This window comes from Schistocerca americana, chromosome 6 (assembly GCF_021461395.2).
Source record: "Schistocerca americana isolate TAMUIC-IGC-003095 chromosome 6, iqSchAmer2.1, whole genome shotgun sequence".
Classification (NCBI taxonomy): domain Eukaryota; kingdom Metazoa; phylum Arthropoda; class Insecta; order Orthoptera; family Acrididae; genus Schistocerca; species Schistocerca americana.
Window position 1 is genome coordinate 249,272,027 of NC_060124.1, and position 1,153,433 is coordinate 250,425,459.

At 40.5% G+C, this 1,153,433-nt stretch overlaps 2 protein-coding genes, 1 non-coding gene and 1 pseudogene across 3 annotated transcripts; 1 reads left to right on the forward strand and 3 right to left on the reverse strand.

Moving 5' to 3' along the window:
• Window positions 1-88,547: 88,547 nt before the first annotated feature.
• LOC124620075 (dynein axonemal heavy chain 1-like) lies at window positions 88,548-892,615 on the reverse strand. Its single transcript, XM_047146741.1, has 55 exons — window positions 892,607-892,615; window positions 892,220-892,363; window positions 878,345-878,587; window positions 859,717-859,897; window positions 842,708-842,839; window positions 842,393-842,521; window positions 817,613-817,804; window positions 817,356-817,533; window positions 804,850-804,982; window positions 788,925-789,152; window positions 768,120-768,233; window positions 756,291-756,494; window positions 752,207-752,370; window positions 723,128-723,335; window positions 722,858-722,955; window positions 722,638-722,751; window positions 682,538-682,793; window positions 675,444-675,606; window positions 665,146-665,256; window positions 654,488-654,579; window positions 645,580-645,933; window positions 620,266-620,602; window positions 612,335-612,497; window positions 587,586-587,704; window positions 573,646-574,014; window positions 538,276-538,436; window positions 472,749-472,967; window positions 433,313-433,546; window positions 428,745-429,077; window positions 407,831-408,039; window positions 386,449-386,551; window positions 372,536-372,664; window positions 358,551-358,671; window positions 358,234-358,364; window positions 352,155-352,260; window positions 338,282-338,436; window positions 333,922-334,110; window positions 304,256-304,420; window positions 291,398-291,614; window positions 284,808-285,082; window positions 273,238-273,548; window positions 262,586-262,811; window positions 244,292-244,487; window positions 242,426-242,619; window positions 242,032-242,186; window positions 232,492-232,747; window positions 213,057-213,167; window positions 175,206-175,385; window positions 173,949-174,200; window positions 151,069-151,221; window positions 126,089-126,357; window positions 114,442-114,668; window positions 109,848-110,029; window positions 94,090-94,216; window positions 88,548-88,765 (listed from the first exon to the last, which is right to left on the reverse strand). Exons 1-55 carry the CDS (start codon window positions 892,613-892,615, stop codon window positions 88,548-88,550), a joined length of 10,239 nt encoding a protein of 3,412 aa, XP_047002697.1.
• Window positions 196,487-196,561, reverse strand: Trnas-uga. The gene has a single exon. It is a non-coding gene; the product is annotated as a tRNA-Ser (tRNA).
• On the reverse strand, window positions 215,750-215,867 carry LOC124620398 (annotated as a pseudogene).
• A 26,730-nt stretch (window positions 892,616-919,345) lies between the features above and the next one.
• Window positions 919,346-920,392, forward strand: LOC124620076 (citron Rho-interacting kinase-like). The gene has a single exon (XM_047146742.1). The coding sequence runs from the start codon at window positions 919,346-919,348 to the stop codon at window positions 920,390-920,392; it is 1,047 nt and encodes a 348-aa protein (XP_047002698.1).
• Window positions 920,393-1,153,433: the final 233,041 nt, after the last annotated feature.

A 1,153,433-nucleotide genomic window follows, 5' to 3' on the forward strand; every position in this document is an offset into this window, starting at 1 on the left:
GTCCTGTCATCCTATCTGTTGTATCAGGTGACCCAATTGACTCCTTTCAGCATTTCATCAGGTCCTGACCAGCATCTCCAGGAAACACTGATGTATGTCTCATAGGCAGTTGACTTACTGCTGGGTTGTAATCCATTGCTTTCCTGGATATAGGGACTTTGGGAGCAACATACTGCTTGTATTCTGGTTCCTGTGAGTGTGGGTGATGGCTTTTACATTACCTATTTGAAGCCACAGTGATGTATATGTTATGAAAGACCCAGTGCCTCTAACAAATGATGTCATGTTGAAACCATAACCATGACCAAATCCAAAAGCAGGGTTGCCAATGAAATATGACACTTTGCACTGAGAGCTCGTTTTTTACGAACACCAACTTACAGCCAGAACAGAACTAAATATTTGGATAGAGAGTGCAGTTATTTACATAAATGTTGAATCTTCCAGAACGCTGATATTTATATGAACATTGAGTATTCTAGAATATATAAACATTACAAACATAAGATATTTCATGAACTTTCCAGAAATGATAAATACTAAATAATAGTTGCTGGTTTTTGGACTTGAACTGGTGACCTGCAGCATGGCAGCCAACAATGCTAACCACTATACCACACTCTATGCACCACAGCTAACAGCATGCAAATAAATCTATGTGCTATCAAATATTGCATTTACACCCCGCAAGTGGTAACCCTGGCATGAGAATGAAAACTTCACAAGAAGACGGCATGAGCACAGGAAGTGGGTAAGATGTGAGTCTCAGCAATCTGCAATATGTACCAGCAAACCTGAGATGTGAACATTGACAGTACATCATCATCAGATGCAAATTTTGAGTAAATAAGGACACAGCTGCAGACTCACCAGTTAGAAGAACAGAAGCAGCAACTGCTCTACCAGCAGCAAGAATTCTTCCAAGATCAAGAGGGGTGGTACCAAGCCTTACACTAGAAATACCAAGATCAGCAGTAATATCAGCAGAGTGTCACCATGGTAAAATTTCTACATTGCAGCAAACCCAGTTGCATCTAAGCCAGTAGCAAAGTGACTCATTAGATATGAGACTAATCACCATACTGACAACCACATGAGTCAACCACTACCTGCCTGCAGCGATAAAGTTGGTCAGTAGCAGCCATGAGGCAACAGAATCTCATATGGAGTGGGAAGCATCAACTCAAAATGGAAATCGGGGAGGACCAAGCACTGGCTGCAGCAGTTGTTCTGTGAGGAGCTAGATGGCATAAAACCATTTTATTCCTGTTCATCTCTGCCTGTTGGCAAGTTCAGAAGTGCCCAATGAATTCTTTCACTTCATATGCATGTCATACTTTCCAGAAACTCACCTTACTGTCAACATTAACAGAAGCTGAAACCACTGACAGAATTTCAGAGGTTTGCAGGTCCTAAGACGTTTACCATATGTGGTGCGGCATATGAAAATTTTGTGGAAAACATAACATCACAACTAGATGATCATACAAATCGAGTTGTGTCTCTTGGAGTGTGTCAAGGATGTAAATTCCCACCCACAGCCCACAGGAAATAGAAACACAAAACATTTTCTGGAATCTGTCAGTGCATGTTACTCACCCACATCAGATTAGAAGGAATGTTTCCACCATAGATATTTTGGGGGCAGAGCACAGCGATACAGATCCCCTAGCCACTGCAAGCTGCAGGTTCTAGTTGACATCAACTCTATTTTCTGTATATCTTATGGGCATTCCCAGGGCAGTGGAGGCCATACAACACCTTCAGACTTGTTGCAACAAACAGATACCTCATAGCAACCTTATGGGTGACTGATGTTGAACCATAACCTAGACTTGCTGAGATCTTTTGAATGGAACTTTATCTTCACCAATGACACCTGTCCAATTATAGGCCTGGATCTGCTATGACATTATCCTTGATAAGCAGCAGTGTTGCATCACAGATCAAACAACCACAGTAAGAATTACTGTCAGATAATTCAGTGCAATGATCTGACTGTGCATTTTGTCACAGGATCACATTCACTCTAACTCCTCATAATGGATTATATGTCCAGCTGACTTGTTAGACACCCCTTCCACCTACCTCTCCACTGTCCCCCCCCCCCCCCCCCCCCCCCCCCCCCCGCCCTCGTGCCCCCAAACAGAGCTTCTGCCTTGTCTCGAACACAATGACACAATGTTGGGGTGCCAAGAAACTTTGATTGCCAGGGCAGAATCTAATGCAATGGTTCAGGCAGGCACGCCATGACAGAGGGGAGCACATGGCTGTTGCAGTTTCACTTGGCTGCAAAAAAGTCAGTTGATTAGTGGGAGTGCAGTGAATGTTTAAATAATTCCCAACCATTATCCAGTGTGACACATTGGAGGTTTTGCGTGTCAAGTATCCTGCTAGGCCAGTCTCAAAGACACAATACATCTGATCAATATGTCATTGTACACAAGCTTTTTGTAAAAACTCACTTTCCTTTCTAACTACCTCTTTATTACAACACGCAGATCAGTTATTTTGCATGCCTTATATCCCCACTTCATGAGACTGTTTGCTGAATATTTTCTTATACCTTAAAATAAAGTAAGAAGTTTGGTTAGGCATTCTGTATTTTATGCTCACTAACATAAGTGATTAATCTTTTTATTTATCTTTTGGGTAATATTTTCTTCATCATTGTTTGTTGAAAAAACCATCAATTGACTTGCTCAATTATTCCTGTTGCAAAGGAATTTTAGGTATCTCCAAATTCAATCATAAAAGTAAGTGAATAGTTTCATCCTGCATAATTCAATATTTCTGTGGAAATTGTCATTTCCATTTTAAGTAATATTCAGACAGTACACCTATGTCTACGTCCATACTCTGCAAGTCACTGTGAAGTGCATGGCAGAGGGTATGTCCCATTGTACCAGTCATAAGGGCTTTTTCCCATTCCATTCACTTGTGGAGGACAGGAAGAATGATTATTCAAATGAATCTGTATTATTTGTAGTTGTCTATGGCAGCAATACTTAGCGGATTGTAGTACATTTATACGAGAGTAATACATAGGAGATTGTAGTATATTTCTAGTGTCATCATTTAAACCCAGTTCTTGAACCTTTGTAAGTAGGCTTTCTCAAGATAGTTTATGTCTATCTTCAGTAATCTTCTTTTAATTGCTCTTTAAACTTTTCTATTTTTAAATGCTCTGATGTGCAATTTATGCAAAACAAAATGCTGTACTCATGAAGCAGGTAGTCTCCGTGTGTGAAACACGATTGGTAGAAAAGCATATGACTGTAGTGACATAGAAGAGATTCCAAATCACAGATAGGCACAACAAAAAGACTGTCAGAAAGTGAGCTTTTGACCAACAAGTCTTTGTCAGAAATCAGAAATAGGCCTCAACAGGCAGAGGCGGGAGTGCGGGGAAGAGCAGGGTTGGGGTGGGGGATGGTAAAATACTGCTTGTAGGGGCATACAGGGATGTGGCAGGGACATGGTGGGACAGCTAGATACAGTCAGAAGGTGAGATGGGGTGTGAGGTGACAGGGGGGAGTAGGAATGGAGTGGAAAAGAAGAGAAGTAAAAAAGACTATCGATGTGTTGGTGAAATAGAAGGCTGTGTAGTGCTGGAGTGGGCACAGGGAAAGGGATAGATGGATGAAGGACAGTGATTAATGAAGACTGAGGCCAGGGGGGTTACTGGAACATAAGATATGTAGCTGGGAGAATTCTCAACTGTGCAGTTAAGACAATCTGGTGTTGGTAGGAAGGTTCAAGATGGCAGAGACTGTGGGCTGTGAAGCAGACATTGAAGTGAAGAATGTTGTATTGGACAGCATGCTCAGCAAATGGGTGGTCCAGCTGTTTCTTGGCCTCAATTTGTCAGTGGTCATTCTTAAGGACAGACAGCTTGTTAGTGGCCATGCACAAGTAGAACACAGCACATTAGTTGCAGCTTAGCTTGTGGATCACATAACTGCTTTCACAGGTAGTTGTGCCTTTGATGGGTTAGGCGATGCTTGTGACTGGAGTGGAGTAGGTAGTGGTGGGATGAAGTATGGGACAGGTCGTGCATCCAGGTCTACTACAAGGATATGAGCCATGAGCCAAGGGGTTGGGAGCAGGGGTTGCATAGGGATGGACAAGGGTATTACGTAGGTTCAGTGGATGCTGGAATACCACTGTGGGTGGGGTGGGAAGGATAGTGGATAGCACATTCTTCATTTCAGGGCATGATGAGAGGTAATTGAAACTCTGGCAGAGAATATGATTCTGTTGTTCCAGTCCTGGGTGGTACAGAGTCACAAGGGGAATGCTTTTCTGTGGCCAGGCGATGGGACTTTGGGAGTTGTTGGGTGAATGGAGAGATAAGGCATGGGAGATTTGTTTCTGTATGAGGTTGGGAGGGTAATTTTTGTTGTTGGAAGCCTCAGTGAGACCTTTGGTATATTTTGGTTGGGCTGCTTGTCATGGAAAGGACTTCTTTGTATGTAATGAGTGGCAGCTATTGAAGTTGAGCTTTGCTGGTTGTTGGTAGGTTTAACACAGACAGAGGTACTGTTGTAACCATTTTTGAGGTGGAGGTCAACATCAGGGAAAGTGACTTACAGGATTAAGTAGGCCCAGGTGAAGCAAACGGGGGAGAAGGTGTTCAGGTTCTGAAGTAATGTGGGTAGGGTGTCCTCACCTTTGATCCAGATCACGAAAACATCTTTGATGAATCCGAACCAGGCCTTGGCCACTTACCTAGCTTACATTTATCAAGAATCTCTCGCCCAGTGCAAATTTGGAAGTGACCTTTCATTATCAGACCTACTCCCTCATATTTCATCTTGTTTCCCCATACATCATCCTTTCCATCCATTTTGCAATTTTTCCCACATATTTTGACATATTTTTGTGATTTTTTTTGCATGTATTTCTATGTTATTTACAAATTTTTGCACGTTTTTTGCCTGCACTGTGGATCCTTGCTCTCTCCAGCTGTGCCAATACAGAAAAATTTTCTTATCATTGATGAGAACCCAGACCCACATACTGTTCATCTGTTCTTGCCTGGCTCATGGAAACCCCCCCAAATGGCTTTACCTTCAAATTATTTTCTCCAGCTGCAACCCCTCTTTCCACTATGACCTCCACCTGTTCAGACTGCACCAGACCTGAACTCTCACCAACATAGTACTAAAAAACCATGTAAATTGGGCCCAAACCTCCTTGCAATACTTCCTCTCAATCCTTAAAATTCTCCTGCTCTGAAATCCCTCCCTGCTCTGCAATCCCAAATTTCTGCATCCCATCTCTCACACTGAAATTTTTGCTCTCCAGGAACTGGAGTAGCATGCAGAAGGCCACCTCAAAAAACTTAGCAACCTGTTCACCTCTTACTCTTGCTTTGGATTGCCACGATCCATGAACTCTACAACAGCCTCCAAACCTCCTGCACATCTTCTCACAGCTGACAAACCCTACCTCACACACCTGCTGCATTTACCACACAATATAAAACTACCTCCCACCACCATATGGGATTCAGAACTTAAACAGACCCAAAACACAGTCATGAACCTTTCCTCCAGAAGCCTAAAAAAAAAAAAAAAGTTCCAAAGAACTATCAGTCCTTACCAAGGCCTTACATTTTGCCCCACTCCCAAACTCAATCACGCTGGGCTCCTTCTCCCAGTCCCTACAGTGCAAACACTTTTTCACCACCAGCCCTATCAGTCAACGTTGAACCCTGTCTGACTCATTTCACTGCTCCATCCAACCATGACCCCCCACTGCACCCAGTCACCCCCAGTTAACTTTCCAGAATTTTTTTAAACTTGAAAATTTCCTCACCACCATTCTCCAAATCCCTCAACATTCAAGCTAATCTTACATCTGCAGAAATAACTGTAGTCCACCACTTAAAAACTGATCCCAACCTTACAATCCTACCTGCTGACAAAGGCTTGACCTTTGTGGTTTTGCACCACAAGGATTACCTAGCAGAAGGACTCCAGCAGCTGTCGGGTTTGTTCCCACGGTGATCCCATTCTGGAAATCCAACAGGATCTCCACATATCCTTAGGCCCATTCCAGAATCTCTTCCGAGAGTCTATCTCTCTCCTCGCCCCTACCACTCCCCACACTCCTACCTTCAACATGCTTCCTAAAGTTGATAAACACAACCACCCAGGATGCCCCATTGTTGCTGGTTACTATGCTCCACAGTGAGAATCTCTGCTGTTTTAGACCAACACCTTCAGCCTATTACCCACAACCTGCCCTTCTATGTAAAAGACCACAACTATTTGCTCCACTGACTTGACATAGATCCTGTTCCTTTACCACACGGTGCCCTGCTCATCACTACTGTTGCCACTTCTCTTTACACTAATAGCCCTAATGCCCATGGCCTTGCCACTACTGAACACTACCATTCCCAGCACCCAATGGATTTCAGACCAATTACCTCCTTCCTAATTACCATGACCAACTACATCGCAACCCACAACTGGAGCAACTGAATCCCTTTCTCCATCAGGGTTAAACTACCCCGTGAAATAAGAAATGTCCTACCCAGTATCCTTCCCACCCCTCCCACAATGGTATTCTGCCACTCACTGAACCAACACAATATCCTTGTCCATCCACAGTCCACCCCTGCTCCCAACCCCTTGGCCCATATCCCTGTAATAGAACTAGATGCAAGGCCTGTCCCATACATCCTCCCATCACTACCTACTACACTCTGCTCACAAGCATCACTTTTTCCATCAAAGGTACGGTTACCTGCAAAAGCAGTCAAGTGATGTACAGGCTAAGCTGCAACCAGTGTGCTGTGTTCTACATGTGTATGACAACCAACAAGCTGTCTGTCCACCAACAAACAGTGGCCAATAAACGTAGGACCATCCAATTGCTGATCATGCTACCCAAGACAATATTCTTCACTTCAATGACTGCTTCACATCCTGTCCCATCTGGATCCTTCCTATTAACATCAGCTTTTCTGAATTGCAAAAGTGGGACCTCTTCCTGCAATATATCCTATGTTTGCATTTTCCCCCTGGCCTCAGCCTTCATTAGTCATTGCTCCCCGCTCCCAGCCTCCTCCTTATCCCTACCATCCAGAGTGCTTCCCCATCATGCCCAGTTGCTCACTGTCTGGTCTCAGCAGCTAGAGAGAGTGATCATGTGGTGTGTGTGTGTGTGTGTGTGTGTGTGTGTGTGTGTGTGTGTGTGTGTGTGTTTCTGCTTCAGAAGAAGGCATTCTCCTTTTCATAACATTGTCTTTATGCCTTTCCATTGTATGTGTGTGATATATTGTCAGCTGCCCCCATTTGTCTGCCTTTTGGGGTAAGCATAGTTTGTGATGCTCTCCATGTTGCCATGAGCTGTGCGGTATGCAGTGTGGCAAAGCAGTTAGCATCACTGTCTAGTGTGCTGCAGGTTGTCAGTTCTAACCCAACAACTAGCAGTTAGTATTTATCATTTCTGGGAAGTTCTAGAAATTTGTTTGTTTGTATGTTCTGGAATATTTGGCATTTGTATAAATAGCAGCACACTATCCATGAGTTCATTTTGGTTCTGGCGATAAGTGGTGTTCGTAACAAATGTGTTTTCAGTGTCAAGTGTTGTACTTCATTGACAACCCTGCTTTCGGATTTGGACTTGGTTCTAGTTATGATGTGAACAATATTAATAACATAAAGTAATGATTTTTTTCATGTAGAACTAAAATATGCTGATCCTTTAAGTATCAGTGTAATCTGCCTTTGAGATACAGTTTCTTTTGTATAGCTTGTGACAGATTTTCTTCTTAGGGCAAGACACATTTTCAGATCCCTCAGTCAATTGAAAAATGGCTATTTCAGAACAGAATCTTGCCACTCCCCCTGCCACTCCCCCCCCCCTCCCCCCCCCCCCCTCCCTTGGAAAAATTTCTGGTGTTGCCCATGTTTGGAGTAATTTGATTTTAATTTCTGATCTGAGATAACTGTGTCAGTGCTCACTACATTGTAATTAAGACAGGAAAAAGAAAATCCATACTGAGCACTTTCACTGTTAATTTTAATGTAATTTTTGTTATACTTAATGTACAGTAGTCACATTTGTTTGATATAAGTTTTGTGTAAGCATTCAATAACCTAGTTGTCGGGTGCTCTAATCCCAAACCACTTAATTACATAGACCACATAATTATTTTATAGACAGCAAAAAATTTTTCCTATACTGCTTGACATCTTTATCTTTCAGCTTGATGATATTGCCGTAATTCAAGACGAAGCAAGAAAGGAGGTAAGAGATTACTTAATATGTTTATTTTATGCTTCTAATACATTATTGCTGTGTGTAGAATTTCTAGAATAATGTTACAGACGTATTAAAATGATCCAGAAGAAAAGATACATATTCATTTTAAATATAAAATTATAATCTGTCATTGCCAGAACTCCAGTAATGCACAATAGTTGTGTGAAGTTCATTAGTGCACAATTTACAGCTTGATTTGTATTTATATGCTTGTCTTGTGTTTAGCTTTAATTTGATATGTTGCCATTCACACAAGCATGCACGCAGAAAAACACACACACACACACACTTGACATTCATTTGCTGTAGAATCCTAGAACATATTCTAATCTGAATGTTATAATGTTTCTCAAACAGAATTACCTCCTCCACCCCAACCAGCAGGGCCTCCGAACATGTCAGTCGTATGAAATCCAAAGCATCCTTTCCTACATGATGTCCTGAACGCCATGAGTCAAGACAATGAGGTAGATGCAGTATTTCTTGACCTTCAATGAACATTTGACTCAGTACCGCACCTACCCTTATTATCAAATGTTAAATTTAATGGAGTGCAAAGTATAATCTGTAATTGAGTTGAGGAGTTCTTGGTAGGAAAGCTGCAGCATGATATCTCAGATGGAAAGTTATTGACAGATGTAGAAATAACTTCGGGTGTGTCCCAGTGAAGCATGTTGGGGCACCTGCTATTCATGTCTTTGTTGTATACTAATGACCGTGCAGGCAATGTTAATAGCAGCCTCAGAATTTTTGGATATGATTCAGGGTATATATAATTGAGTAATGTCTGAAAAAAGCTGCACTTTTTTTCAGATCATGCTAAAATTTCAAGGTGGTGCAAAGATTGGCAACTTGTTTTAAATGTTCAGAAGTGTAAACTTGTTCATCTCAGAAAATGGAAAAAATGTAGTATCCTATGACTACAATATGTACTGAAGTGCCAAAGAAACTGGTATAGGCATGCATCATCAAATATAGAGATATATAAGCAGGCGGAATACGGCACTGCAGTTGGCAGTGCCTATATAAGACAAGTGTGTGACGCAGTTGTTAGACGTGTTACTGCTGCTACAATGGCATGTTATCAAGATTTAAGCGAGTTTGAACGTGGTGTTATAGTTGGTGCATGAGCGATGGGACACAGCATCTCTGAAGTAGTGATGAAGTGGAGATTTTCCTGTATGACCATTTCCTGAGTGTACTGTGAATATCAGGAATCCGGTAAAACATCAAACCTCCAACATCGCTGTAGCTGGAAAGAGATCTTGCAAGAATAGAACTAATGATGACTGAAGAGAATCATTCAGTGTGACAGAAGTGCAGCCCTTCTGCAGATTGCTGCAGATTTCAAAACAGGACCATCAACAAGTGTCAGCATGCGAACCATTTTACGAAACACCATCGAAATGGGCTTTCGGAACTGAAGGCCCAGTCGTTACCCTTGATGACTGCACAACACAAAGCTTTATGACTCACCTATGCCTGTCAACATCGCATTGGGATCGTTGATGACTGGAAACATGTTGCTTGGTCAGACAAATCTTGTTTCAAACTGTATCGAGTGGATAGACATGAACGGGTATGGAGACAACCTCATGAATGCATGGACCTTGCATGTCGATAAGGGACAGTTCAACCTGGTGGAGGCTCTGTAATGGTGTGGCGCATTTGCAGTTGGAGTTATATGGGACCCCTGATACGTCTCGATATGGCTGAGAACAAGTACGTAAGCATCATGTGTGATTACCTGCATCTGCTCAGGTCCATTATGCATTCTGACAGACTTTGGTAGTTCCAGCAGGACAATGTGACACCCCACACATCCAGAATTGCTACAGAGTGGCTCCAGTAACACTCTTCTGAGTTTAAACACTTCTGATGGCCACCAAACTCCCCAGACACGAACATTATTGAGCGTATCTAGGATGCCTTGCAACATGCTGTTCGCAAGAGATCTCCACCCCCTTGTACTCTTACAGACTTATGGACAGCCCTGCAGGATTTATAGTGTCAATTCCCTCCAGCACTACTTCCGACATTAATCGAGTCTGGGCCACATTGTGGTGTGGCACTTCTGCTTGCTCACGGGGGGCCGTACATGATATTAGGCATTCGTGCCTAGTTTCTTTGGGTCCACAGTGTAAATGTATCACAGTTGGAATCAGTCAACTCATACAAGTGTAGCACTTTGAAAATGTGAATATGGAATGGAATGATCACATACAGTCAGTGGTATGTGAAGCAGGTAGCAGGCTTCAGTTCACTGCTAGAAAACTAGCAATATGCAATCACTCTACAAAGGAGGTTGCTTCTAAAACTGTTGTGTGACTCATCCTACAAAATTACTCAAGTGTGTGGGAACCATACCACATAGCACTGACAGGGGATAATGAATGTGTACAAGGAAGGGCAGCATGAATAGTCACAGGTTTGCTTGACCAATGGGAGAGTGCCACAGAGATGCTGCAATATCTGAGTTGGCAGACACTTGAAGATGTACACAAATTAACCTATGAAATCATTTTTAGTAAGTTCCAAGTGCCAACTTTGGAGGGATGAGTCTAGGAATATACTACGACCACTTATGTATTGTGCCCAGTGGTATCATGAAGAATAAAAAAAGAAAATTAAGGAATCAAAGTGCTCCACATTCAAATTTTGGTTACTCATAAAAGCAGTGCCACTTTAAATTCTTTCCATATGGAATAGAGGCTACACACAATTTATTGCAGATATCTCTCTCTCTCTCTCTCTCTCTCTCTGTGTGTGTGTGTGTGTGTGTGTGTGTGTGTGTGTGTGTGTGTGTGTGTATCCACATGTGTAAATTTTCCAGCATGAGCTTTTTCAGTGTGAAATTCTGCACTTTTGTGTAGATTTGCAAATAAATTAGTTAACGATTCAGGTAGTTTGCATACTGTAACATTAAAATTACAACAACTCAAAATACAGACAGACTATAAATTGTTTGCGATCTTGCGGGCATTGGAGCAGATGAGATGCATTCCCAGTCTTAAGTTTCTCATCTGTTCTGACTCCCTGAGTGCCCTTCAGACCATGCAACACTTGTACCCAGAGGATACGGTCGTCCAGAACATCCATGATGCCCTACTCCACCTGCAACGGCAGGGGAAGGAGGTTTCTTTCTGCTGGGTGCCGGGGCACGTGGGTATTAGGGGAAACGAACTGGCGGATGTGGCTGCCAAAGATGCATATTCCCTCCCTCACGTTGTTGAATGTGCCGTCCCTCTCCATGTTGTTACCTCCCTTTTGCGTTTTCGTGTTATGCGTCAATGGGAAGAAGAGTGGCTGGCAGTCAGTGAAAATAAGCTGCGTCTGGTCAAGGCCACCACGCGGCCATGGCGTACGTCCTACCAGTCATGCAGGCGGGATGAGGTTCTCCTCACTTGCCTCCGCATCGGGCACAGTCCCTTAACGCATGGTTTTTTACTCTGGCGGGAGGACCCCCCAATCTGCAGTGCTTGTGGCATCCAGATTACTGTCCGCCACATTTTACTTGACTGTTCTTTATCCTCTGACCAGAGGGCGGTGGTTTCCTTGCCACTGGATTTGCCCTCTATTTTGCAAGATGACGCAACGACTGTGGTTAAGGTCTTACGGTTTTGTGTCCTGTCCAATTTGTTGCCTCGGATTTTAGGGAGAGGATTTTAATGTGCTGCTTGGTGACTGGCTCACCCAGGCTTTAGGTAAGAGGTCTGCCAGTCACGATTACCTACTTGTTTCGCTTCGATTTCTGTTCTCTTTTCCTTGTGTTTCCTTTCCTTTTTTAGTGTGTTTCTTCTCCTCTTGTTTTGCCTCTGTATGTGAGGATTTGGAACTGCGTCAGGTCTGTGTCTTTTAGCCATTCTCCTTGTTCACTGTCCATCTTTGTCCCTTCACTGCATGTGTTCCTGTTTCTATGCGTTTGGGCGCTGATGATCACGCTGTTTAGCGCCCGAAAACCTCAAACCACACACACACACACACACACACACACACACACACACACACACACACACACACACACACACACTATAAATTGTAAGTACTTCTTTGAACACACTGTAAATGTTGGAGCAGTTGCATCTCAACTGAGTGATAATTACAAACAAAATCTGAAATTTTGTTATTTGAAAAAAATTTACATTAGTGAATAAACACTTGGTTTTGTTTCTTTTTCAGATTATAAAAGATGCTCTTGCCTTAGCCATTCTCAGTGACAGACTTAGTGTAATCAACAATATAAAGAAAGATGTAAGTACCACAGCTGTAATTTATTTTTAACACAACATAAAAATATTAAGTGGCATACAGCACACCAGTGATTCATGCAAAATGATGCATCGCGCGGAAAAAAATAGACAAGCTGTATTTGCATTATAATTAGGTCGTGGGATAGTGATCTGCACGTATACGGATGACAGTGGTATCATGTACATAAGGTATAAAAGGGCAGTGCATTGGCAGACCTCTCATTTTTACTCAGGTGATTATATGAAAAGGGTTCCAACATGATAATGACCACATGACGGGAATTAACAGACTCTGAATGTAGAATGGTAGTTGGAGCTAGATGCATGGGACACCCTGTTTTGGAAGTCATTAGGGAATGTGGTTTCTGAGATCCACAGTGTCAAGAGCATGCCAAGAATACCAAATCTGAGGCATTATCTCTCACAATGAACAATGCAGTTGTGGACGGTCTTCACTTAATGACTGAAAGCAGTGGCATTTGTGTAGAGTTGTCAGTGCATGAAATAACCCCAGAAATCAATGTGGGACATATGATGAATATATGCATTAGGACAGTCTGATGAATTCTGCATTAATGACCTATGACAGCAGACGACCAATGTGCGTGCCTTTGCTAACAGCACATCGCTTGCAGCACCTCTCCTGGGCTTCTGACCATATCAGTTTGACCCAAGATGACTGGAAAACTGTGGCCTGGTCAGATGAGAAGCCTGATTTCAATTGGTAAGAGCTGACGGTAGGGTTAGAGTGTGGTGCAGACCCGCTGAGGCCATGGACCCAGGTTGTCAACAAGGCACTGTGTAAACTGGTGGTGGCTCCGTAATGGTGTGGGTTGTGTTTACATGCTGCACACTGTGCACTTTCATTAGCAATCCTGGATATGCACGTTGTGACCAGCTGGCTGTATGCAGGCTATCACCTCACTAGCCCTCTGCCAGAGCCACATTCTGTGGGGAATGTGGTTGCTATTCCATTCCAGCAGAGCACAGATGTTTGAGTGCAATAAAGTATCCGTTTTAATAGCCAAGTTTCTCTGGGCCAACACTGGCCAGCAATCCCAGCTCAGCCTTCTGCTGCCAAGCGTCCTGCGCCATAGCTGCTACACCAACCCTGGGGCCAACTACACTTAGAGTCAAAAGGTACACTGTCATCTTCAGTGGGCAGCACATGGTTCATGGCCCACACAGCGTGATGTCTACAATACGGCATGCAGTGTCATCATAGTGCAGTGTCATCATAGTTGGGCGAGTCAGAGAGAACAATTGGTTACTTTTGGTGTGTTTGACAGACATGGATTTTATATATCTAAAAACAAAGATGATGTGACTTACCAAACGAAGTGCTGGCAGGTCGATAGACACACAAACTAACACACACAAACACACAAAATTCAAGCTTTCGCAACAAACTGTTGCCTCATCAGGAAAGAGGGAAGGAGAGGGAAAGACAAAAGGATGTGGGTTTTTAGGGAGAGGGTAAGGAGTCATTCCAATCCCGGGAGTGGAAAGACTTACCTTAGGGGGGAAAAAGGATGGGTATACACTCGCGCACACACACACATACCCATCCACACATATACAGGCACAAGCAGTACTGCTTGTGTCTGTATGTCTGTATATGTGTGGATGGATATGTGTGTGTGTGCAAGTGTATACTTTTTCCCCCCTAAGGTAAGTCTTTCCGCTCCCGGGATTGGAATGACTCCTTACCCTCTCCCTTAAAACCCACATCCTTTCGTCTTTCCCTCTCCTTCCCTCTTTCCTGATGAGGCAACAGTTTGTTGCGAAAGCTTGAATTTTGTGTGTTTGTGTGTGTTAGTTTGTGTGTGTATCGACCTGCCAGCGCTTCGTTTGGTAATTCACATCATCTTTGTTTTTAGATATATTTTTCCCACGTGGAATATTTCCCTCTATTATATTCATATCATTAATTTGAACCAGACATGGGTTTTAGGTGGAAATTTCACTGTAATTTGTAGGTTACATTGTTTTGGGCCAGAGAAACTGGCGAATGTTTTATAATTTCAAGGTAACCACAGGGAGTAGCAGTCGGTGCCTGATAGGTGTTTGCAGTGCAGTCTGCTTGGCATACTGTGTTATAAACAGAATCACTGTCAGTTTTACATAGCACTATTATGGTCATGTTGCAAGGTTCATGATCGGTTATAATGCATGACTTGGTGGTAATTTTCCATCTGTCAGCTGCTGTGTATTTCTACTGTGTGTAATGCGTGTTGTGGTGCAACATGTCAATTCCGGGAATCAAATGTTCCACTTCTAACCACTTAGCCTAACAAAAGAGGTTCATGGGAACTGAAAATGGTGTTTAGATAGTTTTAAGTATGGAAAATCCCACTGTGCATGTTTTGTTTTAACATGTGTGTAGATGGAGTGGGAAAGCCATCAACTAAGGACATTGACAAGGTGCAACACTGAGTGCACATGTCCACCTGCTGTGGAGGCCTACTTATGCTTTGGCACTGTGGATTGATGATGCCTCAGAATTCACAGAGAAAAAGGCACAGGCAAGAATATCAACTCCTGAACAATCTGTAATGTCAAAGCATTACACATACATGTTACAAACTGTTATGAGCTACAAGTTATGAGCAATCTGCATCTCACACAATCATAAAAATAATTGTACAGTGGAAACACTACTATTATAATACAGAACAGTTATTGCAAGCCTGATTATGTCATTTCAGTTGCTTAAATAGATCAGAGCTCTCTTCCAGCACTTGCCTCAACTGCAGAGGACAAGAAGCCACATGCCATGGTTTAGTGGCGCTGCATAGCAGGTCCACTAAGACAGTTAACTTCAAGAATGGTGACTGTAAATTATTTGTGAGATAAAGTTGACACACATGCAGGCAGTTGACAGATTGTACATGGAGTAAATCACATTCACCAGTTTACCCCAGTAACATTCCCGTATGAAAGAGGCATAAAGGTTTTACAATAACAAAGTTGAGGATGCAGGGCATATCAGAACCAGAGGCAGTATGGTTCTTGATTGAAAAGGTAGCAAGGCTGTTGGCAGATAACATGGAGTTGCGAGGGCAAATTGCAGTTAAGGACGAGCAAATAGCATTGCTTCAGATGCCAGAGCATGAGGTGGATCTGGCTGCCACCTGAGGATGTGGTATTGTCCATGGAGGATCTGACAAAATCAGCAGGTATGGGTAGTTGGTCCAATAGTCAATTATTAGGTGTGATAAAATTATGTCTAATGGGAAAGGTGAAAACTTCTGTGAAAAATATACAGGTATTGAGGAATGCAGAGACATTTGAGCACCTGAAGCAGTGGCTTCTGCAGAGTTATAAGAAACAGATTAGTGTACGGTTCTTTCAGGAGTGGAGGAGTAATGTTATGAATAGCAACAGCAGGGTGTCTACATGGACAAGGAAAAAAATATTCCTGGATTTTTCCCGGATTTCCCGGTTAAAAATACACTTTCTCCTGGGCGAAAATACACTTTTTCCGTCTTAAGTGACCGTATACTATTCCTTGGCACTGTAAAACTCATCAGTCCTTTGAATGTTTATCGTTTTATATACCGAAGTAGAATTTCCCGCCGCTTTAGAAGACGAAACTCGGGGGAAAAAACACATTTTGAAACACCTTTGATGTGCAGCAATATGTATGCTGCATATTTTCGTATTACGAAGGTATAAATTCGAATTCCACCAAATACCGCATGTTACTTTCCTAAGCATTGAAATCGAGATTGCGATGCGCTTTTATAAGCCACTCATCATTCATGTCATGTGATCTCGCCAGCTGATGACAGTGTAGGACATGTGATGTAGTCAGCCAATAGCCAGATCAATCTTAAGAAGCACGAAAACACAAATAAGAAAAGTTAATGGTTTAAATTATATATAAAAACAAAGATGAGGTGACTTACCGAACAAAAGCGCTGGCAGGTCGATAGACACACAAACAAACACAAACATACACACAAAATTCAAGCTTTCGCAACAAACTGTTGCCTCATCAGGAAAGAGGGAAGGAGAGGGGAAGACGAAAGGAAGTGGGTTTTAAGGGAGAGGGTAAGGAGTCATTCCAATCCCGGGAGCGGAAAGACTTACCTTAGGGGGAAAAAAGGACAGGTATACACTCGCACACACGCACATATCCATCCACACATACAGACACAAGCAGACATATTTAAAGACAAAGAGTTTGGGCAGAGATGTCAGTCGAGGCAGAAGTGTAGAGGCAAAGAAGTTGTTGAAAGACAGGTGAGGTATGAGTGGCGGCAACTTGAAATTAGCGGAGATTGAGGCCTGGCGGATGACGAGAAGAGAGGATATACTGAAGGGAAAGTTCCCATCTCCGGAGTTCGGATAGGTTGGTGTTGGTGGGAAGTATCCAGATAACCCGGACGGTGTAACACTGTGCCAAGATGTGCTGGCTGTGCACCAAGGCATGTTTAGCCACAGGGTGATCCTCATTACCAACAAACACTGTCTGCCTGTGTCCATTCATGCGAATGGACAGTTTGTTGCTGGTCATTCCCACATAGAATGCATCACAGTGTAGGCAGGTCAGTTGGTAAATCACGTGGGTGCTTTCACACGTGGCTCTGCCTCTGATCGTGTACACCTTCTGGGTTACAGGACTGGAGTAGGTGGTGGTGGGAGGGTGCATGGGACAGGTTTTGCATCGGGGGCGGTTACAAGGATAGGAGCCAGAGGGTAGGGAAGGTGGTTTGGGGATTTCATAGGGATGAACTAACAGGTTACGAAGGTTAGGTGGACGGCGGAAAGACACTCTTGGCGGAGTGGGGAGGATTTCATGAAGGATGGATCTCATTTCAGGGCAGGATTTGAGGAAGTCGTATCCCTGCTGGAGAGCCACATTCAGAGTCTGGTCCAGTCCCGGAAAGTATCCTGTCACAAGTGGGGCACTTTTGTGGTTCTTCTGTGGGGGATTCTGGGTTTGAGGGGACGAGGAAGTGGCTCTGGTTATTTGCTTCTGTACCAGGTCGGGAGGGTAGTTGCGGGATGCGAAAGCTGTTTTCAGGTTGTTGGTGTAATGATTCAGGGGTTCCGGACTGGAGCAGATTCGTTTGCCACGAAGACCTAGGCTGTAGGGAAGGGACCGTTTGATGTGGAATGGGTGGCAGCTGTCATAATGGAGGTACTGTTGCTTGTTGGTGGGTTTGATGTGGACGGACATGTGAAGTTGGCCATTGGACAGGTGGAGGTCAACGTCAAGGAAAGTGGCATGGGATTTGGAGTAGGACCAGGTGAAATTGATGGAACCAAAGGAGTTGAGGTTGGAGAGGAAATTCTGGAGTTCTTCTTCACTGTGAGTCCAGATCATGAAGATGTCATCAATAAATCTGTACCAAACTTTGGGTTGGCAGACTTGGGTAACCAAGAAGGCTTCCTCTAAGCGACCCATGAATAGGTTGGCGTACGAGGGGGCCATCCTGGTGCCCATGGCTGTTCCCTTTAATTGTTGGTATGTCTGGCCCTCAAAAGTGAAGAAGTTGTGGGTCAGGATGAAGCTGGCTAAGGTGATGAGGAAAGAGGTTTTAGGTAGGGTGGCAGGTGATCGGCGTGAAAGGAAATGCTCCATCGCAGCGAGGCCCTGGACGTGCGGAATATTTGTGTATAAGGACGTGGCATCAATGGTTACAAGGATGGTTTCTGGGGGTAACAGATTGGGTAAGGATTCCAGGCGTTCAAGGAAGTGGTTGGTGTCCTTGATGAAGGATGGGAGACTGCATGTAATGGGTTGAAGGTGTTGATCTACGTAGGCAGAGATACGTTCAGTGGGGGCTTGGTAACCAGCTACAATGGGGCGGCCGGGATGATTGGGTTTGTGGATTTTAGGAAGAAGGTAGAAGGTAGGGGTGCGGGGTGTCGGTGGGGTCAGGAGGTTGATGGAGTCAGGTGAAAGGTTTTGCAGGGGGCCTAAGGTTCTGAGGATTCCTTGAAGCTCCGCCTGGACATGGGGAATGGGGTTACCTTGGCAAACTTTGTATGTGGTGTTGTCTGAAAGCTGACGCAGTCCCTCAGCCACATACTCCCGACGATCAAGTACCACGGTCGTGGAACCCTTGTCCGCCGGAAGAATGACGATGGATCGGTCAGCCTTCAGATCACGGATAGCCTGGGCTTCAGCAGTGGTGATGTTGGGTGTAGGATTAAGGTTTTTTAAGAAGGATTGAGACGCAAGGCTGGAAGTCAGAAATTCCTGGAAAGTTTGGAGAGGGTGATTTTGAGGAAGAGGAGGTGGGTCCCGCTGTGACGGAGGACGGAACTGTTCCAGGCAGGGTTCAATTTGGATGGTGTCTTGAGGAGTCGAATCATTAGGAGTAGGATTAGGATCATTTTTCTTCGTGGCAAAGTGATACTTCCAGCAGAGAGTACGAGTGTAGGACAGTAAATCTTTGACGAGGGCTGTTTGGTTGAATCTGGGAGTGGGGCTGAAGGTGAGGCCTTTGGATAGGACAGAGGTTTCGGATTGGGAGAGAGGTTTGGAGGAAAGGTTAACTCCTGAATTAGGGTGTTGTGGTTCCAGATTGTGTTGATCGGAATTTTGAGGTTTTGGAGGGAGTGGAGCTGGAAGTGGGAGATTGAGTAGATGGGAGAGACTGGGTTTGTGTGCAATGAGAGGAGGTTGAGGTTTGCTGGAAAGGTTGTGAAGGGTGAGTGAGTTGCCTTTCCGGAGGTGGGAAACCAGGAGATTGGATAGTTTTTTGAGGTGGAGGGTGGCATGCTGTTCTAATTTACGGTTAGCCTGTAGGAGGATGCTCTGAACAGTCGGTGTGGATGTGGGAGAGGAAAGATTAAGGACTTTTATTAAGGATAGCCTTGCGTCTCAATCCTTCTTAAAAAGCCTTAATCCTACACCCAACATCACCACTGCTGAAGCCCAGGCTATCCGTGATCTGAAGGCTGACCGATCCATCGTCATTCTTCCGGCGGACAAGGGTTCCACGACCGTGGTACTTGATCGTCGGGAGTATGTGGCTGAGGGACTGCGTCAGCTTTCAGACAACACCACATACAAAGTTTGCCAAGGTAACCCCATTCCCCATGTCCAGGCGGAGCTTCAAGGAATCCTCAGAACCTTAGGCCCCCTGCAAAACCTTTCACCTGACTCCATCAACCTCCTGACCCCACCGACACCCCGCACCCCTACCTTCTACCTTCTTCCTAAAATCCACAAACCCAATCATCCCGGCCGCCCCATTGTAGCTGGTTACCAAGCCCCCACTGAACGTATCTCTGCCTACGTAGATCAACACCTTCAACCCATTACATGCAGTCTCCCATCCTTCATCAAGGACACCAACCACTTCCTTGAACGCCTGGAATCCTTACCCAATCTGTTACCCCCGGAAACCATCCTTGTAACCATTGATGCCACGTCCTTATACACAAATATTCCGCACGTCCAGGGCCTCGCTGCGATGGAGCATTTCCTTGCACGCCGATCACCTGCCACCCTACCTAAAACCTCTTTCCTCATCACCTTAGCCAGCTTCATCCTGACCCACAACTTCTTCACTTTTGAGGGCCAGACATACCAACAATTAAAGGGAACAGCCATGGGCACCAGGATGGCCCCCTCGTACGCCAACCTATTCATGGGTCACTTAGAGGAAGCCTTCTTGGTTACCTAGGTGTGCCAACCCAAAGTTTGGTACAGATTTATTGATGACATCTTCATGATCTGGACTCACAGTGAAGAAGAACTCCAGAATATCCTCTCCAACCTCAACTCCTTTGGTTCCATCAGACTCACCTGGTCCTACTCCAAATCCCGTGCCACTTTCCTTGACGTTGACCTCCACCTGTCCAATGGCCAACTTCACACGTCCGTCCACATCAAACCCACCAACAAGCAACAGTACCTCCATTATGACAGCTGCCACCCATTCCACATCAAACGGTCCCTTCCCTACAGCCTAGGTCTTCGTGGCAAACGAATCTGCTCCAGTCCGGAACCCCTGAATCATTACACCAACAACCTGAAAACAGCTTTCGCATCCCGCAACTACCCTCCCGACCTGGTACAGAAGCAAATAACCAGAGCCACTTCCTCGTCCCCTCAAACCCAGAATCCCCCACAGAAGAACCACAAAAGTGCCCCACTTGTGACAGGATACTTTCCGGGACTGGACCAGACTCTGAATGTGACTCTCCAGCAGGGATACGACTTCCTCAAATCCTGCCCTGAAATGAGATCCATCCTTCATGAAATCCTCCCCACTCCGCCAAGAGTGTCTTTCCGCCGACCACCTAACCTTCGTAACCTGTTAGTTCATCCCTATGAAATCCCCAAACCACCTTCCCTACCCTCTGGCTCCTATCCTTGTAACCGCCCCCGATGCAAAACCTGTCCCATGCACCCTCCCACCACCACCTACTCCAGTCCTGTAACCCAGAAGGTGTACACGATCAGAGGCAGAGCCACGTGTGAAAGCACCCACGTGATTTACCAACTGACCTGCCTACACTGTGATGCATTCTATGTGGGAATGACCAGCAACAAACTGTCCATTCGCATGAATGGACACAGGCAGACAGTGTTTGTTGGTAATGAGGATCACCCTGTGGCTAAACATGCCTTGGTGCACAGCCAGCACATCTTGGCACAGTGTTACACCGTCCGGGTTATCTGGATACTTCCCACCAACACCAACCTATCCGAACTCCGGAGATGGGAACTTTCCCTTCAGTATATCCTCTCTTCTCGTCATCCGCCAGGCCTCAATCTCCGCTAATTTCAAGTTGCCGCCACTCATACCTCACCTGTCTTTCAACAACTTCTTTGCCTCTACACTTCTGCCTCGACTGACATCTCTGCCCAAACTCTTTGTCTTTAAATAAGTCTGCTTGTGTCTGTATGTGTGGATGGATATGTGCGTGTGTGCGAGTGTATACCTGTCCTTTTTTCCCCCTAAGGTAAGTCTTTCCGCTCCCGGGATTGGAATGACTCCTTACCCTCTCCCTTAAAACCCACTTCCTTTCGTCTTCCCCTCTCTTTCCCTCTTTCCTGATGAGGCAACAGTTTGTTGCGAAAGCTTGAATTTTGTGTGTATGTTTGTGTTTGTTTGTGTGTCTATCGACCTGCCAGCGCTTTTGTTCGGTAAGTCACCTCATCTTTGTTTTTATATATAATTTTTCCCACGTGGAATGTTTCCTTCCATTATATTGATATCATTAATTTGAATCCAACAATTACGTTTGTTATTGTCACTGTTGCATTTCGAAATCTTTTCTGTCGTCTTATTTTCCTCTTTCTGTTTTTGCCAGTAGTTTCACTTTGTATTCACCTTCTCCTTTTTACCGTAATCTGCTATACTATTTTATCCCGCCTATATATATACTCAATAATGCGTAACCCACTTCCAAACCATAACCAAAAAATATTTTTTTGCCGCTTTCAGCACTACCGCCGCTATAATATCCACCGTTTCTAGTTCACAAACAGCTCCTTTCACCTTTTAAACAACCATTTCGGCCAGTTCTAATAACTTTCGCTTTATTTCCATTTCCGTTTTTCCCACATCACTGATCATTTTTAGCCGCTTCCCACAGGTTTTAACGCCATTATTTCTTCGTCAGACAATTGTTAGCCTCATTTTCATAATCTGCCACCACAATACCACTCCTTTTAATATACTACACGCAGTTTTTTCGAAATTTTCCCGAATTTCTCCGTCCTTTAACGTGTTTTGGCGGCAACACAACCACCTAACCTTTATGCACATCGTTGTCTACCAACCCAAGTCCAACATAGCCCAGCTGTAACCAACACCTTTTCGCCTTTTTTCATTCCAGATCTCCAGTTTCTTTCCGGTTCACCTTTATCTCTCCCCATATATTTTTATTTTCATTTTCATTTCACCTCATGTTACACTTTCCACCTTCTAATACCATGTCACCCTCACAACACCCCCACAATGACCCCATTAAGTTGTATTTACATTCCCTCCGCAAACATGCCTTCGCCCTAGCCAGATTACGCTCGCATATTTTATTTTCTCAGGCTTGTCTGACATTTGGCATTACCCCCAAAGGCCTCACACTCAAAGTTCCCATCTCTGGCTGCAACCCTTCCTTCCATCAGTCCCTATACCAGTTCCAAACTGAACAATCCATTGCCCTCACCCACCTAATCCTTCACCTACACATCAACTCAGCCAATGAACACACCCGTCAACTCCTATCCTTAATAAAAGTCCTTAATCTTTCCTCTCCCACATCCACACCGACTGTTCAGAGCATCCTCCTACAGGCTAACCGTAAATTAGAACAGCATGCCACCCTCCACCTCAAAAAACTATCCAATCTCCTGGTTTCCCACCTCCGGAAAGGCAACTCACTCACCCTTCACAACCTTTCCAGCAAACCTCAACCTCCTCTCATTGCACACAAACCCAGTCTCTCCCATCTACTCAATCTCCCACTTCCAGCTCCACTCCCTCCAAAACCTCAAAATTCCGATCAACACAATCTGGAACCACAACACCCTAATTCAGTAGTTAACCTTTCCTCCAAACCTCTCTCCCAATCCGAAACCTCTGTCCTATCCAAAGGCCTCACCTTCAGCCCCACTCCCAGATTCAACCAAACAGCCCTCGTCAAAGATTTACTGTCCTACACTCGTACTCTCTGCTGGAAGTATCACTTTGCCACGAAGAAAAATGATCCTAATCCTACTCCTAATGATCCGACTCCTCAAGACACCATCCAAATTGAACCCTGCCTGGAACAGTTCCGTCCTCCGTCACAGCGGGACCCACCTCCTCTTCCTCAAAATCACCCTCTCCAAACTTTCCAGGAATTTCTGACTTCCAGCCTTGCGTCTCAATCCTTCTTAAAAAACCTTAATCCTACACCCAACATCACCACTGCTGAAGCCCAGGCTATCCGTGATCTGAAGGCTGACCGATCCATCGTCATTCTTCCGGCGGACAAGGGTTCCACGACCGTGGTACTTGATCGTTGGGAGTATGTGGCTGAGGGACTGCGTCAGCTTTCAGACAACACCACATACAAAGTTTGCCAAGGTAACCCCATTCCCCATGTCCAGGCGGAGCTTCAAGGAATCCTCAGAACCTTAGGCCCCCTGCAAAACCTTTCACCTGACTCCATCAACCTCCTGACCCCACCGACACCCCGCACCCCTACCTTCTACCTTCTTCCTAAAATCCACAAACCCAATCATCCCGGCCGCCCCATTGTAGCTGGTTACCAAGCCCCCACTGAACGTATCTCTGCCTACGTAGATCAACACCTTCAACCCATTACATGCAGTCTCCCATCCTTCATCAAGGACACCAACCACTTCCTTGAACGCCTGGAATCCTTACCCAATCTGTTACCCCCGGAAACCATCCTTGTAACCATTGATGCCACGTCCTTATACACAAATATTCCGCACGTCCAGGGCCTCGCTGCGATGGAGCATTTCCTTTCACGCCGATCACCTGCCACCCTACCTAAAACCTCTTTCCTCATCACCTTAGCCAGCTTCATCCTGACCCACAACTTCTTCACTTTTGAGGGCCAGACATACCAACAATTAAAGGGAACAGCCATGGGCACCAGGATGGCCCCCTCGTACGCCAACCTATTCATGGGTCGCTTAGAGGAAGCCTTCTTGGTTACCCAAGTCTGCCAACCCAAAGTTTGGTACAGATTTATTGATGACATCTTCATGATCTGGACTCACAGTGAAGAAGAACTCCAGAATTTCCTCTCCAACCTCAACTCCTTTGGTTCCATCAGTTTCACCTGGTCCTACTCCAAATCCCATGCCACTTTCCTTGACGTTGACCTCCACCTGTCCAATGGCCAACTTCACACGTCCGTCCACATCAAACCCACCAACAAGCAACAGTACCTCCATTATGACAGCTGCCACCCATTCCACATCAAACGGTCCCTTCCCTACAGCCTAGGTCTTCGTGGCAAACGAATCTGCTCCAGTCCGGAATCCCTGAATCATTACACCAACAACCTGAAAACAGCTTTCGCATCCCGCAACTACCCTCCCGACCTGGTACAGAAGCAAATAACCAGAGCCACTTCCTCGTCCCCTCAAACCCAGAATCCCCCACAGAAGAACCACAAAAGTGCCCCACTTGTGACAGGATACTTTCCGGGACTGGACCAGACTCTGAATGTGGCTCTCCAGCAGGGATACGACTTCCTCAAATCCTGCCCTGAAATGAGATCCATCCTTCATGAAATCCTCCCCACTCCGCCAAGAGTGTCTTTCCGCCGTCCACCTAACCTTCGTAACCTGTTAGTTCATCCCTATGAAATCCCCAAACCACCTTCCCTACCCTCTGGCTCCTATCCTTGTAACCGCCCCCGATGCAAAACCTGTCCCATGCACCCTCCCACCACCACCTACTCCAGTCCTGTAACCCAGAAGGTGTACACGATCAGAGGCAGAGCCACGTGTGAAAGCACCCACGTGATTTACCAACTGACCTGCCTACACTGTGATGCATTCTATGTGGGAATGACCAGCAACAAACTGTCCATTCGCATGAATGGACACAGGCAGACAGTGTTTGTTGGTAATGAGGATCACCCTGTGGCTAAACATGCCTTGGTGCACAGCCAGCACATCTTGGCACAGTGTTACACCGTCCGGGTTATCTGGATACTTCCCACCAACACCAACCTATCCGAACTCCGGAGATGGGAACTTTCCCTTCAGTATATCCTCTCTTCTCGTCATCCGCCAGGCCTCAATCTCCGCTAATTTCAAGTTGCCGCCACTCATACCTCACCTGTCTTTCAACAACTTCTTTGCCTCTACACTTCTGCCTCGACTGACATCTCTGCCCAAACTCTTTGTCTTTAAATATGTCTGCTTGTGTCTGTATGTGTGGATGGATATGTGCGTGTGTGCGAGTGTATACCTGTCCTTTTTTCCCCCTAAGGTAAGTCTTTCCGCTCCCGGGATTGGAATGACTCCTTACCCTCTCCCTTAAAACCCACTTCCTTTCGTCTTCCCCTCTCCTTCCCTCTTTCCTGATGAGGCAACAGTTTGTTGCGAAAGCTTGAATTTTGTGTGTATGTTTGTGTTTGTTTGTGTGTCTATCGACCTGCCAGCGCTTTTGTTCGGTAAGTCACCTCATCTTTGTTTTTATATATAATTTTTCCCATGTGGAATGTTTCCTTCCATTATAATGGTTTAAATTAATATACATAGCATTCACATATAAACATAGGACATGTGATGTAGTCAGCCAATAGCCAGATCAATCTTAAGAAGTGCGAAAACACAAATAAGAAAAGTTAATTGTTTAAATTAATACACATAGCATTCACATATAAGCATAGGACATGTGATGTAGTCAGCCAATAGCCAGATCAATCTTAAGAAGTGCGAAAACACAAATAAGAAAAGTTAATGGTTTAAATTAATGTACATAGCATTCACATATAATATTGGTCTCCAAGATTAATAAGCTGGAAGAGAAGCTAAGCTTCCACATATAATGTTGATCTTTTCTGCACGTGATACACTTTAAGATACATCATACAAATGTGCCAGTAAAATTTTTCATAACGACGTAAATGTGTGATCTTCTGAGCTCGAAATTCTTTCTAAATGGCCGTCCTCAAAGAGTTGATTTTTATATGAGAGTCAAACGCTTTGTTATTTACGAAATTCATCGTACATTCTCGCACATATTTCACCTTGCGTAAAAGGAAATTTGCTTTTAATGTATGTAACGCTTTTCAAACCACCGTTCGCAATATTTTCCCGCTACCTGTTAGAAATAGGTTCGTTTCAGCAGTTGCAAGAGAGCACCAGATAACAGTCGTCACTGCGCGATGACGCAGGAAGGCCATATGTTCGTACGTGTAAAACATGAAAAGATCATACATTAGGTCATAAAAGAAACAAGACATCAAAGGATACTTCAAGAGCATCGGAATTTCATGAACTATACTAAAATGCATAATTCGGCTTAAAGTGCACATTCATATGTCCAGATTCGGATGCAAATTTTCTTGGAGTACCAGTATTATCTCATGTTTGTTTCTTTATTATGGCATAATGTTATACGTGCACTTGAAATCAGCGAACAGTTGAAACCAACCAACAGTGTGAAATTAAACAGTTCGTTTCAAACAAACGGACTGCCTCAGCAGAAAAGATTAATAAAATCAAAATCTCTTTAGCAAACCGACAAAGATAACTTCATTGTTCTCCAAGGTGATTAATGCTTGACTGTAAGAAAGGTGGAAATAAAATCTGAAACTAATGACCTATTTTAGCCATCCGTAAATATGTGAACGTATTTTAATTCATTTGATATCTCTCGGTCACAAAAATCCGTTTTATCATTTAACGCGAGAGCAATAAACAAAGAGAAAACAACAAAATCACTGAATGTCAACACAGATCACGTGAAGACAACCCTCCTCCCCACCACAACTCAGACTGCTCTGTGCATCAGGCCCAGATTTACTACATTTCCGAACCAAGGCAATATTAGGTAGTGGCGCCAAGCCACACTTCTGTAACAAGAAGCGGGAGAAGGTACTACTCATACGCGACTCAACTACGCATGCCCAAGAGCCCGCCCGCAACTGCTCAAAGGAATTTAGTTTAACCAGTTGTCTCATCACACTCATCGGGGGCAATTTGTTGTTATGAAGCATTGCATAGTCTTCCAAAAGTTTTTGACACATTTTGCTGTTGGTAGACGCTTGTATGAAGACTGTGTTTTGTTGTTGTATATGGCGCATTTCCTTCGCAACTTAAGTTTATTTTACTTTCGTTGCTGCAGTGTTATTCTGCAGTAGCAGGGTACAGTAATCTCCTTTGTTAAAGTATTGGTTCTTACCACTCAAAATCACGAAAATTTAACTGAAAACTAAAACAATTCCCGGAATTGTACACAATTCCTGGGTTTTTCCCAGTTTTCTACCGGATGAAAACATTCCCGGGTTTTCCCGGATCTCCTGGTTGTCCCGGGTCGTATACACCCTGCACAGAGAAGCATTGGAGAATTTTGCTGATAAGATATGGGAGATAAATATGCATACGTATTTGCTGGAGTGAAAATGAAGAAACGAATAAAGTTTAGCTGCAGGAAGTATTCCAAAGAGTACTTTGTGCTTTCCGGAAGGGTTTATCACCTGATATATCAAGAAGAGTGCACAGGTGCTCAAGATGAACCATATTCTGCCGTCAGGTTATCTATGAAATGTGAGGAGATTGATATGTCAGTAGGTATACATGACAGGTGTGGAGTGTTCTCTACAAACGTAAAATGTTACAGATGTGGATGGACAGGGCATGTGCAGAAGCACTTCTGCAAACCTCAGTGGGTTAAAGGTGATGGGTGTCAGCAATGGAATATTGGTGACAGTAATAGGGGTGGGCAGGGAGGAAAAAAGTAGCTTTCACATGTACGAGGAAACCCCAGGTCCACCGTAAGGCATTCTTGTTAGACTTGGAAGCAGCAAGTACATATGCAGAGGCAGAATGTGTTGTAGAGGGCAAGAAGCATAAGTTTAGTTGGACAACAGGGCTGCATGTGTTAGTAAATAGCAGAGACCCAGTGGGTTGGAGGTGATGGAACCAGCCATGCTAAATGTATCGTGGGGTGGGAAATAATAATGTGGGACCATTGTGGAGATATATTTTCAGGTGGAGGCAGTTCAGTTTAAGTGGTATGTAGAAGTAGTTCCTCATGTGAGTGAAGTTTACTGCAGTATCCTGTGACTGGACTTTTTGTATCATCATCATGCCAAAATTGACCTTTGGTGATATGTGGTGGAATTTAGTGGGATAACATTCCAGTTAGGAGAAGCTTTTGCCAGCATAGACCTGTTGCGAGATGCATCTGTCATGTTGCGTAATCCAATTAATCTGCGTACAAATACTCTAAGTCTTAATTCATATGATTGTGTGCCAGATGGCACCAGAAAGTCGCTTTGGGTGAGTATGGTGCTGGACTAACTGGCCAATCTGCTGTGTGTAACAGAGCCAATGGAGGGGAATGATCTGTTAGATACAGCAAATTGTGTTGTTAAGGGAAATATTGCATGAAGGTGATACCCATGAATCTGAATAGATGCCATAGAGATGAAAATGATGTAAGGGATGTTAGTACCAAATCTGGACTGTTGCACGGAGGGTCTAAACCATGTGCAGCCAAAGGCCATCACTTGACTGCATTACATAAAAAGACAGAGCATCTAAAAGGGAACACAAAGAGTGTTAATGGAGGAGTTATTTTTGGAGTCTGGAGACTTGTTTTTTTTTGTTTTGTTTTTTTTTCCTTTTGTTCCACTATAAGTGATGCCTGTTACACAGCACTGAATTCTGATGAGAAATGAAGTTCCAGTGTACTGGAAGCCTTAATGGATACCTTGATATTTACAATCAATTATGGAGTATTTTATCAACCAGCAGTTAACTGATGGCATGATAGAGGAAAGCAGTAGTCCAGGCATTGGATCATGCCTAAGAATCGGGCGCTGATGACTGCACAGTTGAGGGCCCCACAAACCACACATCATCACCATCATGCCTAAGAAGTCTACAAACGATTCTAAGAAGTGCAGGTTTTGCTGTGTCTACTATCGCCTTAATAGCAAGACAGTGACAGATGCACGTCACACTCAACATCATAGAGACCATCGATAACTTTGAGCAGTGCTGGTATTTGTGTGCCATGAATTTAAAAAGTGGGTACCATCAATTGGAGGTGGTTCTGGAGGACCAACTGGAGACAGTATTCTCAGTACCTTGGGACCCCAGGATTCTGGAGAATGCTGTTTGCATTAAAGAATGCTCCTGCAACATTTCAGCGATTGTTGGATGGACTGCTGAAAGAACAGAAGCATCAGCAATGTCTATTCTATGTGAATGGTATAATCGTGTTCTCAAAAGACCTGGAGGAACATAAGAAATGGCTGAGGGAAGTATTTAAGAGATTGCAGGCTGAATGTCTGACATTAAGCATGGGAAAGTGTTGTTTTGCTTTGAAGGAAGTAGATAACTTAGAGCAAATATAGAGTGAAAACAGTTCCAAGATTGGTATCTGCAGTAAAAGATTTCCCAGTTACCAAGTTGGGTAAGGAGCTACAGTCAGTCTTGGGAATCTCGAATTATTGTAGGAAGTTCGTGGGGGGACTCACAGATATAACGTAACCACTCACACAGCTGTAGAAAGAAGCTGCAAAATTTGTTTGGATGGGGGACTGTCAGCACGCAGTCAAAGTATTGAACAAAGTGTTAATGTCAAATCCAGTTTTAATTTTCTAGATTTTCAGAAGGAATTTATACTGTCGTGTGATGAATGTAACCTCCTGCTTTGAGGTGTGTCCTGAGTTAGAAGGCCAACAGCGAGGAGCATCCTGTGGCTTATGCATCAAGACAACTCTTAGAGAGTGAAACTATGGCCTCCCAAGTTAAATATTAGAAAATGTTCTTTCATTTACTTCTAACAGCTGTCATAGAATGTTCCTTTCATCTCTAGAATTATGTACACAATTTCTGGTAAGTACTTAACTTCTGGAGGCTAAATTTCAGTATTGCCGGTGGGCATGTATAAAAAAGAAAACAGCATTAGTCCAGCTTTCAGGAATAATAATAGTTCCTTCAGAAAGTTAGGATGATGATGTGATTTTTCATATGTGCCTATAGGCATAACCTATTCTCACAACATGTGGGTCCCTCCAATTCTTTGTCTGAACAAGCTGTCCTTTCATTTTTAACCTCCCTCAGCCAATAACCTTCTCCTTCCTAAGGAAGGAACTGTTAATTCTGGAAACTAGGATAGTGCTGTGGTTTTTTATATGTGCCTATCAACAGTACTGAAATTTTGCATGCCTGTTTCATAATTTTATAGTTTTCTTGAGTGGATTTTCCTTTTGTTCATTTTATTTAGCTTTTTATACCTGATACTTTGACTATTGATTGTGCGGTGTACACATACTTATTATAAATGTTAGGTGTGATTTTTCAAAACAAATGTAAGTGAATTGTTTCATCTATTACTCCACCTGTCCACCTATCTTCCTAAACATGAATATAATAGAGGGAACATTCCATATGGGAAAAATATATCTAAAAACAAAGAAGCTGTAACTTACCAAACGAAAGTGTTGGTATGTTGATAGAGACAATAAAAACAATAAAAAACACACACACAAATTTCAAGCTTTTGCAACCCAGGGTTGCTTCATCAGGAAAGAGGGAAGGAGAGGGAAAGATGAAAGGACGTGGGTTTTAAGGGAGAGGGTAAGGAGTCATTCCAATCCCGGGAGTGGAAAGACTTACCTGAGGGGGAAAAAAGGACAGGTATACACACACACACACACACACACACACACACACACACACACACACACACACACATGTCCATCCACACATATACACACACAGGCAGACATAATGGCATTTACATATGTCTGCCTGTGTGTATATGTGCGGATGGATATGTGTGTGTGTGTGCGAGTGTATACCTGTTGTTTTTTCCCCCTAAGGTAAGTCTTTCCACTCCAGGGATTGGAATGACTCCTTACCCTCTCCCTTAAAACCCACATTCTTTTGTCTTTCCCTCTCCTTCCCTCTTTTCTGGCAAAGCAACCTTGGGTTGCGAAAGCTTGAAATTTGTGTGTGTGTTTTTTATTGTTTTTATTGTCTCTATCAACATACCAACGCTTTTGTTTGGTAAGTTACAGCTTCTTTGTTTTTAGATATATCTTCCTAAACATGTTGATAAGCAAGGGTGTTTTAGGGTATTACAGGCATAGAGTGCTACAACAGGCTGACAGATCACTAGTAGCTTTTTGAAACTGGAATCTTAATGAGAACTGATTTAAGGACTCATGGGTTCCACAGGATTTTCAATATTTCAGCTTTTGTATATCTCTGTCAGTTTGCTGCCATCTGATTAGTAGAGTTTTTCTATTTTTATTTAAATGTGTCAGTATAACATTCTGGCTGTTCTATAACTCTTATTTTGCCAAGACATATCTGAGTACTGTGAAGTTGGCCCGAGTGTGGCAAGCCACTTCTGTGCAGGGTCATGGTGAGGATGCAGGTCATGGACAGCTCATTAAAACAATTCTAACAAGTCAATCACTCCATTAAAACTCATGCAGCTACATTCATATGCTGTGGTGTGGTGACCATGCTCCTCACAGAACATGGTGAGGTCGGTACATAAGACACAATGCTGGCTGGTGACAGGCCAGCACATCCTGATGTTTGAATCCTGGAATGCTGACACCTGCAGCCTGCTAGTGTCACACATTCCAGTTAGGCATGCTGTGCTCTGTAAGTGCCATCAGTGACACAGTACACAACTGGAATGCTTGCAGAGGACACCAGCCTCCCAGTGGAGGGTCCACCTCTGTGTGTGGTGATGAGAGATCTATGTTGCATGCACCAGTGTAGAAGAGAGGATTGTACAATTCCAGTCATAACCTACTGCTCCCTGGACAGGAGTTGAGCTCCTGCTGGGACAACCCTGGATTGCTCCCCCCTCCCCCCCTCCTCCCCCACTTCCCCCATGAAGCAGCACCAAGTCCTGGAAGCAGGTCTTGGAGCTATTAGTGCCCTGGTAGCAGCTGCCCAGGATCATGATAGCTGCTTGCTGACCCATGGTGCAGCAGTGCCTAGCATAGCCCCTAGTCATTGTCAAACTGTGAATATTTCTGCTAAAAGGTTACAGCTATTTATACAGGATAACAGCTCATTCATTGGGCCATTGTGCCACTGCTGGTCTCATTCCTCATAACACTTCAACTGCCCACTGGTGGGGAAGCCACTTGGCCTATTCTGTAATACCCCTATCTTTCCAGGTCTGGTCTGTCTCACATTGTATAAACAGCCAAGTTGCTATAACTGGCATGCTGACACGTGTTCACCGGTTGCCTATGGCTTCTGCAGTGTTGCACTGCCATGCTTCTACAAAACCACCAAAAAATTGCAGTACCCCTCCTTTGGAAGACCTATGGCCCCCAGGCCTCTACCCTGGACTAATACACAACACAACATGCATGGACAACAATGTATAATATTTATAAATATTCACATTCCATAAATTGTATGTGGCTTAGCAGTCCATTAGTTCTCAAGAGAAGATAGAACACAGTGTACAACTACTACCATCTCACTAGCCATGTTATCTTGACAACTCACCATATGCTGCTTAACACCTCATCAACCTTTCAAGGTCATAATGGTCTGCTCAATAGACTTATACATCTTAAATGTGATCAAATACATTTATTACTGCCATGCACATCAAAATGTCACACATCCAATCACATTTCATCCTCCATTCTTTGTGCCTGAATCATGATTGGTGACCCAGTCTACAAGGGGGCTGCTTCCTACCTAAGTTAGATGAAGACAATGTGGAACAGAGTCAGAGCAGCTATGCTGCCAGGTACCATGACACTTAAGGTCACAGCCATGTGATGCTGTCCCTTCCTATATTTCTGCAGATGCTGTAGCATCACTTCCACCAAGATATGACTTTCTTGCAACTCTATGAGCTGGTTCAGAGAGTGGATTTTTTTCAACGCATCTTGGGCACCGCGTACTTAAGTATCTAATCATAGACTTTTGCTTGTAACAGTGGTTCAACACAGTAATCAGCTCCAAACGCTGAGAAAAATGATCCGTTATTGTCAAACCAAAATGGTTCCAGCTGGAGTCTGATTAAATAGTCCCAGCACCTCTATCCCAATCATTTCACGTGGCTTTGATGCCTCTGACAATGTTTGTAATAGTATTCGCACATAACTTAAATCTGCATGCTGTGTATATTGCATACAATTTTTCACATACTGATACACATTTCCCTTTCTTCCCTTCTACCAGCACCTCTCAGCCTTCCTTTGGTGTTTTGCTCTGCAGCCTTCATGACCAGACAACATGTGGTCATGTGCCTCTCTCAAGACTCCCTGCTTCAACTTGGCCACCATCGCTAGCCAAACCCTTAACATAATTACCTTATACAACAGACCATCATACAAGATCAACTGCATCCTGTATAGCTTGAGTTATTGTCAGTGATCTGCACTGCCTGCCATTCAGAAAGGCCATGACACAGTTCTATGTTTCTTCCCTGGCTTATGCACTACTACTTAACTGAACTCACTGAATCTTAATATGCATCTCATTAGTCTGCTGTGCAGGTCCTTCAACCCTAGAAACCATTTTGGAGTAGTATGTCCATTTACTACTTTACATTTCCATACAATTAAAGGCAAAAATATATACTTCCATAAATGAGGCAAGGGATTTTCTTCTCTTTGGCAGAATAGTTCCCAAGAACAGTGTAGAAAACAAAACAATACCTGCAATAATAGTAATATGGCACATAGAGCAGACAGTCAGGATTTTAGTTTTCATCTGTAAGGAATGAATTAAATCTTGATTCAAGAATTATTTTTCGCTGTTTCTGTACATCAAGCTGAAAACTTAAATGAATGTTTCTTCCTGAATTTTATCCATTATTGAATAGGTTTAATACTGAAATTTATTGTGATCAGATATGAGCATCATACTTTTCTTCTAATTAATGTAATTTTTTTCAGATTCCCTCACCTGAAAAGGAAAATGTAATGCCAAAAGAAAACACAGAAATACAAGTGCAATCACAAGATGACAACAGTGTGGCTCTGTCATCATAATGCCATCATAAGTACTGTGTGTGTGTGTGTCTGTGTAAATTCTTGTACAAATATTTGTTGTGAGTTTTGTTAAAAAAAATTATCCGAGTGATATTAGTGAAGCAAAAACTCTTGTTTATAGCCGGTTTTTCATGCCACTTTGCTATGTCAGTGTACATAGTTGGTAAAATATTTATTAGATAGAGCTAGTTTTATGTTGAGCTTCTTTAGTACATTTTAGTGTTTCATCATCTTTTCTTACTGCATTGGCTTTTTAAATACTTACGACAGGTCTCTGCACATCATTGTTGATTTTCCTCTTTTTATGTCACTGTTTCTGTCTCATCCTGGCTGATAAGCTTCCCCTGATCTGGAATCTGGGCAACTTTTATTTAACTTTTCTCATTTCATAAACCTCACCGTTCCTTTTCCTACAAACCTCTTGCTTTTCCTTCAACCATTCTGCCAGAAGAAGGAGCCCCTGACTCCAAAAGCTTGCACAATTCCATAACTTTTATGTGTGTTTTCTCCCGCCGCTGCTGGGTGAGTTGATCTATACAATTGTATTACATTTTCAAAAATTGATTACTTTTGTGTAATTTTTTAGATTGGATCCTGACTTTCTTTCTCATAGAAAAACTCATATCAAATATCCATGGACATCTTTGTTGAGAAGATATCAGGGCATAAATTAATTCTGACTACTTTAGAGAAGAGAATCCCATGGAAACAAGACCCAATCATTCAGCTCTATGCAGGTTGTATTGATCTTACTGGACTTGAAGTCCCAAATATTATATATATATATATATATATATATATATATATATATATATATATATATATATATATATATATATATATATATATATATATATATATATAAAGTCAAGGGGCGTAATGTCTGCAGAGGGGAGTAATGTCCGGATCGGTGGATTGGAAGGAACGGTCCAACACCCTGGCTAGCCCGCTCTCCAGACAATACGCCACTTGACTTTTTTTTCTGGGGCTATATCAGGGACAGGGTCTTCGTCACACCAATTGCTGACATCAACAAACTGAAGGCTAGGATACAAGCTGCTGTGGGCACTGTGACAGAACACGTTACGAAACACCTTGGGGTACTGGAATACTGCCTCGACATTCTCCAAGCTACCAAGAGAACACACGTTGAGATTTACTAACGCGAGTAATCTTAAAAAACTAGTAACATTAACCTATGTAACGGCATCAAATGTAACTTATGTCAAATGGTTATTCTGTTATAAATTTTTATAATCAGGGCAAGACTTTGTGCTCACCCTGTATATCTCCTTGCTGTCACATTAGCTGTTTTCACTTTACTGATAGAAGGTACACTGTGCAGATTTCTTGCTTGCATTCATATAGCTGAAGCCTGACCACTGAATAAAGTCTATATTTTCTTGTTGGAGAGTGTTGTATTTTATAGCAGACTATTAGGGTTGTATGCACAATTCAGAATTATGCCATGTGTAAGCGATGTGAATCTATTGTGAAGCACGTTCCCTCCTTGTGAGGTAAAGAATGAAGTTTCAGTATTTACTTGATTTGTTTGGTGTGCAATAACAATTTTTGCTTTTGGAAGTGAACTAATTGTATGCAGAGCCAGATGTACTTTATCCCAAGAGAAACTGTATTACCAAACAAGAGTAATTAAAGTGTGTCAGCAGAGTGTAGTTGATCAAATATGTGTTCACTAAAATAATGGAAAATCCTGGACGGAATAGTGACAGTATTAGGAAAATGATAGTGCTACTCACCATATAGTGGAATAACTAACAAAGGCTGAGGCCAGGAGGGTTATAGAAACATAGGTTATATTGCAGGGAGAGTTACCACCTGCACAATTCAGAAAAGCTTGTGTTGGTAGGCAGGAGTTAGATGGTACAAACTATGAAGAACATAATGTTGGGAAGTGTGCTGAGCACCTGGGTGTAACTGTTTCTTGGCCACAGTTTGTTGGTGGTCATACAAGTGGATAGACAGCCTGTTGGATGTCATGTACATTTAGAATGCAGCACAGTGGCTGCAGCTTAGCTTGTAGATCATGTGACTGGCTTCAAATATAGTCCTGCCTTTGATGGGATAAGTGATGCTTGCAACTGGATTGGAGTAGGTGGTGGTGGGTCTATTACAGGGATATGAGCCATGAGCCAAGGGGTTGGGAGCAGGGGTTGCATAGGGATGGATGAAGATATTTCGTAGATTCAGAGAGTGGCGCAATACTATTGTAGGAGAGGTGGGAAGGATAGTAGCACTAGCAATGAGGGGAACACTCCTCTGTGTAGAGATAGGGCATGGGAGATCTCTGCTTCCTGAAACTTCCTGGCAGATTAAAACTATGTGCTCGACCGAGACTCAAACTTGGGACCTTTGCCTTTGGCGGCCAAGTGCTCTACCATCTGAGCTACCGAAGCACGACTCACGCCCGGCCCTCACAGCTTTACTTCTGCCAGTATCTCATCTCCTACCTCCTTCACAGGAGAGCTTCTGTAAAGTTTGGAAGGTAGGAGACGAGACACTGGCAGAAGTAAAGCTGTGAGGGCCGGGCGTGAGTCGTGCTTCGGTAGCTCAGATGGTAGAGCACTTGCCCGCGAAAGGCAAAGGTCCCGAGTTGGAGTCTCGGTCGGGCACACAGTTTTAATCTGCCAGGAAGTTTCATATCAGCGCACACTCCGCTGCAGAGTGAAAATCTCATTCTGGAAACATCCCCCAGGCTGTGGCTAAGCCATGTCTCCGCAGTATCCTTCCTTTCAGGAGTGCTAGTTCTGCAAGGTTCGCAGGAGAGCTTCTGTAAAGTTTGGAAGGTAGGAGACGAGATACTGGCAGAAGTAAATCTGTGAGGGCTGGGCGTGAGTCGTGCTTCGGTAGCTCAGATGGTAGAGCACTTGCCCGCGAAAGGCAAAGGTCCCGAGTTGGAGTCTCGGTCGGGCACACAGTTTTAATCTGCCAGGAAGTTTCATATCAGCGCACACTCTGCTGCAGAGTGAAAATCTCATTCTGGATCTCTGCTTCCTCTCAATCCTACTACTACCAGCAACGCTGTCTCATGTGACACAAATGCCAAGCAACAATACTGGTTGGACTACACCTTTGTAGAACTATACTGATATTGTAACAAAGTTTAAACATGCCATTTATCAATAATGTGTAAAAACATGGCCCCTTCAAAGTAAAAATGAGCTATCATGAAATTTTCTTGCTGATTGCAACATAAAAAAATATGTTTACTTTGTAATTCCATACAATGATAGTAATCATAAATTTAATTGCTTTCCCGGTTTTTCACATGTTGAGTTATTTATAGGTGTTTTCCATATTCTGTTCAAGTTGAATGTTTTTATTGAAAACTGTACTGCTTTTCAAAGTAATATAAACACCTGATATCCTTATCCTCACTCCCTATGATATAGATGACCAATCCACAAATAAAGAAAATACAGTACCTTAGTCTACATATCAAACAACTGTCTCTTGTCGTCATTCACTCATAAATTCATGACTCGTGAGCCAGTGGGGGCAATTGCATCGTATCCTGCACATTAAACAAGTAGTAATTTAAAATTCTTGGTTATACAATGAATGTCACAGAATATGTGTAACCTGTGATCTCATTTAATCTGTATCCACTTTGATCAACGTACGTATCTTTCTACTTGTTTCAGTTTCCCTTTATATTTTAGTAATCACTATTGTCACAGCTGTCTCATGGTCACTAATGCCAGTTTTGATGTGGAAATCCTAAATGCTGTCAGGTCTGCTCATTGCCATTAGATCTAATATATTTCCATTATGATGAGGGTTTCCGAACCAGCTGTTCTATGTGGTTTCCAGAGAAGACATTTAGTTATATTTCACAGGATGTTTTCTTGTGCCCGCTGCTAACAAAGCTGTAATTGTGCCAATTGATTGTTGGATGATTAAAGACTTCACTGATGATTATATTATGATTGCTGAACTTACATATGAGTGAACTGAGATTTTTGTCTAAAAGTTTTTGTTTGCTTCAGGAGGTGAGTCTGGTGGTTGAGGAAAGATCCAATTATACAATTTTATGCCCACTACTTATACTGAGTCTTGCCCAGAGAGTCTCTCATGCAGCTTCAGTTTCTATGCCAGTGGATCCGAGTTTCTTATCTACTGTGACAAATATACCACCTCCATTTCCCACTAGACTGTCCTTTCGATACGTACTTAAATTTCTCACAATGATCTCACTCTTCTCAATTTCAGATTTTAATCAACTCTCTGTACCTAATAATTATGTGAGCTTCACTGCTTTTCAGGAGCACTTCAGGCTCTGGCAATTTGTTACGAATGCTTTCACAGTTAACTACTAGGATGTACTGCTCCTACCTGTGGGGGCTATACTTTTGGATCTTACACTAATACTTCCGGGTCTCCTACAGCTGTTGTTATGTAGACTGGATGGAGGGTCGCCTAATTTAAAAAGACCCTCATATGCACCCTACACCTAGGTAACAGCAACTGATGTGTAGTGGACACCTGATCCATTCAGGGGGTCCTATAGTTCTCAAACCTATGGCACAAGTCCAGGAAGTTGCAGCCTAGTCTTTCTACTTGACTCAGAACCAAGGGGTCACACTCTGTTCTGGGGTCAATGCTGCAAATTATTCATTGAATTGCTTCATTGAAACTCAACCTTCTGTTATTTGCTGGAATAAGTATGACCTCAGAGCCCAGACAACAGGCACCATTTGCTGTAACAAGCACCACAATCTGCAGTTGGTTGCATCCTGTTCCCTCAATGACTGTTGGAGTGGTCTCTTCAAAATGTTGAATGAGGCCTCCAGGCATACACACTGAGTGCACCTGGCGTTCCTTCCTTTCCCTTGCTGCCATTTTCCTAAGAGGAACCATTATTCATTGTACAATGGAACTGCCAACAATTAGTAGGCCCTAACTGCTTGCACTTGCCTCCACTTGACATAGCACATAGCAGGTTCCCCAACAGGCGAAGCGAGTCTCACTGGCTCAGTTTCGGTTTCAGTGGAAGATAGCACTTCATACTCATTGGTTAGGGGGACACCCTAAGTCCACCCTACTCTGTCTATCCATGTACAGGATGCCACTCACAGTCAAGTGGATGAGTAATGACAGATCCTGTACTTTGTGGAGAGAAGACAGGATTCACAGAAGAGGAAAATACTTGAAATGCATTTGGTAACTCTGGCACATGACACATGGGAGCTCTCCCAATACACTGAGTCGCAGCAGCTGCCACTCATTTGACAGTAGCCAGGGTGATTTCCAGCTGCTTATGTATGTCAATGAACTCATCCCATGTTTGAGAACAACATTCGCAGGGGGCTGCTTTGTCACTGGTGCAGTGTTTTATAGGACAGTAATCAAATAACTTTAAACTAAGTCCGCTGCTTACATTTTAATCTGTTGAGCTAAAAATGTGACTTATTTCCTTTAAAAACTAAATCAGTTAGTAAACAAAATCAGATTTATATTAAGGCAACAGAATAACTTGGGGTGAAAAGTACTGGTTTCCTATCACTTTTGATTTTATATTTGCTAACATATTAAAAAATAGCATTAAGTTATGATAAAGATAGAGAATATGCTCTCCTCTTGAAAGGAAAAATTAGATGTAACACAATGTGTTAGTTATAATATGTGCTATGGTAACTAAATCACAAACATCATATTACTATGAACATGACATTGGTAAATTCCGAAAATTCTGGAAAATGTATAATTATTCACTTTGATATATACAGAAACTTAAGGTGAATTACTCTTTGGCAGTAACAATAAATCAAAAACATTGCTATGTTATAGATTAGGTTATCCACAACACACAAAACTTACAAAAACAGTTACATGAGAATCAGATTTGTTTTTGAGAATTTTTGGAAGTTTATGAAAGTCTATTTTTGAAAACTGTTGTAAGTTAATGATATTGTGGATAACTTATTTCACAGCATATCAATGTTTGTAATTTACTGTCACTGTCAAAGAATAATTCACTCTAAATTTCAGTATGTATCAATGTGAATAAACATACATTTTTGAGAATGTTTTGAAATTACTTTTGTCATATGCATAGTAAATCAGTGTTTATGATTTAGTAACTATAGCACATTTTATAACTAACACATTGTGTTATATCTACTTTTTCCTTTCAAGAGGAGTGTATATCATCTATCTTTATTATAATTTAATGCTATTTTCGAATTTGTTAGTGATTATAAAATCAAAAGTGGTAGGAAACCAGTACTTTTTCCATATGTTATTCTGTTGGTTTAATAGAAATCTTGTTTTGTGTACTGATTGCTTCAGTTCTTAAAGGGAATCTGTCATATTTTTAGCTCAGCAGATTAAAAATAATCAGCAGGCTTAGTTTAAAGTTATTTGATTACTGTCCTGTAAAACATTACTCCAGCCACAATGCAGACCCAATGTGTATGCTACACTCAAACATGGGATGAGTTAGTTGACATTCATAAGCAGCTGGAAATCCCCCTAATTACTGTCAAACCATTTGCAGCTGCTGTGAACTGGTGTGTTGGGAGGGCTTCTAAGAGTCGTGTACCAGAATTACAAAAGGGCATCTCAAGTACTGCCCTCTCCTGTGAATCCAGTCTCCTCTGCAGTGGTATGAGATCTGTCATTTCTCATCCACTTGACTGTGATGGGACCCTTTACATGGTAGACAGGGACCAGTGCAAACTCAAGGCGTCCCCATAACCAGTAGGTTCAAGGTGCTATCTTCCGCTGAAACCAAAACTTAACCAGCGGGACTTGCTTCACCTGTTGGAAAACCCGCTTTGTCCCATGTCAAGAGGAGGCAAATGCAAAAGGTCAGGAACCTACTAATCATTGGCAGTTCAAATGTATGATGAATAATGGCAACCCTTAGGGAAAAGGTAGATAGGGACAGAAAGGACACCAGGTGCACTCAGTGTGTATGCCTAGGGTCCTCACTCAATGTGTGTAAGAGGCTATTCCAACACCATTGAGGGAACAGGGTGAAACCACATTCCAGCGACTCTTACAGAAGGTTGAAAAGACAAACCTTGCCCATGGAGTTAACAATGAAGAAATTCAATGAACAATTTGCAACATTGTCCCCAGAACAGATTGTGGCCCCTTTGTTCTGAGTAGGTGAGAGGACTGAACCAGAGACTTCGAAGGTTCCTTGACAAGTTAGGCTGCAATTTCCTGGAATTTTGCATAGTGTTGAGAACTGGCTCCACCTAAATGGGTCAGGTGTGCACTGCACGTCAGATACTGCTACCCAGGTGTTGGATGCACATAAGTGTTTTTTAGATTAGGCAATTTTCCATCCAGTCCAGATAATGAGAGCAGTAGGAGACCTGGAAGTATTAATGTAAGATCCCCCCCTGGCAGAAGTATTTAAATGAAGTAGTTAACTGCCAAAGCACTGAAAAAGAAGTGTCAGATTTTGAAGTGTTCCTGAAAAGCAGTGATGCTCACATAATTACTAGGCATTGAATGCTGGTTAAAATCTGAAATTCATAGCAGTGAAATTTTTGTGGAAGTATACTATGCATTGAAAGAACAGATTAATGGGAAATGGGGGTGGTGTATTTTTCACAGTAGAGAAGAAATTCAAGACTGTTTGTCAAGACTCAGTATCAGTTGTGGGTGTAAAATTATTTCTGGATCTTTCTGTGGACTACCAGACTCGCCTCCAGATGTAATGGAAAACTGTAGACAAAACCTCAGTTCACTTATATGTAAGTTTCCCACTCATACTGGAATCACCAGTGGAGACTTTAAACATCCAGTTATCAATTGGCAAACTCAAAGTTTTGTTAGTGGTAGACATGACAAAACATACTGTGCAACATTGCTAAATGCATTCTCTGAAAACTTCTTACAACAGGTAGTTCGGAAATCCCACTCATGATGGAAAACTATTAGATCTAATGGCAGCAAACATGACATATTTGAAGAAGTCCACATCAAAACTGGTATTAGTGACTATGAGGCAATTTTGGCAACAGGTAAAAAGGACAACTAAAACAAGCAGCGATATATGTATGTTCAACAAACTGTGTAATAAACCAGTAGTGTAATACCTCAACAAGGAACTTGAAACTTATAGCACAGAACGGGAGTATGAAGAGGAACTAAGGATCAAATTTAAAAGAATAGTTTTCCATGCACTGGATGGATATTTAGTTACATAATTGGAGGGACCTTCCATGATGTACAGTCACTGTAAAGAAACTTCTAGGGAGATAGAGACTACTGCATAATATGTGCAAAACAAAACATATGGCTATAGATAGAGGGATGCTAAATGAAACACATTTTGTTGTCAAGACAGCAATGCATGAAGTCTTCAGAGACTGCTCTAGCAGTATATTGTCAAATGATCTTTCACAAAACCCAAAGAAATTCGTGAAGGCTACTGGTTGCTCCAAAGTTAGTGCCCATTCACTCATGAATGAGGCAGGAACTGAAACTGAGAGTAACATAGCAAAAGCAGAAATCCGTAACCGTGTTCAAGCATTCCTTTACAAAGGAAAACCCAGGAGAACAGCCCAAATTTAATCTTCACACCACTGACAAAAATGAGAGAAATCAGTGTTAGTGTCAGTGTGTAGCATAACCGTATCAGTCTGTACACATCTGCTATGGGTAACTGCAGCTCTGTCAAATATGGCTGAAAACTGGTTGTCAGAAGTAGGCTATTGTTAATGATGTAGGCTACAACGGGTTTGGAGTTCAGCCACTTTACTTGGACTTAGATGTTAAATAACCCATGGTTTATTGTCAGACTGAGTCTAATTTATTACAATTTATTCACAGAAAAATGGTTTATCACTTACTACACTCTCTTGAAGTCTATTTGAGTGCAATCACCTAACACTGAAGTGACAGAAAAGTTCATGTGTAGCAAATGAATAATTAACACAGTTCTTGAGGTCTTAACAGCCATGAAATTATAAAAAATTATATGCACATTAAATAACTATTGGAATTAAAAACACAATTCAATGTCTGACCCAGCTGTCACAGCAGATGACAGTACATGATCATTATTAAAGTTTGACACAGTCTCTGATCGTAATTAATTGCAACATCATAGACATTCCTCAGAAAACAGTCACTGAATTACAGAATGGTCTCCCAGATGCAAAATTTAGATAAAACTCAGCATGACTTGTAGTTTGTACTGTCTTGTCTACAGTACATTTCCTTTTATGAACCAAATATCTTGCAAATTTCATAACTTTCTGCAGACTTTAAATTTCCAATAATTGAAACTGATGTTAGGTATTATTGTTAAATGCATCTCCCAAAGTTACAATTAAAGAGTTATGTTGCTGATTAACTGAATATGGAGAGATATTTGTTTTAACTGGGACTTTTATATAGAATAATAATTTCTGTTGAGTTATGCTGTCTAGTTTGCCAAAATATGAGATTCTATTTCAGTAACAATGTTTCTGTGAAAGATCTTAATTACTCTCAAACTAAATAAGGGCAGAAGTTGCTAATATTTAGCTGCATAAATACTGCAGTCCGTTATATGGATTTTTCATTTACTTTATCAGGAAGTTGACAATCAGGTATACCTTTATATATGAACAATGATAACAAAGTTTTATAAATTACTGGTGACTGTAATTAGCACAGTTTTTATTTGAGAGATTTGGGGATTGATGGTGATGTAAGGTTCGAGGATAAGAAATTCTGGAAAATTAACAGGGGGTGGTTTGGAGGCAGTGGGGATGGATCACGGTTGGATGGAGGAGTGAACTGAGTTATGCAAGGTTCAATATTGATCTTTGGTTGAGTCTGATTGGTCAAGTTGGTGGTGAGAAAGTGTTTCCACTGTAGGGACCGGGAGAAGGAGAGAAGGTCTTTAACTAGTCCTGCATGGTTCAATTTGGGAGTGGGGCAAAAGGTGAGGCCTGATATTTCTGTGGGACTAAGGCTTCTGGAGGAAAGGTTCATGACTGTGTTGTGGGTCTGTTTAGGTTTTGGGTTCTGTGTGGTGGTTGGAGGGAGTTTTGGAGGGTGGGGTAAGGGTAGTAGGTCTGCGAGACAGGGTTTGTCAGCTATGAGGGGACTTGGAGGGGGTTTGGAAGATGTTTTAGAAGTGGTGAACAGTGGTACTCTGAGGCGGGAGTAGGAAGTGAGCAGGATGGAGAGCTTTTTGAGGTGGCGTTGTGCATGTTGCTCAAGTTCCTGCACAGCAAGAGTTTCAATGTGTTTATGGGTTCCAGGAATTTGGGATTACACAGCAGGAGAATTTTGCGGATTGAGAGAAGGTTGATATGGTTTTGCAGGACTATGTTGGTGAGGGCTAAGGATTGATGGAATCTGAACAGGTGGAGGTCATTGTGGAAGGGGGGGGGGTGGCAACCAGAGATGGGTAATTTGATGGTAAGGCCATTAGGGGGGATTTCATGAGCCAAGCAACAATGCAGGAACAGTATGTGGGACTGGGATCTGGCAAGGGATAAGGAAACTTTTCTGTATTGACGCACATGGAAGGAGCAAGGATCCATGATAGTGCAAAAATGCAAAAAATTTGAGGAACACGACGATAGTGGAAGGTGAAAACTCACTAAAATTGGCGAGAAGTCACAAAGGTCAAAGTAGAGAATAACTAATCATTAATAAATATATGTATATTACTGTGGGTAGCAGGCTTGAGGGCGGATAAGCATAAAGAAGTGGGGCAGCAGATGTGACTGGATGAGGTGAATTTAGTGGGTGTGAACAGGGATGGAATGGAGAAAGTGTGGGGGGTGGGGAGGAGTACGTAGTTAGAGATGTAAGATAGTGTGACACCGGAAAAGTGCGGGAGATAACACGCAAAAATATGGGAACTGACACAGGTAGCGTGATCAGTTTGAAGGTATAGGCTTAATTGTATTGGCGGGAGTAATGTGTGGCATAAGATGCTGCACCAACGATCAGCGTGGTCTTGAGGCCGTCTGTTGCACGCGGCTGCATCGATTGATACAGTGTGGCTCATAAGTAGAGCGTGCATTGTGGTTCATGAGGCAACACAGGAAAGAAAAGAAAGAAGGATGGACATTAAGTATAGTGATGCAAAGGAAAGTAGTTACAAAGGAAAACAGCACAGGGTTAGGGTTGAAGAAAAGCCATCAGGCAAAAATCAAACAATGGAAAAACCACATGCATACTAAAGCAAATCCAACATGCATACTAATCTTACATCCACACAAAGAACCGCAGTCTACCATCTAAAAACTGATCCTGATTTGATAATTCTACCTGCAGACAAAGGCTCCACCACCGTTGTTTTGAACCGCAAGGATTACATGGCAGAAGGACTCCGTCAGCTGTCAGATACTTCCACCTACAAACCATGCCACAGTTATCCCATTCCAGCAATTCAGCAGGATCTCTGGTCACTACTCAAATCCTTAGGCCCATACCAGAACCTCTCCCCAGAGTCCATTTCTCTACTTACCCCTACCACTCCCCGCAATCCCGCCTTCTACATGCTTCCTAAAGTCCATAAATCCAACCAACCAGGACGCTCCATTGTGGCCGGTTACTGTGCCCCCTCTGAGAGAATCTCTGCTCTCATAGACCAACACCTTCAACCTATTACCCAGAACCTATCCTCCTATATAAAATATACCAACCATATCCTTGACCGACTCTCTACGGTTCCTTTCGCTTTACCACACGATGCCCTGCTCGTCACTATTGATGCCACCACCCTGTACACTAACATTCCTAATGCCCATGGCCTTACTGCTATCGAACACTACCTTTCCAGATGCCCTATGGATTCCAAACCAACAACCTCCTTCCTAGTCTCCATGACCAACTATATCTTCACCCACAATTACTTCTCCTTTGAAGGCATCACCTACAAACAAATCCGCGGTACAGCTATGGGCACCCACATGGCACTGTCCTATACTAACCTATTAACAGGACATCTAGAGGAATCCTTCCTAAAAATGCAGAAACCTAAACCCCTCACCTGGTTCAGATTAATAGATGACAACTTTGCTATCTGGATTAAAGGTGAGGACACCTTATTCACATTCCTCCAGAATCTCAACAACTTCTCCCCCATTTGCTTCAGCTGGTCCTGCTCAACCCAACAAGCCACCTTCCTAGGTGTTGAACTCCACCTCAGAGATGGCTACATCAGTACCTCTGTCCATATCAAACCTACTAACCACCAGCAATACCTCCACTTCAACAGCTGCCTTCCATTCCATACCAAGAAGTCCCTTCTGTACAGCGTAGCCACCCGTGGTCGTCACATCTGCAGTGATGAGCAGTCCATCTCTAAATATACCAAGGGTCTCACTGAAGGCTTCACTGACCATAATTATCCTCCCATCCTTGTACAAAAACAAATCTCTCATACCTTATCTTTCCAGTCTCCCACCACCTCCCAAAGTCCGGCCACAGAGGAGCATTCCCCTCGTAACTCAGTGTACTATCCCGGACTGGAGCAACTGAATTACATTCTCCACCAGGGTTTTGATTACCTCTCGTTGTGCCCTGAAAAGAGAAATGTCCTACCCGCTATCCTTCCCACCCTTCCTACCGTGGTATTGCACCGTCCACCGAACCTAAACAATATACTTGTCAATCCTTACACAACTCCTGCTCCCAATCCCATACTCCATGGCTCATACCCTGTAATAGACCTAGATGCAAGACCTGTCCCATACATCCTCCTCCCACCACCTACTCCAGTTCAGTCAATAACATCACCTATCCCATCAAACGCAGGGCTACTTGTGAAACCAGTCATGTGATTTACAAGCTAAGCTACAACCACTGTGCTGCATTCTATGTAGGCATGATAACCAACAAGCTGTCTGTCTGCATGAATGGCCACCGACAAACTGTGGCCAAAAAACAAGTGAACCACCCTGTTGCTGAACACGCTGCCAACATGATACCCCTCATCTCAATGACAGCTTCACAGTCTGTGCCATATGGATGCTTCCCACCAACACCAGCTTTTCTGAACTGCACAGCTGGGAACTTTCCCTACAATACATTCTACATTCCTGTAACCCTCCTGGCCTCAACCTTCATTAGTCACTGTCCTCACCCATCCAGCCCCCTCCCATTCCAGCACTACACAGCTGTCATTTCACTGCCACACCCAGTCTTTTAATTTCTTTTTATTCTTATTTTTATTTCTCTCATTTGCGCTACTTATCCCCTCCCCCCCTCCGCACCTTCTCTCCTGCCCTCCGTCTAAACTGCAACATTTTGCGACAGATTTTTACGTGCATGCTTGCGATGCTCCAATTGCGACGGATTATACGTTGCTGCTGCAATGCAATTTCTTTTATAATTTTTGTTCACCTACCTCTTTACAGCGGTAGATCTTCGCACGTAAACTCCTGACTGCAGCTACTTATGAGATCACAGAAAAGCAGTGTTGAGGAAACTGTAACCTCATCGCTACGCGCCGGAGGCCACTATAAGTAAAATTTGCTGAAAATTTTCTATGTACTTTAAAGAAATGATTCAGAAAGGGGATGTCACTCGTACTTTAAACATGAAGTTCAAATTTAAACCTTCAATAGATCTTTATTGCAGTTAAGCAAGATCATCAGCCCACATTTACGAAAACTACTAAAGTTTCTGCTCACAGTTATCACCATACCTAAAACAGCCAGAACTTTTACCTTCCCAAATTATGAAACCAATTACTTGTAACACAGTCAATGATCGGTCAATTACTTCTGCACACATTCAGTGGTTGTCTTTAGTAAAAGTTTATGCTCGCCATAAAATACTCAGTAAGAATATACTCAGTACTGCCACGCTATATAATTCAAAGATCACTCATGATTTTCATCAGAACGAATTATCACAACATTCTAAAGTTTTCATAAACAATTTCTGGTCACTACCAGATACCATTAACACTGGACCATAACGCGGAAGTCATCCCAAGACTTCATCTTACACATAATGTGAAATGTCACATCCAGCATAACCGCCTCCAATCAAAGCTAGCTCGTGACTCCCCTCTCTCTCACTCTTCCACACTCAAAACTACACTCCTGGAAATGGAAAAAAGAACACATTGACACCGGTGTGTCAGACCCACCATACTTGCTCCGGACACTGCGAGAGGGCTGTACAAGCAATGATCACACGCACGGCACAGCGGACACACCAGGAACCGCGGTGTTGGCCGTCGAATGGCGCTAGCTGCGCAGCATTTGTGCACCGCCGCCGTCAGTGTCAGCCAGTTTGCCGTGGCATACGGAGCTCCATCGCAGTCTTTAACACTGGTAGCATGCCGCGACAGTGTGGACGTGAACTGTATGTGCAGTTGACGGACTTTGAGCGAGGGCGTATAGTGGGCATGCGGGAGGCCGGGTGGACGTACCGCCGAATTGCTCAACACGTGGGGCGTGAGGTCTCCACAGTACATCGATGTTGTCGCCAGTGGTCGGCGGAAGGTGCACGTGCCCGTCGACCTGGGACCGGGCGGAGCTTCAAGGAATCCTCAGAACCTTAGGCCCCCTGCAAAACCTTTCACCTGACTCCATCAACCTCCTGACCCCACCGACACCCCGCACCCCTACCCTCTACCTTCTTCCTAAAATCCACAAACCCAATCATCCCGGCCACCCCATTGTAGCTGGTTACCAAGCCCCCACAGAACGTATCTCTGCCTACGTAGATCAACACCTTCAACCCATTACATGCAGTCTGCCATCCTTCATCAAAGACACCAACCACTTCCTTGAACGCCTGGAATCCTTACCCAATCTGTTACCCCCGGAAACCATCCTTGTAACCATTGATGCCACTTCCTTATACACAAATATTCCGCACGTCCAGGGCCTCGCTGCGTTGGAGCATTTCCTTTCACGCCGATCACCTGCCAGCCTACCTAAAACCTCTTTCCTCATTACCTTAGCCAGCTTCATCCTGACCCACAACTTCTTCACTTTTGAAGGCGAGACATACCAACAATTAAAGGGAACAGCCATGGGTACCAGGATGGCCCCCTCGTACGCCAACCTATTCATGGGTCACTTAGAGGAAGCCTTCTTGGTTACCCAGGTCTGCCAACCCAAAGTTTGGTACAGATTTATTGATGACATCTTCATGATCTGGACTCACAGTGAAGAAGAACTCCAGAATATCCTCTCCAACCTCAACTCCTTTGGTTCCATCAGACTCACCTGGTCCTACTCCAAATCCCGTGCCACTTTCCTTGACGTTGACCTCCACCTGTCCAATGGCCAACTTCACACGTCCGTCCACATCAAACCCACCAACAAGCAACAGTACCTCCATTATGACAGCTGCCACCCATTCCACATCAAACGGTCCCTTCCCTACAGCCTAGGTCTTCGTGGCAAACGAATCTGCTCCAGTCCGGAACCCCTGAATCATTACACCAACAACCTGACAATAGCTTTCGCATCCCGCAACTACCCTCCCGACCTGGTACAGAAGCAAATAACCAGAGCCACTTCCTCATCCGCTCAAACCCAGAATCCCCCACAGAAGAACCACAAAAGTGCCCCACTTGTGACAGGATACTTTCCGGGACTGGACCAGACTCTGAATGTGGCTCTCCAGCAGGGATACGACTTCCTCAAATCCTGCCCTGAAATGAGATCCATCCTTCATGCAATCCTCCCCACTCCGCCAAGAGTGTCTTTCTGCCGTCCACCTAACCTTCGTAACCTGTTAGTTCATCCCTATCAAATCCCCAAACCACCTTCCCTACCCTCTGGCTCCTATCCTTGTAACCGCCCCCGGTGCAAAACCTGTCCCATGCACCCTCCCACCACCACCTACTCCAGTCCTGTAATCCGGAAGGTGTACACGATCAAAGGCAGAGCCACGTGTGAAAGCACCCACATGATTTACCAACTGACCTGCCTACACTGTGATGCATTCTATGTGGTTATGACCAGCAACAAACTGTCCATTCACACGAATGGACACAGGCAGACAGTGTTTGTTGGTAATGAGGATCACCCTGTGGCTAAACATGCCTTAGTGCACAGCCAGCACATCTTGGCACAGTGTGACACCGTCGTCCGGGTTATCCGGATACTTCCCACCAACACCAACCTATCCGAACTCCGGAGATGGTAACTTGCCCTTCAGTATATCCTCTCTTCTCGTTATCCGCCAGGCCTCAATCTCCGCTAATTTCAAGTTGCCGCCACTCATACCTCACCTGTCTTTCAACAACTTCTTTGCCTCTACACTTCTGCCTCGACTGACATCTCTGCCCAAACTCTTTGTCTTTAAATATGTCTGCTTGTGTCTGTATGTGTGTGTGTGCGAGTGTATACCTGTCCTTTTTTCCCCCTAAGGTAAGTCTTTCTGCTCCCGGGATTGGAATGACTCCTTACCCTCTCCCTTAAAACCCACTTCCTTTCGTCTTTCCCTCTCCTTCCCTCTTTCCTGATGAGGCAACAGTTTGTTGCGAAAGCTTGAATTTTGTGTGTATGTTTGTGTTTGTTTGTGTGTCTATCGCTTTCACCTCATCTTTGTTTTTATATATAAATACACATATTTACTTAGAATTCTTGAAATTATTATTATAGAAAAGTCACAGAGGTTTTCTGAAACTAAAAGCTTTCCAAATTTATATATGAACACTGAAAGTGTTATCAGATCATCGTACATGGTCACTGAAGGTGAACGATTGCATCGCTGTATTTATTTAAATTCTTGACTGTCGGAAAATTACATTTTTTTATGGAATTTTACTAACTTCCAAAATACAACTATTTTTGATCTCAGACATTGACATATTGTTTGTTTTCACAACAGAAGGTTGTACATCAAATATGACGCTCCTCAGATTATTCCTTTATTAGTTATTAATATTTTTAGTTTCGTATAATGTAAGTGGCCTGCCGGCGCTACTCCACTGCTATCACAAGCTGCAACAGATGGTCGTGACGTCAGTCTGCAGGACACAACTCGTCAGTTACTGACCGTATAATACTCTATCGGCTTATATTGCAGCCCACATACATTCTGAAGTAAAGCTTTTAATAGACAAATGGGCGATCGCGCACTAGTTACGACGCCACAATTTCACTGTCTGCCATTCCCACCATACTATCCCTCCCCCTCCCTGCCCCAGCCTGCTCCTTACCCCCACCCAGTCACCACTCCCATCATGCACTGGTGCTGCTGCTCGCAGTGTAGTTTCAGCTCTCTGAGACCGCAGACGTGTGTGAAAATTTCGTTTGTGTGTGTGTGTGTGTGTGTGTGTGTGTGTGTGTGTGTGTGTGTGTGCGCGTGTGTGCGCGCTCACAATTATCACCATACCTAAAACCAATTACTTGTAACACAGTAATTGTGCCCTGAAAAGAGAAATGTCCTACCCGCTGTGTGTATATGTGTGTCTACTGCTGACAAAGGCCTTAATGGCCGAAAGCTATGATTGTGTGTATCTTTTTATTGTGCGTATCGCGAGTCAGCATCTCCACTATATGGTGAGTAGCAAAATGGAAAAACAGCTATATGAACATGAAGAGCTAAGCTGGGGAGCCACTAGTAAACAAAGAAGGGAAAGCTAAAATGTGGAAGCAATATATAGGAAAGATGTATAAAGGAAATTAACTAGAAGACAAAACTATTAAAAGGGAAGAAGAAGAAGAAGAAGAAGAAGAAGAAGAAGAAGGTGAAGTATTGTGACAATAATTTGCCACAGCACTGAAAGACTTAAGTCAAACTAGATACCATGAGTAGATGACATTCTCACAGAATTATTGAGATTCTTGGGCAAATCAGCCATAACAAAACTAATTCCACCTGGTATGCAAGACATATGAGGCAAGCAAAACCATTAGCAAACAAGAACAATGTTCTAGTCCCAATTCCAAAGAAGCAAGATGCTGACAGACATAGATATTACATAATCATCAGTTTAATAACTCATGAACAGAATACTAATGCAAACTGTTTACAAAAGAGTGGAATCACTCATGTAAGCCAGCCTTGCATGATAAGGAATACATGGGGCAATACTGACCCTACAACTTACCTCGGAAGGTAAATTGATGAAAGGCACATCCACATTTATAGCATTGTAGATTTAGAGAAAGCTTTTTACATAAAAGGGAAGCAGAAGTTGAGAAGGGAATGATACAGCACTGTAACCTATCCCTCATTTTATTATATCCCTACATTTTGTAAGAAGTAGATGAAACCGAGGAGAAATTTGACACTGATATTAAAATTTGAGGGGAAGAAACTATCTTCAAGATTTGACAACAACTTTGTAATTCTGTCAGACACTGTCAAAGGACTTGAAAGAATAGCTGAACAGAACTGTTTTCAATACATCAACAAAATTTAAACAAAGGTAATAGAATTTAGTAAGATTAAATCTGGGGCTGCAGTGTGAATTTGATTAGAAAATTGTGGTAACCCACTGGGCTACCACATCTTTCGGCAAGTATTGCAAACCATTGATGCCATCAACTCCTTTGCCAGTCATGGTTACAACCAGTCTGCTCTCCGCATCCGTGACCATGGGGTGCCCATCGTTGTGGCTCTGCGACTGCAGCTAAGTGACATAGAGTGGCGTGTCCTCAAAGGTTAACCAATCTAGCCGGGATGCTAGTCACAGGGCCCAGCCATCAGAGAGTGATACCACTGCACCCACTGTGAATCTGTTGCACATGATGATTGCACTGGCACCCAGCTAGCACCACTGTTCAACACCTCCTTTTGCAGTGCACCATCTACCTATTATCTCTGCATATGAAGCTACTCATGCTGTTACTTCGGATTACTCTGTCCATTTGACTCTTTGGAACTGTTCATTACACATTTCAGTGTTTGTACCATACTTGTGACGTGTAATCTACCTTTTGACTGTTGTGCCACACTTTTATTTATGTTACTTGTCACAACAAAAGTGGCAATGACAATGACTGAACATACTGCTACATTGTGTAAACATGGACTCAGCACAGCATCAGTCACTGCCAGTCCTTACCATGGAGGTCATTTTGCACGAATCTTGCCACAGAAGTGCCAGGAGGCCCTACTGGCCAAATTGCTATCACATCAGATGGTAACACATTCTTTGCTGTTCCAACTGTATGATGAAATGGCTGAAGATGGGGATGCAACTGACACCCAAACCTCCAGATGTCCAACACTCAGATTGGTACCAAACATTTTCTGTCAATAGAGATGGCTTAACAAGAACATCATGTGGTAACTTACATTCCTAGTGGTAAAGAGCACAAGTGCAGAAAATCATTTTGGCTTAGATGCCTTTTCCACTTTTGGGTCCATCATTGATGAATCCATGAATTTTGTCTCTAACCAAGTACCTTTTAAGAAGTTAGAAGACATTTGTAATAAGTGCACCAACATTTTTTTAAGAAGGCTTTGAAAAACCAAAAACTTCACAGTACCTATCACATTAAAGAAACTTGCCTATACCTTTAGCACTGCAGTAAAGGACATGCTGGACAGATTGACAAACCTCGATGTCATTGAACCAACATGTCAGTGAGTGGGGGAACACTGTTGTTAATTATGAAAAAAAATGATGAAAAAACTTTATGTGGTGATTTAAAGTAAATTCATGAAATCAACACTTACCCAATTCCAGAGCCACAAGAACTCTAAACCTGGGGGTATAATGTATTTTTAATATTTTGGAAGACAGAAAGTGGCTTGTAAGAAGCTGTAAAAAGTTTCAGTTCCAACCTTGTGGAAACCTGCATAACACTGACTTTTAAATCAGTTTGTTGAAAGAAAAATGCCTGATTGTGTTATGTATTTTCCTTTCTCTGAGATCTGCGGGATGGTTGGGCATGGCTCCCCCTTGCCCCTGGGTATGGGTATCCTAGTTCCAAATGACCTTTCTTTATAAGCATTTGGTATTACACATAGTCAGTGTCCCAGCCTTTTTTTAATGGTATGTCAGACAATTAAAGATATTCGTGGATATATCAATTATTTAGATGATGATGTCCTTACTGGAGCTACAACGGACAAACATCTTCAGGTTGTATGGCAACTATTTCACACACTACAGGCTGCCAGCCTAGAATGTAATCTTGACATATTCAAATTCTTCTAACCATGAGTCAAATATCTTTGCTACATCATCTCTCAAAACAGAATTTAACCTGTGAAGATGCATGTGTAGGTAATCACAGAACTCCCACACCCCTTCAACTAGAAGAAACTGCAATCTTTCCTCAGAATTTGCATACCCACTACACAATCTTAGAAAGGAAAGGGTCTCACTTGCCATAGTGACAGATTGTGAACAGGTGTTCCATACCCTCAAACAGGCCTTACACTCCACAACACACCTCTCCACTTTTCAGCAGGGGAAGTTGCTGGTGATGGTGACTCGTGCATCTGAATAGGGATTGGGTGCTGTATTAGAGCACTGAAATGCCAATGGCTCTGAAGAGCAGTTTTTTTACACTTCATGAAAGCTTATAACAGGTCAGTAGTAGTATTGGCAAACTGAAAAGGAAACACTCATGATCATTTTTGCACCAAAAAATTTAACATTTTTCTGTGTGGAGTCAGTTTCCATTTAATCAATTATCATAACCCCCTGACTTCACTCTTTGGTCCTGCCACTCACTTGAACAGAGCACTGGCTCCAGTGCTGGGCTCTTCTTCTCAGCAAAAAGAAGTGTGAGATACATTTCAGAAACACTATTCAGCATGCCAACGCCAATGACCTGCCACACCTCCCAATGGGCCCCAGTCCAACATTGGCAACAGGAAAAGCTCCTTTGTTTCCATTTAGAGGATGAGGCCCAGGTGCCATATATCACTTTCACATTACCAGACCCTGTATCATGGGCACTGTGGGCACAAACACAACATTAAAGCAAGAGCATCAATACATCCTGCAGGGATGGCTTGAATGAGCTCCCCAGCCAGAAATCTAGCCCACAACAGCACTATTTTTACCTCCATCACAGACTCACTTCAGTGGACCCCATAATTTTGTTAACAAAACCAAAACTCTCTGAGTGGTCCTTCTAGAATGCCTTCAGCAGATATCTCACACCCCATGAACCATGAACATTGGGGTACACCTCATATGGAACTGTCATAACTGTGCAACACGGCAAGCAGCAGCTCACCAGCCATTCTTTCCCTCGCCAGTGTCCTCGCAGCCCTGGGGCAGAATCTGTATTGATTTAACCTGCCTATTTTTGCACACAGTCTGATTGATAGTCGTAAATGCTTACTGAAGTTAACCACCGTACCATTAGCATGGAAGCCACTGTTAAAGAACTTATCAAAATTTTCATCACGGAGGGTCTTCCCCTCACCAATGTGTCAGAGAATGTGTCACAACTCTATGTGCACCTTTTGTACAGTTTCTGGAAAGAGAATGGCATGCAACACAGTGTCACCACCTTGCCACTACCAATCCAAAGGGGACGCTGCAAGACTTGTCTGAATCTTCAAAACACAGGTGAACAGTTTGTTGGCAAATCACCTACAGGCAGTGCTTTAACTTTTTCTGAATTCATACAGGGCTACAACTACTGGGGAAAAGGTGATGATGAAGCTGTTCCATGGCCACCAACCACCAAGCCAGGCACCCAATGTGGGCACGAGGACAAGTGACCAGGCATAAAACAAGTCTGCCTGTGGATGGGTGACCAGCCACCACAGTTCCAGATCACTCTCCGGAAGCTCCTCACAGGTTCACTATACAAGATTCTTCTAACCCCTGCCTCAACGTTTTTGCACTCCAGCTACGAAGCCCTTCTTTCCTTCTACCCTGCAACTCTGCATGCCGCCTCCTGCTATGTGTTCATCACTCTGATTTTCTAGGCCACCCATAGATGACCAGCCACCAGTGGTGCCACAGCAGGGAGCTTTGGTGGACCTACCTGAGCAGCACCTCCAGTCAGGGCACCCACACCCATTCAAACCAGATGTGGACTTGGAATGCTCTCTGGCATCTCTGGTGCCCTCCCACACAATGTCGCAGCCCAGGAGCCACCACCACAAGGGCTCCTTATAGCTGTACACCTCCTTGTGGGCCAACCAGTTGCTGGTTTAGCCTGCATGTCATTCCAGCACTTCCATGGATGTTGCTTTTTCCTAACATACCTCTCAGTGTCCTGCCAGGTGCAGGGCCACACCAATCAGAGCTGCTCATCGCCCACAGAAGGGGGAAGCACTGCAGTATCCCACGGGGGTACCATAACTTAGGCAAAACTGTCAGTGGTACCACCTCTTTTGCCAGTCACAGTTTCAACTAGTCTGCCCTCCACCCCCGCAACATTTGGGTGCCATGCAGCATGCCTCTGTGGCAGCAGCCTAGGGTCTCAACTTGGTACACCACAAAGATTCAACAATCCATCCAGAATGCTGGGGCTCAGCTATCTGAGAACTGCACCGTTGCACCCAGCTCAAACCTACTGTGCATGATGCTCGTGCTGGTGCCCCCTAGCGCCACTGTCACCTGGCCAAACTATGACTGTCTTATTTATACTGATGTCATGAGCTGCTCAATGACTTCTCCATTTGCAGTGTACCATCTACCTACTATCTCTGCACACAAAGCTGAATGATGTTATTCTGGATTACTCTTTCAGTTTTGCTCTTTGGAACTGTTTGTTATGCCAATGAAAGTTTGTGTCATACTTGTGCTGTGAAATATACTTGATTGTTGGCCTACTTTTATCTACATTGTTTGTCACAAAGGAAATGAAAAACTAAATTAAAAAAGGGAAATGGCATGGAACTTGCAAAAGCAGTTGAATGGAATACAATATTGTAGTGCCTGTGTTATTCCAAATTATGATGCTATGTCCCTTCATACATGCATGCATTGCATTGTAATTCAGAATAACACAGGCACTGCAATACCATATCTGTTGATATTTGGCAATGTCTCCCCTGTGTGGGAATATACATGATGGATGCAAGAGTACAGGGTGTAGACACGTGGTTGACCACATAAGGAAGTTTTGGTCAGGCTATGAAACGTTCTTGGGTGGTCAAATGGTGAGGCAGCCACTTGCAATAAGTGGGAAATTCAGGTTTGAATCCTAGTCCAGCACAAATTTTCACTGTCGTGATTCTGTTATAGAGCTGACGGTTATCCATATTCTCATCTGTGAAAAAATTTAATGTATTTAATGTTCAGTGGAATGGTTAGCTCTTAAAAAGAGGTTGTTGGATAAATAGCAACAAAAGTAAAAGTGTAATAGAATGTGGTCAAATTAAATTAAATGATGCTGAGGAAATGATATTTGGAAATAACTTTTGATGGGAAGAGAAGTGAAGATCTAAAATCCAGCCTGACAGCAGAAACAAAATCACTTCTGAAAAAGAGAAGTATTGTATTGTATAATATAAATTTAAGTGTTATGAAGTATTTTTCTGATATGTAGGTCTTACATGGAAGTGAAATGTGTATGATAAACCATACACACGAGAGAAAATAAAAGCTTCTGAATTGTGATGCTACAGAAAAATGCTTAAGATCAAGTAACTAATGAAGAAGCATTGCATTAAAATTGGAAAAATGTTATTTATGGCACAATGTGACTAAAAGAAGGTATCCGTTGATGGAACATATCATGAGAAACCTACAACTATTCTATTTGAAGATGGAATAAAGTGTGGTGGGTAAAAACCGTAGAGAGAGACCAATGTTTAACTACAGTACACAGGTTCAAGTGGATGAAGGTGTATCAGTCATGCCAAGAGAGGAAGTTTGCACAGGATAGACTAATGTTGAGAGCTACATCAAACCAATCTTTGGGGTGGAACAATGACAATAACATTCAACAGCTAATACGATTTTGGCTTCTTGGTGCCAAGACCAGATGGGTATGACCTTAGTGAAGAGTTAATCATGACACAAAAAAGAAAACAGGGTTATTGATGAACTATGAAAGCAGATATCAGATAATGTGACTGGTTGGAGATGTGTTCTGGTCTCTAAAATTTGATAGTATTGCGCAAGGTTTAGAAATTTCTTTTATAACAGGAAATTGAATGTGTATCATTTTAAAGCAAGTGTTTCAAAAGTTAATATAAGATACTTTGCTATGTGTTCATCATAATGCATGTGTTTCCAAAGGTAATATAATGTAACTGGATAGATGAAAAAATGTACTCGCCAAGCAGTGGCAGGAGAGCGCACACATTAAGAAGATTGTGCTTATACAAGTTTTTGGAGCCAGTGACTGCTTCTTCTGGCAGAAGGGTTGAAGGAAAGGAAGAGGGGTGAAGGAAAAGGACTGAAGAAGTTTAGGAAAAGGGGTAGATTTTGGAAAAGTCACCCAGAACTGCGGGTCAGGAGAGATTTACCAGACAGGATGAGAAGGAAAGACTGATTGCTGGGGACTGCACTGTACAAGATTTGAAAACCTGAGAGCTTAAATGTGGAAGACAGTGTAATATGCAAGACAGGGATTACTGCTAGAACATCATGCATGAGTTAATAAGAGTGAAAAGCTAAGTGCATTGTACGTAACCGAAGTGGAAGTGAGGTGGTGAAAAACATACAGGTCGGGAAATGAAGGGTGTAGAAAACTAAAATGGACTGAAGAAAGGAGTAATTACCATAAATAAATGCTGAGACAGAAGAAATTAATATAAATTAAAGCGAGGTGGGTGACAAGAACCAAGGACACATTGTAGTGCTAGTTCCCACCTCAGGAATTCTGGAAAACTAATGTATAGGGCAAGAAACAGGCACAGAGATCATGGCTGTCATGTTGTAGAGCAGGGCTTCCCAACCTGTGGTCCACGGACCCCTTAGGGGTCTGCCGGCTCTTTGTAGGGGGTCCGCGGGCACCTTTCACCAAATCGTGTAAAATAATGAGTAAAATTATTGAATAAAAACGTTAAAATCAAATTCATTACAATTTTTTTTTTTTTTGTGAAAAACGTGTGTACTTTTACTTCAGGTCATATCCCCAAGCAGCCTTTGCAGTTCCTAAGTGAGAATGTATACACAGTTTAGTGCCGGAGAATGTGGCTCTTCTGATTGACTGTTTAGCAACAATACAGGGGTCGTTTGTACGCTGGCTCATGGCGCTAGATGCACTGAAACCTTTTACACATGCGCGGAACGAGCTTTGTCGACCAATCCAGCCCCAGGCATCATTAAATGTTAAACTTGCCTTGTCAGTGCACTACCTGTTTCATAAGTCTATTTTTGACCAGTTTATTACTTCTAATATGGATCGGTGGCTGAAGTCAGAATCACTGAAGAAGTCTGCAGTTTCTCCATCGCCTTCACAACAAGGTAAGTTTCCAGTTGAAATGAATGAGGAGGGAGGATGACCAAAGGAAGACTTTACATACATTTGAACATTTTTCTTCGGATTTCACGAAAAACCACACACACACACACACACACACACACACACACACACACACACACACACACACGACTGTTACAAAATATGCATGCTTCTTACACAACAGTAGCCAAATAGTGGAAGTGAAGAGACCATAAGCGACAGCTTGTCAACAGTGAACGTGACGTAGATTGCCCTTGGAGGAAGAAAGCTCCATTGTGTGATATTTCAATTACCAAGTAATTTTAATCAGACTATAGTGTGTTGAATAAAGGGAGTAAATCCACTACTAAGTGTCTGGATACAGTGGGAATTCAAACTGGATCGTTAATTTCAAGTTGTTTTCATTCATGTCTAAACCAAAGACTATTGTTACTTCGAGGGGGGGGGGGGGGGAGGAATCATTGGGAACATGGCACCTGCATTAAGAAGCTTTCAGTTCCCATGGGTTTCACTCTGAAATTTGAAGTTACTGTGCTCTTGAATGACTAGGAGTCCGCCATGGATTTTCGACTGAAGAAGGGGTCCGCCAGCTGAAAAGGTTGGGAGGCCCTGTTTGTAGAGCATTCTCTGCCATAGGATATTGTGTATTGCTGGTATACACTCTCTGCCTATGCTCATTCATCCTAACTGATAACCTGGTGGTAGTCATATCAATGCAAGAGGCTGAACAGTGTTTGCAAAAGACGTGGTATATGACTTACCATTTCACAGGTGGCTCGTCCTTTCATGGTATATGTTTTGCCAGTAACAGGGCTGGTGTAGGTGCTGGTTGGAGGGTGCATAGGGCAAGTCTTGCAATGGGGATGGCTACAGGGGTTGGAGCCATAGGGTAGGGAGATAGGTGCAGAAGGAGCATAGGGTCTGACAAGGATATTGCGGAGACTGGGAGGTATTGTATAATAATTAATTAATTGATTGGTTATTATTGAATTCTTCATACAATGATAACTGTGCCTTTATTCTTATTGTATGAAATGATTTTGGAAAACAGAAATAATAAATCTTTTCTCTTTTATGTTTGTTAAAAGCCACGGCTGATTTTTCTCAGAGCACTATCACCAACGATAGCATACATATCCCAACATGAAGACATCAGTCCTACTCAAGATGGATTAAAATCCATTTTTAATATTAAGTGATAATACATTTAAACAAATTTTAATTAATTTTCTCTGTGGGGCTTAATGCTCCAGGATAGCTACCTATGTGCAATGGCAGCGTAAGCATTCATTGATATTGTTAGCAAAAAAAAAAACTGTACCTCTGGCCTAGTATGAATTAAAAAATATTGCAGGACACCATTTTCAAATTATTAAAATTATTCCTTATATACTTTTAGCATTAAATGACCGTTGGAAGAACTTATATAATTTTTGTCATTAATGGCATCACTATAATAATGAGCCTACACAGAAATGGCCAGGGCAACATTTAATTATTATGTACTGAATCATATACAGGATCGGTACTTGCTACTCACAAAAACATGCAGTGCAATTATTGATCTCGTATATACATATATTCAACACAATTATATTTCTATTACAAATTATTGTATCAGTTACAGACCATGAACAATTAATGTCCATCAGTGAGAACAGCAGAATTGATAAGACAACAAAACAAAAACCACTCATTCTTCCACTACAAAAGAACACAGAAAATAATGTCTGTAATTTTGATAGCACAGATAACGATTCTCTATTGTTAAGTCTTTGCAATGTATTCCTCCTATTTTTTATCGGAGGCAATGCTACTGAGGGCAACAAAAAGCTGTTCTAGTTGTGGTGTTTAATATCTCAGACTGAGTGGATCTCATTTCACAGCATGATTTTTGGAAGTAGTGATGATAATACTGAGTAACAAGTGGTGTGCTTCAAAGTTATTTTTTGGAGGGATCAGCAGTACCAGGATTGGATGTGATGGCCCAGGAAATCTTCTAGGCTGGTGACGTAATTACATCCAGTGCAGGCTGAGGTGTGAATGGTGGAGTATTGTTGTAAAGAGTCTGCATCTGAACAAATATATTTGCCTCAAATGCCAAGGCTGTATGGGAGGGAACATTTGACATGTAAAGGATGGCAGCTGCCAAAATGTAAGTACTGTTGTTTGTTAGTAGGTTTAGTGTGGACAGAAATCTGTAGCTGGCCTTCAGTGAAGATGAGATCAACATCAAAGAAAGTGGCATGGGATTCAGAAATTGAAATGGGAGAAGATTTTTAGAGATTTTAAAAGTCAGCCATGAGTCCATCTGGCAAAGATGTGGACTATCTGTCAAGAGGCACTGTGTGTCAGACCTGGAAATTATGGTGCCAGTGCTAAAGGGAGTTTTAGCAATATACCTTCTTCAGAGAGGCATCTATGTGTCTCAAAACATAATACTCTATTTTCAAATGTTTTTGGTTGCGTTTTTCACAAAAAAAAAAAAAACATAAGGGAAATTATATTGAAGATTTCCATACTGGACCATTATGGTCCCATAATGCTTTCAAGAGATTGACAGTCATACATAAAGAAGTCATGTCTTCAGAAATATGGTCTTCAGTGTCGTTAAAAACAAATCATCTTTCTTGCAACAGAAGATTGCAGTATCAAGTAATTTAAATGGGAGTCTTCAATTTCAACTACGGCTCAATGAAAAAATTTGAACTCAGTCAAGTGGCATACTGAAATTTCATGATGGTTTCTAATCCAAGTTGAGATAGATATCTCCTGCTCACCTAGAATTCTACAAAGCAGTTTTGAAATAAAGTATTTTCTGGTTTTCTCTCATTATCTCCAGAAGCAAAATGTTCTATCTGTGTGTAAGCTATGTAAAGAACATTAAAAACAACTCAGCAAACAGAGACAATAGTGGTCATGAGAGTGTGAATTGTTCATGTATGTGTGCATGTTTTTCTATGTATGAGGAAGTACTGTGTTGGACAGCTTAGTCTACTTTTAACTTGTTGACCGCCAAGTGGCCAGTGTTGGCCACAACAGAACTGTACACCTGACAACAATTCAGCCATTGGTTGTCACAGCCAGAGCCTCTCACCATGTACCTGGTCTGGCATGATGGTGAAACATCTGTCACTAAGCATGCAGCAGTCAATGTGTTAAACACACTTTCAAATGTGTCTGTCGGCTGCTCATTGTTTCCTCTGCCATTTAGAAGGGGAATTATGTAAATAATTTAGAAGTAAAGAAGATCACTTACCAAACAACAGAAGCATTGAGTTTTCAACAGACACACTAAAATGAGAATAAAGACTTTGCTGGCTTTACAAAGAAAACACGTTGTGCATTTACATTGCACGTCACAATTGTGTGTTGAACCACCAGCACAATGCAGGTGTTCGTGCATATATATATATATATATATATATATATATATATATATATATATATATATGCACATATATATATATAAACAAAGATGAGGTGACTTACCGAACGAAAGCACTGGCAGGTCGATAGACACACAAACAAACACAAACATGTATGTTTGTGTTTGTTTGTTTGTGTGTCTATCGACCTGCCAGCGCTTTCGTTCGGTAAGTCACCTCATCTGTTTTTATATATAATTTTTCCCACGTTGAATGTTTCCTTCTATTATATATATATCTGTGTGTGTGTGTGTGTGTGTGTGTGTGTGTGTGTGGGCGTGCGCGCGCGCATCTGTACCTGTTTTGTTATATTACCTCCCTCCTTTCAGTGTTGGTTCTTGAAATATAACTAAGAAGGTAAAAATGTTTAGAGAGGACTGCCGCCAAGGTAGAGGGAGAAAACATTTAATTAAAAATAGAAAAATTTTTTTTCTCTCTTCTTCTTACGTAGAGCGTTTTGCAAAATACTCATGGTGACTAAAGCTGTCGCGCGGCTGGCAGCTGCGATCAGCTGATGGAACACTAGTGTCAACGAAGTTCGCGTGCTGGCTGCAAGGAGTGCTGACATGCACTTACTCCTTGGCACGGCACGTGAGTGTTCCATGACTTTTAAGCGATGTGCTACGTTGTAATTGTTCTGTTGTTGATTTCACAGAATGTTTCTGAGGAGTTCTACCCAAGCTTTATGTAATGTTCCATTGGTTATTATTGTGTAATCACTGCCTATGTTATCTGTTCTTTCCTGAGTGATCTTCAATTTAAAACATGATAAACATAGAAGATGTACTTCTTCCACAATAAGTACGCGATAGTTAGTCACGAGCCTAACGCACAGTGGGAATACGACATCTGGTGACGCCGACATGATTTTGGCTAAGAAGACAATTAATCAGGACTAAAAAAGTCACATTCGTTAGCCAAAACATGACTGATACACTAGAAACTCCCACGATTTCAAGACTGGCAGTACGACTACCACCATTCTGGCCTCACAACCCCATGTTATGGTTCACACAAGTCGAGGTGAGTTTTCTCTGTGCAGGTGTTACGTCAGATTCCACCAAGCTGGCATTGGTAGTGAGCCAATTTGACCATCGATAAGCTGCCGAAGTACAGGGTATTGTAACTTCGCCGCCCAACACAGAGGCCTACACGAAACTCAAGACAGAATTAATTTCATCAGTGTCTGCCTCACATAAGGAGAGGGTATAGCAGGTTCTAACACAGGAGGACATTGGAGACAAAAAACCATCCCAATACCTCCATCGATGCAGGCATGGTCTCGGATACACTCCTTCACACATTATGGAGCATTAGATTGCCGGCTCAAGTGAAAATCATCATTGTATCACAAATCGATATGCCACTTGATGCTGCAGCTGACCTCGCCAGCCGTATTCAAGATGCAATTGTGCCTGCTTCCTATTCTGATCTGTTGATAGCAAGTTCCAGTGCTTCGATGGGAACTAAGCCCGACTACAATAGTCTCATGAATAAAGTGGAAACACTCAACAAACAGCTGAATGAGAACTTATTAATCAAGGTCAACACCCTCAGTAGAAAAATTAATGAATTGCTTGCCGGCCAGAACGTTAAAGGACAGTTCCGACAGAGATCCTGAAGCCGCTCTTCATCGCGCACACACACCTCTGATGACGCGCCGCCTACTAACGTATTATGTTGGTATCACCAGCGACATGGAGAACAGGCATGCAAATGTAATCTACCTTGTGCATATACCAGCAACAAACATCACACGGAAGTAAATGCACTGGGCAGATCTTCTGTATGTCTATTCGTAAATGACTTCAAGACAGGCTGAAAGTTTTTGATCGACACCGGATCTGACCTCAGCATTCTACCATGCAATAAGCTACATAAATACTGTCTGGCTGCTGCATTTCAACTGTTGGCCACTTCTGCAATCACAACGTATGGAGTACAGCATTTGGAACTAGATCTCTGACTGAGACTTTCTTTGGTGTGGAACTTCACAGTCACAGACGTGATGGAGCCTATCATTGGCTCACACCTCTTGGCACATTACCGCCTGATGTTGCCAACACTCGGCTGCTGGACATAGTCACAGAACTGTCCACTGCTGGATTCTGGCATGCTGCAACTTATGATGCCAAGGCGATCCAGGCTGCGGACGACAGGTACTCTAAGCTGCTAGCGTGGTGCCCTGCTCTCACAAGGCCTACAGGGGCCCCACAAAAAGTACGTCATGATACGGTACACTACATTAACATGATGGCTGGCCCCCCGATTTCATGCAGACCCAGACGATTAGCTCCCGACCAGTATGTGATCGCTAAGGCAGAGTTTGATGTTATGCTGGCCAAGGGCATTATCTGCCCATCTGGTGGGGTGTGGTCATCACCCTTGCATTTGGTGCCTAAAAAGAGTGGCACGTGGCGGCCATGCGGCACCTCCTGAGCCTTAGATGTGAGATCAATTCCAGACCGCTATACAGTGCCTCTCCTAAAAAGACTTCAATCATACATTGTGTGGCAAACAGGTGTTTAGTGTGTTGGATTGTGCCAAAGCATTCACGCAAATGCTGAGAAAGATATTCTGAAGACAGCCATTACAATGCCTTTTGGCTTGTTCAAAAGCTTATTTGTGACGTTTGGCCCGAGAAACGCTGCACAAAAATTGCAACGATTCATTGATTCTGTATTACGAGGGTTACCGTGTTGTTTTGCCTACCTAGATGACATACTCATCTTCTCAGCGATGCCAGAGGAACATGAACAGCATCACATTGAAGTTTTTAAGCGCCTTGGCAAGTACAGCATTGTTTTGAATGTCACTAAGTGTGTGTTCAGAAAACAGGAGATAACATTTTTGGGTCACCTAATTACTCCTACGGGATCGCACCCTTTGCCAGAGAAAGTTAAAGCCGTTTTGGATATTCCTCGCCCAGAGACAGCCAAACAATTACGTAGATTCCTTGGAATCGTCAATTTCTATCACTGCCATTACCACATGTGGCGGAGCTTCAGAACCACTTACAGCAGCGCTGGACGATCCGAAAACAAAAGGCAAAGCACCTGTGCAGTGGTCACAGACAATGATAGACACTTTCGAAACGGCCAAGAAAAGCATAGCTGTGGCAACGCTTCTTGCTCACTCTAATTTAGATGCACCTCTTGCGCTCGTGATCAATGCTAGGCAGGTGGCCATTGGCGCAGTATTGCAGCAATATGTGGGCAAAGCCTGGCAGCCCCTCACTTTTTTCTCTTGGAAATTATTGCCCGCTCAGCAACAATGGAGCACTTACGACTGGGAATTGTTGGCCATTTACGCTTTCATGAAATATTTCTGAACACAGCTGGAGGCAAGAGTATTTACAATTTATACGGACCATAAACCTCTGACATTCGCCTTCTGCCAGAATATCAACAAATGCTCACCAAGGCAGTTTAATCAGTTGGAATTTATTGCTCAATTTTCCACCAACATTAAACACATTTCTGGGTTGAACAATGTAGAGGCAAACTGTCGCGCGTCAATGCAATCACAGAGACTATTGACTTTGCACGCCTGACCCAAGCACAACAATTGCATCAAGAACTTGAAAATTGCCTAAACGATGACATAGCAGACCTTTTAACGAAATCGCTGTAATTGCTGTGTAAATTTCGTTAAAGAATAAAACTTGCTTTTAAGTTAATTTTCTTTACCTTACTTTCTTTGCGTGCGAACTTTGTTGTAGAACCTCTCTCTTATTTATGTGTGGTAATAAAAATTTTCACTTTCAAAAGAATTACGTACATTTAAAAATTACGTGAACTCATATTAACTGATTAAGAATATTTGGTTGAAAATTAAATTTTTCACATCATTCGGCCTTGGCACACATTTTCTAAATGCAGTGGATTTTTTGTTAAATATTTTTACTGAATTCTTTCCCGGCGTTAGCTTTTGAACACAAGATTATCACTATTAGCAGAAAATGGTTAATTATTACCAAGCCGACATTTAATTATCGCTGATCAAAGCTACTTCGCTATACATTAAAGTTATTTGAAAGAACCAAAATTGTTAAATTTCAATGTTAACTATCCGTCTAAGAATGCACAAATGTGTAACTATTTTTTCTTAAAATCTCAGTCAGTCTCTGGATCGCTGTAAAAGAAGAACATTCTCTTAGTTCACTGTTAATGTTTATCTATCTGTTCCCGATTTACGGGTTTGGTTGATTTTTCCTTTAGCAGAACAATTTTTTAAATGTGCCGCCGCTGCAAATCGATCGGTCGCGGCACAGCCCAGCAACACCGCTAAAAAAATGCTGAAAACTCTTTAAAGAAATATTATAGATGACATGGGCAAGCTAATTTACATTAATAATACACACTTTTGATAAATTCTGATATATTTAGATCAAACAATAATTGAACTCACATTAATTTGTAACGCCTCCTCTAATGGCGGCTAAATCTAGACAGAGACAAAAGAGGTCTACCCATTCACCAAATACATCGATACATCTTCCTACCGCTTTCAGCTCTAAACGAGGAAGACCAAAGAATACATAGTGCATTGTGCTTTTATAGTATTGCTGACTATTAACATTTCTTTGTAATTTCACAACATTATTTCCCTCTGGCTGAATTTATCTCTGATATCTCAGATATTGACACATTTCGCAATTACATATTTAATATAGAAATATTACCATCCTAAATACAGAGAGAATATTACTACAAAAAAATATTACAATGATAACAAATGTCTTTTACACAAAATTCAATAATATTTTTTGTTAAATAATTACATTATATACAAATTGCTCAGAGTGGCGTATATGGTACAAATAAATTTCAGTTTGTTAATGTGTGAGTTTGCCAGGGAACGTTACAACCTGCAGCTCAAGCTCATTGATGTACCAAGATTAAACACTTAAGACATATTGTGACACCTCCAATAACAAAGCGCGCCCATTCGTCCCAGCAGACCTGCGTAAGCAAATATTTAATAACCTCCACGATTTATGTCATCCAGGGGTAAAGGTGGTGATGAAGCTCGTATCTGGTCGTTACGTGTGGCCTGGAATACAAAAAGATTGCCCCGTCAGTGGGCTCCCACGTGCATCAGTTGTCAACGCAGCAAAATTTCACTTCATGTTCCTGGGCCAGTAGGCAAATTCCCAGACGCGACCGAGAGGTTTGCCCATGTCCACTTGGACATCTTGGGACTTTTACCGCCCTCAGAGGGTCAACACTAATTGCTAACCATGATTGATAGATTCGCTCGCTGGACAGAAGCTATTCCGATTGACAACATTTCTGCTGATATGCTGGCTGTTGCTTTTATGTCCAACTGGGTAGCTCGTTTCAGCTGTCCATTACATATAACAACTGACAGAGAACGCCAGTTCGAGTCTGAATTGTTTACTCGGCTGAGCAAGTTTAGTGGTGCATCTCATCACGTAACGAGCCAGCAATGATATGGTTGAATGGTGGCACTGGTCCTTCAATGCTGCCTGTAATGGTACTTTGACTTCCGCGCCTCCGCCAATACAAAGATATAATTTACGATCACGCACGCAGAAGAGCGCTGAGCCAGCGACCGATTTTATAAATAATTTTGTTCGTCTTTTTACTTTTGCGTAGGTTTTTGTTGTTGTTTTTTAAGAACTAACTGTGGACTCTCTCTCTCTCTCTCTCTCTCTTGTTTTGTTACGAAAGACATGTATTTTTTCTGCGCTGTGTTGAATGTGCCTTTGGGTGAAAATTAAAATTACATTACAAAAAAAAATAAAAAAAATCAAAGTGGACCACAGCTCTTCCTTTATTGCTACTCAGCCTCCGCAGCATCACTAAGCCAGACCTTGATGCATCCCCTGATGAGTTGGTCTCTGGGGAATCCCTGTGGCTACCAGGTACCTCACCGGGGGACAAAACGATGGACATTATGGTGAATGGAAAAAGGAACAAAGTGTCGGTCAGCCGAGTTAAACCTGCTTTTACCTTGGAGGAATCTTTAGATGCGTACAGTTCCTTCCAATGACTGGCGTTTTCACCAGCTGATAATCCAGTACCTCACGCAGCTCCTTTGATGCAGACACAACGTACAACGCGGTCTGGACGTTGTGTGCACTTTTCGACCAGATTCAAGGACAGCGTCTGAGGCTGTTATCAACAACAACGGCACTCCACTCTCCCGTGGGGGGTGTGTGGCGACTAAGGTGGTCGTGCAGCTGGCAGCTGCGATCAGCTGATGGAACACAAGTGTAATGAGGTTTGCGTGCCAGCCGTGAGGAGCGCTGACATGTACTTACACCTTGCTTTGGCACGTTCCATGACTTTTAAATGATGTGCTACATTATAATTGTTCCAGTGTTGATTTCACACAAAGTTTCTTGGGTGTTCTACCTAAGTTTTCTGTAATGTTCCATTGGTTATTATTGTGTATTCACTGCGTATGTTATGTGGTCTTTCTTAAGTGATCTTCATTAAAAACATGGTAAACACAGGAGATGTACTTCTTCCACACACAGTGGGAACACGACATACTTTTTCTTTTATCCAACTGACTAATAGCCACAGGCACAGATGTTGACACTGAAAAACAGCGAGCTTAGTGACACACAATGCTGCCATTGTTAGGTTTCAGTGCAAAGAAATGATTTGCATAATAATAATAATAATAATAATAATAATAATAATAATGACCAGACTTTGTCAAGACCATGGATTGCAGGCTCGACTTGTAAGTATTGGAATATGAAGATGGAGGTGCGCTTATGGTGTGTGGTAACTGTGTCACCACTTCCAATGAATTTAAAAGTCTGATAAATATACAAAAGTATTTCCCACTAGTGGATAACAGGATTAAACACAGCACAACTAATAAACACACAAATAGTTTAAATATAAGTTATTATCTTACAGCATCATTTAGAGGACAGAAATTTTACAACCTTCAAGTAGCACAGGGAAGAAGAAGGAAAAAGACAACTATACTCTTCAAACAAATTTCGCGCTTGCAGCTGGTCGTCTTTCAATACTTCGCATGATATTTCAACTTGGCACCTGCCAGTCATCTACAGGTGAGCCGTCGCAGACTGGTGAAAACATCCTCTATTCCGCGCATTCGTCGAAAACTTGATAGGTGAACCACACTGCCTGCTGGCAGCGCCCTCGCTGGTGGAATAGTGGAACTCAGTCGCCCTCTGTGTTGCTGTTTGCCACAGCCGTCGACTCACTCTGTCATCTTCGATTTGAGCAAATTGTGGAGATGATGGGATTCCATGCACTGTCCAGCTGGTAGCCGCTGGCACGGTTTAACAGATTTTCTGCCAGTTGTATTTCTACGGATTCTTTAATAATGGAGTCCCAGAAGGACTGTGGACAAAATCATTGTTTTCTCATACTCCATTCAATGTCCAGTAGAAATACAATGTTCAGCAACAGCGGACTTTCTTGGCTGCAAAAGGCGGGTGTAACGTTGCTGTTCAGTGCAGCGTTCTTTCACAGTGCGTGTGGTTTGACCTATTTTAAGCCATACCACATTGGCACGGTATCTTGTAAATTCCAGCCTTTCATAGTAACAGATTGTCCTTAACTGATCCCACAATGTCCACAGTCTTCAATGGTGGGTGGAAAACCACTTTTACCTGAAATTTTCAGAGGATTCTTGCTATTTTAAATGAAGTGTTGCCAACGAAAGGAAGAAAAGCTAAAGATTGTTCCGGAATGTTCTCCTCTTTATTCACTTCCTGTGCTGTGAAAACGAGACAGTGGGAAACATCCACAAGAAGTTGAAAAAGGTGTATGGAGATGCTGCTGCCAATCGCAGTACAGTTAGTCGGTGGGGAAGCAGGTTACGTGATGAAAGCAGGCACGGCAATATTGGGGATTGTCCTCACAGTGGCAGGCCTCATACTGCACGCACTCCAGACAATGTGCACAGAGTTAACGAATTGGTGACTGCTGACAGACGCATCACAATGAACAAATTGTCATGCTACCTTGGGATAGGGGAAGGGAGTGTTTGCAGAATACTGTAAGTGTTGGCGTTAAAAAACGTTTGTGCCAGGTGGATTCCCAGGATGTTGACAGTGGCTCACAAAGAAACAAGAAAAACGGTATGCAGTGTACTTTTGGAACAGTACCAGAATGGTGGAGATGAATTTCTTGGAAGAATTGTGACAGTTGATGAAACATGGCTCCATCATTTTTCGTCAGAGATGAAGAGGCAATCAATGGATTGGCATCGTGCAAATTCACCCAAGAAAAAAAATTCAAAACCACACCTTCTGCTGCAAAAGTTATGGCTACGGTGTTTTTCGATTCCGAAGGACTCTTGCTTGTGGACATCATGCCAAGTGGAACCAGCATAAATTCTGATGCATATGTGACGACACTGAAGAAACTTCAAGCTCGACTGAGACGTGTTCGACCACATCGGCAAAAGCAGGATGTTTTGCTGTTGCATGACAATGCATGGCCACGTCAGTCAAAAAACCATGGAAGCGATCACAAAACTCGGATGGACAACACTGAAACACCCGCCTTACAATCCTGACCTGGCTCCATGTGACTATCATCTCTCTGGGAAACTGAAAGACTCTCTTCGTGGAACAAGGTTTGAAGATGATAACTCCTGTGTGCATGCTGCCAAACAGTGGCTCCAACAGGCTGTTCCAGTATTTTACCGTTCGGGTATACAGGTGCTGGTTCCAAGATGGCATAAGGCAGTTGGGAGGGATGGAAATTATGTGGAGAAATGAAAATATTGTTCCTAAAGGATGTATCTACACACTGTAAAACTTTCAAACATGTTGAATAAAAAGATGGATTTTTAAAAAAAAAAATATTGTGCATTTCTTTGGAGTGACCCTTGTATTTTCCTCATCTCAAGATCCATGTGGGGATTATGCTCATCGAGGTGACTCTTGAAGGGGTTTGCATTCATCCATGCCTTCTTGTTTGACTCACACTCAGTGGAAAACAACTTCATGCCTTTGAAACATCGAAGTTTCGCTGATTTCCCAATCACTAGTGGGTGAAGTTTATCAGAGCCATCTGTGTTTATGGTAAGGAGTACCATCATTCTTTGCTTGCCCCTTTTTCTCAAAAAGCAGGGCTCACCCTTAAAAGTCATTGTTTTGTCTAGCAAAAAGTTAAAAAAAATCCTGTTTTGTTGGTGTTGTAAATATCTTTCAGACTGCATTTTGCAGTTATATTTGGGAGATCACACTCTTTCCGACATTCTGTGGTGACATTATCCAAACTGTTACCCTCCCCACAAACTCTGGGGCCAATAATGCCACATCTTACTTTGAAGCAGTGTAACAAACCAGAAGAAGCATGGAAGTTTTCAACATTTAACTTTTTTTCAAGTTCTAAAGCCTTTTCTTTCAGTACTGATGCTGAAATAAGTACATTAGCTGCACACTGTTGCTGCAACCAAATCTGTAGGCATTTTTACATGTCTGCAAATCCCCTCCTTGGATTTGCATGCATTTGTCACCACTTGGCCCAGCTTTTGAAGTGCTACATCTTATCTGTGTTTCATTGGCCAGTATGGTAGTTAAGATAGAATATGGGATTTTGAGATGCTCACTTTACGTTCACTAGTACTTGTTTGCACTTCTCCTGCATTGAATCTATTTTGTGACTAACTAATCACTTTTCCATGCATGAAAATTGGAAACTTACCTAAAAAAAAAATCCTAGTTTCATTCAGTGTGCTCTCCACCTGCTTACACTACCGTCAAGTGCCACTGGTATATATTGTTTGATTTCTGGACTGCGTACCACATCCCTCTCCTTAGGGCCTCATTACACATCGCCATCAATAAGCATTACTCTGCAGTGCTCACGAATTCACAAGGCATGGCACATCATGCAGCCACTGAAAACAGGTGTGACTGTTGCTATGAGGAACACTGATGCTGCCACTGCTGCTGCTGTTTTCACTGGTGTCTCATCCCAACTGTTCATAAGCGGCTACCTGCTGCTTGGTCAGTGAGCAGCACACCCGAATGGCATCCTGTGATGGTCGCTATTGGAAGGAATTTTCTGCCAGTTTATATGATCTGAATTTGACTGCCACAAGGTCAACAACAGTGTCCCCATGTGTACTGTAGCTACGGTCCGGAATAATAACTGCATTTTTGCATGCAGACAGCAAACCAACACTCACTGGTTACATCATATACAAAATGTTTTGAGATGATTGCTTGATCTTTATAATGCCTAAGAGTGACAAAAATGACAGTAGAGGAGCAAAGATAATTGTGTAAAAGTGCAAAAACGTATATATGAAAAATGCAAAAGTGGAGTAATTTTGCATGCAAAATTGGAAAGTACATAGTATATGACATAGAAAGAAGATTTTCAGTGAGTTTTCAAAAATATACAGTCTCCTACCTGATATCTTCATACAGAACTTATATGCTTATCGTAACAAGCTTTCTTTTGGAGTTCTTGTTCTGTAAGTGTGACTAAAACTTGCCTTACCTTATTTTCATAGGAGCATTCTTTCTTGGAAGCAGTGAAAAAGGATCTGTCCATTCATTCCTTCACTTTACCTTACATACATGTTCAGTTAGTGTGTATTGTGTGGTGTACAGCAGCAAAATGTTTACAATTTGACCAAATAGTTAAGTTACTCTACCCAACATGTTTGTAGTTTAGCTGCATAAGTACACATTAATGTATTAAATTCTTGGAATTTTTCTTACTTTCTGGATGAAATTTTGATATTAGAATTAGTTTGATTTGTTGTTCATGTAAAAATGCTTTCCACTTTCTGCTAGTGGAAGCTGATGCATTATCAAGAAGCAAGGCAGCAGGCTTGCAGACAGTTGGTATATAATCACTCAAAATTCACTTAATAATTGGAGCTGCTGTGGTAGGCTTTGTTGCATATAATCTGACATACTTTGAAAAAATTTCATAAAGTGTTACTAAATATTTGACTCCACGCCTAAGCTTAAGATGTGCAGTGGTTTGTTTGGCAGCACATGGTACAGTTCAGTGTGATAACATTTGTTTGATGGCTTTGTTTCCTGACATGTCACACATTTTTATTAGCTCTTTGATACATCTCAGCATGTTGGAAAAATAGCAGTGAGGATTTATCTTTTTTTAATATTTTGCTGCACTGTAGAAGTCCCATGTGTGGTGTGTGTAACAAATCGAAGCATCTTCACATGCAGCAGAAATAGAAACACGCCATGGATCAGACTGCACATTTTGCCTGTAGAACAGTTCATTATTATGGATTTTGTGGTAGTTAGTTAGTTTTTCTGTAGAATTCTATGACATAAGTAATTTAACTTTCCTCCAGCGATGGTGAGCATGCTGTAAATCTGCAATATTCTTACATGTATCCAAGAAATGCTGTCTGTAATTGTCTTTCATCAACAATACTCTACAAACTGTCATTTGTTCTATGATTTCTGAGAATTCAGGTAAACCTTGTGGCACATTTCATTTACAATTACATGAGATGTAGGTCATTTTGAGAATTTTTGAATGCTTACAAAACTATATTTTCGTAAGTTACCAGGACAAGTCTTTTCGATATGTAATTTATTTCAGAGCAAATCAGCATTTTTGGTTCACAGTTCTGCCAAAGAATGCATCACCTCTGAACTTCTCTGTATATCAACACAAATAAAGTGCATGTCTGCGAATTTTCAGAAGATACCATTGTCCTTCGAGTAATCTACAAGAAATCCTTAGCAAATTGGCATTTGTGATTTAGTTATTGTAGCAGATTTTCTAACTAACATATTATATTATATATAATATATAACATTATATCTAGTTATCCCTTAAAGAGGAGTAGACCTATACACTATCTGCATTTATTGTAAATTAACTATGTTTTTGAGTTTGTTAACAACTGTAATTAACCTAAAAATGTTTTAGGAAACTAGTACATTTTACCACAGGTTTTTTGTTACCTTAACAGAAATCACGTTTTGTGTATTTGCTTCAATTCTTATAGGGAATTAGCAACTTTTTGGCTCAACCAAAAAAGATAATCAGCAACCTTAATTTACATTGATTTGTTCACTGCCTTATACATCATTGCACCGGCCAAAATGCAGCCCCACTGTGAATGCTGTTCCTGAACATAGGATGAGTTGGCTGATGTTCATAAGGAGCTGAAATCACCCTGTCTAATGTCAAACGATTGGCAGCTGCACGAATTGGTGAGTTGGAAGAGCTCCGAAGAGTCAGTACCTGTGATACCTGTACCAGAGGTATCTCATGCACTATCCTCTTCTGTGGATTCTGTCTCCTCTGCAGAAAGTACAGGATCTGTCATTGTTCATCCACTTGACTGTGCAGTGGGACTCACTTCATTTGTTTTGGAGAAACCTGTTTTGTCCAATATCAGCAGCAGGCAAACACAAGACAGTAGAGGCTATTAATCGTCAGCAGTTCAAAGGTATGGTGAATGATGATACCCCTTATGGAAATGCCAGCAAGGGACATGAAATGACACCAGGTGCACTCAAATATGTATTCCTGGGGGCCTCATTCAACATGCTGAAGAGGCTATTCTGGCATCCATTGAGGGAGCAGGGTGCAACTAAACTGCAGATTGTGGCACATGTTGGAAAAAATGATGCCCGTCATCTGGCTTCTGTGATCATACTTGGGTCATTCCTGTGACTGGAAAAGAAGGTTGAGAAAACCAGTCCTGCACATGGAGTTTCAACGAAGCTCACAATTTGCAACACTGTTACCAGAACTGATTGTGGCACTTTGGTTCAGAATCAAATGGAAGGACTGAACCAGAGACTTTGAAGGTCCTGTGACAAGCTAGGTTGCGACTTCCTGGACTTGCTCCATAGTGTTGAGAACTTTAGGGTCCCCTAAGTGTGCACTACACATTGGAGGCTGCTACTCAGGTGTGAGTGCACAAAAGGATTTTTTGTATTAGGTGACTCTCATCCAGTCTATATAATGATAGCTGTAAGAGACACAGAAGTATTGTTGTAAGAGCCCACAGGTGAGAGTATTAAAATCCTGAAGGATTTGCAACAAAGTGCCAGAGTTAAAAACACTCATGGAAAGCAGTGAAGCTCACATGGCACTAGGTACAGAAAGGTGGCTGAAATTGATAGCAGTGAGATTTTTGGAGAAAATTTAAGCGTATATTGAAAGGATAGACAACTGAAAAATGTAGGTGGCATATTTGTTGCAGTAGGCAAGAAACTCAAATCCACCGAGGTTTTGTTAGTGGTGGGTGCGATAAAACATCTTGTGAAACTTAATAGACATCCTGTGAAACATTAATAAATGCCTTCTCTTAAAACTACTTTGAACAGATAATTAGAAAACCCATTCATGATGGAAGTATATTAGATCTAATGGCAATAGATAGACCTGGTCACCTGTCCTCTTTGAAGATGTTCACATGAAACTGGTATCAGCAACCATGAGATGGTTGTGGCAACAATGTTCACCAAAGTCCAAAGGACAACTAAAGTAAGCAGAGAGATATACATGTTCAGTAAACTAGATAAAATATCAGTAGTGTCATAACTAAATGAGGAACTTGAAACATTCAGCACAGGGCATGGGTATGTAGAGGAACTCTGAATCAAGTTTAAAAGAATAGTTGACCATGCACTGGATAGATATGTACCCAGTAGAACACTTCATAATTGGAGGGAATCTCCATGGTATACAGTCACTGTTAAGAAACATCTAAAGAAACAGAGCTTACTGCATGATAAGCACAAAAAAACATAGGGCTATGAATGGATAGATGCTGAATGAAACACATTTGGCTATTAAGCAAGCATCTGCAATGACAACCGTATCAGAATACTGTCAAGTGATCTTTCACAGAACCCAAAGAAAGTCTGGACGTCTGTAAAGGCTGTCAGGTGCACCAGAGTTAGTGTCCAGTCTCTAGGGAATGAGATAGGAACTGAAATTGAGGGAGGCAAAGCAAAAGCTTAAATCTGTTTTCAAATGTTCCTTTACAAAGGAAAACCCAAGAGAATTGCCCAATTTAATGCTCATACCACTGAAAACATGAATGAAATAAGTATCAGAGTCAGTGGTATTGAGAAACACCTGAAATTGTTAAAACTGAATAAAGCTCCAGGACCTGATGGAATCCCCATTAGATTCTATACTGAATTTGCATCTCAGTTAGCCCCTCTTCTAACTACAATCTTTCATAGATCCATTGAACAAAAGACCATGACCAGTCCTTGCAAAGAGCACAGGTCTCACCAGCCTACAAGAATGGTAGTAGAAGTGATATCCAAAACTATTGTCCAACACCCTTGACATTGATTTGTTGTAGAATCTTAGAACAAATTCTGAGCTCAAACATAATGAGGTATTTTGAACAGAATGAACTCCACTGTGCCAACCAGCATGGATTCCGATACACTGATCATGTGAAGAGCAACTCACGCTTATCTCACAGGACGTACTGAAAGCAGTGGATGAAGGCAGTCAGGTCAATGCTGTTTTTCAGGGGTATAAAGTTAAATTTGTGATTGGATTGATAGGGAGAATGCAGAATGATATCTTGAATGGAGGGTCACTGTCAGATGTAGACATAACTTCAGGTGTGCTCCAGGGAAGCGTGTTGGGACCCTTACTGCTCTATTGTGTATTAATGATTAGATTAGATTAGTTTTTCGTTCCATAGATCCATGCTGAGGAGATCCTCGTGGATGTGGAACATGTCAAATTTTTTTTTTAATAAAAAGCTGAAATAACAATACTAATAATATGAATATATATACAATATATAATTTGTTTCTATTAAAAAATTCGTCAATGGAGTAGAATAGTATGAATATATATACAATACATCATTTGTTTCTATTAAAAAATTAGTCAGTGTAGTAGAAGGAGTTGGCCACTAGTAAGTCTTTCAGGCTCCTTTTAAACTGATCTTTATTTGTAACAAAATTTTTTATGTTTGCTGGAAAATTATTGAAGATGAGTGTTCCTGAGTAGTGGACCCCTTTTTGAATTAAAGTAAGTGCTTTTAAGTCCTTGTGCAGATCATTTTTGTTCCTGGTATTGTATGTATAAACTGAGCTGTTTGTTGGAAAAAGGGATATATTATTTAGGACAAATTTCATTAAGGAGTAAATATACTGAGAGGCAGTAGTTAGTACACCCAGTTCTTTGAAGATGTTTCTACAGGACGTCTGTGAATTTAGTCCACAAATAATACGTATTACACGCTTTTGGACTCTGAAAACTTTTGTTTGACTTGAAGAGTTACCCCAAAATAATATACCATATGACATTATGGAATGAAAGTAGGCAAAGTATGCAAGCTTTTTCATTTTTATGTCACCTATGTCCGCTAACACTCGAATTGCAAATACAGATTTGTTAAGGTGTTTCTGCAGTTCTGTGGTGTGCTCCTACCAACTGAATTTATTATCAAGTTGTAATCCGAGGAATTTAAGACTGTCAACCTCTTCTATCTGCTCTTCTTTATATATTTTATGCATAAGCTAGGTGGAAACCTCTTACAGGTTCTGAATTGCATATAGTGAGTCTTTTCAAAGTTTAATGTCAGTGAGTTGGCTTTAAACCATTTATTAATATCCATGAAAATATCATTAGCAGATCTTTCTAGAACTACACTTGACATACTATTTATTGCAATACTTGTGTCATCTGCAAACAAAACGAACTCTGCTTCTGGCAGTGTAACTGATGAGAGATCATTAATGTACACAAGAAAAAGCAATGGCCCTAAGATGGATCCTTGTGGGACACCACATGTAATTTCTTCCATTCTGATGAAGACTGATGACTTAATGCACTAGTCCCTTGCACTGACACCCTTTGTTTCCTGTTAGCGAGGTATGACTTGAACCATTTTGCAGCACTGCCTGTGACACCATAGAATTCGAATTTATTTAAAAGGATGTTGTGGTTCACACAATCAAATGCCTTTGACAAATCACAGAAAATACCTGCTGCTTGTAACTTGTTATTTAATGAATTAAGTACATTTTCACTGTAGGTGTAAATAGCCTTCTCGGTATCAGAACAATTCAGAAATCCAAACTGTGTTATTGATAATATGTTATTTGTGGTCAGATGGTTGAGAAGCTGCCTGTACATTACTTTTTCTAAAATTTTTGAGAATGCTGGCAAAAGTGAAATCGGTCTGTAGTTTGATGGTATCTCTTTATCCCCTTTCTTGAATAGAGGCTTAACATCTGCATATTTTAGCCAGTCAGGAAATGTACCAGTTATAATTGACTTGTTACACTAGTAACTCAGAATTGTGCTAAACTCACAACAACATGCCTTCATTAACTTTGTTGATATTTCATCGTAACCACTAGAATGCTTTGTTTTTAAAGATTTTATTATGGAAGTTATTTCTTTTGGTGAAGTGAGTGACATATTCATGTACCTGAAGCTATTTGTAAATGCTAGTTTCAGATATTCAAGGGCATTATTTACTGATCCTGACAATCCCATTCTATCAGTAACCGATATAAAGTACTTGTTAAATAGATTTGCCACACTATGCCCATCGGTTACTAACGTGTCATCTACCCTTAGTGCTATTTGCTCCTGTTCCTTTCTGGTTCTACCAGTCTCCTCTTTCACTATATCCCATATTGTTTTTATTTTGTTCCCTGACATTGCTATCTTATTCTCATAGTGCATTTGTTTAGATGTCTGAATTACTTTTTTTAATATTTTACAGTATTCCTTGTATTTAGCTAAATCATCAGCATTGGAGCTATTATCGGTCGACAGATACATTTTCCTTTTTGTCTTACAGGAAATCTTTATTCCTTGTGTAATCCATGGTTTTATTATAGACTTATGTTTAATTTGAGTAACTTTTAGAGGAAAACAGTTTTCAAACATGGTACTGACATTGTTCATGAATGTGTTATATTTTTCATTCATGTCATGAGCACTATAAACATCTTTCCAGTTCATATCTTTGAGCAGTTTTTTAAAACACTCAATTTTTGGTTGATTGACTACTCTCCTGTACTCAGATTTAGCAGTCTTGACAATCTGCTTAGAATTTACATCTAAAAGAAGGAGCTGCATGTCATGATCTGATAGTCCATTTATAACAGGTTTTATGATATGATTTTGTTCCTTTGATTTGTCTATAAAAATGTTATCAATGACTGTCCTTGAGGATTTAGTGATCCTAGTTGGAAAGTTTACAGTGTGAGTTAGATTGAAAGACAACATTACTAACTGCAGTAAATGTTTGCTGGAAGATTGCATTAGAAAATCTGTATTAAAGTCACCAGCAATCAAAATTTCTATGTTTCTTCCTGTTAAATGACCCAAAAGAACTTCTAGATGATTTATGAATAGATTGTACTTTCCTGCAGGTGCTCAGTAAATAGTTACTGTTATATAGGATCTGTTATGGAACTCTGTTTCTGTTGCACATGCTTCTAGATGCAGCTCTAAACAGAATTTATTAATGTCAATGTTCTTGAATTTATGGCAGTTTTTAATAAATGTGGCAACTCCTCCTCCATCCATATCTACTCTGCAGAAGTAGGAAGCTAGCTTAAATCCTGAAATGTCTAACATATCTATACCAGTGGTCACTTGATGTTCAGAGAGGCAGAGTATGTAAATTTGGTTAGATGAATTCATTTCATCGATACAAATGAGTAGTTCATCAACTTTATTTCTGAGTCCCGGAATGTTCTCGTGTAATAAAGATAACTGATACTGCATACTAATGGGATTATAACTGCTTTGGCGAAGATGAACTGGCAGTTTCTGATTACTTTCTGTTAAACATTGTTTAAATGGAGGCTGTATGCTAAAATCTGATTCCTGTTCATCTGTTCTCTCAAACTGAGTGCGTCTGCCAATCTCTCTTAAAACTCGTTTTCTTTCCCCCTTCCCTATCCTAAAAAAGGCATCTTTCTGACACCTGTGACCACTGGTATATCTCGCAGACAATATTAATAGTAAAAGCAGGCTTTTTGCAGATGATGCAGTTATCTATAATGAAGTGCTATCTGAAAGAAGCTGCATAAATATTCTCTCAGTTATTGATAAGATTTCAAAGTGTTGCAGAGATTGGAAACTTGCTTTAAATGCCCAGAAACATAAAATTTTGCGTTTCACAAAACAAAAAAAGTAGTATCTTATGACTATATAATATCAATGAGTTACTGTTGGAATCTGCCAACTCATACAAATACCTGAGTGTAACATTTTGTAGAGATATGAAATGGAATGATCACATATGTTCAGTTGTGGGTAAAGCAGGTGGTAGACTTCAGTTTATTGGTAGAATACTGGGGAAGTGTAAGCAATATACAAAGGCGATTGCTTACAATGCAACTAGTTCTAGAATATTGCTCATGTGTTTGGGAACCTTACCAGATACGACTAACAGGGGATATTAACCGTACACAGAAGGGCAGCACAAATTGTCACAGGTTTGTTTAAGCCATGGGAGAGTGCCACAGAGATACTGAAGGAACTGAGCTTGAAGACTCTAGAAGGATAGACTCTAGAAGGATAGTTTATGTCTAACTATCCTAAGAAAGTCTATTAACAAAGTTACAGTTATATTACATGATTATCACATTTACCTTTTTATTCATGGAACTGAAATAGACATGTGTGAGGTGTGGTATGCTGATCAGGTAAGGAGGGTCTAAAAATGAACATAATCCTAAGAATGTCTTAAGCTGGTATTTAGTTCTTGAATCTGAAAAATTCTGTATTGCACTAATTTTTATCTGGATCTGGTGTTATCTCAGTGGAAGGAATTACATAGCCTAGAAATTCACCTCCTGAACTTTGATTTCTGGAGATTTGCTGCATCTCCTGCAACTGAAAACTCCTGTAATGTCCTCTCTAGTAAATCAGTATGTTCTTCCCAAATAGAGGTAGCTCTTAATATGTCATCTACATATGAAGTTACTTTCTGCAATAAGTCAGGCTCTAATACACTGCCTAATGCAGTGCTAAAGAGCAACTGAACTTTCATTCATTTCAAACGGTACCACAAAACAGATACCTCCTTCCAACAAACAAGATGGCCATATTTTTTCTAGATTCTTCTGAGACACTCACTTGCCAGTACAAAAGTCCCACATCAATGCCTGCAAGGAACTTAACATTATAAAACTTTTGTGACCATCTGTCTAGGTTTTCTGGTGTAGTGCAAACTGCGATGATGATTTATAGCCCAATAGTGTAGTCAGAGATTTCCACTAGGTTTCACAACTGCTAATAAGAGTTTGCAATAAAGTGAGAGTGTGGTTTCTATAACTTTCCACTCTTAATTTCTGTCATATTTCCTTGGATTTTGTCCATAGGATGAAGTACATATTTTAGGACTAAAGTTCATGCCAGTTGTAATGATACATGTTGATACAAAGCATAGCGACATGTCTCACGTTCCTTTTACTACACTGATGAAAAATGTGCATGTGAAAAAACATGACTATAATTGAGAGTAGCATAAAGAGCATCTATTGTGCCTGGGTTTGTTGGAATATATGTGCAGATATGAGAAAGAAAAATGCAGGCACAGCATGGATAGTGGTAACAGATGTGTAATTAGAATTGGCCAGTGAGGGATCACTTGCATTTTGCAATCATGCTTTAGGGGTGTTGTGGACTCCAAAGAAGAAAGGGGCCTGACAACAATGGTTGAGCACTAACAAAAAAAGAATGTTACAGACTCTGTGTCATGCTATCTCGAGTTAAACATGAACTTATGGTTTTGTTGAAGGTTTGAAGTATCATGTATGAACATGCTGTCTGAAAGGCTTTGTTAATTATCAGTTGTGAGTTGAGTACTTATCTGAATACAGAAGAATTACAGAAACCGTGTTTTGTGACTTCATAGTGAGTTGTTTAAATGTAGGAGCTCTCTTCCAGCCCTTGCCCCCCTGCAATTGGAAAAGAAGTCAGTCCCTCTCGAAATATACCGAGGGCCTCAGTGAACCATTCGCTGACTGTAATTATCCTCCCATCCTTGTACAAAAACAAATCTCCTGTGCCTTACCTTCCAGTCTCCCAGCACTTCCCAAAGTCCCACCGTGCAGCCACAGAGGAGCAATCCCCTCGAAACTCAGTACCACTCAGGACTGGAACAACTGAATTACGTTCTCTGCCATGGTTTCGATTATCTCTTGTTGTCCCCTGAAATGAGCAATGTGTTGCCCACAATCCTTCCCACCACCTCCCACAGTGATATTCCACACTCCACTGAACCTACACAAGATACTCATCCATCCTTACACAATCCCTGCTTCCAATCCCTTACCTCATGGCTCATACCCCTGTAACAGACCTAGATGCAAGAACTGCCCCACACATCCTCCCACCACCACCTACACCAGTCCAGTCACTAACATCACCTATCCCATCAAAGGCAGGACTACCTGTGAAACCAGTCATGTGATCTACAAGCTAAGCTGTAACCACTGTGCTGCATTCTATGTAGGCATGACAACCAACAATCTGTCTGTCCACATGAATCGCCACTGACAAACTGTGGCCAAGAAACAAGTGGACCACCCTGCTGCTGAACATGCTGCCGAACAAGATATTGTTCATTTGAATGACTGCTTCACAGCCTGTGCCTGTGCGCAAGTGGGAACTTTCCCTGCAATACATCCTACGTTCCCATAACATTTTTCGTATGTCGTTCTTCTGCTGTCATTTGGTAGGTAGATTTTTTATCTATCCAATTACACTATATTGTCAGAAATTGATTACTTTGCTGTTATACTAGCCCATTTGGGCATCATTCCTCCTATTGTAACTCTCTTGTCAGTCTTTGTTGTTGCTAGTCTTTTTCAAATTATAGTCTATTTCTACTTTATGTGCCAGTCCATTCATTTATTTTTCTGTAGCACCCATATTAATCAAAACTTTTCCCCTACATATTTTCTAGTACTGACTTCCTTGCATGTAGATGGGTCCATGGCTATTTACGAATTTGCATATAACAATTTGTTAATGGTTCACTACACTGCAGGGCCTTCTCCCAATTGTTTGACAATTTACTTGCAAATTTGACAGGTATTTTCTTTCCCACTCTCCACATACCTTGTTTACACATAATTCTTTCATGTTTTTGTTTCTTTGTTTTTTGGCAAACTGCTCTGATCACCTTTTACTGCTGTCCGCTACATTACTTTATTTGCCAAGTAAAGTAGTTTACATTTTCTCCTATGACTTTCTGTTTGCCCAGTTTTTAAAATTTTTTCTCTTTTCATGACTTTCCCTACTGATTTTTTTCTTTTTTCTTGTACCATATAAACCGCTTTACTGGCATGAAATTCTCACCGACTCATTGGCTCTCATTAACCACTGTCTGTTCAAACATTCCAAACTGTCCTCTCATCGCATGATGAATCCCATCACATATTACATCCTTTCCTTTTGAAATCATGTTTTTGCACTATCATAACTAAGGTTCCACATTATGTTTGTTGATGCCTGGTTGTCCCTTGAAGTTACTCGCAAAGCCTAACATTGAAGTCCCTGTTTCTGGATGTAATCCTACTCTATGCCTGGCTGTTTTACAGTTTCAAATACAGCAATCTCTTGACTTACCCAGCTAATTTGTGACCTATATGCCACATCTGTCAATTTACACTCCACCAGACCTCTCGCCTTCTACAAAATCCTGCAGTTATCTGCTAAAATGTTTCCTTGGGTGGTATCATGTGCCAGCTAACTTCAAACTACAAAAACATAACAGATTTCACCTCAAAAAGCTATCCCACCTTCTCCTAACTACCTCAACTGTGGTATTTCCCTTCCTGCCCCTCTGCAGCTCCCTAAACATCCATACCATCAGCCACCACTCTTTTCCTACAAACCAAGCTTGGCCAAACTGCCTCCCAGAACAATAATAACTACCAATAACAGGAACTAGTCACAAAACTATAGTCAACCTCTCATCTAAAGAACTCTTCCCTTTTGAATTATCTATATTAACCAAGAATCTAACTTTCAGTCCTAAACCTGCATTTAATCATGCTGCTTCGATGAAGGACCTACTTTCCATCATGCATAATGTCAACTAGAAATATCACTTTGCAACCCAATCTGAAAACCCTTACAAAGGCAAACCAGACTTTGAACCCTGCCTTGAACAGTTCTGTCTACAATCACAACTTGATCCACCACCACTACCACAAAATCATCCCTTACAGGACTTCCAAGAATTCCTCACATCCAGGTTTGCTTCACAACCCTTCCCCATGACCCTATAACATGACTCTAATCTATCCTCTGCTAAACTCCAGTATCTACTTTACCTAAAAACTGATGGCTCCATCATCCTCCCAGCAGACAAAGGACCTACCACTGTGGTTCTTGACCAACAGGGGTATGTTAGTGAAGGTCTGAGCCTCTATGCACAGCATTTGCCTTCACGACCCCATCCCAGTGATTAAAACTGACCTGCAGTCCCTCCTTAAAACCTTAGGCCCCTCACAGGGACTAGCACCTCAATTCACAGGTCTTCTCACCCCATCTAAACCATGCACCCCCACCTTCCTAAGATCTACAAACACAATCATCCTGGACATCCTATAGTTGCTGACTTCAAAGCACCCACCGAACACCTTAGCTGATCAATATCTGCAACCCATAGTACATTGCCTTCCTTCTTGTATTAAAAGACATCAACCATTTCCTAGATCATTCGAAATCCATGCCCATCCCACCCCACCACACACCTTGCTTGTCACCATTGATGCCACCTCCCTCTGTAACAGCATTCCCCATCTATACCATCATCCCTCACGTATGTGGTCTGTCTGCTTCTGAACATTTCCTCAGTCAACACCCACCTGATTCCAAACCTATGAAATCCCTCCTGCTCGCCTTAATCAACTTCATACTTACTAAGAAGTACTTCACCTTTGAGTGACTGATATACAAATATATCAGGGGTATGACCATGGGAACCAGGCTGTCTCCTTCCTATGCCACCCTTTGCATGGATCACTTGGGGGGGGGGGGGGGGGGGGGGGGGCTTTTCTGGGATCCAAATGGCTTCAGTCCACGGTTTGGTTTAGATAGATTGATGACATCTTTGCCATATAGACTCACGGTGAGGCTGACAAGTTAAAATTTCTGGAATCTCCAAATACCTTCTCCCAATTAAATTTCACATAGTCATATTCTGAATCCCATGCCACTTTCCTTGATGCTGAGCTCATCCTCACTGAAGTCCAGCTACACATTTCTGCCCACATTAAACCACCTAACAAACAACAGTACTTATATTTTGATAGTTGCTATCCTTTCCGTGTCAAACATTCCCTCCCACACACCATTGGCATTTGAGGCAAATGTATTTGTTCGGATGCAAACTCTTTACAGCAATACATCATGATTCTCACCTCAGCCTCGACTGGACGCAATTACCCCACTAGCCTATTTCAAAAGCAGATTTCCTGGGCCATCACATTCAATCCTGGTACTTTTGATCCCTCCAAAAAAACAACTTTGGAGTACACCACTTCCCACTTATATTATCTTGGTCTTGAATATATTAATCAGCTACTTCAACAAGGCCGTGACCTCCGAAACTCATGCCCTGTAATGAGATCCATTCAGTCTTAGATTTTGCCCACCACACCTATAATAGCTTTTCGTCTCCCTCCCAATCTCTGCAATACCTTTGTCAGACGCTATGTTCCTTCTGACCCACCTCCCTACCCTATAGCTCCTACCGCTCTCACCGACCCTGCTGCAAGACTTGCCCTATGCACCTTCCTACCACAACCTATTCCAGCCCTGCAACTCCAAACATATACTATCAAAGGAATAACCACCTGTGAAATGACCATACCAGATGTTATGTAAACACTGTTCAGCCTTTTACATTGGCATGACTACCACCAAGTTATCTGTTAGGATGAATGGGCATAGGCAGAGGGTGTACACCGGCAACACACAATATCCTGTTGAAGAGCACGCTCTACAACATGACAGTTGTGACCTCAGTGCCTGTTTCATCACATTCGCTTTATGAATTCTTCCCCCAGACACCAGTTTCTCAGAACTCTACAGGTGAGAACCTGTGCTACAACATGTGCTCAGTTCTCATCACCCACCTGGCCTTAATTTACATTAATTTGTTCTGTCTCAGAATTTCTTCACAGAAACTACTCCTTTCTTCACTATGTTTTAGTTTTCTACATCTTCATTTTCTGACCTGTCTGACATACAATGCACTTCCCTTTTTACTCTTATGAACTCATACACAAAGTTTTAACAGTAATCTCTATCTTGCATATTACCCTGTCTTCTGCCTTAAAGCTCTCAGGTTTTGAAATCTTCCCCAGTGCAGTCCCCCAAAAATCAGTCTTTCCTTATCACCCATCTGGTAATTCTCTCATGACATGGGATTCGGGTTGACTTTATCTAACTCTACACCTTTTCCTAATGTCTTCAGTCCTTTCCCCTTCAACCTTTCTGCTGGAAGAAGGTACCACTGGCTACAAAAGCTTGCATATGTAAAACCTTTTTTATGAGTGTATTGTCCTGCCACCGATTGGTGAGTAGATTTTTTATCTCTTGAGTTACATAATATTCTCAAAAACTGATTAAGTTCATTACTTCGTAAAGTCTATCCTTATTTGGTCAACACTGATGGAAACAGCTGCAATACAGATCCACGCAACATGTATAAATCAAAAAGCACCAGTTATCTATTGAGTTACATAATATTGTCAAAAACTGATTAAGTTAGTTCGTAAAGTCTATGCTTATTTGGTCAACACTGATGGAAACAGCTGCAATACAGATCCATGCAACATGTGTAAATAAAAAAGCACCAGTAAAGAATAATGAAATCCCACTTCTGAAATTTCCTTAAGCTTTTTGGCATATTATTGCGATATTGATATTTTCATCTCATCCCATTAGAATCACATATTATGTGGTTACACTTATCAGAAAAGTTGTAAGTGATTGGAAAAGCATCTATATATTATTCCACTTCTTTACTCTATATGCAAGACCACTGAGTTAATTTGAAAGAAAAGAACGAAAACGAGAAGAAGGAAAGCAGTCATTGAAGCATATTTCTGACACAATAAATGAGGCAATCTCAATGTTTCTTTTCTATTATTAAGCAAAGAAATGCACTTTGCATTTTATAAGAATGCATGGCATAATTTTTATTGTCATTACTGACACACATTCCATAGCATGCAGGGATACAATTATTGTTTTCCATATACATAAAAGTCCATTGTTAGTGACAAATACACTCTGTAACATGCAGGGCTACAATTGTTGTTTACCTGAGTGCATTGTTTGTGGCTTATACATACTGTAACTTGCAGGACTACAATTGTGTTCCTTATTCTTATGAGAGAAGTGTCAGTGCCTCACACATACTGTAACATGTAGGGCTACAATTATTTTCCTTATACATATGAGTGCATCATTAGTGGCACGTACATAATGTATCATGTAGAGCTACAATTGTTCCCTTACACAGAAAAGTGCCTTTCTAGTGGCATACACACTCCGTAGCATGCAGGGCTACAATTGTAATTCTCCTTATATATGTGAGTACACTGTTAGCTACATGTGCATTGTGTGACAAGCAGGACTACAATATCCTATTAGTGACATGTACATTGTGTGACATGCATGGTTGCAATTTTACTTCTAATAATCAAGTGCACATATGAGTGCAACGCCCCTTTTTATCCAGTGACGTTGTGGCTTATCAGTTGGCAACTCTATAGCGAGTACATAGTTGGTGGAGTGACCGGTCGTCGACAGAGTGCCAGCTCTTGTCAGTGTCTTGTAAACAGGACACTCATAGATACCAGTTTCAGCAGTCACATGATTCACTTCAGGAATCAGCCAGACTGGAGGCATATCTGTTAAGGAATAAATCAAAGAAACTGTACAGTACTAATAACACGTGAAGAGCTTCACAAATTGTTATTTGTATTTCATTTGCTACTAGATGAAACAATTACACACTATATTAAATGCTGAGTCAAAACAGTATTATTCAACATGTTAACCAGGAATGTATGTAGTACAACATGCTTAACAGAGAATAAATGAATAAAAGAAGTAAGATAATGCTGAAAGGTAATTGACATTGATGAAAATATCCACAGTCAGCAGGAACAAATTATCCCATGAGAAGAAATTTTTTTTCCTCTAAATTTTTTTATTGGCACTATCCTACATAACGGCAGGTAGCAGCTAAATTTGTAATTAAATTAATTTTGAAGAAAGCTTCCAACACAACTTGGTTTTGTATCTGCTGTCTAATATCTAGACTGTTTTCCCTTTTACATATATGTTACTGATGATTAAATTAGTACATCTGGATATATGTGACTGATAAAAGCTGATGAAATGTCATTATGCTCAAATTGTATAAGTAATCTCTTATATGATCAAATTGGTAAAGGGCTTACAAACATATATATTTTGCAAAGACTTTGCACTATGTGCTATATGAGACAGGTGAAATACCCTCAGACTTCAAGAAGAATGTAATAATTCCGATCCCAAAAAAGGCAAGAGTTGACAGGTGTGAATATTATCAAATTATCAGTTTAATAAAACGTAGCTGCAAAATATTCCTACAAATTATTTGCAGAAGACTGAAAAAAGTAAAGGCTGATCTCAGGTAGTATTACTTGGGATTCCGCAAAAATGTAGGGAACACACAAGACAACACTGACTATATAACTTGTCTTAGAGGATAGGTTAATGAAAGGCAAACCTACAATTATAGCACTTGTAAATTTGGATTGGGCTTTTGACAATGTTAAGTGAACTACACTCTGTGAAATTTTGAACGTAGCATGGGTAAAGCACAGGGAGTGAAAGTTTATCCACAACTTTTACAGAAACCAGACTGCAATTAAAACAGTCAACAGACATGAAAGGTAAGCAGTAGTTGAGAGGGAGTGAGACCGTTACGTTATTCAGTTTATAAACTGATCAAGCTATGAAGGAAACCAAGGAGGAACTGGTGAGAGAAAGCTCAGGGAAAAGAACTAAAAACAGTGGGATTTGCTAATGACTCTTGTAATTGTACCACAGGCAGCAAAAGACCTGGAAAGCAGCTGAAAAGAATGGATAGCGTCATGCAAAAATGTTATGAAATGAACACAACAACATTAAAACAGGGGGAATGGAATGTCATTGCATCAAATTAGGCAGCATTGAGGAGATTACATAAGGCAATGAAACACAAAAAATAGTCAATGGGCTCTATAATTATTTGGGCAGCAAAATAACCAATGATGGCAAAAGTAGAGAGGATTTAAAATGCAGAATGGCAATACCAAGAAACGTATTCCCAAAAAAGAGAAATCTATTAACATTCAATATAAATATAAATGTCACATAGTCTTTACCAAAATTGTTTGGAATGTAGCCTGAATGTAAGTGAAACATGAATGATAAAAACTTCAGAAAAGAAGATTTTGAGATGTAGTGCTACAGAAAATGTTGACGATCAGATAGCCATATCACCAGTTTGGTAAGGGAAGGAAGTGGGGAAGGTAAAAATAGTAAAGGGAAACCAAGGCTTGAATACAATACAATGGTTCAAATTGATGTATGTTGCAGTATTTATGCAAAGATGAGACGATCTGCACAGGATAGACAGGGGTGTAGAGCTGAATCGAATCAGTCTTCAAACTGATGACCACAACAACAAAAACAACAGGTGCACTAGCTGCAGAAATTTAAATAGTGTACATTACTACCAATTTATTTTCAGAAAAAATTATGTTCTGCTCTACCAGATGATCTCACACTGCAGCAGACTATGTGTTGCCCAGCAAAGAAAAACCACTTTGCAAGTTTTATGCATCCAATGACAAGTGTCTTCTCTGCCATGCACCTACTTGCCAGAACGCTTGTAATTTTTCCCTACAGCATGCTACAGGAAGCGTACCCAACTCCTGACCCCCTCCTGTGCCAATGCCAAGCTGTCCACATGACGAGTGCAGAGCTTTAATGTTCTTATGGTGTGAACTTTTATGTTCAAGTTATTTCACTATCAGAACTTAATGGCTTGTCACTGAGCTACAGAATAAGCCATAAACTGTAAGTCTGTTTCCAGTGTCTATATAGCAAATGGCATTTTGGGCTCCTGCAATGGCTATGGAGAACTAGTAGGTGAGATTTATACCATACTTCAGGGTAAAATTGTTCAGAACTCATCTGATGGTCTCGTGTCCTGAGCATGGAGTATACACTTCATGGAGCCTTCTAAATTATAGAGTGCACCGAGATTTGATCTCTTTTCAGTAAAGTATATGCTAACCACTGCATCACCATGCATACTGTTGTTAGACAATGAAATCATCAACTGTGTTAGATTAGCTTCACCTTCTGTATGTCTAGTTTGTTTATTTGTATTTTGTATTTGCTTTAGTCACTGTGTTAGATGAGCTACCTCTGGTTCATTAATTTGTATTTTGCTTTTGTTACTGTGTTAAGATTAGACACACTCATGGAACCTCCAAGTTCATTTATTTGATCACTCTATTAGGTTAGCTCCATTTACTATATTTCAAGATCATTAACGATGTTTCTCATGTAGTCTTAAAAAACTGTGTAAACTGATTCCACCAGGCACAGATAGTGGGCACCCTTTGTATGTACTCGTGATGCCTTCATGAGTAGTGGGGATTACTGGACCAACTCAATTGAAAGTTTTTGAAAAATTTTTTCACAGACATTTTTGTGGCAACCCATCTTTGTAAATGCAATCTGCAATTCATTGTTTCTGTAAATGTTCCCATACAGGAACTCGTTTGTAGTGGGAGACCTTTTTTGTTACATATCCCCATGCTGTACCTGCAGTTTTATCCTCCACACTTAGCAAACCAAGATTATCCACTTGTAATGTTCAGTAAGGGGAACCGTCATTCCATCATTATTATTAAAAGAGAAAAACATTACTACACCCATCACATTAAACAACATTTTCAGCATCATTTTTCCTAAGTGTCATTGCTATTCTTGGACTTGCAAATTCAGCTGACAGCAAGTGGTAGTTGACGGGCATTTCTAGTTGGCTACATGAAGGCAGCAGGTAGTGCATATTTTGTGGCTATGGCTAGAGCTGGACTGGGTGGGCATGTAATGGCTACATCTCTTACTACTAGCCATAGCTTGCATGTGCAAATGTTGAAGTGCCTTACTATAGGTCTAGGTGCAAAATATTTCTGATGAAGGAAGGCATGGAAGTGACTCACATTATGAAGTTCTTTCCCCTAGCATTAGCATTTATGTAAAATTTACTATGGACATATCCCACTATCTGACTGGCCAGCTCGGAGTCTTTGCCTCGCCAACCAAATTATTTAACAGCAACATTAATAGCTGTTGCATAATTCCCACTTTCCCCAGGCTAAAAAACACTTATTTTCACCAAATAAGTTCCTCTCTGAAAACATTAATCTGTTATCTCAAATTACTTTGGGTTCTCTGATAACTGAAAGTTTCTTGGATGGTTACATTACAAGTTTGTCAAAGGTTTCCAATAAACACCTTTACTGTCCAAATATCTGCACATCTGCCTCAGAACAATGAGAAGCCTTGAATTGAGTCATTTGCAATGGTATCAACAATTATCAGAAGGCACTCACAATTTCACTGTCCAGATACATGTCTCTCCTTGGGGCAGTAAGGCTTTCTCCCCTTGTGTCTTGGGGCAGCTGGGCAACTTGTCTGGTTCAGACAACACAGTGGTTGTAAAAGTGTACCATATGGGAGCATCAGGCAGTTGACAAAGAGCTTATGTGCTTTTCAATGCTATTGAAATTTGTTTAAATGTGTCTTTACTTCAAAGTGGATGCTGTTCAAACTGCAGCTAATTGAAAGTTGTTTTGAGCACAAAAGCAAGTAATATATTCAGTCTGCTGTAGAGTGAGTCACCGTGAATATTGTGTTCAATTTACCAACATTAAAACTAACTACACCATTTCACTCTCACTTCAGGCACTAGTATGAAGTTCATAAATTACAGCATCATATAACTTTTTCTATGTTAGACAATTTCTAATGTCCTGCCATTTGACAGTTTGTTTTGCAGTATTTATTATTCGAGTAGCACAGTTCACACAGCTGACAAAGTTGTGACAACAATCATTATTAGGTGTTGCAGGGAACTGACTATACATTGCCACCAACCATACTTTGTATATAGGGCTTGTTTCAGTAATGTTATATTTTGGTACATGTAGGTCGATTCCTTGTATGTGCTAATGTCACATTACATGTGCGTTTGATTTTTTACATGCCTACTCACTTGATAAAGTTGTGACCACAGAGTGCATCAACCTCTCATCAGCTGGGTGAAAATACAGTAAAGGGATGTAAAGAGTTAATTGGTCAGTTGCCCTATCCAACAGCTTTTATGGCAGTTGGGACACACTGAGAGTCATCAATCTCACTGCTGTTTTTTAAGTTGAGCTTCAGCACCAAAACACAAGACTTGCAGCAAAACATAACTATGATTTTCTTTGCTGATGATATTATGGTTCTGCTTTTAAAAGACAGAAATTGCAGTGATAAGTCTAAGCAAGATATGAATGTCTCAGTCAGTTTGGATACTGACTGAATATCACAAAAACTGACTCCTTTGACATAGTTATTATCCATGGAAGGTCAAAATCAAAGAACAAAATCTTGTGAAGTTTGTTACATTGTTACTAGGCTTCCTGAAACTTAAATACTAAAGAATAGATAAGAAGAGTAGCATATCTGGTAGAAAGAGATTCCACTTCCACTGTATTTTTAAATCTGCCCAATGTAGATGTACCTAAGAGACATCAGATTGTTAGTTAACTTCATGCAGAATTAAATGAATTAATTTTTCTTAATCAACTGGAATATTATTTGCAACCTGTTACATACCTTATTTAATGACAAGTAAATACTTCAGTTATTGTGATGGATGTTGAAGTTTTTATCTGAAAATGATGTTCATCTCCTTGGCTAATTAGAAGAGATGACGTTTTTGTAGCCTTGTAAACCAGCTTTTATTCTGTCTATGAATTAGCCTTTACATTTTACATGTGGGAAATGATGTTACAACATCTCTAGTGTTCTTGATTTACTTCTACAAACATTCATATCAGTAGTACGATTTTCAATAAAAAGAGTGCAAAAGTGTAAAAAACTCAATCATAGGCATAAAATCATTAAAATAATATACCTGTATACAGTTCCTTTGGTTTTGATTCTGAGAGATGAGTTACATGACTCCATCTACATCCTTCCAGGTATAGCCCCCAGATGCTACAGCCATCCTCTGGTCTCTTTTCTGGGAAATTTTCTAGCACCTGCAGTTACAAAATTTTAAATCTGAAGGTACATTTTTAGTATGAGTAAATATTATGGAAAATAGTACCTTCTGCTAGTTCAAAGCCTCTGAATTATTGACAGTATTATTTCAAAGCCAGGAAGGAATGTAACAATATTATGAAAAGTATAGGCACTACTCACCACATAGTGGAGAAGCTGAGTCTCAGATAGGCACAACAAAAAGACTGTCACAATATAAGCTTTTGGCCAACAAAACCTTTGTCAAAAATAGACAACACACACATATACACACACTCATGCAAACGCAACTCACACACACACACACACACACACACACACATACACATGGCTACTATCTCTGAACCCACACTTCAGCTGCTGCAGTCATATGTGTGAGTTGCATTTGCATGAATGTGTGTGTGTGTGTGTGTGTGTGTGTGTGTGTGTGTGTGTGTGTGTGTGTCTGTCTGTGTATGTGTGTAAGTAAGAGAAATAAAAACAAAAAAACATTAGGGGAAAGTTCCCCAAAATGGGATAGGCGGGCAAAACGGGATATTGAGCCTAGGAGCTTGACTGGTGGTGTTATCTCATGGGAAACAGGCTAAACTGGTTCCTGACCGCCATGACAGCATTCTGAGTTGATCTCTCAATGCTAGCCATGTGTTTCGTGAAGAAATATTTTTTCAAAGTTTTCAAGTGAGATTTTTACTTACTTTGTTCTCTTTCGATTGCAGAACAACTATTCTTGTGCTTCTCCATCCTTCGGAACAATTCCAGTACATACTGTGTTTTTTCATAGCTCTTTTAACAAAAATTTCATGTATGTAAATATTGCTAGTGAGTAACGGTTCAGGGGTCAGCCATTTTGGTTGTCAAAAGCATCACGGTCTGGCAAAATGGGACACTTTTGGGGTGCCCAAAATGGGATACAATTTTGATGTGTCCTGTTTCACCTGACCATTTCCATTAATGTTTTGGCAATGCGTTTAAGTTATTTTAAATGAAATAAGTAATGAATTAAAATAGGCCTATGTATAATCACAACTAAACTTTAACCATATTTTCTTTGGCAATTTTTAAACAGCTAATAATTTATTTTGGTTTCAGAATAGGCCTACAAGATGCCTCGCAATTATCAGTGAACTTCATCTGGAAATAGCTGGGACGAGCAGAGCATGGAAGAGGCCGTTCGAGAAGTTTTAGAAGGGAGGATGGGTTTTCTGAAAGCTGCCCATTCATTTAATGTCTCTAAATCTACACTGGAGAGAAAAGTGAAAAAAGCTCACTTAAATGCTTTGGCACCAGAAGTGGCTGCTGTAAAAAAGCTGGGCAGGTTTGAAAATGTCTTTACTGACGATCAGGAAAAACAGCTGGCTCAACATGTGCTGATATTAGAAGACAGGCTCTTTGGAATTACCCTAACCGACTTGAGAATCCTAGCTTTTGAGTTAGCTGAAACTAACAATATTCGATACAGTTTTAACACCAATAAAAAATGGTGGGTAAGCACTGGTTGTACAATTTTCTTGGAAGAAATAAATGTATGGAGTTTGACAAGCAATGACTTCAGACATTAAAAGGAGCAAATCTACACTTTTAAACTTCGTGTCAGTGCTTGAAAACGAAGATAGAAGTCTTCAAGAAAAGCAATGAAGGCTGCAACAGACAAATATTTACAAGATTCTGTTTTCAAGTGGTTTTTGCAGGAACTTTCCATAGGAAACGCAGTTTCGGATCCAATTCTTTGTGAAAAAGCTAAACTCTCAGCTCAGAAGCTTGGTTGTTCAGCCTTCAAAGCACGTAATAGCTGGCTAAGAAATTTTAATTGCCGGCACAGTGTCCATGAACTAGATTTAAGTGGCGAGATGTTTTCAACAGACTCCAAAGCTGCAGAAAATTTTATTGAAAAATTTAAAATTGTAACAGACTCCTACAATCCTGAGTTTTTTTGTGACACAGTCTTGCTTGGAAAGTTCTGCCTAAAACCACTTTAGCATCTAAAAGGAAGTGTAGTGCTCCAGAACATAAAGTTAGTGAGGAACGGCGCTTACCTGTCCAAACTCTACAGGAGGCCATAAAATACCCCTTCTGTTGATAGGGAAGTCAAAAAGCACAAGAGCATTTCTATATGTGAAAAAGCTTCCCCTCTTTTTATAAAAACCACCCCAAGGCTTGGATGACTGCAACATTGTTTACTGAGTGGTATTACAAAATTTTCTTCCCTGAAGAGAAAAGGCAACAAAAAACTCTTGGAAAAGGTGCCAGTAAAGTGCTTTTGATTGTTGATGACGTACCATCTCCTTCCAGCAGTGTTGAAAAGAGAAAATAGCCAGTTTATAACCATCTTTTTACCACCAAACTTACCACGAAACTTCACAAGCTTGTTGCAATCACTGGATCAGTCTGTTATTCAAACCATGGAATGCCATTACAGAAGGCAACTTTTAAGGAAACTTTTGGTAGAGAATGAAGACATAGAAGGTATGTTGGGTAACCACAAAAAACAAAATTAATTTGAAAGATTGAGCTTACAAGGTGGCAAAAGCTTGGAGGTTGGTAAAGGCAGTCACATCAAAACGTGCATGGAACAAGTTACAAAGAATATCAACTGAAGTAGAGAAGGAAAAGGAGAAAAAAGGAAAAATAAGCTCAAGAAAAGAAATGGAATAGACATGAGATGATGAGGATGATATGCCACTTGAGGAATTAACAAACATTGTTTTGAAAATTCCTGGATATTCAGAAGTTAGTGCTGAAGATACAGCAGAATGGGTGATGTGTGATTCATCAGACTTTGGGTTTCAAATTCTAAAAAGTGTGAGAAGAAAGTGTCGAGCAAGAAGATGACCTCAATGTCGAAGCTGAAGCAGACATGGGACCATAAGCTAGTGAAGCATTTGCTGGCCTTGAAACTCTGTTGAAGTGGATGGAGTGACAGCCACATTGTGACCACATGCAGTTTCTCACTGTCAAGCAGATTCGCGACTTTGCTACCCAAAAACAGACGAAGACAGTTAAACAGCATACTTTGATTCAGAAGTTCAGTAAGCAATGACTTTCAGCACCTGTACTGTACAGTTAACTGTGTAGCATGTACATAAAAGTATCTCATTTTAATTTTAATTAATTAAAGTCTCTTTTCCTTTAAAAATATTTCTTTCTCCCATTTTCAACATACAGAACTGAACATATAGCATGTAATTACTGTAATTAAAATACATAGACACTTTTTTCATAAAACACCCAATTATCCAAATGGGTCAGGTCCCAGTTAATTCAGGTAATTAAAGTTCTACTGTACTGCCATATTTGATGTTTCATTTATCATGGTTTCTTCTACAAAATAAGCTAAATATTTTTGTGTTGTGTGTTTTTGTTCCTTTTCCCCTTCCCCTCCCCTTCCCCATTTGCTGCCTCAGAAGAATACAATACGATTCTATGAGTATGTATACAAAGTTGGCTGTTCTTGTTATTGTTCTATACCATGATGACACACTACACAATAAAGGTTACAGGCTTTTCAAGGATTTTGTTTTTACATCGTGCATTCTCTCTGGGGGGATACCACCTTATTGTAGCACTAAGAAAGCAGGTGACGAGGTTTGTGTGTTCGTGTGAAGCTGAGGCCTATGACTGCTGTAGCTGAACAAGTCTCAATGGATGAACTTTATGAAGTGTGTCCCACAGCATCCCATCTCTTCCGACATCCACTTCTGTAGCCCTTCCCAAACTCTCTAGGTTCCCAACCCAAAGTGTGATGTGATATGTGCCAAGGGGTGTGTGGCAATGGGAAGATGTGTCATGAACAGAGCATCAGGGATACCAGGCAACCTCAGTGAGTAATTAACCTTACACCAGCTTTGGCCTTAGCTGGTGCTGACCTGATACATCTCCAATTTTTGTGGGACCAGTATGGAGAACACAGAAAACAATTCGAACATTGTGGGGGGAGGAGAGCGTCCTTGATGATGTCTCAATTACCCAAACACCAAGGTTGGAACCAATAGAAGTCATTTCTGCTACTATATCAGGTGACAGTTGGGTCAGCTGCGTGACAGTTGGGTCAGAAGAAGATCAAATTCTTCTCTGGGGCAAAAAAGAAAATTAAGGCAAAGAATCGCATCCTAAATAACAATGGAGGGAATTAAAATACTTTGAGCTAAAGACCTCAAAAAAGACCAACCCTGACAGAAAGGGGTAAACAGACTCCTTCAACCTCCATGAAAAGGAGCAAGAGAACAAGGGAGGATTCTAGTACGCCCACTTTCAGGATAATCAGATCCAGAAAAAGCCATACCAAAAAAACAGGAAAAGAGACCGATAGTACTGCAGTTTCAGTTTTTAGTATGGTGGTTATCCAACAGGGATATTGACTAGTCAACATCATCTCGCAGCTGGAAAGGCTAGTCAAGATGCCTCTCCCTGAGAGGACTGGGAGGGGGGACGGGTGAGACTAGGCCCTAAATTTAGTTGGGTCTATGAGGACATAGGGAACAGTGGATTGGCTTAAGAAGATCATGACCAAGGTATCCCTTGGGAGATAGGAAAGAAGGAAGATTAGTGTTTAACGTCCTTCCAACACTGAGGTTATTAGATATGGAGCACAAGCTATGTTGTATTAAGGATGGGGAAGGAAATCAGCCATGCCTTTTGAAAAGAATCGTCATAACATTTGCCTGGAGTGATTTTGGGAAATCATGGAAAATCTAAATCTAGATGACTGGACGTGAATTTTAAACATCATCATCCTGAATGTGAGTCCATGGCAGAAGGCAAAGCTGCTGATCATGAGAACACCAGAACTCTTGAAGACTGCAAAGATATTGGTTTGGTTCACAAAACTGTTTATAGATGTTCCTCCAAAGACTGTGAGGAAGCACTGGTGCAGAACCAGAGAGCATAGATAGAAGAGGACTAGAGGGTAATCAACCGAATGGCTGTATCTGATTGCGAAACCCTTATGATGGATGTCGGTGAGGAAACACAGAGTGGGCAATGTGAGAACAGGACCTGAAACTGGATTCTCGCAGGTTACCAAGGTAATTACAGGCGTTGCAAATGACCATCACAGCAAGTTTGTGGCTGGGAGTTTTGCAGATAAACCTGCTACATAGTAAGGAGGAAACAGCCACTTACAATCATCTTCTGGGAAGACAGGAAGTAGATATGGCCCTGATACAGGAACCTCCTATACAGGGTGTCCCAGCTATCTTGTCCACCCAAAATATCTCTGGAACAATAACAGCTATTGGAAAACGACTTTTACCGGTATCAATGTAGGGCTGGGCCCCATGAATGTACATATTTGGAAACATTCTAAAACGAAAGCATATGTGTTTTTTAACACAAACTTATGTTTTTTTAAATGGACCTCCTATATTTTTTCTTCAGCAATCCATAGCATGACAAAGCACATACACAATGGTGTTGATTGCATCGCAATATTCCCATTACATCCCGAGATATTGAGACGCGAAGTTGACGCTTGAAGTCCCCTAGTTGGATCTCTGGTTTAAATGTGAGTCATGTGACCTTCCAAATTTAAAGAAAGGTGACAACTGATGTAGTTATCCACAGAAAATCATGTCAACCTCTTCAACACAACAAAGCTGCTTTTAGATCCCTGTTATATAAACTCCATTCTGTATCCACTACTAAGGAAGCCTTCAAAAACAGAGTTCAAGATTATTTTTTATATTGCTGTTAAAAATGGCTAATACAGGAAGTTTGTAGATGACATACTTACAGTGCACATAATAAAAAGACATGTATTGTATGCTGATGACATGACCAAAGTATGGAACAGCTTGAGAGAAGAGCATACATATCTGCAAATGTCACAGCTCACTGGCTGTTGGAAAATAAACTGGTTATAAATCTAAAAAAAGACTCTGTATGCAGTGTTTAAAAACAAGGAGAAGGCTGTGGACATGGATTTAGAGGTTGACGGAACAAGGCCGGAAGAAGTAGAATCTGCTAGATTCTTATGTATTCTTGTGCATAATGAACTGAAATGGAAAAAAAAACATATTAATAATGTCTGTAAGAAACTGAGCTCTATCATATTCTTAATGATACAACTATCACAGTATTCAGACAAGAATCTTCTGTGTACAGTGTATCATGGACTTTTCGAACCATACTTACAAAATGAGTGTTCACATTAAAAAAAGGCAAGCAATTAGGACCATTTTAAGAAGAAAGACCTCTGAAACATGCAGAAACTGTTTCAAGAAGTTATGTATCTTAACTTTTTCATTGTTGTATGTATACAAAACAATAATGTACATCACAAAAGGTAGTGAGGACTGGATTACAAATGCTTGTGTAAACACCCACAATACAAGAATGAAGAATGATGTAAGGAGCACACCCCACCAACTGGCAATGCTATAAAAAGGACCCCAGTACTCTGGTATCAGACTACTAAGAAGTCTGCCTAAAGACCTGCAAGAGAGTGTACTTGACAATGACTTTCCAAAGAAACTTAAAGACTATCTCATTGAAAAAGAGTTTTACAGTGTTGCCATTAAATTGGTATATATTGTTATTCATTATCAATGATGTAATAATGTAAGCTGAAGGGGTAGAAAAATAAGTGATAATGAATGTTACTACTTTGACATGTCCTATATTACACGTACATTCACTGTACACAATGTAATCTTCCACCACCATGAACCATGGACCTTGCCGTTGGTGGGGAGGCTTGCGTGCCTCAGCGATACAGATAGCCGTACCGTAGGTGCAACCACAACGGAGGGGTATCTGTTGAGAGGCCAGACAAACGTGTGGTTCCTGAAGAGGGGCAGCAGCCTTTTCAGTAGTTGCAAGGGCAACAGTCTGGATGATTGACTGATCTGGCCTTGTAACAATAACCAAAACGGCCTTGGTATGCTGGTACTGCGAACGGCTGAAACCAAGGGGAAACTACAGCCGTAATTTTTCCCGAGGGCATGCAGCTTTACTGTATGATTCATAACTAACACTTGGTTTAAGAATCATGAAAGAAGGCTGTATACATGGAAGAACCCTGGAGATACTAAAAGGTATCAGATAGATTATATAATGGTAAGACAGAGATTTAGGAACCAGGTTTTAAATTGTAAGACATTTCCAGGGGCAGATGTGGACTCTGACCACAATCTATTGGTTATGACCTGTAGATTAAAACTGAAGAAACTGCAAAAAGGTGGGAATTTAAGGAGATGGGACCTGGATAAACTAAAAGAACCAGAGGTTGTACAGAGATTCAGGGAGAGCATAAGGGAGCAATTGACAGGAATGGGGGAAATAAATACAGTAGAAGAAGAATGGGTAGCTTTGAGGGATGAAGTAGTGAAGGCAGCAGAGGATCAAGTAGGTAAAAAGACGAGGGCTAGTAGAAATCCTTGGGTAACAGAAGAAATATTGAATTTAATTGATGAAAGGAGAAAATATAAAAATGCAGTAAGTGAAGCAGGCAAAAAGGAATACAAACGTCTCAAAAATGAGATCGACAGGAAGTGCAAAATGGCTAAGCAGGGATGGCTAGAGGACAAATGTAAGGATGTAGAGGCCTATCTCACTAGGGGTAAGATAGATACCGCCTACAGGAAAATTAAAGAGACCTTTGGAGAAAAGAGAACCACTTGTATGAATATCAAGAGCTCAGATGGAAACCCAGCTCTAAGCAAAGAAGGGAAAGCAGAAAGGTGGAAGGAGTATATAGAGGGTCTATACAAGGGCGATGTACTTGAGGACAATATTATGGAAATGGAAGAGGATGTAGATGAAGATGAAATGGGAGATATGATACTGCGTGAAGAGTTTGACAGAGCACTGAAAGACCTGAGTCGAAACAAGGCCCCCGGAGTAGACAATATTCCATTGGAACTACTGACGGCCGTGGGAGAGCCAGTCCTGACAAAACTCTACCATCTGGTGAGCAAGATGTATGAAACAGGTGATATACCCTCAGACTTCAAGAAGAATATAATAATAATTCCAATCCGAAAAGAAGCAGGTGTTGACAGATGTGAAAATTACCGAACTATCAGTTTAATAAGTCACAGCTGCAAAATAGTGACAGAAATTCTTTACAGACGAATGGAAAAACTAGTAGAAGCCAACCTCGGGGAAGATCAGTTTGGATTCCGTAGAAACACTGGAACACGTGAGGCAATACTGACCTTACGACTTATCTTAGAAGAAAGATTAAGGAAAGGCAAACCTACGTTTCTAGCATTTGTAGACTTAGAGAAAGCTTTTGACAATGTTGACTGGAATACTCTCTTTCAAATTCTAAAGTTGGCAGGGGTAAAATACAGGGAGCGATAGGCTATTTACAATTGATACAGAAACCAGATGGCAGTTATAAGAGTCGAGGGACATGAAAGGGAAGCAGTGGTTGGGAAGGGAGTAAGACAGGGTTGTAGCCTCTCCCCGATGTTGTTCAATCTGTATATTGAGCAAGCAGTAAAGGAAACAAAAGAAAAATTCAGAGTAGGTATTAAAATTCATGGAGAAGAAATAAAAACTTTGAGGTTCGCCGATGACATTGTAATTCTGTCAGAGACAGCAAAGGACTTGGAAGAGCAGTTGAATGGAATGGACAGTGTCTTGAAAGGAGGATATAAGATGAACATCAACAAAAGCAAAACAAGGATAATGGAATGTAGTCTAATTAAGTCGGGTGATGCTGAGGGAATTAGATTAGGAAATGAGGCACTTAAAGTAGTAAAGGAGTTTTGCTATTTGGGGAGCAAAATAACTGATGACGGTCGAAGTAGAGAGGATATAAAATGTAGGCTGGCAATGGCAAGGAAAGCGTTTCTGAAGAAGAGAAATTTGTTAACATCCAGTATTGATTTAAGTGTCAGGAAGTCATTTCTGAAAGTATTCGTATGGAGTGTAGCCATGTATGGAAGTGAAACATGGACGATAAATAGTTTGGACAAGAAGAGAATAGAAGCTTTCGAAATGTGGGGCTACAGAAGAATGTTGAAGATTAGATGGGTAGATCACATAACTAATGAGGAAGTATTGAATAGGATTGGGGAGAAGAGAAGTTTGTGGCACAACTTGACTAGAAGAAGGGATCGGTTGGTAGGACGTGTTCTGAGGCATCAAGGGATCACCAATTTAGTATTGGAGGGCAGCGTGGAGGGTAAAAATCGTAGAGGGAGACCAAGAGATGAATACACTAAGCAGATTCAGAAGGATGTAGGTTGCAGTAGGTACTGGGAGATGAAAAAGCTTGCACAGGATAGAGTAGCATGAAGAGCTGCATCAAACCAGTCTCAGGACTGAAGACCACAACAACAACAACAACAACAACAACAACAACAATGTAATCTTACTGGATGAAATAAAATTCAACTCAATTCAACGTATCACAAGGTCCCTTATTTTTGCTACGTCTCAGAAAAAACTGGCCGACAGCTGCAGGCATAGAGAGCAGCCTACAAGTCGTAACATGCAGTAAGCCGTTTGGACCATGTATATTCTCAAATTTACGATCTTATCCTTTTTTCAATCTTATTTGAAATGTTTTAAACTCTGACTGTATAGTAGTATATGTCATTCTAACACAATTATAAAAATTTTTCTGACACCCATAAAATTAATTTATCTAAAAAAAATCATACAGGAAAAATACATTTAAAATCTGATACTTAATACTAAACTCTTTCAACAAACTAAAAATGCCTAATTAAAAAGAGATATTAAAAAACTAATTATTTTATAAAAATCTTGCAAAGGCACCATTACGAATGAGACAATGGTGATCAACACCACCAGAGGGTGTCCACAAGAAGGAGTTTTGTCCCCATTACTGTGGAACCTAGAGGTGAATGATCTCATCAAAGGGTTAAATGCTAAAGGTTATATTTACAAGTACTTTTAGAGCAATGCACAGTGCACTCTGAACGTGATTCAAAACTGGTGCAGAAAACAAGATCTAAGGATCATTCCCAGGAAAAGTGTTGTAGCATCATTAACAAAGAAGAGTATCCAGGACATATACTGGAATCTTAAGCGCCTTGACACAATTGCACCAGTAGCGTGAGTATTGAAGTCTCTAATGGTAACCCTGGATGTGAAACTATCATGGACCCTTCAAATAAAGAATGTATATTCCATGGCAAAAGGTGCTCTTATGTGCAATAGCAGGGCCCGTGGAAAAAACTGGAGTCTAATCTCCAGGAGCATGTACTGGATACACAGGGCGACACTGAAAAATGGGAACATTTTCGTAACACAATAAAACAAGAAGAGATGAAGGAAAGAAATTGCATTCACAGTAATTCAATCCTTACAACTTTGCCATTTACGAAACATTGATGGCATTTATCATTTTTTTAAAATTACGTCCTTTGGATGGCATCCTCCTGTACGAATACATTTGTGAAATCTGCTGTTGGGATTCCTAATTGACCGCTGCAACGTCTCACCTGGGATACTGTGAACTGTATCCTGAATTCTCTGTTTTAACTGATCCAGGGTTCTTGGTCAAGTTGTGTAGACTTTGCTCTTGTGGTAGACCCACAAGAAAAAATCACAAACAGATAAATCTGGCAACCTAGGGGGCCAGGGAATGTTAGCAAATTGTGAGATCACTCGGTTGCCACACAATTCTCGCACATATGCCATTGATTGTCGTGCAGAGTGTAATGTCACTCCAACCTGTTGAAACCAGGCTTCTTGAATGCCTGGAAAGTTGTTCAATGAAGGTGTGATGAAAGTTCGTAACATCTCCACATAATGATCGGCATTGACAGTTATTGTGTTTCCCTGTTCATTTGTGAAAAAATACGGTCCAATAATCCCACGTGATGAAACACCAAACCATACTATCACTTTACCAGCATGTAAAGGCTTCTCATGAATGTCATTAGGATTTGTATTTGCCCAGTAACAGTAGTTCTGTTTACACAGAACCTGTGAGATGTAAATTTGCCTCATCTGACATTCACAATTTGTTTCGAAATTCATTGTCATTGTTTATTTTTGTTATCATTTGCTGACAGAATCCTAATTGTAACCGATAATCATAGTCCTTCAATTGTTGCACCATCTGTAGTTTGTACAGATGAAATTTTAAATCAAGATGATGAATTCTGCGAACACTCTCCTGGGGCATTCCAACCACTGCTGCTTGCTTACAAATTGAATACCATGGGCTACATAATACAGACTCGCGTACAACAACAATGTTTTCTGGAGAACACATACTTCTTGGTCATCCTGTTGCTTTCTTCTTGAGGGCAGATCCAGTCTCTTCAAAGTTATTAATCCAACATTTAACTGTGTGTTTCAACGGAACAGCATCATGACATCCTAAATTATAAAAACACCAAAACTCCCTCTGCGCAGCTACCAAACTGTCATTGTTTTTGTAAAACATTTTTATGGCTAACGCATGCTGTTGTCCATTCCACTGATCCATGATTAATGAAATGACAGACTGTTTACTCGCTAACTGTCACAAACCTGTAGAGCTGCCACCTGCCCATGGCTGCCACTGCTCATTTCAAACATTCCTGTTATTCTGTCACCCTATTCATCTCAGTAATTTATGTGGCCACATTATGGCAGAATAAAGTAGAACAAAAAGAGAATGCCAAGGAGCTTGTGGAAATGCAGTGATTGACCTGCATGGCCATAACAGGCAAAATTAGCAGCACACCCACTGCTGGGATGGAGACCATGCTGGTCATGCTCCCATTGCATCCTTGGGTTACAATAGAGGCAGTAATAGGGGCATACAGGTTAAAAACTGGAAATAACTGGATTCCTTTAGAACCTCCAAAATCTCGCACCAAAATAGTGAATGTGGTAAATATAGCAATGGTCTGGGGAAATGAGGCTGATCATACAGCAACTTCCAGCTGCTTCAATAGACCTTTCAGTGTAACAACTGGAAGAATGGAGCAGTGGAAGAATGAACCACGACACCATTCAGGAGACACAGTCTGGTTTACTGACAGGTCAAAAACAGATGAAGGTGCTCGAAGGGGAGTGTATGGTGTACAGCCTAGACTTGAGACAGAAACCTCTGGTTGTGTATTATAGAATTGAAGCGGTCAGCGGAAGAAAGTGCTGATCCACAAAGACATAGTTTTAAGTTACTGGTGTTACATGTTTGATTAAATCTCTTAATATCAGTGGACTGAATGTATATGCAATACTACAGTGGCAGTAGGAAAGGGGACAGACAGCTGGAGGAAGGTTGAGGCCAGGAGGGTTATGGAAAGGAAGGGTATGTTGCAGAGCTCACATCTGTGCAATTCAGAAAAGCTGGTGTTGGCAGGAAGTATCCAGGTAGCACAGGATGTGAAGAAGTAGTTAAAGTGGAACACATCATTTGTGTGACTTGTTTGGCAGCTTATTCCAGCTGTCTCTTGACTCCCGATTGTCCATGACTGTTAATGAGGACAGACAGCTCATGCGGCACAGTGGTTGTAGCTACATTGGTAGATCACATGGCTGCTTTCACAGGTGGCCCTGTCTTTGATGGGATAAGAGATGCTGTTACAGGACTGGAGTAGGTGATAGTGGAAGGATATGTGGGACAGGTCTTGCATCTTTGTCTATTGCAGGGATGTGATCCATGAAACAAAAGGCTGAGAGCAGGGATGGACAAGCATATTACATGAATTTGGTGGGCAGCGGAGTACCATTATGGGATTGTTGTGGGAGAGGGGCGGGGGGGGGGGGGGGGGCAGAGGGACATTACTTCCCATTCAAGGTACGATGAAAGATAGTCGAAACACATTGGAGAATGTGGTTCAGTTGCTCCAGTTCTGCATGGTACGAGTCATGAAAGGAAAGCACCTCTGTAGCTGAACATTTGGTATGTGGGAGATGGTACGTGACTGGGGAGACAAGGTTACTGGAGATCTGTTTTTAAACAACACTGAGAGGGTAATTTTGGTCTGTGAAGGCCTCAGTGAAACCATTAGGATATTTGGAGAGGGACTGCTCCTACTACAGATGCAATGACCATGGGTGGTTAAGCTGTTGGAAGGGACGTCTTGGTGTGGAGTGGGTGGCAGCTCTTGAAGTGGAGGTATTTTTGGCGGTTGGTATGTTTGATGTAGATGGACACTGACAATCATCACTGAGTTGGAGGGTGACATCGAAGTATGTGGCTTTTTGGGCAGAGGAGTAACAAGTGAAGTGAACAAGGGAGAAGGTGTTGAGGCTCTGGAGGAATATGGATAGAGTATCAACACCCTTGGTCCACAGAATGAAGATGTCATCAGTGAATCTGAACTAAGTGAAAGGATTGGGATTCTGGTTAGGAAGGATTCCTCTAGATGGCCCATGAATAGGTTAGCACAGGATGGCACCATGTAGGTACCCACTGCTGTACCCTAGGTTTTGCTTTTCAGTGCTGTCTTCAAAGGGGGAGTAATTGGGGGTGAGGATACAGATGGTGGTGGTGACCTGGAAGGAGGTTGCTGGTTTTCAGTCAATTGGGAGTTGGGAAAGGTAAAGGTTCAATAACAGCAAGGGAGTGGGCACTGTGGATGTTAGTGTAGAGGAAGGTGTCATTGACAGTGACAAGCAGGGCACTGCTTGCTAAAGAACAACATATGTCAAGAGTAGGAGGAGGAAAAAGGTTGGTCTCTTATGGGAGGGTAACTTATGTGTAATGGACTGAAGGTATTGGTGCACGAGGGCAGAGATTGTCCCTGTAGGAGCACATTAACCCATTACATCCTGGATGGATATGTTTATGTGCTTTAGGAAATATGTAGAATTTAGGACTGTGGTGAGTGGTAGGGGTGAGGAGGTATGAAGATTCAAGAAAGTGATTCTGGGTTGGTCCCTAAGTTTTTGAGGAAGGGCTGGATATATTGATGGATTTCTGGAATGGGGCCACTGTAGTAGGGGTGTAGGTGGACCTATCCAACAGCTGGTACAGTCCCTATGTGAATTAATTGTAGTGATTCACAACCACAGTGATGGAGCAATCAGTTTCTAGGTGGCAGATTTTGATTCTTTCTGTGGATGAGAGATTGGCTTCCATGTTGAGAAATCAGATTCATCCCAGGACCTCTCCCCTTAGTCAATCTATCTACTCCCCCACACCACTTCCTGCACTCCTGCCTTCTACATGCTTCCCAAACCACATAAACCCAACCACCCTGTGTGAATGACCCATTGCGGATGGTTACTGTGTCCCCACAGAAAGAATCTCTGCCACTGTGCATGATCTCCTTCAGCCTATCGCCTGTAACCTACCTCCTGTATAAAAGACACCATTTCCTCCATCAACTCTGTACAGTTCTCATTCCTTTACCACCAGGCACCCTGTACATCACTTCTTCTATATTAACATCAACAGTCCCCATGAATTTGAATTTGTGGAAGTGAATGAGCAGGAGATTCACAGGGCAATATACCGGGTGATCAAAATGTCAGTATAAATTTGAAAACTTAATAAACCATGGAATAATGTAGATAGAGAGGTAAAAATTGACACACATGTTTGGAATGACATGGGGTTTTATTAGAATTAAAAAAAAAAAAAACAAGTATTGCTAGACGCGTGAAAGATCTCATGCGCGCATCGTTTGGTGATGATCGTGTACTCAGCCACCACTTTCGTCATGCTTGGCCTCCCAGGTCCCCAGACCTCAGCCCATGCGATTACTGGCTTTAGGGTTACCTGAAGTTGCAAGTGTATCGTGATCGACCGACATCTCTAGGGATGCTGAAAGGCAACATCCGACGCCAATGCCTCACCATAACTCCGGACATGCTTTACAGTGCTGTTCACAACATTATTCCTCGACTACAGCTATTGTTGAGGAATAATGGTGGACATATTGAGAATTTCCTGTAAAGAACATTATCTTTGCTTTGTCTTACTCTGTTATGCTAATTATTGCTATTCTGATCAGATGAAGTGCCATCTGTCGGACATTTTTTGAACGTTTGTATTTTTTTTTGGTTCTCATAAAACCCCATGTCATTCCAAGCATGTGTGTCAATTTGTACCTCTCTATCTACATTATTGCGTGATTTATTGCTTTTGTTGATGTTCATCTTATATCCTCCCTTCAAGACACTATCCATTCTGTTCAACTGCTCTTGCAAGTCCTTTGCTGTCTCTGACAGAATTACAATGTCATCGGCGAACCTCAAAGTTTTTATTTCTTCTCCATGGATTTTAATACCTACTCCAAACTTTCCTTTTGTTTCCTTTATTGCTTGCTCAATATACAGATTGAATAACATCGGGGAGAGGCTACAACCCTGTCTCACCCCCTTCCCAACCACCACTTCCCTTTCATGTCCCTCGACTCTTATAACCGCCATCTGGTTTCTGTACAAATTGTAAATAGCCTTTCACTCCCTGTATTTTACCCCTGCCACCTTCAGAATTTGAAAGAGAGTATTCCAGTCAACATTGTCAAAAGCTTTCTCTAAGTCTACAAATGCTAGAAACGTAGGTTTGCCTTTCCTTAATCTTTCTCCTAAGATAAGCCATAGGGTCAGTATTGCCTCATGTTTTCCAATATTTTTATGGAATCCAAACTGATCTTCCCCGAGGTTGGATCTACAAGTATTTCCAATTACATTTTCCAATTACATTATGTTCATAGATATATGTAAGTCTTATTAATCAATTAATGAAAATTTTGTTATTACCTTAAATCCAAAACCAATGGAATCTATGGACACTACATACTTTCTAGCATAGTTCTGTAATGTTGCAGTAAGGAAGGCTTGTGGGAAGAAAAAGCCAGAAATCCAAAAACAAGCAGGTATACCAGAATCAATCCAATCTTGAAGAAACTTGATCCTGGCAATCAAATCCTGCACCCAAGCACCTGCAATTTAATGAAATGTCATTTTTTTCTTGTAAATGGTAAAATGCATATCAGATTTCCTTAGAAAACAAATTCCTGTCCTGTTACTGAGTTAATACATTATACATGAGAGAGGGTGCACAATAATACAACAGAAAGAACATGCTTTTACAAAATTACTTAAGTTTCCTAAGTTATTGAGCTTCCCAATAGCAAACTGGTATATACAAGGGCATCCCAAAAAGGAATGCCTCCAAATTTTTAATGTGAAAACTCTTGAAGTTTTATAAATAAAACAAACATTATTAGCATTCTATGTGTTTATTTCACAAGATAGTCACCCTGGTGACACACACATTTCTCCCAATGAGTGGTCAGTTTTGTTTTATTTAAAGTATTTCAGGAAGTTTCACAGAAAAAATTTGAAGGCATTTCATTTCTGTCCACCCACATAGTGTCGCAATTGGCTAAAATGGAATTTTAGACTTGTATTGCTCTAAATACAGGCTTTGGAGATAGGCTGTAAATTGAAAAGCAAAAAGCGATTCCAAAAAAATCTGTGTGTTGTCTTTTGTAGCATTATACACCAGTCTTTATTTTCTACTTGAAATGACTATCTATATAATCTGTTCTGGTGTGTGGTTTAGTGAAGGAAGCTTAGGATCTATGTTCCATCAGCAACAACTTCATTTGAGACAGAGGATTGTTGAATGATGTGAATAACCGAACACCACCCACTGGGATTTTTTGTGATGTCTCAAAGGCTTTTGATTGTGTAAATCATGAAATTCTGCTAGACAAGCTCAGGTATTGTGGCATGAGTGGGACTGTGCACAAATGGTTTAATTCATACCTAACTGGAAGAGTGCAGAAAGTTCTCATAATATGCAAAGATCAGCACATTCCTCAAACTGGGCAACTATCAAGAATGGGGTTCCACAAGGGTCGGTCTTGGTTCCTTTGTTGTTCTTAATATATATTAATGACTTGCCATTCTATATTCACGAAGAGGCAAAGTTAGTTCTCTTTGCTGATGATACAAGTATAGTAATCACACCTGACAAACAAGAATTAACTGATGAAATTGTCAATACTGTCTTTCAGAAAATTACTAAGTGGTTCCTTGTAAACAGACTCTCACTGAATTTTGATAAGACACAGTAGATACAGTTCCGTACAGTAAATGGTATGATGCCATTAATAAATATAGACCTTAATCAGAAGCATATAGCTAAGGTAGAATATTCCAAATTTTTAGGTGTGTCCATTGATGAGAGATTAAATTGGAAGAAACACATTGATGATCTGCTGAAACATTTGAGTTCAGCTACTTATGCAATAAGGGTCATTGCAAATTTTGGTGATAAACATCTTAGTAAATTAGCTTACTACGCCTATTTTCACTCATTGCTTTCATATGGCATCATTTTTGGGGCAATTCATCACTGAGGAATAAAGTATTTATTGCACAAAAGTGTGTAATCAGAATAATAGCTGGAGTCCACCCAAGATCATCCTGCAGACATTTATTTAAGGATCTAGGGATATTCACAGTAGCTTCTCAGCATATATACTCTCCTATGAAATTTGTTATTAACAACCAAACCCAATTCAAATATAATAGCAGTGTGCATAACTACAATACTAGGAGAAAGGATGATCTTCACTACACAAGATTAAATCTAACTTTGGCACAGAAAAGGGTGAATTATACTACCACTAAGGGCTTTGGTCACTTAACAAATAGTATCAAAAGTCTGACAGATAATCAACAAGTATTTAAGAAGAAATTAAAAGAATTTCTGAATGACAACTCCTTCTACTCCATAGAGGAATTTTTAGATATAAATTAAGAAAAAAAAGAAAAGAAAAAACCAAACAAAAATTTTTTAAAAAAGTTGTTATATTAACTTAATTATGTTGTTAAATTAACTTAATTATATCATGTATTGGAAAATTTGACTCGTTCCACATCATTACGAAATATCGTATTCATGATCCATGGAACAAGTATTAATCTAATCTAATCTAATCTAATCGTTCTCTAAGTCTACAGATGCTATAAATGTAGGTTTGCCTTTCCTTAACCCATGTTGTAAGAGAAGTTGTAGGGTAAGTATTGCCTCCAGAAACCAAACTGATCTTCCCCAAGGTCAGCTTCTACCAGTTTTTCCATTCTTCTGAACTGAATCCATGTTTGTATTGTGCAGCCATGACTTATTAAACCAATAGTTCAGTAATTTTCACACCTGTCTGAACCTGCTTTCTTTGGAATTGGAATTATTATATTCTTCTTGAAGTCTGAGGGTATTTTACCTGTCTCACACATCTTGCTCACCAGATAGAAGTGTTTTGTCATGGCTGACTCTCCCAAGGCTATCTATCAGTAGCTCTAACGGATTTTGTCTGCTCGTGGGGCCTTGTTTCAACGTAAGTCTTTCAGTGCTTTATCAAATCTTCACACAGTATCATGTCTCTCTTCTCATCTTCCTCTACGTCCTTATCCATTTCCATTACAATGCCCACAAGTACATCTCCCTTGTATAGCCTGTCTATATACTCCTCCTATCTTTGTTTTCCCTTCTTTGCTTAGGACTAGTTTTCCATCTGAGCTCTTGACATTCATACATGTGGTTCTCTTTTCCCCAAAGGTCTCTTTAATTTTCCTGTAGGCAGTACCTATCTTACCCCTAGTTATATATTCTCCTACATTCTTACATTTGTCCTCTAGTCATTCCTGCTTAGCCATTTTGCACTTCCTGTCGATCTCATTTTTAAACATTTGTATTCCGTTCTGCCTGCTTCATTTATTGCATTTTTATATTCTCTCCTTTCCTCAATTAAATTCAACATCTCCTGTGTTATCCGAGGATTTCTTCAAGCTTTTGTCTTTTTACCTACTCGATCCTCTGCTGCCTATTTCATCTCTCAAAGCTACCCATTCTTCTTCTGTTGTATTGCTTTCCTGTGTTCTTGTCAGTCATTCCCTAATGCTACCTCGGAAACTCTCTACAACCTCTGGTTCTTTCAGTTTATCCACATCCCATCTCCTTAAATTCCTGCCTTTTTGCAGTTTCTTCAGTTTTAATCTGTAGTTCACAACCAATACATTGTAGTCAGAGTCCATATCTGCCCCTGGAAATGTCTTACAATCTACAATTTGGTTCCTAAATCTCTGCCTAACCATTACATAATCAATCTGAAACCTTCTAGTGTCTCTTCCACTTATACAACCTTCTCTCATGATTTTTTAACGAAGCGTTTGCTTTTATTAAATTCAGCTCTGTGCAAAATTCTACCAGACGGCTTCTTCTTTCATTCCTTTCCCTCAGTCCTTATTCCCCTACTACATTTCCTTCTCTTCCTTTTCCTACCATTAAATTCCAGTTCCCCATGAATATTAAATTTTTGTCTCCCTTAACCATCCGAATAATTTCTTTTATCTGGTCATACACTTCCTTAATCTCCTTCTCACCTGCAGAGCTATTTGGCATATAAACTTGTACTACTTTGGTGGGTGTGGGCTTTGTGTCTATTTTGGCTACAATAACGCATTCACTTTGCTGTTCATAGTAACTTATCTGGATTCCTATTTTTTTATTCATTATTAAACCTACTCCTGCATATTCGTATTTGATTTTGTATTTATAACCCTGCATGCACTTGACCAGAAGTCCTGTTCCTTCTGCCGCCTAACTTCACTAATTTTAACTTATTCATTTAACATATTCATTTCCCTTTTTAAATTTTCTAACTAGCAGCCGAATTAAGGGATCTGATATTTCACACTCTGATTCATAGAATGCCAGTTTCATTTCTCCTGATCACAACATCCCCCTGCACAGTTCCACTCGGAGATCTGAATGGGGGACTATTTTACTTCTGGAATATTTTACCCACTTAGCAGCATGGAATGTGGGTGTTATCCTCTATGACATGCTGAATTGTGAAGAATGTTTTAAAAATGTAACATATCTTTGAATGTAAAATTTTGATTGCTTTCTAGGAGGTACTGTAAAACATAATATTATTACCAAAAATTTTACAGGCACATCACAAAGAAGGACAACATACACAAGTAGCTGAGACAAAATAATAAGGGTCCCAACATAAAATGAGCTCTGCATACTACAAACTACAGTCTGCAGCATTATACAGTTGCATAAGATAAAAGTCGTTTGAAGTAGACCTCTTTACAGTTTGGAGACTGAGTGCCATAAGAAAATTAATTGGAAATTTGGTACATGAGTGCTTATTTGCAAACAAACAGCAATCAAACTCTGCAGGGACATAAAGGATTAACAACTGAATCTTTATTCATCTTTAGTATTGTTAGAAGTTTCAAGCAGTTGATAAGGTGATATATTATAACCAAATTCTCACTACAATAAAAATTAGTGTACAGTAGGTAAAGCAATCAGAAATCACAGTACCTAGAGGCTTGAGGGAGGGATAAGCCTTGCTGGACCACATAGAAGGTACTATATTTGTATAGAGGCTGTAGGCCATATTTTCTAGTGCTTCAGACATCACAACAAGGCCTTTCAGAGCTCGAAGCAGTTCTTGTAGACTTGAATGGATTACTTTCAGCAGACGATTAAATCGAATGACTTCCTGCACTAATACTGTGTTTAGCGATTCCTCATACAGCACTGGGTACCTGCAAAATAATAGGCAATGTAAGTATAATCTGAAAACTAAACACAATTAATTTTTTTTGTTTTTTGTTATGTAATACAGGATTTTTTTAAAAAAAAAGTTCGATATTCTTACAAGAGGAAGTTCTGGTCAAAAATACAAAGAAGTCCTTTAAACCTATGCCTGGAAACAGATGATTGTTGAGATATGGGACCATTCTGTCCTACACTAGCCATCTGTCTGTTAACACCAAAGCAGCTGCTCAATGGGGTTACCACTCATTCTTATAATCCTTGAACCCTCATTCTCAAAGAATTACGAACTTGTCTGAACATCCCTGACAGCCTTCAGATTGAATCACATGGATAGGAAACACAATTCTGTAACATTTGCATGTTCCTGAAGGGTGCAGAATAAACCAATGTCTTTAAATGTGCTCATAGCCATAAATCAAAGATATTATGGTTAGGTGACTGGGGAGCCCATACAAATGGACCTCCTTAACTAATCTGTTACTCTTTAAATGACTGTGTTAGGTGCAGTCATATGAGACTCAAAAATAGGGTTTTGCCACCCTGTGCATACACCACACCTGCTTTCTTCCAGCACAGGCAGTGTTACACGATTATTGTAATCATATCCCACTACATGTGAATTCCACTTCATTCATAAATAAAGTAAAAGCTGTGCATGGTATTTGCAGGGCTGGGCCCCTCCACATTCAGCCACCATACTTCACAGTAAGCTTAGGGGGTCAGGAACAGCCTCTGCCTCATCTCAGAGGTTGTTTATAAATAGTCGTGGTACTGTGTACAGCCAAGCTACCAGCAGACACCACAGCATCCAGAGACAACAGCCTTTTCATTATGTGGTATGTAAGTCACAGCACACAGTGCTGAGGCCATGCGTCCTACTTACATCTGCACAGTCACATTTCCACGTGACTCCATGGATGTGTCCTTCCATAGTTATCTACTTAGGTTGGTGACCCACATTTTGAAAGACAGTAACACTCTGGGCTTCAACAGACCCACAGCCACTTGAAGTCTCTGCTATGAGTTCTGCAATGGACCCCACCATGCCTGACACTCCAGCTGCTGCCAAGGTGTTGTGCTGTTGTGAGCCACATTCACCACTACTGTCCCAGTAGTGGCTACTGAGGGGACTGCATTACACAGTTTGCCTATGAGCTCATTGCCCCATGGGGTCGAGGCATTAAGGCACTTTGCCGCTCATCTGTGGACTGCCTACAAGCTCTCAGACTCATAGTACTGTGTTGTTATTAATCTTCCCTGCTCCTCAAGACAATGTTGCTCTCAAGTTTTATAGACATCATACTCAGAAGTTGTATTTAGTATGGTTCTTGTAATAAACAGTTGTTACTGTATACTGTGTGTCTCTGTTCAGCAGGTCTCACTCTTCAGTAACAGGATACTCCAATGGTGATGAGTCTGTTTCTCACATGTGTTAACTATGTGTTTTAATGTCATCGTCTCTCCTTTCATCCACCATAATCTTCAATGGCAGTGAGGCAAATGGTTTTGTGTTTCTGTATTCTTCAAGTGTGTTTTAGTGTTTCTCACCATGTATTAGTTTATTTTGCTGGGGCAGGGCATTTTGGTTTTGAAGGTTGTTCAAGTGGTTTTCAACTGGCTTGATTTTGCTTGTGCACTAGTTTGTTCTGTGGGGCAGCATCTTCTTGCTTCTTATGTTGTTATAGTCTGCATGCAGTGGTGTTCATCACATTCCATGCATGCATCAGTGTTCATTGCATTCTGTGATTTTCTCAGTCTATGCATGTTCTACAAGTTTCTTAGTACTTGTTGTCTTTCTGCATAGTTCGTTCAAGTGTTGCACATGTGTGAATTCTCTAAACTGATGCTTTTGGTCTGCACTGATTTCAATGGCTATTTTTGTACTCTGATGGAAATTCAATAATTTGTTGGCAGTGTATTTTCATGTAAGGTTTCTGGTTTATTGCGCCAGTACTATCATTGGAGCTGTCTTTGATTGAAGTCCTTCAGTTACAGGGTCAGCAGATTCAGATACTGCTTCAGAGCATAACAGGCCAACAGCTACTTGAAGTCTCTGCTATGAATTCCATAAGTTCTCAAGCTGTGCAAACATCATTTCAGAAGTTTAGGGACTAATTACAGAGACAAACAAAAAGAAAAAGAACTGAGTAATGACTCAACAACGAACTCCACTAAGTACTGGCAGCTCTCAATACTAGTAAAAAGACCCATATCTCAGAAAGTATTAATTTCTGGAAAAAAGTTTCAGAATAAAATGACTCCATGTATACCCTTCCCACCAACTCCACAGAGAGGGAAAATTTTGAGCTTAAAAGCAGTAAACCGAAGAAGCTAGACATGAAATCATCTCATCACAAGGATCCATCCATGTCTTACGGTGAAGATTTTATGACAGAATTAAAAATATGTTTGAATGAATCATCAGCTCCTTTTGTCCCTCCCTCAATTTCTTCAACTTGACTACCAGACTGTAGACTGTGAGGGAGAAACTCAAATGTTAAAATAGTTCTCATCTGTCAGTCACATATGAATGGATATTAAAACTGTGTGTACAAGGCACTTATATGTGCATTTGCCTTCAAGAGACACATTTTATGGCTATATACAACATAATCTTGATCTGCAATCTTCATATAAAGGACAAACTTTAGTGTCAAGGAGGCAAAGGACTGTGTGGCTATTCTTGCAAATTGGACAGCCATATAGCAAGTAGTGTACTTTCATTCTGGGTGAGGGATAAATTGCAGTGTACCGAATGTGTACTTAGGGGAAAGTGTTTTCACTTTCTTCTTCTTATCAGCTGTAGCAATGAGTACCCCACAGTGTAAAACGGAAAACATAAAAATATAAAATAAAATAGCAAATATAATTTAAAAATAAATACATAAAAACAGGGTATCTGTATTAGAATGAATGTCATTATTAGTTGTAGGCATGTAATGCCATCTACATCTACATCCATACTTCAAAAACCAGTGGGTCAAAGCCAGGTATGACAAGAGCACATAAAGCAGAGACCCCATATAAAAACCAATTTAAGACATACAATGTGAGGTTTTCATACCCAAGATGGCTGTCTCAGACACCAGTCTATGTACATAATTATCTCATGACTAACTGGACAGAGATAAATGTAAATGACAAGATATTGTCTGTGTGTAGAATAGTGTTTTTATGTTCTGTGCTCTAATGTAAACTTAAGAGAGCAAAAATGGCAGAAGAAACATTACACAAAAGTATTAAAATGATACTCAAATTTTACTGCCTCATTACATGATACATTTTTTTTCTGGCTTAATAATTCTGTTCTGGACCCTAACGATCCTATTTTCCAAAAGTGTGGTACAATGTCATCCACCCTCCACATTTAAGTTTCCTTCAAACACCTCACACTCTAAGATTCTGAAACAAATAAATCTCAAGAATATTGGACAGTAGTTTTGTTGATCACTTCTGCTACCCTTCTTGTGGACTGGTGTGACCTGTGGTTTCTTCCAGCTACAGGGAATGGTTTTTGATTGAGGGATGTATGATAGATTATAGGTAAAAGAGTGGATAACTCAGCCACAAATTTGGTATAGAATCTGACAGGGATTTCATTGAGTCCTGGGGCTATGCTTACTTCTAACAAGCTATGTTTACTTCTAAAAATATCAGCTGTTTCTCAATTCCACTGACACTAATACCCATTCCACTTAGCTTTTCTGAGGTACAAGGGTTAAATTGGGGTAACTCTACTGTGTTTTCCTTTGTGACCGTTCAAATGGTTCAAATGGCTCTGAGCACTATGGGACTTAACTTCTAAGGTCATCAGTCCCCTAGAACTTAGAACTACTTAAACCTAACTAACCTAAGGACATCACACACATCCATGCTCGAGGCAGGATTCGAACCTGCGACCGTAGCGGTCACGCGGTTCCAGACTGTAGCGCCTTTAACCACTTGGCCACACCGGCCGGCCTTTGTGAAGGAACATTTGAAAATGGAGTTAAACATTTATGATTTTGCTTTGCTATACTCAATTTCAGTTCCTGTCTCATCCATAAGTGACTAACCTTGGTGCAACTAACAGCCTTCAAATATGAAAATAATTTCTTTAAGTTTTGTGAAAGATCAATTGACAGTATTCTGCTACGGGAGTATTATTCTCTGTACAGCCAAATGTGTTTCTTTATAGTAACTGCCTCTCATAATGGATCCCTCCCATCATGAACTGTTTGACTAGCTTTGTATCTACCCAGTGCTTTATCACTCATTCTTTAAAACTTGAGGCATAGTTCCTGTACATCCTTCTGGCCTGAGCTAAGAGTATCAAGTTCCTCATTGAGAAATGAAATTACTGCTTCTTTAAACCTTTCTACTTGCTTCAGTTGCCTCTTGTACTTTGGTAATCATTGTCACTACAACTGCCTTATGGTAACTAATATGAGTTTTTACATGGGCATTCTCAAAGTGATTAAGTCTATTTGTTATTGTTAGATCCAATATATTTACATCATGAGTGGGCTTCTGAACAATCTGTTCTAGCAAATTCTCAGAAAATGCATTTAGTAATGTTTGACAGGATGCTTTGTCATGCCCACCACTGACAAAAAACTTTCAAACATCCTAGTTGATTGATGGATGACTTAAATCTCCTCCGAGGAGTATAGTATGATTGTGTAACTTACATACTACTGAACTTACGTTTTCCCTAAATAAATCAGTTATATCTGATGTACATCTAGTGCTCAGCAGAAGGATCCAATTATAAGTAATTGCCCAGCCTTGAGCCTGAGTCTTGGCTAGACAATCTCATACACAGTTTCAGTTTCTAGCTAGGTGGATTTGAGTTTCTTGTCTGATGTGACAAATACAACATCTTCATTTCCCATTAGTCAATCTTTTTTATACAAGCATCAGTTTTCAACAAAAATCTCACTGCTATCAATTTTGAGTTTTACCATTTTCTGTACCTTGTATTGTGTGCCCTCCACTCCTTTTTAAAATAGGTCTCAAAGTCTGACACACTGTTCCAAATGCTTCAGTTGTTAATCACTATGAGTTTATACTCTTACCTGTAGTGTCATTTCTTTGGACCTTATACTGCACATCCAGGTCCCCTACAGACTGACTGGAGTGCCCCTAATCTACGAAACCCTTGCATGCAACCCACATCTGGGTAATAATCTCTGATGATTAGTGTACATCTGTCCCATTTAGGGGGATGGTACAGCTCTCAGACCTATGACAGAAGTCCATGAACTCACAGGCTAGTTTGCCACAGAATTTTCAAAGTCTCTGGTTCAGTCCTTCCACTCAACTCAGAACCAGAGGGCCACAATCAGTTCTGTGGACATTGCTGTAGGTTGTCAGTTTTTGTTGTAACTTTGTGAGCAGGCCTGGCACACTCAACCTTGTCTGGCAGCTGCTGAAATAACTCAAGCATGACCTCAGAGCCCAGACAACAGGAATTGTTTGTCCCACTGCACACAGCATTCTGCAGTTAGCTGCACCCTTTTCCCTCAGCCACTGCCAGAGTAGCCTCTTCAACATTTTGAATGAGGCTCTAAGCATGCACATTAGGTACACCTAGTTTTCCTTCCCATTCCTTTCTGGCATTTCTGTAAAGGGTGCCATTATTTTGCAAATGTCTGAAGTACGGATGATTAATAGGCCATTGTCATTTTGTGTTTACTTCCTCTTGGCACCATATAGTTAGCTGGTTGGTTGCTAGTTTGATTGGTTGGTTGGTGGTTGAAGGACTAAACTGTGAGGTTATCAGTCCATTTTTGACACAGCAGGTTTTAAAACAGGTGAAGTGAGCCTACCTGGCTTAGGTTCTGTTTTGGAAGAAGATGGCACAACAAATGTGTTGAATTGGGGGATGGATAAAATACTCAGAGTTATCCATGGTTCTGTCTCCCCTATACAGGGTGCCTATCCTACCACAGACACAACACTTACGAGCAAGTGGACAATTAGTGACAAATCCTGTATGTCCTATAGAGTGCATTATGCCTACTGTAAGCCCACAGTCAACTATCTGTCCCACTGATGAAGTGATTTTGTCTCTTCGGTTCACTCACTGTGACTGGTTAGTGGTATGCTTTGCTTCAAACAAAAGCACACTACTACCTGCCCATACTTGTCCAACTAGACTCTAAGAGCTGTAACTGACAAAACAGCAAACTAATGAACTGATACCGACATATTACAAACTATTTGATATCTGTCCATACATGAATAAAACTTATTACGTGATACAAAGAAACTGTATTATGTCAAATAATAATTATGCCAATCACAGTGGTAGCACCGGTTCCCGTTAGATCACCAAAGTTAAGTGCTGTCAGGCTTGGCTAGCACTTGGATGGGTGACCATCCATGTTTATCAAGCGCAGTTGGCAAACGAGGTGCACTTAGGCCTTGTGAGCCCAATAGAAGAACTACTTGAGTGAGAAGTGGCTGTTCAGGTCAGGAAAACTGACAACAACCAGAAGAGTGGTGTGCTGACAACGTGCCCCTCCGTATCTACAAGCACTGATGCCTACTGTCTGAGGATGACAGGGTGGTCAGTCAGTACCACTGGGCCTCCTGAAGCCTGTTCAGAAGGAGTTTAATGATGATGACAAAATATGTATAACTCTGATTTGAGATGTGGATACGTATTTTGACATTGTACATAACTAAAAGGGGTACACTAACAAAATGTGATACATTGTTAGGTACTGCTTGTTTAATTATATTTCGATGAAAACAAACACTTCTTGTAAAAATCAAATGTAATTATGAATAAAACTTGGTAAAATAATTTTCAATGTATGTTCGCAAATGTTTGGGCTTAACAACAGAAGAAAATTTCATAAAATACCACAATTAAACTAAAAATAACAAATTATGAGAAAAAGGGTTCGATTTTAAAAATATTGACAAGTCATTATTAATAAACAGAAAGCTAGAATGTAATGCCAAATGAGAAAACCATGTAAAATTAATGTTAAGTAACAGAGTTGTAATAAATTTTGTAACAATGATAAGTACTGATTTGATTTTTTTGTTTGTGCATTTCTCATAGGCAGAATTTAGTGAATTAAAAATAAGTGTCCAGACTGGTTTGGAAAATCAGAAAGCTCGGAGGATAAAAAACTGAGTACTGAGTAAAACTAATAGTTGTGTGGCACTCCAGCATGTAGTGATAGTGTATGTTAGACAACACACGGCTACGGATTACACAACATACTTTATTTTATAGAAACTCTATATATACAAGGATACATGACATAACACACTTATGTCACAGAATGAAATGAACTGCTATCATCAACCAAGAGACATAAGACTGGGAGTCGTTTCCTCTAACCAGCAATGCTAATGTTCCCACATAGCCCCCCCCCCCCCCTCCGGCTGGCTGGTAAGGGTGGTCCGGTGCAGCGGTGCAGGGTATAGAGATGATAGTCATGGAAATATGTGTGTGTGTGTGTGTGTGTGATCATCAGTGAAATATGTGTGCAGAGTTGAAATTATTAGGTAAGGTGAGAACTACATATAAATGATGTACCAGGGACTCAGGGGAGACCGTGCAATCATGTGGGCCCCTGTGACTACTAGCTCATTGTCTGTAACTGTGAGGCTAAGATCCTTTTGGTGAAAGCAGCAGATGTGGAATAGTGTCTGGAAAGGAAGGGACGAAGTCACAGGAGAGGGAGGGCTGGGAGTAGGGCGGCAAGCCACTGTGATGGTAGAGCCTGTATCAGGGGGCTCGTTGATGAGATGCCAGGCAGGTTTCAATTGCTGATGGAGACCATGACTGGCTTACTATACAGCATATGTGTTGGGGATGTATTGGAGAACTCTATGTGGGCCCAAGAATGGGGGCTGTAGTGCGGCATGGACAGTATCATCACACGGCATGACTTGGTCACATGTGGCTGGATTCAAAAATTTTAGGAAGGGTATGAGGGGAGGGGTGGGTGTACATGAAGGTTGGCAATGTGACACCAAACACTATTAACCAAAGGTTGGCACAGGGGGATGGTTGGAAAAGACTAATCACCGGGGAGGGACAGTGTCTCACCATATAAAATCTCAGCTAGTAGGTATGCACCATGTGGACACCCAGCAGCACCCACTGGAATGTGTTGGACCAGTCACCCTGCTGGATAAACACGGCCCTTAGGTTGCGCTGCCAACTCCAACAGTTGATGCTGACATCACAGTTACAGATAGTCTGTGTAAACCAGTTACCTTGGCCACTGATGCAGCATATGTATAGATCGTGATAACCTCTTTAGCATCAACTGAGAAGATAGCATACTGAAGTGCTGAAACTGGTAGCTACACAATAAATAAGATCATAAGAATGGCTATAGGCATTTCATTTTCTTACACATTTTTTGTTTCCCCTTCAAGTCATCTGGCAAGGTTCCCCATTTTCATTTCCTGTGCTGCATCATTTCTTAAATTGTCTAGTCAATCTGTCAAATATATCTTTTGCTGTCATTGTTATCTTTCATTTAACTGTAAAGTTTGATGATGTTGAATATGTCAAAGGACTTTTATTTTCCAATGAGCTATTTGCCAGAATATAGTTCATGATGTTTTTGTGTCAATGGTTTCCAGTATAGTAGAATTTTGTTTATGAAATTTTTATAGTAATTATGAAGCTTGTTGCATTCATGATTATGGATGTATTTTTAGATTTTCAGTTTTTATACACACTTTGCAGACAATACATAAAACATTGCCTTTTCCCACACATGTTGGGAACTGTTCACTCCATAACAATAAAATTAATTTAGAAAAATTTATGTGCTTGGTTTACTAGTAGTCTGTATATAATTGTCATATGGTGTGTTTTAAATTACTAATTATCTTGTCAAACACTCACAGTCTTTGTGAGTTATTTGCTTTGGAAAATAGGGTCATGAGATACATGACTCTAGTTTCCATCTTTATTCTTCTGAGTTGCATCAGTTGTTTAACATCGTACCTATTTGTCTCAATGTAATAAGGATGTGAGCAAAATAATAGTTTTTCTTCAAACCCATATACCATATCTGACTATTCTGCATTGACAATATGAGAATAGGTAATGATGTTATCAAGAACAATTACTTACGCTATGTGTTGACTGAAGATTAGGATTTTTATAATGTGCATATAAAATGCCAAATCACAGTTGTTTTGCCAGTATGATGATGTTTACAAATATTTTATTTGCACCAGTATAAGATTTTGTATGTCCTTTATTTGCTTTTCTCCATTAGTGTAAATTAAAGGTCAGAAAAAAGTAATTCTGTGTAAAACTTAAGGATGGAAGTAACTTCCACATTATGTGTCTGTCAAGTAACATAGCGCAATGAAAATCACACCATATATGAAAAGAACAGCTGTAATATATTTTATAGTACAAGAAGGTACCTGTAAGACATATGCAATAAGATAAAGAAAAATGACACTCTGATTCAAAAACAATAATTGCACTGAAGTCACTGTCATTTATGATGGTTCCCTAGACATTATGAAAGGTGAGACATGGTTCTTAATAGGGTGTGTTAACACCATGTATGGCAATGCATGTTCTGCGACATGCTCCCATGCTGGCCAAAGGGTTTGTAAGATGTTCTTATGGTAGGGTGTTCCACTCCTCCACCAATGCAAAGGTGATAACTACTGAATGGTCGTTGGTGTATGCAGATGTGCTGCAATGTGTCTCCTTAATGCACCCAACATACGTTCAATGGGATTTAAGCCAACAAAAGATTATCAGGTCAGTGCATTCAATGAATATCCTCTCATTCCAAGAGCTCCTCCACTTGTACTGTTCAATGTGGTTGCACATGGTAATCCATAAAAATAAAGTCAGGACTGAATGCACCCCTGAAAAGAAACACAGGGGTATGGAGTACAATGTCACAGTAACATTTGGTAGTTAGTGTACCATTTTCAAAGATTTGGAGGTAAGTGCACCCATGCAAGATTACACCTCCCAACATCAGAACACCCTGATCACATACGATAATGTTACTGGTGCATTACATGTTCCCACCTTTCACCATATCAGCATACATCCAGAATAACTACTCACACTGACTCTGCCTTCATCTCAGAAAAGCAAGTGGGCCACCCATCGTTGATCCAGACCTTATGCTCTTGGCAACAATGCAAATGGTGCTGCTGATGTGCAGATACCAAAATGAACACAAGGTACTGGTCAACAACTTAAGACATTACTTCCATGCAGCTGACAAGCCACTGTGGAATGTGAGATTATGTGCCTTGCTGTCCTGTTAAATGTGGACGCCACTGCACTGACTGTTTGACATGGGTACCTTCTTGCCTGTTGCACAATGTCATGATCATCTGCTACTGTAGCTGACCATGGTCTACCATCTCCTCTCCTTCAGGCAGCAGTGCCTGCAGTTTGGATGACTCCCCTTGCACATGAAACAATGCCATGAGCAATACTTCCTTTCCTACAGTCATCACACCTCATCCTCCTTCCAGTTTCTCGACAATTCTTCCCCATGGGAAGCCATCCAGATGTTGGATCCAGGCCATGTTGTAGTGAAGAACACCACCAGAGTCTACCATAACTGCTCCCTGACTGACACACACTGTCTTTTCCTATTAGTTCAATTACCTGTGTTGCGGGACCAGGTCTATTTGGTGTTATAGTTGTACTGATCTCATGGCATGTGACATCTGGCTTTCTGTACATGACTAGGAGACCTCTGGCAACATGCTCCCACACTTTCACTCATTTCCACTGAGTTGTCAATACGTTATGTACTTTATCTATCCCATTCTTAAGTTTTGCACAGCAATGTATACATATTTTGATGGAAGTGCAGTTTTATAACTTAACATTTCTACTTCCGTTGTTGACATGTGGTGCTGTTGTACTGGTCTATAATAATGCAACAGCTGTTATAATGAGGTTGTATTGTTGTTATTTTTGGATATGTTACATAAGATGGAATGTTAAAACCTATAAGTACGTAAATGTTAATGTAAGATTTTAAAATTACTAGTAAAGCAAACTCAGAAATCCTTCTAACTAATTTTGATGTTATGGACTGAGCAATTCCCACTATATGTGAGAAAAAGGCAATGTTCACACTAATTGCCTGCGATGTATCTTCATATTTTCTTTGTAATCAATAATTACATAATAAATTATCATGAAATGAAGTATTTCATATACAATGAGTTTCATCTCTATCTGTGATCAATGCTATTCCTGCAAAGTACACATCAAAAAGTATTTTTCATTCTTTCAAGCTATGGCATGAAATAGCTCAGGTCTTTTATTGTCAGGACATGTTAGTAAAAAGAGTTCTGCAATGTTCCTCAGATTGATGGAAACAGTCTCCCAAGGGTAAGACTTAGAAACACAACTCATAAATTTTTCTTGCTTACTTACTTTTCTGATACATGAGACAGATTGAAAGGATGTGGAACTTGCTGCAGTACTGCTCTGGCACTGGACGAAGTTACTTCCTCTTGGCTCTGTGCTTCCCCTCCAACCACACGAGGCTGGAGAGCTAGCAATGTTGCTAGGCAGCTGTATGTCTCACTTTGTGCATAGCTGATATCTGCATTTGCATGAAGCCCGAAAAGTGCAGGATCATCATTCAGTGGTAACGTACGAATGTAATCTACATAGTCTGCAAGTAGTGCATCTGCAGGCAACTGTAGAATTTCATACAGGTTATATGAACTCATACATTTGCTTCTTGTGGAGAATAATAGGAGTTATTTACATGACAAGTAATAATTAATCAGAACAAGACAAAAAGTATAGCTCTTAACTATAAATGATATTAACTGAATAAAAAATAAATAAAATGGAAATTAACTGAAAAGCATAGCAAAAAAGAAATATGATGAAATACTGCACACACTTTCCCAGTAACTTCAATAACATTCACAACACAACAGCCTGTAAAGTTTATAAATAATGTATATATTTATTTGGTGGCCTTTTGGTACTGGTCATTTTGAAAAGTGTAATTTAATACTCCTGTACTCTTATATTGTTAGGTTAGCAAGTTCCTGCACAATACATTTCAACTTGTAAAAATAAACATAACCCACTGTAGGATATAAATTTACTTTTTATTTGTTGCGCTAATGCTCAATTTCAACACAGTCATCGTTATCAAGCATCTAAAAAACATCTCAACTACAGAAAAGTAAAATAAATAATATTTATAACAGTCTAAAGACCTTAAAAGCATGTTGTTGTTGTCTTCAGTCGTGAGACTGGTTCGATGCAGCTCTCCATGCTACTCTATCATGTGCAAGCTTCTTCCTCTCCCAGTACCTACTGCAACCTACATCCTTCTGAATCTGATTAGTGCACTCATCTCTTGGTCTCCCTCTACGATTTTTACCCTCCACACTCCCCTCCAATACTAAATTGGTGATCCCTTGATGCCTCAGAATATGCCCCACCAACCGATCCCTTCTCCTAGTCAAGTTGTGCCACAAATTTCTTTTTTCTCCAATTCTATTCAATACCTCCTCATTAGTTATGTGATCTACCCATCTAATCTTCAGCATTCTTCTGTAGCACCACATTTCGAAAGCTTCTATTCTCTTCTTGTCTAAACTATTTATCGTCCACGTTTCACTTCCATACATGGCTGCACTCCATACAAATACTGTCAGAACTGAAGAAACGACTTCCTGACACTTAAATCTATAATCGATGTTAACACATTCCTCTTCTTCAGAAACGCTTCCCTTGCCAGTGACAGTCTAAATTTTATATCCTCTCTACTTCGACCATCATCAGTTATTTTGCTCCCTAAATAGCAAAACTCATTTACTTCTTTAAGTGTCTCATTTCTTGATCTAATTCCCACAGCATCACCCTATTTAATTTGACTACATTCCATTATCCTCATTTTGCTTTTGTTGATGTTCATCTTATATCCTCCTTTCAAGACACTGTCCATTCCATTCAGCTGCTCTTCCAGGTCCTTTGCTGTCTCTGACAGAATTACAATGTCATCGGCGAACCTCAAAGTTTTTATATCTTCTCCATGGATTTTAATTCCTACTCCAAATTTTTCTTTTGTTTCCTTCACTGCTTGCTTAATATACAGACAGATTGAATAACATCGGGTATAGGCTACAACCCTGTCTCACTCCCTTTCCTACCACTGCTTCCCTTTCATGTCCCTCGACTCTTATAACTGCCATCTGGTTTCTGTACAAATTGTAAATAGCCTTTCGCTCCCTGTATTTTACCCCTGGCACCTTCAGAATTTGAAAGAGAGTATTCCAGTCAATATTGTCAAAAGCATTCTCTAAGTCTACAAATGCTAGAAACGTAGGTTTGCCTTTCCTTAATCTATTTTCTAAGATAAGCCGTAGGGTCAGTATTGTCTCATGTGTTCCAACATTTCTGTGGAATCCAAACTGATCTTCCCCAAGGTCGGCTTCTACCAGTTTTTCCATTCATCTGTAAATAAGTCGTGTTAGTATTTTGCAGCCATGGCTTATTAAACTGACAGTTCGGTGATTTTCACATCTGTCAACACCTGCTTTCTTTGGGATTGGAATTATTATATTCTTCTTGAAGTCTGAGGGCACTTTGCCTGTCTGATACGTCTTGCTCACTAGGTGGTAGAGTTTTGTTAGGCCTGGTTCTCCCACGGCTGTCAGTAGTTCTAATGGAATGTTGTCTACTACCGGGGCCTTGTTTCGACTTAGGTCTTTCAGTGCTCTGTCAAACTCTCCACACAGTATAGTATCTCCCATTGCATCTTCATCTACATCCTCTTCCATTTCCATAATATTGCCCCCTAGTACCTCACCCATATATAGACCCTCTATATACTCCTTCCACCTTTCTGCTTTACCTTCCTTGCATAGAACTGGGTTTCCATCTGAGCTCTTGATATTCATACAAGTGGTTCTCTTTCCTCCAAAGGTCTCTTTAATTTTCCTGTAGGCAGTATCTATCGTACCCCTAGTGAGATAAGCCTCTACTTCCTTACATTTGTTCTCTAGCCATCCCTGCTTAGCCATTTTGCACCTCCTGTAGATCAATTGTTTAACATTTATTACACTGCTAATTTGAAGCATTGCTGTTGTTCTAGCCAACACAGATTACTCATCTGAAACTTGACTGTGGACTGGCTGTCTCGGGAAAATCGGGCCCTTATGTATCATCACAATAATAGGTGCTGAAACTACACATTGTTCAAAGTTAAATTTACAGAAATTATAATTAAAACTTAACTCATTAAATTAACTGAGTACATCGAAATAATTGGTCTTTTTAACAGTTTCTTCTACTGCAAGAGTTAAGCCGATTTATTTAAAATTAATCAATATCATTATGCAACCAATACATTTGAGAAAACTGTTAATTATTTTGGAATTTATTTGGGGCTGGCTTTGCTAACATGTTTTTGAATAGAGCCAAATAGATACTTTCAGATTACTAGTATCTCGTCTTCCAAATGGTTATAATTATTACAGAATTTATATTTGTAAGTCAACAACAGAATTTAAGTTATGAAACAATTACTGATTTCACCCTGTAATGAAAGATACTAACTAGGAATAGTCAAAATAAATTAGAACATCAATTACCTACATAAAACTAAGCACAAAATTAGTTCTGGTGTTATATACTTTAAAACTGAGGGCCAACCTTTCTCTTATATGAAAATGCAGATTAAACTCGCGTTTTCTAATGGTAAATAGTTAAAAGTAACAAAACAAATTTAAGGAGGCAGATGGCAAAACAAGAAGGGAATTAAAATTATCCCAGCTTGCTTCATCACAACACTCATGACGACTGTCATGGATGAGAGATAATGGCCATGTGTGTGAGAGTTGCACAAACATGAAAGAGTGTGTGTGTGTGTGTGTGTGTGTGTGTGTGTGTGTGTTTGTGTGTGTGTGTGTGTGTTGTGTGTTTCCTACTCTAGAAGATGACCGTTTGGGAGAAAGCTCAGACATATAACAGTCTTCCTGTTGTACCTGCCTGTGACTCAATGTTTCCTTTATATGGTGAGTAAGCAGAGGTAGGTGTAGACAGGACACAACAAACTTTCAATAGGAAATTGAAAAAGAATGTAGGAAAGTCATCGAAAAGGAAGAAAGTTTTGTTGTTAGGCAGTTCTCATGCCAGAGGTGTAGGCCAACTTCTGCAGGAGGAATTAGGACCAGAATACCAGGTCACAAATTGTTTCAAACCAAGTGCTAGTCTGGATCAGGTGACAGAGGATTTAGGTTCACTCTGTAAAGGATTTACCAGGGAAGACACCGTGGTTATTGTGGGAGGGCCAGGGAACAGCATCGACAGAGATCCTGGGTACAGTATAGTGTGTGACCTGGTAAAGATTGCGTCGGCATCGAGACACACCAATGTTGAATTTGTATCTGTCCTGAGACGCCATGACCGGCCTCATTTGAACTCTTCTGTTGGGAGAGTTAATTTGGAGTTGGAACAGCTGCTTGGGTCGGGTGCGGGGGCTCATATTGGTGTGGTTCCTGTTGATTATCTCAGTAGGTGGGACTATACCAGGCATGGCCTACATCTCAACAGGAAAGGGAAGGGGAAACTGGCTGGGGTAATAGCAGGAAATTTAAGGGGGGGAGGCACTGCCATGAATGGTAAAATACCAGTGGTTACAGGTGTTGGAGCAGCACCTTTTTTAGGATAGGTAAGACAGAAAGATGTCAAGTTCTACGAGAGGTCAGGATTGAAACAAATCTTCAGTTTAGGAAAGAAATTAAACAGCACAATTCTAGCACATTGGATCACCAATCACAGCTATCAATTATAAATTTTCACCAATCACCAGAAATTTTATCTCCACCAAGTTGTATCTCAGTCCTAGGTAATTGCATTGATGAATTAAAGTCACCCAACCCAATTGACATAATCTGCCTCTCTGAACACCATGTGACCACTGGTATAGGAACTAGGCCTAAGCACAATGAGAAACTCAGACAGGAGAGTACTGCAAATGTTAGAATAAGGAAAGGTCTCATAAAAGTATAATTAAAAATAATGTAAGTATATTTCATCAAAATATAAATTTCATCAAAATTCATCAAAAAAGGGGGATAGATCTGATGTCAACAATTACCGTCCAATCTCCCTTCTAACAGCTTTATCCAAAATTTTTGAGAAAGTAATGTATTCAAGAGTAGCTTCACATATCTGTAAAAATGAAGTACTAACAAAATGTCAGTTTGGTTTCCAGAAAGGTTTTTCAACAGAAAATGCCATTATGCTTTCACCAGTCAAATTTTGAATGATCTGAATAACCGAACACCTCCCATTGGGATTTTTTGTGATCTCTCAAAGGCTTTTGATTGTGTAAATCATGAAATTCTGCTAGACAAGCTCAAGTATTGTGGCATGAGTGGGACAGTGCACAAATGGTTTAATTCGTACCTAACTGGAAGAGTGCAGAAAGTTGACATAAGTAGTTCTCGTAACATGCAAACATCAGCACATTCCTCAAACTGGGGAACTATCAAGAATGGGGTTCTACAAGGGTCAGTCTTGGGTCCTTAGTTGTTCTTACTATATATTAATGACTTGCCATTCTATATTCATGAAGAGGCAAAGTTAGTTCTCTTTGCTGATGATACAAGTATAGTAATCACACCTGACAAACAAGAATTAACTGATGAAATTGTCAATACTGTCTTTCAGAAAATTACTAAGTGGTTCCTTGTAAACGGACTCTCACTGAATTTTGATAAGACACAGTACATACAGTTCCATACAGGGAATGGTATGACGCCATTAATAAATATAGACCTTAATCAGAAGCATATAGCTAAGGTAGAATATTCCAAATTTTTAGGTGTGTCCATTGATGAGAGATTAAATTGGAAGAAACACATTGATGATCTGCTGAAACGTTTGAGTTCAGCTACTTATGCAATAAGGGTCATTGCAAATTTTGGTGATAAACATCTTAGTAAATTAGCTTACTACGCCTATTTTCACTCATTGCTTTCATATGGCATCATATTTTGGGGTAATTCATCACTGAGGAATAAAGTATTTATTGCACAAAAGCGTGTAATCAGAATAATAGCTGGAGTCCACCCAAGATCATCCTGCAGACATTTATTTAAGGATCTAGGGATATTCACAGTAGCTTCTCAGTATATATACTCTCTTATGAAATTTGTTATTAACAACCAAACCCAATTCAAAAGTAATAGCAGTGTGCATAACTACAATACTAGGAGAAAGGATGATCTTCACTATTCAAGATTAAATCTAACTTTGGCACAGAAAGGGGTGAATTATACTGGCACTAAAGTCTTTGGTCACTTACCAAATAGTATCAAAAGTCTGACAGATAACCAACAAGTATTTAAGAAGAAAGTGAGGTGCTCTCTCCATTACAGTTTGATATGCTATATGAGGTGACACAGTATTATGAACATTATGTGATTGGGAAAATAGATAACCTAATTTTATTTAGCAAATGGCTTACACTGATTTGATATAATATAATATACAAAAATGATACTGAGACAAATCAAGCTGAGTATTCATTCCCATCTGCTATGTTTTCAGCCTTCCAAGATTTTCTAATTTTTTTTCCTAAACTATGATAATACAATATGATAGTGTACCCCAGTACACAGTGAGTGCTTAGTAATTTCAAATTCATAAATAAATGAAGTTCATTGCTCATTTCATAGTACTTGTTAATATAGTTGCAGTGATCTAATCAGCTAACTCAGAAACTTTGTTAATTATGAAATATTGTTAATTGAAAATGTTCATACATTAAGACCTTGCATATTTAATGAGTGGTGGGAAACATATTTTGACATATTAACACCTATCACTGGAGGCCTATATCTCCAACTTTTCTGTAAGGTATCTAAAATTGTCTGAAATAGAGGTCTGTTGGGTGGCACACAGGAAAACATAACAGGAAACAGTTAACACTAGCTTTCAAGTTATTGCTTTTATCTAGTAAGAGAACACATATTCACACACACAACCATGCAGACATCCAAACATGCTAGTGGTAGTGGTGAGACTGATTACTGAATATTGATTATCAAAAGTAATTTCCTGGGTAGGTGGAGGTGGGTAGGGGGTAGGGAAAGACATGTGAAGCAAGGAGGGTGTAACAGGGCAGTGTGAGGCAGGTCTTTCGGAAGATGGCTCAGCAGCTGCACAGCAAACAAACAACTGTCACCCGTGCCAAAAAGTCTCTTCCACACGGCCTCCCATCTGTGGAGGCTCCATCTACAGTAGATAGCTGAAGTTGTCAAAATATTCTGATTCTAACAAAGAGATAGAGGGGCTGGCCAGTACTTACCCCAGCTCAGTACAGCCAATAGATACACAAAACAGAACAGAAAATTTACGTATCCTAGCTTTCGGAACTTTGTTCCTTCGTCAGGGAGGAGAGAGGGGAAAAGAGGGGAAGAAGGGAAAGTGGAAGAAGGGAAAGTGGCTTCAGTTACTCAGAACCCAGGTTATGAAGCAACGGGGGAAAGGTAAACAGGGAGGGTAGCAAAGATGGAGGCATGGGTGTCAGAGGGAAGCCAAAGATATTCTACTGTAAGTACTGTGCCAGCTTCAAGCCAAAGAGGATGCATACAGAAGTAAAGAGGTACAGTAATCCATTATCTTCAAAATGCATTTCTACAGAAAACTGTAACCATAAGGGGGAATTCTAGAACAAAACTGTTGGATCTCAGGGGGAATAAGCATTTCATGTTAGAAAATGAGACTACTTCATAAAATATGTAAGACAAAAAATGAATTACGTATATCTTACAAAAAGGAAAGACACGCACCTAGGTGCTTTTGTACAGGGTTCATAGTAGACAAGAGATATGAGGATGGCATAACTGAAATGAAGAGCAGGTCAAAAAGGATATCAGCACTGACATTTCAAGCAGGGAACCAAGTGTATACAATAATAAATGGACACGCACCAACAAATGACAAGAACAGGAAAGACAAGAAAGTTGCAGATAGTTTCTGGGAAGAGCTAGATGATACACTGAAAAACATACCATTTCGACATGTAAAGATACTCGTAGGAGATTATAATGCACAGATTGGAAGAGAGAAGCAACATAAAGGAATAGTGGGTGAGTACCCTGTACACCAGCAGACAAACAAAAATGGAGAAAGACTAATTGAACTGTGTCGAGAACACAAAATGAGATTGATGAAAACACACTTCAGGGCCAAAACATGTAAGAAAAAGACATGGGCAATCCCATGCACCCGCCTTGGGGAATTCCAAATTGACCCCATAGCAATCAGCTGGACAAATTCTAAAGAGATCATGAACACAAAGGTCAGGAAGAACACAAGAATAAAATCGGATCACTATCTTACAGAAGTTAAGTGCCTTTGGATTCCAAACAGGGACAGACTGCCACAAATGAATAGAAGAACAGAAAACATAAAGATAGACAGAGACAAATTAAGACACAATCGATCCAGATATGAGGTAGGAATTGAATCATTCAATGAAGGGGACATGAAGTGAAATATGGCAAAACAGGCTGAACTATGGAGAAAGGAAGAAAATAGATGGAAGCACTGGTGGTGGAACAAGGAATGTGAGGAAGCGGTAGAGACTCGCAGGAAAGCCTGGAGAGACTGGCGCAGCAAGAAGGACCCACAAAAATGGAAGTTTTCTTAGGAGCAAGAAAGGAACCGGCCAGAACAATAAGATGGACCAGAAGACAGAAGATGGAGCAGGAACTGGACGAGATTGAGACCAACTTCAGGAAAAACAAGAGCAGACACTTTATCGGGAAATTCAAAAATAGTCTGATTGGATACAAGGGTAGAGAACTGTTTATAAGAGATAATAAAGGGGAGCTGGCTGCCAATGCGAAGGAAAACTGTCAGAATTTTGCAGAGCACTTGCACGACCTGCTGGACTGTGAACCACCTGAAGAAGAGCTGAAACTGGGAACTGACACACAAGAGAGAGAGCCACACCCTCCACCCAGGGATGAAGTCACACATGCCATAAGCGATCTAAAGAATAATAAGGCAACGGGAGAGGATGGTATAGCAGCCAAGATGATAAAGTGGGGAGGCAACAAAGCAATAGACAACATGACCAACATAGTTCACCAGATCTGGAGAACAAAGAAGTTGTCAGAAGGATGGAAGAATGCAATTGTGGTACCAATACACAAGAAGGGGGACAAGAGAGATGCAAACAACTACAGAAGAATATCACTACTAGAGGTTGGATACAAGGTGCTGTCAAAACTATTGCTCAAGAGAGTAGGAGAACAGGTAGAAAGTACAGTTGGTGACTACCAAGCAGGATTCAGGAAGGGAAGAGGTTGTGTAGAACAGATATTTATCCTGAAGCAACTGATAGAACATAGGGCCTTAAAAAACAAAAAGCCAGTAATAACATTCATGGACTTCACAAAGGCATATGACTCCATTGACAGACAGACTCCTGTTAGGATCCTGAAGAACAGAGGACTTGATGGAACTACACAAGAACTCATAAAAGAAATTCTGACAGACACAAAAGCAAGGGTGAGATTCAGAGGAGCACTGTCAGAAGAATTTGAGATCAAGACTGTTGTTAAACATGGAGATGGATTGTCACCATTGTCATTAAATATAGCACTGGACGAAGTGATCAGGCATTGGGGAGCAATAAACGAGGAAATGGGAATACCAAAGACCCATGTGGGGGACAAAAAGGACAACAGGGCTCAAGTGGACTGCCTAGTCTTTGCAGATGACATAGCAATAGTAAGTGAGATGGAAGAAGATGCAAAGACACAACTCGACAACTTAAGCAGGGTAGCCAGAAAGGTGGGACTGAGGATCGCCTATAACAAGACAAAGACATTAAACAGCACTGCAGACTGTGAAACACCGGAAGGCACTGTGCAAATGGTGGACAAATTTCAATATCTGGGAGAATTTATAACAGGAAGGAACAGGAGCAAGGAGAGAATAACGGAGAGGATAAAGAAGATGAGGTCAGTCTTCTGCATGACGAGAGAGAAATACAATAAAAAGATTATATCCACAGAGCCAAAGATAAGCCACTACAAGGCAACGGTGAGGAATGCAGTATTATATGCTGCTGAGATGATGACACTAGGAAGAAATGGGGCAGATCAACTAGAGAAAGACAAGTGAAAAATACTGAGAAAAATACTGGGTCCCAAAAGAGGTGGATGCGAAGACCTAGGGAAGAACTGTACCGGAACATGAGAACAATATCTGGGGAAATCAGACTCAAAAGGGAAAGGTTTGCTGGATATGTAGTTAGGATGAGTACAGACAGAATGATGAAGAGAGTGTGGGAAACAACAGGGAGGACAGGGGAAAGACAGGAACCAAGTGGGTTGTTGAACTTAGGATGGACTGGTTGGAATTGGGGATCAAGGTCGAAGGAAAGGAAAATTGAGGGAACAAATCTACACTGACCAATATGCCAGAGATCAATGACAGAGAAGAATACAGGAAAAGATTAGAGTGTCACCAGTGGAGCCGACAGGAGAAACGGACACTGACAATCTCGGAAGACGAGCGGGAGAGACGAAGATAAAGAATGAAGAGGTTCTGAGAGAAGAAGAGGAAAATGCAGTCCATGAAGGGGCTACCTGTGGTCCTACAGAGGCCATAACACAAGAAGAAAAAGATTACAAAAAATATTCCACAACACTGAGAAAAATAATAAGAGCAGCGAAAATAATTCATAATGATGAATAAATTTATAATTCAGCTAATAATGTAAAGGCTACTTGGAGTGTTATTTAAAAAGTGTGGGGAAAACACAAAGGTACAAGTCCATTACCTCCACTTTTCTGTCTATAATGCTTCTGAAATTAATGAGCCAAACAAACAGAAAGAAAGGTTCATCTCTAGCAAGAAGTCATATGCTTGAATATTTCTGGTATCTCAACTGCAGAGTTTTCAGTGCTCATTTAACTTTAGGACTCTGTATCTCAATATGAAGAAAAATGGACTTGTACCACTACTGAAATAAGCCCTTCACATAGTACCACGCAAAAATATAACACTATCACAAGACAATAAAAAAGTAACAAACCCCATAAAATAGCCAACACATTTAACAATTTTTTCACATGTGTCACTCATAATATGACAAAATCAAACTTAAATAAGAACATCCATTCCAACGATTATCAAATACACTGATCAGCCTGGACATTGTGACCACCTACTAATAGCCGGCATGTTCACCTTCAGCACAGATAACAGTGGCAACGGGGCATGGCACTGAAGCAATGAGGCTTTGGTAGGTCACTGGAAGGAGATGGCACCACATATGCACCCAAGCCACCTAATTCCTGTCAAGGGGGCCAATGAGTTCTGACGCCAATGTTCAATCACATCCCAGATGTATTCGATCAGGTTCAGATCTGACAAGTAGAGGGGCCAGTACATCAATTGAAACTCACCACTGTGTTCCTTGAACCACTCTATCACGCTCCTGGCCTTGTGACATGGTGCATTACCTTGTTGAAAAATGCCACTGCCATCAGGAAATGTCATCGTCATGAAGGGGTGTACATGGTCTGCAACCAGTGTGTGATACTCCTTGTCTGTCACGGTCTCTTGTATAAGCTCCAATGGACCCATGGATGCCCATGGGAATGTGCCCCAGAGCATAATGGAGGCACCACCAGCTCGTCTCCGTCCCACAGTACAGGTGTCAAGGAACTGTTCCCCTGGAAGACAATGGATTCAGGCTCTCCCATTGGCATGATGAAGAAGGTAGTGGGATTCATCAGATCATGTAGTGCTCTGCCATTGCCATTGTTTCAATGTCCAGTGCTGATGGTCATGTGTGCATTTCAGTCGTAATTGCCGATGTCATGGTGTTAAAATTTATAAATGCAAGCATCGTTGGCTGTGGAGGCCCATCATTCAGAGTGTTCGGTGCACTGGGTGCTCAGACGCATTTGCACTCCACCCAGCATTAAAGTCTGATGTTAGTTCTGCCACAGTTCACTGCCTGTTCTGCTTACCAGTCTGCCAACCTATGACATCCAACATCTGTAATGAGGGTGGCTGCCCACGGCTTGATCTGGTTTCACCACATTTTGGTCCAACATCTGGAATAAGGATGGCTGCCCAACCCCAACACGTCTTGATCTGGTATTGCCATATGTTGAAAATACTCACCACAGCACTCCTTGAACACCTGACAAGTTGTGCTGAGCCTCCAGGCCAACACAATCTACCCTCAGTCAAACTCAGATAGATCACACGTCTTCCCTGTTCTACACATGGACTGCATGCTCACTGACAATACATACACTCTGCACGTGTCTGACTAGCAGTCATTCCTCACCACGTGATCTGCAATCACCTGGACAGGTTTATATAATGTTCTGGCTGATGAGTGTAAGTGCATGTAGAGTGTCAATGTACACTGGCTCTGTTTCACAAGATGAAGGAACAAAATCAATAAAAGGATGAAACTTTTCAGGTCTCGAACATCTATGTTGTATGTATGAAGACTGAAGTGATGAATAAAAATCTGGACTGAGGAGGGAGGCATGCTACAGCAGTCCGTGCAGTTGTGCAAAGCCACTGTGACAGGATGGCATAGTGGTTATGTCTGCCTAGTGAGCAGCACACCCCAGTTTGAATCCCAGCCTTGGTAAAAATTTTCATTTGTCATTTCAGTTTGCAAATACATATCAACAAAAGGACTAAAAAAGTCAAACTCTGCTGGCATTAATGGTGTCCCTGCTACAGTCTTAAAGAAGACTGCACCAAACCTAATGGAAATACTTTTGTGACAGCTCACTTGAAGCACTCACTTTCCATGATGTACTGAAAATATCTAAGGTCATTCAGAGTATATACAAACGATAAGACACATAACATAAATAACTTCAGACCCACCACAATTTCCCCTTGCACTCCAAAAACATTACAAAAATTCATGTATGACAAATTTACAGAAATCATAAGAATAAACAATATACTATGTATTGAGCAACACGGATTCGAAATTATGAAGTCAGCAACAATGGACGTTTATGAGTGCAGCAACTGCATACCTAGCCTGATGGACAAGAAACAGGAATCAACAGGAGTATTTAGTGACCTATGAAATGCTTCTTATGAGGTGGATCATTCGATTCTGCTGTCAAAACTTGAAAAAATATGATATTCAAGATCTGTCCAACAATTGGATCAGTTCCTTCCCGAGCAATTCTAAGCAAATAATCTGCCTGAATTACACAAGTATCAACTTAAAAACTATTTCTCAACACTTGTCAGACTATAAAATAATTAAATATGATGTACCCCAAGGATCAGTAATGGGACCTCTTCTATTCTTTCTGTATACAAATGATGTAACCTTACATGTGGATGCTCATAAAATAATCTTATTTCCAGATGATACCACAATTCTATTAACAGGGAAAGCAAAAAATAAAAACTATTGCAATAAAATTTTGCACTACTCCAAACAAGAAGACATACACCCCACTTGCCTCCATCAATGCTGACCCAGTTGGTAACAGTACGGAAACTGAATCTTTAGGACTATCATTGCAAAGTAATGTAAAATGCAATAAACATATTAAATGCCTTAACACAAAACTGAGCAAGAGATTCTTGGCTCACTAAAAGCTGTTGCAATGAGAAAATAGTAATGAATGCAAACCACACATACTTTCATTCTTGCCTTAAATATGGGGTTGACTTTCTGGGGAAACTCTAAACCAGCTATCAGCTCTTTCAAGGTATCAAGATGGTGGTGATGGTGGTGTGTTGGGGCTTATGGGCGCTCAACATCGAGGTCATCAGCGCCCTGACACACATTAAAAGGAACGAATGTGGACAGACCTAAGAAAACTAAAGCACACACTCAAAGAAAGCAGGAAAAGAAGGAAAATGCTACATAAGAAAGTAAAACCTAAGGAAAGGGGAAACATAGCAACAAGAATGTCACAGGAAATTGTTATTGGCTGGCCACTTACATAAAATATGGGCGAGCTCGTCACACAGTGAGCAAATTAAAATCCTCCCCCTAAAATCTTTGTAAAAACATTTGACAGGGCACAGAACTTTAAAACTTTAACCACATTCGTCCGAGTGTTGCCTAAAAGAGACGGCAGGTCCGCTGACAAGTCAGCCACGACCCGCTGGTCAGAAAATAAAACGCAGTCCAATAAAATGAGGCGCACAGTGACCTGGACGCCGTAAGCACCACACATTGGAGGGTCCTCTCGCTGGAGCAGGAAGCCATGCGTCATAGGGCTGTGGCCTATTCGAAGCCGAGTGAGGAGAATCTCATCCCGTCAATGGGGCTGAAAGGAAGTACACCACACACGGGTTGTGGGCTTGACTATACGGAGCTTATTGTCAGTCACTTCCAGCCACTCATCCTCCCACCGACGCATGACCCGTGAGCTCAACAGTGAGGTGAGTGCGTGCAAGGGGATAGCACACTGAGATACTTGTGGGGTGAGACATGCCTCCTTGGCTGCGAGATCTGCCCTTTCATTCCCAGCAATGCCAACATGCCCCGGAACCCAGCAGAAAGCTACAACCTTCCCCAGTCACTGTAGTCGGAGGAGGGCATCCTGGATGGTCTGGACAATTTTGTCTGCTGGATACAAACGTTGCAATGAGTGAAGGGCACTGAGTGAATCGGAACAGACAAGAAATTTAGGAGAGAAAGAATGTCTCATGTGCTCCAGTGCCCGCAAGATCGCATACAATTCTGCATCAAAGACAATAAAAGTCTGAGGCAGTCGGACCTTGAGGACACAATATGGAAAAACAACTGAGCAACCAACAGAATCCCCTTGTTTTGACCCATCCGTAAAAACAGCTACATAGTCATGGTGCTCAGATAAAATGGCAGACAATGCTGCATTAAAAATGGTGGCAGGAGTGCAATCTCTCTTGTACTGCAAAAAATCTAAAATCACTCCAGGCCTCTTCAGTAACCAGGGTGGCAGGCGGTTAAAACCTTGGATTTGGGGTTGTACAGGCTCCACACCGAGGGACTCTAGTACACGTTGCACACGGATCCCAAACGGCAACGTAGCCCGGGGCCGGCGGAAAAAAGGCGATCCAGAGGTGGATGGGCAACAAGACGTTGAGCAGGCGAGCTGGGAGCTGCAAGAAACTTACAAGCCTGGTGCACCAGCAGGAGCTGTCGCCGGATGGTAAGTGGCAGTTCGCCAGACTCAGCACAGAGGCTGGGTACGGGACTGGTCCGATAAGCACCCGTGGCCAGTCGGATCCCAGCATGGTGAACAACGTCAAGGATCCGCAGATAAGATGGCCTCGCTGACCCATATACTGTGCACCCATAGTCCAGCCGTGAACGCACAAAAGCTCCATAAAACTGTAGGAGACGCGCCATGTCCGCGCCCCAAGACCTGTGGCCGAGGCACTTGAGGATGTTCAGTGCCTTCAGGGTTCTGGCTATTAAGTCATGTAGGTGTGGTAGCCATGACAACCTGGAGTCAAAAATTAGGCCGAGAAACCGCACTGTGTCTCTAAAATGTAGGACAGTATCCCCCATATGCAAGGCAGGCAAAGTAAAAAGATGACGAGAACGATTAAAATGAACACAAACACACTTATCGGCAGAAAACCGAAAACTCATCTTCGCAGCCCACTCCTCTAACTGCCGCACTGTTAGCTGCAACTGACGGCTCACGGTTGCAACACTGGAGGAGGAACAGAAAACAGCAAAGTCGTCCACAAATAAGGAGCACTGTACTGGACTCCTCACTGTAGACGTTATACTGCTGATGGCTATGGCAAAGAGGGTAACGCTTAAAACACTGCCCTGGGGGTCACTGTTCTCTTGCTCAAAGTGATCAAACAGTGTGTTACCAACTTGGGTCCGAAAAAACCGCTGAGACAGGAAAGACTGAATGAAAATCGGGAGGCGGCCACGAAAGCCCCACTGATGCATTTGTGCAAGAATACAGTGTCTCCAAGTAGTATCATGTGCCTTACTGATATCAAAGAAGATACCGATACAGTGATGCTGAATAGCCGCCTCTAGGAGGGTCAGGTTGTCGACCGCGGACCGAAATTTTTGGAACCCACACAGAGAGCGGCTAAGGAGCTGTCTGGTTTCCAACAGCCAAACCAGACGACGGTTAACCATCCATTCCAGGGTCTTTCTGACACAGCTCGTCAAGGCGATGCTCCAATAACCACCGGGACATGTGCGGTCCTTTCCTGGTTTGAGGAGAGGGATGAGAATTGCCTCCCTCCACGAGGTGGGGAACACTCCTGTCTGCCATATGAGATTAAAACATTTGAGGAGGATTTCCTTTGACGCCGCTGGCAGATGTCGAATCATGGAGTACCGGATGCGGTCGTAACCTGGTGCAGTGTCAGAAGTCTCAGTAAGTGCCGATTCTAGTTCCCACATGGAGAAAGGGGAATTGTAGACCTCAGAACTGTTCGACCGAAAGTCCAAGGTCGCTCTTTCGACAGTCGCACGGTAGCGACGAAACGCTGGATCCTGATTTGCAGTGGCAGTACTTTGTGCAAAATGCTCTGCCAGTGTCTGAGCAATGGCTCTGGGTGTCGTTTGGAGGCATCCCTGGTTCAGGACAGCAGCTATTGGTAAACGGCTATGTTTACCGGAAATCCTCCAGATGGCTTCCCATACTCTTGTGGAACAAGTGGAACAGTTGATGGAGTCCAGGAACTCCTGCCACGACCTTTTCTTGCTCTCTTTAATGACACGGCGTGCCCTGGCTCTCGCGATTCAAATGACGGTAAGATTGACCGCTGTTGGGCGGCATTTAAATCGGCGAAGAGCCGCACGCCTGTCCCAGATGGCTGAACGGCACTCTTCTGTCCACCAAGGCACAAGGCGCTGCTTAAGAGTGCCAGAAGACTGTGGTATGGATAGGTCAGCAGCATGATGGACCACAAGCATGATGTGATCCACCCATTCCTGTACGTTATTGTGGCGGTCAAAGACAGCCAACTGAGTGAACAGTGGCCAGTTAGCCCTGCCAATCATCCACGATGGTGGCCGCTGCTCCAGCAATACACCATCCAGGAGATGAATGCGGATAGGGAAGTGATCGCTGGAATGAAGGTCGTCAATGACCTCCCAGTGAACAGAGTCGGTGAGGGTTGGAGAGCAGAAAGATAGATCAATGGCTGAGAATGACCCTATAGCAGTAGAGAAATGAGTCGGAGTACCTGTGTTGAGGATGCACAACACTTGAGATGTTAGGAGGCTCTCCAAAATTCGACCTTGAGCGCAAAGAGAAGTGGAGCCCCACAAGACATGATGGGCATTGAAGTCTACCAGGAGGAGAAATGGGCGGGGGAGTTGGTCGATAAGATCTGTGAGAGTGTCTAAGGTCATTGCATCCAGGGGGGTAAATAAAGGGAGCAAACGGTAAGCCTCCGAGGTGAATGAATTTCAACTGCAACTGCTTGCAGGTCAGTATCCAGGGGGAGAGCAGAGGAGTGGTGGTCATTATTGACAAACACAGCAACTCCACCTTTGGCCCTTTCTCCAGTCAGGTCATCTTTGCGATATGACGTATAGCCCCTTAGTACAGGAGCATCAGATGGTTTTAAACGCGTTTCCTGTAAACACAAGCACAGGGGGCGTTGCCGTGCTAGGAGGTTCAGTTCCTCCACATGTGCCCGGAATCCATTCATGTTCCACTGTATAATGGGAGCCATCTATCAGGGTGGGAGTACCTTCATTCTCACTTTCTGTCAGGGAGGAGAGCCCACAACAGGTGGAGGCTCAGTTTTGGGGCGAGATGATTGCCCCAGTCTGACATCAACCTCCATCGCCTCAGAAGAGGAGTCAAGAGAGACGTCAGAGAGAATGACATCCACATCAGGAGACTGTATAACTGCAGTCTCCTTTAGTGGGCGAGTCTTCACCTTTGTCTTTGGCTTCGATGTTCTGGCCTGAGGTGGCATTGGAGCCAAAACCTCAGAAGCAGTAGGGGGTGTAGCAGCGCTGGGCAGTGCACAAGACTGGACCGGGAAGGGGCAGGAAGTTCCATGATGTCAGTTACCACGGCCTGGTCAGAAGGCCGGGGGGAAGCAGCAGGCTTCACACGGAACGGCAGCAGCACACGTACATTGACAAGCGCAGGTGCTAGTGCTGACAGTAGCAACCTCCGTTTGTGTAGCGGCATCGGTTTTCAAGACTGGTTGTTTGAGAACGGAAGAAAAGGAAGCAGCGAACGTGGGCGGCTGCATGGACTTGTAGATTTTCTTCGCCTCACCATACGGGATGCGTTGTGTAGTTTTTAGTTCCTGGATCTTCCGTTCCTCAAGGAAAACTCTGCATTCCCTACTCCACACAGGGTGATCCCCAGAGCGAGTGACACACTTGGGAGGAGAGGAGCAACCAACTCCCTCATGGGCGGCTTTACCACAATTCCCACAAGTGGCTTCCCCTCTTCAGCCGAGAGTAGTGTGTCCAAAGTGTTGGCATTTAAAACACCGCATGGGGTTGGGGTAATAAGGCCGTACACTGAGACGTAGGAAACCTGCCTTCACATGCTCTGGCAATTTGGTGCTGTTAAATGTAAGGATAAATGAGTCAGTCTTTATGAGAGCACCATCCACCCGTTTCATAATGTGTTGCACGTCGACAATTCCTTCCCGGGACCATTCAGCCTTCAGTTCATCTTGGGGAACGTCAACAAAATCTCTGCAAGTCACAACACCCTTGCTGTAGTACAAGGTGTCGTGAAATTCAGTCTCTATCGCAAACTCCCCAAGAAATTGTGCCTTCTGAAGGTTCTGGACTTGCTGGAAGCTAGATGTTTCAACCAACAAGGTGCCATTTCGCAAGCGCTTTACAGATTTTAATGTGCCAGCAATACCTTCTAAGCCCTTCTGTATATAAAATGGCGAAACTTTTTCAAAACTCCCATCTTTTCTTTTAATTATGAAAAACACATTCTGCGAAACAGCATGCATTCTGTTACTACTACCTGAATCAGGAGGACTGGCTACACGAGCCCTCTTGTTGGATTGGCTGTTAGAACCCACCACGGTCCACCCTTTCCGCTGGCAGGAGAAGAATAAAGGTTCGAGGGTTCCATCTCAGTCCCACGAGCAGCTAGGGAACTAGAAGTCCACCTAGACAGAGCACCGCGTGCCTAGGTAAGCCTTATACAACTGGGGTGCGGCAGGTGCCCCAGAGGTTGCCCGCTTGCGACTGTTCCACCCCAACACCCATGCATCTTATAGGCGCGCAGCACACCGTAAGATTGAGGGTTTTTTATAGAGGTTTACCTTCCTCGTAATCCAGGCGGTCAAGCCAAGATTACCATTCCCCGCAGCACACAACATTCCACTGCCGCGCCATGCGGTGGTCGCTGAAGCATGTCCGGGGGTTACGGTGACAGGAGACTGGCGGCGCTGACCAGTCCCCAGCTCAGGACCCCGGGGTCGCCAAGCCCGTACTCAGCAAATGAATGCTGAGCCCCTGGGGGGAAGACATCAAGAAAGAGCTATCAGAATCATGTTTGGATGCAAACCTAGAGACTCCTGTAAACCTCTGTTTATGATTTTTGGTATCTCTCCTTTACCATGTGTCTACATTATATAAACCCTCCTATTCTTCAAAATAAATGTAATAGGTAAGGACCACATGCAGTGACTTGCTGGTTACTACATATATTATGAATGCAGGGCAGGCCACTTCAGCAAGCGTAGTGCACACCAACATTCGAACGGTCTACCCACAGAACCCGAGAAGGACACCAAGGGCAGCATCATCTCTCACCGCAGTTACCTAGAGTGCCATGCATATGGGGCATGAGTCCAGCAACACCAGATGGAGACAGTATCTTTATAAGGCTATACAGTTTTTAATGTTTCCTAAATTTGTAACTATCTGCTCTGTACTGTTGCTGCTGTCACCCTGCGACTCTACCTACATTGTATCTGTTACTCCATAACCCAATAAATTCTTATTTCTTTTATGGCTTTATGTTTGCCTGTGTTCCTGGTTAGAACACAAGTGGTCACTAGGGAGAGTAGGATTTTTGTATGTTTCGAATCTTATAGTTTTTCTGCCAATCAATTCTGCCATGGATGTCTACTCCAGTCATTCCTGCAACAACAGAAGATGAACATGGCAGTGTTGGAATGGTTGTTTGCTATGTTGATTCAGGCCTTGCTGCTGGTTGTTCAGCCACTCCCATTCCCACCCTACCATGAATCTTTGCCAACATTTTGTTGCTGTTCAAGTAACCAGCAAGGAGGTTTCTAAAGCTCTTTTCTTATCATTGATATCCCCTCTTATGTATCACTTACTATGCCAGTTAGCTACTCTCCAAGACCAAGCATTACTCTCTTTTGATGAAATGTGTAGTTTGCGGTCAGCCTATCATTGCAAACATACAGAAGTGATCACTGTGCATGTTGAATTCTACCAGTGACGCAAACAGAAATTGTACTGTGCTTGGGCGACTGAGCTACATAGCCCCAGTCATGAATGTAGATTCATCACAGCTAAGTATCAGGTGTCATACGCAGACATAATGGTCAGAGATGTAATTGTTCATTCAGCCTTAGATAAGGAAGTGTGTCAGTGTGCCTTTCAACTTGAGGACCCTACAATGGAGGTGGTTTTCAATACTGCGCAGTTGTTCTGAGGCCTCCCACACCTGGGCTGCCAATTAGAGGCCTGGAGTGATGTTGCCATTGTCGACAGCATGCAACCCTGACACATGGACCAAGCACACAGGGGGAAAAGGAGGTAGCCACATAACAAACAATCCAATAGGGCCAAACATGTCATTGCAGTAGAAACAGTGAACGACACTTCCTTCAGGCACCTCTACACTGAGATGACAAAACTCATGGGATATGTGCTAATATTATGTCAGATCTCCTTTTGCACAGTGTAGTGGATCATCTCCAGTCGACAAGTCACTGGAAGTCCCCCGCAGAAACATTTAGATACACTGCCTCTATAACTGTCCGTAATTGCGAAAATGCTGCTGGTGCAGGATTTGGGCACTAAGTGATGCCTTGATTATGCCCATAAATGTTCCATGTCATGTCGGGCAATATGGGTGGCCAAATCATTTGCTCGAACCACCCAGAATGTACTTCAAACTAATTGTGAACAACTGTGGACCTGTGATATGATGCATTGTCATCCATGAAAATTCCAAATATTGGGGGGGGGGGGGGGGGGGGGACAAGAAGTCCACAGTTGGCTGCAAATGGTCTCCAGGCAGCCAAACATAACCATTTACAGTCAAGGATTGGTTCAGTTGAACCAGACAATCCAGTCCATTCCACGTAAACACAGCACACACCATTATGTAGCCACCACCAGCTTGCACGTGCCTTATTGACAACTTCGGTCCATGGCTTTGTGAGCTCACATCCATACTCAAACCCTACCATCAGCTCTTACCAACTGAAACAGAGAATCATCTGACCAGCCCATGGTTTTGCAGACATCTGGGGGCCAACCAGCATGGTCAGGAGCCCAAGAGAAATGCCGCAGGTGGTGTCATGCTGTAGTCAAAGTACTTGCTTCTGTTGTCTGCTACAATAACCCATTAACACCAAATTATGTGGCACTGCCCTAATGTCCTAACGGATATGTTTGATTTCTGGTTATTTCATGCAGTGTTGCTTGCCTGTTAGTACTGACAACTATATGCAAACACCACTGCTCTCGGGTATTAACTGAAGGCTGTCAGCCACTGCATTGTCTGTGGTGAGAGGTCATGGCTGAAATGAGGGATCCTTGGCACACTCTTGACACAGTGGACCCCAACATATTGAATTCCCTAACAATTTCCGAAATAAAATGTTCCATGCCTCTTGCTCCAACTACCATTCTGCACCCAAAGTGTGTTAATTCCCATCATGTGGCCATAATCCCATCAGACATCTTTTCACATGAATCACCTGATAGCTTCACCAATGCACTGCCCTTGTGCACCTTGTGCACACGATACTACTGCCATCTGTGTATGTGCATATCAATAGCCCATGACTTTTGTCACCTCAGTGTAATTTTGTACAGCACAAGCAGCCAGATAGCCCCAAGCACTGGACCACTTGGTAAATGTAACCAAAAATATCACATAGCAGCAGTATGTTGATTTCTGCTGCACTCCCTCTCTGAGTCATTTCAGGAACCAACGGAAGTTAATATTTATACTGTTTCATTGTTGAGTTTGCCATTCTCTGAAGGCCAGAACAAATTTTTTGTAGAAGTGCCCATTACTACTTTACAGAGGCCACCTGGTCCCTACTCAACTTCTGAACCTACATCAGGCATCAACCATTTATTGGTAAGCTATAAAAAAACAACAGATACCTATTCTCAGCAAACGCATGGCTGATGCAGTTTAGAAGTCAGCTGTTCGGTTGATTATGTCCTTGCTGAGTACTTAAAACTTGTCTGGGTTAGATGCCTTTGCTGCTATTGGTTTTTTATTAAAAATGTATTGCAGCTGGTGTCAAATCAAGTGCCATATCACAAATTGGACTCCTTGTGTTATGAGTTTTCAAATCTGTTTGTCACAGGGTTATGTTGTGCATAAAATTAAACAGCATGTCACCCTCAAACCCTCTGCCTGCTTGCACCCACTGTTTCTGGGTGCAGCTGGTGCCAGTGGCTTCATATGACCAGGTTACGACAGAAATGGATTGCTTTATATCATTGGGAGCGATTAAACTGATTTCCTCAAGTGAATGGGTTATACACTTAGTGATTGTAAATAAGCCTTCTGATCAGCTTCAGCTCTGCGGCGACTTCAAGGTCACTATTAATACTTTCATAGACACTTACACCCTATTTTGCCTAAAGAAACTACTCACAAAGTTGGTAGGCTCAATTCTTTTTGAAAATCGACTTGGCAAAAGACTACCTTCAGATTCCTTTGGACAGGACATCAAAACCATTGCTTGTGGTTAATACATCTTTCGTCCTTTAACAGTATCAACAGGAATGTTTGGGAGTGCAAGTGCACCCACCATATCTCAACATTTTTAGAACAGGTTACACCAGCTGTCAATCATTGCATTAACTACCTTGATATCATCGTGACAGGTGCGATCATGGAGGATCACCTAAACATCTTCTGTTCCTTGTTTATTGTTTTCTGGGGGCCTCAAATACAATCTTGCTGGGTCTCACTTTTTCCAGCTTTCCATAGTTTATTTGCATTGTAAAATTTCAAGGCCTTTCGTACACACAATGGCATTCAGCATGTCATGGCACCTCCCTTTCATCCACAGTCGAATGGAGGTGAAACTCTTTGTCCAAACATTTAAGACACGGCTGAAGCTCTGCCAAACTGCTGCACGGCTCTCAGCTGTAGATGCTTCTCAAGCTCTTGCTGCTGAGCAGGTGTCACCCACCTGCACCAATTTCATTAACATTCACACCAGGCTTGGCATTTTCGGTCAGGGGCATTCGATGGTGCCCTCAACAGATTTCAGCCATCTCAATGTTCACACCGAAGATCAACTCATGCCATAACACCAGAACCAGTTGCATGCCAGGAGAGATGCAGAGCCCCTTCTCTAGTGTGGGTTTGACAGCTCATCCTTAGTTTGGCCCTGGTCACTCAGGGTGTTGGGCAGGCCTGTCCATACCTGCCTTCCTTAGTGAACACCACTTCATCGGCACCAGCAGAGGGTTTGCTTCCCATGACCAGTCCGAGCACCTCCCACTGTGCACACCAGAGAGGATGTTAGCCAGTTCTCCATTTCTAGAGACTACCCACTTCTTCAGTCCGCCATTGTCAGTGGCTGAGCGAATGCCACACATCATGGACTCTGATGTCCAGATGGCTCCTGCCCCCCTATCAGTGGTCTTGTCCACTGGTCACCCTTGGGTCTGCAGGTAGTGGGGGCGCTCTTGTCCCAGTCACTTTCACCAATACACACTCGTCTTGGCTGCTGCCCCTGATGCTATCTGCTATAACAGAATCACTGATGGCAACATCTGGTCCTTCCCCCCACAACGAACGATGAGTGCAGTAGCATACTACTATTCCTACTGCAAACACAAGTCGGGTCACTATCACAAGCATAGTACATGCTGACATTCAAATGGCATGCCCACAGATACCCGAGGTGACTTCCTGAGGCTGCACCATGACACCATGACCATCTGCAGTCACAAGGATCACCATGTGTGCACACGATGAAGCCGGCACCACTAGATGGAGACAGCATCTTTTTAAGTTTATATATGGACCTCCAGGGTCTCTGTTGTTGTTCCATAAGTGAGTAGCTCTTTACTTTGTCTTCTTCTTCTTGTTACTCCATGACTCTGCCTAAATTGTATTCTTCCTGTCACTCCATGACCCAATAAATTTACATTTTTTTATGATGTGTGTTCCATTTAGAATGCAGCAAAGTACACAAAAACCCTGGTACTCATGAACACTTTACCAGAGAGAGGAGAAAACAAAAGGTTACATATGATCCACTTCAACTCATATATGGTACTTTCAAAATGTGGTTTAAAACTTTGTTACTTCTTGAAAATATAAAAGCAATAACTCCAAATCAACACATATGTGTGCTAAAATGGTACTTTCAGAATATGGGTTACACTTTGTTACTTCTTGAAAATATAAAAGCAATTACTAACACCTGGCAAATTTTTTAAGTCATTTTTACAGCATCACAGCTTTTACTCCATTGAAAAATATTTAAATTCACAAAATGTACTATCAAAATGAGAGCTGCATCAAACCAGCCTCTGGACTGAAGACCACAACAACTATAAAAAGACTTAACATATGTGGTGTATTGTTGTCTCTTTGATAAGTATGCATATCACTTTCACCTGTATATTTATAAACTGATTTGTCTAATGTCTTACATATAAGCTGCTTTGTAGACAACTGGACCAATAAAATACAATCTACAATCTATCACCCAATACAATTACATGCAATATAAAACTGTATGGACTACATACGTACACTACTAAATTAGTGCCCTCACAAAAAAGTGTTCAACAGCTATCAAATCTGATCCACTTTTCAGTACAGTTGTACAAAACACTATTCCTGTCAGACAATATTTTGTTCACAGAAAGCATATATGAATTATTAAAAAAAAAAAAAAATCATCACTATAGCAGTTCCAAGAGTTATTCAGGTAGCATCACTGGCACTTTGCTAAGGTGGTTCACTTCCAGAAAACACACAGCTAAACACAGCTGAGCTTAAGATTCATATACAGCACCAAAATTACTGAGACGTTTTCCCATGGCCATATTTATTAAATATTCTATAAATATATCAAGTATCTAAATCTTCTTCCTAAGACTAGAAATAAGTAAACAGTAGCAATTACAAAATATCTACAAAGTAAAATGTTTCAACAAGTGGTGTAACACCATGACTCACCTGATGGTAGATTCCAGTCTCTTCAAACTGATGATTTTCATCGCACACTTCAATTCTGTAATAATCAGCAAGAACATTCATGATACACCTCCTGTCCCAATCATCTGTGACTCGACCACCATAGTTAATGTGACCAGCAGTGTACATAAGAACCTGAAGGAGATAAACATACTTTATTATTAAATTATTTTTTCTATTGCTTATATGAAATGAGACACAAAAGCATCATGGCACAGCTGGAAGATCCGAAGTAACAAATGACGGAATGAATAAATATTCTTTCCATAATGAACACATACATTCTGCCTATTCGCAGATGATATAATATCACTGCTGTGTTACTATTTATCATCATGACCAATTGTGTGATACGGAATATGGATGCCAGATTTCCTCTAAAGTAACATCAGGACAGGTTGTTCCCCGCCTGTTTATGCTATCAAATTCCATTTACTGAGCATGTAGAGGAGTGTTGGGCAGCTGGGCATTGCAAAGTTTTTTTTGTTTCTTTGTGAAAAAATTTAAAAGCTACTACATACAACAGTAACACTGCACTTTGTTATGTTGTCTTGTCCTTTACATCTGGTTAACAAGCAGCCAATAGCCCTCAGCTTATACATATGGTGCAGGGTGGGGAGTTTTATTGAGAAGGAGGGGGTGGGAGAGAGGAAAGATGAAAGGTTTTAACACTACCGCACAATGTAAAATGCCAAATATAAGCTTAACTTGCAGTAAGCGTTACCCTCTGGGAAGAATTTGAAATTGATCATGTGTTAACCTAATGGACAAAGGATATCATGTCTGAATTTCGTACTATGGCAACTAGTAGAAAGCAGAAAGACTTTAATTTTGTAAGAAATGAAAGCAATAAAGTTCCCTCAAATGAAATAATAAAGGATCACTAGCCTAATTATGCATAATAATATGAAAACATTATTTTCAGTGGATTTAAATATACTCTTGCAAAAGGGACTTTCATAAATTCTGTTTTAGTAAAGTGCAATGAACACACACAACTACCAGGTGAAATGTACAGTGGATAACAGTAGCTATTAATAGCATAGGTTAGCAATCACAGAAATGTAAGAGAGACTTTACTCCTGTTAACTATAATTACTACCTCAACCATCAATTAATTCAGCACAATATGTTCTCCAAGACCTCACGAGACTAAGTGGCATCTGACAAGTGTTCAAGTTTGACTAACACGTACACATCACAAATGCAATAATTTAACACTGTAATAAGATATTTCATGTTACTCTACTGTGGAAATGTTCCAGATTTGAATAGCAAAAACCGAATTGAAATTAACCTTTTCCTACTAGCAAAGATTAAAGTGGGGGCCCTTAAACTGTCCCTTTCTTTATAAGCAACTATGCACATATTTCAGAAACAATTTGCATCACATAAATGCTGAATTACAACCCCACTTAAGATTATTTAGTCTTCAATGCTTTATAACAATTTACACTAGCAATATTCTTATTTAGCTTCAGAAATAAATTCAAGGTAAAGTAAAGCTTCAGATAGGTTTAGCATTATGTGCGTTTTTCATTACATGCTAAGCAAGTGATTTTAATTATCAACATTTATACTCTTTAGCACTAAACTTTGGCAAAATGAAAGTAGTGACAATTCACAGCAAAATAAAGTTCTTTTAACAAGTTTAAAATAATGTGCCTCTCTCTTTAGCTATGAAACAAATGATGTTACTAGCAACTTTTATATATTTTAAAACTGAAACTTAGGCACATTTAAATAGAAACAAATTTGCATTTCTTCATAAACAGGATAGTCAGTCTTTAGCACTTTTAGGATAGGACCCCACTTGGTATCATGAAGAGGACAGTTTCAAAGTTCAAACACGAATTTTGCAACACTTGAATTATTATTGCAAAAGCACACACAAGCACACTGGTTCATACTGGCATACATATGTTTTCCAAAGTAGGCGGAGCAGTGGCGCAATAGAGGTGGCAAGCACATAGTGGCTATCAGGTCTCCTTCTGGCAGTTTTAAGCTCTATTTAATTCTTCTTGGCAACGTATTCATCATCTTTAGAGCCTTTCCAAATGCAAGAGCACCATTTTACAGTGGAAACCACATCCGAGGCCATTCCATCATAGATTTGGTTTCAGAATGCCTCACCAGGCACCTGCAGTGTTGACTATGCGACTGCTGGCCACTGACTGCTTAATGTACTCTCTCTCTTGCTGCCCAGATTGACTGCCACTTTCACGTTTTCTCATGTGCCAAGCCCCTTCCATAGTGGAGGGGGTTCCCTATGTCTTTTCTATTTCACAATACAAGATCCCTAAGTATGAACCAGTGTTCTACATACAATTTCGTTTTCACAACCAGGCGTGTTTAATAAAGTTTCATTATTTTGGCACATTGTGAAGTTAAAACAAAATATGCATCACAATTTTCCATTTCCCTCCAACAATTCAAAGAACTTAACATGTAAAGAATAAACACTTCATAGTTATATACACTTAATTACACTGTACTAACTACTCACAATCGATAATAGTGTTACAAGGTCAATCAATAATGAGGTCCATTGAGATGGAAAACATGCTTGACATGGGAAAGTATGGGGAAGGAAATTGACGATATCTGTTTCATAAGAACCATCCGATATTTGCTGTAAGCAGTTAGGGAAACAAAGGAAAACATAAGTTTGGATGTCTGGGCAAGGATTTAAACCCCCATATGCTTGAATGCAACTAGACAGCACACCACTGAAATAAATATGTAATTGTACTTCCTCTGAGAATCAATACAGTTGAAAGTGGAACAAGTGAGCCTCAGTTACTCAAAGTGGATCTGAATCTTTCAGTTTGCCACTGTGGGGTTGGCAATGAAATCTGCATTTGTCAGGGCAAGCATAGAGAAGAATGACACTCAGGAAGGTACGGCAGGGCAATGCATCAGGTTCTTGCTCTGACTCATATACGTAAGAAGCAGTGGGGTTTTGATAAGACTATAATCAACGAACATCGAAGAATAAATTCAACAAATAGCTTCAATTCTCTCTCCTCTTACACATGAAACTGTAAGATGACTGATCAAAACGAATTCCTGGTCTTTCAGAGCACTTACAATTAATTCTGTTCCAAGCATTTGGTTAGAGTAGTTATTTACAATTAAGAAGAAAAAGGGAAGAGAAAGGGAAGGTGTAGTTGCAAAGATTGTGGCTGAACTTTGTTCACCATGACTGTATATAGTATCAGGTGCCTCACTCCTCTTTTGGGGTACACACCTTGCTATTGCACAGCATTTGTAGGTTTTCACAAATTTAATTTTTACTGATCTTGGGTTGAGATGAAACACAACCAACAAATACTAATTCACTTGTGCTTGATTCGCCAGAGCCATCGTCCAGCTGAGTGGTCAGCGCGATGGAATGTCATACTTAACGCCCCGGGTTCGATTCCTGGCTGGGTTGGAGATTTTCTCCACTCAGGGACTGGGTGTTGTGTTGTCCTTATCATCATCATTTCACCCCCATCAGCATGCCAGATGCCAAAGTGGCATCAACTCGAAAGACTTGCACCAGGTGACCATTCTACCTCATGGGAGGCCCTAGCCACACGACATTTCCATTTTACCAGAGCCATCCATTAAATTCCTCTGACAGGGAATAATATTATTTGGTATTCTTTCAGCAGAAAAAAGAAAAATTGTACCTCAGACTGTCAAGTTTGAGACACTCACTTTTCTAGTCCAGTGAAAGAGGAGCATCAGTTTCATGAAGGACATGGAGGCACAAACACCTCTTTGAGTACAAGTAAACTGAAAATAATGATGTTCTATGTGGGATTCTTAAAGGGCAAAGTGTGTGAATATCTCTTTAGCCACAATATATCTCCCATGAAATTTAGAAATATTACAATCAAAGAAATAGAAGACATTATACTATCACTAAAAAATAAAAATTTATTGGACTGGAATGGGATACCTGCGAAAGTAATCAAATCAGTGTACAAAATAGTAAGTCCTCCAGTAGTTGAATTAATCAACAAATCATTTGAAGAAGGTTGTTTTCCAGAATCATTAAAATACGCGGAAATAAAACCACTTTTTAAGAAAGGGTCAAGAGAGATATGGGGAATTATCATCATATCTCCCTCCTTCCAGTGCTGTCAAAAATTTTCGAGAAAGTAGCTGCTATCCAAACTTTATTATTTTGTGCAATCAGTTTGGCTTCCAGCAAGGGAAAAATACACAGGTGCCATAAATAATTTCATAGAAAAAATTAGCACAGCTCTAGACAAAAAAGTAAAGTAGCCGGAATTTTCTGCGACCAGACAAAGGCTTTCGATTCCGTAAATCATTCCTTGCTAATCCACAAACTAGAAAAATATGGGATTAAGGGTGCAGTACTTCAATGGCTTACTTCTTACTTATCTAATAGAAAACAAAGAACAATCATCTCTTTAAATGGTGTAAACTACCATTCAGACTGGAAAACAATAACACAGGGTGACCCGCAAGGTTCGATCCTCGGTCCATTTCTCTTTCTATTGTATGTCAACGGCTTACCATTAAACATAAATTCGCCATCCGTTCTGTTTGCTGATGACACGTCTGTCTTGATAGAAAGCGAAGAAACAGAAACGATTCCTGATAGAGTCACTGGTACATTAGACAGGCTAGAGTCATGGTTCCAGTTTAATGGTCTGAAGCTTAACATATCAAAAACAAACTTGATTGAATTCAGAACCAAACAGTCAAGAGACCAGAAAATTAGTTATCATAAAACTGAAGAATTAACAGAAGTGCATTCTGCCAAATTTCTAGGTCTACACCTCGATAAGAATTTAAACTGGAACACACATATTGAGTACCTGTGCAGCAAACTGGGTAGCTTTGCATATGCCATGCATATATTTTCAAGTGCTACTAACATGTCCACTCGCAAAGTAGCATATCTAAGTTACTTAAGATATGGCATTATTTTCTGGGGGAGCTCCAATAATATATCTCGTGTACTGAAGCTCCAGAAGAAAATTATCAGTAATATGTGCACTGCACAGCAAAGACAATCATGTCATCCATTATTACAGACACTAAAAATTTTGACTGTCCCCTCCCTATACATATATGAACTAATGATATTTTTACACAACAAACCGGAATTGTTCATTAGAAACCAATGTGATCATCCATGCAGTACAAGGAATAAAGATAATTTTATGCTTCCTGTTGGTTGGTTGGTTTGTGGGATTAAAGGGACCAGACTGCTATGCTCATCGGTCCCTTTTTCCAAAACTTCAAACACCCACACAGAATAAAAATGAACAGTGGACATGACAACAGACGACATAGGAATAAAGATGGCCAACCATAGAGACAAAACAGGAAAAGCCAACCACCTTCCTGCCCACAGATTGAAATTATACGCTCAGTACCCACAATATATGGGCATGAAAGTCTACAACAAACTTAAAGGCAAAAACATTCTAAACATGGAACTAGGGATACTAAAAAAGAAGTTACATGAAATTCTTATACACAAATGTTATTACTCATTAGAAGAGTTCATCGAAGATGAACTGATAATTTGAGCAGAATCCAACCGCAAATTAGCATTATATTGTGAAAAAAAAAAAAAAAAAACTAATTGTCCATTATCATGAAAGATATTTACCTATGCTGAAAAGTAAAAGCTCTTATGGAATTGATGGCATTTCCAGCAAGGTACTTAAAGCTTGTTCCCCACAAATAAGTAGGATTCTCAGCCACGTATAGTTAGAAAATGTTTTCAGTAACATTTTTTTATGTCATGTACTTTAAAGTTTATCCTTTAATTCCACCTACCACACAGTGTCACATCAACTCCTTGAGCGAAGCCAGGTACCGCAGCTAGTAATATATATTTTAATTAATTACTACTTATCTCAATTCATTGATATTTGTACATCATTGATCAATTTCTGTTTCTTCATTTCTGATGAAATCTACTTGCACAGAAATTTTTGGTCTTCACTGGGTAGTGGTAGTAATGATCCCATATTGTGACAGATTTGTCCTTGGATTGAAAAACATAATTGATTTCATCTCTGTCAGCCTCGATCAAAGTGACACCAAAAGAAGTCAGTTGGAAGCAGGTGTTGTACACTTTTATATTTTGAAGAAATTGTTTTGATTCTGGAGTTTCCCAGGTCATGTAATGTAAAACTTACTGCAGAGATACTTCTGGCGGTGGTAATCAAATTTTTCCATTCATACAACAGTATCCTGGTGTTTCTCTACAGAATTTTTTTGCATTGCAAAATTGGCAAATGTTATCCATTTTTACAATAATGACATATTTGTGTTTGTTACACTCTTTCTTCAGGTAACAGTGGAATGCCACATTTGTTAGATTGTACAGTTTACTTGCCCTTGTCCACACTTCTCATAGCGTGATATTTTCATGGCTGTCTTGAGTTATAAGTCTCTTATTATAAGATTGTGTCACAATTTTTGATTCTTCAAACTGTTCATTTCATTGTTTTTTGGTTTCTCTGGTTCTCATGGTGCTCACTGTCGTTCGTTGGGAACTTAAAGGTGCTTTGTGCTCTTTGTCTGTTTCCTTTTTTTTTTTTTTTTTTTTTTTTTTGCTGTTGTTTTTGTTTTCACCATTTTGCTTCAGCACTGGCACAATCTCCTCTACATCTACATCTACATGGATACTCTGCAAATCACATTTAAGTGCCTGGCAGAAGGTTCATCGAACCACCTTCACAATTCTCTATTATTCCAATCTAGCTTGGATCAAGGAACAGTGAGAATAGTAGTTGTAAATTGTTGTAGTTGTGCTGGGAAAGCCCCTGAGCTTCAAGCACTAATAGAAAGCACAGAAGCTGAAATCGTTATGGGTACAGAAAGCTGGCTAAAGCCTGAAATAAGTTCTGCAGAAATTTTTACGAAGTCTCAGACGGTGTTCAGGAAAGATAGATTAGGCAGAATTGGTGATGGAGTGTTTGTGTCTGTCAGCAATGGTTTATCTTGTAGTGAAGTCGAAGTAGATACTCCGTGCAAATTGGTATGGGTGGAGGTTATACTTAACAGCCGAACTAAGTTAATAATTGGTGCCTTCTACCAATCCCCAGACTCCGATGATATAGTTGCTGAACAGTTCAGAGAAAATTTGAGTCTCGTAACAAATAAATACCCCACTCATATGGTTATAGTTGATGGGGACTTCAACCTTCCCTCGATATGTTGGCAAAAATACTTGTTCAAAACTGGTGGTAGGCAGAATACATCTTCTGAGATTGTCCTAAATTCTTTCTCCAAAAATTATTTCGAGCAGTTAGTCCACGAACCAATGCGAATTGTAAATGGTTGCGAAAGCACACTTGACCTCTTAGCCACAAACAATCCAGAGCTAATAGAGAGCATCATGACTGATACAGGGATTGGTGATCACAAGGTCGTTGTAGCTAGGCTCAATACCGTTTCTTCCAAATCCACCAGAAAAAAACGCAAAATAATTTTATTTAAAAAAGCGGATAAAGTGTCGCTAGAAGCCTTCCTAAGAGACAATCTCCATTCCTTCCGAACTGACTATGCAAATGTAGATGAGATGTGGCTCAGATTCAAAGATACAGTAGCAACAGCAATTGAGAGATTCATACCTCATAAATTGGTAAGAGATGGAACTGATCCCCCATGGTACACAAAATAGGTCTGAACGCTGTTGAAGAGGCAATGGAAAAAGCATGCGAAGTTCAGAAGAACGCGAAATCCCGAAGATTGGCTAAAATTTACAGACGCGTGAAATTTGGCATGGACTTCAATGCAAGATGCCTTTAATAGGTTCCACAACAAAACATTGTCTTGAAATTTGGTAGAAAATTCGAAAAATTCTGGTCATATGTAAAGTACACAAGCGGCAAGACGCAGTCAATACCTTCGCTGGGCAGTGCCGGTGGTACTGTTACCGATGAGTTATTCAACGCAGTTTTCCGAAATTCCTTCACCAGGGAAGACGAATCTAATATTTCAGAATTTGAAACACGAACAGCTACTAGCATGAGTTCTTAGAAGTAGATACCTTAGGGGTTGCGAAGCAACTCAAATCGCTTGATACGGGCAAGTCTTCAGGTCCAGAATAACTGATGATGGTCGAAGTATGAGAGGATATACAATGTAGACTGTCAATGGCAAGGAAAGCGTTTCTGAAGAAGAAAAATTTCTTAACATCGAGTATAGATTTAAATGTCAGGAAGTCATTTCTGAAAGTATTTGTGTGGAGTGTAGCCATGTATGGAAGTGAAATGCGGACGATAAATAGATTAGACAAGAAGAGAACAGAAGCTTTCAAAATGTGGTGCTACAGAAGAATGCTGAAGATTAGATGGGTAGAGCACATAACTAATGAGGAAGTACTGAATAGAATTGGGGAGAAGAGGAATTTGTGGCACAACTTGACTAGAAGAAGTGATATGTTGGTACGACATGTTCTCCAGCATCAAGGGATCACCAATTTAGTATTGGAGGCCAGTGTGCAGTATAAAAATCATAGAGGGAGACCAAGGGATGATTACACTAAGCAGCTTCAGAAAAATGTTGATTGCAGTAGTTACTTGGAGATGAAGAAGTCTGCACAGGATACAGAGCATAGAGGGCTGCATCAAACTAGTCTCTGGACTGACGACCACAACAACAACAATATCAAAAATGGTTCAAATGGCTCTGAGCACTGTGGGACTTAACATCTGAGGTCATCAGTCCCCTAGAACTTAGAACTACTTAAACCTAAATAACCTAAGGACATGACACATATCCATGCCCAAAGCAAGATTCGAACCTGCAACCGTAGCGGTCACTCGGTTCCAGACTGAAGTCCCTAGAACTACTTGGCCACTCTGGCCGGCACCAATAATACCAATTTCTAAATCTGGTACTTCGGTTACATTATTTCCAGCAACACCAATAAAATATGTGTTAAAATCATCAGGACTGCAAGCATTTAACAGGGCAGTAGGTATTTTTCTGTGTCCATTAACCAGTACCTTTGCATGGGCTGCGAACTTCAGAAATGAACCAAACATTACATACCTTCTTGGCTGCTTATTACTTCTTTACTTTCTTTTACCTTTCAGATAATAGCAATGAAACATAGCTTTGTCCCTGACATGTGTTGCTGTTTTAACTCGGTCATTTAGCAGCAAAACAGCACACTTTATGTTTTCCAGCTTAGGACTGTTCCATACTTTGTCTCTGCCTATTTTTCTTCTATTTTGTAGTTTATCTACCGAGCGAGGTGGCGCAATGGTTAGCACTCTGGACTCTTCATTTGGGAGGACAATGGTTCAAACCTGCATCCAGAAATCCTGATTTATATTTCCATGGTTTCCCTAAACTGCTTCAGGCAAATACCTGTATGGTTCCTTTGAAAGGGCACAGCAGAATTTCTCCCCCATCCTTCTCTAATCTGAGCTGGTGCTCCATCTCTAATGACCTTGTTGTCGACAGGATGTTAAAATGCTATCTCCTCCTCCCTTGTAATTTATCTAAGGAATTCATTGTGGTTACAGAAGGGGAAACAGTTGTCAAAATTAAAAAATACATTTAAAAGCATCACCTGGTTCCAGTCCCACAACTTCAGACTGTTAATCACTCATGACAAGCACATTTTTGAAGATGAGTGAGTTGTGCAAATTTTTAATAATGTCATATGTATGTCCTCCATCCAAAAAGTTCCAAGACCGATTTTAATCTTGGTGTACACATGATGTCAGCACAGTTACAATTGTGGCAACTGTAACTAACAATAAAAACAGATGTGCATTTGACCAGTCAATTTGTGAGCAGCCAGTGTTATGAAGTGGTTGTGTGGCCATAGTGTGTCAACATTACAATGGAGCAACATCTCTAAATCAAGTGTTAAAGACATTCTCCAGAATGCTTTGGAGACGAGAAAAGTGTGCGCGAATTTTGTCCCACACACTGTGATCCCCAAACAAAAACAATGATGGATGGATGTGGGATGTGACTTGTTTGAAATGCAAAACACAGGCAATTCCTTTCTGGATAAAACTCATCATGAGTAATGAGACTTGTTACCAAAACAAACATATCACAAAATGATGAAGTGCAGAAATTCACATGATGTGTCAACACATTGATAAAAATGAAGTAAATGTGACATACAATTTGAACAAGTTCCCAAATAAAGACTTTTATGACAGTTTCATGTGGTTGTATGAACATGCTGTGCATTGTACTAAAGTGCGAGAAGACTATGTCGAATACCTGAAACATTGAAATCACCGTCTTAACTTTTTCTCTATTTTGTATTAATCCAATATCAAAACCTTATGGACTGAAGGGGTACAGTTTGAACAGTGGCTCATGAATGATTTGATTTTGCTCAATGAGGTGAACATGCTTACTGCTTTGACATGACAGTACTTATTTATTTGGGTCTAGTGCTGTGATCTCCTACACACATGTAGGACAAGTCAAATATAATAAATAAGCAAACATGAAAATTAGTTATGTTTTGTCTTAAGTCTATGCATTATGAAGACTTGTGAAGAACCGCTGAAGTGATGGGAGGAGCTCTGCTCATACTCTCAGGAGATTTTCAACAAATACTTTCAGTCATTCCCAAGTCAGTACCAGCAGATGAGATCAATGCATGCCTTAAAAAAAGCCCATCTCTGGCCACATATACAAATACTGTGACTAACAAAAAATACATGAGTTGAACTATCAACAAACAAAACAACAGCACATTTTGCTCAATGACTTTTACAAATACATGAGGGCACATATCCTAATGATCAGACGAATGGCCTCATTAAACACAACAGTGAATTCTGCAACATAGCCACTGTTGAAAATGAACTCACCGACCAAATTTAAACCAAACATTGTTCACAACTATACCAGACTGGATTGGCTATTTGAAAGGCCAATTTTGCCAACTAAGAAGAATATTGTCAACAATATCAAGTTTAATATTCAAAAGAAAATTCCTGGTGAGGAGAGAATATACAAATTGATCAACATGATGGTAACTGTTGAAGAAAGTGTGAACTTCAGTACAGAATTTCTAAACTTTTTGCAAGTACCAGGAATGTCATTACACTGCCTTTGACTTAAAATTGGGTCTCCAGTTATACTACTCAGAAATCTAAACTCACCAAAAATTATATAATGGAACAGCTACCGAATAACATCATCAGAGCTGAACTTATGTCTGCAAAGTACGAACTTATGTCTGCAAAGTACAAAGAACAATCACTATTTATCCCCAGAATACCACTGATCTCTACTGAACTACCATTCCAATTTAAAAAACTGCAATTTCCAATCAAACTAGCCTACTGATTTTCAATTAACAAAGCACAAACACAAACTTTAAAATATTTTCACATCAACCTCAAAGACACTTGCTTTTGTCACAGTCAGCCATATGTAGCTTGCACTCAGGTAGAAAATTCGACAAATTTGTACATATATACCTCAGATAAGAAATGAAAAATGTTGTTCATAAACAAGTATTGTAAATAGTTATAATGTGTTTTCAATAATTTTTTTACCTCTTATATTTTAACAAGTATTGTGAATAGTTAGAAAATGTTTTCAGTAACATTTTTTTATGTCATGTACTTTAAAGTTTATCCTTTAATTCCACCTACCACACAGTGTCACATCAACTCCTTGAGCGAAGCCAGGTACCGCAGCTAGTAATATATATTTTAATTAATTACTACTTATCTCAATTCATTGATATTTGTACATCATTGATCAATTTCTGTTTCTTCATTTCTGATGAAATCTACTTGCACAGAAATTTTTGGTCTTCACTGGGTAGTGGTAGTAATGATCCCATATTGTGACAGATTTGTCCTTGGATTGAAAAACATAATTGATTTCATCTCTGTCAGCCTTGATCAAAGTGACACCAAAAGAAGTCAGTTGGAAGCACTTTTATATTTTGAAGAAATTGTTTTGATTCTGGAGTTTCCCAGGTCATGTAACGTAAAACTTACTGCAGAGATACTTCTGGTGGTGGTAATCAAATTTTTCCATTCATACAACAGTATCCTGGTGTTTCTCTACAGAATTTTTTTTGCATTGCAAAATTGGCAAATGTTATCCATTTTTACAATAATGACATATTTGTGTTTGTTACACTCTTTCTTCAGGTAACAGTGGAATGCCACATTTGTTAGATTGTACAGTTTACTTGCCCTTGTCCACACTTCTCATAGCGTGATATTTTCATGGCTGTCTTGAGTTATAAGTCTCTTATTATAAGATTGTGTCACAATTTTTGATTCTTCAAACTGTTCATTTCATTGTTTTTTGGTTTCTCTGGTTCTCATGGTGCTCACTGTCGTTCGTTGGGAACTTAAAGGTGCTTTGTGCTCTTTGTCTGTTTCCTTTTTTTTTTTTTTTTTTTTTTTTTTTTGCTGTTGTTTTTGTTTTCACCATTTTGCTTCAGCACTGGCACAATCTCCTCTACATCTACATCTACATGGATACTCTGCAAATCACATTTAAGTGCCTGGCAGAAGGTTCATCGAACCACCTTCACAATTCTCTATTATTCCAATCTAGCTTGGATCAAGGAACAGTGAGAATAGTAGTTGTAAATTGTTGTAGTTGTGCTGGGAAAGCCCCTGAGCTTCAAGCACTAATAGAAAGCACTGAAGCTGAAATCGTTATGGGTACAGAAAGCTGGCTAAAGCCTGAAATAAGTTCTGCAGAAATTTTTACGAAGTCTCAGACGGTGTTCAGGAAAGATAGATTAGGCAGAATTGGTGGTGGAGTGTTTGTGTCTGTCAGTAACGGTTTATCTTGTAGTGAAGTCGAAGTACACTCCTGGAAATTGAAATAAGAACACCGTGAATTCATTGTCCCAGGAAGGGGAAACTTTATTGACACATTCCTGGGGTCAGATACATCACATGATCACACTGACAGAACCACAGGCACATAGACACAGGCAACAGAGCATGCACAATGTCGGCACTAGTACAGTGTATATCCACCTTTCGCAGCAATGCAGGCTGCTATTCTCCCATGGAGACGATCGTAGAGATGCTGGATGTAGTCCTGTGGAACGGCTTGCCATGCCATTTCCACCTGGCGCCTCAGTTGGACCAGCGTTCGTGCTGGACGTGCAGACCGCGTGAGACGACGCTTCATCCAGTCCCAAACATGCTCAATGGGGGACAGATCCGGAGATCTTGCTGGCCAGGGTAGTTGACTTACACCTTCTAGAGCACGTTGGGTGGCACGGTATACATGCGGACGTGCATTGTCCTGTTGGAACAGCAAGTTCCCTTGCCGGTCTAGGAATGGTAGAACGATGGGTTCGATGACGGTTTGGATGTACCGTGCACTATTCAGTGTCCCCACGACGATCACCAGTGGTGTACGGCCAGTGTAGGAGATCGCTCCCCACACCATGATGCCGGGTGTTGGCCCTGTGTGCCTCGGTCGTATGCAGTCCTGATTGTGGCGCTCACCTGCACGGCGCCAAACATGCATATGACCATCATTGGCACCAAGGCAGAAGCGACTCTCATCGCTGAAGACGACACGTCTCCATTCGTCCCTCCATTCACGCCTGTCGCGGCACCACTGGAGGCGGGCTGCACGATGTTGGGGCGTGAGCGGAAGACGGCCTAACGGTGTGCGGGACCGTAGCCCAGCTTCATGGAGACGGTTGCGAATGGTCCTCGCCGATACCCCAGGAGCAACAGTGTCCCTAATTTGCTGGGAAGTGGCGGTGCGGTCCCCTACGGCACTGCGTAGGATCCTACGGTCTTGGCGTGCATCCGTGCGTCGCTGCGGTCCGGTCCCAGGTCGGCGGGCACGTGCACCTTCCGCCGACCACTGGCGACAACATCGATGTACTGTGGAGACCTCACGCCCCACGTGTTGAGCAATTCGGCGGTACGTCCACCCGGCCTCCCGCATGCCCACTATACGCCCTCGCTCAAAGTCCATCAACTGCACATACGGTTCACGTCCACGCTGTCGCGGCATGCTACCAGTGTTAAAGACTGCGATGGAGCTCCGTATGCCACGGCAAACTGGCTGACACTGACGGCGGCGGTGCACAAATGCTGCGCAGCTAGCGCCATTCGACGGCCAACACCGCGGTTCCTGGTGTGTCCGCTGTGCCGTGCGTGTGATCATTGCTTGTACAGCCCTCTCGCAGTGTCCGGAGCAAGTATGGTGGGTCTGACACACCGGTGTCAATGTGTTCTTTTTTCCATTTCCAGGGGTGTATATGTTTTCTTCTGCCATTACTTGCAAGTACATATTTTATCCATCCGATCATGTTATTTTTTATTTATTTGAATATAAGTGTTTTATGTTTGCTCTGTTGATAGGTTCCACATCATAATATTTATTGTGAATTTGATCTATGGAACAACTAACTGACTAACTAGAAAGGATAGTATACCATCCATTCACCTGGTAACATGTACAACACACATGTATTCCAACTGCATTTCATTCATCAGTACCTCTTCCGTTTAAGTTTCCACCACTAAGCTACTTCACTGTTTTCCTGTCTCTTCTAATAATTCCTAAGATGTGTCTCTGCATCACTTATTTAACAAACCTTAGTTTTAGAATCATTTTTGCATTTAAATACCAAGTATTACTGACATACGTCAAAACTGATCATACGCTTTCCTTTTCAGATACATTACAAGTTCTAAAAATCCAAACTTATTTCACTGAAGGCATTCCATGCCACATCATTAGGCAATCTAGCAAGTCATTCTTTTCAGCTGTCTATAAACATAAAATATCATTAATTGATTCTATGACTTGATTGTTAATTTGTGTTGCATTCTCTGTTTTGATTATAAGTTTGTGAGGTGTTATTCTAACCAATTTTTGGGCCTACTTCCACACTCACTCTCCTCAATTCTTCTGTTTCCATTAAAAGCAAACAGTATATCATCATCAAAATTAAGGTAATTCAGATACATTTAATTAACTTGTATTTATTTTTTATGAAACCAGAACAAAGAGGTGCAATTAAAACACCAGAGACATAAAGCTCATTACGTGTGACCTCCTTGAAACAATTGCAGAAGTAATAGATGATAGAAATAGGTACACCTTGCCTAACAACTGATCTTCCTGGTAAAGCTACAAGATTTGTTGGCATAAACAGTGTTATGTGAGTGCTGATTATTGATCTAATGTAACAGATATATAAAAAAACCAAAATTTATGTAAAATTGTGATCAAAATTTGATATGAACTATATAATCTCACAATAACCAGCATACCTAGTGGCATATTGGCTGAATACCATGTCTGTTAAGTATTTTGTACTTGGAGCAGACAAAGATTCAGATAGTAATCATGTTGTATGGCAAGTCAAAATTTCTAGTTATGAATGCTCTCTCAGATTCTGTATGTCAAATAATTTGAAGTGCAGTAGAACATTACACTCTTCACCACAGTATTGATTGTGAATAAATAAATAATAATACATCTATATCTATAATCTGCAAACTGCCATGAGGTTCATGGCAGAGGGAATGTCCCATTGTACCAGTTATTTGGGTTTCTTCTTGTTACATTCATGTGCAGAGCACAGAAAGAATGATTGATTAAATGCCTCTGCATGCACAGTAATTATTCTATTGTAATCTTATCATGATCCCTATGTTAGCAATATGAAGGGGACTGTAATATATTCCTAGAGTTAGCATTTAAAGCCAGTTCTTGATGCCAGTTCTTGATGCTTTGTTAGTAGACTTTTTCGAGATAGTTTACATCTGTCTTGAAGATTCTTCCTTGTCAGTTCCTTCACCATCTCTCTGACACTCTCCCATGGACCACACAAACCTGTAACCATTCATGCTGATCTTCTCTATATATGTTCAACATCCCCTGTTAGTCTTATTTGGTGTGAGTCCCAAGCACTTGTGCAATATTCTACAACTGATTGCTTGAGTGATTTATAAGCAATCTCCTTTGTAGACTGATTGCACTTTTCCAGTATTCTACCAGTAAACATAAGTCTCTTATCTGCTTTACTCACAACTGAGCCTCTGTGGCCATTCAATTTCATATCCCTACAGAGTGTTACACATTTCATATCCATACAAAGTGTTACACCCAGTATTTGTATGAGTTGGCTGATTCCAACAGTGACTCACTGATATTATTGTAATAGGATACTATATCTTTTCTTTCTGTGAAGTACACAATTTCTACATTTCTGGATATCTAAAGCAAGTTGTCAAACTTTGCACCACTTTGAAATCTTGTTAAGGTCTGACTGAATATTTAGTAGCTTCTTTCAGATAGTCCTTCACTATAGATAATGACATCATCTGCAAAAAGTCTTAGGTTACTATTAATATTGTCTGCAAGGTCATTGACATGCAAGATGAACAGCAAGGGGTCCAATGCACTTCCCTGGGGTACATCTCAAAGTTAACTTCTACATCTGATGATGACTCTCCATCCAAGATAACATACTATGTCCTCCCTACCAAAAACTCCTCAATTCAGTCACAAATTTCACTTGATACCCCATGTGACTGTACTTTTGACAAATTCCATAGGTGAGGTACTGAGTCAAATGTTTTTCAGAAATCAAGAAATGCTGCATCTGACTGCCTTGATCCATAGCTTTCAGTATGCCCTCTGAGAAAAGTACGAGTTGGGTTGACAGTAGTTTCGTGGATCACTTCTATAACCCTTCGTGTAGATGTGTGTGACCAAAGCTGGTTGCACCCTGTTCCCTCAATGGCTGCTGGAATATCCTTTTCAACACGTTGAATGAGGCCCTCAGGCATACACACTGAGTGCACCTGGTGTCCTTTCCTGTTCCTTCTTGCCATTTACCTATGGGTACGATCATTCACCACCAAGGGCCTTGCCACAGTGGTAACACTGGTTCCAATAAGATCACCGAAGCTAAGTGCTGTCGGGCTGGGCTAGCACTTGGATGGGTGACCATCCAGTCTGTCGAACGCTGTTGGCAAGCAGGGAGCACTCAGCACTTGTGAGGCAACCATTTGAACTGCTGACATTTAATAAACCCTTATCCTATTGCATTTGGCTCTTCTTGACACTGGACAAAACAGGTTTCTCCAAAATAGGTGAAGTGGGTCCCACTGACTCAGTTTCAGTTTCAATGAAAGACAGCACCTCAAACTTTTTGATTACGGGGATCGGTACAACACCTTGAGTCCTCCCGGGTCCCTGTCCACCCTGTACAGGATGCCTACATCTACCATCGACATGCCACTCATAGTCAAGATGAGTAATGACAGAACCTGTACATTCTGCGGGGGAGAGGATGATATTAATAACCCCCACTGAGTTTCAATGAGAACCAGCCCAGCCTAAAAAGACTGACAATTCTAATGATGCTTATTCTTAAAACACACACAAGACAGTATAAAAAAAAAACAGTATTGTCCAGAGCAATCATGGTAAATCATCGAACAGATCGTACATGTAACTTTAGTGGAAACAGAAGATTATGCATAGACTCTCACAAGCATGTCACCACAAGCATTCACTCATTTATACAGTACAAAAATTTACAATGAAGAACCAAACAGCTTCAGAATAACTAAAAAACTAATGACTTTGAAAAATTATTTTATATTATTGCCTCTAAGACCAAGCTACTTTTGTGCAATGTGGTTTGTGAAATGTGACAATCTTTTAGTCAAACTGAAATATTTGATGTGCAATATATTATGGCAGCAGCAAAATATATTAATGGCAAAGATATTAAAGCAGTTACTGATTTTAGTAGGGCAAGTTGGAGTCACTATGAACTACTATTCCATCACAATTTTATTGTTTCACATATTGTCTGAAGACATCAAATTTCAGCAACAAGTAGACATGGGACATTGATCGTTGGACAATAATTACATACTGAACACACTTAATTGCTCCTGATGTGTCTGTATACTTTCAGTAATTATTGTTTTATGGTAAGTGGTTACGGTTCTGTAATTCTAGTGACCTTTTTTTATGGCAAGAGTAGCACTGCATTGATTTCATCTTCTTGCATATTAGATAGGAGTATATACTTTGCCACCAATCAGAAAATCTGTTTACAGGCTATTTATTAAATTTGGAACCATGGACCTTGCCGTTGGTGGGGAGGCTTGTGTGCCTCAGCGATACAGATGGCCGTACCATAGGTGCAACCACAATGGAGTGGTATCTGTTGAGAGGCCAGACAAACGTGTGGTTCCTGAAGAGGGGCAGCAGCCTTTTCAGTAGTTGCAGGGGCAACGGTCTGGATGATTGACTGATCTGGCCTTGTAACACTAACCAAAACGGCCTTCCTGTGATGGTACTGCGAATGGCTGCAAGCAAGGGGAAACTACAGCCGTAATTTTTCCTGAGGGCATGCAGCTTTACTGTATGGTTAAATGATGATGGCATCCTGTTGGGTAAAACATTCCAGAGGTAAAATACTCCCCCATTCGGATCTCCGGGCGGGGACTACTCAGGAGGACGTCATTATCAGGAGAAAGAAAACTGGTGTCCTACGGATCGGAGTATGGAATGTCAGATCCCTTAATCGGGCAGGTAGGTAAGAAAATTTAAAAAGGGAAATGGATAGGTTAAAGTTAGATATAGTGGGAATTAGTGAAGTTTGGTGGAGGGAGGAACAAGACTTTTGGTCACGTGAATACAGGGTTATAAATACAAAATCAAATGGGGGTAATGCAGGAGTAGGTTTAATAATGAATTAAAAAATAGGAGTGTGGGTAAGCTACTAGAAACAGCATAGTGAACGCATTCTTGTGGCCAAGATAGACACGAAGCCCACACCTACTACAACAGTACAAGTTTATATGCCCACTAGCTCTGCAGATGATGAAGAAATTGATGAAATGTATGATGAGATAAAAGAAATTATTCAGGTTGTGAAGGGAGATGAAAATTTAATAGTCATGGGTGACTGGAATTCGATAGTAGGAAAAGGAAGAGAAGGAAACATAGTAGGTGAATACGGACTGGGGGTAAGAAATGAATGAGGAAGCCACCTAGTAGAATTTTGCACAGAGCATAACTTAATCATAGCTAACACTTGGTTCAAGAATCATAAAAGAAGGTTGTACACATGGAAGAATCCTGGAAATACTAGAACGTATCAGATAGATTATATAATGGTAAGACAGAGATTTAGGAACCAGGTTTTAAATTGTAAGACATTTCCAGGGGCAGGTGTGGACTCTGACCACAATCTATTGGTTGGTTATGAGCTGTAGATTAAAACTGAAGAAACTACAAAAAGGTTGGAATTTAAGGAGGGGGATCTGGACAAACTGATTAAACCAGAGGTTGTACAGAGTTTCAGGGAGAGCATAAGGGAACAATTATCACAAATGGGGGAAAGAAATACAGTAGAAGAAGAATGAGTAGCTCTGAGGGATGAAGTAGTGAAGGCAGCAGAGGATCAAGTAGGTAAAAAGACGAGGGCTAGTAGAAATCCTTGGGTAACAGAAGAAATATTGAATTTAATTAATGAAAGGAGAAAATATAAAAATGCAGTAAATGAAGCAGGCAAAAAGGAATACAAACGTCTCAAAAATGAGATCGACAGGAAGTGCAAAATGGCTAAGCAGGGATGGCTAGAGGACAAATGTAAGGATGTAGAGGCTTATCTCACTAGGGGTAAGATAGATACTGCCTACAGGAAAATTAAAGAGACCTTTGGAGAAAAGAGAACCACTTGTATGAATATCAAGAGCTCAGATGGAAACTCAGTTCTAACCAGAGAGGGAAAGCAGAAAGATGGAAGGAGTATATAGAGGGTCTATACAAGGGCGATGTACTTGAGGGCAATATTATAGAAATGGGAGAGAATGTAGATGAAGAGGAAATGGGAGATACGATACTGCGTGAAGAGTTTGACAGAGCACTGAAAGACCTAAGTCGAAACAAGGCCCCGGGAGTAGACAACATTCCATTACAAGTACTGACAGCCTTGGGAGAGCCAGTCCTGACAAATCTCTACCATCTGGTGAGCAAGATGTATGAGACAGGCGAAATACCCTCAGACTTCAATATAATAATTTCAATCCCAAAGAATGCAGGTGTTGATAGATGTGAAAATTACCAAACTATCAGTTTAATAAGCCACAGCTGCAAAATACTAACGCGAAATCTTTACAGACGAATGGAAAAACTAGTAGAGGCCAACCTTGGGGAAGATCAGTTCGGATTCCGTAGAAATATTGGAACACGTGAGGCTATACTGACCCTATGGCTTATGTTAGAAGCTAGATTAAGAAAAAGCAAACCTATGTTTCTAGCATTTGTAGACTTAGAGAAAGCTTTTGACAATGTTGACTGGAACTGGAATACTCTCTTTTCAAGTTCTGAAGGTGGCAGGGGTAAAATACAGGGAGCGAAAGGCTATTTACAATTTGTACAGAAACCAAATGGCAGTTATGAGTCGAGGGACATGAAAGAAAAGCAGTGGTTGGGAAGGGAGTGAGACAGGGGTGTAGCCTCTCCCCGATGTTATTCAATCTGTATATTGAGCAAGCAGCAAAGGAAACAAAAGAAAAATTTGGAATATGTATTAAAATCCATGGAGAAGAAATAAAAACTTTTAGGTTCGCCAATGACATTGTAATTCTGTCAGAGACAGCAAAGGACTTGGAAGAGCATTTGAACGAAATGGACAGTGTCTTGAAAGGAGGATATAAGATGAACATCAACAAAAGCAAAACGAGGATAATGGAATGTAGTCAAATCAAGTTGGGTGATGCTGAGGGAATTAGATTAGGAAATGAGGCACTTAAAGTAGTAAAGGAGTTTTGCTATTTGGGGAGCAAAATAACTGATGACGGTCGAAGTAGAGAGGATATAAAATGTAGACTGGCAATGGCAAGAAAAGCATTTCTGAAGAAGAGAAATTTGTTAACATCGAGTATAGATTTAACTGTCAGGAAGTTGTTTCTGAAAGTATTTGTATGGAGTGTAGCCATGTATGGAAGTGAAACATGGATGATAAATAGTTTGGACAAGAAGAGAATAGAAGCTTTTGAAATGTGGTGCTACAGAAGAATGCTGAAGATTAGATGGGTAGATCACATAACTAATGAGGAGGTATTGAATACAATTGGGGAGAAGAGGAGTTTGTGGCACCTGACAAGAAGAAGGGACCGGTTGGTAGGCATCAAGGGATCACAAATTTAGCATTGGAGGGCAGTGTGGAGGGAAAAAATCGTAGAGGGAGATCAAGAGATGTATACACTAAGCAGATTCAGAAGGACGTAGGTTGCAGTACTTACTGGGAGATGAAAAAGCTTGCACAGAATACAGTAGCATGGAGAGCTGCATCAAACCAGTCTGAGGACTGAAGACCACAACAACATTAAAATTTTGTGTTCTTGAATAACAGACACCTTTCTGGGCCACAGTATGTGACTTTAAATCTTTAGGTAGAGTTTTCTTGTTTCTAACAACAATATTAGAAAAAGGATAGACTGCTATGCACTGTAAAGATGACCCCAGACAGGTGCAATGAAAAGACTGTTACACATTTTAATTTTTGGTCAGAGTCTTCTTTGGCAAAGAAAATATACACACATTCACGCAAGCAAGCATACATAATGCGTATGTGACTACAACCACCAGCAGTCCTGACAGGAAATCTGGCAGTGGTATCGGTAATGTATGTATGAGGTGTGCTTGTTTGTGTGTATGTGTATGTGTGTGTGCGTGTGTGCGTGTGTGTGTGTGTGTGTGTGTGTGTGTGTTTTCTTTACTGAAGAAGGCTTTAGCTGAAAGTGTGATGTGCAACAGCCAATTTGTTGTGCCTGTCTGTAACGTAATGTGTCATCTCATGGTGAGCAGCAATCTATCCTCTTCCTAATATTGTTGATAATCCAGCCTGGAGTTACTTGTTTCTAATGCTCACTGGATGAATTGAGCTGATGGTTTGAAAAAGACATACAGTATTAATGAAATATTGAATTAAGGGATAAAAATATTGAGAAGTGAAGTTCTTCCTAAGGTTTCAGTAGACTGGCAGACCATCTTGTGAATTAATAGTGCTCTTATCTGAATCCTTCTATGAAATACTTTCTTTACAATTCTTGGAACAGTAATGAATCCATTCATTTTTCATGTATCACCTGCTGCATTATGTCTCTTGTGATACAAATTAAAAACCATTACTGACTATTTTAAATGCAAAATAGAAGGTGATATTAGGGAAGTTTGAATGTTTGCCTATGGTGTTTGCTAGACACATCATTGCATTGGAAGTTATACTGTTCACAGATGTCTGAGATTATGGGTGAACACAAATATGAAAAATAGAAAAACAGTAATAATTGGAAGCAGTACAATGGTGTACAGCCTACAATGAAACAGTTACGTACTCTCACTTCAGAAATGATTACACATGAATATAAAACCAGATAATTCAGAGAAAAATTGTATACAGACATTTAAAAAAAAAGGAAGACATGACGACTAGGAAGTTGCAGTATAACTTTATTTTATTTAAATGTGTGTGAATTCATAAGGGACCAAATTGCTGAGGTCATCAGTCCCTAGACTTACACACTACTTAAACTAACTTATGCTAAGAACAACACACACACACACACACCCATGCCCGAGGGAGGACTCAAGCCTCCAGCAGGAGGGGCTGTGCAATCTGTGAGATGGCGCCTCTATCCACATGGCTACTCCATGCGGCTACTTTATTTAACATCAAGTTCTGATATAAATATATCAACTGGCTAATTATGATGAGCTATTGTCACCATGTGCCATGAACCATTAAACATTATAATAAATTGCTGAAAATGTTAAGAGTTGCAAGTAGTTCTGTACGTTGCTATTTTAATGAAAAATCAAGATCTGCTAACCTTAAATGGAATGTCTTCATACTCCTCCAAGAACATGTGAAGCTGTGAAATGCAAATACGGAGGTCTCCATCAGTGAACTCATATGGTATGTTGAAACCAAGAGGTCCAAACTTACGTCTCTCTAGGCATACACCATGGAAGAGACACAGTGAGAAAAGAAGCCATTTGAAAATAGGCACTTTTACTCCATCAGAGCTTATGTAGCCTGCCATTTCTGTGACTTGATTGCTGTATGCACGAATCATGTTTGCCTGAAAATGTAAATTCGTTGAAATAATTAAACATGCATTTATTTATTATAACTGTCTAAAATATATTTATGTACCTATAAAATATCTGGCCAATTATGGAATGAAACTTACAAATAAAGAAGAGATTACATGATGGAGAAATGTATCCACAGCAGAGGCAGAAACCTATTTAGATTTGGCATGGTTCTGAACTATAGAAAGATCTTGATCACCCAATAGTTTATTAAGCATTGTGCATTTCAAATTTTCACCGTCAGACTGAAGTTATGGAATTAACAATAACAAATTAGGAAATTAACAATAACAAATATGTACATAACAACATATCTATGCAACTTGTTATCCCACATACAGAATTTTCAATTAATATCATACTTACACTTACATCAAACTTTAGTAGAAAGCTCACAAAAGAGAGCACATAGACTGAATATAATATAGATCTCATTAGGCATATTTTACAGTGCTATTGTTTATTCAAAGAGAACCAGTGACAAACTGACAGTGGAAATTAAGTTATCCAAGTAGTACTGGCCTTCATTTAGTTCTTTGGTAGCTTATTCACCACAGTCAGTTTAGCATCAGTTCTCTTCAAATAGACAACAGCACCATCAATTATCCCTATACAAGATCTGGATTAAGTTCAGTCTATGTGATCACATTCATGAGCTTTTTACTACAGTTTAATTTAAATGTAAGTACAATGTTAACTGAAAATTCTGTATTTGGTTTATTAAGATGCACAGTTATGTTATTCTGTACATATTTGTTATCATTAATTTCCTTGGACACTCTAATTCCACCGGCTCAGTCTGATGATGAAATTCTGAAATGATTAACATTTAATAAAGAACTCTGTGATCAAGGCCTATCTATAGTTCAAAGATGTGCTAAATAAAGAAGCTTAAAATTCATCAGCTGTGTCTGAAATATGAAACATCTACTCATTACATATTTGTTAAGCACAATTCATGAAAGTATAAATTTTTTGATCATAAGTACTACCTTAACTCCTCTGGGGGGTTCAACTGTCATCTTGGTACCATTCTGTAAAATTGAAACAGGAAAGGATGGTGATGGCGTCGACGTAAGCCAGACACGAAATTCCTTATGTGAACTCTCAGGGCTAATATTTTCAATGAGTCGCTCAAGCCGTGGCATCCAACTTGGTGCCAGATGGCAGTTCTGAAAAGGACAAATTTTTCAAAGGTTATTACAGCCTATGAAATACTTCACAAACAGCAGCAGTTACTAATATACTGAAAATGCAGATTTTATACATAGTATGCTACATTTAGCTAACCAATAACAATTAATTTGCATTTTATACATCTTCTTCTGAAAAACAATACTAAAAGCCAACACAATAGCATATTTTATAAGGACAGACATACTGTCTATTTTTTACTAATGCCACAATTTTGAATTGGCAGCTGCGAGACATTGTGATGAAGTTGGCGTGTTACACCGTAACCAAGCTGAAAACATCTGAAGGTGTCCACTATTTGCCAAAACTGTGAATAAACTGTAATTGCATCAAAACTGTGACCATCCTAAATTGTTTCTCATTTATTACCCCACTGGAAACACAGTACATTATAACTAATGCTGTGTAAAACAATGATGACAGTATAACCACACTTACAGTATTTGATTTAATTGCACACATTAAAGACAAAACAAAGATTGGTACCTGTATTGTAAGAATACTGCTACAAGCTGGAAAACTAGAAAACTTTAAATGAAAGATAGCTTGGAATAATATCAATCTGATACAAATTGCTGAGATCAGATGTGATGTATGTGGGGAGTTGTAGTCAGATGAATATACAATGTACTATTCATGATGACAATTTAAAGCAAGAACTGTTGTAGGAATGATTATGACAGAAAATGACTAAGTGTGTGAAAACAGTTGACTATGCAAGCGACACCATCATCAGCGTAGGCTAGATGGCATGCAAAAAGATACGAGGGTCATCCACAAAGTAAGTTCCATTTCTATTTCTATCTGCAGCAGCACTACGATCGCAGTTCTGAGCATGTGTGGCAGTTACTCTGACTCAAGGAGAAGACATATGCCATTTTCAGATTGCTGCTGGTGATGTGTGCTATGTAGTGCTTGTTTATAATGCCAACCATAACTGAAAATGCCGTCGCATGCGAAATCAGATCTGTGATTCATTTTCCAAATGCAAAGAAAGTTAAACCAAAGGAAATTCATCGGCAAATCTGTGAGGTTTATGGACAAAATGCTATGAGTGATTCAATGGTTAGAAGATGGGTCAGACTGTTCAATGAAGGGCATGATCAAGTGCATGAGGAAGAATGAAATAGACACCCATCTGTGGTTACTGATGAACTGGTTCACACAGCTCAAGAGAAGATTAAGCACAACTGTAAGTGTACACTTATTGCCCTTGCTATGGAAGTTCTGCAGATCTCATGATCACTAATTCATGAAATGGTTACTGAAAAACTGAAATTTGTTGTTTTTTTCCACGATAATGCCCAACCTCACATGGCGAATGTGAGCAAACAACTCTTACGGGAATTTCATTGGGACATGTTTGATCATCCTCCATACGGCCTGGATCTTGCTCCTTGTGACTTTCTTCTCCTCTTACACCTAAAATCTGTCCTTGGTGATGATGAAGCGAAAGGACATGTTATCACTTGGTTGAAAACACAGGCGGCAACCTTCTATGAAGAAGGCATACAAAAACGTGTGCCAACCTATGACAAGTGCCTACAAAATTTCGGAAGCTATGTAGAAAAGTAGTTTAACAGCTGTAGATTTTTGTACAATAAATATTTTTTCTGTGTCTGTACATGTTTGTTTTATATAACCAAATGAAACTCACTTTGTGGACATACCTCATATATTATCCAGGTGTGTATTCCAGCTTCAGAACACAATGACCAGTTAGCAAAGGAAATATAAATCAGTACAGAAAATTGTTACTGGTTCTTTCTTTTATTTTGACTCAAATGAATCGAGTTATCGAGTAGTTGTACTTTCCTACGTAGCATGTACATCCGCGTCATCATATTTTATATGTTTCTCTCTGCCACGTAGATAGCTAACAAATACCTATGACAAAAGTCGCAGCCATTCAAGTGATATAGTGATCTCCATATGTTATTCTGTCTGGCATTTGTCTGAGAAAAGTCGCAAATATTCTACTCTTTTCTCATACAGAGAACCTTCGATATGTAGCATTATTAATAAGGGCTATTCGCTGAATAGGGTGTTAGTTTACATTCATAAGCAGAAATATTAAGAATGAGTAAGTAAAAAGTTGTCTGTTTGTCCTAGATCTGACTACCCCACTCTGCACAAGCCATAAAAAATATTTGCTTGTCTACCTGCATCTACTGCTACAGTACAAAGAAGTTTTTCAACACTGCAGTGTACAAAGACATGGCTGAGTTCGACAATCAAGGAGGATCAACTTAATGGCTTAGCTCTGTTGAACACTCACCCTGACATTGATTGTCCTATTGACAATTTAATTAACCAATTTTCTACGAAGAAAGGGTGCACAGAATTCATCATTTAAGGAAGAGAACCACAATTGTAACTTTTTTATATGATAAGATGGCATTGTCTTGTATATGTGTATAATCAGTTTAAATAAAACTTTCTTAAACTTTGCATGTGGCTTGATTTTTTTTTTATTACAGTAAAAGTAAGGTAGCTCAAGATATCTTTAGCATGCCGTCCTAGAGGTTTTTTTGGTTATCTGCCACTGCTGCAAAGTAGTAATCTAGGTGACTCGAATTAGGGAACCATTGTAGGCAGTAATGATGTTGGAAGTAGTAAAGATCAGGGAACGTCACTAGTAGTGACAATACATGGTTCAAAAAATCACACTGAGACATAGCAAGTTCAAACTGCAGCATCCATTATGATTTTAACCCCGCCAATAAATTTTTTTTAAATTTTTGCTTTACTTATTTTTCAAATTTTGTACATTATCTAAGTATTATACATGTGACAGACGCTCATATATATTTCAAAAACTTAACTAAGCTTTTACCTACTACATTAGTTATTGCAGTTATTATTTTTAATGTACTGTCTTCCTGTACTGTAAGTACTTCATGAGAACTTTGAAAACCGAAAATTAGCCCTAACTGAGAATAATACTACAGTTCATCATGTGAAATTTCTAGTGAGCTAATCCACAATTTTGATAAACTGACATGCAACAGTATAAGGATCATATGCCAGCTTTTACGTAACATATGCCAATTTTCACAGAACCGGTTAACTTACAAAACAATTAACATTAAAGATCAGGATCAACCTAATTTTTCATTGCAGGTTTTGCCTCTGTGCTTGTTAGATTCTGAAGTTTGACATTATACTTTTGTTGCCATAATTTTTATGAACAAGATGACATACTTTACTATTTGATTAAGAACCTGATCAAGAATCTGCATAATTTACCATAATGTAAAATATTTTTTTTAAGATGGCTATCATATTCATAAATAGGGTACTCCCAACACACATGCATAAAATAGTTCTATTAACTTTTGTGAATTCCTGCACCACCACTTACTTCCCACAGCAAATTTTTATCAGCGCTTATAATCCATCCTCAGTAACAAAATCCTAATCAATTCGACTTCACCCAAAATAGTCAATGGTCTGAATGTTTGCAGGCAACATCTGTGCTGAAAGATTCTGCTACTGGTAATCACACACATAAGATCTATGTAGCTTACAATCCTGTGTGCTTCAGGAACCATGCAATATCTATGTGTCAGCAACCATGCAATATCTGTGTGCAATCTATTTGTCCATTCTGAGTGCACAGTGCAAAAATTTCGAGTTACTCTCTTATGAATGAAGTTAGTGTTTAATTATCAAACATGCAACACCTCTGTGCAAATGTTTTGTAAAGTAAGTCTGAACTTGAATATTTACCACTTAACATTTAGATTTGTACAGTGATAGGTTTATCACTTGATTCTATAATTTATGTAGTTTTATTGAAAACATCATGGGAACCATTCTTTTCATTTTGCTACCACTGTGCAAACTCTTGTTGTGTTCATCATTTATCATGCAACTTCATTGAGACAATTTACTAAGTGTATTTTTTGGAGTTACTATTGTGAGGACTATAACTCTCATAAAATGTGTGAGTATAAAGCCGTACCAGGGCATCACGTCATTTACAGGGCTAATAAATGTGTGAAGAGCACTGAACAGTAACAAAAGTGTAATGTATGTCAAAAATGGTTCAAATGGCTCTGAGCACTATGGGACTCAACTGCTGTGGTCATCAGTCCCCTAGAACTTAGAACTACTTAAACCTAACTAACCTAAGGACATCACACACAGCCATGCCCGAGGCAGGATTCGAACCTGTGACCGCAGCAGCAGCAGCGCGGCTCCGGACTGTAGCGCCTGGAACCGCATGGCTACCGCGGCCAGCTATAGTGTATGTCACTTGCATGATCTCACAAAACAGTTTTCAGCTATTTCACTGAAGAATCGAGCTACAAGACGCCAATGAGTTGACAGGATGTCCAAGCACAGGACTGTCACAACAGGAGATGGATCTACACTTGAAAGTCACTGGGAGATAATTATTGAAACAAAACTGATTTTTTACTGTGGATGTAAGGTACAAAAACAGAATTAAGAAGCTTCATAAATTACCAGGTACATATATTGTGTTCACAATTTGCTTAAGGCAGAAATAAAAATGAAAACACGAAGACTGTTGTGCTGAAAAAGTGAGACCCAAAAAAGCAAAGATCAGTAGAAGAAAGAATTTGAAAAATGCTATCACTCGAGCATATTAACACAGTGTGAAACAAAGAATCACCTGATAATGTCAATACGTGATGGAATACGCTAATATAATAAATCATAAAATTAGTGCAAAAAATTATAGTGGGTTGCACAGGAAATGAATTCTAAAATGGAGGAGAGATGAAAATTCAAAAATAAGAGTGATGAAGATGTAGTAAAGATCTACAGGAGGCTGAATAATGAACCATGTAGAGAAACAGAGCAAACTAGGAAAAATGGCTAAAAAAGGAATCTGAAGCAATTGAAGAATTGGAGAGGAAGGGAAGACATGATTTGTTGTACAACAGAGTAAAGAGTACAATAAATATAATAGAGGATATATCATTTGACCGCCAGGAATTCATGGCCGGGTGGGTGGCATGGACAGTTTGACAGTGAAAATGCACTGTAGACAACAGAGGTGTCATGTCAGGGTAAATAGGCTGAGTATAATGAAAACATACATATTACAGTTTGTTGGCCATTGGTTTAAGTGGATTTCCCTGTAGATGGAAGTTTCAATAGTCCGCAGTGGAAGAGGAACAAATCTGTGTTGTCTGCTTAGGTAGACCTTTCATCAACCTGAATACTGGTTTAACCACCACCATGTTTTACTGGGCAAGGTACTTTTGGAGATGATTCAGGTTGGCAATTTACAAAGTATCAAATATTACAAGAGGAGAAAGAAAGAAGTGTTTTGTGGTGGAGGGGGGGCACTGAACTGGAGTTGAAACCCAGATCTATCATTAGGACCATAGACCAACATCCAGCACATAACCACTGAGCTACTAAGACACAGCTTCAATTTGGAATTAGCTGACAAAAATGACGTTGCTCATTGACTTACATGTCCCCACTAATTATTTCTTCTCATCAATACACATGCAGTTGTCCACAATCTATGCACATATTTAGTAAAAAAATTCATAAGAATTCTGTATTTACTGCTATTAAATGTAGAGAACATTTTTGCAAGAGGTATTCAGTAATTATTAGCTGCTGTCAAACTACATATACTTACTGTTCACTGCAAATAGTTTCAGTTTCCCTTTTTAATTCTTATGCTAAGTGCCAATGAAACACCTTCAAGAATTATTTTGGAAGAAATTATGGTTATCTGCACTCATTACTTAGCGTCACTGATATTCTCCTTAAAAAATTAGCAATGTGAGAAGGCCAACAACAGCATCATCATTTCCTTTGTTTTAGTGTATATTTGTGCAAAATGAATCTGTCTCTTTTGCAATGTCACTAAGTTATGAGCTGATGATCACAATGGAACTCTACTTGATTTGTGAAATTTTGATGGTCGAAGTTGTTCCTACTTCACAGCAAAATAATCTATGACAAGGTTTATACAGTGCACATTTCTGTGTTCAGCTTGATCTGAATTTAGTTTTTGTGCTAACTTAAAAACAATTGCTTTAGACAGTCAGCCATAAGACGGTTTTTATAAGCACCTCCTTCCTTCTTTCTTAACATGGAGGTCATATCCAGATTCTTTTCTATTATTACATTGAGTAATTGTTTGTGGTCTCTACTCTTGTCAGTACCTCCTAATTGTAAATCCTATACATTGAATTTACTTTTTACATCCCCTGCCACACCGCCATTGTCCACATTTCAGTACCATACAGGAGGACAATCTATACAAACCACACTCTCAGTCTTCTCCTCAAATCTTTGCCCATATTGCTCTTTTGCTTACAAAATGCCTCTTTCGCCATTAGTATCCTGATTTTAATGTCTGTGCTGCTCTTCCACTTGTTTCTGTATCCTGCTTCCTAGGTATTTAAAGCTTTACTAATGTTCTGCTGCTTCTCTCCTTCTAGTGCCATTATTTTGTTTACCTTTGATTTTCATTCCATAGTTCTTCCAATTAGTTTCAGTGATATTCAGTATTTCCTGCAATTCTTTTTCATCGATACTAGAATGGTCATGTCATCTCCAAACCTTCTCCCCTGATTTTTCCCTTTCATCATGTCATGGGCAGTGCTCAGTCATATTGTCTGAGTACAGATTGAAAAAAGTTGGAGGCAACCTTGTCTTATTCCATTTTGTGGTTCAGTCCATTTGGTCCTTTCTCCTCTCACTCTCACTGACAATTTAACTATAATGATTTTATATGTCACTTACCTTCCTCTGTCTATCCTCTTTTCCTTCATTATAACTGTAGGCTTATCCTGAGCCACATTGTCAAATACTTTTTTCAGGTCTATAAAACATGTGTATCACTCTCTTTGCTTCTCAATAAACCCCCCTCCCAAAATTTGTAAGAGTCCTCTTACATTCATGCTACTATATTCATTCAAAAATCAAGCTATTCCAGTAAATTCTCCTCCATTACACATTCCACTCTTTCATTCATGATTCGTAACATAATTTTGGCTGCATGTAAAATGACACAAATTGTCCTGTGCTCGCAGTATATTTGGTTCGCTATTTCCTTGGTATTGGAATAATTTCCATTGTCAAAAAATCCTCTGAGCAGGTTTTGTATGAAGTTACGCTAATATACTACTGTGACACTTGTTCCACATGGAAATTTATCTGTCATGATCATTCTTTGGTGACCATAAGCAAAAATCATTTGCTTGACATTGAATGACATGTGGAAATTTGTTTGGATGTGGAGAATCTGAAGCTCTCCACTCATTGAACTATGAGTTCAACTCTGGTTCAAAGTTTCTAAACCATGTTTTATCAAGAGTGACCATGCAACACAAGAATTCTTGAGCTTCTCAGTAGAATTGTGGTTTGAGCAAGGTTGCAATGTCAAGCTTCTCTTGAGGTAAGGGACCCACCTCACAGAAATCTTTCTCTAGGTCAAATCATACGTCAGAATATGGAATACTGTTGGTGATGGAATTCCCGTTGCTCCAAAGAATTCCTCACAAGTCACACTGTTATTCAAGTGCATCTGCCACAAGTTTCATATTTCTTTCATCCGTTGACTTTTTGGCCTTCCGGGTCTTGGATTACTCTCTATGCTCATGCAACCATCACGAAAAAGATTAACCCAACAAGAAACTGTACTACAGTCCACTGTAAATTCATTACAAACTTCACGTAATACACTGTGGATTTCTGTAGCATTTTTACTGTATGAAGTTTTGATATTGATGTACGGCTTATGGTCATCAACAGTTACGTACCCAAGACCCCTGCAGTGTCCATTTCTACCTCTCACCAGTTTCTTGTTAAGAGTACACAGTGAAAAAACAAAAATGTGCTTCTTTCTGAAGCTCCTAACTACATCTGGTGCAATTTTCATTGATGTTGCATCAAAAAATCCATAGTAATATCAACCTGTGGACTATTTATGAATGTCCCTCTTACCTATATTCGCCATGGTGCTGCATCACAAGCTAACTCTAATAAAACATGAAATTAATGTAAATTTGGCATGACAAGTATCCACAACAGAAATCTCAAAACGTGTTAGTCTGTTTGAGTGACAGTTAAGAAGCGGTGCTTTCATCAACAGTAAATAATATTCTAGTTTTATTCATTGTTGCCAACACAGGCAAACTTCAACCTACACTATCAATGTACAGATACTCTTGACAAATTTACAGACCTTCAAAATACTGACTTCTGTGGACATATGAAATAATAGCAATAACTGCAACTATAAATACTAAAGCAATCTGTGAGGATAGTATGTTACATCCACAGGCAAATGAGACCTTGTAGTTTGGGTTTCTTTGATGACAATAAGTAACAGTACAAAATTTCACTAAAAGTTATTTAAAAACATCGAAACAAGACCAAACTGTCTAAGCACGGTTACTTTTGATAACAATAGAAATTATTTAAACATAACTTACTCAGACACATAAGAAGATGGACAAATGGAAATGAATTACACTCCATATAGATGAAAAACCCCTCCATGAACCACAGACTTTGCCGTTGGTCGGGAGGCTTGCGTGCCTCAGTGATACAGATAGCCGTACCGAAGGTGCAACCACAATGGAGGGGTATCTGTTGAGTGGCCATACAAACGTGTGGTTCCTGAAGAGGGGCAGCAGCCTTTTCAGTAGTTGCAGGGGCGACAGTCTGGATGATTGACCGGTCTGGCCTTGTAACACTAACCAAAACGGCCTTCCTGTACTGGTACTGCGAATGGCTGAAAGCAAGGGGAAACTACGGCCATAATTTTTCCTGAGGGCATGCAGCTTTACTGTATGGTTAAATGATGATGGCATCCTCTTGGGTAAAATATTCCAGAGGTAAAATACTCCGCCATTCGGATCTCCGGGCGGGGACTACTCAAGAGGATGTCGTTATCAGAAGAAAGAGAACTGGCGTTCTATGTATCGGAGTGTGGAATGTCAGATCCCTTAATTGGGCAGGTAGGTTAGAAAATTTAAAAAGGGAAATGGATAGGTTAAAGTTAGATATAGTGGGAATTAGCAAAGTTCGGTGGCAGGAGGAACAAGACTTTTGGTCAGGTGAATACAGGGTTATAAATACAAAATCAAATAGGGGTAATGCAGGAGTAGGTTTAATAACGAATATAAAAAATGGGGGTGCGGGTAAGCTACTACAAACAGCATAGTGAACGCGTTATTGTGGCCAAGATAGACATGAAGCCCACGCCTATTACAATAGTACAAGTTCATATGCCAACTAGCTCTGAAGATGACGAAGAAATTGAAGAAATATATGATGAGATAAAAGAAACTAGTCAGATAGTGAAGGGAGACGAAAATTTAATAGTCATGGGTGACTGGAATTCGATAGTAGGAAAAGGAAGAGAAGGAAACATAGTAGGTGAATACGGACTGGGGGTAAGAAATGAATGAGGAAGCCACCTAGTAGAATTTTGCACAGAGCATAACTTAATCATAGCTAACACTTCCTTCAAGAATCATAAAAGAAGGTTGTACACATGGAAGAAACCTGGAGATACTAGAAGGTTTCATATAGATTATATAATGGTAAGAAAGAGATTTAGGAACCAGGTTTTAAATTGTAAGACATTTCCAGGGGCAGATGTGGACTCTGACCACAATCTATTGGTTATGAACTGTAGATTACAACTGAAGAAACTGCAAACAAGTGGCAATTTAAGGAGATGGGACCTGGATAAACTGACTAAACCAGAGGTTGTACAGAGTTTCAGGGAGAGCATAAGGGAACAATTATCACAAATGGGGGAAAGAAATACAGTAGAAGAAGAATGGGTAGCTTTAAGGGATGAAGTAGTGAAGGCAGCAGAGGATCAAGTAGGTAAAAAGAGAAGGGCTAGTAGAAATCCTTGGGTAACAGAAGAAATATTGAATTTAATTGATGAAAGGAGAAAATATAAAAATGCAGTAAATGAAGCAGGCAAAAAGGAATACAAACGTCTCAAAAATGAGATCGACAGGAAGTGCAAAATGGCAAAGCACGGATGGCTTGAGGACAAATGTAAGGATGTAGAGGCTTATCTCACTAGGGGTAAGATAGATACTGCCTACAGGAAAATTAAAGAGACCTTTGGAGAAAAGAGAACCACTAGTATGAATATCAAGAGCTCAGATGGAAACCCAGTTCTAAGCAAAGAAGGGGAAGCAGAAAGGTGGAGGGAGTATATAGAGGGCCTATACAAGGGCAATGTACTTGAGGACAATATTATGGAAATGGAAGAGGATGTAGATGAAAATGAAATAGGAGATACGATTCTGTGTGAAGAGTTTGACAGAGCACTGAAAGACCTAAGTCAAAACAAGGCCCCGGGAGTAGACAACGTTCCATTAGAACTACTGACAGCCTTGGGAGAGCCAGTCCTGACAAATCTCTACCATTTGGTGAGCAAAATGTATGAGACAGGCAAAATACCCTCAGACTTCAATATAATAATTCCAATCCCAAAGAAAGCAGGTGTTGACAGATGTGAAAATTACCGACCTATTAGTTTAATAAGTCACGGATGCAAATTAATAACATGAATTTTTTACAGACGAATGGAAAAACTGGTAAAAGCTGACTGCGGATAAGATCACTTTGGATTCCGTAGAAATGTTGGAACACGTCAGGCAATATTGACCCTATGGCTTATGTTAGCAGCTAGATTAAGAAAAAGCAAACCTATGTTTGTAGACTTAGAGAAAGCTTTTGACAATGTTGACTACAATACTCTCTTTTCAAGTTCTGAAGGTGGCAGGGGTAAAATACAGGGAGCGAAAGGCTATTTACAATTTGTACAGAAACCAAATGGCAGTTATAAGAGTCAAGGGACATGAAAGAAAAGCAGTGGTTGGGAAGGGAGTGAGACAGAGGTGTAGCCTCTCCCCGATGTTATTCAATCTGTATATTGAGCAAGCAGTAAAGGAAACAAAAGAAAAATTTGGAATATGTATTAAAACCCATGAAGAAGGAATAAAAACTTTTAGGTTCGCCGATGACATTGTAATTCTGTCAGAGACAGCAAAGGACTTGGAAGTGCATTTGAACGATATGGACAGTGTCTTGAAAGGAGGATATAAGATGAACATCAACAAAAGCAAAGCAAGGATAATGGAATGTAGTTGAGTTAACTCGGGTGATGCTGAGGGAATTAGATTAGGAAATGAGACACTTAAGGTAGTATAGGAGTTTTGCTATTTGGGGAGCAAAATAACTGATGATGGTCGAAGTAGAGAGGATATAAAATGTAGACTGTAAATGGCAAGGAAAGCGTTTCTGAAGAAGAGGAATTTGTTAACATCGAGTATGGATTTAAGTGTCAGGAAGTCGTTTCTGAAAGTATACAAAGAGTAGCCATGTATGGATGTGAAACATGGATGATAAATAGTTTGGACAAGAAGAGAATAGAAGCTTTTGAAATGTGGTGCTACAGAAGAATGCTGAAGATTAGATGGGTAGATCACATAACTAATGAGGAGGTATTGAATAGAATTGAGGAGAAGAGGAGTTTGTGGCACAACTTGACAAGAAGAAGGGATTGGTTGGTAGGACATGTTCTGAGGCATCAAGGGATCACCAATTTATTATTGGAGAGCAGTGTGAAGGGTAAAAATCATAGAGGAAGACCAAGAGATGAATACACTAAGCAGATTCAGAAGGATGTAGGCTGCAGTACTTACTGGGAGATGAAGCAGCTTGCACAGGATAGAGTAGCATGGAGAGCTGCATCAAACCAGTCTCAAGACTGAACACCACAACAACAACAACAACAACAACAACATAGATGAAAAACTGCAAACTAGTAAGAGTGATGGTATTTGCTTTCAAACACTGATGGCACATCAATATATGATCAGTCACTAGGAGAAGTAACTATCTAATCTTTTATAATTCTTTATACAGAAATAACAGAGCTTATATGAAAATTGTCCAGTGCTAACAATGAAAACACAGAAGTTCAGAACTAATTGTTGAATGGCTACACAGACTATGCACTGTGATCAGTATGTACCAAATCATGATAATGGCTTAGTCACAAAAATTAAGTCTATAAATATTAAACTACAAGAGGATTCAGAAATTCTTGACAATGGCTTAGTCACAAAAGTCGAGTCTATACACATTAAACTCAAAAGATGATTCAGAAATGTCAAAAAAAGTGCGAGATTAACAACAAAATTTCAAATTTCATACTCAGACAACTAATCATAAAATTCAATAAGGTTTGAAAGAAACACTATGATGTAGCATAATGTTATTACTATTATTATTATTATTATAATTTCTTTCTTTTCTCCCTTGTTCTTTCACACCTAATAATTTTGTACCATGGATAACATTGACATACAAAAAAAAAGAAGTAGAAAAATGCTCTTCAATTTTTTAACTGCTTTAGCTCTGTCTGTGTCTATATATCATAGAGGGCAGACATATTATGAGCTCCGCCATGTTAATATAGTTAAAAAGTCTGTTCGTCTCAATAATTGATAGTGGGTAGACGTATTGCAAGTTCTGCTGACTTAATATTGTTAAAAATGTGTATTTGTATTTATATTTCTTTGTTGGTCCTGTAAATCATGTTTAGGTACATATTTTGCACAAACGATGTAGGAAAAGTCAGGTTGGTACAGTATATACAACATCATACACACTGTTACTCTGAAAAGATAAATAATTAAAAATTATTCAATACATGTTGAATATTGATGACAAAATTAATATAATGAAATAAAATGATAAATTGATTAAGAGTATTTGAGCAGTCGAACTATACTTTTCTGGTGCTCTAAAAACTCGGAAACAGAATAGAAGCAGTGGTCAAGCAAGTACTCTTTCAGTTTCACTTTAAACTTTTGTAAATTTTGCATCTGTTTCAAATAGGATGGCATGAGATTGTACAGCATTATGCCAGTATGATACACTCCTCTCTTACAAATGTTTGTACTTACTGTATTGACATGCAAATAATGCTTCTGCCTAGTATCATGAGGGTGGAAATCACAGATACACTTGAAGATATTTCCATCTTTTAAAATACTTCCTTTTGTGAAATTTAGTATTTCATACATATATAAGAATGGTAGAGGCAGTATATTGAGATTTTTAAATGTTGGTCTACAGGAGTCTCTGTACTTAGCATGGTTTATAATTCTAACAATCTTTTTCTGTAGCCTAAATCTTTTGTTTGGATCTACAGAGTTCCCCCAAAATTTAATGCCGTACATCAGCAATGACTGAATACTGCCATGGTACATTGTGATCACTGACGCACGGCTTGTACTTTGTGAGAGGATTTAGCTTTTTATTTACATGATTAATATGTGTCTCCCATTTTAGGTTTTGCTGAATATGTATACCTAAAAATTTTGTGTCGCTCACAGATGAGACAGTTTTTCCATCAATTTTAAAAATCAGTCTTGCAGGATGTAGTTTCTGTGAACTGTGGAAATTGCCTGTCACTGTTTTTTCATTATTTATTATTAGCTTATTTGTTCTGAACCACTGTGTTAAATTTTGTATTATACCTGTAACTGTTGTTTTTTCATCACATGATTTGATTAGGATATTTGTGTCACCTGTAAAAAGTACTGTTGTCCCTTTAGTTATTTTTTCTGACAAATCATTAACATAAAAAATGAAAAGAATTGGCCCAAGGACTGACCCCTGAGGAACTCCATATGTAACGTTTTGTGCATTACTGTAAAAATTACAATTTTTTGTGTTTTTATGTCTTTGTATTTTATTTGAGTGATCTGTTGATGGTCATGAAGGTAGGAATTTATCCACTTGTTTGGCAGGCCTCGTATTCCATAATTACTTAGCTTCTGCAAAAGAGTACTATGTTCAGTTACATCAAAGGCTTTACTAAGATCAAGAAATATGCCAGACACATGTTGCTTATTATCTACTGCAGTTAGAATTTCATTTAAGAAGGTATAAATAGCTGACTGTGTTGATCTGCCAGTTCTGAATCTGTGTTGCACATCACTTATTATGTTTTCTTTATTTAGAAAGGCTGTAAGCCTTCTAAGAAATAGTTTTTCAAAAATTTTGCCAAAGCCTGACACAAGAGATAAAAAAATTAATCTATGTTTTCATTATTAAACTTCCTGACAATAGCTCTAGTTTTCTGGGCTTTTGCATTTCCTGGAATAGTGATTGTTAGTATTTGGGCATTATGGTCACTAAAACCAGTGTTTGCAGTCTGTGTGTTGCAGGTATATTTATCTGTATTTACAAACACCTGATCTATGGTTGTTGCAGAAGTAGTGGTTATAAGAGTTGGGTTAGTTATAGTTGGGTTTAGGTTAAAGGACTTCTGTAAATCTTTGATTTCATCTTTAAATTTACTGGGTTTGGAGAAATCAACATTGAAATCTCCACATATGATAATATTTTTTGAGGGTGTTGAAATCCTCTAACAGCTCTTCCATATGCTTATAAAAAAACTTTTTTATCAGCATCTGGTGACCTATATACATAGATGATTACAGAATTTCTAGTTGGCAGTTCTACTATTGAGAGTTCTATGTCTCTTTCTTTAGACAAGCTGTCAAATTTGGTTATGTTAGTGAAGTCTATATCTTCTTGAACATATGCCTGAGTACTTCTCTACAAAACGTGCCAGCTAATTTAAACTGAGGTAGGAGTGCTAGTTCTATCATGTCTTTATTTAGCCAGTGTTCAGTAAACCATAAAACATAAATATCACTTACAGATTTGTATTTCATTCAGCTTATTGGAAAGAGACTGAACATTCTGATGGAACAATTTAAAGTGTGAAGCAGGGACTATATTGTGTCTTGCTTGACCACTTACCTCTTTTTTACATCTAGTATTGCTAGCTGTAAAAAATCCTACTTGTTTTGAGGTGTGGGTTGGTTGGTTTGTGGGATTGAAGGGACCAGACTGCTAGGGCCATCGGTCCCTTGTTCCAAAACCTTCAAACACCCACAAAGAATAAAAATGAACAATGGAGACGACAAGACATGACAGGACAAGAAAGACTCAAACAGAGACCAGACAAAAGGAATTAAAATCACACAGAGTGTGACAGTGGTTGGCCGACCATAGAGACAAAAAAGGAAAAGCCAGCCACCAAGAAACACACTAAAAAACTCAGTCTAAAATCGTAGGCCAAAGGCCAGACTCAACACAAAATAAAGACAAACACGTGAGGCGGGTCCTCACGGTGCTGTAAATGGATGTGTGTCAAGCGTGTGTGGCCAATGCGGAGCCGACAAAGGACAACTGAGCCCCTTCGAGGGGCTCGCATGGAGGGCAACCACACATTCATCGTCTCCTTGATAGGACGGAGTTTGTTTGGTGTGGCCAGGTTGCCCCATTCAGCGTCCCAAAGTTCGAAAACTTTGTGGCGTAAGACAGCTTGCAAATGAGTCTCTGGGAGGCCAATGTCCAGAGATGGTTTACTGGTGGCCTGTTTGGCAAGGTGGTCAACATGTTCATTGCCTGATATCCCAACATGTCCTGGGGTCCACACAAAGACCACAGAGCAGCCGCAACGGGCAAGAGTATGGAGGGACTCCTGGACAGACATCACCAGACGAGAGCGAGGGAAACACTGGTCGATAGCTCGTAAACTGCTCAGGGAGTCGCTACAGATAACGAAGGACTTACCTGAGCAGAAGCAGATATAGTCTAGGGCACGAAAGATGGCGACCAGCTCAGCAGTGAAAATGCTGCAGCCAGCCGGCAATGAGTGTTGTTCGTAATGGTCCCCTAGAGTGAGAGCATAACCGACACGACCAGCAACCATCGAACCATCAGTGTAAACAACGCCAGAGCCCTGATACATGGCAAGGATGGAAAGAAAGCGGCGGCGGAAGGCCTCTGGAGGGATTGAGTCCTTCGGGCCCTGTGCCTAATGCATAATGCAGGTCTTGGCAGCTGAAAACTGGAAGCCATGTGCTACAGCCCAAGACTGTGCCTTGCGGATAGTGCCCTGCAGCAGACGTTCAGCAGCTGCAATCCCAATGGAGATATAGTTGAGGCCGAAGTCGTCAGCATACAAGGATGCTGAGACAGATGTTCCCACCGCCACAGCAAGCCCATTAATTGCAATTAAAAACAGGCAGACACTTAAGACAGATCCCTGTGGTACCCCGTTCTCCTGAACTCGGGGGGAACTATGGGAGGCCGCAACTTGCACACAGAAGGTACGATACGACAGAAAATTCTGAACAAAAATCGGCAGTGGACCCTGAAGACCCAAACCATGAAGCGTAGAGAGGATGTGATGTCGCCATGTCGTATCATATGCCTTCCACATGTCAAAAAAGACAGCGAGGAGGTGCCGATGGCGGGCAAAGGCCGTATGGATGGCTGACTCCAGGCTCACCAGATTGTCGGCGGCAGAGTGGCCTTTATGGAACCCACCCTGAGACGGAGCCAGTAGGGCCCAAGACTCGAGTACCCAACTCAACTGCCGGCTCACCATGCATTCGAGCGACTTGCAAAGAACGTTGGTGATGCTAATGGGGCGGTAGCTGTCTGCCTACAATGGGTTCTTGCCAGGCTTCAAAAGGGGAATAACGATGCTTTCCCACCATTGCGACAGAAACTCACCCTCGACCCAAATACGGTTGTAAAGGTAGAGGAGGTGTCGCTGGCAGTCCACTGAGAGGTGTTTGAGCATCTGACAGTGGATGCAATCGGGCCCGGGAGCTGTATTAGGGCAAGCAGCTAGGGCACTTTGGAATTCCCACTTACTGAATGCAACATTGTAGGATTCCGGATGGCGCATGTGAAATGAAAGGCTCCAATGTTCCAACCACTCTTTCAGGGAGCACAATGCTGGTGGGTAATTTGCAGAAGTGGAACTCAGAGCAAAATGCTCTGCTAAGCGGTTTGCAATTATGTCGTAGTCAGTACAAACTGCTCCATTCAGCAAGAGTGCAGGGACACTGACAGGGGTCTGATAGCCATAGAGGCGTCGAATCTTGGCCCAGACGTGCGATGGAGTGACATGGAGGCCAATGGTGGACACATACTGTTCCCAGCACTCCTGCTTGTGTTGGTGAATGATGGGGCGGGCCCCCGCACGCAGCCATTTAAAGGCGATGTGGTGTTCTATTGAGGGATGTCGCTTGTGACGCTGGAGTGCCCGCCGGCGATCTTTATCATCTCAGCGATCTCAGGTGACCACCAAGGCACAGTCCCCCACCGAGGGGACCCAGAAGAACAGGGAATGGCAGATTCTGTGGCAGTAACGATGCCAGTGATGACGGAGTGAACCACCGTAGCAGTGGCGCCATGGGAAAGAGGCTCAATAGTGGCAATGGAGGAGAACAAGTCCCATTCAGCATTGTTCATAGTCCATCTGCAGGTGCACCCAGAAGAGGGATGCTGTGGCAGTGACAGAAAGTGATCACTACCACACAAGTCGTCGTGCACACGCCATTGGACAGACGGTAAGAGGCTAGGGCTGCAGATCGAAAGGTCGATGGCTGAGTACGTGCCATGCGCCACACTGAAATGTGTGAAGGCACCATCATTCAAAAGTGAAAAGTCAAGCTGTGCCAATACATGCTCAATGGTGGCGCCTCAGCCTGTTGCCACTGATCCACCCCACAGAGGGTTATGCGCGTTGAAGTCACTCAGTAACAGAAAAGGGGGCGGCAATTGGGCTATCAGTGCAGCCAGGACATGCTGTGGGACATCACCATCCGGTGGAAGATACAGATCACAGACAGTAACAGCCTGAGGTGTCCACACCCGAACAGAGACAGCCTCGAAAGGTGTTTGTAGAGGGACAGACTCACTGTGAAGGGAGTGAAGGATGTAGATGCAGACACCACCAGATACCCTTTCATAAGCTGCTCAGTTCCTGTAATAACCCTGATAGCCATGGAGGGCGGGGGTTCGCATTGACGGAAACCAAGTTTCCTGAAGAGCAATGCAGAGGAAAGGGTGAACGCTGAGAAGTTGTCGGAACTCAGCTAGATGGTGGAAAAAAACCGCTGCAGTTCCATTGGAGGATGACATTGTCCATGGCTGAGAAAGGCGTGAAGGGACTGGGGTGGCAGATTACACCGCTGGGTCACCTGCTGCCACTGACTGAGTACCCGTGTGAGTGACATCCATTGTGTCCGAGGGTCCGGCAAGATCTAGGTCCTCAGCGGACACCAGAATCCCTACCTCATCCTCATCCTCAGACACAGAGCTTGTAGGTAGCAGTGGAGTGGGTGCCACTGCAGGTTCCTTGGTCTTATGGGTCTACAATTTCGCTTTCTCGCGCTGTTCCCTTGGTTGCCATTGCTGGGAGGGCTTCTTGGAGTCAGTCTCCTGGACTGAAGATGATCGCAAAGCCCTACGACCAGCGACCTGTGGCTTCTTCAGCCACTGGTGGGTGTCTGCTGTGCTGCTGGTAGGAACCTGGGAAGGGGGTGACCCAAGGGATCCCTTCCTAGCGAGAGAAGCCAAAGAAGACTTACATTTCTCCGGTTTGGAAGTGGGGACCAGTGTCCCCCGTGGTTGAGGTGGTACTGCTCTCAAGGGAGGTGGTGTGAGAGCAACAGGGAGGGAAGAGCCCCCCCACCATCAAGGGGGCAGGTGTGGTCCTCCGACTCTGAGAGGTGACTGTAAGTGTTCCAGCTGATGGAACTGCAACAGGAGTGACAGTGGCGGCATAAGAAGAAGTCATGCGCACAGGATGAAGCCGTTCAAATTTCCGCTTAGCCTCAGTGTAGGTCAGTCAGTCCAGGGTCTTGTATTCCATTATTTTCCTTTCCTTCTGCAGAATCGGACAGTCCGGCGAGCAAGGAGGATGGTGCTCTCCGCAGTTGACACAGATGGGAGGCGGGGCACATGGAGTATCAGGATGGGATGGACGACCACAATCGCGACACATGAGGCTGGAAGCACAGCGGGAAGACACATGACCGAACTTCCAACACTTGAAGCACCGCATAGGGGAGGGATATAGGGCTTTACATCAAAGCAGTAGACCATCACCTTGACCTTCTCAGGTAATGTGTCACCCTCGAAGGCCGAGATGAAGGCACCGGTGGCAACTTGATGAACCCTCGGACCCCGGTGGATGCGCCAGATGAAATGGACACCTCGTCGGTCTAAGTTGGCGCGCAGCTCGTCATCGGACTGTTAAAGGAGATCCCTGCGGAAAATAATGCCCTGGACCAAATATAAGCTTTTATGGGGCGTGATAGTAACTGAAACATCCCCCAGCTTCTTACAAGCGAGTGAGGCTCATAACTGGGCAGAGGATGCTGTTTTTATCAAGACTGAATCAGGCCACATTTTGCACAAGCCCTTCACCTCCCCGAACTTGTCCTCTAAATAATCTACAAAGAGCTGAGGCTTCACAAATACAAAAGATTCCCCATCAGCTCTGGTACAGACAAGATATCGGGGCGAATACGTTTCACTGTCATTCATAGCCTTGCATTCCTCCTATGGTGTGGCCAGGGAGGGGAACGATTTGGGGTCATACACGTTAGCTTTAAAGTGAGCCCTCGAATGCTTAGAGACTGCTGGTGGCTGGCCACCAGCAAGAGATGATGTGCCACGCTTCACTGCATGTCATCCACCCTGATGTCACCTACTCCGACCAAGGGCCCTCCCCACAGGCGCCACCCAGCCACAGCAAGGGCCACCTGGCAGGATGGCCATTGCCAGGAGTCCTGATGCCCCAGGGAGATGGGCATCTACTCCTTGGCATATATGGGGAGAAAACAGCACAGCATCAGTAGAGCAATCCCTGTGTTGTCAGGGGGGCTACAAACAACAGGGTACATGGCGGACCCACCACAACGGACTGGCTACCATGCTGGATATTAGGTGCAATAAAGTCCATGTCGTCGCCTCCACAAAAAGCAACACGGCACAGTGCATAGTGGAAATTGCACCCAGGAACGTACCGTCGCCCAAGAGATTGAGAACGAGCGGGACAGCAATGGGATGACGATAAAGCTGGCTAGAGGTCTCAATGCACGATGGCCAAAATGCACCATGTAAGGTGCCCTTCCCCAATTGGTTCGCTCTTCGGAAGAACTTGGAAAGATGGAGGTCAAACCTGAGAGGAGACCATCACATTTAGACCGAAACATTTGAGACTCCTTTTAGTCGCCTCTTACGACAGGCAGGAATACCGCGGGTCTATTCTAAACCCCGAACCCGCAGGGGGGGGTGACATGTGGGTGGTGTCTTCTTGCTAGCTGGTTCCCTGGATTCTGGGCCCTGCCTATCGTGTACTGTTGTGCTTCTAATTGTAATCCACTTGTCGAGTAGCATTTGCTTTGATTTAGGCACTTGTATTGCACTGGGTTTCACATTGTATTTATTTTGGTGAAACACTGATGTCTTCACGCAGACTGGTCGATTCAGAGATAAATGCATCTGGTTTTATACAATTTTTAATTTTAATTAATAAAGACAGTCTATAGCATACTTGCTCCTTCCCCTGTCTGTTCAAGAGGAATCCGTGATGTGTGAATTTATCAAAAGACAGTCTTTACATTTCAAAGTTAATGGATATTCTACTTTTGTTGCAAGATTGTGAACAGTTCACTGTTTGCACTGAATGATGGTTAACTACGTCAATTTTTTTGTTTATACATTCTTTGTCAAATCTTTTGGGAATTGGATGCAAAACGATACTTGTCTAGTTACTAAGTTGGAGAACACTTTGGTAAGACAATGTCAATGCTTTCCACAATGTTGTTGTAGGAGTCTTCAGTATCTTTTCAATAAATTTAACACAGCAGGTAATGAAACTTCCTGGCAGATTAAAACTGTGTGCCTGACCGAGACTCGAACTCGGGACCTTTGCCTTTCGCGGGCAAGTGCTCTACCAACTGAGCTACCGAAGCATGACTCACGCCTGGTACTCACAGCTTTACTTCTGCCAGTACCTAGTCTCCTACCTTCCGAACTTTACAGAAGCTCTCCTGCGAACCTTGCAGAACTAGCACTCCTGAAAGAAAGGATATTGCGGAGACATGGCGTAGCCACAGCCTGGGGGATGTTTTCAGAATGAGATTTTCACTCTGCAGCAGAGTGTGCGCTGATATGAAACTTCCTGGCAGATTAAAACTGTGTGCCCGACCGAGACTCGAACTCGGGACCTTTGCCTTTCACGGGCAAGTGCTCTACCAACTGAGCTACCGAAGCACGACTCACGCCCGGTACTCACAGCTTTACTTCTGCCAGTACCTCTTCTCCTACCTTCCAAACTTTACAGAAGCTCTCCTGCGAACCTTGCAGAACTAGCACTCCTGAAAGAAAGGATATTGCGGAGACATGGCTTAGCCACAGCCTGGGGGATGTTTCCAGAATGAGATTTTCACTCTGCAGCGGAGTGTGCGCTGATATGAAACTTCCTGGCAGCACAGTTGGTAGAGCACTTGCCCGCGAAAGGCAAAGGTCCCGAGTTCGAGTCTCGGTCGGGCACACAGTTTTAATCTGCCAGGACGTTTCATATCGGCGCACACTCCGCTGCAGAGTGAAAATCTCATTCTGGAAACATCCCCCAGGCTGTGGCTAAGCCATGTCTCCGCAATATCCTTTCTTTCAGGAGTGCTAGTTCCGCAATGTTTGCAGGAGAGCTTCTGTAAAGTTTGGAAGGTAGGAGACAAGGTACTGGCAGAAGTAAAGCTGTGAGTATCGGGCGTGAGTCGTGCTTCAGTAGCTCAGTTGGTAGAGCACTTGCCCGCGAAAGGCAAAGGTCCCGAGTTCGAGTCTCGGTCGGGCACACAGTTTTAATCTGCCAGGAAGTTTCATATCAGCGCACACTCCGCTGCAGAGTGTAAATCTAATTCTGGATAGCAGGTAATGATGAACAATGCCTGTTGAAGAAGCATGCTGCAGAATTGCAAAAATGAGTTCAATTGCTTGTTACATTTTGGGACTGAAAAATTCTTCACTCCCCTCAATAAAATGGTGTGAATAAGACAACTGAGAAATTTAATTTGTTTCCTTACAGATTGTCACTTCTGTAGATTAACTGTGACATCAGTGATTCTAAATGATTGCTGGACCTGTGGATGATTACTACATGATTTTTCTACAAATTAGTCTCAATCAAAATGCCATCAATATAAACACAAACTATGACTGTACATAGCTATTTCTCTTCATAAATCTCATCTAAGGCTCCAAACATTGTACAAAAACAAATCTTCTGTGCCTTATCTTTCCAGTCACCCACCACCTCCAAAAGTCCCACCGTCCTGCCTCAGAGAAGCATTCCTCTCATACCTCAGTACCACCCAGAACTGGAGCATCTGAATTATGAATTACATTCTCTGCCAGGGTTTCGATTACCTCTCGTTGCGCCCTGAAATGAGAAAAGTCCTGCCCACTATCCTTGCCCCCGCCCCCCCCCCCCCTTACCATAATGGTATTCTGCTGTCCATCAAACTCGTCCATCCCTACACAACCCCCGCTCCCAGTCCCTTACCTTGTGGCTCATACCCCTGTAATAGACATATATACAAAACCTATCCCACACATCCTCCCACCACCACCTACTCCAGTCGTCACAAACATCACTTACCCCATCAAAGGCAGGGCTACATGTGAAACCAATCATGTGTTCCACAAGATAAGCTGCAACCACTGTGCTGCATTCTGTGTAAGCATGACAACCAACCAGCCGTCTGTCCACATGAATGGCCACCGGCAAACTGTGGCCAAAAAAAGCAAGTGGAGCACCCTGTTGCTGGACACACTGCCAAATATGAGATCCTTCATCTCAATGACTGCTTCACAGCCTGTGCCATATGGATCCTTCCCACCAACACCAGCTGTTCTGAAATGCGCAGGTTGGAACTCTTCCTGCAATATATCGTAAATTTCTGTAATCCTCATGGCCTCAACCTTAATTAGTCTTTGTTCTCAGCCATCAGCCCCTTCCCTGTTCGCATTCCAGCACTACACATACCTCTATTCCACCCATACACTATTTACTTCTCTCCTTTTCTACAACCAGTCCCCTTCCACCTGCTTCCCCCTCTCTGTCTAAGGTCTCGACTGCACCTAGGTGCCCTACCCTCTCTCCACCTTGTGCCTCCACACTCCACAGCAGCACTCACCATCCCCCACCCCTATCCTGATATCCCTCTTCTGCCCCGACCCAGCCTCCTCCTTACCCCCACCCAGTTGCCCTCCCTGTCATGCACTGCTGTTGCTGCTTGTAGTGTGGCTTCAGTGGCCACAGACTGTTGTCATGTGTGTGTGAGGTGCACTTGCAGGAGTGTGTGTGTGTGTGTGTGTGTGTGTGTGTGTGTGTGTGTGTGTGTGTGTGTGTCACCTATTTCTGACAAAGGCCTTGTCGGTCGACTGCTTATTTTGTGACAGTCTTTTTCTTGTGCCTATCTGCTACTCAGCATCTCTGCTATAAAGTGAGTAGCAAATATCCCTTTCATAATGTTGTTACATTCGATCCTGGATTTTCCATTATTTGATTTGAAGAACTGTTGCTGCCACTGCCGCAGTTGATAGAGATACATTGCACCTTGTGTGGATGTAGGTTGAATACAGACTGGATGTTGTGCATGCCACCCATGGCTCACATGTGGAAATTAATTGAATGGCATAAAAGCTTTGTGAGGTAGCGTGTCACATAAGCCAAACATAGTGTGAATATCTTAAGTAGTCTGGTTGCTATAGCTCATTAAAGTTGTACTCTACCTTTTGAGACACCCTGCATATTAGTTTCTAATGACTGGAGAAATTTAATAATTATATTATTATTGATCATTCTGTTACCAACATTTAGGATTGTGGCCAACATTGTTGGGCAAAGTATTGGATCTTGGATTTTATTACTTGTCAAAACTACATTAATACATACATATGTTAATAAGAATCCTGAAATTACACTGATTTCTATATTAAATTAAGTATCTCCAGACTTTTCTGTTGCATTAACAACATTCAAATCTCCTGTCAGCACTATCTATTTTTAACACATTCTGATCATTGCCTATAGAAATTATGGGCATGGTGTGATTTCCCAAACAGTCAGTGCTGGAAGAAGTTCTAAGTGTGGCTTTCCTGATTGTTATTTCATGATGCATTATTTCCAAGCAGTGGCTGCTGTAAGTCGGTTGTTCACACTTTTAGTAGTTTTAAGAGCTGGTAAATGGACATTCCTGCTTCCACAAGTGCTACATGACAAAAAAATGTTACAGGTGTGATCAGTTCCCACACATTTGTTGTTGCAGTGTGCTTCAGTTTATGTCTTGATCACAAAAGTTTGTTGTAAAATGGGGAAATTCCGAAACTGACAATGACTGATGACAGTATTTCTGAAACAGACAGCAATCTGCTTTCCTCCTCCATCTTACAAGCAAGAGCCACACAAAGGAGATGGAAAATGTACGACACCTGGATTAGATTAGATTAGATTTACTTACATTCCAATTGATCCGTAGTGAGGAGGTCCTCCAGGATGTGGAACATGTCAGAAAAACAACAATACATGACAAATATTTACAACTAAAACAAATAAGCTAATGTACCATTCCACAGGTCCCAAGTGGAATGATCGTCATTTTTTAATGAACACTAAGAGTCATTTTACAAATACTATTGCACTGAATTTAAAATAAAAAAGTTTTTTATTTATTTATAAGGTAAGAAACATGTAATACAACTACTGTAATACTTATTTACAATGAACACATTACTGCACTGAAATGGTGCAGAAGTTAGATTATACTTACACACTTACACACACACAAGCACACACACACACACACACACACACACACACACACACACACACACACACACACACAAATTTTCAGTGAACACATTACTGCACTGAAATTGTGCAGAAGTTATGTTGTACTTATATACAAATCAGTTGGTTTTCCTAAGAAATTCATCAATGGAGTAGAAGGAGTTGGCCACCAATAAATCCTTTAGGCTTCTCTTAAACTGAATTTCATTGGTTGTTAAGCTTTTTATGGCTGCTGGCAAGTTATTGAAAATGTGTGTTCCTGAATAATGCACACCTTTTTGTACAAGACTAAGTGACTTTAAATCCTTGTGAAGATTATTCTTATTTCTAGTATTGATTCCATGAATTGAGCTGTTGGTTTGAAAAAGTGATATATTTTTAATGACAAATTTCATTAAGGAATAAATATATTGGGAAGCTGTAGTTAGTATCCCTAGTTCCCTAAACAGGCTTCTGCAGGATGTTCTTGAGTTCACACCACATATAATTCTTACTGCACGTTTTTGTGCCCGGAAAACTTTAGCTTGGCTTGATGAATTACCCCAGAAAATAATCCCATATGACATTATGGAATAAAAGTAAGCATAGTATGCCAGCTTTTTCATTTTTATATCCCCTATGTCTGACAAAATTCGCATTGCAAACAGAGATTTGTTAAGACGCTTCAGCAGTTCTGTGGTGTGCTCCTCCCAGTTGAATTTATTATCAAGCTGTAATCCCAAGAATTTAACACCGTCCACTTCTTCTATCTTCTTGTCATCATATGTCAGACATATACTCTTGGGACACCCCTTACAAGTTCTGAACTGCATGTAGTGTGTTTTTTCAAAGTTTAGTGACAAAGAATTGGCTAGGAACCAGTGATTAATGTCCACAAATATTTTATTGGCTGATCTTTCTAAGACTGCACTTGATTTGCTATTTATTGCAATGTTTGTATCATCAGCAAACAAAACAAACTTGGCATCTGGTAATGTTACTGATGACAGGTCATTGATATACACAAGAAAAAGTAAGGGCCCCAAAATGGAACCTTGTGGGACCCCACATGTAATTAGTTCCCAGTTGGATGATGCCTGATAGCTTGATACATGTCTCTTTCCTAATAACACCCTTTGTTTCCTGCCAGAGATATAAGATTTGAACCATTTTGCAGCATTTCCTGTTACACTATAATATTCTAGTTTACTTAAAAGGATATTGTGATTTACACAGTCAAATGCCTTTGACAGATCACAAAATATACCAGTTGCCTGCAATTTTTTGTCTAATGAATTAAGTACATTTTCACTGTAAGTGTAGATAGCCTTCTCAATATCAGAACCTTTTAGAAATCCAAACTGTGACTTTGACAGTATGTTATTTGAGATAAGATGGTTATAAAGACGACTGTACATTACTTTTTCGAAAATTTTTGAGAATGCTGGCAACAGTGAAATTGGACGGAAATTTGATGCTATTTCTTTATCTCCCTTCTTAAACAGTGGCTTAACTTCAGCATATTTCAGCCATTCGGGAAATATTCCACTGATAAACGACTGGTTACACAGATAGCTTAATATGTTCCTTAGCTCAGAATCACATTCTTTAATTAACTTTGTTGATATTTCATCATACCCACTAGATGTTTTTGATTTTAAAGATTTTATGATGGACGTTATTTCTGTTGGGGTAGTGAGGGTCAAATTCATATTATGGAAGTTACTTGAAATGTCTGGTCTAAGGTAATCCATAGCAGCATCTACTGAACCTGACAACCCCATCTTTTCAGTAACAGTTATAAAATGTTTGTTAAAAAGTTCTGCAACACTATACACATCTGTCACCAATGCATCATTTACTCTTAATGCTATTTGTTCCTCTTCATGTCTGGTTCTACCGGTCTCCTCCTTCACTATATCCCATATTGTCTTTGTTTTGTTATCTGATATGACTATCTTTTCCTTGTAATATATTTGCTTTGACATCCGTATTACAGTCTTTAATATTTTGCAGTATTTCTTATAATGTGCTATAGCATCAACATTGGAAATGTTTCGGATTGACAGATACAGTTTTCTTTTTGTTTTACAAGATACCCCTATTCCTCGAGTAATCCATGGCTTCTTTGTAGACTTTGCTCTAACCTTGGTAAGTTTTGGGGGAAAGCAGTGTTCAAATAAGGTAAGCACTTTATTAGCAAAAATGTTATATTTTTCATTCATGCCATGAGCACTGTAAACATCAGTCCAGTGAATGTCTCTGAGGAGTGTCCTAAAATAATCAATTTTTGGCTTACTGATTACCCTCTTGAGCTCAGATTTAACAGATTTTATATCCTGTTCAGTATTAACATTTAACAGAAGGAACTGCATGTCATGGTCTGAGAGGCCATTGACTATTGGTTTTGTAATATAATTTTGTTCATTTGACTTTTCTATAAAGATATTATCAATGGCTGTTTGTGAGCAAGTGGTTATCCTAGTGGGGAACTTTACTGTGGGAATTAAGTTGAATGATAGTGTTACTAACTCAAATAGGTTCTTATTGGGAGAGTCTTTAAGGAAATCTACATTGAAATCACCAGCAACCACTATTTCTTTGTTTTTGGTTGTTAAATGGGCCAGTACAGCTTCAAGGTGGTTTACAAACAGATTAAAGTTACCTGCAGGTGCTCGATATACACTTAATATTATGAAAGATTTTTTGTGAAAATCTAATTCTGTTGCACATGCTTCCATATGCTGTTCTAGGCAAAATTTATGAATGTCTATGTTCTTAAATTTATGACCGTTCCTGATGAATGTGGCAACTCCTCCTTTCTCCATTTCTGATCTACAAAAATGAGATGCTAACCTAAACCCTGTAACACTTAAAAGTTCTATACCAGTGGTCACATGATGTTCAGAGAGGCAGATTATGTCAGCTGGGTTTGAAGACTCTAATTCATCTATGCAGATAGTTAATTCATTAATTTTATTTCTCAGTCCTCGAATATTTTGATGCAATAAAGATAGCTGACATTTCACATTGACTGACTTAAAATTGGGTGGAGTTAAAATATCTGCTGACAGTTGAAAATTCTTAACCAATGGCTGTTTATGTTGATGTAATAAGCTGGAATTATGTTTTTTGGTTTCTTTCTCAAACTGAAGGTTTGTCTCAGTTCTAACCTCTCTTAAAATTTGTTTTCTTTCTGTCCTCCCTACCCTAAAAAAGGGTCTTTTCTGAATCCTATAACCACTGGTATTTTACCACTCATGACAGTGCCTCCCCCCTTTAACTTTCTTGCTATTTCCCCAGCCAATTTATCCTTCCCCTTCCTGTTGAGGTGAAGGCCATGCCTAGTATAATCCCACCTACTGATAGAATCAACATGAACCACACCAATGTGTGACCCCGCACCCGACATGAGCAGCCGTTCCAGCTCCAAATTAACTCTCTTGACAGAAGAGTTCAAATGAGGTCGGTCATGGCGCCCAAGAACAGATACAAACTCAACACTGGTATGCCTCGATGCTGATGCAATCTTCGCCAGGTCACACTCTACGCTGTACCCAGGATCTCTGTCAATACTGTTACCTGCCCCACCCACTATAACCACGGTGTCTTCCTTAGTGAAATCTTTGCAAAGTGATCCTAAATCCTCTGTCACCTGCTCCAGACCAGCACTAGGTTTAAAAAAATTGGTGACCTGGTATTCTGATCCTAGTTCATCCTGCAAGAGTTGGCCAACACCTCTTCCATGGGAACTACCTAACAACAACACTTTCTTTCTCTTTACTGATTTCCCTACATTCTTACTTTTCAATTTGCTGCTGAAAGTTTGTTGTGCCCTGTCTACACCTGTAACTGCTTGAGGCTCACCAGCTTCTAACTGAAGCAACAGGTCAAATCTATTTTCCACATTCACCATAAAGCTGTCAGACAAAGTTCTAGGCCTGTTCCTCCTGTTGCCTGTTGCCACTTCCCACCTCTCTTTACCCTTCTCCCTCCTTAACCTGTCAAGATCTCCCCTGGCCTTGTCTAACTCAGCCTGAAGGGCAGCAATTTTCCCCTCCTGTTCCAGTATCTTCCTATCTCTACTACATATCCTACAAAACCACTGATGAGTCTCATTTACTTCCCCTATTCCCATGCCACTACAGTCACCCACATGGAAAAAACTACAGCACCCATCACACCAAAGCCCCGACCTAACAATTCTACGGCAAGTCAAGCACTTTTCACTCATGATAAACGTAATAATTTATTAAGAATAAGTCAGTTAAATTACAGATAAACACGAAAATATGGTTACACAAATTTGGCCTATACGCAACTGTGTGTAAACAAAAACAAAAGTGCAAAGTTTCTGAAACAACAAGTTAAACTTTACGCTACTTTCCGGAAATGCTAGTTAAATAATGAAGAGGTACGCTAAGTTAAATTGCTGGAGAGAGCAAGGAACAACTAAACGAAATTCTATAGATTTGCTGCAGCAGAACGTAAACAGAAAATACGACTGTACGGTCTTTTCGCGTTTTCTGCTATATTACGTAAAGAGAAATGAAACCTTTAATGGTACACTTAAACGGCACACTAATACACTTATTTACCACGTAATCAGTACTAATCTATGTGTTTTATAATCTAAAATAACTTATCTTTACGAGAACACCAAACCTCGCGCTAGTCGCTTGGCTGCAGGGCTGCCAACCTGGGTACTGGTGCAGTTACTGTGGCCTGACCAGAAAGTGTTAAACCATGTTGCTTAACACTGAAACATGCCTACCAATGTCCACATCTACCACACACACAGTTAAAGCCATCAATAAAATTCACTTTTACTCAATGTTGGTTTCACCTGAACAATGCACTGCTGCATATCTATGGTGACACTCACTTCATATGCGATGTTTGCTGTATCAGTTACCTCCCAAGGTTACAATTAAATCAAAATCCTGGTTCTTGGAAGCCATGTAGCCCACACACAGTTAAAGAAGCAATCTTCCATATTATATGTTGGCATTTGACTACTCTAGCTGATTCTGGTCCGAGCTACACGAGTTGGTGGTCGTGTGTGTGTGAGGTGTGCCTGCTTGTGTGAATTAATGGTGTGTGTATCTCTTTCTTTTTTGATAAAGGCTGTAGTAAAAAGCTTATGTGTATGTGTCTTTTAATTGTGCCTGTCTGCAACTTAACATGTCAATTTTATAGTGAGTAGCAATCTTATCTTTTCTTACAGTGTTAACATAATCATGAAGTTTACATGAATTGCACAATTAGTAAGAAGTGCACATAGCAGAGCTTGTCTCTTTGAGAGTCAGTTAAGAAATGGGATGCTCATCAAAAGTAAACACTATCCAAGTCTTACTCACTGTTGCCACCAGAGGCATCCTTTAACTCAAACCTGTTGTTAAGAAGTAAGGAGACAGCTGAGCACCCTGTTCCCATACTTGTCCTCCATTCAAAGATGTGCACTCTCACCATTGACTGCCACTCAGCCTCTTGTGAGGACAAACCACTGACATGATGTATATCAGAAAATGTGGTGGCATCTGGGGTTCCTGGTCCAGAGGTGTCACAATTTTTACCACTGGTGCCCAAAAAAAATTGTAGCTTAGGGCAGCTGTTAACCATGGCCAATGCAGCTTTGAGGTATATCCAAGCAGTGGCCACTTTGCCTTGCTCCATACACAACAAGCACTCAAAAGTGAAAAAGTTAACTGGACTGGATGAGGTACCTGGGACTTTGCATACATATTATGTGAAAGAACTTTCTTCTAACAGTAGTTTACAGTAGGTCACTGGAGGAATGAAGAGCACCTCACAACTGGAAAACAAGCATATGCAATAGTAGTTTTAAAGAAGGATCATCAGACTGATGACAATTATAGGTGTTTATTACTGACTTCAATCTGTTATAGAGTTTCAGAGCATGTTTTATGCTCACACTTCATGATATTTTTGAAGAATGAGAATCTTCTCTATAAAAATTAATATGGATTCCCACATAAAGATATTGCAAAAATCGTTTCACTCTATTTGTCCATGAGATTCAGAGCACCATAGACAAATGAAGCCAGGATGATGCCATATTCCAACTTTTGGAGGGCATTTGATACAATTCAATGGTCTTGTTTAGTGAACAAAATACAAGCGTACTGAGTATTCGATCAGATTTGTGAGAAGATTCATTATTTTGTTGCAGATGGAACTCAAAACATAATTCTTAATAGAACAAAACTGACGAGATGCAAACAACTACAGAGGAATATCGCTACTAGAGGTCGGATACAAGGTGCTGTCAAAACTATTGCTCAAGAGAGTAGAAGAACAGGTAGAAAGTACAGTTGGCGACTACCAAGTAGGATTCAGGAAGGGAAGAGGTTGTGTAGAACAGATATTTATCCTGAAGCAACTGATAGAACATAGGGCCTTAAAAAACAAAAAGACAGTAATAACCTTCATGGACTTCACAAAGGCATATGACTCCATCGACAGACAGACTCTTGTTAGGATCCCGAAGAACAGAGGACTTGATGGAACAACACAAGAACTCATAAAAGAAATTCTGACAGACACAAAAGCAAGGGTGAGATTCAGAGGAGCACTGTCAGAAGAATTTGAGATCAAGACTGGTGTTAAACAGGGAGATGGATTGTCACCATTGTTGTTCAATATAGCACTGGACGAAGTGATCAGGCAGTGGAGAGCAATAAACGAGGAAATGGGAATACCAAAGACCCATGTGGGGGACAAAAAGGACAACAGGGCTCAAGTAGACTGCCTAGCCTTTGCAGATGACATAGCAATAGTAAGTGAGACAGAAGAAGACACAAAGACACAACTCGGCAACTTAAGTAAGGTAGCCAGAAAGGTGGGACTGATTAGATTAGATTAGATTAGATTAGATTAATACTAGTTCCATGGATCATGAATACGATATTTCGTAATGATGTGGAACGAGTCGAATTTTCCAATACATGACGTAATTAGGTTAATTTAACAACATACTTAAGTTAATATAACAACTTTATTTTTTGTGTTTTTTTGTTTTTCTTTACTTTTTTTTTTTAATATTTTTTTTTTTTTTTTTTTCTTTTTTTCTTAATTTATATCTAAAAATTCCTCTATGGAGTAGAAGGAGTTGCCATTCAGAAATTCTTTTAATTTCTTCTTAAATACTTGTTGGTTATCTGTCAGACTTTTGATACTATTTGGTAAGTGACCAAAGACTTTAGTGCCAGTATAATTCACCCCTTTCTGTGCCAAAGATAGATTTAATCTTGAATAGTGAAGATCGTCCTTTCTCCTAGTATTGTAGTTATGCACACTGCTATTACTTTTGAATTGGGTTTGGTTGTTAATAACAAATTTCATAAGAGAGTATATATACTGAGAAGCTACTGTGAATATCCCTAGATCCTTAAATAAATGTCTGCAGGATGATCTTGGGTGGACTCCAGCTATTATTCTGATTACACGCTTTTGTGCAATAAATACTTTATTCCGCAGTGATGAATTACCCCAAAATATGATGCCATATGAAAGCAATGAGTGAAAATAGGCGTAGTAAGCTAATTTACTAAGATGTTTATCACCAAAATTTGCAATGACCCTTATTGCATAAGTAGCTGAACTCAAACGTTTCAGCAGATCATCAATGTGTTTCTTCCAATTTAATCTCTCATCAATGGACATACCTAAAAATTTGGAATATTCTACCTTAGCTATATGCTTCTGATTAAGGTCTATATTTATTAATGGCGTCATACCATTCACTGTACGGAACTGTATGTACTGTGTCTTATCAAAATTCAGTGAGAGTCCGTTTACAAGGAACCACTTAGTAATTTTCTGAAAGACAGTATTGACAATTTCATCAGTTAATTCTTGTTTCTCAGGTGTGATTACTATACTTGTATCATCAGCGAAGAGAGCTAACTTTGCCTCTTCATGAATATAGAATGGCAAGTCATTAATATATAATAAGAACAACAAAGGACCCAAGACTGACCCTTGTGGAACCCCATTCTTGATAGTTCCCCAGTTTGAGGAATGTGTTGATCTTTGCATGTTACGAGAACTACTTATTTCAACTTTCTGCACTCTTCCAGTTAGGTACGAATTAAACCATTTGTGCACTGTCCCACTCATGCCACAATACTTGAGCTTCTCTAGCAGAATTTCATGATTTACACAATCAAAAGCCTTTGAGAGATCACAAAAAATCCCAATGGGTGGTGTTCGGTTATTCAGATCATTCAAAATTTGACTGGTGAAAGCATATATGGCATTTTCTGTTGAAAAACCTTTCTGGAAACCAAACTGACATTTTGTTAGTACTTCATTTTTACAGATATGTGAAGCTACTCTTGAATACATTACTTTCTCAAAAATTTTGGATAAAGCTGTTAGAAGGGAGATTGGACGGTAATTGTTGACATCAGATCTATCCCCCTTTTTATGCAAAGGTATAACAATAGCATATTTCAGTCTATCAGGGAAAATGCCCTGTTCCAGAGAGCTATTACACAGGTGGCTGAGAATCTTACTTATCTGTTGAGAACAAGCTTTTAGTATTTTGCTGGAAATGCCATCAATTCCATGTGAGTTTTTGCTTTTAAGCAAGTTTATTATTTTCCTAATTTTAGAGGGAGAAGTGGGTGAGATTTCAATTGTATCAAATTGCATAGGTATGGCCTCTTCCATTAACAGCCTAGCATCTTCTAATGAACACCTGGATCCCTCTATATCCACAACATTTAGAAAATGATTATTAAAAATATTTTCAACTTCTGACTTTTTGTTCGTTAAGTTTTCATTCAATTTGATGGTAATACTGTCTTCCTCTGCTCTTGGTTGACCTGTTTCTCTTTTAATAATATTCTAAATTGTTTTAATTTTATTATCAGAGTTGCTGATTTCAGACATGATACACATACTCCTGGATTTTTTAATAACTTTTCTTAATATAACACAGTAGTTTTTATAATTTTTGATAGTTTCTGGGTCACTACTCTTTCTTACTGTCAGATACATTTCCCTTTTCCGGTTACAAGATATTTTTATACCCTTAGTAAGCCATGGTTTGTTACAAGGTTTCTTACGAGTATATTTAACTATTTTCTTGGGGAAGCAGTTTTCAAATGCATTTACAAAAATGTCATGAAATAAATTATATTTTAAATTGGCATCAGGTTCACGGTACATCTCATCCCAGTCTAACTGCTGTAGGCTTTCCCTGAAATTTGCAATTGTTAAATTGTTGACTGAACGTACTACTTTGGAGGACTGTTTAGTATTGCTGAATGGAGCTATGTCATATATTGTAACTAGCTGTGCACCATGATCAGAAAGACCATTCTCAACAGGCTGAGCATTTATCTGGTTAAACTTATCTTGGTCTATAAAGAAGTTATCTATCAGTGAGCTGCTATCCTTTACCACCCGAGTAGGAAAATCAATAACGGGTGTCAAATTGAAAGAACTGAGTAATACTTCAAGGTCATTTTTCCTATACCTCTCTTTCAGAGAATCTACATTGAAGTCCCCACAAATAATAATTTGCTTCCCCCTGTCTGACAGATAGCACAACAAGGAGTCCAAATTTTTCAGAAATAGATGAAAATTTCCTGATGGGGACCTATATACAGTTACAATTATAAATGTGCCTTTATTTAATTTAAGCTCACAGGCACATGCTTCTATATGTTTCTCTACACAAAACTTTTTTGTTTCTATACTTTTTGCACAATGACAACTTTTGACATATATGGCAACTCCTCCTTTCTCCATATTTTCTCTCATTACATGTGCAGAGAGCTTATAACCACTTACATTTACCTTATCCATATCAGTAACAATGTGATGCTCAGACAGGCATAGTATATCTATTTCATTCTCAGCTTCTAAATCTTCCAAACAAACCAGAAGCTCATCTACTTTATTCTTTAAACTCCCAATATTTTGATGAAATATACTTACATTATTTTTAATTATACTTTTATGAGAACCTTTCCTTATTCTAACATTTGCAGTAGTCTCCTGTCTGAGTTTCTCATTGTGATTAGGCCTAGTTCCTATACCAGTGGTCACATGGTGTTCAGAGAGGCAGATTATGTCAATTGGGTTGGGTGACTTTAGTTCGTCAATGCAATTACCTAGGACTGAGATACAACTTGGTGGAGATAAAATTTCTGGTGATTGGTGAAAATTTATAATTGATAGCTGTGATTGGTGATCCAATGTGCTAGAATTGTGCTGTTGAATTTCTTTCCTAAACTGAAGATTTGTTTCAATCCTGACCTCTCATAGAACTTGACATCTTTCTGTCTTACCTATCCTAAAAAAGGTGCTGCTCCAACACCTGTAACCACTGGTATTTTACCATTCATGGCAGTGCCTCCCCCCCCTTAAATTTCCTGCTATTACCCCAGCCGGGATCGCCTATAACAAGACAAAGACATTAAATAGCACTGCAGATAGAAACACTGGAAGGCACTGTGCAAATGGTGGACAAATTTAAATACCTGGGAGAATTTATAACAGGAAGGAACAGAAGTGTCAGTAGGTCATGGTTTTCAAGGATCTAGAAAAAAGGCCTACTGGCCTTCAACAACTTGAGAAAATTGTTTCTTCTGTGGGAGAATGAGCAATAATTTGGCAAGCCAGTGACTCTGGAACAGCAGGTAATCTCTACTTTAGATGCACCAGAAAAAGCTACCATTGGATGGCAAGTGACAGCTCTCCAGGCTCAGCACTGAAGCTAAGTATTGTATTGGAATACACTATACGCACCTTTGTTCAGCCTAATCCCCTCATGATGGATACCAGCAATAATCAGGTAGGTAGATCTTGTTGATCCATAAACCAGCAGATGTACCCTGTCTGCTCACCAAGACCAGTGATTCAGGCAATCAAAAATACTGATACATTGTTCATTACCTTGAGAGATTTCGCCTTTAGATCTCTTAGGTGTATATCCATCACACACACATGCACACCCCCCCCCCTCCCACACACACACACTAATCTGTAACCAACCTCAAATCTGTAAGAGCACCCAGTCCTCCAAACTTCCAATAGCAATTGCGAGTCACTGTTGCAGGGTTGGAAGAGGAACAAAAAAGTGGAAAATCATCCACAAATAAGGAACAGGGCACAAAGGCTCCTTACTGTGTACATCGTACCATTAATAGCAGCTTATAATATTGCCTTAAGGAACATCATTCTCTTATTCAGATCAGTCAGATACAACTCCATCAACTCTGTATCTAAAATACATTGTAACAGGAAGGACCACATAAGTACAGGCAGCCTTCCAGGGAAGCCCCATTGGCAGACCTTTATGAGAATGTACTGTGCTTCCAAGAGGTATCATGCACCTTATCTATAAAAAATGCCGCTCACATTTGGTATACATAGTTAGAGTGTCTGTAGAAGGTTGATCGCTCCTGAACCACAATGAGAACAACTAACAAACTTGTCAGTAGTGGAAATCGATACCTCCTGACCCACAATGAGAGCAACTAAAGAACTTCTTGATCTCAAGGTTCCAGATCAGGTGATGGTTTATCATATATTCCAATGTCTTTCCTACACAAGTAGTTAAGGTGATGATTTGGTAACTGCTGAGGCTAGTTTGCCCTTCCCTGTTTAGAGCAGGGAGACCAAAATTGTCTTCCTGTACAAGGTGACAAATTGTTCTATATGTTCATTTTATTCAAAACTTCTGGAAGGATTTTCTTTGATTTTTCTTGAAGTTTCTGCAGAATGTTGTACTTGATTTGGTCACCAGCAGATGTAGTATAAAGTCTCAGAGAGAGAGCCAAACCTAGCTTCCACATGGAGAAGGGCCAATTACAGTACTCAGTGTTATTAGACATGAAGTTTAAACCATCCCTTTCATTGTTTAGATGGTGGTTTGGGATTCTGGATCCAGGCTAGGAATAACAATAGTCTTGGCTGAATGCTGTGTCATTGTCTGGGCAATGTCTGTAGGTCTGATTTAGAGACATTACTCCTTCAGTCCAGTTGTGATAGGTGGCCTGCTTTGCTTTCAAGAGATTCTTCTGACTGCTTCCCATACTTGTGCTGTGCTAATAATACAGTGATTCATGAATAAAGTTGGCAAAACAGGCAATAAAAAAGCAGACAGGATGCTAGAAGAGACTGCTGAGATTCTCATCAGCAAAGAAAGCATCTGATAACATATCAATGCCAATAAAATTAGTCCCCCCCATTACTTCAGTATGAATACACAAATAAGAAACACAGAAAAGTTTTTGCTGACACTTGTCTTTACCAGCTGCCAACTGATGTCATTCTCACTTGACTAGAAATAAAAGTACAAATGCAAAAGTTCTCTAGGTTCTGTACCAAGGATAGGTATTTGTTCATGTCAACAATAACAACAACATTTATTTTCCTTCAAAATAAGCATCTTTTGATTTTCCATAATTATCAGTTTGAAAAGACTAGTGCCAATCATAATCTGCTGATAGTATACTTTATAGAGATAGCCAGAATGGTTGCTTCTGTCTGTTAATGTGTAACTTGACTCATTCCACTTCCTGAAACATTCGTTCCACGCTAGGATTTGCAAAACATGATGTGTGAATGAATGAATGGAGTTTTCAAAACTGGTTGTCAACTTTGAACAGTGACATAATGGTAACAGAAGTATATACCTGGAATAACATTTGTAGTGATAACACTATACACAGAGCATCCCAAAGTCTAGCTTGGGATGTAAGGTGATAGTTTGTTTGTTAACTGGCAAAGTCAATGTGTGTGTTAAAAGAAGGGTCTTTGCTACAGTTACTGAACTGCTCAATAAAAGATCATGTACAGTTTCAATCTTCTGCATTTACATAGATTGCTGATATGTTCATGATGTCACTGGTCCAAGCAGGTGACATTAGTTTCTTCACTTTATCTTTAAACTGTTTACCTGAAAGAAGACCCAGTTTCCAATCTCAAGTGCATTCAGCAGCATGCTTTCAGCTCTGGGTCCTTGTCCTTGCCCAAGTGATATCACAAACATGCGTTTTCCCATTTTCATCTGCAGATATAAAGAGATTTTCAAACAATTTATCATCATATAGCAGCAAAGAAGACTACCACAACAGTTATCTCAAAATCAAAACTATGAGGAACATGTTTGATGATTACAACATCTTTACTCAGTTTTAATCTGTATCTATTAAATTAAGATGTGGCAATACAAAGATGAAACTGGAAATAAATCCTGACATAGATCATAAACAAGACTAAATTTATTTGAACAAATGCAAAAGCCATTTCTAGGGATTTCTTAGAGGCTCTAGACAAGTAAAATTTATATCTGAAATATAAACTGCAAAAATAAAGACTGTGAATTACATTAGTCTAGTGAGACACTCATATAAACAAAGAGAAGCAACTAAAAATACTGGATCTAATATCACAATAAGCATATGAATAACAAAATGGAAATAAAATGTGAGGACAGAATGAATGACAAATTGAAGCAACATGATCAGTACTTAGCAAAAATGAGGAAAGGCAGCCAGTCAACTACAAATGACTTGTGGATGGCACACAGGCAATTGTAAACCTAAGTACAAAACCACAAGTGTTCCTCCTGCTGCATCAGCAAATACAAGTGATCTGCACTCGCATGCGCGCACACACACACACACACACACACACACACACACACACACACACACAGGTATATATACAGATCACTTGTATTAGGTGGTGCAGCAGGAGGAACACTTGTGTTTTTGTACTTAGGTTTACAATTGCCTGTGTGCCATCCACAAATCATTTGTAGTTGACTGGCTGGATTTCCTCATATTTGCTAATTACTGATCATGTTGCTTCAATTTGTCATTCATTCTGTCCTCACATTTTATTTCCCTTTTGTTATTCATATGCTTATTGTGATATTAGATCCAGTATTTTTAGTTGCTTCTCTTTATATATAAAAATATGCTGTAACTTACCAAACGAGAAAGCGTTGGTATGTTGATAGAGCCAATAAAAAACACACAAACACAGACACAAATCTCAAGCTTTCGCAACCCAAGGTTGCTTCATCAGGAAAGAGGGAAGGAGAGGGAAAGACAAAAGGATGTGGGTTTTAAGGGAGAGGGTAAGGAGTCATTCCAATCCCGGGAGCGGAAAGACTTACCTTAGGGGGAAAAAAGGACAGGTATACACTCGCGCGTGCACACACACACACACACACACACACACACACACACACACACACACACACACACACATCCATCTGCACATATACAGACACAGGCAGACATATGTAAATGCAAAAAAGCTTGGAAACTGTCTCAGTCAATTAATTCAAAATGGTAGATGATAGGGAACGGCAAATGCAACTTGGTCAAATACATGATGGGTCAGAAAAGTGAAAGAAAGAGAGAGGAATGTAAGATTTAGTGAATATAGAGAAGATAATGCATGTGAGATGCTGATAAATCAAAATTTAATTGATCCTCTCCTGACTGTATAAAGGTGACAGAATTGTGCAGACAGATGGAAACTGTAATTTGCTGCATGAACATACAACTTTTGATAGTCATGTGAAATTTGTAAATTAATCAGAAGATTACAATGTACACGATGTCAAGATGGACTTATTAGATTCAGATGAGAGTGCTGAGGATGGTGAAACTGTTGCTGAATTAAATACATCAGAAATAAAACATGTATTATATCAAACCAAAGAAAGAAGTAGGTAGAGGCAGGAGAAACCCCCAAATAAAGCATCTGGATGTACTGTTGAGTGAGTTAGATGTAGCACAAGACTCATTATGGGAGGATAAGGATAATGAATCAGAGCAACATGTCAAAATCAAGTTCCTATTGAAATGTATAGAATAGAAACTCAACTTTCAGCAAACACTGATAGTCAAAGCAGTGTTCTATCTGATTTGATTTATGAACACATTAAAACAGAGTAAGTTTTTGTTTAGATGCTTGTTATGGCTATGAAGTTATTTAAGTGCTACTGGTGTCTGCAGCAAACCTATTGGCTGTAATAAGAGGGTGCTAATTTGTTAAGTAGGAAAAGGTAAGATGGAAATGAATTTCGATGAAGCTAATGAACAGGTACAAATCATGATACACAGTTGCAACTAACTGCCTTATTTATATGAAATAGACTAAGTGAAGGAGGGGAATTCTATCACTTTTGAAATTTGAATGGAATTTCCTATTCTGAGGACGAATTTGCAACCTGAGTAGGACAAGTTTCGAATATAAAATCTGTACAAAGAAAGAGTTATACCATATTTTGATTACTAATAAAGAAGTATTTTCAGAGAAACCTGGTTTAGTCCATAAATTTGAATACAAAATTGAAACAGTGCCACATGAATCACTTTGCGGACATTTTAATTAGGTACCATTAGCTAGGGAATAAACTAAACTTCATCCCAATAGGCTTCAGAAGGCCCATTGGTACCGACCGGCTGCCATGTCATCCTCAGCCCACAGGTGTCACTGGATACAGATATGGAGGGGCATGTGGTCAGCACACCGCTCTCCCGGCTGTATGTCAGTTTACGAGACTGGAGCCGCTACTTCTCAATCAAGTAGCTCCTCAGTTTGCCTCATAAGGGCTGAGTGCACCCCACTTGCCAACAGCACTAGGCAGACCAGATGGTTACCCATCCAACTGCTAGCCCAGCCAGACAGTGCTTAACTTCGGTGATCGGATGGGAACCAGTGTTACCACTGCGGCAAGGCCATTGGCTAGCTAGGGAGAAGAGGGTGCAAAATGAAATGAACTGTATGGCAGAGTGGTGAATTACAGAATGATGTAGGACTCAAAACAGTAATCCATTGATTTTAGTTAATAAAAAAGACTGCAGAGTTGTAATAGATGCATACAATTTGAACAATGTTGTAAAACATGACACAGATAATCCAGAATGTTTAGATGATATGTTGCAGAAATTTCACAATGTGTGGTACACGACAAATCTATATGTGACATGGATTACTGGCAAATTGCCTTAGAGCAGGAATAAAAAAAAATAGATAGTTCTCCTCTTTGCTGGGAAATGCTGTCCACATTAAGTTATTCCTTTTGGACTGAACGCATCTGTATCAGTGTTCATACAAACTCTTGATTACATGTTAGGAAAAGCACTTAATGCCAGAATTATGATCTATGTTGATGATTTGCTGATAGGAACTTTTTCATGGGAAGAACACTGCAACTTAAAGAATTTTTCCATGCACTGAAATGTGATGGAATGACACCAAAGATAAAGAAATGCAAATTCATATTATAATGACATCGGGGAGAACTAAGGACCCATAAAAGATTGAACCAATAAAAGACTTTCCACTTCTGAAAACTAAAAAAGATTAAAAGCATTTCATGGTACTTACAATTTTTATCACAAATACATGGTGGGCAAGTCTTTCATGATCCAAATTTATGTAATTTACTAAAGAAAAATAGTTCTTTTATCTGGACATGTACCTTTCACAAGTAGAGCTCCCAAATATGAAATAAAAGAAGCTGTAGCCATTGTCTGGGGTTTAATAATTGCAAAGAATTTCTGTGAGGGCACAAATCTGTGGTTCATCTGACCACAAAGTGTTGTCATTTTTAAATAACTGTGGTCTGCTACACAGAAGGTTGACAAGATGGGCATTGTTTGTACAAAAATTTGACTATAAAGTATGTGTTGTTCTGTATAAAAATACATGCCCCAGAACAAAGGTGGGTTCTTTGGTTTGTTCTGGGAGGAGATGGAGTGGAAATAGAACAGGTAAAATATAAGTTCACTTTATTCCAATACGGTTATGAAGATTTACTGAACTCTATATAATCCATTTTCAAAGGAATGTTCTGAGCATTTAAACTGGCTGCATATTAAAGTATCACTTGATACAGAGAAATTTACAAAATTCTTCACTTGAAGAATACAACATAATGTTCACATAAAGTTCGTTCTACGACAATGCTGTCATCTTGACTGTTGACTGCAGACTGGGTCAAGTTAGGTTAAGTAGACCATTGATTCCAGCAGTGTAGCAAAGTTCCACTAGGTGTGGCTACATCAATATTTCTCACTCATTAGTGTGGCATGCAGTGACAATACTGTTCTGAGGTTTTGTTGTAGGGTACCAACCTGGCTTTGACAACCTGCTCTTTGGGCAACAGCACATTATGTAAGAAGTGTAGACAACTACATATAGCTGATTCATTGTCAAGATTACCATATGATCCTTATGCGATAGTTAATTAAATAGATATGTATGACATATACATAGTAATGTATTTCAAGGGTGTTGAGGGAAGAAAGTAAGTAGAGTCTAAAAAAATGCATTGCTATCAGAATGAAGAAGAAAGTCTGAAATAAGTTAATACCAAATTTGATGCTAAAGATGAAGTTGTTGAAAAATTAAAAAATATTGTAAAATATATGTTGGTTTATTGTATATATGACAGAATGTAAATGGACAAGAGCTGCATGTGTGTTGGCTAGTCATATATGTATCATAGCTAACAGACTACTTTCATTTGGCTTTTGGTCACTGTTGCCAAAAAAGATGTGTAGATAAGATAGCTGAATCTGTGACTTTTAACAACATGATGAGAAAAGTAACTGAGAGAGTATAACGTGTGGTAAATTTCGAAAGTTAAAAGTGTCAAATATGACTAGCCATGGTCCAATGCAAAGCATACAACCCAAAGATAATTTAGAAATCTTGGCAACAGATTCTTACAGTCCATTACCTAAAACTTCTGGTAACTTTACATATATATTATTTGTGCTAGATACATTTTCAAAATTTGTTAGGCTGTGTACTTTACATGACTTCATAACCAAAGCAGTGTTCGACAGATTTGTAAATGACCATTTTGTAAAAATCAGGAAGTTAAATCAATATTACTGGATAATGGACTTCGATTTATTTCCAAAATTTGGACTGATGGAATGAAAGACAAAGGAGTAGAAATTATTTGCATATCTGTTTACCACACACAGGGCAATCCAGCCAAGCATTACATGTGCAACCTAGGTAGGTACTTCACAACATATTGCCACAACCACCACAGGATGTAGGGCAAATATGTAGCTGAGAAAAAAGAAATTATGAACTATATGCCATATGAAAGCACCAGATTTATGGCAAGTTTGGTTACATTGTTTGTTAAGCTGAAAAGTGTAGTGGAAGAACTGATTAATTTTTCATCATGACACAACTTCAATGCTTCACAAGAGTAAGAATTACTGAGAGAAAAAATGCACAAGTGTACATTAGGAAGAATCAAAATACATGATACATATCTAAAACCAATTATGTTCAATATTGGGGAAGCTGTTCTCGTGAAAACTCATGATAAATCTAGTGACACAGACAATAAAATCTCAAAGTTCAAATTCATTTATAATGTGCCTTTCATATTTGTTATATCCACAGACAGGTAATAAATTAAAATGATTAGTGTTTGTACTGTATAAAATTATGTATCAGTGCCTAATGTGCTTACTCTATGTATATGGCTATGTAGTAAGAGATACATATTGAGACAATTTTGACCAACAAGATCCCTGAAAAGGCTTTGATAAATGCAATCAAGTTTCTTGCTTTAATGCAGATTGTAATAAATACGAATCACGGTTATTTTCTAATTTCCAGTTTATATTATAACACAGACATTTAACTATACAGCACATAGAGATAAGGATTATTAATTTTAAGAGAATGTCTGTGTAAGCAGGCTGCAGAGACACTTAGGCTTGTTACTAAGTTATAGAGAATATAAAATTCACCATGAAAACTTATGTTAAGGGCAAAAATGATTTTCATATATATGAGGAGAAGGCCAGCATTGCCCATGTGTGTCCATGCCTGTACCACAGAGCATCTGGCCTGTTGCTTAATGTTTATGACTTAACATCTCCTGAACTACATGTCATACAACAATAAAATTTTGCACTGGCACTCAGTGTGAATAATGTCTGTAAAAGTAAATGTGTCATGAATACAGTCAGTATGATACACATATTAAATTATATTCTCATAACTCATGAGGTGATTTTACTGCACGAATAGCAGAACCTAATAAGCGATACATATTTTTCCTTTCATCATTTTGTACGGCTTGTCAGCAAGAAAAAGTTTCGTAAAGGTTTGAAATTATGTGTAAAGTTTGTTGCTAGTTACTAAGTGCTCTCATTCTCAAATATTGGATTAACAAAATTCATGCATTGTACACCTATGCTTCCCCCCGTCCCCACCCCCATCCCCATTCCCACCCCCATCCCCCACCCCCCCGCCACCCCTCAAGCAACTGTCATCTGACAGCAAGGTATGTGTGTTCCAGGTTTGGTTGACATTGGTCCACTGGTTTTGGAGGAGATTTGGAACACACACACACACACACACACACACACACACACACACACACACACACACACACACACACACAAACACATGCAAGTGCTCGCATATGTCTGCTTTTATGTGTGGATGTGCACTTCGATTTTGCAATGATAAATAATAATAATTAATTTCTGATGCTTAAACTTTGTAGAGGTCAGGGAAAAAACACACAGATCAGAAAATAAAAGATATAGAAAACTAAAGGGCATTGAAGAAAGAGAAAGGTAGTGAGAGGAAATGCCATGACCAAAGAAATTAACATCTGTTTAATATCTACTTTTAATGACAATATTATTCCATCCAATGCCATCCTGGATTTTCATTGTTTGTTTTCACACCCTTTTTGTTTTCTATATCTTTTATTTTTTGACTTGTCTATTCCTCCATCCCCACCCCCACCCCCAACCCAACCACTCTATCATGTATAATGCACTTAAGCTTTCCACTCTCATTTACTATGAAAGGATGTTTACATCAGTAATCACTGCCTTGCTTATTTCTCGTTCTTCCACCTTTAAGCTCCCAAGTTTTCAAATCTCATCTGGTGCAGTCCCCAACAATCGGTCTTTCCTTCTCATCCCGTACAGTCAGTCTCCCATATTCTGGGTGACTTTTCCATAACTATTCCCATTTCCTAAATCTCGCTGGTCTTTTTCCCTCGTGCCCCTTTCTTCCCCTTAAAACCTTCTGCCAGGAGGAGGCGGCACTAGTTGCAAATTTCCTAAAGTTTCACAGGTGCTCTCCTGCCGCCACATGGTGAGTACATTTTTTATCCAAGCAACTGAAGGTGTTCGAGAGATATAGTCATAAGCCACACTTTTGTCGAAATTGAGGTATTCACGCTATGACATTCTTTACAATACTCTCCTCATCTTGGATTGAAGAAGTTCTGTCTTTCTGCAACAGGTGGCAGGTGATGACGTAGTGTAGTTCTATACTCTGCCACCTGGTGTCTTTTTCAGAAGACACACTGTCACAAGCCACATCAAAATGGCCGGATGCTCACACACACCTGAAGGTGCTTTGCACATTCTAGGCTGTTCAACATGTGATGCCTTTCTAACAGCAACAAGTAACCCAGAATTACGTGCAGAAGAAATTACACAAATGAAAAAACAACACAAATTCCATCTGCGAAAGGCTGACAGCGGGTAAAAATATGATCATGTCTTTAACTTCTCTGGCTAAAGGGACTGAGAAAGAGCACAACATAATAACAATGGACATGAAACAAATGTTTCCTATGCCAAAAGTATCTGCTGACCCAGCATTCTACAAGAGAAAAATATGGATGTATAACTACGGTATCCACAATTGTGTGTTAAATAAATGATACATGTTTCTGTGGAGTGAGAAGGGTGGAGGAAGTGGTTCAGATGATGCTGACAGCTGTTTATTAAAATTCTGGGAGATAATTAACACTCAAGCCAAGCTCAGAGGTTGTTCTGAGATGCCTGTGCTGTGGAGATGAGTTTTTGCAGTACCAGGGATTGGCAGATGCTGAAAAGGTGTAGGTCATTGTGAAAGGAGAGGTGGTGCCCAGAGAAAGGAATCTTTACAGTTAGTTCATTTGGGGGAATTCCATGGTTTAGGCAGCATTTGGGTTTTAGTCTCTCTGATGGCTCTGTCCGCACCTCTGTCCACATTAAACCCACCAACCACTGACAGAAACTGCATTTTGACAGCTGTCATGCCTACACACAAAAAAATCGCTCCCACATAGTCAGGGACAGGATACTTTTCTGCACTGACGCAGAAAGATGGAGCAAGAGTCCACTATGGCAGGAATAGTGTGAAGGAAATGGGAATGATGCAGAAATGAGCAAAATAGGTGTTGATGGTTGTGAAAGGAACTAGATATGGGAAAATTCGTGTAAAGATGTGTAAAAAAATACTTAATTACACACAGAAACACTCACAGATATGCAAAAATGTGCACAGAAACGTGAAAATATGGACAAGTACATTAAAACACACAAAAATGCGTGAAACCATGTACAACAATGCACAAATAGGTTAAAATGTACAGCAATGTGGGTGAAATGGAACAATGAGGTTTCAGTGTGTGTGTGTGTGTGTGTGTGTGTGTGTGTGTGTGTGTGTGTGTTTGTGTTTGTGTTGTGATAAGCAAAGATGGAGGGAGGGGGGGATGAGAGGTTGAGGATCAAAAGTTCATGTGGCATCGGCAGAAGTGGAAAGTGAAGCTCTAATATATGTCAGGATGAGGGATGAAGTCGAACCAATAGGAATAAATGTAATTAACTATCAGAAAAAAGAAAGTAGGACATTAGATGCTGCATCAACAATCTGTGAGGTCATGAAGTCCGATATGCGCGAAACGTTGTTGATACAGTGTGGCTCGAAAGTAGATGCTGTTTGGAAATAAAGACAAAAAGAAAAAAAGAATGGATGCTGAGAAAAGTAATACTACAGAGAAGAGCACAAAGGAAAACATCATAGGACTGTTAAGATGGAAGAAAGCCTTGCAGCAAAAATCAAACTATGGAAACCCCAGGCAGGAATTTCAAAAATGTAGGAAAAGATAGATTGCTACTTATCGCAAAGAAGAGATGTCAAGTTGCAGACAGGCATGATTAAAAGACATTCACATGTAGCTTTCGGCCACAGCCTTCATCAGTAAAGACAGGACACACACACACACACACACAAAAAGCAAGCACACCACACACACACACACACACACACACACACACACGGCTGCCAACTCCAGCATCTTGGGCCAGAAAATAACATCAAGTGGGATGCAAACAGCAGTCTGGAGGGGAAGGGGTAGTAGTGTACAGGTGGGGAGAGAGACAGATGCTGCCTGGTGGAGTGTGCCGGGACTAGACTCCAGCAGGCACAGCATCAGGAGGTTGTGGGGCAGGGAGGTGGGGACAGAAGGAACAAAAATTGAGAGGGGTGGGGAAAAGTGGGTGGATGTGTTGGCAGAGGGCTGCAAAAAAATAGGGTGAGAGACAAGAATGGGGAGGAGATGATAGGACATAGGGGGTGGAAACTGTTGGGTGCAGGGTATGGAGTCAGTATATTACCTCATTACTGTGGGCTGAGGCCAGGATAATTAAAGGAGCGGAGATTGTGCTGTAAGGATAACTCCCATCTGTGCAGTTCAGAAAAGTTGGTGGTGGAGGGAAGGAGCCAGATGGCTCAGGTAGTGACACAGCCACTGAAATCAAGTTCTGCTGCATGCTGTGCCACAGGGTGGCCAACATTGCTCTTGGTCACAGCTTGGTGGTGGCCATTCATCCTGGTGGACAGCTGGTTAGTGGTCATACCAATATAAAAAGCTTTGCAATGATTGCAGCAGAATTGGTAAATGAAATGGCTGCTGTCACAGGTGGCCTGGCACCTGACTGCGTTGGGAAAACCTGTGACAGGACTGCAATAGGAAGTGCTGGGTTTGTGGACTGGGCACGTCGCAAGATTCACTGATGATATCTTCATGATTTAAATCCAGGGCCAAGACACCCTATCTTCATTCCTTCATAACCTCAACACTTTCACTCCCACCCACTTCATGTGGTCCTCCTCAACCAAGCACATCACGTTCCTAGACATTGACCTCCTCCTCTCTGATGGCTCTGTCCGCACCTCTGTCCACATTAAACCCACCAACCACTGACAGAAACTGCATTTTGACAGCTGTCATGCCTACACACAAAAAAATCGCTCCCACATAGTCTCGCTACCAAAGGACAATGTATCTGCAGTGACAAAAACCCCCTTGTTTAGTATGCTGAGGGTCTCACCAAGGCCTTCACAGACAGGCATTACTCCCCAGACCTAGTCCGCAAATAGATCTCTTGTGCCTTTCCCCCTCACAACCCCAATCCTCCCACCAACCCCAAAAACCAGCCACAAACAAGTGTCTCCTTCGTCATCCAGTACCATGTCAGAATGGAACAACTGAACCACATCCTTACCCAGGATTTTGATTACCTATCACCATGCCCTGAAGTGAGGGAAATCCTACCCCTCCTAAAGTGGTGTTCCGTTGTCAATCCAACGTCAAAACACACTAGTCCATCCCTATGCCTCCCAATCCCAACCTCTTGCCACCTGAATTATATCCCTGTGGAAGATCCAGGTGCAAAACCTGCCCAATCCACTCACCCAGCACTTCCTATTCCAGCCCTGTCACAGGTTTACCCTAGCATCAGGTGCCGAGCCAACTTTGAAAGCAACCATTTCATTTACCAGCTCTGCTTCAATCATTGCACAACTTTTTATATTGGTATGACTACCAACCAGCTGTCCACCAGGATGAAAGGCCACCACCAACCTGTGACCAAGAGCAAAGTAGGCCATCCTATGGCACAACATGCAACTGAACATAACACACTGGGTGTCAATGGCTGCTTCACTACCTGAGCCATCTGGCTCCTTTCCTCCACCACCAGCTTTTCTGAACTGCGCAGACAAGAGTTATCCTTACAATACATTCTCCACTCCCATAATTATCGTGGCCTCAACCTACAGTAATAAGGTAACATACTGTCCCCATGCCCTGCACCCAACAGTTTCAACATGCCCCCCCTTCCCCCCCCCCCCCCCCCATATCCCATAATCTCCTCGCCATTCTTGTCTCTCATGCTATTTATTTGCAGCCCTCTGCCAATGCATCCGCCCATCTTTCCCCGGTCCTCTCCTTTTTTTCCTTCTGTCCCCACCTCCCTGCCCCACAATCTCCTGATGCTGTGCCTGCTGGAGTCTAGTACCTGCACATTCCACCAGGCAGCATCTGTCTGTCTCCCCACCTGTACACTACTACCCCTTCCTTTTCGCCTCCAGACTGCTGTTTGCATCCCATGTGATGTTATTTTCAGCCCAAGATGCTGGAGTTGGCAGCAGTGCGTGTTTGAGGTTTGCTTGCTTGCTTTGTGTGTGTGCGTGTGTGTGTGTGTGTGTGTGTGTGTGTGTGTGTGTAGTCTCTTTACTGCCGAAGGCTGTGGTCGAAAGCTACATGTGAGTGTCTTTTAATCATGCCCTTCTGCAACCTGATGTGTCTTACATTTGTTCAGTAAACTAGATGGAAAAGCTGTAGTGTCATATCTCAAAGAGGAACTTGACACTTTTAACACAGGACAGGAGCATGTAGAGGAACGGTGAATCTAGTTTACAGGAATAGTTGATGATGCACTACTAACTAGATACATAACCAGAAGAACAGTTCATAATTGGAGGGATCCGCCATTGTATACAGTCACTGTAAAGACACTTCTGAAGAAACAGAGATTACTGCATAATAGGTGCAAAATAAGACACAGGGCTATAGTTAGAGAGATGCTACATGAAATGCATTTGGCTGTCAAGAGTGCAATGTGAGAACCATTCAATGACTACCATAACAGAATACTGTCAAATGATATTTCATAAACCCAAATTATGGTCATGTATAAAGGCTGTTAGTGGCACAAAAGGTAGCATCCAATCACTGATGGATGAGACAGGAACTGCAATTACAGGATGCAAAGCAAAAAGCAGAAATGCTTCTTGACTGCTTTACAGAAGAGAACTCAGGAGAATTGTCCCAACTTAATCATCGTATTTTTAACACTAATGGGGTGAGTGACGTAAGTGACAGTGTCAGTGTCAGTGAGAAAGTGCTGAAGTCATTCAAAATGAACAAAGCTCCAAGGCCTGATCGAATTCTTATTGGGCTCTGTAATGTATGTGTGGCTGAGTTATTTGCTTTTTTTAACTGTAATCTATTACAGATCCCTCAATCAAAAACCTGTGCCCAGCAGTTGAATGAAAGCACCGGTCACATTCATTTACAAGAAGGGTAATAGAAGTGATCCACAAAACTACTGTCCAATATCCCTGACATTGATTTGTTGTAAATCTTAGAACACATTCTGGGTGCAAACATAATGACGTATCTCTCACAGAATGACCTCCCCCATGCATCGATGACACGTAATATGATTTACTCATATCTTTATTGTAGACCACTCTGATCTGAAATGTCCAATAAGCAATGACGTCATGGCTGTTGAACGATACCAGTCCTGTCATTGTATTGACTTTAGGTCCATGTACTAGAGCAATGGTGATCCAGCCATTACCGTGTTGATGGACATCATTGTTGCTAAGGGTAAAGTTAAGAAATGGTTCAAATTGCTCTGAGCACTATGGGACTTAACATCTGAGGTCATCAGTCCGCTAGAACTTGGAACTACTTAAACCTAACTAACCTAAGGACATCACACACATCCATGCCCGTGGCAGGATTCGAACCTGCAACCGTAGCAGTCGCGTGGTTCCGGACTGAAGCACCTAGAACCGCTTAGCCACAGCAGCCGGCTAAAGTTAAGAACTCCACCAAAGAACACTTGATGGACCGTGCAGGATGACTTGTGCACCTACATAGTTCTCGGTATTAATAGAAATATTGTCTATTGCTTTGTAAACTGGAAGGCGGGTACACCTTCTCCTCCTATAATAATCGTGGCATCTTCTGTGTGAGTGGTCCAATGCTGTTGCTCGAGCGGCTGCACGAAGATGACGCCTTCTTAACAAAATCATTACTCACATAGACGAAACTGTTCCTCAAGGTCACATGTGGCACTGGCTACAGCGGTAGCAACGTCATTTTCCAATGTATTACACTGAAGCCCACTCGGCCCTGGCACGGGGCCAGCCATGTTATGATTACATTGCTCAGTGCTACCGGCAGCTTTAGTAATTTAGAAGCTGCTGGCTGCTAAGTGGTTGCATAATCTTTTACCTCAGACATCCTAAGGCTTTGGATGAAGGCAGCCAGATAGATGCAGTATTTCTTTATTTCCAAAAAGCACTTGACTCAGTACCACTTCTGCACTTAGTATCAAAAGTGCAGTCATGAATCAAGTGAAATTTATGACTGGATTGAAGACTTTTTGGTAGGGACAATACAGCAAGTTATCTTTGATGGAGAGTCATCAACAGATGTAGAAGTAACTTCAGGTGCATCCCAGGGAACTGTTGGGATCATTGTTGTTCGTGTCATATATCAATAACCTTGATGACAACATTAATAGTAATCTCAGGCTTTTTGCAAATGATGTACTGTCTAAAACAAGTTGCATAAATAATCAGTCAGATCTGAAAGTGGTGCAAAAACTGGCAACTGGTCAGGAATGTACAACTGTGCACTTCACAAAATGAGAAAGTGCAGAATCCCATGACTATAATTTCAATGGTCACAGTTTGAATTGATTAACTCCCTGTGTAATACTTAGAAGGAATTTGAAATGGAATGAGCACAGGCTCAGTTGTGGGTAAAACAGGTGGCGTATTTTGGTTTATTGGTAGAATACTGGAGATATGCATTCAGTCTACAAAGGATATTACTTACAAATCATCCATGCAACCAAACCCAGAATATTGCTACCAGGGGATACTGAATGTGTCCACAGAAGGGTAACAAGAATGGTTACAGGTTTGTTTGATCTATGGGAGAGCGTCACACAGGTAATGAAGAAAGGGAACTGACAGACTCATGAAGATAGATATAAACTATCCAGAGAAAGCCTACTAACAAAGTTTCAAGAACTGGCCTTAAATAATGACCTTAGGCATGTAGTACAACCACAAATGTATCACTCCAATGGGGATCGTGAGAACAAGATTAGCTTAATTATAGCACAGACAGAGGCACTTAAACAATCAGTCTTCCTTTGTTTCATATGTGATAGAATGGGAAAAACCTAATAACTGGTACCTTCAGATGTACACTCTGCCATGCACTTCAAGTGGTTTGCAGAGTACAGATGGTGATGTAGATGTAGACTTTTAGGCAGAAGGCCTCAGATGATGGTTAGCCAATACATGATATGGGTGACTCTTTTTGATGACGCTTAGGTTTATTCTCCCCTCTATCAGTTGAGGCTGAGGGCTTATATGGTCTCTCTGCCCTCTGTCACAGCCACATCCTTTTCTGTTTCGTGTTTTTAAACATTTAACATTTAATACTGTGTCCAAATGTTGTTACATCTACATCTACATACACTATGTGATCAAACGTACCCAGACACCTGGCTGAAAATGACTTACAAGTTTGTGGCGCCCTCCACCGGTAATGCTGGAATTAAATATAGTGATGGCTCACCCTTAGCCTTGATGACAGCTTCCACTCTCGCAGGCATATGTTTAATCAGTTGCTAGAAGGTTTCTTGGGGAACAGCAGCCCATTCTTCATGGAGTGCTGCACTGAAGAGAGGTATTGATGTTAGTCAGTGAAGCTTGGCATTAAGTCGGCATTCCAAAACATCCCAAAGGTGTTCTATAGGATTCAGGTCAGGACTCTATGCAGGCTCGTCCATTACAGGGATGTAATTGTCTTGTAAACACTCTCCCAGAGGTCGTGCATTATGAACAAGTGCTCGATCGTGTTGAAAGATACAGTCGCCATCCCTGCTCTTCAACAGTGGGAAGCAAGAAGGTGCTTAAAACATCAACGTAGGCCTGTGCTGTGATAGTGCCACACAAAACAACAAGGGGTGCAAGTCCCCTCCATGAAAAACATGACCACACCATAACACCACCGCCTCTGAATTTTACTTTTGGCACTGCACACACTGGCAGATGATGTTCACTGGGCATTTGCCATACCCACATACTGCCATCGGATCGCCACATTGTGTACTGTGATTTGTCACTCCACACAACATTTTACTATTGTTCAATCATCCAATGTCTACATTCCTTACACCAAGCGAGACATCATTTGGCATTTACCAGTGTGATATGCGGCTTACAAGCAGCCACTCAACCATGAAATTTAAATTTTCTCATCTCCGACCTAAGTGTCATAGTACTTGCAGTGGATCCTGATGCATTTTGGAATTCCTGTGTGATGATCTGGATAGATGTCTGCATATTACACATTACAACCCTCTTCAACTGTTGCCAGTCTCTGTCAGTGCACAGATGAGGTTGGCCTGCGCACTTTTGTGATGTACGTGTCCCTTCACATTTCCATTTCACTATCACATTGGAAACAGTGGACCTATAGATGTACAGGAGTGTGGAAATCTCATGTACAGACGTATGACACAAGTGACAGCCAATCACCTGATCACGTTTGAAGTCTGTGAGTTCTGCAGAGCACTCCATTCTGCTCTCTCATGATGTCTAATGACTACTGAGGTTGCTGATATGGAGTACCTGACAGTAGGTGGCAGCACAATGCACCTAATATGAAAAACGTACGATTTTGGATGTGTTCAGATACTTTTTGATTATATAGTGTACATACTCTGCAAGCCAGCATACCATGAATGGTGGAGAGTAGCCTATAACACAACTAGTCATTTCCTTTCCTGTTCCACATGCAGATGGAGTGAGGGAAAAACAACTGTCTATATGCCTCCATAAGAGCCCTAATTTCTAGTATCTTGTCCTCAAGCGAAATGCATGTTGGCGGCAGTAGGATTTTCAAGCAGTTACCTCCAAATGCCTGTTCTCTAAACTTTCTCAGTAGTGTTCTATAAAATAAATGTCTTCTTCCCTCCAGGGATTCCTACTTGAGCTCCCAAAGCTAACACATAACACTTGCATGCTGACTCAACCTCAGGGGGACAAATCTAGCAACTCGCCTCTGAATTGCTTTCATGTCTTCTTTCAATCCAACCTGGTGCAGATTCCAAAAACTCAAGCAGTACTCAAGAATAGGTCACACTAGTATCCCATACTCGGTCTCCATTACAGGTGAACTACACCTTGGTAAAATTCTCCCAACAAACCAAAGTCGACCATTTGTCTTCCCTACCACAATCCTTCCATTTCATTTCATATGGCTTCACATGTAATGCCCAGATATTTAAATGATGTGAATGTCAAGAAGGATGCAACTAATACTGTATCCATACATTACAGGTTTGTTTTTCCTACACTTCCACATTAACTTACAATTTTCTACATTAAGAGCCAGCTGCCATTCATCACACCTACTAGAAATTTTGTCTAGGTCATTTCGAATCAACCTACAGTCATTTTTCTGTGACACCTTCCTGTACACTACAGCACTGTCAGCAAACAACAGCACACTGATACCCACCAGATCTGCCAGATCACTTATGTATACAGAAAATAGCAATGGTCCTGTCACATTTTCCTGGGGCACTCCTGATGATACCCCTGCCTCTGATGAACACTCACCTTCAATGACAACATACTGTGTTCTATTACTTAAGAGGTCTTCAAGATGGTCATATATCTGGGAGTGTATTCTGTATGCACATACCTTCATTAACAGTCTGCAGCAGGGTACTGTGTCAAATGCTTTTCGAAAATCCTCCATCCATAGTTCATAGTATATCATGTGAGAAAAAAGCAAGCTTGCGTTTCACATGAGCAATGTTTCCTAAATGTTCATGGAAATGAGCTTTTTGGTCTCTAGAAAATTTATTATATTTGAAGTCAGAATATGCTCTAGAATTCTGCAGCAAACCAATGTTAGGAGTATTGGTCTGTATTTTTGCGACTCCATTCTTTTACCCTTATGTACAGCTTTCACCTACGCTTTTTTTCAATAACTTGGGACTTTGCACTGGATGAGAGATTCACAATAAATGCAAACTAAGTGAAGAGTCAATGACATTGGGTACTCTTTGTAAAACCGGATTGGGATTCCTACTGGGCCTGGTGATTTATTTGTTTTCAACTCTTTCAGTTGTTTCTCTATGCCAGCGATGCTAACAACTATGTCATCCATACTGGACTCTGTGGGATGGTCAAATGTTGGTATGATTGTATGATTCTCCTGTGTGGACGATTTCTTAAATGTGGAATTTAAAACTTCAACCTTCCTTTTGCTATCTTCTACTACCAAACCAGGCTGGTCAATGAGTGACTGGATGGAAGCCTTGATGGGGTGATCTTCAGCAGAAAAAGAAATATGTTTTCAGAATCATGCTGTAATTAGGAGAAATAGATGAACTATTTTGAGGCACAGGGTGCCCCATCTTTTCCAGGGAGCCTCCTGGCAAAGAAACTACAGTACACAGTATTTTACTCTCCAGCTGTCTCTCTTCACCTTGGCCTGCTCAAAAAGCCTCCAGGATGCTAATTTTGCCATATTGGCTGTTTATTTCCTTGGTCTGTTCTGCCATGTTGTATCATGCCTTCTGTAGTTGTTTGTTGGGCAAATGGCTAGGTAGTTGCCAATCACCAGTACTTCACAGCCCACGACACATTTTGAAGGTCTCTACTAGGTTATCATGTTTAAATGGACAACATACTTAGTAACAACTTTTAGATAAAATCTATTTAAGGGAAATTGCACAAATGAATTGTAAGAAAATGAAATGCCAACAGCCATCCTTATGATCTTTATTTACGGTGTAGCTACCAGTTTTGGTGCTTCACTGCGCCATCTTCAGGCCTTATTTACTACTGAAGGGGTTATCACGATCTGTATATTCGCTGCACCAGTGGCCACCATAACTCGTTTACACAGACTATCTGTAACTGTGATGTCAGCACTCCAACCATCATGCTTGAAACGAAATACTTACCATCATCCTTATGATATTATTTATTGTGTAGCTACCAGTTTCAGCACTTCAGTGCACCATCTTCAGGCCTTAGTTGATGCTGAAGGGGTTATCACAATCCATATGTAACCATCTGTAACTGTGATGCCAGCACTCCAACCATCATGGAGTGCTGACATCACAGTTACAGATAGTCTGCATAAACCAGTTATGTTGGCCATTGATGCAGTGAATATATGGATCATGATAACCCCTTCAGCATCAACTAGACCTCCAGTCAAAAAGGATGGACATACAAAAAATTGAATAAATGGATGTTCACATAGTACACTAATTCTACAACATTTCATGCCCTTTGAACCATTTACTTTGGTTAGTGATAAGTATTGGGAGGCGCAAAGACCAGTGCAATCTGCTGCCAGTGAGTAAAGTGACAGCAGTGTCAATAAGCAGTACTATTAACACTGTTATTTCTCTGAACAACTGACTGATGTGACAGGAGTCTTATGGTACCAAAGGCTTCTGACAGTTTGATAGGCAGGCAAGAATGGTACAATGAAGCCTAGACAGTAATTAGCACCAAACCCACTGATTTTCCATTGAGTATTGAAGGTCATGGAATAGATAATTTTGTGGTGGAGGAAGTGGGAAAACAAGAGGTGCAAACAAGAATAAAAATACAAGAAGGAGAATATTGAAGGTGTTGAATATCACATGTACATAGAGACAAAAATATTAGCCCAAGACAGGAAAAGATAGATGGAAGCATCAAACCATTGAACATATTGAGAACTTCAAAAAACAAATTGCTTGCTGTGCATATGCATTGGTCGACCACTGTGCATGACAAGAATTACATGGTACATGAAAGCTGGCCAGTGCTTATCTTTGGGAGGCACAATTTGCCTTCCCCTGGGCTCAGGTGGATATCTCAATGATGAGTCTCATTGACATTCCGAACCTTTCCACCCAAAAAGTAATCCCTTTTTTAATGCTCCCTAACCAATCTCCTTTTCCCTCTCCTGAAGAAAGTTAGGACTGGTATTTTCTTCTTTAAGTGTTCCTGTCAGTAATACTTACAGTCTCTGACAGAAGTATTGGCCAACCTTTCAGTCTGTAATTTCACAAAGTTCTTATTTGAATTTTCTGTATCAAACCCATGACAACATTAACATTCAATGCAACTGAAAATACAATTTTTGGTTGTTGTTGTTGTGGTCTTCAGTCCAGAGACTGGTTCGATGCTGCTCTCCATGCTACTCTATCCTGTGCAAGCTTCTTCATCTCCGAGTAACTACTGCAACCTATATCTTTCTGTTTTGATAAATTTCATATATATTATACTGTATCAACTGTAAACAGATTACAGAGTGGTAAAACCCAACACACTGAAAATTGAGTTTTTCTTACCCTTCAGTGTATACTAACTACAGCACATAAAGGCAATAAAAATATATTGACAAATACCTTGTCAGCAAATTTGTAAAGATCTGCAGCTGGATCTGTCCCAGTGGAAAGTACAAATATCAGTGGCACTGCAGGACCTGACTCCTTGTACATGGCAGAAAGTTCAGTTGTCTGTGGTTCAACAAACTGTTGACCAAGGTTATGGCTAAGATATATCTGCATTGAATTTGTAACCTTGTCTGGCCGTAATGCTTTCAGGATTAGTAAGTGCTGGAATTCGTCCAGTTCTGACTCCCATGGGTCAGGTAAAGGCTCCCTGCAACAAACCAAGAATTCTGTTTCTAGCACTTTGTACTTTGTAATATTCCAAAGCCTGTATTATTATTAAGAATTGATTTATATTACCCTGTGGCTGACATTTTAGCAAAATTAAATACTACTCATGGGGCAGGGGATTAATAACAGCTCAAGGTGAAGTCATCACTGATCTGGCAGAGCTATGTTAACTAAAGATGATTACTTGACACATTCTCTTGTACGGTGTCACAGTAATAAATCATTTTTGGTATACTGAGACACAATATCACTGCAGAGCATTATTTTAATAAAACTTTGGAAAAAAAATATCCAAGGAAAGTTAGTAATTGCGCCACTGAAGTAATTATATGTAAATAAAATTCTGAGATTCCATTGATAACTATTTAGGTAGAGAGATGTTTCTTGAAGGCACTTAACGTATTTAACAAATAAAAATATAAAAAAAAAAAAAAAAAAAAAAACAGAAGGGCGACTTTCGAAAATTAAAGGGAGAAGGAGAGAGACAGACAATATGAATCAGGAAGAAAGATGAATTTAAAAAGAAATCCAGTAAAATAAAGTAAAATACACTCAGAAATAGATTCAACAACTGACAGTATTACGAAGCTGAATTCAGCAGCTCAAAAGGCAAACACGTATCAAGAAAGCAAAAGATATTTAATAAGAAAAAAGTTGATGGAGTATGTAGTAAGGCTAATATTATATAGTTTGAAAAATATTTGTAGCTGCTATGGAGATTCTTATCACATGGAGCTATCCCCTACAGCAAATAGCAATAAATGAGGAAGGAAGTACATTTTAAGGCACATATTTGGAACGCATGAAAAGTAAAAGCTTACATTTAGTGAATGACAGTAAGTAGAGTACAATATATGTAATGTAAAGTATACATTTCTGTTTGTAGCATACTATTACAAGGAAAAATTATCATACACAATGATGTGAGGTGCATTTAAATGACAAAGAAATAACTTATGGTTCCTTAATGCTCATGAACCTAAACTAATGTTCAAAAAACTGCCAAAGTTCATGCAAAAACAAATACAAAACTTGTTACAAATTATGAATGGCCACTTGTTCACACAAAATATTAAGTTCATACAAAAATGAACACAAAACACATGTTACAAAAAAAAAAAAAAAAAAAAAATAACTGGTTCCAGTCACTTTTCAGTCATCTTTACCCATTTCTGTTATAGGATATGTTTTAAGCTTATTATAAATATTTGATGCTATCAATGTGTAATATACTTCAGTAGTTTCTCAATATCATCTTCTTACTTCTTTTTCATGAGAACTTTCACTGACCTAAAGGAAATGACTTAAGTGTCCTTTGATATAGGGCCTAGGAACCACTTGCATTTTTTTTAAACTGTACGAATAGTACAGAATGTTAGAAGGAGTAAATTATTCTTTATCCTGTGCCTCTTGCCATTTTAGAGATGATAACCTTTTTATATAAAAGGGTACCTATTTCTCTTGTTTTTACTGCATAAACTTCAAAACGACTAAGGTGACTAAATTAGGTGATAAGTGACATACACGTATCTGGAATAAGTATTAGGTCACAAATTTTTAACTTCCTTTTCATCACACCTAAGTTGCAGTCAGATGGTGGATAAGAGTGCCCTCCAATGAGTAAACAGTGGTAGAGTTTATCAAATTTGCCATTACCTTTTAAGAAAAATAACATTATTACAGCCGTATGATTGCAATTCTGGCCACCACATGCATGTTGAACAAGTTGAGTTCTCTTGTGGGGACAAAGTTCTCAATGTAATGGTACAGAAAGACACACACTTCATTATAACCTTTCTTACCTTGGCTCTCATTATAACAATAAAATCTACCTCCATATCCAGAATGAGATTTTCACTCGGCAGCAGTGTGGGCGCTGATATGAAACTTCCTGGCAGATTAAAACTGTGTGCCCGACCGAGACTCGAACTCGGGACCTTTGCCTTTCGCGGGCAAGTGTTCTACCATCTGAGCTACCAAAGCACAACTCACGCCCGGTACTCACAGCTTTACTTCTGCCAGTATCTCGTTTCCTACCATCCAAACTTTACAGAAGCTCTTCTGCGAACCTTGTAGAACTATCACTCCTGAAAGAAAGGATACTGCGGAGACATGGCTTAGCCACAGCCTGGGGGATGTTTCCAGAATGAGATTTTCACTCTGCAGCAGAGTGTGTGCTGATATGAAACTTCCTGGCAGATTAAAACTGTGTGCGGACCGAGACTCGAACTCGGGACCTTTGCCTTTTGCGGGCAAGTGCTCTACCATCTGAGCTACCGAAGCACGACTCACGCCCAGTACTCACAGCTTTACTTCTGCCAGTATCTCATCTCCTACCTTCCAAACTTTACAGAAGCTCTTCTGCGAACCTTGCAGAACTAGCACTCCTGAAAGAAAGGATACTGCGGAGACATGGCTTAGCCACAGCCTGGGGGATGTTTCCAGAATGAGATTTTCACTTCGCAGCAGAGTGTTGAGGTTAAAGTAGACTGGAAACCTAGAAACTGATGATAAAAGTGCACTGAGAAGGAACCATGCATAAATAAAGATTTCAAGTGGCACTGTAGGAGTAAAGTGTAAGGAGGCAAAAGAAGACAATATTATGAAAAAGATAGACTGCTACTCACCTTATAGTGGAGATGATGAGTCATAGACAGGCACAACAAAAAGTCAGTTAAACAAATGAGCTTTCTGGCCAAAAGGCCTTCTTCTGAATCACACACACACACACACACACACACACACACACACACACACACAAATGTAACTCACATTTGCATGACCATCTCCGGCTGCCGTGTCCAGCAGTCAGAGTTGCATTTGCATGAATGTGTCTGTGTGTATGTTGACTAATTCAGAACAAGGCCTTTTGACTGAAAGCTTACTTGTTTAGAATTTTTTGTTGTTGTGCCTGTCTGTGACTCAACATCTTCACTGTATGGTCAGTAGAGATCTATCCTTTCCAAATACTGTCATTATTCCATCCCGGATTTTCCATTGTTACTGTGTGGACAGTAAATAGAACAGCACACATAATATTAATGAAAGAGACATAAGTAACTAGGATGCTGTATAAATAAAAAATAAATGGATCTTGGGTGAAACTTCATCAACCAATGAGAGGCAAAGGGGACTGACATTTTGTTTGGTGAGACGTGGTCAGTGAAGAACCAGAGGGAAGCTCAGCTATAAACTTTGCAACCTGACACAGGAATATGAAAAGGATCAGTGAGCGGATGACAGCAGGCAAGACAGCTGCAGCAACTTCTGTTAGAAATAATTAATATAAGGTGTTCCTGCTACTAAATGTTATTCACTATTTTGTCAAAATGAGTGATGTAATGAAAAAGACAGTGTGCTTCATGCTGTTGGACGTGAGGTAGACATTAAGGGAGAGAGAGCACTGGCTAAAAGTAAATCTTGCGAAGACAGTATGGGAACAAGAACTAAAATCTGGAGAAGACAGTGAGTTTAGGTCCAAGTCAGATATAACTTGCTATGATGTAGTAAATGCTAGTCAAGTTACCAAAGAAAAGTCTCGGGCATCACCCACAGAACTTTCAAACGTTAATAATAGTGAAAGCAAATTAGAACACGAATTTTATGTAGATAGATACATTGAAATGTTCACTGGAGTTCACTGAAGTAACTAAATGTATCAAAAGTGACATCAGCAGTTTAAGAGTAGCAATGAATACAAGTGGTAGTAAAATTTAAAGAAACTGGAAAATTTGGACGAAAAGGTAGACTCTGTACAAATTTGTTTGGATAATAAGTTGGAAAAGTAACTAACGAAACAAATGTAAGAATAAACAGACAGCAAATAATGTGAAGCTACTCAAGATAGGATTGTAAATTGTTATGAAAAGAGGGTGGAAGCAGTAGTCAGTTCTTGTCTGATGACCTCTGGCCAGTTAAAGAAAATTAATGCTGAAAATAAGGATGAGTTAGAGTTACAAATGGAGAAAACAAAAGCAGAACTGAATAATAAAATAGAAAAAGTGGGAAATGAAGTTGAAAACAGACGTTTGTTAACTACTGAATAAAAACTTGAAGAGTTCAATGAAACTGTAGAACAATATCAAGTTGTAAATGGATCTAAAATTTACCAACATTGAAAACAGTAAATCATAATGTTTTTACTGTATCAAATGAAGCTTACTTTATCAATTGTAAAAAGTTTCATAGCTTTTGAACCATGTGGAATGTGCACCCCCTTGACTTTATCAGAGAATTTAGTGAGTTACCTAGAAATAGGAGTGATCAGGAAGAAAATGTCCTTTATAAGAGGTTATTGGAGAGAGGATGCTTATGGGTGACCTTCCCATTCTTGAGAATAATGCAGGAAATTATTTTTGAGAAAAAAGGGAGAATAGCAGAAAACTGCTTGTGAATTCTGGGCTAGTGAGAGCTACGAGTCCATGAGAGGGACTATTAAAGGTTTCTGTTGGTATTTGATTAACAAACTTAAGTACTTGGACAAAGAATCAGAAAATGAGGCAATAACAATAGGATTAGAAAATAAACAGACACAAATTGTAAGAGAATTGCTTTTGTCAGTCCCCAAGAGTAACATTAATGACTTTTTGATTTATATGGGGAAAAACAGAAGACAATATGAGAAATTGTAAGCCAAGAAACCAACCCACAAGGGATTAGCCAGGTTCTGGAAGGAACAACAGAGATGTAAAGGAGCCAAGTGGATGTAGGCGTGACAGAAGGGGCCTGAATGATAGAATTATAGGGATCAAACTTAAGTTTGTTCCAGTTGAGTTTCGTACTTGAACAAGATCTAGAAAAGACCCACTAATAAATAGGTCAAATTCCATGTTAATGATCAAAGAATAGACAGACACAGTAGAGAAGATGGAGAACTTAAATCATATCTAGAGGTACACAAAACTATTTCCAGTGGGCAAAATAATTTTGCATTACAAAAAAATCATAAACACAAAAATTGATAAGATAGAAAAATTTTCAATTGTTGCAGTAAGGGAATATGTTAAGTAAAGAAAACATAAATGTTATAGTAATATTCAATTATTTATAAGTTACAAGTTTAATACTGCTGGAGTTAATGACCTAACCATATAACTTAAGCTCTTCATTGCAGGGTAATCTCTGCAAATCTAAAATATAATTCTCCTTTCAAACACATTTCTCATTGATTCAATGTACTTGAAAATAGAAACACTGAACTACAACTAGTATCTGTAATTGTTCATCTATCTTCAGGTATCAACCAAAGGGGTTTCTGCGGTTCCAAACTGTAAACACCCAAGTTGAAATGTAAGGAACTCACTATGCAGGACGTACAGCAGATCCTTGAAGAATTTTTTGAAGAAACTAACCGAGACTGGCAGAGCAACTATATTCGACAGCATGTCATCATGTCATCTCATCAAAAAATTGAGCTTAGAGGAGACAAAGTGACAAGAAAGGAACTAATTACCAACTTTGTTCTTATAAAAAGATGTGAAGGAGTTTCTAGAATCATATGGGTTTGTAGAGCTGTTTCATGGAGATTTTGAAGGTAAAAAAATGAGACTCAACAAAATCTGTCAGAGTACAATTGATGATTTCTCAACTGCAACTGTTGAAAAAGGAGAGGTGACAGAAGAATAAAGCTGCATGAAGATAAGAAAACTGCAGTTGACAGACACATTGAACAAGTCAAGCATATCAAAAGTTATTATTCTAGAGTAAAAATGCTTCATCACCAATATTTGAGCAGTGAGTTAAACGTGAAAATAATGTGTGAGAAATTTTCTGTGAGGAAGGTCTCAATTTGGACATAAGTATGACTACTACAGGACACTATTCTGCAATAATTTTAGTATCGGCTTCAGAGCAACTTATGTTGACACATGATCTACATGTTCATACCCAAAAAGTAGGATTTTCTTGGAAAATCAATGAACTGAAAAGAAAAATTTGAAACATCAGCTCACGGCTCACAGAATTTGAAGTAACCTGTTTTATGATAGATAGATAGAAGAAAGGCAAGGCAGTCCAGTTACGATTGCCAGAAGAATTTCATTCTTACAGAAGTCTCAAATCAGGCGGCCTGTTATTCAAGACATATGTAATTCCATAATTTCATGGTTTGCCTAAGTTTCTCTACGAACACTGACACAAAAAAATGTGACCTCGTATGTTTGGCCAGAGAATGAGTTTGTGAAGGGGTCAAACCAGGTTGATTCAGCAATTTGTCATCAACTGCTTCAAGCCTATTTGGATGGTGTCACCAAACTATGTCTCTTTTCGGGTGTATGTGGTGGGCAAAATAAGAACACAACAATGACTGGGATGTTGATGTATTGGTTTCTTCATGATGCTCCACTAGATGTAGAAAGTGTCAAAGTGTGGTTTCCAATCATCAGTTATTTGTTCATAACCCCCCACAAGATTTTTGGAAACATGGAGAGAAAATTTTCCAAACTGAACACAATCGAAAATCCTGCAGTCTACATTGGCATAATGGAGAAATTCACCAGTGTAGTGCCCTTGGGGTCAGGTGACTGCCAAGTAAGAACTGGAAGCAGCTCACTAATGACATCCTCAAATCTCAAGACAGCAAACAAAGCCATGCCTTGTGCAGGGACAGACATTCTTAAATTTTGAGGCTAATAGAAATCCTTGGGTCACAGAAGAGATACTGAATTTAATTGATGAAAGGAGAAAATACAAAAATGCAGCAAATGAAACAGGCAAAAAGGAATACAAACGTTTCAAAAATGAGATCAACAGGAACTGCAAAATAGCTAAGCAGGGATGGCTAGAGGATAAATGTAAGGATGTAGAGGCATGTATCACTAGCGGTAAGATAGATACTGCCTACAGGAAAATTAAAGAGGCCTTTGGAGAAAAGAGAACCACTTGCATGAATATCAAGAGCTCAGATGGAAACCCAGTTCTAAGCAAAGAAGGGAAAGCAGAAAGGTGGAAGTAGTATATAGAGGTTCTATACAAGGGCAATGTTCTTGAGGACAATATTATAGAAATGGAAGAGGATGTAGATGAAGATGAAATGGGAGATATGATACTGCGTGAAGAGTTTGACACAGCACTGAAAGACCTAAGTCAAAACAAGGCCCCGGGAGTAGACAACATTCCATTAGAATTACTGATAGCCTTGGGAGAGCCAGACCTGACAAAACTCTACCATCTGGTGAGCAAGATGTATCAGACAGGCGAAATGCCCTCAGACTTCAAAAAGAATATAATAAAGCAGGGGTTGACAGATGTGAAAATTACCGAACTATCAGTTTAATAGGGCACGGCTGCAAAATACTAACACAAATTCTCTACAGACGAATGGAAAAACTGGTAGAAACCGACCTCGGGGAAGATCAGTTTGGATTCTGTAGAAATGTTGGAACATGTGAAGAAATACCGACCCTACAACTTATCTTAGAAAATAGATTAAGGAAAGGCAAGCCTACGTTTCTAGCATTTGTAGACTTAGAGAAAGCTTTTGAATATGTTGACTGAAATACTCTGTTTCAAATTCTGAAGATGGCAGGGGACAAATATAGGGAGCAAAAGGCTATTTATAATTTGTACAGAAACCAGATGGCAGTTATAAGAGTCGAGGGGCATGAAAGGGAAGCAGTGGTTGGGAAGGGAGTGAGACAGGGTTGTAGCCTATCCCTGATGTTATTCAATCTCTATATCGAGCAAGCAGTAAAGGAAACAAAAGAAAAATTTGGAGTAGGAATAAAAATCCATGGAGAAGAAATTAAAACTTCAAGGTTCGCCGATGACATTGTAATTCTGTCAGAGACAGCAAAGGATCTGGAGGAGCAGGCGAATGGAATGGACAGTGTCTCGAAAGGAGGATACATGATGAACATCTACAAAAGCAAAATGAGGATAATGGAATGTAGTTGAATTAAGTCGGGTGATGCTGAGGGAATTAGATTAGGAAATGAGGCACTTAAAGTAGTAAAGGAGTTTTGCTATTTGGGGAGCAAAATAACTGATGATGGTCGAAGTAGAGAGGACATAAAATGTAGACTGGCAATGGCAAGGAAAGAATTTCTAAAGAAGAGAAATTTGTTAACATTGAGTACAGATTTATGTGTCAGGAAGCCATTTCTCAAAGTATTTGTATGGAGTGTAGCCACGTATGGAAGTGAAACGAGGACGATAAATAGTTTAGACAAAAGCAGAATAGAAGCTTTTGAAATATGGTGCTACAGAAGAATGTTGAAGGTTAGATGGGTAGATCACGTAACTAATGAGGAGGCATTGAACAGAATTGGAGATAAGAGAAATTTGTGGCACAACTTGACTAGACGAAGGGATCGGTTGGTAGGGCACATTCTGAGGCATCAAGGGATCACCAATTTAGTATTGGAGGGCAGCGTGGAGGGTAGAAATCGCAGTGGGAGACCAAGAGATGAATACACTAAACAGATTCAGAAGGATGTAGGTTGCAGTAGGTACTGGGAGATGAAGAACCTTGCGCAGGATAGAGTAGCATGGAGAGCTGCATCAAACCAGTCTCTGGACTGAAGACCACAACAACAATAATCCCTTGCACACACACTTTGCACAATAACAGAGTCCTGAGACTTTTCGAGGTGAAATTGTACTTTGCTGGTAAGATGTTGTTGCTATGCTGTCTAATTTGACCATTTTGTTACATCTCTTTTCCATAACTTTTGATGTTATAAAGCATGCTTAACACATTTCCACTATATATATTACACTTGTCAATATATGAGTTACATTTACTACACTTATTTATGCGAATTTTACTTTTACTTGTCAAGTATTGTGACTGACTATTCGAACTTGATGCCATCTTGACATATGTATTTGCAGAAACAGAGTGTTCTACCAATAGTCTATGCTTTCTATGACTTCTATGAAGCACAAAAGGCAGTTTGTAACATGGACCTTAAGGAGACACATTATTCTGTAGCAAGCTTAATGAGTATCTTTCTACCAAAGTGTATGGACTTTTGTATTTATCATATTTTACAATACTTATTTGCTGTCTTCTAAACTTTGTTGATGTGTGACATTGGAAATGTTATTATTATCCAAACTGAAAACAAACAATATTAGGCAGCCAAATAATTTCAAAGCGATTGATCACAATGTACATTAAAAATAAAATCTGGGATATACAATTACATAACTGTACCAAGAATACTACTACCACTGTTATCTCCATTTAATGTGAATAATTTTCATTGTTTTTGTACACCCATGTTATTAACTGAAAAAGATAAAAAATAATTTTTTACTTACTTGTGTGGCTCCAATGAATCAAATATCTTTTTGTATCCAGCCAACTGAGACACAAATGAATCTACAAATGGCTTAAATTTTGGAAGTGCTTCAAGGGACATTATTTCTTTCCAAGATTTGCTTGATAACCATTCTGGGGCAGGATTCTCAACCTCCTAATTGAAACATTGGTGTGAAGTTTAAACATAACAAGTAAAATGTTAGTAAAAGAAAGAAGAATAAAACTCAAAAGAGCTATCATATGTTTGATACATGTGCTATTCTTATTGAAAAGTTCTACACATGGGGAATTACTAGTTTTTCCAAGTTCGGGAAGATATATCAATAAATTTAATGAAAGTACTGCACAGTTAAAAGTTTGATAACAATTAGCACATTACTATCAGAAACATACCTGTAGAGGGTTTCCCCCTGCCAATAAGAATTGCCATTCCGTGGGATCTATTCTTTCTTCATCCATCAATATTCTTACACATAAAAGAAATGCAAAATGCATCTTGTGTTTTTCAAATAGACTTCGGCAGACATTGGAATATAAACTAAATGTAAAGTAATTATTAATATTCTCCACTCTTTCATTTATGTCAGCTGCAAAGTAATTAATATCAAGCTTGTAGACATGGTCACAGAAAGAACCGTGTTCCAAATATAATGATATCCAGAGACAGGTATTTAGACAAAAGGAACCATACTATGATTTATTACATCATGATAGTCAAGCTTTAGGTATAAGATTTCTGAATGTTCTCTTTTATAATGAGATCTAAATAATACAATATACAATAATGGAAAGACCAGGATGGAATGTAACTATATTATGAAAAGTAAAGTTGCCACTCACCACATAGCGTAGATGCTGAGTCGCAGAGAGGCACAACAAAAAGGATGTCACAAATAAAGCTTTCAGCCAATCAGGCCTTCATCAAAAATAGATGACAGACATACACACACACACACACACACACACACACACACACACACACGCACGCACGCACGCACGCACTCATGCAAATGCAACCCTCACACACGACTGCAGTCTCAGGCAACTGAGGCTGGGTTCAGTTGCCTGAGACTGTTGTCATGTGTGTGTGTGTGTGTGTGTGTGTGTGTGTGTGTGTGTGTGTGCGCGCGCGTGCGTATCTGTCATCTACTTTTAACGAAGGCCTTTCTAGCTGAAAGCTTTATTTGTGAGAGTCTTTTTGTTGTACCTATCTGCGACTCAGTATCTTCGCTATATGGTGAGTGGCAACTTTCCTTTTCATAATATAAATACAATATACAGGTTCATAATTTTTGACCATATTACAAAATAGCATATAAAAAATCATTACAATGCCAATTTAACTTTTAATTTTAATTAACTATGACACTGTGAAAGCACCATGCAAGAATAACATTTGGCCACACTTTTGTAATTAATTGAAACTGTAAGTTTACTGTTAGCAGTCACAATTTATTTGTAACTGGTAATAGTAAACTTGAAGTTTCAATCAATATCAGTAAAAGTCATGGTGAAATCTGACCTAAATTTTTTGCATTTAAAGATACACTGTGTCACTCTGCATTTGGGCACAACAGAGCAACAGTACTGACTGAGGACTGTTTTATCTTTTTACATTACTGATGATTATCAAATAATAGTAATAAGAATGTAGGACAGTTTAGAAAGAAGAATCATTATAATTTTTCTTTAAAATTGTAATAATGCCATTTGATAAAACATCATTTTTGGGAGGTGACTGTCTACAGCCATTAAGAAATGTATAAAATGGTTATTTGAAACATCAGATGCTTTTATTTTAAACCCAAATATCTACCGGTTTTGGTCTTGGACCATCTTCATGGATTAAAATGATTTACGTCACCATATTTCATTAGTCATTACTTAAAATGTGTAGCGCACACCATGAATATAAATATATGACACAGGACTTTAAAAGCAGGATTACAAATACTAAATGTATACAGAGCGGTACAGTTGTGTCTCTTCAGCACTGCTCTGTATATGTTTAGTATGCGTATGTTTGCTTTTAAAGTGCTGTGCCATATATGGCATCGACTACATATTTTAGGTAATGACTAATGCAATACGGTGGCTTAAAGCATTTTAACCCTCATCCGTGAAGATGGTCCAAGACTGAAACCAGCAGATATTTTTTTTTAAATAAAAACAGTTGATAGTTCAAATATGCATTATATACATGAGAAAATATCCTTGTGTATAGAACACAAATGCAGAAAATTTGCATATATTACTGACCTGATGCTTCTGTATTGGTCATGCTCCCAATAAATATGCTGATGAACCATTCTAATGAATACTGGTACATGGGATCAATATTGCCCAGATCTGATACACAGAAAAAGAGTATTTGTGCTCGGTTTGCAACAGGTATATACAGTGCTCTTGTATTATCAATATTAATTTGTGTCTCTTCTGCTGATTTCACTTTTTGCTGTAATGAAATAATGACATACACCATAAGAAATACATGAGAAATATATATTAATAAGATATTTACTTAAATATGTGGTTAAAAAATCATAGATACAAGTTTCTCTTGTATAGTCCATCTCATAAAACAAGTCATTTACCTTTAAATGAAATACAACAGAATGTTGCATAATCATAAATTTCTGTTGAACAGTTTGACAAACTGTGAATGTAAATGAATTAATATTGTCACTATGGACAAATATGGAAACTGCTGCAGGATAGTGAGAAATTGCAGTGGAGAGATAGATGTTCACACATGAGTGTGGCCTCCCACTTTCTGCCATTGTAAACAGTACGATTTGCATATGAATACCTCTGGTAAGAGGCTACTTGGATGTCTTACTGCTAGAAACATTGTTTGACCAAAGCAGTACCCATCCTATCCCAGCATTACATATTCATCTTTTCAATATGTTCATTCCACTTATTAGCTCCTATACACCACCATTGTTAGTTCAGTGTATAGTATGTTACACTAGAGGATAAAAAAAGATAAGCACCCATAAAGGAGTAGACAATGATATGAAACTTTACGGGTTGAGAGAGATTGTGATGTTATTTCACTGCTTACAATATGGAGTAAAATTCACAAAGAACTTCGCAATATGAGGCCACTTATGTATCGGTCATTACAACTGTTCTGCCCTGGATGCACACTCTGATTCACTTAGTAAAGGTACCATGGAACCATTGTATTCTCTCCTGACACAATCTGGGGATCTTGCTAGCCATAGGAATACCTCAGTATCAAGCAGATAGTTCACTGACACAGTCCACCTGCTTAGTTGGGTGGTACTGTGCTCGCCTCCCATGCAAGAGGGCCCGAGTTCGATTCCCGGCCAGGTTGGAAATTTTCTACGCTTGGGGACTGGATGTTGTGTTGTCCTTATCATCATTTCATCCTCATCCAACTCACTCAATGTGGCGTCGACTGAAATAAGCCTTGTACTTGATGATTGGACTTCCCCGGATGGGGCCTCTCGGCCAATGATGCCATATACTCATTTCCATTTTTTTCACTGACACACATGCCATATGTAAGCAAGAGTTGTGCTGTTGAAAAATAGCACTAGAATACTGTCTCAAGAGAGGTAACACATATGGAAGCTGGGTGTCAGTGACGTACTGTTGTGCTGTCAGAGTTCCCTCAATCTATATGTCCTTTACCTGAAATCATAACCAATAGTCACCTGTGTGGTAACAGGTGATTTGTGGTGCCCTGGAAATATTTTAAGTTCAGAGTTGGCAGCCATTGCTCAGGCTGCTCGGCAAGCTGTGGCTCGTTAGCAACCACATGATACCGCACAACGGCCGGACCACATGGTTCAGCCAACTGCACAGCTGGGAATTCCTTGGTGACGCTGTGTAGATGAAGGAGACATGCCAGGAGTGCCAAAATGGCGGACTTTGTGAAACCTTAATGGCAGACATTTCACAGTTTGTAAAGAAATTAATAGTAGCCAGATGAATCATGATATCTCAAAAAGAGACATGTACATTACCATTATTTGCACGATGATCCTGATGGTGTAATCAGATTTTCAATATCTTTATTAGTTTAAACTTTAGTATCTGATGATAAATTATTCTACTAACACCCAGCAATGAATTTTCAAAATCTAATCAGTTTATCCAATTTTGTCGATCAACATGTCTTTCGAAAGCTATTACTGAAAACCTAAATTGGTATAAATTACAGGCATGTAACTTGAATAGTACATGAGTTATTGGAAGTCAAAGTGGCCAATTACTATTGATCGCAGCAGGCCATAAGTACTCCACAGTTACACGAAAAAAATGATAGCAGCTTGCTTATAAATATATTTATTCATCTATTTCTTTGTTTACATCTGATATATACTATACATGAAGATATTGGTCCATTATTTACTGTGTTTTAGAAAGCACAGAGACATTAGGCTACTGGCTTACTTCTGTTCTATTCCTTTGATTTATGTGTATTTAATTTGTTTATGTATTTAATAATGCGTGTTAGAGCGTATTTATGGTCCAGCTGTAGGAATATTTATTTAATTTCAAGTTATTTAAATGTAAATACAGTATTTCGAATGTGGTTCATTATGAAACTTCCTGGCAGATTAAAACTGTGTGCCCGACCGAGACTCGAACTCGGGACCTTTGCCTTTCGCGGGCAAGTGCTCTACCAACTGAGCTACTGAAGCACGACTCGCACCCGGTACTCACAGCTTTACTTCTGCCAGTACCTCGTCTCCTACCTTCCAAACTTTACAGAAGCTCTCCTGCCAACCTTGCAGAACTAGCACTCCTGAAAGAAAGGATATTGTGGAGACATGGCTTAGCCACAGCCTGGGGGATGTTTCCAGAATGAGATTTTCACTCTGCAGCGGAGTGTGTGCTGATATGAAACTTCCTGGCAGATTAAAACTGTGTGCCCAACCGAGACTCGAACTCGGGACCTTTGGCTTTCGCGGGAAAGTGCTCTACCAACTGAGCTACCGAAGCACGTCTCACGCCCGGTACTCACAGCTTTACTTCTGCCAGTACCTCATCTCCTACCTTCCAAACTTTACAGAAGGTCTCCTGCGAACCTTGCAGAACTAGCACTCCTGAAAGAAAGGATATTGCGGAGACATGGCTTAGCCACAGCCTGGGGGATGTTTCCAGAATGAGATTTTCACTCTGCTTTTCTTTCAGGAGTGCTAGTTCTGCAAGGTTCGCAGGAGAGCTTCTGTAAAGTTTGGAAGGTAGGAGACGAGGTACTGGCAGAAGTAAAGCTGTGAGTACCGGGCGTGAGTCGTGCTTCGGTAGCTCAGTTGGTAGAGCACTTGCCCGCGAAAGGCAAAGGTCCCGAGTTCGAGTCTCGGTCGGGCACACAGTTTTAATCTGCCAGGAAGTTTCATATCGGTGCACACCCCGCTGCAGAGTGAAAATCTCATTGGGGTTCATTATGTTTGTGAGTATGCATTGGCTTGGAGACAGGGCGGGAGTGCTCTAGCCAATCACAGCGATCGTTCCGAACAAGATACGTGGAGAGACTGTATGGAAGAGGGGGAGGAGCATCATTTCAAGAGGGGACAGGGGAATATGGGAGAGGACACGAGAGATCCTGGACAGTTCAGTGCGATGGACGCACTGTCACGGGAAGGACTTGAGAGAGTGAAGCAGTTTGCGCATGGTCGTGAGACATAGAAATATTTTGTAGTGCCAACTGGTGCACTTGTGAGATTTCTGTGGCTTCTGCAGTGAAGACATAGTACGCGTTTAGAAGTGAATATCTCGCAAGCTATATTGCTGTTCAAAACTAATTACGTGAAGTAGGAATCTATTGTTTTCCTGCTATTCAACTTATATTTTATATAATTGCTGGACCATCGACACCAATAAGTGTTTTACAGTGATAAAGGGCATTGTTAAAGGTACTTCTACTATAGTACCCATCATCTGAAGTCGTTAAAACAGTACCTGCAGAATTTACTTAATTGCAATCTTTCATTTATAAATTTCTATATAAGATTCAAAGTTCATAATTGCCGAGTGATAGGAACCTTCGACCATTCAATTCATGTGTATATTCATATTGCATACTGTAGACTCAGCAGAATTTGGCTTGTAATGCGGCAACTATGAATGCCAGCCCCTAGACAACAAAACCAGCCCAAACTTTTAATATTATAATCCTGAGTCTGTGAGTTGAAGGCCATCATTTCATTCTTATTTGAAAGCCCACATACCACACCATAATGCTGGTGCTGTCAGATTTCCTTCAATCACTACCAGCTTTAACTGAAAACATACACTGCACCATGAAGCCAGAAGTAACACCAACATGCCTCCTGAAACATTGGAAGAATGGGACCTCTTTGTAAGTCACAGGCATAATCACCGACGGTGGTCATTCAGATTACTAATGAACAGCAATTCAAGCATGAAGTGACACCATTCATCAGCAGTCCATGCTTCTTGGTCATGGCACTACTACAAACATAGACATTTGTGATGTGATATGCAGCCCACATATGCAATGGTAATTCCCAAGTCTAGGTGCTGTTAGCGTCTGACTAATGGGGTGGGATGACATAGAATGTTGCATGGACTCCATTACTTGTTTTCAAATGGTATGCTGAGAAGTGAAGAGGTTGCAGTGTCCATGGCACACATTTCATGTTCCTTCCCTTTAGTGGTCGAAGGTGATTGACTGGAATCTTGATGATAAATATGGTTGTCGTCACCTTCCCATGAAGAGCAACATCAGACACTAACAACACTAGATTCCATCCTAACAGATCTCAGAAGACCTTAACAGTACTGACTGACCACTGTGTCATCCTCAGCCTTTAGACACTATCACATCCTAATGCCTCACAACTCTGGATATTGTATGATTTGATCAGATGGCGAAATGGCAGCCAACAGTGAGGCCCCAAACTCTGACAGGTACTGTTAAATATTGTGTGAATGAGAACTTATGATCTTCATGTCCTTCATAGCCACTGCTCAATATCTGATGGTATTCACACCCCTTACATACCCTACCAGACCTGGTAACAACTCTAAATGGTATTTACATTTCAATATAATCAAAACATCCACAGAACTTTGATCTTTGTATTAAAACAGCTTTTTTCTCTCCTGCTGCCTGACAGTGTCAGTGGCATGCATAAGTTGCACATACAGTACATCTATATTTTATTGACTAATATAAATACAAGTGATATGTAGGTGTAATCCTTCAAAACACACAGTGGAAAATACAATAAAATAAATGTGACTGTTTACAGGAATTTTTAATTCCAGTTGTTATTCATAACAATCACAGTGACACCTAACCATAAATATTCACATTTAAGAAGTACTCTTAAGCTACCTTTGTAATCAATACTATCTATACCAATAGATATATTGCTACTAACTACATGCAGGAAGCATTGAGCAGCAGACAGACACACGTAAAAGTAGACTGTTGGGAAAGCATCAGCTTTTGGACACAGTCCTTTATCAGATGACACACACACACACACACACACACACACACACACACACACACACACACATTCATAAATACACAACTCACACTCACATGTACACTGTCATTTCTGTGTGCTGTGGCACCATTGCAGTGAGCAGCAATTTTGGTTTGTGTGGGTTTAGAGGTAGGGAGGGGGACAGATACCAGGATAGAGCTGGGGGAAGGTATTTCAGTGGCCCTGTAGGAGTCTCGAGAAGTGTGGTTTGGACAGTCTGGTGTGCTGATAGATGCAGCATCAGGAGAGCTGTGCTTAGGGGAAGGCAGAGGGGAGAGAAGCAGGGAGAGAGAAAGTGCTATTCAGGTGAGACACGGGGATGGAAGGTGCTTCTGAGGCTGGAGTAGGGGCAGAGATGGAGATAAGAGGCAACCGGAAGACAGGGACTAGGGAATGTTGACACCAGGGGGTTCACGGGAACAAAAGATATGTTACAGGCACAGTTCCCTCATCTGCAGTTCAGAAAAGCTGCTGATGGTGGGAACCTCCCATAGGACACCTTTAGTCCCAGCCAGGAGGGTATGTGTGCTCCACGAAAGTTGAGGGCTACACTGATAGAAGCATAGCTACTGGCAAGGTCATATAAGACAGACAGGCATTGGCAGATGAGCCAGACAAATTGGGTCTCACATAGGGCAAGAGAGGCTCTATAGACCTAGGGAAGAAAACCCAGGAGTAAAACCCAAGGGAAGATCCTTGTCCTCCAGGTTGGGTGTTGGGTTCGCAGCTAATAATCCCCACTCAGAAAATGAAAGTGTTGCGACGACCACACACTGGCCTTAGAAGAGGAAAAAGATTAATGAGATGGAAAATGGATAGTATGATAACCATCTGGAATGTGAGGACACTTACGAAACATGGCAGACTGCAAGAAATTAGAGAAGAAATAGATAAATATAGAATGAAAATAGTGGCACTTCAAGAAATATGGTGGAAAGGACAAGGAATGATAGCATTCAGGAAACACAGACCAATACATAGTGAAGGAGATACAGGCCATTATATATAGCTCAATGATGGGAAATATAATTAGTTTCACAGTAGTTAGTGAGAGGCTGTGTTCTTTGAGGTATAGTGAAAGATTTATCAGATATAGACAGAAGATAAATATGGCAAGAAACACAAAGACTAGTGGAAAGCAAAACACAGTATAGAAAGTCTCCAAATTAAAGAAAAGCAGGAAGAATACAAAAAGAAATTAAAAGAGATTTTTGAGACAAGAGGAAAGAATATACAAGGAAGGAAAATGATGCAGAAACTAAATGCGAGACTGCTGCAGAGGAAGTAGTGGGGGGGGGGGGGGGGGGGGTGTAAAACACAAAAGAACAGTTAAATGTTTTGATGAGGAGTGCTCATTGATAATTTAAAGATGAATAAAGTGAGGCAAAGAATGCTGTGAAGGAAAACAATACTAGTGTTGGAAGAGTATAGATAGAAGAAGAAATGAGTGGCTAAGTTATGCAGTGTGAAGAAAGCCAGAATGAAAGGGCGAAGATAGAGTTGTTGGACAAAATGAGGGGCAATAATGAGATATGAAAGTTTTATGAAAAATCTAGAGAACTGAAGAAAGGCTTCCAAATGAGAGCAGTCTTCTACCAGAATGAAGATGGAAACTAACTTGAGATAAAAGCATAGCTTTGGGAATATGGCACAATTATTTTACTGAGTTACTCAAAGGAAGGAAGGAGGTAACAGAGAGAAAGCCTTGAATGAAGAACAGGAGGAACTGGATTCATAACTGGAATTAGAATACAAGTGGAGGAGCAGGAAGTCAAACCATCAGACTTACAGAAAAGTGAAGAATGCAATTAAAAACTTAAAGAATAATACAGTGACAGAAGAAGAAGGCAGAAAGGCTGCATTATTAAAATTTTGGGGAAAGAAGATACAAGTGGCCATTAATAAATTAATAAAGTAAACATGGGCAAAGAAAGAAATGCCTAAAGTTCAGAGCATGGGAATAATCTGGCCATTATGTAAGAAAGGCAATAAGTTAGAATGCAGCAGTTACCACAGGATTACTCTCTTACATACAACACATGAGCTGTGTAGTACGATTTTATCTTCTTGACTGGAAAGCAGGGTGGAAAGGATACTGGAGATTAAGAGATTGGATTTAGAAGAAATAGACCCACAATGACCAGTTATTTTTATCGAGACAAGCAATTTCATTTGTTGTACACTGATTTTAAACAAGCATACAACAGTCTAGACAAGAATAAGATTCTTAAAAGTATTAAAGATATTAGAATCCCCCTAAAACAAGTGAGGTTGGCAGAAATAACAATGAAAGCAACATTTTATAAGGTCAGAACATAACAAGAGTCATCAGGTGAGTTCAAGTTAGGTATGGGGCTGTGGCAAGGAGGTGTGAACTCTGTGCTATTCTTTAACTTAGCATTAGAGGAGGAAATTCAGGAAATGCCAATGAACTCAATGAGATCAATATGTAATGAGCAGGTCCACGTGGTGGCATACGTTGATATGTAGCCTTAGTTGCAATCCACGTCAGAGCTTTGAAGGAAATGGTGCTGTATTGGAAGGAGTAGCACAGAAGTTGTGACTGGAAGAGGATATAGGAAAAACAAAGTATATGATGACGGGAGGTCCTAGTAGAGATAGTGAAAAGATCTCATTTAAAATGAACACTAAAGAATATCAAATAGTGGAAGTATTTAAATATCTAGGTTTGGTAATAAGAGAAGGTAATTGGACGGCAGCAGAAAATCAAAAAAGGATAGCAAGTGGAAGGAATGTTAATAAGAGTATAAAAATCAAAATATATCTCACTATTTTAAACCCTTCAGAAATGTATGGATTGGGAGACTGGGTGATGACTACAAGGGAAGTAGGGTGGTCACTGGGTCACTGAGATGGGAAAGGAAGATTTTGAGAAAGATATTGGGGGAAGTGAGAGAGGAAGACTGCTACAGAGTAAGTACGAAAAATAAGATGGGTTGGTCACATACAGAGAATGGCAGAAACTCAAGAGTGTTAAGAAAGTCTTTATTGGAAAGTTCAAAAGGAGAAGGAGAAAGTGGCTTGAAGGTATGGATGAGGACATCAAAGCAATGGGAGTCAGGAATTGGAGAAGGAAACCAATGGGCAAAGAAGAATCGAGGCAAGTGACAAAAGATGTCATGGCTCTAGAAGGGGCTGTAGTATTGAACAGTAAGTATGTATGTATGGTGTTGGTGGGAAGAATACAGATGGTACAGGCTGTGAAGCACTCACTAAAGTCAAGCAACAGGTATTGTGGTCCAACTGGGTGTTCCAGCTGTCTCATGGCCACAGTTTGGCAGTAGCTGTTCACACAAAATGGCGAGCAGTGGTTGCAGCTAAGATGGAAGATGACTACTTTCACAGATGTCCCTGCGAGTTAAGGGAATAAGAAACGCCTGTGACAGGACTGGAGCAGATAGTAGTGGGAGGACGTATGCGATAGGATTTGCATCTGGCACATTTGCAGGGATGTGAGCCATTGAACAAGGAGTTAGGAATAGCAGTGGAATTTGGCTGGACAGGTATTTTGCATAGGCTGGAGGACTGCAGAATACCACTGTGTCAGTGGTAGGTAGAATATTACTCATTTCATGGCGTAGTGGGAGATAGCTGAAACTCTTGGTGAAAACGAGGTTCAGCTGCTCCAGTCCTGGTGTGTACTGAGTCGTGAAAAGGAAGGCACTCCTTTGTGACTGGTCAGTAAGTATGATGGGTGACTGGGAAGACAAGGCATTGGAGATCTTTTTCTGTGCAAGGAGGGGATGGTAATTCTGCTCTGCCACGGCCTCAGCAAGAGATTCAGCATATTTGGAAAGGACTGCTCATCATTGCACATGTTTATTTTTTATTTCGTTGTCTGTTTGCTGTCCACAAAACAATCAGTTTTTTGACATTGTCACAGATTTTAGTTCACATATACAAAGGTCTAGTTAATGTACATACATGCACACATCGATCTAAATAGTAACAGTAAGAAATTATTATGCTTTTGTTAGAAAAACAAACATGTTACAAACAAACATGTTATATTCACTGTTTTATAGAGACACTTTACAACTTGAAATATAAATACATACACCGATATAGTGTGTGAAGATCAGAAATTATCATTTTTGTGTTGCAAAAACAAACTTATGCTATATACACTGTTTTACAAAGGGATACTACAACTTGAAATCTGCTACTCAATAACAGCTTTTCTCTATTAATAGATGCTTAAATTTATTCTTTAAAGTATTCATGTTAGCTGTCGTAAGGTCAGATGGAAGCCTGTTATAAAGACAGTTCCTATTGTATGTGCACTACAGCCTGCAGCCTTTTTGACTTGCAATTCTGTAAAAGTTTTCCCTTCTATGTGTATTGTACCTATGCACATTACTGTTTGTTATATTATATTCTAGATTTTGTTCCACAAACGTAACTGTCTGAAGGGTGTACATAGAGTAGATGGTTAGTATTTTATATTTCCCTGCAGATTTCTCTGCAGGGCTCTCTCATGTTTACCTTAGTTACCACTCTTACTGCCTATTTTGCAGTCTGAAGACCCTGTCTGTCTGTATAGAAAGTTGGTGCCCACCCCACATCTCAATACCCTAATGAAGATATGTACATATATTTGTCTCAAGCTATCACAGCACAGGAAGGCTGAGACCCAAGAAGGCTGAGACCCTTTACAGTATACACACAATTGTATTGATTTTCTCACACATATGGTCTATATGTTCTTTCCATGATATCAACAATTATTTCCAAAAATATGTGTTTGTTTGTGTAGCTCAGGGCCAATGGAGGTGTAAATAGAGTTATATTTATGTTGTGATTATAGATAAGCATAAACTGCATCGTCACTGTCGTCTCTTTAGATATGAGTAGCTTATTTGCAGTAAGATAACGTGACAGAAAATTATAATTGATTTCACTACTGTTTGGAGAAGTTTTCATAACACAGTCCCAGCTGAAAAAAAATGTGTCATTAGTATAGCTTACAGCCTTGCAGTTTTTGGGCTCAGTTAAATTATTAAAGTACACAAGAAACAGAAAAGGCCCAAGTATAATTCTTTGGGGCACACCACATTGAAGTATCTTGTGAGTTTCTTTGGTTGTGACATTTCTTGGCCAGACACTTGATGCAGAATTAAACTGGTCTGGCCATGTAAATAATATTTGCAAAAAGCTATCTACTGCCGTATATGCCCCAAGAAAACTGACATCTTTTTGTAACGTTAACACTCTGAGGCAAATATATTTTACACTATTTGAATTACATCTAAGCTAATGGGTAGAGATATGGGGATCCAGCAGTAAAGAATATATGAAAAGAGTATTTGTCCTACAGGAGATGGCACTTAGAATTATGGGAAGGAAATGTGATATGGAATCTTGCAGAAATTTGTTTAAAGAATTTAAAATACTAACTGTTCATAACTTATATGTACTTGAGATAATCATTATGGCACTAAACAGTAACAAAACATTTAATAAAGAAACACATGAACACAACACTAGAGGTAGAGAGAGATCCGACAATATCTCTCACTGAACCACACTTTACGAGAAAAACCCTCACTATGCAGGCATAAAACTACTGAATTGTTTCCACCCTAATAGATCCAAATCGACCATTACAGAACTAAAAAAGAAATTAAAACTGTGGCTCCTAAACAATATGGTGTATTCAATATTTCTAGATTTGGTACACTTGTATGATGAAAGACCCTTTTTTCTAAAAATATATGAATCTCAGATCTTAGACTAAATGAAACAATGAAAAAAGATTGGCTTGTTTTTGTAACATTTAAACAGGGTGCCCTGCCACGTGTTTCATTTGTGCCAATTGTGTTAAACATCTCTATGAATTTCTCACACACTTCTTTTGGGTCATTCGTTATACCGTCATTTTCTTTTGATGTTATGCTGGCGTGTCGATGAGTTGCTGTTTACCACATTCTTTATATGTACATTATTTTCCAAGCTGTTTTACTAACACAGGTTGAGTTGCTTATCTAACAGGCATATTTATGAGCTTTAAGGCTAGTTAACTTATCTCTGTATTCCTTTTCTGAGCAGTTTATCTTTTGTTAAATAGTACTGTAATTTAGTATCTCTAAACAGTATGTAACAGTCTTTCATGTTCTCTCTCAGTTCAACGATTTCTGGAGGGAAATCCTCAGCTTTGCGATTAATAGCTTTGTTTACTTGTTTTACTAAAGAACAGGTTTCATTATCAGTTTTATTGAATAGTTTACAGAAATTTTCCAATTTATCATCGACATTTTTGCATTTTAAACTAGTTCCCATTTTTCACTGGCTAATGCCCTCTTAAATTTATTACAATTAAATTTTCTTTTACACATAAACATACCACTTTTAGTTATATCTACATTCCTTACATCTCTTTCCACAGCAAGGGCTCTGTAGTCAGATTGCACCTAGACCAGTTATACATGTCCATATAACTTCACAGTCGCACTCAAAATGAACACAGAGACAATATTTTTGTTGGCTGCAATGAACATTCCTGCTCCTATGGCATCTAATCTGTCTTTTCAATAATCACAGTCTAGCCTACAGAAATGCCATGTGCACTGCGTAAGTACTTTGCTGCCTCAGTAGCTGCTTCCTTTGTGAAGTGTTCCCCTGACCTATCAAGGGGAACCCTACTATTCTCACTGCAACACAGCTCAGAAATCCGCAGCCAAGATTGTCACAGAGCTGAGAAAATCTCTGGCTGAGACCCTCTACTTGGCAACGAAACGGAGAACTCTGAACAACTCTGGAAATGATGCTGTAAATTGTGAGCTATGCATGCAGCCCATGCACTAGGCCAGCAGTCTTCTCCCCAATTGTATTCAATACCTCCTCATTAGTTATGTGATCTACCCATCTAATCTTCAGCATTCTTCTGTAGCACCACATTTCGAAAGCTTCTATTCTCTTCTTGTCTAAACTACTTATCGTCCATGTTTCACTTCCATACATGGCTACACTCCACACAAAGACTTTCATAAACGACTTCCTGACACTTAAATCTATACTCCATGTTAACAAATTTCTCTTCTTCAGAAACGGTTTCCTTCCCATTGCCAGTCTACATTTTGTATCCTCTCTACTTCAACCATCATCAGTTATTTTGCTCCCCAAATAGCAAAACTCCTTTACTACTTTAAGTGTCTCATTTCCTAATCTAATTCCCTCAGCATCACCCAAGTTAACTTGACTACATTCCATTATCCTCATTTTGCTTTTGTTGATGTTCATTTTATATCCTCCTTTCAAGACACTGTCCATTCCGTTCACCTGCTCTTCCAGGTCCTTTGCTGTCTCTGACAGAATTACAATGTCATCGGAAAACCTCAAAGATTTTATTTCTTCTCCATGGATTTTAATACATATTCCAAATTTTTCTTTTGTTTTCTTTATTGCTTGCTCAATATACAGATTGAACAACATCGGGGAGAGGTTACAACCCTGTCTCACTCCCTTCACAACCACTGCTTCCCTTTCATACCCCTCGAATCTTATAACTGCCATCTGGTTTCTGTACAAATTGTAAACAGCCCTTCGCTCCCTGTATGTTACCCCTGCCACCTTCAGAATTTGAAACAGAGTATTCCAGTCAACATTGTCAAAAGCTTTCTCTAAGTCTACAAGTGCTAGAAACGTAGGTTTGCCTTTTCTTAATATTCTAAGATAAGTCGTAGGGTCAGTATTTCCTCACATGTTCCAATATTTCTACGGAATCCAAACTGATCTTCCCCGAGATCAGCTTCTGCCAGTTTTTCCATTTGTCTGCAAAGAATTCGCGTTAGTATTTTTCAGCTGTGAGTTATTAAACTGATAGTTCAGTAATTTTCATATCTGTAAACACCTGCTTTCTTTGGGATCTTGAAGTCTGAGTGTATTTCACCTGTCTAATACATCTTACGCACCAGATGGTAGAGTTTTGTCAGGACTGGCTCTCCCAAGCCTGTCAGTAGTTCTAATGGAATGTTGCCTACTCCCGGGGCCTTGTTTCGACTCAGGTCTTTCAGTGCTCTGTTAAACTCTTCACGCAGTATCGTATCTCCCATTTCATCTTCATCTACATCCTCTTCCATTTCCATAATATTGTCCTCAAGTACATCGCCCTTGTATAGACCCTCAATATACTCCTTCCACCTTTCTGCCTTACCTTCTTTGCTTAGAACTGGGTTTCCATCTAAGCTCTTGATATTCATACAAGTGGTTCTCTTTTCTCCAAAGGTGTCTCTAATCTCTAATTTTCCTGTAGGCAGTATCTATCTTACCCCTGTCCGCCCCCAGTAGCTGAGTGGTCAGCACAACAGACTGTCAATCCTAAGGGCCCAGGTTCAATTCCCGGCTGGATCGGAGATTTTCTCCGCTCAGGGACTGGGTGTTGTGTTGTCCTAATCATCATCATTTCATCCCCATCAACGCGCAAGTCACTGGAGTGGCGTCAAATCGAAAGACTTTCACCAGGCGGGCGGTCTACCCAACAGGAGGCCCTCGTCACACGCCATTATTATTATATCTTACCCCTAATGAGATAAGACTCTACTTCCTTACATTTGTCCTCTAGCCATCCCTGCTTAGCCAATTTGCACTTCCTGTTGATCTCATTTTTGAGACGTTTGTATTCCTTTTTGCCTGCTTCATTTACTGCATTTTTGTATTTTCTCCATTATCAATTTAATTCAATATTTCTTCTGTTACCCATGGGTTTCTATTAGCCCTCATCTTTTTACCTACTTCATCCTCTGCTGCCTTCACTACTTCATCCCTCAAAGCTACCCATTCTTCTTCTACGGTATTTCTTTCCCACATTCCTGTCAATTGTTCCCTTATACTGTCCCTAAAACTCTGTACAACCTCTGGTTTAGTCAGTTTATCCAGGTCCCATCTCCTTAAATTCCCACCCTTTTGCAGTTTCTTCAGTTTTAATCTACAGTTCATAACCAATAGAGTGTGGTCAGAGTCCACATCTGCCCCTGGAAATGTCTTACAATTTAAAACCTGGTTCCTAAATCTCTGTCTTACCATTATATAATCTATCTGATACCTTCCAGTATCTCCAGGCTTCTTCCATGTGTACAACCTTCTTTCATGATTCTTGAACCAAGTGTTAGATATGATTAAGTTATGCTCTGTGCAAAATTCTACCAGGTGGCTTCCTCTTTCATTTCTTACCCCCAATCCATATTCACCTACTAAGTTTCCTTCTCTTCCTTTCTCTATTATCGAATTCCAGTCACCCATTGTAGTAACACTGTTCACATTTACGTCGCACTTCACTTAGCGTAGACCGGGACTGTGTCCTAGGCATGCCCGATGTTAACTGACTGGGCACGGCCCGTGCTGCCTGAGTTGTTGTTGTTATAGTTACACTGGCAGAGGTCGTGTCCAAATTCTCATGTGCCCTCTGGTGGACGGGACTCTACTTGCGGCAACTACCGTCCGTGACGCGCCGTGCCGATGTGCACCTCCTGCGATCTTTCCGGTGGCTACTGCACCCATGACTATTAAATTTTCATCTCCCTTCACTATCTGAATAATTTCTTTAATCTCATCATACATTTCATCAATTTCTTCGTCATCTGCAGAGCTAGTTGGCATATAAACTTGTACTACTGTAGTAAGCATGGGCTTCATGTATGTCTTGGCCACAAATAAAATGCGATGACTATGCTGCTTGTAGTAGCTTACCCACACTCCTATTTTTTTATTAATTATTAAACTTACTCCTGAATAATCCATTTGATTTTGTATTTATAATCCTGTATTCACCTGACCAAAAGTCTTGTTCCTCCTTCCACCGAACTTCCCTAATTCCCACTATACCTAACTTTAACCTATCCATTTCCCTTTTTAAATTTTCTAACCTACCTGCCCGATTATGGGATCTGACATTTCAGGCTCCGATCCGTAGAACACCAGTTTTCTTTCTCCTGATAATGACGTTCTCTTGAGTAGTCCCCGTCCGGAGATCCGAATGGGGTGACTATTTTACCTCTGGTATATTTTACCCAAGAGGACGCCATCATCATTTAACCATACAGTAAAGCTGCATGCCCTCGGGAAGAATTATGGCTGTAGTTTACCCTTGCTTCCAGCCGTTCGCAGTACCAGCACAGCAAGGTCGTTTTGGTTAGTGTTACAAGGCCAGATCAGTCAATCATCCAAACCGTTGTCCGTGCAACTACTGAAAAGGCTGCTGCCCCTCTTCAGGAACCACACGTTTGTCTGGCCTCTCAACAGATACCCCTCCATTGTGGTTGCACCTACAGTTTGGCCATCTGTATCGCTGAGGCACGCAAGCCTCCCCACCAACGGCAAGGTTCATGGTTCATGGAAATCTCTGGTTGAGGCCCTCTACTTGGCACCAAACTGAAGCACCCTGATGAACTCTGGGAATGATGCTGTAAATTGTGAGCTCTGCATGCAGCCCATGCACTAGGCCAGCAGTCTTCACCCAAAACCCAAGCTATAAGAGTCATTAGAGCTGACACGAGCCATTAATTCCAGACAACTGCAACCTGCATGCTCGATAGCTGCAGGCAGGGCCTCCTCCGCGTCTCAGATGAGGCTCCTGGCAGACATACTGAGTGCACATTGGAGTTCTTTCAGGCCCTGGACGTTATTTACGTAAGGGGCTACGTAACACGCCTAACATTGGAGTTCCCAATAAGAAGCAAACCCCTCTTCCTGTGTGACTGTTTGGACCCTAGTGAAGGAGTGGCCATCTGTGCACCCACACAGTGAATGGGGTGAGGTCAGACAGCCAGCCTCCAGGCTGATCCTTCCCCTTGAGTGATTTGATTGCTTTACCGAACACCCCTATGGTGAGGGCAGATCTACTGTGACAAGTACACTGTAACACTGTAAGGTGTATTGGCAGCAGAGTCCATGGATGGAACACTTGAGGTGCCTAATGTGACACACCACATTCTCCGCCATCACTACTAACACCCCCCCCCCCCCTCCCCGCCCCGTAAGAAACCTGAAGAAACAATGGTCAAAAGTGTCTTCAGCTGTTTGCAATCTGAGATCCTGCATCCACACACAATATATCCATCCCAGCATAACTAACTTAATAACTAAATTACAAAAGACACAGAGAAAGCTAAGTATGCAATTTGCTACCCTCCTGACATGTTACCAATGGAGGGTGATGCCTTACTGTGATTTGTAACCAGCTGTTCAAAAGAAATGACAACTATGCTACAGACTTAAGGAATCTACATTTTACAGTTACTGAAGTGCAAGATTAAGCTACTGACACAAAAAATCACACAGACAACTTGAGAATTGAAAAAGAAAAAAGCTATACTTATAACTTTCTGCCCTGCTGGTGTGTCACAGGCAGCAGGTAGAAAGTTGACTATGCCAGATGACAGTAATTTTTCATTGTTGTTGTTTGCTCTTGTTTAAGGCACTGAACATCATGGTTATCAGTGCCCTTCCAAATACTTTTGAGAGAGAAATTTGGGTGAAATATCAACATTTCAAAAGCTAGATGAGATCACATTTATTCTCTCACACTCTTTTCCACATTAATACACTCAACCAGACTTAAGTGTATGAAACTGAAAACTGTTAACGAAACTGAAAAATATTAACACAGTCTGTGTTTAAGATACGTGGATACTATCAAAACACAGCTACCAGACCAGAAAAGATATGAAATATAAAGCCTAGATAAAATGATTGGATGATCATTTACATCATAACTGAATGGGTCAACTATTCTCTGTATGCACAAAACTTCCTGTCCAAAGTTTAAGTAAAAGGTCAGACACAACACAAAATTTTAAAATAAGAATCACATTCATCTCACAGTTATTTAGAGTTGGTGGCAGGTCTGCTAATAAACTGGCTTCTGCCCTCTGGGCAGGACATAAAATACTCTCTGTTACAAACTGACTAACTGGAAGCAGTACTCCAAAAGCATCATTAACTGACAGCACCTCACATCTGAGAAGGAAGTGAAGCTACCAGAAGCTATGTCCTACTCTATGATGTGTTAATCACACTTCAAAATCTCTATAATTGGTCACTGATTGCCTCCCCTTTTATTGACTTAAACTTGTTATCCACTTTTTGCACCCATTTTCCTTCCATAGAGACACTATGGACCTTCTCAGCAATGCCATTGTGGCCCACAGAGGGATAGCACATTGAATGAAATTGGGTAGAGGACATACCTCCTTTGCTGTGGAATCGGACACACCATTCTCACAAATTTCGAACAGTTCAGGTACTCAACAGAGTGACACCTCTTTTCCATTTCTTTGCATATAAAAATGGTGTCCTGAATATTCTGGACTGTTTCATATGCTGGGCACATAATGTGCTAGATGGTCTGCTGAATACTGAGGGAACTGAGATGAAGAATTTCGCCTCCCAGTCATGTCTCATGTGATCCATTGCTCACAGATTTGCATAGACATTGGTATGAAATACATCAAGCTGATTGAAAAGATGTATTCTAAAGATTCAATTGAGTAAAAAGATAGAACAGCCAATAGTGTCCCCCGTTTTGGAACCATCAGTATATACTATGTTAAAATTATGGTATTTCTGTGTGCGTGTGTGTGTGTGTGTGTGTGTGTGTGTGTGTGTGTGTGTGTGTGTCAACATATCCATTTGTTTATGGGCCTATCCACCAGTCAATGCCTCAACTAAAAAAGTAAAGCTGTCATCACCCTGACAGTTGGTTTAAACACTGCAGTGTTTCATTAGGCTGAGAACAACATTTGAACTAACTAATCCAGCCAGTTATAGGGAGATTTAGTGTGGACACAAAACCACAGTGCAACTCAGCATTTTTCACTTTAACAAACAGTGACAGAAGTGAAAGAAGTGGTGGCAGATAAAGACCTTAGGTTTGGCTGGAGATCAATCTTAAGAACTATGGATATGTAGTTTTGCAGTTCACTATTAAGCCATACAGCCAATAAATGGAAACATTTATTCCTATTCAAAATGTCATTGAAAATTAGATATTATAGTTACTGGCTTTTAGGGAGCTGGGGGATAAATTGAATCTATTTACCTTTATCTCCTCACTTTTGACTTTAGATGCCTCAAGAGTGACAATAAGGTCAATGTCATCTACAGGTGAGCCCTCTGACACACTCAATCTGTGCAGGATTCGATCCTCAATTTCTTTGAGTTCATTTTTCATTTGTGCACTGCTTACAATAAGTGAACTACGTGCCTCCTCTAGATCTGGCCGTTCCTGCATTACAACAAGTGCCAACAGTTGATCCTGTAAGCCACTGTAAACAAAAGAAAAAGGAAGACCACTAAATTTTTACTTCAATACCATGATTGTAGTGCACACATCTGAAAATTCGGATACAGCTTTGTGTCAACACAAATGTTAAAGCATAAAGTAAGCTATTCTGTATTAAAATAACAGATACTTATAGACGGCATGAATTTCGTAACTTTAGATTGAAATCTGGGCAGGAAATGTTTAAAAACACTGTTTCCCATAAACAAAATGAGTCTGTTGTAGGAGAATGCTGCATTTTCACATATAACATCACATAAAATACAAATAACATCTCAATAACTTCAAATTCAGTGATGGTTTCCCTATCATACTGTACAGCCAGGCCTCTACTGATCCAGGTGTTCTGCTTAATTTTTAGATTCTTCCTACACTCTACTTGTTGCAAAATTAAGCTTTTGTGTCACCATTAAGTTGATGTTCCTGCCTGCCACTGAGTGGTATGTAAAAGCTTCTTTTTTCTGATTTCATTCTAGAGACCCTTTCTCTATTTTATACACTGTGGGTCTTGCTTAAGTCTATAAATGCTTGCAGTGTGTACTCAATCACAAAAGTGCACACACACATGATGGCAAAAAGACATATGCAGTAGGAGGCAATAATGTCGCCAGTGTTCATGCCGGACATATTAATTTCGCTGTTTGTGACATGAATACATGATGTAACCTACGGCCCTTTAGTACAGTGATACTAACAACTTAATGAATATTGCTCACTGGTGTCAAATGATGCTTTCTATTTACCATTCACACTTTTCATCCAGATTACAATACAGGAATGTGTTGTGAAGCTCTTCGAAGGTGTGCAGAGAGGATTGATAAATTCAGAAGTAGAAAGGTTACTTATGAATAGTGATAGAGTCGTTGAATTTTGCATTCATCTTTGGCTTTAGTCAATCCTAGCTCTTCAGCAGCTCGATAATGAGGAAATGGTACCTCATGTTTCCTGTACTCACCTGCCATCAGGTAAAGTGTTCACAGTAAGATTTCTAATAAATGGACAATGTAGTTACAATACTTCTGGAAACATAATTAGGAATTAGATCAACATTGTACATTGACAACTGGTACACAAATCCAGTTCTCTTCCATTATTTGCATGGCTCAGAAAATAATGCAGTAGGTACATTTCATGTGAATAGAAAAAAAAAGATGCAAAATTTTGAACTCTGGTTGCAGAAGCTGAGAACTGGAAATTATCTTGATTAGCACACTAATGGTGTTCAAGTGGCATGACAAAAGAGACATCTATATGTTGTCCACATGTCATACAGTTGGAACAGGATCAACTGGAAAAACAGACCTAATAATTGTGAATGAATGCATTTGAAAAAAAAGGGGGTACAAAAATTTATTTATTCACACACTACACATGCATGTAATACATTCTTGATACCTGTCTATGTCCAAGTTCCCACTAACTATTGTTCTTGAAATTTTGGTGAAGCATCACAAAGAATGAACAAAATAAAGGGGGTAACTATCAGAAAACATCATGCAGCTATGAGAAAAACACTTTCCATGCATTACTGAATCATCTTGGAAAGCAATCCGACCTGGAGAAAATATGTCAGTTGCAGTACGTAAAACAAAAGGAAGGAATAGCAGTAGTGGTGAAAAAGAAGCAGTGTGGGAATATGTTTTAGCCCATTTCTTGGTCTACACTATACTTGAAAGAATTTATGGAAGATAGCCTTTTCCTTCAGTGTAAAGTTTTGTGAATATTAGTAAACAAATAAGCAGACACATCAGTGATGACAATTCAGCACAGTAGGTGCACTGCACTGTGTGACAAAAACGGCCAGCGCAGTTGGGACTGGCGTTAGGTGAGTTACACTACACACAGCAGCTGAAATGTTTGCATGAACTAAGCATTGAAAGGATTAAGTTAAGTGTGAATTTCTTCTATCAATGGTACCTAATTTTAAAAACTAACTACAACACTGAATTTCTACTGGCTTGTAGTTTGTAGGACCAGTGGAGCCAGGTTTTACAAATTATGTTTGAATTCCTTCAATATTTTAATCATTTTTTATATTGTGAGACAGCTAGTTACCAAAATCTTATCTGAACTTTTGGGATGGTTTTATATCCCAAGCTCAGTGAACTTGCTGTCCGCCCTTCATAGCTGAGTGGTCAGCATGACATAATGTCAATCCTAAGGGCCTGAGTTCAGTTCCCAGCTGGGTCAGAGATTTTTGTTGTGTAGTCCTAATCATCCATCATTTCATCCCCATTGACACGCAAGTCACCAGAGTGGTGTCAAATTGGAAAACTTGCACCTGGTGAACGGTCTACCCAATGGGAGGTCCAAGTCACACAACATTTACTTTAAGTGAACTTGTTTGGAGGTTCAGCAGTGAACTGAGAAGATGCTGTGTAGAGGGTGCAACAGAATGACATTTTAAAAATTTGGGAGATTGTAGAGGATGAAATTTTGATATAAGGAACCTGTACCCAGAAAAGTGAAATACAGTCTCCACAGCACTATGTCCTGTCTGCGCATTTGGTAGGCTAAATGAAACACCAGAATACTGTACTCTGAAAAACATTTACTGACAGTAGAGTACAAGCAAATACTGTAAATCTAATCTGTTGCTTCACCACTGTAGATTGAAAATTAATGTTCAATGTGACAACCATCAATCTCTTTACGCAATGTGCTGTGATTAATCATGTTTTGTGTGATTCTCTGCAAGATTCCATCCTAACTTTTTACTGTACCAAATGATGTAAAGATGTGCTTAATAAGCTCAGCTATTGGTACAACTGGTGCTGAGTACACAAAGGACCTTAGTTAACCCAAGAGGAAAAAGTCAGGAGAGGTGAGGTCAGAAACCACAAAGCAGTCTGCAACTGCAAGGAACATCTTTCAGAAATTGAGGCAAGGCATAGTCCAGACAGTTCAAAAACCTTGCACCATTCAAATGATCTAGTAAGACGTGTGGCCAGATATGGTGATCGCCAAAAGTCCACTGTGAATCACACCTGGTACTTTCTCATACAGGTACTGCATTGATTTTCAACAGCCCAGTGGGGAATGTAGAAACATTATTTAACATTTCTGGATATAGTTCACTTCTATCAAAATGTTCAAATTTTCATCTTCTACAATCCCCCACATTTTTAAAATGTCATTCTGTCACAACCTTTAAAACCTTTCCTGGAACATTAAGATCGGAGTACCGTATTGCCATTCTGCATCCAAAGACTGGAGTACCTCATCGCTGTTAGCCATCACATATTGCATCCAATTAGCTACATTTGGCAATTAAGGAGTATCCTGTAGATACACAAGACATGCACAACTGAAGCACAATCACGTAAGACTCTACACATCAACTGAGGCAAAATGGGTAACACTCGATGTCCAAGCAGACGGATGAGTAACTATTACATATGGTGCCACTCACAATGGCTGCAATAACAGATGAAACTATGGCATGTGGACTGGCAATGAAGCCATAACTGGTGTATACTATAATCACGGTAGTCCCCTGGAATGTTATCACACTACAAGTGTTGTGATGAACAACTTCAAAATCACAGTGTATGAGGCACTTATTTACAAGCTGAGATCCACATTAAACAAGATCTAGCCACTGACATTTCTCCTACTGTTCCTATTTCTATACATTTCTTTATTCTTTCTCTCTCCCCAAAATCCAAAGACTTCTATTAAGAATGATGGAGACAGGTTATAAATGAAACCAGGAATTTTTTAGTCTGAATGTGCAGGTTGGTAATCAAAATGTTTATGTTTGAGAGGGTGCTCCTGTATCAATTATGCATAGTGTTACTCTGATGAGGGTATATATGTTATGTTATGTGGTTTATTCATCTCATTACATACAATTTTCAAATCATTTGATTTGATGTACAGGAGACATGTCAAGATTTACAAAAGAAACTTTTTTCACTTTTTTAAGAGAAATACAAAAGTTTACATTATATTTTACATTTCTAAGTTACAGCTACACATGTACATAAAATAATAAATGTATTACAATCCCTGTGTTCAGATTGTGAAGCTGTCCTCAATGAATTCATCGACAGAATAATAACACTTTTCCACCAGGAGAGTAAAGAGCAATCTTTTCAGTGAACCAATCTCCATTTTAAATATATTACTGCCTTATATTTTATTGAAAATTTTTAACCCCATATACTCTGGCGTTTGGGCATAAAGTTTTAAATGATGTGTTGGAAGTTTGAAGTTATCTCTGTGGCGAGTGCTGTAGTTGTGGTCAAAACGGAAATTGTCTAGTGTAGTTGATTTCTATATAGGAACACCACCATCTCATGTATGTAAAGTGAGGGGATAGATAGTATTTTTAAATTTTTTAACAGTGGTCGACAGGATTCCCATTTTTTTGCAACACACATGTTTCTAATTACTTTCTTTTGTAATACTAGGAGCCTAGTGACATTTGCTGAATTTCCCCAGAAGATTATGCCATAACGAATAACTGACTCAAAGTAGCAGTGATAAACTATCTTTCTGGTATCCATGTTTGTGGCACCTGACAAAATACACATTGCAAACGCTAAGTTGTTCAGTTTATTTGCTAAGTAATCTATGTGTACCTTCCAATTTAAATTTTTGTCAAGATTTAGGCCTAAGAACTTCACGTGGTTTGCTTCTGTGATATCCTGATCATTGCAAGTTATCTTTATTTCACTCCTTTCTACTGATTTAGCTTCAAATTGCATCATTTTGGTTTTAGTTACATTTAGTTTTAGTCCATTTTGATAGAACCAAGATTCAAGTTTTTCTAAAGTATTTTTGGCTTTTTCTGGAATATTTTCAGATACCTCATTTTCAATTAGAACTGATGTATCATCAGCAAATAAGACTGAATGAACATCAATAGCAAGTGGTAGGTCATTTACGTAAAAAAGAAACAGGTAGGGACCCAATATCGAACCTTGTGGGACTCCTTGGGGAACTGTTTTCCAGTCTGATGAATAATTGGTTCCATTTGAAGTTAAAATTACTCTTTGTTTCCTACCTGACAGATAAGAGCTAAACCATTTTAAAGCAGTGTCTCTGATTCCATACATCTGTAATTTGTGGAGGAGTAATGCATGGTTCACTGAATCAAAAGCTTTAGTCAGATCACAGAATATACCTGTGACCTTTCTACCTTTATCTAATGTGGAGCATATTTTTTGGATAAACTTATTTATAGCATTCACAGTGCTTTTACCCTGTTGGAATCCGAACTGGTTTTTAAAAATTATATCATTTACAGTTAGAAAGTTATTAATTTGTTTTGCTGCAATCTTTTCAAACACTTTAGAGAAGACCGGCAAGAGAGAGATAGGGCGGTAATTCCCCATATCTTCTGCCAATCCTTTCTTGAATAGAGGTTTGATCTCACCATATTTCAATACCTCTGGAAAGCATCCCTGTTCATAAGATTGATTTATAATAGTTGACAGTGGTTGGGAAATAATATCGTACACATACTTGATTACAGATGTTGTTATTTCATCCCACCCATGTGAGGTTTTGTTTTTTAGACACAATATTTCTTTTTCCACATCCCTTTGGGTTATTTTTTCAAATTGTTTAAAAGATGTGTTCTGGCTGTTTTCCAAATTTGTGATGCCCTGATAGAATGTCATATCCACATCCGATCTTACTACGTTTAGGAAGAATTCATTGAAACAACTTGACATCTGAACAGGGTTTACTATAATTTCATTTTCATGTCTTACTTTGGCTCCTAGTTCAGACTGAACAACTGACCACACTGCTTTTGTCTTATTTCTGAGTTCTCGTATGAATTTATTATTTGCCATTTTTTTAGCTGCCGCTACAACTTTCCCAAATACAGCTTTATACTGTTTGACATAAATAACAAAATCTGGATTTCTGTTTGATTTTAACTCATTGTGGAGCTCTCTCTTTCTAGCACTAGAGATCTTTATTCCTGTTGTAATCCATTTGAGTTTACCATTAACTTTCTTTTGCTTAGTAGGCGAGGGATTACTGTGGCATTTGTGTCTTTCCGATGTGCGTCCAGGAAATGCAGAAATGTCAACCACAGCAATGTTTTTACCAAATGTGTTGGAACATGACCAATGTGCTATTATTCTTTTCATGGATGTCAAAGGATAAACACATATAGACATCAATCAGAGAATGAAGAATTAAACTATCATTGTGCGCCAGGTTCTATGCTGGTTGAAATTCAACACAAAATGTCGGTTGATCTGGGAGGCCAGCGTCATCTATTATGGGAGCCAATCAAGCACAAGGTCTATAGTCCTGATATCTTCCTATATGATTATCACACCTTCAGTCCCTTAAACAAGGCCTTGAAGGATTGACAATTCCTGCTGGACTAGGATGTGCTGCAGACAGTTATGGACTTACTCACACAGCAGGACACAGTGCTTTATCTAATAGGTATCTTCAGCCTGGTGTGTTGATGGGATGATTGCCTAAATGTTCATGGCAATTTTGCCTCCTTGGCATACCAATTCTGGGCTGTATGGCCTTTGAACAGAAACTTTTGAATGTCCCTTATAGTTGCCTCCCCTAGATTCCCTAACTACTCAGGGATCCAGCCCTGCATTTGTGTCCAGGCAAACTTGTTTAGGAATACTGCAGCTCACTTCAAATGTCAGAGGACCTAGAAGTGGAGGGATAGTTACAGTCACGGATTGTTGCACAGTTTTATACCCGAAACCAAATACGTTAATAAAAATGATAACTAGTACAAGGAACTTAGGGACTTTATTGGATATGGAGCACAGCAACAGAATAGAAAGAAGAAAACTTCCTGTAATCCTTGCATTAGCACACTTTAAAACTAATCTTACTGCTCTGATTAAAACTAGAATATTGAGGGAAGAAACATTACTGAAAGGAGTAAAAACAACATTATCTTTTGGAATGAGATTTTCACTCTGCTGCGGAGTGTGCGCTGATATGAAACTTCATGGCAGATTAAAACTGTGTGCCCGACCGAGACTCGAACTCGGGACCTTTGCCTTTCGCGGGCAAGTGCTCTACCAACTGAGCTACCGAAGCACGACTCACGCCCGGTACTCACAGCTTTACTTCTGCCAGTACCTCGTCTCCTACCTTCCAAACTTTACAGAAGCTCTCCTGCGAACCTTGCAGAACTAGCACTCCTGAAAGAAAGGATATTGCGGAGACATGGCTTAGCCACAGCCTGGGGGATGTTTCCAGAATGAGATTTTCACTCTGCAGCGGAGTGTGCGCTGATATGAAACTTCCTGGCAGATTAAAACTGTGTGCCCGACCGAGACTCGAACTCGGGACCTTTGCCTTTCGCGGGCAAGTGCTCTACCAACTGAGCTACCGAAGCACGACTCACGCCCGGTACTCACAGCTTTACTTCTGACAGTACCTCGTCTCCTACCTTCCAAACTTTACAGAAGCTCTCCTGCGAACCTTGCAGAACTAGCACTCCTGAAAGAAAGGATATTGCGGAGACATGGCTTAGCCACAGCCTGGGGGATGTTTCCAGAATGAGATTTTCACTCTGCAGCGGAGTGTGCGCTGATATGAAACTTCCTGGCAGATTAAAACTGTGTGCCCGACCGAGACTCGAACTCGGGACCTTTGCCTTTCGCGGGCAAGTGCTCTACCAACTGAGCTACCGAAGCACGACTCACGCCCGGTACTCACAGCTTTACTTCTGCCAGTACCTCGTCTCCTACCTTCCAAACTTTACAGAAGCTCTCCTGCGAACCTTGCAGAACTAGCACTCCTGAAAGAAAGGATATTGCGGAGACATGGCTTAGCCACAGCCTGGGGGATGTTTCCAGAATGAGATTTTCACTCTGCAGCGGAGTGTGCGCTGATATGAAACTTCCTGGCAGATTAAAACTGTGTGCCCGACCGAGACTCGAACTCGGGACCTTTGCCTTTCGCGGGCAAGTGCTCTACCAACTGAGCTACCGAAGCACGACTCACGCCCGGTACTCACAGCTTTACTTCTGCCAGTACCTCGTCTCCTACCTTCCAAACTTTACAGAAGCTCTCCTGCGAACCTTGCAGAACTAGCACTCCTGAAAGAAAGGATATTGCGGAGACATGGCTTAGCCACAGCCTGGGGGATGTTTCCAGAATGAGATTTTCACTCTGCAACGGAGTGTGCGCTGATATGAAACTTCCTGGCAGATTAAAACTGTGTGCCCGACCGAGACTCGAACTCGGGACCTTTGCCTTTCGCGGGCAAGTGCTCTACCAACTGAGCTACCGAAGCACGACTCACGCCCGGTACTCACAGCTTTACTTCTGACAGTACCTCGTCTCCTACCTTCCAAACTTTACAGAAGCTCTCCTGCGAACCTTGCAGAACTAGCACTCCTGAAAGAAAGGATATTGCGGAGACATGGCTTAGCCACAGCCTGGGGGATGTTTCCAGAATGAGATTTTCACTCTGCAGCGGAGTGTGCGCTGATATGAAACTTCCTGGCAGATTAAAACTGTGTGCCCGACCGAGACTCGAACTCGGGACCTTTGCCTTTCGCGGGCAAGTGCTCTACCAACTGAGCTACCGAAGCACGACTCACGCCCGGTACTCACAGCTTTACTTCTGCCAGTACCTCGTCTCCTACCTTCCAAACTTTACAGAAGCTCTCCTGTGAACCTTGCAGAACTAGCACTCCTGAAAGAAAGGATATTGCGGAGACATGGCTTAGCCACAGCCTGGGGGATGTTTCCAGAATGAGATTTTCACTCTGCAGCGGAGTGTGCACTGATATGAAACTTCCTGGCAGATTAAAACTGTGTGCCCGACCGAGACTCGAACTCGGGACCTTTGCCTTTCGCGGGCAAGTGCTCTACCACCTGAGCTACCGAAGCACGACTCACGCCCGGTACTCACAGCTTTACTTCTGCCAGTACCTCGTCTCCTACCTTCCAAACTTTACAGAAGCTCTCCTGCGAACCTTGCAGAACTAGCACTCCTGAAAGAAAGGATATTGCGGAGACATGGCTTAGCCACAGCCTGGGGGATGTTTCCAGAATGAGATTTTCACTCTGCAGCGGAGTGTGCGCTGATATGAAACTTCCTGGCAGATTAAAACTGTGTGCCCGACCGAGACTCGAACTCGGGACCTTTGCCTTTCGCGGGCAAGTGCTCTACCAACTGAGCTACCGAAGCACGACTCACGCCCGGTACTCACAGCTTTACTTCTGCCAGTACCTCGTCTCCTACCTTCCTAGAGCTCTTGCCCGCGAAAGGCAAAGGTCCCGAGTTCGAGTCTCGGTCGGGCACACAGTTTTAATCTGCCAGGAAGTTTCATATCAGCGCACACTCCGCTGCAGAGTGAAAATCTCATTCTGGAAACATCCCCCAGGCTGTGGCTAAGCCATGTCTCCGCAATATCCTTTCTTTCAGGAGTGCTAGTTCTGCAAGGTTCGCAGGAGAGCTTCTGTAAAGTTTGGAAGGTAGGAGACGAGGTACTGGCAGAAGTAAAGCTGTGAGTACTGGGCGTGAGTCGTGCTTCGGTAGCTCAGTTGGTAGAGCACTTGCCCGCGAAAGGCAAAGGTCCCGAGTTCGAGTCTCGGTCGGGCACACAGTTTTAATCTGCCAGGAAGTTTCATATCAGCGCACACTCCGCTGCAGAGTGAAAATCTCATTCTGGAAACATCCCCCAGGCTGTGGCTAAGCCATGTCTCCGCAATATCCTTTCTTTCAGGAGTGCTAGTTCTGCAAGGTTCGCAGGAGAGCTTCTGTAAAGTTTGGAAGGTAGGAGACGAGGTACTGGCAGAAGTAAAGCTGTGAGTACTGGGCGTGAGTCGTGCTTCGGTAGCTCAGTTGGTAGAGCACTTGCCCGCGAAAGGCAAAGGTCCCGAGTTCGAGTCTCGGTCGGGCACACAGTTTTAATCTGCCAGGAAGTTTTAACATTATCTTTTGTCTACTCTTATGTCTATGGTTATTATCTTTGTGTTTGCTTTCCTTGGAACCACTCCTCAGCTTTTCTGTTTGAAATGTACTTGCCATATTTCCTCCCCTTTTTTCAGACTTTCACTGTCTATGTTATTAGATTACACCTCGTCCTTCATTTTGGAAATTGGTTTATGATACACTTCCAAATTATGATTGTATTAATTGGTTCCACAGCCACCTTTCTTCTTCCAGAACACAGTGTTACTTTTTATTCCTCATTTTACATCTCCTTATTGCAGTAGGGAACGATTTGGCAGGTGTAGGATCTTTTAAATCATCTGCACCATCAAAATAGCATGATGAATTGAACAACTCCTCTGCTTATGCTGTTTCTATACTTCTAATTACAACAATAAATAATTCATGTTCAAGGTTAAAAAACATAATAAGGTTCCTTACACACAAGCTTTCCTGTATTTTATTGAAACTTATTTTAAAAGAGCTCCTCATATTAAACTATGAAACTTACCTTGGCACTAGAGTGAAGTTGACCAACATAACCTTGCCAGTGAGTTCAGGTGTGTAATGAGGATTTGGAAGTTTTGTTGTAATGTACAACCTAAAATCATGGTTGTAAGGTATTACACTATCACCCAACTTTAGCATATCTGTGCCTCTCTGTTGAAATACTTGTCGAAGAAGCACTGGATCCAAAGCAGAATCTATCTCTGCACCCACATTTTCAATGAGGCATGGCTTGCCCAGACGTATAGCAGATTCCAGTGTCCGTAGCAGGTCTGAATCTGACAGCCTTACAATTGACATACCTGACTCCTTTCCCTAAAAATCACAAAATGATTAAACTACCTCTAAAAATTATGTACAACAAAAACACAGAAATATTCAATGGTTAAATTAACTAAGTGGCCACAGAATAAATCAATACAAATTATTTCACACAAGAAAGAAACCTTTTATGAAATAGCTTAGTGATTGTCTAATCTAATCTAAAGAAATGACACTTGGAACTGCAAAACTGCATGCTTATGGCTCAATCTGTATCACTTCAGGCAGGGGAGTTACCTTCATAGTCTCAGATGTTATTGAAATTTGCGTATGTTAAAATTCAGGAGTAAGTAAGAAACACATATTTTTTTTGTTTTCTCCAAAAAAATTCCTGCCTCGAGATACAGGCCACCCAAGATGAAACTGCGAACACCATTTTGAAGATGCATCTCAGAATTTTTTTTAAAATGCTGTATCTCTGTGACAGTTCTCGACATTTTGTTAAGAGTCTTTTTTATCTGAAAGATAATTGCTTCATGATTACAATGGTATCCTCAATTTGGACATATTTTTTGAAGTTCTTTTACTCTCGCCTTTTGAATTTTTGTTATAATTTACAAAATCCAAATCCCCCCCTGAAAATGCCAATCCAGGAAAGTTAGATTTTTTTCTGTTGAATAGTACCATGTAGTACTATATTCTCTGTAAAGGATAGCTTCCACTTTTACGTCGGCCAGGTTTTATTTTAAATATTATTACTAAGGATAATGTGTGTCTTCACTGAAATTGTTTCTTACTAATTTCTTTGTTACAATGTTTATTTTTATTGTCTTTGTTGCAGTTATTTCTTATCACTTTCTTTGTTGCAGTTATCTCTTTTCATTTTCATTGTTGCAGATATTTCTTACACTTTGTTTTAGTTTCTTGTCAGTTTCTTTGTCATGGTTGTTCATTGCCAGGTTTCTGTATTGTAGTTGTTCAGTGCTAGTTTGTTTACTGAAGAGGCTTCTAAGAAATCTGAGGCTATCCAGTGAGTTCTGTGTTTTCATGAGGAATTTGCCAGTTGACACAGTTGTAGTGTGTTTTGTGAAAAAAACTGTTTGAAATCACTTTTGACCAGGGCCACAGGAGAGTGAAATGTGCTGACTATTTGCATCTCCATAAAAGAGCGATACGCAAGACAAACAAAAAGCAAACTTTGTTCAGGTTGGGAATGAGTGTTCTCATTGGAAGACTGTGTCAAAGTGAAGATGTTTCCAGCGATGACATTTTGTGAACTAAATGTTTTGATGGAATAACAACAATGATAGAATCTGAACAAGGTGAAGCCTCCCATGGTGCAGATGATGCAGATTTTCCATCAATATAGGAAGAATTAAATACCCTGAGTCAGTCAACTGAAGAGGCAGGTGTTAGTCCTGTTAATAAACCGTGATCTGTCAAGTCGCGTCATCAGCTCTATGCATCAAGAAAGCGCAGACAAATTACTAAAGCTATGAATGAATACACTATAGCAAAACTGACCACACTCTTCAAAGTAGAAATTCCATCTTCAGAGGAAGATGAACCAAAGCACTCTTGCACCCCTTGCCAGGAATTTTTCACAAATATCAGTTCAGCTGTTGAATATTGTGCATCCTACAGCGAAAAGGTGCAAGTTTTAACTATTATTCCAGAGACATTTTCAAAGAAAACAATTTTGAACCACTCTTCATCAGTATCAAATTATATGGGAGACAAATCAAGAAATGTGAGGTCTGTAAAAAGAGTCTTAGGAAGAGCAAATCCCTATTATGGTCATACTGTAGAAGCAGCTCAAGTTGAAATAGAATCTGGAAGATAAATGGGACTGTTCTCTCCAGAGTGCCAACAAAAAAGACACTATAACTGTAACAGTTGTAGGTCAAAAAGTTGAGAAAGTGAAGAGGTACATGACTCACAGTATTGAAGAAACTTTTGCAATTTATAAGAGAAACTATACAACTTCACATATTGGAAGATCAAAATTTTATGCACTACAACCTAAGTGGGTAGTTCCACACCCACCTAGAGATGGTTATGTGTGTACTATGCAAATTTTGAACTTTGTGTGGTAACTTTGAAGAACTTACTGGAGCACGTGACATATGACACCTTGATTGGGCATGTGAAGTCATTAGTAGTCTGTAATGTAAAGCAAGAGACTTGTTTGTTTCAAGAATGTGGTGACAGTCATAGAAAGGGAGGACTGTCTTTACAGACACTTGGCCTGGACAATGTAGCAGATAATTCTGCAGAAATTACATATGTGACATTGGAGGAAAATAAGCTTATTAAGAAAACTGTTGCCTTCAACAGTTTCATTGATGAACTTGGTAAATGGTCAGTGAAAGCAGTAACACACTAGCATCTGTAGAAACTGCAACAGCAACACACTGTAGAAGTGAAAGGATGTGTACAGGCTGAAGAACTATGTTTAGTGCTTCATTGTGATTTTGCTGAGAACTGGTCTGTAATTCTCACACAAGAAGTACAAGGGTGTCCATTGGAGTAATGACCAGGTTTCAATTATTAAAGGAGAGACATATTTTCAAAACAAGACCACAAGTGTTACAGTTATAAGTGATGACATATGAAATGACTCATCACATGCTTTGCTAGCAATGTGCAAAATTCTTCAAATGCAAACAGGGGCAGAGAAGATCATCATTATTTCTGATTGTGCTCCAAGTCATTTTAAAAATCATTACCAGATGTTTGAATTGAGTTAAGTCGCTAGTGCCAACTGACTGGGTACGCAGTGCTATTGGTCATGGGAAGGGGCCTTTTGATGGTGTAGGCGGCCTGCTGAAGCATCATGCTACAACACAATCTTTCCAGACCAAATACAGCTGCAATTCAGAATGCTGTGGATTTTATAAGAGTCATGAAATCTTACACATCCACAGCACATCCACAGCTCTCATTCTTTTGTCCAAAGAGAAAATTGAAGAATTCCATGAGGAGAAAAAAGAAGAATGGTCCAAACAAACTACCCCTGTGAAAGGAATTCAGAAGACACATTTTTGGAGTCAAAGTGATGGATGAATTCATATTGCATGCACTTTAAAGAAGAAGAAAGAAGAAATTTCATTCGTTCAGCCAAAACCTCAGAAACATCAGGATAATATTCAGAATCACAACCTGAGGAGAGGGATGTTTGTCGTCTGTGTATGACTGTGACTGGTGGATTGCAGAGGTTATGGACACCAGATATGAGTTAAATGGAATTGTAGTGAACTTTATGCTACCACATGGACCACTTGCTGGATATAGGTTTCCAGCTGATGGACAGCAACAATGCCTCCAGTGTTCGCTTCCTGTTCACAATGTTTTGAAGACTGTAAGTGCTCCAGTTACTATTGGCTCAACAGGCAGGTGTCACTCTATATCAAAGGAAGATATAGAAGTAATGGAACACTTTTTTTAGTTCATTGACTGGCTCATTTAAGTACAAAACTGAGTGCACAGAAGTTGTATAAATTGAAACCTTTAAGTCTTTGGACCTTTCACATACATTTTGGAACCATTTGAAATGTTTGAAAAATAACTGTCTTTACTCATATTTCAAAACTAAAATTATGTTAAATAAGGCTAGGTTCTGATTTTTATGAGATTGTTATGTGATGATAAAAAAAGTTTTATATACGGTAAAAATTTCAATTCTTTATAAAACCTGTTCAATCCAAAAGTGGAAGTTCTCCTGTTCAGGAAATGTAGATCTGTATGGTACTAATCAAAATCAAAATCAAAATTTTATGGATTGGCATTTTTGAGAAAAAAAAATCCATAAATTACAAAAAAGTTCAGAACACTATAGTACAAGAAATTTGACAAATAAGTCCAAATGGATGATTTATTTGTAATTATAAAGCAATTATTTTTCAAATAAAAAAAACAACAAAATACATAGAACTGTTCCAGAGAAACAGCATTTTAACATTTTTTTCAAAATTCGCATCTTCAAAATGGTACGCACAGTGTCATCTTTGGAGGGCTGTATCTCGGAGCAAAAATTTTTTTGGAGAAAACTAAAAAATATGTGTTCCTTACTTAGTCCTTAATTTTAACATATGCTAAATTCAATAACATTCAAGACTATGAAGGTGAGAATTTTTCCAAGCCTGCCTTAACTGATATGGACTATGCCTAATGCAAATCTTATTAAAAGTACTTCATTCATTTGTGGAAGATGAATGGAGAACAGTAGGAATCTAGAAATACTACTATGAATTCACTAGAAGAATTTATCACAGGCTGTTACTCCTTATATACTTATCATGACTTCCTTCATTTTGATAACAAACAAACTTCTTCCAGAATTACTTTTTTTCCACTATCCACTTCACTTATTGAACATCAAAATGGAGACTATGAGACAGTAGCATAACAGACCAAGATTCACCAACTGCAGTACACATTACATCTCTTTAATAAACATCAGCTAGAGTGGAACAGATATTCAACTTTTTCATATACATTTAAGCTCACAGTATCTAATAGGTGACTTGTTATCTGAAATACAAGGGGAAGAGCTGCAACTAGCTGTAGGTCAAAGTAGGATGCTGCAGACTACAAGCAAACAAACTAGGTGTAGGTTGGTACAAAAAGACAGGAGGAAGAAAAAAGTCTTGCTGCTAGGTAGTAGCAATGGCAAGGGTGTACGCCAGATGTCACAGGAAAAATTATGAACAGGGTACCAGGTCACAAGTACTGTGGATTCAAGTGCCAGACTTATCGAGATGACAGTTCATATCAAATTTTTGTAAAGATTTTGAAAAAGCAGATCAGGTAATCATAGTATGTGGAGCAGGGAATGGCCTGGCTGAAGACAGGAATTACAGCATTGGAGGTCATATTAATAGGAGTAGCAACTGCACACACACACATGTGAAGTGTCCCACAACACCATGACCAACCCTGGTTAACACTGCTGTGAGCTGTATGAACACACAGTTGAGTGGGCTGCTGCTGACTGAAAGGAAATCTCATATTAGTGCAGTGCCCATTGCTACAGTGGGAGACTGGGTATACTAGACATGGTCTGTGCTTGAATAAGAAGGGAAAGGGAGGCTGGCTCAGATTCTTGTAGAAAAATAAGGGCCTCCTTCCCCCCCCCCCCCCCCCCCCCCCCCCCCCCTTGACACAAAACAAGATCCCTGTGGTTACTGGTATCAGTGGGGTACTTTTTTTTTTAGTGCAGAATCAGAATTTTGGCATCCCGTTATGAAGTAAATTAATATAACAGAAGAGCTCCACAAAATGTCTGAATAGAGACAAAAGTAAGAGTGGCATATTTCGTCGGAATCTAAATGGATTGAGTAATAAGGTAGAAGAGCTTCTTGTTTGTTTGGAAAAATTACTCTCATCACTTTCCCAAATGATGCTGAAATGGTGAGGACATCACAGACACCCAGTAGCCAAGTAGAGAAAATTCCCAACCTGGCTGAGAGGCACCTGGGAACCTGTGATCCTGAGGCAGCAATGCTAGCCACTAGACCACAAGCTGGGGACCCTCTATAAGAAAGGTGATAGAAGAAGTGTTAATAACTACCAACCTGTTTCAGTACTGACATCATTTTCTAACATTTTTTTGAGAAGCTGATGTGTTCTGGAATAGTATCCCACCAGAGCAACAATAATATGCTCAGCAAATCACAGTTCAGGTTTCAGAAGAATGGCTCCACTGTGAATCCCATTTACATGTTCATCACCAAATTTTAAAAAATAGCAAAGCTTGGTAATTTCAGGTGAATACAGGATTATGAATACCAAATCAAATAATGGAAATGCAGGAGTAGGGAAAAAAAAGGTGGGAGAGAGAGAGAGAGAGAGAGAGAGAGAGAGAGAGAGAGAGAGAGAGAGAGCACACTCATCTTTCCACTGTCTCGAACACCCAATATTTTAAGTATGAGGGTGAGAGAGTTGAGATGTGTCTATTTCACTGCCGGTTTCTGTGTGTGAAAGATGGATACGTATCGGGAGAATACAGCAATAGTGACAGTCTATCGGCGTCGACAAGTGTTTGCAGTGTGTGCCTGAGAATCTGTACGTCCAGTACAAGGAGCAGGCATGCTCTATTTCTTGACAGTGTAACGACTGTATTGTTGTGAACAAATCAATTATGTATTGAACTAAATACACCTACATTTGACTTTCGGATGTTGGACTTGCGAGAAGCAAGAACTGGTTTTATAGTGGTTATTAAACCAAAATCATTATAATTGTGTCTGCTAGTTTCTAACGATCTAAGATGGTGTTGACTCGTGAGAGTTGAACATTTGTGTGAATCCTGTGAAGTAGCTTTATTGTGGAGATGAAAATATAACAGAGTTGAACAAAAGTATCCTGGGAGTACAGAATCATTTCAAGAGTAGAAAAGAAGTCTATTTTGAAATTACCTTAACCAGCTATAGTTTTTGGAGAAGAAGAGTTTGTGAAGATCAATGCTGCCGTCTGACCCGAGAAGAAGATCGGCTGCACACAATATGTGAGTCAACTTCGAGAGATGTGTGACTCTTGCACGCCAGTACCACACTGTCTCTTCTATCGTCCAAAGACCATTAGAAGCCCAAGCCTACCACAGTAGTATAAGTTTATATGCCATCTAGCTCCAAAGATGATGAAGAGATTAAAGAAATGTATGATGAGGTAAAAGAAATTATTCAGATAGTTAAGGGCGATGAAAATATAATAGTCATGGGGGAGTGGAATTCTATTTTAGGAAAAGGAAGGGAAGGAAAAGTAGTAGATGAATATGGAATGGGGGTAAGGAATGAAAGGGGAAGCTGCCTGGTAGAATTTTGCACAGAACATAACTTAATCATAGCTAACACTTGGTTTAAGAATCTTGAAAGAAGGTTGTATACATGGAAGAGGATTGGAGACACTGGAAGGTTTCTGACAGATTACATAATGGTAAGACAGAGATTTAGGAACCAGGTTTTCAATTTTAAGACATTTCCAGGGGCATATGTGGACTCTGGCCATAATGTATTGGTTATGAACTGTAGATTAAAACTGAAGAAACTACAAAAAGGTAGGAATGTAAGGAGATGGGACATGGATAAACTGAAAGAACCAGGGGTTGTAAGGAGTTTCAGAGAGAGTATTAGGGAACGATTGACATGAACAGGGGAGGTAAAGTATTAGGGAATGGTTGACATGAACAGGGGAAGTAAATACACTAGAAGAAAAATGGGTAGCTTTGAGAGATGAAAAAGTGAAGGCAGCAGAGGACCAAGAAGGTAAAGAGGCGAGGGTTTGTAGAAATCCTTGGGTAACAGAAGAGATACTGAATTTAATTGACAAAAATATAAAAATGCAGTAAATGAACCAGGCGAAAAGGAATACAAGTGTCTCAAAAATGAGATCGACGGGAAGTGCAAAATTGCTAAGCAGGGATGGCAAGAGGCCAAATGTAAGGGCACAGAAGCACGTATCACTAGGAGTTAGATAGATACTGACTTAAGGAAAATTTAGAGAGACCTTTGGAGAAAAGAGAACCACCTGTATGAATATCAAGAGCTCAGAGGGAAAACCCATCCTAAGCAAAGAAGGTAAAGCAGAAAGACTGAGGGAGTATATAGAGCGTCTATACAATGGAGATGTACTTGAGGGCAATAATATGGAAATGGAAGATGATGTAGAGGAAGATGAAACAGGAGATACAATACTGCATGAAGAATTTGGCAGAGCAACAAGGCCACAGGAGCAGACGACATTCCATTAAAAATACTGGTAGCCTTGGGAGAGCCAGCCATGATGAAACTCTTCCATCTGGTGAGCAAGATGTATGAGGCAGGTGAAATACCTTCACACTTCAAGAAGAATATAATAACTGCAATACCAAAAAAAGCAGGGGTTGACAGATGTGAAAATTATCGAACTATCAGTTTAATAGGCCACGGCTGCAAAATACTAACATGAATTCTTTACAGACGAATGGAAAAACTGGTAGAAGCTGAGCTCGGGGAAGATCAGTTTGGATTCTGTAGAAATGTGAGGAAATACTGACCCTATGACTTATCTTAAAAAATAGATTAAGGAAAGGCAAACCTACATTTCTAGCATTTGTAGACTTAAGAGAAAACTTTTGACACTGTTGACTGGAATATTCTCTTTCAAATGCTGAAGGTGGCAGGGGTAACATACAGGGAGCAAAAGGCTCTTTACAATTTGTACAGACACCAGATGGCAGTTAAAGAGTCAAGGGGCATGAAAGGGGGACCGAGTAACGAGTGAGATATGGTTGTAGCCCATCCCTGATGCTACTCAATCTGTATATCGAGCAAGCAGTAAAGGAAACAAAAGAAAAATTTGGAGTAGTAATTAAAATCCAAGGAGAAGAAATAAAAACTTTGTAATTATGTCAGAGACAGAAAAGGACCTGGAAGAGCAACTCAATGGAATGGGCAGTGTCTTGCAAGGACGATGTAAGATGAACATCAACAGTAGCAAAATGAGGATAATGGAATGTAGTCGAATTAAATCAGGTGAAGCTGAGGGTATTACAATAGGAAATGAGACATTAAAAGTAGTAAATGAGTTTTGCTATTTGAGCAGCAAAATAACTGATGATGGTTGAAATATAGAGGATATAAAATGTAGACTGGCTATGGCAAGGGAAGCATTTCTGAAGAAATTTATTAACATCGAGTATAAATTTAAGTGCCAGGAAGTCTTTCCTGATAGTATTTGCATGGAGTATAGCATTGTATGGAAGTGAAACACGGACAATAAACAGTTTAGACAAAAAGAGACTAGAAGCTTTCAAAATGTGGTGCTACAGAAGAATGCTGAAGATTAGATGTATATATCACTATGAGGAAGTACTGAATAGAATTGAGGAGAAGAGGAATTTGTGACACAACTCGACTAGAAGAAGGGATCGGTTGGTAGGACATGTTCTGAGTCATCAAGGGACCACCAATTTAGTACTGGAGGGAAGTGTGGAGGGTAAAATTCACAGAGGGAGACCGAGAGATGAATACGCTAAGCAGATTCTGTAAGATGTAGGTTGCAGTAGTAATTCGAAGATGAAGAGGCTTGCACAGGATAGAGTAGCATCGAGAGCTGCATCAAACCAGTTTCTGGACTAAAGGCCACAACAGCAACATCTAAGGCATTAGACTGTACGGATCACCACCTTCTCCTAGATATGCAGTTGGTGGTATAGCCAAACAATGGATGTCATATCTAACCAATAGAATGCAGATTATTGCACTTAATAATTCAAACAATGTAATCAGTGGAGATTCCTCGAGTGGGAGAAGTCATACATGGGGTTTCCGCTGGTTTAAACATTGGTCCGCAGTGTCCTTCTCATATGTAAATGATCTGATGGGCCTGTGATCGGCAATCAAAGAGTATCTGCAACATCCACCAGCACAGCTCATGTATGGTGAAGAGCTACCCCTACTAATTACCAACTTTTCCAGACACTGTCACTGAGTTCAATCAACACCTGTAAGAAATGATGACCCAAATCACCCATCCACTCTTCCGATACATGGATACAGGAGTGTCTTTATATATGAGAACCTCTACAGCGTACCCTTTGTCTGACTGAAGGATGAACTTATCCAACCACTAGTTATGCCACTATACAATGGCCTGTGAAAGGTCCTACTGCGTGGAGCACACACCTTTAAAATTCAATGTAATGGATGAGATGAAATGGTTCCTACTGAGCAGTTAAACCCGGCATACTTGGACATGGAGGCACCTGTGGACACCAACCCAGGACAACCTGTCACACCACCTCCAAGTGGTTCAGTGCAGAGGAACACACCCTCTAGACTGGCTGCCACCAGCAGGAACCCCTGATGGTTCCAAAGACTACAAGAACGGGCTGTATTATAAACCACCACTTCCCTGAAACACCTGTGGCTCTGGATTAAAATAAAAAAGGAATTTTTTTATTGGAAGGGGGAGGGGGGCTGATCTAACAACACAGATCAACCAATAAAGGACTAACTAAAACAGTGTGAGATCACCGAGACTGAAGGACTTGGGATTACTCTAATTTGGTGTGATTCTTGAAGTGTTGATGAATTATTTGTTCTGAGATACTGTGTTGTCATTAAAGGTAATAGTGACAAAAACCATGTCTTCCACTGGACTACCTAGATTTTTTTAATGACATTTGTATAGCCTAATTAGCGGTGTACATCATATTAAGGTAACAAAAGCATGCAGTTGAAGATCAGAATCTAACAGTGGTTATGGCAAAACACGCAATGATGTTTGGTTATGGATCAGAAATTAATTATTTCACAAGCTAATTAGTTTAAGGTAATTTAACATATTTCACTGGTGGTCGGAATGTTTACCATTCAAATACGATGTACGTCATTATACTGGATTCTGCTAATTAGCTTACAGGTTTTTTTCCACATACTGAACTACAGTATTAACTTCAATTAATTATAACTTTGAATTAATATAATCTACAGCTAAATCAATGGTATCAATGGAATCAGTGCAGTAAGAAGAATAAACTGAACAATGATTTTAAACTGAACTTTGCCAGATAACTGATTTGCAGGTTTCCATGTACCTATCACAACTAATAACTAATTATATCAGAGATTTAAAAAAAAATACCTTGAGAAAAAATCAATACCTGTTGGGAGCAGAAGATGTTAACAGATGGGGAATGCTCACTTGCTACATCTCAAATGTTCATGAGTATCTCTATGATCTCTCTCTCAGTGCAATCATGCCATCTTGTTATTTTCTTTGTAGAATGGCTGAGAAAAACACTGTTACGCGTCTTCATGAACAATATGACATGAAGCAAAACAAGACCACATAGCTGGACACACCTTAGCGAACAAAACTGTGAAAGGTTACTGTGATTTGCAGTGGAAAATCTGCTGTATGCCTAAACAGCATGCAGGTACATCAGAGGTGTCACGGCTATACATGTCATTAGCACTTAGGGGTCAGCAAGGAGGCTCAAGTCAAGTCATTGATAGCACTCGAGAAAAAGCCATAGGCTGCACTTCAATTTGACAACAGTACCTGCGGAGAGGTGAAGCATGACAAGTTACTTCATCAACAGTAGTCAAAGGGATAAGGTTGTGTCCTGTTACTCTCGCTGGTATGGTTCCCTCCTCATTCCTCTCTACAAAGCCAATGTTTAGGAAACATTTTGCATCTCAGTTCTTAAAAAATTATATTAAAACACTTAAGTGTTTGCTCATCATGTGAACAATGAATTTAACATTTGTTATACAGGCAGAAATCCAGGTATACATGAAATAAAAATCATTTATTTCTTGTACATACCATATTACGCACCCAACGGTTTGCTTGGCCCTGAGGATCTATAAACAACGGCCACCGTCGGGAATTGAAAGCCAGAACAGCATTCTCAGCTGACAGTGTATCTCTTGGCAAGCCAAAGATCTGCCAAGTGCGAATGAGTACTGGATCCCCCATTGTAGAAACTGGCGAGACGTTGTCTGTATGCGGTATGGCACGTTCTGACACCAAAGTAATCCACTTCGATATGAGATTGCGACGATAGCTGTCAGTGAATGGTGTCAAATATGCCACTGCACCTGAAATCACCAGGAAAAGTAGAAAATGTGTAGCACACACGTAAAACAATTTTCAAAGGAATGCAATAATGAATGACAACAGGAACAGATTCACACAAGAAATGAGAACATGGAGAAATGGTTGAGGTTATTAAATCAGGAAAGAAAATAATAAAACACATTCATGCCAAACTTATTCAGGAGGACCCTTTGAGTGCACAGGATATGCAAATGTGCTGCAATATTTTGTAGGAAAATGATTAGCTAGAAAATGATTATCTATCAGATGTGTCAAACTTGCAAAAAATTATGCCTGTAAGTTCACCACCGAGGTTTGGAACAGGGTCAGTTTTGATAATGGTACAAAATCATGTACATAAATAACTTCATAACATTACCATACTTTTTTTTCACTTTGTAACATTAACATGGTCAAGTGTGCCTCTATCATTAAATTACTTACAGAGTAACTCTAATTTACTCATTGATTACAGCTGAGTCATTTTCTATTATTAGAATAGTCTAATAATATGTATAACTCACAAATTAGTCCACGATAGCTGTCCTTACACACTAGACTACCACCAGGACCCTCTCATCCTGGGGTCTGAGTGACCTGGCAGTGAACACATCCTCACACGCACGGTTAGCCTCAGTAGCAGCACCTCCATCGAAAATAGCTGAAAAGTTGATGGTGGGAACAATCCACTTCCAATAATACAGCCCAAACCAATTTGCAGTTCACACACTTTAACTGCTCTTAGATGTTGAATGAACTACTGTTTATGGCCAGTTCAAGTCTCATTTAATATAATTACAGCACAGATAAACAGATAGCCACATATTGCACTTTGTAGATGCCCTGCAATATTGTTCGAGTGAAGTTACGTTATGCTGATGTAATAATTCATAAACATTCATGTATGGTAAATACCTAATTAACACAGTCACTGAACAAAACACTTACATCACTGTACTTCAGATCTGACTGTCATATCAGTACAAACACTGTGTACATGGTAATTTTCATTTCAAAACAACACAGTCCAATGTCTTCCCTATTATCACAGTTTGCACTAGCCATTATTGATATTTAACACTTTCAATGAAAAAAATTACAAGTTCACAGTTAAGCACAAAAAAAGTAAGTTAACTGAATCATGGAGTAAACTCCCAGGGCACGAAATTTAGATAACAGTCGGTACATACACTTGTAATATGTACTAAAGTGTCTGCAGAACATTATCCCTTATTTTCAGACACAGATCTTACTTATTTCAAAACTTGCTGCAGGTTGATCTACAATGGTTTCCAACATGTGTCTTTTATATGTATACAGAATTTTACAACTGATTCTGTCTATTGTTGCTTGCCTGATTATCACAAATTACAATTAAAGATTTACTTTTCTGAGTAACTGAATAGTGGGAGATTTGTTTGAACTGGTGGAGATTTGTTTCCACGACAGGATTCCGCACCCTCCGGTGCATCCTGCCCTCAGCACAAAGCTGTGATCAGACGGTGCACATGCCACTACATGCATTCGAGTCAGAAGTTCTAGTGAGTCACTGGCATTACCGCGGGCCACCCAAGGCCACAGGCAGCTTGCTTACATAGTGTCTGCCTTCAGCACATGTCCTGAAGTATGTTGCTACTGCTGAGCAACACAGCGATTGCTGAAGCTGGTTCACTAATAAAATGTGTGTTGAATCAATGTTGTTTACTTGAGGGCTCATCAGCCTGCAACCAGGTAACTGGTATACTAATGGCTACTAATGCTGTCAACTTCGTTCTACCACCCACTACAGCTGCCAACTGCCCCTGGCCATTCACAACTGAAACTGAGCGAAGCAAAGCATGAGCAGAGATGATGAACTCTGCTTTCAAGTTTTCCTTTACAAATATGGATGATGAACTCTGCTTTCAAGCTTTCCTTTACAAAGAAGGATCCAGAAGTACAGCTGTGGTTTAATTCTCACATAATGGCAAAGATGCATGGCTCATATGAGAATCAGTGGCACTGAGAAACTGGTGAAACTGCAGAATTGAGCAACATTACAATGTCTGATGGAATTCCCATCAGTTTTATACAGAGTTTGCAGTTATCCTTTAAGCAGTGGAAAGATAGCACAGGTCATGCTCATTTACAAGAAGGAAGCAGAAGCTATCCAGAAAACAACCATCTGGTGTCTCTGACATCCATCTGTTGTAAAATATCAGAATATATACCGAGCTCAAACATAATGACATATCTAGAAAGGAATAAAAACCAACTACATCTACAACATTTCTCTTTAATTCACACTTAAGTGTTTGGCAGACAGCTCATAGAACCACTTTTGGACTATTTCTGGAGTGTTTCACTCTCAGATATCACATGGGAAAATGAACAACTAAATTTTTACATGCGAGCTCTGATTTCTCTTATTATATCATGGTGGTCATTTCTCTCTATATAGATGAGGGTAACTATATACAGTATTTACACATTCAGCAAAGAAATATGGTGATCAAAATTTTGTCAAAAGAATTTACCAAAACGTAAAATGTCTGTTTTAATCTTTATGTACAGTCACCCACAAGCCACCATGTGGCGCACTGCAAAAGGTGTAAGAGCTCTAATTTCTCTTACTTTGTCTGCATGGTTCTATGTGGTGCGAAATGTATGATGGGCCTTCAATAAGTAACGCAAAACATTATTTTTTAATTAAAGAATGAGGTTGGTTTTGTTCAGGATTCTGACACACCACGGTATTCCCCACTCTTTTTGCAACAAAACCCTAATCTTTAACATAATCTCTGTTCACTGTGAAAGCCTTATGTCACATTACTGGGAGGGCCTGAATGCCCACATGGTACCACTTTAATAGTTGATGCCAGAGCCAATGTCCTCCTGCATCAACAGCCTCCCCATCATCCACATACTGCTCTATGCAGAGTGCATCCTTCATTGGGCCAAACAGATTGAGTTGGAAGGTGTGAGAACCAAGCTGTATGGTGGATGGAAACCAACAGCCCCAGTCCTCTTGGGTGTGCATACTTGAACTGTCATGGAGAAGGAGAAGTTCGTTTGCATTTCTGACATGATGAACACTCTGAAGACGTTTCTTCAATTTCGTGGGAGTAGAGCACAATACACTTCAGAGTTGATTGTTGCACTCTGAGGGAGGACATTAAACACAATAATCCCTTCAGAGTCCCTGAAGACCATCGTCATGATTTTACTGGCTGAGGCTGCGGTTTTGAACTTATTCTTCGGAGGAGAGGTGAATTGTTGTTTTGTTTCTAATTTGAAATGACGAACCCATATTTCATCACCTGTGACAATGTTCGAGAAAAAATTGTGGCAATCAGCCTTGTAGCACTCAAATAATTCTGCACAGATGGTCCTTTGTTGCTCTTTATCGTCATCTGTTAAGTGGCACGGAACACACATTAGAGTATTCCAAATGGTGGCTGAGTGTGTCAGCGCTACCAACAGAGATATCCAGCTGAGCAGTGAGGAGTCTGTTTGTGATCCATTGACCACCTCAAAAGAGAGTGTCTGCATATTCAAACACTGCAGGAATCACAGATGTATTTAGCTGGCCAACATGAGAGGACTAGACATGTCTTCATGACCTTGTTGCGATGATGACTTTTGTTCACTGCCAAGTCTAAGCAGACATTCTGTAAGTGCCTATGAATATCTGTGATGCTACGGTTTTTTGCCAAAAGACACTCGATGTCAGCTCTTTGCTTGGACCCTACCTCTGTTACAGATGGCATTTTGAAGGCTACGTATAGTGCCGCTATCTTTTAGAACTTCATGAAATTATAGTGGCTGAAGTGGGAATACTCCATAATGTCACCCTCCAAATTCCACATTTTTCAACTGAAAATGGCCAGAAAAAAAAGGCAGATGTGTTGCATTACTTATGCATTGCCCCTTGTACATAGAATCTTTCTGCAATAAGTCACAAATGCTGAGTTCTCTAAATTTTCTCAATAACTTTTTGTGAAAAGAACATAGTCTTCCTTCTAAGTATTCACATTTAGGTTCACAAAACAAGTCTTTAATACTCACTGTTGATCGAATCTAGCAGCACACCTCTGAGGTGCTTGAATAACTTATTTTACTCTGAAATGGTGCAGACCCCAAACACTTGAGCAATATTCAAAAGCACATTCCACTAGTATTCTATATGTGATCTCCTTTACAGATGAGCTACACTTTCCTATAATTCTCCCAATAAGAGAAAGCCTACCAGTTGCCTTCTCTACCACTGATCTTATGTGCTTGTTCCATTTCACTTTGCTTTGCAATGTTATGCCTATATTTAATTTTCATGATCGTGTCAAGCAGCACACCACCCATACCATAGTAAAAAATTACAAGTTTCTTTCATCCTACTTATCTGCATTAACCTAAATTTTCTACATTTAGAGCAAACTGTCATTCAACATGTCAAACACACATTCTTTTTAAGTCCTCCTGCACAAACAGTCACAGACAGCTGCTCAGTCTTATCTGTCACATCGTTTATGTGTATAAAGAACAAAAGCAGTCCTATCACACTTCCCTGGGGCAAACCTGATGATACACTTATCTGTGATAAGAATTCACCAGCCAGAACAGCAGGCTGAGTTCTATTACTTAAAAGGTCTTCAAGCCACTCATATACCTGAAAACTTATTCTGTACATTCATACCTTCATTAACAGTCTGCAGTGATATTTTGTGCCAAATGCTTTTTGGAATTCTGCCTGTTGCACTTCATCTATGGTTTACAGGATATTCTATGATGAAAGGGCAAGACGAGTATCATGATGCTTTCTGGATCCGTGGTGATTTGTGGAGAGGCATTTTCCTGAGTCAAGGAAATTTATCATATTCAAAGTATTTATAGTCTTTGCCCTGAGGACAGCCACTACAACTCGGATGAAATGCTGGTTTATTTCATTGTTTTATAAAATGTTGTGGCAATACACCTAGAAGGAGCCTCTGGTATTAGGCAACACAGAAGTTGAATGCCCCCAGAACAAATGGATCTCGATGACCGATAGAGGGCAGCGTTGCCACAGTACTGCACTCGCCTAGCGAGTGTGCTACTATCTCGCCTTGTGAATACATTGGTCAACAGTGCCCATCACAGCTGGCATAAATACTATCATACCTCAACTGCTCAGTCAGTCATGTACTTTGTCTGATAGAGTTCATTACTCTCTACACCATATTACTGGCTACTCACCAACAACTTTGTTTCGATACTGGTGTATCTGTCTGGTGTGTCTATTTGGATTGTGTCTTGTACTTGATCTGTTGACAGCATTGTGTTGAAAGTTCATCACACTTCATTGCAGCCTAGATTGCTAGTCCCTTGCTCTTGTTGTGTCGGGTCTGCCCTTCTGTCTGCCCTGTTGGTTGACTCTGATGTGGGTTTGAGTTTCAACTGCAGGTGGTCTTCCCAGCTCGAGTCATCATCGTTTCTCGCCTGTTTCTTTGAAGTGTGCACCAGTATCCAGCAACCCGCAGATATAGGGGATTCCAATGAGAATGAAACTGGCAGTGGCAGCCTATGTATTTATGTAAGTAAAAAACAATACAAATTATATTTTAAAGTGTTAAAATTTGGCAGATAAACATCTGTCAGTTGTTGCAGTTTTGCTACTGCTCAAGTATGAAGACAGTTCTTACAGATACTGTAGTACTATTCTGTAAAATTCTCTACACTTTCTAGATATGTTATAGATTACTGTTATGCAGTACATTTTCCAAAGATGTTGCACACTACTATTAATTTAATACTTCATCTAAAATAAAGCATACATTTTGTTCGGATCATCAGCTAATTCGATCAGGTTTAAAAATACAAGCTGATAAAATACAAATTTACCTACAAACATATGTGTCATCAGCACATTGCTTGTGATTATAGCTGCTTACTGATGTGAATATATCATTTCATTTTTTTATCATTCTAGACACAAAGGAATGTTGCACACAGCCTTCCATTCGGCATATAAACATGGCTACTTCTGGCATCTGGGGGTCAATTTTACTTGTTTAAAGTTGCCACATATGAATTTTTCTACTCTAATGAATATAATTATTTTATGGTGTACCTATTCAGCTATTATAGTGATGAATGAAAGCACAGACCACATAGAAGCCACAGATTTTTTTATGTATGCAGTCAGTATCTTCTCAGCAAAGGTCGTAAATTTGTTCAAGCTGTTTGTTTTCATCAAGTAGGACTGTCACCTCTAGTGAAAAATGTAACTTTGAAAACAGATCATATCTGGTCATTATTTTGTCAGGTACATATGTAGATGTATTGAGAAATTTATTCCTTACCTGCACTGAGCAACACATCTCCAACAACATTGATAACAGATTCAGAGAGAGTTTTCACTGATATGCCCCAACGTTCCCGTTCATCTGCAAGTCCAGATATAAGCCTCACTGCTCGTCCCATTCGTTCCTCACAAAGTTTCATCTTTGCCTCCAGATCAGCTTTATGAGCTTCTGTTTTCTCTAATGTGTCTTGAAGCAGTTTAAGGCCATCGAGTACCTGCAGTTACAAGAAAGACTAAAAATAGTGTGCTTATATGTGAGATTTGATGTTGTTTATACCATATTGCAGAGTAGTACATGGATACAGAAATTGCACAGTTTATTTCACCATCTACATGCTTCCATACAGAAAAAGAGAGTCGAGTGTGTAGACTATTTGTGCCTCTGATACTACACATATCACTACCAATGTTACTACCTCAAATCAGCTTCTTTATAAAATACATTATTGTTGTTGTGGTCTTCAGTCAAAAGATTAGTATACGAAGCTCTCTGTGCCCGTCTATACCATGCAGCTGCTTCACCTCTATAACTGCTCCATCTTAAATCCACTTGAAACTGATTACCATAGTCAAGTCTTTGTCTCCCTCTGCAATTTTTAGTGGTGTATTTTCTACTGTTAGCAACTTAACTATTCCTGGATACCTTGAACATGTGTCATTTTAATGTGTCACTTATTGCCCCTGACAAAGTCACAAGCCAAAATACCGCTGTATATGTGCGGATGGATATATGAGTGTGTGCGAGTGTATACCTGTCCCTTTTTCCCCCTAAGGTAGTCTTTCTGCTCCCAGGATTGGGATGACTCCTTACCCTCTCCCTTAAAACCCACATCCTTTCATCTTTCCCTCTCCTTCCCTCTTTCCTGATGAAGCAACACTGGGTTGTGAAAGCTTGAAATTTGTGTGTTTTTTATTGTGTCTGACTACCAGCGCTTTGCCGTTTGGTAAGTCACAGCATCTACTCAATCTCCCACTTCCAGTTTCACTCCCCCCAAAACCTCAAAATTCTAGCCAATACAATATGGTACCACAACACCCCAATTCAGTAGTTAACCTTTCTGCCAAACCTCTCTCCCAACCCGAAACCTCTGTCCTGTCCAAAGGCCTCACCTTCACTCCTACTCCCACATTCAACCAAACAGCCCTCGTCAAAGATTTACTGTCCTACACTCGTACTCGCTGCTGGAAATGTCACTTTGCCATGAAGAAACATAATCCTAATCCTACTCCTAATGATCCAACTCCCCAAGACACTATTCAAATTGAACCCTGCCTGGAACACTTTGGTCCTCCGTCACAGCGGGACCCACCTCCTCTTTCTCAAAATCACCCTCTCCAAACATTCCAGGAATTTCTCACTTCCAGCCTTGCCTCTCAATCTTCCTAGAAAAACCTTAATCCTACTCCCAACATCACCACAGATGAAGCCCAGGCTATCCGTGATCTGAAGGCTGACCGATCCATCGTCATCCTTCCGGCAGACACGGGTTCCACGACTGTGGTAGTTGATCATCGGGAGTATGTGGCTGAGGGACTGTGTCAGCTTTCAGACAACACTACATACAAAGTTTGCCAAGGTTATCCCATTCCCGATGTCCAGGCGGAGCTTCAAGGAATCCTTAAGCCCCCTACAAAACCTTTCACCTGACTCCATCAACATACTGACTCCACCAACACGCCGCACCCCTACCTTCTACCTACTTCCTCAAATTCACAAACCCAAACATCCCAGCCGCCCCATTGTAGCTGGTTACCAAGCCCCAACAGAACGTATCTCTGCCTATGCAGATCAACACCTTCAACCCATTACATGCAATCTCCCATCCTTCATCAAAGACACCAACCACTTTCTCGAACCCCTGGTATCCTTACCCTATCTGTTATCTGTTACCTCCGGAAACCATCCTTGTAACTATTGATCCCACTTCCCTATACACAAATATCCCGCGAGTCCAAGGCCTTGCTGCGATGGAGCACTTCCTTTCATGCCGATCACCTGCCACCATAGCTAAAACCTATTTCCTCATTACCTTAGCCAGCTTCATCCTAACTCACAACTTCTTCCCTTTCAAAGGCCAGATGTACCAACAATTAAAGGGAACAGCCATGGGTACCAGAATGGCCCCCTCGTACGCCAACCTATTTATGGGTCGCTTAGAAGAAGCCTTCTTGGTCACCCAGGTCTGCCAACCCAAAGTTTGGTACAGATTTATTGATGACATCTTCATGATCTGGACTCACAGTGAAGAACAACTCCAGAATTTCCTCTCCACCCTCAACTCCTTTGGTTCCATCAGATTCACCTGGTCCACTCCAAATCCCATGCCACTTTCTTCGATGTTGACCTCCATCTGTCCAATGGCCAGCTTCACACATCCGTCCACATCAAACCCACCAACAAGCAACAGTACCCCCATTATGACAGCTGCCACCCATTCCATATCAAATGGTCACTTTCTTACAGCCTAGGCCTTCATGGCAAACGAATCTGATCCAGTCCTAAATCCCCGAACCATTAGACCAACAACCTGAAAACAGCTTTCGCATCCCGCAACTACCCTCCTGACCTGGTACAGAAGCAAATAACCGGAGCCACTTCCTCATCCCCTCAAACCCAGAACCTCCCACAAAAGAACCTCAAAAGTGCCCCACTTGTGACAAGATACTTTCCAGGACTGGATCACACTCTGAATGAGGCTCTCCAGCAGGGATACGACTTCCTCAAATCCTGCTCTGAAATGAGATCCATCCTTCATGAAATCCTCCCCACTCCACCAAGAGTGTCTTTCCGCCGTCCACCTAACCTTCGTAACCTCTTGGTTCATCCCTATGAAATCCCCAAACCACCTTCCCTACCCTCTGGCTCCTACCCTTGTAACCACCCCTGGTGTAAAACCTGTCCCGTGCATCCCCCCCCCCCCTCCCCACCGTCACCTACTCCAGGCCTGTGACCCGGAAGGTGTACACGATCAAAGGCAGAGCCACGTGTGACCGCACCCATGTGATTTACCAACTGACCTGCCTACACTGTGAAGCCTTCTATGTGGGAATGTCCAGCAACAAACTGTTCATTCCCCTGTGGCTAAACATGCCTTGGTGCACGGCCAGCACATCTCGGCACAGTGCTACACCATCCGAGTTATCTGATTACTTCCCACTGACACCAACCTATCAGACTCCGAAAATGGGAACTTGCCCTTCAATATATCCTCTCTTCCCGTTACCCACCTGGCCTCAACCTCCGCTAATTTCAAGTTGCCGCCCCTCGTACATCACTTGTCACAAAACAACATCTTTGCCTCTGTACTTCTGCCTCGACTGACATCTCTACCCTAACTCTTTGCCTTTACATATGTCTGCTTCTGTCTGTATATGTGCGGATGGATATGTGTGTGTGTGTGAGCTTATACCTGTCCCTTTTTCCCCCTAAGGTAAGACTTTCTGCTCCCTGGATTGGGATAACTCCTTACCCTCTCCCTTAAAACCCACATCCTTTTGTCTTTCCCTCTCTTTCCTTCTTTCCTGATGAAGCAACTGTGGGTTGCAAAATCTTGAAATTTGTGTGTGTGATTGTGTGTTTTTTATTGTGTCTATCTACCCGTGCTTTCTCGTTTGGTAAGTCACAGCATCTTTGTTATATATATATATATACACTCCTGGAAATGGAAAAAAGAACACATTGACACCGGTGTGTCAGACCCACCATACTTACTCCGGACACTGCGAGAGGGCTGTACAAGCAATGATCACACGCACGGCACAGCGGACACACCAGGAACCGCGGTGTTGGCCGTCGAATGGCGCTAGCTGCGCAGCATTTGTGCACTGCCGCCGTCAGTGTCAGCCAGTTTGCCGTGGCATACGGAGCTCCATCGCAGTCTTTAACACTGGTAGCATGCCGCGACAGCGTGGACGTGAACCGTATGTGCAGTTGACGGACTTTGAGAGAGGGCGTATAGTGGGCATGCGGGAGGCCGGGTGGACGTACCGCCGAATTGCTCAACACGTGGGGCGTGAGGTCTCCACAGTACATCGATGCTGTCGCCAGTGGTCGGCGGAAGGTGCACGTGCCCGTCGACCTGGGACCGGACCGCAGCGACGCACGGATGCACGCCAAGACCGTAGGATCCTACGCAGTGCCGTAGGGGACCGCACCGCCACTTCCCAGCAAATTAGGGACACTGTTGCTCCTGGGGTATCGGCGAGGACCATTCGCACCGTCATCATGAAGCTGGGCTACGGTCCCGCACACCGTTAGGCCGTCTTCCGCTCACGCCCCAACATCGTGCAGCCCGCCTCCAGTGGTGTCGCGACAGGCGTGAATGGAGGGACGAATGGAGACGTGTCGTCTTCAGCGATGAGAGTCGCTTCTGCCTTGGTGCCAATGATGGTCGTATGCGTGTTTGGCGCCGTGCAGGTGAGCGCCACAATCAGGACTGCATACGACCGAGGCACACAGGGCCAACACCCGGCATCATGGTGTGGGGAGCGATCTCCTACACTGGCCGTACACCACTGGTGATCGTCGAGGGGACACTGAATAGTGCACGGTGCATCCAAACCGTCATCGAACCCATCGTTCTACCAGTCCTAGACCGGCAAGGGAACTTGCTGTTCCAACAGGACAATGCACGTCCGCATGTATCCCGTGCCACCCAACGTGCTCTAGAAGGTGTAAGTCAACTACCCTGGCCAGCAAGATCTCCGGATCTGTCCCCCATTGAGCATGTTTGGGACTGGATGAAGCGTCGTCTCACGCGGTCTGCATGTCCAGCACGAACGCTGGTCCAACTGAGGCGCCAGGTGGAAATGGCATGGCAAGCCGTTCCACAGGACTACATCCAGCATCTCTACGATCGTCTCCATGGGAGAATAGCAGCCTGCATTGCTGCGAAAGGTGGATATACACTGTACTAGTGCCGACATTGTGCATGCTCTGTTGCCTGTGTCTATGTGCCTGTGGTTCTGTCAGTGTGATCATGTGATGTATCTGACCCCGGGAATGTGTCAATAAAGTTTCCCCTTCCTGGGACAATGAATTCACGGTGTTCTTATTTCAATTTCCAGGAGTGTATAAAATGAGGCAACCGTTGGTTGCGAAAGCTAGAATTTTGTGTGTATGTTTGTGTTTGTTTGTGTGTCTATCGACCTGCCAGCGCTTTCATTTGGTAAGTCACATCATCTTTGTTTTTATATATATATATATATATATATATATATATATATATATATTTTCTTCTGGCGGACACGGGTTCCACGACCGTGGTGTATGTGGCTGAGGGACTGCGTCAGCTTTCAGACAACACTACATACAAAGTTTGCCAAGGTAATCCCATTCCCAATGTCCAGGCAGAGCTTCAAGGTGTCCTCAGAACCTTAAGCCCCTACAAAACCTTTCACCTGACTCTATCAACCTACTGACCCCAGCGACACCCCACACCCCTACCTTCTACCTACTTCCTATATATATGATGTGACTTACCAATGTAAGTGCTGGCAGGTCGACAGACACACAAACAAACACAAACATACACACAAAATTCAAGCTTTCGCAACAAACTGTTGCCTCATCAGGAAAGAAGGAAGGAGAGAGAAAGATGAAAGGATGTGGGTTTTAAGGGAGAGGGTAAGGAGTCATTCCACCCCGGGAGCGGAAAGACTTACCTTAGGGGGAAAAAAGGACGGGTATACACTAGCACACACACACATATCCATCCACACATATACAGACACAAGCAGACGTATTTAAAGACCAAAACCAAAAAACCCACATCCTTTCATCTTTCCCTCTCCTTCCCTCTTTCCTGATGAGGCAACAGTTTGTTGCAAAAGCTTGAATTTTGTGTGTATGTTTGTGTTTGTGTGTCTGTCGACCTGCCAGCACTTTCATTTGGTAAGTCACATCATCTTTGTTTTTAGATATATTTTTCCTACGTGGAAAATAGAGGGAAACATTCCACGAGGGAATAATATATCTAAAACAAAGATGATGTAACTTATCAAACGAAAGCGTTGGCATGTTGATAGACACACAAACAAACACAAACACACACACAAAATTCAAGCTTTTGCAACCCCAGGTTGCTTCGTCAGGAAAGAGGGAAGGAGAGGGATAGACAAAAGGATATGGGTTTTAAGGGAGAGGGTAAGGAGTCATTCCAATGCCGGGAGTGGAAATACTTCCCTTAGGGGGAAAAAAGGACAGGTATACACTCGCACACACACACATATCCATCCACACATATACAGACACAAGCAGACATTTTGATATATATATATAATCTCTGGCTGTAACCCTTCTTTCCATCAGTCCCTATACCAGTTCCAAACTGAACAATCCACAGCCCTCATCCGCCTAATCCTTCACCTACACATCAATTCAGCCAGTGAGCACACCTGACAACTCCTATCCTTAATAAAAGTCCTCAATCTTTCCTCTCCCACACCCACACCGGCTGTTCAGAGCATCCTCCTACAGGCCAACCGCAAATTAGAACAGCATGCCACCCTCCACCTCAAAAAACTATCCAATCTCCTTGTTTCCCACCTCCGGAAAGGCATCTCACACACCCTCCACAACCTATCCAGCAAACCCCAACCTCCTCTCATTGCACACAGACCCAGTCTCTCCCATCTACTCAATCTCCCACTTCCAGCTCCACTCCCCTCGAAACCTTAAAATTCTAATCAACACAATCTGGAACCACAACACCCTAATTCAGTAGTTAACCTTTCCTCCAAACCTCTCACCCAATCCGAAACCTCTGTTCTATCCAAAGGCCTCACCTTCAGCCCTACTCCCAGATTCAACAAAACAGTCCTCGTCAAAGATTTACTGCCCTACACTCATACTCTCTGCTGGAAATATCACTTTGCCACGAAGAAAGATAATCCTAATCCTACTTTTAATGATGCAACTCTCCAAGACACTATCCAAATTGAACCCTGCCTGGAACAGTTCCGTCCTCCTTCACAGGGGAGCCCACCTCCTCTTCATCAAAATCACCCTCTCCAAACCTTCCTGGAATTTCTCACTTCCAGCCTTGCCTCTCAATCCTTCTTGAAATACCTTAATCCTACTCCCAACATCACCACAGATGAAGACCAGGCTATCCGTGATCTGAAGGCTGACCGATCCATCGTCATTCTTCTGGCGGACACGGGTTCCACGACCGTGGTGTATGTGGCTGAGGGACTGCGTCAGCTTTCAGACAACACTACATACAAAGTTTGCCAAGGTAATCCCATTCCCAATGTCCAGGTGGAGCTTCAAGGAATCCTCAGAACCTTAAGCCCCCTACAAAACCTTTCACCTGACTACATCAACCTACTGACCCCATCGACACCCCACACCCCTACCTTCTACCTACTTCCTAAAATTCACAAACCCAATCATCCCGGCCGCCCCATTGTAGCTGATTACCAAGCCCCCACAGAACGTATCTCTGCCTACGTAGATCAACACCTTCAACCCATTACATGCAGTCTCCCATCCTTCATCAAAGACACCAACCACTTTCTCGAACGCCTGGACTCCTTACCCTATCTGTTAACACCGGAAACCATCCTTGTAACCATTGATGCCACTTCCTTATACACTAATATTGCACATGTCCAGGGCCTCACTGCGATGGAGCACTTCCTTTCACGCCGATCACCTGCCACCCTACATAAAACCTACTTCCTCATTACCTTAGCCAGCTTCATCCTAACTCACAACTTCTTCACTTTCAAAGGCCAGACATAACAACAATTAAAGGGAACAGCCATGGGTACCAGGATGGCCCCTTCATACGCCAACATATTTATGGGTCTCTTAGAAGAAGCCTTCTTGGTTACCCAGGCCTGCCAACCCAAAGTTTGGTACAGATTTATTGATGACATCTTCGTGATCTGGACTCACAGTGAAGAACAACTCCAGAATTTCCTCTCCAACCTCAACTCCTTTGGTTCCATCAGATTCACCTGGTCTGACTCCATATCCCATGCCACTTTCCTCGACGTTGACCTCCATCTGTCCAATGGCCAGCTTCACACATCCGTCCACGTCAAACCCACCAAAAAGCAACAGTACCTCCATTATGACAGCCGTCACCCATTCCATATCAAATGGTCCCTTCCCTACAGCTTAGGTCTTCGTGGCAAAAGAATCTGCTCCAGTGCTGAAACCCTGAACCATTACACCAACAACCTGAAAACAGGCTTCGCATCCCACAACTACTCTCCCGGCCTGGTACAGAAGCAAATAACCAGAGCCACTTCCTCATCTCCTCAAACCCAGAACCTCCCAGAAAAGAACCCAAAAGTGCCCCACTTGTGACAGGATACTTTCTGGGACTTTATCAGACTCTGAATGTGGCTCTGCAGCAGGGATACGACCTCCTCAAATCCTGCCCTAAAATGAGATCCACCCTTCATGAAATCCTCCCCACTCCACCAAGAGTGTCTTTCCGCCGTCCACCTAACCTTCGTAACCTCTTGGTTCATCCCTATGAAATCCTCAAACCATCTTCCCTACCCTCTGGCTCCTACCCTTGTAACCACCCCCGGTGTAAAACCTGTCCCATGCACCCCTCCACCACCACCTACTCCAGTCCTGTAACCCGGAAGGTGTACATGATCAAAGGCAGAGCCACATGTGACAGCACCCATGTGATTTACCAACTGACCTGCCTACACTGTGAAGCTTTCTATGTCGGAATGACCAGCAACAAACTGTCCATTTCCCACTAACACCAACCTATCAGAACTCCAGAGATGGGAACTTGCCCTTCAATATATCCTCTCTTCCCATTACCCACCAGGCCTCAACCTCTGCTATTTCAAGTTGTCACCCCTCGTACATCACTTGTCACTCAACAACATTGTTGCCTCTGTACTTCCGCCCCAACTGACATCTCTGCCCAAAATCTTTGCCTTTACATATGTCTGCTTGTGTCTGTATATGTGCGGATGGATATGTGTGTGTGCGAGTGTATACCTGTCCCTTTTCCCCCCTAAGGTAAGTCTTTCTGCTCCTGGGATTGGAATGACTCCTTACCCTCTCCCTTAAAACCCACATCCTTTTGTTTTTCCCTCTCCTTTCCTCTTTCCTGATGAAGCAACCGTGGGTTGCGAAAGCTTGAAATTCGTGTGTGTGTTTGTGTTTGTTATTGTTTCTATCAACGTACCAACGCTTTTGTTTGGTAAGTTACAGAATCTTTGTTTTTAGATATATTTTTCCCACATAATACCATTGAAAAATATAGACTTCGAGCAGAAATGTGTTGCTAAGGCAGAATATTCATAATTTCTGTTTGTGTGCACTGATGAGAAACTGAATTGGAAGAGATATGCTCATGATGTGCTGAAACATTTAGATTCAGCCACTTACGCTATTAGGGTTATTGCAAATTTTGGTGATAAGCATATCAGTAAATTAGCCTGCTATGCATTTTTTTCATTCATTGCTTTCATGTGCCATCATATTTTGGGGTAATTCATCATTAAGAGAAAAATTATTCACTGCACAAAACTGTGTAATCAGAATAATAGGTGGAGCCCACCCAAGATCACCTTGCAGACATTTGTTCAAGGAACTCAGATATTCACAATATCTTCACATTACAGATACTCACTTATGAAATTTGTTATAATAACCCACCCCAATTGAAAAATAATAGCAAAGTGCATGATTACCACACTAGAAGAAAGGATGATCTTCACTATTCTGGGCTTAATCTGACCTTCCTCACAAAGGTGAATTATGCTGTGCAAAAATCGTTGGTCATTTACTAAATAGCATTAAAAGTCTGACAGGCAGAGGCAGCCAACCAACATTTAAAAATAAATTACAACAATTTCTGAATGACAACTCCTTCTACTCAATGGATGAATTTTTAGATATGAAGTAGTAACTGAAGAAAAATAAAAAAGAAGGAGATTATTTTGTGCAAATAAAACTTACATTAAATTGACACATTGCACATTAGAAAATGTCGTATTAATGATATATGGAACAAGTATTAATGTAGCATAATGTAATTTAAAAGCTACTTCACATTCTAGTATAAGTCTTCATCTTGATAATGTTATTCCACACATTATTTACACAGGATAGTATAGAGCTTATAGTCATGGGCGACTGGAATTCGAGTGTAGGAAAAGGGAGAGAAGGAAACATAGTAGGTGAATATGGATTGGGGGACAGAAATGAAAGAGGAAGCCGCCTGGTAGAATTTTGCACAGAGCACAACATAATCATAGCTAACACTTGGTTTAAGAATCATGAAAGAAGGTTGTATACATGGAAGAACCCTGGAGATACTAAAAGGTATCAGATAGATTATATAATGGTAAGACAGAGATTTAGGAACCAGGTTTTAAATTGTAAGACATTTCCAGGGGCAGATGTGGACTCTGACCACAATCTATTAGTTATGACCTGTAGATTAAAACTGAATAAACTGCAAAAAGGTGGGAATTTAAGGAGATGGGACCTGGATAAACTAAAAGAACCAGAGGTTGTACAGAGATTCAGGGAGAGCATAAGGGAGCAATTGACAGGAATGGGGGAAATAAATACAGTAGAAGAGGAATGGGTAGCTTTGAGGGATGAAGTAGTGAAGGCAGCAGAGGATCAAGTAGGTAAAAAGGCGAGGGCTAGTAGAAATCCTTGGGTAACAGAAGAAATATTGAATTTGATTGATGCATGGAGAAAATATAAAAATGCAGTAAGTGAAACAGGCAAAAAGGAATACAAACGTCTCAAAAATGAGATCGACAGGAAGTGCAAAATGGCTAAGCAGGGATGGCTAGAGGACAAATGTAAGGATGTAGAGGCCTATCTCACTAGGGGTAAGATAGATACCGCCTACAGGAAAATTAAAGAGACCTTTGGAGAAAGGAGAAACACTTATGTGAATATCAAGAGCTCAGATGGAAACCCAGTTCTAAGCAAAGAAGGGAAAGCAGAAAGGTGGAAGGAGTATATAGAGGGTCTATACAAGGGCGATGTACTTGAGGACAATATTATGGAAATGGAAGAGGATGTAGATGAAGATGAAATGGGAGATACGATACTGCGTGAAGAGTTTGACAGAGCACTGAAAGACCTGAGTCGAAACAAGGCCCCCGGAGTAGACAATATTCCATTGGAACTACTGACGGCCGTGGGAGAGCCAGTCCTGACAAAACTCTACCATCTGGTGAGCAAGATGTATGAAACAGGCGAAATACCCTCTGACTTCAAGAAGAATATAATAATTCCAATCCCAAAGAAAGCAGGTGTTGACAGATGTGAAAATTACCGAACTATCAGCTTAATAAGTCACAGCTGCAAAATACTAACACGAATTCTTTACAGACGAATGGAAAAACTAGTAGAAGCCAACCTCGGGGAAGATCAGTTTGGATTCCGTAGAAACACTGGAACACGTGAGGCAATACTGACCTTACGACTTATCTTAGAAGAAAGATTAAGGAAAGGCAAACCTACGTTTCTAGCATTTGTAGACTTAGAGAAAGCTTTTGACCATGTTGACTGGAATACTCTCTTTCAAATTCTAAAGGTGGCAGGGGTAAAATACAGGGAGCGAAAGGCTATTTACAATTTGTACAGAAACCAGATGGCAGTTATAAGAGTCGAGGGACATGAAAGGGAAGCAGTTGTTGGGAAGGGAGTAAGACAGGGTTGTAGCCTCTCCCCGATGTTGTTCAATCTGTATATTGAGCAAGCAGTAAAGGAAACAAAAGAAAAATTCGGAGTAGGTATTAAAATTCATGGAGAAGAAATAAAAACTTTGAGGTTCGCCGATGACATTGTAATTCTGTCAGAGACAGCAAAGGACTTGGAAGAGCAGTTGAATGGAATGGACAGTGTCTTGAAAGGAGGATATAAGATGAACATCAACAAAAGCAAAACAAGGATAATGGAATGTAGTCTAATTAAGTCGGGTGATGCTGAGGGAATTAGATTAGGAAATGAGGCACTTAAAGTAGTAAAGGAGTTTTGCTATTTGGGGAGCAAAATAACTGATGATGGTCGAAGTAGAGAGGATATAAAATGTAGGCTGGCAATGGCAAGGAAAGCGTTTCTGAAGAAGAGAAATTTGTTAACATCCAGTATTGATTTAAGTGTCAGGAAGTCATTTCTGAAAGTATTCGTATGGAGTGTAGCCATGTATGGAAGTGAAACATGGACGATAAATAGTTTGGACAAGAAGAGAATAGAAGCTTTCGAAATGTGGTGTTACAGAAGAATGCTGAAGATTAGATGGGTAGATCACGTAACTAATGAGGAGGCATTGAATAGGATTGGGGAGAAGAGAAGTTTGTGGCACAACTTGACTAGAAGAAGGGATCGGTTGGTAGGACATGTTCTGAGGCATCAAGGGATCACCAATTTAGTATTGGAGGGCAGCGTGGAGGGTAAAAATCATAGAGGGAGACCAAGAGATGAATACACTAAGCAGATTCAGAAGGATGTAGGTTGCAGTAGGTACTGGGAGATGAAAAAGCTTGCACAGGATAGAGTAGCATGGAGAGCTGCATCAAACCAGTCTCAGGACTGAAGACCACAACAACAGTATAGAGCTTGTTCTGTATGTTTTTGTTTGTTGTAGGGTATATGTAAAACTGTAATTTATTCCATTTATTATCACCAAATGGTTAAAAAAAATACAGACTGACATTAGATACCAATTTTTCTTGTTTTCCCTTGTATATTCGTTGATTTAAACACTTAAATATTTTAAATACTTTGTCTCCACCACTTTATAGTCTAACTAATTAATGGAAAGTCCAGGATGAAATAAAAATACAGTCTAGCTGTTACATAAGCTGTGTAAATGGTGCCACAAACTCTCTCTCTACTCACCGCTTTCATTTTAGCTTTGGCTGCTGCTAATGCTCTTTCAGTTGCCTCCAGTTCTGCCTTTGCCTTTGCTAGAGCTGCCTTCTTAGGTGCCACAGCTTTATTTACAAAATAATATTTGTACATTGCATGCACCCACATACAAAGAGATGTACATGCCTTTGATACCTATAAAAGGGTAAATGAAACAATATACATCATAAATATTAATAAGCAAAATTACAAACAATGGACACTTTGTGTGATTACTAATCAAGATAAAAGCCCAAACTGAACTTAAATATAAAAGAGTGAAAAGGGTTTTAAGAAATCAAATGAAAGGAATATATGTTTGGCATGTGTGCCCATTCACTCATATAGAAATGATAAATAAGATCCTTCAAGCACATTTAACAAGTTAAACTGCAAACTAATTAAGAGAGATATATATGTTGGTAGTACTAACAATCATTCAACTCCTGCACTCTATTTGTGCGTAGAAAATCAACGATGTAAAAAAAAAAGCAGTTAGCATCAAAATTAAATCTTTTATTAAAAGCTGCTACAGTCATTTGCTGTAAGTGGTTGTTATTAGTCTGTTAATGGTAAAAGATAAACTAAACAGGTAATTTGAAGGAAATAATGATGTTCCTAAATAATGTAAAAACACAAGACAATTTTACTATTAGCTTTGTATATAATTTTGAGTGGAGACACAAATATCACAGATGAAATGAGTAGCACCCACATAAAAATCCTTCAAAATTCTGGCATGTCCCTGTTTGTCAAGAGTGTAAGAAGGGCATCTACAACAATATCATCACCAGAAGAAAATCAGATGCTGATGAGTGAGCCAAAGACAGTACATGAGACTATCATAAACCATTTACGTAAGTCATACAAAGAAGAAACTGAACCAGGAGTACAAATAAACTCAGTTAAAATGAGGAATTCATTCTTCCTTAGGAGGATAATAGAATATGGTGTAATGAAAATAATGTCAATATTCAAAATAAAAACATACAGTGGATGGGATGACTATCATTTACATTACTTAAGGAATGCAAAAATGAGTTAATAAAACCAATAACACCTTTAATAAACAGTCCAATTGGTCAGAGCACCTTTCATGAACTCTTAAAAATTACTGAGATATGTCCATTGTATAAAAAGGGAACAACCGGTGGGATAAATAATTACATGCCAATTTCGTTGGTTTCAACACTTGGCAAGTTGTTAAATGGAATCTTTCTTCTGCAAATAACCTTAGTAAACAATTCTCAGCATGGGTTCCAGAAAAGAAGATTCACAATAACAGCAGTATCAAATTTTTTCCATGATCTGCTAAACAGACTCGATACAAGAAAAGAGTGACTGGGGCTTTTCTAGATTTGCCTATGGCATTTGATTCTGTGTCTCATTTGGTATCACACTGTCCACTCACATCAATGTGATCACTTATCAGATACTTGAATAACCACCTTTTGCAGGCAGACAACTGAGAGATGTGCAGGGAGAGAGTCAATATGGTTCTGGAAGATATGAACAGGGATGTGGAGTCATGCCAACTCCAGTACCATGGTCAGGTATACTAGATTTCTATTCTGGTGTGAACTGCCTGATCGGTAAACTAATCCTGGTGCTCTCTGAATCACACATGTACACTGCAAGCTGAGCAACACATTGCACTGTCCTGCTGGTAGACGCCATTGTGCTGAGGAAAAACAAACTGCATATTGTGCTGACCAATTGTGCCTTTCAGAATGATGAGATAACCCAGAGAATGCCACAAAAACTTTCCCCACACCTTATTGCTCCCTCTTGCGACCTGGATCTTTTCAATGATTGTAGTAGGGTGTCTGATTTCAGACATTTCTTCAAACTGTGTATGCCAATGTTCATCTATCTGACGGGGCATAAAATGTGATTCATCTGAAAATGCCACCTGTCACCATTCAGTGGGCAGTCAGCATGGATGCATGAACCAGTATCTGCTGTACCCTATTTTACGGACTACCAGGTCTTCATCGTTCACCAGCCATGGCTGGACAGACCGTATCAAAGTTACAATCAAGTTTATTTACAATATAATGAATTACAGAATAACATCTAAACTTTATACAGGTAATGTACAGGGTGTTTCAAAAATGACCGGTATATTTGAAACGGCAATAAAAACTAAACAAGCAGCGATAGAAATACACCGTTTGTTGCAATATGCTTGAAACAACAGTACATTTTCAGGCAGACAAACTTTCGAAATTACAGTAGTTACAATTTTCAACAACAGATGCCGCTGCGGTCTGGGAAACTCTATAGTACGATATTTTCCACATATCCACCATGCGTAGCAATAATATGGCGTAGTCTCTGAATGAAATTACCCGAAACCTTTGACAACGTGTCTGGCGGAATGGCTTCACATGCAGATGAGATGTACTGCTTCAGCTGTTCAATTGTTTCTGGATTCTGGTGGTACACCTGGTCTTTCAAGTGTCCCCACAGAAAGAAGTCACAGGGGTTCATGTCTGGCAAATAGGGAGGCCAATCCACGCCGGCTCCTGTATGTTTCGGATAGCCCAAAGCAATCACACGATCATCGAAATATTCATTCAGGAAATTAAAGACGTCGGCCGTGCGATGTGGCCGGGCACCATCTTGCATAAACAACGAGGTGTTCGCAGTGTCGTCTAAGGCAGTTTGTGCCGCCACAAATTCACGAAGAATGTCCAGATAGCGTGATGCAGTAATCGTTTCGGATCTGAAAAATGGGCCAATGATTCCTTTGGAAGAAATGGTGGCCCAGACCAGTACTTTTTGAGGATGCAGGGACGATGGGACTGCAACATGGGGCTTTTCGGTTCCCCATATGCGCCAGTTCTGTTTATTGACGAAGCCGTCCAGGTAAAAATAAGCTTCGGCAGTAAACCAAATGCTGCCCACATGCATATCGCCGTCATCAATCCTGTGCACTATATCGTTAGCGAATGTCTCTCATGCAGTAATGGTAGCGGCGCTGAGGGGTTGCCGCGTTTGAATTTTGTATGGATAGAGGTGTAAACTCTGGCGCATGAGACGATACGTGGACGTTGGCGTCATTTGGACCGCAGCTGCAACACGGCGAACGGAAACCCGAGGCCGCTGTTGGATCACCGGCTGCACTAGCTGCGCGTTGCCCTCTGTGGTTGCCGTACGCGGTCGCCCTACCTTTCCAGCACGTTCATCCGTCATGTTCCCAGTCTGTTGAAATTTTTCAAACAGATCCTTTATTGTATCGCTTTTCGGTCCTTTGGTTACATTAAACCTCCGTTGAAAACTTCGTCTTGTTGCAACAACACTGTGTTCTAGGCGGTGGAATTCCAACACCAGAAAAATCCTCTGTTCTAAGGAATAAACCATGTTGTCTACAGCACACTTGCACGTTGTGAGCAGCACACACTTACAGCAGAAAGGCGACGTACAGAATGGCGCACCCACAGACTGCGTTGTCTTCTATATCTTTCACATCACTTGCAGCGCCATCTGTTGTTGAAAATTGTAACTACTGTAATTTCGAAAGTTTGTCTGCCTGAAAATGTACTGTTGTCCCAAGCATATTGCAACAAACGGTGTATTTCTATCGCTGCTCGTTTAGTTTTTATTGCCGTTTCAAATATACCAGTCATTTTTGAAACACCCTGTAAAAACAAAGTGGCCTATTAATAGGAAGATCATCAACAATTGCACCATATTTAAATATGTCCAACGAAAAATCAGTTGTAGTTGACAGATTGGCAACCAAAACTGAAGGATGTCAACCAACGAGAAGCCTGTTGGATGTGAGCGCATCAGCCTGGCAGGAGGAAGCAATCCCTCAGAGATGCACAACAGCAACCAACATAGGGAGGTAATTAATACCCTTATTTTCAAAATGAATGACAAGGAAACAGAAATTAATGTGCTTTATAGAAGAGATGAAAGACTAGGAAACTGTAGTAATCAGAAAATGACAAGTACACTTTATGGCAATCGTGCAACAAAATCTGCAGTAGAATCAATCCTTTATGACAAAATGAGTGATAGTCAGGTAGTTGTAGAAATGGCAATGGCATCAAAAACAGAATTCTTGAGTGATAAAGGCAATACTAAAATAATGGAGGAGTGATAAAGGCAATACTAAAATAATGGAAGATATTGACCTAGAACAGAAGTTTGACAGGAAAGCTAAAGAGAATGTGGAATGGGGGTAATGATGATAGTGATAGTATGATGATGCAGGTGTTAGTACAAATTAAAGACATTAATGAAGAAGCAGTGGTAAGGTGATTGCAAGGTTTGGCAAAAGTATTAGTGGACTGAATTCAAAGTTGGACAAAACTAGCAGTGATTTTAACAGTAACATCATTAGTTTAAATTTAAAAAATGACAAAGATACTGGTAACATCAGTAGTTAAAATTCCAAAATGGAGTCAAAATTTGGCAGTTTGGAAAAAGAAATTATTCAGAGAAAAGAAGAACTGAAAAGAGAATGAAATATGTGAATAAGGAATTGTACTTTTAAAATGGACCCTTTTAATAATGAATGTATAGATTGTAAAACTTAAAAACACTGCAATAAGCAGGTGGAAGTGTTAGTTAATTCTTTCAGGCAACATCAGAAGTAGTAAAAACATTTTCTGGTGATAATGATGAACCGATTTCCTGAACAGAGCAAACATATACTGATAATGTAAATAACATAGAAGTAGGAGAGAAAGTTTTTAACTAGAACAGTGATTAAGTTACTGACATTGTGATTGAATATCCCAGCAAAAATTTTCAAAGTAGTCAACAAAGTCACCAATGTGTACACAGTATTCAAAGAATTATATTTGTGAATTGTAAAACGTTTAACAATTTTAAGGTTTGTGGTATTGTACTTCCTACACAAATCAAAAGTAAATTTATGAGTCTACCAGATGCCTTGGAATTAGGCTGGGAAGCAGGGAGTCAGAAATTGGGAATTCCCTGCTCTTTAATGAATACAGTATCTGGTAAGTAGTGTTTTCTCATCTGAGTGACTCCATTCTTCATTTCTTGGTTCACTTGACTCCTGCAAGCCTGTCCATAGATTTAAAGAAAATAAGTAATTATCATCAATGATCTTTAGTCAAGATTTGTGCTATGTCTTTTTTTGATAGTAAACTTAAGAGATGGAAGCTAATCATGGTCTTTTAGATAAATTTACTGGAAAATGTTTAAGTTTACATATTGTCTTTTTTATTGTTGGCCTCATTCCAGCATTTGCATTATACCAGTTATATACAGTCTTTTGTGATTGTATTGAATGTTTCATTTGGATCATACATGTTTTGCTTTATTTGAAAGTATCTTCAGTTGTCATTATAACAATGTGGTTTTCTTACAGATCTGTTCTCTCAGATGGAAGTAATAATAGAGGTCAGTCAAAAATGATAGACTGTAAAGTTTATCAAAAATTATAACTGTAAAATCAAAGGAAACTGAGTATGAAAAATAACCAGAAATTTGTAGCAGCAGTGGTAGTAAAGTATTTCAGATTGCTTAGAGAATGCATGATACACACTGTGCTGTCTTACAATACATTTATTCAGATTGTTTGTGCTGAGCAGTGGTGCTATGCACTTACCGCTCTTACATGTTTTCAACATTTTCTGCTTTGTTAAGTCCATATTATGCCATTAAGTATCAATTTTCTTATGTTGCCAAGTCACCGACTTCACTTAGGTCATTTACAAAAATGAGGAAGAGGAGTGGGGCTATGACCAAAATTTGGGGCACGCCGTGTTCTACCTTCTGTTTCTGAGATGTTCTTTCTTGGATTGAAACAATTTGCTGCAGATTATAAGATGCACCTTAATTTTTAAGCATTTTTAAAATAACATTTTTATTATTAGATTGCAAAGCCAAACTAAAAAAATCGTAGTTTATAAAGCTGAAATGACCTTTGAAATCCCTGAAAATTGTCAACTGAACTTACTTCTTCTTCTTCTTCTTCTTGTTGCTCTTGATCTTCATTGTTGTCCTCTTCATGTATAAAATGTTCTTCACTACCATCGAGAGCATTACTTATGCTGCACTTCATGAAGGACTTAACAATAACGTCTTCTCTCTCTCTAGATCACAACTATTTTATCAACTGACATACTTCTTTGATCGTAGGTTATTTTAATACTCCCTTCAGCATGAATTCATGTCAGATTTCATCCAAAGTAAATCTTCCCAGAATAACAGCAAGCTCTGTATTTCTGTGTCTCAATTTCTCTTTCACAGAATTTTCAAATGACTACTAAACAGATCTAGCACAAGAGGACAACTCTTCTTCAATGAAGCACCTTTCCTTCTCTTCAACACTCTCTCAATTCATAATTTCATACCAGCCTCATCCATCCAACCCTCATCGTGTATGTGAACAAAAGCACCTGGCAGTATTTCAGAATGTTTTAGCATTGTTTTCATTGGATTAAGCTTAGTGCTGTCAGTACAACATGAAAAGACAACAGTGAAGTGCATTTCTTCATGTGCACTTGTTTTTATAGTTACAGTTTTAGCACCTTTTGTAGCAACAGTTCTGTTACTTGTGACATCAAATGTCAGAGGAGTTTTGTCGATATTCACTATTTGGCTTAGTTCCACAGTAGTTTTCCTTTGATGTTGAATAATAAAGGGATGGAAAGATAACGTTTTCTCTTCATACTCTTGTGACATTTTCTGAGATATTTTGGTTTTGGTTCACATGCTAATTCCATGGCGCTTCATAAACCTGTAGCACCAACCAACTCATCCTTAAAGTGTGTTAAGTTCCACTGTAGTGCTAGCTTATGAGCATTTATTTGAATCATTTTTGTACTAATTCCAGTGCCAGTTTAACAGTGTCCTTGAATTGATTTCAGTACATCATCTTCTAGTTTTGGCCGCTTTACATTTATTTAGTCCTCTACTTGCAAACTTAAGTCTTTCTCATTTTTTTCCAGTTATTCTTTACTAACCTGCCAATAGCGAAAGGTTTGTTTCTGTTGGTGGAGGACCAAAATGCCACTCAGCTGCACTATTTCCATGTACTTCTGCATATGGTATTATTTTCAATTTGTAGTCTGCATCATATAAATACCTTTTTTTTCCATTATGAAATTAGCCACTAACAAAAATATTGTACCGTTACCAATAACACAAGCCAAGTTCACTAGCACTGTAGACTGCAATGATGCATCATAAGCTAGACAGTGATCTGGATTTCTGATAGTGGTTTGGGAGAGGTACAGTGTTGGTAAGCTTGTGAATCATCGCAGCTCACCTTCATTGCATCAGTACACTGCTGCAGGCAGTTGAATCCAATGTTGCCAGATAGAGATAGGTTTCCTGCAGCATCGAATATATGGCCATTTTTAAGACTGGGGGGAATTTTAAACCAAACAATGGACATATTTATATTAATTTTGAGTATAAGACACACCTGAATTTTGGAGGCAATTCTTCAAAGAAAAAAGTGTATCTTATAGACTGTACAGTCCATAAAATATGTACACAGCATGTTCACCGAATGGTCATTGAAAAGGCACTGTTAGTAGGCCCTTGGTTCTTCTGGATGGTCAGTAGCCCAACATATTTATGTCTGTTAGCCTGTACACATCTCTGCAGCTGTTGTTCACCCCTGTCATCTAGGGCCCATGGTGAATCACAGCTGCCTTGGTGCCAGTTTTGGATAGTACAATTTTACCACATACACTATACTTTAACCACAGTGGCATGTGAATATTTTACAACTTAGTCATTTCCATATTACTACAACGACTGCACCAGAGCATAAAAAAAGTTAGCAGGCCTACACGAAGTAGCAAGCTGTGTGTTAAAAAATGAACACAAAAAGTACAGGCTCTCTTAACAGATATAATAAATAAATTTTTCATATCGGGTAACTTGCCAGAGTATAAGAAAGAGGCAACATTTGTGCCTCTCTAAAGAAAGGTAGGAGAACAAATCCACCTGTCTGCTGTCATTGATCTCAAATATATTAGTATCAGTTATGACAGACAGATTAATGATTTATTGAATAAACAAAACATTCCCAAGTATGTCATAGTTTGGGTTCTGAAGTGCCAGAAATACAAAATCAGCCATAGGATAATTAACAAAAGTGATAATGTTCTTAAGGATGAGCGAGTCACATGCAAACAATATGAGAACACATGTCTTTTCAAACCAAATCTTATATCTACTCTACTCAGGTATAGTACACTTCTCAAGATTTTCTCCGTGTCACATATACTCAGCACACTCTAATATTAGGTGAAAGGATGGCAAGGCTTAAGATTTTCACATGAAAATGATGACTTGGTTGTCTTGGCAATCAGTGATAGAAAGCCTACTTTGTTTTTAATACTAAAGACCACCACTAGAAAATGCAGAAATCTTTAGAGGATGGTATGTGCCAGAAGCTTAATCATGATCTGACATCAGAAGCACATGAAATCTGTTAAAGGGTACTTATATTTCTGAGCCTTTACACGTTGCTAAACATACACAAGGCAGGCATCGTCTTAGGCCAACTGTTGGTGTCATCAGTTTGTCTACTTACAGACTCACGAAACATCTGGCAGCATTATTAGCACATAAAGTGGAACACTGTGAAGGGAGTCCTATGACTCAACCTAGGTCAAGCCAGATGCAGTCCTCCCACACTGTGAGATGATGACTAGCAAAGTGGGATATGTGCTGCAGAAATATGGATTCAGACCAGTATTCCAGCCTAATTCCAAGATACAAGATATGTTACAGCCTGTTAAAGTTGACTACATCTTCACATGCCTCTATGAATGCAGCAGCATCTACATAGGCCTAAAGATTTCCTCTGTTTCTGAGTACTGCACTGAGCTCACGCAACATTTCAAGCAAAGGGACATTTAAAAATTTGGTATTTGATGAATATCAGCTGTAGAATAAACAAAAGATACAGCCTGGAGAGACAAGGGTCTTGGTGTCATCATACCAGGACTCCATTATAAAGGAGGCAGACAAGACTCCTACCATTTTAACTAAGATCAAGAGTGTAGACCAAGAAGGGCATGGAAGCTAGGCTTTGGCCACTGAACAAAAGCAAAGACAGATGCTTGATGCTTGCAAGGAGATGGGAGTGCCAATTTCAAATGTGGTACCAGCCCCTTGCACCACTTCAAAAGCAAAGTACTGTGCACTACAATGAGTTTACATTGCATTCTGCCAATACAGATATTAACCACTACTCTCTGTAATACAATTTAAGGGAAATAATGAAATCAAATTTGGTAAATTGATGCTCTTCAAATTACAAATTACACAATACTTAAAAAGATATTTTTGCTGTTAACCAAAATCTGTTAGCTAACAGACCTCTAAGGAACAAATTGACATCAACCACTCTAATTAACAAGGAAATGGAAAACAATTGCAGTTTAATGAGAAAATTCACAAAATATGTAACAGATGGGATGAAGAAATATATCCAAAATTCCGCAATTCTATGAACTGACTTGAAATTACAGTTTGTCACAAAAAGTAAATACAGGAAAATTTCTTGCACTGTTTGAATTTCACAGAACACTAAAGAGAAGAAGAAATGGAAGAGGAATCATTTCTTTCTGACAAATTCCAAGTAAGCCATTGCCATCTAAGTAACAGTAATCTGAGAGAAACTGATCAATCATGAAGAGTGATAAAAGCTCAGGCTGCTACTTTACGACACTTAAATTCTTGGTAGAAGGTAATTGTGCTTCAGAATCATTGGAAACACTCTCTTGCAGAACAAAATAGTAATAATAATAATAATAATAATAATAATAATAATAACAATAAAATACACATTCAAATTGAAATACCAAATACCCTTTCATTAGAATAAAAGCAAAGACAAAAATCAACCATAAAGCTACCTAGATGTCTGGAAAGATAGAGTTATAGTGAATAGTGAATAGTGTTTTATTCATCTCATAACATACAATTTCTAATCATATGATTAGTGTACAGGAGACACGTCAAAAAAATGGATAACACAACTTAGGCCTAATTGGTACAAAGAATTTTAACATTAATATAAACTTTTATTTTTCTTTCCTCCCTTTTGTGAAGGACAGCTACATTTACACACAAGACTATATGTAATGTTCAGTTCATCCTTCATGAACTCCTCAACACTATATGAAGTACAATAAGTATTTCAGGAGTCAGGTACTAGATAATGAAAATATTATATGATGGTAAACAGAGTGTCTTCAAAGGAAATAGCATTTTTACTGGGTTGTAACTATCTATTTCAGATTGCCCAGTATTAATACTAAGATGGAAATTCAAATAAAAATTAAACTCAGAGCCAAGAGTAAACGAGAAAGTAGTGAAACACTGGAATAGATACATTTACAAATAAAAGTTTGTAAAGTAGCAGAACAGGATGACATTTAATGAAAACTGTATAACCATTTTGATGAAACTGATCTTACATTACAAAATTCATGCGAAGTCATTTACAAATAAAAGTTTGTAAAGTAGCAGAACAGGATGACATTTAATGAAAACTGTATAACCATTTTGATGAAACTGATCTTACATTACAAAATTCATGCGAAGTTATACAGAAGAATAAGTACACATTTAAACATTAATGGTTTATTTTATTGATGAAATTAAGTCATCTGACAACATTCTTAGACTAATTAAAATGAAGTATAATTAATTATGATACATAATCACTAACTGAAAATGTCTCAAAATCAATGAAAGCAAAACTCCAACATTGTTCACAGAAATTGCCTGCATCAGGCAACACAGGAAAAACTAGAACTAGTAATGAATTGGTTTTCTTCTAATGAACTCTGTAATATCTCTATATATTCGATGAATTATTCAGATACAATTCTACCCTTGAATGACGTTTACTAATTTTCTATCTTCATACTCGCAGAATCCATGCGAAAAGTAGTTCATACAATAGCTATGCCATGAGCGCATAAGTATTCTATGTAGTACTCTCTCTGGTGGTTGTTAGAAAAAAAAAGAAAGGGAGCTTCCGAGATTGTCTTCGTGCCGATTAGCCTGAGCTTGGTTTGGAAGAACTGTAATCTGATTATTGAGATTTGTGACAGAAGATAACTGAGACGAAACTGTACGACTAAAAAGGAAATATATATAGATTGCTCCTTCAAATAAAAGGTGTGTATTGGAAATTTGAGAATTAATGATATTTATCGATATATTGCGTAGTTGTTAATCAGAAGGGAACTTCCGAAAGACTGGATACGAACCTGCATTTAATAATCCAAGAGCTCCATTACTTCTTTGGAAGGTTAAACTTCATCAAAGCCAAATATCCGCTTGATTTGAGGTTTCCCGACTGATTATACAATGCTCCCAAAATTACGAGGCATTTTATTTGTACAGATTAGCAAAGCATGAGCCTGCAGAGAAGAAGAATCATCGCCTGATTTCATTCTAACAAGTAAAATTTCAGAGTCATTTTGAGTGACTGAGCTATGACTGTGTTTCCTATCATGAATGATTGATTGCTCGAACTAATTGAGAGCTACAGAATTACGTAGAAAAGATAGGAGGAAAAAATTACAGTGGCGACCGTGGCAGGACTCTCTTGGATTGTTATATAATATATGTATTTTTTGTTTCATGAAAACCAATGAGAACGAGAGGTAACTAATCTGAAGAGAGATTCGGTGCCCAAAGTAAAAGATTGCTGATACCAAGAAACCATTTCAACTATTGGACAACACCGAGACTACAGAACAAGGCCAGAGAAATATAATTTTTTTATCCTGTAGTTAAAAATAGTTTGAAATCAATTTAGAAAGAACTTTTTTCCAGATAGTAGTTAGATTGTAGAACTGTATATTGTGTGATTTTCGTATCTGGACATTGAACTTTATACCATCTGTGAAGTAATTTGAAAGTTAAGTGTGTCTACGACAGTAAATTTGAAACTGTATTTAGTGATTAGAACCTGATATTGACAGTTATTTAATGGTATTGACTAGAGCGGCATTTAAAATGTCATTGAATCAACAATGAGAAGTGCAACAGCCTTCGGCTGTTTGCGCAGGAGCAGAGGCCACGGATAGCAATTCTGAGACTGTTGTGGCTAGCGCTAGCAATATAAATAATCCCGCTGGTTCAGAAAACATTCATACAACAGCTGATCAGACTGTTGTTGACACATTAGTTGTTATTATGCAACAGTTGTCTCTATTAGCCGAAGGCCAAGCGGAGGTAAAACGAGACTTATCCGTGATACAAAATGAACTCCAAAATCAATTAGCCGAAAATCAAACAGAATTACAAAATCAGTTAAGAGCAACCTTTACCGAATTAGATCAGAGATTAAATACCCAGACACAGGAAATAAAGGAACAGGCAGAAAGGACCGAACAGAATCTTATTGCTCAAGTTGAGCAGGTCCGCCAACAATGCCATGAAAACAATAGTAAATTAAAAGCAGAACTAACCGAATATGTATCCGTCAAAATTGACACGATACAAAAACAAGTAGAACTGTTTCCTCAAGTAATACAAGCTCAAGAGGACATACACTGTTCCGTAGCTATGATACCAGAAATTATAGAATCCCAAGATAATCTAAAGAAGCAATTTGACGAAGTGAAGGAAAAACAGGAGACAGTGGAACATAGAATGAATGTACTTGCGGGAAAGTTTTCAGAAATGACATTAGAGCGGCAAAATTTTCCTTCGGAAACCATAGAAGAAACTGTGAAAGTAGCGTTACAGTCAATTTCAGAGAGTTCCGAGGAGAATTTTTTCAACAAAGGGTTAAAGGAAGTTCGAGAACAACTTGGCGAAGAATTCTCGCGTTGGAAAGAAAATATCGAAAGATCACTAAATCTCTCGCAGGAGGATTTAGAAACAGCAAGAAGTAGGAAACAACATTCTCAATCTGCGCGTGAAATTCCGTCCACGTCAAGATCCGATGTAGACAGAACTGGAACGTCACAAGTTAGATTCGATATAACGGATAGCCACAGGGAAGAGTATGAACAGGATGATTTTTGGAATCGTAGTACCGTTGAGGAAAAGATGATTAAACAGAGACAATTTCAAATCTTTAACCCTGACAAAAAGAATGTTCATCCTGTAGTCTTTATTCGAAGTTTCAGAGGTCTATTTCCACGATCTTGGGCAGAATGGCAAAAGATTAGTTTTGTATCTGGATATATACAAGGATCAGGAGCATTGTGGGCATCCGAACAAACATCTTCTTGTAAATGTTACAAAGAATTTGAGCAGGCTTTTCTAGTAAAATATTGGTCTGCTGGAATACAAGAAAGACTTAGGCAGGAAGTATTATATCCTGAGCCTTTCTCATTTTCTAGAGGATCTCTAAAGAGATATTTTGAGAAATACATTAATAAATCTTTGTATTGGGATGTACCGATTCCTTTGCTGGATATACTTAGAATACTCAAGTCCAGACTACCCACCAGTATAAGGAATCAGCTGTTATATGTAAATGATAAGGATATAGACTCATTTATGACTACGCTTGATCGTATTGATATAATTGAGGAGGACAATAAAAGGGCAAGAGAAATGTCATATGAAAGAAGAGCAATAGAAGCGAATCCGAGCTGCAACTCGAGTGGGAATGGCAGTAATGGTAGCAGTTACAATAATCATAACCAACTACACTCTCCGAGGAGACTTAGCAATGGACAAAATGCAAACAATAATTATTACCATAATGGAAACTTTAGTAATGGTGCAGCAAGGGGCTATTTTAGGAACAGTAGGAATTTTAATCGATATAATCCAATGTATGGCAACACAGGACAGTTCTACCAACACCAGCAGAACAACAACAATAATTACACAAATCAAGCAAGACAACATAGACAGAATTCACCACAACAACCGATAATCACTGAAGTAGCTGAAGAGACAAATACCAATCGGACCAATAATCAGTCAAACTAAACATGACCGCATCGTGCCCTGGAGGAGCGGTCAGGGGATCTGTTAGGGGCGAAACAGTAAAATTACAATTGTTAAGATATAATGATGGTGAGCTGTTGACTGAAGAGTCAACAAAGGATTTAATAACGTGTCATAATGACAGATCGAGTGTTCCGGTATCGGAAGTATTTGTTGAAATTGAGGAAGTTCCAACGAATGTGATATTGCACACCGCCGCTTCCGCCAATGTCATCTCCGGCGCTCTTTTTCGGAGAATTATTAGGAAGAAGAAGGTACCAATTTTGCCAGTACAGAACTGCAAAATCATCGGAGCTGTTGGAGCACTCTCTCCCAATGTCAAAATACAAACACAATTAGAGATGAAAATGGGAAATGTAGCAATAAAATGTACATTCCTTGTAGTGGAGAAGTTATTAGTGGACTGTATTCTTGGTATTGGGAGTATGCAGGAGTACGATTGTCAGATTAATTTTTTGGAAGGAATAGTTAAATTTAGATTAAATGGAGAAGAGATAGCACTGGATTTAAATAGAAAGGAAACTGTGCGTGAGAAATATTGTCTCGGTGCCATAATTCAATTAATTGACACTACAAACAGTCATTGGAAGGAGCTTTCAAAGGATTTGATACAACAAGAGGACTTTAACCAAACAACAATGATAAAAGCTAGTGAATCAAATCAGCTTACCAGAGAACAAAGGCAGCAGTTTCATTATTTGTTAGGGGCATATGAAGAGATTTTTGATGAGAAACCAGGAATTATTAAAGGGTATATTTGTCACCTACAAGTGAAGCCACATCAGACTTACTGTTACACGCACTATCCGATCCCCTGGCATTTAAAACAATCCGTTCAAAGGGAAATAAATAGAATGTTAGAATGGAACTTGATTGAGCCATCAACTAGTCCATATTGATCTCCGCTCTTAGTCGTCCCAAAACCTGGAGGTAACGTTAGATTAGTTCTGGATGCGAGAGAGATTAATAAAATAATAGTACCTGTAAGAACTCATCCGCAAAATATAGATGAATTAATTCAAAATTTCCAGGATGTTTCGTACTTAACTAGTGTTGATTTGAGAAGTTCGTACTGGCAGGTCCAAATGGATGAAGAATCTAGGAAATATACCGCATTTATCTATGCTGGGAGAAGTTACCAATTTAGAGTTGTCCCGTTCGGACTTAATATTAGTGCCGGAATATTTATTTCAGCGTTGGATTATGTTCTTGGACCAGAATTGCGAAGTCGTATAACTGTGTTTGTTGAAGACTTATTAATAGCCACAAAAACATGGGAAGAGGATTTGCATATTTTGGAAAGGATTTTTGCTGTTTTCAAGAAAACCGGAATTACAGTAAACTTACAAAAGTCTCATTTTGCTTTACCACAAATTAAGTTCTTAGGACATATGATAGATGCGAAAGGTATCCTGCCTACCGAGAAGAAGATAAGTGCAATTTGAAATTTTCCATCACCACGGAATAAAAGACAACCGAAGGGATTTATAGGTATGGCATTGTTCTTCTGTCGTTTCATAAAGACTCAAGCCATGAATTCTGAGGCATTAAACCGGCTTCTACGGAAGGATGTGCCATGGCAATGGACTGAAGAATGTGAACTAGCTTTTCGAGACATTAAAGACCAACTCGTTAACGCATCCTTATTATATCACCCTGATATGAATTGTGAGTTCTGTCTGTCCACGGATTCATCGGATGTTGGATTAGGTGCTTGTCTCTTTCAAATAAGGAAAATAAAAGGGGTACCAACATTCTGTCCGATAGCATTTGCTAGTCGAGTGTTATCGCCCTGTGAAAGAGCCTATACGACCACAGAACTTGAAGCACTTGCGGTTATCTGGGCATTCAAGAAGTTTAACTATTATTTATATGGTCCGAAAACAATTGTGTATTGTGACCATCAATCACTAACCTTTTTGCAAACATGTAAATTGTTACATCCTAGACTGTCACGTTGGACTATGACACTAGAACAGTACCAATTTAGAATTATTCATGTGTCTGGCAAAGAAAATATTATTGCGGATGCACTGTCAAGATCCCCAGAAGGTTTAACGCCAGAAATAGAATCAGTAAATACTTCGGATTTTCCAGTATTACTGTTGCAGGACAATATCTACAAGACTTACTATGTACATCTTTGTAGAGATATGGGAAAGGAATATGAGGAAAAATTAATTTGGTTTACCCACTTATCATGGGGACATTTTGGTGTAATTGAATGTGCCAATAAAATAGGAGCATACTGTTATTTTCCGAATATTCGGAGAAAAGTGCACCAAACAATACAAAACTGTTTACTCTGTCAAAAGGCAAAACCGGATAATAGAGGTAGTAAGCATGTTCTGCATTCAATTATTCCACGAGAGCCAAGGGCGTTAATTTCGTGTGATATCTGCGGCCCTCTCCCATGATCAAGAGGAGGAGTCAAATTCATTGTTGGATTCTTTGACGTGTTTACAAAATATGTAAAACTATATCCATTAAAGTATGCTACTGCCAGAGCTGTTGTAGTGAGATTGGTGCGTGACTGTCTTCCGCATGTAGGTTTACCGAAATCCATAATTACAGATAATGCCAGAATTTTTACTGGATTTAAATGGAAGCAAACATTAACACAACTTGCTATTCGACAAATTTTGACATCATGTTACCATCCACAAGGTAGTCCAATAGAACGAGTTTTCCGAGAATTAAACCGATTTATGCGTACATACTGTCACAGTAAACAAACATCATGGGCTGATTATTTGTCAGAATTTGAACAAATATTTAATAATCTGACACATACCTGAACTAACTTTACTCCAGCAGAGCTTATGTTTAGTCAGATTGAAAAGAACTTCTGGATAAACCATCTGCCAAAGTATGAAGACCAGAATTTAAAATGGGAGGAAAAGATTCGACTCGCACTTCTCAATTTAACTAAAAAGGCAATACAACGGAAATTGACATATGATAAACGGATTCACCGAATTCAGATGTTTCATCTTGGAGAAAAGGTTTTATTGAGGCGACACATCCATTCCTCGAAACTGATGAAGAACATAAAGAAATGGAATCTTATTTATACTGAACCATATGTTATTGTAAATATGCCAAATCCTGGATCATACTTGTTGGCATATCCCGAATCGAAAAGAATAAAGGGATTATTCCCGCATAATGATATTAAGAAATTTTTGGAAGGATCGTATATCTGTGATACCAAATATGGAGAAGAATTTAGAGTGGAATTTGACTATGAGTCGAATGTGTATACAAATATCAAGAAGTTTATGTTGTCTAGAGGTTAAGAGACAGTGAGATTACTCCTGTGATAGGTTAAGAGACAGTGAGATTGCTCCTGTGATACGTTAAGAGACAGTGAGATTACTCCTATGATAGGTTAAGAGACAGTGAGATTGCTCCTGTCATAGGTTAAGAGACAGTGAGATTACTCCTGTGATAGGTTAAGAGACAGTGAGATTACTCCTGTGATAGGTTAAGAGACAGTGAGATTACTCCTGTGATAGTTTAGCACAAAAGTTTTAAGATAGGTAGAAGAATTTGTTAATTACTAGTGTTTGTAAGTGTGGACTATGAGCAGAAGCCACAGTGATATACAATGAAAGTGCATCTACATTTCCTCAAGACACGGCACTTATGTGAGAATTGCGTGTGAAACTTGAACAGTGTGGGATATGTAGGTAAATACGCTGTGTGTATGATGTGCGCTGTTCGCGCAAGAAAACAAATGAACTGTGAAATGAAGCAACAGTCGATAATGTCACTGTTGCAAACAATTGAAGAAATGGCTCTGAGCACTATGGGACTCAACTGGTGTGGTCATAAGTCCCCTAGAACTTAGAACTACTTAAACCTTACTAACCTAAGGACAGCACACAACACCCAGCCATCACGAGGCAGAGAAAATCCCTGACCCCGCCGGGAATCGAACCCGGGAACCCGGGCGTGGGAAGCGAGAACGCTACCGCACGACAAACAATTGAAGAAACTCTCTGGTTGCGCGAGAGAAAATTATTATAATTTTTAGATTTTTCATTATGCCTTCTTTACCAGGAGAATTAATTTAAGAATTTTAACTAACATTTTAAGAATAGCAGTTTGTGTGTTTCATATTATGGACATAATTGTTGAAATATATTTCCATAAATGTTCATGAGAGGATGAAGAAGATTCTGCGATTGGATGATTTGTTAAATGAACATACGTCATCATTAATGATATTTATTTGCAAGTGGATCTATAAATCAATTAATTATAAGCATAATGAAAATTTTTCAAATTATTCCTTTTGTGGAGTCAGTGTCATATGCCTATGTTTAAAATTTTTCATCAGGTGTAAACTTAAATTTTATCCTTAATTTCGTAATTGAAAGCAAACCTCGGACAGATTCAATGCTCTACTTCCACCTGCACTATAACAAAACGAAGATTAGATTAAAATTTTTTTTTTGAGAGGAACACATTCGATATGAGCTACAACAAATTTTAAATGCCCACAGTCTATTTGGCAATGTTTTGGACAATCAGCAGTTGTAAGGCAAAACAACTTTGGTATTGAGGACTACAAAAAAAAAAAAAAAAAAATTCGCGATGTTCCAGTCTAGTACAGATGGAAGAATATAAGAATCCACTCCGATATTGAGTTCAACGATGAAATATGGACTTCGTTGCCTTAATCCACTCTCTTCCAGGGATTTATGCAGTCAGAACCTTTTCTTATTCCACTTTAAACCTGTTTCATGTTCACGTCCCTGACCATCTGTTCCTGAGATCATCTTCCTGTTTCTACGGCACGTTAACAGCTTCTATCCTGTACCATAAGCCATCGCCTGTCCTCCGTGCCGCCTCCACCAAATGCTGTACGTCGCCTACCCGGTGTCCGTATCCAGTGTTCCTGTTCCATCGACTTAACAACGAGATCACCGGCTACATCGTCGAAAGAAGAATTTTGAAGATTTTTTTTTTGAGCACTATTGTAAAATTTTTTTTGGCTATGAGGCACTTTTCCTTCGGTCTAATCTATAGAGCTTCTATATATTTCAAAATTACTGGATTTAGGCTTTCCTATCTTCTTTAATACCTGAGCTGGGGTCTATTCTTCCGGGTTTTCTAGGGTTTCCCTGTGAAGGCCAGTTCCCAAATGGGTAGACCTTTTTCGTAATTACACCAATCTACATCTTCCCTGGTTATGTACTCGGGATGCGGGTATACCCCGGTACATGTAAAAGCTACAGCTTAGGTATTCTCGTAACTTATTGTCTTAACATGTTACCCATACTCTCTATAATAACTCCTATGTAATCCTGATAAAACACAAGAATTAATTCTGGGAGGAACACATTAGCCATATCTGCAAGAGAATAGCAAGAGTGTGTTATCTCATCTGGAGGCTGACAGATGTAGTTACTGATGAGTATCTAAAGGTGGTATATTTTGGCCTGTTTTAATCACACATTTCCTATGGCATATCATTATGGGGACATTCTTGCTTTGTCAGCGAAATTCTGAAAATACAGAAAAAAGTTATCAGAATAATGAGCAAAGTTAAACTCAAGAAACACTGCCATCCCCTCTTTATCAAGCACATGATATTAACTGTTGTGAATCCATACATCTACACAGCACTGCTTCATGTCAATAGCAACTTAACTGACTTCGAGACCAGACAGAACATACATCCTCACAACACCAGAGGCAAACTGGACTTCGACATACCAAGACACAGACTCACAAAGACTGCAAACTCACACAAAATGGTTCAAATGGCTCTGAGCACTATGGGACTTAACATCTGCATATAAGATAGGTGTAGCATGGTTTGTTATGGACTGAATATCATTAACATAAATAATAAAAAGAAGTGGTCCTAATATTGACCCCTGTGGAATACAAAATTTATGTCAGTGGCGTTTGATTTGTATGCTCCCTCTGTAGTGCTGATAGACACAAACTGCGTCCTATTTGTCAAGTAGGACCTCATCAGATTACGGGCTGTGCCTCGAATGCTGTAGTTCCACTGTTTGTCCAGCAATACGATCATATCAACACAGTCAAATGCTTTTTGTAAGTCTAGAAAGATGCCACATACAAGTTCTTTATTATCTATTGCTTGAGCGACACCTTCAATTAAGTTGGATGCTGCTATAATGGTGGATGACCCCTTGGCAAACCCATACTGGCCCTTAGAAATCACTTTTTTGCATACCAGGAAGTTCCAGATTCTTATGTATATTACTTTCTCAAAGATTTTGGATATTATTGGAAGAATAGAAATGGGTCGAAAGTTTTCTACTATATTTCTATTTCCTTTTTTAAAAATAGGCACTACTCGAGCAGTTTTCAAGTCATCTGGAAATAGACCAACTTCCATATGAAAGTTGGTAACTGTTGATAAAGGTGATGCAATTTTATGTATACATTTCTTAAGAGTGTCCAGGCTAAGAACATCATATCTTGCTGCATGGGAATTCTTTAAGCTACTCACTATTTTAATTATTTCCTCTTTGCTTTTTGGCATCAAAAATATACTTCCTGACACTGGTGTTCCTCTGAATTTGTATTTATGATTTTTAAGCTGATTGTTTATGCTGGAGCCAACAGCAGCAAAGTAATTGTTAAACAGATCTGCTATCTTATTCTGATGAGTTTCTATTGAACCATTTATCAGCAAGTGATTTTCAGTTGCATGTTTCCCAGGTTTACCTATTTCTCTGTTTACTAGTGACCATGATGTTTTGTAAATATTATTTGAGTTTTGAATGACACTTTCAAAATATTTCTGTTTTTCAGAAGTTAGGAGGTCTACACAGTATTTCTGATACTTTCTGACCTCTTCTTTTAATTTTTTATTGCTCAAGTCATTTAACATAGCATACTCATATCATCTCAGTTTTTCTCTAGCCTCAGTGACTGAAGGAAGTGAGTTGTCTTGAATATTTTGAGCAAGGTGTCTGTAAACACTCATCAAGAATAGGCAGAACTTGAAAGGAAGAGGCATGAGGGCAAAATTAATAATAAATGGTTTTCAAACTAACTGAAACATCACCCTGGAAATCGCACTGACAACTGTCAAATGATTGGCAGCTGCAGCGAATTGGGGTGTTTGAAGGGCTCCTGAGAATCATGTGTCTGTGATACTTGCACCAGAGGTACTTCAAGTACTATCCTCTCCTCAGGATCCTGTCTCCTCTGTAGAAAATACAAGATCTGTCATTACACATCCACTTGACTGTGAGTAGCATGTCAATGGTAGATCTAGGATGTACAGAGTGGTCAGGGATCAGGGAAGACTCAGGGTGTTGTACTGATCCCCCTAAACAACATGTTTGAGATGCTGCCTTTCACTGCAACTGGGCAAGTTTGGGGAACCCTGTTTTGTCTGGTGTCAGGAGGAGACAAACACAAAAGGGTAAAGATCTACTAATCATCGGTAGTTGAAATGCATGGAAAATCATGGTACAACTTAGGGAAATGCCAGCAAGGGTCAGGAAAAAATGCCAGATGCACTCAGTGTGTATGCCTTGGCCCTCAGTCAACATGTTTACGAGGCTATTCCATTAACCATTGAGGCAACAGGGTGCAACCATTACAAATTGTGGCGCATGTTGGAATGAATTATGTTTGTCATCTGGGCTCCAAGGCCATTCTTGTACCATTCCAATGACTTGCAGAGAAGGTTGAGAAGACCAGCCTTACACAAGGAGTTCCAACGAAGCTCAAAATTTTGCAGCATTGTCTCCAGAACTGATTGTGGCCCTTTGGTTCTGTGTTGAGTGGAAGGGCTGAACCAGAGACTTCAAAGGTCCTGTGACAAGCTAGGCTGCCATTTCCTGGACTTGTACAATAGGGTTGAGAACTGTAGGATGCCCCTAAATTAGTCCAATCTAGATAGCAATAGCTGCAGGAAAGCCAGAGGTAACAGTATAATACGGAAAGAAATGCCTCCCACAGGTGCGAGTATTAAAATCCTAAACTGCTGAAGTATTCACAACAAAGTGCCAGAGTTTGAAGCACTCATGAAAAGCAGTGAAGCTCACATAACACTAGGTACAGAGAGCTAGTTGAAACCTGAAATTGATAGCACTCAGATTTTTTGGGAAAATTTAACTGTATATCAAAAGAATGGGCAAATGGGAAATGGAAGTGTTGTTGCAGTAAACAAGAAACTCAGATCTGCCAAGATAGAAATTGAAGTTCCGTGTGAGACTGTTGGGCAAGACTCAGTGTCAGAGGTAAGAATAAAATTACAATTGGATGCTTGTATCACCCACCAGGCTCATCTCCTGATATAGCCAAAAACTTGAGTCAAAACTTCAGTTCATTGTACATAAGTTACCTAAGCATACTATAATCATTGGTGGAGACTTTAATCATCCAACAATTAATTGGGAAAATCACAGTTTTGTCAGTGGTGGATGTGATAAGACATCCTGTGAAACTTTACTAAATGCCTTCTCTGGAAACTACCTAGAACAGATAGAATATGAACCGCACTCATGACGGAAATATATTGGATCTAATGACAACAAATAGACCTTACCTCTTTGAGGATGTCCACATCAAAACTGGTATCAGTGAGCATGATGCGGTTGTGGCAACAATGATTAAGAAAGTACAGAGGACAACTAAAACAAGCAGAAAGATATATATGTTCAGTAAACTAGACAAAAAAAGTTAGTGGTATCATATCTCAAACAAGGAACTTGAAACTTTCAGCACAGGGCAGGAGCATGTAGAGTAACTCTGGCACAAGTTTAAAAGAATAGTTGACCATGCACTGAATTGATATGTACCCAGTAGAACACTTCATAATGGGAGGGAACCTCCATGGTATACATACTGTAAGGAAACTTCTAAAGAAACAGAGATTACTGCAAAACAGGTGTAAAACAAAGCATAGGTCTATAGATAAAGAGATGCTGAATGAAACGCATTTTGCCATCAAGAGATCAATGCGTGATGCTTTCAATAACTACCATAGCAAAATACTGCAAGTGTTCTTTCACAGAACCCAAATAAATTCTGATCATATGTAAAGGCTGTTAGTGGCCCATAGTTAGTGTCAAGCTGTTAGCGAATGAGACAGGAACTGAAATTGAAGCTAGCAGAGCAAAAGCTGAAATGTTTAGCTCTATTTTCAAATGTTCCTTTACAAAGAAAAACCCAGGAGGCATTGCCCTAATTTAATCCTAATACCACTGAAAAGATGACCGAAATAATTATAAGTGTGAGTGGTGTTGAGAAACAGCTGAAATTGTTAAAACTGAACAAAGCTCCAGTGCTCAATGGAATCACAATCTATTCTATACTGAATTTCCAGCACAGTTAGTAAGCAGTCTAACTAAAATCTACTGCAGATCCCTCGAACAAAAGACTGAGCCCAGTTCTTGGAAAAAGGCACATGTCACACTTGTCCATAAGTAGGGTAGTAGAAATGATCCACAAAACTACTGTCCAGAGTCTTTGAAATTTATTTGTTGTAGAATTTTAGAACATAGACTGAGTTCAAACATAAAGAGATATCTGGAACAGAATGACCTCCCTAATGCCAACCAGTATGGATTTCGAAAACATCAATCATGTGAAACCCAACTCGCATTTTTCTCACATGACAAGGCAATCAGGTACATGCAGTATTTCTTGATTTCCAAAAAGTATTTGACTCAATACCACAGCTATGCTCATTATCAAAAGTACAACTATATGTGGTATCAACTGATATTTGTGACTGGACTGAGGACTTTTTGGTAGATAGGACACAGCATGTTATACCGGATGGAGGCTTATTGTCAGATGCAGAAGTAACTTTGGGTGCGCCCCAGGGAAGTGCGTTGGGGTCCTTGCTGTTCATATTGAACATTAATGATCTTTCAGACAATATTAATAGCAAAAAATAAGGCTTTTTGCAGATGATTCAGTTCCATGTACTGAAGACGATGCATAAATATTCAGTCAGATCTTGATAAGATTTCAAAGTGATGCAGAAAAAAACATAGTATCATATGATGATAATATGTTACTTTTGAAACTGGCCAACTCATACAAATATGCAGGAATAACACTCTGTATTGATATGAAATGGAATGCGATATGAAATGGAATGATCACATAGGTTCAGCAGTGAGTAAAGCAGGTAGTAGACTTCAGTTTATTGGTAGAATACTGGGGAAGTGCAATCAGTCTACAAAGGAGATGCTTACAAATTTCTCATGCAACCAGAATATTGCTCAAGTGGGTGGGACCCATACCACATAGGACAAATGGGGGATATTGAACATATACATAGAAAGGCAGCATAAATAGTCACAGGTTTCACAGGTTTTTTTGAATCCATGGGATTATCCTGAGAAAGTCTACTAACCAAATTTTAAGAACCGCCTTTAAATGATTATGAATTTACTACAATCCCCAACATATCACTCACATAGGGATCATAAGATAAGGATAATTACTGCACACACAGAGGCATTCAAACAATCATTCTTCATACATTTGAATTAAGGGGAAAAAGAATAATTTGTTGTAAACATATACAATGAGGGTGCATAATTGAACACTTCATGTCTCCACAGCCAGCCTAAAGAGGCTGCCTCACAGTGGCATAGACAGCGCACAAGTTCTGCACCACATGCAAACAACTGTACACAAGCACGCACGCCAGGCCCTCAACTGATTTAATGTTTTCATGACTAGTGAACATTTCACTATTGAAAGTTGGTTGGTGGAATTCTAATACTGTGTTTGTGAAATGTTACAATATTTTTGGCAACAAGTGCAGTATTCTATTCAGCATGTCTCATTTCACAGTTCACTGGCCAGTGTGTCGGTAGAAATTCTTCAATCTCTTGCTGAACAACAACGAAACATCACCAACCAGCCGCTGCTCTCTCCATGGCACTAAGTAATTTTACAGCTTTGTTGTTATGCCAGGGTTCATCACCATTATCACAGCCCCTACAGTTTCCTTCGTATGATGTGGAGAATTGGGACGCATACATAAAATAGTCTTTGGCAACATTTCCAAGCTTTTGGTGTTTTCGTCCCCAATGTGCATAAGCCTTTCTTACTGTGATGAATTTCTCCTCACGTTCATCACCTTTTGTATCAGCTAGCTCCTCTACAGGAACCTGCCATTCTCTCTGTTGATGAAATGTGCCAGTTGCTCTCAAATTATCATGTACATACTCATGCTGCTCGTGTTGAGTTCTACCATTGTCAAAAGGATCGCAATAGTCATACAGAGCTTGGGCAGTGGAACTTTGTGGGCTTAGCCGTCATAGCCAGTTTGTTACAGAAGCTCACTGGGACTCATGTGGCGACCTGACACGCTATAATATGCTTGGCATCTCACAGAGAAGTTTGTGAACATGCCTTGCAATGTGGAAATCCCTCTTTCAAAGCGATTTTGAACATTGCCCAGTCTTTTGAAGTATCTACGGAAGCAGGAAATCAGATAGAAACTTATGCAAAGTAGCCACTGTGGTTTCTCCTCCTAATCCTTTGACCTCTCTAGTGGTAGATAATGCCAACACTGAAAACTTATTTGGGTTAGATGCCTTCAGGCCTTTTGGATTCTCTATTTCTGATGAAAAGCATCTGGTCTCAGATCAGGTTCCCTACCAACAATATTTGTTCCTTAAGGGAGCCAGTCAAAGCAGAACTCAATTGACTTCTGTCCTTGACCAAGTCCTGTCCTTGGGTGTTGTCGTGCTTGTCACCTCTAACGAATGGTCTATTCTGTTGTAATTGTCACAAAGCCTAATGAGAACCTTTGGTTCTGAGATGATTTTAAAAAAGTCTGTAAATTCACTGTCTATTATTGATACCTGTCCCTTATCCTTTCAGGATGAATTCTTAGTCACAGTCCAATATTTTTCCAAAATAGACTTGTCAGAAACCTATTTGAAATTGCCTTTGGATGATGATTCCAAATGTATTCTGGTAGTGAATACCCCCTTTAGGTTACACCAATACCAACATCTGCCATTCAGCATTGCTAGTGGTTCTGCTATTTTCCAATAATACTTGGAGCTACTCTCGGCCTCCATGCTGGGGTGCATTAACTATCCAGATGATACTGTGGTCTCTGGTTCCTCAACAGATGAACACCTGCAGGACCTATGTGCCATGTTCGTGGTGCTGCAGGCTGCCAGGCTGAAACATAATTTGGACAAAATGTGATTTTTTCAGCTGTCTACAATCTACCTCAGTTTTAAAGTCTTGCATGCTTGTGTCAAGCCTTTACTTCAACATGTCAATGCCGTTGGGTGGCTTGCGGAGTATCAATGTAGATGTAGATGTACTACCATAAATTTCTTCTTGATGCTCTCTCATGTAAAGATGTTCATTTTCACTGGTTGCCTGCCTTCAAGAGTGCTTTTACCCTGTTGAAGCCCAAATTACATTCAGCACCTTGCTTGGTTACCTTCCAATCCGGTCTACATCTTGTTATGGCCACAGATGCCTCCCAGTATGGCAATGGGGCCATTCTTATGCACAAATACATGGATGTTTCCAAATGCCCTACTGTGTATGCTTCCACAACACTGAACCTTGTGCAACAGTGTACTCCTAGATAGGAAAATAAGCTCTTGCTATTGTGTACACACCCAAAAAATTTCACGGTTTCCACTACAGTTCTAAATTTCATTTTATTACTGGTCATAAACCTCTAGTTTCTCTTTTCCATCCTTTGGCATCTCTTCTGGACAAAGAGGGCAATTGCCTGCAATGCTACGCTCTGTTATTGTCATGCTATAACTATGACATTCATGTCTGCCACACGGCACAGCACGCTAACGTGGACACTCTTTCTCAGTTGTCGACTGACCCCAATCCAGAATTTAATCAATTTTTCCTCCATGGCTGCTGGGTAAACCATCAGGCCATGCATTGGATCTTTCACAAAATTGTTATGCTCTCTGCCACTGCCTCTCAGTTCATGGTGGTGTGCTCCTGTAGAGTACTGAAGAGTCGGCACCCTAAGTTGAGATCCCATCAACATTGTGTCGGGACATTATGTGTCTTCTCCATCTGAACAATTGGGGTGATCCTCATACAAAACTGCTGGCCTGGCACCATGTGTCTTGGCCAGGAATTCACAATGAGATCATGCATGCTGTGTCAGCCTGCCCACAATGTGCCATCCATTAGGTGGCACCATGCCTCTCTCTTTCTACAGCACCCCTGGGAGCATATTCATGCTAATTATCTGGGGCTCTACCTTAGCTCCTTATGGGTTGTTGTAGTTGACGCTTTCTTAAAATTTAATTATGTAGTTCACTGAACGTCCATAACCATGGCAGCTACAGTCTCAGCCTTCGCAAAGGTTTTTCCTTGGAAGGATTACTGTATATGCTTATGATGGACAATGCCCACAGTTTGTGTCTCAGGATTTTGAAGATTTTTCTGCAAAGAGTGGCATTCAGCATGTTAAGGCCCCCCTATTCACCCTCAGTCAAATGGTGATGCTGAGTGGCTAGTCTGTACTTTCAAAACTGAAATGAAAAAATACATCATGCAATCTTCTTTTGGGGAAATCTTCAATAGATTCTTGAGCATCTATACATTCTCTGGTGACTATAGCTGGGTGGAGCTGCTTCATGGCTGCCAGCCCCCTACACTGTTTCATCTGCTCCAGCCAACACCCAGACACCTGCAGGTACCCACCTCAAAGTGGTTCCATCCAGGCTCCGCCATCTGGGTCTTCAGGTTAGGTCAGCATCCTAACTGGATACCAGTGGTTGTCCATCACCCCCAAGACTGCTGCCTCTGCATTGTGCGCACCTCTGATGACTTGGTGTCCTGCTACTATGATGAGCTTCACCCACACATGACCGAATACAAACCACAGACCGTGGTGCCTCCGCATTTGCCTCTACCATTCGCACCGACACCCACAGCATGGTCTACGCCCCCTTCAGCTCATGCACCAGTTTTGTTCTGGGTACTGCCACTGCCAGACAGAATATTTAGCAGCAGGCCACCTCCATCTCCATGGCCCATGTCACAGCCACCACTGCCTTTGTCTTTTCTGCTGCATCCATCACTGAGTGCTTGCCCAGAGATGGACATGTATACAGTGCCTCCATCCCTGCTGCTTCCTTGTGGTCTCTTGTGCAGGAGTGGGTGGCACACCTGTCCATGCCTGCAGCATTTCAGATTGTATTCTCCTGTGGTGACACAACACCTGCTCCAGCACTCATCTCCTTCCGATGAAGCATGGACATTTCCATCATGAGCAGTTTTCCCCGAAGGGGGAAGGACTGTCAAAACCATATACAGTGAGTGCACATAACTGAACAGCATGCACATCCACAGCTGTTCTAAAGAGGCCACCTCACAGTGGAACAGACAGAGAAGCAAGTGACGTGCCGTCTGCAAATAGTCGTATATCAGGTTGGGCATTTGGTCCTTGGCCACTCTAATGTTTTCATGACTATGAAACACTTCATTGTTAAATGTTGGTTTGTGGAATTATATCATTGTGTTTGTGCAATGTTACAATATAATCCATTCATCAGTTAAATAATATTTTTCTAGATGACAGTATGCTGTATAATTTGTCACAGTACAATACAGGGTGATTCAAAAAGAATACCACAACTTTAGGAATTTAAAACTCTGCAACGACAAAAGGCAGAGCTAAGCACTATCTGTCGGCGAATTAAGGGAGCTATAAAGTTTCATTTAGTTGTACATTTGTTCGCTTGAGGCGCTGTTGACTAGGCGTCAGCGTCAGTTGATGCTAAGATGGCGACCGCTCAACAGAAAGCTTTTTGTGTTATTGAGTACGGCAGAAGTGAATCGACAACAGTTGTTCAGCGTGCATTTCGAACGAAGTATGGTGTTAAACCTCCTGATAGGTGGTGTATTAAACATTGGTATAAACAGTTTACAGAGAATGGGTGTTTGTGCAAAGGGAAAAGTTCTTGACGGCCGAGAACGAGTGATGAAAATGTAGCACGCATCCAGCAAGCATTTTTTCGCAGCCCAGGAAAATCGACTCGCAGAGCTAGCAGAGAGCTGCAAATTCCACAATCAACTGTATTGAGAGTCCTACGAAAAAGGTTAGTTATGAAACCTGAACGTCAACTACCCGAGGCGATGGATCGGCCGCCAGGCAGCCCATGACAGAGCACTTCATCACTGGCCTCCAAGAAGCCCTGATCTTACCCCCTGCGATTTTTTCTTATGGGGGTATGTTAAGGATATGGTGTTTCGGCCACCTCTCCCAGCCACCATTGATGATTTGAAACGAGAAATAACAGCAGCTATCCAAACTGTTATGCCTGATATGCTACAGAGAGTGTGGAACGAGTTGGAGTATCGGGTTGACATTGCTCGAGTGTCTGGAGGGGGCCATATTGAACATCTCTGAACTTGTTTTTGAGTGAAAAAAAACCTTTTTAAATACTCTTTGTAATGATGTATAACAGAAGGTTATATTATGTTTCTTTCATTAAATACACATTTTTAAAGTTGTGGTATTCTTTTTGAATCACCCTGTATATTTGAATACTACAAGAAACATGATACAGCATGAAACAACATTTGACTTGAAGAAAGACATAAGAGAACAGATGCAAAAAGAAACAGAAGGGGAGCAAATTTTTTAAAAACAGTGTAAGAATGTTACATAGAGTGATATGTAACATAATGTAATACCATCTGACCATAATGATAAAAGTACAGTAACTCACTGTTATTATCTTCTCTGGCTGAAATAAAGGATTTACTACATATGACTCAAGCTTGTTGATAATCTCCTCTGTTATTGACTCTTTGTCGAAATTCATGAGTGAGTTCAGAAAGTGATCTGGATTTGCAAGGAGTCCCCTTCCTGGCTCCCAGTAGTCCAATATCTTCTCACCAATACCTTTTCCTGGGATCTGCATAAAATGAATGCAATTTCAAAGTATTATCAAAGAAGCAGACTGGCTACATATACATAAAATAAGAAATTAGTTACAATTAATGATCAGATTTAAAGTTTTATCTAATTTTTAATATATTTCTACACCTAGATTTATATTATAATGGTATATCAAACAATGAAAATCCATGGTGGAATGTAACAATATTATGAAAAGTAAAGTTGCTACTCACCATATAGTGGAGATGCTGAGTCACAGATAGGCACAAAAAAAAAAAGACTGTCATAAATAAAGCTTTTGGCCAGTATGGACTTTGTCAGCAATAGATGACAGAAATGCACCCAATAGATGACAGACATGCACACACAAACTCTCACAAATGCAACTCACACACATGACTGCAGTCTCGATAGTCTTTTTGTTGTGCCTATCTGCGACTCAGCATCTCTGCTATGAGCAGCATTTCCTTTTCATAATAATGGTATATCAGTTACTCTAACCTTTCCTCACAGTATTCTGCCAACAGTGGGGAAAAACCATGCTTCAACAGCAATATTCCTTTACCATTTTGTCAAAACAGCAATCACCAAAGAACTACTTTAGATATTGAAAGAAGCACTAGTCAATCTCTGTAAGGAACAAAACATAATGACGGGTGATCAACTAGCTCCCAGCCAAAATATTTAAGGAGTAGCTTCCATTTTGGCAGCTGTATCAATCTAATGTTAGCATGAAGCAATAAAGGTCACATTATTTGTCACAATAACTGTGGACATAAAAATGTATGAAAAAATCACTAACAATCACACAATTATCTTTTTTACTGCAATTTTTTGTCAACTGTAGTCAATAAATAATAAGTGATGACATATGTATAACCTACACAGTGCTCATCAATGTTGTTTGTCAACCTGCCTTTGAATAGTCTCACCTACTTATATACTTAGCTATAACTATTGGAATCATACATCATACACATTTGTTGATGATTTCCTGCTACCCTCATATTTCTTGCTATCAAAAACTGAGTTACTGACCATATTTCACAGTAAGAGAGCTGCTCAAGAGTCCAAAAGATTTTTTTACTGTAAATATTATCCACAGTATGTACATAAATGTTTGCTGAAGGGTAATAGCTACATTTCAGACATATTTTACCTTTTATATTAATGGCATCTTCAGTTTGTCCTGTCTACACAAACACAACAAGATGTGCCAAATGAACAAACTGTTCTTATCACCATTAATTACTTTATGTGTGGGCCCACAGCCCTGATGTAATTTCTGAATGATAAAACTATTTTAAACATCCATTGGAGGCTGTCAAATTATTTATCAATGATGAGATTTGTTTCATCATGTAGTACATTACATTACAAGCCAGTTTTGGCCTATGGCCATTTTCAACAGTTTAAAAATAATACCAACAAAGCGAAAAGGTAAAGCACTAAATTAATGTTTTTACATTTAGCAAATTACAATTACTGTTACATTACTTACCACTTGTTAGCAGTAATTTAGTTACATGAGATATTAAGAAATGTGTTCCTGTATGCAGTCAGCAATAGACACACATACACACACGCTCACACACACTCACACTAACGCAACTTGCACACATGTAGCTTTTGGCCATTAAGGCCTTTGTCAGCAATAGACACACACACACACACACACACACACACACACACACACTCACGCAAACGCAACTTGCACACACAGTGCGTTTGCGTGTGTGCAAGTTGTGTTCACGTGAGTGTGTGTGTGTGCGTGTGTGTTATGTGTGTCTATTGCTGTCAAAGGACTTAATGGACGAAAGCTATAATTGTGTGACTCTTTTTGTTGTGCCTATCGCGACTCAAAATCTCCGCTATATGGTGAGTAGCAACTTTCCTCTCTAATATTGATACATTCCACCCTGGATTTTCCACTGTTTGATTTAGTTTTAGAATACGACACATATATCAACAACACAGCTGTAATTTAACAGTTATTGTTATATGCAAACTGTGACAATGTTAAATCAGTGATTTATCTTTTTGCTTTGTTGATATCGTTAATATGATATGTTGACATGGCCACAGCTTTATTCTGCCCAAAAGTATGATATATGATGAAACAAAGGTCATCTTGTATAAGGAATCTGACAGCCTACAGTGGATATTTAAAATCATTGAGAAAGTTCTTATGACATTGTCACTGTTCTTGTACTATAAATCTAAAGATCTTTCCAGATCAATCATGAGGTGTTTGACATCATTCCACAAGCGAAAAATAAAATATAAAAACAAGAAAACCAAAAGATCTTGATGTGGATATGTGGAGAATTTTTGTAAGTGAAGTGGAAGTGTTTTCTCTAAAAAAAGTGATCATGAAAAATAGTTTCCTATACAAGGTCTGTTCAGAAAATAAGTGACCATTTTTAATTACACCCCAAAGGAGATATTTAGTTACACGTTGTTGGTAGCACTGCCTTGTAACAGAATGATCCATACATAATGAAGTTCTTTATATCATTTTCTTTGCAAGATTAATTCTTTCACTACTGTGGATGTCTATATACATCTTGTTCAGCCACTCACAAGGTGCTGTGGATGCCTATACATGCACCGCTTTGGTTTTCCTACAGTGCTATAGAGGACTAAATGTGCATCCTCAGCTGCTGACCTCTCACTGCTGTGGATGAGTTACTTACATTCCACGGAGAATAAAGAATTTTCAAGTATTTATCATACAATGTATGTGCCTCTTTGCATGCTATCATTTGCAAAAAACCTCATTCACATTATCTTGAACTGTTTATGAAATATGATGGTTGTTATGACCACATCCTTGAACATATTCTCAGTTCAAAACTAATAAACTTTCTTGAGGCTGAGAAGCTTATGTGTACAAATCAGCATGGTTGTAGAAAGCATTGCTCGTGTGAAACTCAGCTTGCCCTTTTCTCACATGATATACTTAGAACTATGGATGAAGGGCAACAGGCAGGTCTAGATTTCCGGAAAGCATTTGATACGTTGTCCCATTGGAGGCTGTTAACAAAGGTACGAGCATATCGAATAAGTTCACACATATGTAAGTGGCTTGAAGACTTCTTATTTACAGAATCCAGTATATTGTCTTTGATGCCAAGTGTTCATCAGAGACAAGGGTATTGTCAGGAGTGCCCCAGGGAAGTGTGATAAGAATGCTGTCATTACATACATAAATGATTTGGCTGACACGGTGGGCAGCAATCTGTGGTTGTTTGTTCACAATGTGTCGAAGTTGAGTGATTTTAGGAAGATACAAGACAATTTAGACAAAATTCCAGTTGGTGTAATGAATGGCAGCTAGCCCTAAATGCAGAAAAATGTGTAATGTTCGCATGCAGTATTACTAGTGTCCTGCATGATACAATCAAGTTTAAATATCTGGGCACAATGTTGTAAAGTGATATGAGGTGGAATGGGCATGTGAGAACTGTGGTAGGTAGGCAAATGGTCAACTTCAGTTTATATGGAGAATTTTAGGAGTTTATATGGAGAATTTTAGGACAGAGTGGTTTATTTGTAAAGGAGACCACATATAGGACACTGGTGTGTCCTATTCTTGAGTATCACTTGAGTGTTTGGGGTCCATACCAGGTCGGATTGAAGGAAGACATTGAAACAGTACAGAAGCGGGTTGCTAGATTTGTTACCGGTAGGTTCGAACAATGGATGTTACGGAGTTGCTTCAGAACTCAAATGGGAATCCCTTGCGGTAAGGTGACTTTCTTTTCAAGAAACACTATTGGAAAATTTAGAGAACCAGCATTTGAAGCTGAATGCTGAACAATTCTACTGCCACCAACATACATTCCGCTTAAGGACCACAAAGATAAGATACGAGTAATTAATGCTCATATGGAGGCATACAGGCAGTTGTTTTGCCCTCACTCTATTTGCAAGTGGAATAAGAAAGGAAATGACAAGTAGTGTACACAGTACCCTCTGCCACGCACCGTATGGTGGCTTATGGAGTATCTATGTAGATGCAGACATATTTCCCCCATGTGCAGGGACAGAAATGGGCTTGTTGCATGTGGCTGTCCATGGGACATAAAAATCAATAACTCAAGAATGAAATGAGATACCATTCTGAGTCTTAACAAAAATAACTTGTCACAAATTAATTATAAACATCTTCAATGTATTTTTACCTTATTTGGTTTGACATCCTTGACAATACAGATTGTTTCCATAACAAGATGAACCCCTGCAGGGGGCTTTTTGAGTGCTCTGACTTCAGTGATATCTCCTTTATTCAATGCTCTCAGGCTGGCTTCAGCTGCATTTAACAATGGCATTGCCTCATCTGAAATGGTGCACGTATACAAATGTTAAGTCACAAAGGACTGAAATCAGTAAAATTCAAAACATAGTTGAAGCAGTTCAGTTGTGTACAACAGCAATGAAATACTGATCCAATAAGTCTACATCAGTCTATGACATGGAATCCAAAATTTTCGGGACTGGTGTTGCCATCTGGAAAGTAGTAGATCTTTGCACCGCTAGGTGGTGAGAGGTGCTAGCTGGGAGGATGTGTTGTGTGTCCACAGTGATTTCTGTAATACTCTGTGTTTGGTGTGCAGCGATTTTATGATGGATCCACGAACAGAACAGCGCGTGTGTATCAAATTCTGTGTGAATCTTGGGAAAAGTGCTATGGAGACCCTTGCAATGATTCAACAAGTGTATGGGGAATGAAGCATGAGCTGTATCCGTATGTTTGAGTGGCATGCTCGGTTCAGGGCCGGCCGTACAGATGTCGAAGATGATGCTCACACTGGAAGGACCATTAGGCGCACAACGCCAGACATTATTGCCAAACTTCAACAATTGGATCGTGCGGATCAATGTCGAACCATTCAAAACCTTGCAGATTAAGTGAGTATCAATTATGGGACATGTCAACAAATGTTGACTGATGAACTGGGCGTGCATTGTGTTGCTGCAGAATTTGTGCCAAGGATCTTGACTCCCGACCAGAAAGCACAGCGTGTTAAAGTGTACACAGACCTTCATCAGACACCATCTGATGATCCAACCTTCTTGTCACAGGTTATCACTGGCAACGAGAGCTGGATTTATGGTTATGACCCAGAGACAATGCAAAAATCATCCCAGCGGAAGAGCTGGGGCTCTCCAAGCCCCTAAAGGGCGAGACAGGAGAAGAGCAAAGTGAAGAGCATGATCATCATTTTCTTTGATACCAAGGGAATTGTGCACAAAGAATTCATCCCACCCAACCAAACAGTGAATTCCACATACTACTGTGATGTTTTGTGGTGGCTCCGTGCAAGTGTGCGGCGACGATGGCCCAAACTTTGGCATCAAGGGAACTGGCTGCTGCATCACGAAGACACGCCCTGTCACATATCCTTGCTCACCAGGACCTTTTCGGCAAAAAACAACAAGGCAGTTGTACCCCCATTCACCGTATACTCACCAGATTCGGCACCTTGAAACTTCACACTATTCCCAAAACTGAAACTCAATTTGAAAGGTTGTGGTTCGGCACTCTAGAGAGGATTCGAGAAGCATTGCTGGCAGTGATAAACACCCTCAAAGAACAGGACTTCCAGGAAACGTTTGACCAGTGGCAGAAGAGCTGGGACCAGTGTGTACGTGCAAATGTGAACTACTTCGAGGGTGATGGTGACCATTAGTCCAAAGGAAAGGTTTTTAACAGATGGCAGCACCAGTCCCAAAAATTTTGGATAGCACCTCATATGACCGCAATTATTTGAGATATTTCACTCTCTCGTACTGGTTTCAATTAGTAAGTGTTGGACACCTTTCAACAATTTACTAGTTTTTGCATGTGTAAATCTGTTTTTGAAGACCAAACAACTATTCTGTAGGAACAAACACAGATTCAACATGCATTAATTTTGAGAAATTGTTGTCTCTTTTCAGTCAAGCAAATGGCAGAGTCAATGTTGATGGCGCATTTCTTGATTCCTAAAAAAAATTCAATACAGTTCTGCCTGTCCCCTCGCAAGAAAAATACTCACCCATGCTTCGGAATATTGGAACATTTGACTGCAATAAAGATGTTATATTTATACATCTAACCTTTTGCCCCTGGCTCTGCCTACATGTGAATTCGACATATATATTGAATATGTCTCTGCATCTCTCTGTGCACGCCTCTTCTGCCCTCTATCTGTTCACCTCTTCCTCTTACCTCTATTTGTCTATTACCTCCTCCACACTCTCTGCATCTTCATCTCCTCCTCCACCCCTCTTTGCCCATTACCTCCACCCCTGTGTGTCACCATATCTTCCTCCCACCTCCCTCTGACCATACCCTACTCCCACTCTTTCTTTCCATCTCTACCTCCCCATCTTCCTCTTCCACCTGCCCAGTAACCTTCTACACTTTCCACCTGCCTCATGCATCTCTCCCTCCTCCTCCTCCTCTCTGTCCAATTCCTCCTCCCCCTCACACTTTCCATGCCATCCTCTATTCATCTCAACCTGCCCCCAGCCTTGCTCATCAGCATGTGCAGCCCCTGCAACACTGACATGCTCGTCTTATAGAGTAGACTACTCATGAGGGTATTGAAAATAATTGATTTTTTCCAAATGTACAGGCCGCCATGCAAAGCTGGTCTATAAAGCATGCTGATACTACTCCAGTGCAGCACACTTCTCATGCAGGGCAGCCTACATGTCAGCACCCAGAAAACAGACTCTTGCCCCTGAATGTAGGGTGCCCTGCAAAGCAGGTTGATTTGGTAGGCCAATACCATTCTCAAACAATATGCCTACTGTGCAGGCCAGCCTATATGCAGAGACTGGAAAAACCATGTTTTTGCCCGTATCTCCACTCCTATTTGAGCTAAAAGGTCATAAACGCCAGAGTGCTGATACTGGTTAGGCCTACTGTTTCTGTGTCAAATTTGGTTCAAATTAATCAGTGGCTTTGGAGGAGATCCCATACATACACACTTACACACAATAGTTTTACCTTTCTAACTAAGGCAGTTCATAGATAAAGCTGTACACTGACAGCCGATATCTTTAGGAAACTCTTGCAAACTGTAGAGAGACTTGGGCCTTATAAACATTTGGTACAAAGATCAGCAGCTAACTTAGAACATAAATAAATGCCATGTAATGCATGTAATCCAATTACTATGTGATCACTGATTAGCCACATGAAAGGTTTTAAGCTAGAATGATCACATTTTAAAAAAATCTAGACGTGACCAGATCCTGATCCAGATTTATTAGTAAAATCATACAGAAGAGTAATTAATGCACAAATGAGGTTGCTTACAAAACCTTGGTTCAAAAATTTCTGCTTGTCAGCCAGGGACTTTTATAAAGCAATATTAATGAAGGAAGACGGCATGAGTTGAGGAATATCTGTACTTCATTACCGGTTTTCCTATCGGTCTGCATGAGTGTGTCTTAGAGATGCCCTGTTTCTAATACAGGTTAATGTTACTGTCTCCAAATTGTATCTTACATGATGACCAAGAGTTAAATTAGACCCATACAGGCTTACATGAAGGAGTATAGAGTATATTTCTTCCAATGCATCAGCTATGAATGAAATTTCCCTGAGATTTCTCTACCTGTTTGTAATAGCAGCACACTAATTATTACTATTTTCCTTGGTCACATCACTCACCCACCTTCTTTGTTCAAACTACCAAGAACAATATTACAATCAGTGTTATTTTAGTTATATTTAATTTAACTGCCATTTTCTGTTTTAATTTTGTAGTTGTTAGATTTATTTTTCTCTGCTGGCAGCATCAGCCTTGTAAATAACACACCTCTCCCTTGCCACCCTGAACTGTACAACACACTAACTACATTTCATCCTTTAATATAGTGGGTTAACTTTTCACATTAATTACTATCTCAGCTATATTTCCTCACAATGAATACTCTGATTCTCACTCCTCCTTAACCTCACAAAATCGTAACCTCTTGTTTCAGCTGCTTCAGCGCTGTGAGCAAGAACTGCTGTAGGGCATAAACCTCTTGGGCACCACTGGTTAAGGAATGCTGCAACCCAGAAATACAGGTCAGTGCTTCACTCTGCAGGAAGAGGCATACTCGAGGTCTTACCTGTCAGGCAACCTCCTCCAAACAGGTCAGCAGTATGTGTCAGAGCTGTTAGTAGCTCATTCCAACATCCATCCTTTATCTGCACTTTACACAGAACTGGGTCTACTCTCCCTCCATCTCTACTTTTATATAATTATCCTGTTTGAAACATGGCTAAAACCACACATATCCACTGCATATGTTCATTTCCCAGCACATACAGGATGGACTGATCAAACAAACATGGCAGGGGTGTTGGGTCTATATACAAACTGATCTCAAAGTCTTAAGCACATCAAACCCAAGGAAAGAAACACAGGCTGAATTCATGCTCATTGAAATAAGCGTCAATACAAACATATCATAACGGGAGACCTGAACATAGACTTGTTGAGAGACAATCCCTACTTTTTAGTTGCAACTACATGAACAGTCTTCCATTATAATCTACACACTATAAGTGCACAGGCACACTCTTATACATTTGATCAGGAGGGGGGGAAGAATAACAGATATAGGTCGAACTTCAGCTTCAGCCTCTCAGCATATGATGTAATATTCAAGGCCTACTCTGTGCTGCCCCCAGAAATCAAATTGCATATGTAACTTGTAGAAACTAAACAAATAGATCATGACACTCAAACAGGCAACAGCTCAGAAACCTCGTGGCATCAAATAACCAGTGAGCCAACAATTGAAGGTAAAATGCACAAACTCACTGTTCTATGCAACATACATACCCCTATACACAGCCTGTGTAAGAAAATCTCCTGCTCCTTGGCTGACAACAGAAATACATAAAATGATGAACAACAGGGATACTGCTCACGGGTGATATAAGGCAACTCTGAAACACAACAGTTACAGAGAATACAGAAAGCTACAAAGCATGCTAAGGCAATGCATTCACAATGCCAAAACCAGGCATGCTCATTCTTATGCATGCACTAACATGGCAACAGTGACTCTGTGGAAGAATCTCTGTAGCTCAGTTGTTGGAAAATCAAAATCAGCAACCAATTTTCAGGTCTCAGGCAATGAACTGAATGAATTCCTCTGCATCAATCAACTTGTGGGGCGGCGGGTGGAAAATAAAGAATTATTTCCTATTGTATGTTTGTGCCGTTCTCTATGCAGGCTCTCTAACTACCATGTAGGCAACCAGAAAGTGATTAGCAAAAACGTGATGCCTGTAATTAAGAGTTCGCTGTGCCCACTCTGATTATTGAAGTTCATTACTCTGAAGATCTAGGATGATGTTTGGGATTCATAGAAAATGCAGTTTACTATAACAATTTTCACTATATTCTGAAAATGATAAAGCATAAAATTACAGACAAAAGATTACCCCTATCAGCTATTGTACTATCAGAGCTGTTCAGAGTCTATTGCGCAGATCCTAATATCCTTAGATGATGAAACTGTTCAATAACTGTTATCGATGTAAATATTCAAAGTGAATGGTCACCAAAATTTGATGTTAATACTCATCAAACACCACACTAGTAATGGTAGAAAGTCTGTCCTGCGGCGACACGTGAAAATACGACACACGCAAACTGAGAATAAATCACTGAAGTCATTCCACTATTAACACTTTACCACAATGCGAACTCATTGTTAAGTGCATATCGAGTTACGTAATACAGCATCCAAGGCTGTTCCTGGCAACTGCACAAATGCGATGCGGTTTCTGACACGGAGTGCATGCTGATACGAATCTAGAAGAGAACTGGGGCCTTAACTCTAGCTCGCACACTCTTTATTTATATAGTCATGGTGCTGACCGCCAAAGGTGCAGCCGACAACATTTGCCTTACTGACTAACCACTGGGCTAGCAAAACACCACTTCAATTTACTAAATAATTAACTGCTTCATTCGCTGAAGGCCAATGAAATTCTCAATTTGATTGTGCAATCAGCACATAGGTAAAAATCTATAATAAAATTCTAATGTGGCTAGGTTAAATACTTTTGACGAGAGAATTATTTTAGTTGTACTACACGCAATAGATGAACTCTGAACTTGCCCTTTGGAGGGACGCTACAGCTACAGTTTTATAGCTACCTTTTTGAAACTTCTTACATCTTTGTTATTATAGCGTATCTCCATTCTACCTAAATATAAACATCCTAGCTTTATCTAATCACTTACTTAATCTAGCTTGCTTCCGAACTTTTAGGACACAAAACAGGAAATCATGAATGTCAACCAAAATATTACTTTGTGAGATCCAGCATGCTGTTTCTACTAAATTACAATGAAAAAGGAATCCGAATATAAATTTTGAAGTTTCTAGCTCCTTCCTGTTGCATCAATGATTTTTATGTAAAATGTCCAAATTTCGAAAACCGTTTAAGTTACCAAACTGAAACTTAACACATTATTAATTCAGCATCACTCCTGACATGCAATTAACTATTCAGATTATTTACTTTATTTTTCAGATATTGCGCAACATTCGTGATGTCATAGCTAGTTACAGCGGACTAGGCTGGCACACAATGGAAAGCATATGAATTTTATATGGCGTGAGTAAGCTGCTACCCTACAAACTTGCACACACCAATGAACTATCGGCCACAAGAATACCATAACTACATAGTGAACCAGAAAGCTTTCCACTTAAAACACACAACAATAAACATAACACGAACATTGATAGTGAGAATCTCTTACAAAGTGATAAACAACAATGGTATTAGCATAAACATGATCAAGAATGTCACCGACAGCTTAATACCTGTCTTAATAGGCATATTTAATTTTTGCCTCATGAATGGAATATATTCAAATTCATAGAAAAGAATTATACTCTGACTTATCGCTAAGACTGAAAACCCACAATTGGCATGTTATTACCAATCAATCAGCACACTATCTGTCATTCCCAAAGCCATAGAATATATTGTTTGTGGGCAAATTACTGAACACTTGTGTGATTCTACTTATTTGACAAATAGTAGTCCAGTTTTTACAAACACCACAGTACAATCACTGTGCTAATCAAGGTAACTGATGGCCTGAGATAAGCTATGGACAACTGTGAAACCACAATATTGCCACTAATAAACTTCAGCAAATCTTTTTATACTGTCAACTTTGATATATTGCTCAGAAAAATGTGACAGCTAAATTTGTCAGACAGGGCATTGAAGTGGTTTGAAATATAACCATGAAGAAGTGGTCTGACAGTTACTTGAAAACCAGAAAGCAACACTGAAGTGGTTTGAAATATAACCATGAAGAAGTGGTCTGACAGTTACTTGAAAACCAGAAAGCAAAGTGATGTCTATGGTAATGAAAAATTGTACTGGGAACATGATCTCGGAGTGCCACAGGGGTCCAATTAGGCCTATATTTGTTTTCCTTGTATGTCAAAGATATTTCATCAGTTTTGTCTTCCTGTAATATCATTTCTACACCAATAACCTCCAGCTCTGGCCAAGTACCTGACCTAAAGGTATAAATACTGTGACTGCTTAGATGAATGATGATCTGCCTTCACTGGTGAAGAATTATGTGTAATTTTGAATGAGCATTTAAACTGCACAGAGAATACAGTGGTGAGTGCCACAAGACTTCCGTCTGCCTCTACACCACCCTTAGGAAGTTTTGAAACTTATTTCCACACTGAAGAGAGAGCAGGCACTGTGCTATGCTGACAGCAGGCTTGTGACTGAGTGACAGCCTTTGGGGGTCACGGCTGTTGACATCAGTGGCGTTACTTCTCATGCTGGTGTGGAGCCATGATTGCCCCTCACTCTGTTCCAGTCACCTCAGCAGGGTGTGGAGACAGTTGTGTGCAGCATTCTACCTGCTTCCCTCTGGTGGGAGTCACATGGTACCTGGTGCTGAGGCACCAGTCGTCACTTTGAATGCAGCACTGGTGATACAAGGTGCACACAGTAGGACCGTGGGGCCATAGTACCAAGTCTCATGCAGTTGCTTCAGTTTTCTATTGCACTCAGCTATTCTCATCTCACAATCCTCTTGTGTGTATGTTATAGTGACCCACGTATTGCCACAAATGCCTTATAAGCCTGTGGCTGCTAATGAAATGCCCTATGGCAAATTTCTCACTCATTCTTATTACTCTTGCTTAAAAACTGGGTTGCATCACTGCACTGTCCCTCTCCATGGAGATGAGTCCCTCAGGTCTTATTCTTACTGTGGCCCGCTCCTCTACTGCAATCACCTTTATCCTTAATCTTTAAATCAAACACATAATACTAAATCAGCTACTCTTAACTACTACATAATTACTATATTAATCAGCAACTTTGTTAATATACCTTTCATCCATTGCTTGGGGAATCCAGTCTACAAGAACTTGAACTACTCCTGCATTGGGTTTTCACACGGCTTGTCATTTCAAATACATCAAATCTAGGCACAACAAAGAGTCACTATGGGGACAGGAACTCCTACACATGTCATGGTTACCCAACATCTACCAGCCCAATACTGTTCCACATGCTGCAACAATCACTTTGCAGTGATCTGCCCATCATATGTTGCTATCACCTGACTTAGTGAATAGTCCAGGCTTGGTTCCCAGGTGTCAAAGTAAATTTTGTTTGTACAATACATCTAGAGGTTTATCTTACCAATACAGCTGTGGCTATGTCACATTCAACAGAGTAATCCCCATTATAGTAGCTGGTAAATGAAATGTGGGTCCCATAATATCACACATAGTCCACCACCTCACAGCTCTAAACGTCTTGCCCCCATGAGTTTCCATTGCTCAGCGCAAATATGCTGCTATGATATTGTATACTGAGTATATCCAATGAAAACTCGTTCTCTGAAAATAAGGTTCTGATTTGGTCACCCATTTTTCAGAAGGACGTGCATCCATTTTGCCTCTGAACAACTGCATCTTGCAACTGCATCTGCTATCTTGCAAGTCAGGCACATGCTTAGTACCCTGCTCTGACATTGGTAAAGCTCATCCTCTGTCATCACCACATATCAATCCTCATCTGCTGCCAATCCAATAGTAGCATTCCTTCCTCTCTCAAGTGCACAAGTTTTCCAACTGACACTAACTTCAATAGATAAGTGTGCACTGTGGAACACCTAAACAATGCATCCTTCCTCACTACTGGTAGCTTTGCCGGTACATACAACCATAGTACCACGATAGTAGACGAGCAAGTTCTGGCTGCTTGGCTATGCTACTAGCTGTCATTGTACCTTTCACAACCCCTTCAGATACTGTTTAGTTGACAGCAAGAGTGGGCTTAACTGCCTATCTAGTGCATGATGGACAGGTTCCTGCAAGGTCATTAACTCCATCCTTGCATCCCAGATACTATATCCTAGGGACTGCAGCAGTTTTTTCATCGTTATTCTTGCACCTGATACTTGCATCTATGTTTGTACCACTTCCAAATCCGAGTTTGGAGTGCTGGATGAGGCCCTGGCGTAATCCTTTTATCCTTAGTATGCTGTCGAAGCATGCACATGTTACTTAACTCACTGCTCTTTAAGTTCACGATTTGCATGGATTCCCATTCCATAGTTATTTTATTTGCCTCCACTAACCCCCTTGCAGCCCCCACAGTTTTGTTCAATTTGCTTATATTGCTTGTGTCTGGTGTCCTCCTGGACTCATGCAGTACCATTCCAATCTCCTTCTGTGTCTGCTATCTGCTCCTTTATTCATACATATGCACTGAGTAACTTCCTGTGCTCCTTTGAAACTGCTTAGTGTTGTACCCCTGAAAACACCTCCTCCACCTCCTAATTTCACTCTGCAAATTCCTCACTTTAAACACTAAACTTAATGGCTATCTGTGACTGGATGAAATGAAATGGTGTGTATGGCTAGGGCCTCCCATAAGGTAGACCAGTAATCTGGTGCAAGGCTTTGGTGATCTGTGTGCCGATGAGGATGAAATGATACGGAATACGACACAACACCCAGACTATGAGCAGAGGAAATCTCTGACTTTGCCATAAATCAAACCCGGGCCCCTTGCATGGCATTCTACCACACTGACAACTCAGCTTTGGAGGCGGACTGTGACTGAATAACACTACATCTGCATGGAAAATAGGACTCCACCATTCAGGTTATGATCTTGCAGCAGCCCTATTCTGTCCCCTGTGAAGAGGCATAGCACTGCCAAAACTAGCATTCTTCTCTTCTGGCTGTTCTCCCATACAACAAACTGAGGATAGGAATCTGTATCACCTCCCCCTCCCCCCCCCCCCCCCCAGAAGCCTGCTGTCTCTGAATAGCAAGTCTTAACACACTAATGATAAAACCTACCCTAAAATCAACATAGAACCTTATCTAAAGTTTTAATACCCTATACTACATACAAAAGAACAATATTCAGAAATCACAATAAATATCAGTTATTTCCTTGGTCTCAATGCACACTGACCATGAGGTACCTGAACTCCCTCTCCTGTTGCTCATCCTCCCACTTCTTCTTTGCCTCTTTCCTTGCCCTCACTAGTACCTCTCATGAAATTGCCTCTGGTGCAACCTTGAAAGGTCGTATATACCAACCATGCACAGTTATTGATCTTGTCAGCAGCTGCAGCTGCTCCTGACACCACTCTAAAGAGTAAGAGAAGTGAGTGTTGGGCTGGAGGATCCAGTGGAAACATTGTTGACAATAAAGGATGACTTTAACTCCAATACATTACATGTCATGCCTCAGAAGGCACATATGCCTCTCTCTCAGTTGCTCCAGTCAGCACTGATGCATGGGCGGTGGCTTCTGACCTGAATGCTGATCAGGCCCCTATGTTGCTGATGGCTGGCCTGTGGCACGTCAGTGTCGTCTGGAGGCTACGGCCATTGACGTCAGTGGTGCACCATTTCCCTCATTGGTGCAGAGCCCTGGTGGCCCCTCACTCGGCCCCCTTCACCGCTGTGGCAGGTGGAGACAGTTGTGCATTGGGTTTGACTCACTGCTCTCTGGCAGGAGTTGGATGTCAACTGGCATTAAGGTGCCAAGTCCTACGAGAAACTCAGCAGGCACAGATGTCAGGTTGGCACCAAGTCCTGTGAAGAACAAAGTGCTGACAGCAGGCACAGCCCTGTCTCAAGCCCACAGCTACTGCAGGCAACCTCCAATTGTCTCAATGCCCAGCATAGCTCCGGTATCATAGTGGTGCTCCTGGTCTCTGGCAATGAGAAATGCCCCTCCCCTGTTTCAAATTTCAGACTTATTTATAAGCCTCTGGTGTGCATTTGTTTCACTAAACCCCAGTACCTAGTCACATTGCCCATAACATGATACTTGCCCTGGTGTGGTGACATCAACCTGCTTGCTACCCAGTTACCACTGCATTGTGCAGTTTATTGTCGCACTCAACTATCCTCATCTCACAATCCCCTTTTGTGTGTCTGTTTTTGTGACCCACATCACCACACTGGCACCTACTGGCCCCTGGCTGCTAATGCAATGCTTTAAGGCAGCTCTCTCACTACTTCTTATTACTTTTGCTCAAGGACTGAGTAGCAACACTTGTTGTTGTTGTGGTCTTCAGTCCAGAGACTGGTTTGATGCAGCTCTCCATGCTACTCTATCCTGTGCAAGCTTCTTCATCTCCCAGTACCTACTGCAACCTACATCCTTCTGAATCTGCTTAGTGTATTCATCTCTTGGTCTCCCTCTACGATTTTTACCCTCCAATACTAAATTAGTGATCCCTTGATGCCTTATAATATGCCCTACCAACTGATCCCTTCTTTTAGTCAAGGTGTGCCACAAATTTCTCTTCTCCCTAATTCTATTCAATACCTCCTCATTAGTTATGTGATCTACCCATCTAATCTTCAGCATTCTTCTGTAGCACCACATTTCGAAATCTTCTATTCTCTTCTTGTCCAAACTATTTATTATCCACGTTTCACTTCCATACATGGCCACACTCCAATAATACAGACACAAGGTCTCACCTTCCTAGTATCCTAGCTGTGCCCATTCATAGAATAAAAACGTTTGCAAACTTCTTCATCCTCACTCCTGTCTACCTGTGGAACATTTACCCTGCACTTTTCGCACAATTCAGTGCTCTGCTGCTTTTAAGAAAATGTTGAAGCACTTCATTCTGTCATCACTATAGGACTTCCCAAAAATTAAGACTTTCCTTCTCATCCCGTACAGTTAGTCTGCCCTGACCCACAGTTCTGGGTGACTTTCCCAAAACCTACCCCTCCTCCTAGACCTCTCCAGTCCTTTTCCTTCAGCCTTCTTCCTTCCCCTTCAACCCTTCTGCCTGAAGGAGGAGCCACTGGCTCCGAAAGCTTGCCTATCACAACAGTCTTTTATGTGTATGTTCTGCCACCGCTTGGTGACTAGATTTTTTATCTATACAATTAAATAATTTTATCAGTCATTGATTGTTTTCATAGTTATATTGACACTATGATAAGCTACTGTCCCGACACCCTCCACCCAACAGTTTCCACACCCTTTATCACATCCTCTCAGTTCATGTCCCCTCACCTTCATTGGGAGCTGTTCTCTGTCAGTGCACTCACCGGTCCTTTATCCTTCTCTGCTCCTTTCCTTTTCCACCTGCCATTCCCCTCCTCCCCCCACTCACTCATGATATGCCTGGTAGCATTGCCCCGACACCATCTCATCACTGCAGGCTCTGCCAAGCAGTGCCGAGTTCCATCCCCTGACCTGCTATCCCTCCTTCTTCCCTGCTCCACTCCAGATTACTGCTTTCATTTGACCTGACACAGCTGCATTCTCACTGGAGTGGACAGAGATAACAGTTGTATGCATGACGTGCACTGTGTTTTTCTCTCTGAAGAAAGCTTTGGCTGAAAACTCTTGTGCAACAGTTTTCTCATTGTGCTTGTCTGCAACTCAACTTGTCATATTTACGGGTATGTAGCATTCTATCCTTTTCATAATACTGTTGTTACCTTAGTATACAGAACACCTGGTTAGATATAAGAAAGGACCTGATAGTCCTAATCTTACCATGTTAAATAATAAATAAGTTATCCTTTCAAGATCACACAATTTTCCTGGTGTAGGGCTAGTAAAAATGCGGCCTAGAATTGAAGACGGTAGAGTAGCACAGCTCTACATACATACATAAGGGCAGTCAATATACACAGTAGTTGATGATATGAGTCACTCAAAGTAACACTGTCACTTTTCAACTACAGCCAATATCTTATTAGCTTTTCTAGTTCATGAGCTAACAACCTGTGGTGGTTGAAGATAGAGGGAAGCACTGTGAAGTGCAGCAAAGTGTTCAACAGAACTCTCTCATTGTGGAGTGGTGTATTTACTACACCGATACACAAGGATCTTTGTTATGATGTTTCTTTACAGCAATTAACTGTGCTGGTACCCACTTTTTTCACTCCAAACACATTTCACAGCAAAAATGAAATGAGCATATGGCATTGCTGGTTGGGAGGCCACGACTGGTGAAGTTCAGCCGGAAAGTGCAAGTCTTATTATAGTCGATGCCACATCGGGCGACTTGCATGCTGTGGATGAGGATGAAATAATGAGAACAACACAACACTGTCCGCAAGAGGAGAAGATCTGCAACCTGGCTGGGAATCGAAACCGGGCCCTCTGCATGGGAGGCAAGCACATTACCACTCAGCTAAGCATGCTGACACATTGCACAGCATTAAGTATATAAAACAGGGTTTCATTTAGCATTTGGAAATTCCCTGAGGGCCCAGTGTACACTGGCAGTGTTAGCCATTTTTCCAAACACAATACCTCTGCAACAAGTTATCTAATGTGCTGTTACTTAAACAGAGTCTAGAAGAAGATTAAAATAACTGTCTCACATTTATGAGTTGGGACTTTCCTTTATGATCACCACTTACACTCTTAAATAAGTTAATGGAAATATCAATGCCCATGTTATATCACTTATACCTCTAGAATTGGTATCTAAGTAAGATAGCTAATAATTAAAATAAAACAAATAATACCACACCCACCAAGATCACGCTGAGCATCATCTGCAATGGCCTGTGTTTCCTCAGCTTTAACAGCTGCTGCCTGTTCTTCCTTTTGAACAACTATCTTTGTTTCCTCTGCTACTGCCTGTAAATAAATGAAACATGTCCCAGTGCCTTAAAAAATAAACACAAATGATATGACACTGCTTTTTTAGTGTCAAACAAAAAGCAATGAGTTTATGTGGTATTAAATATTGGAAGCATAAAATCTGAGCAGGAGCTTGTAAGGAACTGTGGCTAAAATTTACAAGAGTAGTTAACCAAGCACTGCTTAGGTGGGTACCCAGTTATAAAGTTAGTTATGGGAGGAAATCATCCACAGTATACTGCCTCTCTATACAAATTACCGCACAAGCATTCACTATCGCACATTGGGTGTAAAACAAACCACAGCACTACACAAACTGAAATGCTAAATTAAATGTTTTGGATGTCAAAAGGGTAACATGTGAAGCCTTAAAAAATTGCTGTAGTGGAAACTTATTGACAAAACCTGAAGAAATTCTGGTTAACCAAACACCAAAGTTAGTGGCCAGACACTGAGGGATAATATGGGAGCTAAAAGTGAAAGTTGCATTGAAAAAGCACAACTACTGTATTCCACCTTCATGTGTTCCTTCACAATGGAGTATCCAGAAGCACTTCCTCATTTTACTTCTTGGAATACAGCAAAGAAAAGTGATATAGATATTAGTTTGTGAGACAGTAACAGCTGAAACTTCTAAAAGTGAAGAAATCCTAGAGAGATTTTATGGATGAGTTTAATTATTGATCATAATATGCAAAACATTCCTCAAACAGAAAATTGCACATTGATGAAAGCACAGGTCACATTTGCCTAAAAAAAAGGGTAGCAGAACTGATCACAAAACTATCATCCAAATTATTGACATCCATCTTTTGTCAAATTTAATGACAACTTGAATTTCCATGTCAAACAGCGCAAACCTCAAAAACATTAGCCCTTTAAAAACCAACTCACACTTTTTCACGTACCATTGTGAAAGCAATGGCTCAAGTCAATCAAGTGGAACAGTATTTACTGACTTCTGAAAACCCTATGACTTGCTACCATACTAATGGTTACTAAACATATTTGTCACTGGACTGACGATTTCTTGGTAGAGAGGGTGCAGCATGTTATCTACACTCCTGGAAATGGAAAAAAGAACACATTGACACCGGTGTGTCAGACCCACCATACTTGCTCCGAACACTGCGAGAGGGCTGTACAAGCAATGATCACACGCACGGCACAGCGGACACACCAGGAACCGCGGTGTTGGCCGTCGAATGGCGCTAGCTGCGCAGCATTTGTGCACCGCCGCCGTCAGTGTCAGCCAGTTTGCCGTGGCATACGGAGCTCCATCGCAGTCTTTAACACTGGTAGCATGCCGCGACAGCGTGGACGTGAACCGTATGTGCAGTTGACGGACTTTGAGCGAGGGCGTATAGTGGGCATGCGGGAGGCCGGGTGGACGTACCGCCGAATTGCTCAACACGTGGGGCGTGAGGTCTCCACAGTACATCGATGTTGTCGCCAGTGGTCGGCGGAAGGTGCACGTGCCCGTCGACCTGGGACCGGACCGCAGCGACGCACGGATGCACGCCAAGACCGTAGGATCCTACGCAGTGCCGTAGGGGACCGCACCGCCACTTCCCAGCAAATTAGGGACACTGTTGCTCCTGGGGTATCGGCGAGGACCATTCGCAACCGTCATCATGAAGCTGGGCTACGGTCCCGCGCACCGTTAGGCCATCTTCCGCTCACGCCATAACTTCGTGCAGCCCGCCTCCAGTGGTGTCGCGCCAGGCATGAATGGAGGGACGAATGGAGACGTGTCGTCTTCAGCGATGAGAGTCGCCTCTGCCTTGGTGCCAATGATGGTCGTGTGCGTGTTTGGCGCCGTGCAGGTGAGCGCCACAATCAGGACTGCATACGACCGAGGCACACAGGGCCAACACCCGGCATCATGGTGTGGGGAGCGATCTCCTACACTGGCCGTACACCACTGGTGATCGTCGAGGGGACACTGAATAGTGCACGGTACATCCAAACCGTCATCGAACCCATCGTTCTACCATTCCTAGACCGGCAAGGGAACTTGCTGTTCCAACAGGACAATGCACGTCCGCATGTATCCCGTGCCACTCAACGTGCTCTAGAAGGTGTAAGTCAACTACCCTGGCCAGCAAGATCTCCGGATCTGTCCCCCATTGAGCATGTTTGGGACTGGATGAAGCGTCGTCTCACGCGGTCTGCACGTCCAGCACGAACGCTGGTCCAACTGAGGCGCCAGGTGGAAATGGCATGGCAAGCCGTTCCACAGGACTACATCCAGCATCTCTATGATCGTCTCCATGGGAGAATAGCAGCCTGCATTGCTGCGAAAGGTGGATATACACTGTACTAGTGCCGACATTGTGCATGCTCTGTTGCCTGTGTCTATGTGCCTGTGGTTCTGTCAGTGTGATCATGTGATGTATCTGACCCCAGGAATGTGTCAATAAAGTTTCCCCTTCCTGGGACAATGAATTCACGGTGTTCTTATTTCAATTTCCAGGAGTGTATTATGCACAATAATCAGTAGATCTAGCTGTATCTTCAGATTTGCCTTAAGGAAATGAATTGGGAGACTGCTGTTCATGTGGTACATTAATGACTTGGCACACAGTATTAATAGCAACCTCAGATATCAGTGAGATCTTAACGTATCAAAGGGATGTAAAGACTGGCAACTTGAAAGAGCCCTCATGGAAAATGAATGTTTGTAGGGCAATAAAACTTTGTGGAACCATTTGTAAGGATATTCATAACAGAAGTAATGAATAAACCACTGAAAGAAACACATTTTAATATCCATGTGAGAGGATAATGTTTGTTAATTGTGCAGCATACTTAGGTTCTAGATTAAAAATGTTGCTCAGTGTGATGACCATCAGCATCCATGACAGCCTGGAACTGCACTAGAGATTGCTTTACCGTTGCCAAAAACTTCTCAAGTGGGAAAGTGGGATGCTAGTGACCTTCCCCATTACACTCATCTTCAACTTCCAATGTGTGTTAGCATGCTATTAATAAACCACATCCTTTAGGCAACCCCACAGCCAGAAATCACAAGGGTTCAAATCTGGTGATCTTTGTGACCACACCTTCGATATTTGCAAAGAGCAGCAACACTATTGCTGCTGTTTTGATAAAACAGCTTTACAATTAAAGGCCTGCTCACCTTATCCACACCCATAATGACTGAATGCAGCTGTGATGCACATTGATTTTAACCAGATATATCATCATTCCACCAGCAGCGTCCAATGGTAAATCATGACACTAACACTACTAACAATGCAAATCATGCAAAACACAGTTTGAACATCATGCCTATGAAGTTAGGTATCCATAAAGTAAGCAGTTTTCTGTCTACACTGACTCAAGTAGTGAAAGTTTACTTAAAACCACTCTGTACTACTACTACTCACACTCACACACACACACACACACACACACACACACACACACACACACACAAAGAAAAAACAGAAAAGTAGTATCCCATGACTACAATATCAATGACTCACAATGGAATCAGTCCACTAATACAAATACCTGGCTGTGACAATTTGCTGAGATATGAAATGGAATAATCAAATACATTTGGTCATAAGTAAAGCACGTCATAGACTTCAGTTAATTTTTTCTTAGGAGAATGTCACAGAAATGCTGGAAAACCTAAACTGGCAGATGACTGAAGGCAGATGATGACTATCCTACAATAGTCTGCTTCCTGAGTTTGAATAAAAGATTAGACTTCTCATAACATTATGCACCCCTTCTTCTCATGCTCCATTCACAAATGGAACAGGAAAACAACCAAATATGTGTACAACAGGTAGTAGCCTCTGACATACACTTAATAGTGGTTAGTGGAGAATGGATGTAGATGCAAAGCTAAAGAAAGCACACCAACTTATGAGATTCTGAAGATTTTTTATTTATAAAGGAAGAAATTGATTGCATTCATTAGCCTCCTCCTTTCGCAACATATACTACATGTCTCAACAACATCTTCAGTCCAAAGACTGGTTTGATGCAGATCTCCACGCTACTCTTCATCTCCGAACAACTATTGAAACTTACATCCTTTTGATTCTGGTTAGATTTTTATCCCCCCCCCCTCCCCCCCCCCCCCCCTCCCAAAAAAAAAATACTAAATTTACTATCCCTCGATGTCTCAGAATGTGTCCTATCAACTGATCCCTTCTTCTAGTCAGGTTGTGCCACATTTTTTTCCTCTCCAATTCTATTCAGTACCTTTTCATTAGTCATTTGATCTAATCATCTAATTTTCAGATTTCTTCTGTAGCACTGCATTTCAAATGCTTCTGTTCTCTTCTTGTCTAAATCTCTCTAATTTACATGTTTCAATGCTACATATAGCTACACTTCATATAAAAACTTTCAAGAAGGACTTCCTAACACTTAAATCTACATTTGATGTTAACAAATTTCCCTTCTTCAGTTTTTTTCTTGCTATTGTCAGTCTATGTTTTATATCCTCTCTACTTTGGCCATCATCAGGTATTTTGCTGCCCAAATAGCAAAACTCATCTACTACTTGAAGTGTCTCATTTCCTAATCTAATTCCCTCAGCATCACCCAATTTAGTTCGGCTCCATTCCATTATCCTTGTTTTGCTGTTGTTGATGTTCATCTTATATCCTCCTTTCAAGAAAATGTCCAGTCCATTCAACTGCTCTCCCAAATCCTTTGCCAACAGAATTATAATGTGACCAGAAAACCTCAAAGTTTTTATCTGTTCTCCCCCAAATCCCATGACAAATTTTTCCTTGGTTTTCTTTACTCAATGTACAGATTGAATAACATCAAGGATAGTCTACATCCCTGCCTCACTCCCTTCTCATCCACTACTTCCCTCTCATGCCCTTTGACTCTTGCAACTGCCATCTGGTTTCCATATTAGTTAAAAATTTCTTTCCCTCCCTGTATTTTACCCCTGCTACCTTCAGAACTTCAAAGAAAGTGTTACAGACAACACTCTCAATAGTTTTCTCTAAGTCTATAAATGCTATTCTCTTAGGTTTGCCTCTCCTTAACCTCTCTTCTAAGAGAAATTGAAGGGTCAGTACTGCCTCATGTGTTCCTTTTTTTTTTTCAAGGATGCAAACTGACCTTCCCTGAGGTCTGCTTCTACCAGTTTTTCTCTTCTTCTGTACAGAATTCATGTTAGTGTTTTGCAACCATGACTTATTAAACTGATTATTTGGTAATATTCACAGCTATCACACCTGCTTTCTTCGGAATTCAACTCAGGTCTTTTAGTGCTCTGTCAAATTCTTCTCATAGTATCATCAGCTACATCCTCTTCCATTTCTATGATACTGCCTTCAAGTACATCTGCCTTGTTCAGACCATCCATATACTCTTTGCTCCTTTCAGCTTTCCCCTGTCTGCTTGCCAACATATTTACTCAAATTGCCAAGAGCAAGTACAAAATCTTAATGCAATCAATGATGGTAACAATAAGTACATTCATTCATTTACACAATGTATTCCTCAGATCCCTGTTTGGGACGATTTTTTATGGATGTGCAATAATCCAAAATGCACATTAGCACAGAAACTGCTTCCAGAGTATACATTTAAACACTTATGATAAATAATACAGCAAAAATGTCTATACATGTCACATACTTCTCATTTGACACTTTTTTACATGGGTTATAAGACAAATTTTATTTATGTGTGAGCAGCAACTTTGTTCATTTGTTTATGTTACATTAAAATAAAACTTGACAGTAAGGGTCAGTGGAGACTGAGAAATGAACTTTGTAAAGGAATCTTTCTAATTCTCATCTGCTGTTGTCTATATCACTGCAGAAAATATGCATAAGTCACAGTGCCTGCTCCCATTATATAGCTAGAATTTCACTAGTTGACTGCTTTAAGCAGAGGTGCATACTGTTTGCAAGCACTGCAATGTCACGTTCCAACTAATAAAATAGACTGAAAAGATATACTTTGCACTTTAGTACTCACAGTGTCTTCAGCTATTTTCTCCAGCATCTTTGCAGCCTCTTTGGCAGCTACTTCAAGTGCTGGTCTCATTGCTGTTAGCTCTATTTGAAGTTGCTTCACTTCTTCAGCAGTGCTCAGAAGCTTGTCAAGCCCTATGGAGACCATCAGAATTTTGGTAGTTATATTCATACATGTCAATAGTGGTAATAGACTTTTATTCACTAACACACAATTGCATAACAGTGTGCAAATTGCAAAATTTTAAAACACAGAGTATGAATAAAATGATAAGAACCTTAGGTATAAAATGATTAAAATAATAAGATTAATGAGCAAACCTGTTTGAAGCCGCTTAATGCCGTTTGCCAATTCTCCTCTTTTGGTACCATATAGTCGCTGAAAACTTGACAGAAGCTCCAAATAATTAGTGGGAGTCACATAATTATGTCGTGACAACTCCTGTTAAAACAACTCATATATAAAAACATGCAATGTAAGTGTGAAGCTCTGTGCAAATAGTTATGAGATAAAATATTTTGAATATTTCACAAAAGTAAAAAAAAAAAAAAAATCAATGCTACAAACTGGAAAGATAATTAACAGGAGGACCATGCTGTCTGCATAATGGGTTACAACTGTGTCTAGAGCAAAACACTTTTCTCATTTTACAGAAAATCCCCATATTGAAGAACCTGACCCAATAAGACAAGTGACAGGCATACAAAACACACAAAATATACTTTAAGTAACTCTGTATACTGGGCTACAAAATTTGCATTAAAAATCATTACATTTACAACATATTTTGATCTGTCTATACAATTATTATCCCTCCACACTTCTACCCATTACCAGACTGACAATTACTTGATGTCTCAAGCTAGGTCCAAGAAACTGATCTCTTCTTTTAGTCATGAACTGCACAATAAAAGTATTATGTCACTCTCATGACTTGCACAACTTGTGTTTTTTTTTTCCTTTTCCTTTTTTTTCAGATGCTAATTTTTAAAACTTTTTTGACTATAGCAAATCATTACATACAGCCACATGGGTAGTGAAGGTAAATGTAGATCTTAATTTTCAGGACATTTTATCAGAGCAAGCTGCGGGCCAAATTATCCAGTTGTGAACTGAGAAATGTTGCCTGTGTTTACTGCTCAGTCTGTGAATGGTAACTTCAAGCTCAGACCATACATTAATTGTTACTTTACTGCAGGAAGGTCTTCAGTTTCCAAAGTTGCTTACCAGATTGGCTTACACCATAGCAAAGTCAAATATAAATGCAGGCTTCTGTGGCTATTGTCACAGTCAAAATTTTACTGGGTTTGTGACAGCATTGTCAGTATGTAAAACTACCAACATTTTGGTCAATGTTCTTCAAGGTGTTTTTGTTTACAAACAACCTGAAGGAGGTCATTTGCAACAGTGACTGAAACATTGGTAGTTTTACATACTGACAATGTGATCACAAACCGAGAAAAATTTTACTGACCATAGCAAAGTTGTTCAGACATCCAGTTCCTATCATGACCACTTGATACAGGCAGCACCAGACGCTGCTTTCCACCACGACGGCCTCAAGTAGAAGACTCGTCCCTCGAGCAGGTCATAGAATTAGGCTGTAAGTTCGAAATTTCTACAGCTGCCGATCATCGACTGGAATCCTGGGAAAATGTAGCAGCAATCTGTGATGACGCCATGCCAGACACCGAAGCTGTCGCAGTAATCCTGGGCTCAACGCCGCACTCCTACCGCTGACGCGGTCGGAGACCGCCTCCACAACAAGACGCCGAGTTGCACCATCCCAGCTGGAGCCAGAAGCCACTGCAGCAACACAACCAGCAATGTCGTCGTGGGGATCGTCTCCGCCTGCCTTCCTGCCCCACCTGCTATTCAACACATGATAGAGAAGATTGCCCAGACCGCTGGGCGCAATGCACACACTGCGGCAGGGAAGGCCATTTAGCGTCTGTTTGTCGTGCAAAAACAACCACCTCCAGCAACCTCCAGCCCAGGCCATATCCAGACGGCTTGAACAACACCCCAATAGATGTCAACAAGGTAGACAACTCCTCGACATTAAAAATTTTTATAGACACCACTATCAATGACAAGCCTCTGCGTCTACAAGTGGACACAGGCGCAGCAGTATCATTGATTAATTACACTTCATATGCCAACATTGGTTCACCACCCCTCTCTCCAGCCCCTAAGCACCTACTGGTGTACAATAAGCAAGAGATAGCTCTCCTAGGACAATTCACGGCTCAAGTCAAGTACAAATCGGTTCACCATCCAGTCACGTTTCTGGTTGTCAACAATTCCTCCACAGCAGACTTATTTGGACTGGACGCCTTCCGCTTATTCGGATTTTCCATTGTGGATTATGTTCACCTAGTGTCTCACAACGTTCCTTTTCCTGAAGTTGATGCACTCTGTAATGAATTTCAGGACCTGTTTTCACCAGGCATAGGCTGTGCCAAGGACTTTGAGGCCTCGCTCCAACTCAGTCCCGCTGCCCAGCCCCGCTTCTTCCAGGCATGTCAGGTACCAGTGGCACTACAACAGCCGCTCAAAGAAGAACTCCAACATCTTCACGATGAAGGGGTTCTCCAGCCCGTGCGGTTCAGCTTGTCGTCCACGCTTTTAGTCATCGTGCAGAAGCCAGGCCGCCGCCTTCGCCTCTGTGGTGACTTTAAGGCTGCGTTCACACTGCCGGCCGGGCCGAGCCGAGCCTGGCTGGGCCGCCGCCTGCTTCGGTATCAAACACATGGTTCTGAAGTGAGGTGTTCACACTGGCGGCCGGGCCGCGCCGACACGGCGTGAGCCTCCCGGAGCCGAGCCGACGACATCCCGAGTGTTTAATATTGCCGGCGTGAGCCGACCGCAGGCGCGAGCCTGTGGAGCAGCACTACAGCTTCTGCAGTACACGCGTCACACGTCTCCCTTCTGCTTTCATCACAAGTGTGACTGCACACGTCTTTTATTTTGAGATGTTACATTTCACAATCAGTGAGGAAAAATTATGTTTATTACAATGATACATGCGAAATTACTTTCATTTATTTAATCTACCGTATTTACATGCATTTACAACAATAGCTTGCCAGCGATCGCAGCATTGCCGCCACTGAATAGTTCGCATTTACTTGTAAACGGAGACAGATATGAGTGTCACTGAGGGACGGAAATGTGTCCCTACCAGATGATAATGCATTGTAAAGTCATGCTGTGGCAGTTCCTTATCAGTGGAAATAGAACCACTGAGTCAAAGGGCACTATCTCAAAACTCTTCGCCTATCAATCTGTCTATCTTACAAGGTAATGAAAAGAATTCTGTGAGGTCATCAGTGGCTCCACATGATGAACCATCACCACTGCCAAGCGCTGCATCATGAAGAAAAAAGAAGAAAAAAGTTGGAAAATTCTGAAGGAGTATTTCTGCGATTCTTCGTTGAAGGCACAGCAAGACATTACCCAAAATGACGAAGCTAATTACTTCCTAATGATTCTCAGGACTCCCATAAACTCTCTTCCCCTCAGAGGTAAGCGTTTGTGAAATTTAAAATACAAAAGCATGACTACAATTAACTGGAGGTAGTGAATGCTGTACAACGTTTTACTGCAAACCAAAAAGTGTGTACTAACGAATCTTCCCTTATCGTTATACACAATTTTTCTTCTACTGTTATACTTCTGCGAAAATTTGTGTTCTGTTTAGAAATTTTGTCTTGAATGTTCTGCAGCACATACTGAAATGTGTTATGATTCGTTCTGTAATTTGAATAAAATTTTTCAGGATAGTTTTTAAGTTCTTCATATAAAGAAAAAAACTCTCCTAAATGTCTGTCGCAATTCATAGGATGAATCCATAACCTCCTAGTTCTGCTGTACTTCAAAACTCGACGAGTTACTGCAGAGTCAAAACAATACCAATAAAAGAGTGAAGACATTGTTCTACACGAAAGCACAGACTAGCTAAAGGCGAGCAACTGTTGACTGCAGCTGCGTTTTCTGCTGACTTGCTTGTCAGCTGTCGAAGGGTGGAGATCTTTTTAAATTTATTTATTTGGCCTCCCGCCAGCCATTTAGCCAAAGAGTGGGGATTACCTTGACAGTGCAGCGCAGCCCGCCAAGGAAGAAAAAAAAAAAAAAAAAACAATGAAGAACAATGAAACGCACATCTGTGCCGATCTATAGTAGTTTCATTAACTCTCCATTATTTTTTCTGCCAAAGTAGACAACGAGACTACAGAATTGCGCTTCAGTTTTCTTTTAGTTCGAAATACGAAATGTACATCATACTAATTGTAGGATGTTGATGACAAATAATTGTTTGTCTTTTGTGATGCAACGTGTGGCCAATTATAAAAGCATAGCAGATGATTGTCCAGTAGCCGAGGGAAAAATTCTTATACATTTGGATTTATCTAGAGAATGAGACTATTAAAATAATAATAGGGACCGGCACTAGGTCTGCGCTGATCACTAGTAATTAGTTTTTTTCTGTCCTGCATTATATGACTACACTAAACCAAGCTGTAACCGCGCGAACTCCGTGGCTTGCGGACGCGGCACTGACGCCACTGAATAGCTCGCATTACTTGAGACCAGAGACAGATATCAGTATCATTATCATTTCAAAAACTTTTTGGTACTTTTAGCTACATTTCATTCCCAGCAATGTATGGTCTAAAACGGATCTAACAGTAAGCTACCCACTACATAACTTTTTCACTACAAGATTTGTAAATCAAGTGCACAACATTGACAAATAGCATCATTTCACAATTACTGTTAGGAAATATGGAAAGATAAATGACTCAATACGAAGCTAAGATGTTGCACTACCACGTGTACAAAAATCAGATTCTTTCGCCGCATATTTTCTTCAAAATCGGTTGGGAAGCGTTACGAAACTAAGAAATCACGCGAAACGAAAAGTAGACTTTTTCTTTTTTCACGAAGTAACACTTTTAAGGAAAAAATAAGTTCATAAAGCGATGTGGCGAAGTCTTGTATACCGCTAAGAATTTTTAAAAGATGAAAAATCGGAGAAGTGGATTTTCCCCCATTTCGCCGTCCCGGCTCGGCGCGGCGCGCAGTGTGAATGCACTACTCGTCGGCCTGAGCTGGCTAGGCACGAGCCGAGCCAGTACGCGTCATCCCGGCCCGGCCCGGCCGGCAATGTGAACGCAGCCTAAGACTACAGTCAACCCACAGCTTCTCGTTGACGACTATCCCCTTCCACGACCGGAAGATCTTTTTCGCAAATTGGCAGGGGGCTCCTACTTTACCAAAATCGACCTAGCAGAAGCATATCTCTAAATTTCTCTTGATCTTTATTCCCGACGATACACCATTATAAATACTCCTTTCGGCCTCTTCCAACTAAACCGACTCATGTTCGGTTTAGCCAGTGCTCCTACAATCTTGCAAAGATACCTTGAACAACTTCTCACTGATATCCCGACCTGTATAAATTACCAGACGACATAGTCGTCACGGGGTCCTCCTCCGAAGAGCACATAGCCAACCTCCGCATCCTCTTCCTCCGCCTTCGAACTGCAGGTCTGAAATGTAATATTTCTAAATGTTCATTTTTCCAACAATCTTTTTTCCTATCTGGGTCACATCATTTACCACAATGATATTTCTCCATCTTTCTCTCATATCGACACCATTAACAACCTGCCCCATCCCCGGGACCTTCATCAGTTGAAATCCTTCTTGGGCAAAATTTCGTATTACAGGAAATTTGTTCCTTCTGCAGCTCAAGTGGCAGCACCCCTGTACCACCTCTGCCGCAAAAATGTCCCATTCTGTTGGACCCCAGTCTGCGAGACCACCTTCCATACTCTCAAACAGCAGCTCCAATCCGCTTCATGTCTCATGCCTTATGATCCAAATCTTCCTCTGATACTTGCTACGGATGCCTCTGAGTATAGTGTGGGAGCCGTCCTGTCTCACAAATTGCCGGATGGCACAGAGCGCCCCATAGCATACATCTCAAAAGCTCTCTCCACAGCACAAATCAAATATTCCCAAATCGAGAAAGAAGCACTTGCCATGGTTTTTGCCTGTTCCAAGTTCTATCCCTTTCTCTATTGCAAGTCCTTTCACATTATTACTGACCACAAACCGCTCCTCTCTTTATTTGCGCCTTCCGCGTGATTACTGACCAAAACATCCCTACGTCTCCAGCATTGGACGTTGTTCTTATCCCAATTTCACTACACCATGCATTTCCGTATCACCTCCCAGCACGCCAACGCGGACGCCTTGTCGCGTCTACCACAAGGTCCGCACCCTGCTTTTGACCAGTTGGACCTCCTCGTTTTTCAGATTGATGATGATGTCCAAGAGGCCCTGAAGGCATTTCCCGTTACAGCTGTCAAAGTAGCTGCAGCCACCGCAGAAGATTCCCTCCTCCGAGTCGTCCAACACCACATTTTCCATGGTTGCCCATCCTCGCCGCCTCCTCAGGATAAACACCACCTCCGGTTGTGCTATTCTATCTGACACCAGCTTTTGGTGGTGGATGGAGTCCTCCTTCGCTTAGATTCAGCAGAACCGAGGGTCATCGTTCGGAGATCCCTGCAGCCGACCATCCTCCATATTCGTCACCAAGGGCACTGGGGGATCGTTCACACCAAATACCTAGCAAGAAGGCATGTTTTTTGGCTCAGCCTCACGTCTGACATCACAGAGATGGTGCAGCGCTGTACCGTCTGTGCCCAACAATTGCCCTGTCACCCCCAAAAATTCCTTCCCTGGCCTATGCCGAACGGTCCCTGGGGGAGGCATCCACCTTGACTTCGTGGGACCATTTTTGGGCCACCAATGCCTCCTAGTCACTGATGCATTTTCCCATTTCCCATACATCGTCCAGTGTTCAGCAATCACCACGCACGTTACCTTATCAAAAAAATGGTTCAAATGGCCCTGAGCACTATGGGACTTAACGTCTGAGGTCATCAGTCCCCTAGAGCTTAGAACTACTTAAACCTAACTAACCTGAAGACAACACACACATCCATGCCCGAGGCAGGATTCGAACCTGCGACCGTAGCGGTCGCGCGGTTCCAGACTGAAGTGCCTGGAACCGCTCGGCCACTCTGGCCGGCCGTTACCTTATCAGCCCTCGCAAAAATATATTCCTTGGAAGGATTACCAAACGCCACAGTCACGGACAATGGACCACAATTTCGAAGCCAAGAATTCCTCTCCTTTTGCACCGACAACGGCATCCAACATCTTCTCACCCCGCCCTTCCATCCCCAATCCAATGGGGAAGCGGAACGCCTGGTCAGAACTTTCCAGACCCAAATGCTCAAATATACCAAAGACCACTCCCTTGAAGATGCTCTGACGCTATTCCTCAGTTCCGATCGAGCCACTCCGATAGAGGACAAAAGCCCAACAGAAGCACTCCACGGCCACCAACCCAGGACCCTCCTACATATTCTCTTCCCCTCTCTAAGAATTACAGTGCCTCCTGGGCAGTCCCGGTTCTTCCCCGGCTCCTTAGTCTGGACCTGAGGTTTTGGCACTAACGCAGGTTGGCTGCCCACCGCCATAGAGCGCTCCAGTTGTCGCCAATTTTTTGATGTTATCTTGGATGGCCATATCGTCCATCGTCATCGAAATCAATTGCGTCCTCGCTACCCTGAGACACCTGCACCGCACCCAACGACACGGACCACCGCCACCTCTACAACCCATTCCGGACCACCTACACAGACCCCTTCACTAATGCCATATACTCATTGCATGGGTGACGTTTCAGGGCCTCAGTCACCGCCACCAGCACCACAAACACAGCAGCTGCAGCTGACGGACCAGCTGCCCGGCCCCTCTCCAGCGCCTCCCCACCGGCCGATGGCCACCAATGAAGACAAACCAATGCCACTGGTCCCACCCATGCTGCCATCACAACCAGTACGCAGGTCAGTCCGCATCGCAGGATGTACAGCACCATATTCTCCAAGAGGCAGCCTTCACAGCCTCCTCCAGGGAGTCGCAGCCGCAGATCTCCACGACATACCAGCTATCGATATTTCGCGCAGCTCCCCCCCCTGGAAGGGAGGTATGTTACGTCTGCCACAGATGGCCCCTGCCAGGCAGACTACACTCAAGACACCCCTGTGTACCATATAACATACACAAGCACTTGCAGGCACAACCAAAAGGAAAACAATTCTTCAAAACAAACAGAACTTGCTAGAGACTAATGAGAACCTTTTTCTGCAGAGGTCGCCTCACAGATACAGAGAAAGTTGGAGTACTCCGCCGGCTTTATAAGGCCAGCGCCGCAGCAGTACAGCCAGTTCCTCGCTGAGCTAGGACCAGCTCCGATGGACCTCATCAACGCTCTTGATGAATGGTCGTCTACAAGTTATTTGTTTTTGTGTGTATATAGTGATTGTTCGAGAAGAGTAGTTCAGTTTCAATAAACGACATTATACTAAGTGTTCTACAATACTGAGTATTCTCCAGAATGCTAACTAGAAATTATGGCTTTTAGGTGCCCCAAGGTGAATACATCAGAGTTGTGCACAGCCTTTTTGGTGACAACTGGGAGAGCTATGCCGATCCACAGTGCATGCAAGTCTCTCCATGTGATTAATTTAGCCACAAGGCATCCATTACAAACAACAGAACAAACCCTCCTCCCATACCATAGTGTGTGAAGAAGGTGGGTGAGGGAGCACCTGAGATGGAACTTGGACCAATCTATCAAATTCACTTCACTGACAAGAGCAGGATTTTCTAATGGATGCTGGTCTTAGAATAAGGCTGAGGATATTGTCAGGTAGCAATATACAGACTCAGCTGGGAGGAGGGTCAGTCTTGTTTTGGGACAGTATCATATAAGGATGTCACCTACTTATCATTCTTGATGGCTGAGAGTATCTGGACATTATTTTACTTTATTACTAGATTTGAGTTCTCATGGCTGGAGAGGTGTCATTTAAGTTACACTATTTACCATATTAAATATAAATTGTTTAAAATTTTTCATATGATATATGAAGAATATTTTTCACAAAAAGAATATATAACTGATGAAAACAATATTATTTTGTTCAGTAATGTTAGTCACTATTCCAAAATTCTCCAACAGAGAATGATGGTTGCTTTTTCAAGTCCTGTAAATTTTCTTTTTGTATATCACTTGAGGCAGACATTGCATTTCTTGAGGCAGTGCATTGAACATTTTTATGGAGATAATTGGAAAACTGTCTTTTGCTCCAGGCAGTTGAGAGGTTGGTATGTCTATGGTCCTCTTGTTGTGGGCTTCATAATTGTGCATTTCTTGGCTTATAGTGAGGGCCCCTTGGTTTTCTTTGCATTGATGAGAGGCATCAAACACATAAAGGCTGAAAACGGTCATAATACACAACAGGGTGACTACAGGCTTGCAGTGCTCCAGTCTTTTGCCTGATGTGATGGTCCTGACAGCTCTTTTTATGCATGTCATGCCCCTAACAGCAGCTCATAATTAACATTGCTACAAAATGAACCATGGACCTTGCCGTTGGTGGGGAGGCTTGCGTACCTCAGTGATACAGATGGCTGTACCGTAGGTGCAACCACAACGGAGGGGTATCTGTTGAGGGGCCAGACAAACGTGTGGTTCCTGAAGAGGGGCAGCAGCCTTTTTAGTAGTTGCAGGGGCAACAGTCAGTTGACTGATCTGGCCTTGTAACAATAACCAAAACGGCCTTGCTGTGCTGCTACTGCGAACGGCTGAAAGCAAGGGGAGACTACAACCGTAATTTTTCCCGAGGGCATGCAGCTTTACTGTATGGTTAAATGATGATGGTGTCCTCTTGGGTAAAATATTCCGGAGGTAAAATAGTCCCCCATTCGGATCTCCGGCCGGGGACTACTCAAGAGGATGTTGTTATCAAGAGAATGAAAACTGGCATTCTACGGATCGGACCGTGGAATGTCAGATCCCTTAATCGGGCAGGTAGGTTAGAAAATTTAAAAAGGGAAATGGATAGGTTAAAGTTAGATATAGTGGGAATTAGTGAAGTTTGATGGCAGGAGGAACAAGACTTTTGGTCAGGTGAATACAGGGTTCTAAATACAAAGTCAAATAGAGATAATGCAGGAGTAGGTTTAATAATGAATAAAAAAATAGGAGTGCAGGTAAGCTACTACAAACAGCATAGTGAACGCATTATTGTGGCCAAGATAGACATGAAGCCCATGCCTACCACAGTAGTACAAGTTTATATGCCAACTAGCTCTGCAGATGATGAAGAAATTGATGAAATGTATGATGAGATCAAAGAAATTATTCAGGTAGTGAAGGGAGAGGAAAATTTAATAGTCATGGGTGGCTGGAATTCAAAAGTAGGAAAAGGGAGAGAAGGAAACATAGTGGGGGAATATGGATTGGGGGAGAGAAATGAAAGAGGAAGCCGTCTGGTAGAATTTTGCACAGAGCATAACTTAATCATAGCTAACACTTGGTTCAAGAATCATGAAAGAAGGTTGTATACATGGAAGAATCCTGGAGATACTGACAGTTTTCAGATAGATTATATAATGGTACGACAGAGATTTAGGAACCAGGTTTTAAATTGTAAGACGTTTCCAGGGGCAGATGTGGACTCTGACCACAATCTATTGGTTATGAACTGTAGATTAAAATTGAAGAAACTGCAAAAAGGTGGGAATTTAAGGAGATGGGACCTGGATAAACTGAAAGAACCAGAGGTTGTACAGAGTTTCAGGGAGAGCAAAGAAATACAGTAGAAGAAGAATGGGTAGCTTTGAGTGATGAAATAGTGAAGGCAGCAGAGGATCAAGTAGGTAAAAAGAAGAGGGCTAGTAGAAACCCTTGGGTAAGAGACGAAATATTGAATTTAATTGATGAAAGGAGAAAATATAAAAATGCAGTAAATGAAGTAGGCAAAAAGGAATACAAACGTCTCAAAAATGAGATCGACAGGAAGTGCAAAATGGCTAAGCAGGGATGGCTAGAGGACAAATGTAAAAATGTAGAGGTTTATCTCACTAGGGGTAAGATAGATACTGCCTACAGGAAAATTAAAGAGACCTTTGGAGAAAGGAGAACCACTTGCATGAATATCAAGAGCTCAGATGGAAACCCAGTTCTAAGCAAAGAAGGGAAAGCAGAAAGGTGGAAGGAGTATGTAGAGGGTCTATACAAGGGTGATGTACTTGAGGACAATATTATGGAAATGGAAGAGGATGTAGATGAAGATGAAATGGGAGACATGATATTGCGTGAAGAGTTTGACAGAGCACTGAAAGACCTGAGTCGAAACAAGGCCCCCGGAGCAGACAACATTCCATTAGAACTACTGACAGCCTTGGGAGAGCCAGTCCTGACAAAACTCTACCATCTGGTGAGCAAGATGTATGAGACAGGCGAAATACCCTCAGACTTCAATATAATAATTCCAATCCCAAATAAAGCAGGTGTTGACAGATGTGAAAATTACTGAACTATCAGTTTAATAAGCCACAGCTGCAAAATACTAACGCGAATTCTTTACAGACAAATGGAAAAACTGATAGAAGCCGACCTCGGGGAAGATCAGTTTGGATTCCGTAGAAATGTTGTAACACATGAGGCAATACTGACCCTACGACTTATCTTAGAAGAAAGATTAAGGAAAGGCTAACCTACGTTTCTAGCATTTGTAGACGTAGAGAAAGCTTTTGATAATGTTGATTGGAATACTCTCTTTCAAATTCTTAAGGTGGCAGGGGTAAAATACAGAGAGGGAAAGGCTATTTACAATTTGTACAGAAACCAGATGGCAGTTATAAGAGTCGAGGGACACGGAAGGGAAGCAGTGGTTGGGAAGGGAGTGAGTCAGGGTTGTAGTCTATCCCCGATGTTATTCAATCTGTATATTGAGCAAGCAACAAAGGAAACAAAAGAAAAGTTTGGAGTAGGTATTAAAATCCATGGAGAAGAAATAAAAACTTTGAAGTTCGCCGATGACATTGTAATTCTGCCAGAGACAGCAAAGGACTTGGAAGAGCAGTTGAACGGAATGGACAGTGTCTTGAAAGGAGGATATAAGATGAACATCAACAAAAGCAAAACAAGGATAATGGAATGTAGTCGAATTAAGTCAGGTGATGCTGAGGGAATTAGATTAGGAAATGAGACACTTAAAGTAGTAAAGGAGTTTTGCTATTTGGGGAGCAAAATAACTGATGATGGTCAAAGTAGAGAGGATATAAAATGTAGACTGGCAATGGCAAGGAATGCGTTTCTGAAGAAGAGAAATTTGCTAACATCGAGTATAGATTTAAGTGTCAGGAAGTCGTTTCTGAAAGTATTTGTATGGAGTGCAGCCATGTATGGAAGTGAAACGTGGATGATAAATAGTTTGGACAAGAAGAGAATAGAAGCTTTTGAAATGTGGTGCTACAGAAGAATGCTGAAGATTAGATGGGTAGATCACATAACTAATGAGGAGGTATTGAATAGAATTGGGGAGAAGAGGAGTTTGTGGCACAACTTGACAAGAAGAAGGGATCAGTTGGTAGGACATGTTCTGAGACATCGAGGGATCACCAATTTAGTATTGGAGGGCAGCGTGGAGGGTAAAAATCGTAGAGGAAGACCAAGAGATGAATACACTAAGCAGATTCAGAAGGATGTAGGCTGCAGTAGGTACTGGGAGATGAAGAAGCTTGCACAGGATAGAGTAGCATGGAGAGCTGCATCAGACCAGTCTCAGGACTGAAGACCACAACAACAACAACAACAACACAAAAAAGTCCATCCTCCAGCCCCATGTCAAGCACTGAAGTGAACACATCAATAATAGGCTTCTATTTAAGGACAATAATGGACAGGTACACCATGCACACCCTCTGAACATCTTCCTCCACAAAGCAGGAATCAACCAAATGGAATGGTCTATGGTATTTGCTGATATTAATCTGAGTTAAGCATACCTTGGGACCAACTGAAACTTGCAGTGTGTCATTACAGGAGTCCTCCCCACACACTGAATTTCCTGAGAAGGCAGCTGTCAAAGAGTAGTACATGCTTCAACAGCAATGTCTGAACCACTTCATAGACAACACACCACAGAGAATTCAAGCATGTTACAATCCGCAATATGGAGTAACAGATGTGCACTTCCAAGTTTCAATTTGTAATACAGGTCACCTTCAGAACCCGATTACTGTTACTGCGAAGTGTAGCTTGTGAGTCAGGTAAGGATTTAGAGAAAAATTAGTTTTCTAAAGCAGCAGTTTTCTCTGAAACTACAAATTTGATGAACTATTTTGTAAGCCAACAAAATGAGAGAAAGCTGGCTACACTGGAACTGGCACATTCTTAGAAAAAAAAACTTCTGACAGAGGTCAAAACTACATGTTACCCAGAAACTAATAGAAAATAATTTGAAGGATATCCTTTTACAAATTTTTTCATTATTTCGAATCAAGGAGCAAAATTCCCTGGCACTTTCATTGTAGAGTTGCATGAGAAATGCATCCTGGTCTGAGCTTCCAGAGTTGGCTGCCATGTGTGCTTTAGGTGTGCTTGCTAGTGTGAATGAATGGTGTGTGTTTCTCTTTATTTTTCTGTTGAAGGCTATGGCTGAAAGCTTACATGTAAGTGTCTTTTATCTGCGACTGTCTGACTTAACATGTCATATTTATGGTAAGTAGTAATTTATCTTTTCTACATTGTTGATATTCCAATATGGAGTTTCCATTGATTGACAAATAGAAGTGGTATGGGAGTGCAGGCTTTCTTGGCAAATTTCATATATGAAGTTTTCAGGGGTTGTCAGCCAAGTAGCATCATTGTCTCATAGCAAAGTTTCGATGGAATGCACCTCCATCAACTTCAGGTGCCTGATTAAGCTAAAACTGAACATAAACAGTGAGTAAGTTCTCCTTTTTGATGGGATCAAAGGAATACCATGAATGAATGAACAAACGAATTAAGAAAAATATAATGGGATGTTTTTAAGAAGAACCTTAAAATTGTGCAGATAAAGAACATAAACATATGACCATGAAAGTATTATTTGCTGTTGAATACAACATGGTTCATTCGTCATCCTCCTCCTCTTTTCATATATATCTCTGTGTGTGTGTTTCAATTAATTCAATAGATTTTTGCTAAGTGTGTGGCAGCAATAGAGTGGGATGCAGCTGTACTACAGTAGAACACAAAGTTAATCCAATCTTACTGTTATTATTGGGTATACACATCAACTTATTTATAGTAAGCGAATATAAGCACAATCACTGAAAAACTAATGGTTATATGTGCAGAAGTTACTATTGAATTACAAACCTGTAGGTATTGTTCACTAGCATCTGCTGAGCTTTGATGCATGTACTGGCATGTGATTACAATACCATTCAGTATTTCTTCGGTAACATCAAGTTCTGGCATTTCATCCATAAACCGCATAGCAACAGACTGCAAAGAACATAAAAAGTTCATCTTCTTATGGCTCACAATCAAGGAAAATATTATCATGTACCTGACTTGAATCATATAACACAGTCATGGATGAGCAAGCACAAGACATTGTGTACAAAGGAAATTCTTCTGCTGTGCGATGTGAACGCTGTACTGAGTGTATCTGAATTAAGTAACTATGATGTGATTGTAATATACATGAATATGATTAATATCAAATGACAATATTTCAAATGTTTTCATATATGCCATGCTGACAGTTTAGTTGCAGTGTTTACTGTGTCAAATCAAATCTTTATCATGACATAACATGCCTCATACAATCAAAGATTGTGGCAGAGGTGATTTTTCAATTCCAACATTATGTACAGACTAACAAAATAATCAAATATTTAAAAAAAAGAAGAAATCCCTCCCCCCCCCCCCCCCCCCCCTGCCGCCCTCTCTAAGCTGTAGCAGTACATATTTTTCAAGCTGTAGCAGCACATATTTTTCAGGGTCTCCTTCAATATTTTATACATTTGGGTCACGCTTTATTAAAAATTGATGATGGTTTTAATCAAGCTTATATATGTGTGTATGAAGTCTCAAACTCTGTCAAATATGATGTATGGAATTACTCCAAGTATTGATGTCTAGTCATATAATTAATTACAGTTCCGTAGAAAACTGTACTGTACATGACACTGTGGCCAGTTGAAGTATATCAGAACTGTTAAAATATTCAAGCCATTATGCAGTGACCTAATGAACTTCTTATTGAATCCCAACATTTCCTCCCCATCTGTGGAGGACATCTTCATACCTCAAACAAACTGCAATCCCTTGAAGATCTCCTCCACAGATTGGGATGAAAGATTGGGTTTCAATAACAAATTCATCAGACCATGGCATAATAGCCCAGAATATTTTAATACACATAACATTTCTGGCACTTTATAGAGTTGAGATGTATGCCTAGTTCAATTTCAATTATACATTAAACATTTTAAATTTGCAATTAACACTGGTTGTATGATTTATATAGCCTAAAGTCAATACATAAGTGCAGTAGTAGTAGCAGTAGTAGTGGCAGTAGTTGATTTATTTATCTATGGATCACTTTTACAAGATACTGGGCATGTAAATCTATTACAGATTACGAACAAAAAACACAAGACAGTAAGGAGAATTCATGTGTGGAATACAAGCATGAAACGAGTAAAGGTACACCAGCTCAGCTGTATGCAGTAGGTCAAATCCTGCAACATTGTGGAGAAAACTGTGTAAGGCATAAGAAAGCCAAAAATCTGATGCTGTCTTTCAAGCTTCTGCAGATGAATTAATAACGTCTTCTCAACAACAGTCAATTCATAAATTATGATAAATTATCATCCTCAAGATAGCATCTTCACCACACATTTTTCTATAAATAAGGCCATACATGCACACAATAAAAAGCAGTTATGAGAATCTCTTCTGAGGTAGTAAATAGTGAGTGAACATAGGTATGGTTAAAACATTGCTGATATTATTTTCCAGTTCTTACAGACATCTTCAATCTCTCTCTTGTCAGTGATGCATATCCTAATGAGTAGAGATGAGCTTAATTTGACCAGAACCCAAGAATGATACCCCAAAAGCATTAGGTGACTACAGACTGTCAAGCTTATTACCCACACCACCTAAAGCCTTGGATATATTCTTCATGAGTAGATAACTGACTGTCTTAAAACTTACAACATCCATGACAAACACCAATCAGGTTCCCAGAAACATCATCCCTCAGCAACTGCATTAAACAAAGAGATTGATGAAACTAAACACGTCACAGACCGGTGAGAAGTCAGCATTTTAACACTGCATGATTTTGGTACCACTTTCCATCTGTTGATTATCATATATTACTTACGAAAATGAAACAGCTGACTTTCTCAAACAGTGCAACACTGTGTTTGAAAGTTACCTTAAAACCAGATGTCAATGAGTCATCTGTGAATCGAAGTCATCATAGAAATAAATGCTCTCATGTGGTACACTGTTTATCTTGTTAAACATCATTTATATGCTGATGACATTTAGTTGAATCTAAGCACCAGCATTAAAAACAATGCCACCATCATGTCAGGTATGGATGACAAACTTTTTTCAACATCATGATAGACACAAAACGTGGATCTAAAGTTAATCCTAAGAAATCACAGGTCTTCCTAAGCTGGCCAATGAACACCTTCATGAAACAATTTCTCCTATGTCCTTGTGGTGTCCAATTCCCTATCAAAGAACAGTGAAAGATCTTGGATGAGAAATAATTAACTGTCATAGCATGTAGGAAACCTCTGTCTCCTTTCTACATCCAAACTAACATTTTAGAGAAAAAACATTCCCAACAAAAATAGAACAATAATTAATCCTGCTGCATCTTTACTACTATAATATAGTTCAACATACAACATATAGTGAAAACTTGACGAAGCCACTGTAATATGGTAAACCCAGTTGGACAGTATGAACGGTGCAATACCAGTTATTAAGAACTCACGCGACATGAAATTTTGTATGTTTCTGGAATGTAGCTTACATGATTTCTTTCTCCAAACTATACTATGCAGTATAAAATTGTCAATAATTGTAAAACTTGCTACTATGTTTTGAATATAATACAGGGAAACATTCCACGTGGGAAAAAAAAATATATATTTGATACGTCTGCTTGTGTCTGCATATGTGCGGATGGATATGTGTGTGTGTGCGAGTGTATAACTGTCATTTTTACCCCATAAGGTAAGTCTTTCCGCTCCCGGGATTGGAATGACTCCTTACCCTCTCCCTTAAAACCCACATCCTTTCGTCTTTCCCTCTCCTTCCCTCTGTCCTGATGAAGCAACCGTGGGTTGCGAAAGCTTGAATTTTGTATGTGTGTTTCCGTTTGTTTATGTGTCTATCAACATACCAATGCTTTCGTTTGGTAAGTTACATCATCTTTGTTTTTAGATATATTTTGCTACTATGTTTGATTGACAGAGTCAAGTTTGAAAATTATGTTGCAAACAGGCACCTATATTCATGTTTCCTATGATTCTGAATCATTCTATTAAAAACTAACTATGCAGTTTCGTTATACAGGGTTTCCCACTCAAACTTCCCTGATTTCAAGGATCCAGGAGAGAAAAACCAAAGAAGATACAACAATGAAAAATGCACCACATTGTAGAGCATCTCAAAGAATTTATTATCCCTCATCAGAAGTGCCAAGTATGGTCACCAGAGTGCAGCATGGTCACATGAAGTGAAAATGGCGACTCCACAGCAGTGCGCGCAAACAGTAGTGTGGTTAGCAGAAACCAAATCGCAGATTACTGGTCAAAGAAATTATTGTCGTGTGTATGAATGTGATCCACCTGATGTGAAAACAATTAAGGAATGGTATAGGAAGTTTCTGGCAACAGGACGTATTCTGAAACATTCTGGTGCTGCATGTTACAGAGTTTCATAAAAGACAGTGAAGGACATCAAACGTTTCTCAGAACCCCAAGTAAGTCAATTCGTCAAGCATCTAGGCAACTTGATGTACCTCGATCAACATTGCATCGTGTAGTTCACCAGCGTCTTCATATATGTACAGGATTGTTTCATGAAGGTGTTCACTGGCCAGCTTAGGAAGACCTGTGATTTCTTAGGATTAACTTTAGATCCACGTTTTGTGTCTATCATGATGCTGAAAAAAGTTTGTCATCCATACCTGACATGATGGCGGCAATGTTTTTAATGCTGGTGCTTAGATTCAACTACATGTCATCAGCATATAAATTATGGTTAACAAGATAAACAGTGTATCACATGAGAGCATTTATTTCTACAATGACTTCGATTCACAGATAACTCATTGACATCTGGTTTTAAGGTGGCTTTCAACAGCGAATGGGTCAGTGAATATGGATATGATGCAGCAGTTTGTTTACCCTCAGATAAAAGACTTGCAACCCAACATCATTTTTCAAAGAGATGGAGCTCCGCGGCATTGGGTCAACAGCTGTTCACAAGTTTCTGGATAGGAAAATTCCCAATCATTGGATCGGACGCGGAGGACCCATTGCCTGGCCACCACATTCCCCCAACATTATGCCGCTTGATTTCTTCATGTGAGGATTTGTAAAGGACCACATGTATGTGACCAAAGTGCAACATTGTACCACTAATGCAATTGCAACAATAACAGAGGAAATGTTATAAAGGACTTCGCAAGAAACTGAATATAGACTCGATATTCTTCGTGTTGCAAATGGTTCACATGTAGAGGTGTATTGCTAATAAATAAATGAGTTCTTTGAGATGCTCTAAAATGTGGTGCATTTTTCATTGTTGTATCTATTGTAGTTTTTTTTCACTGGATCTTTGAAATCAGGGAGGTTTGAGTGGGACACCCTGTATTCTGGAACAGTAAGATGTGTAAATGTTAGGAACATAAAACACATATAACAAGATAATTAAATGTATATTTTTTGTACTGTTAAATGACTTGTAAAAATCAATTTTCATGCAAAAAACTTATATTTCATGATAAAGACAAGACGTACAAGTTGGTATATGTATCTTTAATCAAATGAAATACGTAAAGAACTGAAAGTCAGAATTAATCATTGTAAATTAATTTATTTAATAAATGAATTCAGCAAATAAATTTTCCAATTCTTGGATTATATAAAAGGCAGAGGTGCAGAGGCAACTATAGTTGTGGTACATGTATCAAAATTTGGTTAGGGCCCATGCCAAAGAAGTTTAAATTTTGTCATGTAGTAAAAGTTTTGTCAATCTTTATTCCACTCTGTTTTGTGCAAAAGAAGTGAATTGTAATAAACATGAAAAGTTCAATTACAAGCCTGATATCACCTACATTACTGAGAGAACAAATTTGCACAAACGATTTCTCCAGGCAGCAAACTGCACACTGACTGCCCAATTCATAACATAAAATAATCATGAGTATCTTTGTTGCCAGATTATATGTGAACACCGTTCCATCAACTTTAATTTTACATGATATACACTTGCTAAAAATATGTCACTTGAATTTGTCAATTGAATAATTGGCTCAATAGTAAGAGGTGTATCACAGCACAAGTGCTTGCATACGACATGTGTGTAACATTTGGTTCTTTCATTACATCAGTCTTTCCTATACTCAGTTAGGATGGATGTGATGAGATAGGAAACATGATTTTCACACTCTCTTCTTTCTTAATTGGTTTCTCAGTCACTCGTGTCCTCAATACCTCTCCTTGGATATCAAATACTTGTTACCATTCTCTAACAGCAATACAAGAGCTGATATGCCCAGCATCTTGGCTGTACACCTCTACAGCACAAAACCTTTATCCATCTCCTTCTCCAACCCAGCCCAGCCATCTAGTAACCTTTAATTTATTCAAAACCTCTGTGCATTCAAGAGAACACTGATTCTTTATCTAGTATCACTGGCATTAAGATTATATGTTAAGGAATATCCATTGAAGTCAAGTATGTTGTACTCAAGCAGTGTTTTCTGCCACTGTGTGGGCTACATAAAACACTTAGCAGAAGCCACAGCAGTCACGACATGTGGTCCTGTCTCTGATACCATATGTTATGCCTGTGATGGGATGGGAAGGGAATAGGATTTACTAGTATAGAACAGATCTTGCAGTAGGTCTTCCAGGGTCATGTAACTGATGTGGCAAGAGATTGGTTCAGAATGGACCAAGTTATTTCACAGATTGTTAGGACAGCAGAGGGGTGCAAAGTATTTTGAGTAAGCTGCCACTCATTTCTGGACATGATAATAGCCAAAACTTTGACAAAGAAAGTGGTTAATGTATTGGAGTAATACTGGATAATAATGGGATCATTTTTTGAAGTTGCTTTTTGCGGTGGGTATAAATTAGGAGGATGTGAGGATATGGCATGGGAGACTTGTTTGTGGACTAGGCATGAGAGACTTGTTTGTGGACTAGGCATGGAATGTAGTGCCTATCTGTGAATACAGCCTTCTGGGAAAGGAATTGCTTGTCAAAGCAGATGTGCCAGTCATGTGTAGACCAACTGTATGGGAATGATCTATTAGTGTGAATGAATTGTACATCTCACAATAGAGGCACTGTGGATGGATGGTCAGCCAGTGTGATATGGACAGAACTTTTTTGGGAGTCACTGGAGATGTAGGGGTCATCATTCAGGAAAGTGGCACACTTTGCTAAGGAGGTCCAGTTGAATTGGATGGGAGACAGAATATTGAGCCTGTGGAGGAATGAAGATATCATGTCTTGGCTCTGGATAGAGAACATTAATGTATTATCAATTAACCTGCACAAACAAGATTTTTAGAATCTTGGGTGGCTAAAAATGTTTCCTCTTAATGAGGCAAACATACATTGTCACACATACGGTCATTTACAACTTATAGGTCTAGGTTGACAAAGATGAGACACATTGTCATGGCCTTATAATAGGAATCATCTTGGAATTTGCCTCAGGCAAATCACAGAAAACCAAAATCTAGGTGCCCATATGGGGAATAAAGCATAAATCATTCTGAATATACAACGTAATATAACAACAAAACAATAAATTTTTGACAATATAATGTAACTGGATAGATAAAAAATTTACTTCACCAAGCTGCAGCAGGAGATGTATATAATAACTATGCAAGCTTTCGGAGCCAGTGGCTTCTCTTTCCGGCAGAAGGGTTGAAGGGGAAGGAAGAGGGGTCAAGGAAAAGGACTCAAGATGTCTAACGGATAGATTTTGGAAGAGTCATCCAAGAAATGTAGGTCAGGGGAGACTTACCAGATGGGATGAGAAGGAAACACTGTCTTTCCCTCTCACCCCATCTGGTAAGTCTCCCCTGATCTGCAGTTCTGGGTGACTCTTCTGAAATCTACCCCTTTCACTAGACCTCTCTAGTCTTTTTCCTTCATCCCTCTTCCTTCCTCTTCAACCCTTCTGCTGCAAGATCTTGCATAATTACAACTTCCTTTTATGCGTGTGTCCTGCTGCCGCTTGGTGACTGGGTTTTCATCTATCCAATTACTGAATATACAACCTGTCTTTCAACAATAGGCCAACCTGATTCTGTTTATCCCTTGGGTTAAAACTAGTGTTGCATTGTTCATTCACATCTCAAAATCCATCACTACACACACTATTACTGAATTGAGGGCCATGAGAATTATGATTAAATTCTATTTTGTGTACTATATCACTCCATTTACTTGCCTAATAAACTGAGTTATAATGACCATGATGTTGAGCTAAGAAACAGGTTAAGATGTTAGTATTGTCCATTGCAGAGCTTTAGTGGAAAGTTTTCCAGAAAAAAAATTAATGTGAAAGTGCAGTGTGAGAGGATAGTGTTTTATTATTATTTGGTAGTAGAAATTTTATTTATTCATGAGCCACTTTTACATCCAAGAAAATTAGAGATGCTACTCCCAGTAAAAGACACCCTTGGGCTCAGTATTCTTGGAACTCATAAAATACCTTGTGAATGTGGCAGCTGTTACAATGGTCAGCCAATACAAGCAGCCAGAGACAGTGGTCCTGTGTATGAAAGTTGTGACTGTATGAACGTGTGTGTGTTTTCTACTTTAGAAGAAGTCCTACTGGCCAAAAGCTCAAATGAGGGCAGTGTTTTTGTTGTGCCTGTGTGTAACTTCAACAAGTTCTTTATATGGTGAGTGGCAATCTATCCTTTTCATAACACTGTCATTATTCCGTCTGGATTTTCCATTGTTTAACTCTATTCTCTACTAACATGGATGTTTCTGGTAATATAACAAACATGAGTGACAGCAGTAAAATGAATTTTTTGAATTTGATATTTACAGTCAGTATATGGTTTATGGCTATCAAACGGAGATAATAGAAGAATCAAAGATAACAATTTACCATATAGCCAAGGTATTAAGAAGTTGATAATCGCTTAAACAAGAACGAAAATGTTGCTTTCTGATGACATCCTCCTTCAAAGCTAATCAATACTGCACACATACACACACACACACACACCCACACACATACACACACACACACACACACACACACAGAAAGAGAGAGAGAGAGAGAGAGAGAGAGAGAGAGAGAGAGAGAGAGAGAGAGGGAGAGAGAGAGAGTTACATTGCTGCAACCCCCCCATAAAGACATGGTGCTGTAGCTCAACAGTGGAGACCGGTTAGTTTGTTAGTCAGTTAGTTACATGTTCCATTGATCAATCTCATGGTAACCATAATGACGTGGAACGTGTCAAGTGCATAAGGAATGTACACATGAATCAAGGGATTTTTTTTTTTTCATTTAGCTTAAAATTTTTATTACCGACCCCATTCCCTTAAATGTCACAAAATACATATATTATACCTAAAGATTTATGTACTCCTATCAAGAATTCATCTATGGTATAGAAGGAGTTGTCAAGGAGATATGATTTCAGTATATTTTTGAAACTATTACTACTGTCTGACATTTTATTTCATGTGGTAATATATTGCCAAAGTTTTACAGCAACATATTTTATCCCTTTCTGTGCTAAGGTAGGTTAAGTAGAGGATACTGTAAGTCTTTCTTTATTCTGGTATTATAATCATGAATATCACTGTTGTTTTTAAACTGGTCCATGTTGTTTATGTGGTATCCACGTTCAATACCACACTTGTTAGGGGTTGCGGTTATCGGCCATGGTTCATATTAGTATTGTTGGACCTGCGAGTCGCGATCAGTGTGCTAGAGCCGCTCCGCAGCTTGTATCAAGTTTCTAGCAAGCTCTGTCCACTCTTGCTTGAGACATCAAGTAGTAAAGCAGCACAGCCTTCAGCTAATAGGCAGCAACTTCTAACAAGGCAGAGACGGCCTCAATAGCTTTCTATTTATAATTATATGTATGCAGCCAAGAACAATCCTGTACAACCAGTTAAGTACAATACATATTATTTTTTACCAATGGTTTCTAATTATTTTAGTAGTTGCAGATCCAGACCATGCAGCCAACACTTTATCGACGTTACCAACAAACCTGCTGTGATTTATATGTTTTTATTTAGCACTGGTCACCAGTCGACATTGGTGACGACTCGTTTGTCATCATCATAACAGTTGAGAATAAATTTCATTACTGAATAAATGTATTGTGAGGCTGTTGTAAGAATTCATAACCTTTTAAACAGATGCCTACAGGATGAGCCCCACACATTATTCTAACCACTTTCTTTTGAGCAGTGCATGCTTTTTGTCTAAGTGTTGAATTATCCCAAAATATTATTCTGTATGACATCATAGAATGAAAGTATGCAAAATATGTTAGCTTACTAATTTCTATATCCTCAAAATTGGCAATTATTCTGATTGCAAAAGTTGCTGAACCTATTCACTTTAGGAGATCCAAAATATGAATTTTTCAATTAAGATTCTCATCTATATGTGTGCCCAAAAACTTACCATGCTCTACCCTGGCTACTGTCTCCTGTTGAAGGAACTGTACTCCTTGCAACAGACAATTGAATGTACTGTGTTTTTTCAGTCCTGAGCAAGCCCATTTGCAGAAAACCAATTAATAACTTTTCCAAAGATGTTATTTTATCATTTTCTATAGGAGTTTCTTTTACTGGATTGATAATGATGCTTGTATCATAAGCACACAGTGCCAGTTTAGTTTCCTGCTACAGATAAGAAGGGAGGTCATTCACATATATCAAGAACAGAAGAGAACCCATGATTGAACCATTTGGAACACCTAATGTAATTTCACCCCAGTTAGATGAAGTGGCAAACTTTCTTAAACTATTTAAACTACTTAAACCATACAAAGAATCCTTTTTACTGTTCTGTAGATATGACTTAGACCACTCATATGCTGTTCGATTTATACAATAGAATTGTAATTTATGTAACATAATGTCACGGTTACACAATCAAATGCTTTGCAGAAGTCACAGAAAATTTCTATTGATGACATTTTAGCATTTAAAGACTCTATTACGTGGGCATTGAAATCGTATATCGCTGTCTCAGTGGAACAGCATTTTTGAAGTCTGAACTGTGATGTACTAAGAATCCCATTACTGATCAGATGGCTAACCACTCTTGAGTACATTATACTCTCGACAATTTTTGAAAATGCTGCAAGCAAGGATACTGGCCAGTAATTACTGACATCTATGGTGTCCCCTTTTTTGTAGAGAAGCTTGACAATTGCATATTTTAACCTGTCTGGGAAAATACCTTGAGTTAGTGATGTATTACATATGTGACTCAGAACATTAGCTGTAACTGCTCCGCATTGTTTTAATGTCTTGTTACAGATGTCATCCACTCCAACAGAGCATTTATTTTTCAAAGATTTAATGATTTTCCTTATTTCACAATACGATGTTAGGTGAAAATTAATCTGGCTAAGATTTCTCAAAAATGACTCTTCCATGTACTGCTTGGCTTTTTCTTTTGGACTATTCTCACCAAATTTTTCACTTACACTTAAGAAATGGTTGTTAAATACATTAGCTACTTGTGTTCTGTTGGTTAAGATGGTCTCATTCTCTTTAATAGTAGTACTACCTACCCCGGTGGTTATTTTTCTTGTCTCCCTTCCAACAACATTCCATATTGATTTGATTTTATTGCCTGAGTTGTTAATTTCATCTCTAGCATAGATATTTATTGATTTTCTAACAACGTTTCTCATTATGTTACAATATTTTAATAGTGTAAAATTACTTCTGAGTCTTTACTAATTCTTGCTGTCTCATACAAAAACTGTTTGGTGTTAAATTTAGGTTGTTGTTGTTATTAAGGGGTACAAATTTGTAAAGAAATATGTTGCATTTACCATTAGCATTTGGACAATTATATACATACTGTCAATTAATATTTCTTTAACTTTCTCTGAAGTGCTCTGAAGATACCGCATTGAGCAACCTTACACTTTTAGTTAATGGTTTCAGAAGTGTACGCCCTGCTAGGTTTAGTAAGTTAATCAATTGTGCACCATGGTCTGATAATCCATTTATCACAGGGAAAGTATGTTTTAGTTTTACATCCTCTTGCTGTACAAATACATTATCTATTACAGTGCTACTGTCTTGGGCTATATGTGTAAGGAAATTGATCACCGACTCTAGGGAAATTGATCACCGATTCTAAGTTATATGTCCTTTATAATACTTCTAGTTCACTTTTCCTTTCAGAACTGCTTAGCAAATTTACACTGAAATCTCCACAGATTAATAACTTCTTTTTTGTCTGACAGACAGCATAATAGAGTGTCAAACATTTTTATTAATAGCTCCCAATCTCCTAACGGGTGTCTGTACACTGTTGCTAGTATTAACACTACGTTTTCTATGTGTAGTTCACATGCATAAGTTTCAAAGTACTGATTGACGCAAAATTTGCTTACTTCTACTGTTTTGTATTTATACCCTTGTTATGTGTAAATGGCAACTCCTCCTTTATCCATTCTAGATCTGCAAGTGTAAGATACTAAATTATACCCATTTATGGTGACACTATCCATCCCCACAGCTCCATGGTGTTCAGACAGACAAAGTATATCAATCTCATTCTTATTTTTGAGATAATCTAAACACACTAACAACTAATCTACTTTATTTTTTATTCCCCTTGTGTGACTGTGGCCCCCTTACAGTATCTGCTAATAGAGAAGCTAACACATCTTTCCCTTTCCTATTTAGGTGCAAGCCATATGTAGTGTATCCCCACCTGCCAATAGCATCAACTGGAACAACACTTACTTGAGACTTTGGCCATGTCCGGAGAATCCTGTTCAGTTCAGTGTTGACATGCCTTATAGCAGTGTTTACCCGGGGTCAATTATGGCGCTGAAAAACCTTCACAAACCACACATTTATGTGCCCAGTTTCTGCTCCTATTTTATCCAGGTCACTCCTAATACTATATCCGGGATTCATAGTCAGGCTGTTTCCTGCTCCCCCAACCATAATTACCTGATCTTCCTTCTGAAAGTCGCTGCATAGCTGGCCGTCACCTGGCTAAGGCTAGCACTTGGTTTCACAAAACTTGTGACCTGATGCCCTGCAACTAATTTCTCCTGAAGCTGTTGACCTATGCCCCTCCCATGACTGCTACCTAGAAGCAGAATTCTTCCTTTCCTATTCTGATTTGATCCCGACCTGTCTTTTTTCTTTAAGCTAATATCCTGCTTTAGTCTACATTCAACTACTTCTGGATGAGGCCCTTCCTCCGCTGCTTCAGATAGGAAGCCACACTGATTTACTAACTGAATTTAGAAAGTTTTTTCAACAGTATCCCTTTTTCGCCATTTGCTTGCTTCCTTTTTCAGGCAGATTGTCTCTTTTTCCTCCCTTCCAAATTCACATTTTCTAATTCAGCCTCCTGTTAAGCAATTTTTCCGCCCTTTCTACATAATCTACATTGGTATGGACGAGCCTCATATTCTACTGTTTTATGCTCACCACTACATTCACCCCAATAAAACCATAACCTACAGTCTTCACAGAACACCCCCTCCTTCAGATTTCTACGCCAACCACCACATTTGTCACATAAGATTTGACAGAATAATTTACACAAAAGCAGAGAATAACTTGGCACAGGAGCACTGAAGTTTTGTTACCTGTAATATGTAACGAAATGCTAATGTAAAGAAACTTTTAAACTTACTTTCAAAATTTTAATTAACTACCTAAACTCCATATGACAGACATCAATTAATTTAACTTTGAACCACTAAGTATAGCAAAAAATAAAGATCTACACATGCACAAAATTCACACCTAGAATGTAGACAAAACTAATGACTACCAGCCTTTACTAAACACTTTCTTTCCCATCTAAATACACACAGAAAAGTAAAGCCTTCAATAGACAGCCTAGAGAAGAGGTAAATGCAATGGTCTAAAATGTAATATTAACTGAATTAGCTCTTATTTCACTACTTATCACTTAACTTAGCGAGAGCTTCATGGATGTGTGTCTCGAAGACCTTAGGATGAATAGTTATGTCCAGAGAAATGAGGTGACATGGGCAGCTAAAGGATGAAGGGGAGGACCGCTGATGGTTGGGAGGGAGAGACAGAAATGAGACATACTAGCAATGTGACACCAGTTGGCTCATCATGGTAAACACTGCAGGAGTAGTGTGTGGCACACAATGGACTGGAAGATAGTGGAGAGGAGAATGTGAATGTAGAAAGAGTGACTTGTGAGGCACAGAGATGAGGATGATCATCTTTCCAGGCATGATGACAAGTAGTCACTGTGAAGAATGTGGGTAGTTAAGTGGAGCTCAGCTGTTGTTCTCTCATGAGAATGACTGGAGGATTGGGTGCATCTGTAGATATGATAACAAACAACTATTGGCAGACTATGCTTGGAGGACAGTAGCCATCCTTAAGAGCCTAGTATGTCTTTCTGCATACCGGGAAAGGAATTGAGAACATAATTTTATTAACAACTATGTCACCACAACTGATAGATGGTGAAACAATTCCAGATGGAATTTTTGTCAGAAGAGAAAGGGAGGGAGAGAAGCATGAAGAAAGAGTAAAAATACATTTATAGACTGAATGTGTCCCTTATAACTATGGAAGTTCTTGTTGAGAACGTATTCCTCAGTTCTTGCAGTACATTAACTGAACTAGGACATAAAAATAAAATCCAAAGATTATTTGATAATTTAAAAACACAGGCAACACTGCACACTACACTTCTTAATACAAGAAAGCATCTGTACTACAATTATAAACACAGCTATGATGTTTTATTGGCCTCACCTGAAGAGCACTTTCAGGCCATGCACTAAACCAGTCAATTGTGCAACAATTAACAAGGGCAGGGAACTGTCGAAGACGTGCACGGAACACCTCTCCAATGGGACTGTTAGCAGAGAAATGATTAATCAGGTATTTCACAAAGAAAAATTAGGAAATTTCTTACACAAAATTATTACTGTCACACTCTGTTCTGAAATAATAAGACCAGTTTGCAACAACATCATAAAGCATTATTTGACATTTAAAATCATGATTCAGTTATTCACTGACCATGTTTCATAGGTCTTATTATGAAGGGGGGATCTAAGTTTTATGTGTATAAAGAAAGAGTGAAGGCAAGCAAGTGTTAAGAGAAGCAGATGTCACAAACTCATTACGTAAACTTTATTAATAGTTATCATTTAATTATTATATATTATTTGGACTTATTTACATATCAAAACCGACAGAGAAGCCATTACTTTGTAAAGTTTATTGCTTTCCAGATTACACACAACAGCTTGTATTATCTGCAATATCATTCTTGATATTTAAATAATCACACAAGCAATTGACAGTGAAGAAGAATAACCTTATTTTTTTAATACTTGAGGCCAGTTTACAGTGAATGTTATTACCTGCCATGCTGATAATGGAAATCTACAACCCGTGACTGTAGATAATCAACTTCTAGAAGCAGTAATTTGTAAGATATTTCTAAATACTAAAACAATTAGTTGCTACTCACCACATAGTAATAGGGACAATAAAAAGATTCACACAGTTAAAGCTTTTGGCCATTAAGGCCTTTGTCAGCTGTAGACATACATACACACGCACGCACACACACACACTCACATAAACGCAACATGCACACATGTCTGCAGTCTCAGAGAGCTGAAACCACAATGCAAGCAGCAGCACCATTGCATGATGGGAGAGGCAACTGGGTGGGGGTAAGGAGGAGGCTGGGGCAGGGAAGGGGAGGGATAGTATGGTGGGAGTAGTGGACAGTCAAATGTTGCAGTTTAGACGGTGGGCAGGAGAGAAGGTGCAGAGGGGGTGGGGGTAAATAGCGGAAAGGAGAGAAATAAAAGACATTAAAAGACTCTCTTTTATTTGTCTCCCTTCCACTATTTACTCCCTTGCCCCTCCGCACCTTCTCTCCTGCCCTCCATCTAAACTGCAACACTTGACTGTCCGCCACTCCCACCATACTATCCCTCCACCTCCCTGCCCCAGCCTCCTCCTTACCCCCACCCAGTCGCCACTCCCATTATGCACTGGTGCTGCTGTTCGCAGTGTGGTCTCAGCTCTCTGAGACTGCAGACGTGTGTGCAAGTTGCGTTTATGTGAGTGTGTGTGTGTGTGTGTGTGTGTGTGTGTGTGTGTGTGCGCGCATGTGTGTATGTGTGTCTACTGCTGACAAAGGCCTTAATGGCCGAAAGCTTTAATTGTGTGAATCTTTTTATTGTGCCTATCGTGACTGAGTATCTCCGCTATATGGTGAGTAGCAACTTTCCTTCTCTGGTATTGTTACATTCCATCCTGGATTTTCCATTGTTTGATTTTTGCCTGACGGCTTTTCTTCGATCCTAACCCTGTGCCGTTTTCCTTCGTAACTATATTCTTTCACATCTGCTATACTCAATGTCATTCCTTCTTTCTTTTCTTTCCTATGTTTCTCTTGCTGCCTTACGAACTGCACTCCATGCTCTACTTATGAGCCACACTGTATCAACCATCTCGGCCACCAGCAAAAGATGGCCTGAAGACCGCGCTGATTGTTAGTGCAGCATCTTAGGTCCAACATTACTCCCGCCAATATAATGAAGCCTATACCTTCAAACTAATCACACTCCCTGTGTCAATTCCTGGCTTTTTCCGTGTTAGCTGTTGCACTTTCACGGTGCCACACAATCTTACATCTCTAACTACGAACCTCTCCCCACCTCCCACACTTTCCCCATTCTATGCCTGTTCGCACCCACTAAATCCACCTCTTCAAAGTCGTATCTGCCGTCCCCCTTACGCTTATCCACCCTTAAACCTGCTACCCACAGTAATATACACATATTTATTATTGATTAGTAATTTTCTACTTTGACCCTTGTAATTTCTCACAAATTTTAGTGAGTTTTCGCCTTCCACTATCATTGTCTTTCCCCCCTTGTTCACCCATTTCGTACTTTCCACACATATTTGGGTGTATTTTTGAGTAATTTTTCGGACATAATTCTACTTTCTTACGTAATTTTTTGCATTTTTTGCACACCATGGATCCATGCTCCTTCCATCTGCGTCAATACAGAAAAGTTTCCTTATTCCTAGCCAGATCCCAGTTCCACATACTGTTCCTGCGTTGTTTTTTGGCTCATGAAATCCCCCCTAATGGCCTTACCACCAAATTACCCATCTCTGGTTGCCACCCCTCCATCCACAATGACCTCCACCTGTTCAGATTCCGCCAATCCTTAGCCCTCATCAAAACAGTCCTGCAAAACCATATCAACCAAGCCCAATCCTCCTTGCAGTACCTTCTCTCCATCCGCAAAATTCTCCTGCTATGCAATCCTAAATTCCTGGAACCCATAACAAACACTGAAACTCTTGCCCTGCAGGAACTTGAGAAACACACACAACGTCACCTCAAAAAGCTCTCCATCCTACTCACTTCCTACTCCCACCCCGGAGTACCACTGTCCACCATTTCTACAACTACCTCCAAACCTCCCCCACGCCCCCTCATAGCTGACAAACCCTGTCTCGCAGACCTACTACATTTACGCCACCCTCCCAAACTCCCTCCCACCACCACACAGAACCCAGAACCTAAACAGACCCGCAACACAGTTATGAACATTTCCTCCAGAAGCCTTAGTCCCACAGAAATATCAGCCCTTTCCAAAGGCCTCACCTTTTGCCCCACTCCCAAATTCAACCGTGCAGGACTAGTTAAAGACCTTCTCTCCTTCTCCCGGTCCCTGCAGTGGAAACACTTTTTGCTATCAACCCGACCAATCAGACTCAACCAAAGACCAATATTGAACCTTGCCTAATTCATTTCACTCCTCTATCCAACCGTGATCCCTCCCCCCACTGCCTCCAAACCACCCCCTGTTAACTTTCCAGAATTTCTTAACTTTGAACCTTGCCTCAACGTCATTCCCCAAATCTCTCAACATGCAAACTAACATTACATCCACAGAAAGAACCACAGTCCACCATCTAAAAACTGATCCCGACCTTATAATCCTATCTGCTGAGAAAGGCTCCACCACCGTTGTTTTGAACCACAAGGATTACATGGCAGAAGGACTCCGTCAGCTGTCAGATAGTTCCACCTACAAACCATGCCACAGTGATCCCATTCCAGTAATCCAGCAGGATCTCCAGTCACAACTCAAATCCTTAGGCCCATTACAGAACCTCTCCCCAGAGTCCATCTCTCTACATACTCCTACCAAACCCCACACTCCCACCTTCTACATGCTTGCTAAGTCCATAAACCCAACCAACCAGAACGTCCCACTGTGGCTGGTTACTGTGCCCCCACTGAGAGAATATCTACTCTCATAGACCAACACCTTCAACCTATTACCCAGAACCTATCCTCCTATATAAAAGATACGAACCATTTCCTCGACTGACTCCCCACAGTTTTCCCATTACCACACGGTGCTCTGCTCATCACTATTGATGCCACCTCCCTGTACACTAACATTCCTAATGCCCATGGCCTTACTGGTGTCAAACATTACCTTTCCAGATGCCCTATGGATTCCAAACCAACAACCTCCTTCCTAGTCTCTGTGACCAACTGTATCCTCACCCACAATTACTTCTCCTTTGAAGGCATTACCTACAAACAAATCCACAATAGGGCTATGGGCACCCGCATGGCACCATCCTATGCTAACCTATTCATGGGCCATCTAGAGGAATCCTTCCTAAAAACCCAGAATCCTAAACCCCTCACCTGGTTCAGATTCATTGATAACAGCTTTGCCATCTGGACTGAAGGTGAAGACACCTTATTCACATTCCTCCAGAACCTCAACAACTTCTCCCCCATTTGCTTCACCTGGTCCAACTCAACCCAACAAGTCACCTTCCTAGATGTTGACCTTCACCTCAGAGATGGCTACATCAGTACCTCCACCCATATCAAACATACTAACCACCAGCAATACCTCCACATCGACAGCTGCCACCCATTCCATACCAAGAAGCCCCTTCCGTACAGCCTAGCCACCCATGGTTGTCGCATCTGCAGTGATGAGCAGTCCATCTCAAAATATACCAAGGGTCTCACTGAAGCCTTCACTGACCGTAATTATCCTCCCATCCTCGTGCAAAAACAAATCTCTTGTACCTTATCTTTCCAGTCTCCCACCACCTCCCAAAGTCCGCCCACAGAGGATCATTCCCCTCGTAACTCAGTACCATCCCGGACTGGAGCAACTGAATTACATTCTCCGCAAGGGTTTTGATTACCTCTTGTTGTGCCCTGAAATGAGAAATGTCGTACCCTGTAATAGACCTAGATGCAAGACATGTCACATACATTCTCCTACCACTACCTAGTCCAGTCCGGTCACTAACACCACCTATCCCATCAAAGGCAGGGCTACCTGTGAAACCAGTAATGTGATTTACGAGCTAAGCTGCAACCTCTGTGCTGCATTCTATGTAGGCATGACAACCAACAAGCTGTCTGTCCGCATGAATGGCCACCGACAAACTGTGGCCAAGAAACAAGTGGACCACTCTGTTGCTGAACACGCTGCCAAACATGATATCCCTCACCTTAATGACTGCTTCACAGTCTGTGCCATATGGATCCTTCCCACCAACACCAGCTTTCCTGAATTGCGCGGGTGGGAACTTTCCCTGCAATACATCCTACGTTCCCATAACCCTCCTGGCCTCAACCTTCGTTAGTCACTGTCCTCACCCATCCAGCCCCCTCCCTGTTCCCATTCCAGCACTACACAGCCATCATTTCACCGCCACACCCAGTCTTTTAATTTCTTTTATTTCTCTCCTTTCCACTACTTACCCCCTCCCCCCTCCGCACCTTCTATCCTGCCCTCCATCTAAACTGTCCGCCACTCCCACCATACTATCCCTCCCCCTCCCTGCCCCAGCCTCCTCCTTACCCCCACCCAGTCGCCACTCCCATCATGCACTGGTGCTGCTGTTCGCAGTGTGGCCTCAGCTCTCTGAGACTGCAGACGTATGTGCAAGTTGCGTTTATGTTAGTATGTGTGTCTACTGCTAACAAAGGCTTTAATGGCCGAAAATTTTTATTGTATGAATCTTTTTATTGTGCCTATCGTGACTCAGCATCTCCACTATATGGTGAGTAGCAACTTTCCTTCTCTGGTATTGTTACTAAAACAATTACATATTCCTAGAAGTTGTTAGAACTTTTTAAAAAACAGATTAATTGTATTGCATTTTTGAGATGGCAGTGTGGAGCTAAACAGGACAAAAATGTCAAGTAAACAGGTGCTATAAAATGTATAACTTAAGAGACAGGAGCACTTGTTCAACGACGCTTCTGTGAAACATCTCTTCTACCGCAAGCTCTTTCCTATTGCAAACAACCTACAGACTGCAGTAAATAAATGACACACTCTTCTGTTGATGTCCATGGATAAAGCATGTATTAAACATCTGTTAGTGTCTTACTGTAAACTGTATTCAGAGTTTTGAGTACGTGCACAGCATACATCAGTTTGAATGGACTCGTTTGTGTTTTGATAAGTTTGTGAAACGCTTTTACAGTGTAGTTGTATCTTTGCATTTACCAGGACAATGGAAACCTATTATACCACACAGGAAATTGCAGATATTGTCTTCTGTCATGGTCTAGGAAATGGAAGCAACTGAAGATCATGTCAGTTTTATCAGTAGTTTAATAACAGTTATACATAGCTGTGAATGCTGTGGGATCTTCTGTGACCCTGATGTATTTACAATATAGTAACACTACTGAAAGTAAAAAATAGTCTAGAATGCTGATACAGCTAAATAAGGTGTGATCAAAAAGCAATGGGAGTTTTTGTTTTTCTTAAAGGCTCTTTATTTATTCATAAACATCAGCCTTGTCCCCTTCAAAGAAATCTCCCTCAGATATAATACACTTGTGTCAAAGCTTTTTACAATCTTGGAAGCACTTTGTGGAACTCGCATATTGTGATGGTGTTCAGCTCCTTCAGCGATTCTGTTCTTGTCACATCAGTGGTGGCAAAACGATGTCCTTTCATGGTTCTCTTCAGCTTAGGGAATAAAGAAGTCATAGAGGGCCATGTCCAGAAAGTATGATGGCTGAGGCAACACAGAATGTTTGTTTTTTTGACAAAAAAAAAAAAACACAAAAAAGTGCTGATGTGTGAGTGGGAGCACTACCATGATGCAATTTCTACGAGTGGTTTTGCCACATTTCTGGTTGTTTTCTTTGGACTGCTTCACACAAATGGTGTGTACTTCCAGGTATTATTCCTTATTAACCATGTGATCATAAGGCAGGAACACATGATGCACTATCCCATTGTAATTGAAGAAAACAGTGAGAAGAACCTTCGAATGTGATCACACTTATCACTTTTTTTTTCAGTCTTGGCCCTTTAGAGAGTTTCCACTGGGATGACTGGGCTTGGTTTCGACATCATATGCACATACCCACGTTTCATAACCTGTTATAACCTTCCTTATAAGTTCTGGATCATTGTGAGCTTCATTTAGCAATTCCTACATAATGTCTATGCGACATCATTTCTGGTTAAAATTCAACAACTTCTGAACAAACTTTGCTACTACACATTTTATGCACAAAACATCTGAAAAAATTGCTTGGCATGAGCCAAATGATACGTTGAGATCATCAGCAACCTCTCTGACGGTGATGCAGTGATTTTTAAGAACCATTTTCTTTACTTCTTCTACATTGTCAACAGTACCTGATGTCCTACAGCATCCAAAGCAGTCGTGGTCTTCAATGTCTTCTCGACCCACATTGAAACATTTATACCACTCATAACACTTGTCTTTCTCATAGTAGATTTGCCAAATGACACAGGCAACATTTCAAATGCGGTGCTGCACTTTATTCCATAACTCAAACAATATTTCATGCAGATTCTTTGATCAATCTTTTTTGAAAGTAAAAATCTGCTGAGCACTCGAAAACATGTATAACCTTTTGCAACTCGTAAAAATAAACTAAATATTCAAAATGGCTGAAAATGCAAGCATACATCAGGAACATATGTGGCAAAAAAAAAGAAAAGGAAAAAAAATTGAAAATTTGTTGTATAAAGCCCACAACATTAAAAAATTCCCTTTACTTTTTGATCACACCTCATTTACATCTTTTAAGATCAGTATTGCTTAGCATCACTGTCCTATGTTTGATGTATTGCCCTCGCTGCAGTCTTCCACACTACTGCTGGTGAGTCTATAGATGCACTGTATATGATAGACAAGCTCAGAGTTGTGGTTGCTTAAAAAGATGTGCCAGCCAGTCAGAGTCTTGAGCAGTTAGGTCATGTGGATTTGTGTCCTCCAGTGGCATAACTGCCAACCAATGAACAACTGCAAGTAATGGAAGACTGACGCTCATCTGGCAGCAGATTTAAAAGTTCCATCTCTCACTTAGCTGTGGGTGGCACATGGTGTGTTGCAGTCGTTTGACAAAGATGCCATTGATACCACATTCTTTCCCAATAAAATTGTGTACTGTGAATACACAGTGATGGTGTGGATGATTATGAGCAGGTGGTCTGTGCTGTGCCACTGCTGATGCAGCTGGCTGTGGCACAATGGCACCAACCACAACCGTCCCGACATTCACCTTACAAACATTCAGGAACATCTGCTGAGAATCTGGAGGTAGATGTCCATCCAAGTGTTCATGTGGGTGCAGCACTGGCAATGTTGAGGACGCAGAATTTTGTACAGCTGGTGCATGCTCGATGTCTATGATGGCCATCACAGTGACAGGCATTGTGGCTGCAGCAGTGGCTGTGAAGAAGGCAGCTGTGGAAGTTGGCAGAGGTTGATCTCTATGGCACAGCCATCGGGAGACCCACACGCCTGGTTGTCAGGCACCAGCGAGGGCTTGCTCCAGTGCAGCAGGCTGTGTTGCAGACAACATGCCTGAAAAACTAATCTTTATGGTAGAATTACTGTAATCACGGGAATGAAATCATTTAGGTGCTGAAGATGGGTGCCAGATGTGCCATGAATGGTACAATCAGGATGGCCAGATGTCTGAGTGAAAACGCTGGTTTCCCAGTTGGAAGGCTTATTATAGGCATGATAGGAAACCTCGTTATTCATACAGAACTTCATTGGAAAGTTTACATGAGAAACAGAGTGGTTAGGTTGAAAGAGATGCAACAAAGTGGGGTGGTGATGACTATGTAAGAATTCTGCTAGCAAAGCATTGTCAGCAGGTACACTGCAAAAGATGCTCAGAAACAACAACAAAGTATTTTCTCTAGAACACTAAGCATGGTTCTGCCTCTCTGTTTGATTAATGAGAGAGTGGTGGCAAAATTTTTAAATTATATAGAAGAAAACTGCAGACCATTGTCTGAAACAATTGTTTGTGACAATCATTGTAAGAAAAAGACAGAAGTGAGTGTTTTGATAGTGCTAGCACTAGTAATAGACTGCACTGGGATAACAAAAGGAGGTTTCCTGCATGCATCAATAACAATGAGCCATCTTTTGCTCCAGAAAAGACCAGAAAAATCAATACAAAAGTGTTGCCAATGATTGTCAGGTCAAAGGCGACTGAAAAATTCTAGGCACTGCAGTACCTGATTATCCGTAGTCAATGTAGCAACAACAGGCAGATTAACTTGAACTTCCTGAGCTTTGATTACTTTAAGTGCGTCACTGAGAGAAGGACTGTGATGTTTTTGAATCTCAGGCTGTGTTCTATTATCAGCAAGGTTTTGAATAAAAGCATCGGGAAGCATTTCATCCTGAAATGAGTCTCCACAAGAACAGTTAAATTTACAGTTCCTAGTCATGCCCTCCAGTTCAGTGATCCATTCCTTGTCAGATTGACTAGCAATGGAAGAGTGATGCTTGCCTAACAGCGAGCTGGTGGTAGATTCAAAACTGCCAACTGTTATTTAGCTGCGAGTGGTGCAGTGGGTGCAGTTGATGAAAATGGCATCGGTACTGTAATGTCTGCATTTCCTGTGTGGAATAATAGGCTTCCATTATGCTGATAAGTTCAAAGATGAAACTTCACTGTGAAAACATTTCACAAACTTATCAAAACACAATGTGGTTCCATTGCCATCAATGTATGCACTCCACATGGCCAAAACATAAATATGGTTTACAGTAACATTAACAGATGTTTACAGCCAAGCGACTAGCGCGAGGTTTGGTGTTCTCTTAAAGATAAGTTATTTTAGACTATAAAACACATAGATTAGTACTGATTACGTGGTAAATAAGTGTATTAGTGTGCCGTTTAAGTGTACCATTAAAGGTTTCATTTCTCATTACGTAATATAGCAGAAAACGCGAAAAGACCGTACAGTCGTATTTTCTGTTTACGTTCTGCTGCAGCAAATCTATAGAATTTCGTTTAGTTGTTCCTTGCTCTCTCCAGCAATTTAACTTAGCGTACCTCTTCATTATTTAACTAGCATTTCCGGAAAGTAGCGTAAAGTTTAACTTGTTGTTTCAGAAACTTTGCACTTTTGTTTTTGTTTACACACAGTTGCGTATAGGCCAAATTTGTGTAACCATATTTTCGTGTTTATCTGTAATTTAACTGACTTATTCTTAATAAATTATTACGTTTATCATGAGTGAAAAGTGCTTGACTTGCCGTAGAATTGTTAGGTCGGGGCTTTGGTGTGATGGGTGCTGTAGTTTTTTCCATGTGGGTGACTGTAGTGGCGTGGGAATAGGGGAAGTAAATGAGACTCATCAGTGGTTTTGTAGGATTTGTAGTAGAGATAGGAAGATACTGGAACAGGAGGGGAAAATTGCTGCCCTTCAGGCTGAGTTAGACAAGGCCAGGGGAGATCTTGACAGGTTAAGGAGGGAGAAGGGTAAAGAGAGGTGGGAAGTGGCAACAGGCAACAGGAGGAACAGGCCTAGAACTTTGTCTGACAGCTTTATGGTGAATGTGGAAAATAGATTTGACCTGTTGCTTCAGTTAGAAGCTGGTGAGCCTCAAGCAGTTACAGGTGTAGACAGGGCACAACAAACTTTCAGCAGCAAATTGAAAAGTAAGAATGTAGGGAAATCAGTAAAGAGAAAGAAAGTGTTGTTGTTAGGTAGTTCCCATGGAAGAGGTGTTGGCCAACTCTTGCAGGATGAACTAGGATCAGAATACCAGGTCACCAATTTTTTTAAACCTAGTGCTGGTCTGGAGCAGGTGACAGAGGATTTAGGATCACTTTGCAAAGATTTCACTAAGGAAGACACCGTGGTTATAGTGGGTGGGGCAGGTAACAGTATAGACAGAGATCCTGGGTACAGCATAGAGTGTGACCTGGCGAAGATTGCATCAGCATCGAGGCATACCAGTGTTGAGTTTGTATCTGTTCTTGGGCGCCATGACCGACCTCATTTGAACTCTTCTGTCAAGAGAGTTAATTTGGAGCTGGAACGGCTGCTCATGTCGGGTGCGGGGTCACACATTGGTGTGGTTCATGTTGATTCTGTCAGTAGGTGGGATTATACTAGGCATGGCCTTCACCTCAACAGGAAGGGGAAGGGTAAATTGGCTGGGGAAATAGCAGGAAAGTTAAAGGGGGGAGGCACTGTCATGAGTGGCAAAATACCAGTGGTTATAGGATTCAGAAAAGACCCTTTTTTAGGGTAGGGAGGACAGAAAGAAAACAAATTTTAAGAGAGGTTAGAACTGAGACAAACCTTCAGTTTGAGAAAGAAATCAAAAAACATAATTCCAGCTTATTACATCAACATAAACAGCCATTGGTTAAGAATTTTCAACTGTCAGCAGATATTTTAACTCCATCCAATTTTAAGTCAGTCAATGTGAAATGTCAGCTATCTTTATTGCATCAAAATATTCGAGGACTGAGAAATAAAATTAATGAATTAACTATCTGCATAGATGAATTAGAGTCTTCAAACCCAGCTGACATAATCTGCCTCTCTGAACATCATGTGACCACTGGTATAGAACTTTTAAGTGTTACAGGGTTTAGGTTAGCATCTCACTATTGTAGATCAGAAATGGAGAAAGGAGGAGTTGCCACATTCATCAGGAACTGTCATAAATTTAAGAACATAGACATTCATAAATTTTGCCTAGAACAGCATATGGAAGCATGTGCAACAGAATTAGATTTTCACAAAAAATCTTTCATAATATTAAGTGTATATCGAGCACCTGCAGGTAACTTTAATCTGTTTGTAAACCACCTTGAAGCTGTTCTGGCCCATTTAACAACCAAAAACAAAGAAATAGTGGTTGCTGGTGATTTCAATGTAGATTTCCTTAAAGACTCTCCCAATAAGAACCTATTTGAGTTAGTAACACTATCATTCAACTTAATTCCCACAGTAAAGTTCCCCACTAGGATAACCACTTGCTCACAAACAGCCATTGATAATATCTTTATAGAAAAGTCAAATGAACAAAATTATATTACAAAACCAATAGTCAATGGCCTCTCAGACCATGACATGCAGTTCCTTCTGTTAAATGTTAATACTGAACAGGATATAAAATCTGTTAAATCTGAGCTCAAGAGGGTAATCAGTAAGCCAAAAAGTGATTATTTTAGGACACTCCTCAGAGACATTCACTGGACTGATGTTTACAGTGCTCATGGCATGAATGAAAAATATAACATTTTTGCTAATAAAGTGCTTACCTTATTTGAACACTGCTTTCCCCCAAAACTTACCAAGGTTAGAGCAAAGTCTACAAAGAAGCCATGGATTACTCGAGGAATAGGGGTATCTTGTAAAACAAAAAGAAAACTGTATCTGTCAATCCGAAACATTTCCAATGTTGATGCTATAGCACATTATAAGAAATACTGCAAAATATTAAAGACTGTAATACGGATGTCAAAGCAAATATATTACAAGGAAAAGATAGTCATATCAGATAACAAAATAAAGACAATATGGGATATAGTGAAGGAGGAGACCGGTAGAACCAGACATGAAGAGGAACAAATAGCATTAAGAGTAAATGATGCATTGGTGACAGATGTGTATAGTGTTGCAGAACTTTTTAACAAACATTTTATAACTGTTACTGAAAAGATGGGGTTGTCAGGTTCAGTAGATGCTGCTATGGATTACCTTAGACCAGACATTTCAAGTAACTTCCATAATATGAATTTGACCCTCACTACCCCAACAGAAATAACGTCCATCATAAAATCTTTAAAATCAAAAACATCTAGTGGGTATGATGAAATATCAACAAAGTTAATTAAAGAATGTGATTCTGAGCTAAGTAACATATTAAGCTATCTGTGTAACCAGTCGTTTATCAGTGGAATATTTCCCGAATGGCTGAAATATGCTGAAGTTAAGCCACTGTTTAAGAAGGGAGATAAAGAAATAGCATCAAATTTCCGTCCAATTTCACTGTTGCCAGCATTCTCAAAAATTTTCGAAAAAGTAATGTACAGTCGTCTTTATAACCATCTTATCTCAAATAACATACTGTCAAAGTCACAGTTTGGATTTCTAAAAGGTTCTAATATTGAGAAGGCTATCTACACTTACAGTGAAAATGTACTTAATTCATTAGACAAAAAATTGCAGGCAACTGGTATATTTTGTGATCTGTCAAAGGCATTTGACTGTGTAAATCACAATATCCTTTTAAGTAAACTAGAATATTATAGTGTAACAGGAAATGCCGCAAAATGGTTCAAATCTTATATCTCTGGCAGGAAACAAAGGGTGTTATTAGGAAAGAGACATGTATCAAGCTATCAGGCATCATCCAACTGGGAACTAATTACATGTGGGGTCCCACAAGGTTCCATTTTGGGGCCCTTACTTTTTCTTGTGTATATCAATGACCTTTCATCAGTAACATTACCAGATGCCAAGTTTGTTTTGTTTGCTGATGATACAAACATTGCAATAAATAGCAAATCAAGTGTAGTCTTAGAAAGATCAGCCAATAAAATATTTGTAGACATTAATCACTGGTTCCTAGCCAATTCTTTGTCACTAAACTTTGAAAAAACACACTACATGCAGTTCAGAACTTGTAAGGGGTGTCCCAAGAGTATATGTCTAACATATGATGACAAGAAGATAGAAGAAGTGGACGGTGTTAAATTCTTGGGATTACAGCTTGATAATAAATTCAACTGGGAGGAGCACACCACAGAACTGCTGAAGCGTCTTAACAAATCTCTGTTTGCAATGCGAATTTTGTCAGACATAGGGGATATAAAAATGAAAAAGCTGGCATACTATGCTTACTTTCATTCCATAATGTCATATGGGATTATTTTCTGGGGTAATTCATCAAGCCAAGCTAAAGTTTTCCGGGCACAAAAACGTGCAGTAAGAATTATATGTGGTGTGAACTCAAGAACATCCTGCAGAAGCCTGTTTAGGGAACTAGGGATACTAACTACAGCTTCCCAATATATTTATTCCTTAATGAAATTTGTCATTAAAAATATATCACTTTTTCAAACCAACAGCTCAATTCATGGAATCAATACTAGAAATAAGAATAATCTTCACAAGGATTTAAAGTCACTTAGTCTTGTACAAAAAGGTGTGCATTATTCAGGAACACACATTTTCAATAACTTGCCAGCAGCCATAAAAAGCTTAACAACCAATGAAATTCAGTTTAAGAGAAGCCTAAAGGATTTATTGGTGGCCAACTCCTTCTACTCCATTGATGAATTTCTGAGGAAAACCAACTGATTTGTATATAAATACAACATAACTTCTGCACAATTTCAGTGCAGTAATGTGTTCACTGAAAATTTGTGTGTGTGTGTGTGTGTGTGTGTGTGTGTGTGTGTGTGTGTGTGTGTGTAAGTATAATCTAACTTCTGCACCATTTCAGTGCAGTAATGTGTTCATTGTAAATAAGTATTACAGTAGTTGTATTACATGTTTCTTACCTTATAAATAAATAAAAAACTTTTTTATTTTAAATTCAGTGCAATAGTATTTGTAAAATGACTCTTAGTGTTCATTAAAAAATGACGATCATTCCACTTGGGACCTGTGGAATGGTACATTAGCTTATTTGTTTTAGTTTAAATATTTGTCATGTATTGTTGTTTTTCTGACATGTTCCACATCCTGGAGGACCTCCTCACTACGGATCAATTGGAATGAAAGTAAATCTAATCTAATAATCTAAACTGTATGCTGCACCCATGGACAATAACAGAGGAATGTGTCCTCATTTATTTACTGTATTCTGGAAGTGGGATGTAATAGCAACAGCCTTGAAGTATAAGGGATGTGTTTGATAGTGTCAATGATGAACATATGGTGTGCATTTTGGAACCCATGTTGACTGTCCCCCCCCCCCCCCCCTCTCCGTCTACTCAGATTCTCTCAAGGTATGGAATTTTTTTACCATCCTGTATACAAGAAGCTCCTCAGAAACAGTTTAAGCTCTTATTCTGAAGCAAGGCCCAGTTTACGCTGCATCAAAGTTCATCCCACACTATATACACAACAGCCACACTGATAGCATCTGCCATAAACTCCACATATTGTATCGCCACTGACTCAGACTGGCTCTGGCACAGTTTACATGTTGATATCTTGTGTGGTTTCATCACAGGTTGTTCCTGATGATATGTGCTCCTTATGTAAAGCCACCACAGCAGTCCTCAGTGGGGCTGCACCAGCTATTCATTTCTGCAGTGACATCAGGTGGCACCACTACACAATTAAATAATTTATTATTAGTATATAGCTCTGGTTTATCATACACATTAGATTTGTCACATGTCTAAGTGGTGAAAGGACTGCAATAGCACTGTTTCTAACACTTTTACTGTTTGAAATTGTCTCTATGTCATTTGAGCAGACTATAGCTATTAGTGTATCAATTTGGCTGAAATATTTAGCCAGCAGAAAAACAAATCCTTTCACTTAAAAAGAATGGTACATCCAGCATTCACACTATAAGCTGCACTGAGCTCTGAACTATTCAACTTAAATAAATACCTTCCACAGCTATCAGATAGCATAAGAACCCTTCTCTTCTCTGTCTGAGATGTTTTTGTTGATTTTTCAATGAATCTGGAAGCTCTTTCCATGTGTGAGTATTTTATACTAGTCATCATGAGGTTTCATGCCACTGTCATCTTTTAAAGTAGTCACAGTGGCATATGATATTTGGGTGTCTTCATTTTAACATATAAACACTATCATTGCTGTGCACTTAATGCCTATTTAGTAACTGTGTACTTGTTTTGTTAATGGATGTATTAAATTTCCTCTCCTTCACAGATTTTTCATCTACAGCCAGTAACAGGTCTATGTTTCCACAACGAAAATGTAACATCCTGTCACATTTAGGACATTTAATGCTTCTGTCTTGTTTCTAGCATTTTTCACATAGATTATTATTGTGTTTCTTCGGAGATCTTGTGTTCAGCAACAGCCCAGTGTCTCACTTTCTTATTGTCCATTCTGTTGCTTCATTTCCTATTTTAAGCCTCATCCTTCTTCTAACAGCACTATGATAATTTAATCTTTTATTTAATTTTTACTTAAATAATTTTCATTTTCTCTTGTGCAGAGTAATATTTTTTACACTGGACTTGCATCTATGCATCTGACGTAATACACAGTTTTAAAGTTTGCACACATTATTCCCTTTGGCACATGTGTTTATGAATATCTCCATTATACTGTTTTCAACAGTCCAATTTTTTGAACATATTTATCCAAAGAATATAGAATACACAGTTAGCAAATTATACTTAATGAAAAAGATCCTGCAGAACTGATATTTACTTGCATTCACAGTTATTGAAACTGGTGTCCTCTGGAGGCTGAAAACTCTGGCCATGTAAACTCAACCCCATACATGGATTAAGCACGGTAGATATTTTTCAGGATAGGAGCAGTTATTACTTTTTAATATGTAAATGATGCACCTCATCTTACAGATGCAACTGGTATGTTCTCTTCATGTAAGCTGGTTATCCTGTATGCTTACTGACTAGTCAAGTCACCTATTATTTATTTTTCTCCTTAGAAGAAAACAATAATTCTCCTGAATTACAAACATACGTTTCAAATCATGTCATGACTTTCTGGGCACAATTACAAAACACAGATATCTCAATTACTTATAAATAATACAGCATAAATGAAGATAATCTACTCCTTTGACATTTCTCTGGCTCTCCGATGCAAGCTGCCAGTGACAGTGGTTATGTGGGCATGAGGCATGCTTGCTTGTGTGAATGGAGTGTGTGTTTCCTTTTCCGAAGAAAGTTTTGGCTGAAATCTAACAGTGTAACAATGTTTTCATTATGGGTGTCTACAACTCAACATGTCATCTTTATGCTGAATAGCACTCTATCCCTTTCCTTTCATTGTTGCTACTCCTCTGACACACTTTCTGTCATACTCTAACACTTATTAGTAATAAACTCATTCAAAGCTACTAAAAAGCAGCTTCCCTTTAAATTTTTTTTCAGTACTTTGGAAGTTTGTTAAATTAACTGATACCTACGTGTTAGGAGCCGTTGTCGCATCTTTTGTCAAGGTCTCTCCTGGTGTTATAAATATGTACATCTTCATTTAACAGTTTAGAAGAATGTATTCATTGGAGTGTCAGCAATTTCTTACCCTTCAAACCCCCCCCCCCCCCCTCCTTTGCATAAATCATTATAAGTGTGTTTGTACAGAACCATAGCTGCCTACATTTGAAGGACAAATAACCTACTATAAAATATGATTGCTCGGTTTGTAATTATTCTTTCTCATGTTGTTGTTGATGTGGTCTCCAGTCCAGAAACTGGTTTGATGCAGCTCTCCATGCTACTCTATCTTGTGCAAGGTTCTTCATATCCCAGTACCTACTGCAACCTACATCCTCCTGAATCTATTTAGTGTATTCATCTCTTGGTCTCCCTCTACGATTTTTACCCTCCACGCTGCCCTCCAATACTAAATTGGTGATCCCTTCATGCCTCAGAATATGCCCTACCAACTGATCCCTTCTTCTAGTCAAGTTGTGCCACAAATTTCTCTTCTCTCCAATTCTATTCAATACCTACTCATTAGTTATGTGATCTACCCATCAAATCTTCAGCATTCTTCTGTAGCACCACATTTCGAAAACTTCTATTCTCTTCTTGCCTAAACTACATCAAAGATTGCGTCAACATCGAGTCATACCAGTGTTGGGTTTTGTCAGTTCTGGAGCGCCACGACCGACCTCATTTGAGCTCTTCTGTCAGGAGAGTTAATTTGGAGTTGGAACGGCTACTTGGATCTGGTGCAGGGTCACACATTGGTGCGGTTCCTGTTGATTCACTCTGTAGGTGGGACTATACTAGACATGGCCTACACCTCAACAAGAAAGGGAAGGGTAAACTGGCTGGGTCGATAGCAGGAAATTTAAAGGGGGGAGGAACTACATCTCATGGTGGAAACTCTTTTTTAGTGTAAGATCAGTGTCCAGTGGGAAACTCAGCCAGGCAAGTACTAAAGATGTTAAAAAAGTTTGAGATACTCAAAAAAGTAAAGTGAAAAATAATGTTAGTATATTTCATCAAAATATTTGGGGACTGAAGAATAAAATTGATGAGCTTCTGCTTTGTTTAGAAGATACAGAAACTGAGAATGTAATAGATGTACTATGCCTGTCTGAGCATCACATTGTCATTGATATGCAAAAGGTTAGCATCAACGGGTACAAATTAGCTGCACATGTAGGTAGGATAATATGATGAGAGGAGGAGTTGCCATATATGTCAAAAGCTTCCACAGTAAAAAATTTAGAAACTAAAAAATTTTGTGTAGAGCAACATATGGAAGCATGTGCCATTGAACTTAAACTAAATGATGGCACTTTCATAATTGTAACTGTGTATAGGTCCCCCTCAGGGAATTTCCAGCTATTTCTAGAGAACTTGGATGCTTTGTTGTGCTATCTGTCAGACAGGGGGGAGCAAATTATCATTTGTGGGGATTTCAATGTTGATTCCTTGAAAGAGTGTAATAGGAAGAATGACCTTGTAGTATTACTCAGTTCTTTCAGTTTGAGCTCCGTCATTGATTTTCCTACTCGGATAACAAAGAACAGCAGTACATTGATAGATAACTTTTTTATAGACCAAGATAAGTTTAAGGACATAAATGCTTATCCTGTTGAGAATGGTCTTTCAGATCATGGTGCACAGATAGTTACAGTACATGACATAGCTCCATGCAGTATATCAAATCAGACTTTCAAAGCAGTGCGTTCAATTAATAATATAAATATAGCAAACTTTAGGGAAAGCCTATGGCAGCTAGACTAGGATAAAGTGTATAAGGAACCCGATGCAAACTTGAAATGTAACTTATTTCACGATACATTTTTAAGGGTATTTGAAAATTGTTTTCCCAAGAAAATAGTTAAACATAATTCCAAGAAATCATATAAAAAACCTTGGCTAACTAAAGGAATAAGAATATCTTGCAACCGTAAAAGAGAACTGTATCTAACAGCAAGAGGGAGTACTGACCCCGAAATTGTTCAATATTATAAAAACTATTGTGCAGTACTAAGAAAAGTTATTAAAAAGTCCAGAGGCATGCATATCATGACTGAGATCAGTAACTCTGATAATAAAATTAAAGCAATTTGGAATATTATCGAAAGGGAAACAGGGCAACCAAGAGCACAGGAAGACTTTAGTGCCATAAAACTGAACGACAAGTGTACTAACAAACAATCAGAAATTGAAAATATTTTCAATAATCATTTTTTAAATGTTGTGGAGAAAATAGGATCCAGATCTTCACTAGAAGAGGCACAGCTACTAATAGAAGAGGCCGTACCTGTGCAGTTTGAAACAACTGTAATTCCACCAACCTCTCCCTCTGAAATCAGTAAAATAATAAACTCACTGAAAAGTAAAAGCTCTTACGGAATTGATGGCATTTCCAGCAAGGTACTTAAAGCTTGTTCCCCACAGATAAGTAGGATTCTCAGCCACATATGTAATAGCTCTTTGGAGCAGGGTGTTTTCCCCGATAGACTCAAATATGCCATTGTAAAACCATTGCATAAAAAGGGGGATACGTCGCATGTCAACAATTACCGCCCAATCTCTCTTCTGACAGCTCTATCAAAAATTTTTGAGAAAGTAATGTATTCAAGAGTAGCCTCCCATATTTGTAAAAATAAAGTACTAACAAAATGTCAGTTTGGTTTTCAGAAAGGCTTTTCAACAGAAAATTCTATATACGCTTTCACTGATCAAATATCAAATGCTCTGAATAACCGGACATCACCCATTGGTATTTTTTGTGATCTCTCAAAGGCCTTTGATTGTGTAAATCATGGAATTCTTTTAGATAAGCTAAAGCATTATGGTTTGAGTGGGGCAGTGCACAAATGGTTTAATTCATACTTAACTGGAAGAATGCAGAAAGTTGAAATAAGTGGTTCATGTAATGTTAAAACAACAGCTGATTGCTCAAAATGGGGGGCTATCAAGTACGGGGTCCCACAGGGTTCGGTCTTAGGTCCTTTACTGTTCTTGATATACATTAATGACTTACCATTCCACATTGATGAAGATGCAAAGTTAGTTCTTTTTGCTGAAGATACAAGTATAGTAATAACATCCAAAAACCAAGAACTAAGTGATGTAATTGTAAATGATGTTTTTCACAAAATTATTAAGCGGTTCTCAGCAAACGAACTCTCTTTAAATTTTGATAAAACACAGTATATACTGTTCCGTACAGTAATTGGCACAGCTCCAGTAATATATATAGACTTTGAACAGAAGTCTGTAGCGAAGGTAGAATTTTCAAAATTTTTAGGTGTGTCCATTGATGAGAGGTTAAACTGGAAGCAACACATTGATGGTCTGCTGAAACGTCTGAGTTCAGCTATGTATGCTATTAGGGTATTGCAAATTTTTGTGATAACAATCTCAGTAAGTTAGCTTACTATGCCTACTTTCATTCACTGATTTCGTATGGCAGCATATTCTGGGGTAATTCATCGTTGAGTAGAAAAGTATTCATTGCTCAAAAACGTGTAATCAGAATAATTGCTGGAGCCCACCCACAGTCATCCTGCAGACATCTATTTAAGGATCTAGGGATCCTCACAGTATATATATTCACTTATGAAATTTGTTGTTAATAATCCAACCTAGTTCAAAAGTAATAGCAGTGTGCATAGCTATAATACCAGGAGAAAGGATGATCTTCACTATGCAGGGCTAAATCTGATTTTGGCACAGAAAAGGGTAAATTATGCTGCCACAAAAGTCTTTTGTCACCTACCAAACAGCATCAAAAGCCTGACAGATAGCCAACTAACATTTAAAAATAAATTAAAAGAATTTCTAGATGACAACTCCTTCTACTCATTGGCTCAATTTTTAGATATAAATTAAGGGAAATAAACAATTAAAAACAACTTAAACATTAGTGTCATGCAATATTTTGTGTAATGTAATATCTTGTACAGACATCTTTTATTAACCTGACGTGTTCCACATCATTAATTCGACAACATTCCATTATTCTCATTTCGCTTTTGTTGATGTTCATCTTATATCCACCTTTCAAGACTACGTCCATTCCATTCAGCTGCTCTTCCAGGTCCTTTGCTGTCTCTGACAGAATTAGAATGTCATCGGTGAACCTCAAAGTTTTTATTTCTTCTCCATGGATTTTAATTCCAACTCCGAATTTTTCTTTTGTTTCCTTTACTGCTTGCTCAATATACAGATTGAATAACATCGTGGAGAGGCTACAACCCTGTCTCACTCCCTTCGCAACCACTGCTTCCCTTTCATGTCCCTCGAATCTTATAACTGCCATCTAGTTTCTGTACAAATTGTAAATAGCCTTTCGCTCCCTGTATTTTACCCCTGCCACCTTCAGAATTTGAAAGTGAGTATTCCAGTCAACATTGTCAAAAGCTTTCTCTAAGTCTACAAATGCTAGAAACATAGGTTTGCCTTTCTCTTAATCTATTTTCTAAGATAACTCGTAGGGTCAGTATTGCCTCACGTGTTTTAACATTTCTATATGATTACAATAAATATAATGATTCCTACAATAGATTGTTAAAAGCAGATTCTGAAATAGTATAGAAAAACTCCCTGTGATTAATAAAACATGAAAGCAAGTTTTACCAGTCACAATCTGATAAATTATTACCAATTACCTCATTGTCAGAAGACAATGAAAGTTGGCGCGAACTTGTTTCACATATGCTGAAAATAGGTTAGCTGGGGTTGGTGGGAGTCCCATCTCTGTCACAAAACCACGCATTTTCTGGTTGATGCGTTCCAGATCATCTGCTGCATACAAATTAGGGACGTCACCGGAGTTAAGAATGCTGTTAACATCTTCTAGGAAGGACTCCAACTTAATCTGTAAACATATAAAGAAATTTTTGAGCTACATTAGTGCTGTAGCAAGGATTCAGAAACAAACCATATTTCAGTAACAGATTTTCATTTCATTGTTATACTCACTGATAAAAGGACTCTTTGAAATATGAGAATAATAAATTAGTTCTTGTCTATTTGTCCCCATGTTCAAGGTTACTAATGGATACTAATGTAATGGTGTTTGTTGAGAGGAAGCTGGTTCAAACATGTTTGGAGAAGAATTTTTGATCACCAACAGTTGATTGGAAAAGGGTCGAGAGCAGAAGTGTTGGTGTGCAGTTGCTTATTCCCAAGCTATGCTGTTACATCCTGGCTGAAATCCCAAACATCTCTATGGTGTCTCTTAGAATGAGAGCATGTAAAATAGTTTATTCTAACTTGGGACCTGAAAAATTTGTATTCTGTGATAAATGCAACTATGGATTCAAATTATGTCTCAAAATGTGAAGTTACCTGATAAATGCTATTTCATGGTGAAGTGTATCCAGATGAACTATTTTCTTGGAAATTGTTTGAAATAGATTTATTTTCCCCAAAAAATATCAAAAACATATTACTATTTCAGTTACTAGTATGTCATATCATCTGGCTAAGCCCGATTTGGTAAAATAATATGTGTAAGAATGGGTTTGCAAAATAATAACTGCATGAACGCATTGATGTATTGGTGCACTCAATGGTCTTGAAAAATGTCAGTTGTGGTTGGTAGCAGGGCCAATTTGAGAACATTTTTACAGAAGCAAATTACCCTTTGTCTCCCCATTTCCCTCTGTATACTTTCACCTCTGTCAGTTTGTTCTACTTACTGTGATACACTGTATACAGAAATCTTACTGTTGTGGCACCTAAGGTGCCCCTCTCAGCTTGGTGCTCTTAAGTGGCGGTTTGTGTCACTTAAGCCTTAAATTGGCCCTGGGTGGCTGAATGGTCTTGATAGACACAGCGTAACACAACACAGGAATCAGCTGTGGGACTTACCGTATTTACTCGAATCTAAGCCGCACTCGAATCTAAGCCGCACCTGAAAAATGAGACGCGAAATAAAGGAAAAAAAATTTCCTGAACCTAAGCCGCACCTGAAATTTGAGACTCGAAATTCAAGGGGAGAGAAAAGTTTCACACCGCACCTCCAAATCGAAAAAAAGTTGGTCCATTGCAATATGAGACCCAATTCAGGTCAAATGAATGACGATACACCTACAGTAGTTTGGTTCGAGTCGTAAGCTTAGCAGTTAAGCTTTACCAGGTAGCCATTGCTATGCGTCAGACGCTTCGTCCGTATTTATACGGGTACCCTTTCTTTTTCACGTGCTTCGTCTGGTTTGAATCAATTGCTTATTTTGCTTTGATCTGATAAGTGCCGTTCTCTTTGTTATAGGTGTTTACGTCACTCTAAGCTGAAAATGCATTGCTGTACTGTGTCATGCATTGTTTGTCGCATTCGGATAGTGCATGTTTACGGCCTGTCGGCGCTCGCAGCATGGCTTGCTTTTGTTCGTGCTACCGCCGCTTACAATTAAAAAAAAAAAAAAAAAAAAAAAAAGAGAGGAATCGTCTCATTAGCGAAACAATGGCAAGAGAATGCTATTTGTTGTTACTTACACTGCTGCTTTCTTTGATAATGATCAACAAGGACCAAATAATAGACTGCGTATGATAGAACATGTTCTGAACGAGAGTTAGGCGAAAATTTTTCTCCGTTTGAAAATCTTTGCGGCCGCTTCTTTAGTACGTCAAATTCTGCACAGAAATTAGTCATATTAGATTAAAAAATCTATTCAGTTGCCGTGCTTCATTTCTGACTGTATCACTATTAGGCATAAGAATAATACGAATATAAACATGACACGATACGTATATTCTTCGGCGTTTGCTGTTGTCTCACTCTAGTTTCGTAGTTTATTAGGCAGACAGGATTTAAATGAGATAGCAGCAAACACAAAAGAATACATTGCAAAATGTTTATATTCGTATTATTTTTATGGTGAAGAGAATACTGTATGTGATTCACTTTTCATCAGGTTCTTATTAGCAACCATCACTTCTCACAGGTAGGAAAAAATTCAGAGCGCAGAGTTGGCCATATTGACAAACATCCCAAACAGTCTTGCCAGTCGGATTTTCGTAGTACATTGTAATTCTGCTACATTCGAAGATGAACAATACGGAATTTATATTTACTTTGTTGGATAATGTATGAGAATGCAGTGGTCGAAACTCGGGGCGAAGAAAAAAAGCTCGTCTTCCACTTTTTTTTTATTTATTTACTGATGCAGAGATTTTGGCGCCAGTATTTATCTTTGTGCCTACAAAGCATGCCTGTGTAGCGCTACATATATTCGACGGCAGAACTTCCGCTTGCTTTGCACTCGATTCTAAGCTGCAGGCGGTTTTTTGGATTACAAAAACTGGAAAAAAAGTGCGGCTTAGATTCGAGTAAATACAGTAGCAACTTAGAACATAGAAACACTTCCATTTGTCTAGTCCGACAGTTCAAAAGTTGGTATAATCACTCTTTATCTCCCACGTGACAATAAACCAACTCTCGAAATTGTTGTTTACTTTCATGTCTACATATTAAGGGCTGAAGAGGTTTTGCTAGAATTGTCAAATATAACACCTGGAATTTAGCTGATCCGGTTTCTGATTCAGTCAACACAATGGCTGACTGTCTTTAATTAATTATTAGCTTTAGGCAACTTCATACTCAGTCTAATATTTCTATTTCTACTTCTCCTTTCCTGCACAAAAAGTCACTCCGCACCCACATTAAGAAAAATTTATAACAAGATAACCTGACCACAAGAGAGTGAAAACTGTTGTTGAAGTTGAAATAGGGAAACTATAACTGCATTTTCAGAATCAATACTGGAGCAAACACATGATGAACCGGAAGCAGAATTGGGAAATTGGTTCACTGAGGGAAAAAGGCTGCTGATTCTCACCATAAACAAAATGAAGCCCTAAGAAAGAAGAAAGCAAAGATCATTTTGGGCCTCTGAGGAGAGGGAGGCAGGCAGGGAGAAAACTATTTTAGTTTTTGCAAAAGTAAACATTCCAGTGAAAAGTCTTTTTTATTACACATTTTCTTCACATGAAGGCTTTGTTTTCAGGCACATAGTTTGATAACATAAATTTGTGCATCTAATCATTTATAAACAAAAAAATTATACGCACATTTTGCCAAAAATACATGCAAATTTTTCTAGAAATAAATGTTGCATTTTCAGGTCCTATTGATAATTGATCATCATACACTGTATTTACCAGAATATAAGGCAAACCTGATTGTTAATATGTCCCCTTTTCTTCAGGGATGTCTTGTGAAAAAATTATTTTTAAACTATTATGAGAAATCAAAATCATGAAATGTTTTATTTAAATAAAGTATCTGCCTAAAAAATTAACATTACACTTATCCTAAATTGATGCCATTTATTGGTTGTTTACATTTTGATAATACAAGGAGAAATAAAATAAATGAAAAGAAATGGTTCACATTAGTTTGTGGATTTTTTCCTTTCTACGTTTTTTGCTTACTAACCCTGTCATCTGTGATGTCGCTATTTTTAAACATCATCATGTGTCCGCCTCCAGTAGCTGAGTGGTCAGTGTGACTGAATGCCAATCCTAAGGGCCTGGGTTCGATTCCCGGCTGGGTAGGAGATTTTCTCCACTCAGGAACAGGGTGTTGTGTTGTCCTAATCATCATCATTTCATCCTGATTGATGTGCAAGTCACCGAAGTAGCATCAAATCGAAAGAGTTGCACCCGCTGAATGGTCTACCCGATGGGAGGCCCTAGTCACATGACATTCGATTCGAACATCATCATCATCATCATCCTAATAGAACAGCTGTGAAATTTATATCATTGTTGTCACAAATATCTGGCTGGTTTTTTTCTGAATATGTTGAGATTCTGAGGTTGTGGTTACCATGCGACCTAAGACTACAGCCGTTTTTACCTGAATACGTATCAGATTTCACTTCTGCACCATGTGAGAATGTTACAATGGCTCTTGGATCCAAACAAATTGTTTGCCTACCTGTCTTTCATTGCCTGTGTAGAACCAGCACTCTCTTTAATTCCCCATCATACATCATGGTGCACATCGACAACATTACAGTACCCAACACATATATACACCACAGCCCCTGTACAGACATATACCATCTCCTACAGGAACGAATACTGTTGTTGAGTATTTGTCCAAATTTAAAGTCAGTTCAATTCAGACTACAAATGGATGCATGCAAACTGCAGCTTAAACATGGCAGACATTCCTAAAATACAAAGTACATGGGATACATTCCCATGATTGGCAGCATGACACGATTTGCTGCCCGCTCACTGCTCCCCTCCCCATACTCAGTTCAGTCATGCTGGTATCACTGCTCCCCCCCCCCCCCTAAACCCTACAGTATTGCTGTGCTTGAGCAACTGTGAATATTTAGTAGGGTGCAAGTCCTCTGTAACATCAGCAACTAATACATAAGTAAAAGATCGCAATCACAATACAGTCCAGTTCCCAAACTTTCACTCATCTCGCGATCTGCTGAACTAACTCCTCGACAAGTCTTGCTGCTGTAACTTATTCTCATGACAACAATTATAGTCGATTTAATATGAATTATTTTGTTCGTTAGACATTAATCTGGATCAATTTTCCCTCTTTTCTTTGTCTCAATTTCTCTATATGTTCTAAAGCTAATTAAAAGCTGGTAACGTTTTTATACATTATTCTAATACGTGAACAGCAACTGAATTTCACTGAATTTTTCATCTGCAACGTTCTTAGTAAATCATTAAGCTCTCTTATAATAAAAAAAATATTGAATGTTATGTTATTTAAAAAGCAGCATTAATGCTTGTACATGGTAACCATACATGTATGAGGCTTATTGCAAACCTGTTCAAATACAACATGAGTTTGTAAAATGATAGAAATTTTTGCTATTTCCTCTTGCATTTCACAAAATTGTCAAATTTTAAACAGAGTAATAAATTGTTGCAGTGGCTAGCCCACAATTTATCGCTTATCTCTTGCACTCCCACCATGAAAGTCAAATGTCACATGATCTTCAAGCAACGTCGATATTGTATCAAGTGCTTTGGCGTATCGAGAAATCTTGAGGCTATTGGAATACGAGTATTGTTTGCCCACCCCCACCCCTCCGAGTCCTTAAAATAAATCTGCATGTGACCTCAACAGCCAAAGTTTCATGTGTAAATGTACTATATAATGTACTAAACAACATAAAAAAGCTAACTTCAGCAGCAAGGATTAATTGGGGAATATAAGATGACCTTGTATTTTTGACTGACGAATATGGGAAAAAACCTCATCTTACAATCAGGTAAGAACAGTAGGACCATTAATCTTGGTGACCACCTAGGGACTTCTATCTAACATTTGTAGAACTATTCAAAGAAAGTCTATCCTCAGTAATGCAGGAGAACCTTTCATGCAATACTGAGTATAGACTGGGACATCAATGGATTCACTGCAGGCGGTATGGATAGAGAGTCTCGTGAAGTAGTTCTGAGCACACATTCCAAAATCAGTCTTGAGTAGCTATTACGACAACCCACATGCAATGGAAACATTTTAGACCTTGCAACTACAAACAGGCCTCACCTTATCGATAGGGTCAGAATACACAGGGATTAGTGTCATGATGGCACCATAGAGACAGTGGTTACATCAATGAGACCAGAAGACTATATATGCAGGAAAGAGTGGAAAAGCTGTTATCATCATCCTACTTACACAAAGAATGGACATCGCTTGGTTCCAATATGATGGATGGAGGAGAATTATAGGCAAAGTTTAAACTGATTGTAAAGCATGCTTTGGAGAAGTACGTAATGAGTAAGTGGATTAAGGGTGAAAAAGACACACAATGATTTACTAATAAAATTTGTTAAATGCTGAGGAAGCAGGGGTTGTTGGAATCTCATTTCAAAAATGAATGTGGAATGTTGACAGGAAAAAATTTGTTTAAATTTGTGTGTCTATAAAAATAATAATGCTTATAGCATACAACTTTCACAGTCATACTTCAGTGAAAAGATCTTGCCAAAACCTGAGAAAATTGTGGTCCTATGTAACATCACTAAATGGGTCACATGCTTCTACCCAGTCACTCGCTGAGCAGGTCTGGTGTAGCAACAGAAGATAGTACACTACTGACCATTAAAATTGCTACACCAAGAAGAAATGCAGATGATAAATGGGTATTCATTGGACAAATATATTATACTAGAAGTGACATGTGATTACATTTTCACGCAATTTGGGTGCATAGACCCTGAGAAATCAGTACCCAGAACAACCACCTCTGGCCATAATAACGGCCTTGATACTCCTGGGCATTGAGTCAAACAGAGCGTGGATGGCATGTACAGGTACAGCTGTCCATGCAGCTTCAAAACGATACCACAGTTCATCAAGAGTAGTGACTGGCGTATTGTGATGAACCAGTTGCTCGGCCACCATTGAACAGACATTTTCAATTGGTGAGAGATCCGGAAAATGTGCTGGCCAGGGCAGCAGTTGAATATTTTCTGTATCCAGAAAGGCCCGTACAGGACCTGCAACATGCGGTTGTGCATTATCCTGCTGAAATGTAGGGTTTTGCAGGGATCGAATAAAGGGTAGAGCCACAGGTAGTAACACATCTGAAATGTAACGTCCACTGTTCAAAGTGCCGTCAATGCAAACAAGAGGTGACCGAGACGTGTAACCAATGGCACACCATACCATCACGCTGGGTGATACGCCAGTATGGTGATGATGAATACATGCTTCCTGTTGTGTTGGCAGAAGAGCCAACACCATGTTACTATTGGAGGCTGAAATGCACACGTTTTAGCTCATGCAGGCTGGCGTGAGGAGGGAAGGACTATACTGATGTGAGGTCAGGAACATGACAAGGAATTAGAATTCAGAAAGCGGACATAATTAGTTTGATACTTAACTTTAATCCATTAATGATGAATGTCGCTCTTGGCGGTACATGGTTCAGAATACATTCTTGAAGAATATGGTGTCTTGCTAGGTCGTAGCAAATGACGTAGCTGAAGGCTATGCTAAACTGTCGTCTCTGCAAATGAGAGCGTATGTAGACAGTGAACCATCGCTAGCAAAGTCGGCTGTACAACTGGGGTGAGTGCTAGGGAGTCTCTCTAGACTAGAACCGCTGCGTGGCGGCGCTCAGTCTGCAATCACTGATAGTGGCGACACGCGGGTCCGACGTATACTAACGGACCACGGCCGATTTAAAGGCTACCACCTAGCAAGGGTGGTGTCTGGCGGTGACACCACACTTCCAGTGTGTGTTCACCGTGATGTCGCCAAACACGGATGCGACCATCATGATGCTGTAAGCAGAACCTGCATTCATCCGAAAAAAAGTGGTGTTTTGCCATTCATGCACCCAGGTTCGTCATTGAGTACACCATCGCAGGAGCTCCTGTCTGTGATGCAGCATCAAGGGTAAATGCAGCCATGGTCTCCAAGCTGATAGTCATCAAACTGTTTGTGCAGATGGTTGTCGACTTGCAAATGTCCCCATCTGTTGACTCAGGGATCGAGATGTGGCTGCACCATCCATTACAGCCGTGCGGATAAGATGCCTGTCATCTCAACTGCTAGTGATACGAGGCCATTGGGATCCAGCACGGCATTCCGTATTACCCTCCTGAACCCACCAATTCCATGTTCTGCTAACAGTCACTGGATCTCGACCAACGCGAGCAGCAATGTCACAATACGATAAACTGCAATTGCGATAGGCTACAATCCGACCCTTATCAAAGTCGGAAATGTGATGGTACGCATTTCTCCTCCTTAGACGAGGCATCACAACAATGTTTCACCAGGCAACGCTGGTCATCTGCTGTTTGTGTATGAGAAATCGGTTGGAAACTTTTCTCATGTCAGCACGTTGTAGGTGTCATCACCAGTGCCAACCTTGTGTGAATGCTCTGAGAAGCCAATCATTTGCATATCACAGCATCTTCTTCCTGCCGGTTAAATTTCGCATCTGTAGCACGTCATCTTCATGGTGTAGCAATTTTAATGACCAGTAGTGTACAACGTAGGTTCAATCAATACTCAAGTATACAGAGATGTGTTGGGTGGCAGGTTTGTAAAGTTGCTGCTCCACATATGGTGTGAATCATCTATGAAAAGAAGAGAAAGTAGTTCGTGTAACTACTGAACAGAAAAGGTATATGAAACACGAAGTAAATAGATCCTATTAAATGAACAGTGAAAACGGTTCATAATTTTTTGCGAGTTTAGTGATTGTATAGTGGATGTTACCTTTGATGACCTTGGAGTTTACAAGCCAAGAGAAGACAACACTACACTGTGGCTGCAATTGCTGCCATGTGCAGAAGGAATTAGTATGCTATCAACTCCATTGTGCCCTGCCAAGACCTTGCCACATCCTCCAGGGAGCTATTGCAGCTGGCAATACCTGTCCCTTCAATGAAGAAGAAGAAGAAGTAGTTTATGGAAGAGGGAAATGTGAAAATTGGAGTAGAGCTAAAGGTCTCTGAGAGTGAAACTGTATTTAATGATTCACGAATACAAACAAGTCAAATGTCACTGGAAACTCCACTGTGATCAGTTGAATCCAAGCTGAAGCAAGATAAAACTTTTTCAGATCTATTTCTTCATGCACTTCTCATTTGAAAGCCGTGTAGTTATTGCCTCCAAAGAAATGTTGATAATTTCTTGCAGCAAAAAATGGAATGTAAGTAAAATGTTTGTAAACTATATAAGTATAGAGGAAGGGGGAGGGGGTGGGGGGTGGGGGTGGGGGAGATCCATGACAGATGAGAGTATTGTCATCTATTGGGATTAAGGAGGACTTGATACAGAGATCGTCATGGAACAAAGACAAGAATGACATTTCTGAGTGAATGTTTAAACTAAACTTAGAACTGGACTAGAGAGTTTTTTTGAATGAGTAGCATAGATATAATTGTAAAAAGGTTTTTATTCTTTGATATGGCTATGTAACAAAGAAACTTGTTCTTAATTAATTTTCTGAGTTTTGCTATTACGAGTTGCTATTCTGGACTTTTCTAAAATAGAGATTAGTCTGTGAGCTCATGAACATGAAAAAGGATTTTATTCTGAGACTGTAAAAGGAAATATCATTGAGCAATGACAAAATATTCGAAGCTACTCTAAACAAAATTTTGTTTTATTCTGAACAGCAATATAATTAAGTCACCTGAAATACTTTGGCTCGTTTTGCATTATTTAAATTCTTGCATGTTATTATTCTTTAAAGATTCCAGTCTTAGCTTTAATTTTGTGTTTGTGTTTGTTTGTGTGTCTATCAACATGCCAACGCTTTCGTTTGCTAAGTTATGTAATCTTTGTTTGTAGATATATTTCTTCTGTGTGGAATGTCTCCTCTATTATATTCATATCATTAATTTACTTTCTGTATTTAGAAGCAACTTTCCAGTTTCAACAAAATGGAAAGTGGTGATTTTTTAACTATTTGCTAGCAAGTAATAAAATGTTATTACATGACGCAGAGTAAAAGAAAAAAATTGGTAATAACGTAAAAGGAGAAGTAGTTACGAAATTGTAGGGAGGTGAGGAAGAGTTTAAGCACACGCTATGCAAGTTTATTTTATGAAACAACTATGAAATCAATAATCAAGTCATGTATTCGAATGAGATGGTATTGGAATGAATAGTGGATGAAGCAAAAATAAAAGAGAGTTTGAAAAATTACAACATAAGACCAGCGAACTTAAGACACATAGGCAGCATGTCCAACAAGTGCTGGAATTCTTAGAGAAGAAAATGAATAATGAGATTTAATGAGATTCTGTTACAAGAGAAGATTAGGCTACTAGCGAATCATTCTGGAAATGATATGGGGTGTTTAGAGTGACATTTAGAGGGAAATGAAGGAAGAGTAAATTTTAGAAGTAGTGCTCCTCAAGGAGGAGTGAGTGGTTGTGAGAATCAATTCTGGGAAGGATTTAGGTTTGAAATGCGAAAAGGTGTAAATAAGAAATTTCTGACCTTTGACTGAGAAGGAACAACCTGCCCAGGCATTTCATGAAACCTTGCCTGTAGCTTGGCACTACAACAGAAAGATATATCTTGTGAAAAATCATTTACAGATAAGTGCATTGCAGTGAAGACTGTCGAGTGTAGATACATTTCAGTCTTATGAGAGGTTTAAATAAGTGTTTATGTCAAAATTTTGGTCAAAGGGTGCATGGGAGAAACTAATATTGTACTTGCTGGGGCCAGGTGTGTACACAGATATGTGGGTTGGTTATAGGAATTTCATGGAATGGCCTCTCAATCTGGCAAAATATTCAGATAAGGTATTTATGAGCCACACCTGCTTGGAACATTTATCAATAGGTTACTTGCAGTAGCTAGAGAAAAACTCATGGGAAGAACTTGGTAAAGTGCCCAGCAATTGTTAGATTCCTTGATCAACTTAAATACTTAAATTTGTCAAGTGTAGTTATAATAATAACATGGTAGTAGTAAAAAAAAAAAGGAGAATAGCCAGGAGGAGCTTGCCTATCAAGTCAGTTATGGATGGATGGTACATAAACAGCAAAATACTAACAAGAATAGCAGAGGAAACAATAGGTTTTACCATAACAGAAATGAGGGATACCAAAGCCAGAACTGTAATAATAACTGATAAAATTAATAGTAATAGTAAGAATGGGAGGAGAAAAGGAAGAGTCAGTCCACCTCTGGGGAATCGAGGAATATACCAAGTGCCAACAGACACTAATAGGCTTTGGAGAGAGCCAGTGGCTACCAAAGGTGTGAGAATTAGTGAGTGCCCACCCTAGGAAGGAACCAGTTGTGTTGACAACACATAACCCAATAAAGAGGTATAGCACTAAGCTTTTGTAAGATTTCACGAAGAATGAGAGTCAAAAGAACTGTTATTTGTCAAAACCTCAGCTGAGTGGAAGTGTCAATGACACAGAGTTGATGCAATAGATTTGACCAACTGTCAGAGTTGAGTGGAGAGGAGCCTCTCGTAGCTGTAGGTGCAGGAAACATGCAGCAGTCCTCAGCAGGTAGGAAGTCTAAGTCAGTTGCAAAGTCTAACAGAAAGAAGAAGGTTCTGCTGCTATGTAGTTCGCACGGTAGAGGTGAGGGCCAGCAGTTGCAAGAAGTGTTGGGGGAGTGATCACCAGGTCACCAGCATTGTGACGCTTAGTGCAGGGTTGGCTCAGGTGACTGACAGCATAGAGGAGTTATGCAGGAATCTTACGAAAGAGGATCAGGTAGTGATTCTGGGTGGAGCAGCATAGAGAAGTTATGCAGGAATCTTACAAATGAGGTCCAGGAAGTGATTCTGGGTGGAGCAGGGAATAGTCTAGATAGGGTTGGGGAATATGATGTAGGTGGTGACCTGGTAAAGATAGCTACTCAAACTGGTGGCACTAATGTGCATTTTGTGCAACTGTTTGAGCATGATGATTAGCCTCACGGCTGTTAGGCGCGTTAACATGGGGCAGGAGAAGGCACTGATGGCAGAGGGCATGGGTCACATTGCAGTGGTGCCAGTTGAGTCTTTCAATAGGTCAGGTTTAATTAGGCATGGCCTGCACCTCAATAGGTATGAGAAGGGAAGGCTGGCAAAGCTTATAGGTGACATTGTAGTGGGTGGTGGTGAGATCACTCATTGAAAAATTCCTGTAGTAGTTGGTGTTAGAGCTGCACATTTTTTAGATTGAAGTCAGCTGATAGGTATACCTGCTTAAAGGAAGTCCCTCTGACTAAGGAATCACCTTCAGAGGAGGTCAGGTATCCAAGTAGAGAATGAATTAGCACATTTCATCAAAATATAAGAGGTATTAGAGATAAAGTTAGTGAACTGCTTATAGATATAGTCTCTGACATTATCGGTATACCGGAGCACCACTTAAATAATTGGACAATTCAGAGGCTTCCTTTATCAGAATGCAAATTAGCTGCCTGTTTTTCAAGGAGTTCCTTGTGGAGTGGGGGACTGGTCACGTACATAAAAAACAGTATTCTGTTTGAAACCACAGATGTATCATGACACTGCACAAAGCAGATATTTGAATGTTGAGGAGTATAAGGCAGCCTGGGTGGCTGATTAGTGGGATAAGAATATCATGTAGAACGAAGTGGGAATTACATCAAAATGTTAGAAGTAGTCACAATCAAGCTACACTATGTGATCAAAAGTATCCGGACACCGCCAAAATCATGAGTTTTTCATACTAGGTGCATTGGCTGCCACTTACTGCCAGGTACTCCATGACAGCAGCCACAGTAGTCATTAGACATTGTGAGAGAGCAGAATGGGGCGCTCCACAGCACTCATGGACTTCGAATGTGGTCAAGTGATTGGGTGTCACTTGTGTCATACGTCTGTATGCCAGATTCCCAAACATCCCTAGGTCCAATGTTTCCGATGTGATAGTGAAGTGGAAACGTGAAGGGACATGTACATCACAAAAGTGTACAGGCTGACCTTGTCCGTTGACTGACAGAGACCATCGACAGTTGAAGAGGCTTGTAATGTGTAATGTGTAATAGACCATCACACAGGAATTCCAAACTGCATCAGAATCCACAGCAAGTACTTGACAGTTAGGTGGGAGGTGAGAAAACTTGCATTTCATAGTCGAGCGGCTGCTCATAAGCCATACATTACACTGGTAAATGCCAAACGATGCCTCGCTTGGTGTAAGGAGCGTAAACACTGTGTGGAGCAACGAATCATGGTACACAATGTGGCAATCTGATGGCAGGGTGTGGGTATGGTGAATGCCCGCTGAACGTCATCTGCCAGCATGTGTAGTGCCAACATTAAAATTCGGAGGCGGTGGTGTTATGGTGTGGTCGTGTCTTTCATGGAGGGGGCTTGCACCCCTTGTTGATTTCGTGGCACTATCACAGCACAGGATTACATTGATGTTTTAAGCACCTTCTAGCTTCTCACTGTTGAAGAGAAATTCAGGGATGGCGATTGCATCTGTCAACACAATCGAGCATTGTTCATAATGCACGGCCTGTGGCAGAGTGGTTACCCGACAATAACGTCCCTGTAATGGATTGGCCTGCACAGAGTCCTGACCTGAATCCTATAGAAAACCTTTGGGATGTTTTGGAACACTCCATGAAGAATGGGCTGCTATTCCCCTAGAAACCTTCCAGCAGCTGATTGAACATATGCCTGCGAGAGTGGAAGCTGTCATCAAGGCTGAGGTTGGGCCAACACCATACTGATTTCCAGCATTACTGATGGAGGGCGCCAAGAACTTTTACGTCATTTTCAGACAGGTGTCCGGATACTTTTGATCACTGCTCCAGAAGTTGGGCCATTATGGAATATGGGGAGTACCTCACTTTTAGTTCACATCTTACTTTAACAAAAGACAGCAAAAGGTCATTATTTGTAGTGTTGAGAATGATGCAATGTGGGGTCTGAGTGGAGTATGATCAAATTGATCAAATGGTGGAGGGGGGGGGGGGGGGGGGGGCGTGCCCCAGGATTCAGTGTTGGGGTCACTCCTGTTCCTTATTTATATAAATGATATTCCCTCTACTATTACAGAAAATAAACTAATGCTAAATCACTGTAAGACTCAATTTTTACAGTTTCTAAGACACAATTCAACAAAACCCAATGTTTTAAATTCACAGAATGGGCATATGATTAGTGAAACTGAACAGTTCAAATTTCTAAGTGTTCAGATAGATAGTAAACTATCATGGAAAGCCCATGTCTTGTTCAAAGACTTAATGCTGCCATTTCTACCATTCAAATGGTATCTGCAGTAAGTGATCGTTCGGCACCAAAATTAGTCTACTCTGCTTATTTTCATTCACTTATATCATATGGTATTATATTTTTGGGTAACTCTCCCACTATAAAAGGATATTTTTGGCTCCGAAATGGGCAGTTTGGGGCATAGATGGTGTAAGTTGGCAAACCTCATGTCGACCCCTGTTCATTAGTCTGGGTATTTTGACATTGCCCTCTCAATATATATATTCTTTACTGTTATTTCTTGTTAACAATATTGGCTTAATCCCAATAAATTAGCAGCTTTCACTCAGTTAATACTAGGCATAAATCCAACCAACATTTGGACTGCACTTGCTTGACTCTTATGCATAAAAGCTACCACAAGAGTTCAAAAATCTTCTTTCAAATCAAAACAGAAAAGTTTCCTCATGGGTCACTCCTCCTATTCTGTTGAGGAGATCCTTGAACAAATTAAGCTGATTCTTACGTTATATTGTTGACTGCATTCACTTAAACTTATGGCTTGATGAGATGATTCATGGGAAATGAGCGTATTGCCATCTGTTGGGATTAAGGATGATTTGATAAAGAGATCAAGGAATGAAGATGAGAGTGATTGTATATCCTGTGCATTTGTATATACACCAATATCCCTCATGCCTACAGTTCTGCCACTATTGAACACTACCTCTCCTGACGTCCTTCAGACTCCAAACCCACTACCTCATTCTTTACACACCTTCCTAACTGTATCCTAACATACAACTACTTCTCCTTTGAAGGGAAGATAGACAAACAAATCCACAGAACAGCCATGGGCACCCGCATGGTGCCCTTCTATGCCAATTTGTTTACAGGCAATCTACAGGAAATTTTCCAAGCCTCCCAAAAACCCAAACCACTGGTCTGCTTCAGGTTCATTGATGTATCTTCATGATCTTGACTCAGGGCTAAGACACCCTATCCTCATTCCTTCACAACCTGCCCACCTAGTCTTCCTCAAACCAGCATGCCACCTTCCTTGATGTTGGCCTCCACCTCTCTGATGGCCCCATCCACATCTTAGTCCACATTAAACCTACCAAACACAAACAGTACCTGCATTTCGACAGCTGCCATCCCTTCCACACCAAAATATACCTCCCATACAGCCTGGCCACCTGAAGACGGTATATGTGCAGTGACAAGAACTCCCTTGCCCATTATGCCTAAGGCCTTACAAAAGCCTTCACACCTAGACGCTATAGTCCAGACCTAGTCCGCAAACAGATTTCCTGTGCTGTATCTGCACATTCCCCCAATTCTCCCACCACTATCAAGAACCAGCTACAAAGGAGTGCTCCCTCCATCACTCAAAACCATCCTGGAACAACTGAACCACATCCTCATCACCGCTTTGATTATCTATCATCATGTCATGAATAGAGGGGAGAGAAATCCTGCCAAAGCTCCAGCCCCCCCCCCCCCCCCCCCCATCCTCTCCCCTAAAGTGGTGTTCCATCACCCATCCAACAACCACAACATCCTACTCCATCCCTATGCCACTGCCAATCCCAACCCATTGCCGCAGGAATCGTGTCCCTGTGGGAGAGACAGGTGCAAGACCTGTCAAATCCATCTACCCACCCAGTACCTCCTACTCCAGTCCTGTTATAGGCTTATCTTACCCCAGGAGCAAAACGGACCACCCGGTGGCACAAAATGCAGCTGGAAAAAACATGCTTGATTTCACTGGCTGCTTCATCACCCTTGCCATCTAGATCCTCACCTTCACCACCAGCTCTTCTGAAATGCACTAATGGCAGTTATCCTTACAACACATCCCCCTTCCCTGCACCAGTCCAGAATGCTGCTTACGTCCAACATGACACAGCTGCATTCCGACTGGAGCACCCATAGATGGTGCTCATGTGTGCATGAGGTGTGCTTGCTTGTGGTTTTTTTTTCTGAAGAAGGCTTTGGCCAAACGCTTAAATGTATAAGTCTTTTGTCATGCCTGTCTGGAACTCAACATGTCACCTTTACAGTGAGTAGCAACCTATCATTTTCATGACATTGTAGATATTTCAACCTGGACTTTCCATTGTTTTATTTACAATTAGCTGCTGTGAATAATCACAACCATACAATATCTATAATTATGGATCTAGAGTAATTTAAGCTGAAATGTAGATAAAATATCTACAGGTGTGCATTCAGGATGATTTAAGGCTGAAAAGCGCATTACCAAATTGTAAGTATGGATGATGTCATACTGTGATTCACTGGAAGCATACACATTTACATACGTACTTCTACATGCCACTGTACAGTGTGTTGCATACGGTACTTCATATCACTATAAACAATTTTTTTGTCCTATTCAGCGCATATGTTCTGCAGCCTTGGCAGAGATATGCACACAGCAGATTCAGCCCAGTCCAATATGCCTCTAAATTCTCAGTGCAAGACGTTAACACAATCAGTTTACATGCTGATAATTTATCAGCAGACCCTTGAAGTCAACACTCTTTTAGCAGTAAATCAATCCTTATGTGTCTCATACAGATAATCTAGATGGATGCAACCACTAACTCAATACAACATCCGGAATAAATGTTAGTATTTACCCCAGTTGGTCTCAACACTAAGGTGTAATTAAGCACATTCCTCCCTGCCTTTTTAAGCACCTTCTGCACCATGTGTAATACCATAGTAAAAATGATCTGTGAATGCATAAACAAATTAACAAAGACCAATCATCACAAACTGAGGGACAGATGATATGTAGAGAAAACAAAGTGTACATTTCAGAATTCTCATTTCATATACATTGTAAGTTTCACACAACATATATTTGAAATGAGAAAGCAAGAGCATAAACGGAAAAAATGTCAATGTGACAGAAAAAATTACAGGTGTTCTACACGACTATCCTTGGTCACAGGCACAAGATCTATGTGATAAGCATATGTGGAGTTACCAATAAAGGCACATTAGAAATGTAAATTTTGACATCTGAATTGTTTTTGGCAAAGGAGGCACACACACGCACACACACACACACACACACACGTTTTTTACCTAATGCCATGAAAAGAAATCTACAGGTGTAAGGTAGGGTGGCTCTTACTTCTCAAGTTTAAAAGTGCTACTTTCTGTGACATTTGTACATGTATTAAACATAAAACTGAAGAAAAAAAATATGTTGCAGCCAAGAATGGTATAAGAACTACTGGATGGTTCCTACTTGCTCTGTCAAAAAGTCTAGGTAAATAGTTGTTGACACTGTAATCTCCATGAATAAAACTTTTGGTGAGTTGTGCTGTACCCCATATTCAAATATTGTGCTGGTTGCTCTTGCTGTTTATGTAGTAGTTTGCCTCACCATTACAACTGAAATAAGCAGGAAATGTTTATTCCCATTTGGCTTCCAACGTTTTTGTAGTATAATTCATATGTTTAACATTGTCTTCCTGTATATGATTTAATTTTCAGCTTCATTTAGACAGCAAGTAAACCATTATTTGTAGAATTATAAATCTCCACTGGCATCATATGTCGATTTCTGTGGACAACGTTCAAACTAAAGGCAATTTTTTTCAATGTTTTGTGGTGATATATCTGGCTGGCTGGTAGTTTTTCCTCTGCACAAATATTCTCTTTCCACAGCTGATGCCATCTGCAAATATTGCTGGTATCTGGAGGTGTTTGACGCTACCACTGATGAAATCTTCTCTGAACAGTAATGACAGAACATCAAATGTTAAATTCTATTACACACTGAATTTCGGCCACAGTGTTCTTCAGAAAGGAAAATACACCACATTCACAGTAGCAAGAACACCTCCCACCATTACTGCTATCTCCAGCCACTCCAGCTCAATCCTATTTGGCTTTGTCAAAGAGTTCAATGTATAACAGTCTTTTTGCTGTGCCTTTCATCTTTACGGTGAGCAGCAATCTACCCCTTTCATAACACTGTTGATATTCCAAAAGGGAATTTTCATTGTTTAACTGTTAAATTCTAACACACACAATACTTTCTGTACAGAATATGCAATTTACACTCTTGACATGGAACTTTTCTCTTATAGATCAACATACACATACTGGCTGCAGTTTTCTGTGCTTCCACAAGAAGCTAAATTTTGAACTTTTCACATTCTCTGTAAATCTTATCAAAGATGCATTAAACAGTTACAGCCTTTTGTAATCCATACATATTATAAAAATAGATTTACATATGTGTGTGCATTTGTATGTTCCACATCTCACAGTAAACAACAAGGAAATAGTGTTTGCAAGTGATTTTAATGTGGATTTATTGAAAAGCTCTGTCAGTGAACAATTATTGCAATCAGTAACACTGTCACTCAATTTAATTCCTACCGTGAACTTTGCAACTAGGGTATGTAAATGCTCTGAGGCTGCAATTGATGATATATTTGTAGGCAAACCTAGAAAAAAAGTCATATCACAAAATCAATAGTAAATGGGCTATCTGATCATGACATGCAGGATCTTGTGTTAAATAATGAAACTTGTCAGGATAAAAAAAATCTATTAAATCTGAGTACAGCAGGGTAATAAATCAGTCAAAAATTGAGAATTTTAGGAGATTGCTCAAAGACATGAACTGGATAGATGTTTATAATACTTCTGACTCATATCGAAAATACAAGTAATTCATTAATAGTTACTTACTCTTTCAAAAAGTGTTTCCCTAAAGGTAACTCAAATCAAACAGAAAACTTAAAATAAACCATGGATTACACAAGGAATAAAGATATCATGTGGGACAAAAAGGAGACTGTATCCACTATCTAGGAACAGCTCCGATGTTAGCATTGTAACGCATTACAAAGAAAGCTGCAAAATATTGAAGCAAGTAATCGAGAAATCTAAGCAGCTTAATTATGAGAAAAAGATAATTACATTAGGCAACAAAATAACAACTATATGGGATATAGTGAAGACAGAGACTGGTGGGGATAGCAAGGAAAAGGAACGGATGGCTCTGAAAATAAATGAGACATTGCTAACAAGTGTATGTAGTGTTGCAAACCTCTTAAACAAGTACTTTGTTTCCACTACTGACAGCTTGGGACTATCAGATTCCTTAAACAGTACAATGGAGATATGAGGCCAGTCTTTACAAATAACTTCAGTGAAATGGAAATGACACTCATGTCTCCCAAAGTAGCAATGTCCATCACAAAATCCTTAAAAATCTAAGTATTATAGTGGTTAAGAAAACATATCAACAAAATTAATCAAAGAGTGCTCACGCAAGTTGAGTTCTATCTTAAGTTATTTGTGTAATCGATCTATTATAAGCAGAACATTTCCAGGCGGGCTAAAATATGCGGAAGTTATACCTTTTTAGGAGGAGGGGGGATAAAGAGATACCATCAAACTACCAACCAATTTTGACTTTTTCAAAAATATTTGAAAAGGGCGAGTTCAAGTGTCTTCTTAAGCATCTAACTGCAAATAATGTATAGTCCAAGTCACAGTCTGGGTTCCTTAATGGTTCTAATATAGAGAAGGCTATTTACAAAAACAGTGAGAATGTACTTAATTCATTAGATAACAAATTGGAAGCTACTGGCATTTTCTGTGACCAGTCAAAACCATTTTACTGTGTGAATCACACCATTTTCTTAAATAAATTGGAATATTACAGTGTCACTGGCAATGCTGTAAAATGGTTCAAGTTGTGGTAGCGATAGCAATGATGCCACGGCGTAGTTGCAAATTCGTAAGTTGGCACTACGACAGACACTGACAATAGCACCCTCTAGCTCTACGAGCTCCGCTGCAGATTCTGCCCATTTCATCAAGAGCAGACAGCCTGTAAACATCGCTTCAACCTCAGCTTGCTATTGAGACTATGTACTACTTACGACGGGTCTAAGGTTTCGCACCTCAGTGCAAAATTATGTATTCAGTCAACATTGTGATACAGTAAAACCATTTGTAAGAGCAGTACCAAGAGATTCTCACCTTTTCCTGCTCTTACTCACCTCCTACATTCAGCCTACCCTTCAGTTTACAGGAGCAGACACACGCGCCGCCTTCCAGGCGTGATACAAAACAAGTCTTACCTAACTAACAGGAAACAAAGGATGTCATGAAATACCTGTGCAGTAGGCAGTCAGTCTTCATATGATTAGGAATTAATTACATGTGGTGTTCCTTAAAGTTCCATCTAATACAAACCAATGGACCAAATTCAAGTAAACACATACCTCTCTTTCAGACAAGAGAGAGACTGTGGTAATGTGTTTGATTTGTGTGTGTGTGTGTGTGTGTGTGTGTGTGTGTGTGTGTGTGTGTGTATTTTGTCTATTTCTGATGATGGTCTTACTGGCGGAAAGCTTACTTTCTGACAGTCTTTTAGTTGTGCCTATCTGCGACTCAGCATCTCTGTTATATGGTGAGTAGCAACTATTTTTGTCATAATATTGTCATAAGACACACAATTCATGAGATATAAACAATGAGATGTACGACAAACTGCTGTATCATGCATGATGTTTAAATTTATTACTTCATTGTTAGCAACTCCATCTGCAACTCATTCACCAGACAGTATCCACATATACCATTGCATGTACCTACAAAATTATGACATTGCATGACTCATAGTTTAGGAGAAATGGTGTCATAAATATTCACACAAGACCAAATGCTGCATGGTACAGGCATGGATGCACAGCTATAAATAAATGTCTGGGCAGTGTCGGGTTTCTCCGCTAGTTTCTACATATATTTTTTAAATTGGCCTGCATGTAATTATATAATGAGCTATCATCAGCATTATAAATATTATTTCCAACCAAATTAACTGCTTCTACATTTTACATGACCTCCCATTGTTGTTACTAACCTGAGTATCTGAGAACACGAATGCACTTTGTCGACCCTGGACACCTGAATTCAGGAGCATAGACTTCACATCATCACGCCAGTCCGACAGACCATATGTTCGACTCATTTGCAGTTCAGAACCAGCCAACCCAGCAACATGAGTAGCCAGTCGTGCCAATGACCGTCGGCCAGAACCTGCAACTCCAAGGAGAAGTGCGTGCCCACGAGGAAGCCGTAAAATCCGTGCCAGGCGACAAGTGTGTCGTACTGCATCAGTAAAAAGTACAAGGCGCATTGGTGCAGTGCTTGAGTAGTTGTAATCAGCCAGAGCTTCTTCAAGAACTCTTGACAGCTGCAACAAATAAATTTACTTTGTTTCACAGAACAGTTTTAATATTATGAATAATGTTCATTGAATATGGCAATTTGCATCCTCTATAGGATGAAAATGATATTATGTATTAGAATACTTCATACCACCCAATGACCCAGTGCTCCATGTTATAGAGAATGTGGACAGGGGGTATTATCAGAAATAGATGTAAGTTAAAACTTACAATTCAAATACATAGTATAAGAAAATATGGCTTGTTCACTCCTGCCCCCATGATTCCACCACACACTCTCACAGCCCCATGGTGGTTTTATAGCATGCTAGCTCTCTATCCCCCATCCAAGAAGGAGGTTTGGTATGGAACTATATGGTTTGGATCTGAGTCAAGAGAGGGCATTGCACCAATGGACTTCTTATCAGTAGGTGGTGAAGCAGCTTGGAACCAAGTGAGAAAGTGGGGATTCAGACACAAATGTGCCTTTTAGAATGTTGGAGGTTGTTGTAAACTGTTCCACAATGTTACAGAAACTTCTAGAAGATTTGAGAATAGTCTAGATCCCTGAGGTAATCTGGAACTAATAGGAGATACATCACATACTTATTCTGTGCATTTTCAGCAAACATTTCCATTTATTCCAAAATCAATGCCAGCAGATGAAATCAATGTTTGTTAGAAGAAATCATTTTGTTGGCTTCAAGTGGGGAAACTACAACTAACAAACAAACATGAGAGGTCAACCTGCCAAAGAAGCAAAATATTTAATCAAAAAACTCTTACAAATAATTATGTATTTATAAGTGAAGACATCATCTAATTAATTCTGTAACTGGTCAAATTGAAACTACACATGATTTATGTGACATTGTCAACATCACAAAAGAATCAATACTAGGTGGTTATAATTGAAGTGCAGCTACTCACGGAGGTCCAGTGTGGGCTGTTATTATTGTATGGCAGCAAAACTTGGTAGAATGCTAATGTGTTAATGCAGAACCGATTTACACTGGTAAAACATTAGCTCCAACTGTGGGCACCAAGTGAAAATCTGGTAATGTGCACTATTTGTATTACAGTATGACATCCAACCTGTGTCCGCCTGCTTAGCTGGGAGGTGACATGTTTGCCTCCCAGCCGGGTTGGAGATTTTCTCTGCTCGGGGACTGGGTGTTGTGTTGTCCTCATCATGCTTTCATCCTCACCATTGGCTACAATTCGCCCAATGTGGCGCCGACTGAAACAAGACTTGCACTTGGCGACCGAACCCGAATGGGACACCCTGGCCAACAATGCCAGACGATCATTTCATTCAACCTGTCATTTGACAAGCCAAAACATGAGTGAACAGTAGGATTATCAGAAGAGAGACAGTGCACTGTTTCTGAAACTGTTTTATGTAAATTACAGTTCTGCATTGAGAGAATATCGATGACTGAAAGATCTGAGAGGCTCGATGTCATCAAATGATTTAAAGAAGATGATAACGAAATCCAAAAACATGGATGAGCTTTGTAAGGCACCTGGAAGACGAAGGAGTCCTATCCCAGTGGAAATAACTGAGAAGCTTGCTTTTGTTGTAAATGACAATGCAGCACATGCCCAGGATAGTGCTAGTGCTTAAGCAGTGTCAGGAGAAATGTCCAGCCTATGATTAACAGTATGGACAGTTTTGTGGTCTATTTTACACTGATACCATTACAAGATCCAGATGGTGCAGCAACTGAAACCCCGTGATCTGCAGCAACTTTCTGAATTTACTCTTTGGTTTCTAGTACAGATTGAAGTTGATGACATCTGGCCACGCAAGATTCTACTGAGTGACGAAACACGCTTTACACTACAGGGAGCAGTGAATACACACAGCTGGTGAATTGGGGATACTGTTAAACCACATGATGTTCACAAAGAGCTACTGCACTCGCTGTATGTGACAGTGTGGTGTGGATTCAAAAGCACTTTTATTCCCGGTTCATGTATACCATGATGTCTGCACATTATCGAGACGTCCTCCTACAGCATGTGATTCTTGCTTTGGAAGACTACAACAGTGCAGAAGCTGCTGCTTTCATGCAAGATGGAGCAACATATCATGTTGCTCGCCCAGTGAAAGATCTGCTTAATGCAACCTTTCACGAATGGTTCATCTCCAGAGGTTCATATGGCTTTGAAGATCACCTGATCAGAATCCATGTGGCTTTTGGCTCTGGGGGACATCTGCAAGAAAGTATTTACCTGGGACACATTCAGCCTCTACCTGATCTGAAGGCCATTATACATGAACATATTGCTCAGATGTCATCGGACTGTTGCAAGCAACTGCAGATGACATCTTTTTACAGATGCAGCACCCCATTCATGTCTCTGGTTATCAAAATGAACCAATTGTGTACACGGCAGTTAATAACAAAATTAACATTATGCCTTTCTCATTTGTTTGACCTTTTCCGTAAACACACCATGCGTAATCCATCACATCAACAAATGTTTTGCATCACCCTGATACGTCATACAGGCATGTTGATATTGTAACTGTTCCTGCACCAATCTGAAGGTCATCCCTGACATGGTTCATAAAAATACATGACAGTCGAATGCATGCAGCCAGTCAATTGAAGTAAAGCAGCAGTAGCAATGCATTAGAGGCATCTGCAGAACAGAAGAGTAAATATCCATCACACCACGAAGACCAGTCGCGACCAATAATAGGATTATAATCTCAATTTAAGCACATAAGTCTTGTCAACCAGGGTAGTTGCTCAAAGTGTGAACCAGAATCAAAGTGATGTGGTGTGAACATGGACTCAGTTCCAATGAACAATTAATGTTGAGGACTTACACCACACAGGTCATCCACATTTAACAGGTAAACTGCATGATCGATATCTATGACTTTTGAGTGAAAGGAACCATGGGCTGAGTGCTCCAACTGAATTCAGCATTTGAAAATGCTACAGGGTGTCATGTATAGCATCAAACTGTTAGGAGAAGATTGCATGATGCAAATATCCATTCCAGCAACCATGGCAAGCACCACATCATACATCACATCACCATGGATTCCGTTACAGATGAGTGAGAAATCATGCAGAATGGTCAGCCCAGGGTTGACACTGGATACTGTTCACTGACGTAACTCAGTCCTGTTTGTACCTTGCTAATGACAGACGACATGTCTAGAGACAACAGGGTATATTGATCACCTCCAACACTGTCTCCCACATGTGTAGTTTGGTGGTGGTGGAGTGATGTTGTGGGGTGGCATTATATGGGGCCACTGAACACCTCTTGTGGTTGTTCAGAGCAGTCTCACTAATCTACTATAGAGGGACAAGATTCTGCAACCGACAGTAGCTCTGTATCACCAACATTTTGGTGATAATGTCATATTGCTGAATAACACATGTGCTCATTCCTTCAGCATGCTAGGTTCACCAGAATGGAGTGGCTTGCCTGTTCCTCAGACATGAACCAAATCAAACATGTGGAATCAATTGAAATGAGCTGTTTTTGGATGTCAACAATGACCATGTACATTACGCAACATATGCAGATTCACCAGTGAAGAGTGGAATAATGTGGACAAGGGGTGATGATCTCATCAGAGGTGTCTCACAATGGATTCAAATCTGCATCTGAGCATGGGGACATACCACCACATATTCATGTTACTCAGAAGTGCTGTGAAAACCCATAATTGGTAAACAGATGTTTTCTTATTACAAAAAGTTTGCTTTTGTGTGTGCGTTTGCGGGTTAGGGGCACTCAATGACGAGTTTATCCATATCCTTATCAGACTGGAAGAAACAGAAAGCACAGAAATAGAAAAAAAAATCTTGAGATAAAACTGAACTCACTTTCACCCAATTTCACCTCCACAATCACACTAGCTGACATCATGGATGCCAGTGTGCTGATGTTCTAAATCTGTTAAGTAAAATTAAGGAAGACAAGATTTGATGGTCTAGACACATTGTAGTTAAATATATATGCATGCCTCAGAGCTGCTCCATGAATTTAGAAATAAAGGGGTGATACAAAATTACTGCTGATCCACTTCCTTCGAACTGATTTTATTTGAAGACAACATTCCTTTTCTGTCATATTATGTATGTGGCCCTTAAATGAAGCTGCGTACGAGTAATACATAAATGTACCACAGATTCCTCACAAGCCAATTTACACACACTGCTTGGTGGGCAAAGAATTGCAAAGTGTATGTGAATTTATTGTAAAATACTTCAAGTGCCTCACTGACCTTAGTCATATCTGTTATCTCTACATACAGCCGAACATCTGCCATCTGATCCATGAAATCACCAAACAGTATATTTCTGTCACCCAAAACTTCATCAGGATCTGCTTCAAAGTCTGCTTCGATGTGCTGGTTTAGCAGCTGATCAAACCAGTTTCGGTCCTGGTCATTCACAAGGCGATCTTGAAACACTCTACAGCATTCATGATACCACAAGCGTAACATATGATGGGCATCCTGTAATAAATATTAAGTTGTTACTCTTCCAGTCATGTGATCTTTGTTATAGGACTCAAATATAATGTGTGTGTGTGTTGGGGGGGGGGGGGGGTTGGAGGTATATAGAGGGGAAGAAGAGAGTTAAGAGGGAGGTGGGGAGAGAGGGAGGGAGGGAGAGGGGGAGAGAGAGATCAATACATATTCATCAGTGCTGCTTGTTCATAGATCTTCAGAATGGAACTACACACAAATAACATGGCAGCAATATCAGAAATGAAAATAATAATAAGAGCTACTAAGAATTCAAAGGCACATCAAACGTATCTCGAATCAATTTTATTTCTTACATTTAGACAAATCGTTTCACACAACATTTGACATTTGTTTTCAATTTTTTTTATTTTGACGTTCTTGGCAGTTAAATTTCGTACCAATGTACTTTTTATGCACAGAATAGCTAGGCTTTGAAAAAATGAACTTTTCAACACTTCATTCACAGAGTTAGCAGCAGCAATTTGTGAAATATTCAGTTTTCCCTCAAATCTCTAATTAAGTTTTTCTTAATTATGTTGATTACTTTCAAGTTTTTTTTTCTATTTTTGGAAAACTAGACACCCCACTCATCAATTCCATACCCCATTTGTCTATTTCCCATTCTCTCATTACCTAAGAAAATTCAGAAAACAATTTCCCTTAAATCACTAATTAAGTTTTACCTAATTACCCAAATTAATCCCAAGCAAGTAAACACTGATTTGCATAACTAGACCTCATGCTGGTCAATTTGATACCCCATTTGTCCATTTAAAGCTGTTAGATTTTCTATGAAAAGCTGGGCAAAAATCCATTGTGTAATTGTGAATTTCTAGGGGGTCTTTTTTTTTTCATTCCTCGCAAACATTTGACCACAAAAACAAGGATGAAATAGCACTGAAACCCATTCCAAAGTAAACTGCAAGGATACAATGGATTTATGAATAAATGAAACAATTTTTGGGGACTTACCAGCTACTTACACCGAAAAATACAGTTCAACATCAACCAACAACAGCAATGATTCTGGCAACAGCAGTAAAGGTCATCTCTCATTCTTCAGCACAGACCCACAACAGCAATAAATATAGCAGCATCAGCTTCAATAGTTTCAGCAAGACAAAGCACATCATGCTTTTTTACTCCTAGTGCCTCTGAAGTACTCAATAGGTACAAGATCAGTGATGGAAATGGAAGTTGCTATGAAAGCTTTTGGGTATAAAAACTTGGCAATACATCTGATTCTTACCAATACCTCTGAAAAAAAGTTTGGAGAAATGTGTAACATACAAATAACACAAAAATTTAAAAGTGTTGACTTCTAAGGAGTAGTGCAGCACTGAGATGGAAAGTTGCTCTCAAAACTAACAGATTGGAAAGATTGAAAGATTGGATGCAATAAGTTTCAAAGCAAGCAGCAATTGCTAGGAGCCTTGAAATCTCAGCATCTTCAGAAAAATATCAAGCCATGGCTCTTTATCAAACAATGGACAAGTGGAGTACAATCAACAGAATTCAGGAACCTTGTTGTTATGACAGCAAGCAGCACAGGTTATTGACTAAATGGTGCCTGTACACATCTAGAAGAATTATTTAATCATAGCCTGTTGTACCTCTTTTGCCATTGTATTTTTCAGTTGCTTTTGAGGAATTTTTGTCTCACTAATAGTGCAGCTTTCTACATTCATATGAAAATGAAACTAAAGACACAATCAAATGCTCTTTGCATGAGATTTCAGGGGAAAAGAGAAGCTATGTACACCTAGGACCTTAATTTTGGTATTTTGTGAGGTATTACGCTCTCAAATATAGCTAAAATGAATGACAATAAAGAAGCTGAAAGTGAAGCAAGGGGTGGAGGAGTATCATATGAAACTCGGGATATTTTTAACAGTATAAAAGATGTGGAAGTTGATAGGAAACCTGACCAGAATGATAAACTAAGAATTATCTAAGGGAAACTGGGAGATATGCAAACAGAAATGAGAGCTGGCAGTGACCAAATGAAATCCAATAGTGACCAAATGAAATCTAACAGTGACCTATTAGATCTAAAATAAAACCAATAGTGATCATTTAGATTCAAGACTACAAAACTTAGAATCTACCTGATGAATCATATGCAACCAACTTACTGAAGCATATAATTCTTTGGACAGCATAGTAAATAAAAGTAACAGGGAACTCAGTCTAGAGTACTTGGTTGTGGAAAGTAGTGTTCTTGTTGTGGAAGAATCTTGTGTTAACGCAGCTCCACCAGATATTGTACAAAGTGGAACAGCTGCAGTTTACACTTATAAAAGTGTGGATGATGAACAATGGTGGCAATTTCATATTATTCACAAAATTTAAAATTTAAACTTTCTCTGTGTGATGATTTTGTGCAAATGTTGGCTTCAATGACAGATCAACAAAGTTACAAACTGCAATCTGGAAAGGTTTCTGTCAAATGAGTGTTACACGTAATTGCATAGGCTTCCGCAGCCAGAGCCAGTTGATAAAAACGTTTTCTGGGTATGGTACCACATCATATTGTATAAAACTACTGATGGAGAAAAACCAATGTTTTGGGTACAGTTGCATCAGCCTTCTTCTGGCTCTACTGGTGTTTTCTAACTACACAGTGTTCCTTGTGTTTTGTTGTTACTTTTCACTGCACATGGCATTACGTCATAATTTTAAAAAGATAGTTCATTTCATTGGTCACTTAGGGGGACATACTTGTGGAAATGACAAAAAATTTGACAAAATTTTCTTGGTCTATAGAAAAGAGCATTTCATGCTGATTTCAAAAATGTATAGTTTATGGGCATTATCATTTTCCATTCATTCTAAAATTGAGGTTGAACATAATGTTGCACAGGGGCTACGCTCATCTGTCTGAATGAAGTGTGTCAGAATACGCGATGCATTATTTTGATCTTCCATTTTTTCCATCATTAGTTACAGATTGTTAACACAGGTGTATTCTAGAAGGCCCTAACTCCCACAACCAAAGTACAGGCATGTCTAGAGGGCTATGGTGAATGTAAACAAAGATCTGAGAATATATGATTTTGGAATTTCATGCGTGTGTGGTTTTGTAGTTATTCTGTGTTGTTTTGTTTCTGTGTGTGTGTTTCCTGTGCTACAAATGCCGAGAGTAAAGAAATTTAGCCCCAAACAAAAGTTTTGTAGCAACCAGTTCCACACAACCGAATAATACGCTTCAGTTGCTTCAAAAGTCGCCCATGTAAACTGTGTCTACAGGCAGTGCTTCTAGACATAAACTTTTGCTTTCTGAATGTAAGATGAACAAGCCTAGTAGTATTGTGAGGAGCAATAATGATGGAAATGTTAATGCGAACCTAAATTTACCGTCAAGACTTTTGTAGAGTGCTGCGAAATGTAAGTACTGCAATTGTGAAGGTAGTACTGACGTTTCTGAGGACATTTCAGCAAGAAAGGGTCTTTCAAGTCGCTTAGTGATTGCTTGTAACTCATGTAAGATGCACAGTGATACTATGAATTTGACAGTAACTGATAGTCGACATTACAGTGTAAATATTCAGCTTGCTTATTCAATGTGATGTATTGGAAGGGGAAGGAGAGCTGCCCAGACTTTTTGTGCAGTGATGGATTTGCCTCCACCTCCACTGACAGGTACAGTAAATTAATACATAATGCTTTATGTGGTGTATGTGAACATTCAATGAAAAGAGCAGCAGAAGAAGCAGTAGCCTTGTCTGAGAATACAGACACTGTAGCAGCATTTGATGGATCTTGGCAGAAGAGAGGTCATACTTCTCTGAATGGGACTGTAACTGCCACATTTACTGAAACTGGCAAGATACTAGATTATGAATGTCTAACAAAGCACTGCCAAGGTTGTTCAAGTAAATTTATTGGCACCTATGTTTGTGTAAAGAACGTTGATGGCCCAAGTGAAAACATGGAAATGAAAGGAGTTATAAAAATTTTTAGAAGATCAGAGGTCAGTCATGGAGTGAGGTATGTAGGCTACCTTGGGGATGCAGACTGTAAACAACACACTACTGTTGTTAATGGACAGACCATATGGGGACACTAATAGAAAAGCTTGAATGTGATGGGCATGTACAAAAAAGAATGGGAGCTCGGCTGAGAAAATTATGTAAAGACTTCAGTGGAAAAAAACTGCCAGACGGAAAACATGTAGGTGGTCCAGGTCATCTTACAAAAAGTGAACCTGATTCTTTGACTCAATGTTATGGACTAGCAATAACGAGAAATGTAGGAGATTTGGAGAACATGAGACGAACTGTTTGGGCAACATGGTTCCACAGAGTGTCAACAGATGAAACGCCACAGCATGGTTTGTATCCAAATGGGGAAGATTCGTGGTGCACGTACTGGTTGAGCAATGCTATAGGCATAAAATATACCCACAAGCATTCCCTACCACATGCTGTAATGGAGGCAATTAGGCCTATATATAGGGATCTGACAAATAAGAATCTACTTAGGAAATGTATGCAAGGTCTCTGTCAGAATGCAAATGAAAGCTTCAACAGCTGTATATGGGAGAGAATACCCAACACTGTGTGTTGAGCTGACGGTGCTGAATATTGGTGTAATGGGGGCAATAATAACAATCAATGATGGTGCAATTTCAAGGATCAATGTTATAAGGAAACTGAAGATCCAGATGGGAAAGAATATGAATTCAGTTCTAACTGCTATTGATAAGTGGCAGGTAAGCGAAGCAGAGACGGTTGCAGAAGCTGCTACCAAGGAATCTAGGATAAATAAAAGAATGAAGAGAAGGAGTTGGAGGATAAGGAAACAGGAGGACAACTGTAGTATGCAGCTGGAATGTTCTAAATGATCATAGTGGTAAGTCAATAAATCTGCAAATCTTCTTTTGCGATTTACCAAAAACTTGAATTTTCATCATTCAGGTAGCTACACTTTTCTCCTAAATGACTGAAGTTAAACTCACCTCCTCTACCTCCCTTGTCTACTATTTCATGAAAAATTTATAACATGATGATGATGTCAGTGATATTTGAGCTACATTTTAAAATAACTTTGTTGTAGTAAAATAAATAACTTTTATTTTTCACAGATCAGCATCAGGGAAGGAAATTGGAGGTATAAAACACTTACGTGAATGTTGTCTGTACTCTGACTCTTTTTCCAAGTTGTGCAGTCAGTGGTTCCAAAGAAAATGGTACCGCAGTGAAATAGTGTTTTATTTTTTATACTATTATAAATATTGTTGACAGTATCTAAATATAATAAGTATCTGAATGGTTTTTTGGGAAATGCTTTGACTAATGACCCTAATTGTGTGTTAGAGTTTTGAGCTATCTCTCATTTATAGATCAGTTGCACTATGAGGGTGAAGATAATGCTAAAAATGCAGCCCATTCAGGGGCGTATCCCCTTAAGGACCACAGACGGTGTCCACAAATCATGGCACATAACACAAGAGCCAATAGACAACAGAGGTTACGCTCACCCTCCATCACAATAACCTATTAAAATAAAGTTCCCTCTCCTTCTTCCTGAAGCGACCAATGAAATGAACTATCTTTTTAAAATTATGACATAATGGCATGCACAATGAACAGTAATAACAAAATATAAGGGACATTGCATAGCTAGAAGGCACTAGTAGACACAGAAGAAGGCCACTGCAACTGTGGCAGAAACGTTGGTTTTTCTCCAGCAGTAGTTTTACACAACAAGACGCAGTTCCATAGCCAGAAAACTTTTATGGCAAGTGTTACATGCTTTGCTACAGATCAACAAAAACTCAGCTCAAAGACAGTTTATATATTTTCCTTGGCATGGTGTTGTGTTTGCACTGAACAGAGTACTAGTAAAACTGGGGCTTGCATTGAAACTGAAACAATCTTTGAATAGGTGGAATCCAGGATAATGATGATGAGGAGTTGCAGCAGTAAAATTCTCAGAGGATCACAAACTCTATTCATGATGTGGGTGCAGAAAGCCCATGGCCTTGATGTTCTTGCAATGTTACTTCAGTAATTACAAATTTATATACTGCATGTTTTCTCCCACTCATTAATTTATCCTTGTACAACTGTCTCCTACTGTCAATCTATCTTCTTCTTCATACTAGTATAAAAGACAATGATGTAGTGGTCTTATGATCTCACAGCACCAAATAAACACACTGAAATGACAAATTGTATAGGAAATGGAAAGCAAAATACAAGGTTCATTATTCTTTACATTGGGAAACCTTATACAAGTGAAACACTATTTGTATGTTTTAAATTTTGACTGTCTGGTAGTGGCAACAAAGTAAGTGTCTGATCACACACAGATGAGACAGGAACTGAAACTGAGGACAGCAATGCAAAATCTAAAATGATTAACTCTTTTTTCAAATGCTCCTCTACAAAGGATTACCCTCAAGAACTACCCCAGTTCAATTCTCATGCCACTGAAAAGATAAGTGACATACAGTCAGTCAAAAAAGTATTTGTCTAGTTGTAATTTTTTTTTAAACTAAGTATATGTGACAAGAAATGAAGGGAACATAAAATGTGAACATCCAGTCATATGCAACGAACCTTGGTAAGTAATTTTTATTGATGGATAAAGAAATAAATACAACCATAGCGATAACAAATTTGACAAAATGGAGAATTTATTCAAGGGCTACTTCAAAAAGTATTCATCCACTCATATGTTTTTAATTTACAATCTGAAAATATGGTTTCAATTACAAAAATTAATATTTAGTGGGGTTTCCCTTTGCAGCTATTACTGCTTGTAGTCGTCTGGGCATCGACTTGACCAAGTTTGCCATCAGAGAGGCTGGAATTTTGTCCCATTCATCTTGAAGTGCTTCTTTTAGGTCTGTCTTGTTAGAAATGTTTCTTCTCGTGATGCCATCTTCCATTACTTTCCAAAGGTGTTCAATAGGATTAATGTCTGGGCTCTGAGGACGGGTATTGTACAGGAGCCCCAGCCTTTATCTTGTTGAAAAATGTAATTTCCTTGCAGACCTAATTTTTCAGCACTAGGATTCAGATTGTCCTTTAAAATGTTGATATACATATGGTGAGCGATTGTATCTTCTATGAAATGTAATTTTCCAACACCTGCAGCACTTATGCAGCCCCACGCCATCAAGGAGCTACCACTGTCTTTAACCACTGGCACTAGAATGGTTCAAATGGCTCTGAGCACTATACGACTTAACATCTGAGATCATCAGTCCCCTAGACTTAGAACTACTTAAACCTAACTAACTTACGGACATCACTCACATCCATGCCCAAGGCAGGATTTGAACCTGCGACCGTGGCAGCAGCGCTGTTTCGGACTGAAGGGCCTAGAACCGCTCGGCCACAGCGACCGGCATTGGCACAACATTGTGTGGCAACATCTCCACATTCTTCTTATGCCACACCATTCAACCGCCATCCGACCCAAATACATTATATTTACTCTCATCAGAAAATATGACTCTATTCCAGAAGACTTCCTTTTTGAATCTATGTTCTATTGCAAAATGAAGATGTTTCTTTTGATTCTGTTCACTGACCCAAAATTTCTTGCACACTACCCGGCAGTGATATCCATACATTTTGAAGGTATTTCTAATTGTGCTGGCACATACCTTCTTTCCCCTAGACCCTAACTCCCCAGCCAACTTATGAGTGCTGATTTTAGGTTTCTTCTTCATTTCCCTGATGATAAATCTCATGTCTGCATCAGTCAAAGTTTGAGGGCATCTGGTACATGGTTGGTTTCTTAATACTTTTGTTGCGCAAAATTAACCTATTATCGACTTAACCGTTGCTCTAGGTCTACCGACTACTTTAGCAATCTCGTAAGAAGATTTCACTCATTATGTAAGTGCAGAATAAGTTTCCTTTCAATTAGCATCATCTCACTACTCTTATGGCCCATGGTGCTAATTGCACAGTATTGGCGCTGTTCAGAACCACAACAGGTGATGGAGGGGGCCGTACATGGTTGACTCTAGTATGTGCCATGGCTCAGCGTTATAGTTTAATCACTGCACACAGAATTTCAACATGTTCTGATGGTGGATGAATACTTTATCAACTACCTCTTGTATTACATTTTCTATTTTGTTAACTTTGCTGTCGATTTGGACGTACTTCTTACATGAGTGGCTCTTTAGATTTTGTACACATTTCTTTTCATGTAACACAAACTTCGTTTTCTAAAAGATATGCAGCTAGATGAATACTTTTTGGACTCACTGTAAGTGGTAGTCTCAGTGGTGTTGAGAAAAAGCTGAAACTGAACAAAGCTCCAGGGGCTAATGGTATCATCCCTTGAATGGAAAACAATCCTAGTAATTGGAAGAAAGCGAATGTCACACCCTTCTACAACAAGGGTAGTAGAAGTGATCCACAAAACTACTGTACAATATCCATTACAATGATTTGTTGTAGTATCTTAGAACATACTCTGAGCTCAAACATAATGTGTTATCTCAAACAGAATGACATCCAGCATACCAAACAACATTGATTTCGAAAACAACATCATGTGAAATCCAACTCCTGCTTTTCACACGACGTAGTGAAAGCTTTGGATCAAGGCAGTCAGGAAGATGCAGCATTTCTTGACTTCCGGAAAGCATTTGACTCAGTACCACATCTACACCTACCATCAAATATATGATCATACAGCTATCAAGCGAAATCTGTGTTTGGGCTGAGGTGGTAGGGAGGGCACAGCATGTTATCTCGGATATAGAGTCATTGTCAGATGTAGTCTTCGCCAAAGCAGTTATAATCCCATCAGTATGCAATATCAGTTATCTTTATTACACCAGAACATTCCGGGACTCAGAAATAAAGTTGATGAACTATTCATTTATACTGATGAAATGAATTCATCCAACCAAGTTGACATAATCTGCCTCTCTGAACATCAAGTGACCACTGGTGTAGATATGTTAGACATTTCAGGATTTAAACTAGCTTCCTACTTCTGCAGAGTAGATATGGATGGAGGAGGAGTTGCCACATTTATTAAAAACTGCCATAAATTCAAGAACATTGACATTAATAAATTCTGTTTAGAGCTGCATCTAGAAGCATGTGCAACAGAAGTAGAGTTCCATAACAGATCCTATATAATAGTAACTATTTACCGAGCACCTGCAGGAAATTATAATCTATTCATAAATCATCTAGAAGCTCTTTTGGGTTATTTAACAGGAAGAAACAAAGAAATTTTGATTGCTGGTGACTTTAATACAGATTTTCTAGTGCAATCTTCCAGTAAACATTTACTGCAGTTAGTAGTGTTGTGTTTCAATCTAACTCACACTGTAAACTTTCCAAATAGGATCACAAAATCCTCAAGGAGAGTCATTGATAACGTTTTTATAGACAAATCAAAGGAACAAAATCATATCATAAAACCTGTAATAAATGGACTATCAGATCATAACATGCAGCTCCTTGTTTTAGACGTAAATTCTACGCAGATTATCAAGACTGTTAAATCTGAGTACAGGAGAGTAGTCAATTAACCAAAAATTGAGTGTTTTAGAAAACTGCTCGAAGATATGAACTGGAAAGATGTTTATAGTGCTCATGACATGAATGAAAAATATAACACATTCATGAACAATGTCAGTACCATGTTTGAAAACTGTTTTCCTCTAAAAGTTACTCAAATTAAACAGAAGTCTATAATAAAACCATGGATTACACAAGGAATAAAGAATTCCTGTAAGACAAAAAGGAAAATGTAGCTGTCCACCAAGAATAGCTCCAATGCTGATGATTTAGCTAAATACAAGGAATACCGTAAAATATTTAAAAAAGTAATTCCGACATCTAAACAAATGCACTACGAGAAGAAGATAGCAATGTCAGGGAACAAAATAAAAACAATACGGGATACAGTGAAAGAGGAGACTGATAGAACCAGAAAGGAACAGAAGCAAATAGGATTAAGGGTAGATGACACATTCGTAACCGATGGGCATAGTGTGGCAAATCTATTTAACAAGTATTTTAAATCCATTACTGATAGAATGGGATTGTCAGGATCAGTAAATAATGCCCTTGAATATCTGAAACTAGTCTTTACAAATAGCTTCAGGTACTTGAATATGTCACTCACCAAAAGAAATAACTTCCATGATAAAATCTTTAAAAACAAAGCATTCTAGTGGTTACGATGAAATATCAACAAAGTTAATTAAAGCATGTTCTTGTGAGTTTAGTACAATTCTAAGTTACTTGTGTAACCAGTCAATTATAACTGGGACATTTCATGACTGGCTAAAATATGCAGATGTTAAGCCTCTATTCAAGAAAGGGGATAAAGAGATACCATCAAACTACAGGCCGATTTCACTTTTGCCAGCATTCTCAAAAATTTTAGAAAAAGTAATGTACAGGCAGCTTCTCAACCATCTGACCACAAATAACATATCATCAATTTGGATTTCTGAAGGTTTCTGATATCAAGAAGGCTATTTACACCTACAGTGAAACTGTACTTAATTCATTAAATAACAAATTACAAGCAGCAGGTATTTTCTATGATTTGTCAAAGGCATTTGATTGTGTGAACCACAACATCCCTTTAAATAAATTAGAATTCTATGGTGTCACAGGCAGTGCTCCAAAATGGTTCAAGTCTTACCTTGCTAACAGGAAACAAAGGGTGTCAGAAATTACATGTGGTGTCCCACAAGGATCCATCTTAGGGCCATTGCTTTTTCTTGTGTACATTAATGATCTCTCATCAGTTACAATGCCAGAAGGAGAGTTCGTTTTGTTTGCAGATGACACAAGTATTGCAATAAATAGTATGTCGAGTGTAGTTCTAGAAAGATCTGCTAATCATATTTTCATGGATATTAATAAATGGTTTAAAGCTGACATTAAACTTCAAAATGACTGACTATATGCAATTCAGAACTTGTAACAGGTTTCCACCTAGCATATGCATAAATTATGAAGGAGAGGAGAGAGAAGAGGTTGACAGTCTTAAATTCCTGCGATTACAACTTGATAATAAATTCAGTTGAGAGGAGCACACCACAGAACTGCAGAAACGCCTTAACAAATCTGTATTTGCAATTCGAGTGTTAGCAGACATAGGCGACATAAAAATTAAAAAGCTTGCATACTTTGCCTACTTTCATTCCATAATGTGATATGGTATAATATTTTGGGGTAACTCTTCAAGTCAAACAAAAGTTTTCAGAGTCCAAAAGCGTGTAATACGTATGTGGCGGTCATCGATCACCAGAATAGAGCAGACTGGTATCTCTGCGCACAGACACGCTCTTAGGACACTGGTCTTGGCAGCGCCTTTGTGCAGTTGTGTTTATGTTTCGACTGGTGATGCTCGCGAGGATTGTTTATATGTGTATATGTGTAATTGTGCAGTTAGAATAAATACGAGTTTCATACCAGTGGTGTTCAGGTTATTACGGCAGCTAAGTGACCTGATTCCCATAGTGGTGACCCCGGACTTTTTCGATACTATCACGGTACACGCGTTTCTAATCTTTCCTCCTGCCACCGTTACGCACCGATGAACCACCACGTGATTTGTGACCCGGAGCTCGCCATGAGTTTGCCTACAATTTCATTCATGGATGAATCGCCGGTAATTCAGCCATCGAGGGCTCCGACTACAGTGTTAAACCCGTGTGCACAACATAACCCCACTAGTAAAGTCCACACACCGTGGCCCACACATGTTGCAGTACATCCAAACGCGTGGCAGTTTCTGGGCTTCATACCGCAGGTGAAACAAGAACTTCCCTCACCACAGTGCTCAGCAACATCCCATATGAATATGTTACATACCAGCCCGACACACGACCAGGTACTTTCGCCCAAAGTGCCTACCGCTACGTTTCCGACATACCAACAGCATGCGACCGCATTTGCAGCAGCTGCGGCGCCTGTGCCTACCACATTTGCTCCCGCGCCGTGTGTGTCGTTTGGTCAGAGGCCTAATTGCACTACAGTACAGACACTCGACCCTATACCAGTTTCCAGGCTTCCGCTGCCCCCCCATCGCCATCTTCCCACAATGCCACAGCAGCCACCTGTAGGGCAGTTTCTGAAGCTGCCACAACTACAGAAGGACAACGCTATATCATGGTTTGTGTTAGTGGACAATATTCTGGACATTCACAGAGTGTGGGGAGATGACGCACGTTTCATTTGTTTAATTACCCACCTCCACGACGAACCAGACCTGGTCAGTGACCTATTGCTCTCGCCACCAAGCCAGCACAAATATGCCATCACAAGAGCTCGCATCATCAAGCACTTATCGCGCCCTCCAGCAGAAGCCATCCACTACATAATTCACGACGTGCCAATAGGGTACCGTACGCCCTCACAACTTTGGCGCCATTTAAGGGCCCAGGTGGGCAAGGAGCAACTCCCTGACCTCGCACTCTGGGCATTGTGGCTTGTGAAATTACCGCCAGACCTCCAACTACACCTGTTGGCTTACCAAAACGCCACTCTGGAGGAAAAACTACAACTGGCGGACCAGGCATATTCCATCATCAAACATCGCCAGGTCGCGTCCTCCTGTTTTTCTGACTCTCCAAATGTTGACAACACTGCCGTCATGTCTACTGTGTTTCACCGGCCGGCCGGCAGAGGCCAGGCTCGCAGCTCACAGCAACATCCGATGGAGCCCCCTGGTGGCCAGACGGCCGTACTTGTTACGATTGCTCAACTGGTTGCCCCACCCATCTCCACATGGGTGCAACAGAACACACCACGTGACGTTGCCAGCTCAGGCACAACACCCAGCATACCCACTATGCTGGTATCATATCACGTTGGGCGATGCTGCGCGTTCTTGTCACGCACCCTGCGAGGCAGCAGCCCTCCTGCATCACGCTTCCGCAAACAGGATACCAGGGATTTTCGCCACCTTCCCCCCGCTCCCTGCCACACACTGTGCTACATTGCCCACCGTGACAGCCGAACATGCCCTGTCCGCTGCCCGGTCGCACCTGACAACCCAGCACCTCGAGATCACCAACCTTCCTGCCGAAAACGCACGCCTGCAACAGCTGATCACCGCCATGTCAGCACACGGGAGGCAGCAGGGGACGCTTCTGCACTGCGAGGATACACCCACGAGAAGTCCACCGAGGCACAGATACCTCAGCAACGATACATTTTCCTGCAGGTCAGTGACATTCCTACATCTAATGTAGTATGTGTTACCCCACCTAGTCCCAGTGTGGTTCCCCAGGGCGTCCCACAGGTGATAGGCGCAATTACTAATGGTACCTGTCACCATTTGAACACCACGGAAGGCCCCCCCAGTACGCAACAAGGCTCGATGCCTTAATGCCACCAAATTACAGCAAGCAAAAACCACTGTACAGAATCTGTTAGATTCAGGTATTGTCCATCCACCCAACAGCAATTGGTCCTTGCCTATCCATCTAGTGCCCAAGAAGGATGGTTCATTTCGTTTGTGTGGTGACTACTGTCAGTTGAACGCCAGAACAATTTTAGACAACTACCCTATACCAAACATACAAGATTTCGCCCAACAACTCCATGGTGCACGCGTTTCCAGTGTATTTGATTGTCGAAAAGCATACCATCAGATCCCCATGTACCAGTACAACATCCCTAAAACATCAATTATCACCCCTTTCGGACTGTACGAATACTGTTACATGCCGTACGACCTCAAACACACTGCACAGACTTGGCAACTGTTTATTGACTACATCCTTTTCTCACTCCCATACTGTTACGCGTATTTGGACGACATTCTCATTTCATCAACTACCCTCAAGGAACATGAACAGCCCCTATCAACAGTTCTTAGTATTCCCCCCAAGAATGGAGTCCAAATCAACGACGATAAATCTCAGTTGCGGTCCGCTAGTGTGACATATTTGGGCTATACTGTTTCCGCAGAAGGGACCTGCCCCACGTCAGACAGAGTCGCCTTTATATGAGGGCAGTTCAATAAGTAATGCAAAACTTTTTTTTTTCTCGGCCAATTTTGGTTGAAAAAACCGGAAATTTCTTGTGGAATATTTTCAAACATTCCCGCTTCGCCTCGTATAGTTTAATTGACTTCCGACAGGTGGCAGCGCTGTACGGAGCTGTTAAAATGGCGTCTGTAATGGATGTGCGTTGCAAACAACGGCCAGTGATCGAGTTTCTTTTGGCGGAAAACCAGGGCATCTCAGATATTCATAGGCGCTTGCAGAATGTCTACGGTGATCTGGCAGTGGACAAAAGCACGGTGAGTCGTTGGGCAAAGCGTGTGTCATCATCGCCACAAGGTCAAGCAAGACTGTCTGATCTCCCGCGTGCGGGCCGGCCGTGCACAGTTGTGACTCCTGCAATGGCGGAGAGTGCGAACACACTCGTTCGAGATGATCGACGGATCACCATCAAACAACTCAGTGCTCAACTTGACATCTCTGTTGGTAGTGCTGTCACAATTGTTCACCAGTTGGGATATTCAAAGGTTTGTTCCTGCTGGGTCCCTCGTTGTCTAACCGAACACCATAAAGAGCAAAGGAGAACCATCTGTGCGGAATTGCTTGCTCGTCATGTGGCTGAGGGTGACAATTTCTTGTCAAAGATTGTTACAGGCGATGAAACATGGGTTCATCACTTCGAACCTGAAACAAAACGGCAATCAATGGAGTGGCGCCACACCCACTCCCCTACCAACAAAAAGTTTAAAGCCATACCCTCAGCCGGTAAAGTCATGGTTACAGTCTTCTGGGACGCTGAAGGGGTTATTCTGTTCGATGTCCTTCCCCATGGTCAAACGATCAACTCTGAAGTGTATTGTGCTACTCTTCAGAAATTGAAGAAACGACTTCAGCGTGTTCGTAGGCACAAAAATCTGAATGAACTTCTCCTTCTTCATGACAACGCAAGACCTCACACAAGTCTTCGCACCCGAGAGGAGCTCACAAAACTTCAGTGGACTGTTCTTCCTCATCCACCCTACAGCCCCGATCTCGCACCGTCGGATTTCCACATGTTTGGCCCAATGAAGGACGCAATCTGTGGGAGGCACTACGCGGATGATGAAGAAGTTATTGATGCAGTACGACGTTGGCTCCGACATCGACTAGTGGAATGGTACCGTGCAGGCATAAAGGCCCTCATTTCAAGGTGGCGTAAGGCCGTAGCATTGAATGGAGATTACGTTGAAAAATAGTGTTGTGTAGCTAAAAGATTGGGGAATAAGCTGGTGTATTTCAATGCTGAATAAAACAACCCCTGTTTCAGAAAAAAAATGTGTTGCATTACTTATTGAACTGCCCTCGTACATTACCTCCCCCTGCCCGAGACTTACCGCAACCTACGTCGCTTTTTAGGAATGATATATTTTTTCTGGTGGCACACCGCACACGCCGCACCCCTACAGGCTCCGTTGACCGATGCACTCATCAGGAAAAATACTTCAGGGCTCCGCAAGGTCCCGTGGGGCAACGACATGCGACGCATGTTCGACACACTAAAAACGGCACTAGCAAATGCTGTCACGTTCGCGCACCCGGTACTGACGCCCCAATATCAATCACAGCTGACGCAAGAGACGCTGCTATTGGCGCTGTGCTCCTGCAGCAGGTGGCAGGCTCTGCACATCCACTACATTTCTTCTCGCGGAAGTTGTCAGCATCCCAGCATAAGTGGTCCACCTTCGACCGATAACTCTGCTATTTACGAGGCAGTTTGGCATTTCTGAGAGGACATTGAGGGTAGGCCAGTGACCATATATACAGATCACAAACCGTTGGCGGATGCTGTGCGTAATCCCACAACCGACCTTCCCCCCTGCCGTTTCAGACACATGGACTTAATATGTCAATTCACAACAGACGTCCGTTATATCAAAGGTGCGGACAATGTCGTTGCTGACTACATGTCACGGGTCGGTACGATCTTGTTTTCTTGGCACTTCGACGACCCAACTGCTCCGGACGTTTTCCACGTTGACGTGTCACCTTTTCCAGTCGACGACCTGTTTCTCCAGCTACGAGATAGGACAAGGACACTGTTTGTCCTGCACGTTCCCCCCCCCCCCCCCCCCCACTCCCCCCCACATTGGACAATTCATCCGCCCAGGTTACACTCCAACGCACATTTGTGGTACCAACAGACGTGCAGGAGGCGGCAATCACCGCTTCAATCAACGAGGACAGCCACCTCTGCATTCACGTGCCACTCATGGCACACCATCCCCCTGCATCGCCAGGCCGCTTGATCCCAGTTTCCCGTTTTGGCCGCCCGCTATGCCCACCGGCGTGGCACATCGACTTCATCACAACAGACTGATCACCACGCCAACCTACATCACCTCCTCTCACTGTGCTCCGCACTGGAAGGGGGGGCTCTGTGGTGGTCATCGACCACCAGAATAGGGCAAAGTGGTATCTCTGCGCACTGACACACTCTTAGGATGTGGGTCTTGGCGCGGGCCTTTGTGCAGTTGTGATTATGTTTCGACCAGTGACACTTGCGAGGCTTGTTTATGTGTAATTGTGCAGTTACAATAAATACAAGTTTCATGCAAGTGGTGTTCAGGTTATTACAGAAGCTAAGAGACCTGATTCCCGTATGTATTATTTGTGGATTAAATTCACGGACGTCCTGTAGAAACCTCTTCAAAGAACTGGGCATACCAACGACTGCCTCTCAGTATATTTACTCCTTAATGAAATGTGTCCTAAATAATATATCTCATTTTCCAACAAAGAACTCAGTTCATACATACAATACCAGGAACAAAAATTATCTGCACAAGGACTTAAAAGCACTTACTTTAGTTCAAAAAGGGGTCCACTACTCAGGAACACTCAGCTTCAATAATTTGCCAGCAAACATAAAAAAATTTAGTTACAAATAAAGATCAGTTTAAAAGGAGCCTGAAAGACTTATTAGTGGCCAACTCCTACTCCACTGACGAATTTTTTAATAGAAACAGATTATGTATTGTATACACTCATACTATTAGTATTGTTATTTCAACTTTAAAAAAAAAAAAAAAAAGGACATGTTCCACAACGAGGATCTCCTCAGCACGGATCTATGGAACAAAAAACTAATCTAATCTAGTAACTCGTGTCCAGGTAAGTGTGTTGGGGGCCTTGCTGTTCATGTTGTATATTAATGACCTTGCAAACAATATTCATAATATTCTCAGAATTTTTGCAGATGATGCAATTATCTATGATGAAGTACTGTCTGGAAGACGCTGCATAGATATTCAATCCAGGGTGTATACGTGGACAAGGACGAAAAATTCCCGGATTTCCCAGTTAAAAATACACGTTCTCCAGGGTGAAAACACGCTTTTTCCGTGTTAAAGTCCCAGTATATTTTCCCTTATCAATCCTTTGAATGGTTACGGTTTTATACACAGGCATAGAATTCCCGGCACTTTAGAAAACGAAACTCAGAGAAAAAGACGAGTTTTGGAAATATCTTTTATACGCAGCAACATGTATATTGCGTATTTTCGTATTATGGAAGTATACATTGGAATTCCATCAAACACCGCATGTTACTTTCCGAATCATTGAAATCGAGATTGCGATGCGTTTCTGTAAGCCAGTCATAGCTCATGTCATGTGATCTCGGGAGCAGATGACAGTGGATATTCAGGGCATAGGACACGTGATGTAGTGAGCCAACAGCAATATCACTGTTACGTAGCACGAACACACAAGCGGGGGAAGTTAATAGTTTAAATTAATATACATAGTGTTGCTACAAGAAAAGCAAAGCTTTCACATATAATATTGGTCTCAGAGCTATGATTTCGCATATAATGTTGATCTTTTTTGAGCGTTTTTCATTTTACATTTTAAGAACCACACAAATGTGTCAGCAAAATTCTTAATAATGACAAATGTCTGATATTCAGGGTTCGAAATTCTTCTAAATGGCTTGTCATCAAACAGCTGATTTTTAAATGAGAGTCAAACGCTCTGTAAATTAAGAAATTCATGGTACATTCTCGCACATAGTACAACTTAACGTAAAAGGATATTTACTTTGAAAGTAACGCTTTTCGAACCACCATAGAAATATGTTCGTTTCAGCAGTTGCCAGAGAGCGCAGATAACAGGCGTCACCGCACTTGCGCAGTTACCATGACGGAAGCCCGTATGTACGTACGTCCAAAACATCGAAAGATCATACATTATGTCATAAAAGATACAATACATCAGAGGATACTCCAAGAGCATCGGAATTTCGTGAACCGTAACTAAAATGTGCACATTTAAAGTGCATACTTAAAAGTGCACATTCGTATGTCCAGATTCTCAATCAAGTAGACTTGGACCTGATGTTAAGCTTTTCAGTGTGGTTTTCGGGATGTAACTTTTCTTGGAGCACCAGTACTGTATATCATGTTTGGTTCTTTATTATGGCATAACGCCATACGTGCTAGAAGATGAAAATGTGAAGTTGAAATGCAGCGAACAGTTGAAATTAGCCAGTACTGTGGAATTGAACATATCGTTTCAAATATATTGACTGCCTCTGTGGAAAAGGTTAATAAAAGTCAAATTTCTTTAGCAAACAGACAAAAATAATTTCATTGTTCTGCAAGACGATTAATGCTTGACAGTCAGAAAGGTGGAAATAAAATCTGAAACTAATGTCATATTTTAGACCTCCATAATTATGTGAATGTATTTTAATCACTTGATAGCTCCCGGCCACAGATATCTGTTTGTTTTTATTTGACTTGAGAGTAAACTAACGGGAAACAGCAAAATCGCTAAATGTAAACACGGATCACGTGAAGACTATCCACTATAAAACATATGTGTTCGAGGAAATGTAAGACATGTTATTTGGTCTTAAGTGTGCCAAAGCGCAGTGCCACGCCCCTTCATAAAGCATTCTTCTATTGCACATCACCGTATTTTGCTCTGTGGAATTGAAACGTGTATATTTTTTAATAGATGCCATCAAACTGTATTCGGGACAGTTGAAGTTGAAATGTCCTGTGGTGCTGCTCCCAGTCAGCCGGTCTGACAGTCTACCCCTCTTCAAAAAAAATACCGCAATCAATAACGGATGGGATTATTTGTAATCGGGAGAACAAGAACTCTTCAGAAAATTTGCACTCTTTATTGCCTACTAGCTGACCCGGCAAACTCGTACCGCCTAACAGTCAATGAATGTCGTGTTACCTTTTAGCTGAACTAATTTAGGCTGTGATGAACGTAATACAATGATACAAAATAATATTAATATAGATAGAAATATAAAAGTATTTTATTTTGATGAATGATGATGAATACATACAGAATGAGAATAAAAATTTAAAAAATAATAATAATTAAGTATTTCAAACACATGTCAGAAAAAAATCATTGAAAACTATGTTGTGCAGGTTGGGATACACTCTGATTAATTCATTAATCGGATTTTCATTCAAGCACCTTGTGGTAAACGACATTCTTTGTTTTTTGGTCAGGCGCAAGAACAAATAATGCGGATGGTTTGCCGACACGTGAGCATGCCACGTACTATTGACCATGAGAAAAACACTCATTTTCTAGATTGAGGCCACAAATAGTCAAGGATTGGCCCTGTGATTTGTTGATCGTCATGGCGAAGGCAAGACGAATCGGGAATTGAATTTGTTTAAACTCAAAGGACATATCTGTTGGGATCATCGGAATCCTTGGAATAGGAACTTCCTCATCTTTAAATTTTCCTTTAAGTATCGACGTGTGAATCACATTGCTCATCAGTTTTCTTATCACCAAACGCATTCCATTGCACAGTTTTGGTTGGTTTAAATTTCTAAGCATGATGACTACCGAGCCAACCTTCAGTTGTAAATTGTGCGGTGGTAAACCAGGCACATCCAAGGAGTTCAAAAATTCAGTTGGATAATTAGTGGCTTCTTCTTCGTTTGTTACACAGTCGATAGATTTGAATGAATACAGAGTACCTACGATTTGATTTTGAATTATAAAATTGAGGTCATCTACATCTTTATTTTTAGCCGCCAAAATTGCTCGCTCACTTAACCATTTAGTATTTTTGTGGTTAGCAATGATATCCGGAAATACTTTGTTGATAAGCTCGTCTTTTGATGAGACGAAATTGCAAAAATTTGGAGGAAATGAAATCAAACCGCTAGATTCGTCAACAGGAACACGGCCATTACCGATAGTCAGCAATTGCTTCGAGAAATCATCAGCAGATAGATCGTTCAACATTGCAACTCTCATATTTACAGACAGTTGAAGTTTGTTTGCATATCGCCACAGATTTGATGCTTTGAGGCAAGCGTTTATTTCGTCGGCAGCAGTAGATCTTGGAATTACTGGTAGTGTTTGTCGGAAATCGCCAGATAATAAAATCATTGAACCACCAAAACATCTCGAGTCATTGCGCAGATCTTTTAATGTTCGGTCTAGTGCTTCCAATGCGCGTTTGTGCGCCATTCTGCATTTGTCCCATATGACGATTTTTGATGTTACTAAAACTTTGGCCATTGCGGAGTATTTCGAAATGTTACATGTCGGTTGTTCAGTAGTTTGAAGGTTTTATGGCAATTTTAACGCTGAGTGAGCTGTACGGCAACCGTCTAACAATGTGGCCGCTATTCCAGAAGAAGCAATTGCTACTGCAATTTCGGATCTCGCACGTACAGTGACCAAAATCAATGACATGAGGAATGTCTTCCCAGTTCCACCGGGGGCATCCAAAAAAAATAAGCCACCATTTCCATCATCAATTGCATTAATCAGTGTATCATAGACTTCCTTCTGCTTAGGATTCAACAGTGGTACATTCGTTTGAACTGATTGGATTAGTTCATGTGGATCATATTCACGTTCACGTTCCAATTCTCTATTAAATGCGTAATTCATTCCGCGATCTGGCGCTGGCATTCCTAACCTAACTAACAAACTGCCGCACATGAGGTAACACATATCTTCGATCAAGAGCAAAGCCTGGTTATGCATCTCCTCATTCGCCTCAAGATCTGGATTGGACAACAAATGTTTGACATGTAATAAACAAATGAGCATTTATTGAAATGATTAAGTATTCATTACACATTTCTGAATGCACGCGTAATATTTTTCAATCTTTTTTTTAAAAAAAAATACACATAATAGTTTATTCATCCATTTTAAATAGTTTATGAACGCATGCACAAATGTCAATAATTACTTACAGATTTTGACAAAAAAATTTGACAGCTCCGAAACTAAAGAACTTTTAGGGAAAATAACGCATTTTTCAAGTATTCGTCAATTTTTCATTATTTTTAAGATGTATTCTGCTATTCGGGGCGGAGACAAATCCAACAAATCAAAAACCATGAAAATTGGTCCAGCAGATCTCGAGTTATAAGTGTTGTAACAAACCCGACTTTGTTTTATACATATAGATTAGCTAATAGCTTGCTGTCTTGTGTGGCATAAAATTAAATATAGGATACATAAAAACCAACAAAGAAAAGAGACAAGCAAGAAAGGAGACATTTCTTCAACCTCCTAGCATTTTCTCTCTCTCTAATCTTGCTACAGCTTTACATGGCATGCTTTCTTTTCTGCGAAAGAATCTATTACCTCATCAAAGCTCGTCAAACGATTCACTACATGAAAAATCGAAATGCCGTTATCTAATACTGAAAATACCCAAGACTGGTGTGGATTCTCGATCTGATTACGTCTATTTAGGCACTGACTGCTAGATAAAACAAAAGAGGTCTTTCTCATATTGGAACAATTTTGTAAGACACACCAAATAAACGAGAATGTTTTGGCACAAATGGCCATTTTTAAAACGCGACAGAATATATTTCACGAAGTGCCACTATCTAATGCATATTAGGCCTACTACAAGCAAAAAGCTTTATGTTAGGAAATAGTTTCACATTTTATTCATACGCACCAGCTTCTCAAGTATGAGATCGAAAAGTAGTATTACGAAATTGTTATATAATTTAGAATCGTCTTATTCTTCCATAATTTGTGTGATGTCCCCGTTTCTTCTGCTACGTTCTAACAAACAATCTTGTCATCACCAATTCTACAGCTATTCCTTCAATTGTAAAAATTTGTTCGTCGATAAATTTCACTAATTCTGCCAGAATCACAGGTTTAGTTATCCCGCAATTATTCTCCGGTTAGGTGTTGCTACATGTTCGTACAACACGTTTTCCGTGTTACTTCCAGAATAGAACTTACTCGGCTGCTAGCCGGGGACAGTACAACTGGTCCTTACTAGTGTAGCGACCCGGCCAAAAATTCTGTCAAAATTTCATTTTCTTGGGTACACCGAGAAGATAGTACGTAATCTTTCTAGCCGGTTATTCCTGTCAGTCGTTTATTTCCATTCTGGTAGTCTGAATCTACGTATTTCGCTAGTAATTATAACAACGCTGATCATTCCCAAACCCAATCAACAACATAATCAGACAGCGATTAGCATCATCCGTTCGGCTTTACTCCGCTCAACTCGAATAGCCCCAACCCCTTTCGTCTGCGGAAAGTTTATTTCTAGATATGACGAGGATTCTCCCGACAGAGACATCACGTACACTATGCATGCTTTCAAAAGTCAACTTATGATTCATTCAGAAATCAACTTAAAATGTGTTCAAAAACCAACAGGGAAGAGTTTCAAAATAATCGATAGGCAAACGTGCGCTGGATGATAAGTGCTTTGCGAAACAAGTTTTTTTTCCCTCCAGAATATGAATTTGGCGCCCCCTTTTCCCTGTAGCATCTAGCTGCTTGCTGCGACTGCTTGCACAACCAATAGCCACATTCCTGTAGCCAGAAGCGGGAGAATCTACTGCTCAAACGCGACTAAACTGTGCATGCGCATGAGCCCGCTCGTAACTGCCAACAGTTGTGACTTCATGCTCATCGGGGGCAATTTGTTGTTTGAAGCATTGCATAGTCTTCCTAAAGCTTTTGACACATTTTGCTGCTGGCAGACGCTTGCATGAGCACTGTGTGTCGTTTTTGCATATGGCGCATTTACTTTGTAATTAAGTTATTTTCGTTCTTTTCTCTCGTTTATGTTTTATTGTTGAAGTTATATTCAGCAGTAGTGGGATACAATAATATCCTTTGTTAGAGTATCGGTTCTTACCAGTCAATATTACAAAAATTTAAATTGAAACTAAAACAATGAAAAATTCCCGGAGTCCTAAAAAAATCCCGGGTTTTTCCCGGTTTTCTCCCGGATGAAAAAAATCCCGGGTTTTTCCCGGATCTCCCGGTTGTCCTAGGTCGTATACACCATGTCAATCATACATTAATAAGATTTCAAAGTGATGCAAAGATTGGGAACTTGCTTTAAACAGAAATTTAAAATTGTGCATCTCACAAACCGAAAAAATGTAGTATTCTATGACTATAATATCAATGAGTTGCAGTAGGAATTGGCCAACTCATACAAATACCTTGGTGTAACACTTTGTAGGGACATGAAATGGAATGATCACACAGGCTCACTTGTGGGTAAGGTGTGTTATTGGTAAAACACTGGAAAATGCAATTATTCTACAAAGGAGATTGTTTACAAATCACTCATATGACCCATTCTAGAATATTGCTCAAGTGTGTGAGAGCCATATCAAATGGGAGTAATATGGGGTATTGGATGTATACAGAGAAGGGCAGCAAGAATAGTGACAGGTTTGTTTGATCCTTTGGAGAGGGTCACGGAGAAGCTGCAGATACTGAACTGGCAGACCCTCGAAGAGAGAAATGCTACTTACAAAGTTTCAAGAACAGACTTTAAATTATGACTCTAGGTACATACTATTCCCACTATGTATCACTCACATAGCGATCTTGAGGACAAGATTAGATTAATTAAAGCACACACAGAGGCATTTAAACAACGATTCTTCTTGCACTCCATACTTGAATGTAACAGGAAGAAACCTGAGTAACTGGTACAATGGGATATATCCTCTGGTATGCAGTTCATAATGGTTTGGAGAGTGTAAACATAGGTGTAAGTGTGTTTATGTTTATGTGAAGCAAAGTGGGAAATGAGAAAATCTTCATGCTCTTTTTGAACTTTTTTAAAATCTGGATTACTTGAATTATAGTATGCTAAGTTGTACTACTGCTGTTTTGATTAGTTCAAGATAAATAGATTTCAATTACTGTCATTTGGGAAACTTTTGTGCAATTTGGAAAACAAATTTGGACACAAGGGGAAGTTAGACTGAAAATATTTTACTGTTTATTGTTAGTATAGCGGTTCCTGTCAGTGCACCGGAGTTACAAGCAGTCGGGCGTGGCCGGCACTTGGATGGGTGACCTTCTCGGCTGCCATGCACTGTTTCCATTTTTCGGGGTGCACTCAACCTTGTGATGCCCATTGAGGAGCTACTTGACCGAATAGTAGTGCCTCCGGTCAAAGAAAACCATCATAATGACCAGAAGTGTGGTGTGCTGACCACACACCTCTCCTATCTGCGTCCTCAGCTGAGGATGACACAGTGGTTGGATGGTCCCGATGGGCCCCTTGTGGTCTGAAGACGGAGTGCTTTATTGTTATTATAGGCAACTGGCGTTAGTAACCAACAAAAATCTAGGATCTTAGTGAATGAAAATTTCTAAGGGAAATGAAAATGTTGCATTTTTCCAAGTATGTCAACTCCATTACTGCTGTGGTATCATTGTGAGAGAAACGCTCTATGGAAAATGGTATTTGTCAGACCAAAAGAATAAACAAATAATTCAAACTAAACATTATGTAGCATGTTTGAAACATCAATTATGATGTAAAATATATCTCTTGATTCAAAATGCATATGTTTTTATGGATGAGATATATCAATTATAATCACAGCAGATTTTCCTTTGTGGTATATTTACGGCATTGTGTGAAGCTTGAACAACTAGAGGTAGGGCATTCACATTCACAGGGCATATACATTAGTATGTTCTGCAGAAATTATTAGCATTCCAGTCACCACAGTTCAGGATGTGTCCTGTTGCCTAGTAGGTACAGGGCATGTCGTGTTCCAAAGTTCATCTGTGGTGGTTGGCATTGAGTCACAGCGCTGCACCCATCATTTCACCATGTGTTGTTGTGGTCTTCAGTCCAGAGACTGGTTTGATGCAGCTCTCCATGCTACTCTATCCTGTGCAAGGTTCTTCATCTCCCAGTACCTACTACAACCTACATCCTTCTGAATCTGTTTAGTGTATTCATCTTTTGGTGTCCCTCTATGATTTTTACCCTCCGCGCTGCCCTCAAATACTAAATTGGTGATCCCTTGATGCCTCAGAATATGTCCTACCAACTGATCGCTTATTCTAGTCAAGTTGTGCCACAAATTTCTCTTCTCCCCAATTCTATTCAATACCTCCTCATTAGTTATGTGATCTACCCATCCATTTCACCAGATCCCACATATTTCCCATTGATCATAAGTCTGGTGGGCCAGGGCAAAAGGCTGACATCCTGTGACACAAAGAAGGCATATGTTCATGCAGTAACATGTGATCACGCATTGCCTTGGTGAAAAACAGCATCTGGGGTGCTGTACAGAAAGGGTATAGCTACGAGTTACACAATGGGGTTGGAGCCATAAGGCCTGGAGTTGGTACTGTATATCTTATGTGAATGCAGTCAATGTGATGCTGCTCCCCATGTCTGTGGCGAACCAAAATGTGTCCATTGTTTTCAAACAAATAGAACCTGAATTCAATCAAAAACACTATCTGATGCCATTCCTGTCCCCCGTGACATTGTTCCATACACTGTTGTCATCTAGCATGTTTCTGCACATTTGTCAAAGGTAGGCAGAAAAGTGGGCGACGTCCACGTAATCCATGCTGTAATAAATGTCAACTGACTGTCAGCTTTGATAGTGTTAAATCTGTTCCACTGTTGTGCCAGAGCCAAGGCTGACACAGATCTGTCCTGCAATGCCTTTTGTATGAGATGTCAATCTTCTCACGGGATGGTCTGGCTGCTCAACCTGACCCATCTCCTCGTGTTCCATGGCCTTCCAGGAACCATTCTGCACACACCTGTTGAAGTGCTGAAACTTTTCATCCCACATGAGCAGCAATTTCCCTGATGGATGCACCACATTCTCTCATGCCAATAATGTGCTCTCTTTCAGACTCACTGATTTGAAGGTACAGTTCGTGAATACATCTTCAAGGTATCATGCACATCTGCACAAGTCACACTGATCCATTACCTTCAGTAACAACAAGAGACGTAGGCACGTTTCACTGGTAGGTGGTGTTATGCTGCGATATTGATGTTTACCTTAAGCCACAGGCCAACATGGTTTAAAGGCTAATCATTTCTTCAAAACATACTAATGTACATGTCCTGTACTAATGTACATGTTCTGTTTTTTCTGAAAATGAGTGTGTTTGAAAACACCATTTAATTGGGTTTTGATATTCCATGGCTGTTTGCTTTGCCTATAATCAATACAATTCTGTAATCAGCCGAAATAGTATCTCCTCCATGAAGCTTATTATACTGAGCAAATGGTTCAATTGGCTCTGAGCACTATGGGACTTAACGCTTATTATACTAACATGATCTTTTATTGTTATACTCAATTAATGGTAGCAAAATATGGGGTACTGGACTTACATGGTTTCAACATTCAAAATATGAGTTTCTTACAGGCATCTGAAAATACAGTTTCAGAGGGTTTGTTTGATATCTACAGAATCAGCAGTCAGCAATGCTGTGTTGATGTTAGTAATGTTTCTTATGCATAACAAAAACATAATTTACATGGTATCAAGTTAGGTTAGAATCACAGAGTCTATTGCAAGATATTCGACTGACTTTGCTTCCATAACCAATAATCAGTTACTTAAATTATGAGGGTTGCCCAGTAAATAATGCCCCATATTTTTTTTCTCCGAAATAAAAAATATTAGAAATGTGACACTTTAGGTGCGAGTTATTTGAAGTTTCCCGCGTGTGTACGCAAAGTTTCAATTTCCTCCGACAGAGAGCGGTGGTGTAGGAATGTTCTAAAATGGCGTCTGCAGGTGACATCCGTCATAAACAACGTGCAGTGATCGAATTTCTCGTAGCAGAGGAAGAAACCGTGGACAATATTCATAAACGCTTGTGCAAAGTCTACGGAACATCTGCAGTCGATAGGAGTACTGTTGGTCGCTGGGCACAGAGGGTGAAAGCATTAGAGGGCGGTGCTGCGGAGCTCCGAGATTTGCCGCGGTCGGGAAGGCCTCCCACGGCTGTCACGCCTGACATGTTGCAGCGGGCTGATGTTCTCATTCGACGGGATCGACGCATTACGACTCGACAGAGGCTTATGTCAAAACATTAGACAAACTTAAGCAGCGCTTCCGGCGCCTTGGGCGTCATGTTAACCCACAGGATGTTTTGATTCAGCATGATAACGCTCGTCCTCACACAAGTTTGAGGACTTGTGAACACATCGTGAAAGTGGGTTGGATAGTGTTACCCCATCCACCCTACAGCCCCGATTTAGCTCCTTCAGACTTTCACTTGTTTGGGCCAATGAAGAATTTCATTCGTGGAAGACGTTTTGCCGATGACGAAGAAGTGATTCACGAAGTGACAACCTGGCTCCGTAGGCAGAGTACAGATTTTTACCGGCAGGGAATACACGCTCTTGTGTCTCGCTGGAAAAAGGCCGTCGAACTTGAAGGAGATTATGTGGAAAAATAAAGCAAGTAGACAAAACATCAGTCTTTCACATATGTAAATTTGATTGTTGTGGAATAAATACTTCTGGAGAAAAAAAATATGGGGCATTATTTACTGGGCAACCCTCGTATATCTTAGGCTTACTCTCTGAGTCTAGTCACTGTCCTTTTACAATATCAAAAAGGGATTGTCTAACAACAAAGTCATATGCCGTCTTCAAGTACTATGCGTAAGCGCCATGGTTGAAAGCAGGCTTGCTATTAGCTGGTCGTATGCTGGTCTTATGTTCGAGCTATGCTTGTGTTTTCAAAAGTAAACTTGCTGAAAATAATTCATATATGACTTGAAGGAGAGATCTTTCTGTGGTTATTTACCAGGTATGCCCTGTCACCTTCTTGTGGAGAGGGTGGATGAGCAGACACTTCCAGCATCCTGGGAGATTTTGTGCTTGCCAAATATCCACGACGATTTCTGTATGTTCCTCAACTCTATTGCTCCTATGGGCTTCAATAATTTCACAATACTGCCTTATTCCCCAGGTGTTGTTTTTGAGGCCCTTTGGATATGTTTAAGGATTAAATTAAGTTAGTTCAGATTCTCTCTCTCTCTCTCTCTCTCTCTCTCTCTCTCTCTCTCTCTCTCTCTCACTATAAACAAAGATTCTGTAACTTATCAAACAAAAGCATTGGTACGTTGATAGAGACAATAACAAACACAAACACACACACAAATTTCGAGCTTTCGCAACCCACGGTTGCTTCATCAGGAAAGAGGGGTCTTTCCCTCTCCTTCCCTCTTTCCTGATGAAGCAACCGTGGGTTGCGAAAGCTCGAAATTTGTGTGTGTGTGTGTGTGTGTTTGTGTTTGTTATTGTCTCTATCAACGTACCAACACTTTCGTTTGGTAAGTTACAGTTAAGTTTCCCTCTAACAAAGATGATGTAACTTACCAAACGAAAGCGTTGGCATGTTGATACACACACAAACAAACACAAACACACACACAAAATTCAAGCTTTCACAACCCACGGATGCTTCACCAGGAAAGAGGGAAGGAGAGGGAAAGACGAAAGGATGTGGGTTTTAAGGGAGAGGGTAAGGAGTCATTCCAATCTCGGGAGTGGAAAGACTTACCTTAGGGGGAAAAAAGGACAGGTATACACTCGTGCACACACACGAAAGCTTTGGTATGTTGATAGACACACAAACAAACACAAACACACACACAAAATTCAAGCTTTCACAACCGACGGTTGCTTCATTAGGAAAGAGGGAAGGAGAGGGAAGGACGAAAGGATGTGGGCTTTAAGGGAGAGGGTAAGGAGTCATTCCAATCCCAGGAGCGAAAAGACTTACCTTAGGGGGAAAAAAGGACAGGTATACTCTCGCACGCACACACACACATATCCATCCGCACATATACAGACACAGGCAGACATATGTAAATGCAAAGAGGTTGGGCAGAGATGTCAGTAGAGGCGGAAGCACAGAGGCAAAGATGTTGTTGAATGACAGGTGAGGTACGAGTGGTGGCGACTTCAAATTAGCGGAGGTTGAGGCCTGGTGGGTAACGGGAAGAGAGGATATATTGAAGGGCAAGTTCCCATCTCTGGAGTTCTGATTGGTTGGTGTCAGTGGGAAGTATCCAGATAACCCAGATGGTGTAACACTGTGCCAAGTTCTGCTGGCCGTGTACCAAGGCATGTTTAGCCACAGGGTGATCCTCATTACCAACAAACACTGTCTGACTGTGTTCGTTCGTGCGAATGGACAGTTTGTTGCTGGTCATTCCCACATAGAAGGCTTCACAGTGTAGGCATGTCACTTGGTAAATCACATGGGTGCTTTCACACGTGGCTCTGCCTTTGATCATATACACCTTCTGGGTTACAGGACTGGAGTAGGTGGTCGTGGTGGTGGGAGGGTGCATGGGACGGGTTTTACACTGGGGGCAGTTACAAGGGTAGGAGCCAGAGGGTAGGGAAGGTGGTTTGGGGATTTCATAGGGATGAACCAAGAGGTTACGAGGGTTAGGTGGATGGTGGAAAGACACTCTTGGTGGAGTGGGGAGGATTTCATGAAGGATGAATCTCCTTTCAGGGCAGGATTTGAGGAAGTCGTATCCCTGCTGGAGAGCCACATTAAGAGTCTGATCAAGTCCTGGAAAGTATCCTGTCACAAGTGGAGCACTTTTGGGGTTCTTCTGTGCGAGGTTCTGGGTTTGAGGGGATGAGGAAGTGGCTCTGGTTATTTGCTTCTGTACCAGGTCGGGAGGGTAGTTGCACGATGCGAAAGCTGTTTTCAGGTTATTGGTGTAACGGTCCAGGGATTCAGGACTGGAGCAGATTCGTTTGCCACGAAGACCTAAGCAGTAGGGATGGGACCGTTTCATATGGAATGGGTGGCAGCTGTCATAATGGAGGTACTGTTGCTTGTTGGTGGGTTTGATGTGGACAGATGTGTGAAGCTGGCCATTGGACAGATGGAGGTCAACGTCGACGAAAGTGGCATGAGATTTGGAGTAGGACCAGGAACCAAAGGAGTTGAGGTTGGAGAGGAAACTATGGAGTCCTTCTTCACTGTGAGTCCAGATCATGAAGATGTCATCAATAAATCTGTACCAAACTTTGGGGTTGGCAGGCTTGGGTAACCAAGAAGGCTTCCTCTAAGCGACCCATAAATTCTTTGGCATATGAGGGGGCCATCCTGGTAACCATGGCTGTTCCCTTTAATTGTTGGTATGTCTGGCCTTCAAAAGTGAAGAGGTTGAGGGTTGGGGTGAAGCTAGCTAAGGTAATGAGGAAAGAGGTTTTAGGTAGGGTAGCAGGTGATCGGCATGGAAGGAAGTGCTCCATCACAGCGAGGCCCTGGACGTGCGACATACTTGTGTATAAGGAAGTGGCATCAATAGTTACAAGGATGGTTTCCGGGGTAACAGATTGGGTAAGAATTCCAGGCGTTCGAGAAAGTGGTTGGTGTCTTTGATGAAGGATGGGAGACTGCATGTAATGGGTTGAAGGTGTTGACCTATGTAGGCCGAGATACATTCTGTGGGGGCTTGGTAAACAGCTACAATGGGGCGGCCAGGATGATGGGGTTTGTGAATTTTAGGAAGTAGGTAGAAGGTAGGAGTGTGGGGTGTCGGTGGGGTCAGGAGGTTGATGGAGTCAGGTGAAAGGCTTTGTAGGGGGCTTAAGTTTCTGAGGATTCCTTGAAGCTCTGCCTGGACATCAGGAATGGATTTACCTTGGCAAACTTTGTATGTAGTGTTGTCTGAAAGCCAATGCAGTCCCTCAGTCACATACTCCCGACGATCAAGTACCACACTTGTGGAACCCTTGTCAGCCGGAGGAATGACGATGGGTCAGTCAGCCTCCAGATCACAGATAGCCTGGGCTTCAGGTGTGGTGATGTTGGGAGGAGGATTAAGGTTTTTCAAGAAAGATTGAGAGGCAAGGCTGGAAGTGAGTAATTCCTGGAAGGTTTGGAGAGGGTGATTTTGAGGAAGAGGAGGTGGGTCCCGCTGTGATGGAGGATGGAACTGTTCCAGGCAGGGTTCAATTTGGATAGTGTCTTGGGGAGTTGGACCATTAGGAGTAGGATTAGGATTATTTTTCTTCGTGGCAAAATGATATTTCCAGCAGAGACTACGAGTGTAGGACAGTAAATCTTTGACGACGGCTGTTTGGTTGAATCTGGGAGTAGGGCTGAAGGTGAGGCCTTTGGATAAGACAGAGGTTTCGGATTGGGAGAGAGGTTTGGAGGAAAGGTTAACTACTGAATTGGGGTGTTGTGGTTCCAGATTGTGTTGATTAGAATTTTGAGGTTTTGGGGGGAATGGAGCTGGAAGTGGGAGATTGAGTAGATGGGAGAGACTGGGTCTGTGTGCAATAAGAGCAGATTGAGCTTTGTTGGAAAGGTTGTGGAGGGTGAAAGAGTTGCCTTTCTGGAGGTGGGAAACCAGGAGATTGGAAAGTTTTTTGAGGTGGAGGGTGATATGCTGTTCTAATTTGCAGTTGGCCTGTAGGAGGATGCTCTGAACAGTCGGTGTGGATGTGGGAGAGGAAAGATTGAGGACGTTGATTAGGGATAGGAGTTGACGGGTGTGTACGTTGGGTGAATTGATGTATAGGTGAAGGATTAGGCAGGTGAGGGCTGTGGATTGTTCAGTTTGGAACTAGTATAGGGCTGATGGAAAGAAGGGTTACAGCCAGAGATGGGAAGTTTAAGTGTGAGGCCTTTGGGGGTAATGCCAAATGTCAGACAAGCCTGAGTAAATAAAATATGGGAGCGAAATCTGGCTAGGGCGAAGGCATGTTTGCAGAGGGAATGTAAATAAAACTTAATGGGGTCGTTGTGAGGCTGACATGGTATTTAGACGGTGGAAAGTGTAACATGAGGCTAAAATGAAAATAAAAATATATGGGGAGAGATAAAAGTGAACTAGAAAGCAACTGGAGTTCTGGTGTGAAAAAAGTCGAAAAAGTGTTGGTTAAAGCTGAGCTATGTTGATCCTGTGGTGAACTTAGGTTGGTAAACAACGATGTGCACAAAGGTTAGGTAGTTGTATTAACCTCCAAAACACGTTAAAGGGCGGAGAAATTCGGGACATTTTCGAAAAAACTGCGTGTAAATGTATTAAAAGGACTGGTTATGTGGTGGCAGATTATGAAAATGAGGCTAACAATTGTCTGACGAAGAAATAATAACGTTAAAACCTGTGGGAAGCTGCTAAAAAATGATCAGTGATGTGGGTAAAACGGGAATGGAAATAAAGCAAAAGTTGTTAGAACTAGCCGAAATGGTTGTTTAATAGGTGAAAGGTACTGAAGTTGTGAAATAGTATTCACGAGGTTACACAAGAAAAGTCTGTAAACTGGGAACAGTGGATTTTATAGCAACGATAGTGTTGAAAGCGGTAAAAAAATTTTTTGGTTATGGTTTGGAAGTAAGTTATGTATTATAGAGCATATATAGGCAGCATAAAATTGTATGATAGATTACGGTAAAAAGGGAAGGTGAATACAAAGTGAAACTACTTGCACAAACAAAAAGAGAAAGTAAGATGACATAAAAGATTTCAAAATGCAACAGTGACAATAACAAACATAATTGTTGGGTTCAAATCAATGATATGAATATAATAGGGGGAAACATTCCACGTGGGAAAAATATATATATATAAAAAAACAAAGATGCTGTAACTTACCAAACGAGAAAGTGCTGGTATGTTGATACACAATAAAAAAACACACAAACACAAATACAAATTTCAAGCTTTTGCTATGCAAGGTTGCTTCATCAGGAAAGAGGGAAGGAGAGGGAAAGACGAAATGATGTGGGTTTTAAGGGAGAGGGTTGTATATGATTGCTAAGATGGAGCTATTGCATCAGTATACTCTGAAAGGAATCTGTGGTGTCACCGCCAGACACCACACTTGCTAGGTGGTAGCCTTTAAATCGGCTGCGGTCCAGTAGTATATATCGGACCCGCGTGTCGCCACTATCAGTGATTGCAGACCGAGCGCCGCCACACGGCAGGTCTAGAGAGACTTACTAGCACTCGCCCCAGTTGTACAGCCGACTTTGCTAGCGATGGTTCACTGACAAATTATGCTCTCATTTGCCGAGACGATAGTTAGCATAGCCTTCAGCTATGTCATTTGCTACGACCTAGCAAGGCGCCATTATCATTTGCTATTTATCTTGTGATGCATGTACCGTCAGACCGATATTTACCAATTATGGATTAAAGTTAAGTATTCCCAAAGCTACATACTTTTTTTTTACTAGACTCAACTCCTTTAACTGTTCCAGACCTCACGCCAGCCTGCGTGAGCTTAAACGCGTGCCTTTCGGCTTCCTCTCATAGTGACTTGGCTGTCTCGCCAAGTCACAACAGAATCAAACTCGTGTACAATCTGGACCAGGGGATTTGTGTTTACCAATTGATGTAAGTTGCTTCACTACACTAGGATATCTGTTTCTAAGTTACTCACGTTGGCTGCTGTTCTTTATCCAAATTTTGGAATGTTTACTTTGTCTTCTCTGGTTAAGGAACATCTGACGACCATATTGAGTAACTCAAATTTAGTGGTACTGTCATTGGTATTTTACATTGAAAGTATTGGTTATGTCCTACAACTGCTGTACTTTACATATGACCAGATGCTCTCTGGAATTTCTGCAGATTTTGAGACAAAGTTTGCAACTGGAAGCTATCAAAAGCATCTCACACTGAATACAGTACTCAGTCTTGAGCTTCAGTGTAATATTGCCAGTCTTGGAGATTTTGGATTCTTTTAAACAAAGCTTGCTTTTTGGTTGCTTAAGTAATAGTGTTCTGACCGTTTTCAGTACCATGCAGGATCAGTTCCATTTATTAATAGTTTATTTTATATAAGTCTCTCAACTGCTGTCAATACTATTTCCTTAAATTTAGGCCACAACTGATGTACTTATTAATTAGTCCTTCAAATCCTACATGTATAGAATATATACAAGGATATTGGACATGGTTAGGTCTTTACAAGATAAAATACCATTTGTATTGCATTCCTAAGGACTAGTTATTGAAGTAATTTCGCAAAGAATCATTTATACAACAAACGTTAGAGGCAACATACAAAGTAGAATATTCATAATGCATCTTTATTTTCGTTGTTTGGTTTGTAGGTATTCTGTCAGATTGGAAAAGCAATGATTAATTAAGTATGCCTTTAGTTCAGCCTTAAAACTACTGAGTTTACCTACTGATTTAATACGGTTAGGCAGATTATTGTAAATCTTTATCCCAGTATGTAGAGTGCCTTTTTGGCACAATGTGTTCTCACCTGTTTCATATGAAGGTCAGATTTTTGCCTTGTATTGTATGCCTATATATTTTCATTTTTTAATAAGATATCTGGGTGTCTATCAATATATAGAATGATGAAAACTGATGTTTCGTAGATAAAAATGCAAGGAAAAGGAAGAACTGACAGTTTTTTTAATATGGGTCTGCATGATTTTGTATTGTTTATTCCTTCAATAATTCTTAATATTCTCTTTTGCATCCTGAAAAGTTTAATATTTGTTGTTGCATTGCCCTAGAAGATTATGCCATATTTAATTACAAAATGCACATAGGAGTAGTATACATTTAACAGGTTGGCTTTGCTGCAACAAGTTTTTATGATCCTCATCAGGTAGCAGGTTTTGCTTAATTTTCTTTGCAAATATTCAATGTGTAACTCCCATTTTGTGTTGTTCTGGAGCCAGAGTCCCAGAAATTTTGTGCTGTCAACACTTTCAATAACTCTGTCCCTTAGTTCTATTTGTATTATTTGGGTGGTGTCTTCCTTTTGGATTATAGAAGTTCAGTGCTACTGTCTTTTCTTTGTTTATAATTAGCTTGTTATAGCTGAACCATAGTTCTACCCTGTTCATTGTTTGGGTGGTGGAGTCTTCTAGTTTTTCTCCTATTTTACCACTAATAAGGAAGCTTGTATCATCTGCAAATTCGAGGCTAGTTTGGCAATACTTGTTGTACATAAGATCATTGACATAGAGGAGAAACAGAATGGGTCCTAATACTGATCCTTGAGGGACGCCATATTTCACATTTTCACATCCTGACTAGTAGTAGCCGATTTTGTTATGGTCAGTATATTGCACTTCAACCACCTGTTCGTGACCACATACGTATGTCCCGAGCCACTCATTGGGTTTACCTCTAATTCCTAAAAGGACAAGCTTCTGCAGCAGGGCATTATGGTCAATGACGTCAAAAGCTTTGGATAAATCAAGACATATGCCTGTCACAAACTCACTTGTATCCAGTTTAGTACAGATTTCATTAAGAAATTCAAATATTGCACTTTCAGTTGAACAGCCTTCCCTGAAACCATTTGTGAGGGAGAGAGAATTTTATTTTTATTTAAGAAATCAGACAATGTCTTATAAAAAAAATTCTAATTTTTTTTTAAAAATACAGGCAATAGGACTATTGGTCTATAATTTGAAACACATTCTGGATTTCCTTTTTTGAGCAGTGGTTTCTGTTTTGCTGTTTTTAAGCATGAAGGGAAGGCTCTTGATGCCAGTGAGCTGTTGCACAAATGTGTCACGGGTTCAGCTAACGTAAGACAGCATTTTTTAATAATTCCACATGAGTACCCTGTTTTGAAGGTTTTTATAACTGATAAAATTTCTTCAGTATTTGTGGGTGAAAGGAACGATGTAGACATGTTCCTCACATTATTGGATGAAGGAGGTGAGCTACTTCAAAAGAATATTCACAATTCAGAAAAGGGCACTGAGATGCATTGCAAAAATACCACCAAGACAGACCTGTAGAGAAGCTTTTGTACACTATAATATTATGACAGTATATTCACTGTACATATACCAAAGCATAATGGCGGTAAGGTCTAGCGATAGACACCTCCTAAATAAAGATGTACACAAACACGGTACAAGAGGAAATGAAAATTACTACACGATAAACAGAAATCTAAAACTGTCTATGACTGTCCCTGAAGAAGCAGGCAAAAGGTTTTTTAATAAACTCCCCAAAATCATTAAAAAAGAAACAGACCTAAAATGTTTTAACCATCATTTGAAACTATATCTCACAGAGAAATGTATATACAGTTTGGGTGAATACTAAGAATGTGTTTAAATATATAATTACTGAAATGTACCTTTAAAAATTATCATTTCTGTATGTTGTTTGGATTTGTGTGTATATATAAAGTGAAACATGTAATACCTTTGTATGCTTATAGACTATTTCTGTTTAATTATTTGTTTCATTTATATATAATGAAATCAAGTTTGATGTTAACAGCCTATTGTATGACACACCCAATACGCTCAGCTGGAGTCCATGGGCAAAGAATAAATAAATATTCTGTTGTGTTCTTCCAGTCCACTCACCAACTGTTCACCACGCTTGCAAAATATTTGTGGAAGGTCCCTGCAATTTTTGTTGGGCAATAAATTATTTGTCCTTCATATCATAAGTTTATATTTTTATACTGTTTAGTTTCACTTGTTTGATTCTTTATAACTTCCCATATAGCTTTAGATTTGGTTTTTGAATTTTCAATGTATTTGTCATTTGCCAGTGTTTTATCTTTCCTTACAAACAACATTTTTGAGGATCCTCTTGTAATTCTTCAGGTACAAATGAAATTCATGAGGCATGTTCTGTGTCTTTGCTATATTGTGTAATCCTTTTTTTTTCCATAGTATGACATGAAGATTTCCATAAATTTTTCGAACTTTTTGTTGGTATTTTCACAAGTATACACTTCGTACCAGGTTTCTTCACTTAGTCTCTGTATAAAAACGTTTATTTGTTTGTTGGTGAATTTTCTTGTTTCTTTTACAAGTTCCTCTTTCTCATTTGTTTCACTTGGGGTGTGTAAAGCAATAAATTGTGCATAGTGATCACTAAAGCAAGTATTAAGATTCCCTGCACAGAAATTGTGATTAACATTTGTGTTTATTAATATCTGATCAATTGTTGAGCTAGTTGTTGGTGTAACTCTTGTAGGAGAATCTATGGTGGCTTTTATGTTATATGCTTCTAGTAGGGCCATTACGCCTTGCTGGTCTTTTGAGATTTCTAGAAAATCTATATTGATATCTCCACATATGATCACTGTTTTGTTGAAGTTTTTTATAGTATTTAAAGCTGCAGAGTTGATGACAGAAATCATTTAAGTTCACATCAGGACTCCTATATACACAGATGATTATTAATTTTAATGCAGAGTGCTCAACTGCAGATACTTCAAAAGCTTTCTCTTCAGCTAACAGTTCAATGGGTTTTATGTTACAATAATCAATACCAATTTTAACAAATATACATGACCCTCCATGACTGGATGTAATTCTAGAGAATGATGATGAAAGATTGAAGTCTGCAAGTTTTGTGACTGTATGCTTACACAGTTTGTTTGGAAGGAGTGGAGACTGTCTCTTAGGAAGACATCAAGCAAATTCTTATGTGCTTTTCCTTTTAAATAGAAATATTTTCCTTTTATTTTTGGTGGATATGGAAGTATAGTATTAAGTCTTGCTATAATGACCTTGTGGTCACTAAGCCCTGTATCCATCTCGATGCTTCCTATTTGCTCAGGATTATTTGCTGCTGAATGATCAAGTATGTTTTCACAATCATTTATGCATTGAATGGGTTCCTGAACTAATAATTTTTTAAGAAAACACTTAGTACAATTTCAGACGATTCTTTGGGCTTACCACCTTCTTTAAACATGCATTTTCACTAGCATTTTGAGGGTAGATTGAATTCACCACCACTTATAACTGTATGAGTGGGGTACCGGTACCTATTTGAAATGAGACTCAAGATTTCTTTGAAATGTTCAGCAACTGTATCATCTTTGCAGAGAATTGATAAAAGGAACCAATTATTAATTTATTCTGTTTGTCAAGCAGAACAACTACCCACGCTACCTGCAACTTCTGTTACAAGATAAACTACTACCAACAGCAGCAAATACACTATCTGTGAGGCAGTTTGACTAGCCAGTTGCCAAGTACGCTGTCTAACGTGATGTGCTTCACTTTAATGGCTACCTCATGGCCTGTACCATTTGTGTTCTCCTCACCAACATCAGAATTTCTGAACTGCACATCTCTCCCTGCAACATATCCTTCATTCCTGGCATCAATCTCTGTTAGTTCCTGTCCTCTATCTATCTATCATCTTCCCTGCCCCCATTACAGTATTACACACACCTTCTACCCTGCCAACGCATGTAGATACTGTCCTTCTCCTGCCCCACCATATTCCTGCAACCTGCTCCCACATGCACCACTTACATCTTTACTCATTCCCACCCTGTTATCCCTACCATTGTTCACCTTATGTCTCTTCTGTACCCCCACTACCTCCCCCAGCTTATCTCAGGCACAGCTACAATTGGGCCTTAGCATCCAGAGATTGGCTGTGTATGTGTGAACTGTGCCTTGTAAATGTATGTGTATTTCCTACTTCTGATGAAGGACACAGTCCAAAAGCTCAACATTTCCAACATTCTTTTTAATTGTGCCTCTTCATGACTCAATGTATCCTCTGTGTAGCGAGTAGTAATATATCGTTTCCATATTGCTGTTATTCCATCCTGTACTTTCCACTGTTAGAAAGTTCAATATAGATGCTGAGGCATTAAGACATTGATGTAATTATCAGGTTTCATGAATTAAATAACCACAATTAACAAAAAATAAATAGTGGTTCTGGGCACATATATGGAACTTCACAAAATTAGAAAATGGTTATATTAAGTAGAATGTATGCATAAATGCAAAGAAATTACCTGAATTTATAATTAACTGTCTGGTGGCAGTTTGCAAATACTCTATTAGAGCCTTTAATTTATTTATTGCCGAGTTTAGCAGCTCAAAGGCTGCAACACAATACTACCTAAGAGTTTTGAGATAATTTGATGTAGGACTTAGGAAAGTATTATGCATTCTCAGTCAACTTACTTTAATTTCTCCTGGTACATGCATTAGAAGGCCCTGGAAAACACGTGCTAAATCTCTAAGGTTAAATGTGTAATGGGTACGATCAGGAGTAGGCCTCATTTCTGATTCAATTGCACTATACACTGCCATTGTTGCTGATACAACCGCTGTTTCCATACTTTTGTCCACTGTAGAACAACGGCCAAGCCATGATGACACAATTGTTCCAAACATTCGAACCTATACAGAACAAAATATTTTCTGACTACAGACAATATTCAAATACATATTTTTTATTAACAATATTTATAAATAATAAACAATGCTTCAATCATTACAAAAATAAGAAAATAAATGCAGGTGTCACAGCAATTACTTCAGTTATCTGTTACAAAGTCAAAGATGCAAAATTCTGAAGACTAAAATGTACAGGGATGCATTAAACAGATGTTACACAATTTTGGTTAGGAACATTGTTGTTAGCAATGTACCATCTTCAGTTAAATTTTTTTTTTTTCCTGTTTTAGTCCAATAGGTATTGGAGCTAAAATTCCATATTAAGGACTGCATTGATGGTTTATGGGAGTAACATCTGCTTCACTTAATCAACCTCCACTAATCCCATATACCACATAAACCTCCACCTTGCCCCTGACCTCAACTTCACTCATTCTGTACTGACACCTTCTTGTCCAGTGTCTCCCCTTCCTCTGTACACTCACCCCCTCCCAAGGCCCCCCCCCCCCATAGCAGTGTCGTTGTGCCCTCCACAAACTCACAGATGGCAGTGCCAGAGTCTCACATTCCTATTCTGTGCTGCCTCTCCCGCCTACAATCCTATACTGCAAACCTACTGCTTGCCTCCCAGGTGCCAGCATGCTTCCCCAAACCCCCCTCCCACTGCAAGTCTCCATCTCACTCCCTATCTCCAAATCTCCCTCCCATTTCCAGTCTCCATCCCACTCCATACCTCCCTTTGCTCCTCACCCAATCCACTCATCAAAACCACTCGCCTCAGTCTATGTCGCATGGCCCATTTCCATCCATCCAGAAATATGTCTGCTTGTGTCTGTATGTGTGGATGGATATGTGTGTGTGTGCGAGTGTATACCTGTCCTTTTTTCCCCCTAAGGTAAGTCTTTCCGCTCCCGGGATTGGAATGACTCCTTACCCTCTCCTTTAAAACCCACTTCCTTTCGTCTTCCCCTCTCCTTCCCTCTTTCCTGATGAGGCAACAGTTTGTTGCGAAAGCTTGAATTTTGTGTGTATGTTTGTGTTTGTTTGTGTGTCTATCGACCTGCCAGCGCTTTTGTTCGGTAAGTCACCTCATCTTTGTTTTTATATATAATTTTTCCCATGTGGAATGTTTCCTTCCATTATATTGATATACATACAAAGAAAGACACAAAATATTTCAAGACAATCTAACTGAAAACCTCCTAGAATTCATTTCCAGGACTGAATCTATAAATATTCTTCAGCCTTCGACATCTCTTTTCTGAAGATGAGAAGATAAAGATGGGATGAGAAGAACTCTTAAAAGACAACAAAATAAAATATATCCTCTGAAATGTGCACCGTAATGATTCATATAATATAGATATAGGTGCAGAAATATAGCACATAAATTGTTTAAAAAACTGGTTGGTAAGTAATGAGAAATCTATGATGAAAATTATGTCATTTGCAATACTCCTACCAAACAGCATCTAATTTACTATCTTCTGCAATGTTCATGCCAATGCAAACCATAATCTGCAAACAAAACGTTTCACTACTATTCAGTAGTTGAAAGTAGATTATTCTGTGCACTAATTGATATTAAGTGTCCAGCATTACATTAATGGTGCACACAACAGGACTGGCCTTTTACTGATTTTTTATTTTTATTTTTATTTTTTATTTTATTTATTTAAATTTTTTTTGGGACTAGGAGCTTCTATAACCTTTTCATGCTTATTTAATGGATACTGAAGATATGTTTTTTCATACTGGTGTTAGTAGTGATGAGAAGCCGCTACTGGGAAAAATTGGAAATTGAATTACACATTTTTTCCTACGGCCTGAATCTAATGACAACATGTCCTTACAGAGAGTATAACCATTAAACAACACTTTATATCAACAAAAATAATCACTGTTTAAAATATTATACGGTCAAATTAAAAAACCTCACCAAGTGGCAGCAAGAGGAAACACACATAAAACATGCAAGTGAAGTGTGAGCTTTTGTAACCAGTGACCCCTTCTTTGGGTGCAAGGACATAAGGGAAAGGAGGAGGGATGAAGGAAAAGGACTGGTGACACTTAGGAAGTGGTGAGAGTTACGGAATAGTCATCCACAACCCCATGCCAGGGGATACTTACTGCACAGGGTGAGATGGAAAGACTAATTGTTGATGCCTGCACTGGATGAGATATGAACACCTGAGGCCTTATAGGTGGACAGGGCGTTTACACAGACAAGGAGAAAAAATTCCCGGATTTTTCCTGGATCTCCTGGTTAAAAACACATTTTCTCCCGGGTGAAAATACGGTTTTGCCATGTTAATTGACAGTATACTTTCCCTCAGGACTGTAAAACTTATCCTTTGATAGGATATGGTTTTACACAGCAGCGTAGAATTTCCCAGCACTTTAGAAAATGATACTCAGGGGGGAAAAAACATGTTTTGTAAAGATCTTTGATGTGCAGCAACATGTACGCTGCATATCTTCGCATTACGAAAGTATAAATTCGAATTCCACCAACAGGAAAAGTTAATGGTTTAAATTAATATACATAGTGTTGACACAAGAGAAGCAAAGCTTTCGCATATAATATTTGTCTCGAAGATTAATGAGCTACAAGAGAAGCTAAGCTTTCACTTATAATGTTGATCTGTTTAGCACATGTTACACTTTAAGATACACCACAAAAATATGCCAGCAAAATTTTTAATACCGACATAAATCCCTGATCTTCTGAGCTCGAAATTCTTCTAAATGGCTCATCAACAAAGAGTTGATTTTTAAAAAAGACCAAACACTCTGTGATTTAAGAAATCCATCATACATTCTCGCACATAGTTCATCCTGTGTAAAAGGAAATTTACTTTGAAAATAATGCTTTCTGAACAACAATTCACAATATTTTCCCGTGACCTGTTAAAAATAGATTCATTTCAGAAGTCGTCAGAGAGCAGCAGATAAGAGACGTCACCGCGCTTTCGCAGCTATGATGATGTAGGAAGCCCATTATGTACGTACGTGTAAAACATTAAAAGATCTTACATTATGTCATAAAAGAAACAAGACATCAGAGGATACTCCAACAGCATCGGAATTTCGAGAACCACACTAAAATGCATAGTTCGCCTTACAGTGAATATTTGTATGTCCAGATTCTCAATGATGTAGACCTCGACCAGATATAAAGCTTTTCAGTGTGGTTCAAAAATGGTTCAAATGGCTCTGAGCACTATGGGACTTAACAGCTATGGTCATCAGTCCCTTAGAACTACTTAAACCTAACTAACCTAAGGACAGCACACAACACCCAGTCATCACGAGGCAGAGAATTTTCAGTGTGGTTTTCAGGATGTACATTTTCTTGGAGTACCAGTACTGTATTATCTCATGTTTGGTTCTCTATTATGGCATAATGCCATACGTGCTAGAAGGTGAAAACGTGCACCTGAAGATCAGCGAACAGTTGAAACTAGCCAATAGTGTCGAATAAATTGACTGCCTCAGCAGGAAAGTTTAATAAAAACCAAATTTATTTTTCAAACCGACAAAAATAACTTCATTTTTCTGCAAGGCGATTAATGCTTGACCGTCAGAAATGTGGAAATAAAATAAAATCTGAAACTAGTAACATAGTTTGCCCTTCTGTAATTATGTGAATGTATTTTAATTCACTTGATAGCTCCCAGTCACAGAAATCCATCTTGTTTTCATTTGATGTGAGAGCAGTAAACGAAGAGGAAACAAAAATCACTAAATGTAAAAACGGGTCACATAGAGACCTGCTCTGCGTATCAGAACGACAAAAATAAAAAAAAAAAAGGCTTTTCAAAAATAAGTTCATTTTGTAGTGCACATCATTCTGAAGAGTCTGATACATAAAAGATATATCTTCGAGGATATGCAAGACACGTCATTTGGTCTTAAGTGTGCAGTGAGGTACCACGCATCTTCAAACAAAACTGTTATACTGCACGTCACTGTATTTTGCTCTGTGGAACCCAAACCTGTATATTTTGTAATGGATGCCATTAAACTATTTCAGAACAATGAAAATTAAAATGACCTGTTGTGCCTCTCCTGCTCCCAGTCGGCCGGTTTGACAGTCTGATCCCCCCCCCCCCCCCCCCCCCCTCCTATTTAAGAAAACCCCTCGCAATTAATACTGGATAGTATTATTTGTAACCATGAAAACAAGAACTCTTCAGAAAAACTGAACTTTATTCATTCTTCTTCTTCTTCTTCTTCTTTATCGTCGCCTTGTCCCACGTCACGTAGGGTCGGCGTTGCTCTTCTGGATCCTTCTCCTCCATAGTTCTCTATCCATTGCCTCTTTCTTCTTCCATCCTTTCTCCCTTAGGTCCCCGGATAGCTTATCCTTCCACCTCATCTTCGGTCTTCCTCTCCTTCTCGCTCCTTCAGTCTTTATATCTTCAACTCTGTTTCCGATATACTCTTCCCCTTTTCTCTGTAAGTGTCCGTACCACCTTAGTCTGCTCTCTTGTATCTTTTTCCGCATGAGTCACACTTTCACAGCTCCTCTAACAAATTCATTTCTAATTCTGTTCTTCCTTGTTACCCCACACATCCACCTCAGCATCCTCACTTCAACCGCTTATATCTTCCTTTCCTGGGCTAATGTGATTGGCCATGTATGTGCCCCATATATCATAGCAGGCCTTACCACCGACTTGTATGTACACTTTCCCTTTCAACCCAATGCTCACCTTCTTGTCACACAGCACACCACTCATTTTCCTCCAGTTGTTCCAACCGCAATTTATTCGGTGTTGTATCTCGCTTTCCAGTCCTCCATCCTTCTGTATGTACGACCCCAGGTATTTAAATTTGCAGATCGATTTCAGCTCATCATCCTGGATCTTGCAAGACCTCATCTGCACATCCTTCAGTGCTAAATATTCTGAGTTTGTCCTGCTAATTTTCATCCCTCTTTCTTCTAGTGCCTTCCTCCAGTCCTCCAGCTTTTCCTCAAGTCTGTCGATGCTCTGCTCACAAAGAACCACATCATCCACAAACATCATATTCCACTGTGCTTCCTTCTTCACATCTTTCACCAGCACACCCATAATCAGGTCAAAGAGGTAGGGACTAAGTGCAGACCCTTGATGTAACCCTACTTTTACTGGAAACTCCTTTGTCATTCCCACACTACTTCTCACCTGTGTCATTGCTCCTCTGTACATTTCCTTCACTAACCTCACATACTTCTCTGGCACACACTGCTCTCTCATGCTTCTCCATATTTTGTCCCTTGGGACTCTGTCATATGCTTTCTCCAAATCAATGAAAGCCATATGTAGATCGGCTAGTAGCCCCCCATGTCTCTCCACTATCCGCCTTAAAGCATGTATTGCATCAGTCGTTCCTCTTCCAGGCGTGAACCCAAACTGTTCTTCACACACCACAGTCTCCTTGCATAATCTTGCTTCTACACTCCTGGAAATGGAAAAAAAAACACATTGACACCGGTGTGTCAGACCCACCATACTTGCTCCGGACACTGCGAGAGGGCTGTACAAGCAATGATCACACGCACGGCACAGCGGACACACCAGGAACCGCGGTGTTGGCCGTCGAATGGCGCTAGCTGCGCAGCATTTATGCACCGCCGCCATCAGTGTCAGCCAGTTTGCCGTGGCATACGGAGCTCCATCGCAGTCCTTAACACTGGTAGCATGCCGCGACAGTGTGGACATGAACCGTATGTGCAGTTGACGGACTTTGAGCGAGGGCGTATAGTGGGCATGCGGGAGGCCGGGTGGATGTACCGCCGAATTGCTCAACACGTGGGGCGTGAGGTCTCCACAGTACATGGATGTTGTCGCCAGTGGTCGGCGGAAGGTGCACGTGCCCGTCGACCTGGGACCGGACCGCAGCGACGCACGGATGCACGCCAAGACCGTAGGATCCTACACAGTGCCGTAGGGGACCGCACCGCCACTTCCCAGCAAATTAGGGACACTGTTGCTCCTGGGGTATCGGCGAGGACCATTCGCAACCGTCTCCATGAAGCTGGGCTACGGTCCCGCACACCGTTAGGCCGTCTTCCGCTCACGCCCCAACATCGTGCAGCCCGCCTCCAGTGGTGTCGCGACAGGCGTGAATGGAGGGACGAATGGAGACGTGTCGTCTTCAGCGATGAGAGTCGCTTCTGCCTTGGTGCCAATGATGGTTGTATGCGTGTTTGGCGCCGTGCAGGTGAGCGCCACAATCAGGACTGTATACGACCGAGGCACACAGGGCCAACACCCGGCATCATGGTGTGGGGAGCGATCTCCTACACTGGCCGTACACCACTGGTGATCGTCGAGGGGACACTGAATAGTGCACGGTACATCCAAACCGTCATCGAACCCATCGTTCTACCATTCCTAGACCGGCAAGGGAACTTGCTGTTCCAACAGGACAATGCACGTCCGCATGTATCCCGTGCCACCCAACGTGCTCTAGAAGGTGTAAGTCAACTACCCTGGCCAGCAAGATCTCCGGATCTGTCCCCCATTGAGCATGTTTGGGACTGGATGAAGCGTCGTCTCATGCGGTCTGCACGTCCAGCACGGACGCTGGTCCAACTGAGGCATCAGGTGGAAATGGCATGGCAAGCCGTTCCACAGGACTACATCCAGCATCTCTACGATCGTCTCCATGGGAGAATAGCAGCCTGCATTGCTGCGAAAGGTGGATATACACTGTACTAGTGCCGACATTGTGCATGCTCTGTTGCCTGTGTCTATGTGCCTGTGGTTCTGTCAGTGTGATCATGTGATGTATCTGACCCCAGGAATGTGTCAATAAAGTTTCCCCTTCCTGGGACAATGAATTCATGGTGTTCTTATTTCAATTTCCAGGAGTGTATAACTCTTTCCCAAATTTTCATTGTGTGTGCCATCAGTTTAATACCTCTATAGTTACTGCAGTCCTGCACATCACATTTCCCCTTAAATATTGGGATCAGTACACTAGTTCTCCACTCGTCTGGCACCTCCTCCTGTCACCAAATCATCTTCATTAAATCCCATAGGAGCTCAATTCCCTTTTTACCAAGACACTTCCATACCTCAACGGGGATCTGGTCTCGGCCAACTGCCTTTCCATTTTTCATCTTTTCAACTGCCCGTTCAACTTCATCTCTACTTATATCCATCGTTAATCCTTCGTTTGCCCCTCCTTCCTCAGTTTTCACTCTTACATTTTCTTCATCAGCAATTTCTCAAAATAATTCAACCCCAGAATTATTCCTGTTTCATCTTTCATTTGTTTTATTGCTGTTAGATCCTTAGAAGCTTTATCTCTTGATTTGCCAATCCGTATCAGTTGCTCATATCCTGATTTTTCTGTAGTTGTTTGTATGCCTCCCTTACTGATTCAGCTTTAGCTTTAGCCACGGCTCATTTTGCCTCCTTCTTTGCACTTTTGTATGCTTGCCCATCCTCAGCACTTCCGGACATATCTCACTTCCTCTTAGCATCTTTCTTTTCCTTAACAACCTTCTGCACCTCTTCATTCCACCACCATGCTTCATTATCTTTTGGCACCCCTCTCCCAGATGTTAACCCAAACACTCCCCAGTCTTCCTTATAACAGCACTATTTATTTTCCACCACTCCTGCACACTCTCTGCCAATTTTACCTTTCCCAGTACTTTTTTACTGAACTCCTCTCTCAAATTTTTATCCTTTAATCTCCACCACTTAATTTTCCTTTCACATTGATTTATGTGCCTCTGTCTTTTACATACTTTCAACTCACAATCTGCTACAATCAACTTATGTTGTGTTGGTATTCCTTCACCGTATATGACCTTAGTATTTCGCAGCTCCCCACTATTTTTCCTTCTACATAATATGTAATCAATTTGGCTTCTATTTTCGCCACTCCTGTATGTTATTAGTTTTTCCCTTTTTCTTTGGAAGTAGGTATTCGTAATCACTAGACCAAAAGCCACTGCAAACTCCACTATCTTTTTTCCTTCCTCATTTCTCTCGCCATATCCCCATCTTCCATGCCACCTCTCTTCCTCACCTTTCCTTCCGCCATGACCATTTAGATCCCCTCCGACTATCACTCTTTCATTCTCTGGTATTCTGACCATTACTCCATCCAAATCTCTCCAAAATTTTTCCTTCTCGTCCTCCGAACATCCCGCTTGGGATGCGTAGGCTGTCAGCACTGTTACCATTACTCCACCAAACATCATCTTAACACACATTATCCTATCAATTACTCTGCTGACTTCACATACCTCTTCTTGAAGCTCTCTGTGCAGAATAACTCCAACTCCATTTCTTGATTCAGGGCTTGAACTACTATAAAGCAGCTTATAGCCTTCAGCTAAGATCTGTGTCTTATTGCCCTTCCACCTTGACTCTTCCACACACAAAGACTTTATATTCCTCCTCTGCATCATGTCTACTATCTATGTTCCCTTTCCCGTCATCGTTTCCACATTTAGAGTTCCCACTCTGATCTTGAACACCTTTGGATCCTTTGCAAAACACCTCCCCTGGAGATCCAAATGGGAGGCTATTACTCTGGAACATTTATCTTGAGAAGCATCCATCATTCCTCTTGTTTTGGGAATGTTTTTACAGCCGGATGCCATTCCTGCTGCCAACCCCCTTCCCTTTTTAGAGGGGCAGAGGCTTGCTAATTTTGGTCCACCCTGGGTATTTTTTTCCCCAGTACCCACCATATCTGGTGAGCTTTCCCCTAACAACACTGAACATTTGCAAACCGAATCAACCACATAAACAAGCAGCACTTGGCATTCACCGGTTTGGCTTTATTCCGCTCAGCTCGTATAGCCCCGTCCTGTTTTGTCTGCAGGAAAGTTTATTTCTAAATATCACGAGGATTCCCCTGGCAAAGACGTCACGTACACTATGCACGCATTCAAAAACCAACTTATAATTCATTCAGAAATCAACTTCGAATGTGTTCAAAAACCAGCAGGGGTGCGTTTCAAAATCATATGAATAATTGATAGACCGACATGCGCTGGATGCTAGGTGCTTTGTGAAACAAGGTTTTTTTTTCCTCAAGAATATGAATTTGCCCCCTCCCCCCAAAATTGCCGCCTGGTTCAGATACCCCGGTTTGTCCTCACTCCCCACTAGATCTGGGCCTGCTGCACATGTGTGAATCTGGCAGCTTGGGCGTGCCAGTAAAATTTTTCTGGGCACCATGTGGCTGGTTGCTTCTACTGCTGCTTACACAGCCAACAGCCACATTTCTGTAGCCAGAAGCGGGAGAAGGTAATACTCATACATGACAACTGCGCATGTGCATGAGCCCGCTCGTAACTGATTAAATGAGTCTAATGTAAACAGTTGTGACGTCACGCTCATCGAAGGCAATTTGTTGTTATGAAGCATTGCATAGTCTTCTGAAAGCCTTTGACACATTCTGCTGTTGGCAGACGCTTGTACGAGCACTGTGTTATTTCATATGGCGCATTTCCTTTGCAATTTAAGTTTTATTTTCGTTTTCTTCTCACGTTCATGTTTTAATGCTGCAGTATTATTCCACAGTAGCGGGATACAGTAATATTCTTTGTTAGAGTAATGGTTCTTACCAGTCAAAATCACAAAAATTTAACTGAAAACTAAAACAATGAAAAATTCCTGAAATTCTAATAAATTCCCAGATTTTTCCCGGTTTTCTCCTGGATGAAAAAATTTCCGGGTTTTTCTCGGATGTCCCGGGATGATAAGGTAATAAGCAAGACATAAATTACTGAGAAGAAAACCATGAAAGAGTAAATATGAGGAGAGAGCTAAATGCATTATACATAGTATACGAAGATAGGTGTGTGGGGCAGGCAGAGGGGGAAGAGGAGGTGGGGGAGGGGGGGGGGGTGAATGGGTGACAGGTTGGGAGGGGGGGGGAGAGAAAATATTAGTAGGACTCATACTCCGGGGATTCCGTGCAAACTTAATTGTGTATGTATATGGATTGTTCATCTACAGGTTTTGATGCATAAATTCTTTACACCAACAAGGGATTGTCAACCTTAATATGTAACACAAATTTCAACTTCATACTTTGCTGATTTACTAGTTTCAGCTTATCACATATTGGCACCTCTTTTGCCATCACTATAAAGTTGTGTGAGGCACCATAGCAGGCCATCACTATTCAACTTCTTTTCCCACCTATTACGAGTCTGCAGAGGACAGAGGATTGGGAGGCATACAAAAAGCAATTATGGCAGTACTTCGCTGCCTGCAAGGTAACAGACACCAATATTATCAAGCTTTTTTTTAATTTTTTATTTTTATTTAAATTTGTGCATAATTCCCCATATGAATCACTTGTTATGCAGGTTGCCACTATTTAAAGAACCTACTTTCCTCTCATTTAATGAAATTATCAACTTACTGACATCTTAACATTAATAGCATGCTTATGATATTTTATCTATGGTGGAGTTCTATTGGTGCAACCTCATCTAATGTACCGCGTTTGGGCAGCAGATTTATAGGGTCTCAGTCAGAAGAGTCAGTTTGTTACCACTCTGTATAAAGTGTCTTATGCTGAATTATAGTCAGGACAGCTGTCATTAGGTTGGTTTCTGACAAAGAGATCTGTCAACAGGAGCTTCAATTTGAAGATTCCTGCTTGGAACAAGTCCTTATTATTTCTCAGTTGTTTGAAGTTGTCTTTCTGTGTGTCAGGATGACAGCTGGAATCCTCTAGGCAGATGTGGGTGCAGTACACAATGTTGACAGCAGACATTCACATTCCAGCATCTCCTTTGAAGTGAAAATAATGATGGCCCAGCAAGCCTGTAAGCCACACACTGCACAAATATGTACCATGGTGAGCAGCTTCCATATTGGGACTTATGCTGGTTTACCTATTTGGGTACACGTTTTACATTTCTCTGTTTATTTTTATCCATTAATTCCCCTAAGTAGTTTACAGCAAAGATTAAAATGTAGTATTGCCCACAGCAATTGAGCCTTTGGGGATAGCAGGAAAAAATGAAGACAATTCATTTTCTTACATTTTGTAAAAACTCCTATCAGATGTTTCAGCAATCTTGTACTGTCTTATCTTTCACCATCCATGACAGACAGAAGGCATGAATTTGTCAGTAGAGGTAAAATAGGGCCCTCACGCACTTTATGTATGTAGGCCCCATTTTATCATTATTCAATTAATTTTATTCGATAAAATTTTGTGCTAATATTAATCTATTTTAATCATTTAATTTGTCTGAATTACATCAATAAATATATCAATTAAAATTATTAATTTTAACTGAATATAAAACCACTGAAATACCCGCGCATGAAAAAAAATATATATTCTTTGAGATTAAATATTAAAATATCCGTATGGAGTTGCTAGTCTCCCAGTGGGCACCTTCTTAGGTGGCAGATAGGGTAACACTCACCAGATATGGAGGGTACCGGGGAAATAAAATACCCAGAGTGGGCCAAAACTAGCAGCTGCTGCCTTATAGCATGATATTGTCACATAGAGGAAGTGAAGTAGATGAATGACGAATACTAATTTCACTTAACGAAGGTTTATTCAGCACCTGCACATACAAGAGCATGGAATGAACTGCCTCTGGCTGGAACACATACGGTATATATAGAGCAACAGAGCATTCCAGTACAATGATTCTTCCCATTTGTGGATACTTCTATAATGTACTCAAACCAAACACAGAAATTAAAATTATACAGTCCACGTGAGTTCTGAACTCACGACCCTCCATGCAACAATCTAGTATCATAACCACTACACTACGGTGACTGCGCTACTCAGCGTCTTCTGCGGGATTGCTCCATCCTTAAGAGAACAGTTTCTTGGTGTTACGTCCTCCTATTCCAGGAACGAGTTATCGGTCCCGCATACTCTGACTCCCAATGACTGATATTCGCCCTGGCAGTGATCTTCTTAGAAATTCCCTTGCCGCTACGTTCTTCGTTGCCTTTCTGCCTGTTGCCTGTTGCTGGAGCTCCAAATTTATGCCCGGGTTGCAGGATCCTTATAGAGCTTCATTCAAAGGATACGGACCGTATCTCTGATCTTTCATGAAGATTTCGTCTCGCTGCACTCTAGGATCTCTCTGCTAAGCAGAAGGAGGACACCAAGATAGCTCAAATTATGCTTGCCTTAAATCGGTCAGAGGATGTGAAAGGACAATTTAAGGTAGTTAGCGGATTACTTTGCAAGAAAAACTTTGAGCTGTTTGGAAAGAGGTGGCTACTAGTGATTACTAAACACATGCGCATACATGTTCCACAGAAATTCCATGACACAACTGAGGCCGGACATTTAGGATTTATCAAGACATACGATAGGATGCGCGAGAGATTTTTCTGGCCAGGTTTACTTAGGAGGGTCCATCACCATGTGTTGCACTGTCGAGAGTGCCAGAGGAGAAAGGCAGTTCCTCGGAAACCACCTGGTCGACCCATACCAATTCCACCATCCGAAACGCCTTTCCAGCACGTTGGGATTGACCTCCTCGGACGATTTCCAATGTCTGCTAGTGGCAGTAGATGGATTATTGTCTGCACTGATTATCTGACATGCTATGCCATTACCAAAGCCATGAAAACAGCCGAATCATTTGAGGTAGCCAAATTCATCGTAGAAGACGTTGTATTAAAAATATGGTGCCCCAAGGTTGATAATTACGGATCGAGGGAAAATTTTTCAATCACATCTTGTGACAGAGATAAACTGTCAGTGCAACATAACTCATCACATGGCAACTGCCTACCATCCGCAAACTAACGGACTTACTGAACGCCTTAATAAGACCTTGTCCGAAATGCTATCACTGTTTGTCAATGTTGAGCAAAGTAACGGGGATGAGGTGCTACCTTTTGTGACGTTTGCCTACAACACCGCCAAACAAGACACCACAGGATTTACACCATTCTTCCTAGTGCTTGGGCGTGAGGCGACAACGATAATGGACACTGTTTCTGTTACATCCTGATGACATGGACGATGACTACATCAGCCAGGTGTTAACCAGAGCTGAGGATGCTTGGCAGTTACCTCAACTCCGCACGCTGCAGGCTCAAGAAAACGGGGTTGAAATCTTCAACTTCATAAGTAACATCAGACAACTGTCTTACAACCTTATGAGGTCCAAAGTAGCTCCTGAGGAGATTCTCAGAGAGACCAACCTTCCAAACAGGAGTGAAGATCCAGACGAGGTCACCAGGCCGGTAGACAACAGGGCGGTGGCTCGCGTCATACCTTCTGCGATCATTTTCTTGAGCCTGCAGCATGCGGAGTCGAGCTAATTGCCGAGCTTCCTCAGCTCTGGTTAACACCTGGCCAATGTAGTCATTGTCCATGTGTCCATCATCACCATTGGCTCACGCCCATGCACTAGGAAAATGGTGTAAATCCTGTGGTGTCTTGTTTGGTGGTGTTGTCAGCAAACGTCACGAAAGGTAGCACCTCATCCCAGTTGCTCTGCTCAACATTGATAGCATGTTGGCCAAGTTCTTATTAACGTGTTCAGTAAGCCTGTTAGTTTGCAGATGGTAGGCAGTCGTCATGTGATGAGTAATGTTGCACCAACGGTTTATCTCTGTCATAAGAATCAATTGCAAAACTTTCCCTCGATCTGTAATTATCGACCTTGGGGCACCGTGTTTTAGTACAATGTCTTCTACGATGAATTTGGCTACCTCAAATGCTTCGGCTGTTTTCAACGCTTTTTTAGTAGCATAGCGTGTCAGATAGTCAGTGCAAACAATAATCCATCTATTGCTACTAGCAGACGTTGGAAATCGCCCAAGGAGGTCAATCCCAACATGCCGGAAAGGCATTTCGGCTGTGGAACTGGTATGAGTCAGCCAGGTTGTTTCTGAGGAACTGCCTTTCTCCTCTGGCACTCTCAACAGAGCGACACATGGTGACTGATGCTCCTAAATAAACCTGGCCGGAAAAATCTCTTGTGGATCCTATCGTATGTCTCAATAAATCCTAAATGTCTGGCCTCAAGTGTGTCATGGAATTTCTGTAGAACATCTATGCGCATGTGTTTAGGAATCACTGGTAGCTACCTCTTTCCAAACAGATCAAAGTTTTTCTTGCAAAAAAATCCATTAACTCACTTAAATTGTCCTTTCACATCCTCTGACCAATTTAAGGCAAGCATAATTTGAGATATCTTGGTGTCCTCCTCCTTCTTAGCAGAGAGATCCTGGAGTGCAGCGAGACAGTCACTATCTTTATCAAAGTCTTGTACAGCGTTTCTTGAGATACAGTTGGCATCTTGGTGTTTTCTTCCACTTTTGTACACTATGGTAATGTCATACTCTTGAAGACGTAGTGCCCACCTGGCGAGTCGTCCTGTTAGATCCTTATGACCTGTCAACCGGCAAAGTGAATGATGGTCTGTAACAACTGTGAATGGCCTTCCATAGAGATATTGTCAAAATTTGCACATGCCCCACACACAGCAAGACATTCTCTTTCTGTAATTGAGTAGTTTCTCTCGGCTTTTGTAAGTGTCCTAGAAGCATAGGCTATAACCTTCTCTTTCCCAGCCAAAATCTGCACCAGAACAGCACCGATCCCATACCCACTGGCATCTGTGTGTAGTGCTGTAGGTGCTCTCTCACCTTACAGACCAAGTACAGGGTCACTTGTCAGAGCTTTTCGCAGCACATCGAAAGAATCTTGTTGAGCACCACCCCAGATAAATTTAGCATTGACTTTTAACAACTCTTGGAGTGGCCTGGCATTGATACAAAAGTCTTTGCTAAAACGATAGCAATAAGAACATAATCTGAGGAAGCTTCTCACATCTCTGATACTTTTAGGAATAGGAAATTCCGTTATAGCTCTCACCTTTTCTAGGTCTGGCTGCACACCTTCATTTGACACAAGGTGCCCAAGCATTTTGATTTCTTTTGCTACACAGAGACACTTACTTGGATTAAGTTTCAGTCCAGCTTGGTGGAGATACTTAAGACCGGCCCTCAGTCTTTTTATGTGTTCATCAAATGTCTCTGAGAACACTATAATGTCATCTAAATAACATAGACACATCGTCCACTTCAAGTGCCTTAGAAGATTATCTATCATTCGTTCAAAAGTTGCTGGTGCATTACACAAACCAAACGTCATTACCTTAAACTCATACAAGGCCCTCAGGGGTGATAAATGCAGTTTTCTCACAATCAGCCTCATCTACTTCGATCTGCCAGTATCCCGAGTACATGTCCATGGTTGAGAAAAACTTAGCCCCCTTCAGACAATCTAGTGTATCGTCAATTCTTGTAAGAGGGTAAACGTCCTTTTTAGTTATATTATTAAGCTTCCTGTAATCAACACAAAAGCGCCAACTGCCGTCCTTCTTCCTGACGAGAACCACTGGTGACAACCATGGGCTCTGTGAAGGTTGAATATCATTCATCATCATTTTCTCTACCTTGTCACAAATTATTCGATGTTACATTGCTGACACATGGTATGGTCTCTGGCTTATTGGTTGATGGTCTCCAGTGCTAATCCGGTGCTTCACCGTCGATTTGTCTAATTTGCTCTTCACCTGTGGATTGAAGCATTCAGAGAAGTCTTGAAGAATGGCAAGCAGCTTCTTATGTTGTTCCTTAGTGAGATCTGGTGATAGTTGAGCTTGTAGATCTTGTCTCTTAGTGGTAGTGCTGATTTCACCCAGAGACTCGGCATGGGAGGTTTCTATGATGCTCAGCTTTTCTGCAATTAATGGCTCGGAATTTGTTACACACATGCGTCTTGGAAGGATGTGCAGTTCTCAGTGATAGTTAGTTATCCACAATTCACCAAATCCATTCTTAAACAAGATGACAGAGGCTGGGATGACCAAGTTATTCTTCAGAAGTATGCTTCTCTTACATTCCACTACAAGATCCATGGGTTGATGCATGGCATGACACATGACAGCTACCTTTCTAGCGCTGACTGCAGGAATGATCACTTCATCCAGCACACACAGTCTCCATGCAAGCAGATGTGCAACTTCCTGTCCACAGGGAGCAATATTTTATAATTCTCTGCCAAACAACCTGAAACAGCTTTCTGGTAGAATTTTTAAAAACGAGTTAAAAAAATGGCTTGTATTGAAGTGCCCATACAGTATGGTGCTGACATGATTTGACCTCAGGAATGCTATATTAAATATAATTCAATGATATTTTACTTAGTAGCATGTAATCTATTTATATTGTGTATCAATAATCTGAATGTAATTATTATAACATTGCCCATGCATGTTAAATACATGTTTCGAGCTGTAAGATAAATAAACAGTATCTCATCTCGTCTAGCATAATCTTTGAGTGACCACAATCTATAATTGCTTGAGAAGCTTTCAAAAAGTTCCATCATGGAATGACATCGTGACTACACTCTTATAAGACAATGAATTACAAGGGCTGTGTATGGTCACTTATACCCAAACGAATAACACATCTTCCTGTAGGTTTTACATATTTCCCATTAGCCACCTTCAGCAGAGATGTTTTGTTGTCAAAAAATACGGTTTTCTGCAAATGGCGATCGTACTTTTCTGAAATGACTGAATATGATGCTCCAGAGTCCACAAGAGCCTGGTCTGGTCAGCCATCCATGAGGATATTGACGTAGTTCCCTATAATTTTTGTAGTGATCGACGGTGGGGGATTTTTCTCTTCGGCGGCCTCACCTCCAAGGAAGGTCACACCCTTTAGTTTTCCAGGTTGTGGTGGCTAGGTGATTGGCTGGAGCTTCTAAATGGTGATGGAGACCTGGATCGGCATGTTGGGGAGCATCCTCTCCAGTGGTTAGCTTGTGGTAATGGTGACCTACATCATCCTGAAGCCACATCTTCAGGTTCATCTTCGTCGTCCCGTTGTTGGCATCGGCTAAGATTGGTCTGATGTCTTCTGGCGTGGGCGTCATCAAATATCTGCCACCTTTCTCGACAATAGCACATCACATGTCCCGGCCGTCTGCAGTGGAAACATACTGGTTGGTTATCCTGGGTCCTCCAGACATCAGTCTTCCTTGGTGCCCAAACGGGATCCTCACACGACATTGTAGGAATGTAACTTCGCCTGAGTCTCAACTTTTTTACCATTTTAAAGAAAAGTGAAGGATGAGAGGTTGGGTTCAATGTCTGTTCCACTTCCTCCCTTATGACCTCTTGAAGCGTCTCAGTTATTGCTCACTGTGCAATCCTAGTGCCTTCTGAACTTCCTCTCTCACTATGTGACAAAGAACACTTGTGAAATCAGTTTCTTCCTCCACCTCAGACACTGATACGAAGTTTGGAAGCCATTCAAACTTCTTGCGTGTAATTCTTTTTTTATGCATTGTCTCGATATACTGGCACCATCTTGTGAAGTCGTCTGCTGTCGACACTTCCTTCAGGAGTAGGGCTTGATACATGTCCTCAGCAACACCCTTCATGAGATGCGCAACCTTATCTTCCTCCTTCATTCGAGGATCCACTATTTGACACAGCTCTAAGACATCTTGAATGTAGGATGCTGTCATTTCTCCTAGACATTGTGCCCTGCACTTTATCTTCAGCCTTGCACTTCTGTCATTGTGTGTCTCCGAAATACTTACGCAGTTCCGCCTGGAATACTTCCCAGCTTGTGAACTTGCCCTCGTTGTTCTCATACCAATGCTTGGCAGTGCCCTCCAAGTAGAAAAATACGTTAGCCAAACACATGATGTCATCCCATTTGTTAAATTTGGCTATACACTCATATACCTTCAGCCACTTATTTGGATCTTGGCCATCGTCACCAGAGAACCCGGAAGGATGTCTCATGTGGTGGCACACAGTTGCTGTCATTGTGACTTCCTCTTCTTCTTCTGTCTTCTCTGATAGCTTGCGATCAGTTGAAAATGGCTCAAACTCAGGTTTCTCGCCACATAAATGGTGGCTCTGTCGTGGCCTGATGGGAGCCACTGTGTCGTGGATAATGTGCGGTATCAAGAGTTCCAATACCCAGTGCCTCCACCAAAATAATGTCACGTAGAGGAAGGTGTAAGTAGATGAATGACAAGCAATAACTTCACTTAACGAAGGTTTATTCAGCTCTTGCACATAAAAGAGCGTGGAGTAAACTGCCTCTGGCCAGAACACATACGGTATACATAGAGCTACAGAACATTCCAGTACACAGATTCTTGCCATTTGTGGATACTTCTAGAATGTACTCGAACCGAATATAGAAATTAAAATTGTACAATCCATGTGAGTTTTGAATTCACGACCCTGCACACAACAATCTAGTATCGTAACCCCTACGCTATGACGACTGCGCTACTCGGCTCCTTCTGTGAGAATACTGGCTTATGAAAAGCTAAAGGAAGAAAACCTTGAGAATAAATTATCTGTCCCCCAGTTGGGGGTTGTGCAGTGGGCTAGCTCCTCACTCACATGGAAAAATTAAAATTCTAAAAACACTAATAAAATGCCTAGGAAAAACTGGAATCTTGAGCGATTAGAATTAATTTTCATAGATTTAGAAAAGGCATATGATACTGTCCCAAGAGAACTACTTTGGAGAGCATTACATCTGGCAAACATAAAGGGTCCTTTACTTAAAATAACACAAGAAATATATTAAGACAACATATGTCAGGTGAAAATTGGTAGTACATTTTCCCAGAAATTTAGAAAAAGCAAGGGTCTGTTACAAGGCTGACCCATGTCACCAACATTATTTAAAATCAATATAATGTCAGTCTTCAGATACGGTCTCATAAATGCAATGGGATGGGGCTAGAAATTAAAGATGGGGCTTATTTACATCAACTACTATTTGCTGATGATCAAGTAGTTATAGCACAAGATGGAGAGGATGCAAATTACATGTGTGTAACCAATTAGCAATGTAATACAGAAAGTGAGGACTGATGATTAATTACCAGAAAACAGAAATCCTCACTAATGATCCAGATGACTTATACATAGAGGGAAAGAAAATTAAGGTCAATACGTTCTGTTATTTGGGATCCATTTTAAAGTTGCAGGGAAAATCAGAGGTAGAAATTAATAAAAGTATTAGCAGTGGAAGGAAGGTCATTGGGATGCTCAACTCAAACTTATGGAGCAGAAATGTAATAAACAAAACCAAAAATATCATATTAAATTGATACCAGAGAGCATAGTTATGTATGGAGTGGAGACTTGTACTGTAAATCTGAAGACACCTAAAAAACTGCAAGCAGTAGAAATGGACTTCTGGAGAAGATCAGCAAGAATTTCTAGGAAAGAGAAAGTAAGAAACGACATAATAATAAAGAGAATGGAAGTAAGAGAAAGTATACATGACATGATGGATAGAAGGAAGTTACAATGGTACGGGCATGTAAGAGGAATGGAGGAAGCCAGAATTCCGAAAATGATCCTGGAACGGGAACCAGAGGGAAAGAAGAAAAGAGGACACCCTATGACTACCTGGCTCCAAAATGTACGATCAACAATGAGAAGTCTTGGTGCAGAGGAAGAAGATACACAAGATCGAAACACCTGGAGGGACATCCTGTGGGGATAAATAAAGATCTTATGTAAAAGATGTAATAATTTCCAGGTATTTGTTATGTTGGAGAAAAACCTTTTTATAGTGGAAAATCTCAATAAATAAATAAATAAAATATTAAAATACAAACACTTTTTTTTAATTTTTAATATTTTAATTATTTTAGTTTCTTATTTCTAAAAACTCTAATAAAATTATTTTACTATCCATTTCTAAAAAATCTAATAGATCTTTTCATTTTTCATTTAAAAAAATTCACATTTCATCTACTTAGGTTTTCCATTAAAAAATAAATCAGCTATATGTTCTTTGTTCCTAAGCTATATTCCCAACCATCATAACCTTATTTTAAACTCATAACATTAATACAACTTGAGAAATATTTTTTTCATAATATGTGGTGTTTGCAGTAATTAACAGTTTTGCAGTAATTAACAGTTTTGCAGATGTATCAAATAACAACTTTGATATTTCTTTTAATATACAATTTATACTGAAATTGTATAGCTCTTCAAAAACTTTAGAAACACCCTTTTAAAAGAATTAATTTTTTTAAATTTTTGATATGTTCTAGAATATATTCTTTACATTTCTTTGAATAGTTATCTTTAGTTGTTTGCTTTTTTGTAAATATAATTTAAATTTTTAATTTCGTGACAACTATACATTTTTCCAAACAAACACTGCGTTTTGCCTAGTTTTTGGGTATAGCCCCGTTTTCAAGTACAATACTGATTCCAAAGATAATAATGCACAGATAAACATGATCAGGCAGAGACAGCCATCTCAACTTCTTAATGCTTTGGTTCCTGGCACAATGTAAAATCACTTCAATGACAATTTTTAACAAATTACATATGGAATTACACAATTCATCAATTACACTAACATGACCAAACATGCCTACGAATAAAGTTGTGCATGAGCCAAGAACTTTTAATCTACTGATGGACTGAGTCCCAAAGTTTTACTATTATCCCAGAGTTATGATATCATCTAAAAGATGTGAGTAAATGAATTGGGTCTGCTCATTTAATAACATGTGTGTGGGGATGTACACATAAAAAAAAGTTCCTAACTGGCTGAGTGTAAGACTTGTACATCTATTATGTATTTGTGGTTTTTGTTGAGGCAATGTTCTGCAAAGGCTGAAAAAGGCTTTTTCATTCTCCAGCTTCTATGACGTTCTTAACGCCTGGTGCAGACTGACCTACGCATCTGTCCAATGTAGCAAGAATGATCTTATAAACACGGATTTTTGTGATTATTTGTTTGTCTTTTTCATTGGCACAGCTGCCTGTACGCCACAAGCACCACACGCTGGAGGGTCCTCCCGCCGGAGCAGGAAGCCATGCGTCATAGGGCTGTGGCCTATCCAAACCCGAGTGAGGAGAACCTTGTTCTGTCAACGGGGCTGAAAGGAAATAGACCACACACACGTTGTGGGCTTGACTATACGGAGCTTATTGTCAGTCACTTCCAGCCACTCATCCTTCCACCGACGCATGACTCATGAGCTCAACAGCGAGGTGAGTGCGTGCAGGATCGAGACACGCCTCCTTGGCTACGAGATCTGCCCTTTCATTCCCAGCAATGCCGACATGCCCCGAAACCCGGCAGAAAGCCACCACCTTCCACAATCTCTGTAGGTGGAGGAGGGCATGCTGGATGGTCTGGACTATTTTATCTGCTGGATACAAACGTTACAAAGAGTGTAGGGCACTTAGTGAATCAGAACAGGCAAGAAATTTAGGACAGGAATAATGTCTCATTTGCTCCAGTGCCTGCAAGATCGCAGACAATTCTGCATCAAAGACAGTAAAAGTCTGAGACCAATACAAACGTTGCAAAGAGTGTAGGGCACTTAGTGAATCAGAACAGGCAAGAAATTTAGGACAGGAATAATGTCTCATTTGCTCCAGTGCCCGCAAGATCGCAGACAATTCTGCATCAAAGACAGTAAAAGTCTGAGACAGTCGGACCTTGAGGACACGATCCGGAAAAACAACAGAGCAACCAACGGAATCCCCTTGTTTCGACTCATCCGTAAAAACAGCTACATAGTTGTGGTGCTCAGATGAAATGGCAGAAAATACTGCATTAAAAACGGTGGCAGGAGTGCAATCTCTCTTGTACTGCAATAAATCAAAAAATCACTCCGGACCTCTTCATTAACCAGCGTGGCAGGCGGTTAAAACCCAGGATTTGGGGTTGTACAGACTCCACGCCGAGGGACTCTAGCACACATTGCACACAGATCCCAAACAGCAACGTAGTCCGGGGATGGTGGGAAAAAGGTGGTCCAGAGGTGGATGAGCAACAAGATGATCAGCAGGTGAGGTGGGAGCTGCAAGAAACTTACAAGCCTGGCGCACCAGCAGGAGCTGCCGCTGGATGGTAAGTGGTGGTTCCCCAGCCTCAGCACAGAGGCTGGGTATGGGACTGGTCTGATAAGCACCCGTGACCAGTCGGATCCCAGCATGGTGGACAGCGTCAAGGATCTGCAAATAAGACGGCCTCGCTGACCCATACACTGTGCACCCGTAGTCCAGTCGTGAACGCACAAAAGCTCGATAAAACTGAAGGAGACGCGCTCTGTCCGCTCCCCAAGACCTGTGGCTGAGGCACTTGAGGATGTTCAGTGCCTTCAGGGTTCTGGCTTTCAAGTCGCGTATGTGTGGCAGCCATGACAACCTGGAGTCAAAAATTAGGCCCAGAAACCGCACTGTGTCTCTAAAATGTAGGACAGTATCCCCCATATGCAAGGCAGGCAAAGTATAAAGATGACGAGAACGATTAAAATGAACACAAACACACTTATCGGCAGAAAACCGAAAACCCATCTTTGCAGCCCACTCATGTAACCACCGCACTGTTAGCTGCAACTGACGGCTCACGGTTTTCAACACTGGAGGAGGAACAGAAAACAGCAAAGTCGCCCACAAATAAGGAGCACTGTACTGCACTCCTCACTGTAGACGTTTACTGTTGATGGCTATGGAAAAGAGGGTAATGCTTAAAACACTGCCCTGGGGGTCACTGTTCTCTTGCTCAAAGCGATCATACAGTGTGTTACCAACTTGGGTCCAAAAAAACCGCTGAGACAGGAAAGACCGAATGAAAATGGGGAGGCAGCCACGAAAGCCCCAGTGATGCAGCTGTGCAAGAATACAGTGTCTCCAAGTAGTATCAATGCCTTACTGATATCAAAGAAGATACCGATACAGTGATGCTGATGGAGGAAAGCCTGCTGAATAGCTGCCTCTAGGAGGGTCAAGTTGTCGACCGTGGACCGAAATTTTCGGAATCCACACAGAGAGCGGCTAAGGAGCTGTCTGGTTTCCAACAGCCAAACCAGACGACGGTTAACCATCCGTTCCAGGGTCTTTCCGACACAGCTCGTCAAGGCGATGCTCCAATAACTACTGGTACATGTGCGGTCCTTTCCTGGTTTGAGGAGAGGATGAAAACTGCCTCCCTCCACGAGGTGGGGAACACTACTGTCTGCCATATGAGATTAAAACATTCGAGGAGGATTTCCTTTGACGCCACTGGCAGATGACGAAGCATGGAGTACCAGATGCGGTCGTGACCTGGTGCAGTATCAGAAGTCTCAGTAAGTGCTGATTCAAGTTCCCACATGGAGAAAGAGGAGTTGTAGGCCTCAGAACTGTTCGACCGAATGTCCAAGTTTGCTCTCTCGCACGGTAGCGATGAAATGCTGGATCCTGATTTGCAGTGGCAGTACTATGTGCAATATGCTCTGCCAGCATCTGAGCAATGGCTCTGGGTGTCGTTTGGAGGCATCCCTGGTTCAGGACTGCAGCTATTGGTAAACGGCTGCGTTTACTGTAAATCCTCCAGATGGCTTCCCATACTTTAGTGGAACAAGTGGAACGGTTGATGGAGTCCAGGAACTCCTGCCATGACCTTTTCTTGCTCTTCTTAATGACGCGGCGGGCCCTGGCTCTCGCGATTCGAAAGGCGCTAAGACTGACCACTGTTGGGCGGCATTTAAACCGTCTAAGAGCCGCACACCTGTCCCAGATGGCTGAATGGCACTCTTCTGTCCACCAAGGCACAAGGCGCCACTTAAGAGTGCCAGAAAACTTTGATATGGACAGGTTAGCAGCATGATGGATCACAAGTGTGATGTGATCCACCCATTCCTGTACGCTGTTGCAGCGTTCAAAGACAGCCAACCGACTGAACAGTGGCCCGTTAGCCCTGCCAATCAGCCGTGATGGCGGCCTCTGCTCCAGCAATACACCATCCAGGAAATGGATGCGGATGGGGAAGTGATCGCTGGAATGAAGGTCGTCAATGACCTCCCAGTGAACAGAGTCGGTGAGGGTTGGAGAGCAGAAAGATAGGTCAATGGCTGAAAATGACCCAGTAGCACCAGAGAAATGAGTCGGAGTACTGGTGTTGAGAATGCACAACACTTGAGATGTCAGGAGGCTCTCCAAAACTCGACCTTGAGTGCAAAGAGAAGTGGAGCCCCACAGGACATGATGGGCATTGAAGTCACCCAGGAGGAGAAATGGGAGGGGGAGTTGTTCGATAAGATCTGTGAGAGCCTCTAAGTTCACTGCATCTAGAGGAGGTAAATAAAGGGAGCAAACGGTAAGCCTCTGATGTGAATGAATTTCAACTGCAACTGCTTGCAGGTCAGTATCCAGGGGGAGAGCAGAGGAGTGGTGGTCATTATTAACAAACACGGCGACTCCGCCTTTGGCCCTTTCCCCAGTCAGGTCATCCTTGCGATATAACGTATAGCCCGTTAGTACAGGAGCATCAGATGGTTTTAAATGTGTTTCCTGTGAACACAGCCATGCTAGGAGGTTCAGTTCCTCCACATGTGCCCAGAATCCATTCATGTTCCACTGTATAATGGGAGCCATTTATCAGGGTGGGTGTACCTTCATCATCACTTTCTGTCGGGGAGGAGAGCCCACAACAGGTGGAGGCTCAGTTTTGGGCCGAGATGATTGCCCCAGTCTGACATCAACCTCCATCGCCTCTGAAGAGGAGGCGAGACAGACATCAGAGAGAATGACAACATCAGCAGACTGTATAACTTCAGTCTCCTTCAGCAGGTGAGTCTTTACCTTTGGCTTTGGCTTAGATTTGTTGGCCTGAGGTGGCATTGGAGACAAAATCTCAGAAGCAGTAGGGAATGTAGCAGGGCTGGGCAGTGCACAAGACTGACCCGGGAAGGGGCAGGAAGGTCCATGATGTCAGCTACCACGGCCTGGTCAGAAGGCTGGGGGGGGGGGGGGCGGAACACCAGCAGCACACGTACATTGACAAACGCAGGTGCTAGTGCTGACAGTAGCAACCTCAGTTTGTGTAGCGGCATCAGTTTTCTTTTCCAGACTGGCTGTTTCAGAACGGAAGAAAAGGAGGCAGCGAATGTGGGTGGCTGCATGGACTTGTATATTTTCTTTGCCTCACCATACGGGATGCGTTTTGTGGTTTTAAGTTCCTGGATCTTCTGTTCCTCAAGGAAAACTCTGCATTCCCTACTCCACACAGGGTGATCCCCAGAGTAGTTGACACACTTGGGAGGAGAGGAGCAACCAACTCCCTCATGGGCGGCTTTACCACATTTCCCACAAGTGGCTTCCCCTCTACAGCTGAGAGTAGTGTGTCCAAAGTGTTGGCATTTAAAACACCACATAGGGTTGGAGTAGTAGTATTAGTAGTAGTAGTTTATTCATCCAGAGACAATGTACATTGCATGGATTTCGTCAAAAAATACATAGTATATATATACACACATATAGGGTGAACAATACTATACAAAATACAGATGTGCATAGTACACTACATAACATCAGACTACATTGAAATAGCATGTAGAACTTTGATTATTTACATTGATGTATGAGAAAGACTTTTTACATGGAATACACAGTTGATATTTAGATATAACACATACAATTCTAGCACTTTTGTACATATTATTTATTAAGATCATAGCAACAGTCAGATAAAAATTACTATTGGCACAGAGTACATAAATATAATTGTTTAGTATGAAGCTATTCCAGGTATTCTTTTACACTATAATAGCAGTTTGTCATTAAAAATTTGAATATTGCTTCTTTAAATGAAGACAATTTTTTTACTTCTTTTATCTTTACCGGTAGTTTGTTATACAATCTGCTTCCTTGCATGTTTGTTTGTTTCTGCGCCAAAACCTTGTTAACTCTATTTATATGAATGTCATTGCACTTTCTTGTGTTGTAAGTATGTAGATCCGAGTTGGATTGGAAATTGTTAATATTTCTTTTTACATTAATTACGCTTTTCTGTATATAGAGGCACGGTAGGGGTAGAATATTCAGCTGTTTAAATAATTGCTTTGAAGGAGTTAGCCTTGAACTGTTGGTAATTATTCTAACAGCTCGTTTTGTAGAGTGAAGATGGTTTTGAGATTTTTCTTATTATGACCCCAGAAGGTGAGGCCATAGGTAATATCAGAATGTATATAAGCAAAGTAAACAGCTCTGTTACATTCCCTACTACATACAAAGCTAATAACACGTAAAGCAAAGCAAGCAGAGCTTAACTTATGTGAGAGATACAGGATATGGGATTTCCAGTCTAAATTTTGGTCTATATGTACACCTAAGAATTTTGTGGTAGCAACTCTCACAATTTCTTTATTTTGTATTCTGAGATCTAGATCAGAGTGTGACTTTGCTTTCCTGTAATAGATATAATTAGTTTTAGAGATATTTATGGTTAATTTGTTCACTTCAAACCAATTTTGCAAATATTCTATAACTCTGGTTGTAGATGATGGCAATACCCGGTTTATGTCAGTTACTACAATGTTTGTGTCATCCGCAAACAGGGTTATATGAGGACCATGTACTGGAATCTTGATATCATTTATGTAAAGAAGAAATAGGAGAGGTCCTAGAACACTCCCCTGCGGTACCCCAATTGGCACAGTCTGAATATCCGATCTGTAAACAATACTTTGGTTTTTACTGTTTGTTGTTGCAATTTCTACTACCTGTTTCCTATTATGGAGATATGACTGAAACCACTTTTTAGCTACTCCTCGTATACCGACATATTCTAATTTGTCCAGCAGGATATCATGTTGCACAGTATCAAATGCCTTTGAGAGGTCCAAATTTATTCCTATTCCTATTGTACTGTTGTTTTTATCTAGCCCCGTTACAATATTTTCAATGAATTGGGTGATGGCTGACTCCGTACTCATTCCTTTGCGAAAGCCGTGTTGGTTTACAGACAATAGATTGAATTTCTTGAGGTAATTTGTAATTCTGTTTTTCATGACTGTCTCTATTACTTTTGAAAATTCCGATAATAAAGCTATTGGTCTATAGTTTCCCACTTCATGTATATTGCCCTTTTTATACAATGGTTTTACTTTTGCAATTTTAATCGTTGTGGAAAGACACCTTCTGAAAATGATATGTTTAAGACGTGTGAGAGTGGGTCTGATATGACACTAGCACATCTCAACATGACTGAGCAAGGTATCTCGTCAATCCCTGAGGACATTTTATTCCTCATTGTTTTTATTATTTGATTAACTTCCAATTTGTTCGTGGGAGGTAGCAATAATGAATTAACACTTTGTTCTTCTGGGATTGATGTTCTACTAATCTTAGAACAATTTTTACTCAGATTTATTGGACTATTTATGAAGTAGTCTATAATGTAATTTGCTAAAGTAAGATTTCTGACTAGCACACCATCATCTTTTAAAACAAAGTCATCTGGATTTCTAACATTTTTGCTTGGGCCTATTTCTTTTTTTACTACATTCCATATAGCTTTCGATTTGTTCGCTGACCCAGCAATTACACTGTCATTGTGCATTGTCTTGGCTTTTTTTATCACCTTCCTGTAAATTTTCTTGTATGTCTTAACATAATCTGTGAAGTGTTCATCTTTGTTATCTTTTTTGAGTTGACTGATATGTTTTAGTGTTTGACTAGATACTCTAATAGCAGGTGTTATCCACTGGCTTGTGTTCCTAGGTATGACATTGATCTTTGTGAGCTTTTTTGGGAAACACATCTCAAATAGGGACATGAATCTACTAGAAAAAGCATTGAAAGATTCCTCGGTTGTTGTTTGTGCAAAGACATCTTCCCAGGTTTCATTAGCTAGCAACTGGATGAAAGTATTCACTTTTTCTGTATAGAAGTGTTTTTTGTATCCCCACTTATATTTTACTGCCTTGGGGATAGAGTAATTTATGTATGTTAATAGTGTATTGTGATCCGAAAGACCTAAGTTTACATTTAGTAGCTCAGTGATACCATTCTCCATATTTGTGAAAATATTGTCTAAAAGAGAAGATGACAGTTCTGTTATTTTGGTGGCACCTGTAAAGAGTGGTTTCATGTGGAAGCTGCTGAATATACTCAAAAGCTGTCTTTTTTCATCACTTTCAATTAACAGGTTAATATTAAAATCTCCACATAAAAATAATTTCACTTCATTACTGTAAAAAGTGCTTAATGCTGCTTCTATTTTTTTTTTAAGAATATGTTTTTGTCACCCAGTGGAGATCTATATATTGTAATGACAACTAGTTTTTCACTCTTCTCCTCAGTTTTTAACTCTATGGCACATGATTCAAAATGTTTTTCTATATTTAGATGGTCCAATTCTGTTTTCACTTTGAACTGCAGTCCTGCTCTAGAGTAAATGCATACCCCACCATTTTTAAAAACACTTTGGCAATAATGTGATGCTAAATTAAACTTGCTTATATTTATGAGACTTAATTCACTAGCCTTGCACCAGTGTTCAGATAAACAAATACAAGAGACATCAGCAAGATTATTTAAAGCTCCTTCTAGATCTAGTACTTTGTTTCTGAGACATTAAATATTCTGACACATTATCCTGACTGTTTTGCAAGTATTTTTTCTTTTGTCATTACCTGGTAATGTGCTGCTTTTTCCATAGTAGTTGTGACTTATCTGCAAATTTTCTTGCTGATTTTTCACAATCTTTTCCTTTTCTTTGTCTGAAGCCATAAAAAATCCTTATTTAATGATGTAGATGTACCTTGTCTTTGACTCCTCCTTAGGCAGTGTTGTGTTGCTGCAACTGTTGTTGATGGTTTTGTTGCTGCTGCTACTGTTGTTGTTGGTTCAGTTGCTGCTGCTGCTGCTGCTGTTGCTGCTGCTGTTTCTGTGGCCGGAGGTGGTGGTGGTGGTAGTGGTAGTGGTTGTGATGGTGGTGCTGACAGGATTCTTCATGCTGTTGCTGCCGTTGATTCTTTTATTGGCACTATTTCTGTTGATGGTGGATCTGTTGTTGTAGTATCTGTTGGTTTTGCTGTTGTTTCCACTGAAGGTTTAGTTGCAGTTACTGATTGTGGTTTGAGCATTTGTGGTGATTTTACTGCTGCTAACGGTGATGATTTTGATGTTGCTGTTGCTTCTGTTGTTGTTGCTACTTGTGATGAACCTGCTGTTATTGATTTTTGTGGTGTTACTGTTACTATCGTTGATGGTGCTGCAGGTGTTTGCTGGTGCCTTTTTATTTCATCCAATACTTTTTGTGCTACAATTTTCTTCCCTAGGCCATTCAAGTGAAGGCCATGAGAAGTGTGGAATCTCCAACCAGTGCCACTAATATCAACAACACAAACATTTTCAAATTGACTGCATATACTGGAAAAATTCTCATTAGCAGCACTAATCTCTTTGTTCACACAAGACCAGTGTGGCAGATCATAGCGATGTGGAATGTTGACAAAGAGAATGTTTGTATGAGACAAAAGAGCCAGATCCTTTTTCAATTCTGTGCAGGCTTTAGAGGTTTCATTTTTATATACATCGTTAGAGCCACCAAACAAAGCTACAAAGTCTTTTGAAGTCAACTTGATAATTTCATCAGTGTAAACATTTTTAATTACGTCCGAAAGAGAAGCCCCAGGCTTGACATAACTCGTAGATTTCACAACTGGTGCCTCATTAACAAGAGAGGCTATTCCGCGCCCGTGGCTATCAGCTAGAATGTGCAGTTTTCCCATGTGATTATGTAGTTTTTGCTGTGACCTAGGCATATGTTGACATGAATTGCACGTAGGCCTGTTCAGGGGAGCAGCAACGGCTGAAACAAGTACCTGTCAATTTTCAAAAATATTTTCTGAAGCACTATCATCACTTATTTCGCTTAGCACTTCGTATTCGTTTCGTAATTGAATAGGTGGGTTTAGTCTGGCCCTGTAGACATTGGTATCATATTTCCTTTCTGACGATGAATTTTCATGTGTTTTCGGCGACGGATCATGTTTTGCACACCAAGAACGGAACTTTGTTTTGCATACGCCATTACTGCCTACTCTCCCGTACTTCTTACACAAGTTATGACTTATATTCTTGCTACTATAGTTAATGGTTCCTGCGTGGAGTTCACTGTGCGATTTATTTATGCCCGTTGTGTTTAGCTGCGGGGATTTGTTGCACTCGTGTTGTAAAACGCATATCACTTCCACTAACACTGCAATGATTTTGTTTGTGTAATCCATCTTATTAAGTTTTTGCACAGGATCTTCTCTGCTACATTTTGCGCAGAACCAAATCTTACGTTAAGGATTTACGTTAACACATGAATAATGACACACAGTTTTACATATCGTGCACATTACACCTTTAACCGCACGTTTCTTGTAGTGGCAGGGATCCGAACTTGATATTACACTTGTTTCCCCGAAAGACGATGTAGATGCTCCACATGTTTAATTCTCCTTATTACTTCTTGTGGTTCCACAGTTTTTTCTGCAACTTTCTTTATTATGTAGCATGGCATGCACAAGTTTTCACAATACACACTGACTATACTGCATGATAAACACCTTTCCTCGTTATTTTTACACTTTTTTCCGGACTTTACACACTCACGATCCTCACTCGGCGCCATATTTCACATAATCTGCACTAGCACAATTTACAAAAACGGTTTTAGAAGCACTAGATGAGAACAGCTATGTAACTGGCCTTTTCCTAGACCTGGCTAAGGCATTTGATACAGTTGACCACTAGAAGCTCCCGCATAATAAGGCCATACACTGAGACGTAGGAAACCTGCCTTCACATGCTCTGGCAATTTGGTGCTGTTAAACATAAGGATAAATGAGTCAGATGTCATGAGAGCACCATCCACCCGCTTCATAACGTGTTGCATGTCGACCATTCAGCCTTCAGTTCGTCTTGGGGAATGTCAACGAGGTCTCTGCAAGTTGGTTGGTTGGTTGGTTGTTTTGGGGAAGGAGACCAGACAGCGAGGTCATCGGTCTCATCGGATTAGGGAAGGACGGGGAAGGAAGTCGGCCGTGCCCTTTGAAAGGAATCATCCCGGCATTTGCCTGGAGCGATTTAGGGAAATCACGGAAAACCTAAATCAGGATGGCCGGACGCGGGATTGAACCGTCGTCCTCCCGAATGCGAGTCCAGTGTCTAACCACTGCGCCACCTCGCTCGGTCTCTGCAAGTCACAACACCCTTGCTGTAGTTCAAGGTGTTGTGAAATTCAGTCTCTATCGCAAACTCCCCAAGAAATTGTGCTTTCTGAAGGTTCTGGACTTGCTGGAAGCTAGATGTTTCCACCAACAAGATTCCATTTCACAAGTGCTTGAGAGATTTTAAGGTGCCAAAATGCCTTCTAAGCCTTTCTGTATATAATGGTGAAACTTCATCGAAACTCCCCTCCTTTCTTTTAATTATGAGAAACACATTATGCGAAGCAGTTTGCATTCTGTTACTAGTAACTGAATCAGGAGTACTGGCTACACAAGCCCTCTTGTTGGATTGGGTGTTAGAACCCACCAGCGGTCCACACTTTCCGCTGGGAGGAGAAGAATAAAAGTTCAAGGGTTCCATCTCGGTCCCACGAGCAGTTAGGGAACTAGAAGTCTGCCTAGACAGAGCCCTGTGTGCCTAGGTAAGCCTTATACAACTGAGGTGCAGCAGGTTCCCCAGAGGTTGCCCGCTAATGACTGTTCCACCTCAACAGCCATGCATCTCATCAGCACGCAGCACACCTTGAGATTGAGGGGTTGTTTATAGAGGTTTATTCCATCCTCGCGATCCGGGCGATCATGCCAATATCCCCATTCCCTGAGACACACAACATTCCAGCGCCGCGCCACATGGTGGTCGCTGAAGTATGCCCAGAGCTTACGTTGACAGGGGCTGGCGGCACTTACCAGTCCCTGGCTCAGGAACCCTGGGGTCGCCAAGCCCGTACCCAGAAAATGAATGATGTGCCCCTGGGGGCAGATTTCATCTTAAAATATGCTATCTTAACATTCAAGGGGTGAGGGATAAGGAACTTACTGTCAATAATATTGGAATAGAAAATGGGTTTGATATTTTGTGTTTGAGTGAACACTGGGCTACTGAGACTGACCTAAGATTCGTTAAATTTGATAATTATAATATAGCAAATATCTACTGCAGAAAATTGCATTTAAGAGGTGATGTAGCAATCTATGTTAACAAGTCACTTAGATGTTCAATCAATAGACTGGATCTAGATTTTTTGTGTGATGAACTGAGCTTTGAAGCTGCTGGTATAGTTTTAGACAGTTTTAAGTCATTGGTAATAACGTTGTGCAGATCACCTAAGGGCATCATCAGTGTATTTCTAGAGAAACTGGACGAGCTGTTACATGTACTTGGTGAAACTAGATGGATAAATTATGATATTGTAATAGGTGGTGATCTGAATTCAGATCTTGATGTAACAACACACAAACGTAGTGTTGCTGAACTTCAAAATCTACTAAGACAATCCAACTTACACTGTGTCAATAATAGGCCCGCAAGAGAACAAGCATGTCTTGACAATATTTTTGTGAATTTTAAAACAACAGACGAATCATGTGATGTGTCAAGAGTTTGCATTTTCTGATCATAGTCCTGTAACCTTAAATTATACAAGTAGGTTCCCTCCTGATAAGACTAGTATAACTAAGCCTGTTCCAAGAATTGTGATCATCAGACCTGTCTCAGATGAAAAAAATTCATAGATTTTGTAATTCCCTTGCTGGCAGAGACTGGTTTGGCAAGTGTTATGGAGACACACCCTATACCTTAAGTAACGATTTGCCAGCAAATATACTATAATAGGTTTTTTAAAGTATTTCTGGCACACTTTAATGACTGCATTCCAACAAAGAAATTCAAAGTAGGCATAACTGATCAAGTCTTGAAAACTTAAGTTCTAAAAAGACAATATACATGGTATACAGAACAGCTGACCACTCCAAAAAAACCAAGTTACAATGTTGCACAATGTTTATTGTAGATTGAAGACTAATCAAGCTAAACTAGCCTATGTTACATGTAGGAATGAATATAAAAAAGCAATCATAGAAGCCAGAAAAGCACACAATATCAGAAATATTGAGAAATCCACCAGCTAGTGCAAAGCTGCTTGGAAGCTAATAAATAGTGTTGCTAAAGATGAAAGAAATGTTAGAATTAATATCTCTCCCCGAAAATTCAATGATCAGTTGAAGAAGTAGGAAGTAGTATCGCTACACCCAAAATCAGCTCATCACAGTTACTGTCAAAAAATAGTTGTAGATCATAAACAAATACAAGTATCTTCAGTTTCTCTGAGGTCTCGCCAGATTTTGTATTAAAAATAGTGAAACAGATAAAATCATCAGACAGTGTAGACATATATAACTTATCCTGCAACATACTGAAGAAAGTCATAGGCAGTAAAGTGTACACATTGTATAAACAAATGTCTAGCTGAAAGATATTTTCCTTATGGGCTTAAATTGTCTAGCGTAGTTCAAGTTTATAATAAAGGAGATAAAGACTCTGCCTCAAGCTAATGGCCAATTTCCATAGTCCTATCTTTTTCTAAAGTTCTGGAATGCACAATTTACAAACAATTATCTGATTACTTTGATAATATAGAAATTATTAGTGGATCTCAATATGGTTTTAGGAAAAATGTGTTAACAATTGATGTGGTAGATGCTGTTGTAAAATACATCCATCAAGTATTTGAGGATAAAGACTTTGTTCAAGTCAGTGTTTGTTACCTAAGCAAAGCCTTTGACTGTGTAGAACATACATTACTACTTGAAAAACTAGACTTCTATGGTGTTAGAGGTAATAGCCTAACTATCAAGATCATTTTTACAGAACCGTAAGCATGTTGGCAAAGAACTGTCCAGTGTAGAACTAGTTAAGGCAGGTGTCCCACAGGGATCTGTACTGGGCCCTTTCCTGTTCCTAATAATGATTAACGACCCGCCGTCATGTATTAAATCAAAAACTGTACTATATGCAGATGTGATACAACTTTTCTGGACAGCAGTAATGACCCCAATAGCCCTAAAACTTGTGTTACAAAGACAATTGCTCAAGCATCAACAGGTTTAGAGCAAATGGATTTTTGCTTAGTGAAAATAAAACTCAGCAGATAGTATTTAGTCTAAAAGACAAGCTACCATCAGATGAGCCTAGTTATGTTAAATTTTTAGGGGTATATTTGGATGACAAATTATCCTGGGGTCAACGTGTCACGTATCTTAGTGATAATCTATCTGTTAAGGCGACTAATGGATTTTGTACCTAAATATTATGTTAGAATATCCTATCTCTCATTCTTCCAACGCATAATAACTTAATGGTATAATTTCATGAGGAAACTCCAGTTGTGTGCGTGACATCCTTCTACTGCAGAAGAAAGCTATTAGGGTGATTAGGCACACTGTAAACCTGTGTTACCCTGAGCAAAAAATTATGACAGAAGTAAACCTATATATAAACTATGTCTTAATCTATTGGTTATGAACTGTAGATTAAAACTGAAGAAACTGCAAGAAGGTGGGAATTTAAGGAGATGGGACCTGGATAAACTGACTCAACCAGAGGTTGTACAGAGTTTTAGGGAGAGCATAAGGGAACAACTGACAGGAATGGGGGAAAGAAATACAGTAGAAGAAGAATGGGTAGCTCTGAGGGATGAAGTAGTGAAGGCAGCAGAGGATCAAGTAGGTAAAAAGACAAGGGCTAGTAGAAATCCTTGGGTAACAGAAGAAATATTGAATTTAACTGATGAAAGGAGAAAATACCAAAACGCAGTAAATGAAGCAGGCAAAAGGGAATACAAACGTCTCAAAAATGAGACTGACAGGAAGTGCAAAATGGCTAAGCAGGGATGGCTAGAGTACAAATGTAAGGATGTAGAGGTTTATCTCACTAGGGGTAAGATAGATACTGCCTAACGGAAAATTAAAGAGATCTTTGGAGAAAAGAAAGCTACTTGTATGAATATCAAGAGCTCAGATGGAAACCCAGTTCTAAGCAAAGAAGGGAAAGCAGAAAGGTGGAAGGAGTATATACGGGGTCTATACAAGGGCGATGTACTTGAGGACAATATTATGGAAATGGAAGAGGATGTAGATGAAGATGAAATGGGAGATACGATACTGCATGAAGAGTTTGACAGAGCACTGAAAGACCTGAGTCGAAACAAGGCCCCGGGAGTAGACAACATTCCATTGGAACTACTGACGGCCTTGGGAAAGCCAGTCCTGACAAAACTCTACCATCTGGTGAGCAAGATGTATGAGACAGGTGAAATATCCTCAGACTTCAAGAAGAATATAAATTTCAATCACAAAGAAAGCAGGTGTTGACAGATGCGAAAATTACTGAACTATCAGTTTAATAAGTCACTGCTGCAAAATACTAACACGAATTCTTTACAGACGAATGGAAAAACTTGGGGAGCAAAATAACTGATGATGGTCAAAGTAGAGAGGATATAAAATGTAGACTGGCAATGGCAAGGAAAGTGTTTCTGAAGAAGAGAAATTTGTTAACATTGAGTATAGATTTAAGTGTCAGGAAGTCGTTTCTGAAAGTATTTGTATGGAGTGTAGCCATGTATGGAAGTGAAACATGGATGATAAATAGTTTGGACAAGAAGAGAATAGAAGCTTTCGAAATGTGGTGCTACAGAAGAATGCTGAGGATTAGATGGGTAGATCACATAACTAGTGAGGAGGTATTGAATAGAATTGGGGAGAAGTGGAGTTTGTGGCATAACTTGACTAGAAGAAGGGACCAGTTGGTAGGACATGTTCTGAGGCATCAAGGGATCAGAAATTTAGCATTGGAGGGCAGTGTGGTGGGTTAAATCATAGAGGAAGACCAAGAGATGAATACACTAAGCAGAATCAGAAGGATGTAGGCTGCAGTAAGTACTGGGAGATGAGGAAGCTTGCACAGGATAGAGTAGCATGGAGAGCTGCATCAAACCAGTCTCAGGATTGAAGACAAAAACAACAACAACAACAACAACAACATCACTGAACAGTTATGAACTAATGCAGCACAAATTATTTAATAAACTTCCACTAGCTATGCAAGATTTACCAGAGCAACCATTCAAACAAGCACCGTATGACAGGTTAGTTGCCCACCCATTCCAGGACATAAGGGATTTCATCAATCGTAATATTATACTGTAATGACAAACCGATTACTCTTTTGCAACAGGAATTATATAGTATTATGACTGTAGGGTTTCACCAATCATAATATTATAACAAACCTATTGTTCTTTTGCAACATGAATTATATTTTATTATATGTATGACCTTGTTAATTTTAATATTATACTGTAATAACAACTCTATTGCTCTTTTGCAACAGGAATTATACTGTGTTATAAGTATGACTTTGTAGTATTTCACCAATTGTAATATTACACTGTAATAACAAACCTATTGTTCTATTGCAACATGAATTACATTGTATTATATGTATGACTTTGTCTACTGCCTTAATGGGCTAATGTCAATAAAATTATTTCATTCTATTCTATTCTATAGTCAAAATCACACATTATTTCTTTCAATACATCAAGTATGGCCATTCCAATATAAATATGTATACTAAACAAAATTTCTGTTTTATTCATATGAATATCAACTAAATTTTCATTAAATATTGTTCTATTTTTAAAATTTGTTTCAGCTATTAATTTATAAACTGTTTACAAACTTTAAATAAGGAAAAAAAGAATAGGAAGTGTAAAAATCCTTAGAACGCTATTCTTGAAATGTTAGGCAGAAGAACAGCACTTTTTTAATGCCCTTGAACATAAATGGCATGGCTACAACCCATCAAAATGAAGGAATGAGTAAAATTGATGAACTACAAATTTTACACTAAGAATGTAAAAATATTTAAATTGTTTGTTTAAACGAGCATTGGCTTACAAAAGATAGTATCATAACTTTAAATAACTCAAAAAATTTCAGTGTAGCCTCAAGTTTTTGTAGAACAAGTAGTACTCTTGGGGGCTCATGCACACTTGTAAATAACTCTGTAGAGTATAAAGTAAAACATGATTCCAATTTTCTATATGAAGAAGGAGTATTTGAAAGCTGCTCAATTGAATTAGAAACACGAAATATTATTATTGTTTCTATATATAGAATCCCAGGAGTAGAGACAACAAAATTATTTTTATCAAAAATAAAAATTCTTTTACAAAAAATGGTTCAAATGGCTCTGAGCACTATGGGACTTAACTGTTGAGGTCATCAGTCCCCTAGAACGTAGAACCACTTAAACCTAACCAACCTAAGGACATCACACACATCCATGCCCGAGGCAGGATTCGAACCTGCGACCGTAGCTGTCTCGCGGTTCCAGACTGTACCGCCTAGAACCGCTCGGCCACTCCGGCCGGCAATTCTTTTACAGAAAGCAATAGCAAATGCAAATGAACCAAGCACTAAAAATACTTATAGCAAAAGACATTTTACAGCTGAAAATTTAAAACAGTTCTGCTCTAAATTAGAAGAAGTGGTGTGGCAAGTTGAAGATGATACTCCCATCTCTGAACAATTTAACAGGGTTCTAGAAAGTTTCTTACATGTATTTAATGAAATATTTCCACTTAGAGTACTCCACACAAAGATGTCAAATAAGCTAAATTGGATCACCGATGTAATAAGAATATCCAGTTGGAAGAAAAGACAAATGCACAAGGAATTGAAATACTACAGAGACCTTGTTTTCATAAATTATGTCAAACAGTATAAAGGCTTATTTAAAAAGGTACTGAAAGCTGCAAAAGAAATGGTACATAATAAATACAGTTTGGCTCACAAAAACAAATCGAAGGCAGTCTAGTCTGTCGTAACATCAGAACTGGGGTTGAGAACTAACAGCAAAGTTATCTCCAAAATTAAGGTGGGAAATAAAACTATAAAAAATCCTACTCTGATTTCAGAATCTTTCAACATTTTTTTTATAAATGTATCAATATCAGTTGCAGATGTAACTGCTTATACTGAAAAAGTACAATTTGGTCAGAAGGCGGAAGAATGCTTTCACAAATTTAAAAAAAATTCCGCCACAGATGTAGAGAACACTATATTACAGCTCAAAAACAAAAACTCTGCAGGGTGGGATGGCATACCTACTAAATTAGTTAAATCAGCTGCCAGGATAATAGCTCACCCCCTTTGCTCAATAATCAATAAATCACTCAAAGAAGGCCACTTTCCAGACACCCTGAAGCATGCAGAGATAAAACCTTTGTTCAAAAACGGCTCAAGAGAAGATATGGGGAACTACCACCCAATCTCTATTCTCCCAATTTTCTCAAAAATAGTTGAAAAAGTGGTAGTAATGCATATCAAAAAATTATAGAAAAATTAAACCTACTGTCAGATAATCAATACGGCTTTCAGAAAGGCAAAAACACAATAGACACCATAAATGAGTTTGTGAAAAAAATTTGTTCTGCCTTATACAAGTCTAGCAAATTTGCAGGATTGTTCTGTGACCTCACAAAAGGCAGCTGACTGTGTAAACGATCAATTGCTGCTGTATAAAATGGAAAAATACGGATTTGGACTTTGTGTTTTAGAGTGGTTCAGGTCATAACTCACAAGGAGAAAACAAAGAGTAGTTATATCATGAAGCATGGGGAATTTCTTCTCTGGATGGATGATTGTTCCACAAGGCTCAATTCTGGGTGCAATTTTATTCTTACTTTACATAAATGACTTGCCACAAAACATAAATTCACACTCAGTTTTATTTGCTGATGATACGGCTGCCCTCCTCAAAAGTTATCACTCAGAGCAAATCCCCTCCGCTGTCACAAATCTACTAGACAGTTTAAAAAACTATTTCCAACTAAATGGATTAAAATTGAATATTGGAAAAAAAAATTTACCACAGCTTAAAACTAAAAACTCTAAGATAAATGAAATTCATATTATCCACAGAAGCCAGGAACTGAAAGAATCAGATTATGTTAAATTTTTAGGGCTACATTTGGACCAAAATTTATCTTGGTCTTCTTATATAGAATACTTAGAAAATAAGTTAAACAGCCTGATCTTTGCTATGAAGTTTTTGTCAAATTCAACTAGCATGGAGAAAAGAAAAGTAGTTTATCACAGGTGTTATAAGGTATGGCATTATCTTTTGGGGTAATACATGCAAAATCAATAGAATATTAAAATTACAAAAATCAATTGTTAGAAATACGTGTAACGCAAGACCAAAAGAATCTTGTTGCCCACTATAAAGAAATCTAAAAATAATAAGTTCCCCTGTCTGTACATCTATGAACTGATTATTTTTGTATACAGAAACTCTATGTTATTCAAAGACAACAATTTTAAGAATCAATACAGCACTGGGGATGAGACAAACTTCATGCTTCCTACTCACAGGTTAAAGTTATATGCACAAAACCCAGCATACACTCCTGGAAATGGAAAAAAGAACACATTGACACCGGTGTGTCAGACCCACCATACTTGCTCCGGACACTGCGAGAGGGCTGTACAAGCAATGATCACACGCACGGCACAGCGGACACACCAGGAACCGCGGTGTTGGCCGTCGAATGGCGCTAGCTGCGCAGCATTTGTGCACCGCCGCCGTCAGTGTCAGCCAGTTTGCTGTGGCATACGGAGCTCCATCGCAGTCTTTAACACTGGTAGCATGCCGCGACAGCGTGGACGTGAACCATATGTGCAGTTGACAGACTTTGAGCGAGGGTGTATAGTGGGCATGCGGGAGGCCGGGTGGACGTACCGCCGAATTGCTTAACACGTGGGGCGTGAGGTTTCCACAGTACATCGATGTTGTCGCCAGTGGTCGGCGGAAGGTGCACGTGCCCGTCGACCTGGGACCGGACCGCAGCGACGCACGGATGCACGCCAAGACCGTAGGATCCTACGCAGTGCCGTAGGGGACCGCACCGCCACTTCCCAGCAAATTAGGGACACTGTTGCTCCTGGGGTATCGGCGAGGACCATTCGCAACCGTCTCCATGAAGCTGGGCTACGGTCCCGCACACCGTTAGGCCGTCTTCCGCTCACGCCCCAACATCGTGCAGCCCGCCTCCAGTGGTGTCGCGACAGGCGTGAATGGAGGGACGAATGGAGACGTGTCGTCTGCAGCGATGAGAGTCGCTTCTGCCTTGGTGCCAATGATGGTCGTATGCGTGTTTGGCGCCGTGCAGGTGAGCGCCACAATCAGGACTGCATTCGACCGAGGCACACAGGGCCAGCACCCGGCATCATGGTGTGGGGAGCGATCTCCTACACTGGCCGTACACCACTGGTGATCGTCGAGGGGACACTGAATAGTGCACGGTACATCCAATCCGTCATCGAACCCATCGTTTTACCATTCCTAGACCGGCAAGGGAACTTGCTGTTCCAACAGGACAATGCACGTCCACATGTATCCCGTGCCACCCAACGTGCTCTAGAAGGTGTAAGTCAACTACCCTGGCCAGCAAGATATCCGGATCTGTCCCCCATTGAGCATGTTTGGGACTGGATGAAGCGTCGTCTCACGCGGTCTGCACGTCCAGCACGAACGCTGGTCCAACTGAGGCGCCAGGTGGAAATGGCATGGCAAGCCGTTCCACAGGACTACATCCAGCATCTCTACGATCGTCTCCATGGGAGAATAGCAGCCTGCATTGCTGCGAAAGGTGGATATACACTGTACTAGTGCCGACATTGTGCATGCTCTGTTGCCTGTGTCTATGTGCCTGTGGTTCTGTCAGTGTGATCATGTGATGTATCTGACCCCAGGAATGTGTCAATAAAGTTTCCCCTTCGTGGGACTATGAATTCACGGTGTTCTTATTTCAATTTCCAGGAGTGTATATGGGCGCGAAAATCTATAATATGCTAAAAAAGAAACAAATAAACAGCATGGAGCTAGGGCAACTGAAAACAAAGCAGCACAAGTCATTAGTGGAGAAATGTTATAACTCAGTCGAAGAATTTATGAGTGATGATGTGGAAGTCTGAGTAAGGAAACATCACATGTAAATTAAGCTTAGCAGTTTCGTGTTGATTAAATGATGGTAAAAACATGTTCACTAAGTAAACATGTAATACATGTAAACTGGAGTGTTGCTATATTCTTTTTGTAATATTGTTTATACAAATTGTAATTGCAATGTAAATGTAATGTTGACAAGTTCCCAGTACATCAGATCTCTGATTTGACTTTGTATGTTATAGTATAATAAAAATTCTGATTCTGATTCTTATCACATTTATTCACATTTGCAACTAATCTTATATCTACTCTGTTTCATAAATTTTTCATAATTTTTTCATATACTGAGTTATCACCAATTTATAAAAATCTATTTCAAAGTAATTTTTTGCTTTCATTCTCATCTTCATATGTAAATCTGCATATGTTTGTAACCTATTCAAATTTAAAACTTTATATATTATTGTTATCTTCATTCCTAATCATATTGTTTAAGATTTCGATAACCAACAAGATAATTAATATAATAGAGGGAAACATTCCACGTGGGAAAAATATATCTAAAAACAAAGATGATGTGACTTACCAAACGAAAGCGCTGGCAGGTAGATAGACACACAAACAAACACAAACATACACACAAAATTCAAGTTTTCGCAACCCACGGTTGCGTCATCAGGAAAGAGGGAAGGAGAGGGAAAGACGAAAGGATGTGGGTTTTAAGGGAGAGGGTAAGGAGTCATTCCAATCCCGGGAGCAGAAAGACTTGCCTTAAGGGGAAAAAAGGACAGGTAAACACTCGCACACACACACATAACCATCCGGACATACACAGACACAGGCAGACATATGTAAGACAAAGAGCTTTGTCTTTACATACGTCCATCCGCGTCCGCACATGTGCGGATGGATATGCATGTGTGTGTGCGTGTGCGCGAGCGCACACCCGTCCCTCCCTCCCCCCCTAGGCAAGTACCCCCGCCCCCAGGACTGGATCGACTCCCCACCCCCTCCCCCAAAAATCCCACATCCCCTCGCCCCCCCCTCCGCCCCCCCGACGAAGCAAACGTGGGCCGCGAATGCTTGAATTTTGTGGGTGTGTATGTGTTTGTTATTGTCTCTATCAACGTACCAACACTTTCGTTTGGTAAGTTATATCATCTTTGTTTTTAGATATATTTGTGTGATATTTTTTTGGGGGAGGGGGTGGGGAGTCGTTCCGGTGCCGGGGGCGGGGGGACTTGTCTTGGGGGGGAGGGAGGGACGGGTGTGCGCTCGCGCACAGGCACACACACACACACACACACACACACGCATATCCATCCGCACATGTGCGGACGCGGGCGGACATATGTAAAGACAAAGCTCTTTGTCTTTACATATGTCTGCCTGTGTCTGTGTATGTGCGGATGGATGTGTGTGTGTGTGTGAGTGTGTACCTGTCCTTTTTTCCCCTTAGGGCAAGTCTTTCTGTTCCCGGGACTGGAGTGACTCCTTGCCCTCTCCCTTGAAACCCACATCCTTTTGTCTTTCCCTCTCCTTCCCTCTTTCCTGGTGGGGCGGCCGTGGGTTGCGGGGGCTTGAATTTTGTGTGTGTGTTTGTGTTTGTTTGTGTGTCTATCGACCTGCCAGCGCTTTCGTTTGGTGGGCCGCATCATCTTTGTTTTTGGATATATTTTTCCCACGTGGAATGTTTCCCTCTATTATATTAATATCATTAATTTGAACCCAACAATTATGTTTGTTATTGTCACTGTTGCATTTCAAAATCTTTCCTGTCGTCTTATTTACTCTTTGTGTTTTTGCCAGAAGTTTCACTTTGTATTCACCTTCTCCTTTTTACCGTAATCTGCTATACAATTTTATCCTGTCTATATATACTCAATTATATGTAACCCACTTCCAAGCCACAACCAAAAAAAATTTTTTCAACGCTTTCAACACTACCGCTGCTATAAAATCCACTGTGTCTAGTTCACAAACAGTTCCTTTCATCTTTTAAACAACCATTTCGGCTATTTCTAATAACTTTCGCTTTATTTCCATTTCCGTTTTTCCCACATCACTGATAATTTTTAACCGCTTCCCACAGGTTTTAACGTCATTATTTCTTCGTCAGACAATTGTTAGCCTAATTTTCATAATCTGCCACCACAAAACCACTCCTTTTAATACATTACACGCAGTTTTTTCGAAATTTTCCCGAATTTCTCGGTCCTTTAATGTGTTTTGGCGGCAACACAACCACCTAACCTTTGTGCACATCGTTGTCTACCAACCCAAGTCCAACATAGCCCAGCTGTAACCAACACCTTTTCGCCTTTTTCACACCAGATCTCCAGTTCACCTTTATCTCTCCCCATATATTTTTATTTTCATTTTCATTTCAGCCTCATGTTACACTTTCCACCTTCTAATACCATGTCACCCTCACAACACCCCCACGACGACCCCATTAAGTTTTATTTACATTCCCTCCGCAAACATGCCTTCGCCCTAGCCAGATTACACTCCCATATTCTATTTTCTCAGGCTTGTCTAATATTTGGCATTACCCCCAAAGGCCTCACACTTAAACTTCCCATCTCTGGCTGCAACCCTTCTTCCCATCAGTCCCTGTACCAGTTCCAAACTGAACAATCCATTGCCCTCACCCACCTAATACTTCACCTACACATCAACTTAGCCAATGAACACACCCGTCAACTCCTATCCTTAATAAAAGTCCTTAATCTTTCCTCTCCCACATCCACATAGGCTGTTCAGAGCATCCTCCTACAGGCCAACCGCAAATTAGAACAGCATGCCACCCACCACCTCAAAAAACTATCCAATCTCCTGGTTTCCCACCACCGGAAAGGCAACTCACTCACCCTTCACAACCTTTCCAGCAAACCTCAACCTCCTCTCATTGCACACAAACCCAGTCTCTCCCATCTACTCAATCTTCCACTTCCAGCTCAACTCCCTCCAAAACCTCAAAATTCCAATCAACAAAATCTGGAACCACAACACCCTAATTAAGTAGTTAACCTTTCCTCCAAACCTCTCTCCCAATCCGAAACCTCTGTCCTATCCAAAGGCCTCACCTTCAGCCCCACTCCCAGATTCAACCAAACAGCCCTCGTCAAAGATTTACTGTCCTACTCTCGTACTCTCTGCTGGAAATATCACTTTGCCACGAACAAAAATGATCCTAATCGTACTCCTAATGATCCAACTCCCCAGGACACTATCCAAATTGAACCCTGCGTGGAACAGTTCTGTCCTCCGTCGCAGCAGGACCCACCTCCTCTTCCTCAAAATCACCCTCTCCAAACCTTCCAGGAATTTCTGACTTCCAGCCTTGCATCTCAATTCTTCTTAAAAAACCTTAATCCTACTCCCAACATCACCACTGCTGAAGCCCAGGCTATCCGTGATCTGAAGGCTGACCGATCCATCGTCATTCTTCCGGCGGACAAAGGTTCGACGACCGTGGTACTTGATTGTCTGGAGTATGTGGCTGAGGGACTGCGTCAGCTTTCAGACAACACCACATACAAAGTTTGCCAAGGTAATCCCATTCCCGATGTCCAGGCAGAGCTTCAAGGAATCCTCAGAACCTTAGGCCCCCTGCAAAACCTTTCACCTGACTCCATCAACCTCCTGACCTCACTGACACCCCGCACCCCTACTTTCTACCTTCTTCCTAAAATTCACAAACCTAATCATCCCGGCCGCCCCATTGTAGCTGGTTACCAAGCCCCCACAGAACGTATCTCTGCCTACGTAGATCAACACCTTCAACCCATTACATGCAGTCTCCCATCCTTCATCAAAGACACCAACCACTTTCTCGAACACCCGGAAACCATCCTTGTAACCATTGATGACACTTCCTTATACACAAATATTCCACACGTCCAGGGCCTCGCTGCGATGGAGCATTTCCTTTCACGCCGATCACCTGCCACCCTACCTAAAACCTCTTTCCTCATTACCTTAGCCATCTTCATCCTGACCCATAACTTCTTCACTTTTGAAGGCCAGACATACCAACAATTAAAGGGAACAGCCATGGGTACCAGGATGGCCCCATCGTATGCCAACCTATTCATGGGTCGCCTAGAGGAAGCCTTATTGGTTACCCAGGCGCCGGCCGAAGTGGCCATGCGGTTAAAGGCGCTGCAGTCTGGAACTGCGAGACCGCTACGGTCGCAGGTTCGAATCCTGCCTCGGGCATGGATGCTTGTGATGTCCGTAGGTTAGTTAGGTTTAACTAGTTCTAAGTTCTAGGGGACTAATGACTTCAGCAGTTGAGTCCCATAGTGCTCAGAGCCATTTGAACCCAGGCCTGCCAACCCAAAGTTTGGTACAGATTTATTGATGACACCTTCATGATCTGGACTCACACTGAAGAAGAACTCCAGAATTTCCTCTCACACCTCAAATCCTTTGTTTCCATCAGATTCACCTGGTCCTACTCCAAATCCCACGCCACTTTCCTTGACGTTGACCTCCATCTGTCCAATGGCCAGCTTCACACGTCCGTCCACATCAAACCCACCAACAAGCAACAGCACCTCCATTATGACAGCTGCCACCCATTCCACCTCAAACGGTCCCTTCCCTACAGCCTAGGTCTTCGTGGAAAACGAATCTGCTCCAGTCCTGAATCCCTGAACCATTACACCAACAACCTGACAATAGCTTTCGCATCCCGTAACTACCCTCCCGACCTGGTACAGAAGCAAATAACCAGAGCCACTTCCTCATTCCCTCAAACACAGAACCTCCCACAGAAGATTCCCAAAAGTGCCCCACTTGTGACAGGATACTTTCCGGGACTGGACCAGACTCTGAATGTTGCTCTCCAGCAGGGATACGACTTCCTCAAATCCTGCCCTGAAATGAGATCCATCCTTCATGAAATCCTCCCCACTCCACCAAGAGTGTCTTTCCGCCGTCCACCTAACCTTCGTAACCTGTTAGTTCATCCCTATGAAATCCCCAAACCACCTTCCCTACCCTCTGGCTCCTATCCTTGTAACCGCCCCCAGTGTAAAACCTGTCCCATGCACCCTCCCACCACCACCTACTCCAGTCCTGTAACCCGGAAGGTGTACACGATCAAAGGCAGAGCCACGTGTGAAAGCACCCACATGATTTACCAACTGACCTGCCTACACTGTGATGCATTCTATGTGGGAATAACCAGCAACAAACTGTCCATTCACATGAATGGACACAAGCAGACAGTGTTTGTTGGTAATGAGGATCACCCTGTGGCTAAACATGCCTTGGTGCACGGCCAGCACGTCTTGGCACAGTGTTACACCGTCCGGGTTATCTGGATACTTCCCACCAACACCAACCTATCCGAACTCCGGAGATGGGAACTTGCTCTTCAATATATCCTCTCTTCCCGTTACCCACCAGGCCTCAATCTCCGCTAATTTGAAGTTGCCGCCACTCATACCTCACCTGTCTTTCAACAACATCTTTGCCTCTGCACTTCCACCTCGACTGACATCTCTGCCCAAACTCTTTGTCTTTAAATATGTCTGCTTGTGTCTGTATATGTGTGGATGGATATGTGTGTGTGTGTGTGTGTGTGACTGTATACCTGTCCTTTTTTCCCCCTAAGGTAAGTCTTTCCGCTCCCGGGTTTGGAATGACTCCTTACCCTCTCCCTTAAAACCAACATCCTTTCATCTGTCCCTCTCCTTCCCTCTTTCCTGATGAAGCAACCGTTTGTTGTGAAAGCTTGAATTTTGTGTGTATGTTTGTGTGTCTAACGACCTGCCAGCGCTTTCGTTTGGTAAGTCACATCATCTTTGTTTTTAGGTACAACAAGATAATTATATTTATTATCAAAGAAGTTAATAATTTTTTCATTATTTTCTGGTATAATTTTATTTTCAGGTGCTGGTGGTAAATCTTTATGTATATCATGTATTTGTTTCAGATACTTTAAATCAACTTTGAAAATATAACGCATTTCAGACGTGTCTGAAATTCCACTTTTTATTTTAGAATAAATGTTTGGTTCATACCATTCAAATCCATCATTTGGTAGATACTGACTTTATCAAATTTTATTATATTTATTATTTACTTTAACATATCTTTTACAACACTGTGATATTCCTTATCTTATTCCATTTTCAACCACTAAAATCATGTCATAATCATCTAATAATTGCAATGTAACTTTTGTTATTTTTAACAAAGCATCCCAAGACAAACCAGGAGTCATATAAAACCAAGCTGGATCTAAATTATATATCTTTATATGTATTTTCTAAAAATTTCACTAACATCAGCTAATAATAAAATATTAGTTTTTAAATGTAAGTCATGATATTCACCAAGATTTTTTTAAAAAATAAGTTGCAAAATAATTTAGCATGATTATAATCTTCATCACCTGTTTTGTAGTCTTAGTCTCTCTTGCTGAAAATTTTGTTTTTTCACATTTTTCTCAACTATCCATTTCATCATAAGGTATACTCCTGTTTTAATTATTAAATTTTTACTTCTTTCTCTGGAAAAATTATTCTAATATTTTTCATTTGTTTCTTTTTTAAATTTGAAGAACTCTTTTTCAAGGCTCTCAGGTAAAAATTTAAATGCACTAATAAATCTCATTCTTAAATTTTCTGTTTGTTTACCAAAACTAATATATCTATCTTCATTATTTGACATTAAATCTATTTTGTTTCATAATAGCCCAGTTGTTTTACATATAAATGAAAATCACATCCTGATGAATTATGTAAATAAATTTAGACAAAACTGGACTGAGTTAATTGTAAATTATTTTAATTACATGATGGATTTATATATTTTCTGGTTAAATGATTGTGACGACACTTTATTTTTTATGTAATGTTTTTCACATTAAGAAAATGGTTGTAGATTTATTATGTCTAGATTGTTCTTCAGTTGATCCACAGTTTCAGAATAATTGTCGTCAATTTTTTAAACTTTTTTTATACATTCCATAAATTTTATATTTATTTATTTAGTTTTGGTCCTGTGACATCTTGTACAGATATAGGACAGGCCAGTAAATGATACAGAAAGTTCATTACACACACACACAAACACACACACACACACACACACACACACACACACACATTGCTGTGGACTACAAATATCTACATTAATACAACATTACATGTACAACTAGTACACTTTAAAAAACAAATAATTGCCATAAATTGTTTATTAATTTAACATTATAAAATTGTGTTTTAATCTGAGAGGTATTTATTTGCAGATTAGAAACTGTAGTCCATCAGAAATGACTTCAGCTTTTTTTTTAACAAGCTGTCTTGCTTTACCAATTTGATGTTGTTAGGAAGGTGGTTATACAATTATGTGCCTCTATGAAGGACACTCTTCTGGTTGGCTGATGGTCTGGCAAATGAGACATGAATGTTATTGCCATTTCTTGTTGTATAATTGGGCACAGAGCAGTTCAGCTTAAAGGCATTGGAGGTTCTTAAATATTCTCTTACAAAGCCTATTGTTTCAAATATACATAGGCATGGAAGGTGTAGTATCTTTAGAGTAGGAAAAAGAGAGTGACATGAACCTTGCCCCTTTATGTTGCAAATGATCCTGATAGACCATTTTTAGGTTTTTGAAAACAGATTGACTACAGGGTGCACTCCCCTAAAATATTATTCCATATCAGATTGTTGACTGAAAATGTGTGTGATATGCCTGTATTACTATTTCTCTATTACAGCTTGTGCTTAGTATCCATAGCATGTAACAGATTGATGATAGCTTGGTTGTAAGTGCTTTAATGTGTGTATTTCACTTGAGATCACTCTGCAGATATAATCCTAGGAACTTAACATCATTCTTTGTTAAACAGTCGAGTTCATAACTACAGAACGAGAAATAGAGATGACTTTCATAGATAGCCACACAAAAGCTACGTATCAAAAAAGTGTTCTTTATGAGCCAAAAATCTTATTTAGTGCACTAGCAAAGGAAATTAAAAGTATACCAAAATTCTACATATACATACAGTAGCTTATTTCCTTCATTGTAATGACCCAAAATGCTCATTGAAAACTAAATTATATTCGTCTGTTGTTCTAACTTAGTATATTATGAATGTTGTTACGCATATGGTTTCATGTTATATGTAATAATATTTTATTTATAGACATATAATTGTAAATCTTTTCATGTCCTATTTTCTATGTAAGGCAATGTATGACAAATCCTATATCCTTTTTATAATGATGAGATACAAGGATGCTAAGTAAATAAATAAAAAAATCAACTAATTTTAAAATATTGTTGTTTATATTCAATGCGTGTTCATTTGGTTGTTTATAGTGGGATACAAGAAAGTTCATGGCCACTGTTTTCCCAGTGTTAATTATAAGTTTATTTTATTCAAACCATTGTGTTAGCTCCAGCAATGATGCATCTGTAGTTAATTGAAGCTCTTTTTGGTCTGGCCCTGTAATCAAAATACTGGTATCATCTGCAAATAACGTTTTCTGTTTGGCATGGAAAGTGTCATTCAGGTCATCAATATACAAAAGAAAGAGCATAGGACCTAATGTTGATCTTTGTGGCATACCATATTTATGGTAGTTTTCTCTGATGTGTATGTTGTTGTTCTTGAAATGTTTTCAGTTATTGTGTCTTGTTTGAGAACAACTTTTTGTTGCCGGCTAGTGAGATATGATCTAATCCATTCATTTGGAATACCTCTAATTCCCTTTCTTTCCAACTTACGTAGTAGGAAACCTGATCGAAAATGTCAAATTCTTTGGATAGGTCCAACTATTCCAGCAGCCATTTCCTTTTCATCTACAGCTTTTAGAATGGAGTGCAAATATTCATAGACTGCTGTGGTTGTGGCTCTAGATTGCCTGAAGCCATGCTGATGATTTGACAGAAATGAGTTTTTGCTAACAAACTCTAGCAACCCATTATAAAAGAGCTTCTCAAAGATCTTTGAGAAGCCACTAAACTGTGCTACAGGTCTGTCATTGTTAACATTGTCTGTGGCTCCCTTTTTGTGCAGGGGGGTTACTTTTGCAATCTTTAGAAGAATTGGAAAGGTACCTGTGGAAAAGGAGTGATTAACAATACGCTTCAGAGGTTCTACAATATTATATCTTGTTTGGTTTATAATAAAATCTGGAATCTCATCAAAACCACTTGAAAGTTTCTTTAATGAGCTCATTGCCAGTATGAGCTCACTCTGCGTGACCTGCTTGAGAAACATAGATCCCATGGGAGGTTTACAATTCTCAATGTTGTGCACATTAGTATTCTGAAAGTTGCTTTGGATAAGATCATTTGCAGCTTAGGCAAAGAACTCACTGAAGATATTAGCTACAGAGGTAGCATCAGATACTTGTTTTCCAGCTTTAAGTTAATATTTTTGCCACTGGTTTTGTGTGTGTCTTATGAGACTTATGCTCTGTATACAACTGGATCTTTTAATCTGACCATTGATAAATTTAATATAATAACAGAAATCACTCAGTTAATGTTTCTGATATTTCATAGTATATATTCTTTTCAGAACTTTTTGTGTCAACATTCCCCATGTACAGGGGCTGTCTGCTGCTAAACATTATCTCAATCAGTACTCATTTGTTCCAAACCTATGACATCTTTCCCACTCAACTTGAACAACTTTATAATTACCAATAAGTACTTTAACTATGTTTTTTACAGCTACCTTCCATCTACAAGTTAGCTGCACAACTAACCAAAAGATAAGTATTTACAAATTATTACTGTATTGAAGTTTAAGTGCGTTGTCATGTGTAACAAAAGTGGATGTTGTCATAGGTTAATTAGCATGGGAGAAACATGTCAGGACTGAGTGCTGATGTTTCACTTGGATAGCTGTAGTGAAGAAACAAATAAATTGTTGAATGAGACTCTTCCATGTAGTTACAGATTATGTAGTTGAGTCAAGAAAATCATGGAACAAGGAAGAAGCAAGATTTGTGCCCTTCAGGCAGAATTAAAAATGGGTATTTTGAATCACATACTGCAAAGGGGGAAAGAGACAATGTGAGCTAGGTGATAAGTAATAGGAAAAAGGAGAAAACCTCAGTAATTACATTTCAAATTCCACTTACCAATTACATTTCAAATTCCACCTACCAATCAGTTTGACTTGATACCTGAAACAGCATGAGAGCCAGAGCCAGTTATTGAGCACTGTAGAGCGCAGAAGATGCATAGGAAAGACTTTAAGGATAGGTCAGCACAAAAGTAATGCACAAAGAAAAGAGTTCTGCTGTTTGTTAGCATTCACAGGAGAGGTGTAGCCTAAATGCTGCTGGAAAAATTAGATTTAGAACATCAGGTCACAAGCATCATGAAACCTACTGCCAAGCTTAGCTAGGAGAGAGATAACATAAGGACTTTGTGCAAAGATTTTGATGGAGATCATCAGGTACTTTTAGTAAAGGAGCAGAAAGAGCCTGGCTTGAAACTTAGAACATAGAATTAAAGGTAACCTGAAGGTAATAGGGGCGGCAGCAGCAGCAGCAGCACACACTAGTGTGGTGTTTGTGGAGGTTTTACAGTTTCATGACGAACTATGGTTAACATGGCTGGTATGGTAGCCATGTTAACAAAGGGCAGAGGAAATAGCTTTTAACTGAAACAAAGTCTCATATCTGCTCCATATCTGTTGCTTCAACTGTAAGGGGGGGAGGGGGGGTACAAAATATGGTCTGCATCTAAAAAGGTGGGGGAAGGAAATGTTAGCTAAGCACCTTGCAGAAAGTGTAAAAGGGGCCACTAGAGTGCAAGACAAAATCTCCATGGTTATTGGAGTCAGAGGGGCACCTTTCTTTTTTAGGTTAGAATGATTTTACAGATACACATTACGTAAAGAAATCACAGCAGAAAAGAGATATATAAGCTTCTTGTATGCCTATAAGATGTCAAATCTTTTCAAGTGATGGATGTTCTGTGCCTCTACAAAGTAACCACAGGAATGGAGAAGTTAAATATCTGGGAGTACAGACTAGCATCATATTCATGTAGAGATAACATGGAAAAAAGATGAGTTGCATACATGTGTAAAATGGCTCTGAGCACTATAGGACTTAACATCTGAGGTCATCAGTCCCCTAGAACTTAGAACTACTTAAACCTAACTAACCTAAGGACATCACACACATCCATGCCCGAGGCAGGATTCGAACCTGCGACCGTAGCGGTCGCGTGGTTCCAGACTGAAGCGCCTAGAACCGCTCGACCACACTGGCCGGCGTACATGTGTAAATTTTGGACACAAAAGTCAAAACTACTGAAACAAATATTTTTTGTGTAGATTAGAACCTAGAAACACAAGTTTGTGAGTTGTTGACTGCAGAATGCTTCTCTGGTGATTGTAACAGTCTACTGATATCTCCAGGAAACTTTCAGATTTTTAAGAACATCTAGATGCATTACTGTGCTATCTGTCAGACAAGAAGAAACAGTTAGCTGTTTGTGAAGATTTCAATATAGACTTCTTAAAAGATATGGATGGTAAAATTGAACTAGAATCATTATTTGGATGTTTTAACTAATCTCATCAGTCAATTTTCCACCTTGTGTGCTGTAAGGTAGTAGGATACTGATTAATAACAAAAAAAATTATAATATTGTCTTTTGCTGCGAGTTCAGTGCATTTGACTGCCATTCAGTGAGCCTGGGTTCAATACCCCGTCCTCATCATCAATTCATCATCATACTGAGAAGCAAGTCACTCAATGTGGTGTCAACTGAGAAGACTTGAAACTCAGCAGCCGAACAACCCCATGTGGGGACTCCCACCCATCAGTGTCATACAATCAATTCATTTCATTTCATCACATCATCTGAAGGAAAATCATTAAAATATCTACAATTATGTACAGTCATCCAGATAATAAGATTAAAGCTGTATGGGGTATTGTCAAATGGGAAACAGGACAGTGTGTCAGTGTACAAGATACTGTGTTAATTAAACTAAATGACAATATTGTGGCTGAGGATTTGCAAATTGGAAGTACTTTTAATAATTGCTTTCTAATTGTGGCAGCAAAAATATGATTAAATGATTCATCTGAGGAAGCAAATGAAAGTATTAAAAATATAATTCCACACAACATTAAGTAACTAGAAGCAGCATCAACATCCTCCGCAGAAATTAAAATAATTATAAAAGTTCAAAAAAAAAAAAAAAAAAGAAAAAAAAAAAAAAAAAAAAAAAAAAAACATATGTGGTGTTGATGGAATTTCACAAAGAATTCTGAGAAGCTGTTCCAACTCAATAAGTAATGGGCCTTAGTGACATATGCAATGCATCACTGACACATGGAATTTTTTCAGACAGATTTAAATAAGCTATCGTTAAACCTTTTCATAATAAAGATTAGAAGACAAGCTTAAGTAATAATCAACCAATATCTGTACTGGCATCTTCCAAAATATCCAAAAAAGTAAAGTACTCATGAGGTGTCTCACATTTAAGTAGAAGCAATTTACTTAGCACATCACAGTTTGGATTCCAGAAGGTTCCTCAACTTTGAATGCTATTCACACATTCGCTCTTCAAATATTACAAGCCTTACATAACAAAGTATCACAAGTTGGTGTTTTTGTGATTTTTCCAAGGTGTTTGATTGTGCAGATCATGATACTCTCTTACAAAAACTCAAGTTTTATGGAAATGATTACTTAAATACACACAGTTGGCTTGAATAATACTTATCAAACAGAATGCATAAAGTTGTGCAGAGTAAATCCAAGAATTATTAAGCGTTTCTCAGGAAATGGAATCTCCCTAATCATGGAGGGGAAGAAAAAAAAATTCAGTTCTGTACAACAAATAAAGTCATACCAATAACTGACGTAACACATGACCAGGAGTCAGTAAATGTGGTAGACTGCTCCAAATTTCTGGGTGTACATGCTGATGAAAACTTGAACTGGAAAAAGCATATTACTGAGTTCTCAAACAATTAGGTTCAGCTACTTTTGCTCTTCATATAATTGCTAATCTTGTAAACAAACAAACTGACCTCCTAACATATTTCCTCTCAATAATGTCTTATGGAATAATTATCTGTGGTAACTCACTACATATAAATAAAGTACTGATTGCACAAAAGCAAGCAGTAAGAATAACATGCAGTGTTCAGTGATGGATGTCATGTATCTACTTATGGAGCTAGGTATTTTAACTGCAGTGTCATAAGATATATATTCGCTTATGAAATTCACCATAATCACAATTTGGGAAGAACAGGGAGGTCCATACTTACAACACTAGATTGAAAAATGACTTTTACTACCCATTATTAAACTTGTCAGACACTGAGAAAGGAGTTCAATATGTAGCAACAAAAATCTTTGATCATTTGCCCAATAAAATAAAATATCTGACAGACAGCGAAGCAAATTTTAAGTCTAACCTAAAATAATTTCTGATATGAATATAATAGAGGGAAACATTCCACGTGGGAAAAATATATCTAAAAACAAAGATGATGTAACTTACCAAACAAAAGTGTTGGTATGTTTATAGACACACAAACAAACACAAACACACACACAAAATTCAAGCTTTCGCAACCCACGGTTGCTTCATCAGGAAAGAGGGAAGGAGAGGGAAAGAAGAAAAGATGTGGGTTTTAAGGGAGAGGGTAAGGAATCATTACAATCTTGGGAGTGGAAAGACTTACCTTGGGGGGAAAAAGGGACAGGTATACACTCGCGCGCACACACACACATATATCCATCCGCACATATACAGACACAAGCAGACATATTAAAAGGCAAAGAGTTTGGGCAGAGATGTCAGTCGAGGCAGAAGTAAAGAGGCAAAGGTGTTGTTGAACGACAGGTGAGGTATGAGCGGCAGCAACTTGAAATTAGCGGAAGTTGAGGCCTGGTGGGTAACGGGAAGAAAGGATATATTGAAGGACAAGTTCCCATCTCCGGAGTTCTGATAGGTTGGTGTTAGTGGGAAGTATCCAGATACCCTGGACAGTGTAACACTGTGCAAAGATGTGTTGGCCGTGCATCAAGGCATGTTTAGCCACAGGGTGATCCTCATTACCAACAAACACTGTCTGCCTGTGTCTATTCATGCGAATGGACAGTTTGTTGCTGGTCATTCCCACATAGAAGGCTTCACAGTGTAGGCATGTCAGTTGGCAAATCACGTGGGTGCTTTCACACGTGGCTCTGCCATTGGTCGTGTACACCTTCCGGGTTACAGGACTGGAGTAGGTGGTGGTGGTGGGAGGGTGCATGGGACAGGTTTTACACCGGGGGGGGGGGGGGGGGGGGGGTTACAAGGATAGGAGCCAGAGGGTAGGGAAGGTGGTTTGGGGATTTCATAGGGATGAACTAACAGGTTACGAAGGTTAGGTGGATGGCAGAAAGACACTCTTGGTGGAGTGGGGAGGATTTCATGAAGGATGGATCTCATTTCAGGGCAGGATTTGAAGAAGTCGTATCCCTGCTGGAGAGCAACATTCAGAGTCTGGTCCAGTCCCGGAAAGTATCCTGTCACAAGTGGGGAACTTTTGGGGTTCTTCTGTGGGAGGTTCTGGGTTTGAGGGAATGAGGAAGTGGCTCTGGTTATTTGCTTCTGTACCAGGTCGGGAGGGTAGTCGCGGGATACGAAAGCTGTTTTCAGGTTGTTAGTGTAATGGTTCAAGGATTCAGGACTGGAGCAGATTCGTTTGCCACGAAGACCTAGGCTGTAGGGAAGGGACCGTTTGATATGGAATGGGTGACAGCTGTCATAATGGAGGTACTGTTGCTTGTTGGTGGGTTTGATGTGGACGGATGTGTGAAGCTGGCCATTGGACAGACGGAGGTAAACATCAAGGAAAGTGGCATGGGATTTGGAGTAGCACCAGGTGAATCTGATGGAACCAAAGGAGTTGAGGTCGGAGAGGAAATTCGGGAGTTCTTCTTCACTGTGAGTCCACATCATGAAGATGTCATCAATAAATCTGTACCAAACTTTGGGTTGGCAGGCCTGGGTAACCAAGAAGGCTTCCTCTAAGTGACCCATAAATAGGTTGGCGTACGATGGGGCCATCCTGGTACCCATGGCTGTTCCCTTTAATTGTTGGTATGTCTGGCCTTCGAAAGTGAAGAAGTTGTGTGTCAGGATGAAGCTGGCTAAGGTAATGAGGAAAGAGGTTTTAGGTAGGGTGGCAGGTGATCGGCGTGAAAGGAAGTGCTCCATCGCAGCGAGGCCCTGGACGTGCGACATATTTGTGTATAAGGAAGTGGCATCAATGGTTACAAGGATGGTTTCTGGGGGTAAAAGATTGGGTAAGGATTCCAGGCGTTCGAGAAAGTGGTTGGTGTCTTTGATGAAGGATGGGAGACTGCATGTAATGGGTTGAAGGTGTTGATCTACGTAGGCAGAGATACGTTCTGTGGGGGCTTGGTAACCAGCTACAATGGGGCAACTGGGATGATTGGGTTTGTGAATTTTAGAAAGTAAGTAGAAGGTAGGGGTGCGGGGTGTCGGTGGGGTCAGGAAGTTGATGGAGTCAGGTGAAAGGTTTTGTAGGCGGCCTAAAATTCTGAGGATTCTTTGAAGCTCCGCTTGGACATCAGGAATGGGATTACCTTGGCAAACTTTGTACGTGGTGTTGTCTGAAAGCTGACGCAGTCCCTCAGTCACATACTCCCAACTATCAAGTACCACCCATCACCTGCAGTGTTACCTGAACTAGACACTATTTTACCTACAGAATGGTAGAAGTTCCCTTTGAACACCATACAGGATGTACATTTATCCATTCCAAGATGGATTGGAAGCTGTTTTGAATGCCAACAGTTTTCCTACACCATCTTAGGTATGGTAATTTGTTGGGTGTGTGGTGTTCCTGCACTTTGTCTACCCCCTGTATATTCACATTAAGGTTACGCACAAACAGCAGTACTCACATTTTGACAGTTTCTATCCTTTAAATATAAAACTCTCCCTCTTATACATCCCTTGCATTAAAGGCAAACATATTTGTTCAGATGCAGACTCTCTACAGCAACACAACCACGACTCTCATAGCCTTCACCGTATATAATTATCCAATCAGAAATAGTTCAAAAGCAGGTTTCAATCCTGGCACTGCTGATCCCTTCAAAATACAATGTAGGAGTGCGCCTCTAGTCACTTGTCAGCACTATCCTGGTCTTGAATGTGTTAGTCAGTTACTTCAAAAGGACTATGACTTCCTAAAATCGTGGCCTGAAAGAGGCCCATTCTGTCTCATATTTTCACAATTTCCACAATACTGTCCTGGTCAGACTCCACACTCCTTCTGCATCTATTTCTCTACCCTGTGGCTCCTACCAATGTGACCATACCCATTGTAAATCAGGTTTTACCCTCCTGCCATCACCTACACCAGTCCTGTAACAGGCAAAATGTTTACCACCAAAGGCAGAAGAAATAGCTGTGAAATATGTGCTGTACCATTCATGTAAGCAGTGGTCGGTGTTCTACATTGGTTGACTGCCACCAAGTTATCACATGGGATGAATGGGCACAGACAGAGAGAGCATACTGGCAACACACAATATCTTGTTGCACAGCACACTGTATGACATGAGAGTCGTGACCTAAGCGCCTGTTTCACCGCACATGCCATCTCTGTTCTCTCTCCTGCCATAAGTTTCTCAGTACTCCACATGCGGGAACTACTTAGTTCTTCCCACCCACATAACCACCTGGGATAAACTAATGTTGATTTTTGTGGACTCAGCATTTCTTTTCAGTAACTATTCCCTTCATTCACTGTTTTTTATTTTTCCACAATCTTTTTATTTTCTTTCCTTTTTTTCCCTTCCCAGACCTCACCTGTCTACCATGCATAGTGTCCTATAATTTCCACTCTTAGTGACTCTTTCACAATGTTTTTTTCAGTAATTTCTGTCTAGCTTATTACTGCCACTACTGTTTATTTTCCCATAATCTTTCATTTTATGACCTGTCTATTTTTCCCTGCCCAGTGCTCACCTGTCTACCATATATAATGCCCTAAGCCTTCCATTAGAAAAGGAAACACACACACATCCATTCTGATTGGTTCAAGCTGCCGGAGGTCGCAGTCGTGTGTGTGAGGTGTGTTTGCTTGTGTGAATAAATGTGTGTGTGTGTGTTTCCCCTTCTGATGAAGGTTTTGGCTGAAAGCTAATGTGTAAGTGTCATTTCATTGTGCCTGTTTTCACCTCACTGTGTCACCTTTACAGTGAGTAGCAATCTATTTTTTCCTTATGTTGTTGATATTCCAACTTGTGTCTGAAACAGTCAAAAAATTTGTATTGTTGCAGCCATATTTAAGATTCCTGTCATAGGATCACAGCAGTGAGCTATTAGGCAAGATGGCGACTGGTACCAAGAAAGTGTATGCTGTGCTTGAAATGCATTCACACCAGTCTACCACAACAGTGCAATGTACATGAAGTTCAACAAAGATGTATCACTCCCAACTCCATTTGGCAATAGTATGCACAGCTTTAAGCTTCAGGATGCCTCTGCAATGTGAAATCAATGGGTTGGCCAGCAGTGAGTGAAGAAACTGTTGATCACATGTGCAGTGGTGTCACAATTCTGGTCGTATGTAAAGTACACAAGCGGCAAGACGCAGTCAATACCTTCGCTGCGCAGTGCCGATGGTACTGTTACCGACGTCTGTGCCGCTAAAGCGGAGTTATTGAGAGCAGTTTTCCGAAATTCCTTCACCAGGGAAGACAAATGGAATATTCCAGAATTTGAAACACGAACAGCTGCTAGCATGAGTTTCTCAGAAGTAGATACCTTACGGGTTGCGAAGCAACTCAAATCGCTTGATACAGGCAAGTCTTCAGGTCCAGATTGTATACTGATTAGGTTCCTTTCAGATTACGCTGATACAATAGCTCCCTACTTAGCAATCATATACAACGACTCGCTCACTGATAGATCTGTACCTACAGATTGGAAAATTGCGCATGTTGCACCAGTGTTTAAGAAGGGTAGTAGGAGTAATCCATCGAACTACAGACCTATATCATTGACGTCGGTTTGCAGTAGGGTTTTGGAGCATATACTATATTCAAACATTATGAATCACCTCAAAGGGAACGATCTATTGATATGTAATCAGCATGGTTTCAGAAAACATCGTTCTTGTGCAACACAGCTAGCTCTTTATTCACACGAAGTAATGGCCACTATCGACAGGGGATCTCAAGTTGATTCCGTATTTCTAGATTTCCGGAAAGCTTTTGACACCGTTCCTCACAAGCGACTTCTAATCAAGCTACTGGCCTATGGGGTATCATCTCAGTTGTGCGACTGGATTCGTGATTTTGTCAGGAAGGTAGCAGTTCGTAGTAATAGACAGCAAATCATCGAGTAAAACTGAAGTGATATCAGGTGTTCCCCAGGGAAGCGTCCTGGGACCTCTGCTGTTCCTGATCTATATAAATGACCTGGGTGACAATCTGAGCAGTTCTCTTAGGTTGTTCGCAGATGATGCTGTAATTTACCATCTAGTAAGGTCATCTGAAGACCAGTATCAGTTGCAAAGTGATTTAGAAAAGATTGCTGTATGGTGCGGCAGGTGGCAGTTGACGCTAAATAACGAAAAGTGTGAGGTGATCCACATGAGTTCCAAAAGAAATCCATTGGAATTCGATTACTTGATAAATAGTACAATTCTCAAGGCTGTCAATTCAACTAAGTACCTGGGTGTTAAAATTACGAACGACTTCAGTTGGAAAGACCACACAGATAATACTGTGGGGAAGGCGAGCCAAAGGTTGCGTTTCATTGGCAGGACACTTAGAAGATGCAACAAGTCCACTAAAGAGACAGCTTAAACTACACTCGTTCGACCTCTGTTAGAATAATGCTGCACGGTGTGGGATCCTTACCAGGTGGGATTGATGGAGGACATCAAAAGGGTGCAAAAAAAGGGCAGCTCATTTTGTATCATCACATAATAGGGGAGAGAGTGTGGCAGATATGATACGTGAGTTGGGATGGAAGTCATTAAAGCAAAGACGTTTTTCGTCGCAATGAGATCTATTTATGAAGTTTCAGTCACCAACTTTCTCTTCCAAATGCGAAAATATTTTGTTGAGCCAAACCTACAGAGGTAGGAATGATCATCAAAATAAAATAAGAGAAATCAGAGCTCGAACAGAAAGGTTTAGGTGTTCGTTTTTCCTGCGTGCTGTTCGGGAGTGGAATGGTAGAGAGATAGTATGATTGTGGTTCGATGAACCCTCTGCCAAGCACTTAAATGTGAATTGCAGAGTAATCATGTAGATGTAGATGTAGACGTAGAAGAAGTTGACAAACAGAGGAAGCAGAGAGATGAATATACCACAACTGACTATTTGGAAGATCTTAAGCAAATGATTGCAAGTAAAGTCTTACTGCTTGCAATTACTACAAGCCCTGACAAATTCAGACACTTTGATTTTTTGGCACAGTTGCAATGGCTTATGGAAGAGGATGGGTTTTGTGAAAAATTCATCTTCAGTGATAAAGCAACATTTTTTCTGAATGGTGCAGTGAACAGGCACAATGCATGAATCTGCCTCCTCTATCAGCATACCTACCAGAACTGTAAGTTTGCATCAACATCGCTTTTCAATAGATAATAGACATGACACAATGAGTGTGGGAAGAACTTGATTATCAAATAGATATCATCAGAATCAGTAGGTGGACACATATGGAGAACTTGTGATATGTGGAAAAAGAAATATTGAGTTTTTCTGTGTGCATGCAAAGCCCTGTGATAATATGGGAAATAATTTAGCTACAGTAAATCTATGAAATTGCTTCGATCATTTATATCATGTATAGTAATCTTGTCCTCTTTCTTCCTGTCATTGTCCATTATAGAACAGTTTCCTTCACTTTTCTATGCCCAAATCCTTCTTTATTCAATACTTTTTCCGTAAATAATTCTCTGTCAATTGTTTCTTCAGCTTTTGTATTTTTTTTTTCTATATCCTGTTTCACTTTATGGATCAAACTTGAATTTTTATCCCAAAAATATCTGAAGAACGTTTTGGTTACTCTACTGTCTTGTATTTGATATGCATGTTTTATAAATAACAGTCATTTTTTTCTCATTACTACTTCTGATATGTTTTCTATGTTTCAATAAATTTCATCATGACTTCATAATTTACAACCTTCCACATTTTTTCATGGGCCTGATATTTTCCTTATTATTCAACTTTCTATAAATTCTAATTTTTCTCATTTACAGTTTAATGTTTGTATACAGACATTCTAACTTCATTACTATATTATGATGCCTCATTTTTGCACTTTTAGACCTGCATCTTTTATTATAAAGGTCTTCAATTATAAAATATATTCTTTCCATTCTATGTATCATTTCTTTTGAGCAGTTTTGTCCAAACTACTTCCTTGGATTATCTCCCCATGGCATTTAAATTTTTTAATGTTCTTAATTTGGTCAATGTCTGTTTTCAGAAATTACTATCATCATCATCATCATCATCATCATCATCATCAAGCTTTTGATGTAGTATTTGGAAATGAACAATGTGCACGACATTTTCATTGCCACAACTAATTCAAACATATTGATTGGTGGGGTTCTGGTATGACAAAGATGGAGCAATTCCTGACAGTCTTAGTCAAGACAACTTCTTGCTGAATCTGAAGTTAGAACTTCAAATAGAGAAAAGACATTACTTGAATCACATGCAGCACAAACTTCAAACTTGAAAAATGATGCAGGCCTGGTTCAGTGCCAATGGCTATGCTTGTTCCAGCCACCACAGTTTACAACAGTTCAGGCCAAGTCATACTCTCATTGTGATAAAATGGGTACATGGATTAAAGTAGATTTTGAAAAGAATTTTAACATTTCCCCTTTCCAGTAACAAGATATCTGTAGCGCACTTGAGTTATTTGACCTATTCATCAATGAAGTTATCAATGTAATTACCCAGGGAAATGAAGATACACCTTTACCTAAGAATCATCCCGATCCTTCTGTAATCACTGAGGAAGTGAAATGTTTGGTAGTAAATCTAGTCCTTAGGGGGTAGGCCTACGATTTAAAACGAGAGAGAGAGACAGAGAGAGAGAGAGAGAGAGAGAGAGAGAGAGAGAGAGAGAGAGAGAGAATAAGAAGAATGTATTGGGAGAGCAATAATGAACAAATAATAAGCTGGCGTATAGTGCAAAGAGGATGAATAGATCTGAACGGGTCATTTGGTTGACTCATTTTTCTACCAGTGATAACTTTGATGCAAACAACAGTGATAAATTGTGGAAAATTCATGGTGCAAACAAATAGTGATAAATTGTGGAAAATTTGACCTCTTATTACTCACTGTAAGACAGATTTCCAAATATTTTGTTCCTGAACAGAATTTGTTCTATGATGAAAGCATGGTCAGGTATTTCGGGAGGCATGGGCTGAAACAATTTATTCAAGGTAAACCAATCAACTTCAGAAACAAGGTCTGCTCACTGAATACCTTGTGGTTACCTGATGGACTTCAATGTGTATTCAGACTGGTCAGCTAGTCATGAGAGAGATTAGGGCTCGTACAGAGGCATAAAGGCGGTCATTTTTCCCTCGTTCTGTTTGGGAGTGGAACAGGGAGAGAAGATGCTAGTTGTGGTACAAGGTACCCTCCGCCACGCACCGTATGGTGGATTGCAGAGTATGTATGTAGATGTAGATGTAGATCCCAAGGCAGGGAAGTGTTTCAGCAAAGCAACTGTGCCTCTCATAAAAACTACTGAAGATTTACCTCCAGAAATGAAATCACCATTTCACTTCTATTTTGACAACTTGTTTACAATGCTTGCTCTTGTTTACAACAATAATAGTGACTTCTGAAAACAGACATTGACCAAATTAAGAAGTTTAAAAAAATTTAAATGTTTTTGGGGGATAATCCAAGAAAGTAGTTTGGAAAAAGCTACTATAGAAGAAAGGGAATGTAAAATGGAAAGGATATATGTTATAACTGAAGACTTTTATAATAAAAGATGCTTGTTTAAAAATGCAACAAGAGAGCAAGGTTTTGGGGCACTGGGACTGTGAGAGAATATAATATCCCTACAAACTGACCCCTTCCAAAGAAGAAGGAAATGTAGCAAGATGAAAGATGCACTATTCATTCTGCAGCACAAGATGATAATGGTCTGTTTCTGCACAAATTGTATGACATCTCCATTGTTTCTGTGGCATCATATACAACTGTTGCGAATCTAGTAACTAGTCTTTCAAAATATTGTCAGCAGTCAAGTACCCCATGAAATGCCTCAACCCTTCATACTGACAGAATACTACAAGCAATAGGTGAAACTGATCAAACAGACCAAAATACGAATCAGTATAGAAAAAATATTCCTAACAGGAAATGATGCCGGGCTCTTATCAGTTCTTTATTGGAGTGGTACTTGATACCACCGAAAGGATCTGGACTAACCCCACATTCCAGTACTGTAGCAGATAAGTTCTGGTTCAATGGAATGAACCACCAGATTGTGAAAATACAGGAACTCAAAGAAAGACAACGTGCTGGAATAAACTGTAAAACACCATTACATACCAGTGCAAGAAACGTTATGTGGGACTGTGTGTTGAATGTTTTGCTGCTTATCATACCAAGTACAGTTTTGTAAGTGGTGTGTATGATAAGACATCCTGTGAAACAGTACTGAATGCCTTCTCTGAAAACTACCTAGAACAGATAGTTAGGAACTCCACTCATGTTGGAACCATATTGGATCTAATGGCAACAAACAGGGCTGACCTCTTTGAGGACGTCCACATCGAAACTGGTATCAATGACCATAATGTGGTTGTGGCAACAATGATTACCCAAGTCCAAATGACAACTAAACCAAGCACAAAGATATACACATTCAGTAAACTAAATAAAATATTAGTAGTGTCATATCTCAATGAGGAACTTGAAACTTTCAGCAGAGGGTAGAAGCACATAGAGGAACTATGGCTCAAGTTTAAACGAATAGTTGACCAAGCACTGGACACATACGTACCCAGTAGCACAGTACATCATGGAAGGGAACCTCTGTGGTATACAGTCACTGCAAAAAAATTTCTAAAGAAATAGAGACTACTGCATAATAGGTGTAAAACAAAGCATAGAGCATAGATAGAGAGACGCTGAGTGAAACGAGTTTTGCTGTCAAGAGAGCAATGCACGATGCCTTCAATGAATACCATAGCAAAATATTGTCAAATGATCTTTCACAGAACCCAAAGAAATTCTGGTTGTTTGTAAACACTGTCACATGCACCAAAGTTAATGTCCAGTCACTAGCAAATTAGACAGGAACTGAAATTGAGGGAGCAAAGCAAAAGCTGAATTAGTTAGCTCTGTTTTCAAATGCTCCTTTACGAAGGAAGACCCAGGAAAATTGCTCAATTTAATCCTTGTACCACTGAAAAGATGAATGACATAAGTATCAGAGTCAGTGGTGTTGAGAAACAGCTGAAATGGTTAAAACTGAACAAGCTCCAGGGCCCGATGGAATCCCTGTCAGATACTATACCAAATTTGCGGTTCAGTTAGTCCCTCTTCTAACTATAATCCGTCATAGATCCCTTGATTTCATTCTGGAGACTTCAGTTTATTGGTAGAATACTGGGGAAGTGCAATTAGTCTACAAAGGGGATTGCTTACAAATAACTTGTGCGACCCATCCTATGATATTGCTCAAGTGTGTGGGACCTGTACCAAATAGGACTAATGAGGGATATTGGATGTATACAGAGAAGGGCAGCACGAATGGTCACAGGATTGTTTAATCTGTGGGCGAGTGTCGCAGAGATAATGAAGAAACTGCACTGGGAGACCCTTGAAGACAGGCATAAACTATCCTGAGAAAGTCTATTAACAAAGTTTCAAGAACTGGTTTTAAATGATGACTCTACGAATATACTACAATTCCCTTGGTATCATTCACATAGGGATGTTGAGGAGAAGATTAGAATAATTACTGGATGCACAAAGACATTCAAACAATCATTCTCCCTGTGCTCCATATGTGAACTGAATGGGAAGAAACCCTAGTAACTGGTACAATGGGATGTACCATCTGCCATGCAACTCACGATGATTTTCAGAATATAGATGTAGGTGAACATGTAGATGTAATTTGTTGTTTTCATTCTTTATTTATAATTTGAACATATTTTAATATGTTTCTCTCAATTTAAAAGTGTACGTATGGCTCTCAACAGTGTTTAGTATTGCAAATATGGTAGAGTATATTATATTAAATCTAGAAATGTAAAATTGTTTTTTTTTCATTAAATGCTTCTTTTTTGGCACTAATGGATTAATTAACTTACTTGTATTTTCAAGTTCAGGAAAGCTGAGGAAATGAAAGCAATTAAGAAGTCGAGCAGTGACTGGATTAATTACCTTACTTGTATTTTCAAGTTCAGGAAAGCTGAGGAAATGAAAGTGCCTGAGAAGTCGAGCAGTGACTGGATTCCGTCCTCCACCAGGAGGGCCCATGGCCCCAACAAAAATCACATCCACAAGTGTACGAAATTCACCAATGTTTCTTATATCATACCAACCTGTGGAACAAAAATGTCCTTAAATAACCAAAGTGAGTTCTTTCTTTCTCTGGAAAATAAGCCAAGAGATGAAGATGATTTAATGATAGGACACACACCAGTGTATAGTGATTATCAACCATGCATAAGTAAATAAAACAACCAGCAGCTAAATAGTCATACACATTTCAGAAAAACAAAAAAGTAATAAAAATTTTGTTATTCTTAAAAATACAGCCAACTGGTTAAAAATGTCATAAAATTTTGAGACTGATTATGTACAAGTAGCCATTACAGTAAATTAAATTCTCCTTCAATCAGTTTAGGAATATCATGATAAGTTAATCAAAAATTTATGAATATCAAAACACAAGCCACGTCCTTTGCCATTTCATGAGTAGGCATCACTTGAGAAGCTAATGTGTATCCTAAAACACAGTGGCATACTGAGATCTGTTTGACATAAGCACTGAATATTGGTTAGTTCTTTCACCAGCGAAGGTATCCTTGTATCAAAGAGTGATGTCCAAAACAAGTATCTTAACAGCTTCTGTTTCACTTCAATGGCTCGGTGGGACTACAGTACAGGCGACAGTTTCATCAACAAAGGCTTATTGTCCTTCAATTCCAGCCACTCTTCCTCTCATTTGTGCATGATCCTGGGCAACAGCAAAGTTACTGTATGAAGCCAGAAAGAGTGAATCACGTAAGCCTCCTTGGCTGCTGTCTTTATCAGTTTGTTTCTTTGAGTTTCTACATGCATCATCAGGAGAACACTGTCTGCTAAATCTTTTCTAGGCCTCTGTGACTTTTTAATTTTGCACATCGCTGTGCCCTTGACATGTTTGGGTGTCTTGTGATTGTTTGGGTGTACCTAAACTGGATAAAGATTAGCAACTCAAAATTTAGTAACATTTCTGTGCTCTTATATGGTTGTGTGTTTGGTGGTACTATTACTTATAAACGACAGCAAAGTGGGACAGTGGGTGGATATGAGCACACTTGAGCCTAACTCTAGTGATATTGACCATTTTAAAGATAAGTCAGGTGGGAGGAATGCCCTATTTGAGAAAGGTCGCTTTAAAGTTGGAAGTTAATTCAATAAATGGGGAATGCAGAACAGAAGACACAGTAAGCTTATTCCATCAAAATGTTATGAAAATTAGGGGTAAAGTAGATCAACTGCTAATAGATTTTGACACTGGGGTATTTGGTTCTCAGAACATCATGGCTGTATTTAGGGTGTATGACATCCTTATGCAGTATTATTATTTGACGCTCACTGTTCCTAAACTTCATTTTTGATATTCGTTCACAGCTGCGTGATCATTAAGTTCAGTCCTAAACTTTACTTAAATATTTAAATAACATATAACACGAGGCACATGTGCAAGTTAAATATTAAAAAAATCATGAAATAATTGTCACACTTCCAACAGCTCCTTTTACTGAAAAATTACAACAAAAGCATCAAACTTCGGCACAATGTATGGTAAAAATACAAAGAAACTCAATACAGTTTAATATCCTGCCAAAATTACTTCATTTAAATGTGAAATTTAGTCAGTCCCAAATGCATGATACAATATCATTTAACAAAGCTTTTCCTAAATACAGAGAAGTTAGAGAAGTGACTTCCTCCCTTCTTTTGTATATGCAGATTTGTTTATCATTTGCCGAAAATCCACACTAACTGTCATGCCTGATTCTACAGCTAGTAGTCTAAGAATGACTTGTTGTTCTTGATTATCTGCTGTCCACAGGTAGTTCTTAATCCATTTTAAAACACAGAAGGACTCTCCAGCTAGACAGTTTGTCAACAGAGCATAGATGTAAATTTTGAGTGCCGTGTACACATTTGGACAGACATCACCAATTTTTTTGAACCAACATTCAATACAGAAATGGAAGAGAGAACAACTTACCACCATCATCTTTCTTCATGGACGACAGGCAGCTTTTACAACAGATACATTCGTCATCAAAGTTGTTTTCTGTCAGAATTATAGATGGCTCTAAGTTTCTCTGCAGCATCACAAATTTGAACCGCTTCTAGTTTGCTGATGTTTGAGAGACAAATTGCCTATTGGCTTCTGTTTTGGGTCCCTCAGTCAACATTTGTTTGATAATTTTTCTGGCGTTTCACCGGCACGAGTGGCATTGTCAAAACTTCGCCCTCCACTGCTGGTGATAGACTGGAGTCCAGCTCGTGGCCACAGGTATTAACCCTCTTCTGTAACTCATCCTGAAGAGTTTTCAAAATCTTAGAATGCAACATACTAATTTTTCTCCAGATCTCAACACAATCTGATCATGTTTGTTCTTCAGGACATATGTGTTCATCTTATGAGTCACATCATTCATCAAAGAATCCCTAGCATTTAATTTCACATTTCCTTTCTGATTCTCAGCAGCTGATTCCAAAATCCTGGTCTCCTTATGTTTCTTTTTAGCTAAATCCTTGTGAACTGAAAAAGATGTCAAAAGCTCAGCTAAAACTCTGTAGGGGGTTCATACATTACAACATAAGATGAAATGTATACATGTTCACCTTGCAGGTTTTTCATTGCTTTGTCAAACTGTTGCAGAATACAACCCCCATACTGATGTCATGAAAGTTATCTCAATACTACTTTCTAAGAAGACACTGAGCTTCACATTTAACTATGCCACCATCATTTTCTAAAACTGTTCTGAATTTAGCAAACACAGTTTTCCAGTCTGCTTTCAAACTCTTCAATGCATCCTCATGGGCATACCATCCTGTTGTAGACAGTGATTTCAGTGTCATACTCACAAAATCAAAAAAATGTTTGCAAGATGTTCCATCTACCTGTAGAACCTGCAAAGAAGTTGTATAAACCTTAAATTAACTCAAAAAACCATTCTGCAGCAGAGCAGCATTGTACAGCTCATGAGACAGTTACATTCATCGAGTTAGCCGAACATAAAATGAAGAAAATTCCGGTTTTGGTCCCTGAATCTTGCTTGCAAGCCTGAATATGAATCAGACATGTTGGTTGCATTATTGTATGAATGACCTCTGCAGTTATCAAACTGCAGTCTATGTAGCTCTGTAGGATTCAAAACTGCTTCACAGAGCTCCTCTCCATTCTGATCTGCATTTCTCATAGAATACAGCCCATCTTAATTTACAGGTCTGGTTATTATACTTATCTGCTCGTTATGGGATATATATGGTGTAGATTCTACTATGACTGTAAAATATTTAGAAGAAATAAATTTATTACTTTTTGGGATACTGAGCTCTCCATAAGACATATTAAATCTTCGTAAGTTGCTGGTGACAAGTATGAAATAAATCCTTTTCCAGGGTTACCAAACCTTGCTATACGGTCAGCCAAAAAAGAATCATACTCTCAATTAATTTCAAGACACATCATGAAATTCCCATTTTTCACAGGGCCAAACACCACTTTGTTTCTGCAAAATGCTAGATTCCTATGAGATAGCTTCTTATCTACAGAAACAAGTCTTTAGCATATTACTCCAATATGTAACTCCATGTTTATGCCGGATGGGCAATGATTTGTCAATTCTATTCATCTCATTTCCTATTTTTCTTAATTTTAACAAGCAGTGTCTGTGAGAGGTAGAATTTTCATGTTCAGCTATTCATATTCCAGCATGACTTCAATCATTGAAACCAGACATTGCAAATTGAGATGCAACTCCTAATAATTTACAACATGCACAGAACAACCATCTTTCGCAAGGAGAATATGCAAGATATTCACGATTGACAATTTTGTCATTCAGCAAAACTCTTTGAAATAATTGTTTGCCATAAAATCACTGAGATCCATCGGCTTATTGCCATGAGGACATAAGAAAATCAGCATTTCTGTTTTGATTAATACCATTTTCAACTGATAATCCAGTGTCTGGTCATTGTTTTCCCAGTCAAATGGGTCATTATTGGAAACAAGAAAATTGTCTGCTTGAGAGCATTATGTTCTTGACATCCATTGTTACTGTTTTGAACCACAACTTCAGCTGAATGTATGGAACCACACAGTTCACTTTCAGTTTTACCACTAAAATATGAGTCCAGTCACAGTATTTTCTGAAGTTTACTATCTCGCAGTCATTTTCTTCAGGTTTATTTTGATATGGAGCACCATTAACCTAGATCATCCATCCATACCACCATCACAGTAGGTTCAGTGGCAGGTGGTAACACATTCATGTCACTCGAGGCGGAGGACCAATGTGGAGACTGTCTGTCTGGCCTCCCCCATTCGCTCTGTGAGTGAACATGTGGTCACTGCTTCAGCAGGGTCCATGCAGCCACATGGGGGGTGGACTTTTACTAGTTATCGGGAGCTGCAACATTAGGTGAATTATGGCGCCCATTAGATAAATAGCGTTCAGGGCTGGAAAGAAAGCCAATGCACACTCAATATGTCTGCCCGACAGCCTCCTATGAGATGTGAAGGTGGCCTTGCCTGCAGCTATCAAGCATGTAGGGTGCAGTCTTCTGCACCCTGTAGCTCACATGAGCACCAACAACATCTATCGCATTGGGTTCTGTCGCCATCCACAGCTCATACAGGTAGCTGGTGGAGGTGGTGAAATTACTGGCCTCGAGAGTGGGGTGCAAGCAGAGCTCCCAACTTGCAGCATTGTTCCCAGGTTTCATCAGGGACCTTTGGTTTGGAGCTGAGTGGAGGGTCTTAGCCAAAGGCTTCATTGACTCTGTGATGATATTGGCTGCATATTTTTAGACCTGCATTATCAGGTACAACTCCCCTTGACAGGTCAGGGGTGCACTACACAAAAGACGCATCTATTCGGATAGCAGAGTACTTGTGGAGCGCACATGAGGTTCTTTTAGGCTAGGCAGTAGTCTGAGATACGGTGATGAACTTTTCCCAGTAGATATACAGCAAGGCCAGTCAGACCACATTCAAGTAAAGACAAATTTTATTAGAAAATTGCAGTAGGCCTATTTGTAGCAAAGTTCCTGAATTTATTGCTCTCCAGGATAGTTCTCATGCTCAAATTATTCTTGAAACCCAGAGCTGGTTGAAATCCGAATTGGAAAGCTCTGAGACATTTAGCAAGTCATGGAAGATATATCAGAAATATTAGAGGCCATAGGAGGGGAAGTCTTTATCACAGTTGACAAAAATATTGTCTCTATTGAGGTCGAAGTTGAGTGTGACAGTGAAGTTACCTGGCCGTGTACAACAGGTCTAGGTGAAACCAAGTTAATTGTTGGGTGTTTTTACTGGCCACCCAATTCTGCTTGAAGTTCCAAAGTCATTCAAAGAAAATCTACGATCAGTGGTGTGTAAATACCTGAAATTTGAGACTCAAATTCAAAAAGGGGAGAGAAAAGTTTTTTAAATGCTTGTTGCACAGTCTGATTTGGAACACACTTCCATGCATCATAAATCCATTGGTACACTTGCAATAAACTTGCACGTTTTACACGTCCTGTTGGTGTCAGTTGTCCGTCGTTTTTTCGAAGGCCAGTCTGGGTATATGCGTTTAAGCTTGTCCTTAAATAGTTTATCCAAACAGACGTCAAGTGGTTGCAAAATCAACGTCATCCCACCTGGAATTGCTGCCAAGTTCGTTTTGCTCTCCTCTAATTTTCGTTTTACTGGAGGTGTTGTATGGCCTGCGTACGTGTCTAATACAAACAGACTGCGTAAACCAAGCATTGTGCCAGGATGATGATTCCACACACACCTAATCCATTCCAGCACCATGTCCTCCGAAAACCACCCACTTCCATTTACTCGTACAATTACAGTTTTTGGAAACACTTCCAATTTCGGTAAAGTCTTTTGCTTGAAAACTATGAATGTGGGTAATTTATGTCCACCTGCTGCAAGCAAGCATGACGGACAGCTGCTGTTTTTCCCCCCACTGATTTAAGAACACTTATGTCTTTCTTTCCTTTGGCGTCAACCATATAATTTGACGGCATGTCATAATATACAGGCGTTTGGTCACCGTTTCTTATCTGACCAAGAAGGTGTTGCTTTTCGGTGTGCCGCCTAATTATGAAGCGCTGAAATTCCACAAGTTTTTCTTCATAATTTTTCGGCAGCTTCTGTGCAACTGAAGTTCGCCACCGAAGTGAAAAAACCCAGCGCTTCATAAACAGATCAGTCCAGCTGCGACTAGCCTTAAAATTTTCAATTTCTTGCTCTCTAGCAATTTCATGTGCCTTAATTTTTAAAATTTCGGCGTTCACAGGCAGGAATTTCTGACGCTGTTCCTTAACAAATTCATTTAAAATCGCTTCTAGTGCATGGTATTGGCCACATTTTGGCCCACTAAATGCTTTCCTGCTACTTGAACATTCAAATAATTTGTCTCTCTGCAGTCGCCATCGCCTGACGTTGCTCTCATCAATCCCGTATCGCAGACCTGGAGCATGATTAGAACTTTGTTCCACAAAAGAAATAACTCCCCTCTTGAATTTGGCACTATAATAAAAGCGCTTCATTATAGTTCACTAACACCAACAAGCACTTCACAAAATTCGACAAAGCAACACGTGCCGCTACGTGAAATCTTAATGAGCCCCAGCGTGCAGAAATCCTAAAGCCTTGTGCATTGTTGGTATTTTTATGTAAAGAAATTTATTTTTGTTGCTATGAATATTTGAAAGGCTGCTACATTCGAAGATGAACAATACGGAATTTCTATTTACTTCGTTGGATAATGTACGAAAATGCAGTGGTCGAAACTCAGGGCGGAGAAAAAAGCTCGTCTTCTATCTTTTTTTTTTTTTTTAATTTATTTACTAACACGGCGGTTTTGGCACCAATATTTATCTTTGTGCCTGCAAATCATGCCTGTGTACCGCTACATATATTCGACAGCAGAAGTTAGTTGTGGCGGCACCTACCAACATTTTTCAGAACTTCCGCTTACTTTGCACTTGATTCTAAGCCGCAGGCGGTTTTTTGGATTGCAAAAACAGGGAAAAAAAAGTGCGGCTTCCATTCGAGTAAATACGGTAAACGCAATCAACAATACAACAAGAATCAGATTACATCTTCAAGGAATTCCTCGACAGAATAGAAGGAGTGACCCACAAGGAAACTCTTTATTTTAAATTTGAAAGTGCATGGATTACTGCCAAGATTTTTGAATTCGAGTGGTAGCTTACTGAAAATGGATGCAGCAGTATACTGCACACCTTTTCGCACAAGAGTTAAGGAAGTCCGATTCAAATGCATGTTTGATTTCTGCCGAGTATTAACTGAGTGAAAGCTGCTTATTCTGGGGAATAAGCTAATATTTTTAACAAGAAATGACACTCAGGAATATATATATTGAGAGGGCCAATGTCAAAATACCCAGACATGTGAACAGGGGTCGACATGAGGTTCGTGAACTTACACCACTTACGGCCCGAACCACCCCATTTCTGAGCCAAAAATATCCTTTTAGAATGGGAAGAGTTACCCCAGAATATAACACGATATGACATAAGCGAATGAAAATAAGCAAAGTAGACTAATTTCTGTGTCAAATGATCACTCACTTCAGATACTGTTCGAATAGTAAAAATGGCAGCATTAAGTCTTTGAATGAGACCCTGAACATGGGCTTTCCACGACAGCTTACTATCTATCTGAACACCTAGAAATTTGAACTGTTCAGTTTCACTAATCATATGCCCATTCTGTGAAATTAAAACGTCAGGTTTCGTTGAATTGTGAGTTAGAAACCGTAGAAACTGAGTCTTACTATGATTTAGCGTTAGTTTATTTTCTACATGCCATGAACTGAGGTCATGAACTGCACTATCTGAAACTTAGCCAATGTTGCACACAACATCCTTTACTACCAAGCTAGGGTCATCAGAAAATAGAAATATTTTAGAGTTTCGTTACTCATTATCAGTGATGTAAAAATGTAAGATAAAGGTGTAGAAAAATAAGTGATAAAGAATGTTAATACTTTGACATGTCCTATATTACACGTGCATTTACTGTACACCATGTAATCTTACAGGATCAAATAAAATTCAATTAAAATCAAGTTCTAGAGGGCATATCATTTATGTAAATAAGGAACAGGAGTGGCCCCAAAACTGATCCCTGAGGCACTTCCCACTTGACCGTACCCAACTCAGACCCCACATCACAGCCATTCTCACCATTGTGAATAATGACCAACTTTTTCTCTCTGTTGCTAAAGTAAGAGGTGAACCAATTGTGAGCTACTCCCCGTATTCTGCAATGGTCCAACTTCTGGAGCAATATTTTGTGATCAACACAATCAAACACCTCAGTTAAATCAGAAAATATGTGTAGGGTTCGAAACCTTTTTTTTAACCCATCAAGTACCTCACAGAGAAAAGAGAATATAGCATTTTCAGTTGTTAAGCAACTTCTAAAGCCGAACTGTACATTTGGTAATAAATTATGTGATATAACATGATCAATTAAACTTGCATATAGCTTTTTAAATAACTTCAGATAACACTGATGGGATAGAAATATGTCTACATTGTCCCATTCTCGGCGTTACTACTGAGTACTTTAATTGTTCAGAAAACTGACCATTCCTAAAGGAAAAATTACAATTATGGCTAAATACAGGGCTAACATGTGCAGCACAGTACTTTAAAATTCGGCTAGGCACTCCGTCATAACCATGAGAGTCCCTAGTCTTCAGTTATTTAATTATTGACTCAATCTGCCCCTTGTCTGTATCACAGAGGAGTATTTGACATTTCCGAAAGGCATTTGCCAAGAAAGTTATATGATTCCCTGTAGAAACTAAATTTTTATTTAATTCACCAGCAATTCTCAGAAAATTATTGTTAAATACTGTACATATATTTGATTTATCAGCAACAGAAATATTTTTACTGCTGACTAACTTTACCTTGTCAACCTTGTGCTGTTGACCAGACACATAGTTCACAACTGACCATATGGTTTTAATTTTATCCTGTGAATTAGCTATTCTATTTGCATAACACATACTCTGCCTTCCTAGTAACATTTTTAAGCACCTTACAGTACTGTTTATGATGGGCTACTGCAGCTTGATTGTGACTACTTCTAACATTTTGGTATAATTCCCACTTTGTTCTACATGATATCCTTATCCCAGTAGTCAGCCACTCGGGCTGCCTATTACTGCTAGTACCCAATTCAGAACATTCTAATGGAGAGCAACTCTCAAAGAGCATGAGAAACGTGTCAAGGAAAGCATTATATTTATCATCTAGGTTATTGGCACTATAAACATCCTGCCACTCTTGTTCCTTGACAAGGTGCCACCGGTTTGAGTATCCATCTTTACCAGGTCACCACCTACATCATATTCCTCATCCCTATCATGACTGTTCCCTGCTCCAATACCTGATTCTCATTTGTAAAATTCCTACATAACTCCCCTATGCTGTCAGTCACCTGAGCCAGCTCTGCACTAGGCTTCATAATGCTGGTGACCTGGTACTCGCTCCCCAACATTTACTGCAACTGCTGGCCCACATCTCTACCATGTGAACTACCTAGCAGCAGAGCCTTCTTCTTTCGGTTTGACTGTGCAACTAACCTAGGCCTCCTATTTGCTAAGGACTGCTGCATGTTTCCTATACCTACAGCTACAAGAGGCTCCTCTCCACTCAACTCTGACAGTTGGTCAAATCTATTGCATATACGCAAAGTATAACTATCCGAATACCTTCTCCTCTGATTGTGAGCTGCCTTTTTCCTACTGCCAGCTCCCATTCGCCACCACCCTTCACCCTCCTCAACCTATCTAGTTCCTCCTTTGCGCATTGTAACTGCACCTGAAGGGCACAGATCTTATGCTCCAGCTCCTCTATCAACTTATTTCTTCTACAGATTCTGCATTCCCAGGAGAGGATCTTGCTTGAATGCCCATGGGCTTCCCCACTGCATTCTCTCCCCCAATGAAAATACTTTGAACAAATCTCCCACTGTAATCCACTACTCACAAACCTACGACAGAGCCCACACTTCTCACTCATGGTAAAATTTTACAGTTACTGAAAAAAAAAAAAAAAAAAAAAAAAAGTATACATCTACGTTAACTAAGTTCAGTTATATCAGTAGAACTATTTATAGAACTAACAATAGTGGTGTCGAAATTCTGTGTCTCCTAAGAAAGCAACTACTTGTATTAATACAACTGCACCACAGCTAATACCAATACCAATAAAACTTCACAAAATTATTAGCTAAAACCAAACATTCAAGTGGCCACTGGAACACTCAATGAAGTTAAAACACTGAATGAAAATTCTACCAACATATTTCACTAGAAACAATAAGAAACGTTAGCTGAAAACTAAAGCATGTGATTTACTAAATGACTTCAACACAACAAAAACTCTAAAAAACACAGAGCGAACGTTTCCAAAAGGTTAGTAAATTATTATTTTGTCATAAACAGCATGAAACACTGCTGAACACATTTTCTGAAAACTGTCTTGAGGAGTTAGTTTGGAAGTCCACACTCCATGGAAAGACCTTAGTCTTTGCTGCAACAATTAGGCTGGACCATATCATGACATCATTATAGCAATTATTGTTACAAAAGATAATAAATCATCAAAGAAAGCTAGGAGAGTGTTTCTTTTAGAAAGAGCATATAAGCCATTGTCAGCAGCTCACTTAGACAGTGAACTGACATCACTTAGTTAAAAAATGATGGATACAGACGAATTATGGGCAAAGTTTAAGCAGATTGTAAATCATGATCTGAAGGATTATGTGCCTAGTAAGTGGATTAAGGATGGGAAAGATCCACCATGATTTAATAATGAAATTTGGAAAATGCTGAGGAAGCAGAGGCTGTTCCACTCTCGGTTCAAAAGTGAACACACAAATGACAACAAACAAAGGTTAGTAGAGATTCATGCTCTGTGAAAACACCTACGCATGAAGCATACAACCATCACTACAGTCATACCTTGGCAACAGATCAGGCAGAAAACCTGAGAAAACTGTGGTCATATGTAAAATTGCTAAGCAGGTCTAAGGCTTCCTTTCAGTCAATTGTTGATCAGTATGGTAAGGCACTTGAATATAGCAAAACAAAAGCCACAGTTTCAAATTTTGCATTCAAGAAATTGTTCTGCACAAGAATTGTACACACATATCTTCGTTTGACCATCAAATAGACTGCCGCAGGACGACATAGCAATAAACATCCCTGGCGTAGAAAAACAACTGAAACAGCTGAAAGCAAGTAACTCACCAGATGAAGATGGAAACCAATTTTAGTTTTACAAAGACTATTATAACACAATGGTCCATTACCTAGCCTGCATTTATCATGAATTTCTTGCCCAGCACAAAGTGCCAAGTGACACAAGAAAAACTGTGAATGACTCCTGTATATAAGAAGGGCAAAAGAACGGACCCACAAAATTATAGACTAATAACCCTAACTTATGTTTGCTGCAGAATCCTTGAACATATTCTCAGTTCAAATACAATACAGGAAATAGCACAGAAAATTGGTCTTGGAATATCCTTTGAAAAAACAGTCATGTTAACTGACCCACCACTCATAAACAAAACTGCCATAGGAAACCAAGAAATCAAAATTGTAGATAAATTTAAATATCTGGGAGAAATCATAACATATAACCTCAATGAAAAGCCAACATGGCATAACAGAATAAACAAATTGACTAGAGCACAATATTTCACCAAAAACACCTACAACAAAGGAGTCTGTCAATAGCAACAAAATTAAAACACTACAGAACAGTCACTAAACCAGAAATAACATATGCAAGCAAAACCATCTTCAAAACAACTAACACTGCACAAACAGACAAAATACTCAAAATATAGAGAAGAATCATCAGAACATGCATCAACAAATCATACAATCATACCAGAAAGATGGACACTGGAGAGTAGCCACAAATGAAACAGTCTACAAGGAAATAGAACTAGTAATGAGTACAATCAGGAACAAACTCATATCATTTTTCAGACATCTAATCAGAACACCAGAGAACAGGATCATCAGGAGAATAATAGAAAAATTGTGGAATAGTATGTGCAACATTAAGTGGATTACAGAAATATGAAGGAGCTACAGATTACATAGGAAGACCTAAGAAACAAAACTGACAAAATCAGGAAAGTCACAGACAAACAAACCAGACTGCAAACAAGAATCAACAAACAGACAATAGAAAGGGTGATTTCTGATGAAGAAAGAAGGATAAGATCCAAGAAGAAGTACTGGGCTGACAGGAAACTGAAGAATTCTTTGTATAAAGTTGGCTAGAGTGGTCCAATGAAGGCCATAAAATGTAAATAATAATAACAATATGGCATTGATAGGTCACAGCAACCACACAAATTACAATCTTTGGAATATTAACTGCTCTGATGAGCTGCCATGTTTAATCCAGTCTGCCTTTGTACTTCATGCAGTGTTCATGTTCATCAGCCTTTATGGTAAAATATATGTGTATGTAGAAAACTTGGGAACTGTTTATTACATATATTATGATCCATATCCAGAACCCCATATTGGTGACCCCAGACAAAAAGTTCTACGTCTTCCGCGACGGTTGTATACAATCAACAGGTTTCACGTCCGACCCCATGGCTACATCACTGAACATCCTTTACGACTAGGCCAACACAACCCTCTGCCCTCAGTTATTTCACAGCTAACGGACAATGATCTTCAAGGAGGATAACCTCTACTTTAGCAACTCCACAACGACTGAGTGTTACGCAGTTACCTCAAACAATGGACTCAGGTTTTGTTTTGCCAGATTACGCACAACAACACATGAAAAGTAGACAGTCTACTAAATAGTATGATGATCGATCACTCGTACGAAGTTCAAAGGGACCGAAATTCACACACGTGCATTGATCCTCTACACACCATGACATCGGCTACAGTAGTGCCGTGCGCAATGCCACCATTTGTGCAAGACACACACGCAGTCAACTATTACCAAGCTACGCCAGCCTCACCTTCCTCACAAACAGTAACAGACATGTTTATGTATCCAGTTCGCCAGAACAAACCACCAGATTGGCAGCCCAGTGTCGCGACCACGTGGGTACAAGTGCACCCAACATAACCTCTTCACCCAGCAACGTTGTACTACAACAGTGTGACTGCCAACAGGTTTCATCAATGTTTTATGGTCCTACCATGAAGGGTGCGTGGCCAGTGTGTGGGGAAAACTCTCATTGTTGCCACTTTAGGCTCCAAGCCGCCCCCCCCCTCCACTCATGGGAGACCTCAATTCCGACCATACAACCGCTCACTCCTTCCTCCTTCCGCAGTACCATCTGCGTCTGCCGCACCAGCATTCCGCGTCATTTCCGAGTTGGACAATGTCTGTGCTATTCCTGCAATTTCCAGTCCAGTTTACGGGCCCTCATTATGCGCTGCTTGCCCGTTCGCGCCCACAGTACCGACCGTGCCTGCCGCATCATGGCTTTGGCCATTCTTCCGAACGTGTGTACTAGTAACATTTCTGCTCTGGTGATGCCGGATCCCAGCATGAACTCTTGTGCAGTGGGACCGCAGGCCTTCCAAGACACGCCAAAGCCACCTTCGTCTCCACCTCCAGGCTGCGTACCCAAGCTACCTCCCCTATATGAGGACAATTCAGTTTCATGGTTCGCACTGGCAGAGCACCTCTTTGAGCTGCATTAAGTGACTGATGACAACACCAAGTTCCTATGTTAGGTCACACACCTTCACGGCCACTCGGATTTAATTTGTGATCTCCTACTTTCACCTCCACCGCCACCAAAGTACAAGTTCACCAAGAAAACAATATTGGACCGACCTGCCTGGTCACCACAGGAACTGATAATCAAGATTCTGTACGAGGAGTACCTGGGGGACTGCACTCCGTCACAACTTTGGCTCCGCCTGAGGTTACTCATGAGTGAACACACAATACCGGACGTCACTCTGTGGACGGTATGGTCTGCCAAGTTACCTACCGACCTACAGATACACCTACTGCCACACTCTTTTGAGTCTATCGGTTCTCGCCTATGCATCGCAGATCAACTGTATGCGCTCCTGTGCCAGAAACACCCAGCTCATCACCCATCGCTGTGTGACACTACACCTCTTGTTTACTGGCCGTCTGCAGGCAGGGGCAGGGCCCATTCCACTTCCATACCTTCTACACCGCCAGGCAGTACTCGTTCACTCTATCCTCCTTCCAAGCACTAAAGACTTCCCTACGCTCCATATGTCCCGGTTTACATTCCAGAATAGATCAACGAGGACAATCCTCCGCGCTATCACAGTCACTGCCACCACCACATCTGGCTCATCCATACTGTTGGTACGGCAAGATTTTTGGAGCTGAGGCCAAGAAGTGCAGATTACCTTTCCAACACCCAAATGCCGACCGCAGGAACTAAGTGACGCAAAGTCCTGCAGGGAATTCACAGGCATCCCCTAATATTGCACTCCGTCCACTCGTCCCCTCGGCTGAGCGGTCATTTATACTTGACAGACATTTCATTGCAGTTTGTCTACCTAACTGACACTGGCACTGACGTGCCTATTATATCTCGATCATTGGCTCCCACCGACTTTTCACCAACGAAGTCTCTCCTACGAGCTGTCAACGCATCAACATTACAAACTGTTGGTTCTGTGAAAGTGATGGTGCACCTATCCCCTTCTCTGCCAACATTGACGAACCAATTCTCAGTATGGATTTTTTATCCCATTAAAAGCTCTCCCTGAACATAGTCTAGTGTTCAGTGTTACACCACCTGTCCAACACTCAGATACTGTGCTCCGGCACCCATACTCCTGGATCCATTTCTGCCGCAACATGGGATATAGTTCGCGACTGTTCCGCCCTAACAGGCAAGATTGTGACCTGCATCACTAACCTACTTTCAGAATATGACTCAGTGGTGTACCTCTGCCAGGAGAATGACGAGCTGAAACAATGCTTTGCTCACACTTATAACGAGCTCGCTGCAGCCCACACCTCTCTGTTGAAACTGCAGTCCGCAATTTCTTCACCAGATCAAACTTCATTGCCAAGCATCAGTTCGAACACCGATCAGGTTAGTTCAAAAACATTCACTGCATATGATGATTCACGTTCAGTGACCATCGCACCACCCAAGTGCCCACTAAGTGCAGTGCCTCGTGTTTCAAACAGTGTCTCTAATAAACAGTTGCTTGCACAGCACGACCACGACCACTACGCAGGCAGCCACCCAGCTTGTTGATAAACATTCCTCCTCTCCCACACACCAGCCAAGCAACTCAATGGCCATCACTGTCTATCGTGTGACACCAGCACCTCTCTCGCCTGCGCTGGTTACCCAAGGCAAAGGTAACAACAGACAGTCGCTGCGTGCCCCACTCTGCTTCGTGCTGCACACGCAGCCTCTTGTGCAGTTCTCAGTCTCTTCCGTCACTGAAGGAATGACACACAAGGTAATTACCACTGCCGGCCCTCCTATTAGACACAAGGTTAGATGCCTCAACCCCATTAAGTTGCACGTGGCCCAGCAGCAAATGAACGAACTTCTGGAGGCAGGCATTCTACAGCCATAGGACAGCAATTGGTCTTCTCCAATTCACCTCATCACCAAACACAACAGTTCTTTTTGAATGTGAAGAATGTAAAGAAAGTGGACAATGTTCAAAACCATCGTACAATATGCATTAGATGAGTATGTGCCAAGCAAGATCGTAAGAGATGGAAAAGAGCCACCATGGTACAACAACAGAGTTAGAAAACTGCTACGGAAGCAAAGGGACTTCACAGATAACATAAACATAGCCAAAGCCTTGCAGACAAACAAAAATTACACGAAGCAAAATGTAGTGTGAGGAGGGCTATGTGAGAGGCGTTCAACAAATTCGAAAGTAAAGTTAAAATGGTACTGAAACAGAGGATGACAGACTAAAGGCCAAAATACTAAATGCCTTTTACCAAAGGTGTTTCACAGAGGAAGACTGCACTGTAGTTCCTTCTCTAGATTGTCTCACAGATGACAAAATGGTAGATATCGAAATTGATGACAGAGGGATAGAAAAACAATAAAAATTGCTCAAAAGAGGAAATGCCACTGGACCTGATAGGATACAAGTTCGATTTTACATAGAGTACGAGAAGGAACTTGGCCCCCTTCTTGAAGCAGTGTACCGTACGTCTCTAGAATAGCGTAGCGTTCCAAAAGATTGGAAAAGGGCACAGGCCATCCCTGTTTTCAAGAAGGGACACCAAACAGATGTGCAGAACTATAGACCTATATCTCTAACGTCGATCAGTTGTAGAATTTTGGAACACGTATTATGTTCGAGAATAATACCTTTTCTGGAGACTAGAAATCTACTCTGTAGGAATCAGCATGGGTTTCAAAAAAGACGATCGTGTGAAACCCAGCTCGCACTATTCATCCACGAGACTCAGAGGGCCATAGACACGGGTTCCCAGGTAGATGCTGCGTTTCTTGTCTTCCACAAGGTGTTTGATACAGTTCCCCACACTCATTTAACGAACAAAGTAAGAGCACATGGACTATCAGACCAATTGTGTGATTGGATTGAACAGTTCATAGATAACAGAATGCAGGATGTCATTCTCAATGGAGAGAAGTCTTCCAAAGTAAGAGTGATTTCAGCTGTGCCAGAGGGGAGTGTCGTAGGACTGTTGCTATTCACAATATATATAAATGACCTTGTGGATAACATCGGAAGAGCGCTGAGGCTTTTTGCAGATGATGCTGTAGTATATCGAGAGGTTGCAACAATGGAAAATTGTACTGAAATGCAGGAGGATCTGCTAGGAATTGACGCATGATGCTGGGAATGGCAATTGAATCTCAATGTAGACAAGTGTACTGTGCTGCAATTACATAGAAAGACAGATCCTTTATCATTTAGCTACAATATAGCATGTCAGCAACTGGAAGCAGTTAATTCAATAAATTGTCTGGGAGTAGGCATTAGGAGTGATTTAAAATGGAATGACAATATAAAATTAATCGTCATTAAAGCAGATGCCAGTCTGAGATTCATTGGAAGAATCCTAAGGAAATGCAGTCCGAAAACAAAGGATGTAGTTTACAGTACGCTTATTTGCCCACTGCTTGAATACTGCTCACCAGTGTGGGATCCGTACCAGATAGGGTTGATAGGAGAGATAGAGAAGATCCAACGGAGAGCAGTGCACTTTGTTGCAGGATCATTTAGTTATCGTGAAAGCATTACGGAGATGATAGATAAACTCTAGTGGAAGACGCTGCAAGATACACGCTCAGTAGCTCAGTATGGGCTTTTGTTGAAGTATTGAGAACATACATTCACTGAGGAGTCAAGCAGTATGTTGTTCCCTCCTATGTATATCTCGCGAAGAGACCATGTGGATAAAATCAGAGAGATTAGAGCCCACACAGAAGGCATACTGACAGCTTTCTTTCCATGAACAATACGAGACTGTAATAGAAGGGAGAACCAAGACAGGTACTCAAGGTAGCTTTCGCCACACACCATCAGGTGGCTTGTGGAGTGTAGATGTAGATGTGTGGTGATTACAGACATTTAAATGCTTGCACTGTCATGGACAATTACCCCGCGCCAAACATAAAATGATTTCACTCATATATTATCACGTGGTACAATCTTCAGTGTGATTGACTGCAAACATGCTTATCACCAGATTCCCGTAACACCGGAAGACATTCCAAAGGCTGCAATCATCACGCTGCTTGGTTTGTTCCAGTACAACTTCATGCCATTCAGTTTAAAGAATGTGGCAATGTTTCATTGACGCATTCTTATGATGATTCAAGTTCTGTTTTGGATACCTGGATGACATACACAGTTTCAGCAAATCGACTGAAGCCCTCTAAGATCATTCATCCCAGGTCCCCAGACTTTGGCATCCAACGGTGTCGAGGTCAACAAAGAAAAATTCCAATTGCATCAGTCTTCTGTGACATTTCTGAGCCACACTTTATCCGCAGATGGAATACAGCCTCCCAAATCCTGTGTGCAGGCTATCGTGTCATTGCCACCCCCAGCTACGTACAAAGAACTCAGATGTTTCCTAGGTACTATCAATTTTGGGTGTTAAACCAGTCCGTTGGACTGAACCCAAGCTAGAGGCTTTCAGAGCTCTTAAAACAGCTTTAGCTCATGCAGCCATACTCCCCCACCCTGATCCGTCTGCCGATTTGTTCATCACTATGGACGCCAGTGACATCACGGTTGGGGCAGTATTACAACAGCAAAGGCAACACAGTTTCAGCACTTCATTTCTTCTCCTAAAAAACTGTCTACAGCACAGTAGAAATATTCCACTTTTGATAGAGAGCTTCTGGCAGTGTACAAGTTCGTCAAACATTTCCACACTGACATCAAGGGCCATCCTTTCTTCATTCTTACTAATCAAAAACTGCTGGTGGATGCCTTCTGCAACCCGCCAGAGGATCCTCCCCCCGATGTTTCTGCCACTTCAACCTGATCTCTCAATTTACTACGGACGTACGCTACATCAAAGGCACAGAGAACATCCCCTCTGATTTCCTCTCACAGATAATTGCTGTTTCAAGTAACATTGATTTATCCGACCTCGCCACTCTACAGGCTTCAGACAAGGACACTCAGGTTCTGTTCATGCAGCCGCAGTCTTTGCTCGTGTTTACCAACACTAAGTTCCCTGGCGTTTTGGACGAAGTGTGGTGCGACTTCTACGGACATTCTGCGGCCTTCGCTCCCACCCATGCTGCACTGAAAGGTTTTCAATGCTTTGCATAATCTCGTCCACCCCGGTGTCCGAGCCACCACTCGCCTCGTCACCGAGCATTTTGTATGGAAAAATGTGAAACAGGACTGTCAAACAAGCACGCAGCTGCATTTCCTGTCAGGGAAACAAAATAGCATGTCACACCTCTCGGCCACTTGGCAAGTTTGACATCCCTAAAGGACATTTCTGTCGTGCACATATCGACCTTATCGGTCCCCTGCCTCCGTCGGAGGGCCACAGGCATATCCTGTCCACAATAGCCTGAATGTCTCGTTGGGTGGAAGCTGTCCCCTTACCCAACATCACAGCAGAAACTGTAGCCAAAGGATTCATTTCTTCTTGGATCACTAGGTTTGGCTGTCCGTCCATTTGCACTGCGATGTACCACCTGACCACATCAACAACGTGTCGATTATGGTGTTAGATAATCATGTGCTTGTACTGCTCATCGACAGCAAGACCCGACCCTCACCGAGGAACTCAACGTCAGGATAGCGCATAGCTTGTCCCTCCCACAAGAGTGCGACCCATCACGTGTTTGAGCTTCCATTTCTTCGGACAGCTCAATCTGCATTTGGGGAAGGCACGCTTACATGACGCCTCCTCTCCCATACCGCTACTCCAAAGTTGGCCGACGCATCATTCCCCCACTGGTTTTTGGATTACGAATTGGACCAGCGGCCACCTCCACACATTCGCACGCCGACACAACGGATATGGAGCTTCTGATCGTCCGCTTGCCACTTCGCTGACACCCATACGACCCCCCTCAGGTCTCACAGGCCGTACTCCGTACTGCGGGGGAGGAGGGGGGGGGGGGGTGGCGGCATCGATAGGTCACATCGAACACACAAATTACAATCTTTGGAATATTAACTGCTCTGATGAGCCACCATATTTAATCCAGTCTGCCTTTGTACTTCATGCAGTGTTCATGTGTATCAGTCTTTATGGTAAAATATATGTGTATACGGAAAACTTGGGAACTGTTTAACTGTTTATTATGTATATTACGATCCGTATCCAGAATCCCATAATAATAATAATAACAGTTACATTGCAGACCCATACACATTCCCTGATACACTCACACATGGAATAACTTATCTGAAACCTAAAGATCAAGCAGACACAGCAAACCCAGCTAAATATCACCCCATAACATGCCTACCAACAATATACAAAATATTAACTTCAGTAATTACACAGAAATTAATGACACATACAACACAGAACAAAATTATAAATGAAGAACAAAAAGGCTGTTGCAAAGGAGCACGAGGATGTAAAGAGCAACTGATAATAGATGCAGAGGTGACATATCAAGCTAAAACTAAACAAAGGTCACTACACTATGCATACATTGATTACCAAAAAGCTTTTGATAGTGTACCCTACTCATGGTTACTACAAATATTGGAAATATACAAAGTAGATCCTAAATTGATACAGTTCCTAAACATAGTAATGAAAAATTGGAAAACCAAACTCAATATCCAAACAAGTTCAAATAATATCACATCACAGCCAATACAGATTAAGCATGGTATATACCAAGGAGACTCATTAAGTCCTTTCTGGTTCTGCCTTGCTCTGAACCCACTATCCAACATGCTAAATAATACAAATTATGGATATAATATTACTGGAACATACCAGCACAAAATCACACATTTGCTATACATGGATGATCTAAAACTACTGGCAGCAACAAATCAACAACTCAACCAATTACTGAAGATGACAGAAGTATTCAGCAATGATATAAATATGACTTTTGGAACAGAGAAATGTAAGAAAAATAGTATAGTCAAGGGAAAACACACTAAACAGGAAGATTACATATTGGATAACCACAGCGACTGCATAGAAGCGATGGGAAAAACAGATGCCTATAAATATCTAGGATACAGACAAAAAATAGGAATAGATCATACAAACATTAAAGAAGAACTAGAAGAAAAATACAGACAAAGACTAACAAAAATACTGAAAACAGAATTGACAGCAAGAAACAAGACAAAAGCTATAAATACTTATGCTATACCAATATTGACCTACTCATTTGGAGTAGTGAAATGGAGTAACACAGACCTAGAAGCACTCAATACACTTACACGATCACAATGCCACAAATACAGAATACATCACATACATTCAGCAACAGAAAGATTCACATTAAGCAGAAAGGAAGGAGGAAGGGAATTTATCGACATAAAAAACCTACATTATGGACAGGTAGACAATTTAAGAAAATTCTTTATAGAACGAGCAGAAACTAGCAAAATACACAAAGCAATCACTCATATAAATATATCGGCTACACCATTGCAATTTCATAACCACTTCTACAACCCTTTCGATCACATCACATCAACAGATACGGAGAAAGTAAATTGGAAAAAGAAAAGACTACATGGCAAGCACCCGTATCATCTAATACAGCCACACATCGATCAAGACGCATCCAACACATGGCTAAGAAAAGGCAATATATACAGTGAGATGGAAGGATTCATGATTGCAATACAGGATCAAACAATAAACACCAGATATTACAGCAAGCACATTATTAAAGATCCCAATACCACAACAGATAAATGCAGACTTTGCAAACAACAAATAGAAACAGTAGATCACATCACAAGCGTATGTACAATACTAGCAAATACAGAATACACCAGAAGACATGACAATGTAGCAAAAATAATACATCAACAACTTGCCATACAACATAAACTAATAAAACAACACATTCCCACATACAAGTATGCACCACAAAATGTACTGGAGAATGATGAATACAAATTATACTGGAACAGAACCATTATAACAGATAAAACAACACCACATAACAAACCTGACATCATACTCACCAATGAAAAGAAGAAATTAACACAACTAATCGAAATATCCATACCCAATATAACAAATATACAGAAGAAAACAGGAGAAAAAATTAAAAAATACATCCAACTCGCTGAGGAAGTCAAGGATATGTGGCATCAGGATAAAGTTGACATTTTACCAATTATACTATCAACTACAGGACTCATACCACACAATATCCACCAGTACATCATCAACGCAATACAGCTACATCCAAACGTACATATACAACTACAGAAATCTGTAATTATTAATACATGTTCAATTACCCGAAAGTTCCTAAATGCAATGTAACATATACCGTACAGTTAAAAGGAAGTCATGCTTGATCAAAGTCCGCATCACTTTCCATTTTTAACCAGACTTAACGTCTGAGAAAGTTAAGAAATAATAATAATAATAAGAACAAAAATACTAATAATAATAATAATAATAATAAAACATGGAACTATATAAATAAAATATAAACTGAAAAATATTGTCAACACTGTGTACAAGCAAGTAAGAGCTACAGATCAATCATCTACACTGAAACAAACTTTTGCCATACCATACATTTCTCTGGTGCTAGAAAAGTCATTGGAAAATTGCTCTCGTTCCAAAATTGGAGAATGGTGGCTTCATTTTATGTTACAGCATCAGCACTACATTGTGACACCACTAAGCTGGGTGACCGCAAGGGCTGTGGGGGATACATGTGGTAGGGTTTCATCATTTAACATAGCAAGTTCAGTCTCTCCTAAATCTGTCACAGTTGTATTTTTAAATGAGTTTGTGTTGAGCTGAGAATATCTTGAACAAGTAAGCATAACTCAGAAATAGCCTGCCATATGGTTGAGCTCACTTCTCTCTCGTGTTACTGTCTCTAGTGTGCTGATAATTTCTGACAGCAGCTACATCTTCATTTATTCAGTGGGATGTTAAACACTAATCATCCCCTCCTCCTCCAATTATTTCTTTTTGTTTTGGCTTTTTTGTCAGATGAACTGACATTACAGATTCAATTATGCTTCTTCCTCTTGATCCCCATCATCAGGAAACGGTTCCTCCAACTCTTCACCATTTAATGATGTATGACATGGCAACAGCAATCTGCCCATGGCCAATTCTGATATTCTTGACTGAACCTGTGCCTCCCTTCATGAATTTTATGTATTTGCTGTACAAATCTCTGAGATCCTTCTGTTTTGTCAGTTGAGCAATTTGCAAATTATTTTATTTCATATGATGCATTTATGACTAACAAATAGTACATTTTGTTCGAGGTATTTGACCGCTGGTGATTCACATCACACCACCATTTTTTAATTCCACATGGGAAGGACAACTATCTCCAGTTTAGTCAAATGTGTGTGTCAAGAACAGTACAACATTTTACAACCATCGTAATTGCCTCAACCAGCAGAGGAAATCAGGAAGAAAACTGAGATGGGGTTAATAGAACAGTAGCAATTTCCTAACTGCAGTGGCAGCATAAATGGTAAGTGTGTTAGAATGAAGTGTTCTAAAAAGAGTGGCTCAAATTATTTTTGTTACAAAAACTTCTTTCAATTGTCTTGCTTAAAGTTATTGATTATGATCACAACTCTGTGTTCATTGATATGGGCAGCTACAGTAGACACAGGTTCATGTGAGGAAAATGTGTTCTGCCTGTGAAAGCACTGCTGGGTACAAACATGGCCATTCCTCATGTGCTGATGGGTGAGGAAAAGGTTTAAATTACAAACATATCTGATGATCCATTTCCCCAAATCGGCAGCCTTGGAAGGTCCTTCAAAAGTGGTTTTCAATAAACAAATATGCAGGGGCTGTCATGTAGTGGAAAATGCCTTTGGTATACTCACTCACAAGTGATGAGCCTTCTTAAGGGCTATAGGCTTACAACTGATACTGCAGAATCTGTTGTCAAAGCAAATCGACAGCCTTGAAAGGTCCTTCAAAAGCAATTTTCAATAAACAAATATGCAGGGGCCGTTGTATAGTGGAAAATGCCTTCAGTATACTCACTCAAGAGTGATGAGTCTTTTTAAGGGTTATAGGCTTACAAATGATACTGCAGAATCTGTTGTCAAAGCAAATCGACAGACTTGAAAGGTCCTTCAAAAGCAATTTTCAATAAACAAATATGCAGGGGCCGTTGTATAGTGGAAAATGCCTTCAGTATACTCACTCAAGAGTGATGAGTCTTTTTAAGGGTTATAGGCTTACAAATGATACTGCAGAATTTGTTGTCAAAGCAGCACATTTATAGCTAAAATTGTTCTATAATGGCACCATTAGATTGTGCAAGGACATTATTATTTCAACTGAACATTATAGTACTGGTACTACATCATGCATACTGCAGAATTTGTTGTCAAAGCAGCACATTTATAGCTAAAATTGTTCTATAATGGCACCATTAGATTGTGCAAGGACATTATTATTTCAACTGAACATTATAGTACTGGTACTACATCATGCAACTGGGCATTTACTCATAAACAAAGAAAACACACACTTGATATGCACTTATGTCAATTTTCTTCCTTGCTGCTGCCTTTCTCATCTCATTTTTATAATCACAGTGTTGTACATCATGCAAAAATACATTTCATGCACCAACTCAATCAGTCTTTCTGTTCCTGCTGCCATATTGTGCATACATGCTCACTATGGATTCTGTAGAAAATCACAACCTGCCAGCTACAAGCAAGGGCAGTCTAGCATGGGTACAAGCCCCGTTTCATCATTTAAAAAAAAAAAAAAAAAAAAAAAAAAAAAAAAAAGCATACAGCACAGAGACTGCGCAGGCTACACAATCCCTGTTTGACAGTGCCTTAATGTGTTCATACATGGAAGGCATTATACAGGTAGACTAGTAGTAAAATGTGAGTTTAATGACAGACCCAAACATTTGTCAACATTTTCCCAATAAATTACTGAATGCCTGAATACTGATGCAATCAACACTAAAATTATACATAAAAAATTTTTCAATGACAATATTTTGCTGCCCTCAAAACTTTGCCACCCTGAGCAGCTGCATAAGTTGCACCTGCCTAAATACAGCCCTGTAGAGCATGATTTACATAGTGAAGAAATACTAAGCCTTCCTCTGGAGGGGTATATCTTATCTGATTTCTAAGCAAGGAGTTCATTGCGAAAGACAAGAGTGGCCATTTATGCCAAGTATAATGTTTCATTCAAAAGAGTTTACAAATCAAAACATTGTAAAGAACAGATATTTGAAGGTTGTGTGGGAGAGTTCGGAATTTTGGGGTTGGTGGAGGGGAGTATGGGGGGGGAGACTACAGGTTTTCCTATTCAGACTTGATGCTGCACTACACTCAGTTATTAATAAAGGCATATAGTTGATGTTTCATAGTGATTTCAATATATTCTTTCTGACTGATTCCGCAGAGAAAAGAGTGTTTGTGTATTTACTTGAATCTTACAACCTGGTACAAACAGTGTACTTTTCCAGCTAGAATTAAGGGAAACAGTGCCATGGCAGCAGACAATATCCTCACAGATCGTTGTCTAGTTGAAGGTCACAACGTGAGAATAATTAGTAAAGATCTGTCAAACAATAATGCAAAGACAGTAATACTACAAGGAATCAAAACAGTGTCATATCCTAAAGTAGTAAACAAAATATTTAGAGTGAGTCCACTTACAATGCAGACATATAAATCCAATCTCAAAGGGCTAACTTGGCAAGAAGTCTACAATACTGATAACTTGAATGACACATATAAATTTCATCATACCTTCATCAGTTAATTAGTAGCTCTTATCCATCCATCACAAAATGGCAGTACTAATAAGATAATGATGTGGATAACTAATGGAACTAGAATATTATACAGGAGAAGATGGAATTGTATCAAAATGTGAAGGACAGTCAGAGCCAAGTAACAGAATTTCACTATAGACAATACTGCAAAGTGCTGAGGAATATCATCACACACGCTAAAACAATATTTTACACTAAGAGAATAGAAAGCTCTCAGAATAAAATTAAAACTATACGGTCAATTGTGAAAGAAGTATCAGGGCAGAATGTGGGTGGCTCAACATATTATACCTCTTTTGTGTGAGACTAAAACTGTTAGTGATCATCAGAGATGAGTAAAATATTTAATAATCAGTTCTTGTCAATAGTTGGAAAGTTAAACCAGTTTTATAAGCCCAGGTAAACATATATAACTCTTGAAAGATGTTGTTCCAAGACAACTACATTACATTCAGCTTCAGGAAACAGGCAATTATCAATCAATTACTACATCATCAGAGAGTTTACATACTCCAGTATATCTATTCGGGTCATTGTCATACATTACTAGTAAAAAATAAAACAGCTTATGGCATAAACTGGCTGGTTGACTGCCAAAATAAACCAGCCACCCAAAAACACAATAAAATCTCTGACCAAATGAACTGAGCAAGAGTCCTGATGACACAGAAAATGTCAACAATTTTCTTGATATTGTCTAGTCATTGTCTAGAACTGATATTTAAGGGCCTTAGTAGACCAAAGACTTCCCTCCTAGCAGCATAAAACACACATGAAGTTAGAACATGACGCATGATGCAAAAGATTACAAACATATTTTTAAAAAAGTTGAAAAGGCAGCCAAAGAACTGGCAAATAATAGATTTATACTGGATAGTGAAAACAAATCAAAGGCATTATGATCAGTGATCAAAGCTGTAACAGGTGCCACAGGTAAAGGCCACGATCTTTCTGAAATCAAGATAGAGGATAAAACTATTGTAAATCCTGCTCAAATTTCTGAATTGCTTAATGAATTCTTTATAAATGTAAACAAATCTAATGTCAACGTAGCAGAGTATCCAGACACGGTAAATTTCTTCATCACTGAGCAACTTGACAGTGAATTTTTCAGTACATTACAAAAACTACTGTAAAAGATATAGAAAATGTGATACTGTCAATAAAAAGTAAAACATCAGCAGGATGGGATGGGATACCAACAGAAGAGTTAAAAGCAGTCTCTAAAATAATTGCACAACCACTAACTACAATAGTTAACTAGTTAACCAGCCCTTCAAGAAGGTTATTTTTCAGGCACAATGAAGTACGCAGTAGTTCAGCCACTATTCAAAAAAGGCACAAAAGAACACATGGGAAAGTATCATATAGTCTCTCTTCTTCCGTCACTGTCAAAAATATTTGACAAGGTAGTCACTGCACAAATTCAAAATTTCATAGAAAAATTTAAAATAATCTCAAAAAATCAGTATGGATTTCAAAAAGGCAAAACCACAATATCTGCTATAAATAAATTTGTTGATAAAATTATCTCGTCTCTAGACAACTCACTGCAAGCCACAGGAATCTTCTGTGACCTATAAAAGGCCTTTGATAGTGTGAATCACTCCTTGCTACTCTGTAAACTGGAAAAGTATGGAATTAGGGGCACAGTATTAGAATGGTTTAAGTCCCATCTAACCAACCGAAGACAAAGAGTGGTTATAACATCAGAGAGAGGAACTTATGCTTCAAAATGGAAAACCATTTCACATAGACTACCCCAAGGTTCTGTCTTAGGTCCCATTCTGTTTTTGTTTTACATAAATGATCTGCCACTTAATATTGAGTGTCACTCAGTTTTATTTGCAGATGACACATCTTTAATCATTGAAAGTAACGTTACAGATCAAATTCCACAAACTGTATTAAATACTTTAGAAAGCTTAGATAACTGGTTGATTAAATGGGTTAAAATTAAACATGGAAAAGACTCAGTTAATGCAATTTAAAACAAAGCAAACAAAATTAAATGATATTCAGGTCAGTCACAGAAACCAGGATTTGCAGGAAGCTAGCTGTGTGAAATTCCTAGGAATGCAACTAGATAAAAATCTATCATGGGGATCACACATACAGTACCTTGCAAACAAATTAAATAGCCTAGCATATGCAATGAGAATATTGTACAATGCTACCAGTATGGGCATAAGAAAAGTAGTATATCACAGCTACTTGAGTTAGTAATAAGGTATGGTATTGTATTTTTGGGTAACTCAAACCATATGTCAAATACTAAAACTTCAGAAAACCATCATTAGAAATATGCACAATGTATGCTGAAGAAAATCATGTCGCCCACTCCTTAAAAATCTGAGTATACTAAATGTTCCCTCACTATACATATATGAGCTGATTATCTTTGTACACAGTAACCCTGATTTATTTGTAGCAAATCATTTTCAACATGACTACAACACCAGATATCAAAATAATTTCATGCTGCCCATCCACCATTTAAAACTTTATGCTCAAACTCCACATTATGTGGGTATGAAAATTTACAACAAAATGAAAGGAAGATAAATGCTCAGCATGAATTTAGAAACACTGAAAAAATCCTTATATGAGCAACTAGTGTAGAAATGTTACTATTCAGCAGAAGAATTCATAAATGACAACATGAAAATTTGAGCAGGAGAGAGCAAGTACTTAGGACTGTTGATCTTAAAAGTTTGTTACTTTTGAAGAAAAATTATTGACTGCTTAATTAAGTAATTATTCAGTACTGTACTTTATATTACTGGTATTATACGAAAAATTGTAAACCAGTTTTTGTGTTTTAATGAGTCTCCTGTACTTTTAAGTCAATGGCTTGAAATCGTATGTTATGAGACAATAAACGTCTACTTCTTCTACTACTGTGAGAGCCAGACCACAAGCACCGTACTCTGGTGATCACTGTGCTGCAAGGGATAAGCATGTGTCACTGGGTTGTGTCCGATTTGGAGGCAAGTGAAGACAACATCGTCTGTCCTTTGAGTGTGAAAGGAAGTGCACCATGGTTGAATAACTAGTTTGACCAACCACAACTTTTTATTGCCCACTTGCAGCCAGTGACTTTCCCACTCAGCCATCTCTCTCTTTGTTACCCATAACATGATAGCCTGGGGAGGATGCTGTGGTGAACTGCAGTGTTTTCCTCACACTGCTTTCACTGCTCTGTCAGCTTCCTCATTCCCTCGATTCCCAAGTACCAGCAGAAGACCACTTGTTTCTTCTGCGTTTGCAGAATAAGTATAGTGTCCTGAACCATCTGAACTACCCAATCTGATTTGATGAATAGCCTGTAGAGCACTAAGAGAGAGTGTGCAGACGAGAAGCTTAGTTCTGTAATCTATCAACTGTGTACTATGTCTTTTAGATGTGATCACTTTCCTAACAACCTGAAATACAAGTCAAAGCACTTCATAAAGAGGGTGAAAGATGTAATGTAGACACATTACCAAGTTTTGTTGCTACTACTGTTTCCAAAAGTTTTTGAGAAAGGAATGCTCAAGAGGATCGGGGCACATATCAGTACACAATTTCCTGCAAGACTCACAATTTGGTTTCAGGTAACTGGTATCCACAGAAAATGCAATGTATTCTTTTGTGTGTAAGGCACTACAGGGCTAAATGACATGTTGGGGACAGTAGCTATTTTCTTTTATTTGATAAACCTTTTGACTCTGTGGACCAAGCAATACTTCTGCAACAGGTTGTTAACTGCAACAAAACACAAAGCATACTGTTTGTAACATGGAACTCTTGTAAAAGTGAAAGTCAAGTCAATCATTTTAAATTCTTAGGAATGAGGGGAGAAGTATCACATTTAACATTTTCTGTTGGAGCTGAATGCTTCTGTCTTAACTGTAAGAATGATCTTCACTGTCCCTGAAATGCAAGTCTTATTTATTTAGCTTACTTTCACTCTATTATCTTGTATGGTGTTATGGTTAGGGGAAATGCTGTGCACTCACCAAGTATATTCTTAACTTAGATCAGGGTGATCAGAGACATCTGTGGTGCCAGGCCATGGAAGACATGCATGCTGTTGTTCTAGTGTCTTGGAATTCCACATGTGCCACACTTGTACATATATTCCCTCACAAGATTTTTTGTTGACAATACTGACTCATTCAGAAGAAACTGCAACATTCATTCAGTGAAAGCTGTATGGAAAAACAATATGCACTTGGATAACACTTTCTTAAGCACTGTATGGAAAGTGTGCTCTATTCATTAGGTTTCATCAGTTAAGTTTCCAGCAGTACTGAAAAAATTGAGTAATAAACCCTAAGTATTCAAATCCAAGTTGAAATGTTCCTTGTGGCACACTACTCCTATTTAGCACAAGAGTTCCTTCCAGCAGCTGAAGACTTTTTAATGTGTTGTTTATTCATATACTCTCTCACAACTTTTTTAAAACTATTTCAATTACAAAAATTCTTATAGGCATTCCATAAACTATGTACTAACTCATTCCATGGTCAAGCACCTGTCTTGAATAGTCCCACAGAACCTGACAGATAGACAATAAAAATAAAGACATCAACTAATTTCTAGAGTGTAGTGTCTTCTGCACTTCAATAGATGGTGCATTGTTCAGCATCAAAGGTGCCAGTTAGTATTAATTCTTGGTAAATACTGACATTTGATAACTATGTTCCTCAATGGAAGTGTTGCAGATTCTGACAGAATTTGAGCAGAATTATTTTATCTGTTCTCTATGACCTATAACTAAAGAACTTTCACATAACAAATACCTTAAGAGATCCAGTATAAATATTCCTACAATGTGGTAGTCATGTCAAGCCGTAATCAATTATCAAGTCACAAAATCTAAGTCCTTAACATCTAAGATGCTACCTTGAGTGCCAACATTCTCCTGTTCGAATCAGTCTGTCAGAAATTCACTTATTTCTTACATGAAAAAACACTGTTTCTATGAGGACTGCATAATAATGTGAGGATATCCACAGAAGCCTTATTGCTGGAGCTGTCCAAGGATATTATCTATCTAGGTAATAATAATGTAGATCTCCAAAGCATTTAAAATCAAAAAGGTATTAATTATTGCTTGCATAAAAATGTTTCTTATGCAGCCGCTTTCAACTGAGTTTGGTTATCAGTAATGGAATGGTATCTCCTGAAGCCACACTGGAAGTGATTAAGATCCTGTTTGAAGTTGGTACTGCAGATGAGATAGCAGTCACTACAAGGTCTTCCAGAGACGGCCAACCATTGCAATAATATAATAATTAATGAGAAAGTTCAACTCAGCAGTATCCAAATTACATCTTTCCAACATGAAATGATGTCTTTTTTCTGTGTCATTTGTTGAAAAATAGTAGGATTCCCTCAGATTTCTCTCTAAGTTGCTACAATTGGTGAAATGTATTCTGTCGATGCCAGGCACAGTGTTGTGAAAGTATCGTATATGACAATACTCCAAATGTCTGCACCTAGTGTTTCCTGCATGAAAGTGTGTGAACGTTTCCTAAATTTTCTAAATTTGATCCAGAGTCAGCCTGTCTCAATCCTGAAGTGGCGTGTTAATGTGCACGGCTATCCAGATGGGTCATAATCGATATATGATTTCAGTGAGATTCCTTTATCTATTACCCAGTAGGACTTCAGGCACCTATATCTTATAATCACTCATCCCCCATATATGGATATAAAATTAGTATTATCACAATTCAAGTAACTGAAGGTAACTTATGATCCTGGACAAAAAATTGCATTTTGATGCATTTGGTACAAAAAAGAAGATATTATTGGCATTACACTAATGTCATAAAAGGAATGAATTTCAGTGATCCTGTACTTCATACTGCAGATGATTAAGTGTCTAGATCAATATGTTCCATCGTTGCCGCTTAGGACACAGGCACTCCAGGGCACCCGTCTGCTCATTGGCGGGCAGGTGCAGGTGGTGTAGACTACACTCCAGGCAACCATAATGCACACATTCAGTGCATGTGAGTCTCTAAGCCACCCCTGCCTGTGCATTACAGTCACATGTTATATTTTCAGAAACTGAAACAACTTTTTGATCAAATTGGTATTTTTTCCAGTATATGATGGTCTAATACAAGTCTATGGACCAAAGCCCCAAATACATCTCTGAGACATCTCAAAGTGGCCAAGTGTCTGTGACAGCTTGGTGCTGGACCTCTTGCTGTGGACTTTGAATATCTTATAGATTAGTGGATGGATTAATGTTGCTCACCATATAATTATTAGTCCTGTCATAATCCCACCAGTGCAACAACTATAACCTGAAGGAGTAACTTACTTCCAGTAGCAGAAAACCTCCAGCACTGTGTGGTATTGGTAAAATTTGACTGAGCAAAAAAATGATGGTTTGGAAAGTAACAAGTATATATAAATGCATGCATGAATAATTTTGTCACTTTAAAAGACATGCAGATATTAAAATATGTCAAACAAAATTACGCTTAACTTAAAGAAAAGTTTTGTAGTCATAAGCTCCTGCTCTGTCCTTTCCTTTAGCAAGTAAGACTTACCTCCTGAAGGACATCTGGAGGTGGCACATCTGAGATGTAAAGACATCTCACAAATTCAGTGGTGACCTATTAGGTTTAACTGTCATTAGAGACTGTAAAGGTTTCACCAACAAACAATTTTTTTGGCAGGTTTGACACTATGAGCAATGCTGACACCTCATTCACATGTGGCAGTTGAGAAATGCACAGAATTGAATTTCCATATTAATTGTTCAAAAACAGGCAAAACATTCATGGTTAGACAACCTGACTTATACTCCTTCCACTGCAGTGTCACCATCCAAACCAAGCAACTCAGCTGCTTTATATACATCAGAGTTACTGTACAATCCACTTTTACCATTAAACTGAGAAACACAGTATCACTTCATGTGAAGGATACCTTCTAAATTCATTTATTAAACCTTGGATTATTTGTTCTCTTATTCTGTCAAACTCTCTGTTTTCAGCTTCCTCTTTGGGTTAAAGGTTATGGTACACTAAATAATTTTATTTGCATTAACTCAACTAAAGGTCATCCTTAACAAGCATATATTTAAGAGTTTGTGTTGTGGAATTAATTTTATTTGCTGTTTCACAGTTGGAAACACATTCTTTTTGCATTGCTATAGTAATTGGAGACAGATCACATGATTTATCTGATAAGAAATCCATCAGTAGAAAATTTGTTCTCAGGAAAGCTTATTATAAAGACTTGCCAATTTTCGACCTCTACTTCATAATTCATGCACTTCAGATTCTACATTTAAGAAGTGCATGATACAAATAAAAACTTTGAATGCTGCCAATTAATCATCCTTCTCACTAGAAATCCAACATATATGACAGCTTTTCAACTTTCAGGTAAGCTGTGATGCGTAAGGATGCCACGATGTTTTTAGGTTTTTCAGCTGTATGTGGTTCACTGAAAATTTTATTAAGTTCATCTAAGAAGCATTGAGAGCTATGAACAGAATTTATAACACTGAAAACTTGTTCATAAACAGGATCCATCCTACAGTGTACACTAATCAGGTGTGGGTATACGTTTCTCAAAATTCTAGCTGCAGCACTTTCTTTTTTACTGGCAAACTTACAGCTCCATCTGAACGAAATTCTATAGGTATTTCCTTAAACATTTCCATGCCTATGCCATCTTCTCAGAAAGCTTGGATAAATTTTTCTTCAAGGGATTCTGTGCCAGCATTTTCCATTGATACTGTTTCACAAAAACAGCAGAATGTGGTATTTTTTTATTTGTGTATGTAAACTCAAGTGTTTTTCAGAAAAATTATCAGCTGACACGTCCATGAAAATGGGAAAAAGGTCAGCCAGTTTCAAAAAAATCACATGATTTTGTAATTGGTAGAAGATCTTGATAGTCATGAAAACTACACTCTCTTTTTGTGGCCACAAACTGATTATAACACTGTGACAGTTGCATCTTACTTTTCCTTCCTGTTTGTTAAAATAGCTCACAAGCATTTACTGTGCATGTAGAAACATGTATTTGCTTTCTGCATATTTTTTCCTGCTGTATACAATCCAAATAACACTTTTTTCATGTTTATATATGGCATTAAGGTTCTTTTCCGTATTCTTCCTTGCTATACCATCTTTTGACCAGATGAAGTTCTATTTGTTTTACACACTTGCTGAGCATGTTTAACACAAGCACAGCAAAACATCACTAATGCGTCTTCTTCATTAATAGTAGTAAACATTAAACATGGTTGATTTTTCATCAAGGATGTTGAAAACTTATTTCCTACTGCACTGTCACTCTTTAATGATGTAGGTTTATCTTTGTTGTTGCTTATAACTTTATCTAATTAAAATACAAATACTCCACCTCTGAGACTGCTTCATCGCTTCTATGTATTTTAATTATATTTTCCCACACATTTTCACTCAGCAAATCTTGTGATACCACCATATCTAATGATGGTATATTAGCATTAAAATTATCACATTTCAAGAATTGGATAATCAATCCACTTCGTGTCTGTTTTCAGTATTATCTCCACTGTTTTCAATAGATAGACTGACAACAACCATTTACAATTTCTGTCACTGCCCACTATGGAGTTGTCAAGCACATAATCAAAACTGCCACTCTATACAAAACTACCACAGCGAATTCAATATTTCCAATCAATTGTTTCTGATATTAAAAATTTAACTGTTCTTCATGAAGTACAATGCATTATTATTAGTAATCTAATGAAAAATTATTCTTGAAATGGAACTATTTCGGTGGTGTAAGTGTTGCTGTTTATCTCACTATAATTAACACCCCCCCCCCCCCCCCCAATCCCCTCAGGAATTTTGCATGCTGGTCCCCAGTGGATATGCCAACAATGTACCTGGATGGTTTCCAGAACACAATAACCCAAATGGACTTTTCCCATCCTGTGCTTTAGTTCCATTAAAAATATATGGTCAGAAATTAAGTATACTTACTTATAGAATACAGACAGTCACTTAAGTTTTAGATCTTTTGATGGAATATTAATTGGTGAAGAATTCATGATCTCTATTCATTTCAGAGCAAGGTGAAATATTAATGAGAACTTTCACTGATTCATTCATTCATTCATCATGTCCCACAGATTCCATCACGAAGGAGTACTTTTTTGGATGTGGAATGGATCAAGGTATATATTAACAAACTAGGAATTACATTGTTCTGATTTCTTGTGAGAGTCTACAAAGGGAATCTTTATGTTAGCAAGTGAAGGAGGTATAACTGTTCCAGTCACACACAAAATTTCAAGTATTCTCTACTTTTACAGGCAGCACTGTACAGCATTGTTGTATGATTAGCTCCTGGATAATTTCGTGTGGAGCTCAAATTTTGGGCCTTGTGACATAAAATTTACATGTTTCTACATAGTGGCGTACAAATTAACTACAGAGCGAGATGGTGCAGTGGTTAGCGCACCAGATTACATTCGGTAGGATGTTGGTTCAGACCTGAGTCCAGCCATCCGGATTTAGGTTTTCTGTGATTTCCCTAAATCCTTTCAGGCAAATAACGGGAGGTTCCTTAGAAAGGGTACGGCTGACTTCCTTCCCCATCCTTCCCTATCTGATGGGACTGATGATCTCGCTATTTGGTCCCCTTCACCCAAATCAATCACCCAACCGACTAACTAACAAAATAAGTAAAACACACACACACACACAGATTTACTACAAAATATTTTCATGTATTTCTGAAGCAATTACTACCACCATAATTTCAAGACCTACCTCCAAAATCCATCCACTGTCGCAATAGTTCAATAGGTGGTTGTGCCCCAAATGTTTCCAGGGCTGGCATATTAAGGTCATCGATAAAGAAAACAAGTCGCTTCAATAGTGGTGGCCCAAAAACACCTTTTCGCCTCCTGTCCAATTTTGAGTCTATCAGATCTTGTGTCTGATTGGCTGATGTCCGTGCTGAGAAGGCCAAGAATTCACAAAGAAATCGACGATGCAAGCCTCTTGAAAGTGTTGATGCTACTGTCACTGACTTTCCTGTTCCTGTAGGCCCCACACATAGAACCTGGTGTTCACATGTTACCAGTATGGCTAATAATGCACTTGATCGAACGTTGTCGATTGTAGGTACTTCAATGTCTGAAAATAAATATCCAATGTCAAAATTAAAAGGTAAAATATTATAAAGTTAATTTAATTTACTAAAACCTGGAAAAGACATTGATGCTTCATAACTCTGTTGATAATTGCACAAGCACGATAAAATAATTGAATACTGCAATTCTGGAGGCTTGGTTACTAAGAAGCCAATAAGAAAACATGTGATGGGCAGGAGGAGGTACACAAAAGAGAGCTAGCTAATGCAGTAAAGAATTTAAAAAAATATATTAATAGTTAATGCAGATGCAAGCTGGTACTGCAAATATTTGAAAGCAAGAGGAAACTACAGTAATTATAATTTCTAAGGACATGTAGCTCTGATGCATGGATTAATGAGGGTGACATACTACTGGGTAAAATATTTCAGAGGTAAAATCAGCCCACCTTTTGAATTGATACAGACTTCTTAGGAGTGTAATTCCATGAGCGCGGAATGTCAGACACCTTCATTTAAAGAGAGAAATGGATAGGTTGGTGTTATACGATATAATTGGAGTTAGTGAAATATGGCGGCAGCAATTAAATTACTTCTAACCCTGGAGAAAAGGGTAATCCACACAAATCATGTGGGGTTAAAGCAGGAGTAGGTCTAGTAACTAATAAAAAAATCCTATTGTGAGTCAACTGCTATAAACAAAAATAGTTAATGTGTTATCATAGCCAAGACAGACACAGAGCCAGCACCTGCCATAATAGTAAAAGTCTATATGTTTACTATCTTCACAGATGATGATGATGAGAGGTATGATGGGATAAAATAAATTACTCACAACATTCAGGGAAATCAAAATTTAATTGTGAGAGAGGACTGGAATCCGACGGCAGGAAAAAAAAAGAGAGTGTAAATAGTAGGCGAACGTGGGCTGAGGAAACAGATGAAAGTGAAAACTGCCAGGTAGACTTTTGCACAAATCATTACTACCCATTTATGTCATGAAAGACAGTTGTAGACATGGAAGAGATCTGGAGACACAAGAAAGTTTTGGGGACATTACATAATGTGATGGTAATGCCTTGAAAAATATGTTACAGTCAAAACAGCATATAAATATTGTCTTAACTAATATTATACTGAGAACTCCAAATATGCAAAAGCAGTGACAAAATGTCAAGAGCTGGAGAAGAAATACTTATAGCTTGGTCATGTCACCTAACCCATGACAGTATAGCTGATAATGGTCATTCTTTACAGAAAATACAGCATGTACCAAACAAACCATGAAAGGAAGCAAGAAGAGTAAGCACGGGCTGGTTATTATTAAACTTCCGCTATCTGAGAGGGCCTCCATGAAAAACAAGTGACTATAGGACAATGAAATTTTGTGGAAACATCTGTAAGGATAGGCAAAATAGAAATAACAAATAAACCACTGAAAGAAACACTTTCAATCTCTGCACAAAAGGGTAACATTTTTTAATTGCATACCAAATTCATGTGCTAGGTTACAAATATTGCTCAATGTGATGACCACCTGCATCAAAGACAGCCACAAACACTATTAGAGATCCATTTCACAGCCGTTCACAGCAGTTTTCGAATGATGTACCATGGAATGTTCAGCTGTCAAGACACAGCTTGTGTACTGCTTAAAGATCGCACATTGCATACAGCATTCTGAGGCATGGCAACATTAATTTCCTTGACAATTTGTGGTGCAATCAACAGCTGGCTTCTATTAGCAGCAATTCTAAAGTTGCCAGTTAATTCGAGATTCTGAATAATGTTCTTCAACCGTGCTACAAAAAGAGGACCTCTCCACATTCCTCTAACGCGTTGATACTTGTGAATAGCAGCAGCACTATTGCTGTTGTTTTGATAAAACAGTTTTACGAGTAAAGCCTTGTTCAACTTATACAGACCTACATTTACAGTTTGCAACTGTAATGCACACTAATGCAAATGTTACAATTCTACATCACTGTACCAGTACCTAATGATCAGTCATGACACTAACACTACTAAAAATGAAATCCTGCAGCACACAGTCTGAACATCAGTCCTATAAACTTCGGTACCGACACGGTAAATAGTTTTCCGTCTACACTGGCTCAAGTAGCAAACGTTTAATTACAACCCCCCTCCCCCCCATATATCTGCAGTGATAATGGCATAATATAAATTTCTGGCACTAGAGCATGATTGTGATAAACAACCAACAGAGACAAAACAAAATGTGGTGATAAAACTTCTGACAAAACTCCAAATAACAACATTCTGATGCCAAGAGGTGCAAAGATGTTCCTACATTATACTGACATCATGGAAAAGGCCCCTCTACATCCATCTGCAAAAATTTGCACACAAAGGATGTTCATGAAAGTTGAATCTAGTACCACGTTCAGTAAACGGTGGAAAAAATTACCACAGAAGCAGGTTAAATGAAAGAAAGGCAATCATGTTTAAATTATAGCTGGTGGTAAAAATGTCTGGGAAAGGGATAGCAAAACAGCTCCTCAAAATTTAGTATATAATATGAACATTGCCATCACCTATGTGCCAGTGTCACATTAATAGCTACACTGGCATTGTTATTGGGAGCTTTAATTTATTCTTGCTTTGGATGAAGAGAGGGCAGTAGTTGTACTAGAGCAGTATAGCAGAGAGTGACATGAGATCTATTTAACAACAGAAGCATTAGGGTTCCAGATCAGCATGTGGAGTGAAAATAATAAACCTATTTAGAGTACTGAATGCATCAGGATAGGTACCTAGTGTACTGAATGTGTCACGTTAGGTACCTACAAATCAGATCTGCAGGAAATGTCACTCTTCCACTTTCATCTCAAAACAATCTGCTGCAGAAAGTCACTGCTTGCTAGAGGAATCATATGGAAAGCACGATCTGTCAGAAACATTATCCAGAGATTGAATTTTGATGCTACAAAGACAATGATTTTGAGGTAAGTGACAAAATGCACCATTATTGGTGTGGTGTACCATGAGCTGCTGCAACTAGGTCAGACAGTGAATATTGATGGCTAAGAGACACAATTACTCAATGTCAATTGCAACCTTAAACAAAAACGTCTGCAATATGCTCGGAGACATGACAAAGTCATTCTGCTTCATGGCAATGTCAAACCACATGTTGCAAACCGAGTGAAAGAAATACTGAAGGGACCTTGATGGGATATCTTACCTCACCTGCCTTATTCACAAGACATTACCCCTTCTGATTACCATTTGTTTTTGTTCATGCAGCATGGCCTTTCTCATATTTTAACCATCTCAAGAACTGGCTCTCTTAGCAGATCATCTAAAAGAACCTGAACATTTTTATTTTGAAATCCATTTGTTACCCGAAAGTGGGAAAAGTTTACAGCTCCTGATGGAATCTACTTCCAGTACATTATCTTATACAATTCTATTAAAATACGTGTCTTTCTTGTCCAAAAAATAATGATATTTAATTCAAGTAGCCAATAACAAACAAATAATAACACACTAAAATTCAGAGCTAAAAAGAAATCTCGATAAATATAATTATGTACACTCGTCAGATACAGATGAAATTAAAAGTTGCTACTCACCATACGGCGGAGATGCTGTCACAGATAGACACAACACAAAGACTGCCAAGCAAAGCTTTCAGCCAAACAGTGCTTCATGAGAATTAGATAACACACGCAATCATGCAAATGCAACTCACATACAAATGACCACAGTCTCTGGCTGATAATGCCAGACCAATCCCAAATTCCAGGATCCCGTATCACATATTTAAGCTCCTGACCTCCAGGACCCCATATCATACACTGAAGCTTCTGACCTTCAGGAATTAGAGTAGCATGCACAATGCCATCTCCAAAAACTGTCCATCCCGTTCACTTCCAACTCCCACCCTGGACTACTGCTACCCACCACCTCTACAACAACCCCCAAACCTCCTCCACATTCCCTCATAGCTGACAAATCTTGCCCTACATACCTACTACATTTATGCCTTCCTAAAAAATTCCCTCCTACCACCATACAGACCCGAAACACAGTCATGAACCTCTCCTCCAGAAGCCTTAGTCCCACAAAAGTATTAATCCTTTCCAAAGGCCTCACCTTTATCCCCACACCCAAATTCAATTATGCAGGACACATAGACCTTCTTTCTTTCTCCTGGTCCCTACAATGGAAACACTTTTTTGCCACCAGCCCTCTCAATCAGACTCAACCAAAGATCAGTGTTGAACCCTGACTCAGTTCACTCCTCCATCCAACTGTGATACACCTCCACTGCCCTGAAATCATCCCTTTAACTTTCCAGAATATTTTTAACCTCAAATCATGCCTCACCATCATTCCCCAAATCCCTCAACATGTAAGTTAACCTTAGATCTGCAGAAAGAACTGCAACCTGCCACCTAAAAACTGATCCCGAGCTTACAACCGTATCTGCTGACAAAGGCACCACTACTATTGTTTTGAAGTGCTAAGAGTACCTGGCAGAAGAACTTTTCCAGCTGTCAGATTCTTCCACCTACAAACCATGTCACAGTGATACTATTCCAGAAATCCAGCAGGATCTCCAGACTCTCCTCAAATCCTTAGGCCCATCTCAGGAACTTCTCTGTGGAATCCATCGATCTCCCCACCCCTATAACTATCTCCAGTCCTACCTTCTGCATGCTTCCTAAAGTCCATAAACCCAACCACCCAGGACACCCCATTGTGGCTAGTTACTGTGCCCCTCTGAGAGAATCTCTGTTCTTGAAAACCAATATCTTCAGCCTATTAACTGCAACCTACCCTCGTATATAAAAGATAACAACCATTTCCACCACCGACTCTCCACAGTTACTGTACCTTTACCACATGATGCCCTGCTCATCATTACTGATGCTACCTTCTGTAACACTAACATCCCTTATGCTCATGGCCTTGCCACTATTGAAAACTACCTTTCCCAATGCCTGACAAATTCCAAAACTACAACCTCCTTCCTAGTTCCCATGACGAACTATATTCTTGCCCACAATTACTTCCCCTTTGAAGGCATCACCAATGAACAAATCCGGCGTATGACTATGGGCATCTGCATGGCACCATCCTATGCCACCCCATTTATGGGCCACTAGGAGAATCCTTTCTATCCACCCTAAATCCCAAGCCCTTTACATCATTCAGATTCACTGATGGCATCATCTGGATCGAGATATGTACATTCATCCAGACCCTCAACACATCTCCTCCACTTGCATCACCCGGTCCTCCTCAACACAACAAGCCACTTTCTTCGGGGGGGTGGGAGTCTGACCAGAAACTGCGGTCATGTGGTGTGAGTTGAATTTTCTTGAGAGAGAGAGAGAGAGAGAGTGTGTGTTGACTAATTCTATTGATTGGCGACTTCATGGAGTGCTGTGTGCACAACGACCATATACGTGAAATTAAAAGGTAGGTCAGTGTTGGCCATAATTGTTGTTGTGGTCTTCAGTCCTGAGACTGGTTTGATGCAGCTCTCCATGCTACTCTATCCTGTGCAAGCTTCTTCATCTCCCTGTACCTACTGCAGCCTACATCCTTCTGAATCTGCTTAGTGTATTCATCTCTTGGTCTCCCTCTATGATTTTTACCCTCCACGGTGCCCTCCATTACTCAATTGGTGATCCCTTGATGCCTCAGAACATGTCCTACCAATCGATCCCTTCCTCTAGTCAAGTTGTGCCACAAACTCCTCTTCTCCCCAATTACATTCAATACCTCCTCATTAGTTATGTGATCTACCCATCTAATCTTCAGCATTCTTCTGTAGCACCACATTTCGAAAGCTTCTATTCTCTTCTTGTCTAAACTATTTATCGTCCACGTTTCACTTCCATACATGGCTACACTCGATACAAATATGTTCAGAAATGAGTTCCTGACACTTACATCAATACTTGATATTAACAAATTTCTCTTCTTCAGAAACGCCCTCCTTGCCATTGCCAGTCTACATTTTATATCCTCTCTACTTCGACCATCATCAGCTATTTTGCTCCCCAAATAGCAAAACTCCTTTACTACTTTAAGTGTCTCATTTCCTAGTCTAATTCACTCAGCATCAGAAAAATTCGGAGTAGGTTTAAAATCCGTGGAGAAGAAATAAAAACTTTGAGGTTCGCCGATGACATAGTAATTCTGTCAGAGACAGCAAAGGACGCAGAAGAGCAGTTGAACAGAATGGACAGTGTCTTGAAAGGAGGGTATAAGATGAACATCAACAAAAGCAAAAGGAGGATAATGGAATGTAGTCGAATTAAGTTGGGTGATGCTGAGGGAATTCGATTAGCAAATGAGACACTTAAAGTAGTAAAGGAGTTTTGCTATTTGGGGAGCAAAATAACTGATGATGGTCAAAGTACAAAGGATATAAAATGTAGACTGGCAATGGCAAGGAAAGCGTTTCTGAAGAAGAGAAATTTGCTAACATCAAGTATAGATTTAAGTGCCAGGAAGTCGTTTCTGAAAATATTTGTATGGAGTGTAACCATGTATGGAAGTGAAACATGGAAGATAACTAGTTTGGACAAGAAGAGAATAGAAGCTTTCAAAATGTGGTGCTACAGAAGAATGCTGAAGATTAGATGGGTAGATCACATGACTATTGAGGAGGTATTGAATAGGATTGGGGAGAAGAGAAGTTTGTGGCACAACTTGACTAGAAGAAGGGATCGGTTGGTAGGACATGTTCTGAGGCATCAAGGGAGCACCAATTTAGTATTGGAGGGCAGCGTGGAGGGTAAAAATCGTAGAGGGAGACCAAGAGATGAATACATTAAGCAGATTCAGAAAGATGTAGGTTGCAGTAGGTACTGGGAAATGAAGAATCTTGCACAGGATAGAGTAGCATGGAGAGCTGCATCAAACCAGTCTCAGGACTGAGGACCACAACAACAACATGTGGATAGTCAGGCAGCAGTTAGAGTTGACAGTAAATTGAGTTCATGGTTCAGAGTAGTTTCAGGGGTGAGTCAAGGCTGCAACCTGTCTCCACTGTTGTTGTTATTATTTATGGATCATATGTTGAAAACAATAGACTGGCTGGGTGAGATTAAGATATGTGAATACAAAATAAGCAGTCTTGCATATGCGGATGACTTAGTTGTGATGGCAGATTCGATTGAAAGTTTGCAAAGTAATATTTCAGAGCTATGTCAGAAATGTAAGGACTATGGTATGAAGATTAGCATCTCCAAAACGTAAGTAATGTCAGTGGGAAAGAGATATAAACGGATTGAGTGCCAAATAGGAGGAACAAAGTTAGAACAGGTGGATGGTTTCAAGTACTTAGGATGCATATTCTCACAGGATGGCAACACAGTGAAAGAACTGGAAGCGAGGTGTAGCAAAGCTAATGCGGTGAGTGCTCAGCTACGATCTACTCTCTTCTGCAAGAAGGAAGTCAGTACCAAGACTAAGTTATCTGTGCACCGTTCAATCTTTCGACCAACTTTGTTGTATGGGAGCGAAAGCTGGGTGGATTCAGGTTACCTTATCAGTAAGGTTGAGGTTACAGATATGAAAGTAGCTAGGATGATTGCAGGTACTAGTAGGTGGGAACAATGGCAGGAAGGTGTCCACAATGAGGAAATCAAAGAAAAACTGGGAATGAACTCTATAGATGTAGCAGTCAGGGCGAACAGGCTTAGATGGTGGGGTCATGTTACACGAATGGGAGAAGCAAGGTTACCCAAGAGACTCATGGGTTGAGCAGTAGAGGGTAGGAGGAGTCGGGGCAGACCAAGGAGAAGGTACCTGGATTCGGTTAAGAATGATTTTGAAGTAATAGGCTTAACATCAGAAGAGGCACCAATGTTAGCACTGAATAGGGGATCATGGAGGAATTTTATAAGGGGGACTATGCTTCAGACTGAACGCTGAAAGGTATAATCAGTCTTAAATGATGATGATGATGATGATGATGATGATCCTTACACAACCCCTGCTCCCAATCCCTTACCTCAGGGCTCATACCCCTGTAATAGACCTAGATGCAAGACCTGTCCCATACATCCTCCTACCACCACCTATTCCAATCTGGTCACTAACATTATCTATCACATCAAAGACAGGGCTACCTGTGAAACCAGTCATGTGATTTACAAGCTAAGTTGCAACCACTGTGCTGCATTCTTTGTAGGCATGACAACCAACAAGCTGTCTGTCCGCATGAACGGCCACCGACAAACTGTGGCCAAAAAACAAGTGGACCAACCTGCAGCTGAACACGCCGCCAAACATGATACTCCTCATCTCAATAACTGCTTCACAGCCTGTGCCATATGGATCCTTCCCACCAACACCAGCTTTTCTGAATTGCGCAGCTGGGAACTTTCCCTACAGTACATCCTACTTTCCCATAATCCTCCTGGCCTCAACCTTCGTTAGTCACTGTCCTCACCCATCCAGCCCCCTCCATGTTCCCATTCCAGCACTACACAGTTGTCATTTCACCGCCACACCCAGTGTTTTAATTTCTTTTATTTTTATTTCTCTCCTTTCCGCTACTTACTCCCTACCCCCTCCGAACCTTCTCTCATACCCTCCGTCTAAACTGCAACACTTCACTTTCTGCCACTCCCACCATACTAGTGTGTGTGTGTGTGTGTGTGTGTGTGTGTGTGTGTGTGTGTGTGTGTGTGTGTCTGTGTACTGCTGACAAATACCTTAATGGCCAAAAGCTATGATTCTTTTTATTGTGCCTATCACGGCTCAGCATCTCCGCTACATGGTGAGTGGCAACTTTCCTTCTCTCGTATATTTACATTCCATCCTGGATTTTCCATTGTTTGATGGATTAGGTATTCATTATTCTGACCACTTCTGTCTGATGGTAGAGAATTTCTAAATTCATCTATGCCAATAATACCAGAAACTGCTCAACAGAAACTCAGAAAATTTATAGCATTAATACCTTCAAAGATAACAGAAAAGAGAAAAAATATGATATTGTTTATCACTAATGCCACACTTTCAGAGAAGGCAAGACCATTTTATAATACTACAGAACTTTCACAGTGTCTGATCAGGCCCAGGCAGAGTATGTGTGTTCTGAACCTTCTTAACCTCACAACTATTCTGAAGATTTTAAAGACACAATACAATCAGCCCAAGAAAACCTTTAAAATATAAACTGCAGACCTTAGGATTCAGGTGAATGGCAAAGTCAGAGAGATAAATGACTCTCAAGATGATGAACACTGACTCATTAAGCAACACATATGCACAGAAATTCATCCTGGATTTTCCATTGTTTGATAGATTAGGTATTCATTATTCTGACCACTTCTGTCTGATGGTAGAGAATTTCTAAATTCATCTATGCCAATAATACCAGAAACTGCTCAACAGAAACTCAGAAAATCTATAGCACTAATGCCTTCAAAGATAACAGAAAAGAGGAAAAATAGGATATTGTTTACCACTAATGCCACACTTTCAGAGAAGGCAAGACCATTTTAAAATACTACAGAACTTCCACAGTGTCTGATCGGGCCCAGGCAGAGTACATGTGTTCTGAACCTTCTTAACCTCACAACTACACTCCTGGAAATGGAAAAAAGAACACATTGACACCGGTGTGTCAGACCCACCATACTTGCTCCAGACACTGCAAGAGGGCTGTACAAGCAATGATCACACGCACGGCACAGCGGACACACCAGGAACCGCGGTGTTGGCCGTCGAATGGCGCTAGCTGCGCAGCATTTGTGCACCGCCGCCATCAGTGTCAGCCAGTTTGCCGTGGCATACGGAGCTCCATCGCAGTCTTTAACACTGGTAGCATGCCGCGACAGCGTGGACGTGAACCGTATGTGCAGTTGACGGACTTTGAGCGTGGGCGTATAGTGGGCATGCGGGAGGCCGGGTGGACGTACCGCCGAATTGCTCAACACGTGGGGCGTGAGGTCTCCACAGTACATCGATGTTGTCGCCAGTGGTCGGCGGAAGGTGCACGTGCCCGTCGACCTGGGACCGGACCGCAGCGACGCACGGATGCACGCCAAGACCGTAGGATCCTACGCAGTGCCGTAGGGGACCGCACCGCCACTTCCCAGCAAATTAGGCACACTGTTGCTCCTGGGGTATCGGCGAGGACCATTCGCAACTGTCTCCATGAAGCTGGGCTACGGTCCCGCACACCATTAGGCCGTCTTCCGCTCACGCCCCAACATCGTGCAGCCAGCCTCCAGTGGTGTCGCGACAGGCGTGAATGGAGGGACGAATGGAGACGTGTCGTCTTCAGCGATGAGAGTTGCTTCTGCCTTGGTGCCAATGATGGTCGTATGCGTGTTTGGCGCCGTGCAGGTGAGCGCCACAATCAGGACTGCATACGACCGAGGCACACAGGGCCAACACCCGGCATCATGGTGTGGGGAGCGATCTCCTACACTGGCCGTACACCACTGGTGATCGTCGAGGGGACACTGAATAGTGCACGGTACATCCAAACCGTCATCGAACCCATCATTCTACCATTCCTAGACCAGCAAGGGAACTTGCTGTTCCAACAGGACAATGCACGTCCGCATGTATCCCGTGCCACCCAACGTGCTCTAGAAGGTGTAAGTCAACTACCCTGGCCAGCAAGATCTCCGGATCTGTCCCCCATTGAGCATGTTTGGTACTGGATGAAGCGTCGTCTCACGCGGTCTGCACGTCCAGCACAAACGCTGGTCCAACTGAGGCGCCAGGTGGAAATGGCATGGCAAGCCGTTCCACAGGACTACATCCAGCATCTCTACGATCGTCTCCATGGGAGAATAGCAGCCTGCATTGCTGCGAAAGGTGGATATACACTGTACTAGTGCCGACATTGTGCATGCTCTGTTGCCTGTGTCTATGTGCCTGTGGTTCCGTCAGTGTGATCATGTGATGTATCTGACCCCAGGAATGTGTCAATAAAGTTTCCCCTTCCTGGGACAATGAATTCACGGTGTCCTTATTTCAATTTCCAGGAGTGTATTATGCAGATTTTGAAGACACAATATAATCAGCCCAAGAAAACCTTTAAAATATAAACTGCAGACCTTAGGATTCAGGTGAATGGCAAAGTCAGAGAGACAAATGACTCTCAAGATGATGAACACTGACTCATTAAGCAACACACATGCACAGAAATGAAGTATTAAAAATATCAGAGGTAGCACTTTGGTTAAGTATTTCATTTCTGTTGTTGACTACCCCTCACCAGATAATCTTCTACAGAATGTTGATTTTAAATCCGTGGAAGTAAATAAAGATGTAAAACACATGGTAATAGACGTGCAAATGTTAAAGAACAAATATCAGGGTGGGATGGCATACTCAGTTGGGTTACAGGATTTGCTCAAAAGATAGCAGAACCTCTTACTTATTTTATTAATTGCAGTATTAGAGAAACTGCTCATCTAAATGTACTAAATGTCTGCTCAAGCATAAAAGCACAACAACAGCTGTTACATAGTTAATGCATGAAGTATACTGTCTCCTGGACCAGTGGACCAGAAGAGGTAGGCTGCATATCTATTTATATACCTGACAAAATCTTTTGACTCAGTGAACCATGGGTTATTCTAAGATACTGTACGTCAAATAACATCGGAGAATCATCTACATACCTGATGAATCATAAGCAAAATACAAAAATAACACACACAAAGGTCATCAATTTCCCATCAATCAATGAAACATTAACACATGGTGTACAGCAGTGCTCAATAGTTGCCCTGATCTCATCCTCCTATATATTAATGGCATGGCACAACCCTGTAACTCCAGCATGATATGCTAGGCAGTGACACCACAATCTCACTCTCTGGCACAGCATAAGGACCTGGTATCTCTAGCAGTTAATAGTATAATGAAAATAAGTAAATACTTCAATTATCACATGAAAGCCAGTAAATCTTTGTTATTGTGGACAAATAAACCATTTATTTATTATTTATTTATTTAAAACAGGTAGCTGTCACCAGACAAATGTAACTAATAAGTGTATTATCATGGCAGTGGAAAATGGTAACTTAAGATTCTAGGTTGTAAGTGGATGAAGATTTCTGTTAGTAAACTACATTAATTTTATATGTAGAAAAATCAATAGTAGCTTGTATCTCCTTAGCAGTCATCAAAGATAGTCCATAGCTAAGTGTTACGAGTTGTGTTTAAAGACAACTTACATTTTTCTTAAGTATGTGATCAAATTATCGAGGTGAGTGGTGCATTTACAGAAAAGACAATAAGATCTATGCACAGAGTAAGCCACAGTTTCTTGTCATAAAGTGTCTATATGTTCTTCATAATTATCAAAGTACACACTCTTTTTGTTGCCCCCCAAAAATATACCATAATGATGCACATGATCACGACACTGGGACAAAAAAATAACCATTTTTGACAAACCCAAAATTACAGATTAAGTTCTGCTTATCAATCATTTCGTTTAGTTTAACAAGTTGCCAAGCTCACCAAAGCCACAGAAAGGGAACGATTTGAAAACAAAATTAAAATATCTTTTGATAGAAAAATGTGTTATATAACAACATGTGTTGTGTTGTATTGTGAATCAATTTCAAACAGTAACATATGAACTGTAATAATTTTACAAATACATAAAATAACATAAGATGAAAAACTGTTTTCTGGTGAGGTTTAGTATTTGCTTCTCTTCCTGTCCAGTAAGTCTCCCCTGACACACAGTTCTGAGTGCCTTTTCTGAACTCTACCCCTTTCCCTTCATCCCTCTTTCTTCGCCTTCAACCCTTCTGACAGAAGAATGGGCTGATGGCTCCGAAAGCTTGCATTCATAACATCGTTTGTATGTCTGTTCTCCTGCCACCATTAGGTGAATAGATTTTTTATCTATCCAAAACATTTTCAAAAATTGATTGTTTTTGTTGAAAAATTGTTTTCTATAACATATGTTACCAAAAAACAATTACTGCATTAATATTATATCTAATGTTTGCAAATCCATCAATCTGATGACATCATGAAAAAACATGTACTGAATCGTATTTCTTTTGGCTTCTACGGTGCTCTCAAGATCTTCCATATTCTATAGACTATAACACAATTTGGACATTTTTACATAAATTTTTAATGTATCATATATGTTTGTTTGTGAATACGTAACAACATTTCATGGCACCACCTCAGCAGAGTAGCAAGCACTAGATAGTAGATATAATCATGGAAGAATATAAGAAGAACAGTGTTGAAGTGGGTCATTAGAGTTACATGGGGTTAGCAACCGTGGAGGATGGTGGGGATAAGTAAGTGGTAGAGTAAGGTTGGGGGAACAAAGCTTTTTTATGACTGGTAGGTAGGAGTTACCAAGTTAGTCTGTCAGCTCTGAAGCACAAAACGTCCAAAACTACAAGTTCAATCTTGTCTATACGCCAGTCTATTGCCTGATACATACCTTAACTGTACAGTGACCTCACTCTTTCCATTGACTGTGAAATACATCATAGAGTGCATGTGAAACTATACATAGGGGCAATGTATTTCATTCTACATCCATCACAAGTCACCTGGAGATATTTATATTATCAGAATAGCGGTTACAAGTTGTAAATAATTACATCAAACATACCTTCAAATTTCGTCTCGGGACCAATTATATACTCTTCTACACCACTCAACCAGTGTTGCCACATAGGAACAGATGGTTCACCATCTGGAGTTGTGTCTGTGAAACCACCGTCATGAAGTCTGCAGGAAGCATAAGAAATATTTAAGAATAATCTGAATAAAATCTACTGCTCATTTTTTCTTATTATGGAGCAAAAAATGTACCTCCTCCTTCATGGTGTTATGTGGATATAAAATTTTTATTGCACAATACTAAATGTCACATTTGTTATAAAAATCTAGAAATACAGCAACTATTGCTACTTCCAACATGTTATGTCCTGTTATCATTTGTGTTTTATGATTATTTAATTTTTTTCTATTTCTTCTACTTATGTTCCAAACTATAACTGCTCATTTTTTCTACATCTTTTACAAATCTTCCAAATCAAAGTTGCAACTGTTGGGACATATCAGTAAACATTAAGCCTTGCTGAAGCAAGCAAATATAAATGTATGAACTGTGTCTTCAGTTGAAGTTAAAAAAATTCTGCATTGCAATGAGAATAAAAAGGTGTTCTTCATAATTTGTTGCAACTTGTTGTTACTACAGGACTCTAATTTTCCATCTGTAGATGAAATTTAAAAAATAATGTGGTGAAGTCACTCCAAATTCTATCCTAGAGCAACAAACATTGCAAATAGAATGTATGACCAATATATCTAAATTATAAACGAAATATTCAATGTCATGGATTTTTGCCAGTATTAACACTGTGCTTTCACTCATAAATACAAAGTTGCTCTGCCACTTAGTAATAGAAAAATCAAATTAAATGATTTTCTTTTTGCGGTAAAACATGACAATATCAATAAGAATATGAAATGTTCTAAAAATAAATATTGTAAAGTACTGTACTAGAAAATACATGAAATGCTTCCTTAAAATAAAATTTGATACCCCCCCCCCCCTCTCCCAGTAGCATCTCCTGAATCAGTATATTGTAACTGTTATAAACTATTTATGTTTCACTTCCAGTCTAGATTATTTTCAAGGTGATATATGCCTATTCACATTTAGTTCAGTACAATTCAGCAAAAGAAATTAAATTTTTGCTGCTATCTTCTAAACTATGAAATACAGGATGATAATGGAAAGTTCACAATGAAACATGAGCAGCAGAAGGAACAAAGTTAGGCAGACAACAACGAGTTCAATTCTGATTATGTACTTGTATGCTGCTAAACACATCAGTTACATGATGCTATATGATGACCTTTACTTCTCCAACTTTTGAAACTGTGAGTTCTTGTGGCCTTCTAATACTATGCTTAGCACAAAATTAGAATTTTAGTAATTGATGAGCACAGGTATCTCATTAAAACAGTAATTTCACAGTGACATTGGATAAATAATCTTTTACACATACAGACATTATATTCTAAATGGTAAATTATCTTTGTCCTTTGCTCGATTATGCTACTGACTGCATTCATCTCTGAACTGTATAAATTCTTTCAAAAATGAACCTCCAGGACATGTTTATGGAAAACAGCTGAGTCACCAACTGAAGTTTCCTGCTCCACAATACTGAATCCAATTAAGAGGAGCTGTTTGGTAATTTCACGTATGATCTGGCCCTTAAAACTATAGTAATGAAGTGCTGTGTTATATGATACGTAATGCTATGTGCAAGTGATAACTATTTTTAATGATTAAATTTGACACAGTCATTGACTTGCATTTTCTCTTTGCTTTTATATATATTTTATTCTGTTGTTGAATGTGCTATTTAATGGAGTTGTATGAGTTATGGTTTGGTTTTTACGTTGCAATAAAGTTTATTATCTAGCACTGCAACAGCAAATTGAGCACTTAGTCACAAGCAGAGTGCCTACCTGTAACAAGTTCAGTGTATAATTAGTGTTAGTAAGGTGCAGAAAGGGTTGAATATCTGCAACTGAGTTTTCTTTGGCACAGTGACCATTTTAGTTTCAGATGAAATAAACACTGCATAATCTGAAATGTACAACACTTCTTTTCATCTGTTCTAGTACAGTGGCAGTACTCACGGAAGACCTCTGTGTGCTGGATAAATCTTTGAAAGATTTTGAAATTAACTGGCTGACTGTGGATTCCTTGACATCAGCTGTGTTAGATATAAATCTATCACCCAACTGAAACACAAAAAATATGCATACCGGGTTTTCCCACTTGTGCATATGGTCCCTTAACCACTTTGGCTATCTGTGAATGTTCCCTGGACTGACCCGAATTTCAGCTATCACACTGTCTACAGCCTTAGATTCTGGTCAATTAAATTCATCACCTAACACTCCAACCTCATTTGAATTCCCACAACATGGAGAACAACAATGAGGAACATAGACCAATGTTGTTATCGTCGTGTGCCTCCCTCATCTTGTAATACTTACATGCATATCTGAAAGAACAGACACAGCTGATGATCCAAAGCTGCACAAATTAATTTTGAAGTATTTCGTGCAGCTGATGATGAAAGGACAAGCTCTATGATGTCACATTGCTGCTTCTTTCTAAAAGATAATTTATTGTTAATCCTTCATGGTTCCTTGGGAGCATGTGGTTAAAAAATGCAATCAACTCCACCGGGCTATATAATATTGCAAACATATGTTGGGTTACATGTTAGCTATCTTTTCCAGAAAATGAATGAATCTGCCAATGACAAGAAGCTTGTGGTCACATCAGTCCCTGTGCTTGTAGCCGACACAACAGACAGAAGATGAATTGCTGATTTAGCAGAGTGTCTTCATTATAGATAGAGAGTTTTGTCAGATATCCTTTGCATTTCCATGCTTTGTCACAATTTAGTGTGTGTGCAATAAAAAGAACATACTGACTAATCATCATGTCCGCAGATTTTATATGGGCATTATTTCTTGTTGACAAATTACTCATAGTGGTGACTCTGAAGTGAGCCTTTAAGAGGAAAATTGGAACAGAAAATTGTCCCCCACCACCACCACCATTACCTCCCTTCTTGTGATAGTAATGAATGCAACATCACAAATGCCAGAGACTGAATTTAAAATGGGAGAAACCATGTCTTCAGCTATGCTGAAACATGCAGCCACTGACAAAATGAGCAAGATGTGTATTCCACAACCTGTTAGGGTCATATTCAACTTCTGCTGTTTGGGCCTAATCATCCACAGATGTGATTCATGCACACAGAGTGCATCTTTCCACAACACGGGAGTGTGCACCAGCCATGACAGGTATGTAATTGCAGTTGCACATTTCGAGGGAGCAGTGATAGAAGAAACTAAAGGTGTTCTATCACAATACTGCTACACCTCACTTAAGCAGGCACACATCCAATGCTACACACTTTTGCCAGAGATTCAGCAGCAGAAAGCTTTTAATGATGAACAGCTAGGACAACAGCTCCTCATCTCAAATGTTGAGTTTTACATGCTTTAGCAGGTCCTGATCTGCTGCCTGAACAGTTGCTATGTGTGCTAAGGCTATGTAAATTACCAGCTAGTATTTGTACAGCCATAACAACACAAGATTTGTCATTGCAGGCCCTGGCACAGATGGCTGACGCAGTAGCGAATGCCCTGTCTGAAATTTCTGTATGCACTAAAATTGAGAGACAACACAGCTGTCATTGAAGTACATTGAAGCAGCAAGTGCCATAACTAGTGCTTAAACGTGTGATGAGTGCAGATGCACCAACAAAAGAGCAAAAGGTCAAACTTTTAGATGATCAAGTTGCACATTTAAACTTGAAAGCTCTCAACAGAGCAGTACAAATTCCATTGCTGCTATCATCATACTCCTGACCAGCAGACAGGGTGCCAGAAAAATGGTTGGCATAGATTTTTGTTGTGACACGCCGATCATTCACAGTGCCGCCGCGCAATTACGCGCCTCCTCTACGTGCAGCGCTGTCTGCCAGCCATGCAGCAGCTGCACCACCGAAGCGGCCAGCCAGACAGCGGCTGCTAGCCTTCGACTCAGTGCTCATTCGAATGTTACCGTGTTCGCATGTATTGCTTGTCAACTTGCTCTGTGACTTATATGTGTTGTGTTGTTTTGAAATATATTTGTTAAACTTGACGTTATAACAATTGGCGATGAGGTAGTGGATTTTTCGTTTTCACCGTTGACTCACAGGTTTCCATGGCTACTGTCAGCAACTATTGCAAAGTCTCATTGTACAGCAAATGCTTCTAACATCGGCGATTCATGATTTCGTTGTGGTGTCAAATATGGGGCATTTCTCGTCGTTGGCTATACCTCCTTTTCCTCCTTACGACGAGACGGCGGAAGACTGGTCTGATTATGAAAAACGTCTTCGACAGCACTTCTTGGCATTTCATGTCACGGACGAACAACCATGTAAGTCTCTGTTCCTTTCCTGGATTTCACCTCAAATGTATCGGTTGTTGTCGCAATTGCCTCCTTTGAAAGATCCTGCGTCTTTGTCCTTTTCTGAAATGTGCTCACTTGTGTCTGTCTATTTTCAAAAGCAAATGCATGTGATAGCCTCTCGTGTTGCCTTTTATCGTTGTCAAAAACAGCCACATCAATCCTATCGCACTTGGGCTGCTGAACTTCACGGCCTCAGTCGAAAGCGTCAATTTGTTACTGACGTTCACAAAGAATCCAATGCCGATTCCATGGTACGGGATGCTATTATCCAGTTGGTGCCCGACAAAGAAGTTCGGCAACGTGCCCTTCCGTTGGCAAATCCGACTCTAGATGAAGTCCTCTCCATCGCACAGTCTTTTGAAATTTCTCGCGCCGCTGGGGCGCAAATAGAGGCGTGGGGTGATGTTGGGGAAATACAACCTCTGTGCGCTGTTGACGACGCGTGCGGCGCGTCCCCGCCGACCGACATGGCCGCAGTGCGCTCCCACGCGCAGCCTCGGCCTAACCGTAAACAACCCGCTAAGAAACTGCAGCAAAACCCCCGGCAACTTCCTTCATGTCCGCAGTGTTTTACAAAACATTCACGCGAGGACTGCCCCCAACATTGGGCTGTGTGTCACAATTGCAAAAAGAAAGGTCATGTGTCTTCCGTTTGCAAATCCGACCGCATACATGATGTTCATGAACATGACGCTGATTCTGATTCTGTGTTGTCTGTCAATTGCACTTCTTCCCTTTCAGCGAAGTTATTCCTCACTGTCCAAATCCTTGGTCGAGATGTTCGCATGCAGGTGGATACCGGTTCTGCTGCCACTATAATTAATTCTCAGACGTATCTTCAGTTGGGTTCTCCACTCCTGCCACCTGTCACTTGGCAATTACGGACGTACAATAAACAGAAGATTTCTCTCTTGGGACAATTGAATGCTGAGGTATCTTACATATCCATCGTTCGCACTGTTCCCATACTTGTCGTCGACCAGAGTAACGCAGAGAATCTTTTTGGTTTCGATGCCTTTCGTGTTTTTGGGTTCTCCATAGATGACTGTCAATATCGTCTCTAACGCTATTCCTTATGCTCAATTGGATTCCTTGTTGACGACATTTTCGTCCCTTTTTTCTCCTGGGTTAGGCCATGCAAACGACTTTGAAGCTCATATCATGCTCAAACCCACTGCTCGGCCCAAGTTTTTTCGGGGTCAGCTCATTCCTGTGGCCCTTCGTCATCGGGTAAAACGGGAGCTGGATCGTCTCACTACTTCAGGGGTGTTGCTTCCTGTCACTTTCAGTCAGTGGTCCTCTCCTGTCATTGTCGTTGCTAAGCCAAATGGTGATATTCGTCTCTGTGGCGATTTCAAAGCCACTGTAAATGCTCAATGCATCATCGACACTTACCCAATCCCCGACCTGAATAACTGTTCACTAAACTTGCTGGAGGCCAGTATTTTTCTAAAATTGACCTGTCAGAAGCTTATCATCAACTTCCTCTGGACACTGCTTCCTGGCAGTTTCTGGTCCTTAACACGCCTTTCGGCCTCTTATCAATACCAACGCTTGCCATTCGGGGTTGCTAGCACCCCTGCTCTCTTTCAGCGATTCTTGGAACAATTATTGCTCCCTGTCCCTGGGTGTATAAATTACATGGACAACATTGTTGTCACTGGCTCCACCACTGAAGAACATCTTCAAAATCTCTGCACACTTTTTCATGTCTTGCAGAGTGCTGGTCTTAAGTGTAATCTTCAGAAATCACAATTTTTTCAGGCATCTATCACGTACTTGAGGTTTCAACTCTCTCGGGATGGTATTCATCCACTTCAGCAAACTGTCGCTGCGATCGATGCCCTACCTCGCCCTACATCTGTTAAGATACTGCAGGCCTTCTTGGGGAAAATAGCATACTATCACAAGTTTTTACCGTTTGCAGCTTCAGTGGCTCAGCCGTTGCATCGCCTGTTGCATAAAAACGTGCCTTTTCACTGGTCCACGTCATGAGATGCGGCTTTCCAGAAATTGAAGACTATGCTGAAACAGGCCCCGTGCCTGGCTACTTATCGGTCTGGCCAACATCTTGTTCTTACCACAGACGCCTCTCAATACGGGGTCGGTGCAGTCCTTGCGCACCGTTTTTCTGACGGTTCAGAACAACCCATTGCTTATGCCTCCAAAATGCTCACGGATGACAACAAAAGTATTCTCAAATTGAAAAAGAAACTTTGACCATTATTTATGCTCTTCATTAGTTTGGTGTTTTTCTCTATGGCTCCAAATTTCATCTTGTTACGGATCGCAATCCACTTGTTTCCTTGTTTCATCCATCAATGTCACTTCCCACCAAGGCTGCACACCGCCTCCAGCGTTGTACTCTTTACTTGTCTCGTTTCAATTATGAGATTCATTTCTGGCCAACGGCTCAACATGCAAATGCTGATGCTCTGTCTCACCTTCCCATGGGTCCTGATCTGGCATTCAGTAGGGACGAACTTTTGTGTTTTCACCTGGATGTTGCTGAGCAGCGGGTTGTCGACGGGTTCCCCATCACCGGGGACTGGCTCGAGGCTGCCACGGGTTCTGACCCTACCCTCTCCCGGGTTTTATGCTGTATTCAGAAGGGTTGGCCTGATCGTCCGTCCCCTAAGGCTTCTGATCTGTTGCGGAACTACTATGCTTTGCGTTACCACCTCACAGCTAGGGATGGTGTTATCCTTCTTTCCACTGACAATGCTTCGCACGTATTGTGGTACCTGCATCTTTGCATGCTTCGGTCTTGCGCCTCCTTCACCAAAGGTGCTGACATGTGTGTCGCACAAAATCTCTGGTGCGCCGTCATGTGTACTGGCCTGGCATCGACTCTGAAATAGCACACATGATCGCTGCCTGCGGCCCTTGTGAGTCACAGGCCGCCGCTCCGAAGTCATCTTTGTCACTGTGGCCTTCGCCTGAGAAGCCCTGGGAGCGCATTCATGCTGACTTCGCGGGACCCTTTTTAGGTACTTATTGGCTCCTCGTAATTGACGTCTACTCTAACTTTCCTTTCAATGTCCGTTGCACGTCGCCTACCACTGCGGCAACCACAAGTGCTCTCGCCTGCATTTTTTCTTTGGAAGGCCTCCCCTCTACTCTTGTTACTGATAATGGTCCGCAATTTGCCTCTTTCGAATTTGCGGATTTTTGTGCTCATCACAGCGTTATGCATGTCACGGCCCCGCCGTTTCATTGACAATCAAACGGTGAGGCTGAACGACTGGTCCGCACATTTAAGGATCAGATGCGGAAACTTCTGACTTCTTCTGCTGCTGATGATGCGCTTCTCCAGTTTCTGGCATCTTACCGTTTCACCCCCATGGTCGACCACAGCCTGGCTGAGCTCTTACATGGCCGACAGCCCCGCACGCTACTTCATCTTCTGCGGCCTTCCACCTCACGGCTGCAGATGCCTTCACTTGGCCGGTTTACCGCCGACGACCACGTCTGGGTACGGGGATATGGCAGGTGGCCAAAATGGAGTTCGGGCCACATCTTACAACACCGTGCCGATGCCTCTATGAAATCCAGATGGACACGAGTGTTGCAGTGCGTCATTCAGACCAGCTTCTGCCTCGTGTGCCGGCAACGCCTGTTCCGAATGCCGCTACACCACCTTCGGCTCTACCTGACGCTCAGGATCTTGGCATCTCTCAATACTCACAATACAGCCCTCTCACCATCATCGCAATGCCAGCACAAGAACGGACGCCAGCAGGAGATGTGCCCATGCAGGAACCGGATGACCATCCTCTGTCGGAGCCAATCTACTCACCTCCTCCTCCTACAGACGCCGACACATCGCCCATGTCTCCTGTTATATCAACTGGACTTGCCACAATGGGCAGATTGGTGCACGGGGCCCCAGCAGATTCGACCCCTATGTCTCCTGTCATCTCGACCCGTTATCATTGGCGGACACTTCCGTCCGTACGGGAAGCCTCCTCCTCAAGACTTTACGGCCAGTCAAACAACGCCTATGGACGTTAGCCATCTCCAGGCCACCTCCATCAAGACCAGTGCAACAATTTCAAAGGGTGGATAAGTGTTGTGACTCGACATTCATTCAAAGTGCCGCTGCACAATTGCGTGCGTCCTCTACATGCGGCGCTGTCTGCCAGCCATGCTGCAGCTGCATCACCTAAGCGGCCAGCTAGGCAGCGGCTGCTAGACTTGGACTCAGTGCTCATTCAAATGTTACCATGTTCACATGTATTGCTTGTCAACTTGCTCTGTGACTTATATGTGTTGTGTCATTTTGAAATATATGTGTTCAACTTGACGTTATAACAATTTTATGTGCCAGAAAAATGATTGGCACAGATTTTATATGAGTACTGGAAAACTGAGTTGATATTACAAGCATTTTGGAGATGCAGCTCGCTGTTACCCAAATGCCACAGATGGATGTTAAAACATGCCAACATCTGTCATCAGCAATGTGTGTGTCCGCAACTAAGGGATGAAAGGCAGCATGCAAATGCAATCTCATTAGCATTGCAACATTAACAGAAATTATTCATGCACAACCTCATCTCCGGTAAAAGTTTTATTGCAGATTCCAGGTCTGAGGTAAGTGTTTACCCCCAGATGAGTGTTGTACCTGCTCATTAATACAGCATATACTCGCTGCAGTAACGATTCATGCATCAAAACTTATGGTGAAAATAGAATGCAGGGCTGACTCCAGAGATTCTGCCACGTACCGTGAAAATTTCAAGTGCCCCTTTCCCCATCCCCTCCTCACATTTCCAGACATTGTGAACCTTTTTCATTAATGAGACCTTATTTGCGCACATCACTCTGACACACATCTTTTTGATGTAAGTATGTCTAAGGCCAGAGGTACATATGAGGCTCCAGTCAGTAAAACAGAAGAGGAATGTCTACAATTCAAACATTTTGAGTGAAACTCCAAAATTACGGGTGCATGCAGAGATGCCACTGTATACCACATAAAATTCTAGCAACAGCGGCGAGAGTAATGAATGTTTTTAATACTTAAAACTGCAATAAAAGCACTGCAGGTGGGTGCCACGAATGCTGCATCCATAGCATGTTACCACACAATCCTTATGCATGATGACGGGAAGAATAGGATTTTATTTTCACTGATTGTAACAATGAGTGAGGCATGTATGTGATTTTCCAGTGGTTAAATCAGACTCCTAAAAGCAGCATTTGCAATGGTCAAGGAATTATGTAACTGACATTATGAAAAATGTTTACAGCTGCAGGGAGATTTGTCAAGAAATGACACAAGTTTCAGAGTTTTCACGTGATCAGTTTTGTGAGAAAAATAGTTGGCAGTGTTGTAACCTTAATGCACCTCATAATTATGTCAATCAAAAATTAAGTTATGTCGCTCATGGAGTTTATAACTAAAATCTGTTCACTTTCTCTCATTCCCTGAGCAGAGGGGAGTAGACGGTATGAGATCTGCAGCAACCAGCACAGCTGAGTATTGCAGTCAGCGACATCGTCAGGCTTTCTGTTGTGTGAAGTGGATGGTCACAGGACAGCAAATGACTTATATATGCTTTATTTGTTGAAAAAGTCTATAAATCACTGGCAGCTATTTAGTGTGTCTGTAACAGATACAGGAAAAACGTCTCTGGTCAGACATCGAAAAGGTGTGCTTTCTGACATGCCATCAGCACGATTTATGGGTCAAAACAAGCAGTTCTAAAAGCAATTTCGTTTATTGTACTGAGAAGTAACAGTTAAGCACTAACTAAAATTGTTGAAATCCAAAGTTTGAAATATGGTAAAACTGAATAAAGAGTTTGTGCAGTGCAGTTAATTCTTTCAGGTCCAAAAGAAGGTTCAAAAGGGTTCTTTCTCCATATGATCTTAATATTAATATCTATTGATTATAGCTTCAGTACCAAGAAAGTGAAGGAAATGAGACAAAACTTAAAAGAAAATCAATGTGAATGGTATTACTGGCAGATCCAAAGGAGAGGGAGTAGCAGGGGATGGATGCCATGCAACTTTTCATGTTAAATGCCACTTAGTCACAATGTCTCGATTCACAAGACTGTGGCATGTGACAGGTAGTGCATATACCGGGTGATCAAAAAGTCAGTATAAATTTGAAAACTGAATAAATCACGGAATAATGTAGATAGAGAGGTACAAATTGACACACATGCTTGGAATGACATGGGGTTTTATTAGAACCAAAAAAATACAAAAGTTCAAAAAATGTCCGACAGATGGCGCTTCATCTGATCAGAATAGCAATAATTAGCATAACAAAGTAAGACAAAGCAAAGATGATGATCTTTACAGGAAAAGCTCAATATGTCCACCATCATTCCTCAACAATAGCTGTAGTCGAGGAATAATGTTGTGAACAGCACTGTAAAGCATGTCCGGAGTTATGGTGAGGCATTGGCGTAGGATGTTGTCTTTCAGCATCCCTTGAGATGTCGGTCGATCATGATACACTTGCGACTTCAGTTAACGCCAAAGCCAATAATCGCACGGACTGGGAGGCCAAGTATGACGAAAGTGGCGGCTGAGCACACAATCATCACCAAACGACGCGCGTAAGAGATATTTCACGCGTCTGTTCTAATAAAACCCCATGTCATTCCAAGCATGTGTGTCAATTTTTACCTCTCTATCTACATTATTCCATGGTTTATTAAGTTTTCAAATTTATACTGACTTTTTGATCACCCGGTAGTATTTTTTAAATTTATTTATGTATTATAATGTATTTTTCTTGATGATACTGACACAGATGTGTAAGGCTGCTGTATAGCAAGCATTAGGTCATCACATCTATCATATATCTTTATTTCCTTATTGTAGAGTTTTTCACTTCTACAGGAACTTTCAAGCTGCCACAGGTACATTTTAAGTGTTCTATAGGCACACATGGAGTTGACAAAACTGCTGTTAGCAAGCTCTGCTATTTTGGAAGATGCACCCAAGGTGTCAAAACTCCTGCACTTCATTTATAATCTGTTTCATGAGATTATATGTAATTTCCCGGAAAAAAACAGATTTTATGGCTGAAATCATCACCAACTTACTATCACATTCTTTAATTATGGAAAACTGTTATTATTTTGTTTAATCCATTCATTTGAAGCCACACTAAAACTAAAATTTTGCCATCCTGGGCAGTAGCACTGTTCCCCCCCTCCTCCCAGAGCTTTGACGCAATGACAACGTATTTGGGTCTTCAATAAGAGCCTATTTGGACATTATTATTGTCAATGTGGAAGAACTTACATTTGGTGTGGATTTTTTGTCTCATTTTCATCTGTCATCGAATTTAAAAAACCGGAGTTTCGATACAGTGAGCTGCAGTGCCAATATATCAACCATGTCATCTGTATTGGAGTTGATTGTGCCCATACAACAGTGCAGAAACCATTCGGGTTTGTCATAATGATGTTGTCTGTGGGTCCAACTGTTTTTTAGCTGAACAAGACAATTACTACAATGAATGAGGGCAATCCTTTTGGCTGCATGCAGCTAGAATTGCAGTGCTCAGCCATCTGATTGCCACTGACTGGAAGCGTCATTACTTGACAGTGCACCATATCTGCAGATCACCTGGTGAGCCTGCTACTGCTTGTCTGAGATGGCCTTCACCAGACAAGGCTCCTGGCAATACAAGTGGAGTTCAAGGAGCTATTGAAAGCTGGTATTGTGACTAGATCAGATAGTTCTTGGACATCCCTGTTACATATGGTGTGCAAAAAAGATGGCTCCAGGCAGACAAAGACAGGGGACGAGATGACGTGCACAGAGCCAGGGTAAAGGAGTGGATGGACAGAGAGGAGGAGGAAGATGAGATGGAGTAAGGGTAGAGGAGGAGGTGATGGACTGAGTGGGGAGCAGTAGGAGATGAACTGGGATGAGGAAGAAGGAGACTGACACAGTGAGTGGAATGACGAGATGGACAGTGAGTAAGTGGGAAGAGAGATGGACAGGGAGAAGCAGGAGGAGGCACGGTCAGAGAAGAGGTAGGGGGAGAAAGAGAGAAGAGGAAGAGATGAGGAAAGAAAGGATAATGGAGGTGACTGACAGAGAAAGGGGGAGGAGGAGATGGACCAGGAGAGGTAGGAGGAAGAGAAGAATGGAGAGAGGATGAGGAGAAGATGCAGAGGGGTGGGGGGAGGGAAGAGGAGATGGCCTGTCAGCCAGGGGCTTGGGCTACAAGGAGATAGAGTTAGGACAAGGAGATCAACATTGTGTTGAGGGATGAGATGAATAGAATGAGGGTCAAGGAGGAAATTGACAGGAAGGAGTAGATGGACAAGAAGGAGCAGATGGACAGAAAGAAGGGGGGACTGTATACAGAGAAGGAGTAGGAGTCGAGCAGAGAGAAGAGTACAAAGAGGAGGTAGACAGAGAAAGGGGGCAGGGAAAATGAACAGAGAGATGTGATAGAAGAGATGGATAGAGAGACAGAGAGGGGGAAGGGGGGGAGGCACGGAGGGAGAGAGGAGCAGAGGATGAAATGGATTGTTGGGGGCGGGGAGATAGACAGAATGACACGGGACGTCAAGACAGAGAGGCAGAGAGACGGGGAGGAGGAGATGGGCAGTGAGAGGGGGGGGGGGGGGGAGAAGATAGACAAAGATAAAAGGCAAGATGATGTGAACAGAGTGAGGGGGAGAGGAGTAGAAACAGAGAGTATGGAGGAGGAGATGGAGTAAGGGGGGAGGAGGAGATGGACTGAAAGGGGAGGAGGAGGTGGTGAGCTGAGGGGGTCAGGAGGACATTGACACAGAGAGTTGGGGTGAGGAGATGAACAGAAAGAGGAGGTAGGAGGATTGAACAGGAAGGATGAGAGGGACAGAAGAGGAGGGAGGAGGAATACACACAGAGAAGTGGGAGGATGAGAAAAACAGAGAGAATGGGAGGAGGAGACAGACAGAGATAGGGGCAGGAAGAGATGAAGTGAGGGGAGATAGACAGAATGAGGAGGAGGAGAGAGACAGAGAGAGAGGAAATGAGGAGATTTGTGGACAGTGACATACATGTACATAGGCAAACCTTCAGGCAAAAAGCCCGCATATTATAAAAATGTAAGTTTGTATGTACTTATGTTCCACATATTCTAAATCGTTTGATTGATTGGAACCAAATTTGGTGCACATGGGAATTACTGTGTGGGTATAAGAACCACTTACCTCACACTGCGGTTGGGAGAAAGGAGGTGAAAATGGGGTAGTACAAGAGATGGACAGAAACAGGAAGAGGAGAAGTAGACTGAGAAAGGTGTGATGAGGCAGGTGGATGAATGGCAGGGTGTGAAGAAGCAGGTGAAAGAGGGACAGGGTGTGATGAAATAGGTGGAAGAAGGATGAGGTAAATAGAAAGGAAAAATACATCAGGAGAGAAATCAGGCATAGATGTGTGAAATATATGTGGCATTCATATAACTGGGGAAGTCTGAGGAAATAGCTAGTACATCAGTACTGTGCATTTCTGTGTTTAATATATCTATGTCCCTGCAGAAATCCTTGGATAACACAGGAGATAATTTAACTGATCAATGGAGAAAAATATAAAAATGCGAGAAATGAAGCAGAGAAAAGAGAACACCCAAGTATGAAAAATGAGATTCGTGGTAAGTACATATTGGCTAGAGGGAAAATGTAAAGCTGTAGAGGGATGCATGACTATAAGAAAAATAAATTGTTGCTTACACACAAAATAAAGAAAACTCTGGAGGAAAGAGTAGCAGCTCTTTAAAGTTTAGGAGGTCAGATTCAAAACCAAAACCAAGCAGATAACACTCGTATGAAGGTAACATACAGAAAGTGTCTATAAAAGTAATAAACATGAGGACAATAATATGAAACAGGATGGTAAATATGATGAAAATGTGATAGCAAGAGACCAATGTGAAACAGCACTGGAAAATTCAACTGAAAACAAGCCTCTTGCCATACACAACATTTCCTCAGAATTATTAAAATTCTTGTGAAATCCAAGCATGAAAATATTGTTCCATTTGGTATGTATGATATACGAGGCAGGCAAAGTATCCAGATAACTTCAAACTAATGGAATAATCCCAATAGCATATAAGGATAGTGCTTTTAGGTATAAGTATGACTAAATCATCAATCTAGTAAGTCACAGTTGCTAAATACGACCAAGAATTATTTGCAGAGAGATGTTGGTAGAAACCTGTATCGAGAGAGACTATTTTGAATTTTGTAGAAATCCAAAGAACATATGAGACATTATGGGCCTTACAAATTATTTCAGAGAATACCTTAAAGAAAGACCAACCTACAATTACAGCATCTTTAGACTTTAAAAATACTGTTCCCATTCTTAACTGCACTATTCACTATTCTTCCCGTTAATCCAGCTTTACTGTTCCCTCTGTACTTGTCATCTCCATACTAAGGTTGACACAGCACCAAGGCACCATCTTTGACGTACTCTCTCTGGCACCTTGCCCTTGCCCTCTAATCCTAGGGGCTGAGTGACTTGCCTTTCCTTTTCAAACTTTCCCAACCTGTCCTTCCCTCTTCCCTAAGAAAGAGACTAATAGTCCTGAAATTAATAAAATGAATCGTTGGTAAAGCAGATGGCAGACTGAGATTCATTGGAAGAATTCTAAGAAAATGCAGTCTGAAAACAAAGGAAGTAGGTTACAGTACACTTGTTGGCCCACTGCTTGAATGCTGCTCACCGGTGTGGGATCTGTATCAGATAGGGTTGATAGAAGAGATAGATAAGATCCAATGGAGAGCAGCACGCTTCATTACAGGACCATTTAGTAATCACAAAAGCTTTTGGAGATGACATATAAACTCCAGTGGAAGACTCTGCAAGAGAGATGCTCAGTAGTTCAGTACGGGCTTTTGTTGAAGTTTTGAGAACATACCTTCACCGAGGAGTCAAGCAGTATATTGCTCTCTCCTACATATATCTCGCAAAGAGATCATGAGGATAAAATCAGAGTGATTAGAGCCCACACAGAGGCATACTGACAATCTTTCTTTCCATGAACAATACGAGACTGGAATAGAAGGGAGAACCGATAGAGGTACTGAAGGTATCCTCTGCCACACACTGTCAGGTGGCTTGCAGAGTATGGATGTAGATGTAGAAAGCTAGGTAGTGTGGCATTTTTGCAGTGTCTATCAGCAATACTGTACATTTTGCCTCCTAAGGTAAAGTACTGTCCTGCAATTCTGTCTCACAATGTATCAGTTCTCTCATCTGAATGTTCCTATGATACAATTAACCTATGTTAAATAAATTTCATAATTTTGTGAGTATCTCATACATTTGAACCCACCTAATTCTGCACACAAATGAGATAATTAAAATGTGTGTCTGCTAAAAACAAATGTCTTAAAATATGTATTTAATTATTTGAATCATCTACTTTAACAAAACAATGTTGAAATCACTAATGCTCAAGTGATGTAATTTCAAAATTAACATAATCTGATAATCTGACTGGGAGAAGAGATGTAGAAAAAAACAGATGAGCATACTATTTGAGAGAAGAAAAGACTTTGAGTTGAATCCATGATGTATAGGAAAAAAAGAGATATTATTTGAACGTAGTAGAAAAATCAGATTTCAATTCACTCATACATTCTGGCAGTTTAGAGTCATGTTGACCTTTTTAAAAATGTGTTTTGAGATAATGGCATAAGAAGTTTTGCAACAGCAGAAACACTTTTACCAACTAAGTTCATGAAGCTGATAATCCTCATACCTTGTGGCTCCTAGAGTGTGTTGGGATTTATTCAACAATTTATCATCTTTAACATTAAACACTACAAGACAAAAAACAAACATTGTTGTAGATACATTGTTTAATCTTTAATCATCTTGGTGGTCTGGTTAGTTACATCTGATAAAGTAATAATAACAATAACAAAGAATTCACTCATATAAAAATTTATTTTGCTTAACTGTGATGAATATTCTTAAGCAATGTATTTCAGACATTTATAAAACAATACAAAGTTCAGGATGGGATGACAACAATATGGAAAGAACAGTTTGCGAGTCACCACACAAAGGAGATTCTGAGTCACAAACAGGCACATTGAGAAAGAATAATAGAAATATTTCAGCTTTCAGTTGATGTCAAGCACATTGTATTGGGACGCATCCTCAGTAACTGGGTGATCCAGTTATTCTTGGCCACAGTTTGACAGTAGTCATGCAGATAGACAGCTTGTTGGCTGTCATGCCCATGAGAAATGTGGCACAGTGGTTGCAGCTGATTTTGTAGATCACATGACTGGTTTCATAGGTGGCCTTATTTTTGATGGGGTAGGAGATGCCTGTAACATGACAGGTGTAGTTGGTAGTGGGAGGATGAATCAAACAGGTATTGCACCTATGTCTATTGTAGTGATATGACATGTCAGACAAGGGGATGGGAGCAAGGGTGGAATAGTGATGGACAAGGGTACTGCTTGGGGGGGAGGAGTTAGGTGGCAAAATAGCTACTGTGGTAGGTTTGTGGAGGTTAGAGAGGAAAATCTCTCATTTCAAGGCACAGTGACAGATAGCCGAAAGCAAGTCAGAGAATGTGGTACAGTTGCTCAAGTCCTGTGTGGTACTGATCCACGAGAGAACTGCTCCTTTCTGGCCGGACAGTGGGTGGTGGGGCATGGTAGCTGACCGATGAAGATGATTGTGCTTTAAGGTACTAAATGATAAGTTCATCATTGCCCAAGGTGAATGGTGAGATAAGCCATGGGAAATTTGTTTTTGGATAGGATTGGAAGGGTTGTTTTGGTCTGTGAAGGCCTCAGTGAGATTTTTGACATATTTGGAGAGACACTACTCTTCACTACAGATGAATAAACCAAGAGCACCTAAGGGATTTCTTGGTGTGGAACTGGTGGCGGCTATCGAATCAGAGGTATTGTTGATGGTTGGTGGGTTTTATGTGGATGGAGGCACTAATGCGACTGTCCTTGAGGTAAAGATCAACACTAAAGAAGATGGCTCACTAGGGCTGAGGAGAACAATGTGAAGCGAATGGGGGAGCCCTGACACAGTTATCTGATTTCAGAAATACAGCAGTATCTCAAATACTTACTTGTATCCCACAACCCTTTCCCACTCCACACCTCTTTCTTACCCCCACTTCCCACCCTACTCAAGTCGAATCCAGTTGCACTACTCCCTGTGACAGGTGCCATGTGTGTGCAAGTTGCTGTTGTGTGAGTGTATGAGAGGTCCACTTCTGCAGGAGGACTGTGTTTGAAAGCTATTAATATTGCAAGTATTCTTTTTAATTGTGCCTGTCTGTGAATTAGCACCTCCTCTATGTGATGAGTAGTGATCTACCATTTCCATATTGTTATTGGTCATCATAATTATATAGCCATTTGGCTTTAAACATCAAAAAGAATAATCATCATGAATATATGGCAAAATACACAAAAACACAAAATAATTGTATGTGTACAATGAAGCAAGTCTTACTGAAAGTTGGGTCAACTGTGATCATCACCAGCATTAATTTCTGTTTCTTCACTGGATGTTGATCTGCCATTAAAGACTTGTAGAAATGATATTGCTGTCGTAGAGTCCCCATGTTTTAATGATAAAAAATATATTAGATCTTATCCTCCTGTGTGAGAATTGTAGAAGAATACAAAGGCTGAAATGTAAAAAATTCTTGTAAACCCGTTTTAGTTCTGCATGAAGTTTCTGCTCTTTTAAATGCTTCAGATGTACAGCTGTATTAAAAATAAGTAAGTTCCAAGACTTCTCTTTACTAGTGAAACCAGGTTATCTAGAGACAGTTCACATTATTTCCAACACTATCAACTTTTCTGTTCTTTATCTTTTAATATCTCAGTTCTGGGAAATTCAAAATATTCTTCTGTTGAACACCACTGACAAGTAACTTTTCATTAGTCATTCTGAGTCAGTGAACAATCCTGATGTAAAATATATAAAAAAAAAATCCTGTTCACACATGAACTGAGTGAAGCTCCATTTGCAAGTGAACTGCTCAAAAAACATGGTTTATTAAGGGACATCAAGATAATCAACAGCATCCAGGAACATAGCAGACAGGCTCACATTTCTATTTTGCTCTTGACATGTATCGGAAAATAAATTTCAGTCTTTGCCATCTGCATTTGTTTCTAGAAAATAAAAGAAATTTCTGCAGAAACATGTTTGACTGTTCTTTAATTCCACATCTAGCAACTGGCTTCTCTTGAAGTTGTATTGTATAAAGTTAGACCATACACAGCAAGTCTTTGTCAATAAAACAATGCTTTAGCATTTGTGTTTGGGCAGTTGCAGACAGCCTCCAGATCAAATTCAGCTACATGGGTTCTTTCTGATGCAGCTTTCATCTTGATGCTGTCTTTCACAGACCATGTGAAACACTTCTGATTTATGTGAGTGTCTTGCTCTGATTGGTGAATTTCTTACTCTGTGGTATTCATATGAGAGAACTTATAGCATCTATTATTAATAACATATTTAGGTACATTGAAGGAAAGGTCAAGTTCTGTATTAAATATGCTTTGATAGTAAGATTCCTTTTCAGAGGTGATATTTTTGCAAGTATTAGATTACATTAGATTAGTTTTTCGTTCCATAGATCTGTACTGAGGAGATCCTCGTGGATGTGGACCATGTCACTTTCTTTTTAAGTATCCGAATGTCATACAGTAGATATATTTTTCAAAGTTTTAATTCTTGTGGCAAGTAAACTTCCTCTGAATTCTTCCTACTACAATGTGAAGAGAGGTTGGGAAAGTTTTTTATATGGTATCTAATTTTTTTTCTTTGGTAAAAGCTGATTTAGCCACTGCTAGCTTGTGCAGTTATTTTTTATGTCTATAAATGATGCTGTGGTCATTCTGTTTGAACAAAACTTGGTGACTGAAAGACGTCATCAAATCAAAAATTGATAGAAAGGAGGATGGACAATCATGAACCTTTCGAGCATTCAAGATCGTGGCTAGTGTTAAAGTAAATTGTGTATCTCCGCAAAAAAAAGTAAAATTCGATGGAAAAAAGAAATCGTGTATGAGTTGTAAGGACGAGATATCAAAGCTAAATGAACGTATAAAAAGTCTACAATTCATAATCGGTACTCTAAAACAGGATATAAAAGAACTTCAATCGGGAAAATACGGCAAGCAAGAAGACACAGCCTCCACAGGAAAATGGGAATCAGTGACTGAAGAAAACTCTATCCAGGAAGATAAATCTCACAGAAGCAGTGTAACTTTAATACAAAAAAACAGTGTGCAAAAATCAAATGTAGTAAATCATGGAATACAGCCACCTGAAGAAAAACTGTTGCAAGGAACTGAAAGTAAACAAAAAAGTGTCCAAACAAACAACTCTAGCATGGTAGCGGAAAAGCATGTAAACAGATCAAACTTTCCTCGAAATCGCGAATCTCCAAACATACCGGTAGTGAAAAGTAAACTGTCAAATTCTCAAAGAACGTTATTGACTGATTCTAATATCGTGTGCAAAAACAGATTGAGTGTGCTATCAGAAAAAACGAACAGACAAAGTGAAGCAAATATACAAACGAAAGTTTCAGAACCGAAAACAACAAACAAAAACAGACATCGTAAAAAACAAGATGCTGGCATTATTTATTTATTTTCTGATAGTCATGGAAAAGGACTGGCAAAGATCATGAACGAAAAACTAATAAATGAAAGTGTTATTGGATTTGTGATGCCAGGTGCTCCACTGCGAGAAGTTACTCAACATATTGACACACACAGTAACCATGGAAGTTGTAACTCTTGCATTATTTTAGCTGGCGCAAACGTTGTCTACAAGAATGAGGCAAAATGCACTTTGCGATCTTTAAGGGAAACATTGGCAAAAGTTATGGACATGAAAGTGTTCGTAATAAGCATCCCTATGGGACAGGACCTCATCAAAACATGATGTGTGAATGCAGAAATCGAAGCAACTAACTGAAAGGTCGAGAAAATATGCAAGCTCTTCAGCAATGTGACATATATTAATGCAGACAGTAAAAAAAGAGAAGATTTCAACTACCCATGGATTGCATAGAAACATGAAAGGAAAAGTAGCACTGTGCGATGCAATCATGGAACAATTAAACCGAAATCAGCCAGGCCTACTGCAGCCTCCAATTGTAGCAGCAGCAGCTATGGAATCACCAATTTCAAATGGAGAGCATATTACTCCAATGACTTCAGGAAGTGTTGAAGGGGCAAGAAGAGGATCCCCATCTAGCCTAGTTGCAGTTCCTCAAATTACAACTCCAAAAATTACAGCAGAAACGCCATCACACTGCAAGTCAACTCGCCCAACACGAAACAGGAAAGAACCACAATGTTTTTTATGGCAAGTGATTCCAGAGAAATGTTGATTTCATCTTCTAAAACATCGCTCTGGAAAGAAAACTTCAATTCTAAAAGTGTTAAAAATGATATGTCATGTGCAGCTGTCGAACATAAGGTAGGTCAAAACAACCTAGTAAATAAGTCATCGTCGAAATTTATGCTCCTGCACCAAAATGTACAATCCTTATCAAATAAAGTTAGTGAGATAGAAATATTGTTATCAGATGAACAAATGTTACATCACACAAGGATAGAGGGCTTTACCCTTTCATCTTTTTTTTGTAGGAAAACCTCCCTGCATGGAGGAACATGCATATATGTTAGAGAGGACGTCAAACATGATAATTTAGAGTTCACTAACCAGCTAGGGGAAGAGCAAAACTTCGAAATTTCTGCTACACAACTGACAAATTTAAATATAATTGTTATTTGCATATATAGAAGCCCAGATGGAAACATAACTACTTTCACTGAAAATCTTGAGAAGGCACTTAACAGTATAAAAATAGTAAAACAACCATCATATGTGGTGAATTTAATATAGATTTCTACAAGAACTCAAAAGACAGATTAAACCTTGAGGCCTTATTAAAAACCTACAATATACATACAACTATCAAATCCCCCACCAGAGTCACCAAATCATCAAGTAGTGCTATAGATCAGATACTAATAAATACAGATAAATATTTATACAAATCTGGAAATATGAATACAGGTTTCAGGGATCATTATGCACAGTTTATTGAATTCCCAGTAGAGACTGCAGGAAATACTGAACAACAAACGACAAGAAAAGGTAGAAATTTTAGCAAGCACAACCTAGAACACTTCAGACACTTACTAAAAAAAGAAACATGGAATGATATAGACAACTATGAGGACCCATGTAAAAAGTCTGACATGTTCATGGAAATATTCTCCCATTATTTCAATATTTCTTTTCCAGATAAAAACCAAACACTAAAAACTAGAAAAAGAAATGTTACATGGCTGACGAAAGGCATTAAAATATCATGTGCTGAAAAGAGGAGACTTTACGAAATCTCAAAAACACAAAATGTTACAGAAGAATTTCTGGGTATTTCAAGAATTATAAGAGAGTGCTTCACAAAGTCATAAAAGCAGCTAAAAAAACAACAAATGATCACCATATAAAAATGGCCAGGAACAAAATGAAAGCCATGTGCAAGATAGTCAGAGAACAAGTAGGAAATGAGACCTCCCAAAATGTAAATCTCCAGGTAATCCAAGATGGCAAAAAATTACAAATCCAGAAGAAGTAGCCAATGCTTTTAATACATACTTTGCAAATATTAGTGAAAAATTACTCTCTGACATAAAATCTTCAAATAAAAATCCTGTTAGAACACCATCAAATGAAAATAGAAACTGCAACTCCATATTTCTTGCTCCAACCAACCCTAAGGAAATTATACTATCAATTACAGAGTTAAAAACAAAATTTTCAACAGGTGTGGATGAGATTCCAGATTATGTCATTAAAAATGTGGGTGACCTCATTGCAATACCATTAGCCCACATTTTCAACAGTTCATTAACATATGGAGTCTTTCCTTCCTGCTTAAAGACAGTGAAACTGAAACTACTGTTCAAAAAAGGTAAGAAAGAAGACATAGCCAATTATAGACCTATTGCCTTGCTATCTACATTTTCGAAAATACTAGAAAAATTTTTCCATAAGAGGTTGCTAGATTTTCTAGAAAAGTGCAAAATATTATCCACAACCCAACATGGCTTCCGGAAAGGCCGATCAACAGAAACAGCAATATATGAATTTCTGGGTGAAGTACTCCAAAAAATTGATAGTGGACAAAAAGTAACTGGCATATGCCTTCATCTGTCTAAGGTTTTCGACATCATAGACCACACCCTATAGCTGCAGAAGCTTGAAAGAATTGGTATCAGAGGTATGGCTAACAACTGGTTTAGATCATATCTTACTGACCGCAAGCAAGTAGTAGAAATACATTTTCACAAAGAAAATAAATCAACAAGACACTATTCTGAATATAAAGCAGTAAAATATGGAGTACCGCAGGGCTCGGTACTGGGCCCCATCCTATTTTTGATATATATAAATGACCTAACATCAACCAACCAGTACCATAGCACTATCCAGTTTGCAGATGACACAAGCATATTAGTCAGTGGGAAGACTGCAGAGATACTACAGACAAGACTGTCTGTGGCATTAACAAATGTTGTAAACTGGTTCAACCAAAACAAACTAATAATAAATAAAAGTAAAACAATAGCATTAAATTTTCATAATGTCAAGAGAAACACTGAAGAGGATATAAGAATTCAGATGTCAGACACAGATATTGCAAGTGTGCCTAATACAAAATTTCTGGGGGTCTGGCTACAGAATAATCTTAGATAGGAAACTCACATTGACAACATATTAAAGAAGCAGTATATGAAGTGCTGTAAAATTTTGTGAACATAATTTTCTAGTTTCTAAAGTGTTTTAATTGTAAGATATACTTTGACCTGTCCAATATCTGATGTGCTGTACTGTACATGTAAGATTTACTGGACCAATAAATAAATACAATAAATACAATACAATACAATCTTTGATTAAAAAGTTTATTTCTGAATTTTCTTTTGGTTGAGCCTATTACTTTGCTTCTCCACCTTTTCTAAAAGTGAACTGACTTACAGTTGCTAGCTGTCTGTATCACCTAATTCCAAAATTCTTCATGAACTTTCAGTCTGTCACCATCAGTGAAATTAAATCTGTATTTTCTGAAATATTTTGAGCAAATTATTACTATAATAATAATAATAATTATTATTATTATTTTGCCTTTTTGTTTAAATGACCATGCAGAGATATATTTGCCTTTGGAACAAAAAAATGGTTTCCTCAATTGATGTCACATCATCTTTATTTTTAGATATAACAATAGATTTATGTATTCCATGTATGTAATGCTGTAGACACTGTTTATTGCAAGTGCTGGTACGTTGGGATACAGGTTGCTCCATATTTTTGATGCATATCTCAAAATACAGTGACAAAACAACATATCTGCAGACAAGCTGTTATGCCATTTAAAACTATGGTATTGCAAAGAGAGCAAAAATGATTTGAAAGGCAATATGTTATTGTGACATTAAACTTTGTCAAGATGCTACACACTGGCTTCAGAGTGGTTAAATATGAGAGTTCCAGGGTCTTTTAATTGAAAAGATTGGTTTTCCAAGACTGTGGTGATACATATTCGCAAAATGGCCAATTTTGTAGATAAAATCAAACAATGTAAACTCCTGGTCAGAATACCAACAACATTAGCAAAAGGACTCAGTGTAAAGATGACCCACTGAGTTGCAGATAGGTCCAATGAAAATACAGTTACAGATTAATAGCTTTGGTCAAAGTCTTCTTCAACAAATAAAACACACACACACACACATTCACACAAACAAGTAAACCTCACACAACATGACTGTAACCACTGGCAGCTCCGACCAGCTATCTGGTTAGAGCTGCCAGTGGTAATAGTCATGTGTGCATGAGGTGTACTTGCTTGTGTGAATGTGTGTTTTCTTTTCTGAAGAAGGCTTTGGCCGAAAGCCATTAATGTGTAACTGTCTTTTCGTTAAGCCCGTCTGCAACTCAATGCGTCACCTTTACAATAAGTAGCAACCTATCCTTTTCCTAATATCATTAATTTTGTAGATACATTTTCATGACTTTAAACATGCAATTCATCATGTTTTCCAATGCTATAGAGAAGGAAACTTTCATGGCTGTGGAATGAACTGAGGACTACATTAAGAAAGAAATAAGCAAGTCAAAAGACATTGCACCAACAGTAAACTATACTGATACACATAGCACAAATTACTACATACAGCAACTAGGTAACAGTGTTTGAAATGTAATGCTTTATGTTTGTCACAGGACATTTATATGCTCTAACTTATTTAAATGACAATACACAGATTACATACTTGTAATCATAAACAAGTCCTTCATGAGGGAAAGCTGGTACATGGCCATGATGCCTAATATGCCTTCGCAGCCAATCAGAAAATTTTGTCCGGGATGCACCGTCACATGTTGCTCCCACACTCCAAACAATTGAGAACAGAATCCACGGCACAAGGAGAACAGCTAAGAATAATATTACTAGTCAGTCTTAGTACCACGATGTATATTGCAATGTTTATGCTAATAGTTACCAAAACATTTTAATACTAAAGATTAATATTAAGGTATTCACTCCCATAATGCGTGACCAAAAAGTTTCCATTCAAATGCTGTACAGTCCGGATTGATCTGCCGATCCTGCAAAATCACTGTAGGCATACACTGTCTCCTACTGTGTCAGGAAGTCCATAACTGCTGCACACCCTCATCCAAAAAGAATCGTCAACCTTCCAAGGCCTTTTTCAAGGCACCAAAGGTGTAATAGTCGCATGATCAGACATCAGGGCTAGGGTGTGAGTACTCAAGTTGAATGGCTCTGAGCACTATGGGACTCAACTGCTGAGGTCATTAGTCCCCTAGAACTTAGAACTAGTTAAACCTAACTAACCTAAGGACATCACAAACATCCATGCCCGACGCAGGATTCGAACCTGCGACCGTAGCGGTCATGCGGTTCCAGACTGCAGCGCCTTTAACCGCACGGCCACTTCGGCCGGCGAGAACTCAAGTGTCTCCCACTTGAGTTGGTGTAACTTCAGCATTACAACATTTCTGATGTGGGGATTGATGTTATCATGAAGCAGCAGCTCCCCTTGTCGCAGTTATCCCAAATGTTTCACCTTAATTGCACACCGTAACTTCTCCAGTGATGTGCAGTACTGTTCCCCAGTGATGGACACATCAGGTTCCTTCAAAACAATACGCAATGGGCCCTGGGACTCAAAGAACAAGATGAGCATCACCCTTCTAGCAGGAAATGGACGGGACAATGGTTGATGCCACTACATTTGTTGATTCTTTCAACTCCAGTTTCCAGTGGTTTGATGACGCTGGCCTTCCAGATTGACTGGCATCTTGCATTAGTTGTGAGCAGCACTCAACTTGGTGAACAATTCCACAATGGTGGTTTTTGGCAGACATGTGCCCCAAAACATATTCTTCATTCTCCAATACATGTTTACTGATGTTTACCCACAAGCAGCCAAGAAAGAACAAAACACTGGTTCTGTTTAGATGAATGTGGTAATAATGTTGCCATAGTTAAAGTTTCCACATTTATTGCAAGCATGTCAGAAAGACATGAATACCACTCTACTCCCTTGTCTACGTACCGGTACTTCTATATCCAGATCGGAGTTGCACTACATGGCACCAGGGCTGCACCAATGCTTCCAAATGAAAACTTTTTGATTGACCTTTATAGCTTTCTATAAATCCACGCAATCATAAGCAGTATTCTACGCACAAGCTCAAAATGATCATTTACTTGTTTATGACATTTTCAGTTACATATGCATCTCCCCCCCCCCCCCTGAACCATGGACCTTACCATTGGTGGGGAGGCTTGCATGCCTCAGAGATACAGATAACCATATCGTAGGTGCAACCACAATGGAGGGGTATCTGCTGAGAGGCCAGAAAAACGTGTGGTTCCTGAAGAGGGGCAGCAACCTTTACAGTTGTTGCAGGGGCAATAGTCTGGATGATTGACTGATCTGGCCTTGTAACACAAACCAAAATGGCCTTGCTGTGCTGGTACTACGAACGGCTGAAAGCAAGGGAAATCTACAATCGTAATTTTTTCCGAGGGCATGCAGCTCTACTGTATGGTTAAATGAAGATGACATCCTCCTGGGTAAAATATACTGGAGGTAAAATAGTCCCCCATTTGGATCTCCAGGTGAGGGCTACTCAGGAGGATGTCGTTATCAGGAGAAACAAAACTAGTGTTCTACAGATCAGAGTGTGGAACGTCAGATCCCTTTATCAGGCTGGTAGGTTAGAAAATTTAAAAATGGAAATGGATAGGTTAAAGTTAGATGTAGTGGGAATTAGTGAAGTTTTGTGGCAAGAAGAACAGGATCTCTGATCACATGAATACATGATTATATATAATCAAATAGGAGTAATGCAGGAATAGGTTTAATAAAGAATAAAAAAATAGGAGACACAAAGCCCACACCCGCCACAGTTGTACAAGTTTACATGCCAACTAGTTCCCCAGACGATGAAGTGATTTAAGAAATCTATGATGAGATAAACGAAATTATTCAAATAGTTCAGGGAGATGAAAATTTAATAGTCATGGGGGACTAGAATTTGATAGTAGGAAAAGGACTAGAAGGGGAAGTAGTAGGTGGATATGGACTGGGAGAAAGGAATGAAAGAGAAAGTCGCCTGGTAGAATTTTGCACAGATCATAATTTAATCATAGCTAACACTGGGTTTAAAAATCATGAAAGAAGGGTGTATACATGGAAGAGACCTGGAGACACTGGAAGATTTCAGATTGATTATATAATGGTAAGACAGAGATTTTGGAACCAGGTTTTAAATTGTAAGACATTTTCAGGGGCAAACATGGACTTGACCACAATTTATTGGTTATGAACTGTAGATTAAAACTGAAGAAACTGCAAAAAGGTAGGAATATGAAGAGTTGTGACCTGGCTAAACTGAAGGAACCCGAAGTTGTAGAGTGTTTCAGAGGGAACATAACAGAATGATTGACAGGAACAGGGGAAAGGAATGCAGTACAAGAAAAATGGGAGGCTTTGAGAGATGAAACAGTGAAGGCAGCAGATGATCAAGCAGGTAAAAGGTCGAGAGGTAGAAGAAAACTTTGGGTAACACAAGAAATCTTGAATTTAATTGATGAAAGAAGAAAATGTAAAGACACAGTAAATGAAGCAGGCAAGAGGAAGTACAAATGTTTTAAAAAAGAGATCAACAAGAAGTTCAAAATGAATTAGACAGAGCACTGAAAGGCCTATGTCAAAACAAGGCTCCGGGAGTAGCCAACATTCTGTTGGAACTACTGATAACCTTGTGAGACCCAACCATGACAAAACTTTTTCATCTGGTGAGCAAGATGTATTAGCCAGACGAAATACCCTCAGACTTCAAGAAGAATATATTAATTCCAATTCCAAAGAAAGTAGGTGGTGACACATGTGAAAATTACCGAACTATCAGTTTTACAGAAGAATGGAAAAACTGGTAGAAGCCAACCTTGGGGAAGATCTGTTTGAATTCCAGAGAAATGCAGGAACATGTAAGGTGATACAGACCCTACAACTTCTCACAGAAGGTAGGTTAAGGAAAGGCAAACCTATGTATACAGCATCAGTAGACATAGAGAAAGCTTTTGACAATGTTGACTTTCAAATTCTAAACGTGCAAGGGGTAAAATGCAGGAAGCGAAAGTTTATTTACAATTCGTACAGAAACCAGATGGCAGTTATAAAGAGTCGAGGGGCACACAAGGGAAGCACTGGCTGAGAAGGGAGTGTGACAGGTTATAGACTATCTCGATGTTATTCAATCTGTACACTGAGCAAGCAGTAAAGGAAACAAAATAAAAATTTGGAGTAGGAATTACAGTCCGGGGGGAAGAAATAAAAGAGAGTAGGTTTGCTAATGACACTGTCATTCTGTCAGAGACAGCAAAGGATTTGGAAGAGCAGCAGAACAGAACGGACAATGTCTTGAAAGTAGGATACAAGATGAACATCAACAAAAGCAAAATGAGGATAATGGAATGTACTCAAACTAAATCAGGTGATGCTGAGGGAATTAGACTAAGAAATGAGGCACTTAAAGTAGTAGATGGGTTTTGCTATTTGGGCAGCAAAATAACTGATGATGGTAGAAGTAGAGACAATACAAAATGTAGACTGGCATTGGCAAGAAAAGCATTCATGAAGAAGAAACATTTGTTAACATCGAGTATAGATTTAAGTGTCAGGAAGTCCTTTCTGGAAGAATTTGTATGGAGTGTAACCATGTACGGAAGTGAAATGTGGACAATAATCAGTTTAGACAGGAACAGAATAGAAGCTTTCGAATTGTGATGCTACAGAAGAATGCTGAAGATTAGATGGGTAGATCACACAACTAATGAGGAGGTACTGAATAAAATAGAGGAGAAGAGAACTTCGTGGCACAACCTGACTAGAAAAAGGGATCGGTTGGCAGGACACTTCTAAGGCATCAAGGGATCACCAGTTTTGTACTGGAGGGGCATGGGGGGATAAAAATCCTAAAGGGAGACCAAGAGATGAATACAGTAAGGAGATTCAGAAGGATGTAGGTTGCAGCAGTTACCTAGAGAGGAAGAGGCTTGTGAAGATATAGTAGTAGCATCGAACCAGTCTTTGGATTGAAGACAACAACACACGCATCATACACAATTAATCACGTAGGATGGTATTTTTGGTGTGTTCGCAAGCATATACACTGGAATGCCCCTCAATGGAGGACTATTCTCTTCATATGTGAACTATGGAATGTTGGATGGGGAACAGTGACAACAACTTGGCTGAGAACTGTGATGAGTGTGGGGAGGTAAATGTCGAGCAGGCAGCAAATTTCGTAATGCAGTCACTTCTTATGAACATTTACCTTGTTTAAACTGCAGTTTGCCTGAATCCTTTTGTACTCGGAATAGAACTGACTTTCAAATTGGACAAATACTCAGCAATAGCATTCATTTCTACAGGAGCTGCTGAAAGTCTAGATCAGGGTCAGTGTCGTACCAATGCGTTTTTTGCAGCAATGTTGTCAATGTTCACCATGAGGTGTGGTGGGAATGATGTGGGATGTCCACTGGTCCTACACAGCCAATGAGAGAATGGCAGGCAGACGATATGTTTGGAAGTAACAGACATTGTAACATCCTCACATCTGTACAGAAGCAAAATCCACTGTGTGTTCAGGAGGAAAAAAATGTTGTGGTCTCCAGGTCCCATTGTAGCCATAACCTCAGAAATTGAAACATATTCAGACGAAACTGCCAAATATTTGTGATACCAAAGATATAATTTTCACAGTTGTTCAGTTAGAATGATGAATAAAAGTGGTGATACCACAGATGACAGGCTCAGTAAACAGAAAGGCAGTGAAGATAAAAATTAAACACTTTTTTGTGTTTGTTTTATTTCTCCTTGTATTATCAAAATGTAGACAATCAATAAGCATCATATTGTTAGAACAGGCATTTTGTTAACTTTTCAGGTAGATGTCTTACATCAATAAAAGTTTATAATTTTGATTAGTCAGAAGATATTAAAAAAAAAAAATTTCACAAGGAGAGTCTTAAAAAAAGAGGAGTTGTCTTATATTCAGGATCATCTTGTACTTGGGCAAATATGGTATTTGTATAAGTTGATCAGTTACAACTGTGACCCACTGATATTATAATCATCAGATACTCCTTTTATTTCACAAAGTGCAAAATGCAATGTTTCTGACCATTTAAAGCAATCTGTCAGTCTTTGCACCACTTTGAAATCTTATCAAGCTCTGACTGAATATTTGCACAGCTTCTTTCAGACAGTGCCTCATTATAGACAGCTACACCATCTTTGAAAAGTCTGAGGATACCATTAATAATGCTGGAAGGTCATTAATATACAACATGAAAACCAAGAGTCCCAATAAATTTATCTGGGGTACACTTGAAGTTACGTTTCTGTCAATGACTCTCCATGCAAGACAACTTGCTGCATCCTTCATGTCAAAGAATCCTCAATCCAGTCACAAATTTCACTTGATACCTCATATGATAGTACTTTTGATAATGAACTTGGGTGTGCTACTGATTCAAATGCTGCTTGGAAATCAAGTAATACTGCATCTACCTGACTGCCATGATCCACTGCTTTCAATATGTTATGCAAACGTAAGATTGGGTTTCAGATGATCTATGTTTTTGGAATCCATGCTGATTCAGGTCCTTCTGTACAAGATCCCTCATTACATTTTTGCTCAGAATATGCTTTAAGATTCTGCAACAAACAGATGTCAGGGTTACTGGATCACTTATGTGGGTCTTACCTGTGCTTTCTTCCAACTACTGGGCACTGTTTTTAGCTCAAGGGATCTACAATAGATTATAGTTAAGAGAGGTGTTAACTCAGTGCAAATGCAGGACTGGATCTGATAAGAGATTCCATTACGCCCTGGAGCTTTGTTCAATTTTATCAGCTGTTTCTCAATGTCAATGACACTAGTATCTATTTCATTCACCTATTCAGTGATATGAGAACTAGAACTAATATTCATGCATTTTCCTTAGTAAAGGAACATTTTGAAATGGAATTAAGCATTTATACTTTTTAAACTTCTTGGTAGACTGCATCCTCAAAATGGAATTGAGCATTTCTATTTTTTAAACTTCTTGGTAGACTGCATCCTCAAAACTTCATATTAGCTCTCCAGCTAAAATGTAGGAGAGCTTCTGTGAATTTTGGAAGGTAGGAGATGAAGTACTGGTGGAGAAAAAGCTGTGTACAGGAGTTGTGAATCGTGTTTGCATAGATCAGTCGGTAGGGTACTTGCACAGAAAAGGCATATGTCCCGAGTTCGAGTCTTGGTCCACCACACAGTTTTCATCTGACAGTAAATTTCACAGAGTGCACACTCCACTGCAGAGTGAAAATTTCATTATGGATTTCTGCTTTTGCTTTGCTACCCTCAATTTTAGTTCCGGCCTCATCTGTAGGTGACTGGACATTAATTTTGATGCCACTAACAGCTTTCCATAGAACAACAATTCCTTTGGGTTTTGCAACAGATTTTGACAATATTCTGCTAAAGTAGACAGTGAAGGCTTTATGTATTGCTCTCTTGACAGGCAAATATGTTTCATTCAGCACCTATATATCTATAGCCCTATGAAAACAAACAATGGAAACTCAAGGTTGGAGTATCAAAAATGTTGGAAATTATAGATTGCTACTTACTGTAAAGATGACACATTTATAAGTTGCAGAAAGACACAATTAAAAAACAGTTACACACATGCTTTCTGGCACAGCCTTTGTCACGAAAAGAAAGAGAAAGACACACCATTCATTAACACAAGCAAGCTCACCTCACACACATGACCACCAACTCCCATGTTTTACACCTATTGTGCAGTAGCCTCTGTTTCTTTAGAAGTTTCTTCACAGTGTCTGTATTTCATGGAGGGTCCCTTCAATCACAAACTATTCTATTGGGTACCATTCACCAAACCTTGGAAAAAGGAGGCAGTGTCTGTGTTTAGGGAGTTGGACTGATTCTTTAAGTAGATGCTGAGAATCTCAAGCCTTTCCATATAGGACTATTACTTTAAAGATATGTAAAGATGAAATTCTTCATGCCTCTGTATGTCACTATGACTGACAAGTGATGAAATTATGGTTTTGTTATCAAAATTGAATAAAGCTACAATAGCACTATAGCTTAATTACTGCAATACATAATAGGCATGTAATACTCCAGTAAGAAAGCACAAAAAGTTATCATCTACGGTTTAGTACTCAAAAGACTTTCAATAAGCAGTAGAAATACCATCATGTAACATCTCATGCTGTTGTTTAATTCATCTTTATTGAGTGTACAGTTTTGTTCAAAGACCATTATCCTGCACAGACTTTTGTTAACAGCAAAAGTTGCACTGCGCATTACAAAAAGAAAATGAGGCAATGTCAAAAACACAACATTTATAAATAATGTTTAATATTGTAGAGGGAGATGCCTGGAGTGCCCATTAACATTTCTTTAATATATATTTGTGCTGCTAACAAAAGTCTATCGTTTATAATGATCTTTGATAGAAACTGGTTGCACAATAAAGAATAAGTTGAACAGTAGCTTAAGGTGTTTAAGTTGTGGGACAAAAGCAACATTGAAACAATATTTTTGATAAGCACATAACAGTAACATGCTACTAAGAACTACTTACGCATCAAATCCAGAAAAGGTTGTGCGGGTGGTGGCTTTCCCTCAGGATTAGCAAGAGGCCGCAGTCTATGATTGACCATCCTGATGTATGAAAACACAAGGGCATTGTCTTGTGTTGCAACTATTTCAGTCAATCCAGACCGAAGGAAAGTGAGAGCAGGAAAGAGATAATTGTCAGTCAGTTCTCGCAGTTGTTCTCTATACTGAACAGCCAGTTGTGGCAGTCCTCTTCGCAGCCAACAGTCAATAAGAGGTTGTAATCCAAGAACACCTGAATCCAGGTACACCATACCACAACGTGATACAGTTGCTGGTGATGCCACAGCCAAGTCTGCCACCTACGAAGGGACACAGTTACACAATTTGAATGCTGTTTTGTGATATGCTAAAGTGTAAAACATACTGTTGTTCAAGATGTCAAAAATTCCTCACTTAACAGTAAAAAAAATATGGAATAACATCTGAAGTACATGCTTCATTAAAGGCATAATACATCAAAAAGTAAATATGTCATCCCCCTTAAATACTACTGTATGTGACTGGATATGTTCTTAAGAGTGTACACTCCTAGCAGACTATGGGGTGTCCTGTTGTGGCTCAGTTACAATTTGCCTAAAATGCAGCATATGGACAGTGGTGCATCACAGTTTGTATACTACAAAAGAAACAAAAGGCAACCCATCTACTAGAATGCTTCATAGTACAACTGAAATTCATGCATCATAAATATCCCAGTTAGTATATATCTCATTAAAGTAGTGTTCTATAATTTAAACTTATTGGATAGATGGATCAATTAATATTTCTGTGTAATCAATATTACATCTTTAGCACAATTAATATTCTCTAAAATCAACTTTAAATTCATTTACAATGTAAATTTATGCACAGTTGTACAGTGTGTATGCTCTGCCACTGTAATTTTAACTGAACTGACGATGTTCCTAATGATTTGCTACCAGACCTTTGACGAGCAGACTTAAACAGCTATGATCACATAAAAAATTAAACTGTAGCCTAACTGTGCATGACGTGTCATATCATTTTATGGATTAAAGATGGTAAGGTTCTTCTGGAATAAAAGATGATATCCTTTAATGTAATTTATTCAGTTTCCACCAGTATGAACATGCCTAAACATATCAGACATCAGACAAATTCACTTTGATGAAACTCAAAAATCTAAAAATCATTCACTGGACGATTCAATGTTCTTGTTCCAATTAAATACTCCTGTCAGTGGACTATTAAACACTTCCTATTGTGGATTCCTGTATCTCAACTCTTTCAACAGAGTTAACTCGACCAGTTATGTCCAACTTCTGGTATTACACACTTGCTATTCACTAGCACAGTTATACTGGTGCAACATTACAATGCTTTGTACACCAGGGAGCTGAGAGACTACAGAAAGTTCTAGAAGGTAAGACTTACCAGAAACCATCTACTGCTAGGTCGCTCACTGGTAAGGATATCAATCACAGTGTCCTTACAACTGACACTCATACACATACTGTATGTTGAAGGCACATAACACATGGAATTTAATGTGAAAGGAATAGACAGATGGGCAGAAATAAAGCTTATTGATATAGGAAACATTACAGGAGAAACTAAAGTATAATAAGAAATGTGTATCACAATCATCAAAAACTTTGACACCATTGCAATATTCTACAATTTAGGAAGGAGACCTTATTCCAAACAAAATTTATGATTTTTCTTCACACATGTCACCCTTCACCTAGTTGAAAGTGTTGGCAGAGATGTATTGGGATGGCCTCATTTCTGTGTATAGAATCCAAGTTAAAATATGCCATATCAAGAGCAGCTGCCACAAACCTCATACACAGATCTTCTCTCCTGTTTATGGCACTGTTGACAGCGTGTTGTCTTATTGAACGCCCTGGATTCCTATATCCCTTTGTACCGTCTTCCAATACAATTTTTCAAGATTTCACAGTTTGTAATGTTAGTTTCTACAAGCTGTAGCAAGTAACATTTTCAACTTCTCCATATAATAGAAACTCTACGCAAGGGATGGCTAACATAGATTTGGACATGTCCAAGAATACTCTGGCTCATACTCACCTAGGTTGGTGGAAAAGGCTTTGATCTCAGTTACACAGTGACCAGCAAAACTCTCTTGTTCACCTACTGCACAAGTTCGTCTGATGCAGCACTCTTCCTGGTGAAATACCTCTTTACTTTACGATAAATAATAGGCTCCCCCCATGAACCATGGACCTTGCCGTTGGTGGGGAGGCTTGCGTGCCTCAGCGATACAGATGGCCATACCGTAGGTGCAACCACAATGGAGGGGTATCTGTTGAGAGGCCAGACAAACATGTGGTTCCTGAAGAGGGGCAGCAGCCTTTTCAGTAGTTGTAGGGGCAACAGTCTGGATGATTGACTGATCTGGCCTTGTAACATTAACCAAAACGGCCTTGCTGTGCTGGTACTGCGAATGGCTGAAAGCAAGGGGAAACTACAGCCGTAATTTTTCCCGAGGACATGCAGCTTTACTGTATGACTAAATGATGATGGCGTCCTCTTGGGTAAAATATTCCGGAGGTAAAATAGTCCCCCATTCGGATCTCCGGGCGGGGACTACTCAAGAGAACGTCATTATCAGGAGAAAGAAAACTGGCATTCTACGGATCGCAGCGTGGAATGTCAGATCACTTAATCAGGCAGGCAGGTTAGAAAATTTAAAAAGGGAAATGGATAGGTTAAAGTTAGATATAGTGGGAATTAGTGAAGTTCGGTGGCAGGAGGAACAAGACTTCTGGTCAGGTGATTACAGGGTTATAATACAAAATCAAATAGGGGTAATGCAGGAGTAGGTTTAATAATGAATAAAAAAATAGGAGTGCGGGTTAGCTACTACAAACAGCATAGTGAACGCATTATTGTGGCCAAGATAGACACAAAGCCTAAGCCTACTACAGTAGTACAAGTTTATATGCCAACTAGCTCTGCAGATGATGAAGAAATAGATGAAATGTATGACGAGATAAAAGAAATTATTCAGGTAGTGAAGGGAGACGAAAATTTAATAGTCATGGGTGACTGGAATTCGTCAGTAGGAAAAGGGAGAGAAGGAAACATAGTAGGTGAATATGGATTGGGGGGAAGGAATGAGAGAGGAAGCCGCCTTGTAGAATTTTGCACAGAGCATAACTTAATCATAGCTAACACTTGGTTCAAGAATCATAAAGGAAGGTTGTATACGTGGAAGAAGCCTGGAGATACTAAAAGGTATCAGACAGATTATATAATGGTAAGACAGAGATTTAGGAACCAGGTTTTAAAATGTAAGACATTTCCTGGGGCAGATGTGGATTCTGACCACAATCTATTGGTTATGAACTGCAGATTGAAACTGAAGAAACTGCAAAAAGGTGGGAATTTAAGGAGATGGGACCTGGATAAACTGAAAGAACCAGAGGTTGTACAGAGTTTCAGGGAGAGCATAAGGGAACAATTGACAGGAATGGGGGAAAGAAATACAGTAGAAGAAGAATGGGTAGCTCTGAGGGATGAAGTAGTGAAGGCAGCAGACGATCAAGTAGGTAAAAAGACGAGGGCTAATAGAAATCCTTGGGTAACAGAAGAAATATTGAATTTAATTGATGAAAGGAGAAAATATAAAAATGCAGTAAATGAAGCAGGCAAAAAGGAATACAAACGTCTCAAAAATGATATCGACAGGAAGTGCAAAATGGCTAAGCAGGGATGGCTAGAGGACAAATGTAAGGATGTAGAGGCTTGTCTCACTAGGGGTAAGATAGATACTGCCTACAGGAAAATTAAAGAGACCTTTGGAGAGAAGAGAACCACTTGTATGAATATCAAGAGGTCAGATGGCAAACCAGTTCTAAGCAAAGAAGGGAAGGCAGAAAGGTGGAAGGAGTATATAGAGGGTTTATACAAGGGCGATGTATTTGAGGACAATATTATGGAAATGGAAGAGGATGTAGATGATACTGCGTGAAGAGTTTGACAGAGCACTGAAAGACCTGAGTCGAAACAATGCCCCGGGAGTAGACAACATTCCATTAGAACTACTGATGGCCTCGGGAGAGCCAGTCATGACAAAACTCTACCATCTGGTGAGCACGATGTATGAGGCAGGCGAAATACCCTCAGACTTCAAGAAGAATATAATAATTCCAATCCCAAAGAAAGCAGGTGTTGACAGATGTGAAAATTACCGAACAATCAGTTTAACAAGTCATAGCTGCAAAATACTAACGCGAATTCTCTACAGACGAATGGAAAAACTGGTAGAAGCCGACCTCGGGGAAGATCAGTTTGGATTCCGTAGAAATGTTGGAACACGTGAGGCAATAGTGACCTTACGACTTATCTTAGAAGAAAGATTAAGAAAAGGCAAACCTACGTTTCTAGCATTTGTAGACTTAGAGAAAGCTTTTGGCAATGTTAACTGGAATACTCTCTTTCAAATTCTGAAGGTGGCAGGGGTAAAATACAGGGAGCGAAAGGCTATTTACAATTTGTACAGAAACCAGATGGCAGTTATAAAAGTCGGGGGGCATGAAAGGGAAGCAGTGGTTGGGAAAGGAGTGAGACAGGGTTGTAGCCTTTCCCCGATGTTATTCAATCTGTATATTGAGCAAGCAGTAAAGGAAACAAAAGAAAAATCCGGAGTAGGTATTAAAATTCATGGAGAAGAAGTAAAAACTTTGAGGTTCGCCGATGACATTGTAATTCTGTCAGAGACACCAAAGGACTTGGAAGAGCAGTTGAACGGAATGGACAATGTCTTGAAAGGAGGATATAAGATGAACATCAACAAAAGCAAAACGAGGATAATGGAATGTAGTCAAATTAAGTCGGGTGATGCTGAGGGAATTAGATTAGGAAATGAGACACTTAAAGTAGTAAAGGAGTTTTGCTATTTAGGGAGTAAAATAACCAATGATGGTTGAAGTAGAGAGGATATAAAATGTAGACTGGCAATGGCAAGGAAAGCGTTTCTCAAGAAGAGAAATTTGTTAACATCGAGTATAGATTTAAGTGTCAGGAAGTCGTTTCTGAAAGTATTTGTATGGAGTGTAGCCATGTATGGAAGTGAAACATGGACGATAACTAGTTTGGACAAGAAGAGAATCGAAGCTTTCGAAATGTGGTGCTACAGAAGAATGCTGAAGATAAGGTGGGTAGATCACGTAACTAATGAGGAGGTATTGAATAGGGTGGGGGAGAAGAGAAGTTTGTGGCACAACTTGACTAGAAGAAGGGATCGGTTGGTAGGACATGTTTTGAGGCATCGAGGGATCACAAATTTAGCATTGGAGGGCACCGTGGAGGATAAAAATCGTAGAGGGAGACCAAGAGATGAATACAGTAAGCAGATTCAGAAGGATGTAGGTTGCAGTAGGTACTGGGAGATGAAGAAGCTTGCACAGGATAGAGTAGCATGGAGAGCTGCATCAAACCAGTCTCAGGACTGAAGACCACAACAACAACAACAAATAATAGGCTAAGGAAGAGGTGGGTTAGCCCCACTAGTCTAGACTATTTTTGTTATGGTGTTGTGTCCTCAAACTAAATTAGTATTCATAAGTTTCACATCTCACTAAAAGTAACTTGTACTCAACATCAGAATCCATGGAACCTTCATGGGATCAACTAATTCAGAACTCACTGAGCCCTTGTAAAATTAAACACACAGGCAAAAGTTAAGTACCCAGTTTAACAAACACCTTTTAAAATATTCCTTTCACATACAACTTTACTCATAAAATGCCAGGATACTGAAACCCTAACTCAGTATCAAATCAACGTAGAATTCTTCACTCTTGTCATATTTTACACATGCATTTGCAACCAGTGAACATCTACACAGCAAACTAGTGAGCATAGTCCATCATATGATCACAGTATCGAAAACAGATGTACGGGCATGGCATAGGCTAATCACATGTAAGCCTGGGAGTAATGTCACCATAAAAGTCAAAAAGTTGTTAAAAATGATGAAAGTCACTTCCTAAATGACGTGATATACTTCACTCATCAAAAACAAATTGTATCACAGCTTACTAAGTACACCACTCTGATCCAAGCAAACAGCGGTGACATGATCTGCTCTTGGTCAACCCCTTCACCATCTCCTCTGAACAAGGGGTGCAGTCCCTATTAAGTGAACTCTCTACCGTTTGTGATATAATACACATCAGATTCCTTATGTAACATAATGTGAACAATCTTACCAGTGAAATGTGTGAGTAATTCTTATTCCACCTCAAAAATTTTATTATGACTACTAATCTTCCAAATATGACAATTCTTGAGTCCACCTCTCCTGACCCACAGGGTTTCCGTTTCGATTCAACTGGTCTTTATTCTCTTTAAACGTTATGTTAATTTCCTAGCAGATTCCAAGAGCTACACTAGTATCTCCATATGGAACCTCCTTTGCCCGTCAGCAAATTATGCTACCCTGTCTGCCACTGCCTTTGCTTGCCAGATTGTTCCTCTTCATGACTCCTGCAGCAATGGAAAATGTACCTTCCATGTTTGTCTCTGAACTTTGCTCCTTCACTACCTTCAAAACTGAATAGGGCCCAACTCATTGATCCGGCTTTGATGCAAACTGTGGAAATGAACTTGAAATTTTTAGCTGTATATTATCAAACACAGGAAACAATAATTCTTTTTAAATAATCTTAAGTCTTTATGAAAATTATTTTCTGGATGAGTGTGGGCAGATTCTCTGTCCATCAATCTCTGCACTGGAATACGATGAGGTATGCAAGTCAATTAAATATACTGACACACACCATGTCATTTATGGGCAGTTTATTCCCACAAACATATAATCCTGATGTCAGATGCTAAATGCTAACACATCTGCCTCCTCCATATAAATGAGGTATTTTCTTGTATATACTGCTTTCTTGCAATAAAATTGAGGAGGGAACACACTCACTCAAATGACAACCCAATATTTGAGGAAAATATAATAAACTTTTATTCTGTCTGTACCACACAAGCATGGTGCCTAAACAAAAACACAACATTTATCTTTTCCAACCAAGTGGAATGTACATACAGTATTGTATTGTCTGCCTTACAGTTTATTATGGCTGACAGTTTCAGATAGCAACACCTAAACACGTAAAAAATGTTATATACATGAAATATCTACAAAAACATATTATCTACATACTACACATCTCTATTGTACTGTGTATTAACAGTCGCGTGTGTACACTAGATGCAAACCCCATATCACCTCATATTTCAAGCTCACAATATAACAGTGAGCAACAACCATCATATAGAGGGAAACATTCCACATGGGAAAAATATATATAAAAAACAAAGATATATAAAAAGCAAAGATGCTGTAACTTACCAAACGAGAAAGTGCTGGTATGTTGATAGACACAATAAAAAAACACACTAATATTCAAGCTTTCGTAACCCAAGGTTGCTTCATCAGGAAAGAGGGAAGGAGAGGGAAAGACGAAAGGGTGTCAGTTTTAAGGGAGAGGGTAAGAGTCATTCCAATCCCGAGAATGGAAAGACTTACCTTAGGGAGAAAAAAGGACAGGTATACACTCTCACACACACTCATATCCATCCGCACATATACAGACCCCTAAGGTAAGTCTTTCTGCTCCCGGGATTGGAATGACTCCGTACCCTCTCCCTTAAAACCCACATCCTTTCGTCTTTCTCTCTCCTTCCCTCTTTCCTGATGAAGCAACCTTAGGTTGTGAAAGCTCAAATTTTGTGTGTGTGTTTGTGTTTGTTTGTTTGTCTATCAACATACCAACGCTTTTGTTTGGTAAGTTACAGAATCTTTGTTTTTAGATATATTTTTCCCACGTGGAATGTTTCCCTTTATTATATTCATATCATTAATTTGAACCCAACAATTACGTTTGCTATTGTCACTGTTGCATTTCGAAATCTTTTCTGTCATCTTACTTTCCCCTTCTGTTTTTGCAAAGTAGTTTCACTTTGTATTCACCTTCTCCTTTTTACCGTAATCTACCATACAATTTTATCCCGCCTATATATACTCAATAATACATAACCCACTTCCAAACCATAACCAAAAAAAATTATTTTTTTTCCGCTTTCAACACTACCGCTGCTATAAAATCCACCGTTTCCAGTTCACAAACAGTTCCTTTCACCTATTAAACAACCATTTCGGCTCGTACTAATAACATTCGCTTTATTTCCATTTCCATTTTTCCCACATCATTGATCATTTTTAGCCGCTTCCCACAGGTTTTAACGTCATTATTTCTTCGTCAGACTATTGTTAGTCTCATTTTCATAATCTGCCACCACAAAACCACTCCTTTTAATACATTTACACGCAGTTTTTTCGAAATTTCCCAAGTTTCTCCACCCTTTAACGTGTTTTGGCGACAACACAACCCCCTAACCTTTGTGCACATCGTTGTTTACCAACGCTAGTCCACCATAGGATCAACATAGCTCAGCTTTAACCAAAACTTTTTCGACTTTTTTCACACCAAAACTCCAGTTGCTTTCTAGTTCACTTTTATCTCTTACCATATATTTTTATTTTCATTTTAACCTCATGTTACACTTTCCACCATCTGAATACCATGCCAGCCTCACAACATCTTCACAATGACTCCATTAAGTTTTATTTACATTCCCTCCGCAAACATGCCTTTGCCCTAGCCAGATTACACTCCCATATTTTATTTACTCAGGCTTGTCTGACATTTGGCATTACCCCCAAAGGCCTCACACTTAAACTTCCCATCTCTGGCTGCAACCCTTCTTTCCATCAGTCCCTATACCAATTCCAAACTGAACAATCCATTGCCCTCACCCACCTAATCCTTCACCTACACATCAACTCAGCCAATGAACACACCCATCAACACCTATCCTTAATAAAAGTCCTTAATCTTTCCTCTCCCACATCCACACCGGCTGTTCAGAGCATCCTCCTACAGGCCAACCGCAAATTAGAACAGCATGCCACCCTCCACCTCAAAAAACTATCCAATCTCCTGGTTTCCCACCTCCAGAAAGGCAACTCACTCACCCTTCACAACCTTTACAGCAAACCTCAACCTCCTCTCATTGCACACAGACCCAGTCTCTCCCATCTACTCAATCTCCCACTTCCATCTCCACTCCCCCCAAAACCTCAAAATTCTAATCAACACAATCTGGAACCACAACACCCTAATTCGGTAGTTAAATTTTCCTCCAAACCACTCTCCCAATCCGAAACCTCTGTCCTATCCAAAGGCCTCACCTTCAGCCCTACTCCCAGATTCAACCAAACAGCCCTCGTCAAAGATTTACTGTCCTACTCTCATACTCTCTGCTGGAAATATCACTTTGCCATGAAGAAAAATGCTCCTAATCCTACTCCTAATGATCCAACTCCCCAAGACACTATCCAAATTAAACCCCACCTGGAACAGTTCCGTCCTCCGTCGCAGCAGGACCCACCTCCTCTTCCTCAAAATCACCCTCTCCGAACCTTCCAGGAATTTCTGACTTCCAGCCTTGCATCTCAATTCTTCTTAAAAAACCTTAATCCTACTCCCAACATCACCACTGCTGAAGCCCAGGCTATCCGTGATCTGAAGGCTGACCGATCCATTGTCATTATTCCAGCGGACAAGGGTTCCACGACCGTGGTACTTGATCATCGGGAGTATGTGGCTGAGGGACTGCGTCAGCTTTCGGACAACACTACATGCAAAGTTTGCCAAGGAAATACCATTCCTGATCTCCAGGTGGAGCTTCAAGGAATCCTCAGAACCTTAGGCCCCCTAAAAAACCTTTTACCTGACTCCATCAACCTCCTGACCCCACCGACACCCCACACCCCTACCTTCTTCCCAAAATTCACAAACCCAATCATCCCGGCCGCCCCATTGTAGCTGGTTACCAAGCCCCCACAGAACGTATCTCTGCCTACGTTGATCAACACTTTCAACCCAACCCATTACATGCAGTCTCCCATCCTTCATCAAAGACAACAACCACTTTCTCGAACGCCTGGAATCCTTACCCAATCTGTTACCCCCGGAAACTATCCTTGTAACCATTGATGCCACTTCCTTATACACAAATATTCCGCACGTCCAGGGCCTCGCTGTGATGGAGCACTTCCTTTCACGCTGATCACCTGCCACCCTACCTAAAACCTCTTTCCTCATTACCTTAGCCAGCTTCATCCTCACTCACAACTTCTTCACTTTCGAAGGCCAGACATACCAACAATTAAAGGGAACAGCCATTGGTACCAGGATGGCCCCCTCGTACGCCAACCTATTTATGGGTCACTTAGAGGAAGCCTTCTTGGTTACCCAGGCCTGCAAACCCAAAGTTTGGTACAGATTTATTGACGACATCTTCATGATCTGGACTCACAGTGAAGAAGAACTCCAGAATTTCCTCTCCAACCTCAACTCCTTTGGCTCCATCAGATTCACCTGGTCCTACTCCAAATCCCATTCCACTTTCCTTGACGTTGACCTCCATCTGTCCAATGGCCAGCTTCACACGTCCGTCCACATCAAACCCACCAACAAGCAACAGTACCTCCATTATGACAGCTGCCACCCATTCCACATCAAAAGGTCCCTTCCCTACAGCCTAGGTCTTCGTGGCAAATGAATCTGCTCCAGTCCGGAATCCCTGAACCATTACACCAACAACCTGAAAACAGCTTTCGCATCCCGCAACTACCCTCCCGACCTGGTAGAGAAGCAAATTACCAGAGCCACTTCCTCATCCCCTCACACCCAGAACCTCCCACAGAAGAAACCCAAAAGTGTCTCACTTGTGACAGGATACTTTCCAGGATTGGATCAGACTCTGAATGTGGCTCTCCAGCAGGGATACGACTTCCTCAAATCCTGCCCTGAAATGAGATCCATCCTTCATGAAATCCTCCCCACTCCACCAAGAGTATCTTTCCGCCATCCACCTAACCTTCATAACTTCTTGGTTCAACCCCATGAAATCCCAAAACCACCTTCCCTACCCTTTGGCTCCTACCCTTATAACCACCCCCGGTGTAAAACCTGTCCCATGCACCATCCCACCACCACCTACTCCAGTCCTGTAACCCGGAAGGTGTACACGATCAAAGGCAGAGCCACGTGTGAAAGCACCCACGTGATTTACCAACTGACCAGCCTACACTGTGAAGCTTTCTAAAAAGTGTGGGAATGACCAGCAACAAACTGTCCATTCGCATGAATGGACACAGGCAGACAGTGTTTGTTGGTAATGAGGATCACCCTGTGGCTAAACATGCCTTGGTGCACGGCCAGCACATCTTGGCACAGTGTTACATCGCCTGGGTTATATGGATACTTCCCACTAACACCAACCTGTCAGAACTCCGGAGATGGGAACTTGCCCTTCAGTATATCCTCTCTTCTCATTACCCACCAGGCCTCAACCTCCGCTAATTTCAAGTTGCCGCCGCTCATACCTCACCTGTCATTCAACATCATCTTTGCCTCTGTACTTCCGCCTCAACTGACATCTCTGCTCAAACTCTTTGCCTTTACAAATGTCTGCTTGTGTCTGTGTATGTGCATATGGATATGTGTGTGTGTGTGTGTGTGACTGTACACCTGTCCTTTTTTCCCCCTAAGGTAAGCCTTTCTGCTCCCGGGATTGGAATGACTCCTTACCCTCTCCCTTAAAACCCAAATCCTTTCGTCTTTCCCTCTCCTTCCCTCTTTCCTGAAGAAGCAACCATTGGTTGCGAAAGCTTGAATTTTGTATGTATGTTTGTGTGTCTATCAACATGCCAGCACTTTCGTTTGGCAAGTCATATCATCTTTGTTTTTAGATATATTTTTCCCACGTGGAATATTTCCCTCTATTTATATATATAAAAAACAAAGAAGATGTGACTTACCAAACGAAAGCGCTGGCAGGTTGATAGACACACAAACAAACACAAACATACACACAAAATTCTAGCATTCGCAACCAACGGTTGCTTCATCAGGAAAGAGGGAAGGAGAGGGAAAGACGAAAGGATGTGGGTTTTAAGGGAGAGGGTAAGGAGTCATTCCAATCCCGGGAGCGGAAAGACTTACCTTAGGGGGAAAAAAGGACAGGTATACACTCGCACACACACACATATCCATCCGCACATACACAGACACAAGCAGACATTTGTAAAGGCAAAGAGTTTGGGCAGAGATGTCAGTCGAGGCAGAAGTACAGAGGCAAAGATGTTGTTGAATCACAGGTGAGGTATGAGCGGCGGCAACTTGAAATTAGGGGAGGTTGAGGCCTGGTGGGTAATGAGAAGAGAGGATATACTGAAGGGCAAGTTCCCATCTCCGGAGTTCTGACAGGTTGGTGTTAGTGGGAAGTATCCAGATAACCCAGACGGTGTAACACTGTGCCAATATGTGCTGGCCGTGCACCCACGTGGAATGTTTCCCAACACAGATGCTGTAACTTACCAAACGAGAAAGCGATGGTATGTTGATAGACACAATAAAAAACACACACACAAATATTCAAGCTTTCGCAACCCAAGGTTGCTTCATCAGGAAAGAGGGAAGGAGAGGGAAAGATGAAAGGATGTAATAACGCTGGCAAGTCATACGTTGGCAAAATGCTAGCGAAATTAATACAAAAAGACGACGACGTTGCAAGAAAACCAATTGCTGTGCAACCAGTTTCGACCAAGGAAATGGATAAACGAGAAAACAATTTCAAAATCGCAGCCACAGCGCCAGCTCAAACAGGAACATCACGTCCAGAAGATGAGAAGGTGCCAGAACCAGCCTCAGAACATACAGCAAAGACTGAAATTATCGTCAAGAAAACTGTACCTACTCATCATCCAGATGCTCACACACAGGGAAACTGATGAAGGGGGCCAGTTCTATCCGAATTTGGCCCAATACAACGAATCCAGAACAAGTAGTCAACACTCAGGTGGACGTTCCGTTACTTTATAGTCAAATTAGTTTTAAAGACCCTCTACCTAATAATATATGCAGTAGTAATTTCGTTATGCACTTGAACATAAGAGGTCTGTCTGAAGGAATGATCGGGAAGCTTTATGATATAGAAATTTTGCTAGAAAGTGTGAAACAATCTGTGAAAGTAATATGCCTTAATGAACATTGGCTAAAATCTGAAAATATCAGTCTCCTAAATAAACTTACAGGTTATAAACTGGCTACCAACTTTTGTAGGACCAATGGGTATGGAGGCTCTCGCATATTAGTTCATTCCACGGTAGACTATGATACCAGACAGAATTTTAGCCATCTGAATGAAGAAGGCACATTTGAAAGTTGTTGTATAGAACTTAAAGAGTATAACACACTAATTATCAGCATATATCGCACCCCTGGGTACCATATAAGCTCTGTATTCTTAGATAAGTTTGATACATTGCTACATAAATTAAAATGTGAGAAACTGTACAAGAAAGTGGTTATATGTGCTGACTTCAACATAGATGTAAGGACTGATGACAAATTTTCTTCACACTTAAAGAACCTGGTAGCCACAAATGGGCTAAATCTCAATTTCGATCAGTATACAAGAATTACAGCAAGCTCTGCAACATGTATTGACAATATTGTAAGTAGTTATAATTATTATGTAAAAGAAAAATTTCTTCTAGATTTAGGAGTATCAGACCATAAAGCACTATTTGTATCACTACCGAAGCAAAATTCAGTCTGCACAACAAAAAGATGTAGGAATTTCAGTCAAGAAAATGTGGAAGTATTTTGCAAAAAACTAAGCCAAACCAAGTGGACAGTCAGCAAACACACTTCCACAAGTGACAATTACAATAACTTTTTAACTGAATTCTTGGGTGTATTCAATGAATGCTTCCCTTTTGTAACAGTGAGGACCAGGTCCCAAAAAAGTAGATCCTGGGTAACAAAAGGAATTAGAGTGTCTAGTGCTACTAAGAGGAAACTGCATATGGAGGCAAAAGTAAATCGAAGCCCTCAATTTCTTAAGTATGTAAGCACATACAAAAAAACATTTGACAAAATAGTTAAACTAACAAAACGTACTGCAAATAACGACTTCATTACAAATGCAAAAAACAAATCAAAAGCTGTTTGGTCTGTTATAAGAAGTGAAGTTGGCAGTGAGGCAGAGAGAAAATGCCCTTCTAAAATAGTGATTAATGGTAGAGCTGTTACAGAACCCAGTGCCATTTGTGAATCATTCAATGACTTTTTCATAAATTGTAACAAATTTGGTGACTGTTCACCACCAAATACAAAGCCCAATATGACAGATAGCAATTGCACATGTTTTAAGTTTTCTCATGTTTCCATCTCAGATGTCATCAAAATCATAATGTCCCTAAAAAATTCAAAATCTGCGGGGTGGGATGAGGTCCCCACTGAAATAATAAAAATAGTCCGTCACAGTATTGCATATCCACTCTCTTTCATAATCAACCAATCATTTGATGAGGGATGTTTCCCAGATCGATTAAAATATGCAGAAGTTCATCCCATACACAAAAAAGGCAAACAAGATGAATTGGGCAACTATAGGCCAATCTCACTGTTACCAATTTTCTCAAAAATATTTGAAAGAGCTGCATGTGATCAGATTGAAAATCACAATTCATCTAACAGCATTATCTTAGGCAATCAATATGGTTTCAGAAAAGGCCGCAGCACAATCCATGCAATAAATGAATTAGTCACAAAAGTCAGCAGATGTCTTGATGATTGAATGTGTGTGTCAGGCATCTTTTGTGACCTGTCCAAAGCCTTCGACACAGTAAATCATGACCTGCTTCTCCAAAAATTGGCACGCTATGGTTTTCAAGGCAAATCTCTTAGCTGGATGTCATCATACTTGGCAAACAGAAAACAAAGAGTACTTATTAACATCAATGGCAAGAAATTTCTCTCTGGCTGGAAAAACACTCAATTAGGTGTTCCACAAGGCTCAATATTAGGGCCACTGCTTTTTCTATATTATATTAATGATATGCCATGTCAGGTCCAGTCTGATACTATCCTCTATGCAGATGACTCAACAGCTGTAGTCTGTTGTAAAAATGAGGTAGACCTAATTCGTCATATTGAACAAACACTTGGGGAAGTGGAGGCATGGGTCAAAAACAATAACTTGACATTAAATTTTACGAAAACAGAAATTGTTCATTTTGCCACAAAACAATCTGCACAGTCTATAAGTGAAATAAGGTATATGGACAAAAAATTAGAGACTGCAGACTGTGTCAAATTCCTTGGCGTGTTAGTCAATAAAAACCTGTTATGGAGTCGCCATGTGGATAACATACTGGGTCGACTGAATAGCCTTGTATATATTATGAATATCTTGTATAGTATTACTGATTTAGCTGTAAGAAAAACTGTATATAATGCATATTTTGTTTCAGTCATTAGGTATAGTATAATTTTCTGGGGGTCTGAAAAAACAAATTTACTTAGAGCTTTTAGACTACAAAAAAGAATCATCCGAGCAATGGTGGGAGCAAAACCAAAGCAACACTGCAAACCTTTATTTGTAAAACTGGATCTAATGAGCATTCCAAGCATATACATCTATGAAACTCTCACTTTCACGAAAAGAAACCCACAACTTTTTGAGGGCAACTTCTTCTTGCATCAATATGATACAAGACATAAAACGAGCTACATGTTACCTACCCACCGTTTAAAATCATATGAAAAAACCCCATACTATATGGGCATGAAATTTGTAAATAAAATATGGAAAGATATGGATGACCCAAATATAAAAGGCACCAAAAGAGACCTGGAAAAATATCTGAAAGATAAATGTTACTATAGTGTACAAGATTTCATGAATGGTAACAATGCATTATAATTGTAATTAAAATACCTCTTTGAAGATGTTACACCATGTATATTATTAGTTTATTGTCTATTTTTAGTATTGTTATATATAGTGTAAAAACTGACAAGTCACCTATGTCACAATCTTTGATTGTATAAGGCATGTTATGTGATAATAAAAATTGAATTGAATTGAATTGAATTGAATTGAATTTTAAGGGACAGGGCAAGGAGTCATTCCAATCCCGGGAGCAGAAAGACTTACCTTAGGGGGAAAAAAGGACAGGTATACACTCGCGCGCACGCACGCACACACACACACACACACACACACACATACACACACACACACACACACACACACACACACACACACACATACATACAGACGCGGGCAGATGTATCCATTCACAATCACTTGTAAGCATAAGGTGATTTGTAATATTCCTGGTACTAAGTAGCTAGTACCAGAAATATACGTGGTTAGATATTTGAGTCCATAACTCAAGAAGGGCGTGTTTTGACAAAGGATTGCTGTATAGTAGACAGTATTATACTGTGAATAACGAGGCTAATGCATGTCAATGTGATATGATATAAGGAATCATATCACTAGTATTATCCATAAGCATTGGTGTGTAATAACTTTATTTATGTATTGATATGTGGGAAGGTGTCACATGTGGTAATATTTGTTGGCATAGTTGCATGGATATGACTACACTGTTTACAATAAATTCATAATTTTTCATGGCACCTTATAAGCAATAGGAGATTTTTTTTTCTTTTAATAGGAAACACTTAGTGCACAATATGAAATGTGGTAGGGGGTTAGATTCCACAACCCAGGTATTGCATGATATGGTATGCATTGGTCATAAAATGTGCTGTGCTGTTTCTATCAATGGTGCTTATGGTTATACAGCCATATGAAATGATCTATTAATGTTAATTTCAAATAATACTTTTACCTATGATTTATGCACGTAATATCAATGTACAAATAGGACTTTGGCATTTAATGTGGTCTTCGCACCATAGATAATAATTATGTCACATGATGCTTAGTTTGGTGCTGTGCTGTTTATTCATTGTGTAACGAGGTTCCTTATTAAAGGTGATATCAATAATGTAAAATAAAATATGTAACATTTTATGTCTTTCACCTACCTTTTATTTCTCCAGACAGTGTGGGAATAACATATAATAAGAAAAGGATTTTTAGATTTTAGCTTTGACTTGCTGTATGGAATGTAGCAATTTTTGATACTGTATTTTTATCTCAAGAGATGGGCAGAAATACTGTACCTCACAATTAAAATACAGGGTCATATATGGGAAGGCATGCTAATCGTCACCTCCAGTCTTTGTATGTTTCACCTGAATACCACGTTATTTTTGTAAAACATAATTGTTAACTTCTTTTGTAATGTAAAACTGGTACTTTTGTATGTTATACTATTGTTATCAATGTATGACAGTGGGTATGGCAGCATCATAGCAAGCTAATAGGTAGCCGTATGCTCACATGTATGAGGGCAACACCTACCAAGGTGTCCTGTTGACCACTACCAACTGTATGTTTCAATTTGATTGTGTCATTCAGGTGTAACAACAGACACATAGGCTGTCTTATCAATGAGAGTATTTTTTGCTCACAGTCTTGACTTGCTTGTACAAAGCTATTCATGCCTTTTGGCACCATTTTTTTATAACTACTTAAGATTAAGAACAAGGTATGTCTATAATCATATATTTACCTGTAATATGGATAAGCATATTGTATGGAAATATTTCTGTATGACATGTACTTCTTTATTGTTAGGTGTGTGGTTTGAGAATGAGCGAGTCAGCATGAAACTAGTAACACTGCAGGAACTGAGATGGACAAAATAAAAACTTCTCAGACTTTCCTCAATACTATACAGTTGCGGACCTAGCATTCCAAAGCAGAAAGGCTCAAATCAGTAACCAAATATTTGCTGTTGGCATTCGTAAGTGGAACACCCGGGGTGTTTCATCCATCCCCCAAACCAAAGTACTGTTCTTCCACAGAAACTGAGCCAGTAAGACCTATTTCACCCATTAGGTTATGTGCTGTCCCCCATGACAAGGGGTGGTATATACAAAAGGGTAGGGTTCCATTACACTGAAGAGCCAAAGAAAATGGTAACACCTGCCTAATATTGTGTAGGGCACCTGCGAGCATGCAGAAGTGCCACAAAACAACGTGGTATGGACTTGACCTTACCCCATGAACCATGGACCTTGCCGTTGGTGGGGAGGCTTGCGTGCCTCAGCGATACAGATAGCCGTACCGTAGGTGCAACCACAACGGAGGGGTATCTGTTGAGAGGCCAGACAAACGTGTGGTTCCTGAAGAGGGGCAGCAGCCTTTTCAGTAGTTGCAAGGGCAACAGTCTGGATGATTGAATGATCTGGCCTCGCAACAATAACCAAAATGGCCTTGCTGTGCTGGTACTGCGAACGGCTGAAAGCAAGGGGAAACTACGGCCGTAATTTTTCCCGAGGGCATGCAGCTTTACTGTATGGATAAATGATGATGGCGTCCTCTTGGGTAAAATATTCCAGAGACTTCTGGTCAGGAAATGAATAGGAAAATAGGAATGCGGGTAAGCTACTACAAACAGCATAGTGAACGCATTATTGTGGCCAAGATAGATACGAAGCCCACACCTACTACAGTAGTACAAGTTTATATGCCAACTAGCGCTGCAGATGACGAAGAAATTGATGAAATGTATGATGAGATAAAAGAAATTATTCGGGTAGTGAAGGGAGACGAAAATTTAATAGTCATGGGTGACTGGAATTCGAGAGTAGCAAAAGGGAGAGAAGGAAACATAGTGGGTGAATATGGATTGGGGGAGAGAAATGAAAGAGGAAGCCGTCTGGTAGAATTTTGCACAGAGCATAACTTAATCATAGCTAACACTTGGTTCAAGAATCATTAAAGAAGGTTTTATACATGGAAGAATCCTGGAGATACTAAAAGATATCAGATAGATTATATAATGGTAAGACAGAGATTTAGGAACCAGGTTTTAAATTGTAAGGCATTTCCAGGGGCAGATGTGGACTCTGACCACAATCTATTGGTTATGACCTGTAGATTAAAACTGAAGAAACTGCAAAAGGTGGGAACTTAAGGATATGGGACCTGGATAAACTGAAAGAATCAGAGGTTGTACAGAATTTCAGGGAGAGCATAAGGGAACAATTGACAGGGATGGGGGAAAGAAATACAATAGAAGAAGAATGGGTAGCTCTGAGGGATGAAGTAGTGAAGGCAGCAGAGGATCAAGTAGGTAAAAAGACGAGGGCTATTAGAAAACCTTTGGTAACAGAAGAAATATTGAATTTAATTGATGAAAGGAGAAAATATAAAAATGCAGTAAATGAAGCAGGCAAAAAGGAATACAAACGTCTCAAAAATGAGATCGACAGGAAGTGCAAAATGGCTAAGCAGGGATGGCTAGAGGGCAAATGTAAAGATGTAGAGGCTTATCTCACTAGGGGTAAGATAGATACTGCCTACAGAAAAATTAAAGAGACCTTTGGAGATAAGAGAACCACTTGTATGAACATCAAGAGCTCAGATGGAAACCCAGTTCTAAGCAAAGAAGGGAAAACAGAAAGGTGGAAGGAGTATATAGAGGGTCTATACAAGGGCGATGTACTTGAGGACAATATTATGGAAATGGAAGAGGATGTAAATGAAAATGAAATGGGAGATACGATACTGCGTGAAGAGTTTGACAGAGCACTGAAAGACCTGAGTCGAAACAATGCCCCGGGAGTAGACAACATTCCATTTGAACTACTGACAGCCTTGGGAGAGCCAGTCCTGACAAAATTCTACCATCTGGTGAACAAGATATATGAGACAGGCGAAATACCCTCAGACTTCAAGAAGAATATAATAATCCCAATCCCAAAGAAAGCAGGTGTTGACAGATGCGAAAATTACCGAACAATCAGTTTAATAAGCCACAGCTGCAAATACTAACACAAATTCTTTACAGACGAATGGAAAAACTGGTAGAAGTTGACCTCAGGAAAGATCAGTTTGGATTCCGTAGAAATACTGGAACACGTGAGGCAATACTGACCTTACGACTTATCTTAGAAGAAAGGTTAAGGATAGACAAACCTACGTTTCTAGCATTTGTAGACTTTGAGAAAGCTTTTGACAATGTTTACTGAAATACTCTCTTTCAAATTCTAAAGGTGGCAGGGGTAAAATACAGGGAGCGAAATACTATTTACAATTTGTACAGAAACCAGATGGCAGTTATAAGAGTCGCGGGACATGAAAGGGAAGCAGTTGTTGGGAAGGGAATAAGACAGGGTTGTAGCCTCTCCCCGATGTTATTCAATCTGTATATTGAGCAAGCAGTGAAGGAAACAAAAAAGAAAAATTCGGAGTAGGTATTAAAATCCATGTAGAAGAAATAAAAACTTTGAGGTTCGCCGATGACATTGTAATTCTGTCAGAGACAGCAAAGGACCTGGAAGAGCAGTTGAATGGAATGGATAGCGTCTTGAAAGGAGGATATAAGATGAACATCAACAAAAGCAAAATGAGGATAATGGAATGTAGTCGAATTAAGTTGGGTGATGCTGAGGGAATTAGATTATGAAATGAGACACTTAAAGTAGTAAAGGAGATTTGCTATTTGGGGAGCAAAATAACTGATGATGGTCGAAGTAGAGAGGATATAAAATGTAGACTGGCAATGGCAAGGAAAGCGTTTCTGAAGAAGAGAAATTTGTTCACCTCGAGTATAGATTTAAGCGTCAGGAAGTCATTTCTGAAAGTATTTGTATGGAGTGTAGCCATCTATGGAAGTGAAACATGGACGATAAATAGTTTGGACAAGAAGAGAATAGAAGCTTTTGAAATGTGGTGCTACAGAAGAATGCTGAAGATTAGATGGGTAGATCACATAAGTAATGAGGAAGTATTGAATAGGATTGGGGAGAAGAGAATTTTGTGGCACAACTTGACCAGAAGAAGGGATTGGTTGGTAGGACATGTTCTGAGGCATCAAGGGATCACCAATTTAGTATTGGAGGGCAGCGTGGAGGGTAAAAATCGTAGAGGGAGACCAAGAGATGAATACACTAAGCACATTCAGAAGGATGTAGGTTGCAGTAGGTACTGGGAGATGAAGAAGCTTGCACAGGATACAGTAGCATGGAGAGCTGCATCAAACCAGTCTCAGGACTGAAGACCACAACAACAACATGGACTTGACTAATGTTCTGAAGTAGTACTGGAGGGAACTGACACTATGAATCCTGCAGGACTGTCCATAAATCAATAAGAGTAGGAGGGCGTGGCGATCTCTTCTGAATAGCATGTTGAAAGGCATCCCAGATATGCTCAATAATCTTCATGTCTGGGGAGTTTGGTGGCCAGCAGAAGTGATTAAACTCAGAAGAGTGTTCCTGGAGCCACTCTGTAGCAGTTCTGGAGACAAAGTGTCTCATTGTCCTGCTGGAATTGCCCAAGCCCGTCGGAATCCACAATGGACTTGAATGGATGCAGGCGATCAAACAGGATGCTTACGTATGTGTCAGATGTCAGAGTCATATCTAAACATAGCAGGGATCCCATATCACTCCTACTCAACATGGCCCATACCATTACAGAGCCTCCACCAGCTTGAACAGTCCCCTGCTGACATGCAGGGTCTATGGATTCATGAGGTTGTCTCCTTACACATCCACCCAGTACAATTTGAAACGAGACACGTCAAACCAGGCAACATGTTTCCAGTCATGAACAGACAAAGGTCAGTGTTCAGTGTTGATGGGCCTAGGAAAGGGGTAAAGCTTTGTGTTGCGCAGTCATCAAGGGTACATGAATGGGTCTTTGGCTCCGAAATCCCACATTGATGACGTTTCATTGAATGGTTCACATGCTGACACTTGTTGATGGCCCAGCACTGAAAACTACAGCAATTTGTGGGAGGGTTGCACTTCCGTCAGGTTGAAAGATTCTCTTCAGTTGTCGTTGGTCCTATTCTTGCAGGATCCTTTTCCGGCTGCATTGATGTCAGAGATTCGATGTTTTACAGGATTCCTGATATTCATTGTACACTTGGGAAATGGTTGTACGGGAAAGTCCCCACTTCATCGCTACCTCAGAGAGCTGTGTCCTGTCGCTTGTGCGCCGACTATAACACCACACGCAAATTCACTTAAATCTTGATAACCTACCATTGTAGCAGCAGTAACCGATCCAACAACTGCACCAGACACTTGTTGTCTTATATAGGCACTGCAGACCCCATCTCTGTATACTACCTATTTACATATCTCTCTATTTCAATACGCATGCCTATACCAGTTTCTTTGGACTTCAGTGTAGTTGTTGGCAGTATAAGCATGCAGTGAATAATGGCTGGATGGGATGGGAAAGAACTTATTTTGCAGTCAGTAGGTATCCTTGGGGACCTCTTTCAACGTGCTGAAGAAGCTGTTCTAGCAGCCATTAATGGAATACGGTGACGCCAACTGTGAAGTGTGGTGCATGTCAGAGCAAACAATGCCAGTCATCTGGGTTCTGAGATCATATCTGGTTACTAGTTGAGAAGACCAACCTTGGTCACAGAGTTTCATCAAAGCTCACACTCTATTGCATTGGCCCATATCTGATCATTGCACCATGATTCTGAGTCAAGAGGAAAGCTTGAACATCAAAGGTTTTGTGAAAAAATAGGCTGCAAGTTTCTCAACTTGTGCCATAGCATTGAGAACTGTAGAGTTCCCCTAAATGGGTCAGCTGTGCACTACACATTTGAGCCTGCTATACAGGCATGTGAGGTGCACACAAGGATTTTATTTATTTGTTTACTTATTTTGGATTAGGGCACTCTCTATCCACATCAGATGATAATAGCTGTAGGAGACCTGGAAATATCAAGATCCAAAGAAATGCCCACCATAGGCAAAAGTTTGAAAAACGCCTAAAAAGCAGTGGAGCTTACATAATCCAAGGAACAGAATGCTGGTTAAAACCTAAAATTGATACCAGTGAGATTTGTGGAGAAAATGTAAGCATATACCAAAAGGATATGCTAATGGGAAAAGCGTATGGTATATTTGTCGTAGTAGACAAGAAACTCAAATACACCAAGACGTTAACCGAAGCTACATGTGAGATTGTTCATGCAAGAACAAGTCATTGAGGGCGAGCATCAACTTATAACTGGCTTCTTCTATCAGCTGCCAGACTCATCCCCAGACGTAACAGAAAAATTTCGGTAAACTCTGAGTTCACTAGTATGTATGTTCCCAATCACACTAAATCTACAGATGAGAATTTAGTCATCCAATAATCAATTGGGATAATTACAATTTTGTTAGTGGTGGGCATGTGAAACACTTCTAAATGCCTTTTATGAAAACCATCATGAAAATGATGGAAATATATTGGATCTAATGGCAAGGAATAGACCTAACCACTTTGAGAACATTCACATCAAAATTAGTATCAGTGATCACAAGGCAGTTGTAACAAAATGAATACGACAGTACTAAATGCAACTAAAACAAGTAGAAAGATTTATATAAACAGCAAACTAGATAAGGAGGCAGTAACAATGTGACTCAGTGAGGGGTGTTTCAAATTCTGCTCTGAACAGCAGCCTGTATGAGACTTGCTGCCCTATCCTCGCTTAATCCTGTCCTGCTTTACATATGCGCATCTTATTTCTGTAATGTAGCTGGGATATCCTGTACTGCTATAATGAATGGGCTATCGATGAATAAATAAATAAAATAATAATTATAATAACTTTGGCTCAAGTGTAAAAGAATAGACAATCATGCACTGGATGGATGTATATCTAGTACAACAGTTCATGATGGGATGGACCCTTCAATGGTATACAACCTCATAATCACACTTCTAAAGAAACAGATATTACTGCATAATAGCCATAAAAACAAAGCATAGGGCTATAGATAAAGACACACTGAACAAAACTCATTTAGCTATCCAAAGTCAAATGCATGAAACTGCCAACTTCTACTGCAGTGATTTCTCACAATACTTGAAGAAATTCTGGCACCAAAGTTAGTGTCCAGGCACTCATAGGTGAGGCAGGAAGCAAAACTGAAAGTAACAATTCAAAAGCAGAAATGATGACCTCATTAGTCAAATGTTATTTTACAAAGGAAAACCATGCAGGATTGCCCCAATTTAATTTTCACACCACAAGAAAAAATCAGTGATGTAGTATCAGTGGCACTGGAAAACAGCTGAAATCATTAAAACTGAACAAAGCTCCAGGGCCCAAAAGAATCCCCACCAACACCAAGAGCGAGAGGTTGCCCTGAAACTCCGTGTGCTCCTCCATGCTCTTTGACAAGGCTGTTGTCAGTTTGATGACTTGTTATAGCGGAAGTCTTTAGCCACCACTTCCAAAGATTTTCATTCAAAATTTAAGCAGTGGCTGGGCTCAATCCTGGGATACAGGACATTTTAGTTACCACTCAAATGCGCTTCCCATTCACCAATTACCACTTTGGTTCAGTCTTAGGTAAATGATGTGGCAAACTTTGGTTCATCGGTAGAATACTAGGCAAATCCAAAAAAAATCTATAAAGGACACTGCTCACAAAACACTTGTGCTGAGGGACTGAGACCTCAGTAGTTTGGTCACATAGGAACTTACCACCACCATTCGTGCAGCCCACCTTTGAATCCTGCACAAGTGTGTGGGACCCATACAATACAGAACTAAGAGGGTATACCGAATGTATATGAACAAGGGTCACAAGAATGGTCAAATGAAGATACTAAATGGACTGAAAATAGTTTCAAACTATCAAATCAAACCTATTTAGTGCCTTTCAAGAACCATCTTTAAGTGATGATCCCAGGAACCACTACAACCACCTACCTATCTGTATTATTCCCATAGGGATTGTAGAAACAAGATTACAATAATTACAGCACACACAGAGGCACTGAAGCAATCACTCTTCCTATGTCCCATATGTGAATGGAATAGAAAAATGTACTAACTGGTACAAAGGGAAGGACCCTTTGCCATGCACTTCACAGTGATTTGCAAAGTATGGATGTGGATGTAGAATTAGAACTAGGCTTTATACGTGTATCAACTCATAAGGAGATGCAGAAGATTCTGCAAGCCCTTTCCGCCATTTGCGGAGTGTGTCCAGCATCTTCAGAAAATGTACAAAATCATAACTAATATCACCATAATCAAGACAGGACCAAATGAAAGCTTTCAGAACTGTGTTACATACAACCTGGCTTCTCAAATATCTTACCACTAAGTTCTACACTGCCACGAGGATCATCACTTCAAGATCTTTCAGCCTCATTCCAATTTTCACGAGCATAATGCAAGAGAAATGGGTAAAAGGAAATAAAATAAAATGCTTTCTAGTCTTACAGAACATACCTCAAACATCATTGTTTGAGACTCCTGCAGTTTAATAATCTCTCCACTTGTTAGGCAGAGCTTTTTATTGTCATCCAGGACAGTGTTCATATTTTCAATCCACACAGCATCAACTGGACCATCAAACACATACCAGCGTTTGTCATCATCTTCAGCTGATGCTCCACCACGTACTAGACTTGCCAGTATGCCATCTGTCCATTCATGAGTGAGGGCATCAAACTCACCATATAACTGTCCCAGTGTGATGGACTTGGGGTTTAGCACATACGTATGGACCTTTTCAAATGGTAACCCACTTGGAGATGGTTTCCCTTTCAAACTTGTTAGAGCATGGGCTAGGACTTCATAGCACTGTAATAAAGTAATTATACATATAATGAATCAGTATAAATAATGCTAACAGTGAACTAACAAGGGAAATAAAATTAATTCATAATTTTTCCTTTTTTATCCCCATACAATCAAATTTGTATGTAAAATATGTATGAATGAGATACATTTACAAGGTTGCACTGAATATAACAAACATTCAAATTTTGGATATACTCAGTTTCTTCCTCTTCTTTGCAGGATACTTATCTCCTGAATACTAAGAATGGCGCTGCAATAAAATATAACATATTTAAAAAAGTGTTGTGACTCGCCGATCTTTCAAAGTGCCACCACACAGTTACGCATGTCCTCTACATGCGGCGCTGTCTGCCAGACATGCAGCAGCAGCGCCACCTAAGCGGCCAGCCAGCCAGCGGCTGCCAGACTTGGACTCAGTTATGATTTGACTGTTAAAGTGTACACATGGCTTACTCTGTTTACTTGATCTGTGACTTTCATGTATCTCGTCTTTTCCTTGAAATATATTTGTTCAACTTGAAGTTGTAACAAAAAGGTTTACCAGTTTATTAAACTGGATGTTCTTCTGTTAACAATACATTAAAAGTGAGCAAACCATTAAAGAAATCAAATCAACTAAACATTAATTGGTTGGCTCTTATGGAACTTCATATCATGAACAGTTGTTCAACTACAGATACCTGCTATACTGGAAGACACAATGGTGAATGGAATATCATGTACAGTGAAGGAGGAGAGGGGAGGAATAAAAGGGAAGGGAAGGGACTATTGATATCATCTGCATCGGGACTTTGTGCAGCAACAGCAGTGCCGAGTGAAAATGTGTGCCAGACCAACATTCGAACCCAGGGTCTCCATCTCACTAGGCAGTTGGGTTAACTACTGCGCCACCCAGACACAGAGTTTATTGCAAGTGTGTGGTCTATGTCGGCACTCTTCGCAGCCAATGCACATTTGCACCCAGTGAAACATACTTGCAATCCACATCTATGGCCTCCATGCTCACTACTTGAAGGTTTCCGCAGCAGGTCAGGCATAAATGTGCGTCCACACTGAATGTGGTGGATTCACTGCCTGCTGAGGTGAGTCAACTATATGAATGGAATAGTATGGCATGTCACATGAACAAGATGTTATGAGACTAGGCACTGATTGCCAGCCTATGGCATCTGACATGGCAGCTGTTATGCCCTAGGGTAGAGAAGGGAAGTGAAGTGTTTGTGTAGTGTGTGTTCATGCAATGTCATGTGGTGTAACAGATGAATCATGGCTGTCAAGGTAGTTCTACACTGGCTGCTAAAGGCGCTGTGTTTCATGTGTAATAACTGAATCATAGCTTCTGTGCCCAGCCCCCTGGGGTGCTGGTTTCTACTTTTCACTTGTGCTTGTGGCTTCATCATATGCAATATTTATTCCTTTGTTATGTTCCATGTTTGTTGATGTTTTATGTTCTACATTGTTGGTTAGTTTTACAGTTCAATTACCCTCCTGATCTCACTGAATAAAGAGTTTCCCACTAAGTGTAATCTTTTTGCATCAGATTAATCAGTATTGTTAAGTCAATCAGTTTGAATTACCCGACAAGTTGTGATCCAACATGATCTGTGAGCTGAAGGAAATGATCTATAGCCATTTTTTCTATTGAGCTCAGGAGCTAACTGAAGAATGCCTCATATCAAGACTAGCGGTCTATTTGATGCCATTTTGGTTCAATAGCCCCTTCTAATGGTTCATGCAGGTGGAAGTAAGTTTTTGTTGTGCTGGAATTATGGCCAAACTGTGAAGTCTGCATTTGTTCCCTCCGCCACACACCGTCAGGTTGCTTGCGGAGTATGGATGTAGATGTAGATGTAGATGTTGTTAGTCAGCTAGACCACCGTTTCGTGGCCGAGGTGCAAGACATCATCACTGCACCCCTGGTGGCAGATTCCTACAAAAACTTCAAGGCAGAAGTAATACAGAGAGTTGCTGCTTTTGCAGGAAGATCAAATTCACCAAGTTCTTATGCAATAAGACATTGATGATCATAAGACCATAAGCATCTGCACAGTAAAGTGGACACAGTCACCATTCCAGACAACTTATTGTGTACACAGTGGAGCAGTAGATTATCACCGGAAATTGAAGCAACTAGTGTGCATTGGATGCCATGGTGGAGATGGCAGACTGCAAACAGGAAGCAATCACACCTGGCCAGATTAGAGTGGTCACAGCAAAAAGCAGCAGTATAACAGCCTCAGCTAAGGTCAAGCACACAAATCATGACTTGGTCACAGCAAAAGTAAACATGTTATACATGCAGGTCAGTGCATTATTGTTGCAATTCAGCACTGGACACAACAGAAGCAGAGTGCATTAGGGTAGACATTCAAGGAGCCAGTCTCTGAGCAACACTACATCTTCGAAAGGTGACAAGTCTCTCTGTTGATATCAGTGCAGATTTGGCGAGAATGTGCAAAAATGTACATCACAGCGCTTCTACCTAAATGCCAGTGGTAGTTGATTGTAGGCGTAATAACTGATTGCCCATCACCATCCAGGAACCAGTTCATCAGCAACAGACGTTCTGGCCTGAAATTTCTCATAGACACTGGTTCGGACCTCAGTATCTGTTATGGTCTTCACTGCATCATTGTACACATTCAACTCTGTAGTGGATCTGGGAGATGTGTTATTTTCTACCAGATTTGTCGATACCAAATCTAATGAGGGAAGTTGTAAATGTTTTCTTATATTTATGTCAGAATATTTCTTTTAAATTGTAATTTGCCTTATTTTATGCTAATTTACTTATATTTTTGAGAGTGACAGCATATTGATTAATATTAGTAGATGTGACGAAGAATATCAAAGAGACTGGTTACAAGTGGAAGCTTGTGTGTTGTGTGAAATGTCTTTGATGCTGGAGTCGTCTTTGACTGTAGTCAGTTGGCAGTGAACTCTCGGTGTGTGTGACAGTGGAACAATGTGCAGGTCGCCATTATAAATATTTGCTAGTGAACAGGAAAAATGAATTATGTTACTACTTTTTTTATAAACATCAAGAAGGAACAACATTCGAAGAAATGGTATTTGAAGCACCAAAAATAAGGCAAACGCATTGAACCAGGTCATTTCTGTAGCCGACGAAACTGCATTGTGGAATCATACTTTCACTAGACGACTGAAGCCAACACAAAACGGCAAATATCGTCTTGTAAACATTTCACGGAAAAGGTACTGTCACGAAATTTGCTAAATACAGTATATAAAAAATAGTGAGCATATTTCATCTCCCTTCTAACATCTGCCAATAATTCGACTATTGCAACCTATGTAACCCAGCGAACAGAGCTAAATTTAGGTCTACATCATCTGTTCACATGGAATTTCACTGTTGCAGAGATCACAGAAGCGATTATTGGTGCACATCTACTTGCACATTAAGACATGTCGAACGCTTGATTGGTGGACAGCATTACTGGTTTAACTGTCACCGGTTTTCATCACAGATCAACCAACCACACTGCAAAGCTTGTCCAGGCACTGAGGATGAATACGCTTTGCTGTTAAAGCAGTTCCCAAATTTGACCAGGCCAGCAAAAGCAACTAAACAGTTTCAGTACAATATGGTGCTCACATCAAGACAACGGATTGACCACCAGTGTTGTGTCAACCTGGGCGTTTAGCACTAGACTTCTTGCAATCATGAAAGCTGAATGCAAGAGGGCATTATTAGACTGTTGAACAGTCTGTGGTACTCTGCCTAACATTTGGTGCCAAAAAAAGGTGAGTCCCGGTGCCTTTGCAGAAATTATCATGCACTGAATATGAGAACAGTGGCTGATCGATATTCTGGGTCATTACTAAAAGATTACATCTACACATTACAAGGAGTGGTAATATTCAGTGTCTCGACTGTCGTAAGGCCTACACTCAGAAACTTGTGGCTAAAGAGAAAATTCCAAAGACCACAACGATCACGTGTATGACCTTCACATAGCAAAACATAGCCCAGATGTGGCAAAGATTCACATTGACTCTGTCCTTCAAGGCCTCCTTTTCGATTTTGTGTACCTGGATGATAAGCTCATGTTCTCAGAGACTGGGGAACAACACCAATAAAATTTACAAGAGGTGTTCAAGCATTTGGAGAATTATAGAGTCGAGTTGAATGTTGCCAAGAGTATTTTTGAACAATCTGAAGTGATCATCTTTGGACATAGTATCTCTGCTGCAAGCTCCCTATCTTCTGACAAACAAGATTGGTGGGATTTTACAGTTACCTAAGCCAACCAATCATGGAATTGCATTGCTTCTTTGTTATTTTAAATAGTTATTACCACCACCTGCCTCATGCAGCAGAATTGCAAGAACCACTGAATGCGGTGCTGTCTGGTCCTAAGGCAAGGGGCCACTCTGCAGCACAGTGGACTGAGGCTATGTGTGCGGAGCATGGCTGACACACCACTAAATCATTCTAAGCTCGATGCATCTCTTGCATAGGTAGTGGATGCAAGCCAGATGGCTGTCAGCAAGGTGCTACAGCAGTGGTCAGGTGGTTCATGGCAGTCACTGGTAAAATTTCATGAAAACTGCACCATCTCTGAGCAAGTGGAGTGCCTACGACAGCAAGCTTCTGAAGCAGTGAAAAGCTTGTGTCCTCAAGCTCCAGTGCTAGTGTTCACAATATTCACAGACCACAACCTTTTTGTACTGAGGAGAGCCACTGACAACTGTAACATTGTGGCTGACTGTTTTTCATGCATCAGAAGTGTGATGAGTCCTATCAACTATTCTGCACTGAATTGAGTGCAGCAAGAGGATAAAGAACTCCAAAAGTTTGTCAACAATGAGGCATCGGCATTATAATTGCAGCTCACCGACGGTCTGGGAGCAGATGTCAAGCTCTACTGTGACGTCTCTTGCGGCCAACCTCAACCCTTTCATCCACCAGCATTAGGAACAAAAACTTTAGATAGCACACATAACTTACACCATCCAGAGGTACATCCCACTTTTCTATTGGTCTCCCAAACATTTCGAGTAGCCAGGCATGGAAAAGGACTGTCGAGAATGGACAAGAACATGTTTTCAATGCCAAAGGTGTAAAGTGTTCAAATGGTTCAAATGGCTCTGAGCACTATGCGACTTAACTTCTGAAGTCATCAGTCGCCTAGAACTTAGAACTAATTAAACCTAACTAACCTAAGGACATCACACACATCCATGCCCGAGGCAGGATTCGAACCTGCAACCGTAGCGGTCACGCGGTTCCAGACTGAAGAGCCTTTAACCGCACGGCCACACCGGCCAGCAGGTGTAAAGTGTCTCACCATATAAATACCCCTACTGATGACTTTCCAGACACAACTGTATGTTTTATCCACATATATCTAGATGTTGCAGGACCACTTGCTCATCAAACAGTTGATGCTACCTTTCCATAATAATTGATCTTTTCACTGGCTGGACACAGGCAGTGCCAACTGATATTACCACTGAAATGTTAAGCCTTTACCTTTGTGTCAGCACGATTAGCGAGATTTGGACGCCCAGCACTTCACTATCGACTGGGAAAGAAGTTTGATTTGGACCTATTTGCACAGTTTGTCAAGTTTTCAGGCTGTAATTTAAATCATCAGACGATCAATTCCAATCACAAAATGATCTAGAGAGAATTTCTGTATGGTGTGAAAAGTGGCAATTGGCACTAAAATTAAGAAAAGTGTGAGATCATCCACATGGGTACTACAAGAAATCCGATAAATTTTGGGTATACGATAAATCGCACAAATCTAAGGGCTGTCAATTCAACTAAATACCTAGGAATTACAATTACAAGCAACTTAAATTGGAAAGACCACATAGATAATATTGTGGGGAAGGCAAAACAAAGACTACGCTTTGTTGGCAGAAAACTTAGAAGATGCGACAAACCAACTAAAGAGACAGCCTACACTACACTTGTCCGCTCTCTGTTGGAATATTGCTGCATGGTGTGGGATCCTTACCAGGTAGGATTGACAGAGGACATCGAAAGGATGCCAAGAGGGGCAAGCGCGTTTCGCATTATCGCGCAATAGGGGTAAGAGTGTCACTGATATGAAATGTGAGTTGCGGTGGCAGTAAGTGAAACAAAGGTGGTTTTCTTTGCGGCAACATCTATTTACGAAATTTCAATCACCAACTTTCTCTTCCAGATGCGAAAATATTTTGTTGACACCCACCTAAATAGGGATAAATGATCATCATAATAAAATAAGAGAAATCACAGTTTGAATGGAAAGATTTAGGTGTTCCATTATCCCATGCGCCTTTCAACAGTGGAATGGTAGAGTAGTAGTATGAAAATGTTTCGATGAACCCTCTGCCAGGCACTTAAGTGTGAATTGCAGAGTAACCATGTAGATGTAGCTGTAGATGTAGATGTAGATGTATGTCCATCACAAGACCACCAATTACCATCCCACTAGCAATTGCATGGTTGAATGCTGGTACCATTCCTTGACGACAGTGCTCATTGCTATGTAAACACATGAACTTTGGCTCTTCCAAAGGTTATACTTGGCCTATGAACAACTTATCAACCTGAGATCTATTCTTCAGCCATGGAGTTGGTCTACAGAGAGACACTGCATCTGCCTGGGAAATTCGTCAATGCTGATACGCTGTAAACATCCTCGCAAGACCAGCTGGATCTGTGGAACCATGTCACACAGACACATCCTCCAAAGGCATCACATCAAAGCACACCACTTTGTTACGTGCATCAGGACCTGGATCACTAGTCTAATGGCATGCTCCACACTGACGGCGTAAGACAAATCTTACAATCTCGGTATACTCGCCTGTACCATGTGTCATGGAGAAGTATGCAGACAATGGACATATTGGTGAATAGCAAGTCAATGACTTTCTTCGAACAGAGTCAACCCTCTGTACACTTTTCAAGGGCATCACCATGTACTTCACAATGGAGACATTGGCACCTGTCTGAACAAGATGCCCAACCACAAGCACCACCAACTGCAGCAGCTGCCTGCAGAACATCCACTGATTCGGATGACTTGCTCTGGATGCTGTGTCCACTTCCCTGCCTGGCTTCTCGATACTGACACTGTCAAAGTAGTTCCAAACTGGCTGCTATATGTGCTGTGTTTCATGAGTAATAAGTGAATTGTGGCTGTCAAAAGAGTTCTGAGCCCGTCAGCCAGGACCACTACACCCCCCCCCCCCCCACCACACACACACACACACACACACACACACACACACACACACACACGTGCTTCTACCTTCTCCATGCATTCTCTACTGTCTCTAGTTTACAATTCAATTAGCCTCCTACTCTCATTGAATAAAGAGTTTCCTGCTAAACATAATCCTTCAGTGTCAGATTAATCGGCATTATTTATCTTCCACTGGCATCCAGTTGTTCAGCTAGAGCAACCTTCAGGCTGCATACGCCTCAAACAAGACAACACAAAATATTCTGCCAAGCAAGATGTATGCATGCACACTGGAACCTATTCTGAAAAGCCCACGAGTTTCAGGCTGTTATTACACAGATCTGAATTAACTTATCTCAATAAAACTTTAGTGTCTTACGGAAATAATGTGACTAGACACTGTCACTTGTGTTACAGATACTGGTGGTAACAACATTGTCTTTCCTTCATGAGCTACCGAGCAAGGTGACACAGAGAGTTTAGCACATTGGACTCATACTCGGGAGGATGATGGTTCAAACAGGTGTCTGGCCTTACTGATTTAGGTTTTCTGTGACTTCCCTAAATCACTTCAGTCAAATGTCATGATAGCTCCTTTGAAAGGATGTGGCCAACTTCCTTCCACATCTTCCCCTAATTTGGTGCGACCAATGGCCTCACTGTTTGGCCCTCTCCCCCCAAATCAACAAATCTTCACGAGCAACACGAGGTTCCACTTTAAATTACTCTGAATGCATACGCTCAGATATTTAATCAATTTTATTATTTCTATATATTGTTTGGCAGTTGTGAAAACACACAAAAATGGGTCTTTCCACCACACTAAATTACATTTCTTTAATTTGGGGGTCAGTTGTAAATACCTGCACCAAGTACTGATTCTCTGCTGTTTTCTTGCATTCTGCAACCAATTTTCTAGTGTTATGACTCCTCTGCATACAATATCATCCATAAACAGCTCTATGAAGATTTTGACATTATCCTTTCAGTCATTTACATATACTATGGACAGAAATGGTCCTATAACACTTCATTGGCGTACACCTGAAGATACATAACATTTGACGATTTCTGTTCATTAAGAATAACATGTTCTTTTTGCTATGAACTCTTCAATCTAATGCTGCAGTGAAAAAGTGAAACATGAGATTTTGGTGAAGCCTTATTTGTTTAAGAAATGAATCACATCAGTTTAGCCATCTCTGGCGTTTCATCTCGTGTGGATCAAATGTACCTATATCAGTTAGTAATGTAAGTACATCTAAAAAAAACTTTAGAGTGCATACCATGAAAGCTGTGTTGCTTAATCTTTATTCACTTTTAGATGTAGTAACATTTATTACCTTTGTCTTTCCACCACCAGCAGGGCCAACCAGCATCAGTCCATGACGCACAACAGTTGTCTCATACAACTGTATACATTTTTTCACAAATTCTGTAACAGAAGTGAAAGAACACATAATTAATTTTCAATTGTCTCTGACATTTTTCAATGTCACTGTATTCTTAGTCTTCCCTATCATATTTATAGCAGAGCAAGACCTAGTACGAGAAATTGTGAAGTTTACAGTGACAAAACTTCAGCTATAAAATGAAGAAAGAAAAAGAGAAGTGAAAGTATGAGAGGTGAAAAACACTGCCTTCAGAGACATAGTGTACAAGTAGTTTCATCCGTATGTTCCTATAGAAATCAAGGATCCAGAAAGAACACAAATATGTGACTTTTACTCATAGTGTAGTGAGTATGAGCATACACTTCATCTGAGTACACTAATGACTGTTTTAATTCTGATGTGTCATTTTTGTAAAAAGAAAAGCAGTATGCCTTTTTTGAAACTGTCAACTAACTCACACATGGTGACTCTTTTATTCTGTCACCTTTTAAATGCAAATATCATAGGCACAACATTTTTCCCAGTGTTTTCTTGCTAGCCTTCCAGTCCAGTTCTTTAGGAGAGACAGTTCAAAATTTTCAGAGTACTCCATTTCTTGATACAGACTATACTTCATTAGTGAAATTGCTGCTTAATAATACTTTTATCCACATTAACAATGGGGCATTTTTTGTGTGCACTTTGACTCTTTTGTTCTGCTTCGCATAGTTTCCCCCTTCCAAAATTTGCCCACAATCAACTTAGTCAACATGTAATGTAGTAATTGTACATTCCATCACCTTTTAAATCAATATTTTCTTCTTCCTCCATCTCATCATCAATAAATCTATTGATGTTAACAGCATGCTATTATGGCCGTCTATGCTACAGGGTAACAATGCAAAATACTTTGAACACAAATGTTGCTGTACCTAGTCATATGACCAACTTCATTCCTGCTGCAGGTGGGTCAACAACACCTTTTAAAGAATAATGCTTACTAAGATACAGAGTTTACAATGGACACACAGCAGTTTAAAATTTAATTCTTTCCTAAAAATATTCTTACAGCACTAAGAATCCAGTTTTCTTTGCAACTGGTCATGAACAACTACATTGGAAGCCACGAGAAAGTATGACAGACATATGGCATATCTGTGATGAACAGAGATCTTTATCTAACTCAGAGGACTACTTCTAATCAAGTATTAAAAAAAACAAAGGTGACTTGGAGCATTATTAAGAATGAAATTGGGAACAGAAATGATATACAACTTCTTGATGACTGTAGATGTGAGAGAGATGATGGTAATCTCTGATTTTCTCCATTATAAATGCATGCATTTTATGCATGTTGGTGTTGTGGTCTTCAGTCCAAAGACTGGTTTGATGTAGTTTTCCATGTTACTCTATCCTGTGCAAGCCTCTTCATCTCCGAGTATCTACTGCAATCTGCAGCCTCCTGAATCTGCTAACTGTTTTCATCTCCTAGAAACCTCATCTGACTGGCCAGAAGACTCTACCCGAATTCCAGAATAATAATATGTGGCATTGCGTACAGAAGATCGGTGAGTGAGAATAAACAGCAATATTAAAGAACAGTGCAATAAACTAGGATCCCAACAAATTTCTAAGTGCAAAGTGACTTGTCAAAGATGGTCTACATCTGAATAGGTTGGGCTCAAAAATATTCAGTAAGATGTTCGTAGATACTTGCCAGCTCATAAAAAATAAGGGAAACTTATAAGTAGTGATGGGGGTGAAAAAACTTGTGTAGCATTAAGAAAGACAGAACCAAACCATTATCTGGCAGGAGATGTGCTAACTGTAAGTGATAGTCAAAGTAGGTATGTTATCTACTGGAATATTAATGGCTTAAACATTGATGCTTCTAACAATAAAAGCTCCAAAATAGATGAATTGCAAATCATTCTGTCAGAATGTGGAAATGTTAAAGTTGTTTGTTTAAATGAGCACTGGTTTACTGAAGACACAATTAAAATTCTAAACGAAATAGGGAACTTCGGATTAGGAAGTAGCTTTTGCAGAAAAAACAAGTCACGTGGAGGCTCATGTATACTTCTACATAGTGATATAAATTATGAGACCAGAAGCTGTTTTTTTTTTAATTATTTAAATGAAGAATGTACGTTCAAGAGCTGTTGTGTAGAAATTGCGGACTTACTAGCAAATGTTATAATAATCTCAATATACAGAATTCCTAGGACATCAACAACAGAACTATTCTTATCTAAGATTCAAATTATGCTAGAAGACCTTTGAAGAGAAAAAAAGAAAAAAGTTGTAATAGCTGCTGATTTTAATATTGATATCACATGTGATAGTAGCCACGCGTCAAGTTTCACTGACTTAGTAAAGAAATATGGTTTCAAATTGAATTTCTTTGAACCCACCAGAGACAATGTCAATCAGCAACATGCATTGACAATCATCATCATCATCTTGGACAGCTTACAGCCACTGGCTGGGTCTGTCGGGAACACAAGCCTCTCCATCGTGTTCTGTGCATTGACAAAGTTCTAACTAATTATGTATATGAAGATGTGTATAAATTTTGTCTAGATCTAGGTATTTCAGATCATTGTGCATTGTTCATTGAGCTGCCACAGACAGACAGACAGGAACATTTCACATGTGAGAACCCATATGAGCAGGAATTTTAGCAAATAAAACTTGCTAACATTTAGTGAGAAGCTAAGAGATAAAAACATGGCCTTTTGATTATTGTAACTCAAGTGACAAAAACTTTGAGAAATACCTAAACAGTTTTCTTGGAGACTTTGATGAAACATTTCTATCTAGATTCTGCAGCAGTAAAATAACAAATACAGTTAAGTGGATTACCCAGGGCATAAAAATTTCCAGTGTAAGGAAAAGGCAACTGCACAGAGAACTAAAATATAATAAAGATATTGATTTCATTAAATATGTTAGACTATATAAAACCATATTTAAAAGAGTTGTCAAGGCAGCAAAACAACTGGCAAATAACAGGCTAATTTTAAATCATAAAAATAAGACAAAGGCTATGTGGTCTGTCATTAAATCTGAGTTTGGTGTTAAAGCCTGTAACCAAGAAATTTCAGAAGTTGACATTGAAGGAAATACTATTGTAATACAGCTCAAATACCAGAGTACCTTAATGAATTTATTATAAATGTAGCAAAGTCTGATGTAGATGTAAGAGATTATCACAACAAAGTAAATCCCTTTGGCCCAGGCAAAAACTATTAAAACTTTACAAAATTCTCAAAAGTTTCTGTAGAGGATGTAGAAAATGCTATTCAAACATTAAGAAAAAAAAATCTGCAGGTTGGGATGGAATACCCACCAAAGTTATTAAAGTGGTACACAATAGAATTGCAAACCCACTAGCTCAGTAATAAATCAATGTTTTGAAGAGGGCTGTTTCCCAAAGGTACTGAAATATGCTGAAGTCAAACCAATCTTCAAGAAGGGATCAAGAGAGATCATGGGAAATTATTGTCCTATCTCCGTTCTCCCAGTCCTATCTAAAATATCTGAAAAACTTGCTGTTGCACAAATCCAAAACTTCATTGCAAAATATTCTGTTATTCTAAACAATCAATTTGGTTTTCAGCAGGGTAAAAACACCATTGATGCAGTAAGCAGTTTCATTGAGAAAATAAGCACATCATTAGACAAGAGAAATAAGGTGGCAGGAATTTTCTGCGACCTCACAAAGGCATTTGATTCCGTAAACCATGCATTGCTTGTTTACAAACTTGAAAAGTATGGCATTAGCAGCAGTGCCCTACAATGGTTTAACTCCTACTTATCCAACATAAAGCAAAGAGTTAGCATTTCATCAAATGGCACATATTATTTTTCTGACTGGTAAAAAATATCTCAGGCTGTTCCACAAGGATCCATATTAGGCCCAATCCTATTTATCTTTTATGTAAATGACTTACCATTAAATATCAGCTCCCCATCAGTTCTGTTCGCAGATGATACTTCTGTCTTAGTTGAAGATCAGGACTCGGAAAAAATTCCCACATTTGTCATCAGTACCCTCAGTACCTTAGAAACTTGGTTTCAGCTAAATGGGTCGAATCTAAACATATCTAAGACTCACATGATGCAGTTCAGAACCAAACAGTCAAAATGTGAGCAGATTAACATTGTACATAACAACCAAGGTATGGAAGAAGTTGACTCAGTCAAATTCTTAGGTTTAAATGTAGATAAAAATTTGAGCTGGCAGGCACACATTGAATACCTGGCAAACAAACTGAGGAGCTTTGCATTTGCAATGCAAATTTGTCAACGGCAAATGACACAACGCGACAAACATAGTGTGGATACTAAAAATACAGAAAAAAATCATACGAAATATGTGCACTGCAAATCACAAAGCATCATGTCGACCATTATTTAGAAAACTTAAAATATTAACTCTGCCGTCCTTATACATATATGAGATTATTATATTTTTGTACACCAGACATGAATTATTTGTGGGAAACGATTTTGTCCATTCACATGATACCAGAAACAAAGAAAACTTCATGCTCCCCACCCACTGCCTCAGACCGTATGCCCACGGACCTCAATACATGGGAATGAAAATTTGTAATAAATTAAAAGGGAACAAGTTGATGCAGATGAATTTAGGTTCACTTAAAAGAAAACTATATGAGGCACTGACACTGAAGTGTTATTACTCAGTGGATGAATTCATGCAGGACAAACTGGAAATTTGAGCTGGGTACAATGTGTTATCTTTTAGTGCTATTATTTATTATAGTGCTATTATTTATTAATGTAAAAATCATTGTAATTGTTTTATAAATTTCTGACATGTCTCCTGTACACAAACCAAATGGATTGCAAATGTACGTCATGAGATGAATAAAACACAATTCGCAATTCACTTAGTCTTCCTTTATGATTTTTACTCTCAATTTCCCTATAATACTAAACTGGTGATCCCTTGATGTGTCAGAACATGTCCTATCAACCCATCCCTTCTTCTAGTCATGTCACGCCACAAATTTCTTTTCTCCTCAATTTTTATATTTTCAAATGAAGAACACTAACAAAAACGGCCTTGCTGTGCTGGTACTGCGAACGGCTGAAAGCAAGGGGAAACTACATCTGTAATTTTTCCCAAGGGCACGCAGCTTTACTGTATAGTTAAATGATAATGGCGTCCTCTTGGGTAAAATATGCCAGAGGTAAAATAGTCCCCCATTCAGATCTCTGGGCGGGGAATACTCAGGAGGACACTGTTATCAGGAGAAAGAAAACTGGCGTTATACAGGTCAGCGCGTGGAATGTAAGATCCCTTTACTTAGCAGGTAGGTTAGAAAATTTAAAAAAGGAAATGGATAGGTTAAAGTTAGATATACTGGGAATTAGTCAAGTTCGGTGGCAGGAGGAACAAGGCAACTGGTCGGGTGAATACAGGGTTATAAACACAAAATCAAATAGGGGTAATGCAGGAGTAGGTTTAATAATGAATAGGAAAATAGGAATGCGGGTAAGCTACTACAAACAGCATACTGAACGCACTATTGTGGCCAAGATAGATACGAAGCCCACACCTACTACAGCAGTACAAGTTTATATGCCAACTAGCTCTGCAGATGACGAAAAAATTGAAGAAATGTATGATGAGATAAAAGAAATTATTCAGATAGTGAAGGGAGACGAAAATTTAATAGTCATGGGTGACTGGAATTCGATAGTAGGAAAAGGAAGAGAAGGAAAAGTAGTATGTGAATATGGAATGGGGGTTAGGAATGAAGGAGGGAGCTACCTGGTAGAATTTTGCACAGAGCATAACTTAATCATAGCTAACACTTGGTTCAAGAATCATTAAAGAAGGTTTTATATATGGAAGAAGCCTGGAGATACTGGAAGGTGTAAGATGGATTATATAATGGTAAGACAGAGATTTAGGAAACAGGTTTTAAATTGTAAGACATTTCCAGGGCAGATGTGGACTCTGACCACAATCTATTGGTTATGAACTGTAAATTAAAACTGAAGAAACTGCAAAAAGGTGGGAATTTAAGGAGATGGGATCTGGATAAACTGACAGAACCAGAGGTTGTAGAGAGCTTCAGGGAGAGCATTAGGGAATGATTGACAAGAAGGGAGGAAAGAAATACAGTAGAAGAAGAATGGGTAGTTTTGAGAGATGAAGTAGTGAAGGCAGCAGAGGATCAAGTAGGTAAAAAGACAAGGGCTAGTAGAAATCCTTGGGTAACAGAAGAGATATTGAATTTAACTGATGAAAGGCGAAAAATGCAGTAAATGAAGCAGGCAAAAAGGAATACAAACATCTCAAATATGAGATTGACAGGAAGTGAAAAATGGCTAAGTAGGGATGGCTAGAGAACAAATGTAAGGATGTAGAGGCGTGTATCACTAACGGTAAGATATATACTGCCTACAGGAAAATTAAAGAGATCTTTGGAGAAAAGAGAACCACTTGTATGAACATCAAGAGCTCAGATGGAAACCCAGTTCTAAGCAAAGAAGGGAAAGCAGAAAGGTGGAAGGAGTATATAGAGGGTCTATACAAGGGCGATGTATTTGAGGACAATATTTTGGAAATGGAAGAGGAGGTAGATGAAGATGAAATGGGAGATACGATACTGCGTGAAGAGTTTGACAGAGCACTGAAAGACCTGAGTTGAAACAAGGCCCCCGGAATAGACAGCATTCCATTAGAACTACTGACAGCCTTGGGAGAGCCAGTCCTGACAAAACTCTACCATCTGGTGAGCAAGATGTATGAGACAGGCGAAATACCCTCAGACTTAAAGAAGAATATAATAATTCCAATCCCAAAGAAACCAGGTGTTGACAGATGTGAAAATTACTGTACTATCAGTTTAATAAGCCACGCCTGCAAAATACTAACATGAATTCTTTATAGACGAATGAAAAAACTGGTAGAATCCAACCTTGGGGAAGATCAGTTTGGATTCCACAGAAATGTTGGAACACGTGAGGCAATACTGACCCTACCACTTATCTTATAAAATAGATTAAGGAAAGGCAAACCTACATTTCTAGCATTTGTAGACTTAGAGAAAGCTTTTGACAATGTTGACTGGAATACTCTCTTTCAAATGCTAAAGGTGGCAGGGGTAAAATACATGGAGCGAAAGGCTATTTACAATTTTTACAGAAACCAGATGCCAGTTATAAGAGTCGAGGGGCATGAAAGGAAAGCGGCGGTTGGGAAGGGAGTGAGACAGGGTTGTAGCCTACCCCCGATGTTATTCCATTTGTATATTGAGCAAACAGTAAAGGAAACACAAGAAAAATTCAGAGTAGGGATTAAAATCCATTGAGAAGAAATAAAAACTTTGAAATTCACTGATGACGCTGTAATTCTGTCAGAGAGAGCACAGGACCTGGAAGAGCGGCTGAACGGAATGGACAGGGTCTTGAAAGGAGGATATCAGATGAACATCAACAAAAGCAAAACAAGGATAATGGAATGTGGTCGAATTAAATTGGGTGATGCTGAGGGAATTAAATTAGGAAATGAAATGCTTAAAGTAGTAAAGGAGTTTTGCTATTTTGGAGCAAAATAACTGCTGATGGTCGAAGTAGAGAGAATATAAAATGTAGGCTGGCAATGGCAAGGAAAGTGTTTCTGAAGAAGAGAAATTTGTTAACATCAAGTATAGATTTAAGTGTCAGGAAGTCGTTTCTGAAAGTATTTGTATGGAGTGCAGCCATGTATGGAAGTGAAACGTGGATGATAAATAGTTTGGACAAGAAGAGAATAGAAGCTTTCGAAATGTGGTGCTACAGAAGAATGCTGAAGATTAGATGGGTAGATTCCATAACTAATAAGGAGGTATTGAATAGAATTGGGGAGAAGAGAAATTTGTGGCACAACTAGACTAGAAGAACGGATGGGTTGGTAGGACATATTCTGAGGCATCAAGGGATCACCAATTTAGTATTGGAGGGCAGCGTGGAGGGTAAAAATCGTAGAGGGAAACCAAGAGATGAATACACTAAGCATATTCGGAAGGATGTAGGTTGCAGTAGGTACTGGGAGATGAAGAAGCTTGAAGAGGATAGAGTAGCATGGATAGCTGCATCAAACCAGTCTCTGGACTGAAGACCACAACAACAACAATATTCATTAAAGCTATACACCACCAATTCCATAAAATTTATCCAAGAAAAATGCTCCAATTGAAACCCAAGGCAGAAGGACTCAGCTATTGCACTGAAGACACCACCATGTGGAGCTCTCACACCAGGCTCAGTTGTTATAAGAAACTAGAAGCTACACCTTTGTCACTAAGATAAAACACGTTTCCTCCTGGCCCTAATTTATACGACATTGATGCAGGTGAGTTATGACTTCTGTAAATGGATTTATATCCTTATTGTCTCTTAGAAAACCATATCAGATGTTTGGAGATACTAATTTTTTAGTGGACAGGTTTTGTTGAAACAAGCAGAATGAGTGCTCCACATTTCTGTGTTTATGCCACAACAAGCAACTCCAGACACCTATTATTTCAATTTCTGCACTTTTCTCAGATTTCACTGCAAAAACTTTCAATCTTGTGATTAACTAGCTTTATAGCACTGCACTCATCTTTCCAAGAGCTTCTAAATGCCATTACAAGTATATCATTCCATTTATTTGTTGCGTTATCTCACTTGATACAAGAGTTTAAGGAGCATTAAACATGATACAAAATTATGTGCCTCTCTACATACCATTACCGTACACATTTTTCTCATGAGGGATGTCACACACAGCTCCTGCAAATTCAGACCTGCTTATAGCAGGTCCCCCCCCCCCCCCCCCCCCCCCCACCCCCTCCCTCATTTTTTTATGATGGCGGGTTAAATGAACAAAGTGTGGCTGAAATTTTGCTTTCTGCTATAACAACTCCACAGAAACTGTTGTCATATTGAAAATAGCATACAAAGAAGACACAATGGAAAACTCAACTATAAGAGTAGTTTTATCCTTTCAAAATAACATATTGATTGACAGCAAACCACTTCGAATATGCACTAACTGCGTGAACAGAGGAAAATATTAAGAAAATTTGGAGACTTGAGCTTAAAGACCAATAACAAGCCATCGAACATACTGCAACCTTAACTAGACTGTTAGGGAGCTAGGTTCAGAAAATTTTAACAGGAGTTTTGGCAACAAGAAAGGTAGCTGCCAAATTGATGCATTGGGGAGTTCTGATTCTACCAGCAAGGAGAGAGGAAAATGGAAGCATGCTACACTTTGAAGCAACTCCCCCAGAATACTTTGCAAAGACCATTACTGTTGACAAGTGATGAGGCTAAGTTTATGATCTTCCAAGACCATCATGCTCCAGATTGGATCACAATGGTTTCAATATAAAAATATTTGTCACTGTTGTTACTAAGGCATGCCTGATATGAAGTTCTGCAAAGTCTTTTTCCAATTTTTTGGTCCACAGAGATCCAGTGGGTTTACCCTGGTTGACTACTTTGAAAATCTTGTAGGATAATCTATGGGGATCCATTCTGTACAGGTGGCAACTGAAAACAATTCATCATCTTTATCGAAGAGGTTTTTCCTGGTGTTGGTAAAGTTCATGTCTCCCATATGGTAGGACCCTTGGTTTTTCGCAGGAATTTCATTTCTTGTAACTATGGATTCGTATTGGGGTCTACTTGCTTAGTGGTAGGTAGTCTGCTGCACAGAGGGCTCATGGTCTGACTACTGTATTATAGTGTCTTGATTTGGTATTCATTGGTACATATACTGAGATGTACATTTTTCTGCAGGCATAGTATGCCTTATCTAGTTTGATTTTCATTCGTTCACCAGGTACACTTTATTGATACCAGCTGAGATCCATTTTCCAACATACTTTACCATTTTGGGTCTCCTAACGCAGAATTATGATGTAGATTCAAACAACAGAGGAATTACCGAAATTCCTCAGTTGTTTGTCATTCCAACACATCCCTACAAACATAAGGCCTTACTTAATAGATCACTATTTCTTCTCAGTAGCAGCACTTTTAGAGCATGTGAAATACATTATTATTTTTAGAACATGCGAAATACATGAATTGAAATACGATAGTTTAAAATTTGCTGCTGCAAGCCAAAAACAGTTTATTTACTACAGTATCACTTTTCTGTACTTTACATAAGAGTAAGAGTGTGTGTGTGTGTGTGTGTGTGTGTGTGTGTGTGTGTGTGTGTGTGTGAGGGGGTGTGCACACACACACACACACACATATCCATGTTTGTGCATTTACTCACATACAATATTTATAAAACAGTGATTTATTCCACAAGCTGTAAAGATGTTTATATGGAGAAATAAATAAATAATATAGAGTATAAGTACATAACAAAACTTCTAAAACTGTGTTAATGTGGAGTAATGCAAGTGTAGTTTTAACAAGTGAACATTAACAGAACATAAGGGGTTCACGAACAGCATGTCTAGAATTTTTATTACCAAATCATTTTTTAATGAAGCCATCCATGGGTTTCCTTTCACCACTTTCACAAAACTGACACTAAATGGAGGCTTTAGAAAGTATGCTGCACCAAAAGAAAATATAACAGTTGGTTGCTTTCTTACCTGGAACAACTTCCATTTGTAGGACAAGACAAGACTTGCAGATGGCCTTTTCCATTTCTCCATAATCAATAGCTTGTTCTACCATTCGTGGGAACAAGTCTGAGACTATTCCTAAAGGACAGTTAATTAAAAATGTTCTCAGACACGTATTGAAAGTATGAGATCTAATACTGCATCAAAATACTGCATTTCTTGCTTGACATATATTTTTATACAAACAATACAAAAACTTTTAACCTATGAACTATTACAATTTTCTAAAAGTTGGATATATCTAAAGCAAATAGTACATAAATAAATGGTAAATATATGTTTAAACCAGTTGGCTGCTGCAGATGAACTTGCTACATGGCATGTCGAGCACAAAGTAATTACCTGATCTGTCATGACTAACTGCTCAGAATGGGTTGTGTTTTCAACTGCAAAAAGGTGCAGACTTTTCCAAGCAGCTTGCCCTCTCCTGTGCTTGTTACATTGCCCCACAATTTTTTAATGTTTCATTCACTTTATGAGCATAATCTTGTTATTTTTGTGTTGATAAAATGGAAAGTCAAAAAAAAAATTTTTGTTATTTCTAGTTCCTATGATATTTTATTATGACGGTTTAAGAGGGAACGATATGTTTTAATTACATATCCCAACAAAATTGAAAGGCCATTTCACTTTTTTAAATAGCAGTACCATTCTAAGAGTTCTAAATTGATGGCAAAATACCTGGCAGTTGGTTGGGCCTGAAGAAAATCATGTAGTGGCTTTATGAGATCACTGACGTTTGGTTTGTCTCTAGTGAGTGAGTTCCAAAGCATCCTTACACAAAGACCATCAGTAATCCTCAAGCAATGCTTCATTGAAATGGCCCTGATACCTCTGCAATGGAACAAAAACACCCTATGCACCCTTTCTCCATGCTCTATGCTGACATCTCCACAACTAGGAGAGAAAATGTCTCTGTGTGAGTGTAAAAAATAGATTTTAAAGGACATGTTGCATTCATGTCGATGGTACTTTTGCAGAAGTACTAGCAAGAAATGACTGTAGTTTTCATCTCTTTGGTTGCCTAAAAATTCGTGAACGTTTCCCAAGTTTGCTTTTCTTTCGCATCCAAAATCTGGTACAATGCAGGACCTATACAAATTGTAAAATTTGTGGCCCAATGAAAATACCTTCCTCAACTGCTGTATCAATTAACGTAAGTAAAGTCTCTCTTTAAATACTTAAAGGCTTGCCCTTCTCCATTCAGCAACAACATTTTTCTTACCAGTGTTAAAATTTTTTGCATGCCAGTCTGCTGAAATATAATTTGATTTCCTATCACTACTGTTCCACATAAATTCTAAAGAGTTGGCATTTAATTCACACCAAATTTTCCCCTTGAGTTGAGCATATTTGATCAAATCGAAAAGGACTGCCATATTGGTGTAAGAGTACATCTTGAAAATTGCATGGCCAACAGGAATAGAAGGAAGACAGTTGTCACTGTGACATAATACAGCTTCCAAGCTGTAGTCTTCACCATAGAAGTTCTTCCTTCTCCTTCAATAAATCAGGGTCTGTGGAGGGCTTGCTGGGTTCTTCTTCTTCCACTCTTCCAACACATTTTCCACTTCAGGCTCATAAGTTTGTGGTAGAAAGGAAATTTTAAACTATCTGAATGTGAAATAGGTCGAATAGTAGATGGAAAATTAAGAAATAGAACTGTTTCTCCTTTCTTCAGTGACAAATTTACCACATCTGTGGTGGCAAGCACAAATACCAGTTACCTGTATGATTTGTAGGTTCCTGCCAAATCATATGCACAAGATTCTCATATTATAACTGAACAAGAGTTGAAACATATACAAAGTGCCCATGATTTATCCTAGTCCCCTACATTCACAACAAAATAATACTGATAAGCTGTCTTCACCATAGGTGTCTGAATGCATTTCTGTAAAAAAAATATTATTTCACCACCTATACAACAAAAATTATACACTGAATTTACATCATTTTTTGGCTTACAAATTATAGAGTGCAGCGATCAGTCATCCTTTTTTAGATTTTATTATGCAAATCCAGATTTCAGCTAGTAGCTAGCCATTCTCAATGCACTATTTTCTATTCTCAATGCATCTATTCTCAATGCATCAGTCCCTGTTGTTTGGGTGTCAGTCACAGTTCTTTGAAGTGTTCATATTTGTATTTGTTAATTAAATTTCTTGTGACTATACATCTACACATCATCACACTCTTCTTCTTAGAATACAATTTACTTAAAAAGCAACTCAAAAGTGCAGCACAGAAAACGTAAAAGGAATGTATTTTTTTACTGGCTGTTTTCAGTTCTGTTTTATACATTTCTAAAAGTTCTCCAACCCGAGACAGATGAAACACCACTATTAACATGTTTCATTCAGTTACACTGAGCAGAAAGTATGAGAAATTAAAATACACAGGTTTAAAATATCAAGTATGAACCCACTCTAACATTTCATAGTAGTATGCACTGCCTCAGTAGCATGCCAGAGAGATCAATTGACTCACACGCAAACTTTTAAACAACAAAAAACTGCATTTTATTCATTATTTCACCAGTCACGCAGTCAGCACTTTCAATGAAAAGACATTTCTATGGGATTGTATGAGTATAGTTTGATTGACAAGCAATGTACTGCATAACTGAAATTGGATTTCTCCTTCTTTCAGTTTCTCCTGTAGTTTTTCTCCCATTGCTATAAACATGCAAATAGTTTGAGGTTTTGAAGCCTGAGAAATGAGTTTGGGCAAGATCATACCAGTTGTTGACGTAGCAGTTATCTGTCCACCCCAAATAAGGAACTATCAGTGTCAATACAACATTGTTACTTTCTCCTATACATGGTGTAAATGATTACTGTTTACAATGTACCATGGTGTTATAGGGGAAGTAGAGACAATTTGGTATAGGACACTTGTGATCTATGAATGCAAATTGGCCAACATAATCATTTAAGCTACAATGCCTGTGCACCATGCAAGATTAAAAATACCCTACCACACTTTCCACATCTACATCTATACTCTGCAAAATACTGTGAAGGAGATAGCAAAGAGTACGTCCTACTTTAATGGTTATTGGGCTTCTTCCCGTTCCATTCACATATGGAGAACAGGAAAAATGATTCTTTCAATGCTTCTGTGTCTGCTATAATTAAACTAATCTTTTCCTAACAATCCCTATGGGAGTGATATATAGTGGGTTGTAGTATACCTCCAGTCACCATTTAAAGCCAGAATGCAAAGGTTCTCAGATACTGCTACCAGTCACAAAATATGTTGACAACTAAGTTATTTATTTAGGAACGTGTTTTGAAGTGACACCTCATCATCAGACTATATTGGCATTACAAAAGCATTTAACATATGTGTATATAGCTATTAAAGCTTCTTTACATGACTGTTGTGGTCATCCTGCGGAGAGAAAGAGTAGTTCTTGAAAATTTGTAAGTGGGCTTTCTCAGGATAGTTTACACCCATATTCCACAGTTTGCCAGTTTAGTTTCTTCAGGATCTCTGTGACACTCTTCCACAGGCCAGACAAACCTGTAACCATTCGTGCTGCCTTTCTCTTTATATGTTCAATAACCCCTGTTAGTGCTATTTGGTATGGGTCCCACACAATTCAACAATATTCTATAAAGGGTGACACAAATGATTTGTAAGCAGTCTCCTTTGTAGAATGTCTGCATTTCTACCAATAAAATGAAGTCTGCCACCTGATTTACCCACAACTGAGCCTATGTGATCATTCTATTACATTTCTCTACAAAGTGTTACACCCAGATATTTGTATGAGGTGACAGTGACTCACTTATAGTCATAGGATACTACTTTTTTTTTAATTTTTGAAATGCACTCTTTTACATTTCTGAAGATCAAGATCCCAATCTTCGCACTACTTTGAAATCTTAATGTCTGGCTGAAAGTTTATGCAGCTTCTTTCAGGGAGTACTCCCTTACACACACATCAAAAAAAATTTTTGCATCACCTCAGTTCCAAGAGTTCTGGAAACTGTACAGAAAACTGGAATAGAGATCAACATAACCATCATTACCACCCTTTTTATTGCTCATGAAAACCGCACATTGCATGTTGTACCAACATACAGCGAGAACTTCAGAGGTGGTGGTCCAGATTGCTCTACACACTGGTACCTCTAATACCCAGTAACATGTCCTCTTGCACTAATGCATGCCTGTATTCGTCATGGCATACTATCCACAAGTTTATCAAGGCACTATTGGTCCAGATTGTCCCACTCTCAATGGCAATTCGGTGTAGATCCCTCAGAGGGGTTGGTGGGTCACATCGCCCATAAACCAGGTTGTATACGTGGATGAGGAGAAAAAATTCCCGGATTTTTCCCAGATTTCCCGGTTAAAAATACACTTTCTCCCGGATGAAAATACACTTTTTCCATGTTAAGTAACAGTATACTTTTCCTCGGAACGGTAACACTTATCAATCCTTTCAATGGTTGTGGTTTCATACACCGGCGTAGAATTTCCCGGCACTTAGAAAACTAAACTCGGGGGGAAAAACACGTTTTGGAAAGATGTCTGATGTGCAGCAACATGTACACTGCATATTTTCGTATTACAGAAGCATAAATTCGAATTCCACCAAACACCGCATGTTACTTTCCGAAGGATTGAAATCGAGACTGCGATGCACTTTTGTAAGCCAGTCGTAGATCATGTCAAGCAATCTCGCCAGCCAATGACAGCGGACATTCAGAGCATAGGACACGTGATGTAGTCAGCCAATAGCAACATCACTGTTCAGTAGCGCGAACACACAAATAGGAAAAGGTAATGTTTTAAATTGATGAACAAAGTGCTGCTACAAGAAAAGAAAATTTTTTACATACAACATTGGTCTCTAAGATTAATAAGCTGCAAGAGAAGCTAAGCTTCACACATAATGTTGATCTATTTTACGGATGTTACACTTTAAGATACATCACAGTCTTCCTAAAGCCTTTGACACATTTTGCTGTTGGTGGATGCTTGTATGAGACTGTGTTTTGTTGTTGTATATGGAGCATTTAATTTGTAACTTAAGTTTTATTTTCGTTTTTTCCCTCTAGTTCGTTTTTTATTGCTGCAGTATTATTCTGCAGTAGCAAGAAACAGTAATATTCTTTGTTAGAGTATTAGTTCATACCAGTCAAAGTTACAAAAATTTAACTAAAAACTAAAACAATGAAAAATTCCTGCCGGCCGCTGTGGCAGAGCGGTTCTAGGCGCTTCAGTCCGGAACCGCGCAACTGCTATGGTCGCAGGTTCGAATCCTGCCTCAGGCATGGATGTGTGTGATGTCCTTAGGTTAGTTAGGTTTAAGTAGTTCTAAGTTCTAGGGGACTGATGACCTCAGGTGTTAAGTCCCATAGCGCTCAGAGCCATTTGAACCATTTTTTAAAAATTCCCAGAATTCTAAAAAATTCCCGGGTTTTTCCCACTTGCCGCCCGGATGAAAAAATTCTCAGGTTTTCCCCGGATCTCCAGGTTGTCCCAGGTCGTATACACCCTGATAAACGGCCCTTTTCAATCTATCCCAGGCATGTTCAATAGGGTTCATGTCTGGAGAACATACTGGGCACTCTAGTCGAACAAGGTCATTATTCTGCAGGAAGTTATTCACAAGATGTGCACAATGGGGTCACTTGTCATCCATGAAGACGAATACCTTGCCAATATGCTGCCACTATGGTTGCACTACCGGTTGGAGGATGGCATTCACATATCATACAGCCGTTACGGCACTTTCCATGACCACCAGCGGTGTACATCAGCCCCACATGATGTTACCCCAAAACAGCAGAGAACCTCCACCTTGCTGCACTCACTGGACATTGTGTCTAAGGCATTCAGTCTGACTGGGTTGTCTCCAAACACATCTTCAACGATTGTCTGGTTGAAGGACTATGCGACACTCATCGTTGAAGAGAATCTGATACCAATCCTGAGTGGTCCATTTGGCATGTTGTTGGGCCCATCTGTACAACGCTGCATGGTGTCATGGTTACAAAAATGGACCTTGCCATGGACATTGGGAGTGAAGTTGTGCATCGTGCACCCTATTGTGCACAGACTGAGTCGTAATACAACATACTGTGTATGCTCGAAAACCTTTTTCAACATGGTGGCATTGCTGTCAGGGTTCCTCAGAGCCATAATCCTTAGGTAGTGGTCAACCACTGCAGTAGTAGCTCTTGGGTGGCATGAGCGAGGCATGTAATCGACAGTTCCTGTGTCTCTGTATTTCCTCCATGTCCAAACAACATTGCTTTGGTTCACTCAGAGACACCTGGACACAGAGCCCTTCCTGGCACAAAGTAACTGTGCAGACGCGGTCAAATCGCAGTACTGATCTTCTAGGCATGGTCGAAATACAGACAACATGAGCCATGTACCTCCTTCCTAGTGGAATGACTGGAACTGATCGGCTTCAGAACCACTCCGTCTAATAGGTGCTGCTTATGTGTGGTTGTTTACAACCTCGGGCGGGTTTAGTGACATCTCTGAACAGTCAAGGGACTGTGTCTGTGATACAATATCCACAGTCAACATCTATCTTCTGGAATTTAGAGAACCAGGCTGATGCAAAACTTTTTTTGATGTATGTATATAATTGCATCATAGGAGAGAAGTTTGAGGTTACTAATATTTTCCACAATGACTCTCCATCCAAAATAATAACTTGCTGCATTGTCCCTACCAAAAAAATCCTCAATCCAGTCAAAGATTTCACCTGATACCCCTATGATCGCACTTCTGGTAAATGTAGATATGGTAGCCAAACAAATGCTTTTTGGAAATGAAATAAGGAAATACTGCATCTACCTAACTGCCTTCATTGAAAGCTTTTGATGCATAATGTGAGAGAAGTGCAAGCTGGGTTTCATATGATCAAGGGTTTTGGAATACATGCTTGCCGATTTGAAGGAGGTCATTCTGTTCGCTATATCTCCATTATATTTGAACTCAGAATATGCTCTGAGATTCTACAGGAAATTGGTGTCAAGGATCCATCATATTTCGGGCTTGCAGCCGGATCATGTTGACATCTTGGCATGATATTTCGGCTAACAAACATGCAGCCATCTTCAGGTGAGTACGAGACTGAAGATTACCGGTGCTCGTCGTTCTATATATACCGAAAATTGGCACGGCGGCGCCTGCGCAGTGGAGAAGGCTAATACCACACCCCCTATCTAATTTGGCGTGCTCTGCAGCAGAAGTGGGCCGCGCATGCGTAGTGGTGTACCTACATTTGCGCTATCTGTCGTAAAGCACCTTCGCGCAGCTGAGGCGCGGTAGTCGAAAGTATAAAATCAATTTTCGTCAGCCGTCGCACTAGGTGCAGACTCATGTCTCTGTGAAGCGATTAAAGAAATTACAGGATCCCATGCTTTATCCATCTGAAAGCCGCCGTCTCGATTAATAAGATCTTTTGCCAATCGTATCTGCACGGACTCCTTGATAATGGATTCCCAAAAAGATCTAGTTGTCGCTAAAATTTTTGTTCCACAATAATCCATGGAGTGCCCCATCAAAATACAGTGTTCTGCTATGGCTGATTTGTTAGGCTGTAGTAGACGTGTGTGGCGCTCATGCTCCATGCATCTTTCCCGTACTGTGCGAGTGGTTTGGCCAATGTAGGATTTGCCACATTGACAGGGGATCTTATAAATACCCGCCTTCCTCAGACCCAGATCGTCCTTCACAGAGCCAAGCAAAGCCGATATTTTCGTAGGTGGTCGGAAGATCACTTTAACACAATGCTTCTTTAAAATCCTTCCTATTTTAGAGGAGAGGTTGCCCACATACGGAAGAAACGCCCTGGACCTGACCACCTCGTTGTCTTCTTCTTCTTGTTTCTCTTTACATTTCTTCTCTGTTACAGCTGTGCGGATTTGGCGTGTAGAATATCCATTCTCCCTGAAGACGGATTGCAAATGTTCTAATTCTTTAGGAAGGCTGTCCTTATCAGATACCACATGTGCCAGGTGCACCAGAGTATGCAGCAAACCCATGGTTTGTGCAGGGTGGTGGCAGCTTGTCACCTGCAAATATAGATCTGTGTGTGTGGGCTTCCGGTAGACGGAGTGTCCCAAAGATCCATCGGTTCTACGATTGACAAGGACATCCAGAAACGACAGACATCTATCTTTTGTGACGGCTGACGAAAATTGATTTTATACTTTCGACTACCGCGCCTCAGCTGCGCGAAGGCACTTTACGACAGATAGCGCAAATGTAGGTACACCACTATGCATGCGCGGCCCACTTCTGCTGCAGAGCGCGCCAAATTAAATAGGGGGCACGGTATTAGCCTTCTCCACTGCGCAGGCACCGCCGCGCCAATTTTCGGTATATATAGACCGACGCGCACCAGTAATCTTCAGTCTTGTACTCACCTGAAGATGGCTGCATGTTTGTTAGCCGAAATATCGCACCAAGATGTCAACGTGATCCGGCTGCAAGCCCGAAATATAATGGACCAATCAATATGCCGGGAAAACATTCAAGATACACAGGTGTCAAGGATATTGGACAGTAGTTTTGTGGATCATTTCTACTACCCTTCATCCAAACGATTGTGATTTGTACTTTCTTCCAATTACTGGGCTTGGTTTTTGTTTGAGGGATCTTTGTTGGATTATAATTAAAATATGGGCTAACTCAGCCGCAATTTTAGTATAGAATCTGATAGTGATTTAGTCGGTCACTGGAGATTTGTTCAATGTGAAAAATTTCACAACTAACTCTTATTTCACTCATGTTTTCAATGGTTCGATGATTACATCAGGGCAATTCTCTTGGGGTCTCCTTTGCAAGGACACATTAGAAAATTGAGTTGATCATTTCAGTTTGTGCTATCCTCAATTTCAGTTTCTGTCTCATCTGCGAGTGACTGGACATTAACTTTGTTCCCACTAGCAGCCTTTACGCATGACCAGAATTTCTTTGCATTTTGTGACACAACACTGACTCAGTTGGTCTTAACTGTTTGAAGCTTATCTCGTTGTCTCGCCAAAATTGTCCTTGAATATTACACACAACTTGCTTTTGCACCTGCAAATTACAAAATTGACTTTTGTGCATACTTTACTTAAAAGTTTGTGAATTTTAACAGCATAAAATTAACAAATAAGCCTTTTGTTTCTCTGGCCTTCTTAATATGAGACTACTGTGCTTGTACAAGTTTAGAGCAAAATTAGTTTCTGCATAATGTTTACAAATGTCTTTTTATATGACTTGCAAGCACTGTAACTTAGGTAGCTTTTGTTGTCCAATCTGAGCTTATTTCCCGGCTTTATAGACCAAGTGTCTCATATCAAATTGTTTGTTTTGGTTTCCCCTAAACCAATGCGATACATTGTAAACCTGTATTATTAGTCATCACCTGTATAGAGAGTAAAGCCTAAGATGTAACAAACTGAAGTCACTAAGCAGGTAAGTTTTACACAAGTTCAGTTTTCATGGAAGTGAAGCATTCTCAAGAGAAATGCAAAATGCTTTATGAACCTAACTGTGCTGAAAAGTGAGTCTTCAAACATACACCTCTGGATGAATGATTGCTTATTTTCACAAGGACAAAAAGCAACAAAGGCATAATGTTAATCACATCCTGCATCTTTCAGGTTTGGCAGCAGGTAATTTATTGAGCATTATAAATATACCTTTGTATATGAATAAAATCATTTGGATTCATGTATAAGACATATCTTGAGGTACTGTTTTATAAATACCACAATACATAACAGAATCTATGATTCAGTACTTTGTTGACAAGTAACAAATCCAAGTCAAATGTACAAATAAATGGATTAAGCTTCCTGTCACTTCCACTATCTCTAAGTTGTCTCGCTCTGTGTAGTTAGGGAGCAAACTTCACCTACCTAGGACACTTTACAGAGGCAACTATACTTTAATGCCTTTACAGAAGGATATTCAAAAACAAAAAGAAGTTAAAATCAACAAGCAGTCACAATAGCAAGTTCACAAAAATATTCCAACTAAGCAACCTTACCCCGAACAGCTACTGGGAAATTAAGGAAGAAATTTGAATTTTAATGTTAACTCATCCCTAGCACTCAAGCATCAACCATTTAACACAAATAAACACACCATTGTCACTGAGTGAAAGGCAAGTTGCCTCATTAAAGACGTCCACAGTGCCTGGTGAAAGGTATGACACTGCATATTAATAGTTCCACAACAGTTAAACAGTTAAGGAAATATCAATATAAGAGGATAGAAAATAACAGTACCATTAAAAAGTTTCAGATCATCTCTTAAAAATTTTGGCACATTAACGTCTCTCAAAGATCTCAGCACTATTTGCCTTTCATCCATATCAGGCATTTCACGTTTCAGATTACCAGCAACTGCAATAACTGTTTTCACAGCTCTCATTCCAAAATCATAGTGATCCTGAAAATTGTGATATTTATTATCATAGCATATGAGCATCATCGTAAGTACATTAAAATACAGATTATGTTTGATATTTTATTGTGATGTTAATTAACATGCAGCAAAAGATCTTTCTAAGATAAAGGGTAAAGTTTCAAGCCTTTTGTAAGCCTGAACTATTATTCTCATAGCTGTGTGTTCCTTGGATGCTACATAAAAGACAGATTGTTGCTCACCACATAGAGTCTGGCCTCAGTGGCAAGCGATGGTGGTCATGTATGGTTGACGTGTGTGTGTGTGTGTGTGTGTGTGTGAGAGAGAGAGAGAGAGAGAGAGAGAGAGAGAGAGAGAGAGAGAGAGAGAGACAGAGAGAGAGAGAGAGAGAGAGAGAGAGAGAGTTTTCTACTTTAGAAGAAGACCTTTCGGTTGAAAGCCCAAATATATAGAAGTCTTTTTGTTGTGCCTGTCTGTGACTTGTCTTCCCTATATGGTCAGTAGCAATCTATCCTTTCCATAATATTGTCATTATACCATTGTGGATCTTCCATTGTTTGACTGTGATAAGGACATGTTTGGCCCTTTATCAGTATACTTGTGTTGGGGGGGGGGGGGGGGGGGGGCGGCACACAATTTCTGTATAATTTAAAAAATAATAAGATGAATATAATAGAGGGAAACATTCCACGTGGGAAAAATACACTCCTGGAAATGGAAAAAAGAACACATTGACACCGGCGTGTCAGACCCACCATACTTGCTCCGGACACTGCGAGAGGGCTGTACAAGCAATGATCACACGCACGGCACAGCGGACACACCAGGAACCGCGGTGCTGGCCGTCGAATGGCGCTAGCTGCGCAGCATTTGTGCACCGCCGCCGTCAGTGTCAGCCAGTTTGCCGTGGCATACGGAGCTCCATCGCAGTCTTTAACACTGGTAGCATGCCGCGACAGTGTGGACGTGAACCGTATGTGCAGTTGACGGACTTTGAGCGAGGGCGTATAGTGGGCATGCGGGAGGCCGGGTGGACGTACCGCCGAATTGCTCAACACATGGGGCGTGAGGTCTCCACAGTACATCGATGTTGTCGCCAGTGGTCGGCGGAAGGTGCACGTGCCCGTCGACCTGGGACCGGACCGCAGCGACGCACGGATGCACGCCAAGACCGTAGGATCCTACGCAGTGCCGTAGGGGACCGCACCGCCACTTCCCAGCAAATTAGGGACACTGTTGCTCCTGGGGTATCGGCGAGGACCATTCGCAACCGTCTCCATGAAGCTGGGCTATGGTCCCGCACACCGTTAGGCCGTCTTCCCCTCACGCCCCAACATCGTGCAGCCCGCCTCCAGTGGTGCCGCGACAGGCGTGAGTGGAGGGACGGATGGAGATGTGTCGTCTTCAGCGATGAGAGTCGCTTCTGCCTTGGTGCCAATGATGGTCGTATGCGTGTTTGGCGCCGTGCAGGTGAGCGCCACAATCAGGACTGCATACGACCGAGGCACACAGGGCCAACACCCGGCATCATGGTGTGGGGAGCGATCTCCTACGCTGGCTGTACACCACTGGTGATCATCGAGGGGACACTGAATAGTGCACGGTACATCCAAACCGTCATCGAACCCATCGTTCTACCATTCCTAGACCGGCAAGGGAACTTGCTGTTCCAACAGGACAATGCACGTCCGCATGTATCCCGTGCCACCCAACGTGCTCTAGAAGGTGTTAGTCAACTACCCTGGCCAGCAAGATCTCCGGATCTGTCCCCCATTGAGCATGTTTGGGACTGGATGAAGCGTCGTCTCACGCGGTCTGCACGTCCAGCACGAACGCTGGTCCAACTGAGGCGCCAGGTGGAAATGGCATGGCAAGCCGTTCCACAGGACTACATCCAGCATCTCTACGATCGTCTCCATGGGAGAATAGCAGCCTGCATTGCTGCGAAAGGTGGATATACACTGTACTAGTGCCGACATTGTGCATGCTCTGTTGCCTGTGTCTATGTGCCTGTGGTTCTGTCAGTGTGATCAGGTGATGTATCTGACCCCAGGAATGTGTCAATAAAGTTTCCCCTTCCTGGGACAATGAATTCACGGTGTTCTTATTTCAATTTCCAGGAGTGTATATCTAAAAACAAAGATTCTGTACCTCTCCAAACGAAAGCGTTGGTACGTTGATAGAAATAATAACAAACACAAACACACACACAAATTTCAAGCTTTCACAACCCACGGTTGCTTCATCAGGAAAGAGGGAAGGAGAGGGAAAGACTAAAGGATGTGGGTTTTAAGGGAGAGGGTAAGGAGTCATTCCAATCCCAGGAGCGGAAAGACTTACCTTGGGGGGGAAAATGGGCAGGTATCACTCGCACACACACACATATCCATCCGTGCATAACAGACACAAGCAGACATATATAAAGGCAAAGAATTTGGGTAGAGATATCAGTTGAGGCGGAAGTACAGAGGCAAAGATGTTATTGAATGACAGGTGAGGTATGAGTGGCGGCAACTTGAAATTAGTGGAGGTTGAGGCCTGGTGGGTAACGGGAAGAGAGGATATAGTGAAGGGCAAGTTCCCATCTCCAGAGTTCTGATAGGTTGGTGTCAGTGGGAAGTATACAGATAACCCGGACAGTGTAACACTGTGCCAAGATGTGCTGGCCGTGCACCAAGGCATGTTTAGCCACAGAGTGATCCTCATTACCAACAAACACTGTCTGCCTGTGTCCGTTCATGCAAATGGACAGTTTGTTGCTGGTCATTCCCACATAGAAAACTTCATAATGTAGGCAGGTCAGTTGGTAAATCACGTGGGTGCTTTCACACGTGGCTCTGCCTTTGATCGTATACACCTTCCAGGTTACAGGACTGGAGTAGGTGGTGGTGGGAGGGTGCATGGGACAGGTTTTACACCGGGGGCGGTGGTTACAAGGGTAGGAGTTAGAGGGTAGGGAAGGTGGCTTGGGGTGCAAGCAAACACTGTTCGTGTTCATCACTGTCCTTATGGGCAAACACAAATCCTATCTGTCACTGTTTATGATAGCAGATGCTACCACTGTTTAATCGCCATCAATCATGTTGGGAACTGATGTTTTTTTCTGCATACACTGGTGTGCCTCCTACTGAGCAGTCACAACTGCCTGTGCTGGCTGTGTGCTCACCACCCAGGGTCTGAGTCAGCTCCAAGGCCACCATGTTGACTGCATCACTTTGCCAATCCCTGCACACTATCTGTGACAATAGCCTGTTGCTGAGTTAGGCACATTTCACAATCCGAGTCCTTACTATGCCATGAGGGTGGAGGGGAGGGCGTTGGTCACCTAGTATCATCACAATGACTATTGTACTTTCTTATGTATAACAAACCAAGTATTATGAAGTAACTGGATGGATAAAAAACTATTCACCAAGCAGCAGCAGAACACACACAGAAAAAAAGGTTCTAGGTATGCAAGCATTTGGAGCCAGTGGCTCTTTCTCCCGTCAGAAGGGTTGAAGGGTAAGGAAGAGAGTTGAAGGAAAAGGACTGGAGGGGTTGAGGAAAGGGGCAGAGATCGAAAAAGTCAACCAGAAAAATTTACGAGATGGGTCAGTAAAGTTTGTGCTTCTTTTTCAGACACAAAATATGAGGTTCTTGTTTTTCCGTACTTGTGCAGTGAATTAGTACACTGCTGAAGTACTGTGTTTGTCCATTATGTAATAATAATTTTACATGATTCTGCATAATAATGTCCTGCTACAAAAATTAGTTACACTATAAATTTCATGATAAATATAAAACACAAACTTGTTTTTATTTCTTCTTCTAAGACTGATGTATTGTCACTCATAAAAAAAGCTGCTTACATATGATTACTTTACAAATTTAACTGCTATAAAGCTTGTGACACAACATACTTTGCAAATTATTTAATTTTTTTGCAAATTATTTAATTTTTTTTTCAAATATATAAATATCTTTTCTTTTTATCGCATTACTAAGAATTCTGATTCATGAAACAAAATAGTTTCATTTAAATTTGTCTCTATCATTAAAAGCAGAAATCATTCTCTCTGTTAATTTGACCAATAGAACCTTCTAGATGTTTCATGGAACAGTATTGTTTTATATATACCACGAAATTCACACCAAAGACTTCACTTTCCCACAGTCTCTTCAGTTCCTTACTTCAGTGCAGTCACTTCTTGTAAGCTCCTAGACTTCTAATGTATTATGCATTTAGTCTTTCTTTATGCATCAAGAGAAAGTTCATATGAAAATGTTACTGACTTGTGCTAAAACTATTAAACTGCAATTTCATGTGGGAAGTTTGTGATGAGTTAATATAAAAATAAAAAACATTAGTATTTAAAATACTGTATTATGCTTCAGTCTTATCATACTAAAAAACCTACACGACTTACATTTTTGTCAAGATTTGCAATGAATGCAATCCATTTATCTGATGACACATACCAGAAATGAGTTTGTGAGGTCATTTGTTGCTTTCTAAGTGGAGAAGCCTTTTGTTGATATTACTGTTCAATAATTTTTCTATTATTGCCTCATGATTCTGTTTTCTGCTGCCGTGATCAGAGTCCAGAGAATTAAATGTGTTTCTTCCAAATCATACATATTACCGATTCCTTTTCCTTGTTGACTATTACAGTAAAAGTTAGTTACTAGGGTTAATTTTCTTTGTAATTTCTCTTTATACACATTCCGATTATTTTTCTTTCTATCTCCAGTATTCTGTCTATTTCTGCAATGTTAAGATGTTTTGAAAATAGTTTCACTCATGTATGTTACTTCTGGTTGCATAACTGTTTTGCAGTCGTGTCAGAAGTATTTGTACCATAGACGACTGGACTGAGGATGATGTCACCAGCTTCAGCTTGCAGCATTACAAACACAGTGCGGCATGCAGACCGATTGTTTTTTCCTCTCCTGTTTTGGGTACAAGAGGAATGGTTAGGTAAGAAGACTGTCTTATGAACTTGATGGTGGAGTTTGTAAAGCCAGAAGAATCTGGTGATAGCTCACAGTTCCATAGAAACACTGGTGTGGATTACACTGTCATGCATCCAGTGAAGTGCACACAAAGCAACCTGTTGTGCCGGAGTATCATGTGCACAGTTGGCACTAGTTAAGTGTCACATGTGCCAACACTTGGTCATTTTGTTAAACAGTGTACTGAGTCAAGATGACTTATGATTAGAAGTCATGTGTCAGTGTTACAATTGCTTATGTTATTACTGTTGTTGTTGTTTCTGTAATTTTTGTGTGGGTAGAGGTTGCACAATGTCTGAGTCTGATACACAGGGTTTTTCTGTGCAAGAAGTGATCGAATATTTGGTAGGTCATCTAGTTCAGTTAAAAGCAGACAACATGGAAATGCATAGGCAGCAAGTTGTTATACGAGAAGATAGAGACTTGTCCAGTTTGGCCGTCCTTTATTAGATTCAGCTGCTGCCAGTTTGGTTTGCACAAGACAATGGAGGATCTGTAGGCATTTATAGATGACCTAGTAGGCTGGGATATGGACAATGAGCAGTTGCTAAATATAAGGAAACTGGCTTAATAAGAGGAGCAAGGACATATGCATCACGAAAACTTAAGAAATGCATTTACATTTGAGTACATTTATTGCGGTCTCGGGCAGCACTATAAGAAGCAAAACAGTTTTAGATTCTGTTGTGAATAGTTGAGTGGAGTGTTGTATAGGCAAAGTGAATCAGTGGTAAATTTTGTTGACAGAGTAAGAAAGATTAATGGTTATACAAGTTGACAGGGAATGTGGAAATAAACAAATTTATTCTCCAGAAAGTGGAGGATAGGGTATTTGAAGCTTTCCTAAACGGTCTGCCACCCGATACATCAAGGAAAGTACATACATTAAACCTGAAGGACCTGGCTGCCACCATCATATTAGTCACAGTGCTGCAAGAGATAGACATATTGACAAGAGTACAGATGTGCAGATCTGAGTCACCAGCAAGTGCCTCTATAGAGGTTGCCAAGGGCGTCCAAACCACAGACCTTTTACCGAGACACCAATAGGAACCACTTCGTTCTAACTGTTATTGACCATTTCTTGCAATATGTTGCAATGATCCTCTTTCCGAATCAACAGGCAAACACTGTAGCACTGAATAAATTGTTGCTGAAGTTTGGTGTCCTTGAGGCAATGGTCATGGACTGAGGCACCAACTTCATGTCAGGGCTGATAAAGCAGTTGTGTCACTTGCTGAAAATTTGTAAACTAAAAATTACACTATTACATGTGCAAGCTATCGGAAGCACAGAATGTGTTCAATGAATGATCAGCAGAAAGCTGAGCTATTACTTCAATAGACATAATAATGATTCATATGTTTACTTCCCATATGTCGTAGTAGGACATAATTCAAAAACCCACAGCAAGACTTATTGTGGCCATGGGAGTGTGCGTTCGGGTGTCTGTGTGAATGTGTGTACTACTGCTGGAGAAAGAGCTAGTGCCTGAATTATAGTGTGATGCTGTTTTCTGTTATTTGTTACCATGCTCCATGCATCAATCCACTATATGTGAGAGGATGCCTTTCCCTTATTTTGCATATTGCACCATCTAGAAAGTTCCATAACTGTTTTCATTCAGTAAGTTTATTAATCATAAAATTCTGAGGGAGGGATAAAATTTTTTTCATTTTTTATATGTTGATTTTTGCATAAAAACTACACATAATAAAACAAATACCATTAGGGAAATAAATTCTAACTAATTGTAAACAATGAAATAATTTCATGATGGTAACAGGTTTTTTTTTTCTCCAATAAATCATCTGTCTGAATTCTTCTCTCAACACTCAAGGTATTATAAAAATATGAAAACTATGACAAGTGAATAATAATATCAAATCTCTTTACAGTTTTCTGATGATACAGAATCCCATTAACTGTTATTAATACTCTTTCCTATGGAACTATTTACCTGTGTACTAAGCTGTTCTGAACTCAGCTTAAATGTAGTGGTTATTTTTCTGGCAAGTTCTTTGGCATCTGAAAAGCCAAATGAAAACAAAGAAATTTCTGCTATGAGTGCATAATTTGGCACCATCATTGCAACAGGTCGGAAGAGGGCTTTCAGGTTGTCAGGCAGTTCTGTTCGTCCCGCATAACCTGGATTCATTGTTATAAATACGGCACAAGACTGTTTCAGCGCAATTTCAACGCCCTCAAACAGGAACCTGATAAAGACAAGAAACAAACGAAAATAAAAGTATCACAAATGACTACGATAAAGTCTCACTTATATATTATGATATTAAACAGAAACTGAAGTAGAAAGTCTGTCAAATCTCTTACAGACATGATCTCATCATGCATTCACAATGCCATTGACAGCACAGAAGCAGAACACGGTAGAAAATAATTACTGCTGTTGAAGAGCTATGTTATCATTTCAATAGCTGTTTGAAATTCAGAATCCATATGGCTGCAATAATAATCTTTTATAAATACCCAAAATACTCCTCAGATTGATTTTTTTATAACGAAGACAAGCAGCATTGTTATCAAAAACAGTTACCATAACAACAGGTTGCAATTATGATCAAAGAACAAGTAGATAGCTTCTTATATCTAGATCTACACCCATACTTCACAAACCACTGTATACTGGATGACATTGTAATACTTGTTACAGTTTCTTTCCATTCCACTCATGTATGGAAAGCAGAAAGAATGATTACATAAATGCCCTGTGAACCTGTCATTAGTCTAATTTTTTCTAGATGCTTACTGCAGGAGTCATACACAGAGAGCAGTACAAAATTTTTCTTCAGACTTTGTAAGTAGGCTTTTCCAGAATTGTTGGTATCTATCTTCAAGTGTTTGTCAGTTTCAGTTTTTCTGCATCACCAGACATTTTCCCAAGTGTCAAACAAACCTATTACCATTTGTGCCACCCTTCTTCATATAAATACACTATCCACTGAAGTAGCTCGAGCAGAATGACCTCTTCAATGGATTCTGAAAATAATGATCAGGTGAAAACCAACTTGCACTTTTATCGCATGACACCTTGAAAGCTGTGGATCAAGGTAGTAAACCAGTTGCAGAATTTCTTAACTTACAAAGATATTTGAATCAGTACTGCACAAACACTTATAACCAAAAGAACGATTGCATGGGGAATCATGCAAGGTATATGACTGGATTGAGAATTTCTTGGTGGGGAGAACAAGCATGTTACATTGAATGGTGTGTCATAGACAAATATAGAAATACTGAAGAAAATAGAAGCCAACAACTACAATTTTACATTATGATTTTAATTAGCTACCAGTTTTGGTGCCTCATTGGCACCATCTTCAGGCCCCTTACAGATGAAATTAGGTAAGTCATCTAGTCATTTGTGTTATTATAGGAGCCACAATATCCAACTGGTCTCGGCAGGCTTCTTCTTAGTATACATGGATTCTTCAGATCTTGTTACGAGGCATAAAGGATCCACACCTGCCGACAAGTCTACAGAAACCAGTTGGGTGTAGTGGTCCCCATAACAGCACAATCAACTAGATGACTTACAAGTTTTGTGTATAGGGGCCTGAAGATAGTGCCAATGAGGCACCAAAACTATTAGCTAAACAAAGTCATTAACTAAAATTATGGGTGTTACTACTATTTTCTTCAAGTCTTTGACTAGCTGCAGTCCCACTCCATCATACAAGATGCAGAATGTAGAAGTAAGTCATAGGCAAAGAAACAGCAGACTGCAATCCATCTGGCAGAATACTAGGGAATGGAGATTGCATACAAAAGACTTGTGTGACTCAACACAGAATATTACTCAAGTAGAACTGATAGGGGACACAATGTATACACAGAAGGGAAGTATGAATGCTCACAGGTTGGTCTGACCCACAGGAGAGTCTCACGGCGACACTGAAAGAAATGAAATGGCAAATGCTTGAAGATAGATGCAAACTTTCGGATGAAATCCTGCCAAGTAACTTTCAAGAACCAACTTTAAATGATGATCCTCGGAATATAATACAAGCCATTGTGTATTGTTCCCATAGGGATTGCAAATACAAGATTAGGCTAATTACAGCATGCACAGAGGCACTTACGCAATCTTTCTTCCCACACTCCATATGTGAATGGATATGGTAAAAGACCCTTATAATTGGTACAATGGGATGTATCCTCTGCAAAGCATTTCACAGGGTTTGCAGGAATTATATCCCGACAGTCGTATCTCATATTACCTACAACTGGGCCTATGTGGTCCTTCTATGTCATATCCTTAGAAATTGTAAAACTCGGGTATTGGTATGACAGATTCAAGTTGTGTGTCAGTGATTTTTTTAAGTAAAAATTTTATATTTCTGAAAATTAAATTGCCAGCCTTTGCACATCACTTGAACATTATCTCAAGATCTGACTGCTAAATCAATGTATGTGAACACATCACAGTGTGTGCTACACTTCCATCCCCGAAAAATACACTTTTTCCATGTTTAGTGACAGTGTACTTATCCACAGGACTGTAAAACTTATCAGTCCTTCAAGCAATGCTTACGAAACCACCTTTCCCAATATTTTCCCATGACCTGTTAGAAGTAGGATCTTTTGAGCAGTTTCCAGGGAGTGCCAGAGAACAGGCTTTACTGCAATGCACAGCTACGATGACATAAGAAGCCCTTGCTCAGTATTTGCTCTGCTCATATGCCTTTCATTGCATTTCTATTTGGAATTTCATGTGTAGTGAGGCATCACATGATCACTTGCATTATAATGTTCAGAGAGGACATATGGAGTTATTGTACTCAGGGCAACTGTTTTATCATATCCTATCCAGATAAGGAATCCAATACAAGAAAGTAGTTCCTGGCAGAACATTAATTTCAAAACTAGACTCTACAATTTGAAGAACCCTAATATTTTGCATGTGGCATAGATTTTTTAAAATTCATACTTTGCAATTCTGTTCTCTAGCATTTGCAACCAGGTTTATATCCACACAGCACTGCAAAAGGCTATTAAGAAGGAATAAAGAGTTCTTGCAAAAATTAAGAAAGGTTGTTTTTATATGCCAGAATTAAGGACAATACATTATTCATGACTTTTTAAAATGGTATAAAAAATTTAACACAGTTATCTGTGAAGTCAAGAAACTGTATAACTGGCACTTTACATCCTACTCCAATAGTAAATATAAAGCCTAGTGGGGAGTTACAATGATAAAACATGGTGTGCTGCCAGTCTGTAATTTACCAAACAATGGCATTCTGTAAATTTAAGATGTAAACAACACAAATTAAGAAATAATGTCAAGCATAGAGAACGTAACAGGCAATTGTTGAAACATGTGATTGAAAAACACTGTGTTTCTGGAAGGTAGATTTGTAAAATTCTTCTAAAGCTGTCAATATATTTGAAACAAAACATTTTATTCAATACTACTGACCAAATTTGCCTGCTTAGTCGCCTTCAAAAGAACATTTATGTACGACCATACATATATAGCATTAAAAGACCTCATAAAAGAAACAGGACACCAGAATACTCCAACAGGACACCAGAATACTCCAACAGCAACGGGATTTCGTAAACCATACTAAACTTCATAATTGGCTTAAAGTGCACATCTGTATGTCCATATTCACACTGAAGTAGGCCCCTACCTGGTATTAAACTTCTCAGTGTGGTTTTTGGGGTACCAATTTTCTTGGAGTATCAGCACTGTATTATCTCATGTTTGGTTATTTATTGCGGCATTATGCCATTCATGCCTGAAGATGAAAATGTGAATTTCAACAAATAGGTGAGACTAGCCAATAGTGTTGAATGAAACACTTTGTTTCAAATAAACTGGTTGCCTCTGCAGAAAAAACAAATAAGAGCCAAATTTCTTTAGCAAACAAACAAAAATAACTCCACTGTTTGCCAAAGTGATTAATGCTTGATTGCCAATAATGTGGAAATAAAATAAATCAGAGAACTGAAACCAATAAAATATTTTAGACTTCTGTAATTATGTGAATGTTTTTTAATACACTACCAGCCACAGAAATCTGTTTTGTTTTCACTTGATGTGAGAGCCGTAATATAAGAGAAAATAGCCAACTACAAAATGTAAACACAGGTCACATGGAAACTAACTCCTGCAACCACAACTCTGCTCTAGACATGCTCTGGGCATGTGCAAATCTGGCAGCTTGGGCATGCTCAAATAATTTTTACGACTAGCATCTGGCAGCTTGCTACTACTGCTTATACAGCCAACAGACACACTTCAAGTAGATAGAAATGCATAGTTTTCTTCGTAAAGCCTTTGACACATTTTGTTTTTGGCAGGTGCTTGTGTGTGTACTGTGTATGCTTATGTGTGCACTGTGTTTTGTTGTAAATGGTGGATTTTCTTTGCAATTTAAGTTTCATGTCGGTGTTTTTCTCTCATTTATGTTTTATTGCTGAAGTGTTATTCTGCAGTACGGGGATAAAGTAAAATTCTTTGTTAGAGTAACAGTTTTTATCAGTCAAACTTACAAAAATTTAACTGAAAACCAAAGCAATGAAAAATTCCCATGATTCTAAAAAATTTCTGGGTTATTCCCAGTTTTCTCCCACATGAAAAGAATTCCTGGGTTTTTCCCAGATTTCCTGATTGTCCTGGGATGTATAAAATCCAATCCCGCAAACCCAGAATCTTCTCAATGCCTTAACCAACAATAATAATGCTGTTTAAACTTAGCTGAATGCCAATTATGAATGATTACTCAATTATACTAACTGCTAAGGGTACAGGTGTTTCACAAAACCTGTGAAATTTTAACCAACGTATCTGAACCCTTACAATACACACACGAGAATAAGCTAAAAATCTGTGACACACATCAGTTAAAATGTCAGTGGACTGAAGTTTATGTCACATACTTATTTTGTTTGCAACATTATTTCTATTTCACAATGAAAGCAAAAATGTGTATACCGTGTTGTACGATTATCTGCATGATCCACATTAAGAGGTTTTTCAATACAGAAGGTCTGTTCATTTTAACATGATACTAATTACTCTCATGAACTTTCTACTGTTTTTTGTTTTTTGTTTTTTTTACTTTAGATTAAAGCCATTCATTTTCAAGAACATGCAATTCCTATGAAGAAAATCCCCGTTACATGGAATTTCCAGCAACGTGCTTTCAATCTGTGAGGATAAACAAAAGATAACAAATTCAGAAAAACTGACTAAGCCGAGGCTGAGATTAGCTCATATGGTGTCATAAGGAAGTGAGGTCCCAAAGTTTAAGATTCCTGCTAGTTGTATGACTATAGAAACTTTTATTGGAACAGGCTTATATTGTAAGTAAATTGCTCTGTGAATAACATATGTGGATGTTACACCCTGCCTATCTAACCCACGTTAATTTAGGCAAGTATTTGACCCATTTCTGAAAAAAACTATTTGATGCAGGACCTTAATATTTTTACTGTAAGTTACATGATGATAACAGAGCCAACTGTACTAAAATCTGCTTTATCCATTTTATAGTTTTTAAGACCTACTTTTTTAAATTTATTAACAAAATATATTAAGTTTTTTTTCTGAAGAAAATATTTTTTGTGAACTTCCTAATGGGGGATTATTAATGAATGTAGTACCAGAGGTGGCTTTTTATGCTATGCAGAGTCTCTGAAAATTTCATTCATTTATCTATGATAGTATCTGATATAATGGGACATATGTACCGAAAATTTTAGTTTGCTGGAAACTGATTTAAAAGAAAAAACTTTTGAAATTTGTTACTTACAGTTAATTAAAACTGTCCTACTGCATATGATGGCCCTTCTTTGACCACTAGCAGGTCTTCCAGCTTCTTTTTCACCTTCCTGGATGTTTGTCTTGCTTTCTTGGCCATATTAGATGCAGACCTGTCTGCATCAACTATCCTCATTTTATCGCAATGTTCAGCCCAGTGATCATATTTTCACCAGAATTAATTTCCAGATTTTTCAGTAACCAACACTTTCCAATATTACCACAACTGAATGTAATAACAGCATCACAAACTCCTAGTTTCATTGTGTGCATGCCTGCAAATACAGATTTAAGGAGGCGGTTCCAAATTATGCTGTTGAAACATTCATTTGGGTTCTGTGTCTGCCCATGCAGACATTTACTTAGGAGGTCAGGATGAGCCAAGTCTCTGAAAATAGGTTTAATTGCTGTAATAACAGCAGCAGGAAGAGAATGCTGGTGAGAATAAGATTCTCCAGTTGCCTGAGCCCTGTTGTATTTGCACCACAAATTTTCTCCTGATGGACACAATCCATGACATGGCTTATCATTAGTAAAGGATTTATGGAAGAATATGGCCCAAACATCTCTCTTCATTGTCTCCAGATTTTCTTTATTTCTCTTAATTGCCTGCCCATGGTATACCTGCAAGTTTTCTATTTCAGCTTTAGTTAACCGACCCCGTCCGGTCAACAATTTTCCATCTTCCAATTTTTTTCACCTCATATCAACAGTTAGCTTTCTCAGCCTTGTTCCCAAACGTTTTTGAACATGGCCTACATTCTATTTTTCTAATAATGGCATCCCATATGGCTTACAGTTCACTACATTGTTGTATGCCTTACTGTCACCATCGCCCAAATATTTGGTGTACCTTATGCCTCTTGTTTCTACGGAGCGATGAAATATTTGTTGTACTCCATGAACTTCCATACCATCACTTGTTCCTCAAAATTAGCAACATAGTTGTGTTCTTTATGTTCCCTGACTTTCCATCATTTCCAATATTTAGACATTATCTCCACATCTAACACGTTACCGGTGTCTACACTCGTGGCAGTCACTACTCCACTCAGAGAAGTATGTCCTCTTTTCTATCAACTTCCATCAAAGTGCAACTGCAATATCTGAACATCCATCATTTTCTTCCACTGCTTCCCTAGTAGGCAGTTTCATGCTTTCCTCACTGACCTTGTAAGCATATTGTCATATTGCTGGCTTAGTTGTGGAGTATCTTTGCAGGCAGCCACGTCTGTAGAGAGTTGAGCATGGGATACGGAACTACTATGTTGTGTTGTGTGTAGCTCTGCATGTGAGAGGCATTGTTAGTATGGAAGTTGAAGTGTTGCTACAAGTGCTATTACAGTAAGGTGATAAAATAAGCAAATGATTCAGAGGAAAGTGCGTCAATAAGTAATTTAAAAAGGAGCCGTGCAGCTGATAACGTATTTGTGTATCCTCTCATTGCGTGTCGTACCGTACAGTATCAATCATCCGTGCCATGTTCGGTCTCCAAGAATGATCTAATAAGAATCAGTAATACTATTTACCACAAAAGGGAGTATTTAAGTGCCAGTGTCTTGTAGCAAGTGTGTGAATATGCATTCGATCATCGCGTTCCGCACCATCAACAATCAACCGCATCGTGACGGTTACGCATACGCCTGTACAACTGAGAACTGTGAACTGTAAATTTAACTTTGTGAACAGTGTTAAAATTTATTACTAGTGTCAAGGAGGACTGGTACCAGATATCTGTGTATGCATGATGAGCATAAGAACTTATGTGTGATCATTCGGCTTTCGCATCAACAACAATCACCCGCGTCATGTCGGTTATGCGTACGCTCGTCTGAGTGTCATTTTGGACTGGTAATCATCCATTAACTGGGACAAACACTTACGAATTAGAATGTAAACAGTTTAACCTATGGTTCCTATATTGTCTCAGAATATAGATGTTCATACCAGACATAGGACAGTGTTGTGTTTCAACGTTAAGTGGCTCCCCTAAACCCACTTGAATATTTTGATAGATAATTTCAGGCAAGGCAACAGCAGTGTGGAGCAGAACAATACAACCGCCACGGGATTATCAGGTACGTGGTGTGGATAGGGCGCACGGTCAAGATGAGCAGAAACGATAACCAGTGTAAGGGTCCCCCACCCCCATTTGAATCCCCAGGTGTGTTACATGGCGACGTGTATTCAGGACTTGCGATTTTCGGATAAGAATTGCCATATAATTAATTTGGAGAATGAACTATTTCTGTACAACTGTTAATTTGGATTGTTGAGTGATGTCAAGCTAGCTGTGGGATATGTATGTTAAAGAACTTATGAGACGGTGTATATACTCGTCCGATCCGTGATAGTGCAAAGAACTAGTGCTACAAAGTAATCATACTCCCCGGTGGTGCGCTTTTGACGATGCTAGTGGCACCTATTTGTGAATTGGCAGCCATTATGGAAGACGACACTAGTGGCACCTATGGGCGAAAGTGAAAACTTTTTTGGCAGCCATCACCGTATTCAACGTGAGCGGCGCCTAGGAGCGACGCACCAAATATTACCATACCTTTGCAGAGAGGGTGCAGTGCTGAGAGCTGGACGGCGTCAACTGAGATGGCGCTATGCAACAGCTGCGACTACGGAGCCAGCAGACAACGCAAAGTAAGTCGCACATCACAACGTTACCTCACGCAACTGAAGCAATGAGAGTAATTAACTGGCAGTACAGATTGCATTCTATAATTACGTAATTACAAACAGTGACAGTTGAAATTCTTTTGTATTATTAAATTAATGTCTGCTGCTGCTGCTGTGGTCTTCAGTCGTGAGACTGGTTTGATGCAGCTATCCATGCTACTCTATCCTGTGCAAGCTTCTTCATCTCCCAGTACCTACTGCAACCTACATCCTTCTGAATCTGCTTAGTGTATTCATCTCTTGGCCTCCCTCTACGATTTTTACCCTCCACACTGCCCTCCAATACTAAATTGGTGATCCCTTGATGCCTCAGAACATGTCCTACCAACCGATCCCATCTCCTGGTCAAGTTGTGCCACAAACTTCGCTTCTCCCCAATCCTATTCAATACTTCCTCATTAATTATGTGATCTACCCATCTAACCTTCAGCATTCTTATGTAGCACCACATTCCGAAAGCATCTATTCTCTTCTAGTCCAAACTATTTATCATCCATGTTTCACTTCCGTACATGGCTACACTCCATACAAATACTTTCAGAAATGACTTCCTGACACTTAAATCTATACTCGATGTTAACAAATTTCTCTTCTTCAGATACGCTTTCCTTGCCATTGCCAGTCTACATTTCATATCCTCTCTACTTCGACCATCATCAGTTATTTTGCTCCCCAAATAGCAAAACCCCTTTACTACTTTAAGTGTCTCATTTCCTAATTTAATTCCCTCAGCATCACCTGACTTAATTCGACCACATTCCATTATCCTCGTTTTGCTTTTGTTGATGTTCATCTTATATCCTCCTTTCAAGACATTATCCATTCCGTTCAACTGCTCTTCCAAGTCCTTGGCTGTCTCTGACAGAATTACGAAGTCGTCGGCGAACCTCAAAGTTTTCATTTCTTCTCCATGGATTTTAATACCTACTTCGAATTTTTCTTTTGTTTCCTTCACTGCTTGCTCAATATACAGATTGAATAACATCGGGGAGAGACTACAACCCTGTCTCACTCCCTTCCCAACCACTGCTTCCCTTTCATGTCCCTCGACTCTTATAATTGCCATCTGGTTTCTGTGCAAATTGTAAATAGCCTTTCTCTCCCTGTATTTTACCCCTGCCACCTTCAGAATTTGAAAGAGAGTATTCCAGTCAACATTGTCAAAAGCTTTCTCTAAGTCTACAAATGCTAGAAATGTAGGTTTGCCCTTCCTTAATCTAGCTTCTAAGATAATTCGTAGGGTCAGTATTGCCTCACGTGTTCCAACATTTCTACGGAATCCAAACTGATCTTCCCCGAGGTCGGCTTCTACTAGTTTTTCCATTCGTCTGTAAAGAATTCACGTTAGTATTTTGCAGCTGTGACTTATTAAACTGATAGTTCGGTAATTTTCACATCTGTCAACACCTGCTTCTTTTCGGATTGGAATTATTATATTCTTCTTGAAGTCTGAGGGTATTTCGACTGTTTCATACATCTTGCTCACCAGATGGTAGAGTTTTGTCATGACTGGCTCTCCCAAGGCCGTCAGTAGTTCCAATGGAATGTTGTCTACTCCGGGGGCCTTGTTTCGACTCAGGTCTTTCAGTGCTCGGTCAAACTCTTCACGCAGTATCGTATCTCCCATTTCATCTTCATCTACCTCCCTCTTCCATTTCCATAATATTGTCCTCAAGTACATCGCCCTCGTATAGACCCTCTATATACAACTTCCACCTTTCTGCTTTCCCTTCTTTGCTTAGAACTGGGTTTCCATCTGAGCTCTTGATGTTCATACAAGTGGTTCTCTTATGTCCAAAGGTCTCTTTAATTTTCCTGTAGGCAGTATCTATCTTACCCCTAATGAGGTCAGCCTCTACATCCTTACATTTGTCCTCTAGCCATCCCTGCTTAGCCATTTTGCACTTCCTGTCGATCTCATTTTTGAGACGCTTGTATTCCTTTTTGCCTGCTTCATTTACTACATTTTTATATTTTCTCCTTTCATCAATTAAATTCAATATTTCTTCTGTTACCCAAGGATTTCTACTAGCCCTCGTCTTTTTACCTATTTGATCCTCTGCTGCCTTCACTACTTCATCCCTCAAAGCTACCCATTCTTCTTCTACCGTATTTCTTTCCCCCATTCCTGTCAATTGTTCCCTTATGCTCTCCCTGAAACTCTGTACAACCTCTGGTTTAGTCAGTTTATCCAGGTCCCATCTCCTTAAATTCCCACCTTTTTGCAGTTTCTTCAGTTTTAATCTACAGTTCATAACCAATAGATTGTGGTCAGAGTCCACATCTGCCCCTGGAAATGTCTTACAATTTAAAACCTGGTTCCTAAATCTCTGTCTTACCATTATATAATCTATCTGAAATCTGTCAGTATCTTCAGGCTTCTTCCATGTATACACCCTTCTTTTACGATTCTTGAACCATGTGTTAGCTATGATTAAGTTATGCTCTGTGCAAAATTCTACCAGGCGGCTTCCTCTTTCATTTCTTAGCCCCAATCCATATTCACCTACTACGTTTCTTTCTCTCCCTTTTCCTACTACCGAATTCCAGTCACCCATGACTATTAAATTTTCATCACCCTTCACTATCTGAATAATTTCTTTTATTTCATCATACATTTCTTCAATTTCTTCGTCATCTGCAGAGCTAGTTGGCATATAAACCTGTACTACTGTAGTAGGTGTGGGCTTCGTATCTATCTTGGCCACAATAATGCATTCACTATGCTGTTTGTAGTAGCTTACCCGCATTCCTACTTTCCCATTCATTATTAAACCTACTCCTGCATTACCCCTATTTGATTTTGTGTTTATAACCCTGTAGTCACCTGACCAGAAGTCTTGTTCCTCCTGCCACCGAACTTCACTAATTCCCACTATATCTAACTTTAACCTATCCATTTCCCTTTTTAAATTTTCTAACCTACCTGCTCGATTAAGGGATTTGACATTCCACGCTCCGATCCGTAGAACGCCAGTTTTCTTTCTCCTGATAACGACATCCTCTTGAGTAGTCCCCACCCGGAGATCCAAATGGGCGACTATTTTACCTCTGGCATATTTTACCCAAGAGGACGCCATCATCATTTAATCATACAGTAAAGCTGCATGCCATCGGGAAAAATTACGGCCGTAGTTTCCCCTTGCTTTCAGCCATTCGCAGTACCAGCACAGCAAGGCCGTTTTGGTTATTGTTACAAGGCCAGATCAGTCAATCATCCAGACTGTTGCCCTTGCAACTACTGAAAAGGCTGCTGCCCCTCTTCAGGAACCACACATTTGTCTGGCCTCTCAACAGATACCCCTCCATTGTGGTTGCACCTACAGTATGGCCATCTGTATCGCAGAGGCACGCAAGCCTCCCCACCAACGGCAAGGTCCATGGTTCACGGTGGGAGGAAAACTAATGTCACGAGACAATATTTACTTTGCCGATCGTACAGTAAAGGAAATGTCACTATCAGACCCTGCTTATTTAGTATTCTAATTTTCAACAAGAGTTAATACAATTGCAGAACTATATTTATGTAGGCCTATATTTCATTGTTTTTTTTCTGATTACTTGATCTTGTATGTTATGTGTGCTTCTGAGCATGAATTACAGTGCTGAATGCATACGGCGTTGCAGTTTGGTTGTAGTTATTGCCATCCATTCTATGTTACGGGTGTTATTGTGATTTGTTTATTTCTTGCTTGGGTGACGTTACGATGGTTCAATATGCAAGTAATGAGGTTTGTGCAACTGCAGTAGACAGGGAGGTGAAAGCAGATTCTTTAGGTGAAAGTAATCAGGTGGAGTCAGAACCAGAAGCAAGTAGTAGTGAAATGTCAAAGGATTCCGGTACAGGGGACAGTAGTCTATCAGAAATCATCGCTGACACGTTCAAAACATTATTGCATAATAACAAACAAATAAAAGAAGAAATTAGGCACCAGAGGCATGAAATCAAACAATTAAGGGAAGATATTAAGCGATCGATAGTGCATGATTACAAACAATTAAGGGAAGATATTAAGCGATCAGTAGAGCAGATAAACGAAGGACTCAATTAAAAGATCGACGAAACTAATGAGGCTCTAAAGAAGCGGGCTGAATCAAGTCATCAAAGTATAAATGAAGTTACCATTGGATGTCAAGGAGGTGAAGGAAGAATTTACAGAATGGGTTATTTTCGACGAGCATTTCGAACAACTGGATGTGGAAGTGAGCCACTGTAAATACAGGATATCAGCTGTTGTGCCAAACCAGGAAGCTTAGGCACAGCGAGTAGAAGTAGTGTACAATGAGGTAGGCAATACTAAGAAACAGATCGGCCAGCAGATGAAAAGCAAAGTGAAATCACTTTTAACTGATGGAAGCATTGCCGGAGGTAGCGTAATTGGTATAGAAAATGATGAGGCCTTTTTTGGAATAGGGAATTTTAAGAACTTCGAATCAAATGGGAGGTGGCATCCTAAGGATTTCTTAGATCAATTTAAGGGCGTGTTACCTGAATTATGGGAAGAGAAAAGAGAGGTATGCTTCGTTGCAGCAAGATTGGAAGGTGAAACTGGTACCTGGGGTATGAGAATAGGACATAAGTGTACAACATTTGCTGAATTTGACAAGGAATTTTTGCAACAACATTGGTCATGACGGAAGCAAAATGAAGTACGAAACAGTCTATACCAGGGTAGAATGTTTGAGAGAGGGTGTGACCAGAAATTAAAGAAATTTTTTCAAGATTTTTATGAGAGGAACTTGTATTTAGGTGAACCAGTGATGACAGAAGCAATAGTGTCCCTGATCATAAGTAAATTACCGACAGGAGTTCAGGATAAGTTTTTAGCAATCCCTATAGATGATGTAGAGGCAATGAAGTCGGCCTTAGGACAATTAGACACATTGTATGATTCACAAGGAACGGGAGGAGGAAAAGATAATAGAAGAGCATCAGGGAACAATGAAACCAATACAAATACCCATTCAAATGATGACACAGTGGACAACATTGGAATAATTATTATGACAGGAGACATTACGGAAGTTTCTGTGTCTATGGCTGTCACAGAAGCGACGGTGGCGGCTGCGGATATCAGAACGCAAGGCACTATGCATCGTATGACCAGGTGTGAAACTGGAAACATAGCAAGTGGAAAGCATATATAACATATTATGAGGGTGTAATCAACAGCATACCTCATGCTACAAGGGCAAACACCAAGTGGAAAACATTAAACTACACTATAGTGAGAAAGATTAATGACTGAGTGATATATTGTGACGTGTCTGAATCTGTATATATGTCAACTGCTATTGTCCTTAAGTACAGACATTAATTTCTGATTATTATGTGGTTTCAAGAAGACACTTTAATCGAGTGAGATTTAACTAGGATGTGTTACTGCTATATGGAATTTTTTTTCTCTCATTCTTTTCACTTTCTTCTGTTGAACCTAGATTATATGTATCATATTCTTCTTGCCCACACAGTGACATGGTTCGAGTGATTACTAGGGTCTAGTGTATATAGGTTGTGCTATCTAAAAGTTTTTTTTCATTTAGAAGCTTCTTACTGCTCCTGCTTAATGATTGGTATTAATTTTTGTACCATTCACTTAGTAACTAAATTTAACTTAGTGGACATCCACATATTTTTCTTCTGAATATTGTATGTGATTATTATGTCAAATAGAACATCGTAATGTTTACTGTAGTAGTAACGGACTATGAGTAAGTTGGATAGGCATTGCTAGGACAACACTGAAACCATCATTGTCATGTTTCATGTACGCCAATGGACGGATTACCGTGAGGCGAGGCGAGAGTGGCGAGCTGACGACTATACTTCACATCCGCCAGTCAGCGCAGCATCGATGCTACAGTCACTCCCCACCCCTTTCAATGCACAGAATGCTCCCTTGTGATGCAGTGTTGTGAGTAGTGAAGTAGTTTTTTTCCTTTTTTCTGGATTTTTGTTGGTGTAGTGCTGATGGAGTTTTAGTTTTTGCCTAATAGTGTAACCAGTGATATTGTCTACTTGGAGTAGCAGTTAATGCGTGTGTTTTTCTGCTATTTTTTTTCTCTCTCTTTTTTTCAGGCACCCACCTATCATATCTAACCTACTGTATTTGTATTTGTAGAACTTTCTGTTTCAGGGACTCAATATTCTTGTGTCTAAGTGTATTAACTATTTGTATATCCACTGTACTGTGAGTTTTGCTGTACAGGTTGCACTGTAGGTAGGGTCCTTTTACCATGTAAAACTTTGCGTATTTAACAATTGTTCTTCATGTTTCCATGAGTGATTGTAACTCACGTCTGGTCCACAATGTGGCAATGGGTCTATGCCCATGGGATGGCACAATAAACCCCCTCCCCTAACACCATCTCTTTAAACGCCTGCAGCAGGCAGTTATCTATATTTCGATATTCTCTTCGACAATTCGAAAACTTTTTTGTGCGGGAATGTAAGCGTATTCTCATATCGCTGGCTTAGTTGTGGAGTATCTTTGCAGGCAGCCGCATCTGTAGAGAGTCAAGCGGGAATGTAAGAGTATTGTCATATCGCTGGCTTAGTTGTGGAGTATCTTTGCAGGCAGCCGCATCTGTAGAGAGTAGAGATGGGCAAATTGAAACACGTAACTGTTTCGAAACAAATGAAACAGTACAATGTAATGTTTCGATACGCTGTTTCAAAACGGTGAAACAGTGTGTGTTTTGTAATCTTATAAACCTACACATTTTATCATCTTGAATGTCTACTGTATAAGTATGTCCATATAAACACAAATGAGGTGCGAGAGCGCTAATCATGTCGCAGGAAGTATGAAACTATCACTTAGGCGTCTTGGCAGTTTCTTATTTCCTGCAGCAAATGCGCTGCTTTCATGTCGTGTGACTTTCATACTTTTCAATTGGCTGAGGACAGCCATAGCTGAAGACTGAAGAACCACCACGAACGGAACTGGAGGTGGGAGCAAACTGCAGAAACAACGGATATGCTACTGGGATTCCCACATTCCGTTAGTATGGGTAATATACCCATCTTCGTAATTTCCATGCACACAAAGGGAATCATTGTGGATAATAGGCACAGTGACTGTAGACTCACAAATAAAGCCAAATAATTCGAATAAATAACAAAATATAACAGAAAAAAATTTTGTCTTTCAAGGTGTTTCGAACCATTCGCCTACTATAAATTCACCATGCTTCCCAGCCCTTCCCGTTCACCATTACACTATCAGTGATATGTCGAACAGATTGCTTGCAATTATACCTACATTAAATTTATGTATATGTCTAATAACTGTCACTCTACGACTTTTTTTATTCAAAATGTTGTAGGCTTTCTTGCGTTCCTTAATATGATTACTGTACATGAACAGAGAAGCGTATGTTGTCAAAAAAGTGTAATTTAACTGAATGATTTTCACATATTTATTACTTTGAATGCGAATAGTATGCGTTGTTTTATTGTTTGGTTAGTGTTTTTAAAGCAGATGTTACGCCATTTTGGAATAGGGCAGTCAGCTAGAAACGAAGCTTTATTTTCGGATATCTTAAGCTTCATGCTATTGCTTGTCAAAAAGACTTCGACACTCTTGAAAGTGTTTCACAAAGCGGTATGTTGTGTTTCAGTACCTGTGCCGAGCACGAATCTCGTCCGACACAAAGCGGAATGAAGCATCACTGTTTCGATTCAATTAGACCTTTCCAAGCACAGGTGGACTGAAACAGCCATATTTTGAAACAACGATACAGTTTCTGTGTCTGGCTGGAGATCGAATCTGGTCCGGTTATCCGAGACAGTGGCGGAATGAAACACCACTGTTTCGAAACAGTGAACCACAGCCGTTCCGAAACACTGAAACAGTTCCACGTATCGATACACTGTATCGAAACATTGAAACAGTGGCCAAGTCTAGTAGAGAGTCAAGCACGGGACACGGAATTACTATGTTGTGTTGTGTGTAGCTCTGCATGTGAGAGGCATTGTTAGTATGGAAGTTGAAGTGTTGCTATAAGTGCTATTACAGTAAAGTGATAAAATAAGCAAATGATTCAGAGGAAAATGCATCAATAAGTAATTTAAAAATGAGCAGTGCTGCTGAAAATGTATTTGTGTACCCTCTCATTGCGTGACGTACTGTACAGAATCAATCATCCGTGCCATGTTCGGTCTCCAAGAATGAACTAATGTGAATCAGTAATACTATTTTCCACAAAAGGGAGTATTTAAGTGCCAGTGTCTTGTAGCAAGTGTGTGAACGTGCATTCGATCATTGCGTTCCGCACCATCAACAATCAACCGCATCGTGACGGTTATGTTCACGCTCATAAAACTGAGAACTGTGAATTGTAAATTTAACTTTGTGAACAGTGTTAAAATTTATTACTAGTGTCAAGGAGGACTGGTACCAGATATCTGTGTATGCGTGACGAGCGTAAGAACTTACGTGCGATCATTCGCTTCCGCATCAACAACAATCACCCGCGTCGTGTCGGTTACACGTACGCTTGTCTGAGTGTCATTGTGGACTGGTAATCATACATTAACTGGGACAAACACTTATGAATTAGAATGTAAACAGTTCAACCTATGGTTTCTATATCGTCTCAGAATATAGATGTTCATACCAGACATAGGACAGTGCTGTGTTTTAATGTTAAGTGGCTCCCCTAAACCCGCTTGCATATTTTGATAGGACAGTGCTGCGTTTTAATGTTAAGTGGCTCCCGTAAACCCGCTTCCATATTTTGATAGATAATTTCAGGCAAGCCAACAGCAGTGTGGAGCAGAACAATACGACCGCCGCGGGATTATCAGGTATATGGTGTGGATAGGGCGCACGGTCAAGAAAAGCAGAAACGATAACCAGTTTAAGGGTCCCCAACCCCATAATTACCCCCGGGCATGTTACAACCTCACATACAGCTTTCTCTAGTACTGCAGTCAGTTTTTCAAATTTATTTGGTGGTTGATGTAAGTTCATCACTGAACAAAATGTTCTTCCTGCAGCCATGCCCTTGCCAATGGATCATAAGGCATAAACTAATCTAGTATTGATTTCATAAGGGCCAATTGCATCTAGTTTTGAAGAACTCATAAATTAAATCACAGCTGAGCATTTAGTGCAAATTAAATCCAAAGCAATTGCTGGGCCTTTTCTCCCACTGGCACTCTCACAAACTTTCACACTCTGTGACTCACCACACTGTCTACGTTGTACAAATTTAGGAATTACATCTGATAATATTCTCAAATTTATAATAAAATTACTGCACCCCTTGTCACTTACAGTAAATTCGTTGTAACTCTCTTGAAATGGTGAGAGGTTCTTTGATGATGCACTTGTTGAAGAATTACAATTAGAAACATCATTGGCAGGTGACATAAACTCTTGTACAGAAAGCTTTCTAAACTAATTTCCTCTAAATTTGTACAGAAAGCTTTCTAAACTAATTTCCTCTAAATTGTCGTTTCTTGAAAATGCCTTTACATTTCATCACCTTCAATAAACACAACAAAACACACGTAAACAAGTACTGCAAACTTAAGTATAACAACTACTCGCAATCACACTTGAACAAAACTAACCACATGTTTGAAAGCATGTTGTTTACAAACAGCAGAAGCAAAAGAATACCGACTGTTGCATTCCAAGGATAGCCAAAACACTCGGGAGTAAAAAAAAAAAAAAAAAAAAAAAAAAATCCCTAACATGCAATGTAGGGGATATACAGATCTAAAATATATGCAGAAAAGTGGGAGTGGCACATAAAAACACGTGATAGGAAAATGTACTTTAAATGCTCGAAAAAAAAAAACATTTATAAGCAAAATCCTTTTCAGAATATTTAAATAAAACCTTAATCTATCGAAATATGATTAAAAGTGATAATGGATTTTTTTCGGCCTGAACCAGGCTGTGGTCGCCTTAAGCTAGTAGGAAGACATCAATTGAAGCTATTTAATATATATCTGAGGAGGCAGCACATTTTTCCAAAGTACCAATTCTAATTTTCCTGCTAATTTCCTTAGTGAAATCTAATAACAAATTATTTTATAAAGTGTAACGATATTTAATAATCAATTGAGTGTCTAATTGTGGCTTGTCTTGGATAATGTTTAACTCAACAACTCCCACATCACTACAATGCCTCTTTCATTATAAGATCAAGAGAACCTTGAATGAATGCATGAATGTGAACCCCACACTATGCATACTATGGCCTTTGACATACCAGGACCACCCTCCATAACGGAAAGCAGAGAGGTCAGTAACAGATTGTATCTCATGCATGAAAATAACCTCATCATGGAAGAACATACCGTGTGGATTGTAACAGGGATCGGTACTGGGCCAACTTCATTACTAACTTCATATAAATGACTGAAGGCAGCTGAAGGGCAGTTCTGAAACTGTAATGTTTTCTAGTGACACAACCATACTAATCAAGGATCCAAACACAGCCCTAGCAGCTCAGATGATAGCTGGTCAGGTTTGCAAGTGGTTCACAGTTGAAAGTTTAAGTCTTAATCCCATAAAGACTCATATTATGGAAAGTCCATCATAACAAAAATACGAAAACGATATGATTGGTACTCATCACATAGAGGAAGCACTGAGTCACTGACAGACACAATGAAAAGACTGCAAAACTTTCACCTTTGAGACAAAAAAGTTCTGCAGAATCAGAACACACACACACAAGTGCACATACACTCCAGAGCTATCCATGCACAAACACAACTTGCACACTTATGACTACTGACTATGCCCGCTCAAGCCCGAATGCAGACTGTGTCTGGTGTGAGCAACAATCCAGTATGAGTGGAGGGGATGGGGCACAAGGCAGTGGCATGGTAAAGGGAGGGGTAGGGACTGCCGGATACGGGTGGAGAAAATTAATGTGCTGCTGGGGGAGTGAGCAAGGACTTGATCAGCACAGGATAGGGCTGCTATGAGCATAGGGAGGGGAAAAGGGGAAGATGAGAGATGTAGAGAGAAAAAGAAAAGTCCAAGTAAGTGCATATGTGGAACAGAAGGCAAGAGTAATGGGAGAAGGGAATGGGGTGGGGTAGACGACAGGTGCTAGTGAAGGTTGAGGCCAGAGGGGTTATGAGAACGAAGGATATGTTTTAGGTAGAGTTCTCATTTGTACAATCTGGAAACATTGGTGTCAGTAATAATAATCCACATGGCACAGGCTGTGAAGCAGTCACTGAAGTGAAGCAAATCCTGTTGGGTGGCATGTTCAGCAGCCGGGTGATCAGCACTCTCTTGGCCACAGTTTGTCAGTGGCCTTTCATGCAGACATCTTGTTAATTATCATCCCCATATCCATGTCTACACTCCACAAGCCATCCTATGGCGTACTGCAGAGGGTACATTTGTAACAGCATCAGTTTCCCCTTTTTGTGGCCCAGTCATGTATGGTTTGTAGGAAGACGATTGCTGGTAAGCCTCCATGTGGGCTCAAATCTCTCAAAGTTTCACTTGATGGTGTTTTTAGTAGGCAAAAGAACTAAGAGCTTTCAACAGTAGACAATATCGCGATGCAGAATGGTCCCCTTGTAGCATCTGCCACTGGAGTTAACTGAGCAACTCAATGATACTTTAAGAATGAACTAATGTGAATCAGTAATACTATTTTCCACAAAAGGGAGTATTTAAGTGCCAGTGTCTTGTAGCAAGTGTGTGAACGTGCATTCGATCATTGCGTTCCGCACCATCAACAATCAACCGCATCGTGACGGTTATGTTCACGCTCATAAAACTGAGAACTGTGAATTGTAAATTTAACTTTGTGAACAGTGTTAAAATTTATTACTAGTGTCAAGGAGGACTGGTACCAGATATCTGTGTATGCGTGACGAGCGTAAGAACTTACGTGCGATCATTCGCTTCCGCATCAACAACAATCACCCGCGTCGTGTCGGTTACACGTACGCTTGTCTGAGTGTCATTGTGGACTGGTAATCATACATTAACTGGGACAAACACTTATGAATTAGAACGTAAACAGTTCAACCTATGGTTTCTATATCGTCTCAGAATATAGATGTTCATACCAGACATAGGACAGTGCTGTGTTTTAATGTTAAGTGGCTCCCCTAAACCCGCTTGCATATTTTGATAGGACAGTGCTGTGTTTTAATGTTAAGTGGCTCCCGTAAACCCGCTTCCATATTTTGATAGATAATTTCAGGCAAGCCAACAGCAGTGTGGAGCAGAACAATACGACCGCCGCGGGATTATCAGGTATATGGTGTGGATAGGGCGCACGGTCAAGAAAAGCAGAAACGATAACCAGTTTAAGGGTCCCCAACCCCCTAATTACCCCCGGGCATGTTACAACCTCACATACAGCTTTCTCTAGTACTGCAGTCAGTTTTTCAAATTTATTTGGTGGTTGATGTAAGTTCATCACTGAACAAAATGTTCTCCCTGCAGCCATGCCCTTGCCAATGAATCATAAGGCATAAACTAATCTAGTATTGATTTCATAAGGGCCAATTGCATCTAGTTTTGAAGAACTCATAAATTAAATCACAGCTGAGCATTTAGTGCAAATTAAATCCAAAGCAATTGCTGGGCCTTTTCTCCCACTGGCACTCTCACAAACTTTCACACTCTGTGACTCACCACACTGTCTACGTTGTACAAATTTAGGAATTACATCTGATAATATTCTCAAATTTATAATAAAATTACTGCACCCCTTGTCACTTACAGTAAATTCGTTGTAACTCTCTTGAAATGGTGAGAGGTTCTTTGATGATGCACTTGTTGAAGAATTACAATTAGAAACATCATTGGCAGGTGACATAAACTCTTGTACAGAAAGCTTTCTAAACTAATTTCCTCTAAATTTGTACAGAAAGCTTTCTAAACTAATTTCCTCTAAATTGTCGTTTCTTGAAAATGCCTTTACATTTCATCACCTTCAATAAACACAACAAAACACACGTAAACAAGTACTGCAAACTTAAGTATAACAACTACTCGCAATCACACTTGAACAAAACTAACCTCATGTTTGAAAGCATGTTGTTTACAAACAGCAGAAGCAAAAGAATACCGACTGTTGCATTCCAAGGATAGCCAAAACACTCGGGAGTAAAAAAAAAAAAAAAAAAAAAAAAATCCCTAACATGCAATGTAGGGGATATACAGATCTAAAATATATGCAGAAAAGTGGGAGTGGCACATAAAAACACGTGATAGGAAAATGTTCTTTAAATGCTCGAAAAAAAAAAAAAAAAACATTTATAAGCAAAATCCTTTTCAGAATATTTAAATAAAACCTTAATCTATCGAAATATGATTAAAAGTGATAATGGATTTTTTTCGGCCTGAACCAGGCTGTGGTCGCCTTAAGCTAGTAGGAAGACATCAATTGAAGCTATTTAATATATATCTGAGGAGGCAGCACATTTTTCCAAAGTACCAATTCTAATTTTCCTGCTAATTTCCTTAGTGAAATCTAATAACAAATTATTTTATAAAGTGTAACGATATTTAATAATCAATTGAGTGTCTAATTGTGGCTTGTCTTGGATAATGTTTAACTCAACAACTCCCACATCACTACAATGCCTCTTTCATTATAAGATCAAGAGAACCTTGAATGAATGCATGAATGTGAACCCCACACTATGCATACTATGGCCTTTGACATACCAGGACCACCCTCCATAACGGAAAGCAGAGAGGTCAGTAACAGATTGTATCTCATGCATGAAAATAACCTCATCATGGAAGAACATACCGTGTGGATTGTAACAGGGATCGGTACTGGGCCAACTTCATTACTAACTTCATATAAATGACTGAAGGCAGCTGAAGGGCAGTTCTGAAACTGTAATGTTTTCTAGTGACACAACCATACTAATCAAGGATCCAAACACAGCCCTAGCAGCTCAGATGATAGCTGGTCAGGTTTGCAAGTGGTTCACAGTTGAAAGTTTAAGTCTTAATCCCATAAAGACTCATATTATGGAAAGTCCATCATAACAAAAATACGAAAACGATATGATTGGTACTCATCACATAGAGGAAGCACTGAGTCACTGACAGACACAATGAAAAGACTGCAAAACTTTCACCTTTGAGACAAAAAAGTTCTGCAGAATCAGAACACACACACACAAGTGCACATACACTCCAGAGCTATCCATGCACAAACACAACTTGCACACTTATGACTACTGACTATGCCCGCTCAAGCCCGAATGCAGACTGTGTCTGGTGTGAGCAACAATCCAGTATGAGTGGAGGGGATGGGGCACAAGGCAGTGGCATGGTAAAGGGAGGGGTAGGGACTGCCGGATACGGGTGGAGAAAATTAATGTGCTGCTGGGGGAGTGAGCAAGGACTTGATCAGCACAGGATAGGGCTGCTATGAGCATAGGGAGGGGAAAAGGGGAAGATGAGAGATGTAGAGAGAAAAAGAAAAGTCCAAGTAAGTGCATATGTGGAACAGAAGGCAAGAGTAATGGGAGAAGGGAATGGGGTGGGGTAGACGACAGGTGCTAGTGAAGGTTGAGGCCAGAGGGGTTATGAGAACGAAGGATATGTTTTAGGTAGAGTTCTCATTTGTACAATCTGGAAACATTGGTGTCAGTAATAATAATCCACATGGCACAGGCTGTGAAGCAGTCACTGAAGTGAAGCAAATCCTGTTGGGTGGCATGTTCAGCAGCCGGGTGATCAGCACTCTCTTGGCCACAGTTTGTCAGTGGCCTTTCATGCAGACATCTTGTTAATTATCATCCCCATATCCATGTCTACACTCCACAAGCCATCCTATGGTGTACTGCAGAGGGTACATTTGTAACAGCATCAGTTTCCCCTTTTTGTGGCCCAGTCATGTATGGTTTGTAGGAAGACGATTGCTGGTAAGCCTCCATGTGGGCTCAAATCTCTCAAAGTTTCACTTGATGGTGTTTTTAGTAGGCAAAAGAACTAAGAGCTTTCAACAGTAGACAATATCGCGATGCAGAATGGTCCCCTTGTAGCATCTGCCACTGGAGTTAACTGAGCAACTCAATGATACTTTAATGTTTGCTGAACGAAGCCATAATGGCAGCACAGTGGCTGCAGCGTATTTTGTATAGATCAAATGGCAGCTTTCACAGGTAGCCCTGTCTCTGATGGGGTAGATGTTTGTGACCAGACTGGAGTAGGTGGTAGTAGGAGTATGTATGGACCAGGTCTTCATCTAGGTTCCACTGCTGGGATATGAGCCACAAGGCAAGTTGCTCAGAGCAGGGATGGAGTAGGGATGGAGTAGGGATGGACAAGGATACTGAGTACATTCCGTGGGCAGTGGAATACCACATGGGAGGGTTGGGAAGGATAGCAGGTATGATATTCCTCATTTCAGGGCACGACAAGAGGTAGTCAAAACCCTGGTGGAGAATGGTAATGGATTTTTTTCGACCTGAACCAGGCTGTGGTCCCCTTAAGGGGCTCCGGAACGCCCTATACTTGCAATGTTAAAATAACACTTATAAATTACATCTTTCCTCACAAAGTATCTGAGGTAGGAAGTTGAACTTTTTACAGATTATTTATTGGAATATGGGCTACAACTTAACATAGGGATTTTACAAAATTTTAGTTCAGTTATTAAAGATGATTTTTTTTCAATTGTAATGAAAATTCACAACATTTTTTTGCAATTTTTTATTTATATATTCAAAAATATACAGTTTTTTGGAAAAAGGCTGTGTTAAATTACGCAGAAGGTACTGTGTAACATTTACTGAAAGTTTGAAACAAATATGTTTGGAAGATCCTTAGAAAACATGTAATTAGTAGGAGAAAATAAAAGATTTGGGAATCGAGCGACAAAGATTGGATTAACTTTTTTAGTGCATTCCAGGTCCATAGGATGGATTATCTTCATCCTCTGCAAACTCCTCCTCCAGCTTCCTCTTGTTCCTCCTCCTGTTTACTCTTGCTTGTATTTCTAGACTCTTTACAGCCCTATCTGCAGCCCGAAGGCATTCCTTGTCTAAAGCAAGCATCGCTCGTACCATGTTAGAACCTATCTTCATTCCCATATTTCTAAATACCTTGCACTTTACAATGTTGCCATCATTGAAAGTCGCAACAGCATCATACATACCAAAGTGAAGTGTTTCTATTAAAACAAATACAGTCTTGGGGATTCTCGACCATATAACACTATTTACTCGTCCTCTCCCGCAACTATCCTGCAGACCTTGTCCACAAACAGATTTCCCGAGCAATACATTCCTCCCCGTCCAACAACAATGTTCCTACCCCCAGACCACACAGAAGCATCCCCCTTGTTACCCAATATTATCCTGGCCTCGAAAAAATCAACAAATTACTCCGCCAGGGATATGACTTTCTCAAGTCAACCCCTGAAATGAGATCATCCCTTGACAAAATTCTCCCCACACCACCCAGAGTTGCCTTTTGTCGCCCCCCTAACCTCCGTAACATCCTTGTTAAACCCTACAATATTCCCAGACTACCTTCTCTACCCAGCGGTTCCTACCCCTGTAACCGACCCCGCTGCAAAACCTGCCCCATGCATCCCCCCACAACCACCTACTCCAGCCCCGCTACTGGTAAAACATACACAATTCAAGGCAGGGCTACGTGTGAAACTACACATGTCATTTATCAACTGACATGCCTGCACTGCACAGCCTTTTACATCGGCATGACAACAACCAAACTGGCTGAGCGCATGAACGGACACAGACGAACTGTCCGCCTAGGGGATGCCCAATACCCAGTAGCGGAGCATGCCCTCCAGCATAATTCTAGGGACTTGGGAGCCTGCTACACCGTATGTGCCATTTGGCTTCTCCCACCCAACACCAGTCCCTCTGAACTGCGGAGATGGGAACTTGCACTCCAACACATCCTTTCATCCCGCCATCCCCCTGGACTGAACCTACGTTAAACAACCTCACTCCCATTCACTCTTCAGTCTTCTCCTCTTTCCCTTTCCTCTTTAGCCATTCACGCATCTTTTCATCCTACATAGTTGTGTTTATCTTTATACCATATACCTCTTTACTTCTGTATGCATCCTCTTTGGTTTGAAGCTGGCACAGTACTTACAGTAGAATATCTTTGGCTTCCCTCTGACAACCATGCCTCCATCCTTGCTACCCTCCCTGTTTACCTTTCCCTGTTGCTTCATAACCTGGGTTGTGAGTAACTGAATCCACTTTCCCTTCTTCCCTTTTTTCCCCTCTCTCCTCCCTGATGAAGGAACAAAGTTCTGAAAGCTAGGAATGTAAATTTTCAGTTCTGTTCTATGTGTATCTATCGGCTGTACTGAGCTGAGGTAAGTACTGGCTAGCCCCTCTATCTCTTTGTTAGTATTTGAGTATAGACTGGGACGTCTATGGATTCACTGCAGAGGGTACATACTGTCATGCGAAATATTTTTGGACATGTTTTCTGAAAATTGTCTTGAGTAGCTAGCTCAGTATTCCACATGCAATGGAAATATCTTAGACCTTGTAGCTACAAACAGGCCAGACCTTATAGACAACGTCGGTTTTGAAACGGGGATTAGCAATCATGATATTATAGCAACTATGATTATGAGAGTTAATAAATTAGTCAAGAAGTATAGGAGAGAGTTTCTGATAGAGCAGATGCGCAGTTATTAACATCTCACTTAGGCAGTGAATTGGCAACACTTCGTTCCAGTAAGTTTGATGTAGAGGAATTATGGGAAAATTTAAGCAGACTGTAAATTGTGGTCTCTAGGATTATATGTCTGGTAAGTGGATACAGGATGGAAAAGGCCCACCACAGTTTCATAACAAAATTCGGCAGATGCTGAGGAAGCAGGGGCTGTTGCACTCTCAGTTCAAAACAGAATGCACAACCGACAAGCGAAGGTTGGTAGAGATTCTTGCGCCCGTGAAAAATCTTTGCATGAAGCATACAACTACCACTATCAAACCCTAGTAAAAGATCTGGCAGAGAACCCGAGAAAATTCTGGTAGTATGTAAAATCACTAAGCGGGTCTAAGGCTTCTATTCAGTCCCTTGTTGACAACTCTGGTGTGGCAATTGAAGATAGCAAAACGAAAGCTGGGTTTTAAATTTCATGTTCAAGAAATTGTTCGCACAGGAGAATTGTACAAACAGTGAACACTGGACAGACTGCCTTATGGACAACATAGTAATAATCATACATGGTGTAGAGGAACAATTAAAAATTTTGAAAGCAAATGAATCACCAGGTCTGGATGAAATCCCAGTTTGATTTTACAAAGAGTACTCTCTGGCACTGGCCCCTTAACTAGCTTGCATTTATTGCAAATCTCTTGCCAAGCCCAAAGTCCCAAGTGACTGGAAAAAAGCACAGGTGACTCCAGTATATAAGAAAGGTAGAAGAACGGACCCGCAAAATTTTAGATCAATATCCCTAACTCCTGTTTACTGCAGAATCCTTGAACATATTCTCAGAATATAATTAACTTTCTTGAGACTGAGAAGCTTATGTGCACGAATTAGCATGGTTTTAGAAAGAATTGCTAATGTGAAAACTCAGCTTACCCCTTTCTCACAATAGGTACTAAGAAGTATGGAGCAAGGGCAACAAGCATTTTCCACATTTCTAGATTTCCGGAAAGCATTTGACTCAGAGCGCCATTGCAGGTTGTTAATGGAGGTACGGGCATATGGAATAAAATCACAAACATACCAGTGGATCGAAGACTTATTACATAATAAAGCCCAGTATGTTGTCTTCAATGGTGACTGTTCGTCAGGGACAAGGGTATCGTCAGGAAAGCCCTAGGGAAGTGGGACAGGACAGCAGTTGTTCTCTATATACAGTTCTCTATATACAGTTAGTTAGTTGATCGCGTGTTCCATTGATCAGTCCCACGGTATGGTAGCCGTTATGATGTGGAACATGTCAAGTGCACAAGAAATGCACATATGAAACAATTTTTTTTAATATATATATATATACATAAAAACAAAGATGATATCAATATAATGGAAGGAAACATTCCACGTGGGAAAAATTATATATAAAAACAAAGATGAGGTGACTTACCGAACAAAAGCGCTGGCAGGTCGATAGACACACAAACAAACACAAACATACACACAAAATTCAAGCTTTCGCAACAAACTGTTGCCTCATCAGGAAAGAGGGAAGGAGAGGGGAAGACGAAAGGAAGTGGGTTTTAAGGGAGAGGGTAAGGAGTCATTCCAATCCCGGGAGCGGAAAGACTTACCTTAGGGGGAAAAAAGGACAGGTATACACTCGCACACACGCACATATCCATCCACACATACAGACACAAGCAGACATATTTAAAGACCATCCACACATACAGACACAAGCAGACATATTTAAATATGTCTGCTTGTGTCTGTATGTGTGGATGGATATGTGCGTGTGTGCGAGTGTATACCTGTCCTTTTTTCCCCCTAAGGTAAGTCTTTCCGCTCCCGGGATTGGAATGACTCCTTACCCTCTCCCTTAAAACCCACTTCCTTTCGTCTTCCCCTCTACTTCCCTCTTTCCTGATGAGGCAACAGTTTTTATAAAAACAAAGATGATTAGACTTACCAAACAAAAGTGCTGGCAGGTTGATAGACACACAAACAAACACAAACACACACACAAAATTCAAGCTTTCACAACAAACGGTTGCTTCATCAGGAAAGAGGGAAGGAGAGGGAAAGACGAAAGGATGTGGGTTTTAAGGGAGAGGGTAAGGAGTCATTCCAATCCCGGGAGCGGAAAGACTTACCTTAGGGGGAAAAAAGGACAGGTATACACTCTCACACACACTCATATCCATCCGCACATATACAGACCCCTAAGGTAAGTCTTTCTGCTCCCGGGATTGGAATGACTCCATACCCTCTCCCTTAAAACCCACATCCTTTCGTCTTTCTCTCTCCTTCCCTCTTTCCTGATGAAGCAACCTTAGGTTGTGAAAGCTCAAATTTTGTGTGTGTGTTTGTGTTTGTTTGTTTGTCTATCAACATACCAACGCTTTTGTTTGGTAAGTTACAGAATCTTTGTTTTTAGATATATTTTTCCCACGTGGAATGTTTCCCTCTATTATATTCGTATCATTAATTTGAACCCAACAATTACGTTTGTTATTGTCACTGTTGGATTTCGAAATCTTTTCTGTCGTCTTATTTTCTCTTTCTGTTTTTGCCAGTAGTTTCACTTTGTATTCACCTTCTCCCTTTTACTGTAATCTACTATACAATTTTATCCCGCCGATATATACTCAATAACACTGCCGCTGCTATAAAATCCAGTTCCTTTCACCTATTAAACTACCATTTCGGCTAGTTCTAATAATTTTTGCTTTATTTACATTTCTGTTTTTCTCACATCACTGATCATTTTTAGCCGCTTCCCACAGGTTTTAACGTCATTATTTCTTCGTCAGACAATTGTTAGCCTCATTTTCATAATCTGCCACCACAAAACCACTCCTTTTAATACATTTACACATAGTTTTTTCGAAATTTTCCCGAATTTCTCCACCCTTTAACGTGTTTTGACGGCAACACAACCACCTAACCGTTATGCACAGCGTTGTCTACCTACACAAGTTCGCCGGCCGAAGTGGCCGTGCGGTTAAAGGCGCTGCAGTCTGGAACCGCAAGACCGCTACGGTCGCAGGTTCGAATCCTGCCTCGGGCATGGATGTTTGTGATGTCCTTAGGTTAGTTAGGTTTAACTAGTTCTAAGTTCTAGGGGACTAATGACCTCAGCAGTTGAGTCCCATAGTGCTCAGAGCCATTTGAACCTACACAAGTTCACCACAGGATCAACATAGCACAGCTCTAACCAACACTTTTTCGCCTTTTTTCACACCAGATCTCCAGTTGCTTTCTAGTTCACCTTTATCTCTCCCCATATATTTTTATTTTTATTTTCATTTTCATTTCAGCCTCATGTTACACTTTCCACCTTCTAATACCATGTCACCCTCACAACACCCCCACAACGACCCCATTAAGTTTAATTTACATTCCCTCCGCAAACATGCCTTCGCCCTAGCCAGATTACACTCCCATATTTTATTTACTCAGGCTTGTCTGACATTTGGCATTACCCCCAAAGGCCTCACACTTAAACTTCCCATCTCTGGCTGCAACCCTTCTTTCCATCAGTCCCTATACCAGTTCCAAACTGAACAATCCATTGCCTTCACCCACCTAATCCTTCACCTACACATCAACTCAGCCAATGAACACACCCGTCAACTCCTATCCTTAATAAAAGTCCTTAATCTTTCCTCTCCCACATCCACACCGGCTGTTCAGAGCATCCTCCTACAGGCCAACCGCAAATTAGAACAGCATGCCACCCACCACCTCAAAAAACTATCCAATCTCCTGGTTTCCCACATCCGGAAAGGCAACTCACTCACCCTTCACAGCCTTTCCAGCAAACCTCAACTTCCTCTCATTGCACACAAACCCAGTCTCTCCCATCTACTCAATCTTCCACTTCCAGCTCCAATCCCTCCAAAACCTCAAATTTCCAATCAACACAATCTGGAACCACAACACCCTAATTCAGTAGTTAACCTTTCCTCCAAACCTCTCTCCCAATCCGAAACCTCTGTCCTATCCAAAGGCCTCGCCTTCAGCCCCACTCCCAGATTCAACCAAACATCCCTAGTCACAGATTTACTGTCCTACACTCATACTCTCTGCTGGAAATATCACTTTGCCACGAAGAAAAATGATCCTAATCCTACTCCTAATGATCCAACTCCCCACGACACTATCCAAATTGAACCCTGCCTGGAACAGTTCCGTCCTCCGTCACAGCGGGACCCACCTCCACTTCCTCAAAATCACCCCCTCCAAACCTTCCAGGAATGTCTGACTTCCAGCCTTGCCTCTCAATCCTTCATAAAAAACCTTAATCCTACTCCCAACATCACCTCTGCTGAAGCCCAGGCTATCCGTGATCTGAAGGCTGACCGATCCATCGTCATTCTTCTCGCGGACAAGGGTTCCACGACAGTGGTACTTGATCGTCGGGAGTATGTGGCTGAGGGACTGCATCAGTTTTCAGACAACACCACATACAAAGTTTGCCAAGGTAATCCCATTTCTGATGTCCAGGCGGAGCTTCAAGGAATCCTCAGAACCTTAGGCCCCCTAAAAAACCTTTCACCTGACTCCATCAACCTCCTGACCCCACCGACACCCCGCACCCCTACCTTCTACCTTCTTCCTAAAATTCACAAACCCAATCATCCCGGCTGCCCCATTGTAGCTGGTTACCAAGCCCCCGCAGAACGTATCTCTGCCTACGTAGATCAACACCTTCAACCCATTACATGCAGTCTCCCATCCTTCATCAAAGACACCAACCACTTTCTCGAACGCCTGGAATCCTTAACCAGTCTGTTACCCCCGGAAACCATCCTTGTAACCATTGATGCCACTTTCTTATACACATATATTCCACACGTCCAGGGCCACGCTGCGATGGAGCACTTCCTTTCACGCCGATCACCTGCCACCCTACCTAAAACCTCTTTCCTCATTACCTTAGCCAGCTTCATCCTGACCCACAACTTCTTCACTTTTGAAGGCCAGACATACCAACAATTAAAGGGAACAGCCATTGGTACCAGGATGGCCCCCTCATACGCCAACCTATTCATGGGTCACTTAGACGAAGCCTTCTTGGTTACCCAGGCCTGCATACCCAAAGTTTGGTACAGATTTATTGATGACATCTTCATGATCTGTTCACAGTGAAGAAGAACTCCAGGATTTCCTCTCCAAGCTCAACTCCTTTGGTTCCATCAGATTCACCTGATCCTACTCTAAATCCCATGCCACTTTCCTTGACGTTGACCTCCATCTGTCCAATGGCCAGCTTCACACGTCTGTCCACATCAAACCCACCCACAAGCAACAGTACCTCCATTATGACAGCTGCCACCCATTCCACATCTAACGGTCCCTTCCCTACAGCCTAGGTTGTCGTGGCAAACGAATCTGCTCCAGTCCGGAATCCCTGAACCATTACACCAACAACCTGAAAACAGCTTTCGCATCCCGCGACTACCCTCCCGACCTAGTACAGAAGCAAATAACCAGAGCCACTTCCTCATCCCTTCAAACCCAGAACCTCCCACAGAAGAACCCCAAAAGTGCCCCACTTGTGACAGGATACTTTCTGAGACTGGATCAGACTCTGAATGTGGCTCTCCAGCAGGGATACGACTTCCTCAAATCCTGCCCTGAAATGAGATCCATCCTTTATGAAATCCTCCCCACTCCACCAAGAGTGTCTTTCCGCCGTCCACCTAACCTTCGTAACCTCTTAGTTCATCCGTATGAAATCCCCAAACCACCTTCCCTACCCTCTGGCTCCTACCCTTGTAACTGCTCCCGGTGTAAAACCTGTCCCATGCACCCTCCCACGACCACCTACTCCAGTCCTGTAACCCGGAAGGTGTACACGATCAAAGGCAGAGCCATGTGTGAAAGCACCCACGTGATTTACCAACTGACCTGCCTACACTGTGAAGCTTTCTATGTGGGAATGACCAGCAACAAACTGTCCATTCACATGAATGGACACAGGCAGACATTGTTTGTTGGTAATGAGGATTACCCTGTGGCTAAACATGCCTCTTTACTTTTGCCTCGACTGACATCTCTTCCCAAACTCTTTGCCTTTACAAATGTCTGCTTGAGTCTGTGTATGTGCGGCTGGATATGTGTGTGTGTGTGTGTGTGTGCGAGTGTATACCTGTCCTTTTTTCCCCCTAAGGTAAGTCTTTCCGCTCCCGGGATTGGAATGACTCCTTACCCTCTCCCTTAAAACCCACATCCTTTCGTCTTTCCCTCTCCTTCCCTCTTTCCTGATGAAGCAACCGTTTGTTGTGAAAGCTTGAATTATGTGTGTATGTTTGTGTTTGTTTGTGTGTCTATCGAACTGCCAGCACTTTTGTTCGGTAAGTCTCATCATCTTTGTTTTTAGATATATTTTTCCCACGTGGAATGTTTCCCTGTCGACCTGCCAGCACTTTCATTTGGTAAGTCACATCATCTTTGTTTATATATATATATATATATATATAATGGAAGGAAACATTCCACGTGGGAAAAATTATATATATAAAACAAAGATGAGGTGACTTACCGAACAAAAGCGCTGGCAGGTCGATAGACACACAAACAAACACAAACATACACACAAAATTCAAGCTTTCGCAACAAACTGTTGCCTCATCAGGAAAGAGGGAAGGAGAGGGGAAGACGAAAGGAAGTGGGTTTTAAGGGAGAGGGTAAGGAGTCATTCCAATCCCGGGAGCGGAAAGACTTACCTTAGGGGGAAAAAAGGACAGGTATACACCCGCACACACGCACATATCCATCCACACATACAGACACAATTAAATATGTCTGCTTGTGTCTGTATGTGTGGATGGATATGTGCGTGTGTGCTAGTGTATACCTGTTCCTGTTTCAGATAGGAAGGGAGGTCGTTCACATATATCAAGAACAGAAAGGGACCCATGATTGAACCCTGTGGAACACCTAAAGTAATTTCACCCCAGTTGGATGAAACATATTTAAATCACTTGCTCCATATAAGGAAACTTTATGCTTCCTGTTCTGTAGGTATGACTTAAACCACTCATATGCTATTCCATTTATACCAAAGAATTGTAATTTCTGTAACATAATGTTATGGTTCACACAATCAAATGCTTTGGACAAGTCACAGAAAATTCCTATTGGTGACATTTTACTATTTAAAGACTCTATTATGTGGACAGTGAAATTGTATATTGCTGTCTCAGTGGAACAGCAGTTTTGAAATTCGAACTGTGATTTACTAAGTATCCCATTACTGTTGAGATGGCTAACCACTCTTGAGTACATTACTTTCTCGAATATTTTTGAGAATGCTGTAAGCAAGGATACTGGCCAATAATTATTGACATCTGTGGTGTCCCCCTTTTTGTAGAGAGGCCTGACAATGGCATATTTAATTAAACCTGTCTGGGAAAATACCTTGAGTTAGTGATGCATTACATACGTGACTCAGAACATCAGCTGTAATTGCTCCACATTGTTTTAATATCTTATTAGAGATGTCATCTACTCCAACAGAACATTTATTTTTCAGAGATTTAATAATTTTACTTATTTCACAAGAGGTTGTTAGATGAAACTTAACCTGACTAAATTTTTTTCAAAACAGGCTCTTCCATGTACTGCCTAGCTTTTTCCTTTAAACTGTTCTCACCAATTTTTTCTCCTACACTTAAGAAATAGTTGTTGAATACATTAGCTACTTGTGTACTGTTGGTTAGGATGGTCTCATTCTCTTTAACAGTAATACTACCTACCCCAGTGGTTACTTTTCCTGTCTCCCTTCTAACAACATTCCATATTGATTTGATTTTATTGCCAGAGTTGTATTTTCTTCTCTAACATACATATTCTTGATTCCCTTACAACTTTTCTCACTATGTTACAATAATTTTTATAGGGTAAAACTACTTCTGGATATTTATTAGTTCTTGCTGACTCATAGTTTTCTTTTTCTTTCTGAAGACACTTTAATACCTGTAGTAATCCAAGGTTTCTTTGAAAAGTGTGTGGTGTTACACTTAGTCATTTTCTTTGTGAAACAATGTTCACAGAGGGATATAAATTTATCAAGAAATATGCTGCACTTATCATTAGCATTTGGCTCATTATATACATCTCCCCAATTAACATTTCTTAAGCTTTCTCTGAAGTGCTGTATATATACCGGGTTGAGCGACCTCACACTTTTACTTAAGGGTTTCTGAACTGTACACCCTGTTAGGTTTTGTAAGTTATCAGTTGTGCATCATGGTCTGACAATCCATTTATATATCCTTCTGAATCTGCTTAGTGTATTCATCTCTTGGTCTCCCTCTATGATTTTTACCCTCCACGCTGCCCTCCAGTACCAAATTGGTGATCCCTTGATGCCTCAGAACATGTCCTACCAACCGATCCCTTCTTCTTGTCAAGTTGTGCCACAAACTCCTCTTCTCCCCAATTCTATTCAATACCTCCTCATTAGTTATGTGATCTACCCATCTAATCTTCAGCATTCTTCTGTAGCACCACATTTCGAAAGATTCTATTCTCTTCTTGTCCAAACTATTTATCGTCCACGTTTCACTTCCATAGATGGCTACACTCCATACAAATACTTTCAGAAATGACTTCCTGACACTTAAATCTATACTCGATGTTAACAAATCTCTCTTCTTCAGATACGCTTCCCTTGCCATTGCCAGTCTACATTTTATATCCTCTCTACTTCAACTCCCATCAGTTATTTTGCTCCCCAAATAGCAAATCTCCTTTACAACTTTAAGTGTCTCATTTCCTAAACTAATTCCCTCAGCATCGCCCGACTTAATTCGACTACATTCCATTATCCTCGTTTTGCTTTTGTTGATGTTCATCTTATACCCTCCTTTCAAGACACTGTCCATTCCATTCAGCTGCTCTTCCAAGTCCTTTGCTGTCTCTGACAAAATTACAATGTCATCAGCAAACCACAAACTTTTTATTTCTTCTCCATGGACTTTAATACCTACTCCGATCTTTTCTTTTATTTCCTTTACTGCTTGCTCAATATACAGATTGAATAGCATCGGGGAGAGGTTACAACCCTGTCTCACTCCCTTCCCAACCACTGCTTTCCTTTCATGTCCCTTGACTCTTATAATTGCCATCTGGTTTCTGTACAAATTGTAAATAGCCTTTCGCTCCCTGTATTTTACCCCTGCCACCTTTAGAATTTGAAAGAGAGTATTCCAGTCAACATTGTCAAAAGCTTTCTCTAAGTCTACAAATGCTAGAAACGTAGGTTTGCCTTTCCTTAATCTTTCTCCTAAGATAAGTCGTAGGGTCAATATTGCCTCACGTGTTCCAACATTTCTACGGAATCCAAACTGATCTTCCCTGAGGTCAGCTTCTACCAGTTTTTCCATTCGTCTGTAAAGAATTCGCGTTAGTATTTTGTAGCTGTGACTTCTTAAACTAATAGTTCGGTAATATTCACATCTGTCAACACCTGCTTTCTTTGGGATTGGAATTATTATATTCTTCTTGAAGTCTGAGGGAATTTCGCCTGTCTCATATATCTTGCCCACCAGATGGTAGAGTTTTGTCAGGACTGGCTCTCCCAAGGCCGTCAGTAGTTCAAATGGAATGTCTACTCCCGGGGCCTTGTTTCGACTCAGGTCTTTCAGTGCTCTGTCAAACTCTTCACGCAGTATCGTATCTCCCATTTCATCTTCATCTACCTCCCTCTTCCATTTCCATAATATTGTCCTCAAGAAGATCACCCCTGTATAGACCCTCTATATACTCCTTCCACCTTTCTGCTTTCCCTTCTTTGCTTAGAACTGGCTTTCCATCTGAGCTCTTGATATTCATACAAGTGGTTCTCTTTTCTCCAAAGGTCTCTTTAATTTTCCAGTAGGCAGTATCTATCTTACCCCTAGTGAGATAAGCCTCTACATCCTTGTATTTGTCCTCTAGTCATCTCTGCTTAGCCATTTTGCACTTCCTGTCGATCTCATTTTTGAGACGTTTGTATTCCTTTTTGACTGCTTCACTTACTGCATTTTTATATTTTCTCCTTTCATCAATTAAATTCTGTATCTCTTCTGTTACCCAAGGATTTCTACTAGCCCACGTCTTTTTACCTACTTGATCCTCTGCTGCCTTCACTATTTCATCCCTCAAAGCTACCCATTCTTCTTCTACTGTATTTCTTTCCCCCTTTCCTGTCAATTGTTCCCTTATGCTCTCCCTGAAACTCTGTACAACCTCTGGTTCTTTCAGTTTATCCAGGTCCCATCTCCTTAAATTCCCACCTTTTTGCAGTTTCTTCAGTTTTAATCTACAGTTCATAACCAATAGATAGTGGTCAGAGTCCACATCTGCCCCTTGAAATGTCTTACAATTTAAAATCTGGTTCCTAAATCTCTGTCTTACCATTATATAATCTGTCTGAAACCGTTTAGTATCTCCAGGGTTCTCCCATGTGTACAACCTTCTTTCATGATTCTTGAACCAAGAGCTATACGTGTAGGGAAATTGATCACTGATTCTAAGTTATATGTTGTTAATAACACTTCTAGTTCACTTTTCCTATCAGAATTACTTAGAAAGTTTACACTGAAATCACCACAGATTAATAACGTCTTCTTTTTGTCTGACAGACAGCATAATAGGGAGTCAAACATTTTTATGAACAGCCACCAGTCTCCTAATGGGGACCTGCACACTGTTGCTAATATCAATACTACATTATCTAGCTGAAGTTCACATGCACAACCTTAAAGTGCTGATCAACACAAAATTTGCTTACTTCTTTACAGTTTTGCATTCATACCCTTGTTTAATGAAAATGGCAACTCCTCCTTTATCCATCCTAGATCTACAAGTGGAAGCTGCTAAATTATACCCACTTATATTGACACTATCCATGCTCACAGTTACATGGTGTTCAGACAGACAGAGTATATCAATCTCACTCTTTATTTTTGAGATCATCTGAACGCACGAATAGCTCATCTACTTTATTTTTTATTCCCCATTAATGATTTTGCTGACAGGGTGGGCACCAATCTGTGATTGTTTGTGGGTGATGCCGTGGTGAATGGTGTCAAAAATGAGTGACTATAGTAAAATACAAGACAATTTAGACAAAATTTCCAGTTGGTGTGATGAATGGCAGCTAACCCTAAATGTGGAAAAATATAAGTTAATGCAGAGGAGTAGGAAGATCAAACAATGTTTGGTTACAGTACTGTTAGTGTCCTGCTTCACACAAGCAAGTCATTTAAATATCTGGGCATAACATTTCACAGCAGTATGAGGTGGAATGACCATGTGCAAACTGTGGTAGGCCAGATGAATGGTTTACTTCAGTTTATTGGGAGAATTTTAGGAAAGAGTGGTACACCTGTAAAGGAGAACGTATACAGGACACTGGTGCATCTTATTCTTGAGTACTGCTTGAGTGTTTGGGACCCTTAACAGGTTGGACTGAAAGAAGCCATCGAAGGAATTCAGAGGCGGGCTGCTGTATTTGTTACCAGTAGGTTCGAACAACACGTTACATAGATGCTTTGGGAACTCAAATGGGGATCCCTGGAGGGAAGAGAATGTTCTTTTCGAGAAACACTATTCAGAAAATTTAGAGAACTGGCATCTGAAGGTGACTGCCGAACGATTCTACTGCCACCAACATACATGGCGCATAAGGAACACGAACATAAGATACAAGAAATTAGGGCTCATACAGTGGCATACAGACAGACATTTTCCCTTTGCTCTGTTTGTGAGTGGAACAAGAAAGGAAATTACAAGTAGTGGTACAGGGTAGTCTCCGCAATGCGCTGTATGGTGGCTTGTGGAGTATCTATGTAGATGTAGAAGGGCCAGTCTTTCTCAGGAACTTGGTACAGATATCTGTACAGCAATTATATCTGGCAAAAAATACTATGGGAGCAGGAGTCTGGGTCAAGGGAGGGGGCTCCGAATTAACATTAGAAATGGGAAGAAAGTTACCTTTAAAAGTAATTTAAAATACACAGCATTAGTGTTGAATCTATAGTCTTTAGATTTACTAGGCTAACCGATGACAGTGTTGATGACACTGAAGTTCATTTTAGTTGGTTACAAATCATAATGTATCTGTAATCTACCAATCATACATTGCATCAAATTTATAATATTTGAAATTTCAGTACAGACTATTAAAATATGCAGCCTATTTTTAATCTACCAATCATACATTGCATCAAATTTATAATATTTGAAATTTCAGTACAGACTATTAAAATATGCAGCCTATTTTTAAATTTTAATTGGTATCTTTGTGAAGAGAGATATTTTAATGGATAAAGGGGTGATAGTTTATGTTTTCATTTTCCAATATGGCAGCACAAATAAAGTGAAAAAAGGGCCAACATAGTTATATAAGACAAAAATCGTGCATATGGGTGCGTGCTCTCTGGCCAAATTTACCGTTTCTTACATTTCTTCCAAAGAAACTTTCATCAAAATTCACATGGAAGCAACCCAGTGCAACTATCTGAGCCTTTTATGGAGCCCCCAAATGCAGGAATAAAAGCTGGAAGGAAAGGTAAAGCGCCCTTGCCAATATAACCCATGGGTACGTGAAGCGACCCTATGTCCACGAAGTCCTGCTCACTCCATTTTATTGCTACATTATTGTCCAGGAAAATGAAGTACCGGTTTGGCTGTAAAAGACAGCCTCTACTAGTAGCAGATTTTGGACATTATATCAAATCTTGGAAAATATGATGTAGCAAGGAATGTATTAAACTCAATAATGGCCTAAAGGAGGGTGTATAAGCTGCCACGCAAACACCAGAGAAGAGAATTATCCTGATGGTTGAAGAAGGTGGCCACTGATGTAGTGTCTCCCCATTCCCCTCCCCATCCTTATCCCAAGCTATCACTCACAGAAGTGATAACAGACCACCACTACGGCACATGACAGCTGCCAACTTCAGTACTAATGAGTGAGAAACAACTTCTGACCTCATGTTCATTTATACATCATGCTATACATAGAAGTTAATAACCAGGCATCAAAGACAAAAATTGTGCATGTGAATGTCTACTCTCATGGCATATTTACTGTTCCTTACAGTTTTCCAAAGAAACTTTCATCAAAATTCACATGGGAGCAACCCCGTGCAACTATCTGCTGACTAAGGTGTATGAGTCATTACCCCTGAACTAAGATGGTGTGAACACATTTTTCAGAAAACATTGCAATGATAACTGACATCCTGCTGTCCACTGTGGTCTTCTCTGAGTACCATATTTTAAAAAATCAAGAGAGTGCAAGACCTTCAGTTTTATGATAGATTAATTGGGTCAAATAAATGAGTTTTTACATAGTACATGAAATTCTATGAGATTTCTGTCTCTAGGTTTAAGTTCTAGAAAGTGCAATTGCTATTATGATCTTCTATCTGTAAGATGGAAAGAGAAAGTTGAAGGGTTAATACCGAATCTCTTCCACCTGTTTAGTAATACAGGTGCCTGAGGATTATCACAGATCTGCAAATCAGTGAGTATGTTGCAAATCAGATTAAAAAGAAATCTGTAGAACGTTATCAGTAGTTTCAGAAATATATAGAGAAATGTTGAACATTCTTAAATAAACTCCACATGCATGAAATAATTTTCTCATGTCTTTATGTTTTGAAAAATTTGGCAAAATAAGGTACTCAGTGAATTATGTAACATAAATTTTAACTTCAGCCTTTATGTGCAGCATGATAAAGAGCGCATATATACTTCAAAGTAAAGTAATAAGCGACTTCTGAGGTAATAAATGCATTTGAAGCATAACTACTGAAGTCATTCAAATAAAAGCCACATGTTCCAAATATGAAGAGCTACGATTTTACATTTAAAGAGGTAATTTTTCAATATTTCAATAACTGTTCCTTAAATGTACTAATTGGAATTTCTTCTAATTCTAAATTTATTTCTTACCTGTCTTGTCGTGCTTGCTGTGCCTTTTGTATTGTAGTTATCTGCTGAGCAATAACTGATAACACTTCAATGTCAATCCTGTTGAATTCATCAAAGCAAGCCCAAGCTCCTGAACTGTTAAAATCAAGCATTTCAAGATATTTTTTAGTCTGCATGTATGATTAAATGATTGGGTTATAGGGTGATGGATTGCCAGTCTACCAATTTTGAAATGTGTTACCTTGCAAGCCCTTTGAAGAACTTCCCCATAGCCATATAGTCAAGCTGATCTGAACAGTTAAACACAACACACTGTATAGCAAATGCTTTGGCCAAGTCCTGAAAACAAATAGTTAAAATACATAGTTTCACTAGGAATGCTTGGTTCCACAAACAAAAAACTTCTTGCATGCCTAAAGTAAATTAGTTTACAGTACTGACAATATACATTACTGAAACACACAGTTAATATGTAAGGAAAAGTGTGAGTTCAGAATTTCCAGCAAGTTACCTTTGTTGTTTCTGTTTTGCCAGTGCCTGCAGGTCCTGCAGGTGCGCCACCAAATTTGAGATGCAAAGCACCAGTCAGTGTGAGGTAACAACGATCTGTCAGGGGTGTAATCACCAGCCGTCCACTGTTGCCAAGGTATTCATAACCATACTGGAATTCTGCATTGACAGCACGCACCTTGAGTTGGGAGTCATCTACCCAATAATACCTGTGAAATTCCATTATTTCTTTAAAGACCCACCAACATATTTTAATCATTTTTCTATGACTATGAGTACTCAAAAAAAAGATGGTTACTACACAAAACAAAGAAAAATTGGTTACTGAATTAAAAAATTAACAAACTGAGATGCCTGCACATTTTAGAACACACAGAAATAGGATTTAAATTTGAACCTTTACATATACACAATTAGACCCTTATCCGAATAAAATTTAATATTTGTTTTCAAGTTGCAGCAAAATGTAGCACACTATACGTATAAGAGGTGATCAAAAAGTTTCTAAAAGGCCAAACAGTCCAGAACCAATATGGCAATCATGCAAAATCATTGTGAAGACTGAGGCAATCATCTCATTGACACACTGGGTTGAAGATATCCATTGGCAAAAAATCGATTCCTGCTGTGTGAAGACTGCTGCACAACCTCATCTGGCAGGAATTGTTGACACATCAAGGCCATTTTTAAGGGACCAAAGGCGTGATGCTTGCATGGGGAGAGATCACAACTACAGGAGGGATGCTCGAATGTCTCCCACTTGAGTTGGTGTAACTGTTGCATTAAGCCATCTGTGATATGGCGATGTATAATATGATGCTGCAGCAATGCTTGGTGCACCATTTCTCACAACATGCTGCTCCATACACATCCTTCATTCTCTGATGGGTATCTACCAAAGTATGCTCTTCGGCAGCCACGAAAAGAACAACAGTGCACTGCTTCTGTGTGGACACTTTGGTAATAATCTCACCATAGTTCATGTTTCCACAGTTACTGCATGCATGTTGGAAAGACACAAATCTTACACTAATCCCTTGAATACCTGTCGGTGTTTATATACTCACGCCGGAGTCATGCTATGTTGCATATACACTGCAGCAATGCTCTCAAATGGAAACTTTTTGATCGCACCTGATAGTTTTGTCACATGATTAGGTTATTCTGCACTGTTATGCATTTCAAAGAGTAATTCTGACACAGCTGTTATAAATGGTACATAAGGTATGTATTTTAATAACTTTGTTATTTGATTTCTGGCTACAGTATAGTTAAATTACATGTAATCTTATATATGTACCTTATATATGTAAATGTCTTTTGATTTGTTTTTGTTGTAGTTTTACTGGTCCTCTTGGGCCTCTTATCTCCATAAGCAACTTGTGTATCGCCTACTGGCCATGTCAATTTACACACTAGTAGTGCATACGTACAAATAAAGGCAAAAAAATAATACGTACAACATATTACTCACACAGTCACATTTCCATGCATATAAATATCATTACAATTAAACATAGCACAAGAGCCTGATGGAATCCCTATCAAATACTACACTCATTTCACAGCTGAATTTTCCCCTATGTTAAGTATAATCTTTCATACATCTCTCGAACAAAAAATCATCCCCAGTAGATGGAAGGGCAATCCATTTACACGAAGGTAGCAGAAGTGGTCCACAAAACTACTATCAAATGTCCTTGGCATTCATGTGTTGCATAATCTTAGAAGATATTCTGAGTTCAAATGTAATCAGGTATTTTGAACAAAACCAGCATTGATTTTGAAACCATAGATTATGTGAAACCCAACTCACACTTGTCTCATGACATACTGAAAGCCAAGGATCAAGGCAGTCAGGTAGATGCAATATTTCTCAAAATCTGAAAAGTATTCGACTCAGTACTGCACCTATTCCCATTATAAAAATTATGATCATATGGAGTATCAGACAAAATTTGTGACTGGACTGAGGATTTCCTGGTAGGGAGGGTGCAGCGTGTTATCTTCACTGGAGAGTCATCGACAGATGTAGAAGTAATGTTGTGTGTTCCCAGGGAAGTGTGTTGGGTGCCTTGTTGTTCATGTTGTATATTAATGATCTTGTGGACAATATTAATAATAGACTTTTCACAGATTAGGGCAGTTGTTTATGATGAAGCGCAGTCTGAACAAAGCTGTACAAATATTCAGTCAAAAAATCATTAGATTCCAAAGTAGTGTAAAGACTGGTAACTTCCCTTAAATGTTCAGAAATGCAAAACTGTACACTTCACAAAATGAAAACAACATGGTATCCTACCTAGCAATAATAATATGGAAAGGAGACATTATTTTGTGACATTCTTTTTGTTGTGCCTATCTGTCACTCAGCATCTCCACTATATGGTGAGAAGCAATGTTCTTTTCATAATATCGTTACATTCCAACATGGATTTTCCATAGTATCCTATCTGTCAATTCATACAAATATCTGGGTGTAACACTTAGTAGTGACATGAAATGGAATGATCACTTAGGCTCAGATGTAGATAAAACAGGTAGCAGACTTGGGTTTATTGGTAGAATAAAAGTGAAATACAATCAGTCTATCAAGGAGATTGCTTACAAATCACCTGTGTGACACACCCTAGGTTAGCTTAAGTCTGTGGGACATGTACCAAATAGGACTAGAGGGGGGTAATACAGAGAAGGGCAGCATGAATGGTCAAGGCAGCATGAGTAGTCACAGGTTTGTTTGTCCCATGGGAGTGTGTCAGAGAGCTATTGAAAGAACTGAACTGGCAGGCTCCTAAAGATATATGTAAACTATCAGAAGATAGTCTAGCAACAAAGTTTCAAGAACTGGCTTTAAATTACTCTTGGTATATACTAAACCCCCATATATGGCTCCCAAAGGGATCATGAGGACAAGATTAGATTCAATGCAGCATGCACAGAAGTATAGAACAATTATTCTTTCTGCATTGCACACATGAACGGAACAGGGAAAAGCCCTAGTAATTGATACAGTGGGATGCACCCACTGCCATGCACCTCACAGTGGTTCATGGAATGTAGATGTAGATGTAGCTGTAGATAAAATAACACTACTAAATTATGAAGCTATGAGGGTTGTACCAAAAGTAAGGTTCCCATATTTTATACAAATAGGAGACATTGTTTATTGTTATTCGTTTATACGTCATTGAAAAGCTTACACTTTTGTCTATTTTTCAACATAATCTCCATTTTTTTCGACACACCTTTGAAGATGGTGCTGCAGCTTTTGTATTCCTAAGCTGAAGAATCCCACCAACCCATTGAGAAAGCGTGTGACCTCTGATCGGACTTCATCATCGCTCTTGAAGCATTTGTCACCATATTCCATTAGCTTGGGGAAGAGGTGATAATCACTGGGGGCCAAGTCTGGGCTATACAGGGGATGTGGATAACAGTCCACCCAAATTTCTTCAAAAGCTCCTGTGTTTGACGAGCGACACGGGGCCGAGTTTGTCGTGAAGAAGCACTACTCCTTCCACCAGTCATCCTCAATGGCGATTCTGAATTGCTCACCAGAGTTTGGTCAATGTTTCACAATATCTGCCAGAGTTTATTGTCATCCGAGGTTGCATGAAATTGATGAGGAGTACCCCTTTCTGATCCCAAAACAGTCGCTATAAACTTTCCTGCCGACTGTGTTTATTTGAATTCCTTTGGTGGCGGTGAATCGGAGTGACGCCACTGACAAGATTTTTGCTTTGTTTTGGGGGGTGTAATGAAACACCCACGTTTCATCTCCCATGACGATAGAGTCCAACAACTTCTCCTTGTTGCCTCCCCCCTCACATTTTTGAAGAAACTTGCGAGAACAGTCAAGGCGTTGCTCCTTGTGTCTGTCAGCCAGCATCCGGGGGACCCCGTGAGCACACACCTTATGCAAAGTGTATACGGGGACAGGGAAAAAAAATTACCGGATTATTCCCGGATTTCTCCCGGATATCCCGTTTAAAAAATATGCTTCTTCCCGGGCGAAAATACACTTTTTCTGTGCTAAGTGGCAGTAAGTTTTCCGTAGATTTTCCCTCGGAACTGTAAAACTTATCAATCCTTTGAATGGTTAACATTTTATACAATCGCATAGAACTTCCCGGGAAAAAAAGAAAAGACGGGGCAAAGAAGTTTTGGAGAGACTTTTAATTTTAAAAAAATAAAATAATAAAAAGGAGAGAAGTTTTGGAAAGCCCTTTGACTTGCAGCAACATATACACTGCATATTACGAAAGTATAAATTCGAATTGCACCAAACACAGCGCGTTAGTTTCCGGAGCGTTGAAACCGAGGTTGCAATGCCCTTTTGTAAGCGAGTCATATCTCAAGCCATGAGATCTCGTCAGCCGATGACAGCAGCTATTCAGAGCACAGGACACGTGTGATAGTCAGCCAATAGCAAGATCACTGGTTACATAGTGCGAACACGCAAGAGGAAAAGTTAACGGTTTACATTAATGTACACAGTACCGTATATCTACAAGAAAAGCTAAGCTTTCACATATAATGTTAGTCTCTATGATTAACACGCTACAACAGAAGCTAAGCTTTCACATGTAATATTGATCTTTTTTTGTGTGTGTTACACTTTAAGACACATCACACAAATGTGCCAGTAAATTTAAAATTATGACATAAATGTCTCGGCTCGAAATTCTTGTAAGTGGCTGGTCCTCAAACTGTTCAGTTTCGAACGCTCTGTGATTTAGATATCCATCCCACTTTCTCACATGTAACATAATTCATGTTGCATAAAAAGAAATTTACTTTGAAAATAACGCTTTTCTAACCACCGTTTGCAATACTATCCGGAGACTGTTAGAAATAGGTTTGATTTACCAGTTGCCAGAGAGCGTCAGAAAACAGGCATTATTGTGCGTGAGCAACTGCAGTGGTGTAGGAAGCCCATATGTTTGTGTGTATAAAGCACTAAGAGAGCTTACATTACACCATAAAAGAAACGGTGCATCAGAGGATACTCCAAAGAGCATCGGAATTTCGTAAACCATACTAAAATGCATAATTCGGCTTAAAGTGCAAATTGGCTTTTTCCAGATTCACAATGAAGTAGGTCCCATCTGATATTAAGCTTTTCAGTGTGGTTTTTGGGATGTAAATTTTCTTGGAGTACCAGTGCTCTACGATCTCATTTTTGGTTCTTTATTACCGCATAATGCCATATATGGCAGATGATGATAACGCGCACTTGAAATTCAGTGAACAGTTGGAACTAGCCAATACTGTAGAATGAAACACTTCATTTCAAATAAAATGATTGCCTTGGCGGAAAGATTAATAAAGCCAAATTTCTTTAGCAAACTTGCAAAAATAACTTCACTGTTCTGCAAGGCGATTAATGCTTGACTGCTACTAACTTGGAAATAAAATCAGAAAACTGTAATTAATAATATATTTTTGCCCTCTGTAATTATGTGAATGTATTTTAATTCACTTGATAGCTCCTGGCCACAGAAATCCGTTTTGTTTTCATTTGACGTGGGAGCTGTACACGAAGAGAAGCAGCGAAATCACTTAACGTAAACACGGGTCACGTGGAGGTTAACCCGCTCCCCACGACAACTCTGTGCAAGCATGAATCTGGCAGCTAGGGCGCACAGGAAAAATTTTTCTCGCTTGTATCTGGCTACTTGCTGCTACTACCAATACAGCTAACAGCCAAACTTCAAGTAGCGGGAGAAGGTACTGCTTATACGCGAGTCATCGACCATTCAGTTTGAATGAGCTCGACTCAGCTCTAAATAAGTGCAAAGTTGGAAAAGCAGCAGGGGTAGATGACATACGAAGTGAACAGATCAAGAACTTTGGTCCAGGCGCAAAGTGCTGGCTACTTGAGCTAGTGAATAATTGTGTCAAGAGCGGCAGGATACCAAAATCTTGGCGGAAAGCAAAAATTACAGCTATACATAAACCAGGGAAAGACCGGGATGACCCCAAAGGCTATAGGCCAATCTCCCTCTTATGCCACCTGTAGAAGGTATTGGAAAGGTTGATCCTCCAAAGAATTACAGAAGGCTTCCAAAGGCGGCAGATAACAGGAGCGGTGTTTATAGATCTTTCAGCCCCCTACCACACTGTCAACCACAGACTCTTGTTGCTGAAGCTATACAACCTCACCAAGAACTACAAACTAACCTGTCTAATTAGAAATCTTCTGCAGAACCGAAGATATTTTGTGGAATATCAAGGACAAAGAAGCAGATGGAGGCAGCAGAAAAATGGGTTGCCACAGGGCAGTGTATTGGCACCCACCCTCTTCAATATATACACTAATGACCAGCCGTTACCAGAAGGAACACAAAGCTTCATATGTGCAGATGACCGAGCGATCACAGCACAAGATCACAGCTTTGAGAGGGTGGAGCGGAAGCTAACTGATGCTCTGAAAGAATTTACTGCCTATTAAAGGGACAATCAATTGAAATCAAATCCTTCTAAGACCCAGACCTGTGCTTTCCACCTCCGAAACAGACAGGCTACTAGAACCTTGCAGACAGATTGGGAAGGAATCTCTTTAGAACACTGCAAGACTCCAAAATACCTCGGAGTCACTCTGGACCGTGCTCTTACATATAAGGAACACTGCTTAAAAACAAAGCAAAAAGTGGCTGCCAGGAACAATGTGGTTAGGAAGCCGACTGGAACAACATGGGGAGCTCAGTCAGACACAGCGCGCACATCCGCATTAGCCCTCTGCTACTCTGCAGCTGAGTACGCTTGCCCAGTATGGTGCAGATCTACACATACAAAGAAAGTTGATGTTTCTCTGAATGAGACCTGTGGAAAAACTGTAAACTGTACTGCTTATCCGGCATAGCCCCCCCCCCCCCCCCCCCGGACATCCTAAGAGATACAGCAGCACGGAGTGAAATGAAGAAGGCATTGACATACGAAGCCCACCCACTACATGGCCACCAACCGGTACAGCAAAGACTTGTGTCTAGAAAGAGCTTCCTTCACAGTACAGAACCACTCGCTGACACTCCACATCAACACTGGGAGAAGGGATGGCAGGTCAGATGTCAGCATCTGGAGGAGTGGCTGATCCCGCAAGAAGTTCTTCCCCCAGGCCACACAGAGAAATGGTTCACATGGAAATCACTCAACCGCCTGCATTCTTCTGTCACAAGATCCAAGAGTAATCTGGAGAGGAGGGGCTTCCAGGTGGACTCTCTCCAGTGTGACTGCGGAGCTGCCGTGCAGACATCAACACATCTACTACAATTCACATTACCTCCAAGTGTGTGCACCATGGAGGACCTCGTAAACGCTACACAAAGTGCACTGGACGTTGCAAATTTTTGGGCATCCACTGTATAGATTAAAATTACCTTATGCTTGACAACACAATCTGTGTCTAATCATTTATTTCATTCTTGACTAGTTTAATTTATAAACCATAGTGTATGTATGTATGTAGTAATGTATCTAATAGTTTTTTTTATCTAATGTATCTAATATTTTTTTTTTTTTTTAGTTGCTTCTGACACGATAAATAAAATAAATAATACGAGAGTCAAATGCGCATGCGCAACAGACCGCTGGCAATTGGTCAAACGAACCTAATGTGAACAGTTGTGACGTCATGCTCATAGCAAGCAGTTTATTGTTACGAAGAATTATAGTCTGCGCCCCACGGCCTTTGACATATTTTTGCTATTTGCAGACGCTTGTGCATGGACAGTTTTTTGTTGTTGTAAATTGCACATGTCTTTTGCCATTAAAGTTTTATTTTTTTCCCTCTCGTTTATATTTTATTGCTGCAGTATCATTCTCCAGTAGCAGGATACAATAACATTCTTTGCTAGAGAATCAATTCTGCAGTCAAAATTACAAAAATTTAACTGAAAGCTAAAACAATGAAAAATTCCCAGGTTTTTCCCGGTTTTCTCCCGGATGAAAAAATTCCTGAGTTTTTCTCGGATTTCCCGGTTGTCCCGGGTCATATACACCCTTTTATGATAACACAACGTTTCTGTTAAAGTTCTTTCAATTGTGCCATGGGAAACTTCAGGAATGCATTCAACAAGTTCATGGACAGTGACCCTCTGATCTTTGAGCAGCTCACTGTTGTCCTTCTGGACAATTGCATCTGAAATTGGTGGTCTTCCACTCCGTTCATCATCGTGAATTTCCATGTGACCCTCAGCAAAAGTCCTGCACCATTTGTGGAAATGCTGAACAGACATGCACTCTTCACCATAAACCTTAGTCAATTGCCAGGCAGTAACTTTCTTGCATGGAGAAACTGAAGTACTGCTCGAACCTCGCACTTGGCGGGAATGGCAATCAACACTTCCATCTCTGACAGCTGCCAAGCCAACACTGAGCAATGTAGCAAATCACGGACGGACGGGCTCGAGAGTGGGGGAACCACTGCGCATGGCACTGTTGTCGGATTTAGCCTAGTACCTTCCCTCGAGGCTGCAGCTCATTGGGAATCTTACTTTTGTTGCAACCCTCGTATATACACATTATCTAAATTTAGGAGTTGCTTGATATCTTGCCACAAAATATAACATTACAAGAAAAGGGAAAAAGTAAAGATAATAACTATTAGTCACCTCAAGAACCCAGATTAACATAATTAATAGGTATTTAAGAATATTTATTGTACACTTATTTATCTGAACTTACTCTTTATTCTAATAATTGATTTTTGTCTGTTTCAAGACTATTTTCAGATTATCTGCTATTTACTACTGCAGTTGCAAGAGTCGAATGTCATAAAAGGGAAGAAGTAGTTGAGAAGAGAATGAAACTGGATGGTAGTCTTTCCCCAATCTTGTTCAGTCAGGATACTGAGCAAGCTGTAAATGAAATCAAGGTGAAATTTGGAAAGGAAATTAAAAGTTCAAGGAGAAGAACTGAGTACTTTGGGGGCTGATATCATATTTATTATGTAAGAGACGGCAACGTATTTGGGAGAGCAACTGACTGGGATGAATAGAGCCTTGAAAACAGATTACAAGATGAACATCAGCAATTTTAAAGGAAGAATAATAAAATGTAGTGGAATTAAACTGAGTGATACTGGGGGAATTAAATTAGTAGTCCTTCAGAGAGTCCCCAGTCCTCTCCAGTGGTTCTTATGAAGAAGGATGGCACATGGCATTTCCACATCAAGTACTGACAACTGAACAAAATCATGAAGAAAGAAATCAATCCATTGCCAAGCTATGATGACACCCTGGACTGCTTGAATGGACTAAAGTATTTCTCTACTATGGACATGCAGTCGGTTACTGGCAAATCGAGGTTGATGAGGCTGATATAGAAAAGACTGTGTTCATTAGCTCCTGATGGTCCCTACAAGTTTCGTGTTTGGAGTACATAATGCTCCAGCCATCCTTGAATATTTGATGGACAACATGCTTCAACACATTAAATGGATGATGTGTCTTTGCGATCTTTATGATACTGTCACCTTTTTTCAAATACAATAACATCTACGCTATCTGATAACTGTGCACTCAAATTGCAGATCTCTGCCTCAATACAAAACAGTACCTCTTTGTCACCCAAGAAATGAAAATCTTTGGGCACCCAGTGTATGGTGATGGAATCTGTCGCAGTCCAGAAAAAATAAAAGCTATCACAGATTTTCCAACTCCTCAACACATTCCTGATGCGGTTTTCTTAAAATGTGCTCATACTGCTGGCGATTCATAAAGGACACCTACACCCAGGCTTGTACTTCACAAGAACTACTGTCAGGAGGCACCAAATTTTCCTGGAACAAGATGCAAGATAGATATTTCTTTGCTAACATCTTCTCCAGTCCTAGCATTGTATGACAAGAATGCTATGTTTCTAATGGTTTTGGAATTGGTGTAGATTACGCTTCCAGAGTACTTTCCAAGTCCAACAAGAATTGCTCTACAACTGAGAAAGGGTGCCTTGTAGTTGTTTGGGCCATCAACAAGATACAGTCACATTTATTTGGTAAACCATGCACTGTTGACAGATCACCATTCTCTATTCTGGATGACTAGCCTGATAGATCTAGTGGATCAACTGGCGAGATGGGCACTGAGGCTTCAGGGGTATGACTTCACAATGGTATACAAAAACAGAAACAAAAACAAGGATGTTGAATACCTTTCAAGGAATCAGGCAGCAGAACGCAGCAGCATGGATGAAAATTCAGTCATCACTGCATTAAATGACAGCATTGTTGGACAGAGATAAGATCAAGCACTGCTGAAAGCCATAGAAGCCTTTAAGAATAAGGAACCAAACAAAGGAACTGGAACTTTGTATAAGAGGAACTATGATCCAATATGGTGGATGTGGTTGCTCATCATCCCAGCTCATCTATTTCAACGACACTCCAACATTTGGACTTCACAGAATCAGGCACAGGAACCACTGGCTAGGTCTCTAACAGTCTGTTAGTGACTACAAGAGCAACTGTAAGGAATGCCTATGGCAGAACCATGAGCCAGTTACCTCCGGTGCATACGGTACCAATCTCATCTGCAGTAGGGCCATTCCACCGAATTGGAATCAACCTTTCACAGAATTTTGTGAATTAAAGAGCATTGTGCTCTCATTCGAATATATAGCTAAAAGAGTTAGTCTACAGGAATTGTGAAACAAACCCTGTCGTCCAGGACCGCGTGCCACGAAGGGCACAGATTCACCATGAGATGGGGAAATTGACAGGCGTCTATTGTCTATTGAGGCCTAAGCATTGTAGTGTGCGAGTGAGACAGAAGAGGACCTACATTATACGGAAACCCAGTACAAGCCATTTGTGGCCAAGGAGACATAGCAGTGTTAAATATGGCGGACCTAAGATCGACCATAGAGGGAAACATTTATGAAAACTATTTAATTATGTAGTAATGCAGGGAATCAAACCACAGTAATTTTAATCTGCCATCCCCCATAAATTTTCATGGTGAACCCAATAAAACTTGAATATTGATCATATCTAGGATTTACTGTTTAAGTGAAGTTAACAAGTTTTGTAACAAAGACCTGAATGCTAAAATCTGAATGCTTTGGTCAATCTTAACGATCGACATTTCATATAAAAGCACATCCTTAAAATGACAAACATTGTAAATATCAACTCTGTAACTTTGTTTAAAAGACATAGTAAATTTAAATTACTGGTATTTACATTTGAGCATCAGTTCATCATTTCCTCCACACAAAACACATTGAACGATGACAGCATGACACCTTATTGAGTCATTAGGTAATAGAATATTTGTTGTAAAGTTTAGTGAATAATAATTACTTTTGTACTGTAGGGAAGATATTCGGCGCATGGGAAACATGGCCGGGGATGGACAGAGACAGTGCTGGTCGAGTCACCAAATGGGGCAGTTTGGATTGAGATGCAAAGTGGACAGTCCGTCTTTACGCAAGTAGGAAGTGAAATGACTTAGAAAATTTCACGTTGGATGGTATCACGATACTTAAGTCTCTGAACAGTGAGCAGCCACGCACCTGGTGTGAACTCTTAACTTTTTGTGTAGGTAGCTTGTATTTTGCAATGAGATTGTGAATGATCAAACTATGTCAAAGGGGTATGCACTCGAGTGTAACAGTAACTCTAAATACGACCACTTTTGCTATTAGTTTGCTTTCTGAATAAACATTATTCTAACATTTATCGGTCATTAATTTAATTCCCGATATTATTATTACTATGATTATATGTTATGTTAACTTTGTATTTCGCAAACTTGCCATCAGCCAGACAATTTAACCAAAGGGTCACAAGTGTTGAATTTAGGGTGTGTAATGCAACACGTGCAGTTGAACCCCTAGATGAGTTTGAGCCAAGACATTTCAATGAAGAGGAACCACATGTGAGCCTGAACATCTTTGGGATGCACCGACTACCTCACCAATTATGCTGTCACTAAAGCTGTGCCAACAGCCAAAACTCCACAAATTGCGAAGTTCCCCATCAAAGACTTCACTTTGAAGCACATAGCACCCCATGTGATGATCTCTGATCGTGGACAAGTTTTGCAGTTGAGACTAGTATCAGACATAATTTCAAGTTGTGACGTCATCCACAGAGTGATGGTATCTACCACCCACAGATGAATGGTCTTACAGAAAGCTTTAATAAGACATTTGAAGATCTACTCCTGATGTATGCTGATGTCAAACAGAGAGACTTGGATACAATACTGCCTCTTGTGATATTTGCATACACCACAGTGTCCATTGTGACAATTACATTCAACACAGCAAAGCAGAACACTAGAGGCTTCATACCGTTCTTTCTGCAATTACAAAAATTTACTTGAGTATGGGAAAAGGGAAAATGTAGAAGACACACATACATAGTTTTCCTATGTCATCTGGGACAACAAGGGGTGACATTAGAAGATGTAACTGCATGTTTCAGAAACTTATATGATACACAAAAAAGTACATACAATGTATAAGGGCATTACATAACAAAGGCACAAGAAGAAGAAAGACTAGCCAATGATGAAGCAATAGCTGGAAAAGTAGTACCAGTAAAAGTTTTATTGATTCATACATCACTTTTACAAGGATAGTGGACAGGCATTTATCTCCTTATAGGTCTCGTTTGACAAGGATGGGACAGGTAGTTGGCCATGGACTTATAGTAGGAATCATTTTGTCATATGCCTAAAGTAATTAAGGGAAACCACAGAAAACCTAAATGAGGATGGCTAGATGAAGACTGGAGCCTCCACTCTTCTGAATACAAGAATAGTCTGTTCAAAGCAGTGCTACCTCATCTGGTTCATCCCTAGCATACAATACTGTTCTGCAAAGAAGTTATTTAATACTGTAAAAGGATAGTGCCACCCTGTTCACCGACTTCTGTCTCCCATCACAGCACGCGTTAAACGCATTATATACACATTGTTTCATACTGTAACACTACACACAATATCAGGTGACATCAGGACCATAGCAATGATATTTGGTTTTCGTTTTGCATGCAGCAACTTCCCATTTGTAGACCTGAAACACTGAGTCAGTATCTCTCTATAACAAGTCAGAAGCTGCGCTCAGAAAAAGAGTAAGATATTTGTATTTTACATTGAATAGCTTTGCGAGTTACTTTTTCCACAAAAGAAAAGAAGAAGGAAAAGCACAGAGTGAAACTGTATGTGCAATGACAGATATTGTATTATTGTTATTATTACCTGTCTTACAGTTTATACCACACTCCTACTTTGTGCTGTCTAAATAATCCTTCAATGTATAGAACATAGTGCTTAACAATTTACACAAGTTTGCTTTAATCTTCTTGCACAATTTAGTGTATAGTTTTATTCCTTCACAGAAAATGCTGTTTTCAGTTTTAGGTTTATTATTTCTTGGTAAATGTAAGTTCAGTCTAGATCCTGTTCCTTCATCATGTACAAAGTTGTTTGTGCAGTAATTATTGAAAAAAATTGGTTCAAATGGCTCTGAGCACTATGAGATTTAACATCGGAGGTCATCAGTCCCTTAGAACTTAGAACTACTTAAACCTAACTAACCTAAGGACATCACACACATCCATGCCCGAGCCACGATTCGGACCTGCGACCGTAGTGGTCGCGCGGTTCCAGACTGTAGTGCCTAGAACTGCTCGGCCGCCCAGGCCAGCTATTACTGAAATTATTTTTGATTTATACCACTGATTGGTAAATGTACTAACATGGTATAGTTTATGTACCCAAGTCAAGTCAATTACGATTTTTTGTTCTTCTTATGGTGCTTTTCTGTTGTCTGAAAATTGTGTTCATATTCTGTGCATTTGTTCCCCAGAAAAGAATTCCATAGCTAAGAAATTACATATGAGTAGTATGTAGCTAGAAGACCGTCACTTTTACATGACGATACCAGGACTCAAGGGGTAACACCTTCTTCTTTTTCTTGTGCCTTTGTCCTGCACCTATTTGGAGTCAACACGGTAATTTATGGATGTGACATGGTTAATTTAAGAGGTGGCCATGAGTCCTTTGCCACCCCACTACCCCCTCAGGACAGAATATGTGGACCCAAACTGTCCACATGTACTGTTAACCACATAGAACAATGCAAATGTTTTCTAAATTATTGTGAATCACATAACTGAGGTGGTCCTTAGGTACCAGTCTGGTATTCACCTATTCGGATGTGGGAAACTGCCCCAAAATCACACCTGGGCTGTTCGGTACATTGATCCTCCTCATTAATCTGCCAGGTGGATTCAATCTCGGGCCAGCGCACCTGCCAGAATCCTTACACATGTGTCTAGTTGGGTGGATGCTCTAAAGGCAAACATGACGAGCAAATTTTGTTTTCCACTATCTTTGTGTGTTCACATCACTTCAAGTTAAGAAAAAATACTCATTCTTCAGAATATTGTACTTGTTATGCAGTCTATAGAGTTACCATCTACATTTAATTTAACAGTATGTTTCGCGAAGGGAGGAGGAATAAGTCATCAAGGCATGAGCGAGGAAATATGATGGGTTGACAGAGGGGCAAAAGGGGGGGGGGGGGTGGAGAATCAAAGTTGTAAGCTCTTTCTTGGCTGTAGGTTGTCCTATGTGGTCACAGGATAGGAGGAGCTGGGACAGCTTCCTCAGATGGTGCTGGGAATGCAGTTTCAACTGTTGGCGGGCATGAAGGAAGTTGTGGTCACAGAGTAAAAGGAGTTTGCGAAAGAAACAGAAGACGTCAAGCATAGTTTGAACTTGGATTGTATGATGTAACTGGAAAACATGAAGGTTCTTGCAGCGAGATAAATGACTGCCTGATATGCCAGTTTTAATGGTGAGCCCATTAAGCGGGATACCACGTGCCAGACAACATTTCAGGAAGAGGATGGGCAAAGGAGAGTTTTCAAACTGGCAGAGATAGAAAGAGTGGGGATTCATCATTGATTGTGTGGGAGACAAGAGGAATATCTGAAAAAATGGTTAAGAAAAGGTTGAAAAAGGGATGGTGAAAATTTATGGTGGAACTGTGATAATGGAAGTAAGTGGTAGGTACTATATAGAAAACTATGTATGAAATTAGAAGGAAGGTCAGAAAAGTTTTTAAAAGATCAGGAAGTAGCAGGCATGCTTGTAAGAAGATAAGTTTGATCATAAATTGTCATGCACAACAGTCTTCCCCTCTCCCTCCACCGCTCCCCCTTTTTCAATCCCTCTCCCATTCTCTCTTTCCTTCCTGTATCCCCATTCATCTACACCCTCTCTGCCTTTCCTCCACTCCATCCCTCCTCCCTATTTCCTTCTCTTACATACTCTACTCTCTGAACTCCTCTAGTCTTGTTTAAATCACTTATGGCAATGCAGCAGGGTGACATCATCGACAACTGCTGATATTTCGAAAGGTGCACACTTTTGTCATTTTCATGACACAAAAGCAGCATGAATGCACTGTGCAAGGGAATTTAAAACCTCAGTTTGCAGAGCAATTTTGGAAATGACATACATGCAAACTAAATAGTAAAATCACCACAAAACCAAGATGCCCAACACCAGAAACTAATATTAATAATCAATTCATTAACTCTGTCCCTCTAGTTTTTGACAATGGAGAGACAGCAGGATGCTATGGAGAATTTTTGTAAAAAGCCTCCTATTAAAACCTTTAATCACCAATAATTGTGTGGATATTCAAACACACTCACTTAGAAACAATAGCTCGTTACATGATAACAACTCAGTATCTCTTATTCGACTGCCGTGCCGTGACATGCGGCCGGTGCCATTCGTAGCTAGGTGGCGCTCCCGCGCTCAGCCGAGTTGCGGAGCGCTTCTATCGCCGTTTGCGCATACTGTCGTGGCGGCACTGTTAAATGTCGTGGCACTGTCACAACACTTTTCTCCCCTTGGAAAAAAAAAGAAAAAAAGAAAAAAAAAAAACACTCACTTCTTTGGAGACATGGACAGTGCGGAGACATCCATGGCCTCTTGTGAGGCCCCGAGAAGATCCCGCGGAGAGACACAAGAGTATGGTCGAAACGAGATAATGGGTGAAAACTCCGGAGCAGCATCCATAGGTGTCGTGGACCTGGGGGTGTGCTCCAGCGAGATGGGTCCTGGAGAAGGCGGTGTCGCGACTGGGGCCGGTTCCGGCGTACTCGGAAGCGGTAGTGACGTCGGCTGCATCAACACGTACGGTAGATCGGCAGCAGTTACAGGGCTGGCTTCTCGGGCTGGTGGAGGCGAAGGAAGGGGTGGTGGCACCGGCGTGGCCACCACTCATGGGCGCATCTGGTCATAATGGTGAACAACCATGCCGTCGTCCATACGTATTTCACAAAGCCGGCGGCCGCGAAGAGCCTTGACCACCCCTGGAAACCATTTAAGGCGAGATCCATACCCTCGTGCCCACACGTCGGCGCCCACCGAGTATTTTCCCGCACTAGGGGACACAGCACAAGGCCTGACAGGGTGAAGCAGGTGCAGTAGAGTGCGCAGTTGGCGGCCATGCAAGAGTTCAGCAGGGCTGCGATCACCCAGAGGCGTGAAGCGATAAGAACTCAGAAATTTCAGCAGAGAGTCATCTGTGGAAAAATCACTAAGGAATTTTTTCATCTGACTTTTGAAAGTGCGGACAAGTCGCTCAACCTCCCCATTCGATTGCGGATGGAAGGGCGGTGCTGTAACATGATGAATCCCTTGTCCAGTACAAAAATCACGGAAGGCCTGCGAAGAGAACTGAGGGCCAATGTCATGACGATCATGGATGCAAGACCTTCTAGCGCAAAGATTTTGGACAAAGCCAGCGTCATCGCCGCAGTGGTGGGCGACGGACATCGAACAACAAACGGAAACTTCGAGAAGGCATCAATCAACAGTAGCCAATAAGTACCGAAGAAGGGGCTGGCAAAGTCAGCGTGCACCCGTTCCCATGGCTGCGCCAGATCAGGCCATGGAGAGGGCATTGTACGAGGTGCAGCCAGTTGTTGAGCACACTGACCACACGCAGCAACCATGTGGGCGATGTCCGAATCAATACCGGGCCAATAAACGTGCCTGCGGGCCAGGGACTTAGTCCGAGAAATACCCCAATGGCCTTCATGCAACAGTTTGAGAACATCTTTACGAAGAGAGTCTGGCACCACGACCTGTGGAGATGCGCCATCCGAGGCCAGAAGAACAACACCATCATGAACAGACAGACGAAGGCACAAGGCATGGTAGTTGCAAAGGGGATCCGATGCCCGGCCCTTGGTCCTGTCCGGCCAACCCCATTGAACAAAACCGATCACCGACGCAGGACCGGGTCCCGCGCAGTAGCCGACGCGACCTGCGAACCTGTAAGTGGAAAACCCTCGACCGCACGACGTTCTTCCTCATCAATGTGGAAACAGAGTAGTTCATCACGATCAAAAACAGGGTCTGGGCCCATCGGCAATCGTGACAATGTGTCAGCATTGGCGTGCTGGGCCGTGGGGCGATAGTGAATCTCATAGTGAAAACGAGACAAGTATAAGGCCCAACATTGCAGGCGGTGAGCTGCCTTATCCAGAAGCGACGCTGATGGGCTGAACAGAGAGACCAGCGGCTTGTGGTCGGTGATGAGGTGAAACTTATAACCATACAAAAAAATGCTGAACTTTTTCAGAGCATAAATGATAGCGAGCGCCTCCTTTTCGATTTGAGAGTAACGCCGTTGCGCATCATTGAGGGTCTAGGAAGCATAGGCGATGGGTCGTTCTGACCCATCCTCATACCGATGGGCGAGAGCAGCCCCTAGGCCATACTGTGACGTGTCAGTCGCCAGAACCAAGTGCTGACTCGGACGGAATGTGGCAAGACAAGGTGCCGATTGCAAATGAGCCTTCAGGTGGACAAAAGGCTGCTCACACTCGTCGGACCAACAGAAAGGGACGTTTTTGCGTAACAGCTGATGCAGAGGATGAGCTACTGCCGCTGCGGATGGAATGAATTTGTGATAATAAGCAATCTTGCCTAGAAACGCCTGAAGTTCTTTGACCGTAGACGGCTGGGGTAGAGCGTTAATGGCCGCAACGTGCTGACGTAGAGGATGTATACCCTCACGGGACAAGTGGAAACCAAGATACACAATGGAGGGTTGGAAGAACTGTGACTTGTCCAGATTGCACCTCAACCCAATCGAATGCAAAACCCAAAACAGTGAACGCAAATTGCGAAGGTGCTCCTCAGTGGAGGCCCCCGTGACAACAATGTCATCCAGATAGTTTACGCAGCCGGGAACGGAAGCCGTGAGCTGTTCCAAAAACAGCTGAAAAATGGCCGGCGCGCTAGCGACGCCAAACGGTAACCGCTGGTACTGATACAACCCACAAGGAGTTTTGATGACGAGAAATTCCTTGGAAGAAGCATCCAACGGCAACTGATGGAACGCCTCCGATAAGTCAAGTTTGGAAAAGAACTGGCCCCCAGCGAGCTTGGTAAATAACTCCTCAGGACGGGGAAGAGGATAAGTGTCAATGAGGCTCTGAGCATTGACAGTGGCTTTAAAACCACCACACAATCGCAGACTCCCGTTTGGTTTAGAAACCACCACGATTGGCAATGCCCATTCGCTGGAGGTAACAGAAAGAAGAATCCCTGAAGCTGTTAACCTGTCTATCTCAGCCTTGACAGGTGCATGCAATGCCACCGGAATAGGGCGTGCCAGGAAAAACTTAGGGCGAGCTGTAGGTTTAAGAGTAATGTGGGCTTCAAAATCCTTGGCACGACCCAGACCAGCAGAGAACACGGATGAAAATTCAGAACACAATCCATCCAGCTGTTGATACGGAATATCCTCAGATATGAGGTGCACATCATCATCAATGGAGAACCCGAACAACTGGAAAGCATCATAACCGAACATGTTTTCAGTGTCCGCATGATCCACCACATAAAACGTGAGGGGCCTAACAACAGACTTGCAGGCAGTGGAAGCTTCAAACTGGCCAATGATAGGAATTTTCTGTTTATTATAAGTTCTCAGATTTCGCGTAACTGGAGACAAGGGAGGGGAGCCCAACTCCAAATACGTGCGAGAATTAATGAGAGTTACTGCAGAGCCAGTGTCCACTTGCATGCGAATGTCTTTATCCAGAACACGAACAGTAACAAACAACTTATTTGTTTGAGAAAGCACACAGTTAACATCCATGTCCGATGCCTCATCCTCGTCAACAGGAACTTTAGGGGACTGACACACAGAAGCAATGTGGCCTTTTTTCCTAAATGAATTACACGTGGCCCAGCGTTTTGGGCACGCGGCCCTGTCATGCTATACGAAACAACGTGGACAAGAAGGAAGTGCGGAACGAACCTGCTTCTATGGTTGCTGTTTTCGCTGCGAATGTTGCGGCCCAACGCGACGTTGTTTACGCGAGTGAACCGCCGCCACATCTTCATCCTCCTGTGAAACAGGCAAATTGTCCGTGTCAAAAGTTCACTGTACAGCACCTACATCACACCACACGTCTATTTGCGCGCCAGCAGCGTGAGACACTTCAAAGGATTGAGCGGTGCTTAGAACTTCCGACAACGATGGGTTTGGCAGTTGTAGGGCACGTTGCCGAACTTCTTTATCAGGAGCAAGCCGTAGAATAGCATCCCTAACCATTGAATCAGCATAAGACTCATGATGAGTATCCGTAACAAACTGACATTTCCTACTCAGACCGTGTAGTTCCACCGCCCAAGCCCGGTAAGATTGATGGGGCTGTTTACAACACCGGTAGAACGCCACGCTGGCGGCAACGACGTGGGTGTTTTTTCGTTAATAGTTAGACAATAAGTCACACATTTCTTGGAAGGACAGAGAGGCAGGTTCCCACAGAGGGGCTAACTGAGATAGCAGCTGATAGATCCGTGGGGAAATCCAAGATAGAAATAACGACTTCGACAACGCCAAAAGCCAAGAAGTGTTGCCGCAAACGCTTCTCATAATCCTCCCAATCTTCAGCAGCCTCGTTGTAAGGAGGGAAAGGAGGCAGAGAAGAGGAAGACAGACGATGAGGAAGCGATGTCGACAACGCCTGAATAGCAGCCACCAGCTGTGTTTGTTGTTCAGTGAGCGCTTGCATAAGCTGTTCCATGTCTGCCCCGTCATGAACACACAAATCCACAACGCAGTGAAAATATCCGACCTCGTTGCCAAAAAGTATTATAACCTTTAATCACCAATAATTGTGTGGATATTCAAACACACTCACTTAGAAACAATAGCTCGTTACATGGTAACAACTCAGTATCTCTTATTCGACTGCCGTGCCGTGACATGCGGCCGGCACCGCTTGTAGCTAGGTGGCGCTCCCGCGCTCAGCCGAGTTGCGGAGCGCCTCTATCGCCGTTTGCGCGTACTGACGTGGCGGCACTGTTAAATGTCGTAGCACTGTCACAACACCTCCATCTCTATTTATATACAGTCACTTGCTAATTTAAGTTCAACTGTTTACTTAATAACACTGTCCCAACAGCTGTAAGTTAATGCCAAAATCTCTGTTATTATATTATACTGGATGACCAGTGCCAGAGTTGCTTGGCTGTTGTAAAGCAACACCAGTCCTCCATAGTCCTGATAGTCTGACCAATATATGATATGCCACAACTCCAAGGAATGTGACAGAAACTTGCCTTTCACCGACAAAGATCAACAACTAACATTAGGGTCCTTTTAGTATCCATAAAGCATTGAAGGACAATAATTGTATTGATAGCTGATTGAGTGCCATTGTGAAATATGTCTTGTACTAATTTATATCAACACTGAACCTCGTACTATTAATTCTGATTTAGCATTTTCTGAACTAACAAGGAGAGGATACAACTTGAGAATTTTAGATTGGAATGAGGCTTGGTTGGCTTTTAGTTTACCTGATGGGCATTATCTTGTAGCAGAAGTAAAATGCACTGGCCAGCCAATTCACAGAAAAAAGGTTTCAAAGTTTTACCTGCAATTTATGTACTAGTCTAGTGAATGTTGGACCTTATGTAGAAATAACTCATTAGCAGCACATTTAATGTTTTAATCTGCTGGTCCATGATCAATCCCACCTTCTGCCATTTTTTTCTTTAATTATAATCAGAAAGATTTTCAAATAAAATGAGAAATCAGAATCATCATAAATGAAATCATTTATGATGCAACTGTTTGTTAGCCCTAATGAAATGAGTTCAAATTAAAATCATATTTTAAAATAGTTAATAGTAAATCCACTTTTTAGAGGGGGAAGTAAATATCAATACAGTACTATTGTCATTAAAAAGTCATTTTTTAACTATTATAGTATGTGAAGAGGTGCAAGTAGCCACTTTAGAACTTTTTTAAAAAATCTGTTTATTCCATTGAAGAGGTTAACTCTTGATCTGTTGTTGATAGGCAGATGTTTCAGGATATCCAAGATGCTACAGAAACTATTGAAATACTAGTACTTACAGGGCACATACATTGCCATATTTCACATTTTAACTGGTTTTATTGTATAAACTTGATTACATGTGCCAGTTCCTTCTGGAATATTGCTGTTTATACTGTTAAAGACTGCTGAACCGAATATGTCTGTTAATAAAGAAACCATGAGTGTATCAGAAGTTGGAGATGAAATTACACAAGACTCATTATACAGCGAAAAATCAAAGTTACTATTGAGACATGCATGCTCAGTTCATAGGATTGGTGACTGACAACAGTTTGATCGCACTGGAACCTTCAACTTCAATTTCTCGTGAACCAACAGTGATAAGTGAAGAAATTTATGCATGTACCATTTACATAATGGCTCAAAAAATATCTGTTACTGATGAACTCATCCACAAAAATGAGAAATACCTCTCTCTGGATTATAAAACAAATGTTATAAATATTGAAAAAGTTCATCCTACATGGAATCTGCGAAACACACACACACACACACACACACAAAGGGAGGAAGGATGCAGTCGATTAGAAAAGAAGGAGTAAAGGGTGTCCCATTTATCTTGACCATCCTAAATAACTATTTGGCCAGATACAAAATTTTTCAAGCAAATGTTCTTTAGCCATCAGGAGGGCATCAATCAGCATGATTGCCTTCATTGTAGCTTTGTTATTTTACAAAGATATGAACAGTGGTATGACCTTTTAAAATGGCACACTGTATTTTTTATTCCTCTCCTAAAGACATATTCAAGAGTGTATCACAGTGTACCATTCACTGAAACACAACATTGTTAATTACATAACACAACACTGACTTTTGAGTCTGGGATCACAAACTCATCCACTTGCTGGAGTTTTCAGACAACAAATAAGAACCAAGTAAAAACACAATGCAAAATTGAACTTCGACTCTCCTTTACCATTGCCCGGGAGTAGAACATCCAAAGGTGCTCAAAGTGGCGACCCTGGACACCGATACACTGGTGCACTCATTGAATGAAAGAATTATTTACTGTTTCCAGTGTAGCCAGCTGAAGAGAATTACAATCAAGCACGATATGTTCCTGTATGTCCTCTGGAGTTGTTGGACTATTGCGATAGACAATGTCTTTAATGCATCCCCAAAGAAAAAAAGTCCAGAGGATTTAAATCAGGAGACCTAACTGGCCAAGTAACTGTTCCTCCTTGACCAATCCATCTGGCAGGATAGCTTCGGTTCAGAACATATGTGCATGCAAGGCATTATGTGCTGGACATACATCATGTTGATACCACATAAGCATTCTGCTTCTTAGCAGCACTTCATCCAGAAGACGAGGAAGAATTCATATGAGGAAGTTGGCATATGCTGTGCAATTTAAAGTACCATTGACGAAATAAGGGCCAATAATTGTAGTACTAAGCATCCCACACCAGACGTTAACTCTACACTGATGCTGTCTAAGCCATCTTGGGTTGTCACTGGACCAATAATGCATGTTCCTTGTATTTACCTGTCCTTTGTCTGAGAAGGAACATTCATCAGTAAACAGAACATGGGAGAAGAAGTTCTGGTTGGTGAGGATTTGCCACTGACAGAACTGTACACAATTCTGGAAATTATTCCCACGCAATTCTTGATGTAGTTGTACATGGTGATGTGTAAGAATACGATATACACTGTTTTTAGGAATGCCAATCTCATGTTCAAGCTGTTGTGTGCTCACACGTGGATTCATAGCAACAGTAGCGAGAACAGTAACTTCGGCAGCTTTGCCTATGCAGCTGTTATGATGATTGCGTTGTCGTGGGTTGAAACTTCCCATTTCCTGAAGTGTCAGAACAAGACAAGAAAAATCCATCAGGAAAGGGGTTCTTGTCAGGATATCGATCTCTGTACAGTTTTGCTGCATTTTGCCTACCTTGATTGATTTTGACAGGGAAGCTAAAACAGCTTAGGTGTAGCCCACCACTGGCCGCACCGAAACCAAGTTTATTGTGCGGTATCTTGCCTACCTTCAACAACAACAATAAAAGATACTTTATGTTGATGCAGTTTGTAGGAAGGACAGCCTTTACTGTATTCTTATCCTAAACAACAGCATTTAAAAGGACTAAACTACTGTACTAAATGAACCCATACATAAGAAAACAGTATTGCAATTACTGTTCTGCTAACTTACATTCCCCATAGATGAGTAGCATTTCTACCTTCTCTTCATTGGCGTACATTCCACTCACACAACTCTTCAGCTGACGATGGTTGACGCAATGACAGATGTGCATTCTACTTATGGTTACATTTGTCCTCTGCCAACGTCAGCACGAGGATGTGTTCCATTACCCCGAGTACCTGCACTAAGTGCTGGGAGCATCAACATCAATGGTGTGTTATGTAACTAATAACATTGTGTTTCAGTGAATGGTACACTGTAATGCATTTTTAAATATGCCTTTAGGAGAGGAAATGAATTACCGAAAAAAAAAAATACAGGGTGCCATTTATAAAAGTCATACCCCATTCATGTCTTTGTAATAAACAAAGCTACAATGAAGACAATCATGCTGATTGATGTCCCCCCTGATGGCTAAAGAATATTTGCTTGAAACATTTTGTAATTTGCATCTGGACAAACAGTTATTTAGGGTGGTCAAGATAAGGGGGGCACCCTGTATATACCCGAATGGGACGAAGATGGGAATCAGTTTGATAAGCATGCAGTCATTGATTCCTGGACATATGCTCATATTGTGGAAGCTATTGAAAGTTTACTACGCAGTATTTGCAACAGTGGACCTTGGCAGAAGCAGGGCGGTTTGCAGATTTTCAATTTAAAGTCTCTGAAAGATTGATCAAGAAGTTCAAACATAAGCATAGGATTCGTCAATGAAAAGTGAAGAAACCATAACTATACAACAAACAATGACATCTGCAGAGATTTTTTTTAATGCAGGCAATGAAATTAATACCCACTTTCACTAACAGTCTCATTATTAACACTGACCAGACAAAAAAATTGTCACAAATTATTTAAAAAATTTTTGCTTTATTTATTTTTTATTTATTTATTTTTTTTTTCCCCCACCCTCCATACAACGTATTTTAATTTATCTCATTTCTCCTTTCCAGGATGTTAGTACTAGTCAGTCTGCAATAGAACTCTTGCGAACAAAGGAACAAAAATGATTTTACACGAAGGCATGACATAAATTGAAGTTCCCATACATACACCACAGAATAGTCCTTCATTAAGTCTGGGAAATTGCTACCCAAAGTTCATCTGCAAGAAGCAAATGGCAAATGCGTCCCTTGAGTTCCGCAAACAGAAAACAAATATTCTCAAAAATATACAAATGTTGTAATAACATCATCAAAATCTGGAAAACAGGATCATATGTCATCATCTGTAAATGGCTGTCTGGTGCCTTATGTTGGGAAAGAAAAGTTTCTGTTGATTATTTATTCTTGGAGTGGGCAAACAAAGCCTGAATCACATGATGAGGTCTTTTGAGATGAGGAGAAGTCACCAACTTGCACAATTAAAAGTGATTTCCCCAAAATGAACTCCTCTTGTTCAGCCTTGTGACATCTACTTTTACTGGCAAGTAAAAAAAAAATCTAATAAAACAGATACAAAATTGACAAACAAATAAATTTTTGTCAAGACTGTATAAAAATACAACCAATGGTACATCATCAACTGTCATCACCAATTTTTAATGAAATAATCCGGCATGCTGGTTTGCTTATAAACTTTCTGATGAAAGAGGCAGTTTTATGGATGGCACTGAAGTGTGTTTTCCACAGATCTTTTACAAAAATGTTGTTCGTATAAAAATTCATCTTTTATAAACTGTGCCAGATGTCAGAATAGTTTTTGTTTTTTCAGTGTTTTTGTGATAATTATCATTCAACTTCCTGTATGTAAAAAAAAAATGTAAAACTGTTGTAATATAAAGAAGATATTTTTATTCTAACTGATGATCTGTTATAACTGAAATAAAAGTTGTATATAATTGATTTTAAATAAAATATTTATTTTAACTTGCTTCATTAGGTCTAACAAACAGCTGCATCATACATAAAATAAAATCATTAATTATATTAAATTTCAGCCTCCAGTTGCATAAGCAATGAAACTTTACCTAGGTTTTGGTTACAATAATGTAGCCTTCTTCAGAAATGTCACAATATAAAATTAAATTAGTACATGCCAGATGTTTTTTAATTTAATTTTATATTGTGACATTTCTGAAGAAGGCTACATTATAATAGCCAAAACCTAGGTAAAGTTTCTTTGCTTGTGAAACTGGAGGCTGAAATTTAATATAATTACATTTTACTGTTGCTGACTCTGCTGCACCATGCTAAAAACATTCAAAATCATTAATGATTTCATTTGCAACAGTTTGGTTATTCCCGAATGAGATTTTCACTCTGCAGCGGAGTGTGCGCTGATATGAAACTTCCTGGCAGATTAAAACTGTGTGCCCGACCGAGACTCGAACTCGGGGCCTTTGCCTTTCGCGGGCAAGTGCTCTACCAACTGAGCTAACGAAGCACGACTCACGCCCGGTACCCACTGCTTTACTTCTGCCAGTATCTCGTCTCCTACCTTCCAAACTTTACAGAAGTTCTTCTGCGAACCTTGCAGAACTAGCACTCCTGAAAGAAAGGATATAGCGGAGACATGGCTTAGCCACAGCCTGGGGGATGTTTCCAGAATGAGATTTTCACTCTGCAGCGGAGTGTGCGCTGATATGAAACTTCCTGGCAGATTAAAACTGAGTGCCCGACCGAGACTCAAACTCGGGACCTTTGCCTTTCGCGGGCAAGTGCTCTACCAACTGAGCTACCGAAGCACGACTCACGCCCGGTACCCACTGCTTTACTTCTGCCAGTATCTCGTCTCCTACCTTCCAAACTTTACAGAAGTTCTTCTGCGAACCTTGCAGAACTAGCACTCCTGAAAGAAAGGATATAGCGGAGACATGGCTTAGCCACAGCCTGGGGGATGTTTCCAGAATGAGATTTTCACTCTGCAGCGGAGTGTGCGCTGATATGAAACTTCCTGGCAGATTAAAACTGTGTGCCCGACCGAGACTCGAACTCGGGACCTTTGCCTTTCGCGGGCAAGTGCTCTACCAACTGAGCTAATTCATTACTACACACTAGGAAATTGTTAAATATTTACTTCATCCTTCATTCTCAAATCAGATGGACTGCACATAACAATGAATGTTGCAGAACACACTAATGTAACTTTCATAAGAAAACCTCAGAATGTGTTAACAATGCTAATATGGAAAGAAAGAAAAACACTGCATTTAACAGGATGTGAACGCACATCATTCATCACCATTTTTAACTTTTTTATCTTTTTTTTTTTTCAATTGAAACCTTACAACTTGCAATTCAAAAAGGGAAGAAACAAAATTGGACTTAATCGTAGAGTGTGTCTGGGAGGGGTCCGCGAGTCATGCGGCACAGTCACTGTTTGCCTCAGCCACTGCATCTGACAGCTGCCACCACTGCATCTGACAGCCGCCGCTGCCACACCCGACTCTCAAACACTGATCTGATTATAGTCGGCTGCATGCATGCTTCTCCCCACTTAGCCATAAACAATGTTGCCATCTGATTAACTTAAGTTTGATATTATTTAATAATTTAATAGGTGCACAAAATGATGTCCCTCCTGAACACATTAGCAAACACGCGACGAATTTCGGCTGCCAAAATCTGGGAAATGACTAGTTGAACCCCGTCTTCCAACTCTTTGAGCATGTGTTTCAAGAAAATTCAGGAAACATCCCCAGGATGTGGCTAAGCCATGCCTCCGCAATATCCTTTCTTCCAGGCCTGGTGGTTCTGCAAGGTTCGCATATGAGGTTCTGTGAAGTTTGGAAGATAGTAGACGAGGTACTGGCAGAACTGAAGCTGTGCGGACGGGTCGTGAGTCATGCTTGGGTCGCTCAGTCAGTAGAGCACTTGCCTGCGAAAGGCAAAGGTCCCAAGTTTGAGTCTCGGTCCAGCACACACTTTCAATCTGCCAGGAAGTTTCATATCAGCACACACTCTGCTGCAGAGTAAAAATCTCACAGTGGAAACATCCCCCAGACTGTGGCTAAGCCATGTCCCCGCAATATCCTTTCTACCAGGAGTGCTACTTCTGCAAGGTCACAAAGGCGCTTCATGAAGTTTGGAAGATAGGAGACAAGGTACTGGCAGAACCAAAGTTGTGTGGACAGATCATGAGTTGTGCTTGGGTAGTACAGTCAGTAGAGCACTTGCCACACGAAAGATGAAGGTCCTGAGTTAGAGCCTCGGTCCAGCACACAATTTTAATCTGCCAGGAAGTTTCATATCAGCGCACACTCCACTGCAGAGTGAAAACCTCATTCTACTAGAATCATTCGTCGATCCTTCATGTATAACATACTGAATGGAAAGATGATAGAAACTTCAAAACAAAACGCCTCCACACTCAGTCGCATGGTGTAGAAGACCTGCGCACAGTCTTTCTGTCTGAGGACTGGGCACAGTGACATAAAGGCAGGGAAAGCCTCAGACTCGGCACAATTGCAATAATGACATCTAGCAACAATATTTCAAGCAATTAAACTTGGCAAAAAAACTCAAAGAAAACACCAGTAGACTCAGTTGCAAAGTGTAGGGGACACGCATGAAGTTTTGGTATCCAAGAATTCTGCATAGTGACTGCTGGCAGATGCAGCAGTGGCAGCTGGCAAACTCTCCACATGACTCGCAGACCCCTCCTGGGCATATTTTGTGAGGCACCCTGTACATGGTTTCTGCCACTTTTTAAGAAATGTTTCAGTCATGGCCTGTAACAATTATTGTTTACTTTTTTCATTAAACAAAAAAGGCAAACAGTGCCAAAATAAACTGTCTCACAATACACATGGAAAGAGACCATGACGAAAATACCAAGAGGACCAGTTAACTCAACACTTTTCTTTGGGAAGTTTACCAAAAGAAAGGTAATGAGAATGAAACATTCAAACAGAAAAGGGATTATACACTTCATCCAACTCCTTGACAGTTAAACACCAGGTACAGCCTATTCGCAAAAAGCTCATGATAGCGTGGGATCCTCTGCCACATCCAATGGGCCATAATCATTTATTGGTAAAAGGCACAAGGGCCCAGGTCATAGCCGCTCCCCAAACGAGCTACTTTTACGCACGTTCCATGGTTTATTAAACTAGTATATAATGTGTGGGTAAAACTTTGAAACCTTTTTTCTAGGAGTTGGGCAGCCAGGGCATTTTATTACTGCTGCAGGATAACACATTTTACATAAATTAAAAGCAAACCAAACCTCCTACTAATCTGAATTCCCAAGTCATGACCTCCCCTTGTAAGAAAAATACTGATCTCGACTGTGATCTTTATACAATCAGCCCTATGTCTATTATATGTTAGTCATGCAAATTTAATTACTAATATTTTTCTTACTACCTAATTATTTTCACTGTATCTGTGGTTCTTCCATCAATGAAATACACAGCAGTTAGTAGTGGTAAGTACATTAAAAACATTTAGAAATGACCTGCATATATAACAACAATACACTCTTTTGCATGAAAAGCATGTAGGAAATCTCCCATATCAGTCAATATCACCACTCTTACTCCACTGGCAACATAACATATACAGACATTATTATTCACATACCTTAGCTGACTAATCCAGTCAAAATCATTTATATTTGAAATATTTTGTAACACTAAAGTACTTGTGACATCTCTTGCATGAACTTCTATAACAATCAAAGCAGAAAGCACTTGTCTCTCAATGCGCTTTAAGGGCCCTTTCACCAATTGCCTCAGACCATCAAGCTGCCAATGACATCAAGAAATTAACAAAATTAAATATCATATAAATGAGAGAAGCAGTTTCTGAGTAATTATTATATATTTGCATAAAATGACTAACCAACAGGACTCAGATCATTAATTTATGTGTAAATCTGTTTCTGTACTTTATAAGCCACATGTCAGAGGGTGCATAACCAATATTATTTTTCCCTTCCTATTGGACTCACAGATGTACAGATAAACAATTTTTGGTATGTCCTCATGTAAATCCAAAACTCTGAATTTTATCGCCATGGTGATTACATATTGCATGAGGTGAAGACAGTAAAATGTTTCTTGCGCCATCCTGGAATGTACAACACTGATTTTTTTTTCATTTTGTGCATAATATATATCCTGTAGAAAACTGTGACACTTATATAGACTGAACACATAACTAATTGTGCAGCTCTCAATTCATCTTCCTTTGATTCAACTTGGTAGCTATCCTGCACTGATGAACAGTACTCAAGAACAACATTCTCAAATGACTTTGCTGTCAATGAGAAACTAATACCTAAACCTAATTCTCTCCCCCACTCACTCCTAATGTGTTTTGCATTTGACCACTCCATTCCTAGGAAATCACAGTTTTACCAATGATTCCTACTCCAGTATCAGCTTTCCTAACAATCTGATGTATATGTCTGTTCCATCTTAAGTTCTTCCTGATGGACATAAGTGCAAATTTCACAGTTAAGTCTGACTTCAGTGATTTGTCAGTAATGATTTTAACAGCATTTCTCTATGCTGAGTGTCAGCTGTCAGTGTTGGCATGAAGTACTGATCACCTGAAGGTCTATGTCCTAATGCACAACCAGAAAGTTTTAATCTACAGTGCTATCCAAATGAAGAAAGGAAAATTCTCCGACTTATTACATGTGAGGATACATTGTTGTTATTGTAGTCTTCAGTCCAGAGACTGGCTTGATGCAGCTCTCCATGCTACTCTATCCTGTGCAAGCTTCTTCATATCCGAGTAACTACCACAACCTACATCCTTCTGAATCTGTTTACTGTATTCATGCCTTTGTCTTCCACTATGATTTTTACCCTCCACGCTTCCCCCAAGGAATAAATTGATGATCCCTTGATGCCTCAGAACATGTCCTACCAATCAACCCTTCTTCTGTCAAGTTATGCTACAAATTCCTCTTCTCCCCAATTTATTCAGTGCCTCCTCATTAGTTACATGATCCACCCATCTAATCTTCAGCAGTCTTGTGTAGTACCACATTTTGAAAGGTTCTATTGTCTTCTTGTCTAAACTATTTATCATCCACGTTTCACTTCTATACATGACTACACTCCATACAAATACTTTCAGGAAAAACTTCCTGACACTTAAATCTATACTGGATGTTAACAAATTTCTCTCCTTCAGAAACGCTTTCCTTGCCACTGCCAGTCTACATTTTATATTCTCTCTACTTTGACCATCATCAGTTATTTTGCTCCCCAAATAGCAAAACTCCTTTACTACTTTCAGTGTCTCATTTCCTAATCTAATTCCCTCAGCATCAGCTGATTTAATTCACACTACATTCCATTACCCTAGTTTTGCTTTTGCTTATGTTCATCTTATATCTACCTTTCAAGACCCTGCCCATTCCATTCAACTGCTCTTGCAGGTCCTTTGCTCAATCTGACAGAATTACAATGTCATTAGCAAACCTCAAAGTTTTTATTTCTCCACCATAAATTTTAATTCAAACTGAAAATTTTTCTTTTGCTTCCTTTAATGCTTGCTCAATATACAGATTGAATAACATCGGAGATAGGCTACAACCCTGTCTCACTCCGTTCTCAACCACTGCTTCCCTTTTGTGCCCCTCAACTCATAACTGCCATCTGGTTTCTGTACAAATTGTAAATAGCCTGTTGCTCCCCGTATTTTACCCCAGCCATGTTCATAATTTGAAAGACAGTATTCCATTCAACATTGTCAAAACCTTACTCTAAGTCTACAAATACTATAAACGTAGATTTGCCTTTCCTTAATCTATCTTCTACAATAAGTTGTAGGTTCAGCATTGCCTCACGTGTTCCAACATTTCTATGGAATCCAAATTAATCTTCCCCTAGATTGGCTTCCACCAGTTTTTCCATTCATCTGTGAAGAATCCATGTTAGTATTTTGCAGCTGTGACTTATTAAACTGGTAGTTAGGTAATTTTAACACCTGTCAATACTTGCTTTCTTTGTAATTGGAATTATTATATTCTTCTTGAAGTCTGAGGGTATTTCAGCTGTCACATGCATCTTGCTCAGCAGATGGTAGAGTTTTGTCATGGCTGGTTCTCTCAAGGCTATCAGTAGTTCTAATGGACTGTTGTCTACTCCGAGGCCTTGTTTTGACTTAGGTCTTTCAGTGCTACACGCAGTATCATATCTACCATTTCATTTTCCTCCACATACTGTTCCATTTTCATAATATTTCCCTCAAGTACTTTGCCCTCCTATAGAGCCTCTATATACTCCTTCCACCTTTCTGCCTTCCCTTCTTTGCTTAGAAATGGTTTTCCATCTGAGCTCCTGATATTCATATAAGTGGTTCTCTTTTCTCCAAAGGTCTCTTTAATTTTCCTGTAGGCAGTATGTATCTTACCCCTAGTGATATATGTCTGTACATCCTTACATTTGTCCTCTGGCCAACCCTGCTTAGCCATTTTGCACTTCCTGTCAATCTCATTTTTGAGTGTTTGTATTTCTTTTTGCCTCCTTCATTTACTGCATTTTTATATTTTCTCCTTTCATCAATTAAATTCAATATCACTTCTGTTACCCACAGATTTCTACCAGCCCTCACCTTTTTACCTACTTGATCCTCTGCTGCCTTCACTATTTCATCTCTCAAAGCTACCCCTCCTTCTTCTACTGTATTTCTTTACCCCATTCTTGTCAATCATTCCCTAATGCTCTCTCCGAAACTACCTATAACCTCTGGTTCAAGAATTTTAATAAATTTTTATCCTGCAACTGTTTTGGCTGTCATCATTTACCGTGAAGAATTTCAACAGTTGCTGTTTCAGCCATGTTTAAAATCTTGAAATATATACCTGCCCAGGTTTCAAAGGCTGTTTCGAAATACATGGACATCTCATTTAAAATCTTGAAAACAGGTGTATTTTACTTCTGATGAAGGTATATTTCGATATACCGAAACCATGGTCAAGAATTATAATAAATCTTTATCCTGCAACTGTTTTGGCTGTCATCATTTACCGTGAAGGCCTCTGGTTCTTTCAGTTTATCCAGATCCCGTCTACTTAAATTCCCACCTTTTTTCAATGCCTTCAGTTTTAATCTACAGTTCATACGGATACATAGGTTCATATAATCAGTCAAATAAACCCAGCAAAAGATAGAAAATGGATGAAAGTCTTGGATGAATTCAAGAGTTAAAACACTGTTCCTAGATTAAACGAATAGTGAGGTAGCTTATCTACTACATACAGCTAGCGAAATGACTATGGTGGAAAAATCAGAGTAATTTGAACTCTTCTCATGCACCATCCTACATTGGAACAGAAATAGAGCTAAATCATGGGTCTACCCTCTGGCATGCTGTAAGATGACTTACAGACAATAAATACGTTACACTACTAAGAAAAACAGAGAATGCAACTAAGTTAGGTCATAAACATTTCTGGCTTCATATATGTGAATCCTTTAAGAAATGAAGTGAATTTTTAGAAAGTTAGCATCATTTTAACCACAGATAGAAGACAAAAGTGAAGAAGAAGACGACAGAGGAAGAGAGAGAATGACAGAGGCAGCAAGTAAGTTTCAATTCAAGATGTTATATAGTGAAACTGCTTCATAGTGTATAAAAGCAAATCTAGAGTTTTGAAACCCTTTCATATTTATTTTACACCCATGCAGTACTGCATTGTGGTCACCTGCTTCAGCATACTGCCATAGTAATCTTCTAAGCAGTTTTTAAGAACACTGTTCTCAACACCTTCTGTCCAGTGTGTTTGAGAACCAGCAATAACTACTTGACCAGGCCACTCAAGAACCCATTGATTGCGATCCTTTTCATTAATTTCCTTCAGGGAAGCTCCCAGAGTTAAGCGGACTGTGTTCTTCATAATTTCTTCAACCTTTGAAAAGAGTTAAGCAAATGAGAATTGTCATGTCATACACTATACTAGCAAATTATTTTTGTATATATGAATGTAGAATAGTAGGAAAACATGGAGAGGACGAATATAATGACAATGGGGAACGATTGATTGCAATTTGTGAACAATTTGGTCTAAAAATTACCAACACATTTTTCAAACATAAGAACATCCATAAATATACTTGCCAACAGAACACCAAAGAATTTCGTTCTATAATAGATTATATTATCACTAGGCAAACAAGTAGTTTCAAGGCAGTAGATGTCAGATCTTATAGAGGAGCCCAGTGTGGATCAGACCACTATCTAGTAAAAATGAAGTCTTTCTGGCCATGGAAGAATGCAAGGAATGATATAAGTAATATAAATAAAACGAACCAAACTGAGAAAGATGAAAATTTACCTTTTAATATTGACAGCCTACAAGACAAAAGTATCAGAACACTCTTTGCGGCCAGGATGGAAAGGAAACTGGTTGAATCATTTGAAGGAAGTACTGAGGAAATACATGACTATATAAAAACTAATGTGAAAATCATAGCAACAGAGGTGTTGGGTAAAAAAGGTGGCAACCACAACTGTGCAGCAGAGTGGTGGTCAGAGGAACTAGAGGCCCTCGTTAGAGAAAAACGAAATGCGTTCCTTCAGTGGTTGAATGATAAATCAGAAGAAACAAGATCAATATACAAGGAAAAGAAGAATAAAGTCATAAAAAAATATGGATGGCAAAAAATGAAGCATGGGAAAGAACATGTGCCAAGGTGAATAGCAAATTGGAATTTGGGAGAGCAAAAGAAGCATGGTCAGTATTAAAAGGGCTTCGACAGGATACAACAAGCAAAACTAATCTCCAACTGATAACACAAAAGGAATGGGAAAAGTATTTCCAAAAATTATTAAATGAGGACAGAGAAGAATATTTAGAAGAAGGAACAGCTGAAGAAAAAGGACATGAAGTTGATGAGATCCAGATTTTAGAAAGTGGAGTACTTCAGGCGTTGAGAACAGGAAAGAATGGTAAATCACCGGGACCAGGCAATATCAATCTGGAGGTGACAATCTGGGGGTGACAAAATTCTGAAACTGATAACACAGCTCTTCAACAAAATGATACATGGAGATTCAGTACCCAACGAGATGAAGCTAGGTTACATTAATACAAAATTTAAGAAAGGGGATCGCAAAATTTGTTCAAACTATCGAGGAATTTGTGTTACAAACACATTAACGAGAATTTTTGCGAAAGTAATTAAAAACAAACTGGAAAAAAATTTTAGAACCCAAGAAGAACAATGTGGATTCACGGCTGGGAGATCATGTGTAGACCATATTTTCACATTAAGACAGATTTTGGAGAAACATAGGGAAAAATCAAAAAAATATAGGATTAATTTTCATAGATCTAGAAAAAGCGTATGATACTGTTCCAAGAAAATTGCTTTGGAGAGCACTACATACGGCAAACATAAACCCTTCCTTGATTAAAATAATACAACAGATGTATAAAGACAACATTTGCCAAGTGAAAGTTGGTAATAAACTTTCACAGAAATTTAGAACAAGCAAAGGCCTTTTACAGGGCTGTCCCATGTCACCATCATTATTTAAAATCTATATAGATATTAGCCTTAGAACACGGTCTCGTAAATGTAACAGTATGGGATTAGAAATAAGAGATGGAGTTTACCTGCATCATTTATTGTTTGCTGATGATCAAGTAGTCGTAGCACAAGATGGGGAGGATGCTAACTATTGCTAACTATATGTGCAATCAACTAGCAGTAGCATACAAAACTTGGGGTTTGAAGATTAATTACCAAAAAAACAGAATACATGATTAATGATTCAGATGAGCTATACACCGAAGGAAAGAAAATCGAAAAGATAAACACTTTTTGTTATTTGGGATCCATTTTAGAAATCAAGGGAAAATCAGAGTCAGAAATCAATAAAAGAATTAGTAGCAGACGGAGGGTCATTGGGATGCTTAACTCAGTCTTATGGAGCAGGAATGTAATGAGCAGAACTAAAAAATTAATATACAAATCCATATTAGAGAGTGTAGTTCTGTATGGAACGGAGACCTGGACAATTAACATGAAGCCAGCACACAATGAGGAGAATGGGCGCAGAGGAAGAGGACACACAAGATCGAAACACCTGGAGGAATATTTTGAAAATATAGTTTAAGAACGTTTATTGTTTGTATTGTAATTTCCAAGTAAATTATTATGTTGGAGAGAAGCCTCTGTACTGAGGAAAGCTCAAAATAATAAAATAAATATATGAATGTGCTCTTATCTTGTAACTATGAAAGATAGATTTATCACGATGGCAGCTAACAAATTAAATGCAATTAATATGGGAAGAGATGTGTTTGAGGTAGAAATGGGTTACCAGTGATGAGTCAGGGGATTTACTTAGGGGTGGACTATAGCTGCACAATACTGATGGGAAGGCAAAGCTGGAACTTTCAGCTAGACATCCTGTACAAGAGAGACATAAGACAAAATGTGACACATCAGAAATGCTGAACCAAATCTAGAAAATGTTTTAAGTGACTAGTAAAATACTACATGAAAGTTCAAAATGCTTACCAAAACCAACAATCAATTAAAAAGAGGTTACTAAAAGATATGATAAAATGTTTGAAGAATTTACTGAGAAAATAGAAGAAAAACAACAGGTAACTGAAAGAAAAAATTACCAAAAAATTTGATAAGAAGCCCATTGGTATCAATACAGTGTTAGAAGAAATGATGAGTCAGGTAGGCAAGAGAAGTAACAAGGAACACAGGTGCTAATATCATAGTTGGACTAGCAAGGAAAAACTGTATACACTCAGTTGCAAAACTATTCGGACAGCACGTAATGGCATATAATTTTGCAGTTTGCTGCATGAACAAATACAGAAATTGCACTTCGTAATGTATTTGGGACTCTGGGTACGATGTCGCAACGTGAAACACATGTCAAATACGAAGAATTATTGTTGGACATGTGTCTGTTATATAATATTTCCTGAAAACGTCATGGGAAGGTGCAACAAAAGTATTTGGACAAAGGCGGACAACATGAGAGAATAGTTCACTCCGAGACACACAGAGGGTGAAGCGAATGCAGTGTGTCCGACATTTCCGCGAAACGATAGCGATGATTAGTAAACACGTATCGTGAGCCTGTGCAGGTCAACGATGGGACGCAGAGGGAAGTGTTCTACGTTCGAGCAAAGGCAACTTGTAGTTTATCATCACGCGAAGGGGAAAACCTGCAGGGAAACTGCTGCAATAGTGAACATGAAGAAAAGTACAGTTCACGACATTATTTAACGGTTCGAGAAAGAAGACCGATTGGAATTCCGTTGCAGTATAGGATGGCCACGGACATTTTCACAGAGAGATGAATGTGTGGTTGTGTGAAAGGTACAACAGAATCTGAAAATATCTGCCACACGAAATGCAAGTGAGGTAGAGGGAGACCTTGGTATAAAAGTTCATCCCGAAACCGTGCAGAGAGTACTATAATGATCACAGTACCATGGTCGAGTGGCAAGGCGAAAGCCATTGATAAATGCAGTGAACCAGAAGAAACATATGCAGTTTGCGAGGGAATACGCCGAATACAATCAGGCTTGGTGGAATCAGGTGATAGTTTGCGACGAATGTAAATTTACATCATGGTAAAGCGACGGAAAGGCAAACGTGTGGCGAAAGACCAATGAAGAGCTGAATCCCAGGAACCTCAAACCAACAGTAAAGTTTGGAGGTGGGAGCATCATGGTGTGGGGATGCATGTCCGGCAATGGTGTGGGTGATTTAGTGTTCATTGATGATACGATGAACAAGGAAGCGTATTTGAATATACTGCCAGGACATTTGAAGCAGAGTGCACGACATCTAGGTATTGCGAACAACTTTCATTTTTATCAGGATAATGATCCCAAGCATACCGCACATATTGTACAAATGTGGTTGCTCTTCAATTGCCCGAAAGTATTGCCCCCCCTCCCCTAATCACCAGACCTTAACCCAATCGAACATTTGTGGTCTAAATTGAAACAGACCCTCCGTGCGGACAACATCTACACGAAGGAGACCTTGAAAGAGAAACTGTGCCAAGAATGGGCAAATATAGGCCCCGATTTCATGAAAAAACTTGTGGAAAGCATGCCTAGTAGATTGGAGGAGGTATTCAAAATGAAAGGTGAACCCACACGGTATTGACATTTTCGTCATACAACTAATGAACATTTAATGGACAGTGTCCGAATAATTTTGTAGCAGCAGGGTGTGCAGAATGTTTCATTTTTGTTGTTAATTTTTCTGTTACTTATGTTTTGGAAACGAAATAATACAATAATTCTTTTGTAATTAATGTTGTTACGCATATATATTGCTAATAAATATGTTTGGGTTTCATAGTCAGTGTTTCTCGAGACTCATTGTGAAACTTTCCACTGTCCGAATACTTTTGCGACTGAGTGTACACTGCTCCACAGAAGTCACAATGGAAATACACTGAGGGGGGATGGGGGTGAGGGAGAGAGGGGTGAGAGGAGAGTGAGGGGAAAAAAATATGCTCCATGAAGGAATTATGTGAATGGGTCAGAAATTGGTAGATGTGATGCACATGTACAGAAGAAGATTGATTTACTCCAGAGAAAAAGCTTCACAAACTGAACAAGTCAATAATGCACTGGTCCACCTCTGGCCCATATGGAAGTAGTTATTTGGCTTGGCATTGTTAGCTGTTAGATATACTCCTGAGGAATATAATGCCAAATTCTGTCCACCTGGCATATTAGAGCATCAAAATCCTGAGATGGTTGGAGGGTCCTGCCCATAATGCTCCAAACATTCTCCATTGGGAAGAGAGATCTGGCAACCTTGCTGGCCAAGTTAGGATTTGACAAGCATGAAGACAAACTGTAGAAGAAATTTGCTGTTTGCATGTGGACATTATTTTTGCTGAAATGTAAGCCCAGGATGACTTGCCATGAAGGGTATAGAATACGACTGACATACCACTGTTCTGTAAGGGTGCCACAGATGGCAACCAAAGGAGTCCTGCTATGAAAGGAAATGGCAACCCAGACAATCACTCCTGGTTCTTAGACCATATGTCAGGTGACAGTCAGGTTGGTATCCCATAGCTGTCCAGGTAGTCTCCACACACGTCTTAAGCGTTGAAACTCATTGACTGAAGTAGAATTGTCTTCACTGCTGAGTCCCACTTCGAACTGAGTCCCAAGGGCCAATGAAGATGTGTCTTAGCAACACACCAGACAGTGATGGGATGTCAACTTGACTGTTGCCTGCCATATGACCCGATCTGAGGTGCCATTTCTTTTCATACTACGACCTGCATGGTTGTCACCCATGGCCCCCTCACAGCACAGCAGTCAGTCAATCATATTTTATGCCGTTTTGTTGCCCTTCATGGCAAGCCATAATGGGCTCACATTTGAGCAAGATGATCTCACCTGCACATGGTGAGAGTTTCTACTGCTTGTCTTTGTGCTTGCCAAGCTCAATCTTGGCCAGCAAGGTTACCAGATCTCTCCCTAACTGAGAAAATTTGAAGCATTATGGGCAAGGTCCTCCAACCAGCTCAGGATTTTCATGAGGTAACATACCAATGTGCAGTTAATGCAATACCATATGCCTGATGAAATTAGATACAGGAACAAAAAAATGTTAAAAGTTGATGCCACTGGCAGTAATGGAGTATACTGCACCGTGAAATTAAACTCAGATAAAGAAGTGTTGAGAAGGGAGTGAGACAGAGTTGTAGACTGTCTTTGATGTTATTCAACCTGCAAATTGTGCAAGCAACAAAGGAAACAAAAGAGAAATTTGGAAAGACAATTAAAAAGTCCATGGAGGAAAAATAAAAACTTTAAGGATTGGCAATGATACTGTAATCCTGTCAAAGATGGTACAGGGCTTGGAAGAATAGCTGAGGAAAATTAACAGTGTCTTGAAACGAGATTATAAGATAAATATCAAAACAGTAAAACAAGGGTAATGAAATGCAACTGAATTAAAACTATTGATGCTGAGAGACATCGATAAGGAAATGAGAAACTACAAGTGGTAGATCAGTTTTGCTACTCAGACAGCAAAATAACTGATGATGGCTGAAGTATAGAGGATATAAACTGCATACTGGCAACAGCAAGAAAAGAATTTTTGAAAATATTTTTGAAAATAGGAATTTTTTAACCTCTAATATAAATTTAAGAGCTAGGAAGTCTTTCTCAGGATATTTGTCAAGAGTGTACCCCAATACAGAAGTGAAAACACAACTATAAGCAGTTCAGACAAGAACAGAACAGAAGATTTGGAATGTGGTGCTATAGGAGAATGCTGAAGTTTAGATGGGTTGATCAAAAAACAAAGAGGAGGTACTGTAACAAATTGTGAAAAATTGAAATTTATGGCTATTTGACTAAAAGAATGGCTCAGTTGATAGAACACAGTCTGAGGCTTCAAGGACTTGTCAATTTGATAATGGAAGGAAGTATGGGGGGGTGAAGTTCTCAATAAAGTACGCACGTCCAAATTAGTGTTGGTGAAGTTATGCAGATGTGATGAGGCATGCACAGGATAAACTAGCATGGAGAACTGCATCAAACTAGTCTTCAAACTGAAGACCACAAAACAATGGTATGTATGTATTCGCTGAGTGGACAAGATATGGTGTGTGTTGGAGCAGATCATGCGTGAGCACTGTAAAGCCAGAAAGTGACAGAAGTGAACAATGAGTGAAGAACAATGTAAAAACCATTTTTATGTGAATCACATGAAGTGGCTTAATCTAGCCTTGTGATATTTTAACAATACTGATACAAACGGAATGTGATACCCTTTAGCTTTCTTGGATGAAGACAGTTTACTGAAATTATGGAACCTACCAACAAAAATTTGTGTTATAACATTAATAACATCATATGAAACAGCAACAATATTGCCATATCAATTTCCAGATCTTCCATCTTTATCTTGTGAGTACATATGTTAGAGGACACAGCAGAAATGTGAAAAAGTCTTCCAAGGCTCCTTCGACAATAATATGTTTAAATTTTCTTCTTCATCAATATTTCAATTGGTTGCCAGTTCTCTATCTGGATTTACTAGAAGCTAACTTCATGTTTTCATCATAATTAGAGACTCCTGCATTGTGACTCCACTCTTGTCTTCTGTGTTCTATTGTTCTCCTAAATGACCTTTCTTTGCCAATTCTTTGCAGGACTTTCTGGTTGGTGGTTATGTCTGGCCACTTTCATCTTTAACAAGCATCACCATCACCATACATCAAATGTTTCAAGACATTTCATTTCATTTTTGAACATTATTTATGTTTCAAAGGCATAACCCGCTCATCTTTTTCTTCACTTCAATATTCATGTTGTTAGAATAAAGCATTTCTTTTATTAAGGAACACTGCTTTTGCATCTCTAAGTCTCTGTTTATATCATCTATGTTTTTTATATCTCCAGTTACCTTGCTTTCCAAGTATTTGTATGATATTGTTTCATTTTATTTGCTCTAATTTTAATGTTTACTATTTGTGATTCCTTGAAGCACAAGTATTTCTGTGTTTTTTCAGCTAATTTTCATTTTCTACTCATCACTTAGTACTGTATCTGTGTAGATTTCTTTCATCTCAAGCTATCATAGTTACAGCACCCAAAGACCTAAACATCTGTATTCTTTCTCCATTTATTCTGATACTTGTATGGTATTGTTTGCATTCAATTACTGCATGTTCTATGTGCATGTTGAATAGTGATGAAAACAGACTGCAGCTTTGCCTAATTCATTTAAGAATTTACTGATTTTTGTGTGCTTTTTATCTTTACTATCAATTTTTTGTTATCTATGTAGTTCTTCTATCTCTACAGTTGTGTTGCCATGCGTTGTGCATGTACGAGACTCTTGATACATTATGGCTTGGGTGTCAGAGCATTTGTGGTTTGGACACTGAGTGGAGTGATGCTTCGGTGAAAAGTAACAAGGAAAGCATCACTGGGTTGAGGTATGGGAGAAGAGCTGTTATGCAAAATCAGTAAAGTAATGCTTTAGAGCAGGGGCGGGCAACCGTTGCATGCGGCTCATGAGCGCACAGTGCGGCACGTGTGCTGCTCGCGTGCAGTCGTCAACTAGGGCGGTGGCGACAACCGGCAGGTTGCGGGTAGTACCTGGCTAAGCTGCGGACGTCGATGCGAAGCGACCACTACGTAGTGGACGTTGTATTTCATCATATCTCTCATCTAAATGATTTAACATTTTATGGAGCACTGTTTTCAATTTCTCAGGACGACAACAATGATAGCCCAGCAGTAAGTGCAAGTTATAAGATTGTGCTTAATATAGCGAGAACTGGAAAACCACTTGCTGAAGGTGAGTTTATAAAGGAGCGCATCAATGATGCTGCTGATTTACTTTTCCCAATGAATACAAATCAGTTTCCAGCTATCACTCTTTCTTGGCGCCATGTAAGTGCCATGGCAGGTGACGTTCACCATCAATTAAGTAGTGCAGTGCAGGAGTTTATTGCATTTTCCATCGCACTTGATGAGTCCATATATATTTTAGACACTGCGGAATTAGTGATTTATGTCTGCGGCGTGGACACTGCTCTGCACATAGCAGAGGATTTTTTAGATATGATATCTTTAAAAAACACGACCACCGGCACGGACATCCCAAAAGCCGTTGAGGAAGCTGTCGATTCAGCTGGCTTAAACTGGGAACGTTTAGTGTCAGTGACAACAGACGGAGCACCTGCAATGAAAGGGGAACAAATGGGATTTGTTGGATTACTAAGAGAAAAGCCTCAGTGTACAGAAGAATCACTGTGCAGCATCCTCTGCATTTTGCACCAAGAAGTACTCTGTGCAAAAGCAGCAAAACTGGGGGACGTCATGCAAGTGGTTATTCGGGCAGTTAATTATTTGAGATCCCACGGGATTACACATAGTGTCACACATATTTAGATGAAATTGGGAATGAGTACGGTGACATACAATGCCACAGTGAAGGCCATTGGCTTAGCCTCGGTAATGTACTCAAAAGAGCTTTTGAGCTGAGAATACCAATAAATCAGTTTTTAAAGGACAAAGGAAGGTACGATCCAAAGTTAGAAGATTCAGAGTGGGTTGCTGACCTTGCATTTTTAGTGGACATTACCGGACACATGAGTGCATTGAACACAAGTTTGCAAGGAGAAAATCAGCTAATTTGTAAAATGGCTGAAAAGGTGCAAGCTTTCACTAGCAAGCTTGAGCTGTGGGAATGACAGCTCTCGTCAGGGAATGCACTGCATTTCCCTAGTCTGTCTACTGTGCGAGAACAGAATTGCAAAAAATATGTTTCCATACTTAGTGCAATAAAAGAGGAATTTCTCAGGCGATTTGAGGATATATCATATTTATCCCAAGTTTTGAATGGTTATCGAGACCATTTGCTGTTTCCGTAGATGATATTCATCCCAATTTACAAATGGAATTAATAGATCTACAGTGTAATTCTCATCTGAGAGGCAAGTTCCTTTTGGCAAGATGTGTAATAGACTCTTATCAAGACTTTCCACAGCAAGAGTTTCCTCGTCTCCATCATGAAGCCGCGAAGATAATGTTAATGTTTGGTTTGACATACTTATGTGGGAGATTTTTTTCTATTATGAAAATGAATAAGTCTCGGTTAAAAGCAATCATCAGTGATGAAAATTAACGTAACTGTTTGCGTTTGTCTGTGTGTAGAAATTTTGTTCCAGAGATTAAATGTATTGTAAACTCCACCTGTGATAATTAAATAAAACGTATCGTAGGTAATAGGTACTCTTTCAAAGCATGATTTCTTTCTAGCACTCTTACCAACCTTATACCTTCATTCAATAAAGCAAGCTAGGAAACAAAACGCATTACAGAGGACGGAGTGGGAGACGGTATGGTGGGGAGGGGAGAGAAGCGGGTGGCCAGCTTGCCCCTGTGTGCACGCAGAACACCTGTTAACTGCACACGAGCAAGTGCACCGCACACGTACAGGATTCCTGCCTGCCCCTGCTTTAGAGAAAAGTAACAACAGGAAGCATCACTGGGTTGTGGAATGGAAGAAAGTCTGTTATGCAAAATCAAACATGGGAAGCGCAGGTTGGAATATCACCAACATTATGAAAATGACAGATTGATACTCACCATGTCATCCTTATGGTGCATAGCAATCAATCCTTTTCATAATACTGTTGATATTACAACTTGGACTTTGCATTGTTTGATCAGGCCCTGTATGGCTTTTATAGTGAATGTGTCAATGGACACACTTTAATCTGTTGAAGAATATGATCTTTCAGCAATGAGATGATAGATGCAAAATAATAACAATAATAATAACAATAATACTATCATGAAGCAGTTTTAACAAAGGATGATGCTACATGCAAGTGAAGCAACCTAACAAAAAAATAATGTGCAAGTAAAAACAATAAATCGTACAGGCAGGGCTGCTAGTTGATTGGATGGCAGTATATGAAAAGAAAAACAGAATCCCTCCCATTCTATGCTTATTTATGGAGGTTATCTATTACATAGCATGCACATCTATCAAAATGCATTTTATTAGAAGCAAGTTGCATCACAAGAGACTTAAACAGTGGACCCTATCCATACTTCTAAATTGTCTACTAATCTGGAAACCAAACTATCATACCACACACATTAGACAAATTGCTGCACGGTATAAATGTACATGCACACAATCATAAGAGGGGGTAGTAGCAGTTATTTTGATTAAGGAAGTATCATATGCAATTAATTTAACAAACTTAAAAATATAAGAGGAAACTAAAACACATATTTGCAACACAACATACACAATAGAAATACTGGAATGGATTTTCAGTCTGCAGTGCAGTTTGTACTGCTTTGGAACTTCCTGCTAGAAAAAAACTGTGTGCTGAACCAGGACTTGAACCTGGGGTCTTATGTCTTTCACAGTGTTTATGTCTCTGTTTAAAGCATGATGGTGCACACATAGATATGCTGGATGCATAGGAGATGAAATACTGGCAGAAGTGGGAGGATTGAGAGTTGTGCTTGGATTGCTTAGATGCTAGAGCTCTTAACCACAGAAGCAAAGGTCACAGGTTGAAGTCCCAGTCTGGCATACATATCTGATCTGCTAGACAGTTTCAGCAGAAATACTGTCTGATTTACAGTAACATCCTCTACAGACAGGTTTATGAAACAACATGAGACTGAAAGAAATACAAAAACTTTCTTGGAAAAATAGTGGGAATTAAAATTTCAGCAACACACTTTTATGTTCAGATAATTTCTGAATGAAGTAATGAATCAGACCAATCAAACATAATGTTTTCTGAGACAGACAGTAATGTCCTAAACATGCTATGTACATATGACCCATGGCAGAAGGCAAAAACAACCACTGTGAAGCGCTAATGCATCCAATCATTACACACACTCACACGGCTAATTTGTCTGGGTAAGAGATGGATAGTAAAAACAAATTTCACATATCTGAACTATAAAATATGGAGAAGTATTCAAATATAATTATATATATAATAATATGCTTACTTTCAGCAACCAATCTTCCACATTCCCCACTGGATACATAAATGGGTTAAGCTCAACACTCTCACCTTCTGCTGAGAACATGGTGGTAATTCGAAGATCGTCCTCAAATTTCAGCTGAAAAGTAAACAAATAAAACAAAAAATAAATAAAAATCATAGTCAAGTTTTAACCAAGATAACATATTTATATACCAAGTTTTGTCTTTCAAACAGTGGTAAATCCAGGAAAGAGTAACAATGATATCATAAAAGGATAGATTGCTACTCAACTTATAGAGGACATGTTGGGTTGCAGACAAGTGAAATAAAAAGATTCCTATAAATTTAACTTTCAGTCAAAAGGACTTCTTCCGATATAGAAAACACACACACATTCATGCAAGCACAACTCACACACACATGACCATGTCTCAGGCCTCTGAGGATGGACTAATGTCTTGTCATTCATGACACATTGACAAAATTAATTTAAACTATTCCAGTTCTTTAGTTTTTGTGTTTTGTTGCAGCAAGCAAATGCTACAGTAACTTCCCTTTTCCTTTAGATTCAATCAATAAGTTGCCTTCTTAGTGCTACTTAATTTCAATAAACATAGGAAGTAACTGTATTCTAAATGAATGGGGACATGCCAATAACAATAATAATATTAATATACAGCAAGTCCACCACTGCTGGTCCCAAGCCCAAGGACCTATCTTGCAAGTGATGAGGAAGGAGGAGGCGAGGAGTAACACCTCATTAAAAAATAATAATAATAAATAAAAAAAAACTGGATCCATCTGGCTCCAGATGGTAGCACCCTATGAGGGTCCCTGCCTACCATTGCAGGTGAAACCCAGTTAACAGTCTCAAAGATGGATGAGGAATCCTAGCTCCCAATGGCAGAGAAAGAGCAGAACAACCCAACAGGGTCGGGGGAGGGGGGGGGGGGGGGGGGGGCCGAAAAAATAACACAAGCCAAAGAAAATTTTTTAAAACCTTTTTTTACATTGACAGCTGATCTTTATAGATTTTTATGAGCTGAATCCAAATCTAGTCTTAGTTTTTTGTATCACCCATAGTTTTCGAGCAATATGCTTTTTATTATATAGTATAAAAATCCTATGCTATACAGTAAATGGGGAAATTAATGAACCGCTTTGTTACAAAATAAGCATGGTTTGTATTTACTGTAAGCTACTTAAAACAATGATATGCGTTAGTAGAGGTTTCACTTGTCAGCTGGAATTGGTTTGTATTTTCTTTCTCTTTTTTCTTTGAAGATTCTTGTGTTGCTTTTTCTATGATGAGTCCCTTGCTGAACTTCTCGGTGAAGTGACCAACAGTAGTCCCCCATCATGTTGGTGTTCAGTGGCCTTGGTAGCATTTTTCCATCACTTTAATGTCCTGGTGAAAATGCTCTTCTCGCTCCTCACTAACATCTCCCATATTATCTGGGAAGTAATCAAGGTGACTGTTCAAAAAGTGAACTTTCAGACTCGTGAAAAATCCTAAAGTTTTAAACTTCTTTCACATTGTAGCTATAATAGAAACATATTCTGGGTCTTTTTCATGTCCTAAGAAATTTGTAATGACTTGCTTGAATAATATCCATAGTTCTTTCTCATTCAAGGTCATTGTGGATTCAAAGTTAACATCAAACATCAATTTTCTGATGTAAGGTCTGACAAAGACGCCTTCTTTAAGTTTAGCTTCTGAAAAGTGTGGAAACTTTTGGCAGCAATGCATAAAACATGGCCCATCTTTAGGCAAACCCTTTAGAAACTGTTTCATTAGGCCTAACTTTATATGCAGAGGTAGTAGGAGTACGGTTTTTGGATCTACAAGGGTTTTGCATAGAATGTTCTTCTCACCAGGTTTTAAAGACTGCCTCACAGGCCAGTTCTCTCTGCACCAATATTGATCCCTAGCCCTACTGTCCCATTCACACAAGAAACATGGAAATTTGGTAAAGCCACCTTGCTGACCAAGGAGCATATATGTTACTTTTAGATCACCACATATCATCCAACCATGAGCAAAATAGCCTATTTTATTTAGCACTATTTCTAGGTTTTCATAGCTTTCTTTCATATGTACAGAATGTCCAACAGGTATAGATACATACATGTTACCATTGTGTAATAAAACAGCCTGTAAACTAGTTTTGGATGGATCAATAAACAGCCTCCAGTCTTCCTTTTTGTATTCAATACCAAACTCATTCATCAGACCGGGAATGACTCAGCAGTACACTAAATCACCTTCTTGTTGAAAAAACTTGGAAAATTGCTGCTCTCTCTTTCTACACGTGTATGTGGTGGTTCCAATAAGTTCTTTTCTTTTAATCTAGAGCCAAGCAATTCAGCTTTTTCTTTTGTTAAGCCCAGATCCCTAACCAAATATTTAAGATCAGTCTCAGTAAACAATTTCGGCTCTAGACTTTCTGTATTACAATGGAATTCATCATTATCGGTTCATCTAAATCACATTGTACATCAGAAAATGCTTCTGTTGGAATAGAATTTAAATCATCTGGTGGTTCAGGAACCACCAGATCTACACCATGCCCTACTGGTCGGATGGTGGACAGAAGGTTAGGGTAGCTTATTACCTTCTAGTTTTTCGAATTATGACCAGTAATAACACTCCAAAAGTATCAATCATCAGAATGATTTCTTGGCTCCCTCCATATCACAGGAACAGCAAATCTAAATACCTTTTTCCTCCTTTTTGGACCATTTTCTCAGATTTCAACACACAGGTAACATACCTTATGCGGCGCCCAAGATTTATCTTGATCACCAACTTTAGATGCAAAGTATGATAGATAAACCTTTTTCACAAAGTCTGTAATTCTTTGATGTTTTTTAATCACAATTTCACCACAAATATAACACAAACTGTCAGCAGAGTTTTTACAACCATGATTAGACATTGTACTGAGCACATGTACAGGAAACGGGAAAGTGAGGTTAGGTTGACAGTAAACAAAGCACCATCTGTTAACACAAAAATTGAATCGACCTTTTTTTTCCAGTAAATGTTTTTCAGCAGTGCTACCAGCATCATCAACATTCATTACACTATGGGAACGGGATCGGTAATCGGGATATAGAAAACTTAATTCCCATATATGTCATAGCTCGTATATATTTACACTTGACACTGCATCTGTACAGAATGAAGTATAACAAAGAACTGACTAAAATAAAGTTTAAGATGGAGGCTCGACAGAGCACATGGAGTTCACAGATATTAAGTTTCATTGTCAATTGGTCAATACGAACTATCGACACGACGCAGCCCCCCCCCCCCTTCCCCGCCCCACAGTACGGAGTACTACAGATGTAGATGTCCAAGGGTGAGGATGCGCGGGCATCGACATCGGTGGAAATTGTGCGTTTAGGCAGGCACACCACAGGTACTTCCATCTCGAACGAGGTGGGTTGTGCAGGTGGAGCAGCGAGAGGCAGGTCCACTTCATAGTCAGTCAGCCACCATGGCCGGATGAGACGGTGGCCAGCCTGGCAGTAAGCGGGCAGGGTGGTCGATGGCGTGGTGGAGGCATGTGAGGCCCTTAAGTCGATTGAGTCGTCCGTAGAAATGAAAGCACGTAGAGATGCTCGGTCACACTCGCACAGGAGTGTGAGGTTGTGTGCAATGTTGATGTGTAAGGGACCATCTGATGGCGGGACCTTGGTATCTGTCAAAAGAATGAACACTCGGTCATCGAACATCACTATAGAAACGTCATTCACTCGGTGCGGCGGCACGCTGCAGGACAAACTGATAGTAGGTGTGTGTTTCTGATGTTGGATGTGAGGGTGCGAAACCTGCGCAGGGTGAAACAGGGGGCAAGGTTGGGAAACCAACGAACAGTGGCAAACAGTCTTCAGCAGAAGAGATGTGCGGTGAGGTTTATGGGAGCACGTCTTCAGTCTCGATCAACGATGGATCATCTGAAAAGGATGGATCATCTGCAGAGTCCAACTGCGGCAGTGTGAGACCATCAGGGTCGACGAAAGCCGGTTTCAGGCGATGCAGAAAAACTGTCTGTGTGCGGTGTTCAATCACGATATCAAAAGTCGTGTTCCCCTGCCGCAGGATCTTGTAGGGACCAAGATAATGAGGTTGAAGAGGCTGCCTAACCGCATCATCACGCAGCATGACGTGGGAGCAGTCGGAGAGTGCAATGGGAACGTAACTCTTGGGCAGTGAGTGACTGATGGGTGGGTGCAAACGCGTTTGTTGAACATGCGTGCGCAGTCGGCTAATGAAATCTGGCGAGGGGGGAAGATCCTCGCTAAACTGAGGAAGCATAAGTTCCCCCGGTAGGATAGGATTCTCGCCGAAAATAAATTCGGATATAGTTCCCTGTAGGTCAAGTTTATAGGTCGAGTGTAGACCAAGTCGCTCCCACAGGAGATCTTCCGACCAGAGACAATCGTGGCATCGAAGGGCCGTCTTGAGGGAGTGGTGCCATCTCTCCACCAATGCATTGCTTTGTGGGTGATAGGCGGTAGTGTGTATTTTTTTTAATACCACAGATATTGCAGAGGATGGTGAAAAGGGAGGATTCGAACTGTCGACCCAGATCGGTGGTAATTGTGGTCGGGCACCCAAAATAAGCGATCCATGAGCCAATGTTGGGGAGAAGGACAGCCTCAACCCAGCGAGACAAATGGTCTATAGTTGATAAGATATATCTAGGGCCCTCCAAAGGACGAAGAGGGCCGATCACATCAATATGTGTGTGACAGAATCGTCCTGCGGGAATGTCGAACTTGCCCAGAGATGGGGAGGTGTGGTGGCTGATCTTCTTGGGCTGGCAAGCAATGCAGCTGCATGCCCAGGTTTGACAGTCCTGTTTGATATTCCTCCAAAAAAACGTTCTGACATGAGATGTGTGGTAGCTCGAATGCCTGGGTTGGCTAGGTTATGCAGGGCGTCGAAAACCTGTTGCCGCAGTCCGGGTGGGAGCAAAGGGCATAGGGTGCCAGTCAAAGAATCACACCACATCTTGTTGGAAATGCCAGGAAATTTAGCCTTTATGAAAACAAGTGATGTTTGTGGATCTTATAGGAGAACCTGAGAACCTTCATCAGAAGCTTGGAGGGAGGCCAGATCAGAAAGATCAACAATGCAGGAAACAGCACTGATCCGCGAGAAGAAATCCGCAGCAACGTTATCTGCACTCTTGACGTAATGGGTGTATGTTGTGAACTGAGAAACCAGGTCAAAAGTGGCCGTAACGTCAAGGGAGTGGGTGCTCAGGTGGATTGCAGAACGCTTCTGCCAGTGATTTGTGATCGGTGAGCACGAAAAACGAAGATCCCTCTATGTCGGGGCGGAAATGATTGATTGCCTCATAAACAGCAAGGAGCTCTCTATCGAATGCAGAATATTTTCTCTGAGCCATAGATAGTTTCTTGTATTAAGAAATGAAGGGGAGAAACCGTGTTCCCCTTGCGTTGTTGCAACAATGCCCCCACTGCGATGTTGCTGGCATCCATAGTGATGAATAACTCAGCTGAGGGGTCGGGGTGGGCAAGTGTCACAGCATGAGCTAAAGAACTCTTCAGAGCCTCTAAGGCCTCCAGCATCAGAGCAGTGCAAGAGATGGGTATGATTCCGGAAGTTTGTTTGTCTGATAGCGCATCCGTCAGGGGTGCCTGAACAGGGCAGCGGAAGGCAGATGGTGACGACAGTAATTGATGGTGCCAAGGAAATGGTGTAGCTATTTGTAAGTAGCTAGGGGCGGCAGAGACGTGATAGCCTGCACACGAGATTTTGGAGGCTGTATTCCGCCAGCAGAGACAGTGTACCTAGGAAGGAGATTGACGCCTGGTGCAACTGAAACTTGTCTTTGTTGACCTTGACACCACTGGAGTTCAATGTCTGGAGGACTGTAGACAGATGACTTTCATGTCCCTCCACTGAGCTGCTGAAAATAAGGATGTCGTCCAGATAAACAAAGCAAAACTCGAACTGTCGCAAGATAGAGTCAATGAAACACTGCCACGTTTGGGCCGCATTCTTTAGGCCGAATGGCATGAAGTGCTATTGGAATAAATCGAGTGGCATGATAATAGCCATTGAAGGAATGTCTTAACAGGAATCTGGTGGTTGGCGCATTTACAGTCAATAACACTGAAAATTGTGGCGCCAGATAACATATGAGTGAAGTCATTGAGGTTCGGAACTGGGTCATTGTCCATGATGGTACGAGCGTTTAAGCATCTGTAATTGCTACACATCTTTCGTGTTTGGGGACAAAGTGGATTGGTGACAACCAGTTGCTGTCTGAAGGTTGCAGGATCATTAATCTGCTGCCGGCCCTAGCGCAACTTGACAGGGTTGAGGAGTCGGACCTTATGCCTAATAGGAGGGCCGGGAGTGGTAACTATCTTGTGTGTCATTACATCAGTGACGGAAGAAACTGAGAACTGGACATGAGGTTGGTTAATGTCCTGGCACCGAGTCCTCGGACGAGTAGGGCGAATCTGCTGCCGGGCCTAGCGCAACTTGACAGGGTTGAGGAGTCGGACCTTATGCCTAATAGGAGGGCCGGCAGTGGTAACTATCTTGTGTGTCATTACATCAGTGACGGAAGAAACTGAGAACTGGACATGAGGTTGGTTAATGTCCTGGCACCGAGTCCTCGGACGAGTAGGGCGTGATGAGGAGTAGCCGTTAGCGCGAGTGGAGAAAGGTAGCACGAAAGTAACATGTCTCTTACAGGAGCGCGGCATGCACTTGTATGGAGGGGATGGGTGCGCATGCAGTGCCAAGCGAAGGGGAACAGGGATTGACTGTCTGCTGTTAACCTTGCACTGGACAACCAGCACAGACGAGAGCAGTGCTGGCGTACACGTGGGACAATAATGGCCGCTGGGTCATGTGGCCGGTGAGTGAGAGAGGGGGAATGTTTGTCAACATGCGCGGCAGTTGTTCGAGAGGTGGGCGTTGTTGCAACGTGCACACGTCTGTAATTAGCACCACTGTTTGAAACACATGGCACTGCATGAGGCGAGTGCGACAGGGGGGATTGGAACTTCACACGCAAGTAAAGTTTGTGGACTAACCTGGTGAGAGTTCGAGCTAGGCTCGGCCAAGCAATCTTGTTTATGTGGCAGTGCCATGGACTGCAGATAAAGAAGCGAGGTACAAGCCGTGATGAGCTCACTGTAAGTGGATGTGATGCATTGTTTCAGTTTCTAGTTGTCCTGGCGGAGTTGTGTCGCCGAGTCGTATTCTGACAGTAGGTCGGTAACGCAGGTCACAATGTTGCCTACGAGGGCGGAGCACTCGCGTATGGTATTGTATGCTGCAGTGGACACAGAGCGTTGGACATAGGTGCGGATGCACAGTATGTGAGTTTTCGAAGGATGGTGGAGCACTGAACCCTGTATGACGTTCAGAGATAGTTAATAATGAGACAAAAAAATCCATACCGAGGATCAGTTCATTGATGTCGCAATGTAGAACGTCCATGGAAAATGTAGAGAAGGAGATGGGGTCACCGCAATCTTTACTGAGCCTGATGTAAGTGACGTCGACACGTTGACAGCTCGTAGAAGTGACTTCGTCTGTGAAGAAGTGGGTGGAGCCATCGAAATAGGTATGATCGACACGTCAGCAGTGTCGACCAGAAAAGCTCGACCTGATGCAGTATCAGTCACATAGAGACGACCGCTCGGCCGGGCGGACAAGTGGACGGAGTGTAATGTAAGAGGACGCCTGTTAGGATCCCTGCAGGACTCGGCATCTCTTAGTTCCTGTGGTCGGCATGGCAACCTGCACTTCTTGGCGTCGTCGCATAACACTTTGTGGTACCAGCAGAAAGGGTGAGCAGGGTGAGGAGAATGTGGAGACTGCGACAGTAGGGGCGGCTTGTCCTCATTGATTTGTTCCAGTAAACAGACCGGTATGTAAAGTGCGTGGGTGATCCTGGAGTGCTCAGACAGTGGAGAGAGTGAGCCGACACTGCCAGGAGAAGCAGACGAGGTGACAGCGGAGTGAGCCCTGCCTCTGCCGGCCGAAGGTCGGTATGTGGTGGCGGCTGTGCCTACGAACAGTGTGAAATGAACCTGCTGATGTTGCCACAGTAGCGAATACAACTGGTCAGCGATGCATAGGCAGGAGCCGATGGACTCGAACGAGTGATGTAACAGATGGATCTTTAGATCGGTAGGTAGTTTGGCATACCACACAGCTAGGTGCTCCTCGTAGAGAATCTTGATTATTAACTCTTGTGGCGAGCAGGCAAGTCATTCCATTATAGTCTTCTTTGTAAACTCGTATTTTGGTGCAGGCGGCAGCGAAAGGAGTAGGTCACAAATCAAATTCGAGTAGTCGTAGAGGTGTGTGATGAGGCAGAGAAACTTTGAGTTGTAGTCATACACATGATGTAATTCGAACAGATGCTCGACAAGCATGAACCACAATGCTGGGTTGCCCTTGTATAAGGGCGGTAGCTTCGGTAGGCAGCCAGGAGGGGGTGACGATGGTGGCTTCGGTGTCTCCTGGGGTTGTGGTTGAACTGAGGTTAAGTCAGAGACCCGGATTTAAATCAGGCGAGCGAATCTGTAGTAGTGGCAGCTGGCATAGTTGACTGTGTGTCAAGAAAACAAAGTGTGGCAGGCACAGATGGTACCGTGGAAACGGGCGGATGGACGGCACACGAGGGGGGCTCGGAAACCATGAGTGACGAGTTCTGGATGGAAACGACCCACTTCTGGAACAGGGCAAGAGACCGGCCACGCAGACACAGGTCATGCTGTGGGAGCGGCAGGCTGCTGAGCGACAGGAAATGGGGACCTCCACAAGTGGGCGGGAGGGAGGGGGTTGAGAATGCCACATGTATGGAAACTATCTCATGCATAACATGCCTGTAGGGCATGTGGCAGGCCACTGAGGCAAGGTAAGGGGTCCATGTTAAGCGAAACACTGAATTGTGCATGTAAATGTGAATTGGACACAACTGGAACACCAAGTGCACAAAACGTATCTGGCGCGGTTTGTAGTAATGGCAGCATTGCACATGGCCTGACAGTAACTGATGTAGCATGCCGGTGGGTGGCTAAACACATGTTCGAATCGAGATCACTTTGTTCTTGAAATACTCAGTTTGAAGAGACACAATTCAAAATATTGTTCAGTTCACATATCAGTGTCAGATGGACATAATCCAATGACTTGAAGCCTGAGTCCATCGTTTGCTCTAACAGCGTAGTTGTCGACCGTTGAAAACTAATGAGGTTAGCACACGGCATTGGCTGAGAACGCAAATTACTGTGCATAAATGATAAATACGCCGTTGGCGAAGAAACGAAGAAACTCTGTGAGAGGAGTTGTGCTTCCACATCACCGAACAAGGCATTGTTTGGTGTGGTCATTGCATAGTGCATATAACCTGTTGCATAAACATCAGCGCGGAAGACGCAAAACACAAACGAACTGCAGGGTCACCACTATGGGAACGGGATCAGTAATCGGGATATAGAAAACTTAATTCCCATATATGTCGTAGCTTGTATATATTTACACTGGACACTGTGTCCATACAGAATGAAGTATAACAAAGAACTGACTAAGATAAAGATGCAGGCTCGACAGAGCACTTAAGAGTTCACAGATGTTAAGTTTCGTGGTCGATACGAACTATCGACGCCAAAACACCTCGTTTTTAAATTATTTTAACTATATAAAAGCTGTTAAATTCTTTAAAAAAACGCTTAATTTAATAAATTTAACTGTAAAATGTGAAGAAATGGTGGGTGATACAGTGTGTTAAGTATCATATTTGGATTTCCCACCCTAAAAAACATAAGAATAAGGTATTTTCAGCAAAAAAGTTTTTCTATTGTTCGCCTGTGTAATCATTTCAGATCAACAATCTGATCTTATCTTGGAACTTATTTCCTACCATGCACAATGCACAATTTCAACTGCAGACTGGAAAGGCTGCTAAAAGTAAGCACTAGCCCAGGTGGTAACTCTAAAGAGGAATCCACAATTGCTTTTTGCAATGCATCTGGAATAGAATTCTGGGGAGTCCAAAAATCTACTGTTAAGTTGAAGCATCCTTGGTATCATTAGAAACTCGAGTCTGAAAGGAAATTCTTAAAACCACAGAATTTTTAAGGGTGAACCAGGAATAAAAACTATGACAGGCATGCTAATACTCGGTACTGCCTCCTATATTCATAAAAATTTAGTAGATAATGCTATAGAATTCAAATCCAATTCAGAAAGACTCTCTCTTCTCACAGTGAAATGCAATTATTGCCATGCTCCAATTAATGATGACAATAAGAAAAATCCGAGTAAAGTAGAAACATTCTGGGAACTTTTGGAATGTTTTGATACAACAGGGGGTTTTTAACGCACAAATTGGGAGGGAAAAAACTTTTCAAAAAATAGCAGGAGAATATCCTACCCATAAAAGAAAGAACAAAAATTTCAAAGGTTTAGTTAATCTTTGTAAAAATTTTTAGCTGAAGTTGATGTCAACTTCCTTCAAAAAACTGCCAAGAAAAACATAAAGAAGGATATCTCCAAATACAATGCTACGGGAGTTAAAGCTATATCACATGACTATTTCCCAAAGCAATATTAAAGAAATAATGAAACTAAAAGTAATAAGAAATATGGAATTTGACTCTGATCATCACCTGTCTAAAATTAAACTGAAACTTCTCCCCAATAAAAACAAAAAAAAAAAAAAGATAGGAAAATTGATTAAATATAGCAAAATCAGGATCAACAACACAAAAAAGACATCAAAACATTTCCAAGAAAAATTAAAATAGCTACATCAGAGAAATGGGAAGAATTAGCCAAAGAAATCAGTCTGAATCAACAAAATGAAGAAGAAAGTCTGGCAGAATGAAACCTGTGAAAAAGTAGTCGCAGAAAGAACAACAGTGGAAAAAATGAAAACGTTCTGGGAAGATAGAGCACCTTCATGAATTTAAAATGCAAAGGAAAGAAACAGCAAGAGTAATTAAGGATGCACAACAATCTTTACAGATGTCACAACTTCTTGACATACAAAACAGCTTTGTTGAAAATAACTCCCGGAATTTGTACCTGTTTAAAATATCATCTAAAGGACTACTAAGCTCAAAGTATTTATTTCACAGATGAAAATGGTGAAACAGGTCTCAGCTATAATCAGAACTGTGAAATACTTCAATAAAGTCTGTGGAGAAGACTGTATTACAGCTGAACTAATAAAATAGTCTCAACCAAAAATTGCAACTAACCTTTAAATCATGTTTGAAGAAATATGGGAAACTGAAAAGATTCCAGAAGACTGGAAAGTGGTCCTTACCCATTCTTTGCACAAAAAATGTGATAAGCATTAGGGGGAAGTGGGAACGATAGCAGGTTGAGGGTGGGGGAAGGTGCAGTGACATTTGTGGGAGAATGCAGGGACATGATGGGGATATGGTAGAGCTGCTAGACGCACCTCAGAGGTTTGAGTGGTGAGGGATTTGGGGGGGGGGGGGGGGGGGGGGGACGGAAAGGGAGTGGAAAAGGAGAGGAGTACAGAAGGGGGAAAAGCGGAGAATAGAAGACTGTGTAGTGCTAGGGTGGGAGCAGGAAAGGGGATAGGTAGGTGGAGGACAGTGACTAGCAAAGGTGCCAGAGGGGTTAGGGGAACATAGGATATATTACAGGAAGAGTTACACCTGTGCAATTCAGAAAATTTGGTGTTGGTAGGAGAAAGATCCAGATGGCATTGGCTGTGAAGCAGTAATTGAAGTGAGGCACACTCTGCTGGGCAGCGTGTTCAGCAGCCGGGTGGTCCAGCTGTCTCTTGGCCACAGCTTGTCAGTGACCATCTATGTGGACAGGCAGCTTATTAGATGTCATGACCATGTGGAAAGCAGCACAGTCGTTGTTAGTTAGTTTATAGATCACATGACTATTGTGACAAGTAGCCCTGCCTTTGCAGGGGTACAAGAGGACTGTGGCTGTACTAGGGTAGGTAGTGGTGGTAAGATGTATGTCTCTCAGTCTACTGCTGTGATATGAGCCATGAGACATGAGGTTAGGAGCAGTGGTGAAATAGAGATGGATAAGGACATTGCATAGGTACAGTGGATGGCAGAATATCATCATGAGGAGGAGAAGGGTAGTAGGTAAGATATTCCTCATTTCGTGGAATGATGGGAGGTGGTTGAAACCCTAGTGGAAAACACGAATTAGTTGCTCCAATTATGGGTGATACTGAGGCACAAAGTGAATGCTCTGTTGTGGCTGTACAGTGGATGTGTGGGAGGTGGTAATGTGACTGCAGGACAAGGCACCGGACAGCTGTTTCTGTAAAAGGTTGGGAGAGTAATTTCACACTGTGACAGCCTCAGTGAAAGTCATGGTTTATTTGAAGAGGAACTATGGGTGGTTAAGTTGTATGGAAGTGATTTATTGGTATGGAATGTGAGGCAGTTGATGAAGTTGAGGTGTTGCTGTTGGTTAGTAAGTTGATATGGACAAAAGTACAGATGCAGCCATCCTTGTGATAGAGGTCAACATCAAGGGTTGAGGAGGCTCAGATTAAGTGAATGGGGGAGAAGGTGTTGAGGTTATTTTATTTTATTTTATTTACTTGTCAAGTTCTGTAGGACCAAATTGAGACCGAGTGAGGTGGCACAGTGGTTAGACACTGGACTCGCACTCGGGAGGACGACGGTTCAATCCTGCGTCCGGCCTTCCCGATTTAGGTTTTCCGTGATTTCCCTAAATCGCTCCAGGCAAATGCCGGGATGGTTCCTTTCAAAGGGTACGCCCGACTTCCTTCCCCATCCTTCCCTAATCTGATGAGACCGATGACCTCGCTGTCTGGTCTCCTTCCCCAAACAAACCAATCAACCAAATTGAGGAGCAAATCTCCAAAGTCGTGGAACATGTCAGTACACGAAATTACAACATAAACATAATAACAGATAAAAATAAATGTTCATGAACCTTAAAAAAGTCAATCCATAAGTTTAAGTAAACGCTATCAGCAATACAATAAAAATCAGCTTAATTTTTCAAGGAACTCCTTGACAGAATAGAAGGGGTGACCCATGAGGAAACTCTTCAGTTTCAGTTTGAAAGTGTGTGGATTACTGCTAAGATTTTTGAATTCGAGTGGCAGCTTATTGAAAATGGATGCAGCAGTATACTGCACACCTTTTTGCACAATTCTGCTGAGTATTAACTGAGTGGAAGCTGCTTATTCTTGAGAATAAACTAATATTGGTAACAATAAATGACAATAAGGAATATACGTATTGAGAGGCCAATGCCAAAATACCTAGACTCGTGAACAGAGGTCGACAAGAGGTTCGTGAACTAACACCACTTATTGCCCGAACCGCCCATTTCTGAGCAAAAAATATCCTCTTAGAATGAGAAGAGTTACCCCAAAATATAATACCATATAACAATAGCGAATGAAAATAAGCAAAGTAGAGTAATCTTCGTGTCGAACGATCACTCATTTCTGATACCATTCGAATAGTAAAAATGGCAGTATTAAGTCTTTGAACAAGATCCTGAACGTGGGCTTTCCACGACAGCTTACTATCTATCTGAACACCTAGAAATTTGAACTGTTCAGTTTCACTAATCATATGCTCATTCTGTAAAATTAAAACGTCAGGTTTTGTTGAATTGTGTGTTAGAAACTGTAAAAACTGAGTCTTACTGTGATTTAGCGTTAAGTTTATTTTCTACAAGCCATGAACTGAGGTCATGTACTGCACTATTTGAAACCGAGCCAGTGTTGCACACAACATCCTTTACTACCAAGCTAGTGTCATCAGAAAACAGAAATATTTTAGAGTTACTCGCAATACTAGAGGGCATATCATTTATATAAATAAGGAACAGGAGTGGCCCCAACACTGATTCCTGGGGCACCCCACACTTGATAGTACCCCACTCAGACCCCACATCACAGCCGTTATCGACTTTGTGAATAATGACCTTTTGCTGCCTGTTGCTAAAGTAAGAGGTGAACCAATTGTGAGATACTCCCCGTATTCTGTAATGGTCCAAGAATGTGAATTGGGTATTCTATCCTCACCCTTGGTCCACATGATGAAGATGCCATCTGTGAATCTGAGCCAGGTGACAATTTTGGATTAAGGGTGGTTATGAAGGATTCCCTCCAGATGGCCCATGAATATGTTACTAAAGGATGGTGCCTAGTAGGGGGGCCATTACTACACCACCGATTTGTTTGTACCCTTCATGGAAGAAGTAATTATGAGTGAGGCTGTGGTTGGTCATGGCAACCTGGAAGGAGATAGTAGGTTTGGAGTGAGTTGGATGTTGAGGAAGATAGTATTCTGTAGAGCCAAGACATGGGCATTAGGGGCATCAGTGTAGGAGGAGGTGGGATCAACAGTGACAGGCAGGACGCTGTGTAGTAAAGGAACAGGAACTGTGGAGAGTCAGTGGAGGAATGGTTGGTGTCTTTAATATAGGAGGGTCAGTTACATGTGATAGGCAGAAGGTGTTGGTCTCCAACAGCAGAGATTTTCTCAGTATGGACATCCTAACCAACCACAATGGGATGTTCAGGGTGGTTGGGTTTATGGACCTTAGGAAGCATGTAAAAGTTAGGAGTTCAGCAAGTGGTAGAGGTGGCAAGAGACATATTCACAGGGAAAAGTTGTGGGGTGGGCCTAAGGATTTGAGGAGGAATTGGAGGTCCTGTTGAATTTCTGGAATGGAGGTTACAGCGGCAAAATTTATAGGTGGACGAATCTGACAGCTGGTGGAGTTTTATAAGGTTGGGAATAGTTTTTAGGTGGGAGCTTGTGGTTCTTTCTGCAGATATAAGATTGGTTTCCACACTGAGGCAATTGGGGAATAATGGTGAAGAAACGTTTAATGTTAAGAAATTCTAGAATGTTAACAGGGATGATTTGGGGACAGAGGGGGAGACTAATGGTTGGATGGAGTAGTGAAGGGTTCAATACGGGGTTTAGGTTGAGTCTGAATGGTAGGGTTAGCTATGAGAAGGTTTTTCCACTGTAGGGACTGGGAGAAGAAGAGAAAGTCTTTAACAAGTTCAGCATAGTTGAATTTTGGAGTAGAGTGATAGGTACAGCCTTTGGAAAGAATTCTTCTGTGGGACTGAGGCTTTTGGAGGAGATGTTCATGACTGTGTTTCAGATTCTGGAGTATGTATGGTGAAGGGAGGGAGTTTATGAAGACATAGTAAATCTAATAGGTCTGCAAGGCAGGCTTTGCCAGCTATGAGTGGATGTGGGGGAGGTAGAGTTTGGGGACAGTGATAGTGCAAGGAGGGAAGAACCTAAACAGGTCCAAAACACAGTCATGAGCCTTTCCTCCAATAGCCTTAGTCCCATAGCAGTATCAGCCATTTCCAAATGCCTTATCTTTTTCCCTACTACCGAACACACTCATGCTGGACTTGTTAAAGACCTTCTTCTCTCCTTGTTTCCTACTATTCAGACTCAACCAATAACCAGTATTGAACCCTGCATGACTCAGTTCACTACTCCATCCAACAATGATTCATCCCCTGTGTCCAAAAATAACCCCTGTTAACATTACAGACTTTCTTAACCTTAAATCTTGCTTCACCATCAATCCCCAATTCCCTCAACATGGACACCAACCTTATATCCACAGAAAGAACCACAATCCCCCACCTAGAAACTATGCCCAACCTTATAAAACTTCACCAGCTGTCAGATTTGTCCACCTATAAACCCCGCCACAGTAACCCCATTTCAGAAATCCAACAGGATCTCCAGTCCCTCCTCAAATCCTTTGGCCCATCCCAGAAGCTCTCCCTGTGAATGAGTATGTCTCTTCTCACCTCTACCACTCGCTGCACTCCTACCTTTTACGTTCTTCCTAAAGTCCATGAATCCAACCACCCTGAACACACAACTGTGGCTCGTTAGGGTGTCCATGCTGAGAGAATCTCAGCGCTTGTGGACCAGCACCTTCTGCCTATCACATGTAACCTACCCTCCTATATTAAAGACACCAACCATACCTCCACTAACTCTTCACAGTTCCTGTTCCTTTACCACACAGTGTCCTGCCTGCCACTGCTGATTCCATCTCCTTCCACACTGATGCCCCTAATGCCCAGGTCTTGCCTCTATAGAATATTGTCTTTCTCAATGCCCAATTCACTCCAAACCTACAACCTCCCTCCAGATTGCCATGACCAACTTATCCTCACTCACAATTACTTCTTCCTTGAAGGCTTCAGCTACAATTGAATCAATGGTGTAGCGCTGGGCACCCACGTGGTACCATCCTTTGCCAATCTTTTCATGGGCCATCTGGAGGAATCCTTCATAACCGTAGAGAATCCCAACCCCACACCTGTTTCAGAATCACTGACGACATCTTCATGATATGAACATAGGATGGGGACACGCTATCCACATCCCTTCAGAATCTCAACACCTTCTCCCCCATTTGCTTCATCTTGTCATCCTCAACCCAACAAGCCAACTTCCCTGATATTGACCTCCACCTCAAAGATGGCTACATCAGTACCTCCATCCATATCAAACCTACCAACCAGCAGCAACCCCTCCACTTCAATAGCTGTCACCCATTCCATACCATGAATGGGATATACCCCATTCCATACCATGAAGTCAGACTAGCCACCCGTGGTTGTTGCATCTGTAATGATGCCCAGTCCCCTTCCAAATATACCATGGTCTCACTAAAGCCTTCACTGATCAAAATTATGCTCCAAATATTGTACAGCAACAGGTCTCCAGTGCCTTGTCTCTCCAGTCACCTTAGCACCTATCACACCCCCACTTTCCAGGCATAAAGGAGCATCTTCCTTGCGTCTCCGTGCCCACTCAGTACTGGGGCAACTGAATCACATTCTCCATGAGGGTTTTGACTACCACTCTTTGTGCCCTGTAATGTGGAATATCCTACCCACTACCTTACCCACAGTGGTATTCCACAGCCTAATGAACCTATACAGTATCCTACTCCCAACCCATTTCCTCATGGCTCACATCGCTGCAATTGACCACTATGTAAGACCTGTCCCATACATCCTACACCACCACCTACATCAGTCTGGTTACAGCCATCTCCTATCTTAACAAAGGCAAGGCTACCCATGAAAGCCATCATGTGATCTACAAACTAAACTCCAACCACTGTGTTGCTTTCCATGTGGGCATGACAACTAATGATTCATCTGTCTGCATGAATGTCCACTAACAAACTGTGGCCAAGAGACAGCTGGACCATTCAGTTGCTGAACATTTTGCCCAACAGAATATGCCCCACTCCAATGACTGCTTCACAGCCTACAGCACCTGGATCTTTCTCCTACCAACACCACCTTTTCTGACTTGCACAAGTGAGAACCTCCTTGCAGTATATCCCATGTTTCCATAACCCCTGGCCTCAGCCTTCTCTTGTCCCTGTCCTCTACCTACCTTTTCCATTTCTGCTACCACTCCAGCACTACACAGCCTTTTATTCTGCTGGTGCATCCTCTAGTATCTCCCCCCCCCCTTCTCTACTTCTCTCATTTTCCACTCCACTCTCCCCCCAACCCCCCCCCCCCCCCCCCCAAATACACAAATCTCCTACCTGCCCTACACTGTCCTACCACATCTCTGCATGCTCCCACAAACAGCTCCCCACCTTCCCCCATCCCTACTCTGCCATCTCTAACCCTACCCCACCACCCACGCCAGACTGCAGCTACCACCAGGTGCAAATGCCACTCAAAGTCTGGCCATCGCAGCTGGAGACAGTGGTTATGTGTGTGAGTTGTGCTTGTGTGAATGCATTTGTGTTTGCTATCACCAAAGAAGACCTTTTTGTCAACAGCTTAAATACGTAACAGCCTTTTTATTATACCTATCTGTTACTAAACCCCTCCTCTATATGATGATTAGCAATCTATCATTTTATAATTTTGTTCTTACTCCATCCTGGATTTTCCATAGATCAATGTCCCCTACTCAGTAAATTGCATATGGAATCATTCTGTATCATTTCTAGGTTGCCTATTATTTATAATAATTCTCAAAGTTTTGAGGATTGTGATTGAGCCTGATCCTTACTGAAACTAACATCAGAATTCTTTCTTCTGCTTGACTATAACCTGTTTAAAAGGGGAATAAGTGCCTATAGCTAAAAAACTGAGTATTGAAGTTAGACACACCTTTGATTTATTCTGTGGTGAGAAATCTTCCATAGCTTAACAAGAAGTAACTGATTGGCCTGTCAGATGTCTATTAATTTTTTTTTGTTGTTATAGCCTCTATTTACACATGCAGCAAGCACTATTATACCAAATAAAACAATGGAAAGTCCAAGTTGGAATACCAACAATTATTAAAAGGATAGACAGATAACTACTCACAGTAAACTTGACACATTGAGTTGCAAAATGGTTCAAATGGCTCTGAGCACTATGGGACTTAACTGCTGTGGTCATCAGTCCCCTAGAACTTAGAACTACTTAAACCTAACTAACCTAAGGACATCACACACATCCATGCCCGAGGCAGGATTCGAACCTGCGACCGTAGCAGTCCCACGGTTCCGGACTGCAGCGCCTAGAACTGCACGGCCACCGCGGCCGGCCATTGAGTTGCAGACAGACACAATGAAAAGACTGTTATGCACTAAGCTTTTGGCCAAAAGCCCTCTTCGGAAAAGAAAGGAGAACACGCTCACATTCATACAATCAGACACACTTCATTCTGCTTTAGCCAGACTGCAAGCGTTGAACTGAATGAAAGTGGCAATTGAGAGTGGGGTAGAGAAGGAATAGGGATAGCGGAGTATTGGTGGAGGGGAGGAGAGCGATGTGTGGCGGAGCTTGTAGAGCTACTGCAGAAGGTGGCGGAACGAGGCTTGGGCAGCATCAGGAGGCTGTGGGGGAGGGAGGAGGAAATCGGGGAGCAGAAAAGAAGAGTAGCAGAGATGGGAAAAACTGGTTGGTGGGTTTCAGAGAGCGAGGACAACGAGGATGAGGGGATGTAAATTGAGAGGAGGCAGAAACTGTTGGGTGGAGGGTGTGAAGACAGTAGGTTATCGTAGGTTGAGCCCAAGATACTTTAGGGAGTGGAGAATGCATTGTAAGGATAACTCCCACCTGTGCAGTTCAGAGGGGAGGGGAGGATCCAGTTGGCCCAGGTTGTGAAGCAGCCATTAAAATCTAGCATGTTATGGTACATGACATTGCTGCTTTCACAGATTGCCTTGCCTCTGATGGGTTAGGTTATGCCTGTGAGACTGGAATAGGAATTGCTGGGTGGGTGAATTGTGCAGGTCATGCACCTAGGTCTTCCACAGGAATATGATCCCTGTGACAAGTGGCTGGGATTGGATTAGCATAGAGGTAGAATAGGATGTTGTGGAGATTAGGTTGAAATGCATACCACTTTAGGAAGGATGGGAAGGATTTTTGGTACAACGTCCCTCATTTCAGGGCATGATGATCGATAATCAAAGCTCTGATGAAGGATGTGATTCATCTGTTCCAGTCTGACGAGGTACTGGGTGACAAAGGGGGCACTCCTTTGTAGCTGGTTCTTGTGGGTAGGATTGCGGATGTGTGGGGATATGGCACAGCAAATCTAACTGTGAACTATGTCTAGGGAACAGTGGCTGTGTCTGAAGGCCTTGAGAGAACGTCAGCATACCAGGGCAGGGAGCTCTTGTCACTGCACATAAGCTGTCTCCTTAGGTGGCCCGGATGTATCAGAATGATTTTTTGGTATGGTAGGGATGGCAGCTGTCAAAGTGCATTTACTGTTGGTGGTTGGTGGGTTTAATATGGACAGAGGTGTGGATGGAGCCATCAGAGAGGAGTATGGCAATGTGCAGGAAGATGGCATGCTGGGGTGCTGAGATGGTAAGGTCGAGGTGAAATGGATGGGAGAGAACGGGTTGAGGTCGTGAAGGAATGAGGGTACGGTGCCTTGGCCCTGAGTTCAGATCATGAAGATACTATCAATGAATAGGAACCAGACCAGGGGTTTGGGGTTTGAGGAGTCTTGGAAGGTTTCCCCTACATGGACCATAAATAGGTTGGCATAGGGGGGTGCCATGCGGGTGCTGATAGCTGTGCCATGTAGTTGTTTGTATAACTTCCCTTAAAAGGAGAAGTAGTTGCGTTTCTCCTCTCCGCTCCTCTCCCTTTCAGCCCCCATTTTCCCTCCCCTCTCCCCCACAGCCACCCGATGCTGTCTGAGACTTCTCCTGACACTTTCTACAGTATTCTCTGCATGTTCCACCAGACAGAAATCTTCTCTTCCCCCACCCATACTCTGCTATCCATCCCTTTTCTTCCCTGTGCCACTTGCGATTGCTGTTTTTGCTCAACGCAACAGTTGCCACTCCGGCATTCTGGCCTGAGGTGCCCAAGATCGTAGTATGTGAGGTGGGCTTGCTTGCGGGAAGAACTGTGTGTGTGTTTTTCTTTTTCTGATGAAGCCTGTGGCTGAAAGCTAATGTGTCAGTGTCTTTCAACTATGCTGGTCTGTGCCTGTCATCTTTATGATAAATAGCAATCTATCTTTTACTTACATCAGTTTTATTTGTTTTCTTCACATGCTTTCATATATTCCCCTGTAGTGTGTCAAAACAAAATCACACCAGAACTTATAATAAACAGTACAAGACTGCACTACAGCAGACAGGTATTTTATGCATATCATGATTGATTATAAAAAGAACTAGAATATCTAATACGGTACGAAATTTGAAATTTAAATGTAAATATTCTATTCACTACTGCCTGTATAGCAGAAATGATAATTATGTTACCTTTGCAATATTTTCAAAGCATTTACGTAAGTGAGGTTGCACAGCAGTTGGATTTCTTGCTTGAGCAAGGATCTCCAGTAACTCATCATCACTCAAAAAGTAGAATCGTGGGAAAACAGACCGTTTTGTTTCCAGGTAGTCAGACAGTCCCTTCTGAACTTGCTCAAGGAGATAATTGCATTCTCGCAAGCTAGTGAGTAGCTTTTTGTCAGGACAATATTCCATAATCTGAAACAAATTATTTTATTGAAAACATAAACCACTATCTAAGGTTAAATCAAACAATAGAAAGTCCAGGATGGAATAACAACAATATGGAAAGATCAAACAATGGAAAATCAAGGATGCAACAATGACAGTATTACGAAAAGGATTTATTGCTACTGATCCTATTGTGGGGATGCTGAGTCACGGAGAGGCACTACAAAGAGACTGCTACAAAAAGAAGCTTTCAGCATAAGGTCTTCTTCTGCATAAGACAAGACAAGACAACACACACACACACACACACACACACACACACACACACACACACACACACACACTCAAGCAAACGCAACTCACACTCACATGACCACTGTCTCTGGTACCTGAGGCCAGACCACAGTCATGAGAGTGTGAGTTGCATTTGCATCAATGTGTATGTGTGTATGTTGACTAACGCAGAAGAAGCCATTCTGGTGAAACTTCTTGTGTAGCAGGGTCAATCCATGTCAAATGGCCTAAATTTGGACAAGCTCCCCACTTGATCATCTCCAATTTTGATGTAATTTTTACAGGATGTACATATAGACCTTACATGAAGCACTGCCAAATTACAGCTTCATAAGTAGTATGGTGGGGCCACTAGCCACCTTTTCATGAAGGCTCGTTTTTTGACATTGGGACTGAAATGAATAATCAACATTGTTTTACCATTGCTCAGGATCTAAGAGACCTGTCATGCTGAAACTTTGTGATGCTGTTCAACTTTTTTGGTACAATAGCTTAGTTGTAGTACACTAGGTCAAACTATTGTACATTCATCATAGTGTGCTATCAAAGTGGCTCATAAATCTTTTCATACCAAATTTTGGCTATACTTTATTGCCTTGCATCTACTGAAAGAGTAACTTTCTGAAGCTAATACTTTAGTTATCTGCAGCCTGCCAGCATGTCATAAAGCTCTGCAAGTGGCACCCAGATTGCTCAAATAATAACTGAGTTATCGAAGTTTAAAGTGTGCTAAAAAAAATTTATCAGTCAATTTTGGCTCACTTTGAAAAGGTCATATTCAAAAGGAATCACTCAAATTTGATTTTCCTCGGCTCCATTGAAAAGAGATCACCTTGTTTGATAAGAAAAAGTTGTTTTTATTTTGGAGACTTTGCATTTAAGAACAAATAAACTTATATTTTCATTACATTATATATCTAGATATTGCGACTTAAATGAATAAATGATCAACTTTGATTTACCATTGCTCAGGATCTAAGAGACCTGTCATGCTAAAACTTCGTGATCATGTTCAAGTTTTTGGGTACAATATCTTAGCTGTAAAACAAAAGGTCAAACTATGGTAAATTCATCATAGTGTGCTATCAAAGTGGCCTGTAAATCTTGTCGTACCAAATAGACTTACATTTATATTACATTAAAAAATACATGTGCCAGTCATACTCTTTCTGGTTTCCAAGCCAAATATTTCAGTTCTTATTAATTCATTTGCTGAAATTTGTTACTAATAGCAATTACAGTTGATTCTAACAAGCTATAATATCGGCCCATTCTTGTTGCTGATGGAGCTGGAATGGCAGAAATAATATGTTGGTTTGAAATCCAACAAGCATCCTGCCTAGCTGGCCAATACAATGAATGTGCAAGTCCATTGGGGTGCATGAAACTGACCAGAACATCATTTTCTTCTTCTGAAACTTCAGACACACCACCAATCCACCATTTTCCATCATATATACAATGTATTGACCAGGTTGTAAGGTTGTAATATTTCTGAATGAAACTGTTGCTTGACTTTGGTCAACATTCGCCACAAAAAAAATTTGTATCATTGGATACTCTTCTAATACAAACTTGCTTTTCATTTAATGGCACAAAATGGTGATTCTCTCTTTTTCCTGACACTGTGCAGTCATTTTTGAACCTTGCTTCCTGCTCACTTTTTAATGTTTCAATTTATTCTTTTGAAACAAAAACGAATTGGATTCCTCTTATATTCTTTGTACAGTATTTAAACAAATCAGTTGGTGTCAAAATCTGGTCCTCAGTTGGTCTTTGAAGGCTTGCTGTTGCTGCCAGGCACTTTACAGTTCCTCCAATTTCATCACATGGAGATTTTCCATGGCTTGTAGCAAAAAAGTCCCATTCAGCTGAGATTCTAAAGTCATTTTGATGGTGGGAGAGATTCAGAAAATTTTTAATTTTTTGTACTGCACTGCTGATCCATCACTGAAGTAGTAAATGTGTGTGATTTTTTCCAAGGAGACTCTTTAGATCTTCTATTAATTTCACTATAAAAGCATGTACAGCGATTGCATCATGTTTCAGGCTGTTGCTTATTATACAGTAGCTGATGCTCTGATGTCCAAGTTATTTCTGAAGTACACAACAAATGGGTGTAAAATTGCTTGGCTGTTATTCCAGTGAAAACCTTGAGCTGCATCCTGGACAATGAAGGAATAATTTTCAGCAAAGTCCACTAATATGATCAGTTCAGTTGGCTTGCAGCTTTCTTTTACGCATTTTAGGTGCTTGCTCTGGTGCTTTGCAACATGAGTGGAAAGTCTGTCAATTTTCGAAATCAGATCTTCAATAAAATCCTTGGTGGTCATCTGCTTGGTTTCTAATGTATCTCTATCAGTGTGCACCAACTGTTTGAACTTGTGGCTGTTATCAACTGCAAGAGTTGACTGCCTCATCTTCGAGAACGAACTTCTTTGAAAACTGTTGATTTCAGTGTGTTCCGAACTCTGTATTCGAGCAGATGTGTTTGTACCGACATGATCAAAATAAATTTAATTCATTATAAACGAGGAAATACTTAATGTTGGGTTCGATATTACCATACATAACATCCCAATCCCCACACTGGTGACCCTCGATGCTCATGAACTCCGCTTACGACGCCAGAAATGTGTGCTGTAACATGGCCATGGACAAACAATGCAGCAACCCTTTGTTGGATTTCTACGTCCATCGACTTCACTTCGAGCTGCATCTGGATGCAGTTTACAAGAAGTGTAATTAAGTGTGTAAATTCCCGACTCTTGTGTGAATCGTGCTTTTTGGTAACTTTCGTCGTCATCTCACACACCGACAATGCAACCGAGGCGCACACGTCGTCCATCGAAACCTGCTCAACGCGTCGGTAATTTCACTTCCGGACAGTGCAGTGCCTCTTCGCCGATTAATCTGGACAATTCTGACTTGCTTTTGTGTAATGAATTAACTTTGTGTAGTGCTTCGACATCGGACAATCATGCCAAACAATGGACTGCAACAAACGGGGACTATGTTGCAAATCCCAGTTCGTACAAACTCCGAACTACGGCTAAGTTGCATGCCTGGTCGAATTCACAAACACCCGTCACGGCTACCACATCTTCCGTGTCGCGTGCAAATTTGTTCGACCCGGTTTCCGCACAGCCCGTCTTCCTGAGTTCGAATGTTCGCGCCAACTTTCCCGCCGCTTCTCCGCACTTGTCCCTCATTTGCAGCATTCAACTACCAACATTTCTCTTGGACCAACTTCCAATATGGTTCATGGCTGCAGAGTATACATTCTCCTCTTATGGCATCACCGATGACGGTGAAAAACACCTCGTACTCTTCAGGCACCTAAAGGACTATCATATAATAACGGACATTATCTGTGATAATTTGAGTGACAAGTACACCACAGCAAAAGCCGCTTTAATTCAGCACCTGTCACCAACAAAACAGAAACAAATTGAAAAAGGACATCCTACTGATCAACGACAATGCACCAATTACACCGACAACAATGCCAGCTGTTTCTCAGTGCAACACTGCACATGCCACAACTCCGTCTATGCAGCACCCGAGCCGCACCAACTCTGGTCGACCGCTACCAACAGTGACGTCTCGGCCGCTGCCTGCTGGCTCACTGACCTCGACCCAGTCAGAACAAACAACTGCGCGACATACGATCCCGCCACAGCTACTGCACCCGCATCTTGTCAACAACTCGCCGACACTACGCACGCTTACTGCCTGGCCGTTCACTACTCGATCGCGCCTGCAACTTGTTCACCCACCCCAGAAGACAATTTCAGCCGTATCAATGCTTCATACAGCAGTGAACGTGTTCTCACTCCGCTGCCGCCAAGTAATGAGTTTCACATTCGAAAATATTTCTTTCAAATTATTCAGAAGAAGGTACTTTTGCATCAAAACTTTCTATCCTTATATTCTAATTGATACACAGTCTTTTTTACCTGGACAAATTCGGCTAAATTCTTCATTCTGAAAAAATGTTACCACTCTTTCTTTTACGGCATCTGGAATCTTCTTGCCACACTTGTTCTTTGGCAGAGCTAATATACCATTTTCTGCCTGTAACTTCCTAGCTGCTTTTACCATCTTCTCTGAAACACCAAATTCTTGCATTGTCTCTTTTATAGTCCAGCTTTGTGGTACTAATGTCAGTATTTTCAATTTTTCAGGCTGCCTTGACAATTGCAACTTCTCTTTCAATTCTTTAATCAGCCACTTATAATCTTCACAATCAGGACATGTCTTGCTTGTACTAGGTGTTTGAAGATCTTTTGGGGTGAATCCTCCAGCAGCAGCAATGTTATTCGCAATTGCCTCGTGAGCTTCACTTATTTTTCATTTTGCGTAACCTTTCACATCCCTTTTTGATACTCTCTGAAATTTTAGAGGGGAGACCCCAAAAGCAGTCGACTTGAATGGAGTGATACTTCTGAATATGCATCATCTTCTGACTGGTTTGAAGTCGACTGCAATTTTTCTGCTTTCTTTGCTAAAAATTGTTTTCTACAAGTTCGACAGATCTTCTGACTAGGTTTCACATTGCTCTTAGTCACGGCTTGCAATTGTTTTGCTGTTTCCACATTGACAATCCGTAAACCCTTTTTAACAGAATGGTTCTTTGCACCGAAAGGATTACAACAAGATCTCTGTAGAAAGTCATATTTGTCCACCAGTATTGTTTTGTGATGAAAGTATATTTGTCCATTTTCAGTAAGACGTATCTCACTTCTTTGCTTTATTAATTCCTGTTGCTCTACTGAAAATTCTTTGATTGGAGTGATGCCTTATTGATGTGTGTATGTTTTCAGAAGACATGCAGAATTATCTGCAAGGCCAATGAGACATGTTACTGAAACCTCATTGATATCCATTACACTACAATTAAACTTATGTTTCCAATTGCCGTTTGCTTCAATATTAGATAAAGTAGAAGTGGTGTATATTACCAACTGAAAAATATTAAACAATCATAGATAAAGGAAACTTACTTGAGAATACAACAGAAAAAAATTAAATAATCTGATAAACATTTCTAAAGGGTCACCCCGTACCTTGAAATAATTTTTTCTTACTGAAAAAAGATGTTTATTCAGTAATGACAACGCACTTCACATCATTTAAAAAGGCACACACAACATCTGAACACTCTTCACTACACAACTGTGTGCTTCAGACTGATTGTTGAAGCATGTTACCAAACTCCATTGTTGACACTAAACTGGTCTGCCTCCAAAGTAAAAACAACTTTTTCTGATGAGAAAAGGTGAGCTCAGATAACTCAGTTATTATTTGAGCAATCTGGATGCCACTTGCAGAGCTTTCTAACATGCTGACAGGCTGTAGATAACTAAGGTATCAGCTTCAGAAAGCTATTCTTTCAGCAGATACAAGGCAATAAAGCGTAGTCAAAATTTGGTACAAAAAGATTTATGAGCCACTTTGATAGCACACTATGATGAATTTACCATAGTTTGACCTTTTGTTTTACAGCTAAGATATTGTACTCAAAAATTTGAACAGGATCATGAAGTTTCAGCATGACAGGTCTCTTAGATCCTGAACAATGGTAAAACAAAGTTGATCATTTGTTCATTTCAGTCGCAATGTCACAAAAAATGAGCCTTTACGAATAGGTGGCTAGTGGCCCCACCATACTACTTATGAAGCTGTAATTTTGCACTGCTTCATGTAAGGTCTGTATGTACATCCTGTAAAAATTTCATCAAAATTGGAGATGGTCAAGTGAGGACCCTTAGGCCACGTGACATGGAATGACCCAGCAGTCTTTTTGTTGTGCCTGTCTGCAACTCAGCGTCTCCACTATTTGGTGAGTAGCAGTCTATCCTTTTCCTTATACTAAAAATATGGAAAGGACAGAGGAGGCATTGAGTCACAGACAGGCATAATCAAAAGAACACTAAAATATTTAAGCTTTCAGACAATGTCGTTCTTCTGAAGTAGAAACACACACACATTCACACAAGTACAGCTGTCACACACGTTATGCCCATCTGCGACTCTATGCCTCCTAGATGTGGTTATTAGCAGTCTATTCTTTTCACTATACAAGGTTACTGACACAATACACAGCGAAGAACCAAAGACAACAAAGAAAGGAAAAATCATCAAAGTACTCCAAACAAAAAATTGTGTGTTGAAAAACAGGCAATGTGTACAACTTTGTTTTCAAGTTGCATACAAAAAAATTACATTTAAACTAGCTATATGTTTCAAATGTGCAGATACTGTGTTGCTGGATAAACAGAAGTAACATTAATTAGGTATGTAAAGCAGCAGTACAGTCCATAGTAAGTCATTGTTGCCATTCTTGCAAGATTTTGTGGTAGCAAAAATTCTCAATATTTGTGATATTTGTTTCGTTTTTGTATGTGTTTACTGATTTAGCGTATTTGCGGAATTTCACATGTTAAAAGGACCTAATATTGTACTAACAAAGTTAGTTGCTTTGGGGAAATTTGTACCCTTTGTAATACAATGTGATATCCTACTAAACTTTTAATTGTCTTATTAATTCACTTGGCACATGTTCCACATGATAATAATTACAAAATGTATTTAACACCTCAAGAAATATGCTCATAATACATGTACTATGGATTTCTGGACTGGTGTCAGTGACTTGGAAAAGAGCTTACTGGGCTGGTACATCATGGTCTAACAGTGCTACGTCTCATCCTTGTTGTTTTAGCTGAAGCTGCAGCAAACATTTTCAGAACTATTGTGTTCCTTCAATGATCAGTTAACATTAAACAGAATTATATGTGCACTTCATTTTTATCACTCTATGGTCACAGACACTCACAGAAATTAGAAGCTCTCCTCACACACATGCAATCACACCTACATTTAAATTGTTTTTTAATTTATGTAAATGTATGTATGTTTGTTTGTGACTCCTATTTCCTATTGATATTACTTTAGGCTTTATAAGCCTCTTCACCTCTCTGTGTAGTAATATGTTGTGATGAATATGGAGGACTCATTAAATTGGTTGACATGGCTACTTACAATAGAGAAGTGTTGTCAATTTATCAGGAGAAGGGAAATATATATAGAAAACACATTAATAATATATAAAAAAACAAAGATGAGGTGACTAACCGAACAAAAGCGCTGGCAGGTCGATAGACACACAACAAACACAAACATACACACAAAATTCAAGCTTTCGCAACAAACTGTTGCCTCATCAGGAAAGAGGGAAGGAGAGGGGAAGACGAAAGGAAGTGGGTTTTAAGGGAGAGGGTAAGGAGTCATTCCAATCCCGGGAGCGGAAAGACTTACCTTAGGGGGAAAAAAGGACAGGTATACACTCGCACACACGCACATATCCATCCACACATACAGACACAAGCAGACATATTTAAAGACAAAGAGTTTGGGCAGAGATGTCAGTCGAGGCAGAAGTGTAGAGGCAAAGAAGTTGTTGAAAGACAGGTGAGGTATGAGTGGCGGCAACTTGAAATTAGCGGAGACTGAGGCCTGGCGGATGACGAGAAGAGAGGATATACTGAAGGGCAAGTTCCCATCTCCGGAGTTCGGATAGGTTGGTGTTGGTGGGAAGTATCCAGATAACCCGGATGGTGTAACACTGTGCCAAGATGTGCTGGCTGTGCACCAAGGCATGTTTAGCCACAGGGTGATCCTCATTACCAACAAACACTGTCTGCCTGTGTCCATTCATGCGAATGGACAGTTTGTTGCTGGTCATTCCCACATAGAATGCATCACAGTGTAGGCAGGTCAGTTGGTAAATCACGTGGGTGCTTTCACACGTGGCTCTGCCTCTGATCGTGTACACCTTCCGGGTTACAGGACTGGAGTAGGTGGTGGTGGGAGGGTGCATGGGACAGGTTTTGCATCGGGGGCGGTTACAAGGATAGGAGCCAGAGGGTAGGGAAGGTGGTTTGGGGATTTCATAGGGATGAACTAACAGGTTACGAAGGTTAGGTGGACGGCGGAAAGACACTCTTGGCGGAGTGGGGAGGATTTCATGAAGGATGGATCTCATTTCAGGGCAGGATTTGAGGAAGTCGTATCCCTGCTGGAGAGCCACATTCAGAGTCTGGTCCAGTCCCGGAAAGTATCCTGTCACAAGTGGGGCACTTTTGTGGTTCTTCTGTGGGGGATTCTGGGTTTGAGGGGACGAGGAAGTGGCTCTGGTTATTTGCTTCTGTACCAGGTCGGGAGGGTAGTTGCGGGATACGAAAGCTGTTTTCAGGTTGTTGGTGTAATGCTTCAGGGATTCCGGACTGGAGCAGATTCGTTTGCCACGAAGACCTAGGCTGTAGGGAAGGGACCGTTTGATGTGGAATGGGTGGCAGCTGTCATAATGGAGGTACTGTTGCTTGTTGGTGGGTTTGATGTGGACGGACGTGTGAAGTTGGCCATTGGACAGGTGGAGGTCAACGTCAAGGAAAGTGGCATGGGATTTGGAGTAGGACCAGGTGAAACTGATGGAACCAAAGGAGTTGAGGTTGGAGAGGAAATTCTGGAGTTCTTCTTCACTGTGAGTCCAGATCATGAAGATGTCATCAATAAATCTGTACCAAACTCTGGGTTGGCAGACTTGGGTAACCAAGAAGGCTTCCTCCAAGCGACCCATGAATAGGTTGGCGTACGAGGGGGCTATCCTGGTGCCCATGGCTGTTCCCTTTAATTGTTGGTATGTCTGGCCCTCAAAAGTGAAGAAGTTGTGGGTCAGGATGAAGCTGGCTAAGGTGATGAGGAAAGAGGTTTTAGGTAGGGTGGCAGGTGATCGGCGTGAAAGGAAATGCTCCATCGCAGCGAGGCCCTGGACGTGCGGAATATTTGTGTATAAGGACGTGGCATCAATGGTTACAAGGATGGTTTCCGGGGGTAACAGATTGGGTAAGGATTCCAGGCGTTCAAGGAAGTGGTTGGTGTCCTTGATGAAGGATGGGAGACTGCATGTAATGGGTTGAAGGTGTTGATCTACGTAGGCAGAGATACGTTCTGTGGGGGCTTGGTAACCAGCTACAATGGGGCGGCCGGGATGATTGGGTTTGTGGATTTTAGGAAGAAGGTAGAAGGTAGGGGTGCGGGGTGTCGGTGGGGTCAGGAGGTTGATGGAGTCAGGTGAAAGGTTTTGCAGGGGGCCTAAGGTTCTGAGGATTCCTTGAAGCTCCGCCTGGACATCGGGAATGGGGTTACCTTGGCAAACTTTGTATGTGGTGTTGTCTGAAAACTGATGCAGTCCCTCAGCCACATACTCCCGGAAACCATCCTTGTAACCATTGATGCCACGTCCTTATACACAAATATTCCGCACGTCCAGGGCCTCGCTGCGATGGAGCATTTCCTTTCACGCCGATCACCTGCCACCCTACCTAAAACCTCTTTCCTCATCACCTTAGCCAGCTTCATCCTGACCCACAACTTCTTCACTTTTGAGGGCCAGACATACCAACAATTAAAGGGAACAGCCATGGGCACCAGGATAGCCCCCTCGTACGCCAACCTATTCATGGGTCGCTTGGAGGAAGCCTTCTTGGTTACCCAAGTCTGCCAACCCAGAGTTTGGTACAGATTTATTGATGACATCTTCATGATCTGGACTCACAGTGAAGAAGAACTCCAGAATTTCCTCTCCAACCTCAACTCCTTTGGTTCCATCAGTTTCACCTGGTCCTACTCCAAATCCCATGCCACTTTCCTTGACGTTGACCTCCACCTGTCCAATGGCCAACTTCACACGTCCGTCCACATCAAACCCACCAACAAGCAACAGTACCTCCATTATGACAGCTGCCACCCATTCCACATCAAACGGTCCCTTCCCTACAGCCTAGGTCTTCGTGGCAAACGAATCTGCTCCAGTCCGGAATCCCTGAAGCATTACACCAACAACCTGAAAACAGCTTTCGTATCCCGCAACTACCCTCCCGACCTGGTACAGAAGCAAATAACCAGAGCCACTTCCTCGTCCCCTCAAACCCAGAATCCCCCACAGAAGAACCACAAAAGTGCCCCACTTGTGACAGGATACTTTCCGGGACTGGACCAGACTCTGAATGTGGCTCTCCAGCAGGGATACGACTTCCTCAAATCCTGCCCTGAAATGAGATCCATCCTTCATGAAATCCTCCCCACTCCGCCAAGAGTGTCTTTCCGCCGTCCACCTAACCTTCGTAACCTGTTAGTTCATCCCTATGAAATCCCCAAACCACCTTCCCTACCCTCTGGCTCCTATCCTTGTAACCGCCCCCGATGCAAAACCTGTCCCATGCACCCTCCCACCACCACCTACTCCAGTCCTGTAACCCGGAAGGTGTACACGATCAGAGGCAGAGCCACGTGTGAAAGCACCCACGTGATTTACCAACTGACCTGCCTACACTGTGATGCATTCTATGTGGGAATGACCAGCAACAAACTGTCCATTCGCATGAATGGACACAGGCAGACAGTGTTTGTTGGTAATGAGGATCACCCTGTGGCTAAACATGCCTTGGTGCACAGCCAGCACATCTTGGCACAGTGTTACACCATCCGGGTTATCTGGATACTTCCCACCAACACCAACCTATCCGAACTCCGGAGATGGGAACTTGCCCTTCAGTATATCCTCTCTTCTCGTCATCCGCCAGGCCTCAATCTCCACTAATTTCAAGTTGCCGCCACTCATACCTCACCTGTCTTTCAACAACTTCTTTGCCTCTACACTTCTGCCTCGACTGACATCTCTGCCCAAACTCTTTGTCTTTAAATATGTCTGCTTGTGTCTGTATGTGTGGATGGATATGTGCGTGTGTGCGAGTGTATACCTGTCCTTTTTTCCCCCTAAGGTAAGTCTTTCCGCTCCCGGGATTGGAATGACTCCTTACCCTCTCCCTTAAAACCCACTTCCTTTCGTCTTCCCCTCTCCTTCCCTCTTTCCTGATGAGGCAACAGTTTGTTGCGAAAGCTTGAATTTTGTGTGTATGTTTGTGTTTGTTGTGTGTCTATCGACCTGCCAGCGCTTTTGTTCGGTAAGTCACCTCATCTTTGTTTGTTTGTTTGTTTTTTTATATATAATTTTTCCCACGTGGAATGTTTCCTTCCATTATATTAAACACATTAATAAATTTGATTTAAAACAAAACATACTTCAAACATCTGAGATTGTATGAATGAGGGAAAAGAACATTCCAAAATATGCAACAGTATCAAACAACAATTGACCTTTGAAGAAACACCAGGCTTTAGAAGATCTTTGGTGTGGTTCCAGTTGAAATAAGAGAATGAGATGCAGACTTATTGGACAATATTCTACCAACCTGTTTAGCCACTTATCTACATAATATTCTTTACACATGTAAGTTTTCCCATCTTGTTTTCTGATAAATGTAATGTATTCTGTGAGAAGGATGGCTTAAATTATTCCATATCCAAATACATAAAAAATAGAAAGAAACATGCCACATGGGAAAAATATATTAAAAAAAGATGCTGTGACTTACCAAATGAGAAAGTACTGGTATAGACACAATAAAAAACACACAAACACACACACAAATTTCAAGCTTTCGCAACCCATGGTTGCTTCATCAGGAAAGAGGGAAGGAGAGGGAAAGACGAAAGGATGTGGGTTTTAAGGGAGAGGGTAAGAAGTCATTCCAATCCTGGGAGCAGAAAGACTTACCTTAAGGGGTACAAGGGACAGGTATACACTCGCACACACACACATATCCATCCGCACATATACAGACACAAGCAGACGTATGTAAAGGCAAAGAGTTTGGACAGAGATGTCAGCCGAGGTGGAAGTACAGTACCCAAACAACCCGGCCGCCCCATTGTAGCTGGTTACCAAGCCTCCACAGAACGTATCTCTGCCTACGTAGATCAACACCTTCAACCCATTACATGCAGTCTCCCATCCTTCATCAAAGACACCAACCACTTTCTCGAACGCCTGGAATCCTTACCCAATCTGTTACCCACGGAAACCATCCTTGTAACCATTGATGCCACTTCCTTACACACAAATATCCTGCACGTCGAAGGCCTCGCTGCGATGGAGCACTTCCTTTCATGCCGATCACCTGCCACCCTACCTAAAACCTCTTTCCTCATTACCTTAGCCAGCTTCATCATAACTCACAACTTCTTCCCTTTCGAAGGCCAGACATAACAACAATTAAAGGGAACAGCCATGGGTACCAGGATGGCCCCCTTGTACGTCAGCCTATTTATAGGTCGCTTAGAGGAAGCCTTCTTGGTTACCCAAGCCTGCCAACCCAAAGTTTGGTACAGATTTATTGATGACATCTTCATGATCTGGACTCACAGTGAAGAAGATCTCCAGAATTTCCTCTACAACCTCAACTCCTTTGGTTCCATCAGATTCACCTGGTCCTACTCCAAATCCCATGCCACTTTCCTCGACATTGACCTCCATCTGTCCAATGGCCAGCTTCACACATCCATCCACATCAAACCCACCAACAAGCAACAGTACCTCCATTATGACAGCTGCCACCCATTCCATATCAAACGGTCCCTTCCCTACAGCTTAGGTCTTCATGGCAAACGAATCTGCTCCAGTCCCGAATCCCTGAAACATTACACCAACAACCTGAAAACAGCTTTCTCATCCCGTAACTACCCTCACAACCTGGTACAGAAGCAAATAACCAGAGCCACTTCCTCATCCCTTCAAACCCAGAACCTCCCCCAAAAGTGCCCCACTTGTGACAGGATACTTTCCGGGACTGGATCAGACTCTGAATGTGGCTCTCCAGCAGGGATACGACTTCCTCAAATCCTGCCCTGAAATGAGATCCATCCTTCATGAAATCCTCCCCACTCCACCAAGAGTGTCTTTCCGCCATCCACCTAACCTTCATAACCTCTTGGTTCATCCCTATGAAATCCCCAAACCACCTTCCCTACCCTCTGGCTCCTACCCTTGTAACCGCCCCCGGTGTAAAACCTGTCCCTTGCACCCTCTCACCACCACCTACTCCAGTCCTGTAACCCGGAAGGTACACACGATCAAAGGCAGAGCCACGTGTGAAAACACCCCCGTGATTTACCAACTGACCTGCCTACACTGTGAAGCCTTCTATGTGGGAATGACCAGCAACAAACTGTCCATTCGCATGAACAGACACAGGCAGACAGTGTTTGTTGGTAATGAGGATCACCCTGTGGCTAAACATACCTTGGTGCACTGCCAGCACATCTTGGCACAGTATTACACCGTCCAGGTAATCTGGATACTTCCCGCCGACACCAACCTATCAGAACTCCGGAGATGGGAACTTGCCCTTCAATATATCCTCTCTTCCCGTTACCCACAAGGCCTCAACCTCCGCTAATTTCAAGTTGCTGCCCCTCGTACATCACTTATCACTCAACATCTTTGCCTCTGTAGTTCCGCCTCGACTGACATCTCTGCCCAAACTCTTTGCCTTTACATATGTCTGCTTGTGTCTGTATATGTGCGGATGGATGTGTGTGTGTGCGCGAGTGTATACCTGTCTCTTTTTCCCCCCAAGGTAAGTCTTTCCACTCCTGGGATTGGAATGACTCCTTACCCTCTCCCTTAAAACCCACATCCTTTCGTCTTTCCCTCTCCTTCTCTTTCCTGATGAAGCAACCGTGGGTTGCAAAAGCTTGAAATTTGTGTGTGTGTTTGTGTGTTTTTTATTGTGTCTATCTACCAGTGGTTTCTGGTTTGGTAAGTCACAGCATTATACAGGGTGTTTCAAAAATGACCGGTATATTTGAAATGGCAATAAAAACTAAACGAGCAGCGATAGAAATACACCGTTTGTTGCAATATGCTTGGGACAACAGTACATTTTCAGGCAGACAAACTTTCGAAATTACAGTAGTTACAATTTTCAACAACAGATGGCGCTGCGGTCTGGGAAACTCTATAGTACTATATTTTCCACATATCCACCACGCGTAGCAATAATATGGCGTAGTCTCTGAATGAAATTACCCGAAACCTTTGACAACGTGTCTGGCGGAATGGCTTCACATGCAGATGAGATGTACTGCTTCAGCTGTTCAATTGTTTCTGGATTCTGGCGGTACACCTGGTCTTTCAAGTGTCCCCACAGAAAGAAGTCACAGGGGTTCATGTCTGGCGAATAGGGAGGCCAATCCACGCCGGCTCCTGTATGTTTCGGATAGCCCAAAGCAATCACACGATCATCGAAATATTCATTCAGGAAATTAAAGACGTCGGCCGTGCGATGTGGCCGGGCACCATCTTGCATAAACCACGAGGTGTTCGCAGTGTCGTCTAAGGCAGTTTGTACCGCCACAAATTCACGAAGAATGTCCAGATAGCGTGATGCAGTAATCGTTCGGATCTGAAAAATGGGCCAATGATTCCTTTGGAAGAAATGGCGGCCCAGACCAGTACTTTTTGAGGATGCAGGGACGATGGGACTGCAACATGGGGTTTTTCGGTTCCCCATATGCGCCAGTTCTGTTTATTGACGAAGCCGTCCAGGTAAAAATAAGCTTTGTCAGTAAACCAAATGCTGCCCACATGCATATCGCCATCATCAATCCTGTGCACTATATCGTTAGCGAATGTCTCTCGTGCAGCAATGGTAGCGGCGCTGAGGGGTTGCCGCGTTTGAATTTTGTATGGATAGAGGTGTAAACTCTGGCGCATGAGACGATACGTGGACGTTGGCGTCATTTGGACCGCAGCTGCAACACAGCGAACGGAAACCCGAGGCCGTTGTTGGATCACCTGCTGCACTAGCTGCGTGTTGCCCTCTGTGGTTGCCGTACGCGGTCGCCCTACCTTTCCAGCACGTTCATCCGTCACGTTCCCAGTCCATTGAAATTTTTCAAACAGATTCTTTATTGCATCGCTTTTCGGTCCTTTGGTTACATTAAACCTCCGTTGAAAACTTCGTCTTGTTGCAACAACACTGTGTTCTAGGCGGTGGAATTCCAACACCAGAAAAATCCTCTGTTCTAAGGAATAAGCCATGTTGTCTACAGCACACTTGCACGTTGTGAACAGCACACGCTTACAGCAGAAAAACGACGTACAGAATGGCGCACCCACAGACTGCGTTGTCTTCTATATCTTTCACATCACTTGCAGCGCCATCTGTTGTTGAAAATTGTAACTACTGTAATTTCGAAAGTTTGTCCGCCTGAAAATGTACTGTTGTCCCAAGCATATTGCAACAAACGGTGTATTTCTATCGCTGCTCGTTTAGTTTTTATTGCCGTTTCAAATATACCGGTCATTTTTGAAACACCCTGTATGTGTGTGTGTGTGTGTGTGTGTGTGTGTGTGTGGGTGTGAGAGAGAGAGAGAGAGAGAGAGAGAGAGAGAGAGAGAGAGAGAGAGAGAGAGAGAGAGTGTGCGCTTTACTTCTTAACATTTTTCTTTACAAATTACCTTAGGGTTGTCAAATGCACCTTTCATAATCCTTTTCCAGTTTCGATCCATGGTGTTATACTTCTTGCTTTCAACAGGTAGCTGTCGATTTATATCCTCACTCGTAAATATTGGTTCCAGATACATCCATTCTCTGCAATTACAGAGCACACACAACATTAAAAACAGGGGGAAGGGGGGGGGGGGGTTTAGAGCAAATTAATCCAGCCTAGGTGAATCATCGGATAAATATGAAAACGTTAGTAAGTAAACTCACTGGACAAGATATTAATCACATCCTTAAGACTGCATATGTACCAGGTTGTCATGTGTTTCCTCCACCATTGACATATGCCATTGTGATGAAGGGGTGTATATGTGTATGGCGTGGGGGGAGGGGGAGGGGGCTGAATGGGTTGGTGACTGGTGACTGCGTGCATGCAAAGGAGTTATCATATACAGACATCCTATCGATCACACTGTGAATATAGTTGCTCAATTTGTTGCTGTATCAATGTGGGCTGTCACACTCACAGCCATGTAACACAGTACAAGAACAGCAGTCTTAAAAAGACCCTAACAGACAGAGACCAAAAGCTAGTATCACCTATTTTGTAGAGGGCAAACAATCTGCCCTTAAAAAGTGCAACAAACAATTTGTGTGTTAATATAGTGAATTATGTGGTCCCATCTTTTAAGAGTAGGAGATGCTGAGTCGCAGATAGGCACAACAAAAAGACTCTCACCATTAAAGATTTCGGCCATTAAGGCCTACGTCAACAATAGACATGCACATACATACACAGGCATGAGCGCACACACGCACACGCACGCACACACACACACACACACACACACACACACACACACATGACTGCAGTATCAGGCAACTGTGAGTTGGGCTAGTGTGAGTGTGGTGCGTGTATGTGTGTGTGTGTGTGTGTGTGTGTGTGTGTGTGTGGTGCGTGTATGTGTGTGTGTGTGTGTGTGTGTGGGTGTGGGTGTGGGTGCGCTCGTGCGTGTGTATGTAGTGCATGTCTATTGTTGACGAAGGTCTTAATGGCCAAAAGCTTTAATTGTGTGAGTCTTTTTGTTGCGCCTATCTGCATCTCAGAATCTCTGCTATACGGTGAGTAGCAACTTTCCTTCTCATAATATTTGTACAATGTAAATGGATAGGTCAAAAATCCACTCACCAAGCAGCAACAGGAGAATGCACACACAAAAAGGTTTAACTTTTACAAGCTTTTGACGCCAGTGGCTCCTTCTTCTGACAGGTAGTTGAAGGGGAAGGAAGGGGAAGTGAAGAAAAAGGACTGGAGAGGTTTAGGGAAAGGGGTACAGTTCACAAGTCATCCAGAATCCTGGGTCAGGGGAAACTTACCATCCAGTAACTCTCCACTGAGCTACGATTCTTGGTGGCTTTTCTGAACTGTTTCACTAAACCTCTCCAATCATTTTCCTTCACCCCTCTTCCTTCCCCTGAAAATCTTATGCCAGTCAAAGGACCCACTGACTCCAGAACCTTGTAAAAGTTAAACATTTTTGTTTGTATTTTCTCCTGCCGCCACCTGGTGAGTAGATTTTTTTATCTATCCATTTACACTGTATTGTCAATAATTATTTTCGTTGTTATACATATGTAATACGGGATACACGAAAGTCGTGGAAATAAACATTCAAATGTGATGTTGACACAAGCATAAGAGAGCATTAACAAATGTGGATCAGCAAAGGCATTTGTGCCTAATTTGCAGAAGTTGGGTAACAATGGGGAAAGCTGCAAATAACATAAGATAAAGAGATTTATGTGTATTTGCTGAAGGAGCTAGTATGCTACTATGCTTAAAAGCATGTTTGTTTCAAATATTGAACAACAGAAAATCCAGGATGGAATGTAACAATATAAGAGAAAAAAAGTTGTCACTCACCATATAGCGGACATGCTGAGTCGCAATAGACACAACAAAAATATTCACACAATTATAGCTTTCGGCCATTAATGCCTTTGTCAACAATGGACACACACACACACACACACACACACACACACACACACACACACACACAACGCAACTCGCTCAACAGCTGCAGTCTCAGACACTGCTGAGTTGCGTTAGACTGTGTGGCTTTAGTTGTCTGAAACTGCAGTTGTGAGCGAGTTGCGCGTTTGCGTGTGTGTGTGTGTGTGTGTGTGTGTGTGTGTGTGTCTATTGTTGACAAAGGCATTAGTGGCGAAAGCTATAACTGTGTGAATCTTTTTGTTGTGCCTATCGAGACTCAGCATGTCCACTATATGGTGAGTGGCAACTTTCCTTCTCTAATACTGTTTCAAATATTTAACGACTAATCTAGTCTTTGTCTAGAATGTTACACAAATCTGTACCATGTGGCAGGGGACTGCATTATAATCAATGGAGGATGAGGTGTTATGTAATTGTCAAATGTGATTCATTCATCTCATAACATACAGATGCTAATCATTTGATTAGTGTACAGGAGACAAGCCAAAATATGGTTAATACAACTTCACTGATATAAAATTGTCATTAACAAGATAGAGCAGTATTTAAACACTAATAAAACTTTTGTATGAAACAACATCTTTACTTATTTACATAACAAGAACTGAAAAACATCCAGCTCAAATATTCAGTTCATCCTTCATCAAATCTTCACCTGATTAGTAGCATTGCTGAAGTAGAGTATCATGTCACTTTTTTCAGTGAACCTAATTTGTTGTAAATTTTCATTCCCATATATTGGGGAATCTGAGCACTTAAGTTTAAATGATGAGCAGATAGCATAAGATTATCTTTTTTTTTTTGTATTGTGTGATCTAAACAGTTTTCCTTGTGTAATTCTAAACTGCCAAGCAAAAAATTGTTAATAAGATAATATTTTTAAATAACAGGCAACATTATTTCCTTGGATGCACAACACATGTTTCTAATGATTTTTTCTGTAATTTCAGTAACAATACGTTAACAGTCTAATGAGTCTCTCTTGCAGGTGCTTCATGCAAACCATACACACAAATAAGAAGTACCAAATAGTAATTAATTATTCATACTTGTGCCACATACATTCTGTGCTTACTGAAGTTACATCAATGTTTCTTAAAATTCCGCATATATTAACAATACGTTACCTGAATGTGTTTGTTATTTTACTATCATAACTGTAACACTTAAATTATAAGACACAAGGGAATGTTAAGGTAACAATATAGGTATTACCATACACCTCTCTCACAGGCAATTTAGGAAGAGAATAATTATAAATAAAGAATGCTGCCACACAAGGAGTTTGTGTATTTCTGGAAAATTATCTAGCCAGGTACAGTACTATTTTTTTAAATATCTATAAAAATTAGTAGTCTCCTGTCACAAGTAACTGCATACATTGAATGACAAGAGATGTATACCTATTTTTCAATTACAGCTTAGTATGTTTTGTATACTTTTCTCATGGATCACAGCAACCTGGTTTGCTGAGAGTTTTGTACTAGCAGAATTCATACCTTATATTCAGTTGGTTACATTGTTATGACTGGGTTTCTACATTTTTAGGGGTGGTTAGCATATCCACCTGCTTACCTCATCTTAGTTGAATGCAGTGTAGAGAAGGTAAAAGGAGTTTAGTTTGTTAACTAGGTGGTGGTTACTGCTTGTGTTTGTACTCTCTCCATAGGCTGACAATAGTAGGTTATAAAAATCAAATTCCAGGGCCAGTGGTGACCATTCTGTAAGACTGGCAAATAACTTAATCCTTCAGGCCATCAGTGAAGTACCTCCCAGAAATGGAGCCTCAGGGTGTGGAATGGAATAGGCATCTGTCTTTGGGCTCTACTTTCTTTCTTTCTTTGGATCTAACATTCCTAGTCTTTCTTTTCCTTTTCTTTCTTCTCCACCAGGAGTATACCCCGTCTATCCTTCCTCTTTCCATAATCAGTAGTTTACATTGTGGAAGTCTTCTCTTATCCACATGTTAGAATCTGTTTTCACAGGATTCCACAGATGTAGCACATGCACCAGTGACTTCCAGATGATGTTACAGCAATATTCAATCCATAACAGGAACTAATGATTACTTCATGTTCAAAGAGTATGATTAAGTGATGAATAGTCATCCTGTTTAAATAACGAACTGATAATCACGCTAGAGGTGAATTGGTTTACAAGTACCTGCTGTGGCTAGACTCCACATACAGGGAAACAAAGATAATATAAAAATAGTGTAAGATCACACAATTTACGACTATAACTTACCTCATGAAGTTAAATTCATACCAAAGGACTAGTTACTTTGTAACAAAGTTTGTGTAAACTTGATCAAAGTACTTCGGGACCAGGTGGTTTGCAGAGATTAGTTGATACTTATTCATTGTGGATAGTCCATGTTAGCACTACGTCATAATTAAAAATGTTTTAAAATGGACTAATATGAAATATTACTTCATACAAACAACATAAGTTAACAGTTTTTAACTTCCGATGTTTTAACCAATTTTAATTTGCGAAAGCGAATGTGTATTCAGAACTACCAGTGTTATACAATGGTGTATGTTTTATAGTTGCTATGACATCCTTCATCTCAGAAAGGAGATATGAAGTGTAACTTATCATTTGAGTGAAGTGTTGTGTTGCTCAATATCTAACGAACTGACAAATGATATTCATCATAGTGAAAGCGTTTCTTTTTTTAAAAAAATTATTATCAGTTTGATAGTCTAGAATAGTATACTAACTTAAAATGTATGACTGTCTGTGGATGTTAAGTTTTAAGGTTTCTTGCACATATACAATTGCACTGGAGTAGCAGTGCTCAATAAGAAAAAATAACCATGGTTAATCTCTCCCTGAAATTACCAGGTATTTGGAGGAAGATCATGTTATAACAAGCCCCTGAGAAATTAGTGGTGAGCTGCGGAAGGGGAGATTAATCACATCACAATAATGACTTTTCTTTCCTCAACTGTAATTTAACCACAGTTTTTTTAAGTATTTTAAAATTTTTAATTTATGAAGCTCAATAAAATTCCATTCCAATGTTAGGTTAAAAAACACAGAATTCCCCGAGATTTTACAAAATTCCTGATTTTTCCAAGTAAAATGTAATTCCCTGAGAATTCCTAGTTTTCCAGAAGAACTGCCATCCTGCATTTGACGTTATTTAGCTCCTGGTCCAACTTCATTAACATATCTTCAAACATTAAGGATCTGCAATTTATTGTTATTCAAGTTGCGTTTATGCAGACTATGTTATTGATTACTTGTCCAAACATTATGTAGCAAGATGTGGGCACAGAAGTAGCCTGGCATGCCCTTTAGTTCAAAGCTATTTACTAGTTCCCTCAATCCACTAATACCAATATTTACTTCCTTGGGTCAGATTATCGATTTCCAAGTTCTTGCATGTGACAGTATGACCTATGCCAATTCTGCCCACAAAACACTAACCTTCTAGAACCTAAAGACTTTTGCAAGACATGTCAACAGTGCTATGACCTAGACCTAGAGTAGCCATTTTCAGAACTGTTTCAGTCCAGGCCCAAACTGTTTATCTCTGAGCACAGGATCAATATGGGAGTCATCAAAAATGGCTGCAAATGTTCGAATTCCAATTCAGTTTTACAGAGATTATTATGCAGCACTGGCCACTTACTTAGCTTGCATTTATTGCAAATCTCTGCTCCAACACAAATGTCCCAGTAACTGAAAAAAGAGTAGGTGACTCCTGTACTGAGAAAGGCAAAAGAACAGACCCACAAAATTACAGAGCAGTATCCTTAACTTTGGTCCACTGCAGAATTATTGAACATATATTGAGTTCAAATATAATAAACTTCCCTGAGACAGAGAAGTTTTTGTCCACATATTAGCTAAGATATAGAAAGCTTCACGTGTGCAAAACTCAGCTTGACCTTTTCACACATCATATCTTACAAATCACAGATGGAGGGCAACAGGCATATTCCACATTCCTAGATTTTGGGAGAACAATCAACACGGTGCTCCCACTGCAGACCACTGAAAAAGTTTGGGAGCTTGCAGACTTTTTCCCCAGATATATGAGAGCCTCAGACACTTTTTAAGTAATAGCATCCAGTACGTTGTCTTCAACAGTGAGTGTTTATCAGAGATAAGGGTGTCATCAGGGGTGCCCCAGGGAAATGCGATAGGACTGCTCTTATTATCTATATGTATAAATAATCTGATGGAGAGGGTGAGAAGCAATTTACAGCTGTTTGCTGATGATGCTGTGATGTACCAAAAGCTGTCATCATTGAGTAACTGCAGGAGGATACAGGGTGACTTAGACAGAATTTCTAGCTGGTGTGATGAATGGCACCTTGTACTGAATGTAGAAAAATGTAAGGTAATGTGGATGAGTTAGAAAAACAATCCTGTAATGTTCAACCACAGCATTAGTAGTGTGCCGCTTGACACAGTCAGCTCAATTAAATATCAGGGCGTAATGCTGCAGAGTGATATGAAATGGAATGAGCACATCAGGTAGGTAGTAGGCAAGACAAATGCTAGGCATTGCTTTATTGGGAGAATTTTGGGAAAGTCTAACTCATCTATAAAGGAGACAGCACGTAGAACGCAATTATGGCCCGTTCTTGAGTACTGCTCGAATTTTTGGAATCTCCACCATGTCAGATATAAAGGAAGACATCAAAGTAGTTCAGAGGAATGCTGCTAGACTTTTTTACTGGTATATTTTATCAACACGTAAGTATTATGGATATGCTTCGTGAACTCAAATGGGAAATGCTGCTGGGAAGAAGACACTCTTTCCATGATGCATTACTACAGAAATTTGAGGCTGAGGCCAAAAATTTGAGGCTGAGGCCAATTGCAGATCAGTTCTACTGCCACCAAGGTACATTTCATGTAAGGACCGTGAAGATAAGAATAGAGAAATCAGGGCTCTTACAGAGGCTTATGGATAAGGCATTTTTCCCTCACTCTAATGCAGGTGGAAGAGAAAAGAAAATGATTAGTAGTGGTAGACATAGGTTTGCCATATCTAGATGGGACCTCATCAAAACACTGAGACAGAGGTGCAGAAATGAAGTAAATCATTTATTTAATATAACTAGGTTTTATTTAGAACACAATTACATGCAACTTGCTGTGCCAGAAGTAGTTGGTACACCATATTTTTCCGAAGATTTCACACCTTTCAGTAAGTCTTTTTTTCACTTTTATACACTACTGGCCATTAAAATTGCTACACCATGAAGAAATGCAGATGATAAACGGGTATTCATTGGACAAATATATTATACTAGAACTGACACGTGATCACATTTTCCCACAATTTGGGTGCATAGATCCTGAGAAATCAGTACCCAGAACAACCACCTCTGGCCATAATAACGGCCTTGATACGCCTGGGCATTGAGTCAAACAGAGCTTCAACACGATACCACAGTTCATCAAAAGTAGTGACTGGCATATTGTGACGAGCCAGTTGCTCGGTCACCATTGACCAGATGTTTTCAATTGGTGAGAGATCTGGAGAATGTGCTGGCCAGGGCAGCAGTTGAACATTTTCTGTATCCAGAAAGGCCCGTACAGGACCTGCAACATGTGGTCGTTCATTATCCTGCTGAAATGTAGGGTTTCGCAGGGATCGAATGAAGGGTAGAGTTACAGGTCGTAACACATCTGAAATGTAACATCCACTGTTCAAAGTGCCGTCAATGTGAACAAGAGGTGACCGAGATGTGTAACCAATGGCACCCCATACCATCACGCCGGGTGATATGCCAGTACGGTGATGATGAATACACACTACCAATGTGCGTTCACTGCAATGTCGCCAAACACGGATGCGACCATCATGATGCTTAAAAACAGAACCTGGATGCATCCGAAAAAATGATTTTTGCCATTTGTGCACCCAGGTTCGTTGTTGAGTACACCGTCGCAGGCGCTCATGTCTGTGATGCAACGTCAAGGGTAACTGCAGCCATGCCTCCGAGCTGATAGTCCATGCTGCTGCAAACGTTGTCGAACTGTTCGTGCAGGTGGTTGTTTGGTTGTCGTCTTGCAAACGTCCTCATCTGTTGACTCAGGGATCGAGACGTGGCTCCACGATCCGTTACAGCCATGCGCGTAAGATGCTTTTCATCTTGACTGCTAGTGATACGAGACCGTTGGGATCCAGCACGTCATTCCGTATTACCCTCTTGAACCCACCGATTCCATATTCTGCTAACAGTCATTTGATCTCGACCAATGCCCCGCAATCGTGATAGGCTACAATCCGACCTTTATCAAAGTCAGAAACGTGATGGTACACATTTCTCCTCCTTACACAAGGCATCACAACAACGTTTCACCAGGCAACGCCAGTCAACTGCTGTTTGTGTGTGAGAAATCAGTTGGAAACTTGTCTCATGTCAGCACGTTTTAGGTGTCGCCACCAGCGCCAACCTTGTGTGAATGCTCTGAAAAGCTAATCATTTGCATATCACAGCATCTTCTTCCTTTCGGTTAAATTTCGCGTCTGTAGCACATCTTCGTGGCGTAGTGTTTTTAATGGTCAGTAGTGTATATTTATAAAACTTCAGGCAGACATCTTGTAGTTAAACTAGAACAGTAAAATTAATTCCACAGTCCCTGGCAGCAGTCAATTTTTTTCATCAGTCCACTGGGGTGACATCAGTGAAAATACTCTTTCCACAGTGGTGTTGTGTGCAGGGTTAGAAAACAAACACTCGCATAATTTTAGCAGTTGGCATTTGCTTCAGGCTTTTTGGTTTCCTTAAGAAAGTAAATCCTCCTGTCTTCCATGGAGAATGTAACAATATTATGAGAAGGAAAGTTGCTACTCACCATATAGCAGAGATGCTGAGTCACTGATAGGCACAACAAGAAGACTTTCACAATTAAAACTTTCGGCCCTTGGCCTTTGTCAACAATAGACACACACACACACACACACACACACACACACACACACACACACGGACGCACAAGCAAATGCAAACGCATCTCGTACACACGACTGTAGTCTCAGGCAACTGAAACCACACTGCGAGCAGCAGTACCAGTGCATGATGGGAGTGGCGACTGCGTTGGGCTAAGGAGGGGGCCAGGGCGGAGAGGGAGAGGGATAGTATGATGGGGGTGGCAGACACTGAAGTGCTACAGGTTAGATGGAGGACAGGGATGATGTGGGGAGGGAGGGGGGAGGGAGTAGTGGAAAAGGAGAGAAATAAAAAGACTGCATATGGTGGTGGAATGATGGCTGTGTAGTGCTCGAATGGGAACAGGGAAGGGGCTGGATATGTGAATACAGTGACTAACAAAGGTTGAGGCCAGGAGAGCTACAGAAACGTAGGACGTATTGCAGGGAAAGTTCCCACCTGCGCAATTCAAAAAAGATGGTGTTGATCGGAAGGATCATATGTCACAGGCTGTGAAGCAGTCATTGAAATTAAGGATATCGTGTTTGGCAGTGCGTTCAGCATCAGGGTGGTCCACTTGTTTCGTGGCTACAGTCTGTCGGTGGCCATTCATGTAGACAGACAGCTTGTTGGTTGTCATGCCTACACAGAATGCAGCACAGTGGTTGCAACTTAGCTTGTAGATCACATGACTGGTTTCACAGGTAGCCCCACCTTTGATGGGATAAGTGATGTTAGTGACCGGACTGGAGTAGGTGGTGGTGAGAGGATGTATGGGACAGGTCTCGCATCTAGATCTATTACTAGGCTATGAGCCATGAGGTAAGGGATTGGGAGCAGGGGTTGTGTAAGGATGGACAAGTACATTGTGTAGGTTCGGTGAATGGCAGAATACCACTGTGGGAGGGGTGGAAGGATAGTGGTCAGGACATTTCTCATTGCATGGGATGATAAGAGGTAATCGAAACCCTGGCAAAGAATGTAATTCAGTCACTCCAGTCCTGGGTGGCACTGAGTTACAAGGGGTATACTCCTCTGTGGCCGGACGATGGGACTTTGGGAGGTGGTGGGAGACTGGAAAGATAAGGGACAGAAGATTTGTTTCTGTACAAGGTTGGGAGGATAATTATGACTCAGCATCTCTGCTGTATGGTGAGTAGCAACTTTCCTTCTCATAATATTGTTACATTTCTTCCATGGAGTGTTTACACTTCCAAACATTACTCACACTTTTTGTTTGTATTATGTTTAGAAAGAATTGTCTCATCAGATTGCTATTCAAATGGGAACTGCCCTATTACTTGGTGCTGCTTAAATAGTTCCAGCCCCATACTACTGGAGAAGTCTGGTATTTTCTCAGATTATAGCACTAGATCTACAGCGTGATTCACTAACTATTGCCACCAAGAATAGAAATTATGACAGGAGCTGAAAAGTTTGGGGACAAAAGTTGCGTGGGACAATGGGACCCATAATATGATGGTTTTTTGTTGCTAGGTGGGGCCGCTTCAGAGATATGAAGGCCAATTTCATTTTTTTCAAATGGGATGCTATAGTTTGGTACTCATTTTCCAATAGCGGTTATCAAGATGAATCCATTGATGTGTAACAGTAAGGTCTTTCAGTGTCAACAAAACTCACAAAGGTGGCATGACGTCCATTTACAGAAGGTGTTCGAAGTGATGAGCATTGGTATCAATGCAGTGCTGCAATCTTCTTATCATGGACTGAGTGATATTTCTTACACACTGGCATTTATTGAAACACATGCTCTGAAAATTCTCTCTCGCATATCTTCAGATGTAGTTGGAACATCTTTATAAACAATGTCTTTTACAAATCTCCACAAGAAAAAATCCAGAGGCGTCAAGTCTGGCAAACGAGCCGGCCACAACACATCTCCTCCATATCCAATACAACGATTTGAGACTTGTCTCTGCATCTCATTTCTATCCATCAGAGAAAAATGTGCCGGACACCAATTGTGTTGATACCACAGTTTGTTCCTTGTTCCTAAAGGTATTTCTTCCAATAATAGACCTAATGTTTCCTGCAGGAATGTGGTGTACTTTCTACCGTTAAGATTTCCTTCAATGAAATAGGGGCCTATAATTCTGTCCTCCAGAATCTCACACCATACATTGATCGAGCACTGTTTTTGGTGTGCAACTTGCTGCAGCCAACATGGATTTTCAATTGCCCAATAATGCATGTTATGCAAATTAACATTTCCTTGGTTTGTGAATGTAGCTTCATCAGTAAATACAATCAAATTAATAAATGTGTCATCCCTCTGAATCTGAAATCCCTACCAGTTAATTCTTAGTGGAGACTGATATGATAAGGATGATATTTATGGCGGTGCAAACCATGAACAACACTACTCTGTCTCATGCCAGATTCCCTTGTGATTTGACGCGAACAAACACAAGGATCTCAAACCACAGTGGCAAGAGTACCAATTTCCATTTCCTCGTTAGTAACTTTCCTTTGCCAGATATGTTTCCAATGTGTTAAAGGTCCCGTTGTTCTCAATTTATCATAGACATACTTAAATGTACGACACGTATGGGGTGAGTACGCCGAGGATATCTTTCAGCGTTTAAGTCTCCAGTTCTCACTGTATTTCATTGGCATTCTCTGTAAATAAGAAGCATATCATCTTGCTCTTCGAAGGAATACACCAGTCACATTGTTTGATTTGATGATACTAGTCTTACTGTTTCTATTAGTGTTGTATTGCGAAACTGTCAAATGGTGTTTACATGTGAATGGCAAGTAAGGAATACCACTCAATCCATGATAAGAAGATTGCAGCACTGCATTGATACCAACAGTCATCACTTCGAACACCTTCTGTAAATGGACATTCACACTGCCTTTTTGACTTTCATTGACCTTACTGTTACACATCATTGGATTCGTCTTGATAGCCGCTATCAGAAAACAAGTACCAAACTATAGCAGCCCATTTAAAAATCAAAGTTGGCCTTCATATCTCTGATGCGACCCCACCTAGCAACAAAAAATCAACGTCACATTATGCCCCCCCCCCCCCCCTTCCCATGAAACATTTGTCCCACAGACTTTGCAGCTACTATCACACTTTCAGAGTTATTCTAGGTGGCAATAATTAGTGACTCACTGTGTAGAAGGTGTTTGCAACATTGATACAGTATAAGCAACAAGCAACACCATCTGTGGGACAACGTTGTCAACGTAAACTTGTTGACACAGATAAAACTAACTGAGGCTGCATTTACATGTTGCACTAACAGATGACATTACTTCTTACTTGAGCCAAGTTTATAACAGTACTTTGCACAATCAGGACAAAATTGCATCTTCTCGGGATGTCAGGATAAGAAGGTCTGGTGACGGTCCCCATATATGGGAACAGATGGCAACTCTAGGTACACAGTATCCTCCATCATGCACTGTATGATGGCTTGTGGAGTATGTATGTGTCACACAGTCTGTCTATTTGATTGGTGAGGCCTGATACACGCTCGATCATCACAAAGTGAGCTATTAATATGGTTACCTTATGTGTACTAACACCAGCACTATCTGTGTGTGAGTTTTCTCTTTTACTTACTTCTGACATTCTACCCATTCATCTAACACATCTTGAGTCAGATGCAGTTTTTCCTCCCAATCAGTAATCTCTTCTTCAAATGCTGGTCTGTAAGGACTGTATGAAACCTGCTGGGTCAAAGCAATATGATCATCAAGCATCTGAGTTATTTCATCCGCAATCTTCATTATGTAAGTGCCTAAAAGAGAAATAACCTACATAAAATTATCAATAATATAACACAGACATTGTAGGTGAGTAAATCCATTGTTACATACCTGTGGCTTTGTAGGGTGTTACTTCCATATCTATGTGGGCCCAGTCTCCCTTCATTTTATTCAATGTTAATTCAATGGCATATTCCTTTGCAGCTGTCTCTGATATCTGTGTCATTACTTCCACATGGTCAGCAAGCCCCAAATCGAGACATTGATTGAATGTGAGGTTGGGAGTATATTCAAGCTCAATACCTATTTAAACATTTGAAACACAATACGTTAAAAGTAAAGAATAAAAGTTTCATTGTTGGAGATTTATTTTATTGAATGAACTTAACTTTTAGTACAGTATTATCAGTTATCTTTTTACTAATATATGAAATTTAAAAACTTTGTGTTTATTACTTGAAACGACTTCTGTGTCATTTCAGAGACTATAGAACAGTAAATACGGTACAATTTTTTTTTTTTAATAAGATACTTGGTCACTCCTGAGGGGTCGTGTCAACTAAGACAGAGAGAGGAGATGATATAAAGTAGATCTACTTCACTGTCGTTACAAGTGAAGTATTCCTATGAATCTGTCTCTGAAGTGGTTGCTAGTGTCATTTTATGCAGCTCACCACATTTTAGTGGGAGTACTTGCATAAATATTCTTTTTTGACAAACTTTGATATCTGTGAGTGTAGAAGCATCTTCTGTTGATTTGGTCGCACATGATACATATACCGTAACTATTTGCATATGTATGTGCATTTTAATAACATTGTCTTTTTCAATTCACTGTCCACTGATGATGTGTACTTCAGTAATTATCACACACATTGGTAGGTCGGAATGCACAGAATCAATCTAGATATAGTAGGGGTCAGTGAAGTGAAATGGAAAGAAGACAAGGATTTCTGGTCAGGTGAGTATACAGTAGTATCAACAGCAGCAGAAAATGGTATAACAGGAGTAGGATTCGTTATGAATGGAAAGGTGGGGCAGGAGTGTGTTACCGTGAACAGTTCACCAACAGGGTTGTTCATATCAGAATATACAGCAAATCAACACTGGCAATGATAGTTCAGGTATACATGCTGACGTTGCAAGCTGAAGATGAAGAGATAGAGACAGTATATGAGCCTATTGAAAGGGTTATACAGCATGCAAAGGTACATGAAAATCTAGTACTCATGGGGGACTGGAATGCAGTTGTAAGTTGTAGAGGAAGGCGTAGAAGAAAAGGTTATAGGAGAGTACAGGCTTGAGACAAGGAATGAGAGGGGAGAAAGACTAATTGAGTTTGGTAATAAAATTCAGCTAGTAATAGAGAATACTCTGTTCAAGAATCACAAGAGGAGTAGGTATACTTGTAAAAGACGGGGTGATACAGGAAGATTTCACTTAGATTACATCTTTGCTAGAAATATATTCTGAAATCAGATACTGGATTGTAAGGCATATCCACGAGCAGATACAGGCTCAGCTCATACTGTAGTTGTGATAAAGAGTAGGCTAAAGCTGAAGAGATTAGTCAGGAAGAATCAATGAGCAAAGAAGTGGGATACAGAAGTACTAAGGAATGGTGAGATATGCTTTAAGTTCTCTAAGGCAATAGATACAGCAATAAGAAATGGCTCAGTAGGCATTACAGTTGAAGAGGAATGGACATCTCCAAAAAGGGCAGTCAGAGAAGTTGGAAAGAAAAACATAGGTACAAAGAAGGTAATTGTGAAGAAACCTTTGGTAACAGGAGAAATACTTCAGCTGATCAATGAAAGAAGCAAGTACATAAATGCTCAGGGAAATTCAGGAATACAGAAACACAAGTCACTGAGAAATGAAATAAATAGGAAGTGCAGGGAAGCTAAGAAGAAATGGCTCCATGACAAATTTGAAGAAATCGAAAAAGAAATGATTGTCACAATGACTGACTCGGCAAACACGAAATTCAAAACAACCTTCGGTGAAATTAAAAGCAAAGGTGGTAACATTAAAAGTGCAATGGGAATTCCACTGTTAAATGCAGAGGAGCGGACAGGTGGAAAGAGTACATTGAAGGCATCTATGACAGGAAGATTTGTCTGATCTAATAAAAGAAGAAACAGTAGTCAATTTAGAAGATATGGGGGATCTAATATTAGAATCAGAATTTAAGAGCTTTGGAGGTCTTAAAATGAAATAAGGCAGAAGGGATAGATAACATTCCACCAGAATTTCTAAAAGGATTATGGGAAGTGGCAACAAAATAACTATTCATGTTGTTATGTATGCTGTATGAGTGTAGCCCACGTCTCGTGGTCGTGCGGTAGCGTTCTCGCTTCCCACGCCCGGGTTCCCGGGTTCGATTCCCGGCGGGGTCAGGGATTTTCTCTGCCTCGTGATGGCTGGGTGTTGTGTGCTGTCCTTAGGTTAGTTAGGTTTAAGTAGTTCTAAGTTCTAGGAGACTTATGACCACAGCAGTTGAGTCCCATAGTGCTCAGAGCCATTTGAACCATTTTTGTATGAGCCTGGCAACATACCATCTGACTTTTGGAAAAATTTCATCCATATAATTCCAAAGAATGCAAGAGCTGACAAATGCAAGAATTATCACCCAATTAGCTTAACAGCTATTAGCTGCTGTTGATGATGATGATGTTGATGTGGTCTTCAGTCCTGAGACTGGTTTGATGCAGCTCTCCATCCTACTCTATCCTGTGCAAGCTCCTTCATCTTCCAGTAACTACTGCAACCTAAAGCCTTCTGAATCTTAGTGTATTCATCTCTTGGTCTCCCTCTACGAGTTTTACCCGCCACGCTGCCCTCCAATACTAAAATGGTGATCCCTTCATGTCTCAGAACATGTCTTACCAACTGATCCCTTCTACTAGTCAAGTTGTTCCACAAATTTCTCTTCTCCACAATCCTATTCAATACCTCCTCATTAGTTATGTGATCTACCCATCTAATCTTCAGCATTCTTATGTAGCACCACATTCCGAAAGCTTCTATTTTTTCTTCTTGTCCAAACTATTTATCATCCATGTTTCACTTCCATACATGCCTACACTCCATACAAATATTTTCAGAAACAACTTCCTGACATTTAAATCTATACTCGATGTTAACAAATTTCTCTTCTTCAGAAACGCTTTCCTTGCCATTGCCAGTCTACATTTTATATCCTCTCTACTTCGACCATCATCAGTTATTTTGCTCCCCAAATAGCAAAAGTCCTTTACTACTTTATGTGTCTCATTTCCTAATCTAATTCCCTCAGCATCACCCAACTTAATTCGACTACATTCCATTATCCTCATTTTACTTTTGTTGATGTTCATCTTATATCCCCCTTTCAAGACACTATCCATTCCGTTCAACTGCTCTTCCAAGTCCTTTGCTGTCCCTGACAGAATTACAATGTCATCGGCAAATCTCAAAGTTTTTATTTTGTCTCCATGGATTTTAATACCTACTTCGAATTTTTCTTTTGTTTCCTTTACTGCTTGCTCAATATACAGATTGAATAACATCGGGGAGAGGTTACAACCCTGACTCACATCCTTCCCAATCACTGCTTCCCTTTCATGTCCCTCGACTCTTATAACTGCCATCTGGTTTCTGAACAAGTCATAAATAGCCTTTTGCCCCCTGTATTTTACCCCTGCCACCTTCAGAATTTGAAAGGGAGTATTCCAGTCAACATTGTCAAAAGCTTTCTCTAAGTCTACAAATGCTAGAAACATAGGTTTGCCTTTCCTTAATCTAGCTTCTAAGATAAGTTGTACGGTCAATATTACCTCACGTGTTCCTATATTTCTACGGAATCCAAACTGATCTTCCCCGAGGTCGGCTTCTACTAGTTTTCCCATTCGTCTGTAAAGAATTTCTGTTAGTATTTTGCAGCTGTGACTTGCTAAACTGATAGTTCAGTAATTTTCACATCTGTAAACACCTGCTTTCTTTGGTATTGGAATTATTATATTCTTCTTGAAGTCTGAGGGTATTTCACCTGTCTCATATATCTTGCTCACCAGATGGTAGAGTTTTGTCAGGACTGGCTCTCCCAAGGCTTTCAGTAGTTCTAATGGAATGTTGTCTACTCCCGGGGCTTTGTTTCGACTCAGGTCTCTCAGTGCTCTGTCAAACTCTTCACGCAGTATCATATCTCCCATTTCATCTTCATCTACATCCTCTTCCATTTCAATAATATTGTCCTCAAGTACATCGCCCTTGTATAGAACCTCTATATACTCCTTCCACCTTTCTGCTTTCCCTTCTTTGCTTAGAAGTGGGCTTCCATCTGAGCTCTTGATATTCATACAAGTTGTTCTCTTCTCTCCAAAGGTCTCTTTAATTTTCCTGTAGGCAGTATCTATCTTACCCCTGGTGAGACAAGCTTCTACATCCTTACATTTGTCCTCTAGCCATCCCTCCTTAGCCATTTTCCACTTCCTGTCGATCTCATTTTTGAGACGTTTGTATTCCTTTTTGCCTGCTTCATTTACTGCATTTTTATATTTTCTCCTTTCATCAATTAAGTTCAATATTTCTTCTGTTACCCAAGGTTTTCTACTAGCCCTCGTCTTTTTATGTACTTTATCCTCTGCTGCCGTCAGCACGTCATCCCTCAAAGCTACCCATTCTTCTTCTACTGTATTTCTTTCCCCCATTCCTATCAATTGTTCCATTTTGCTCTCCTTGAAACTCTGTACAACCTCTGCTTCTTTCAGTTTATCCAGGACCCATCTCCTTAAATTCCCATCTCTTTGCAAATTCATCAGTTTTAATCTACAGTTCATAACCAATAGATTGTGGTCAGAGTGCACATCTGCCCCTGGAAACGTCTTACAATTTAAAACCTGGATCCTAAATCTCTGTCTTACCATTATATAATCTATCTGAAACCTGTTAGTATCTCCAGGATTCTTCCATGTATACAACCTTCTTTTATGATTCTTGTACCAAGTGTTAGCTATGATTAAGTTGTGCTCTGTGCAAAATTCTACCAGACGGCTTCCTCTTTCATTTCTTCCCCTCAATCCATATTCACCTACTACATTTCCTTCTCTTCCTTTTCCTACTGACGAATTCCAGTCACCCATGACTATTAAATTTTCGTCTCCCTTCACTACCTGAATAATTTCTTTTATCTTGTCATACATTTCATCAATTTCTCCATCATTTGCAGAGCTAGTTGGCATATAAATTTGTACTACTGTAGTAGGCATGGGCTTTGTGTCTATCTTGGCCACAATAATGCGTTCACTATGCTGTTCGTAGTAGGTAACCCGCACTCCTATTTTTTTATTCATTATTAAACCTACTCCTGCATTACCTCTATTTCATTTTGTATTTATTACCCTGTAATCACCTGACCAAAAGTCTTGTTCCTCCTGCCACCAAACTTCACTAATTCCCGGTATATCTAACTTTAACCAATCCATTTCCCTTTTTAAATTTTCTAACCTACCTGCCCGATTAAGGGATCTGACATTCCACGCTCCGATCCGTAGAGCGCCAGTTTTCTTTCTCCTGATAACGACGTCCTCTTGAGTATAGTGAATGCATTATTGTGGCCATTATTGTGAATGCATTATTGTGGCCATTATTGTGGCCAAGATAGACATGAAGCCCACGCCTACTTTAGTAGTACAAGTTTATATGCCAACTAGCTCTGCAGATGACAAAGAAATTGAAGAAATGTATGATGAGATAAAAGAAATTTTTCAGATAGTGAAGGGAGACAAAAATTTAATAGTCATGGGTGACTGGAATTCGATAGTAGGAAAAGGGAGAGAAGGAAAAATAGTAGGTGAATATGGATTGGGGATAAGAAATGAAAGAGGAAGCCGCCTGGTAGAATTTTGCACAGAGCATAACTTAATCATAGCTAACACTTGGTTCAAGAATCATTAAAGAAGGTTTTATACATGGAAGAATCCTGGAGATACTAAAAGATATCAGATAGATTATGTAATGGTAAGACAGAGATTTAGGAACAAGGTTTTAAATTGTAAGACATTTCCAGGGGCAGACGTGGACTCTGACCACAATCTATTGGTTATGAACTGTAGATTAAAACTGAAGAAACTGCAATATGGTGGGAATTTAAGGAGATGGGACCTGGATAAACTGACTAAACCAGAGGTTGTACAGAGTTTCAGAGAGAGCATAAGGGAACAATTGACAAGAATGGGGGAAAGAAGTACAGTAGAAGAAGTTGGGTAGCTTTGAGGGATGAAGTAGTGAAGGCAGCAGAGGATAAAGTAGGTAAAAAGACGAGGGCTAGTAGAAATCCTTGGGTAACAGAAGAGATATTGAATTTAATTGATGAAAGGAGAAAATATAAAAATGCAGTAAATGAAGCAAGCAAAAAGGAATACAAACGTCTCAAAAATGAGATCAACAGGAAGTGCAAAATGGCTAAGGAGGGATGGCAAGAGGACAAATGTAAGGATGCAGAGGCTTATCTCACTAGGGGTAAGATAGATACTGCCTACAGGAAAATTAAAGAGACCCTTGGTGAAAAGAGAACCACTTGTATAAATATCAAGACCTCAGATGGAAAACCATTCCTAAGCAAAGAAGGGAAGACAGAAAGGTGGAAGGAGTTTATGAGATGGAATCCAAAATTTTCGGGACTGTTGGTGCTATCTGGAAAGTAGGAGTAGTGGATCTTTGCATCGCTAGGTAGCGAGAGCTGCATATCTGATGAGTCAGTGTGCGGAGTGGCATTCAGCTTGGAGGACGTGTTGTGTGTCCGCAGTGATTTCTGAAATAATCTGTGTTCGATGTGTGGCAATTTCATGATGGATCCCCAAACAGAACAGCGTGTGTGTACCAAATTCTGTGTGGATCTCGGTAAAAGTGCTACGGAGACCCTTGCAATGATTCAACAAGTGTTTGGGGGACAGAACATGAGCCGTACGCATGTGTTTGAGTGGCACGCTTGGTTCAGGGCCGGCCATACAGACGATGTCAAAGATGGTGCTCACACTGGAAGGCCAATTAGCTGCTCAATGCCAGACATTGTTGCCAAACTTCAACAATTGGTTCGTACAGATCAACGTTGAACCATTCAAGACCTTGTGGATGAAGTGGGTATCGGTTATGGGACATGTCAATGAATGTTGACTGACGAATTGGGCATGCATCATGTCGCTGCAAAATTTGTGCCAAGGATCTTGACTGCCGATCAGAAGGCACAGTATGTTGAAGTGTGCACGGTGCACGGACCTTCTTCAGACAGCATCTGATGATCCAACCTCCTTGTCACGGGTTATCACCGGTGACGAGAGCTGGATTTACGTTTATGACCCAGAGACAAAGCAACAACCGTCCCAATGGAAGAGCCCAGACTCTCCAAGATCCAAAAAAAATGAGACAGGTGAAGAGCATGATCATCATTTTCTTTGATACCAAGGGAATTGAGCACAAAGAATTCGTCCCACCAACCAAACAGTGAATTCCATGTACTGCTGTGACATTTTGTGATGGCTATGTGAAAACATGTGGTGACAAAGGCCTGAACTTTGGCATCAAGGGAACTGGCTGCTGCATCACAACAATGCGCCCTGTCACATGCCCTTGTTCATCAGGAGCTTTTCGGCAAACAATAACATGGCGGTTGAACTCCACGCACCATACTCACCAGATTTGGCACCTTGCAACTTCGCACTATTCCCAGAACTGAAACTCAAGTTGAAAGGTCGTCAGTTCGACAATCTAGAGAGGATTCAAAGAAGGATCGCTGGCAGTGAAAAACACCCTCAAAGAACAGGACTTCCAGAAAACATTTGACCAGTGGCAGAAGCGCTGGGACTGGTGTGTACATGCAGATGGTAACTACTTCAAGGGTGATGGTGACCATTAGTCCAAAGGTAAGGTTTTCAACAGATGGCAGCACAAGTCCCAAAAATTTTGGAGAGCACCTCGTATAGAGGGTCTATACAAGAGCAATGTACTTGAGGGAAATATTATGAAAATGGAAGCGGATGTGGATGAAAATGAAATGGGAGATATGATACTGTGTGAAGCACTGAACAACCTAAGTCAAAACAAGGCCCCAGGAGTAGACAACATTCCATTAGAACTACTGATAGCCTTGGGAGAACCAGTCATGGCAAAACTATACCATCTGGTGAGCAAGATGTATGAGACAGGTGAAATACCCTCACACTTCAGGCAGAATATAATAATTCCGATCCCAAAGAAACCAAGTGTTGACAGGTGTGAAAATTACCAAACTATCAGTTTAATAAGTCATGGCTGCAAAATACTAATTCGAATTCTTTACAGATGAATGGAAAAACTGGTAGGAGTCGACCTCAGGGAAGATCAGTTCGGAGTCTGTAAAAATTTTGGCAATACTGACCCTACGACTTATCCTAGAAGGTAGATTAAGGAGAGGCAAACCTATGTTTCTAACATTTGTAGACTCAGAGAAAGCTTTTGACAATGTTGACTGGAATACTCTCTTTAAAATTCTGAAGGTGGCAGGGGTCAAATAAAGGGAGTGGAAGGCTATTTACAGTTTGTACAGAAACCAGATGGCAATTATAACAGCGGAAGATCACAAAACGGAAGCAGTGGTTGAGAAGGTAGTGAGACCGGGTTGTATCCTATCTCCGATGTTATTCAATCTGTATACTGAGCAAGCAGTAAAGGAAACAAAAGAAAAATTTGGAGTAGGTATTAAAATCCATGGAGAAGAAATAAAAACTAAGGTTTGCCAATGACATTGTAATTCTGTCAGAGACAGCAAAGGATCTGCAAGAGCAATTGAACGGGAGGGACACTGTCTTCAAAGGAGGATATTAGATAAATTTCAACAACAGCACAACGAGGATAATGGAATGTAAGTGAATTAAATCAGGTGACGCTAAGGGAATTAGATTAGGAAATGAGACACTTAAAGTAGTAGATGAGTTTTGCTATTTGGGGAGCAAAATAACTTATGATGGTCGAAGTAGAGAGGATATAAAATGTAGACTGGCAGTGGCAAGGTTAAGTGTTTCTGAAGAAGAGAAATTTGTTAACATCGAGTATAGATTTGAGTGTCATGATGTCGTTTCTGAAAGTATTTGTATGGAGTGTAGTCATGTATGGAAGTGAAACATGGATGATAAATAGTTTAGACAAGAAGAGAATAGAAGCTTTCAAAATGTGGTGCAAACAGAAGAATGCTGAAGATTAGATGGGTAGATCACGTAACTAATGAGGAGGTACTGAATAGAATTGGGGAGAAAAGGAATCTGTGGCATAACTTGACTGGAAGACAGGATCAGTTTGTAGGACAAATTCTGTGGTATCAAGGGATCACCAATTTAGTACTGGAGGGAAGCATGGAGGGTAAAAATCGTAGAGGGAGACCAAGAGATGAATACAGTAAGCAGATTCAGAGGGATGTAGGTTCCAATGCAGTAGTTATTCGGAGATGATGAGGCTTGCACAGGATAGAGTAGTATGGAGAGCTGCATCAAACCAGTGTCTGGAATGAATACCACAACAACAACAGTTGTTATGGAAACATACAGGCTGTTCAGAAATTCTTGTTACAAACTTCTAGGGCTTATATGGGGGAGTGTGTAGATAATATTTTGAGTAGGATTCCACAGACGTTCACCGAATAATTTTTTTCAAGACACTATAAACTCTGTTCAATTGATCTTTCCAGTCTTTCCTTGTGTGACAACTACATTGTCAAGGGCAATCCTGAAGCATTTACTAATCTCCTGGAACTTTTCTCTTTCCAAATTTCTCTGCAGTTTTCTTTACTGCTTACTTGAACTTTTCAATTACCATCTTCCTTCCATGTACATCAACTCTCACAATTGCAGCCCAGTTTCTGTACAAGTCAAAGATACCTTTATTTCTCTGTATTTTATCCTTGATACCTTCAGAATTTCACAGAATGTAGTTCAATCAACATCAAAAGGTCTTCCTATATCTATATATGCTATAAATATAGATTTGTCTTTCATTTTATCTTCTAAGACTGGTCATAGGGGCAGTATTGTCTTGTGTGGCCATCGATTTCTCTGGAATCCAAATTGGTCTTTTGTAAGCAATTTGTGTCAATATTTTGTAATTAGAACTTATTGAAGAAATGGTTTGGTAATGATCACACCTGTCAGCATCCATCTTCATTGGAATTGGAATAATTATATCCTTGAAGTCTAAGGTTATTTCACCTGCCTCGTATATATTGCACACCAGGTGGAATAATTTCATCATGGCTGACTCTACCAAGGATCTCAATAATTCTGCGGGAATGTCACCTATTCTGTGGTCTTGTTTTCCACTTGGGTCCTTCAGTGCTTCGTCAAATTCCTCTTCCAGAATCATATCACCCATCTCATCTTCACTTGTATCTTCTGCTATTTCCTTAACATTGTATTCCAGTTGTTTTGTTCAGAAACTTTGTGCAAGTTGTTTGTTTACATGCAACTGCTTATGGGTCAAATGTTTATAAAAATGTTTTCTTGTTTATAGGTAATGTAACTGACTTATTCTTACTATGTTATTATTTTTATCATGAGCACAAAGTGCCTGACTTGCCACAGAATTGTTAGTTCCAGAGTTTAAAGTGATGGATGCTGTAGTTTTTTTTCATTTGGGTGACTGTAGTGGAATGGTTTTGTAGGCTATGCAGCAGAGATGAAAGATAGTGGAACAGGAGGGCAAAACTTGGTGCCCTCCAGGCTGAATTAGACAAGGATAGGAAAGATTCTGCATCAGTTAACAGTAGGAACAATGTCATAACTTCATCTGACTGCTTTATGGTGAGAGTGAAAAATAGTTGTGTATGAAACTGATGAGTCTCGGGCAGATATAAGTATAGACAGGGCATAACAGACTTTCTGAAATAAACTGAAAAGTAAAGATAAAAAAAACTTTTGTTGTTCAGTAGTTCTCATGCTAGAGTTGTAGGCAATTTTTTCATGATAAACTAAGATCACAATATCAGGTCAAATGTTTTTAAATGTCATTGCTGGTCTTGGGCACGTGACAGAGAATTTAGGATCACTAAGTAAAGACTTCGCCAAGGGTGACGCCATGGTTATAGTGGGTGACAGAGATCCTGGGTACAATATACCAGTACTATGTGACCTGGTAAAGACTGCATCAGCATCAAGGTATATCAAGATTGACATCATGATCGACCTCATATGAACTCTTCTGGCAGGAGAGTTAATCATGTAAACACTATTTATCTTTCTTATGTAGCACCAGGCCTTTACAGATTTAGCATCAGCAAATTGAACTTAGTTGGTTACACACTCAGGCTTGCCACAAGTTACCCCAATTGAAATTCCCTGATGTCTGCCTGATTTCCAGACAAGTTTTAGCATTTTTCCATGACAAATTTTGAGATCTCAAGGGTAGGTAAAAGGTAAGGACTTCTGTATTTCTAAACACGTGACCAAAAGTCTCAAGTACTAACATCAACATCTTTTATAATGAACTGTTTGTTTTTAGGTGGCTGGTTGGTTGGTTGCTTTAAACCTATTTTATTTCAATAAAACAAAACATATTTGGTGACAAAAATACGCATTTCCTTGGAGTCACAAAATGGATTTAAAATACCTTCATTGATTTCATCAGAAATAACCTCAGGAAAAAGTAGGCCTCTTGAAAGAAGTGCACAAGGTAGGGAAGAGTTGTATAAACCAACACTGTAGGTGACCGCCAATAAAATGTTGGTTTTACTATGTTATTGTTGGTTATTGCCACAGTGTTATGTCTATTATTTTACAGTAGTGTGTGATTTTTATTTCAAGAAGTACTTATTGCCACAGTGTTATGTCTATTATTTTACAGTAGTGTGTGATTTTTATTTCAAGAAGTACATGAGTACATAGCGTACAAACTGCCAGCGAATAATACAGTTTTCTTCTCCTTATTGTCCATACTTTCTAATATATAAATTACTTTCAAAGTGTCAAAAATGTACTAGAACAAATAAAATGTCTATAAAATGTCTATAAAATGCCACACTGTCCAAAGTACTGGGTGGCCCAAAAAGGATGGTCGGATTTGAGCTGCGTAGTACCATTGAAAGGTGAGGAGGGGGGGCCACTGCCGGCCGTCTGCAAGTCGGCCATTACACCCAGTTTGCCACGAGATGGCGCAGTGGACGGTCGAGCATCGTGTTTTTGCTGTGGAACAGTTTTTCAGAAATGATGAATCGTTTATTACTGTGCAACGATTGTTTCGACAACGTTTTGGTGTAGCGCGTGATGGACCCATTCCAGATCGCAGATCCATATCACGTTGGGTGACTGCATTCCGGACAACAGGGTCTGTCAAAAGTGGTAAATCTACAGGGCGTACACGTACGGCAGTTACTCCACAGAACATTGATGATGTTAGAGCGTCAGTGCTGCAAAGCCCGCGTCGTTCCACTAGGCGTCATGCTCAAACTTTAGGCCTCAGCCGTAGTTCGTTGCAGCGTATTTTAAGCCGTGAGTTACAGTTTCACCCATACAAAATTATGATCACGCAAAAGCTGTATGATCGTGATTTTGAGCAGCGAAGATGATTTTGTGAATCAATGCTTGACATTTTGTACTCTAATAATGATGTTGTGCTTCTTATGTCAGATGAAGCCCATTTCCATTTAGACGGCTATGTCAATGAACAAAACTGCAGGTATTGGGCAGCAGATAATCCCAGAGAATTGCACCAAAAGCCTCTTCATAGTGCTAAGGTAACAGTCTGGTGTGGAATTTCAAGCTTGGGGATTGTTGGTCCTTATTTTTTTGAGAAGAACAACGCTACAGTCACAGTGAACTCGAAACGTTACGTTAACATGCTACGTAGCTTTTTGGCGCCGAAACTGCGAGAGTTACATGTAAATCGAGATCGAATTTGGTTTCAACAGGACGGGGCCACGGCCCACACAGCCAATGACTCCATGTGTGTTTTAAGGCGGATGTTCCCCCACCACATCATCTCGCGTTTTGGAGATGTCCACTGGCCCGTGAGATCACCTGACCTCTCAGCCTGTGATTTTTTTCTTTGGGGATACCTAAAGTCAAAAGTCTACGTAAAGAAGCCCCGAAACTTAATTGATCTGAAGGAGGCAATCAGTGCGGAAATTATGGCAATTCAAGAAGAAACAGTAGTGAAAGTGATGGAAAATTTCGAGGAAAGACTTGTGGAATGCATCACCGAGGAAGGACACCATCTTCCGGAAGTCATTTTCCGTACATGATTTTTTGTGGTTAGTTCTTGTAATTGGGTGCCTGGGAGCATTTAGTTACGTAATTGAATAAAATTAATTTGTAAAACTGATGGAGTTATAGTTATTTAAAATGTGACCATCCTTTTTGGGCCACCCTGTACTTGCGGTGAGACAGTCACAATTCCTGAAATCCATCAGCCATTGCCTCTGGCCTGCCGAGGAGCACCGGAGTCTTGGGTCCATGGATAAATCACGAAAATCCGCTGCATTACATCACACACAAACAGACCTGGCCTGTGGGCAGTTCAGTGAGATTAAATCTGATAGGCAGGGCCTGCACATTGGTGAGAAACGATTAGCTTCAGATCAGCAGGCTCAATCCATTAGAAATACCCACAGAAATGGCCTGCAGTTTTGGCCTGTCATGGAAGTCCACTTGTGGGGCCAGCTATCCATGTGTCACAGACACCATGTTGATGAAATGAGACTGCGATGAACAATCCATACAATGGATAACTTGCACAAATACTCTGAGAATCAATACTAATTAGAATAGGTAGCAATTCATTTCCTCCCCCCATGAACCATGGACCTTGCCGTTGGTGGGGAGGCTTGCGTGCCTCAGCGATACAGATAGCTGTACCGTAGGTGCAACCACAACGGAGGGGTATCTGTTGAGAGGCCAGACAAACATGTGGTTCCTGAAGAGGGGCAGCAGCCTTTTCAGTAGTTGCAAGGGCAACAGTCTGGATGATTGACTGATCTGGCCTTGTAACAATAACCAAAACGGCATTGCTGTGCTGGTACTGCGAAATTGTAAGACATTTCCAGGGGCAGATGTGGACTCTGACCTCAATCTATTGGTTATGACCTGTAGATTAAAACTGAAGAAACTGCAAAAAGGTGGGAATTTAAGGAGATGGGACCTGGATAAACTAAAAGAACCAGAGGTTGTACAGAGATTCAGGGAGAGCATAAGGGAGCAATTGACAGGAACTGGGGAAATAAATACAGTAGAAGAAGAATGGGTAGCTTTGAGGGATGAAGTAGTGAAGGCAGCAGAGGATCAAGTAGGTAAAAAGACGAGGGCTTGTAGAAATCCTTGGGTAACAGAAGAAATATTGAATGTAATTGATGAAAGGAGAAAATATAAAAATGCAGTAAATGAAGCAGGCAAAAAGGAATACAAACGTCTCAAAAATGAGATCGACAGGAAGTGCAAAATGGCTAAGCAGAGATGGCTAGAGGACAAATGTAAGGATGTAGAGGCCTATCTCACTAGGGGTAAGATAGATACCGCCTGCAGGAAAATTAAAGAGACCTTTGGAGATAAGAGAACGACTTGTATGAATATCAAGAGCTCAGATGGAAACCCAGTTCTAAGCAAAGAAGGGAAAGCAGAAAGATGGAAGGAGTATATAGAGGGTCTATACAAGGGCGATGTACTTGAGGACAATTTTATGGAAATGGAAGAGGATGTAGATGAAGATGAAATGGGAGATACGATACTGCGTGAAGAGTTTGACAGAGCACTGAAAGACCTGAGTCGAAACAAGGCCCCCGGAGTAGACAATATTCCATTGGAACTACTGACGGCCGTGGGAGAGCCAGTCCTGACAAAACTCTACCATCTGGTGAGCAAGATGTATGAAACAGGCGAAATACCCTCAGACTTCAAGAAGAATATAATAATTCCAATCCCAAAGAAAGCAGGTGTTGACAGATGTGAAAATTACCGAACTATCAGTTTAATAAGTCACAGCTGCAAAATACTAACACGAATTCTTTACAGACGAATGGAAAAACTAGTAGAAGCCAACCTCGGGGAAGATCAGTTTGGATTCCGTGGAAACACTGGAACACATGAGGCAATACTGACCTTACGACTTATCTTAGAAGAAAGATTGAGGAAAGGCAAGCCTACGTTTCTGGCATTTGTGGACTTAGAGAAAGCTTTTGACAATGTTGACTGGAATACTCTCTTTCAAATTCTAAAGGTGGCAGGGGTAAAATACAGGGAGCGAAAGGCTATTTACAATTTATACAGAAACCAGATGGCAGTTATAAGAGTCGAGGGACATGAAAGGGAAGCAGTGGTTGGGAAGGGAGTAAGACAGGGTTGTAGCCTCTCCCCGATGTTGTTCAATCTGTATATTTAGCAAGCAGTAAAGGAAACAAAAGAAAAATTCGGAGTAGGTATTAAAATCCATGGAGAAGAAATAAAAACTTTGAGGTTCGCCGATGACATTGTAATTCTGTCAGAGACAGCAAAGGACTTGGAAGAGCAGTTGAATGGAATGGACAGTGTCTTGAAAGGAGGATATAAGATGAACATCAACAAAAGCAAAACAAGGATAATGGAATGTAGTCTAATTAAGTCAGGTGATGCTGAGGGAATTAGATTAGGAAATGAGGCACTTAAAGTAGTAAAGGAGTTTTGCTATTTGGGGAGCAAAATAACTGACGATGGTCGAAGTAGAGAGGATATAAAATGTAGGCTGCCAATGGCAAGGAAAGCGTTTCTGAAGAAGAGAAATTTGTTAACATCCAGTATTGATTTAAGTGTCAGGAAGTCTTTTCTGAAAGTATTCGTATGGAGTGTAGCCATGTATGGAAGTGAAACATGGATGATAAATAGTTTGGACAAGAAGAGAATAGAAGCTTTCGAAATGTGGTGCTACAGAAGAATGCTGAAGATTAGATGGGTAGATCACATAACTAATGAGGAAGTATTGAATAGGATTGGGGAGAAGAGAAGTTTGTGGCACAACTTGGCCAGAAGAAGGGATCGGTTGGTAGGACATGTTCTGAGGCATCAAGGGATCACCAATTTAGTATTGGAGGGCAGCGTGGAGAGTAAAAATCGTAGAGGGAGACCAAGAGATGAATACACTAAGCAGATTCAGAAGGATGTAGGTTGCAGTAGGTACTGGGAGATGAAAAAGCTTGCACAGGATAGAGTAGCATGGAGAGCTGCATCAAACCAGTCTCAGGACTGAAGACCACAACAACAACAGCAATTCATTGTAAAGATTAAAGCTGAGCCGCAGAGAGGCACATAGAAAAGATAATCATACTGTCATAACTAAATTTTTGGCTGTAGCCTTTGTCAGAAAATGAGGGCACACACACATTCACACACCTCCCATGGACACACGACCACCATCTACAACCACTGCATCAACTGTCCCTGAGAATCAGACTGGGGGGGGGGGGGGGGGGACACTCCTCATTCCTCCCTACTTCCCCTTGGCAGCTCCTAGGCTAACAGTGAGAAGTGGTGGCAGCACTAACTGCAAGCTGAGGGGAGTGGTAGAAAGGGGAGAAGCAGTGAGAATGAGGGAGTAGGGAAGTTGCACATGTACTCGGGTGCACCCAGCTAGCAACGATTCATGACATCTCAGTAAACAAATCATTTCATCTACTGAGACAAAAAACAAGATTTTTCCAGTGTTTATATTTTCAAATTTTCCTGATTTCCCACACATGTTTGAAGTTCCCTGATTCCCCCTCATTTCCTGAACATGTGGCAACCTTGACACTATTTTGTTTTTGTAACAGATTTGAAGATAGCAATAGCCGAAACTGGTAACAGCGAAGTGTAAAAGTTTGTGTGAACAAGACAGACCTGTAAAATAAAGTGCCAAAAATATCATCATGGACTCATTTTAAGACTTTATGCCTTCAATTGATAAGAAGTAAAATTAATGAGCTACTTTTCTGCAGGAGTGAATGAATCAGAGTCATCAAACTCAGTCGACATAACATGCCTCTCTGAATATCATGTGACCACTGATACAGATATATTAAATGTTACAGCAATCACATTAACAACTCACTTTTGTAGAGTAGAAACAGAGGGAGGAGGAGTTGCCATATTCATCAGGAACTGTCATAAACTTAAAACATAACATTCATGCATAGAGCAGCATCTGCAGCAGGTAGTTTTAATCTGTTCATAAATCACCTTCAAGCTTTATTGGCCTATTTAACAGAAAAAAAACAAATAAATAGAGGTTGCTGATGGTTTTATTATTGAGTTTCTTGCCGGCCGCTGTGGTCGAGTGGTTCTAGTCACTTCAGTCCCGAACCACGCTGCTGCTTTGGTCGCAGGTTCAAATCCTGCCTCGGGTATGGATGTGCGTGATGTCCTAAGGCTAGTTAGGTTTAAGTAGTTCTAAGTCTATGGGACTGATGATCTCAGATGCTAAGTACCACAGTGCTTCGGGCCATTTGAGCCATAGATTTTCTTAAAAGCTCTTCTAGTAACAATTTATTACAATTCGTAAATCTATGATTTAGCTTAATTCCTACTGTGAACTTCCCAATTACAGTATCTACTTACTCAAAAATAGCTACTGGCAGAATCTTTATCAAAAGACCTAATGAACAAATTATATTACAAAACCAATAGTAAATAGTCTCTCAGACCACGGCATGCAATTCCTTTTGTTAAATGTTAATACTGCATAGAAAGGTACTAAATCTGAGTTCAAGGGGGTGGTTAGTAACATAAAAAGTGTAGGAAACTCTTCAGAGACATGAAATGGAGAGGATGTATGGACTACTCGTGGCAGGGATGAAAAATACCACAATTTTATTAAGAATGTCCCAACCTCTTTTGAAAACTGTCCCCTCCCCACCCTCCCAAACAAAAGTAACACAAATTGGACCAAAGTCTACAAGGAAGCCATGGATTACTCAAGGAGTAAAGTAATGTTATCTTGTAAGATACAAAAAGCAACTGAATCTGTCACTCAAACCGTTATAACTTCAAGTTGAACAAATATATTTCAAGGAAGACGCAATACATGAAAGTCACAGACCAAGTAAACAGAGTAAGGCATGTGTGCACTATAACAGTCAAATCATAACTGAGTCCAAGTCTAGCGGCCACTGGCTGGCTGGCCGCTTAGGTGGCGCTGCTGCTGCATGGCTGGCAGACAGCGCCACATGTAGAGGACGCGCATAACTGCGCGGCGGCACTTTCAAAGATCGGAGAGTCACAACCCTTTGCCCCCCTTCGAATTTTTTGCACAGGTCTTGATGGAGGTAGCCTGTAGATTGCTAACGTCCATAGGTGTTGTTTGACTGGCTGTAAAGTCTCGAGGAGGAGGCATACCATACGGATGGAAGTGTCCCCGATGATAACGGGTTGAGATGGCAGGAGACGTGTGGGTCGAATCTGCTGGGGCTCCATGCACCAATCTACCCACTGCGGCAAGTCCGGCTGTTATAACCGGATGGGCGATGCGTCCGCGTCCGTAGAGGAGGAGGAGAGTAGAGTAGCTCCTACAGATGATGGTCATCTGGTTCCTGCATGGGCACGTCTCCTAGTGGCATCAGTTCTTGTGCTGGCACCAATATGATGGTGAGAGGACTGTGTTGTGAGTAATGAGAGATTCCAGTATCCTGAGCATCAGGTAGAGCCGAAGGTGGTGTAGCAGCATCCGGAACAGGCGTTGCCGGCACACGAGGACGAAGCTGGTCTGAATGACGCACTGCAACACCCGTGTCCGTCTGGATTTCATACAGGCGTTGACTGCAGTGTTGTAAGACGTGGCCAGGACTCCATTTTGGCATCCTGCCATATCCTCATACCCATACAAGGTCGTCGGTGGTGAACCAGCCAAGCAAAGGCACCCGTGGCCGTGAGGTGGAAGGCCGCAGAAGATGAAATAGCGTGCGGGGCTGTCGGCGATGTAAGAGCTCAGCCGGGCTGTGGTCGCCCATGGGCGTGAAACAGTAAGAAGCCAGAAATTGGCGAAGCACATCATCAGCAGAAGTAGTCAGGAGTTTCCTCATCTGAGCCTTAAATGTGCGGACCAGTCGTTCAGCCTCACCATTTGACTGTGGATGGAACGGAGGGGCCGTGACATGCATGACGCCATGACGGGCACAAAAATCCGCAAAATCGGACGAGGCAAATTACGGACCATTATCAGTAAAAAGAGTAGAGGGAAGGCCTTCCAAAGAGAAAATGTGAGCTAGAGCATTGGCGGTTGCTGCGGTGGTAGGCGACATGCAACGGACAATGAAAGGAAAGTTAGAGTAGGCATCAATAATGAGAAGCCAATAAGTACCTAAAAAAGGTCCCGCAAAGTCAGCATAAATACGCTCCAAGGGCTTCTCAGGCAAAGGCCACGGTGACAAAGATGACTTCAGGGCGGCGGTCTGTGACGCACAACGACCATGTGTGCGATTTCAGAGTCAATGCCGGGCCAGTACACATGACAGCGCGCCAGAGATTTTGTGCGAGAGACACCCCAGTGCCCTTGGTGCAGGAGGCACAAGACCGAAGCACGCAAAGACGCAAGTACCACAACACACGGCGAAGCATTTTCGGTGGAAAGGAGGATAACACCATCCCTAGCTGTGAGGCAGTAACGCAAAGCGTAGTAGTTCCGCAACAGATCAGAAGCCTTAGCGGACGGACGATCTGGCCAACCCTTCTGAATACAGCGTAAAACCCGGAAGAGGGTAGGGTCAGAACCCGTAGCAGCCTCGAGCCAGTCCCCGGTGATGGGGAACCCGTCGACAACCCGCTGCTCAGCAACATCCAGGTGAAAACACAAAAGTTCATCCCTATCGAATGCCAGATCAGGACCCATGGGAAGGCGAGACAGAGCATCAGTATTTGCATGTTGAGCCGTTGGCCGGAAATGAATCTCATAATTGAAATGAGACAAGTAAAGAGTACAACGCTGGAGGCAGTGTGCAGCCTTGTTGGGAAGTGACGTTGATGGATGAAACAAGGAAACAAGTGGTTTGTGATCCATAACAAGATGAAATTTGGATCCATAGAGAAAAACACGAAACTTATGAAGAGCGTAAATAATGGCCAAAGCTTCTTTTTCAATTTGAGAATACCTTTGTTGGGCTTCCGTGAGCGTTTTGGAGGCATAAGCAATGGGTTGTTCAGATCCGTCAGAAAAACGGTGCACAAGGACTGCACTGACGCCATATTGAGAGGCGTCTGTGGCAAGAACAAGATGTTGGCCAGGTCAGTAAGTAGCCAGGCACGGGGCCTGTTTCAGCATAGTCTTCAATTTCTGGAAAGCCACATCACATGACGCGGACCATGAAAAGGCACGTTTATATGCAACAGGCGATGCAACGGCTGAGCCACCAAAGCAGCAGATGGTAAAAACTTGCGATAGTATGCTATTTTCCCCAAGAAGGCCTGCAGTTCCTTAACAGATGTAGGGCGAGGATGGGCATCAATCACAGCGTCAGTTTGCTGAAGCGGACGAATACCATCCCAAGAGAGTTGAAACCCCAAGTACGTGACAGATGCATGAAAAAATTTTGATTTCTGAAAATTACACTTAAGACCGGCAGTCTGTAAGACATGAAAAAGTGTGCGGAGATTTTGAAGATGTTCGTCAGTGGTGGAGCCAATGACAACAATGTCATCCTGGTAATTTATAAACCCAGGGACAGTGAGCAATAATTGTTCCAAGAATCGCTGAAAGAGAGCAGGGGCGCTGGCAACCCCGAATGGCAATCGTTGGTATTGATAGAGGCCGAAAGGCGTGTTAAGGACCAGAAACTGCCGGGAAGCAGTCTAGAGAGGAAGTTGATGATAAGCTTCTGACAGGTCAAGTTTAGAAATATACTGGCCTCCAGCAAGTTTAGTGAACAATTCTTCAGGTTGAGGCATAGGGTGAGTGTCGATAAGGCATTGAGCATTTACAGTGGCTTTGAAATCACCACAGAGACGAATATAACCATTTGGCTTAGCAACGACAACAACAGGAGAGGACCACTCACTGGAAGTGACAGGAAGCAAGACCCCTGAAGTAGTGAGAAGATCCAGCTCCCGTTTGACCTGATCACAAAGGGCCATAGGAATGAGCCGAGCCCGAAAAAACTTAAGCAAGCAGTGGGTTTGAGCATGATACGAGCTTCAAAGTCATTTGCACGGCCGAACCCAGGAGAGAAAAGGGACAAAAATTTCATCGACAAGGAATCCCCATGAGCATAAGGAATAGCATCAGAGACTTCCGCCCCGGTAGCTGAGTGGTCAGCATGACAGACTGTCAATCCTAAGGGCCCGGGTTCGATTCCCGGCTGGGTCGGAAATTTTCTCCGCTCAGGGACTGGGTGTTGTGTTGTCCTAATCACCATCATTTCATCCTCATCGACGCGCAGGTCGCCGAAGTGGCGTCAAATCGAAAGACCTGCACCAGGCGAACGGTCTACCCGACGGGAGGCCCTAGCCACACGACATTTCCATTTTATTTCAGCATCAGAGACGATATTGACAGAGTCATCTATGGAGAACCCAAAAACGTGAAAGGCATCAAAACCAAGAAGATTCTCCGTGTTACCATGGTCGACCACAAATATGGGAACAGTGCGAATGGCAGATTTGTAAGATACCTCAGCATCAAATTGTCCCAAGAGATAAATCTTCTGTTTGTCATAAGTTCGTAATTGCCTAGTGACAGGTGACAGGATTGGAGAACCCAACTGAAGATACGTCTGAGAATTGATGGTAGTGGCAGCAGAACCAGTATCCACCTGCATGCGAACATCTCGACCAAGTATTTGGACTGTGAGGAATAACTTCCCTGAAATGGAAGAAGTACAATTGACAGACAACACAGAATCAGAATCAGCGTCATGTTCATGAACATCATGTATGTGGTCGGACTTGCAAACGGACAACACATGACCCTTTTTTTTGTATTTGTGACACACGGCCCAACGTTGTGGACAATCGTCTCGTGAATGTTTCACAAAACACCACGGACATGAGGGAAGTTGCCATGGGTTTTGCTGCAGTTTCTTAGAGGTTTGTTTACGGTTAGGCCGAGGCTGCGCTTGGGAGCATACTGCGGCCACGTCGGCCGGTGGGGACACGCCACACACTTCAACATCGCACAGAGGTTGTATTTCCCCGACGTCACCCCATGCCTCTACTTGTGCTCCAGCGGCACAAGAAATTTCAAAAGACTCAGCGATGGATAGGACTTCATCTAGAGTCAGATTTGCCAACTGAAGGGCTCGTTGCCTAACTTCTTTGTCGGGCGTCGATCGGATAATAGCATCCCGTACCATGGAATCAGCGTAGATTCTTTGTGAACTTCAGTAACAAATTGACACTTTCTACTGAGGCCGTGAAGTTCAGCAGCCCAAGTGCAATAGGATTGATGCAGCTGTTTTTGATAACGATAAAAGGCAACACGAGAGGCTACCACATGTGTTTGCTATTGAAAATATATGGACAGAAGTGAGCACATTTCACCAAAGGACAAAGACGCAGGATCTTTCAAAGGAGTCAATTGCGACAACAACCGATACATTTGAGGTGAAATCCAGGAAAGGAACAAAGACTTACATGGTTGTTCGTCCGTGACATGAAATGCCAAGAAGTGCTGTCGAAGACGTTTTTCGTAATCAGACCAGTCTTCCACCGTCTCGTCGTAAGGAGGAAAAGTAGGTTGAGACAACGACGAGAGACGCCCCGCATTTGATGCCGCGACGAAATCAAGTGTTGTTTGACTGGCCGTAAAGTCTCGAGGAGGAGGCTTGCCATACGGACGGAAGTGTCCCCAATGATAACAGGTTGAGATGACAGGAGACGTGGGGGTCGAATCTGCTGGGGCCCCGTGCATCAATCTACCCACTGTGGCAAGTCCGGTTGTTATAACAGGAGACATGGGCGATGTGTCCGCGTCTGTAGGAGGAGGAGGAGAGTAGAGTGGCTCCTACAGATGATGGTCATCTGGTTCCTGCATGGACACGTCTCCTAGTGGCGTCAGTTCTTGTGCTGGCACCAATATGATGAAGAGAGGACTGTGTTGTGAGTAACGAGAGATTCCAGTATCCTGAGCGTCAGGTAGAGCCGAAGGTAGTGTAGCGGCATCCGGAACAGGCGTTGCCGGCACACGAGGTCGAAGCTGGTCTGAATGACGCACTGCAACACCCGAGTTCATCTGGATTTCATACAGGCGTTGGCCGCAGTGTCGTAAGATGCGGCCAGGACTCCATTTTGGCAGCCTGCCATATCCCCGTACCCATACAAGGTCGTTGGTGGTGAACCGGCCAAGCAAAGGCACCTGCGGCCGTGTGGTGGAAGGCCGCAGGAGCTGAAATAGCGTGCGGGGCTGTCGGCCATGTAAGAGCTCAGCAGTAAACAGAGTAAGACGTGTGTACACTTTCACAGTCAAATCATAACTGAGTCCAAGTCTAGCGGCCGCTGGCTGGCTGGCCGCTTAGGTGGCGCTGCTGCTGTATGGCTGGCAGAAAGTGCCGCATGTAGAGGACACGTGTAACTCGTGGCGGCACTTTGAAAGGACATTAACTCATTTTCCCCCAATATATTTATTCCTTAATGACATTTATCATTAAAAATATATTGCCTTTTGAAACCACAGCTCTTTTCATGTAATTAATACCAAAAATATGAATAATCTTGACAAAGACAAAGTCACTTACTTAGGTCGAGAAAGGTGTCCGTTACTCAGTAACACACATTTTCAGTAACTTGCCAGCAGGCATAAAAAATTTCAGTCAACTCCTGCTACTCCACTGACAAAAATTCTTAGCAGAACTGACTAATGTCTATAAGTTACTAATAATATGAAATAATATGAGTATTACATACAATCTGAGTACTGTACGCATTCAGTGCAGTAATGTGTGCATAGTAAATAAGTGTTATAAAATGAATTTTCTACTTGATGATGCATGGTTACAACAGCCTAATAAATACCATATGTCCCTCAGTTTACTGAACATTTACATGTTTTGTGACAAATATGTTATTTTTCTTTTAAATGAAAATATGTCCACGAGGACCATTTCACTTAGGATCTGTGGAAGGTACATTAGCATATCTATTTGTCTTTGTAAATATCTTTTGTGCATTCTCGCTCTGTGACATGTTCCACATCCTAGAGGATTACCTCACTATGGATCTATTGGAACAAAAAGTACATGTAATCTACGAGCTTTTAATATAACAGCTTTCAGAAATGACATTTTTGAAATGTATATGATGCAAGGTCACTTCTGACACACAGAGACTGTCTGTCAGATAGCGACTGGAACCCCAAATCTCTATGCACAAGTAATGTACTATCAATAGTGCAAACACTAGTCTCCTGGACAATAATGCCATATAATCATCATTTTTGCATGCTTGCAAAGTTTCAACCAGTGACTAGTTTTCATTCGTATCTTTCAAGCTTTAAACATTGCTATTTTGATGCACCACTAACGCTCCAACGATACATTTCTTATCCTAAAGTTCTCAAAGGTGTTTTATTCAACATTTCTACTCCATAACTAAACACATTATTAAAGTACACAATGTCTGCAATTAATACACCTGTTTGCAATCTTAAATTATTTACAAAAATTCCATTTCAAGCATGTGAAACTGATAAACTACAGAAAAAGTAGAAAGCTCATCACAATATCAGTCGCAAGCTTTCTTTTTGGCACACAGGTACAATAAAGGGAATTTTAAAATTCCTACTTTCCAATGCCACATGCCAGTACAGATCCACTGCTTGTGTATCTTTGATGTCCACACCAAGAAATACACGTCAAAGCATTTTGAAGCACATGAGCATTATACACAAAACACATACCAACTTACAGTACATGTAAAGAATTACAGCAACAAAATATAAATAATAGTCATAAATCACATGCACAATAATAACCTGTTTCAGCAATTAGCTGGTTCCAATGTCTCTGCTTCATTCCTGGATTTCTCAAACCCTGGAGGATTGGGATTAGAGGCTTGAACTCTTCCATTTGGTCTCTTACTTGCATAGCTATAGCTTGGACACCTACAAAAATCACCATGATGAAACAGAAACATTACTTATTACTTTATAATGTGCAAAAGTAATAAAATGGCTCAATTCAGTATTTACTGATCCACATGAATATAATCTCTGAACAAGTTACACCTAACCCAAACACCTAAATAAAAAAGGACACACAATAATATACTGGAATTAAGAGGAATTTACCAGGTATATCAGCGAACACTTTGATAGATTTCTGCATAGTCTTGTATATTTCAGAAACCATTTTGTCAATCATCTCTCCATCTATGTTAATAAGAGGGTTGTCCATCCAGATATCATACCACCGTAGCCAATCTGAAAATGAATAAGTAATATATTATTTACACACCTCTAAATTGTTCTATTTCCAGGCAAAAGAAATTGAGAGAAATCTTCTATGATAGTAATGTGTGATAACAGTAATTAATGAAGCTTCCAGTTTTTTATAAGAAATACTTTTTATCTGGTTCAGGCAGTAACTACACGAAATTCACCAAAAAGATGATGTAGAGAAACAGTGCAAAATTTTAGCAGAACATCTGGAAAATGTTTAATATTTTAATACTTTTTTTAAACATCGGTAGTTCAATGTGAAAAATGTGTTATCACCAGAATCTCATGGGCTGAGTCAATTGTTAATTGTTGGATACATGAAAACTGTTTGAAAGTTTATGAAATTCACAATCAGTGACAATCCTTGGTCATGCTGTAACTGTTTATGTCTCAGAAAGTGCAGATCTGCTAAGTGCACTGAATTCAAAGGAAATTAAATTACTGCAAAGATTCATGGAAACACTTAAAATGGAATTTCTGGCCAAGGTAATAAGTGAATTGCAGTACTGAATTTGCAAGAACCAATCTCGTGTGCATGCTATGATAAATTATTTGCAGTATTTATGATGATGGTGACGGTGATGATGATATGAAAATTGAAGTACTTAGGAAACTGAAAGTCAATAAAACTGGAAGACAGAGAAAGGAAAGAGAGGGTTGATAAAGATGTACCAAACACTGTGAAGTAGAAGTAGAAGTAGAAGTAGAAGTTTATTGTCTCATAACATACAATTTCAAGACATTGACTTAAAAGTACAGAAGACTAGTCAAAACACAAAAACTGGTTTACAATTTCCTTATAATATCAGTAATATAATATACAGTACTGAATAATCACTTAATTAAGCAGTTAATAATTTTTCTTCAAAAGTAACAAACTTTTAAGATTAACAGTCCTAAGTACTTGCTCTCTCCTGCCCAAATTTTCATGTTGTTGTTTATGAAGTCTTCTACTTAATAGTAACATTTCTGCACTAGTTTCTCATATAAGGATTTTTTCAGTGTTTCTAAATTTATGCTGAGCCATTCTCTTCCTTTCACTTTGTTATAAATTTTCATACCCATATAATGTGGAGTTTGAGCATAAAGTTTTAAACGGTGGGTGGGCAGCATAAAATTATTTTGATTTCAGGTGTTGTAATTATGTTGGAAATGATTTGCTACAAATTGGATACAAAATAATAGCAACTCTACATTAAGAAATGTTGTGACTCCTAGCAATGAGACTGGTGTCATTATGCTGATTACAGAAAATCAACTCAACCTACACATTAAAAGTATTTTGAATTTGAAACAAGGTACATCAGGCAATGCAACAGAATTCAAGGATAATAGGATAATCATAAAGGTTCCTTTAATCATATTATGGTGAATTCTGTTCAAGGTGAAAGTGAATAGTACCTTATTAGTAAAACAAGGACCTCAGTTTGTTTAGCATAATGTGTATATCCACTATCCAAACTAATAATAAGCACCATCATAAACACATTTGCAAATAAATGTCTGCTATATGAGAACAACTCAACAGGCTTGCATCTATATTCGCTGAGCCAAACAAATTTTTAAATGACAAACATCTAGCAAGGGCGGGTCTTAACTTAAAGGGATTAGAATCTTCAAGCAATACTAGGTATCTCTCCAGAGAGTCATCAGACATATTATCTCTGGTGTTTTCACATATACTTGCAGTTTAATTTTTCCAGTGGAGCCAGTCCAAAGAAATGCCACTCATCATATTTCATATGACACCCAATGTCAGCTGAAAATGTTGATTTGATTCTTATTACAAACAATATATTTTTACAAGTGCAGCATGTTCATCTGATAGAATGGATCTAAATTAGTCTAGTATGATTTGGCCAAATGATATCCATCATTATGGACAGCATACCACAAACAATGACCATTACATCAGCAGGAAATTAATACCGCAGCATAGTAATAGACATGGCAAACAAATGTTCCTAATATGAAGAGTGCTAGAGAACATTGTAGCGGTTTACCTTTTTAATCGCAAATAGTTGTGAAATATTTTATACTCCATATTATAATAATTTTTCCCGAGGGCATGCAGCTTTACTGTATGGCTAAATGATGCTGGCATCCTCTTGGGTAAAATATTTCGGAGGTAAAATAGTCCCCCATTCGGATCTCCGGGCAGGGACTACTCAAGAGGACGTCGTTATCACGAGAAAGAAAACTGGCGTTCTACGGATCGGAGCGTGGAATGTCAGATCCCTTAATCGGCCAGGTAGGTTAGAAAATTTAAAAAGGGAAATGGATAGGTTAAAGATAGATATAGTGGGAATTAGTGAAGTTCGGTGGCAGGAGGAACAAGACTTTTGGTCAGGCAAATACAATATCATAAATACAAAATCAAGTAGGGGTAATGCAGGAGTAGCTTTAATAATGAATAGGAAAATAGGAGTGCGGGTAAGGTACTACAAACAGCATAGTGAACGCATTATTGTGGCCAAGATAGACACGAAGCCCATACCTACTACACAAGTACAAGTTTATATGCCAACTAGCTCTGCAGATGACGAAGAAATGTATGATGAAATAAAAGAAATTATTCAGGTAGTGAAGGGGGACGAAAATTTAATAGTGATGGGTGACTGGAATTCGGTAGTAGGAAAAGGGAGAGAAGGAAACTTAGTAGGTGAATATGGATTGGGGATAAGAAATGAAAGAGGAAACCGTCTGGTAGAATTTTGCACAGAGCATAACTTAATCATAGCTAACGCTTGGTTCAAGAATCATAAAAGAAGACTGTATAGATGGAAGAAGCCTGGAGATTCTGACAAGTTTCAGATAGATTATGTAATGGTAAGACAGAGATTTAGGAACCAGGTTTTAAATTGTAAGACATTTCCAGGGGCAGATGTGGACTCTGACCACAATCTATTGGTTATGAACTGTAGATTAAAACTGAAGAAACTGCAATATGGTGGGAATTTAAGGAGATGGGACCTGGATAAACTGACTAAACCAAAGGTTGTACAGAGTTTCAGGGAGAGCATAACGGAACAATTGACAGGAATGAGGGAAAGAAATACCGTAGAAGAAGAATGGGTAGCATTGAGGGATGAAGTAGTGAAGGCAGCAGAGGATCAAGTAGGTAAAAAGACAAGGGCTAGTAGAACTCCTTGGGTAACAGAATAAATATTGAATGTAATTGATGAAAGGAGGAAATATAAAAATGCAGTAAATGAAGCAAGCAAAAAAGAATACAAACGTCTCAAAAATGAGACTGACAGGAAGTGCAAAATGGCTAAGCAGGGATGGCTAGAGGACAAATGTAAGGATGTAGAGGCTTATCTCACCAGGGGTAAGATCGATACTGCCTACAGGAAAATTAAAGAGACCTTTGGAGAAAAGAGAACCACTTATATGAATGTCAAGAGCTCAGATGGAAACCCAGTTCTAAGCAAAGAAGGGAAAGCAGAAAGGTGGAAGGAGTATGTAGAGGGTCTATACAAGGGCGATGTACTTGAGGACAATATTATGGAAATGGAAGATAGGGTTGTAGCCTATCCCCGATGTTATTCAATCTTTATAATGAGCAAGTAGTGAAGGAAACAAAAGAAAAATTCGGAGTAGGCATTAAAATCCATGGAGAAGAAATAAAAACTTTGAGGTTCGCCGACGACATTGTAATTCTGTCAGAGACAGCAAAATACTTGGAAGAGCAGTTGAACGGAATGGACAGTGTTTTGAAAGGAGGATATAAGATGAATATCAACAAAAGCAAAACGAGGATAATGGAATGTAGTTGAATTAAGTTGGGTTATGCTGAGTGAATTAGATTAGGAAATGAGACACTTAAAGTAGTAAAGGAGTTTTGCTATTTGGGGAGCAAAGTAACTGATGATGGTCGAAGTAGAGAGGATATAAAATGCAGACTGGCAATGGCAAGGAAAGCGTTTCTGAAGAAGAGAAATTTGTTAACATCGAGTATAGATTTAAGTGTCAAGAACTGTTTCTGAAAGTATTTGTATGGAGTGTAGCCATGTATGAAAGTGAAACATGGACGATAAATAGTTTGGACAAGAAGAGAATAGAAGCTTTCGAAATGTGGTGCTACAGAAGAATGCTGAAGATTAGATGGGCAGATCACATAACTAATGAGGAGGTATTGAATAGAATTGGGGAGAAGAGAAGTTTGTGGCACAACTTGGCAAGAAGAAGGGATCGGTTGGTAGGACGTGTTCTGAGGCATCGAGGGATCACCAATTTAGTATTGGATGGCAGCGTGGAGAGTAAAAATCGTAGAGGGAGACCAAGAGATGAATACACTAAGCAGATTCAGAAGGATGTAGGCTGCAGTAGGTACTGGGAGATGAAGAAGCTTGCACAGGATAGAGTAGCATGGAGAGCTGCATCAAACCAGTCTCAGGACAGAAGACCACAACAATAACAACAACATTATAATGTTAGCATACAGGAAATGTAAAACCGGGCCATCAGAGTGATACTGCCCTTACTGTATTAGTATTGTTGATAAGTGGCTTGCACTTGATCAATGTCTAATGCAATCAATGATACAGACACTGTAAGGTTGATGAACATTTGTTTGCCATGTCGTCCTTGGCTGACTTGCCCCATATTGCTTGTTAAACATTATGTTTAAACAATGGAAAGTGCCAGGCTGGAATCTCAACAATATTATGAAAAGGAGAGATTGCTACTCACCATAAAGATGAGATGTTGAGTTGCAGATAGTTTTTTCGTTGTGCCTGTCTGCAACACAATACGTCATCTTTATGGCGAGTAGAAATCTATCCTTTTCATAATATTGTTAATCATAATGGTTTGCTGTCCCTGTTATTATATATTATAAAAATTGGACTAATGTGTGATTGTTCTATTGTGTGGGAATATAAAATTCCAGTTTTAAAACTGTTTGATTTGTAACAAGAAATAAATTTATGTTTTCTGTTGATAGTTGGTGTCAGATGAAACACATGAGGAGTAGTATTTATTCGGGCTGACTATCCATTTATTGTGAAATTACATCACAAATATTTGTGAAATGCTACAAATAGATGCACTAGATAGTTATTTTGAGGGACACTTGGCATATCCTGATGATAGCAGTAAATTATATAGCCTATTAAAAATGTCATAAACAGATCTTAAATTACTACAACAAATGTTCAGTTTCTCCAAAAGCCTCTTTAAATTCCTCACAGACAGTATCAATATCTCCCCCAGTCACACATGCTTCTACAACCTTGGCATTTGTCCTCTAGCCATATCTGCTAGCTCATATTGAGAGTGTTGTCTGTCTTACTCGTTAGATGTTTATATTTCATTTTGCATTCTAAATTTCCTATACTTGCATATTTTTTCTATCGTCAGTTACATTCTATATCTTATATATTAGTCACAGATTTCCACTGGGCCTTGTCTTTTCACCAACTTGGTCCGCTGCTGCTTTTGCTGTGTCATCTCTCAAAGCTATTTAACTGCTATGGCAAAATTAAATGGCTATGGTCTGTAGCATATACACTATCTAATCAAAGTACCCGAACACCTATTAGTGGACATATCAGACGTGTGCACCCTTCACCTTTATTCTTGAACTCTGCTGGCTACCCTTTCAATAAGATGTCAGAATGCCTGTGGAGAAATGGCAGCACATTCCTCTTCAGTAGCAAAAATCACAAAAGGTAGTGATGTTGGATGCTGGAGTATGAAGTGAAGTTGACATTCTAACTCATCTGAAAGGTATTTTATTGGGTTCAGGTTAGGTCTCTGGGTAGCCCAGTCCATTTCCAGAATGTTATTGTCCACAAACTATTGCCTGTTGTCTCATAGATGCTGCTTTATGAAAGGGTGCAAATCCATGTCAATACAATCAGTTGTCGTCATTGAAAAGTTCCTCTGCTCTACACAGTATGCAATCCTGTAAAATGCATTCATATCCTTCCACATTTAGTTTCTTCGTAATGGCAATAAGAGAACAAATACACTGTAACCACAAAAACACACCGATACCATCCCACCACCCCATCCATACTGCACTGTTCGCACTACACGTGATGGCAAGTAATGTTCTCCAAGCATTCACCAAACCCAAACATGTCCACCGCATTGCCATAGTGTAGAGAGTGACTTATCACTCCAAATTAACTAATTTCTAATCATCCACTGTCAAGTGGCACCATTCTTTATACAACCTCAAGCATCGCTTAGCACTGACAATGGAAATGTACGGTTTATGAGCAGTTACTCAACCGTCGTGTCCCATTCTTTTTAGCTTTCTATGCACCTTCCCTGAGCTAGCTGGATTGCTGGTAGCACTTTGGAACTAACAAGTGATTTCTTCTGTTGATTTCATGCGATTTTTTACAACCACCCTCCAAATTGTTCAACAGGAACTGCCTAGTCTAGGTTTAACTATGGTTGTTTCCTTATGTTTTCAATTCACAATCACATCACCAACAGTCAACCTGAGCAGATTTAGAGGCGCCGAAATGCTTCTGATTAACTCGTTATTCAGGTGACATTCAATGATTAGTCCACATTCTAAGTCACTAAGCTGTCCTGACCAACCCATTCTGTTGATACTGCTTATCTACTGCAACGCAATACTTCCTGTCTCCTTTTATACTGGTGGAATTGAGTGAGGCAGCACATTGGTTAGCACACTGTACTTGCATTTGGAAGGACAAATGTTCAAATCTGTGTCCCGCCATCCACATTTATGTTTTCCATGACTTTCCTAAGTTGCACTAGGCAAATTCCAGGATGTCTCCAATCTGAGTTTGTGTTCCATCTCTAATGACCTCATTGTGGACAGGATGTAAAACCCTTATCTTCCTTCCTTCCTTTGTAATGGTGGATCCATCTCTCATGACATCAAGTGGTTAATTCTGCATTATACAGGGGTGTACTTTTGATCTGGCAGTGTAAGAGGTAGGATGGGGATGTGTCACATATTGTATGACCTTTTGCTGCTCACACAACTAGACTTCATTCCAGCATCTAACACATAAAATTTTGAATATCAGCAATAAAGTTTGTTGTAGAAAACTAAGTGCTTCCAATTGCTACCGGTCTGTACTGATCTCCTAGTAGTACATTTGGTGATGATAATAATTGTTGTTCTGGTCTTCAGTCCTGAGACTGGTTTGATGCAGCTCTCCATGCTACTCTATCCTGTGCAAGCTTCTTCATCTCTCAGTACCTACTGCAACCTACATCCTTCTGAATCTGCTTAGTGTATTCATCTCTTGGTCTCCCTCTACGATTTTTACCCTCCACGCTGCCCTCCAATGCTAAATTTGTAATCCCTTGATGCCTCAAAACATTTCCTACCAACCGATCCCTTCTTCTAGTCAAGTTGTGCCACAAACTTCTCTTCTCCCCAATCCTATTCAATGCCTCCTCATTAGTTACGTGATCTACCCATCTTATCTTCAGCATTCTTCTGTAGCACCACATTTCGAAAGCTTCTATTCTCTTCTTGTCCAAACTATTTATCATCCATGTTTCACTTCCATACATGGCTACACTCCATACAAATACTTTCAGAAACGACTTCCTGACATTTAAATCTATACTCGATGTTAACAAATTTCTCTTCTTCAGAAACGCTTTCCTTGCCATTGCCAGTCTACATTTTATATCCTCTCTACTTCGACCATCATCAGTTATTTTGCTCCCCAAATAGCAAAACTCCTTTACTACTTTAAGTGTCTCATTTCCTAATCTAATTCCCTCAGCATCACTCGACTTAATTAGACTACATTCCATTATCCTTGTTTTGCTTTTGTTGATGTTCATCTTATATCCTCCTTTCAAGACACTGTCCATTCCATTCAACTGCTCTTCCAAGTCTTTTGCTGTCTCTGACATAATTACAATGTCATCGGCGAACCTCAAAGTTTTTATTTCTTCTCCATGAATTTTAATACCTACTCCAAATTTTTCTTTTGTTTCCTTTACTGCTTGCTCAATATACAGATTGAACAACATCGGGGAGAGGCTACAACCCTGTCTTACTCCCTTCCCAACCACTGCTTCCCTTTCATGTCCCTTGACTCTTATAACTGCCATCTGGTTTCTGTACAAATTGTAAATAGCCTTTCCCTCCCTGTATTTTACCCCTGCCACCTTTAGAATTTGAAAGAGAGTATTCCAGTCAACATTGTCAAAAGCTTTCTCTAAGTCCACAAATGCTAGAAATGTAGGTTTGCCTTTCCGTAATCTATTTCCTAAGATAAGCCGTAGGGTCAGTATTGCCTCACGTGTTCCAACATTTCTGCGGAATCCAAACTGATTTTTGCCGAGGTCGGCTTCTACCAGTTTTTCCACTTGTCTGTAAGGAATTTGCATTAGTATTTTGCAGCTGTGACTTATTAAACTGATAGTTCGGTAATTTTCACATCAGTCAACACCTGTTTTCTTTGGGATTGGAATTATTATATTCTTCTTGAAGTCTGAGGGTATTTTGCCTGTCTCATACATCTTGCTCACCAGATGGTAGAGTTTTGTCAGGACTGGCTCTCCCAAGGCCGTCAGTAGCTCCAATGGAATGTTGTCTACTCCGGGGGCCTTGTTTCGACTCTGGTCTTTCAGTGCTCTGTCAAACTCTTCACTTAGTATCATATCTCCCATTTCATCTTCATCTACATCCTCTTCCATTTCCATAATATTGTCCTCAAGTACTTCGCCCTTGTGTAGACCCTCTATATACTCCTTCCACCTTTCTGCTTTCCCTTCTTTGCTTAGAACTGGCTTTCCATCTGAGCTCTTGATGTTCATACAAGTCGTTCTCTTATCTCCAAAGGTGTCTTTAATTTTCCTGTAGGCAGTATCTATCTTACCCCTAGTGAGATAGGCCTCTACATTCTTACATTTGTCCTCTAGCCATCCCTGCTTAGCCATTTTGCACTTCCTGTCGATCTCATTTTTGAGACGTTTGTATTCCTTTTTGCCTGCTTCATTTACTGCATTTTTATATTTTCTCCTTTCATCAATTAAATTCAATATTTCTTCTGTTACCCAAGGATTTCTACTAGCCCTCGTCTTTTTACCCACTTGATCCTCTGCTGCCTTCGCTACTTCATCCCTCAAAGCCACCCATTCTTCTTCTACTGTATTTCTTTCCCCCATTCCTGTCAATTGTTCCCTTATACTCTCCCTGAAACTCTGTACAACCTTTGGTTCTTTCAGTTTATCCAGGTCCCATCTCCTTAAATTCCCACCTTTTTGCAGTTTCTTCAGTTTTAATCTACAGGTCATAACCAATAGATTGTGGTCAGAGTCCACATCTGCCCCTGGAAATGTCTTACAATTTAAAACCTGGTTCCTAAATCTCTGTCTTACCATTATAATAATAATAATGATAATAATAATAATAATAATAATAATTGGCAAAAGTAATGGCGCCACTCCATTTTCATACCACTGTTCAAACAAAGTTCTCCACTTGACTGCACAAACTATCAAACTATAGCCCTCCCATGCCCATAAAATCACATTCACTATACTGAATGAGAGGCTGAAACCTTCTCACTTCCACAAATGTCACATGAACAAACTGCGTTTATTTCAGACTTTAGAACCCCTGAGCAGATCCTAAACATCCAGCAGTCCATAGAGAAGGCAAGGGAATATAATATCAGAATATTCATGTGCTTTGTGGATTAAAAGTAAGCTTTTGACAAGATGAAATGCTCAAAGCTGTGGACACTCATCATCACAATGGGTACAACAAGACACCTTGTCTATCTGATCTGGAGACTGTACTCTTCAAACACAGCACCAGAAGAATTAATGACACTCTCTCAGATATCTTTACAATTAATTACAAGTGTCAGACAAGGTTTCATTCTCTCTCCATTACTGTTAAATGCATGTAGTGAGCACGTTATGAGGGAGGTACTTGAAGATTGGTATGATGGCTCTGTTGTAAGTGGCAGAGAAATTAACAATCTCAGGTAAGGAATGACACTCCGATAATTGCAAAATGAACATCAACTGGAAACCTTCATGCAAAAGTAGCCCGAATGAAGTAGTGAATATGGTCTCAAAATCAACAACACAAAGACCAAAGTGACGATTGTAGATCACCCTAATGACAACAGACCAGACATCACAAGAACTGCTGGCTATGTGGTCATCAGTTGCTTCGAGTACTTAGGATCTGTTGTCATTAATACCACAGAATGCAAACCTGGAATCCATAGCTGCATTTCAACTACAAGGAATTCTACAGCAAAACTTGTTTGAATCTGGAAGGACACTGTAACTGTCAAGACAAAAACTCACACTCCCTACCATGAAATATGCAGCTGAAATTTGATCACTGAAGATAGCAGATCATCACAGGTTTGATGCTCTGGAAATGTGGTGCTACAGAAGAGTAAGTCAAATACCGTGGACAGGAGATCAAACCAATGAATCGATCCTGAGGCAGCTTGACATCAGAACAAGACTGTAGACACTTTTCAACCAAAATCAGTTGAAATATTTTTAATTACATTTCTAGAAGGCAAGAGGCAATGGAAAGAACAATCACAGAAGGAAAAATCAACAGCTGAAGACCTAGAGCACATGCACCACTGTGGTGGATATAGACCAGATTAAGAGCCTGACCAGTGTTGGCTTGCAGCAAGCAAGACACCATACCACAGAAAGGGCATCAAGGAGGCATACAAAAAATTGAGAAAGTGTTGATATTCTAAGCAGGAAAGATAAGTGTGCATAGGAACTGCTTTAGTTGGCAATTTTAATAGGGAGTCATGCAAGTTACCACTCTGTTTTAATAAACATGTCTAGGAAGGAGAACATAAACACATGATCAGATCTACTTCGAATGATTTTGACTCATTAGATGTTGCCTAGAGACCAATTGAACGCTACTGCAAAAGAGTTCCTATTTTCAAAAAATGGCAGTTTTTTGCAGATTTGTTACCTGCAACATAAATAAATAAATGTAGCTGGAGTTAATTTTATCAAACAAGTTAGGTGACACCACTACTTATTTTAAACTCAGTAGTTTAATCACTAAATACACAGTGCTGTTGTAACAGTACAAATTTCCTGAGCAACATAAGCTCTAAGCCAAATCCACAATAGCTGACTTGAAATATCCCTCATGACTCATGAATAACTTGATGTAGGCAGACAATGACCTAGAAGTACAGAAGTAATTACATCTTTGGGAATTTACTGCAAAGAAATGTTTGCTGGTGAAACAGGTAAAAGGAATAGATCTACAGAAAACATGATAGTTAGTGGGCATTAGCTGTGATCAGTGGAATCTTTCAAGTACCTGGGAGTATAACTTAAGAAAATGGAAGAAATGAAAAAAAGATAAGTATACATGCAAGACAAGGCGTTAACTTTATGAGAACTGTGAAGGAAAAGAAGGTCATATACCCAACATATTACATGCCAATTAAGTTGAAAGATTGAACTGCTGGCCAATACTTACTTTCATGAGGTGAAATGTTTAGAATTACTGATAGACACCCGAAAAAGTATATTATACTCTTCTTGTTTTTGGGACTAATCTTTACTTAGGTAGAAGAGAGGGATAGGGATAGGTTGGGGAAGATTAAAGAGAAGAGCCAAATTACCCAGACCCCTCCTGTAATACCAAAGATGACTGAGGAGATAACCCATAAGGAAACCCAACAAGGAAAGATTCAGGAAAAAGTTTATAGTAGTATGAGCATGTGAAGAGAATGGATGATAAGAAGATACCCAGGGAGATTGATGAAGGGTAAGATATCAAGCGGAATGACTGAAAGGTGCAGAAGAATGCTTTCAGGAGAGAGTAGAAAACTACACCAGAATAGCAAAAGAGGGATGGTGTGAAGATCAGAGAACACTTATTCTTGTGTTCCAAGCAGACCCTGACAATGAAGAAAATCATACTTGTTAGTGGTGCAGGTGGAAGCCACGCAGATGGTCACTGAGAAACACCTGAGTGTGGGTTTTAATAACTTAAAGATTTCCAATGAGGAATACTGAGTACAGAGCACTTGAGAGAACTTAAGCTGTGAGCAGCCAGGTCTATAAACCTCTTGTTGTGTTTCCATTAGAAATACTGCAGTAGGACAGGATGTTTCTGTATGCAAATGGGACTGAAATATTTCCAGTAAGGGAAGTTGAAAGGGATGCTATTATTCTATGCAAAATGTATAGTTGACAGGGTGCTTAGCAGCAGCAGCAGCAGCAGATACACTAGCCATCAAACTAGGCCTGACCCAAGGAGGGAAAGCCACCAGACAGCAATGGTGTAGAGGAGCAGCTCTCGCCACACAGGCCACTGAGGTATAATTCAACCAAACCAAACTTGACACTTCTTGCACATATCACAACATGCAAAACTAGATCACCTAATTTCTAAATTTGCGCATCCTTACTTGATACTGAAAATGTGCAGATTACCAAGAGTACAAGTATGAAATGTAGATTTTTTGTCTAAAAAAAAAAAAAAAAAAAAAAAAAGGCTTGTTGAATTTAGAAGAATGATAAACAGTGCTTTATTCATAGTACGCTCCATCGTTTGTTATACATTTTTCCCATCAATTTCTGAATATCACGCCAGTAAAAATGTTTCCCTTTTTCTGCAAACCATTCATCAAGCCATTATTTCACATCTTTGTATGAACCAAAGTGCTGCATCGATGCAAACGAGTGGTCATCAGAAGGAGCCAAGTTTGGTGAGTAAGCCACAGAACTTCCCACCTGAGTCTTCCAACATGTTGCAAACTGGCTTTGCCTTATGTGAAGGAGGACTGTTGTGAAGAAAATTGGCTTTGTGTTGCCTCTTTCAGTATTGTGGGCTTTTTTCAAGCAGTGATCAATTCAAATCATTCAATTGTTGTTAGTAACAAAACTTTCCCAATGTTTTAACAGCTCATAATAGACCACAACCTTCTGCTCCCACAAAACACAAGAGTATCGTCTTTCTCCCAAAGTGATTCAATCTTACAGTCGATGTGGATGGTGTGCCTCGGTCTACCCGTGATTTTTTGTGCTTGGGATTCTCAAAATAAATCCAATTTCATCACCTGTAACTATAAAATACAAAAATGACTTCCTTTTGTATTGAGTGAGCAAAATATCATGTGTTTTTGCGCATTTCCATTTGCCTGTCATTCAACACATGCTTCTGAATCTTTCCAATCTCTCTTAGCCAATTGGAAACAGCTTGTTGACCAACGCCCAATTGTTCAGTGAGTTGTTTTCGTGTTTGCAAATCATCTTCATTCAATAACACTTCCTATTCCACATCTTCATATTGTATTGGCGATTTTCCACAGTCCTTGTCTATAACATCAAAGCCACCATTTTTGAAAGGTTGAAAACATCATTCACATGTATCTTGCGATAGAGCATGTTCACCATAAGCTTCTCAAAGCAATCGGTATGATTAAGCAGCAGTTTTCTTCAAATAAAAACAAAAAATCACTTTTTCTAATTTATCACTCATACACATCTGACACTTGTTGATGGCACAACAAAATGGTGCAGTGTCAAATCTTTATAGCATTTCATACTTATACACTTGGTACATATGTCTTAGTTTATCAACAGAATATTCCTGTTAATGAAATTTTATAAAATGAAATTTTGAAGTACCTAGTACTGAACTAACAAAATAAAGGATGTTTGTGATATTGGTCAACCTTTGTGATTGAATAACAGGTATAGAGAATAACTAATTCATGTACAGTTGTTAATGCATTGGAGGTGGCAGATTCTTTAATGGAATGTTTTAAGAGAAGCAATTCATTTAGACATATGGTGTGTTGTTTTTATTTCATTTTGAGTATGAACACTCTCACTGATGTTGGCCATTTAATTCTTAAGCTGTATTACTATGTAATGTAATGCACATTGGTAAAACTGAGCAGCTTAGTAAGTAAGAATCGATAGTGGCAGCCAGTGGGAACCAAGCAAACGGAAGCAGTGGGGAAAGTATAGTAAGATGGAATTGCATGTTGGGAATTGGAAAGACTAGAATGTGTGGAAGCTCTGTGTTTAAACCTGAAAAAATGAGGAGCTCTTTCTTCAGGACACGAGATTATGAAGTTAGTGTTTAACTTGATTTCTCAGCAGCAAGTGGGTGCACAGTGCACACATTGGGGCTTAGATTATTTTGTCAGTCCAGTTCACATCATGTTTTAGAATTATCCCACATGTGAGGCCGCAGAGGAACCAAAATTTTTTATAGGGAAGTCTGTTGCTAAATACTGTAGGCTCAATACCAGCTCACACTTCTCTGCTGTCAATTTTATTCCATACTCTTGGAAAACTTCTTCCCAAAGATCAAATTACTTCTGTGCTTTTCCCTCATTGTTTAGCCACATCAAATTATCAGCAACAAGTGTTGCTGCCATCCTGCCTCTCTTGCTACTTGTGTTATTATTTCACCAATTGACATTATGGAAAGTAATGGAGATGTGTGCTTCCTTAGTTTGGATCATTTCTCTGCTTCAGCCATTCTGATCTCTTTCTTCCCACTCTCATGCAAATTATTCTTCACTAGTTCAATTCTTTCATTCTCAGCAGACATAGATCTGGGAGGAAAGGGGCCATGAGTGTCATGACCTGTTGTCCCCTGTCCCCTCCCCTCACCACTCCCTCCTAAAGAAAAGCATCTAGCATTTATATAGTGCATAAAAAAATTCCAAATTTATCTGCTAATTTTTGGAGAATAAAGCAGAGTGAAAAATAGTAAGGAATTCTAGGAATTACAAGCTACATGGGTGTTTAATACAGGATGCTTTTCAGTTGCTTGTGTGACAGTCTTGCAAATAGATGGGCTTGCAACCTGTGGATTACCCGAAGTCAGATGGTTTCTGGCATGATCATCTGCACAGAAGATTTCACATAGAAGGTATTTATTCAGTGCCTGCTGTCAACAAATCTGACACAGAGCACAAATCTAGAACTGGAAAAGCATAGGCAGTTGTGTAAGGCAACACAAAGCAGAAAGACCATACACTAAGCAGAAAAAAACAACATAAAGACACCTCCCACATGAAGGCATAGGCAACAGAAAGAAGTAGTGTTAATTTCATTGAATGTTTGCACAGCCACAGTTTGTAGACCTGTGTTCACATCTTGGAGTTAAATGAAGTACTGATTATAGAGTCCGCACACTATGAATTTATATTGTGTAAAGTATCCTGATGTCCATGCTGTGATAGATAGCCTGTTGCTATTATAGTTGTGAAATCGATTGTGTGACATGTGATTCTCAAATTTTCAGACAAATGGATTTCCAATGCTGTGAACGGCATTTCTTGTAAGTTATGCTAATATGATGAATTAAGCACTGATGCAAAAAAAGTATTTAGTTATCATTATTGGAATACTTGTCACTCATGGCACATTATAATTGGTGATGGTGAGTCATATTTGGTGGGGGGATTTGGGGTGGGGGGTGATTGTGACAGTAGAAAACTATGCTCCTCCCCTGACCCTTTTTTTATCAGTTCCCACTACACTTTAAATCTGGACACAGTTTTGTCTGCTTCCCTAAATAACAGATGACCATCAGTATGTCTCTCCTTTATACACAGTGGTGTTCCAGCATCTGTCTAACTGCAAACAGGGGATCTACTATGCACTGTCCTGACCTGAAGTTATACTTTCCTAAGCTGCTCTTACCTTGTTATCCTCGTTCATTCCTCCAGTCTTCTCAAAAATAGCTTTGCACAGTAGCACTTAAGCATGACAATGCCATAGTTTTTTTTTAAATATTTTGTCTTTCTTTCTTGAAAACTGGACTGTTATTCCCTCTTTGAGTTTTCTGGAATTCTCACTTTCTTGCATATAACATTCATAACTCTGTACAGCAGGTGTACACCCTCATCTCTTCTGTCACATTATATCTCTCCATATTTCCGTTCCACTATCTCTTCTACTCTTCTACATCTCTAGCTTCCTCCACTGTTCCATGTGGATGCAGCAAATCATCAAATATGTCCTCGACATCTCTTTAACTTTCTCCTCCTCCTCCACCTCCACCTCCTCCTCCTCATCCTCCTCCTCCACCTCCTCATTTCTATCCTTATCAATGATTATTTTATTCTCTGCCATTTATTCATCTTCTCCTATGTCTACTCATTCCATACAGTAGCTTTTAAATCTTTTATTATCTTGTTCCACCATTGTGGTCCATTTATTCATCAACTTTCTCTTTGCCTCTACAACCACTTTTTGCGCCTTCCTCTTTCTCACTTTATTTCTTCCTTTGTTTCTGGTGTCCCTCATCAAAACCATTCTCTAAATGTCTTATCCTCTTCAATTCTGTATTTTTTAACTTTAGAATTGTATGAAGGTATCTACTTGTATCTCCTCCTATTACCAGTTCTTCCACATTATTAACAGCCAATTATCACCAAGGCCTTGATAACTGTCTGTCATCATTTCATCAGCTACTAATACTGTTTGGAAGTGACCTCACATTAAAATTGTCCACCCCCACCCCCTCCTCAAAATGAGTTGACAATCCCAGAAATAGTATTTGCATAAAATAAAGAATAATACATTAGTTTAAACCATTTTGTGTTAATTGCCACGAGTTAAGCTATTACTTATCATTCTTCATATTCTTTTCCATTCTTCACCATTCTTTTTTTAACAAATTTGAATCATAAATGAATGCAGTTTAATGTTAAATATTAAGGTATTAGAGCTCATAATTTATGTCATAAAACATGTATTTAGAGAACATAAAATTGTTGCTAAATTGCTAAACATAATTCACCATGAGACATACTCTATTATAAAAAGAAATGACCAAGTGCATTTTTACTTAAAGAATGTGTAACTTATTTAAACATTACATTACATTACGCATTACAGACAAAAGATACCTGATGTTGCAAGCCACATATTTCTGTATGGTTCAGATTCCTTAATGAGCCTCACAAGTGCATCAAAAGGAGTTATAGGATCACCAAAGAGCCTTTGTCTCTGATTCAGCAGCTGGCCATGTTCCTGAGTCTCTTTCATTGCCTTCCACATACGTCTAACTTCCACAGCCAGTTCGTGAGCCTACAACAATAGAAGTCAAACTGAGAAATCTACTGAATTTAATCAACAATCATAAGATGGAATTCTAAATTTGGTTGACACTCTAAAAGATACTGTTTATCAACAACTTTGAACGTCAGGATTATAATCTCATGCTTACTGACACAAAAAATTCTGTGGTTAATAATAAACATTAAGTATCACCAACTGCGACATGGTCATGTATACAAACAGTGATGTAATACTGTCAAATGTTTTTTATTCCAGTCTTTGATCACAATATGAATTCTTTAGACGATGAGCGGTTTCAGTCCATAATGACCATCCTGAAATCTATAATATAGAAATATATACACCTTGTGAGCAGTGTGTCTTTCAACATAATACAGCAATATATATCACAATATACTATCATACAACCAGGGAAATGCGCAGAAAATACAGAAAAACGTACCTTTGTTACAGCATGTCCTGGTTAGATTCAGGGACCATTTGCAGGCACATAACATAACTGCATTGGGAATTCAATTGGCAGAAACCGGCCACACCCTAGGCAATATCGAGAGCTGTATGCGTATTCTACACAGGGCAGAGAAGGGTCGCGCTCTTGACTTTCTGGAGGAGTTGGAGATTTACAAAGCGAAATAGCATGAGCCCACTAAGGTGCTCAATGGACAAAATGATTTTGTGCCCAATGCCTACTTTGCTTTGTTTGATAACATACTACGATAACCAAGTAGTGCCTCGTGTATTTATACCTAGCCTTACTTGACGATTTATGTCGAGAACAGCAGACATTTGCCTACTTCCATACATTAATCGTACTAATCCTGTAATTGATTATGTCCTACCTACTCATTGAATGTTTAACCAGACTATATAATTTTATTTATTGACTGTTAATATGTTGTTTAAAAGTTTTCTGTGGGAGACATATAATGTTGTACGTAAAGCCCTTTAATGGTTAAGTTCTTAAGATCAGTGCGTGCCTAAATAACATCATTGATCTGTCCTTTTTTCAGCTGTCATATAGACATTTTATCCTCCATAGGCAATTTATAGGTTGCTACATGCAATGTAATACGTATATTAATTGTTGACCGTAAATTCACCATAAAAAGGATCGGTCCTATTCTATTCATATATTTCCTTTTAATAATTTTATATGGGTAACTGTATTCGTCTTTTAATGCATCACAATTGGTTTCTATAATAGTTATCAATTTTAAAAGTATGCTACATGCATTTTACATAATGTGTTTTTATCAGATTATGTTTTTTGTGTAAATGATGACTACATCTAAGCCGACAGTAGCGACATTTAGGGAGGATGTAGGCAAACAAATTTCTGGCAGCTACTGTGCTTCTGTAGCCAGTTGTAATAATGACTCTGTGGACGATGCAGTCTATTCTACACCTTATTTTAGATCTATATGGCGATGCTATGCTGATTATATTTATATGTTTTGACGATGCCATTATGGCCTTATCACTTTAGGACATGGTGTAAAAAAGGTACGTTTTACCATATTTTTTGTACATTTCCCTGGTTATAAGATAGTATATTGCGATACATATTGCTGTATTATGTTGAAAGACACACTGCTCAATAGGTGTATATATTTGTATATTATAGACATGAGGATGGTCATTACAGACTGAAACCAGTCATTGTCTAAAGAATTCATATTGTGATCAAAGACCGGAATAAAAAACATTTGAAATATTAAGTAAAAAGCTAGCGAATATTATTTGATTTAAACATTCTAAATATGGACATATTCAGACACTTCCATACTTCAGTGCATCCACTGTAGCATTTTCAGTCAGTAAATTAATTAAAATTTGCATATTAGTTGGGTATAACAGTTATGCACAATAATGTGATTATGTATACTAGCTGCTGGGAATGTGAATAAACGCGCATCAGCAACAATTGTATTGCAACATTGACTGTGGTTCCTGAGTCAGAATTTTGTGAATAATGTATTTATTTGCATCACTAGAATCCACTGTAAATCCACACATCAGTACACAATATTTAAAAGTACATAACTTTGAAAATATTACCAGAAAAAATATAATGCATTTTAAACTATGGAAAATCCAGGATGGAATGTAACAATATTATGAAAAGGAAAGTTGCTACTCACCATACAGCAGAGAAAATGCAATTCACACACAAGACTGCATTCTCTGTGTGGCTTCAATTGTCTGAGACTGCAGCTGTGTGTGTGAGTTGCGTTTGCACACGTGCGCCTGTCTGTAACTCAGCATCTCTGCTATATGGTGTATATTACATTTTACATTAATTAACACTTGATTAAACTTCCCACGTTACTTGTACTTCTTAGGGACAATTTGCATAGGTACATTAATTTACTAAGATTTTGAGATATTTATTTAGAACATTGTAAGCTACTTTAATTCATGCCTACTTGTGCAATTGCCAAGTATCAAGTCTCATTTGCAGTAGCTGTGATGTCAAGTATTTACGCAGTAGCGGCAATTTAGGCATGTAGCAACTTGGGAGGTCCAAATTGGAAATACTGAGCACTGTCACCCCATCAACAACATCCCTACATGAAGTCCACAGTAGGAGCTTTGAATTCTCTCCCAGAGGCCTTCTTCATTTAAAGCTATAATTTACAGACCATTGCGTGATGTATGGTGAACGGTACACAGGATACCACAATCGTACCCTCCCTAACTATTCCATTTGCATATAGTGCATGGGAAAAATGACAGTCAGTATGTCTCAGTGTATACACGTTTCTTTAATTTTAAACTGAAAGAAATTATGTAACACAGAAGTTAGAGGAAGCTATATGTTTCTACACACTTATTTGAACACAGGCTTCCAAAACTTTGGAGTAAAACAGTAGATACTGCACAGTGCTTTTTTGCCTGTATCTACTTACTGAGTCGGATGTTTCTTCAGTGTTCTTCTGCTAACTAGGCAAGTCTGTGAGTGCACAGCTCTTATGCAGTAGCAGTAACATGGAGGTCCATAACAGCAATTTTGAATTCTCTCTCAAAGGCTTCTTCATTTAAATCTATACTTTACACACCACTGTATGTTGTATGGTGAATAGTACATAAGATACCAGAATAATCTCCTCCAAAACTATTCCACTTCCATATGGAGCACAGGAATTCTTCTCTATCATTTCAATCATTCATAGTTCATAAGGTCTTAGATGATGATCAACACTTAAGAAAATGGGTTTTGTGAGCCTCAAAGTCTGCCACAGAAGTGATCTCTCATTTTAATCAATTCCCTGCAAACCATTCTCTAGGCTTATCTCTTTCTGATTGACCACCTTGAATGTATAATTCAGACACTCAAATAATTTGTTATAAAATTTCACTGCATGCATTGTGATGGTGCTCTTTGGCTTATTTATCTTTTAGCTAACTGGACTTCACTTATTACAAATTATTATCAGTCAAGAGTCTGGCACTCTTTCCATTATGATCCTATAATCTTCTGTGAATCAGTAATCAATAACATATTTCTATTTTGTGCTATTACATGCATTACATGCTATTCAGCATATTCTCTGTTGGTTGACCAATGGGCTGGCCTGTTGAGTGGGTACAACAGGGATGGAGGAGGGGCAGAGATAGCAGTGTGCAGATGGAGAGAGAGACTCTGGTGGAGCATGCGAGGACTAGACAGGAGGCAGGATAAGGCTGCCAGACACAATGCCAGGAGGCTGTGGGGGGAGTGAGAAAGGAGAGGAGCAGAGAAGGGGAAAAGACCAGTGTGTCACACGGTAAGGTGCGGGTGTGAATTGGAAAGAGGTGACAGGACCGACGGGTCAGAAAACTGTTGGATGGAGGGTGTGGGGATAGTAGCTTTCCATACATTGAGGCCAGGATAGTATGGGCCTTTTTGGTAAGGCCATATCCAATCTAACAGTCAAATGTGGAGCAGTGTATGAGGAAATTCAAAGGACACTACAGATAGGAATTATCAAACGGTCAACTAGATTAGATTAGATCAGATTAGTACTTGTTCCATAGATCATGAATATGACACTTCGTAATGATGTGGAATGTGTCAGGTTAATAAAAGGTGTCTATACAAAATATTACATTAGACAAAATATTACATGACACTCAATAGAGTAGAAGGAGTTACCATTAAGAAATTCTTTTAATTTCCTTTTAAATGCTATATGGCTATCTGTCAGACTTTTGATGCTATTAGGTAAGTGACCAAAGACTTTTGTGGCAGCATAATTTACCACCTTCTGAGCCAAAATTAGATTTAACCTTGAGTAGTGAAGATCATCCTTTCTCCTAGTGTTGTAGCCATGTACACTGCTATTACTTTTGAATTCATTCAGATTGTTACTAACAAATTTCATAAGTGAATATATATATTGTGAGGCTACAGTGAAGATTTCTAGCTCTTTAAATAAGTGTCTGCAGGATGATCTTGGATGAGCTCCAGCAATTACTCTGATCACACGCTTTTGTGCAATGAACACTCTTTTACTCAATTATGAGTTACACCAGAATATGATGCCATACGAAAGCAGAGAATGAAAATAGGTGTGGTAAGCAAATTTACTCAGATGTATATTGCCAAAATTTGCAATGACCCTAATGGCATAAGTAGCTGAACTCGAATGTTTCAGCAGATCCTCAGTGTGTTTTTTCCAGTTCAACCCATCATCAATGCATACACCTAGAAATTTGGAATATTCTACCTTAGCTACCGATTTCTGATCGAAGTCTATATTTATTAATGGGGTCATTCTTTAATGAGAGCCCTTTTGCAGAGAACCATGTAATGATTTTCTGAAAAACATCGTTTACAATTTCACTAGTTAATTCTTGTCTGTCGGGTGTGATAGCTATACGTGTATCATCGGCAAAAAGTACCAGCTTTGCATCTTCGTGAATTTAGAATGGCAAGTTATTAATATATATTAAGAACAGCAGAGGACCCAAGACTGAACCTTGCGGCACCCCATTCTTGATTGTTCCCCAGTTTGAGAAATCACCAGTTTTTTGCATATTATGTGAACTGTTTATTTCAACTTTCTGCACTCTTCCTGTTAGGTATGATTTAAACCATTTGAGCACTGTCCCATTCATACCACAGTACTTGAGCTTATCTAGAAGTATTCCATGATTTACACAATCAAAAGCCTTTGATAGATCACAAAAAATCTGAACGGGTGACTTCCGGTTACTCAGAGCATTTAATATTTCATTAGTGAAAGTATATATAGCATTTTCCGTTGAAAAACCTTTCTGAAACCAAACTGACATTTTGTTAAAACCTTATTTTTACAAAGGTGTGAAGCTACTCTACAATACATTACTTTTTCAAGAATTTTGGATAAGGCAGTCAGAAGAGAGATTGGGCGGTAGTTGTTGACATCAGATGTATCCCCTTTTTTATGCAGTGGTATAACAATGGCATACTTCAGTCTATCTGGGAAAATACCCTGCTTCAGAGAGCTATTACATATGTGGCTAAGAATCCCACTTATTTCTTGGGAACAAGCTTTTATTATCCTGCTGGAAATGCCATCAATCCCATGTGAGCTTCTATTCTTGAGAGAGTTTATTATCTTCCTAATTTCAGATGGAGAGGTGGGTGGAATTTCAATTGTATCAAATGGTGTGGGTAAGGCCTGTTCCAATAACTGCCTTGCTTCTTCTAATGAACATTTAGATCCTATTTTCTCTACAACATTAAAAAAATGATTATTCAAAATTTTTTCGACTTCCTGCTTGTTGTTTATCAAGTTTCCATTCGCTTTGATGGCGATGCCGTCATCCTGTACTCTTGGTTGTCCAGTCTCCCTTGTAATAATATTCCAAATTATTTTGATTTTGTTATCAAAGGTATTAATCTCAGACATGATGCACATGCTTCTGGACTTTTTAATAACCTTTCTTAATGTAGGACAGTAGTTTTATAATATTTGGCTGTTTCTGGGTCATTACTCTTTCTTGTTGTTACATACAGTTCCCTTTTGTAGTTACAAGATATTTTTATTCCTTTAGTAAGCGCCAAGGTTTTTTGCATAGTTTCTTATTATTAGACTTAATTACTTTCTTGGGGAAACAGTATACTAGCCAGTATAAACCCATTATTTGTGGCAAAAAAGCAGAATTAGGACATCAGACTCATTCTAAATGCACACACAGTGACTAAGATATTAATTCCACAGTGAGACAGACATAAAAACTTAGAAGACTTACTCCATAAGTCCCATGGGATGAAAGTGTTTTGTGACTTGAGGTCTGGATACTAGCAAGTACCATTTCACAAGGATTTCAGATAGCACACAACATTTTTGTACATTGGAAGCAGCTACAAATACTGTATTCTACTGTTTGGTTTCAATATTTCCACCTCAGCTTTCATAAGATCAATCAACAAAGTACTTGGCGAACAGTTAATTACTAAGGTGACCATGTATGCAGATGGCAGTTTAATCGGAAGTCCAACATGGGAAAAACAAGTGAAGATAATTGAAGACATACTCATGGCTTTTGAAACAGAGGGTGTAACTGCAAATTTAAAGAAGTCAGAATTTGGAAAAGATACAATAAAGTTTCTGAGGCATGTTACCAATGTACAAGGAATAAAACCAGAGGATGCAAAATTAAAAGCAATTTTTAAGTTTTGCAGTGCCTTACTGTAAGAAGCAGCTTACGAGGATTCCTTAGCTTATATGGATGGTATAGGAAGCTTATTAATGATTGCACCTACTGAAGAAGAAGACTCTATGGAGATGAACTGGGGAATGCCTATGGCGATCTGATGAGATTAAGACATCTGTGTAATCTACAATTACTTTTATGTCCATACTTGAATAATTAGATCTCCATGGCCTGAGATAGTTTGCATTTTGGACTGTGTGTATATCCGTACCAATAAATGAGGCTGACTACGGTAACATAAGACCTATCATGTCTATGAGCAGGTGCAGGTGTCTGACCAAGTGGGGGTGGCAGTACACCGTAAATGAAAGAGAGGCACCTGCAATCCCGCAGGGATTCACATTCAGGGTCACTACGGTTGTAATGGTGGTAAGACATTCTTTTCTTCTGTAAAGCAAATTACGCCACAGCTACCTTCCTAGATGGGTCCTGATTTTGCACATTAGCAATTTAGAGTTATCTAATGTCCTGGAAGCCGGAACACTACATTAATTTGATACTGGAAGTGCCATATAAATCATACCTGACAAAGTTACTTAAGAATATCATGGGAGATTGAGCATCTGCAACTGAAGAACATTAAAGTACAGTTGTGCAGCGGAAATACTATCTGATTCATCAAACAATCTATCAGCACCTGAATGAGTTAACACAGGCTTGGATATTGTGTTCTGGAACACAAAATTGAATACCTGTTGCAGTCCATGAATTCCAGAAATGACCATTTTGGCGCAGACAAATGCTGAGTGTGTCTATTTTTTGGAAATCCACAGAAACATTCGTAAGATCCTCCACACATGTGACATATGCCTGAAGGCAAAGGCAGCACCTGTTAAGACACCAAGGGTCTATGCACCAAACAATATCAAAAGGAATTAACGATATTGTGGCCATAGATTTATTTGGTCCTTTACAGAAATCTTGTGGAAATTTAATGCAGCCAATGGTGGTATTAGAGGTGAGTTCAAAGTATGACAACTAGTACATACTGAGAGCAGCAAAAAAAAGGAGATGTCTGCAAAACTAGACAACCATTGCTTCACAAATGAATGCAAGCATAAACAGTTTCTGACTGACAATCATCGACAGTTTATTTCAAGAGAGTGGAAAGAAATGCTACAGAGGAATGACATAGAACAATTCTCAATAGCTGAATAGTGGCCTGCCTCTAATCCAACAGGGAGAATCATGAAGAAAGTGAACCACACGTCATATGTGTTGCCTCAAGAAATACTGTAGGTGAAAGGAATGCATAGAACACACTGACAATGACCCTTGGATAGCGTGTAGAAATTTGTTTTTTGCTATGGTTTCACTGCGCCTTCTACCACCTCTGTCAGTTTGATTGTTCTGTCTAAACTTATCATCACAAGTGGTTCTTGTGCAGTGAGCAGGAGACTATTTGGGTGCATGCAAGTTGCCACTGGAGAGACTTGGACTGCAGCACCTGGGTCATGTGGTGGCTGCCCATGAGGTGCCATAAGTGACACTAAGTGCGATGGCTTGGGCCAGAGCAGTCAGCTGTGATGAGTTCAATGTGGCTGGCACGTCAGTAATAGTGTGGCACAAATGCAACTGCTAGAGGCACGTGTATCATGAAAGGCTCTGTCAGCCCCTGTAGAACAAGTCAAGGGGCAGCACGGTAATCTGGAATTCTGTGGCATGGAGTCTTGTGGATCCTGCAATGACCTGATGGCATTGTGGAAGAATATTACGAAAGTATTGTCAATTCTTCTACACTCTGGTAGTCTGTGGCCACAATGTTACTTCCAGGCGGTCTTGAGGGCTCCGTTATGGTGCACTGGCCCTCTTTTTCTGGGTTCTGCAGAAACCGATGAGAATTATTGTGCTTATTATACTGTTCCTGCACCCTGGTTACAGCTGAAATCCAAGTAATGAGTTTACTATCCTGTCCAATTTTGAACAGTATCGTGAGCTCACGTTGTTCATCATTTATTAAGTTTTAAATCCGTAGCTACTGTATGTAACAAGTACCACTAGTTTTATCCTTGTTTGGTGTGTAAGTGCCTTCCTTAATGTCTTACACATAAGGGCAGCTTGTGGTGACAAATTCATGTTTTAGGTATTTTTATATAAATATTCTTCTCTGTAAAAACGCATTGCAAAGGCCATACTCATGACCGATATTTTAAAAAATGTACAGAGCAGCAAATTGATAGTGGGACTTGTACCGGTGTGTTGTTATATGGAGACAGGTATTTAATTTGTTTTCCCGCTTAAGTTAGTCAATTGCAATTATAACCATGCTGTTCAAGCTCTGTGTACCATGGGGACTTTGTTGTTGTTGTTGTGGTCTTCAGTCCTGAGACTGGTTTGATGCATCTCTCTATGCTACTCTATCCTGTGCAAGCTTCTTCATCTCCCAGTACCTACTGCAGCCTACATCCTTCTGAATCTGCTTAGTGTATTCATCTCTTGGTCTCCCTCTACGATTTTTTCTCTCCACGCTGCCATCCAATACTAAATTGGTGATCCCTCGATGCCTCAGAACACGTCCTACCAACCGATCCCTTCTTCTTGCCAAGTTGTGCCACAAACTTCTCTTCTCCCCAATTCTATTCAATACCTCCTCATTAGTTATGTGATCTGCCCATCTAATCTTCAGCATTCTTCTGTAGCACCACATTTCGAAAGCTTCTATTCTCTTCTTGTCCAAACTATTTATCGTCCATGTTTCACTTTCATACATGGCTACACTCCATACAAATACTTTCAGAAACAACTTCTTGACACTTAAATCTATACTCGATGTTAACAAATTTCTCTTCTTCAGAAACGCTTTCCTTGCCAATGCCAGTCTGCATTTTATATCCTCTCTACTTCGACCATCATCAGTTACTTTGCTCCCCAAATAGCAAAACTCCTTTACTACTTTAAGTGTCTCATTTCCTAATCTAATTCACTCAGCATAACCCAACTTAATTCAACTACATTCCATTATCCTCGTTTTGCTTTTGTTGATATTCATCTTATATCCTCCTTTCAAAACACTGTCCATTCCGTTCAACTGCTCTTCCAAGTATTTTGCTGTCTCTGACAGAAATACAATGTCATCGGTGAACCTCAAAGTTTTTATTTCTTCTCCGTGGATTTTAATGCCTACTCCGAATTTTTCTTTTGTTACCTTCACTGCTTGCTCAATATACAGATTGAATAACATCGGGGACAGGCTACAACCCTGTCTCACTCCCTTCCCAACCGCTGCTTCCCTTTCATGCCCCTCGACTCTTATAACTGCCATCTGGTTTCTGTACAAATTGTAAATAGCCTTTCCCTCCCTGTATTTTACCCCTGCCACCTTTAGAATTTGAAAGAGAGTATTCCAGTCAACATTGTCAAAAGCTTTCTCTAAGTCCACAAATGCTAGAAATGTAGGTTTGCCTTTCCGTAATCTACTTTCTAAGATAAGCCGTAGGGTCAGTATTGCCTCACGTGTTCCAACATTTCTGCGGAATCCAAACTGATTTTTGCCGAGGTCGGCTTCTACCAGTTTTTCCATTTGTCTGTAAGGAATTTGCATTAGTATTTTGCAGCTGTGACTTATTAAACTGATAGTTCGGTAATTTTCACATCAGTCAACACCTGTTTTCTTTGGTATTGGAATTATTATATTCTTCTTGAAGTCTGAGGGTATTTCGCCTGTCTCATACATCTTGCTCACCAGATGGTAGAGTTTTGTCAGGACTGGCTCTCCCAAGGCCGTCAGTAGTTCCAATGGAATGTTGTCTACTCCGGGGGCCTTGTTTCGATTCAGGTCTTTCAGTGCTCTGTCAAACTCTTCACGTAGTATCATATCTCCCATTTCATCTTCATCTACATCCTCTTCCATTTCCATAATATTGTCCTCAAGTACTTCGCCCTTGTGTAGACCCTCTATATACTCCTTCCACCTTTCTGCTTTCCCTTCTTTGCTTAGAACTGGGTTTCCATCTGAGCTCTTGATGTTCATACAAGTGGTTCTCTTTTCTCCAAGGGTCTCTTTAATTTTCCTGTATGCAGTATCTATCTTACCCCTAGTGAGATAAGCCTCTACATCCTTACATTTGAACCTCTAGCCATCCCTGCTTAGCCATTTTGAACTTCCTGTCGATATCATTTTTGAGACATTTGTATTTACTTTTGCCTGCTTCATTTACTGCATTTTTATATTTTCTCCTTTCATCAATTAAATTCAATATTTCTTCTGTTACCCAAGGTTTTCTACTAGCCCTCGTCTTTTTACCTACTTGATCCTCTGCTGCTTCACTACTTCATCCCTCAGAGCTACCCATTCTTCTTCTACTGTATTTCTTTCCCCCATTCCTGTCAATTGTTCCCTTACGCTCTCCATGAAACTCTCTACAACCTCTGGTTTAGTCAGTTTATCCAGGTCCCATCTCCTTAAATTCCCACCTTTTTGCAGTTTCTTCAGTTTTAATCTACAGTTCATAACCAATAGATTGTGGTCAGAGTGGAACAGTACTGCTTGTCACCCACACCAACCATGGGATTCTGTCTGGCATCTGCAAGAAATAAGCTGAACATATCTCTCTGGAGCTGGGGATTTCAGTGTGGTAGTGGGAAGTCAACCCATTTTTTGTCAGCTCCCACCCCAACTGTTCCAGATCCACACACATTACAATCCACTGCTGTTTCTTGTGGATAACTCTGAAGGTGTGTTATTGAGCTGCAGCTTCAATGGAAGATTTTGGGGCTATGTTTGTTAATGCCTTGTACGCTGATGTAACATACTGCTTATACCTCAACTTGCTGAATGTAGTGATTGGGTGGTTACCATTCATAAAGGTCAATTAGAAATTTCTTACCAGCTGCTGTTATTTCCTTTTGATGCGCTGAAGGATTACTGAATGGGAAATGTATGATTCAATACCCTGATTTTTGGAGTGGATCTTGAGAAATTTAACCTTGCCTTTGTTGAATAATGCAGACATAGGGTAAGAACCACTCATTGTGTGGATGAAGAGAATGTGGTTGGCAACATTCTTCTCCATTTCCCAGATAGTAGAGGAGCTGTGGAGCTGTACCTCTCCCTGGCTTTAGGAACTATACACTGGGACGAGTTTGAGACCCATCATTATGACCAGAAGATCAGCATCTTCCCCACAATTGTAACACTCTTGTGAGTCAAAGCCAGGTGTTCTGCTATCTGCTTAATCTGTGTGTCTCCATCATCAGCTGCCTGCTTGGAGGTGATTCCACATTCATTGCATTTTGCCATGAGCATGGTGATTTGTCTATCCTTGCCTTTTTGCATTTGATAGAAATTTATTTGCGAAACTGTTGCTGTTACGGTGCTGCTAAATTGTATCTCCACAGAGTGCTTTTTGTTCAACCTACTCAATCTCTCCATAGACTTGGTATCCTTCTGTCCATGGAGTACCCATCGAACATAACTGTCGCGCTTTTATTGTACTTACTTTATACATAATTGATGTATGAGTCGCAAATTGGTAAGAAAATGTGCCCACTTGAGCATATTAATCTGGCAACAACCCCCCCCCCCCCCCCCCCCCACACCTTTTTTGAATCATCTGTCTGCTTTGATGCAACCTACCGCAAATTCCTCTCCTATGCCAACCTCAATTATTTGCTGTAACAGTTCAAATGATTTGATTCCTTTCTGTTCTGGTTTGCCCACAGTCAATGTTTCACTACCATACAATTTCATGCTCCAAACGTACATTCTCAGAAATTTCTTCCTCAAATTAAGGCCTAAAATTCATACTAGCAGACTTCTCTTGGCCAGAAGTGACATTTTTGCCAGTGCTACTCTGCTTTTGATGTCCCCCTTGCTCCATGCGTCATGGGCTATTTTGCTGCCTAGGTAACAGAGTTCCTTAACTTCATCTTCTTCACAGTCACTAATCCTGATGTTAAACTTCTCACTGTCCTCATTTCTGCTACTTCTCATTGCTTTCATATTTCTTTGATATAGTCTCAATCCATATTCTATGCTCATTAGACTGTTTATTCCAATCAGCAAGCCCTGTAATTCCTCTTCCCATTCACTGAAGATAGCAATATCATCAGTGAATCTTATCATTGATATCCTTCCATCTTGAATTTTAATTTCACTCTTGAACTATTCTTTTATTTCTGTCACTGCTTCTTCAAAAGCAAGTAGGGGTGAAAGACCATATCCCTGCCTTACACATACACTGTAATACTTGGATCCAGACCATTGGGGCTGGAATGTGACAAAAAGAGGGTTAGCTCCCCACTACAACACTGAAACCCCCAGCACCAGAGAGGCATCTTCTGCTTATATCTTGTAAATGCAAGACAGATTGCGAAGACCAGTGTGGGCGTACATGAGCAGGACTGTTTCGCATGAAACAGTATTAACAATGTGAAAGATCACGCTCCAACATCGACGACAATATTGATATAGAAGATTATCTGGATGAGCCTCTTGCAGTATCACTATCGAAGCAGCTGAGGTGACAGAAGGTATTAATTTTTGTGATACTTGCAGCATTACGCATATTTACGAATCACTTTTTCCCTATCATAACATTAATTATCCAACTACAAATTTTTCAGTTGAAGGACAGCAACAACCTACTGTTCAGACTAGATATTCCACAGCCTGACACTTTGCCTGGAGCTTCCTTGTTCTGGATCCTTCACCTGAACCTTCTAGTCCCAAAGATACAATGACAGGACCACTAACAGCCAAACAGAGACAAGTGAAAGAACTGCACACACGACATTAGCACCAGTTCAATATACAAGTTACATGGCTTTTGTATCTCATATTCTGTCACTAAATGCCTTCTTTCATTTCCAGATGGAGAACCTACTCAAAGAAATGACCAATCCTAGGCTCAACATTCACTTATTTTACATGATCTCTACATTACTACATACGGACATCATATTCTTCTTCCTCTCCAGTGTCATGTACCTAATATGATGCAAATATAATCTGTTAATGTTTTCAACAAACTTGCTTTCCCATCAATTCATTCACAACAATCTCTTGCAAGCATAACACACCAAAAGTTTAGCACCAATGAGAGATAGATAGCTGGGAGGGTGGGGTCATTTGGCTGTAAGGTACAAAAGGCATTTTTCGTAATTTTTGTTTTTCTCTAGCCTCCCTTATGAGAAAACTGATGTCGCTTACAGGAGATTTACTGTGCTTTCAAAACGTGTAGGGGTTTTTGTTGATAACATGTATATTTTCCTAATTTTAGGGGTGGAAGTGGGCATTTTTAACATTATTGCGGAAGGGCCAATAAATCATTGCTTTTCAGCATGGTCCAGTGCCGATATCGCTCATCAGAAAATCAAACCTGACTGGTGGATTCTGTGGAAAATTTTGTCTACTGTAATTCTGTGTAGAGTGGTCATCATAAGCAAAAACGTAGTTCTCAAAATACAAGAGAAAACTGAAAGAGGAAAAATTTTAAGTTTTTTGTGTTCATCTGCATCTACATCCACATCTACAAAGATATTCTGCAAGCCACTGTACTGTGCATGGTGGAGGGTACCCTGTACCAGTATTTGCTATTTCCTCTCCTGTACCACTAGCAAATAGAATGAGAGATGAACAACTGTCTGTGAGACTCCGTATGAGCCCTAATTTTTTGTACCTTATCGTTGTGGTCTTTACGTGCAATGTATGTTGGCAGCAGTAGAATTGTTTGGCACTCAGCTTCAAATGCCAGTTCTCTAAATTTTCACACTAGTGTTTCTTGAAAAGAACATCGCCTTCCCTCCAGGGATTCCCATTTTAGTACTCGAAGCATCTCTGTAACACTTATGTGTTGTTCAAAACTACCGGTAACAAATCTAACAATCCGCCTCTGAATCGCTTCGATGTCTTCCTTCAATCCGACCTAGTACAGATCCCAAGCACTCGAGTAATACTCAAGAAAGGTCCTATGTGCATTCTCCTTTACAGGTAAACCACTCTTACCTAAAATTCTCCCAATAACCTGAAGTCGACTGTTTGTCTTCCCTACCACAGTTGTCACATGCTCGTTCCACCTCATATCACTTTGCAATGTTATGCCAAGATATTTAAACAACTTGACTGTGGCAAGTAGGACATTAGTAACACTGTATCCAAACATTACTGGTTTGCTCTTCCAACCATCGGCATCAACTTACATTTTTTTTACATTTAGGGCTAGCTGCCATTCATCACACCAACTGGAAATTTTGCCTAAGTTGTCTTGTATCTTCCTACAGTCAATCAACTATGACACTTTACTGTACACCTCGGCATCAGCAGCAAACAATCACAGATTGCTAACCCCCCAGTCAGCCAAAGCATTTATGTGTATCAAGAACAACAGCAGCCCTATCAAACTTCTCTGGGGCACTCCTGATATCCTTGTCTCTGATAAACACCTGCCATCGAGGACAACATACTTGGTTCTATTATTTTAGAAGTCCTTGCGCTACTCACATATCTGCAAACTTGTTCCATATTCTCATACCTTTAACAGCCTGCAATGGGGCACCATGTCAAATACTTTCCAGAAATCTAGAAATATAGAATTTGTCTGTTGCCCTTCATCCATAGTTCTCAATATATCTTGCAAGAGAATGGTAAACTGAGTTTCGCACAAGCGATGATTTCTAAAACCAAGCTGATTTGTGGATATAAGCTTCTTAGCCTCAAGAAAGTTTATTATATATGAACTGAGAATATGTTCAAAGGTTCTGCAGCAAACAGAAGTTTGGGATATTGGCCTGTAATTTTGCAGGTCTGTTCTTTTACCTTTCTTATATACTGGCGTCACCTGTGATTTTTTCCAGTCGCTTCGGACTTTGTGTTGAGTGAGAGATTCGCGATAAATGCAAGCTAGGTAAGTGGTCAATGCCATAGAGTACCCTTTATAAAATCTAACTGTGATTCAATCTGGACCTGGTGATTTATTTGTTTTCAAATCTTTCAGTTGTTTCTCTGTGCCAGGTTTGATTATTTCTATGCCGTCCATACAGGAGTCTGTCTGATGGTTAAATGATGGTATGTTTGTACGGTTCTCCTGTGTGATCAATTTCTTGAATGTGAAATTTAAAACTTCAGCTTTTGTTTCACTATCTTCAATTGCCACAATAGACTGGTCAACATGGGAATGAAAGGAAGCCTTAGACCCACTTAGCAATTTCACATACGACCAGAACTTTCTTGGGTTCTCTGTCATATCTTTTGTTAAGCTGTGACAGTAGTAGTTGTTGTATGCTTCGTGCATAGATCTTTTCACAATTGCATAAATCTCTACTAACCTTTGCTTGTTGTTATTTGTGCATCCCATTTTGAACCAAGAGTGCAACAGCCTCTGCTTCCTCAGCCCCCGCCGAATTTCATTATTAAACCATGGTGGGTCTTTCCCATCCTTTATCCACATACTAGGCATGTAACTCCCCAGACGAAGATTTACTATCTACTTAAAACTGTTCCCATAATTCCTCTACATCCATCTTACTGTAACTAAGTGATGCCAATTCACTGTCTAAGTGACATATTAATAAATGTTTGTCTGCTCTTTCTAGCAGAAACACTCCCCTAGCCTTCTTGACTGATTTATTAACTTTCTTAATCTTAGTTGCGATAATGACATCATGATCGCTAATTCCCATTTCTATACTGACACTGTCGATAAGGTCCGGCCTATTTGTAGCTACAAGGTCTATGACATTTCCACTGTGTGTGGGCTGCCAGGCTAGCTGCTCAAGATAATTTTCAGAAAACATGTTCAAAAGTATTTTGCATGATTGTCTGTCTGTAACCACTGAAACGAATCCATAGACATCCCAGTCCATTCTAGGCAAGTTAAAGTCATCTCCAAATGATATGGGTATTTACACACTACTGACAGTAGACTTTCGTTGAACGACTCTAGAACTGTCATAGCAGAATAGGGTGGCCTGTAAAAAGATCCAACAATTAACTTAGTTTCACCTACACCTGTTATATGTGACTAGATTATTTCACTGTCACACTCAACTTCAACATCAATGGAGACAACATTTTTGCCAACTGCAACAAACAGTGCCCCTCCTAATAGTCACTAATCTGTCTTTGCAATATATGTCCCATGACTCATTAAATATCTCAGAGCTTTCCACTTTGGGTTTCAGCCAGCTCTCAGTTCCAAGAATAATTTGAGTGTTAGATCTTTCTTGGTGGGTAGTAAATTCAGGAACTTCATTATGAATACTTTGACAGCTTGCTGATAAAACTTTTGCAGTCAGTGTATCTTTATTGTGAATGCTGTTTGACTTCCCTTGCTGTGAATCAACTAGCGAATGTTCATTCGTGTGCTAATGAACACTCGCTAGTCGATTCACAGCAAGCAAATTACCGCCTTGCCTAAAAACCCTCATGTGCACTCCAAAAGTACTCTGCCACTTGAGTAGCTGCTTCCTTTGTGTAGTGCATCACTGGTCTATCAAGGTGAGTCCTACAAATGGTCATACAATAATGCAGGTCTAGAAATCTGCAGTCAATACTTCCACAGAGTCGACGTAGCCTTTGGTTGAGACCCTCCACTCAGCTCCAAACCAAAGGACCCCAATCAGCTCTGGGAATAATGCTGCAAATTGCAAGCTCTGCTTGCACCCTGCAGCCAGGAGTCTTCACCACCTCCACCAACCATCTGTACAAACTGAGGTTCACCTCAGAACCCATGCAACAGGCATCGTTTGTGTCGATGTGAGCCACAACTTGCAGACAATTGCACCCTGCATGCTCGATAGCAACAGGTGAGGCTGCCTCCACATCTCAGATGAGGCTCCCTGGCACACATATCGAGTGCACATTGGTTTTCTTTCCAGCCCAGAACAGTATCTGCCTAAGGGGCTCCATAACACACCTAACATTGGAGCTCCCAATAACCAGTAAACACCCCCCCCCCCCCTCCCCCCTCCGCACCATCACCATGCCTGTCAGACCCTGCTGAAGGAGTGGTCATGGCTCTCCGGCTTGAGTGACGCGAACACATTACCACCCGCCACTCACACTGTTGTGAGAGTGGATTCACCACATCAGGTGCACTAGGAGGGGCCTTGGAAGCAGAGTATGTGTGCAAAACAAGTGATGCCTGAGGTATCCCATACAATGCGCCAGATTCTCCACCACCTCTACACCCTGAAACAGCAGCCTGAAGGTGATTGACCATAGCCAACAGCATGTTGAGCTATTCGCAAACTGTGGCCAGCTTCTCCTACGTCCACACACAGCATGCGCACATCATGTCCATCCTAACAAAACTACTGAAGAAGTGACTATAAAAGCAGACAATCCTAGATATGTGACTTGTAACCCCCAGATGTGTCACCAACAGACTGAATGAATTTACTCTTACAAAAACGTGAGATTAACCCTCTTAAACAGACAAACACGTACAAAATTTAATAAATATACTCCATGGAAAACACAGAAAAGGATAAACACTTCACTTGCCACTCTGTAGACATACTCGTATCTCAGATGAGAGCTGGAGTCTGAGGTGAGAAGCCGAGCTCTTACAAAGCAGATAACATGAAATTCAGATTCAGGCCCAAAAGACATACAGGAACATTGAAGAAAAAAACTTCCACAAATTTTGGGCTGTTTTGAAAACCAACTGACTAGATTACTAGTTTGATTACAGACAAATATAATTGAAGTAAACACACATCACCATTCAAAACTTATTATTACTAAGTTTCTATTTCTTTAGAATCAATTAGGGTGTCTCAAATATACCTACAGAACATGCTTAACACAATATTAAACACTCTTGAAATTACCTTAGCTATATCAGTCTCTCTGGCCATTTGACTGACTTGAACTGTTATCTGCTCAAGTCTGGCATACAAAGCAAATTCGTCTTCTATTTGGATTTTGTGAAGCCTTTCTATTTCCTCCTCATGGAACAAATTTGTCTCATCTATTTGTTCATATACTCGTAATGGCCATCCAACAGCTTCCCATTTGCTTTCAAAATCTTCTTGAGACAACGAGTACCAGAAATGGTCAAATATATCATACTCCTATGAACAAAAGTCATCTATTTGTACTTTTTTTGCTAAGAATAATGATAAAATGAAAATTTATATTGATATCTGTCTGAGAACAGAGAATTTTGAATCAGCTGGAAATAGCTGTAAAGATAAATTTAATGATTCAACTGGAAATAGCTGTGAAGATAAATTTAATGCACAAATTAAGAGGGGTATTTCAACAAAGAAGAAGGCATTAACAAACATTTATCAATTGAAGACAAAGTCTGTAATGAGTCTGTGATCATATTGTAGCACTTTCTAAGCTCCGCCTCGACCACACAATTTTTTTTACAATCCACTATTAACGGTTTTGGCTAATGCCATCTTCAGAACATAAAATATTCTCCTGCAGTTTTATTTTTACATCTGGAAACCTGCAGACGTTTCATAGCAGTAAGAATTCAATGTTAAAGTCAGAAAATATGAAGTACCTCAAGGTTTAAGACCACGCTTGATTCTCATACTGCTTTAACAAAAACAGATGATTAATGGAAAATCTCATATAAAGATGTGAAACAAATACTAACAAAGAGATAGAGGGGTTGGCCAGTACTTACCTCAGCTCAGTACAGCCGACAGATATACAAAACAGATCAGAAAATTTACATTCCTAGCTTTCGGAACTTTGTTCCTTCATCAGGGAGGAGAGAGGGGAAAAAAGGGGAAGAAGGGAAAGTGGATTCAGTTACTTACAACCCAGGTTATGAAGCAACAGGGAAAGGTAAACAGGGAGGTTAGCAAGGATGGAGGCATGGTTGTCACAGGGAAGCCAAAGATATCTGTTTGGGCAGAGTTCTGTTTCGTGTATCTGTGGGCTGTACTGGCCAGCCCCTCTATCTCTTTGTTAGTATTTGTTAACATAAGCAAATTAATTGCAAACACTGAAAGAACAGTAAATGTGAACTTCCTCCCATTTATTTCATCCGCTTCATCTGCTTTAAATCTGACTACGTTCTTGGGTCGATGGGTTCAGCAGAACTTGAATGGGATACACATATGAGTAATTTGTCAAAAACACTCAAGGGTGTGCTACTCCATGAAAATATATTAACATCTACAACCAACCAACAAATAATGCCGCAAGCATATTATGTGCACAGTGTCATTCACTGCTTAGCTATGGAATTATTTTCTGGGGTAGCCCTGCTCAGAGCACAAACATATTTAAAATTCAAACAAAGAGGGGGTTGAGGATAATTAGTAATCTCAAAAATGGAGTTTTTATGAATTTCCCTTTAATGAATTTACTGGTCAAAATATTCCGTATTTGTTTGTAGTTGAAAGCATTTTACTCACCACAGACAGCCTCAAGAAAACCAGCAGGCTAATACATAACAAGGATACACACATTACTGTATGACAGGAAAATCAAATACACGTCAAGTATTTACCACATCATCCTACCAGAAAAAAGAACAACATATCAAAAGAAACATGCTTTTAAATCGATAATTAAAATCACTTTAAAGCCATTCCTGATAAAGCACTGTTTCTATTTTGTCAAGAATTTATAGACATGTAGAAACAGTCATTTTTCTTTAAATGTTGGGTAATCAACTAAATTGTAATATTTCTCTTTTCCACAAATAGTGCGCATTATGTTTGACCTGTTCAATATCCTGCCTAAAATCTATGATGTACAACAATGATGGATTAATGAATATACAATTTATTTAAAATTCCTGCCACTAACAAAGAATATTTGTTAATGTTTTGTCACAGCATTCAGTGCATTTCTGTAAATAACACAAGTTTTCTCTTAAATATCAACATTCCTGAATATCCACACACAATAAACAGTGTATCACATTTCTACTGATATACTATTTATATGAGTTTGGCACCTGGAAAATTATTTTCGTATCTAATATTTAAGTTTCAAAATTTCAATGCACACCCTATATACTTTTTTATTTAATATTTTAGCTTAATTTCTATTAAAAACACTTGTCAATGCCATAACTATCACTATGGTAACTATTTAACTTTTGGAGATTTTACTAATGCACTTTTAAAGCACTGTAACATTACACAGACGTAGTTATTACCAAGTAATAAGAAATCTTACTTATCCACTTTTAGAAATTTTGTATGAAAAAATAATGTAGAAACGAGATGGGCACATTGTGTATTTCCACTGTATTCTGTCTTTTCCTCATATAAAGCTGTACTTTCATTTACAGAGTTGCTTCATTAAAATGAGAAATACATACATACATTAATCCTTGTTCCATAGATCATGAATAAAACATTTTGTAATGATGTGGAACGTGTCACTTTAACGTTTAAAATCAAAGATGAGGTGACTTACCGAACGAAAGCGCTGGCAGGTCGATAGACACACAAACAAACACAAACATACACACAAAATTCAAGCTTTCGCAACAAACTGTTGCCTCATCAGGAAAGAGGGAAGGAGAGGGGAAGACGAAAGGAAGTGGGTTTTAAGGGAGAGGGTAAGGAGTCATTCCAATCCCGGGAGCGGAAAGACTTACCTTAGGGGGAAAAAAGGACAGGTATACACTCGCACACATGCACATATCCATCCACACATACAGACACAAGCAGACATATTGATATGTCTGCTTGTGTCTGTATGTGTGGATGGATATGTGCGTGTGTGCGAGTGTATACCTGTCCTTTTTTCCCCCTAAGGTAAGTCTTTCCACTCCCGGGATTGGAATGACTCCTTACCCTCTCCCTTAAAACCCACTTCCTTTCGTCTTCCCCTCTCCTTCCCTCTTTCCTGATGAGGCAACAGTTTGTTGCGAAAGCTTGAATTTTGTGTGTATGTTTGTGTTTGTTTGTGTGTCTATCGACCTGCCAGCGCTTTCGTTCGGTAAGTCACCTCATCTTTGATTTTATATATAATTTTTCCCACGTGGAATGTTTCCTTCACTTTAACGTTTTCTATACACAAAATAATTAATTTTTTTTTATTTTATTTTTTTGTTTTATTTTATTTTATTTATTTATTTATTTTTACAGTTACTACTTCATATCTAAGAATTCATCTATTGAGTAGAAGGAGCTGTCATTCAGAAATTCTTTTAATTTGCTTTTAAATGTTGGTTGGCTATCTATTTGGCAAATGACCAAAGATTTTTGTGGCGGCGTAATTCACCGTTTTCTGTGCCAAAGTGAGATTTAATCCAGAATAGTGAGGCTCATCCTTTCTTCTAGTGTTGTAGCTATGCACTTCGCTCTTATTTTTGAATTGGGATGGGTTATTAATGACAAATTTCATAAATGAATATGTGTATTGCGAAGGTACTGTGAATATCCCAAGTTCCTTAAATAAATATCTGCAAGGTGATCCAGCTATTATTTTGATCACATGCTTTTGTGCAATGAATACCCCAAAATATGATGCCATATGAAAGCAGTGAATGAAAACAGGCATGGCAGGCTAATTTACTGATATGTTTATCACCAAAATTTGCAATAACCCTGATACCATAAGTAGATGAACCTAACCGTTTCAGCATATCATCAATGTGTTTCTTCCATTTCAATTTCTCATCATGCATACACCCAGAAATTTTGAGTATTCTGCCTTAGCAACAGACTTCGAATCATAGTCTACGTATATCAATTGTGTTATGTCATTTGCTATACAGAATTGTATAAACTGTGTTTTCTCAAAATTCAGTGAGAGTCCTTTTGCAGAGAAGCACTTAATAATTTTTTGAAAGACGTTATTTACAATTTCCTCAGCTGATTCTTGCTTGTTGGCTGTGATTACTGTACTTGTATCATCAGCAAAAAGACCTAGCTTTGCATCTTCATGAATATAGAGTGGCAAGTCATTATATTAAGAACAATAAGAGACCCAATACTGAACCCTGTGGGACAAAATTAAACCATTTGTGCACTGTTCCACTCATACCACAATACTTAAGCTTATCTAGAACGATTTCATGAGTCAGACAATCAAAAGCCTTTGAGACATCGCAAAATATCCCAATGAGTGGTGTTTGGTGATTCAGTGCATTTAATATTTCTTCAGTGAAAGCTGGTTTAGATTAGATTAGATTAGATTAATACTAGTTCCATGTATCATGAATACGATATTTCGTAATGATGTGGAACGAGTCAAATTTTCCAATATATGACATAATTAAGTTAATTTAACAACATACTTAAGTTAATATAACAACTTTTTATTTTTTTGTGTTTTTTTTATTTTATTTTTTTTTAAATATTTTTTTTCTTAATTTATATCTAAAAATTCCTCTATGGAGTAGAAGGAGTTGTCATTCAGAAATTCTTTTAATTTCTTCTTAAATACTTGTTGGTTATGTGCCAGACTTTTGATACTATTTGGTAAGTGAGCAAAGACTTTAGTGGCAGTATAATTCACCCCTTTCCGTGCCAAAGTTAGATTTAATCTTGAACAGTGAAGATCATCCTTTCTCATAGTATTGTAGTTATGCACACTGCTATTACTTTTGAATTGGGTTTGGTTGTTAATAACAAATTTCATAAGAAAGTATATATACTGAGAAGCTACTGTGAATATCCCTAGATCCTTAAATAAATGTCTGCAGGATGATCTTGGATGGACTCCAGCTATTATTCTATTACATGCTTTTGTGCAATAAATAATTTCTTCCTCAGTGATGAATTACCCCAAAATATGATACCATATGAAAGCAATGAGTGAAAATAAGCGTAGTAAGCTAATTTACTACGATGTTTATCACCAAAATTTGCAATGACCCTTATTGCATAAGTATCTGAACTCAAACGTTTCAGCAGATCATCAATGTGTTTCTTCCAATTTAATCTCTCATCAATGGACACACCTAAAAATTTGGAATATTCTACCTTAGCTATATGCTTCTGATTAAGGTCTATATTTATTAACGGTGTCATACCATTTACTGTACGGAACTGTATGTACTGTGTCTTATCAAAATTCAATGAGAGTCCGTTTACAAGGAACCACTTAGTAATTTTCTGAAAGACATTATTGACAATTTCATCATTTAATTCTTGTTTGTCAGGTGTGATTACTATACTTGTATCATCAGCAAAGAGAACTAACTTTGCCTCTTCATGAATATAGAATGGCAAGTCATTAATATATATTAAGAACAACAAAGGACCCAAGACTGACCCTTGTGGAACCCCATTCTTGATAGTTCCCCAGTTTGAGGAATGTGCTGATCTTTGCATATTATGAGAACTGCTTATTTCAACTTTCTGCACTCGTCCAGTTAGGTACAAATTGAACCATTTGTGCACTGTCCCACTCATGCCACAATGTTTGAGCTTGTCTAGCAGAATTTCATGATTTACACAATCAAAAGCCTTTGAGAGATCACAAAAAATCCCAATGGGTGGTGTTCGGTTATTCAGATCATTCAAAATTTGATTGGTGAAAGTATATATGGCATTTTCTGTTGAAAAACCTTTCTGGAAACCAAACTGACATTTTGTTAGTGCTTCATTTTTACAGAGATGTGAAGCTACTCTTGAATACATTACTTTCTCAAAAATTCATTTTTACAGAGATGTGAAGCTACTCTTGAATACATTACTTTCTCAAAAATTTTGGATAAAGCCGTTAGAAGGGAGATTGGACGGTAATTGTTGACATCAGATCCATCCCCCTTTTTATGCAAAGGTATCACAATAGCATATTTCAGTCTATCAGGGAGAACGCCCTGTTCCAGAGAGCTATTACACAGGTGGCTGAGAATCTTACTTATCTGTTGAGAACAAGCTTTTAGTATTTTGCTGGAAATGCCATCAATTCCATGTGAGTTTTTGCTTTTAAGCAAGTTTATTATTTTCCTAATTTCAGAGGGAGAAGTGGGTGAGATTTCAATTGTATCAAATTGCATAGGTATGGCCTCTTCCATTAACAGCCTACGTTCTTCTAATGAACACCTGGATCCTACTATATCCACAACATTTAGAAAATGATTATTAAAAATATTTTCAACTTCTGACTTTTTGTTCGTAAAGTTTTCATTCAATTTGATGGTAATACTGTCTTCCTGTGCTGGTATAGCATTTTCTGTTGAAAAGCCTTTCTGAAAACCAAATTGACATTTTGTTAGTACTTCATTTTTACAAATATGTGATGCTACTCTTGAATACATTACTTTTTCAATAATGTTGGATAAAGCTGTCATAAGTAAGACTGGGCAATGGTGTAACAATATCATCTGGAAAATGCCCTGTTTCAGTTTAGATTAGATTAGATTTACTTTCATTCCAATTGATCCGTAGTGAGGAGGTCCTCCAGGATGTGGAACATGTCAGAAAAACAACAATACATGACAAATATTTAAACTAAAACAAATAAGCTAATGTACCATTCCACAGGTCCCAAGTGGAATGATCGTCATTTTTTAATGAACACTAAGAGTCATTTTACAAATACTATTGCACTGAATTTAAAATAAAAAAGTTTTATATTTATTTATAAGGTAAGAAACATGTAATACAACTACTGTAATACTTATTTACAATGAACACATTACTGCACTGAAATGGTGCAGAAGTTAGATTATACTTACACACACACACACACACACACACACACACACACACACACAAATTTTCAGTGAACACATTACTGCACTGAAATTGTGCAGAAGTTATGTTGTACTTATATACAAATCAGTTGGTTTTCCTCAGAAATTCATCAATGGAGTAGAAGGAGTTGGCCACCAATAAATCCTTTAGGCTTCTCTTAAACTGAATTTCATTAGTTGTTAAGCTTTTTATGGCTGCTGGCAAGTTATTGAAAATGTGTGTTCCTGAATAATGCACACCTTTTTGTACAAGACTAAGTGACTTTAAATCCTTGTGAAGATTATTCTTATTTCTAGTATTGATTCCATGAATTGAGCTGTTGGTTTGAAAAAGTGATATATTTTTAATGACAAATTTCATTAAGGAATAAATATATTGGGAAGCTGTAGTTAGTATCCCTAGTTCCCTAAACAGGCTTCTGCAGGATGTTCTTGAGTTCACACCACATATAATTCTTACTGCACGTTTTTGTGCCCGGAAAACTTTAGCTTGGCTTGATGAATTACCCCAGAAAATAATCCCATATGACATTATGGAATGAAAGTAAGCATAGTATGCCAGCTTTTTCATTTTTATATCCCCTATGTCTGACAAAATTCGCATTGCAAACAGAGATTTGTTAAGACGCTTCAGCAGTTCTGTGGTGTGCTCCTCCCAGTTGAATTTATTATCAAGCTGTAATCCCAAGAATTTAACACCGTCCACTTCTTCTATCTTCTTGTCATCATATGTTAGAAATATACTCTTGGGACACCCCTTACAAGTTCTGAACTGCATGTAGTGTGTTTTTTCAAAGTTTAGTGACAAAGAATTGGCTAGGAACCAGTGATTAATGTCTACAAATATTTTATTGGCTGATCTTTCTAAGACTACACTTGATTTGCTATTTATTGCAATGTTTGTATCATCAGCAAACAAAACAAACTTGGCATCTGGTAATGTTACTGATGAAAGGTCATTGATATACACAAGAAAAAGTAAGGGCCCCAAAATGGAACCTTGTGGGACCCCACATGTAATTAGTTCCCAGTTGGATGATGCCTGATAGCTTGATACATGTCTCTTTCCTAATAACACCCTTTGTTTCCTGCCAGAGATATAAGATTTGAACCATTTTGCAGCATTTCCTGTTACACTATAATATTCTAGTTTACTTAAAAGGATATTGTGATTTACACAGTCAAATGCCTTTGACAGATCACAAAATATACCAGTTGCCTGCAATTTTTTGTCTAATGAATTAAGTACATTTTCACTGTAAGTGTAGATAGCCTTCTCAATATCAGAACCTTTTAGAAATCCAAACTGTGACTTTGACAGTATGTTATTTGAGATGAGATGGTTATAAAGACGACTGTACATTACTTTTTCGAAAATTTTTGAGAATGCTGGCAACAGTGAAATTGGACGGAAATTTGATGCTATTTCTTTATCTCCCTTCTTAAACAGTGGCTTAACTTCAGCATATTTCAGCCATTCGGGAAATATTCCACTGATAAACGACTGGTTACACAGATAGCTTAATATGTTACTTAGCTCAGAATCACATTCTTTAATTAACTTTGTTGATATTTCATCATACCCACTAGATGTTTTTGATTTTAAAGATTTTATGATGGACATTATTTCTGTTGGGGTAGGGAGGGTCAAATTCATATTATGGAAGTTACTTGAAATGTCTGGTCTAAGGTAATCCATAGCAGCATCTACCGAACCTGACAACCCCATCTTTTCAGTAACAGTTATAAAATGTTTGTTAAAAAGTTCTGCAACACTATACACATCTGTCACCAATGCATCATTTACTCTTAATGCTATTTGTTCCTCTTCATGTCTGGTTCTACCGGTCTCCTCCTTCACTATATCCCATATTGTCTTTATTTTGTTATCTGATATGACTATCTTTTCCTTGTAATATATTTGCTTTGACATCCGTATTACAGTCTTTAATATTTTGCAGTATTTCTTATAATGTGCTATAGCATCAACATTGGAAATGTTTCGGATTGACAGATACAGTTTTCTTTTTGTTTTACAAGATACCCCTATTCCTCGAGTAATCCATGGCTTCTTTGTAGACTTTGCTCTAACCTTGGTAAGTTTTGGGGGAAAGCAGTGTTCAAATAAGGTAAGCACTTTATTAGCAAAAATGTTATATTTTTCATTCATGCCATGAGCACTGTAAACATCAGTCCAGTGAATGTCTCTGAGGAGTGTCCTAAAATAATCAATTTTTGGCTTACTGATTACCCTCTTGAGCTCAGATTTAACAGATTTTATATCCTGTTCAGTATTAACATTTAACAGAAGGAACTGCATGTCATGGTCTGAGAGGCCATTGACTATTGGTTTTGTAATATAATTTTGTTCATTTGACTTTTCTATAAAGATATTATCAATGGCTGTTTGTGAGCAAGTGGTTATCCTAGTGGGGAACTTTACTGTGGGAATTAAGTTGAATGATAGTGTTACTAACTCAAATAGGTTCTTATTGGGAGAGTCTTTAAGGAAATCTACATTGAAATCACCAGCAACCACTATTTCTTTGTTTTTGGTTGTTAAATGGGCCAGAACAGCTTCAAGGTGGTTTACAAACAGATTAAAGTTACCTGCAGGTGCTCGATATACACTTAATATTATGAAAGATTTTTTGTGAAAATCTAATTCTGTTGCACATGCTTCCATATGCTGTTCTAGGCAAAATTTATGAATGTCTATGTTCTTAAATTTATGACAGTTCCTGATGAATGTGGCAACTCCTCCTTTCTCCATTTCTGATCTACAATAGTGAGATGCTAACCTAAACCCTGTAACACTTAAAAGTTCTATACCAGTGGTCACATGATGTTCAGAGAGGCAGATTATGTCAGCTGGGTTTGAAGACTCTAATTCATCTATGCAGATAGTTAATTCATTAATTTTATTTCTCAGTCCTCGAATATTTTGATGCAATAAAGATAGCTGACATTTCACATTGACTGACTTAAAATTGGATGGAGTTAAAATATCTGCTGACAGTTGAAAATTCTTAACCAATGGCTGTTTATGTTGATGTAATAAGCTGGAATTATGTTTTTTGATTTCTTTCTCAAACTGAAGGTTTGTCTCAGTTCTAACCTCTCTTAAAATTTGTTTTCTTTCTGTCCTCCCTACCCTAAAAAAGGGTCTTTTCTGAATCCTATAACCACTGGTATTTTACCACTCATGACAGTGCCTCCCCCCTTTAACTTTCCTGCTATTTCCCCAGCCAATTTACCCTTCCCCTTCCTGTTGAGGTGAAGGCCATGCCTAGTATAATCCCACCTACTGACAGAATCAACATGAACCACACCAATGTGTGACCCCGCACCCGACATGAGCAGCCGTTCCAGCTCCAAATTAACTCTCTTGACAGAAGAGTTCAAATGAGGTCGGTCATGGCGCCCAAGAACAGATACAAACTCAACACTGGTATGCCTCGATGCTGATGCAATCTTCGCCAGGTCACACTCTATGCTGTACCCAGGATCTCTGTCAATACTGTTACCTGCCCCACCCACTATAACCACGGTGTCTTCCTTAGTGAAATCTTTGCAAAGTGATCCTAAATCCTCTGTCACCTGCTCCAGACCAGCACTAGGTTTAAAAAAATTGGTGACCTGGTATTCTGATCCTAGTTCATCCTGCAAGAGTTGGCCAACACCTCTTCCATGGGAACTACCTAACAACAACACTTTCTTTCTCTTTACTGATTTCCCTACATTCTTACTTTTCAATTTGCTGCTGAAAGTTTGTTGTGCCCTGTCTACACCTGTAACTGCTTGAGGCTCACCAGCTTCTAACTGAAGCAACAGGTCAAATCTATTTTCCACATTCACCATAAAGCTGTCAGACAAAGTTCTAGGCCTGTTCCTCCTGTTGCCTGTTGCCACTTCCCACCTCTCTTTACCCTTCTCCCTCCTTAACCTGTCAAGATCTCCCCTGGCCTTGTCTAACTCAGCCTGAAGGGCAGCAATTTTCCCCTCCTGTTCCAGTATCTTCCTATCTCTACTACAAATCCTACAAAACCACTGATGAGTCTCATTTACTTCCCCTATTCCCACGCCACTACAGTCACCCACATGGAAAAAACTACAGCACCCATCACACCAAAGCCCCGACCTAACAATTCTACGGCAAGTCAAGCACTTTTCACTCATGATAAACGTAATAATTTATTAAGAATAAGTCAGTTAAATTACAGATAAACACGAAAATATGGTTACACAAATTTGGCCTATACGCAACTGTGTGTAAACAAAAACAAAAGTGCAAAGTTTCTGAAACAACAAGTTAAACTTTACGCTACTTTCCGGAAATGTTAGTTAAATAATGAAGAGGTACGCTAAGTTAAATTGCTGGAGAGAGCAAGGAACAACTAAACGAAATTCTATAGATTTGCTGCAGCAGAACGTAAACAGAAAATACGACTGTACGGTCTTTTCGCGTTTTCTGCTATATTACGTAATGAGAAATGAAACCTTTAATGGTACACTTAAACGGCACACTAATACACTTATTTACCACGTAATCAGTACTAATCTATGTGTTTTATAATCTAAAATAACTTATCTTTACGAGAACACCAAACCTCGCGCTAGTCGCTTGGCTGCAGGTTACAACATAAGTGGCTGAGAATCCTACTTATTTGTTGCGAACAAGCTTTTAGTACTGTGTTGGAAATGCCATCAATTCCATGTGTGGTTTTACTTTTGAGTGAATTTATTATTTTTCTAAGTTCAGTGGGAGAGGTGGGTTGAGTTTCAATTTTATCAAATTGTGTTGGTACTGCCTCTTCCATATACTGCCTTACATTTTCTAATGAACAGCTGGATCCTATTCTCTCTACAACACTTAAAAATGATTATTAAAAATGTTTTCTACTTCTGGCTTCTTGTTAACAAACTTTTCATTGAGTTTGATACAAATACAGTCTTCCTGTACTCTCGGTTGCCCTGTTTCCCTTTTAACAATATTCCAAATTGTTTTATTTTTACTATCAGATGTGTTAATCTCAACATAATGCACATACTTCTGGACTTTTTAATAACTTTTCTTAATACATTGCAGTAGTTTTTACAATGTTTCACTGTTTCGGTACCATTACTCCTCCAAGCTATATGATACATTTCCCTTTTCTGTTTACAAGATATTTTTATCCCTTTAATAAGCCATGGCTTTTTACATAGGTTCTTATAATTATATTTCACTGTTTTCTTAGGGAAACTGTTTTCAAACATACTCACAAAGGTATCATGAAATAGGTTAAATTTTAAATTAGCATCATGTTCCCTGAACACCTCACCCCAGTCTAACTGTTGCAAGCTTTCCCTAAAATTTTGAATTGTGAAATCGTTTATTGAATGCACTATTTTGGAGGGCTGTTTTGCATTATCGTATGGAGTTACGTCATATACAGTAACTGGCTGTGCATCATGATCAGACAGACCATTCTTAACAGGAATAGTTTTTATTTGATTAAATTTATCTTGGTCTGTGAAAACAGTATCAGTGTGCTGCTTTCCTGTACCACCTGAGAAGGAAAATCAATAACTGATGTCAAATTGAAAGAACCAAGTAATACTTCAAGGTCAAGCTCTCTATCGGACTCTTTTAGAAAATCTACATAGAAATCCCCACAAACAACAATTAGCTTTCCTCTGTCTGACAGATAGCACAACAAAGAAGCCAAGTTTTTCAAAAATAGTTGAAAATTTCCCAATGGGGACCTATATACGGCTACATTATTTAGTTTAAGTTCACTCGCACATGCTTACATATGTTGCTCTATGCAACATTTTTTAGTTTCCAAATTTTTCACACTACGACAGATTTTAACATATATGGCAACTCCTCTCCATAGTGTCTCTACTTACAATGTGCTGAAAGTTTATATCCACCTACATTTACCATTTTCATACCTGTGACTATATGTTGTTCAGACAGGCATAGTACATCTATTCCATTCTCAATTTCTAAATCTTCTAAACAAACAAGAAGCTCATCTACTATGTTTTTTTAATACCCTTATATTCTGATGCTATATACCAACAAAATTTTTCACTATGCTTTTATGTGAATCTTGCAACATACTAACATTATTTTTCACTGTACTATTATTAGAATCTTGTGATATTTTAACATCTCTAATACCTGCCTGTCTGAACTTCTTTTTAAGCTTAATTTCAATCAATTTTGGATGACTGGACGCTGATCTTACCCTAAAAAAGTACTCCCATGAGTTTCAGAGCCCCCCCCCCCCCCCTCCTTAAAGATTTTGGTATCATCCCAGCCAGTTTACCCTTCCCTTTCCTATTGAGATGCAGGCCATGTTTCGTGAAGTCCCACCTAGCAATACCATCAACAGGAAGCAAACCTATGCCTGACAAAGTAGCTGCACGAAGCAGCTGATCTAGCTCCATATTGACCCTCCTGACGGAGCTGTTCAATTGGGGATGATCATACTGCATGAAAGCAGGAACCACGCCAACATTTGTGTGGTTCGTTGCAGGTACTATTTTTACCAGGTCGCACTCAATTATTCAATTTAAATACTAAGTTAAGAATCAACATTTGTTCAAAGATGTGCAACTTAATTTCACTGAAGTTCCACTGAGAACATAATTTGTGAATGAACAAGTGTGTGAATTTGCACAGGATATGTAGATATAGAGGGGATAGGACAGTCAGATAAGCATTAACCAGCTAGTATATTAGTACTTCTTTTGTTACTAAGCATTATTAGGATTGATACTTACAGACGGAAAACAAGAAACAAATTAAGTGGAGAGTTTGTAAATGATTCAGCTCAGTACTAGCAGAAGACTAACAGTGCTCCATACTGCACAAAAAAATCAGGAACAGAAAAGATAAAGCAATATACTTGTAATGAGATGTTAAAGAACTATCGCTCACTATCCTTCCATTCTAGTGTTAACTCATTTTTTTGGTGGGACTTTCTTTTCTTCTGTTACTTGAAATACACCGAGTACATCTCAAGACACTTTACAAGAAAATAGTCAAAACTTGTAAATAAAATAATCTACTTACTATCACAATTTTTCTCGTAGCTTCTTCCAGGTTTTTTACAGTTACTGGTACAGTTTCCATCCATTCTTTTATTTCAAAAAGATGCTCTATCGAATTTGGTTTTTCCAGTAGCTTACGAAATATTTGTTTAAATTCATCCAATATCTGCAAAATAAGGTATGTAATTAGGTATTTATATTATATCTGTCTGTAACATATGTAGATGATGCAAAACTCGCAGGACTGCAATTTGACATCAGTCAAGTGACATCAGCACTGCATTCTCATATATAAAATCAACAGCCTGATTTGCTGGGTGCCTTTGTTTCTGCAAAATATCTTCCAACAGGGTTACTGGTGAACAGACACAACTCTGGGAGGAGGGGGGGGGGGGCCTCAGAACTATACCTGTTTCATCTCTTATTAATTTCCCAAATAAACAAACAAGAGGATTCTTTGCAGGACATCTTTCAGACTTAAGTGTCTCGTAGTTTGTATTATAATAGGTAACAGACCAAAAGCCTGAATTCAGCTCTGATGGTGAATTATGGGAAACATCTGAGTGTCTGCAGGAAAACTGCATATTGTGTCACAGTGCCTGCTTTGCAGACTGTGGTCAAAAACATTCCAGACAACGCTACAAGTTCACAATCAGTCTAGTATTACAGGGCATAAGGTACAAGTCAAGTCTTAGGGAGAAAAGCTATAACAAGGCCAGGAATGCACTGGTCATGGGAGTGGAATGTCATACCTGGTACAGCCAGCACCATGTAGGAGCATAGGCGTGTGTGTGTGTGTGTGTGTGTGTGTGTGTGTGTGTGTGTGTGTGCGTGTTTTACTCTAACTCATCAAACGATATTTCTGAAAATCAGAAAGTTTTCGTTCTTTTGTGTGTGCCTATTGAGAACTCATTACTTCTGCTTTTCAGTGAGTGGTCTCCTCCAACTCGAAAATATTTACATTTAACAAGAACTTCGTCACTAAATTTAACCCTGGTACAGTACTCTTTCAGAAGGGATTACCAGATAACTAGTATTTTTAAGCCAAATGTCCTGTTTTAGGTTCTTTGGGGAACCATCATGGAAAAATACAGGACAAATTTGAACCATAATCTCACTTACACAACTAAAGGTGACATCACACACTTTACTGAGAAAGTTGCTCACACTAATGTGAAGATCGTGTTACTCTTCAAGTGGAATGATGAGCCCTATAGTGAGTTTAAAATTATTGCAACTTTTGACATTTGGCTCACAGGAGGGGACCTGACACCGCTGCCCACGTAGCACCAATGGTGAGTTGTTTTCCCTACCTCGTCACCAGCGGTTCAGTTGGTAAAGCATCCCTACTGACATGCCGTGCATAAACATACCATGTGGTGTCATATATCAGATGCATCTAATTCATTAGCGCTCGTTGTAAAGTGATATTTTCTAGTGTTGAAGTGTTCTGTAGTCATCAGGTATTGTGAACATGTGGTTTGTGTCAGTGATGCATTAATAACAGCAATGAAGCATGTCTGAACATGACATTTTCAATACACATGGTCATTCAGGAGCACATTTACTTGCCTGTGAAAATAATGTTCTGCTGCAAAACATTTCTGCAAATTCAATAATAACAAAATGGACAATGCACCATATCACTCTGTCATGATGGATAAAGCTACAACTGTGCAGTGGAGGAAAGCAGATATATTGCTCTGGGCACACAGAAATGTTTTACTGGATAAACTTGAACCTACCATGTATATGGCAAAGTTACTGGAACTTGTGCTGTACAAGCCAAAAACTCCATACTACCTGGTCTACAAACCCAACACTAAAGGACATAGTTTAATAAGGCTTCTTCCATATAGTGCTAATTTAAATCTGACTGAGAATATATGGGCCTAGGTGAAATGCAATGTGGCAAAAAACAGAAAGTAGTTTACACTCAATGAGGCTAAAATGCTGACAAAAGAAGCCATTGCAAATGTTAAACCACAAGATCGATCTTGAGTTGTCAACCAAGGATTCAAAAATGGCTCTGAGCACTATGGGACTTAACATCTGAGGTCATCAGTCCCCTAGAACTCAGAACTACTTAAACCTAACTAATCTAAGGATGACACACACATCCATGCCTGAAGCAGGATTCGAACCTGCGACCGTAGCTGTGATGCGGTTCCAGACTGAAGCACCAAGAACCGCTCGGCCACTCCGGCCGGCCCAACTAAGGATTCATGAAGGACTATGATGAGTTTTGAATAATACGGAACTTCTCTTGTTGCCATGTTAAAATCTGTTTCTTTTGCCAAAACACACCACGGTTTACAAATATTCATCTCACCAAATGCAGCTGAAATTGCAACAGAATAATGAAACACTGTATTATTAAACTAGCAACTGAATGCAAGAAAGGATCAATTTGAAGAAAATGCCCACTCTCAGAATAAAAATAAACAGTGTAACTTCATTTATTTTGTTACAAAATGCAAAGCAATTCTCATTTCACCAGCTACTGATGGTCCTTAAAAATTACATTACCTCACTGAAAAATTCTGAATTTGCTTCAATATTGTGGTAGATACGAAACATTCACATATTAATTGTATGGCAAAATACTCTCCTTTCTGTGTGCTATCATATGCCAAAATCTTGTTTCCATACCTCAAACTGTTTAGGAGATATGACGGAGTTATGAGTATTTCATTCTGGCTTTTTCGCTGCCACATATGTTCATGACAGACTAGTCTACACACATGCGATTTTCCTGAGGTTGGACACAGTGATATCCTTCCAAGTTTAGAGAATAATTCAATATGTTATCTACATTTCACATGCAGCCAACATACGACCTACCACACACCAACCACGAATTCAAAGAGACTGCTATTTTTCAGTTCAAACTCTAAGAATTCTTGCTGTAGTTTACCTAATATCAAAATATCATAATAACTATGACCAGTAATGAATGATAAGTAGGTCATAATGAAGCTGACTAATTAAGCTATAAGATATGCAAGTGTCAGAGTTTATTACTGAATAGTTTTTTTTTTTTTTTAAATCATTTGTGAAAGATTCCAAATCGGCCAGCTTGTGCAACTTGCCATTCACACAACCAAACAAACCTGCCAGGTTCCGCACTGAGTAGGACATGCATTATCATTACCAGACCACACACTGGCAACTGTGCTTCCCTCCACTCACTCCACACTGAACTACCAAAAGCTAATTTTAAACACAATACAGATGAAGAACTCGGTGCAGCACATTCATGCAGAGCTTGTAAGATCATCAGGAAAACACCTTGGATGCATTACCTGTCACCTACTTTGTCACATCAACATGACATGGTTTGTATCTGAATGCTTGAACAGCTAACTGGCAAGGAAGGCACAGTTAACAGTTCCAGTTACATCAGCAGTTTTTATTAGATAATAAACCTTTATTAGATAACAAACAAGTCCCTGACAAGTCTTTTGATGCCTATTATGTGCATATATCATGCATAAAGTGCAAGGGGGTATGCTATAAGTAACTTTTAAAGCTTAAAACGTTATTTCCTACATCTTACCCCAGTTTTTTGATGTCCCTTGAAAAGTGTAAAAGCAGGTTTCACTGTATAATGAAGTTATAACTTAATCATTTTTTACATTTATTAACACCTGAAGAGCTTAGATCAAACATATAACATAAATGAATAAGTTCAATACAGCTACAACTGTTAAGTTTTGTTCAATAAACACCAAGGTTACCTAAACTGATCAGAAATCGAATATAATTTGATAGTCATTTAGTAGCCACAGTCAACGCTGGAGGCAGAATCGTCCTAGCGCTATACATACATTGTATCTTCTGTTTCTGAGAAACAAAACTTGTTATTTTTTAAGGTTCTGTACCTCAATTGATATAAACAGAACCCGTACAGGTTCATTTTGTTGTCCATCCACCTGTCTGTCGGACTATTATAAACCCTTTTTCTCATAAACAGATCAATTTATGAAGTAGAAATTTACGTTACATACTAAGGTCTATAATCCCTTGGTGGTGTAAAAAACGGAAACTTCCAAGCCAATGAAGCTTCCAAATCAATGAAGCCAAAAGACACACCAATTAATGTCACATATTTTAACACTTGCAAACTCACTGATTGAAAATCTATTGGATATTTCCTGTTGACTTAGGATGATAAAATTTAGCGAAAAGCAACTTTCTGCAGTACAACTGAAGAAAAAAATCCAAAAATTGTTAATATGTAATTATATTTTATGAAAAACAATTGTTATGGCATTTGTTATTAGACTGACTGTCTGTCTGGTAAGAGCCATTTTCTCAGAAACAGGTTCGGTAACAAGCTGAAATTTATGTCACATGCTAAAGTCCATGATCCCTTGGCAGTGTAATAAATGTAAGCATCTAAGTCAATGAAATCAAGAGACAGGCCATCTAAGCCACATATTTTGAGGCTCACAAACTCATCATCGAAACCTATTGGGTACTTCCCAGTGACCTAGAATCATGAAATCAGGCAAGAAGGAAGGTTTCAAACAATACAAATATGGGGGAAAAAAATGTTAATTTGTAATTATATCACGTGAAAAAAATATTCCTTGTTATTTGCTATGAAACTTCAAACTTGAAATTACAAGTCCCGAAAGTCCTGGAATTCCCAGAACAGATATCTTACCATTATTGATGTCAATAACGTCCAAAAATCGTAGAGATTCTCAATTCATGGGATGGATGAACTGTCTATATACATACATAATTAAATTTGTACAGAACCATTAGAGTGCGAGACCTACTCACACCTGCCCTATGTTTTACTCTTTAGAATGAATACGACCTCATATTCATCATCACTGTCTACTGGCTTCAACACTTTAGCTACAAAAAATATATCTTTTGGAAATGCTACCAAAATATAGTCACAAATAAAAACATTCCAGTTCAAATTAAAAAGATCTGTCTGATTTATCATATAACTTTCATCTTTACTACTTTGTTCACTACCTTTGTTTGAAGTCCTTTTATCTTCATGTTGCTCAGTTTTCTGCTTGTCAGCCCTCTCCACACTTCCTTTCTCTTTTTCTTCTATTTTCCCCCTTTCCTTAAAGGTTTTTCTTCAATGGTCAATTTCTCAGACACTTAAGTCCATATGAAGTTTCTCTCTTTTGAATGTCCAGCTGATTTCCGAGACGAGTCTTTGGGAAACCATGAAACTCCTTCAGTTAGATATACAATATTCTGGTGCTACTGTTATTGGCATGTAAACCACAACTGTCTTCAACATTCTGCATATTATCTTCTAAAGTGTGTTGACAGATCACACATCTATCTGAATCTGATGGTTCTACTGCATTAATCATGTCATCCGAATTTAGAGATAGGTCTGAAACTGCAGACTTACAGAACTCCAACTCCGCAAGGATGTGACATTAAGTGGATTAATTCCACCTTTTTCTAAACGCAGAAGTTACATTCGTTGGTGTCACTGCCTTATTAAAAACTTTAACCAACACGTATTGCGACTTGATACATTGTCTTCAGCCTGAATTTTTCAGCATCCACAAGGCTACACTGTTTTACTGTGTACCACATACAAGTGTTCTATTGTGTACTAAAGACACCATAAACCAAAAAATCTGTTAACAATCTTTAACTACTTATCTACCACCTCTAAAAGTGGTTAACATATAGCTAAAAGTGTATATTTGATCACAAAACAGCAAATTCTTTTTACTTGCATGTTTTGTGGAAAATACAAGGGTTGGAACTTAAATAGTGGCAACTATTTATTCACAATTGATACAAAAGAGTTAGACATTTGCACCTGTTACTGTCCTTCAATATAGCCACCAGCATTGTGTAGAACCCGTTGCCAGTGACGTGGAAGGCGTAGTATACCGTTAGCACAGCCTGTTCTGTTGATGGTGCGAATTGAATTGTCTACTGCCTGTCGAACCTCTGGAACAGTTCTGAAACGAATGCCACGAAGTGGTTCCTTCATCTTCGGAATCAAATCGAAGTCACAATCACGTAAGTCTGGGGAGTATGGTGGATGGTTCAGTACTTTCCAGTCCCATCAACCGAACAGAGCAGCCACAGCTTGTGCTGTGTGCGCCCGCGCATTGTCATGCAAAATGATGGGTGGGTTGCTCAGAAAGAATCGCCACTTCCTTCGCAAAGCTGGTCACAGGTGATGCTCCAAAAATGAACAGTAATACTGTTCACTGATGGTCTGCTGTGGAGGAACGTAATGCATTAAGATAACACCATCACAGCTGTACAGGAGAATCACCATAACTTTCACCATACTGGGGCTCTGACACACTTTTGACTTTCACAGTGACCCATAATGACGCCATTCGTTGGATTGGCGTTTCAGTTTTGGCTTTGTGGCATTTGCTTCAGAATTGTTCCAGAGATTCGACATGCAGTAGACTGCTCCATTCACACCATCAACAAAACAGGCTCTGTTAACGGTATACTACACCTTCCACGTCGCTGGCAACAGGCTCTACACAATGCTGGTGACTACAATCAAGGACAGTAACAGGTGCAAACATCTAACTCTTTTGCACTGGTTGTGAATAAATAGTTGCCACTATTTAAGTTCCAATCCTCGTATTAAACTGATTTACAGTCAATTCATCTGAAAAACAGAGCTCCATAATAAATACAGCTGCAGTTGAAAAAGCGAATAGCAAGATCAACTAATACAGATTTGAAGAGGTCATGGATATTAAAGAAAGCATTTTAGTGTCTTCCGTTAAAAAAGTGTGAACTTCTCATATCCAAACAGGAAAAGGAAATGATCACTGCAATTCCAGCAGACTTCTGCCTATCAGAATTTAACATGGAAAACACTAAAATTAACAGATTCACCTTGATGCATATATGCCAATACTGTACCACTGTAGAACCAATAACAGGAAAGGGAGAGTGGTTATAGACAAAAAAGATGAAGCACAGGCCCTTCAGGTTTATGAATATTGTGCTGAACAACTATTCGAAAGGTGCGCCACAGCAGTGAGTCCAACAATGCTCAGTGATTTAGATGTAAAACCAATAGTCAACTGTTTATCTGATCTTTATCATCAAATGATGACAATGTAGTACAATGACCACTTAGACATATACCACACAAAAAAAGAACTTCATCAAAGATCTATAAGCAATGAGTCACAATGTTTACAGAGGAATTATGAGAAGAATACTTGGATGGAGGGGGCAATCTTATAAACCTAATCATGCAGTTTAAAACTAAACTCTTCCTTAAATATATCCCTGCAGAATATTGTGTCTTGTTTTACTCTTAAATAATTAAACTAAACAAAAGCCAGGATGAAGGATGGATAACTCTTAGGATTACAGTATCTTGTGCTAGGAACAGAGAGCTCTACCTAATTCAGAGGACAGCCTGTAGCCAATAGCGTTTCCGTCAGTACTGTAATATTTTTGTCAGTTTTTGAAAAGCAAAACACATGCACTATGCTTTAAAAAAGTACTCAAAAGAGTAATACAACAACAATTTGTAACATTATGAAACTATAAGGGAGAAAAACAGCTATGGCAGAACAAATACCACATGTGACATTCTTTAAAAAGACCAATTGAGATCATATAAGTCCTCAGGCCTCTAAAAAGTAGTAATTCTACTTGATACAATTGTGTTTCTCACAGAGTGTTCTTGTGCTGACTCAATAGGACTAGCCTTAGTGACAGATCTGTACTGATGATCTAAATACTCTCACCTGTAGATGACATTTCTTTGGATCTTACACTGATACTTACAGGTCTCCTACAGCTGTCATTATCTGGATTGGATTTTGTCAGACGGTATATTAAGCCTGGTGGTGTTATTTGACAGGGCTAGACTATGTGTTGACACTAACTCCTGTCTTCTACTTTCTCTCACCATCATCAGCATTTTCATCAACATAAACATGGTGTGAAACTGAAGATGCATTATAGTCACTTACAGTAAATCAATACATTTAAGAAATAACTCTCATATACTGCATGGAAGAAGGCATTACACACGGGAAAGAAAATGTTTTCCAACAAGGAAATTACATAAACCCACAAGGTTCTTAGAAAACAATGCCACATGACTGTCTCTGTATCTAGTATGACGAATTTGGTTTACTCTGCACGTAAAGCAATATTGGGTATTTTGCTGTCTGTTTTGATGGATAACACACTGATGCTTCTACTCTAGATCTAATTTACACATATACAGGGCATAACATTTATTTTAAAGTGTATTCCCCTTTCAGACCTGAATTTTATGCTGTAATGTTCTTAGGTAATTTTTAATGACTTTAGATGCAAGATCTAACAAAAACAAGTACCCATTTTCAAAATATAATTTGTAAACTTGGTTTCTTTTTATAGTCTGAAATAACTAATTTTGAAATATTCACTACTGTAAGAAGTAAACTGATCATTCAATAATTACAATGCAATATAACATTAATAATTCATTCATACAGTGGAATATAACAAACCAATTCCATGTATTCTGGCAGTCAAATGCTGCTGTGCACTGCTATAGTGAAGCTCAAAAGTTGGCAGCACTTTTACATGATAAAATGATTGAAAATTCACAAATGTGTACTTGAGGTTTCCAATGGGGAAAAATATTTCAGTTCCACCTGAGAGACAGTAAAATTTAATGTACACAATTGTAGCCAGTGGGTCTGAAAGGTATATGAAGGATCTTGCTGCTGAAGACAGGATATAGTTTACACCACTCTGACACTGAGTCGACTAAGTCCACCTCCATAGTGCAGCCGTAGCGCTACCGTCTACCACACAAGGGGGCCCGGGTTTGATTCCCGACAGAGGACTGAGTGTTGTGTGTCCATCATCATTTCATCATCACTAACATGCAAGTCACTGAAGTGGCGTCAACTAAAAACACTTGGAATACAGAGGCCGAACCCTGAATGGGATATCCCGGCCAATAAATGCCATACGATCATTAAGTTTTTTTTGCTCAGAGGGGCTGTAGGCACATCCCAGGAAAGTATGACAGTATGACCAGTTACATTCTATGGTTGCGAGACATGACCACATCTTCACAATGAAACAAATGGTGGAGAAGTTTCATGAATTTGATTAAGACCTACAACTCACATTCATTGACTTCCAGCAGAAATACAACAGCATTAATCAGATAGCCCTCTGGAAAATAATGTAGGAGTTCAGCATACCAATGAAGTATATCAGGCTGTTACAATGAATAAAATTACCAAGTATGCTCTGCAAACAACTGTCAGCACCCTTCACAGTTAAGAACTGGTTGAGACAGGGCAATCCTCTGTGGCCAGTTCTGTTCAACATTGTGCTGCAAAAAGGTGAGACATGCAGTTGGAAGTAAGAGGGTGAAGGAGATTGATCGAGTAAAAGTGAGACAGAGAAGGAAAGTCAACAACGAATAATAAATGCAAACTGGGTTTATGACAGTTTAAACTACCTATACATGTCACACATTGTATCCCAGGAAAGTATGACAGCATGACCAGTTACATTCTACGGTTGTGAGACATGAGCACTGCGCAGATAATGGAGGATTTTAAGAAGATTTTAAGGAAAATTTATGGTGCAGTTTACAACACAGAAACTGGAAGATGGAGAAGAAGACACAATGAAGATCTGTATCACGAGTTTAAGAAAGCTGATACTGGGAGAGTGACTGCAAGGGGAAGACTACCCTGGGCAGGACATGTTCTCTGAGCAGAGGTACTCTCCCTAACAAAATATTAGCAGGTCAGCCTTTTGTACAAAAGGTTATCTGCAAACAACTTTAGTGGCCCTGGAAGAGGCAGATCCAACAGCCAGAATTGAGGATGCATGAGCCAGAAGTAAATGGGTGAACATATGAAAGCAATTTTTGTGATGTTACAATCCTAATTAGTCACGATTTGTGGACTGGATGTGTTGATCATTTTATTACGATTTATGTTTACATTTCTGTATATCTTTGTCTTCTCTCCTGGGCCTAAATGACCTGTTTAAGTGTAATAAATGATGATGATACGAAGGCATCTTATGGTGTTTTATAATAAGCTAGTAAAGTATTATATCACAGATTAGTGTCTATAAATTTCATAAACATATGTGGCGTGTTATATATATACATATTTAAATATGGAGCACTTCACTGAACTTCCATAAAAAGAAAACCAGACTATAATTTTAGTGTACTAGGACTACAAAAGTCACATGATTTGATGATCAGAAGCTATATGAAAGATTATGGCAAATTATTCACTGAATGCAAATTTCAGTTACCTCAGCTGCAATGATTATACCCAACTCTAATATATGAGAATTTTTGCCAAGCGTTCTGAGCCCAAGTCTGGTAAAAAATTTTCTATGTCACAGTCGGGTAACACATTAATACTCAAAGCAGCTGAGGTCATGGAATCTGCATACAGCAAATAATTTGGAGTCTGTAAAAGTTACTTAAAAGTGCACTAAAATTATATTTTACAATATACCACTGTCCAAAAGTGCATGGCAACACCTAATAAAAAATAAAAAAATACACTCACACATAGATACACATGCCTGTGCATGCAACACATATAAGATATGTCAAAATATTACAAGTTAAAGATCATTAAAAATTAATCAATACAAGAACAGTCGAAAATGGTAACTGTTAACACTTTTTATCAGTTTATAAATGGGAAACATTCAGACAACTTTCTCAGAGACAAACAACAGTAACAATATTTGTAGGTAGTGTCCTTGTTTAAAAATGATTTCTTACATCTTCAATAGCTTCTCTCTGTCGAGTTGCAAAACTTTCCAGCATTTTTGCATACAAGTCTTGCCTCTTGTTTACAAGGAATTTTTTCAGTGGGTCTATGATGACAATGAAAGGTCCAATCCAAATTCGTTCTGGTAGAGTAAGTTCCAAATGCTTCTTTAGTTTGGCTAGTAGTGAAATTTGATCTTTGATTTCATCAGCTTCATGTTTTTCTGATTCATATTCGCTGGAACAAAAATTAGCACATTAAAAGACTGTGTGTGAGTGTGTGTGTGTGTGTGTGTGTGTGTGTGTGTGTGTGTGTGTGTGTGCCAATACAGCACAACTGAAGACTGCTGACAACTCTAATGAGCAAAACTGACTCAGTCATTACAAAAGACATCGCAAGGCATCCTTGGCACCATAAATACTCCACCCCACTAGCCTAGGGTCAGTCAACCAGTAGCGTCAATTGCATTCATGTCATTTGCACTTAATTCTCTGCTTATTATATTTAACATCTTGTGTGAGATTGTTCTAGTAATGGTCATACTCTTGCTGCCTGATGGGATGACCATTTATCCATATTCATGGATGACTATGAACTAACATCCTGTACTGAAGCTACCACTGAAGGGTAATCCATGAGTCTATCAACACCATTCCAGTGCAGCTCTGAAACTACAGCATCATTCAGGTCAGACAGCCTACCAAAATGGTGGTCCAGGATCAGCATTCAACACATCTTGGCATCCAACCTCATGGTCCATCTGACGGGACAATATGGGCAGAGAGATAAAGTACTCTTAGGATGGAGTGTGAGCCAGACACACATGCTCTGGTCACTTCCTCATCCAGATCAGACCAGCTGACGGAGAGTGCCTTCCGAACCCTCTGGCACCCTACCATACTCTGAGTCACTGGCCTGCACTGGGGGATGATGCAATGACCTTTGGCAGCCCTGAGTCCACCTCTGGATTCTGCACATTCCACTCTAGATTATGAAGCCACCAGCCACCAAGTAAAACTAAGTTACAAGATGCATTCTCAGGAATAAAAGAAGTAATATTTAATCTTGCTTCATTGTGTATGATGGTGCCACACAGATTCCTTGACCTCCATCCTGACAAAATAGTAGGGGTTTCCAGCCCAGGTAGGGGATTACAGCACAGGACTAGGCGACCCCTAGAAACTGTTTGTCAGAAGTGTTCAAGGCTACAAATAGGCTTTCAGAAGTGCTCAGGTCCAGCACCAATTTGAAATGGTGGGCAAGAAATATTGGTCAAGCCAAAGGAGCACAATGATTCCGGAAGTGGTTCCAACCCAGCACACTGACATGATACCAGAAGTGGTTCCAACCCAGTACACTGACATCTGCAGCAGCCTCTTAGAGTGAGTCGTGAAGAAACATTGTACTTGTTCTCAGGAAAACTGTAATTTTTGCCATGTCCAGAACATGACTTAGAAAACTGGAAAGTTACTTTTAGTTAGCCAATTAAGCCAGTTGATAAATCTAAATTCAAGCATGATATTGGGAAAGAGTACTTTGTTCCAACACACTGTAAAATATGTAATTTAACAGGTCATAGTGCACCTTGTAGTAAATATATAACTGCAACATGTGCCATATGTAGAAGATACAGGCACACAGCAGATGATTGCTCAGAGTGTCATTGGACAATGATCAGGTGTAAGAATTAGAAGTAATTGCCTTGGTCACAACTGCAACAAACATGGCACAAACACGGGCAGCAAGTACTTAGTGATATGGTAACTGCTCTTATGGATCAAGCTTCTAAATTGTTAGCTGACACTGAATAGCAAGAAGCATATAATGAAATAACAGCAGTCTGCAAGCTTTGCTGGCAGAACAGCCACAATCTGCACCTGCATTACCCATCTGTGTTGTCAGTAATTGACTGAGTGGCACAAGACCTTGACACAGCACCAGGAAATCAGGCAAAAATTATTTGCGACATTATTAAAAAACCTTGATTGAAATGAAATTGGGCCCCCAGAAAACAGATCTAGCAAAAATGGCAACCTTTGAAATCATCAGCCATCAAATATAATAATTATTTCCCCACAATGGCAGTAAAAGTAGCAGCCACTAATAAACAACTAAATTAAAATGCATTAGATTTACTTACGAAGAAACTCTCACTGCCGGCATCACCTTTGGACATTATTTAAAAAATAATAATAAAATCCTTATGGAGATTTTACAATTTCTCAGTTCACTGGAAATTAGTTATTTTGCTTGCTACGACTGTATTTGCGATAAAATTTTAAAATATTGTACTGACTTTATACACTTAAAATTAAGATATCTCTGTAACCAAATCAAAGAGTCAGGAAATATTTCCCAACACACTGAAATATGCCATGTTGTTGTTGTTGTTATGGTCTTCAGTCCTGAGACTGGTTTGATGCAGCTCTCCATGCTACTCTATCCTGTGCAAGCTTCTTCATCTCACAGTACTTGCTGCAACCTACATCCTTCTGAATCTGCTTAGTGTATTCATCTCTTGGTCTCCCTCTACAATTTTTACCCTCCACGCTGCGGTCCAATGCTAAATTTGTGATCCTTTGATGCTTCAAAACATGTCCTACCAACTGGTCCCTTCTTCTTGTCAAGTTGTGCCACAAGCTCCTCTTCTCCACAATTCTATTCAATACCTCCTCATTAGTTATGTGATCAACCCATCTAATCTTCAGCATTCTTCTGTAGCACCACATTTCGAAAGCTTCTATCTCTCCTTGTCCAAACAGTTTATCGTCCATGTTTCACTTGCATACATGGCTACACTCCATACAAATACTTTCAGAAACGACTTCCTGACACTTAAATCTATACTCGATGTTAACAAATTTCTCTTTTTTAGAAACGCTTCCTTGCCATTGACAGTCTACATTTTATATCCTCTCTACTTCGACCATCATCAGTTATTTTTCTCCCCAAACAGCAAAACTCCTTTACTACTTTAAGTGTCTCATTTCCTAATCTAATTCCCTCAGCATAACCCAACTTAATTCGACTACATTCCATTATTCTCATTTGGCTTTTGTTGATGTTCATCTTATATCCTCATTTCAGGACACTGTCCATTCCATTCAACTGCTCTTCCAAGTCCTTTGCTGTCTCTGACAGAATTACAATGTCATCGGCGAACCTCAAAGTTTTTATTTCTTCTCCATGGATTTTAATACCTATTCCGAATTTTTCTTTTGTTTCCTTTACTGCTTGCTCAATATACAGATTGAATAACATCGGGGAGAGGCTACAACCCTGTCTCACTCCCTTCCCAACCACTGCTTCCCTTTCATGTCCCTCGACTCTTATAACTGCCATCTGGTTTCTGTACAAATTGTAAATAGCCTTTTGCTCCCTGTATTTTACCCCTGCCACCTTTAGAATTTGAAAGAGAGTATTCCAGTCAACATTGTCAAAAGCTTTATACAAATCCTAGAAACATAGGTTTCTTTTCGTTAATCTTTCTTCTAAGTTAAGTCGTAGAGTCAGTATTGCCTCACGTGTTCCAATATTTCTACAGAATCCAAACTGATCTTCCCCTTGGTCAGCTTCTATCAGTTTTTCCATTCGTCTGTAAAGAATTCGCGTTAGTATTTTGCAGCTCTGACTTATTACACTGATACTTCGGTAATTTTCACATCTGTCAACGCCTGCTTTCTTTGGGATTGGAATTATTATATTCTTCTTGAAGTCTGAGGGTATTTCGCCTGTCTCATACATCTTGCTCACCAGATGGTAGAGTTTTGTCAGGACTGGCTCTCCCAAGGTTGTCAGTAGTTCTAATGGAATGTTGTCTACTCCCGGGGCCTTGTTTCAACTCGGGCCTTTCAGTGCTCTGTCAAACTCTTCACGCAGTATCGTATCTCCCATTTCATCTTCATCTACATCCTCTTCCATTTCTATAATATTGTCCTCAAGTACATCGTCCTTGTATAGACCCTCTATATATGACTTCCAGCTTTCTGCTTTCCCTTCTTTGCTTAGAACTGGGTTTCCATCTCAGCTCTTGATATTCATACAAGTGGTTCTCTTTTCTGCAAAGGTCTCTTTAATTTTCCTGTAGGCAGTATCTATCTTAACCCTAGTGAGATAAGCCCCTACATCCTTACATTTGTCCTCTAGCCATCCCTGCTTAGCTATTTTACACTTCCTGTCAATCTCATTTTTGAGACGTCTGAATTCCTTTTTGCCTGCTTCATTTACTGCATTTTTATATTTTCTCCTTTCATCAATTAAATTCAATATTTCTTCTGTTACCCAAGGATTTCTACTAGCCCTCATCTTTTTACCTACTTGAACCTCTGCTGCCTTCACTACTTCATCCTTCAAAGCTACCCATTCTTCTTCTACGGTATTTCTTTCCCCCACTCATGACAATTGTTCCCTTATGCTCTCCCTGAAACTCTGTACAACCTCTGGTTTAGTCAGTTTATCCAGGTCCCATCTCCTTAAAGTCCCACCTTTTTTGCAATTTCTTCAGTTTTAATCTACAGTTCATAACCAATAAATTATGGCCAGAGTCCACATCTGCCCCTGGAAATGTCTTACAATTTACAACCTGGTTCCTAAATCTCTGTCTTACCATTATATAATCTATCTGATACCTTCTAGTATCTCCAGGATTCTTCCATGTATACAACCTTCTTTTATGATTCTTGAATCAAGTGTTAGCTATGATTAAGTTATGCTCTGTGCAAAATTCTACCAGACGGCTTCCTCTTTCATTTCTTACCACCAATCCATATTCACCTACTATTTTTCCTTCTCTCCCTTTTCCTACTCTTGAATTTCAGTCACCCATGACTATTAAATTTTCATCTCCCTTCACTACTTGAATAATTTCTTTTATCTCATCATACATTTCATCAATTTCTTCATCATCTGCAGAGCTAGTTGGCATATAAACTTGTACTACTGTAGTAGGCGTGGGCTTCGTATCTATCTTGGCCACAATAATGTGTAACGCCGGAAATGCATATACTCCTATTTCCATCTATTGTACTATTATTTTTTTTCCTTGTTTTGTTACCTCAAGATATGACATTTCTGTCTCTTTATATATTGTAATTGTTTTACTGTTTGTATATATATATATTTATGCACTCATGTCGATGTATAATTGGTTTGTTTCGTAAATATTATTTGTATTTTTACGCTGGGTCTTGCCTAGGGAAAACTGCTATCGAACGATTACGTCGATAGGTCGTGTGACGAATCAAAGTGTGTAGGATCTTTGGGAGTGTTAACTCTGCCGCGTGGAGCGCGGGCAGAACAGTCGGAGTCTGGCGGGAGTAGCGAGTGGAGCAGGTGTTGTGTGACCCTCCCGCGAGTTGCCGCGCTTTCGGGGTTTGGCAGCATGTAATTGCGCTCGACTCGCGATGATAGTTTCTGACATGGTGTCGCGGACGGGAAGCATTAGTTGGCGCACATCAAGAGCCCGTTTCGCCTGGTGACCGTGTCGAGAAGAAGGCGCGCCAACATCCAGCTTCTGCAACAGCGACGGCCGACAATGAGTGACTGTCGCCACCTCCTCGATCGACGGCTTCAAACCTTCAATCAACCAACAAGGAAGACTAAAAGCACGTAAAGTTTCAGAACTGTATGGCAGACCTCAGCTTTTCGAATTGTTCCATTTGCCTCGCAAAATTACAGCAACTTAGTATGAACCTTTGTTGCTCATTGTCCCAATTGCATTACCAAGCAGAGTCCCTTCCTTTTCCGGAATGAACCCGAGTGTCATTGAAATTCAAACGCCAGCATTAAAGTAATATTCTATTTCGCTGCTTTAATTTCAAAGTTCAGTTAAAGTCTCAGAGCTGGCTACAATATTCAGATTACACAAGCACGAATTAAGAGTGCGAGCTTTGTTACCGTATTTTAGCTTACCTGTGACTGCAGCTCAGCTTGGTACGTACTACATTTTACTATTGTTAATTGTTCAGAATCGTTTAATTCAAGTTCAAAGTTAAATCTCTTATTTCTAAATTGCGTAGATTCAAGTAGTTTTTGAAATGATTGTTGAGGTAGTCCAAGACTAACCGTATTTTACTGAATTTCGATGTGCTTCAGGAAGAAAGCTCACTATTAACTTCAGTCACTAAATTAACTTTCGATTTTCCGGTTATTAATTCTTTTGCTAAATTAAGTCAGGGTGTAGCGAAATTTATTACTTCTGACAAACTTTCAGTTTTCACACTACACGTGTCAACCTTCAGTTGCCACGCTTCTAGTGTTAATTATATGTGTAATAACCTTTCTTTTTCAGTTACTATAGTAATTGTCCTTAGGACTGGCGACCGTGATTTCCCCCAAATCTCAAATATCTAATTACCGCTAGTTAATTGTTAACGTAACGGCCGCACATTTACTTTCTTTATTAACTTTACCCCTTTTCAAAATTAATTTCCACCAGTTTCATTTGCATTTTTCCTTTCATTTAGATGTAACCCTTTCCTCCCTCTTTACCGACAGGTTAACTTCGGTGACGATTGCTTTTCCAAAACTCCCATTAGGTACACGCGGTTTCATTTTTCACTGTCATTAAGGTCGGTAAGTGAGGGGGAGGTTACACGTGGCGACCTGGTGACAGGACAATCTTCAGATTTGAGGTTGTTCTGGACACGAATTTTCTTTGGTGCAAATGTCGTAATAAAGTACTGGTTACGTACAGGCCGTTACGTCAGCGAGAATAAGTAGTGGGAGTAATCCTAATTACATTTGAGATTTGTCATTTATATTGAAAATTATTAAAATGAGTGAAGGCAACAATTACCAAAATTTGGTAGACTTGGATACGGAACAATCGGTCGAACAGTGGGAAACGCGCACGGCGGTTCCCATTGTTCAGGGGCAGGCGGCTAGCATGAAAGACGCGACCGCCGAAACGCAACAAAGAGCAGAAATGGAATTCCAAACTTTAGAAAATGTTTCGGAATCGGAAGCGAAAATCAAATCTGTACCCCTTGATGATGAATACTGGGGAACATGTATAGAGGAACCATCTACAGAAGTAAAACCGGTAGTCTCCGGGAATTTAACTGATTTATTGAATGTTTTGATTAATGAAATCAAGAGTCAATCGGCAGAAATTATAGCTCTGTCTGCCAAGCAAGAAGCTCAGTCTCAAAAGATTGAACGAAAGCTAGACAATCAGAACAAAGCTATTAATGTTGTTAACAACAATGTTGGAGTTGTTAATACAAAAGTTGATAAAATCAAAGAAGATATTGTTGTAATTAATACCGAAATCGGTAATCTTAAACAGGAAATGATAGGCGTTCAGGCGGAAATTGCGAGCATAAATACTCGTTTTCATTCCGAAATTAGCAGAATCGAGAAAAGTGTAGGAGAAGCAGTTGCTCCGGTCATCGAGAATAAGGTGACGGAACAAATTCAATTAGTGAAAAAAGAGGATCAACAGAAGGTGGAAACTTTAAAGGCTTTAGTGTCCGAAGTAGACACTAAGGTGAGGGAGCAGGCTAATACCTGCGAAGAGAAAAAGAGGGAAGTGGAAACGCTTGCGACAACCACTTGCCAAGTAATTACAAGAGTGTCGGAATTAGAAAAGAAACTTGACGAAAAACAGAGCTATGTGCCAATCTGTGCACATAGTTCGGAATTGTTGACGAAAGAGGAGCGGTTCGACGCCTTGAAAAAAGGCGGTATACACGCGACGGATTTCATTAAAAATTGTGAAAGAGTTTTACCCAGATCATGGACTAATGAGAGAAAAATTAATGCGGTTATTGATGTGCTGGCTGGTGATGCCAAGCGTTGGGGCTTAAACCTCAACATTACGAACCTGACTTTTGACGAGTTTAAAAATTTGTTTCTGGCTGAATACTGGTCAAAGCAAAAACAGCAAAGTGTCTGGCGCGAATTTGTCGTATCGAGGCCTTTCGATGCGAATTCGCGCGGTTCGATGAGGGAGTTTTGTGAGGGCTGGATCCGCAAGTTGGAATATTTGCGTGATCGCCGCACGGAATCCGAAATAGTCTGGGAACTCTACAAGAAGCTTCCAGATGATACAAAACGCTACGTAGGAAGCAATTACAGGACAATCAATGATTTCCTGGAAAGAGTTGAGGACGAGGACAATTGGCGCAATAATCGCGACAGTGGTAGAGGCCGTGGTAACAACAACGGGTACCACCCCAACCATAACAACGATAACCATGGGAATAATGCATACCGCAGCAATGACAATAATGGTTCGGACCGTAATAACAATCGGTACAATGCAAATAATAACCGGAATGACGGAAACCAGTATCATACTAGCGTGATACGGGCTGCGCAGAATAGTAATAACGCCAGAGGGTGTGACCAGCCGCCTCAGCAGTATCCGGGGAGCGTATCTGCTGGGACGAGACAGGGTAACCATTAGCCGCGCCGGTGAGGGGCCGACCGGGCGTGGAGAAATTTTGGCGGCCCAATAACAGGAGAAAACCCAGGTGTCGTCGTTATGAAAATTCCGTATGGAATAATCAACGGCGGGAGAGTGTGCCAGTGTTAGGAGAAAGGAGTGCGCCCACAAGTAGTAAATCAGCTGTATACATGGCAGCAGAAAATACATTCACTGTCAGTGAGAACAATTTAAGTAGTGTTCCGGAAATCGATTATAAACTGGCAGCTGTAATACCCACAGCGGAACTGGAGATTGAGTTTAAGAATGATTCGCAATTGTTGAGAGAAGACCAGATGTCGGATAACACGTCCGTCATCGAGCGAGGGGATGCAGAGAGGGATGAGGTCTGGTTAAGGCAGTTCGGTCGCTTACACGACGAACTAAGAGATTATAGGGGTCTGTATGGGAGAAGCGTTTATGGGGAGCGCGTGAAGGATTTTCCGCGTCTCGTCCCGCAGGAAGATAGTGTTTGTGAAATGATAGAAAGTTCTGGCCCTAATCGGCAGACTTTACTAGAAATAGTTGATGTTAAAGGGGAGCACGAGCAAGATGCGTCGTGTTTCGTCCCGCAGGAATTGAATGTTGAAGTAGTAACGGAAAGTTCTGGCCCTAACCGGCAGACTTTACCGAAAGTTGTAGTGGTAGAAGTAGCCGACCCATCCGACGCAAACCTCCAGTTTAAACATTGCGAGAGTATTAAGGAGAAAGATTACGAAAATTTTAGTGATAGCCGGACACGATTGGTAGAAAAGCACATAGATTACAGCGTGTACGAGGTTAGAGCTAACGTTATACGGTCAGACGGTAACAGTGTGGGTTGCGCAGATCCAGAGGAAGTAATTGCAGATACTACTGGGCACATTTCTCCAGGTAGATTGGCAGATGAGATCAATCTGGCCAAAGAGGAATCAACAAAGGTGACAATTAGTGAATTGATAGCAAAGCAACACTCACTAGTTGACGAGTTACAGGAAAAGGTTTCGGTATTGGAGGCGAAGCTACAGACTAAGCCTCAGGACAAACTTGTTGAAATTGAAACTGTATGTGAACAGAGGCTGAAAAAGCCGCCAGATAAGCCGGATTTAGGATCAAAGCCGGATGTTTTTTTCTGGGATGACCTGGATATAGACGAGGATTTACTGTGGGAAAATAAAGAAACAGTCGAGGACAAGTGTAGACAGATAGTTGTGTCGGTTAATATGCACGACCTACAACTAAACGTGTTGATTGACACCGGTGCAGAATTGAGTGCTGTATCTGGGAAAATATTTGAGTTACTGAAAGACAGACCTGGCATCGTAGTTATGCCAGTAACAGGAGTGAAAATTATCGGTGCTACTGGGAAGGCCAGTAAACCGGTCACAAAACAGATTTTTGTCCACTTCGAGATACGTGGGGCACGATTTGAACAAGAGTTTGTCGTCGTGCCAGACTTGACTACGGGAGTAATTATCGGGTTAGATTGGCTATTAAAGTACCGTGCAGTGATTAATTGCGAAAGCAAAACTTTGACATGTATGTCACAAGATAAAACAATAGTAGTTAGTTTTGACGAGGCAGGAGACTGTGTGCATAGGCAATACCAGCCTATACACATTGTTAACTGGCCGGATGACATTGATGTAGGAATGAATTTGAACTGCCATAACATGAGGAATTTCGGCATTGACAAAAGTGTAGAAAGTGAATTGGAAGAGATAATCAAATTCCCTCCACGGATTAACATTAGTATTGGTGTGAAAAAAGATCGTTTGTGAGAAGTAATGAAGCTAAAAGCCGATGCTCGCATACGTCGTCATGACGCTAAAGCGCGTTTTGCTAAGTTTGCAATCGGAGACTTAGTACTTGTAAAAGCTCATGAGAAATCGAGCGAGATAGACCATGAAAACTCTAAATTTAAGTTTGTTTATAATGGACCATATAAAGTCATTGGTATGCCTCACACAAATGCTTACGGAATATTGTAGACTTGAAATTGTACCAACCTAGGATCGATTAATACCACACAATGGGTAATTTATACAGTATGTAAAATAGAGTGTAAGATTTAACGATTTGCTAGATTGCCATGCTTTTGACTGACCAAGGTCATTAAAGAAGTTGTAATTAATAAGTAATTAATTTTGATTAATCAATTTAATTTTAATCAATTTAATCATGATCTAATCAACTGAAAAATCCAAGCTGCTAGTTTAAGTTTTCAGCTGAGTCACAGTAGATTAAGGAATGTAAATATGATTTTGTAAATAGCTGTAAGATTTCATAAATATGTGATTTACTAGTCATTGCCGATGTACTTAGACGCTGTTTTAAGTTTCAGGCTAGTACATGCGTGTGATGATGGACAGTGTTGAGTTATCCACTGTGATAGTATTAAGGGACTCCTTGAGATTACTCGGGAGTGAGTTTCTCCTAAAGAATTCAGTGAAGCGGACGTTCTGGAAACGCCGTCACAAGGGCGAGTGAGATCAAGCGTGCCGCACACGCGGGCGCAACAATACTGGCGAGGCGAGCCGCTGTCGGCTCTTGTGCCGCTGTTGGCTCTTGGGCCGCTGTCGGCATTCTTTGTACTTGCGAGTACGGAAGGCGGAATTGTTTTTCTTCCTGGACAGCTGAAAGAATTCTACTGTCAATATTTATGTTTTTTTCGATCTGATGTGTGTTATTTTCTTGTTTAGCGTTTAATGGACTCCCATGACGAGAATATTAATTATGAAAGGGTTATGTAAAAATGTGTATTCTATGTAATTAATTATTAATTTGCGTATTTTGATGTACCTGTTTTTATGACCATGTACTCTGATTAATTTTGTAAATAGTATTCCATTTCTTGATACTGTTGGGAATTTTGACAATTTTAGAATAGCTAAACCATTTTCTATGTTTTCTATGAATTTTAATATGTTGTCAACCTGTTTTATTTTGTTCAAGATGACAGAGTGGAATAAGATTAGGAGTTTCTCCACTCAATTATTATTGTCTACAAATTGGTTTATGGTTAATTAGACGAATGCTAAATTTTTTTGATGTTTTGAGCATATGCATTTCCGCTGTTTCTTTTTTGGGACATTTTCTGAGTCTGTTTACGTTACACGAACATCCTCAGACAATGTGGGGCATGTGTAACGCCGGAAATGCATATCCTCCTATTTCCATCTATTGTACTATTATTTTTTTCCTTGTTTTGTTACCTCAAGATATGACATTTCTGTCTCTTTATATATTGTAATTGCTTTACTGTTTGGATATATATATATTTATGCATTTATGTCGATGTATAATTGGTTTGTTTCGTAAATAGTATTTGTATTTTTACGCTGGGTCTTGCTTAGGGAAAACTGCTATCGAACGATTACATCGATGGGTCGTGTGAAGAATCAAAGTGTGTAGGATCTTTGGTAGTGTTAACTCTGCCGCGTGGGGCGCGGGCAGTCGGAGTCTGGCTGGAGTAGCGAGTGGAGCAGGTGTGTTGTGTGACGCTCCCGCGAGTTGCCGCGCTTTCGGGGTTTGGCAGCATGTAATTGCGCTCGACTCGCGATGATAGTTTCTGACATGGTGTCGCGGACGGGAAGCATTAGCTGGCGCACATCAAGAGCCCGTTTCGCCTGGTGACCGTGTCGAGAAGAAGGCGCGCCAACATCCAGCTTCTGCAACAGCGACGGCCGACAATGAGTGACTGTCGCCACCTCCTCGATCGACGGCTTCAAACCTTCAATCAACCAACAAGGAAGACTAAAAGCACGTAAAGTTTCAGAACTGTATGGCAGACCTCAGCTTTTCAAATTGTTCCATTTGCCTCGCAAAATTACAGCAACTTAGTATGAACCTTTGTTGCTCATTGTCCCGATTGCATTGCCAAGCAGGGTCCCTTCCTTTTCCGAAATGAACCCGAGTGTCGTTGAAATTCAAACGCCAGCATTAAAATAATATAATTAGAGTTCACTGCTTTAATTTCAAAGTTCAGTAGCTGGCCACAATATTTATGTTACACGAGCACAAATTTAGAGTGCGAGTTTTGTTAGCATATTTTAGCTTACCTGTGACTGCAGCTCAGCTTGGTACGTACTAAATTTTACTATTGTTAATAGTTCAGAATCAGTTAATTCAAGTTCAAAGTTAAATCTCTTGTTTCTAAATTGCGTAGAGTCAAGTTGCTTTTGAAATGATTGTTGAGGTAGTCCAAGACTAACCGTATTTTACTGGATTTCGATGTGCTTCAGAAAGAAAGCTTCTTATTAATTTCAGTCACTAAATTAACTTTGTTTTCTGGTTTTATTAATTCTTCTGCTAAATTAAGTCAGAGTGTAGCTAAATTTATTACTTCTGACAAACTTTCAGTTTTCACACTGCACGTGTCAACCTTCAGTTGCCACGCTTCTAGTGCTAATTATATGTGTAATAACCTTACTTTTTCAGTTACTATAGTAATTGTCCTTAGGACTGGCGACCGTGATTTCCCCCAAATCTCAAATACCTAATTACCGCTAGTTAATTGTTAACGTAGCGGCTGCACATTTACCTTCTTTATTAACTTTACCCCTTTTCAAAATTAATTTCCACCAGTTTCATTAGCACATTTCCTTTCATTTAGATGTAACCCTTTCCTCCCTCTTTACCGACAGGTTAACTTCGGTGATGATTGCTTTTCCAAAACTCCCATTAGGTACACGCGGTTTCATTTTTCACTGTCATTAAGGTCGGTAAGTGAGGGGGGAGGTTACAAATGCATTCACTATGCTGTTTGTAGTAGCTTACCCGCACTCCTATTTTTTATTCATTATTAAACCCACTCCTGCATTACCCCTATTTGATTTTGTATTTATAACACTGTATTCACCCGACCAAAAGTCTTGCTCCTCCTGCCACCAAACTTCACTAATTCCCACTATATCTAACTTGAACATATCCATTTCCCTTTTTAAATTTTCTAACCTACCTGCCCGATTATGGGATCTGACATTCCACACTCCGATCCATAGAACGCCAGTTTTCTTTCTCCTGATAATGATGTCCTCCTTTGTAGTCCCCGCCAGGAGATCCGAATGGGGGACTATTTTACCTCCGGAATATTTTACCCAAGAGGACGCCATCATCATTTAACCATACAGTAAAGCTGCATGTGCTCGGGAAAAATTACGACTGTAGTTTCCCCTTGCTTTCAGCCGTTCGCAGTACCAGCACAGCAAGACGTTTTGGTTAGTGTTACAAGGCCAGATCAGTCAATCATCCAGACTGTTGGCCCTGCAACTACTGAAAAGGCTGCTGCCCCTCTTCAGGAACCACACGTTTGTCTGGCCTCTCAACAGATGCCCCTCCATTGCGGTTGCACCTACCGTGTGGCCATCTGTATCGCTGAGGCATGCAAGCCTCCCCATCAACGGCAAGGTCCATGGTTCATGGAGGAAGAATATGCCATAGTCAACATCAATATCTACTCAATTACTCTGCAATTCACATTTAAGTGCCTTGCTGAGTGTTCATCAAACCACCTTCAAGCTACTGATCTACCTTTCCAGTCTTGAACAGTGTATCGGAAAAAAAACACTTAATCTTTCTGTGGGAGCCCTGACTTCTCTTATTTTATGATGATGATCATTTGTCCCTATGTAGATGGGTGCCAACAAAATATATTCACTTATCATATCTGCGACACTCTCTTCCTTATTTTGTGATAATACAAAACAAGCCGCCCTTCTGTGGACTTTCTCTATGTCCTCCATCAATCCTATCTGATACATATACCACATTGAACACCAGTACTCCACAAGAGGGCAGACTAGTGTAGTGTAAGCAGTCTCTATGGTAGACCTGGTGCATTTTCTTAGTGTTCTGTCAATAAATTGCAGTCTTTTGTTTACTTTCCCACAACAGCCAGTCAGGCAGCAGTAACTGGCCGAGACAGAAGCAGCAATAGGGGAGTAACTGATTTTGTGAATTTTATGAGTTCCTAACCAGGAGTAAATTGTATGATTTCATCTGCATTCCTTAATAGTTACATTTTTGAGTTTATATGTGTTAATTTAATATCTAATAGACACAGTTCTCATGTTTTCGTTTGCATCAAAAGTAAACAGATTTTGTGACATATTATAAGTTACTAACCAAGAGCGAATTATTTAATCTCATCTGAGTGCTTTGGTAGTTCAGTTTTCGTATCTCTGCATATTAATCTAATTTATTAGACACAGTTCCTGCGTTTTCATCAGGGTCTACAAGAGAGTTCTGTAGCTCGAGCCGATAGTCGTTAGTTTCTTGGTTTTGTAAGGTAGTGATCATTTGTTGGTGTTAGTCACCAGTCAGGTAGCAGCAACCAGCTAAGACAGAAGCAGCAACAGGGAAGTAATAGATTTTGTGACTTTTACGAGTTCCTAACAAGGACTGAAATGTATAATTTCTTCTGTGTGCTTTGATAGTTTAGTTTCTTGAGTTTCTGCATGTTAATTTAATATCTAACTGACACAGTTCTAGCAAATTCGTTTGTACCACAAGTAAACCAAGTTTGCGATATATTACAAGTTCCTAGTCAGGAGTGAATTGTTTAGTCTCATTTGAGTGCTTCAGTAGTTCACTTTCTGAATCTCTGCATATTAATCTAATTTATTAGACATAGTTCTTGCATTTTCATCAGCACCTACAGTAGAGTTCCACGGCATGTGCTGATGGTCCATTTGCCTGGGTTGTGTAGTTATCCATGGTCTTTAGTATGGATAGGGACTGTGATTGTTGAGTGCGGATGCGAGCCAAGTTGGTGACACTTCTCTCTCAGCTCCATGCTGTTGTAATGTCTCTTGCAGCGGTCTCTACGCGATATTTTCAGAAATTTTATAAATTATATAACTCAGTACATACCTCGAAATATCTCTTCTTATCTTACCAATTATCAATGCAAAGTAGTTTCAAGCCCAATTATTCCTTGGAGCGTCCATTTACTCCATGGAATAGCTTCTCTGCTATCTATGTTTTCTCTTACGAAAAGAACAAAGGCCTTCCTGCTGATTAGTCGTGAAAGAAGGAGGATGTATATGTATGTATTGTTGAGCTAGTCGCCATCTTGATGAGAGTCTGTATGAGAAGGAATTTAATACACGAACTAAACTAAAGTAAGTGTGTTCACGTATTATTTAACTGATTATTATCGACAGTGTCTGCTTACTACGTTGTGTTGCACAGGATCAGTGGGGAACATCTGATTTACACTGGACGAACCTGCCGTTTTGTATGCTCAAGATATCCAGTTACTTCAAATAAATAGGCTAACACGGTCTTACCAGCAGATCTCTGGTCTTCCCCATGTGATCACCGAAAGTTAATAATTATTACAAATGTTTCCAGGAGATCGACTGACAATTTTCGTCGCACAGAGACTTCGAAATTGCTTCACTGCCTTATGGAATTTAAGTTAAGCTCAATTTAATCAGGATAGAACAGTATTGAACTGTGTGAATGTGATAAGCCTGCTTTGTGAATGAAAATTCCCTTAACATACACATGTTTTTACTAACCTGATCAGTGAAGCTAAATCAGGCCGGTGCGAGAGAGGTTTTTAAATTTTAGATCCCACACACAAAAAAATTTTAAATTTGGCGACCGTGACAGGACACATTTTTGAGCATTACTTGAACATTGTGCGAATTTTATGTTGCATGTGCATGAGGGAAAAGAAGACGAGGCCTGTTCCAGAAGTCACAATTTCGCCACAACCTACAAGAACGTCGTTCCGGCCAGACAATATAAAAGTAAATTTTTGTAGATAGAAATTTAGAATAACTATTTAAATGTCTATCGGTTTGAATCAGATTGATTAAGTGAATGTTGGGTTGAACTTTAGACAGGAAGTGTTTATTATAAGTGAGTATTATGCAAAGTTTAGGTCAGTGACAATATTAACTCAGATGCGAGTGACTTTATATATTTGTTGTTCTGTGTATTAATGGTTCTTACTAGGGTGGCTTATAAAATGGCAATGCAACAGCAGAGCGAATCACAACAGCCCTCAGCTGTTTCTGAGGTTAGTGAAACATTAGACGCTAGCTTAACTGACGTAGTGCCTAGCGGCAGCATCAGTCAGGCCCCACAACAAAGCTTAAGTGTTTTGATGTCATCTGAGCAGGACGAAATAAACCCATTGACTGTAATCATGCAGCAGTTAACACTGTTAGCCAAAAATGTAACAGACTTAACTAAAGCGCAAATAGAGACTAAAAGGGAATTGAATGAACAATTAGCAGCCAATCAAGTGAAAGTCCAGGAGCAATTAGAAGCTAATCAAGTGGAATTAAATAATAAATTAGTAGAAAGTTTTCAGAAACTTGATGATAAATTAAATAAAACTGCGGAAGAATTGAAAATTCAGAATGAAAAGACAGAATTACAATTAGCTCCTCAAATTGAGCAAGTCACTCAGCAGTGTAATGAAAATGCGAAGAAGTTATGCCTAGAGCTAACCGAGTATGTTGCTACTAAGCTTGATACTATTAAAGAGCAGGTCGAGTCAATCCCACAGATAGTTCAAGCACAAGAACAGATCCAATGTTCTATGGCGGTAATTCCGGTATTAGTTGAAGTTCAAGATGAATTAAAGCAACAAGTAAATGAGATGTCAGCAGATATGCAGGATTTGAGACAATCACAAGACAAGATCCCGAAAGACATCCAAAATTTGGATAAATCCATAAATAACATAAAGAAGAGACAAGACGAGGTTGATCATAAGGTAAACATCCTTGCGGGAAAATTCTCGCAGTTAAGTCTGGAAAGGCAAAGCATTTCTTCAGACAATACTGAACATACGGTCAGAGCAGCTATACAATTTATGACCGTGAGTTCTAAAGAAAATTTATTTAATAAAGGTTTTCGAGAAGCCAGAGAACAACTGGGCAAAGAACTTAAACAATGGAAAGAAAACATTGAGAGATCTTTAAATCTATCTCAAGAAGATTTGTGTTCCATGCAAGGAAATGAACCCATAACAAAATCTATCAATCAAGCTACATTATTTAACTGATCAAGTACAGACAGGGACATTAATGCACACGTCCGTTTTTGCAATCAACATCAATCACAACACTATGAGGGTAGTCACAATGAATGTAATTGTAAAAGCAATACTGAGGAGAAAATGCTGAAACAACATCAATTGCAGATATACAACCCAGACAAGAAAAATGTTCATCCCGTAGTGTTTATAAGAAGTTTTAGGGGAGTACTACCAAAAAATTGGAGTGAGTGGCAAAAGGTTAGTTTTGTGACCGGTTATATTCAGCGGTCAGGAGCTATATGGGCATCTGATATGATATCAACTTGGGACACACATGAAGATTTTGAACGAGCATTTTTATCCAAATACTGGTCCGAAGGAGTACAAGAACGATTAAGGCAGGAGGTATTATACCCGGAACCTTTTTCCTTTTCAAGTGGGTCTTTAAAGAAATACTTTGAGAAATATATAAACAAATCGTGGTATTGGGATAAGCCTATGCCTCTACAAGACGTGATTGGCATATTAAAATCTCGACTTCCGGCCAGAAATAGAATGCTGTATATTAATGAGCATGACCTTGACTCTTTCATGACTACGCTTGACACTATAGATACGATCGAGGAAGATGAACATCAGCCAAGACAACCGGTTATGCAGAGGAGAGCGATTGAGGCGCCAAACGCAAACTGGAACGGAAACGGGTTTAATAATTATTATACTAGCAATAGTCAGAGATTCAACGGAAACAATTGCAACAGAAATGGAAATTTCAATAACAGTGCTGCGAGGGGCAGATTCAGAGACAATCAAACAGGTCGCAGATACAACCCAATGTTTCGAAATGCAAGAGATTATCAGAACCAGCAGTTTTCAAATAATAATAATAATGCATACAGAAATTCTGACCCTCGATTTGAAGCAAATAACACAACCAGTCATCAACAACAACCAGTCATCAACAACAACCAGTCATAACAGAAGTAGTAGATGATTCAAGAGGAAATAATAATCGACATACTGAAGGGGGCCGCTTTATGCTCCATAAAGTCGGCCGGGGAATACAAAAGGGGCAAACCTGTTTTTAACTAAATTAATTCCATGGCAATGTTGAGATATAACGAAGGGAATTAATGACAGATGAATTGACGAGAGACTTAAGAGACCTGTGTAGTCGATGATAAAAGGGTTCCTGTGTCTGAGATCATCACAGAAGTGGGAGGAATTTTAACCAATGCTGTATTGGACACAACTTCATCTACAGACGTAGTATCTGGAACTTTGTTTCGCAGAATTAGTAAAATTAAGAAAATCTCTGTCCTAACACTACAAAATTGCCGAGTTATAGGTGCAGTGGGAGCAAAATCGCGGAATGTCAAGATACAAACGCTTATAGAGATAAAATTGGGAAATGTAGCTAAACAATGCACATTCCTCGTAGTGGAAAAGTTGTTAGAAGATTGTATTCTTGGCATTGGAACTTTGCAAGCCTGCAATTGCAAGTTGAACTTGGTAGAAGGAAAGGTGCATTTTAAAATCGAAGCTCAATTTGTTACACTGATCTTACTGAGATAGGAGGCAGTGTATGAGCGATATTTCCGTGGTGCTGCTGTGCAGCTGATTTGTGCTGAAAATAATAATATGTACCGACTACCAATCAAGTCAATTCAAGTAGAGGATTTCAGACAAACAGTCGAACAGAAGATTGCTGAGACAGATTGCCTAACAGATAGTCAGAGGGAACAATTATTCAATATATTAATAGAATATGAGTCAGTTTTCGATGAAAAGCCCAGAATTATTAGAGGATATGTTTGTATATTACAGATTAAGCCCCATAAGACATTTTGCCGCACACACTATCCCATTCCCTGGCGATTAAAACAACCAGTTCAGGAAGAGATACAAAAAATATTAAACTGGAATCTTATTGAACCGTCGAACAGCCCATATTGTTCTCCGTTGCTTGTTGTGCCAAAGCCAGGAGGAAAAGTTTGATTGGTATTAGATGCAAGCGAAATTAACAAAATTATAGTACCTGTGCGCACACATCCGGAGAACATCGATCAGTTAATACAGAAATTTCAAGATGTATCCTATTTAACCAGTATTGATTTGAGAAGTTCGTTCTGGCAAGTCCAGTTAGACAAGGACTCAAGAAAATATACTGCTTTTATATATGGAGGGAGAAGCTATCAGTTCAAGGTCGTTCCGTTTGGTCTCAATATCAGCTCTGGAGTTTTTATTTCTGCGTTGCACTATACCCTAGGACCAGAACTACGTAGTCGAATAACAATTTTTGTGGACGATCTATTAATTGCCTCTAAAACTTGGGAGGAACATGTACAACTTATTAGGAGGATTTTTGCTGTGTTCAAACAAACTGGTATAACTGCAAATCTAAAAAAATCCCAATTTTCTCTACAGAGAATTAAATTCTTAGGACATATGATTAATGCAAAAGGCATTCTTCCAACAGAAGCGAAGATTAGTGCAATAAAAAATTTTCCAACTCCAAGAAACAGAAGACAAATGAAAGGCTTTATAGGCTTGGCTTCATTTTTTCGTCGATTTATTAAAACTCAAGCAATGAACTCTGAAGCACTAAACCAGCTCCTGAGGAAAGATGTACCACGGCAATGGTCTAATGATTGTGAAAAGGCTTTTTGTGAAATTAAGGATCAACTGATAAATGCTCCATTATTATACCACCCTGATATGAATGTTGGATTCTATTTAGCCACTGATTCATCAGATGTGGGATTAGGATCTTGTTTATTTCAAATTAGGTACATCGATGGTGTAAAAACCTTTTGTCCAATTACAATTGCTAGCAGAGTTTTATCCACCTGTGAAAGAGCATACACCACTACGGAATTGGAAGCTTTAGCAGTTATTTGGTCTTTGAAAAGGTTTAATTATTATGTATATGGCTCAAGGATAGCCATTTACTGTGACCACCAATCACTAGCCTTTTTACAAACTTGTAAGTTGCTGCATCCTCGCTTGTCAAGGTGGACACTGGCACTGCAAGAATATCAGTTTCAAATTATTCATGTAGCTGGAAAAAAAAAAAAATATAGCTGACGCGTTGTCAAGATCTCCAGAAGGAATAACACCTGAACTGGATGTAAATAATAAGGCAGAATTTCCAGTGCTTCTTCTTCAAGAAAATAATTACAAGTTATATTATATTCATTTATGTAAGACAATGGCTCAGCTTCAGAAGAAGGATCGACGATGGAATGCTATAATACCACAATTCAATCAACAAAATCCTATGGTCAATTTGGAATACTACCGGCTTGTGAATAATATTTTATTTTTTAAATCTGGGAAGGCTGAGAATCCAAAGTGGTGTGTCTGCATACCCGAAGAATATGAAGAACGATTAATTTGGTTTACACATTTGACCTGGGGTCATGTTGGTGTTGTAAAGTGTGCTAATAAGATTAGATATTATTGTTACTTCCCAAAATAAGGCGAAAAGTGCACAAAGTCATGCATAAATGTGTTCTCTGTCAAAAGGCTAAGCTGGACAACAAGGGAAATAAAATTGCGCTTCACTCAATAATACCTGAAGCACCAAGATCACTTATATCATGTGATATTTGTGGACCACTTCCTAGAGCCAGAGGTGGTGTTAAGTACATTATTGGATTCTGTGATGTGTTTACAAAATATGTTAAACTATATCCTATAAAGTCAGCAACTGCAAGAGCTGCCGCAGTAAAGTTTGTAAATGACTACATTCCTCATGCAGGGATTCCAAAATCTATAATCTCTGACAATGCGAAGATATTTACTGGATATTTATGGAGAAAATTAGTATCACAACTAGGAATAAAACAGATATTTACATCTTGCTATCATCCACAAGGGAATTTAATTGAACGGGTTTTTCGAGAACTAAACAGATTCATGAGAACGTACTGTCATGATAAACAAACTACCTGGATAAACTATTTGACCGAGTTTGAGCAGATTTATAATAATTTACCTCATAGTTCTACAAACTTTACCCTGAATGAACTGATGTTCAGAGATAACGAAAGAAACTTTTGGGTAGATAACTTGCCTAAACTCGAGGACACCAAAATGTCATGGGAAGAAAAAATTTTCAACACTCTCATTAATATTACAGAGAAAGCAAGACAGCGAAAGGAAATCCATGACAGAAACATCAAACGGTTTCAGACTTTCAATATCAGACAGAAAATTCTTTTAAGAAGACGCATCAAGTCATCAAGGTTGAAGAAGACCATCAGAAAATGGAGTCTAATTTATACAGGTCCATATATAATACACTCCTGGAAATGGAAAAAAGAACACATTGACACGGGTGTGTCAGACCCACCATACTTGCTCCGGACACTGCGAGAGGGCTGTACAAGCAATGATCACACGCACGGCACAGCGGACACACCAGGAACCGCGGTTTTGGCCATCGAATGGCGCTAGGTGCGCAGCATTTGTGCACCGCCGCCGTCAGTGTCAGCCAGTTTGCCGTGGCATACGGAGCTCCATCGCAGTCTTTAACACTGGTAGCATGCCGCGACAGCGTGGACTTGAACCGTATGTGCAATTGACGGACTTTGAGCGAGGGTGTATAGTGGGCATGCGGGAGGCCGGGTGGACGTACCGCCGAATTGCTCAACACGTGGGGCGTGAGGTCTCCACAGTACATCGATGTTGTCACCAGTGGTCGGCGGAAGGTGCACGTGCCCGTCGACCTGGGACCGGACCGCAGCTACACACGGATGCACGCCAAGACCGTAGGATCCTACGCAGTGCCGTAGTGGACCGCACCGCCACTTCCCAGCAAATTAGGGACACTGTTGCTCCTGGGGTATCGGCGAGGACCATTCGCAACCATCTCCATGAAGCTGGGCTACGGTCCCGCACACCGTTAGGCCGTCTTCCGCTCACGCCCCAACATCGTGCAGCCCGCCTCCAGTGGTGTCGCGACAGGCGTGAATGGAGGGACGAATGGAGACGTGTCGTCTTCAGTGATGAGAGTCGCTTCTGCCTTGGTGCCAATGATGGTCGTATGTGTGTTTGGCGCCGTGCAGGTGAGCGCCACAATCAGGACTGCATACGACCGAGGCACACAGGGCCAACACCCGGCATCATGGTGTGGGGAGCGATCTCCTACACTGTCCGTACACCACTGGTGATTGTCGAGGGGACACTGAATAGTGCACGGTACACCCAAACCGTCATCGAACCCATCATTCTACCATTCCTAGACCGGCAAGGGAACTTGCTGTTCCAACAGCACAATGCACGTCCGCATGTATCCCGTGCCACCCAACATGCTCTAGAAGGTGCAAGTCAACTACCCTGGCCAGCAAGATCTCCGGATCTGTCCCCCATTGAGCATGTTTGGGACTGGATGAAGCGTCGTCTCACGCGGTCTGCACGTCCAGCACGAACGCTGGTCCAACTGAGGCGCCAGGTGGAAATGGCATGGCAAGCCGTTCCACAGGACTACATCCAGCATCTCTACGATCGTCTCCATGGGAGAATAGCAGCCTGCATTGCTGCGAAAGGTGGATATACACTGTACTAGTGCCGACATTGTGCATGCTCTGTTGCCTGTGTCTATGTGCCTGTGGTTCTGTCAGTGTGATCATGTGATGTATCTGACCCCAGGAATGTGTCAATAAAGTTTCCCCTTCCTGGGACAATGAATTCACGGTGTTCTTATTTCAATTTCCAGGAGTGTAGTTGATATACCGAATCCTGGTGCGTATTTATTAGCATATCCGGATTCTGGAAGAATAAGAGGATTATTTCCCCATGATGACCTAAAGAGGTACTTTTAAGGAAAATGTTTCAAATTAAATGAAAAGTCTGTATGAAGTATTGAAGTGCGAAGTACAGTATGCTTCAGCTACTGTGATAGGTTAAATGACAGCATGCCAAGCATCTGTGATAGTTTAATGAACAGTAAGCAATTGCTTCTGTGATAGTATAGGAATATTTAGAAAAGTAAGTGGAACTGTAGCTATTGCTGCTGTGAAGACTTACGGATTATCTGTCTACACGATGATCACCAAAGAAGCTTGTGCATGTGAAATAATATACATTCAGCGAGTGTTAATCTCCAGTGAGAATAAGTTTACTGAAACTATATGATCGAATACGGCGCAGTTCACAGGAGAACAAATGAACCGCGTTAGGAAATTAGAATCGATTGCTACTCTCCACAGATATAAAGACTCACTGGTTTTTTCTTTTTTTTTTTGGCGCGAGCTAAATTCTATTCAAGAGAATTTAATTAACTAGCTTAGTGTGTGTTTATAAAATTAGAGTTAATAAGAAAGTTCTTCATTGAATTTATAATAATGTGTCATTTTCCAGTTGGATTTGTTTATTGTTATATTGCATTCATACATGTTCATGGGGAAAATGCCGCAATCGGAGTATAAAAGAGCAAAATTTCATCGTCAATCAATAATAACAAAAATTAATTTCAGATGGAGAGGTCATGCAGCAAGACATAATTAAACTTTCTCTTTCAGTAAAATTTCATTTTAATCATGTATGAGTAAGATATAATTTTTTTTGGAAATTGTCTCAAATAATAAAGTTTTTAACATTCTGACATGCTATCCACATTTGTACTTGAAACCAAATTAGGAAAGATTCAGATCTACTTCCACCGGGAAAAGCCAACGAAAAAAAAAAATAAAAATAAATAAATAAATAATTAAAATCAGGATTAAAACCTTTCGGCTTACTCAAGAAGATGGATGAAATTATCCATGTTTTCAAAATGGTTTTCCGATCTGGAGTTGTGATATTGTGCAACTACAGTATCGATTAAGACACCTAGGTGTGGAAAGTATAAGACGAATGGATTTTCCCATTCCTCAGATGGAAGACTGGATGGATCAGGTCCATATTTGAGTTCAAAATGAATCTGGAGAAATTCGACTAACCCTTCTCTTCCAGGAATCTTAAATAGTTGACCATTCCTTAGACGAATTTCGATTGTTTCATGCCACAATCCTGAGTACCTGTTCCTGAGGTTCCTTCTGGTCTCTCAAATCTGTTACATCTCCTGTCCGGTACGCCAATGCGACGCCTGTCCTCAGTGCCGTGTCCCATGTTCCTGTTCGATCAGTTTCACCGCAGTTCAGCAAGACATCGATGAAGAAAATTTTTCAGAAGATTGTAAAAAATTTGCATGTGTAAAGTTTTTTTTTTTTTTTTTTTTTTTTCTATGAGGCAGATTTTATCTTTCCTATTAATTCTAGAATATCTCTCAAATTTCTAAATTATTCTGTCTTTCCTATCATCTGTGATACCTAGTTGGGGTCTAAGCCTCCAGGTTTTCCCTGTGAAGGCCAGTTCCTGAATAGGTAGACCTGGTTAAAAAACTATATAAGTCCATCTTCCCTGGTTGTGTACGTGGGATGTGGGTATGCCCCAGTACACGTGAAAGCAACAACTAGGTACCTAGGTAATAAAGATACCGAATCTCTTTCAATTCTTGTAATCAAAAAAATCTTAGTAACTTCTTAAAATTTATAGGAACATATGTTCCACAAATTCTAACGAGTTAGCTAAGCCAATAGTTAGCTCGCAAAGTGGATACATATCAACTTTGCTCGCTGCGAGGGGCGATGTAATGTCTCTTGCAGCGGTCTCTACGCGATATTTTCAGAAATTTTATAAATTATATAACTCAGTACATATCTCGAAATATCTCTTCTTATCTTACCAATTATCAATGCAAAGTAGTTTCAAGCCCAATTATTCCTTGGAGCGTCCATTTACTCCATGGAATAGCTTCTCTGCTATCTATGTTTTCTCTTATGAAAAGAATAAAGGTCTTCTTGCTGATTAGTCGTGATAGAAGGAGGATGTATATGTATGTATTGTTGAGCTAGTCGCCATCTTGATGAGAGTCTGTATGAGAAGGAATTTAATACACGAACTAAACTAAATAAGTGTGTTCGCGTATTATTTAACTGATTATTATTGACAGTGTCTGCTTACTACGCTGTGTTGCACGGGATCAGTGGGGAAAGTCTGATTTACACTGGACGAACCTGCCGTTTTGTATGCTCAAGATATCCAGTTACTTCAAATAAATAGGCTAACACGGTCTTACCAGCAGATCTCCGGTCTTCCCCATGTGATCACCGAAAGTTAATAATTATTACAAATGTTTCCAGGAGATCGACTGACAATTTTTGTCTCACCGGGACTTCGAAATTGCTTCACTGCCTTATGGAATTTAAGTTAAGCTCAACTTAATCAGGATAGAACAGTATTGAACTGTGTGAATGTGATAAGCCTGCTTTGTGAATGAAAATTCCCTTAACATATGCATGTTTTTACTATCCTGATCAGTGAAGCTAAATCAGGCCGGTGTGAGAGAGGTTTTAAATTTTAGATCCCACACACAAAAAAATATTAAACTGTGATGGCTTCCTTTACATATCTTGAAGCTGCAGTGGATGGGCAACACTGTTGAGGGCCAGCCGTGGGGATCTAACAGACATCCAGCATGTCCGAGTCCTCCGATCAGTCCTCACCAGTGGCAAGCCCAGTTACTGCTCACACTGAGGTTGAACCCTCACCTGTGGTTGAGTGGAAGGTCAGCTCAGAGCATGGCAGTCAGCAAAGGCCTCCCCCAGTTAATCTGACAAACAGCTTCCAGGTGCTGTCTGTGGCTGAGACTGTCACTCAGTGAGATGCCATTGCCCATCCTGTTTCAGAGGAAACCACTCAGCCTGCAAGATCCAGGCAACCACAGAGAGTGGGATTATTGATAATTGGGAGCTCCAATGTTAGGCGCATTATGGGCTCCTTAGGAATATGGCTGCCAAGAGCGGAAAGAAAGACAATGTGCACTCCATGTGCACACCTGGTAGAGTCATTCCATACGTGGAACAGGTCCTTTTGGATGCCATGAAGAGCACAGGGTGCAGCAAACTAAAGGTGGTGACTCACATGGTACCAATGACATGTTTCACTTTGGATCAGATGAGATTCTAATTTCAAGTGCCTAACAGAAGTGGTAAGGGCTGCCAGTCTTGCTTGTGAGATGGAAAGGAGAGCTGAGCATTTGCGGCATAGTCAACAGGAACAATTGCGGACCTCTGGTACAAAGAAAAATGGAGCATCTGAATCACAGACTCAGATGGTTCTGCCACCGTGTAGGATGCAGTTTCCTCGACTTGCACCATTGGGTGATTTGTTCAAATGGCTCTGAGCACTATGCGACTTAACTTCTGAGGTCATCAGTCGCCTAGAACTTAGAACTAATTAAACCTAACTAACCTAAGGACATCACACACATCCATGCCCGAGGCAGGATTCGAACCTGCAACCGTAGCGGTCGCTCGGTTCCAGACTGTAGTGCCTAGAACCGCACGGCCACTCCAGCTGGCTTGGGTGGTTGGGTTTGGGGTTGTGCTGAATAGGTTAGGAGTCCACTACATGCAGTAGGCGGCTACACAGGTATCAGGGGCTGTGTGGCGTGGACTGGGCAGTTTTTTAGGTTAGAGCGTCTTGGGAAAACACAAGAGGGGCTTCAGTCTCAAAGGGTGGAGGTTGAACACAGGAATAACATAAATACATGAACCATCAGTATAACATTTGTAAATTGTTGTAGCTGTGTTGGGAAAGTACCAGAGATCCAAGCGCTAATGGAAAGCACTGACACTCAAATCGATATAGGCACTAAGAGCTGGCTAAAGTCAGAGATAAGTTCGGCAGAAACTTCTGCAAAGAACCTAATGGTATTCTGAAATGATAGGCCAAACACAGTTGGTGGTGGCGTGTTTGTTGCTGTTAGTAGTTTAGCTTGTCGCGAAATTGAAGTAGATAGTTCCTGTGAGTCAGTATGGACACAGGTCACTCTTGGCAACTGGAATAACATAATAATTGGATCCTTTTAGTGACCTCCCAATTCAAATGAAACAATTGCTGAAAGGTTCATTGAAAACTTGAGTTTGGTTTCAAACACGTACTCAACTCACACAATTATAGTTGGTATTGACTTGAACTTATCCACAATATGTTGGTGAAAATACATATTTAATTCTGAAGGTATGCATAAACCATCATCTGAAAATATGCTAAACACATTATCTCAAAATTATTTCAAGCAGTTAGTTCATGAGCCCACACAAATAGTAAATGGTTGTGAAAACACACTTGAAGTCTTACCAACAAATAACCCTGAGTTAATAATGAGCATCAAAATGGATAGATAGATTAGTGAATGCAGGGTTGTCTAGTGAGATTGAATATTGTAACCCCAAAATAGTATCGGCAGCAACTGACATATTTATACCAAATAAATTAACAAACAATGGAGCTGATCCTCCTTGGTACACAAAACGGACCGGAACACTTTTGCAGAAACAATGAAAAAAACATGGCAAATTTAAATGGACACAAAACCTCCAAGACTGGCAATCTTTATAGAAGATCGAAATTTAGTGTGGACTTGAATGGATGATGCTTCTAATAGTTTCCACAATGAAACTTTGTCACAAAACCTGAGAGAAAGACCAAAGAGATTCTGGTCGTATGTGAAGTATGCCAGCAGCAAGACACAATCAATGTCTTCTCTGCATGATAGCAATGGAAATACTATTGACAACAGTGCTGCCAAAGCAGAGTTACAAAACACAGCCTCCATTCCCCAAAGAAGACAAAGTAAATATTCCAGAATTCGAATCAAGAACAGCTGCCAACATGATTAATGTAGAAGCACATATCATCTGAGTAGTGAATCAACTTAAATCACTTAATAAAAGCACGTCTTCCGGTCCAAATTGTATACCAGTTAGGTTCTTTTCACAGTATGCTGATACAATAGCTTTATATTTAACATTCATATACAACCACTCAACGAAAGATCCATACCCAAAAACTGGAAAGTTGCACACTTCTCACCAATATTCAAGAAAGGTAGTAGGAGTAACCCACTACATTACAGGCCCATATCATTAATGGGGATTTTGGAACATATATTGTGTTTGAACATTATGAACATTATGAATCACCTCAAAGAAAATGATCTACTGGCACACAGTCTCTTGATGGCTCTAGAAAACATCTGTCTTGTGAAACACAAACAGCTCTTTACTCACACAAAGTGCTGAGTGCTACTGACAAGGGATTTCAATCTGATTTCATATTTCTAATTTCCAAAAGGCTTTCAACACTGTACCACACAATTGGAATATTGACTCAGTTATGTGACTGGATTCATGATTTCCTGTCAGAGAGGTCACAGTTCATAGTAACTGACCGAAAGACATTGAGTAAAATAGAAGTAATTTCTGACATTCCCAAAGGTAGTGTTTAGAGGCCCTCTGCTGTAAATTGAAATCATATCTCCTTGACAACTCCTTCTATACAATAGATGAATTCTTGAATAGGAATAAATAAATCTATAAATATAGTATATGCATTTAGTGTCATTTAAGGGAATGGGGTAACCTGCCACCCTACCTAAAACCTCTTTCCTCATTACCTTATCCAGCTTCATCCTGACTCACAACTTCTTCACTTTCGAAGGCCAGACATAACAACAATTAAAGGGAACAGCCATGGGTACCAGGATGGCCCCCTCGCACGTCAGCCTATTCATGGGTCGCTTCGAGGAAGCCTTCTTGGTTACCCAGGCTTGCTAACCCAAAGTTTGGTACAGATTTATTGATGACATCTTCATGATCTGGACTCACAGTGAAGAAGAACTCCAGAATTTCCTCTCCAACCTCAACTCCTTTGGTTCCATCAGATTCACCTGGTCCTACTCCAAATCCCATGCCACTTTCCTTGACGTTGACCTCCATCTGTCCAATGGCCAACTTCACACATCCGTCCACATCAAACCCACCAACAAGCAACAGTACCACCATTATGACAGCTGCCACCCATTACATATCAAACAGTCCCTTCCCTATAGCCTAGGTCTCCGTGGCAAACGAATCTGCTCCAGTACTGAATCCCTGAACCATTACACCAACAACCTGAAAACAGCTTTCGCATCCCGCAACTACCCTCCCGACCTGGTACAGAAGCAAATAACCAGAGCCACTTTCTCATCCCCTCAAACCCAGAACCTCCCACAGAAGAACCCCAAAAGTGCCCCACTTGTGACAGGATACTTTCCGGGACTGGATCAGACACTGAATGTGGCTCTCCAGCAGGGATACAACTTCCTCAAATCCTGCCCTGAAATGAAATCCATCCTTCATGAAATCCTCCCCACTCCACCAAGAGTGTCTTTCCACTGGCCACCTAACCTTCATAACCTCTTGGTTCATCCCTATTAAATCCCCAAACAACCATCCCTACCTTCTGGCTCCTACCCTTGTAATCGCCCCAGGTGTAAAACCTGTTCCATGCACCCTTCCACCACCACCTACTGCAGTCCTGTAACCCGGAAGGTGTACACGATCAAAGGCAGAGCCACGTGATTTACCAACTGACCTGCCTACACTGCGAAGCTTTCTATGTGGGAATGACTAGCAACAAACTGTCCATTCGCATGAATGGACACAGGCAGACAGTGTTTGTTGGTAATGAGGATCACCCTGTGGCTAAACATGCCTTGGTGCACGGCCAGCACGTCTTGGCACAGTGTTACACCGTCCGGGTTATCTGGATACTTCCCACTAACACCAACCTATCAGAACTCCGGAGATGGGAACTTGCCCTTGAATATATCCTCTCTTCCCGTTACCCACCAGGCCTCAACCTCCGCTAATTTCAAGTTGCCACCGCTCATACCTCACCTGTCATTCAACAACATCTTTGCCTCTGTACTTCCGCCTCGACTGACATCTCTGCCGAAATTCTTTGCCTTTACATATGTCTGCTTGTGTCTGTATATGTGTGGGTGGATATGTGTGTGTGTTCACGAGTGTATACCTGTCCTTTTTTCCCCCTAAGGTAAGTCTTTCCGCTCCCGGGATTGGAATGACTCCTTACCCTCTCCCTTAAAACCCACATCCTTTCGTCTTTCCCTCTCCTTCCCTCTTTCCTGATGAAGCAACCTGGGGTTGCGAAAGCTTGAATTTTGTGTGTGTGTGTTTGTTTGTGTGTCTATCAACATGCCAACGCTTTCATTTGGTAAGTTACATCATCTTTGTTTTTAGATATATTTTTCCCACATGGAATGTTTATTTTTATATATATATATATATATATATATATATATAATAGAGGGAAACATTCCACGTGGGAAAAATATATCTAAAAAGAAAGATGATGAAACTTACCAAACAAAAGCGCTGGCAGGTCGATAGACACACAAACAAACACAAACATACACACAAAATTCTAGCTTTCGCAACCAATGGTTGCCTCGTCAGGAAAGAGGGAAGGAGAAGGAAAGACAAAAGGATATGGGTTTTAAGGGAGAGGGTAGGGAGTCATTCCAATCCCGGGAGCGGAAAGACTTACCTTAGGGGGAAAAAAGGACAGGTATACACTCGCACACACACACATATCCATCCACACATACACAGACACAAGCAGACGGGGCGGTTAGTAGACCCGCAACCGAGCGCCTCCCCAGGTGGCGGATAGGGGAATGCCTCCTAGATATAGGTGGTACCGAGGAAATGAAATACTCGGGGCGGACCAAAACTACTAGTAGCGTCTGTTCCCACAGTGGGCGGCTACAAAAGGCGTCTGCTCCACATGTCAGTGGCGGCCTCAACCAACCTCCTGATCTGGAAAGTCAGGTTGTACTCGGCAGCATGCCATACATCCAACTACTAAACATCATGATGGTACAACGAGAAAAATCTCATTACCCCGGGCCCCAGTCAATAGACTGGGATTGTCGTGAGCATCGGATTCCGGGGGCTCACGGACATCATGAGAAGAATCGGAGCTTCTCAAACTCCCTCAAGACCAAACGCAAACACTACATCGGCACACTCAACGTGAACACACTGATGAAGACAGGAAAGATGAAACAACTGACAGACACTCTCGAAAAATTTCAAATCAAAATATGTGCACTGCAAGAAACATGATTCACAGACGAAGACCATTTCAACACGGAGAATTTCAGAATATACAAAGGAAAACCATCGAGACAACTGAAAAACCTAAGGCTTTTTGGCACAGGATTTGCAGTACACAGGTCCATCACGGACAGCATAATCGACTTTTCGTCACCAAACGAAAGAATCAGCACCATCACAGTGAAATCAGCCAATAAATCCTACACAATAATCAACGCACATGCACCAACTAATGACTACAACAGGAAAAACCCGGACGAAATTGATGACTTCTGGACGACAATGGAAGAAACTATCAGAAAAATTCCTGCACATAGAGTCAAAATAATACTGGGAGACTTCAACGCCAAACTCGGAAAAGAAAAGATATACAGACATATCACAGGAAAACATACTCCACACAAGGACACCAACAAAAACGGAAAACATCTGATAGACTTTTGCAAAAGCCACGACCTCGCCATTATGTCAACAAAATTCAAGAAACCAACACGAAAACTTACCACATGGAAATTCCCCAGCGGAAAGCAAGAACTACAAATCGACCACGTAATAGTGCAGAAAGACTCACAAAAAGAAATTTTGAACATAGACACCCGTAAAGGCTACTTCGACTCAGACCACCACCTACTACAGGTCAGGATTCGTCCTTTGCCCAAGAAAAAGCTCCAGAAGAACAAAATTGTTAGACCAGATCCAGAATACGTTACTTTAAACCAGACACAAATATTACACAAAATTAAAATGGAGAAAACGACAGACTGGACACAACTTTCACGAAGAATCCGAGAGGCCATGAAACTAGCACAAGCACCACGAACACGGAAACACCGTTGGTGGAACCACACATGTGACCAAGCTATTGACCAACGAATCAGTGCATGGAAAAAATTTGGTTGCCATAAATCCCAAGAGAATTGGATGAACTTCTTGAAAACACAGAAGCAATCAAGCAAAATCATTCGCAGTGAAAAACGACAGTATGACAAACGGCGACTGACAGAGATCGAATCAGACTTCATGAAGAACAATACAAGAAACTTCTACAGAACGTTCAGAGAAAATATGACTGGATATCAACCACCCAACTTGTGCTTCAGAAGACCGGATGGAACCCTAGAAACCAATACCAAAAACAATTGTGACATTCTGGCAAAGTACTTTGAAAAACTGCTCAACACGGACCCCCCCATGGAAGAAATGATGACAGAAACGAGCACATACAATCCAGATAGTGAACCTCCAACTCTAGAAGAAGTTAAAGAAATAATAAAGTCACTCAAGAATCGTAGAGCACCAGGAGAAGATGGCATCATCGCGGAAATCTGGAAGTTACAAGACCCAGAACTCACCAAAGACATCCACAGGATCTTGGGAGACATCTGGAAGACCATGAAAATTCCTGACGACTGGAAAACTGCCCTGATACACCCACTACACAAAAAAGGTGACAAGACTAACCCGAACAACTACAGAGGAATATCCCTACTACCGGTCACATACAAGATCCTCTCTAAAGCTTTACTGAACAGACTAGAATGCCAAACCGACCACTTGATTGGGGAATACCAAGCAGGCTTCCGTAAAGGGCGGTCTTGTGCGGAACAAATTTGGAACCTGAAAATGATTTTACAACACAAACAGAACCTGATCATTACCTTTGTTGACTTCAAAAAGGCGTACGACTCTATCGACCGGAAAACTCTCTTCAAAATTCTAGCAGAATACAAAGTAGACAACAAAACACGGGCTATCATAGAGCAAACTTTAACCAACACGACCTCCAAAGTAAAGTTCTGTGGGGAACTATCAGAGCCCTTTGAAATTCGCACAGGTGTCCGACAAGGCGATGGCCTCTCACCTCTCCTTTTCAATCTGGTGTTAGATAAGGTCATAAGAGAATGGGAAACATCACAACAGGGGATAACCTTAGGAAACCTACAGATTAAATGCCTGGCTTTTGCAGACGATTTGGCGATTGTCGCGAAAGGTATAAAGGAAACAAAAGACGCTATTGAAAAACTGCACGAAATCGCTTCCAAAACTGGACTACAGATCTCTTACGAAAAGACACAGTTTATGAGCACAAAGAAACTCTCATCTCTGAACACAAAGTATGGCACGATTTACAAAACAGCAAACTTCAAATACCTCGGTGAAACACTACAAATGAGTGGACATAACAGAGACTCAAATGAAGAAAGAAAGACTAAACTGGACAAGGCATACAAAGTAGTGTGGAATCATTACAACAAGAAGTCTATCTCACAAAAATCCAAATTACGCCATTACGACACGGTGGTGCTCCCCGAGGCACTATATGCAGCAGAGACCACACTAATCCGAGGGCATACACGTATCAGACAATTAGAAAAAGTAGAACGGAAAATACTTAGGAAAATATTTGGCGCAACTAACAACAATGGAATATGGATCAAGAAACCTACAGAGGAACTGTACAAACATACGGAGACAATCACAGAAAAGATTAGAAAACGCAGACTACAATTCTATGGACACCTATACAGAATGCCATCACACAGGCTGACCAAACAGATCTTTGACTGGATAACCACTAGAAACAACAAATGGGTGGCAGAGGTAGAAAACGACCTGAACCAGCTCAACATAACAGCAGACACAATAAACGACAGAATAAAGTTCAGAAACATCATTAAGAAAAGTAAACTACATGAGATACAATGCGACAAACGAACAGGCATAAAATGGACCGAAGAACGCAAGCAAAATCACAGCCAGAAGATGAAAGAAATATGGGCAACCAAAAAGGCAATCAAGATGAAGCCGAAGACACGAAGCCGACAAGAAGCATGGACAGAGGACCGGAAACAGAAACACAGCGAGCGAATGAGGGAAGTTTGGGCAGCAAGGAAGGCAGCAAAAGGAACTGGCCATGTAGTTTAGTCCAAATGCGCTCTTTAAGGGCAAAACACCAATAATAATAATATATATATATATATATATATATATATATATATATAAACAAAATTTTTATTTCTTGTGAACTTGACACGTTCCACATAAACGGCTACCGTACCATGCAATTGATCAATGGAACATGCAACCAACTAACTAACTAAGTAACTTACAATCTGAGCAGCCATAGTTGGTTATTTTCAGATGACGCTATCATTTATCGATTAGTAAAGTCATCAGGACATTGCAAAACAATTTAGAAAAGATATCTGTATGGTGCAAAAATTGGAAATTGACCCTAAATAATGAAAAGTGTGAGGTCATCCAAATGAGTGCTAAAAAGAATTTGTTGAACTTCAGTGACATAATAAATCAGTCAAATCTAAAGGCTGTAAATTCAACTTAATACCTAGGAATTAAAAACAACTTACATTGGAAGAAACGTGTGGAAAATATTGTGGGAAAGGTTAACCAAAGCATGTGTTTTGTTGGCAGAACACTTAGATAATGTAACAGATCCACTAAAGAGACTGCCTACACTATGCTTGTCCATCCTCTTTTAGAATACTGATGCATAGTGTGGGATCCTTATCAGATAGGATTGACAGAGTACATTGAGAAAGTTCAAAGAATGGCAGCATGTTTTGAATTCTCGCAAAATGGGGGAGAGAGTGTCACTGAAATGATACAGGATTTGGGGTGGACATCATTAAAACAAATGCGTTTTTCGTTGCGGCAGAATCTTTTCACGAAATTTCAATCACCACTTTTGCCTCCGAATTCGAAAATATTTTGTTGACACTGACCTACACAGGGAGAAATGATCTTCATGATAAAATAAGGGAAAACAGAGCTCGCACGGAAAGATATAGAAGTTCATTCTTTGTGCACTGTACAAGATTGGAATAATAGAGAATTATTGTCAAGGTGGTTCGATGAACCCTCTGCCTCTGCAATCTGATTTACAGAGGTAGATGTAGATGTACATTATCATTTGATTATTCTAATTTAAGTTATTTGTAATTGTAATCTCTAAGTACAGGGTGTCCCATGAAAGATGCCCGGGAGGGGTTCACAGGTCGCGTGGCACAGCCACCGACCGCCATCGCTGCACCCGACAGCTGCTGCCACACCCAGCCGCCACAGTCGCACCTGACTCTCGGATAATGATCTGCCAGTAGTCAGATGCACATGCGAACTTCCCCTCAGGTACGTATAAACAATGCTGCCCTCTGTTTAACTTAAGCTTACCTTTATTTACAGCAGCTGCTCAAAACAATGCCCCTCTGTGATAAGAGCAGCCTGACATCTCCTGAACACATTAGCAAACACTTGATGAATTCCACCAGCCAAAATCTGGTAAATGACTAGTAGAACCCTGTTTTCCACCTCTTCGAGTGTGTGGGGATTGGTTGCACACATCTTGTCTTTTAACATTCCCCAAAGATAAAAATAACACGGATTTAGATCTGGAGAATGAGGAGGCCAGTCAAATATCCTATCATCAAAAACAGTTGGTACTGCTGTCACAGAAGTGTTGGTGATGAGTGGTCTTGCATTATCCTGCACGAAATAACTGTAGGCGTTAGATCTGAAAAAAAAGGATGCAGTATATTTTTTCACATAACTGTCAGAACCTATTGTTTCGTGAAAAATGATTGGTTCAGCAAATCGTCTTGCATTAACTGCACATCAGACACCTCATGTAGAGGTTGTTGATGTAATTGATGAGGATTTTTGGAGCTCTAATGTCTATTGGTCTGAGCATTTACATACGCTGATAACTGCAGCCATGCTTTAACAAAACAAAACAAAATCATCTCAGGATCAACTCCTCCATCATACACAGACTGTAACAGCCAGTTACAATAACAATGTTGAGCAACATTCTCAGTTGATGCACTACTGTTAGTTCGTATGGTTTCAGTTTGTGCACATCTCTGTGAGCAGATGCTCTTGACACACCAGTCTGAAGTACCAGAATTCAAGCCAACATTCCACATACGTTTCTGTTTCGGCTTAGTTCAACACATCAATCATTCACTGATCCTTCCTGTATATCATACTGAATGGCCTTTCAACAAAGGCCTTGTTGGCTGAAAGCTTATATTGTGACAGTCTTTTTGTTGTGTCTATATGCAACACAGCATCTCCACTAAATGGTGAGTAGCAACTTTCCTTTTCATAATAATGTACATTACATCCTGGATTTTCCATTATTTGATTGATACCGAATGGAAACTTGACAGGAAACTCAAAACAAAACACCCGAACACCTAGTCGCACAGTATAGAAGACACATGTATGGTGTGTTTGCCTGAGGACTGGGCCCAGTAACATACAGGCAGTGAAACCTCTGAAACTGGCACAGTATCAATAACGATGTCTAGCTACAATATTTGAAGCAAATAAACTTGAGACGAACAACCTGTAACAAAACACCCATATACTCAGTCATACAGTGTAGTGGGCACATGCAAAGTACTGGTGTCCAAGAACTATGCATAGCGACAATCAGCAGATGCAGCAGCAACAGCTGGCAAATGTGCCGCATGACCCCTAGACCCCTCACGGGAATCTTTCATGATACATCCTGTACTTAGTTAAATTTATAACTTTTACACTTGAGTAATTTACTGTGTAACCGAAATTTAGCAGATTTCTTTTAGTATTTTGCATGTCATTAGTCAATTGCCACTTTTTGCGCCAAACAGAACTGTTGTCTAAATCATTTTGCAATTGGTTTTGATCATCTGTTGACTTTACAACACGGTAAATGACAACACCCATCCACAAAACTGGAGATATGTAAAATGCCTTTAACTATGGATCCTTTTATTTTTTTATTTTACATGGCTAATTCCATGGGACCAAACTGAGGAGCAAATCTTCATGGTCATGGAAGGAGTCAGTATATTGAATTTACATCAGAAAAGTAATAATAGATAAAATAAAATGTATGTAAATCTTATGCAGAGGGCAAGTTTTACCAGGTGTAGAAGTATGAAACCAGAATTTGGTTGCAATAATTGTGCACATCTGTTGTTTGAAACTGATAAACAATGTTCTATTCAAAATAATCTCCGTTGCTATTTATACATTTCCCCCACCTCTCTGGTGGGCTATGAACGCCATGCCAAAAAAATTGTTCCTCTTTGGAAGCGAACTATTCTGCGAGCCATTTTTGTACATTTTTATATGAACTGAAGCATTGTTCTGCCATAGCGTGTCCCAGTGACGCAAACAGATGATAATCAGATGGAGCCAAGTCTGGAGAATAAGCTGCATGCCCTAGTATTTCCTAACTGAATGCCTCGATCGTTTCCCTGACCCGTTTTGCTGTGTGTGATGGATCGTTATCATGGAGCAATATGAGTTTGCGTTGCCTTTCTCCAAATTCCAGCAATTTTTCATGTAATGCTCGATTTAAATTAATCATTTGCTGTTGGTAGCAATCAGTATTAACGATTTCACCAACCAGTTTTAGCAACTCATAATAGATTACACCCTTCTGATTCCACCAAAAACAGAGCATTGTCTTCTTTCCAAAGAGATTTGATCTTGTAGTGGATGTCAATAGTTTGCCTAGATTCACCCATGATTTGTGGCGCTTATGATTCTCAAAATATATCAGTTTTTCATCACCTGTCACTATTCAATGGAGAAACAGCTTTCTTTTTTATCTGGTGAGCAGTATTTCACAAGTGGTCTTTCAATTTGCTTTCTGTCTTTCATTCAGTTCATGCAGAACCCACTTTCACACTTTCTGCACCTTTCCCACTGCTCTCAACCAAAGAAAAATGGCTTTCTGTGTCAAAGTGAATTGTTCCGCGAGTTCTTGTTGAGTTTGAGTATCATCTTCTTCCAATAAAGCCTGCAATTTGTTAGCTTCGAACTTTTTCGGTGGTTTCCCGTGCACGTCATTTCTCACGTCAAAATCACCACTTTTCAGTATTTTGAACCACTCAAAACACTGTTATTTCCCAATAGCATGTTTGCTGAAAGCTTCGACAAGCATTCAATGCGATTCTGCAGCAGTTCTTCAAATGATAACAGAAAACCAATGCTGTCTGCAAATCGTAGTTCATAGGCACACAACTCAACATGTTTAGGGGTTTGAAACAGATACCGATGTATGGAACTTGGGTTACCATGTGTTAACATTCGTCATCAACCATTACAGAAAGCAGATGGTGCTGCAGATGCAGTCTCATGAGCCCTACACTGATGTCTATCTATCTATAAGGAAATTCTAGTTTCATCCTACTACACCTGATAAGCATGTATTAGCATAATCAACAATGTAATATAGGAATGGACTTAAATTGTTTTTCAGGAGCTCCCCAACAGAATAGGTGGTGTGGGCCATGAGAAAATTCTTCAGATTAGCATTGAAAGTGAGAAGTTACAGCTAAAATGTTTTAATTCTTGTTGTAGCTTACCGAAAGTGGATGCTGCAGCACACTGCAAGCCTTTCTGGAGGTATGATCATAAAGCAAACTGGATTTCTGCCTAGTATTAACTGATTGATAGATGCTGAGTCTTGAGAATAAGGTCATATTGTCAATGGTGTGTATGTGTGTGTGTGTGTGTGTGTGTGTGTGTGTGTGTGTGAAATTTTCATTTGAGAGGCCAATATAAGAACCCCCCAGACATGTGTTGACAAGATATTAACAAAATAAAACCAAATATTACTAAAACCCCCTGTTTCTGGGCCAAAAATACCCTCTGTGAATGGGAAGAGTTATGCCTGAATATATGCCTCATGTCATAAGGGAATGAAAATAAATGAAGTAGACTAATTTTAATGTTAGATCACTGCTTATTGCAAATACTGTTTTAATGGTAAATATAACTGCTATCAGTTTTTGAATATTCTGAATATGGGCTTTCCATGACAGTTGACTATCGATCTGAACACCTAGAAATTTGAATGGCAGTTTTAATTGACTTGTTATGTTATAAAATGTAGAAGCTGGATCTTACTTTGATTTAGCATCAATTTATTTTCTACAAGTGATGAACTTTGTCTTGAAATGCACTAGTTGACACACTGCCTATGTTGCACATTTTTCACTACTCAGCTAGTGTCCTCAATAAACAAAAATATTTTTGAATCATTTGTCAAAGTAGAAGGCACATCATTGATATATCTAAGAAACAGTAGTGGTCCCAGCATTGACCTCTGGGGCACCCTCCTCCCTCAATTAACCTAACCCCAATCAGATGCCACCTCTTAGCTGTTCTCATTATTGTGAAGTATGAGAGGAATCAGTTGTGGGCTACTCCTCTTATCCCATAATGACCCAAATTCTGCAGTAATATCTTGCAATCAACATAATCAAACACCTTAGTTCACTCAAAGAAGATAGCTAGTGATCGTAACTTTCCATTTCAACTGTCAAGTGTCATGCAGAGAAAAGAGAAAATATCATTTTCAGTGGTTAAATCTCTTCCAAAATCAAACTCTGTTTGACAGCAAATTATATGAAGTGAAATGATCAAGTACTCTTATATATGCAGCCTTTTCAATAATGTTTGCAACATGGATGGCACAGAAACAGGTCTAAAAATTGTCTACATTATCCCTCTCACCTCTTCTATAAAGCAGTTGCACCACTGAGTACATTAATCACTCACAAAAATGGCCAATCCTACACACAAATTTTCAAGTGTGGCTAAGTATGGGGCTAACAGAGGCAGCACAGTGCTTTAGCATCCTGCTAAATACCCATCAGATCGATGAGTCACTCTTTTCAAACATTTGTTGTAAAGCGGCCAATCATATAATACTGGCACAATTGTACTTGGGAAATTGTAATGTTATGGCATTGTTAAAGGCATTCTTTTTACATTCAACCAGTATTACCTTTATAACAGAAAGCAGACTATGCCACAAGTATGGAATTATACCCGTAATGGGAAAACTTATCCAATGGAACAGAGCAAAGTGAAACCACTGTTCTTGTTCTTGTATCGCTCCAGGCTTCAATATTTTTTTTCTTTTTCTTTATTTGATCCCGCTTGGCACAAAGACATGACAGAAAACAGTATTCACACTATTTTTGAAGCTCTTGCCCCCCCCCCCCCCCCCACACACAGACACACACCCGCACACACACACACACACACACACACACACATCCAAATGCACACTCCCACTCCCTACCCGTTTTTGTGGTCTTCAAGCAGCTGAGTGTGCATACTTCATTGTTCCAAAAATTTTGCACTGTCAACGTTTCAGTTTCCTATATTTCAAAGCACCATCCAGATTGATATGTACAACCGCTGTTCTGCAAAGATGTCAGTTTGCTACAGTTATCTGTCACATACTGTTGCATTCACTGGTCTGAACTACATGTTTACACACGATAAAAAATTATAGTATGAGATTTTCACTCTGTAGCAGAGTGTGCACCCCCTGGCATATTAAAACTATTGCTGGACGAAACTTGAAATAGGCATCTTTGCCTTTCATGGGCAAGAGCTCTATGGACTGAACTGTGCAAGCACAACTCATGACTAATCCTCACATGCTTCCGCCAGTACCTGATCTCCTAACTATACCTACCAATAGTTGGTAGAGCATTTGCCCGTGAAAAGCAAAGGTGCTGGGTTGAATGGCGGACCACCACACAGTTTTAATCTGACAGGGAGTTACATATCAGTGCACACTCTGTTGTTGTTGTTGTTGTTGTCGTCGTCTTCAGTCCTAAGACCAGTTTGATGCAGCTCTCCATGCTACTCTAGCCTGTGCAAGCTTCTTCATCTCCCAGTACCTACTGCAACCTACATCCTTCTGAATCTGTTTAGTGTATTCATCTTTTGGTCTCCCTCTATGATTTTTACCCTCCACGCTGCCCTCCAATACTAAATTGGTGATCCCTCGATGTCTCAGAACATGTCCTACCAACCGATCCCATCTTCTAGTCAAGTTGTGCCACAAAATCCTCTTCTCCCCAATTCTATTCAATACCTTCTCATTAGTTATGTGATCTACCCATCTAATCTTCAGCATTCTTCTGTAGCACCACATTTTGAAAGCTTCTATTCGCTTCTTGTCTAAGCTATTTATCGTCCATGTTTCACTTACATACATGGCTACACTCCATACAAATACTTTCAGAAATGGCTTCCTGACACTTAAATCTGTACTCAATGTTAACAAATTTCTCTTCTTTAGAAATGCTTTCCTTGCCATTGCCAGTCTACATTTTATATCCTCTCCACTTCAACCATCATCAATTTTTTTGCTCCCCAAATAGCAAATCTCCTGTACTACTTTAAGTGTCTCATTTCCTAATCTCATTCCCTCAGCATCACCCGACTTACGTCGAATACATTTCATTATCCTCATTTTGCTTTTGTTGATGTTCATCTTATACCCTCTTTTCAAGACACTATCTATTCCGTTTTACTGTTCTTCCAAGTCCTTTGCTGTCTCTGACAGAATTACAATGTCATCGGCGAGCCTCAAAGTTTTTATTTCTTCTCCATGGATTTTAATACCTACTCCGAATTTTTCTTTTGTTTCCTTTATTGCTTGCTCAATATACAGATCGAATAACATTGGGGATAGGCTACAACCCTGTCTCACTCCCTTCCCAACCGCTGCTTCCCTTTCATGTCCCTCGACTCTTATAACTGCCATCGGCTTTCTGTACAAATTGTAAGTAGCCTTTCGCTCTCTGTATTTTACCCCTGCCACCTTCAGAATTTGAAAGAGAGTATTCCAATCAACATTGTCAAAAGCTTTCTCTAAGTCTACAAATGCTAGAAACGTAGGTTTGCCTTTCCTTAATCTTTCTTCTAAGATAAGTCGTAGGGTCAGTATTGCCTCACGTGTTCCAACATTTCTACGGAATCCAAACTGATCTTCACCGAGGTCGGCTTCTATCAGTTCTCCCATTCGTCTGTAAAGAATTCGCGTTAGTATTTTGCAGCTGTGACTTATTAAACTGATAGTTCGGTAATTTGCACATCTGTCAACACCTGCTTTCTTTGGGATTGGGATTATTACATTCTTCTTGAAGTATGAGGGTATTTCGCCTGTATCATAAATCTGGCTCACCAGATGGTAGAGTTTTGTCAGGACTGGCTCTCCCAAGGTTGTCAGTAGTTCTAATGGAATGTTGTCTACTACGGGGGCCTTGTTTCTTCTCAGGTCTTTCAGTGCTCTGTCAAACTCTTCACGCAATATCATATCTCCCATTTCACCTTTATCAACATTCTCTTCCATTTCCATAATATTGTCCTCAAGTATATCGCCCTTTTATAGGCCCTCTATATACTCCTTCCACCTTCCTGCTTTCCCTTCTTTGCTTAGAACTGGGCTTCCATCAAAGCTCTTGATATTCATGCAAGTGGTGCTCCTTTCTCCAAAGGTCTCTTTAATTTTCCTGTAGGCAATATCTATCTTACCCCTAGTGAGATAAGCCTCAACATCCTTACATTTGTCCTCTAGCCATCCCTGCTTAACCATTTTGCACTTCCTGTCGATATCATTTTTGAGACGTTTGTATTCCTTTTTGCCTGCTTCAGTTACTGCATTTTTATATTTTCTCCTTTCATCAATTAAATTCAATATTTCTTCTGTTACCCAAGGTTTTCTACTAGCCCTCATCTTTTTACCTATTTGATCCTCTGCTGCCTTCACTATTTCATCCCTCAAAGCTACCCATTGTTCTTCTACTGTACTTCTTTCCACCATTCCTGTCAATTGTTCCCTTATGCTCTCCCTCAAACTCTCTACAACCTCTGGTTTAGTCAGTTTATCAAGGTCCCATCTGCTTAATTTCCCACCTTTTTGCAGTTTCTTCAGTTTTAATCTACAGTTTATAACCAATAGATTGTGGTCAGAGTCCACATCTGCCCCTGGAAATGTCTTACAATTTAAAACCTGGTTCCTAAATCTCTGTCTTACCATTATATAATCTATCTGATACCTTTTAGTATCTCCAGGGTTCTTCCATGTATACAACCTTCTTTCATGATTCTTAAACCAAGTATTAGCTATGATTAAGTTATGCTCTGCGCAAAATTCTACCAGGCGGCTTCCTCTTTCATTTCTTAGCCCCAATCCATACTTACCTACTATGTTTCCTTCTCTCCCTTTTCCTACTGATGAATTCCAGTCACCCATGACTATTAAATTTTCGTCTCCCTTCACTACCTGAATAATTTCTTTTATCTCATCATACATTTCATCAATTTCTTCATCATCTGCAGGGCTAGTTGGCATATAAACTTGTACTACTGTAGTAGGCGTGGGCCTCGTGTCTATCTTGGCCACAATAATGCATTCACTATGCTGTTTGTAGTAGCTTACCCGCACTCCTATTTTTTATTCATTATTAAACCCACTCCTGCATTACCCCTATTTGATTTTGTATTTATAACACTGTATTCACCCGACCAAAAGTCTTGCTCCTCCTGCCACCAAACTTCACTAATTCCCACTATATCTAACTTGAACATATCCATTTCCCTTTTTAAATTTTCTAACCTACCTGCCCGATTAAGGGATCTGACATTCCACGTTCCGATCCGTAGAACACCAGTTTTCTTTCTCCTGATAACAACGTCCTCTTGAGCAGTCCCCACCCGGAGATCCGAATGGGGGACTATTTTACCTCCGGAATATTTTACCCAAGAGGACGCCATCATCATTTAATCATACAGTAAAGCTGCATGTCCTCGGGAAAAATTACGGCTGTAGTTTCCCCTTGCTTTCAGCCGTTCGCAGTACCAAAACAGCAAGGCCATTTTGGTTAGTGTTACAAGGCCAGATCATTCAATCATCCAGACTGTTGCCCCTGCAACTACTGAAAATGCTGCTGCCTCTCTTCAGGGACCACACGTTTGTCTGACCTCTGAACAGATACCCCTCCGCTGTCGTTGCACCTACGGTACGGCTATCTGTATCGTTGTACACTGTGTTGTAGAGAGAAAATATCATTAAGGAAACATCCTACAAGCTGTGGCTAAGCCATGTCTCCACAATATCCTTTCCTCCAAGAGCCCCAGTCTTGCAAGTTTTGCATGAGAGCTTCTCTGAAGTTCGGAAGGTAGGAGACGAGGTATGGGCAGAAGCGAAGCTGTGAGGATGGACCGTGAGTCATGTTAGCTCAGTCAGTAAGCAGCTGCCAGTGAAAGGCATAGGTTTCAATTTTGCATCTCGGTGTAGCACACAAATTTAATCTGCCAGGAAGTGTTACAAAAATACTACAGCTGATAAAATGTGTAACTGTGGAGAAAATTTCTTCGCATTTATTTCCTTTAAAGAATCTAAACTGTAGGACAAAATTAGTGTGTACACATACTAATACAACCTTTGAAAATTTGCGATGATTTTTGTATTATGATCAGTTAATATTCAATCTTTTATCCAATGATTGGTGGTTCTCCGCTTAACTGCAGATCAACCAATCCATCTTTCTTTCAATATGAAAACAACAAAGTGATAGTGTCACAGGTGTTTCACCAAAAACATTTGCTTCCAAGATGGTACAAGATTTCTTCCTGTACTCTGACCCTTGGGCCAATTTTTTTTTTCACATTTAAAATGATAAATCTTTTTTAATGTATCCCATTCTCTATAATTCCTGCTTGCACAACTGAATAAAAACACAAATGTACAACAGATTAATAAGGATTAAAACATAAATAACAATGGAGCTGTCTGAACTCTATATTAAACAGTACAAGCCAGTCACTTGGAAACACATTCAAAATCTCCTCCAAAAAATTAGATGACAGATCAGATATTATGTAAAAACGAAAAACACTTATCACAATAATCTTGCTGTTAGTTAAAGCAGGGAGATACCTAACAGGTTAACATCTCAGAATATAATAAAATATAGCTCCTTGAAATTTACTATACCTTAATTAGAAACCCATGTACCAATGAGAAGATCCTATTAAAAATAACATGGAAAGGGGAGCGACAGGTAGAGAAAAACACAGGAGAAAGTAAGGAATGAACAGTTCAACATTTTACTACCAAATGAAAGGGCTTAGAAGACATACAATTGGAATGGTACATTATTCATTATATAATTCTGTTTCTGAGAGCATAACCCCACAAAAAGAATAATATGTCGTATATCTACTGCAATTTCTGGATGCATAACTTGTTACCATCATTCATTGAAAAAAATATTAACTTCATTAACCACTTCCTATTACAAAGAAGTATATAAGAATTATTTATGTTGACAGTAAGTTTAAATAAAAACTAAAGTTAAATAGTAACTCTTGCATTGTGATATTTTATCCACTTAGCTATTGTCAAACCTGATGTATTCATCAACATTTAGTTTCCACAGATCCATGTGTTTGTAATACTCCTTGGAATAGGCTATGAGGGGTATTATTGAATGCTGAATGCAACTTCTTATTCTTTCTCTCATTTTACATACATAAGGATCCATAAGACCCACAGAAGATAGCAACAGATCCTCCGGAAACTTCAAATTTTGTAGCACCATTGGGTGTACTTGCTTTATTGTGTGGGTTAATCTTACAGCTGAGTTCAGGAGCTGCATTATCACTTCCTGTAATGATCAACTAATTGCATCAGTTCAAAGCTTGCATAGCAATGACATAGAATCGATTATTTTAGTGTTAAAGGTATTACAAGTAAATCAAATCAAAGGGAAACTGAGCTTTACAGGCATGACTGCATGCATAAATGTTATAGCCAGCTAAAAGTCAAACTTCCAAGCACTCACTATTTTGTAGTCTGTACACTACATTCAAAATAACTTATGGTACTGAACATGGTAATTGACCAAACTGAAAATAATTCTTAAAAATATATATTTATATGACTGCTGGACATTAAGAAGTTTTAGCTGATGATTTATTTCTGTTCTAGATTTACAAGGAGAAAACTATAGTTTGCATTTCATATGATATCATTTCTGCACACTGTCAGACATTAAATTCCAATAGATTTATTGTCAAAGAGTTTTATAGCTGTATATGTCATTCTCCTTGACAGCACAATTAGATTCATTAGTACGGTGTCTGTTAATATTTTCATTACTCTCAAACTTAAATGAGCTGTTCATAATGAATTACTTCTGTGAGTAAAATGTACTGTGAAGTTTTGGTTAATATTCACAACTGCTTAAACAGGTAGCCTACAAGACGTAAGATATGAGAACACTATATATCATTCTAATTGTTACTCTCAACTGGTGAATACCTAAATTTACTGTAACTGAACAGCAAAATTTATAAAATCATTACTCAGGAAGAAAGAAATTAGTAACCACACTTAGTGAAAAATATGTCAGGTCACACTAAAATGTTAACATGAGATTGGGCACACGAGACAGTTATCATGATAAAGTTTAACACAACGTATCAGCAAAAAAGACATTTCAAGAACAAAATCAACACACTGACAACTACATGACTGGTTTCTGTAACCATTTCTCAACTACTGGGTAGAAATGGCAAGAGGAAAAATGGAATTCTTCAGACACTAACAGAGAACAGGTAGAATAATCTCATGTCATTAGTGGTTCACTTTTAACTGGTTGGTAATGCAATAGAAAGGCAGATGTAATTAGCTGATGCTTTAAATATGTCAAACACAGAATATGAAATAAGTTAAGAATTACAATATACATTTGGTAGAATAGGGGGATGGGGCAGGAATTTATAAAGGAAAGACAAATTTTTGGATGAAAGGTAATAAAACATAGGAGAGAATATAGCCTACAGTCATGTGATACGAGAATAAATAATGAATATGGCACAACTCTGAAACAGAGAGAAGTCTTGGTCACACAATTCTTTATTAAGTGTTATGAGTTTCAAAACCCCCCCCATGAACCTTGTCATTAGTAGGGCATCTTCAGTAGTTGCCAGGCCAACAGTCTGGATGTTTGACTGAACTGGCCTTGTAACATCAACCAAAACAGCATTGCTGTGCTGGTACTGTGAACGGCTGAAACCAAGGAGAAACTACAGCCGTAATTTTTCTCGACAGCATGCAGCTTTACTGTATCATTAAATGATAATGGTGTCCACTTGGGAAAAATATTCTGGAGGTAAAATAGACAGGGACTACTCAGAAGGAAATTGTTATCAGGAGAAACAAAACTGGCGTTCTATGGATCAGGCAGGCAGGTTAAAAAATTTAAAAAGGGAAATGGATAGGTTAAAGTTAGATATAGTGGGAATTAGTAAAGTTCGATGGCAGGGGGGACAGGACTTCTAGCCAGGTGAATACAGGGTTATAAATACAAAATCAAATAGGAGTAATGCAGGAGTAGATTTAATAACAAATAAAAAAATAAGAATATGGGTAAGCTACTACGAACAGCATACTGAATGTATTATTGTAGCCAAGATAGACATGAAGCCTACACTTACAACAGCAGTACAAGATTATATGCCAATAACTCCACAGATGAAGAAGAAATTGAAGAAATGGATGATGAGATAAAAGAAAATTATTCAAGTAGTTATGGAGATGAAAATTTAATGGGGACTGGAAGTCGATAGTAGGAAAAGGAAGAGAAGGATTAGTAGGAAGTGAATACGGACTGGGGTAAGGAATGAAAGAGGAAGCAGCCTGGTTGAATTTTGCACAGAGCACAACTTAATAATTACTAACACTTTGTTTAAGAATCATGAAAGAATTCTGTATACGTGGAAGAGGCCTCCAGACACTGGAAGGTTTCAGATTGATTATATATTGACAGAGATTTAGGAACCAGGTTTTAAATTGAAAGACAGTTCCAGGGGCAGATGTGGACTCTGGCCACAATTTATTGGCCACAATTTATTGGTTATGAACTGTAGGTTAAAACTGAAGAAACTGCAGAAAGGAATGAATTTAAGGAGACAGGACCTGGATAGACTGAAACAACTAGAGGTTGTACAGAGTTTCAGGTGGATCATAGGGGAATGATTGACAAAAACAGGTGAAGGGAATACAGTACAAGAAGAATGGATAGCTATGAGAGAGGAAATACTGAAGGCAGCAGAGGATCAAGTAGGTATAAAGATGAAGGCTAGTAAAAATCCTTGGGTAACACAAGAGATACTGAATTTAATTGATGAAAGGAGAAAATTTAAAAATGAAGTAAATGAAGCAGATGAAAAGGAATACAAACATCTCAAAAATGAGATCGATAGGAAGTGCAAAACAGCCAAGCAGGGATGGCTAGAGGACAAATGTAAGGATGTAGAGGTGCACATCACTAGGGGGTAAGATATATACTGCCTACAGGGAAATTAGAGAGACCTTTGGAGAAAAGAGGACCACCTGTATGAATATCAAGAGCTCAGATGGTAAACCAGTCCTAAGCAAAGAAGGGAAAGCCGAAAGGTGGAAGTGTTATATAGAGGGTCTATACAAAAGGGTGATGTACTTGAGGGCAATGTTATGGAAATGGAAGAGGACGTAGATGAAGATAACAAGGGAGATATTGTCACAGAAGGAGCCCAGTAGCGCAGTCGCCATAGTGTGGTGTTTACGATACGAGATTGTTGCATAGAGGGTCATGAGTTCAAAACTCACCTGCACTGAAAACATTTTAATTTCTATATTTGGTTCAAGAACATTGTAGAAGTATCTACAAATGGCAGGAATCATTGTACTGGAATGTTCGGTAGCTGTATATATACCGTATGTGTTCTGGCCGGAGGCAGTTTGCTCCGCGGTCTTATATATGCCAGTGCTGAATAAACCTTTGTTAAGTGAAGTTAGTGTTCGTCATTCATCTAATTACACCTCCTTCTACATGACATTATTCTGGTGGAGATGCCAGGTATTGGAATTTGTGACAGCGCACATTATCGATGACACAGTGGCTCCCATCAGGCCACGACAGAGCCGCCGTTTACGTGGCGGCAAATCTGAGTTCGAGCCATATTCAACAAATCACAATCTATCAGAGACGGAAGAAGAAGAAGAAGAAGAGGACGTCATGATGACAGCAACTGTGTGCCACCACATGAGACATCCTTCCGGGTTCTCTGGTGATGATGGCCAAGATCCAAACAAGTGGCTGAAGGTATATGAGCATATAGCCAAATTTAACAAATGGGATGACACCGTCTGTTTGGCTAACATATTTTTCTACTTGGAGGGCACAGCCAAGCAATGGTATGAGAACAATGAGGAGAAGTTCAAAACCTGGGAAGTATTCCAGGTGGAACTGCGCAAGTATTTTGGCGACACACAATGACAAAAGCGCAAGGGAAAATAAATTGAAGTGCAGGGCACAGCGTCCAGGAGAAATGACAGTGTCCTACATTCAAGACGTCTTGGAGCTGTGTAAAATAGTGGATCCTCAAATGAAGGAGGAAGATAAGGTTGCACATCTCATGAAGGATGTTGCTGAGGACATGTATCAAGCCCTACTCCTGAAGGAAGTTTCGACAGCAGATGACTTCATAAAATGATGCCAGTATATCGAGACAATGCATAAAAAAAGAATTAAATGCAAGAAGATTGAATGGCTTCCAAAGTTCGTATCAGTGTCTGTGATGGAGAAAGAAACTGATTTCACAACTGTTCTTTGTCATATAGTGAGTGAGGAAGTTCAGAAGGCACTAGGATTGCACGGCAAGCAGATAACTGAGACGCATCAGGAGGTCATAAGGGAGGAAGTGGAACAGACATTGAACCCAATCCTTCGTCCTTCATTTCCCTTTAAAACGGTAAAAAAGTCGAGACCCAGGTGAAGTTATGTTCCTACAATGCCGCATGAGAAACCTGTTTGTGCACCAAGGAAGACTGATGTCTGTAGGACCCAGGATAACCAACCAGTATGTTTCCACTGCGGACAACCAGGACATGTGGTGCGCTATTGTCGACAAAGGTGGCAGATAATTGATGAAGCCAGCGCCAGAAGACAGCAGACCGATCTTAGCCAATGCTAACTCCGGGAAAACAAAGATGAGCAAAAAGATGTGGGTGCAGGACGACGTAGGTCACCATCACCACAAGCTAGCCGCTGGAGAGGACGCTCCCCAATACGCCGATCAAGGTCTCCATCACCATTCAAACAAATTTCAGGCTTGCAGCCGGTCGTCGTCCAATACGTCGCACGATATTTCAACTGGGCACCTGCCAGTCATCTTCAGGTGAGCCGTCGCAGACTGGCGAAAACATCCTCCGTTCCGCAATATATAGCGTACTGTAAGTATTCTGTGCATGCGTCGAAAACTTGATAGTTGAACCACACCGCCTGCCAGCAGCGCCCTTGCTGGTGCAATAGCAGAACTCAGTCGCCCTCTGCGTTGCTGTTTGCCACGGCCATCGACGCACTCTGTCGTCTTCGATTTGAGCAAATCGTGGAGATGATGGGATTCCATGCTCTATCCAGCTGGTAGCTGCTGTCACGGTTTAACAGATTTTCCGCCAGTTGTATTTCTACGGATTCTTTAATAATGGAGTCCCAGAAAGACGTTGTTGTGGACAAAATCATTGTTTTCTCATACTCCATTGAATGTCCAGTAGAAATACAATGTTCAGCAATAGCGGACTTGCTTGGCTGCAAAAGGCGGGTGTAACATTGATGTTCAGTGCAGCGTTCTTTCACGGTGCGTGTGCTTTGACCTATGTAAGCCATACCACATTGGCATGATATCTTGTAAATTCCGGCCTTTCGTAGTAACAGATTGTCCAACAAAAGGAAGAAAAGCTAAAGATTGTTCCGGCATGTTCTCCTCTTTATTCACTTCCTGCTTCTTAGTTTTACCTGTTAGTACCCTGTTAATCTGCCAGATGGAATACCCATTTTCGCTGAATACTGTCTTTAGATAGGCGAGTTCTTGAGGTAAGCTATCTAGATCTGAAACAGTATGAGCTCTATGAAGCGGAACTTTTGTAAAAAGTGAGACCACATCAAAACTTACTAGAAGGTCTACACTGCTCAAGACGAAGAGCCCCCAGTCTATTGATAAAATCAGCTGAGTTTCGTGTGTGATGTGAGCACTTGCCTACAAAAGGTCTCAGTAAGGAAGCGAGATGTTTAGCTAAATCATATGTAGGAGCTCCAATGTTGCTCACTACTGGACACAGAGGAAGACCCTCTTTATGAATCTTTGGAAGGCCATACAGTCTTGGAGGTACACAACCATGTGGTCTTAACCTCTTGATGGTCTCTTGCGGTAAGGAGGAGGAATTTAATAGTGCTGAAGTTTTTCGTTGCACACGTCCTGTAGGATCGTAATCAATCCTCCTATAGGTAGAGTCACTTAGCAGACCATACATCCTATCTTTATACACACCACGAGGTAACAAAACAGTTGCATTACCTTTGTCAGCTTTCAATACCACTACGTCAGGGTCCTCTCTCAGATTTCTTAATGCAGCCCTTTCTGCAGAGGTTAAATTACTGCGTTGAGTAGGAGCCTTCAACAGAGCACGGCAAGTTTCCCTTTCCTGAACATCAACATTACACCCACCTTTTGCAGCCAAGCAAGTCCGCTATTGCTGAACATTGTATTTCTACTGGACATTCAATGGAGTATGAGAAAACAATGATTTTGTCCACAACAACGTCTTTTTGGGACTCCATTATTAAAGAATCCGTAGAAATACAACTGGCGGAAAATCTGTTAAACCGTGACAGCGGCTACCAGCTGGATAGAGCATGGAATCCCATCATCTCCACGATTTGCTCAAATCGGAGACGACAGAGTGTGTCGACGGCCGTGGCAAACAGCAACACAGAGGGCGACTGAGTTCCGCTATTCCACCGGCGAGGGCGCTGCCGGCGGGCAGTGTGGTTCAACTATCAAGTTTTCAATGCATGCACAGAATACTTACAGTACGCTATATATTGTGGAACGGAGGACGTTTTCGCCAGTCTGCAACGGGTCACCTGAAGATGACTGGCAGGTGCCCAGTTGAAATATCGTGCGAAGTATTGAACAACGACCGGCTGCAAGTGCGAAATTTGTTTGAACAGTCAATTCGCTGGGAAAATTTTAAAATTCACAAGTCTCCATCACCGTTTAGAAGCTCCAGCTGATCACCTAGCCGCCACAACCTGGAAAACTAAAGGGTGCGACCTTCCTCGGAGGTGAGGCCACCAAAGAGAAAAATCCTCCGCTGTCAATCACTACAAAAATGATAGGAAACTACGTCAATATCCTCATGGATGGCTAACCAGCCCAAGCTCTTGTGGACTCTGGAGCATCATATTTAGTCATTTCGGAAAAGTACCATCGCCAGCTGCAGAGAACCGTATTCATCGCCAACAAAACATCTCTGCTGAAGGTGGCTAATGGGAAATATGTAAAACCTAGAGGAAGATGTGTCATTCGTGTGGGTATAAGTGACTATACACAGCCCTCAGAATTCATCGTCTTACTAGTGTGTAGTCATGACGTCATTCTCAGATGGGACATTGATTGTCGTCGCTTGAAGATTACGCTAGACGAGATGAGATACTGTGGACAGGAAGATGTGCATCTGCTTGTGTGGAGATTGTGTGTGCTGGATGAAGTGATCATTCCTGCAGTCAGCACCAGAGAGGTTGCTGTCTTGTGTCATGCCATTCATCAACCCATGGATCTTGTAGTGGAATGTAAGAGAAGCATACCACTGAAGGATAACTTGGTCATCCCAGCCTCTGTCGTCTTGTTTAAGAACAGATTCGGTGAATTGTGGATAGTTAACTGTCACTGAGAACCGCAGATCCTTCCAAGATGCAAGTGTGTGGCGAACGCTGAGTCATTAATTGCAGAGCAGCTGAGCATCATAGAAACCTCCCATGCCGAGTCTGTGGGCGAAATTAGTGCTACCACTACGAGACAAGATCTTCTAGCTCGACTATTACCAGATCTCACTAAGGAACAACAGAAGAAGCTACTTGCCATTCTTCACGAGCTCTCTGAATGCCTCAATCCACAGGTGAAGAGCAAATTAGACAAATCGATAGTGAAGCACCAGATTAGACTGGAGACCATCAAGCAATAAGCCAGAGAGCATACCATGAATGTCGAATAATTCGCGACAAGGTAGAGAAAATGATGAAGAATGACATCATTCAGCCTTCGCAGAGCCCATGGTCGTCACCATTGGTTCTCGTCAGGAAGGATGGCAGTTGGCGCTTTTGTGTTGATTACAGGAAGCTTAATAAGATATCCAAAAAGGATGTTTATCTTCTTCCACGAATTGATGATACACTAGATTGTCTGAATGGGGCTAAGTTTTTCTCAACCATGGACATGTACTTGGGATACTGGCAGATCAAAGTAGATGAGGCTGATCGTGAGAAAACTGCAATCCTCACCACTGAGGGCCTGTATGAGTTCAAGGTAAAGCCGTTTGGTTTGTGTAAAGCACCAGCAACTTTTGAAGGACTGATGGATAATCTTCTAAGGCACCTGAATGGACGATGTGTCTTTGTTATTTAGATGATATTATAGTGTTCTCAGAGACATTTGATGAACACATAACAAGACTGAGGGCCGTTCTTAAGTGTCTCCAACAAGCCGGACTGAAACTTAATCCAAGAAAGTCTCTCTTTGGAGCAAAAGACATCAAAATATTTGGGCACCTTGTGGCAAACGAAGGTGTGCAGCCAGGCGCAGAAAAGGTGAGAGCTATAACGGAATTTCCTATTCCTAAAAGTATTAGAGATGTGAGAAGCTTCCTCAGATTATGTTCTTATTACCGTCATTTTATCAAAGACTTTTGTATCAAAGCCAGGCCACTCTAAGAGTTGTTAAAAGCCAATGCTAAATTTATCTGGGGTGGTGCTCAACAAGATTCTTTTGATGTGCTGCAAAAAGCTCTGACAACTGACCCTGTACTTGGTCTGTATGATAAGAGAGCACCTACAGAACACACACAGATGCCAGTGGGTATGGGATCAGTGCTGTTCTGGTGCAGATTTCGGATGGAAAAAAGAAGGTTGTAGCCTATGCTTCTAGGACACTTACAAAAGCCGAGAGAAACTACTCAACTACAGAAAGAGAATGTTTTGCTGTGATCTGTGGCATGTGCAAATTTCGACAGTATCTCTATGAAAGGCCATTCACAGTTGTTACAGAACATCATTCACTTTGTTGGTTGACAGGTCATAAGGATCTAACAGGACGACTCGCCAGGTGGGCACTACGTCTTCAAGAGTATGACATTACCATAGTGTACAAAAGTGGAAGAAAACACCAAGATGCCAACTGTATCTCAAGAAATGCTGTGCAAGACCATCAAGACTTTAATGAAGATATTGACTGTCTCACTGCACTCCAGGATCTCTCTGCTGAGCAGAAGAAGGATGCCACAATATCTCAAATTATTCTTGCCTTAAATCGGTCAAAGGATGTGAATGAACAATTTAAGGCAGTTAATGGATTACTTTGCAAGATAAAGTTTGATCCATTTGGAAAGAGTGATTCCTAAACACAAGCGCTTAGATGTTCTACAGAAATTCCATGATACACCTGAGGCTGGGCATTTAGGATTTATTAAGACATACGATAGGATCCGCAAGAGATTTTTCTGGCCAGGTTTATTTAGGGGTGTCCGTCACTATGTGTCGCACTGTCAAGAGTACCAGAGGAGAAAGGCAGTTCCTCAGAAACCACTTGGCCGACTCATGCCAATTCCACCAGCTGAAACGCCTTTCCAGCATGTTGGGATTGACCTCCTCGGACGATTTCCAATGTCTGCTAGTGGTAATAGATGGATTATTGTTTGCACTGATAATCTGATGTGCTATGCCATTACAAAAGCCGTGAAAACAGCCGAAGCATTTGAGGTAGCCAAATTCATCGTAGAAGACATCGTATTAAAAAAGGGTGCCCCAGGGTCGATAATTATGGATTGAGGGAAAGTTTTTCAATCGAATCTTGTGCCAGAGATAAACTGTCGGTGCAACATTACTCACCACATGACAACTGCCTACCATCCACAAACTAACGGGCTTACTGAACGCCTTAATAAGACCTTGGCCGACATGTTATCAATGTTCATCAATGCTGAGCAGAGCAACTGGGATGAGGTGCTATCTTTCATGACATTCGCCTATAACACCGCCAAACAAGACACCACAGGATTTACGCCATTTTTCCTGGTGCATGGGCTTGAGGCAACGACGACAGACACTGTACTTCCGTTACATCCTGATGACATGGACGATGACTACATCGGCCAGGTGTTAACCAGAGCTGAGGAAGCTTGGCAGTTAGCTCGACTCCACACGCTGCAGGCTCAAGAAAACAATCGCTGAAGGTATGACGCAAGCCACTGGCCTGTTGTCTACCAGTCTGGTGACCTCGTCACTCCTGTTTGGAAGGTTGGTTTCTCTGAGAAGCTCCTCAGGTGCAAGTTTGTAAGACAGTTGTCTGATGTTACTTATGAAGTTGAAGATTTCGACCCCGACACAAGAGGACGAAAGTGCAGAGATACAGTCCACATCCTTCGAATGAAGCCCTTTAAGGATCCAGCAACCAGGGTACATTTGAAGCTCCAGTGACAGGCAACAAGTGGAAAGGTACCGAAGAACATAGCAGCAAGGGAAGTTCTAAGAAGATCACCACCAGGGTGAACATCAGTCATCGGGAGTCGGAGCATGCAGGACCGATAACTTGTTCCTGGACTAGGAGGACATAACACTGAGACACTGTTCTCTTAAGGAGGGAGCAATGTCACAGAATGAGCCCTGTAGTGCAGTCGCCATAGTGTGGTGGTTATGATACTATATTGATATATAGAGGGTTGTGAGTTCAAAACTCACCTGAACAGAAACATTTTAATTTCTATATTCGGTTCGAGTACATTCTAGAAGTACCCACAAATGGCATGAATCATTGTACTGAAATGTTCGGTAGCTGTATATATACCGTATGTGTTCTGGCCGGAGGCACTGCTCCGTGCTCTTCTATATGTAAGTGCTGAATAAACCTTTGTTAAGTGAAGTTAGCGTTCGTCATTCATCTACTCACACGTTCCTCTACGAGACAATATGATACTGCATGAAGAATTGGACAGAACACTGAAAGATCTAAGTAGAAACAAGAGCCCAGGAGTACACAACATTCCGTTAGAAATACTGATAGCCTTGGGAAAGCCACCCATGACCAAACTCTTCCATCTGGTGGGCAAGATGTATGATGTTCAAATGTGTGTGAAATCTTATGGGACTTAACTGCTAAGGCCATCAGTCCCTAAGCTTACACACTACTTAACCTAAATTATAAGGACAAACACACACAACCATGCCCGAGGGAGGACTCGAACCTCCGCTGGGACCAGCTGCACAGTCCATGACTGCAGTGCCTTAGACCGCTCGGCTAATCCTGTGTGGCCAAGATGTGCGAGACCAGGCAAAATACCCTCAGACTTCAAGAAGAATATAACAATTCCAACTCCAAAGAAATCAGGTGCTGAAAGGTGAGAGAAATACTAACACAAATTCTTTACAGATGAATGGAAAATTTGGTATAAGATGCCTCAGGGAAGATCAGTTTGGATTCAGTAGAAATGTAGGTACACAGGAGGCAATACCGACCCTACAACTTATTTTAGAAGCTAGGTTAAGAAAAGGCAAACCTACGTTTATGCATTCGTAGATTTAGAGAAAGCTTTTGACAGTGTTGAGTGGAATACTGTCTTTCAAATTTTGAAGGTAGCAGGAGTAAAATACAGCAAGCAAAAGGCTATTTACAACTTGTACAGAAACCAGAATACTGTTATGAGTCGAGGGGCACGAAAGAGAAGCAATGGTTGATAAGGGAGCGAAACAGGGTTGTAGCCTGCCCCTGATGTTATTCAATCTGTACACTGAACAAGCAGTAAAGGAAACCAAAGAAAAATTTGGAGCAGAAATTAAAATCCAAGGAGAAGAAATAAAAACCTTCATGTTTGCCAATGACATTGTAATTCTGTTGAAGACAAAAAAGGACTTGGAAGAACAGTTGAACGGAATGGACAATGTGTTGAAAGCAGGATAAAAGGTGAGCATCAGTAAAGCAAAATGAGAATACTGGACTGTAGTCAAATAAAATTAGGTGATGCTGAGGAAATTAGACTAGGAAAAGAGATACTTAAAGTAGTGCACGAGTTTTGCTATTTGGGCAGCAAAATAACTGAGAATGGTTGAAGTAGAGAGGATATAAAATGCGGACTGGCGATGGTAAGGAAAACGTATCTGAAGAAGAGAAATTTGTTAATATTGAGTACCAATTTAAGTGCAGGAAGTCTTTTCTGAAAATATTTGTGTCAAGTGTAGCCATGTATGGATGTGAAACATAGACGATAAACAATTTCGACAAGAAGAGAACAGAAGCTTTTGAAATGCATTGCTATAGAAGAATGCTGAAGATTAGATGGGCATATTACGTAACTTATGAGGAGGTACTGAATAGAATGGCGGAGAAGAGGAATTTGTGCCACAACTTGACTAGAAGGGATCAGTTGGTAGGACACTTTCTGAAGCATCAAGGAATCAATTCGGTGCTGGAGGGAAGCGTGGAGGGTAAAAATCGTAGAGGGAGACCAAGAGGTGAATACACTAAGCAGATTCAGGAGGATGTAGGTTGCAGTAGTTACTTGGAGATGAAGAGGCTTGCACAGGATAGAGTAGCATGAAGAGCTGCATCAAACCAGTGTTTGGACTGAAGACCACAACAACAACACGCCTTTCAAAATTTCATCATCACGTAACGCTTAGTAAAAAATTGTGCGATCAAGACCATTCTATATTTCAAAGCTGTGCCAAATCTAAATGGTGACCTGCCTTTACCACAGATGTATATATCCATCAAGTAATTGGAATAATGAATATGCTACACAATATTGGATAAATTAGTAACTATATAAAAGTATCACAACGAAAAGTCTCTTGAGGAAACTGTAAAATCACGAGACAAAACTTCTGGACAGGAGGCAGGGAGTAAATGCATACTTCAATCTTCCTACATAAAATATACAACAATAGCATTAGATTTGCACTAGTGTTCTGTAAGGAACTTCCTTTATAGTTTTCATTGCACTTTGCCAGAAGGCTTCCAACGAATTTGAATCTTCCATTTGCCATTCTCTACTACTTATTTAATGTGTTGGTCCATTTACATATCCCTTCTTAGTATTTATTACTCCTGAATATTTATGCAATTTGACTTGCTCCAAATTTCCACCATTTCTTTTGTAAATGTATAGTGTTGGATTATTTATCTTTGTTGTGGGTTTTATCTTACATTTGTCCACATTTAGTGTGTGCTGTAATTCATTAGACCAAAAGGATTCCATTGAATTAAGATATTTCAATTACTTTTTAAAAGTATAAACAGACAAAGTCTAGTGAACTTCATACGTAACATAAGCTGAATGTCATTAATTTGGATAGCAAATGTACACCCAGCAAACCGGGTAGCCTGGAATGGACTTGAATCAGGAATGCAACTTATTCAGTTTGGACTTTGCTTCTAAAGTAGTCTTAAGTGAACATGTGTCCTTATACAACACGTCTCCTCATACGGCATGAACTATACATATTTTGCCTTGAATAAATTTGGAGCCTTTTATTAATATTGTAATTTTTAGTTATTGTAGAAATTGCCATTTATTAGGCACACAATACAGCACTCTTTGACTACCATCACAACAAAATGGTGATGAGAATGTTTGAACACGAGAGATAATTTAGTGCTTCATGCAGAACATATTTTTGAAATTTTCTCAGTGAACCAATGGGTGTCCCACCACTTCTTTGACTCTTCTCTGACACTTTTACTGCATGGATTGAATTCCTCTCTAGAAACAACACCATGCACAAGGGAGAGAGAATACCACCACCTTCATTAGACACTTGTTTACTACTCATCTTTGCTTTTGAATAAACAATGACACTGACTGTGGCATTGCAGGATCCCTTGATCGCATTTTAGACTAGTAAAGCAACACCCAGAGCGCTCATGCTGCTCCAGTTCACACAACAGGTCAGAGGCAACTTCCTGCTCTCAAGACACAACATGAAAACCACCTGTCTGCTCTTAGGACATACCGGGGAAACAAGTTCTTAGTAACTTACACTCTTGTGTTGATTGTTTGATAACCCAACAGTGAAGGGCCAAATACAATTATTGTCAAAAGAAAGGCTACAAGGCCTAAGTGCAGAATTCTCCACAATGGATGAAAGTAAAGGGCGCAAGTTTTATGTAACTTTCAGCTCAACGCTATTTTAGCATGTTCCACAAAACCTTTAAATTTAGACATCGTAATCTGCTGCACCCATCACTGGAAGGATTTGCAAACATATTGACAGTTAGGCTCACCACAGCTCACATTGTTCCACCATCAGCTGACCAGTTACAGCAATGACTGCATACCAGTCTGCAGCCATTTCTGTACTAGTGTATATTATACAGATACCACAATTTCAGCAAAGTTGTTAGTGGTCAAATCTTAGGACTCTTGTAATGGTCTTGGTCTCGACCTATTCGCAAAGTTGGGAATGGAAGTGCACAACTCAACCAATATGGTGCACACTACAATACTCCACATTCACCTTACGGAATTCTTAAGCAGCACACCTAAGACAGTCACCATCCAGCAGCAAAGCTCAACCTTCAACACCAGGGGACCCTGCTTTCTTGTTGGGCTGGTTGACCATAGTGATTTATCAAATATGGGGTGTCTGCCCATGTTCAAGCTATAAAGAGCTTGTCTCCACATTTCATTGTGCAAAAGACAACGGATGCCAGCTCAAATTACCAAGTTGTTGGGTATCTCCAGATCAGACGACCAAACAGACAATCAGGCTCTGCGAGGAAGCGTCTCAACAGCTATAACAGGTTTGATCTCATGCGACAAGAACGATGCCATGTTTTATTCTTGGACACACTCCATTTGGGTCTCCATCTCAGCTAGCCATAGCACCCAAAGCCAGGTCTTCCTGACTCCAGGGCCACATCCCCATGAGCAAGATGTGACTGCCGATTTCAACACTGTTCCAAAGGAGGTTGATTTCGCTGATCCAGAGACATCTCAACCCATCTGCACAACCTCCATGGCCATTCTCCACAAAATAAAGAGGGCTCCATCATCTTTCATCCCTCCCTAGTGAGAAGGGGGAGGGGGGAGGGAGAGGTTGCTGTTTAATGGGGCTCGTATGTACCCGCAGTTCAGCCGGTCTGCTGGGTTGCCTGCTCTGCAGACATCAACAGCATAACAACATGTTTATAGTCAGGCCTGCTGACGACCCCATTCGGACAGATGGCACCAGAGGCAGCTCCCAAGGCTGCCTTACCCCCTCCTTACACCAGTAATTTGTACGAAAAGATAGCAAGACAAGTAACCTTCCACTTGGCCAGTATTTGAGATACAGCACAGCTCCAAGCCAGAGTATTCAGACTATAGCTCCATTTGAATTGTGATACCAGTGAAGTGAAATAATGAGCAGCTATCTCTGAATTCTATGGGCAGTTTTTCTTAAATTCCCTAGCCCACGGCTAGGGAACTCCAGATTTCTACTCTGGTTTATGAATATTTACAGACTGCAATCTGGCTAGCTTGGGCTGAGCATTGAATCAGTAATATGTAATTTACCCGGTTTTGATTTTGCTTCTAAGCAATCCTTAATGAACTTGTGCATTTTATCCAGATTTTCCTCATGTAACTTGAAATGTATACATTGTGGCTTGAGTAAATTAATGACTTTAATACCATTATTTGTAGTTACATAGTCACCTTGGAGAAACTACCAGTTATGAGGCATGCAGTACAGTACCCTGCGAGTGCCGTCACAACAGAATGTAAGCTTTTTTACAAGTAAGTGTACAAGCAATCTTTACCTACAAAGTCTTTGAATCATGTTTGCTTAAAAGGTAAAAATAGGAAAATATATTAATATCTAATTGCTGGCGTGGTGGCCCTTGCTTAACACACGTGCAGTAATTGACTTTCCATTCACAATCATTTGATTATGTTCTAAAATGTAAATTCTTCTCTTGAATATTCACTGGAAGTTGAAAAGTATATTTCATCATTTCACAAAATTAAATTACAGTATCCCCGTACAAATGTACGAACACAAACTATTTAAAAATTGGAGGAATACATGCAGCAAGCAGCCAGCTATTTTCAGACTTAGTACACGCAAGCATGCGCGCATGTGCTAGCAAGAGCATGAGCACGCACACGCGCGCACACGTACACACACACACACACACACACACACACACACACACACACACACACACACACAAACAAACAAACGTGTGCGCATGTGTGAATAATTATCATGGCATCTCATTTCACCTAGAAACCTATAAGACCCTGTCACTCTCCATCTTAAAACAACTTAAACAAGAAGCTGAGAATATGTGTGCCACTTAACACTCTGGAAGAAAGGGGAGTTGATAATAAACTGCTAGAGACTATAAATGCAACCTTGGTTAACACCAAGTCCCAAATAAAATTTCAAGGATGACACTCTAAACCCTTCCACAACAGGAGTTTGATAGGGAAATCTATTTTTTGCCACTTTTGTTCAATTGTGAACTGGAAAAAATAAAACAAGAATGGGTCCATAAGCTTACACTTAAGAACCTTTAAGGATTGGGACTATGTTTAGCTTTCCAAGGATGATACAGAAATAATGACAGAAGATATCCAAACAGCAAAGAACAAATTAATGTACTGAAATAAGTGGCATAAATGGCATAACAGATTGTCTTGTAAATACCTTATGAAAAACAGAGGTAGAGTCAAATATCAAGGACAATACAAATCAGCTAAACACAGAATGTGATACATTAGAATAGCTTTAAATATCTGGATTCATGCATTCCAGTTAATGACTCACCCTCCTCTAAAACTACCTTTTTTTATAGAAATAATCGATACCATGTATACTATCGATTCTTGCATAGGTTAAAATTATCTCAGCTGTTTCACTAAAAGAATTCATATGATTTTGTATATTATGTATTACATTTCAGGCTAAATTGTATAAAAAAGAAATTAATGTGTTACAATCAATATGTACTAACAGTAAATATACACTTATTTTAAGAATAACTAAAATTACAAAATTTCTGGCGTAGTTACAATTCATTTTATTAACTGCACAATCTAACGTTAATTATTAAATTTGTTTCTGGATTTATTTATGAAATAATGATATAATTTGGTAAAGATTATTCTCCTGTCCAGAAAATTTGTGAACTCTTTTGCTTTGTGAACTCTTTGGAAATTGTGAGTACAGCAGAATGTAAGTAGTGGTGGGCATCCCTCTGACGGAAACGCATGTGTTTTGCTAAACTTGTCAACAACTATGTAAGTTTTGGTACGAAAGAAGTTAAAATTGTAAAGTCGGTGTGACTTAGAACAATGGAATAAAATAAAAAGGATGTTCACAGCAACAGGCAAATCTTCATCAGTTATTTAGTGCAACAAGACATCGCAACGCTGAATCAAAATTTTCAGCAGGAAGAATGTACTTCTAAACACAATAAGATTTTGAGCCAGCAACAGCAACAACAACAAGATAATCAAAGTAAGTACAAACGTTCTTCTTTTATAATCTTACTCCTCTCCAAGTGTTTCAAAATTTGCGCAAAGAATGAGAACTTTATTGGAGATGTGTGGAAGGATAAGATTACACAGTCAACAGGCTAGATAAAGAAGCCTTGAAAAGAAGATACAGAAATATGGAAATAGCTTTCCAAACTTTGCATACAACTCTCATAAAACCAATGAAAACACACGCACACACACACACACACACACACACACACACACACACACACACACACACTCACTAGCGTTTTACCCTCTCTGAGAGATGTTTCTTAATGAAATATTGGCAGATAGAGAGAAAGCTCTTACAATTTACTGGGTCCCATTTATGAAAACAGAATCAACATTGAAAAAAATCAAGAGAAGAAATATATTCTAAAACATAGTACATTATGGATACAATGCAGAAACACAAGTCCAGTTTTACAATCACCTAAGAAAAATGAATGATTCCAAATGGATGAGACGTCTTCAGAACCATGATGTTTGGGGCATGCCAAGATGAGATCATTTAGATCATTTATTCAAACATATTGGAAGAAATACAACCCTTACAGCACAATAAAATGAACTTTTATTAAAATCTATCTTAATAATGCCCTCTGCTGAAAAGCACACAGAGAAGAATGGGAGTTCACAAATTGGTAAACTGCCTCACAAAATCAAATTTATTACACTAATTTTATGTACAAAATGGTGCAATTTGTAAATAGCAATGAGTGTTTTCACAGTTGCAAAAGGAGGGAAGGATGAAACACTATAGGATTTGACACAAGTGTTGCACTTGCCAAATATCTACATTGTAAGTACAGCAGAGTTCTGCTAATCCAATCCCCAGTGATCCGAACATGAAATATGTTGGTCTAAGTATGGAAAACTGTGCAGTAAACTGCTGTACATACACACTATTTTAATTTACACAGTACAGTAAACAGGCATTAGAAAAATTAGCAAGAAAACATTAGGTTTAAACAATGCATAACAATGAAAGAAAAGCTGTCAAACTTACTAAAATACAGCGGACATTTTATCCCTATTTTTTAGATGACAAAAACTCAGTCATTGTTTTTTGGCGTAATGAAGCCAGTCTGTTATATGACACATAGTTGTGCCATCGTCTCATAAAACATCAAATCAGCAGGTGTGGCAGTGGGCTGTTGCTCCAAATAACATAGCACGAGGTCAAGGGCTTCTGCTGCTACGTCACTGTGTGGCACCAGCTCTCCTTTGTCGCTTCCAGGCTCATTGTCACTTTCGCCACAGCAGTCCACTTCTTCCTGGTCTTGAGTCACAGCAGAAACTAAACCAGCATCACTAAGGTTCTTCACACATGCCCCATCCACTGCCATCCACTCATTTACGTCTCTTTCACTAGCTTCTTCACATCCAGGGATTGTCTGTATCATTTGTAGTAGATTTTCCTCTTCATTTTTAACTAGGTTGTCCTGAAATTCAAGAGATGTCCACAGTTTTCTCTACGATCTTCTCAGAGCATTTTCTGAAATATTCTGCCATGCCTCAGTGGCCCAATAAACAACATGGTCTTTTTTATTTTGTCCACTAAAGGAATGCTATCATCTTGGATCAGCATTCTTAAAAATTGTTTTCTGTAAATCAGTTTTAATGTTTGCAGTATGCCCTGATCCATCGGCTGTACAAGTGGTGTAACATTCGGCAGCAAAAACTTCGCCACAATTTCTCCATTACATTATTCCTCAGTGCTGGGGTGAGATGGCATGTTATCAATCAAAAGGATTGCATTGAGAGACATATGATTTTCCTTAGAAAATCGTCAAACAGAGGGAACAAACTGGCCATGAAACCATTCTTTGAACACCTTACCATCCATCCATGCTTTTTTTCTGGTTGCGATAATAAGGGACTTCATGTTTGCAGTTTTTAAAAGCTCTGAGCCTAGCAGCTTTGCCTATCAGCATTAAAGGCAGCTTGTTATTACCAGCAGCGTTGCTGCACACTAATAGTCACATGATCTTTGCACTTTTAAACCAGGAGCATGGTCTTCTGCTTTTGATGTCAGACTTTTTGTTGGCAATGCCCTAAAATTAAGGGCAGCCTTGTCAGCGTTATAAATTTTTTTGGGAAAATACTTTCCCTCTCTTATCATTTTTTCAAATTCAACCAAGTATTCCTTCACTGTATCACAGCCAGAAGAAAGCTTCTCTCCAGCAATTGTTAGCTGACAGTTTCCATGACGTTTTTCGAATTTGTCCAACCAACCCATACTCGTACTAAAAGAATCACCACCATTCATTAACTTTCACAAGCTGCGATATCGTCGCAAAAAAACAGTGACCCGTATATGTAATAAGTTTCCTTTAATTTACCTCTATGGTCACAAACTGTTTGATAACAGATTACCGGTTTCGGTCTGTAATTACCATCATCAGATCTGTTTTATAAACTGCAGTACATTAGGACTTTGTTTTTATGAAACAGATCTGACGATGGTCATTAAAGACCGAAACCGGTAATCTGTTATCAAACATTTTATGACCATAGACGTAAATTAAAGGAAACTTATTCATTAACTTGTTCAGGTAAACAGCCTTCTCCTGAACCAGTGCTCCACTCAAAGGAATTCCCCTTCCTCTTTCTTGCATAAACCAAAGGAAAAGAACTTCATCCACTTTATCGTACTGGGACTGTTTCAAAGTCTGCCGAATTTTGAGTGTTTTTCTTGAAGACATTGCACAGGACTGTTCAAGCTTCACTCTGTTCTTCTTCCAATCACTCTCACCATTGTCTATCTGCTTCAAAGCATTCATTTTTTCTTTGAGAGTTAATGTTGCATGTTTCCGTTTGCTCATGACAAAAATACGTACACCACTACACCTAAACGAATACAATACAACTGTTACAAGTGCCAGCAATCAATAACTAACATAAACAGCAATTTGAGAGCCAATGGCAGTGCACTGACCTCAGACACTACAAAGTCTCAACAATGCACAAAAACAAGGACGGGCAGGGAGTGAGAGTGAGCCATTGTTCCCACACTTGTTCCCATTTCTTACCATGGTGTACCTACTTATCTGTAATCCAAACAAGGTCTGGTCACGATTAGTTTGGATTAACGGGACTCTACTGTATTACAAATTTCAACAGTTTTACACAATATAAGTGATTTTACCCAGGATGATGTATTCTCTAGCCAATTTGTGCTACCTTTATACTCACTTGATTCATTTGGGAAAACTAAACTAAATTTAGTGGCTTAGCCTATCAAAAAAATTTGAAATTCAGTTTCACAGTGTTCAATGTTCAAATATTTCCTGATTCAGAATCTACAACATTGGTTGTTGAATTGAAACTAGATATGAAATGTATGCGTCATCATAGCAAGCATCACAGATCAACGAAGAGGCTCAACCATTAAGTTATAGCAACTGATTAAGCAAACAAAATATAAAAAAGTATTATAGTTCTAAAAAATGCTAGTCTTTATAAAACAAACCTCAAAATTCAGTGGATTTGTGTTGTAGAACACACCATTTTCATCCACATTCAAATATAAAACAAATATAGGCATGCCTAATGGTTTGAACTGGGTGTTAACAACATCATCACCCCATGTAAATGTCTCATCGCAGTCCATGGTACACAGACATGGGGTCTCTATTAGATTTGTTAACATCTGTAGTGAGGCTTCAATTAACTGTCTGAGTGCACTCTGTAAACGAAAAAAAATATAAAAGATGTAGTTTAATAAGAGCAAAACATTTTGCCACAGCAATAGTAGAAAATTTAAAATTAACAAAAAAAAAAATTATTAATTCATGAAGGTAGCTTCCAAATTACATATCTGTTATCTATTTATATTCGTTAAAAATAATTGAGAAGTATGCACTTGCCTGTTCAGAATCTTTCACTTTCATTTCTCCTAAAAGAGATCATCTGTCAAAAATGAGATGATCATTTTTTGGACAAATGACTTTTAGCTTGATACAGAACTAACATAGTGAAATTGAAAATAGCGCAGTTATATTCTTTTTCAGTGATGTACCTTCACATATCCCCACTTGCTTTCCTGTACGTATAAGTGATGGTTAATACCCACTGCCCACATTGTGAAGGCTCCATGATGCTCTGATGAGACAAAACATGACGACCACCCACTTATTAAGCTTGTTTGTCTGTCTCTGAAGCAAATTACATCACTGATTCTGCATATCAGACATCTGACAGTTTGTTGGTAGGTTTGTGGAGATATGTGGCTTTAGATGTCTATGCACAGGTCACGGGATTCATATAAATAATGGGCTGCTGATTTGTGTACATGTTGATGGTGCCCAGTAACAATCCAGGTGGGTTCCACAGGATTTACATCAGGTAAATTTGGTTGCTGAGACATCAATGCGAATTCACTATAACGCTCTTCAAACCACAGTAGTACAGTTCTGGCTCCAAGAAACAGACAGTTATACTGGTGAAAGATGACATTTCCATCAGGGAAGACATTAGGCATGAAGGGATGCAAGTGGTTCACCTGTCAGCATGTCTTCGATTTCTTCCACAGGTCCCAGGCAATCACAGGAGAATGTCTCCCATAGCATAGCACTGCTCACACCACCCTGCGTCCATGGTGCGCTGCATATTTTAAGCGCCATTCAGCTCAATGACGACATCTGTGGAGGAAACCATTGACCTAGTGTAGCAAAAATGTGATTCATTGAAAGAGCTGACACACTTCCATTAATCAATGGTTGAATCCTCATAGTCCTGTGCCCACTGCAATTGTAACTGATAAAGTCATTGGGTCAAAATGTGAACATGTAGGGCTATCCTGCTTTGGAGCTCTATGTTCCACAACATACAATGAACAGTGTGCTCTGAAACACTTGTGCATGCACCAGCATTGTGCTCTTTTGGCAGAGATGCCACGGATCACCATCTATACTACTTTACAGCACAGGCAAGCCTCCGAACCCCACATTCTGTGAACGGCCATGGACATCCAACCATTTAGCAGCTAGTGGCAGTTTCACTGTCCTCTACCTCTTTCTGTAGAGGCTCACGACAGTAACATGTGAACATTCTAATAGCTTCAGCATTTTCAAGATACTCTTTTGTAGGATCTGCATAATAATATCTGCCCTTTTTGAAAGTCACTTATCTCAATGGATTTTCCCATTCACAGCCCACACCTTTGCTAGGATGATACCCTGTTCTTGTCTGCTCTGCTTACATACTTTTGTTACCATGTAACATGCCTGCAATGTCATAAGACAGCAAGTAACATTGCTGTGGGCAGGGGTCACAATGTTTTGACTTATCAGTGTATATCCCCCTTGGAAAAGTACTTCAGGAATGCTTCATAGGTAGATGCTGCTGCTTCCAGAGACTTGAAATGATGGCCAACAGTAGTGAAACAATCAAATGATCTCAACTGCACGCACGTTGTGTGCTACATAGTTCTGAAAAAGGGTTCATCTATAAGCCAGGAATGTTCACTACTCATCAATGTGCCTATCAACAATTCAGCACATTGACTATTTGGTGATCTATTAACTTTACATTTTAAATTATTTATCACTTTTTCTCTTTTCTCTCTTAATAAATGTAAATGTTAACAGAAATCAAACCATCAAAAACTCTTTTTCAAGGCAGCTCCCATAAGTCTACTGGGACTTATTATAATGATATTGCTGCATCCTGCAACTAGAGTGAGTGAATGTGCATGTAGTGTCACTGCACATGTGTACTTAAATCAATCACCAACTGGATTCACACAGACTGACCACTAGAGGACACGTGCAGGAAGCATGCGCATGGCATGGTTTTCGCCGCACATATACCAGTGGCTCATTTCTAAATACGTGCAAAACAGTGCCAAATCACTCTCCCTATGTTCTTTTAGTTTGTACCACTCACATCAGTTGTTCTGTGTGTCACTTATGTTGCACCTTCTGTACAATTCTTTTGTCTTGTAACTTGTGAAGTTACGAAAGACTTATTTCTGTTATTATTCAGAGGTGTATGAATAAAGTCATATTTGTGTTACTTGGATCAGTTTTATGTATTACTTGTTTACTACATAATTGGTGATGAGTTTGGAATGGTCTCCATGTGTGCAGTTTCAGCGGGTGTAGTTATTATGGATGCCTTTCTACCAGCTCTGACTGAACAGCTTACTTCACCAATTATTCTTTGTCGACTTCCATTAACAGCTGGGTACTATTCCACTGATTCATCCACCAACTTTTTATCCGTATGACAATTCAGCCAAGGACTGGGAAGCTCAAGAAAACAGACTCAGACTGCATTTTTTGGCTTTTGGTATGACAGACTCGAATTTGTACAAAGCCTTATTCCTCTCGTGGATTCCACCCAAGGTGTGTCAATCACTGTGTCAGATTGCTCCTTATAAGAACCGGCAGCTCTTACATTTGATCACGTGTGCAGTTTATTGTCCAAACACCATCACAAATGAATGCATGACAGAGTGGCACGAGTTGAATTGAATCAGTTATTACGAAAAGGTCACGAGTCCAATTTTTCATAAATTCATATTTCAGTATTTTTGCATTCTCTATCTGTAGATGCATGCAACTGCATTGAGAACGTCATGAGTTTTAAAGCCAAGAAAATCGTTGCCAAAGTATTTAGTTGGTACGAAAATATCATGAGTTTTCGTACTACATGTTCCATTAGTTTTATGTAATATTTTTTTGAATCACCGGACATAGTCTATGGTTTATGTTCCCACATTAACAACAATCAGATTTTACCTGTACTGATTTCAGGACCTATTGTTGGCACCACATTGTAAGAAAAATCTCGTGTGGTTCTTGTCTAACCTTTCATTAGTAGTGGTAATTTACTCAGAAAAGAGAGCATGGACTCAAATGAAGAAGGTAACAGTCATAACAACAGGAAAGGTATACGGCATTATGATAAATACGAATACAAAGAAGGTTAGATTACGAGGAGAAGAATACATTAACTACAAAGGACAAAACATTCCTGCAACTGCAATGGGGAAAAATTTGAGTATGAATTTAAAAACTAAAGGTTGAATACATGTTTTGTATATGTATAGTTAAAATAAAGCCTATGTTTCCCTTGTTTATTCTAATCCAAAAAGTAGCGAGAAGAACTTCAAATATCATGTTCAAGTTCAGGGAAAGAGAATACTGGTATGTGAAACTGCATTTATTTGTATTCATGGCCTGAAGAGTGAGAGGAGGATTCGAAGATTAGGAGACCTGCTGGTTTTAGGAAAATCTCCTGTAGATAACATGGGAATCAGAGCTATAAAAGGTGATGTTATTGATAAAATAAAGGAACACATTGAATCGTTTGAGGTAAAAGTTACTCACTATGCAAACAGAGATATTAAGTATCTGAAGGCTGGTTTGAATGTAAAGATCATGCATTCACTATTTCTAGAGACGTCGCTGATTTGGATGTAAAATATGGATTTTATTTAAAGTTTTACCATGAGAATTATAATTACAGGCTTGATAGACCTCAAAAAGATGTTTGTGGTTACTTTGATGAGCTTAAAACTAAACTAAAAACACTTACATTTGTGATTGAGCTAAAAGAGTGATTGTTGCTGAGCAAATAGTTCATATTCGAAGGACCAAAAAGTTTTATAAAAAGATAAAAACTGTACAGGAAAAGTGCAAGAAAAATGATGATGTCAAAGGCATATGTATGGATTTTATGCAGAGCGTACCATTTCCCTGCATTCCAGTACAGGAAGTGTCTTACCTACATCAGCTCTGGGTCTTTACTTTCTGTATTTATGACCTTAAGAGTGGCAAACCTCATTCCTTTGTATTCCATGAAGGAATAGCCAAAAAGGGAGCTAATGAGATTTGTAGTTTCTTGTTTGCATTCTTCAAAGAACATTACTTTTGCCCAGGACAAAACCATAACAATACAGTAGTCCGATTCCTAGTGGCATTAGTAGGGACTGGTATGTTTGAAAAAAATTTTCAATACTTTCCTATCCGAGGGCACTCTTTCCTACCTTGTGATAGGGTGTTGGGGGGTATAAGAAGAAAGTTATGACAAACTGATAAGGTTTTACACTGTGAAAGAGTATATTGAACTTATTCTTCATTCTGCCAATAAAAATAACTCATTCATTGCCAACTACCTTGAGGATAACAACATTGTTAAAAACTATAAGGACTGGTGGCCAGATCTTTTTAAACACAATTCCCAGGGTTCAGAAACACTATAGGAAAAGACGGTTCAATGAAAGTCAACTTCAGTGTTTCACAGTACAATATGTTTGAGTATGACAGCCACAACCCAGAGGTATTAGTAGCCCGATCATTCATTGATGGACTGACTCAAAACTCTTTCAGACTTTTAAAATCCCTAGCAAATATCAGACTCCCAACAACCTTAGCACATGGAGAGAAATATCCTATAAACAAAGTTAAGATAAACGATATACAAAAACTGGAACAGTACATCCCAGAGGAGCATAAAAATTTTTATATTAATTTATTCACTTGGCCTACAACAGCTGAAGATGAAAATGTATGAAACCTACAGAAAATGTTGCAACAATGCTTATCTGTAATGATGATTATGTTAAAAAACTATTTGTAATTTGTGTTTATTAATAAATTATTCTATAGTTGTAATATTATATATTTTAATTTGGTTCAAAAAGGTCATGTCACCAAGATAAAAAAAATTAATCTGAAGAATATGAAAATAAAAATTGATGATTTGAAGATGTAGATTCAATGGTTTCCATGGACACCAGAGTATAAAAATCCAAGTACTTCATATCTTCTACCATTGAAGCATAAAACAGTTTTCTTTGAATATCTCAAAGTCATGTTTTATGGACTTTGACATTTTCATAATAACCAATTCAATTCTACCAATGCTGCAAGAAACCAAGCCAATCATACAAGGCCAGGACAGTCGAACTTCACAGACCTAACCATAAGTTCAATTCACTACTGATGCCCCATAATGACTCTTATGCAGACTTTATGGTGTGTGACACAGTTATTTGTTTAGCTCCAGACAAGGAAGTGCACCATAAGGCTTTATTCTGTGAAAAACCACCACTGGCAGAAGTTTTGAAAATAGCTCATTGGAGTTTCTTGGGCAGTGGGTGATCAAATTGAAGCGTGAGGTGATGTGGCAGTAGTGGCACAAGATGTACCGACTAATACCACAGATAGTGTGCATGAGGAATTGGCAGTAGTGATGATAAACATGCGGGCCCAGCATTGAACAGACCAGGACCAGGCCAAGCAACTGCAACTGCCACAGTGCCAGCATCAGTGATCTCTGTTTCCATCTTCTCCTTTCTGTTTTGTCCAGCATGAACATTTAGTGTGGCCTAAGCACTGCAATTCTTGTAATGCTTGCCAGAAAAAAGGCCATGTGGCCTTTGTGAGTCATTTGCCAAAGGTTTCTCAGGATATGGACATGGTTTAAACTGTGTGACTCCAAAGCTTGTGACTTCTCTCAGGTGCTGCAGTGACATTACTGACTTCTCAAACCTATGTGAGTTTAGGCACACTGCAGTTGACACCGGTATGGCTAGATATTGGTCATCTCCATTGGTTGTAGTTTGGCAGCCGACAAGGAACTTTGCCTCTATGGCTACTCAAGTACTACTGTCAATGCACAGTCGATCATGGATACGTATCCTCTCCCATGCCAGGAGCAATTGTTGGTAAAAATATTGGGTGGTCAGTACTTTTCTACAACTGATTTGTCAGAAGTGTCTCTGCAGGTTCCTGAGGATGAAGAGTCTCAGCGAGTTCTGGTTTTCAATACTCCTTTTGATCCCTTTGTGCCTTCCTTCTGGTGTGGCTAGTGCCCCTGCTATTTTCCAATGATTTTTAAAGCAATTGACTATGAGTGCCCCAGGTTGCATTCATTATCTAGGTGAAAGTGTTGTCATGGGCTCCTCTAAGGGCAATCACCTGAGAAACTTGCGCACTTTATTTTCTACCTTACAGACCACAGGCTTACAGTGTAACCTCACGAAATCTGTTTTTTCAACCTCCAATTTTTTACCACATCACCACTGTTATGTCTATGCCTCACCTCTCGTCCACAAGGGAACTTAAGGCCTTCCTAAGGAAGATAGCCCACTACAATAAATTCCTGCTGGGGGCAGCCACATTGGCTCACCCATTGCATGCCTTGTTATGCAAGAACATACCTTTTTGCTGGAGCCTGGATTGTGAACACACTTTTTGAATGTCGAAATCCAAACTACACTTCGCCCCTTGTTTAGCTACATTCTCTCTGGACCAGCACATAGTTTTGGCGACTGATGCCTCACAGTATGGCCTCGGTGTGGCCCTATCGCACTGAAATGACAATGGCTCTGAATGACCTATTGCTTTCACTCATCAGTATTACACTATCATAATTCTTTGTCAAAGCTGATATGTCATATTTATGTCAAAGAAATTTGATGCTGTAATAGGGAACTTTGTCAAATCTTGCTTGTCGTCAAATAAATACGATCAAATCTGTGGCCTCACTGTCTTCTGTTCACTGTAATGTGAAATGTTACCACTTGGAGCACTAGCATTGCTGCAGCGTTCTGTCACCAGTAGCGTGTTTGTAAACATGGCTGCGAAGTTTAATTCGTGTGTGCCGTCAACTACAAAATTAATAGAAATGTATGAAGCTGATGAGACGCTTTACAACATCAGGCACAAAAATAGATTAAGAAGAGTGGAGAGCTACAAAAAAATTGCGGAGGTCATTAGCCGTGAGATTCGGCCCAGGTGCACAGCTGCGGACATAAAGTAAATAAACGGCCTCCGCTCAAGCTACTCTCATGAGATACGACAATGAAAAATGCACCACACTGTAGAGCATCTCAAAGAATTTATTTATTTATCATCAGTACACCTCTACATGTCAACCACTTGAAGCACGAAGAATATCTAGTCTATACTCAATTTCTTGGCGAGTTCTTTGTTAACATTTCGTCTGTTATAGTTGCAATCACATTAGTAATATAATGTCACCACATAGGAATATCATCCACTTTTGTCGGATACATGTGGTCCTTCACAAATACCCACATGAAGAAATCAAGCGGCATAATGTCAGGTGAATGTGGTAGCCAGGCAATGGATCCTCCGCGTCCAATCCAACGACTGGGAAATTTCCTATACAGGAGCTTGTGAACAGCCGTTGACCAATGCAGCGGAGCTCCATCTTGTTGAAAAATGATGTTGGGTTGCAGGTCTTGTATCTGAGGGTACACAAATACACTGACCCATTCATTGTCTGTTCCGCAAAGAAGAACGGTCCAACAATCCATGTGGATTTTGCAAACCCTAAATCCAAACATTATGCCTATTAACCCTTCCTGATAGATGAAAGGTTGCCTCATCTGAAAATCAACATATTTCCAAGAAACTGGCATCCATATCAATATGCTGCAGCATATCCGCAGCAAACTGTTGTTGGCGTGGTTTTTTGTTCTGCATCAGATGTTGCACAATGTGCACTTTGTAAGCACACATACGAAGACACTGGTGAACTATACAATGCAATGTTCATCAAGGTACATCAAGTTGCCTACATGCTTGACAAATTGACTTACATGGGCTTCTGAGAAATGTCTGATGTCCTCCAGTGTCTCTTCTGAAACTCCATAACGTGCACTGCCAGAATGTTTCAGAACACTTCCTGTTGCCAGAAACTCCCTGTACCCTTCCTTAATTGTTTTCACATCAAGTGGATCACATTCATACACACGGCGGTAATTTCTTTGCACCATAATTGGCAATTTTGTTTCAGCAAAACACATTACTACTTGCGCATGCTGCCGTGGAGTTGCCATTTTCACTTAATGCGACCATCCTGCACTCTGGCGATGATACTTGGCACTTTGATGTGGGAATATTAATTCTTTGTGACGCTCTACAATATGGTGCACTTTTCATTCTCGTATCTACTGGGTTTTTGCCTCCTGGGTCCTTGAGATCAGGGAGGTTTGAGTGGGACACAGTGTATATATGAAATTTTCTGAGTTCACTAGTCTTCTTAATCAATTTTTGTACTCATGATGCTTCACATTGTTAAGCGCCTCATCAACTTCATTCATTTCTATTAATTTTGTAGTTGTGAAACACAGAATGTAATTATTACTTTGTTGTTGTTGTGGTCTTCAGTCCAGAGACTGGTTTGATGCAGCTCTCCATGCTACTCTATACTGTGCAAGCTTCTTCATCTCCCAGTACCTACTGCAACCTACATCCTTCTGAATCTGCTTAGTGTATTCCTCTCTTGGTCTCCCTCTATGAATTTTACCCTCCACGCTGCCCTCCAATACTAAATTGGTGATCCCTCGATGTCTCAGAACATGCCCTACCAACCGATCCCTCCTTCTAGTCAAGTTGTGCCACAAGCTCCTCTTCTCCCCAATTCTACTCAATACCTCCTCATTAGTTATGTGATCTACCCATCTAATCTTCAGCATTCTTCTGTAGCACCACATTTCGAAAACTTCTACTCTCTTCTTGTCCAAACTATTTATCATCCACGTTTCACTTCCATACATGGCTACACTCCATACAAATACTTTCAGAAATGACTTCCTGACATTTAAATCTATACTCAATCTTAACAAATTTTTCTTCTTCAGAAACGCTTTCCTTGCCATTGAGAGTCTACATTTTATATCCTCTCTACTTCGAGCATGATCAGTTATTTTGCTCCCCAAATAGCAAAACTCCTTTACTACTTTAAGTGTCTCATTTCCTAATCTAATTCCCTCAGCATCACCCAACCTAATTCCATTATCCTGGTTTTGCTTTTGCTGATGTTCATCTTATACCCTCGTTTCAAGACACTGTCCATTCCGTTCAACTATTCTTCCAAGTCCTTTGCTGTCTCTGGCAGAATTACAATGTCTTCGGCGAACCTCAAAGTTTTTATTTCTTCTCCATGGATTTTAATACCTACTCCGAACTTTTCTTTTATTTTCTTTATTGCTTGCTCAATATACAGATTGAATAACATCGGGGATAGGCACAACCCTGTCTCACTCCCTTCACAACCACTGCTTCCCTTTCATACCCCTCGACTCTTATAACTGCCATCTGGTTTCTGTACAAATTGTAAATAGCCTTTCGCTCTCTGTATTTTACCCCTGCCACCTTCAGAATTTGAAAGAGAGTATTCCAATCAACATTGTCAAAAGCTTTCTCTAAGTCTACAAATGCTAGAAATGTAGGTTTGCCTTTCCTTAATCTTTCTTCTAAGATAAGTCATAGGGTCAGTATTGCCTCACATGTTCCAACATTTCTACGGAATCCAAATTGATCTTCCCCGATGTCCGCTTCTACCAGTTTTTCCATTCGTCTGTAAATAATCCGCGTTAGTATTTTGCAGCTGTGACTTATTAAACTGATAGTTCGGTAATTTTCACATCTGTCAACACCTGCTTTCTTTGGGATTGGAATTATTATATTCTTCTTGAAGTCTGAGGGTATTTCGCCTGTCTCATACATCTTGCTCATCAGATGGTAGTGTTTTGTCAGGACTGGCTCTCCCAAGGCTGTCAGTAGTTCTAACGGAATGTTGTCTACTCCGGGGGCCTTGTTTCAACTCAGGTCTTTCAGTGCTCTGTCAAACTCTTCACGCAGTATCATATCTCCCATTTCAACTTCATCTACATCCTCTTCCATTTCCATAATATTGTCCTCAAGTACATCGCCCTTGTATAGACCCTCTATATACTCCTTCCATCTTTCTGATTTCCCTTCTTTGCTTAGAACTGGGTTTCCATCAAAGCTCTTGATATTCATGCAAGGGGTTCTCCCTTCTCCAAAGGTCTCTTTAATTTTCCTATAGGCAGTATCTATCTTACCCCTAGTGAGATAAGCCTCTACATCCTTACATTTGCCCTCTAGCCATCCCTGCTTAGCCATTTTGCACTTCCTGTCGATCTCATTTTTAAGACATTTGTATTCCTTTTTGCCTGCTTCAGTTACTGCATTTTTATATTTTCTCCTTTCATCAGTCAAACTCAATATTTCTTCTGTTACCCAAGGATTTCTACTAGCCCTCGTCTTTTTACCTACTTCATCCTCTGCTGCCTTCACTATTTCATCCCTCAAAGCTACCCATTCTTCTTCTACTGTACTTCTTTCCCCCATTCCTGTCAATTGTTCCCTTATGCTCTCCCTGAAACTCTGTACAACCTCTGGTTTAGTCAGTTTATGCAGGTCCCATCTCCTTAAATTCCCACCTTTTTGCAATTTCTTCAGTTTTAATCTACAGTTCATAACCAATAGATTGCGGTCAGAGTCCACATCTGCCCCGGAAATGCTTTACAATTTAAAACCGATTCCTAAATCTCTGTCGTACCATTATATATTCTATCTGAAACCTTCTAGTATCTCCAGGATTCTTCCATGTATACAACCTTCTTTAATGATTCTTGAACCAAGTGTTAGCTATGATTAAGTTATGCTCTGTGCAAAACTCTACCAGGCAGCTTCCTCTTTCATTTCTCTCCCCCAATCCATATTCACCCACTATGTTTCCTTCTCTCCCTTTTCCTACTCTCGAATTCCAGTCACCCATGACTATTAAATCTTTGTCTCCCTTCACTACCTGAATAATTTCTTTTACCTCATCATACATTTCATCAATTTCTTCGTCATCTGCAGAGCTAGTTGGCATATAAACTTGTACTACTGTAGTAGGCGTGGGCTTCGTGTCTATCTCGGCCACAATAATGCGTTCACTATGCTGTTTGTAGTAGCTTACCCGTACTCCTATTTTTTTATTCATTATTAAACCTACTCCTGCATTACCCCTATTTTATTTTGTATTTATAACCCTGTATTCACCTGACCAAAAGTCTTGTTCCTCCTGCCACCGAACTTCATTAATTCCCACTATATCTAACTTGAACCTATCCATTTCCCTTTTTAAATTTTCTAATCTACCTGCCCGATTAAGGGATCTGACATTCCATGCTCCGACCCGTAGAATGCCCGTTTTCTTTCTCCTGATAACAACGCCCTCTTTAGTAGTCCCCGCCCGGAGATCCGAATGGGGGGACTATTTTACCTCCGGAATATTTTACCCAAGTGGACGCCATCATTATTTAATCATACAGTAAAGCTGCATGCCCTCGGGAAAAATTACGGCTGTAGTTTGCCCTTGCTTTCAGCCGTTCGCAGCACCAGAACAGCAAGGCCATTTTGGTTAGTGTTACAAGGCCAGATCACTCAATCATCCAGACTGTTGCCCCTGCAACTACTGAAAAGGCTGCTGCCCCTCTTCAGGAACCACACGTTTGTCTGGCCTCTCAAGAGATACCTCTCCATTGTGGTTTCACCTATGGTATGGCTATCTGTATCGTTGAGGCGCGCAAGCCTCCCCACCAATGGCAAGGTCCATGGTTCATGGAGGGATATTTGATCTACAATAAAAATAGTTCTTAATGCACATAAAGTGAACTGAAGATTTATTTACTTTCAGATATTGGTCCTTTAGTGCTTTATAGATTGCTTCACACGTTCCACATTTTATTTTAGTTAATACACACTGTGGTGGGTATTCGAGTGCTGTACTGTACGCTAGGGTAACTCTCTCCTGTAGCAAGAAATCAGTGTGTTACTGTGAGCCTGTCTTCTGCAGATACAGCAGTTCTTACGTGAGTACTGTGCTTTGTGATATGACAAGACACTTCGCTGAGCAAATACTAAAATCTATTCTCATCCAATCTTAAGTAATTTATGTACAACTTGATTCCTCCACTAGAAGCTCACATAACAAATTTTGTTGAATGCTTTTATTGTCTCGTCATAACACCCATGGCTTCACTGTGGTAAGTTTCTTTTTTAGCCCCCTGCTTCTCTTCCAAATGCGCGTACAGTACAATTGTAGTACATGCAACTGCTGTGCATAAGAACAAGTTGTTGCTGTCAACGATCTTGAACTGTGATGAAAAATATGATGACAGTGTAACACCCCTTTTTAGCACCACATCAAATATCTTGTCACACAAATTTGACAAATATTTGATCATATCTTTGTCAAAGAAATACGATACTGTAATATTGGCCTCAGTCTCTCACTCCGGCTCAGCAGTGTTACTCTCAGGTGGAAAAAGAGGCTCTAGCCATAGTCTATGCTTTCCAGAAATTTCATGTTTTATTTGTAAGGCTCCAACTTTCACCTTACTACTGACCATAAACCCCTGGTTTTATTGTTTAACCTTCATGTTTTCTTGCCTGGCAAAGCAAGCACACTGCCTACAATGCTGGGCGCTGTTCTTGTCTTGCTAGAATTACATGCCAATGCCAATGCCTTGTCCCATATTCCTCTCCTGATTATGAAAAATTGCTTTGCTTCCTTCTTGATGTCGAAACTCAGGTGGCAGTCGAGGGTTTCCCGATAACGAGCTTGCGCACAGCAGCTGTCATTTTCACCAATCCTGTTCTCCACCAAGTGGTTTGGTTTGTTCAACAGGGCTTACCAAAAAACCACCGGGTCAGGCTTTGGACTCCCTGAGCAACTACTGTTCCTCAATGGATCGCCTCTGTTTCTGACAGTGTTTTGCTGTTGTCCACGGAAGACCTATCTCCCATAGTAGTCATTCCTGCTGCACTACGTCGAGAGGTTCTATGCCTTCCTCAACAGGAAACTGTCAACTAGGAGACATTTCTTGAGCAGGGACTGATGGCAAAATTGCCAGTTTTGTTGCAGTTTGTGAGCAGTGTGTCCGACTACAGGTAGCTGCTAGGGCACCTCTGTTCCCCCTGGCCCACTCCGTGCCAGCCATGGGAATGCATTCACATAGACTTTGTGCGACCCTTCTTAAATTCCTACTGGCTGTTGCTAGTGGATACTTTTCCCAAATTTCTTACTTTCTCTGGTGAGTGCCACTTGAGGTCACAATCAATATGCTTTCGAGGATTTTTTCTATTGAGGGGTTACCTTGTTCTTTAGCATCTGATAACAGGCCCCAGTTCATATCTCACACCTTTCAATTGTTTTGTTCCTGTAATAGCATTCATCATGTTATGGCTCTGCCATTCCCTCCTCAATCAAACGGTGAGGTGGAATAACTAGTGCATACATTCAAATCCCAAATGAAAAAGTTTGTTGTACATTCCAGCCCTTCTCCATTTTTTGAGAACCTATCACCTATCACTTCATGTCTATGGGGGACTGGAGCCCAGCTGAGATGCTACACAACCACCAGTCACACATGCTCCTCCCCCTTCTGCAGCCCATGCCTTGCCTGCTGCAGTTGGGTTCATCCGGATGCTGGACACCAGGATTACCAGTTTGGGTGTGAGGTTTTGGTTGCCAAACAAATTGGATACCAGCCACTGTTGTCCACCAAACACTGTCTTTGTGATGTCCATATGACCGACAGGCTGGTAGGATGCACTTTGATAAGTTGCGCCAACACTCACCACTGGAAGCTAATGGTTAGCTGGTGCGACCCATGTCGCCACAGCCCGTCCCATCACCCTTCACCTTGAGCCCATTGCCCCCCGCTGTGCAGGTCCCCCCATTTCACTGGTTGTCTCCTTCACATGCGGCACCCTGGGGTTCCAGCTTCCTGGCAATGAGCGCCAGTCCATCTCCAGCCTTGAGTCCATTGCCATCGACAGTTGTTCTGGTCAGGCCACCTCCAACGGACCCCTCACCATCACCACCTCAACCATAATGCTGGTTTGTCTAGCCCCATCTCATCCACACTGAGACCAGCCTGCTGATGATGATGCAGAGATTGAAATGGCACCCTCCTCGCAGGTGCTGTCATCAGACACTGCACAGGCCCACTGCCCTCATGCATGTCCACAACCCATGCATTCTGGCCCTATGTTCGGGCGCCCACCTGCCACATTGTCCTGCCACTGCAATCAGCACCAGCTACTGCATCTCAGGATCTGATGGTTGTGTCTCTCATTGGATGGCTGACATCTCCTACGTCGCCTGGGGGCCTCTTTACGTGAGGGAAAGGTATGCTGTATCCTGCGACTAGTCCATGTGAGTATGAGTGCGCCAAGTGTAGTGTCACTGTTGAGTATGAACTTAAATACTGTCAACTGTATCAGCATGAGCTGGCCATTAGAGGCTGCCTGCAGGAAGCGTGCACATGGCACTGTCTCTGTCGTGCCATCTTCCAGCAACTCACACCTGTATATGTGCAGAAAAGTACTAATTCACTATCACTATGTTCTTTTAGTTTGTACTGCTCACTTCAGTTGTTCTATGTATTGCTTATGTTGCATTTCCTGTATGATTCTCTTGTCTTGTCATTTGTGGAATCACAAGAAGCTTTTTTCTGTTATTGTTCAGAGGTTTACAAACAAAGCCGTATTTGAGTTACTTGGATTGGTTTCAAATTATATATAAGGTTATCTAGATATATACTATGTGATCAGAAGTATCCGGGCACCTGGCTGAAAATGACATGCAAGTTCACGGCGCCCTCCATTGCAATTTAATATGGTGTTGGCCCACCCTTAGCGTTGATGACAGCTTCCACTCTCAGAAGCATACGTTCAATTACATGCTGGAAGATTTCTTGGGGAACGGCAGCCCATTCTTCACGGAGTGCTGCACTGAAGAGAGGTATCAATATCGGCATTCCAAAACATCCCAAAGATGTTCTATAGGATTCAAGTCAGGACTCTGTGCAGGCCAGTTCATTACAGGGATGTTATTGTCGTGTAACCACTCCACTACAGGCTGTGCATTATGAACAAGCGCTCAGTTGTGTTGAAACATGCAATCATCATCCCCGAATTGCTCTTCAAGAGTGGGAAGCAGGATTGTGCTTAAAACATCAATGTAGGCCTGTGCTGTGATAGTGCCATGCAAAACAATAAGGGGTGCAAGCCCCCTCCATGAAAAACACAACCACACCATAACACCACTGCTTCTGAATTTTGCTGTTGGCACTACACACACTGGCAGATGATGTCCCCCAAGCATTCGCCAAACCCACACCCTGCCATCAGATCGCCACATTGTGTACCGTAATTCGTCACTCCACACAACGTTTTTCCGCTGTTCAATCGTCCAATGTTTACACTCCTTACACCAAGCGAGGCGTCGTTTGGAATTTACCGCCATGATGTGTGGCTTATGAGCAGCCGCTTGACCATGAAATCTGAATTTTCTCACCTCCCGCCTAGCTGTCGTAGTACTTGCAGTGGGTCCTGATGCAGTGATGGTCTGGATAGATGACTGTCTATTACACATAATGACCCTCTTCAAATGTCAGCGGTCTCTGTCAGTCAACAGACAAGGTTGGCCTGTACACTTCTGTGCTGTATGTGTCCCTTAACGTTTACACTTCACCATCACATTGGAAACAGTGGACCTAGGAATGTTTAGGAGTGTGGAAATCTAGCATACAGACATATGACAGTGATACCCAATCACTTGACCACGTTTGAAGTCCGTAAGTTCCGCAGAGCACCCCATTCTGCTCTCTCACGATGTCTAATGACTACAGAGGTCGCTGATATGAAGTACCTGGCAGTAGGTGGCAACACAATGTACCTAATATGAAAAACAAATGTTTTTGGGGTTCTCCAGATACTTTTGATCACATAGTGTATGAAAAAATGGAAAATAACTGAAAGCTCTGTAAAAGAATGCATTATCAAAGGTATTTTTTAATTATTTTTTTACTTAAGCCGTTGTGTTGGGCAACGGCCTTGCCGCAGTGGATACACCGGTTCCCGTGAGATCACCGAAGTTAAGCGCTGTCGGGTGTGGTTGGCACTTGAATGGGTGAACATCCAGGCCCCCATGCGCTGTTGCCATTTTTCGGGGTGCACTCAGCCTTGTGATGCCAATTGAGGAGTTACTCGACCGAATAGTAGCGGCTTCGGTCAAGAATACCATCTTAATGACCGAGAGAGTGGTGTGCTGACCCTACGCCCCTCCTATCCACATCCTCCACAGAGGTTGACACGGTGGTCCAATGGTCCCGGTAGGCCACTCGTGGCCTGAAGACGGAGTGGTTTTTTTAAGTCATTGTGTTACTTGTCTTTTCTTCTATTTTACCTGCTCTGCCCTACCTTTTTTTAACCTCTCAAAAAAATTTTGTGACTCCCTGTTTATAACTTCGGTAGAAAGATAAGCCCATCACCTTCAGTGCTGGATGAGTAAAACGAAAGCCTTAAATTTTTTTTTTTTTCCAAACAGAAAATGGAGGCACTTGGAAGTTATTGTTATTGTATTATGTAGTGAAATGAAACGAAATGTCGTGTAGCTAGGGCCTCCTGTTGGGTAGACCAGTCGTCTGGTGCAAGTCTTTTGAGTTGACGCCACTTCGGCAACTTGCATGTAGATGGGGATGAGATGATGATGATGATGAAAACACAACACCTAGACCCTGAGCGGAGAGAAAATCTCCGACCCAGCCGGGAATCAAACCCAGGCCCCTTACCATGGCATTCCGTCATGCTGACCACTCAGCTATCGAGGCAGACTGTATTATGTAGTAATGTATCACTACTTTCAAAATAATGTGTAATAGAAACAAGCTTTTAACACACTAGAGCATCAAAATCATAAAATTACACCAACATGTGCTACGAATGAACACTGAAACAACTTCAAAATTAAACACAAAAATGTTTTACACAGCTACAATTTACATAAGTTGGAAGATGTCACAAATGAAACGTCCATTATGTTGTAACATATTTAGATAATGAAAAGAATGGAAGAAATACCTGCATCCGGAGCTTTGCTAGTTCCATCATTCTAGAGAGCTTTGAAACTTCATATACATGCCACTTGTCAACAAATATATCAAACCAACCTTTCCCAACATCTCGCAAACACATTACGATATTCGTAGTAATGGTTTCCAGCCAGGAACTTTGCAAAAATTTGATAACCTGTAAGTAGTAAGCCAGTGTTAACCTCAAAAACTAATGTTCTCTCAACAAGCAAGAAATATTTAAATATGTTGATTAGTAATTCAACAGAACTAGAGTGCTGATACAAGGTGTCTCCTAGAAACCACCAGTTTGAATGTCATTTGGTATTGAAAACAAGCAAAGTAAGAGTCTCAAAGGACAGAGATGTATTTTCAGTAGGTCCCCAAGACATCTGTAAGCAATTTACATTATGGAAGCCTCGTACAATTTGGGCTTGGCTGACACTGAAAAAGGAGGGTGTGTACATCCATAAAGCTCACATTCTTCACAGATAGGCATTAAGAACTAATAATGTTTATGGAAATAGGTTGTATTTTGGTTTATTTATTTATCTTGATAAGATTAATGCCATAAGGATGTTTCTCTCATTTAACCTGGAATCATATTTTTAAATTACAGTGCTCGGATGATTAGTGAATTATTCACACCACAGAATGTCAGGAAGAGCCAATTCCGCAGCTGTCATGGAATCATAAAAGCAGTGGTATCAATAACATATTTTTTTCAGCAGCATTCATACAGCCACTATGGACGGCATCATGGCTGCAGCGTTGACAACAGGACGGCAGTGTGTGGTGGTGGCAGTAATTCCTCCAGTCAGAAAAGCGCAACAGTGCTGTGGCCTTGTGCTGTAACTATGTCCCAGTGGTTCTGTTTGGGGGTACTGATGCAGCATGGATGGTCCAGCAGTGGAGGGCAGTGACAGGAGCTGGTGTGTGTGGCCTACAGCCCCAGATAGCAGCCTAAAGGAGAGATGTGCAGTGCTTCGAACCTGGGACCACAGTGAAGAGAGCAGCATGAGTGGCCCACAAATGTGAGCATCGAGCAGCAGGGTGCCTCTACACAGAGCAGGCAGTGGACCTGAAGTACGTCAGGTGTGCCTCTCAAAGCTACCCAAGAGACGGTTGTTGTCAGCCTGCAGGAGGCCCCAGCAGATGGAACCAGTTGAAGCCCCCATAGCATGAGTTCTAGGTGTGGACCATAGACCAGCAGCTATCAACAACAATGGCTAGTTGTAAATGAGGCTGGATTACCCACATCGGGAAGACAGCTGGTGTGGACTAGTTCTCAGAGTGGGCAGCAGTCAACAACAGCCACTGTTAGGTTTGGGCGGCTAGTATTTATACTTGCTCTGTTCGGTTTTATTACAAAACGGTGTATGGAATGAATAACCCAACACTCCACTGGACCAAGCTGGAAGCTCATATCATGTCACCTCAGCAGTACCATGGCCTTGCCGTTGCAATTTAGAAGGCAACATGCATCTATTAGGGAAGATGCTGGCATAACATTCCTTTCCCTCTCAGAAGATTTGGTCCACTGAACTGCAGATTGCTGCTCAATCTGCGAAGTACTTAAATAATACATTCTACATCTTTTTGCGTCTCTTTACATTCTTCACTCAAACTGGTTAAGCTAACCTAGTCCTATGCACAATGCCTGAAGACTGGTATTATTCTACGTCTATATCTACAACTGTACTCTTCAAACCACTGTGAAGTGCATGGCAGAGGGTACATTCTGCTGTACCAGTTATCAGGGTTTCTTCCCATTCCATTCATGTATGGAGCACAGGAAGAATGATTGATTGAATGCCTCAGTGCATGATGTACTTATCCGAATCTTGTCCTCATGATCCCTGTGTGAATGATACACCCGAGATTGTAGTAACTTTCCACAGCTGTCAATTAAAGCCAGTTCTTGAAACTTTGTTAATAGACTTTCATGGGATAGCTTAAGCCTGAATTCAGGAGTCTTACATTCAGTTTCTTCAGCATCTCTGTGACACTCTCCCATAGATCAAACAAACCTGTGACCACTCATGCTGCCCTTCTCTGTATACATTCATCACCTCCTGTTGATCTATTTGGTATGTGTCCCACACACTTGATCAATATTATGGAATGGGTTGTAGAAGTTATTTGTAAGCAATCTCCTTTGCAGACTGATTGCGCTTCCCTAGTATTCTATCAGTAAATCAAAGTTGGCTACCTGCTTTACCCACAATTAAGCCTACGCAAACATTCCATTTCACATCCCTACGAAGTGTTACACCCGTGTATTTGTATGAGTTGGCAGATTCCAATCGTGATTCATTGATATTATAGTCATAGGATCCTACAGTCTTTCATTTTCTGAAGTGCACAATTTCAAATTTCTGAACAGTTAAAGCAAGCTGGCAATCTTTGCACACCCATGTATTTGTATGAGTTGGCAGATTCCAACTGTGATTCATTGATATTATAGTCATAGGATCCTATATTCTTTCATTTTGTAAAGTGCACAATTTCAAATTTCTGAACATTTAAAGCAAACTGCCGATCTTTGCACCACTTTGAAATCTTATCAAGATCTGACTGAATATTTACGAGTCTTCTTTCAGATAGTACTTCATTATAGATGACTGCATCATCTGTAAAAAGTCTAAGGTTACCATTAATAATGCCCACAAGGTCATTAACAAAGAAAATGAACAGTAAGAGTCCCAACACACTTCTCTGAGGCATAACCAAAGTTACTCTACATCTGACAATAACTCTACATCCCACATAACATACTGCATCCTCCCTGTCAAAATGTACTCAATGCAGTCACAAATTTCACTTGGTACATCACATCATAGTACCACACCTACGTTTATTGTCAAAAGTATGGAATCATAAGCTTTTTAGAAATCACTGTGACATTTTTCCACATACTAAAGTCCATGGTCAATTGGCGGTCTAAAATATTAAAGTTTCTATTTCAATCCAATCAAAAGATACGGCCATTTATGTCACATATTTTGATATCTTGCCATTATCAATGTCAATAATACGCAAAAATAAAAAATTGTTGAAACTGTCAATTCCTGGGATGAATGAACCAATCTGTATACATAATTAAGTTTGTACAGAACTCTTGGTGTGTTAAGTCCTACTCACCCTTATCCAGATTATTTTTACATCTGGGATCATTTATGTCTCTTCTGTTAAAGGCAAAAGTCTGATTTGTAACTGTACTTAAATTACAAACATTAAGAAGTACAGATTTGGCTCTGGGGAACATTTCATGATTTCAACGACATTGCACCTTTTTGGTTAAATGTACAAAATATGGCAACAATAAATGTAACAACCTCATTCCAAAGCTTTATAACACTAAGGTTGTGCTTTTAGTATTGATGGGTTTGCAGTCACTGAACTATAACATACAGCACAAGTATTACACTATTGACAAGTCCTAGTCACAGACAACAGTCATTTTATGGAATCTCTGTTAAGAGAATTTTGTTTTCATCTTGATCACTATTACAGCCATAGATATACAAATCACACTACAAATTACTGGTAATAGGGACTGTGATGATGGCGTTTGTATCTCTAGCAATCATGCAGTTCCATTATAACGCTGTTCCTCAGGTGGCGATAATGAGGCACAATAGGTAGTAGCAAGGGCCGTCATGACTTTTACCATGTTTCAGAAGTAATGTGATCCAGTTCTATCAATTGTTGAAGTGTATATACACATGTGGCCCCCTTAATTGGTAGTCTCATGGGCCTTTGGGAAACAATGGATGAATGGCGAAAAATTTTTCCAAATGCTTGAGTAAACCTAATACAACAGATGTGTATCAAGTGCCACAGAGTCCAATCACTAATGACTGTCTGCCCTCAGTAACCATTCACTTATTCAGTGTAGAGCTCACACTAAGAATGAGTTTTTTGGGGTTTTGAATTTTCTCAAAATCCAGGCAGAGACAAATAAGGCAGGATTTCCCTACCTGAGAGACAAAGTTATCCTGCTAAATGATGGTCAAAAGTATGCTCAAAACTGAGGAATCATGCACAGTGACCAGTGTGGAACTCTAGTACCCAAACTTAGTGAATGTTCAGTGAGTGACCCACGACGTTAGCCATTTGTAACCACCAGAACAATGTGCCGCTCATGAAATGCTGCAGACACAATGAGGAATGAATCACATCCCACTTCAATACTTCGATAAGAAGTATAACAGAGCAAGAAAACAGCTGCAATTGAAAATAACTGAAATAGCTGAATGAGTAGTTATGTAAAATATGAGGAGAAACAGGAAAAACTATTTTATATTATGGGCAGCTTCCGTATTATTTTTTGCAAATTTTGTTGATACTCATTATTTTCTACATTATCTTCTGTCAGTTGTGGCTTTATTTTCTTTCAATTTCAGTAATTGCTTCAGACGGCTTTTTTTAAGTACTGTATGTTCCTATTTTTGTCTTATTTAATTGTTTTCCGCTTTACATCGAAAATGAAAATATACTTATGAATTGCATTATATATATTGACATCACAGATCAGATTTATTTACATTATTAAAAAATCATTTATATAAGGAGCGATCACAAAAGTTTCCATTCAAAACCTGTTTCTGAAGAAAACATTTTAACAAATGTTGAAACTATGGTAAAGGGATTTTAATAAACCTTCCATTTTCCAACTGACTGACTGTTTACTAACACTACAAGAAGATTTAATGCTATGGTTGATGCTCCATCCATGTGCAAAATTTTTAATACATGGATTTGTGATCAGAATAGTTAAAAGCCTGATTTGAAGATGCAACAGAGGGCATTTCAGCATTTCCTTCACTTGTGCCTCAAATATTTAGTCCCTATATTTCTCAAAATCTTACTGTTTTAATCACCATAAATTCATTTTTCTCACAATGATAAAACTATCCTCTGTCTTAACTTGGAACACAGGTAATATTTTCATACAGCAATGTCAGATTTTCCTATATTTTTGGGCAACAAATCATACCAAAAACAATGTTGTTTGAATAGATCTTTAATGTAGTGCATCAATTAAACTGCATATATTTTGTCATAAGCAAGAGTAAATATGAAAATTGCCAACTACAGAAATTTAGCTTCACAAACACATAATCATCATTGTTCCCACTCACTTGCTTCTATCAGCCAATTGCAGCACAGAACACATGTTGCCATGCAAATATGGTCTATCCATACGAATAATATTTACTTCAATATTTGTTCAATACTATTGCTACCATTTCATGAATGAGATCTGTAATCACAGCGTGATCCGTTGCACAGGCTGGAGCCTAGATTAGGTTGGGAGGTTATCAGATGCCACATTGGCTTACATGTTTGCAAAAAAAGTGTCATACCTGATTTTTTTCACATTTATATTTGTGTACTACTAAAATATATAGTTTAATTATGAATAATATTAAAGACCTCTTAAAAATATAATTATTTGTGTAACATATTCGGCAAAAGGGTTGGGAAATATCATAATGATGACTAGTGCTGTTACTGGAATGCAGTTAGTTTGAAGTCACATCTTTTTTCTTTACGTGGGAAGTCAAGTGTTATTTTAAGACAATACTAAATTCTAAGACTTGATAAAAAAAGTCAAAATCCAATTCCATCATTGAATAACTGTCAGTTACCAATATTAGTAAACTACCACCCACAGATTTTCATTTTTACACAGAACTGGGGAAAACGCCAAATTTCATGACAATTAGTGAAAACTGTCAATTTTGCATTAAGTAATTACAAATCATAGATTTTGGATTATTTTTCTCTTCAAATTTATATAAATTTTTCCTGTCCATAAATATACAGAAACTGACAGTATTGTCATGAAAGAAAAATACATAATTATATACATACATTAAGGTACAAACTGCAGCATCTACAATTACTTCTGTTTACTTGAATTCTATGGATATGTTGGCCAGTGTGCCAGCAATAAGTTATACAGCAAGATGCCATACCGATAAGCTCAGCAGTTGCTGTTGAAGTGACCAAGAATGTTACACTACCAGTACCTAATTGCATTCAGGTAGCTATTGGATTCCCGTTACAGGTCAGTAATGTTTCAGGTTTTTATATAGGTACACAGTTCTGCTGTTATCTGTACAGGTGTTCATAATTATCATTCTATGACTTTTGATATACGATATGAACGCTGCATGAATCCCAAATTTAACAATAATGAAATTTTTTGTCTAAATCTAAGTGCATATTGAAAGGATAGGCTAATGGGAAATGAAGTTGTTGAATTCATAGCAATAGAGAAGAAACTCAGTCCACCAAGGTGGAAACTGAAGCTGCATGCTAGATTGTTTGGGCAACACTTAGCGTCATGGGTAAACATTGCTTATAATTGGGTCCTTCTATCAACTACTGACTCACTTCCAGATGTAGCTGAAAATCAAACCTCTAGGACGTAACCATGTTCTCATTAATGAATGAGACATTAATCATCAAAGAGTTTGGAGGGTTAGAGTTTTGTAAGAGATGGCATGACAAGACAATGTGAAATGACATAAAACACTTTCTCTTAATGCTACTTAGAATAAATAGTTCATGTGCCCATTCATGACACAAATACATTGAAGAGCCAAAGAAACTGGTACACCTGCCTAATATCGTGTGGCGGCCCCACGAGCACACGGAAGTGCCGCAACACGACGTAGCATGTATTCGACTAATGTCTGAAGTAGTGCTGGAAGGAACTGATACCATGAGTCCTGCAGGGTGTCCATAAATCTATAAGAATGTGAAGGAGGTGGAGATCTCTTCTGAAAAGCACGTAGCAAGGCTTCCCAGATATGCTCAACAATGTTCATGTTGGGGGAGTTTTGTGGTCAGCAGAAGTGTTTAAACCCAGCAGTGTGTCCCTAGAGCCACTCTGTAGCAATTTTGGATGTGTCGGGTGTCGCATTGTCCTGCTGGAATTGCCCAAGTCCATTGGAAAGCACAGTGGACATGAATGGATGCAGGTGATCAAACAGGATGCTTACATATGTGTCACCTGTCAGAGTCATAACTACATATTTCAGGGGTTCTATATCACTCCAACTGCACATGCCTCACACCATTACAGAGCCTCCACTAGCTTGAACAGTCACCTTCTGACATATAGGGTCCATGGATTCATGAGGCTGTCTCCATACCCATACACTGCACACATACCATCCCGTTCAATACAATTTTAAATGAGACTTGTCCAACAAGGCAACATGTTTCCAGTCATGAACAGTCAAACGTCAGGTTGAGAGGTCCAGGCGATGCATAAAGCTTTGTGTCAGGTTACACGAGTGGGCCTTTGGCTCCGAAAGCCCATACTGATGATGTTTTGTTGAATGGTTCATACACTGACACTTGTTGATGCTCAATAGTTGCACTTCTGTCACATTGAAAAATTCTCTTCAGTTGGCATTGGTCCCGTTCTTGCAGGATATTTCTGGACACAGCAATGTCCGAGATTTGATGTTTTACCAGATTCCTGATTCACAGTATACTCATGAAATGGTCATCATCATCATCATCATCATTTAAGACTGATTATGCCTTCCAGCATTCAGTCTGGAGCATAGTCCTCCTTATAAAATTCCTCCATGATCCCCTATTCAGTGCTAACATTGGTGCCTCTTCTGATGTTAAACCTATTACTTCAAAATCATTCTTAACTGAATCCAGGTACCTTCTCCTTGGTCTGCCCCGACTCCTCCTACCCTCTACTGCTGAACTCATGAGTCTCTTGGGTAACCTTGCTTCTCCCATGCGTGTAACATGACCCCACCATCTAAGCCTGTTCGCCCTGACTGCTACATCTATAGAGTTCATTCCCAGTTTTTCTTTGATTTCCTCATTGTGGACACCCTCCTGCCATTGTTCCCATCTACTAGTACCTGCAATCATCCTAGCTACTTTCATATCCGTAACCTCAACCTTGTTGATAAGGTAACCTGAATCCACCCTGCTTTCACTCCCATACAACAAAGTTGGTCGAAAGATTGAACGGTGCACAGATAACTTTGTCTTGGTACTGACTTCCTTCTTGTAGAAGAGAGTAGATCATAGCTGAGTGCTCACTGCATTAGCTTTGCTACACCTCGCTTCCAGTTCTTTCACTATGTTGCCATCCTAAGTACTTGAAACCATCCACCTGTTCTAACTTTGTTCCTCCTATTTGGCACTCAATCCGTTTATATCTCTTTCCCACTGACATTACTTTCGTTTTGGAGATGCTAATCTTCATACCATAGTCCTTACATTTCTGATCTAGCTCTGAAATATTACTTTGCAAACTTTCAATCGAATCTGCCATCACAAGTAAGTCATCCGCATATGCAAGACTGCTTATTTTGTGTTCACATATCTTAATCTCACCCAGCCAGTCTATTGTTTTCAACATATAATCCATAAATAATATGAACAACAGTGGAGACAGGTTGCAGCCTTGTCTTACCCTTGAAACTACTCTGAACCATGAACTCAATTTACCGTCAACTCTAACTGCTGCCTGACTATCCATGTAAAGACTTTTAATTGCTTGCAAAAGTTTGCCTCCTATTCCATAATCTCATAGAACAGACAATAACTTCCTCCTAGAAACCCGGTCATATGCCTTTTCTAGATCTATAAAGCATAGATACAATTCCCTGTTCCACTCATAACACTTCTCCATTATTTGCTGTAAGCTAAAGATTTGGTCCTGACAACCTCTAAGAGGCCTAAACCCACACTGATTTTCGTCCAATTGGTCCTCAATTAATACTCGCACTTTCCTTTCAACAATACCTGAGAAGATTTTACCCACAATGCTGATTAAAGAGATACCTCTGTAGTTGTTACAATCTTTTCTGTTCCCATGTTTAAAGACTGGTGTGATTACTGCTTTTGTCCAGCCTGATGGAACCTGTCCCGACTCCCAGGCCATTTCAATTATCCTGTGTAGCCATTTAAGACCTGACATTCCACTGTATTTGATGAGTTCCGACTTATTTCATCCACCTCAGCTGCTTTATTGCACTGCAATCTATTGACCATTATCTCCACTTCCTCAAATGTGATACTATTTACATCATCATTCCTATCCCATTGTACCTTGAAATCAGAAACATTACTGATTGTATTTTCACCTACATTGAGCAACTCTTCAAAATATTCCCTCCATCTGCCCAAGGAATCCACAAAATTCACCAGCAGTTTTCCTGACCTGTCCAAAATACTTGTCATTTCCTTCTTACCTCCCTTTCGAAGATTGCTAATTACACTCCAGAATGGTTTTCCAGCAGCTTGACCCAAAGTCTCCAACCTGTTTCCAAAGTCTTCCCAAGATTTCTTCTTGGATGCTGTAATTATCTGTTTGGCTTTGTTTCTTTCTTCAACATAACTTTCTCTGTCTACCTGAGTTCTAGTATGTAGCCATTTTTGATACGCCTTCTTTTTCCTTTTACAGGCTGCCTTGACTGTGTCATTCCACCAAACTGTTTGCTTCATCCTATCTTTACACACTACTGTTCCAAGACATTCTTTAGCCACTTCTAGTACTGTGTCCCTGTACCTTGTCCATTCCTTTTCCAATTTCTGTAATTGACTACATTCAACTAACTAGTACCTTTCTGAGATCATTGTTATGTACTTGTGCCTGATTTCCTTATCCTGAAGTTTCTCCACTCTTATCCTCCTACATATGGACCTGACCTCCTGCACTTTCGGCCTCACAATCCCAATTTCACTGCTGATTAAATAATGATCAGTGTCATCAAAGAATCCCCTGAATACACGTGTGTCCCTCACAGCCTTCCTGAATTCCTGATCTGTTATTATATAGTCAATGACAGATCTGGTTCCCCTGCCTTCCCAAGTATACGGGTGAATGTTCTTATGTTTAAAAAAGGAGTTTGTGATTACTAAGCCCATACTGGCACAAAAATCCAAGAGTTGTTTCCCGTTCCTGTTGGGCTCCATGTCCTCTCCAAATTTACCCATAACCTTTTCATACCCTTCTGTTCGATTTCCAATCCTGGCATTAAAATCACCCATGAGCAGAACACTGTATTTTACTCTAACAACTACATCACTGAGTGCCTCCTAAAAACTATCCATCTTATCTTGATCTGTCCCTTCACAATGCGAATATACTGACACAATCCTAATTTTCTTGCTAGACACTGTCAAATCTATCCACATCAATCGTTCGTTTACATACCTTATTGCAACTACGCTGGGTTCCATTTCTTTCCTGATGTAAAGCCCTACACCCCATTGTGCTATTCCTCCTTTGACTCCTGACTGGTAGACCTTGTATTCTCCCACTTCCTCTTCTTTCTCACCCCTTACCCGAATGTCAATAATGTCAATAACAGCTAAAACGTCCAGCCCCATCTTACTTGCAGCCTCTGCCAGCTCTAACTTCTTCCCAGAGTAGCCCCCATTGATATTAATAGCTCCCCATCTCATTACCATTTGTTTGCCACGTCGTATCTTAGGAGTCCCTAGTTTGTCAGTTAGAGATGAAATGGTCATACGGCAAAATCCCACTTCATCACTACCTTGGCTCATGTGCCGACTATAATACTATGTTCAAACTCACTCACATCTTGATAACATGCCACTGTAGCAGCAGTAACCAATCTAACAACTGCGCCAGACACTTGTTGTCTTATAGAGGCGTTACCAACTGCAGTGCGTATTCTTCCTGCTTACATATGTCTGTATTTGAATATGCATGTCTGTACCAATTACTTTGGTGCTTCAGTGTGTATTAGACATAATGCCAACAAATAGACCTGACTTCTTTCAGGATGATCACACTAGCACCAATGATCACTGCTGTTGTAGCAACAATTATTACTGAAGTACAAAGGACAATCAAAATGAGCAGAAAGATTTAAATGTTCAGTAAACTACAAATACATAAACAGGCAGTAGTGGTATACTCCATGAGGAACTTACAGATAGAGAGATGCTGAATGAAATACGTTTCACTGTCAAAATGGCAATGCATGAAGGCTTCAGTGACCACTGTAGAAGAATCTAACCAAAACACCTTGATCAAAACCTAAAGAAATTCTAGTTATATGTAAAGACTGTCAGTGGCACCAAAGTTAGTGCCAGACTTTCATGGATGACACAGGAAATAAAACTGAGGTCAGAAATGTTAAGCTCCATTACAAAGGTAGGTACGAAAATACTGCCTCAGTTTAATTCACACACCAATCCAATGATGAGGGATTAATGTCAGTGGCATTCAGGAAAAGCTGTTATCACAAAAAAGGCTCCAATACCCAATAGAATGACCATTATTGAGCATAGTTGGTAAAAATGGGAGCTAACTCAGTTATAAATTCTGTATCAAATCCAATAGAATTCCTACTGAATTCCATACAGAATTTATAGCTGAGTTAGCTCCCATTTTTACCAACCATACAGCCCTCGAACATAAAAACTGTGCCCAAGGTTAGATAGTAGGTGGAGGTAAGTTCCTATGAGACCAACCAAGGTTAGAACAATACTGGAACAATCAATGCTATGTTGGTGGAACTCTACAGCAACAATGCACTATCGTATAACAAAGTGATTAGGTGGTGCAAATTCTTGGAGTTTGTTCAAACAAATATCAACAACAAAAAATGATGTGGCAGACAATCTCCCTAAAAAATCAGGTGTTTCAGGAGAATTGGAGGCCCATATGACATTTTGAACAGGACAAGGGTTGCTCCCCACTGCATCCTGCAAATACTCACTCCCTTTCAAAAAGCTTGCAGAATCAAGACACCTGTGCAAATGTAACAGCCAAGTCAGGCCAATCCAAATGAATTCTTTAACCACCTAATCACAATGGATGAGTGATACAAGCAAATGTGGATTCAACATTGAAAAAAAAAAAGCGAGGAGTCACAATCGTCAACAGATAAGATGATGTTTAGAGTTTTTAAGTGACATAGTGTGGTGGTAAAACAAGGAGTGTCATTGTTCCACGATGTCCCACTTCATTCTTCGCAGAACACTTGTCATCTTGTCATACATGCTGTTCTTCGGGCAAATTTTTCTTCTGCCGCCGCCCCCTCCCCGGCCCCATCTAAATTATCCTCCTGACATAGTACCCGGTGACTTTTTACTCTTCCCTCAGACGAAGAAACTATTGTGTGTCAGGCATTTACCGAATGAAAATGAGGTGATTTTCAACATGGAACATTTCCTAAAGAACTAAAATGCAGATATCTACAATTAAAAGTCACTGCCAAGTCATTAACCATTGGAAAAAAAAGTGTCACATTGTAGGGTGAATATGCAGAGAAGAATCAACACCATCACAAACACAGCTTGATATTTTTGTGGTGATAATTCAAACTTTATGACTACCCTTCATATAAATAACTTGGTGTAACAAAAGTGTGGAGACTGAATGACCACATGGTCTCATTTGTAGGTAAAGCAAGTGACTGACTTTGCTTCACTGATAGTGCATTGGGAAAAAACAGTCAGCCCACAAAGGAAATTGCTTACAAAACTATTGCATGTCCAATCTTAGAACACCACTCATATTTGTGAGGAACCCATTTCAAATAGGACTCATAGAAGCTATCAGTTGTACAAAAATAAGGGCAATATGAATAGCCACAAGTTTGATTCACAGGGGAGTGTCAATGAAATGAATAACCTGAGTTGGTAAATGTGTGATGATAAATATCAGTTATCCCACAAAAGATTAATTACAAGGTTTTCAAGAATCCATATTAAGAGAAGAATCTATATATACATACTTCAGTTCCCTTCGCATTGCTACCATAAGGAATGCAAAGCCAAGACTAGACTAACTGCAGCATGCACAGAGGCATTAGCAAGCCACACACAAATGAAATGACAAGAAACTCTTAAAAGTGTTTCAATGACAAATACCCTTTGCCACACACTTCCATTGGTATGCATGTAGATGCAGAAATACAAATACGAACTTAGCTTTCTGGCATGCAGTACGACAGACTTAGTGAAATTTATAGCCTGCTCCTTATGACGTACTTGTTGACGTACTTTTACAATTAAAAATGCCAGTGTGAGAAGAAACTAGTAGTGTGTGTTTATGATGTTACCAATAAGAGAGTCCAAAAGAATTTAAAACCCTGGTGGAAAAATGTCACCATCACTGCATGAAAAAATTCATTTTCTTTGCAGTGCAATTTTTACAATTGTAAGAACACAGTGACCCAACACACATGAGGTTTATATAATGACTACTGTACATACGTTTTCAGTAGTATGAGTCTGAGTAGATTCAAATTCTTCAAGTGGCACAAATTTTCCAAATGCAGATGTGAAAAGGTTCATATTAGCAACCTTGTCACACTCTTCAACTATATGCAGCATAGCGTGATAGCTTTCAGGTATTGCATAGATTGTAAGCTGCGGTAAGTTACTTTTTTTACCAATAAAATCATTCATGCCAGTGCCGATGCAGCCTGTAAAGTGAAAAACATTAAGTTAATGACAATGCCTGCAGTACCAATACCTAAAATATTGTGCTTGATAAACTGATTTCTGTTAGCAATGTTAGACAACTGCAGAGTGGGAGGTTCACTGTGAAAGTTTAGCACATTGGTTAAAACAAGAGCTCAATTGAAATAAAATCAACAATAATTATCATACACAAAAAACTAAGCATAAACAATACACGTGTTTAACACAATTCTTAAAAATGACATTACTAAATCAGAAGGTATGGGTTGAGAAACAGTCACTGAAGCTGTGCATGTTGGCAAGTTGTATTCAGCAGTACATTACACAACTGAGTGGTTAATTCTGCCCTTAGCCACAATTTTATAGTGGCTATACATTTAGGTGGACAGCTGGTTGATGGTTCCACCAACGTAAGTGTTGTTGACAGACTTGTATGTGGACATGACTCCTCCTGCTCAGTGTAAGTAATGGTCATCCCCAGCTTATGATCCTACTTGATGTTGGTATCTGAGGTACAACATCACTCACTCAGTGTTCAGTGACACAGTAATCAGTGGAACAAATCCCAGTTCCTAGTGGTCAGTAATGATCAAGTTCACCTAGTGAAGGTTGGCAAGGGACAAAATCTGTAACACAGGAGAGTTGTCATAAGCTTAGAAGATCAGTCCACAGTGAATACCAAAAAGAACAAAATCTTCCAACAAGCAATAATCAAACACTGTACCAAATGGTGGGGTCTGAAGGCTTTCAGAGAAAACAGGCAAGTGGCTGCAAATGATTGCATGCACATATTTTACCACAGAACTCCACCATAGGGAGGGAGTGGGTGCTCAAGGGAGTATGGGAGATGGAATTGGCTCCAACTCCAGGGACAACTTGTTGATTCAAAGATTGATCTAAACTACTATGTTCAATTTACAAGAGAGGTTGCAGGTAACAGTAGCGCGTGCCGGAAGTGGGTTGGGGGTGGCAATGTTTACAACTACTTAGCCTCCCATGGCTAGTCATTATGGCCACCCTACATCATTAGAATCGGGGTGGGTTGGAGAGCATGATGATGGTGGGAGGCCGTCTGAAGCTGAGCTTCTTATGGAAGCAATACAGTCAACTAATAATTGAGGACACCAAGTGCAGGTGCTACTTTGATAGGAAGAGGATAGCACAGGAGAGGAATTAGTGGTAGGCTACATCAAAACAGGAAGCAATAAAGCTTTTGCTATCAGTCACTTATACACCTGTTCAGCCATCATCCAGGCTACATCAGGTATGGCTGATTTAGACCTACAGTTACTATGATTCTGTCATTAGAAAAACTTAGACAGCTCACTGGTGCATGTTAAGAACAGGAAAACACCCCGTACTGAACTATGAGAGGCTCCATATGCTATGTTCCCTCATTCCAAGTTTAGTTTTATCCCTCGGTTGTGATTTGTCGAAGAGACCTTTCTCTAACGAAGGCAGAACTTCCTACATATACAAAGAATTCTGTTAGTGCCTTGAGAATTCCATTTCCCAACAGAATCTTACAGTCCACTCAATTAAAGGCAACCGTAATGAAAACACCAACAGGACCAATTCAGTTGGTTGGCTCTGACAGGAGTTGATTTTTGATATTATATATGATCTTCTACACAAAGAATTCGATAAAAGCCAAACCAAAAGATGATCAAGAATGTTTGCTCCAAAAAATAGGTGTGCAATGATATACTAATTTTCAAAATAATATTAAAAAAGTAAAAAAAGTGTTCTGGGAAGACGTAGCCATTTGTCATTTGAACAAGTCTATTTACTTTACTTAGTAGCCACAAATATATGCTACATAGCTAATATGGACCTAGTTATGGAATTTGATAGACCTATTAAGATTAATATCAAAAACTGCAGACTCAAATAAGCCCTACGTACTCACAACAACATTGTTAAAAATAAAAGAACATTGTTGAAAAAATGTCTTATTTCATAGACTTACCCTTCACTGGCACCGTATACTGTTGCTGTTCTGGTGGTCTCACATAAGCATAGGTAGTTGGATATAGTTGAATAGTGCGACGAAAGCTGAGTTCACACATTGTTCTCTTGTAATCATTCCTTATTTCAAGTTCCAGCTATGACATGAAAAAGCAGAGCAAATTAAAACTCTCTCTCTCTCTCTCACACACACACACACACACACACACACACACACACACACAAAACAAGGCCAAATAATCTCTCGTAGTAAACAAAGTCAGAACACAATGTAAGTGTGAAGAATCTAAATTTACTTTTTTTATGATTATGAACCAAGCTCTTAAATGAACTACAAGAGGATGAGAGATCAATCACAGAGAGCAAAAAATTGCTTCCTTATGCATTCATTATACAAATGACAAACATGATAAGAGATGGGTTATGATGCACCCAAGTATTTTCATTGTATCTTAAAATATATAAAATACGTTCCAATTTGATGACTCTTTCTTCCGGGATGCCCGATGTTCAGTATGTTATTAAACAGTCAAAACATTGGCAATTATCTATTTTGCAAAGTGGGGCCCAGTAGTCTAGTGGTAAGCCACTGCCTGGGAATGAAAAGGTTGTGGGATAGAATCCTGCTCAGACCATGGAATTTTCAGTCTACCATTAATCTAGCATTCACTTGTCATTGATATAAAGATTCAGCAGGAATGGAAGGGATACCAAGTTGTTGAAGTGGCATCCAACTGAAACACTTGCACCAGGCCACTGAGCTACACTGAGTTATTATTATTATCTTTCCTTTCTCAGACCTTAGGTCTGGTTCGGAATGAAAGTGACGCGGACCTTGATCAAGCGTCACTTCCTTTTAACTGTACGGTATATGTTACATTGCGTTTAGGAACTTTCGGGTAATTGAACATGTATCAATAATTACGGATTTCTGAAGTTGTATATATAAGTTTGGATGTAGCTGTATTGCATTGATGTACTGGTGGATATTGCGTGGTATGACTCCTGTAGTTGAAAGTATAATTGGTATAATGTCAACTTTATCCTGATGCCACATGTCCTTGACTTCCTCAGCCAGTTGGATGTATTTTTCAATTTTTTCTCCTGTTTTCTTCTGTATATTTGCTGTATTGGGTATGGATATTTCAATTAGTTGTGTTAATTTCTTCTTTTTAATGGTGAGTATGATGTCAGGTTTGTTATGTGGCGTTGTTTTATCTGTTATAATGGTTCTGTTCCAGTATAATTTGTATTCATCATTCTCCAGTACATTTTGTGGTGTATACTTGTATGTAGGAACGTGTTGTTTTAAAAGTTTATGTTGTAAGGCAAGCTGTTGATGTATTATTTTTGCGACGTTGTCATGTCTTCTGGGGTATTCTGTATTTGCTAGTATTGTACATCCGCTTGTGATGTGATCTACTGTTTCTATTTGTTGTTTGCAAAGTCTGCATTTATCTGTTGTGGTATTGGGATCTTTAATAATATGCTTGCTGTAATATCTGGTGTTTATTGTTTGATCCTGTATTGCAATCATGAATCCTTCTGTCTCACTGTATATATTGCCTCTTCTTAGCCATGTGTTGGATGCGTCTTGATCGATGTGTGGCTGTGTTAGATGATACGGGTGCTTGCCATGTAGTGTTTTCTTTTTCCAATTTACTTTTTTTGTGTCTGTTGATGTTATGTGATCTAAAGGGTTGTAGAGGTGGTTATGAAATTGTAGTGGTGTAGCCGATGTATTTATGTGGGTGATTGCTTTGTGTATTTTGCTAGTTTCTGCTCGTTCTAGAAAGAATTTTCTTAAATTGTCTACCTGTCCATAATGTAGGTTTTTTATGTCGATAAATCCCCTTCCTCCTTCCTTTCTGCTTAATGTGAATCTTTCTGTTGCTGAATGTATGTGATGTATTCTATATTTGTGGCATTGTGATCGTGTAAGTGCATTGAGTGCTTCTAGGTCTGTGTTACTCCATTTCACTACTCCAAATGAGTAGGTCAATATTGGTATAGCATAGGTATTTATAGCTTTTGTCTTGTTTCTTGCTGTCAATTCTGTTTTCAGTATTTTTGTTAGTCTTTGTCTATATTTTTCTTTTAGCTCTTCCTTAATATTTCTATCATCTATTCCTATTTTTTGTCTGTATCCTAGATATTTATAGGCATCTGTTTTTTCCATCGCTTCTATGCAGTCGCTGTGGTTATCCAATATGTAATCTTCTTGTTTACTGTGTTTTCCCTTGACTATGCTATTTTTCTTACATTTGTCTGTTCCAAAAGCCATATTTATATCATTGCTAAATACTTCTGTTATCTTTAGTAATTGGTTGAGTTGTTGCTGCCAGTAGTTTTAGATCATCCATGTATAGCAAATGTGTGATTTTGTGTGGGTATGTTCCAGTAATATTGTAACCATAATTTGTATTATTTAGCATGTTGGATAGTGGGTTCAGAGCAAGGCAGAACCAGAAAGGACTTAATGAATCTCCTTGGTATATTCCACGCTTAATCTGTATTGGCTGTGATGTGATATTATTTGAATTTGTTTGGATATTAAGTGTGGTTTTCCAGTTTTTCATTACTATGTTTAGGAACTGTATCAATTTAGGATCTACTTTATATATTTCCAATATTTGTAGTAACCATGAGTGGGGTACACTATCAAAAGCTTTTTGGTAATCGATGTATGCGTAGTGTAGCGACCTTTGTTTAGTTTTAGCTTGATATGTCACCTCTGCATCTATTATCAGTTGCTCTTTACATCCTCGTGCTCCTTTGCAACAGCCTTTTTGTTCTTCATTTATAATTTTGTTCTGTGTTGTATGTGTCACTAGTTTCTGTTTAATGACTGAAGTTAATATTTTGTATATTGTTGGTAGGCATGTTATGGGGCGATATTTAGCTGGGTTCGCTGTGTCTGCTTGATCTTTAGGTTTCAGATAAGTTATTCCATGTGTAAGTGTATCAGGGAATGTGTATGGGTCTGCAATGTAACTGTTAAATAATTTAATATAATGGAAGGAAACATTCCACGTGGGAAAAATTATATATAAAAACAAAGATGAGGTGACTTACCGAACAAAAGCGCTGACAGGTCGATAGACACACAAACAAACACATATTTGAAATATGTCTGCTTGTGTCTGTATGTGTGGATGGATATGTGCGTGTGTGCGAGTGTATACCTGTCCTTTTTTCCCCCTAAGGTAAGTCTTTCCGCTCCCGGGATTGGAATGACTCCTTACCCTCTCCCTTAAAACCCACTTCCTTTCGTCTTCCCCTCTCCTTCCCTCTTTCCTGATGAGGCAACAGTTTGTTGCGAAAGCTTGAATTTTGTGTGTATGTTTGTGTGTCTATCGACCTGCCAGCGCTTTTGTTCGGTAAGTCACCTCATCTTTGTTTTTATATATAATGTTAAATAATTTAGTTAGATGTGAATGTGTTGAGGTGAACTTCTTTAACCAGAAATTTGCTATTTTATCATTTCCAGGGGTTTTCCAATTGTGAGTAGAATTAATTGCTTGGGTGACTTCATGTTGCAAAATTGTCACTTCAGGCATTTGTGGTATCATCTTGTATGTGTCTGTTTCTGCTTGTATCCACCGTGCATGCCTGTTATGTTGTACCGGGTTTGACCATATGTTGCTCCAGAAGTGTTCCATGTCTGTTATGTTTGGTGGATTGTTTATTTCAATGTGTGTGTTATCTATTGTCTGGTAAAATTTCTTTTGGTTTGTGCTGAATGTTTGGTTTTGTTTCCTTCTATTTTCACTTATTTTGTATCTTCTGAGTCGTTTGGCCAATGCTTGTAATTTCTGCTTCTTTTCGTCTAATTGCTCTGTCGCTTCTTGTTGTGAGATTTTACCTAACCTTTTTCGTTTTTTTTCCGAGATTTCATTTCTTATAAATTGTGTTAGCTGTCCGATGTCTTTTCTCAGTTTTTCTATTTTGATCTGTAGCCTGTGTTGCCATGCTGGTTTTGTGGGTTTCTTCTGTGTGTTGGTTGGTTCTGATCTCTGCCTAGTGTGTATATTTAGTGTAGTGAGTGCTCCTATATATACCAGTAGTTGTAACTCTTCCATAGTTGTGTTTTCATTTATTTTGTTGTGTATGATTGTGTTGATAGTTTTTATTGTTGTTTCGACTTGTGGGTTATTTGGTGGTCTATGCAAGAATGGTCTAATGTCTGTATTTGTGTCTTTGTATTCTGTATATGTTAGCTGAAATTTTTCTTCTATATCTAATATCTGTGTCACTTTGTGTTCTATTTGTGCTTGTTCTGGTGGCTGCCTTAAGATTTCGTTTTCCTCTGATTGTTTAATTGGTGCGTGTTGTTCTTTGTTTGTTTGCTCTGGGATGTTTGAGTCCATTACTGTATTTTCTTCTTCTTCTGATTTCACATTATTTTGTTCCAGTATTTGTTGTACTTGTTGTTTGATGTTATCTAATTCTGACTGGGGTATCCTGTTATTTTTTATTATTACACGGATCTGATCAGCTAGTCGTTGTTCTGTTAAAAATTTTAATTCTGGGTATCTGGTAATAAATGTTGTGTATACTTGTGATCTGTATCCAGTTGTGTTGGTTCCTAGGTTTGTTGCTTGGTAATAACAGAACATGAGGTGTCGATTAACTTCATCTGACCATCTCATCCTCTGTGTTTGTTTTCCTTCTAGGGTGGTTGCAGGAAGCATATCCTGCAAAACACCTCTATTTGGATTTAAATCATTTTCCAGTTGGCTAGCAGTGTCGTTACCATTGTGGGCGGGCATAGGGTTCAAGCGTCGTCCCCGACCATGATGGCGCTTGTCCGAGGCTTCATTAGTTCTGTCCTGAACCAACTAATCACACTAAAAGGGGGGTTAGCCCTATTAGTGGTTTGTTCTTTTCGTCGCCTTTTACGACTGGCAGAACATACCGGAGGCCTATTCTTTTCCCGGGCCTCCACGGGATTTATTATTATTATTATTATTATTATTACTATCATGGTCATCACCAACTATTTAACAGAATGCTGTTGCACTATATCAGTAGTTTCTAAGCCAGTTTTGGAATATCTCATGGTGACACATCCAGTGTGAGTGACGTAACAGTATACTTTTCCTGGAACTGTATTTAAATTTCTTTTAGATTCTCGGTGCTCTCCTACATCACAAAGTGTTGACATCTTAGTTCAGTGGATGAAGCGTTGATTTGTAATATATTTAATATGAGAATACAGAGTTTCTATGGAAATTTTATCTAAAGATTATGAGTTGGAAAGTTATAAAACTATTGCACATTGTTACCCACCCTATGCAAAAAAGTGCTTTGTTGCACTTCTATATTTTCACTATTTCTGTGGTTAATTTCATTACATTGTTCACCTTTTGCATGCTAGTGTAGAAAGTATCATGGAACCAGCTATTTGCAAAATCCATACATTTATTTTTTTAAGCTGACTTGCATTGTCTCAGATAAATTCACTTTGAAAACCTAGATCCTAAAATTTTATGTAAAATTTAAATGGGATTTTTTTGTTGATTGTAACAAAATTTGTGCAATGTGTTGTGAAATACTTTGAATTTTCAAATCTCAAGTGCCACGAAAAACTATTTTCATTCTATAGCATCAGGTGTAATCTATATTTTTGCTTTACGTGGTTTAAGCAATAGTATTACTGTACAGAAACAAAACAAGAAACACTCATGCCAATTTCACTATGTATCATGTGAATAAGGGAATATTTTGAGAATTTTCAGAAGTTACAGATGTTCTGCATAATATATTCATCTACATCTATATTCTGCAAAACAATGTGAATGACACTGGAGAAGGTATTTCCCAATGTACTATTTAGGAGGGCTTCTTCCTGTTCCATTTGCTTATAATGCATGCGAGAGTGCTTCAAGTCACCTATGGGATTGGTAAATAGGAAATTTTGCTACATTTCTGGATTCCTCACTGAATGCTGGTTCTTGAAACATTTTGATTAGGCTTTTGAGGAACAGTTGAAGTCTATCCTTAAGAATCAGTCAATCAGGTTTTTCAACATCTGCATGACCCTCTCCAACGGGTTGTACAACATGTGGGTAGACTTGCTGCCCTTCTTCGTATATGTTCAGTATTACCTGTTAGTACTATATGGTGTGTGTGTCACATACACTTAATGTATACTTTAGGATAGGTCACACAAGTATTCTGTACGCAATCTCCTTTGCATATTAACTGCATTTTCCTAGTGTTCTGCCAACAAGTTACCTTACTATCCCAATTTATTTATATGTATTTTAAGTCAAGATTTGGTAATATTATGTTGTAAGAAGGTTAGCTGATTAGAGCAGTACTCCAGGAATGTGAAGACCAAATACTGTATATGAATTTTACTAGATTCCTGCAATTTTGATTTGTAGTGTAAAACAATTATCTGAAAACACAGTTTCAGCTGTATCTAAAATTAGTCTATGTTATAATGGGATGCTAATTAATCGTAAAGATGTGTTCTTATCTCTTTGAAATTGAATATGTTAAAAAATCTTGTAAGTTAAAATAATATTATAGAACACCAGAACTTTAGAGCTGACTGACTACAGTGTTAGTCATGCGAGAGAGTTTAAGGGAGCAAGCTGAAATGGCAGAGGGATCTTCTTTTGATGCTGTTCTTAGTGGAGTAAGATGGTGAGGTTTGGTGTGACCTATGAGCAACGTGTTAAAGTGACAGCACTGTGTGCAGTTTGCTGAGCTATAATTTAAAGCATCAGCTATTGCAATAGGCTTGAGTGAACTGGTTAAACGTTAGGACCATTCAGATTAACAATTTGATGCCCTGCACATTGCCTTCAGCATACATTAGTCATTGCCTGTGTATGCTCAGATAGGATAGTTGTTTTTTATTTCACTTATAGCACTGAGAGTAACATTATCATGTGTAAGGCCATCATTCAACGTAAATTTTTATCACCTGTGAATAAACTGACAATGAAATCTAATAGTGTGGTTAGTCTACATTAAATCCTGAAAGTTCATTAACTTTGCTTCCCTTTTTATTTAAGCACTTTAGTCGTGTATTCTTTTACATTATTCACTGACTGTTTCCTTAAGCCTCCCAAATAATCATTAGATGCATTCATAAGCACACAAAGCAACCATCACAACCTCTAGATTAGCAGCTCAGCCACTAAATTTATGTCTGTGTGCTCATCTTCCCATGATTATGTAGTAACAAATTAGTGTCATCTGATAATTAATTTCGTTTCATAGTTTTGTTAACATAAATCATGCAGTATGCTGCAATTGGTTTGGCTCATCCAGTGTAGAGCAGTAATTGCATTCCATTCCATGAGTTACTTAGGGATTGGATGTCCAAACAAATTGTCTAGGCCTCTGGGCACACAATACAGTGGAGATACTGAATCACAGACAAGCACAACAAAAAGACTGCTAAACAAGTAAGCTGCCTCAGCAACTAGAGAAATTGGTCATGTGTGAGCAAGTTGTGTTTGCATGAATATGTGTATGTTGTCTAATTCAGAAGGAAGTCTTTTGACCAAAAACTTACCTGTTAACAGTCTTTTTGTTGTGCCTGTGTGCAACTCAAAATCTCCACTATATGGTGAGTAGCATCTTTCCATAAAGTTGTTGTTTATAATTAAAATTAGATTATTACTGTAATAGTACCAAACATACCACCATATTACACCCACAAACTTTGGTATTCAGATCACCTGCAGTTCACACAACACAAACACCATCACTATAGTCAAGCACAAAACTACTTCAGTGGGACAGTACAGGTCACCAAATTTCTTGTGGTGCTCATCAGGTTACAATACTCATGGAAAGCCCAATCAATGCTGGGTACTGTATGACTTGCAATGTAGCATGGTGGATTCTCCACATCTGTTATGTCTTTGACTGCTGCTAATAACTATTTTTTCCTTTCTCTAATTCTTTATTTTTAATACTGTTTTATAAGTAACATGTGGCATTAAGTACTGATATTCCAGAAGCACAAATATGCTTTTCTCCATATATGTTTATTGTTGTTTATTCTTCAAACTACACTGATTTCGCTGATACCATTAGTTTGGCTATAGAGCATGATGATTCAGTTATGGTTAATTAAACCTAGCACTACAGTTCAGTATGTGAAAATTTTGTGAGCTAATCAGTATAATTTCATGTAGTAACATATCCACTGTACAGCTAAGCACTCCAACTTTCCAGTAGCATCTTTTCACTTATATGGAACTAATTATCTTATGAAATAATTAAACTAAGTTCACAAGCTGCCCCATTTTCCATTGCAGAGTTCTTCACTGTTAGGTTTCGATCCTCAGCTACATACTTTTGTTACTCTAATTTTTCTGGACAAAATGACGTACAGCATTGGTTAATTAACTCACTACATAATAATCATGTTAATTTACTAAAATCTGCATCATAAAGGTAAACCAGGGGATCCACACTGTATAAAAATAATAGTGTCAATGTATCTTTCTGAATTTGTGACCAACAAACTTTTTTATAAATCAAAATCACTCCGCTGTACCGGTCCCAAGCCCGGGGCCTCATTATGCAAGTGATGAGGAAGGAGGAGGGGGAGGAGTAACAACCTCGTTTAAAAAACCAGAGTTTACCTGGCCCGGGTGATAGTACTCTGTCAGGGCCCCTTTGCTAGGGTTACAGCGAAGACCTCAACGGTAGTGAAGAAGGAGAGAACGAATCTCGGTACGATGGAACTAGCGGAAGAGGCACATAATACAATAAATCCACCTTGCGTCTGACTTGCAACAAGCGGCACTGTGGTCGGCGTCTGTTCACCAGAGGTGCGGCCGTAATACAAATTCTGGAACTAACCACTCCAGTCTTAACCACTGAGCTTTTCTGAGCTCAACCCTTTGATTCTAAGTACTATTATGGAGCGTTTTAGTAATTACAAAATTACCCCAGGTGGTAACAAATCCTCCGCCACCAGTGGCGCAACTAGTCTATCGGATTCTGGGGAGACTAGGCTGAAACGCTATATCCCAAACCAGAGGAAATCGAAGTCTTTTGACCGACTCATGCCCAAGGTCGAAACATTTTTTGGAACTATCAATATTAACTCTCACTTGACACCAGGAAAACTCTATAAATTAGGAGACACACTAAAAGAACAAAATATCAAAATTTTAGCCCTGCAAGAAACAAGGTTGCCTGATGAGAATATCATGGATTTTGGAAACTACCGATTGTTTAAAAGTAAAACAGACAAAAGAATTCTTAAAAACACTCCGCATCTGGGTGTTGCATTCGCAATTTCGCAAGACATTCTTGGCTCCGTAATCGAAGTAAATCCAGTAAACAACAGACTAATGACAATTTCCATGAAATGTGCAAATAAAATGTACTGTTTAATTAACGCACACATGCCTATCAACCAGGAGAATAAAACAAATCCAGAAAAAGTAAATAAGTCATGGGAAGTGTTAGAGAATACAGTCTCCAAAATTCCTCAAAATTATGTAAAGATTTTAATGGGTGATTTTAATGCACAGTTAGGGAAAGAGAGAAAATTTAGAAAAACGGTCGGTGAATTCCCTGCACATAAATGGACCAATCAAAATGGAAAGAGGCTGGTAGAATTTTGCAGAAATTTCAATCTCAAAATTATGTCAAGTCACTTTAAGAAAAAACCTTCAAAACAAAAGACATGGCGATCACCTAACAAGGACATAGGTGAATTCCAAATTGACCATATTGCAATCTCGTATCCATGTCACAAAGAAATTTTAAATGTTCAAGTTCGTAAAGGCGCCAATATTGACTCAGACCATTACTTAACCCGTGTGAAACTAAAGCTAAAACCCCAAAATTTCAGCAAAAGGACACCATTAATCCCCAAATTTGACACCAGTAAAATCCAACCATCATTATTAGCAGACGAATTTGACAAAACAAGTGCACAAAATTGGGAACAACTCAAACACAAGATTATCAAAACAGCTCAAGATCAAATTCCTTTACGAAAACACAAGAAACATGCTTGGTGGAATGAAAACTGTGATCATGCAATCAAAGCCAGACAAGAGACATTTAAAGCATGGAATAGCAACAAGACAGAAGACACATATGATACATTCCTGACAACTAGAAAAGACACTTCAAAACTAATTAGACAAACAAAAAGACAATATGAGAATAGTCAACTCTTAGAAATTGAAGAAGATTTTCAGAAATACAATACCAGAAATTTTTATAAAACTTTTAAAACCAAAATAAAGGGGTACCAACCCCAGAATCTTTGCTTCAAGAAGGAAAATGGACAGTTGGCTCTTAACAACCAAGAAAATTGCAAAGAACTTTCTAAACATTTTAAGAATCTTCTAAATTGCCCCGAGCCCACAGAAAGATTTCCACCAAAAATTCCCCAACAATGCAATCCAGTTTCACTTGCACCAAATGAAGAGGAAATCATTAAAGAAATTCATAGGTTGAAAAACAACAAAGCATCTGGTGAAGATGGAATTGTTGCAGAACTTTTAAAGGCAGCTGGTCCAAAAACCGTTAAAGAAATTACTTCAATCATGCAAAACATTTGGCAAACTGAAAATATTCCTGATGAATGGAAAACCGCCTTGATTCACCCACTTCATAAGAAGGGAGACAAAACTGATGTTAATAATTACAGAGGAATTTCTCTTCTTCCAGTCACATACAAAATCCTCTCTCAATGTCTTCTGAACCGAACACAACAACAACTTGAATGGAAAATTGGCGAATATCAAGCAGGTTTCAGGCCAAATAGATCTTGCCCAGAACAGATTTTAGTCCTCAAACTAATTCTCAGACATCAAAAAATTTACAATAAAAAACTAGTTTGTACCTTTGTAGATTTTAGAAAGGCTTATGACTCAGTGGATCGTGAATCTCTTTTCCAAATTGTGAAAGAACAAGGCCTGGATCCTAAAACCACGGCAATTATCAGAGACACGCTAACTGGTACAAAATCAAAAGTAAAGTTCAGAGGAGAAATTTCAGAATCCTTTGAAATAAAAACAGGCGTGAGGCAAGGTGATTGACTCTCTCCGTTGCTATTTAACTGCGTTCTAGAAAAAGTAATACAAGAGTGGCGCGAACGAAAATTGGAGTTCAAAATTGACCAACCAGTGAAATTAGGACGAACAAATATTCGAATAGACTGTTTGGCCTTTGCAGACGACTTGGTTATTCTAACGCAGGACATCCAAATTGCTCAGAAACAAATAGAAATTCTTAAAGAAACAGCAGAAAGAGTAGGTCTCCAAATCTCATTTGAAAAAACACAGTATATGACTAGCAACAAACTGGCACCCAAACTTTTGGAAACTAAGTATGAAAAAATCAAAAGAGTTTCGCAATTCAAATATTTAGGTGAAACAATCTCAGAGACTGGTCTAGAAAAAATTGGAAATGAAATTCGTTGTCAAAAGATGGAGACAGCTTTTAGACTTACAAAAGACATCTACAACAAAAAATGTCTCTCGAGGTACTCTAAATTGAGACATCACAACACGGTCATAAAACCAGAGTGCCTTTATGGGGCTGAAACGCTAATTTTAAACAGAAAAAAGGACATTCAAGAAATCCAAAAAAGAGAAAGAAAAGTAATCAGAAAAATTCTAGGTCCAAAATATACTGAAGAAGGAACATACAGGCTAAGAGCAAATAGTGAAATTCAACAATACACCAGCATATATTCGGATATGAAAAAACACAGATTAAAATTTTATGGGCATATTAAAAGAATGGATGCTACCAGACTAACTAAACAAGTAGTGGAATTCTACGAAAATCGAAGTAAAGCTAAATTTGAGACAATAAAATGGATTGCTGCTATAAAAGAGGACATGAAAGAGGCAGATATAAAACAAGATGAAATTCAAGACAGAAAATTATTTAGGCAAAAAATTCATGACTGGGTAGTTGGTCAAGCTGAAAAACCAAAGAAAACTGGAACCACATGGTCTGATGAAAGGAAAAGAGCTCATTCCGAGAGAATGAAAACAATTTGGGCAGAGAGAAAGTCTAAAAGAAAATAACTGAATGCCCCGTGATTGTACTTCACGTGGTCCAGTAGGGCCCAAACGTGAATAATAATAATAAAATCACATTAGTTCTTGTAGTTCATCAAAAACAGTGAAATCCAGCTTAGCTGATTTTCAATGCATAATGTAATTTAGGAAATAAATTCATTCTTACTCCTGTCTATAAGTTACCAAACGTTGCTCAGAACTAGCAGTTTGCAGTTTGAAAGCTCACAAATTTGGGTGAGCTTACAGCACTGAGTCACACCACTACTATGCACATGCAGTACGAGAAAATATGCGCACCAAAAACTGCGAACTCAAGAACTTTAATGTTTAGTAACTTTTGAATGTTTTCTGTAACCTAAATCAACAAACATTTTTACTAAACTATGATTATTATGTGGTATGGCTGATTACTGTCAATGAAAGTAGTGATTTTTTGACAGGCGATGTTCATTATGGACAAGCTTAATTAAATTACCACATAGTATTTTTTTCTCTAATAAATTACTACAGGACTGTGTCAAGTGTGAAATGTAATATTTTAATGTAGATATGAACTTTATTTTGTGCCACAAAAGGACAATTATCTTCACCACTCTAATTGTACATGTTGGTCTCTTTCAGTGTGCTAATATTATGAAAATAGTCGATAAACTACTGGTCACTGTTCCTAATAATTGAGCTTAGTGAAGAATAAATATGTGTTAATGCAATTCAAATTATTGTGTCATTTACATTCTTGAGCAAATTCTTGCACTCATTAAGACTTTCTATTTTGGGGTGATCAGAAGTTTATGCGACTGAGGAGAGACTACAAAAATCAGGCAATATTGCAGCAGACTGGAGGCTAGAGAACAGATGAAGCCAACACTGTCAGCTGAAGAGCCACAGGTGTGATTGCAATGACTGCTGTGAAGCTGTCATGGAACTGATGGCACGACTGAAGCCTTCTGGTGTGGTGGGTGCCTTCTGGTGTGGTAGGTGAAAATTTTTTGACTACTAAAATTCTTGTTTATAGTAACTGTAATCAGAGGATTTAACAGTTGCTCATCAACTAATCATATCATCTTCACTTGCAGTATGGTATAATTACCTTCAGCACTGCTATTCAATCTTGACTATTAACTAATGTTGCTAAGGATAACCTAACCACACCATTTACTGAGAATTCTTACCATGAAAAGTGTTAATTTCTTCTTCCTGTCGAATTCTTGCCAGCTGCCCAGCATAGAAATGTTCTGGTTCTGCACTTGGTCATGAAAATGAGGTGTTGTTTCACACATTACATATTGCACAAATGCAGAATAACCATGTATGTTAATGCAATATCTGTGCTTAAAGCTGAAAAGATCTCCCACAGATCCTAATTTTCCAATGAACGATGAATAGGCCTTTTCTGTTGACATCAATATACTGACCAATTCATTAAAGTAGCCAAACATCTTACACAATACCTTATGATAAAACGAGCTGTATCAGTACATGTGCTGAATAAAATTTCCTGAATAAAATTTCCAAATTTACTAGGATTGTTCGTATAAACTGGGTCATTTAAATAATGGACTGAAAATTTAGGTATATGTTATCACCTTCATGAACAATGGTTTGGCGAGATGCATATGTTTAATATAGTTACGTGGAACATTGTAGTGTGTGGAAAACAGAGGAGGTAAGCAGATGTTTGTATTTAAATATGTATGTTTTTGTTTCTAGTTGTCTTAATTAACTTCAATTGAAAGCAATGCACAATGGATATATGATGATTGCAGCAAGGGTTAACATAGCCTAATCACTGGGAGTCGTGTGTGTCTGCTTATCACAGCAGTCACTTATTTGAGAATTTTATGGTATTTTATCAGATGGTTTGGCTAGTGGTAGATGCACAAGATTGCTGGCTGTACCTATGTGGCCTGAAGAGGGACTGCAGTAACGCTAATACAACAGATAGGGCATCTCTACTTGATAGAAACAATGAACTACACACAGAAACATAGTGAAGGGATGTTAATTACAGTGAGAAGTACAAGCATGGATGCAGCAGAGTTGACAATAATACACTGCAAGCCCACCGATGAGATATGAGTATTATACGGTCCACTCACATTAATGTGACCACCTGTCAAAAGCCTGAGTAACCAGCTTCTACAGTGCAGACCGCTCTGAGACAGCACGAAGAGAGTCCATACCACTCTGAAAGGTAACAACAAGGGATGTGGAGCCATTCTGACTCCAGTGCCATGGCCAGATGCACTATGTTTCTAGGTTGAGGATCCACAGCATGAACAACCCGATTCTCAATTGGATTTAAATCTGGGGAGTTTGGTGGTCTGGGGGTATGGTAAACTCATCCTGGTGCGACTGGGACCATGCACATACACTTCGAGCTGTGTGTCAAATTGCATTGTCCTGCTCGTAGACCTTACTCAGGGAAAAAAAGTGTGTCGTGCTGGTAGATCATGCTGAGGAAAAATGAACTCAATGCATGGGTGGATATGGTCCCCAAGGATTGAAGTAAACTTCCGTTGATCCACTGTGCTTTTCAGAATGATGTGATCACCTAGACAATGCCACAAAAACACTCCACAGACCATAACACTCCCTTCTTCAGGCTGTCACCTCAAATTTCAGACTTTCGTACCATACACAACAAAGGTTATCTGTCCGACAGAGCATAAAACATGATTCATCTGAAAATGCCCTCTTCTGCCACTCAGCTGATATCCAGTTGTGATATTCACATGCAAATTACAGTCTTCATCATTGAACAGCAGTCAGTATGAATGCATAAATCAGGTACCTGTTGCGGAGACCCATATGCAGCAACGCTCACTGAACAGTTGCTGAGAAGACACTGCTGGTAGCCCCTTGGTTCATCTGAGTGGTCAGATGCTCAAAAGTCACACATCCATTTGCTTTCACTCATGTCCACAGCCATTGCTCACCCCTGTCATCTATGGCCTGTGGTGCACCACAATTTCCTCAGCACCGATTTGGGATAGTATCATTTTGCAACACATGATATTCTTTAACCACAGTGACAAGCAAACAATTTAGAAACTTAGCTGCTTCAGAAATCCTTCCACCTTTGGCCCGATTGCCAATGATCACGCCCTTTTGGATGTAAAATAAATCGCTCTGTTCCTACAGTATGATAATGACTGCAGTTTTCCACATCCCTGCTTTATTTACCCTCCACAGCTAGTGCTGCCACTGCTTATCTGTGAATGATCATTGCACGTTAACATCAAACATAGGTGGTGGTCACATTAATGTAACTGGAACGTGTAATACTCATGCTGAACAATCCACAACACAGATGATAACAAATGGTTTGGTACTACAAGTACGCATGTAAAGAAATTGACATTAAACACCTGCAGACTGGTGCTACTCTGTGTCATATGAAGCAAGCTAATATTACACAAACTGGAGTTGTGTGAAGTACAGACAGCAGTTCTTATAAAAATACCGATCAAAGGATGGAAAATTTAACTGAGCAATATATGGCTGGCATCTTGCTGTACAGCGGCCAGGCCAGACAGGAAAGTCAGGGGCCACAGCAAGCTGAACACAGAGATGAGTAAGTACCTGACACGCCTGAAAGCAGAAATTGCCTTGATTTCCGCATGGCAGAAATGAGGGAAACTGAGCCAACACATGGCGATGGATGCTGAGCTGCATAGCGAGGTTACATACATTCACTGAAAACAGTGAAATCAGTTCCAGCAGAATTACAAAAGCCGGCCGAAGTGGCCGAGTGGTTCTAGGCGCTACAGTCTGGAGCCGAGCGACCACTGTGGTCGCTGGTTCGAATCCTGCCTCGGGCATGGATGTGTGTGATGTTCTTAGGTTAGTTAGGTTTAAGTAGTTCTAAGTTCTAGAGGACTGATGACCTCAGAAGTTAAGTCCCATAGTGTTCAGAGCCATTTGAACCAGTTACAGAAAATCTAATGACAAAGTTGGCCGTCCACGTCTGCCGAGCACTTTTGGCAAATGGGCTGCACTCATCCCTTGCGAGGCCAATTTAGGGGCTGCTCGATTGCTAAGTAGTGGCTCCAGTTGCAAAAACTGACAACAGCCGGGAGAGCAGTATGCTGACCACATGCTCCACCACATCTGCATCCAGTGACGTCTATTGGCTGACCATGACATAGTGGTCAGTTGGTACCACTGGGCCTTCTGAGGCCTGCTGGGACAGTTTTAGTTTAGAGTTGTACAATAAACATTAACAAAGTTTGTAACATTTATATGTGAAATGTCCTGCAACAACATGAACTCTCTCAAAGCTACCTGGTGTCTATTGTGCCAGAAGACAGGCAGCTTGGGCCTTTGCAATTAGTTCTTCATCCGTTTCTAAAGGAGTTTCATATACCAACAACTTGATGAAACCCCAGAGGAAAAAGTCCCGAGGTGTGAAAGTCGGTGATTGAGCTGCCACAGGAGATGACATCCCTTTTCCACCTAACGACAAGGGTGCATGTCGTACAGGTGCTCGCAGAGATTAACATTAAAGTGGGCTGGTGCACCGTCAAGTTGAAACCGTATCCTTTCACAGACAACAAAGGTATAGTCTCCAAGAACTGCAACACCATAACTTGCAGAAACACCAGGTAACATGGACCAGTCAAATGGGGAGGCAGCAAATAAGGACCTATCAGATGATATTGGACAATGTGATGTCCACTGTGTATGTCCATGTGTTGTTGTTGTGGTCTTGAGTCCAGAGACTGGTTTGATGCCGCTTTCCATGCTACTCTATCCTGTGCAAGCTTCTTCATCTCCCAGTACTTACTGCAACCTACATCCTTCTGAATCAGCTTAGAGTATTCATCTCTTGGTCTCACTCTACGATTTTTACCCTCCACGCTGCCCTCCAATGCTAAATTTGTGATCCCTCGATGCCTCAAAACATGTCCTACCAACCAGTCCCTTCTTTTTGTCAAGCTGTGCCACAAACTTCTCTTCTCCCCAATCCTATTCAATGCCTCCTCATTAGTTATGTGATCTACCCATCTACTCTTCAGCATTCTTCTGTAGCACCACATTTCGAAAGCTTCTATTCTCTTTTTGTCCAAACTATTTATCGTCCAGGTTTCACTTCCGTACATGGCTACACTCCATACAAATACTTTCAGGAACGACTTCCTGACACTTAAATCTATACTCGATGTTAGCAAATTTCTCTTCTTCAGAAACGCTTTCCTTGCCATTGCCAGTCTACATTTTATATCCTCTCTACTTCAACCATCATCAGTTATTTTACTCCCTAAATAGCAAAACTCCTTTACTACTTTAAGTGTCTCATTTCCTAATCTAATTCCCTCAGCATCACCCGATTTAATTTGACTACATTCCATTATCCTCGTTTTGCTTTTGTTGATGTTCATCTTATATCCTCCTTTCAAGACACTGTCCATTCCGTTCAACTGCTCTTCCAAGTCCTATGCTGTCTCTGACAGAATTACAATATCATTGGCGAACCTCAAAGTTTTAATTTCTTCTCCATGAATTTTAATACCTACTCCGAATTTTTCTTTTGTTTCCTTTACTGCTTGCTCAATATACAGATTGAATAACATCGGGGATAGGCTACACCCCTGTCTCACTCCCTTCCCAACCACTGCTTCCCTTTCATGTCCCTCGACTCTTGTAACTGCCATCTGGTTTCTGTACAGATTGTAAATAGCCTTTCGCTCTCTGTATTTTACCCTTGCCACCTTTAGAATTTGAAAGAGAGTATTCCAATCAACATTGTCAAAAGCTTTCTCTAAGTCTACAAATGTTAGAAACGTAGGTTTGCCTATTCTTAATCTTTATTCTAAGATAAGTCGTAAGGTTAGTATTGCCTCACGTGTTCCAACATTTCTACGGAATCCAAACTGATCCTCTCTGAGGTCCGCCTTTACCAGTTTTTCCATTTGTCTGTAAAGAATTCGCGTTAGTATTTTGCAGCTGTGACTTTTAAACCGATAGTTCGGTAATTTTCACATCTGTCAACACCTGCTGTCTTTGGGATTGGAATTATTATATTCTTCTTGAAGGGTATTTCGCCTGTCTCATACATCTTGCTCACCAGATGGTAGAGTTCTGTCATGACTGGCTCTCCCAAGGCCGTCAGTAGTTCTAATGGAATGTTGTCTACTCCCGGGGCCTTGTTTCGACTTAGGTCTTTCAGTGCTCTGTCAAACTCTTCACGCAGTATCTTATCTCCCATTTCATCTTCATCTACATCCTCTTCCATTTCCATAATATTGTCCTCAAGTACATCGCCCTTGTATAACGTCCATAACACAATAAATATGTATTTCTGACTACTGGTTTTTTATCTCAACATACATGCTGTAATTTACTGTCTAGTAAGGTCATCCAAAGATCAGTATCAGTTGCAAAGCGATTTAGAAAAGATTGCTGTATGGTGTGGCAGGTGGCAGTTGACGCTAAATAACGAAAACTGTGAGGTGATCCACACGAGTTCCAAAAGAAATCCGTTGGAATTCGATTACTCGATAAATAGTACAATTCTCAAGGCTGTCAATTCAACAAAGTACCTGGGTGTTAAAATTACGAACAACTTCAGTTGGAAAGACCACATAGATAATACTGTGGGGAAGGCGAGCCAAAGGTTGTGTTTCATTGGCAGGACACTTAGAAGATGCAACAAGTCCACTAAAGAGACAGCTTACACTACACTCGTTCGTCCTCTGTTAGAATATTGCTGCGCGGTGTGGGATCCTTACCACGTGGGATTGACGGAGGACATCGAAAGAGTGCAAAAAAGGGCAGCTCGTTTTGTATTATCACGTAATAGGGGAGAGAGTGTGGCAGATATGATACGGGATTTTGGATGGAAGTCATTAAAGCAAAGACGTTTTTCGTCGCGGCGAGATCTATTTACGAAATTTCAGTCACCAACTTTCTCTTCCGAATGCGAAAATATTTTGTTGAGCCCAACCTACATAGGTAGGAATGATCATCAAAATAAAATAAGAGAAATCAGAGCTCAAACAGAAAGGTTTAGGTGTTTGTTTTTCCCGCGCGCTGTTCGGGAGTGGAATGGTAGGGAGATAGTATGATTGTGGTTCGATGAACCCTCTGCCAAGCACTTAAATGTGAATTGCACAGTAATCATGTAGATGCAGATGTACATAGTGCATACCATATAACTACAACGTAGCTCCCAGTAACTGTTCAAAGTAATCACCACAAGCCTCAATGTATGCATGCCAATGGTGCACGACATTCTGCTGTGCTCTCTCTAAGTACCCTTTTGTCTGTTGTACCAGGAGACAGACACCTTGGACCCTAGCAACCGGATCTTCATCCGTTTCTACGAGGGTTCATTTCCATGGGGGTTTCATACACCAACATCTTGATGTAACCCCAAAAGAAAAGGTCCAGAGGTTTGAGATCCAGCGATCCCACAGGCGATGGCACAGGACTTCCCATCCCTTGCAATACAACAAGGTGTATACATGTTGTACAGATGCACGCACAGATTAACATCAAAATGGGCTGGTGCTCTGTTGTGTTGAAACCACAGCCTTTCATGGACAACAAGGCTACAGTTTCCAAGAACTGTGGCAGCTCATCTTGCTGCAACAGTAGGTAACATGAACCAATCAGGGAGGCAGGAAATAAGTATCTCAATATAATTGGTTGTGGACTCAGTATCACCTCTTTCAATTTGACCCAAAAAGTATGAGACACCCTGCAATGACTTTCCAGACAGTACAAGATACGAAGAAAAAGTTTCTTTGTCAACAACATCAACATCATAATCACTCCTAAAGCACCAGAACTCCTTCTAGAAAAGACAAATAACTTTCATTATGATCACACTTGGGCTATATGTAATGAATTAAGAATGAACATAAAGAAAACAAACAGTATGTGCTTCAAAATAAAGAGGAAACACAATTCCATCATGGTAAGTATAAATGACAAATTTATAAATTGTGCAACTGACAGAAAGTTTTTAGGGTGAATACTGACTGTCAATTAACATGGAACAAATATACAAAGATACCGTCAACAAAAAAGAATGGCATTACTTTGTAATAGCCAATGTCCTGTGATGACATACTATTCCTACATACAATAGGCTCTTAGAGGACTGTTTTACTGGGCAATAAGAATTATAATCAAAAGTTGTTGGGCTAAATGTACAGGAACTATTTAAAAAACTATGTATTCTTACTGCACCAAGCTAGTACTTTTACCAATCTGTCATGCAAATTAGGGAAAATGTTACAAAGTATTTCATTACTAGTTCTACACAATCGTGGAAGAAGAGCCAAATTGCATTTATATTTACCAAGCAAAAACAAGAAACCCAAACAGCATTTCCTATCATCAATTAAAATTATTTAATACTACCAGCTGTACCCAGCCATGCACTGCTGTGGCTCAGTCTGGTTGAATGAAAAAGAAAGAAAAGTGAAAGCACAAGTTTCTAATATGTACGGGAAATGAACATACATTCTAATCACATTGCCCCCCCCCCCCGTCCCTGTCTTATCTCCTCCTCCCACTCTCTTCGTCCATCTCCTTATTCTTCTTCTCCTCCTCCCCCCCCCCCCTGTCTCTCCGTCTCCTCCTGCCCCTCTCCTACTCTCTGCTCTCTATGTCTATTTCCTGCCACCCCTCTATCCATCTCCTCTCTCCCTCCTTCCTCTGACCTTGAGCTTCGTTTACTGTTATTGCCAATTCAGATTCTGTAGTAGAATTCCAAACAGAAGCTGATACACCATAAATACAACTTTCCTGCTTTCTGTAAAAACAATCTGTGAGGAAGACAACAAAACTGCACATTGTTGTATGAACAATTCATGTTTAAAAACATATTATAAGAAAGAATATATATTGGGTGAAACATTTTCTCTAATGATTTAAATGCCCTGCTATCGTAGTTGAAATTACCTGCGACAAAGAAAACAAATTACCAAATTTTTACAGCAGAGTATTTTCTTCCTCGCAGTCAGTTTTACCAGAAAAATCTACATTGTTGTTTAAAAAATATCATCCAAATGTTTCTTACACTAACATGTAAAAATCTGAAGTAAATTGGACAAGAATTTTTGAGAATTTTGGGACATTTCCCTCTTATATGTTACATATTTATTTATTATTATATTTATGAAAAAATAGGCAGATAAAAACTTGCAATTCAAGTCAGTTGATTGACTTAGTTTTCGAGTTTTGCAACCACAAACAAATGCAGGTTGAATTTTTATACATAAATACAAACTGCCAAATGAGATGAAAAAGATTAGTCCTACTACACTACACCTGTTTAAAAAGGGAGCTAACACAGACTGCTCAATTAAATATTAGTGAGAGAACTCAGAGTAATGATTAATTGGCCTAATGAAAAGGGACAACACTCTGTCACATTACAACACCTGATCACAATACAATGCTTTTACAAGAAAATTTTCTGCCAAGATTTATAGTGCACGATGTTGTTGTTGTTGTTGTTGTTGTTGTTGTTGTGGTCTTCAGTCCTGAGACTGGTTTGATGCAGCTCTCCATGCTACTCTATCCTGTGCAAGCTTCTTCATTTCCCAGTACCTACTGCAAACTACATCCTTCTGAATCTGCTTAGTGTATTCATCTCTTGGTGTCCCTCTACGATTTTTACCCTCCACGCTGCCCTCCAATACTAAATTGGTGATCCCTTGATGCCTCAGAACATATTCTACCAACCGATCCCGTCTTCTAGTCAAGTTGTGCCACAAACTCCTCTTCTTCCCAATTCTGTTCAATACCTCCTCATTTGTTATGTGATCTGCCCATCTAATCTTCATCATTCTTCTGTAGCAACACATTTCGAAAGTTCCTATTCTCTTCTTGTCCAAACTATTTCTTGTCCATGTTTCACTTTCATACATGTCTACACTCCATACAAATACTTCCAGAAATGATTTTCTGACACTTAAATCTATACTCGATGTTAACAAATTTCTCTTCTTCAGAAACACTTCCCTTGCCATTGCCAGTCTACATTTTATATCCTCTCTACTTCGACCATCATCAGTTATTTTGCTCCCCAAATAGCAAAACTCATTTACTACTTTAAGCGTCTCATTTCCTAATCTAATTCCCTCAGCATCACCCAACTTAATTCGACTACATTCCATTATACTCGTTTTGCTTTTGTTGATGTTCATCTTATACCCTTCTTTTAAGACACTGTCCATTTCGTTCAACTGCTCTTCCAAGTCCTTTGCTGTCTCTAACAGAATTACAATGTCATTAACGAACCTCAAAGTTTTTATTTTTTCTCCATGGATTTTAATACCTACTCCAAATTTTTCTTTTGTTTTCTTTACTGCTTGTTCAGTATACAGATTGAATAACATCGGAGAAAAGCTACAACCCTGTTTCACTGCCTTCCCAACCACTGCTTCTCTTTCACACCCCTCGACTCTCAAAACTGCCATCTGGTTTCTGTACAAATTGTAAATAGCCTTTTGCTCCCCGTATTTTATCCCTGCCCACAAAACAGGTGCATAATAGTAATGTCCTATCACTCACCATGGTGGGATACTGACTTTTGCAGGTGGAGTGAAGAGAGGACATTAAGATATGCAAGGAGCATCGCTGCACGATTATGAGGCTGGAGTCAGTTTCCCGAACATATTGGAGGGAGTGCAAGGACCATATCAGCACATTCATGGGCCAGGAGTCACCAGTGGGTATCCTTATTACAGGGTTTGGAGTAATGCTGTGCAAACTATGTTTAATACTATAAGTTATCTGATGTAATTAAAAGAACATTGTACAATACAGGCCTATTTAACAAAGCATTGAAATTTAAGACCATGACCTCATATTCGGTAGGATGGGGTTTTGTCTGTCCAGTCATCTTGATATAGGTTTTCTGTGGTTTCCCTAAATCATTTCGGGAAAATGCCACAATAGTGGCTTCAGCAAGTCCATGGCTCACCACCTGTCCTACTGCCAAAAAAAACATATAATTATACATTCATTGTCTATGTAGGCTATATTTTGAACTATTTATTTTCATTGCATTACGTCAAATCCTACATCTTTGAGAGAGGGTCACTGGATGAATAAAATAAATTAAATGAAAGAAAAACTAGCTGGAGTTGCTATTACTGTCAAAATGACGCCACTAAAGGAACAAATGAGAGCAGCAGTTTGTGCGTGTAAATAACTACATAATTATAATTGCAATATGTTATCAAAAAGTATTTAAGGAGTGTAATGTACCTGTTTACCGCAGATTGTCAAGCTTACTTAACAGTTATGACCTCATGAGGCACAAATTATTTACCAGAACAAGCACTCAAACCACCATTCTACCATATTGAAGAAATTCATTGTTATATAATACTGTAATTTTAATAACAAGCCTACTGTTTCTTTAAAGTTATCAGTTAATATTATACTGTGTGTGTGTGTGTGTGTGTGTGAGAGAGAGAGAGAGAGAGAGAGAGAGTATAAAAATTTGGAACTTCCTCGCCAAAGGTAGGAGGGCGAAGGATATTAGTAAGGTAGTTTGTGTTCACAGTGTATCATCGTACCCACGTCTATGTATCGCTCGATGAAAGGAACAGAAAACATCAATTAGCTTGCGTCGGTAGGAGATATCGTGATATGTAGGTAAATACTATCTTAAAAACTATCTAAAACAAAACTTAAGATATAATTTTCGGTTAAAAATACGAACGAACAATACATTTTTAATATTTTATGGTACCTGTATTAGTTAAAAATAAGGATAAACATTATGGATGCTTAACTTTTTTAACATTAATTGGGATAAATGGTCAGTCGTCAAAATAGAAATATGCAGACACACAAATACGGCTAGCGTGGTTTCTGCGTTTTGCATCGTCAAGTAATTTTATTTTTGGGAACTCAATCTTTCTTTGACGTTTCAATGGTTATAGGGCTTTGACGTGTCTTCAAGATGGAATATGTTCTTTTAAAGAGCAGATTTCAGCCACAATATTGCACTAGCAATACTTACAGTATATTTTCGTGGAGTAGCTTTCGATTTGTTTAGGCTAGTCTTCAATCTCGTATATCAACGTGCACTCTGAACTTTACTGTATTTCGTGGTAATTGTCAAAATATTACTAGTGAATTATGATCATTAATCCGACATAACCATTACGTACTAATTAGCTGCGATCGAACAAAAAATTAACAAATAATCTCCCGTCTGGATCTACAATAAAGTTTCTGTCCTGTCTGGGATTCCCCCAAGCAACTACAACAAACTATTAAGAATGTCCGACAAGTGTGATGTTACGACACTACACGGCAAGTCGAATGTTAATAAAACAGTGTGGCGGCCCGGTGGAAACTAAGACAATCCTAATAATGTATTTTTATGTTTTGAACAAAAAATAAACTATCTTTGATTAATTTTTTCATACCGCATTACTTTAAAACATGCTAAATTTGGTCACAAAAATGCTAAACTGCTAGCAATGGTACAACTCAAATCTGTTTCACCTACCTACATTCAGTGGTGACCGTGTAATCCTTAGATGACGTCACGCGCTGCACAAAGACTATTAATAGTGACCTCTTTTTCGACAGCAGGAGCCCTATGCTCGTCGAGTTCCTCGAGCGTGAATCTCCTGCGCTGTGAAGACACTTTGCAGAAACTGCGACGCACTATCAAGGCAAAACGCACGGGAATGCTGTTGGATGGAATCATCCTGTTGCGCGATAAAGCCCGCCCCCACAATGCCATTCGGCCTCCGTGCAACCGTGTGATTTTCTCATCTTTGGTAATTTGATGAGAGACATACGTGAATGCCAGTTTCTGTCGGTCGAGGAAGAGAGAGAGTGAATGCGGTTTGCATCCGTCAGCGGCCCACCACATTCAACGAAACAGTAATGGATTGTCTCGTCTCCCAGCGGGATAAAAGCCTTTAACGCATGCAGCCGTCGCGTGTTATTCGCTACGTTGTACACATTCGCAATGGAGACTTGTGATGCCGAGATTACTACTTAGGCGTTGAGGACAGCGACAAACTCCTACATTGGTAATGCAAGTGTTCTAGTAAACAACCAACAGGTGTCAGACAAGCTATGCGAAGTCAAGGTTGTTTACGAGCAGGGCTGTGGGGCAACACTGAATGTGGAAAAAAATGGGGATTTAGGTTTGTGCAGTCTCGAAGTAAACCGACACTATCTCTGCAGAGTGCACAAAATTAACAGATGAAGAAAACAGTTTTATGAAGTAACTTTCTAATACTGCACTGTAGAACCACCGACGGACATCAATAACAGAATATCTGGGTTTATTAGTTTACTCATATTAAGTATGAAGGGGCGATATGTATTTACATTCTTAGGAGAAGAAAAAATTCTTAGCCACGATCACAATAAAACATTGCATTGTGGATGACCACCCTAAGTAGGCGATTTGTGTACACGATAATTTTAAATTTTACATTTGACGTGCGAACACATCATTCACGTCATATGTTGTGCACCTGGAGATTTAATAGAAAGGTTTCGTGCGCATCCGAAACAAGATGTTTATAATAACCAGTACGAAGATCTGATGATGGTAACATAGTTTTACCGAAAGCGTTCATCCACAATGCAGTGTTTTATTGCGATCTTGGCTAAGAAGTTTTTCTTCTCCTAAGAATAGCTGGATTTAGTTACGTCTGTCAGTACTATTTAGACGTACGAAAAATCCAGGCTAGTTTCCCCAGAGCACCCGCGGATCTTGAAAATCTGTACCCGAAATTGGCACAGGTACGGTCAAAAATGTGTAATCCTTTCATACAAACGTTCGTAGTCATTGCTGTAACCGTATTAATCATGAGTAAGGAAAAAAGAAAGTTTTAAAATGTGTTTAACAGACTCCTCGGTTTGCCGTGAATGTTAAGTGATGGCTTCAACGGTGCACCATTTTACTTGCGAAGATAGCTTTCAGGTTTGAAACTGTGATGTATTAGCACTCATTACAAGAACATCGTGGAATTGCCTACAAATCGAAGATACCTTACTACCGGATTGGAAGAACTCCCTCACGAAAAAACCATCTGGATACTGCACATTTTGTAGTCTTTGCTATGAAGACAGTAGCTACAACTTGAGGTAACTGCTTGGTCAGCAGCTCTGGACGATTTCTAAAACGAGCGAGAATAAAAGTGGGAAATCTTTTGTTTCGCAATATGGGCTTAGTATTTCGGACTAAAGAAAGTAATCAAAAGACATGAGATTAAAGTTACGCTCTTCGGATCATTATTGCAACAAGTGGACACGGAATGACTTCTGAAGGATGTAATTATAGCGGACAGTGGATCAGTAAGATGCAGACATGAGAAAAAGTTGTAAAACAATGCATACTTGACTTGGTGATGCTTGCAGATGTGGTTAGTAACGCAAGATTCGGACAGTATATGGAAGGCACCTGCATATAAATCGCTAATTTAGAAAAGATGTTCCAGTTAACTTAATCCTAGTTATTGTAAGCGCAACATGAAAATTTTCGGAATGAGGAATTTTAGTTATATGAAGAGGGTTCGCGACGCGGTCTCTGTGAAGTTTCTTTCGGTCAGTAATCGAACGGGGAATCAAAGCTGATTTCAGTCGAAGATTTTTACGCCTTTAAGCAGCGTCTTGGTCTCAAGAAAACTTTTGTTTTACAGTCTTCGTTATTAGCGAATGCTTTTCTTTTAATGTGTAAGTAGAGATTTAATTTCATAACCAAGTTTTAGCATCCTAGGGCGTTTAGTTTAAGAACGGCATTGCCAGGAAGATTTGTTTTAAGAACGGCTGGCGGGTTTTAGACTGGCGTCACTTTAAATGAATTTCCACAGTTCCAACAGATTTTAATCTCAGATAGAATCTTCACTTCAGAAGTTTGGTCGCCAAGTAGAATTAGCACAAGAAGACTGAAATATTTTATTTTCAAAGACAATTTGAGTTACGTTTATCAGGAGGAGTTGAGTCTTCCCTTGCGTTTCGCAGTAATAAACCACAAGAAGAGAAGATGATGTTCTATTTCAACTCATCCTTTTTTTCTATTCATTTTCGGCGAAAAAAGGAAAAGTGTAAATGCCAAGTTACGAATCCAGCGTTTTGGGAATTCGATCTCCAGTCGATTCAGATGTTTTCTGTCACTTACCGTCTCCTTCGTCTCTGGCAAACGATGTTATTGTGAGAAATGCACTGTGACTTGGAGTCCAAGCTCTAATGTAGTTCCCCCACAACTAATTGGACAAGTCAGTCCAAATGTCAGAGGAGGAGAAGAAGAAGAAGTAGAAGAAGAAAAGGAAAAAAAACAGCTGTGAGCAAAAAGCTGAATTCCGTTCTTGGTATAGCAATATTTCACAGGTCAGTCGCATAGTCCAGCTTTAAAATCAAATTCTTGCTGTAGTTTAGAATCCAACCAATAACAATGCCAAGTAAATAAATATGTTTTTAACAATAACCTAATGTAAGAGTGACTGAGTCTTCAGATCCTGTGTAAGTGAGACAAAGTCATTCTACGAGGGTATACTGAACCTCAGGCGTGGTGATAGTAGAGTGCGTAAATATCGCTTGTCTATGTAACTAAACTAACTGAAACATTTAGTTCAGGAACATTTCAAATCAATTTACCCTGTCGAGACTGTCCCTTGGAGGCGAAAACTTTAAGCCTGATGCCATTTTCAGCAGTTTATTGAGGCTTGCTTCGTTTAGATCTGGTATTCCCGGCAGCATCATACAGTCGACGTAGAACTGGTACCTTCGGAGTAACAGTAAGAAATAAAAACTATTAAAACGTATAGCGGCTAATTGTGACACATGAATATCAATTAATCCGATAAGTTTAGAATATAACGTACTCACCACTGTTCACAAACTTTTCGATATACTGAAATAATGTACCTTATACTTCACACTTTTCAAAAAGGCGATTATTTTGGTATTTGGTATTTTAGTATTTTCCTATACACTCTCTCCCATCGTATATAGTGAAATACTGAAACAACTACCGAGCGAGGTGAACTGTTTGTTGCAAAATGTTTCTTTGCAAACATTATCGAGTGCTGCTCGGTTGCTGTGGGTTTAGCGCGGTAGATTGTTTACCGAAAAGGCCCGAGTTCGATTCCTGGCCGAGTCGGAAATTTTCTCCGCTCGCACTGGGTGTTGCGTTGTTCTTACCTTCGTATCGTCATAGCTAACATAAAAAACGATAGCATGGCGTCACATGACAAATCTAAGCCGTTGTAGCTTCGAACCAGGGTTTCGGTTTGACGCTAATGAACATACTGAATTGTCAAAGCACACTGTCGTATCGTCTGTTCACTGTTGAGGTGGCTGTGTGGGCGCGTATCGAAAACCAATAAATTAAAAAATCTCTCGAATGCTATGAGAATGAGTACATCTTTACACTTTTTTTTAAAAAAAAGAAAAGAACGAATACAGTTGTTCCAGTATATCTTTATACAGAATGGTAGAGATTATTCGTATAGCTAATAAGTTGAGTCCTTGAATACTGCTACTAGTCGAAAGTATAGAAATAAAACCATTAAAAGAGTCTGTGATCATTATGTTATCTTGTATTAATATTTCTAACTGCTTTTGAATGTCACAGATTTTAACAATTCGGGAACCAGCAAAAAAAGGATACTATGGTTGCTGCTGCATAGCATGAAGTGCCCTCTGGTTTGCACTTCCGGCTTACTCACTTTATATTGTTTTCGGCCTCGTCTCTCCTCTGAACGGCATCTGCGATTCTATCGGCAAAATTTATTGGATCTTCCGCTTTAAACATGACGTAGATCCTGGGTAGATGAAAGATTCTGTCAGTCCCATCAGATGTGCTGAGAACTGTGTACAGCTTCGCCTCCTTGTCGTAATCCGTGACTGCAACGCGGACCCAGTCGTAGAGGCTGGTTATATCATTGTCTGGGCCGGTAGGGATGCTGCCGTCAGTTCCTCCGGTGAGCGGGATAAATGCTTCGGCTGGAACTGGGTGCCTAACATCGTCGACGATGCCGACATTTATCCATTCATCCGGAGTCCTGTAAGTACAGAAATTTTATATGTGACACGGTTAAAACTAATTCTGCAACATGCAAATCAGTAAATTTTGTAGCATTGTGAAGGTGCTGTTGTCAGTAGGCTGCTGCTACATTCTTTCTTCGCACCACGAAACGAGGGGAATTGAAAGTTCCCATGCCAAAACATGAATTCTCACTTTAGTAGCTACCACCATTTTAAACTTAAAAGTGGCGGCTTTGCACAATTACCATATATTTAACTGATCAATCAATTACAAAATCTTTTGTTACTTAGCAACAGACGTTTCAAATAATAAGAACACTATTTTTAACAGAAAAAGATTCAAAAGTAGTGCAAAGCTTAAAAAATGTGGCAGTATCGACAATAGAACGTACTTACCGGAGTCGGTTAATACATTCAATGATAATCAAGATGGCTACTAGTGTTTTGTGTGTGTGTGTGTGTGTGAGCTGTTATAGGGTAACATAAATAAGTATTATAAACAACTCTAGTGACATGTGAATAAATGAAATCCCAGTATTTTATGATGATTTCAGTTTCTTGTCAAAACAGCAGTCAGCATATTTATAAAATTTTTCACTTGGTGCCTATGTTATATGCTGTTGATTTCATTTATATACGCCATATTAGTGTATTTAACTTGAAACTTTGTTAGTAGCTGAGAAGACAAAAGTTATCGAGCGATCGGAACTAAATAACGGTCGCCTAGCCAATGCTTAAAATATTAATTATCTGATTAATATTTCAGTCATAATTCTCTTACTTGCATAAGAAAGTTAGTATATCTTAATTCGTACTTACTTTCTGATTCCCTTGGTCTAAGTATTTAGTCACATCTGTACGTTAGGTTATTGTTATGAATCGGCCTGTTGCATTATTTTTTTTAACGTGGACAAAGCCAAAGACTGCAAATTAGTGCTGCGTTTAAGCACGACTGAAACAGATCGCGCAATCTACGTCACAGGCTGTGCTCAAGATTTCGATCGTCTCGCGATGTAGCAATTTCTATTCGTACTATCTCCACGACGTGTGCCAGGGCTGTCATAATATTTTCGCAATCGCATTTGATTTCGGCGTTGTACAGGAATTTATTCACAACAGAATAAAACAATGTTATTAATGTACTATGGACTTTATTAATAAAGGATTGAAGTATCTTCTATGGTGCAGATCGTAAGTAATCATACTCAACCTAATTTTTAAGCTTTCGCTTGTCCCGCGATCTAGCGACGTCTGTTGGTACTATCTCCCAACTCTTTGTTTTCGCGATAGTAGTTAAAGTCATTTATTATGATTATTTTGATTACTTGGCATTTAATGTCTAAGTAATTGTTTTCCTTCTATCATCTGAATTTTTCTCTTCTTTTCTGGTGACATAACTCTTACTGGAAGCGTCTTATAGTCAGGAGATCCTCAGATTATCTGACTGCCAGTATGTGCTAGTTCATTTAGCGTTACCCAGGGTGCACGTGTAGTTATACTACGGACGCGAACTAGCTTTACACTTTGTTATATTAGTAATGTTTGTTTGCAATTATTAACGTTTGTTATATTAGTGATTTGTCTGTTTCTTTCTTACGTGTCTGTATTGCCATACGATAAGTAAATAATAAAATAATAAATTCCCTTCTTGTCTTCAGGTTGATTAAAGGGTTATAGCTATTTTTTTTTATCTGGTATTCTAATATGTGAGCAGGGAACGAAACGGTCATTAGCAACCCACTATTGTGTCTATATTACGAAATGACTAATTCGGTGCACCCCACGCGGCTTCAGTTTCAGGTTATCTATCTAACGGCTTCAAGCGGCAACAAATATTGATTTGCAATATTTCGTATCGTAATTGACCGAATTTAGAATGCTGCCATAATCTACTAATTAAGAGCTATAATCTTCCGTTAAAGGTTTAACACAGTACGAGAGGTATTGTAGTAGTTCAGGACGCGCAAATTACCCAGACTCTATATTCATCCAGTATTCCAGTGTGAGAGCACTTGGTGACTTGCAAAGAACGAGCCACACAATTTCAAACTTCTGTGAAACTTTTTCTCGCTCCATGATGATTACAGGAAAAATTCTTATCGCTTACTGCATTTTCGCTGTTCATGCAGTAAAATTTCAACTGCAGGCATGTCGAAATAATTTATTACTTCTTTTCTACCAGTTATAATCGCAGTACGATTTGCAGACCGTATTCATATAGGCCTACACGGTAAACTACCTAAAATTTGCACCGCAGATATTGCGGAACTGGAAAGTGCTACTGAAGTGCGGTTTTCACAGAATGGAATGGTAGTCAGGGGCCCGAATTGTTATCCAATCAACTGATTGTAATAATACTTAGAAAGTATATTTCTTGTGCAAACATTCACTTTTTGAAATGGAACAATGGCTTTGGGCACTAACAAACTAAAAGTAGATTAAATTAGAATGTTAGTGGTATTTGTTGCAGGAATGTAGTGCGAGCCGGTTACGAGATATATTTCGAAAAGCTCTCACGCCGACTCTTGTACAAGACCTGTGGTAGCACACACTAAAGAAAAACACAAATGTACACATTAATTAAGTGGACTCTGACAGGTTGTGTTCAAAATGACCACCGGCAGCGGTAACACACATTTCCAGTCTGGTATGGAACGACTGCTGCACACGTGCTAACATTTCAGCGGAGAAGTCAAGAGCAGGCTGCACTAATACATAGTTGCATATCATCGGGTGTAGTTGATATGTCTTTGTAGATCGTGTCTTTCAGCCTCTCCCACAGAAAAAAGTCTACAGGCGTCAAATACGGGGAACGAGTCGGCCAAGATACAGGTCCTTTGCGTCCAATCCTGCGATATGGAAACAATTCGTGAAGACATACTGTAGTAGTTCGTGCACTATGAGCTAGACAGCCATCATGTTGGTACCTCAAGTTGATCCTAGTCTGCAGAGGAACGTCTTCTAGCATCCGTGGAATATGGTTTGTAGGAGGCTGTGCTAGTTGAGCGCGTTCAGTATTCCGTGTTATCAAGAACGGGCCTATGAGCTGATGGTTCACTATCCCGCATCACATGTTTACAATCCATGGACGCTGGCGGTCGAAGTCACGAAGCCAAAGGGAATTGTCGACAGATCAACAGTGTATGTTTCGGCGGTTTACCTGGCCATGAATGATAAATGTGGCTTCATCCCTGAACAAGTCCGTAGCTCGTGGTCTTGCGGTCGCGTTCTCGCTTCCCGCGCACGGGCTACCGGGTTCGATTCCCGGCGGTGTCAGGGATTTTCTCTACCTCGTGATGACTGGGTGTTGTGTGTCATTCATCATCATTGACTCGCAAGTCGCCGAAGTGGTGTCAACTAAAGAGGACTTGCAATACGGCGGCCGAACTTCCCCGCATGGGGCCTCCCGGCCAACAATGCCATACGATCATTTCATTTCATTTCATTTCATCACTGAATAAGATACTTGACACTTCTAGGCCATCCTGTCTTAATGCCCATGTACAGAAATCAACCGATTCTCATAATCACTTCCATGCAGCTCTTGATGGAGATAGATGTGATAGGCACGGAACCGACGTCGCTGGAAAATACGCAAGACACTTCCTGAATTACGCCACTTCCTCGTGCGATTGTGCAGTCTTCCTTCAGTTTCCATACACTATGAGCATATCGGTTTTTTTTCTGCAAGTCCCATTGTCCACTCATACTACGTATTGCTTGGACTGTCACACATTATCTGAGTAGCAAGTCGCAATGCGCTCGTAACAACATCGTACCATCTTCAACTCTGTAGTCCTGTTCTCCTTGGTTGCGTGTAATATTACGACATGTAGACAATTGCAACTGGATGATACACAATTTTCGTGCCATATGCGCTTCGCCTTTATTCTTTGCAAGGCATCTTCAATGGAAAAATTCCATGTATTATGTTCTACATGTTCTGTTTTTGTTCCATTTTTTACGCTGTTCTTCTTTTAATAATTGCTATTTGCGGGTCTGTGAATACTTGATTTTGTTCATTTCCTAGCGCCATGAAGTGTGGAAATCAAAAACTCATATGGCAATTATAAGAAAAAGAACAGAGCCAAAAATGGAACAAAAGAACAACACGGAACCTGCCATTGAAGATGCCCTTGCAAACAATAAAGGGGAAACGCGAATGGCACGAAAATTTTTCATTCAGTTGTAATTAGATGGTCCAAAAGTAATACCGTAATAACAACACCGCACCTAGCAATTACGTACATTGAAAGGCACAAACAAAGAATCGGCGTGGAAACTTTTACCACTGACATTCTGATTTATCCTACTTTTTATTCTGGTAATGTCTATAGGCACTGATCCACTTAAAGTGAATGCTTGCATAAAAGATACATTTTCTAAGTATTATTACAATCTGTTTATTGGCTAAAAATACGAGCCACTGACTACCAACCCATTCTGTGAAAACTGGAAATCAATAATGCTTTCCATTTTCGCAATACTTGCAGTGCAAGTTTTAGATATTTACCCTGTTACCACTGAATGTACTTGCAAAATTATTTCACTGTACGACACGTAATTTAGAACATATGACGTCAAAAACACTGCCGGCCGGAGTGGCCGAGCGGTTCTAGGCGCTTCAATCTGGACCTCTACGGTCGCAGGTTCGAATCCTGCCTCGAGCATGGATGTGTGTGATGTTCTTAGGTTAGTTAGGTTTATGTAGTTCTAAGTTCTAGGGGACTGATGACCTCAGCTGTTAAGTCCCATAGTGCTCAGAGCCATTTGAACTTTTTTTTTGTCATAAGCACTAAGATGCGTGAAAAACAAGCTTTTGCTTAAAATGGAGAGCAAATTATACAGACTATATTCATTCAGTGTTTATAATGAGAGCACTTAGATACTTCAGATAAACTTTAAACATAATATCAAACATTTTCTAATCTTAGCCTCGATTACAAGCTTAACGTTAATATTTATCACAGCAATTCATTTGTAAAGCAACCAGACATTTGAAGCGGATTTATACATGGGAGAATCGATAGTTTACTTGTAGTCTCAAACACGTAAATGAAATGTTATTTTCGTTTGCGCTTGGTTTAAAGGTACGATGCTCGAATTTCAAGCTCATGAAAATGTTAAATTTTAAGCAGACTTATGACTTCTTGTGGGAAGTTGGTATTTCTCACGTATCACTTGCTCTCACTCACGCCACGCGAATCAAATATCATGCGGATGTTCGAGCAGCTCATACCCGAACGAGCTTTGCGGCGAATTGTGAAATGGCGTGAAACAGTGTGCCCGTTCGAAAGCGTGTACCGTGTGCACAGCCCTACTGTAAGCTGGAGATATTGCATCTATACCACTTCCCGTCTACATCTACGTGGTTACTGTGCCATTCACACTGAAGTGCCTGGCAGAGGGTTCATCGAACCATTTTCAAACTACTTCTCTACCATTCCACTCTCGAATGGCGCGTGGGAAAAAGGAACACCTAAATCTTTTCGTTGGAGCTCTGATTTCTCTTATTTTATTGTGATGATCATTTCTCCCTACGTAGGTGGGTGTCAACAAAATATTTTCGCGGAAGAGAAAATTGGTGATTGAAATTTCGTAAATAGATCTGGCCGAAAAGAAAACCTCCTATGTTTCGGTGACTGCCACCCCAACTCGCGTATCATATTAGTGACACTCTCACCCCTATTGCGCGATAAAAAAAGCCTTCTGGAAATCTAGGAATGTGGAATCGATCCGAGATCCCTTGTCGACAGCACTCATTAGTTCATTGGAATAAACTGTGTTGCACAAGAACGATAGTTTCTGAATCCGTGTTGGTTATGTATCAGTAAGTCATTTCCTTCAATGTGATTCAAAATGTTCGAGTACAGTATATGCTCCAAAATCCTACTGCGAGTTGAGGTCAGTGATATGGGTCTGTAATTCAATGGGTTACACCTATTTCCTTTCTTGAATATTGGTGTGACCTGTGCTACTTTCCAGTCTTTAGGAACAGACCTTTCGTCAAGTGAGCATTTGTGTATGATTGCTAAGAAAGGCGCTATTGTGTCCGCATACTCTGAAAGGAACCTCATTGGTATACCATCTGGACCGGAAGACCTGCGTTTCTTAAGTGATTTGAGTTGTTTCGCAACACGTAAGATATCTACTTCTATGTCACTCATGCTAACAGCTGTTCTTGTTTCGAATTCTGGAATATTTACTTCATCTTCTTTCGTGAAGGAATTACGGAAAACTTATTTAGTAACTCCGCTTTAGTGGCACCATCATCGGTAACATTTCCATCGCTATCGTGCAGTGACGGTATTGACTGTTTTTTTGCCACTGGCGTACTTTACATATGACTAGAGTCTCTTTGTGTTTTCTACCATATTTTGAGACAATGTTTCATTGTCGAAACTATTAAAAGCATCTCGTATTGACGTCCGCACTAAATTTCGAGCTTCCGTGAAACTTATCAGTCTTGGGGATTTTGCATTCTTCTGAATTTGGCATGCTTTTTTTGTTGCTTCTGCAACAGTGTCTGACGTGTTTTGTGTACCATGGTGGATAAGTCCCGTCTCTTATTAACTTATGCTGTATGAATCCATCTATTGCTGTCGATTCTGTATCTTTGAATTTGAGCCATATCTGGTCTACACTTACATAATTAGCTTGGAAGGAATGGAGACTCTCTCTTAGGAATGCATCAAGCCAATGTTTATCTGCTGTTTTAAACAGATATATTTTGCGTTTATTTTTAGTGGTTTTGGTTGATATGGTTTTGAGCCTCGCTACAATGACGTGTTCACTAATCCCTGTATCCGTCATGACGCTCTCTATTAGATCAGGATTATTTGTGGCTAACAGGTCAAGTGTGTTTTCGCAACCATTTACAATTCGTGTGGGCTCATGAACTAATTGTTCAAAGTAATTCTCAGAGAAAGATTTAGTACAATTTCGGAAGATGTTTTCTGTCTTCAACTGACTTTCAACACGTATTTTCGCCAACAAATCAATGGTAGATTGTAGTCTCCACCAATTATAACAGTATGAGTGGGTACTTATTTGTAATGAGCTTCAAGTTTTCTTTGAACCGTTCAGCCAATTATTATTTTGGTACGGCTGTTGAGTATTACCTCTATCCATAGTAATTCGCAGGAACTATCTATTTCACCTTCACTACAAGATAAACTACTTCCAACAGACGCAAACACACCACCACCTACTTTATTTAATCTATCCTTTCTGAACACGGTTTACGCCTCTGTAAATATTTCGGCAGAATTTACCTCCGGCTTTAGCCAGCTTTCTGTTCCTATAAAGATTTCAGCTTCAGTGCTTTCTATCAGCGCTTGAAGTTTTAGTACTTTTCCAACACAGCTACGACAATTTACAACTACAATACCGACTGTTGCTTGGTCGATTCTTCAGCCTACACGGTCGCAGAACCGCCTGAGCCTCTGATTCAGACCCTCCACTCGGCTCTGTACCAAAGGTTCGCAATCGGTCCCGTCGACAATGCTGCAGATGGTGAGTTCTGACTTCATCTCGCTAGCAAGACTGGCAGTCTTCACCAACTCAGATAGCCGCCGGAAACCAGAGAGAATCTCTTCCGATCCACAGCGACACACGTCATTAGTGCCAACATGAGCCACCACCTGCAGTTGGCTGCACCCTGTACCCTTCATGGCATGCGGAAGGACCCTTTCCACATCTTGGATGACTCCCCCCAGTATGTACACGGAGTACACATTGGCTTTCTTTCCGCCCTTAGCTGCTAAATCCCTAAGGGGCTCCATCACCGACCTAACATTGGAGCTCCCAATGACAAGCAATTCCCACCCTCTGCACTTGTCCGGACCTCTCAGGAAGACCGGCCACTGCCGCAACAGGTGAGGCCGCCCTTGCTGGCTCAGAAGTACTTTCAGCAGTGGGCAGTACCTCAAACCTGTTATGGAGGCGTAAGTGTACAGCCTTGTGGCCAGCACCAACTTTCGCCTTCCGTCCAGGGATTCGCGACCCGCCACGGTTCGCCAATCACCGACAGGCAAGTGTCGACCGGCAGGGACGTCCGAATCCGAGGGCGCAGTGGCATCAGAGATCCCAGGCGATGCTACAGGTTCCAGAGGCGCCAAAGCGCTCGCCTTGGATGTCTCAATGTCACCGCGGCCCAGGGCAACAGCCTGGAGCCTGTCGAGCACGGCCAACACAGCTTCCAGCTGTTTACGGACGGTGGCGAATTCCCCCTGAATCCGTACACAACAGGCGCAGTCCCTATCCATCCCCAACAATTTTTTCCTCTCATTTATCTCACAAGCCGTTCAAAACACACAAATGACTGACGCCTACGGGGAATATACACTATTCAGAACTCTCAAATCCTATAATAAGCCCGAAATTGTGAATTAATCTATGCAAGTACCCAAAAACACGCAAAGAAATTAAGAATTAAACTAGGAAACAAATAAGTGAGCTAAGATTATACGACTTGCTGCTGGCTGCTGCTTATCCAATGGCGGCAAGGAGCTGGCAATTCTTATTAGGACTTCAGGAAAGTGATATAATTTTGGGAACTATCTAAAGACAGTGATTTGATAAGTATTGAACTAATTATTAGAATATCAGTTCGTCGTATAATCCTAGTTGCACAAAATGTAGTCCCTTTGTAATCAGAATACCGAAGCGTTCGACGGTGAATGCTTCTACATCTACATTTACACACCACAAGCTACGGTGACAGTGCGTGGCGTAGGAAAGTTGGGGTACCTCTATCTGATCCCCCTCTCGCTCTTCCATTCGCTAATGGCGCGTGGGAAGAATGAGTATCGGTAAACCTCCGTATTGACTTAATACCTCTAATTTTTACGTTGTGCTCGCTTTGCAAGACTTAAGTGGGAGAAAATATGTTGACCAACTCTTCCCAGGACGTACTTTCTCGGAATTTCGACAGTAAACATCTCCGTGAAGCACAACTCCTCTCTTGTAACGTCTGACACTGGAATTGAGCATCTTCCTAACGCTCTTGGTCGACCAAACGATCCCGTGACGAAACTCTCCGCTCTTCGTTGGATCTCGTGTGTTTCCTCTATTAACGCAATCTGGTAAGGGTTCTAGACTTATGAGCAATACTCAAGAATCGGCCTAACTAGTGCTTTGTATGCCACATCTTACGTCGACGAATTACATTTCCTTAAGACTCTTTCTATGAATCTGTCTGGCATCTGCTTTTCCTACTAATGGGGGCATGCCAGAGGAAAGGGTCACCAAGAGAACGGGTCAGTATTCAGGGATGTGACAGGAACGATCAACCGTAGCAAATAAATCTGGTAAATTTCGGCTCTCAATTACATACCTTAAGAGCTATAAGCACTTGTTTACCTTCGCTACAGTGAAACACATGTCTTCTACTGCACAGCTGCGACCCAGGAAATTTTAAACGATGTTTCAGTTATATTAGCTAATTCAATCTCTTTCTATAAATAATGCGCTTCTATAGTTTCTCCAGTGAAAACCCCAGTGTCCACCTATTAGTTGGCTGGTTGATTTGGGTGAGTGGACCCTCGTCGGATTAGGGAAGGATGGGGAAGATAGTCGGGTGTACCTTTCAAAGGAACCATCCTAGCATTTGCCTGAAGTGATTTAGGAAAATCATGGGAAACCTAAATCAGGATCGCCCGACGAGGTTTTGAACGGTCGTCCTCCCGAATCGAGTTCAGTGTGCTAACCACAGCGCCACCTCGCTCGGTACCTGTAGTTGAAGTTCTTTTAAACTTGCAGTGACTACACATTGAAAATGAGCGCTGTATGGGTGAACCGTAAAATATTACAAATTTTCAGGGATGATGAAGGGTAAATGTATCAAAAAAGTCTAATAAACATGGGCGCTAAATTTTTATTTTATTTTACACGTCTAGTTAGATAGGTCCAAATTGAGGAGCGAATCTCCAAGGGCATGGAACGTGTCAGTACATGAAATTACAACATAAAAGTAATGTTGCTGTTGTTGTGGTCCTCAGCCCTGAGACTGGTTTGATGCAGCTCTCCATGCTACTCTATCCTGTGCAAGCTTCTTCATCTCCCAGTACCTACTGCAACCTACATCCTTCTGAATCTGCTTAGTGTATTCTTCTCTTGGTCTCCCTCTACGATTTTTACCCTCCACGCTGCCCTCCAATACTAAATTGGTGACCCCTTGATGCCTCAGAGCATGTCCTACCAACCGATCCCTTCTTATGGTCAAGTTGTTCCACAAACTTCTCCCCAATTCTATTCAATACTTCTTCATTAGTTATGTGATCTACCAATCTAATCCTCAGCATTCTTCTGTAGCACCACATTTCGAAAGCTTCTATTCTCTTTTTGTCCAAACTATTTATCGTCCATGTTTCACTTCCATACATGGCTACATTCCATACAAATACTTTTAGAAATGACTTCCTGACACTTAAATCTACACTCGATGTTAACAAATTTCTCTTCTTCAGAAACGCTTTCCTTGCCATTGCCAGTCTACATTTTATATCCTCTGTACTTCAACCATCATCAGTTATTTTGCTCCCCAAATAGCAAAACTCCTTTACTACTTTAAGTGTCTCATTTCCTAATCTAATTCCCTCAGCATCACCCGACTTAATTCGACTACATTCCATTATCCTCGTTTTGCTTTTGTTGATGTTCATCGTATATCCTCCTTTCAAGACGGTATCCAATCCGTTCAACTGCTCATCCAAGTCCTTTGCTGTCTCTGACAGAATTACAATGTCATCGGCGAACCTCAAAGTTTTTATTATTCCTCCATGGATTTTAATACCTACTCCGAAATTTTCATTTGTTTCCTTTATTGCTTGCTCAATATACAGATTGAATAACATCGGGGAGAGGCTACAACCCTGTCTTACTCCCTTCCCTTTTATGTCCCTCGACTCTTATAACTGCCATCTGGTTTCTGCACAAATTGTAAATAGCCTTTTGCTCCCTGTATTTTACCCCTGCCACCTTCAGAATTTGAAAGAGAGTATTCCAGTTAACGTTGTCAAAAGCTTTCTCTAAGTCTACAAATGCTAGAAACGTAGGTTTGCCTTTCCTTAATCTTTCTTCTAAGATAAGTCGTAAGGTCAGTATTGCCTCACGTGTTCCAGTATTTCTACGGAATCCAAACTGATCTTCCCCGAGTTCGGCTTCTGCTAGTTTTTCCATTCGTCTGTCAAGAGTTCGTGTTAGTATTTTGCAGCTGTGGCTTATTGAACTGATTGTTCGGTAATTTTCACATCTGTCAACACCTGCTTTCTTTGGGATTGGAATTGTTGTGACTTGGCAAGACAGCCAAGTCACAATGAGAGGAAGCCGAAAGGCACGCGTTAAGCTCACGCAGACTGGCGTGAGGTTTGGAACAGTTAAAGGAATTAATAGTAGCAAATAAAGTACGTAGTTGATATAATACTTAACTTTAATCCACAATTGTAGAACATCTCTCGTTACGGTATATGCTTCACAATATTAATTATCAAATGCTATGGCGCCTTGCTAGGTCGTAGCAAATGACGTAGCTGAAGGCTATGCTAACTATCGTCTCGGCAAATGAGAGCGTATTTGTCAGTGATCCATCTCTGGCTAAGTCGGCTGTACAACTGGGGCGAGTGCTAGTACTTCTCTCTAGACCTGCCGTGTGGTGGCGCTCGGTCTGCAATCACTGACAGTGGTGACACGCGGGTCCGACGTATGCTAACGGACCGCGGCCGATTTAAAGGCTACCACCTAGCAAGTGTGATGTCTGGCGGTGACACCACAGGAATTATTATATTCTTCCTGAAGCCTGTTTCATACATCTTGCTCACCAGATGGTAGAGTTTTGTCAGGATTGGCTCTCCCAAGGCCGTCAGTAGTTCCAATGGAATGTTGTCTACTCCGGGGGCCTTGTTTAGACTCAGGTCTTTCAGTGCTCTGTCAAACTCTTCACGCAGTATCGCATCTCCCATTTCATCTTCATCTACATCCTCTTCCATTTCCATAATATTGTCCTCAAGTACATCGCCCTTGTATAGACCCTCTATGTACTCCTTCCACCTTTCTGCTTTCCCTTCTTTGCTTAGAACTGGGTTTTCATCTGAGCTCTTGATGTTCATACAAGTGGTTCTCTTATCTCCAAAGGTCTCTTTAATTTTCCTGTAGGCAGTATCTATCTTACCCCTAGTGAGATAAGCCTCTACATCCTTAGATTTGTCCTCTAGCCATCCCTGCTTAGACATTTTGCACTTCCTGTCGATCTCATTTTTGAGACGTTTGTATTCCTTTTTGCCTTCTTCATCTACTGCATTTGTATATTTTCTCCTTTCATCTATTAAATTCAATATTTATTCTGTTACCCAAGGATTTCTACTAGCCCTCGTCTTTTTACCTACTTGATCCTCTGCTGCCTTCACTACTTCATCCCTCAAAGCTACCCATTCTTCTTCTACTGTATTTCTTTCCCCCATTCCTGTCAATTGTTCCGTTATGCTCTCCCTGAAACTCTGTACAACCTCTGGTTCTTTCAGTTTATCCAGGTCCCATCTCCTTAAGTTCCCACCTTTTTGCAGTTTCTTCAGTTTTAATGTACAGGTCATAACCAATAGATTGTGGTGAGAGTCCACATCTGCCCCTGGAAATGTCTTACAATTCAAAACCTGGTTCCTAAATCTCTGTCTTACCATTATATAATCTATCTGATACCTTTTAGTATCTCCAGGGTTCTTCCATGTATATAACCTTCTTTCATGATTCTTAAACCAAGTGTTAGCTATGATTAAGTTGTGCTCTGTGCAAAATTCTACCAGGCGGCTTCCTCTATCATTTCTTAGCCCCAATCCATATTCACCCACTACGTTTCCTTCTCTCCCTTTTCCTACTACCGAATTCCAGTCACCCATGTCTATTAAATTTTCGTCACCCTTCACTAACTGAATAATTTCTTTTATTTCATCATACATTTCTTCAATTTCTTCGTCATCTGCAGAGCTAGTTGGCATATAAACTTGTACTACTGTAGTAGGTGTGGGTTTCGTATCTATCTTGGCCACAATAATGCGTTCACTATGCTGTTTGTAATAGCTTACCCGCATTCCTATTTACCTATTCATTATTAAAGCTACTCCTGCATTACCCCTATTTGATTTAGTGTTTATAACCCTGTAGTCACCTGACCAGAAGTCTTGTTCCTCCTGCCTCCGAACTTCACTAATTCCCACTATAGCTAACTTTAACCTATCCATTTCCCTTTTTAAATTTTCTAACCTACCTGCCCGATTAAGTGATCTGACATTCCACGCTCCGATCCGTAGAACGCCAGTTTTCTTTCTCCTGATAACGACATCCTCTTGAGTAATCCCCGCCCGGAGATCCGAATGGGGGACTATTTTACCTCCGGAATATTTTACCCAAGATGACGCCATCATCATTTAATCATACAGTAAAGCTGCATGCCCTCGGGAAAAATTTCGCCCGTAGTTTCCCCTTGCTTTCAGCCGTTCGCAGTACCAGCACAGCAAGGCTGTTTTGGTTATTGTTACAAGGCCAGATCAGTCAATCATCCAGACTGTTGCCCTTGCAACTACTGAAAAGGCTGCTGCCCCTCTTCAGGAACCACACGTTTGTGTGGCCTCTCAACAGTACCCTACGGTACGGCTATCTGCATCGCTGAGGCACGCAAGCCTCCCCACCAACGGCAAGGTCCATGGTTCATGGGGGGAGGATAAAAGTAATAACAGTTAAAATGTGAATGAAAAAAAAAACCATAAGTTTATGTAAACTGCATACCTTGCGAGCTAAGAGCTCTTCATATTCGGTACTGTGAAACAAATCTCTTCTACTGCACGCTCTTTGCTTTCCGTATTTTGGGATATGGTAGTATGGACCAAAGCAAGATAAAATTTTCTAGTAAATATAGGCTCTAAAATGCATACCTTAAGAGCTATGAGCACTTGTTCAGCAGAAGAGATGAATTTCACAATAGCGAAGATGTAGTGCTCATAGTTCTTAGCCGGCCTCGGGCATGGATGTGTGTGATGTCCTTAGGTTAGTTAGGTTTAAGTGGTTCTAAGTTCTAGGGGACTGATGACCTCAGAAGTTAAGTCCCATAGTGCTCAGAGCCATTTGAACCATTTGAACCATAGTTCTTACGGTATGAATGTTAGAGCCCATGTTTACTACACTTGTTTACTTCGCGTGTCAGTTCCTGCCATATCCCTGAATACTGACCATTTCTCCTGGGACACCCAGTATGTTTCCTATGGTCATTCCGTTTAAGATTGCTACGGAAGGTTACTCCTAGACATTTTACGGTAGTCACTGTTTCTCGTAATTGTTTGCCAATAATGTGGATTACTTCTCCTATGTACGCGCAATATGTTACGTTTTTTGACGTTCCGGGTCAATGCCAGTCTCTGCACCATCCGTCTATCCTGCAAGTCTTCCTGCAGTTCATTAAAATATTCTGACAATGGAGCCTTCTACAGAGAACCGCGTCATCTGCAAACAGCCTCATGAAGCTTCTGACGTTGTCCTCTAGACAATTTATATATATTGAAAACAGTAAGTTATATCGCTCTCCTCTGGAGTACTCCTGAAATTACATCTGTTGATTTTGTTCCGTCAAGAGCGACGCGTTGACTTCTGTCTGCAAGGAAACCTTGAATCCAGATCACAAATCTGATCCGATACTCGATAAGCTATGTCACTGAGTTTGTACCCTGGGAGGTATAGGGGCTGTTTAACTTCAACGTTTACACCGGAATTAAGAATGATACAATTCCAGTTACTCAGCCCTGACGCGTCTGTTGTTAATGGAAATTAAATAACACTAAAGGAGAAAAAGAACATGTAACTGAAATACTGTATAATATTTTATCGTAGACGTGCAACCAAATTCCGGCTGAGGATTCCGTATCCGTCAAGGCACAAGAACTATTCTTAGCTAACGTACATTAATGTTTTATCTGTTTATTCATAGAACATACACTTTTGCTCCATTTAACATATTTAGTGTCACGTCTTCGTATTTTTGACAGGTAGACAATGGATTACAATACACGCGTAAGAGAGAACGACAATTACTCTAATAAATTTCAAATTCTAACTTATTTACTGGCATGTTCCATTCTTTCTAAGATTTGTCTTCAGTTTTGATTCCGATTTCTTTGGTCTTTGTGGGCCAAAAAATAATCGGTCCTCTGTATATAGAAAACCAATAATAAATAAAAAAAACTAAATAATGATTGACCTCCTATAACGTCAGAGCCAGAGAACGGCATGATTTGTAATGTTTTAGAACTATGACGTTCTATTAAACTACACAGTAGACCTACTTTTAAGTCAAAGAATTGGCATACCGTGTGCAGAGTGTATGACTTTGTATTGAGATTTTTAAAATGGAAAGCTTTTAATTAGAGAGGGTGCTGTAGTTCTGCTTGAATTTACATTAAATGTAACTCCATCTTGAGCATTGGAGCGTGGAACAGCGGCTGGTCGATGAAATGTAATGATACTGTGTCAACAGCCGTTATTTTGATATTGTTTTATTAGGCGACCATTTTCGACGTTCCAATCACGTCATCTTCAGGCCTGTCACATGAATGACTCCAAGTACCACTCGTGCATGTGTAAGACAAGACACAAATGTATGTAGCTGGTTTCCTAGCCATCCGAACTCCATGGGCATGTCTACCCTTGACAGTTCTGAGTTGCTGTCACGTATGTGAAAAGCAAGCACACATACTCATGAAGTTCGGATATCTACGGAACGAAATACGAATACAGGCGCCTTGTCTTATACATGCAGGAGTGGTACTTGTTACCGTTCACGGGATAAGTTTGTAGGTGACGTGACTGGAGTGTCGAAACTTGTTGCCTATTCCAATAAAATCAAAATAACGGTTGTTGGTACAGTATTACATACATCTGAATTTAGTACTATGTTCTGTTGTTTTTCCTGTATTACTTTATAATTTAGAAGTAAGCAGTAGAAACTAACTACTGGAAAATAGTTTTGAATACTTGAATATCTGTCGTGATAGCTTAAGTAAAAGTTCGACTTACACGTTAACGCATTTATTGAAACACATTGGTTACGTCCTATATGACATGTTGCCCTCATGGCCACCAAAACAAAATGTTCGCTGCCTGCTCTCAGATACCCTGTGTGACGTACCTGCCGACTACACCGCGGTGTTCCTGAATTCCTGGGAACAGTCGAAGCAGCCACTCCCGCCCTTTAGTAAAACTAGCTTTATGCAGTTTTTCTATGCAGGTTCTACCATTTTAAAAGATTTAATGAAAATTAAGCATTATTGAAAATTATTAATTAAATGAACTATATTAATATAAAATATTGCACACAACAAATTAAATATGTCACTCTATTAAATAAATTACAAGGATTAGAAACTGTAAAAAATAGAAATAGAAACAAAAAATTGTTTGTGACAGCTACTGTGCACCCGTTTTAGTGTGATACATAATGAAGAATAGATATTTACTTTTACCTCAAGGACTATTAATTGTACATAAAATACTATTAGAAATACAAGAAAAAGAGATAAAATTAAGAGCTTAAAATTTTCTTATATATTGTGTATTTATTATAGTTTTATTTTGTATTTCCTTGTTTTGGGCGAAGCAAACTCGTTGATTATTTTATTGAGTTCACGTTTAGCACCTGTGTCGTATTTTGTCGACAAGATATCTAAATTTTAGAACCTGCTGGCACTCACACTCGACCTTATGTAGTTTTTTGACATCTGTAGTTCGTCGAGACTGCGTTCACAACGTGTTACAGTCACTGGCAGAGTTGTAAATATGCTCAAAGTTTTTCTGTTATAGTATAAGTATCAGTCGACCCATATCTTGAAAAAAACGTTGTGCTACGAGCAGAATTGATAAACATGTAATTATTAGGCAGTGAAGAAATAACAAATAAGCTAATGCAAACAATAACTTCGAAACAATTGATGATTGAGGGGCGACAATGAGCAGTCTAGTGGTCGGTGCCGATTTTTCGTGCGCAATTTCAGATACTCGAATTATGAAGTGCGGGCTTCAATCGGTTTCCATAACAACGAAAATGCTGTCTTACCTTGTATCAAAAAGGACTGAAAATTACATAAAAATTACGTTGTATGTAATACATACATCTTTTCAGTTAAGAAAAGGACATATCAGCTTACTTCATTATTTCGATAAACAGCAGAAGACATAAAAAGACAAGTTTTTTTTTTTGTCATTACACATGCAAAGGAAGTCAGTCGGCACGGGGGGCACGAGTGGCCATTTCACCGGTACAGGGTAGCGGTCAACAAATCGTGTGTAATTGGCGAGCGGTCTGTAGTCGCTGGCGGTTTTCAGTGCGCCACTTTATATTATTTCACTGCGATCAGCCACTTCACACTACAGTTGGCTAAACGAGAGGTTTTACAGAATCACGGAACATGAATAAAGACCTTGTACTCCAGGGGGGTGGCCAGTACTCTCTCCTGGCGCCCTCCATTCTTCAGTTACCTATGCTACTAATTTTCAAGTTTCCATAAGAACCATGTACCATGCACAAAAAAATCTTCAAAATTCTAACAATATTCCTCAGCAAACCTTTCGCTTGGAATTTGAAAGCAGATATTTCGTTAACTAGCTTCGCTGTATCACTATCTTCCCTATATTTGGCACCAAAATCAGCTGCACTTTTTTCAAAATAAGATACAATGCTTTCATGAAGGAGTTTGAACTTACTTATTTTAGAAAATCATAAAAGAGAAAGTATTGGATATACCAATTTAGTTCTCTTTCCTTTACGTAAAGGTACATTTAAAGTTTTGTTTCATTGGGTTTTGAGAACTTGAAGGTGGGTTCCGTTCTGCTCAATACATTTGGACAGTCGAAAGCAGGAGTTTCGGTGCACTTTGTCCAGTATGTCTCTGTCTTAGCAATAGGAGCGCGAATATTGTTCTAAGGCGTAACCAGGGTCCGTGGACAATTGGTACACACCAAAGATTTAAGATAACCCCATAAGAAAAGTCGCAGGGGGCTATATCAGGCGAGCGTGCTGGCCACTGATGACGATGATGATGATGATGATTTATGCCGGAGGGCACTAAACAGCTAGGTCATCAGCGCCCTTGCATTAATGTTATGCCGAAGAAGATTTTCATAATCTATGGAAGGAGACCAATAAACTGGAAAACTACGTTTGAGTCCACCACAGGAAATGTAAAGCAACACCAGGAAGTTGAGGTTCAGAAAAGCCCGTAATAAAACGCCAGCGAGACACAGCGGGATAACTAAATGAAATCGTGGAGAAAATACCTGTAAAGATGTTGTTAAGAAAGGCACAAATAAGCGTGGTTGGATGACGACTTAGAAATAACTCGTGACCCAGCCACTCTGTGACACAATAAGATTGCACACCAAGTATTTTGGGGAGAATTCCGCACACCGCACAAAATTTTAAGATACGAACAACACTCGCTTCGTTATCTGTTAAAATTGAGGGAAGATACTGTGGGAGACCCAGTTCAACCCTCAGGTCGTCATATAGAACACATTCGGTTAAAAGATGTCGTACTGACAGCTGGGTCCCGCATCTCTGACGTCAGTAAGAGGAAGCCGTGTGTCAGTGGACAATGTCCCACTCTAAGCCGAGTAAGGGCTACTTCTTCACACCGACGCGGGCGGAAGTAGGTGATCCATGGTCGCACTGAAGTTTTCATGGAACATAGTTTATTGTCCCTCACTTCCAGCCACTGGGGCTCCCACCAACATGTAGCCTTCTTGGTTTCAAGTGAAGTGATAGCCCGCAGAGGGACTGAACGGCGAGCTGGAGGAGGAAGGGAGCAAACCTCCTTAGCAGCAGCAGCGAGTTCGTTTCCCTGGATGCCTATGTGCTCTGGAAACTAGCAAAAACTGATTTCCTTGTTTTGCCTGTGCAACAGAAGGAGAGCGTCCTGTATCTGTTGCACCATACGATCTGCTGGGTACATCTGTGCAACATCTAGAAGGGCACTTTGAGAATCAGAGCAGAAGATAAAGTTTGTCACGACGCCTTCTCATCTGCTCCATTGCCCTCAGGATAGCAACAAGTTCTGCGTAATAAACTGAAAACTGCTCTGGGAGCCCTATCCTGAGGACAATGTCGGGGAACATGACAGAACAACCGAAAGCATCTCCCTGCTTAGAACCATGCGTGTAGACGATTAATAAAATCTGGGTGGCTACGTAAAATTTCATTAAATGTAATTTTAAAAACATAGTCTGTGGTACAATGTTTCTTGTAAGCCGTCAGCTCTAAAAGCAATCTGTGCCTTGGTAGTAGCCAGGGGGAGGCCCTACTCCACACCTGGCTTAGGACCTTAATGCCCCCCCCCCCCCCCCCCAACTGTAATAACTGTAGGCTCTCCCTTGCACCGATCCCAAATGGCCATGTTGAGTGTGGTCGATGATCGAACAGCCGTTCCTGTGGCGACTGAACAACGTAAATGGATGGTAGCGATGTAGGAACATACAGTGCCCTAAATGCTTGGCGTATCACGAGAAGAAGACATTGAGTAGACAGCGGAGGCTCACCAGCCTCCGCTCACAAACAACAGGGCTCGTGCGATAGGCCACTGAAGACCGTCCGTCAAAGAGATAAGACGCTCGGAAAGATGTTCACCCAAGAGAGCCATGGCGCCGTCTTGTTGGAACCAGACACCCCAACATCCACTTCTTCAAGTTCGCAAAGAAAAATACTCCTCGTCATAGCGGTCCCCTATCGTGGTTCTCTTCGGAAAACTACGGCTGTCCAAGTCAGTGTTCGAAATGAGCATGCAATTTCCTAACTTGGCTCTGAGAAAGGTTTTAGCGAGTTAACAGGATCTATTCAGGGTGATTCCGTGATGATGATACAAACTTTCAGGGATGATGGAGAAGGGTAAATGTATGAAAAACGTCTAATAAACATGGGCTCTAAAATACCTGTCTCAAAATCTATGACCACTTGACCAGTAGAAGACATGGGTTTTACATTAGCAAGGATAAATAAGTGCTCGTAGCTCTTAAAGTGTGCACTCTAGAGACCTTGTTTACCGCACAGTTTTTTTTTTCTTGTTTTGGTCCATACTACCACCTCACAAAATGCGGAGAGCAAAGAGCTTGCGGTAGAAGAGATTTGTTTCACAGAATCGTAGATGAAGAGAAGTTCATAACTCTTACGGTAAGCATTTGTAGTCCATGGATACTAAAGATTTTTGATACAACTTACCTTTCCCCATTACGCCTGAAAGTTTATAACATCATCGCCGAATCACCCTGTTTTACGCCCATTTTCGCCTTGTATTCATCACAGGTTTAAAAGAACAGCTACTCTAATACGTGGACACTTCACTCAAATTATACAAGCGTCTTGTTTGTATAAAGCAAATTAATTAGGTAGTTTAACTAAAATATCCCCCAATATTACCGTGGCAAGTGAAACTGTGGTTTATCCAAGAAAGCAAGGCTGGTAGAGGATATCCGAGTTTTTCCTTGAAAAAAACGAAACTTTTCTCTGAAACGCAGAACAAAGTAATTGACTTGCATCTTTCATCCATCGAACCAGTTTTGACCACTGTAATGAACTTCTGATTTTACCGGGTGAAACTATTTTGCCCAGTACTCCATTAATTCCACACAAGAAGTGCATTTTCATTGCTTTCTTCATTATCCAGAAGTCGGTCGCTTGATGGCAACTAACTTCGAACATCTCTATTACGTGACCGCAATTTGTGTACAGAATTCTGAAACTGGCTTTATCTGAATCATCACAAGTAAACTTCATCTGTAAATGTTCATTTATCAGTACTCTTCTCCCGTGGTAAAAGCTTGTGGCTCTGAGCACTATGGGACTTAACATCTATGGTCATCAGTCCCCTAGAACTTAGAACTACTTAAACCTAACTAACCTAAGAAACAGCACACAACACCCAGCCATCACGAGGCAGAGAAAATCCCTGACCCCGCCGGGAATCGAACCCGGGAACCCGGGCGTGGGAAGCGAGAACGCTACCGCACGACCACGAGATGCGGGCTGTAAAAGCTTGTCTAAAGTGTTTCTTCTTCTTCTGTACTTCACACGTTTGTTGAAACTTTCCTCCCTATCTTCTGTTGCACGCTACAAGGCAAGAAACACGACGGAAAGGCATCGCTCTTAAGCACTCACTGTCGCAATAAATTAGCAGTTCCGAACGCAAGTGTATGTATTTAACATAATCAGTTTCTTTGAGATGATGAGACCATGTTCTAGCATTTGCAACATTCACGTCGTTTCTACAGCATTTCGACATCCGAGTCTTTTGCAGACTTGCATCGCGAGGGAAAGCATGAAGCACTACTACAGTCCCTGTAGTGTTGGCGATTGTGAGACTTTAAAGCCAACAGCACAACTGGCATCCCCTGCACACACTCAAAAAACACTTCCACATGCACAAACACGTTTGCTTCTTGCGAGTGTGTGTGTGTGTGTTGGGGCTTACGGGCGTTCAACGTCGAGGTCATCAGCGCCCTGACACACATTAAAAGAACGCTTAGGACAGTACTGCATACGAGGTGCATTCAAGTTCTAAGGCCTCAGATTTTTTTTCTAATTAACTACTCTCCCGAAATCGATGAAACTGGCATTACTTCTCGACGTAATCGCCCTGCAGACGTACACATTTTTCACAACGCTGACGCCATGATTCCATGGCAGCGGCGAAGGCTTCTTTAGGAGTCTGTTTTGACCACTGGAAAATCGCTGAGGCAATAGCAGCACGGCTGGTGAATGTGCGGCCACGGAGAGTGTCTTTCATTGTTGGAAAAAGCCAAAAGTCACTAGGAGCCAGGTCAGGTGAGTAGGGAGCATGAGGAATCACTTCAAAGTTGTTATCACGAAGAAACTGTTGCGTAACGTTAGCTCGATGTGCGGGTGCGTTGTCTTGGTGAAACAGCACACGCGCAGCCCTTCCCGGACGTTTTTGTTGCAGTGTAGGAAGGAATTTGCTCTTCAAAACATTTTCGTAGGATGCACCTGTTACTGTAGTGCCCTTTGGAACGCAATGGGTAAGGATTACGCCCTCACTATCCCAGAACATGGACACCATCATTTTTTCAGCACTGGTGGTTACCCTAAATTTTTTTGGTGGCGGTGAATCTGTGTGCTTCCATTGAGATGACTGGCGCTTTGTTTCTGGATTGAAAATGGCATCCACGTCTCATCCATTGTCACAACCGATGAAAAGAAAGTCCCATTCATGCTGTCGTTGCGCGTCAACATTGCTTGGCAACATGCCACACGGGCAGCCATGTGGTCGTCTGTCAGCATTTGTGGCACCCAACTGGATGACACTTTTCGCATTTTCAGGTCGTCATGCAGGATTGTGTGCACAGAACCCACAGAAATGCCAACTCTGGAGGCGATCTGTTCAACAGTCATTCGGCGATCCCCCAAAACAATTCTCTCCATATTCTCGATCATGTCGTCAGACTGGCTTGTGCGAGCCCGAAGTTGTTTCGGTTTGTTGTCACACGATGTTCTGCCTTCATTAAACTGTCGCACCCACTAATGCACTTTCGACACATCCATAACTCCATCACCACATGTCTCCTTCAACTGTCGATGAAATTCAATTGGTTTCACACCACGCAAATTCAGAAAACGAATGATTGCACGCTGTTCAAGTAAGGAAAACGTCGCCATTTTAAGTATTTAAAACAGTTCTCATTCTCGCCGCTGGCGGTAAAATTCCATCTGCCGTACGGTGCTGCCATCTCTGGGACGTATTGACAATGTCCGCGGCCTCATTTTAAAACAATGCGCATGTTTCTATCTCTTTCCAGTCCGGAGAAAAAATATCAGAGGCCTTAGAACTTGAATGCACCTCATATTTCTAAGTGTTGCAGCACGCTGGCGCGCGCCAAACCAAAAACCAGAAACATACAGCAATGCACATTCACACAAAAGAAAACACGAACATATAAATACAGCATTACATAAATTAATACACAACTGGAACACATATCTCTACTTAATCCCCAAACCGTCTTTTTTTGTCTGTTTTTGTACGCCGTGTATTCCTGTGCCCTTGGGGAGGTCCTATTTCCCCTCCCCCTCGGTACTGCCCCGCCCTATTACAACATAAAATATATCTCTGACCACTGCTTATTACATTACCGTAAAATGTTGTAAAGGTATAGAATAAGCTGATGCTTGGTATTGATACTGTGAGTAAACGCTTAATAAATCAATTAATCTTAATTTAAAAAAATTAAGTCATTCATAAAAGTAAGAGCATCTTGTTAACAAATTCTTTTATGTATTTCTTCAGCATCAGATCACACAAATGGCATCATCACCAATCTCGACTTCTTAGTCATTATTAGATAACTGTTTTTTCAAGCCCAGTTCGCGGAATACGAATACAGATCTGCACTACCGTACCTACAATTACTGAAACTGCACAGTCGTATCAATTTCCCTTACGAATCGAGCACTTCGAAGATAGCAGCTTTCGCTAAATTTCCGCACTGCCCCATCGTCATCAGTCCTACGCCCTTACAGTGTCATGTCCTCCTCACAATTACTACATTTACAATGTTTGACCATGCACCCGTGATACATACACCAAAGCACTGTCACCGTGGAGCAACAAATTCCCCAGTAGATTACGCTTAATGGAATTACCAGCCGTAATCAGAACAAAATCACTGACTTAATCAGAACAAAATCACTGACAAAACCGCGAATAAACAGCGAAGGGCCCGCATCTCGTGGTCGTGCGGTAGCGTTCTCGCTTCCCACGCCCGGGTTCCCGGGTTCGATTCCCGGCGGGGTCAGGGATTTTCTCTGCCTCGTGACGGCTGGGTGTTGTGTGCTGTCCTTAGGTTAGTTAGGTTTAAGTAGTTCTAAGTTCTAGGGGACTTATGACCACAGCAGTTGAGTCCCATAGTGCTCAGAGCCATTTGAACCAAACAGCGAAGAAGAAAAGATTTTCAGTTTCAGCGCTATGCTTCTTTTCGCACCTCTCACTGGTTATATGAAACAAAGGATGCCATACGTCCTGGCTTCCCCCGGGTTAGCTCTAATTTTGAGGTCGTCCGGGTGTGTTCTGGGGTAACGGGGACGGAGGTGTCTGGGGTAAAATCGGACCTTTCTTTGTGTCTGGAGAAATCATATTTCTTGGAAATAAATATATTTTACTATACCTTAGTTAAAATTCTCTAAACAGGACAGGTGCGTAGGTGATTTAGTTCGTTTTATATTAAAAAAAACAGCGGCAAGCACGCTTAGATGCTCTCCTGTACACGTATTTGCCACACTTCTTCATTGAGAACAATGAGAAGCCGCTGAGACTTGACGATCGCAAACACTACGCCACCGCCACGCCTCCCAGCAGTGTCGCCAACTTGACGGATTTCTCTCAACATTGACGGAATTTCAAATCGTATGACGGGTAAAATTTGGCTTTGTCGGTTTACGGATTTTTGACAGATGTTATTAGAATGAGTACAGTATTTAAATTTAATTTTAATTTCACCTTTAGTTTTGCAAGAAGACGCTGAGATATTTAATTCTGTCCGACTTTTCGGTGTTGGTCTGACGGAGAAAATTATCATGTGTTGGCAACACTATCCGCCAGACTGTTGGGCTCAGGCAACTCAGTGGGAGGTCTATTTGAACTATCATTCTATTGGCTACGCGAAACGACGCTTTAGACAGCCTATGAACAGAATTCCGTAGTGATTGGTACTGGCCCTAGTCTAAAGTTTAGACATGGACGCCAGTTTTGACAACGGCAGGAAAAACTTTTGCGTTTATTTTTGAGGAAACGTCTGAAAACGAATTTTCTTACCAAACAAGTATGTTGTACTCCTCTTATTTGTAAACTATGAATCGAAAGATGAACAGTGTAGCTAGAAAGGGGAATCGGCTGCAGAAAAGATAATTCCGGCGCTTGCACAGAGAAATACAAAAAAGATATAAATGCAGCGTGTTAACTTCAAGTTGGCGGGTTGCAGGAAGCAGAGGAAGCTGTCTGGACCTCCATAAAGAAAGCGGCGGGCTGAGGAGCCATGAGGTGGAGGTACAACAAACCCGCCAGCTTCTCGCAGTACAGGCACTGTCACTGTCTTCTGCTTCCGCGACAGTAAAAGTCACGCGCGGAGGTTAATAATCGCTTAAATGTTGTTAGTAATCGAAACTGAAATTATCTGGCGAACTGACATGTTAATTAACGATCTAACTGCAACAATCACGTACACTTATCACAAGTAATAACAATTCTAACTGAAACAGTTACGGCCGGCCGCGGTGGTCTAGCGGTTCTAGGCGCTTAGTCCGGAACCGCGCGACTGCTACGGTCGCAGGTTCGAATCCTGCCTCGGGCACGGATGTGTGTATTATCCTTAGGTTAGTTAGGTTTAAGTAGTTCTAAGTTCTAGGGGACTGATGACCACAGATGTTAAGTCCCATAGTCCTCAGAGCCATTTCAACCATTTTTTGAAACAGTTACGTACACTATCACAAGGAAAGAAAAATGTGCGAAATGCAGTGGAGTACAACACAGCAGACAACAATGGCTACCTCACACAGCACTAAGATAGGTAACGTTGGCTGTAACCAAAAACAAATGACTATCAGCCGAAGTCTTCCGACTTCTACCAATTTAGGACTAGAGAGGTGATCGAACATCTCACTGTACTGAACAGTATTGAAGACTTCATTTAGTTCGTTTCCCTGATCGAATGTTAAAATGACAGCTGTCGCATTAATATTGAGGATTTTGCAGAGATTACGCCAATCGTAGTACTTACCATGTTCAGCTAATAAATGAAAACGCTCAGTGATTAAAATTTGGTTAAAATAAATGCTTACTTTCAGCTACAAATGAGAGAAATCTGTGACCGTCAGATCACTAAAGGTATGCGCTGCAGTGGATGGGTGATCGTCCGGGTCTGCCGAGTACTGTTGGCAGCGGGAAGCACTGAGCTCTTGTGAGGGAAGTTGAGGAGCAACTTGATTGAGAAGTAGCGGCTCCGTTCACGAAAACTGACAATGGCCGGGAGAGTGGTGTGCTGACCACATGCCGCCCATATCCGCATCTAGTGACGCCTATCGGCCGAGGATGACTCGGCGGTCGGTCGTTACTGTTGGGCCCTACAGGGCCTGTTCGGACGGAGTTTGGTCTTAGTTTCATTTAAACATACATACTTGATAGTTGGCTTGTTATTCACCAAACTGTATGTTAAAAATTGCTTAATGATAGGGCCTTGGTCTTGTTTCAGCCGTCACGTGATTTTGATGTTGGTTTCGAATATCGTAATGGCATGACAGTTCGATGGGGACTTGCGTGGTCTGCGTGTTCCTACTGTCTCGGCTCTGTCTACTATTTGTGAAGGTTCTGTTGTGGTCGGTTCCAGTAGTTGGTACGACAGCAGAGAAGCAAGCTCCGTTAACATAACTGCAACGGATTTCATTGTCAGGTTTTTAGTTCACGATTTTGCGGCATTGCTTTTCTCGTTTCACTACATACTCAATCCAACTTTTTCCCAACAAACTCCTGTTTACGCATAGACCATGTACTCCACACCTAGGGCGCCAGGAGGAAAGGGGGCGCGTAGAACCCTCTATCGGCGCTTCTGTTTCCTAGCAAGCAGAGCACAGCTTGACATTCTTAAATAATGTAGAGTGATCTTCAGCAGTAAAAGTAACTTAGGGCGCATCCCAGTGAAGTGTTCTAGAACCCTTACTTTTCACAGTATAATGTAAATAACTTGGTGGAAGCCGGCCGGAGTGGCCGAGCGGTTAAAGGCGCTACAGTCTGGAACCGCTACGGTCGCAGGTTCGAATCCTGCCTCGGGCATGGATGTGTGTGATGTGCTTAGGTTAGTTAGGTTTAAGTAGTTCTAAGTTCTAGGGGACTTATGACCTCAGCAGTTGAGTCCCATAGTGCTCAGAGCCATTTGAACCATTTTGAACTTGGTGGAAGACGCTTTTTATGATTGATGTTTTATGCAGGGGAGCAGCAACGCTAGAAATTTGTAGCGAAATACAAGAAGCACTGCAGGGGATCGACTCATGGTGCAGGGATTGGAATTTGATCTTCAACGTGAATAAATACTGCACGTAAACGTAGACAGGAAGATTCTTTATTGTATCATTACACAACTGCAGAACAATTATTGGAAGCAGTTACATTCATTAAATGTCTGAGAGTTTGTACAAAACGACTACATAAAACTAATCACAGGTGAGGAAGATGTTAAACTGAGATTTACTGGGAGAATTTTCAGGAAGTGTAGTCATCGACTGTTGTTGTTGTTGTGGTCTTCAGTCCTGAGACTGGTTTGATGCAGCTCTCCATGCTACTCTATCCTGTGAAAGCTTTCTCATCTCCCAGTACCTACTGCAACCTACATCCTTCTGAATCTGCTTAGTGCATTCATCTCTTGGTCTCCCTCTACAATTTTTACCCTCCACGCTGCCCTCCAATACTAAATTGGTGATCCCTTGATGCCTCAGAACATGTCCTACCTACCGTTCGAGGACCATAACAATCCAGAGTCGGCATGAAAATCAGGTGAAATCGCCGTGAGCATTGAGGCAATCATCCTGCAGAATCACCGGATTGAAGATACACGTTTGGTAAAACAGTACTGGATAAATACCGTATCCTACTACGTGAAGAAGTCTGTAACTGCTTGCTGCACATACTTGTCCGACAGGAATCTCGATCCTTAAAGGCCTTTTTTAAGAGACCGAAAGCGTGATAATCGTATGGGAAGAGATCAGGACTATAGGGTGGGCGTTCAAGTTTTTCCCACTCCAGTTGGCGTAATTTCTGTGTTAGGCCGGTATTACACTATCAAATTTCTTTGTCAAATATCTTTGTCAAAAATCTTTGTCAAAGATATCTGATGGTGTAATAGGGAACTTTGTCAAATGTCGTCCAATATTTGATCATCTAGGGCCTCGCTGTAGATGTCAAATGTCGTCCAATATTTGATCAAATCTAGGGCCTCGCTGTAGATTTGATCAAAGAAGTCGCTTGTCTTCTGTTCACTGTAATGTGACATGTTACCACATGGAGCGCTAGCATCGCTGCAGCATTATGTCTGTGGTGTGAGGTGCTTTACAACGTGAGACACCCTGAATACAAAAATAGATTAAGAACATTGGAGACGTGACCTGACCTAACCTAACCTAACCCAACCCTCTCCTGTAGCAAGGAATCGGAGTGTTACAGTGAGCCTGTCTTCTACAGATGTAGCAGTTATTAAGTGAATATTGTGCTTTGTGATATGAGGATACACTTCACTGAGCACATACAGAAATGTATGCTCACCCATTCTTAAGTAATTGATGCACGACTTGACGTCCTCCACTATAAGCTCACATAACAAGTTTTGTTGAATGCTCTTATCGTGTCGTCGTAAAACCCACGGCTTCACCCAGGTATGTTTCCGTTCTTTCCCCAGCTTCTCTTCCGCATGTGCACACAGAGCAATTGTGGTACACGTAACTGCTGCGATTAATAAAGAAGTTGTTGTTGTCAGTCATCTTGAACTTTAACGAAAAATATTATGACGGTGTAATACCCCTCCTAGCGCTACGTCAAAGATCTTAATCAAATATATTTGACGGAATATTTGATCACATCTTTGATCAAATCTTTGACAAGAAGTTTGATAGTGTAATACTGGCCTTACGGCACGTGCGATATGGTGGCGTGCGTTTTCATGAAGCAGCGGCACCCCGCGGCACACCATTCCACAGCTGTGGTTTCCGACAGACAATGCTGCCCTATACAAATTTTTCATTCTCCGGCGGACGTATACCGATGTTTGTCCTTCAGCAGCCAAGAAAATAACAACAGCGCGTTGGTCCTGTCTTGCTCCATTTGGTAATAACGTATTCATAGTCCAAGTTCCTGCATTTACCGCATGGAAGTTGGAAAGACACGAACGCTACACTAATTCCTTGCCTACATGTCGGTGCTGCATCGAAGTCTTGCTACGTTACTTATACGATGCAGTGACGCCCACAAACGGAAACTTTTTCACCGCTCGTTATAGCATATGACCTACAACATCATCATTTTGTCAATACTTGAATATTACTCGCCTGGGATTCATAGGGGAGAAAATTGTACGTAGAGGATAATGTATCTAGGAACAAATATTTTCAGTGCTTCTCAGTGTAGTGTCTGATTTTAGAATCGCGTGAAGGAATGCGCACTAGAGACTGCCTTAAGCATTTCCTTCCATTTTCTACAATTTTTGTTATTGTCAGACATGAAATTGCGTTTTGTACAGCATTTGTAAATATTTCGAGTTCTACATATTTAAGTGCTGTATAATATATTAATGTTTTTTGGGACACATTTTTAGTTCTTTAGCTACAGTATTTTATGGCAATTTAAAATATATATGTTTTTAAAATTAACTACATAGCGTGTGGACGGTAAAGCCATACTTAATCGGCCGTGCACCATCGTGAACCTTAGAACAGAGGGTCTTCTGCCATGAAAAATGAGCTATTTGCAAATTAACTGACTTCCGATGAATTCTTCTCGGGTTATCAGCCGAGTGGTGGCGTCGTATTGTCGCAACGTTTCAATGAGTTTCGTACCCATCACATCGCCAGAAGATGATGGGTACGAAACTCATTGAAATTGCATATAACTGAATTCCGTCAATGTCTTAACAGTTTTACCAGTCTTGAAAATTTAAATTTGTGTTACAATAGCTTCAGTTTCAAAATGTATTTAACTTTCAACCGGTTTTTGATAGTACTTCTCCTTAATTTGCTTTCGCTTACTGATTACTGGTGTGTAGTAAAGTAATAATATAACAGTCTACAAAATAAAGTATTCACCAGATTTTCTCGATTGCAGCGCTTTTAAATTTCATTAGAATATTTGTGCCTACGTACATGACCATGTTGTATCTTGTAACATGGCTGTACATCTGGAAAAAGTTTAATTTTCTGAAGTAATTTTTGTCATTTGAGAAAAGACTGCAGCGCTACAAGAGAGCGTTCTGCATCACGAAACTGTTTACTGCTAAAATTCCGAGAGCGTCCGTTCCTAGAACAGTCAATCAATACATTGCTTTCTCGTGCGAATATTTCACGGAAAGACCGTGAAAGTAGAATCAGAGCGTTTCGAGCTCACACGCAGGCTCAGCAACAATTGCTCTCTCCGTGGAGTACTCGCGACTGGATTAGGAAAGGTAGAGAATAGGATTGGTACGCAACATACCCTCTGACACACACCTTAGGATGGCTTGCAGAGTATGGATATATAAGTTCTTCCTGTTGACTTGCCCACGGGTGCCGTACGGAATGGGGGCGCCGAGTGATCTCGATCGGCGCTGCAGTTGTAGGACTGCGATTGTTAATGTCACTGGTCCAGCTGTTGTGTTGTATCTAGAGATGGGCAAACTCGTTCTTCCTTGGGAACTAATTCACTGGTGATCGCTCTTTTTTTTGGGAACCGTTCATTTTTACTCGTTCACCGTTTATTTGTGCATGGTACATGGTTCTTATGGAAACTTGAAAATTAGTAGCATAGGTAACTGAAGGATGGAGGGCGCCAGGAGAGAGTACTGGCTACCCCCCTGGAGTACAAGGTCTTTATTCATGTTCCGTGATTCTGTAAAACCTCTCGTTTAACCAACTGTAGTGTGAAGTGGCTGGTCGCAGTGAAATAATATAAAGTGGCGCACTGAAAACCGCCAGCGACTACAGACCGCTCGCCAATTACACACGATTTGTTGACCGCTGCGAGCAGAATTGATAAACATGTAATTATTAGGCAGTGAAGAAATAACAAATAAGCTAATGCAAACAACTTCGAAACAATTGATGATTGGTGGGCGACAATGAGCAGTCTAGTGGTCGGTGCCGATTTTTCGTGCGCCACCCTGTACCGGTGAAATAATATTGTAGAAGATATCATATTATCTTCACAAACTATGAGATCAGATACTCGCATTCGGGAGGACGACGGTTCAATCCCGTCTCCGGCCACCCTGATTTAGGTTTTCCGTGATTTCCCTAAATCGCTTCAGGCAAATGCCAGGATGGTTCCTTTGAAAGGGCACGGCCGATTTCCTTCCCCATCCTTCCCTCACCCGAGCTTGCGCTCCGTCTCTAATGACCTCGTTGTCGACGGGACGTTAAACACTAATCAATCACCTCCTCCTCAGATACTCGAATTATGAAGTGCGGGCTTCAATCGGTTGTAAGTTGGTCTGCCTTCCATAACAACGAAAATGCTGTTTTACCTTGTATCAAAAAGGACTGAAAATGGCCACTCGTGTCCCCCGTGCCGACTGACTTCCTTTGCATGTGTAATGACAAAAAAAAACTTGTCTTTTTATGTCTTCTGCTGTTTATCGAAATAATGAAGTAAGCTGATATGTACTTTTCTTAACTGAAAAGATGTATGTATTACATACAATGTAATTTTTATGTAATTTACATAATTATGAAATACATTTTCATTACTGGTCGCGGACGCTGAATAGAAAAAAGAACCAGAAATACAGAGTTCAAGAAAGGTTTGAAACAGATTTAGAGTGGGCGTGTGTAGCGAGCGAAACGAACAACTCGACACTAGGAGCAGTCGGCAGTGGAACTGCGACGAGTGGCCACGCGAAGGACGAGACCGACCGAGACAGAGGCTGGAACGGGAACGAGGCTGGAACGAGACCGGCCGACGTGCCGTTGCGGGAACGAGACCAACCGTTTCCCGTTCCCGGGAACTATAAGTAGAAAGCCGCGACCGAAGTGAACTATCAAAGACAGTTCCTTAGAATTCGTTCCTCTCTCCTTCCGTTCATCTTTGTATCGTTCCTTTCGACCCGTTAGTTCACGGACGACCAATTTCTAGCTGTTTCACATCAATTCGGGTACAAGATTAACCTTCGAAGGGGCGCGCCGTTTTTCGTAACACAAGCTGGCGCTCTGCGTATTTTGTACGCTTGCAAAGAATTGCTGTCATTAGATTACCAAGGTAAACATATACGAGCAAAATCACAGTTAATCTTAGTTTAGTTAAATAATGAGAAAATAGACTTTCATTATATCAGTGTGCTGCAGCGTACAAGTGCTACACCACAGAAAGTATTAAAAGGCGCAGTTGATCAAATTGCAGCCAACGCTTAGTCGATTACTAATTAACCCATACAAAACTGCCATAATGTCAGAATGTGCTGCTCGCTCACAGTCTGAGTTATTTTCTTGCACAGATATTAATTTTTTTCTCACCTAGCTCGCGGTTCATTTTACATTAATGCTGTTCACCTGGACATACAGCACAACTTATGAGGGTGCTATCTAAAGCTGTAGTGAAGGAATAGGCACAGGCTCGCAACTGTGTAACAACAACGGAATGATAAAAGCAATGTTATTTGTGGTTGGCGCATTTTATACATTGGCGCGCCAGCTCAAGGTTTAAACATTGCTTTAGTTGTCAGCTCATCATTACACGTGATAGTTACTATTTAAAAAAATATACTGTCCGCCTGCTTAGCTGGGTAGTAACGTGTTTTCCTACCATGCAGCCGGCCCGAGTTCGATTCCCGGCCAGGTTGGACACTTTTTCCGCTCGTGGAATGGGTGAAATGCTCCCTCCATCATCACCAACGCGCAAGTAGCCCAATGTGGTATCACCTGCAATATGACTTGTGGCCGAACTTCCCCGGATGGGGTCTCCCGGCCATCAATGCCACACTATCGTTTAATTTTTTTAAAAGTAGTCTGTGCAACAAGCAACACGACGGGCGATGTAAAGAACCTCATCGGTAAACAAAATAAGAAAATAACTATTGAACGGAAAAAGGAAGATGTCGTTTAAGCAATTCCATTAATTACTACAATTTTTGTAACATGGAATATTAACTTTGTAGCGAAACAAAGAAATGTACGAAAACTAGAAATTTAGAAAGTCGAAAACAAGATGTTGGGGATGACGAGGTTCGGCGCAGAAAAAGTGAGTAGAGTAATATCTGATTCCACCTGTCTGCTCTGACCAATGACGTGATATTAGGCGTAGAGACGAACGTGTTATCTTAGTTACAACAACCACGAAAATGGAAATGAAGTCCCATGCTTCTTTTACAGAGCGTAGGGGAACGATGCGGGAGACCTTACTAGGCAAGGTCCTAATGGAGGTGGTTTGCCGTTGCCTTCCTCCGACCGTAACGATGATGATGAAGACGACACCACAACACCCAGTCATCTCGAGGCAGGAAAAATCCCTGACCCCGCCGGGAATCGAACCCGGGATCCCGTGCTTGGGAAGCGAGAACGCTACCGCGAGACCACGAGGGACGGACACAACAACCATAGTTTAGGTTTAATAACACGCCGATTACACTGTTGAAGATGGCAATAGACCATTATGTTCATACACGAACGTAAATAACACCCAAAGTATTTCAGTCAGCAAAGAAAATGAAATTAACGAGGCATCCGAGGAAATGAAGGGGTTTTAGGCGGGGATAAGCTTGAAAAACAATTAATAAAGATAGTATCATCTCAGAGGAACCACGACATCGAAAAATAGGACACGAGAATTTATCTGGAAGAAACGCAACGCAGATATACAGAAAATACATATTCTGAATCGAACAATTCGCTTGACCTATAGCGATGAAACGAAGATAGCAATACCAGACACTATTTCTAAAAACGTCGAAAAATTACAAGCGCAAATGTGTCTAGAATTAAAAATACAACAGCACAATGCATTGTATATTATACGAGATACTAATAAAAACAAAGACAGCATTTAATAACAGGTCGCATACATCCTTTGCAAAGTAAACTACCGACGTCATACAAGACGTCTTGGGTCAAAGCGGACGAGTAGAAATGGACCTTGCTTTTACCCCAGAAAAATATCCGGTCTAGGGCTCCGCCGCCTGTTAATCTAACCATGTATCCTAGAAATAATAGCTATCGCAACGGCCGCGGAATTGGATTAGTCGACATTTTGCAACTAACAAACCAGAGAGCGCAATACTGTATTCACTGCCTACTGTAAACTCTACCCAGCATTAGACACACAGAACTTTATCGTTAGATCTGTAATGTTGGTCTATGATAGTCAAGCAGATTTACTCTGTAACGTCCTTATATAAACACTAGCATCCCGAAGTCTTCAAACTACTACTGACACCTAGCGAATTAGGACTAAGGATCCCATCGAACAAGAAAACTGCGATAAATAAGCCTAAATGTCATATCAAATGTTCTGTGTAACACGTTAAAAATGAAAGTGAGAAACACAACCTTACAATACTTGCGCATGCCTGGCTAAACAGACAACGGTGGGAGGGGATGGGGGGATTAAATAGAGAAATGAAATTTAAAGTTAGCTGAACCGTGGGTGTAGGGCTAACAGATATTACATTATATTTGGCTTTAAAGATGTAACCTATGAAATGGAGTAGTGCAAATATTCAGACCTGCAGTCGAAATCTTCGTCGTCAAATATTTCCAGTGGCAGATAATTCACAGTGCTGTACAATCCAAATCGTCTTTTGTAGCTAGTATAATGCTCCATAACATGAGGTGGTATCAATTTCTCGTTACTAATATCCATTTCCTCTAACAATTCGCTGATTTTCAGACTAGCGTACTCCCTTTGTTGCCGAAACGTGTAGCCGACTTGAACCTTTGGCTTGAACGACTTGATAGGAAATGCCTGGTGGAAAGTTAAGAGAAAAAGATTTAAGTATAATTCTTTAGAAAAAAGAATTTGAGAACTCACTTTCGGGATTTATGGTACTCACTATGTCCCGCCCTTCTAAATATGTCGTCCACTGTCTTGCTGCTGCTACGTACGTCTCTCTTGCAATAGGAGGAATTTTTCTCATATAAACTGAGGGCTGTTTTCGCATCTTTTCAGCCAACTTCGTGCTTTGCGGACACTTGTGTCTTCTCTTTATTGCCGGTAACTCTTCTTCATCTTCCTCCTCGCTGGTGTACGCAGCAGCGTACAGATTCTTTTGATTAGTATAGCTCATTTTCGTGTGTCAGTTTTCCTCTCACTATTTTCAATAATTCAGTTATCTAATACTCGATAGATCCTCTACGTTGACTCGCGAACCAACGTAGAGGGAACATTAACTAAATTGTTTTTCTTTGCTTATGACTGTCTTGTCACCTCGGAATACTTATGCTTCATGGAATCCTAAATATTAGATTTATTGTTAAAACAAGACAGCTGTTCTTTGCAGCGACCAGTACTAGGTGCATAATTTATCGAATTATGTGCAATTTCCAATAATTTTTTAAAAACTGAATTGAAACCCATCCTATAGATGCGAGTCGTAATACTATAATGAATCTGGGGCATTTAGTCTTAGAAGTCGACTCAATTAGCATCGAGAACTTGGCGTATCATTGTAAGCACAAAATTTCCCGTTGAACGTGTCATTTCTCGAATGTTACGCCGAGAAACATTAAAATGTATCCAGAGTCATCGTAGAGAAGAATTCTGAAGTTTCGAAGGGTCGAAGTGGAGAGAAAAGAACATTGTGGCGCGGCCTCACTAAAACGGGGAATATGTTGCACAGGACACATTCTGGAGCATCAAGGAATAGGGAATAGGTCCCTTACTATTGTGGGTAGTATGAGAGGGGGGGGGGGGAGCGGAATCAGAGAGAGAGAGAGATTTGTACACAGTAAGCCAGTTCAGATGATGTAGTTACGCAGATATGAAAAGAGTTGCCAAGATACATCAGCGCGAGGAGCGGCAATCCAACCATGTTTTGGACTGAAGCCTACAATACTGTGGTCTTATATCTTTGGGAATAAAATTATAGAGGATGACAGAGCATTCTAAACTCCGTATTTTTAGCTAAGAAACTTATGGCTGGAAATTAATATCTGATTTTTATTCACGCAAACAATTTACACTTTACCTCAGCAACTTATGGATCAGAGTTATTGCCTCCCAATCTCAGTACTTGCACCGTAAAGGTGCATAAGATTTTGCCGCAAAACTTCAAACACCCCAGATATATTTTTTACATTCAGACTGACATCAAGGGCACTACGGACCTGGTCAGTGTCAGTTTCAAGCTGGTTCTCGTAAGTATTAATTCGCAGTGATGTGTCTGGCAGCAGTGGCGGATCATGGGCCCAAATTCCGTTTGAATGTACGTGTACTTAGCGTAACTAACGGCGACCACTACCACTAGTACTGCGACTACTACTACTACTACTACTACTACTACTACTACTACCGCTAATAATAATGATGATGATAATAATAATAATAAAACTAAAACTCTGTCCGAATAGTACTCGGAAGACCCAAAGGTACTGACCGACCGCCGTGTCCTCCTCAGCCTATAGATGTCAATGGATGGAGATATGGAGGGGCGTGAGCTCAGCACACCGCTTTCCCAGTCGCCACTTCTCAGTCAGGTAGCTCCTCAATGTGCCTCACAAGGGCTGAATGCATCCCACTAGCCAACAGCTCTCGGCAGACCCAACTGCTAGCCAAGCCCGACAGCGCTTAACTTCGGTAATCTGATGGTAACCCGAGTTATTACTGCGGCAAGGTCGCTGGTCACAGTAACAATGAAACTCACTTTTATTTACAAACAAACTGGCAGATTGGGTGTTTGAGCGTTGTTACCTGTAAAACAAGTTAACTCGACGATCCTTCTTCTTTTCGTATCTTTCTTTGATATCGTCATACCATGTGTTCAAAAATGGCTCTGAGCACTATGGGACTTAACATCTGAGGTCATCAGTCCCCTAGAACTTAGAACTACTTAAACTTAACTAACATAAGGACATCACACACAACCATGCCCGAGGCAGGATTCAAACCTGCGACCGTAGCGGTTCCAGACTGAAGCGACTAGAACCGCTCGGTCCCCATACCATGTGTCTTTGCTTCCAAGTGTTCGTAGTAATGGTTTTTCAACTGAGGTACGAACATGAGCTGATAAGCGATCCTGGTCCATATTGTTTCTCAAATACGTTTTTACACGTTTAAGATGAACAGTTGTTGCAGAAATGGAAGCAATTAGACAAAATGGTTTGAAAACTACTGGAAGAATGTGGCCTGTTTGATTCTCTGTCATTCTTTTGACAGCATACCCGATGCCGACAGATTGAAATGTTTCTTCATGGCGGGAAGAAAGTACAGTCTCCAGTTGTATGCATAACCGCGAGTGATTGAAGGACGCCCTATAATGAATTCAAACTGTCTACAGGGAAATACTGAGCATAACTGGCGAACTAAGTAGCATCGCCCCGTTTAAGGGCGAGCTGTTTATCACGCTGTGAAAATCTTTGTCTCCAGCTGTGTTACAATGTCATCCAGAAGAAGTACACCTGTGTATTTTGACATCAAACAATTGTCAACGCATTCATCCATCATTTCAGCTCTATCCGTAGAAGCTTCAGGTTGCAAATTAGTCGAGCGTTTCATCGAATTTAAAAAGGCGATCAATTTATATTCATTTCTTAAGTTTTTCATGTAAGCTATGCATTCTGAGACAGCATTGTAGCACAATTGAGGATCATTGGTTTTGTTCTGAAGAATGTTGAAAAGCAGTTCAGTTTTCAAAAACATGCTTTGAAAAACAGAGTGAAGAAAAAGCTAAAAGCTAGGAGGTTTTTTGTGAAACACAGACTTGTAGTCGTTGAACTAGAGCCTGGACTGCCGATTATTTCATGTAAAACCTCAATTAGCCTCGGAAGGGTTTTGTGAATGGCAGACACTATTCTGGCGCTATAGTTCCATCTCGTTTCGCAGTTTGAAGGAATGCGTTTACCAACAACAATGTCGAGAATTGCTGTGCATTTGGAAAACCGCTGGAAGAAAGCAGGAATAATCTGAAGCGGGAAAAATAAGGCTTTGTGATTTTATACAAGAATAGATCTGCTGCATAACAAAATCCAAATGATGTGCAAAAAGTGAACGAAAATAACATGGGGGGAGGGGGGGGGGAGCAATTTCGCAGATCTTAGTTTGCAGGTTATTTAATTCCCCATATGCACTGCATATGGCACAAGTAACGTATGAGGAACCTAGAGAGGAGGCGACATTGCTGCTGGCCTCTGTGCGACCTAGCCGCACGGCAACACTGCTACGACAGACTGTGCCACCTCTTCTGTTCCTAGCAGTGGCATCGTGGTCACCAAGGCAACTGAGCGTTCGCAGGCGGCCTGGAATGGCTCTGGACTCCTCGCCACATGCTTTGCACCCCTGGCAGCCTTATGTTAAGCTTTCGCACTTTGACTTGCTTTCTAGAGTGATGTAGCCAGGATTTTATCAAAAAGAGGGAGGTCTGATTTGTTAAATAGGATCTTAAAATGGCTTATGTTTTTCATTTTATTCCGAAAACACATTTTTTTTTAAATTTTATGTGTATGCTTTCGGGAAGCCATCGTACAAATAGTATTTGGTCTATAAAATCAAGCAAAAAAATCTTTTTTTTAAAAAAAGTATAACTGTCAAACGGATAACAACTGCGTTTTTTAAAATAGGAACGTCCATTTTTTATTAGATATACGAGTATTACGTAAAGAAATATGAATGTTTTAGTTGGAACACTTTTTTCGCTTTGTGATAGATGGCGCTGTAATAGTCACAAACATATGGCTCACAATTTTACACGAACAGTTGGTAACAGGTAGGTTTTTTAAATTCAAATACAGAACGTAGGTACGTTTGGACATTTTATTTCGGTTGTTCCAATGTGATACATGTACCTTTGTGAGCTTATCATTTCTGAGAATGCATGCTGTTATAGCGTGATTACCTGTAAATACCACATTAATGCAATAAATGCTCAAAATGATGTCCGTCAATCTCAATGGATTTGGCAATACGTGTAATGATATTCCTCTCAACAGCGAGTAGTTCGCCTTCCGTAATGTTCGCACATGCATTGACAATGCGCTGACGCATGTTGTCAGGCGTTGCCGGTGAATCACGATAGCAAATATCCTTCAACTTTCCCCACAGAAAGAAATCCGGGGACGTCAGATCCGGTGAACGTGCCGGCCATGCTATAGTGCTTCGACGACCAATCCACCTGTCATGAAATATGCTATTCAGTACCGCTTCAACCGCACGCGAGCTATGTGCCGGACATCCATCATGTTGGAAGTACATCGCCATTCAGTCATGCACTGAAACATGTACATCGGTAGAACATTACGTAGGAAATCAGTGTACATTGCACCATTTAGATTGTCATCGATAAAATGGGGGCCAATTATCCTTCCTCCCATAATGCCGCACCGTACATTAACCCGCTAAGGTCACTGATGTTCCACTTGTCGCAGCCATCGTGGATTTTCCGTTGCCCAATAGTGCATATTACGCCGGTTTACGTTACCGCTGTTGAAGAATGACGCTTCGTCGCTAAATAGAACGCGTGCAAAAAATCTGTCATCGTCCCGTAAGTTGTTTTGTGCTCAGTGGCAGAACTGTACACGACGCTCAAAGTCGTCGCCATGCAATTCCTGGAGCTTAGAAATATGGTACGGGTGCAATCGATGTTGATGTAGGTAGCATTCTCAACACCAACGTTTTTGAGATTCCCGATTCTCGCGCAATTTGTCTGCTACTGATGTGCGGATTAGCCGCGACAGTAGCTAAAACACCTACTTGGGCATCGCCATTTGTTGGAGGTCGTGGTTGACGTTTCACACGTGGCTGAACACTTGCTGTTTCCTTAAATAACGTAAATATCCGGCGAACGGTCCGGACACTTGGATGATGTCGTCCAGGATACTGAGCAGCATACATAGCACACGCCCGTTGGACATTTTGATCACAGTAGCCATACATCAACACGATATCGACCTTTTCCGCAATTGGTAAACGGTCCATTTTAACACGGGTAATGCATCACGAAGCAAATACCGTCCGCACTGGGGGAATGTTACGTGATATCACGTACTTATACGTTTGTGACTATTATAGCGCCATCTGTCACAAAGCGAAAAAAGTGGACCAACTAAACCATTCACATTTATTTACGTACTACATGAATATGTGATAAAAATGGGGGTTCCTATTTTAAAAAACGCAGTTGATATCCGTTTGACCTATGGCAGCGTCATCTAGCGGGCCAACCATAGCGCCATCTGGTTTCCCCGTTCAAGCTAGACGAGTTTCGTTCTTTGTAGTTTTTTCGTTTGATGCTTATTTCGTGAGATATTCGGCCCGGTCACTATCAATGGACCACGCTGTATATATATAATTTTCGTTATTTGGCCATACGAAATCTTCACTCTACTGCCAAACGAAATAAAATTCGAATATAATGCAATGCTACTTTGCTAATAAGACACAGCTCAGTCTTCTAAAATAAGTTTCACTGTAGCAGAGCAGAATAATCTTGCAACATTGGGTTGCGGTGAATAATTTATTACAGTTAAAGGGATTCAGATCTGTTTTGACAATAGCTGTCTTTCTCCTACTACAGTTGTGTACTTGAATTTACAACTTACCTGAAATCTATCAGAATTACTTCAGCACTTCTAAGTTTTCCAAGTACCTCAATTCAAACTCAAGTTTTATTAAGTATCTTCCATTTCATAAAAATTCTTCAATTTCCTTGACTGATCAAGAATTTCTTTTAAATTATTATTTCAACAGTGAATCTTAAGCTATAGCAACCAAATTTGTTTATAATATGAAACGGAATACACAAGTATTGTGAGGTAAAGTTTTGTGCTCTTAACAATGATTCAAACATTAATTTCAAATAGATTTCTAATCAGTTCGTATGTATCCATGACAATGCTGTTATGCAGTCTTTGACTTTAGTAAAGTCGATAGAATTGGAAGGAAAATCAGCATTGGGCGTATTTTGTTGTTTTATTGTCAGCAAAATCGATTTTCGGTCACTTAGTGACCATCCTCAGTGCTAGAAGTTAAAGATTTTTTCACATAACGATCAGAGAGTATAAAACAGAAAATCACAACTGCACCTGCGTATGAACATAACAGTTGGTAGGAACATACCTGTAATATACAATTAAAATTAGTAGGCACTGGTATCAAGCTATTACCACAAGCTTAGAACGATCACATAAACTGAGGCCGCTTACATGCACCTGTACAGCAGACCTCGATGTGCCAGGGTTTGGAACCCCCTCTATGTGACTTGTGTCACGTGAAGACTTAATATTACTGGTTTTGCAAGATATTAACACAAAATACCTCTTGTGCATTTGTGAATCATGAAGTAATTCAAATTTAAAATGTACGTAAAAAACATAGAAGACGAAGGGGGAGGAAACATCTAAAATACACTGGCGTATTGTTTAAAAAAAAACAACTTACAAAACATAAAACAGATCGACAATAAGTTGTCAGAGTGCAGGACAAGTAAAAGAGAAAAAAAAGAAAAGGAAAAAGAATAATATATGAATAACATGAAATGAGGTATAACACAGTTTTTAAAAAAACATAGTACCCACCATCTGGCGTGGGAAGTTAGAAGTATAACGTTCGTGATTTACGTAAAATGTTACGTTAAGACTAGGGAGTCAAATATATAAAAATAGTAATAGTATGAAAATGCCACTAAGTAAGAATTCAAATGCCATGAAACAATATTCATTACAACAACAAAAAAAGGTTTGAGGGTGTGGACTAACATTTTGTTATCATATTAAACGACGCGATGATGTAGATATCATTCGTCCCATTTGGACAAGCTAACATTTTTTATAACACTGGTTGTACGCTTCTACATAAGCCCTGGGTCAGAACCCATACATACATTCACAGGTTGATAAAACAATAATAAAATTGCCAAGCAACCGGTTTTGAATACTAATAAAAATAATTTGATTTTACATAACTTATAGCAGCAGTGGGACACATGAAATAAAAGCAGACTTAAGAAATACCCATAATTCTAATTGTGTTATTGAAATAAATTTAAAATACAAGGTCTGAACAAGTAGTATACATCATACATCGGGAAACCATCATTAGGAAGGACAGATAATTCTATCCACTATTTGGTCGTGGTGCACACAACACTCCATGGAGTCACCATTCAATAAAATTTTGCCTAGCTGGGCACGTGCAGCGTATTTTAAATACAAGAAGTTAAAAATCAAGCTGGCGATCACAAGTCAACATATCCAGTTCAACAAAGTGCGTATCAAGAAAAATGTTACCCCACGGTATGAACAAAGTTACTTCAATAGACGAAGACAAATGTGCGCAGTGACAGTGAAAAAATGCGAAAAGGTTTTGATGAGAAGTGAAATTAGGAAACATTTTTATTTAAAGTGTTATTAATTCTCAGTTGTTCGAAGCACACATCAATTTGGTTGAACTTGTTTCTCCTTTGACCTTAGATTTGTTACTCTCAAGAGTGAATGAGATCGTGTATAATGCAGTTTGCAAAGTAAGGGCTAAACATGTCAAAAAATAGCTAAGCTAATGGGACAAGGGAAAAGACAAGTGTTAAATGGCGAACATAAATATAGCTTCTATCCTAGAGTTAAAAATTTAACCGATATAGTATTTAATCAAGAAGAGAATGAACTTTTGAGTAAGGGTTTAAAATACAACGCACATAAACAATTGGATAGTAGGGCAATTAAGAATACACTAGTGCAGGTAAAATTCGCGATGGATAGTTGTAAAATAAATAAGGTAGTACAGAATAAAATGGCTGTAGCAGTAGAAAAGCTATTAAAGAACGAGGTAGAAAAAGCAAATAATAAAAACAGGAGGGATTGTTTGATAGTAAAAAGCTTGAATAACAAATTACAAGAAAGAAATGCAATTGTCACAAAGGCAGACAAAGGGAATTCTGTTATTATTGTTACAAAAGATATGTATGTAGAAAAAACTTTAAAGTTTTTTCCAGAAAACGGTATTACATCAGTTGCGAGAGACCGAACGAATGAGATTCAAAGAAAGTCAAATGAGATGCTTAAATCACTTTCAAATTTAATAGCCCGTCGTAACATACAGTATCTCAAGGTAATGAATCCAAAAATTCCTAGGCTACGATCACAAGTCAAGGTTCATAAGGAGTTTAACCCCATTAGGCCTGTAGTTGATGGGAGAGGGGGCCCATTGGTGAATATTTCGAAAAAATGCCTAACTATTTTGAATAAGCATTACAAATTTGAGCAACAGTTCTCGGTTACAAATAGTGCCCAATTAATAGGGAAAATAAAAGATATACCTATTGCAGACACTATTACGTTTCTTTCGCTAGACATTGTCAATTTATATACGAATATCCCGATTGAGGAAACAGTACAAATTATTGACGTTAATCTCAGAAACCACAGTAATATGTCCAGCGTGGAAATCAATGAGTTCATAGAACTGTTGTCATTCTGCTTAAACTATAACTACTTCACATTTAATGACAAAATTTATGTCCAAAAGGACGGACTCAGCATGGGAAACTCTGTGTCAGAGATTATGGCAGACATCTTTATTAACTATCTTGAACTGAAATTACTAAAAAATTTTCCCACATTAGCTGAAAAGATCGTATACTACTATAGATATGTGGACGGCACGCTATTGCTAATTAATGGCAGTCAATCTGATATTGAAGAAGTCGTCAGTACATTTAATGGTTTACACAACAAGATTACTTTCACAGTTGAAAAAGAAGAGAATGGAGTCATTAATTTTTTAGATCTAACCATTAGAAGGGAAAATGGAAAACATACATTTGACATTTACAGAAAGTCAACATTTACAGATATCATCTTAGATTATGGTTCACAACACCCTGACCAACACAAAAAAGCGTTTTTCCATTTTGCATTTAATCGTATGTTCCGATTACCATTATCCACTGAAAACCATGAGAAAGAGTTAAACATAGTCAAACACATTGCAAGAAATAATAATTACGCGTTAAAATACGTCATGGACATTTATGAGATGGTATCCAAAAAATATAGTAAAGATAATTTAAGTCAGAATAAGACAAACGAAACTAAAAACCCAAAATGTATCACTTTGCTTTTCTATGGTCCCATTAGCAATAAAATTGCCAGAGTATTCAAGAAGAGGAATATTAATGTAGGTTTCTCAACGACGAACAGACTAGGCGTGCTTTTAATGAATAACATTCATGAACGCAATTTCTTGCATGAATCAGGTGTTTACAAGCTTATGTGTGCCACGTGTAATGCAGGTTACATAGGGCACACGGGAAGAAAATTAGAAACGAGGTTCAGTGAACACGTAGCACTTGAGAGGAAAGAGATTGCGGAAAAATAGAATTTCGCAGCCCATCTGATAGCTACTGATCATACAACTCCAGATTTTATATCGCATTTGAAGTTGTTGCACAAGGGTGAAAAAGGACGCTTTCTCGACCTTATGGAAGAGACGGAGCTACTTCACGAGCAAACGATATCCAGAAGCACGCATTTTTGGGAATGCTTCTCCGATTTCCTATGAAAAAAGTTGTTAACTTACTGCCAATCATCGCTATTGGCAATTTTTTTTTCTTTATTGATTTTCAATTCCCCCCGAAGGGGGCGGGCTGGCAGCAGCTTACTACGCTGCTCTACAGCCTACAGACTTTTTTTAAAAAAAAGGAAGAAGAAAGAAACAAGAAAAAACAGGCGATAAAATGGTGATTTAAAGCGGAAAATGGCGTAAAAATCCGGAAAGTTAAAACAGAAAGCAAGGGGGGACGGCAATGTTGATAAAATACACAGGAATCAGACAAGTAACATAGTAGACACACAATTAAAATACATGGCGACAGTCTGGTTTCTGTTCGCAAGTGATAAAAAGCACACCCAGCGACAGTATGATGGCTGTTCGCTACACTTCCCAAAAGACACAACAAGGAGCACGCACTGGAAAAACACACTGTAAAACACTGCACGAAAAAGGCGGCACAAAGATGGCACTCCCGACCCAAGGCAGATGGGGGGGGGGACCTGGAGTAGGGGGAAAAACAAGGAGTGAGAAGAGGAAAAAACGAAAAGGGGGGGGGGAACCAAGGAGGGAGAGTACTAATAAGGGGGGAGAATGGCAGACGCGAGATGGAATGAGAGGAGGGAAATGTAAAAGGACTCGGGGGAGAGAAGGGGGCAAAGAGAGGGGAGGTGTGGAAGAAAGAGGATGGAAGGGGGAAATTTGCAATTTTTTTTTTTTTTACTTTATTGTTATTTTAAAACCTGTACAACTCGGGTAGGCTGGCAGCGGCACACTACGCCGCTCTTCAGCCATAGCGTTTTACAAGAGTATAAAAAATGGTGAATGACAATGAACAAAGTGACGGGCAAAAGAGAGAGGTCACAGAGACACAAAAAACATGGAGTCGTTCACATGTGACGATAACAACACTGAAAACACGTTGGCACGGCGCACAAAACACTGATGAGTCCGACGGCACAAGTGAACGTAGGAGTGGGACGGCGGACACCAAAAACACTATACGACGTCACACACACGAAACACAGAAGGCGACGATCTCCGGCGCGCAAATGTTCACTATGCGTGTGCGAGTCCGGGGACCTGCCAAGAGAGGAGGAGGGGGAAGGGGAGTGGGAGAGCGAGAGGGGAGAGCAGAGATGCCACGGGCAGGGGAGATAGGGGGGAGGGAGGAAGGGGGAGAGGAAGCCCGGGGGAAGAGGGGGAAGGGAGGGGACGGGGAGATGGAAAAAGAAGGGAAGAGAAGAGAAGGGAGGGAGGGTGCCGAAAGGAAAGGACACGGGAAGTGGGGGGCGGGGCAGGGTCAAAGTTGATAGGAGGGGTAGATGGAGGGGACGAGGACATCATCAGGGAGAGGGAGCTGGCGGAAGCCACCGTGGGAGAGGGTAAGGAGGGTGGAGAGATGGAGACCGGGTGGGACGTGGGAATACAGGCGCGGCAGCGGGCGGGGGTGGGAGAGGATCGGGGAGACGAGCGGGTGAGGAGGATCAAGTTTATGGGAGGTGTACAGGATCCGTATCCTTTCAAGGAAAAGGAGGAGGTGGGGGAAGGGGATGAGATCGTACAGGATCCGCGTGGGGGAGGGGAGACGGATGCGATAGGCGAGGCGGAGAGCATGGCGTTCAAGGATTTGGAGGGATTTATAAAAGGTAGGGGGGGCGGAGATCCAGGCTGGATGGGCATAACAAAGGATAGGGCTGATGAGGGATTTATAGGTGTGGAGGATTGTGGAAGGGTCCAGACCCCACGTACGGCCGGAAAGGAGCTTGAGGAGACGGAGTCGGGAACGTGCCTTGGCTTGGATTGTACGGAGATGGGGAGTCCAGGAGAGGCGACGGTCGAGGGTGACGCCAAGGTACTTAAGGGTGGGAGTGAGGGCGATGGGACGGCCATAGACGGTGAGATAGATATCAAGGAGGCGGAAGGAAGGGGTGGTTTTGCCTACAATGATCGCCTGGGTTTTCGAAGGATTGACCTTGAGCAACCACTGGTTACACCAAGCGGTGAATCGGTCAAGATGGGATTGGAGAAGGCGTTGGGAGCGTTGCAGGGTGGGGGCAAGGGCAAGGAAGGCGGTGTCATCGGCAAACTGGAGAAGGTGGACGGGGGGTGACGGCGGCGGCATGTCCGCCGTGTACAAAAGATACAGGAGGGGGGAGAGGACGGAGCCTTGGGGCACACCGGCGGAGGGGAAAAAGGTGTAGGAATCCGTGTTATGGATGGTGACATAGGAAGGACGGCGGGAGAGAAAGGAGCCGATCAGACGGACGGAGTTAATGGGAAGGGTGAAGGTTTGGAGCTTGAAGAGGAGACCGGAATGCCATACGTGGTCATATGCACGTTCGAGGTCCAGGGAGAGGAAGATTGCGGAGCGACGGGAATTAAGCTGTTCAGAAAGGAGATGAGTGAGGTGAAAGAGAAGGTCGTCGGAAGAGAAGGACGGCCGAAAGCCACACTGGGTAACGGGAAGAAGGCGGTGCTGGCGGAGATGCTGGTGGATGCGTCGGGTGAGGATAGATTCCAGGACCTTGCTGAAGACCGAGGTAAGGCAGATGGGACGGTAGGAGGAGACGGCGGACGGCGGTTTGCCAGGTTTAAGGAACATGAGGATACGGGAGGTTTTCCACAGGTCGGGGTAGTAATCGGTGGACAGGACTACATTGTAGAGCCTGGCCAGGGTGGAGAGGAAAAGGACAGGAGCTTCACGAAGGTGACGGTAGGTGACACGATCGTGACCAGGAGCGGTGTTGCGTTTTGTGTGGAGTGTAGCAATGAGATCCTGTGTAGTGATAGGGGCATTGAGTTCCGTGTGTGCAATGTTGTCCAAGTACTGGAAACCAGGAGCGAGGGGAGGGGAAGAGGTGTCAGTTCGATCGCGGATATCCGGGAAGAGGGAGTAATCGAACTGGGGATCATCGGGGATGGAAAATACATCGGAGAGGTAGGAGGCAAAGTGATTGACCTTACTAAGGGAGTCAGGGAAAGGGTGAATTTGCAATTTTTTTTTTTTTTTTCCTTTATTGAATTTCAATTCCCCCCAAAGGGGGGCGGGCTGGCAGCAGCTTAGGACGCCGCTCTGCAGCCTACAGATTTTCTGACAAAGAGCAGGAGAATAAATAACAATAAAAAACAGGCGATAAAATCGGGGACTTAGTGAGTAACAAAGGTGAAAAGAAAATGGGGAAATTAAAACAAGCAACAGAGGGATGATGAAGCGAATAAAAATACATACGGAGCAGACAGGGAAAACAATAGACAATTAAAAAACACGGCGACAGTCTGGATTCTGTTCGCAAAGTATATAAAATTCACACCCAGCGACAGCATGGTTTCTGTTCGCAACACAACACTGAATAGGCACTAGAACACAGCACGAAAAAGTCGGCAAAGGTGACACCACAGTCGAGAGCAGGTGGGGGGAAACTGGACAGGAGATGGGAAAACAAAAGGGGGGAAAGGAGAGTAAACGCGAAGGGGGGGGGGAACCGGGAAAGGAGCTGATGGAGGATGAGGACCCATAAGAGGGGTAGGGGGCAGACGCGACAGGGAGGGGGGTAGGTAGAGGAGGGGAATACAAAAGGACTGGGGGGGAGAAGGGAGGTAGGGAGAGCCGTAGTGGGGAGGAAACAGGACGGAAGCGGGGGGGGGGGGAAGAGGGAGCCCAGGGAAAGGACAGAGGAAAGGAGGGGGAGGGAGGATCAGAGTTGATAGGAAGGATAAATGGAGGGAGAGAGGGCATCATCCGGGAGGGGGAGCTGACGGAAGCCACCTTGGGAAAGGAGATGGAGGGTGTAGAGATGGAGGGTAGGGGGGACACAACGGTGAAGACGTGGCAGGGGGCAAGGATGGGAGAGGAGAGGAGCAACCAGGGGGTGAGGGGGTTCAAGACGGCGGGAGGTGTAGAGGATGCGGATATGTTCGAGGAAGAGGAGCAGATGGGGGAAAGGAATGAGATCATAGAGGATCCGCGTGGGGGACGGGAGGCGGATACGGAAGGCGAGGCGGAGTGCATGACGCTCAGGGATCTGGAGGGACTGATAGAATTTGGGGGGGGCAGATATCCAGGCAGGACTGGCATAACAGAGGATGGGACGGATTAAGGATTTGTAGGTGTGGAGGATGGTGGAGGGGTGCAACCCCCATGTCCGGCCAGAGAGGAGTTTGAGGAGGCGGAGGCGGTTGTGGGCTTTGGATTGGATGGATCGGAGATGAGGGATCCAGGTGAGGTGACGGTCAATGGTGAGGCCAAGGTAGGTGAGGGTGGGGGTGAGACGGACAGGACGTGCGCAGACAGTAAGGGAGAAATCCAGGAGCCGGAAGGAGCGAGTGGTACGACCTACGATGATTGCCTGGGTCTTGGAAGGGTTGAGTTTCAGGAGCCACTGGTTACACCATGCAGAAAAAAGGTCAAGGTGATTCTGGAGAAGGGGTTGGGACCGTTGGAGGGTAGGAGCGAGGGCGAGGAATGCGGTGTCATCAGCATATTGCAAGAGGTGCACTGGAGGGGGGGGTTGGGGCATATCGGCCGTGTACAGGAGGTAGAGGAGAGGGGAGAGGACAGAGCCCTGGGGCACACCGGCAGAGGGGTAGAAGGTGCGGGAATTGGCATGATGGATGGTAACGTAGGAGGGGCGGCGGGAGAGGAAGGAGGCCACCAGACGGATGTAGTTGATAGGAAGGGCGTAGGTTTGGAGTTTAAACAGGAGACCGGGATGCCAGACACGGTCGTAGGCCTTTTCAAGGTCAAGTGAGACAAAGATGGCGGAGCGACGGGAGTTAAGCTGGAGGGAGAGGAGATGAGTGAGGCGGAGGAGTTGGTCATCAGCAGAGAAGGAAGGTCGAAAGCCACATTGAATTTGCAATTCGTAGTCAGTTGCTTATATACAACGCCTCAGTCATAGTCGCTACGAGAACACTTACAATGGTCGCTATTCCAGCTATCTCAACACATAGACACATATGTTTCGGTTTGTTCTAATAACGTTACTAATTTTGGTTTAAAAAAAAAAAGTATGCTCGCTTTTGTTCCTCAATTTTCAGAACTTCTGGACGCCTATTGAACATAATTTTATTACAGTCGACATCTCTTAGGCGTTGACACAAAGTGATTTGAACCTGTTTTCACTTTTACGTATTTATTTTTCATGTATGTTAACAATTCCTTTTCTATTTGAATAAGTGCTGGATATCGTGCATAATCTGTTTTTAATTTCTCTACGGTACAATGTACATTTCTGGAATAAGTAGCACTATTACCTGTCCTTCCTAATGATGGTTTCTCGATGTATAATGTATACTACTTGTTCACACCAAGCAAGGCATCGTTTTACCGGCATGAAGTGTGGCTTATGAGCAGCCGCTCCACCATGAAATCCAAGTTTACTTACCTCCCGCCTGTCATAGTACTTGCAGTGGATCCTGATGCTGTTTGGAATTCCTGTGTGATGGTCTGGATAGATGCCTGTCTATTAAACATTACGACCCTCTTCATCTGTCGGTGGTCTCTGTCAGTCAACAGACGATGTCGGATTGTAAACTTTTGTGCTGTACGTGTTCTTTCACGTTTCCACTTCACAATCACATCGGAAACAGTGGACCTAGGGATGTTTAGGAGTGTGGAAATCCCACGTACAGATGTATGGCACAAATGACACCCAATCACTGACCACGTTCGAAGTCCGTGAATTCCGCGGAGTGTCCAATTCTGCTCTCACACGATGTGTAATGACTACTAAGGTCGCTGATATGGAGTACCTGGCAGTAGGTGGCAGCACAATGCACCTAATATGAGAAACGTATATTTTTGGGGGTGGCCGGATATTTTTGATTACATAGTGTATGTCTCTTCGGAGGTTTTTAAAAGTTAATAATAATCAGCCTCTATATTATAATATATTCTGCCGTCACACGTTGTGATTATTTTGATACCATATTTATCAGCTTTAGAGGCAATCTAAACACAAAAAGGACATTTGACACGAAGTCGTAGAAACTGCTCATCAATTGTTGCGTGCTTACGGAGAGAATATCTTGACTGGGCAATTGGTTGCAGAGTTGAACAGAGCTTATGGACGGGTGAAAATTTATCGTACGCCTATCTTATCATCAAATCTCGGACAATTTAGAAGAGAGATAATGTATTTATACACTCATGAGCCAGACCATATTTCTTCAATGTTGGGGTGATCATCTATTCTGTTACCTTCTTTGGGTTTCCTCATTAAAATAGGATACAATCATTCCAGCTATACTTATATAGCTGGCAGCGGGAGTAGACAACATTCCATTCATTCCATTAGAACTACTTACAGCCTTGGGAGAGCCAGTCCTGTCAAAAGTCTACCATCTGGTGAGCAAGATGTATGAGACAGGTGAAATACCCTCAGACTTCAAGAAGAATATAATAATTCCAATTCCAAAGAAAGCAGGTGCTGACAGGTGTGAGAATTAACGCACTATCAATTTAATAAGTCATGGTCGCAAAATAATAACACAAATTCTTTACAAACGAATGGAAAAACTGGTAGAAGCCAGCCTCGGGGAAGATCAGTTGGATTCTGTAGAAATGTTGGAACACGCGAGGCAGTACTGACCCTACGACTTATCTCAGAAGATAGATGGTTCAAGTGGCTCTAAGCACTGTGGGACTTAACATCTGAGGTCATCAGTCCCCTAGACTTAGACCTACTTAAACCTAACTAACCTAAGGACATAACACACATCCATGCCCGAGGCAGGATTCGAACCTGCGACCGCAGCGGTCGCGCGGTTCCAGACTGAAGCGGCTAGAACCGCTCGACCACCGCGGCCGGCTGTAGATAGATTAAGGAAAGTAAAACATACGTTTCTAGCATTTGTAGACTTACAGAAAGCTTTTGACAGTGTTGAGTAGAATACTCTCTTTCAAATTCTGAAAGTGGCAGGGGTAAAATACAGGGAGCGAAAGGTTATTTACAATTTGTACAGAAACCAGGTGGCAGTTATAAGGGTCGAGTGGCACGAAAGGGAAGCAGTGGTTGGGAAGGGAGTGAGACAGGGTTGTAGCCCATCCCCGATGTTATTCAATCTGTATATTGAGCAAGTAGTGAAGGAAACAAAAGAAAAATGTGGAGTAGGAATTAGAATCCATGGAGAAGAAATAAAAACTTTGAGGTTCGCCGATGACATTGTAATTCTGTCAGAGACAGCAAAGGACCTGGAAGAGCAGCTGAACGGGATGGGCAGTGTCTTGAAAGGAGGATGTAAAATGAACATCAACAAAAGCAAAACGAAGATAATGGAATATAGTCGAATTAAATCAGGTGATGCTAAGGGAATTAGATTAGGAAATGAGACACTTGAAGTAGTAGATGGATTCTGCTATTTGGGGAGCAAAATGTGGTTCAAATGGCTCTGAGCACTATGGGACTTAACATCTATGGTCATCAGTCCCCTAGAACTTAGAACTACTTAAACATAACTAACCTAAGGACATCACACAACACCCAGTCATCACGAGGCAGAGAAAATCCCTGACCCCGCCGGTAATCGAACCCGGGAACCCGGGCGTGGGAAGCAAGAACGCTACCGCACGACCACGAGCTGCGGACGGGGAGCAAACTATCTGATGATGGTCGAAGTAGAGAGGATATAAAATGTAGACTGGCAATGACAAGGAAATTTGGTAACATCAAGCATAGATTTAATTGGCAGGAAGTCGCTTCTGAAAGCGGAGTGTAGCCATGTATGGATGTGAAACATGGAGGATAAATAGTTTAGACAAGAAGAGAATATAAGCTTTCGAAATGTGGTGCTACAGAAGAATGCTGAAGATTAGATGGTGGACCACATAACTAACGAGGACGTATTGAATAGAGCTGGGGAGAGGAGAAACTTGTGGCACAACTTGACTGGAAGACGGGATCGGTTTGTAGGACATGTTCTGAGGCACCAAGGGATCACCAATTTAGTACTGGAGGGCAGCGTGGAGGGTAAAAATCATAGGCGAAGACCAAGAGATGAATACACTAAGCAGATTCAAAAGGATGTAGGTTGCAGTAGATACTGGGAGATGAAGAAGCTTGCACAGGATAGAGTAGCATGGAGAGCTGCATCAGACCAGTCTCTGGACTGAAGACCACAACAACAACAACAATAAATTTATGGACGATGTTCACTTTGAGAAGTCTAAAGACAGATATTGCGCAGCAAGGAGGCTGTAATTGAACTGTAGATAGGGTTGCCATCGGTTCCGATATCGGGACTGTCACAGTTATGGACCTTCTTGTCCAGACACAATTTTGTCCAGATTTTCGAACTGTTGTTACAAGTTTGGCTCAAGTATGGTGGTAATCCCATCTGTTCACGCAACATGTAAATGAAGCCTCAGGTTTATTTGTCAGCTAGTTTATGTTGACGAGCTCATCTCACAGTTGGCGTTGCATGTTGCGTATCCTGTATCGACGATGTGAGCACCTTCTAGATCCAGCGCCATCATTCCAGAAAATACTAGATTTCTCCAGTAATATGAGGCTATAACTATTTACGCAGCGCCACGCGAAAGAATCGGGTAGTCCCCCCCCCCCCCCAAAAAAAAAAAAAATAATAATGGCTCTGAGCACTATGGGACTTAACATCTGAGGTCATCAGTCCCCTAGAACTAAGAACTACTTAAACGTAACTAACCCAAGGACATCACACACATCCATGCCCGAGGCAGGATTCGAACCTGCGACCGTAACGGTCGCGCGGTTCCAGACTGAAGCGCCTAGAACCGCTCGGCAACACCGGCCGGCGGCAGTTCCCATTTGAATAGCTATCTGATAAGACGATTCTTTCTAAACGTAATCGAACAGTGAGTCCAAGTTAGTAATGTTTGGAAGTCTAAACACTACGTGGAAGAAAGGTGGATTTACTTCCGAAAGGAAACCGAAAATCCTGAACGCGAATGCCAACTGATAAAACTATACGAGTACTTGTTTTCTATTCGCGCATACAAAGCCACTGTGGAAAGAGTATTTTCGTTGCTGTGGGCATTGTGGACTCATGAAAGAAATCAACTGCTGCCAGGGACTGTGCAATCGGTCTTAGAGTGCCAGTTTAACTACACGCAGACTTGCATGGAGTTTTATAAATACGTAAAATGGAAAAAAGACTTGCTGAAGAAGGTGAAATATTCCGAAAAATATGGTGTACCAACTACTTCTGCCACAATAAGTACCCTGCAACTGGGTTATAATGTATTACATAAATTTTTTACTTCATTTCTGCACACTCATCTCAGAGTGTCTCGACGAGGTCCCACCTAGATATGGCAACCCTAACCGTAGACCATGGGAAGAAGTATAAATTTAGCTGAGATAAAATATCTAAAATAGTGTGGATAATTGTAATAGAGAGTCAAGGGCGCCCATTCGATAGTTCGTAGGGTGTTGGAAGGGGTGGCTAATGGAGGTATGGTGTATTTTTAATATTTTGGGAGACGAATGGCGACTTGGAAGTAGCCATAAACAATTTTCATGTCCGAGCATGTTGAAAAACTGTGTAATATTGAGTTTTAAATCGTTTTCTTGAAAGAAAAAATTTCTGAGCATCCTAATTTTTTCCTTTTCCCTAGAGCTAGAGGGAGCTGGGGGACTCCCTTTTTCCCTAGGTATGGGCGTCCTCGTAGAGAGTAACTGCGGTGACGCTTCCATACTTAATCACGTAACTCCGTTCCAGCTGTGCCTCTGGCAACAAATCCTTTTGGAAAGGCAGCATAAAATAATAAAATATTTCAGATCTCGCTCGTATGCTGCGTGTTTTGGATCCCTGTTCCTGGATAACTGCATCTGCCCGCCAGGCATCATTTTCATTGTTACACTTTCGTTCGCGAATATGTATCTGTAGTTCTTTACGTTTTCCTTCTCACAGCGCTCACCCAGAGAGTGTTTCGAACGGGACTAATAGGAAATCTTAAGTCAAATAACAGAAATAAAACAGCTACAGTAACAGAAGACAGTGCAACCAAATTCGTGAACCTAGAAGTGTCCGCGTAGATGAAAATGTGATTACTTTACATTCTAGACTATAATCAGAATGATTAATACACCCGTGAGTCACGAAATCTGGCAATTTCAATTAAAACACTTCCACAGAAGCTAATTTTTGGGGCAACGTGAGGGACGTCGGCTTCAAGTTTGTGACGTCATGACAGTCCAATTATTATACCTCCATGTTGAAAAGTGATTGATGTATAATAGCGAACTCTTCTAATTTCAATATACTACTCGGAAGAACTCCTGTGTTAACATCTGTTTGAATATGATAAATGAGTAACAAAATATTTAACATTATCGTTTCAGGGACTTGTACTGCCTCGACCCGATTTCTCACGTACGACAGGTATCCTTCATTGGACATTCGTAGCCAGATTAGTAAAATTTCAAGAACTTCAGATACCAGTTATTTCAAAAATTTAATTGTTTTAACCGTAATCTGTCTTCCACAACTGGTTTCATTTATTTTTAGAATAATGACTGCAGGAATTCGATTCCGGAATTTTCTATGGTTTGTACGTTACCTTTGCTCCGCAGAAGCACAGATCTCTAAAGTACTCTCGTAAAGCGCATGGCTTTAAAAGCTTATCTACTATGCTTACTAAGGGACAAATTCGCTATTTGTACACCGCACCATTACAGCTCGGCATCTGAAACAATTTAGCTACCTGGCGAGCACGCAGAGCCGTTCATCCTATTTACACGTCTTCTTGTCCAATACGATAAGGCGCTTTAAAAATGGTGTGGTTAGTCGAATACCCTTGTTGAGTGGTTAGTACGTATTAAGCAATAATTAATGCGCTTTAAATCTCATTTATTGGTATCGGAAAATTTTCCCGAACAAAAAATGATCTGGAATATCAGTTAGCTTCCACGTACTTATGATCCCCAAGGATTGCCGCATTTCACGCTAATGTGCAAAACCATAAATAACATATGTGATGTGGTTAAATCTTGATCATACATGCATTCTAAGTTTAAAATACCAGACTCTTTGTGACCTTTCAGTCCCTTTCCGCCGCCCTCGTTTATGTCAAGTCCGTACGTATTCTAAAGGAATCATTATTTGCAAAATTCCAGACAAAAGGTTCCAGCTGTAGGTTTTCTCATTTTAATAATTTGATAGAATTTAAAAATTTAATAAATTAATTCAACTGAGATCACAAATACTATTTTGGTGTCAGTAACGAAATTTTCTCACTTTATTGGGGTGGTATTTCCTTACTAGGAACAATAATTGATCCTGATACAAACACTGCACAAATTACTACCTCTTTTGTTCTGTAGTAGTTTGAGTTCGTGTCACGAGAATGTGCGACAACACGTAGCCAGACAGAATTTGTTCATAGATACGCTATAATTTTTCTATTTCAGTTACTTGTAGTGAAATAAAATCGTACAGACAGAAGACAGAAAAAAAACTTTGTGAGAGGTGACGATACCTTAACTACACTATTGTCCATTAAACTTGCTACACCACGAAGATGACGTGCTACAGACGCGAAATTTAACCGACAGAAAGAAGATGCTGTGATATGCAAATGATTAGCTTTTCAGATCATTCACACAAGGTTGGCGCCGGTGGCGACACCTACAACGTGCTGACATGAGGAAAGTTTCCAACCGATTTCTCATACACAAACAGCAGTTGACCGGCGTTGCCTGGTGAAATGTTGTTGTGATGCCTCGTGTAATGAGGAGAAATGCGTACCATCACGTTTCCGACTTTGATAAATGTCGGATTGTAGCCTATTGCGATTGCGGTTTATCGTATGGCGACATTCCTGCTCGCGTTGGTCGAGATCCAATGACTGATAGCAGAATATGGAATCGATGGGTTCAGGAGGGTAATACGGAACGCAGTGCAGGATCCCAACGCCCTCGTATCACTAGCAGTCGAGATGACAGGCATCTTATCCGCATGGCTGTAACGGATCGTGCAGCCACGTCTCGATCCCTGAGTCAACAGATGGGGACGTTTGCAAGACAACAACCATCTGCACGAACAGTTCGACGACGTTTGCAGCAGCATGGACTATCAGCTCGGAGACCATGGCTGCGTTTACCCTTGACACTGCATCACAGACCGGAGCGCCTGCAATGGTGTACTCAACGACGAACCTGGGTGCGCGAATGGCAAAACGCCATTTTTTCGGATGAATCCAGGTTCTGTTTTCAGTATCATGGCGCATCCATGTTTGGCGACATCGCGGTGAACGCACATTGGAAGCGTGTATTCGTCATCACCGTACTGGTGTATCACCCGGCCTGATGGTATGGGGTGTCATTGGTTACACGTCTCGGTCACCTCTTGTTCACATTGACGGCACTTTGAACAGTGGACGTTACATTTCAGATGTGTTACGGCCCGCGGCTCTACCCTTCATTCCATCCCTGCGAAAAACTACATTTCAGCAGGGTAATGTACGACCGCCTATTGCAGGCTCTGTACGGGCCTTTCTGGATACGGAAAATGTTAAACTGCTGCCTTGGCCAGCTCATTCTCCGGATCTCTCACCAATTGAAAACGTCTGGAGAATGGTGGCCGAGCAACAGGCTCGTCACAATATGCCAGTCACTACTCTTGTTGAACTGTGGTATCGTGTTGAAGCTGCATAGGCTGCTGTACCTGTACACGCCATACAAGCTCTGTTTGACTCAATGCCGAGGCGTATCAAAGCCGTTATTTCGGCCAGAGGTGGTTGTTCTGGGCACTGATTGCTCGGGATCTATGCACCAAAATTGCGTGAAAATGTAATCACATGTGAGATCTAGTATAATATATTTGTCCAATGAATACCCGTTTATCACCTGCATTTCTTCTTGGTGTAGCAATTTTAATGTCCAGTAGTGTTTAAAGTTTCGACATTCTTGCAATGGCAACATCTGTAATATAGGATCACATACACACACAAGTTAGTAAACAACTGAATGGTTAGGAAAAAGCAATCCATGAAACAATTTTCTTGATATTCCCATTAATCTTGCCTTGCACTTGCATCTGCATTTGCACCAAGATCAAGCTATGTGTTATACTGTGATGCGCCAAAACATTATGACCATTGCGAACCAGGTCAATTTAAGCGGAAGAGAGACGAATGGACAGTCATTATAGTGAAGATACGGGCCGCAAATGCGGAAATCCGCAGATATAAGCAGTTTTGACAAGGGCACATTGTTGTGGCGCTGCGGCTGGAAACGGGAATCTCAGAAACGGCGAAGCTGCTCGGATATTGGCGTACAAGTGTCGTGAGCACCTATGGGAAGTGGTTGAAGGATGCTGTTGGACGACCACTCTCATAACAAAACGTACAGTTGGGGGCTCCTCCACCGTGTAATCCAAGATAGGGCGGTCTGCGGCAGAGTACAGCGATGGTGCAGATCATTTAGACGTTGCTGTTCCATCTTATTTCTTAATTCATTTTTAATGCGCTTTAATATTGAAAAAGAATGTTCTCCACTGCAGTTGGTGATCATTAAAGATGAGTAAATGCGTATGGTTCAAATGGCTCTGAGCACTATGGGACTTAACTTCTGAGGTCATCAGTCCCCTAGAACTTAGAACTACTTAAACCTAACTAACCTAAGGACACCACACACATCCATGCCCGAGGCAGGATTCGAACCTGCGACCGTGGAAATGCGTATGGTCATTTCTACATTTGGAAAACACGATCCTAACAAATTTTCAATTAAAATTTGTAAATTTGTAGTTCCAAAGCTTCGTTCTTTTTTCTGTCAATAGCAGCAGCGATATCCGTTTTCAGCAGCTCAGCGAACCCTACCAGTTCGTCGCCTAAGGACTCTTCTAAATCATTTGGGTAAGCATTCACGATATTAGGAGTTCTTTTCAACATCTCTTCTGCTGTAAGACATTTAAAGTCCGGGGCACAATGAGCAATGTTCTTTATGGGGATCATATTTTAGCAAACGGATCATTTTATAGACAAGGTGTACTGGCGGATGTAGTGAGAAGAAGTGTTTTCCAAAATCATACAAGATTACAGTACATTAGTTTTCATTACGTAATAGTTTTCAGGTCACAAAACCTAGTCAATGAATGAAAAATATGGAACTAAAGAACTTCCTGGCAGATTAAAACTGTGTGCCGGACCGAGAATCGAAATCGGGACCTTTGCCTTTCGCGGGCAAGTGCTCTACCAACCGAGCTACCCAAGCACGACTCACGCCCCGTCCTCACAGCTTTACTTCTGCCAGTACCTCGTCTCCTACCTTCCAAACTTCACAGAAGCTCTCCTGTGACCCCCCCCCCCCCTCCACACACACACACACACACACACACACACACACACACAGTTTTAATCTGCCAGGAAGTTTCTTATCAGCGCACACTCCGCTGCAGAGTGAAAATCTCATTATGGAACTAAAGAGTCTGCCGTTTCCGGAATGATGATAAAACCAGGTGGAAGAAGATTGCCTATTGGTTTAGAGTTGTCATAAGTCTGCCTTTCTCCGGAGTTGTCTTCGCATTGAATGCGTCCAAGGCTGTCCATTGCGGGAAGGGACCGTCTGAGATAAACCCCGACTTGTTTCTTTTGTCGGAGAAATCAGAATGATTGAAAACAACACAGTAATAAACACTCTTTGCTAAAAATTTACTAATTGGTGACAGTTGTGTGCATAGTTTCGTTCAACTGACATTTAAAAAAAACAGTGCCACGCACACTTAATCGCTCTCCTGTACACGTATTTTTTTCCGTCACTTCCTGCGAAATACTGTTTTGAGACTTCACGTGCTTTATTAGTCTGTAACTGGTGCCAGAGACATCTTTTCTTTGTACATTTTTAAACTGTGACTAGCTTTTAGCCGTAACTTCGTCCGCGAATAAAAGAAGCCGGCGCGGGCTGCGGCTCACAAAGCTCTGCCGTCCTGCCGGCACATTTGATTGTTTGCAGCAAGCGACAATGTTCTTTGGTGTGTAACAGCACATACTTTTATGGCAAAACTGCGACAACTTTGATTCTACCCGGCGTGTCAAAATGAAAGCTGTAGGCTATCACATTTTAAGTTATCCCTCCCAAAATACAACTGAAAATCGCATCCAATTCCGTGCATTGGTTTTTGCGTGATGCGCGTACAGACATATCCACAAAATATCTAAAAAGTAAATTTTTTTCGCTTCGATAGCTGTTGTAAAAAAAACCTCATATTCAGTTATCTTAAATATCTCCTACGTACATACATCTTCAAGTTACAATTTTATTATCTGCATAAATTCACAATGCAGTGGGAACCACTTAGCGTATCAGTCAAAGAGTACCGGCTTATAAGCAACAATGCTGTGTCCAATATTGAATGATTTTCACTGCCAGTGTCTTGAGTAGCTGAATGGACGTCACTCCAGATGACCATACGTTGAAAAATTGTTAGAGGTACCGTTAAGGGAACACTTCCTTTGAATTGTAAAGCTGAAAATATTAATGTGAAGCACAGATTGAAGAGCTACACCATCCTTCAACGCTACAGATTTGTAAATTGTAAATTATTAACCCGTTATTAAAACAAACGTTTAACTAATTGTCTGTGTTCGTGGTTCACGCTTTATCATTAAGAGACACAGTGGGGTGGGGTAGTGCGGCGACGTGCTAATGCTTAAAATGTACATCACAGATGGTGAAAGCTGCTCACTAGCAAAATTATTGCTCAAATTATGACGCAAAATCGATTGCAAGGTTGTTATTTCACCAGTTTTTTGCTTTCCTCTTTAATATATGACTTCAAGTCGATGACTTTCCATTGTCATATTAAAAACTCTCAAGTACATACCAGTACTAAGGGCGAACAAATTCCGAGCGCTAAATAAATGTCTACTGTATTCGAAATCATCCAAATAAAAACCAGTGTTTTATGATGATATCAGACACAAATAGCTGGTTCCTACATAGTTGCATACGGAGAACCAACATACTTTTTTTACTGTTTAAACTTCGGGCTATATGTGAACAAACAAGGACCTTACCTCATGCTTCAGTGGTTCGCTCTTTTCAGTCAGCAACTCTGGAACCACTATATAGAATCGATGTCACCCACTTAATAATCTTATACTTTGTAAAAGAAGTTGACGAATGGCCTCCAAGTAACGATTGTTAGATGTCTGTACCTCTCGGGACTTGTGTTTACTGCCCTTTTTGAATCGCCGTTGCCAGCTTCAACTCTCCGGCGGTTTTAGATTTCTAATTGTTGTGCTGTCTGGAGTTGGTTGCATACAAGGGGTTTGTTGCATGAACAAGATGTCACTAAGAAGCTATTGCCGGCTGTCGAGGTTAGCTCCGACACACCAGTTATACTGTTCTTCGTCGTGACGCCAGAAACATTATTACGAAGTTGGCAGAATGTTGCGAACTTAATCAAGTTGTTGTTGTTGTTGTCGTCTTCAGTCCTGAGACTGGTTTGATGCAGATCTCCATGCTACTCTATCCAGTGCTAGCTTCTTCATCTCCCATTTCTTACTGCAACCTACATCCTTCTGAATCTGCTTAGTGTATTCATCTCTTGGTCTCCCTCTACGATTTTTACCCTCCACACGGCCCTCCAATGCCAAATTGGTGATCCCTCGATGTCTCAGAACATGTCCTACCAACCGATCCCTTCTTCTAGTCAAGTTGTGCCACAAGCTCCTCTTCTCCCCAATTCTATTCAATACCTCCTCATTAGTTATGTGATCTACCCATCTAATCTTCAGCATTCTTCTGTAGCACCACTTGTCGAAAGCTTCTATTCTCTTCTTGTCTAAACTATTTATCGTCCACGTTTCACATCCATACATGGCTACACTCCACACAAATACTTTCAGAAACGACTTCCTGACACTTAAATCTATACTCGATGTTAACAATTTTTTTTTCTTCAGAAACGCTTTCCTTGCCATTGCCAGTCTACATTTTATATCCTCTCTACTTCGACCATCATCAGTTATTTTGCTCCCCAAATAGAAACTCCTTTACTACTTTAAGTGTCTCATTTCCTAATCCAATTCCCTCAGCATCACCCGATTTAATTTGACTATAATCCATTATCCTCGTTTTGCTTTTGTTGATGGTAGTCGAAGGAATCACGGCAGCAGTGAACTACGTGAACACCTGCAAAGCTTCATGCTTGAAGTCTCCCTCTACAGCGACGGCATTTTCCAGCAGGATAACTGTCCGTGCTGCGAAGCCAGAATCGTGCTACAGTGATTTGAGGGGCTTAATAGTGAACTCACATTGACGTCTTAATCTGCAAGTGTGCCTTATCTGTACCCATTGGAGCACATATCGGGCGCCAGCTGCGTGCCCCTAAACCACCATCCCATAATTTTGGGGAATTTCTTGACGTGTCAGTAGACAACTAGTGCCTGGAATCCTGTCAGGGTCTTGTAGAATCCATGACAAACACAATCTCTGTTGTACTGTGTTCGAAAAGTGGAACAACACGCTGCGAAGCAGGGAGTCGTAGTGTTTTGGCTCATCGGTGTACAATATGAGTGTTAACTGTTGCGTGTAAAACCTTGATTTTATTAATAATAGTCTCAGATTTCCATATTGTCTCTCCTAACAGTTATTGGCGCGAAGAGATTGATATGTAGGAGAGTCAGTTGTAGTGTGCAGGCCAGCTCTTGTCATGGATGACGTAATAAGGAGGAGGAGATGTATTGGCGGGAGAAAGGGACATTTAAGTAAGACTCTTTTGTGCTATTGCAGAATCTGTGCACGAGACAGGGTAACGCTTTAAGAGGAAGGACAATTAGGACCCTAAAGATGGAGTTGCACAATACGCAATTGCTGTTCACCTTCGGCTACCATTGCTGCTTCATCAATGAATCGTATCTGATCTTATCAATTGGAAATGGTTTTGTGAAGGCCTGTGACTGTAAAACCAATGGGTTTGTTAAAAAAACATTTGTGCTACTAGTTCCGGTTTTCTTTTAAAATATGAATAAAAGAAAATCGTGACTGTTAGCAGAAAAGCTATTTATAAAGAAACAATGAATCGAATTGTGCTAATTTAATGTTCTAGACGAACAACAATCTCTTAATTCTCTCATTTCCTTTTCTACGACAAATGAACATCAGCAGTGACTATGAACTTGCCCTACACCTTTCACGGTTTTGACTTCTTCATTAAATTTTGATCATCTTGAGCACCACAGCTGATTAATGAAAACCACCACAGCTGTATTGTTACACACTTATTGTGTTACGACCGGTTTCATTCGTGGAACATCTTCAGATTGCCTACAGTTGAACAAAACAGGAAATTAGACTAAAGCTCCAATACCTTAACGAAACAATAGACAACACACTGCTAATTGCTCTATACTAAATCCTGACCGAATTGTGACTAAGCCATGAGACAAATTGATGGTCAAGAAACAATACCACGTAACTAATAGATTATCGATTTTGCGTTTTTCAGTCTGTTGATATCCGTGACTCAGCGCATCTACTCTTACCGCCAGAATAACGATTTTTTTAAAATTGTTTACAAATAAAATGAACTGAGACAATACCGCGTATATGACACAGCGAAAAAATAGGTGGAAATAACGCGTAAGTGCAAAAGAATGAAATACTGCGTAACGAGATTGCTGCATAACTAGACTGTTTTGGATGTAGTAAACAATACCGCAGGATTGCCAAGTTAGCGGAATTTCGGCTAAATTTGACGGATTTTACACACTGTCAGCGGGTGAAATTTTGCATTTAGCGGTCAACGGTTTTTTAATGGATGTGTGGATTGATGTCTGCAACAATATTTTTCCGTTTAATTCAGTCATTCCATTATACAATCTGAAATTATATTTAGCGTGAAAAATGCAAAACTGGCAACAATATGGCTCCATCTAACTCTTAATAATCAGATTTCGATATAGTGTATCCCCTGCCTTAACTGAACAGAACAATCCGTTCCAGTCTTAGTTCTTTGCTTTTAGCATTGAAGTTACAAGTTACCGTGGATCGAAGTGGGTACAGTGCGTAGTGTTGAATTGTTAATGTTTATGGTGCAGTTAATCGCGTTGTAATCAGTGGGCGGGCCGCGGTGGTCTCGCGGTTAAGGCGCTCAGTCCGGAACCGCGCGACTGCTACGGTCGCAGGTTCGAATCCTGCCTCGGGCATGGATGTGTGTGATGTCCTTAGGTTAGTTAGGTTTAAGTAGTTCTAAGTTCTAGGAGACTGATGACCACAGAAGCTAAGTCCCATAGTGCTCAGAGCCATTTGAACCATTTTTGTAATCAGTGATTTTCTTTACTTTTCATTAGTGGTCTCATCAAAATGTGGAAGCAAAAGGACAAAAAATATATCCAAAAGTTTAGAAAAGAGTGGCTTAGCAACAAACAATTGAAAGACTGGCTTCTTGAGATCCCCGCCGATCCATCTACTGTGCGACGTCGCTTTTGTCAGTGCAATTTAAATTTGCGTCTTTCGGATTTCTTGAATCATTCAAAAAACTAAAAGCATGTAAAAGCTATGGCATCCTTTTCTTCACAGGGGTAGTTGAAACTAGATGTACATGTGGTTAGGCAGTCCAATGAACTTTCTGTTCCAGTAGCTTCATTATGTTTATTTGTGGCTAACCATTCCGCAATTAGATCTGTGGATCACCTGCGCAGCCTTTCAAAAAGGTGTTTTATAGGTGTTGACCATGTCTCTCAGATGTGTTTGCATAGAAGCAAGTGTAATGGTGTGATTAAAAACATTCTTTACCCACCTTCAAGACCATTCTAAAAAAGGACATAGGAGACGGAAATTTCAGTGTACTTTTGGATGAATCTACAGACAGTGCCAGTAAATTGTTAGGTGCGTATATGATATGCTTTTCTGAAGCCCAAGGTCGCATTGTTTCTACATTCTTGGGTAGTGTAGAGTTAGAGGACGGCAACGCCGTGGCAGTAGCCAATGGTTTGAAATCTTTGCTTAACGAGTACGGCTTGACCTTTCATTTAATGCACGGTTTGGGTACTGACAATGTAGAAGTTATGGTAGGCATCAATAATGGTGTATATCAGGATTTAAAAGAGAAGTTCCTCATCTTGTCTTAATTCCTTGTGTTTGCCATTCCTCACAGCTGGCGGTATCTTCTGTCGCAGCTGAAACTTTGCCCGGAATTTGGAATTTTTGTAGTCAGAAACGTATTCTTGGTTTTAAAAGTCTTCATCTCATCAAATTGCTTATATAAAGTTATTCAGTGCAATAAATGACGGAGCTAATCCATTGAAAATACATCAAAAAAGTGATGTATCACCCCGGTTCTAAGAGCTCATGAAGATAGACTTTGACTACTGCAGTGGATGGCCGCTACCTACGGATTATGGCTCGGAGGAACCCTCACAGCAACGCCACCATGTTGAATAATGCTTTTCGTGCAGCCACAGGACATCGTATTACGACTCAAACTGTGCGCAATAGGCTGCATGACGCGCAACTTCACTCCCGACGTCCGTGGCGAGGTCCATCTTTGCAACCACGACACCATGCAACGCGGTACAGATGGGCCCAACAACATCCAGAATGGACCGCCCAGCATTGGCATCACGTTCTCTTCACCGACGAGTGTCGCATATGCTTTCAACCAATCGTCGTGTTTGGAGGCAACCCGGTCAGGCTGTACGCCTTAGACACATTGTCCACCGACTTCAGCAAGGTGGAGGTTCCCTGCTGTTTTGGGTTGGCATTATGTGGGCCGACAGACGCCGCTGGTGGTTATGGAAGGCGCCGTAAAAGCTGTACGATACGTGACGCTATCCTACGACCGATAGCGCAACCATATCGACAGCATATTGGCGAGGCATTCCTCTTCATGGACGTCAATTCGCGCCCCCATCGCGCGCATCTTGTGAGTGACTTCCTTCAGGATAACGAGATCGCTCGACTAGAGTGGCCAGCATGTTCTCCAAACATGAACACTATCGACCATGCCTGGGACAGATTGAAATGTGCTGTTTATGGACGACGTGACCCACCAACCAGTCCGAGGGATCTACGCCGGATCGCCGTTGAGGAGTGGGACAATCTTTACCAACAGTGCCTTGATGAACTTGTGGATAGTATGCCACGACGAATACAGGCACGCATCAACGCAAGAGGACGTGCTACTGGGTATTAGAGATACCGGTGTGTATAGCAATCTGGACCACCACCTCCGAAGCTCTCGCTGTATGGTGGTACAACATGCAATGTGTAATTTTCACGAGGAATGAAAAGAACGGAAATTATGTTTATGTTGATCTCTATTCCAATTGTCTTTACAGGTTCCGGAACTCTCGAAACCAAGGTGATGCAAAACTTTTTTTGATGAGTGTAGTTCAGAAGTGTAATACACGTTGGATGTCTATTTGAGATGCTGTTTCTCGTGCTTTGTCTCAGTGGCTTGAACTAAAAACCCACTTTGAGATAGCAGCGCTTTGTGAGAAATGCTATATTGCCCACGTCCTCCACAATATACACCGTGATGACGTAAACAAAATTTATCTTGCTTTTCTGAAACCTTATGTGCAAGACTGTCGGCTGGTAAATAAGAAATTCCATTATATTAGAAACAAATAAGCCCTCAGTCACAAATATTAAGTCCAAATATTGACTTAATGTTTGTGACCGAGGGCTTATTTGTTTCTAATATAATTCTGACACGGTCACTGAACCTTAGCAGCTATGTTCAAAGTTTTAAGAAATTCCAGTCAAATTCTGGAGACCAATCACGGCTCCTAAACGATGTTGTTTTACTAATCAGTGGGCTCATAAGGAGAATTGTTGTACCAGCAGATGTTCGCAAATGTAAGTCGTCCAGAATATACTTAGGTCATGAAGTCAAAGTCTTACTTCAGGGTCTGAATATTTCCAACAAAATTTCAAAGTTTGAGAATGCCATAAGGAAAATACACTCCTGGAAATGGAAAAAAGAACACATTGACGCCGGTGTGTCAGACCCACCATACTTGCTCCGGACACTGCGAGAGGGCTGTACAAGCAATGATCACACGCACGGCACAGCGGACACACCAGGAACCGCGGTGTTGGCCGTCGAATGGCGCTAGCTGCGCAGCATTTGTGCACCGCCGCCGTCAGTGTCAGCCAGTTTGCCGTGGCATACGGAGCTCCATCGCAGTCTTTAACACTGGTAGCATGCCGCGACAGCGTGGACGTGAACCGTATGTGCAGTTGACGGACTTTGAGCGAGGGCGTATAGTGGGCATGCGGGAGGCCGGGTGGACGTACCGCCGAATTGCTCAACACGTGGGGCGTGAGGTCTCCACAGTACATCGACGTTGTCGCCAGTGGTCGGCGGAAGGTGCACGTGCCCGTCGACCTGGGACCGGACCGCAGCGACGCACGGATGCACGCCAAGACCGTAGGATCCTACGCAGTGCCGTAGGGGACCGCACCGCCACTTCCCAGCAAATTAGGGACACTGTTGCTCCTGGGGTATCGGCGAGGACCATTCGCAACCGTCTCCATGAAGCTTGGCTACGGTCCCGCACACCGTTAGGCTGTCTTCCACTCACGCCCCAACATCGTGCAGCCCGCCTCCAGTGGTGTCGCGACAGGCGTGAATGGAGGGAAGAATGGAGACGTGTCGTCTTCAGCGATGAGAGTCGCTTCTGCCTTGGTGCCAATGATGGTCGTATGCGTGTTTGGCGCCGTGCAGGTGAGCGCCACAATCAGGACTGCATACGACCGAGGCACACAGGGCCAACACCCGGCATCATGGTGTGGGGAGCGATCTCCTACACTGGCCGTACACCGCTGGTGATCGTCGAGGGGACACTGAATAGTGCACGGTACATCCAAACCGTCATCGAACCCATCGTTCTACCATTCCTAGACCGGCAAGGGACCTTGCTGCTCCAACAGGACAATGCACGTCCGCATGTATCCCGTGCCACCCAACGTGCTCTAGAAGGTGTAAGTCAACTACCCTGGCCAGCAAGATCTCTGGATCTGTCCCCCATTGAGCATGTTTGGGACTGGATGAAGCGTCGCCTCACGCGGTCTGCACGTCCAGCACGAACGCTGGTCCAACTGAGGCGCCAGGTGGAAATGGCATGGCAAGCCGTTCCACAGGACTACATCCAGCATCTCTACGATCGTCTCCATGGGAGAATAGCAGCCTGCATTGCTGCGAAAGGTGGATATACACTGTACTAGTGCCGACATTGTGCATGCTCTGTTGCCTGTGTCTATGTGCCTGTGGTTCTGTCAGTGTGATCATGTGATGTATCTGACCCCAGGAATGTGTCAATAAAGTTTCCCCTTCCTGGGACAATGAATTCACGGTGTTCTTATTTCAATTTCCAGGAGTGTATGTGAAAATTTTCTTGTTTCCTTTGCTTCCAAGCTGCAACGACGCTTGCCCCAAAATGTAAAGGTGTTGCAAAAAGTATCCTTAATTGCTCCAAGAGAATGCTTGAGAGTGATAAAAGAACCAATAGTATAGCTAGCTAAGGAAATGGGCTTGTCAGACAGTACAGTAACAAAAATTGATTTTCAATGGTCCAAGCTCACTACTGTCCAATGGAAACAAATCAACAATACTGTGGCTTTCTGGAATGAAATTAGTTCATACAGAGATGCCAGAGGCTTAAATCCTTTCCAAGAACTCTCAGATCTGGCTATTATGCTTTTGGTTTTACCATGGTCCAATTCAGAGGTTCAAAGGGCCTTTAGCCAAATAAATTTGATAAAAACGTCTCTCCAGATCAGACTAACAACTGTTGTGGTGAACGCCATAATTACAATAAGAGCTGGTCTTAATCGTATTAGTAAGAGCTGCCACAATTATGAGCTGCTGGAGAATGTTCTCCAAGAAATCGGCACCATGAGATATGCCCCAGGGACATCTTCGGTCTCAGTACTTCAGCAGTGAACACAGAAGACAACCTACTGCAGGATGACACAGAAGACAACCTACTGCAGGATGAGGAGGAAAATGAAATACTGTGGCTTGAACTACATTAATGTGGTGAATGGAATTTGAACCTAGTAAACTTCCTTTTAATAATAATAATAATAATAATGTCTCATGATGATGACAAAAAATTTCGTTTTTAGGAGGACAAATTACAATAATAAGTATTTAGCGGATTTTAACTTCAGTTTAGCCGAAATAAATTTTCCTGTGTTGGCAACGCTGCAATACCTCGTAAATCCAAATGCGCGCGCAGCCACAGCACATTGTTACTGTTCATTACGTATCCTCCATTGTTCGAAAGTTGGTTCTGTCTTCAGTTCTTGAAAATGGATAGCGTTATGCAAGATGATCTCTTTTTTGTTAGCTGAAAGAGGAAAATCCTTCTTGAGTGACAGTGATAAGAAAATCGTTATGTTATTTACCTCGCATTAACAGCAGTTCACTAAAACTCTAAAATTTAGAAGTACCACAGCTGCTGTATTGCAACGCTACACTTCACTTATTGTGCGAGTCCTTTCTGCTAAGGATGTTTTGAATACCCACTTGATTATAAGTTCTCATCCAAAACGAACAAAAAGCGAGAACGGTAGTAATAGTGAAATTTCGTATATCGGGTTCTCAGTCACTTTTCCTGGGCCATCTAATGACACAGATAATTTTTATTGTGACTATTTGTGTCATTAATGATATTTTAATCGTCGGTATAGTAAAGACATGAATTTGCACAATTCAACTTTGGTCTTCTTAAATTGATTTACACACATTTCTTGTCTAGAACTTCAATGACTGCGTCCAAGAATGCTGTAAATGACACAGCAGTCACAGCTGTCACTGGAGACAACAGTACTTCATCACATTTATTGCTACACGACGGTGCTGATATTTTACCTTTTTTACCAGACAATTCAGATAACTTACCGGAAGTTGACGGAAGCAAGGATGTTGGAAGTGGAGGCCAAGAATTTTGTTAAAATGGCTGTGAGCACTATGGGACTTAGCATTTGAGGTCATCAGTCCCCTAGAACTTAGAACTACTTAAACCTAACTAACCTTAGGACATCACACACATCGATGCCCGAGGCAGGATTCGAACCTGCGACCGCAGCAGTCGCGCGGTTACGGACTGATGTGCCTAGAACCGCTCCGCCACCGCGGACTTTGTGGTGACTTAAGTAGTGACAGGAAAAGGAAATCTAAGGCCTGCCCTGAAGACTGGAAGAAAAACATTAACAAAATTCTGAGAAATCGAGGATATTGGATATGAAAGAAGCTGAAGCGGCACAGTTGCTCATAATAGTCCAAGAGATGTACGAAAATTAGGTCCGATGTGTACTTCAAAGATGTGTCAGAAGTCCGTATAAAGGAAATATCATCACATTTCTGCTGGTGAGGCGTGCAATTATTATCACTTTCTGGGAAACGACGTCATTGGACCAGAGGAAGATTTATGTAGTCAGTCTTGTGAACATAATTCCAACCAAATGTCCAGTGAAGATCACCAGTGAATCTACGAGAAAAGGCACGCTGGTTTATTATCTGAGAAATGATACTGGAAAACATCAAGTATATAAAAAAAGTTTCTCAGTACGCTTGGCATTGACACTGGGATATTTGCTAGATAATTCCACACATGGGATGAGCCCTGATTCAGAATCGTCTTGTTTGGCAATAAAACAGGCGAACAAGAAAGATGAGAGAAACTTTGTAAAAGAATTCCTGGACTGACTTCCGAAACTGCCATCACATTACTGCAGGAAGTCCTCCTCAGAGCTGTATCTTGAGCATATTGTACAAAGCAAACAACAGCTGTATAGGCTCTACACTGAAAAATGTAGTAAGGAAGAGGTTTCACCATTACGTCAGGCCACCTATAGTTTAATTTTCGAAGAGGGTAGTCTTATCCTATTTTGTTCCAAGAAAGAGGAGTACGACTTGTGGTTACAGTCTCGGAAACTTGAGTGAAGACATGTGGAAGCAGCACATACAACGGAAAGAGCAGACAAGGTTGCAGAAAGATTTGGATAAGAAAGATGCCCAGCGGAAACGCTGCACGGTCTACACCATGGAAAGTAGCACCACTCTTACAGGCAAGTGTACTTTATTATAAAAGAGAATTGTCGGTCTAAATCTTTACAATGCATGATTTAGAAAGTCATGATGCAGTGTGTTACTGGTTCGATGAAATGCAAAGTGAATTGGTTGCACCAAGTTTTGCCTCGTGTGTTGTGGACACACTGTCCTAAAAGATTAAGGAAAATCCTGTCCCACTCATTTTGTATTCTGATGCACATATAAGAATAGAAACGTGATATTATCAAACAATCTTTTAAGTTTAGCAATTGATTGAGGACTATTGATTATGCAAATTTGTCGAGAAAAGTCATATTCAGATGGAATGTGATACAGTCCGCAGTTCCATCCAGTGCATGCACAAATAACGTGAAGTTAAACTTCCTAGCCAATGCGCCTTGATATCGAAAGAAGCGAGAAGAAAGTCACGACCCTGCGAAGCATATAACCTAGATTACTCCTTTTTCACTAACTGTCCAGAGGAAAGTTTGTGGTTGTATGACTTAGTTAAGAATGGAAGAGTTGCAAAGAATGAGCCAACAGCTAAGGACCTGAGGGCGATACTGTATTGTCCAATCGGTAGTATTTACTGCAAGTGCAATTTCAACGAGGTGTGGCAAGAAATGCCAAGACATCCGAGAAAAGTTTCTGGAAAGCATTGCTTCCCGATATATACAAAGATTGGGAATCAAGAAAGCGAAACGCGATCATTTAGATCAACTTAAAGCCGTTGTTCGTAAGTATTGTCATTGCTATTATGACATCGTTCCTTAGGAATGAACATCGTGTTAGACGTTACTGCTTCAGGAGTGACAGTGCGGTGTAGTTCTTTGTTCGTCAGGGTTTTCTTGAAGAAATCTACAGACATTATCTGACCTATGTGAATCGTGTGTGTATTTGAAGTTGTTTCGCTAAAGTCTTTCCAAAACAATGTTGTTATTGTTTCTTCAGCACCAAAAGCAACGTAAAAGCGGTTGGTCGTAGAGGAAAGTGACAAACAAATACCACATAAATAACATTCCTCTTCCGTAAGTACTGAGACAATTCCGCGATCTGCTGTAATTAAGCCTTCTAAAGAGTATTTTCTTTGTTTCAATTTTTGTTACGATTCAGAATATCATTGTAGTGCAACAATGCATATTTTGTGTCGTTATGAAACGTATAAAGTATTCAAGACAATTTTTTGTCTCCTGTAAAATTCGTGTTTTGCTACTTACGCGTTGTTGTTTCTTCACCGACGAAATGTTCTGGTTCTCATAGGCAATGTTAAAGCCCAAATCCGAAAACACTGATTATAAACATTCCGCTTACTGTCTGGCGGAAGTATGGCAAGCAGAGATGGCATACTGCGTACAGCAAACTGTCCGAACAGGGCCGCTACATGACAGAGGAGAACATATGAACACAGTACTTGGCCTTCGTCGAGTGCGATAGTAGACTGTGCCATCATAATCATTACTAGTAATGACGAAACCTTAAGTACCACCAAATTGGTTGCCTTTTTTTCTAATTTTCAGAGACAATGGATCTTTCGTAACAACTACTATAATGACATATGATCGTTCTGTGGGATCAAAATTACCGTTTCTGATATATTTAAAAAGAATTTTTTGCAAATGTATTTTATAATTATTCGTTTACTGTCGTAGCGATCAAACGATGACGTAGTGGATTAATTGTGCACTCTTCAATATCAGTTCTGTCATCAAGGTTTTGTCATTGCCTGTAACGATTTTGATTGCACAGTTCAGTATCGCACTCGACAGAGGCCAAATTTCATATATAGATGATGATGATGTCGTGTGACTAGGGCCTCCCGTCGGGTAGACCGCTCGCCTGGTGCAAGTCTTTCGATTTGACGCCGCTTCGGCGACTTGCGCGTCGATGGGGATGAAATGATAATGATTAGGACAACACAACACCAGTCCCTGAGCGGAGAAAATCTCCGACCCAGCCGGGAATCAAACCCGGGCCCTTAGGATTGAGTCTGTCGCGCTGACCACTCAGCTACCGAGGGCGGACTCATATCTAGATATATTTTCCTCTGTCGTGGAGCGGCCTTGGCTGCTCAATATACTAAACGCCAGGCGATAGGCAGATGCTTATAGTCAGTATTTTTGGATTTGGTCTTTAAGACTACATGCAACAACCAGACCATTTGCGTCATGACTTCATCACAACTTCGTGAGAATGTAATACACTGAAGCGCCAAAGAAACTGGTATAGGCATGCAACACAACTTCGTGAGAATGTAATACACTGAAGCGCCAAAGAAACTGGTATAGGCATGCGTGTTCAGATAAAGCGATATGTAAACAAGCAGAATACGGCGCTGCGGTCGGCAACGCCTATGTAAAACAAGTGTCTGAACAGTTGCTAGAGCGGTTACTGCTGCTACAATGGTAGGTTATGAAGATTTAAGTGAGTTTGAACGTATGTTCTAGTCGGCACACGGACGATGGGACACTGTATCTCCGAGGTAGAGATGAAGTGGGGATTTTCACGTACGGCCATTTCACGAGTGTACCGTGAATATCAGGAATCCGGTAAAACATCAGATCTCCGACATCGCTGCGGCTGGAAAAAGATGTTGCAAGAACGGGACCAACGACGACTGAAGGCAGTCATTCAACGTGACAGAAGTGCAACCCTTGTACAAATTGCAGCTGTCCAATGCTGGGCCATCAACAAGTATCAATATGAGAACCGTTCAACGAAATATCATCGATATGGGCTTTCTTATCCGAAGGCCAATTCGTGTACCCCTGACGATTGGACGACGCAGAGCTTTACGCTTCGCCTCGGCCCGCCAACACCGACATTGGACCGCTGATGACTGGAAACATGTTGCCTCGTGCGACGAGTCCCGTTTCAAATTGTATTGAGCTGATGGACGGCAGTTGGAGTTAGATAGGGTCCCTGATACCTCTAGATACGGCTCTGACAGGTGACAGGTAAGTGTTTTTCTGATGACTAGCATCCATTCATGTCCATTGTGCATCCCGACGGACTTGGGCAATTCTAGCAGGACAATGCGACACCGGCTGCAGGAATACTCATAGGTGTTTAAACACTTCTACTGCCCACTAAACGCCCCAGACATGAACATTATTGAGCATATCTGCCTTGCAACGTACTGTTCAGAAGAGATCTCGACCCCTCGTACTCTCACGGATTTATGGACAGCCTTGCAGGATTCATAGTGACCATTCCCTCCAGCACTACTTCAGTCCATGCCACGTCGTGTTGTGGTACTTCTGCGTGCTCGCGGGGGCCCTACATGATATTAGGCAGGTATAACAGTTTCTTTGGCTCTTCAGCGTATAAGGTTGTTATCAGTTGACTTACCATTTTATTCGTTTTGGTGTTATAGTTTTAACCCAGTTTTTTGTTTTGTACAAACGCAACCAACCTGAAGATCTTCAGCTAACGAAACCGATCGTAACACAATATTGTGTAATAATGCAGCTGAGGTGTTTTTCTTTATTTGTTAACATAATACAAATCTATCAGTACAGACTATTCTAATGCGGTTTTAAGGACAAAGTTCCCACATTATAAAACAGCTACTGGCCATTAAAATTGCTACACCACGAAGATGACGTGCTACAGACGCGGAATTTAACCGACAGGATGAAGATGCTGTGATATGCAAATGATGAGCTTTTCAGAGCATTCACACAAGGTTGGCGCCGGTGGCAATACCTACAACGTGCTGACATGGGGAAAGTTTCAAACCGTTTTCTCATACACAAACAGCAGTTGACCGGCGTTGCCTGGTGAAACGTTGTTGTGATGCCTCGTGTAAGGAGGAGAAATGCGTACCATCACGTTTCCGACTTTGATAAAGGTCGGATTGTAGCCTATAGCGATTGCGGTTTATCGTATCGCGACATTGCTGATCGCGTTGGTAGAGATCCAATGACTGTTAGCTGAATATGGAATCGATGGGTTCAGGAGGGTGCTGGATCCCAACGGCCTCGTATCACTAGCAGTCGAGATGACAGGCATCTTATCCGCATGGCTGTAACGGAACGTGCAGCCACGTCTCGATGCCTGAGTCAACAGATGGGGACGTTCGCAAGACAACCATCTGCACGAACAGTTCGACGACGTTTGCAGCAGCATGGACTATCAGCTAGGAGACCACGGCTGCGGTTACCCTTGACGCCGCATCACAGACAGGAGCGCCTGCGATGATGTACTCGACGACGAACCTGGGTGCACGAATGGCAAAACGTCATTTTTTCGGATGAGTCCAGGTTCTATTTACAGCATCGTGATGGTCGCATCGTGTTTGGCGACATCGCGGTGAACTCACATTGGAGGCGTGCATTCGTCATCGCCATACTGGCGTATCGCCCGGCGTGATGGTATGGGGTGCCATTGGTTACACGTCTCGGTCATCTCTTGTTCGCATTGACGGCACTTTGAACAGTGGACGATCCTTGCGAAACCCTACATTTCAGCAGGATAATGCACGACCACATGTTGCAGGTCCTGTACGGGCCTTTCTGGATACTGAGAATGTTCGACTGTTGCCCTGGCCAGCACATTCTCCAGATCTGTTACCAACTGAAAACGTTTGGTCAATGGTGGCCGAGCAATTGGCTCGTCACAACACGCCAGTCACTACTCTTGACGAACTGTGGTAACGTGTTGAAGCTGCATGGGCAGCTGTACCTGTACACATCATCCAAGCTCTATTTGACTCAATGCCCAGGCCTATGAAGGCCGTTATTACGGCCAGAGGTGGTTGTTCTGGGTACTGATTTCTCAGGATCTACGCACCCAAGTTACGTTAAAATGTAATCACATGTCAGTTCTAGTATAATATATTTGTCCAATGAAGACCCGTTTATCATCTGCATCTGCATTTCTTCTTGGTGTAGCAAATTTAATGGCCAGTAGTATATATATATATATATATATATATATATATATATATATATACACTCCTGGAAATTGAAAGAAGAACACCGTGAATTCATTGTCCCAGGAAGGGGAAACTTTATTGACACATTCCTGGGGTCAGATACATCACATGATCACACTGACAGAACCACAGGCACATAGACACAGGCAACAGAGCATGCACAATGTCGGCACTAGTACAGTGTATATCCACCTTTCGCAGCAATGCAGGCTGCTATTCTCCCATGGAGACGATCGTAGAGATGCTGGGTGTAGTCCTGTGGAACGGCATGCCATGCCATTTCCACCTGGCGCCTCAGTTGGACCAGCGTTCGTGCTGGACGTGCAGACCGCGTGAGACGACGCTTCATCCAGTCCCAAACATGCTCAATGGGGGACAGATCCGGAGATCTTGCTGGCCAGGGTAGTTGACTTACACCTTCTAGAGCACGTTGGGTGGCACGGGATACACGCGGACGTGCATTGTCCTGTTGGAACAGCAAGTTCCCTTGCCGGTCTAGGAATGGTAGAACGATGGGTTCGATGACGGTTTGGATGTACCGTGCACTATTCAGTGTCCCCTCGACGATCACCAGTGGTGTACGGCCAGTGTAGGAGATCGCTCCCCACACCATGATGCCGGGTGTTGGCCCTGTGTGCCTCGGTCGTATGCAGTCCTGATTGTGGCGCTCACCTGCACGGCGCCAAACACGCATACGACCATCATTGGCACCAAGGCAGAAGCGACTCTCATCGCTGAAGACGACACGTCTCCATTAGTCCCTCCATTCACGCCTGTCGCGACACCACTGGAGGCGGGCTGCACGATGTTGGGGCGTGAGCGGAAGACAGCCTAACGGTGTGCGGGACCGTAGCCCAGCTTCATGGAGACGGTTGCGAATGGTCCTCGCCGATACCCCAGGAGCAACAGTGTCCCTAATTTGCTGGGAAGTGGCGGTGCGATCCCCTACGGCACTGCGTAGGATCCTACGGTCTTGGCGTGCATCCGTGCGTCGCTGCGGTCCGGTCCCAGGTCGACGGGCACGTGCACCTTCCGCCGACCACTGGCGACAACATCGATGTACTGTGGAGACCTCACGCCCCACGTGTTGAGCAATTCGGCGGTACGTCCACCCGGCCTCCCGCATGCCCACTATACGCCCTCGCTCAAAGTCCGTCAACTGCACATACGGTTCACGTCCACGCTGTCGCGGCATGCTACCAGTGTTAAAGACTGCGATGGAGCTCTGTATGCCACGGCAAACTGGCTGACACTGACGGCCTCGGTGCACAAATGCCGCGCAGCTAGCGCCATTCGACGGCCAACACCGCGGTTCCTGGTGTGTCCGCTGTGCCGTGCGTGTGATCATTGCTTGTACAGCCCTCTCGCAGTGTCCGGAGCAAGTATGGTGGGTCTGACACACCGGTGTCAATGTGTTCTTTTTTCCATTTCCAGGAGTATATATATATATATATATATATATATATATATATATATATGTGTGTGTGTGTGTGTGTGTGTGTGTGTGTGTGTATGTATATCACTACAATGATTCCATTAAAACAAAATACAGCAGTTCTGCAGTGTGTATATAATTCAAACCCTATCTTCCTTCCTGTGTGTTTATAAATGTCAGCTGCTTGGCGGCGCTGTGGTACCGAGGTGCAGAAAAGTGGTGGGAGTTTCGTCACACGGTATATTGGACTCTTGGTATGACTCCAGTAAGCAGATTCAATTGGTTGTAGGCTGTAGAAATTATGCACTGATGAAGAGGCTGCAGAAGATAAAGTAGCGTGGAGGACTGCATCAAACCAGTCTTCGGACTGAAAAACACAATAACAATACCTCACCGGACAAAAAAATTACAGATGGCGTAGCGATCGAACCACGTGCTCAAGTGCGCGCGCACTGCCTCTACGTGAGGATAAGGCAATAGCGATCAGTGAGACATTTATGCTTCAACCGGACATCGTACTTGAACATGGGGCAATGTAAGGATGTGACAGAGTGGCGAAAAGCGGCAATCGTAGTTGGCCGCGTCCATGGCCAAAAGGCGTGTGAAGTTGCTGGATTCGTTGGCGTTTCGCGACTGTTCGACTGTTCTACAAGCAGTGAGGTAACACTTGTAGCCACGAAATACGATGTCAGAATTGTGATGGGAAAAAGATCCTGAGTGAGAGGGACCGGAGACATGTTTCATGACCTGTGAATCAAAATCGCTACCAAACGCGGCAGGAGTTGCTGCAGGCAGTGAATGAAGGTGTATCACCACCTGTTAGTGAGAGAACGTTGCGATGCGGCGGCGTGAGCAGTTGGAGTCGGTAATACCGCAAGAGGCATTTGCTCATATAGGCACATAAAGCTGCGCCGCGTCTTCTATGAGCTATAAACTATCGAACGTTGATAGTAGCTGACTGGCGGAAAGTAATGTGGGGGTTGGGTTGGGTTGTTTGGGGAAGGAGACCAGACAGCGAGGTCATCGGTCTCATCGGATTAGGGAAGGACTGGGAAGGAAGTCGGCCGTGCCCTTTCAAAGGAACCATCCCGGCATTTGCCTGGAGCGATTTAGGGAAATCACGGAAAACCTAAATCAGGATGGCCGGACGTGGGATTGAACCGTCGTCCTCCCGAATGCGAGTCCAGTGTTTAACCACTGCGCCACCTCGCTCGGTGAAAGTAATGTGGTCTGACGTTTTTTCCTATATTCAGATGACGCACGTTCTTTAGTGGACAGAAGGCCAAATGAAGCATTTCGTCTTGAATGTGTGAAAGATCAGGTTCAAGTCGGACGTGGGCCTGTGTCGTTTTGGAGCTGTTTCTCTTCTCATGAATCGGATTGGCTCACTGAGGTGACCCCTAACATTAAACCAGCGTTTTTGATTAAACATTTTGGAATGAGCAGGTGTTGCCTTTCAGTAAACATTATTTTTCAAGACGACAATTGCCAAGTTCATAGGGCTGGAAGAATGTGTGACTGGTTTCCTGAATCTTCCCCCACCCTATTACATCTCGAGTAGCGTACAAAGTCACCTGACTTGAACCCTATAGATAATTTATGGGACCTGTTGTAACAACATTAGCATGCCCACAATTTTATGGAAGTAAGCAATCAAATTTTCAGCGAGTGGCTAAACCTGGGTGCGACGTCTCTGCACAACTATGTGGACTCATTCCCTAACCGAATCCAGGCGGTTATCAAGCTCAGGGGTGGAATTACACGGAATTAACTGAGGCGATGAGCTTAGTTAAGTTCCTGATATTACCAGGATACCGGCCATTTCATTCTACCTTCCTTAGAGCGTTTAAAAATGTTCCCAACAATTTTGGCTTGCGAATATATTCGTCTTTTTTATGCTGGGATAGAAGAAGACAGTCGCAGTGGCGAAGAGGCGGAAAAGTAATAAATAAAGAAAGATAGTAGACAATGGCAGTATAAGAGAAAAAGAGGGACATAGTGGCAGTGGTACCTAACGACAGTGACAGAACAGTGCTAGGGAAAGAGTGAAGGAGACAATACCAGTGGGAGAGGAATAAGGAGAAGGAGAAACTGGAAGTGGGTAAGAGCCAGGGATAATGAGAGACAGACTATATGACAATGACAAGGAGGGAGAGAGAGATAGTGACAGTGAGAAGATACAGCAGCAGTAGGGAGGAAGGAATGAGATATTAGCAGTAAGAGAGAGTAAGAGGGAAACAGTGAGAGTGAGAGGAGACTTTAAAGGGAAATGACCGATTTGCCATGTCGATTTTCAAGAAGTTTTGGCCATAATTCTGAATGAAGTTGCTAATCTAATAAATGTACTCAACATCTGATATTCTTTGTAGGTCATAGTTTTGAAACCAAAGATGTTAGAGTAAGTCAGAGAGTAGCAGTGTGTTTTGGACAGTCTGGCAAGGTACTGAGTTTGAAAAGTATGGAAGCTGGCCTACTATGTAGTGGAGGCAGCATTATTTAAGAAGGATTTTGTACTAATAAGTTTTGAGGATAGAAAACAAGATTATATCAGTAGAAGAATGTTAAAAGGGGAAATTTTAAGGTAGTTCATCTTTTATATATATTCGTAATTACGTATGGTTGAAGTTTACTGTAGAAATATTATAATGCAACATATAGTTTTTTTTACAATTGAGACAATTGTCAAGGAAAGTAATTGTACACAGGAAAATCATTAAGAAGTATTGTGTTAACTTGTCTAATTGTGAGAACTTAATGAAAGGTTAGCCAACCGGAGTGGCCGTGCGGTTCTGGCGCTACAGTCTGCAGCCGAGCGACCGCTACGGTCGCAGGTTCGAATCCTGCCTCGGGCATGGATGTGTGTGATGTCCTTAGGTTAGTTAGGTTTAATTAGTTCTAAGTTCTAGGCGACTGATGACCTCAGAAGTTAAGTCGCATAGCGCTCAGAGCCATTTGAACCATTTTTTTATGAAAGGTTATAAAGCATAGATAGTATTAGGACTTTATGAAAGGTTATAAAGCATAGATAGTATTAGGAACAGAAAGTTGGTAGAATCTGAACGTTAATGACAACGAAATCCTAAGTTCAGATTGGAATATTTATTGTAAGGATAGGTTAGTCGCTAATGGTGGCGCCGTCTTTATTGCAGTAGAAAATTTGATAAAATCTAGCTAGGTTATCAGGGATTCCGATTGTGAATAAATCTGGGTGAAATAAAGTATCAAATATCGCTCAAAAGGATCGTAGGATGCCTTTACAGACCGCCTGGGTCAGTAGCTCTAGTGGGGGGTAGACAGAGCTTGCAGAATATACTTAGTAATTTTCCTGATCATGCTGTTGTAATAGGCGGCGTCTTCGACTTGCCGTGTATAGATTAGGAGTGTCATGCTAGCAGAGCAGGTGGGGAGATAGCGATTCGTGGACATTATTCTGGATGTCTCGACAGTAAATTACTTTGAGCAAATAGTTAGAGAACCAACTCGTGAGGGTAACGTCTTATACCTCCTGGAATCAAACAGACCAGAACTTATTGAATCAGTTGACATAGAGGAAGATATCAGTGAACATAAGGCTGTGATAGCATCTGTGACAACAGGTCTGACAAAGAATGTTAAGAAAGGTAGGAAGATATTTTTGGCTAGCAAGAGTGACAGGATACAAATTTCGGAGTATCTGAGCAGTCAGCATTAAAAATATTCGGTGATGAGGTCGAAGATGTGGAAAAAATTCAAATGAACCGTGCAATGTGCCCTAGACAAATACGTTCCGAGTAAAGTCTTAAGGGATGGGAAAGACCAAACATGATATAACACACGTGATAGAAAAACAAAGAGTACTCCACCCCAGATTCAAGAGAAGTAAAAACTATAACGTATACGCAACAAATATATAACGTAGCTACAGCCAATATTGCCTATGTTCGTCTGTGAAAATGGACTCGACAAGCAACTTGAGCTATCAGTAAACGGAATCTAATCTGCATAACACTGTCTGTGTTGTGTGAGTGTCAGTTTCACTGTCGTTTAATCCCTCAACAGATCGTTACATGAAAAACTTAAAACAAACATTTGGATAAGATTTCTGACTGCGTATTTGAATATGAAAAACTTCAGGAACAAATGAATCTGTAACAATGAATACCTAAACTATCTGACAGCGTTTTTGAACAACAATTTTCACGTGATACAGAATCTGACTTGTGCAACGGAATTTACTGGACATGACATGTTGTGGCGTGTCAGTGTCTCTGTTTTGGCACTAAGTTTAACATCTATGGTCATCAGTCCCCTAGAACTTAGAACTAGACTAAAGCGTCTAGAACCGCACGGCCACACCGGCCGGCTAGCAGCAGCGGCTAAAGCTTATTGTTACTAAGAATGAATTTAATAAGAATGAGTTTGCCTGGGTTCTGTTAACTACTAAATAACTTTTGAGAAGGGATTTCATTAATTAAGTCTATTTAAAACTTCAGAATGACAATAACAGATGACATATGTGTCAATAATGGCTGAGTGCCAGATTAACAAATTGTTTCAATTTCAAAGTTACATTAACATTTAGTAACCACAGCATATTATTTAGATGTGGAGGATAATTATTATTATTTGGAGGATAAGGAGGCTTCTTGCACTGACAAGCAAAACATGGTATTATTGCAAACTTGGACTAACAATTACGAGCCTAACACTGCAATTGTTTTTGCGCTATGCTTGCGAATTTTACCTTGAATTTCATCTTCAAGAGTAGTTAAGCCATCTAAACCTCTCCTGGCTATATAAACGAAATCAGGCCTTGAGTGCGGTAAGATCTGCCGTCACCGACGTGAGGGCGGCGTGACACGTCTTCTGTCTCCGAGCTCTCGACCGACGCTACTCTTCCACTCTCGCAGACAGATCTCGTCTCCAGTGTTGCCAACTCTAAAAAACCCGAGTCGCTAGATTCAATATCAAAAGTCGCTAGAAAGTCGCTAAAACTGATTTTACTAGGGGTGTACTGAAACTTTTGTGCTGTGAATGGTGCAATAAGCCAGTGGGGGGGGGGGGGGGGGGTTAATGAAATATTAATAAAAATTGACTCATACCTAATTGCTATACTGTCTTAATTAAATGATGCATCAGCCAGATTTCTTGCGTCTGCAGTTTCTACTACAGCGAGTTTGATAAATGCTGATCTGATGGTTTGGTTGTTTACACTATAGTACCGTACAACGATACCTAGCATTTTAGATATTGATACATCTGTGGATTCATCTATTAGTACACTGTATTTTTGGTCACTTATATCTTCAACCAATTATTGTGTAAAATATGGAGCCAAAACTTCAGTTATAATGTTAGTTCACTTTGTACGATGTAATTGCATGTTTTATCACCGGAAAACACTTTCTTGCACAGTATTGCTAAATGATCTACAGCTAAAATAGAACAATATTCAGCAATAAATAAAGAAAGGGCGGCTTCCTCTCTGCTTGCTATTCTAACTGTAGTTTTCGGAACAATTTTCACAGGTAAGGTGGTTTGTGTTTTTTTTTAATCAATTTTTTGTTTATGCTTAATAGTTTTCGAATGCTTTCTAATATCACACAATTAAGCATAAAACTCTGTTGTACATACTTGACATCTTGCCTTGGATAAATCTCCAACGACTGGTTTCAGCCACCCATTGAATTCAGGTTCTGCTTCCCACGCATCCCGATATTTTTGAGCGTACTGCTTCTTCTTCTGCGGTAAATCCATTATGTAAGCCACCACAACATAAGTTTCTCCAATTTATAATCACTGAAAATACATTAAAACTCAGGCGAACTAGAGGTCATGAAACAATCTACTCACTCGGTAACTCGATATCAGTCCTACTGTTTATCATTGTTTAAAACGTAATAATGTCTGAGATACCCCCACCGAATTGTTCTTGCATTACCACTGTGCATGTGTTAATAATTCGACTGCGAGTTAACATTTAGAAAAATTAGAGATTGCTGGACAGAAATGTATTTTATTATACTTAACATTACATATGTTTTTTGTCAATTCGAAAAATAAGGGGAGTTCAAAAGTTGAACAATTATAGATCGATACGCTATCGACGATAACAGGCTAGTGGGTAATGAATAATGAATTGTTCTATAGTCAGGGTTTTCTTACTCTGTAGGCAATTCCGACATTCAGGTTTACTAAATGCTGAACAATGCTACATGATCTGCTACGAACTTAATTCAACTTAGTAAATCTAGAACAAAGTGAGTGTAGTACCCATTCTATAGTTAAAATCTTAGTTTTGTCACTGAAAATACTGGACCAATAGAGTTTTGATTTGTACTTCAAAAGTCGTCAGTACTCCAAAAGTCGCCAGATAAGTCGCTAAATAATTTTTGTCGCTAAAATGTTTTTTTTTTTTTTTGTCGCTAAGACGAAGGCAATAGTCGCCATTTATAGCGACAAAGTCGCTAAATTGGCAACACTGCTCGTCTCACAACAATGCTTAGAATCGCGCTCCCATGTTTCGCACGCAGATTGTTACTATCGATATCTGGGTGCTTACACAATGCAAAGAATAGCGTTAAGTTGGATACATTGTTTTATGTAATGGAGGGTTATGACACACTCCTTACAAAACCTAGATGACAAACAAAAGCAGAACGAAGCGAAAATGAGCGTAACGGTAGCAATGACAGAAGTTCTGAATGACTTTGAAAATAAAACTTTGTCAACTGATGTGAACAAAAACTCTAAGAGGTTTTGGTAATATGTAAAAACATAAGTTGGCTAAAATCATCCACTCATTCACTCAGTGGCCACAGTGGGACGGAAAGAGAAGATGATGGAGAGAAATACTGAATTCTGTCTTCTAAAACTGTTTCACGGTAGAACATAGTGCCACGGTTTCACCTTTCAACCGTCGTACGAACGTCAAAATGGCAGATATTGAGATAACCGATCGCGGAGTAGAAAAACAACTACAATCGCTTAGTAGTGGTAAGGCGTCAGGTCCAGATGAGATTCTACAAAGATTATGCGAAGGAACTTTCTCGCCTTTTAGCAGTAATTTATTGTAGATCGCCTGAACAACGAAGGGAACCTAGCGACTGGATGAAAGTGGAGGTCATTCCCGTTTTTAAGAAGGCCGTAAGACAGATGCACCCAATTACAGACTTATATGATCGACGTCAATCTGTTGTAGCATTATGGAACATGTTTTATGTGCAAGAATTATGACGTTCTTGGAGAAGGAAAATCTTCTCTATAAAATTCAACATGGATTCTGAAAACAGAGATCCTGTGAAACTCAGTTCGCTCTGTATTACGATGAGATGCACAGTGCCGTAGGCAATGGCGCTCAGGTTGATGCTGTGCTCCTTGACTTCTGGAAGAAATTTGACACCGCCGCGCACTGCCGTTTACTGGAAAAAATACGTGCTCATCGAGTACTGGAGGAGATTTGCGACTGGATTCAAGACTTCGTAGCAGCACGTCGCTATAACGGAACAAAATCGACAGATGTAAAAGTACTTCCCGGTACATCCCAAAGAAGTGTGATAGGACCGTACTTCCCGGTACATCCCAAAGAAGTGTGATAGGACCGTTACTGTTTACAATACATATAAATGATCTAATAGAAAGCGACGGATGCTCTCCAAGGCTGTTCGCAGATGATATGGTTGTCTATAACAAAATAGCAACGTCAGAATATAGTAACTATTTGCAGAATGAGCTCCAGGGAGCAGATGAACGGGTCAGGCTCTGGCAGTTGATCCTGAACGTAAATAAACGTAACATATTGCGCCTACGTATGAAAAGAAATCAACTACTGTATAGCTACGCTATTATCTTTTAATCGGCTCGAGAGCGTTACAAAGATCCTCAAAAAACTCCATCGGCAGACGTTACAAGAGAGGCGTTGTGCTTCGCAGAGAGATTTACTATTGAAATTTCGAGAGAGCACTTTCCGGGAAGAGTCGGACAACATATTACTTCCTCCTACATACGACTCGTGTAATGACTATGATGAGAAAATTCGAGAAATTAGAGCCAATACAAAGGTTTACCGATAGTCATTCTTCCCACCCGTTAGACGCGAGTGGAAAAGGGATGGAGGGCTTAGTTAGTGCTACAAAAAGTACCCTCCGCCACACACCATTAGGTGGCTTGCGGAGTATGACGTAAATGTAGACTGTTGTTATGGCTTAATGAATACAGTTATACTTGGAGTCTTTGTTCTCATTTATCAGTCGTTAAGATTAGTTCCCCATGTCCATTTTCTTTCACGACAGTGCATGCTTACTTGAACTGCACATTGCAAGTTGTTTACTGAGAAGCACTTTGTGAAAATTTGTAAGAGACCGTCAAACTTCATGTCCAGTGTTTGTTAGAGTGTATTTCTGAAAATAGTATCAGTACCAGTTCTGAGCTTCAATATCAGTAAAAGTTTTCAGTAAAGTGCTATCTTGTGAATTTTCAAGCAGTTTTACCAGAAAGATGCTTTAAATGTTATTTTCATTTGTTCTGTGATTACAGTAACACAATGAAGCGCCAAAGAAACTAGTATAGGGAAGCGTGTCCAAATAAAGAGATACGCAAACAAGCAGAATACCGCGCTGCGGTCGGCAACGCCTAATAAGATAAGTGTCTGGCGCAGTTGTTAGATCGGTCACTTCTGCTACAATGGCAGGTTATTAAGATTTAAGTGAGTTTGAACGTGGTGTTATAGTCTGCGCATTAGCGATGGGAGACAGTATGCCCGAGGTAGCGATGAAGTGGGGATTTTCCCATACGACCATTTCACGAGTGTACCATCAATATCAGGAATCCGGTAAAACATCAGATCTCCGAGACATCGCTGCGGCCGGAAAAAGATCGTGCAAGAACGGGGCCAGCGACGACTGAAGAGAATCGTTAAATGTGACAGAAGTGCCACCCTTCCGAAAACTGCTGCAGAATCGAATGCTGGGGCATCAACAAGTGTCAGTGTACGAGCCGTTCAACGAAACATCATCGATATGGGCTTTCGGAGCCGAAGACCAACTCGTATCCCGCTGATGACTGCACGACGCAAAGCTTTACGCCTCGACTGGGCCCTTCAACACTGACATTGGACTGTTGATGTCTGGAAACATGTTGCCTGATCCAACGAGTCCCGTTTCAAATTGTATTGAGCTGATGGACGTGTACGGGCATGGAGGACAATCTCATGAATTCATGGACCCTACATGTCAACAGCGGACTGTTCAAGCTGGTGGAGGCTCTGTAATAGTGTGTGCAGTTGGAGTGATATGGCCCCCCTGATACGTCTAGATAAGATTCTGATAGTTGACACGTAAGTAAGCAACCTGTCTGATAACCTGCATCCACTCACGTCCATTATGCATTCCGACGGACCTGAGCAATTCCAACAGGACGATGCGACACCGGCTGCAGGAACACTCTTCTGTGTTTAAATACTTCCGCTGGTCACTAAACTCCCCAGACATGAACATTATTGAGCACATCTGGGATGCCTTGCAACGTGCTATTCATAAAAGATCTCGACCTTCTCGAACTCGAACCACTGCCGTGCAGGATTCGTGACGTCAGTTCCCTTCAGCGCTACATCAGATATTAGTCGAGTCCATGTCACGTCGAGTTGAGGCACTTCTGCGTGCTCGCGGGGACATTACAAGATATTAAGCAGATGTACCAGTTTCTTTGGCTCTTCAGTGTAGTTCTGGTACAGTGATTGTGTAGTAGACTAGGGTAAAGATTAACAATATTCGCCGGCCTGAGTGGCCGAGCGGTTCTAGGCGCTCCAGTCCGGAACCGCATGACCGCTACGGTCGCAGGTCGAATCCTGCCTCGGGCATGGTTGTGTGTGATGTCCTTATGTTAGTTAGGTTTAAGTAGTTCTAAGTTCTAGGGGACTGATGACCTCAGATGTTAAGTCCCATAGTGCTCAGAGCCATTTGAACCATTAACAATATTCAGGGCCAACATATTAATTTGTATCATTTATTTAGCAATCAAACAGAATATGAAAATTTCATTGAAAACGGATTGCTTTCTCGCAGGCGAATTGTTTACTGGCTAGTCTGGATTTCCCATCGTGTAGCATGAGCTTCAGATAGTTTCGTTCAAAATTTCCTTTTAAACAATTCTGTTGCCGTACAGTGAGATTTTCGTATTTATATATATGAAAATAAAGTTTTATGCATTTATCTGATACCAACTTGACACATATAAACACGAGTTTATGTGTTAACATGAGAAACTTTCAGACTGTAGTAGTAGGAGAGAAGAAAGGAGACTGTGGTTGTGACGCAGGAGGCACTGACAGAGAGGCACAATGAGGTACTGAGAATAAGTTGGGCTGAATGGGTGTGTGGGAGTGGATGAGTATGAGCGACTTACAGGGTGTGAGTGAGTTACTGTTGGGGCAGCTTGCCGGAGTCAGGGGTGAGCTGGACGTTAAACTAAGCGCGAATATGTTGTCTCGCCAAAATTTTTGGGAATATTTTTAAAGGTGGTGAGGAATGTAGAATGATTCTAGTACCCAACTTTTCAGTACTCTTTGAAATGAACAGAAACATATTTGTATTTATTGTGCTCCGATAGGAGCATTTTCCCTTTAGTTCCCGTCTTTTTCCTGCTCATATGAAAAGAACTGTATTGGTCAGTAAAATATAGACAGTTTGCTTAGGTGAAATTAAAATAACACGAACCAGTTTTACACCACAGACCGATTTTACGTGCAAAATAACTTTGCATGCACTTCAGTACTGCAACATAGTGTTCCAAGATAACGGAGACAGTTTACGTCATATTTCTTCGTGCTACGTCGCTTTGTAAATCACGTTTTCTCCTCGCACCTGATTTTCGAGCGTGTTTTACGTGTGCAAATAGGGTAATTTTGAACCTCCGTATCGCGGAAATGGAGAAAGATATGAAGGAAATCTTCAAGATTGTTCGAGATCGGGATCATAGGAATACATCGCAAAAATTGCGGCCATTTGCTGTGCACAGCAGCCTCGGAATCCATAGCGGGGTTTCGATACCCAAAAAAACAAGTTTTTGGTGTGTTTCTCGATAACGGATATAGATGGATCTTCTACATCAATGCCTAAAGAATGTTGTTGTTGTTGTTGTGGTCTTCAGTCCTGAGACTGGTTTGATGCAGCTCTCCATGCTACTCTATCCTGTGCAAGCTTCTTCATCTCCTAGTACCTACTGCAGCCCACATTCTTCTCAATCTGGTTAGTGTATTCATCTCTTGGTCTCCCTCTACGATTTTTACCCTCCACGCTGCCCTCCAATACTAAATTGGTGATCGCTTGATGCCTCAGAACATGTCCTACCAACCGATCCCTTCTTCTGGTCAAGTTGTGCCACAAACTTCTCTTCTCCCCCATCCCATTCAATACTTCCTCATTAGTTATGTGATCTACCCATCTAATCTTCAGCATTCTTCTGTAGCACCACATTTCGAAAGCTTCTATTCTCTTCTTGTCCAAACTATTTATTGTCCATGTTTCACTTCCATACATGGCTACACTCCATACGAATACTTTCAGAAATGACTTCCTGACACTTAAATCAATACTGGATGTTAACAAATTTCTCTTCTTCAGAAACGCTTACCTTGCCATTGACAGTCTACATTTTATATCCTCTCTACTTCGACCATCATCAGTTATTTTGCTCCCCAAATAGCAAAACTCGTTTACTACTTCAAGTGTCTCATTTCCTAATCTAATTTCCTCAGCGTCACCCGACTCAATTCCACTACATTCCATTATCCTCGTTTTGCTTTTGTTGATGTTCATCTTATACTCTCCTTTCAAGACGCTGTCCATTCCGTTCAATTGCTCTTCCAAGTCCTTTGCTGTCTCTGACAGAATTACAGTGTCATCGGCGAACTTCAAAGTTTTTATTTCTTCTCCATGGATTTTGATAACTACTCCGAATTTTTCTTTTGTTTCCTTCACTGCTCGCTCAATATACAGATTGAATAACATCGGGGAGAGACTACAACCTGTCTCACTCCCTTCCCAACCACTGCTTCCCTTTCATGTCCCTCGACTCTTATAACTGCCATCTGGTTTCTGTACAAATTGTAAATAGCCTTTCGATCCCTGTATTTTACCCCTGCCTATTTGAAAGAGAGTATTCCAGTCAACATTGTAAAAAGCTTTCTCTAAGTCTACAAATGCTAGAAACGTAGGTTTTCCCTTCCTTAATCTAGCTTCTAAGATAAGTCGTAGGGTCAGTATTGACTCACGTGTTCCACCATTTCTACGGAATCCAAACTGATCTTCCCCGAGGTCGGCTTCTACTAGTTTTTCCATTCGTCTGTACAGATTTCGCGTTAGTATTTTCCAGCTGTGACTTATTAAACTGATAGTTCGGTAATTTTCACATCTGTCAACACCTGCTTCCTTTGGGATTGGAATTATTATATTCTTCTTGAAGTATGATGGCATTTCGCCTGTCTCATACATCTTGCTCACCAGATGGCAGAGTGTTGTCAGGACTGGCTCTCCCAAGGCCGTCAGTAGTTCCAATGGAATGTTGTCTACTCCCGGAGCCTTGTTTCGACTCAGGTCTTTCAGTGCTCTGTCAAACCCTTCACGCAGTATCGTATCTCCCATTTCATCTTCATCTACATCCTCTTCCGTTACCATAATATTGTCACCAAGTACATCGCCCTTGTATAGACCCTCTATATACTCCTTCCACCTTTCTGCTATCCCTTCTTTGCTTAGAAGTGGGTTTCCATCTGAGCTCTTGATATCCATACAAGTGGCTCTCTTTTCTCCAAAGGTCTCTTTAATTTTCCTGTAGGCAGTATCTATCTTACCCCAAGTGAGATAACCCTCTACATCCTTACATTTGTCCTCTAGCCATCCCTGCTTAGCCATTTTGCACTTCCTGTCGATCTCATTTTTGAGACGTTTGTATTCCTTTTTGCCTGTTTCATTTACTGCATTTTTATATTTTCTCCTTTCATCAGTTAAATTCAATATTTCTTCTGTTACCCAAGGATTTCTACTAGCCCTCGTCTTTTTACCTACTTGATCCTCTGCTGCCTTCACTACTTCATCCCTCAAAGTTACCCATTCTTCTTCTACTGTATTTCTTTCCCCCATTCCTGTCAATTGTTCTCTTATGCTCTCCCTGATTCTCTGTACAACCTCTGGTTCTTTCAGTTTATCCAGGTCCCATCTCCTTAAATTCCTACCTTTTTGCAGTTTCTTCAGTTTTAATCTACAGATCATAACCAATAGATTGTGGTCAGAGTCCACATCTGCCCCTGGAAATGCCTTACAATTTAAAACCTAGTTCCTAAATCTCTTACCATTATATAATCTGTTTGAAACCTGTCAGTATCTCCAAGTTTCTTCCATGTATATAACCTTCTTTCATGATTCTTGAACCAAGTGTTAGCTATGATTAAGTTATGCTCTGTACAAAATTCTACCAGGCGGCTTCCTCTTTCATTTCTTAGCCCCAATCCATATTCACCTACTACGTTTCCTTCTCTCCCTTTTCCTACTACCGAATTCCAGTCACCCATGACTATTATATTTTCGTCGCCCTTCACTATCTGAATAATTTCTTTTATTTCATCATACATTTCTTCAATTTCTTCGTCGTCGGCAGAGCTAGTTGGCATAGAAACTTGTACTACTGTAGTAGATGTGGGCTTCGTATCTATCTTGGCCACAGTTATGCGTTCATTATGCTGTTTGTAGTAGCTTACCCGCATTCCTATTTTCCTATTCATTATTAAACCTACTCCTGCATTACCCCTATTTGATTTTGTGTTTATAACCCTGTAGTCACCTGAGCAAAAGTATTGTTCCTCCTGCCACCGAACTTCACTATATCTAACTTTAACCTATCCATTTCCCTTTTTAAATTTTCTAACCTACCTGCCCGATTAAGTGATCTGACATTCCACGCTCCGATCCGTTGAACGCCAGTTTTCTTTCTTCTGATAACGACATTCTCTTGAGTAATCCCCACCCGGTGATCCGAATGGGGGACTACTTTACCTCCGGAATATTTTACCCAAGAGGACGCCATCATCATTTAATCATACAGTAAAGCTGCATGCCCTCGGGAAAAAATTATACCATTGAAAAAAATTATACCATTAAAATTTGAGCAATTTGCTGCTGTTATTTATTATTTAGATCTCGTCTCATACCAATTTTAGTTGTAGAAATAGGGTAACTTCGAACCTTTGTAATCTGGAAACAGATAAAGATGTCAAGAAAAATTTCAAGGGTGTTCGAGATGGGCTCTTAGGAACACATCGTCAAAAATTACAGCCACTTACACTGCATAGCCATCCGTAATGTTCGGCTGAATTTTGGTCCGCAGGCAACGGCGACAATACAGTAAAAGAAAGCTTTTTTTGCGTTTTCCGAGGAAACGCACATGAACTAACAGAGCTGCATGAGACCCATCAAGCTCATCGTAGACCACATTAAATGCAAAAAGAACTAGCCAATTTGCTCCATTTGCCTAAGCAAGAGGAAGTGTGCAATACTGATGCTTTGACCTGTAGGATAGTGACAAGAAGACGATCCTTCTGTCGGGTGGACAAATGGTCACTAGCCCACGAGCTGCCCAACACACTTGGCCCTACCTTTTTATCACGAGCAGAACCCCAGGTATGAGCAACCGGAAGATCCCATTTCGATGCGCACAGTTTTGGAACATACACTACTGGCCATTAAAATTGCTACACCAAGAAGAAATGCAGATGATAAACGGGTATTCATTGGACAAATATATTATACTAGAACTGACATGTGATTACATTTTCACGCAGTTTGGGTGCATAGATCCCGAGAAATCATTACCCAGAACAACCACTTCTGACCGTAATAACGGCCTTGATACGCCTGGACATTGAGTCAAACAGAGCTTGGATGGCGTGTACATGTACAGCTGCACATGAAGCTTCAACACGATGCCACAGTTCATCAAGAGTAGTGACTGGCGTATTGAGACGAGCCAGTTGTTCGGCCATCATTGACCAGACGTTTTCAGTTGGTGAGAGATCGGGAGAATGTGCTGGCCAGGCCAGCAGTCGAACATTTTCTGTATCCAGAAAGGCCCGTACAGGACATGAAACATGCGGTCGTGCATTATCCTGCTGAAATGTAGGGTTTCGCAGGGATCGAATGAAGGGTAGAGCCACGGGTCGTAACACATCTGAAATGTAACGTCCACTGTACAAAGTGCCGTCAATGCAAACAAGAGGTGACCGAGACGTGTAACCAATGACACCCCATACTATCACGCTGGGTGATATGCCAGTATGGCGATGACGAGTACACGCTTCCAATGTGCGTACACCGCAATGTCGCCAAACACGGATGCGACCATCATGATGCTGTAAACAGAACCTGGATTCATACGAAAAAATGACGTTTTGCCATTCGAGCACCCAAGTTGGTCGTTGAGTACACCATCGCAAGCACTTCTGTCTGTGATGCAGTGTCAAGGGTAACCGCAGCCATGGTGTACGAGCTGATAATCCATGCTGCGCAAACGTCGTCGAACTGTTCGTGCAGATGGTTGCTGTCTTGCAAACGTCCCCACCTGTTGACTCAGGAATCGATACGTGGCTGCACGATCCGTTACAGCCATGCCTGTCATCTCGACTGCTAGTGATACGAGGCCGTTGGGATCCAGCACGGCGTTCCGTATTAACCTCCTGAACCCACCGATTCCATAATCTGCTAACAGTCATTGGATGTCGACCAACGGGAGCAGCAATGTCGCGATACGATAAACAGCAATCGCGATAGCCTACATTCCGACCTTTATCAAAGCGGAAACGTGATGGAACGCATTTCTTCTACTTACGCGAGGCATCACAACAACGTTTCACCAGGCAACGCCGGTCAACTGCTGTTTGTGTATGAGAAATCGGTTGGAAACTGTCCTCATGTCAGCAAGTTGTAGGTGTCGCCACCGGCTGCAACCTTGTGTGAATGCTCTGAAAAGCTAATCATTTGCATATCACAGCATCTTCCTCCTGTCGGTTAAATTTCGCGTCTGTAGCACGTCATCTTCGTGGTGTAGCAATTTTAATGGCCAGTAGTGTATCTATAAGCATGTTGTCGCATGCCTACCGATAATAATCAGTGTGGATTAGATTCTGGGAAATAGAAAAAGCAACTCTCATTAAATTTCCGCATTGGTCCCTGTGACCTCGAAGAAAGTCGAGAACTCAGATGGCTGAACGCCTCAGAAAGCAAACAGCGGACGCTGCAGGGGTTGACGTGGGACGGCAGCCCGCACGCCCCCGCCCGCCGCGGGCCACGGAATTGGCACTGGTGTCCGCGTGTTGTGGGAATCCGGCGCGGCCCGCTGTGGCCGCTGATGGCCCATTAGGGGATAACGACCCGCACTAACTCTGCTCACCGCCGCAATTAACGCCGCCAGCGCGCGCCGCAGCCCGTTGGCCCGTACGGTCGACCCAGTGTAGGCCCTGCCCGACTGCTTGTGCCTGCAGTCTGCGGCCTACATAGCGCGGGCCCGTTCTTCTGAAGCCTCGTTATGTCGAAGCGAAGCTTCATTACACCCGTACTCCGTTCAAATGGTTCAAATGGCTCTGAGCACTATGGGACTCAACTGCTGAGGTCATTAGTCCCCTAGAACTTAGAACTAGTTAAACCTAACTAACCTAAGGACATCACAAACATCCATGCCCGAGGCAGGATTCGAACCTGCGACCGTAGCGGTCTTGCGGTTCCAGACTGCAGCGCCTTTAACCGCACGGCCACTTCGGCCGGCCCGTACTCCGTAAACCACTGTTGTGTACCAGGGGGTAATTACCGCGCCGCTAAACGTTAGGGCTTCTTCCCGTTACATTCACGCGTGACATTTTTGATATAACTGATTAGTTCAACTCTTGTCATATCCCAAGAAATAAATTTGACAGTAAGCATGGGCGACCGCAGAAATTTTGTCAAGAGCGTGCACGATTCTAAAATTTCCAGTTCTGACGTAACTGTTTCGGTAAGTTTGCATTCGAGTCGCGCCCCAAGAATTAAAATTGATAAGAAGCGTAAAAAACTTATTGTACCTCAAATGATTGACATTATTTTAGTATTTTTAAAGCAAACTGCTTTGATAAAAACCAGCCGTATATACAAAGTACATCTGCCGACAGCTCATGGATGCGGCTGTAAGCTGGAGACCATTTTGTCAGTAAATATCGCCGCGAAACTATTCATTCGTATACGTCTTTATATGTTATTAATATGATTATGGATTATACCTTTTGATTTAATAACTCTAAATTACTTCCTCATATGACTAAACACACTAAATCCAACCAGCTACGAAATATAGCTAGAGATTAATTAGAAAAAATATTTTTCAAATTTCCATGACTTTAGGTTGAAACCGAACGTTAAATATATGAGATAGAAAATCAGATCATGTCTGTCTGTCTGTCGTGGTCTTCAGTCCTGAGACTGGTTTGATGCAGCTCTCCATGCTATTCTATCCTGTGCAAGCTTCTTCATATCCCAGTACCGACTGCAGCCTACATCCTTCTGAATCTGCTTAGTGTATTCATCTCTTGGTTTCCCTCTACGATTCTTACCCTCCACGCTGCCCTCCAATACTAAATTGGTGATCTCTTGATGCCTCAGAACATGTCCTACCAACCGATCCCTTCTTATAATCAAGTTGTGCCACAAGCTCCTCTTCTCCCCAATTCTATTCAATACCTCCTCATTAGATATGTGATCTGCCCATCTACTCTTCAGCATTCTTCTGTAGCACCACATTTCGAAAGCTTCTATTCTCTTCTTGTCCAAACTATTTATCGTCCATGTTTCACTTCCATACATGGCTACACTCCATACAAATACTTTCAGAAAAGACTTCCTGACACTTAAATCTATACTCGATGTTAACAAATTTCTCTTCTTCAGAAACGCATTCCTTGCCATTGACAGTCTACATTTTATATCCTCTCTACTTCGACCATCAAAAGTTATTTTGCTCCCCAAATAGCAAAACTCATTTACTACTTTAAGGGCCCCATTTCCTAATCTAATTCCCTCAGCATCACCTGACTTAATTCGACTACATTCCATTATCGTCGTTTTGCTTTTGTTGATGTTCATCTTATATCCTCCTTTCAAGGCACTGTCCATTCCGTTCAGCTGCTCTTCCAAGTCCTTTGCTGTCTCTGACAGAATTACAATGTCATCGGCGAACCTCAAAAGTTTTATTTCTTCTCCATGGATTTTAATACCTATTCCGAAGTCTTCTTTTGTTTCCTTTATTGCTTGATCAATATACAGATTGAATAACATCGGGGATAGGCTACAACCCTGTCTCACTCCCTTCCCAACCACTGCTTCCCTTTCATGCCCCTCGACTCTTATAATTGCCCTGTGTTTTCTGTACAAATTGTAAATAGCCTTTCGCTCCCTGTATTTTACCCCTGCCACCTTCAGAATTTGAAAGAGAGTATTCCAGTCAACATTGTAAAAAGCTTTCTCTAAGTCTACAAATGCTAGAAACGTAGGTTTGCCTTTCCTTAATCTAGCTTCTAAGATAAGTCGTAGGGTCAGTATTGCCTCACAAGTTCCAACATTTCTAGGGAATCCAAACTGATCTTCCCCGAGGTCGGCTTCTACCAGTTTTTTCATTCGTCTGTAAAGAATTCGCGTTAGTATTTTGCAGCTGTGACTTATTAAACTGATAGTTCGGTAATTTTCACATCTGTCAACATCTGCTTTCTTTGGGATTGGAATTATTATATTCCTCTTGAAGTCTGAGGGAATTTCGCGTGTCTCATACATCTTGCTCACCAGGTGGTAGAGTATTGTCAGGACTGGCTCTTCCAAGGCCGTCAGTAGTTCAAATGGAATGTTGTCTACTCCCGGGGCCTTTTTTCGACTCAGGTCTTTCAGTGTTCTGTCAAACTCATCACGCAGTATCATATCTCCCATTTCTTCTTCGTCTACATCTTGTTCCATTTCCATAATATTGTCCTCAAGTACATCGCCCTTGTATAGACCCTCTATATACTCCTTCCACCTTTCTGCTATCCCTTCTTTGCTTAGAAGTGGGTTTCCATCTGAGCTCTTGATATCCATACAAGTGGCTCTCTTTTCTCCAAAGGTCTCTTTAATTTTCCTGTAGGCAGTATCTATCTTACCCCAAGTGAGATAAGCCTCTACATCCTTACATTTGTCCTCTAGCCATCCCTGCTTAGCCATTTTGCACTGCCTGTCGATATCATTTTTGAGATGTTTGTGTTCCTTTTTGCCTACTTCATTTACTGCATTTTTATATTTTCTCCTTTCATCAATTAAATTCAATATTTCTTCTGTTACCCAAGGGTTTCTACTAGCCCTCGTCTTTTTACCTACTTGATCCTCTGCTGCTTCACTACTTCATCCCTCAGAGCTACCCATTCTTCTTCTACTGTATTTCTTTCCCCCATTCCTGTGAATTGTTCCCTTATGGTCTCCCTGATTCTCTGTACAACCTCTGGTTCTTTAAGTTTATCCAGGTCCCATCTCCTTAAATTCCCACCTTTTTGCAGTTTCTTCAGTTTTAATCTACAGTTCAGAACCAATAAAATGTGGTGAGAGTCCACATCTGCCCCTGGAAATGTCGTACAATTTAAAACCTGGTTCCTAAACCTCTGTCTTACCATTATATAATCTATCTGATACCTTTTAGTATCTCCAGGCTTCTTCCATGTATACAACCTTCTTTCATGATTCTTGAACCAAGTGTTAGCTATGATTAAGTTATAATCTTTGCAATATTCTGCCAGGCGGCTTCCTCTTTCATTTCTTAGCCCCAATCCATATTCACCTAATATGTATCCTTCTCTCCCTTTTTCTACTCTCGAATTCCAGTCACCCATGACTATTATATTTTCGTCTCCCTTCACTACCTGAATAATATCTTTTATCTCATCACACATTTCATGAATTTCTTCGTCATCTGCAGCGCTAGTTGGCATATAGACTTGTACTACTGTAGTAGGCGTGGGCTTCGTGTCTATCTTGGCCACAATAATGTGTTCAATATGTTGTTTGTAGTAGCTTACCCGTACTCCTATTTTCCTATTCATTATTAAACCTACTCCTGCATTACCCCTATTTGATTTTGTGTTTATAACCGTGTAGTCACCTGACCAAAAGTCTTGTTCCTCCTGCCACCGAACTTCACTATATCTAACTTCAACCTATCCATTTCCCTTTTTAAATTTTCTAACCTACCTGCGCGATTAAGGGATCTGACATTCCACGCTCCGATCCGTTGAACGCCAGTTTTCTTTCTCCTGATAACAACGTCCTCTTGAGTAGTCCCCGCTCGGAGATCCGAATGGGGGACTGTTTTACCTCAGGAATATTTTACCCAAGAGGACGCCATCATCATTTAACCATACAGTAAAGCTGCATGCCCTCGGGCCGGCCTCGGTGGCCGTGCGGTTCTGGCGCTGCAGTCCGGATCCGCGGGACCGCTACGGTCGCAGGTTCGAATCCTGCCTCGGGCATGGGTGTGTGTGATGTCCTTAGGTTAGTTAGGTTTAAGTAGTTCTAAGTTCTAGGGGACTTATGACCTAAGATGTTGAGTCCCATAGTGCTCAGAGCCATTTGAACCATGCCCTCGGGAAAAATTACGGCTGTAGTTTCCCCTTGCTTTCAGCCGTTCGCAGAACCAGCACAGCAAGGCCGTTTTGGTTATTGTTACAAGGTCAGATCAGTCAATCACCCAGACTGTTGCTCCTGCAACTACTGGAAAGGCTGCTGCCCCTCTTCAGGAACCCCACGTTTGTCTGGCCTTCCAGCAGATACCTCTCCATTGTGGTTGCACCTACGGTACGGCTATCTGTATCGTTGAGGCACGCAAGCCTCCCCACCAACGGCAAGGTCCATGGTTCATGGGGGGTCATAACCACTGAGAAAATCCTGTTGGGTGTCAACAAAAATAACCAAAAAATGATACTCCTTGAAGTGGAGATACAGAGAATAAATTTAAAAAAAGGCCTTCCAATTTCAGTGTCATCTACAACACTTTGTCTGATCACATTCGATCACGTTACTGAACTTACTGCATTATTTTCATGCCTTCTATTGTTTTGCTTACAACAATTGGGAACAGATGACGGGCACCGATACTTCTGTCATTCTGTATCTTGAAGCACCAGTCAGTTCACGTTTTTCAGCTTTCCTTCGGCCCTGTCCCGTGAGACAAAGCTGTGACCATTCGCCTTAGCCTTCTCTGTATACGTTCACTATCTTCTGTCATCCTATTTTCTACGGGTCACAAGCAATTAAGCAATGTAATGTTCCGGAAACAATCTCGTAGTAGACTGAATGAATCGCAGGCTGCCACCTGTTTTACATATTATTAAGCTTATTTTATCATTCCATTTAATACCGCATACGGAAGAAATATACATAGTATCGCAAGTGCAACAAATTATAATAGACGTAGTATTCAGCAAACGTTGGTTAATATGGTTCAAATGGCTCTAAGCACTATGAGACTTAAACAGCTGAGGTCATCAGTCCCCTAAACTTAGAACAACTGAAACCTAACGAACCTAATGACATCACACACATCCATGCACGAGGGAGGATTCGAACCTGCGACCGTCGCAGCTGCGTGGCTCCGGACTGAAGCGCCTAGAACCGCTCGGCCACCTCGGCCGGCATTGGTTAATAGTAAGTACACATATACCGCACTGACTTCCCGCCAATACGTAGCCAACCACAATAAGAAGTCAGGAAAATTATTTAAGAAGTCGGTTCAAAAGAGATATCGCAGACGATAGCCAAATGTAAAAGGTAAAAGTGAAATGAACTATCATGAAATTACAACATTTGCCAGCAACAGCGTCAATGACTTTCTGCTAGTGACTGCCTCACTTTTAGTGTTTATCTTCCTGCTTAATCAGAAAAGTCTCAGACAAATTGAGGCTTGTCGACATGTCCACATATGCATTCAAGAAATTGTTGGCACAATCTCCAAGTGCGTCATATTTCGCTGAGTCGACTTAAATGCGTTTACCAGCAGCGTTATCTCATCGCCTGTAAGCTATGTAATTTCGTGCAACAGATATTTTTGGACGATCGTAATTAAATTATTGTGCTGCTGATGCATATACTAGCGAAAAAAAGTAGTACACCTACTAAGACGAAGTCGATTTTAATGCGATGACGGCATATACCACCTGGGAGATAGTAGCTGTGCTGATAATGGTTTCAACGTCGTCCGCTAACAAATAGCATAGTGCCGTAGCTACCAGAGCGCTAACTATGTCAACCATTTAATAAGGAATTCTCACAGCCAGAAGGCCCAGTGTTGTGCAGTCGTTTGAAACAAGCAGGAATCGTGCCGCAGAGACTCACTCGTACTTCCTACAGCCAACTGAGTGAATTTGAAAGGGGCCAATTTGTGACCTTCCGAGTGGCGGGCTGGTCCTTTCGGAGAACTGACACACAAGTTGGAAGTGCTGAGTCAGTTGTGCAACAACGCTGGTATCAGTGGTCGCGTGAACATTTTCACACCCATAGACAAGGTTCTGTACATCCACGCAGCACAGACGCCCGTCAGGATCATCGTGTTGTAAGGACAGTAGAGACAGAAGGTACAACTACCACAGCAAAGGTAAGAGGACTGGTGAGCCCAAATGTGTCAACACAAACTGTTGCAAACAAGATATTGGCAATGGGACTACGAGTACGCACACCTCTGTCCCGTCTTCCACTCACGCCATAGCATCGACGTGCACAACTCCACTGGTGCCTTCAGAGGATCACTTGGAAGATGGAACGGCGCATAGCGCGGTCATCAGTCTGCCTGCACGCAAGTGATAGTCGTTTGAGCGTACGACGTAGACCTGGTGAGAGCTGTCTCATAGAGTGCGTTCGTCCAAAATATCGTCTCATCCCAGGTCTTACGGTATGGGGCTCGACAAGAGACAAATGTACACTACTGCCCATTAAAATTGCTATACCAAGAAGAAATGCAGATGATAAACGGGTATTCATTGGACAAATATATTATACTAGAACTGACATGTTATTACATTTTCACGCAATTTGGGTGCATAGATCCTGATAAATCAGTACCCAGAACAACCACCTCTCGCCGTAATAACGGACTTGATACGCCTGGGCATTGAGTCAAACAGAGCTTGGATGGCGTGTACAGGTACAGCTGCCCATGCAGCTTCAACACGATACCACAGTTCATCAAGAGTAATGACTGGCGTATTGTGATGAGCCAGTTGCTCGACCACCTTTGACCAGACGTTTTCAATTGGTGAGAGATCTGGAGAATGTGCTGGCCAGGGCAGCAGTCGAACATTTTCTGTATCCAGGAAGGCCCGTACAGGGCCTGCACATGCGGTCGTGCATTATCCTGCTGAAATGTAGGGTTTCGCAGGGATCGAATGAAGGGTAGAGCCACGAGTCGTAACACATCTGAAATGTAACATCCACTGTTCAAAGTGCCGTCAATGCGAACAAGAGGTGACAGAGACGTGTAACCAATGGTACCCCATACCATCACGCCGGGTGATACGCCAGTATGGCCATGATGAATGGCTCTGAGCACTATGGGACTCAACTGCTGAGGTCATTAGTCCCCTAGAACTTAGAACTAGTTAAACCTAACTAACCTAAGGACATCACAAACATCCATGCCCGAGGCAGGATTCGAACCTGCGACCGTAGCGGTCTTGCGGTTCCAGACTGCAGCGCCTTTAACCGCACGGCCACTTCGGCCGGCCGGCCATGATGAATACACGTCCGTTCACCGCGATGTCGCCAAACACGGATACGACTATCATGATGCTGTAAACAGAACCTGGATTCATCCGAAAAAATGACGTTTTGCCATTCGTGCACCCACGTACTTCGTTGAGTACACCATCGCAGGCGCTCCTGTCTGTGATGCAGCGTCAAGGGTAACCGGAGCCATGGTCTCCGAGCTGATAGTCCATGCTGCGCAAACGTCGTCGAACTGTTCGTGCAGATGGTTGTTGTGTTGCAGACGTCCCCATCTGTTGACTCAGGGATAGAGACGTGGCTGCACGATCCGTTACAGCCATGCGGATAAGATGCCTGTCATCTCGACTGCTAGTGATACGAGGTCGTTGGGATCCAGCACGGCGTTCCGTGTTACCTTCCTGAACCCACCGATTCTATATTCTGCCAACAGCCATTGGATCTCGATCAACGGGAGCAGCAATGTCGCGATACGATAAACCGCAATCGCGACAGGCTACATCCGACCCTTATCAAAGTCGGAAACGTGATGGTACGCATTTCTCCTCCTTACACGAGGCATCACAACAACGTTTCACCAGGCAACGCCGGTCAACTGCTGTTTGTGTATGAGAAATCGGTTGGAAACTTTCCTCGTGTCAGTACGTTGTGTGAATGCTCTGAAAAGCTAATCGTTTGCATATCACAGCATCTTCTTCCTGTCGGTTAAATTTCCGCGTCTGCAGCACGTCATCTTCGTGCTGTAGCTATTTTAATGGCCAGTAGTGTAGTTCACCTTTGGTGTTTCTGGAGGGGACGCCAACCAGCGCTCTGTACTTGCAGAATGTTGGTAGACCCTTTCTTTTGCTGTTCTTGCTACAGGTAGGTGATGTGTTGTCCCCACAGAATAATGCTCGCTCACACACTGCCCGTGAAACTCAGCGTGCCCTGTACGACGTGCAGCTACTGCCCTGGCCACCGCCATCTCCAGACTCGTCTCCAACCGAACAGGTGTGGAATATGGTGGGAAGAGAAGTGACTCGTGCGGCTAGTAAGCCAAAAAGTTTTACAGAGCTATGTGAACAGATCGAGCAGGCATAACGTATCTCTGGACTGTATTCACCATCTGTACGATCGACAGGACGCCAGAGTCAGTACCTGAATTGCCATCGGTGGAGGCTACGCAACATAACAATAAGGGTGTTTCAGCATGGGTCGATACCTGGTACCTCAGAACCTCTGTGCTATTCATCTGTAAATCTCTAAGAGGTGTAGTAGTGTATAAAAGTATTTAAAATCTAGAGTGACATACCAACATAGATCACATTCTTTCGATACAATACTTCGATCCTTTCCTATCCTCTGATGTAGCACTTTCCTTCAATTACGATAGTTTTCGACACTTTTTGATACTTTCCAAAATCATTCGTCCGATAACGAGCAGCCTTATAGAAACATCGACTGGTTTTATGGCAGTAACTATTGGCTTTATGGAAATAGCAATGGGAGCCACGTCTGACCAATTTTTAGGCGAATGAGTATGAATGGAAATTTTCTGAAATTCCATTAGGGTATTGTACTCAAGATAAAGTACTGCAGATGCGCTGTGTGGTTCAGCGTTACATGGCACTCCCGTCTGTGATGGAAGGCAGCGCTACATAGCGCCTCAAGTGCAACTGGAGTGCTTCACCTTGAGTTGCATTACGTTGCTTTCTATCATCTTGCCTTAAGGCAATGACACTTCTGTTGATTTCACAAGCATCTCAGAAAAATTCCGCGCATTCATACTGATTCACTCGAACATTTGTCGGATAGCTCATTGATATATCTAAAAAATCAATACTTATTTTTATAATGCCAGTTAATGTTTCTACACAGATTTCTTCTAATATTAACGAAATCCGAGCTGCAGCTCATCTTCCAAAAGCCCCTTAATGACCCAATAGCAAAATCAGGGAACACAGCCAGATACTGGATTGTTATTTGGTATATCTCTCTGTGAGCTTGTTAGCTGAATGTTTTACTTTGCTTTACAACAGATACGAGGTGTGGCTAGAAAAAAACCGGACTAGTACTGGTGAAACAATAAAACGAATGCAATAAGGCTGAAAGTCGCGTGGCCTGTCACGTGACTCTCGCTCCGTCTACTGCTCGAGTTTCATCTGCCTCCTGCACTCAGTCTGCCCTTGGCGTCTGTTTTAAGTAGTTGACGTTTTGTCTGTCCGTCGGAAAATGTTGAGTGTACAGAAAGAACAGCGTGTTAACATCAAATTTTGTTTCAAACTAGGAAAATCTGCAAGTGAAACGTTTGTAATGTTACAACAAGTGTACGGCGATGATTGTTTATCGCGAACACAAGTGTTTGAGTGGTTTAAACGATTTAAAGATGGCCGCGAAGACACCAGTGATGACACTCGCACTGGCAGACCATTGTCAGCAAAAACTGATGCAAACATTGAACAAGATCGCCGTTTAACAATCAGAGCAGTGTCTGAGTTAACAGGAGTTGACAAGGAAAGTGTTAGGCAGATTCTTCATGAAAGTTTCAACATGAACAAAGTGTGTTCAAAAATGGTTCCAAAGTGTCTCACAATTGAACAGAAGGAACGCCGAAGAATGATTTGTTCTGACATCCTGGAAAACATTGAAAGTGATCCCACCTTCTTACAAAATGTTATTACTTGCGATGAATCGTGGTTTTTTACTTACGATCCCGAAACTAAACGCCAATCGATGCATTGGAAAACTCCTGGTTCTCCACGACAAACAAAAGCACGAATGTCAAAATCGAAATTCAAGGCAATGATGATTGTTTTTTTTGACATCAAAGGGATTGTGCACATTGATTGGGTACCAGAGGGACAAACAGTGAATCAGTATTACTACATTAGCGTCCTGGCTACCCTACGTGAGCGAGAACGGAGAAAACGGAACGATTTGTGGAGAAAAAAGTCATGGATCCTTCACCAAGACAATGCCCCAGCTCACAGTGCGTTGTCAGTGAAGACGTTTTTGGCAAAACACAACATTCCCATCTTAGAACATCCACCCTACTCACCTGGTTTGGCCCCCTGTGACTTTTTTCTTTTCCCTAAAGTCAAATCAGCTTTGAAAGGAACTAGATTTGAGACTGTTGAAGCAGTAAAAGAAAAAGCGACGGAAGTAATGTATGGACTTACCGAAAATGATCTGCAGCATTGCTATGAACAGTGGAAAATTCGTATGGAGCAGTGTAGAGACCGAGGAGGAGAGTACATGAAATTGTAAATAAATGTTTGTTCCAGCATCAGTCCGGTTTTTTTCTAGCCGCATCTCGTATGTCTAATTATACTAATATGTATATTGTATTCTTATGAGTTCCTGACACGGAATAAATTCAGACTTACAGATGTGAAACGAATTAAAACTGAGGTATGGAAATGATTATGACGTATCTGAAAGATAAATGATGTTTCGATGACAATTTGCGTCACCAAGTCAAGATATATTTCATCAAACTGTAAATCAGACTGTATTTTCAGTGCTATAGCATTCTCTTTGGCACAAAAATTGTTGGAACCTGTAAAGTGCACCGCTGAAGTAAGAGTGTGCATGTCAGCTCAACGGTGAAGTTAGCATATAAAGTGTAGCAATACTTTCCAGCCACGCGGAATTAAAACGAGCGTAATAACAGTAGCGAAACCCGTTATTCAAAATATTTTAACTTTTATTACTAGATCTACACAAGAATTATACCGCTTTTTTTTCACACAGACCTGCTATGGTGGTAGAAAAATGTGCCACAGTTGCGTTAAGAAAACCTAAGTTCATGTTTGTACCCCAGTGATTAATGAACGCGGAAGACGCGTCGTTTTTAATTTCATGAGCCCCAGGTCACTATCTGTCTAGATGAAACGAAATTAAAAGCATTGTTAAGGAATCAAAACTTGTTTGAGGTGAGAGTGTTACGTGCGCCTTCCTGCATATACAGCACACGTGCACAAAGGGAGCACTTGGGTCCAGGCGTTGCAGTCCACGTATTATGGGTCGAGCTATTGCCTGACCTGTGTTGTCGCGGAGCATTCTGCAAGCGCTATCCCTTCATCAGATCTTGGTCTCTTACAAGCCCGGTTCTCTCCCGCAAAGCTTTGAACAGTCTATTGTTCGGGGATTGCCGCTGGTATCAGGCTGCTTGCCACTTTACAATATTAAAAACATATTTGTTCGAATGGCTCTGAGCACTATGGGACTTAACATCTGAGGTCATCAGTTCCCTAGACTTAGAACTACTTAACCCTAACTAACCTAAGGACATCACACACATCCATGCCCGAGGCAGGTTCGAATCTGCGACCGTAGCAGCAGCGCGGTTCCGGACTGAAGCGCCTAGAGGCGCTCGGCCACAGCGGCCAGCAACATGTTTGTTGCGCAACATAAATGAAGAGTACTCAGTTTAACAGTGTCTCATCCAAAGACAAGACCTCACAAATTTTAGCATTTAACCTGTAGTATTGTGTAGTTTAGTTATTTATTGTGTTTAACATTGTGATTTGCGTAAAAGCCTGATTTCAACATTAAGAAACAAGTTTGATGCACAACACTTTCTGCAAGTGGATTATGTCTTTGGTTATAATACTTGGTTGTCTAACAACCAGTGTCCCTTTCGGACGCTGAAGATGGCCAAATAAGTCGAAAACCAGTTCGACATTGTTGAAACAAAAACCAGTAGAACAAAAGCAGTGTATTTTTTTATTCAATCTTAAAGAACGAAATCCTGCACGTTCTCTCTACCACTACCGATCCTGACCCGGGCGGCCTATACGCAAATGGAAATGCCGTGTGGCTATGGCCTCCCGTCGGGTAGACCGTTCCGCCTGCTGCAAGTCTTTCGAGTTGACGCCACTTCGGCGACTTGCATGTCGATGGGGATGAAATGATGATGATAAGGACAACATAACACCCAGACCCCGAGTGGAGAAAATCTCAGACCCAGCCACGAATCGAACCTGGGCCGTTAGGTATGACATGCCGTCGCGCTGATCACACAGCTGCCAGGGGCGGAAGGGCGGTCTATAAAAGCACCCGATTACCGATTTTGATTAACGGTTGATGCTTAACTTCACCAACATTAATTCAAATTCGAAAACCGTGCTAACCTCGCTAGATACGAGGGTCACTCGAAAAGAAATGCACACTATTTTTTTTAATCCGTCTTTTATTCTACATGTTTGAAAGTTTTACAGTGTGTAGATACATCTTTTAGGAACAATATTTTCATTTCTCCACTTAATTTCCATCCCTCTCAAGTGCCTTGCGCCATCTTGGAACCAGCACCTGTATACCCGCACGGTAAAATTCTGGACCAACCTGTTGGAGCCACTGTTTGGCAGCGTGCACAAGGGAGTCATTATCTTCAAACGTTGTTCCACGAAGAGAATCTTTCAGTTTCCCAAAGAGATGAGAGTCACATGTAGCCATTCTCGCACTGTTTCAAAAGTTCGCTGCATACTGTTTTTCTTGTTTCTTTGTGAGCCACTGTCAACATCCTGGGAACCCACTTGGCACAAACCTTTTTTAACGCCAACACTTTCAGTATTCTGCAAACACTTCCTTCCCCTATCCCAATTTAGTGTGACAATTCGTTCACTGTGATGCGTCTGTCAGCAGTCACCAATTCGTTAACTCTCTGGACATTGTCTGGCGTGTGTGCAGTACGAGGCCTGCCGCTGCGAGGACAATCCTCAATATTGCAGTGCCCGCTTTCATCACGTAACCTGCTTGACCACCGACTAACTGTACTGTGATCGACAGCAGCATCTCCATACACCTTTTTCGACCTCTTGTGGATATTTACCACTGTCTCGTTTTCATAGCACTGGAATTCTATGACAGCACGTTGCTTCTGACGAACGTCAAGTGTAGCAGCCATCTTGAAGACGTGCTGCGACGGCGCCACTCACGGGAACAGGTTGAACTAAGTTTGAAAACAAGCGGGAAGGATGTATCTACACACTGTAAAACATTCACACATGCAGAATGAAACTGTATTTTTACAAAAATAGTGTGCATTTCTTTTGGAGTGACCTTCGTATTATTGAATCCTTTATTGCAGAAAACACACCGCCCCTATATATGTTACAGTGGCAAAGCACAACAAATATAAAGGTGATGTTTGGTCCAGTAACTCGCACTGACCGTAACAGAAGATCTTTTAAATGAAATATATTGCGAAGCTCTATCTTTCACAGTTGTTGACTTTACTTCGCGGTAGTTCAGACAGAGGAAAGGTAAGATTTCCGCAGGCCTCCGTTCGCCTAGCGGCCCGCAGTCAGGTCTAGTGGGTTACAGAGCCGTCACTCGCCGGTAAGGCCAGCCTTCCGTCACGCACAGAGAGGAGCAGGAATTTGGGGCCGCCTGTGGAGGCACGCAGGCGTCACGAGGTGATAAACCAGGAATGTGAGGAGCGCACAGACAGCGATCCTGGCGTGCCCCCCTGGCTGTCGCCGGCCGAGCTCAAAGTGCTCTGTGGGGCTCAGGCGGAAGGGCGGCGCCGGCGGCGTTTGTGCCCAACTCCCGTATGCAGCAGCCTAAGGGTTGACATAAGCGACCTCAATGCCACTATATTCGAACAGTTTGCTACAAGTGCATTCCCATATACCATGAAAATTACTCGCAACTACACACATTGGAAAATAAATACATTCAGTATTCAGTTGCAATGAATTGTATTTTAGTTCCATAAAAACACGGGAGAACTGCCGGATATCGAGCACAAACAATGGGCGTTCTCGAAACCTTGATCCACCGTGCCCATACCATCTCTGACGCCGACAGCCTTCATGCGGAACTGGAACACCTGCTAAAAGTATTTCTGAAGAATGGATTTTCACCTAGGCAACGGAACAAGGAAGAGGAAGAGGCCTTCAGGTCGACTGTTTATCTACCATTTATTGGGAATATTTCTTCACAGATAGGCAGAATATTGAGAAAGTATCAAGTGATAGTCATCTTTCACCCTCCTTCCGAAATTTCATCACTGGTGGGATCCTGCGTAAATCAGGTGTTTACGAAATTCCGTGTGAATGCGGCAAATCATATATAGGGCAAACAACACGAACTGTGCAGGAACGCATTGTGGAACACCAGCGGCATACTCGCCTTCTCCAACCCACCAAGTCCGCAATCGCCGAACATTTTATTTCCACAGACCATTCCATGAAGCCGGCCGAAGTAGCCGTGCTGTTCTAGGCGCTACAGTCTGGAGCCGAGCGACCGCTACGGTCGCAGGTTCGAATCCTGCCTCGGGCATGGATGTGTGTGATTTCCTTAGGTTTAATTAGTTCTAAGTTCTAGGGGACTGATGACCTCAGAAGTTAAGTCGCATAGTGCTCAGAGCCATTGGAACCATTCCATGAATTACAGCGACATGACTGTGCTTAAACTGACACACAATATTTTTAGCGTAACGCAATCTGACTTTCAATAGTCCCTACAAAAGAATGGCCCTGACTAACATTAACCTATACCTTTCACAAATCACTTACCTCACAAAAATCTTCGTTACTCGAACTACTGCAATACAGCGAGCGCCACTACTGCCAGCTAAATAAAAGATTCTAACTACTGAAGGCACTAACTACAGATACGCATAGTTATCAAATGAAAGATTTTGATAGAGAACAAACAATGTATTTACCTTAATAGTGTTCAAAAGTCATAATATATATAGCAGTTCATGACATCCAATCTTACAAATTTCAAAACTCCGCCATTTCTCTCCCCACATCCACCACTGCTGGCGGCTCACCTCCAACTGCGCAACGCTACCAGTGTTGCCAACTCTAAAAAACCCGAGTCGCTAGATTCAATATCAAAAGTCGCTAGAAAGTCGCTAAAACTGATTTTACTAGGGGTGTACTGAAAATTTCGCGCTGTGAATGGTGCAATAAAATATTAATAAAAATTGTCTCATACGTCATTGCTATATTGTCTTAATTAAATGACGCATCGCTTGCAACAACATACATATAAAATACGCTAACGTTTAATTAAACATGTTATCATAATTGACGCAACACATAAATTGTTGTTTCAATCACAGTAGTCAAATATACTAGAAATATACAACTATATTTGTAACAAAAGAACCCAAGAACTCAAATTAGGTTAAAAAATATATACATACCGGTATGTGAGCTATTCATCGTCGTCACTCAGAAGATCGAATAACTCTTCTGTTTCATGCTCTGACAGAACTGTAGTTGATGTAGAGGGTTGAACGACGCTCAAAGGATGATGTTGCAGTTCGACTGGTTTTGTCGCAAAAGAGTAACTTTTCTTCGTTCAAATAAGCTCCAATACGTCTGACGGTATGTCAAAAGATGCACGATCTTCATTTTGTTTCTTCAGCTGGTCCCTTAATATGATCAAAGCATTAATTGTCTTTAACGATAATCTGTTACGTTGTTTAGTTTTTATAATGTTCATAGAACTGAATATTCTTTCCATTTCTGCATCTGAATGCGGTAGGCATAGAACAGTCATTGCTAGCTGTGAAATCAAAGAAAAAGGATTTTCCGCTGCGGCATTTTTGTACTGCAAAACCTCACTCCAAAATCGAACAGTGCTAGTAGTGTTATTCCACCTAATGAAGTTGGTATTATGCCATTCTTGCAGCATACCGTCTATGAAATCGCCACTAAAACCCAACTCTTTGGCTACATCCGCTACAGCATTGTTTTTATTCACTTTTAGTGTTTCTTCAACATTCAGCATTGACATTTTTTTCAGGATCGTAACGTTACTTGGCAGTCTTTGTTGAATTTCTATTATGAGTTTCAGACTAAACTGAAAGCATCTCTTCTTCAAATAAACTTTATTTTCTTCAGGCAAACTTAACTCAGACAATTTCTGTTCAAATATAAAGCCAAGGTTCGGATTTGCGTACATACATTCGCTTGGAACTGGTGTCGTCAACACATCAAGTGGGGTCATTGTCTTCTCCTTCAAAAGCTTTTATTGCTATTTGTGCGTCTTTTAAAGCATGTTTAAGGTAAAACATGTAAAAATGATTTGAGTCGTCACAATACATCTTGTACAAAAGATCGGCAGTGTAACAATTGTCTTGAACCATGGCAAGTGAAAAATGTAGCTTTAGTTCTTCCCACTGCTCCAGAATTCTTCGTATTGCTGGTTCAATTGAAAGCCAACGTGTTGCACAGACCTTCAAAATTTTTAGTGGCTGCTTTCCACAATTTATTGTCTCATAAAGCTTTTTATATTCCTCTTGTCTTTTGGGTGAAATGGAGAACCAATTGTAGGTTTCGCGTACAAGAAACTCTATGTTTCTAGGTACGGTATTCAGTGAGGCGTGCGAAACTACAAGCTGAAGAGAGTGACAAATGCAACGGATCAATACCAAGTGCTTCAAACCACGTTCTCTCTCGAGTTGTTCGAAAAGCCCATTGTTTATTCCAACCATTGCAGACGTATTATCTGTGCCAATTCCTACCGTATTAGCGACTGGAAGTTTGAGATCTTTCAAAGAATTCACAAGGACAGCAGCCAGATTTCTTGCATCTGCAGTTTCTACTACAGCGAGTTTGAGATATGCTGATCTAATGGTTTGGTTGTTTACACTATAGTAACGTATAACGACACCTAGCATTTTAGATATTGATACATCTGTGGATTCATCTACTAGTACACTGTATTTTTGGTTGCCTATATCTTCAACCAATGATTGTGTAAAATATGGAGTCAAAACTTCAGTTCTAATGTTGGTGCACTTTGTACGATGTAATTGCATGTTTTTAGCGCCCTCATCACCGAAAAACACCTTCTTGGACAGTATTCCTAAATGATCTACAGCTAAAATAGAACAATGTTCAGCAATAAATAAAGAAAGGGCGCCTTCCGCTCTGCTTGCTATTCTAACTGTAGTTTTCGGAATAATTTTCACAGGTAAGGTGGATTGTGTTTCTTTAAATCAATTTTTTGATTATGCTTAATAGTTTTCGAATGCTTTCTAATATCACACAATTTAGCATAAAACTCTGTTGCACATACTTGACATCTTGCCTTGGATAAGTCTTCAACGACTAGTTTCAGCCACCCATTGAATTCAGGTTCCGCTTCCCACGCATCCCGATATTTTTGAGCGTACTGCTTCTTCTTCTGTGGTAAGTCCATTGTGTAAGCCACCACAACGTAAGTTTCACCAATTTATAATCACTGAAAATACATTAAAACTCAGGCGAACTAGAGGTCATGAAACAATCTACTCAGTCGGTAACTCGATATCTGTCCTATTGTTCATTGTTTAAAACGTAATAATGTCTGAGATACCCCCACCGAATTGTTCTTGCGTTACCATTGTGCATGTGGTAATAATTTCACTGCGAGTTAACATTTCGAAATATTAGAGGTTGCTGGACAGAGATGTATTTTACACTCCTGGAAATTGAAATAAGAACACCGTGAATTCATTGTCCCAGGAAGGGGAAACTTTATTGACACATTCCTGGGGTCAGATACATCACATGATCACACTGACAGAACCACAGGCACATAGACACAGGCAACAGAGCATGCACAATGTCGGCACTAGTACAGTGTATATCCACCTTTCGCAGCAATGCAGGCTGCTATTCTCCCATGGAGACGATCGTAGAGATGCTGGATGTAGTCCTGTGGAACGGCTTGCCATGCCATTTCCACCTGGCGCCTCAGTTGGACCAGCGTTCGTGCTGGACGTGCAGACCGCGTGAGGCGACGCTTCATCCAGTCCCAAACATGCTCAATGGGGGACAGATCCGGAGATCTTGCTGGCCAGGGTAGTTGACTTACACCTTCTAGAGCACGTTGGGTGGCACGGGATACATGCGGACGTGCATTGTCCTGTTGGAACAGCAAGTTCCCTTGCCGGTCTAGGAATGGTAGAACGATGGGTTCGATGACGGTTTGGATGTACCGTGCACTATTCAGTGTCCCCTCGACGATCACCAGTGGTGTACGGCCAGTGTAGGAGATGGCTCCCCACACCATGATGCCGGGTGTTGGCCCTGTGTGCCTCGGTCGTATGCAGTCCTGATTGTGGCGCTCACCTGCACGGCGCCAAACACGCATACGACCATCATTGGCACCAAGGCAGAAGCGACTCTCATCGCTGAAGACGACACGTCTCCATTCGTCCCTCCATTCACGCCTGTCGCGACACCGCTGGAGGCGGGCTGCACGATGTTGGGGCGTGAGCGGAAGACGGCCTAACGGTGTGCGGGACCGTAGCCCAACTTCATGGAGACGGTTGCGAATGGTCCTCGCCGATACCCCAGGAGCAACAGTGTCCCTAATTTGCTGGGAAGTGGCGGTGCGGTCCCCTACGGCACTGCGTAGGATCCTACGGTCTTGGCGTGCATCCGTGCGTCGCTGCGGTCCGGTCCCAGGTCGACGGGCACGTGCACCTTCCGCCGACCACTGGCGACAACATCGATGTACTGTGGAGACCTCACGCCCCACGTGTTGAGCAATTCGGCGGTACGTCCACCCGGCCTCCCGCATGCCCACTATACGCCCTCGCTCAAAGTCTGTCAACTGCACATACGGTTCACGTCCACGCTGTCGCGGCATGCTACCAGTGTTAAAGACTGCGATGGAGCTCCGTATGCCACGGCAAACTGGCTGGCACTGACGGCGGCGGTGCACAAATGCTGCGCAGCTAGCGCCATTCGACGGCCAACACCGCGGGTCCTGGTGTGTCCGCTGTGCCGTGCGTGTGATCATTGCTTGTACAGCCCTCTCGCAGTGTCCGGAGCAAGTATTGTGGGTCTGACACACCGGTGTCAATGTGTTCCTTTTTCCATTTCCAGGAGTGTATGTTTTACAGGAACGGAAGAAACAAACATCCGGAGGCTGAATTTGTCCATTGATTCCAAGCCGTATGAACTGCAATGCCACACACATTTCGGGGGAGATGGTTTGCTCTAAATGAATATGATTTTTAAACGCAGTATAGGAATCAAGCAAAATCAAGTTATGCTATTGACCAAGAGCAGTGCTCACATCATACCATAGTCATAGTTCTCTTAGGTCCATTTCCCCACTCTTGCTTGCTGTGACGTAAATATTCCCTGCTCTTCTTGCCTGGCCACGTACATGAGAAAGAATCGTAGGAGGCAGAGCACTTCCAACTTCTCGCAGCAAAATAAATAACTTTCCAGCCAATTTACCATCCAGATTTACAGTCGGCATAGTTGTGCACGAATGCCTTAAGGCATTGATGTTAGTTGATCTTGATACAACTCTCTTCGTACCTCTGATTTCCAGGGTTCCTTTGACATGCATTTCCTTTTCAAATACCGGCTGGTCGGAATTGAAAACAAATACCTTACTGAGTTATGGGATAAGTTTGTTTATCTGATTTACTACAAATTTTCGGGCCGATTCTGCAGTTTTCTGTGCATCGCCAAGTCCGCTTGTCTGAAATGTCGTTATCTTTCGTCTTCCAATTCTGTAGCGCTGGTTGAAGTTATACAACCACCCACTGTTTCCCTTGAAATCACTGTAATCTACGTCGGGCGCTAATTTGATGTGCATAACGTAGTAGGTCACCATCATGCACATCTTGTAAATTGTATCGAGCATCCTAGAAAAGCAAAACACCAGGATTTGTACCAAGTGCGCCTTATCCTCCCTTGAATACCCGTAGTTTTTCTTGTGCACTGCGCGGTCATATTGGTGCGGACTTATTTGAATTATGTGAGAGAAATATTTTTTTTTTACTACGATGATCTTACGTGTACGTAATTATGTTTAGTACCCTCTGTTGAACAACGATTGTCCTTTTCTACGTTTCACTGGAGACACGACTTGTGTCTCCCTGTCCGACAAGGATGATGAATTACATGGCTCGACACTTGTTTCAGTACCACGTTCACTTACTAAGCAAGTCACGTATCGTCATTATTGTACTCCTCATGTACATCGTCCGCACAGTCGAGCGTATAGGACAGCACACGTTCCAGCGACGCACCGTACAGAAACGCTAATACTTCATCTGCCAATTTTTTCTTATTCTGCGAAATTCCCTGGGGGTCTTTCTGACGAAATGTCAACTTTGGCAACTGTTGTTCTAGATATAATGCAACGTTGCATTGTTTATCGTTGCCATTGCTCTGCTCTGTGTTAACAAAAAATGGTTCAAATGGCTCTGAGCACTATGGGACTTATCATCTGAGGTCAGCAGTCCCCTAGAACTTAGAACCACTTAAACCTAACTAACCTAAGGACATCACACGCATCCATGCCCGAGGCAGAATTCAAACCTGCGACAGTAGCGATCGCGCGGTTCCAGACTGAAGCGCCTAGAACCTCTCGGGCACCACGGCCGGCTCTGTGATAACACCACTAGCACTGTAACACTGTTGTGAGATACTCCTCGATTAAGCAGTTCAACTACGCTTCATAGCCTGATGCTGTGCTCACCATTGGATACCTCCAGTCCCGCCCCCTGTTGCCATTAGCAGCCAATATTGTGGTTGCACGGCAGACAGTGTATTAGACGTCGAATACCGTAAACATTACTGGGCTTTTGCGATCTCGCACTCAAGGGGTTCCTTGTAAGACATTTTGGTACGGCCAGTGTGCGAGGAATAGCGGCGTGGAGTTCGACTTCACGACATTTGTTAGCCCACAAACGCTCAATAATATTGAGATCTGGTGATTGTGGTGGCCACAATCGTGCTCACAAAACAAGTCCAGGACGATGCGAGCTGGACAGGGGTCCTGCCGTCTTACAAAACAGCATCACCACTGGGGAACGAGCACCGTACTACGGGATGGACCTGACCAGCCACATCTGTCACACAATCCCAGTAAGTAATGCGACCTTGCCAACTGACCACAGGGCTCACGGAATATCACGATATGACTGCCCAAATCGTCACTGAACACCCGCTACGTTTCACTCTTTGACCGTAAACTTGACCACTAGTTGGAAACGGTGTAAAACAAGATTCATCTGACCAAATAACTATCTTCCATTGCTCCATAGTGCAGGTTGGGAGAGAGCCGTGGGGGCGGTTAAAATCTGGTCTGTAAGATAATCGATATGCTCGCAAGAATTCATCCATGTTAAGGTTTAAGATGTGGAAGGTAAGATTTAGCTCGGCCGGTGCAGAAAGGGGGGGGGGGCTTCAAGGACGGGTTCACGCTCGCGTACAAAAGAAATGTTCATTCGCAAGTATGCGCTGGAGTTTATCAAGGAAGAACACAGACGAGGGAACGTGCTAGGGACAGTGTATGAAATGTGTATAACGGTTGTGTAAGCAACAGGTTGAAATATTGCGACATTCAAACATTTCTTAATTCAGTAGTACTCTCATTTCGATGGTTCGTCATAGCAAAATACAAACACACCAGAGAACTCATTGTACTGAGATGCAGTTATTGGAATGTTAATATTGTATACGTCTCAAAACTATAGGAGTTAGATGTCGACAGCAAATGCATATTATCACACTAAAATTAATAAATGATGAATGCGGCATGATATCTTAACAAACGAGGTACAGGATAACAGCCTAGCACAACAGTTGCACAACATTCCTGAACGCCTCACATTTCTACCTGTTTTAGTTATTGATTTCTATAAACTATTAATACCTAATTTATTTAAGGATAAGTCAGCTTGGCCAGCATTAAAAATAACTGTAACTTAAAAACGGCGAAGTATCCATATGATGTGTTGTCTTCAGTATATTGAGCATGAGATGACGCTTCAATAGAGCAGGCCAAGATCATTTATTTCATGTGCGCTAAATAGTTTGTCATGGTCATTTTTATAAGCATTTCTGTGTAAACCTTTATATACAGCTTTTAGTATCGGCAGAAACGTAAGATAATGAATTGTCACTTAAAACATATGTTTAATTTGTATAATTGTTAATACACAAATGGTGGCACATTTATTAGAATTTAAGTAAAATTGTGCAGTTACGGATGCACGTTTTCACTTTCGTGAGCCGTTTGCCGCTTGCCGCTCGGGCTTTCCTGGAGCAGTTTGAAAGACATACCATGACGACCGGGATAACGAGCTCTGCGCGGCAAGTGACCACAATCACTTTAACTGCTGCTCACACTGTGTGATGTGGGACTTAGTTTCAGACATTCTGTTTTACATACCAGTGATGTTTAGTTAGCCTATGGGGATTCTGCTACCACTCAATTTCCTCATTTATGCAAACTTTGCTGAACTGGAGGATCACTATTAATTTTGTTGCATAACTGAATGAGACTCTATAGCACCACCATTCTTAAGAGATTCGATGTTTTGCCTAATTGAATAAATCAGTGCATACAGTTTAAATCTAAACGTATTTCAGTATCCACATGAGAGGGTAATATTTGTCAATTGCATACCATGTTTACCTTCCATGTTACAAACGTTGCTGAATATGACAACCATTTGCATCTATGACGGCCTGGAACCGCAATAGAGACACCATTTCATAATTGTTGCAGCACTTTTCAAACCGCGAGCATAGAATGTTCAGCTGTCGTGACATAGCTTGTCAGCTACTTGAAGGCCGCACAATGCATCCAGCATTCTCAGCCACTACAACAGTAACTTCCACAATTTGTGGCACAATTGGCGGTCGGCCTCCCCCAGGGCCAGTTCAAATGGTTCAAATGGCTCTGAGCACTATGGGACTCAACTGCTGTGGTCATAAGTCCCCTAGAACTTAGAACTACTTAAACCTAACTAACCTAAGAACAGCACACCCACCCATGCCCGAGGCAGGATTCGAACCTGCGACCGTAGCAGCAGCGCGGCTCCGGACTGGAGCGCCTAGAACCGCACGGCTAATACGGCCGGCTTCCAGGGCCAGTTCCCAAATTCCTAGTTCATTCGAACTTCCGAATCACGTTCTTCAACCATGGTACGGAAAGAGGTTCTCTCCGTATTCCTTAATGCATCGAAATTCACGAAGAGGAGAATGGCTATGATATGCCTGGGCTAGCAGAACAGAGCGGATTAGGTTGTGGAAAGGGGCCAAAGTGAGTTCCTGTCAGTTGCTCTCAACGTACAAACTTTATTTATCAACTCACAATATTACAAAACTAATATCGACCTCCTTTGATTAACTTTAGATTGGCTGAAGGCCACATTCAAGACACAAGGCTTAAGCAGAATTGAAATACAAGATTCTTCTGGAGGTTTCACCCAAGAATATTTTCTATATCTTCAATCTAATCTGCTGAAGGCCTTAGAAATTTAATTTTTAATGGAACTAGGCTGGAGGTCGCATATTAAGCAATAAGAGGACTTTCAATCAAAAGGCAGAGGGCCTTATCTTAAAACATTTCATATAAAATAAAGAATAACAATCTCATGCCTTAAGGGCAAGACAAGGACATTAATTTAAGAGATATTAATACTCGACTTAAGGCCACACAACAACACAATAATTTAACGGCTTAAGGTCTTAAAATATCTGATGTAAAATTCGGCTGAAAGCCCCATATAAGGAATAACAATCTTATGTCTAAAGGGCAAGACAGGAACATTAATTCAGGACATATAAAAACTCGGCTGAAGGCCACATATCAAACAAATGACTAAAACTCAAACAGGGAAGTTACTATGTAACAGACACGGAACGGCTCTCAGAAGTTTCCAAGGGTCGGCCTGGAATTGTAACACTAACGCCCATTTAGGCGAGACAGGCAGCCTGACCAACAATCTCTAAATCGGAAGGCAACCAAATCAACAGACCGCCGACGAACCAACCAACTACTTGAGTTCGGTCACCAGACCAAAAACACTACAACCAAAATGCCAGCGAGGCAAAGAGACCAGTAACACTCGTCTTCAAATATTGGTGTGTTAAGTCAGGGCACAATAACTACTGACATACATGAACATCGCAACGGCTGTGGAACATCACGTCGTGGCGGACAGCATCAACACGGTAAGAAAACACTCACTCGCTGCTCTGTCGCAGCCGACCAACTGGCTACTGCAGTATGCAGACAGCATTACAGCGTTTAAAGCATCGCTCAGTCGAACTGTCGCAGGGTACACAGTGTTGCACGAAATACTGCCACAAGAAACTCGGACACTCGTAAGACGAATCACTGATGAACAACTAGAACAAATCACCGGCGGACGCACACTCAAATCCGAAGGACGGTCGGTGACGAAACACACGTCGTCTGACCAGGCGACCGACCAACAACCAACAAAGGTCGTTGGCACTCAAACCGTATGTGTCCGCTGTCCGTCGGGAAGTGGGAGACACGGCGATCCGGGCACACTAGCTCAGACCCAATCATGCAGTGGTAACTCTTGCCCATTGGCCACGACGTCTCCGCACAAGAAGGAACCGAGCCACGTCCAGCAAGACGACCCAGTGACGAGGCCCAGAAAGGGTCAAAAGACCAAACACACGTCGCCCAAAGAGGCGACCAACTGAACGACCGACCAACGGTCGATCCCGCTGCCATCTCCGTCCGTCGGACAGTTCATGCTGTGTCGCGAGCGGTCGGAGAGTACTGGCTGTACACGCCTCCCTAGCGCTCCGTCCGCGACTGCTGCGTCCCGACTGCCCTTCTACCGCGTTCCAACTCCAACCGCTCCAGGTCCGATCTCTCTCCACCACACACCACGACCGGGAAGTAATAGCCGTGCAGCAAATATCAATACGCGCTGCTGTTACCACTCACGGGCAGGCAAGACAGTAATTCAGTGACACCAGTAATTGAAATTTAAAATGACGAGGCGGCCGTACGGTAAAACAAGATGTTACATAATAGATGGCACGAACACGAGCCACGCACGGCTCAAGCTATTTCTGTTATTTTGATAAAACATCTTTGTGAGTGAAGCCCTGCTCATCTTGTACAGATCCATGTTGAGTGTCTGCAGTTGTAATGCACACTCATGCTTGCGTTCGAACCCTACGTCGCCGCATCCGTGTCGGCGCCTAATGGCAAATCATGACGCTAACACTACTAACAATGCAAAATCAGCAGCGCACAGTGTGAACATCATTCCATTGAAGTTGCGCATCCATACGGTAAATAGTTTTCCGTCTACACTAGCTCCAGTACCGAAAGTTTAATTACAAACAACCTGTATATGTTAAATTGTATTCGTTGGTAATTTCGCATTCCGTACCAATGCTTGGATAATTAGAATGCAAGATAACAGGTAAACTACAATATCGCACTGAAATCTACTGTTGAGCATGAAAGTGGACGTGTACGACTCGACCCTACGACAATAAATGGGCCACATTTTATTGCGAATGACTTGCACGAGATATTAAGAGTGAATAGTCAGAGTTGTAATGTTGCTGCATTTGTGAGTATGTGTGTGTAGACGGGTAACTCGATGTTGGCATGGACGCAAGAAACCAGGAGAGATTTTGTTATTGTGGTCAGGGGAATGTGGAGTACGGACCAGTTGGAGAGGAGTTTGTGATAGGAACAGAGGTGAGGAGGACAGCGCGCCATCGCGTGGGAGACGCCTCACGCGAGCCTTTATACGCGGTGCTGCTGGCGATTCCGTACTCGCTGTGTCTGTCTCAGTAGCTGTCCCCGACATGGTATTATAACTCCCCTGCACGTTGTGTGGCTCTTTAGTAGATACAGGAGCCAGGAACAGAAGCTGTTCATGAACAGAGAATTCAGATAATAATTTATTATATATCTACTATCAAATAATAAAAACAAAACGTAACACTATCGCCGTAGTTGCCGCATCAGTTGCTAACAGTAGCTTTGAATGTTGAAAGATAAGCAGATACAGCAGATTTGTAAATCTGTGTCTTCAATGTAATACACTCTGGCCTTAAAATTGCTACACCAAGAAGAAATGCAGATGATAAACGGATATTCATTGGACAAATATATTATACTAGAACTGACATGTGATTACATTTTCAGGCAATTTGGGTGCATAGATCCTGAGAAATCAGTACCCAGAACGACCACCTCTGGCCGTAATAACGGCCTTGATATGCCTGGGCATTGAGTCAAACAGAGCTTGGATGGCGTGTACAGGTACAGCTGCCCATGCAGCTTCAACACGATACCACAGTTCATCAAGAGTAATGACTGGCGTATTGTGATGAGCCAGTTGCTCGACCACCTTTGACCAGACGTTTTCAATTGGTGAGAGATCTGGAGAATGTGCTGGCCAGGGCAGCAGTCGAATATTTTCTGCATCCAGAAAGGCCCGTACAGAACCCGCAACAGGCGGTCGTGCATTATCCTGCAGAAATGTAGGGTTTCGCAGGGATCGAATGAAGGGTAGAGCCACAGGTCGTAACACATCTGAAATGTAACGTCCACTGTTCAAAGTTCCAGCAATGCGAACAAGAGGTGACCGAGACGTGTAAACAATGGCACCCCATACCATCACGCTGGGTGATACGCCGGTATGGCGATGACGAATACACGATTCCGACGTGCGTTCGCCGCGATGTCGCCAAACACGGATGCGAACATCATGATGCTGTAAACAGAACCTGGATTCATCCGAAAAAATGACGTTTTGCCATTCGTGCACCCATGTTCGTCGTGGAGGCGCTCCTGTCTGTGATGCAGCGTCAAGGGTAACCGCAGCCATGGTCTCCGAGCTGACAGTCCACGCTGCTGCAAACGTCGTCGAACTGTTCGTGCAGATGGTTGTTGTCTCGCAAACGTCCGCAACTATTGACTCAGGGATCGAGACGTGGCTGCACGATCCGTTACAGCCATGCGGATAAGATGCCTGTCATCTCGACTGCTAGTGATTCGATGCCATTGGGATCCAGCACGGTGTTCCGTATTACCCTCCTGAACCCATCGATTCCATATTCTGCCAACAGTCATTGGATCTCGACCAACGCGAGCAGCAATGTCGCGATACGATAAACCGCAATCGCAATAGGCTACAATCCGACCTTTATCAAAGTCGGAAATGGGACGGTACGCATTTCTCCTCCTTACACGAGGCATGACAACAACATTTCACCAGGCAACGCCGGTCAACTGCTGTTTGTGTATGAGAAATCGGTTCGAAACTTACCCTATGTCAGCACGTTGTAGGTGTCGCCACCGGCGCCAACCTTGTGTGAATGCTCTGAAACGCTAATCATTTGCATATCTCAGCATGTTCTTCCTGTCGGTTAAATTTCGCGTCTTTAGCATGTCATCTTCGTGGTGTAGCAATTTTAATGGCCATTAGTGTAACTGTTCCGTAGATAAAGAGTAGTGGCCACTATGAAAGACTGTAAATGTTATTCAACTGGCAAACACACAAAATGGGGTCAGTGCATGAATGTTAAACTTAAGTATGCTCGCCGCTGAAGCTCCGGAGAGGGGCTGCTTTCTTCTCATTACCAGCGGCATAATCGCTCGCGGCAGCGTCCTCGTGCCGCGGTGGCGGCTGTGGGAAACCGGCAGTGTAACTGGAGGCGTGCGTATTTGAAAGTGCAGCCGACTGGACAGCGGCCGATACCGCAACCCTCCACGCCCAACTTGGAAGGTATGGGGAGAGGGCTGTGCCGTGGATAGTGGTGAGACTGCTTGCTCGGCTGGGGCCAGAGCAGACCAGTCCGTGTCCCGACATTGCGTATTGCGAGCGCCAGCGAAACTGCCCAGGGAAATCGAGCACAGGACGCATCCGACTTCACAGGTAGGAGCAGCGAGGGTGCTGCAGAGGGTGCGGTCGACTAGCCGACGGCGACGGCGCCCGTATCCACGGAGGAGACGACCTTCGGCGTTGGGGGCAAATCCGTCGCAGGTGGGCAGGCGGAGACTTCCATCGCTGAGACGGCCGCAGGTTGAGACAGCTGCTCGGTACGCTGCGTAGAAGGTTGCTTAGCGGCGGACGGATGTGGCAACTTCACGGCTACGGGACGTCGTGCAGTAAAGAAATTTGAAACAGTTTTATGTACAGCAGAATCACTGAATTCACGGAACTGTAGCTGATTTTGGTGGCGCTGAAGATGCTGCATGGGGGTTTAATTAAAATGCAATAATTTTAGTAGCTGTGTGTCCGGTTACGAAATCTCGTAACCGGTTGGCCCTGAGTAATATTAGGACGCAATCTGACTGCATAAAATAAAAATAAAGAATGACAAGAAATTTCCATTAACACAATTAATTAATTAAGTCCCCTGCAACTATAAAAGCTACGAAACAACAAAGCACAAGTGTAACTGTTCTGTGTGTGTGGTAGTGTGACTCAAAGTAAATGTATCTGGCACGGTTCTTCCTCAATACGACAAGGCGTTTTAAACACCATTTACAATGAACTAATTGAAAAACCATTAATACTATAATTGCACATAGAAACCAGAATTACAGTCTAATACATGAACACGAGCCAGATGCTTTGTTGATTGAACCTGTGACCAAGAGGCATTGTTATTTAGGAAATTAGAAAGAAAAAAATTTTTGTTACCTTCATATATATTGACGAAAAACACACAGTGATCATTGCAACATCTTCCATCTATACATTACACCAACCGAACAGCATCTGCTGTCTCGCCCAACAGAACAACTGCACACGACATGCTCTCAACTAGTACTGCTGTCGACATCCTCTCAACAAGCACTGCCCACGACAATGTCTGAACTACTACTGCCTCAGTGGAGGCGGCGGAATAATACTCTTTGTCGCAATCTCTGGGGCTGTAACTCAGTGTAGCCACCTTTCATATGCCCCTCCTCCACGGGCTAGAATTTAATGGTATTTTTGCAAGCATTGGTAGTTAAAATACCACCAAATTCGTAAAAAAAATACAGACAAAAATAAATGATGATATTAATAAGTAAATACCACATAACTAAATAAATTTTGGCTTTGCACTGACCATTCAATAACCTAATATATAAAATACAGTAA

Bases quoted from the DNA above. Each gene is read 5' to 3' on its own strand.
- LOC124620076 (XM_047146742.1), top strand. From the start codon at position 919,346: ATGGCAATGCAACAGCAGAGCGAATCACAACAGCCCTCAGCTGTTTCT.
- LOC124620075 (XM_047146741.1), bottom strand. The intron at 244,488-262,585 runs GTAAATAGATTC...ATTTCATTACAG, and splicing joins TCAAAAGTGAGGAGATAAAG to CAAAAAGTGAAATCAGCAGA. The intron at 151,222-173,948 runs GTTAGCAGATCT...TATCTCCTTCAG, and splicing joins ATGAAGACATTCCATTTAAG to GTTCTTATGTACACTGCTGG.